This window comes from Mirounga angustirostris, unplaced genomic scaffold, assembly GCF_029215605.1.
Source record: "Mirounga angustirostris isolate CCGP_5_RB_7025 unplaced genomic scaffold, mMirAng1.0.hap1 SCAF_14, whole genome shotgun sequence".
In the NCBI taxonomy this organism is placed as follows: Eukaryota; Metazoa; Chordata; class Mammalia; order Carnivora; family Phocidae; genus Mirounga; species Mirounga angustirostris.
In genome coordinates, this window is record NW_026991722.1 from 54,806,421 (window position 1) to 55,959,853 (window position 1,153,433).

Consider the following 1,153,433-nt stretch of genomic DNA (forward strand, 5'->3'; position numbering starts at 1 on the left):
GGTGAATCTATGTGAAAGAGGTACATTGCCAAGTACCTATTTGTTTGACAACATTTCAAGATTAACTGCCCAAATAGCACATTTTATAGCCCATTAGGGAAACATCTATGTTTTGTGAGTGCAGGGGTGGCACTGTTAAGTGTGACAAAGCATGCACATGCAAACTTAACGTCTTACTGTGCTTTGTAGAATCCTCAGCAGGGTAAGGCAGGAGGAAAGGGACTTTCCTAAAGGAAGTCTGAAGGTGGCTCTTCACAGAGCATACTGGGGACAGTTACAACCAGTCAAGAGGCCATTCCCTGTCAATGGTTGCTAAGTAACTTGGGATGCTGCTTTATAGCACCTGTCCAGATCCTAACATCTTGAGTCCACTTTGGGGACGAATAGCAAATCTTTTTTTTCCCCCCCTTTGTAGCCAGGTAGCACAGTTCAGAGGCAAAGCATTCACGGAGATATTTCAGTACTCCAGATTAAGTGCTTGCTGAATGAATTGTACTTTGACCTGGACTGGGTGAAACAAGGAGTAGAATGGAGGTGTGGCTCACTCAGATTTGAATGCAGGTTGACTCAATAACTGGAGGAGTACTTGATCAAGATGGGGGGGGGGGTGATGAAGAGCGGGACCAGTAGTGGTCCTTAACCCAGATATGCTTCTGATGTATTGTCAGCCAGGTGAAGCACAAACAACTGGACAAGGTGCATTTTCCTAAGAGTAGGGAAGGAGATATGACTCAAGTGAATGAGAAAGCATTATGTAGGAAAGAGGAGAGGAATTAGAAAGAATTGAAAGAGAAAATTGGAGCATCTATGGACAGTGAGAGAAATCAATGGGCATACTTCAAGATTCTGAAGGGGGAGATAAGAGAATTGCTGAGACTGACAGGTGGTAAGTGTAGAAGCTGAGAATCCTGGAGTAGTTTTATGGTTTCAACAAACAGAGGGCTGAACCCTGGTCCCAGCACTTCTGTGTGTGATATGTCTGCTTTGCATGTGGGACACATGGTTTGAGCTTCATTTTCCTCATCTGTAACCAAGAGATAAGGATGCCTACCCAACAGAGCCATGGTAAAGATGAACTGAGATCATGCATCTGTAATGCTTGGCACAATGTTTTGCATGTAGTAAGCATTCAATAAATAGTAGCTATTATTGTAAACAGTGTTTTAAAAGAGCTCAATGATCCTCTAATCCCTTTGATATTTGTTTCTGATAGAATATTTCTATCAAGTGCTCCTCCTGCTTGTGCATTCCCTGTGATAAGAACCTCACTAACCCCAAGTCCATTTCATTTTCCTTACTTGAAGATGAGATGAGTGACACTACCTTTTTTTTCCACTGGTTGGTTCTGTTTTTATCCAGGGTTGTCATACAAATGTCTAAAACCTATTTCATAAGAAAGCCCTCCAAATTGCTTAAGACAAATAATAGATCCCCTCTGTGACTTCTTTTGTCTGAGCCAAACATGTCCTGCTCTTCAGCCTCTCCACAGTGCTGTGGTTTCACAATTTTTCACCATCTTACCCCACAAATTGCCTGTGACCTCTTTAAAATAAGAACACCACTCTCCAGCCCAGTCCTTCCAGCAAAAAAAAAAAACAACAACCAAAAAAACCTCTTTTCCCATGTGCTGCTGGTAGTGCAGCCCACATTGTTGTACACATTTTGAATGGGCGATTAACTCTTGAGACATACTGAGACGCCTGTTAACTAAAACTCATAAATCTTTTTCAGATGTTACTGTTTGTTCAGAACTTTGGGGTCATGGTGTTGCTGTTCACTTTTTCCTCTCTGTAGGATAGGATTAGACTCAATGACCAATGAAGTCACTTTTTAATGGTTTGTCTTGAAATAATTCCAAACCTACAAATATATGGGAAAACAGTATAAAGAACTCCTATGTCCTTCTCTTCTAGTTCCCCCAATTGTTATCATTTTACATTTGACATCTCTCACTTTCTCTTGATAGGTAGACAGACAGACAGAGAGATACTCATGATCTATATTCTTTTACTAAGCCATTTAGGAGCAAGTGTAGACATGATTCCCATCATTTTTAAATACTCCAGTGTATATATTTCTCCCAAACCAGGATTCTCTCCCACATAAGCACAATGTGTGCAACCAATCTGTAGAACCCATTCAGATTTCACCAACTTTCCCCAAGATCTTTCTTTTTCATTTCTGGTTCAGAATGCAATCCAAGATCACACATTACATTTAGTTGACATGTCTCTTTCCCTGTCTTCCTTGCCCTTCCTTGACAGCTTTAAACACCATATGACCTTCATTCTATAGATTTCATGGATCTCAAGCTCGATCCACCTGATGGCTCTTCATGTCCAAAGCAGGTCATGCATTCTTGTCAGGAATATCAAAGAAACAATGATGCTGTGCTCACAGTACATTTCCATTAAAAGGCAAATGATGTCAAACCATCCCACCATTGTAATGTTAACCTTGATCACCTGGATTGGTGGGCACTGGAATTCTCCTGTATCAAGCCACCATTTTCCTCCTTGGCAATCAGTGTCCTTGGCATTTTGTAGGAATATACTCCAAGGCTACACCAATATTCTGTTCCTCATCGAATCTTCATTGAGCTGTCTTAGGAGACATTGATGACTCCCACCTGAATCAGCCTCCACTATGATGATTGTCAAATGACAGTCTTCCATTTGCATCATTCCCTCTGCATTTATGAATTGGCATTCTTCTGTAGAAATCTTTCCCTTCTCTTCATTTATTTAGTTATGTCAGTGCAGACTCATCAATCCTATTTTATTCAGAGTTGTATTCAGCTACTTTCATTATTTATATTGATGTTCAAAGGGTCCCTGATTTGGCCAGAGGGTGTCTCTATAGCCTGGCTCTTAGGTCCCTCTGTCCCCATTATTCTTAGGCACTTTTTTACTTTCTGGCACATCCAAATGTTCCAGGCTCATTTTGTACTCTCCCTGCCCCAGCCCTGGAATCAGCCCGATCTCCAAGGAGCCCGGGCTCCTTTTAATGGAGGATGACATTTAGAAACAAGATCTGGGCACCCAACATGCTCACTGCTACCAGCCTGTCATAACCTCTAGGCTCTCTCAGTGGATAGAACAAGGAAATAAATAATACATGTTCACACACAAGCACACACACACACTTATGTCTATTTATCTGTGTACCTCTGTGTATTCTTTCTTTATGGATCCATCTATAAATATATATCCATGTGAACACACAGAGATATATCTTCATCTCTATATCTGTGTCTATACCCGTATCTACATCTATATCATGAGTTCACACCAATACCTCCAATTCTAACCCAACACATTAGGATTCTTTATAGCCCTTGTCCTTTCTATATTTATAAATCTCTTCTCTAATAGAGAGAAACCTGACTCCCAGCACCCTCAGAATATTGACTTATTTGCTCCAGCTCGCCTTCTATAACACTCTTCTGGCCACATCGGCCACCTCCAGCCCCTGCCCTAGCTGCTGCCCCACTGGACTTGCTGCCACCTGGGCTGCTGGACCCACAGCAGCCTCTGCTTTCTTGGTCTCCGGGGCCCCTGCCGCTGTTGGCAGCTCCTGACTACAACTCCCCAGGACAATGACATTTCTTTCCTCGCAGTTGTTCAGGTCAAACCCCAAAGTCAGCCTTAATAATACCCCTTCTCTCACATCCCATATCTAATCTGTAGTAAATTCTATTGGTTCTCCCTTCAGCTAGGTCCAAAATCCAGCTCCTTTTCACCACCTCTGCCATGACTACCCTGGCTCAGGTCAGCCTTATCTCTGTCTTGATTACTGTAATAGCTCCCTAACCGCCTCCCCTGCGTTGGTCCTGGCTTTCCCAAAGACTACTGTCAGCCCACCAGCCTCAATAATAACTTTCAAAATATAAGTCATATTTTGTTTCCTTGCTCAATGGTTTCTACCTTGTAGAAATAAAAAGTCCAAATCCTAACAGATCTGCCCCGTTGGCCTTGATACCTCCCTTTCCTCATCTGCTGCTCTCCACCTTCAGCCCCCACTCCATGCTGCTCCCGGAACACGCCAGGCATCCCCCTCCCTCTACCTGAGCCAGTCTTCCTCAGGTATCCCTGTAACACCCACCACTTCCAGGTCTCTGCTCAAACGTGTCTTCCTCCATTAGGACTTCTTTGGGTACCATATTTAAAATTGCACTTCCTTGTTCCCACCCACATTCTCTCTCTCACTGCTTGGTTTTTCTCTATGGCATGTATTACATACAATCCAACATCGTATTTGTTGTCTTTATTTGTATACAGTCTTCCCCTTCCCGCTGCCTTGACTAGAAGCTCCATGGAAGGGGGTTCGCCTCTTTAGTTTAATGCTCCGTCTCCAGTACCTATATCAGAACTGGTAAACAACAGAGTGTCAACAAATATTTGTTAAATGAATGGATGAAATGACAAAAACACATAAATATATTTACGACCAACTACAGACACGCCCACATGCTAAAAGGTTGCCAATGTAACTGATGAGATCGAAGCCAGGGAGCTTAACTTAAAATGTCTCACAGTCATTAAAGGTGGAGTGTAGCAAGAGGTTATCAAAAATATAAAGACAGAGAAAAGACTCTGGGTTTGATGAATATGAAGTAGAGTAGGCAATCTGGAAAAAAAGTGTTGTTAGGTTTCAATTGATCATTTCTTGAGCAAATGACTAGATTACATACCACTAGGCCTTAAAATTAAAAGTCCTACAAATATTTCCAAATATATTCTTTAAAATCAGTTAGTCTAGTAAAAGGATTTTAGACACTTCCTCTTGTGAAACAGAAGCCTCTTGAAGCAAAAAGAACTAGTTAAAGGAGCTCACAATAGTTCAAACAGAGCACTTTTTTTTTTTTTTTTTTTTTACGGTGGCAATTTGTCTCACAAGGGAAATTAATCCCCTTCTTGTATTATTGAAACCCTGTGTCCAGCTTGGTCCTTGATAAGCCAAAGGTCCTTAGAAAATGTTTATGCAAAATGAAATGGAATCCCATATACATGGGACAAACTTTCAGCATCGATTTGTCATCGTATTTTTAATGTACCTTGTTCTGCATACTTTAGAAGACTCAGTGCACATTTGAGAACTGTTTAGGAAGCAAGTTTCACCAAGGCCAGTCCTACAATTATTTAATGACTGAGCTTGGAGACAACACATAAGATATAGTGATTTAGGGGCGCCTGGGTGGCTCAGTTGGTTAATCAACTGCCTTTGGCTCAGGTTATGATCCTGGAGTCCCGGAATCGAGTCCCGCATCGGGCTCCCCGCTCAGCGGGGAGTCTGCTTCTCTCTCTGATCCTCCCCCCTCTCATGCTCTATCTTATTCTCTCTCTCAAATAAATAAATAAAATCTTAAAAAAAAAAGATATAGTGATTTATATTTGGAGTTGCAGAAATAATTGTTTTCATTTTCCATAAATTCCCCTCCACATTTCTAGGTAAATATTTCCATAAGACTCAGTGAGTTGAATGAAATATATAACTCTGATAGAAATGTTAGGTGTTCTAATTTTTAAAAGTTTTCAGCACATCCTGAATGGAAAAAGGAGATAGTTGGAAAGAGAGTTATTTCTTTTAAATTTATCTCATTAGTGTGTAGCTTTCAAAATGAATTTTTGGACTCTGCAAAAATAGCTATCTGGTTTATGCATTAAGTTTCTTTTGAAAGGAAGACCTTTCCATGTTTTCTCGAAGGAGCCATCATTGCTAACACAATGGCTGACAAAACCCATCACTGGCATCCCATGCCTACTGATGCACGACCTGGAGACTTCTCTTTGCAGGCATAAATTTTCTCTTCCTGATGCTGCTCTTCTGCGGCTAAAACTTCAAAATGTTAAGCAAAAAGTCAAGTAAAGTTATGATTTCTTGAAATGCCTTCCAAGTTCCTCTCCAGGGCTGTTTCTTTACTCGCTGTGTGATCTCAACATTAACCTCTCTGAATCTCAATTTCCTTATATAAATTGGGAATGGCATCGACTAGGTCGGATTAAATGAAATAATTTGACAGAAGGGCTTTAAAAATGATAAAGAGCCATAAGAACGACAAGGCCACCATCCTCCTCATCAAGCTACTTACATAGCATGATGGCAGAAGTTTAAAAATGGTGTTGATGTGAAGCCTGTCCTTTTCTTTTTTCTTTTCTTTTTTTTTATATATATATTCAGATACTCGTATATTTCTAACCAGCTTTCTCCTAAGTGAAGCCCTATTCTAATACTTAAAACTATTGAATCTTCAGTGATTTCTCGGTACTCCAGAACTTGTTAGAGTTGCCATGGCATGAACTAGCCCCAGAATGATTTTCTTTCTTTCCTTCTTTTTTAAGTATCTCTAAATTATAATAAAAGTTTAACCAAGTTGCTGAGAGCAGAAAGTTCCAGAGTAAGCTCTGCCCTTTGTAGCAAAATATCAAACCACAGTGACTGATCAATAAACCTTCCACATAACTGCAGATCATAAACTCATTGTAAAGATTTAGGGCTTGATGTTTCCTTGTTCTTTGCTTGATGCATGCCAGCCCATGAAAAAGAACACTCTAGATGCAGAAACTGTTTAGGTTATTTTCTGATCTGGGGCGAAGCATGCAAACTCAGCAATAAGCAGAAGTTAATTATCTGAAAAGTGAATTCTTTGCCAAATTTTATAAAGCAAGAAGTTTTCAAAATACAGTATAAGACTGATTTAAAGTTGGCTGTTAACATCTATGTCACCTTAAGCCAATGCTGATAACTGGACTGAATATTAATCTGATTTCTATTTTTTCTTTAAAATCAGAGCCACATTCTCTGCTATGAAGATGCATATATTGGGGCTGGTTAGTGATATTTATTTTCATTAACTGAGATTGTGATTTTTTATTTTTACTATAAGAGATCACTAAATATCTTCCAGTCAGCTGAACACTAGGACCAGAGTCCTAGTTTCTAAAGAAAGTAACCCTTTCTTCAATTAATTTGGAGTCTATTGGCTCCATTTTTGTTAAGGTGATGGGTAATGATCTTATCGTCTATTGTATTTGAGGTTTAAGTGCAAGGCCACTGCTAACCCAAAGGCTGCCTTTCCTAAAATCTAGGAAAAGACAATCCTTCCAGCAGAACACATCCTGGCAAGCACACAGCTCTCTTGTACCAGGGCAAGAACTTGGCTGAATCCCAGCACTCACTGGCCACCTTGTGCTGCTCGGGGCTTGAAAGGTTAGTATCTGTATGTTCATGTCCTACTGAAATCTAAAAGAAATGAATTATGCTTGACAGGTCTCTGCTTTGATTGCCTTCAGGAACTCCATCCTGGCTAATAGCCCCTGAGTTCGTCTGTGGTAGCAGCAGCTTGAACTTCCTCTACCTCAAGTCATGTTCAGGGAAGAGAGAGAAGAGGAAAAGCTTGGCAAAGTAGAACGGGCTAGAAAAGGGCTTTGTGGTTGGATAGACTTTGTGTAGATCAAAAACAGATATTCTACGGGTAGAATTATTACCCGTTCAATGCATATCTAGAATACTCTCATGGAATCGGTTGTGGTCCATTCAAACCAAGGCAAATGACTGGCCAGTGTTGATAGGACAGAATTCTATAACCTTGACCTTGTGGCTCCAGGATCTTGCTAGTCTCTGTCTCTGGCCTAGCCCTGGCTCCGGCTCACACAGAACTTTGCCAGACCCGAGCTGTCACGAGAAGGGATCTGATAGAGGGATGGCTCAGACATCTCTGAAATATGAAGGGATTCTTTGGAACTGTAAGGACCTAAGTTATGAGCAGTTCCTACATAGGTACTGTACAAGTGGTATTTCAAAAGGAAGGATTTGCTCCATCATCAGTTTTTTTTTTTTTAAGATTTTATTTATTTATTCATGAGAGACAGAGAGAGAGAGAGAGAGAGGCAAAGGGAGAAGCAGGTTCCCAAGGAGCAGAGAGCCCGATGCGGGACTCGATCCCAGGACCCTGGGATCATGACCTGAGCCGAAGGCAGACGCTTAACCATCTGAGCCACCCAGGCGCCCTCCATCATCAGTTTTTAAGCAAACTTGTTAGTGTTACCTCATTTCCCATGTCATTGAGCCATAAAAAGAACCATGCTTATTTTAAAGTGTAACCCAGGATTTAAAATGTGTAAGAAAAGGACATTGCTTCCAGCGTTTCAACTTTTATAAACCCGTGTTGACGCACATACAGCAAGGATTCCGCACATACAGCAAGGATTCCTGTGGGATCTTGAGTCACCTGGAGACCTGTCAGGTGTGACCAGATCCACTTCCAGATACACCTTGAATGCACCCACCTCTTCCATCACCTCTAGTTTCCACACCTCCATCTGCCCTTGCCAGGCTATCAGAGCCTCCTAAATGCTGTCCTGCTTTGTTTCCAGCCCTGCTGCCTTCCAGCACATTCCTCTCATACCAGCTTGAGGAATCTCTCCTTTGCTTAATACTTTTCAATGACCTTCCATTCACCTCAGATAAAATTTTAAAATGCCTCAGGGAACCCCATCTGGGATTGCCACTGCTTACCTAGCAACTGCACCCCCTCCCACCTCGCTTTGCCCCAGTGGTGGCCTCGCTTTGCGTTTCAGGATTGCCATGAGCGCTCCCACCTCCAGGCCTTCCTCACATGCTGTTTTACTTCCCAGAGGGGTTTTTCCCAGCTCTTCATCTAGCTAAAGCTTATTTATTCTGCAAGATCCAACTTAAGATGTACTTTCTCTGAGAAGACTTGCCTTTCTTTGTTCCTCTCCATTCGAATTAGATTCCACACTATCTTCGGGACACTCCTCCCTGTCCCTGAAGACAAGGACTGGGAGGGTTTTCTTGACTCTATCCACAACCTAGAAAGAAGCTATCCTGTGTGGTTCTGTTGCCCAGATCTAGAGCCAGATTGCCTGGGGTGAATTCCAGCTCTGTCCTTCTGACCTGGGATAAGTGACCTAGCACCCTCGTTTGTCAACTTCCTTGTCAGCAAAAAGGGGCCACTGAAGTACCGACTCCATTGGATTTCCTTATCTGTAAATGGGAATTCTGGTAGGTTCTTTCCATAGTGGGAAATCGTGAGGCTTTACTTAGTTCACATGTGTAAAGTGCTAGAAAAATTCTATGATAAACAACGTTAGGGACGCCTGGGTGGCTCCCTGCTTAGTGGACAGCTTGCTTCTCCCTCTGCCTGCCATTGCCCCTGCTTGTGCTCATTCTGTCTCTCTCTCTCTGACAAATAAGATCTTAAAAAATTAATAATAATTTTAAAAAACAATGTTAATTATTTTAGCAGGCACTCGATTAATATTTTTGATAGAATTAATTCATTCATAAAGCTTTGGTCACAGATTTCCTCCTCACTTTGGGACAATTCTTCCTTGATTTAAATGATATAAAACAATACCGAGAAAATAAAATGCTCTCGCTTAACATAATTAAGAATGACAACTTTCCCTTCATCAAGAAAGATATTACAAACAGTATTGAAAGTGCCAAATCTGCAACATATGCATATTCAGAAGTTGAAATGGATATTTTTTGATATTTTCTTTGCCTTTCCTTCACGATCCAGGCCCATAATGATGACTCATGCAGGATCCCAAATTTGGCACTTCTTTTTTCTCCCCCAAGTTTTATCGAAATATAATTGACATATTACATTGTGCAAATTTAGGGTATATAACGTGATGGTGTGATACATGTACATACTGTGAAATACTTACCACAATAAGATTAGTTAACATATCCTTCACCTCACAGAATTACCATTTGTTGTTGTCATGGTGAGAACATTAAAAGTCTACCCTCATAGCAGCTTTCAAGTATACAACACAGTACAGCTAACTATAGTCACCATGCAGTGCCTTAAATCCCTGAAACTTATTCACCTTATAACTGAAAGTTTTTAACCTTTGACTAACATCTCCCCATTTCCCCCACCCCTCAGCTCCTGGCAACCCTCATTCTGCTCTCTGTTTCTATATTCTCTTAGTTCAATCTTTTAAGAGTCCACATATAAGTGAGATCATACAGTATTTGTCTTTCTGTCTGATTTATTTCACTTGGCATAATGCCCTCATAGTCCATCCGTGTTGTCACAAATAAGAGGATTTCCTTCTTTTTAAATTAGTAGAATAATATTTCAATGTCAGTAAATATAGAATACAATGAAATGTGCATATATTTATAAGATATTATATATATAATATTATATATATTTATTTCTTTATCCATCCATCTGTCAATGGACACTTAGGTTGTTTCTCCGTTTTGGTTATTGTGAATAATACTGCAATGAACATGGGAGGGCAGATAGCTCTTCAAGATAATAATTTCACTTTCCTTGAATATATACCTTGAAGTAAGATTGCGGATAGTATGGTAGATTTTACTTTTAAATTTTTTGGGAAGCCTCCATACTGTTTTCCACAGTGGCTGCACCAACTTACATTCTTACTAGCAGTGTGCGAGGGCTCCCTTTTTTCCACATCCCAGCTGACATTTGTTATCTCTCATCTTTTTGATAATAACCATTTTAACATGTGAGTTTCCCTGATGATGAGTGATGTTTAGCACTGCTTTATGTACTTGTTGGCCATTTGTTGTCTTCTTTGTGGAAAGGTCAATTCAAGTCCTCTGCTCATATTTTAATCAGAATTTTTTTTTTTTTTTTTTTTTTGCTTTTGAATTGTAGGAGTTCTTTGTATATTTTGGATATTAACCCTTTATAAGATGTATGGTTTGCAAATACTCCCATTCCATAGGTTGCTTTCTCATTTTTGTTGACTTTTTTTTTTTCTGTGCAGAAGCTTTTTAGTTTGATGTGGTCCCACTTATTGATTTTTGCTTATTGTCTTTGCTTTTAGTATCAGAATCCAAAAAATCATTGCCAAGACTGATATCAAGAAGAGTTTTTCCTTTTTTTATTCTAGGAGTTTTCTGGTTTCAGGTCTTAAATTCATGTCCTTAATCTATTTCGAGTTAATTTTTGTGAGTGGTCTAAGGGGTACAGTTTCACTCTTTTGCATGTGGATATCCAGGTTCCCCACCATTTATTGATGAGATTACCCTTTCCCCATTGAGTGTTCTTGCATTCCTAGTCAAATATTAGTTGGCCATTTAAGTGTAGGTTTATTTCTGGGCTCTCAGTTTTGTCACATTGGTCTATGGTCTGTTTTTATGATAATAACCATGTTGTTTTGATTATTATAGATTTGTAATCAAGTTTGAAATCAGTAAGCCAAATTTGGCACTTCTTTTGAAGGAATAATTGAAGAAAAATCTGGAAAATCTCTGTTAATAAAGAGATATTTTGTTCTATTTTCCAGTAATTTTTGTTGTAATCACAATGTATTTATTAGGGATATGGCCATAGAGAAAATGTAAGAGTTGCCAACATCTTGACTGGTGTCAGGAAAACTTGCCTCAAGTAATATTAGCTACCTATATGTTTGGTCTCTCTTTTTATTTATATATATATTTTTTATTCTTATGTTAATCCCCATACATTACATCATTAGTTTTAGATGAAGTGTTCCATGATTCATTGTTTGTGCATAACACCCAGTGCTCCATGCAGAATGTGCCCTCCTCAATACCCACCACCAGGCTAACCCATCCTCCCATCCCCCTCCCCTCTAGAACCCTCAGTTTGTTTTTCAGAGTCCATCGTCTCTCATGGTTCGTCCACCCCTCTGATTTCCCCCACTTCCTTCTTCCCCTCCCGCTACCTTCTTCTTCTTCTTTATTTCTTCTTAACATATATTGCATTATTTGTTTCAGAGGTACAGATCTGAGATTCAACAGTCTTGCACAATTCACAGTGCTTACCAGAGCACATACCCTCCCCAGTGTCTATCACCCAGTCACCACATCCCTCCCACCCCACCCCCCACTCCAACAACACTCAGTTTGTTTCCTGCGATTAAGAATTCCTCATATCAGTGAGGTCATATGATACATGTCTTTCTCTGTTTGACTTACTTCACTCAACATAATACCCTCCAGTTCCATCCACGTCGTTGCAAATGCAAGATCTCATTCCTTTTGATGGCTGCATAATATTCCATTGTATATATATACCACTTCTTCTTTATCCATTCATCTGTCGATGGACATCTTGGCTCTTTCCACAGTTTGGCTATTGTGGACATTGCTGCTATAAACATCGGGGTGCACGTACCCCTTCGGATCCCTACTTTTGTATCTTTGGGGTAAATACCCAGTAGTGCAATTGCTGGATCGTATGGTAGCTCTATTTTCAACTTTTTAAGGAACCTCCATACAGTTTTCCAGAGTGGCTCCACCAGCTTGCATTCCCACCAACAGTGTAGGAGGGTTCCCCTTTCTCCGCATCCCCGCCAACATCTGTCGTTTCCTGACTTGTTAATTTTAGCCATTCTGACTGGTGTGAGGTGGTATCTCATTGAGGTTTTGATTTGGATTTCCCTGATGCTGAGCGATACTGAGCACTTTTTCATGTGTCTGTTGGCCATTTGGATGTCTTCTTTGGAAAAATGTCTGTTCATGTCTTCTGCCCATTTCTTGATTGGATTCTTTGTTCTTTGGGTGTTGAGTTTGATGAGTTCTTTATAGATTTTGGATACTAGCCCTTTATCTGATATGTCATTTGCAAATATCTTCTCCCATTCTGTCGGTTGTCTTTTGGTTTTGTTGACTGTTTCCTTTGCTTTGCAAAAGCTTTTTATCTTGATGAAATCCCAATAGTTCATTTTTGCCCTTGCTTCCCTTGCCTTTGGCGATATTTCTAGGAAGAAGTTGCTTCGGCTGAGGTCAAAGAGGTTGCTGCCTGTGTTCTCCTTTAGGATTTTGATGGACTCCTGTCTCACATTGAGGTCTTTCAACCATTTAAAGTCTATTTTTGTGTGTGGTGTAAGGAAATGGTCCAGTTTCATTCTTCTACATGTGGCTATCCAATTTCGCCAACACCATTTGTTGAAGAGACTGTCTTTGTTCCATTGGACATTCTTTCCTGCTTTGTCGAAGATTAGTTGACCATAGAGTTGAGGGTCCATTTCTGGGCACTCTATTCTGTTGCATTGATCTATGTGTCTGTTTTTGTGCCAGTACCATACTGTCTTGATGATGACAGCTTTGTAATAGAGCTTGAAGTCCGAAATTGTGATGCCGCCGGCTTTGCTTTTCTTTTTCAACATTCCTCTGGCTATGCAGGGTCTTTTCTGGTTCCATACAAATTTTAGGATTATTTATTCCATTTCTTTGAAAAAAGTGGATGGTATTTTGATGGGGATTGCATTGAATGTGTAGATTGCTCTAGGTAGCATTGACATCTTCACAATATTTGTTCTTCCAATCCATGAACATGGAACGTTTTTCCATTTCTTTGTGTCTTCCTCAATTTCTTTCATGAGTATTTTATAGTTCTCTGAGTACAGATCCTTTGCCTCTTTGGTTAGATTTATTCCTAGGTATCTTATGGTTTGGGGTGCAATTGTAAATGGGATCGACTCCTTAATTTCTCTTTCTTCTGTCTTGTTGTTGGTGTATAGGAATGCCACTGACTTCTGTGCATTAATTTTATATCCTGCCACTTTACTGAATTCCTGTATGAGTTCTAGCAGTTTTGGGGTGGAGTCTTTGGGGTTTTCCACATAAAGTATCATATCATCTGCAAAGAGTGAGAGTTTGACTTCTTCTTTGCCAATTCGGATGCCTTTGATTTCTTTTTTGTTGTCTGATTGTTCTGGCTAGGACTTCCAATACTATGTTGAATAGCAATGGTGATAGTGGACATCCCTGCCGTGTTCCTGACCTTAGGGAGAAAGCTCTCAGTTTTTCCCCATTGAGAATAATATTCGCTGTAGGTTTTTCATAGATGGCTTTTATGATATTGAGGTATGTACCCTCGATCCCTATACTCTGAAGAGTTTTGATTAAGAAAGGATGCTGTACTTTGTCAAAAGCTTTTGCTGCATCTATTGAGAGGATCATATGATTCCTGTTCTTTCTTTTGTTAATGTATTGTATCACATTGATTGATTTGCGGATGTTGAACCAACCTTGCAGCCCAGGGATAAATCCCACTTGGTTGTGGTGAATAATCCTTTTAATGTACTGTTGGATCCTATTGGCTAGTATTTTGGTGAGAATTTTTGCATCCATGTTCATCAGGGATATTGGTCTGTAATTCTGCTTTTTGATGGGGTCTTTTTCTGGTTTGGGGATCAAGATAATGCTGGCCTCATAAAATGAGTTTGGAAGTTTTCCTTCCGTTTCTATTTTTTGGAACAGTTTCGAAGAATAGGTATTAATTCTTCTTGAAATGTTTGGTAGAATTCCCCTGGGAAACCATCTGGCCCTGGGCTTTTGTTTTTTGGGAAATTTTTGATGACTGCTTCAATTTCCTTAGTGGTTATAGGTCTGTTCAGGTTTTCTATTTCATCCTGGTTCAGTTTTGGTAGTTGATACATCTCTAGGAATGCATCCATCTCTTCCAGGTTATCTAATTTGCTGGCATAGAGTTGCTCATAATATGTTCTTATAATTGTTTGTATTTCTTTGGTCTTGGTTGTGATCTCTCCTCTTTCATTCATGATTTTGTTGATTTGGGTCATTTCTCTTCTCTTGTTGATAAGTCTGGCGAGGGGTTTATCAATCTTGTTAATTCTTTCAAAGAACCAGCTCCTAGTTTCGTTGATCTGTTCTACTGTTCTTTTAGTTTCTATTTCGTTGATTTCTGCTCTGATCTTTATGATTTCTCTTCTCCTGCTGGGTTTAGGCTTTATTTGCTGTTCTTTCTCCAGCTCCTTTAGGTGTAGGGTTAGGTTGTGTACTTGAGACCTTTCTTGTTTCTTGAGAAAGGCTTGTATTGCTATATACTTTCCTCTTAGGACTGCCTTTGCTGCATCCCAAAGATTTTGAACAGTTGTGTTTTCATTTTCTTTCGTTTCCATGAATTTTTTTAATTCTTCTTTAATTTCCTGGTTGACCCATTCATTCTTCAGTAGGATGCTCTTTAGCCTCCATGTATTTGAGTTCTTTCCGACTTTCCTCTTGTGATTGAGTTCTAGTTTCAAAGCATTGTGGTCTGAAAATAGGCAGGGAATGATCCCAATCTTTTGGTACCAGTTGAGACCTGATTTATGACCTAGGATGTGATCGATTCTGGAGAATGTTCCATGGGCACTAGAGAAGAATGTGTATTCTGTCGCTTTGGGATGGAATGTTCTGAACATGTCTGTGAAGTCCATTTGGTCCAGTGTGTCATTTAAAGTCTTTATTTCCTTGTTCATCTTTTGCTTAGACGATCTGTCCATTTCAGTGAGGGGGGTGTTAAAGTCCCCCACTATTATTGTATTGTTGTCGAGGTGTTTCTTTGCTTTTGTTATTAATTGGCATATATAATTGGCTGCTCCCATGTTAGGGGCATAGATATTTACAATTGTTAGATCTTCTTGTTGGATAGATCCTTTAAGTAGGATATAGTGTCCTTCCTCATCTCTTATTACAGTCTTTGGTTTAAAATCTAATTTGTCTGATATAAGGATTGCCACCCCAGCTTTCTTTTGGTGTCCATTAGCATGGTAAATGGTTTTCCACCCTCTCACTTTCAATCTGGGGGTGTCTTTGGTTCTAAAATGAGTCTCTTGCAGACAGCATATCGATGGGTCTTGTTTTTTAATCCAGTCTGTTAGCCTGTGTCTTTTGATTGGGGCATTTAGCCCATTTACATTCAAGGTAACTATTGAAAGATAGGAATTTAGTGCCATTGTATTGCCTGTAAGGTGACTGTTACCGTATATTGTCTGTGTTCCTTTCTGGTCTATGTTGCTTTTAGGCTCTCTTTGCTTAGAGGACCCCTTTCAAGATTTCCTGTAGGGCTGGTTTTGTGTTTGCAAATTCCTTTAGTTTTTGTTTGTCCTGGAAGCTTTTTATCTCTCCTTCAATTTTCAATGACAGCCTAGCTGGCTATAGTATTCTTGGCTGCATATTTTTCTCATTTAGTGCTCTGAATATATCCTGCCAGTCCTTTCTGGCCTGCCAGGTTTCTGTGGATAGGTCTTTTGCCAATCTAATGTTTGTACCCTTGTAGGTTACATATCTCTTCTCCCGAGCTGCTTTCAGGATTTTCTCTTTGTCTATGAGACTCGTAAGTTTTACTATTACATGTCAGGGTGTTGACCTATTTTTATTGATTTTGAGAGGGGTTCTCTGTGCTTCCTGGATTTTCATGCCTGTTTCTTTCCCCAAATTAGGGAAGTTCTCTGCTATAATTTGCTCCATTATACCTTCTGCCCCTCTCTCTCTTTCTTCTTCTTCTGGGATCCCAATTATTCTAATGTTGTTTTGTCTTATGGTATCACTTATCTCTCGAATTCTGCCCTCGTGATCCAGTAGTTGTTTATCTCTCTTTTTCTCAGCTTCTTTATTTTCCATCATTTCATCTTCTATATTACTGATTCTCTCTTCTGCCTCGTTTATTCTAGCACTTAGCGCCCCCGTTTTTTATTGCACCTCATTAATAGCCTTTTTGATTTCGACTTGGTTAGATTTTAGTTCTTTTACTTCTCCAGAAAGGGTTTCTCTAATAACTTCCATATTTTTTTCAAGCCCAGCTAGTATCTTTAAAGTGATGATTCTGAACTCTAGATCTGACATCGTACTAATGTCCGTATTGAGTAGGTCCCTGGCAGTCAGTACTACCTCTTGTTCTTTTTTTTCAGGTGATATTTTCCGTCTTGTCATTTTGTGCAGAGGAGAATAGATTAATGAGAGAACAAAATGCTAGCAGAGTAACCACGTCCCCAGAAAATATACTCTAAACAAATCAGAAAAGGCCGAAGCAGTGGGATAAGAAAGGGAAAGAGAGAAAAAAGAAAAAGAAAAAGAAAGAAAAAGAAAAAGATAAAGATAAAAACAAAAACAAACAAAACAAAACAACAACAACAAAAAAACCAGAATGTGATCAAATATGATCAGGCTGGTATATAGATCAGTGCCACACACTAGATTTGGGGTGTATTTTGGTCTTTTAGAAGAAAGTGCCTCCCAACATTTTAAAGAAAGAAAAACTTATATATGTACAAAAATAAGGATTGATATGATGAAGGGATGGAATATGACTGTAAAAATGGAAATTATAAAAAATTTTATAAAAGGAATTGATAAGAAGTTGTTTGAAAAAAGACAGAAGAGGATTTAAAAAAAGAAAAAAGAAAAAGAAAAAAAGGGAGAGGATGTGATCAGGCAGGGGAATAGAAAACACCATATACTAGAGATTTAGGGTATATTTTAATCTGTAGAAGAAACTATCTCAAAATTTTAAAGAGAGAACAACATATATATAAGCCAAAAATATGGGTAACTACTATGAAGGGATAGAATATGACTCTAAAAATGAAAAATAAAAATGTTTTTTTTTTAAAAAAAGGGGTTGATAAGATGTTGGTTGAAAAAGGGAAAAAGAAAAATTCAAAAAGAAATAAAAAGACAAAAAGACAGTTAAAAAAAAATTAACTTTAGAAGACTAAAGAATCATGGTAAAAAATCCGTGAATGCTATGTGCAGTAGTCCCCTAGCGCTGGAGCTCTGCCGTTCTCATTGATCGGTAAACTTGGTCTTGGCTGGCTGTTCTCGCTGATCTTCTGGGGAGGGGCCTGTTGCCGTGGTTTCCAAAAGTCTCTGCCGGAGGCGGAATTGCCCCGCCCTTGCCCCCTCCTGGCTAAGTAATCTGCTCGGGTTTGCTCTCCGGGGCTTTTGTTCCCTGCGAGCTTTCCGTACAGCTTTGGAGGCGGAGAGTGAAAATGACGGCCTTCCAATCTCTGCCCCGGAGGAGCCGAGAACTCGGGGCCCCGCTTCTCAGTGAGCCCCCAGAGAAAAGCCATCCGTCACTCCCGTCTCCCCGGTCTCCGGCCGCACTCCGTGCTTCTATCTATGGCACCCGACCCCGGGTGGAGTCTCCAGACCCAGCAGATCCCTGTGGTGCGCTCCCGCGCCGCTCCTCCTGGGGAAGAAGGTGAGTCTCCCCGGATCTGCCGCTTGTTGGGTCCCTGCTGGAGGAGCAGGGGCCCGACTGTGCCGCGGATCACGGTTTATGGCAACCCCGAGCTGAGAGCCCACGCCTGGGCTCCGCCTCTGCAGCCGGCTTCCCTGCTCCGTTACCTGGGAGCTCTGCCACACTCAGGCACCCCCGGTCTTTCTGTGACTCCGAGGGTCCTGAGACCACACTGTCCTGGAGGGTTCCACCCCCCACTTAGCCACCAGAGTGACGTCCCTCAGCGGAGCAGACTTTTAAAAGTTCCGATTTTGTGCTCCGTGGTTCTATCAGTTGCCAGAAGCGGCTGACAGAGGCCCCTCCCCTGCCATCTATCCTCCCGAATATCGCCTCGGATTCACTTCTCCGCACGTCCTACCTTCCAGAAAGTGGTCGCTTTTCTGATGAGAGAGTTGTTGCTCTTCTTTTCTTCAATCTCCTGTTGAGTTTGTAGGTGTTCAGAATGGTTTGATCCCTATCCAGCTGAATTTCTGAGAGGAGATGAAATCCAGGTCTCCTACTCTTCCGCCACCTTGCTCCACCCCCCTTCAATAGTATCTCTCTTTTTATTTAAATGAATACACCTATAACATGAATTGAAAGAACAGTGACAAATAATGTTTGTTTCTATTCAAACCTTACCTCTCTGTGGTTGTAATACCTTTTTTTAAGCTCACCGTATCTTTATGGTTATTTTCCATACTAGCCTAACATTCATCACAACAGATTTATCATTTTGTGCTTCACAAAGTTTAGAAAAATAATTGTGACCCTGATGCTAATATAGCCTATTATGTTAGAATGGCTTTTCTAATAATATACTGAGCCATGATTTGGATATTTAATTATTACCTTAGAATTGGACAAAATAATAGAGAATTTTGTAAATGCGAGTATACCATATCCTAGATTCTTTTTATTATTTTATAAAAACCATACATGTGTAGACTTTGCACTGAACATTGAAGAAAAATATCTTCTGGTTTAGAATGGAAATAGTTTATAAATTCTCTCAGGGCATGAGTTAGTTGCCTGCTTTACTGAGTTTTAAAAAGGCTTTTGTACATAAAATTACACCTTAATTTAGTGAATCAAACCCATACCTATTTTGGTGAGAAGATTGGAACATAATTAATGTCTTGAGTTGTTGGCTGGTTTATCCTTGGCAGACTAAATTTAGGTGCATAGAACCATTTTATACTAAAGGCCATTTTATTTGCTATTTGATAAGTTCCATTTCTTATTTAAAATAAGCCTGTATATCCTGGGGGCACCTGGGTGACTCAGTCAGTTAAACATCTTCCTTAGGCTCAGGGCCCGGTCATGATCTCAGGGTCCTGGGATGGAGCCTTGGGCAGTTTCCTGTTCAGCGGGGAGCCCGCTTCTTCCGCTTCCTCAGCGTGCTTCCCACCCCCAGTTGTGTTTTCTCTCTCTCTCTCTCTCTCTAATAAATAAATAAAATCTTTTAAAAAATAAAAAATAAAATAAGCCTGTATATCTTTATACAGCTTCCCACTCCTCATTCCCAGGTTACCCTACTAATTCACTGTTGTAAATTTCTGACAAGCTTATGCTTGTATATATATTTTTAAATATAAAAATAGAGTCTTATTGCATACACTGCTCGATAACCTGGTTCTTTTCACTTAATAAGTATCGTGAAAATCGTGCCACTCAATAAGTACAATTTTTACTTGTTTTTTAAAACTATAGCCCTGTTTCTGAGGTCATATTTCTCAAGGGCTCAAGTGCTAAAATACTGACTCCACAAATTAATATCTAGGTATGAGTCCAAACAGTTCAAACAGCTGCACAAATGTGGCAGTCAAACACAGATATTAAGTATTAGTCTTGCAAAGTGCTAGGTTTTGCAAATAGCTCCCCAGTAGCCAAGGGCAGTCCAGGGTGCAAAAGTCTGTTCATAATTTGATCAGTTTTATAACACCTACACATATAGTGATTAAAATAATCTTCATGTTCAAAGTACAGATGTATATCCATTTTACTGCCCAAGTATAGATTCCCACTTGCTGAGATCAGGCCATATCAAATGTAGTTTGGCCCATTCTGTCTGCCTAACCCTGGAAATTATCTTGATTTGGAGAGCAAGGTTGGAGTGGTTTTTCTTTACTTCAGCTTGAACACCCTCCCAACCCTACTTTTTTATTCTGATATTATATACAGGCATATCTTGTTTTATTGTGCTTCATGTTATTGTGCTTCACAGATATTGTATGTGTGTGTGTAATATATATATATATATATATATATATTTTTTTTTTTTTTTTTTAACAAATTGAAGATTTGAGGCAACTCTGCATTGAGCAAGTTTATAGGTGCCATTTTTCCAACAGCATTTACTCACTTCTTGTCTCTGGGTCACATTTTGGTAATTCTTGCAATATTTGAAAAGTTTCCGTTATTACATCTGTTAAAGTCATCTGTGATCAGTGATCTTGGATGTCACTATTGTAGTTATTTTGTGGCAATGCCCATATAAGACTGCAAATTTAATCGATACACCTGTGTGTTCTGACTGCTCTACCAACCAGCTGCTCTCCTATCTCCCCTCTCCACAGGCCTCCTTCCCTCTTGAGATGCAAGACTATTGAAATTAGTCCAGTTAATAACCTTACAATGGCCTCTAAGTGTTCAAGCGAAAAGAAGAGTCATATGTCTCTCACTTTCAATCAAAAGCTAAAAAAAAAAAAAGCTAGAAATGATTATTAAGCTCAGTAAGGAAGGCATGTCGAAAGCCAAGAGAGGCTGAAAGTGACGCCTCTTGCGCCAGATAGCCAAGTTGTGAATGCAAAGGAAAAGTTCTAAAGAAATTAAAAGTGCTACTCCAGTGAATACATGAATGATAAGAAAGCAAAACAGCCTCATTGCTGTATGGAGAAAGTTTAGTGGTTTGGATACAAGATCAAACCAGCCACAACATTCCCTTAAACCAACGCCTAATACAGAGCAAAGCCCTAACTCTCTTCAACTCTATGAAGCTTCATAAGCTTTAAGGAAAGAAGCTGTCTCCATGACATCAAAGTGCAAGGTCAAGCAGCAAGTGTTGATGTAGAAGGTGCAACAAATTATGCAGATCTAACTAGGATGAGCATGAGCGGGAGGGGCAGAGGGAGAAGGAAAGAGAATCTCAAGTAAACTCTGCACCAAGCACAGAGCCCCATGAGGGGCTCAATCCCAGAACCCTGAGATCATGACCTGAGCCAAAACCAAGAGTCAGAGGCTTAACTGATTGCGCCATCCAGGCACCCCAAATAAATAAATCTTTAAAAAGAAAATAAAAGAAAAGCTTCCAGAAAGGATTTGCCATTTTAGACGCTATTAAGAACATTCATGATTCATGGGATGAGGTCAAAATATCACCCTGAAGAGGAGTTCAGAAGAAGTTGGTTCTAACCCTTATGGTTGACTTTGAGGGGTTCAGGACTTCAGTGGAAGAAGTCACTGCAGATGTGGTGGGAATAGCAAGAGAACAAGAATTAGAAGTGGAGCCTGAAGATGTGACTGAATTGCAGTAATTTCATGATAAAACTTTAACAGATGAGGAGTTGCTTCTTATGGATGAGCAAAGAAAGCAGTTTCTTGAGATGGAAGCTACTCCTGCTGAAAATGCTATGGACATTGTTGAAATGACAGCAAAGTATTTAGAAGATTCCCTAAACCTGGTTGAGAAAGCAGCAGCAGGGTTTGAGAGGATTGACTCCAATACTGAAAGAAGTTCTATGGTGTGCAAAATGCTATCAAACAGCATTCATGCTACAGAGAAATCATTCGTGAAAGGAAGAGTCAATGGATGGGGCAAATTTGATGTTGTCTTCTCTTAAGAAATTGCCACAGCCACCTAGCCTTCAGCAACCACCACCCCGATCAGTCAGCAGCCACTAAGGTAAGACCCTCCCCCAGCAAAAAGAGTACAACTCACCAAAAGTTCAGATGATGGTTAGCATTTTTTAGCAATAAGGCATTTTTAAAATTAAGATATGTACATTTCTTAGGCATAATCCTATTGCATACTTACTAGATTACAGGATAGTGTAAACATAACTTTTATATGCACTGGGACACCAAAAAATTCATTTGACTCACTGTGTTGTGATATTTACTTTATTATGGTAGTCTGGAACCAAACCCTCAATATCTCCAAAGTATGCCTGTACATAACATAAAAGTTACCATCTTAACCATATTTAAATGTACAGGTCAGTGGCATTAAGTACATCCACATTGTTGGGCAACCATTGCTTGAGCTCTTTGGAGCTAAACAGCAAGATAGACTATACTTTTCTTTGGATGCCCTTCTCTGTTCAGCAGTGAATGATGAGAACCTATAGCTAATCAGAAGTACCTGGAATTTCTGGGTACTTGAAATTTTATTCTACATAAAGTGCTTCCTGATATTGTCTTGAATGACTGTTTAGAATGATTTCGAGTTTTTTTAGCTGTTACTTAAAAGTACAGAGCTTTGTATAAATCTGCTAATATTAAGTATAGCAATCAATACCAGGACATGACTTTCTCAGAACCTGGCCTTCGAAAGTGAACACTTCATTCCTCTCAACTTCCCAAAGTTCTGAAGGATATCAGTGCTACTTCTTATTGTATCAGATAATTGCAACCTTGGATGCAGAGAAAACCACACAACATGGTATTTGTGTGGTTTGATTACACAAAGAATAACTAATCAGACTGCTTTTGCAAGGCCCACAATGAGGCAGCTTTGAGACTGCACCCAGTCACTGGTTCTAGGAGTTCCATCCTTGACAAGATTGAACAGGTGGGCTCTCTGTAAAGCCCACATTCCTCTGCCTCTGTCATTTGGCTCCAAGGAGAGTCCATGCTAAGCAGACATGGCATTTGCCTCTGATTTCCTTTCTGTACTCTTCAAGGAGTGCAGGCAGACATTGTAGATTAGACCAGCATGTCTTAGATCGCCATCCATGTACTTGTGCTTGGCCAGACGAACCCGAGCAGGTAACCCAATGTGGGAACACCAATTCTGCTTGAATTTTTCTTTTGAATTCCCCACCTAGATCCACTCAGTTTTGCTGTGTTCATACTGAATGAGTGCGCAAAGCATGGCTTGGCCACTGCTCTTTTTTTACTGTCCCTTCGTTTTGCTACTGTACATGCAGAGTTTGCAGATGTGTGCCCTAGACTGATGTCCTCAGAGTAGTCTTTGGGGATAGTGGAACTCATTTTTTTTCCTCTTGTTACCTCCTCCATTACCATCACCATCATGGTAATGTGGGACCTTCTTTCTGCATATTTCATGAGATACTAATTTCAGATGACCAAGTATTTCTTGGAATAGAAGCTCTCAGACTTTCTGATTTCATGATCTTTTTTACATTCTGAAAAGTTATTGGGGCATAGGGCTTTTGCTCATGTAGATTATATTAATATTTATCGTATTAAAAAGTAAAAGTGAGATTTTTAAAATATTAGAATAAAAGTGTCAGAGCAATTATATCATTACATGCCACATAGCCTCTGGAAAACTCCACTGTATTCTCATGACAGAGTAAGATGTAAAAAGGCAATAGTGTCTTAATTTGGTTGTGAAAATAGTTTTTCACTTTGCAGCACCCCTGCAAGGATCTCATATACTGTCCAGGGCTCCCAGGACCACACTTTGAGAACTATTCTCCTAGAAGAAATCTTTCTTAAAGGAGATCTTCTAAAGAAGATCTTTAACACATTACTATTACACAGAACCCAAAGGACATATTTTAGGAAAAGATATTTGGTAGCATTCTTCTTGACTTGGAATGTAGGTGGGAAAGGTACTTGGAAAAAAAGATTTTTTTTTAAACTCTGAGATACTTTCCTCATAGTTAGATTAAGTCTATTTTTTCCCACCTCCTACATCTCACAAAGTTAGTCCTCTGTCAAGACTAGAATCTACAGTTGTAGTTAAAGAATTCTAGTATAGAAATAGATAAAAATGCATATAAAACTAAACTTTCAACGACTGTGTTGAAGTTCAGTTAACGGACTTTGTGGCTCTTTGAGCCCTGTGTTTGCAATGCAATTAAAATAAGGACAAAAAAATGCTTCCCTTGGATGCTCATTCTGTAAGAAATGGGTATGGGGGTGGGGGTGGGGGGACATTGATGGCATTTCTGGAAAATGCTATCAAAGCTACTTGCTGCTGGAGATTCTAGGAGAAACCACAGGGAACCAGAAGAGACTGAACTGTCACAGGAACAAAAACAAAAAGGAAAGGAAAGGTCATGATTTAAGAATGAGAGGGGTTGGACTAGCATTTGGGGAGATATGTGCATAGAGCTATATTTATACACAGTGAGCATATAATAATTAGTAGTCACCCTGCAAGGCAGGCAAGAAGTAGCCCAGTGAAGTGGAAAAGGCTGGGTTTAGAAGTCGGGCAGTCTTGACGTCTACTTACTACTAATTGTGCGAATCTGGGCAAATGACTTCATCTCTCTGAATGTATTTTCTCATCTGGGGAGCAGTATTCTAATACCTGCTTTGCCAGGTGATCATGAGGCGGTGAGATAGTAGTTTCTGCACATGTAGTTGATTAATAAGTGATAGCAGAGAAGATAGGAAACGAAAAGTCACATCACGATAACTACAATGAGGATGATTGCACACTCTGTGCCCCACGGACCCCCCAAGGTCTAAGGGAAAGGAGAACATCAGCAACTTTTCTGCCAGCTAAGTCTCCAATTTGGCCTTGACCTCCTGAGATCCTCCCATTATCCTGCAGGTGCAGCTGAGTTCCATGCTTAGCAGACATCTGACTGGAGGATCATCAGGGAGAGCTCACACTGTGGAATTACTCCAAGATCAGCTTCCCAGGGGCCAGGAGCATGGTTCTTTCCTAGCCAGACTCTGCTTTCCAAAATCATATGCAAGATCACAGTAGTGGTTGGTAAATTTCTTTCATCAAAGGTCAATAAAAGCATCCATTGTCTTCCACTGAAAGTGAAACATGGCAATCCTGCTGGCATTTTATACTAAGGAATATGGAAAATAGGTTTGCTGATGAGTTTTGTCTTCCCTGCCAGTATTATTGCATGTGTAAGTTAGAGTATTAATGCTTCAGATGAATCACTCATGGCAATGGCTAGACATTTTCTCATTATTTATTAAGAATGGTGTGACTTTTTATGTCCGACCCAACTTCCCTACCTCTCTTTGAACCCTTTGCAACTATCTAATTTGTCAGCACTGGCAAATTTCACTTATGTGCTACTTTCTCCATCTCTCAGATAATTAACAAAGGTGTAAAAGATGAGGGGAGAACAGAAGGTGATGCGACATGTTTCAGAAGTTTTTAATAACATAAGACTACATTTAAAGTTGTGAAATTGACATTTAAGAAAAAAAAACCCACACCTTAGTAATAGGATTCTCCACCCCTCCCAACCAAGGTGATTATTCTGAGCAGTGATAGACTGAAACTTTTATTAGAAAGAAAGAATGATTTTGAAACATTGTATTGTTCACTAACTGTTGCTCAGGGTGCATGGTGTCACCTTTCACTTTGCTAGGTGCTTCAGGGGATGCCGCCTGCCCTCTGAGTAATCCAGGGACATCTATACAGGATTCAAAAAGAGGCAGGGAAGAGATAACAGTGTTGATGAGGATGTGGAGAAAAAAGGAACTTATGCACTGATGGTAGGAATATAAGTTAGTGTGGCCACCATGGAAAACAGTATGGAGGTTCCTCAAAAACCTAAAAATAGAACTACCATATGATCATCCAACAATCCTACTCCTGAGTATGTATCCAAAGGAATTGAAATCAGAGTCTTCTAAAGATAGCTGCATTCCTATGTTCATTGCAGCATTATTCACAATAGTCAATAAATGGAAATGACATAAGTGTCCATGGATGGATGAATGGATAAAGATGTGATATATACATAATGGAGTATTATTCGGCCATGAGAGAGAGAAAAATCCTGCCCTTTGCAACAACTTGGATGGATCTTGAGGGCATTATGCTAAGTGAATCAAGTCAGACAGAAAAAGACAAATACTATATGATATCACGTATGTATGGAATCTAAAAAAGCTGAGCTCAGAGAAACAGAGAATAGAGTGGTGGTTACCAGGAGCTAGGGGATGGAGGAAATGGGGAGCTGTTGGTCAAAAGGCACAAACTTTTAGTTATAAGATTAACAAGATCTGGGGATCTAAGGTACAGCAGAGTGATTATAGCTTATAATATGGTATCATATATTTATGTGTCTTAAACTTACACAATGTTATATGTCAATTATATCTCAATAAAGCTAGGAGAAAAAAAATTTAAAAAGAAGAGAAGCAAGGAAGATGGGAAGGAAATAAAAAAGTCACACCATTTTCTACTTGCCAAGACTCGGTGAAATATTTTATCCTCTCTTGGGCTGCAAGTCGGACTATTCTTTTGGAAATCTCTAGTTTCGTAGGAACTGGCCAAGTGACACCAGACCCATTAACTGTCAGGCTTTCCTTTGAAGTTAGAGAAACTTAAACCACTTCCATCTTGTTTTACACAATGACCAGGAGCTATGATCCAACAATCACCAGCAGGCTTGAAAGCTTAGCATGTCAGCTGAGTGCAGTGAACATCGATGAACTTGTATCAGTAATGAATTGGGCACCCACTCTGTGATATTCCATCTTAGCCAGCAAAAGCAGAGTTTGTTTCCCTTAAGAACATACAATATATTTTTTAAGAAGACAAATTAGAGGCCCACAACAGACACAGAAAGCAGGCAGCGTTAGCTGAAGTGGCCACATGAGGGAGGGCCTAGAGACTCCACAGGGGAGGCGGGTTTGTGCCTTATGGCCCCTCAGGATGATCTTTTGAGGAGAAGGGAGGAAATACCAGAATGTTTTAATTTCTATTTTTGTGGCAACTGGAGTGTTCTCGCAACCTTAGGGAACAAGGTCTCTCTCAGTGAAACATTTGTGCAAGTAGATTTATATACTACATAAATGTACTACTTTATGGATATTGTAAATGTGCATCGTAAAGCTTCACAAAAATAGAAATTAAAATATTCTGGTATTTCATCTAATGCTACAGACACACAATTTCACAATCTCTGAGAAATTTTCTGTTTCTTATGAGTACTTTTATAGTATTCTGTGTTATTATCATACTTGATAATAATATCTACATTTTTAAATGCCTTGTATGTTACAGGCTCCAACCTTTGCCTCCTAAGGATTCTACAAGGAGCTATCAGTCTCCGTTTCCAGAGAGGAAGAAACTTAGATTCAGAAAGGGTAAGAAACTCATCCAAGACCACACAACAAAGAAGGAACAAAACTACATTTAAAAATAACACAACTCTTTAATTGCGAGGATCATGCAAAGTCTAGCAAAACTGTCTTTTCACTTGTTCATCTTCCTCATTCCACTGTGAGCTTTTCAAAGGCAAGGAAAGTCTTATTAATTATTGTATCTTTTAACATCTAGCAGAGTGAATGATTTTTGTTCAGTGAATGAATTGATAGATAAAGGGATGAATAAATGAATGAAATCTATAAGCTGAAAAAGCACAGCAGCCTGATGGCATTACTTGAAGGGATCAAAAACCATGCATACCTGATCAGCTTCAGTGGCATGATGTCCTTAAAGATGAACACAAGTCATAAAGGAAAGACTAAGATGTGTTCATTATATTCTTATCTGGATGATAAGAAAAATATTTTAGGAACATTGCTGTTTTGTAATTGAAGTTTCAGTTACTGAAAACTTAGGTATGTGGAACATCTAATTCTATATTAAGACTGGAAACATAAGGAATTTCTCTGACAATTTTACCAATTCCCAAGTAGAACCAAGACTATGATATTTACTATCATTTCTTTATGCCAAAAAATTGAATTAGTTCTCAGAGACCCTACTATATATATGGACATCAAATGAATGGCAAATTGGGAAGTACAAAATGCTCACCTAGAGGTAGAAACTTCATGGCATCCATTTAATGTGCTATAAAGCCTTATGGAAAGAGCCTTTGGATCTAGCCAACTGAGAGAATAACAAATCATGTCATGTCACAAGTCTTACTGCACATATTTATATGTATTTTAAAGAAACAAAAAATAAGAATGTATATGTGTGCGTATCACTACAGATATATAGAGATATGGTATTTTATTATTACCCACATATTGATAATTTACAATAATCTTTATTCCTTCCTTAAATATCCATCACTATCTGGTATCATTTTTCTGTAGCCTGAAGAAATTTCTTCAGTATGTTTTGCAATGGTGTCCGTTGGTAATGAATTCTCAGTTTTTATATAAAAATATCTACTTCATAGTCATTTTGATAGATAGTTTTGCTGTATATAGAATTATGGGTTGACTTTTTTTTGCTTCCAATACTTCAAAGGTATCCTTCCATCATTTCTGACCTCCATTGTTGCTGATAATAAATCAGTATGATTCTTATCATTGTTCCCTCATTGTAATTTTTCTCTGCCTGCTGTCAAGATTTTCTCCTCATGTTTGTATGTTAGTAGTTTGACCATTTGCCTGAATAGTGTTTTCTTTGTACTTACTCTGTTTGGGGTTTGTGGGGATTCTTAGATCTGTCATTTGATACAGTTATAAAATTTAGAACATTTTTTGGCCATGATATTCTCACATTTTTTTCACTCTCATTCTCTCTGTCTTTTCCTTCTCTAATGCTTGATTATCCCACTGGTATCTGCAATTCTATTCATTTTCTTCAATCTTTTTCTCTCTGTTGCTTACAATGAATATTTTCTTCAAAATCATTAGCTCTTTAATTGCCATTATGTCCATCCAGTGAATTTTTGTAGAGAAATTTCCATTTCATTCTTTTTTTATTCTATTTCTTTGCTAAGATTCCACATCTATTTATTCATTATTAATATGTCTTTCTTTTTATTTAAGAGGGAGAAAGAGAGAGAATGCATGCAAGCAGGGGGAAGGGGCAGAAGGAAAAGGAGAGAGAGAATCTAAAGCAGGCTCCACCCACAGTGCGGAGCCCGACAGGGGATTCAATCTCACACCCCTGAGGTCATGATCAGAGCTGAAAGCAAGAGTCAGACGTTTAACCAATGAGCCACCCAGGTGCCCCTCATATATCTTCCTCTAAGACTCTGAACATATTTATACTTGCTACTCTAAAATCCTTCTCTGTTAACTAAAATATCTGGATCACTTCAGTGTCTGTTTCTATTGATTACTTAAAAAAATGTGTGTCACATTTTCCTGTTTATTTGAGCTCTGGTGAGTTTTGATTAGATAATGGACATTATGAATGACATTGTAGAGACTCTGGATTCTGTGGCATTCTTCTGAAGAGTAGCTTTTGTTCTAGTTGGCAGATGACATGGCTAGATTTGAATTCCCAACTGACTCCTATATAGTAGGCAGCAGATGAAACCTCTGCTCAGTCCTTTCAATTTCTATCTCTTTTTGCTTTGGGCCTTCCTGTGATCTCCTCCATACATGCTTCATTTGGAATTCTGCTAAGAATTTAATCAGATTTTTGAACACAAATTTTTGTGTTCACCTTCTGAGATTCCCTTCCTTCCAGGAATTGGAAACCTGCTGGCTCCTCTGTGAGCCTCTCAGCCTGTCCTCTGGCACCTTAAGTCAGTAAGGTTGCAGATTTCTGCTGCCTAAGTACACAGAGATTGAGAAGTGTACTCAAGCAAAAAAAAAAAAAAAAAAAAATCCCAAACCTGTAGATACCACCGCTGCCATTGCTCTTTCAAGGGTAGATTCCCTTCTGGTTTCTGCTTGGTTTGTCATTTCAAATAGTTCAAATAGTTGTTTTATTTTCTACTTGTCCAGATTTACAGTTGTTATCTCAGGGAGGGTAAGTCTGATCAAGTTACTTCACCATTAACAGAAGCTGGAAGACTCTGTACAATACTGGATTAAAGAATTTTCTTAGCTTACATAAGGATTGTACATTTCAATTCATTTTAATGCTGTAAGGAGTGAGAATTCTGGCAAATATTCTCTCAGTTTACTAATCCTCTAGTATGGCATAGGTAGACAATAAATACTTTGTAATTTCCAATTATTATGCCCATATGTTAAGCTCACTTTATACTTTTCACCCTCATTGTGATACTCTAAGCTAAAAATTCTATTTTATATGTGTATGGTGGGGGACACGGGTGACTGGGGTGGTCTGCAATGCCTAAACTTCTCTAAAAATTGAGTTATCTATTCTACTTTTAAGAAAGTCTACACTGTTGGGAGGCTAAAGGCTCCTATGATTCCTATTTCCCAGGATCTCGGAGCATCTTTGACAGTTTCCAAGCATTATTTGTGTGAAATGGGAGAAGGAAAAAGTATTCCTTTTAAGACAACTGCTTCAAAAGCCAATGATGTAATATGGAATTAAAAAGAAACTCTATACCGTATAGAACATTTTTAAAAATTTTTTATTGTTATGTTAATCATCATACATCATTAGTTTTTGATGTAGTGTTCCATGATTCATTGTTTGTGCATAACACCCAGTGCTCCATGCAGAACGTGCCCTCTTTAATACCCTTCACGAGGCTAACCTGTCCTCCCACCCCCTTCCCCTCTAGAACCCTCAGTTTGTATTTCAGAGTCCATCATCTCTCATGGTTCGTCTCCCCCTCCGATTTCCTCCCCTTCATTCTTCCCCTCCTGGTATCTTCTTCTTCTTTTTTTTTTTCTTAACATATAATGTATTATTTGTTTCAGAGGTACAGATCTGTGATTCAACAATCTTGCACAATTCACAGCGCTCACCATAGCACATACTCTCCCCAGTGTCTATCACCCAGCCACCCCATCCCTCCCAACCCAACCCCCACTCCAAAAACCCTCAGTTTGTTTTGTGAGATTAAGAATTCCTCATATCAGTGAGGTCATATGATACATGTCTTTCTCTGATTCACTTATTTCGCTCAGCATAACACCCTCCAGTTCCATCCACGTCATTGCAAATGGCAAGATCTCATTCCTTTTGATGGCTGCATAATATTCCATTGCATATATATACCACCTCTTCTTTATCCATTCATCTGTCGATGGACATCTTGGCTCTTTCCACAGTTTGGCTATTGTGGACATTGCTGCTATAAACATCGGGGTGCACGTACCCCTTCGAATCCCTACATTTCTATCTTAGGGGTAAATACCCAGTAGTGCAATTGCTGGATCGTATGGTAGCTCTATGTTCAGCTTTTTCAGGAACCTCCATACTGTTTTCCAGAGTGGCTGCACCAGCTTGCATTCCCACCAACAGTGTAGGAGCGTTCCCCTTTATCCACATCCCCACCAACATCTGTCATTTCCTGACTTGTTAATTTTAGCCATTCTGACTGGTGTGAGGTGGTATCTCATTGAGGTTTTGATTTGGATTTCCCTGATGCCAAGCAATGTGGAGCACTCTTTCATGTGTCTGTTGGCCATTTGGATGTCTTCTTTGGAAAAATGTCTGTTCACGTCTTCTGCTCATTTCTTGATTGGATCATTTGTTCTTTGGGTGTTGAGTTTGATAAGTTCTTTATAGATTTTGGATACTAGTCCTTTATCTGATAGGTCATTTGCAAATATCTTCTCCCATTCTGTCGGTTGTCTTTTGGTTTTGTTGACTGTTTCTTTTCCTGTGCAAAAGCTTTTAACCTTGATGAAGTCCCAATATTTCATTTTTGCCCTTGCTTCCCTTGCCTTTGGTGATGTTTCTAGGAAGAAGTTGCTGTGGCTGAGGTCGAAGAGGTTGCTGCCTGTGTTCTCCTCTGGGATTTTGATGGACTCCTGTCTCACATTGAGGTCTTTCAACCATTTGGAGTCTATTTTTGTGTGTGGTGTAAGGAAATGGTCCAGTTTCATTCTTCTGCATGTGGCTGTCCAATTTTCCCAACACCATTTGTTGAAGAGACTGTCTTTTTTCCATTGGACATCCTTTCCTGCTTTGTAAAAGATTAGTTGACCATAGAGTTGAGGGTCCATTTCTAGTCTCTCTATTCTGTTGCATTGATCTATGTGTCTGTTTTTGTGCCAGTACCATACTGTCTTGATGATGACAGCTTTGTAATAGAGCTGGAAGTCTGGAATTGTGATGCCGCCAGCTTTGCTTTTCTTTTTCAACAATCCTCTGGCTATTCGGGGTCTTTTTTGGTTCCATACAAATTTTAGGATGATTTGTTCCATTTCTTTGAAAAAAGTGGATGGTATTTTGATCGGGATTGCATTGAATGTGTAGATTGGTCTAGGTGGCATTGACATCTTCACAATATTTGTTCTTCCAATCCATGAGCATGGAACGTTTTTCCATTTCTTTATGTCTTCCTCAATTTCTTTCATGAGTATTTTATAGTTTTCTGAGTACAGATCCTTTGCCTCTTTGGTTAAATTTATTCCCAGGTCTCTTATGGTTTTGGGTGCGATTGTAAATGGGATTGACTGCTTAATTTCTCTTTCTTCTGTCTTCTTGTTGGTGTATAGGAATGCCACTGATTTCTGTGCATTGTTTTTATATCCTGCCACTTTACTGAATTCCTGTATGAGTTCTAGCAGTTTTGGGGTGGACTCTTTTGGGTTTTCCACATAAAGTATTATATCATCTGCAAAGAATTAGAGTTTGACTTCTTCTTTGCTGATTTGGATGCCTTTTATTTCTTTTTGTTGTCTGATTGCTGTGGCTAAGACTTCTAATACTATGTTGAATAGCAGTGGTGATAGTGGATATCCCTGCTGCATTCCTGACCTTAGGGGGAAAGCTCTCAGTTTTTCCCCATTGAGAATGATATTCGCTGTAGGTTTTTCATAGATGGCTTTTATGATATTGAGGTATGTAACCTCGATCCCTATACTCTGAAGAGTTTTGATCAAGAAAGGATGCTGTACTTTGTCAAATGCTTTTTCTGCATCTATTGAGAGGATCATATGATTCTTGTTCTTTCTTTTATTAATGTATTGTATCACATTGATTGATTTGGGGATGTTGAACCAACCTTGCAGCCCAGGGATAAATCCCACTTGGTCGTGGTGAATAATCCTTTTAATGTACTGTTGGATCCTACTGGCTAGTATTTTGGTGAGAATTTTTGCATCCATGTTCATCAAGGATATTGGTCTGTAATTCTCCTTTTTGATGGGGTCTTTGTCTGGTTTGGGGTCAAGGTAATGGTGGCCTCATAAAATGAGTTTGGAAGTTTTCCTTCCATTTCTATTTTTTGGAACAGTTTCAGAAGAATAGGTATTAATTCTTCTTTAAATGTTTGGTAGAATTCCCCTGGGAAGCCATCTGGCCCTGGACTTTTGTTTGTTGGGAGATTTTTGATGACTGCTTCAATTTCCTTAGTGATTATAGGTCTGTTCAGGTTTTCAATTTCTTCCTGCTTCAGTTTTGGTAGTTGATACATCTCTAGGAATGCATCCATTTCTTCCAGGTTATCTAATTTGCTGGCATAGAGTTGCTCATAATATGTTCTTATAATTGTTTGTATTTCTTAGGTGTTGGTGTGATCTCTCCTCTTTCATTCATGATTTTATTTATTTGGGTCCTTTCTCTTTTCTTTTTGATAAGTCTGGCGAGGGGTTTATCAATCTTGTTAATTCTTTCAAAGAACCAGCTTCTAGTTTCATTGATCTCTTCTACTGTTCTTTTGGTTTCTATTTCATTGATTTCTGCTCTGATCTTTATGATTTCTCTTCTCCTGCTGGGTTTAGGTTTTATTTGCTGTTCTTTCTCCAGCTCCTTTAGGTGTAGGGTTAGGTTGTGTACTTGAGACCTTTCTTGTTTCTTGAGAAAGGCTTGTATTGCTATATACTTTCCTCTTAGGACCGCTTTTGCTGCATCCCAAAGATTTTGAACAGTTGTGTTTTCACTTTCATTGGTTTCCATGAATTTTTTTAATTCTTCTTGAATTTCCTGGTTGACCCATTCATTTTTTAGTAGGATGCTCTTTAGCCTCCATGTATTTGAGTTCTTCCCAACTTTCCTCTTGTGATTGAGTTCTAGTTTCAAAGCATTGTGGTCTGAAAATAGGCAGGGAATGATCCCAATCTTTTGGTACCAGTTGAGACCTGATTTATGACCTAGGATGTGATCGATTCTGGAGAATGTTCCATGGGCACTAGAGAAGAATGTGTATTCTGTTGCTTTGGGATGGAATGTTCTGAATATGTCTGTGAAGTCCATTTGGTCCAGTGTGTCATTTAAAGTCTTTATTTCCTTGTTGATCTTTTGCTTAGACGATCTGTCCATTTCAGTGCGGGGGGTGTTAAAGTCCCCCACTATTATTGTATTGTTGTCAATGTGTTTCTTTGCTTTTGTTATCAATTGGCATATATAATTGGCTGCTCCCATGTTAGGGGCATAGATATTTACGATTGTTAGATCTTCTTTTTGGATAGACCCTTTCAGTAGGATATAGTGTCCTTCCTCATCTCTTATTACAGTCTTTGGTTTAAAATCTAATTTGTCTGATATAAGGATTGCCACCCCAGCTTTCTCTTGGTGTCCATTAGCATGGTAAATGGTTTTCCACCCTCTCACTTTCAATCTGGGGGTGTCTTTGGTTCTAAAATGAGTCTCTTGCAGACAGCATATCGATGGGTCTTGTTTTTTAATCCAAACTGATAGCCTGTGTCTTTTGATTGGGGCACTTAGCCCATTTACATTCAGGGTAACTATTGAAAGATACAAATTTAGTGCCATTGTGTTGCCTGTATTGTTACTGTGTATTGTCTGTGTTCCTTTCTGGTCTATGTTGCTTTTAGGCTCTCTCTTTGCTTAGAGGACCCCTTTCAATGTTTCTTGTAGGGCTGGTTTCATGTTTGCAAATTCCTTTAGTTTTTGTTTGTCCTGGAAGCTTTTTATCTCTCCTTCTATTTTCAATGACAGCCTAGCTGGATATAGTATTCTTGGCTGCATATTTTTCTTGTTTAGTGCTCTGAATATATCCTCCCAGTCCTTTCTGGCCTGCCAAGTCTCTGTGGAGAGATCTCTTGCCAATCTAATGTTTCTACCCTTGTAGGTTACATATCTCTTCTCCCGAGCTGCTTTCAGGATTTTCACTTTGTCTCTGAGACTTGTAAGTTTTACTATTAGATGTTGGGGTGTTGACCTATTTTTATTGATTTTGAGAGGGGTTCTCTGTGCTTCCTGGATTTTCATGCCTGTTTCCTTCCCCAAATTAGGGAAGTTCTCTGCCATAATTTGCTCCAATATACCTTCTGCCCCCCTCTCTCTTTCTTCTTCTTCTGGGATCCCAATTATTCTAATGTTGTTTCGTCTTATGGTATCGCTTATCTCTCGAATTCTGCCCTCGTGATCCAGTAGTTGCTTATCTCTCTTTTTCTCAGCTTTTTTATTTTCCATTATTTCGTCTTCTATATCACTGATTCTCTTTTCTCCTTCATTTACCCTAGCAGTTAGCGCTCTCATTTTTCATTGCACCTCATTAATAGCCTTTTTGATTTTGACTTGGTTAGATTTTAGTTCTTTTATTTCTCCAGAAAGCGTTTCTCTAATAACTTCCATGCTTTTTTCAATCCCAGCTAGTATCTTTAAAGTGAGGATTCTGAACTCTAGGTCCGACGTCGTACCAATGTCCGTATTGAGTAGGTCCCTGGCAGTCGGTACTACCTCTTGTTCTTTTTGTTGAGGTGATTTTTTCCGTCTTGTCATTTTGTCCAGAGGAGAATAGTAATCTATTAACATGAGAGAACAAAATGCTAGCAGGGTAACAACATCCCCAGAAAATATACTCTAAACAAATCAGAAAAGACCTGAAGCCAGGGGGAAAAGAAAGGGAAAGAAAGAAAAAAGAAAAACCAAAAAAAAAAAAAAAAGAAAAAGATAAAAACAAAAAAAAGAACAAAACAAAAAAAAAGAACAAAACAAAAAAAAAAACAGAATATGATCAAATATGATCAGGCTGGTGCATAGATCAGTGCCACACACTAGATTTTGGGTGTATTTTGGTCTGTTAGAAGAAAGTGCCTCCCAAAATTTTAAAGAAAGAAAAGCTTATATATGTACAAAAATACGAGTTGATATGATGAAGGGATGGAATATGACTGTAAAGATAAAAATTATAAAAAATTTTATAAAAGGATTTGATAAGTTGTTTGAAAAAAGAAAAGAGGATTTATAAAAAAAAAAGAAAGAAAGAAAAGGGAGAGAATGTGATCAGGCTGGAGAGTAGAAAAAAATCATACACTAGAGATTTAGGGTATATTTTGATCTGTTAGAAGAAACTATCTCAAAATTTTAACGACAGAACAACATATGTATATGCTAAAAATATGGGTAACTACTATGAAGGGATAGAATATGACTCTAAAAATGAAAAATGTACATGTTTTTTTAAAAAAGGGATTGATAAGATGTTGGTTGAAAAAGGGTAAAAGAGAAATTCAAAAAAAAAAAAAGTTAAAAAAAAATTAACTTTGAAAGACTAAAGAATCATGGTAAAAAAGCCATGGATTCTATGTGCAGTATTCCCCTAGCACTGGCATTCTGCCGTTCTCATTGATCGGTAAACTTGGTCTTGGCTGGCTGTTCTCTCTGATCTTCTGGGGGAGGGGCCTGTTGCCGTGGTTCCCAAATGTCTTTGCCGGAGGCAGAATTGCCCCGTCCTTGCCGGTCCGGGCTAAGTAATCTGCTTGGGTTTGCTCTCGGGAGCTTTTGTTCCCTGCAAGCTTTCCGTTCAGCTTTGGAGGCCAAGAGTGAAAATGGTGGCCTCCCAATCTCTGCCCCGGAGGAGCTGAGAACTCAGGGCCCTGCTCCTCAGTGAACCCCCAGAGAAAAGCAGTCAGTCACTCCCGTCTCCCCGGGCCACACTCCGTGCTCACCCGGCCTGTGACCGAGCGTTTCTATCTCTGGCACCCGACCCCGTGTGGAGTCTCCAAACCCAGCAGATCCCTGCGGTGCGCTCCCACGCCACTCCTCCCAGGGAAGGAAGGTGAGTCTCCTCAGATCTTCCGCTTGTTGGGTCCCTGCTGGAGCAGCAGTGGCCCGACTGTCCTGCGGATCACAGTTTATGGGAACCCCGAGCTGAGAGCCTGCACCTCGGCTCCGTCTCTGTAGCCAGTTTCCTTGCTCTGATTCCTGGGAGCTCTGCCACACTCAGGCACCCCCAGTCTTCCTGTGACCCCAAGGGTCCTGAGACCACACTCTCCCGCGAGGGTTCCACCCCCCGCTTAGCCACTGGAGTGACGTCCCTCAGCGGAGCAGACTTCTAAAAGTTCCGATTTTGTGCTCCGCGGCTCTATCACTTGCCAGAAGCGGCCAAGGGAGGCCCCTCCCCCACCATCTATCCTCCCGAATATTGCCTCGGATTCACTTCTCTGCACGTCCTACCTTCCAGAAAGTGGTCGCTTTTCTGTTCAGAGAGTTGTTGCTCTTCTTTTCTTCGATCTCCTGTTGAGTTTGTAGGTGTTCAGAATGGTTTGATCCCTATCCAGCTGAATTCCTGAGAGGAGACGAAATCCAGGTCTCTTACTCCTCCGCCATCTTGCCTCTAGAACATTTCTCTAGGGTCCTGTTCAGAGAATCTGGAAGCAGTTTTTAAGGAGATTTTAAGAATATATTGTATGTCTAAACTGCAAACAGAATCAGAAATGGGAAAATAGACATTGGGGATACAAGTGAAAAGTGTTCATTTAGTCATACTGAAAAGCAGTACTGGGCTTTTTAAAATGTCTTCACTCGGGGCACCTTGGTGGCTCAGTCATTAAGCGTCTGCCTTCAGCTCAGGTCATGATCCCAGGTTCCTGGGATCAAGCCCCGCATCGGGCTCCCTCCTCGGCGTGAGGCCTGCTTCTCCCTCTCCCACTCCCCCTGCTTGTGTTCCTGCTCTCGCTGTCTCTCTGTCAAATAAATACATAAAAAATCTTTAAAAAAAAATGTCATCACACCTTGAACTAGAACTCTAAGGAAGCAGATATATGATTGCAATAGAATTCACATATTGTTTATTTTCACATGCCAGCAGAAGAGGCATGGTTTATGTGAAAGAGGTGAAATATAATCTTACCATTTTTCCATCATCCCTCATCATTTATTTTTTTTTAAATGTTTTATTTATTTATTCATGAGAGTCAGAGAGAGAGGCAGAGGCAGAGGCAGAGGGAGAAGCAGGCTCCCTGCCCAGCAGGGAGCCCAATGCGGGACTCAATCCCAGGACCCTGGGATCATGACCTGAGCCAAAGGCAGACGCTCAACCATCTGAGCCACCGAGGCGCCCCCCATCATTTATTTTTTTTAATTTTTAAGTTTTTTTATTCAGTTCAATTAGCCAACATATAGTACATCATTAGTTTTTGATGTAGTGTTCAATGATTCATTAGTTGCCTATAACCCCCAGTGCTCATCAGATCACGTGCCCATGTTAAAGGTTTTTTAAAAAAATCTCGTTATTAAATGCATTCTGATTAGCAGGTGTTTATAAATGCCAATGATTTCACCAGGATGTTCATCAGAATTATGTTGGGTCCTTTTTCAAATATACAGGCTTGAACTTCACTTCTAGGGGTATGGATTCAGTAGAACTCAAGTTGGATTTGGGCATCTGTTATGTTCTAATGCATTTAAAAAAATTTTTTAAATTAAGATTTTGTTTCTTTAGAGTCGTTTTAAGTTCAGAGCAAAATTGAGGGGATAGTGCAGAAATTTCTCATTTATTCCCTACCCCCACATGCACAGCCTCTTCCACTGTAAACATCCCCCACCAGAATGGTACATTTGTTAACAACTGATGAACTTACACTGACACATCGTAATCACCCAAAGTCCATAGTTTACATTTGGGTTGGTGGTGTACATTCTATGCGTCTGAACAAGTGTATATGGCATGTACCCAGCATTTTGGTGTCATACAGAGTATTTTCACTGCCCTAAAAATCCTCTGTGTTCCATCTATTCATTCCTATCATCAGCAACCCCACCCTCCATCTGGCAACCACTGAGTTTTTGACTGTCTCCATAGTTTTGCCTGTTCCGGAATGTCTATAGTTGGAATCACACATTATGTAGCCTTTTTAGATTGGCTTCTTTTACTTAATAATATGCATTTAAGGTTCTTCTATGTCTTCTTCATGGCTTAATAGCTCATTTATTTTTAGCACTGAATAGTATTCCATTGTCTGGATGTAGTAGAGTTTATTTATCCACTCACCTTCCGAAGCACATCTTGGTTGATTCCAGGTTTGTGCAATTATGAATAAAGTTGCTATAAACATCCATGTGTGGGCTTTTGTGTGGACATAGTTTTCAACTCTTTTGGATAAAGACCATGGAGGGACATTGCTGGATCATATGCTGAGAGAATGTTTCGTTTTGTAAGAAGCCGCCAAACTGTCACCCAAAGTTGCTTGTACCATTTTACATCCCAACCAGCAACAGATGACAGTTTCTGTTGTTCCACAGCTTTGCCAGCATTTGGTGGTGTCGGTGTTCCAGATTTTGGCCATTCTAATAGTTGTGTAGTGGTGTCTCATTACTGTTTTAATTTGCAATTCCCTGATGACATATGATGTGGCACATTATTTCATATGCTTGTTTGCCCTCTGTGTATATTCTTTGGTGAGGTGTCTATTAAGGTTTTTGGCCCCCCCCCCCTTTTTTTTTTAACTGGGTTGTTTGTCTTACTGTTGAGATTTAAAAGTTCTATGTATATTTTAGGGAACAATTCTTTATCAGATGTGTCTTTTGCAAATATTTCCTCCCAGCTGGTGACTTGTTTTCTCATTCTCTTAACATTGTGTTTGAGGGAGCAGAACTTTTTAATTTCCATGAAGTCCAGCTTATTGATTATTTCTTCCCTGGACCATGCCTTTAGTATTGTATGTCAAAAGTCATTGCCACAGCAAGGGTCATCTAGGCATTCTTCTATGTTGTCCTATAAGAGTTTTATAGTTTTGCATTTTACATTTAGATCCATTTTAGGCTAATTTTTGTGAAGGGTGGAGGGTCTGTGTCCAGATTGTTTTTCGTGTTTTTTTTTTTTTTTGGCATGTGGATGTGCAGTTGCTTGAGCATCATTTGTTGAAAAGACTGTCTTTGCTCCATTGCTTTGCCTTTGCTCTTTTGTCGAAGATCAGCTGACTATATTTACATGAACAGCACCTGTGTTTTGAAAAGGGCCCTCAGGGATTCTACAAACACCCTTCAGGAACTGCAAAGAAAAGTCTCACCAATAAGAACCCAATAATAAATAGTTGCTCACAAGTAAGGAAATCATAGAAAGAAGAATGTTCGCTGTTTCACTGAAGTCCAATTTGGAATATTTCAGGGCATAAAAGATAGATGCAGTGATGCTATATGCTAGGTTTAATGAAGTTGTGCAAATCTAAGGGTTTTATGGGTTATTGATGGTGTCATCTTTAAATAATTATATAAGGTGCATTAAAATATTCTTCTGATGACAGATAAAGGATTTAAAAATCCAAACATGCAATTTATTCCCTTTCAGACCCAGAAAATGGGAAGCAGATTTCAACCACATACAGAATTTAATATGCACAGAGCTGCCTTCACTCCCTGGAGACAAATCTAGTTTCTGGTTGAAATCATGTCACCATTGTAGCTGTTCCTGTTCTGCTTATTGAAAGAGCTCTTGCCATGATGGTAGATTCTAAAATAGACTTCTTAAGAACTGAATCACAGTCAGACAAAAGTCATAGAGGTAGATAAAGTCCTTGTGAAAAATGAAGATGAACATCAACTCTTGACCTATTTCCCACATACCTTATTCTTCTGGAGTCTGCATCTCATTTTTAGTTTAAACATTTGTAGAATGGCACTCTTCATGAAGTTTTTTGAATACAAGAACCAGCTACATGAGTTGGTGCTTTTAGTTACTGGCTGCTTTGTAGATAGTCAAGTGCAAACCAAGGAAAGGAGAAGAAGGGTAATGTTCTTGGGGGCAATAAAGATGCCCTTGTGTTCCAAAATTGTCATTCCTATTGCTCTCATTATAGAATGCCCTAACAAAGTCATCATTTATGCCTGACAAAGTGCTTCCCCAATGACATCAAAGACTAATATCCTTTATATTCATTCAGTGCTTGAGACGAATGAGCTTTTCAATGTAGTGTATTTGGAAAGTACTCTAAAGTTAAGATTACTGAAAAGATCAGAAACACAGGTAATTCTCAGAAACTTCATAAGTGTAAAATAATATAGCTTTCAAATATTTTATAGTATGGAAAAATCTTACCTTATAGTTTTTCCTCAGTTTGCAACTTTTCCCCAGCAACCTTATATTTTCCATTGTTGAGTGTCTGGTAAATTTGTTATCAGGGGAAGTAGAGTACTAACACTGGAAGATATTATATAAACTTGTATCAAAATCTCCATGCAATCTTGTGAAGCTGAATTAATGTCTTTCAGGCCATAAGTTTGATTCTAATTGCACAATGGTTAATAGTCCTCTGAGGACAACATCTATGACAAAATAAAAGATACTATTGTCTTTCATAATCAAAATGACATTAACAATGTTATTATGATATTTGTGAGGCATTTCTAATATTAAATCAGTACTCATGACATCTAGGGAAGCAAAACAAAATACTTTTAACTGCTATATGTTGCCCACTAAAAGTGGGTATTCCCCCCAAATGTTGAACATGGCTAACTAACACTCTCTATATTGAGCTCATTCTGTTTAAACCGAATTTCAGTCACAATCTTAGAGGGGTTAGGTCACACGTTCTCAGGCATTTGAACCCATAGCCTTTAGAATGATAGATGAGGGAAATGAGGACCACCTTGTCATTTTTACATTGACCAGGAATTATCTGCTTATCATTAACACTCTCCCTTGACTTAAATTCTATGGCAATGATCTGAGTCAGGCCTCATTATATGGGATTAGCCAAAAATCCAGATCCAGAGACTTTTCTCATTAGGCTCAGAAGAACATGATGTAGTGTTAAAAATGATTTCATAGCAAGATTTAGCATATTCTATCATCTGATTCATGCTCTGAAGAGAACTGGATATGTGCTTAAGGTTGGACAGTTTATGAAAGGAGTAAAGTGGATAACCCTGTCAGCTTCAGCTTCAAGGCATCCTCTTCCTGGAATGAAAACCATTCCTAGACCAGAGGGAATACAATGTTAAATGGAAAAGGGAATCAAAGTAAAATAAAATCGATAGTTCACATTGTTGGTACAGCTAGTTAATGCTGTTATCTACCCAGAACATGTGCACAGCATTTCTTTCTGTGTATGCTAGCAGTGATGGTGAGTTTCCATCCCTCCAGCAACACTTGGTGTGCTCAGCTTGCCCAGATGCTGAGTCAGTCATGGCCCAATCAACCTGACTCTCTCTAAGCCACCGGGGGGCTGGGTAGGGGAGGAGGGAAGGATGGCAATGGCAAGTCTTGAATTTGGAATCATCAGCCCAGTGCTGGAGCATCCCTGGGGTGACTCTGTGTGCATTGAGCTGTGGCCATTTTCTGAGCCTCCTTGATGTTTGCCCATGAGTCAGGATAGCCCAATGATTATGATCCAGCCTCTGAAATCAGAATTCCATCTTTAAAGCTCAACTTTTCTTGTTACTGTGTGACCTGGGCAATTTACTCAGCCTCTTTAGCACTCAGTTTCTCTATCTGTGATGCAGATGAGCATAGTTCCTATTCCGGACGTACAGGATTATGGCTGTCCTATGCTTCAGTTTCCTTTTTTGTAAAATGGTGTTAATAGGACTTACATCTCAGGTCATGTGAGTATTAAATGAGTCCATCTATGGAAAACCATTAACTGCATGGCACATGCTAAGTAGAACGTGATAGCTATTATTAATAGTGCAAGGGATTAAGTAAAATAAGGAATATAAAGCAGACAGTGAACATTCGAAATGTTAACTGCTTGAGCTTCTGTTTTGGATCCTGATTTCCATGCAGCTCCTGTTGGGGGACTACAGCTCTCTACCAATCCCAGCAAGATGGGAGTGAGCTCTGATAATCATACTCCCTCTTCCTGGTCCCTTCCTAGTGTTCAACCCTGCCCCAGCCACTACCTGGAAACCCCAGAGCCACAGTACTCACTGCCCCCTGCTAATCTTTGGGGCTGTCTATTACTCCAAGATTCTGCTACTGTGTCCCATTCTCTCCTGCCTACCCCCTTGTATGTTGATGCTTGTTTGTGTCAACGTTAAGTTTGGCATACCCGTGTTTGAACTTTGTGGTTTGGACGGTGCTGACTTCCCTGGCAAGGACACACAGATATATCCTTCCCTGACCCAGGCTAAACCAGCCCCGCATCGTCCTCCACCAGCCTCTGCTTCCATCCCAGCACATCCTGCAGGCATGCTCCCTTGGAATAGTACAATTCCAGCCACCAGAATAAGGCAATATACCATCTTAACTATTTTTAAGTATACAGTTCAGTAGTACTGTGTGCATTCACATTGTTGTGCAAGCATCACCACCATCCAACTCCAGACTCCTCATTTTGCAAAATTGAAACTCTATACCCATTAAACAACTCCTCATCCCTCCCCTTTCCCCAGCCCCTGGTAACCACCATTCTACTTTCTGTCTATGAATTTGATTATTCTAGATCTCTTGTATCAGTGGAATCATACAATATTTGTCCTTATGTGACTGGCTTATTTCACTTAGCATAATGTCTCCAAAGCTCATCCATATTGTAGCCTGTGTTAGGATTTCCCTCCTTTTTAAGGCTGAGTAATATTCCATTGTATGTGTATACCACATTTTGTTTATCCATTCATTTGTTGGTAGACACTTTGGATGCTTTCACCTTTTGACTATTGTGAATAATGCTGTTATGAACATGGGTATACAGATATTTCTTCAAGTCCCTGCTTTTAATTCTTTTGGGTGTATATCCAGAAGTGCACTTGCTGAATCATATGGTAATTCTGTTTTTAATTTTTTGAAAAACTGTTACACTGTATTGGAGGGAAAACTTTTTTTTCATAAAGGTTATCTTTGTGTTATTTTATTCCATGTTTCACTTTGATATGAGTTCTATAACTACATATTGCATTCCTACCATCCCGATTTCAGCTTAGATGCTAATACTTGAGCTCCACCTTAATTTTGATTTTTGTGATCATTTCATGATGGAAGAATTTTGGTCGTAAAAACCTGAATACACTGAAGGAAATATTAAAATGCTGCATCAAGAAGAGAGGAGCCACCAGGACATCTGGAAATCATTAGCATCAATCAAGATATTGTTGCCTTACAAATACTGCTATGAGTATTCCTTGTTAGGTATAAAAACTAGCTATCTGGGAGAAGGAATAAAAAGGTAGTTTTGCTGAGTAAAGAGTAATTAGCTTAGACCCCAAGGAGAGCAGATGTTAGCTTTCATTTCTTAAATACCAGACTGGAAAGTTTTGTATTATGCTATCAGATTGTGATATTCCAGGCAAGGCACTGCCAACTTTGTTCTCAAGCTTAATTCCAAGTGGAAACTCTACCACCTGGGGTCTCATGGTGACATATAGCCTAACTGGAAGCATGTAGTAATGGGAAGGCGCAGAAACAGAAAGTCCATAGAGAGGAAGTATTTTTGAATTCTTGGGGAAAACACCCAATGTCCATCAGGAATGAAGCCAATTGATAACGAAAATCCACCATTTTATTTTCTCCCATCAAAAATTGATCTGGAGGAGGAGAAATCGGAGGGGGAGACGAACCATGAGAGACTATGGACTTTGAGAAACAAACTGAGGGTTTTAGAGGGGAGGGGGGTGGGGGGGTGGTTTAGCCCGGTGATGGGTATTAAAGAGGGCATGTTCTGCATGGAGCACTGGGTGTTATACGCAAACAATGAATCATGGAACACTACATCAAAAACTAATGATGTACTATATGGTGACTAACATAACATAATAAAATTAAATTAAAAAAAAATAAATTGATCTGAAATTTCATCATAGTGTTGAAGTGAGGTACTGCCTACAAAGAAAGACTGGTCGGCTTCATCCTCCTTAGTGGTTTTCTACACCTACGGGGGCATTTTAAGTTCACATCAATTTTCATTAACTCCTTGGATATTTTATTCTGCAGAAAAGAAGAAGGTAGAGGATGAACCTTTCCCAATTTCTGGTGAATATATATTCTTTAAAATCTCAACTTCCAACTTCCAAGACAACCTAATGACTTTTCAAATGGCTTTGTAACCCTTTGACCTTAGACAAAGACCTTTAGAATTGATTTCTCATAGGAGAAAAATGACCAAATGGAAAATGTTTCTGTTAAAATCACTTGTAATACAATAAGCCATTAGCTTGCTTTGCTTCTGGATGGAGGAAGACATCAGTGAATAAATTCTGGTTGCAATGTGGGCCTACATTCAGTTTTTATTGGCTCACCAGATCTCTAATACCATCACTTACAACACTGATGCAGAGTCTCAGAACTCGGCCCCAGATCATGCACAGCCCCATCATCTCTTCTGGCAGTTTCTTTTCTGCAGAGAAGGTCTACAGGACTTTGGTGGTCAGAGAGAGAGATTTCACAAAGGATTTTTATTTGACATTTCAATTCTCAGAGATGCAAACAGAATATTTAATAGGCCAAATACTAAGAGTATTGGCAAAACATGTTTTGTAATATGTGTATTCGTACACACACCAGTCCTGTTCTGCTAAAATACTAGAACGAAGGGGTGCTGGTTTCTGTTTTGTGTAATTACTGCCAGTTCTCATTAACCATCAAGTAGAATACATTTCCCGTGTTTTGCTTGCAGTTATCAAATAGGATTGAAAAATGAAGGATTTAAAGATATTTTGGGGGGCACCTAGGTGGCTCAGTCGTTAAGCATCTGCCTTCAGCTCAGGTCATGATCCCAGGGTCCTGGGATAAAGCCCCGCATCGGGCTCCCTGCTCAGCGGGAAGCCCGCTTCTCCCTCTCCCACTCCCCCTGTTTATGTTCCCCCTCTCGCTATGTCTCTCTCTGTCAAATAAATAAATAAAATCTTTAAAAAACAAAGATATTTTTTGTTGTTGTTTTTTGTGTATTCCATCTTAAAAGTTGGAAATTTCATCCTTAGGTTGATTTTACATCTTCAGTGCTTCCTTTATATCATACTTCAGTGGGAGTCTGGCTAGAACAGTCCTTCTAATGAGCCGATGGGAGGGAGGGCGTCAGTTGATTGCTTACGCAACCTCACGTAGCCACTGCCTGGGTGAACTTTGCAGGCCTCCTGCTCTTCTAAGCTGCTTGTTGATTGACCAGCCACTTGAAATTATTTATTGTGAGCCTGCTCTGTACTAAACACCAAGCTAGATGAACATAAGAAAAGAGGAGGAACCATGCCTGCCTTCAGGGAGCTGGAGGTGGACAGATACTAAGCAAATAACCAGAGCACTGAAATCACATCCTTCACTAAGTGCTTTGCAGGAAGAGTTTGGGGTGCTACGGGGTCAAAAGTAGTAGGTGTCCAGTGCAGAGAATGGATTGGAGAGTGAACACCAGTTGGGAAGCCCAGAAAAGAAGGCCAATGTGTTCTGTTAAGGGTTTTGGAATGTAACTCTTCTCGAGCTATTTGCATCTTTAAGGTGAATCTCCTGAATGGAAAGGCAGAGGCTAGGAGGTACCCCAGGACAGGACAGCCTTCTCTCTGTGTTCTTGCCCACAGCTCTCTGTCCTACCCCCTCAGGCCACCAAAAAAAGCATTGCATCCACCCTTCTAAAGGTCACCCACGTCTGCTCTAGACCCAGATTTTTTTTTTAAAAATCACTTTTATATCCTTTACATAGTTGAATGCTTAAGGTCTGTTTTCAGTTTTGGAGTGAATTGTTACTGGCAAAGCACTAGAAGTGAGCACTGTAGAATCTCACAAAATCAGATTTCTTTTTTTTTTTTTTTTAAGATTTTATTTATTTATTTGACAGAGAGAGACACAGTGAAAGAGGGAGCACAAGCAGGGGGAGTGGGAGAGGGTGAAGCAGGGCTCCTGCTGAGCAGGGAGACGGATGCGGGGCTGGATCCCAGGAGCTGGGATCATGACCTGAGCCGAAGGCAGATGCTTAATGACTGAGCCACCCAGGCACCCCCAGATTTCTTTTGTCTGATGAGACTTATTTTTTTTACTGTGGTAAAAAAAATACCTAACATAGAATTTACCATATTAACCATTTTAAGTGCACAGTTCAGTAGTATAAGTACGTGCACATTATTGACGACCCATCTCCAGGCTTTCCATCCTGGGGAAAACTGAAACTCTGTCTCCATTAAACAAGAACTCCCCTTCCCCTACCCCCCCCTCCCCATGCCCCCCCACCCCCACCCCGGCAACCGTCATTCTACTTTCTGTCTCTACGAATTTCACTTCTGGAGGTTGCTTACTGAAGTGGGATCATGAAGTATTTGTCCTTCCCTGACTGACTTGTTTCACTTAGCAGGCGTACATACTTAGCTACCTGTTGCCGCATGTATCAGAAATTCACTCCTTCGGAAGGCTGAATAGCATTCCACTGTTGGTATCTAGACCCCATTTTGTTTATCCATTCATCTGTCTCTGGGCTTGTGGGTTTGCTTCCATCTCTTGGCTATTGTGAATAATGCTGCTACGTATGAAGGTAGACTGGCTTTTGTTTCTAAACAGTAATAGGCCGGAATGATTTTTCACCTGTACATATAACTGGATAGGATAGAACTAATTGTGGGTGAAAAGACTCAGGAAACATGAGTGTGAGATACAACTGTATCTTGTCTTAGTGTAACTTTGGGCAAGGCTTGTCCATCTTGGGTATTTGTTTCTTCCCTATGAAAGCACAGGGATGTCTTCCATCTTCAAGGCCCGCATGTGATCCTCACCACCCTCGGGAAGGCCTCCTAGGCTTGGAGTAAATTAAGGGTTGGATTAATTGGATGCCATATAATATCTTTTATTAATTGGTCAGTCCTAGATCTTTAAGTGGCCTCGTGAATGTGTGGAGTTTCTTACTTAATCTTCTCATCCTGAAAGAGAAGGGGAAATTAAGGTCAGCAACTTTCCAAAGGAATTTAGAAGGGGGAAATATAGGAGGCTTTTTCTATGTGGAAACCTATGAAAAGAATGCTAAGTGCTCTCCTTAGCTTCCCCTTGTGAAGTGACACATGCTTAAGAGGGTCTGTCTAATAGTAAAGCAATTTTCATTGGAATAGAAGTGGGATCCTTTGTCTCTGTCAAATGCAATTTAGGGAAATGGCTACAAAAAGCCTGTATTTCGAGCACATTACAGTCCTAGCTGTAGACTCAGCAAGGATCTTCCTCACCTCAGAATTGTGTGAAATAATGCCTGAACATTTGAGTGATTGTAAAAACTTAAATCTAGCCTCCCTCGTGACCCAGAATATTGGCTCCCCATCCTGTTTCACATGTCGTGAGTGAAATACGGAGGGAACCATCTATCCATATGTCCCCAGAAACTCCTATTTTTCCTTTTATTTTTTAATTTTTTTAGCATTTATCTCTTAAAGACGGTCTATATGCTCATTTACTAAAAGTCTGGCATGACAGTTTCCTGTCAAAAGCACTCTGTAGATATACATAGAGAGGGGCTATTTTTCCAAAAAAAATATTCCAATGGTTGACATTCTTCAGCAAAGACATGAAATGTCAAGGAAGCCAGGGTTATTTGGTTTGTATGTTAACCCTCAGTTTATAGGTTTTAGTTTACCAGATAAGAAGGGGGACACCCAGTGTGAATATCAGATAAATAATGATTATTATGTTTTAGTGTAAGTATGTCCCAGAGAGTGCATAGAACATAGTTACACTAAAAAAGGTTATTTATCTGAAAATCAAATTTAATTGGATATCCTGTATTTTTATTTGCTAAATCTGACAACCCTAAATAGGCTGTATAAAACTACATGGTAGATTCATTCAGTTTCAAAAACATCAGAACTCTTAAGAGAAGGGGATTTATTATCTAAGAGGCTCTCGCAAATGCATATGGTCATCTAAACTATGCTTTACTGATTGAAACACAAAATTGTAGCCGGCCATGACTTCTGTATCAATTTAAATATAAAAGCTCTTTTTTTTTCAAGTAACTGAAAATTACAGTGCAGTGGATAAAAATAAATATGCCCCAGCACTAAATTAATATCCAGACTAAGTGCAATAAAAATCAGGTAGCAGACTTGAAAGAATCTATTTCTAGATTCTATTTCTTCTTATTTTTATGGAAAATCTACACTTGTGGACTAACTCTCAGCATAACTACTGAAGACAGATGTTTCTGTTCTTTTAGCCCAGAGTTGCATAATGAACTAGAAAGAGGATAGAATGATTTTTAAGTGGGGAAGATGGTTTTATTAGATGTAGAAGTTTGTGGTAAATGGAATGGTTGAGAGACTAATAGAATTTTTACAAACCAGTGATTTAAAGACTTTCAAAACCACCCAAAAGGGTATTTCTGCTGTTACAGAAATAGCTCATGATACTTGTCTTGGTCTGTACCTAACCCTCTACCTATTTGCAAGTCAACTCTTAAAAATTTGACCAGTCATACCAGCCAATGATGGGCTCACAGCCACAGGACTATCCATTAGTAATTGGTGATGAGCCAGGACTGTACCAAGCAATGTGGGATTCCTTGGTCAAAGAATACAATTAAACCAAAAAGGGACACATTTGACTGCACAGGGCTGCATTACTGGAAAATGTGGGCTCCCAGCCTCCCAGAGAAGGAAGGGTCTTGTCCCTTCTGAGTGCCAACTTTACTGGTGATGCAGTGCTGATGGAAACAAGGTCTTGATCTTTAAATGTTTATTGATCAGCTATTTCCAAGAGAAGAGCTAGCATCTATTTCAAGCAGAAAAAGATTCTGGTTTTCCCCCATCTCATAAATGAAATGACAGGATGAAGAAGGCTGAGCCAGTAACATATACTTCACTAGGTAGCCACTCTCATCTGATAAAACGAAAGCTAATTTCCCAGCCTAAATTGGCTTCCCACTTGGAAATAAGATAATGAATGAATAAGATAATGAATCTCTCGAGAGTTCTGGAAAGGTTTTATGTCTTCCTTTCTGGAAGGGCGAGAAAGGGGAGTGACCTGCAATGATCCCTTTCAAAAATCTATGAGTGGGGATGGGGCTCCCTCAGGTCCCCTTTCCTTAGGCCTTGGAAGAGAAAACACAATTGGCCGATCAAGTCACATGCCTTGTCATCACCCCTGACTTCCCCTTCACTGTAAGCCTCCCACTCCGAAGTCCTACAGGCTCTCATTTCTCCCTCCCAAGGTTCTCTCAGATGCAACCCTGTCTCTCCATCCTGCCATTGCCTTACATTTGGGCCCTTATCATCCCTTGCATGACTTTCCCCAGCTACCTCCTCAGTGGCCTTCTTCCCACTGGCTGCTCCCACTCATATGTTTACTATGTTATCAAGAACTACATTTCTGATCCACTGGATCGTTAGACCCACTTCATTCATGATGAGTTCAAACTCCTCAGCAGGATTATAAAAGCTTTCTTACCTTTGTACTTATATTTTCTGCCACTACCCTCATCCCTGAATGCTGTGCTCTAGGTATCCTAAACACATTCCCCAAATGTGTGGTGTTCTTTCATGCACAAACCTCCCCGCCCTCTGGCCTCCCTGATGAACCCATTCTTCAAAACCCAGACCAACCGCCTAAGTCCCTGCAGGGCACAGCTACAACTCTAAATGGTGGCCCTGCACCTCTCTCACGGTTCTTGGATAGTTTTAAAAATATTTATACCACGCTATATATATCAAGGGCTTCAGAAAATGCTTGCCACAACCAAGAAATAAACCCCGATTATTTCTTACATTTTATCTCTTAAATGTCAGCTTGACAGTAAGAAACATAGGAAAGAGTCTTTTTATGTGTGTGCTTACTTAATTCTCCTCTGCCTTGTCCCCTTCTCCCCAGGCCCATTCCACCCCTGGCCCTTCCCTCACCTCTGGGATAAACGTCAACAAGAATGTCCTGCAGATTCTTCCAGGAGTGTTCTTGCATTTTGGCTCCACTCGGTCCCCTACCATACTCCAACCCACATTCCTTACCACAAGCTTGTGCCCTCTGAGATTCGGAATTGGAGTTGGGCAGAGGGCATGGTGTCTGTTGGTGAACTAGGGTAATAGGTGGTCTAAAGCCGAGAGTGGGGGAAACCCAAGAGATTGGTGGTTGCCACTGCTTTTTGGAAGCATGAGGATGCAGGCAACGGTAGTGTAGGAGCTATTAATGACGTCAGTTGGCCTGGAGACACTTGGGTGACCCACTAGGCTGCCTCCATCTCAGTCATCCTCATAAATTTTATCTTCGTGTTGGTCACACCTTCAGCTAGGTCAGGTCCAGAGCCCTCTATTCTTGTGAAATGAAAATAAGACCTTAAGTCACTTTTCTGCAAATTCTGCAAATTGTTTTCCAACATGGCCTAATGGACAAGGATCAACTCGCTTTTTGGCGTCGGGCTAGCTGTTGCCTGTGGTTGAGCCCAGGGTGTTAAGTGTTACATGCGGCATTTTTAATGCTAAATTAAATGTCACAAAGGCTGGAGCTGGAGCTTTAAAACACCAATAGGGAGACTCAGTTTGCCTGTGGAGTGGGGTCTTGGTGGCAGCGCAGAGGTGGGCTGCCATGACGAACACCTTGCCCACGTGAGGGGCTGAGAGGACAGGAGGGGAAAGGTCATGCCTGATTCTACAATGGAACCCACCTGTCTCCTCAGCCACCAGGGTCAACCTGGTTACTCCTGAAACCATCACAAGGGTGAGCCCTTGCGGGTGATCGCACAGCTGCGTGCTCTTGTGCAGTGCCCACCTGTCCTGTGGGATCTGGAAGGGGCAACTCTGGCTCCAGCTATTCCATGAGGCTGCATAGGGATTTTCCTTTCCAAGTTAAGGTGTAGTGGATTTCATGAATGGAGGGTAGGCTTCCAGCTTGAAGCAAGTTCATTCAAAATTTTTATTCCAAACTTCCAGTGGGTATGACCCTGCATGTTGTTTTCAAAATGTACTGAAACAGTGTTTTCCAGAGTAGCCACAGGGCCCACTGTGCAGTGTGAATGTGTCTGTTCACGCATATGCGTACAGGTGTGTGTTCATGTGCGTATGTGTGAACGTGTGTGGGAGTATGTCTATGTGGATGTGTGCACATATATGTACAGGCGTGTGCTTGTGTGGGTGTCAGTGTGGGTGCATGCACAGGGGGGTACAGGTATGTACATGAGTGTGCACGCCCACACGTGTGCACAGGTGTGGTGAGCGCCCTGCAGTGCGGGGAACGAGAAGGGGAGGAATCTGAGCATGTGCCACTTGCTGCATTAATCAGAGCAGTTACATTCGATCATTTAACATATTTAGTTGAAAAATGCAATTTTATTTGCATTCACAGCTCTGCTGCTTAAAGGAAAAAAGAAATGAGAAGGAAAAGAGAAAAGAAGGAAGGAAAGGAGGAAGGAAGGGTGAGAAGACGTGAGGGGAGGAAAGGGAAAATGGAAAAGAGAACAGAGACCAATTTTAAAAGGAAAAGAAGAAAGAGTTTTCTCTCCCTTTCTCCTTTCAAATAAATTGTTCTCACTTCCCCCTTGGAGTCTGGTGCACTTAATATGCCTTCTGGGTTGTGGAGGGATGAAAAGTCCTCATCCCAGAGTCTCCGAGTGTGTTTATGCTCAGACTACGATCGAGCGATTATGGAGGCTTTGTTGCCCCCTGCACAGTGCTGAGTTCCTAATTGGGGGAAGACTCTCTTCTTGGTGGAGGTTCTGGGCTTGCCCTCCAGGACCAGTGGAGGCTCTGGGCCGGCTCAGAGGAGCAGTGAGGAAGTCATGAAGCACCACACAGTCTGCCGGGGGGCCCTTCCCCCATCCACCCCAGGCCCTGTGCCTTTGCGGGGCTGAGGCCCGCCTCACCTATGAAGAGGCTAGAAAGGGGTATCATCAGAGAATCCGAGGACTCGCAAACACGCCCCATTTGCAAGGAAAACTCATCAACATATTTGGCAATACGGATTTCGTGAAGACTTAATCCTACAAAATAAAAATTTGGAGGCTCTGAGGGATAAGATTAGGGTAGAGAGTGACAGTGATTACCAAGATTTGCATAAGTGAGTGTCCTGATCAAAAGGAAATGTAGGGTTTTCTGCTGGCAAGCCTTGGGCTGATGGGTGCTTCTGAAGTCAGTCCTCTTCCAAGGGGGATTTACAAGACAGTCAAGTCCATGTGAACCTGGAAATTCTTGCTTGCCAGTGCAGCTTCGCGATGCATTTTGTTCCTTGGTATGAGCTGCCAGGGTACCCAAGGAATTGAGAACGCAATTCCAATGCTGGTCTCCTGACTCCAGACCCAGCACCGATGACTTACTATTTAACAAGGCTCCTTTCCCACTGATACTCTCCCAAGCAGACAAGCTCCCCTAAGACCCAGATTGGGTTAGTGAAGAGCAGATTTAGTTTGCAAACTGCCTGATGTACTTTGTAGCCAAAGATGTCAGTTCCAGTCTTGTAATGTGCATTGATTGTGCTAATCATGATATAGACTCAAGCAAAGTAGAGAGACGTTGGTTTCTCTCCTAATTTTCACCCGAAGCTTGATTGTTTCTTACTTTTCCTGGTTATTCCTGCATGTATGTGAGGATTCATTGTCCCCCTGCTGCCAACCCGAGGATATATAGCATGACCATCATCTTGGCCTGCATCCCAAAATCTAGACCTCAAAATGAACTCAAGGAAAGATCTCTTGGTCCTGTTCTCATTGCTTTTCCAAACCCATTCAAATCCATAAGGGGATTTCAAACCTTCCTTGTAAATCTTTATTGACTAAGCCTATATGACTTCTGTCTGAATAAGCAAATAATCCACCAAATAATCAAAGTCTAGGCTGGAGCAAACTCACAATAGCTCCTGACTCCAGAACTCCAAGCCGGTTGGCCTAAAAGGTGTGTTGTGGGTGGGATGAATAGGGCTTGATGTTCTGTGTGTGTGTCTTCCAGACAGCAAATGCTATATTGCCCCTTTTAAAATAAGTCACAACTGTTTCTCCTATTTTTATATAGCCCACAAAGGATCTGAGAGGGACAAGAATGCCATGCTCCCTAATAGGTCCAGGCAGCAGGGGCCAGCACCCCTGAACACAACCTTCTGGGTCTACATGAGCCCCAGAGAGAAGAGAGAGCACAGCCTTGGTCTGAGGGGGTTGTCCCCTGTGGAAATCACAGGCTTGTTCTCTGTTACAGATCTAAAGTGCTTTCCCGTTTATTCATTTCACTGTTGCCATGATTGTGTTGAAGTCTGGGGGAAAATGGGACTCAGGGCATTTGACACACACAAGTTCATCACAGGCATATGAGCAGGACAAGATCAAGCCCAGGTCTCCTGATTCCAGACCCAGCACCCTTTTCCACTACTCGAGATCATCTGCCATCCAGTGGGAAGGTATGCGAGACCACGAACTCCTTGCTTCAACTCAGCAAGCACCTGCCAAATGCAGACCCAGTGCTGATTCCATGCTAGGGCATGGGGAGTGGGGGCGTGGGGGCTGTACACCAGAGAGGCAGCAAGCCTTGTCCCTCAGGAGTCCCCAGTTGGAAGGAGACAGGTGATAGGTGCCACAGCTGAGTGCTGCTGTAGGAGAGGGTTGATGTGGTCTCAGACTATGAAGAGGGGCGACCGGTGGGGAGGCAACCTTTCCAGCAGCGAGGAGGGCTCAGGACCCAGTGCAGACAGCTTGGGGTTTGGAGACCTGTGCAAAGCTTCGCATGGCTCAGAATGGAGAATCTGGGGTGGGAATGGAGTCTTGAGAGGTGACATGGGTCCATCACCCAGATTCTTCTAGGCCAGGTTGATATTAGAGTTCAGACGTTTTATCCTGTGAGTGGAAGGGAGCCATAAAGACTTAAGCAGGGGATGATTTGATGAGGATGGAGCTTTGGAGAGATTTCTCTGACTGCAAGGAAGAAATCTGCACTTCCTGTTGTTGGCTCGCCGCCTCCTGGAGCCTCACGGGGTTATTCCAGGTATAGGTAGGTGTTTAAGAAGCACTAGCTAAAAAAGTAATCTGGAATCAGCCAGAAGAAATGAGGGAACTGTGACTGGCATTAGAAAAGTTTCCTTAAATTTTTTTTTTATGGTTAAAATCTTAGTTGTTAAAAAAAAAATTAAATATTTTATGTGTGTCTCTCCTTGGATTGTGTACTCCTTGAGGTTGCTCCCTCACTACCCAGAACAGCAACATAAAAATGCAATAAGTATTTTATAATGTTTTATATCAGGATGCCAGTGCCTGAAAACTGCTCTCCACCCTTACCTCAGGTTGGGAGTTTATTGGAGAGGGTCAGGGGCATAGCTTCTCCCTGGGCTCACCCTCCCACGCAGAGCACTGAGCACTGAGAGGCCAAGGTATCCTCTGTCATGTGAAGCAGAGGCAAGCCTACATATGGGCTAAGTTTTCACTCCCCTATCCCCCCATCTATGGCTCCAAACCTAAGTATGGTCTTGGAGTTGGTGAGATCATGAGATCCTGACTTCTTACTGAAGACAGTGAAGCCCAGAATTAGGAGGGCAAAGGTATTAACAATAAATATAGAGAGGCTTTATTTACTATTATTATTGGATGGCTTTCTGAAATAGGATAGAAGAACTGTGGATTGGGGTACATGGAGATCACTAGAAGGAACCATCATTAAAATGTAATCACAAAATATTCATTGAGCCAATTGTTTTGTAACTACTTGTCTTTCCCCCACCATGTAGCCCTTCTCAAGTTGCTGAGATGAAAAAAAAAATTATATTTTTACACACACACATGAATGTATATATACATCTATCTTCCTTCCTTCCTTCCTTCCTTCATTCCTTCCTTCCTTCCTTCCAATCTTCCTCCCTTCCAATCTTCCTTCCTTCCTTCCTTTTTTTCCTTCCCTCCTTCCTTCCTTTTGCCTGCCTGCCTGCCTCCCTCCCCTTCTCTATCATCTATATCTATCTATCTATCTATCTATCTATCTATCTATCTATCTATCTATCATCATCTATCTGTATCTAACTAACATTGGATAGGAAAAAGCTTTGATAATCAAAATCCTCAATTTCCTCAAGAGATATGGGATTGCACTATAATGTTTTGAGGAGCATTCGGTAACATGTAAATTCCTATGGGTTTTATCTGCTTACAAAAGTGGAATCTGTCCAAAAGTTAGGGGACTTGTACTTTTATTTATATTTATCAAAAAGATTGCCTTGGTTCTTATTTTGTCCTGATAATGTATAATTAATGCTACCCTCTCCTTTTATGTATTTTGCAAACAAATCAAACAATGACACTTTATTTCTTAGATTAAATTGTACTTACACATACAAAAGCTAAAGGTATTACAAAATCCTGGGATTGATTTTTCTTGGTAGGGACCTAAATAGCTAAGGAATTTTTTTTTTTTAATTTTAAAAACAAATTCTATTTCTCTAAGATAATATCAAAATTGATGTAAACATCTAAGGGCTTATTTTAATAATCATTATAGAGCTAGAGACCTTTATCCTAAAGTGTTCATTACATGTTAATAAAATAAAATAAAAATAAAATAAAGTAGATAGTTAGCAAGAATATCAGTGTCAGTTGATAGAGAGAACGCCAAAATCATACTGCAAAGTGGCCACAAACCAAGGTTCTCTAAGTGTTGGTTAAACCAATATGAACTCAATTCTCTGTGATTTCCCCTATGCACAAATATGAGAAACATCTCTGAATCCCAAGGTGGGATTTCTGTAACTCCAAGGTGGGAGGCCTGCAACCTCCACAAGTGTGTATTTTCCAAGGCAATCAAAGGAGAAAGGGGGAGAAGCAAAATGATTTAACATCAATTACGGTATGTCCCTTCTGTAACTGTCTGAATCTTGGGAGTACACGCAACTCAATTTCTGCCTATTTGAGTGACTGTCAAGGAACAGGAGGGGAACATCCTCAGGGCACAAAGTGTTGCTGATCTGCCTCCAAAATGTTTCATCACTTATGTTGGGGGCTAGCTTTCATTTTTCACAAAGCACCTTAGTGTTGAATTTCTATTTTCCAATAGGGCCTTCTACATTTTTATTTTTAGTATTCTGTTGATTTTATAGGACATATTCTTAACATTATTTGATACAGGTAAGTGACAATGATATTATCTCATCCGTGTTGTCCAGGCAATTGTCAGTACCTGAAATAAATTGCACAGCAATAAGGGCATATAGACAAGAATAATTGCAACTGACCATCACCACAAATGAATCTGTTACTAGCATAGGGGAAGGAATAGGCATCATCACCCCTGATATTGAGGGGCAAATAAAAAGCTGGCTTGTGAAAAAGTATAATATTTACAATAGAAATTCTCTTAATAGTTCTGAACATGAACAATTTCAGAGTACATTTGGGAAAGCATCCCAAGGATCTCAATGTTTGTTTTATAATTGTTTTGCAACTAAATGGAGTTTTATTAATAAAGGAAGGATTAACCTGAGCATATGTCTATAGCTGTGAAAAAATCTAACTGCTTGAAATCCTTTTTAATGATTAAAGAAATTAGAGATGGTGGGCACATTTTTTCCTTAATGGCAAATTATCAAAAGTTCAGGTCCTGGGGTTGCAAGAATCCAAGGTAGAGGTACGGCAGTATTCAGTGTTAGTTATATTGCCAGGGCCTTATGTGGTTGCACAAGTCCTCAGTCATAGAGACTGGGAGCGGACAGATCTGTTCAGGAGCAAACCCGTCTCACTAGAAAGGACAATAACACCTCTCTTTTGCTGGGAAAAGGAAATGTGAGAACACTTCATGTCAGCACTTCATCATAAAAATGCTCTGTGTTGCTTTACACTGTTCTACAGTCTCCCTGGAGACTCTGTGCCCACTTCCTTCCCCCTTCCCCTTTAGATAGTTCAGATGTTTATAAGCCTTGGTACAACATCTAACACACACACAAATTGTAAAAAGAGCTAACATACCTGCTAGTTCTTAAGGACATAGGAGTTTCCGAGTCTATTTGGGCAAATGACTTTTTTTCACCAGGGTCAGCTACCTGCATCTATTCCAAATGTGTCTTGTTTTACTACCTCCTTGATAACCAAATATAGTCTGTAGATCAGCAGCATTCACATCATGCACGAGCTCATGAGAAATGCAGAGCCTCGGGCCTCCTGTCAGGCACACTGGACCAGAATCTTCATTTAAACTAAGTGTTCGTATTACATGCATCTGAAAGTTAGAGAAGCACTAGTCTTCTTGACCTCATAGATGGCATACAATTATCTGTCTTGGCCACTAGCACTCAACTTCACTTTCTCATATGGACCCTCATGTGCTGGTTAGCACATACTTGGTATCCTTTGGACCCAGTAACTCAGAGAAATGCATATTCGTTTCCAATCACAGACCAAGCCTTCCCTGGTTTCATTCCACTGCTTGACTAATAGAACTCTTTCCCTAGCTACATACACCTAAACCCCAATTATTTCTAATCCTATTGAAGGCATGCAATGAGGTCAAGGGAATGCAGCTTCAGCGACTAGTAATTTCAACATAAATTAAATTTGTAATTGTATTTCTCAAATGTCATGATGTGTACACTTTTAAAAATCCCCCTTTTCTCTCAATCTACTTTCTTTATATACCATAGTCCTCCCTTTCCACTCTCCTTCACACTTCCTGGAAAGCTGCTTCTTCTCCCACAGTCCTCGACTGTCTATTTCTTCCTTTTCTAGCCCCTCACCCCCACCTTTCCCTCAATTTTGCATCTAGAAAGACAAAGAAACCAGTTGTCCCTGATGGAAATCTCCAAAAGGAGGGGGAAGGGAGAGAAGTGAAGAACCAAGGCTGCATGCCAAGAAAGTCTGTTAATAACCTTTTCTGTGTCCCATATGCCCCTTCGTGGCTGTATTTCTCGTTCTCAGACAGTTGGGGGCAGAGACAGCTAGCACTCATCAGATTTCAGTTCTTCCTTTCTTCTTGGACCTTCAGCTAGAAGACATTTCCCAGCCTCCTTGATTCTAGAGGGGGACACGTGATTAGTTCTCACTAGTGGAATGTGAACCCGAGTGGGGGTGTCACCTCAGGGCTGAGGCATCCATGAGTGGATGCGCCTTCTCTGTTTTCTTTTGTTAGCTGGTTGAATATAGAAGATGGGGTAGCAGCTTGCCAAGTCCTAGAGCAATGGGTCTTAACCAAGGGTAGGGGAGGTGGGAGGGTAAGAGGGTAGGAGGTGGTTTTGTCTCTCAGGTGACATTTGACAATATCTGGAGACATTTCCGGTGGTCACAACTAAGAAAGACTACTGGCATCTAGTGGGTCAAAGCCAGGGATTCTGCTAAACATCCTGTAATGCACGGGATAGCCCCCTACGACAAAGAGAGATTCAGCCCAAAATGTCACTGGTGCTAAGTTTGAGAAGTCCTATCATAGGGGATGGACCTTCCTACGGAGCACCCCAAAACCCAACTGCTGATACACATGAAACTGTGAAAGGAGCAAGAAATAAATTTCTGTGGGTAAAGACACTGAGATTTGAGGATTCTCTCTTTCAACAGGTAGCCACCCTGCCTGGTAATACAGAGTTCTTCTACCCAGAACTGAGGTCTCTCAATGATGTAGTGGTCTGCTGTGAAGATGCACCTAGGCAAGCTTTATTGGAATGGTCCATTTCATTCAGAGACTTTGAAATATGCCTAGCATTGTTATGAGAAGAGTGTCTTCAATTAGAAGCAGTCAACACTTGTCATAGCCTCATGCATTTCTGTTGCTCTGCATCAGTGCTGACCCCAGGGTAGGAAGCAGATGCCTACGGTTATTAAGGAATCACAGCTACTACAAGGGATCTCTCTGTGGTCTGTGCCCCCATCCTCAGAAAAGCATGAGGCAAATTGGTTTCAACTGCCTGTGGGGAGAGGCTTTATTTGGGATTACCATCATGGTGCCACCTCTATTTCAATTCTTGAAGTGAGAAAAGGCAAATTCTCCCATGGATTTAGATCCAAAATGTTCATTTTGATTTTATGAACATCATAGACCACTGAAAGAGAAGCCATATTATTAGCCTGGAAAGGAATATGACCTTAATTGATGATTGTGGACCACCAAACTGATGAGAAGAAGTCGACACCGAGTGACTTGCCTGAGCTGGGGAACAGAGGTAAAAACCCACATGACTCAACAGCCCATGTTGCCTTCTGCCTCCGAGTTGCCTTTAGAACCCATGTTCCCAGTATCCGTTTGTGAGCCACCTTTTCATTTACCAAGCGTTATGCTACTCCACCAGGCAATTAGAGAATGAGGCTCGGCAGTGTTATATTGATCTTTCCTGTTCAGATGTATAATTAGCTGTTAACATTTCATTATAATCAAGGTTTTCCTGGGTTCTGCATGACCCTTGACTCATGAAGTTCCCAGACCTCTGAATGCTGTGAGTTAATTAATTTTGCTGTCTGATGTGCACATATAAAACATGGAACCTGGAGTCTTGATAGGAAGATAATGTTTGGCAATCACATTCTTTTTCGTATTAAGTAAGCTTTATTAAGAACACCAACAGAGAAGCAACTTAACAAAGCAGCTCTCTCTAGTCCCAACAGAGAGGCCCTGGGCTTGCAGAGAAATGCTAAAAGACGAGCTGTATTTAGTTATATGTGAATGTAACTCTGGAGGGTCATTCTTATTCAAGGAGAAAGACACTGATTACTCAAAGGAGAGAAATAACTCACTGGGTGACTTTGACTATGGAGTACAGTCAGGTGCGTGCTCTCAGGTACTAACACAAGCCTCACCTTGTCTCCCTGAAAGCCAGGCCCTGCTGTAGTGGTGTCAGTGAGTGACTTACCTAGGACGGATTCCAATGATGGATTATTGAGAGCCATCGATAATGTGTCATTTGAATTCGAAGATGAAACCAAGTGAGAGGGAGAGGCCTCCTGGTCCTGTCCTGTCCTGTCCTGTCCACACCCTGCATTGATGTAGACTTCCTGCATGGTCTTCACCTATAGCTGTGTTTTCAGCATTCTTCAACATTGGTAGCTCTGTTCCCCCCTCAGAAGGCCTAAAGTCTCTTATGCAAAAGAGTCTTTTGCTCTTTTTTTTTTTTTTTTAATTGCAGGGAAAACCTTTCTGTTTGATGACTTGGTTCAACTAGGTTTGCAACTAGACTACCCATTTCAAGTGGTCTTTTTTCCCATTTAAACTTTTATTGTAAACTCACTTAAACTCAAAATATTTCTCCCAATGAATGAAGGATCATACTCATCCAGAATGATCCTAGGTCCAACCCACTGGAACTGTATAGAAGCAGAAAGAGATTTAAGGCAAGTCGATGGGATGCATCCCCGTGTGTCATTGTTGGTGATTGTGGTCTTCTTAGAAAATATAGCATGGCTTCTTGAAGATTCTGTTGCAACTAGGCAAAAGACTATCTTGTTTGGGTATGTTTGAGTCTTATAGCCTTGTAGAAAATTGTAGAAAATGGGTCAGCTGAAGCTAGGGTAGGAGGCTGTATCTGAGTTAAGGACACACTCACTCGATTAGCAAACCAGCGCATTGCATAGGGTGGGAAAGGGATGGTTAAGAAAAGACACATCTTGGTGCTTAGGTAGCTATCACTGATGAAAACTTCTGTTTTATTTTACTTCCTGCTTCCACTATCCTTTTTTCCATTCCTGCCTCACTGCTGGAATGCCTTCTGTAGAAATTTCCCTGACCTCATCTCTCCACTTAGGCATCAGCTGCATATGCTTACGACTCTGTGGACTTCTGGTTTGATGAGTAGAACCTAGAGTAGTCTGCACTCTGCCTTGGGAATCAGACCCTTTTATTTTGAATTCCAGTTTAGCACTTAGTGGCCGTATGTTTTCGGACAAGTTATTTAACTTTTCTGAGTTGTTTTCTCATATGCAGAGTGTGGATAATAATAGTATCTATTTTATAGACTTTTTTTGTGTGAATTAAAATAAATAATGTGTGCAAAATGCTTAGCAACAGACCTGGCACATAGCAAGTATTCTACAGACAATCATCGTCAGTGGGTTTTGCTTGTGATTAGTAAGATTGTCATTCTTACTACCATGAGGCTGGGCAACTCTACCCTCAAAATCTATCTGGACCCCAGCCATGCCTACTTGCTTCTTTGCTGCCAGCCTCGGCCAAGCCACGATCGAGCCTCTCTGGAGCACATCAGTATCCATTTCCCATACAGCAACCAGAGCAAGCTTCTAAAATTTGCTTTTATTAGATCATATGACTCCCTGCTGAAAACCTCCATTGCAACTAGGAAAAAGTCCATACTTACCTAAGATCTTGGCTTCCTGGCCTCCCTGGCCTCCTGTCTGCCTCTTCAGCCACGCCTCCCACCCCAGTCTGTGTGGCTCTCTGTGACTCACCCACTTGGTCGGCCTGTCCCTCAGTTCTGTATTTCCTGCCTCGTTGCTTTCCCACCTGCTCTTCCCTTGCCGGAAGAGCTCTGTTCCAGGTATTTGCATGCTCATGTCTTCCTCTTGTTGGATAATCAGCTTAAGTGCCATCCCCTTTAGGGGGATTGCCTGACCATCTTGTTAAATTACAGATTCAAATGTATGAAGCTGTTGATATTCGGCCATTCTTGACCTAGAAAAATGGCAACTTTATGTTATTCAACCTAATAACTCTCCCCAACACTCCTTCATCCCATCACCACGCTGTTGATATGATTTTTACTTTAAAATACTAGATGTTATTTCATTGGCAATTATATGTGTATGTAGAGAGGAACAAGGAATTCTATTGGAAGGTAAGTTTCAAGGGGGCAGGTACTGAGCATTTCTTCTTCATTTCTGTGTCCCCAGCACTTAGTAGGTCTTCTGCAGCAATTTGTCAAGTGTATGAACAAAAAAATGAGTAACACCGGTTTGGCGTGCTGTCTTCCAGAGGGCTGAGTTCTCTTATTCCATGTTTTACTCTGCCAATGGATCATCTGCCCATCATGCAGGTATGAATCCATGTCAGGAAAGCAAATAGATTCCCTCTCATATAACAGCTCTTATAAATCGGTACTGCCTGTTGACACACTGGGTTGAGAATGATTCTGAGGTTGCATTCAGATTCAGCAGAAAGAGTACCATGATTCACAGCTGCAGGATCTTCCATGGGTGAGGCACTTGCCATTCCTCTTCTGAGGAATTTTGTTGTATGTTGTAGGTTTTGTCAGTGCAGATGGGGATGGCATCTCAACCTCCTTTGCCCAGTTACGAGTTCCTGGTGCTGCCCTGTTTCTGTGAAGCAGCCATATCATCTTACATGTATACTTTGAAGGCCACTTACTGGTACTTACTGGCATCCAGTGGCTTCTGCGTACCTTACTTGGAAAAATCCCACTAGTACTTCTGTGCTTATTGATTTTTTTCTGTTTATCTAAAGACCATCAAATATTCTAAGCCTGCAGATAATTTTTATGTCACCCCCTAAAATTTATTTAAAAATTAGACATTTTATACAATACTGCTTTATATTATTAAAATGGGACAGGAGTCAGAGAGGACACCAGGGAGATTTTTAAAAATTAGTAAGCTTCTTTAGGCAGTCATGGTTACTTAATAGCTTCCGGAAACCACCCTTAGGTTTCCTAGAAAAAGATTTAAGGTACAGCCATGGAGAAAGTATATTGTCCCATACTTCCTGTTAGCTAATTACTGTGTTCAACTTGCATCAACTATGGAAAAATGATACCTACCAATCATATGATCAGATTAAAACATGGATTCAGTGGTTGGATCTATTTAAACCTGGAGTCCAATAGACACCCAATGAAAGAAACTGGCCTCATACAACATGTTCCAGACGCAGATCCCTTTAAGATTTATTTTACCCTTAATTTTGATGGCCGATTAAGATGGACCAATTAAGGGAAGGAGCTACTCAAAAGCATTCAGGAAACACTGCCTGGCAGGTGTGCTCCGATGCCATATTTTAAATGAGTTGTTCCAGTGCACTTCTCTGGGCTCCTGTCCAAATTCTGTCTGAATTCACATTCACTGGGACAAAGGAGGCAGATGGAAAACTTGCTCTTCTGCATTTCTCTGCAGGAACTTCTGTCCCAGTCCGATTGCCATGCCCCTTTCCCCAGCCACACAGCATGCCTTCCCGAGCCTGCGCCTTCCCTGTTCACCTCCACCTTGCTAGAAAACTTCCTTTGTACTCCACCTTGGATCTAACTTTGCCTAGGCATTCAGCGTGATCCATTTCAAATAAACACAGTTTGTCTCTCTAGTTGCTCCATAAATGCTCACTTGCCTAACTGAGAGAAAAAGTTTTTCCCAGCAAAGTGATCTCCTTTTCCTTTGGGCTGTCTATAGACCATCTCTTTCATTTGCATCTATTTTATGCTGTTATCTTGTAACATCTCTTCTATTTTGTCATTTAATGCATCCAGTTTTCCTATTGGGTTTTGACTTTTTGTGTGCACATGCATTACGCTTTGGCTAGATTCCACGTTCCTGGAAGCAAGGGGAAGGATCATTCTTTATATCTCGAAACAGGTAGCAGATCACTATTCACACAGAAGTTTCTTAGTTAAATAATTGCAGAACGTAAGAAATAAAAGAAGATGGAAATGGGATAAGGAAGAGAGAGGAGGAGGGAGGGAAAAGATAAAGAAAGGGAGGCCATGTTGTTCCTGAAACTCCAGAGTCTAGAACAGGACTTGTCTTAAAATAGATGCAAAATACATGCTTGATTAATATAGAGAAATACTCAATCTTGCAAAACTGTTCTAAAGTTGCAAATGCACTTCTGCTGCTTCTGGTTCTCGTCATCTTTCCACACATACCAAGCATCTGTTCAGACCCCACTTCCAAAATGCGTAAGGATGCCAATCCAAACTAAAAAACAAAGCCCTTAATAAAAACAATTCTCATCAGTGCATGAGCTGATCTTCATTCCTGCAACCTCCAGAGCTAATGAGCCTCCGCCTTAGCACGGTGCACATTTCATGCCCATGTTAACCACACCACCACTGATTTAGAAGTTGCTTGTCAGAGCTCGTATTTGATAACAAGGACTTTCAAAACATGAGATATTAGAGTTGAAAATCAAAGGTTGACAATATTTTTATCAGAAATATACGAATATTTTTATTAAGGAGGAAGACCATATAAAACTAGTCTGAGGAGAGGACTGTTCTCAACTCAGTGAACCATGTTCCCATTGCCCCCAGTTAGGAGCAAACTGGCAGAATGAGATGCCAGTGAAAATAGAACTGGAAGCCTCCTTTCAACCTTGAAATCAATGCATCACCAGGACAGATTGATAGACTTTCCTGAACCCAGAGGGTGTGTGTGTGTGTGTGTGTGTGTGTTTGTGTATGGGTGTGTGTTTTTGTTTGTACATGCTCCTACCTGTGTATTTGCTAGACTTTACAAATAAAAGCGTGCACTTGCTGATAGGTTTATTCTTTTGTAGCCCCAGTGGATGAGATTTCAGGGTCAACAAGATAAGTCATTTCAATACTTACTGAGTGTTCAGAATGATCTTGAACATGGGGCATACAAAAGAAGTTGAAACCCAGTGTTTCTCTTTGTATGGGCACCGTCTATCAGCACCTTTTTTCCCCTAGAACAATGTGGTCACACACCCACTCGAAGCAATGTTCCCATTTGCCTGACCCATTTGGGGAAAACAAGCTTTACCCCCTAATACAAAGGTACTATCTGCTCAAAGCACTCAATTCATCAAATCTATAAAAGTGCACAGGTAAAACTAACAACCTATAATCTTACCACCAAAACGAACCTGTTGTTTACATTTTGATGTTTGCACTTCTGCGGTTTTTAAATATAATGTTATAGTTTTCATATAATGTTATTATTTAGTAGTTTTAATAGAGGATATTGCAGAATGATTTAGCTGATTATAAACTGGGATTCTGTCTGAGTGATGACTGAAACGATGGGCATCTGACCTTCAGGCGTGTGCTTTCAGGAGCTGATGTGACTGGGGAGAAGTCAGTCACTGCACTGGGGCCAACCAGGAAAATGGGGGAAATGGAGAATCTTAGATGTGCCTGTTTGAAGCTCTGAAGTTGGGCAAGAAGTCCTCTGCCCTTACGTTACAAAATAGTTTATTGGATGGTCATTCGATAATATTATAGTTTTTATGTTTTGCAAGTAATCCATCTGGTATTCATTTTGTATGTGGTTTCAGAAGGGATTCCGTTTTCTATTGCCCATTTAGTGAGCCAGTCTCCAAGCACTATCCACTAAGCAACTCATCCTTGCCTAGCTGGCCTGTGAGGCCCACATCTGTCCCCTATGATGCTCCTGTATACACATGTGGGTCTTCCTCTAAACACTCTCTTTGGCCAATTTATCTGTTCTTGTACCAATACTGCACATTATTATTATCATGGCTTGATAATATCTTGAGAAATCTGCTATACAAGTACTTACTCTTTTCTTTTTCAAAGTTGAGTTAGCCATTCTTGGATCTGTATTCTTTCATATAAAGTTTAATCTAAGTTGGTTAAATTAAAAAATACAACTGGAAGTTTATTAAGATTACATTTAATTTGTAGATTAATTTGGGGAGAATTTATGTCTTTGCAGTACTATATCATCCCATGACAAAGCATGGAGTGTCTCTCCATTTAGTGAGAAAATCTTCTATAGCTTTTAGTAAAATTTGACCATTTTCTTCCTAAGGGTCTCGTGTACTTTTGTCCAGTGTGGTTTTTTTAAAAGATTTTATTTACCTCAGCGGGAAGCCTGCTTCTCTCTCTCCCTCTGACTGCCACTCTGCCTACTTGTGCTCTCTATCTCTCTGTCAAATAAAAACCTTTAAAAAAAAAAAGATTTTAGGGCACCTGGGTGGCTCAGATGGTTAAGCGTCTGCCTTCGGCTCAGGTCATGATCTCAGGGTCCTGGGATCGAGTCCCGCATCGGGTTCCCTGCTCAGTGCAGAGCCTGCTTCTCCCTCTCCCTCTGCCACTCCCTCTGCTTGTGCTCTTCTGTCTGTCTCTGTCAAATAAATAAATAAAATCTTAAAAAAAAAAAAAGATTTTATTTACTTATTTGACAGAGAGAGAGTGAGAGAGGGAACACAAGCAGGGGGAGTAGGAGAAGGAGAAGCAGGCTTCCCGCTGAGCAGGGAGCCCAATGTGGGGCTCGATCCCAGGACCCTGGGATCATAACCTGAGCCGAAGGCAGATGCTTAATGACTGAGCCACCCAGGTGCCCCTGTCCAGTGTGTTTTTGTAAAAATTTTCAAACATACAGAAAAGTTTTTGCAATTTTATAGTGAACACCTGTATAACCACCACTTAGATCCTTACCATTAACATCTCACTTTGCTTTTTTCTCACATATCCACTCATCTATCTATCCATCTATCCCTCTTATCCATACATTAATCGATTTCATTTTGGGTGCATTTTAAAGTAAATCATAGACATCGGTACACTTCTCCATAAATATTTCAGTGTGAATATCCTCAAATAGAATTCAGCTTATTTATAGTTTTTCTTTTGAGGACACCATTTATACATGAACTTCCAAATGGGCGAGACTTGTTGCAGTGAGAAAAATCGTAACAGAATCAACAGGTGTACCATTTTGCATAAAGCTGCTTTCACACGGCGTAATGTCTTCTGAGATTCATCCATGCTGTTGCAAGTACTCCTAAACATTAATTTCTTTTTATGGTAGAGTTTTATTCCATTGTATGAATTTACCAGGTTTCTTGTGTTTGTTTTTCCATTCTCTTATTAATGGACACTTGGGCTGTTTTCAGTTTGGGGCTTTTATGAATAAAGCTGCTATGAACATTCTTGTCTAAATCTTTTGGTGAACACATGTTTTCATTTCTCTAGACATAGAATAGCTGGGATGTGATTGTATGTTTGGTCTTATGTTTTTTAAAAACTGCCAGAACTTTCCCCAGAGTGGTTGTATCATTTTATTTCCCCACCAAAAATTAATGAGTTTCAGCTATTCTACAACCTCAACACATTTAGTTTTGACATTTAAAAAAATATAATTAGCCAGTCAGTGTGTAGTTGTATCCAACTATGGTTTTTCATTTTCCTGATGACCAATGACATAGAACAATTTTTTTTTATTGAAGTATAATTAACATAAAGGGTTATATTAGTTTCAGGTGTACAATATAATGATTTAACAATTCTATACATTTCTCAATGCTCATCACGTGGAGTGTATTCTTAATACCCTTTATCTATTTCACCCATTTCCCCACCCACCTCCCCTTTGGAGACCACCAGATTGTTCTCTGTATTTAAGAGTCTGTTTTTCTGTTTATCTTTTTTTTTTTCTTTGTTTGGTTATGTGTTTAGTTTCTTAAATTCCACAAACAAGTGAAATCATATGGTGTTTGTCTTTCTCTGTCTGACTTGTTTCACTTAGCATTCTACCCTTTAGCTACAACCATGTTGTTACAAATGACAAAATTTCATTCCTTTTTATGGCCAAGTAATATTCCATTGTATTTATATACACCACATCTTCTTTATCCATTCTTCTATCAGTGGACACTTCCATGTCTTAGCTATTGTAAATAATGCCTCTATACACATTTGGGTGCATATATCTTTTCATATTAGTGTTTTGGCTTTCTTTGGGTAAATACCCAGTAGTGGAATTACTGCATCATGTCTTACTTCTATTTTTAATTTTTTGAGGAACCTCTATACTGTTTTCCACAGGGGCCGCACCAATTTGCACAAGGGTTCCTTTTGCTTCACATCCTCACCAGCACCTGCTATTTCTTGTCTTTTTGATTCTAGCCATTCTGACAGGTGTGAGGTGATGTCTGACTGTGGTTTTGATTTGCATTTCCCTAATGATAAGTATGTTGAGCATTTTTTCATTGTGTATGTTGGCCATCTCTATGTCTTTGTAAAATATCAGTCTGGGTCTGATAAAAGAATTTAGTATGGTTGCAAGATACAAAATTTAATTAATATACAGAAATCTGTTCCATTTCTATATACTAATAATGAAATAGCAGAAAGAAATTAATAATCGCATTTACAATTGAACTTTTTTTCATATGCTTATTGACCATTTGTGTCTCATCTGTGGTAAAAGGTTTATCTAGGTCTTTTGTCCATTTTTCTTTTAACCTGGGTAGGACATGTTCACTGAGTATAGTATTCTAGATGAAGGCTATGACCTTTCAGCACTTTATGATAACACTGCATTTTCATCTGGCTGCCCTCATTCCCAACCAAGAAGTGAGGAGTTGTTCTTACCGTTGTTGTTTTGTCTTTTTTCTCTAGATGGTTTAGAGATTGTTCTCTTGCTCCTTGTTTTTCAAGATTTAACTGAGTTAGGTCTTTATTCAGAGGGGTATTAAGGAGGGCACGTACTGCATGGAGCACTGGGTGTTATACGAAAACAATGAATCGTGGATCACTACATCAAAAACTAATGATGTATTGTGTGGTGACTAACATAACATAATAAAATTAAATTTAAAAAAAGAAATATATAAAAGAAATTCTTGAATTTGTGGCTTGATGTTTTTACAGGTTAGAAAATTTTTTGGCCAGTGTTTTTTGAAATAATCTTTCTATCCCCATTGAAAACGAAATCTGTGGCTTTCTCTATTTCTTTCTGAAGTTCTGTCAGTGTTGCTCGATACAGTGGGAGGCTATGCTTAGGTATATGTGTGGATATGAGCGTCATCTCCCTATTCCACTGTCCCACTTACCAGACATCCCTTTGCCCCTTTTGATGTTTTTGATTTATAATCTCTATTGTCATAGAGCAAGATTTCTTCTACTTCAGATTTTACCTATTTCAACTTTTCCCATCATTTTTCTGTGTCTCCTTTGTTTTAACCATTCTCTTGCAGATAATTTATGGTAAACTTTTGTGTCTGGTAAATTCAACTTGAAAATGTCTGCCCTTTAATATGTGTGCTTACCGCACGTATATTTGTTGAGGACTACAATATTAGAAATTGTTCCTGCTGGTGTATTTCATGTACTCTTTTTTTCCTCTATTTTGTTCTTGTTTTCTCCCTTCCTGTTTTCCTTTGGATTGAGTTTCCTTCTGACGTTTTAAAAGCTAAACATTCTGGGGGCGCCTGGGTAGCTTAGTCGTTAAGCGTCTGCCTTCGGCTCAGGTCATGATCCCAGGGTCCTGGGATCGAGCCCCACATCGGGCTCCCTGCTCCCTGGGAGGCCTGCTTCTCCCTCTCCCACTCCCCCTGCTTGTGTTCCCTCTCTCACTATGTCTCTCTCTGTCAAATAAATAAATAAAATCCTTAAAAAAAAAATTATAAAAGCTAAACATTCTGTTTTTGTCCATATGTGTCCTTAAACCTAAAATTGTTCGTGATTTTTTACTCCTATTAAGTTTTTAAAAACAAATCCAATATTTTCATTTTCCCACTAACTAGTAAGTATTTGGGCACATTCTCATATCTGTCTGGTTCTCTCATTCCTCCAACCCTCTCTCCCATCAAGTTACTATTGTCTGAAATTCTAGCTGTGGGTTGTAATTGGGTATTGTCTTTTTCCCAGTTTTTCTTTTTTATCAACTAGTCACTCGTGATAGTGCCCTGTTGATACCAGTGTCCTGGATGTTGCTGCTGACTTGTTGGAGAAGGAGTAGGCGAGGATTGTCTCAGGACATCTCAAAGAGGAAGTAAGAGTAGAACCTAATTCTTCCTTTTCCATGGTGTCTCACCCCTACCTCCAGTTACCTGGCCCCCACTTACATCTGTTCAAAACTACCTTCAGTTGCCACAGAGCTTTCCTTGCTTTTTAAAGTTCTTGGAGTTCATATGTGCCCTCTAGCTTCTGTAATTTTTCTAGAAGTGATCCTGATAAGAAAGCCAGTATCAGACGCTTTATGAGGACAGAAATCTGATGGTCTGTATTCCTTTATAGAACAGAGCACAACTCCTCTGGGAAAGGAAGGCCTGAATAGAGAAGAACCTTCCTTGGAACTGGTTTTATGGCTCTGAGGGTGTCAGAGAGGATACCACCAGCAGTGCAGAACGCTTGGCATAGAGGCCACTTAGTCACGGCAATGGTGAAGTAGCTGCTCAACTAATTTAGAGGAAGAGAACAAGGACATAGGAATGGAAGGAGTGTGACAATTTTTTTTTTTCTGAGATTGTGAGAAATCTTGGAATTGCCCTCCAAAAAGCTGAGGGAAGCCTGATGTTTTGGGGGGGTGGTAAATTTGGTTGGATATTTCCCCTGCCTGATCCAGTTTGTGAAATTTGAATATTCTTATATCATTAGTCCTAATATATATTAGGTACCTTCTAAATTATTCTCTGTATATACTTTTTCTCCCTCCCTCCAACCTCCTGCAACTAGACTGAAGCCTCCAAGAAGTGCAAGATCCTTCATGGCCTTACTGATTTCTGTACCCAAGTCTGACCCCATGCTTGGCACATCATCATGTGTGCTTAATAAATATTTGTTGAAATTGTACTAAAATTGAAGTTTTTCTTTACTAAATTTATGCTCCTTTCAGTCATGCGTGAGAATGCCTGTTTTCCCAAACCTCTCCAAGCAAAGGTTATTATTGTTCTTTGTAAAGATTATAAATAAATAGATAAAAAAAGGACGTCTCATTTTTATTTTTAATTTGCATGTTCCTGATTCTTGCTACAATGAAATATTTATCACAGATTTAATTTTCATTTCAGCCACTTGTATTGTGAATTTCTTGTTCATGTCTTTTGTCCATTTTCTATTAGAGTTTTCATTGCTTTCTTTCTGATTTGAAGAGCTCTTTCTATAAGGATAGCAAACATTTGTTATGCTTCTATTTTGAAAAGGTTATTTTTTTCCTGCTGATCATTTGCTTAAATTTTGTGTTTTGATAAAGTTAGTTTTTGACATCATTGTCACATCTCTCAAATGTTTCCTTTATAGTTATGATCCAAGTATATTTTCCCAATATATTTCTTTAATCTTCTTTCTTATTCTTTCTTTTTTTCTTAACATTTAACATGTTAAAATATCTTATTTAAATAGTCAATCAATTATCCTGGCACCACTTTTCTTTGGCATAATTTCCCCCCATTACTTTGGAATTCCACTTCTGTTCTAAATACAACAAATGAAAACTTATAATTTCTAATGAAGCAACGGAATCACAGGAAGAGTAAGTATGTCCCAAGTGATGGGAGTAGCACTTGAACTTGGCCAGGCAGACTCAATGGCCTGCCCTCTTTACTGAAATTAGAGGATACTGTTAGAATGAAGGAATGTACAGTGTGTCTTGAGAAATTTTTGGAACAGGATAAATGAACTAATACAATGACTTAATGTTCAACAAACAGAACTCCCTGCTTTGCTGGTCTTTTAAGACAGATTTGATTGCATGTCCCTCCTTTGTGTGCTGCTACTTCCATTTCTTGTGGCCCCAGCAGCTGTATGTCAATTGTTTTCTAAGTGTCTTGTCTGAAAGACACATCCATAGCTATAGACACTGGGTAAAACAAAGCATTTGAGTGAAGTACGTCAGAATTTAGAACAATTTCAAAGAAAAAGGTATTAAGAGTTGGTGACGGTGTGACAAAGGTTGCAATTTGAAATAGAAATGCAGGCTTCCAGAGCACTGCTCTGGATCGGCTCTGAAGGGAAAGGGATTACAAATGGCTCAAGTGTCTCAGGCAGCCCTTGACACACCAAAGTAGGCAAGCACTCAGGTTAACACAGAGCAGTCCAAAAGCTGCTTCCTCCCGAAGATCACAGGGTTTGGACAACATGCTTTCTGGAAAGAGAGGCCAGGGAAAAACACACAGAGGTAACCTCTGAAGATTTTGGTGGCCCTCCCTGGCGTCTTGACAAAAACCAAGTGAACAATGTGCTTCCATTTTTAACAGCCTGAGACTGCCTTCCTGCAACTGGCCTAGGCACCAGCCTCTCCTAGGAGCCACACATACACAGTATCTAGCCGTGCTGGCTTTGTTCAGAAAGAGGCAAAGTATGAGGCTATCCACCCCATGTATTTTGCAGTCCTTACCCAGCATACGGCTTTCCATTAGCATGGCTGATGGACAAGTTCACAGATGTGAGACTCTGCAGTCAGAAGGCCAAAGGCAAAATGCCCTCGCCTGTCAGCCCATTAGTTTGGGGCAAGGGTCTGCTCATCATTGATCTCCTGGTACCAGAAGGAGTGATGTTCGGATGAGTGGCTCTCTCCCAGGCAGATTGTGTCGCTAATAATTCCTGATGGCTACAGGAGACATGAGACCCAGGATCGTGGGGTCATCCCAGCATGATGGCTCTCGGAGCTTCATCCAGTGCAGACTAAAGAGCAGAGCAGTGTGATAGAGAGGGATGGGGAGCCACAGCCAAAGACCGATTCTTAAACTTGTCCTGGGCCACACAGGGGTTCTGCTGTCCTGTTACCTTAGGCTCTGTGGTAGAGAATTTGGAAGTAAAGAATCATAGACCTGCAAGAATATGGTGAGAACAGCTGGCCCAACTCTGAGGTCCAAAGAGGAAGGTGACTTGCCCAGCATCACATGAACATGGCAGGCAAGGTCCATTTTAGCAAGACAGTCAGTCCAAGTTCATGGCACTGTGGGATGATGAGCACAGCTGAGAAAGCTCCGTGTGCGGATCCCATTGATTGTTCCCTTTTAGGACAGCACTCAAAGAGAAGTCCACTACATGTGTGAGAGTGAAGCATGTGATTGAATCCTGGTGCTCATGGCTTTGCTACCTACTGACATCCTCAGGGCCTCATCTACTCCATCTCTTCCCCAAACATCTCAGTTATTTCTGAGCTCTTCGTTCAGCTCTCCCCATCCTCTCTGAAGCCCACCCTGACTATCTGCTCTGACCTCCTCTTCCTAGTGTGCTGGATGACAGGCAGGGAAGGTAGGGGAATGCAAACCAGGCAGAGGGAAACTCAGGAGCATCCACCATGCATCTCAGAGTCAGCACCTAGGCTCCCTCAGCCACAGGGCACCCCTGCACTTGTCATGGAGGAGCTGTATTTGGGATCTCTTCTAGCATCAATCAACAGTCACAGCTGATCTCCCACAGGGTCATCATTTTCTAGGTCAGAAAGAAGATCTTGAGGCCTAGAAGACTAGACACTGGAAATCTTCAAGAGGTAATTAATGATGAACACAGGCTTTGACTGTTGGCTCCTTACTCCTGAGCAAAGATGAGACCTTGTGGAAGCCAGTGCGGTGTTTGGAGGAGCTAACTGCTTCGGTGCGGCCGTGGAAAACTGTATTTGACTGCTGGCCTCCCGTCAGCCAAGTCAAGGGAAAGATCTTCTGTGAGGCAGCTTCCTTCTTTATCTCGTCCAACTTGAAAGGCTCTCCAGGCGAGGTGTGTCATTCTTACTCTGACTGGTCATGACTAAGATGCGGTCTCTTCTCTCCTCCACTCTCGCATTATACAATTGCTTATTTTACGTGGAGGTCAAGGGTTCTCAGACTTTACTGTGTGACGGAATCATCTGGAGGGGCAATCCCACTTCTGGGAATATATTCAAAGGAAACAAAATCACAATCTCGGAGAGATATCTGCACGGAGGTGGGGGAAAGGTGGTCAGAAGGTATAAATGTCCAGTTATAAGATGAATAGGCCATGGGGATGAAATGTACAGCACAGTGATGCAGTTAATAACAGTTCTGTATATTTGAAAGTTGCTGAGAGCGTAGATTTTTTTTTTATTTTTTTATTGTTATGTTAATCCACATACATTACATCATTAGTTTTAGATGTAGTGTTCCATGATTCATTGTTTGTGCACAACACCCAGTGCTCCATGCAGAACGTGCCCTCTTTAATACCCATCACCAGGCTAACACATCCTCCCACCACTCTCCCCTCTAGAATCCTCAGTGTGTTTTTCAGAGTCCATCATCTCTCATGGTTCATCTCACCCTCTGATTTCCCCCCCTTCATTCTTCCCCTCCTGCTATCTTTTTCTTTTTTTTTTTCTTAACATATATTGCATTATTTGTTTCAGAGGTACAGATCTGAGATTCAACAGTCTTGCACAATTCACAGCCCTTACCAGAGTACATACCCTCCCCACTGTCTATCACCCACTCACCCCATCCCTCCACCCCACCCCCCACTCCAACAACCCTCAGTTTGTTTCCTGAGATTAAGAATTCCTCATATCAGTGAGGTCATATGATATATGTCTTTCTCTGTTTGACTTATTTCGCTCAGCATAATACCCTCCAGTTCCATCCATGTCATTGCAAATGGCAAGATCTCATTCCTTTTGATGGCTGCATAATATTCCATTGTATATATATACCACTTCTTCTTTATCCATTCATCTGTCGATGGACATCTTGGTTCTTTCCACAGTTTGGCTATTGTGAACATTGCTGCTATAAACATCGGGGTGCACGTACCCCTTCGGATCCCTACTTTTGTATCTTTGGGGTAAATACGCAGTAGTGCAATTGCTGGATCGTATGGTAGCTCTATTTTCAACTTTTTGAGGAACCTCCATACTGTTTTCCAGAGTGGTTGCACTAGCTTGCATTCCCACCAACAGTGTAGGAGGGTTCCCCTTTCTCCGCAACCCCGCCAACATCTGTCCTTTCCTGACTTGTTAATTTTAGCCATTCTGACTGGTGTGAGGTGGTATCTCATTGAGGTTTTGATTTGGATTTCCCCGATCCCGAGCAATGTTGAGCACTCTTTCATGTGTCTGTTGGCCATTTGGATGTCTTCTTTGGAAAAATGTCTGTTCGTGTCTTCTGCCCATTTCTTGATTGGATTCTTTGTTCTTTGGGTGTTGAGTTTGATAAGTTCTTTATAGATTTTGGATACTAGCCCTTTATCTGATACATCATTTGCAAATATCTTCTCCCATTCTGTCAGTTGTCTTTTGGTTTTGTTGACTCTTTCTTTGGCTGTGCAGAAGCCTTTTATCTTGATGAGGTCCCAATAGTTCATTTTTGCCCTTGCTTCCCTTGCCTTTGGCGGTGTTTCTAGGAAGAAGTTGCTGTGGCTGAGGTCGAAGAGGTTGCTGCCTGTGTTCTCCTCTGGGATTTTGATGGACTCCTGTCTCACATTTAGGTCTTTCAACCATTTGGAGTCTATTTTTGTGTGTGGTGTAAGGAAATGGTCCAGTTTCATTCTTCTGCATGTGGCTGTCCAATTTTCCCAACACCATTTGTTGAAGAGACTGTCTTTTTTCCATTGGACATCCTTTCCTGCTTTGTCAAAGATGAGTTGACCATAGAGTTGAGGGTCCATTTCTGGGCTCTCTATTCTGTTCCACTGATCGATGTGTCTGTTTTTGTGCCAGTACCATACTGTCTTGATGATGACAGCTTTGTAATAGAGCTGGAAGTCCAGAATTGTGATGCTGCCAGCTTTGCTTTTCTTTTTCAACATTCCTCTGGCTATTTGGGGTCTTTTCTGGTTCCATACAAATTTTAGGATTATTTTTTCCATTTCTTTGAAAAAAGTGGATGGTATTTTGATGGGGATTGCATTGAATGTGTAGATTGCTCTAGGTAGCATGGACATCTTCACAATATTTGTTCTTCCAATCCATGAGCATGGAACGTTTTTCCATTTCTTTATGTCTTCCTCAATTTCTTTCATGAGTATTTTATAGTTTTCTGAGTAAGATCCTTTGCCTCTTTGGTTAGATTTATTCCTAGGTATCTTATGGTTTTGGGTGCGATTGTAAATGGGATCGACTCCTTAATTTCTCTTTCTTCTGTCTTGTTGTTGGGGTATAGGAATGCCACTGATTTCTGTGCACTGATTTTATATCCTACCACTTTACTGAATTCCCGTATGAGTTCTAGCAGTTTTGGGGTGGAGTCTTTTGGGTTTTCCACATAAAGTATCATATCATCTGCAAAGAGTGAGAGTTTGACTTCTTCTTTGCCAATTCGGATGCCTTTGATTTCTTTTTGTTGTCTGATTGTTGTGGCTAGGACTTCTAACACTATGTTGAATAGCAGTGGTGATAGTGGATATCCCTGCCACATTCCTGACCTTGGGGAAAGCTCTCAGTTTTTCCCCATTGAGAATGATATTCACTGTAGGTTTTTCATAGATGGCTTTTATGATATTGAGGTATGTACCCTCTATCCCTATACTCTGAAGAGTTTTGATCAAGAAAGGATGCTGTACTTTGTCAAATGCTTTTTCTGCATCTATTGAGAGGATCATATGATTCTTGTTCTTTCTTTTGTTAATGTATTGTATCACGTTGATTGATTTGTGGATGTTGAGCCAACCTTGCAGCCCAGGGATAAATCCCACTTGGTCGTGGTGAATAATCCTTTTAATGTACTGTTGGATCCTATTGGCTAGTATTTTGGTGAGAATTTTTGCATCCATGTTCATCAAGGATATTGGTCTGTAATTCTCCTTTTTGATGGGGTCTTTGTCTGGTTTGGAGATCAAGGTAATGGTGGCCTCATAAAATGACTTTGGATGTTTTCCTTCCATTTCTATTTTTTGGAACAGTTTCAGAAGAATGGGTATTAATTCTTCTTGAAATGTTTGGTAGAATTCCCCTGGGAAGCCATCTGGCCCTGGGCTTTTGTTTGTTGGGAGATTTTTGATGACTGCTTCAATTTCCTTAGGGTTATAGGTCTGTTCAGGTTTTCAATTTCTTCCTGCTTCAGTTTTGGTAGTTGATACATCTCTAGGAATGCGTCCATTTCTTCCAGGTTATCTAATTTGCTGGCATAGAGTTGCTCATAATATGTTCTTATAATTGTTTGTATTTCTTTGGTCTTGGTTGTGATCTCTCCTCTTTCATTCATGATTTTATTTATTTGGGTCCTTTCTCTTTTCTTTTTGATAAGTCTGGCCAGGGGTTTATCAATCTTGTTAATTCTTTCAAAGAACCAGCTCCTAGTTTCATTGATCTGTTCTACTGTTCTTTTAGTTTCTATTTCATGGATTTCTGCTCTGCTCTTTATTATTTCTCTTCTCCTGCTGGGTTTAGGCTTTATTTGCTGTTCTTTCTCCAGCTCCTTTAGGTGCAGGGTTAGGTTGTGTACTTGAGACCTTTCTTGATTCTTGAGAAAGGCTTGTATTGCTATATACTTGCCTCTTAGGACTGCCTTTGCTGCATCCCAAAGATTTTGAATAGTTGTGTTTTCATTTTCATTGGTTTCCATGAATTTTTAAAATTCTTCTTGAATTTCCTGGTTGACCCATTCATTCTTTAGTAGGATGCTTTTTAGCCTCCATGTATTTGAGTTCTTTCTGACTTTCCTCTTGTTATTGAGTTCTAGCTTCAAAGCATTGTGGTCCGAAAATAGGCAGGGAATGATCCCAATCTTTTGGTACTGGTTGAGACCTGATTTATGACCTAGGATGTGATCGATTCTGGAGAATGTTCCTTGGGCACTAGAGAAGAATGTGTATTCTGTTGCTTTGGGATGGAATGTTCTGAATATGTCTGTGAAGTCCATTTGGTCCAGTGTGTCATTTAAAGTCTTTATTTCCTTGTTGTACTTTTGCTTAGATGATCTGTCCATTTCAGTGAGGGGGGTGTTAAAGTTCCCCACTATTATTGTATTGTTGTTGAGGTGTTTCTTTGCTTTTGTTATTAATTGGCATATATAATTGGCTGCTCCCATGTTAGGGGCATAGATATTTACAATTGTTGGATCTTCTTGTTGGATAGACCCTTTAAGTAGGATATAGTGTATCTTCCTCATCTCTTATTACAGTCTTTGGTTTAAAATCTAATTTGTCTGATATAAGGATTGCCACCCCAGCTTTCTTTTGGTGTCCATTAGCATGGTAAATGGTTTTCCACCCCCTCACTTTCAATCTGGGGGTGTCTTTGGGTCTAAAATGAGTCTCTTGCAGACAGCATATCGATGGGTCTTGTTTTTTAATCCAAACTGATAGACTGTGTCTTTTGATTGGGGCACTTAGCCCATTTACATTCAGGGTAACTATTGAAAGATACAAATTTAGTGCCATTGTATTGCCTGTAAGGTGACTGTTACTGTGTATTGTCTATGATCCTTTCTGCTCTATGTTGCTTTTAGGTTCTCTCTTTGCTTAGAGGATCCCTTTCAATATTTCTTGTAGGGCTGGTTTCATGTTTGCAAATTCCTTTAGTTTTTGTTTGTCCTGGAAGCTTTTTATCTCTCCTTCTATTTTCAATGACAGCCTAGCTGGATAGAGTATTCTTGGCTGCATATTTTTCTCATTTAGTGCTCTGAATATATCCTGCCAGTCCTTTCTGGCCTGCCAGGTCTCTGTGGATAGGTCTTTTGCCAATCTAATGTTTCTACTATTGTAGGTTACAGATCTCTTCTCCCGAGCTGCTTTCAGGATTTTTGCTTTGTCTCTGAAACTCATAAGTTTTACTATTAGATGTCAGGGTGTTGACCTATTTTTATTGATTTTGAGAGGGGTTCTCTGTGCTTCCTGGATTTTGATGCCTGTTTCCTTCCCCAAATTAGGGAAGTTCTCTGCCATAATTTGCTCCAATATACCTTCTGCCCCCCTCTCTCTTTCTTCTTCTTCTGGGATCCCAATTATTCTAATGTTGTTTCACATTACGGTATCGCTTATCTCTCGAATTCTGCCCTCGTGATCCAGTAGTTGTTTATCTCTATTTTTCTCAGCTTCTTTATTTTCCATCATTTCATCTTCTATATTACTGATTCTCTCTTCTGCCTCATTTATCCTAGCAGTTAGCGCCTCCATTTTTTTATTGCACCTCTTTAATAGCCTTTTTGATTTTGACTTGGTTAGATTTTAGTTCTTTTATTTCTCCAGAAAGGGTTTCTCTAATAACTTCCATGCTTTTTTCAAGCCCAGCTAGTATCTTTAAAGTGATGATTCTGAACTCTATATCCGACATCGTACTAATGTCCATATTGAGTAGATCCCTGGCAGTACTACCTCTTGTTCTTTTTGTTGAGGTGATTTTTTCCATCTTGTCATTTTGTGCAGAGGAGAATAGATTAATGAGAGAACAAAATGCTAGCAGAGTAACAGTGTCCCCAGAAAATATACTCTAAACAAATCAGAAAAGACCTGAAGCAGGGGAAAAGAAAGGGAAAGAGAGAAAGAAGAAAAAGAAAACAAAAAGAAAAAGAAAAAGAAAAAGATAAAGATAAAAACAAACAAAGACAGAACAAAACAAAACAAACCAGAATATGATCAAATATGATCAGGCTGGTACATAGATCAGTGCCACACACTAGATTTTGGGTGTATTTTGGTCTGTTAGAAGAAAGTGCCTCCCAAAATTTTAAAGAAAGAAAACTTATATATGTACAAAAATAAGGGTTGATATGATGAAGGGATGGAATATGACTGTAAAGATGAAAATTATTAAAAATTTTATAAAAGGAATTGATAAGAAGTTGTTTGAAAAAAGAAAGAAGAGGATTTAATATAAAAGAAGATAAAAGGGAGAGAATGTGATCAGGCAGGAGAGTAGAAGAAAACCATACACTAGAGATTTAGGGTATATATTGATCTGTTAGAAGAAACTATCCCAAAATTTCAAAGAGAGAACAACTCATATATATATGCCAAAAATATGGGTAACTACTATGAAGGGATAGAATATGACTCTAAAAATGAAAAATAAAAATTTTTTAAAAAAGGGATTGATAAGATGTTGGTTGGAAAAGGCAAAAATAAAAATTCAAAAAAAAAAATTAACTTTGAAAGACTAAAGAATCATGGTAAAAAAGCCATGGATTCTATGTGTGTTATTCCCCTAGCACTGGCGTTCTGCCTTCTCATTGATTGGTAAACTTGGTCTTGGCTAGCTGTTCTCGCTGATCTTCTGGGGGAGGGGCCTGTTGCCATGGTTCCCAAATGTCTTTGCCGGAGGCGGAATTGCCCTGCCCTTGCCAGTCCGGGCCAAGTAATCTGCTAGGGTTTGCTCTCGGGAGCTTTTGTTCCCTGCAAGCTTTCCGTACAGCTTTGGAGGCTGAGAGTGAAAATGGCGGCCTCCCAATCTCTGCCCCGGAGGAGCTGAGAACTTGGGGTCCCACTCCTCAGTGAGCCCCCAGAGAAAAGCAGTAAGTCACTCCCGTCTCCCTGGTCTCTGGCCACACTCTGTGCTCACCCAGCCTGTGACTGAGCATTTCTATCTCTGGCATCTGACCCCATGTGGAATCTACAAACCCAGGAGATCCCTGCAGTGTGCTCCCGTGCCACTCCTCCCAGGGGAGGAAGGAGAGTCTCCCCGGATCTGCTGCTTGTTGGGTCCCTGCTGGAGCAGCAGTGGCCTGACTGTGCCGCGGATCATGGTTTATGGGAATCCCGAGCTGAGAGCCCGCACCTCGGCTCCATCTCTGCAGCCGGCTACCCCGCTCCGATACCTGGGAGCTCTACCACACTCAGGCACCCCCGGTCTTTCTGTGACCCCGAGGGTCCTGAGACCACACTGTCCCACAAGGGTTCTACCCCCGCTTAGCCACTGGAGCCACGTCCCTTAGTGGAGCAAATTTCTAAAAGTTCCGAGTTTGTGCTCCGTGGTTCTATCACTTGCCAGAAGCGGCCGACGGAGGCCCCTCCCCCGCCGTCTATCCTCCCGAATATCACCTCAGATTCACTTCTCCACACATCCTACCTTCCAGAAAGTGTTCACTTTTCTGTTCAGAGTTGTTGCTATTCTTTTCTTCGATCTCCTGTTGAGTTCGTATGTGTTCAGAATGGTTTGATCCCTATCCAGCTGAATTCCTGAGACCAGAGGAAATCCAGGTCTCCTATTCCTCCGCCATCTTGCTCCGCCCCCGAGAGCATAGATCTTAAAAGTTCTCATCACATACACACACACACACACAAACACACACACACAGAATTTTGCTATGTGAGGTGATGGATGTGTTAACTAACCTTATTGTGGTGATCATTTTGCAACATATACCTATATCAAATCATGATGTTGTACACCTTAAACTTACGCAATGTTATATGTTAATTATACCTCAAGAAAGCTGGAAACAGACAAAGAGACAGAAACACCATCTGAAAGGCTTGTCAAATCACAAAATTCTCGGCCAGCCCTCAAGGTTTCTGATTCAGCAGGTCTGGGGCAGGGCCTGAGAATTTGCATTTGCAACAAATTCCCACGTTAAGAGGATGCTGTTGGCCACTCGGGGAATGACTGATCTGAATGCTGAGCCTGGAAGATTGAAATGCATATTTCTCTTAGTGTGGCTTCTCTCAGGAGCTGAAAATAGAGGCGAAGTTTCTGGGGCAGGGAGTTTAGTTGGGAAATGATCTTGGGAAGCCCTGGGAGGGGAATGTGGGGTGAGAACATGAAGGGAAGGAAGAGACGGAGGTTGCAACAGTCATTACCTTGTGCCACCTGTGGCAAAATCCCACTGGGGGGTCATGGCAGATAGCGCAGAGCAGGCCTCCAAACTGTCCCCGCTGGGGGCGGGGGGCCTTGCCAGCTGGTGGGTGGGGGCTTTTCCTCTAGGCTAATAACTGGGGCCTCAAGTGTTGGTCAGGGATGTTTGGAACGGGAGGGCCTTGGTCAGGGCACTAACAGGCACCACCACACAGACCTTCTAGTGACTTCTATTCCATCTGGGGAGATAAATTATACACACAGAAATTTTTTAATAATTGCAGACAGAGAACATGAAACATTTAAATTACATTGCCATGTTAAAAACTTTCCTGCGTGATCTTGAGACATTGGGTCAGGTTTTGTTTTTGTGCCCCAACACTTCAATTCTCTGGGAAAGAAAGCCACCTGCCTTTGGCTCTGGACTCTTCCATTAGAGACCGGCCGCCATGGAAACAGATACCCATTTCCAAAATTAAGGCAGAAAGCGTGGAGCCCTCCCAACACACCTCCTCACCCCCATGTGCATCACCACCTCCACAGTCACCGCCAGCACCACAAGTGCACACACACTCAGACACACACATGCACACACAGAGCTACTGAGCTGGTTGAGCTACTCCTTTTCTTCCCCTCCACGGCAGTCTCTGTGGCCAGTTGGATTCTTCTAGCTCCTGCCCTCCCTGTGCCTAGGTCACGGCCTTCGCACGCTACAGTGTTCTCCTTTTCCCTGGTGCAAACCTGGTATAAGGTTAGGGTGGGGGGGTGGGAGCTCAGGCGCTGATGTTGGACCAAACTAAATTTTCGGCCGGCTTCTGCAGTTCATGGGCTACACGACCTTCAGATGTGTCGTGTGGCCTCTTAAACTTTGCATTTCTCCTCTAAAGTGGAGAGATTGATTGTTCTCTCTTTGTGAAATTGTTGCAAGGATCAAATTAATGCCTGGGATGTTCTATGTGTTCGTTAAATAGTAGCTCCTAAAGTAGCGAGCCCCGTTGCACAGAGCTGTTGTGAGGATTCACTGGAATCAGGCTTATGAAGTGGCCAGCAATTCCCAGCCCACAGGAGGCCCTTTGGAGACAGCAGATGTAATTAATAGGCATTACTCTCTCCAGGAAATGTTGTAAAGTATTTGCCCAGGGTTGTGCGAAATTCAAAGCTGGATGATTCTGATCCTACAGGACGTGTGCCCTTGTAGAGTTTCCCCGACTCCTCTAAGGCAGGGCCAGCTTCTGCCCAAGCCCCAGAGCATGTGGGCAGTGTTAGGTGGCCTCGTGATGGGTGGCCAGGGACCCCAGCACCCTCTCCGCTGCCACCATCCCGCTGCAGATCGTAATGCCTTGTTCATAACAAATATGCTTTTGCTTTGTGAACACAAATAGCGTGCCTTCCTGAATTAAACAAACATTTCCCTGTCTTTGCAGATCATGAAATTACTCACGTTTTAATTTACTTGTTATTAAGAAATGAGGCTTCTAATTTAATAGGTTCCACAAAAGTAAGTAATTCATAAACACGTTTTCAAACTCTGAAGGCAGATGAAAGAGTGAAATGATGTGTTAGGAAAAATCGGTCCAAGTCACAGTTTGGGGATTCAGTGTGTGAGGACTTTCTGCCCCCACCCCCCTCCAGCAAATCGGGGCTATAATTGGACTGCCTTATAAAGCAGAGCCTCCTCTTGGGGGTACTAGGCTCTTGTCCCCTGAATGATACATGATGAATTCCTTGTGCTCTTAGGGAAAATGTCAGCTAAACCAAAATATGCGCCTACAAATATGTATTTTCCAGTCCCTATCCCAACACCAAATGAGAGACTTCCAGTAACCACGTTATAAAATTCAGAAGGGAGAGATGTTATTGTATTCTTCCCATATCTCATTATGTGGCAGAAATATGATCACTATCTGCTGAGCAGCTGAGAGACGATATCTCCTATCAGAGAGGCATTTCATGCCTATGTACGAGTCCATGGAGGGGTGATGGAGGGGCCTTGGGGCATGTTTAGGCTTCTCCGACCCCTGCAGTTTGCTGTGTTGATGGTTTGAGGGTTTGTTCAAGGTATTAATTGCCAAGGGGGATCTTCAGTCTATTTTTAAGGTATAATTTACTAATATGAAATACACATATCTTAATGGTGTAGCTTGAAGATTTTGTACCCACCTATGCAGCCATGATCTAAAGGTTTAGGTGATGTCCTTCACCTCAGAAAGTTCTGTCAGGTTCCTTTCCTGTCAATACCACCACTCCACCCTCTCCGGTAGCTGCTACTTTGCCATCTATCACTAACGTTCTCGAACTTTGGGATTATATAGTATATATTCTCTTGTGTTTGGTTTCCTTTCTTTAGTATTATGTTTTTCAGATTAACTCATCTTGTTGCATGGACCAGTAGTTTCTTCCTTTTTATGGCTGAGTACTATTCCATCGTGTGGATGTACCACCGTTTGTTTATTCATTCACCAGCTGATGGACATTTGGTCTCTTTTTAAAATTTTTGTCTATTATGAATAAACCTGATGTAAACATTCTTGTACAAGTCCTTTTGTGGGGACATACACATTCATTTCTAGGAGTGGTATTGCTGGGTCATATGGTAAGTATGTGATTAGCTTTACAGAAACTTCCAAATAGTCTTCCTAAATGGTTACACCATTTGATATCCCATCAGCCATATACAATAATTCCAGTTGTCCACGTCCTTGACAAGTCAAGTGCAGCCATTTTAAAGATCAATCCAGGGTCTATTTCCTAGGTTTACTTGATGTGCCTGAAGAAAACACTTGCCACTATGGAGAGCCTCCTATATGCCTATTAAATATTTTTACTTTACATGTCACAACAATCCTACCAAGGAGGTATTTTTATTTTCCATTTACAAAGGAAGAAAGTTAAAATTGCTTACATTCTCACAGCTAGTAATGCTTCTCACCTGGATTCATTCTGCACTCTTAGCTCTGGGGTAGGGCAGCCAAGGGCCTCCAAGAGCACCTTTACCTTCCTCTTAAACTTGCTGGTCCAGAGCAGGGACTGAGACATGAGGACTCGTGTGAGGCCACGGATTTAAAACCTATTTATAAAGCAGCTTGGCCTCATTTCTCTCCACAGTCAGACATCGAATGAGGTAACCTGTCTCAAAAACCCGCAAAAAAAGTCATAATTTACATGGCTTATTTCTTTTCAACCTGTGTGAACAGACTTCAGTTTCTAATATCACACTGAAATTTTGTTTTGCCACTGTGGGAATAACATAAACAAAAAGAAGAAGGAGGAAAAAGAAAAAAAGCAAGGAAAAGTGAAATGACTTTGTGTAAAAATACCTTAAAAAATCCCCCATGGGCACTTCTGGGCTTCCGTATTGTTTACAAGAACCAGGATTAGAGTCATGAACAAGTGGGTTAGGAAGGCTAAAATTTTCCCCATCAGTTGTTCTAATTCAGGTCAGTAAGTAGAGGCTGCTTTCCCCCAATGGTGCATTAGTATGGCTTCTCCAGAGAAACAGAAGCGATAGGAGATATATATAAAGATTTACCATAAGGGACTGGCTCATGAGATTATTATGGGAGCTGATAATCTGTACTCACAACCTGCTGTCCATGAGGTGGAGCCCATGAAAGCTAGTGGCAGAGTGAAGTCTCGGTCTGAGGGCCTGAGAAGCAGGGGAGCCAATCATATGAGTACCTGTCCCAGGGCAGGAGAAGACAGATGTCCCAGGTCCAGCAGACAGGCAGAGAAGTGACAAATCCTCTCTTCCTCCACCTTTCATTGTACTCAGGGACTGGATGGTGCTCACCATACTGGGGAGGGCAATCTGCTCTACTGAGTCCACAGATTCGAATGCTCATCTCATCCAGAAACACCCTCACAGACACACCCAGAAATAATGTTTAACCAGATACCTGGGTATCCTTTGGCCCAGTCAATGTGACACATACAACTAACCATTATTAATAAATTTTGCAGCAGGTATGACCTGACCAGGCAATGTTACTCTTCTAGGACATATTTGGTTTTCTAGATTATTTGATTTTGGTCAAGACAATATATGATACAATTTGGGTTTTTTATTGTTGTTGTTTATTTGCTTGTTTTTTGTTTGTTTTTTGAGAGTGTGAGCATGCAAGTGGGGGTGGGGGGAGGGGCAGAGGGAGAGGGAGAATCCCAAGCAGGCTCCGTATGCAGTGTAGAGCCCAACATGGGGCTCGATCTCACGACCCTGAGATCATGACCTGAGCCGAAATCAAGAGTCAGCTGCTTAACTGACTGAGCCACCCAGGAGCCCCAATTTGTTTTTAGATCATGGGGACAGATCTGACTTTCTTCATCAATCACTAGGCACCAGGCACTTCCACATATCCTCTCATTTAATCTCCAGCCTGGCCCTTCCTGTAAGGGAAAGATTTTTATTTTTATTTCTCAGAGGAAGAAGTTCAGGCTCAGAGAGGTTAAATAATTTTTTCATGGTCACACAGCAGGGGCAGAACTAAAATTTCACTCAGATTGTGTCTGACTTCAAAGCAAGAACTCATTGTATATTATGAGCAAAGCTCATTATACTTTATACTATGCTGTCTTTCCAAAACAGAAGTTTTTATAACACATTTAGATAAATTAAGGTTATTTGCTTGAAAAAACTTGAGTGTTTAAAAAGCCACAATTTCCCCTCACATATGATACGAATCAATGTTGGGCAAAAATTATACTTAGTACTCTCTGGATACCACTTATGATTTTTATGAGGTACTCTCAACCACAGAAGAACATGTCTATGGACTCAGGAATCTGAAAAACTGTATTAGTTTAATTAGACAATGAATCAGATTACTCTTCACTAAGATTCTAAACAAAAAACAAAAACTTCAATTGTCCGTCTTCCAACTAATCAGGACCTTCCATTAACCAGACTTCTTTTATACCCTCAATGGCAAATTAAAAGAAGGAAAGGCAAAGACTTATTTATAAATCTCAGCTCCTAGAAGGTATCAGGATTTGTTCACATCCAGCTGCTATACTTTCTAAATCTACATGAATAATCTTATAATCGGCATTCAGGAATGATGGCCGAGAATTACAGCTGAACTTCCTGTCCTCAAAGAAGGATTCCACGGTGCTCACTCCTCTGTGTTTACAAGGACAGGAGAATGGACTGGTTCATTTTAGAAATGTTTTCAGTCACAGGGATCGAAAAGGATTTCTTACTTAACTCTCAGTTACCTAGGACATGAAATTAATCAAACTACCCCATGGCCCAAACATTTCTCTTAATCAAGCTTTTGCTAGGCTCCCAGACTTGCTGGTTGTTTTTTTTTTTTTTTTTTTTTAAATCAAATGCATCATTCTGGTGACACTGACAAATACAGAAGAGAAGGCTAAAGCCGATTGTGGGCTGAGCAGATCTGGGCACATAAACCAGTAACTCTGCAGGTCCTCGTGGAGGAGAGGTTTGGGAAGAGGCCAAATGCAGCACCAATTAGCCTTTCAGAATTATTTACCTGACATTTGCACTAATTATTTTTAAGATGGGGAAGCATGCATCAGCACATTTATTTGTGGTGAGCTGCCACCAAAGCTCCCCTTTGCCACCGAGGAGGAGACGGAGCTGGGCTGCCTGTCCATGCTAGTGATGGCCCCTCCTCAGGGAGCTCAGAGTCTGAGCTTCTGTTCCTAAGGGACTGGCTTTGTGGTGTTTGCTACTGCTGTTTGTTTTATAATCTGAAACACGAAATTTGCTCATTTCTAGTTTGTAAAGCAAAGGACGTATTTTGGTTCAGATCCCCTGAGGAATGAAGGCAGAAAGGAGGAAATGGGAAATAGGTGAATCTCATACACTAAAAACAAACATAGTCTTTCGAGTCCAGGCTCAGGGCATGTGCATGATGCAGAGGGCGAATGACCAGGTGGCGCCCTTGGAATAATTAAAATCCATGGCTCATTACTTGGCGAAGAGGATTCACTCAGGGACTCAGGCATCTTAGGAAGTTTTATCCTGGCTTTCAGGCCAACTGAATAATTTAGTGGAGTCCTGAAACAGTAAGTTACTGATGCTCTCGCGGCAAATTCAACAACGTTGCAAACATTCCTTGAGTACCTGCTGTGCGCCAGGCCAGGCGCGGGGACTGCAAGGACAGAAGGCCCAGGGTCCCTAACCCCACATGACCAGTATAGGAGTGCGGAGACGCTTGCTGGGCTGAGCTCACCAGTCCCAGAGAGCTGGCCTTGCAGAACCCTTGTTCCCATGCGGTGACTTTAGGGCACCACACAGACTGGCTCACAGGCTCCTCATGGGCCAGATCCCGAGGACGTGACAGGCAAGGGATGGGGCCAGACCATTTTACAGATGCGGAAGGATAAAGCTTGAAGGATACCATGAAGGACACCAGGACCTTTGGCAGTGCTACCGGTAGCAGTATGAGTATATACAGGCCTTTTCAAATGTATGGCAGTTTGGTAGTATTTAATGGAATTAGGTGTGTCCAGACGTATGACCAAGTGATCTGACTCTTGCCCACATACCCCAAAGCAATTCTTGCTGGTTTCACAGGGAAATCTGTGTCAGATTTCATTTTGGCATTGTGTGGGAAGGGTGAGTAGATGATTTCCTTGTGTCCACTATTAGGGCCCTGGACAGATGGACCCCTACCACGGAATACTTTGAAGCTTGGAGAATGAACAAACCAAATGTACCTAGAGCCATACACAGAGAATGGCACAGGAAGAAAATAATTCTAAGACAATTTAAGAGGCAGAACGAGAATTAGAGCACGATACCAATTGTGTAAATTAAAAACATGCACTCACAAAAACATCTTACAGGGACACATGCATATTTAAGGATAAATATATTTGGGGATCAGGATGAAGGGGGAAAAAATAAAATAAGTACCTGCATGAACCAATGTTGATAACACCGAGGAATGTTATAGGGCCCAAGGGGGGAGATTAAGTCAACCTTCTATGCCCAAGGGTGCTGTGGGAAGGAGCCAGAATTTGAAGATGTGGCTCCATCTTCAGCACAATTCAATTAAACTTCTGTAGAGGTGTCCTTCCAGAGCAATTCCTGATATTCTGTTCCTGTCCTGCTGAACTCTGCGGTGACTCTCCTTGGATAAAGAATCCACAGTAGGCTGGATTATACAGATCTCAGCAGTTCCAAACAACCTATGGGCACTTGGCTGGGGGCTGTGTTCCACATGAGGAACTCCAGGACCAGGCTCCAGAACAGTCACAGTACTAGTCTGTGTGGCAGAAGGAAGGAGACCTCAGGTGAATTGCACGCTGGTTCTCACAACCTCCAACCAAAAGTGACCCTTAGCACTTCCACTCACATTCCACTGGCCTGAGCAAGGCCTGTGGCCAAGCCCAATTGGAGGATGACTGGAATGATGGTGGCAAAGAATATTTGGTGGGAGCAGTAACGTCTACCCTCCTCCTCTTCAGATAATACTCCCCTCAGATTTCTCCCAGTGTGTTCTTTTGAGCTCTGTGACCTTGAACAAGTGACTTAGCCTCTTCATGCCTCAAGTTTCTTTTGGGTAGAAGGGAATTCTATGACCTATCCCAGGAACTTCCTGTGAGCACAGGTAAGGGGGTGCAGTAAATGTGTATAACAATGGGTCTGGCACCCAGAAAGCCCTCAGCACATTGTAGTCGCCACTGTTATGCTGATTACCCCTACTCTCACTGCCTCATCCTACCTGCCTCCCCGCCCCCAGATCCATCCTCCACACTGGCCCTGCTTTAATCTCCCTTAAACATGGCTCTGCTCATGTCACCACTGAGGCCAAAAGCATGCATTCGTTCTCCAGTGGTGTAGTCTTTGCCTCGACTCCTGCCTGGGAGTAGCATTCATGTTTTGGGTGCCACACTCCATCTGTCAGTTAGACCTCTCTTGCAAGCTCACTGACCAGCATCTAAGGCCTATCAAAATCAGGCTTCAACCTTACTCTGCAATCTGAGTGCCCACGACTTTTTTCCATCCAGAGTAAACTGTCAGCAATGCGATTTACTCAATCCTCATTCATTCCATGCATTTTTCAAGGAGTCTCAAGGAACAAGAGCATCTTTTTCTCCACCCATCCATTCCTTCATTTAGTGAGTGCTTGGTCTACAGCAGACATTATTCCAGGTGTTGAAGACACAGAAATGAAGATGGAGAACATATGGTCCTGATGGGAAATGTGCAATAAGATAACGAAGATCGTTCTAATTAGTGATGTGCGCCATTGAGACTACTTCATATGGTGATAGGATAGTGTCTGAGCGGGTTGGCTAAGTTAGTCAGGGAAGGCTGAATGATCAAATGGAGAGGAGAAGCCTCATAAATATCTGGGAGAAGAGCATTCCAGAGAGATGGGGACAAATCTCATGTCAAGGAATGGAAGGAAAGGCTAGAGTGAGTCCAGCTTAGTGAATAAGGAAAAAATGGTGAGAGAAAAAGCAGCAGAGAAGAGCGCAGGAGCAGGTCATTTACAAGAATGTAAGACAATGAAAAGCCTTTCGAAGGTTTAACTCTTTTGCCCTTCCATGCAAGGCACATGTCTTCAATATCTGTATAACAGACTTAATCACTATTCAGGTCCAATTCAAAAGCACTTCTCCATGATACCTTCCCTGATCTCTATCTCTCCTTTCCCCTGTCTCCTGTTAAAAGCAGTTTTTTCCAGCTTTAAACTCACAGGGTAATTTACCCATCCTTAGGATTTGCATCCTTTTGCCTGGAGAAATACCTGCCCAGTGGCTCAGTGATCTCAGTTCCACAAAATGCAACGTGTACTGTTGAAAAATACCCAGGCATTAGGCATTTCTTTAGTCATAGTAGTAAAAGCAGTAATGATATCTACTTATAACTTTATTCCAAAGTCATAGAGGACCAGCTTCAGGAAATCAGACAAAAGTATTCCTAGAAAATGGAACAAGTCATTCAACATCTTTGGTACAAAGAGCTGGAACAAGAAAATTACTTGGTCTGGATAATTCTTCTCAAAAATGTTTTAGCCAGACCCCTTGTCGTATTCCCCACAAGCCTTTTTACCCTGTCGTATATTTCTGAGTATTCAGCTGAGTAATAAAACCCAGCTAAGAAAATAGCAGCTGTAGGGTTTTCAGTTGCTGCTTCTGATGACTTTCTTTTGTGGCCGTGTGAGAGTTAGGGTTCTTTTCCAAACACAAAGGAAATAAAACAAAGAGAACCCAGTAAAATTAAATCATCCTGGTCATTGCCAGGCCTGAGTCTAAAAGATAACTTCATTTTTCTTATGTTGTTTGCTAGCTTTCTAGACTTAATTAATGACCATAAAAACTTCAGAATTTGTTGCTCTGTTTCTCTGGTCACATCGTGCTTGAGGCTGGGCTCCCATACTCAAGCACATAGTTGTTATTACTTATCAGTATTCACTGAACATCAGCCATGCGCTTAGATGCTGCTGGGACACCAGAATTAGCTACAGTCACTCTCCAGTGCATTCAGCCTCTGAAGTCGACAGGACGCAAACCCAAGGAGCCCATTTCCGGGAAGCAAGGATGCCATCGTGACACAGGCTTAGGGGGGCACCATGTGCCAAGCTGGCTCTGATATTTGTGGGTCTTATGGTATTTCCAGGTAAACAATTTGGTTTTGCTTGGTTTCAGAGGGTGGTATGAAGTGGTGGGCGGAAGGGAGGGGAGGGTTGGTGGCATGTGAATCACGGAGGGCACATTTTCTTAGGGGGCAGATGGAATGTTCTCCCGTCTTGCTGGGAAATGAGCCTTGAATCTAGGAATTTCGTTGTATTGTGTCTTGACAGTGGGTATGCTTGGAGTGAATGAATGAATCAGAGAGTGCAAAAGGGAAGGATGGCGGGGGTGGGATAAGCGCAGACCCTTTGGCAGCACACAGAACGAGGGGGTACGAACAAGAAGAGGGGCCCTCAAAGTGGAGGTTCGAGTTTGAAGAGATACAAGATAATAGCAAAAAGTCTGAGAAGGGGAAAGGTTTGTTTTTGAGAAAGTTTGTTTTTGGTGAATGACAATTTTCAGAGAATTCACAGATTTTAAGTGTACAAGTTCAGTGAGTTTTGACAAAGGCATACATGCATGGAAATCACATTCCTATCGAGATATAGAACATTCCCCCCACCCCAGAAAGCTGCCCCATGTCCCTGACTGGTCAATCCCTACTCTCCGCCCCCTTCCCCTCCTCAGAGCACACCGTTGTCCCAGTTTCTATCTCCGTCACTCACTTTTGCCTGTTCTTGAACTTCATATAAATGCAATCACATAGAACGTGTGACATCTTTGGGGTGCCTGGGTGGCTCAGTCGGTTAAGCGTCTGCCTTCGGCTCAGGTCATGATCCCAGGGTCCTGGGATCGAGTCCCACATCGGGCTCTCTGCTCGGCAGGAAGCCTGCTTCTCCCTCTCCCACTCCCCCGGCTTGTGTTCCCTCTCTCCTGACAAATAAATAAAATAACATCTTTTTTTTTTTTAAAAAAAAAAGAACATTTGACGTCTTTAACAATTGCTTTCTTTCCCACAGCAGATTTTTGAGCGCAAACATATTGTTATTTGGATAGTTCCTTTTTTGTCTGAACGGCATCTCATTGTCCTGCTCTACTGCACTTTTAAAATGTATTCTACTTCTCATGGTCACTTTTTTTTTCCAGTTTCAGCTTCTATTAAGAAAGCCACTGTGAGGATTCTTATACAAATCTTTTTTTTTTTTTTTTTTTTTGTATATGGTTTTATTTCTCTTGGGCAATACCTAGAAGTAACATTGCTAAGTAGAATATAGTTATATTTTTAGTGTCATAAGAAACTGCCAGAAAATTTTCCAAACTGGTCATACCATTTTACACCTCAGCCATCAATGTGTGAGAGTTCTGGCCACTCTCTGTCTCACCAACTCTGGTATTGTCCATCTTCTCAATTTTCACTCCCCTGGTGAGGATGAAGTTGAATACTTTTTCATGTGCTTGTTGGCCATTTCTCTGCCCAAGGGATTTTTTTTTTTTTTTGCCATTTTTATTGATGTTTTCCCATCTTCCTACTAAGCTGTTATGAGTTCTTTATGTATTCTGTATACATGTCCTTTGTCAAATATTTCTAAGAGGAATATTTTCTTAATGGTTTATGGCTTGCCAATTCATTTTCTTCATGATTCTTTCTTGTTGAGTAGAAGGTTTGAATTTTGATCAAGTCCGATTTATCATTTTTTTTCTTCTATAATTTATACTTTTCAGGTCCTGTCTAAGAAATCTTTGCTTGCTTCAAGGCCACAAAGATTCCTATGTTTTCTTCTACAGTCTTGGAGATTTGGCTTTTATGTCTAGGTCTTAATTAATTTGGGGTATAAAAGGTATAATCGTGGGACACCTGGGTGGCTCAGTTGGTTAAGCAGCCGACTCTTGATTTCAGCTCGTGTCGTGATCTCGGGGTCGTGGGATGGAGCCCCGTGAGTGCTCTGAGATCAGTGGGGAGTCTGCTGGAGGGTTCTCTTTCTCCCTCTCCTTCTGTTCCTCCCACCCTCACTTGTGCATATGCTCTCTCTCTCTCTCTCTCTCAAATAAATAAATAAATCTTTAAAAAAAGTTACAATCATGAAGTAGGATTTAAGGTTTCTTTTTTTCCCAGATTGATTTCCAGTTGTTCTGACACCCCTGTGGGAAGACTTTCTCCATTGCATCATTTCTGTGGAGCCTGGTAAGGTCAGCATTTGAAGAAGAAAAAGTCATTGGTGAGCTCAAAGGAAAAAAAAAAAAGAAGTCTGGAGAGATGCCAAGAAAAGGGGAAGGGGCCTTAACAAGACAGGAGAGGATCTTAAAATAGAAGCCAGATTATAGAGGCTAAGTTAGGAAGCAAATACCACAGAGAGAGTGGGTATAGATCATGTATCTAAGGAGCTCGGCTATGAAGAGTAAGAAAAGGACAATAATTTCAACAATCATGTCCAGGTCAAGAGATCAGAAGGATATTTATTATTAGGCAATGGGCTAGAGAAATAATCATGTTATGTTGGAAATGTAAAGGCTTTGGGATGGAGAATGGCTCAAATGATCTCCTTTTTACGGAGACCTTGCCACTCCCAGAGAGAACGTTCTCTGGTATTGCAGTGAACCCAGAGAGACTTGCTGGGGAATATGCACTTACTGTGCAAATATCTATTCCAAATGAAAGCCCTTACTGGTGAAAGTGCTGTATGCAGAAGTTATGCAATGAGTTAAAGACTAGTGTGCCAGACGGGCTGAGAGCAGACCCCCCAGGAACCGCTGTGTCCCTGCCTTTGTGAAGAGGGTCCGCATATTCTCGTTGGGCTAGAGGAGTGGTTGAATGACTCCGGGCCTTCAACCATTTCACATTATGGGCAGGAGACAGACCAAAAGTCAGCCTTCACCACTTGCTTTTCTACATGAAAGTTTTTCTTAAACATCTAAATGGATGAGGAGGACAACACAGCTATTTTACTTCATGTGCTGTAGACTCGAGCTGCAATAAGGGCCTATTAAAATGTGTTTCCGGAAGAAGTGACTAGTAGGAAGGAAAGGAAAGAATAACAACATCTACTAGCTATGAACTGTATGCCAGGCAGGACTGTTAGATACTGTTGTACAGGTTGTGCCCTATGCAACTACGTTACACCAGGAGACACCCTTCCCATCCGAGCTTGGCGCTGTGAGATGTAGTGGCCTTAAGAGCAAATATTGCTCTGCTTTTTTGCAAAAGCAAGGTTACTGAGTCTTTGCAACCACCTTATGAGATTGGCATTATTGTGTCCATTCTGTAGATGAGAAAATCGAGGCTCAGAGAGGTAAAGCCACTTGCCCAACATCATTTAGCTGGTAAGTAGCAGAGACGTAATTTGTAGATCTATTGATTCCAAAATGCTACATCTCAGTGGGCTTAAAATATTGGACTGATAAGGCCCATCTTTAGAAAGCAAGTGAGTAGACTATTTGAAATGGAACCAGCAGCCTTCTGGAAAGGTATGGAATGAAAAAGGCCATTGGAGTGAAAGACAAAGGGAATGGAGGAATAGGTACTGCCAGGGTGGCCAAAGAGAGAGAGAAATTCTAGGTTGGCAGAAGTTGGAGGAGCAGATGGCCCAGCAAGCCAAGCACACCCCCCCGCCCCACCATGTTGCAGAGAAAAGAGCCAACTGCAGAACACTAACACTGGCCTAGTCACGAGTGGCTTGGGAAAACCCCAGACGGGTTGATTCACTGGATTTGGGGTAAGGGCTCAAGGGGGCTGTTCCATCACTCAGAAACTGAACCAGAAATACTCCACGCTTGCCAGGAAACTACTGCGTTGTTGCGGGAAGGCAAAAATAAATGCTTACAGTTGAGGTCACATGCTGATTCCCACATTTACCAAGCGTGAGACCTTAGGCAAATTACTGATCTATTTTTTGTCTGTAAAATGGGATTATAGTACCAACTGGAAAAATCGCTCTGAAGATTAAATGAGGTAATGTAACTTGTGTGCATAGTTAGCATTTAATAAACATCAGTTACTCTGTGGCTCGGGACATACATGATGCGCCATGATCACAGTGATAACAGTCTACTTATCAAACCTTTGAAGCTCCTGGCTCAGAGGCCACTGTATTGGCCTGTGTCATCCTTCAGATCCGGCACTGGGGAAGATGTAGGAGCTCAGCTGTAGCCTTACTCCACCGCAGGCTGTTTATGCTCCTTCTAATTTTTTCTTTATCTGTCCCCACTCTGTCTCTCTTTCCAGGATGCCATGCTCATCAGGACAGTATCCTACAGCGGCCTCAGTGAGATGCAGAGCTGTGTCATCTGAACTCCTGGTCTGAGCGATTCCAGCTGTGAGCTCCCGGAAGGGAGGAGCTGGGGCTTGTTCATGTTTGCATCTTCAGAATTGGAACCTAAAAGCCCCTCCATAAATGTTGACTCGACGCCTGGCCAGTCAGGGCACACACTTGTCTGGCGCCTGCACTTCGGGTCGGGAATGGACCTGGGGCTGGTGAGTTTCTGCGGGGGCTGGTGAGAGGCGCTGCTGGCCAGAGTACCACGGTGAGGCCTTGGATGTAGCTATGGGCTTCAGAACGAGACTTTGATTGCAAGCTATCCCTGGTGGGTGCTTTATGCATGCTTCAAAACCATCAACTGGATAAGCAGATGCCTGGCGGTAGCAGGCTGCCCGTTTTCAGGTGGCAGCCATGCCCCTTGGGCACCTGAAACATGCATTCCCCATCGCACACGAGTTTCTCTCTGTCAGGCACAGAAATAAACCTTTCCTTTTCCTGGGCAGTAAAAAAACAGAGCTTTTGAAAAGCAATGGAAAAAAAACAAAACAAATTAAACAGTGCTGCACTACAGAGTATCTTCTCTCTCTCCTATCTCCTCGTAAAACAAAATGAGACTGGCTCTGTTATTTCATCTGAATTAGTCTCCGGTCAGTGCCAAGGTGACTAGTTAAACGCTTGAGGGAAGAGGTCAGACCCACAAGGTTAAACAGTAAAATTTAGAGGGTATCTTCCAATTAGGAAAGAGGTGGGAAATGAAGAATGCTTTTGGATTTCCAGTAAATATAATGCTAAAATCGTCAGCCATTTGCCTATTGCCATGTTATCAATCCAATTAGCCTTGCTCATGCTCCCAACTGCATTCAGTGATACTGATGTGCTACAAATCAATATAAGATATCCCACTGCTGATTCGAATCCTAGGTAGCAGAGGAAATCCAGCTTTTGAGTTTCAGAGTTTTGGAAATCAGTGAAATTCAACTCTCCAGTAATGAAGGCAGTGATCGCCTATGATTTGCTTGTAAACAAATATGATTTTCACTTTACCAGCAACATAAATTTGTCAAAATCATCAGCATGTGGGACTCCATATTCCGATTAGCAGTGATAATGGGAAATGAGTTCTAATATTCTGCAGTTGAAATGACCCGTTAGTGATCAAATAAAATTGGTACACTGAAATGTTTTCTTAAGGAAAGGTTATTTTTTGAATAATGCCCACTGGATTTTATTATCTTTTCAATTGCTTTATAAATAGAGAAAAAGATGTTTCTCTCAGAGCAACTCTGCTTTCTGAAAATTACCTTTGCTGCTAAAGGTAAGAAGTGTAAAGGGCAAGTTGAGTCTATCATTAGTCCCACATTTGCTGTGTTCGAACATTTGCAGAAGTTGATTTTGTAAGTATTTTATTATCAAAATAAGACATACAGGAAGGAAATTGCCAAAACATCTTGGTGTTAGGTTTTTGTTTTATTTCACTTGTTTTATCTATTCATGTATTTGTCTCGCTGTACATGTAACAGGGACATTTCTCACAATTCAATGAATTGGTAACTCTTCCACAAAAAAATATGGCTGTGGCTAAAATGATTATTAATTTGTCCACTCTCAAGGTTTTACATGTACACTCATTAAAATTTTGGCAAGATAAGGCAGCATCCAGAAGAAATTGAATTTGAGATTTCTGTTTCAATTAAATGTGATTTCAGCAGGTTATCAGCAATCCTCTACCAAAATCAAACTGGAAACTTTCAAAAATATTTCCTAAAGTCTCTGGAATGTAAATCTTTGAAGGGAATAGGAAGCAGTTCCCATTTATGTTTTCCGAAGTCACTGGAAAATAAAAAAATAAACCGATTATATTTGTGTTACTTATTACAGGCTTGGGCAGGAAATGGCAGAGTTCAGCATTTTCTCTATAAAATAGTATCCTGTAACTTTTAAACCTGACTATTACTACTTATGGAAAATGAGATATTTTCCTGACGTGGTTTATAATTTAAGTATATGTTAGAGTCAAAATGATTTGAGGTTTTGAGATAAATCACTGCAGCTCTGGCTTAGTAATAAAAGGAATTTATTGGATTAGGTGGGTAACTTGTGCTACCGAGTCCAGCTTTGAACAACAGAAAATGGCAGAGTGCATTTACGGTGGGAGAATGTGCCAGAGGAAGGAAGCACTTCTCCCCACGAGCAATCAGTGATGAGTATCCAGAGGAGGCCCAGCGCAGGAAGGGAGATGGGGTCAGACCAAGGTTGCTCACTGTTGTGGTGACATTCCCTGGCTCAGTTACTCGTGACATTAAAGGCTCTCCATGCTGGGGCCTGGTGTGGTATGGCGTCTGCTCCACGCCCTCTACCCACACATGCACTCTACTTCCCATTCAGCTGGGAGACCCTAGAGGCCAGGAACCTTAACTGGGAATGCCTGACACATTACAGTATTTTAGAGTAAATATGTACTGAGAACTTTGCTAGGCATTATAAGGAGTAAAAGAAGAGATTTCTGACCTATAGGAGCTTACAACTGAGTCAGAGAAAGAACACAACCAAAGAGGATCAGTAACACAAGGTGTAATGTGGCAAACGTCCAGGTGATAAAGACCTGAATGACAACCAGAATTGAGGAGAATGGGGAGAGGGAGGAGGGGAAGGAGCAAGCAGAAGTTACCCAGTATGACAAAACATTTGTTACCTGCAACATGATGACAGCGTCCAGGTGTGGGAATTAGCTGCTTAAAACAGTAGACAGGGGCTTCCCTAGGGTGGAGACTAAGTCTTTTTTTTTTTTTCTCCTTATGTCTATATTCAGCCTGTAATTCAATACCTGATGCAAAGCAGCCCTGTGAAGATTTGTAACTGTAGAATGAACGCATGGGTGCGTATGGATGCACAGTTGACTACCGGTAGTGAGCGAGGGGTTAGACTTGAAGGTGAGAGATGGGGTGGACACACCTGAAGGAGGATTTCTAAGCAGAAAAAACCCAAGAGGAAATGTGAAGCGTGTTAAGGGAGCTGCACAAAGATGCTGGAGGGGAGGGTCAGGGTTGGGGGAGCAGTGGGAAGGGGGTTAGAAGCCTGGCCAAGGACAGGCTGTGGAAGGTTGTGACCCCCTTTGTCACCATGACAGACTCCATCCCTCCTCAGGACTCGCTATGACCTGTCATCCCTCCTCAGAGCTCCCCTGAGCCCCAGGCTGGGCTGCATCCCCAGCGGCCCTGGCCTCCTTCCTTCCTACACTCACCCCATGGGTCTGCCACGGCTTCTCCATGGGTCTCCCCACTGCCCGGGAAACTGTGCCTTGGTAGAGAGGGGCCGAGATATTCTTCCCCTGCAGAGTCTCAGCACCAACAAACAGCTGTTGAGTGAACTAATGCATACCAGTGATGGTGTTCCACTGACATTTTTGAAAGAGAGAAGGGTGTGATGAGAGCTTGCTTCTGGAAGGTTTACTGAAGGAGGAGACAGGTGGTCTGCTAAGGAGGAGAACTGTGAAGGCGGGTGTCCATGGAACAAGTCATAGCAAGACCTGAGGTTAAGATGGTATGGAGATAGGGCTGGGCAGAGGGGCTGGGGATGATGCACGGAGCACGAGCTAGACACAGCAGAAGAATCAACAGAGCTCCGTGACTGAGAGCAAATGACAATAGGCCCACATATGAGGCCCAGGGAGATGGCTGGATTGCAGCGGTGAGTGAGAGAGAGAAGAGCAAACAGGAGCCAGAAGGAGCCTGGGGAATCTGGGCAGGAAAAGGAGAGGGTCAAAGCATGAAAGGGCAGAAGGGATTTGAACAGAGTCTGATAGAATGCTCCGTATATTAGCAGAGGCATAGGGAGGGACAGGCATTCCAGGTAGAGGGGCAGAACGGGGACCACATGTCCTGGAAGTCATGCGGCTGGAGCCTCAACTGGGTGAGAAAGAGAGCTCACCAACCCTTCCACACAGAAGCAGCCCAGAGTGTCCCCCAACCCAAAAGGATAGCTGTCTTTCCCAGTCAAGAGAGAATGGAAGGCTTATCATGGTCTCTGCGTCTTAACAAGGAGCAATAGATAACTGTAATTGCCAAAAGCTTGTTTCTCTTAAGGGAACATAACAAGCATTTCTAAGCCAATGTGTCATTGGTTCGCTTTGAATTTCTGCTAGGAAATGGAACAGAGAAAACCCAGTGGGTTTATTTTTAGTTCCTACAGGGATGAATGACCGTCCCCTGTGGTTTAATGATTATTTGAGTATCCCTTTTGGCAGCAACCTGCAAAATCAATCTATGGTTAGCATAGCTTAGTTTGTTCAAATGTGATCATTTTAACTTATATTTCGGAGGCAGGAGGCAATTGACTGGCCCCAGGGAAGTGGAACGTGCCTCAAAGCCCAAGGAGTAAAGGTTTCAGCCATACTTGGGTGTCATCTGGTTCTGGACTCTGAGAAGGGCAGGTATTCTCTCTGTAACTCCATTTATCTGTCTGTGAAATGGGATACTCACTGCCTGGCCCATGCTCCCCTCGCAAAGAAATCCCACTGATGCATATATCCTAAAGGAGTGTTCTTTCTGTCCAGTCCTTAAAAAGAACTGCATAGACTGACTTAAAAAGATGTTTAGGATAAGTGGGAGGAAAAACAAGTTGTAAAAAGTACACACACACACACATATTATGATCCATTTTTAAAAATGGTAATGGTAATTATTATGTAGATACTGATGTGCGCATAAAAACCCAGGAAAGTCTATGTAAAATAATAACTGGTTATTTCTGGGGTATGTGATTACAGGGAACATTTGCTTTTATTTCTCTTATTCTTTACCATTTGCATTTTTACAAACTTGCATTTCTTTCAAAGTCAGAAAAAGAATGTGACGCAAATGCAAGCAGATAAATGAAGAAGGTTTTCCACCTGTAGAAGCCCATTTTCTCCATCAATTAATGGATCCTCTGAACCACATGCTGTACTGTCTCTGGAAAAACTTGGACACCACCATGGCTGCAAGGCCTCAAATGGCCTTTGCCCCTGACGATTTACTGTGAATGGTCCTTCTTATCCTGGGGCTCTCATGCCAACTGGCTCTCAGAGACATGCTGACGTCAGCTCACGCAAGAGGGCCACTCACGGCTTTAGTTTGTTCATGTTTTAAAGCCCACGGAAATTTTCTCTGACAGAAAAATGCCTCCTCCCTAGGAATAAGCAAATATTTTGAAAAACACATTTCTTTGCCTAAAAATGGCTGCAGAGCAAGCTATCAGGGGGCTTTTTTTTTTTTTAATTTTTATTTATTTATTTATTTATTTTTAGGGGGCTTTTTAAAAAATACCCCAATATTTAAAAATTAAGATGTGGCAAAATTTGTGTTTCTTCAAAAAAGAGTTAAGGAGCAGGGCGGTGGCAGGCATGTGTTAGGATACTGGGGACTCAGGTTCAGAAGGGCCCTTGGAGGGCTCGAGCCTGCTCAGGCTCAGCTTCCTGTGTTGTCTGGCTCTGTGAGTTGGGGTACGGTTATGATGAGCAGTATGAAATTTGACTGCCAATTACTGCTGACCAAAGTAAATTCTGGTATGTAGTAACTAGGCTGTAACTTTTAGGGTACTTAGGAGGACGATAAAAATGCACTCTCAAATACACCCTGGGCATATGAAGGATGGGTTGGAAGGAGGGGCAGGAAACTCACTCTCAGAATCCAAGCCCAGTTTGCTATATTAAAATATTTGAATCTAGCTGTTAACTTTGATTCATGGTATTTAAAATTCTGGGCATTTCTCTTACGCTTCATTTAGTTTGACTCACCAAGGAACACTGCATCTTATGATGTTCAGGTTCTTCTTAGGCTCCAGAAAGTTTGATGCTCAGAGTTGCATGACATCTTTCTTTGGAAATCTCGAGAACCTTCATAAAGCATTAGTAAGAGCTGGTGATCTTCACAGGAACTCCTAAGAGGGTTCCATTTCATGGTAGATTTAGTGTAAATTATTAATAACCTTTGTACAAAGTAGATGGACATCTCTCTCGGCCGCCATATCTCGTCTCCCAGTGCCAAAGAGATAACACTGTCAAAGCATGGGATCTTCTAGCACAGAGCCACCAACGATCTGCTGTCTGACTCCAGGCTCAGAGGGCTATTGGATGCAGAGGTGATTTGTAGCATGTAGCATGTAGCATGATGAAAGAGGATGTCATTGAGTCCACAAGGAGATGGAGGCTTGAAACTGTGAAGGGGCTCACCGCATGTCACACAATTATTAGCAGGCCAGGAATGGAGCTGACCCATCCCCTCTCGGTCAGCATTCCTTCCCCTTCTCTCAACTGCCTGCTTACAGGGGCGCAGCTTTTCACCTCTCTCAGGGCACACTGGTATCTGGACAAGGCCCTTCTGACACGCAAAAATCTAATTTTAAAGACTGATTAAAAAAAAAAAAAAGACCGATGCTAACCATGGGAATTTCACATCAAGGTGAAATTTCGCAGGGAGATACTTGGGCCTGCAGAACTTTTGGCACTCCTCCAAGTCACTGTCCTGCGGTGATTATTCTATTTATGTTGCCTTTCCTTGGGAAATCATTTCCTGCTTTTCAGCTCTCTTAGCCTTGAATGAGACACCTTCTATGTGGGCTTTCAGGCTCCTAGAATATATACTCCGTTTTCTTTGATTAATTGATAAGAAGGTCCAATACTGTTTATATTGCCTTTATCTTGGTAAGCATGGATTTTTTTTTTCCACCACCAAAACTGTGTGTTCAAGGCAGTGATGTGTTGGAGCTGGCTCTGCCCGCTTACAGGAACCAAGTCCGCATCCTGCCCCAACTCCTTTTCAGTGACTTCACATTGGTATCTTCACATTGGACTCGGAGAGAATATTTACGTCGTAGAACAAGGCAAACACTAACATTAGGGATTATTTTTTTCTCCAAAGTGTCTGTTTACCAGCACACAATTGGTGCTAAGTATGCATTTTTCTACTCTAGCAAGGCACTTTATTCATTTGGTAAACTATTACCCACTTGGGCTAGATACATGATAAGTACATAATAGATGTTTGTAAAGGAATGAACGAATGAATGGATGGCTGGGTCTCTTCCAGATATATTCAGTGCTCCATTCTAGTTTTTGAGACCCAGCTGGTCGTTGAAACTTCCTAATTTTGGATTCTCCATCCCTTTTTGGTTTTACCTCATATTCATCTTGGTCTCTCAAATGCCAGCCCAGGATGTGGGAGCTTTTCTACAGATTTTTCTAGTGCCCAGTCTTCAGATAAGAGAAAAATCAAACATTTCCTCTACTAAAATGAGGACGTATGATTTAATTATCATAAAAAATAAGTTTTACTTTTATGGTACAATATTAAGGAAAAGTTATTTTTATATATTATAGGTTATTTTTATTTTTAAAAGCAGGAGCTAATCCCAACTATAAGAGGTAAGCTGTCTGACATAAAGTCTCATTAATATTTTGCCTCTCTGATTACTAGCACCAGAAATTATAAAGAGTTGCTTTTAAATTGATGTTCAAATTCAATATGATTGTGCTTTGCATCTTGTTCTAGTAAAGTCTCTTGTTGGTTTTCTTGTCAGGGGCCAAGAAAAGCAGCAATTTTTGCTTTGGAAATCCTGTGAATATTTATATAGTGGCTCTAAGCTGCAGGGAATTTAAGAAGCTTAGAAGAATTTTGCAAAGTTTTTAAAGCAGGGAGTCACTCTAAACTCATAAATAGGAATACATTCATGTCAAACTTGAAATTTGTGAGTGCTTACTATTATTCTGTTAGGCCTGTGCCCACACAGCCTTTTGAATATTTCTAAAGTAACTTGACATAGCAGTTTCCACTTACGCAAAGTATTCTCTTCAAGATTATCTGCACTAGTAAGTTTGGTACGTCTGCTAAACTTCTATTAATAAAGGCTCAGCATTTTGGTTTTGGCTTTTCATAAACACTTGTCAAAATCAGGCAAAAAACTATAGACCAGATATCATCTCTTATATAACTTAACCTCAAACGTGTGTTGTCCTTGATTGAATCTTATGAAGAGTATATTGAGTAAAGGAAGTCAGAAACAGAAGCTTATATATCTTATTATTCCATTTATATAAAATGGAGGCAAAATGAAGCTCTGGTGTTAGAAGCTCACACAGTGGTGGCCCTTTTGAGCGACAGTGACAGGAGGGGACAGAGGAGGTTTCCTTGGCTGCTGGAAATGCTCTGTTTCTTGATCTGTGTCCTGGTGACACGGTGTGTTCACTTTATACAAAATATGTCAAACTGTGCTTATAGTTTGGGCACCTTCCTGTATGGAACTTATATTTCAATACCGCGTTTACTTTTTAAAAATGAACTATTCCCCGATTATCTCTGAGATTCTAAAGCATTTCAAAGAGTGATTCTAAGTAGACAAGAGCAGCTTCCCAGAGGGTGTTACCTAACCAAGGTCAGTGACTGGAAGGAAACAAAATCCCTGTGCAAAGAAAGATTGGCCTTACCGTATGAACTCCGCCATTTGCCTCGACGAAAGAAAGAACTTTCTCTTCCTGTGGTTCCACAATTTCTTTCAAGAGACAATTTCGTGTTCCTCCATGCAAGTGGGTGTTTGTGAATAAGAACCAAACATTTTGTCTCAGCTCCTTTACAACGTGGCTGGAAACTCAGAAAGACTTTTAGGGGTCATGGAGATAGCTCTGTGACAGCTTCAGAGAATCCCATTCTGGCATCTTTTCACCCATCCTAAAATCTGCTCAGGAAAGCTGAGCTAATTAGAAGTGTCCAGCTAGCGTTTCGTCAATAAATAGCTTGGCTCAGCACACAGTTAATACAATGCCAGATCAATAGGGACTCTGAAAATTATTTCTTCATTTCCCTCTCTGGCCAGTAGAAGACCATGAAGGACAGAATGTCAGCCTTCCATCAAGGAGGCATGGAGCTTTTCATTATTCTGACAGAAGATGTTGAGAGGGAGCAAATGCAAATAGTTTCAAGCTCCTTCTTGACATAATGTCAGATTTTCGTCTTGAACTGGAGGAGGCTCTAAGAAGGTTTTGTGAGAATGGTCCACTCTTTCTCAACCAGAAGCCCCCCTTTTGTTTCCCTGGAGAGGCCACTGGAAACGGCAACCACACTGTCACTCAGGGTGACTTGCGGAAATCCCAGCTTTTAGGAGATGATGGGGAGTTATCTTTCATAACCTTACATAGTAAAGGAAAAATTAAAAGAATATTGAGTGGTAAGAGGAAACCCTTTGGAGGAAAGATGAACACTTTTTAGGTGACCTCCTAAAAATTCATATCAGATGGCTGTTTTGTTTCCAATTTTATGGCTACATGGAGTCAACATGAAGGTCTTTTCAGGATTGCGGGATCTCAAAGAGGCTTTTCGGCACCAGTGTTCACCATGATCTGGTGGTGTTCACCGTGAACCTTGGGAAGCAGTGTTGCAGATACTAAATAGGAAACAATATACTTTCTAAAATGAATCACCCCTCCCACCAATTAAGAAGTCCAGACGGAAGTAAGATGGCTGTTCTGATTTTTAAGAAGGGAGGGAAACATAGAGTAAAATGATAGTGTCTCAGAGTTCTTTCCTTTCTGTGACTAACCTCAAACTGATAACTGCAATGGATTTTTGTTCCCGCATACAGTTTGCGAACTCCTTTTCTGAATGTCAGATGTAGAAAGACATCTATACCTCAGGAGCAATTCATGCTCTATTTATTTCCTTGGAACCTTCTACCTCCTGGCAGCACGGCAACATTTCCCTAGGGGTAAGCAATCTGGAACCAGAAAGTGGGTTTTTTCTTTTTTTTTCTTTTTTTTTTTTTGAGGGGGGGAGGAAATAAAAAGACTACAAAATTCCTCTATCTCTGAAGATAAAAGTAAATTCAATCACAATGCCATCAATTCAGCAACAAGAAAATGGCCAATCTATCATGTCACCCAAGCTTTCCAGGCACACTTGCTTTCCCCCCATAGGCTTTTATTCTTTCTGTACAATCCTAACAGAACATTGGCTCGCTGGGAATGAATTCTCAGCATTCCCCATTTGTTTGTTTTTCCCAAATTACTAAAGGCAGTGTAATGCTACATTCCTCCAGAGGGAATGGTCTTTTGTGTTGGTTGGTAGGTTTTTAGATATGTGCATCATGCGAGCAACTGACCCTACACCCTTGTAGAGATTCGAAGATCTCCACAGCAGCAGGGACCCAGGATGAGGGTAATGATCAGACTTAAGCTTTTCACCCTGCGTGGTTTTGACCACATTCTCCCCTTGACCTTCTTCTGCACTGCATCTGCGTCTCGATTACACGGCAGACTGTGTTCCTGTGCTTGCTTTCTTGTCTGCCCCGACCACTCCCTGTCACGCCTCCCCTCGCTAGCTGTTTCCAAGTCCAGTTCTCAACTTAAATACCATCTTCCTTTGGAAGCCTGTCTTGACCTCCCTAGGGGAAATTGATGTCAACGCATCCCATAATCTGGTTAACCCTCGGGGGTTTTCCTTCACAGAACGAATTCTTGTCCTTGCACATTTATTGAATTGAATCTGTCTAATGCTGTAATTGGAATGTAAGGACCACAAAGTCTCAGGCTATCCCTCTTTGTTCACTGTCCCATCCCAGGGCCTGGCATGGTGCCTGCTTGGTGGCAGACACTTGGCAGATATTTGCAGACAAGTAGGTTTCCTCTACCCCTGCGTGAAGGCTGCCCTTCCCATACAAGCCAATACCATCAAGAATGTTCTACCGGCAACAGTGGCAGGCTGGCCAACAATTATTTGACAGACGTCCACTGACTTTTCAAAATCATTATTTTGTATGGGGAGATTCAACTTTAATAATTTTTTGAGGTGACTGAATATGAACCTAAGCCAAAGGTACCAGAACCTTCTTCAAATTTTATCTTTCAGGCAGGGCCAATTCTGCCCCAGAGACTCTATGTGTTCTACTGTTGATTAAAATTGAGTTTTAAATTCATGAAATAATAATTTCTGGTAGATTAAGTAAAATGAATGAATTTATATAATTTATGTCCTTCCTGGTAATTGGCCTGGCCAGACGAGAGTAAGACACTCATTTCTCTTCTCTGCACCATATCTCCACCTGTCCTTTCTCAGAGCTCCCCTTGCCACTTCCCACAGGTGCTCAGACCCCTTTGGATGTTCTTCCTCTTTTAATATAAAAATTATAGCTTTGTGAAGCCTTTACTCACTCCAGAGAATACATCACTTGTTTAAAAAAATCATCATCTCTTCTAAGAATGCTCATAATATTAGAATCGGAGTGACATAATGGATTATGCAGGCCAGCCTCCTTTTTTTGGTCTTGATTTGTATTTTAAGATGAAAATATGATGATATTACTCCCCGTGCACCATCTTTCCCTTCTAGAATCCTCCACTGGAGGAGCAAGTTCTTGGACTAGGCTCCCCTCTGTGGTGCATGCTCTGGCCCCTTTGTCATCTTGGGCCATGCTTGGGCCATGATGCAGACATCTCCTTTTCTGTGGCCCATCCACCTGTGCCTTGCTGCCTCCCACTGGCTCACTCCTATATGTTAAGTGCCTTTTTATTTGTCTGTCTCTCCCTGGGATAATGGGCAGCTTCTCATCTCATTGCCTGGCTCTCCAGCCCAGCCCAGGCAGGGCCTGGCACAGGGTAAGATCAAAATCAACAATGCAAGTGAAGGGAGATAATGAGACAAAACTCCAAGGGCAGAGTCTCAGGGATCAACCAACAGAAAAAAACATGATTATTTGGGGGGCCGAAGTGTTGATTCTTCCAAAACTTCCAAAACTCTTCCCAAGCAGCTATGCACTTTGTGCCTTTGGTACATCCACCTTGAAGGGACAGTTCTTTTTGGTGATAAATGTCACATACATTTGGAGGGCATAGGCTAGGGTTAGTCCATTAGTTAATCAATAAGCATATTTTTTTATTATCTGCTATTTACTCCACTAAGTAATATTGCAGAGACTCAAGCTAACTGTCTCTCTCTCCTGTCCCTCAGAGTCTTTCCCTGAAATCATCACTTCATCCACACTGTGCATTCTTGGCTGAACAAAGCAGCCCAGTCTGGCCTGAGATGCCTCTCTGCCTCCCCAGCCTGTCTGAAACTCTGTGAGCAAAGCTGATAAGAATATACCTCTGCAGGATTACATGTCTTCCCCTTCACAATCATTGTACCTCCAGGTACTCTTCCTATTGGGTTGATGTGAGCAAGTAGATGAACTGCAAGAATAAGGAGAGGATGACTGTTGGAAATGTTGTTATATTCATAGTCCAGTGATGAGAAAGTAGCATGGTGATCCGGAAGGCCTCAGAGTCAGGAGGGCCTGGTTCAAATTGTAGCTTGTGGCCTCCTCTGATCTCAGACACGGTAACTAACCACTCTACAGCCAGGAGAATGGGACCTGACTAGCTCACAGAGAACTTAGAACTCATAGACAGGACAGTGCAGGGAGGCCTGGGTGGCTCAGTCGCTTCAGCATCCGACTCTCAATCTCAGCAGAGAAGGCACGGCACAGTGTGTCTGAATGCACCTGGTCCGTGTTAGGGGTTTTGTCCTCATTCATTTCTGTCCCCTAAAGGAGACAGGCACCTGGGTGTCAGATGCCATGAATTCCAGGATTGGACAACAATTTCCAGATTCCGGGGTGCATTTAGCCCCGGACAACACTTACTTTCTCTACGTTTCTTTTAGTTTCTTAACTGAGACATCGGTAGCTGTACACAACGTAAGCCTGTACTCACAAAACCTCAAAACCCCCCTGGAAAACTGTAGCCTAACCGTGCCTCCCTGTTACAAGTCTGCAATTTCTCCGCAGTACATTTCTAGAAGCTAGGAGGGGTCTCAGTCCGAACCTTTTGTGTGTCAGGTTTTGAACCGTATGCTCCTCGGGGCAAGAATTTAGTCTTTTTATCTTGTTATTGTTGTTATTCAGAGAGCTTCATCCACTGCAAGACAGTATAGACATTTATGACACTTTATAAATTATGAACAATGACTGTAACCTTGCCAGAGCCAGCAACTTAATGAGTCCAGTGCGGATAGAGCCCCAACTCTGTGTGTGTGTGTGTGTGTGTGAGAGAGAGAGAGAAAGAGAGAGAGAGAGTGTGAGCGTATGTGCGTGTGTGTGAGAGCGAGAACACGTGTGAGTGCGGTGTGCTTGGAGCCCTTGACAGTGGTGTCAGGGACAGAGCTACATATATACAGTTGTGAAAAATTCGTCTTGTCTCCTCTGGGTTTCCATCGAACAGGTCACCAGGTTTTTAAAAAATCTATTTTGCCTTTGTGGAACCTTCTATCATCACTGTTGTTCTTTAATCCCGTGTTTGCAAGTGTGCAATTTTCCCCAAGGATGCTCATCCTCACCCACCTCCCCAGCTCCTCAGAGGATTCAGCAAACTTTTAGTTGCCAACCTGCGGGCTTCTCTGGGGAAGCCTCACCAGTCCCTCTTCCTCTGTGGCAGGCTGTGTAGCCAATTCCGGACCTCCTGAGCCACCTCCAGTCCTCACAGCAACAATGTGGGCAAGGTGTTGATGTTTGTCCCTTTAAATAAAGAAAACTAAGGCTCAGAGAGCGCCAGAGCTGGCCCAGGTTACAAGACAAACTGGGGCGCCCCCAGCCAGACTGACTCCTGTCTTCTCAGCCTCACACCCCTGATATTGTTGCTCTGGAGAGAGAGAGAAAAGCAGAGGACCTGGAGTCAGGATGTGAGGAAATCGGCCAGCATCCACCCTTGCTTCCCTGATGAAGAGGGGAAAGCCCAGACTTTCCTCAGGGCAGAACTAGGATGACAGCCGAGGCCTGTGACCTGAGGCTACTGCTCTTGTTTTCTCTCATCATTGTCATAGTGACTCCCCAGGTCCCTACGTCTCCCCGTCAGTGGAAAGCAGGCCTTAGGATGACAGGAATCACATCAAAGGGAGTGCCTTCTTCCATGCGTTGGCCTGAGAACACTCTGTACTGCCTTGTAGTCCATTTCCCTGCACACTTGTTTTCTTGTCTCACGCCTGTAGAAGTTGTTTTCTTTCCAGAGAAAACTCTCGGCTTGTATGGGAGTTACGGAATATAGAACAGATGTCATCTGTGGAAAAAAATATCGGTGATGGGAGCAATAACCCTGAGATGAATATTTTTTAGCTTATCAAGGATAGAGAATGACAAGGAGGCTCACAGGCTCTGATCTGCTTCTCTGAGAAGAGTGATACATGATGGAGACAACCTCGTTCTTCCCAAATGTTCAACTTCAGGCTCCTGTATCTTCAGGAAAGAAACAAATATGTAAGAATCTCCATCCAGAGAGCTAAGACTCCCTCATCACATTGGTTTCCAGTGGACCCTCCCTGACAACCACAGCAATGGCTTCTGGGCTGAAGGAAGCACGCAACACACCAAAATGGGCCCCTTTTTCCTGCCAGTGCCCCTCCCCATATTTAGAGCTGGTAAACTCACTGGGCACCAGATAGAAGGGGGTGTATTTATCCTTTATGTTTTATATTATAAACACACACATAGTTATACTGTAATATTTTAAGAACCAAAGAGGAAATCTATAAATGATGGTGCTTCTTTTTCCAGCCAGATGTCTGCCTCCCTCCCTCCCACCTTCTCCGAGTACTTCCAGAGGGGATGTGGAAGCTGCCGGCACAGTCAACAGGACTTCAGCCTGGGGGTCCTGTGAGCAAGGCTCACACGGAACAGTTGGGGCTGCATCGAGCAATAACATCAACGACAGTCAGAATCACTTGTCTTTTTCTATTTTCTTTCCTTTTTTTGGATTTTTTAAATTTGAATATGGTTGACACATAATGTTACATTAGTTCCAAGTGTACAACATAGTGATTCAACTTCTCTATACTTTATGCTGTGTTCACCACAAGTGTGGTTACCATCTGTCGCCATACGTCGCTATCACAGTATAATTGACTATATTCTCTACACTGTGTCTTTTATTCCCATGACTTAGTCATTCCATAAATGGAAGTCTGTACCTCCCACTCCCCTTCATCCATTTTGCCCATCCCCGCAGCCCCCGCCCCTTTGATAACCATCAGTTTTTTCTCTATATTTATAGGTTTCATTCTGCTTTTTGGTAGTTTGTTTGGTTTGCTTTTTAGATTCCACATGTAAATGAAATCATACGGTATTTGTCTTCTCTGTCTGACTTATTTCACTTACCAAATTCACTTACTTTAGATCCATCCATGTCACAAATGGTAAGAGCTCATCTTTTTTATCACTAATATTCCATTATAGAGAAAATACACCACATATTCTTATCTCTTCATCTATTGTTGGACACTTGGGTTGCTTCCGTATCTTGGTTGTTGTAAATAATGTTGCAATAAACATAGAGGTGCATGTATCTTTTCAAATTAGTGTTTTTATTTTCTTTGGATAAATGCCCAGTAATGGAATTACTGGACCATATGGTGTTTCTATTTTTAATTTTTTGAGGAAACTCCATACTGTTTTCCACAGTGGCTGCACCAATTTGCATTTCTACCAACAGTGGATGAGGGTCCCTTTTTCTCCACATCCTTGCCAATACTTGCTATTTCTTGTCTTTCTGATTTTAGCTATTCTGACAGGTGTAAGGTGATACCTCTTTGTGGTTTTGATTTACATTTCCCTGGTGCTTGGTTATGTGAGCATCTTTTCATGTATCTGTATGTCTTCTTTGGAGAAATGTCTATTCAGGTCTTCTGCCCATTTAATCAGATTCTTTGTAAAACCACTTTTTGAGTCTCTATTGTGTATGGTGCAATTGTTAGGAATTTTGTGCATTACATATTTAATATTTATCTAATTAATACATATAAACACTTGTTCCTTCTTTTCTGTAACTTCTGTTCAAGTGAAACAGTCCTTTTCAAGCATTTTAGCTGTTTCTTCTGGCATTTTTCTCCATCTTGCTAAATAGTTTGCTTATATTGCATTTAATTGACTTTTCAGTTTTATTTCTAATATATTGATTTTTTTTTTACTATGAATGATATGTAGTTTAGCTCTCTCTGCCTCCCCCTACCATCCCATGAATACTTTCCTTCACCCCTTTTCTCCTGGTGGTTGTGTTACACTTTCTGGTTAAATAAATATGCAATGCTTATATTACTTGTATGCATATGTTATTATATATAGCTGAGCTACATAGCATAATTTTACTTCTTTTCATTACAATTTTTTTTCTCTTCTGGAGTCAATAATACTATGATTTTTTTGTTTATTTTTCTATGGACCTAATACTAATTCATCTCCAACACAACAATAAATGTCTTCTCAATATATTACAGTGCACTGGACAATATAGATTTCCTTTTTTTTTTTTTTTAATTTTAAAATATTCCTGGTGAAGCCCTCCATTCTGTTGCAATTGGGGCTGGACATCACTACCAGGCAGGATGCACACCTGCCATCCTGGGACTTCTCTTACCATCCTCCCTGACCTTTTCTCCTATGTTAAGGTCACTATTTTCATATTCATTTTCCTTTACTTCCCCTACCCCCTGCCTCATGTTGCTATTGTGGAAAGATATCCAGGGGCTAACTAAGAAAAAATTGGGGGAGGTAAATTTGGAGGCCTTGGATGTCTGAAAATATTTTCATCCTACTCCTATATTTGATCGATAGCTTGAATATAAAATTCTAGATTGGATATAACTTTCTCTTAGAATTTTGAAGGCATTCATCCTTTATTCTGATAACTCTGGTCATATTAATAATAATTTCATTGAATTTTTCTTTTGATTACTACATTATATTTATTTCTTCTAAGTTTCTCTTTTTTTCATTTGCTTATTTTTGTTTTTCTCCTTCACATTAGTAGATGTCCTCGAATGTCTTGAAATTCTTGGATGCTTGAATTTATTTAAAAGTGAGGCACTGAAATGCTGCTCTTTGGAATTGTCAACCAGGAGAATTCTCTGTAGGGACTATGCCATTTTATTAGAGGACTCCTGAATCAAAGTCTGTAGGTGTTTTTGTTGGCTAAGCCTCCCTGAGTGGAGTCCTTTAATCCCCTTCCTTTTGGCACAGGCCTGGCCACCAGGACTCTGGTAGCAGTAGTGGGGAGGGAAGGCTTGGGGGACCATCACACCCCAATATGTAGACTTTGACTTATTTTTTCTAGTTTTGGCATGATGCTATATCCCACTTACCTCTGCCTGGCATTCCAATTCCAGAACACCTCTGGTTCAAGTTCTTCAGAGAGGAAACATTCATATTTTGGTCAAGGACATGGAAGTGGTAGTAGCCTGGCTGGACAGATCAAGGAGGAAATCTGGAGATTTGGCACTCTCTCCATGTCTCTATGTCTCTGTCTCTGCCTGTCTCTCTGTCTGTTTCCCTCTCTCCTCTTAAGCCTTACCCACACCTTTGCCTTCAGAGGTACCCACAATTTCTGAGCATTTCTGCAAGTCAGTGTAATGAGTCAGCTTGCTCATTATTGATTTGCCCTCTGCAAGATGAGTTTTCAGCCAATTATCTTTCTTCCATGAGCTTTCCAACTTTCAAAAACTTTTAACCATTATTCTGTGATGTCACTTCTGTTCTTTTAAGTTTATCACCTATCCCACTTAAAACATGTTCACTGTAATTATAATAGAATATTAGGAAGAGTAAGTAAACTTTTTTTTTTTTATTTTTTTTTAAAGATTTTATTTATTTATTTATTTGAGAGAGAGAGAGAATGAGAGACAGAGAGCATGAGAGGGAGGAGGGTCAGAGGGAGAAGCAGACTCCCTGCCGAGCAGAGAGCCCGATGCGGGACTCGATCCCGGGACTCCAGGATCATGACCTGAGCCGAAGGCAGTCGCTCAACCAACTGAGCCACCCAGGCGCCCAAGAGTAAGTAAACTTAATGCATATTTCAATCTGCCATGTTTAACTGGATTTATCATCACTTGACTCAAAGAGATTAAAAACTTATGTAAGGGCATATAGCTCAGTAAGTAGCATGGCTGAAATTTCAACCTTCTAGGAAGGAGGGAAAAGGAAGATAAAGGAAATCAGGATTGAGACTGTGCATGATGTCGGGTTAGAGAATGACATGTAATGGAAAGATGAGTTGGTCATGGAAGGTATTGCTGTGAAACATGAAATAGGGGTGAGGGACAGCAGCATGTAGTATCCTTGAAAAATGATTTTGCCTGAAGTCTCCCTTCTCCCTTTTATTTGATTCTCTTTCCATCTTTTCCTTGTCTTCCATGTCCTTCCCTCCATGAACATGAGCACGTGCCAGGATCAAGGCTAAATCCTGGAGACACAGTGGTTCATAAGACAGAGTCATGCCGGTCTTCAGGAAGTTCACAATTTCATGGAATTAAACAATAATGTGCAGCACTTTGAAGAGAGACATGGACACCTCGTTTAACTGGCAAAGCAGTCAGCTCTTCTAACCACTACCAGAGTTCTTTGTTCTTTGACCCATTTGTCCTTCATGTCAATATCATCTTTGTCACCACAATCATATTATGAACATCAAACTAGTCATAGAAATTCTACTATTTGCCTGGTAGCATGGTAGATCATATGTGGCTTATTCAATTCTCACAACAATCCAGCACGGTAAGTATTATCAGCTCGAGAACACTGATGCTTACAGAGAGTAACTCACCCAAAGTCACCAGTAAGCAAGGTTTCCTAGTCTACCCCCTTCCTCTGACTTTAAACGTCCCTTCTCTGCGCCTCTTTAGTACCCAGTAATGGGCCTTGTCATTGTGCTTAGCCATTATCAATTTAAATGTTTTAAAATTTGTATATATTCTAGATTTTGTGCTCCCAGGAACTATTCCTTACTTCTCTGTATGCCTAATGCCTAACTCAGTATCTGGCACAGGGTTAGAACTCATTTAATAAATAAATGTTTACATAAGGCAAAGTCAGGATTGGAACACAGATTTTTCTAATTACAAAGCTCATGCCTTTCCATTGTGTGACGTTTTACTCCACTTGAGGCTTTCCCTCCTCAGTGCTCTTTCTCCTCCTTATTAGCAAAGGTTTATCTTTCACCCATTCTTACCTTCTGCCCTATAAATGCTGAGCCCCTACTGACAATCATCTTCTTTTCTTTGGGAAGACTTATGATTAAATCAAAAATTATAGGCACATCTTTTTCAAAACCAAATAAATGCCTTTTGAAAAAAATCCCTCATTGCCTTCAAGTGCCATCACAGCACCAATGTGAGCAACAGAACAAAGTTTTTGTTATAAATATTTACTACATTATGGACAGAGACTTAAGATTCCATCTGTTCTATGGGATTTTCATTTTAGTAGAATCTTTTGAAACCAGATCTGCAAATCATTGTTACCATTGGCCATGCATGGAAATATCTTGCTTAAACAGAACCTTGTGTTCAAATGGCATCTGTTTTGAACCTTTAGTTTGTCTACACAGAGCTGCAGAAGGTAACAAAGATAAGCAATGGTGGGAACCTGACTCATCAACAATCAATCGAGAGGTTGCCTTTCCTGGAAAACTCTCCACCAGTCAGTCCCCAGGAGAAAACAGATGGAACTGGTGTGGTAGGAAGACCCTGCTCCTTTTCTCCAATTCTTTGTCAGGCTCTTTCCCTCCACCAGGCATATCAACTCTTGCTTATGGAGGCAGAAGAGCAGAGGAACAGATCTGGAGCCTGCGGCCACAGAGGGCTGAGTTATATTCTGGCTGTGTGTTTGGAAACTGTGACCTTGGCAAATTTGAAGCATCTGAGTCCTAAATCTTTATTTCTCATCTGTAAAATAGGAATAACAGTGTTCTAAAAACTAAACAAAAGAACACATATAAAACAGTAACACCCTTCTGGGCAGATAGTGATTGGGCAATGACTCTTCAGTCCCCTTGAAAGGAAATAAAGAATCACACATAGAGATGCCATGAACCTCCCCTCCCCCAAATACCCTGATTCAATGTGGGGTCTGGGCACCTGTATATCTTAAAAGTGTCCCAGGGAAATCTAAGTGGAGAATCACTGCTTTAAGTGAGGTTTGGGCCAGCTTTCTCAGCTGAGGCAAAACTTTTGGCTTCCAATCTGGAAGTAAACTAGAGTATCAAGTTCAGGATGTAGCAAGCAATATCACCCTCTATTTATAAAGCATTTTACAGTAATTATGTTTATTCTTTCTATATCCTTGATGACAAGTGTGGCTTTATGAGCCATACTTTCTCCTTGAGGACACAAAGATAAAAAGATTAGCTTGGAATGCCAATGACAGCAGCAGGACTGGAATCCAGAACATTTATTATCTACCATAACTGAACTCTAGCAGAATGACTATGAAGAATCTAAATAATTTACTGCACTAAAAACTTTGTCAAATCAGGCTCATGATTTATGGTTTAGTAGAATATTATCAGTTGGCCGCACTGAAAAGCAAACTATCAATCTCAGTGATTTATATTTAAGAATAAGTTGAAAGTTTCAACCATTTATGGAAATTAAGACCTGATCCTACAACTGACATTTTTAATGGTGATAGATCCAAACTCAGAGGTATGCACAAGAGAAAGAAAATTGTACCAAATATAGGTTTCTAGGTACAAAATATGGAAATGCTAATAAGAGATCCTAGGAAATTCCAGAAGTTTTTACTTAATGAGAAAGTTAAAGTGTGCTTTAGTAACTGACCAGGAAGCTCTTCACCCAAGCTGCCAATTTTATGCTGAACTCAATGTGAGTTTACTATTTCATGTCTTGTTTTCACAACTACTTTATGTAAAACACCCAAATTAGAAAAACAACAACAGACCAGTTATCTAGACACTATCATCTGTTGGAAAATTTGCTTAAATGTAATTTGTTCCCCATTCTTCTATCAAATAGATGAAAAGCATGGAGACAATGTACAACATTGTACAAAACTCGTTTGCTAAAGGTTTTTTTTATTTATTTATTTTATTCTTATGTTAATCCCCATACATTACATCATTAGTTCTAGATGAAGTGTTCCATGATTCATTGTTTGTGCATAACACCCAGTGCTCCATGCAGAATGTGCCCTCCTCAATACCCACCACCAGGCTAACCCATCCTCCCACCCCCCTCCCCTCTAGAACCCTCAGTTTGTTTTTCAGAGTCCATCGTGTCTCATGGTTCGTCCACCCCTCCGATTTCCCCCGCTTCATTCTTCCCCTCCCACTACCTTCTTCTTCTTCTTTTTTTTTTTCTTAACATATATTGCATTATTTGTTTCAGAGGTACAGATCTGAGATTCAACAGTCTTGCACAATTCACAGCGCTTACCAGAGCACATACCCTCCCCAGTGTCTATCACCCAGTCACTCCATCCCTCCCACACCACCCCCCACTCCAGCAACCCTCAGTTTGTTTCCTGCAATTAAGAATTCCTCATATCAGTGAGATCATATGATACATGTCTTTCTCTGTTTGACTTATTTCGCTCAACATAATACCCTCCAGTTCCATCCACGTCATTGCAAATGGCAAGATCTCATTCCTTTTGATGGCTGCATAATATTCCATCGTATATATATACCACTTCTTCTTTATCCATTCATCTGTCGATGGACATCTAGGCTCTTTCCACAGTTTGGCTATTGTGGACATTGCTGCTATAAACATCAGGGTGCACGTACCCCTTCGGATCCCTACTTTTGTATCTTTGGGGTAAATACCCAGTAGTGCAATTGCTGGATCATATGGTAGCTCTATTTTCAACTTTTTGAGGAACCTCCATACAGTTTTCCAGAGTGGCTCCACCAGCTTGCATTCCCACCAACAGTGTAGGAGGGTTCCCCTTTCTCCGCATCCCCACCAATATCTGTCGTTTCCTGACTTGTTAATTTTAGCCATTCTGACTGGTCTGAGGTGGTATCTCATTGAGGTTTTGATTTGGATTTCCCTGATGCTGAGCGATATTGAGCACTTTTTCATGTGTCTGTTGGCCATTTGGATGTCTTCTTTGGAAAAATGTCTGTTCATGTCTTCTGCCCATTTCTTGATTGGATTCTTTGTTCTTTGGGTATTGAGTTTGATGAGCTCTTTATAGATTTTGGATACTAGCCCTTTATCTGATAGGTCATTTGCAAATATCTTCTCCCATTCTGTCGGTTGTCTTTTGGTTTTGTTGACTGTTTCCTTTGCTTTGCAAAAGCTTTTTATCTTGATGAAGTCCCAATAGTTCATTTTTGCCCTTGCTTCCCTTGCCTTTGGCAATGTTTCTAGGAAGAAGTTGCTGCGGCTGAGGTCGAAGAGGTTGCTGCCTGTGTTCTCCTTTAGGATTTTGATGGACTCCTGTCTCACATTGAGGTCTTTCAACCATTTGGAGTCTATTTTTGTGTGTGGTGTAAGGAAATGGTCCAGTTTCATTCTTCTGCATGTGGCTGTCCAATTTTCCCAACACCATTTGTTGAACAGACTGTCTTTTTGCCATTGGACATTCATTCCAGCTTTGTCGAAGATGAGTTGACCATAGAGTTGAGGGTCCATTTCTGGGCTCTCTATTCTGTTCCATTGATCGATGTGTCTGTTTTTGTGCCAGTACCATGCTGTCTTGATGATGACAGCTTTGTAATAGAGCTTGAAGTCTGGAATTGTAATGCCGCTGGCTTTGCTTTTCTTTTTCAACATTCCTTTGGCTATTTGGGGTCTTTTCTGTTTCCATACAAATTTTAGGATTATTTGTTCCATTTCTTTGAAAAAAGTGGATGGTATTTTGATGGGGATTGCATTGAATGTGTAGATTGCTCTAGGTAGCATTGACATCTTCACAATATTTGTTCTTCCAATCCATGAGCATGGAATGTTTTTCCATTTCTTTGTGTCTTCCTCAATTTCTTTCATGAGTATTTTATAGTTTTCTGAGTACAGATCCTTTGTCTCTTTGGTTAGATTTATTCCTAGGTATCTTATGGTTTTGGGTGCAATTGTAAATGGGATTGACTCCTTAATTTCTCTTTCTTCTGTCTTGTTGTTGGGGTATAGGAATGTCACTGACTTCTGTGCATTGATTTTATATCCTGCCACTTTACTGAATTCCTGTATGAGTTCTAGCAGTTTTGGGGTGGAGTCTTTGGGGTTTTTCACATAAAGTATCATATCATCTGCAAAGAGTGAGAGTTTGACTTCTTTGCCAATTAGGATGCCTTTGATTTCTTTTTGTTGTCTGATTGCTGTGGCTAGGACTTCCAATACTATGTTGAATAGCAGTGGTGATAGTGGACATCCCTGCCGCGTTCCTGACCTTAGGGGGAAAGCTCTCAGTTTTTCCCCATTGAGAATAATATTCGCTGTAGGTTTTTCATAGATGGCTTTTATGATATTGAGGTATGCATTCTCTATCCCTATACTCTGAAGAGTTTTGATCAAGAAAGGATGCTGTACTTTGTCAAAAGCTTTTTCTGCATCTATTGAGAGGATCATATGATTCTTGTTCTTTCTTTTGTTAAGGTATTGTATCACATTGATTGATTTGCGGATGTTGAACCAACCTTGCAGCCCAGGGATAAATCCCACTTGGTCGTGGTGAATAATCCTTTTAATGCACTGTTGGATCCTATTGGCTAGTATTTTGGTGAGAATTTTTGCATCCATGTTCATCAGGGATATTGGTCTGTAATTCTCCTTTTTGATGGGGTCTTTGTCTGGTTTGGGGATCAAGGTAATGCTGGCCTCATAAAATGAGTTTGGAGGTTTTCCTTCCATTTCTATTTTTTGGAACAGTTTCAGAAGAATGGGTATTAATTCTTCTTGAAATGTTTGGTAGAATTCCCCTGGGAAGCCATCTGGCCCTGGGCTTTTTTTTTGTTGGGTGATTTTTGATGACTGCTTCAATTTCCTTAGGGGTTATAGGTCTGTTCAGGTTTTCTATTTCATCCTGGTTCAGTTTTGGTAGTTGATACATCTCTAGGAATGCATCCATCTCTTCCAGGTTATCTAATTTGCTGGCATAGAGTTGCTCATAATAGGTTCTTATAATTGTTTGTATTTCTTTGGTGTTGGTTGTGATCTCTCCTCTTTCATTCATGATTTTGTTGATTTGGGTCATTTCTCTTCTCTTTTTGATAAGTCTGGCCAGGGGTTTATCAATTTTGTTAATTCTTTCAAAGAACCAGCTCCTAGTTTCGTTGATCTGTTCTACTGTTCTTTTAGTTTCTATTTCATTGATTTCTGCTCTGATCTTTATGATTTCTCTTCTCCTGCTGGGTTTAGGCTTTATTTGCTGTTCTTTCTCCAGCTCCTTTAGGTGTAGGGTTAGGTTGTGTACTTGAGACCTTTCTTGATTCTTGAGAAAGGCTTGTATTGCTATATACTTTCCTCTTAGGACTGCCTTTGCTGCATCCCAAAGATTTTGAACAGTTGTGTTTTCATTTTCATTGGTTTCCATGTATTTTTTTAATTCTTCTTGAATTTCCTGGTTGACCCATTCATTCTTCAGTAGGATGCTCTTTAGCCTCCATGTATTTGAGTTCTTCCCAACTTCCCTCTTGTGATTGAGTTTAGTTTCAAAGCATTGTGGTCTGAAAATAGGCAGGGAATGATCCCAATCTTTTGGTACCAGTTGAGACTTGATTTATGACCTAGGATGTGATCTATTCTGGAGAATGTTCCATGGGCACTAGAGAAGAATGTGTATTCCATTGCTTTGGGGTGGAATGTTCTGAATATGTCTGTGAAGTCCATTTGGTCCAGTGTGTCATTTAAAGTCTTTATTTCCTTGTTGATCTTTTGCTTAGACGATCTGTCCATTTCAGTGAGGGGGGTGTTAAAGTCCCCCACTATTATTGTATTGTTGTCTATGTGTTTCTTTGCTTTTGTTATTAATTGCCTTATATAATTGGCTGCTCCCATGTTAGGGGCATAGATATTTACAATTGTTAGATCTTCTTGTTGGATAGATCCTTTAAGTAGGATATAGTGTCCTTCCTCATCTCTTATTACAGTCTTTGGTTTAAAATCTACTTTGTCTGATATAAGGATTGCCACCCCAGCTTTCTTTTGGTGTCCATTAGCATGGTAAATGGTTTTCCACCCTCTCACTTTCAATCTGGGGGTGTCTTTGGTTCTAAAATGAGTCTCTTGCAGACAGCATATCGATGGGTCTTGTTTTTTAATCCAGTCTGTTAGCCTGTGTCTTTTGATTGGGGCATTTAGCCCATTTACATTCAGGGTAACTATTGAAAGATAGGAATTTAGTGCCAGTGTATCGCCTGTAAGGTGACTGTTACCGTATATTGTCTGTGTTCCTTTCTGGTCTATGTTGCTTTTAGGCTCTCTCTTTGCTTAGAGGACCCCTTTCAAGATTTCCTGTAGGGCTGGTTTTGTGTTTACAAATTCCTTTAGGTTTTGTTTGTCCTGGAAGCTTTTTATCTCTCCTTCAATTTTCAATGACAGCCTAGCTGGATAGAGTATTCTTGGCTGCATATTTTTCTCATTTAGTGCTCTGAATATATCCTGCCAGTCCTTTCTGGCCTGCCAGGTCTCTGTGGATAGGTCTGTTGCCAATCTAATGTTTCTACCCTTGTAGGTTACATATCTCTTCTCCCAAGCTGTTTTCAGGATTTTCTCTTTGTCTATGAGACTCGTAAGTTTTACTATTAGATGTCAGGGAGTTGACCTATTTTTATTGATTTTGAGAGGGTTCTCTGTGCTTCCTGGATTTTCATGCCTGTTTCTTTCCCCAAATTAGGGAAGTTCTCTGCTATAATTTGCTACATTATACCTTCTGCCCCTCTCTCTCTTTCTTCTTCTTCTGGGATCCCAATTATTCTAATGTTGTTTCATCTTATGGTATCGCTTATCTCTCGAATTCTGCCCTTATGATCCAGTAGTTGTTTATCTCTCTTTTTCTCAGCTTCTTTATTTTCCATCATTTCATCTTCTATATTACTGATTCTCTCTTCTGCCTCATTTTTCTAGCACTTAGCGCCCCCATTTTTTATTGCACCTCATTAATAGCCTCTTTGATTTCTACTTGGTTGGATTTTAGCTCTTTTACTTCTCCAGAAAGGGTTTCTCTAATAACTTCCATATTTTTTTCAAGCCCAGCTAGTATCTTTAAAGTGATGATTCTGAACTCTAGATCTGACATCGTACTAATGTCCGTATTGAGTAGGTCCCTGGCAGTCAGTACTACCTCTTGTTCTTTTTGTTGAGGTGATTTTTTCCGTCTTGTCATTTTGTGCAGAGGAGAATAGATTAATGAGAGAACAAAATGCTAGCAGAGTAACCACGTCCCCAGAAAATATACTCTAAACAAATCAGAAAAGACCTGAAGCAGTGGGATAAGAAAGGGAAAGAGAGAAAAAAGAAAAAGATAAAGATAAAAACAAAAACAAACAAAACAAAACAACAACAACAACAACAAAAAACCAGAATGTGATCAAATATGATCTATATGGTATATAGATCAGTGCCACACACTAGATTTGGGGTGTATTTTCGTCTTTTAGAAGAAAGTGCCTCCCAAAATTTTAAAGAGAGAAAAAGTTATATATGTACAAAAATAAGGGTTGATTTGATGAAGGGATGGAATATGACTGTAAAAATGGAAATTATAAAATTTTATAAAAGGAATTGATAAGAAGTTGTTTGAAAAAAGAAACAAGAGGATTTAAAAAAGAAAAAAGAAAAAGAAAAAAAAGGGAGAAGATGTGATCAGGCAGGGGAATAGAAAACACCATATACTAGAGATTTAGGATATATTTTAATCTGTTAGAAGAAACTATCTCAAAATTTTAAAGAGAGAACAACTTATATATATAAGCCAAAAATATGGGTAACTACTATGAAGGGATAGAATATGACTCTAAAAATGAAAAATAAAAATGTTTTTTTTAAAAAAAAAGGGATTGATAAGATGTTGGTTGAAAAAGGGAAAAAGAAAAATTCAAAAAGAAATAAAAAGACAAAAAGACAGTTAAAAAAAATTAACTTTGAAAGACTAAAGAATCATGGTAAAAAAGCCATGAATTCTATGTGCAGTAGTCCCCTAGCGCTGGAGTTCTGCCGTTCTCATTGATCGGTAAACTTGGTCTTGGCTGGCTGTTCTCACTGATCTTCTGGGGAGGGGACTGTTGCCGTGGTTTCCAAATGTCTCCGCCGGAGGCGGAATTGCCCCGCCCTTGCCCCCTCCCGGCTAAGTAATCTGCTCGGGTTTGCTCTCCGGGGCTTTTGTTCCCTGCGAGCTTTCCGTACAGCTTTGGAGGCGGAGAGTGAAAATGGCGGCCTCCTAATCTCCGCTCCGGAGGAGCCGAGAACTCGGGCCCGCTTCTCAGTGAGCCCCCAGAGAAAAGCCGTCAGTCACTCCCGTCTCCCCGGTCTCCGGCTGCACTCCGTGCTCACCCGGCCTGCGACCGCGTCCTCTATCTCTGGCACCCGACCCCGTGTGGAGTCTCCAAACCCAGCAGATCCCTGCGGTGCACTCCCGCGCGGCTCCTCCCGGGGGAGGAAGGTGAGTCTCCCCGGATTTGGCGCTTGTTGGGTCCCTGCTGGAGGAGCAGGGGCCCGACTGTGCCGCGGATCACGGTTTATGGCAACCCCGAGCTGAGAGCCTGCGCCTGGGCTCCGCCTCTGCAGCCGGCTTCCCTGCTCCGTTATCTGGGAGCTCTGCCACACTCAGGCACCCCTGGTCTTTCTTTTTTTTCTTTCTTTTTTTTTTTTTTTAAAGATTTTATTTATTTATTTGACAGAGAGAGACACAGCAAGAGAGGAAACACAAGCAGGGAGAGTGGGAGAAGAAGTAGCAGGCTTCCCACGGAGCACGGAGCCCGATGTGGGGCTCGATCCCAGGACCCTGGGATCATGACCTGAGCCGAAGGCAGACGCTTAACGACTGAGCCACCCAGGCACCCCATCCCCTGGTCTTTCTGTGACCCCGAGGGTCCTGAGACCACACTGTCCCGGAGGGTTCCACCCCCAGCTTAGCCACCAGAGTGACGTCCCTCAGTGGAGCAGACTTTTAAAAGTTCTGATTTTGTGCTCTGCGGCTCTATCACTTGCCAGAAGCGGCCAACGGAGGCCCCTCCCCCGCCGTCTATCCTCCCGAATATCGCCTCTGATTCATATCTCCGCACGTCCTACCTTCCAGAAAGTGGTCGCTTTTCTGATGAGAGAGTTGTTGCTCTTCTTTTCTTCGATCTCCTGTTGAGTTTGTAGGTGTTCAGAATGGTTTGATCCCTATCCAGCTGAATTCCTGAGAGGAGATGAAATCCAGGTCTCCTACTCCTCCGCCATCTTGCTCCGCCCCCTCTCGTTTGCTAAAGGTTTAAAGAGGCTAAAAGAATCTAAATAATAAACCTCTTCCTGTAACACAATTATCTTTCAATGTTGCTTTTATGCATTCTTCCTCAGTGCCATGTAAGGCGGTAAAGAATATAGCACTCACCACTCTAGGTGTTCCTGCTTTAATTTTTGCAATGAAATATCATAAACTGTGTCATAATACAGAGGCATTTAATTAGAGTCATTTACCACATTGTAACTCACCAATGATTTTTGCATTTGGCATGTTTCAAACAGCTGAGCTTTAAAAATGCGGAGATTTGTTCACCACTAAATATCCATGGGCCTCTGCAGCTGCACAACCCCTAAATATGGTTTGCACATGTAGCTTAATGACTCCTCAGAAGCAAGATAGAACCAAGGAAATGGCGGCCAAGAAATATACCCAACTGGAAAGAGAGTTAACCCAACCATGAAAGTGGGACCCCACAAGGCTGGAAGACCTCAGAAGAAGCCTGAAGGAAAGCAGGCAGTGAGCCAAATGGAAAGTGGAATGTTGAGGTTACTCCCCTAGCATCAGTGGGATAGGGACGGCAATTGTCACCAGAAGGAAAATGATACTCTCCCTGAATTTCTGTTTTTTCTGAAATGTATTTCTTCCCCAAGAATAAAATTTTTAAAAGATATGAAAATCTTATTAATTCCACAGTATAGATATAAGTACTGTTAGCCCCATGAAGTTGGTCTTCTCAAGCCCTTATTCTTTATAAAAACATCCTTCGACGTATACTTTATGCATATCTATTATCATGTCCTTAGGATACAGCCCTACAGGGGATTTCACTGGCTCAGATGCTATGCATGTTTTAAATCTTTTTGATAAATATTACAAAACTGTCCTCTAGAAAACTATTTTATATATGCATTAGAAGAACATGTGAGTGACCATTTCCTAACACATTTGCTTACAGGGAATATTATATTTAACTCGAGAGGTAGAAGTCATTTCATAGTTGTTTAAATTCACATTACTTTAACATTCCCAATAATTTTCACTTCCCGTTCCCACCCCCTCAGGGGTTGGTCCTCAAGGAGACTCACTGAACATCCCCCTTTCTCTCAGGCTGACATTTTCAGAAAGGATCTACTGCAGAATGAAGGAGAAACAAGAGGAAATAATTATTGAAAATTAAAACAGCATAAAAATACTCATATGTCTGAAGACCAAGCTGGGAATTTTGGAATACTTAAGAGCTTCCCAAAAATCTGCACCCCATCTCACATGGATTCCTTCCTTCCCAGCTCCCAGGCTCCATGTGTTTCCTGCCCTATAGAAACAGACCGTCAGAACACTTTCTTTGTGAAAATAACACAATTGCTCAAAGCTAATTTATGTTGCTGCCCCACATTTCCCAAACTTCTAGAAGTCTGTCCTCTCAGTTATGGTGTTTCTGTATTTTCTAGGTCAAAACTTTAAACACTTGCTTTGATGAGGATTTTTAAATGTGGGTCTTTATAGATACAAACATTAGTTAAACTTTGAAATCACACTTGGTTCCATACTTAACTAAGGGTCTCTGTTTGAGAAGAATACAATTACAGGAAATTTTAAAGAAATTCCAAATACAGGTACTGAAGGAAATCCCGGAAATTCCATATCTTGAAGGAAAAAGCCATGAATCAATATCTGAATATATGGCTTGCTATGTAAGAGAGAGCTATACTTAGAAGGCACGGTCTGTGGTCAAAGTGAACATCTGCTTTTACATAGGGTTGGGGAAGGTGAGAGTGTTTAGGAATTGGTTGCGTCTGTGTGGAAGCAAGGTTACCAGAGTGAGAGTCTTGCTGATTGGTTGACTAGCAGATGCTTGCAGTTGTCACTGATTGGCTGACATTCCTAAGAATGTTTAATGGAGTTGTCATCGATCAAATGGGTTCTGGTGAGTGTTCATGGTTTCCAACTACCACCAAAGAACAATCAGCATTTTCCTTTCTTCAATTTGAAGGACAGGCACATTCATTCTCATTTGATTGCCTTGTCTTTGAGAGAGAAGCTTTTTTCACTAATAATACACAGTTCAGTAAAAATGGACAAATCTGAGACCCAAACTGAATGATCAGAGTCATTACGTTCTGGTACTTGAACTTTACCTATCTCTGGAGTATTTTGTGATAACCTTCAGAGTACTGTCTTGGAATGACATCAGAGAGTCATAAAATTAGATATTTCTGGGACCTCATATTTGAAGAGTTATTTTCTTTCAGGTAGAGAAACTGAAGCCCAGAAAGCTGTCTTCACATTCCTAGAGGATGCATCTTGCCCTGATTTCCCACCCACCTCTAGAAAATGTATATTGGGTAGGCTTCAAACTTCTCTGGCATCATGTGATGGGAAGCTGGTCAATAAATAGGGGGAAAATTATATCAATAATTTATTCATACAAAGTAGCTCTATACATTATTTAGTGAAGAATAAACTAAGTTAATAAAAATGCACTATTGACATAATAGGTACATTTCCCTTGATCTTCTATACACAAAATATTTCCTGTTTTGCCCTTATTTTCTGAGAGGAGAAGAGGGAAGTATAGAAGAGAGGAAGAAAGGAATTTGGAAAGGAATTTGATGGGGAGGAAGAAGATGAGGCCAAGGATAAAAGTGGAATGAGAGAAAAAGGAGGACATGGAGATGCAAGCAGCCAAAATGGTCCATAGAAAATAAAATATTGATGTGATATGTAAAACCATCTGTTTCTTTTTCATAAGGATGCAGATAAATCAAAAGTAAAGGCAGAGTGATTTGGAATAGGGATAACCTAAAACAAAAGTTGATGGTTTTACTTCTCCTGAGGAGGTGCCCTTCATGCTCCTGTGGTCAGCAACAAAGAAAATGATAGAACTTTGTGGTGGTTTGCCATTACAAATACAGCCCATATATTTTCACTACTCTCCATCTCCACCACTACCGTTCTCCTAGTCCATGTCTATAGCCTCCACACCGGTCTCCATTTCTTCACTCTTGCCATCTTCTATCCAGCAACCCATTATCTTTTTATTTTTTTATTATTTTTTTAAGATTTTATTTATTTGACAGAGAGAGACACAGCGAGAGAGGGAACACAAGTGGGGGAGTGGGAGAGGGAGAAGCAGGCTTCCCGCTGAGCAGGGAGCTGGACATGGGGCTCAATCTCAGGACCCTGGGATCATGACCTGAGCCAAAAGCAGACGTTTAACGACTGAGCCACCCAGGCGCCCCCAGCAATCTGTCATCTTTTTAAAAGACACATCCAATTAACTCACTCTCCTCCAACAGCAAAAATTTTCCCTTTATGCACTTGGCTCTTAAAATCCAAATCTTTATAATGTCTGATAAGTAAGGTGAATATAGAATTTATCATCCAAATGGAGGCACTGTGACAGAGAAAGGGGGTTCTTACTGATGGTGGCACCAGCATTCACTAGGACTGTCTGGGACAAGTTGGAGCATGTGGCTACCCACCCTCCAGGGCCTTTTGTGATCTTGCCTAACCTTCCACTTTTGCCTTTTCTTCTCCCCCATCACTTGCCATGCTCTAACAATATTAGCCTTCTTTCCATTCCTCAAACATCAAATCCCTTCCCACTGCACAGCATCAGCATATTCTGTTCTCTCTACCTGCTACTAGCTAACTTCGACTCATCCTTCAGGTCTCACCTTTTGATCCACAGCACAAACTTCCTTGACTGCCCAATCTGACTTAGCACCCTGTTACACTCTCTTGCTGAGCCCTTTATTTTTCCTTCATATTTGTTGCACAATTAGTAATTTTGTATTTGTGTGGTTGTTTATTTTTTAAGATTTATTTATTTATTTGAGAGAGAGTGAGCATGGGCGGGAAGGGGGCAAAGGGAAAGGGAGAGGGAAGGAATCGCAAACAGACTCACCACTGAGCAGGGAACCCAAAACGGGGCTCAATCCCAGGTTTCTGAGATCATGAACTTAGCCCAAACCAAGAGTCAGACACTTAACCAACTGAGCCACCCAGGTGCCCCTGTGTGGTTGTTTAATATCCATCTTCCTCTCTAGATTGTCTGCTCCCAAAGGCACACAGTGTACTCTTGAGTTCAAATTTTTTACCAGTGTACAAGACAGATGGCAAGCACTCCAGACATAAGATACACTTGTTGAATGACTGATTAAATATATGGATGAGTGGTTAAGAAGAGATGATACTTAACAAAGTGTGTAGGATGAGGCCAATGCAAATACTTTAAATTAGACTGCTGCTGGACTTAGTAAAAGACTTTAGAATTTTCCAAATAATACGTATCAGTCAGCTCAGGCTCAGTTATACTGCAGTAACAAACATTCCCTGACTTTCAGCAGCTGACACCAATAAAGGTTTATCTCTTGCTCATATTACATTCTTGTTGTAAGGCAGCTGTATATCTTCTTCATCTGGGTCCATGTATTTGTAACAGTCCCTATTACAGCATTGCTTATCTCTTGGCAGAGGGAAATGAGAACATGGCAGAGCCATGAGATGGCCCTTGAAGCTTCTGCTCAGCAGGAGCATGCATCATTTCTACTTCAAAGCAAATAACATGATATCAAAGTGGCAGAGATGTTTAATCCTCCCACAGGGAGACATCTGCCCCCCATAGAAAGGAGCATATGGAGAGAAAAATCACTATTTTAAAATACAAAATTTTCTACAACATAGAAAATAGCCATCTAAAACTTTGGTAGATGAACAAAAGGAAGTTTTTTTGTTCACATAGTCTGATAAAGTCTAGCAGATTAAGAGAAATTGTGATGACTCTAACTTTATTCTTGGGGAAACCAGGACCCTATAGGATGAGGGAGCATGCACACTGGGAGAGTGAGCACCCTAACTAGTCTGCCATGATGTTGTCCCTCTGCGGGGTTTTATTTCCTTTTTACCTAAGCCTGACCCTTTGATTCATCTTCTGATGCTTTATGGTATTCCTGATAATTTTTGCACTTATAGGAGTTTTCTTAATACTTAAGTTAGACTTTTCCATGGAAGACAGAAATAAATGCAAATGGAAAGAAAACCCAGCCTTCTGTTTCTAGTGGAAATGGTCTGTATTTAACACCTTCCACAGACCATTAATAACTCCTTTCTTAGAAGAAAATGGAAGTGTTCAACTGAGTGGGTCAGTCAGTCACTCTTCTGACTCCTGCTTTCATCTAGTTCTGGGGGAACAAGATTCTAATAAGGAATTAAATGCAGGCCTCCTGGGCAAAACTAATGCTTTCCTCATTTTAGAGCGAAATACACAGAAATCCTGAAAGATTTAGAAGCAGGTGAGAATTCAGAACTTATATAAGTCAATTAACATCTGCCTTGTCAGAAAGGGTACCTAAAGTTTTTAGGCATAATTTGAACTTCTCTCTGAAAATGGGATGATATTTAAGGAACAAAAAGTGTGTGACCAGAAATGGAATGGAACATAGCTGAGGTAAAGCTTGAGGCATGCTGAGGAGCTTCTTTAAAAATGCCTATGGGCAGAAAATGTGCAAAATAAGAGATTTTTTTTTTCTTCTGGCAAGTGAGGCTCTGATCCTGTAACCTTCATACATATTTAACAGTAGTTGACTTCAATTGACTCCAAGTACCTTCAACCCCATTTAACTTACTTCTATTTTGCCAAAAACAGAAAACCGGAATTAAAACTAGAAGAACATAAGTGATAGCAAAATAGGCTGAAAAGGCAGGAATCGTGTCATAACAATTGGGCAAGCAGTGAAAGTCCACAGCTCTGATCACCAAGGGAAATCTTGGAGCAGTGGGATGCCTATCAGTCTTTTGGACGTGCCATGCTATGCCACGTACTGCTTATGAAACACTGGACTATTTCTGAAGCTCTAGAGAAAGATGGTCAAACATGTCTTTATTTTATTAAATTTTCTGTTTTCAGCTTTATCTCTGTGTGATGTTTACTATCAGAGACATAATTTACATTTTCAAAGAAAACCCACTGGAAGGTAGTTATTTCTGTTTGAGGGCCGTAACACCCACCAGTGGACCCTGATGTCAGAAATAAAAGAAAGTCAACTTTACAATCCAATTGTACCATTAGCAAGTCACGAAGATGAACAAGAGATCAAAGCAAATATTCACCTAATTTAAATGTCTTGCGTAAGACTATTCCCTTGCTGCATCCCTTGGTAAGAATTAGCTAAATGATTAAAAAAAAAAATAAGAAAAATCTAGGCAGGAGCAAGAGTTAAAGAACTCAAACAAGGCAGGGACAGATGAATGCCATGACGACGAGTACACTGGCTTCAAGTTGTCGGCTTTATTCTAATGTCTGCAGGGGCTTTTTTGGATTCAAGTGTCAGTTTCATATTTGTAAAGCAAACTGAACTCTCAGACTTCATGTGACCTCTCCCTATTGTTTGCTTAATTCTATTGGTAGAAACTATTTTACATATAAGTGTTGACGTTTAGGGGTGAAACTGGCTTTTTTAAAAGACAAGACGTTTAATTAGATTTTACTACTTTATTTGCATAAACACAGTAACATAGTTACTTAGAAACACTCAAGGACATACATCTTTCTTCCAATTTCTCTTTTTTCTCTAAAACTACTGACTCTAGCTATATCACATCTTTAGTCTTTCCCTATGCCATTCTTATTTCCACTTTTCAGGAAATTACATCAGCTTTATGGCCCTTAAGAACCTTTAACCACACCCCCATTCTCCTACCACCCATCTCCACTCACCACCATTGTATTCAGGAAAGACATAGTAACATTATTCCATTCTCTTTATACCTCTATGCAGTTCATATTCCATCTCATATCCTAGAGTTCTGAGTACACAGTATGTCTGTCTCTTTACCAAAGAGCTATTATGCTATATTTGTTCATAGCAAGGACTGGTAATTCTTTTCTGTAAAGGGCCAGATAGTAAATATTTTAGGCATTGCAGGTGATGGGCAACTTCTCAACTCTGCCATTATCATATGAAAGCAGTCATGGACATGTAATCAAATGAGCATGTCTGTGTTCCAATAAAACTTTATTTACAAAAGCAGGTAGCTTTTCAAATTTGGCCTATGGTGACTCCTGGTGCAGATGATGGAATTTGGAGTGACACTACCTCATTTACTGACTCTGTGCCCTTGGGCAAATCACTAACCCCTTTGTGCCTTTGCTTTCCCTTCTTCATGGGAACAATAATAACACCTTTAGAGGTGTTATGGTCTTTATAGGGTTGTTTTAAGGCTTAAATTAGATAATCCATGTAAAGTTATTGGATTTGTGTCTGGCTTAGGATAAAATCAATATAAATGTTTGCTAGTGTTATAAGCAACTTGAGAAAAAAGGCTCTGTATTATTTATTTTCATCTTTTTTGTACTCCTACAATCTCCTCACTCTCCATAGCACATCAGCAGAGTACAAGTTATATGGATGCTCAGTAAATATGTGTTGAATTGAATTACTCTGGCTTGCTTTGTTCTTACTTGTTTACAAAGGCTAACTTACTTTTTTTATGATTTTATTTATTTATTTGAGAGAGAGAGAAAGAGAACACAAGCAGGGGGAGAGGCAGAGGGAGACAGAGAAGCAGGCTTCCCACCAAGCAGGGCCCAAACTCGGGGCTCAATCCCCAGACCCCAGGATCATGATCTGAGCCAAAGGTAGACACATAAAAAACTGAGCCACCCAGGTGCCCCTACAAAGACTAACTTATTAATCTCTCTTCTTATTCTTTCCCTGTGATTAATAGATCAACTATATTTTTACTGATTTCTTTCTACTGCAGCAAAATTTTATTTTGAGCTGCTGCCACTGTCTTTTACCCCCCTTTATGGTTTAAACCTAAACTTTTAAGGGATCTTTCTTAAAGAGATCAAATATTTTGTTCTTTCTCAATATTTTCATGGTGGACAGACTCTAAAAGTTTCCCAATTATGGTTCCCTACTGGCATTTCTGTCCCTGTATAAAAGCTTCTCCATAAGTATAAGTAGGACCCATGACTTGCTTCTCAAAGATAAATTACAGCAAAGATGGCGGGGTGTCACTTTCATGATTATGTCACATAAGATTGTAATTTCCATCTTTCAAGCAGGCTCTCTCCCTTGACTCCTCTCTTGATGGCTGATGAAATAGGCTTCCATGTGAAGAGATCCACAAGGCAAGGAACTGAGGGTGATCTCCAGTCAATACCCAGGAAGCAACTGAAGTCTTTGGTCCAATAGCCCACAAGAAACTGGATCCTGCTACTGTCAGATGAGGTCAGAAGTGGATTCTTCCCCAGTCCAGCTTCCAATAAGACCATAACCCTGGTCTCAGCCTTGGTTACAGCCTTGTGAGAAACCCTGGACAGAGGACTCAGCTAAGTGTGTCCAGATTCCAGACCCACTACAACTGAGAGGTAATACATGTGTGTTGTTTTAAGCTGCTAAGTTTGTAGTAATATTGTTATGCAGGAATGGATAACATAATATTAAATTATTGAATTATAACAGCAATTATTGAACATAATTTTAATGGTTTCTTACCAATGATATGGTTTGTCAATCATTAAAAGTATTTAAGAATTGATTTTAATACCATTGTGCTAGTCACTTGGTTCACTGCCAACACTACTGTAATTAATAGTTCACGAAAATGCATCATCCAGCCTTCTTGAAAATTCAGTTCTCAAGAAGAATCCTAAATCTAGAAGACAGTGTCAGAGAATGAACAAATTCAAAATTTTGTGCAATAAAAGAACACAAGTAAGAACAACTGAAAGCTGAAATATTACAACTGCTTCATGATTGGGTGGCCCATGGCACAGAAGCCAGAAGTTAGTCTTGGTTCTGAAAGTGTACCTATGATATCTGCTCATGATGGAAATCCATACCATCATTCCTATTCCACTTAAACATGGCCTCCTATGTAACTGTGATCAGTGTTTGGGTTTGAGCAGGAGACCTCTGGCAACAATAATCCCTGGAATTAGTATCCTGGACCTAACAGCTTTAATATATCCTAACTTCCTAAGCAGCTAACTTCCTACTGTGCAGTGCTTAAGCTGTGAGGGAAATAGATCCTAAGTAAATAAGTAGCAATAAGTCATCTTTTCTCTTCACTACAATCAAGAATGGGCATGTGTCATCAGAGATGAATGGGCCAAATCACTTTTTCCTACGCTGGGGTATCTTGCTAGTCCAGAGACAGATCTATCAGAGTCAGATTTCCCATACGTGCCACTGGTTTTCCTCACTTTCATAACCCAAAGGATAAGAGGGTCATTTTTAAAAATTTTTATTGTTATGTTAATCACCATACATTACATCATTGGTTTTAGATGTAGTGTTCCATTTCATTGTTTGTGCATAACACCCAGTGCTCCTTGCAGAACGTGCCCTCTTTTTTTTTTTTTTTTTTAGAACGTGCCCTCTTTAATACTCATCACCAGGCTAACCCATCCTCCCACCCCCCTCCCCTCTAGAACCCTCAGTTTGTTTTTCAGAGTCCATCGTCTCTCACGGTTCGTCTCCCCATCCGATTTCCCCCCCTTCATTCTTCCCCTCCTGCTATTTTCTTCTTCTTTTTTTTTTTCTAACATATATTGCATTATTTGTTTCAGAGGTACAGATCTGAGATTCAACAGTCTTGCACAATTCACAGCCCTTACCAGAGCACATACCCTCCCCAGTGTCTATCACCCAGTCACCCCACCCCTCCCACCCCACCCCCACTCCAGCAAACCTCAGTTTTTTTCCTGAGATTAAGAATTCCTCATATCAAAAAAAAAAAAAAAAAAAGAATTCCTCATATCAGTGAGGTCATATGATACATGTCTTTCTCTGACTTATTTCGCTCAGCATAATACCCTCCAGTTCTATCCACGTCATTGCAAATGGCAAGATCTCATTCCTTTTGATGGCTGCATAATATTCCATTTTATATATACAAAATATATATATACACCACATCTTCTTTATCCATTCATCTGTCGATGGACATCTTGGCTCTTTCCAGAGTTAGGCTATTGTGGACATTGCTGCTATAAACATCAGGGTGCATGTACCTCTTCGGAACCCTACATTTGTATCTTTGGGGTAAATACCCAGTAGTGCAATTGCTGGATCGTATGGTATCTCTATCTTCAGCTTTTTGAGGAACCTCCATATTGTTTTCCAGAGTGGCTGCACCAGCTTGCATTCCCACCAACAGTGTAGGAGGGTTCCCCTTTCTCCGCAACCCCGCCAGCATCTGTCGTTTCCTGACTTGTTAATTTTAGCCATTCTGACTGGTCTGAGGTGGTATCTCATTGAGGTTTTGATTTGGATTTCCCTGATGCCGAGCGATGTTGAGCACTTTTTCATGTGTCCGTTGGCCATTTGGATGTCTTCTTTGGAAAAATGTCTGTTCATGTCTTCTGCCCATTTCTTGATGGGATTATTTGTTCTTTGGGTGTTGAGTTTGATGAGTTCTTTATAGATTTTGGATACTAGCCCTTTATCTGATATGTCATTTGCAAATATCTTCTCCCATTCTGTCGGTTGTCTTTTGATTTTGTTGACTGTTTCTTTTGCTTTGCAAAAGCTTTCTATCTTTTTTTTTTAAAAATTTTATTTATTTATTCATGAGAGACAGAGAGAGAGAGAGGCAGAGGGAGAAGCAAGCTCCCAAGGAGCAGAGAGCCCAATGCGGGACTCGATCCCAGGACCCTGGGATCATGACCTGAGCTGAAGGCAGACGCTTAACCATCTGAGCCACCCAGGCGCCCGCAAAAGCTTTTTATCTTGATGAAGTCCCAATAGTTCATTTTTGCCCTTGCTTCCCTTGCCTTTGGCGATGTTTCTAGGAAGAAGTTGCTTCGGCTGAGGTCAAAGAGGTTGCTGCCTGTGTTCTCCTTTAGGATTTTGATGGACTCCTGTCTCACATTGAGGTCTTTCAACCATTTGGAGTCTATTTTTGTGTGTGGTGTAAGGAAATGGTCCAGTTTCATTCTTCTGCATGTGGCTATCCAATTTTCCCAACACCATTTGTTGAAGAGATTGTCTTTGTTCCATTGGACATTCTTTCCTGCTTTGTCAAAGATGAGTTGACCATAGAGTTGAGGGTCCATTTCTGGGCTCTCTATTCTGTTGCATTGATCTCTGTGTCTGTTTTTGTGCCAGTACCATACTGTCTTGATGATGACAGCTTTGTAACAGAGCTTGAAGTCCGGAATTGTGATGCCGCCGGCTTTGCTTTTCTTTTTCAATATTCCTCTGGCTATGCGGGGTCTTTTCTAGTTCCATACAAATTTTAGGATGATTTGTCCATTTTTTTTTTTTTTTTTGCAGGTCGTTACAATTTATTTATTATTTTTTACTTATTTATTTATTTATTTATTTTAATTAATTTATTTTTATTCTTATGTTAATCCCCATACATTACATCATTAGTTTTGGATGAAGTATTCCATGATTCATTGTTTGTGCATAACACCCAGTGCTCCATGCAGAATGTGCCCTCCTCAATACCCACCACCAGGCTAACCCATCCTCCCACCCCCCTCCCCTCTAGAACCCTGTTTGATTTTCAGAGTCTATCATCTCTCATGGTTCGTCTACCCCTCTGATCTCCCCCGCTGCATTCTTCCCCTCCCACTACCTTCTTCTTCTTCCTTTTTTTTTCTTAACATATATTGCATTATTTGTTTCAGAGGTACAGATCTGAGATTCAACAGTCTTGCACAATTCACAGCGCTTACCAGAGCACATACCCTCCCCAGTGTCTATCACCCAGTCACCCCATCCCTCCCATCCCACCCCCACTCCAACAACACTCAGTTTGTTTCCTGCGATTAAGAATTCCTCATATCAGTGAGATCATATGATACATGTCTTTCTCTGTTTGACTTATTTCACTCAACATACTACCCTCCAGTTCCATCCACGTCGTTGCAAATGGCAAGATTTCATTCCTTTTGATGGCTGCATAATATTCCATCGTATATATATACCACTTCTTCTTTATCCATTCATCTGTCGATGGACATCTTGGCTCTTTCCACAGTTTGGCTATTGTGTACATTGCTGCTATAAACATCGGGGTGCACGTACCCCTTCAGATCCCTACTTCTGTATCTTTGGGGTAAATACCCAGTAGTGCAATTGCTGGATCATATGGTAGCTCTATTTTCAACTTTGTGAGGAACCTCCATACTGTTTTCCAGAGTGGCTGCACCAGCTTGCATTCCCACCAACAGTGTAGGAGGGTTCCCCTTTCTCCACATCCCCACCAACATTTGTCGTTTCCTGACTTGTTAATTTTAGCCATTCTCACTGGGGTAAGGTGGTATCTCATTGAGGTTTTGATTTGGATTTCCCTGATGCCGAGCGATATTGAGCACTTTTTCATGTGTCTGTTGGCCATTTGGATGTCTTCTTTGGAAAAATGTCTGTTCATGTCTTCTGCCCATTTCTTGATTGGATTCTTTGTTCTTTGGGTATTGAGTTTGATGAGCTCTTTATAGATTTTGGATACTAGCCCTTTATCTGATAGGTCATTTGCAAATATCTTCTCCCATTCTGTCGGTTGTCTTTTGGTTTTGTTGACTGTTTCCTTTGCTTTGCAAAAGCTTTTTATCTTGATGAAGTCCCAATAGTTCATTTTTGCCCTTGCTTCCCTTGCCTTTGGTGATGCTTCTAGGAAGAAGTTGCTTCGGCTGAGGTCAAAGAGGTTGCTGCCTGTGTTCTCCTTTAGGATTTTGATGGACTCCTGTCTCACATTGAGGTCTTTCAACCATTTGGAGTCTATTTTTGTGTGTGGTGTAGGGAAATTGTCCAGTTTCATTCTTCTGCATGTGGCTATCCAATTTTCCCAACACCATTTGTTGAAGAGATTGTCTTTGTTCCATTGGACATTCTTTCCTGCTTTGTCAAAGATGAGTTGACCATAGAGTTGAGGGTCCATTTCTGGGCTCTCTATTCTGTTCCATTGATCGATGTGTCTGTTTTTGTGCCAGTACCATGCTGTCTTGCTGATGACAGCTTTGTAATAGAGCTTGAAGTCCGGAATTGTGATGCCGCCGGCTTTGCTTTTCTTTTTCAACATTCCTTTGGCTATTTGGGGTCTTTTCTGTTTCCATACAAATTTTAGGATTATTTGTTCCATTTCTTTGAAAAAAGTGGATGGTATTTTGACGGGGATTGCATTGAATGTGTAGATTGCTCTAGGTAGCATGGACATCTTCACAATATTTGTTCTTCCAATCCATGAGCATGGAACGTTTTTCCATTTCTTTGTGTCTTCCTCCATTTCTTTCATGAGTATTTTATAGTTTTCTGAGTACAGATCCTTTGTCTCTTTGGTTAGATTTATTCCTAGGTATCTTATGGTTTTGGGTGCAATTGTAAATGGGATCGACTCCTTAATTTCTCTTTCTTCTGTCTTGTTGTTGGGGTATAGGAATGCCACTGATTTCTGTGCACTGATTTTATATCCTGCCACTTTACTGAATTCCTGTATGAGTTCTAGCAGTTTTCGGGTGGAGTCTTTTGCGTTTTCCACATAAAGTATCATATCATCTGCAAAGAGTGAGAGTTTGACTTCTTTGCCAATTTGGATGCCTTGATTTCTTTTTGTTGTCTGATTGCTGTGGCTAGGACTTCCAATACTATGATGAATAGCAGTGGTGATAGTGGACATCCCTGCCGCGTTCCTGACCTTAGGGGGAAAGCTCTCAGTTTTTCCCCATTGAGACTGATATTCGCTGTAGGTTTTTCATAGATGGCTTTTATGATATTGAGGTATGTACCCTCGATCCCTATACTCTGAAGAGTTTTGATCAAGAAAGGATGCTGTACTTTGTCAAAAGCTTTTTCTGCATCTATTGAGAGGATCATATGATTCTTGTTCTTTCTTTTGTTAATGTATTGTATCACATTGATTGATTTGCGGATGTTGAACCAACAATGCAGCCCAGGGATAAATCCCACTTGGTTGTGGTGAATAATCCTTTTAATGTACTGTTGGATCCTATTGGCTAGTATTTTGGTGAGAATTTTTGCATCCATGTTCATCAGGGATATGGGTCTGTAATTCTCCTTTTTGATGGGGTCTTTGTCTGGTTTTGGGATCAAGGTAATGCTGGCCTCATAAAATGAGTTTGGAAGTTTTCCTTCCATTTCTATTTTTTGGAACAGTTTCAAAAGAATAGGTATTAATTCTTCTTGAAATGTTTGGTAGAATTCCCCTGGGAAGCCATCTGGCCCTGGGCTTTTGTTTTTTGGGAGATTTTTGATGACTGCTTCAATTTCCTTAGTGGTTATAGGTCTGTTCGGGTGTTCTATTTCATCCTGGTTCAGTTTTGGTAGTTGATACATCTTAGGAATGCATCCATTTCTTCCAGGTTATCTAACTTGCTGGCATAGAGTTGCTCATAATATGTTCTTATAATCGTTTGTATTTCTTTGGTCTTGGTTGTGATCTCTCCTCTTTCATTCATGATTTTGTTGATTTGGGTCATTTCTCTTCTCTTTTTGATAAATCTGGCCAGGGGTTTATCAATCTTGTTAATTCTTTCAAAGAACCAGCTCCTAGTTTCGTTGATCTGTTCTACTGTTCTTTTAGTTTCTATTTCATTGATTTCTGCTCTGCTCTTTATTATTTCTCTTCTCCTGCTGGGTTTAGGCTTTATTTGCTGTTCTTTCTCCAGCTCCTTTAGGTGTAGGGTTAGGTTGTGTACTTGAGACCTTTCTTGTTTCTTGAGAAAGGCTTATATTGCTATATACTTTTCTCTTAGGACTGCCTTTGCTGCATCCCAAAGATTTTGAACAGTTGTGTTTTCATTTTCATTGGTTTCCATGAATTTTTTAAATTCTTCTTGAATTTCCTGGTTGACCCATTCATTCTTCAGTAGGATGCTCTTTAGCCTCCATGTATTTGAGTTCTTTCCGACTTTCCTCTTGTGATTGAGTTCTAGCTTCAAAGCATTGTGGTCTGAAAATGGGCAGGGAATGATCCCAATCTTTTGGTACCAGTTGAGACCTGATTTATGACCTAGGATGTGATCTATTCTGGAGAATGTTCCATGGGCACTAGAGAAGAATGTGTATTCTGTTGCTTTCGGGTGGAATGTTCTGAATATGTCTGTGAAGTCCATTTGGTCCAGTGTGTCATTTAAAGTCTTTATTTCCTTGTTGATCTTTTGCTTAGACGATCTGTCCATTTCAGTGAGGGGGATGTTAAGGTCCCCCACTATTATTGTATTATTGTTGATGTGTTTCTTTGCTTTTGTTATTAATTGCCTTATATAATTGGCTGCTCCCATGTTAGGGGCATAGATATTTACAATTGTTACATCTTCTTGTTGGATAGATCCTTTAAGTAGGATATAGTGTCCTTCCTCATCTCTTATTACAGTCTTTGGTTTAAAATCTAATTTGTCTGATATAAGGATTGCCACCCCAGCTTTCTTTTGGTGTCCATTAGCATGGTAAATGGTTTTTCACCCCCTCACTTTCAATCTGGGGGTGTCTTTGGTTCTAAAATGAGTCTCTTGCAGACAGCATATCGATGGATCTTGTTTTTTAATCCAGTCTGTTAGCCTGTGTCTTTTGATTGGGGCACTTAGCCCATTTACATTCAGGGTAACTATTGAAAGATAGGAATTTAGTGCCATTGTATTGCCTGTAAGGTGACTGTTACCATATATTGTCTGTGTTCCTTTCTGGTCTATGTTGCTTTTAGGCTCTCTCTTTGCTTAGAGGACCTCTTTCAAGATTTCCTGTAGGGCTGGTTTTGTGTTTGCAAATTCCTTTAGTTTTTGTTTGTCCTGGAAGCTTTTTATCTCTCCTTCAATTTTCAATGACAGCCTAGCTGGATACAGTATTCTTGGCTGCATATTTTTCTCATTTAGTGCTCTGAATATATCCTGCCAGTCCTTTCTGGCCTGCCAGGTCTCTGTGGATAGGTCTGTTGCCAATCTAATGTTTCTACCCTTGTAGGTTACATATCTCTTCTCCTGAGCTGCTTTCAGGATTTTCTCTTTGTCTAAGAGACTCGTAAGTTTTACTATTACATGTCAGGGTGTTGACCTATTTTTATTGATTTTGAGAGGGCTTCTCTGTGCTTCCTGGATTTTCATGCCTGTTTCTTTCCCCAAATTAGGGAAGTTCTATGCTATAATTTGCTCCATGATACCTTCTGCCCCTCTCTCTCTTTCTTCTTCTTCTGGGATCCTAATTATTCTAATGTTGTTTCATCTTATGGTATTGCTTATCTCTCGAATTCTGCCCTCATGATCCAGTAGTTGTTTATCTCTCTTTTTCTCAGCTTCTTTATTTTCCATCATTTCATCTTCTATATTACTGATTCTCTCTTCTGCCTCATTTATTCTAGTACTTAGCACCCCCATTTTTGATTGCACCTCATTAATAGCCTTTTTTATTTCTACTTGGTTGGATTTTAGCTCTTTTACTTCTCCAGAAAAGGTTTCTCTAATAACTTCCATATTTTTTTCAAGCCCAGCTAGTATCTTTAAAGTGATGATTCTGAACTCTAGATCTGACATCGTACTAATGCTCGTGTTGAGTAGGTCCCTGGCAGTCGGTACTACCTCTTGTTCTTTTTGTTGAGGTGATTTTTTCCATCTTGTCATTTTGTGCAGAGGAGAATAGATTAATGAGAGAGCAAAATGCTAGCAGAGTAACCACGTCCCCAGAAAATATACTCTAAACAAATCAGAAAAGACCTGAAGCAGTGGGATAAGAAAGGGAAAGAGAGAAAAAAGAAAAAGAAAAAAAAAGAAAAAGAAAAAGATAAAGATAAAAACAAAAACAAACAAAACAAAACAACAACAACAACAAAAAACCAGAATGTGATCAAATATGATCTATATGGTATATAGATCAGTGCCACACACTAGATTTGGGGTGTATTTTCGTCTTTTAGAAGAAAGTGCCTCCCAAAATTTTAAAGAAAGAAAAACTTATATATGTACAAAAATAAGGGTTGATATGATGAAGGGATGGAATATGACTGTAAAGATGGAAATTATAAAAAATTTTATAAAAGGAATTGATAAGAAGTTATTTGAAAAAAGAAACAAGAGGATTTAAAAAAAAGAAAAAAGAAAAAGAAAAAAAAAGGGAGAGGATGTGATCAGGCAGGGGAATAGAAAACACCATATACTAGACATTTAGGGTATATTTTAATCTGTTAGAAGAAACTATCTCAAAATTTTAAAGAGAGAACAACTTATATATATAAGCCAAAAATATGGGTAACTACTATGAAGGGATAGAATATGACTCTAAAAATGAAAAATAAAAATGTTTTTTTTTTAAAACGGGATTGATAAGATGTTGGTTGAAAAAGGGAAAAAGAAAAATTCAAAAAGAAATAAAAAGGCCAAAAGGCAGTTAAAAAAAAATTAACTTTGAAAGACTAAAGAATCATGGTAAAAAAGCCATGAATTCTATGTGCAGTAGTCCCCTAGCGCTGGAGTTCTGCCGTTCTCATTGATCGGTAAACTTGGTCTTGGCTGGCTGTTCTCACTGATCTTCTGGGGAGGGGCCTGTTGCCGTGGTTTCCAAATGTCTTTTCCGGAGGCGGAATTGCCCCATCCTTGCCCCCTCCCGGCTAAGTAATCTCCTCAGGTTTGCTCTCTGGGGCTTTTGTTCCCTGCGAGCTTTCCGTACAGCTTTGGAGGCGGAGAGTCAAAATGGCGGCCTCCCAATCTACGCCCTGGAGGAGCCGAGAACTCGGGGCCCCGCTCCTCAGTGAGCCCCCAGAGAAAAGCCGTCAGTCACTCCCGTCTCCCCGGTCTCCGGCCGCACCCCGTGCTCGCCCGGCCTGTGACCGGGCGTTTCTATCTCTGGCACCCGACCCCGTGTGGAGTCTCCAAACCCAGCAGATCCCTGCGGTGCACTCCCGCGCGGCTCCTCCCGGGGAGGAAGGTGAGTCTCCCCGGATCTGCCGCCTCTTGGGTCCCTGCTGGAGGAGCAGGGGCCCGACTGTGCTGCGGATCACGGTTTATGGCCACCCCGAGCTGAGAGCCTGCGCCTGGGCTCCGCCTCTGCAGCCGGCTTCCCTGCTCCGTTACCTGGGAGCTCTGCCACACTCAGGCACCCCCGGTCTTTCTGTGACCCCGAGGGTCCTGAGACCACACTGTCCCGGAGGGTTCCACCCCCCGCTTAGTCACCAGAGTGACGTCCCTCTGCGGAGCAAACTTTTAAAAGTTCCGATTTTGTGCTCCGTGGTTCTATCACTTGCCAGAAGCGGCCGACGGAGGCCCCTCCCCCGCCATCTATCCTCCCGAATATCGCCTCGGATTCACTTCTCCGCACGTCCTACCTTCCAGAAAGTGGTCGCTTTTCTGATGAGAGAGTTGTTGCTCTTCTTTTCTTCAATCTCCTGTTGAGTTTGTAGGTGTTCAGAATGGTTTGATCCCTATCCAGCTGAATTCCTGAGAGGAGACGAAATCCAGGTCTCCTACTCCTCTGCCATCTTGCTCCGCCCCCCCCCCCCGAGTCCCAGACCTTTTAATACCAGAGCTGCAGTGGCACTTACAACCAATCTGGATGGGTGAAATATACATGTGTATATCAAGGTGCTGGGGATATGGGTAGAAAAGGTGCCTATATACTCAGATGGCTTCTTATTATCAGCAACTTCTGATGATAATGATAAGTTCATTAGCTCGTTCCAAAAGTGAGCCATTCAGAGCATCAGCCATATATCATGCATTCACCCAAAATGTGCTGACCCCTGATAACCACTATGCAAATTGTTAAACACTGAGAAAGAAGATTCGTTTGAATTCCCCATAATTAGTAAGTGTTCACTATGTGTCAAGCACTGTACTCAATATTTTATGGGAGGATCTCATTTCACACTAACCAACCAGGGGCAGGAAAATAGAGCAGAAAACGGGACTTAAATCAGGTAAGTACCTCAGCCAGGTTACCTGGATGGGGAGGTCTGATTCTAGAAGTTGAGTGCTTACCGCCACCCTCTGCTGCCAGACGTTTGTGTGAGAGATTGTCCTCTCCCTTCGGAAGCTCTTCCTAGCCCCTCCTGACTCAGTTATACCCTTGCTTTCTCCTCCACTCAAGGAGGCTCCATTGAGAGTAGAAAATGATTCTCTTGGGACCAGGGAATGGAAAAAAAAAAAAAAAAGCCCAAGAGAAGCTCAGTCATTAAAGTATTTTAGGTTTCACACTGATCCAGTCCCTAAGCTAATAGAGCTGTTCAGGATTCTCGCTGAACTCCTCAGCACCACCGCCCCTCTGAAAGCCTAACCATGCCCAGTGGATTTGCTCTCCATTGGTGATCAGTTTCCATTTGAAAAATAGTGCATTAGAGATTTTAAAAATCTCTGACACTTAGAGGTTTGTTGGCATGTTAACTTTTAAGACTAGCGAAAGAAAAGAAAGAGAAGAAGATGAAAGAGAGAGAGGGAGGGAGGGAGGAAGGAAGGAAGAAAAGAAAGAAAGAAGGAAGGAAAAAAGATGCAAACTAGCCCGTAAGTCACTCTCCCCACAATGAACCACCTCCAGAAGGACCTAAGTGAAATAGGAATGATAAAAATGGTGTTTCCTAAAGAAGTCAAATGACATCAGTTTGCTGGAAGCCATTTAAAACAGAGAGGTCTTCATCTTGGAAATCCGTAAGCTCCTCTCTGGTTGAGCTTGGGTATAGGAAAAGATTAGGCTGCTGCTACACTGTCTAACCCAGATCCGGAGATTCATGACATCCAATGCAGAACAGATTTGCTCATACATCTTGAGGGAAAACCACAGAATAAATATCAGGAGAGAAAATTTGGTGTCATGTGATCTAATATTAGTATTTGGATATATTTGTTTAAAGTTTCTGCTCACGCTCAGGAAATCGATACAACATAGCTAGCACTTTTACTGTGCTTTATATTTTTAAAGACTTAATCAATGAGTAAAGTGTGGGGCACACTGCTCTGAAGCTATACAGCTAGTTAGTAGCTCAGCCAGGATTAGTCTCCTACTTCCCAACCTACTGCTGGTTTTGCTTGCTACCCAAACTAAGCTAACTTTTCTTATTTCACGTATTTTTTTCTTTGGTGATTGTCTGCCATCTTTCCCCTATTTTTGAACAGCATTACCACCTAACCTTTTCTGGGAGTCTTAAAACTGCAGCATGTTTAAGATTTTCTTTCTCTATTTTTTAATTTATTTGTAAAAATATTTTATTTACTTGAAAGAGAGAGAACGAGCAGAGGGGACCGGCAAAGGGAGAGGGAGAAGCAGGCTCCCCACTGAGTAGGGAGCCTGACATGGGGCTCGATCCCAGGACCCTGGGATCATGACCTGAGCCGAAGGCAGATGCTTAAGTGACTGAGCCATCCAGGCACCCTGAAACTGCAGCATGTTTAAACACTCAAACATTTTCTCATTTGACTTAAACAAAATCACTAGTAAACTGTTTCTCTTCTCTCTGACTTTCTCTAGCACAATCTAGACAACTTTGGATGTACCCAGAAAGGCTGGAGAGCTCTCTGCAAGTGAGGAGACAAAGCTTCACGCTGACTGGCAGGCACTGGGAGCACCTGGCCAGCTTCTCATCCACCTGCAGTTCTTACAACATCCCACAGATAGATAATATTTTTAGTGGATGAAGAAAATGAGGTTCAGAGAGAGGTTAAGAAGCCAGGAAGTGTCAGATCTCGAATTTGAACACAGGTCGCCAGTTACCAAAGCAAGGGTGCTTTGCACTCTGCACTGCTTCTCTTTCAAGGGGCAAGATATGGCACTGAGAGTGTAGTGTTGTATGTTAAAACTAGGCATGGATTTTTCCAGAGATCACAGTCTAAATTGGATAAATGGTAATAGTAAGAATCATGTCTATCTATCTATCCATCTATCTATCTATCCATCTATCTATCTGTCACTTCTGTGCAAGAGAGTGAGACCAGTATAGTGTCTCTTTTTTTTTTTTTTATATACCTTTTCACATAATTCCTCTAATGGGAAGTCATGGGCTACATATCCAGAGATATGCTTCTTTTATTTTCCCAGGTAACAAGTGTCTCATTTGGGTAGGAGTTCTTGACGACAGTCCTTTTCTCTTAGTGATCTGTGAATATTAGCTTCTTCTACCTTTTGGGGTTTCAGATGAGTTAAAATGCTAGTCTGATTCTTTTTTATTTATTTATTGAAGCACAGCTAACATGCAAGGTTGTACTTGTGCTGGGTGTAGAGGAATGATGTAGCAATGCTACAATTCCACACCATGCTTCCCGGGTTAAATGTCATCACCGTCTGTCCCCATACAATGTTATTACAGTATTATCGACTCTATTCCCTATGCCGTACTTTTCATCCCTGTGACTTGTTTATTTTATAACTGGAAGTTTGTACCTCTTAATCCCCTTCACCCTTCCCCTCTGGCAACCATCGGTTTGTTCCCCGGATTTATGAGTCTGTTTTTGTTTTTGTTTGTTTGTTCCTTTGTTTTGTTTTTTAGATTCCACATACAAGTGAAGCCATATGGTAGTTGTCTTTGTTTGACTTATTTCATACCTCTGGGCCCATCAGCATAGTGGCTTTAATAGCTAGCATACTGTAGTCACTCCATAAACATTCAGTAAATACAATAGGAAGGAAGAAATGGAATCCAAAGGTGATCAAGACACGGTATATACACTGGCAGGTCCCACTGTCTCGCTAGGGAGACAAATGTTTCCCTAACTAATTCTATTCCAGTTAGAACAGTGCTTCTCCACCTGTGCTCCCTATCAGGCTTATTAGAGGTGGTGCAGAGGGAGGAGGTGGGCCATGGGTAAAGATTATTAAAAAAATATCAATGCCCAGTGCCCATCTCAGGCCAATGAAAGAATCTCTGGGTGGGACCTGGTGGGTATTTTTAAAAGGCTCCCTGGGTGGTGCTAATGTTTACCCAACACTGGAGACCACCCATGGGTACATCACTGCATCTGTTATAAGGACAAAGAATGGAGGTATCAGCACAGCAGTGAATGTTGGGGTTTTTCTACAGCAATGTGGTGTTGGAGAGAGTCTGTGATTAACACTGGTGACAATGCCAAGAGGAGGACATTGACCAGGAAGCCCAGAGGTGTGCAGGGAGTCACCTAGAGTCATGGGTCAGAAGCACAACCTCAGGTCCGAAGGCCAAGCTTGAGACCTCCAGGAGGCCCCCACTGAGCCCAGGATGGTGGGTGTGGCAGGAACAGAGTGCAAATTCCACATGAAATTGGAGTTTGAAATGCTGATTGATCATAACTCCCTGCAGGCAGCTGGAACTAGTCCCTAGGAGCCTAGCATGAAGTTAGCACCTTTCTATGTAGTCTGTTTGAAGGTCTGGCTCTGTCCCTCTGGGACTCAAGAGCCTCCTCTGTGTGGGGTGCCTGGGTGGCTAAGTGTGGGACTCTTGATTTTAGCTCAGGTCATGATCTCATGGGTTGTGAAATTGAGACCCACATCTGGCTCTGTGCTCAGTGGGGAGTCTGCTTGAGATTCTCTCTCCCTGTCCCTCTGCTCATCCCCCTGCTCTTGGTTTCTCAAATAAATAAATGAATAAAATCTTTTTTTTTTTTTTTAAAGAGGCTCTTCTGTAAGATAAGGGTGTTGTCTCAGAATAGCAGCTTTAAACTATGCCTACTAGGCAGTGGTTCTCAAGTTTTATGAATAGGAGACTCAGCTGAGGAGTTTTGTGTAATGAAGATTCCCAGGCCCTCCTGAGACTCTGATTTGGTGGGTCAGGGGTGGTGGTGCTTTGGAAGGCAGAAGTCTGGGTCTCCTGCAAGGACTGGGGGACTTACTTTAAGAAGCACTGTCTAGGACACACTGAGTGGGGACACCTGGGTGGCTCAGTGGGTTAAGTGTCTGCCTTTGGCTCAGGTCATGATCCCAGGTTTCTGGAATCAAGCCCCGCATCGGGCTCCTTGCTCTGCAGGGAGCCCGCTTCTCCCTCTCCCTCTGCTTGCCACTCCCCCTGGTTGTGCTCTCTCTCTCTGTCAAATAAACAAATAAAAAAAAATCTTAAAAAAAAAAAGACACACTGAGTGCATTAGGGACTACTGCGTGGGTGCACAAAGAGGCAGCTGGTAGGGTCTGGGTCCCTGATCCCCTTAAAAAAAACAGAAGCCTCCCATTATCTGGTTTATGTATTGGACTCTGCATGACTTGCTTTGAAGGAGGTTCATTGAGAATAGCAAAGGAAGTAGAGAACTATTGCAGGGGTTGATCATCAAGGTCCCACCAAAATCCAACATCCTATGAGCCTTTGTGGAGGAGACTCCCAAGAGATGGGGAGGGAGAGAGCAGAGGAGCAAACACTAAACTGGGGACAATCTTTTTATTTAAGGAATGGACAGAGGAGATGACAGTCAAGGGGGAAAAGACATACAATTTTTAAAGGTTTTAGTTTTCAAATGCTTTTGAAACCCATATGCCATAAAGATAAATCAGTGAAATGGCCAACAGCCAGCAAGGTAGCATTTTGTCTTATATAACGGGATGGCTCTTAACCCCAGCTATAGGATCTGGGTGGGTTGTCCATGATGAGAAATGAGAACTCCTCACCCAGGATGGGGAAATAGCTTCAGGGCGGCCATTATTAGAGAAGATGTACTTCTCCAACTTGCAGGCAGCAAAGGCTATAAAATCCCTCCCACCTGGTTGAAAAGTATTCCCAGAATGCATTTTGAGGGAGGCATTCATGGCAAACATCAATGGAGTATTTTGCATTGGGAGAGAATTCCATTGCTAGACACTTTCAGCAGCTCTGGATTCTCTTCCTGCATGGATTTGTGAAATAGCAAAAGGAAAGGAATTGGGAGAACAATAGAAATAGTACTAAAATATGGACTTTCAGAGAAGTCAACTGATAACTCCCTTCACAGTATATTACTGGGACACAGAAACAGCCAGCTTGACGAGCACCCCCGCACACCCGCATCCTATACACTTCACAATTACAGATGCTTGCTCGGCTCTCCCTGATGTGATTGCCCGTGTCGACAGACTGTAAGTTCCCTTCAATGGCGGGGCACCTGGGTGGCTCAGTCATTAAGTGTCTGCCTTCAGCTCAGGTCATGATCCCAGGGTCCTGGGATCGAGCCCCACATCGGGCTCCCTACTCTGCAGGAAGCCTACTTCTCACTCTCCCACTCCCCCTGCTTGTGTTCCCTCTCTCGCTGTCTCTCTCTCTCTGTCAAATAAAATCTTAAAAAAAAAAAAAGTTCCCTTCAAGGGCAACTATATTGTAGCCAGTGCTATATCCCAACACTTCACAGAGCCTGTCGGATGATGGACATATAATAATTATTGTCTATTTTAATTGGCATGGACCAGAATGAAATGCAAGAAGGAATTCTCTATAGATGACTTAATAGAAAAAAGATTTGAATAGAACTGGTACCAAGATACTCCCTACTCACTCATGACTCAGTTTTTTCCTACCAGAACCACACTGGTACACAAAACATGATGCTTGCATATTATTTCTATTTTTACTTACATCTCTGCTTAAGTAATGAATGATTCTGTCAACTCCATTTTCCCTACTCGGCACTGAAAGTCAAGTCTTCTTAACCCTGGTCCTTTATTATCTATTTTAAGTCCCAAGTTCAAGGATCCCCTCAGGTCTTGTTGTATAAGAATTCCTGAATCAGGGGGCACCTGGGTGGCTCAGTCAGTTGAGCGTCCGACTCTTGGTTTCGGCTCAAGTCATGATCTCATAGGTCGTGAGATCAAGTCCTGTGTTTGGCTCAGTCTCAGCAGGGAGTCTGCTTGAGGTTCTGTCTCCCTCTCCTCCTACCCTTTCTCCCAATTCTGTGCATGAGCACTCTCCCTAAAACAAATAAATAAATCTTTGAAAAAAAAAAAAAGAATTCCAGAATCTGGTTGACCCAACAAGAACTTGGCATCCATCTCCTGGTACTCAGATGGGCAGAGGCAGCACCCCGAACCCTCTGTGCATAGCACCTGAAGAAGCATTAACCACCATGGTCATAGACAACTCTCTCCGGATAGAAGGGCAGATCTGATGTGGAATCAACCAGGGGTTCTGTGGAAACCTCAGGCATCACCACCCACCACCCAGACCTGCTCGGCACCTGAACATGAGTACTACCCTACTGACAGGAAACTGGAAGGTGGGAGCACAAACCTTCTCCATCTGAGGGCTACAGGGAAAGTGACATTCTCCGGCAAACACAGAGCAGTCCCAGGATGGGAGTCCAGAAAGGGTGTAAGAGGACAAGGTCAGGCAGAGGCAGCATTCACCACCTCCCAAATCCATTTCCAAACCATTCTCCTCCCACCCTTGCAGGAAAACCCTTTCTCCCTTGGGATGCTTTCCGTCCGGCTACATCCCAGCGTCAGTCAGGATTCCATGGATTGTGAGCCACAGAAACTGGCCTGTTGATGTGAGCCGAAAATGCATGTGTTCGTGGGATGCTGGACAGACACAGAGCTGTAGCTCAGATGCTGTTGTGGGTCAAGGTGGGGGTCCGGTTTGGAGCACCAGGTTTACAGGGTCTGCAAGCAGGAGCAAAGCCTAAAACCACTCTGCAGAACTGGTCTTTTGAAAACCCACCGCTGGCCTACTCGGCACCAGGCACTCCTGTAGGCTGCCGTCCCACAGCCCGCCCCCACCCCCCCGCCCCGGGCACCAGTCCGGCTAGTGCTGGGTGTGGGGGTTCGGTGGCCATCTCCTTCCAGCATGGCTCCTGTACAACGGGTGCAGCTTGAGCTTCCTGCCGCAGGTTTGGGGCAGGCGTGTCAGATTATGCCATCTGCCAGGGAGTCTGCCAAAGTGATCCTGATTTCCTAATGAAAGGCAGTCTTCACCTGCCTCTCTTGGGGATTCCCCTAAACAGAGTCTCACCTGCCAGAGATGGGTGCTGCCATCCTCATCACTCTCTTCCTCTCATTGTTACTTCTGTCTCCCCATCTCCACGTCTCTCACTGTCCTCTTAGCAGCCCAACCACAGACCTTCCTGCACTCTGTCCTGCTATCATCAACTGTGACTTTGGTATCCATCTAGGTGGTCCATCAAACAGCCTAACCTCATGGTACCTTAAATCCAGAAACTTCCACCTCCATGTCACTTTTTTAAAACATTTTATTTACTTGAGAAAGAGAAAGAGAGAGCGATCAAGCACCAGCAGAGGAAAGGGGCAGAGGGAGAGGGAGAATCAGATTCCCCGCTGAACAGGGAGCCTGACAAGGGGCTCAATCCCAGGGCCCTGGGATCATGACCCAAGCTGAAGGCAGACACCTAACTTACTGAGCCACCCAGGTGCCCTCACCTCCACATCACGCTTGTCACTTACACCCAGAGTCACACCAAGGAGCTGTCATTGTTGAGAACTGCTTCTCTATAGAACTCTTCACTTCCTATTTCCCACCGCCGCACCTGCTCTTCTCTGGAGGCAGGCTGCCGGTGCCCATACCCTCCTATTAGTGCTCCTGAGGCCTCTCTTTCCCTCCAACACAACAGGCAACCAAGCACGGTCCGGGACCATGCTTAATGCCTTCATACTCCTCTCCCTCTCTTGCTCTTCCCCAGAATCTCCCACCGATGGATCCATTCCATAAAATGTCTACTAATATACCCAGGTATTAGCTATTGCCTGTCCTGCTGGAAAAGGGTCCTCAACCTGTGTTGGCTGGTGTCACTACAAGTCCTTGGTCCCCTATCCTGGCTGGGTCTTGAACACCAAGAAACTGTTTGTCAATTACCCTGTTCATCTTTTTCCACTTTCCTCAAGCTCCCCAGTCATCCCTCCTCCTTTCAACTCTCTGGCCCTCAGCAAACTGTAAGCCTCCTACTTTCTAAGTGAATGAAGACCATAGAACGTGAACACTTTCTTATTTCTACTGAAACCCGCACTTCATTCTTCCCTTCCATTTTCAGATAGTCAGTCACCCGTCCCAAATTTTGCTCTCCATTCCAGCTCCCCACCCCCCACAAAGTTTGCCTCATTCCCTTGTATTTTCAACTTCTCTCTCCCCTGTTAGCTCTTGCTTCACAAATATTTTCAGATCATCTTCCCCAGATGGTAAGAACCTCAGGAGCAGGGGTCCTGACTGGTTCATCAGTGTTTGCCCTCAGTACAGAATACATAGTAAGAAATACATATTTGTTGGGCTGAATCCTTCACATTTCCACATATATTATCAGTAGACCTAAAATTTATGTCCTAAATCTAAACTCACCTTTGACTAAAGACTCATTAACAGGGAAAGGCTTTTAGCAAAGTCATTAATTAGAGTCATTCTACTATCAACTTTATTTGCTCATCCGAACTGAGGTTACTTTAGTTTTGTATTATCATTACTACTTGTCAGTGAATGATGAAGAGCTTGAATTTCATAAGTATGTGTGAATTGCATTAAAATAATAATTGTTACTATTAATATTTGCATAAGTCATTTATTCCTAGAACAAGCCTGTGCTAATTAATATTTTTTTCATACTAATAGTCACTATGAAGTAGAAGTTCTCAGGAGATCCCCTGGTAAGAATAATTTTCTACATGTACCATGAACATGCATTTGACCTTGGGAGCACTAGGGTGGGAAGAGCAACACAAGCCAGAGCTTAAGTCTATGTGTACAGTGTAGTTCGTCAGGGAAAAAAGCTACCTGGAAGAGGTGAGTTTTGAATTGCAGTTTAAAGTGGGGTGACTCAGGGTGCCTAGGTGGCTCAGGTGGTTAAAATGCCTGCCTTCAGCTCAGGTTATGATTGCGGGGTCCTGGGATTGAGCCCTGCGTCGGGCTCCCTGCTCAGTGGGGAGTTTGCTTCTTCTCTCTCTGACCCCCCTCCCTGCTCATGCTGTCTTTCTCTTTCTCTGTCAAATGAATAAATATCTTAAAAAAATAAAATAAAATGGGGATGGCTTTCAGATACTCAGGGACTAGACCATGCTAGGGAGTTCTGAGCCCCACCTAAAGGGAGTTACACCACTGCCCATGTGGACGGCTAGAGTCACATGAGCATATTCATTCACAAACTTGATTGCTGAGCACTTGACATACCTGATTCTATGCTCCTTACATACTTTTATCCTCTGGTCTGAAAATGGAGAGAACCTATTTTTTAAGATATGCAGTGTCGTGAACAGCTCGTCACACAAAGGCTGGAGATGGAGGGGGGAGGCTGAGTTTGAGTGACAGAGAAAAGCAGATTTCAATTCCACACTCAAGAGTCAAAGACCCTTTTAGAGTAGGAAATAAATAGACTTCTCTGCTAAGGGTGTGGCATGGGCAAGAGCTGTTTCTAGAACTAGGAGTCATAGAGTCATTGCTGTGGGCCTCTGGGTGAAATGCAAATCTGCCGCAGACTTCTGGAGAATTCTGAAATCTCATGCCCGTGATCTTAAAGTCACGGACTGTCTTCTACTTCTAACACATGTGCAGGGCATGCAGTTTGGTAACCATGGATGGTACCTGAATGTGCTTTTCTTCTACTCTTGAAATTTCTGCTCATGTGTTTTGATACCCACATTCAGACCCTACCCTTACATTCCCTCCCTTGGAAAGTTGAATTCCTGGCTTCTTAGTTGGTTCGTCTCCATCTGCAATTTCAGAAGGGATCTCAGGAGGTTCATTTATAGCACTGATCTGATGCCTGCTGTGATGCTAATAAGCAGGCCCCATCTTCTTACCTTTTAATAAAGTCATCAGCAGAAACAAGTGAGTGCAGAGAGACATTTATCCTCGGTGGGACAAGGGTTCTCTTCTGCATAATTGACAGTAAATAAAACTAATGTCTAATTAAGAGGTTGACATAGCTTAAAATATACCTCCTTGTTTGGGAATTGAGTGCCTTGCATCCTAGTTTATCAGGATGCTGATTGGACACATTTCCATGTCCTGATCTAACCAGTCAACAGCAGGATGTGCTGGACTGGAAGGGCTGGGACCTCAAAGTTCAGGATGAAAGCACATTGAGGTGGACGAGCAGAGAGCCTCAAAAGCATCTGGTGGTGAGTATCAGGCAGCCGCGTAAGCCAAGCATCCTATCATGGGGGCTGGGCAGACAGGTAGCCGAGGCTGGACTTCAGTTCCCACGGGGACAAGTAGGAACAAGACTTAGAGAAAAAAGAATATTAACAGTGGCTTCTGCCACCAGATGCTAGGGCCTTGCTGCTCAAAGTCTGGTCCATGGACCCCCAGCACTGACACCACCCATTAGAAATGCAGAAGTGCAGACCCCAGCCCAGATCTATTGAATCGGAATTTGCCTTTGGTCACGGTCGCAGGCATTAAAGTCAGGAGCACAGCCATCGCCAACAAGCTCCCGAGAACAGGTGCTCTTCCTTCCTATCTTCGCAGTGGCTACAGGATGACCGCATAGGACTTATTTCCCAAAGAGATTAATTAACTGGGGGAGTTGGTTCTGAAATCACCCTGAAGTACTTACCTCTGCTGTGTCTGGGAGCAAAATTAGCCCCTGAACGTGTAACTAACGGAGTCTAAGCTGGGGCCGGAGTCTACACAGGATGTGGAGCCTGAAGGCGCAGAACCCAGCCCACCTGGGGCCCTGGCATGGGCGGCACGGCTGTGGCCTAATGGGGTCGGGGTCCTAGGTTCTGTCTGCGCCTTGTGAGCTGAGTAACACTGAACAAATCCCTTACCCTCTCTTTGGGCCTCATTCATTCATCTCTAAACCAGGCCGATAAAAATATCTGCCTTGCCTTTCTCACTCATGTCTTCGGAGGATTAATTGAAACAATATACATGGAGACATTTTGTAAACAAGAATCAATTATACGCAGACAAGGAATTCTTGTTTGATCTGCCCTTTGATCTTCTATTCTGGCTTTGTGCCCGCCCTGCCCCACAATCACCCTGTGGGACATGTGGCTGGGGCCAGGTTCAGGGCAGGGACAGGTGCCGGCCTGGAGAGGTCCACCTTCCAGCCCTCCAGGTCACTGCCAAGGCCACCTGCTTCTCAGGATCGCCGCGCCAGGTGCAGGGGCAGGGTGGCCCATCTCAGCATTGAATTTATTCCAACCATTCAACAGGATAATAAGCAGCAAGAAATCCATCAATCCCACATCAGCCTGACCCCATTTTACAAACCTGATGATACTTAGCATACCAGCATGTTTGCTTTCTTTCCAGCAAACAGTCAAACATGATTAAACTCTCTCCCCATTTCCATATTAATAGCACACCCGTGTGAAGAATTTAGGAAAACACATTTCTGGAAATCTCATTTTTGATTTAAAACTTTCCAGTGTTGCAATGAACACACCACCATGCAGAAAATGTCCCCTCCTGTTAGGGAGCTCAGAGGAGATGTTGCTCCCTTCTGGCAGCTTCTTCCCGTGGTCAGCAACTCAGTCATGAAATGCTTTCTTCTCCAGCAGTTCCCTAAGGCTGTGACTTCAGTGTGCTTCTTGCTGTTCTCTCCTTATTGGGAACAGGGGAGAGGGCCTCCTAGCGATCTGGGTAAGGTCCCTCCTCATGCCTAAAGATGACAATGAAATTCCTCCATCCCCTCCCAGAATGTGGAATCTGAGACCCTTCCTCTTCTGATTGGATGGCTCCATTCCCTCTCACTTTTCTTCAGGTTTGGGGCAGAGACCGGTGTGCAGATGAGGAATGGGGAGAAACATGAGCATGGTTGGGTCCCAGAGCACCCCTGAACAACTCCTGCAGGCTGAGAGCAAATCACATACCCTCGAAAGAGTATGGCTTCTCTAATCACCCATCCTCACCCCCTCCCTGCCTATGAGAATGCCCGGAGGGGAGTACAACCCCAGGATCTGGAAGCAGGCGGGGTGTAGCTCCTTCATGAACAAGCTGTCTCATTTTGAGCAAGTAGCTTACTTAACACTGTTTCTTGGACTATCAAAAGAATAATAATATTATTCACACTGATCTACCTCATGAGGGTGTTATGAGAAGTTTTAAATAAATCATGCACATAGAGCGCTTAGCTCAGTGCCTAGCATACAGTAAGTGCCCAATAAAAGTTGACTGTTGTTATTTTGTTTTTATTATTGTAAATAATGTATCACTATTCATGGTTCCTCTCAGCATCCCATCAACAGCGGAGGGGAAAGAAGAGTTCCCAGCCAGGACTTATCCTTCTTGGCCCCTTCAGCAACCAAGGGACAAGGAAGCGGGAAATCTATGTGGAAGGGAGGTAGGTTCCTTCTGCCTCTGCTCTTGGACTGTGTTCTCATTCCTTGTGGCTTTAGAAAGAGCCCTGTTCCACCAGCAAGGATGGGCATGTGTTAACCCCAACTTTATCTCTTACCACTTGGTAAGTTTCTTAAAGCCTCTAAAACCCAAAGATTGCTCTGAATTCACTTCAGGTTTCATGTATCCCTGAATTGGGTGCAATGAAAGATGGTTTATTTGTTGGGCGGGGGCTGGGGGGCTCCACAGCAGGTTTTACAGGGGAGGAAACTGAGATCCAAACTGAAGTTAAGCGACTTGCTTAGGACCAGAACACTGTCTTCTGGGTGCAGAGAAATTGTTTTTTTCACATTGCCCGCCCCCCGCCCAAAAAAAGCCAGTGAAGTCTGCTGGCTGTGATAAGCCCCGCTCCTAGGACAGCAGATTCATGGTTGACTTCTGTCCCGCTGTCTCCCGGGACACGTTTATGCCAGGATGCAGTGTCTGGTCCCATGTTAGTTTTGTAACCATGGCTTTCCCAATGCCAGGTGTCTGCCCCTGTGCTTGGAACTAGGGAACTTCGTTCTATTTCTGAATTCTGCCGTCTGCACCCCAGGGTTTTGGGCTCCAGATGATGCGTGACTCTGTGAATCATTCCAAGTGATTTAGGGGTTTTCTTACAAGACACGGAGCAGTGAACTGGCCCCGAGTTTGTGGACTGGGAGTAGAGGGGATGATGGAGGAAGGAGAGCGAAGACCCCTTCTCTCTGCTATGGCACAGATTCGGTCCACACTGGTTTCCAGATCGAGGTGGCCCCCTCGCCCCCCCCCCCCCCGGGCGCATGCGCGGAGCCGTCAGGGGAGGCCCGGCAGGCCTCCCCGAAGGCACCAGAACACTGCCTCCAAACAGCTTCCCAATTTCTTCCCTGCCACAGGCGCACAGATCCCTGTGCCTTTGAATGTTTGCCTGGGAAACACCATATGTGTGAACTAAATTTATAAAGCACTACATTTAAGAATAAATTTCAAGATGCTATTTTTCAGCAGCCTATGAATCACTTCAACTCACTTGCAAAATAAACTGTTTGCCAGGGGAAATTCATTTTTGATGACCGAAGACAGAATGAAAGTCATAATATACATGGGGCTTTTCCCTCCTGATAGTCATGAGCGATTCTGCCAGGAGGGATAGGGATGGGCAGCCATCTAACTTTGTAATGCAAACTCCCGAGTCATAAATAGATCTAACATGTCACACAGTAGACTCTGACTCCCGTTTTCAGAGCTGCATGGCATTTTGTCAAACAACCTGGACTTTATTTGGTCTTTCAGCAGAAGTTGGAAGATGAATATTACAATTTTTTAAAAAAGATTTTCCAGAGTTGCTCTGTTCCTGGGTTTACCAAAGGGCCATTTATCTCATGACCTGGTAATCAAAAAGCATGTGGGAAAAGGCTACCTCCCGGCTACGCAGGTGAAGTGAGAGACTTGCTGCTGATGTGGAAGGTGGTTTAGGGTGCCCTTGATGGGCAGGGAGAATTCGTGGGTGACGGCCATCGATATCTGCTGCCTGGGATGGTAGGTCTCAGATGCATTGTTTTTAGTTCCTCGTATTTTGTGCCTTTTCGTGCGCTCTGACCGTTGGCTGGATTGTGCCTCTTCAGCTCTCTCTGCTCAGTCTGTTGTCTTTTGTATCCTTATCTGAAGAGGGGAAGCTGGGGCCGGCTAATGATGAAAGATACATGCAAAAAGCAATCAGCACCACTTCATTGGGAGCAATGCCACCATTTAGGCCATTCCCTTCCCTCACACATGTCCTTTTCGCCATTCCAGACAGGGCTGCATTTCTAAAATCAATCCTGATTGGGCCACCCGTTCAAACTGATTTAACCTAGCGATCAGTGTATAAACCGCACGTGAGGCATGCATGTGGAAAGAACGCTGGGACACTGGGTTTTTGTGCAAGCGCGGGAGAGAAGGGGAGTGTCAAGTGTCGGCTCAGAAGCAGGTCTCAAGTCTGTGCTGAATAGAGTTCAGTTGCTCCTAGCTTTCCAGCTGACCACAGAGGAACATCTTGGCTCCTAATCCAGTTCCATACAGCCTGGAGAGCTGAAAGCAGCTTGGGTTTCGGGTTTGACTTAATGCCAGCACGCATGACTAGCTGGTGTGCAGTGTGAACCAGTTTGCTTGTTTGTGTCTTTAACTGCAAATATTGAGAAGGCAGGAGCCAAATCCCAAGTTGGTGCTCAAGGAACAGTCACAGATTATTTTACTGATTTTTTTATTTTTGTTTACTTCCTGGGCTTTCAGACTTCCTGGCTGGCAGGAAAGCAGAGGAGCTGGGGAGTTCCCCAAGCCGACAGCTTCCCACGAGCTTGGAGTTTGGAACATGGTTTGGGCCCTGGGCAGGTGCTCAACACTGTTGAAGGCACTCTCTTTCTTGACACAATGGTGTATGTCCATGCATGTCCATGCGTGTACCACATGGCACAGTGTGTTTGTATGTGCACCCACGATCCAACACTCGACATGCATGAAACACAAGAGGCCCCCAGTGCTACCCCTGAGGACAGGGGTTACCGCTTGTTCAATTTTTGGTAGCCCATTGACTAAAACAGTGCTTATTCTCAATGAAATCACAAGATAATACCAACTTAGAAAAAAGCCGAGACTTACAGCCCTGCATTAACTTTAGGCCAAAGTACAACCTCTGTGCACAAACATAATTAATGATTAAAGGGATATTCTAAAAGCGGAAGTTTTATGGGTTGAATACAAACTATGGGAGCTAATAACACAGTTTGTGTCCTGCTGCAGTGAAGTATGAAGTGCATGATATCTCCCATGGGGTACTCTTTCCGAACAACTGGAATGTCATTAACCTTTAGATCTAACTTGTACTTCACAGGAAATTCAGAGAGTAGAGAAACTAGTTAAATAAGATTTTTATCCTAAAATTTTTTTTAAGAAAGTAAAATAGCAGTTCGACAAGAGAGGAAACGACAATCTAATGCTCTGAGCCAGGGAGGTGAGAATCCGTAAAATGGGTTCTGGGACCTACAGGGAACTCCACTTTGCTGGAGGGTCAATTCCAAGTGGGTGCTGCAGACGGTGTGACTGGAAAAGGTGGGCAAGATGGACCACACCTGCTATGGAACCTGGACTCTTTACTGGTGGCAAGGGGGCTCACTGGGGACTTTTATTTTTAAATAGCAACTTTATTTTATTTTTATTTCTTTTAGAGAGGGAGAGACAGAGACAGAGAGAGAAGGGGGTAAGGACAGAGGGAGAGGGAGAAAGAAAATCTTAAGTAAGCTCCATGCCCGGCACAGAGTCTGACATGGGGCTCTATCTCATGACCCTGAGATCATGACCTGAACTGAAATCAAGAGTTGGACCTTTAACCGACAGGCATCCAGGCGCCCCTTAAATAACCTTATTGAGCTACAATTCATATACCATAAAGTTCAGTCTTCTAAAGTATACAATTCAGTGATTTGGGTTCTATTCAGAGTTGTACATCCCGACGGTACTAATTCCAGAGCATTTTTATTGCCTCAATTTGAAATGCTGCAACCGTGAGCACTCCCTCCCCTTTTCCCCCTGCTCTCCCAGTCCATGGTAACCAATAATTTGCTTTATGCTTCTCTGGATTTGCCTTTTCTGGACATTTCATATATGTGGATCATAGAATATATGGCCTTTTGTGTCTGGCTTCTATCACTTAGCACATTCCAACGTTCATTGATGTTTGTGCATGTATCAGAACTGCATTCTTTTTATGGCCAAACATTTTATAGTGTGGATACACCACATTCTGTCTCTCCATTTTTCAGTTGATGGACATTTGGGTTATTTTCACTTTGGGGTTATTACGGATAATGCTGCTACGAGGGTGGTCAAAAGGTACAAACTTTCAGTTATAAGATAAATAAGTCCTGGGGTATAATGTACAGCGTGGTGACTATAACTTTAATTTAAAAGTGATGAAAGATAATGTGGCTATGAACAATCATGGGCAAGTTTTTGTATGGACATTTGTTTTTAAATCTCATGGGTATATACGTATATACAGTATATACTATATAGCTTATACTATATGTTTAACATTTTAAGGAATTGCCAAACTTTCCATGGCAACAGAACCATGTGCTTTCCCACCAGCAATGTATAAGGGTTCTAATCTCACCACATCTTCCCTGACACTTATAACTGTTCATCTTTTTTATTATAGCCATCCTAATGGGAAGCAGTATCTCATTGTGATTTTGATTTACATTTTCCTAATGACTAATGAGACTGAGTATATTTTCATGAGCTTATTCGCCATTTATATACCTTCTCTGGAGAAATGGTTCTTCAAGCCCTTTGCCTTTGCCCATTTTTAAATTGGGTTGTCATTTTATTTGTGTTGTAAGGAATAATTACGTTATTTTAAATAGGGGTTTTTTTCATGATCATTCTGGCATGGACATGGAATAAGAGAGATATGTGTAAGTGAAAGAGATTTATTATAATCACAGGTCCCGGAAGAGAGAGGCATGGCGTGCCACACCTTGGTGCAACCGAACAGCTGGGGAGCCGAGAGAGTGAGGACAAGGGAGCAAGTGTCTTTTTTTTTTTTTTTAAAGATTTTATTTATTTATTTGACAGAGAGAGCGAGAAAGCACAAGCAGGGGAAGCAGTAGAGGGAGAGGGAGAAGCAGGCTTCCCGCCAAGCAGGGAGCCCTATGCAGTGCTCTATGCGGGGCTCTATCCCAGGACCCTGGGATCATGACCTGAGCCAAAGGCAGATGCTTAACCATCTGAGCCACCCAGGTGCCCCAGCAAGTGTTTTTATTGGGGGTCAGGGTGGAACATGTACTAAAGGTATGAAGGGATTTCATTGGTATGTTTGAATGTCCCATGTTCTTTTTCTAAGAGTTTTATACTTTTAGTTCCTACATTTAGATTTCCGATCTATTTTGCGTCAATTTTTGTATATGGTGAGAGATAGGGGCCCAACTCTATTCTTTTTTTTTTTTTAAGATTTTTATTTATTTATTTAAGCATGAGAGGGGGAGAGTCAGAGGGAGAAGCAGACTCCCCGCCGAGCAGGGAGCCCGATGCGGGACTCGATCCCGTGACTCCAGGATCATGACCTGAGCCGAAGGCAGTTGCTTAAACAACTGAGCCACCCAGGCGCCCCTCAACTCTATTCTTTAGCATGTGAATATCCAGTTGTCCCAACACCATTATTGAAAAGACAATTCTTTTCCCATTGAATGGTATTGTTGAAAATCAATTGACCATAAATGTATATAGGCTTATTTTTGGACTCTTAATTCTATTCCAGTGATCTATATGTGCATCCTCATGTCAATACCACATAATCTTTTTTTTTTTGTGAAAGATTTTATTTATTTATTTGAGACAGAGAGCACATGAGAGCGGGGAGGGTCAGAGGGAGAAGCAGGCTCCCCGCCGAGCAGGGAGCCCGATACGGGACTCGATCCTAGGACTCCAGGATCATGACCTGAGCCGAAGGCAGTCGCTTAACCAACTGAGCCACCCAGGCGCCCAATACCACATAATCTTGATTATTGTTGCTTTGTAGTAAGTTTTAAAACTGGGACATCTGAATCCTCCAACTTTGTTCACTTTCAAGACGATTTTTGTCTATTCTGGGCCCCTTTCCATGTATTTCCATGTGAATTTTAGATTCAGCTTATCAATTTTTGCCCAAAAAAGGGAGGAGGCAGCTGGGATTTTGATAGAAATTGTATTCTATCTGTAGATTAATTTGGGGAGTATTAGCATTCACCTATATTAAGTCTGCCCACTTATGAACATGAGCTGTCTTTCCATTTATTTTGTCTTCTTTAATGATTTTTTGGGGGGTTTTCTTTCTTTCAATAATATTTTGTAGTTTTCAGAGAATAGTTTTTGTACTTCTTTTGTTAAATTTATTCCTAGGTATTTATTATTTTGTTGCTATTGTAAATGGACTTATTTTCAAATAATTTAATTTAAATCAATATTTAATTAAATTATCTAAGTTAATCTAAATTTATTTAAATTTAAATAATTTATTTAAATAATTTAATTTAAATATTTAAATTAAAGAAATGATTCCTTTAATTTCCTTTCAGATTTTTCATTTTTAGAAATATGCCATATAAAAATATGATTGTTATATATTGATCCTGTGATCTTGCTAAACTTGTTCATTAGTTCTAATCATGTTTTAATGAATTTCTTAGCATTTTTTACATATAAGATTACATTACCTGTGAATAGAGATAGTTTTACTTCTTCCTTTCCCAACTGGATGACTTTTATTTTTTCTTCTTGTCTGATTGCTCTGGCTAGAACCTCCAGTACAATGTTAAATAAAAGTGGAAAGAACGGGGGCGCCTGGGTGGCTCATCAGTTAAGTGTCTGCCTTCCACTCAGGTCATGATCCCAGGGTCCTGGGATCCAGCCCTGAGCCCAGTCAGCTCCCTCCTTAGTGGGGAGTCTGCTTCTCCCTCTCCCTCTGCACCGCTCCCTCCCTGCTCATGTCTGCATGCTCTCTAGCTCTTTCTCACGCTGTCTCTCTCAAATAAATAAATAAATCTTAAAAAAAGAAGTGGAAAGAGTGGAATCCTTGTCTTGTTTTTTGTCTTATAGGGAAAGCACTCATTTTTTCAACAATAAGTGTGATGTTAGCTGTAGGGTTTTCATAGATAGTTCTTATCATATTGAGTAAGTTCCCTTCTATTCCTAGTTTGTTCAATGTTTTTATCATGAAAGAGTGTTGGGTATTGTCAAGTGTTTTTTTCTTCATTGATTAAGATAATAATGTGGTCTTTTCTCATTACTCTATAAGGTAATTGATTGATTTTCATATGTTGAACCACATTCACATTCCTAGGATAAATTCATTTGGCTACAATGTATAATCTTTTCAATATAATGCTGGATTGAGTTTGATAATATTTTATTGAGGATTTTTGTGTTATATTCCTAAGGAATATTGGTATGTAGTTTTCTTGTGACATCTTTTTCTGGTCTTAATGTCAGGGTAATATTGGCCTCAATGAATGGATTGGGAATTGTCCTCTCCTATTTTATGGGAGAGTTTGTAAAGGATGGGTGTTAATTCTTTAAATGTTTTGCCCATGGCAGAATTCACCCATAAAGATATCTGGGTTTTTCTTTTGAGGGACTTTTTTGATTGCTAATTCAATCTTTTTACTGTAATAAATTTATTTCATTTTTCTGTTTCTTTTTGAGTTAATGTCAGTAGTTTGTAGTAGGTTATTGATTTGAGACCTATCTTTATTTTATAGGCTCATTCAAATTCTGAGCTTTAGCTAAACAAGGAGGAAGGGCTGTCAGCAGGACATAGAATCTTCCGCCAATATGTTAAAAAGGGACAGACCCAGAGTTCTACTTGAAGTCAAAAATGGGCTTTTTTCCCCTTAGAGGTCTTCAATCAGAGTTTTATAGAAAATGACAATTGAGGGTGCCTGGGTGGCTCAGTTGGTTAAGCGACTGCCTTCGGCTCAGGTCATGATCCTGGAGTCCCGGGACCGAGTCCCGCATCGGGCTCCCTGCTCGGCAGGGAGTCTGCTTCTCCCTCTGACCCTCCCGACCCTCCCCCCTCTCATGTTCTCTCTCTCTCAGTCTCTCTCTCAAATAAATAAAATCTTTAAAAAAAAAAAAGAAAATGACAATTGATATCCCTAGATATAGGCCATCACATGAAAGACTTAGAGAGAGGACTATTAGGAAGGCTTGTGTCTAGAGATATCTACATTAAAGTGGCTACTTATATATCCTCCACTGGGAGTCATAATGTGCCCTGGAGTCTCGGAGCTGAGCCCTGCGGTGGAGAGTAAGTCAATACCGCTGTCCAAGTTAAGGTCTCTGGAGAAAGGAGTTATGCAGGTTACACAGTGATGAGAATTGAGGCAGCTAATAAAGTTCCTTTTTCTGAGCGAATGTAGGGCAGCAGAATGGAGAGACCAAGAAAGGAACCTAGAACCCAGGTCTAAGAGAAGTGAGTATACTACATTCTAGTATGGAAACTAGAGTGGGGGGAGGGAAGGGAGTGAGAGGCACTGGGGGCAGGGGCCAAACCAGGTGGGCCAAAGGTGCTTTGGAAAATGATTTTACCCTCCAGGAACCAAAAGGAGACTTAGAAAAATAATTTGGCTTTGGTGGGAGTGCAGTGGACCAGCCAAAAGTTTGTCCAGAGGCAAGATTAGGACTGTGACCATTTATTCCTGGGAGCTCAGTACCTGCCCCAGCATGGGGGCTGAGCATTCCTCCTCCAGGTGCATGCCCCAACATCAGGCATCCTGCTGGTTGAGCAACCTTCTACTCTGAGTCCCTATCTTCTTGTACCCACTATTCAGAATTAGCAAAGCTTTCCCCACATGTCAATATACACCCTGGAAAAAAAATAGATCTGAATATTTGCTTCCCTCTCTCCTAGCCCAGAGGAAGGACTTTGGGATCCAAGGAGAAGTGGCAAAAGGAGGCCCCCCCCAAAAGGAACTGTAGACCCTAATGCTAGGGATCTGGATCAAGCTGAGTTATGAACTGCACCAGATGAAGCTCATCTCCAGAAATGCCCTCCTCTGTCTACATGCTGCTTTGTTGGTGGTCAATGTCTTGGGTCCTGCTCTCTGGCGGTGAGGATGCAAAACTGCTATGCAGGAGGACATGTGGATGATCCTGAGCAAAAGGTCTGAGGCTCTGGGTAGCAGTATAGGAGTCCTGATGGTAGAGAGCCTGAATTCTCCTCAATCATACTTTTGTTTGGATTTAGCCTCTCCCTGAATGGTTTGTTCCCCCACCCCAAGTTACACTGACAGAAATCAAGAGAGAACACATTTCAGTGTTTCAGTTGAAGCTTAGTTTGTTCTTGCACCACAGAGGGGGAAGACTTCTCCAACAGCCCCTGCTCCAATGAGCTCGTAAGAGTTGATTGATAGTAGGATTGTTTTTAAGGAAATATTCCTGCTTTGATTCTTATTCTACCTATCTTGAAACAGCAGTTATGAACACTTTGGAGTAACTGCCAAGATATTAGCAGAGAATCATTTATCATGTTATCTGTAAGTATCTACCATGAGTACTTTGGGGCACCCAGAGAATGGAGCCTTCAATTTTGATTAAGGCAAATGTGGAGGTGGGGATGGGGTGGGCAAGAAGATAACTATTTGTGGCCTGGAGAGAAGGCAGAGCATCCCTAACGTAAGCACTGCAGAAAGAGATGAAAAGTTGTCATTTTACTGAGTGTTTCTTAGTCCTCCAAAAGAGAATATTTACATCCATGATATTTCTGCCTCAAGATGCATTTAATTTCTGGCTAATTGAGTCAGATTACAAATCACATCTGTTTAATGTAAACTGAAACCCAGTTAGTCTTCAACCTTTCCACCTGAGTCACTCTGTTAATTAAATTCCTGATTTATCAGCTCTCTTTCTGTCTCTCTCAATATCTGCCTCAAGCCAGACTGCCCGTGGTCTCATGACTTCTCAAGATGGAAACCAGTCAAATGGACAACATCTGGCAACCTCTGCTCCTAGTTTAGGGATAAATACCTCAAAGGTGGCACATTTTATTCTTTATAACTTGATCTGCCTTATAGCCAATACAGCAACACACCATGAGAAGTATTTTTTCAACAAATGATAGACTCCGTATCATTTTTTGCAATGTGAATTTTTGTAATACACTTTTGAATGTACAAAGCACCTTTGCACATTATCTCATTAAAACATGCCTGTGAATTTAGTAAAACTGATGCTACTATTATTGCTGAAGTTCAGAAAGATTAAAGAGGCCCATTCAAGGTCACAAAGCTAATAAGTGGCAATATTATAAATATAAATATGATGATGGTCTTCTCACTCGAGTTGCCATGGTTTCGTGGGGTTTTTTCCCTTTGTAGCTACATCATGAGAAAGCTCGAATACTACTAGCACTAATCATAAATCTTAAGAGAATCTGATTTTGTAGGTAATTATCTGAAGCTAAATAATTGATGCAGAGAGAGCCTGAAAAGCTGGTAGAGTCCTCTTGGGTTTTACACCATTCTGTTGATTCTATCTCAGGGGACACAACATGCATGGGAGAAGCAAAGTATCTAGAAAAGCAATGTGTTAGCGTCCATTGACGCTAACCTGAACCTCTGGTCCGTTGGCACACCCTACCTTGGTGTGTTTCCCAGCAAGGTAGCATGTCGGTCTCATGTCTGCACATGCAGACCACACAGCAAAAATGCCCAGGCACACATTGCTGTCACCATCATAATCTTTCCATGCCTCTACACATGACGCTTCAATTGCTTTCCTGCCATCTACCAATACAGTGACAGCCCCTCACCTAGCATTCAGGAACTTTTTTTTCCCATTTTCTTCATCTTTTTTAAAAATTTTTTTTATTGTTATGTTAATCCCCATACATTACATCATTAGTTTTTGATCTAGTGTTCCATGATTCATTGTTTGTGCATAACACCCAGTGCTCCATGCAGAACGTGCCCTCTTCAATACCCATCACCAGCCTAACCCCTCCTCCCACCCCCCTCCCCTCTAGAACCCTCAGTTTGTTTTTCAGAGTCCATCATCTCTCATGGTTCGTCTCCCCCTCCGATTTCCCCCCTTCATTCTTCCCCTCCTGCTATCTTCTTCTTTTTTTTTTTTTTTCTTCTTAACATAAGAACTCTCTTTTGAAACATTTCCCACCCCTTCATTTCAACATGAAATTTTAGGCATGGTTTCTCCAGTTGCCCCCTAATAATTATTTGTTTGCCCTCTTCCCAGTTTTCTGGTCTTTACTTCTGCATTATTTCCCTTCAAGCCTCAAACAGTACTCTGAGGGGAAGCTTTCCATTTACTTTCATGCAATTTCCCCCCTCCTGAACATCCTTGGCTATCTGTCTACATTGATCTTGTTGGTTGTGTCCTCACTTTCTATCTGTTACTCATACATATATCTCACCTCCCTTACTAAACCATACAATTGTTGGAGGTAGGTTTGAACCTAAAACCCTAGATGGGTTCTGTATTGCTCAAGGCAAGCACCAAGCACCATGCCTTACACACAGTGCTTGTGGTCACTGAGTAATGGCCCCCAAATAGGTCCATGTCCCAATCCCCAGAACTTGGGAATGTTAGCTTATATGGCAGGAGGGACTTTGTTATTAAGAATCTTGAGATGAGATTATCCTAAATTATCTGGGTGAACCTGGTGTAATCACAATAGTCCTTATCAGAGGAAGTTGGGAGTCAAACCCAAAGGAGAAAGTGATGTGATGAAGAGGACAGGGATTGGAGTGATGCACTTGGATGATGGAGGAAGGGACTGAGAACCAAGGAATGCAGGTGGCCATTGGATGCTGAGAATGGCAAGGAAACAGATTCTCCCTCAGAGCATCCAGAAAGAATCTGCCCTGCCAACACCTTGACCTTTGCCCAGTGGAGCTGACTTTGAAATTCTGTCCTCCAGAACCATAAGAATAAATTTGTATTGTTTTAAAGCCACTGAATTTAGGGCAATTTTCTACAGAAACAATAGGAAACTGATACAGTGTTGGAGAAAGGCTTATTGAATAAAAAAATAAATGAATGACTACAGGTAGGTGAATGAATAAATGAATTCAAAGAGTTCTGAAAGGAACCCCTGCTTTATACTATTTCCTTGCTTCCTACCTTTAACTGCATGGGAAATATTACCACAGTTAAAGGCATTCTTTAACGTTTCTCAATATTTTCTGGAGATCTGATTAAAATGCAAATGTTTTAGCTGGGATCCTGGGTAGTGGTTGACTAATCGCCCCACACCAATTGACTGCCACTCTGGGAGAGGACAAGACTGGAGAGAACGAGAACATATAGGAAGACAGGACTCAGTGGGGATGGAGGACTTGAGGGATCTGGCAAACAGAGTCTCTCTAAGGCTGGAAGGGGCATGTCTTGGTTACACAGAAGGCTGCCCAGTGCCATAACTTGATGGCCCAGCCTTGAGGAGCAGGATAAAGAAAGATAATAGTCATCAAAATCATACCTTACCTGTCCAAACTTTTTGCCTTGAATTGGCAGAATCTTTGCAGAGTCTCTTTTTTTTCCCCCTAAGGACAAATTCGCATCATTTTCAGGGACAAAAGTTCAGGATAGAAGTATTTTTGTTCAATGTGTATCTTACTTCCCAGTGACTGACATGCCCTATTTTAACTTTAATTAGAAACCAAACTGAATAAAACACTTGACTTTGACATACAGTAGTGATTTAAAAGGACTTTTCAACTCCAATACCAAAAAGATGAAACAGTAGTTCAAAAGGCTATTAGCATGGCCCTCCCACCACCTCTTGACACAGGGAAAGACTAAATTAATCAAAATGGTAATTGTGCCACAAATCAATTACTATTTAAGGTTATTTCTACCAAACTTGACCATAAAACTTCATATTCCCTACAACACAATTTTAACTGTGGTCTTTTGCAAAAACAAAAATAAGCCATCCCTCATAAGGCGTGTGTGTGTACGTGTGCGTGCATGTGCACACACACACACACACACACACACCCTCGTCATGGGCTATTAACCGAGAGGCGATCATCTCCCTCATTTTCTCAAATAACATATATCATTCACACAGAGCCAGAGCGTAATTTGGATGAAATCGAATGAGATTTTCCTCGGCTTCAAATGAATTGGAGTGGAAGATAATAATGCTTTCTATTTTTTTCCCTATCCAACAAGATTGGCTCCTAGCTCCAAAAAAATTTTAAAGTCTCCCTAGTGTTTCAGTTTTAAATACATTATATTTAAAGCAGTTTCTAAATTTTAACTACTTCTGATTCTTTTAAACTGCTCAGAAAGGAATACTGAGATTTTCAGATCTTCCAATCTAGCTGAAATCAAGCCCATGAACGTCAGCAAAAGCAGAACATTGCCTGGGCCTCTCAAAAGAATCTCTGAGTCTCCTGGTCTCCATGTTAGAACTACATCTCTCTGTCCAACTAAAAAATTTAAAACTAAAAATATCAATCAGATAAAATCACTTTAATAAAACATCATCTAAGAGAGGGGAGACGAGAGAATTCTTGAGCACAAGTTTTGTATAAACCATCTTTTACACATAGATATAATTTTACAGTGGACCAGAATAGTGTTTTACTTGTTACTATGATCTATTTTTACTAAGACTAAGAAAAATCAAATGCTCCGGGGAAGAATAGAGCATTCTAAATTAAGCTGCATAAATAATTTTCACACTTTCGACTTGAATGTCTATTGGGTATTTCATTGTTTTTTATATTATCTACGAATGTGAAACCATTTTATATCTTGTGCCTTATTCAGATACTGCTGAACGATTAAAAATTGCAGTTCTTGTTTTCTTAACTCAGCAATGTTTGATTCTATACCTCTTGGATTTCTCATTTCATGGATTTGCTCAGTTCCCTGATTCATGTTTCATTCTTGCCCATAAGTCCATATCTATTGGCTTATTCTCATTAGGAAAGTTACCCATACTTTTCTGTAATAAATGATAGTATGTCTGCTCATAGCCTGATATTTCTTTAGACTGCCAATTTGTCTAACAACAAAAGAATGACATCAAGGGATACAGATTCAATGATGTAGCCATGGGAGCAAAGGAATGACAATATTCTTAGAACAATCTATTTACTAAAAGTTCTAGAATTCTTGATTTTAAATAAAAATAATATGATATTAGGCAGAAGGTTTTAGCTCTAAGCCCACAGGAAAAAATTCATTCTCTCCTATCTTCTCTTGAATGCTTCTGCAAGGGACCTCCGAACCTAGTGTTTTACTCAAAGCATATGTTGGCAGCCAACTGCCAACACTAAATATAAACTTTAAGAGGAAGAAAGCTATATTTGGAAGATAACTCATCTACAGACTGAATATTTCAGAGCAGATTGTATCTCTATAGATTCTAAGTCGTGAAACTCAAAAGCTCTGTCCATAAGTAGTTTTGGGACCATTGCTGGGTTTCTGTTCCTGTCCATTTACCTTTCTGGGTCTTCTGATATATTTGTAAAACTGAATTAATAATCTTCTCAGCCTACTGAGTGTTGGCATTATGTGAATACAGATGAGATACAGATGCAGTCACTCTGACTAAAACATGACATTCATTCATTCAACAAGTATTTATTGAGCACATACTTCGTTCCCAGTGCTGTGTCAAGTACTGGGAATATTTCTGTGGCCATAACAGACTTTGCCTCTGCTCTTGTAGCTATAACATGAAGTATTGCTACAAATATCCTTAGAACTACTCCTTTAACATCTACTACCACTACTACTATAATATTAGTATTTAAAAGAAATTGCTATTATTTGTGTAACCATCAACATCTCTTAGTGGGGATAATATTTGGGACATCTTTACTGGTATGAGATGATTATGAATTATTATATAGAATTTTATATTATGTTAATATTATTATTAAAATTTACAAGTAATTACTAAATTACTACATTCATTTCCAAAACATCTTTCGGTGATTTTGTAGACAGTGAAGAAATCACCCTCCAGACCATGAGTTAGAGCTTTTACTTTTAACTTGACTCACCAGGCACATCTCAGCCTGACATCTTTTGAGAGTCAGGACCAACAAGAACCATGCACAAGAAAATAATAGAATAATCTTGGAGGAAATCAGATATCAGATCTGTGTAAATGTATTCAGCTTCTATTTTTAGTTTTCTTTTTATAAAAATTGTTTCATAACGAAAACAATGAAGGGTGGGGAATTAGAATTTACTTAAGCATCTACCATATGCTAGACATTTTACATCTATTGTCTCATTTACACGCAGTGCTTCTCCATGATACTCCTTTGCAGATGGAGGAGGAGAGGTCCCGGGAGATGGTGACTTTTCAGACTCACTTCAATCGGGCCCTAAAGCCTGTGTTCTTCTCGCTGCACCCAACACTTCTGTTCTACCACAGTCTGTTTACGAAAATACTAGATTCATTAACATGACTCAGTGCATATGTAACCGATCAATAGGGACTTGATGTCAGTTTTACACAGATGTCCTGCTGGTACATAGATGGTTTTTCCAGTGTGATGCTGTTCTGACAACATCAGGAGCCAGCTTTCTCACAATCAAATCAAAGACTTAGCAATATTGAAGACGTTAAGGGAAAAGCTGAAGTCATGCAAAATTCCTTCTCCAAGAAGTGGCTGCCCTAGTGGCTTCAGAACAGTGACCTTTCAAGGACGTCAGTTGTCCTGAGACCTGGAAAATTTGTTAAAACACAGATTTCTGGTCTCCTCCTCTTTCTCAACCTCCATCCTCAGGGGTTCTTGATTCCGTGGGTCTGGAGGACAGCCCAAGAATTTGTGGTTAACAAATTTCTGCACAATGCTGAAACTGTTGATGTGAGGACCATGCTCTGAGAAGCAGCAGTGTGTTAAGCTATCTGCAGAAGATGTGAATGCAGATGAAGAATTTGCAAAGATATTTTTTCCTACAAAAACTGACTGATGGAGAAGCCTACCCCCAGATTATATGTTTTATGTTGATTTAATGGGTCTATCATAGGCAAATGTCTTCAAGGATCTAAATCTTGACAGAGGAAACATGAGCCCTGGTGTACAAGGCTGCTGCTATGACATTTGGTCTGTGAACATAGATACAAATGTCAGTGAAGATTTAACTGTGCTGGTAATTTAATAAGGGTTTCAATTGTAGTTTGTTTTCTTACTTCTCTGATTACAAAGTTACATAGATTTTCAATGGTCTACTTTTTTTTTTTAAGTAGGCTCCACACCCAGTGTGTAGCCCAACATGGGGCTTGAACTCATGACCTAAGATCAAGACCTGTGATTCAACAGTCTTGCACGATTCAAGGCGCTTACCATAGCACATACCCTCCCCAGTGTCTATCACCCAGCCATCCCTGCCTTCCACCCCAACCCCCACTCCAGCAATCCTCAGTTTGTTTCCTGAGATTAAGAATTCCTCATATCAGTGAGGTCATACGATACATGTCTTTCTCTGATTGACTTATTTCGCTCAGCATAATACCCTCCAGTTCCATCCATGTCATTGCAAATGGCAAGATCTCATTCCTTTTGATGGCTGCATAATATTCCATTGTGTGTGTGTGTATATATATATATATGTATATATATATATATACCACCTCTTCTTTATCCATTCATCTGTCGATGGACATCTTGGCTCTTTCCACAGTTTGGCTATTGTGGACATTGCCGCTATAAACATCAGGGTGCACCTACCCCTTCGGATCCCTACATTTGTATCTTTGGGGTAAATACCCAGTAGTGCAATTGCTGGATCATATGGTAGCTCTATTTTCAGCTTTTTGAGGAACCTCCATACTGTTTTCCAGAGTGGCTGCAACAGGTTGCATTCCCACCAACAGTGTAGGAGGGTTCGCCTTTCTCCACATCCCCGCCAACATCTGTCGTTTCCTGACTTGTTAATTTTAGCCATTCTGACTGCTGTGAGGTGATATCTCATTGAGGTTTTGATTTGGATTTCCCTGATGCCAAGAGATGCTGTGCACTTTTTCATGTGTCTGTTGGTCATTTGGATGTCTTCTTTGGAAAAATGTCTGTTCATGTCTTCTGCCCATTTCTTGACTGGATCATTTGTTCTTTGGGTGTTGAGTTTAAGAAGTTCTTTATAGATTTTGGATACTAGCACTTTATCTGATATGTCATTTGCAAATATCTTCTTCCATTCTGTCAGTTGTCTTTGGTTTTGTTGACTGTTTCTTTTGCTTTGCAAAAGCTTTTTATCTTGATGAAGTCCCAATAGTTCATTTTTGCCCTTGCTTCCCTTGCCTCTGGCGATGTTTCTGGGAAGAAGTTGCTTCGGCTGAGGTCGAAGAGGTTGCTGCCTGTGTTCTCCTCTAGGATTTTGATGGACTCCTGTCTCACATTGAGGTCTTTCAACCATTTAGAGTCTATTTTTGTGTGTAGTGAAAGAAATGGTCCAGTTTCATTCTTCTGCATGTGGCTGTCCAACTTTCCCAACACCATTTGTTGAAGAGACTGTCTTTTTCCCATTGGACATCCTTTCCTGCTTTGTCAAAGATGAGTTGACCATAGAGTTGAGGGTCCATTTCTGGGCTCTCTATTCTGTTCCATTGATCTATGTGTCTGTTTTTGTGCCAGTACCATACTGTCTTGATGATGACAGCTTTGTAATACAGCTGGAAGTCCGGAATTGTGATGCCGCCAGCTTTGCTTTTCTTTTTCAACATTCCTCTGGCTATTTGGGGTCTTTTCTGGTTCCATACAAATTTTAGGATTATTTGTTCCATTTCTTTGAAAAAAGTGGATGGTATTTTGATCGGGATTGCATTGAATGTGTAGATTGCTCTAGGTAGCATGGACATCTTCACAATATTTGTTCTTCCAATCCATGAGCATGGAACGTTTTTCCATTTCTTTGTGTCTTCCTCTATTTCTTTCATGAGTATTTTATAGTTTTCTGAGTACAGAGTCTTTGCCTCTTTGGTTAGATTTATGCCTAGGTATCTTATGGTTTTGGGTGCAATTGTAAATGGGATCAATTCCTTAATTTCTCTTTCTTCTGCCTTGTTGTTGGTGTATAGGAATGCCACTGATTTCTGTGCATTGATTTTATATCCTGCCACTTTACTGAATTCCTGTATGAGTTCTAGCAGTTTTGGGGTGGAGTCTTTGGGGTTTTCCACATAAAGTATCATATCATCTGCAAAGAGTGAGAATTTGACTTCTTCTTTGCCAATTTGGATGCCTTTGATTTCCTTTTGTTGTCTGATTGCTGTGGCTAGGACTTCCAATACTATGTTGAATAGCAGTGGTGATAGTGGACATCCCTGCCACATTCCTGACCTTAGGGGGAAAGCTCTCAGTTTTTCCCCATTGAGAATGATATTCGCTGTAGGTTTTTCATAGATGGCTTTTATGATATTGAGGTATGTACCCTCGATCCCTATACTCTGAAGAGTTTTGATCAAGAAAGGATGCTGTACTTTGTCAAAAGCTTTTTCTGCATCTATTGAGAGGATCATATGATTCTTGTTCTTTCTTTTGTTGATGTATTGTATCACATTGATTGATTTGCAGATGTTGAACCAACCTTGCAGCCCAGGGATAAATCCCACTTGGTCGTGGTGAATAATCCTTTTAATGTACTGTTGGATCCTATTGGCTAGTATTTTGGTGAGAATTTTTGCATCCATGTTCATCAGGGATATTGGTCTGTAATTCTCCTTTTTGATGGGGTCTTTTTCTGGTTTTGGGATCAAGGTAATGCTGGCCTCATAAAACGAGTTTGGAAGTTTTCCTTCCATTTCTATTTTTTGGAACAGTTTCAAAAGAATAGGTATTAATTCTTCTTGAAATGTTTGGTAGAATTCCCCTGGGAAGCCATCTGGCCCTGGGCTTTTGTTTTTTGGGAGATTTTTGAGGACTACTTCAATTTCCTTAGTGGTTATAGGTCTGTTCAGGTTTTCTATTTCTTCCTGGTTCAGTTTTGGTAGTTGATACATCTCTAGGAATGCATCCATTTCTTCCAGGTTATCTAATTTGCTGGCATAGAGTTGTTCATAATATGTTCTTATGATTGTTTGTATTTCTTTGGTCTTGGTTGTGATCTCTCCTCTTTCATTCATGATTTTATTGATTTGGGTCCTTTCTCTTTTCTTTTTGATAAGTCTGGCCAGGGGTTTATCAATCTTGTTAATTCTTTTAAAGAAACAGCTCCTAGTTTTGTATATCTGTTCTACTGTTCTTTTGGTTTCTATTTCATTGATTCCTGCTCTGATCTTTATGATTTCTCTTCTCCTGCTGGGTTTAGGCTTTATTTGCTGTTCTTTCTCCAGCTCCCTTAGGTGTAGGTTTAGGTTGTGTACTTGAGACCTTTCTTGTTTCTTGAGAAAGGCTTGTATTGCTATATACCTTCCTCTTGAGACTGCCTCTGCTGTATCCCAAAGATTTTGAACAGTTGTGTTTTCATTTTCATTTGTTTCCATGAATTTTTTTAGTTCTTCTTTAATTTCCAGGTTGACCTATTCATTCTTTAGTAGGATGCTCTTGAGCCTCCATGTATTTGAGTTCTTTCCGACTTTCCTCTTGTGATTGAGTTCTAGCTTCAAAGCATTGTGGTCTGAAAATAGGCAGGGAATGATCCCAATCTTTTGGTACCGGTTGAGACCTGATTTATGACCTAGGATGTGATCTATTCTGGAGAATGTTCCATGGGCACTAGAGAAGAATGTGTATTCTGTTGCTCTGGGATAGAACATTCTGAATATATCTGTGAAGTCCATTTGGTCCAGTGTGTCATTTAAAGTCTTTATTTCCTTGTTGATCTTTTGCTTAGACGATCTGTCCATTTCAGTGAGGGGGGTGTTAAAGTCCTCCACTATTGTTTTATTGTTGTCGATATGTTTCTTTGCTTTTGTCATTAACTGCCTTATATAATTGGCTGTTCCCATGTTAGGAGCATAGATATTTACGATTGTTAGATCTTCTTGTTGGATAGACCCTTTAAGTAGGATATAGTGTCCTTCCTCATCTCTTATTATAGTCTTTGGTTTAAAATCTAATTTTTCTGATGTAAGGTTGCCACCCCAGCTTTCTTTTGGTGTCCATTAGCATGCTAAATGGTTTTCCACCCCTTCACTTTCAATCTGGGGGTGTCTTTGTGTCTAAAATAGTCTCTTGCAGACAGCATATAGATGGATCTTGTTTTTTTATCCAATCTGATAGCCTGTGTCTTTTGTTTGGGGGCATTTAGCCCGTTTACATTCAGGGTAACTATTGAAAGATAGGAATTTTGTGCCATTGTATTGCCTGTAAGGTGACTGTTACTCTATATTGTCTACGTTCCTTTCTGATCTATGTTTCTTTTAGGCTCTCTCTTTGCTTAGAGGGCCCCTTTCAATATTTCTTGTAGGGCTGGTTTCGTGTTTGCAAAGTCCTTTAGTTTTTGTTTGTCCTGGAAGCTTTTTATCTTTCCTTCTATTTTCAATGACAGCCTAGCTGGGTATAGTATTCTTGGCTGCATATTTTTCTCATTTAGTGCTCTGAATATATCCTGCCAGTCCTTTCTGGCCTGCCAGGTCTCTGTGGATAGGTCTGTTGCCAATCTAATGTTTCTACTATTGTAGGTTATATATCTCTTCTCCCGAGCTGCTTTCAGGATTTTTGCTTTGTCTCTGAGACTCATAAGTTTTACTATTAGATGTCTGGGTGTTGACCTATTTTTATTGATTTTGAGAGGGGTTCTCTGTGCCTCCTGGATTTTCATGCCTGTTTCCTTCCCCAAATTAGGGAAGTTCTCTGCTATAATTTGTTCCAATATACCTTCTGCCCCTCTCTCTCTTTCTTCTTCTTCTGGGATCCCAATTATTCTAATGTTGTTTCGTCTTATGGTATCGCTCATCTCTCGAATTCTGCCCTCGTGATCCAGTAGTTGTTTATCTCTCTTTTTCTCAGCTTCTTTATTTTCCATCATTTGGTCTTCTATATCACTGATTCTCTCTTCTCCCTCATTTATCCTAGCTGTTAGCACCCCCATTTTTGATTGCACCTCATTAATAGCCTTTTTGATTTCCACTTGGTTAGATTTTAGTCCTTTTATTTCTGCAGAAAGCGTTTCTCTAATAACTTCCATACTTTTTTCAAGCCCAGCTAGTATCCTTAAAGTGAGGATTCTGAACTCTAGATCTGACATCATACTAATGTCCATATTGAGTAGGTCCCTGGCAGTCGGTACTACCTCTTGTTCTTTTTGTTGAGGTGATTTTTTCCATCTTGTCATTTTCTCCAGAGGAGAATAGATGAATGAGAGAACAAAATGCTAACAGGATAACAATGTCCCCAGAAAATATACTCTAAACAAATCAGAAAAGACCTGAAGCCAGGGGGAAAAGAAAGGGAAAGAAAGAAAAAAGAAAATGTAAAAAAAAAAAAAGAAAAAGATAAAAACAGGAGGAAAAAAACAGAACAAAACAAAACAAAAAAAACAGGATATGATCAAATATGATTAGGCTGGTACATAGATCAGTGCCACACACTAGATTTTGGGTGTATTTTGGTCTGTTAGAAGAAAGTGCCTCCCAAATTTTTAAAGAAAGAAAAACTTATATATGTATGAAAATAAGGGTTGATATGATGAAGGGATGGAATATGACTGTAAAGATGAAAATTATTAAAAATTTTATAAAAGGAATTGATAAGAAGTTGTTTGAAAAAAGAAAAGAGGATTTAAAAAAAGACAGAAAAAAACAGGGAGAGAATGTGATCAGGCAGGAGAGTAGAACAAAAGCATACACTAGAGATTTAGGGTATATTTTGATGTTAGAAGAAACTATCTCAAAATTTTAAGGAGAGAACAACTTATATATATATGCCAAAAATACAGGTAACTACTATGAAGGGATAGACTCTGACTCTAAAAATGAAAAATAAAAATGTTTTTTAAAAAAGGGATTGATAAGATATTGGTTGAAAAAGGCAAAAATAAAAATTCAAAAAAAAAAAAGAACTTTGAAAGACCAAAGAATCATGGTAAAAAAGCCATGAATTGTATGTGCATTGTCCCCCTAGTGCTGGAGTTCTGCTGTTCTCATTGATCGGTAAACTTGGTCTTGGCTGGCTGTTCTCGCTGATCTTCTGGGGGAGGAGCCTGTTGCCATGGTTTCCAAATGTCTTTGCTGGAGGCGGAATTGGCCCGTCCTTGCCCGGTCCGGACTAAGTAATCTGCTCGGGTTTGCTCTCCGGAGCTTTTGTTCCCTGCAAGCTTTCCGTACAGCTTTGGAGGCCGAGAGTGAAAATGGCGGCCTCCCAATCTCCGCCCCGGAGGAGCCGAGAACTCAGGGCCCCCTCCTCAGTGAGCTCCCAGAGATAAGCAGTCATTCACTCCCGTCTCCCCCGACTCTGGCCACACTCCGAGCTCACCCAGCCTGTGACTGAGCATTTCTATCTCTGGCACCCGACCCCGTCTGGCATCTCCAAACCCAGCAGACCCCTGCAGTGCGCTCCCATGCCGCTCCTTCCAGGAAAGGAAGGTGAGTCTCCCTGGATCTGCCGCTTGTTGGGTCCCTGCTGGAGGAGCAGTGGCCCAACTGTGCTGCGGATCATGGTTTATGGAAACCCCAATCTGAGAGCCCACTCCTCAGCTCCGTCTCTGCAGCCAGCTTTCCCACTCCGATACCTGAGAGCTATGACACACTCAGGCACCCCCGGTCTTTCTGTGACCCCAAGGGTCCTGAGACCACACTGTCCCGCGAGGGTTCCACCCCCCTGCTTAGCCACTGGAGCGACATCCCACAGCGAGCAGGCTTCTAAAAGTTCCAATTTTGTGCTCCACTGCTCTATCACTTGCCAGAAGCGGCCTACGGAGGCCCCTCCCCCACCATCTATCCTCCCAAATATCGCCTCAGATTCACTTCTCCGCACATCCTACCTTCCAGAAGTGGTCACATTTCTGTCAGAGAGTTGTTGCTATTCTCTTCTTCGATCTCCTGTTGAGTTTGTAGGTGTTTAGAATGGTTTGATCCCTACCCAGCTGAATTCCTGAGACCAGACAAAATCCAGGTCTCCTACTCCTCTGCCATCTTGCTCTGCCCCCTAAAATTTACCATTTTAAGTAGACAGTTCACTAGTGTAATGTACAAGCATGGATGGTGGGCAGCAGTCACCACCATCCACCTCCAGAAAATTTTCATCTTCCCAAACTGAAACTCTCCATCCATTAAACAATAGTTCCACATTCCCTCCTCCCCACAGCCCTTGGCAATGAGCGTTACTTTCTGTCTGTGTGAACTTGACTACTCTGAGTATGTAAGTAGAATCATATATTTGTCTTTTGTGACTGGCATATTTCACTTAGCATGAGGTCCTCAACATTCATCCATGTTGTAGCTTCGGTCAGAATTTCCTTCCTTTTTAAGGATGAATAATATTCTATAGTATGTATAGACCACATTTTGTGTATCCATTCACCTGTCAGTGGACATTGGGGTTGTTTCTGCCTCTTGGCTATTGCGAATAGTGCTGCTATGAACATTGGTGTACAAAAAGAGTCCTTTGAATGTTTTTTTTTAAAAATATTTATTTATTTGACAGAGAAAGAGACAGTGAGAGCAGGAACACAGCAGGGTGAGTGGGAGAGGGAGAAACAGGCTTCCCAGCCAGCAGGGAGGCTGATGTGAGGCTTGATCCCAGGATCCTGGGATCATGACCTGAGTCGAAGGCAGATGCCCAATGACTGAGCCACCAAGGTGCCCCGAGTCCTCTGAATGTTTTATTCAGGGATTGTTAAGCATTGGTTCATGATGCAGGAGCATAAAAACAGTAATTTTGAAGTAATTCTTGGGCTCTTTATTCATAAGCAATAGATAACATTACCTATTAACATATCTTCACTGAGTATTCTGCCCTTGTAACATACTGTAATCCCGTCTAATGAATGGTCTTACCTGGGGAATGTAGACACAGGTTTCCCTATGTGGAGCCATCTGAGTATCCTTCTAGAAAACCAGTTTGGGGTATCTTTTTATCTTTTTCACTTTCAGCTAATCATCAACAAAGAGGAGAATGGTAACCAGCTTCCTTTTATGGATGCTAATAGAGAAATATTTAAAAGTTAGCACCCAGTCATTTCAGTGCTAAATCTTGCCCATTTCTTCTTTGGACAACATTTCCTGAGACAGAAAAGCCCTTATTTTGGCTTAAAATCTGATACAAAGTCCAAGTCTTTTGATTAAAGGGGAAAAGCCATTAAGTTTGCCAGTGATAAGGAAGCTGTTTTTTTCTATAATTGTGACTACAGTTCTACCCTATGTAAAAGTTTCCTTGTTTCTGCAAAATGATTTCACCTCACATTTGGAAAAGAATACTGTAAATATGATATAATGTGGTACTTTAGAAGAAGATGACATGAGCCAAGTATGACAAACTGAAACACATTTACAAGGACTACCAAACCACAAGCTGATTATACTTTTCCCTTAAATTACCTCTGTCTTAAGAAAAGAAATCGTTAAGGCTAATATGAGGAATATAGATTTTCAATAAAGTAGAGCCAATTACCTCTCGATTTTAAATAACATATATTTTGTATGATGATGATTGCTTATTACAATAATACAAGAAAATTCCTTGTCACACAAAGCACTCAAGAGAATTTACAATTTTAATGATTTCTTTAAGCTTTAAAAAAGTTGATTTCTGAGTGTTATGATAACATTGCATATATGGCCTTTGAATGTCATATAAACCAGGAATAAAGAAATAAACTTAACTTGCATTGGAATAGTACTTTTCATAATTTTATAAACAGCTTTATTGAGATATAATCCATAAACCATATAATTCAGTTAAAGTGTCCAATTCAACCATTTTTAGTATATTCACAGACATGCAATCATCACCACAGTCGATTTTAGAACATTTTGATCACCTCAGTGAGGAACTTTGTACCCGTTAGCTATTACCCCAACCCCCTCAATCCTCACCAACCACTAATCTATGTTCTGTCTGTATAAATTTCCCTATTCTGGACTTTCATATGAATGGAATTATATAATATGTGGTCTTTTCTGCCTGGCTTCTTTCATTTAATATGTTTTTAAGATTCATCTATGTGGTAGCATGTATCAGAATGATTCCTTTTTGTGGTCAAATATTCCATTGCATGGAATTTTGCTTATCCATTTGTTTGTTGGACATCTGGGTTGTTACCAGCTTTGGGACATTATAAATAATGCTGCTATAAGCATCCATGTACAAGTTTTTGTGTAGACATATTTTTTGAAATTTCTCTTGGCTACATACCCAGGAATGGAATTGCTGGGTCATATGGCATGTGGTATGTTTAATCATTTGAGAAACAGCTAGATTGTTTTCCAAAATGGCTGTAACATTTTACATTCCCATGAGCAGTGTATGAGGTTTCTGATTTGTTCACATTCTCACTGAACTTGTTACTATCTGACTTTTTGATTGTAGTCATCCTAATGGGTATGAAGTGCTATCTCATTGTGGTTTTGATTTGCATATTCCTTGGTTATTAATGATGTCTAGCATCTCTTCGTGTGCTTATTGGCCATTTGTACATCTTTCTTAGAGAAATATTCTAATACTTTGCCCATTTTTAAATTGGGTTATTTGTCTATCTATTATTAAGAGTTCTTTATATAGTCTAGATACAAGTACCTAATTAGTTATATGGTAAATGTTTTCTCCTATTCTGCAAATGTTTTAATTTTTTTGGTAGTGTCCTTTGAAGTGCAAAAGTTTTTAATTTTAATGAAATCCAATGTTTTCATTTGTTGCTAATGTTTTTGGTGTCATATCTAAGAATCCTTTGCCATGTATACATGTATATGTATAAATACACATATATACACATACACATGCATGCACACACATGTATACACAGTGTATAAATTATATGTATAAATATAAATATATAACTGGATCAGTTTGCTAGCATTGGTGAAGATTTTTGTATCCATATTCATAGGAGATATCAGTCTGCAATTTTTTTTGTGATGTCTTTGTTTGGTTTTGGTGTCAGGGTAATACTAGCCTCATAAAATGAGTTGGGAAGTTTCATCTTCAGTTTCTTGCAGGAATTTATGAAAAGTTGGTTTTAATTGTTCATTAAATGTTTGGTAGAATCCACTTGTAAAGCTATCTGGACCTGGGCTTTTCTTTATGGGTAGTTCTTTTTCTATTATTATTATTACTAATTCAATCTCTTCATTTATTATTGGTCTATACAGATTTTCTATTTCTACTTGAATCAATTTCAATAGCTTGTGTCTTTCTAGGAATTTATTTCATTTATTGAATTTGATGGCATACAATTATTCATAGCATTCTCTTATGATCCTTTGTATTTTTGTAAGGTTGGGAGAAATGTCCTTTCATTTCTTATTCTAGTAATTTGAGTCTTCTCTCTCTCTCTCTTTGTCAACCTAGCTGAAGTTTTGAAATATTGTTGATATTTTCAAAGAACCAGCTTTTCATTTCATTGAATTCCTCTGTTGTTTTTCTATTCTCTATATTTCATTAATTTCCACCCTAATCTTTATTATATCCTTTCTCTGCTTGCTTTAGGTTTAGTTTGCTCTTCTTTTTCCAGTGTCTTAAGGTGGAATTTTAGATTGTTGATTTGAGATCTTTTATACCTATAAACTTCCCTTTAAGCATTGCTTTAGCTGTGTCTCAAAAGTTTTGGTATGTTGTGTTTCATTTTCATTCATCTCAACTATTTTCTGATTTTCCTTTTATTTTCTTCTGTGGATGTTGTTTGAGAGTGTATTCTTTAATATCCACATATTTGTTAATGTCCCCAATTTTTCTGTTATTGTTTCCTATTGTCTTTCCATTGTTGTCAGAGACCATGCTTTATGTTATTTCTGTTCTTTTACATTTATCGATTTAAAAAAAAGTCTTCTTCCATATGGTCTATCCTGGAGAATGTTCCATGGGCACTTTAGAAGAATATATATATACTGTTGTTTGGGGGTAGAGTATTCTATGGGTGTCTATTAGGTCTAGTTGACTTATGGTATTTTTCAAGATTTCTTTTTGATCTTCTGACTAATTTATTCTATTACTGAAAATGGGGAATTGAAATCTCCAACTATTGTTCAATTGTCTATTTTTCCCTTAATTTCTGTCAGGTTTTGCTTCATGTATTTTTTTTCGGTGCTCTGTTATTAGGTGCGTATATGTTTATAATTGCTATATCTTCCAATGGATTGAAACTTTTATCATTATAAAATATGTCAATATCTCTAGTAACATTTGTTGTCTTAAAGTCTGTTTTGTCTGATACTAGTATAGCCATTCCAGCTTTTTTGGTGATTCTTTGCTTGATGTTGTTTGCTATCTTTTTACTCCAGTCTATTCGTATCTTTGAATCTAAAGTGTGTCTCTTGCAAACAACATATAGTTAAATCATATCTTTTAAAATCCAGTCTATCCCTGCCTGTTGATTGGATTGTTGAATCTATTCACATTTAAGATTGAATATAATTGAATGTGTCTGCTATTCTACTGTTTGTCCTCCAGTTGTCTCATGTCTGTTTCTTTATTTCTCCTTTACTAATTTATTTTGCAGTATATGAATATTTTCTGTTGTAATATTTTTATTTCTTTAATGACTTCTTTACTTTTGAGATTTTTTTTTTAAGTGGTTGCCATAGGATTTATCATATGCTACTTACCAGAATCAGCTTCAGTTACACTAGCTTAATTCCAGGGCTATATAGAAATGTTACTCTTCTATTCTTTTTCCCCTTTTGTGGTATTATTCTTACATGTATTTCATCTGCTTTGTTACAAACTCAGTAAGACATTATTATGCTTTGTCATCTGTAGTGATTTCCTTAACCCAATATGGCTTTGCTCCTGTTTACCTTCTTTGTGTTATTGGCAACTCTGTTACACATATCTTACCTTCTATATGTTATAGTCCCAACACATTGTGTCATATTATCTTATGCAGTTGCTTTTTAAATCAGTTAAGAGAAGACAGGAGAAAGATATGCATTTATAGTGTCTTTTATATATTTTATTATATAATTATGTATAATCTATATTATTACCTTATAATCATATAACATATAATTAATCATATATAATTATTAATAATATGTAGATGTGTTTATTAATTATATATGATTGTTATATTTATTAATTACATAATCATATGATTATGTAATTATAATTAATTATTGATAATAATTATTATTACAAAGAACATAAGTGCTCTTTGCCTTTCATGTGAATTTGAATTACTATCTAGGGTCACTTACTTTCAGTCTGAAAAAGTTCCTTTAGTATTTCTTGTAAGGAAGGTCTGCTAGCTATAAATCCTCTCAGTTTTTGTTTGCTCGGGAAAATATTTATTTTTGCCTTCATATTCGAATGATAGCTTTGCTGGATATAGGATTCTTGGTTGACATATTTGTTTTCTTTAGCACTTTGAATATGTTATACTGACTTGTAGTCTCTCTTTTTTTTTTCTGCTGAGAAGTCAGGTTTTAATCTTATAGGGGTTTCCTTGTAACTGACAAGATTTTTTCCTTTTATTCCTTTCCAGATTTTCTCCTTGTTTTGACTTTTAACATTTTTATGGTGATGTATCCATCTGTAGATCTCTTTAGGTTTAAACCATTTAGTTTGTTGAGCTTTCCAGATGTATACTTTATCATTTTTCAATAAATCTGGGAAAATTTCAAACATTATTTCTTTGAATATTTTTGGAACCTTTCTCACTTTCTTCTCTCCTAATACTACCCTTACATATGTCCATGTGCTTAATGATGTCCCACATTTCTTTGAGGTTCTGTTCCCTTTTATTGTCTATTCTTTTTTCTCTTTTCTTTGGCTTGCATCATCTCCATCAACCTATTTTCAGTGCTTAATTCTTCTGCCAGTTCAAATCTACTGTTGGGTCTCTTTAGTGAACTTCATTTCAGTTATTGTAACTTTCAACTCCAGAATATTTATTTTTTAAATAATTTCTCTGTATTGATATCCATTATTTGATGTGATATTGTCACCAAATTTCCCTTTCTTCCTTTTCTTTACTTCTCAATCATGCTTTCCTTTAGTCCTATAAACTAAACTCTAAAAGCTGGCTTGACAAACGAACTCAATTAAATGTGGCTGCCTTGAAACAACAGTGTCTGAGGTCAGTGTTTGATATTTGTCCTAACATGATGAAGCCTCCTCCCAGCTGTTCTGGTCCCTCATTCTCTCCTGCACATTTGTGGCCTACAGTCTAGGCTGTGTCTTTATTAAATCCATGAATCTCTCCCCAGTTGCCTTCTACCACAACATGCGCTATTCTTAAGAGCATCGTTAGACTTGAACTTCTCCACATTCTGTTGAACATCAAGTCAGCTCCTTTGGGAAAAGATTAGGAACTATCTATTTCACAGCATGTTTCTCCCCCCAGGCAAAATGTCTGAGCCAGGGCTCTGGTGCTGGATGTGGAAACAATGACAAGCTTCTCTGAGTGACACCCCTCTCTAGGAGGTGAGCACTCTGTGTGAGGGAGGGGAGCAGCACCTGAGGTCCTCTCAGTTTATATCTCACGTGTGATCCACCATCTCACAAGTCAGGGCAATGACAGTAAGGGCCACAGCATTCTCAGTGTGCCACACTCAGTGTGGAGCCTGCAGTCCACAATCAGGTGCTAGGTGGAAAAAGGGAGCTCTTACCTCTCATTCACTCACCTGGAACTTCACCTCAACAACAAGTAACTGGGGACTGATGAGAAGTGCTAAAGTCCTGCTCCTCCCAGAAAGAAAGCCCTCTGTTTGGGAGCCATGAAGAGCTGGGGGTCTGCATTTCTGAGCTGCAGCTATCTGGAGTGGAGTCTCCACCTTGCTGAGATGGGAGGGTTGAGAGAAGAAGGGAAGGGGTCTTGTTTCAAACACCACAGTCTTGAGTCTCTTACTGAATTTTCATGATTTTCTCAAATAGATGTTTCTTCATTTGCTGTTTGCCCATAGGACCATTTCCAGAGAATTTAAATGTTTTATAATGTTCATCAGTTTGTATAAGGAGCCAGTGAGCAGAGCAACTCACACTATCATGGCAGAGGTTCTGTCTCTAGTAGGTTATAGTTTATAAAGTAGTTCCACATATATTCTACATGTTATTGTTAAGTACTCACATAGACTTTAATAACCATGTCACTTAGGTAGAGTTTATTTCACATTTCCAGTGTATAGTCAAAGAGTAGGAATTGTATGTCAGACACTGGAAATAAAAGATAAATATAATACAGTTCTTCCCTTTGAAGAATTTACATCTGCTAGGAGATATGGAGGATCTAAGCTATCCCAGAAATAAGAGTAGAATTTGAACACAAAGTTATTTGAATCTTAAACCCACTAGCCCATGATGCCTCCTATTGGGTCTTGGGGAAATTTATAAATATGAGGGAAATGCCTTTTTTTAATGCCCCCCCCTTTTTTTTTTGCCTTACCAAAGATTGAAGGTATGGAAATTACAGAAGACTAATTTGTTGGATGGAGATACTTGGGTGAGACATGTGCTATGAAAAGCAAACTCTTTATTTTCACATCCAGAGGCTGATGCAAAGGCTGGTGTGTGTGCCAGGAGGGAAGCAGGCAGAGAAGGAGGCCGTGGAGGGCATGTGTCTATGGTTAGGCACATGTAGAGAGAAGTGGTAGGCATAGCATTAACCAAAATCTAAGTATTCCTGTTAGATTAATGCCATGCCTCAAGGATGGGGAAGAAGGAATAGGAGAAGGAATAGGGACAGTTGGACACTCAGTTTCTGGCTGTATTTTTTGTTGTTTGTTTGTTTTGTTTTGTTTTGCTAAAAAGGCCTATTTATTTGCAATACTGATTATAGTGTCTCGAAATAAATGAGAGAATGAGTGCCCTCTTCCACCTGACATATTGTAAGTTTTATGGTATCAGTCATAATTTCAGCTTATAATAATATTAGGCATCTATAATTTTTGGTGGGCACTTGGTGGTCCAGGTGTTTGTTAGTGACAATGTCTTATCTTTCTGTTGCTATTTAAAATGCCTAGAAGAGAAAACTGTTATTTTGGAGAAAACAGTATTACCATAAGTCAAAGTAGGAGTGTCAAAAGCAGATTATGCTGAGGCATTAAGAGCCTCATTTAAATGGGGAGAATCTATGCCTAGATGAGCGTATTTTGAAGAGCCAAGACCTCCAGTACTGAGAAGACTGGTTTGACTGCTTTGGAGTAACAGTGCCATTTCCAGAAGGAAGGGAGCCTTCAGGAGATCAAGGCAACAGAACTGTGTCAGAGGCAAAAATAGGATGAGTCTGCAACCATGGGGCCAGGACCAGGAAGTTTTGCATATTGTGGATCCAAAGCAACAGCAAGATCACCATGAGAAGATGTGATAGAGATAGAAGGTTTCTTCAATATTCAAGAGGAAGAAATAATTTAAAAGACAGTGATGGGATAAAGAAATGACTCAAGGAAAGATGATCTGCTGCAGAAATTACTGAGTTGCAAAGACATGATGAGCCCCCCCCCCCCCCCGCCCCGCCAGGCTTGCTTGAGCAAATGCTATAGCACAAGATGGCAGGGCTGCCTAAGAAGTATCAATATAAACTAAAGCAAGTTCTATACCCAAACCAGGAGAGCCCCAGTGCTTCTCACCAGGAGTTTCACCTCATTCATACTGAAGAAAAGAATTGGAAGTTGAAAAACGTTTTGGCCCTGGGGAAGAAGATCCAATGTTCAGACAACCATAACAAGAAGTCGGCCCAAGAGAAGGTAAATTAAAAAAGAAATGAAAGACCTAAGTGAAACACAGCAAATTTGTGATAAAAGAGAGCTGAGAGTTCCAAGGCAAGAACAGGTCCAAGGGAATTTAAGCATGGAATTCATGTTCTGGAAAAGGAAATGATGACAATAATGAACTTATGGTTGCAGGGAAATTTGGAAGAAGCCAGGGTGTTGCCAAAAGGCCATCAGTCTCAGAAAAAGTAAGACAGGGGACACAGCAAGCATAGGTGGAAGATAGTTCTGACAGAGCAGGAACACAACTTGGTGCTCCAGGAGGAGCAGCCGCATCCTAACTTACATGAGGAGGAGGCCAGACCACAGATCTTTAGAGGACTTGCCTAGGAGTTGCTGACCAAGTACAAAAGATGCTCTGAAGTTGCAGCAGCAAAGCTCAACAGCCAGTTCAGCAGTCAAGCCAAGAAAAGGAAGCTTTATAAAGGCCCCAGCAGGAGGGTCTAGGGGACACAGGACCACGAATACTACGATAGGAACCTCAAAGGGAGATGTTCCCCAAAGCAAGGGAGGTGCAGCATGGGATGGAGCAAGGCCTACAAGGGTTGGAGCAGAAGCACCAAGGCCAAGAGTGCTGAGAGGGCAGCAGGCATGCCTACAGAAGGCATCTGGGGTCGCTTCAGGTTCCTAGGGCCTGGAAGGACCACTCCTGAGCATCCTCTGTCAAGAGGGTGAAGGCCATTTTGAAGGCCTTGAGGCAGCTTTAGTAATCTCAGAAAAGGTTCTTCTGGAATAGTATAGTTTCTGCAGAATCAAGAAACACAAGAATCTGGTTCAAGAGTCAGGCATAGACAAAATCCCCCAAACACAAGATCCCACAAGATCAAGGGCAGTTGAATCTCCAGACTTGACTAGTTCATAGGAATGTGACCTAAAGGAAGTGGAGCAAAACCGACGGTGGGATAACAAGATGGCAGCCTACAAGGAAGGAGCAGATGATAAGGAAAGCCCAGTGGAGATACCTCAGCAGACTAAAGCTGTTCCACATCCAGAGGCATGCAGTAATAGGAAGTACTGTAAGTGCAGACAGTAACATGGCAAAAGAAAACCAAAATGACAAAAAGAAACAAGAAGGAGAGGCCTCAATTTAACTTGGAGCTATTCCAATAACCAAAGGTCAGGTAAGAGCATTTTGAAGCTTTTGTGGATTTTCTTTCGGAAAAGATGTGAATAGGTGTGAATTTTTCAATTTTGCCAAGTCCTCAATATACTCATTTAAAAAAGCTTCTTAACCCAGGTATCCAGTTTTATATCAAATAGCTTTTAAATTTGTTATCATTACCTATTTCTATCTCTCTTCCCTCTCTGCCCTCTTCTTCCTCTTTCTTTTCTCTCCTTTTTCTAGACACAATCTGCAGTTTGTGATTTAAAAAAGAATTGCCTTTTAGCCCCAACCAAACAGGGAAGAAGAAGGCAAAACCACTTTAATTTTAAATTTGGTATCTTACTTGGGGAGACTTTCACCAGACTGAATATGTAATAAATCCACACAGTTCATAAGAAACTCGAGTTGAAAGAAAAGTTGCCTCTCCCTGAAATATCGGTGGCTCCACCCTATAGTTTGTGTCTGGACCTGTGAAGTGTCAGAGAAGTTAGCTTACCATGGCTTCATGGACGCTGGTAGAAGACACAAGACTAGGTCATGTCATGAAGGACTGTTTCTACTGACAACAGTCACGGTCACCCAAGGATCAGCATCTTTGCATTGGTTCCCAAGCCCCAATTTCTACAGGATGCTGAGAAGTGGATCACATAGCACCAATACATGAAGTGGATTGTGACACAGGATTGTGTACAGGATTCTTGAGCTTGGGGAAACTTAATCTTTGATAAAGAGTAGTTAGCGTGTTTTCCCCTGCTCCAAAGGGAACACCATCTTTATCTTCCGAGGCTTTAAGCCAACTTGCCCTGTGCTCCTGAAGGAGATGCTATCCCTTTGTTCCAGGTTGGTTCACTGTACAGACATCCTTGGAAAGACAATCTGGAACAGAGGGTAGTCCATGCCTTGCTTGTAAGACATACAGAATCCCAAGAGATCTGTGGAGAATTACTTCCTAACCATTTGTTTCCAAAAATGGAATGTAAAAATGTTTTAAATTTATATTGCATCTTCTCACAGAAATGATAATGGATAGAAAAGCCCCTAGTGGTTAGTCCCAACAATATTGAAGCATAGTCCCCTTGAACCCAGCCATTAAATGCAGGAAGGTTGCTTTAGGAAAATACCCAGAAGTAAACAAAACAGAACAAAACAAAACCAACTGGGATAGGGAGTGGTGATGTTGAAGAGTTAGAGAGGGAGCCCCAACTACTCTGCCCCACTGATTTTGTATTCATCATGGGCAGTACATAGTAAATAATAAATAAATGACTTACAGTATGCATAGCAAACAAAATGAGGTACCAGTAAGGAAAACGATTTCCCAGTGTTAGAGGTTTAAATTGGTCATCAGGTCTCATTTCTTATCCCAATAATTATAAATTATTACCACTCTTGCCACTTACGGGACACTTGTTACATACCAAGCAGTATGCTGAGGTATCCATAGCATGTATGCACTTAGATGTGTGTCTATATATATGTGTATACATCCTACATATATATCCATACTACAAAAACATCTGTATTTGTATAAATTTAATTCTAACCTCAAGCCCACAAGGGAAGTATCATTGCCTCCATTATACAGATGAAATGACTGAGCCGGAAAGAAGTTGTTGGTTCTATATAACTCCGAGGTACACCTAGGATTTGAATTCAAGTTTGTTGGACTCTACAACCCATATTCTTAAGCCCTGCATCATTCTATCTTCCTGCCAAGAAGCATGAACTTAGATACCCTCGCCTTCTCTAGCCTTCCTTTATAATCATCATAATGACTTGTCCCTATAGAAACAATCCTTTCCGCTAAAAAAAATGCTGGAAACTACTAGATTTCTTCCCCTTCCTTTATGTCTCTCCTTTCTTGGGCATTTACTCGATCAGGACTTTATAGCAGGATCCATAGGTCCTTTAGAACAACCAGAGGTCCCCAGAAGAGCCCTCGTCAAGGGGACAAACCACATACTCTCACACTGATCCCATTTCGCAACCTCTTTTTTTTTTTTTTAAAGATTTTATTTATTTATTTGACAGAGAGAGACACAGCGAGAGAGGGAACACGAGCAGGGGGAGTGGGAGAGGGAGAAGCAGGCTTCCTGTGGAGCAGGGAGCCTGAGGCGGCGCTCAATCCCAGGACCCTGGGATCATGACCTGAGCCGAAGGCAGATGCTGAACCGGCTGAGCCACCCAGGCGCCCCGCGCAACCTCTTTTGATCCATCACACCCATGATATTTTGTAACAGGTATTTTGGCTGGACAGGATCGTTGTTATAAGATATCTGATGAAACTCTCTGTGCAGACAGAGCTGAAATAGAGTTAAAAGAAACCTCTTCTCCCCATTACTCTGGGAGGCCAAGCATGCCAGATCTGAGGTTTATCAGGAGCTGGTACCCCTCACAGAGTGGCTGAATTTTCACAAAGGGCATCATGAGCAGGGAAATGAGGAGGCTTCAATTGGTTCCACGGACGAGAGTGAGAGCAGAGGTGAATTCGCGTCCTGCTGGAACCTTTTGTACATCTCCTCACATTGAGATGGTGCCTCCATTGATAGTGACCATAGATTCTGAGCCAAAAGTCAGAACGTCGTGTCTGATGGACTTTTTTAGAATTGAATATTTACTTAAAAGGAAGTTTTATTAGTGATGGTTACAAAATCACTTTTTACTGGGAAGAAAAACCTTGCGTGAGATAGGGATTGCTAATTCTGAAAGGATTATCTTTGAGTTTCCTGCTTCAGAATTCACCAGACTGCCTGTTAAAATGCAGATTCTTAGGTTCTGAATCAGAATATGCCAGAATATCTAGGATTCTGCCTTTTTACCACTAATTCAAGAGATTCTTTTGCATATGAAAGTTTGAAAAGTGCTGATTTAGGATAGTTTATTTTCAGATTTCTCACTGTAATTTAATGTGATATTTCAAGCTCTGTATTTGTATGTGCCAGTTTTGTGTAATAAAGAGAGATCCCCCCTCTAAGTGACTGTGAGTACCCAAGGGAGGGTGGATTAAAACTTATTCTACATAAGGCTATAATTATAAGCTAAATTATGTCCTTCTTAAACTCTTCTGTTTTCCTTCACCCAGCTCACACATACTTTCTGCCTATTCCAGCTCCATCCTGGCCAGCCCTGTGGAAATACAATAGATACTCCCAGTTCCAAAATCATTTAGCCATTTCTTATTACCTCCCTATGAAAGCCAAGTGTGCTGCCTTCCGTATATTCACATGCCTCCTTGGGAGGGAGGGCTCAATAATGCAGTCGTCTGAGGATTGGGCCCAATTTTCTGACCTGATCTTGAGCTTTCTTCCAAGGTCTTCTGGAGCCAGAGAGGGGTAAGACCCTCCACACCATCCATGGGCCTCTCTGACACAGGGTGGAAACTCCACAAAGACAATGTACTCTCAAGAGACTTCTACAACCAGGCATTTCTCACGGCCTGTGATGCAAAAGTTCTCATCACAGCCACTTGGCAATGTTATACTGAGTTGAGCCTCTGATAACATGAAAGCATTGCTGGATTCTTAATGAGTGGCCCAGACTTGAACCTTCTGATTCCCCATTGCATCACACTTTTTTTCCTATTTTCCTTCAGTTTTGAGGTATAACTGACAAATAAAAAATTGTATATATTTAAGGTGTACAATGTGATGTTTGATATAGGCATAAATTGTAAAACAATTATCACAAATAAGCTAATTAACATGTCCATCACTTCACATAGTTATCTTTAAATGTCAGTGTGACATACACAAAACTCTTCTGCTTTGTATTTTTATTTAGGAGTTTTTTGATGTACGTGACTGACATATTCTCTCTCTGATTTCAACCTTAATTTCTACAAGTAATGTTAGACTTGACACTTCCTTGGAGGGCAAGGTGGCTGGTGCAAAATCTAATCTAATGGACAGGCACATTAAATCTCAACAGATCCAGTTCAGTATTCTTTCAGTGGAGCTGGCATGGAGCCTAAGAGAAAGCACTTAGCAATCTTTGAGAACAAAAAGGTTTATACTGGAAATGTTGGAATGCCCTGTGATTATTCCAGGATCTCTTATTACTACACACTCACCTGCCATCACAGTTGTCATGTTTTAAACAAATCTTGCATCTTCAGTAATGGAAGAGAGTATGGATGTGTCGGGACTTTCATTTTCATGATTGAATAGAAAAGTAAATAGTTTAATCCTATGTACTGCTTACTAAAATTGAATGGCAAGAGGCCATCCAAATTTAGGGAAAAGGTCTCTTGACTTGGCAAGAACAGAGAGTTTGACCTGAAGGAGGAAATCTGAGTTTTAAGAGAAGTTGAAAGAGAACCATTGTTTAGAACTCATTGGGAAAGTGATATGCACAGAAGTGAAGTGGAGGTATGAGTTTGTTTGCTAGAGCTGCCATAACCATGCCATACACTTGGTGACTTAAACAACAGGATTTGTCTCACAGTTCTGGAGGCTGAAAGTCCAAGATGGAGGTATTGGCAGGTCCATGTAGTTCTTTGGCTGGCAGCAGCATAATTCAGATCTTTACACATGACATTCTCCTGTGTGCCTGTTTTTCTGTATTCAAGTTTCCCCTTTGTGGGAGGATGCCAGTCATATTGGATCAGAGATCCCACCCTCTTTCAGTATGACCTTATCTTAAGTAATGACATCTGTCATGACCCTTTTTCCAAATAGTCACATTCTGAGGTCCTGGGGGTTCAACATATGGATTTGGGCGAGGGGATACAATTCAACCTACCACAAGATACATGAGAATCTGTCAAATAGCCTCAGAAGAAAGGATGTGACTAGTACATCGACGTGAAAATTTCTTTTCATTTCTCCAGTGTTATCCCAAGGCCCATTTTCCTATCTCTTTGAGAAAAGAAGTATTTAATATTAGAGTAGAAAGGTCTTGACAGATTGCCTAATTTCCTACCTTATGGTATAGAGGGGAAAACTGAAGTCTCCAGGAGTAAAACAATGTGCTCAGAATCAAACAGGATAGCACCAAATCCACCTCCTAGACTGTCCCTTCAGCGTACCAGGAGCTGGGATATTGTGAATGGCTTTGTCCTTGAGACCAAATATTGGCTATGATTCTCTGTGTGTTGAATGCAAGGGCCAATCCTCTCTGGAAGTGAATTTGGGCATCTTGCAAGTTGCCGCCTTCTGGTGTTTACTGTGTTGATTGTACAACTCTGAGGTCACAGACTGAAGTTTCCTGCTACAGCCTGGACAATGCTCTGTGCTTTATGCATTGCCCCTCTGCTTCTCCATCTCTCCTTTCACATGTTCCCTGTCCCACTGTCTCATTGACCAGCCCAGCTCCAATGTGGTGACTGAAAATGTGTTAACCTAACTGAATTGTTTCTTAGTAGGTGATAGGTAATATTTTAATGGTAATAAGCCAGTTCTCCACCCCCTCTCCCTTTTCTAGAAGTCTTTTGGGTTTTCTGGGTACCTATCTTTAGAGAACAAAATAAGACAAATCATTTCTGTGGTTCATTTTGGCCAAATTAAAGGGCTCAAAGGCATTAGGGAAAAGCAGATAGTCTTCATGGTTGCATCAAATTGCAGAGAGTTGGTTGCCATATTTTTTGTCTATTCTTAAAACTTTGTCATCTTGGGAGTCTCTGGTGAACTTAACACATTGAGAAGTAAGGAGTTTCTATTGCAATTGGCATGCTGTTCAGTGTCAGGACTTGTCTTGAGCTCTGTGGACAAACTCTATAGTATTTCTAATCACACTGAGGTATTTTTTTCCCTCCTAAATTTCATCTTTTTAAGGCTATCCAAAGATGAACTTGAAACAATACTTTCATGTTGCTTTCGCTTTACTCCCTCTGTGCATAGGATTTCAAAAGGCTAAATATTGATCAGGCAACTATCCTGGATTGCCTCAGAAAATATCCATTTCCCCCAAAACAAGCTATTCCATTAGTTGCTTTTGAAAATGGATCAGTTTCACACTATCAAATTTATAATTGGAAAACGGCATGAGATTAATTATGGAAATGCTTTTCAACTTCAATAGCCAATTAACAGGCAACTGGATGAAGACCACAATAATTACATTGTTCTTCAAGCATTACACTAAAAGTCTTATTTTGGTATATTTAGACTTTTAAAAGATAATACGATTAACGTTATTTTTAAAGTGAATTTGACATTCAAGCAATGCATGAATTTACTTTGGATGTTGAATTATAAAGTAATGCTTATCAGATTAATATTGAAATTTTCTTTATAATCTAGGACCATCATCACAGACATTTTGCTGCATGAATTCCTGCCATGGTTGTTATCAGGTTCAGGTGTAAGAAGGAAGAAATACCAACTGCCATAAGCCCTATTAAAAATAGTTTTTCCTGATATCTCTGGGGGTTCTGGGCAAGTCTTCAAGATCTATCCTATTCCTTTATTTTTTAAAAAGATTTATTATGTATTTATTTGAGAGAGAGAGAGAGAGAGTGAATGAGAGGGAGAAGAAGAGAGAATCTGAAGCAGACTCCACACTGAGCTCATAGCAGGGCTTGATCCCAGGACCTAGAGATCATGACCTGAACCGAAATCAAGAGTCAGATGCTCAACCGACTGAGCCACCCAGGTGCCCCTATCCTATTCCTTTAAATGGGAAATTGTTTTTCTTTGTTCTGATCAAACAGGGAGGTAAGGGCCAGCTCAGGCTCTTGAAGTTGGTACTGGAAATGTGTAATTTAAGTAAAGCTTATAATTTATTTTCATATTATAATTATATGCTGTCAAAGTCACAGATCCTAAGTGTACAAATGTACAAATGAGTTGTGACAAATGTACAAACAACATTCAAATCAAGACCTACACTTGCATCACCCTAGAAAATCATATGACATTTTATAATGGTATCTTGATAAGAGGTCTCTTTCTATGCAGACCACTTTGTCTCCTTCCTCTTTGGTGTTTGGGAGAACAGAAAAGGCAGAGGTAATTATTGATTTATGTACTCACTGTAGCCCTCTGATCCTGCAGACATTTTCTGGGGCAATGACTTTAGAGTCTAAGAAACCAGGTCCTAACTCTTGGCTCTGCCCCTACTTAGAGTTATTTAATGTCTGAGATTTAGCTCTCTTATCTGTAAGCTGAGGATGCTAAAACCAACCTCATAATGTTGTTATAAAGATTAACTAAAATACATAAAGCACTTGACATTCAGAACATACTCAGCTGATGTCCCATTCATCCTCTCTGGTTAAAATCTTGGGCGCTGGATTTTTTCTCTTCCTCTCCTCCACTCCGAGCAAACAATCAAAAAGGCATATTCTTGTCTTTTAGGACACTGCATTTGAAGGAGATACTTTTCTAATCAGAAAAACTAATCCTTGCTAATGCATTAGTAAACTTGAATAATTTAAAGCATTTCTTCTTCCAGGTAACATATTTGCATTTTAATTTAAGCCTTTAGGAGATATCGTTTTAACCCAAATGAAGGACTAGGAGCTGAAAAAGTCAGGAGGTTGGGAAATGGTGTAGTATTGGAGGCCAGGCAGCTCCGTTTCTCCAAATTTCAGATAGCCATCCATCTGCCTGTGTGCACAGCTGCCCATGTTAAATGTAGGTGATTTTTCTCAGGAAAAGATTGTGTGCACAGGTTGCAGGCAAATTTGGAACAAGATGCTTTAAATGGACTCATGCAGGCATTAAAATCAGTACCTAGAATCTGTGCTACATCAAGGAAGCCACCTTCACATGGTTGAAATGACAGTCGTTGCTTAGCAGAGGAGAAGAGATGGGGAGATCCATACCGCGGGGCATGCAGCAAGCAGTGGCCTCAGTGAGAACCACCATGTGGTTTCTACTGGAAGCACGGAATGTATCAGGGAAGGCAGCTGATCAACAGCCCGTTTAAAACTTCAGTTTAAATTCAGGGCCACCAATGAGTATCATCAAAACATCCCTGGTAAGCACTGTGGAGAGCTGCCCCTCTATATTTCCCTACCTTTCCAAGACCTGAGTAGATGGGTGCTGGCTATATATTTGCTCCTCCTCTCTCTTATGAAAAGTAGTTGCTGGCTTTAAGAACCTCCCCAAGCGTTAGAGACTCCTGGGAGTTCGACCTTCCTACCATGGAGTCAAAGCCATCTGTGCTGCTGGCTAGCCATTCATTTGTACCATTATTTTTCCAAAACAAACTGACACCCATTCACCTTTGCTTTCATCTTTTCTGGAAAACAGTCATATTTGTTCTTGATCATATAAGATACTCTGTGACTGAAGCAAAGCAGATTTTTTTCTCTTTGTGTGACTTCATAGATTCTAGATAAAATTAGAACTTCAGGGACTCCTGTACAATCGGGATCCCAAAGTAGATGATACTCGGCACCATTACCAGCCCTTAGCTCAAGACCAATGATGATGAGGTCCAAAAGTGAGGACCCGTAGGCTGTCTACAGATTTTGTCACAACTGTGTTTTCCCAATTTCAATTGTTTCAATAAGTTGTTTGAGGAAATACCTACAGGCATAACTCTCTGCTCATCTTCTTTTTTTGGTGTGGCATTTGGAACTCATACTTAGGAATTCTCACACTCAGAGTAACTATCAGGGAGCTGTATGTATAGGATCATGGGCATGAAGGAAGTACAGCCTGAAAAGTAAAAAAAATTAGATACTTTGTATTATTAAATCTTTGGGTCCAAATTACATTCTTTAAGCCTAACATCAGTGAGTTGTCAATGGAATAGATGGGTAGAACCTTCAACATAGAGATATAGTTAATTAGACCAATGAATTAGGGGCCTAGGGGACAATACTCAGCAAAACATCATATTCCCTTGGTCATTAGTCTAGTTTACAAAGAGCTGTCCCTGTGAGGATTTCTTCATATTTTGTTACTATTCCTGTCATTTAGGATCAGTTGTCAATGTTAACTGTCATTAGCTTATTAGGTTAGGAGTACCCAGTTACCATAAAGAAAAATATATCAAAGTAGATTTTTTTCTTGCTTTTCTTGCTTAATGTGAATGAAGGTTAGTGGTGTTGAGAAGAGGAAGGATAGTGACCAATGAATTTGATGAATAAAAATGAAATGTTAATGACTAATCAGTAATCAATTTTGCAGTTTTTCTTTAATCATCTTGGAGCGATTATGGGAATGCAGTCTGTGTTGTGTATACAAGTTTAGAGATTTTAGCAATTCTCATTCTGAGATAAAACACCAAGAAAAAGTGGTGGCCATAAAATTCCTGAAGCTTCTATTTGAAACTAGCCGGCCATCCAGTGTGTCAGGGATAACCAGTTCTGCAGAACTACTCCTTTATAAGTTCAATACTCTTGGCTAATTTTATTAAGCCACCTTAGGTCTTTGGACTTTCTAAATGGACTGTGGAAAAATTGATTGTCCAAAGAGTTCAACTATCAGCAGAGGCAAGCCTGAGGCCCCACGTTGATTCAGTGCTGGTACCCCAAACCTCTATAGGCCCTATTATGAAAGATCAATGGGAAGTGTTTTCCACCTATCTGTCCTTGCTTTCCACAGAATGAACTTTAAATCAAATTTTTAGCTTTATGTCACTTGAGAGAGTAGAGAGAAGGGCTTTCAGGTAGAAGAAGAGCTATGATTAAAGTTTGTGAAGAGTTGAGAACAGATATGTGTAAATGCATTTTTTTAAATGGTGTCAAAGATTGAGAGTAGATAGCATTAGCCAACATGGAAAAGAAGGGGTATATGTTTGATAAGGAACAGTTTCCCTACCTCCATAAGTGAATTTGGTGGTCAAGTCTCTGTCAATATAAAGCATCAGGGAAAAGAACAGAAGTGAGCCCAATACATTTAAAAAATAATAGATCAAATGCATTGCTACCTGCAGAGTCTACCAGAACAAGAAATAAAGAGCATCAAGCTTAGAAAAGGAACCTGGCCTCTTGATTGGAGTCAAAGGTCAAGACTTCTCTCTGAGAGACCAAAAGGCCTCTGTGGACATTGCAAGTCAAGGTCTTTTGTTATCATTCAGTGTTCATTGGGGTTCCCAGAGACTCTTGGGGTACTCCAGGGTCAAAGTGGCATGGGATGATCGAGCTTCTAGTACAAACTTTTCCACGCCTGGGGACCTAGGATGGAATGCTTTCTGATCTCTCAGTCTGTCCTTTGGTGGAGAAGTGGGCAGACTTGTGTCTGGACTCAAGACCTCCTTATCAACCTTCTGGTGTTTAGACTGGAGAGTGGGCTTTGCCAGGACTTCTTATGCTCATGACCCAAGTGTCTTCATTAAAATTCACAGAGATTAGCATTGGTGATGATCCTCTGAGCCTTTGGTGCAAGCCTGTGCTGATGAGTATGGTTCTGTAGGGGTGAGTTTTTCAACTTGGAAGGGCCATCGTGTTCTTTTACTCGGATACTTTTGTTTCCATGGATTCACATGTAGAATGCCTTATTTCAGTCTTTAAATGCACATTTTCAAGGATCTAGGTAAAACTCTTCCAGAGGTTCATGTGAAGTGGAATCTGAGCAGGTTCATGGTAGTGGTTTCTTCATGAACCCAGGGCAGCAGGCGAGCTGAGAAGCAGACTATGTGTACCATACAATGTGGGTGGCCCAGAAGTGCCCAGCTGGGGAAGTCCGTGGGCTGAAAAGCCATCCAGCTCTCAGCTGGCGGTGTCATATGCCAGGGTTGCATGCCCTGGAGAAAGGGGCATCTGTTTGCTCTTTGCCCACCCAAGGGGCACAGTTCAGTAAATGCATGGTACATGCAGGTAGAAGCCTGGCTGAGAAGCCCCTGTTGTCACAGAAAAAGAAGGCACCTTCATTTAAAATAAAATGGAAGGAAGTGCAAATGTACCTCCATCCTCTGTGGATTTATGAAATTAACTGGATAATTATGTATTCATTGATAAAACATAAAGCCTTTGAGGGCCTACTGAGGGCCAACCATTGAACTAGGCGCTTGGGAAAGCACGTGATCTTTGCTACTGCAGACAGCAGAGGGTAGGAAGGGCAGTCACATGAATAAAAGAAGTGGTACCATATAATTAGTGTTGTAACAAAGTTTACAGAAGATACTAATGGAGCCCAGAGGGTTTAGAGACTCAGCAGCATAGTTAGGAGTGGGTGGAGAAAGGGCAGTTCTTCCTGCAAAGCCCTGTTCTGAGTCTTCAAATCAAGAATTATTATGTGAATGATAGTTCAAGACCCACCTACTTCTGGCGATCTTAATCCCCCTTTATTCCCTTCTCTTTGGATATTTTCCCCATACCCCAAGGACCAATGCCCCAACTAATGATCCTCTACAACCTCATGAAGCCCCATTGAGAGGTATCTGTTGTGGGTGCCAACCTTTCAGTGCCACTTAAGAGAGAGATAAGCTAATTGGACAAATGAGTCTATCCTAAGATATTAATGGGTGATTGTGTTTTATCCATTATGTCTCTGGGGCAACATGTATTTTAATAAGGCCCTCAAATCCTTAACCGAAGAGACTCACTAATGGGGCACTGGCAAGCTGACAGGGAAGGTGTTTGGGAGCAATTGGTTGTCTTTGATCATCTTAAATCATTGCACATATACAGATGCTTCCCCAATCAAATGAAATTATAAAAAGTTTATCCCAAGCCAGAAAAAAAAAGTTCCAATCTAAAACTACAGAGCTCATACATGCATTAGCATAGGTTTTTGATTCCTCAAAAGAATTACTGAGAAGGCCTTTGATGTATCAAAGATTAAGCCTTTGATGTATCAAATGCTATATGTCTGAAGGGGTTAGTTCTGATTAGAAAATTTTAGTCTCTGGTCTATCTCTCAGCCTTCGATGACTTGTGCAACCTTTCATTAACAGGCAAATGGTAGTTGGCTTGGCTTTGGGAAGGTGCTTGTGTTTTGTGGTGGTACAGTGTATGTCCGTCCATCCATCGAGGACACTTTGGTTCCCATCCTGCTGAGGGGACTTGGGAGGAGGTAGGAGGCATGTAGGAGGACCTGCTGATCTTGGGGACATTGTTCACAATGTCATGAGTGGGTATATTCATGCATTCCTAGGGATGAGCACTCCTTTATGAGTCTCCAGTACCTTAATGAACCTTTGTTTTCATTGTCCCCCACGGAGGAAGACAATCAGATTGTCTTCTGGTGTCCAATGATTCTTTGTATGTGAATTTCCCCAGGGCCATTTTGGTGTTGAAACAGAGCAAAACTAAAGTAGAAGGACGTTTGCAAGGTACACTTCCTAATATGACATTATGAGGCAGGCAGTTTTCCCAACTGAGTGGTATGTGTGAAGTTTCCTGCAGAAGAACTGGAGATCCTGGGCAGGACTGCAGGGTAAGTCCTTGATACTGAGCTGTCATCTATATAAAATCAGTCTTGGTTCATCCATGATCTTAAACAATTTCACTTAAATATTTTTTGGTGTTGATGCCTTTAGGTAATAATTACTCTGGAGAAAAAAAGAAAGGTAACCTCATAGGTAACAGAAGGAAGTTGTGAATTTCCTGACTGTTCTGGGGAAGTATTCTATGAGATGCTGCTAATTATGTATCAGTGGTTCCCCTCTCCTCTTGTGGAAACCACTCTGGGTCATGGCTATCCATCAGAGCTTCCATCCATGGAGAAAGCAAAAGCCAGAGGAATTCTAGCTTTTGGCCACTGTCCCAGAAGCCTGCTACACACAGGCCTCTGCATAGCTCAGCTTGAAGTTGAAGGCCTTTTGCTAGTTGGTGCAATGACTCAAGTTTGACCCTCCCAGTGCTGCTTACTATTTTGAGAGTGAGCAATTACACAGTGTTTGGGCTTATGGCTCACCAGATAAACCTGGAATGGTTCATTTGCTTTCCCTAAATAACCACCTGCCCCAAAGAATAGGAAGTGATTTTCTTTTTCCTATAGGTGAATTTCAGGGTAGGTTTGTGCTGAAGTCCCAGGAAGCAGCTGCATTGGGTGAGATTAAAATATTCCTCAGAAATAAGTTAGAGTTCTGCTTGGTACTTTGGACTCCTCATCTGGATAGTGGAAATCTATCACAACCTTTAGAAGACTCCTATCATTTACTCCCCAGGTAGTCATGGACAAGACAGCTTATCATCCGTTGTCCAGCTACTTATTATGTTTCCATTAGCTGTACACCCACCTCTCATGTTTCCAGAAGGCATATTCTCAGGAGAGGCTGTGGCTCTAAAGTAGATGAGCAAAGAACATTTGGTTTTGGGGGTCCTCAGTTTACAACTGACTACAGCGCCTTCCCAGGCTGGGCTCTGGGTTCTAAGGCAGACACTCACAGGACTGAAGGAAGAGAGAAGATGATCTGTCACCCTCATAAGATTCTTGAAGTTATTTCTTCTTGCCCCTAAAGAATCGAAGATGGAACTTTCTTATTAACCAGGAGGGCTAAGCCAACTTGGTGCAAGAGAAGAGGAAGGGTGAGATTCTGGCTCAAGTACAGTGTCTGCCTGCTTCTCCCTGCCCCTCCTGGAACATAGGTCTGAGCTCCAGAGCTGGGCCTTGATTTCCCAGGGGCCCTCCCTGCCTTTCCCTCATTAGCACTCAAGGAAATACTCAAAGGCAAGAGCTGCTGCAAGGTTTTGCCCTCATGTTTTGTCTTCAAAAGAATTAAAGATCATTTCTCTTGGCCCCCCTTCACATCTTCCCTCATTAGTTAGTGCTCACAGTTGCCTCTTCTATTAGTATATAATAAGTTTCTTCTTAGAAAAAAAAATATTGTTCTAATTTTTGGTTTTCTAACTCATGAGATTAAAATTGCATGATGGAATGACTTTTAAAGGAAGTTGTAGTATTTCTAGCTTTCCACAATAGGCCTCAAATGGGCATTCCAGGAGGTGGTCGTGCAGAGCTCCCTGGAGGGTCATGAGGCAGGTCTGCTTTTCTCAGAGGAACTGGCTTCTCCCCAGGGCAGGACAGTTTACCATTTTGGAGCCCTATTCCAAATGCTTTAGGAGGGTCTGTCACATCAAACTTCCAACGTCTTTACCCTATATGATCAGGAGTATCCAAGGCGTGGATATCTTTAAATTTTCTTTTCAAGTTGATGTGTTGGTGTCTCCAAAGTCTACTCATTTATGAGTAGCATCACAAAGCAGTTCTCCACTTGCACCTTCCCCAACCCCATTAAGGAACACTACACTGTCACAGGTGGACACAAGCAGTCCTGTGAATGCCCTAAAGTCAAAGAACTAGGAAGAATCAACCAATGAGTCCCTTTGTCCCTAGTGCCTGACTGCTGCCCTTTCCCACCCCAAAATGGAACAGATAATAGTCCCATGTACTCTTGAATTGTTTTCACAGAATGCACTGCACTATCACTTCAGTTTTTGAATGCCAAGGCTGGTATCTGAATACTCCTGGTTCAATTGGTGTGTTCAGTAGGATATGAGCATGGATTTGCCCCATTACTCCCTGGCATCCTTGAGCAAATCACTTAAACTCTCTGAGCCTTGTCCTCTTCCTCTGCCATGATATGTCCCATGATGGTTGTTGTGAAGATTACATCTGAATATTTCTAAAAGGCTCAACAGGCCCTTGGCCCACGGTGATGATGATGATAATTAACCTGAAGGGTCTCCACACTGTTCAGCTAGTAGAAGAGGGCCACACTTGCCTTCCCAGAAAAGTGCTAGTGATGGGAATGTGCCCAGGCTAAAGAGTAGAGGGGGGCAAGAGAGGGTGGTTCCAGGCCTTAAGCAGATAGCTCTATTTTTTCCCCTTAGCCCTAAGATGTACCCATAATGAAAAGACCAAGATGCAAATCCCACTATCAAAAGGCCTTCTCAAAGTAGTAGAATCATGTGAAGAGCTTTTTTGAAATTGCGAGGGAGCAAAATAAAGGTTCCTTATTTAAAAAAAATAATCTTATGCAACTAAACAATGACCTAATTATCTTACAAATTCCCTAGACCTTGTCCAAGACAGTCAGACGCCAGCCGAAGAAACCGGGCTGTGCAGGAGGCCCTATGGCTGTGTTCCTCAGTGCTCGGGAGGACTTCCAGGCACCTGGGACCTCAGCTCCTGGGCCTCTCCAGGAGCTGTTGTCATGTGGGGCCACTAAGGTGCTCCTGTGCTCATGGCTGCAGCTGTCTCTACATATGCCCATGCTCTGGGGCTTGGAGAATGAAAAGTCCCAGAGGTGCCTTTTTTTGCAAACAGAACAGAGCTTAGTGTAGACAACTTCTGGCTTATTCAGACAGAGCCTGCCCTGGTGGTAACTCGGAGCAGGGAAACAAGAGGCATTCTCCTAATTTACCTTAGAGCAGACCCCTGGTTCCCACCAGACTGCTCAATCCTGCCATGCTGGCAGACATGCAGAGGCCCGGGCCCACCGGGGGCCTGCTCAATCCAGCTCTCGGGTTGGGGCCTTAAGTAATTCAGGTGAGCAGCCCAGGCTGGGAACCACAGGAATCAGCTCTAGGACTAGTAGTAATGATACCCCATTTTCAGCACGACGATGGGCCATTTCTACAACAAGCAAGTAGAGGATTGCTCCATTTCTTTTGCATTTCTGTCTTCTAAAGAACGAGTCCAGGGAGCACTGCAACAGCTCAGAACCTGGGCATCATTTCCCGGGTGAGGAAGCTTTGCTCCCGTGACAGCCATGGCAGCAGAGAGTGAGTTTCTGGCTCTTTCACTTGGTGAAATACTGCAGTGAGCACATGTCTAATGAAGGAGGGGTCCTAACCTGGGCCACCCCCAGTGTACACCTTGAAATTTCCAGAGAATGTGGCAGAGTTCAGTTGCATTTAGTGGGCCGTCATCAGTCGTGAGCTCACAGGGTCACCCGCATCACTGCAAAGCCAGCTGCCTGAATGAAAGGCTGCCAAGCCAGACCTGCCCAGTGAGCTAAACCCACAATCTCATTCTTCTCAAAAGCTGAGATGTCTCTCGCACTGGCTTACACGATACAACCTAACCATGCGAGCCCCTTAGGAACTCCTGTTTCCATAATGTCAATTTGCCTAGGAGGTTGGGTGTGCCAGACAAAATCTGTCTTTAATCACCAGATAATTCAGATGGGCAGATATAATTGTACAAAAATCATTTTCTTCTGGAAGTAGCTCATAAAGGGAAGTATTCTTGCTAAGGAGCTATAAAACACTTGGCTGAAGTATAAATGAGATTCTACTCTGGATTTGTAGTGACCAATAACATTTTCTAACCTATAGTCCATACAGTAGTAATCTCTTAAATTTGAGCACTTGACCCAGAAGGGCCATGTGGTCAGTAGAAAGGGAATGAGTAGCAACTTCTATCTTCAAATGTGTGGAATCATACATGTGGGCCTTAATATCATTCTGGTTCACCCTAATTTTCCCTCTGAGACGGTAAAAACTCCAAGAGTTTGTCAGTGATTAAAATGCAAGCACACAGGGCGCCTGGGTGGCTCAGTCCATTAAGCGTCTGCCTTCGGCTCAGGTCATGATCTTGGGGTCCTGGGATCAAGCCCTGAATAGGGCTCCCTGCTCAGCGGAGAGTCTGCTTCTCCCTCTGCCTCTCCCCCTATCCCCTGCTGGTGCACTCTCTCTCTCTCTCTCTTGCTTTCTATCAAATAAATAAATAAAATCTTTAAAAAAATGCAAGCTGCACATGCGTGCATGCACACATCCTGTTTTCAGAGCCCTAGAATGGAGTGATTTTCCTGGGACACTACAATGCTTTCAATCTGATGTCTGAATCTAATGAAGTGAAAATATTTGTCATCTATTATGTATGAGTCAAGATAGGGTAGGCTAGTCTATGTGGTAGCAAACCCCTCAAATCTCAGTGGCTTAAACCACGAAGGTATATTTTTCAATCATCTCCCGAGTGAGGGGAAGAGAGCTCATTCATTATAGTTACAACAGCCAAGGCTGCTGGATGTGCCACCATCTTAACGTGGAGCATTTGCCACGGTGCTGGGATTTCACACCTTCTAGGTGTCAACTTGGAAGCAACACTCACCACTTCTGCTCTCATCCTACTAAAAAGAGCTGCACGTGGGCCCTGATTGCAAGTGGTCTAGGGATCCCAGTCCTCTGGTACTGAGGAGAGGAGCCTGATGTGGGAGCATGCTAATAAGGTCAGCCACATTAACAAGTTTTTGGGGGGCACCAGTTTTGTGCCAAGTACTGGACTGGTTGCCAAGACCATTAACAGAAGTTCTATGCTGGAGGATGCAGAAACTGGGGCAATAAGAGAGCGTGGGAGGGGGAAAAGGGTGAGATGTGTAGGCAGTTAAGTTACAACATGACAAGTGCCAAAAGGAAAGCATTACTTGAGTACAGTTGACTTCAGATACGGAAACAAACATGATTGGGGGAACTGAGAAAGGTTAACAAAGTAGGTGACATTCAAGCTGGGTCTTGAATAAAGAATGTATATGGTCCTCATAGACACATTACACTGTGTCCTTTGATATAATTCCTTTGTCTTTGTGAATGTTCTACTGAGGTTACTTTTAGTTCTATAAGCTTCTTGATAAAGGTCCAGCATTCTCTGCTTTTTCAGGGCAAGAAATAGACTTCAACTTCCAAAGAATCCAGTAAGTAATACATGAGCACACTTACCTCATTAGTATGAGCTGGAGCCGCGCGACCCTGAAGGAGCTGGCCAGAGACCAGGCAGGTGCAAATGGAAAGTGCGCTAATGTGGCCATATTTTTAACGTAAAGTCAGAACAGAAGGACTTACAAGAATTTTTGTCTCTTTTGCGTGAAAAAGCTATCTGGGACATGTTGTTTAGATGCCCATAATTTTGGAATTTCTGAGATATTCCAGAAGTGTGTAGCAATATAGGAAAACAATGTTAACTAGAATGAGCCCAGAAAATCTAAGATTTGTTGCTGAAGTGAAAAATACAGTGTGACTTGCACCACATCCATTTGCTGAAAACTGTTTCCTACTCGGGACAGATAACACAGTTAACAATCACTGCAGCTTCATTTTCTCCTTCCTGCAAGAAGAAGGAAAATTCCTTTCTCCTGTTGTCTTAGTGAGAACCTCCACCCAAATTCAGGAAGGGTGATGATTTCAATGATGACAATTAATACCAACTAACAAGAATTTGCTATGTGCCAGGGGTTAATTCTAGGTGTGTATTGACTCATACTCAAACCCCTTTAGGTCGTAGGAATCACCAGTATCTTCAACTTAAAAGCTAAATTATAAATAGCTGTGAGTCACACACACTGCCAAGTAGTAAAACTAGGATTTGAACCTTGATTGTCTGGCTTCAAAGACTAAATTCTTAATCATTCCACCACAGCTTTTTTATAAAATTATTTTACCTCTAGAAAAGGTGACTGGCAATGCCTCCTCTCTTTTTTTTTTTTTTAAGATTTTTTTTATATTCTTATGTTAATCCCCATACATCACATCATTAGTTTTAGATGAAGTGTTCCATGATTCATTGTTTGTGCATAACACCCAGTGCTCCATGCAGAATGTGCCCTCCTCAATACCCACCACCAGGCTAACCCATCCTCCCACCCCCCTCCCCTCTAGAACCCTGTTTGTTTTTCAGAGTCCATCGTCTCTCATGGTTCGTCTACCCCTCCGATTTCCCCCGCTTCATTCTTCCCCTCCCGCTACCTTCTTCTTTTTTTTTTCTTAACATATATTGCATTATTTGTTTCAGAGGTACAGATCTGAGATTCAACAGTCTTGCACGATTCACAGCGCTTACCAGAGCACATACCCTCCCCAGTGTCTATCACCCACTCACCCTATCCCTCCCACCCCACCCCCCACTCCAGCAACCCTCAGTTTGTTTCCTACAATTAAGAATTCCTCATATCAGTGAGATCATATGATACATGTCTTTCTCTGTTTGACTTATTTCACTCAACATAATACTCTCCAGTTCCATCCATGTCGTTGCAAATGGCAAGATCTCAAGCCTTTTGATGGCTGCATAATATTCCATTGTATATATATACCACTTCTTCTTTATCCATTCATCTGTCAATGGACATCTTGGCTCTTTCCACAGTTTGGCTATTGTGGACATTGCTGCTATAAACATCGGGGTGCACGTACCCCTTCGGATCCCTACTTTTGTATCTTTGGGGTAAATACCCAGTAGTGCAATTGCTGGATCATATGGTAGCTCTATTTTCAACTTTTTGAGGAACCTCCATACAGTTTTCCAGAGTGGCTGCACCAGCTTGCATTCCCACCAACAGTGTAGGAGGGTTCCCCTTTCTCCACATCCCCACCAGCATCTGTCATTTCCTGACTTGTTAATTTTAGCCATTCTCACTGGTGTGAGGTGGTATCTCATTGAGGTTTTGATTTGGATTTCCCTGATGCCGAGCGATATTGAGCACTTTTTCATGTGTCTGTTGGCCATTTGGATGTCTTCTTTGGAAAAATGTCTGTTCATGTCTTCTGCCCATTTCTTGATTGGATTCTTTGTTCTTTGGGTGTTGAGTTTGATGAGTTCTTTATAGATTTTGGATACTAGCCCTTTATCTGATAGGTCATTTGCAAATATCTTCTCCCATTCTGTCGGTTGTCTTTTGGTTTTGTTGACTGTTTCCTTTGCTTTGCAAAAGCTTTTTATCTTGATGAAGTCCCAATAGTTCATTTTTGCCCTTGCTTCCCTTGCCTTTGGGGATGTTTCTAGGAAGAAGTTGCTTTGGCTGAGGTCAAAGAGGTTGCTGCCTGTGTTCTCCTCTAGGATTTTGATGGACTCCTGTCTCACATTGAGGTCTTTCAACCATTTGGAGTCTATTTTTGTGTGTGGTGTAAGGAAATGGTCCAGTTTCATTCTTCTGCATGTGGCTATCCAATTTTCCCAACACCATTTGTTGAAGAGACTGTCTTTGTTCCATTGGACATCCTTTCCTGCTTTGTCAAAGATGAGTTGACCATAGAGTTGAGGGTCCATTTCTGGGCTCTCTATTCTGTTCCATTGATCTATGTGTCTGTTTTTGTGCCAGTACCATGCTGTCTTGATGATGACAGCTTTGTAATAGAGCTGGAAGTCCGGAATTGTGATGCTGCCAGCTTTGCTTTTCTTTGTCAACATTCCTCTGGCTATGCGGGGTCTTTTCTGGTTCCATACAAATTTTAGGATTATTTGTTCCATTTCTTTGAAAAAAGTGGATGGTATTTTGATGGGGATTGCATTGAATGTGTAGATTGCTCTAGGTAGCATGGACATCTTCACAATATTTGTTCTTCCAATCCATGAGCATGGAACGTTTTTCCATTTCTTTGTGTCTTCCTCTATTTCTTTCATGAGTATTTTATAGTTTTCTGAGTAAAGATTCTTTGTCTCTTTGGTTAGATTTATTCCTAGGTATCTTATGGTTTTGGGTGCAATTGTAAATGGGATCAATTCCTTAATTTCTCTTTCTTCTGTCTTGTTGTTGGTGTATAGGAATGCCACTGACTTCTGTGCATTGATTTTATATCCTGCCACTTTACTGAATTCCTGTATGAGTTCTAGCAGTTTTGGGGTGGAGTCTTTGGGGTTTTCCACATAAAGTATCATATCATCTGCAAAGAGTGAGAGTTTGACTTCTTCTTTGCCAATTTGGATGCCTTGATTTCTTTTTGTTGTCTGATTGCTGTGGCTAGGACTTCCAATACTATGTTGAATAGCAGTGGTGATAGTGGACATCCCTGCCGCGTTCCTGACCTTAGGGGGAAAGCTCTCAGTTTTTCCCCATTGAGAATGATATTCGCTGTAGGTTTTTCATAGATGGCTTTTATGATATTGAGGTATGTACCCTCGATCCCTATACTCCGAAGAGTTTTGATCAAGAAAGGATGCTGTACTTTGTCAAAAGCTTTTTCTGCATCTATTGAGAGGATCATATGATTCTTGTTCTTTCTTTTGTTAATGTATTGTATCACATTGATTGATTTGTGGATGTTGAACCAACCTTGCAGCCCAGGGATAAATCCCACTTGGTCATGGTGAATAATCCTTTTAATGTACTGTTGGATCCTATTGGCTAGTATTTTGGTGAGAATTTTTGCATCCATGTTCATCAGGGATATTGGTCTGTAATTCTCCTTTTTGATGGGGTCTTTGTCTGGTTTTGGGATCAAGGTAATGCTGGCCTCATAAAATGAGTTTGGAAGTTTTCCTTCCATTTCTATTTTTTGGAACAGTTTCAGAAGAATGGGTATTAATTCTTCTTGAAATGTTTGGTAGAATTCCCCTGGGAAGCCATCTGGCCCTGGGCTTTTGTTTGTTGGGTGATTTTTGATGACTGCTTCAATTTCCTTAGTGGTTATAGGTCTGTTCAGGTTTTCTATTTCATCCTGGTTCAGTTTTAGTAGTTGATACATCTCTAGGAATGCCTCCATGTCTTCCAGGTTATCTAATTTGCTGGCATAGAATTGCTCATAATATGTTCTTATAATTGTTTGTATTTCTTTGGTGTTGGTTGTGATCTCTCCTCTTTCATTCATGATTTTGTTGATTTGGGTCATTTCTCTTCTCTTGTTGATAAGTCTGGCCAGGGGTTTATCAATCTTGTTAATTCTTTCAAAGAACCAGCTCCTAGTTTCGTTGATATGTTCTACTGTTCTTTTAGTTTCTAGCCTCCTCTCTTATTAAAAAAATAAATAACAGGCGGGTAAGGTTGGTTTGAAAATTACTAGGCTACACATCTTTTCTTTGCCGGTTGCTAAATCCATGTAAGTCCTCTATTCATTAAAAATGATTTGTTTTAATATTTGGCTATTTGCAAACAGTACTCTTGCTCTTCAAGGGCTAGCACTCAGGTTGATTCAGACGCGTGATGGGGACAATTCGGTCGAAGGCCCTAGGGCACCGTGGTGAGGAAGCACGTACCAGACGTAAGCTCTTCCACCTGATACAGGGAAGGAAGGCAAAAGAAGGGATGCTAATGGCCTTTGATAAGATTGTCAGTTAGATTACCCATATCTTTGTCCCCAGTCTTCCGGAAGTCAGTTCCCTGAGCTATTTTAAAATGCCTCCTCATCTGGACCTGAAGTCAAAATTTAGCCATCTGTTCTACCTTACTCTTGAACTCTGGGATAACTACCTGAAAGTTGCTACTCATCACCTTTCCAAGATAATTTGTTTTCTTAAGTTACGTAAGGCTTTTTAAGAAGCCATTGACCTGCTGCCCATAGAAACGTCACAATGGTTAGGAAGGAGGCATTTTTCATAAGAACAACGTTTTTTGGGCTTTGTCCTGTCTACTTTTTAGAAACGCTGGCCTCCTGGATAGAACTGCTGTCTTCGAAACTAGAGGCCATTCTGGTGCCCCCCATCACTGTATTTATTTGCCGTGGAATTTATTTCTGGGCCCGCTGCACCCGCTGCCTGCGCAGCCGATCCGTCGGCTCCCGCCGCAGGGCCCCTGCGCAGAGGTGTACACGCTGCACCCAGCAGTGCGGCCTGGCTTCCCCCGAGTCCGGCCTCGCAAGAAAACCACCGAGGCGCTCCAAGCTGCCCTGCGCAGAAGCGGCTGCTGAGAAGCAAGGTGACTCCGGTGAACAGCAGTGCCGGCAATGGTGGATGCGAGCCGAGGGGGTATAAGGCAGGAATGCAGACGTGGGATACCCAGCCTGGCCCACCGGCCGTGGGGCAAAGCCTCTGCCTTGTCCACGTGGTGCACAGTCATTTTATGTGGCACTCCGTATGCAGGTGTGAGTTTTCAGTGTACAATCACCGAGGGGCCTTTTAATCCCTCAGGCTATTCTAGTACTCGATCATGTTGCCATCGCCTGGATGCTTGCAATAAAGGTGATGATCCAGCCCCACACCCCATTTCGGGAACTGTAAATCATTTGTTTACCAGAAGTCCTCGAGAAAGCTTTTCGTGAAATGAGCAGAGACGTCAGAGGCACCAAAGCCTTCAAGTCCCACCTGAAGGTCCTCAAGCTACGCAGAGCAGCTTCATGGAGAAGAGTGATAATTAGGCTGATTGAATCCTTATGACTGAGCCCCTTTTCAGCTGCTTTGATTTATTCTTCTGAGTATAAATGAGTTTTCAATGAGAATTACAGCATGGGTAATACGAGGAAGGCGTGCCAGGAGGGGCCATGATCTGAGATGCTGCTCCGAACAGCTATGGCGTTCCTTGAATTACTACTAGCCTCTGATACCCCTGCCCCGCTCTCCCTAAATCTGTGAGCCTGGATGGTTGAGATGAAGGAAGAAAACAGGGTGCGTGGAAAGCTCCCTGCTCTGTGGCAAGGAAAGCCCAGGTCTTGTCTTAGGCTCGAGCTTGAAGTACCAGCCTCACGCCATGTCTTGCCCACGATGACTTCTTATATGACCGAGGGTGCGATACGTATTTTTGAATGAAGCCTTCATATCCTCAAGCCATAGCCTCTTAAAAATGGGATCACCAACTTGTCTAGGTTTGGAAGTTCAACATCCAGGAATCCCCTCTGTCTAGGGCAAGTTGGGGATGGTTAGCCCCCCTACTTAAAAGGCACTTAAAATGTGCTTCCCTAGGACCCAGTATGATTCTGTATTTGTTTTATGGTCTAGATTTCTTGTTACATTAATATTCCCCAGTCAGTCATCTCCATTATCAGAATGACACCAGGGAACACATTTAGCTGAGGGGAGGGGAGGGTGTGCGGTGAGGGTGGGGTGAGGGACAGAGCAGGAAGATTACTGTCATACTGGAGTCAGACAGCAAGGCTTCTTTTACACCATAAATATTGTATGAAGTGCTGATGTAACCTTTACTGCAGCATGACATGGGATTTGGCTGTTTTTATGGCTCATGATTAAAATAGGAAACAAGTCCCTGATTAGATTATTCTTCCCCCCTCCCCCACAGACCTCTGTCCTTCACTTTTCCAAGAATGCTATTTTATTTATGAAATCAATCCAACTCACATACCGAAACTTGTGGATCACAGCTTAGAATATGTATAGTAAGACACATCCTGTTTCTTCTATATCTCAAATTATTCACAATCTAAGATATTGGCATTGATAAATGCCACAGGGAAAAAGAAAGAATTGAAACTTGCAAATTCTACCTCCTTTTACAAAACACTATCTGATAAAATTCACTAAAATTCTGTCAAGGTTGCATAAGAAAATGGATGGGTTTTTAATGACTTCAGTTTGTTGCAATTGCAGATAGCTAAATACAGTCAGCTAAAAAGCAAATTGAGCTCTAAGGAACAGAATTCAATCTATTGGTTTTCTCCTTCTGATCTATCCTACTCCTTCTGATCTATCCAAATTTAATTATTTGTGAGACTTTTAAACTCACTTGACTCCCATGGAATTTATCCAAGTTGGAGGATGTTTGGTATTATATCTTTTGGTCCTGGTCCAGCAATTAGCAAGTCGGCTTTATTCAATCATAAAGAACTAACTGTATTTCAAATGCCTGTGTTCAGTGTTTAATGTCTTTAAATTATATCCATTTTAAAAATTCAGAACATTTAGTCTGCTTATTATGTGGAAGTGCAGTAGAACTATCAGATTCAAATTGAGGGAACTTTTTGGTCTTTTTTTTGTCCTTTAAATGAATTTATTGGATGGGAATTTTAAAAATTCAGTTATGATGAGTAGGGCTCAAAATTAAAATGATCTATTATAAATAACGTCAGAGGGTGAGCCCTCATAAATCAGCAAGTCTGATGTTAAAAATAGGTCTAAAATACTGCTCTAGCTGATAGATGCCACCTACTGGTTGTAACTACTGTTTCATACCAAGTGGCCGTCCTTTCAATGCAGAGGGAGAATCAAGACACGTATCATTAAAATTCAAACAGTGTGATATGGCATTCATAGAGTTATTTTGTGCAAATCAATCACTGAATAAGCATAGCTATATTTTGAAGTTCAGATTGCATTTAGGGAAAAAAAAAAAAGCTACTGTGAACCTAAAGGCTTATGTAGATTTTCCTTGTATTTGTAAATTGTGGTCTCCCAGGAATATCTGTGTGGTGGGACCATCTGACTGCTATTGATTCTACAGCCTCGCCCTTTTCCAGATGCATTATCATGTCCAGGCATCTGGTATAGTTCTTTGTCACTGTACCTCAAAACATTTCTCAAAAGCAGTCAGATCCCAGCCATTCTCCAAGCAAAATATGGCAGTGTGCCAACCAAAATGGCTCATGGGCTATTGATTAACACACACAGGTTCTATCTGCATTTTTGTATTTAAGAATGATTAGTACTGGTAGTCTTCATAAACAAAGTTAAATATATAAACCAATCTCATGCATGTCACATCTGGAAATTCTAGCATTTGAGTATGGAAACTCTGCTTGGGCTATAGGTAGGAATAATAAGTTACATTATGAATAAAGGGGTTAATGTTTCCTGGGTACCTTAGAGGGAAAAACACATATAGCAAAATTCTGCTAATGTTCTAGAATAGGCATTGGTAAAGTGCAGCCTGCAAACCAGATCCAACCTGTCCCCTGTTTTTGTAAATAAAGTTTTATTGGAACATGGCCATGCCCTTTTGTTTACACATTGTCTGAGATTCCTTGCACACAGCAAGGCAGAGCTAAGTCACTGAAACAGACACCATATGACCTGAAAAGCCTAAAATATGTATTATCAGGCCATTTATTAAAACAGTTGTCAAAAAAATAAAAAATTAAAAAATTGAAAAAGTTGTCCACCTCTGTCCAGAAACTTACTCTTTATTTCATTAAGGCTATCTTCTTTTTTTTTTTTTTTTAGATTTTATTTATTTATTTGAGAGAGAGTGAGAGAGAACATGAGAGGGGAGAGGGTCAGAGGGAGAAGCAGACGCCCCACTGAGAGGCGAGCCCGATGTGGGACTCAATCCTGGGACTCCAGGATCACGACCTGAGCTGAAGGCAGTCGCTTAACCAACTGAGCCACCCAGGCACCGTCATTAAGGCTATCTTCTATTTAAAATTTTAAATCAGTGTCTTTGCTTCAATTGCCATAAACTTTGCAACAACCTTGTCTTGTCCATGAGAGGGCTCCACCAAGAGAGGGAGACCAGAGCCGCTCCTCCTTGACGTCTGCGTGGGCAGCCTTCCTGCTGGACTGGCCGGCCGGCCTGCTCTTGGGCTCCCCATCAAAGACCATGGGTGCTCTCTAGGGCACAGTGCAAGGGAGGATTTGTTTCTGAACAGAGCAAAGGGGACTTCTCTGTCACCTTTTGGTTTCCAGTTGCTGAAATATACACAGGGGTGTCGGTCATAAAATTGAACTTAATATGTGTTGAACTAGATCTACCTGAGAGGCTATGCAGCCATGTTTTGTAACAGGCTGTTACAGCTGGTGAATTATCAGCAGCTTTGAGTTGTGTACAGTAACCACTTACAACAAAACTTCACATGGTCCAGGGCGCCTGGGTGGCTTAGTTGGTGCGTTTGGCTCAGGTCATGATCTCAGGGTTTTGGAATCAAGCACCGCATCATCCATCATCAGGCTCCCTGCTCAGCGTGGAGTCTGCTTCTCTCTCTTCCTCTGCTCCTCCCATCACCACCCCCACTCATGCTCTCTCTCTCTCTCTCAAATAAATAAATAAAATCTTAAAAAGAAAAAGCAAAAAAACTTCACATGGTCCAAGGAGGAGCCAAAAGGGGAAGAAGTCAGAAATATCTCAAAAGCAAAAGCCTACTTACCTTAAAAAAAAAAAAAAAAAAAAGCTAATTGGCAATAATTTGGGAAAGTGATATTTTCACATACCATCGTACTGTAGAAAAGAGATCTGGGAAACCCCTGAAGGTGATTTTTCAAATGCCACATTTATTGATCTACTTGAGACCCCCGTTTTTGTTAAAACTACCTACATTGGTAATAACGGAAAAAATGGAATTTATATTATTTCTTTCTAGGTACTTTTGGAGGCCTCATCATTTATCCGCAAATATGCTCTATGGTAAAGAGAGGGAGAGCTATTATTTATCTCCAATTTCAAGAGGGAAAAAGAAGATTCAGAACAGGATATGTCAGAACCACACTGTGAGTTTAGGTGATCACTATTTACCAGCTGTGTGTGGTTGGGGTAAATGATCTCTTGGGGTTAAAGATCTCTATGCCTCAAATTATCTCAGCTATAAAATGAATGCCATACCCTGCTCTTGGAATTGTCATAAGGACTATATGAGACAATGTATCTAAAACAACACAGCATCCCCTCTCATTTGTGCTCAGGAAAATGTGAGCTATGGTGTTAGTTATGGTATGTGCAGAAGAGTTACCATAGCAGGTTTGACTGCTGTCTGCAGACAAACCTGCTAGTAAGGCCGGCCATGGCCAGCATCTAGAATTGTGATCGGTAAACAGGTCCTACAGTGATATAAAACTTTTCTTAACTAATAAGGTGGCTCACTGGACCTCAGCTGTTGGTACAGTGTGGTTTTATGCAGAACACCTCCATTCCCTCTAGGAGTCTGGACTCTTGGATCATATTAAGCAGAGGGTGCATATGTGACAAACTCCCACTCAAAATCTTGCACTTTTCTAATAGAACCATGCATTCTCCAATTTCCCTGGGCAAGAAACATCACACACTTGGTGCTGGAGAAAGAAGCATGCTAAAGTGTCCCCCTCATGGGAGGGAGAAAAAACATGGAAGCCTGCATGGGGATTTCTCCCAACCACTGTCTCTTCTCTTACCATCTGGCTGTAAGTCATCTTAGCCATGGGAAAGCTATATGCAGATTCTCTTGAGCCCTTCTAGTAAGTCTCAAACATGGGAATTGTCCTAGGGACCTCCCAACACACAGTTTGGACAGCCCTGACTTATAATGGTTCCACATATGATTCTTTGACTCTGTGATGGTGTGAAATTGATGCATTCAGTAGAAACTGTACTTCGAATTCAGAATTTTGATCTTTTCCCAGACCAGTGATCCTCTCTCCTGATGCTGGGCAGTTGGAGCGAACCACAGCCCCCAGTCAGCCATGCCATCACAAGGGTGGATAACCCATACACTGGGTTATCTGTACATGGTACTGATGACCATTCTGTACCCATACAAGCTATTCTGGTTTTTACTTCCAGTGCAGTATTCAACCAATTACACGAGATGCACAACACTTTATTATAAAACAGGCTTGGGCACCTGGGTGGCTCAGATGGTTAAGCGTCTGCCTTCGGCTCAGGTCATGATCTCAGGGTCCTGGGATCGAGTCCCGCATCGGGCTCCCTGCTCCTTGGGAGCCTGCTTCTCCCTCTGCCTCTCTCTCTCTCTCTGTCTGTCATGAATAAATAAATAAAATCTTAAAAAAAAAAAAAAAACAGGCTTTGTGTTAGATGATTTTGCTGAACTGTAAGTTAATATAAGTATTTTGAGCACATTTAAGGTAAGCCAGGCTAAGCTATGATATTCTCTAGGCTAGGTAAATTAAATGCATTTTCTACTTACAATATTAAGACATAAGTGAGTCAAGGAAAATCTGTATATAGCTTCTTTATATTTTAATGTTAATTCAGTTAGGCTCGCCCAGTAATTCCCAACCTTGGCTATGATTAGAATTGCCTGGGAAAGGGCGCCTGGGTGGCTCAGTTGGTTGGGCGACTGCCTTCGGCTCAGGTCATGATCCTGGAGTCCCGGAATCAAGTCCCGCATCGGGCTCCCTGCTCGGCGGGGAGTCTGCTTCTCCCTCTGACCCTCCCCCCTCTCCTGTGCTCTCTCTCATTCTCTCTCTCTCTCAAATAAATAAATAAAATCTTTAAAAAGATAAAAATAAAAATAAAAAAATAAAAAAAAGAATTGCCTGGGAAATTACACACACATACCTCCAAGTGCCTGCTCCCTGCCACAGAACAATTCAGTCAGGGTTTCTGTTGTGTAGACGCAGGTGTCATTGGTATCTTTTAGTTCTGACATTTCCATTTGCTGTTGTTTTTTAATAGTTTCTATGTCTTTGTGGAAATTCTCCTTCTCTTTAGGCAGGTTGTCAACCTTTTCCACTAGATCCCTTGGCACGTTTTTTCTTTACTTTGAATTCCTTTTAGATTTACAGAAAAGTTGAACAATCCATACAGGGAGAACCTCCCCCTTGCTTTCCCTGATGTTCAGCAGCTTCCATAACCATCAGTAACTATCAAAACTAAGACATTAACATCGGCATATTACTGTTACCTAAACTACAGACTTTGTTTAGATATCACCAGATTTTTCCAGGAATGTTGTTTTTCTGTTGCAGGATCCAATCCAGGACCCCACCTTGTATTTACTTGTCATGTTGCCTTAGACTTCTCCATCTGTGACAATTCCTGTATTTCCTTATCTTTCATGACACTTTGGAAGAGTCCTGGTTTTTGTAGATTGTCCCTCAGTTTGGGTTTGTCAGATATTTTCCTCATGATTAGATTGAGGTTATGCACTTTTAGCAAACACTACAGAGGTGATGTACATTTCCCAGTGTATTAACGGGGATAGGTTTTAGATGACTGGTGATGTTAACCTCGATCACTTCATAAAGGTGGTGTCTTCTGGATTTCTCCATGGTGAAATCACTCTTTTTCTCTTTGTAGTTAGTAAATTTCCTGGGGAGAACATTTAGACTATATAGATATCCCCATTTTCCTCAAACTTGTGTCCACTAATTTTAACGATTGGTGGATCTTGCCTGCACCAATTCTAACTGTGGTGTTCAAAAGATAATTTTCTATTTCTTTCATTTCTTCAACAATTATTAATTAAAATTCCATAAGAAAGAGTTGTCTCTTCTCCCCCATTTTTTCATCCAATTTTTTATTATCTCAGTATGGACTTATGCATATTTATTTTATTCTATGAGTGATAATCTAATACCATCACTATTTTATTGCTCAAATTGTTGCAGCTTTGGCCTTCAGGAGCTCTGTCATGCTGGGGCCTATGCCTTTTGCCATATCCCCATCTTCTTTTGAGCACTTCTTTCCATAAGATGTTCCAGTTTGTTCTTGTATTTTCCCCACCCCATGCCTAGAATCAATCTGTTTTTCAAGGAACCCTGATTCTTTTTATTGGAGAATAGAATTAAAAAAACAAGATCTGGGCTCTGAGTGTGCTACCATGATGCTGTTGCTTCCAGTCCGTCAGTGGAGAGAGTTTGGAAATGTGTGTATGTGTACTAATCCAGGCATACACATCTCTCTCTATGAATTTCCATATCTATCAAATGCACAAACTCTCTCTCTCACACACAAACACACACACACACTCATACCCATGTCTCTAATTCCAGTCCAGTCCTCAGGGTTTATTCTCACCTCCCTCCTTTCCTAACTTGGAACATTTTTCTCTAACAATGAGAAACCACTTATCTATAAGGTATTTTCTTATATTCAGCCCTAGTACACATATGAAGTAGTTGCAGAATCGCTAACCCTGTGAGAAGCAAATTTACTAAATTGAGTTCATTGTTCGTGTGCAGTTCTTTGTGTCTTTATCCTTTGGTATCTCCATCAGACTTATTTTTAAGGCACCATCTTGTCATTCCAATGTGTGGACCATCTGGGGCTTCTTCTATTGATTCTTGGCGGTTTTTGCCCTAGGTCACATTTTCTTTTCCCTCTGTGCTTCTTACACTGTTGGCTTTTATTTGAACATTTTTTAATAAAGAATGGTAGAGATGGAAGTAATAACATTTACTCCATAAAACACACGTTCCTACTTGGGTCAGGCTGCTAGAGTGAGGGGAGGGGGCTGATCTGATCTGATCTGAACTTGGGCTGGATGTGAGCTTAGTAGCAGCTTTACTTGGACTCAGTTTACCACAAATCTGAAATGCTTTAAAGCAGGCTCAGGACTTGTTCTTCGGGAGGGCCTGGGATATAAGCACTGGTGAGATCCTGGATAGTTCTTTTGCTTGACTGCTGAGCCACCAGCTTTCTAGACTGTGGGAAACTTTTCGCTGTTTTCCATCCCAGCTGCTATCTGCTCTGGATCCATGGGGAGGTTTTGTCCCCCTGCCCTGTCCCCTCACACACTTTCTGCACAGTTGGAGAATACTCCTGCCCTGCTGCCCAGCACTGCATTATAGTCTGTGGGGGCCTCAAATGCCTTGGAGGAGTTTCTCTCTGCATCACTGTCCTCCCATCTCCTTTGCTGGGCAGCTTTCACTTGCATTCAGGGGAGGCACGTCATGCCTTCAGGGAGATAGCTCTCAGATCTCTTGTACTGCCCCAGCCTTTGATATACTACCCATGGTGGTAGGCAGAGTAATGGCGCCTCAAGACGTCCACACCCTAATCCCCAGAAACTACAACTACATTAGATTTCATGGAAAGGGCAAATGAAAGTTGAAGATGGTTAAAGTTGCCAGATGACCTTAAGAAAGCAAGATTATTCTGAATTACCTGGGTAAGCACCATACCATCACAAGGGTCGTTAAAAATGGAAGAAGGAGGCAGAAGAGCGGAGTCTGAGCAGATGTGATGAGGGAAGTAGGGTCAGAGAGATACAATGCTGCTGGCTTTGAAGATAAAGGAAGGCGCCACCAGCCAAAAAATTCAGGCAGCCTCTCAAAGCTGGAAAAGGCAAGGGAATGGACTCCCCCCTAAAGCCTCTAAAACCAACACCTTGGTTTTAGCTCACTGAGACTATGTCAGACTTCTGGACTACAGAACTGTAAGATAATAGATTTGTGTTGTTCTAAGCCAATAACTCTGTGGTAATGTGTTGCGTTAGCAACGGGAGACTGACCTACTACCCCCCACACATTCAGTGAAGACCTGTGGGAATGCATTGCCCATGGGGAAGGTCTTGCTCTGTGGCCAGGGCCCTGAATTGGATCACGTCAACTAGCCCACTTGTGGCCATTGTAAGTTCATTAAGAGTTGGGCTGGTGTTATGAGCTGAATTGTGTCCTCACAAAATTCACAGGTTGACGTCCTAACTCCCAGTACCTCAAAAAGGTTTGGAGATATGGTCTTTAAAGCGGTAATTAGGGTAAAATGGTTCTTTAAGATGGGCCTTAATCCAATGACTGGTGTCCTAACAACAGGACAATATGTGGACGTGTGTCTGTGCACAGAGGAAAGACCATGTGAAGACAAAGGGAGGAGATAGCCATCTACTAGTCAAGGAGAGAAGCCTCAGGAAAAAATCGACCCTGCTGACATTGATCATAGACATCTTGCCTCCAGACCTGAGGAAATATGTCACTCAAGCCCCCCAGCTGTGGAGACTTGTTATGGCAGCACCCGCCGACTCATGCGGCTGCTCTGTCCTCATTCCTATTCACAGGGGCTTCTCCACAGGTGTAAGAGCACCCCCAACAAGGGCTCATCACTTCTGAAAGTTAGTGTCATGCCTTCAGTTCTCTGTTGGGTTTTTTTTTAAATGCTGAACTTGAATTTTGTAATTTATCCAGCTTCTTTTGTTTGTTAGAATGACTTTCTTCTGCATTGGATGTGGGAGTCTACAAGCATTGGTGGGGGTTTTTTTTCTTTTTTTTTCTAGATTTCATTTGAGAGAGAGAGAGTGTGTGAGAGAGAGATCACGAGCAGGGGTGAGGGAAGGGTAGAGGGAGAAGCAGACTCCCTGCTGAACAGGGAGCCCAACGCGGGGCTCGATTCCAGGACCCTGGGATCACGACCTGAGCCGAAGGCAGACGCTTAACCGACTGAGCCACCCAGGTGCCCACACTGGTGTTTTTGAAAAGGGCTAATGTGCAGCCAAGATGGAAATCCTCTTGGGTAGACCTTATTCTTCAGGCTCTGCACTTTTCAAAAAATGAAGGCACTAAGCAACCTCAGGAGAAACATCAGGTCACAGCCCAGAAGCGACTTTCGCCTCAGCAGATGTCGAGACAAATGCTCTTCGACCCATAGACTAGGTAATTTTGGCTCCATTTTAGGCCACCAGTGAACACACAAGTTTTGTTTTTGTTTTTCAGTTAAGACCCAGCAGACTTTTACTAGAATGCCAGACTACTCAATAAACCATAAGCTTCTGGAAAGTAATTGCAGTTATGGGACAAGAAAGGATGCTAACCCAAATCTCGAATCTCTATGGAAGTTTCTAATGATAATATACTCTGTTGAACTATTTCAATCTTCCTTCTGGATTAATAGCTAGGAGTTCATATTACATTTACAAATAGCTAGGAGTTTTATATTACATTTCTTATTATCAAGATGTTCAAAATATTTTTGATGTTCTCTGCTACCTTTATGTTGTAAGCTTTTTTAAATTAATCAAAGTTTAACATTTGAATTTCTTTTCATTGGTTTCCACCGCAGCAAAATTCTGCTTTAGAGACATCTCTCAGACACCTTTTAGATACTTCTGGGGCCTTTCACCCTCTGAAGATAAAAAATAGTTTTCTCACAATTCTCCTGGAACACATTGAATTTGGATGTAGATTTATACATTTTTTTAAAAGATTATTTATTTATTTATTTATTTGACTGAGAGAGAGAACACAAGCAGGGGGAGTGGGAGAGGGAGAAGCAGGCTTCCTGCTGAGCAGGGAGCCCGATGTGGGGCTCAATCCCAGGACCCTGAGATCATGACCTGAGCTGAAGGCAGATGCTTAATGACTGAGCCATCCAGGTGCCCCGATTTATACATTTTTAATAATTAGTTATTGAGGGCCTCCCTGTTTAAGAGATAGGACCAGCCATGCTCAGAAGCCTAAAATTCTCATGGAGGTCGTGAATGATTATAGTTATCACTAAGTTAGACTAACACATGAGCTTCCCAAACCAAGTGGCAAAGAGCAAAGTATTTAAGCACTGAAGAGGTATCAAGGTCATTGACATGAGATTGCTTAAATTCAGTTGTCCTCGGAGGCAGAAGCAGTCTTCAAAGGCACATGCCCTAGCTTTGCATGCCCAGTGCTTCTCATTCGTAAGATATTTCCCGAATTGTCGCATGCTTACCAAACCCTGGGAGCATGCAAAAGAAACATTATCAGGGACCACATCTATATCACTTGCACCAGTGTGCATTCTCCCACTGGGAAGTTGGTGTGGGAAGTCAGAGTCTTCTCAGAAGGTATTTTGGCAAGCAGGAGTCAGAGCAGCAGTGGATCTTCGTAATTCCATAATTGAGCTGTGATTGTCCTCTGTGGCTTCTCCCAGTCTATCTGCCAGAGGGATGTGAAATGGCCTGCCTGCTCGGTCAGGCACTTTGACCCCTGGGCATTGGTAAAAGGGAACTGAAACCCTTGCCACATAGTGTCCCTTTCCTTTTTTTTTTTTTTTTGTATTCTAAGAAGACTTTGGATGTTCTGTTGGTCTTTTAAGCTAGGATATATTTCCACTCCTTTTCTTTTTTTTAATTATTTTTTAAGATTTATTTATTTATTTGAGATACAGCGCACATGCAAGCAGGGGGAGGGGCAGAGGGAGAGGGAAAGAATCTCAAGCAGACTCACCGCTGAGCACAGAGCCCAAGACACAGGGTTCGATCTCACGACCCTGAGACCATGACCTGACCCAAAATCAAGAGTCGGATGTTTAACTGACTGAGCCACCCAGGTGTCCCTTTTCATTCCTTTTCTCTTAAATCATATTTCTTTATAAAACTGCAGCGACTTTTATCCCAAATAGAGTTCCTCAATCTTTTTACCAAGCATTTAAAATTTCATGGGTTTACTGCTGAGAAAACTGACTTGCTTTCTTAGGTATGGATTTCCCTAGTTTTCCTTTCAGGGAAACCCTATGAACACATGTGGTGTGGAAGAGGTTATCACTCTCATGTGGTCGCCACTGTCACGACTATATGTATTATATAATTATATAGTAAAGTACCAGCAGCTAAGAGTTGGTGAGTTCTTGCCATGTGCCAGACTCAGAACCATGTTTCATACTTGGTATCTCATTTAACCCTCAAAAGAAAGCTAGGAGGCATAAGAACTATTATTATTCCCCATTTTATAGATGTAGTAACTGAGGTTTAGCAAGGTCTTGTCACCCATATTTTTAACTGCTCTAAGATACTTTCTCTACTCACTATGATGAGCTTGAGTGAGTCCATTAGCCCCAAATTTCAGAGTCAGACATTATTTTATGTGGTAGATAGGATATAGTCTAAATAGTTGTATAAAATGTGATACTTCTGGGGGCGCCTGGGTGGCTCAGTCGTTAAGCGTCTGCCTTCGGCTCAGGTCATGGTCCCAGGGTCCTGGGATCGAGCCCCGCATCGGGCTCCCCACTCGGCGGGAAGCCTGCCTCTCCCCCCTCCCCTCCCCCTGCCTGTGCTCCTCTCTCACTGTGTCTCTCTCTGTCAAATAAATAAATAAAATCTTTTTAAAAAAATGTAATACTTCTGTAACACAAGGGCTTGGGTTGGACTTATACTTTGGTTTTAGAACTAACCATATATTTGAATATTTTTTTGCATGGGTTTTCATATCACAGGGGCATGATTTAGCCTGTGGCATCTCCAACTTCACGAAGTAAGGAAACCTTGTTATAATAGAGTACATTTGTGTATATTACATGGAAAAGCTTCCTTGGAACTAAAAAGGATTTATAACCTCTCTGCTTAATCGAAATGAGGCTAAAGACAGTAACAGAGCTATCGTGTGCTGTAGATCGATGGAGACTGAGCAAACGGCCTCTGCTCCCAGGAAATGTCTAACGCTGAAGGATAGATAGCCCCTTAATGAGGATATTTGCAGAAGGCTCACAGCCAAGAACCATGACAACATAGCCCATTGGAGACTCTTTTCCTCCTCTTACCACTCAGAATCTACCCATCAGACCAGTGGTTATGAAAGCAGTTAGTTAGCAGCACTGATTTACGCCAGGCTTCCACAAGTTCCTGGTTTCCTAGAAAATCAGAAATATGAACTTGGCAACATCTCTGTTCGAACACTGACTAATGAATCCTGTGTTCAGGCCTCAGATTTTGCTGGGAGAATGTCTGGAGTCCACGATCACGAGCTATATTCTAGCTCTCCATTTCTAAAAGGAGTATTTTGATATTCCTCTCTGGTTTTAAGTTCTATGTTTTTGTGTCATGTTTGAATTCCTCTGACATTTCTCCTATGTGAGGTCATTCGCCAGCTAACTAAAACCCCACCTAGACTTCTGGGAGTACCTCATATTTTAGTGTTTTTTCTTTCATTAATGTTCATATGTATAAGCGGGGAGGGGGGTAGTTTTGCCCCCCAAGGGATGTATGGCAATCTCTGGAGATACTCCTATTTGTCACAACAAAGAGGACAGGAATACTACTAGCATCCAGTGGATGGAAGACAGGGATGCCGCTGAACATCTCAAAATGCACAGGATGCTCTCTCCCAAAAAAGGATTATTTGGCCTCAGATGTCAATGGTACCAAGATTGGGAAATGTTGGCTCAGGGAAAGCACTTCTAAAGCCATTAAGTTATTTAATTATGCCTAATTTTAGTCTGTCTACAAAGAGATTTTCATCATGCTTTAATATCCTTATTAATTAAATGATGCTTGTCTACTTTCTAATTACATCAAGTAACTTTTCCTATATTCCATGGCTATAGAAAGATTTGTTCAGATCTATAAAGAGAATATAAAGACAGTCTCTTTGGGATAGAAATTTTTAGTAAAACTGATCTGTGTTTCAGGCACAAGAAGGAGGAAACAGGAATCTGGATATGATTGCTGTGAATATTCCATATATCTGGTTCCTGAAAGCATAAAACTAGACCAGAGAACACCAACAAAGACAGATTATTTGGGAGATACAGATGCCAAAGTGCCCCTCAATCTGGCTCCAGAAGCCAGAGATGTCAGGAGGTGCTGCCGCTCTGTTTTTCGTGTAGCAGAGGATGATGAAAAGCTAAATGAAAATATTGCCACAGTTGAGTTTGAAAGGAAGGCAATTCATGAGTGAGATGTTAGTTTCAAGTGAGATCTTTGCTACTGATGGAGAGACTTTGCTCCAAGCCAATATTCCAGAAGTACTGCCGGTTCAACCAAATGCAGTGAAGGAGGGAGGTGGGAGATCTGAGAAAGCAAAGCTGACAGATGGCAATTTGTGAAGAGTTGAATCAACATAAATTATATCTCATCAGTGAGTGGAGGAAAGGGAGGATATGTTCCAATACTCAGCTAACCACTGAGATGATGAGCATGCCAACACACAGCAAGCAAACCACTGGGCATCTTTTGGAGCTGGATGCAAATACAAAGGTGGAGAAATACCCTATTGTTGGAAAGCCATCTGGATTACAAATTGTGGGTAGAAATCTATTTGAAACATTGCAATAAATGAAATTAATGAACATTTGGGATATTGGAAAGCATCAATCACAGACTATAGAAAACCAGAAGAAAAATATTGCTGATAATGGGATCTGATTAATATAGATGTAAGTTTCTACATAATCTATATAATTAGATACTTGGAAGAAAGTACCTTAGACTCACCAGGTCAAAATCCACCTGTTTAATAGTGTTTGAAATAAGTGTAAGTGTTATTTTCTGAGGCTGGGAAGAGTTCACTTAAACCATATATAAAATGTTTATCTAATCAGTTTTTTACCCTGCAGCCTTAAAATTTGCTTCTTAGAGATTATATAATTAAACATTAATAACTTTCCAAAATTTCGTAACTATAAAGGGAAATAGAAAAGCCAACCTTTCAGCCTTAATACATTATAATAATATACCATATAAAAAATATAACATACATATAAATATATATATGAATGATTGAAGTCATGGTAATTGTAACTTTGGGGTAAGGTAAAAAGGATCTACGAATTCAAATAGGACATATCAAATGCATATGGAAAACATTTTTCACAAAATTCAAGCAAAGATTTTTCATTACTTTAGAAATCTATTCTAAGTTTTCTTTAGTGTACTGAAACTTACAAACCAGAACCTGGTCAAAATATCTAGACCAGCAGATGGCACTAATGGGAAAATCAACAGCTCCTGAAAAATGGGACATTTTTCAAAGGCTTCAAATTATAGATTGAGAAAATTCCAAAGTGAATGTAAAATAGATTTTAAAAATCTATTTTTCCATTATATAGGTAAAAGAAAAGGTATAGATTTTGGGAAAATGCAATAGAAGCATTATAATAGCTACTTTGTCTCTCATTTTGAATTATTACTGACTATTATACAAATAGGGGTTGCAAATCTTGAAGACTGTTTCTAATCCCCAAACATATTCTCTGACATTTCCATTAAAACAATTATTTAGAAATGCTATCATGACAATTGTTCAACTTGGAAACACAGCAGGTGGCTTACTGCTCCTAAAAAACCGACAGCATATCAACGGGCTGCCTTTTGCAAGGAGCAGTTTGTGGTTCATGAAGATTTGGGTTGCCCTCCTGCACATTTTCACCACGTGAGGGTTTGGTATAGGACAAACACTTGCGGGGGCAGAAAACAGTATTCAATATTTAATGAAGTCATCCTCTGCTGATGTTTCATGTTGGCTCCACTTAGTAGAATGTCAGAGAGAAAATGTAGAGAGGCAAACGCATTAAAAATTATCAGACGTTCTCATAGCCTCTCCCTGTAGGTGTCTCTGAAGGGTAATTACCTTGAGCGCAAGATGGAAATAAAATGGGGAAAAAGACGTTTTGGTACCAAAGTACAAGAAATGATTTTGCTGTTGGCAGAAATCACAAGCTCCATTTTTTGCTACTTTCGGTTTTCGTTTTTCTTTTTTGCAAGACTTAGAGAGGAACAATAAGAGTCTTTAATAATTCATATCTGAGAGGAGGGAAAATAGAAGGGCACATCTTATGATGAGGACATCAAATGGATTACTTTTTCTAGCACCTTGAAAACACTACACACTGTCCTCATTCCTAGTAAAAAGGCACATTCTTTTCTGTCTTGGAAATTTCTCATATTGGAGGGTCTAAGATTCCTGGACAAGAACCCCTCCAATTCCCAGTGGTGCCAGCTCCTTTGGAGTTTGGGCTTAAGATCGAGATATCATTTCGTTAGCTAGCAAGAGGAGAAAGGGGAAGGGAGAAAAGAGGAAGGAGATAAATTCGGAGAACCAGAAGGTCCTTTTCCCCCTGATGCTAAGGGTGTCTTCTGATAGGAACTGGCGGAGACCGTTGCCCCAGGATGCAGTGGCATTGGAGCCTTAGGAGAACACTGTTGAACAACTTCCAAGTGTGGGCTGCTCCCTCTGTACCAATTCTGTCATTTGAATCGCGATGGCAACAGTTCCAGCTTTAAAAGTGCTGATTCAAAAACCTGTGCCAGAGCGACAATCAGTTATATCTGCCAGTTTCTTTGAATACTGTTCATGGAACGTCTCAACACGCGGGGCCTGGATTCCGCATCCCTCCGTGGTATGAAAGCTGTGTTTTCCAAATCAATAATAATAATATTTATTAGACTTCCAACATCCAACAACATGGCGGACTAGACATTAGGAAGGATCAGGGAGCTGATGTGGCTAGAATCGGAATAGATTATAACAAGCACACTTTTCCAAATGCTGCTGAGCTCCTAAACAAACAATGGGAGTTCTTGACAGCCAGAACAAGCAAACAAAACACATTCCCCAAACAAGAAAAACGTAACAGTGGGCTGAAAATGGACTTGAGCGACGGCAAACCCTCAAATCTGGGTTTTTCCTGGAGGCAAATGCCCCCCCCCAGCAGCAGATTTGGAATTTAAGCTTAGGACCCACAGTGGATGGGATGGATACACTGCAGATGAATTCCCCATAGAAATATCCTTTGTGGAGGAAAGCAACCCAAGAACTCAGAACTCTCGTGGATTATGTTGCCAAAGATAATCAAATTAAATGTAAGTGAAATGTTAACCATCGTACACCCAAGGAAACAAATCACCACCAGTAAGTTAGCAAAAATAATCAATCTAGACCACTCCACCTCCTGTACAAACACCTCAGATTATTGGAATGACCAGATTTAGAATAGGAAAGCACGATTACAATGAAATACAGAAATTAAAAAAAAACAAAACAGGAACAAAGGATTATCAAAAATACCATGCAGACAAAATGAAAAGTGTAATTCTTGAAATAATCTAAACAGCATATTTTACATAAATAAAGAATTAATGTATTTGAGGTTTTTTTTTAAAAGGAAAATAATAAACATCAAGATATCGAAGTTATCCAGCATATAGCCATAAGAAAAGAATTTGGGGTAAAAAAGATATTAATATATAGGAAAGGCAGAATTAAAAGGCCCAGTATAAACTTAGTGAGTGAGAAGAAAATGAACAGAGCAGAGGAGATAGAGGGGAAAAACAATTGCAGGAATCTTAACAGAAATAAGAGAAGCAAGAAGACTGGGGAATATCAAAATGCGGAGAGCAGATGACCACCAATGCAGCACTGTGTGCTCCACAAATTTTTCTTTTAAAAACTAGGGTGAGATAAAGACATTTTCATATATGCAAAACCAGAGTTTACGAACAGCAGAACTTTGTCAAACGGCTTCCTGAAAAGATGTACTTCAGGAAGGAAAATGATCTCAGAAAGAAGGTCTGAGATTAAGTAAGACATGGTTAGTAAAAAATGGGTAAGCATACAAGTCATTTTAATTGAATATTTTCTGTGGGAAAGTAAAATACCTTAATCATGGAGTTAAACAATGAGCTGAAATACTGATTTTTAAAATGCCATATAATTTGGAGAGAAATCATTGGATTTGGTCTCCGAAGACCCTCTTGCTCTTCAGGGGGAAGGTTAAGACGGTGGTATGTGGTCACATTTTGAGGGTAAGCCCTAAAAGAATGGAAATCATGGATCACAAATCAGGATAAGGAAAAAAGAAGTAAAAACAAGATAATTCTAAAAGAAGAAAAAGGCAAAACAGGTGAAAAAAGAGTAGCAGAAGAAGCAGGACAAATAGAAGGCACACAAAGCCAAGAAACTGGGGAAAGTGGAGGATTTCTATTTCTGGCGAGTGGAAGACCTGGCACCTGGGAGGATATGGCTAGTTAATATCTGATAAAAGAGTTCAACCAAGAATTATCACTGGCGGTAGAGGTTAGCTTCAAAATGACAAAAAGCGTGATTCAGAAGGAAGATAGGAAATTCTACAACTGTAAGAGTAGAGTTTAATTTTTTAAAAAAATAGAACCTCAAGGAGAAAACACACCCGTAGGAGATTTTAACGCACCCCTCTCAGAAATTCATAGTTCAAGCAGACAAAACCGAGTAACAATATAGAAGGTTTCAACAGCGCGGTTAACGAGTTTCGATATGTGCAGTGTTGCATACAACAATTAAAGAATGCACGTTCTTCCAAACACATGAGAACATTCTCAAAAATTGATCATTTTTGAGGCCAGAAAGGTAGTCTCAACTGAAAGAGAGGAAAGCTGTCACAGAAACCACATCCTGGAACCAAAGGGCAACTAAGAATAAAAACGAAACTAAAAGAATTCAGTGTTGGCAAGTCTTTCAAACTTCTAAACAACTCATGAGTCAAAGGAGAAGCAAAAATATTGTGTCAAAAATTGTGAAATGCTAATGGTACTTATAGGGAAAATTGTGACCTTTAATGCTTCCATTTAAAAGAAAAAGGGTCAAAGTAAGGCACTAAGCATCCAACATAGGAAATAACAAACAAACAAAAAAGAGCCAGCAAATAAATCCCAAAGGAAGTAGAATAAAGGAAGGTAATCATAGAGATAAAAGGCACCACTAATGAATTAGAAGACAGACATAAAAGAGAAAATTAATGTCATGAGTCGGTTCTTTGAAAGAGGTGAATTAAACAGACACACCTCTGAAAACATTAATCAAGAACAGAGAGGAAAGACAAGGAAGGGATAGTAGTAGGAAAAAACTTGACTGGAGGTGCTTTAGGATTTAACAGGTGAGAATGTACTATGTCCAGTTGGAAGCCCATTAATATGAAAATTTAAATGCGACAGATTTTCTTTTTTTCTTTTTAAGTTTTTATTTAAATTCCAGTTAGCTAACATACAGTGTTACATTAGTTTCAGGTGTACAATATAGTGATTCAACACTTCCATATGTATCACCCGGTGCTCATCACAAGTGCCCTCCTTAATCCCCATTAATGATTTAACCCATCCCCCACCCACCTCCCCTCTGGTGACCATCAGTTTGTTCTCTATAGTTAAGAGTCTGTTTCAGGGTTCCTGGGTGGCTCAGTCGTTAAGTGTCTGCGTTTGGCTCAGGTCAGGATCCCAGGTGCTGGGATGGAGCCCTGAGTCGGGCTCCCTGCTCCGTGGGAAGCCTGCTTCTCCCTCTCCCACTGTGTTCCCTCGCTGGCTGTGTCTCTCTCTGTCTAATAAATAAATAAACTCTTAAAAAAAAAAAAGAGTCTGTTTCTTGGTTTGCCTCTCTCTTTTTCCCCTATGATCATTTGTTTTGTTTCTTAAGTTCCACATATGAGCGAGTTCTTATGGTATTTATCTTTCTCTGGCTGACTTCACTTAGCATGATACTCTCTAGCTCCACCTCATTGCAAATGGTGAGATTTCATTCTTTTTTATGGTTGAGTAATATTGCAATGGATTAGTTTTTAAAATACAAATTTAACCACACTGACTCTAGAAGAAATAGAAAATCTGAATATTCTTATAATCACTAATGAAATTGAATCAGTAGACAGAAATCTTGAGACAAAGAAACTTCCGGGCCCATCTGACATTACGGGTAAGTTCAAGGAACAATTCACTGGAAACTTACATAAACTCTTCCAGAAAATAAAGGCTAGTATAATCTTGATACCGAAACCTAATGACAAGAAAGGTAGGGAAAAAAGGTTTATAAATCCTAAACAAAATTTTAGCAAACTGAATCAAGCAGTGAATAAAATAAATATTGTCTCATGCCTGCATGGATTTATCACAGGAATACAAGGTTGCTTTAACATTAGGAAAACAATTCATTGAAATCATGGCATTAGCAGTTTAAAGGGAGAGAATCCTCTCACTACCTCAAATGGTAGGGAAAAAGCAGCCAATAAAACTCCCTTTCCATGAGGAAAAGTTCTGCAAATGTTTCATCACCTGATAAAGGACATTTTTTAAAAAACCTATAGAAAAAAAAAAAACTTATAGGAAACATCATTCTTAATAATGACATAATGAAAATATTCTTTATAATTAATAACAAAACAAAGATGCCTTCAATTGTTTACTACACTTTCTACAGAACAGTCCAGTGAATACAATGAGGCAAGTAGGAAAAGAAAATGTATATTTTAAGAAAGAAAAATATGAACTCATTATTGACAGATGAGAGCACTCTCAAAAAAAATCTGAAAGTACCTACAGAAAAGGTTGAAATTCGTAGGTTTAGGAAGGTTGCTGGATACAAAGTCAATATATGAACATAAATCACATTTTATATACAAGCAACAATTGAAATGAAATTTCAATTTAGAAAATGAAATTTCTTAAAATGCTGTTTATAAGACTAAAATTAAAATATTTTGCATTACATCTAATAAGATGTGTAAGCAGTGTGTAGGAAAAATGGTAAAACTTTATTGAAAAATGTTAAAGCCCACCTACTAAATAGAAAGCTTTTTCAGATGAGTGGAGAAAGGATGGGCAATTCGATAAGTAGTGTTAGGACAACTGGCCATCCACACTGACAAAAGATGAACTGGGATCCCTGCTTTCCCAAACACAAAATAATTTCCACATGTGCATTAAAGACGAAATGTACAAGTTAAGACTATATACTGTTGAGAAGATGCTATGGGAAAACATTTTTGTGGCTTTGGGTAGGAAATGATTTCTTATACAAGATGCACACTATACAGAAAAGATTGACAAATTTGAGTCTATTAAAATTAGGAACTTATATTTATTATAAAAGGACACCAAAAAGGAATGAAAATACCACACTGTAAAAATAATTTTGCCACACACACACTAGACAAAGAAATGATTATCCAGAATGTTTAACTCCTGCCTAAATAGATGGGCTACAGACAATGAACCAGCATTTCACAGAAAAGAAAACACAAAAGATCATTAACAAATGACAAGATATTCAACCTTATTATTAATCAGGAAACTTGGAATTAATATCTCAATATTTTATCTCTCATCCTTCAGACTGCCAAAAAAATTACAATCCAAATATCAAGTACTTTGAGGATTTGTAGCAGAAGGGAACTTTCATCAATTTTAACAGGAATGTACATTTGTATAAACATTTGGGAAACAGTTTGGCATTGCCTGGGAAAGCAATATATGCACGCATATGGGGCAGTGATCCTCCTAAAAATCCTGCACATGCTCACTGTGAGACACACTTGTAGGAACACTGATAATACCAGCCTAGAATGAATGCATGTATGAATTATGCACAAATGAATATTAGAGGTAATGCGAGTGTCCATCAACACAAGAGATAGATACATTTTGGTGTACTGTAGTCACAAGATGGACTATGCATACACACATGGCCAGCACACACACAAAAAATGCTCAACACCACTCAGCATCAGGGACATACAAATCAAAACCTCAATGAGATACCACCTCACACCAGTCAGAACGGCTAAGATTAACAAGTCAGGAAACGACAAAGGTTGGCAAGGATGCAGAGAGAGGGAAACCTTCCTACACCGTTGGTGGGAATGCAAGCTGGTGCAGCCACTCTGGAAAAGCATGGGGGTCCCTCAAAAAGTTAAAAATAGAGCTACCCTACCATCCAGGAATTGCACTACTGAGTATTTATCCAAAGGATACAAACAGTGATTCAAACCCAATCCTCCTCCCACAGGACTATGTTTCCCCTCCTAAGACGCAGGCTGGCCCATCACAGCATTGCTGGCCGAGAGGGGAGAGGGAGTAACAGAGGGGACTACTTGGAACAGGATTTTTTTTTTTTTTCCGGAAATGCTGGGCTGCATGCCTTCCATACCTATGGTGGCATGGGGAGAATTAGACCAACTGCTGACAGAATCTCTGGGTTTGACAGAAGGAGTGAGGGATGGACATAAAAATGAAAAATATTGAAACGGAGAGAATGGGTCCTGCAGCCAAGGGAGAGTCCTAGACCAAGAGGAGTGGGGTAGAGGGGATGAGGGTGGAGGCAGTGTCCCCCCAATAGAAATTTCCCCAGGTTGCTTTTCCTAACCCAGAGGATCTCTAAATTTTTGGTCTCAGGAAACTTTTCTTAAAATTACTGAGACCCTAAAAAGCTTGTGTGTAAGTGTGTGTGTGTGTGCGCACATGTGTATGTGCATGCATGTGTAATCACGCTATATTAGAAATTAAAGCTGAGAAAGTTTTTTAACACAAGAATACACAAGCGCACATTTCCTTTAGCCTTCTGCTGAAAGTGTAGTACTGCATTTTTGGAGAAAAGTTTTATAAGAGTTGTAAAACCATTAAAATACTTACCTTTTGATCCATGGATTCATCCAGGGATTTAGTATAAGGGGCAAGGAAACAATCTATCACTGCGTGTGTGTGTGTGTTACACAGTATAATTTGTGACCCCCAAAGGAAACCACAAATACGACAAGAGGAAGGGACAGAAAGATTTAATATCTAATACCTGGCACTATAAAGTAAAATGTTTATGTCTGATTCTGGGTTCCACCACTTAGAGAAATTGTCAAACCTCTATAACATTAATAGCATCATCTATAAAATGGGAATAGATAGAGTACCCTCTTCATAGGGGTATCGTGAATATAAAATGAGATTATCCATTTCAAGTACTTAGTTCCTGGCATACAGTAAGTACTCCATAAATGTTAAATCTTTTCCCTACTACTGCCTGTGAAATTAGAATCAAATAAATTGCATATTAATATAGAATTTATTTGCATCAAAATGCATTCATCATATACTAGTAAAAGGTTAACAAGACAACATACACAGCCTAGTTCTATTTTTGTGAAGAACAAAATTTTCAAAGAAATTCTATGACTATATACGCAAGTTGTTAACATGGATTAGTGCAGGTTATTTGTGTATTTTTTTCCTTCTGTGTATTTGTGTTTTCTAATTTTTCAATGGGTAGGACCATCTTGATAAAATTTGTTTTCCTTAGAACTGTAGAGTGTCCTGGTCGCCACCAGAGGGCGCCAGTGCTTACGAGTTTCTTCTGGCGCTAATGCGAAGGCTGGAACCCACGTGGGCTGAAGAAGGCAAGAGCCTCAACCCCAGAAGACAATGAAGTACTAGTTTCCTTCCAAAATACAAACAGATACTTGCACATTAGGAGCTACTAATGCCAGGATCCCATCCCAAACATTTTTTAATCAGACTCTCTGGGGTTGAGTCCAGACATCAGCTATTTGGAAAAAAAAAAAAAAAATTCCCAGATGATTCTAATGAGCAGCCAGGCTGGCAAATCCCTGATGCATAAGGAAACTGAAGGCGACCTGATCCCAGGTGCCATGCAGGATTGGGAGGAGAAACGCTTGTAGTTCTCATTCCCTCAAAGACCTGGTCCCCCTGCCACAGTGGGCCCTCATCTGCCCTGCCCCCTCCACATCAGTGGGCCTCCTTCCCTCCTTTCCCACCCCTGCCTCACCTACTCTGGAAACACATAGGCTGAAAAAGGAGCACAGGCAGGGGTGGAGCTGAGGGGGCTGATGTCCCCCTCCCCCACTCCCACCAGACCACAGTCAATCCTGCTCCCTTCAGATGCTCCCCACGATGAAGTCTTCCAAACACAAAGGCTTCCTTCTTCCTCACCTGTCCCAAGCCCTGGAAGATGCTGTTTTCACAATGGAGAACCTTACCTACAGATGCCTTGGCAGGACCCTGTCAACCAACCCTTTTTCTATGTCGCAGAGAACAGTATCCAGAGGTTGAGGGGGAGGGAACCCTGCAATCTGATTTCTTGTGCTACACAGTGTGGGGCCAGCTGGCTGGCTCAGAGAACTCGGCTGCTCAGGAAGCAGGCAATGGGGGAGAAGGAAGGTTGAGAACAGAGGGGAGCTTCATCAGCTCCGTGAGCTGTAATCCTCTGCCTAACAAAGTACAGCAGACCAGTCTTTGATTCACAATCATGGTCATGCTGCATTCCAGCCAGTTCATGGTATTTGCTCAGGTTTCCTGGTTACCTGGATGTGAGTGACCGCAGAGGATAATCCTCCTAAGGAAAGCCAGCCCCTCGTTCTCCCACTGCTTGTGAATAGAACCACAATCTCTTCTGGGGTTTTCCAGAGGACCACATGTGGAATGCAAGAAGCATGTGACAGCATAATGGTTTAACTGGGATTCTCATTTCTGCATTGTTTGTTTCCCTATCCTCTTCTCTTCCCCTCAACATATTTCAATTGCTACTGACTTCCAGTGAAGACTAAGAAGGGAAAGCAGGGCCCAGTGGTAGTCAGAACGCTTTCACCAGTAAAGGGAGGTTTTCCCAGAAATCCCCACAGACTTTCATTGGTCTGGTTGTGTGGATAGAAGCAAACGATCAATAGCTGGAGGCGACCACTTCCGACTGGCCTGTTAGAAAGATGTGATGGACCATGGCTTTGGGGAATGCTGGGGAAAGTCAGCTCTCTCCACACCAGAATCCTCTCTCATTCAGGTCATTTCGGTGACCTGTTGCTGCCTAGCGTAACAGCCCAAACCTGAGTGACTTAAAACACTGTGGTTTCTCACCACGTTGTGGAGTAGCTGGGGTGTTTGTAGGTTGGCCTTGTGGGTGTAGCTGAACAGCTGGGTCTTTCTGTTGACTTATCTTCGTCTTACTCTTCTTTCAGGCTTGATGAGCTCAGGGAACACAGACTAAAACCTCTTGACCCTTCGGCTCCGGAGTTGGAACATCATTTCCCCTGCATTCAATTAGTGCAGGCAAGCCGCAGGTGGGGAAAGGGACTCCATCTCTTGATGGAAGAAGTGGCAAAACCTCTGTGGCTGTATTTAACGTATCACAGCATTTCTTCTCGTGGGCCCTGATTGACATTTTGAGCCAATTAACTCTTTGTTGAGTGGAGTGGAGTTGGGGAGGGATGGCCTGTGCATTAGAGGATGTTTGGCAACATCGCTGGCCTCTACCCACTAGAGAGGCCAGTAGCTCACCCACACATGGCAGCTGTCACAACCAAAAATATCCCCAGACACAGCCAAATGTCCTCCGAGGGGGGCCAAATCACCCCTAACAGAGAACCACTGATCTACTGCAAGTGTTGATTAAAAAAAAAAAAAAAAATGTCTCCGGTTCTTGGTATCAGCACCTACGATTTTAGAGTAAGGTAGACTCACATCCACTTGTAGAATTGAATACCTGCATCTGGACTAACTCATGTGGCCAGAACAGCAAGTTCACATGCCAGGTTGTGGCTGGGCTTGGTGACCCCTCTCCTGAGCAGTATCAGGTGCACCATCTACGCGGACGCCCCAAAGCATTAGGAAGCAATCAGCTTTTCTCATTCCCTCACCTGCCTCAGGCTTTATGGGGCCAGGGCGGGCTAATGGTGGCCACTTCAGAAGGGAAGGGAAGAGAGGTGAGGCATATGGACGGCAATGCAAAAGGCATGTTACACTTTGTTGGGATTTCAATTACTTAGATTTTGTTCTCACATAACGATCTACCACCTGGGATGTTCCTAAATTGCCCTGTTTGGAGTCGTATTTGTGGAGAAGCATTCCTTATGGCTGCCCTTTATTATTCAACATACATTTCTTCCCAAATCATTTTTTTTAAAGATTTATTTATTTATTTGAGAGAGAGAGGGACAGAGAGAGAGAGCGAGCGCGCAAGCCGGGGGAGGGGCAGAGGAAGAGGAAGAAGCAGACTCCCCACTGAGCAGAAAGCCCTATATGGGGTTTGATCCCACAACCCCAAGACCATGACCTGAACCAAAATCAAGAGTCAGACAGCTAATTGATGGAGCCACTCAGGCGCCCCCCAAATGACTTTTAATTTCCAGGTTTTACTTATACTTCATTGTTCCTTTCCCCCAAATACCTGAGGTTCGGTAACCATTACAAAATAACAGGAAATCGTAATATCCCCAAAGGCCAGATGCATTTCTGGCTTAAAAATGGCATATATGCCTGTGCTATAACAATCCAGTGTTTTTCCAGCTCCTCGGGGCTGTTTGTGATGATGCTAATCTTGGCTGAGAGGTGTTGCTGACACCATTATTTCATGAGAGAGGTCTTAAAGATACTGGGTCCTTCGGCATCTTTATGTTCAGAAAGCATTCTATTTTGTTGTCTCAGTTCTTTGATGTTGCCAGGAATCATTGAACTGTGAGAGACTGAGAGGAAATTCATATTCCACAGGAAAAAAATATGTTTGCTCCATCAAGGAGAAACAAAACAAAACAAAAAAAATTGAGGTGGAACTTTCTGCTTACGGAATTGAACCCATGGAGAGGCCAGGAGTGAAAACCAGGACCAAGACTCTGCTTTGTCCCACAGCCAAGCCCGTCCCCTGCTTCTGTCTTTAATAAAGGGCTCCAACGTGGATTTACTGAAGGAGAAGCCGAGCTGGGGAGCGGGGGCCAGGCTGCCTGAGTTATCTGCCACACGAGCATGATCACAGTGCTACCTTCCCAGGTCTGATGAACTTCTCCCAACTTTTAATTGGAACCTACACATGAAAAAGAGAGACTCTTGTGATGGTCTATAAATAATCACAACAGAGCAGAAATGTAGCAGCTATAGAAAGAGCTACAGCAAATAGGAGCTTCCTTTTGCAAGCTGCAAAGTCTTTTTTCTTTTCTCTTTTCACCCCTCCTCAGCTCCTCCCGTTGGTTCATCACCCTGCCTCCTTTGACCTAGGATTATCTCCTAATCTAGGTTTGCAACCCTGGCAGTGCAGTATTTGATTACTTCTGTTGTTCTTCAGGACCGGGCTAGTATTGACCTTGGCTTTCAAAGGTTCTGGCGTATATGATTTAAAAGTTCATTTTCAATCATGTATTGCTTTAGGTTCTTAAGCTCTATGGGACAGGAGCACCCTCGAGTACTGAACTCCCCAAACAGGTGTTCTTTAGCTTCACACAGGTGGTGGAATGTTCCTACACATTGTTCACCCCAACGGTAAACTCTGGAAATCAGGGTCACGCTTGCTCTTTGATATATATGTGCAGTGGGAAAGAGGTGAAGCCTGGCTCTTCAAAAGTCACATACCTCTTATAGTACTTGGAGAATCTGAGAATCTAGTTCCAAGGAGGATATGTTTATTGAAAATAATTTAACATTTGAAGATGTCCCGGGAGACATGGAGCCCTAAACTTTAAGCAAGGCATGGGCTTCAGTGTTGAACTCCTTGCTTTTCGAATGGGGAGAGAGTCTAACCTTTGGCCACTTGAGGCCATTTCACCAGAAGGCAACGGTCTCCAAAGGCCATGAAGAATCTGTATGCAAATCCCTGTTTCTGGCTCTGTTTTCAAGGGGTTCCCAAGGCCAGGAGAGTCACCCTGCCAACGAAGGCATAAGATAGAGAAAGCATTTAGACTGACACCCAGACAGCTTCCTGGGTGATAAGTGACTGACAGTAGGCCTTTTGCATCCTATCCCCTGGAAGAAGCAGTTTCCTGGTGAAACAAAACTTCCCGGCAGTAAGCAGGTATGGGGGTTTACATTCTGTTCTTGGAGCAATGAGAGGCGTAAGGCAAGGTGCTTTTGCATTGTGTAGTGGAGGCTCAAATGAAGGGCACAGAAAACAGACAAGAGCTGGATGCTATTTCTGAATGATGATGAAAAGAATCCAGAGAGAAAAAAAATGTACTTAGTCCAACAGTGTAGAGATTCACCTGTTTTTATTAGGTTGTGCTTGTACTGGAGCTTTACTGCACAGAATTTCAAATGTATATATGTAAGTATAACTAGACTTACGTAAACTGGAAAATCTGTTTCCCACTGAATTACATGAGATCAATCATTTGCAATCTTTTAATCGTCTTTCTAAAGCCCTGAGTTAAAGAGCTCCTTCAGGTATTGTTATAAATGCGTGACAGGACAGGGAACATTTCAGTGTCCGGAGTGACAAAGTTAAGAGCAGGTGTCATGGAAGGCACTTATTCCTGAGTGTTATGGGCTGAAAGGTATTCTCCTGAATTCATTAGTTGAAGCCCTAGCCCCTCGGACCTCAAAATATGACTGTGTTTGGAGATTGGTCTTCTAAAGAGATGGTTAAGTTAAAACCAGACCAGTAGGGTGAGCCCTCATGCAACCTGACGAGTGTCCTTAGAAGAAGAGGAAATTTGGACACAGACACAGGTGGAAGACCATGTGGAAGCTCAGGGAGAACATGGCATCTAAAGCCAGAGAAGCCTCCAAAGAAACCAAGCCCCTGGACACCTTAACCTTGGACTTCCAGCCTCCAGAACGGGGGAAAAGCCAGTTTTGCTGTTGAAGTCATCCAGTCTTTGGTTTTTGTGATGGCAGCACTAGCAAACTCATACACTGGAAATGGTCTCCTCTACATTTTCATATTCAGAGTAATGGAAGCAAGTCATCACAGGGCCTGTGATGAGGCTGTGCATCCTAACCTTGAAGCAAGAAGGCGGGCATGAACTTCACCATCCTGAAATCCCTGCAGCATCCCAGCCATTCTGGTGAGTCTGGGTTTCCCTTGAATCCTTGTGATGGGAATAACAAGGAACCTTGGAATTCTGATGATTCTGATTAAGTCTCCCCCCCACCACAAACTTTTCCTTCCCCTGTCCTTCATAACTGCCTTCTACCCCCTGAGAAGGTATACACGTTCTGTTTTGTCTTTCATCTTGTGGTCTCCTCAGTAGACTGTTTTTCCATCCACATACATTCTCTTGTCTGAGCCTCCTTAGAACCAAAGGGTAATGTATTTGAAAGGTGCTTGCACAGGCTTGATGGTAGAGTCTGGGGCGGTGGTTCCCAACCCTGAGCGTGCTGAATCAGCTGGGGGGCTTGGTAAACTTGTTAACACACAGAGTGCTGGGTCGACCTCCTGAGTTTCTGCTGAGTTGGCCGTTCTAGGGTGGGGCCTGAGAATTCGCAGCTCTAACAAATTCTCAGGTGATGCTGCCACGCCAGGGCCCCTGTCTGGGGACTGGAACAAAAGGAAAGAGATCACTAGTCCTTACTTCTCTGGCTCCAGCCCTAGCCACCCTTGCTCAACACAGCAGATAGGATAGACCTTTTTTTTTTTTTTTAATGTGTGTTGAGGAAGATGCTGTCATCAAGGGTGTCCGTAAAGGGTGTGTGCTGTGATTACGTTTTCCTCAAATGAAGTTGCTGAGAAGCCCAGCCATATCCAAGATGAAGATATTCTAAAACTCCATTTAGCTTGAGCTTTTCTTTGAGGTCAGTGAGCAACAAATGTGTAACTTGAGTCTTCTTTATTTATTTATGTTTCTTTATGGGCAAGCATAAGTAAGAATTAAGGGAACGAAGGTGTGTACCTATTACAGTGATTGATAAGCTAATGATGATAATTAAATTTATGTAAGGCACTTATTCTTCAAATTAGAAACATTTATATGGGGCCACTGAGACAGAGGAAGTGACAGGAAAATTGAAGGGACTGTTCCAACTATTCTGTAAGTGTTTTATCAGTTGCTAACCAAGTGCCCATTGATTGTGATTTGAAAGTTTTGTGTGTGTGCACGTGAAAATACTTAATATATTAGTGAAAACCTATGTTATAAGAATCAGTGGTATCCATTTGTCAAAAATTCTTGTTAATTGGGAGTTGAGTCTACTCACTGACTGCACCACCCTCTTGCCCTCCTGACATTGACGCGTGAGGGCAGCAGAGGACAGAGAGAGGCCCACTGACCCTTGTGATCAGAAACTCTGTGCCTTCCTGTATTCGTTTAAGTTCTTCTGGCCGACTCTAGCTAACAAGTAAAAACAAAACAAAACAAAAATGGGAGATGAAAGAAAGGGGAACGGGAATAACCCCGTTATGTCTAATCCAAACCAAACAGGCTTACCACCACAAAAGCTGGGGCAGCCCCATGAACTTCAGTGACTGGACCATTTGGGGGACCCTGTTTGTTGTATTGCTGATCACATAATGGGACCCAATCTCAAGAAACACTAGGCTCTGATTCTCCCTTTTCCACATTTTAAATTCATGACAGAGAAAGTATGACTGGCAAGCTCAGGGCAGGTGACTAACCCTGGAACAATTAGCTATGGCCAGGAGATTAAAGTCATGTCGCATAGGGGTGGACACTGGGGCCTCCTGTTATTGTGGTGTCCCTTTGGAGGAAGGACTCATTGTAAGTCAGGCAACTATCCCCTGCTGTATTTACCACACACCGTTTTCATGTTCCATCCCAAGACTTCCCAAGTAATCTTTGATGAATTACACATCCATTCTACTTCTTTACCTTTCTTAAGGTAATGTCCTAGAGTCAATGTCCTAGAGCCAATGTCCTATGCTTCAAGTTTACAACCTTTTTCTCCTATTCACTCATAACCACCATTCCTAATGCTCACTACTTACATGAATGTATCTAGATTAATTTATACTGAGGAGTGAATGACATTGCCTCCTATTTTTTTTATTACTTTTTAAAACTGGTAAAACATACATAACATAAAATTTACCATATTAGTCACTTAATTTTGTACAATTCTTTGACATAAAATACATTCATATTGTTGTGCACCCATCACCAGTGTCCAGTTTCAGGATTTTTCATCTTCCTCAATTAAAACTCTGTTACCTGTAACTTCCCATTGCCTCCTCTCCCCAGCCCCTGGTAACGTCTAATCTGCTTTCTGCATCTATAAATTTGACTACTCTAGGTACCTCATATAAGTGGAATCATACATCATTTGTCTTTTTGTGACTGGCTTATTTACTTAGCACAATGTCCTTGAGGTTCATCCATGTTTAGCAAAGGTCAGAATTTCCTTCCTTTTTAAGGCTGAATGATATTCTATTATATGTATAGACCACATTTTGTTTATCTGTTTATCTGTTGATGGACACTTGTGTTGCTCCCACCTTTTGGCTATTGTGAATAGTGCTGCTATGAACATGGGTAGAAGTTTAATATATTTTTTAAGTGCGTCATGTTAATTAGTCAAAGAAAATCTCTACTTAGGAAATTTTAGGACAAATGGAGGGAAGGAAATGAAATAATTAAACATTCCCTTGCTGTCAAATAATACTAGTCTCTATTCCATCTCTTAGATGGGGGATTCCACATATCCTTGTTTCTATACTTTTCACTTGACAAAATACAAGGTAGCATGGCTTTTACTGTAGTTGACTTTGTTTTGTCTCACTACAGTTATGGCACGAGGGAGAAAAAAATATAAATAGATCAAGATACCTAGTAATAATTTCATCTAATATTTGTAATTGCCATCCGAAAATACATCACACCTTCCTTACTACATTAATCTTATTCATCCAACTCCTCCATTCTTGCATGTTAACCAAATGCTTTGGGAATTTAAAAAATATTACTAGGGATTTTCTTTTAAAGAGATATTTTTAAACCATTCACTGACTCATTTTATGTGTTATGTTTGGTAACACAAAAAGAGATAATTCTTGCCAGTGCCTTCAAAATTGCTCTTGAAAACGTGGACTATTTCTTCAACTGGAAAAGGCAACAAAACTACATGTGTCCTAAGATAAGAAGAGATAAATATCAACTTGTTACAAATTCTAAAATTCAGTGGTTTGAAGTAAGGACAATCTTTATGGTCACAAATTAATACTCTGTCACTTCTGTAGAAGTGGAATTATATTTTAGAATCCTCTCCCATGTACGGGTCCAGGTTACAGTAGCCTAAAGACTAGTGCACAGAAGGTAGAAGGAAAGTATCCATCATTACTCTTGGAAGGTCATTGAAGATATGGTAACAGACAGATGTAGTGGTGCCATCAGCCTCTGGGGTTTGTCCTTGATTTCCTCTACTCCGTGTTCAGCTCTTCTTCCCAGCTGCTGACCCTGTTTTCCAACAGTGGCCCCAGGTGGTTGGTGGCAGACCCACACAAGCAGTAACTATAAAGAGGTCACAGCTTTCCATAGACTGTCCCAAGAGCCATCCCTTCTCATTACCATTATGGCAGCTGAACATGCTTGGCTTCTCAGATTGACGGGGGCTTGCAACAGTCCAAGGAGGTGTAACATGACTGCCTGCCTCTCTGTTGGCCCCTCTGTGTTCAGAAGCAGCAATCAGTGATCAGAACATAGATCTCTGATAATCAGAGGAGCTCACCACGGCTCCTGCAAGCTCTTTGCAAGCTGCTCCAGGAATATGGGCACTGATGCATGGGGGTGGGAAATGGGTAGAGGCAATTGATCACAGGTGATTACAAGTAATAATTTAAGTAACTATTTTGACATTGAATGCTGTGGACTACCAGTGCTCCCTCTACTTCTGGAAACATGTCATGTATGCCTTTAAATCTAATCAAGCCAGAGAACTTATTCCAGATTCTCATCCTTTAGATTCTTTTCCCCCCAAAACCACTTCCTGTGCTGATAATCATCAATCAGTGTTCAATGAGAGAAGCAGAACTTATAGAACAAGATATTTATGTAGAAAGTAGATTATACACAATTGTGGGAGGAGCTGGGGGGAGTGAAGTCTTGCGAGGTAATTTAGCAGATCAGAGAAGTCACCAACCAGTAAATTTGAGAAGCCAAGCATGAATTTATCCCACTTACAATAATGGATAAAACAACCAGATAGAAGATAAGTAAGGAAATAGCGGACCCAAACAGCATAATAGACCAACTAGATCGGACAGACACATACAGAACAATCAATAGAAACAGAATACATATTCTTCTCAGATGATATGGAAAATTTTCAAGGATAGACCATATGTTAAGCCATAAATTAAGTCTCAATATACTTTATTTTTTAATATATTTTAAAAGATATCATATATACATATATACAACAGATATCACACAAAGAATCTTTTCTGACCATGATTGGATGAAGTTAGAAATCAATAACAAAAAGAAAACTGGAAAATTCAACTAAACTGTAGAAATTAAACAACACACTTTTAAACAAACAATAGATCAAAAAAAGAAATTACAGGGGAAATTAGAAAATACTTACAGACAAATGAAAACAAAAACACAACATCTCAAAATGTATGTGACATGGTGAAAGTGGTGCTAAAAGGGAAATTTATAGCTATAAACACGAACATTAAAAAAGAAGAAAAATCTCAAATCAACAACCTAACCTTACAACTTAAGGAACTAGAAAAAGAAAAACAAATTAAACCCAAAGCTACAGAAGGAAGGAAATTATAAGGATTAGAGCAGAGATAAATGAAGTAGGGAATTAAAAAACAAAAGAAAGACAATTAATGAAACCAGAAGTTCGTTCCTTGAAAAGATCAGCAAAATAGACAAATATTTAGCTAGATGGACTAAGATAAAAAGAGGGAAGATTCCAATTACTAAAATAAAAAATGGAAGTAGGAACATTAGTACAGATTCTACAGACTTAAAAAAAGGATTATAAGGGATCCTAAAAAGGAGTCATATGAAAAATTATATACCAATAAGTTGGATAACCTAGATGAAATGGACAATTTCTAGTAACACAAAACCTACGAAGACTAAATCATGAAGAAATAGATATTTAAATATGCCTAAATCAGTCATCAAAAATCTCCCAACAACAACAACAAAAAAATCCCTGAAGCTGATGGCTTGCACCGGTGAATCCTACCAAACATCTAAAGAACAAGTACAAATCCTTCTCAAACTTTCCTAAGACAACTGAAGAATAGAAAACTTCCTCACTCATTCTATGAGGTCATTATTACTATGTTTCTGACAGCCTGCAAATTTGGGTTCTGCTGAATCTAAAGATTTTAGTTCCCAAGGAAGGAATGCTTTCAACAAAGGACACAGTTTTGGTTCCAGTCAACTGGAACTTAAGATTGCCATGTGGTCTCTTGGGCGCTTTGTGCCAGTGAACCTACAGGCGAAGGAGGGAGTTACTCTATTAGGTGATGCTGTTAATTCTGTCAAGGAGAAATTTGCTATTACACAATGCCAGCAACGAGGTTATCTGGAACACAGGAGATCCTGATGGTGCCTGTTTGAATTCTCATATCCTGTCGTGAAAAATGACAACAACCTGACATAGGCAGGAATGCCCCTGGCACAGAACTTTCAGGAATGAAGGTTTGGGTCACCCACCAGGAAGGGAATCCCAACCAGCCAATGTGCTTGCTGAAGGTGAAGGAAATATGAAATATAAACACCTTTTTTCCATTTTTTCCTCACTCCAGCTCTTCATTGTCTAACTTAAGATAGCTTAACAGGGGTTAACTTTGGCATATATCAATATTTAAGTTACAGGATCGCAGAGGGTTGGATGTGACTTATAAGAAAAATGAACATCACTCAAAGAACACACTGAATTTATGATCTTTTTTTTAGAGAGAATTAGTGTGTTTTCAGTTGTGTGAGAGATCGTTGTATCATGTCGGGTAGAAACATGATTTTCTTATGTCTTTATTTGGAAGTTAAATATGGCTAAAGGGGTGTATATGGATGCCAAGTTGCTGACAGATGGACACTGATTTTTTTTTAAACTGTGTCAACTTAGTTAAGCTGCATCTACTTTTCTCAGCATATATTAGCCTGTATGGTTCTGAATTAGAGTTGGCCAAAAGACCAATTTGCAGAAGGAAGAAGCAAAGCAGCAGTCATTACTCTTGGAAGATTAGATGGGGCTACAGCAGACATAGAGGGCCAGTGGGATCCAGCTTGCCTTTGCTCTCCTCTGCTCCACGAACTGATGACTATTTGAAATAACAGCAGCGCTAGGGCCACCCCCAGATGCTTGGTGGTGGACCCAAGGAGATGGGACTACACAGGAGCACAGCTTCTCAAAGCAATCCCAGGAGTCTTCCATTTGGAGTCCCATTTTGGTGGTTGGACATGCTTGGCTTCCCAGGCTGGTGGCTCCTTCTCTGATACTCCAATTTCCTTCCTGGAACTTCACTTTGCCCAGCCCCTCCTACAAAGTGGTAAGTCTTTTTCCTGTAGTAGTTCCCTTGCTCCATAATTCTTGTGCTCCTCCTTTCTGATTGAATTCTGACGGGTTCAAAATTCTGTACCAAACCAGATGAAGACATTTCTGAGTAGTGCATATTTGAGAGAAGTGCCTTTTCCAGGAAATCTAGCTAATGCTCATGATTATGGTACCGTTATTGGTCAGTAATAATAGTAATAGTGGGCATTTGTTGAGCATCTACTATGTGCTAGACACAGGGCCTTATATACCTTAGGTTACTTACTCCTCATACAAACCTTCTGAGGTAGGTACAATTATCATCCTATTTTGCAGGTGAAAAAATGTTTAGGGCTAGCTCAGAGTTGAAAGTGCATGTTCTTAACTACTATATATAAAATTCCTCTTAAAAATTATTCCTTTGCATATCAGTATCCTTCACTAGAGTATGATATTTCAAGGTCAAGAAGTATATCATTTTACTATCTTCATTGTTAAATACAAGGTCTGAAAATTAGGAAGGTTTATGATAAATGTTTGCTAAATAAATGGACAAATAAAAGGAACTGGGTGGAAGATGTGGACAGCATTAATACTCTGGTCAAGAAAAATTGGCAGGGAGCCTTGCAATGGACATTGTTCACATTTCTAGGATGTGAGCCCAGCTACATAAAAGAATTCAGAAAGAATAGAATGAGATTATGCTATTGATGGAAATAATGGGGATAGAAATATTTATTATCTGGATTATCGCACATTTTAACCAGGGGGAGAGGGCGACTAGGAACGGCATTCATTTTATAGAAAAAAGCATGTGCCTTGAACAGGACATTTATTTTTACTTTAAGGAGTACATACCTCTTCAACAGTAGGGGGAGCAAGATGCAGGGAAATCTAAAATTTTAGACCGCTAACCATAAAAAGCGGGAAGATATCTGAGTCATCTAGGGATAAAAGCATGAGAAAGTGATTTTACACAAAACAGTCTGAAAATGGGGTCTTGATATATTTTAAATACTGACTTATGTTTAAAATGGTTTGAAATTGCTCGCCAGAGTTCTGGCGTTGCAGCCCACAGTTCAAGGAAGATTTGGCCATGATCAATGGAGGCGTTCAAATAAGGATAACACAGAATAGGTTGTTCTTAATCTAAATTAACTGATTAACTCTTTAACAGTGGTAAAATTCCCAGCATGTTTTTGCTAATTAGGCCCAACCTTGAGCCCTTTATTCTGTCTATGGAAAACCAAAATTGGAGTGAAAAATACTATTTAAGTGAGCTTCCCTAGGCATAATAGAGTGTGAGATAAAATTTGCATTGTTATTGCTATATTTTGCTTGTTTTGTGAGCAAGGATTATATTCTGCTTTGAAATTCAAGAAGACATTCCTAGTCTAGTTCTATGAAGTCTAAACTAGAGAGAATCTAGTTCACTTCAAGTGTATGATATCACCACAAATGAATGTTTATGGTGTTACCCTTTGAGAAGAGTTCTTTGAACACTCTCCATGGCAAATTTGCCCTTACAAATACCCACAGCTGGCATCAGAACAAATGTAAACTCTTTTAAAATTATTTTGACCATATCTGAATTTTCTAATTAGAGTCTTGAAAAAAAAAATCCTATGTACAAACCGAGCAACGTAGTTGCACAATGAATTATTCCCATTTTAAGTTTGCAAATTTCGTCTGAAACCAGTTCCAGTGCCTGTACAATTGACATTTGTTTGGTTCGCTTCACGTTCAGGATTTTTTTCTACTCTTATGAAGCCCACTTGGCAAGGCGCGGAGCTCTCAAGCAACTGGGTCTTCACTTATGCTCATAATATTGAAGATAGAGGGCATAATGAGAATGTGAACTATTCCGTATGAAAACCAAAATATAGTATAAAAACCGACCACAGTATTGTTCACTGAGTCTTACGTATCTACTTTGCTAGTATAAATATGAGCCTGGTCTATAACAGAATTCTGTGACAAAGAAATCAAGTTTGAGTATTTGTTGATTGTTTAAGGTTGCAGTCTGTGTCAGAGAACTATGATCTGCTGGAAGCCAGGGTTTTCTTACTGTGCTGTGCTCTCCTACCATGTGATTTTTCACAGACCTCAAAGTAAGGCAGTGAGTTGCACAGATGACTTCGCTTTATGCTGCTTCGAGTTTACTGGGATGGACATGTGCACACATGGAGATCTCCTTCAGTTTGTAACTTTTGCAACTCAAAATCCCAGGTATCCTTCCACTTAATGCTTCTATGATCAATCCCAGTTTTCATTTCAACCGCCTGCTTCCCAAATCTGTAATTCCAGGCCAAGATCCAGAAATCAATCTCAGGTATTCATATCAGTTTTAAGACATTACGGTAAAAATGTTCTAGAGTTTGAGGTTCTCTGGCTCATCTTCTCAACAATCTCTCCTTCCTGTCTTTAAGACTTTATGGAATGCTTATGAATCAAAAGATCCAGTGGCTGGATTATCCATTCTGACACCCAACTAATATCTTATTGCTGTCCTTCCATGAATGAAGTGTGCTAAAACGATATGGGGATTGCCATTAAAGTTGTTCTTCCTAACATGTGTAATTGAAATCAGAGAAGAATGAGGTGGGCCTGTGACACTTCTAGGACCTCTTCATTTTCAGTGGCTAGAAAAGGTTCTGCATTCAACCACCAGCTCCAGGGGTTACAATCCACAATAGCCTTTTAGAATTGGAGCTTACAATTTCCTTGCAAATGACTGTGGAAGCATGGCTAAATAATTATACATCTCAACCATTGTGTAAACCAGTTTAATTAACATTTTCCAGGCATATCACATTTATACAATCACTAAATAATTTTCTAAAATTATGTTGCATTAGAAATTGCTACACATCAACTTGGATTATTTTTACTCATGGCTCTAATCATGCCTGAAATACGTTGTTGTTTCTTTTTTCTTTTTGTATCACTTTATTTATTTATTTTACTAGTAGTCAGTACTTCCATTGGAGATGATTCATACTTACAGGCTAGCCAGATGCTCTGTTCAATTTATTTGTGTTATGTTTAATTGCCATTGACTTCATCAAAACTGGCATCTTTCTTTAAAAGCAGTTATAGCATTATTAAATTTCCTTTTCATTCACTTTGTATTAAAGAAATCTTGGAACACATTCACTCCCGTATCCCAACTTAGAATACACCATAAAAACAAAAGAAAGTTTTTTAGCGTCCAACATTTGTGGGATTTAAGAAGAGAGGAGGTTGCAAACATGCACTTTCAGTGTGGTTTGGCCTTTGGTAGCATGTTTCAAGAAGATATGGTCCAGTTTACTCTCTATTTGAGAAGATATAAAAAATTAGGTGCGAACGATTACTATATTATTAGTAAAGCACTCAAATTACTTTTTGGTCTCCTTTAAGCCCATTGTTATTATTATTATTACTACTGCTATTATTATTATAAATGCATTCTTTTTTTTTTTTTTCTGAAGTACTAATCCCAAGCAAGCAAGACTAATAAATCAAGAAATGTTCTCAGGCATGAAACTGAAATGAAATTAGGAATACAAATGGAAGAAATTGTACAGTCAAATGTGTAAGCACCGAGGTAATACTTTGTCCTCCAAACACATTGAGATGGGTGGTTATACACGCAGAAGGATTAGCAGTTGGGTCACCAAATTAGTCTTCTGAATTTTCTTGCTCTATCAAGAATTCACTTTGCTTCCTGACATCATTTACCATGCTGTACTAACCATAGTACTTTATCTGTCAGTATTTCTAAATTATAAGCCTCTTACCCATAAATATATCTCTATGAAGAATTTATTTAGTGGCTCTGACAATGAAACTGCAACTGATAATATCTGTTGAACTTTATGTGCAACAGAAAGTGCTTTTGAAAAATTCTCACTTTCGTAGATTAGAAAAAAGAATAAACACGTTTTATATTTTTGCCTTCACTGTTTTAAGCACTAAAAAGATTTTGGAGAAAACAAATGTGGGGAATTCCAAAAAACAGAAGAATACTATTTTTTTACTTTAATAGAATATTTGTATTGAAAAGTAGATTTTTCGAGGCAGGGAATCTATCTTTTAGTTGGCAGCTTTGTAGGTAAAGAAATATTAGGCAGCACTTAAGTAGTGCCGAACCATTATTCTGGCTGAGTCTGGTTTCAGTAACTACCCCCAAATCATTGCCTGTTTAGAAATTAGAAAGCATGGTCTTTTTGGTCCCAATCCATAAAGAATACTTGTATATCTCTTGTACACATTTGCAACAGAACAACTAGGCCTGAAATAATCTTCACCTTTGCCAGGAACATGGGTGTGAGAAAAAAATCCAAATGGGATGCTTTATTAACAAAGATAAATTATTTTTGATCTTATATAAATAATGTTGCAAACTGACATAGAAATACATTCAGTTATCATGTCTAGATTCTGTAAAAGTGCCCTATAGCCTGCCAAAATATCCGCAAGGTGATGCTGTTTCCAATCCTCACAGCACATGGATCAATGCAACATTATCCAGCATACCAGAAACCTACAAAGCATTGACAAGTGGTAGATTCCCCACCCAGGTTTAGCCCTTTATACCACATCTAGAGAAATGGTTTCCAGCACTTGAACATTTAAATTAAATTATTTTAAAGCAGTATATAATTCGGCAAAAATCATTCTTACTCATGAAGACAGTTTAGGTCCAATGAGAATATGGTTTGTTCTGATACCTTTCAGTAAAGAATTCTTGCTCATTGAAGCCAGCTCCAAATGGGGAATAATTAAATATCTAATGGTAAAAAATACACATTTTGAGCATTTTAATGCCCAAATCACTTTCATCTTAATATATGTTTCTACTACTTATAAAAGGAGATAGATGGATAGGGTTTTTGTTGTTTTATGGGTTTTTTTTTTTTTTTCCAAGTAAACATGTCACTCTGAAATTGTGGGGATTCTAGGGAGAAGTCACGTATAAGTTGTCTTATGAAAATCTAGCTTGCTGAATTGTGTTTTGCATCCATGTAGTTGCTCATGCTGATTCCACCGTTTGACACACCTTTCCCACCTTCTTGCACCTGGCTGATATTTTCTGCATTTCTCAAGATTCAGCTGCAGGGCCCACATCATGATACTTGTGATACTTACATTATATTGAAATTATTGGTTGTGTGCCTGTACCAAGGAGATCTGCAAGACCCATGGTCTGGAATGGTGTCTTAAAGTTTCATCCTTTCCACCTGGCACGGTGCCTACCTGACTTACGATGGGCAGTTAAAAATGTATCTTGAAAAAGAGATAAAACAATTTAACCCAAAAGGAATTGTGTATTTCACCAAAAGGGCAGCTGCTTCAGACAAAGCTGTTTACTCCTATAGGTGAAATGATTTTCTTTTAAGTTATGTCTATGAAAAATGGAGTAATAAGGCAATTAGTACATAAAACAAAGCAATGGCCAGAGACCTACACGAAGACAAAATATTTTTTGACCTGCCTTGCTTCAATTGACCTAATACGCCAGTTATAACTGATAACTGGCATATTTTCTTTCTTTGAAAGTATAGACATAGCTTAAAGGTACTCAAATTTCTCAACGCAAAAGCAATTCTTTGTGAATTTGCCGGTGAGTTTCCTCTCCATTATTGAACATAATTAGATGTTTAGCAATTCTTAGAATCAAGTGGATTTGTGTCAACAACACAGTGTTATGTTGAATTTCTTAAATATTAAAAAATATACAACTTAATGTCCAGCCATGCATTTGCTGAAAGAATATTTTCTAAGGAATAAAAGTTACCATAATGTTTCATTTTAAGACACTTATCTACAAACAAATGATCTCCAAACCAAATGACCACGTGCTCATTTGTGAAACAAAAAAAAAGGCATTGTGACTTTAATCTAACTTTATCTTTTGTTTTTTTCCCACAGGATTCTCTTTTTCTTCCATCTCTGGGTCTGCTCCCCATTTTCCTCCCTTGTGTTTGACAGCCAACCTTCTTGCCCTTAGTGGGCAAGGTCTGAAGCAAAGGTCAAGCTACACAGGTTATTGAGACAGGGACATGTTTCGTGATATTCCAGGTGAATCTGCATAAGCTTTTTTTAAATCTTTTTGCTGGCAACATCATGAGCAGAAGAAACTCTGTACTTTTAGCAATGAATGAGCCAACCATCCTGTTTGTCCACCAGGGCCATATCACAGGCTAGCATGATGGATGGGGTGAGGGTTGGGAGTCAGTTGAAAGTTGAATAAATATATATTTTCAGATGGTAGCAACCCCCGGCTCAGGGGTGAAGGAGGAATTCCCAGGATGGCAGGCATTTATAACTCCTACTGTGGTTCATGCCCATATATAGACCCACCACGAGCCCAGTGTTTTCCTGACCTCATAAAGAAATAGATGTCACATATAATAAGGAGCTCATCCGGTTTTGGAGACTGGCAGGCAGTCTTTGACTAAAGTTGTTAATGCACATGGACCCCCCAATTTGTAGTGACTTAATATAAAACACATATAATTTGCACCTCCATTTAAAGACACTCATTCTTTTTTGAAGGAAAAAACCTCAGATGATTTCCCAAGGATTAAAAAAAAAAAAAAAGTCTCCAAATGCTTTTCAGAGTTAGTCATTCAAAAACTTAGTCTAAATATTCACCCAATGATTTTTAGACAAAAAAATAAAAAGTAAATAGTCTGGGTCTATAGAAAACAAACTCCACAAATATCCATCCTATTCTTTATTTGACTATAAAATTATTTATGTCTCTTGACAAAATCCTATTTTGTCTCTTGACAAAAATGCTATTTTGACCAAATATGAATTCATAGATTTAGTTTGTTCTAATTTTATGTTGCTGGAGGGCTTTTTTTTTTTTTAAAGTTCCTAAATTCAAAGAGGAAATTTTCAAAACTCCGTCTTTAAAAAGAACCCAAAATGACTAAAGAGAAAACTAGTATGAAAAAAAAACAACTTTTGTCTAAAAATGTAAATGGATCAACAGGCACTTGCCCCGTGTATGTCTTCCCTGGAGCCTTTCTTTCAGGCCACGCCTCTGACAGAAAGGGCCTGGACCACAGGGCTAGCCTGGCCTTCCTGATGCAACCAGCCTCCGTTGTGGAAAAGGAATACCCGTGACCTCATATAGCCATGGAAGCAGTTTGCGGCCACATTCGTAATTATATGATATTATGACAATGGGACCATGAGGGCCCATACCTAGCTCTCAGTAGTTTTACTTGCTATTGAGGACATTGCAGGGGCCTAGATCCTCATTTCTTAAGGTCTAATTTTTTCTTTCTAATATACTCAAACTATAAAGACTTCTCAGTACAGTAAGTTTATGGTTGTCCCTAGCAACTGAGTAGTAAATTTAGCCTACTAATTAATTTTCTGTATTTTGCCTTAATAATAACAGTTAACATTGACTGAAGGCTTATTTGTGCCAGGAGTGGTTCTAAGTTCTTTGAGTCTATTAGTTTATTTAGCCCTCATTTAAATAATTAATTCCATGAGTCAGTTGCTCTTGATTATCTCTATTTAACAGATGTGGAAACCCAGGTAAAGTGTTCTGTGCCTCTCCAAGTCATGCTTTGAGCCACTCTGCTGTGTTGCCTTATACTTTAGATTTTTAAACCTGAAATTATTCTGTTCTTAAAAAGGAAGGTCATACAAAATGGTTTTAACAGCTTAATTCTATTTTAAATAAAACTTTTCATGACACTCTCCACGTGCCAAGCCTATCATAAATTGTCTACACAGATAGTAATTCATTGAATCTTTGGTCAGGTCCTGAGAGGGAGGGAGCATTATTATTCCCATTGTATGGAAAAGAAAATTGAGACACAGAGAGGCTAAGTAGCTTGCCCATTGTCACCCAGCTAGTTCGTACAGGGTAAGGAAAACTGGGTGGTGGGGGAGGGGAGATGCATATGCCAACTGTTGCAATTATTTTAGCTTTCTAGTCCTACCACTGCTATTTGCCTTTGAACAAATTGTCCCATCTTTCTGATTCCTAGCAAACGCCATTTATAAATAACGCGGGTAGGGATTCCATGATCTCTAAGATCCCTTCAAATAGTCCTATTGATTTGGGTACAACAAACCTTGCCAAGTCACATAGAGAAAAACCTTGTTTATGCCAGCCTGAAGACTTAAACACAGATTCCAACTTTTAAACTAGCTGTGCATCCTAACACTTCTCTGCAAGTCTCTAAGAACAGTCTTCAGGAAAGGATCTAGCAGGAAGCGAAGAAGGTAGAAAATATTCTGATGGTCTCCAGAAATGCCAATTTTGGTTCTGCATCTGCCAACAGGTCCAGATAATCCTCAAAACTCTGTATAAATCCTGGCCCACTATGCAAGATAATGGAGAAGAGAAACTAGGGAAATTAGAAATTTGAGGGAAGTATGATAAAATAATAGAGACCAATGAAATTTAACACTACCTGGAGGTATCATTACACTTGCTTGTGACTCTTACTAATGGAAACTCACTTTTGCTATACAGAAGAGCCAAATAAATTAATCCACAGCTTTAAGTGAGTTAATAGCTTAATGTAGATCCAATGTGGAAATAAATTAGGTCCTTTTAAATTGATTACAGAATGTCACACTAAATGGTAGATTACAAAGTATACTCACTTTGCAGTTGTATGTACAAATATGATTATATCCAGGACAGAACAAGTACCCTGAAATGAAGTGAAGCTTCTAGAGCTGAAGGCAATCAGAGAGATTATAACGTCCACCAGAGGCCCAGAGGGATAAGTGATTTGCCTAAGGTTATGCAGATAGTAAGTGGATATTCCAGGTTTTACCCAGGCTTTCTTGAGCTCAAGTTGAAGGAAGGCTTATTCTTCTGCAGTGTGCATGCAGACAACTTATTATAATGATAATAATAATTACAATAACCATTTACCCAGTACACTGAGCCAGGTACTCTGCTCCCCTCTGTACATATAACTCCTTGCCCACCTGCTCGTATCTCTCTGAGGTCTGTCTAGTTATCCCCATTTTATAGATCGAATGACTGAGACAGCATTTGTGACTGTTCAAAGTTATACAGCTAGCAAATGCTGAGAGCTGGGGGTCTAGTCTCACTCCTGAATCTGTACTCTTTCCCCTAGACCCATTGCTTCACCCATGGGGACTAACATAACCACATCTTTGGCTCGTTTTCCTTTAAAATCAGTATTTGAGGGCGCCTGGGTGGCTCAGTCGTTAAGCGTCTGCCTTCGGCTCAGGTCATGATCCCAGGGTCCTGGGATCGAGTCCCACATCGGGCTCCCTGCTCGGCAGGAAGCCTGCTTCTTCCTCTACCACTCCCCCTGCTTGTGTTCCTGCTCTCGCTATCTCTCTCTCTGTCAAATAAATAAAATCTTTAAAAAATAAATAAAATAAAATAAAATCAGTATTTGAGCCTCCTACAATGATAGTCTCATGCCCAAATGGTCAAAAGAAAGTAATACCACTCCTGACTTCTAAGTCCTCACATTCAAAAGAAGAGGGCATCAGAAAGGTACATCGTTTACTGTTCTTGAAGAGTAATTAATAATTGACTTTTAATAAAACCAAGTGTAAACAATGTACCAAATTATTAAAACATTACCTTTTTAGCCTACGTAGGCCATGGATTCAAGATCATGAACTTAAAATCAAAACCAAATAAGTCAAATCCAAGAGGATGAAAAGGGGCCATTAAGCCTGGTGCTCTGTAAATTAATACTTTGAGGTAAACTTAGAAGTATTATAGAAAATTACTATTTATTTAATGTTTCATTCTATTTGAAAGAGAAACTCCCAAATGTTCAATACTACCCTATATTTAAAAGTTAAAAATATACTGGAAATGGATGGAGTCACGATAGCACTGAGCACTTTGGGGGAGGATATAGCTACAATCATAGTACAGTGTCATAGCAAAATATTTTAGATTGACCAGCTGAACTGTTAAATGTTTAATGTGTATTAGAAGCATTAGTTCCAAGGCAAAATGAAGCGATATTATGTTTAACTGTTTGTTTGGAAACTTCTTTTATTAAAAAAGATTTTAATAATGCTATATGCAATACAGGTGTGATAATACTCAATAAAGTATTGTGTAACTTGATATAGTGAACTTAGGAATGTAACAATCCATGTAGATGATGCCCATCCCCTCCTCCATTAGATCCCCTAGTAGCAAAATGTAAATACCCTTTTAAAAAATAAAGAGGCCTTTGAGCTGTTGGAGCAGAGTAGGGCAGGGCAAGGAAAGTGCTCTTTCCTGACATACTCTTTGCTTCTGGCTTTGACTTCATTTAGTAAGGTCAGTTCTCAAAGAACTTCGACAAACCCTTCTATGCTCCACAAAAGCACAGGAGAAGGAAAGCTTGTCATTCACAAGCAGCTATGGACAAAACCAGCGGCAGAGAACAGGGTTAGGGAAATGAGGGGGAGAAAAAAGTTGGAGTAAAGTGCACAGTTACTGTCAAAAAAATATATTATTTTGATCCTAAGAAAATTAAGAGAATTTTATCTAATGAATTAGATTGCTGACCTTTTAATACATTTGGTTTTCATGGAACATACAATCACCATCGGACATAAAAGACTAGTTTGCTTTAAAAAAAAAAATTGCTTGGAGTTATCTACAGGAATCTTGTGAACGCAATTCAAGGATAACATTCTGCAGCTCTTTGGGTATTGGATGATTTCCTCCGGTAAGTCCACAAGGAAATAGGGAAATGTTAAATTCACCGATTCAAATGGGCATTTCCCCAAATCTCTGACTCTTTTGCCCCCTCTCGCTCCTTCTTTTCCTAAATGCCAGTACTTTCCAGTTCTCCATCCTCTACCCCTATTGCGTGAGACCGGGAAATCATGAAGAGTTTCTCCTTGTTTGTAAACTGCCTCTGCACCAGCTGAGGTGGCCGGGCCGCGGGTGGTGACCCTTGGCTGGGATCCTCCGGGGGCCTCTGCTGCGCCCCCGGGGCCGTGGCGGCCTCACAGTCTGGCCTTTCACGGGCTGTTTCCACAACCGACTCCAAAGAGGTGCCAGCCTCCCGCAGCGGGGTGTAGCCCTTATTGCAGCAGGATGGGTCATTCGACGAGTCCGGCCTGGCTGGGGGTGAGTCCTCCAGCCGCAGGGGCGGGGAGGGGGAGGCAGCTTTGGCCAGAAGGCTCGAGTCCAGCTCCGCGCTGCGCGGAGAGGGTGGGGGCTCGGGGGACGGTGGCGCCCGGTAGTCCGGGAGCCCGCTGGTGCTGCGGCGCCGCAGGGCCGCGTACTTGCCGGTCCTGGGCAGGCGGCCACCCTGCCCCCTGGCGGTGCGCGCCGCCGCTGCGCCCTCGGGCTCCTCCAGCTCGCTGGGCGCCCAGCGCGAGCCGCCCGGGGCACCGCGGAGGTCGGTCAAGCCCAGGTCGAGCTCGCCCCGCGGGATCTCCCGGGAGCCACGTTCCCCAGGCGGCCTCTGCCAGCTGCAGCTCGTGCCCTCCGCGTCCCCATCCCCGTCCCCGTCGCGGTCCCCTTGCAAGGGTAGTAGCGCGAAGGCGCTCAGCGAGGAGCCCACGAGGGAGCTGGTGGTGCTCTGGCGCCCCCAGCTCTCGGGTGGGCTGCAGGGCGCCGGGCTGCTGCCGCTGCTGGCGACCGCGGTGGTGGCGGCGGCGGCAGCGGCCACAGCGGCGGCGGCAGCGGCGGCGGCCCGGCGACGGCTGGCCACGCCCGAGCGCTCGCGGTAGATGCTGTACACGGCCTCCGCCAGCTTCGGGGGCTCCCGCGAGCAGCGCGGGGACGAGACCAGGTCGGGCGGGGACGCGGCGCCCTTGGCCCCGCCGCCGCCCCCGCCCAGCACGGCGGGGTGGGACCACGAGCCCCTGGCCAGCACCGCCGCCCCGAAGGCGTCCCCCGCGCTGCCGCCGCAGCTCCCGGGCTGCAGCTCCAGGCCCCGCGACTGCACGTAGCTGAGGAAGCCGTTGAGCGGCGGGGCTCCGGGGGGCGCCGAGGCGGGGGCGGAGGACGAGGAGGCGGCGGCAGCCGCCGCAGCCGCTGCAGCCGCCAGGTCTTTGGCGCGGAGGCTGTGCACGTCGATGACGGTGGAGTAGAGGTCCCGCAGGTTGATGATCTTGGTCTTCTTGTCTCGGTTCTCGTGGAGCACCGCGTTGGCGCAGATGAAGAGGAAGATGCCGATGCCCATGATGAGGGGCCCGAAGACCTTGAGTTTGTCAGAGTGCAGGTATCCGGAGAAGATGCGGAAGAAGAAACCCACAGACGTGGAAGAGGACGAAGGGCCGGCGGGCCGCGCTGGAGGTGTGCTCCGCGGCGCGCCCATCAAACTAGAGTTGACACCCCCCGGAGCCCCCAGGTGGCTCCTGGACCGGTTTTTGCTGCCACTGCCGCCGCTATTGGCCGTGGTCGGGACGCGGTGGCCGCTGCTTGCGGCCGGCAGCTGCTTACCCCCTTCCCTGTTGGTCCCGTTGGCCTTGGGCCAGTAGCCCACCACCGCCATGGCTATGCCCACCAGCAGCACCAGGATCCCGCAGAGGGCAATGAGCCCCGAGATGGAGCACAGCTTTAGCTTGCCTTTCACCACCACTACATCGTTCTTGCGCCTTTTCTTGGCTTTCCGCTTGCGCTTGGGGACCTGGGTTGGGGGGCGGAGGGGATCCTGCTTTCTGGCGGAAATCCTCAGGAGGCCACCGGTGGCGATCATGGTGAGCCGGTGCCGCGCGGGGCTAGTCTCTGTGGCAGAGGCTTGTGTAGTGGGGGCGCCGGCTGCCCACTAGCTGCTCCGCCACCTCCTGCTGCTGCAAAGCAGAGGAAGACAGTCAGAGGGTACAGGCTTGGCTGCAGCAACATCCCACGCTTCCAGGTCCCACCACATGTGTACCCCCCACCCCGGGGCTACCCACTAAGTGAGGTGCCGCCGGATGTAGGGGCCAGGGGGTGGGGTAGATGGATTAGGGCTTGAGAAACGCTGTTGTAGTCATTGATAGAAGGTGATAAAACAATTTGAGAGAACGCCTTCTCCCCCCCCCCCCAAACCCCTTTCCCACACACTCTGTAGGTGATATTTCAGCATCGCTCATTTCAAACCTTCCCAGCTGGCAGCTGAAGGAGTGCTGACCGTTATTAGGAACCAAATGTGGGGACTCAAAGTGGTGGTTGAGGATTTCCCTGGCAAAAGCCTTTCCCTTTGTCCTATGGGAATCAGAAGATTGCCCAAGGGAGCTGTACAGGAGGTTCAAGTCTCTAAGCAGAGGAATTTGTCAATGTTTAGTCACTAAAACAGTCACAAAAGTTACTATTTTATAAAGACAAAAGCAATTTTCATCACTGGATGAAAAATAAAGGTCACATACTGGCAGGCAGACGGCTTATTTACTGCAGAAAATTAATAGGGAGTTCATTTCGGGGAGAACACCAGAACTACGTCAGTCTTCTGACAATAAATCCCTTCACAAAATTGTCTCCGACCTATTACTGTTCCTGCGGCTAAAGGCAAGCAGCATTTTTACTCATCTCTTCTTGCAACATCTGGACAGCTTCTTGGGGTGGAATATTTAGTTTTAGGTAACTGGTTATGTAACTGAGCTCTTCCTTCTGGCCTCCTCTCCTCCCTCAGAGGAACTCCCTTAAAGGTATCCTGCTAAATCTCATCAGGGACTTTGAGAAGTCCCCTAGAATCTCTAGGAGAAAGATTTTTTTTTTCCTACTGTGGGAAAATTACAATCTTAAAAAGAAAAAAAAAAAGAAGACCAACCACTCTGCCATAATAGCTTTCTGACCCCTTATTAATGTGCCAACAGCACTCTTCAGAATCCTAATATTCAAATGAGAAGGCAATTAACTAGGTATAGCAGTCCACATAATAATGATGATTTGTAGAATGACATCTCCCCTAAGTGAGAGCTTGTTTTCTTCATCTTTCTCTCATGAGGTCATTTTTAAGAAGGGAAGGTGGCAACAATCAATGCACTATCCTATAGGAAGTTTAGTAGTTTATAATAAAGCCTGGTAGGTAAATGCACAGATGTGTCTTTGTGGATATCTGTGAGCTTCTAAAAATTTCAATCCTCCTGGATCCCCAGAGTAAAACATTTTCTGTTCCATTGGTTGTGTTCCCTCCTATAATAGAGATGCTAAAATTAAGGGCATTGTATGAATTTGAAAGGTTCAGATATCACTCAGAAGCCTTTTGGTATTTTATCCTTTATGAAATAATTCATGTTTTAGAATAAATTACCCTTTGAAAATGTGGGATTACTTAGGAAGAATTTTGCTTTTAATTGGTGCCTGGGTAAAGAGCTTTGGCCCTTGATCCCCTCCATTATATCAATACAGGCAGAATCTTTTCTCCACTGGTGGAAAAGCAGTGGAAAAGCAAACCGTAATCAGCTCTTTACAATGTTTGCAAATCAATGTCTCCTTGGAACTTAGTTGGTTTTCAGTAGAGAGAAATACTAGGTAGGTTAGAGAGGAGTTAGTAGAGAGAATACATCTATAAGCCTTTAAAATTTTGTTTTAAGAAGAGGCTGCACCAGTAAGTACAGATTGTAAAAAAAAAAAAAAAAAAAAAAAAAAGAGTAGCTACTGTTCATCTGTCACCCCCCAAAATAAGCACATTTATTGTGTAGTTGTAACATAGACACTGCTGTTTTAAGTGATCCCTAGACTGCAGCATCTTTAATGCAATAATCTGGAGATCTGCAGTTATTTTAAGGATTCAGGATCCAGACATTTTAGAAAGAAACCCAGACTCAGTTGGCAGGGTGGCTCTCCCAGAAGAGGGAAGGGCTAACATTTTGTTGGGCACTGATAAGGTGCACCACGATGCTGAGCATCTTTGGGAAAGAAGGTACCCACATGCATTTCTCCTTAGTAAGGCAGCTTTGGCTCTTGGCAGACAGAATGTAAGGAAAATTGGAATGGATTTCAACAATCGTTTACAGATCTTTAAAATTAGTTTAATAGCTAGTAATTAACTCCCTAGTTTATTATTCCTTCAGCTCCCTTGAAGGCTGAACTCCTTTATAATGTATTGCCATCTGACGTGAAATACTGACAAAAGTCAGATGGTAAGGAAGACCCACCTTCGAGGCTTTTCTTCATACATAATGAAGGGAAACAAACTTAGCAGTCGAGGTTGGCTGACCTCGCAATTTACTGCCTGATGCTGGTCTTTCCGCGGTTAAGGAATGGAGGATGGGGGAAGCAAAGGAAGGATGCCTAAAAATACAACTGCTTCCAAGAGAGACATTCAAGTTCTCGGCTCATGATGGATTAAGCCCCTCTCGGCGTCTGAGGCTCCCAGCCCATAGGCTGGGAGCGCCCTGCCCTGCCGGGGCTCAATCCAGATCCTCGACCCGCACTCCCTAATGGGCAGGATAGCGAACCCCTTGCCCTGCTATTTGGTCTGCTTATTTATGTTGGAGTCACATGAGTGCAGCCGCTGGGAGTCCACCTCTAGAAAGAACACAGGCAGGAGCGAAGTGAGGGCAATCCTGAGCTCGCTTTTTCTGGGCAGCGCATCCCGTGCAGCCCGCCCAGGAAAACGACTTTCCCGGAACAGCAGCCCGGGGCACCGGGGCTCCGGGCCGCAGGGGTGGGGAAGGGCAGCTCGGGGGCCGAGGGACTCACAGAATTGCTCAAAATGGCAGCACTATAAGCAACCAATATCGCTCACTTACCCGGGAAGGCTGGGGCAGCTCCGGGCCGGCGAACGGGCGCTCGGGCGACACAAAGGAACCATGGAGAAACTTTTTCAGCCCGAGCCGACGGCGAGGCGCAGATACAGCGCCTCGGGGCCCACCAGCCGAGCGCGGCTCAGCAGCCCAGCGGGGGCGAGCGCCCGCCCCAGGTTCGCAGCCTCCTCCGCTGCCGTGGCGGGAGCCATTTCCAAGAGTTTCCAAGAAGTGTCAGGTCTTCCGCAGCCCGCATCCTGCCTCGGAGCCGTCCTCCCCCCCGCCGCTCCTCCTGCGCCTCCCCGCGAGCCCTGCCGCGGCGCTCCCGGGCGGGCCCCAGCGCCTCTTTTGTGTGGCTGCGGCGCGCCGGGCTCCGCCGGGTGGAGTTGAGCCCGCGGCGGCGGCTGGCGCGGCTCTGGGCGGCCGGACTCGCGGCTGTTGCTAAGAGACTGGAGCCATGACACAGGGAAATTGCGGCAGGATGGCAGTCGGTACCGGCCCGACTCTGCTGCTCGGGGGCCACCCGCCCCCCGCCTCCTCCCAGGCACTGCTCCACTCCCCCCCCCCGACTCCGCGCCGGCCTCCCCGCGCTCCCCCCACTTCCTCCGCAGCCCGCCGCCGGTGCCTTCGGGGGGAACCGCTTCCCAGAGGACCAGGAGGCGCGAGGGGAGGCGGAGTGTGGCGGAGCGGGGTGGGGGGTTGGGGGGTGAAGACGGTGAGGGGCGCGAGGTGAGGGGCGTGGGGCGGGGGACGCCGGCGGGGAGCGCTGGGCGCGCGCCACCTCGGCCTCTGCCTTCCCCGCCCCCGGGGCGCGCCGGACCACCGCCCGCCTTGGCTGGGAGCTTTGTTCTTTTCCCTCCAACTAACTACCTGTCTGAGCAGCGGGCCGGAGGGCGCCGAAAGGAAGGGCCGTCACTCCCGGAGGGTCTCTTCGCCAGCGTCCGAAGGGCGCTCTGGGGCGCGAGAGGGGGCAGTGTCCGCGTCTCCCGCCCTCCCGCCCCCCTTTCCTCCCTCTTCCCTCTCCTCTTTTGTTGCCTCCACTCTCGGACACGACAGCCTGGGCTGTTTCTCCCCCTCCCACTTGGGAGTTTGCGGTGTGGACGTACAGCGAGCACAGTAAGTTGTCCCCCAGCGAACTCGGGCCGGCTGAGTGGAGGCGCCCCCGCCGCGCTGAGCGCACCGCGGGCCCCGGGGCAGCCAGTGTGTGATGCCCTCGCGCCCCAGCGGAGCCGGGCTTTGTGACCGGCCTCCTCGGGACCGCCGCGTCTCCCCGGCACTCGGGGCAGCTGGGGCTCAGCGGAGATTAGAATCGGTTCCGGGGCGCTTCCTTGGGCAGCCCCTCTTGCTCCCACCCCGTGCGGTAATCAGCAAGCATTAAAAGGAAAAGTATAATTCTCCGGGAATCGGGTTAGGATCAAAGATGGGGAGGTGGGGGTAGGGAGGATGTCCAAAGTCCCTACGTCATTTTAAAAATGCGAGAGGTAGAGAGAGAGAGAGATAGCCTGTTTCCTAGCTCATCCCTGTCCTCTCAACTGTAAAGTAAAAATGACAGGGAAAAGAGAATTTCAAAGTGGAATTTCCCCACGGAGTATTGAGAAAGTAAGAAAGATTTTAATTATCTACTGAAGTGAGGCAGCCAGGATTCAGGAATAAAGCAAGAGAAGAGCAGACGAAACAAGCGCTGTCTGAACTTTGGGGTGCAGACAGAAATCTTATGATGGTGGGGTGGAGTGGGTGTTGTCTATGCTGAGTTTTGCTGTTTAAGGATCCACAGAATCCCCACAGGAGGGCTTTGCTGGCCACAGTTCCAGTTACAAGATTGTTCCTCCCTAATACACACATCCTTCACTTGTGTTTAAAGCTCAAGCATACACTTTTCAAAAAGAACAATAAGGACACAAACATTTACAGATGCAGTGATATAAATGTGGGCCATGTTATATGAGGTGGGGATGGAGATGGTGGGGAGATGGGAGGGGATGAAGGAGAAATGTTTCCTAAAAGGAAACTCTGCACCTGCCTGTTTGCAAGGTGACCCCTGTCACCCTTTTCAAGCAAATAGTGAATCTGGGTGATGATCAGGGTGTTCAGAACCCACCTCTTTCCACTTCTCTATTCCTGCTCAGATTATGAATGCTAGAAAACAAGCCATATATAGGGAAAGTTTTAAATTCCACATCAGATTGTTTCCTTTTAGAGAAATCACTGCAAAGGAGAAATAACTAGGTCTAGCTGTCATCTGTAAAGGTTTTTTGGCTCCAAGCTTCCAGATTTCTTGAATCTCAATAATAATCTGGTGTTTTGTACAGAGACCGGATCTGAGATCTCATTTCTTTACACAGCTGGCTGCCAGGGGCCATGGGTGGTACCTCCTCTCCTTTGTGGGCCTCTGTTTGCCAATCTGTATAAAGAGAATAATATTGCAGAACTTCATTAGGATTTTAGAGGGATTAAGTCATTAACAGTTTCTAATTTCTGCATAAATTATAGTCATTGTTTGCACCTTTAAAACTCACTTGAGGGATCTGGAGAAGAAAAGAATCCTTTTCTAGATAAACAGGCCTTGGACATAGCTAGTTTTTTTTTTTTTTTTTTTTTTATGTTGATGACTACAATAAGATTTATGGTTTATTACTTAGAGGCTTCCTTCCAAACTGAGCTCTTTGGAACTCTGAGCTGTTCTATTTAACCTGAGTGTTACCACCTTCAGTAATTTTCTCTGTTTTTAGCTCAGGGTATCAGAGGAAATCAGACAGATCCCATCTGTTTCCAGAGGAGTCCTTTATCCTCTCTGTAATAATAGAGTATCAACATACATTCCTAGGGGTTTCTGAGTTACGTAGAGTTATTTTATTTGCCCCCCCCCCCCCCCCCCCGGAGTTATTTTCCTTCTGATTCCACTGGCCATTTCAGTTGGGATGATTTCTGGGATTGTGGGATACTAAGTCCCTGCTAAGGACCAAAGGGCTAAGACTACCTAATCGTGATCATTCATTAGTGTCTCAAGAACTTGGAGCTCAGGACAACATTTGGAACATGTTGTAGTCAGAGAGCAATGAAGGCTTGGGGAAAAAAAAGAAGAGGAAAAAGATGAGCTTCATTTAGTTGGATTAAACTGTGACCTGAAACCTTTCATTTGCTCTTTCTTAAAAACAATCCTTATGTAATTTTTTTCAGTTTCATAAATTATTCACAACCCATTTGCTTCCCCTGATCATTTCATCAATGTGGCCTGGCTCCCCGGCCTGGGCTCCCAGCACTGCCGAGGGGGAGCAGCTGACCGGCCATGGGTCCACTGAGACCCCTCTGGGTCTCCAGGAGCCTGCAGGTGGAAAGGGTTGGCTTACCTCAACAGTTCAGCAATGCCAACCTCTCTGCAAGCCCCCCTGTCACAGATTGCTTGGGCTACAGAACCAGAGGTAGTTTAGTTTAGTGGGTTCTGGAACCCACTTTGTATCCTCCACTAACTAACTACTTCATTTAAGTAAGTAAATGACTTAATCTTGCCTGCCTCAGTTTCCTCATCTGTAATTGGGACAATGACACTAATCCCTACCTCATGGCATTCTTGTGAGGATAAACAAAGTTCCTGTAAATCAATGCCTAGCACGCGGTAAAGGCTCATTAAATTTAGCTTTCAACCTTATTAGTCCTAAGATCCTCTCCGAGCTTGTTTTCATCACTCTCCCATCCTATTCCTATTCATCAGGATCCACTTGGGACCGTACCCGCACTTAATCTCTCTGGAATGGGGTTATGGAATCAGCTGCTGTGATTGAACTTTGCTGCCGGTCCGCGTGGTGGAGGCCCGGTGCCACTCACCAAAGCCCACTGTCCAGGAGTATGAAAACACCCTCCCTATCGCTGCTTTCCTCACTGTGCAGTTGGCCAGGGCCCTTTCATCTCACTCTGCTGGAGAACCCCGCTATCAAACTCGTCACTCTGCAGTCAAATTTGAAAGTCTGTGAAAACGCAACCAAGAGAACATCCTTCAGCCTGAAGGTTTGAGGCTCTCCCAGAAAGGACTCTGAAGCCATTTTTTCGACAACAGAAGAAGGAACCTGTTTATCCCAAGGTTGAACACAGGACGTAAAATTCCTCCTTTCCTCGTGGCTTCATACCCTGCCAGGAAGAAGCAACATGACAGGAAAAAGCATGACCAAAAAAAGCAATAAACTAGGCAATAGATTTCGCAAATAAAAACATTGCATGGGACATAAACCTAAAAACGATTTGTCGTTGATCTGAAATTCAGATGTAACTGGGCCTCCTGTCTTACCTACAACTCCAACACAACATCCCTTGGTAGCCTCACAGATGTTTCCATGGCACATGTGAAGGAGGAAAGAGCCTGAAAGAAAATGTGAGCTGCAACAGGACATGAAAGCCTCACCAGATTCCCTTTGGAACAGGAGAGGCAGAAAAACATCGAGCAGAGCCTGGATGGATCAAGAGCACTTGGAAGTGTAAGGGCAGCTTTTCCACAGCCAGGCTGCTCTTGGCCTGGGGTTTTCTCACAGTTCGAGATTCCACGGTTCCTGTTTCTAGCCCTTGCGCATGGAAACCCACCCTGCCAGAGGGACGGGCGCTTGCCTCCCCATCCACTCCCTGGAGGCCCACAGGTGAACCTCTGAGACACAGAACTCAGCAGCACTTTCAAGAACTTCAGTTTGGAAACAGGGTAAACTCATGCTAGCGTCAAGGTCATGATCAAGCCTGTTTCTTGTGTTTCTGAAAGGTGTCAAAGAGTTCAAGCCCAAAAGCTGTCACTACACAGGAAAGAAAATGATGAAAAGTCTACAGAGCATTCAGTAGAACCCATCAGTTGGGGGACTCTCCCTCCGTTCCGGATAGGTGGCCATGTGGCAAGAGCAGCCTACACTCTGCCTTCAGCCTCGATCATTCTTAACATTACAGATCACCAGGCTCTTGATTAGAGGCCAACTGGGGTTGTTTTCTCTAATAAGTGGGTTCATTTTTGTACATTCCATTTTCCCCTACAGCCTGCATTTTCTACCATTTTCCATGTACACTATCAAAGCTAGAGTGTGTGTCTTATAAAATAATTGAGGTCGGAGATGAGAAACTGGGGTGTGCTGGCAGGCCTGAGAGCAGATCAAAGATGAGCTAGGAAAGGGCTTTGCAGAGGGGGCTCCATCCGTGGAATAGCCAAGGACAGCTGATGGCTAAATTTGCCCTACGTTCCCCAAAGTTATCCTAAATGTCCACACTCAGGTCGCTCCTCTTATTTCTTATCATCTACAAGCACTATGGAGAGATGGACTTGTCCTACTGAGAACTAATAGGAACTCACATGTCTGATCTCCTTTCAGAATTAATTGTGATGTGAGCTGCTGTGGGTACCCAGCAGGAAAGAAGAAACACAGACAAGGAAGTGGTTTTCAAAAATAAAGAAACGTTAGAGTCCAAGATCGGTGCTCAGGTGACATGTCTCTGATTCATCCACAAAGCATTTTCTGAAACACTGCTTGTGTGCCCAGCTCTTGGATTCCTGCGTTTATTTACTTAACAGGTATTTCTTGAGCACCTACTATGTTTAGATACCATTCTAGGCACAGGGGATAGAGTGGGGAGCAGTGTGAACAAAGCCCCTCTCTCTTAGAGGGGGGTGGGCAGAAAATGAGCAAATACACATACAAGGGAGACAATTTCAAAATTTGGTGAGTGTTACAAAGAAATTCAAAGCGGGTGCTGTGACTGGTCAGAAGGAGCTGGAAGAGAGTCATTTAGACTGTGTATTCAGGGAAGGCCACCAAGGAGTGACATGTACACTGAGGACTGGAGGCTGAAAAAAAAAGCTGACCATTTGAAAGTAGGGGACGTGGCCTTACTAGCCTATAATTCAGTTAGATTTCATCCAAAATTATCAGTGAGCAACACCAGGCAAGAGAGAGTAAATCTCTAATGCTAGAAGACTTTAGAAGAAAATGATCACTGGGGAGAAAAAAAAAAAAAGAAGAGTTAAGGAATACTTAACAGATGCGGATCCCACCCTGGACCTGGAAGAGATTTGGATTAAGTGGCTACATGGAGTGAAGGCACGGAGTTGGACAGGTGAGCAGTAATGGACATGACCTCTCTGGGAGTAGGGGCCAAGAATGCCATTGGTGGACCTGCCATGATGCTTTCAACAGGAAGGGGCCTCCAGGTACTCAGGGCTCTTGCTCCTCAATGTGTGGTCTGTGGACCAGCAGCAACAGCATCACCTGGAAGCCTGCTAGAAATGCAAAATCTTGGGCTCCGTCCCAAACCTGCTGAATCACAATCTGAATTTTAACCAGATGCCCAGATGATCTGGGTGCACAGCAAACTTTGTGAAACCCTGTGCTAGTTCAGACCTCCCATTTTAGGGATGAGGGACCAGAATTTACCCCATCCCCATCTTTGCATGATGTGTGCATGCATGCGTGACATGGAGAGAATTCTGCTTTTAACTGTTAGTTTCAGTAATGAACCCAGAGGTGTATAACATCTGTGCCCAAATATGCATTTCTTACATAGGGCAACCAGCCTGGTTTTTAGCTCAAATAGAAGAAGCAAGTTAAAACTTGGTCACTTTGCAGGTTTATGTATCTATGGAAAAAACCAGTTTGGTGGATTTGAGTCCCGAATCCAGCTTTCCAGAAGATCAGATGACTCCGCTCTTGGATTACCCTTTGGCTTAAGACCACTTATACTGAAGTAACTTGGCCCCTTCTAGCCATGTGATATTGAGCAAGTTACTTAAGCATCTGGATGTAGTTGTATTGTCTATAAAGGGTGATTTATAACTCCTCTCTTTTAAGGTTGTCGTGAGGAAGAAATGAGGTCATCAGCGGCAGCTTGGAAGAGTAGTTGTGGGGAAGAGGTGCCCTGGTCCCCCATTACCTCTCCCTCCCCAGAAAGTACCCCTAAATGAACGTATAGCAGCAACAACTCAGCACTTGCCATGTCAGTGTTCCCCATCACACCACGTCACCGGCCCTGAGCACGTGCCGTAGAGAAATCTTTGAGCCACCACCGTAGGTGTTTCTTGGGGTACAGGCAGCGAGGCCTGCGCGCGGTATTCACATGTCAGTGGTTGTGGTGATGACGGTGCACAGTGATAGAGTGCTCATCATGTGTTGGGTACTGGAGATGCAGCGGAGGGTAAAGGCTACTTATGAAGTTCGGGTCAGATCCAAAAGACAGGGAGATGTTCCTCAACTCGCTTTGTAGTTCCGCCTGAGTCCCAGGCAGGTGGCAGTGGCTTCTTGGCCTCCGCCCTGTCACCCCCTTACCTTCGGAGCTTCAGCACCCCTAGGGTAACTGTGTTTGGAAGTCAGCTTGAGTCTCCTCGGTCTCCCAACTGTGCCAATGCGACCATCATGCGAGTCCCACAATTTGTGCCACTACTAGGAATTCAGGCGGTGGGCCTCCCTGAGCTCCCCAGTGTTTTGGCATCCCCACTGCTGAGTTACTGAACAGGGAATCTTTATGTTTGGGGCTCAAGATCAGCAGGAACCAAAGGGCCACATGGAGAATTAAATTTCACATTTGAAGAGGGTGCCACCCAATTGTTCTTTTATTACACACGCTGTTCACATGAACCCATAGTAACATCTACAGTGCATTTTTATTCTTTGAGGGTAGAAAGTCATAACAAGAATAGAAAATTGAATCGCCCAAATTACCATCACAAAGCATATATATGTCTAATACATAAAACCAATAAATCAGCACTGATGGCATATTTGTACCCAATGAAACTCTTCTGATCCAGTGAGAACCACAAAAGATATGTTAAATGATTAAAATGGGCTCAAAGTAATATTGATAAAAGTTTTCTTTCTGAAGAATGAAAGTAACACCACAGTTTTTACACTAAGCTTAGTTCTGAATTTCTGTAAAATCTAAGTGATAACAATTTAAGCTGGCTTCCTTATACTGAAGATTGAAGGATCATTGCCTCAGAAAAAAATCACACATATTTTCTCTGTCAAGAAAGATGCCAACATCACTTCTTGACAGGCGAGGTAAAGTGATTACACAGCTTTTTTATAGAGGTAAAATATTGGTATGGTATTTTGGAAAATGATATGTAGAAAAAGCAGAGATAATATTTCAGAATATACCCGGTTTTTATTATTCTCCAAAGCCACTTGCTCCAAAGATCAGGGTTTGGCTACAGAAAGGTCTGTGGCGTTCTGTGTATTTACACAAATCATGAGAGCTTAATGTATTCATCTCACAAAAGCAAAGAAGCTGTGTCCCACATTTCCTTCAAATTCCTCCCAATCACTTAAAACTTCTGGGTTTGATGACATCAATATTAATGAAATGATAGAAGATTTTGATACCAATCAGTGTTCCGGCTCCATTTTCTACCCCCTGCCCCAGGAAACGATGTTTCCCCCATTTACAGAGAGAAATATATTATGATCAAGACTGAGAATCTGCGACCCAAGGGAGGGGAATTAGAAGAGATGGTAATTTGCAGCCGTCGCTGTAAGAGCTTGTACATTAGAACATAGATTTAATGGCTTGCTTTAGAAGTCTTAGAACTCAGAGGCTATCTGCCAGTTCCCCCTGTAAGCAGTGAACGGATTTCTGCAGGAGTATCTGCTAAAGCAGGGGGCACTTGGTGGGAGCAGGGGTCGGGGCGGGGTCACGAGTCCAGCTTCTCAGCTGGGAGGAAGTTAAAAGGCTCCAGGACTTCATCAGTGGCACCAGCTCTTTGATTATCTGGGCCCGTCTCCCCTAGCATGTGGAGACATCCAAAGTCACTGTAGTCTTCCAACTCTGAGCAAGATGGTTTCTAAACCACCTCAAAATGGTCATTTTCATACCCTTTTCCTGGGTGATGCTTTGCCTCACAAGGTGAGGTGGAGACTGGAAATGTCCTATTTATACAAAGGATGTAGAAAGTCAACTAGATAATTTGATTCCTTCTTTGCTTTTGCAGCCATAAAAATCTCAAGGGCATATTGCATAACCTCTTGGACACAATACATATTAATGCACTATTTAAATGATGCATAATGTTGAATAGTTGCTATTGAATGATGTGATTTGAAGAAAGTACTAGATGGCTTTTAAAGATTCCTCCCTGTCTTCCAATCCCTCATACTCTTGCTTAAAGCTGTGGAAGCTGGAGACAGGTCCTTTATGTAAGTCAGTAGAGGCCACTGCACTTTCTACTTCTCTGTGTAACCTAAAAACATCGGTTTGTACAAAACACACTAAAAATTCCAATGTTCCGAAACATAGAGAAGCTACTGAGTTTGGCTTTATACCACCCTGGATTTGGCCCTCGCTTGGATGAGTGACCGTCCAACTCCTTCAGGAGGTGGGACACTTGAAAACCTCAGGGCTCTTTTGGGGACATTTTGAGATAATGAACTTAAAATAAATTTATGATTTGGGATTGGATCACAATCATCTAACATATAGATTCCCACATAGGATTATAGTAAGCAGCAAATATTTTAAGGAATGCTTATGGAAGAAAACCTTAAAAGTAGGAACTCTTGTGTGATCACATCCTAAAAATTGGACAAAAAGCACAGTCATTTACCTGAGCCAGGGGACAACTTGACCTAGTTATGGAACAACAGTATTCTCCAAGAATATACTTTTGAAAAGATGGTCTTAGCTACTGTGATGGTTAGATAACTAAAGATCTTTGTCTTTGGCCTTCTTGGGGTCTTGGGGGGTTTTGTTTGATTGTTTCTTGGTTTTTGGTTTTTGTTTGCTTTTGCCACTTAAGGTATTGACCTTCAGGATCACACAGCAAACACCTACCTGCTTTCTTATTCTCTCTCTCTGTTCTGGCCTCTTTCAGCAAAGCTGCTTTTCAGGTTTCCCTAGCTCATTAACTACCTTGTTTCTCTGGACAATACCCCAGAGGTATTAGTTGGCACTTTCCCCCAGTTGAACCTCGTATTTTTCACCCTAGCACATTTTCTTTATCCAAGCAAATCTTTTGCTATTGGTCTCTATCCTTATGGGCGTCTAGAATACTTGCTTTGTTTATCTCACCACTAGCTAGGGTACTGTTTACTCCCTTCTCCTGACCATTAGTGAACTCACAGAAGGTTCAGGACCACCAGGGGAATTTCTTCTCTGGTTATTTGTATTCAGAACCTCACTATTCTCAGAGGGAGAAGTACCTAGAGACCAATATTCTTTTAAGACAGAGCAAGAGTTCAACCCACTTTGAATCCTTTTTTGAAGAAACATTCACATGAAATATTTCTCAATGTAAATCAGGTAATAAACTCAGGTTGCATTCAAACACTCCTCTGCATTTCCATCTCAGGTGTTGTATCACGAGTGTTGATTCTGTAGATTATTTAACACTTTCTCCTCACAGCATTTCTGTACAAGGTTAATGTTCATGGACTAGGTGTTTGCAAAATCCTCTTGGCGGTTTTCCTGGTGGGTCCTTCTCCCACCCCCACTCTCCTAGGATTTTCAGGCAGAAGGATCGTGAGCCCTGTGCCTCTAGAGGAAGCTCTTCTTCCTTTGCTGGAAACCCTTCCTTGTCTGTACAGCCTCTCTGGGCTTTCCTTGCCATCAGCTCAGCAGGGCTCAGGGATGCCATCTGCCTTCTTCTATAAGTAGCCACCATCATCCCTCTTCTCTCCTCCTTGGGATATTGCTGTCCCCAAACTCATGCTCAGAGGGGGGTGTTTCTTCCTGACTATCACCTTTCTCACTCGCTCTAAACAAATGTACCAGCATTTTTTTAGAGTTTTGCTGTCAATCACATGGCCCAATAGCCAGCATAATATAAATAATACACCCGAGGAATTTACAGGGATTCCAGGATCTTACAAACTGATGAGATTGTAAATGGAAGTCCCATTGGTTTTGTCGCAGGTTATTTTATTTCTGAGAGTGTGGCTCACCCATCCTCCCCTCCTGCCCTACCACCAGCAAGACTGCACTGATCCATTATTCTTCATCAGGGGCCTTTTCCCAGCACTGTAGGCCTGACAGCTTAGGAGGAAACCTCAGGCACAGACTAGTCTAAAAACTGTGGGTCATTTGCATCTCAAATGTCTTCTCCATTGGAAAGGTGGCCTGGCCTCTGCCTGGAACACTAACTACCACGCCAACCCCCCCCCCTCCCCCCGCCTCGCCCCGGCCACTTCCCAGTCTTGCTTACTAATTACGGTAACTCGAGCTACCATCCTATCAGCTGGACAATTGTCCCTTCATTTGTCTAGAAAGTAAGCTCAATGAGAGCAGCTACTTGATCCTGTTCACTGCTGCATCCCAAACACCAAAGAAAGTGACTGACAATTACCTGTCATGCATCTTCCATGTAAAGACAGTGAATGGATTTGTGGACAAAAATTAATTAGAAATATTAGACAGCATCCCATTAATCAAGGAGCCTATATAAGTGGAAGAATTGGAAGGAGGTTCTATCATTTGAATAAATGTAGTAACACCATTTTTATGGAAGTAATGACAAAGATTTGCAAAGATTTGTATTGCAAAGATGTCAATTATTTCCTTAGCTTAATACAATTCCAATAAAAATCTGACTGGAGTTCTCTTTTTTACCCTATGGACATTATTCTAGAGATTTACCCAAGAGACTTGAAAATACACTTCTGCATAAAACTTGTACATGAATATTTATAGCAGCATTACTCATAATGGCTAAAAAGTGGAAACAACTCAATGCCCATCAGCTTGTGAATAGATAACCAAAATGTGCATCCATACAAGAAAATACTATCAAGCAAAAAAAGGAATGAAAAGGGACGCCTGGGTGGCTCAGTCAGTTAAGCATCCAACTCTTGGTTTCGGCTTAGGTCATGATCTCAGGGTCTTGAGATGGAGCCCACCTCAGGCTTTGCACGCAGCAGGGAGTCTGCTTGAGATTCTCTCTCTCTCTCTGTGCCTCTGCCCCTCCTCCCCAATACATAAATGAATCTTTTAAAAAAAGGAATGAAGAACTGACATGGTACAAAGTGGACAATCCGGAAAACATTATACTCAGTGAAAGAAACCAGGTGCAAGAAATCACATATTTGAATCTATCACTCTGTTTGTATGAAAAGTCTAGAGAAGATAAATCTACAGAACCAGAAAGTAGAGCTCTGGTTGTCTGGGGCTGTGGTGAGATTGAGGAGTGATTATAAAAGGGCACAATCTTGGGCGCCTGGGTGGCTCAGTTGGTTAAGCGACTGCCTTCCGCTCAGGTCATGATCCCGGAGTCCTGGGATCGAGTCCCACATTGGGCTCCTGGCTCAGCGGGGAGCCTGCTTCTCCCTCTGACTCTATCCCCTCTCATGCTGTTTCTCTCTCTCTCTCTCTCTCTCAAATAAATAAATAAATAATTTTTTAAAAAAAGGGCACAATCTTTTTATCTTTTTGGGGTGATAAAAATGTTCTAAAATGAGACTGTGGTGATGGTTGTACAACTCTGTAAATACACTACAAAAAAAACCTGAATAAATAGTATACCAAAAAGGGATGAATTATATGTTATGTAAATTATATCTCCATAAAGCAACATAGAACACTCTAAAGTATTTATGTAAGAATAGGGAGGTATGAGGAGCCAAAGCACTTCTGACCAAAAAGTGGTGACAAGACAAAAATCATTTCTCTTGGGAAAAGTCTTAGGGAATTTCTGGATTAAAGGGTATACACAACAGGAATAATAACAATAATTGAATAAACAAAATTTATATATTTGTATTGAGAATAAACAAATAAACCTGGGTCAGAACTTCACACCTTAAATAAGATGTAACCTAAAATATATTAGATTTTAAAGTAAAATGTAAAATTATAAAATGTTTAGGAGAAAACTCTGTGGGACAAATTTGGACATGGTAAAGAGTTCTTGCACACGCACAATCCATATAAGAAAAAGTCAATAAACTTGACCTTGTCAAAATTAATTTTTTTTTTTTGCTCTGTGGAAAACTGGCTCATTAAGAAGATAAAAAGATAAGCTACAGGCTGGAAGAAAATATCTGTAAATCACATGTCCTGACAAAGGACTCATGTCTATGATACATAAAGAACCCTTCATTTTCAACAGTTTTAAAAAACCCAAACAATCCAATCAGAAAATGGGCAATAGACATGAATAGACATTTTGCTAAAGAGTATGTATGGATGACAAATAAGCCTATGAAAAGATGTTCAACATCACTAGTCATTAGGAAAATGCAAATTAAGATTGTGATGAGCTTCCACTACATTTCTCCTAAAAGAGCTGAAATTTAAAAAAAAAAATAGTCACAATATCAAGTGCCTATGACATTGAGGAGAAACAGGGTCTCTCATGCATTGCAGCTGGGTATGTAAGTGGTATAATCACTCAGAGTAATTTAGCTGCTTTTAAGAAAAATTAACATACCCTTGTTATATGACCTAGCATTCACATGTCTGGGCATTATCCTGAAGAACCGAAAACTTATATTAACACAAAATCCTGTACACAACTGTTTATAGCAGCTTTTATATGTAAGGCCAAAATTTGGAAACAACCAAAATATCCCTCAATAAGTAGTTAACTAATAAATAGTTAAGTTCCACTACCTCCCTATCATGGAAGCCAACTCAACAATAAAAAAAGAACAAACTATTGATAGATGCAACAACTTGAATGACTCTCAAGTGCATTGGGCTGAATGAAAAAAGCCAGTCTGAAAGGGTTCCTATCGTATAATTCCATTTCTATAACATTTTCTAAATGCCAAAATTGTAGAAATGGAGAACAGATTACTGGTTTTCAGAAGCTAGAGATGTTGGTCAGGGGTCAGGCAGGTGGGGAAGAAGGGAGCTGGGGGTAACTATAAAGTAGTAGAACAAGGGAGATCTTTGTGGTGATAGAATAGTTTTTCAACTTGATTGCAGCGGTTGATTACAAGAATCTGCACATCCATGGTGGTTATAGACATCTACACATGTGATAAAATGGCACAGAATTACATACACATGTTATACAATGTCAGTTTCCTGGTTTTGATCTTGTACTATAGTCATGTAAGATGCAACCACTAGGAAACACTGGGTGAAAGGTACATGGAAATTCTCTGTAACTTAACCTCTTTGCAACTTAATGAATCTATAACTATTTAAAAATAAGAAGTTAAAAAATTGGTAAAGAAAAAATAGCTATGCAGACCCAAATGTATTATAAAGTCATAATAATGAGTAAATTATTAAAGTTCTAATAATTAAAAGAGAATAGATAAATTAAATATATACATGCACATAGATGGGTAAAGCAATGAAAGAGATTTTTTATATGTCCACGGTGATACTTCTGGTCAGCAGGTCAAGATTTTTAACAAATCCTATGAAGTTTGCTATTCAGTTCAAAAAAAAAGTTAGGTTCCTGCTTTTCACTACATTCCAGAATGAATTCCAGGTGGATTAAAGATTTAAAAGTAAAAAAATTAGACTGTTAAAAAATTAAAGAAAATGTGAGTGAATATACATCTGATCCCAGGATAGAAAGAATCTTTCCAATCAGGAATCAAAGACCAAAATCATAAAGAAAAAAATTGATAGTTTGCACTCATAAAATTTAATATTTTAGTTAATATCAAAAAGAAAATTAAAAAATAAAGACAAAACAAGGAATAATTTTTCAATGTAGGCACCAAAAAGTTAATATCCTTAATATATAAAAATGTTTCCAATACCTAAAAAAAAAAGATCTTAATTAGAAATAATGGATAAAAGGAAAAAAACAAGGCAATTCATAAGAAATCCAAATAGCGAATAGGCAAAAATCGATGAATTTCACCAATAATGAGAAAAACCAGACTTATGAACAACAATTGCATTTTGATACAATTTTTCACCTTCTAATATGGCAAAAAAGAAAAAAACCCTCTTTTCTAAAACATAACATTCACTGTTGCTCAGAAATAGGAAAACATATTTGCAATGTAATGTAAGTTTTAAAATGTGTCTACTCTTTGAGCAATTCCACCATTGGGATTTAACCTACTGCTAATGATAATGATGACAAAAAATTAACATCAACAACAATAGCTAATAAACGTAGCACTTAGTTTATGCCAGGCATTTTTCTAAGCACCATGCAGGTATTAACTCATATAATCCTCATAACAGTTCTGAGGTAGGTTTTGTGGTTGAGAAAACTGAAGTTCATAAAGGTTAAGTCATTTAATCAAGGTCACGCAGGTAATGATTGCTGAAGCCAGGATTTGAACACAGTGGTCAAGCCTCAGAGAACATGCTGTTAACTATTACACTATACTTTCTCTCTTCCTATAAAAATAGCGATATTTAGGGACGTCTGAGTGGCTCAGTCGGTTAAGCCTCTGCCTTGAGCTCAGGTCATGATCTCAGGGTCCTGGGATCGAGCCCCACATTGGGCTCCCTGCTCAGCGGGGACCCTGCTTCTCCCTCTGCCTGCGACTCCCCCTGCTTGTGCTCTCTCTCTCTCTCTCTGACAAAATAAATAAAATCTTTTTAAAAAAATAAAGATATTTGCAAAATTTTGTGCATGGGTGTTCATCGCTGTTTTCTTTGTAATGGAAACTAACATTAGTATTGAAAAGTAGAGAACTGGTTCAATAATTCAGGGGCTCTTCATCCACTGTACTGAAAATCAGCACCCAGTAAAGATGCTGTCGAGTTAGGGTTAGCAAACTTTTTCTGTGCAAGCAGCCACTGGCAGTATGGGAACAAATGAGTGTAGCTGTACTTCAGTGAGACTTTGCTTGCAAAACTAGGCAGTGAGTGGGATGGCTTTACCCTGGAATGGCATAGATTGCTGATCCCTGCTGTACAGTAACTGCATCAGATTTTGACATGAAATATTCATGATATAGTAAGTGAAAACAGCAGACCAGAATTGTTTCAAGTCCACGTAACCATGTTTTTAAAGTTCAAATACAAATGATTTTGGAATTTGATAATATGTGACAGATACTGCTGTTTGGCTACCTAGAAGTTGTTGCTAACCTCCCTCTCCTTGCTGTTTTCTCTAGAGGCCAGGAAAACAGATAGGCATCGCATCCTGCTTTGCAGCTCCGCGCGGCTGTGTGGCCCAGTTCTGGCCTACATGATTTAAGCAGAAGTCTACAAAGGATGGTTCATGAGAAAACTTTTAACGTTATTGATGAAAAAGCACCTATAAGCCTAGGGATGATACCCAACTTGCTCAGGGCAGTAGAACACAAAGAAAAGCCTGAGTCCTTGGTGCATCTCTGAGCCAATGCCTCATTCCTGCCCTGCCGATTTCTTGTATGTGAGAAACAAAAACCCCTGATATGATTAAGCCATTATTGGTTGGGTGTTTTGTAATGTGCATCCATATGCATTCCTTAACTCATACGAAATGGAAAGGAAATTCTACATTAACAAGGTTGCCTCAGACAAGCCCTGACTTCTGAGAACTTTAGTTTTCCATTTTATGGAGCCCAGAATCAAGGAGAGTGTGGAAAAACAGGTCAAAATTGCAGACTCTTATCTCTTGGGTGATGGGATTCCAGGAGTAATTTTTTCTCATTTCTTTTCTTTTTGTGTATTTTTATTTTTTGTCAATCATTTCCAAAGTGACCATGGGTACTTCTTGTAATTACAGTAAAAAGGAAAATATTAATAAGAACAGCCCTTGTGAAAGAATTCTTGAACAAATGATGATAGGAGATGCCAAGCCCATTTACGAATGAAGAAATGGACATGATTATAGAAATGGAGAAGAGATTCGTGATTTCCAGGGGTCAGAGATGGTGTGCAGAGGGGTGGGTGTGGCCACAAAGCAGTTGCACAAAGGAACTTTCTGGTGATGGTGGAGTGAAGCTTGTTGATTGTAGTGGTGGTTCCGTGAAACTACACATGTGATGAAATTGCGTATAGAAACACACACACACACACAAGTGTATATAGAACTGGTAAACTGAGTAAGCTCTGTGCATTGAACCAATGTTAGTTTCCTAGTTTTGATATCATGATATAGTGATGCAGTTTTTAACAATGGGGGAGGATGGGGAAGCACTCATGGGATCTGCTGTCTATACATTGTTTTGCAACTTCCTGTGCATTTGTAATTATTTCAAAATAAAAAGGTTTTTAACCACCGCTTCCCCACCCTCCCCCCCAAAAAAAGAAAGAAAAGAAAAGAAGAAGAAATGGAGGCACAGGGAATTTTGTAGTTCAGCCAAAGTCATTTTAGGATTTTGAAGCTGGGGAGGAGGCAAAGCTTACTTATCCTGTGCCTAGAACTTCTAGAAAAGAAGTAAGTTCTAGCAAAAGCATTTTTCTAGAAGTAAGTTCTAACCAGTGCCTCTATCCTTACTTGAAATCATGTTAAGAAGCAAAATAAGACAAGATCATGACTTACGGGTCACTGGTCACCGCTCTGTTTACCTGAGGCTCGGGGCTAGGATGTTCTCAAGGACCACTTAGCACCTGATGGAACTGGCCTCAACTGGTTAACATCTAAAAGCCACCTGGATTATTTATGGAAATAAACTGAAGTATTTTGCCTTTTAAAATTCCTGGCTTCATAACAAAAGACTAGAAGGGAAAAATATACATCACTGTACAAATAATCTAAGTACCAGCACAGCATGAAGTGGGGATTAGGAATAAAAATTGACAGTATCATCTATCAAGGTAAAAGTTTTTGAGACAGTTGGGGATTCACCCCTGAACATATTTTATCTTTATTTTTTAAAATATTATATAGTTCTCTTGATTCTATGGAGTTCTTCACAAGGTTTGCTTTCTTCTAATCAGTAATGTTTTTTCTTGTTATTTCCTTCTTCATTTCAGTGCTCGTTAAAACAAATTGTCCCCTTAGGTCTTAGATTTTTAAAGTAGATGCTGAGCAACATATTTGCCTAGGGATATATCTTCTAAACTCTCCCTCACCTTCTTCATTTCTATCTTCTTTTAAAAGTGCCTTCAATCCATCCACCAACATAGCTGTGTGCATCGTTGGGTGTATGTGTCTTTCCTTTGCATCTACTGAACTGAAGCTCAGCCTGAGTGAGTAGGATTCCTGACAAGGAACAGGATGCTTAGCTCCCTCAGAGTTGAGTTCCTTGCTTGTCCCAGGCAAATGTTCAAAAGTAGGAGAACACAGGGTTCCCCTCAAACATCTACAGCCTTCCTGGCTTATCCCCATAATTGTAAAACAGGAAACTTAAAATCCCACCTCTTGTCCACTTGGGTCTGGCTCTTTATGACTTCCTAGTCATCCACTTAATTTGATCAATTAATGGGAAATATCTGGAAGCCGCTTCTAGAAGACTTACCAAAAGCCCTTCCGGAGACAATATCCCTTCCTCTTCTTTTGATGTCTAACCCCAAAGTGACTCCACTGATCTGAATTTCAGATACTGGATGAAGGTAGGATCAGGCCAGTGGGGAACTTATTTAAAATGTCTGCAGAGCTATCCTGTCCAATGGGTCTAAAGAGCTATTTGAATTTCTAGCAGAAATTTCCCAATGCCTCAAAAGTGCCAGATGGACAATGAAGCGGTCTGTTTTGCCACAGGAGAGATACTGCAGGAATAATAGGTTCTCTGTACTCTTAGTCAGCATAAACATCATCTTGTCAGTTTGTTAGGACAATAATATCTGATAATAATTCTCAGCATTTGTCAACTCCAGAGACCTTCACAAATCCATTTATTTTCAAGAAAATCCTGTCAGTGCAGTTTGATCAAGTCCATTGTATGCATGGAGAAACTGAGGCAGTCTATTAGAGAAGATAAGTCAGAGTGAGAATTAATCCAGGGGACAGTCTCTATAATTCTTCCCTCTGACTTTGCTACAAAGATATTATTTTGGATTGTGTGAAATGGTTACAACACTGAGACTACCAATTCAATCAAGAAACAGCATCTATACTGTTGTTACTCCATTTATTTTTCACTGGCCCAAGCTAGTTCTTTTTTTTTTTCCCAAGATTTTATCTATTTATTTGAGAGAGACACAGCGAGAGAGGGATCACAAGCAGGGGGAGAGGCAGAGGGAGAAGCAGGCTCCCCGCGGAGCAGGGGGCCCGATGCGGGGCTCGATCCCAGGACCCCGGGACCATGACCTCAGCCGAAGGCAGACGCTTAACGACTGAGCCACCCAGGTGCCCCGGCCCAAGCTAGTTCTGAAGCAGCGATTAAAAAGATGAAGTCATTGGAAGTCATGGAAAAACTTCCATTACGGATCTCTATGGAAAACAAAGTGTTTGAGGGTTTATCCTTTGGTTAGAAGTGGTTTCTACTCACCGGCTTTGAGCCTCTTCCTGGAGGAGTCCTGCTCCTCTGCTCAGAAATCTCGGAGCAGGCATGGGTGGGCCATGTTTCTAAAATGAGTTGCCTAAGACCCAGAGGTTTTTTTGAAATAAAACTACATACCCAAACTCATTAAAATAATATCAGTAGGAAGGTAGGGCTGAAGTCTAGGACTGGGAAATGGCCGTTACCATGGTGACAGCAGGGTGGGTGGGGCTAACTAACCCTTCTACTTGCAGTTTAAACCAGTAGTTCTCAAATGTTTGGGTGCATCCGAATCACTTGGAGGGCTGGTTATCACACAGGTAATTGGCCCCACCCCCACGTTTTCTAATCCAGTAGGTATGGAGTCGAGCCTTATGATTTGCATTTTTAACAAGTTCTTAGGGCTAGTCCAGGAGCTAGATCTGTGCCGCAACCTGTGTTTGTAAGCTCAGCAAGCCGGTAATGGTTCTTACAGAGAAACCCTTGAGTCTATGATAGGGAACACTTGCTTTGAACCCCAAGGAAGTAGAATGTCCCCCCCACAAAGAGAATTACATTCTTCTCATTAGCAGATCTGTATTACAAAAATGATTCTCATTATACTTTGATTTTCATCAATAAAACTGTGGAATGTTGATTTCCTCTCTTGTTATGTAAGTACCCACATAATATCCTCGCTTTTGCCTCTTGGCCACAAAGCTTAACAATATTTACTCTCTGGCCCTTTACAGAAAAAAAAATTGCAGACCCCTGGTCTCACAGATGCTGTTGATCCGGGCTGACTCTGAGAATCACAGCTCTAAACTGCTTTCGTTAAATACCCCTCCTGCTCCCACGCTCCTCAGGCCTAATGCTTCACTGAAGGCCAGGAAGCTGTGGAGTCCAACAGAATGCAGCCAATGCCTGAGAATTTTGCAGGGAGTATAGAGGAAAGGGATTTGAAAGTGTCTTGAGAGTCAGCCCCAGCACATTTTAAGGGGGATAACAGTTGCTTTGGATGTCATTCCACCTAAGTTTTTGTCTCTCTGCCCTCCTGAGAGCTCTGGACTTTGGGGGTTCTCTGACTGTCCCCAGCTTCTGCTGTCCACACACCTTCCCTCCACAGCACATCCGCAGCTACCATCAGCTCCCGGCTTCCAAGGTGGGTAAGTAATCTGAAGAGGAAATCTTCGGAATTTGCAAGTCTGTGACTGATTTCAAATATATGTGGTATATATGCTTGTTTCCTCTGTCATTTAACATAGAATTGTATGTTGCAATATTATCTAGAAATTAGTACATGGGGAAAAAGTCACTTTTTAAAAAATCTGGACCTTTTTTTTGCCCTCACCCTCCAACTGTGCTGTCAATAGCAGCTTCTCTGTATTAGAAACTGCTGAAGGTAAAGTTTTCTGCAGTCGCTTGTCCTAAAGAAGGAGTCCCACCTGACTTCTGCCTGCTAATGAAAATTGGAACTCTCTTGGAGGCAAGCTCTGTCATCTTGACTCGTCCAGCCACGGGATGAGTCAGCTCGGGTCTTCTCCCTGCTTCTTCCTTGAGCTCAGACTGTAAGAAAACCCTGAGGGAAGCAGAGCAATCTTACTACAGGATAGAGATTGCTTTTGCTATCACATTGAGCATTCCCATGGCAGAAAATTACTCACACTTTTCCTTTTTTCCTTTTTAAATTTGGACCCACAATTTGGAAGCGCTTGGCTGTCTAGAGTTGGGAGAGAGAGCAATATAGTGTAGCAGTTAAGAGTTCCAGAGTCAGCAGACCTAAATCTGAGTTCTTTCTTTTTCACTAACGGTGTGAGCTGGGGCACAGCGCATGGCTACTCTTCACACTGGCTCCTCGCGTGTGCAGGGGTGTGATGATCACAGCTACACGGAGGTGATTGTAAGGATTAAAATAGGTCATGTGAGGAATTGATAGGACAGTACCTGGCACGTGGCTTAGGGGAGGCTCCACGAATTGTAGCTTTGGTATAATTTTATGCAAAGTACTCTATGAACCAGAAGGTAATCATTTATGTATCTCGGCTCCCCACTAAACCCATCCCTTCATCCCTCCATTCACTTGAGAAATATTTTTTGAAGACCTATTATAAACCAAGCACCCTCCTGAATTTGGGGACTGCAGCGTGAGCAAGGCGGATAAAGCTCCAGCCCTCTCAGAGCTACATTTTAGTGGATTAGGAGCACGTAAAGAGGGAGCGTCTGTCCTCGTAGCTCTATCTAGAGCCGAGCACTGTGCTTAACCTAGAATAGATGCTTTGAAAGTGTTTATTAAAGAATGATTGACTGGGTAATTGACACTTCTGAAAAATGGAAAGAAAAGTCATCTGTGGTTATACTTCCTCTCAGCTGTTCCTGGGACCGGGCCACCCCTCAGAGCAGCATCTCTGAGATACACTGCCGGGCAGAGATCAGAGCTGGCTGTCCTCATCGGTCTGGAGCAGTCTTGCTGAGCCAGGCACCCTGTGCCCAGGGAGCACAAAGGGGAAGTGATGGCCCTTGGGAGAGACGGCGGTCATTCAGACAATGGTCTTCATATTAATTGCAATATGTAATTCATACTGAATCCCAAGTGGCAGCCACCCAGAGATTGTTTTCCCACATAACTAAATGTTCTTTTCATTGCCATGGTATAGCGAACAAACTGTTCAGCTGTTAGTGAGTTCTGGGGAAGGAAGTACAATATTATGCTGCCATGCATACTGAGAGGCAGAGAAGATTTCAGATTATGGAGCAATTAATTAAAGAATAATCATGAAAATGTTCCTGATAATTCACTTCAAGCAGCTACTCACTTTATTATTTTGGATAATATTCATGATTATTGTTCAGTTTGTTTTCAATATGGATGTACAGTTTTATGTAATCCATTTGTAATTGAGAAGCAGTTAGGGGGTCCAGGTGCTCTGAAATACTTCTTTTTTCAGTTATCCAACTTTTAGGAGAATCTTGTTATGCAATTAACCCAGATTATTAACACAGACATACACATTCTGTCTCTTTATTACATGTAAGTATAACTATAAATCTATCTGATTTCAGTTTTAAGCTTCACAGAAAATGCCATATTGCTATTTCTATATGAGTCTCGCTAATGCTAATGGGTCCATCCCTACTGGGGAAATCCATTAATCAGTCAACCAATATTGCTTGGGCCATTACCTTGTGTAGGTATAAAAATGGAGTTTTGGGGTTAGTAATAAAAAATTGCAGAGCTTTGTCCTTGCTCTCTATACACTTTTAGTTTTGTTTGGAAAATAAGCCAGCGAGGAATGATAATAACAACGTACGGCAATAAATGTTGGGAGTCAAATGATAAAAATAAAAAATAATTGGTGTAGAGCCCATAGGAGACAATGGCGCCCATAGTCACACTTGGCTATGGAGGTCTTGCCCATCTAATCATGACCATCTCAGGAAAAGCTGCTGAATAGAAGGAGAGAGATTGAGTGTATTCCCTTGCTCATCAGAGTGTGATTTGAGAGCCCACTGCTTCGGCAACACCTGGAAACTTGTTAGAAATGCAGAATCTCAAGCACTGCCCCGACTGATTGAATCAGAATTTGCCTTGTTATTAATAAGACCCCTAATGATATAGAGTCATTCCAATTCATGAGGGTCTGAGAAGCAGAGGTCTAGTGTGCAGACCCATAAATAACTTTTTGTTTTATCTGAGGGAAAATTAGACTCATATTTGCTAACCCCAATAAAAAACAAAGACATTACAGGAAATCATTCATTCACCAAGGCTCTATGTACTTTCTCTGTGCTACACACTTGGTTGGTTTCGTTTTGCCTTGTATGTAAGTACCCAGTTGTAGCTTTGGATGTTCCATTAATTCTGGTGACCACTGCAGACTCTAAGGTCTAAGAATCAGATTCTTAACCACTCGGGGATATTTTGTCATCAAGTAGCAAACCTGGGTCACCCCGAAAAGGGGGATAACTCAGAAACTTCTAAGGGCCAAGAGGGGTGCCTGGGGAAGGAGGAATCCTGTCCTAGGAGACAGGGCTACAGCAAACACAGTTTTGTGCTTGGTTTCCTCTGGTGCTAAAGACTCTCCATCCCACAGCCTACTTGACATTTCAACTTGTGTGTCTAGCAGGCTTGTGAATAATAAATATCCAAAGGGGAATTCTTAATTTTCCCTCACAAACCTGTTTTCCCTCTGCTTTTCCTCTTGATAAACGTCACTACCAGCCATCCAGTTAATAAGCCAAAAGGAGGGAGAAATCATTCTGAACTCCTTGCTTTTCCTCCTCACCACATCTCATCCATGGGCATTTCCTGTCAATTCCACCTTCAGAACATGACCTTGCCATATATTATCCCCTTTGGTTCATCACCCTGGGCACCACCGTCTTGCCTTGGGGTCTGTGCTGGTTACCTAAGTGGTCTTCCTGCTTCCATTCTTGTTCTTATCGATCTAATCTCCATACAACGGTCTTAGAAAATGTCATTCTTCACATCATCCTTCACATCATTTGTCTGCCTGAAACGTTAATGGCTTCCTGTTCATCATCAAATAAAACTGAAACCAACAGGCCCTATGTGATCTGGGTCCTGTTGCCCCTAAACCTTACCCCATCACACACTATGCTCCAGCCAAACTGACCTTTTAATCTTTCCACTTGTTTGGCTCTTTTCTGCCTTGGAGGTCTTTGTATTGTTCCCTCTGCCTATAGCAGTCTCCACATGGTTGCCACCTGATTGTTCAGAGCTCAGAGTAACTGTCCTGCCTCAGAGAGGATTTTCCTGAAGTTCAACTAGTTGGCCAGCCCAGCCCAGTTTATTTGATGGTCCTAATGACAATCTCCAATCACATTAATTTATTTTTTGTTTTGATTATTTGAATCTGCCTCTCCAAATGAGAATATAAACCCACTAAGGACAGAGATTTCATCTCTCTTGTTTATCTCGATTTCTCAACACACGAATGTGTGAATAAATGAAAGTGTATTTCCAGATTTGTGTAGCTGAACTTTTGTCCTCTTTCAGAGTAAATACAAACATTTCTTTATTTAATTACTTAACTTTTATAAGAATCTCATTATTCATTTAACACAGATTATTAACACAGGTGTACATATTCTATCTCTATACCACATGTAGGTATAACAAGGAGCCAGATATATTTTGAATACAAGAGATAGGTGCTTCTAGCCAGCCAATCATCTGAAGGAAGGAGCATGTGTCCAGCACCGAATTCTTCCTGTAATGTAGTCAAGGGTTTGCTTCTGGGAACCACTCCAAATAGCACGGTGGTCACCTGGGTGTAGATGAGCCTCCCTGATTGGACATCTAAGGATGTAATAAAGGTAAGAGAGTCCTCTGAGTCCCTATGGTGCACCAGAAGTTTAGGCGAATTCTTATCCCTGACAGGAAGGGAAGGTGAATTTCTAGCCCTGATGGCTGGTATAGTTGAATTCCTACATCTTGACTTCCACAGAAAGGAAATAAACCTTCCAGTTTCTTTAAATGGTTTAGATTGTTAGATCCTTTGAAGCTTTCAGAAAATTGGTAATTTAAAAAATGCCATGTGCCATGTCCAACACAATACTAAAGAGGCTTACGTTTGGCAAGTACGGTGGATGGAATAACGGCCCACCAAAGATGTCCATGTCTTAATCCCCTCCGGAACTTGCAATGATGTTACCTTACAAGGCAGGCGTAGTTAGGGACGTTGGGATGGGCACACTCTCCTGGGTTATCTGAAAGCACCTGATGCCATCACAAGGGTCCTTAAAAAGGGTCAGAGAAGGAGAGGTGATGACAAAAGCAAAGTGGGGGAGTCAGAGATTTGAAGATGCTTTGCTGCTGACTTTATTTTTTTAAAGATTTATTTATTTTAGGGGGGAGGGGCAGAGGGAGAGGGAAAGAATCTCAAGCAGACTCCCCACTGAGCACAGAGCCTGACATGGGACTCGATCTCACAACTTTAAGATCATGACCTGAGCTGGACTCAAGAGTCCCACGCTCAACAAGCTGAGCCACCCAGGTGCCCCAAAGATATACTTATTTATTTTAGAGAGCGAGAGCATGCACACACACAGTGCAGGGGAGGAAGGACAGAGGGCAAGGGAGAAGGAGTCTTAAGCAGACTCCTGGTTGAGCGCAGAGCCTGATGCGGGGCTTGGCTACATCACCCGACCCTGAGATCACAACCTGAGCGGAAACCAAGAGTTGAATGCTCAACCGACTGAGCCACCAAGGTGCCCCTCTTTGCTGCTGACTTTAAAAATGGAAAGAAACTATAAGCCCAGGAAAGCGGCATCTTCTAGAAGCTGGAAAAGGCAAGGTAGCACACAATCCTCTAGAGCCTCCAGGAGGAAAGAGCCCTGTTGACGCCTTGACCCAAACCTAGGAAGCCCCACTCGGACTTCTCATCTCCAGAACTGTAGGATAATACATGTGTGTTGTTCTCAGCCAGTATGTCTACAGTACATTTTTGCAGTTGCCTCAGGAAACTGAACAGCAAGAATGAGTGGTAATGATAAATCCCTTCTCAATTTGCTTTTCCATTTATAAAGTAATGCCAGTGTTCTATAGTCTTCCGCCTGGTCCCAGCGGACATAAAACTCAAAACGGAGCAGCCTCATCTCCTCCCATTAAACCCCTTCCCTTGTTATTTCACACACAATTCTGTGCTTGCAGCAGATTAAAAACACCACATGAGGAATCATTGGAGCAAACATGACAGTTATAGTAAGGGACAATGGATGGCTTGACCGTAAAAGATGGAAAATACACCAAAAATGCCACAGGGGCAGACCAGTTAGTGGTAGTGGTGACTCAGGAGTGACAGCTCCTGTAGGTATCACTTGCTCACAGCATGACACAGTACTCATTGTTGGAATCGTGAACCTGAAATGTGGAAAAAAAGATTAAGTCATATGGAATATACCTCCTTACATGTAGGGAAGTGTGCCCGACCTTTAAGAGAGATACACATCAGAATTAGTTAAAATAAAAAGGATTTGGTGCATCAAGGTAGACAGTTTCTGGAAACGTTTATTCTCTAATAATACTGAATTGTGTGGTATTTCTGGGCATCGCCTTCTCATAAAAATGACCCTCTGACATGGTTTTCTAGAAGATAATGAAGAACCTCTCCATGGGACTTGATTCCTACATCCTTTCTGGAAAAGAATGTGAAGTGATAGATGGACTTTTGATTGCAGTTAGAAAGGGTTGCTCCTGCCTTCTTACCATCCCTTGAGAATAGCCGTTGGTTCAAAGAGGAATTCTCAGCAAGCTTCCAAGCTAAGTGCTTACAATACAATTAAGCAGAGTCATAGTTGACATTTAAACGTTTTTCACTTTTCATTTTTAACCACCCTGTAAGCATTAACTAATTAAGCCTCATCAGGCACTGATGCGAAAGAATTACCTCCAATATTCTGCAGATGAAAATAGTTCATGCGATACTTGTGAAAGTTCTCCTACTGATGTAAAGGAGCAAATGTGTCTCCCACCATGCCACCTGCAATATTTTAAAGCAGTGGTTCTCAAGGAGGGACCTGGCACTATTGAAAGGAGCCTATGTTTCCATACAAATAACCAGTGACATCAAATGGATCTCATTGCTGCTATGTGTGAACATCATTGTGGTGCAATTTGATTTGGTACTGGTGTGGTATGGTATATATTTGGCTGGCATATATCCCCATTCTGCCCTTCTCCATCTTCATCTGCTCTAATGGGCCAACCCCCATCATTTCTCATCTAGACTAGGGCAGGAGCCTCCCTATGGGTTTCCTGCTTGCTCCCTGGCCCCCTCCAGTCTTTCTCCTCACAGCAGACAGAGCAATCTAGTAAAGACTGAAATGATATCAGTACCACTCCCCTGCTTCCATCCCTTCATGACTTCCCATTGTACTTATTGTCAAGGTCGGCCTTCTTGCCTTGACTTCAAAGCCCTGTGGCGTCTGGCCCCTGCCAGCCTCTTGAATACTGGCCCTCACTCAGTACGCCAGCCCATCTGGCCTCTTCTCTCCTTTCAACATCCCATGTGTGTTCTTACCTCAAGACCTTGACACTTGCTATTCCTCTGATCTTGCTATTCCTTGACACTTGCTATTCCTCTGACAGTCTCTCCATGTCTCAGTTCAGAGAGGCTTCTCCTGACGATCCAATCTACAGAGACCAGGTAGCTAAGATAAGTACCATTGTGATTAACAAAATGCACATTAATTTGAAAATGTTCCTGAAGGCATAATAGGCTTTGGTCACTTTTTCCCAATTAGCAGGGGTCCATGAAAGTGGGTGACATTAAAATTTAGTCTTGAGGGCGCCTGGGTGGCTCAGTTGGTTGAGCGACTGCCTTCGGCTCAGGTCATGATCCTGGAGTCCCGGGATCGAGTCCCGCATCGGGCTCCCTGTTCGGCAGGGAGTCTGCTTCTCCCTCTGACCCTCCTCCCTCTCATGCTCTCTGTCTCTCATGCTCTCTGTCTCAAATAAATAAATAAAATCTTTAAAAATAAAAAATAAAATAAAATTTAGTCTTGATATTTAAAAAGTTACAAAAAGGATGATTTTTAGTATGAAAGAAAAAATAACTATTAAATGGGGTCACTTAATTTTTTTTTTTAAAAAAAGCTACTTGATACTAAAAATGGTACTGCTAGTATATCCTGAGATAGTTATTAAACATATATATTTAGAGCATTTCTCAAAACCAGCTACAAGCTGACTTTAATAACGTAATGATGTAAATACCTAGTACAGAGTCTGGCATTGATTAATGGCAGCTCCTTACCCCGCAAATGTGGAAGAGTCTGTTTTTCTAAGCTTCACAAAGCCACGTGAGACTCTGCATTTATTCATCAAGACCCAAGAAAGCTTCATGGCAACACAATCAGGACATATAAAGAATAGAAAATTACTATCAGTCTTACTGCAGGCAATTTAACTATCAGTCAAATTGTGAAAGAGAATGTACCCCTCTATAAAATTTCCATTGGGGGAGCAAATAAGTTTATTTGTTATGTCAATAAACGATGAGACTAAAGCCTTATAAGCTTCAAATGTATTTGATGATCTCTGGCTAAAGTGAAAAAGATGTAAAATTTTTTTTTTTAATTTTTAAAAAGACACAAAATTTAGGGAAAATGTATGCTGTGTATTGGGAAAAGGATGTGTGCCACCACTTTGTCTTTCTAAGGGAGTGGGTCCTTGTAACCCTGTGGCACTGTTGTCTGTCCAGCACCCCAGAGCCTTTGGGAGAGGGACCTGGATTGGGGTGGAACTGCCCTGCAACCCCGCAGGAGGAGCTGGGGGGAGAATTCAGAGGGTGGTCCAGGAAGTACAGGGGATGAGGAGAGGCAGCCTAGAGAAAGGGTCAGTGAGGAACCTCCTTGATGGAGATTGTGGACAGAGGAAGGCCGAAAGAAGGTCTAAGGACAGCCACATGAACAATGGGATGCTATGTCATTTGAAATATGTTGAATACATGTCCTTTTCTCATGATCCTTCAACCTTCAAGAATATTGGTTTTGTATAATGAGGGGTGTGTGTGTGTGTGTGTGTGTGTGTGTGTTGAGGAAGAAGCTGAATTTCACATCTGTCTAGCAAGAGAACCAGTGAAAAGATGGCCCTAAGAATTTAAGAGTTTCAGGAAATCACAGATTTCTGGGCTTTATGCTTCTACAGAGAGTTTAACCTATTCTAATACAATTCCTAAGAGTCTGGGAAAGCCACAGTGACATCTGGGTTATGACTCCTTGGAAGCTTCCAGGGGGTGTGGGTGGGAAGAAGTAGGGAAGGGCTTATTTTTGTGCCTTCTGATAATGAAAGTTGTTGGTGCTTAGCTGAGGGTAATATTTAACTGGGAAGCCATAGCTTTTCTCTTATTGTTACACAACGTCTTCATTTGGAGGACAGAGCTTCAGTGCTGTTCACCAGTCCTGCAACGCTTTGCATTCTCGTTTTACAAAATTTTGCACATGTTCAGGGATAAAAGAAACATAAATTTAGTTTCCCTGAAGAAAATTCCCTGAGATGAGATAAGAGTGGTTTCACAAACATTGGAGAAATAACAGTAAGTGCCAAGCAGAAGGATGTTAGTCTTTCAGGAAGTTACTGGAATTTTCAGCACTGTGCCAAACCCATAGTAGTATAAAAGGTGGCTACAACAGATATAAAGTCATCCTATTTTATTTTATTTATTTTTTTAAAGATTTTATTTATTCATTTGAGACACAGAGATACAGAGAGAGAGAGAGAGAACACGAGCAGGGGGAGAGGCAGAGCGAGACGGAGAAGCAGGCTCCCCGCTGAGCCAGGAGCCTGATGTGGGGCTTGATCCCAGGGCCCTGGGATCATGACCTGAGCTGAAGGCAGACACTTAACCATCTGAGCCACCCAGGCACCCCTAAAATCATCCTATTTTAAATGTGAGGCTATTTATTCCACACAGCACATTTTTAAGTGGGAAAATACTAGTTTTGGAGTAATCTGGTTAAAGATGCTTCCCTGGGCAACACCCGAAAATACTGGAAGTCAAGCATATAAAAAGTGAGAGAGGGGCTTCATTCTGGGCTAGACTAAAGCCCAGAATGTGGTTCTTTATTAAGCCAGCCTGTTAACTTGAGGCTTGTAATACCTCCAGATCTCAATGACTTTATTTCATATATTTTAAATGTGACCTTTGAACACTTTATTATGAAATGTTATATGAGAATGTCAATCTCCTGATAAAAAGAAAAGGAGGTTTCAGTTTTGTGTCTGGGAAGATATGACTCAGTGACTTGGAAAGAAATCTACTGTGCAAATAAATATACTTATGAAAGAACAGTCTTCAAATATATCTCCTTCCCTTTAGGAAGAAATTATGCTATTTCCTATAGTACAGAATAACAATAATATGAATCTGTGCAACTTTCTGGAAATATGCAGAAATATTCATTTAGCAAGTTAGCTGTAAAAGGTCCCACTGCTTATGTGGAGAATGAAGCTTACATATTTGTTGGAGTTTGAAATGAGTCATCATTAGCTATCAGCATTGAAAATTAGAGAATTCTCTGCTTTATTGAACCTGACAGTACAACTTTCTGGAAATACACAGTTAGAAAAGTAGCACATATTTGTGATGGGGATACTTGGTTAAGAGGAAGGTGAATGGAGACAGTGATGAGACTCCCTGCTGTTCCCTTCCCTGATCCCCTTTCTCCCTCCTGTCTTTCTCATCTTCCCTTCTCCTGTTAGTTTCAGTTAGTTCCAGTTTCCCTGAGCCCCTACACATATGCGTGTGCATACACACACACACACACACACACACTAGTATTTGCTCAGCCTAGGAAACGCTGGACCAGAAAGTTCATAAAAGTTCTATTCAGGTTGCACCTCTTTCCGTCTACCACCTATGGAAACATAGGTTATGAAACATGATTGCCAAGTTCAGTGATTTCTTAGGGATAGATGTGCATTTGGCTGGACATCACGTTGCAGCCACCAGTGAGTCACACAAACCACTTGTCCATAGTTTATAAAGGATGTCACTGATGGTCCCAGGGCTTGGAACTGACCCTTCTGCAGGCTTCCTCACAGTCACCATCTGTACTCAGAATCCTGAACTTCTTTCCTCTCAAAGACTTCAGAGTCACTTTAAAGGACCACCACTTTGTGGAAAATGAAGCCTATGTGCTTGTTGGAGTTTGAAATGAGTCGTCATTATTTGGCAACATTGAACATCGAGGTGAGTTGCTGCTTTATAGAACTTGACGGTGCAATAAAAATGAAGAAAGAAGCAAGTTATTTGCATCACTGGAGTATGGTTAATGTAGTCAACATGTGCTTTTCTATGAGTTTGCTGCAAAGAAATACTTTCAGGCTTCAGATAGTGATAAGGATAATCTGCATTTATCGAAAATCTACTCTATGTCAGATAACCTACTTGGCCTTTGGGATACTTGGTCTTACAAAGTCCTTGCATCCTTTCTTCAGGATTGATGTTACCTTCACTTTACAGATGAGAAAAGTGCCAGTCAAGGATGCTAAGTAACTGGCCCCAGTCAGGCTACTAGTAGATGCCCAAGGTGGGTTTGCTTCATAATCTGGTCTTTCCATTATATGTTTCCCCCTTGATAAGAGAACAAATGCTGATAAAAAGCTGTGAAACAGTCAAGACATTGGCCACCAATCAGGGGGTGGGGGGATCGTATCTGTTTTGCTGTAGAGAAAGAATTAGCTTAATAGGAAATAAAAGGTAGAAGAAAATAGTTGCTTCTCCAGATGGAAAAAAAAATTTTAGGAGTTTATTTAATAGTGTTATAAGTGATTTGGATCTGAGAGTATACAGTGAGATCTCCAAAATTAAAGATGGAAGTGAAATGTCAAATAGGGATAAACCATTGTAAGATCTCATGAGGTTTCACGAGTGGGTAACAAAATAGCAAATGAGCTCTAGTGTGGGCAAGCATAAGGCAATATATTCAAGGAAAATAATGTAAACTTTGCTTATGACACCTCTTAGTTTCAATACAGGAAAAAAAGCTTGAAACCAATATGAAATATAAAATATGTGGTATTTCATGTTTTAAAATGATGTTTTTAAAAAAGTGTTTTAGATCTGATTATATATACTTCATAAGGAAACAGGGAGAAAAAGCAATTGTTAATAACCTCATTTTATAGAGAATACTTAGCCTGCTTCAGTGACTCCCCAGGTCTCTGTGGTAGTTAGTAAAAGAACTCGAACTAGAAGGCGACACCACAGAAGCCCAGTCCACATTCTCCCTCTTCTTGTGGCTTCTTCTCCAGGGTCATGGAGCTAGTAATGTCAGAGTATTATCAAGAGATGCTTTCTTTTCCTTACCATAGCAAAGTCAGCAGCTCTGGCTTTCGAGTCAGGCATACTGGGTGTGAATCCCATTTTGTCCTTGCCAGAATATATATGTGTCAGAGAACACGTGACTTAAATTCTACAGAGTGTTGATTTCTTCTGGTATAGAGATACAGAAGAGCACCCACTTCCTAGAAGTATTTTAAGAATTAAATGAGGTAAGATATGAAAATACTTAGCACAATGCCTGGCACATAAGGATTTAATGGAGGTTCATTTTTATTGTTGTAAATGGACAGGAAGGTGCAGTAAATTCAGTTTGAAGTATTAACATTCTTCAAGCATATAGCAATAATTGATTAAAAAAGAAAAAAGTGAATAACCATAGTTAACTTGACATTTAGTATAAACCTCTCTCTAGACTAGAAATGGAGCCATGATGCAAAACAGTGACCGGGCAGAGCCATGGGCCTGCTGCTCTCTGGGCCTGGAAGCAGGCAAGGGCAGAGCAGTTTGGCTCCTGCAGGAGAAGGCAGCCTACAGCCTTCCACCTGCGTGGGGGCTGGCAGCAGGCTCGGAAGAGGAAGCTGTGAAAAACTGCCGCTAACAGACCAAGTGGTAGACCAAGGGAGAGCACCGACACAGTGGGGCAATGAGCCTCATGAAGCCTCCTATTGACCAAGAGTGTGGCAGATATCACCTCCTGGGGAGGCGGGGGGAGCGGAATATTGACACAAGACCTAACCCCGAGCAGGGGATACAGGCAGGTGGATGAGCACAGCCCCCAAACTTAGGGGCAGGGAGTCTGGAACACAGAGGAAGGGAGACATAAAAACAGAACAAAGAACCAAATAAACACCTCAAAATGATCCTACAAATCTATAGGCTTCAAAAGGCTTTTTTGGTTTGTAAAACAGACAAAAATATTTGATGCTAAGAAAGAAAACAAAATCGACAATGAATGTGAATGAAGTCCAGGAGTCAAAACAGGTTATCAATCTGAGAAGCACATTAACATAGGTAAGTTTAGATGCTCAAAGAGATAAGTATAGGAAGAATATTCATAACAAGAACAAAAGATTGGGAAACAAAACCAAGCAGTAATAAAACAAGGCCATGTAGACATGACTAAGAATTGATTTAAAACTTTGGAAATAAAAGAGGTTATTGGCATTAGAAACTTAATAAATGATTTAAACACTAGACTAGACATAGAGAATCAATGAACTGAAGGCCAATACTGAAGAATTACCCAGAATGCAGCATCAAGAGACCAGAGTAAAAATATGAAACAGAAGTTCAGACATGTGGTAGATAAACTGATAGATCTAATGGCTAAAAGCTTTCCAGAATTAAAGAAAGACACGTGTCCTCAGATTGAAAGCAACCAACAAATGCTAATATAGTTAACTAAAATATATCTCTGACTTGACATCAGAGTAAAAATCTAGAATATCAGAAGCAAAGAGAATATGATGGAGATTTCCAGGGAGAAAAGACAGGTTATTGGCAAAGGCATGACAATGAGAGGGACTTCTCAGCAGCAGCAGATGCCAGAAAACAATGGACTTCAAATACTGATGGAAACGATTATCAACTTTAAATTTGATACCCGTCCAGACTATCATTCAAGATTGAATATAAAATAGAGACGTTTTCAGACAAATAAAGACACAGACTTTCACCAATCAGAGGCCTTCACTGTTAGAGGTTGTATCTCATCAGGAAGAAAGAGACCTGACATGAGATAGGAAAAAAGCCACACAGCAATAAAGAGAGCAATTAGTAAAATATGTCAGTAAATGTAAGCAACAATAGATTACAAAATACAAATAACTAAGTAGGGGCCATGACTTTAGTAAAGCAAAGAAAAAAAAAAGCCCTCTGAATAGTTAAATATGTTAAAGTTATAGTTTGATATGTATGTTATGTATTTAAAAATAATATGAATCTCCATTTTCCGAACTTTCCATGGGAGATAAAAGCTGGGACATAGGAAATCCTATAAATTCAATAAAAGGCAGGAAGAGGGAAATGAAGAAGTGAATAAAAAAGATGATGAAGAAAACACAACCTGAGATGTATTAGTTCAAATGTAAGCATGATTATTACTAGCTTAAGACGGAAACTAGTAGAATGAATAAAAAACAAAATTCCACTGGGGTGCCTGGCTGGCTCAGTCGGAGCAGTGCGGGACTCTTGACCTTGGGGTTGTGAGTTTGAGCCCCACGTTGGGTGGAGGGATTACTTAAAATCTTAAAAAAAAAAACCCAAAAAACAAAATTCAACTGTATCCTACTTTAAAGAAATGTATGTATGTAAAACAAAATGATACAGATCTGTAGAGAATAAGGACAACAAAAAAGGTACACCAGGTAATTATTTAGTAACCAAATTTTAAAAGATAGCTAGGGCAAAATAGAATTAAAGGAAAAAAGCATTAACAGGAATAAAACAACAGCAAAATATATCATCAGAGCAGATGCTATAACAATTGTGAACTTTTTGAAATAGAGATTAGAGCTGAAAGACAGACATCATTAACATTTATAAAACTACATCCATGGTCTTTATTTTTATTCAACTCAACACATTAAATTTCAGCTAAGCCCACCCTTAGTGTTTTAAAGGGTGGACTGGTAAGGAAATTCTGTTTTTTTACAGAGAATGTTAAAATTTGGCTGATATGGTCCATCTTGACTGAAGAAAATAAATATGGTCAAAAAGCTTAGTTAGATAAGGGAAATGCAAAGCCAAATGTGTTATTTAGGAACATTTTTTGGTACATCCTTAACCCATGATGTTCGAATTAACTAAGCTCTTCCACAAAATATCTATTTGTTCCAGTGTCAGAGGCAGAAGATTGTTCTCGATCATTTTTCTGGCACAAGATTGACATTTCTCATGACAATGGGATGGACAATGAAAGTATGTAAACTGTATAAGTTCAGTCAGTGTGACCCCTTTGTATTGTTATTAATGCTTATTAGTAATTCATTCAGAGCTCTCTGATCCTGGCTCTCTGTCCTGAGAGGCTGAATTCTGAAAATCCAACAAGCTCTGGGTCAAGGACAGACAATCAGGGGTAAGGGTAACAGAGATCATTGGAAATATGAATCAGAATGAGCACGTGAAGTACGAATACCCTCCCCTCATCCAGTTCAGTCTGCGACCTCTTTTGCCTAAAAGGGAGAGTATTATTATACACCTCATCAGGCTTACAGACTCAAACCTGGAAGCTTTTTTGGTAGCTTTTATAAGAATAACTGTGCATGAGTCCTAACAGTGAGGTGTCCATAACCTTTTAGAGTAGGTCTTTTCATTAATTATTTAGAAAAGGGCCAGTTGATCAGAATAGATAAGAACCTTTAGCCAGCCCTTATCCGTCTCTCTTCTCTCTGTGGTAGGTACAGGGATTAGGCGGGGATTGGGCAGTGGGTAGCTGGGCACTGATGATGGAGCGTGGGCGTGCAGGTGCATGCATGCTCACACACTTAACACCACTTGCGACACACATACCAGGATGAGATTGCTTTAAACAGAAAAAATTGACTTACAACAGGTTCTCAGTTGTTTTAAGCTTGTTCCCAGTTTTGTGGGTCACCAGACCTGTGCATGTTAGCACATCTTAGTTAGGCTCTGGGGGAAACAAGACACAGAAGAGAGTTCTAATGGAGTGTTGGAGGCAAAAGGATTTGGGCCAACAGAGGATAAATCTTCAGATGATCGACCTAAGTTCAGATGCTGGCATATTCCTTGTTCTGTGCGCATCAGAATAAAATCACATGCTTCAAAGGAGCTAGTTGGATGACCTCTAAGGTTTTATTTTTGTTTGTTTGTTTTTTTCTCCACATTAGCTTTTGTTATCTCTTGTCTTTTTTTTTTTTTTTTACCTCTAAGGTTTTAACAGTATATAATTCTGATGTTCTGGCCCTCCTGGTATACTCATATTAGCCCAGGGAAGTAATGAAATTTGAGAGGTCTTTGCAAATATAATGCTCGTTGTAAGAGGGTATACTTTATTAGCTGGTTGACTGAACTTATATTTGTATTCTCTATGTATTTTTTCTTTCTGTAATGCTTTAAAAATAATTCCTGGTGCCTTGTGTAACTTTTCTGAGTCTCAACCTCATGTTTCTGAAAGAACGCCTCCCCCACAAAAGCCCCACCATCTCCTGTGTTTGCAGACTTGCTCTTTGGGTGTGCAGAAGGGGACAGCCTTAGGATCAATGGTGCACTGGAGCTGACTTACGCTGGCTCTGAAGAGCTGATTATGCACATCTCTTTGCAATTCCGCACTCCACGACATCATGAAATCGGCCATGATGAGAGTGCTTACACCGTGGAAATTGGCATAGACTACGGGCCAGTTATTCAAGTTATTGCAGACTTACCAGCATTCCACTGCTCAGAATCTTCTTCGTCCCTAGTTCACTTCCCCTAAGACAACCTTTCTAAGCCTGAGGCAGGGTCCTATCAGAGACTGCTCTGCTTGGCAATTTGCCTTGACAATTACTGAAAATAATTCGACTGAGAAGTCACACCACCCATAGCACACAGTGGCTGATAGGCATTTGTATTTCTCTGAGGCTAGCATTGAGCACTAAACTTTTTCGTCCGAGGTTAATATGAACACAGTTATACCTAACCTCGACTAGCCTCTGCCTAGATCTTAAAAAAAAAAAAAATCCCAACAAAAATGTGTCCTTTTGCCGAAGCTCTTGATTCTCTCACATTGTCAAATATTGGCTCCTCACTGTACCAAATTATAATAATTCTTGCCAACATGCCTTCCCTGTCAATCAAGAAATAAAATATCTAATGAGTATTTATCACATGTAAGACAGTGGTGGGTAATATGCTAGAGATCCAGAGAATAATTGTATAGCCTCAAATTATTATTTTCAGGAAGTATGTGATTTAGAGAGGCAGGGCATACACACATGAAAAGTTACATAAGAGAATTTCTGTAACACTCTATAATTTGAATGTATCCAGTAAGTTTCCACCTTCAGGTCAGTCTCAGGGCATTGTTGCATCCAAATAAGCACACGCAAGGGAAGCTGTGAAAGGTTCTTACTAAAAATTTCTGAAGGGTGGGCTCCAGAAGACAAACGTGGGAATTGCGTCCTGTATCATAAAGTGAAGTTTTCTAAAAATCCTCTTTGAATATTGTTTCTCTTTCCCCAAATTATCACCATAGCATCCATCCATGTCTCTCCCTTCTCTTTTCTTCTCTGACTTTCTTTGTCCTCCCCTCTCAGGCCACGTGCTGCTGGTATGCCCCCAGCTCTCAAGATATTCGAGAGAGCTTCATAGGATGTTGTGTATGTCTGCCATAAATAAAAGGTAACAGTTCCACGAGTCTCATAAGGAATATTTGAAATCGGAGGCAAAGCGTTGGTACCTTTAAGTTCAGAAGGTGAGAGAAAGATGAAAAGATCATTTCGGAAAGGAGAAAGCTTTAAGGAGAGAGGAGCCAATGAGTGGAAGGTCTCAGAATAGAGAAGGGAAAGGGAGTGATCCGTGGGGTGCTTCTCTCCTCTGTGTTGTCGGCGGGCAAGTCACTGAGGCAGGCTCAGGGTCCCCCTGTGAGAGGGCGGTAGCCCAGGTATATGCAGGTACCTGTCTCCTGCTTTTCATCTTATCGTGTACTTCCACTTTCTCAAAATGACCCTGAGTCCATGACCTTTTCTCTTCTCCACAAAGAGGACAAGTCGTCTGTGTTTCATGTGGATCAAGGAAAAGACAGATTGATTTTCAGGACATCTCCAAGGGTATAGAAGTAGGGTCACACCTCAGGTATTTGGGACCTAACCTGGGCTCTAACTGCTAATGTGTTTAGTGGAAGAGTTTTTGCAAACATTTTTAAGATGACAATGTATCTGAAGGAGAGCTAAGCATGAGTTTCTCTTGCTGCCTTGTTGGCGCCCGAACAACAATAACCAATGGAAGAGTGTCGCTGCCATGCTGTTCCCGGCACAGAGCATGGGATACCACACTCACCGGCATGGTTTTGGTATATTCTTGTACCAATCAACTAGAGAAATTTTTAGAATAGTTTTTCCTCTCCTTGTCCATGCAGATTCAAATGACTTTGGTCTAAAGTCTATTGTCAGCAACTTTGCAAAGTTCCTGGCTTGAGAATTTTCAGCCTCCTCCTCCAGCCTGCTTGAGAAGTTCTGAAATCTCGCTCCACCATTATGAATCATTGTCAAGACCCCATGTTACCTGAGTGATTCAAACACTTTCCCATGTCTTTGGGATGGTGGAGCTGTCAGCATGGGACCTAGGGAGTCCTAAGTATCACAGAATCGCTGTATGAAGTCGTTAAATGAACAGCAACCTGATTTCTTTCATTTTCAGGGCTGAACATCTATCATAATCTAAATAGCTTCTTTCCTGCTAACAATCAACTAATAAGTACTCCCACTCTCTGACAGTAGTCTTTGAATCATTCAACTGAATCTCATCAGGGTTTCAGGGATATTTGGCTCATCTGGATTCTGGACAATTTTTTCCATCAGCAGCAGCTGCTCCTTCTGGCCACATGACCTTGAGCAAGCTCCTTAACGCCTTTGTGAACTTCAGTTTTATCATCTTCTAATCGGGGTAAAGTTACATTCCATGTCATTCCAGGTGGTTCTGAACATCCAGATTCGCTAATACATAAGAAATCATTTGGAAAATATAAATCCCTATATGATACTTTAGTGACTTTGATCTTCTTGGTTGGTGAGAAGAGCAAGACCACAGTGAATCACCTGCTGGCTCAGAGAGCCGGCCTTGGAGTTCCCATTCTTGGCTATATTCAGTAGCATCTTTAAGATGGTTAACATGCAAAAGGGTTAGGATTTTTTTAAAGAAGGTTATTTGTTTTATCCTAGTTTCTAATATGTTGCCCCAAATACAAGTATTGGTAGACATGGCATATTACTGTGCATTCTTTGACATAGATATATTTTGGGGAAAAAGACCAGGGATAAACCATTTGCCATATTCACTAGTATTTTTCACAAAAATAATATGCAGCCTTATTGAAGCTATGATCCACATGATTTACACATGATCTAGTACAAGAGAGATTACCCGACAGAAGAAACACATCATGAGACAAACAAATTTTTAAATAACTCAAATTGCCTGCAGTAACTCTTCCTAAGTTTCTTTTTCTCAACCAGCAGTAAATTCTTCCCAATTCCAACCTGGGTGCCTCTTCTCCCCCCCCCCCCCTCCTTATTCTGCATCACACAAAGTTATGGATGGAGCTGGTGAAAACAGAATCTCCCTAGAGGGCAGGTGGAGAAGGTGAACTTGGTGGGGGGTGATGCTGAGGACACTTATCCACTCAGAATTTTTTTTTTAAGGATTTTATTTATGGGCGCCTGGGTGGCTCAGTTGGTTAAAGATTTTATTTATTTATTTGAGACAGAGAGAATGAGAGAGAGAGCACATGAGAGGGGGGAGGGTCAGAGGCAGAAGCAGGCTCCCTGCCGAGCAGGGAGCCCAATGCGGGACTCGATCCCGGGACTCCAGGATCATGACCTGAGCCGAAGGCAGTCGCTTAACCAACTGAGCCACCCAGGCGCCCTCTACTCAGAATTTTTGACTCATCATAGTATAATGACACAGCAAGCATTCTTGTTTGAATCGACTCAGGCTGTAGACATGTCTGGAACTGGAGTCCTGGGGCAGGCTACAGCTATAAAGGGTCTCTGGATTAACAACCAGGGAGAGCCCTGACTAAGAAAAGTGCAGGCAGAGAGAAGGAATAGTTGAGCAGGACACACTGATGGAGGTCACCAGGCAGGCTTCGGAGGGGCGGGTGATTCTGAATCGGGCAGGTCCCACAGACTCATGTTGCTTTCATGAGGAGAGCAGACTACAGTGCAAGAGCAGATGACAATGAAAGAGCCAGGGCCTTCAAAGAGGAAGGACTGGAGCTCAGGCCAGCAAGATAGGGACTCACCTTCAGCTTGGGAGGCGCCTTTCCACAGTGGACATCAGCACACTCCCGGCGGGCCTTACAGGGTACCAGCTGTGGTCAGCAGTCTGCCCCTCAGCAGGGCTGGAAGCGTGACTGCTGGTTTTAGGGTCCACAATGGTGGAGGCAGAGTTGGAGAGCAAGAGGAAGGCTGGTGCCCCAGAGTACCCGTACCCAGCAGAACTCACTGGGAATGTCCGGGCACCTCTCCAGGGTTCCCCAAGTAACTCACTGTGTCTGGTTTTCAGCCTTCCCATGCATATCATTTTCATGAGTCTCTCTGTGGAGTGGAACATCACTGCCCCCGTGCTCCATTTCTCTCTCAGGCCCACCCAGGGTTAATGACACATAGTTCATCCGCATGTTAAAGTTTCAGATCTTCAAAGAATCAGATGTTTCAAAAAATATATATATAAAACTTAGAGACCATGTGAAACCATTACATAATATGTCAGCAGATGTAACCCAGGCACATGATCTGGTTTAAGCTTTGCTCTTTCTTGTTGTGTGTGACCTTTGTGTCCTTGTTTGCAAAATAGGGAGTTGATAAAGGTAATCTGAAGGTGCTTTTCGGCTCTCAGAGTTTACCTTCCCCTAGTCCCCATACAGCCAGGTGCTCACTGGGTTCAGGGCAAAAGGTTGTCTGCAAACCGTGTACATACAAGGTAAAGATCTGATAGGAAGGCACTTTTGGTTCAGGACCAATCCAAAAACTTGGAGGCACTTCGGCTTGCATGTTGGATGAGGCTGCTGGAAAGAGGGAAGAAGTTTCTGTGATGAGGAACAGAGGCCTTGGGTGGTCAGGTACAGAGGGGCAGAATAAAATATTGATAGGGGCCTTGGAAGTTAATAAGGAAGCCAGAGGAGGTGCTTGGCAGAATTTTGGTATGATGGACACATCCTGTTGGAGCACCATAGCTTGTCCCTGGCAGAGTCATTCCCAAAGTGGGACCCAGAGTCCTACCAACTGAGCTGGATCTTTCTATGCTGGGAAGTCCGAGGGGATATGCTTTTGATGGTGCCCACGAGCATACCCACGTGTATTTCCAATTAGAAGAGTATTGCTAATAAACATTCAATTAAGAAAATTTGGAAAACAGGGACACCTGGGTGGCTCAGTCGTTAAGCGTCTGCCTTCAGTTCAGGTCATGATCCCAGGATCCTAGGATCGAGCCCTGCATCAGGCTCCTTGCTCAGCGGGAAGCCTGCTTCTCCCTCTGCCTGCCACTCCCCCCAGTTTGTGCTCTCTCTCTCGCTCTCTCTCTGACAAATAAATAAAATCTTTTTTTAAAAAAAGAAAATTTGGAAAATATAGAAAAAGACATAGAAAAACTGTAAATGACCCACAGTCCCATCACTTAGAGGTATAACTTATTACCATATTGCCTAATTCCTTTCCTATCTTTTCCTGCACTAAATCTACTTTTTACTAAATTGCAATACACAATTTTGCATTCTACATTTTCTTCCCTTAATATTATATGACAAGAAATATAATATGGCTACTTAGCATTTTTTCACGTAGATTCATCACCATTAACTTGACCATTCTTCCTCCATTGTACATTTGTTATTACTAGTGTTTTTTCTATCATAAGTAATTTTTAAACAAGCATATTTGTCCAGAAATCAGAAACCATATTTGTGATTATCAGGATAGATTCTCAGAAGGACATGCACATTTTAGAAGTTTGTGACATAGTCCTTTTATTCTTTCAGTGCATACTGGTCAGTGGCAGTGCCTGGCTCTGTCCCAGGCTCTGGGACTATCAGGGAAGGAGGAAGGACCAGCCAGAACCCTCAGAGAGCTCATATGCTCCCAGGGGACAGAGAAAGGTAGGAAGTGCTTATAACATGGTGCCCCATGCGTCAGGACCTGGGGGGTCCCTGTGCTGCTGGACAATAGAACCAGCTCCTAACGGAGCCACTGGGGGCCAGGAGGCTTGCTGAAGGAGTGGCGTCCAAGCTGAGGCCCGGGGACAGCAAGGATGAAGAAGACTATTTTGGCAGCAGAAATAGAATGCACAAAGATTTTTGGAGACGGTACAGGCACATGCAAGTTACTGAAGATTATCGAAAGAAGCACAATAATGCTGAGTTATAAGGTGTCAGAGACACAAGTCTAGAGGGACCAACAAGAATTATACGACTCTTCTGAGGCATTTGAGGATCTTGGTCATTATCTTGGGGATAATAAAGAGCCATTGAAATGTCTTCAGTAGGAGAGGGAAGTGATCAAATCTGCATTGTATAAAGGTCACTTGCACTGCCAAGTGGAGAGCATATGGAAGGTGGGAAGAGCCCGGAGACAGGGAGGTCAGTGGGGAGGCTACAGAAGTAGTCTAGGTGAGAAAATTGTCCTTTAAATAGGGAAATGGCAGTGAGAGTAGAAGGGATAGTTTCCAGGTTATTTAGGGAATGCAATCAAAAGAATTTAATCACCAATTAGATACAGGGAAAGCAGATGAGTGCAGAGTCGATGGAAGCTCTTGAGTTTGTTGGATGTCTACAATTCGGTGGGTGGCGGTGCCAGCTGGGCAGAAAGGGGGCATGGGCAGAGGATCTGGCTGGAGGGGTACAGAGGGCAGGGACTGGGTGTCCTGGCTTTGGTTTTGAACATCCAAAACGTGAAGAAGAACTACAAGTGGAAACAAAGTGAGCGCTCATATCCATAGGTCTGGAGGAACTCTAGGTTGAAGACAATACATTCAAGAGTCATTGATCCACAGAGATGGAATGAGGAGGCCAGGACTCCAGCCTTGAAAGATGGCTAAGTCTCTCCGACAAGAAAGTAACAATTATATTTGCAAGGACCCTCATCAGGGAGGAATATTCGGATAAGCCAGATGGGGTGAGGTGGTAAATCCTCAAGGACCAGCAGATAATAGTCTGCTTTCTGAAGAGGGTGTCTGACCAGCTGTAGGCCTTTTGGCTTTTTGGTGTGGGCCATGCATGCTTTCCCTTAAGTAAACGTCAAGCAATTGTTTAGAGAATATTTTGTTCGAAGGGGTGACAAACGATCAGCCTTACTGCAGCACATGCCTCAGACACAGCCTGCCATCCAGGTCGATAAGATGGTCCAGTGAGATTCTCTAGGGTCAGAGTGGTGGGGAGGTCAGCAGACTCAAGGCAGTGGACCAGAAGCCCAAAGAGGAGGGAGGTACAAGGGAATGGCTGGAAGAGGCAGAGGGCATGATGGTATACAAGTGAGGGGCTGGTTATCAGTGCACAATGCAGCTGGTAAGTGAGGCAGAATGATGACCAAAGAGTCTGCATTGGTTTTAACTACAGGGAACTCACTGATCATCTTTGGTAGCACAGATTCTCTGAGGTATGGAGAGGGTGCCATATTGCTGGGTGTTATGTGTTACGCGGGCAGAAAAGAAAGACAAGTGGTTCAACAGATCGTTCGAGAGGTTTGACCTTCTGTGGGAGAGAGAACAAAATGTGAACCTGTCTGTTTCACTGTCCACTGATCCCATGGCTTATGCATCATTTTACAGACGTTTCTGTGTCAAAATATAGTCTGGCCTTATATGAACTTTTGACATTATCTGATTACTGATACTGAATATTTTCTCTTATGACAATGTGTAATTTTACTTTTGTTATTTATGTCCTTTGGCCAATACTCTATGTCATATTAGTCATCATCTTACTCATTTTGAAGACGTATTTATATATCATAACCCCTACGAAGTTGTATTTGAAAGCTAGTATGTTTTCCCAGGGTTAATTTTGTTATTGCTTTTCACATACAAAATTGTTTTGTATTTTTATGTTCTAAAATGTCTCATGGATGGTTGAGTTTCAACAGAAAAGTCATCGGCAGCCATTTCAGCTATGTGCCAAGGTGGGATTCCCTGGGGGCCAGTGTGAAGGATGCCCGCATGCTGGGTTTACAAGAACACTACATGAAGGCTCCTAACAGGCTCAGCAAACCAGCCCTGCCCGGGCAGGAAAAGCCTCGCTGGGGGATCCCATGGCTGGAAACCATCATGGGCTATGACTTTCAGACTGCCCAGTGCCAGCAGACACTGGCCTGGAGGAGGCAGGGTGGCCTTCAGGTAGAGCACAGATTCAGCAGGCTCAGGGACCCAGATGTCACATAATCTCTAAAGCTGTGGGGTCATGCCCCTGCAGCTTGGGCCCACAACCGACGGCATGCTCAGCCCTTCAAAGATGGACTTCGATGCCCTTGGCTTTCTGTCTCTAATGTGGGGGAGGGAGCCTGCAAATGAGAAACCCTGCAGTGCAGTTCTCAAAGCCAGGAGCCAGAGGCTCAGGCCCATCTTACTGGGGGTGGGAAATGGATGGTGATGGATTCCAGAGCAGCTGCTACCAAAAACCCTGGGACGTTATTGTTTACAGGAGGCAACCGAAATATTTCCGATCACTTAGTCATTCAGTCATTCAGGAATGGTTCGTGGAGCACCAGCCCTGTACAATTCACTGTCACTGCTGCTGAGCTCCATGTGGTCTGACCTGGGAAAGTCATCCGAAGAGATGGTGTCAAGAGGAGCCATCAGAGGGATGCCCACAGAGTAAGTCCATACAAGGCATGCAGGGGGCTGACATAAGGCTCAGCGCCAGCCCCTGGTCACCTGGAAATGGATGTCGGTTACCCATAACGCCCAGCGCCTTACCCAGCACATCCTGGGTCCTCAACCAGTATTGGCGAAACAGAGGAATGGACAGGGGTATCTCTTCGGAAAGCACTGGCCACTCATCAGTGTGACTTCATGGCCCCGAGGCGCATGAGGCTTTGGACCACGCTTTCCACACTGTGTCCCACCTCAGGGTGAAGCTGGGAGTGCGGTGTGACAGAGCTGTCTTTACGGAGTCTCTCTGTGCCAGGCTGACTGGCCGCCATGGGCTTTGTTAGCACTGTAGCTGGGCCCGATCATTAGAAAACATGGGAAATGCAGAAGGGGAGGAGGCCGCCCGTTTGTTTGACTGCTTCTCTCGGGGTTTCTGGAGCACCACTTCGTTGCCAGGCCCGAGCACAGTGGTTAAGAGTGGGCCCGGCAGGCCGCGAATATCTGGGTTTAGATCCCGCTTGCTGCCTGTGTGACCCGGAGCAGGTGAACTGACCTCCCCGCGCAGGTTTCCGCATCCGGACGGTGAGGACGGGAAAAGGACCGGGCGCCCCGCGTTTCCGTGGGAACTGAGGCCTTGATGAGTGAGACGTGTGACTGTCTCATTAGGACCCTGAGCAGCAGTGGCAGCCGCTGAGCTGCCGGCGACGACCCCCGAGACCCCGGGAGGTCCCGTCTCTGACTTCCCCCAGGACTCTGCCCTGCTCAGGCCTGAGGAACCGGGGTAGGGGTGTGGGGGGGAGGCTGTGTCCCATGCGAAGCCAGGGACTTGGCTACTTTTGTTTTCGTGAAGGGCAGGCAGTTGCCGGGCTGCGCTCCCCGCTGTGCAGTGATGCGCTCGGCGCGGGCTCCGGGAAACAAGAGCCGGCGAAGAAGTTCGGGTGCAGGGAAGGAGCTTGGCCAGCTTTCTGTTTGCATGAGAAAGGAGCGGAGAGCCAAGGCCGAGGGGAAGGGGCGGACCGGTCGGTCGGCGGCCCCCGCCGGCTCCAGCCCCCGCCGCGAGTCCGCGCTGCCCCGCCCCGGACATTTGGTCCGTAGAACGTGAAGCAAGTATCTTGGCAGGGACAAGGTGACTGTCCTCTCTTTCACCTGGAAGCTGGGGGGCGGGCTGGATGCAGCGACAAGAGCATTGTTCTTACACCTGCTTCCTCAGCTCCAAGACCCGGAAGAAACGGAATGGAAAACAGGAATTATTGCCTCTTTTGTTTTCTCTTTAAAAATGCAGAGGCCAGGGGCACCTGGGTGCCTTCGGCTCAGGTCATGATCCCAGGATCCTGAGATCGAGCCCCGCATGGGGGCTCCCTGCTCGGCAGGAGGCCTGCTTCTCCCTCTCCCACTCCCCCTGCTTGTGTTCCTGCTCTCACCGTGTCTCTCTCTGTGTCAAATAAATAAATAAATAAAATCTTCAAAAACAACAAAAAATAAAATAAAAATGTAGAGGCGATTCTGGAAACACAGTCCAGCTGACACCCCATGATTTCTTCCTCTCCACACGGAAATATTTTGAATCAAATATCTTGTTTTCTGCGTTGACAGCTTTGGGTTTTTCTAATCTCCAGTCGCAGTGAACTGATGTGGCTCCTGGAAATGAGAAGAGCAGGACCCAGGGGTTAATCTGCCCGATTCTGCCTTTCCAAGGCTGACTGGGCAAAGTCCGTGACTCCATGTGCCAAGTGATAGCTTAGGGCAGCACTGCCCAGTAGCACTTGCTGCGGGGACGGAAGTGTTCTGTAAGCCATGCTGGAGAGATGGCAGCCACTAGCCGTGGGGGCTACTGAGCCCTGGAGGGGTGGCTACTGTGAGAAATGGAATTATTTTAATTTCACTTTAATTACACTTAAACTAATTTTTAATTTTAACAATTAAATGTAAACTCTATACTGGATGATAATATAGAAACAAAAGCAATATCAAACTGCAAGTAGCATCCACAATTGTGGGTTGAATGCATCATCCACATAACAGGGAAAAGGGAAGAGGCACAAGGTCTAAAAGTTCTGGGGAGCAAGTTTCTTGAGGCACAGCAGCCGTTTATGTGGCCAATACTCTGGATATTTGGGTTTCCCCCCAGTTTTCTTGAGAAATAATCGACGGACATCACTGTGTAAGTTTAAGGCACACAGCATGACGGTGTGATCTACATAGAGTGTGAAGTGATGACCGCAGTAGGTTCAGCTGACATCCATCTTCTCATATAGACAGAATATGAAAAAAAGAAAGAAAAAAAGAAAAACAGTGTTCTCCTTGTGATGAGAACTCATAGGATTTCTTTTAACCACCTTGCTGTGTATGACACGGCGGTGTTAGCTACAGTCAGCATGCTGGGCATCACAGCCCTGGGACATACTTATCTTCTAGCTGTGGGGCCAGGCTCCTGGCAGAGTCCTTTAGAGGCTCAGTAGTTGTGCTGAGTCGGAAGACCAAAGGAAAAGGGAAGCCTTGAGTCAAGAAGAGAGGACAGCAGATGAAAAAGAGCTGCGGGGAGAGCAGGTTCTGGAGAGAAATGTGTAGACGGCCAAGAGCAGGGTGCTGAGTGCAGTGGTGACTTCTCTAGATTCAAAGGTAGCGGGTCCTTAAGACATGATGATGGAATGTCAGGGGCAGAGTGCAGTCAGAGGGCCCCTGAAAACAACAAACAAGAACAGGGTCTGACCCCAGGAGGGTGAGGACAAATGACCGGGACTCCAACTTGGACCTGGGCACCAGAAGATGCAGCCCCACTGTGGAGGGACTGGCTGTCAATAATCATACCTGAACACCTACTATGTGTAGGGAATGTTGTACACAGTAAGATGATAAGGCAGATACCATTATTCCCATTTTATGAGTGAGTAAGCTGAAGCTTAGAGTGGTTAAGATTTAATCTTCTCTGGCTCTTGTCTGGTTCAACTGACTACTTCTCAGGCTTCCTTTTGACTTCATTCTTTTCTACTAGGGGTATAAATGTTGGCATTTCAGGATCCCACCTATTCTCATCCCCTACCTACTCAGAGTAGTAGGAGCTACTGTCTGGGAATTCCAGAATTTCCTCTCCAGCCTGATCTCTCCTAGTCAAGGAATGGCAAAATTAGCCAAAGAATGGATGAGGAAGGAATCCATAGACATTAACATATAAACACTTCTAATTTATTAATTAGAAAAGCAGGAGAACTGATAATAATTCCAAGAGCTGCTTTTCATTTAACCAACAAAATAAGCCACTAATTGCACCAATAAAAAAATAGGAGAAAACATAAAATTAGAAATGAGGAAATATTTCAGGAGATCACTTTGCTCAAAGTTATGTTGATCCTTCTGAAAACCGAAGTGAAAAATAAAACTTTCTAGGAAAATATTACCAAAGTTCACACGACAACAGGATTTTTAACTAGGGTCATCAGATTCAACAAACAGAAATATAGGGCCCCCACCCCAGTTAAATTTGCATTTCAGATAAATAAGATTTTTTTAGTATGTCTCATGCAATATTATACTAAAAAATTATTGGTTGTTTTTCTGAAATTCAGATTTAATTCGATGTCCTACATTTTATCTGGAAGCTCTGTTAAAACAGGTAAATTACCATGGAAAAATATGAGGAACTTATCAAAAGCTAAAAAAGCATCAAGACAAGATATTTTCGGGTGAATTATATAAATCAAATTCAAGGGATACTTTATTTTTTTCCAAGGGATATTTTAAACTCTTTTAAAATTATTCCAAAGCCTAAAAAAGAGTAATGGCTCCTAAATTATTACTATAAAGTTGCAACACAGTGAAACCAAACATGACAATGATAATAAAAAAGACATGGGCTATTCTGTTATGAATATCCATGATGAAATCTTAACTTTGATATTAACAAATATGAAAGAATAACATTTTTCTTTAAAATTGGCACTTTTTTTCCCCTTTTTTTAAATTAACATATAATGTATTATTTGTTTCAGGGGTACAGGTCTGTGATTCATCAGTCTTACACAATTCACAGCGCTCACCATAGCACATACCCTCCCCAATGTCTATCACCCAGCCACCCCATCCCTCCCACCCCCACCACTCCAGTAACCCTTAGTTTGTTTCCTGAGATTAAGAGTCTCTTATGCTGGGACACCTGGGTGGCTCAGTTGGTTAAGCATCTGCCTTCGGCTCAGGTCCTGATCCCAGGGTCCTGGGACCGAGTCCCGCATTGGGCTCTCTGCTCAGCGGGGAGCCTGCTTCTCCCTCTCCCTCTACCTGCTGCTCCCCCTACTTGTGCTCTCTCTCTTTCTATCAAATAAATAAGTAAAATCTTTAAAAAAAAAAAGTCTCTTATGCTTTGTCTCCCTCTCTGGTTTCATCTTGTTTCATTTTTCCCTCCCTCTTCTATGATCCTCTGTCTTGTTTCTCAAATTCCTCATATCAGTGAGATCATAAGATAATTGTTTTTTTTCTGATTGACTTATTTCGCTTAACATAATACCCTCTAGTTCCATCCACATTGTTGCAAATGGCAAGATTTCGGGGTTTTTTGATGGCTGCATAATATTCCATTGTATATATATATACTACTTCTTCTTTATCCATTCATCTGTTGATGGACATCTAGGCTCTTTCCATAGTTTGGCTATTGTGGACATCGCTGCTATAAACATTGGGGTGTATGTTCCCCTTCGGATCCCTACATTTGTATCTTTGGGGTAAATACCCAGTAGTGCAATTGCTGCATCGTATGGTAGCTCTATTTTCAACTTTTTGAGGAACCTCCATACTGTTTTCCAGAGTGGCTGCACCAGCTTGCATTCCCACCAACAGTGTAGGAGGGTTCTTTCTCTGCATCCTTGCCAACATCTGTCGTTTCCTGACTTGTTAATTTTAGCCATTCTGACTGGTGTGAAGTAGTATCTCATTGAGATTTTGATTTGTATTTCCCTGATGCTGAGTGATGTTGAGTACTTTTTCATGTGTCTGTTGGCCATTTGGATGTCTTCTTTGCAGAAATGAAAATTGACAGACTTTTTATAAATTATCTTTTTCTTTTCAAATTTTTATTTAATTTCTAGTTAACATACAGTGAAATGTTGGTTTCAGGAGTAGAATTCAGTGATTCATCACTTACATACAATACCCAGTGCCCATCATGACAAGTACCTTCCTTAATACCCATTACCCACCTAGCCTATTCCTCACTCACCTCCCTCTATCACCCCTTAGTTTGTTCTCTATCTTTTGGAGTCTCTTATGGTTTGTTTCCCTTTCTCTTTTTTCTTTTTTTTTCTTTTCCCCCCTCCCATATGATCATCTGTTTCTTAAATTCCACATATGAGTGAAATCATAGGGTATTTGTTTTTCTTTGACTAACTTATTTCACTAAGCTAATACACTCTAGCTCCATCCATATCATTGAGAATGGCAAGATTTCATTACCACATCTCCTTTATCCATTCATCAGTCGATGGACATTTGGGTTCTTTCCACAGTTTGGCTATTGTTGATAACACTGCTGTAAACATTGCAGTGTACGCTTCATTGTACCCCTTTAAATCTGTATTTTTGTATCTTTGGAGTCAATACCCAGTAGTGCAATTGCTGGGTCATAAGGTAGCTCTATTTTTAACTTTTTGAGGAACCTCCGTACTGTTTTCCAGAGTGGCTGCCCCAGTTTGCATTTCCACCAGCAGTGTAAGAGGGTTCCCCTTTCTCCACATCCTCGCCAACATCTGTTGTTTCCTGTGTTGTTAATTTTAGTTATTCTGACAGGTGTGAGGTGGTATCTCATCATGGTTTTGATTTGGATTTCCCTGATGATGAGTGATGTTGAGCATCTTTTCATGTGTCTATTAGCCATCTGGATGTTTTCTTTGGAAAAGTGTCCATTCATGTCTTCTGCCCCAAATTGACAGATTATTTATTATTTATAATAATAATAATTATTATTATTATTTAGAGGTGGGGGGAAGAGGGGCAGAGGGAGAGAATCCCAAGCAGGCTCCACACCCAGTGCAGAGCCCCGCACGGGGCTTGATCTCATGACCCTGACATCATGACCTGAGTCGAAATCAAGAGTTTGACGCTTAACCAACTGAGCCACCCAAGTGCCCCGACAGACTTTTAAAGAAAAAAGGAACTGAAGAAAATTATTGAAAGTGATTTTACCAAGTTCTCTGTATTTTTTTTCCTCAGTCTTAACATGCCTATATATTATGTACATAATTCTTAGCTTTAAGTCATTTATATAATAGATATAACTTTCTGGAATCATCCCAAATTAAAATTCATTGTTTTGAAAGTACCACTCAATGCAATTAGATAAGAGAAAAATATACGGTGTCAATACTTCAACTGAGGAGACAAATTGTTACTATACTCAGACTATGTCATTGTTTGTATAGAAAATGTAAAATAATTGAGGGAAATTCTATTAGCGATAGATGATAATTCAGCTAGGTGGACTTGTTTCAAAATTAATACCCACATTCAGTAGCATTTCAATAAACAGTATTTAGCTATAAAATAGAATGAGGCAAGTTATCTCATTTATAATAGCATAAAAAAGATAGGACATTAGGTATAAACTTGATAAAAAATGTGTAAGACATAGACATTAAAAAAACTAATACTTTCTTAAAGGATGTTAAAAAATTGAACAAATGAAAAGATATGTCATATTCTTGAATAAAAAGATTCAAGAAGGTAAACACATCAGTTTACTGTAAATCAATCCATAAATTCAATGTAATCCTCATCAAAATACCAACAGGAATTTTTATAGCTTGTCAACGTAGTATTAAAGTTCTCTGGAAACACAAAACTTATGAAAATGATGTAGATTCCTGTATATGCCCAACAATTTGGGGGAGGATACACAAAAAGCTATTTATAATATTTACCTCTAGACAGCAAAAATGAGGGGTGAGGAGTGAAGTCAGAGACTTAGATTTTATTTTATAAATATGAATTTAAATTTTTTCAGTAGGTGCACATATTACCTATATGGTGAAAACTGTAGTTATCATTTTAAAAGAATATTTCCCATTACATAGAGTAGTGATTGCTAACCTTCAGTGCTCATTAGAATCACAAGGTGAACTTTAATAAAACATCAGTGCTCAGACTTCACCACCAGATTTGAATTCAGTTGGTCTGGGGCAGGGCCCAGGTATTGGTATTTTTAAAAAAGCTTCCAGAAATTATGTTCAGCCAGGGCTGAGAACCACTGGTGTCGAGTATTCTATGGCAGTGCTTTTCAGACTTCTGGTTACAACCCATTGGGCATGAAATCAATTTTAATGGGTTAGGACCAGCATTAAAAAAAATACAATTAGGGGCGCCTGGGTGGCTCAGTCGTCAAGCGGCTGCCTTCGGCTCAGGTCATGATCCCAGGGTCCTGGGATCGAGCCCCACATCGGGCTCCCTGCTCCATGGGAAGCCTGCTTCTCCCTCTCCCACTCCCCCTGCTTGTGTTCCCTCTCTCGTGTCTCTCTCTGTCAAATAAATAAATAAATAATCTTTAAAAAAATATATAATTAAACAGAAATGTGTGTGTGAGAGTGTGTGTGTGTGTGTGTATAGACTAATTTGTGATCTAAGGCATTTCTCTTTCTGTGGGATGTAATCAAAAAAATCAGAAAGCCCCCACTTTACATGACTCCAACATCTCAGACCTTCTGAAACACTATCAGTATTTGTGTGAACTATGAAAGGCTTTTTATAGCTTAAAAATTATACTGTAATGCTGACTTTTGTTTGTGTATGTGGACATTCAATCATTCATTCATTATAATTCAAAGATCGAAATGATGTAGGTATCTGCTCTTGCTTATATCTGAGCATAGTGTCTGACCTGAGTAGATGCTCAGTAAATGTATGATGAATGAAAGAATGAATGAATGATTAAATTATTAGGTAATTCTTTCCCTAATTTTCCCTAGAATTGTTTTTATAAACTAGTTTTTCTTCTTCCTTCCCACCACCAAGCTCCTGATTAAGTAATTACTCTAGGTGGAATAAAGCAAGAATTGCTTATTCTTGGATGGATATCCCAAGGTCAACATAACAACCAAGGCAGGATTTCCCTTTGCTGACGTACTCATCCAAGTGAAGACTATGCTTAGTTTGGATTAGGCCACGCTGATTCTGGTCACATCCATGTTATCACAGATCATGTTGACCTGGGTCTCTTCCCATGACCTAAGATACTCATGAAAGATAGAACCAGAAAGAATGTGGCTAATATGGGTTGTTTTCACTGGAAGCAAGTTATGTCACTGACATTTCCCAGATTAAAAGTAAAGTCTTCAGAAAAAAATTAAATTCAATACACAATCAATTTTATGTAGCTGAGTAATTTTTTGAATTACCAGAATCTTAGCCCTGGGGCAAGGTGCTGCAGGAAATATAAGGAAATCTTAGAGTTGCTTAAATCATGCGATGTTAACTGTGAGGGAGAAATTCAGATTGGGAAGAAAGAAAATGAAATGGGCCCAATGGAAAAGTCTTCAGATAACTAGATGCATGGGACATCAAACATAGGAAGTGCAATAGAAGTACCCAGATAACACCCTTAAGCCTGAACACTGGATTCTAATTTGCCTAACACCTCTTCATCAGATGCTTGTTTTGTGTAACATTTTATAACCCATTAACAAAGTAACAGTCCCTGGGAATTCTCTTCAGGACAGCGGGCCCACCATGTTCCTTCCAGCAAGGCATCGCGTGGCCTCATGACTCAGTGTTTTTCTGGGCTATCTCTACCTCATGTACCACAGATCACACTTTCTTGAGACTTGACAAGGATGGACAGTGAGTATAGCTCTGGCATCATTAACTTTTTGCAGAGACAAGACATAGGTCAGAGTGACAACGACTGGCTTCTAAAGGACCATTTCAGGGATGATGGGAGGGATCTCTAATGAAGCAAAGGACTGTGAATGTATGTGGAGATGGAGATTAGGAAAAAAAAAATTAATAGAGGTAAAACCTGAAAATTTCAGAGTTAAATACTATGGAAATAGGTGAAAACAAGGGGTATATAGTCTGGAAAAGAGAAGGCTAAGGGCTGACTCCATGAGGGTCTTCAAAAATATACGAAAGATGATTTTGTAGGAATAGGAGATACCAGAATGTTTACATCTTTTTTAAAAAGATGTTGTTTATTTGACAGAGAGAGCGAGCACAGGCAGGGGGAGTGGCAGGCAGAGGGAGAAGCAGGCTCCCCGCTGAGCAGGGAGCCCAATGTGGGGCTTGATGCCAGGACCCTGAGATCATGACCTGAGCCTAAGGCAGTTGCTTCATTGACTGAGCCACCCAGCAGCCCCCAGAATGTTTACATCTTAAGCTGAAGTTTGAATAACTGAAGCTAGATCTGAAAAGGTACATCTTTTTTTTTCTTGTTTCTTCAACAAATACCTATTGAGTGTATACACAATCCAGTTGTTAAATATTAAATTCCATTTGCCCCGTGTGTAAGGCTCTATGCTCGCACTGAGCATGGTAGAAAATTCCACAAGACATAATCTTTCTCTTCAAGGGGCTATGATGAAGGAGTCCCTGTAGGAGATTGTAAAACTGTTTTTACTAGGGTTTTTTGGAAATGGAATAATGAAGATGACGATAATCACGTGACCCAACCATTCAAGTCATGTTCTATTTATGTTTTTTTCAGACCCTCATCAAGGTCGAGAAAGCTATGACATTGCTTCTAAGGATGAATGTGTGTAATTATCTATTGTCCACAGAGAAAAGGGAAATGAGGGCAAAATGGATTCGTGGGACTAAATCCTTTTCCCTGGCTTAATGCCAGTACAAAAAAAATGGTGTCCACAACCTCGAGTTTAAGGTTTTTAAATCAGCGAGTTCTTTATTTCTTTATTGTTTACTTCTGAGGGCAGAAAGAATATTCCAATTGTCTGCACAGAATATAGATTGAATTGTGAAATGAGCTTCTGTCCGCCCAAGTCTGCTGAACGTGGTCACGAGCTACAAATGACTCTTCAAGCCACCCATACGTGCAAAATTCAGTCTTTGCCCCAACAGTTCACAGACAGTAGCCTGCTTCACGTTCATATCTTGACAAACTGTTAGAGACTTTTCAGTTTAAGAGAACTTGCCTAGAGATGATTGATAGACAGATGTTGGCTAGCTAGCTAGCTAATCACTTTTCCGAAAATTGTACATCCTTACAGGCTAATCAATTTTCAAATGAACATGCATCAAACTGATTAATTTGAAAAACTTGCCCTGTGGAGACATCGAAGACAGTTGTAAAGCAGACCCATTCTAGGTACTTAGTGTTGACTCACAGAAAGTGTCAAGTCTTTCCACCTTTTGATCAGACACCTTTCATCAATTTGTTGTCTGTTGTAGTTCAGTATTCTTGTGAATCACATTATTAATTGTAGCTACCCTACTGGAGGGCTTGAAAATTATTAGTGGGATAATTTTTTCAGGTGACAGGATTACCAAGCATATCAATGGAAAAAAGATTTGTATTTAAAATTCTTTTTTTTTAATTTTTAATTTTTTTGTAGTTTTTAATTTTATTACGTTGTTAGTCACCATACAATATATCATTAGTTTTTGATGTAGTGATCCACAATCCATTGTTTTCATATGACACCCAGTGCTCCATGTAGTACATGCCCTCCTTAATACCCATCACCAGGCTAACCAATCCCCCCTCCCCCTCACCTCTAAAACCCTGTTTGTTTTCTCAGGTTCATAGTCTCTCATGGTTCATCTCTCCCTCCAATTCCCCCCGCCCACTTTTCCCTTCCTTCTCCTAATGTCCTCCATTTTATTCCTTATATTCCACAAATAAGTGAAACCATATGATAATTGACTTTCTCTGCTTGACTTATTTCACTTAGCATAATCTCCTCCAGTCCCATCCATGTTGATGTAAAAGTTGGGTATTCATCTTTTCTGATGGCTGAGTAATATTCCATTGTATATATGGACCACATCTTCTTTATCCATTCATCTGTTGAAGGGCATCTCGGCTCTTTCCACAGTTTGGCTATTGCGGACATCGCTGCTATGAACATTGGGGTGCATATGGCCCTTCTTTTCACTACATCTGTGTCTTTGGGGTAAATACCCAGTAGTGCAATTGCTGGGTCATAGGGTAGCTCTATTTTTAAATTTTTGAGGCACCTCCACACTGTTTTCCAAAGTGGCTGTACCAACTTGCATTCCCACCAATAGTGTACGAGGGTTCCCCTTTCTCCACAACCTCTCCAACATTTGTTGTTTCTCTCCCTGTCCATTTTGGCCATTCTAACTGGTGTAAGGTGGTATCTCAGTGTGGTTTTGATTTGGATTTCCCTGATGGCTAATCATGATGAACATTTTTTCATGTGTCTGTTAGCCATTTGTATGTCTCCTTCAGAGAAGTGTCTGTTCTTCTCTTCTGCCCACTTTTTGACTTGATTATTTGTCTTTTGGGTGTTGAGTCTGAGAAGTTCTTTATAGATCTTGGATACCAGCCCTTTATCTGTAGTGTCATTTGCAAATATCTTCTCCCATTCTGTGGGTTGCCTCTTTGCTTTGATGACTGTTTCCTTTGCTGTGCAGAAGCTTTTTATCTTGATGAAGTCCCAAAAGCTCATTTTTGCTTTTGTTTCACTAGCTTTTGGAGATGTATCTTGAAAGAAGTTGCTGTAGGCGATGTCAAAGAGGTACTGCCTATGTTCTCCTCTAGGATTTTGATGGATTCCTGTCTCACACTGAGGTCTTTCATCCACTTTGAGTTTATCTTTGTGAATGGTGTTAGAGAATGGTCGAGTTTCATTCTTCTGCATGTGGCTGTCCAATTTTCCCAGCACCATTTATTGAAGAGACTGTCTTTTTTCCATTGCATGTTTTTTCCTGCTTTGTCAAAGATTATTTGACCATAGAGTTGAGGGTCCATATCTGGGTTCTCTATTCTGTTCCATTGGTCTGTATGTCTGTTTTTGTGCCAGTACCATGCTGTCTTGGTGATCACTGCTTTGTAATATAGCTTGAAACCAGGCAATGTGATGCCCCCAGCTTTGTTTTTCTTTTTCAACATCTCCTTGGTGATTCGGGGTCTTTTCTGATTCCATACAAATTTTAGGATTGTTTGCTCTAGCACTTTGAAAAATGTCATTGGAATTTTGATCGGGATGGCATTGAAGGTATAGATTGCTCTGGGTAGCATAGACATTTTAACAATGTTTATTCTTCCAATCCATGAGCATGGAATATTTTTCCATCTCTTTGTGTCTTCTTCAATTTCTTTCATGAGTGTTTTGTAGTTCCTAGAGTATAGATCCTTTACCTCTTTGGTTAGGTTTATTCGGAGGTATCGTGTGGTTTTTGGTGCTATTGTAAATGGAATCGTTTCTTTAATTTCTCTTTCTACAGTTGTGTTGTTAGTGTATAAGAAAGCAACTGATTTTTGTGCATTGATTTTGTATCCTGCCACATTACTGAATTGCCATATGAGTTCTAGTAATTTGGGGGTGGAGTCTTTTGGGTTTTCCACATAAAGTATCATGTCGTCTGCGAAAAGAGAGAGTTTGACTTCTTCTTTGCCAATTTGAATACCTTTTGTTTCTTTTTGTTGTCTGATTGCTGTTGCTAGGACTTCTAGGACTATGTTGAACAACAGTGGTGAGAGTGGGCACCCTTGACGTGTTCCTGATCTTAAGGGAAAGGCTCTCAGCTTTTCCCCATTGAGGATGATATTCGCTGTGGGTTTTTCATAGATGGATTTATGAGCTTGAGGAATGTTCCCTCTATCCCTATACTCTGGAGAGTTTTAATCAGGAAAGGATGTTGTATTTTGTCAAATGCTTTTTCTGCATCAGTTGAGAGGACCATATGGTTCTTCTCCCTCCTCTTATTAATGTGTTCTCTCACATTGATTGATTTGCGAATGTTGAACCACCCTTGCATCCCGGGGATAAATCCCACTTGGTCGTGGTGGATGATCCTTTTAATGTATTGTTGGATCCTATTAGCTAGGATTTTGTTGAGGATTTTGGAATCCATATTCATCAGGGATATCGGTCTGAAATTCTCCTTTTTGATGGGGTCTTTGCCTGGTTTGGGGCTTAAGGTAATGCTGGCCTCATAGAATGAGTTTGGAAGTTTTCCTTCTGTTTCTATTTTTTGAAACAGCTTCAGTAGAATAGGTATTATTTCTTCTTTGAATGTTTGGTAGAATTCCCCAGGGAATCCATCAGGCCCTGGACTCTTGTTTTTTGGGAGGTTTTTGATCATTGCTTCAATCTCATTACTGGTTATTGGCCTATTCAGGTTGTCAATGTCTTCCTGTTTCAGTCTTGGCAGCTTATAGGTTTCCAGGAAGGCCTCCATTTCATCCAGATTGCTCAGTTTATTGGCATATAGTTGTTGATAATAATTTCTAATAATTGTTTCTATTTCCTTGGTGTTAGTCGTGATCTCTCCCCTTTCATTCATAATTTTATTAATTTGAGTCCTTTCTCTCTTCTTTTGGATAAGTCTGGCCAGTGGTTTATCAATCTTATTAATTCTTTCAAAGAACCAACTTCTAGTTTCATTGATCTAATCTACTGTGTTTCTGGTTTCTAATTCATTGATTTCTGCTCTAATTTTAATTATTTCTCTTCTAATGCGTGGCTTAGGTGTCATTTGTTGCTTTTTCTCTAGTTCTTTAAGGTGTAGAGTTAGTTGGTGAATTTGGGGTTTTTCTATTTTTTTGAGTGAGGCTTGGATGGCTATGTATTTCCCCCTTAGGAACGCCTTTGCAGTATCCCATAGGTTTTGGACCAATGTGTTTTCGTTCTCATTGATTTCCATGAATTGTTTAAGTTCTTCTTTGGTTTCTTGGTTGACCCAAACATTCTTGAGCAGAGTGGTCTTTAGCTTCCAAGTGTTTGAATTTCTGCCAAATTTTTTCTTGTGATTGAGTTCCAGTTTTAGAGCATTGTGGTCTGAGAATATGCAGGGAATAATCTCAATCTTTTGGTATCAGTTGAGACCTGATTTGTGACCCAGTATGTGGTCTATTCTGGAGAAAGTTCCATGTGCGCTTGAGAAAAATGAGTATTCTGTTGTTTTAGGGTGGAATGTTCTGTAAATATCTATGAGGTCCATCTGGTCCAATGTATCATTCAAAGCTCTTGTTTCCTTGTTGATTTTCTGCTTAGATGATCTGTCCATTGCTGAGAGTGGAGTATTGAGGTCTCCTACAATTAACGAATTGTTATCAATATGACTCTTTATTTTGGTTAACAGTTGGCTTATGTAGATGGCTGCTCCCATGTTGGGGGCATAGATATTTACAATTGTTAGATCTTCTTGTTGGATAGACCCTTGAAGAATGATATAGTGTCCTTCTGTGTCTCTTATTACAGACTTTAGTTTAAAATCTAATTTGTCTGATATAAGAATTGCTACCCCAGCTTTCTTTTGAGGTCTGCTGGCATGGAAGATGGATCTCCACCCTTCACTTTCAGTCTGGATGTATCTTTAGGTTCAAAATGAGTCTCTTGTAGACAGCATATGGATGGGTCCTATCTTTCTATCCAGTCTGCAACCCTGTGCCATTTTATGGGAGCATTTAGGCCATTCACGTTGAGAGTGATTATTAAAAGATATGAATTAATTGTCATCATGTTGCCTGTGAAGACGTTGTTTTTATAGATTGTCCCTGTAAATTTCTGTTGTAGATCACTCTTGGGGTCTTTCTCCTTTTATAGAACCCCCCTTAATATTTCTTGCATGGCCGTCTTAGTGGTCACATATTCTTTCAACTTCTGCTGGTCGTGGAAGCTCTGCATCTCTCCATCCATTCTAAATGAAAGCCTTGCCAGATAAAGTATTCTTGGCTGCATGTTCTTCTCATTTAGTACCCTGAATATGTCTTGCCAAGCCTTTCTGGCTTGCCAGGTCTCTGTGGATAGGTCTGACATTATTCTGATGTTTCTTCCTCTGTATGTAAGGACTCTTCCCCCTAACTGCCCTTAAGATGGTTTCCTTGGTTCTAAGATTTGCAAGTTTTACTATTACATGCCGGGGTGTTGACCTGTTTTCCTTGATCTTGGGAGGGTCCTCTCTGCCTCTAGGACTCGAATGTTTGTTTCATTCCCCAGATTAGGGAAGTTCTCAGCTACGATTTGCTCAAATACATCTTCTAGCCCTCTCTCTCTCTCCACTCCCTCGGGATTCCAATTATTCTGACATTGGAACGCCTCATGGTGTCACTTATTTCTCTGATTCTATTTTCATGGATTCTGAGTTGTTTTTCCCTGGCCTCCTCTTTTCCCTTTTTATCTATTACATTGTCTTCCAGGTCGCTTATTCTCTCTTCTGTCTCAGTTACTCTAGCTGTTAGATTATCTAGATTGGATTGGATCTCATTGATACCATTTTTAAGTTCTGCCAAATCACCTATTATTTCTGCCCTTAGAGACTCTGTGTTGCCATTAATTGATTTCTCCATTCTAGCCATTGTCTTCACAATTGCTAGCCTGAATTCCATCTCTGACATCTTGGTTATATCTGCATCCATTTGTAAATCTGCAGCATAAGTCATAATCTCTGAGTCTTTTCTGTTTTGGGGGCTCCTCCTCCTAGTCATTCTGTTGATGGGTGTTTGAGGGAATGTATAGAGTTCAAATTATTGACCAGAACCCAAGCAAGATGCACCTGTTTTCTTGGGACCTTAGGGTTCCTGGCCTCTTGTTTTCCCACCTGTCTTCTGCGGGAGGGACCTGCCGCGCTGTTACTCAGACAACCCTGTTTGGGCGGAGTTGCCCTGCGCCCCTGTGGCGGGGGATGGGCCCAGTGGGAATCAGTCTTTGGGGCTTTTGTTCTCTGGCGCCTTTCCCTGGCTGCTTTCCGCGTCTCTTCCGCGAGTCAGGGCAGAAGAGACCGTTTCCAACCCTCTGCCTCAGAGCAGAGAGACCTCAGTCTGTTCTTCAGTGAGCTCTCCAGGCCACACTGTCTCCGTCTCTGTCCGTGCTGCTATAAACTGCAGCGTCCTGGGTTGTGCGCCCCTCCGCAGCGCCCCCAGTCCTGCCTCCAGGTCGGGGCACGTCTCTGCCCTTTGTGCTTCTAAAACCGCCAGCTGCTCCCAATTCGCGCGTGCGCGGGACGCCACCGCTCGGGGTTTCCCTCCCCGGGGATTGCAGTTCGCAGGTGCGACCCCAGTGCACCAGGTTTCAGACTCGGAGGCTGCATTTCTCGTGCGTGCGACTGTCGCTCCAGTTTCTGTCCGGGGGGCTGCAGTTCGTGTGTGCGACCCCGCTGGTCTGGTTTTCCACCCCAGAGGCTGCCCTAAAGTTCTTTCCCGTTGCTATCGGTCTTCGAGTCTGTGTCCAGTCCCCAGCGCGCGAGGCTGTCGCTCACTGGCGGTGCAGGATCCCCACAGCCAGGCTCCCTCCCGCTGCCATTTATCCTCTGATACCTGCCCAAGGAATCCCGGCTCTCCGCTTTGTACCTCACACCCAACCGCCTGCGATATTCTGTTTGTAGAGATCAGGATCTTCTTACATCTCAGGCTGGTTTCTTGGGTGCTCAGAGTGGTCTGGTAGATATCCAGCTCAATTCCGGGGACCAGTTGAAATAGGGTCCCCTACTCCTCCGCCATCTTTCCCCCCTCCCTGTATTTAAAATTCTTATGTATGCATAATAAATATTAGAACACCATTGAGCTAAAATTAATGAGTCTATTTAAAGCACAGCAGTATTTAAAATTACCCGCCTGATGACAATTTTCACTTAATCACATTACAAGTGTCTCTGATTACTTCTTGTTAATTGCTACGTAGAATCGGGGGGGGGAGGGGAATGATCCAGAAATTTCCAGGTAACAGATTACTTAATTGCTAACATCAGACTGGTACTTAAAATAATATTCACACTCTTGAGCCAGCCAGTTAGCAGTATGAACTGAGAGACACCTCTGTGTGGAGAATTGTTCTAGGTCCTGTGGGGAGATATGAGAACATCTCTGCAGTTTACAATGGCAGAGCAAGAACAAAGGTTTAGAAAGAATTGAACAATACCTGGGTCTGCGCAGGTATGTGTCATGTGAATCGCATCCCTAAATGCCATATTGTCTGTAAGATTTGTGTCCCAGCAAGATCATATTTCTATTACACCAGACCCGAGACTTTTCTCCCTTGATCCCCTCCTATTCATCTGCATAGTTTAATGCTTATGGTTTATTGTCTGTCTCTACCCCCCTTGAATTTAAGGTCCACAAAAGCAGAGATTTTTATTTATTTGTCCACAGATGCATTCCAAATGCCAGTAGAGCCTGGGACATAGTGGGCTCTCAATAAATATTTGTTGAATGGGTGAATTTAATAATTTCCAAAATGGACAAGGATGAGGACATCTGTTCAGGTGAATTTGCTGATTCATTAGAAGAAAGTTTTTGAATCAATATGGAGGTGTATCTCTGATATTGTTTCTTTTCTCAGATTTAAATTTTCAGGCCCAAAGGCACTGGGGTAAATCTCTGTGAAGGAAGGGCAGGTTTCCAAACTAATACTAACAACAGCATGTGAAAAACAAATCTATCCTTAAAAAAAATAAATAAAAAGAGTGAGGGAAATAGTAAGCTGGTTGTTCTGGAGGATAACTGCAAATTGGTTGAAAAATAAAAGAAAAAAATTCAATCACCAACAGCAAGTAACCCGTCGGAGTGAGTTTTCCTTTGATAAACTAATTTTTGACTGGTTTGACTCTTTCTGTTGGAGAGGCCAGGCCAAATGAAATTTGAATTGCTTCTTGAAAAAAACCAAGAAACAATACAAAACAAATTCTCCACTGCCTCCTGAAGCAAACTGTCAGAGCAGATCCTAACCCCAAATCATGGAACAGTGTCTAGACAAACAGCCACCTCCATGCAAACATATGCCACACACACTCTACTCATTCACAACTAGCTGCCGAAGCAACTCGGCTCTTTGGGAAGAGATCCTGCAAACGCACTTTGTATTTATTTATTCTTTTAAATGCAACTGACTTAATACTAGCCAGTAGTTCTTGATTTTTTTTTTTTCCTTCTAAAAGACCTTTGAGGCCCCAGGACTTCACAATAAAATACAGGCTCCTGCATTTCTAAACAGTCCCCAGGAGTATTTAATACAATTGCTATCAGTCGCAGTTCAACAGCTGTGAAAAATCCATGGTGAGAACATCTGGGTTTAACCTGGGATTCCTTAGCATTTTGTGTTCTTCCTGCATCAATTTGCCTGGATGTCTAGATTCTTCCATCAAAAGGAACACAATCTAATACCTGACACAACGAGTCTGATCCCACAAGATAGAACCATTTGGAGAAAAACTCAGTATTTCAAACTGAAGTCTCATTTCTCCCACCTTTTGCTTTTCATTTTCTTTTTAATGGTGGTTCTTACTTTTTTTTTTTAAACCTGCAACTCTTTCCCCTTTTCTCCATCTCCGAATCATTCTCATGGCCACTCTGTCAAACAGTGATTGGGATGTTGCAGCTTTGCCTCTCAATGCCCTGGGGTCTCCAAGGGACGTGCCCAATGCAATGTGCCCGTGGTCCTCTGCTGACATCACCGCGGCCCTGCAGGCCCTCGGGACTCGCCTGCACATCCCAGCCCTGGCACGTGGGCATCGGGCTCCGGCACTCGGCAATGGCAGCTGGGCTGTGTTTTAACCCATCCTCTGCCTGAAAGGGATCTTTGGTGCAAAGCCTGGGGAGCAGGTGATCTCACTGAGAAATCAAGTTGCGATCAGCAATTCAGCGGAGTGCTCAGTCAGCAAGTCCGCTTGTGTAACTCTGGAGTGTTAGTGGCTCGGTTCAGGCTGTCTTCACAGCTGTATCTTCAGGACTGCGGCTGTCCCAGGCCTCTGCTGCAGATACACACCGGAGGGCAGGGAGGGACGGAGACTGGGCCAGAATAGAGCCAGAGTATATTTTTGAAGGGAGAGTTTTTAGGAATATATTATTCATTAATATATTTATTCATAAGAATATGTAAGGATTCTGAATATTCAAGAGTCTATTAACAAATATATTTTTCATGAATATATTTATAAGGAGAATCGGTTTTTAAGAACTTACAAGAAAAAATATTCATGAGGAATGTATTCTTGAATATTAAGAATATATTCATAAGGGGGCGCCTGGGTGGCTCAGTTGGTTAAGCGACTGCCTTCGGCTCAGGTCATGATCCTGGAGTCCCGGGATCGAGTCCCGCATCGGGCTCCCTGCTCGGCAGGGAGCCTGCTTCTGCCTCTGACCCTCCCCCCTCTCATGTGCTCTCTCTCTCTCATTCTCTCTGTCTCAAATAAATAAATAAATAAATCTTTAAAAAAAAAAAGAATATATTCATAGGAACACTTCATATTCAAGAATATATTTTTCAGCTCCGAGAGTTGCAGAGACAAACGGAAGATTCTTTAAAATGATATGAAACACAATGTAATGCAGGGAAAACTCAGTATTTCAAAAGGAATGAGTAACTGTGGCAAGTTGGTCATTTGCTGGGTGGTTAAGAAATGTTTCTGGATCAGGCACAGGAGTCAGGATTCAAGCTGGCCCTCACTCCAAAGCCCAAGTACTTGTACCCACACTTCCCTGCCTCCAACCCTTACTCAACAGAAGGAGATTCCACAGACAAAGAAAATTCCACCAAGAAATGCCAGGGATGTTCAAGTCGGCCCTCAGCAAGGGTAAGAGGTCACAACTCAGAGCCGGGGTTAACAGGAACCACTCTTGGAATCTGTTTAGGACTTGAGTTATCCAAGGTCAGGATCTAATCGTAGGCTAGGAGGAAAGAGGTGTTCAGAGCTGATTAAGGAGAGGTTTTTCTTGGGAGGACTGTGGGTTGTTGGAAGTAGAGAAATTTATTTTTTTGAAAAAGTATCCGAAATTAAAGGCATTCAAAGACTATGGTCTCAGAGGTCCTAAGCTCCCTGATCATCCTTGCTAATGATCTAATTTCCAGCCCCATGATGTGTACTTATGATGTGTTGTACAAATGTTCCTTTAGGGGAACTCTTTCTAATAACCCAAAAGTTTGTATTTCTTGAAGTCCTACTGGCAATTTTTTGCTTTGTCCCTGACTCACGCATATTCCGGGTGGGAATCAGGAAAGAGGAAAATAAGAGGCTAAGGGTGGTATCTGAGGGCAGCCAAGGTCTTCAAACCATCTGGGGCATTTCTGGATGCGGCCTGACTCCTGAGGGTGGGAGGATCCTCCTGGGAGAAAGATTTCATCTTGTAAGGTTTCCACCCTGTCTGGAGAGCATGGGGTGAGGGGAGGGAATTGGTGGGCATCAAGGCTGGGCGTGGTAGGGTGGAGATCATCCCAGGCCCCCCATGCTTCTGGGCCCCCTAACAAATAAGCACCCTGAGAAAAGTGGGCTTCTTGGGGTCCTCAGCATTGATGCAAACTTAGGAGTTTATGTGTGGGGATTCCTGGAAGAATGCTCAGGAAACGGATGGCTGTCACCACTCTTTTCCTGACACTTACTGAACGGCCACTGTGGGGTGTCCGGCCCCTTACATGTGTTATGTGGGCTACATTCACATCCACACATCCACAAAATCTAATGTAAAAAATTTCCTCGGGGTGGGTGTTCTTTTCTTTTTACAGACAAGTGATGCCTATTTAGGAAGTTACAGAGCTGGGATCTGAAGTTGCGTTTGATGGGCTTGTCTCATTCACGGATGCAAGGAACCCTTACTCTGCGTGGATTAAATGCCAGGTACATCAAGTGCTGGGAGGAAGTGAAGAGCAAGCCTGCCACCGTCTCTTGTCCCCACAGCCCAGCTAGACTTGGGGTCGGGGAAGCACGTGGTAAGGAGGGCGAGTGCGGAGCCATATGGTGGGGAGGGAGGCTGCATCAGGGTCTTCCCAGGCAGGGGGGAGGGGGAGAGAACACCTCAGGCAGAGGAATCAGTGTACGCCCAGGTAAGAGGCCCACTAAGAGGGTGAGTTTGGAGGAAGAAAGGAGCTTGGTGTAGTTCCAGCACAGGAGGGGAGCACGAGGGAAGCGCTGTGACCAAGGAGGAAGGTGGGGTGAGGCGTGAAAGCTGGCAGCATGTGGGGCCAGCAGGGACCCCTCAGGAGCTGACCTGCACCCCACTGGTCTCCACCTTCAGCAAGTTCGTGCTGGTGGAGAATCTAGAACACGGAAATGGACAGTCAGATGTTTCGGTTTCCTGAGTTGGGTAGCTACTCTGATGATGGTACTGTTACTTGGGTAAATTTATGAGGATGGGGCCATCTGAGTTGCCTTTCTAGTGTGACAAGGTGAAGGTATTGGGTGACAAGTAGGGGTGTCCAGCAGGTGGCTAGAAACCTGGATCAAGCTCTATCTGATCACACTGTCTTCTAGGAACATGGCAGTTCAACCCTAATTTATCCTGGTGGTGTTGTTTTGTTCTAGACCCTTCTGTTGAAATGACAAGTACTAAATATATGAAACATGCATCTCAGGTCTTCCATGGAGCCTGTATAATGAGCAATTGTGAGGTTCTTTTTAATTTAATAATCTCCATTTTAATTTCTCAAGTTATTTAAATTTTATTTTTTTAATTTTTTTCAAGATAAATTCAAAAGGTTTTTTGCACCAAATGCCACAGAAAAATGGATCAAAATAATACATGAACAAGTTTTAAGAAAAAATCCCTATACATTGACACTGATATCTATTTACCTGATTAAAAATATAAAGTCCTATCACTTTGTCTTACTGGAGCTTCAATAATAACAAATCCTAGAATTTAGGCTCCATGCTGGATGCGGACCTACTTTAAAAAAACTTGAGAATTTTTTTTTTTTAAAGATTTTATTTATTTATTTGACAGAGAGAGACACAGCAAGAGAGGAAATACAAGCAGGGGGAATGGGAGAGGGAGAAGCAGACTCCCTGCTGAGCAGGGAGCCTTATGTGGGGCTCGATCCCAGGACCCTGGGATCATGACCTAAGCTGAAGGCAGACGCTTAACGACTGAGCCACCCAGGCGCCCCTTGAGAATTTTTTTTAAAGTAGGTCCGCATCCAGCATGGAGCCTAACACGGGGCTGAAACTCACGACCCTGCCATCAAGACCTGAGCTGAGATCAAGAGTCGTGTTCCCTTTAACCAACTGAGCCACCCAGATGCTCCTCATTTCTGAAATTATTAACAGCCCCAGATGCCCCTAACTTCTGAAATTATTAACAGCTAGATCTGCTTCCCTAAGGAAACATATCCCAAGTACTCAAAGAAGGCTGCCTTCTTTGCTGGCCAATGCACGCCGTGCTTCGTTCTTCCATGGCTGAGAAAAAAGCCTTCAGGTTGTGCTGTGGGAACAGGTTATTACAACATATTCATTAAGGCATGGAGGTGGGGGTTTTATTTTATCTGTTTATTATCATTTAAAATATATTAAAATTTTAACACAGCAGAAGCAGGAATTTAATTGTATATGGCAGTCTAAAAACAAAACAAAACAAAACCAGAAAACAGCAAACAAAACCACAGAAAACAAAAATTTACATGAACCAATAATATATTAAAATTCCATCTAGGTGAGGATCTTAAAAAAATGAAATATGCACACACCTCTTAGAGAAGAATTGTTTTTCTTCAATGACCTACAGCTTGAGAATCTCTCCAAGCTCAACCAACTTTCTTCAACCATAAGATTCTTAATGAAGCAAATGGGTGAGGTCTGTTTCTTTTCTCCCCCCATGGCCCCCTCTGAAAACAAGGGATCTCCACTTCCCTGGGGGCCTGTTTAGCTCTGGCTGTGGGTATAAAAGAGGGGACTGACTCCTCTTAAGTGTCAGATACAGTCACTTACATGAAACACTGAAGATTCTGACAAGAAATCAGAATTGTTCGAACAAATCATAGCCACCAAGCTCCCTACTTTAGAGATCTTCCCTTTTAATGGTGTGTCTCTATAAAGATGTAACACGGCTCCTTATTACACCTGCTCAGAGGGAGCGCAGGGCCAGTTACTTCTCCTGAGGCCGCCTCTGAGCGGAAGCCGGGAGGGGTTCGGTGCAGGTGGGTGGCTGGCCCTCCAGCCCACGTCAGTGGCAGGACAGGGTCCCCCGTGCTCCTGCAGATGGCCACTGGGCACTGCCTGGGGGTGGGGGTCCTTGGGAGGGTCTGGCCAGCTTCTGCTACATGACCAGGCTGACTGTTCCCGGGTGCTCCTGGGCAAGTTCCAGGAGCCATTGGGAGGACAAACAAGAAACGCTTAATGGAACAAAAAGAATTAATGAATCGTGAAAACATGTGCTTATTATTATTATTATTTTTTAAAAGATTCACACTTTCCTGAGTAAAGTACACAAAAATCCCACATGAAGTCTTTCTAAAGCACCAGGCCTCTATCTCTTAGACTCACTGTGCCCAGATGGCAAATCTGAGCCAAGCTCAGATGTTCTGGTGAAAACATTAACAATGTATTTGTGAATGCTGTTTTTCTAATATTTTACCGCTTGAGAGTTTTATGCTTGAAAACTGGTTAATGGTGAAGGAGAAGAACTGAAAGTGTATGTGTGGGCTTCTTTGGTCTGTTTGTTGCAACACATCAGAGCTGGAAGGACCCTGCCGAAGATCAAGATGTCCCCAAAGCATACACGGGCCTGCATCCTTGGCCCTGGATCAGTCATCGATACCCTCTACACATCGAAACCACAGCTGCTTTCAAAGTCCAAATTAAATATGGATATGACCATGGGGACATTCAAATCAAACTAATGTGGGCCAGTTTTATTGCTGAAAGAACAAGGTCCTGGTGCCGTGGCCGTTCAGGTGGTGCGTTTATCCTCTGGCTTCTTGGCCTGAGAGAGAATCTTCTTCAGTGAGGTCCTGGGAATTCCTGAACATGAGGATAGAATTATAGATCTTCAGTGCTGGACCCAGTTTGATCTTCATCACCTTGACGATGTCCGTCTGAGTCAGAAGCAGGAAGGCTTTGCCATCAATTTGCTGCAAGTAAATAAACACACACTGTTTACCCTTTGGCAACTTCTGGGGGCCAAGCTGTGGGACGCCGAGCCATGTGAACCTCCCTGCAGAACCCTCGAACAACAGAGAGACACGGCACCCTCTCCCACCTGGCCCTGCCGTGGCCCGCCCTCTGTATTGTCACCCAGGACCCGGTTAAATATGAACTCAATATACAGGCAAAATTTCTATTGTTCACAGTTTAAAAAATCTTGGCCTGAATTTGTATCACGAGCCTTAAAAAAAACCTACTTGCATCCACCAAGTAAATCTCCAGGAATTTTTCCCAAGAGAACAAGGTGCATGCATCCACTCTAGTGTTATTTGAAATAGTGAAATACTGAAAACAGTCAGCATTTCAAAAATAGCAGAAGTAAATCAATTATGATATCGTCTAGGTTGGGGTACGAGGCAGTCACCAAAATTCACATCTCAATGAAACACTTAATGATTTGGCAAATTTTTCATGAATTGTTAAGCAACAAACCATGACATGATGATATAGAAAGATCTCAGTTTTATTCTGTAAAATTAAACGTGCATGACCACATATATACATATACATGATGAAAATATTTGAAGTCTTTATACCAAATGTTAAGTGAAGTCAAATTTGGCTGGTGGAGTAGTGGTTTGATTTTTATTTTCTCCTTTTAACTGACCTGCATTAAATTTTTTTTATAATAAATGCCTTTATAAGCAGAAATACATACAAAATAAATGTTTTATTAACTTTTAAAAATATTTATTTATTTATTTTGGAGAGAACATGCGAGCGGTGCGGGGGAGGGAGAAAGACTCCCTGCTGAGCACAGAGCCCCACGTGGGGCTGGATCTCATGACTCTGAGATCATGATCTGGGCAGAAATCAGGAATCGGTTGCTTAACTGACTGAGCCACCCAGGCGTCCCTTATTTATTAACTTTTAAAACATAGCGGTCTGACATGTAATAGCTTTCCTGAGACTCACAGGATGCTGAGTGACCACCACGCAGGCCTTTTCCACACTGTCTAAAATCCCCAGTCTGCTCTCCGTTTGAGTCCCAGGGACTGTGGGCGTGTCCTATACCCGCATCCCCTATTTAAACAGACTGGCTCCAATTATCATATGGTTTCTCTTATTTGTGGACCATAAGGAATAACATGGAGGACATTAGGAGAAGGAAGGGAAAAATGAGTGGGGGGGGTGGGGAATTGGAGGGAGAGATGAACCATGAGAGACTATGGACTCTGAGAAACACACAGGGTTTTAGAGGGGAGGGGGGAGGGGGGATTGGTTAGCCCGGTGATGGGTATTAAGGAGGGCACGAACTGCACGGAGCACTGGGTGTTATATGAAAACAATGGATCGTGGATCACCACATCAAAAACCAATGATGTATGGTGACTAACATAACATAATAAAATTAAAAAAAACAACAGACTGGCTCGGAAAGCTTGCTGGCTCTATAACCAAGAAGACAGAATGAAAGGGTTTTCTATGGTAACCCCCTTCCCTGAATCTAGCACCGTGGTTCTAACTTTTTTCAATTAATGATACAAACCCTTCATGTCAATGACTCACTGAGGAAGTAAGGATCCCCCCACGGACCCAAGTTTTGAAATTTACGTTTTAAATTAAAGTGGGAAGTTAAAGTTTAAAGTTTTAAGAAAGTCGTAAAAAGCTTCCTGTGCATTTGTGATAGTGTCTATTGAAGAATCGTCCATTTAGAGAACAGAATACCCGCAGAACTTTCCTAGGCACTGAAACACAGGAACCCTGAGCTTTAAAGGCCCCTCGCACCGAGAAGGGATGAGACAGGTTAAGTGATCTGCCCACTGGGGGACCGCTGGTCGTTAAAAGCCAAGCTGGAGAATCCTGACCTGCAAAGACACCTGTGGACAAGGTGGGTCTTGGGTGCTGCTTGATACAGAGCACGGCCTGTATGTGTGAGGCCAGGCCAACTACACCCGAGCCGTGCCGGGCTCAGCGAGAGCAGGTGAACGTCATGCTTCCATGGGCAGCTGCCCAGACTACGACCCGACTGACCCTGTGCTGAGTTCCCTGGAGATGCAGGACTTGCTGGGCTCTGAGGGGGCCCAGGACCCCAAACTCCAAGAGTATTTTCCCTGAACCATGACCTCTTAGAGAGGGAGAGTGTGTACTATATGCTGGAGTCTCTAAGAGTGTAGTTTTCCTGCAGACTTCTAGAGAAATGATGATGGCTCTGGAGTCACATGGATAGGGGCTGGAATCTGACTGCCCTTTTCCTGCTATGCCTACAATTGTAAAGTGCTTAACACAGGGCCTGGCACATGGCAAGCCCACGATAAGCAATAACCACCATATCTTCACTATTATTCTATAGCTGATCCAGTCTCTTCTGTGGCTCCTAGAGCTATGGCTACTAATTCCAAGACAAATATTGAGCAGTTTGGAACATTCCCAACCAACAGGGAGTAGGACACGAAGCCCCATAGAAGGACTTTCTGGCTTCTCGGCATTCCTCTTGAAGCAGGTACAGTGCAGGGATACACAGGATGGTCCCAGGTCACTGTGGGGTAGACAGATCCCCTCTCCTCCCTGGGAGCAGGCTCCTCGCAGGACCCCTCCTGCCCCCAGTGAAGCCTAAGTCATCACAGCAGAGCCTACATGGCACCCATAAGAATTAACTGACATGTTCATTCATTCTTCCACCGACTAGTCTATTTCTTGAGTAGGCCCCATGGGCCAAGCACCACAGCATTGTGACAAAGCACAGCTAAGCATAAGCAAGACAAAGACAGGGGCTGACCCTGATGTGCCCGACTGCACTGCTGGGCTCTGTCCCACACTGACCCCTCTCTCCTTTCCACCCAGCTGCTCTGAGTTACACTTAAGTAAATGAAAACAAAGCACTTTGGGGGCCAGAAGCATGGAAATACAGTTTTTGCATTTCTTACCTCTTTCTTGAAGCACTTGGCATGCTCTTCGCAGCCCAGAAGGGACTGTACAAATTCAGCCACCTACAGTGTAAGATGAAAAGCCTGATTTATAACACGCACCTGAAATAATTTCTTGGGTTGTAGTAATTCAACATTAGAGTAAAATTTACTTCAAATTCCTCAAACACTTGGGATTGAAACAGTAACTGTCAAGGCACATTAGCATGTGCCAGCTCAGAAATTAGACCAGCCCCCAGTCCTTCTTCTGGCCTCTTATTGCCAGGCTGACCTACACGGGGTTACCGTTACGATGGCAATGACAGCGTCCATGTGTGCAGTGCTGGTATTCTGGAATCTTCTCTCGTCTGATCCTCCTGTCCACCCTGTGGAGTCAGGGAAGGCAGGAGGGAGTGGCCCGTGTGTAGCAGTCTCTACAGGGACTGTCAGAGAGAAGGACTGTCCACCAGGCCCCTTCAGCAGCCCCAAGGCCCCCGTCTGAGTCTCACCTGTACCCAGCCAGCAACAGGGACTCCAGGAACCTCTGCCGGCTGAATTCCCTCATCAGTGACAGTGAAGCTGAAGCCCCAGGAGGTTTAACGACCTTCCAAAGGTCACGCATGGCTGAGAAGTGCCAGGGATGGTTTTGGAACTCAGGTTTTCAGACTCCAAACGTGGAGTTCTGGAGAATCACCCTCTTCAACCTCATTTCCCATTCTTCCCCCGCCCCCCAGCCACACACGCCCCAAGTTCCTTTTAATTCGAGAGACCAGACAATGACCTGGCTGGATGCGCAGGAAGCTATGAGTGTTCCCAACGGACGCTTTTAGGGAACTAAGTGAACAAACATCATAATGTGTAGACTCTCAACGACCAAAATGACAAGTGGACTCTGGTTCCTTCTGGCAAGGTCTGCAGTGCAGGATGAAAGGCACGCCAGGAGGCAACAGTAACAAAACCTGGGAGATGATGTTTGTAAGAGCTATTGTCTTAGCTTTTAATTTCTGGCTCTCTGTGACTTGTGCCTACCGAATTGGGTGCACGTGAGCCTTCTCTCTCCTCTAATGGAAAAGGCCCACGGGAAGGCAGGGAGCTCAGGGCCTTGTATCAACATGTTCCACAATCCAAGAACCCTGGGAGTCCCCAGCTCCCTGCAGGGAGAGGACAGTGGACACTGACCCTCCCCACACTTGGCAGAAGAGAGCATTGTGGCCTTGGCTGATCTCCAGCTTACGGAGCAGCCAGGGACCAACACCCACAGGGCGGACCCAGGTCCTGACACCTGTACGCACACCCTTGACTCACAGCTGTATTTAATACGAAGATTTCAGAACATTTTTTTAGGGGCCATCAACATGTTGGTGTCTGCTTTACTCACCTCAGATGCCACAAGTATATTTTATCATGAGTCATCTACAGTCATCCTTCCAAAGTGCGGGATGGTGAGAATTAAAAAAAAAATCTTCCCAAACCAGTCATCATGCTGCCACACAACGGCATCCTCGAGCCCTAGATGCACCTGGGAGGCTTTAGTGTTCTGAGCTGCTTCGCCCGAGCGCCCGGTGCTCTGTTGGTTGAGTTAATATGATTCACTCTTCTTCGGTGGCTGAAAAGCACAGAGCTGAGGAAAGCGTGGAGATGCTGCTGGTCGAGTTGCAGGGACACGTAACTGGGGCGAGTGACAGCAGGGTCACAGAGAGTGACTCTCAGAGTTTCTAGGGCCTGGGACACTGGGAGGGGGGTGTAGTCCCCTTGTTCTCGAGGCTGCCCTCCGGCCAGGTACGTCCGACCCCAGCTACACGTGAGGCTCCTGCTGGGCGCTGGGAGGCGGGAGCGTGAGCAAGCCAAGTGGGAACTTCCACCGTGTTTATGGTTTGAGCAGAGGATAACGGGAAAATGGCGAGTAAGGATGGCTTACTTATCACTCTGGTACATGCTCAAATGTGCTAAGTTCGAGAGGTTCTAGAAGAGAGGTGGAAAGGCTGTGGGCTTCTAGCACGGACAGATGGCATCTCAGACGGGAACCTGGGAAAGGCATCGCAAGGGAGGTGGAGGCTGAGACAGGCAGTGCTGGGGGGCGAGTGGAGAAGACCTTCTCAGCACAGAGCGTCAGAGGCAAGGCCGCCACCAGGATGCACCGCACACATGGCATCAGCAGGGAGGAGTCCGGTTTGGCTAGAACTGCAGAGCAGAAGGGGAGCTGCAGGAAAAGGCAGGGGTGAGGGGGCGGCAGTGCCATGTCCCCGGTGTGGGTGCAAGGAGCCCCGGAGTGGCGGCTCTCTCTCTTGGCCACACCTTGGAATCCCCTGGACAGCTTTACACAGGAATGATGGTGAGGCTCAGGCCACAGAGACTCCAAAGTCATCAAGCTGGATCTGGCCCAAGTGTTTGGCATTCATTTTTAGATTCCCCAGGTGATTCTCATGGGCAGGTAGGGCTGAGGACCCCGGCGCAAGAGGAAACTCGAGAGCTGATCTAGCAGCGTTGGGGGGACTGGGCAGGACGTCATTGGGAGACACCTGCAGCTGTCCGGTGGGGGCCCCCGAGGGCTTGGACACTCTGCATGGGGCAGAGCACGGAGCTGGAGGCAGGAGGCGCTGCAAGGTCAAATCCTGAGATCTGCCCGCAGGCTCAGGGTGCGACAAAAGGAATCAAAGCAGAGTCCAGGAAAACTGCTGGAGGGCAGGTGTGTCCCCGCCAGCACTACTGACTAGGGGGACTGAGCATTCTTTGCCGCGGGGCCACCTTGTCTGTTGCGGGCTGTTTAGCAGCGACACTGGCCTCCATCCGCCACGTGTCATTTGCACCCCCACCGCCACGTTGTGGCAACCAAAAATGTGTCCAGATGTTGCCCACATCTTCCTGGTTCAAAGCTGCTCTAAAGGCACGTTTTCCTGAGATGGCTCTTTCACAGGGCAAGAGGCTGAATGTCACAGCAGGAAAATTAAAAATAAAAAAGTAGGACTAGGAATTAATAGAAGACATACATTTTGTCACAGCTCAATCATAGCTCCTGTGGGAAAGCCAAGCCAGCAATGAGGATCCAGGCTCCCCATGGACAGAGGGTCTTTTTAAAATACATGTAACAGGAACTTCCATTCACAGCAAATGTGTTGTGTGTTGCTTTGATGGTCTGCATGGGTTAAAATGTCCTTTTCTGGGCACACAGAAAAGAATCACATTCCCCCTCCTATTAGCCAAGAAGTCACTGTCCATGTCGGAGGTAGACAGGATTCTTCAACAGGAATGATGAACTGGTCAGAGTTCATCACGGCCGAGCCGGCGGCCCCCAGCTGGCCCCGGGCAACCCCTCCCTGCGCCCGCCCCCCAACAAGGCGTGCATTGCGGACCTCGGGTCTGAAATCCTCTGCCTCTTCTGAAAGAGATTCTGAGTCTCTTCAATCTATCCTTTTCCAAAGTCAAAAACAAGTTCCATGAAATCTATTGAAGCCAACTTTTCTGGCCAGAATTTAAAAATATCCAAAGGTCTTGATCATTATTCAGTGTCATTATCCAGTACTATTAGTTGGTATTTATTCCCTCTAAGAATAAATTATATTTTGAGGATTAATAGAAAGCCCATTTTGCTACAAATTTTAATTGGAAAGTGGTGAGCTTGAACATACCATACAGTGCTATCGGAAAGCTTCCCTCTCAGTCTCCCCTTAAAAATCTGTCTACCTCTTCAAGTCTGTGGTAAATGGGAATGACTCTGAACCAGGAAGGTACCGTCTGTTTGCCTGCACCCAAGATGGCTCTGTGGACGTGTCTGCTTGTCTAAGGTGATGGCGCTGCTGTTGGGGCCTGGGGGTGGCCAACCTCCGCCTTGGCTCCCAGCGCACACCTGTGGGGAGGCTGCCTTGCGCGGGTTCCCCAAGTTCTCAGGAGCGGAGTGTCCCACAGCTAAAGCCCCAGCTTTGTCCTGGAAGGACACTGAATAGGTTAATCCTGGGGATGACACAGCACTTCGGGAAGACTAAGAAAGATGACCCTGCACCAGCTCTCGGATGAGCCCATTACTTTCCCCAACCTACCTCCCCCAGCGACCTACTTTTCCTGGCATCCTCTCGGAGCCAGGAAACAGGCCTGTTTCCTCCCGTGGAGCGCTTGCTCCCTTAAATCTTTCGGAACGGTCGTGTTCTCGATCTTGCTGAGCCGGGAGCTGTGTGTCAGATTGCACTGGCTCCAAGTCCACTGGGGGCCGTCTTTCCAGCCTGGGTCTCATTTTTTAACAGTGGAATTTGTTATTTGCCCTTTTTTAAGGGCCCACTTGTATAAGGCTGCTATGCTTAGTTAGCAGTATCCCGAATTTTTCAGAACACTCCCTCCTGTGTAAAGATTGCTTTTAAAGCGACTGCCATCTTTTAAAGTTAATGGACGTTTAGGGAGCACTTGGTTGAGGCTATGGCGATTTATATGTGCTGCTTTAAAAAGCATTTTTGACTGTAAGGAGTAAAAGCACCCCTCTGTGCCCTGAGCATACACAAGCCACATGGCTGTAAGGTGCGCACAACACGTCACCTGCCCCCACGTGCCCACACACACCAGCGGGAGGGTGCTGCATAAAACCCACCTCCCCATTTATTCACTCACACATCTGTCAGACACCTGCTCTGGGCAAGATACGGAAAGAGACAGAAAAATATTTTAGTTCCTACTCTTAAGTGCTTATACTCCTTTATAGACCATTTCCATGGCCCAGAGTACGAAACACACTTCACACTGACCGGAACTAGAGTGTTGCACATACCCACAGACTTCTAACAAAGGTTTCACAAAATAATAACCCTTACTACAGTTATGGTCTTTCCTCTCATCTTGTCTTTCTCTCTAGAACCATGAAATTGACTTCACAGCCTGCCTGTGCTTTGAAAAACACCGCGCTAATAGAAACAGCCAGAGCGCTGAAGGAGCGAGAAGGCCGCTCCCACGCTCTGGGCGACGTTACAATGGTCCTGGGCTGGCTTCTCTTTGCAGGTAACAGAATGCAGAGAGGAGGTCTCCCTCCCAGGCCAGGATAGCAGACAAAAGGAAACGTTCTTGCTCTTCATCTTCTGCCACAGACAAGACTCCTGCCTTGAGCCTCCCTGAATGACACTTAACACAAGGACACACAAGTCCATTTTCAATGTATCCTGTCTTGGGCTCCCGTGGTTCCTCTCTCCAATACTTTGCCTAATGAGAACAAAACACAAAAGAACAGCACCCCCTACCCCCCCCACCTTGGTCTCCTCTTGCCCTGCACTGCCTTTTCAAATCCTTGCTGCCCTATTCCCATTTTTAATGTGGCATCTAAAAAATCCAATAGTCACAAACTCTATTGTTGGTACTCACTGCAATGCCCCCTAAGCAACCCCCATCTGAGGGCTGCCTTATCTTCAAAGATACAAATAGAGTCACCACAAAGCCCACACTCTCACCCCATCCAAGATTCTTCCTGAGGGGCCTATGTTGGTTCCAGGAAACGTGCTACGAGAGTGTGAGAATACAGAAGGAAATTTAGGACATGCTCCTTGTCCTCAAGGGCACCTAGTTAGGGAGATTTCGAGGCTATGATATATTAAACATGACGGAGTAAGTCAAACTTTCTCTGGAATGCATCCTTGAGGGAAGTCATGGTTATGGAAGCATCATGACAGGCACACTTTATGAAGACAGCCTCAGGGATGATGGTTTTATTTTAAATCTAGAAAATTCTAAGGCCTCTTTCAGCAATAAAGGGCTGTTCCATGTGTATCCACTACAGAGAACTCAGGGACTGTGACCTTGGCCTCCTAATAGTCCTTGATGGCACCCTTGGTGTCCCCCACAGTGAGTCAGTCCCTGTCCCAGTGAGACTTGCGGCGTGACCACCACTGCCTTTCGTCACCCTCCAAGCCCTCACTGCCTGCAGTGCCAGACTTGGGACTCGCCAGATCAGAGGTCCCCTAAACTTCCCATTCACTACTTAGTGTTCCGAAAACAGAGGTTCTGTTCTCTTTGGACGATGGTCCTCTTGAGACATTAATAAAAGCTCTGGTCCTCCTCTTAAGGACAAGGAATACACATATTGTCCACATTTTTTCCAAATCCCTGGAGGCCTAGTCCCGCAGCCCCAGCCAGGAGCCCTGAGATACATCTGGTGTGTGCCCTGTTGAACGGGATACTCGCCACCTGCCTCCCATTGACACTTCTCTGTTGTGGACTCTCTCTCCGACTGTGGTCCCCTCTGACCTCCGTCCTCGGCGGCTCTCCTTGGACAACTGTGTCCTTGGTAAAGGCTCACTCAGCGCCCCCATCCATTAGTGAGGCCTCATGCGATATTTCCACCCCGGGAATAGGTGTTGTACATCTACTGCTGTGATGTCATCCACAGGGACTTCTCCCTTAAGATGTCCCATATGAAATTCACCATCTTCTCCACCTGCCCCCAAATTGGATTCTTGCCCTCAAAGTTTCATTTCGTTTCGTGGCACCACTACTTTCCCATTCTTGCAGATGAACTCTCTAGCCCGCATATTGTCGTCCCGGGTCCTAAACTGTGTGGTGCTGAGACTACGCATGGAGTCATGTTTGGCTCATTTCACTTCTTCACCTTCAGGATCTGATCTGTTTCACTGTGTTGTGTTCTTGCTTTCAACTTGAAAATGTCTGCTGACTTCGGGCGGTTCTTCTGCCAAGTGCAAACCCGGATGATTCCACACCGGGAGTGTGGTGGGGTTCCCTGGGCGGTGCTCCCTGGTTGGTCCCTCTCCTCCGTCTCTTCTCACACGTACTCCTGGAGATGGGTGCCACTCTCATGTCATGCCCCCGAAGCACCATCTCTACAGATGACTTTCTGCATGAGCACCTCCTGTGGCTCATGCTGCCGACTGACGGGCACGCAGGCCAGCGAGCGTCCTGCCTCACACCCGGCGCACCTTCCCCATCCTGGGGCACTCCTGTATGTGCCCCACGTCCGCAGGGTGCTTGGCGGGTAAGACGTCAGCTCAGGACCTGGCTCTGCCTGTGGGGCCCTGTGGGGCCCTGACTTAGTTTCTAGGTGCCTCAACTTCCCTAACTGTAAAATGGGCAAAATAAAAGACTACTTCCCTTACTCCCAGTATATTAATAGTGTTCACTGTCATAATCAATGTTAGCACAGGATGTGCCGCACATCTGCCATCTGTGTATAAGTCATACTCACTTGCAGGCAACCTTCCATTTTCCCCTTTGACTGGAATGGCTGCCCTTCCTTTCTCTGCTTGGATGTGTTCCGTTTTTGTTTCAATATCCAGCAGCTCATGATGCCCTTGTCATGTAACATTCATTCAACAAACATCACTGGGTTATCCGCTAAGTGCCGGGTGTAGTGAGAAGTTCTCCGGAGATGTGCCAAGTGAATGAAATAAGGTCTCTACTCATCTGGTGAGGGGCAGACAAGTGAGTGCAGGTCAGTGACAAAAAAGTCTCTGAGGAGATGGGAGCACGGAGAGGCTCCTGCAGGAGGGGAGCACCGTGCTGATGGCCGGGAGTGGCCACAGGTAGCAGGGGTAGCAGCTGCACCAGTGTGAGAAGCCCATGCAGGGACACAGGGTGGGAGGCCCACTGGGGGCATGGTGGGAGGTAGGGCTGGAAAGGCAGGGGTGGCTGTCCATGCAGGTCCTAAGGCATGCCAAGGACTTTGTCTGGGGAGCCAGGGATTGTGTTGAGGTAGGCAGAGACACACCCAGAGCTCTGTGTCTCTACCATCTTCAGCTGCTCTGTGCACACAGGGCTGGGGCAGGACGCAGGTGGCTGCCTTCTCCAAGACATCTTTCTAAGCATGACAGTGACGACGCAAGGGAAGAGAAGCCACCGTCAGTCTAACTTAAAAGTTGGTAGAACCTTGAGTGAATGGCTTGAAAGTCAGGACGGATGATTGCCACTGAGGTCCCCATTATGGGCAGTGCTGTTACAAGGCCAAAGCCATACATGATTGGACCACAGACACACTTGGTCTTAGTTCAGTTGGCTTGGTCATGAAACCACTGCATGCTTTGTAAACCGGTCAAAATTCATCGGCAAGGGGCAGGGGGCAGACCCTGCGTACTCTTTAAGGAACGGGATCACATTTAGTCATCGCCGGCTGGCATATTGAGCCAGCACTCTGTTACCAGGACTCTAGGATAATCTGGAAAGAGTGGAAGGAGAGGTGGGGCCGCGGGGTGTGCTGAGGGAAAGGTATCAGCCCCTGCTGCTCCAACGAGGAGTGCTAGGCAGGGCAATCCTGCAGGCCGATTCTGTGAGGTGCTGGTGAGGAGGTGGACGGAGCAGGCTTGCCCTGAACCTCCAGCCTCTGCGTGGCCTTTGTCACCTGCTCCTTATCCTGGGCTGGAAAGGAAGGCCTGAACCAATGTTAAGTCAAGCTGATTGCAGGAAGTGCTCACTGAACATTTTTGCAACTAATTTAACTCCAGCTCCACTGTTATCTTGTCCTCAGAGTGACCCAGGGTTTCCCTTCATTTAAAAAAATTAATTAAGGCCTGACTAGTGGAAATAATACCTTTATTAAAAGAAAGGTCAGAGAGTGTATTCCTTGAAAGAAAACTGCTCTATATATGAAGCATTTCCACAGCGTTATAGCAAGCAATGGGACTTACCTGATCCTTATTAAAAACCTACATTATAAGGCACGGTTATATTAAAGTTGGATCTGTTTTCCCATGTGTACAGCATCTTATGCACTGTTGTGATCTAATTCACTTTAAAAACAAACCTAAGGTTAACTGATCATCTGTGGCTTCCAGTGGACAAATGGCAGCACAGAGCTGCTCCGTAACGAGAAGAAATGGGTCCTCTGGGACCCTGCAGAACAGAACACCCTGGGGGTGGGTGCTTCCCAGACGAGGTGCTGCTTTTAGGGCAGGGGCTGCCAGGGTGCAAGTCTACGGTGCTCATACATGCATGCTTCCCCAAAGTAAATCTGTGATGTGGGACTGGAGGCTTGGGCCCCTCCACTGAAACTGGCCCTGGGCCGATGGTGACAGAGAGCAGAGGTGGCTCTGGGGTACCGCTGGGGAGTGGGGGCCAAAACCAACTGGGCTGTCCTAATTTCCTCAAAATCAGGCCCGCCTTCTCCCTTAAGTGTGGATCTGAAATTTGATGCTGTGGATTCTGTGCCTAGGAGGAATTCTCAGCAGCAGGGCCCCGGTCCCTCCAGGGCCAGAGCAGCCCCGCTCACCTCATCCACTGTCCATCGGGCCACCTCGCTGGCCTGGATGTTGGCCACACCTGGAAGGAGCTTGCAGTGCTGCTCCCTGCCGAGGGGAAGGTCCCGGAAGGGGTGGGCCGACACGGAGGACATGAAGACGGACTGGTGCAGCGCCTGCTGTGTCTGCTCAGCAGAATATTCTGGAAGAGAGGCAGGGTGAGTGAAACACACGTGCACGGGGTGAGTTAGGGAGCACCCCCTAGGTCAGTCCCTCCTCCTGGGGGCCCAGAATAAAACAGGTGCACACTCAGTGAGGACCCTGGTGTTCCAGTCGCTTGGCAACATTGCCAGGAGGCGTCGCCACTGCTCTGTTTCAAAGCAGCTGTCCTGAGAAACAGATGTTATATAAGGCCCAGATGACTCCGGCTGTTTGTGAAGTGAGGTCAAATAATCTCTAGCAGACATTGTTTGATGCCAACCAAGAGCTAGGCTGTCACTGCCACTGGCTTCTTTCTCCCCAAATCAGAGGTCAGAGGAAGCACAGAGCCTTGCAGAACGCGGCTGTTAAGTGGATTGGCCACCGACCCACCCGGGATGTGTGTGCCCACAAAGAACGACTTCTTCCTGGAAGCTGCTCTGTGTGTCTCCAAAGGTACAATGAGCCCAGGCCCACATCTGGCTTCACAGGTCCCCTGGGGGATGCTGAACGTGGAATGCAGCACAGGGTCCCCGTGGGAATGTGGGTGGCAGCTGCTGAGCTAGCTCCCGGGGAGACACAATGACCTCTCGGGACTTGCGGGAAGAGGCTGCAGCTGAGATGCGACTGTCCCGACACAGGCGCTCTTAAGTGGACACTCTCTTTTCGGAGCAGGAGCTCTGAATGCGCTCCGGTTCTAAGACACGGAGGGCAGTGGCTGCTTGCTGGCTCAAGGCTGCTATCACCACAAGGGGTAAGACCGCCCTCCTGCCTCTTACTTCTCCCCAGGCTTACGGACCTGGTTTTCCACCTTCCAGAGTGACTTGACTCTTATGTTATATCCCAACATTGAGATGGAGCCAGAGATCTCAACTCAATTCCTTAATTATTTTGCCTTGAATGTATAAGGAACAAAAACATTACAAAGATTTCGGAGAAAACCCAACTCATGCCTTTGTATTGTCATTTTTTTAAGAGGCTTTTAACACACATGAGCAAAATAAAGCGTTGATATTTAAAATACTTTGAAAAGACCACAAAAAATTGTTATAAGCCTTGTAGAAGCCTACTTTTCCCACTGCAAATGACAAGGAAAGAGTAGCCACCTAATTTAAAATCTATTATGATGGTCTGTGTTTTACTAACAGAGTCGGAAAAGCTATTATGCAAATATTTCTACCTCCAATTAATTACAGTTTTTAGTAGGTGAGGCTGACCTGCACTTTGCATGGTCTCACAGCCACATGCGTGCTGGTAATCAGAGGTTCCAAACTAGGAAGAAGCCCAACCATCACCACCCTGCCTGCTCGGCACAGACATCCTACATATTTACCGATGCTTGCTGTCTGCACAGATAAAGAGACAACAAAATTGCGGCCTTCTCCCAAATTCTTATGCTCCAGTTACAAGCAGCAGCAAATTCATCTCTAAATGCTGATTGCCCAACACTGACCTTTTTAGTATGTAAATAGATTATCTCCCTCCGTGTAGTTCAGCCAACTGTATGTACAGCTGCCGGTTCGGAAGCGAAACTTCACACCTTCTTGGCAAAACCAGTATGTTTACAAATGTGAATGTTCTTTAATGAAGGTGTCAGGTTGGACAAGGAGCATGTACAAAACAAGCCCTGAACACCCAGGGCTTCTGCGTCCCCGAGCCAGTCTGTGGTCAAGGCCAGAGTCACCCAGGGCTCTCCTGGGCAACAGGGAGTTAACACTCTGTGCTCAGAGGGATTAAGACCTGAGCCAAAGCCTGGCTTTATTCTGAAAAAGAATCACTGCATCAATCAGTTGGTTGCTTTTTGCTGAAATAGCGTGGACTTAAAAAAAAAAAAATCACATCTGTATCTCAAACCCATGCCCTGGGTAAATCAATCATGTGTCATTTCCAAACTGTATAGAACTCTAAAAGGACACAATTATCGAGTCTTATTGTTTTGGAGGTACAAAGATGTGAAGTGATGGTGAATAGATTTCTGTGATTCACAAATAAAGGCTGAACGCATTAAAAATGTCAAAGAACTACTATGCTCCCCAGCAGGAACATTCTCCACACCGTAATTCTGGAAGCAAATTGCCTTAGGTGCCAAGGTGTCCACTGGGAAATTTGTGTAAGGTGTGCTTGCCAGCACCAAACAGCACTGGGGTTCCTCAGTACCCCGCTTCTCATGGTTCCGGGCCCTGGAAGATGGGACCTGTGGGTCAGTTCAATTAACAAGACAGCCTTCAGGTTACAACTACAGGTAGGGAGCTCGGGCTGTGTTGCACACCTGAAGTCAGGAAGATTTACGCTGCCTCTGGTTTTTGAATTCAGTGAACTGTGTTCCTATTAAATCAAACTACTGGTTTGAAGGGAGGTGAAAGCCAGATTTCTTGAAGGATGAACAGAACTTAATGGAGAATTGGTTCTATATGACAAAGTGAGTCTTCCCATGGCAGGTGGGCAAGGTCTACCACCAACGTGCTGGGTCACCAGTCCCCTCACTGGCTTTGAGTTCTCATGGGTATAAGGGCTCGTCTGTTTACCTACAATCCCGTGTTTTGGGGGATGCTTACCAGAACTAGTTATATGCTGAGCACGAATAATTCTATTATCAACTTTATAAAATGAGATGGGAAGCCAGAAAGTTGAGTTTTCCAGTTCAAAAAGACATGAGTTACGTTAGGGAGGGAGTCCGAGAGCAGGGAGATTGGAATAACCAGTCTGCCAACTCGAAGATACGACTGCAGTTGAGAACATGTACCACCCAGAGCTGATGGGAGGGGGGAAGGAGAATGTGCATAAGGGCATAGTGTGGTCCCCAGTATATTGTAACCACTCATTAAGGGTAAGTGCTACTCTGAGTTTGACTATAAGTTCCTTGAGGTCTGTGGAGGGATGATGCATTTTCAAAATTAACACCATGCAAAGACTAATTTTCCAGCAGTAACAAAAGAGAGTGTATGCATTTTAAAGAACGTTTCATGGTGGTTGGCTTGCCTTCTTTGTACCATTTACCAGGTACAATTTCTTCCAAAGCTGATGATTTTGGGGTGAGATATTCATGTCTAACTGAGAGAATGCTAGGATGGGCTTGTCTCAGAGGACTGTGGCATGGGGCATGGAGGGTGGGGTCCACATCGGGTTGCCTAGTTGTGAATCCTGGTGCCCACACAGTTGCTGAGTGACTTAATTCTGTGTATCAAGGTATTTTAAATGGGATAATAATAATACTTATATCTCACTGAGTTGTCAGAATTAGAACAGCTCCATAATAAGTATTCAACATGTTAGGTATTACATTACTGTTACAAGTATTAAAAAAGAGACAAGCTCAAAATGGAGTCATTTGTGCTCAGCCCCATATCAGCAAACCAAGACTTAATACCTAACCTAATCACAGTTTCAACCTCTCCCAGGAATGTAATCTCTACCAGTTAGTCTGGAATTTCCTGGTGAGCATTTGTGAGGTAATCTGCCTGAGAGATCCCTGCCATCCCCCAAACAAAGGTGACCTTACCCAAAACAACCCACTCTTTGCTTGTCTCTGCCCCCTTCTGCCTGCAAAAATCTCCTACTTTGTACAGCTCCTCGGAGCTCCTTTCTATCTGCTAGAGGGGTTACTGCTCAATTCAAGAATCACTGAAGAAAGCCAATAAGATCTTTAAAATGTAAAGTTGGATTTTGTTTTTTAACATAAGATATAAAGATATTTTAACTTCTAATAGTAACAAATGTCTGGACATAGATAATTTCCAAAGCCAGCATGGCTGGATATGCCTAAAACCCATGAAAGCTAAAATTCAGACTGAAACTCAGCATCTTCGGGCCATGTTCAGCTTTCACACCCAAGTGGTCCTGGAACAACAGTGTCTTGGTCACCAAAGTCACGTGCAGAGTCCTAGTGGGAGGAAAGGAAAGTGGGATCCGTGGCCACTGCCGTTGCCGGCCAGGGCATCCGCTGCCCAGGCACACTGGTGCCAATGTGTGGGAACCGAGTAACACTGCTAAAATGCATTCAGCCTGCCAGCTTGGAAATTATGTGGCTCTTGACAGACTTTTAAAATGTGGGGTGATTTGCATCATTTTAAATTCTGTGCATAAAATTAGATTTTTGAAAATATCCACTTAAAAATCTGCATACATTTTTATGAAATGCGAATTTTAACTTTTTACCAACCCCAGTGCAGCTCATGTCATATTAGATACTCCCTAAATGGTTGCTAACAAATTAAAAAGCAGAAGCCTGTGATGAAGGTATATACAGTCTTCAGAAACTATTCTCAAATGAAAAGGATCAGGTCATTTGGTCTTGGGGCTCTTTGAGGAAACAGAGGCTTCTGGATTAGAAAAGGATGCCCACCATGAACACAGGACAGAAAGGGTCTTCCTAACTGGGTGACTTATGTAGTTCATCCACGAGGCCCAGCATCCAGCCCCAGTGTCCCCCTAACACAGCTGAGTGATATGGGATGCTCCCCAGTGACACTGCCTCATGCAGCAATGATTCCTACCCACCCCCCTAAAAGTCAGCCAAGAAAATTCAGCCTGCGAAAGCAGCCCTCCTACTAGAGGTTTTAATATTTTAATTAATCAAAATGTACCTTTTGCATCAGAAAATGTAATGCATGTGCAGTCCTGGCTTTGCCTCTAACACCAACGTGTGAGTGACAATAAAGAAAGCTATCCCTACACTTAAGAGGTCTTTCCCTTTCCAGAAAACACTGAGCATGTAATACTTGTCACCTCAGTGGTTTGCCGTTTCTAGAACAGTTTGGTTGTAACAAGTTTGGGCCACTATTTTTCTCTCACTGGGTGTTTCTTTTGGGTTTTATGAATTTAAAAAATATATTATGATGTGTTTACTGATTGCAGCCAAGGCATTTTGAGATTTGGAGCACTCGCAAGTTCCCTCGGCCAGCACGTTCAGCTGTGTGTCCAGCTCTAGAGTAGGGTAGGCCCTAACTAGAGTACCAGGAGACTGGGCCATGGATCTGCATCCATTCACTAGCACTCAGAGAGGAGGAAATAAATAGTCATTAGGTCATTACCCTTCTTGCAGAGGCAATAAGATGATGGAATCCTGCGGACTCTCTGATGAGACAGGAGTCTCTTGGGGCGCCTGGGTGGCTCAGTCGTTAAGCATCTGCCTTCAGCTCGGGTCATGATCCCAGGGTCCTGGGATCGAGCCCCCCATCGGGCTCCCTGCTCTGCAGGAAGCCTGCTTCTCCCTCTCCTACTCCCCCTGCTTGTGTTCCCTCTCTCGCTGTGTCTCTCTCTGTCAAATAAATAAAATCTTAAAAAAAAAAAAAAGGAGTCTCAACGGCAAGTGCCATCTGCTCCTGAAGGGGAAAACCCTAGCTGGGCACAGGCCCTCTTCTCCAAGTCCACGGGGACAGCCAGACGGCCTGGCTATGGGGGCTGTGTGGCCCAGGGCTGCCTCTCGGGTGTCATGTCAGACAGATGTGGGACACGGGACGAGCACAGTCTGCTTCCCCATCCCACAGACTTCAACAAAGTCTAATAAATGATTTCAAGATGCAAGGATTTTAATTCATCTGAAAATAACATGAAAGTAGGTCCCTGATTTCTTCTCTGCCCCTCTCGTTCTCCCAACTTCTGCTCTACTCCCACAAAGGGAAAAAATCCTTTATGGAAATGTTCTTTAAAAATATGGCTGTTTCTTCACAAAGGCGCACACAACAAAACTGAAGCAAGTGAGTCATAAATGGTAACCAGAGGCTGCATGGCTGGGCCTCGAGTTATTTTTAATCCCACTAACTACAGAGACCCATTTCACAAGCAACCTTCTCTTCAATGAAAGGGGTAGCAATTCTACTGTGTTCTCTGCTCTAAAGAGGAGGAAATGAAAAAATAAAATGTCAATGGGTCCCCATATGCAATTATTTTTTTCTCGCTCACTGTATACCGTGACAATCACTGACTGACTCTCCTCCATGTACCCAGCACTTCCTGAGGCTTTACTCTGCTTGCAGCCCTGTGCCCCAGTAGTGGCTTCTGCTGGAGAAGCACGGAAATGCTCAGAATGGGCTTTGCACTTGGCAACTGTTTCTTCTCACGATCCCCTAGTTTTAGGTCTTTATTCTTTACAGGCTTGGGGCAGTCATTTCTATGCTGCCTCATCTTCTCTAGATTTGACCAGGCTGGACTCACTCAGTCCCTCCTCATTTCTATTTCTTTACCCCCCAGGATCCTCCAAACAAAAAGAAACAGAACAAGAGGAGCCCAGGAGACCGAACAGCATCAGCGAGACAACCACACAATCCGTGTTCAGGAACACACCTGACAGGGGTTCAGTTTCCAGTGGGCACTTGGCCCACTGCTGATTCACACCCGTAACTTCTACTCCTACTAAAACAAGCGCGGTGATTTGTTTGCCGTACCACGCTGTTTCTTCGTAACCTTATTATTTAGAACCCATACACTGGTATCTGCAGAGTGCTTTATGACTGCAGTTCTTCATCTTCCCTCCTCACAAACCTGCTTCATCTGCATCGATTTTATATGAATGTGGAAAATGAAGCACAGAAATGTCAGGGACTGTCAGGGACTTCCCAGGGGGCTGATTAATAGGATCAGAAGTTGAATGAAGAATGCTGCCTGTTCTAGATCTGTGTACTGGCCACAAAGCAGCCACACGTGGCTCTGGACTATGTGGACAGTGCAACCTGAGATGTGCTCTAAGTGTACGATGTGTCGGAGATTTTGATGACTTTTACAAAAAAAAAAAAAAAAAAAAAGAACGTAAAATATTCCCTTACATCTTTAAATCTTGATTTACATGTTGAAATGCTATTTTGGATATACTGGGTTAAATAAAATGCCATTCAAATTAACTTTTCTCTTTTCTTTGTTATTTTATACGTGGCTCCTAGAAAACTTCTAGCTCACAAGCAGCTAGCATTGTGTTTCTACTGGGCAGTGCCGTCTGGAGGAGTGCTGAGTCGTGGCTTCTCTCAGATCTGTGCCGGGTGCAGGGAGGGCCAGGGGGCTGACTGGAGTTAACACAACCCTTCGTGTTGCCCTGTTGCTGTCATGACGATGCAGCCCCAGGCAGCCTGCACCCCCACCCGCCAGCCACCACAACCCTGAGAGTGGAGGGAGCCAGGAGACTGGAGATTAAGGACAGCCCTCTTGGGTGGTTGAGTGCAGCTGGAAACGGCTGCCTGAGCTCCAGTCTTGGTTCCACAGTTAACTGGCCGGGACGCTGGAGTTGCACACTGGTACACTGGTCTGGCACAGAGAGAATGCTCAGTGTCTGCAGAGTTGGTGAATAAATGACGGAATGAAGAAATGCATGTATCGGGAAAGTAGGAACTGTCTTCATTTACTACAAATGCAAAAATGGCGGCTTTCAAAACCAGATTAGGAACGACTCAGATTTCGAGCCACTTTCTCTTGAAGTGTACACCCCCAAATCACTAAACTCTCAAGGAGCCTGTGGTAACTCAGCTGCTCTCTTTCCTCACCGGTGACTGGGTCCCAGGGGGGAGGATGGACACAGTGCTTTGAAGTTTCTAGACTCCTTATTGCCATTTTCTGAGAGTCCTTGATTGTCATGGAAAAGCCCAGCCTCCTCTGAGACCCCACTTTTGGGCTTTATAATTCATCATCTCTGCTCGGAGCTAACTGACCTTCCCTCCTCAGCCTTGCTCTCTCAGTAAAAAGCCAGTGCCCCAGCCCATGGTCCCTGGGCCTTCCAGGCCTGACTTCCCTCTGAGCACGTGCCACCACACTGGCCTTTCCCCTTGACACCCCTCCTGCATGTCCTCACTGTCGTGTCTCTGAAGACTGAGAAACAGCACTCCTTACGGGCGGGCATCCAGCCCCACAGCCCACTGCTGGCCTTCTTCCCTACTGACTGAGCATCTCCTCACAGCTCCTACTCAATGGGCACCCAAACTCTATCCACCCCCTGCTAGACACTGCAGTCTTCCATTTCTCCCCCGCACGGCTCTCTCTCTTCCCTGGCCCCTCCGCTGCGCCTTTCTCCTTCAGCTTCCCCATCTCCTCCGGTCCTCAGAGTGCTCCTCCCACCCCCTCACCTGCTGGCCTGTGGGACACAGCCTGCCCGGCTTCTCTCACCTTGCTGCCTTCACAAAGGTGCCTTCTGACCAGTTTACAGCCAAATACAACTTGATCCTGATGGGACAAGTGATTTCACAAGCTGGGGAAGTGGCAAATAATATCACAAGCTGGGGAAGTGGCACATAATACTAACTCCCTACAGTGAGACTCAGTCCCCTCATTTGTGAAGGGATTCAACCGCCAGCTTTTATTCCCGAGGCAGGATTTTAGCTCCTCCTTTTGATCCTAGAACAGCAAACTCTCTTGTAAAGGTCTCCAATGCCAGGAGTCTATCCATCAGTTCCCAGATGCTCAGGGTTCCCCACATGGAGGCCCTCAGGCCTCCTCACTGTCCTCAGTCCTCAACAGGGGGGTGTCCTGCCTCCTCAGAGCAGCTCCCACATGACCCCCACCATTTGCTACCCTATATGGAAATTATCTGTTTGATTTGCAGTCTTGATTCGTGGAGTATCAACTCAAGGGCAGTCATTTCCAGTTCATCCTTGCATCCCCACGGGCAGCACAGATCTGACACATGGTACAGCAGAGGACAGGTGCTTGGTACCTGGTGGGACCGCTGAGCCCTCTGAGGAAGTGTACTGCAGAGACAGACAACATGGTGGCAAATGCTAATGTGCTCTGTGCCAGTGAAAACAATGATTTCCATCCTGTAGGCCTCTTGTTTGCCAAATATACTCATTACCGAAAAGGCTGAGAATTGTTTGTGATATGGAATCTAACTAACATCTCAATTTTGATACTCGAGAAGCAGATACCCCCTGGTTTCATTTTAACAAAAATGCAGAAAAATCCATATTAACTTTTGATATGTTAGTCATCCAATAAAAGATCAGTGCAGAGTGTTTTTTGATGGCTAAAGGGTGAACTTTTTGTCTAATATCTGCTTTATACAGCTTGAGACATCATTAATTAACTCCTTTTGATTGAATACTACAACGCAATCACTCAGCATGTTTTTTTTTTTTTATCCTCTCCAAGACCATTTCCCTTCACTTGCAAACGTGAGACCATAATTGAATGGACGCTGGTGCCAACTTGACCAAGATCTGGAGTCGCTCTTCTCACAGTGGGCACCCCCCACCTGTTCACTTCCTATCCCAGCTCTCCACGTGCAGTTATAAGAAGAGCAAACCCTATTTGAGTTGGCATTCACAAATCTGAAATGCCCTGCCCTGTTTAGACACGTCAGTGTGGCACAAAAGAAAATAGTACCGAGCCGGAGGAACAGTTTAATTGCATCTTAATCCCAGCAGGGGATGGTGGTGCTGGATCATAAGGAGGCCAATGGATTTGAGTTGAGGGCAGGGCGGGGGCACTGGCCCCTAAGGTGGCAGCACATGGGACCAGTGCCAGCACCCAGGCCTGTGTGTGTGCCGAGTTCCTAACTCCCTCAACTGTTTTCAGCTCCAGTAATGTAAGGGTGGTGAGAGACGAGTGAACTAATACATCATAAACCTTAAAATCTTACACAACCTACCTCGGGGCAGGGGGGCAGACACCTCTGTTATTTCCCTCTGCGTCCCCAACCCCCACCTAGCATACTAACATCGCACCTGACACGGAGCAGGTGCTCAAGAGCTGTTTGTTGACAACCAGCAGGGCAGGTAGAAATCCTGAGGAGGGAGGACCATCCCTGTTGACTGATGGAAAGCCTGAGGCTCCCCACTGTGTGCGTGCCATGAGGGAATACCTCATTGGATTTTGCCCCCTTTTTCTCTGCAGTGCCCTATTCCTAAGCCCTGGACACGCTGCTGGAGCAAGGAGTCCATGGGTGCCCAACCTCAGAGAAACCTCCAGTCAAACAGTTCCTGAGGACTCCATGGTTCCCAGGCTCGTAGTGAAGCCCAGTCAGCCCAGGGCATGGCGCTGTGCTTGCCAGCCGGGAGCACTCAATCAGAATGACAAAATGGTACCCGAAGGGATGGCCCCCAGAGCTGCCAGAGCCATTGGGGGCTTCAGAGCCCTCTGTTGGCCCCAGTCCAGACTTGGGGCGAGCTGGGAACCAAGGGGACAAACATCTGCTGCTTGCTTCTCACTGCTGGTTTTATTTTCTCCACAAGACATCATGGGGGCAGTGCTATTAGCTCTCTTTCGCAGATAATGCAAGGGTCTCAGACACCCTAGGGAACTTGGCAAAAGATATTCAGCAGGCAATGGCAGGGCTGGGATGCTGACCCCAGAGCCCACCACAGGAGGGCCAGTTCTTTCCTCCAATCCTTCGAGAGTAGGTTCTTTGTGTCACTGCCTCCGCATCTCCATATAAAGGGTGAGAGGCAGAAGTGACACTTAGGGGAGGTACGGATTGTGGGGCCTGATCATGCCAGGGGAGACAAGTTCCCTCTTTTTTAATAAGGAAAGCCTTTCACTGCATCAATAAGACAACAGACCTCCAGACAGATCTTTGGCAGTATTGTCGTTTTTATCTCAAAATAAACATGTTTCTGGGGGTTCGACCTGGAAACTGTGTAGACCTGATCAAAGAAGCACTCTGGGCCTTGGAAAGGACAGGGATTGAGCGCTCCGCTTGGCAGAAGGGAGAAGTCAGCCACCCCCAGTGCACGAGCCCAGGGGCCCAGCCGCCTCTACTGGGGAATTCGGTGCAGCTGCTCACCCTTCCCGTCTCTGGCAAGAAAAGCTAATCCTTCCTTGGCAAGGAGCTCGGCACAGACGCTCCCTCCAAAGCAGTGCCGAGGGCGCCCCTCATGGAGGTGCTGATGTGGTCACAGAGTCAGAGAAATCAGCCTGTGTTGTGGGGCGCTTGGAGGTCCAAGTGATGGGTCTACGTGTCTTGGAAGCCAGCCTGTGTTCACAGAGATGAGCTGTTCTCTTTTGCAAGTGGGCCTGGGGGAACTCTTCCAGCCTGGGACAGCCCCGAAGGCCCAGCAGTTTCTATTCTAAGCACCTTCCCTCGCCTCCCTCCTGCTCTGGGAGAGGGAGGCACTTGGCAGAAGCCAGCCTGGCCCTTGTGAATCCACACTGAGTGCCCCCTCTTAGGTGTTGATCATATCTTTTACGTGTGATCCTTTCTTTTGTTGAAAACACATTGACACATTAGTTTGTGGGTTTCTTTTCACATTTCCCCTTTGGGCAAATTCAATGAGGAAGCAGCTTAGGGGATGTTCCTTTTTTTTAGGAGTTGTACATATTTCCAACGTACTCCCTGCTTTCAGAGAGGCAAGACACAGCGGTGCCCCCAGGAGAAGCTGCTGCTTGTGTGGTCCCCGTTCTGGTTCCCTTGTAAACACCAAGATGAGGCAGAAATCCCTGGCAGCCGCTGTCTGTGAAGTACGTCTCGTGTTAGTGCCCACATCATATTTCCCTACTACTTAGCTTTCTGGTGAGCCCCTCCTGCCTCTGCTCCCAGTTTTTCCTGTATGCATAGAGCACCTGAATGTTCCTACGCACTGTGGCAAGAGCCGCCCTAGCCTCCTTTGGGTCCTCACCCTCCTTGGCCCGGGCTCACCTGCCGGTCCCAGAGGGCACAGTGGACCATGAAGACTGGAAGACACACAGGCGGAACAGAAAATAATTCTAAGGCTAGCTAACCTAGTTATAAGAAGAAATTAGTAAGCTTAGTATTTTATAGACTTCAGCCTTTTTCTTCAAAATTATTAGAAGTATAAAAAGAAACACTAAATTATACCAGCATTTAAGAAAATCAACTTGTTCTGGAGAAGCAAAAAAACATGCAATAACCCCATATTCTTCATTACATGATTCAAGTTTTGTCAGAAACTGGGGTTTAAGCCACATAAAAGCTGCTCTGTTCACTCATCTATTTTCCGTCCCCAAACACCACTTGATGCCAATATGCACAGATAATATATCTGATTTTTTTCTAATTTATTAGCCTCAAGAAAACAGAAACATTTTACTGTTTTCACGTTGTGCGTGTGTGTCTGTGTGTTGGAAAGAAGCGAAAGGAAAAGAACTCCAAACATTTAGCTGGCACGAACCAGTACCTGGCACAAGTTAAACACAAATTAGGAAGCAAAGAGATAAGGAAGGAACCAGATCCGCCACTACAGTCTGCATTTCAACCTTCTTTTGAAAATCGGGAGTCCAGCCCATGGAGACATCAACTTCCACCTGAGCAACACCTATGCCCCCCTTTCCCCCCTGCACTTTGGTCCTGCTCCAGCTGCCCTGCCCATTGCACATTTTCCCAACGACACGCTCCTTGAGTGCCTGCCTTGAGCGATCTGCTCTCTTCATTTGGTGGGGTGGGTTTCTTTGTGCTGTGCAGAAGAGATCTCCCAAGTCCACTGAGCTGTGGACACAGTTGGAGGTTATTTCTTGATGATGTGTTAGCACAGGAGCCAAGAACATACAGTTAGTCTGAAGCAGGTCTCTGTCACCTGCAATTCACATTCTCCAGTCAGAATTCTGCACGGAAGCACAGAACCAGAGGACCTACCAATGGAACCATTCAGGAGCCTGGGCTGTATAGAGTCTCCCTGACACCATGGAAAATGCCCAGTGCAAAGCCAGTGGGCATGCCTCTAGAAAATACAGACTGAAAAATATGTTCTTTGCAGATTTAAAAAGTAACCAGGATAGAAGGGAACAAGATGGCAGAGGAGTGGAGATCTAAATTTCATCTGGTCCCAGGAATTCAGCTGGATAGGGATCAAACCATTCTGAACACCTACAAACTCAACAGGAGATCAAAGAAAAGAATAGCAACAACTCTCTGAACAGAAAAGCAACCACTTTCTGGAAGGTAGGACGTGCGGAGAAGCGAATCTGAGGTGATATTCGGGAAGATAGACGGCGGGGGAGGGGGCCTCCGTCGGCCGCTTCTGGCAAGTGATAGAGCCTCGGAGCACAAAATCAGAAATTTTAGAAGTCGGCTCCGCTGAGGGACATCGCTCCAGTGGCTAAGTGTGGGGTGGAACCCTCGCTGGGACAGTGTGGTCTCAGGACCCTCGGGGTCACAGGAAGACTGGGGGTGCCTGAGTGCAACAGAGCTCCCAGGTATTGGAGCAGGGAAGCCGGCTGCAGAGACGGAGCCGAGGTGCAGGCTCTCAGCTCAGGGTTGCCATAAACTGTGATCTGCGGCACAGTCAGCCACTGCTCCTCCAGCAGGGACCCAACAAGCGGCAGATCTGGGGAGACTCCCCTTCTTCCCCTGGGAGGAGCAGCACCAGTGTGCACCACAGGGATCTGCTGGGTTTGGAGACTCCACACGGGGTTGGGTGCCAGAGATAGAAATGCTCGGTCACAGGCCAGGTGAGCACGGAGTGCAGCTGGACACCGGGGAGACGGGAGTGATTGACTGCTTTTCTCTGGGGGCGCACTGAGAAGTGGGGCCCCGAGTTCTTGGCTCCTCCGGGGCGGAGATTGGGGGGGCCGCCATTTTTACTCTCGGCCTCCAAAGCTGTACGGAAAGCTTGCAGGGAACAAAAGCTCCCAGGAGCAAACCCAAGCAGATTACTTAGCCCGGACTTGGCAAGGGCAGGCAATTCCACCTCCAGCAAAGACATTTGGGAACCACAGCAATAGGCCCCTCCCCCAGAAGATCAGCGAGAACAGCCAGCCAAGACCAAGTTTACCCATCAATGAGAATGGCAGAACTCCAGCGCTGGGGAATAATGCACATAGAATTCATGGCTTTTCCCCCTGATTCTTTGGTCTTTCAAAGTTAATTTGTTTAAACTTTTTTTTAAAAATTTTTTTCCCTTTTCAACCAACATCTTATCAGTCCCTTTTTAAAAAATCTTTTTTATTTTTCATTTTTAGAGTCATATTCTATCCCTTCATTGTAGTTACCCTTATTTTTGGTATATATAAAAGTTGGTCTCTCTTTAAAATTTTGGGATACAGTTTCTTCTAACAGACCAATATATACCCTAAATCTCTAGTGTATGGCTTTGTTCTAGTCTCCTGCCTGATCACACTCTCTTCCCCCCCTTTTTTTAAAATTCTCATTTCTTTTTTCAACCAACATCTTATCAATTACTTTTATAAAATCTTTTATAATTTTCATCTTTACAGTCATATTCCATCCCTTCATCATATTTACCCTTCTTTTTGTACATATATAAGTTTTTCTTTCTTTAAAATTTTGGGAGGCAGTTTCTTCTAACAGACCAAAATACACCCAAAATCAAGTGTGTGGCACTGATCTATTCACCAGCCTGATCATATTTGATCATATTCTTTTTATTTTCCTTTTCTTTTTCTTCTTTTTTCTTTCTTTCCCATTCTTCCTCCCGGTTTCAGGTCTCTTCTGATTTGTTTAGTGTATATTTTTCTGGGGTTGTTGTTACCCTGTTAGCATTTTGTTCTCTCATTCATCTGTTCTCCTCTGGACAAAATGACAAGATGGAAAAACTCACCTCAAAAAAAAGAATAAGAGGTAGTACCGACTGCCAGGGACCTAATTAATACAGACATTAGTAAGATGTCGGAACTAGAGTTCAGAATGACGATTACAGAGATATTAGCTGGGCTTGAAAAAAGCATGGAACATACTAGAGAAACCTTTTCTGGAACAATAAAGGAACTAAAACCTAATCAGGTCTAAATCAAAAAGGATATTAATGAGATGCAATAAAAAATGGAGGCTTTAACTGCTAGGATATATGATAGAGAATAAAGAAGCTGAGAAAAAGACAGATAAACAACTACTGGATCACGAGGGCAGAATTCGAGAGATAAGTGATACCATAAGATGAAACAATATTGGAATAATTGGGATCCCAGAAGAAGAAGAAGGAGAGAGAGGGGCAGAAGGTATAATGGAGCAAATTATAGCAGAGAACTTCCCTAATTTGGGGAAAGAAACAGGCATCAAAATCCAGGAGACACAGAGAACCTCCCTCAAAATCAATAAAAATAGGTCAACACCCCAACATCTAATAGTAAAACCTACAAGTCTCAGAGACAAAGAGAAAATCCTGAAAACAGCTTGGGACAAGAGGTCTGTAACCTACAATGGTAGAAACATTAGATTGGCAACAGACCTATCCACAGAGACCTGCCAGGCCAGAAAGGACTGGCAGGATATATTCAGAGCACTAAATGAGAAAAATATGCAGCCAAGAATACTCTATCCAGCTAGGCTGTCATTGAAAATAGAAGGAGAGATAAAAAGCTTCCAGGACAAACAAAAACTAAAGGAATTTGCAAACACAAAACCGGCCCTACAAGAAATATTGAAAGGGGGTCCTCTAAGCAAAGAGAGAGCCTAAAAGTAACATAGACCAGAAAGGAACACAGACAATATACAGTAACAGTCACCTTACAGGCAATACAATGGCACTAAATTCATATCTTTCATTAGTTACCCTGAATGTAAATGGGCTAAATGCCCCAATCAAAAGACACAGGCTATCAGATTGGATAAAAAAACAAGACCCATCGATATGCTGGCTGCAAGAGACTCATTTTAGACCCAAAGACAACCCCAGATTGAAAGTGAGGGGGTGGAAAACCATTTACCATGCTAATGGACATCAAAAGAAAGCTGGGGTGGCAATCCTTCTATCAGACAAATTAGATTTTAAACCAAAGACTATAATAAGAGATGAGGAAGGACACTATATCCTACTTAAAGGGTCTATCCAACAAGAAGATCTAACAATAGTAAATGTCTATGCCCTTAACGTGGAGCAGCCAATTATATAAGCCAATTAGTAACAAAAGCAAAGAAACACATTGACAACAATACAATAATAGTGGGGGACTTTAACACCCCCCTCAATGAAATGGACAGATCATCTAAGCAAAAGATCAACAAGGAAATAAAGACTTTAAATGACACACTGGACCAAATGGACTTCACAGATATACTCAGAACATTCCATCCCAAAGCAACAGAATACACATTCTTCTCTAGTGCCCATGGAACATTGTCCAGAATAGATCACATCCTAGGTCACAAATCAGGTCTCAACCAGTACCAAAAGACTGGGATCATTCCCTGCATATTTTCAGACCACAATGCTTTCAGTTCAGAAAGAACTCAAGTACATGGAGGCTAAAGAGCATCCTACTAAAGAATGAATGAGTCAACCAGGAAATTAAAGAAGAATTAAAAAAATTCATGGAAACAAATGAAAATGAAAACACAACTGTTCAAAATCTTTGGGATGCAGCAAAGGCAGTCCTAAGAGGAAAGTATATAGCAATACAAGCCTTTCTCAAGAAACAAGAAAGGTCTCAAATACACAACCTAACCCTACACCTAAAGGAGCTGGAGAAAGAACAGCAAATAAAGCCTAAATCCAGCAGGACAAGAGAAATAGTAAAGATCAGAGCAGAAATCAATGAAATAGAAACCAAAAGAACAGTAGAACAGATCAACGAAACTAGAAGCTGGTTCTTTGAAAGAATTAACAAGATTGATAAACCCCTAGCCAGACTCATCAAAAAGAAAAGAGAAAGGACCCAAATAAATAAAATCATGAATGAAGGAGGAGAGATCACAACCAACACCAAAGAAATACAAACAATTATAAGAACATATTATGAGCAACTCTATGCCAGCAAATTAGATAATCTGGAAGAAATGGATGCATTCTTAGAGATGTGTCAACTACCAAAACTGAACCAGGAAGAAATAGAAAACCTGAACAGACCTATAACCACTAAGGAAATTGAAGCAGTCATCAAAAATCTCCCAACAAACAAGAGCCCAGGGCCAGATGGCTTCCCAGGGGAATTCTACCAAACATTTAAAGAAGAATTAATACCTATTCTTCTGAAACTGTTCCATAAAATAGAAATGGAAGGAAAACTTCCAAACTCATTTTATGAGGCCAGCATTACCTTGATCCCAAAACCAGACAAAGACCCCATCAAAAAGGAGAATTACAGACCAATATCCGTGATGAACATGGATGCAAAAATTCTCACCAAAATACTAGCCAATAGGATCCAACAGTGCATTAAAAAGATTATTCACCACGACCAAGTGGGATTTATCCCTGGGCTGCAAGGTTGGTTCAACAACCGCAAATCAATCAATGTGATACAATACATTAACAAAAGAAAGAACAAGAACCCTATGATCCTCTCAATAGATGCAGCAAAAGCATCTGACAAAGTACAGCATCCTTTCTTGATTAAAACTCTTCAGCGTGTAGGGATAGAGGGTACATACCTCAATATCATAAAAGCCATCTATGAAAAACCTATAGCGAATATCATTCTCAATGGGGAAAAACTGAGAGCTTTCCCCCTAAGGTCAGGAACACGGCAGGGATGTCCACTATCACCACTGCTATTCAACATAGTACTAGAAGTCCTAGCCACAGCAATCAGACAACAGAAAGAAATAAAAGGCTTCCGAATCAGCAAAGAAGTCATCGAACTCTCACTCTTTGCAGATGATTTGATACTTTATGTCAAAACCCAAAAGACTCCACCCCTAAACTGCTAGAACTCATACAGGAATTCAGTAAAGTGGCAGGACATAAAAGCAATGCACAGATATCAGTGGTATTTCTATACACCAACAACAAGACAGAAGAAAGAGAAATTAAGGAGTCAATCCCATTTACAATTGCACCCAAAACCATAAGATACCTAGGAAGAAATCTCACCAAAGAAGCAAAGGATCTGTACTCAGAAAACTATAAAATACTCATGAAAGAAATTGAGGAAGACACAAAGAAATGGAAAAATGTCCCATGCTCATGGATTGGAAGAACAAATATTGTGAAGATGTCAATGCTACCTAGAGCAATCTACATATTTAAAGAAATCCCTATCAAAATACCATCCACTTTTTTCAAAGAAATGGAACAAATAATCCTAAAATTTGTATGGAACCAGAAAAGACCCCGCATAGCCAGAGGAATGTTGAAAAAGAAAAGCAAAGCTGGTGGCATCACAATTCTGGACTTTAAGCTCTATTACAAAGCTGTCATCATCAAGACAGTATGGTACTGGCACAAAAACAGACACATAGATCAATGAAACAAAATAGAGATCCCAGAAATGGATCCGCAACTCTATGGTCAACTAATCTTTGACAAACAGGAAAGAAAGTCCAATGAAAAAAAGACAGTCTCTTCAACAAATGGTTGGGAAAATTGGACAGCCCCATGCAGAAGAATGAAACTGGACCATTTCCTTACACCACACACAAAAATAGACTCTAAATGGTTGAAAGACCTCAATGTGAGACAGGAGTCCATCAAAATCCTAGAGGAAAACACAGGCAGCAACCTCTTCAATCTCAGCCGCAGCAACTTCTTCCTAGAAACATCGCCAAAGGCAAGGGAAGCAAGGGCAAAAATGAACTATTGGGACTTCATCAAGATAAAAAGCTTTTGCACAGCAAAGGAAACAGTCAATAAAACCAAAAGAGAACCAACAGAACTGGAGAAGATATTTGCAAATGACCTATCAGATAAAGGGCTAGTATCCAAAATCTATAAAGAACTCATCAAACTCAACACCCAAAGAACAAATGATCCAATCAAGAAATGGGCAGAAGATATGAACAGACATTTTTCCAAAGAAGACATCCAAATGGCCAAAAGACACATGAAAAAGTGCTCAACATCGCTCGGCATCAGGGAAATCCAAATCAAAACCTCAATGAGATATAACCTCACACCAGTAAGAATTGCTAAAATTAACAAGCCAGGAAACGACAGATGTTGGTGAGGATGCAGAGAAAGGGGAACCCTCCTACACCGTTGGTGGGAATGCAGGTTGGTGCAGCCACTCTGGAAAACAGTATGGAGGTTCCTCAAAAAGTTGAAAATAGAGCTACCATACGACCCAGCAATTGCACTACTGGGTATTTACCCCAAAGATACAAATGTAGGGATCCAAAGGTGTATGTTCACCTCAATGTTTATAGCAGCAATGTCCACAATAGCCAAACTATGGAAAGAGCCAAGATGTCCATCAACAGATGAATGGATAAAGAAGATGTGGTATATATATACAATGGAATATTATGCAGCCATCAAAAAAAGCAAAATCTTGCCATTTGTAACGACATGGATGGAAATGGAGGGTATTATGCTAAGTGAAATAAGTCAATCAGAGAAAGACATGTATCATATGATCTCACTGATATGAGGAATTCTTAATCCCAGGAAACAAACTGAGGGCTGCTGGGTGGTGGGGGGTGGGAGAGATGGGGTGGCTGGGTGATAGACTGGGGATGGTATGTGCTATGGTGAGTGCTGTGAACTGTGTAAGACTGTTGAATCACAGGCCTGTACCTCTGAAACAAATAATACATTATATGTTAAAAAAAAAAAAAAGATAGTAGGAAGGGAAAAATGAAGGGGGGGAATCGGAGGGGGAGACGAACCATGAGAGACTATGGACTCTGGGAAACAAACTGAGGGTTCTATAGAAGAGGGGGAATGGGGGGGATGGGCTAGCCTGGTGATGGGTATTAAAGAGGGCACGTATTGAATGGAGCACTGGGTGTTATACACAAACAATTAATCATGGATCACTACATCAAAAACTAATGATGTAATGTATGGTGATTAATGTAACATAATAAAATAAAATTTTAAAAAAAAGTAACCAGGATAAATTAAAGGTCAGAAGAATCAAGTTTATGATCCTATTGTATTTACGGCATACATTTGAGACAGACGCTAAGTTGACACATTCATAATATCTTGCAAAATAACAGTCTAATTTCCATTTTTAAAAAGTGCACAAGATTGGATAAAAGCTATCACCTTTATCACATGCATGCCTAGAGGGCTAGGGATGTGGTGGGATAAGAGATGGCATGACTTATCCTGGAATTGATTAATTGACTACTATTTCCACTTATGGGAACATATAAAATGATGCAGAATTTTAAAATTATATTTTTTATGACTATTAGTAAATGCAACTACCAAGTAACTATTTCAGGGTAACTTCTATGTAACTACTTCAAACCTATCATAGTAGAAATTCAAGTAACTACCAAGGGGTAATTGAGGAAACGGGCTGAGGGCCCCACTGCCTCAGTGGCAAGGTGAAAAAAAAAAAATTTTTTTTTAAAGATTTTATTTATTTATTTGACAGAGAGAGACACACGAGAGAGGGAACACAAGCAGGGGGAGTGGGAGAGGGAGAAGCCGGCTTCCCGTTGAGCAGGGAGCCCGATGCGGGGCTTGATCCCAGGACCCTGGGATCATGACCTGAGGAGACGCTCAATGACTGAGCCACCCAGGTGCCCCAGCAAGGTGACAATTTCCTTGGGTCTTTCACTTCTGTACATGGACAGTAATATGAGAAACTGAAGGGACTTTGTTATGGGAGCCTCATAACAAACGTTTCCCATCTCACAAGGAAACAGTCTGTCCTCAACTGAGGCCTTCATTTCCAACATGGAGGCAACACCTTCCTTGCACTGATACGGGAAATGATACTTGCCTACAAAACCATGCTTTGCACCTCTGTCAAAAATGCAAATGCCTTTGAAATCAGCAATTTTCTCTAAAAGGCTATTTTCCTCTTGAAGATCTTGTGGAAGTGCTGTCACTGAAAGAGGTAATGTCTGAAGGACTGAATGCTCCAGGATTACCCAAGACACAAGATACCCGCATCTCTGTTAATAAGTTAGGAGAATAAGGTGGTAACACCGACACCCCAAACAATCACAGAATCCTGTTCTTAATTATCAGTCACACAAGGCACGCTGCTAATACCTGGCTGTTTGTGTGGGTGGGCTTTAAAAACAGCATGAAAGGAGAAGAGCATTGTAATACAGGCTGGGTTTGAAGAAGACAGACTCAGGGAAGCTGTCACCACATTCTCACAAACCTGTTTGTTGTAGGGGTGATATTTAGGGACATTTTGAAGAGCAGAACTTCTTTTTTTTTTTTAAGATTTTATTTATTTATTTATTTGAGAGAGAGAGAGAGAGAAACAGCATGAGAGGGGATAGGGTCAGAGGGAGAAGCAGGCTCCCCGCCGAGCCGGGATCCCGATGCGGGACTCGATCCCAGGACTCCAGGATCATGACCTGAGCCGAAAGCAGTCGCTTAACCAACTGAGCCACCCAGGCGCCCCTGAAGAGCAGAACTTCTAATAAACCGTATGAAAGAGAAAACATTGAGAACAAGATGGAATGGGGGCAGAATACAGCGGCAGGGATGGAAAATGTGCCTGAAATAAATGAGAAACAGCAAGTTTCTGAGGCCAGTGGATGGCTCCTGCCTCCCCAGTAACCTTGGATTTTCAGGGAATGAGACTGCCCCTCCACCCTCCAGTCTTCCTTTCGGGCTGATATCTTCACACTAATTTTCCTCAATTACATAGCAAGGCTGCACTGGGTCAAATTTTATTCTCACTTGGGAATAGCAAGATCATCTGGAACTCTCTTTTAAGGCCGCGTGCATTTATGAGGCCATAGCAGTGTCATTTGGGAGGAAATGCCAAGATAAATCATCGTGGCCACATTTCTAAAGTGTGACAGGACTGCTGAAGCCCATCACTGAGCTACGCCTTATTCTAGAATACTCCCCACTCAAATCTCTTGTTACAACTAGTGTGTGCCACTGAGAAATGTTTTCTCTTCATTTTTACAGCTTCCTCTTTTTAGTGGTTTCCAGTATGTTATTCAAAACTGAAGATGTTGAGGAGTGAACACATCTCCAAAGAAAATGTTACACATACTTAATTATGTCATTGTAACAATGCAAGAAATCCTTGATAGAACTGAATATTTGGGGAAAAGTGCCTTTCAAAATATTTGAGGCTATTCCATTTTAGATTTTGAATAGAAAAAGGGAGACTTCTGGGTAGCCCCCACCCCTCATTTTCATTTATTATTCTATCAAAGGCAGCTAATGCTGCTTGTGTTCCCATTTCTTTCTTGGTGAGAAAATTAATGGATATGCTAATAATTTACATGCAGAGTGAACCTAAACTTTGTTTCTGAATTATTTTTGGACTTTGGTCCTGAATCATGGATAATGATCTAGGTGACTTCAGGAGAATTTTCTCAGAGGGGGTAAAAGCTGACAGATGTAGATGACTGGTTGAAGTCATATTGGTCAATTCTAGGTAGGGAAAAGGAAAACAGCAGCTTGGGCCTCAAACTGGGCTTCCTTAATGACTAAGAAAACATCATTCTTAACTTTTCCTTTCTGAGAGCTCCAGATAATAGCACTATGGGAAGGAGGAACAATTTAATGAAAGCTTTCACCTGCTGGCTGAAACTAAGCAACCTATTTATAAATGGCTCTGAAATTTAAGTAGAAAGCTCTTACCTACTCAAAGTTCAAACGAGAGCACAAGGCAAACGAGTGAAGACATGTTCTTCACTGGGCCATCAAGTACATAATATTGAACCAAAGGCGATCGTGTGACAGGTGATACTGGGAGAATTAGTGGGCAATCAGAAGATGGGCCTTAGTTAAGGCTGACCGATATGGTCCCCGAGGGAAGCTACTGTTGCAGCTGGAGAATATATTATTAAACACTGTGTAAACTGTTCTTGCTCCTTCTGTTCCCAGCACTAAAATCCTGGCCTCTCTCCCTCTGCCACCCGGAGCAGGGCCCACTCCACAAGGCCCCACATGAATGCAGTGGTTTCTGTGTGCCAGGCACTGTTTTTAGCTTTTAAAGTAAGGAACATGAGGCACAGAGAGGGAATGGAATTTGCCTAAGAAACCTTCTAGAAAGTGGCAGAGTTGGGATCCACAATGAGGCTGTCTGGCTTCCTGGTCTGTGCTCCCAACCACTAATATATATTACATGGACTTTTTTGAACGATTTCTGGGTACTGAAGTTACAAGGACTCTTGTCAACATGTAGGCAACAATTGGTCTGGAGATGGGGTTTAGGAAGACAGCATGCTGAGGGAGTTCTTCATCTACCTGGGAGGTGGTAGTGAGACCCTGAGGTGTGAGATGTGTGGGGCAGAGTTTAGAGTACCTGGGACCGGGCAAGAAGACGTAGAATACAGACAGCAGAGCACTGAGTAAGGGGTGAAGGATGGACACCAGGAGACAGGCTAATTCGGTGGGCAGATTTTGTGGCTGGGGTCCAGGAAATGGATGCTGCTGGGGGTCAGAGAGGGACATAGTTTAGGAATGACTCTGGGCATGCCTATCTAGGACCAGCCAGCAACCAAAGGGGGCAATAATGTGGTCTTGATTTAGGTCTGCAATTAAGAGTGACCTGGTCAAAGAGAGTGAGCAATCCACAAAACGGTTACTGGTGGAGCAGCTGATTCACCTGAGAATAAGAAGGTGCTGGGGACGCTGAAGGAGGTGCATGCCTTGGATCTGCCTCACTCAGGAACCCACGCATGAGAACCCCTTCCCCCTGTGAAGTCTTTCAGAGGTTCTGCAGTGCAGTTCGTCTGCTATGGCACCTGAGCTCTACCTCAGTCCTGTGGGACACTGTGGTCCCCGATATGCAGGTGCCGAGTAATTTGTCAATAGTCACAGGGCTAAAATATGGCAGAGACATGGCTCCAACCAGCATCTGACTCCCATCTCGCAGCTCTTTCCATTAACTTAATGCTGTTTCCTCATCTCTACCAGGTGTACGAGTCAGCATTTGTGTGCAATGTCATTAGATGGGGAAGCCTTTAATGAACTTTCCCTGGAAGCCTCTAGAGGAAGGTTTCATCTCCTTTCCTCGCCTCTGGTGCCTAGGTTTCTCTCTCTCTCCTTTTTTCTTTCCTAAACATTAGAATGTGCCCTTAAGCAAAGATTTCAAAATAGGCACTATTAAAATCAGCTAAAAACAAAACGGGAGTTCTGTTCCAGAGAGAGCCTGTCCTATTTGGGGAGCTGCCTAAATGTGTTCATCTGCCTATGACCCTGTGGTGACCGGCACGGTGCCAGGGAGGGTGCCACGGACTTGGGTGACAGACCTGGGTCCGAAATCGGACTCCACTGTGCATTCGCTGTGTCAACTTCATCTAGATGTCTGACTTCCCAGAGCCTCAGTTTTTTCAACTGGAAAATGGACTTAGTAACCCAGGAGTGTTCAGGGAATTAAATCACTTGTATGGGATGGCACTATGTAAATGGCAGGAACTACCCCTTTCTTGTTTTCTACTTTTCCTTCCAGGCCAGGGAGTGAGCAACTCCCAAATGCAAAAGCAAGTAGGTATCTCCTCCTGTCAGTGAGAAGGCTGGAACTGTCTGTTAATGGTGCCTTTGAGATCCTGCTGCCTGGCTGGGGCCAACAGTCTGGCTCGGGCTCCAGGAAACCGGCCTCAAGGGGCCCTGGCACAGTAGATGCCACTGAACTTCTAGAAAGGCTCAGGGCTGGGAAGCGTCTGGGCACATATACTCCTTTTGTTCAGTACATTCTGACTCCCATGGGGGAGAGAGAAGATGCCAGGAAGCGAGGAGAGGGACGACAGAACAGAGAGAGGGAGGGCACTCTAAAATGGGTTTATTTCTTGAAAGTAGAATGAGATTTAAGCCTTAGCAAATTCACATGAATCCTAAGACTTGTCCACTGCCCTCCCTTGCTCAAGCCCTGACTGTCCGCAAACCCAATGAGAGCCCAAATGGAACTGAAAACCCCAGTCACTGCTTAGCTTCCGGGGGAATGTGCCAAACAGGACTGCAAGTTACATCTTAGTTCCTGCTCCTCTTTCTGTCTTTACATCCACCCACCATGGGCAGCACAGATCAATGAGACCCCCAAACCTGACCCGGGCATGATTTTCACTTCTCTCTCCCTCTCCACCTTTACCAGTGATTGTAATAAATAACATTATTCCATATGTGTCTCTCAACGTCTCCCTCACCCAGACTGCCTGTTGGTCAAAATTCATAAAGCCATACAGAAATTACTAAAAGTAGCTTAGTGGAAAGGTGAGCAACAGAACTTCTGAAATAATTCTAAAACAGGGTATGATTTGGGGATTTAGCCAAGTGAACTGACAAACTGGGCCATTCAAATGTATTACACCAATATTTTCTCTGGCAAGAGACTGCTTGTTGAGCTTGCATTCAGTTTCACGTTAGGATTTAATTCCTTGTTTTAAAAAAACTGGAGGAAAATTTTCCATTAGCTGTATTTTACCAAGACCCAGTTCCAAAGCCTGGGCCATACATACTACAATATATAATTAAGCATAATTACATTAAAATATCAAACCACTATAAGCTATTAGAAATAATGAAATTTCTTGCACAGTCATCTCATGAATTACTCTGGTGATCGTCAGACCCCTCATCAAGAGAATCTGTCCCAAATGACAGAGAGTCCATCTGTCAGGCACTGTAGCACATCAGCTAATCTGGGGACTGAGGAGGGGGAATGGTTTCATTAAAGCAGCGCACGAGCAGAACTCTCCCTCTAATGGCATCTGTGGATGAACACTTCTGTGCCATAAACGGTCAAATTCTGACAGTAATAAACATGAGTTTAAAGTAACTAAAGCACAAATGGAATTTTAGGCTAGGTGGTAACAGACAATGCAGTAAAGCCATTCGATGATTGTTGAAGGGGCTCCATATGATATATTCAGAGTGCTTGCTGGAATCTTCCAAATTTTTATTTTTGTAACAGGGAATGCAAATTATATCTAGCCCAAGTCAGTGTTTGAATTCAAATCCTTAAAAAAATCGGGTTTCTATAAGGCATTTTAAAGCAATCTCACTTATAGTGCTCATTTGCTTAGCCAGCTTATTTTTATAGATAAGAAAGGTAAATGATAGGCCACTAGACAAAACTATCATACATGTTGAATCACCCATGTCCAGAGTAATGAGGCTTCATCATAAATCCTTTCAATTTATGCATGTAAGCATATGTGCATATGTATTTTTTTCTGACTTTGGCATGTGTTTCAGTTTTATTTTGCGAGTAATATAAATGGGCTAGATCAGTGGGGCTCAGGTCAGATGAGAATCACCTGTAGATATTTTAAAATCTGGTAATGCCCAACCAATTAAGTCAGGATTTCTGGGCAGTGCTGATGGGAAGTGGGCCCTGGTATTTTTATAAGCTCCTGTCACCAGGGTTGAGAATCGTTCGCCTAGAGTCATGTCTCTGTCCTCATCAATGGTATGTTCCCATGGGGGCTACTTCTTTACAAAAACTCTGAAGGTAACAATAATGGGGCAAACTCCATGAGGCAGGCTCACTCTCAGTGCTTGTAGGTCCTGGCATAGGTTCTTAGACCCCACTGTCTACAGGGGCCAGAGACATGGGTGGAGGCCATGCCGAACTGGAGAGCACGCCTTCCACTTACAGAAGACCCCTGGTGCTAGCTCACTGTGGCAGCAGGAAAATGGGCCCAGGGCTGCCCAGTTTTCAACAGAAGCCAGAAATCTGGCTTTTTATGTGGAAAACTGTTCATTTCTAATGAATGTAATGGATCAAAAATTTATGAAACCTGTTGGCCACGCAAACATGTGTATGACCAAAAATGGCCTACAGATGCCAATTTAGAATCTCTGCACTAGCATCATGCCCTGAATGTAAGCATAACTCAAATATTTGCAAAGTGCAACATGAACCATATCTGGAAAATGTTCATCTTTTAAACAATACAGATAAGTCCGTATCTGCTTGCTTGTAATTTGGTTATGCTCTGCAGAACCAAATAGTGTAACATATTTATATTAACAAGTCCTCAAAAGTTTGCTAAATGAAGAACCATTTAAACCTATAGGTATATAATCATCGTAAAGCAAAGCAAATGTACAAACCAAACCATCCACCCAACCTGACTCTGTGGGTCTTTTTTCTTTTTTTAAGAGAGGGAGGGAGAGAGCGGGGGAGAGAGAGAATCTTAAGCAGGCTCCACAGAGAGCCCGACGCAGGGCTTGATCTCACAATCCTGAGATGATGACCTGAGCCAAAATCAAGTGTCAGATGCTTAACCAAATGAGCCAGCCAGATGCCCCAACTCTGTGTCTTAATGCAGAGCTTCTCACATTGCTGTGCAATGTGGTTCACGTGGGAATGTTAATGCAGGATGGATGGTGGGGAGCTCAGATTTGATAGTTATTACAAGCTCTTAGGTGATGCTACTGTGGTTGGTCTAAGGACCATATTTGTAAAGCAAAGCCTTAAATCACAGAGGCTGGCCATAATCACACAGCTTATCAAACTAGAAGACTGGTGGCTCTGTAAGGGCACACAGTGTCTTTTTTCACTATGCCCGGCACATACTAGGAGCACAATACTTGCTGAGTGACTGAGTGAAGAATCGGTTTGGTGAGATCCGCCCCCAGGCCAAGCAAAGTGCTTTGGTAGATGCTATAGGAAGTGGGCGTGGCCAGACCAGGAGCCAAGGCAAGTGGGGGTCTTACATTTCGGGGGGGTGGCGGGGGAAGATGTAGTCATCTGGACAATGGCAGTGAGGTTGGCCTGCGGTTTCTACCCGGGGAGCCATCAGAGGATGCACACAAACGATAAAGGGAGACTCCATCGGAGGGCTATGGGTTCTACCCGTTTGGCTACGGGAGCAGGAGAGGCGGTTAAGCAGAGAAGTAAGATGATTAGAATATGATTTTAAGACTATTTTGATAGTAATGTGATGGAGGGCTGCTAGGATGAGGTCCTTTGAAGGCTCTGGTTCAGAAACAAAGCTTCCTAAGGTAGGAAGGTTACTTGTCCTGCTGGCTGCTGGCCATCAAGTTCCCATTTCTTTTTTTTTTTTTTTCCTAAGATTTTATTTGTTTGAGAGAGAGAGAGAGAGCACAAGCAGGGGGAGCAGCAGGCAGAAGGAGAGGGGGAAGCAGGCTCCTTGCTGAGCAGGGAGCCTGACGTGGGACTTGATCCCAGGACCCTGGGATCATGACCTGAGCAAGGCAGATGCTCAACCGACTGAGCCACCAAGGCACCCCCAAGTTCCCATTTCTGCTACACAAAATAAACCAGCTCAAATGGCAACTGCCTTACAACTCTGCTCTTGCTTAAGTGCCTACTTATAGATTTCCTGAGAATCTTTTACCCAAAGAAACCTATGTCTCCTTAGAAGGAATAAACCTGAAGAAAACCAGAGAACAAAGAGAAGGCAATGTTTGGTTGCTATTAATTCACACGGGGATCCACAGAAACAGGATACACCGGCACCATCTTGTAGAAAAGAATGCATCTCTACTTTGGTGAAATCCAACCATCTCACCTCCAAACAAATGGAATTTAGTCAGAACCCCAGAATTATCTGTTTCCCTGTGGGAAAAAAGGGGCTGCTATTAAGAAAATGAACATACTTGACTCTCTAGATCCTGTCCTTATCAGTCTTGTTACTGTGCATGGGTAGTAATTTATCAATTTACTAAGTACATGTGAGCTAAGGTGGAGAGTGAGGAACAGTATAAGCCGGAGCCCTTTCCTTTACCAGGACAGACGGGTTTTACTGAAGCAGAGCATTTTGGAGGCAAAGGAGCTAAAACACCAGTGACTCTGCCCCACTCATTTCACTGTAATGAAGGCCCTGCAACACTATCCTTGTTCTTTCCTCGCTAGAATAAAGTACCCTTCCCGTATCCCCCCAACCATGCACACTTCTACAGGAATTATTTTATTATGGCTGAAGCATACTGTGGTGGAAGGAGGAGGCATGGGTTTTCGGGTCAGAGATCTGGGTTCCAATTCCAGCTACTGCAGAGTGAAGCTGTGTGACCCGGGCATGGTTACTTAACCTCTCTGGAACTCACATTTCATCTTCCGTAAAATGCCATCTCATCTGAGAGAGTGAAGGGAGCCATCAGCTCAACTTAGTGCATTATTACACATTCTGAGTCCCAAAAGTCCAGTAGATACCTCGAGAATCCCTTTCAGTCTGTAATATGTTTCACATTTTGTTGTTGTTGTTGTTTTTGCAATGAATGAAGACGGGCTATGCTTCTTCTTTTTTTTTTAAAGATTTTATTTATTTGACAGAGAGAGAACACAAGCAGGGGGAGTGGGAGAGGGAGAAGCAGGCTTCCCGCCGAGCAGGGAGTCCGATGCGGGGCTCGATCCCAGGACCCTGAGATCATGACCTGAGCCAAAGTCAGATGCTTAACGACTGAGCCACTCAGGTGCCCCCAGGCTACGCTTCTGTCCCAGCGCTCACCAAGGGTGCCCCTCATGGGACAGAAGCAGTCAAGGGTGGTGGTGAAGATGAAATGGGATACGCATGTACAAATCACGGTACCTAGGATTGAATAAACAACATCTTCTTTCTCCCTAATGTACTCATCTCCCTCCCTCCTTCTCTGACCTCCTCTCACACTTCCGTCCTCCCTGTTCCCACGGGCCAGCCATAGCGGGTCCCCCAAATTCTCTCCCCCTTTTCCCTCCCGGGACACCCTCCCCTCTTGTTTTTGCTTGGCTGCCTCAGGAGGTCAGCAGCAATGGCACTTCCACAGACAGGCCCTTTCTGGCTCCCGAATATGATTTTGGATCCTCTCACCTCCATCCATTCCTTTCATCCCCTCTGGTGAAATATTTTCCTTTTTCTTCATTTCCCTGATCACTGTACTTAAGTTGTACCTGTCTGTATTTTCTGTTCCTGTACATGCAGGCTTCACACAGTGCCTGGCATACCTAGGGCCTTACTAAGGACATGTCAACGAAAGGACTGGATGAATATTAAGCTTTTTTAGGGCAGAGTCTCTCTCCCATTTGGTCCTTGAGATGTACAGGGCTTGATGTTAACAGATATTTCAAAGTTCTGTTGACTGACTTTCAATGACTCTCCACAAGTCACACTGCAAGTTAGTCCCTTGATCCTTAAAAATACCTTCTGTCTTACACCAGAGCTGCCTACTCTATTTACCTGCTTACTTATTCTCACACTTACACTATTCTGTAACTAGAGTGGGGAAAGAGGAAGATGATAGAGGTAAAACAGGAAAAAACCACAGCCAGCAGTGTCAAAACATTTTTGAATGAATTTAAAATAGCAAAGAGTTACCAAAAAATGCCCTTTACTTAGCTAGCCCACCTTTAAAATCTCTGTACTAAAATTTTAATATATCAACTTTAGTCACATCGGAATTTTGGGGAACTGTTTCTGCTTAGCTGGAAAATCTTAGGTCACTTGAAAAATTCAAATGTCTGTCCCAGTCTGGGGTGGAATGGGCCACTCCTGGGACACGGGAGGCAGGCATCTGGCGGGGAGCCTCTCTCATATCATTACTCCTCTTCCTCCCTCTTACCCAGCATCCTCTACGGCACAGCTCTGGGCTCTAGACTTTGCCAACAATACAATCAGTCATCCAAAGTGAAGCCAGGTGCTTGGAAGACAAAAATCAACAAGATGTACTTTTTGCCCTCATGGAATTCATGATCCAGTAGGAAAGGCAGAGGCGCAAAGGCCTCACTGTGGCAATGCAATAACCGTGGCAGAGTCCCATGCAGAGTTCAAGAGTGGGCACAGAGAAGATGGAGGTGGCTCCTGGAAGGAGATGCCAGGGCAGGTCTCCTGCTGCCAGGCGGGAGGAGCGTGGGGCCTTCCAGGCAGAGGAACATGTGTGCCCTGTTGAGGAGACACGGAACCACCCATGTTTTGTCCTAAGAGGATGCATGTTCTAGGTAGATCTGAGGACAAGACTCTACATTCACATGTCACCAAGTCAGTGGCAGGTCTCCCCAAACTGCACTAACAAGGGTTTAGTCATTTCACTGAGCCTGAAAGAGAATATGCCCCCTGTTATGGGCAGTGAAGCAGCTTTGTTATTTCACCCTTTATTTCTAAACTAAAACCTGATGGGCTGACCTGGATCCCTCTTTCAGAGCATGTTGATGATTGTGTACATTTGCTGTTTTTCTATTTTCTGAGGATTAGGCATAGTCAGAGCTGTTCATTTACACCTGATGAGCTTCACTTTTAAGGCTCACCAAAAAAATAAGTAAATAAATAAATAAATTAATTAATAAAAATAATAATAATGATAATTCCACCGATAGATCCTTCAAACAAAAATTTTATAAAATTATGCATTTATACAATTCCTTTGGTTATTTCAACCTACATAGTACAAATAATTAACAAGTGGAATTGTGATTATAGCCATTACTTTCTACAAGGACACAACATGAATAAATACTGTTTTTCCTAGCAGTTTTTATTCAGATGGCACAAGAATGGAATTGGCAACAAATGAACAAATTTATATAAGCTTCTAACTGATTAAAGTTCTTATTGGGTAACTAAAAAAGATGTTTCTGTGCCAGGAAGTTTTAGAGACTCACCTGTTGGTAAAGTTAAGTAAACAAATAGACGGCGGAGTTAGTGGCTCTAAAGAATCATGGCTCTAAATGAAATCAGCGGAGCCTCAAAATGCCAGCAGCAGCTGAGGATACTGCGAGGAGGCTCAGCCCCCAGCTAGGAACACAAGCCCACCATCCACCCCACCTCCCTGGTCCTGGTCCCCCCGCCCTTCCCCCCCGGTTCCAGGAACCACTGTGAGCCCCTGCTTCAGGCATCCTCTGTCACGGGACCCCTCCCCAGGCTGGGTGCTGGGAGCCTGTCTGACTTTCTTCAGCACGAGCTGTGTGTGAGCTGTGTGGACTCTGGGCCTGTGTCCATCTTGTTTACTGCTTAGCACCAAGGAGGCGTTCAAAAAAGAAATCGCTGGTGTCTCTCAGACAGCTTAGAAAATATTTTCCTTAGTTACACTTAACAAATAGTCACGTGGCACCTACTATGTCCTTGTTACTCATTGTTTTAAGTTAAGTTTTTCCCCCTAAATATCAACTCCTCAAAATTACCAACCCCATTACAGGGAGGAAACTGAGGCAGAGAGGGGTTAAGTAAGTTGCCGAGGTTACAAAGTTAATGAGCAGGAGGAGTAGGATCTGGAGCCCACAGGGTGGGCTGACTCCATGCTGGCAGCCACTTTGCTGAGCTGGCCCCTCAGAGGGCAAGGGATCAGGGTTTCTCCTGATGCAAGAGCCCATCTCCCACCTGCCACCTCCAGCAGCAGCATCCCCCCCACATGGTAAATCACTCTGCCCCAGCACGGCCATGAATGCACCCTGGGCTCTCCTTAGGTTGAAGCCACAGTGCCTCCTTGAACTTCTCTCCATTAGCCCCAGTTCCGCTTTCTGGAACTGCCTTGAAATAGTCGATTTTCTCTTCCACATATAAAATCACGATCTTATTGTACATTTAGATGTCACGCCTCGATAAGCCTTTACAAAGAGTCCACAATTCAGGAGTTTTTGCCTCTACTAAGATAAGCCCCTCTTTCATCATTCTGATTTAGTGAGACTTTGTTATTATTAGAAGAGGATGCATCCAGAAATGTGGTTTTTCGAAAGTAGATTTAAGGCTAATTTTCAAGATGGTTGGAAAATAGCTACATTGCCCACACCAGCTACAGCAACCGAATGCATCCGGGAGCGTGGTGGGGCTGTGGGCTTGATGTGTGGCCCGACAGCCACCATCTGCGCTTTCTACAGGGGTGACTACGCCATAAAGGGGTACTGCAACGTAGAGAGGCAACCAAGGACATATAAAAGAGCAGTAGGCTCCCTGGGTTTGATTAAATCCCAACTTCTCACCACTGTGTGTTCACCAGGCTCCAGCTTTCCTGTCCTAGGGAGAAAATGCTGGATGCCAAACCTGAGACTTGGTTTCAAAAAAATTCAACACATTACAGATAGGTTATTTTTGAAAAGTTATTCAGAAGAAGTTATTAAGAAAGATGGTCTTTCTTATTTATGAAAATAAGAAGAAGAGGAACTTAGAATTCAGCGCAGGTGAAGGTAAAACAAACGCATTCTTGGGCAACCTAGCAAGTACCTGGCTTTGCGCTTCCACTGAGGTTGGAATAATTGTCTCGCCCAATGTCTCTAAGGCCTCACACTTCTGCAGACACAGAACTAGGCAGAGAGAGCTGAGGGGACTCAAAAGACATCTCACATTGTGAGAACAAGCTCAGTAAAATGAAAGAAAGGCTGAAAACAGGAAAATGTAAACCTAAGGGCCCTGGGTTGGCAGGGAGCATGGAAAGGGAGGGAGCCGTGCAGGGATTCTATTTATTCCAAGCAAAGCTGTTTCAGTTATTTTGCATTTCAACCTCCATTAAAGGAGAGCCGGAGATTTTCGTGTATCAAACAGGTTGGGGCTAAAACACCACGCGGTAACACAGAGCTGGATGAAAGCCCAGGGAAGGCATCTGTGGGACGCAAGCTCTCTCAGGCTTGCTGGGGCCTGGGCCTCATGCACTGCTCTATTTCATCATCTTGGAAATGGAAGCCAGGGGTGACCTTCCCATGGGTTAGAGCTGGGCCTGACTGTTCCTACTGTTCCTGGCTGTGGATTAACATAAGCGGAGATTAGGAAGCACATTGAAGAGACCACGAGCTATGCATTTTAAGCCCAATGCCTAAGACTCTGGAAAGCAGCAGAAAGCACACTGGGGGCACTAAAGTTGTCGAGGGTGGGGTGGGGACGATGGGTGGCAGGCATTATCTTAAAAGGAGTAGGACCTGGGCATTATTAGATACTAAATTCATGGATCTTATAAATGGATAAAAGGAAGTAAAGCCCAAATCATCAATATAAAAAACAGCACTTAATAATTTTCTTTTCCCTCCTGATTTCAACTCATTTGGATGCTTGGTATTGGGGCATTTAAAAGATGGGGAGAAAAACTAATTTAGGAGAGATGCATTTTAGAAATACAAGATTTTTTTCCCCAAGTTGTGTTTTTCTTTTGCAAGTTAAAATAGAGGTGTTTGCCCCTCCCCACAAGAGAAAAACAAACCAGCCTAAAACCACAGATACAAAGAAGCAGCTGAAAAACCATGGTGTGTTTCTCCCTCGGGTGGCCACTCTGGCCGCATCTGCCCCGCTTGATTTTTCCACCCCCCTTCCAGCTCTAAACTCTTCTTATCCAATCAGTGGCCAGGTTTGGTTGACCCTTCATCCTAAATGATTTGGTGCTGTCAGATAAAAAACAAGTAAAGAGAGACTTCACTCAAAAGGATGATTTGTAAGAGGGGAAGGGGTTGTCACAACAGGTGGCAGCTCTGACCATAATATCAGCAAGCTCTCAAGGGCTAGGCAAAAATGGCTTTTCTTTCATAGAGGGGAGAAAACAAGGCTAAGAAGAACAGGGTGTGGAGAAAGGGGATGGAAGGGCAATGAGATCTGTCTGTAGCTCAGAGAGGCCGATCTGGTTTCCTGGAGGGCCCTTAAGGGGCAGGGGGCTGTCTACTGGCTCAGGCTGAGGGTGGACCAAAGTTTAGGGGCCTGGGGGAAGAGGAGAAACTTAACCATTGGTTAAAAGGCATCTTGTTCCTGGTTCAGCCAATTCTCTATAAGGGAAAGAATGGGAATTTGGAGGGTCTGTGTCTGGCGCTTTGTTATAGGTAAGCAGGGGTCTACACAATTGGTCCCTGTCCCCTCATTCCGTCCTCACTGCCAGCATCCTACCCAGCCACCACTTGCACGCAATGGCCTCTATCTTTAGGCTCTTCTATTTCTGAACCTTCTCCAACTCGCTGTCAGAATTTTTCTCTGGCAAAAATCTATCCGTTGCATTCTCTCCAAAATCAAAACCAAACAATAAACAAACAATGACTGAATTCAAACCATCCGCAAACTCTCTCCCATTAAGTCGAAGATGACACTCCTTAGCATGGTGGTCCAGACTGTGGGCTCTCATGGTCCATCCACCCCTTCTCCATGACTCTCTCTCTCTGATGTGTCCTGTAGCCAGTTTCCTGCTGTCTCCTGAAAATGCCTGCACTGTTCTAGTGTTGTGTTTTTGATTACTGATTTTGCCCATCAGGAATCTTTTTTCTCCTATTTATATTTGTTGAAACATTACCCACTATTTAAGGCCCAGTTCAACTGCCATCTGCTCCTGAAAATTTCTCTGATTTCCACAGAAAATGAATCTTTTGCTCTCTTCCAGACTATTTGGTTTGAACCCATAAAGTAGCACTTGTCCCATGTTACCTTATATCTATAATAGTTGCTTCCAATTCTAAACCCCCACTAAAGAAGAACAACTTCTCCTCCTGTGTACACCCTATGGTCCTAACAGAAGGTGCTATGCTTCATAAAGATGTGTTGAATGGAATAAAAGAAAAGAGAATATGGTTTTATTACAGTCATTTCAAACATGATAATCAGTAAGAAACATGGCTGTGAGCATTTGCTCTTATCCTCCTAGAACCATACAGAAAAACAAAGAAAATAAACAGACAAAACAGCATAGATTCTGTTTTTAGGGAAACTAAGAGGTAAACATATTCCCCAGATTCTAATATATCTGTAAGAGGAGCCAGAAGCAACTGTGATTGCCAGAAGTTGTGCAGAGGCAGGAAGGAAAAGAAGGGCCCCGAGGTGGCAGATCTCTGTAAGCATACAACCACAGAATGTTCCTTGTTTCCAAAAAATGGACGCAGGACCTAGGGTCAGCAGGGGTGGTGGAAGAAGCCCTCCTGAACTCAGTTTGGTTCAGAATTAGAGAAATAAGAACTACACAAAGAATAATTCAGATGAGCCATATCTGCAGTAAGCAATTTGTCTCAGCGTCAGGCAAGAAAAAGAAAACATTTTGTTGTGAAGCCTGACCCCCAATTCCCATCACTCTGGAGGGGTGTGCAAATAGCCAGTCCAGGAGAATCCAACCCATTTGATAATGAGTGATCTAAACAGAAAGAAAAGAAAGGGAATCAGTGCACTATTGTGCAACGATGCCATGAGTAAATGTGGAGGAGCCCGACAGATTAAAAATGCAAGCAGGAAAAATGTTGCCACTGAAGAGATGCAAAAAGTTATCAGACATGTTGACATGCATTTAGAAACACAAAACAAAGCTTAGCGAAGCAATTACCTCTATGAATGAAGAACACAAAGTAAGAATGCAATAATTCAAAGAAGAGATGGTAGTGGATAGGAGGAAAGGCAGAACTCAAGAAAGAAGTAGAAGGAAAAAATAAAACCATCACTGAAATGAAGATGAAATAGGAAGGAGCAGAAAGGGAGAGTATACCTTTTATAATACAGAGCAAGGGACATAAAAGATAAACATAAGAAATGCAAGCAAAATGAAATTGAAGTAAGAAAAGATTAAAAAAAGATTAGACGAGATCTAGCAAATGCATAACTAGCATGTCTGGGGAAAAACTGAAACAACGAAACAAAACAAATATCTAAATAGTAATAAGAACAACTCTTTCCGAACACTTAGAATCTATATGCTTGAACATACTTTTTAAATACTGAAAGGGTACACTATGTACCATATTAGGTGAACTAGAATTCAATAACAAGATATATTTGTAAAATGATTGGAGTTTAAAGATAAACACTCATTTGGGCAGCCAGGTGAGGCTCAGGTATCTCCTCAAAACCCTCAAAAAGAGAACACAGGGAAGAGGGCAGGTAGGAAGAGCCAGGAGGCCACTGCTTCATCCACACAGCACTTGCTCTAGCAGACCCTGACTGACTCTGACTCTCTAACAATTTTGGAACTCTGGAATATATTTGAAGACTTCCACCTTCCAGGGGAAGGTTTAGACAGTAACTCACTGTGAGTTTTGGTCAATTTCAGCTATTAGTGGGTTAGTGCCTGCCCATTCCCCACCTGCTGGCCCCATGGTGTGCAGCTGAGCCCACATTCTGGGAGTAGCTTGCATGTGACTTGAAGGAGCCAGGGTAGGCAATAAGGACCTTGTCCTCTAGATATCAAGGAACTGTGTTGTGATCACTGATCACTGCTTCTGATTATGGAAATGCAGGCACAGAGGCAGCTTCTGTTGTTGAAACTGCACTGGCTGAAGTGGCTTCCAGGATACTTAAAGAAACAGTGCCTTAATTTTTTTTCCCCTTTTCTCCCTTTGGAACCAGAATTAGGATATCCAAAAGCAACTGCATATAAAAGAGAATTTATAAAGTTACTTCACATGCCCAGGATAAAATGTAGGCTCAGAAAGATCTGAGAAGACCTTAAGTTGATACCTCAGGGTGATCCCCAATACAGAAACAACCTACAGCAATTAAAAAGAAAGACAGAACAGCAAACCCTAGGTAAGGGGGAAATTCTGATTAATAGAGATTCAAAAGTCTAGTTTTCAACAATAAGAAACTATGACCCATTCAGAGAAAAAAAAAAAATAGAAAGTGTCCCTAAGACCAGATTATAGACTTACTAGACAAAGACATTTAAAAAACTTTCTTAAAAGATGCTCAAAGAGCTAAAGGGAGACAGGGACAAAGTCAAGAAAACAATGTATAAAGAGAATGAAAATATCAATAAAGAGGCAGAAATCAAAAAGGAACTAAAAATAAATTCTGAACCTGAAAAGTATAATAGTTAAAATGAAAAATTTACTAGAGGGATTCAAAACCAGATTTGAGCAGCCAGAAAAAATAGTGAACTTGAAGATAGGCTAATGGAAACTATCAAGCCTGAGAAACAGAAAGAAAAAAGACTGAAGAAAAGTGAACAGAATTTAAGGGACCTGTACAGCATCAAATGGACCAACATACATATTGTGTGAGTCCCAAAAGAAAAGAGAGAGAGAAAGAGAGAAGAGAAATAATGGATGTAAGCCCCCCAAATTTGAGGAAAGACATGGATATACAAATCTAAGAAGCTGAATGAATCCCAAATAGGATAAATTCTAAGACACACAATTTAGATACATTACAATCAACTGTTGAAAGACAAAGACAAAGAAAGAACCTTGGAAATGCCAGAGAAAAGTAGGTCATCATGTACAAGGGATCTTCAAGATTATCAGAGGGATGCTCAGCTGAAGCCTTGCAGACCAGAAGGCAATGGGGTAATATATTTAAAGTGCTATAAGGAAAAAAAAAAAAAAAAACCTGTCAGCTAAGAATTCTACATCTGGCAAGACTGTCTTCCAAAAATTAGGAGAAATTAAGACATTCCCAGACAAACAAAAGCTGATTTAAAAAAGGGGTTAATTAACACTAGTCTTGCCCTGTAAAAAAAATGCTGAAGGGAGTCCTTCAAGTTGAAATGGAAGGATGCTAGACAGTAACTAAGGGGTATACAAAAATATAGAGTTATCTTTTAAAGATAAATACATAGAGAAATATCTAATAACAAGTATTATTGCAATATTGGTTTGTAACTCTACATCTTACATATGATTTAAACAACTAATGTATAAAAACAATTACTAGTCCATGTTTTTGAACACACAATACAGAAAGATGTAATTTGTGATATCAGTAACTGAAAGGTGGGGAGGATGGAGCTGTAAAGGAGCAGAATTAGAGTGTTCATTGTTACTGAAAAGAAAGTAACTGCAGAATATATACAAAAAGAAATGAAAAGTGAATTAAAATGTTTCACAACAAAAAATCAACTAAACACAAAAGAAGACAGTAATGTAGGAAATGAGGGACAAACATCCTGTAAGGCATCCAGAAAACAAACAGCAAATGGCAGAAGTAAGTCCCTCATTATCAGTAATTACTTTAAGTGTAAGTGGATTAAACTCTCCAATCAAAAGTCATATTGGCAGAATGGATTAAAAAATATGATACAACTATATGGTGTCCACAAGAGACTCACTTTAGATCCAAAGAAACAAATATGTTGAAAATGAAAAGAAGGGAAAAGATATTCCATGCAAATAGTACCCTGTGAGCCAGGGTGGCAATACTAATATAAGACAAAATAGACTTTATATCAAAAAAAGTTTACAAGAGACAAAGAATGGCATTATATATTAATAAAAAGTTCAACAGTACAAGAAGATATAACATTTATAAACTGTTATGCAACTAATGACAGATTATCAAAATATATGAAGCAGAAACTGACAGAATTGAAGGGAGAAATAGACAAGAAGTTCTACAATAACAATTGAAGACTTCAATACTCCCCTCATATAATGGATAGAACAACAAACAGAAGGTAAGTAAGGAAACAGAAGACTTGAACAACAAAATAAACTAGATCTAAAAGACATATACACAACATTCTACTCAATAACAGAACATAATTCTTCTCAAGTGTACCTGGAACATTCTCCAAAGATAAATCACATATTAGACCACAAAGCAAGTCTCAACAAATTTTAAAAGATAGATATCATAAAAAGTATCTTTGCTGACCACAACAGGATGAAATTAGAAGTCATCAATAGTAGGAAAACTGAAAAATTCACAAATATGTGGAAATTAACACACTCTTAAATAATCAGTAAGTCCAAGATGATATCACAAAGGAAATCATACAAACTTAGAGACAAACTTAAATGAAAACACAACATCCCAAATATTGTGGGGATGTAGCAAAAACAGTGCTAAGAGGAAAATTTATAGATGTAAATACTTACATTAAAAAAAAAGGAAAGGCATCAAGTCTGCAATATGACTACAGTTTAAGGAACTAGAAAAAGAATAGCAAACTAAACTCAAAACTAACAGAAGGAAGGAAATAATAAAGATTAGAGTAGAGATAAATAAAACAGGGAAGAGAAAATCAATGAAACCAAAAGTTGATTTTCCAAAAAGATTTACATAAATGACAAACTTTTAAGAGAAGATTCAAATTGCTAAAATCAGAAATGGAAGTGGGGACATTACTACCAGCTCTACAGAAATAAAAAAGATTTTAAGAGAGTACCATGAATAACTATATGTCCACAAATTAGATAACATAGATGAAGTGGAAAAATTCTTAGAAACACAAAACCTACCAAGACTGAATCATGAATAAATAAAAAATCTGAATAGACCCATACCTAGTTAAGGAGACTGAATCAGTAATCAAAAACCCCTTGACAAAGAAAAGCCCTGAACCAGATGGCTTCACTGGTAAATTCTACCAAACACTCAGAGAACTTACATTAGTTCTTCTCAAACTTTACCAACAAAATTAAAGAGGAGGGAACACTTCCTAACTCACAGAAAGGTATCCAAATAAAGGAAGAAGTAAACTTGTCTCTTTGCAGATGATGTGGTCTTATATGTAGAAAACCCGAAAGAAATCCTATAGTGTACATTGATGGCTGAATGGATAAACAAAATGCGGTATATACATACAGTGGAATATTATTTAACCTTAAAAAGGAATGGAATTGTGATACATACTACAACATGGATGAATCTTGAAGACATTACTCTAAGTGAAATTAAAATAGAAAAGTATATGTACTGTATGATTCTTTTTATAGGAGGTATCTAGAATAGTCAAAACCATATAGACAGAAAGTAGAACAGTGTTTACCTGGGGCTTTGGGGATTGGGAATGGGGCTTATTCTTTAATGAGCACAGAGTTTCAGTTTGAAATGATGAAAAAATTCTGGAGATGCATGGTGGTGATGATCATCCAGCAATGTGAATATACTTAATGTCACTGAACTGTGCACTTAAAAATGGTAATTTTTGTGTTATGTATATTTAACTGTAATAATTTTTTAAAAAGAAAACTAGAAGACAGTAGAGCTATATGTATAACATACTAAAGGAAAGAAAGTGTAAAAAAGGATTTTATGTCTGGATAAATTGTCATTCAAATATACAGGCTATAGACATGTTTTGAAAGTGCAAGAACTCAAAGACTATGTTTCCTGTTAGTCCTTCTTAAAGATGTCCCAGAAGAGGAAAAGTCCAATAGAAGGACTAGTGCTGAGCTGTGACTATGTTTAACTCTCGATCTAAAACAAAAGGAAGAAGATAAGGAGGATGGGATGATTTAACAATACCAACTCTGACAATGGAGCACACAGGAAAATGAAGGGGGAATAAGGTGAAAGTAGAATAAGTTCCTTTACTGAAAGTCAACAAATCAAGTAAGAGAAGTGCACACATATTAACAGTACAATGGTAAATATCAGTTAAGATAATATTTTTGAATAAAATTTGATGTGAGGGGGAGGAGGAGAAAACAAACTAATTTTTTTGTTGCTTACAGTAGGAAATAAGTAGCTAATGTACTTTGAAGAGGAAGAAAGCTAGAAGTTTTATATAAATTTATAATGGTGACCATTTGAACAGAAATAAAGCTTGTTAATTTCAGAAAAATCACACAAAAATGTCAGAGCAATCAGATCATATATAAAAGACATACAAAGATAATAGAAAATAAGGTATGCTGGGGGAAAATACAGAAAATAGAAATTTTTAAACTACTTATGCTTAGCTCTAGATAGTACATTTGAAAAGCAGAATAAATGGATAATTTTCTGGGAAAATGTAATTTACCAACACTGCTCGTAGAGGAAATAGAAAATCTAAACAGATTTTTTTTTTCCATAGAAGAAACAGACAATAGTATAAAAAATCTAACCTCTTCACTCCTGGCAAAGCTCCAGTTCACTAAACTGTGTACTTAAAAAGGTCTAGGTGGATTCGTAGGGGATTCCTACCAAACTATTGAGAACAAAAGATTCTAGTGCTGTTCCTCCAGAGTGCAGGAAAAAGGGAAAACTTCCAAATTCGTTTTATGAAGCAAGTATAATATCGATACCCAAATTTTTGACAGAGTGCACGCACATATATATCAAGAAAAACTATAGACCATTCTTGTTTATTAATATCAAAGCCAAAATCTAAATAGCATGCAATATTATGTATCATGAAAATACGAGGTTTATTTAAAAAATGCTAGAACAATTTAGCAATTGGAATTTTATTCCTATCAAAAAGTCTAAGAAGAAAAAGTTGTGATCATCTCTCTCTATAGATTTTTAAAAGGCATTTATTGAAACTCAATAATCCTTATTGATAAAAACACTCAACAGAGGAACTAACTGGTATAAGTTTCTTAACACAATAAAATATCCTTATTTTAGTCTAAAACCTAGCTTTATGCTTTTATTGGGGAAGCACTAGAGTAATTTTAAACAAAATTGTGAACAAGAAGGATGTCTGCTACCACCATTACTCCTTAGTATAGGCATCCTTGTCCTACTGGGGCTCAGGCCAATACAACTAGATCAGAGAAAGAGATGACAGATGTGACATTTACAAAGCAGAAGTTAAAACTATCATTGTTGCAGACGGTATCACTGTAAGTCCAGAAAATCATGAGAATCAATTGACAAACTCCAGCAAAAAATAAGAAATGTTAGTAAATTAGCAGTGTACACAATTAAAACACTGATAGCAAAAGCCCTCATATACACAGATAACACCAGTTAGAAGATATGGTGGACTGGAAGAAATGGAGGCATTCCTAGAGATGTATCAACTACCAAAACTGAACCAGGAAGAAATAGAAAACCTGAACAGACCTATAACCACTAAGGAAATTGAAGCAGTCATCAAAAATCTCCCAACAAACAAGAGCCCAGGGCCAGATGGCTTCCCAGGGGAATTCTACCAAACATTTAAAGAAGAATTAATACCTATTCTTCTGAAACTGTTCCAAAAAATAGAAATGGATGGAAAACTTCCAAACTCGTTTTATGAGGCCACCATTACCTTGATCCCCAAACCAGACAAAGACCCCATCAAAAAGGAGAATTACAGACCAATATCCACAATGAACATGGATGCAAAAATTCTCACCAAAATACTAGCCAATAGGATCCAACAGTACATTAAAAGGATTATTTACCACGACCAAGTGGGATTTATCCCTGGGCTGCAAGGTTGGTTCAACATCTGCAAATCAATCAACGTGATACAATACATTAACAAAAGAAAGATCAAGAATCATATGATCCTCTCAATAGATGCAGAAAAAGCTTTTGACAAAGTACAGCATCCTTTCTCGATCAAAACTCTTCAGAGTATAGGGACAGAGGGTACATACCTCAATATCATAAAAGCCATCTATGAAAAACCTACAGCGAATATCATTCTCAATGGGGAAAAACTGAGAACTTTCCCCCTAAGGTCAGGAACGTGGCAGGGATGTCCACTATCACCACTGCTATTCAACATAGTATTAGAAGTCCTAGCCACAGAAATCAGACAACAAAAAGAAATAAAAGGCATCCGAATCAGCAAAGAAGTCGTCAAACTCTCACTCTTTGCAGATGATATGATACTTTATGTGGAAAATCCAAAAGACTTCACCCCAAAACTGCTAGAACTCATACAGGAATTCAGTAAAGTGGCAAGATATAAAATCAATGCACAGAAATCGGTGGCATTCCTATACACCAACAACAAGACAGAAGAAAGAGAAATTAAGGAGTCGATCCCATTTACAATTGCACCCAAAACCATAAGATACCTAGGAAGAAATCTAACCAAAGAGGCAAAGGATCTGTACTCAGAAAACTATAAAATACTCATGAAAGAAATTGAGGAAGACACAAAGAAATGGAAAAATGTTCCATGCTCATGGATTGGAAGAACAAATATTGTGAAGATGTCAATGCTACCTAGAGCAATCTACACATTCAATGCAATCCCCATCAAAATACCATCCACTTTTTTCAAAGAAATGGAATAAATAATCCTAAAATTTGTATGGAACCAGAAAAGACCCCGCATAGCCAGAGGAATGTTGAAAAAGAAAAGCAAAGCTGGTGGCATCACAATTCCGGACTTCAAGCTCTATTACAAAGCTGTCATCATCAAGACAGTATGGTACTGGCACAAAAACAGACACATCGATCAATGGAACAGAATAGAGAGCCCAGAAATGGACCCTGAAGTCTATGGTCAACTAATCTTTGACAAAGCAGGAAAGAATGTCCAATGGAAAAAAGACAGTCTCTTCGACAAATGGTGTTGGGAAAATTGGACAGCCCCATGCAGAAGAATGAAACTGGACCATTTCCTTACACCACACACAAAAATAGACTCAAAATGGTTGAAAGACCTCAATGTGAGACAGGAGTCCATCAAAATCCTAGAGGAGAACACAGGCAGCAACCTCTTCGACCTCAGCCGCAGCAACTTCTTCCTAGAAACATCACCAAAGGCAAGGGAAGCAAGGGCAAAAATGAACTATTGGGACTTCATCAAGATAAAAAGCTTTTACACAGCAAAAGAAACAGTCAACAAAACCAAAAGACAACCGACAGAATGGGAGAAGATATTTGCAAATGACATATCAGATGAAGGGCTAGTATCCAAAATCTATAAAGAACTTATCAAACTCAACACCCAAAGAACAAATGATCCAATCAAGAAATGGGCAGAAGACACGAACGGAGATTTTTCCAAAGAAGACATCCAAATGGCAAACAGACACATGAAGAAGTGCTCAACACCACTCGGCATCAGGGAAATCCAAATCAAAACCTCAATGAGATACCACCTCACACCAATCAGAATGGCTAAAATTAACAAGTCAGGAAATGACAGATGTTGGCAGGGATGTGGAGAAAGGGGAACCCTCCTACACTGTTGGTGGGAATGGAAGCTGGTGCAGCCACTCTGGAAAACAGTATGGAGGTTCCTCAAAAAGTTGAAAATAGAGCTACCATACGATCCAGCAATTGCACTACTGGGAATTTACCCCAAAGATACAAATGTAGGGATCCAAAGGGGTACGTGCACCCTGATGTTTATAGCAGCAATGTCCACAATAGCCAAACTGTGGAAGGAGCCAAGATGTCCTTCGACAGATGAATGGATAAAGAAGATGTGGTATATATACACGATGGAATATTATGCAGCCATCAAAAGGAATGAGATCTTGCCATTTGCAATGACGTGGATGGAACTGGAGGGTGTTATGCTGAGCAAAATAAGTCAATCAGAGAAAGACATGTATCATATGACCTCACTGATATGAGGAATTCTTAATCTCAGGAAACAAACTGAGGGTTGCTGGAGTGGGGGGTGGGGTGGGAGGGATAGGCTGACTGGGTGATAGACACTGGGAGGGTATGTGCTCTGGTAAGCGCTGTGAATTGTGCAAGACTATTGAATCTCAGATCTATACCTATGAAACAAATAATGCAATATATGTTAAGAAAAAAAAAAGAAGAAGATAGCAGGAGGGGAAGAATGAAGGGGGGAAATCGGAGGGGTAGACAAACCATGAGAGATGATGGACTCTGAAAAACAAACTGAGGGTTCTAGAGGGGAGGGGGGTGGGAGGATGGGTTAGCCTGGTGGTGGGTATTAAAGAGGGCATGTTCTGCATGGAGCACTGGGTGTTATGCAGAAACAATGAATCATGGAACACTACATCAAAAACTAATGATGTAATGTATGGTGATTAACATAACAATAAAAAATTAAAAAAAAAAAAAAGAAGATATGGTGGAAGGGCCAATTTACAATAGTCAAATACCCAGGAAGACATTTAACAAGAAATGTGTAAGACTTGTTGAAAAAAAATTAAAAACACTTCTGAGGGACACAAAAGAAGATTCCAGTAAAAGACGGCATGTTCCTGTGGAAGAAGAATCAACATCATAAAGATCTCACATCTAAGTTACTCTCGTACATTTACCATGATCTCAATAAAAATACTGACAAGCTAATTGTGAGGTTCACATGGAAAACAAAACAAAACAAAAAACACGCAAGAACAGTGATGAAGTGTGACTAACCAGATACTAGAATATTTTATGTGACCTCAATAATTAAAATGATGCGGCACAGGTAAATTAGCAGACTAACTAATGGAACAGAGTAAGAAGTTTATAAATAGACCAAGTGCTTATGGAAATTGAGTGCACACTAAAGTGACGGCCCAGATTAGTGAGGAAATGGTACAGACCTGGCCGAATCAAGTGGGTAGTCTTCTGAATCAAAACCAAATAAAATAAAGGCGGATTTACAACTGGCATGACACACTGGGATAAATTCCAAATAAATGCAAGACTTAATGTAAAAAAATAAAAACCCATAAAAGTACTAGAATAAAATATAACAGGATCTTGTCATGGCAGGGGGAAGACCTTTTTCACTGTGTTATATCCTCCAAAAGGAAGTAAAAACAGTTGATGAGTATGGGCAAGGTGAACCTAAACCGACCAACCAGCCAAAAAACCACAATACCCATAAGCAAAATCAAAAACTGAAAAAAAGCAAAACAAAAATGGGAACAGATTTATGCAACTCATACCATGGAGACAGGGCAAATTTCCTAAATCTATAAAAGTAAAGAGCTCTTCGAAATTGGAAAGAAAAAGACTAAGATGGTAACAGAAAACCTGGCAAAGTTCACAGAAAGGGAAACATGAATGACTCTTAACATAGGAAAAGAGGTTCACTCTAACTCACAATAAAAATGCAAATTAAAATTATACTGAGGTAGCATTTTTCAATTACCATGGTGGCAAAAAAAAATCTAAATGTTTGATAACAGACTTTGTTGGTATTGAGAAATGGGCATCCTCAAAAAATTGCTAGAGAGAGGATAAATTAGTATATTTGTTTGTGGGGCAAGTGACAGATGTATATGCCCTTTCATTCCGCCATTCCCCCACTTTTGGGAATTTATACTATAGACATACTAGCACATGTGCAAAATGACATGCAAGACTGGAAATAGTCTGGTAACACAGCGGCTCATCATTCCGTGGACAGTACCATGGAACAGGTGGTGTGAGCCTGCTCTCCAGGCACTGAGAAGAGTCTGTGTGTGCAAATGGGGACAACCTCCAGGGTATACTGTTGAGCGAAAAAATTTCAAGTGAGAACAGTACGTATGCATACTGCTTGTTGTGTTAAAAATAAGGAGGTGGGATAAGAAACTATATTTATATTCACTCCTGTATGTACAAAGAAACTCTAGAAAGATGCACCAAAGACTAACAGTGGGTATCTCTCAGGAGGGGGGGTACTGTGTAGATGGGAGTGGGTAGGAGACTTCTCACTGTGTGCCTTTTTATATATTTTAGAATTTTCATTATCATGTGAATAGGCTACCTCTTCAAAAATTACATTAAAAAGGCAAAAAAAAAAAATGCAAGAGAGTATGTGTTATGTCTTGCTTTACCATAAGATTTGTAAAATAAGGTCCTTTCCTTATCTTATTTCATGATTTAGAAAAATCCATTGGGAAACGTGATCCTTTTTTATCTCCAAGGACTGGTGGTCATGGGAATCTCTCCTTGCAGTCCTGGGGGTACTGCTCCTACCTCCTCTCGGTGACCCCAGGCCCCTCTGCCCCCCAGCAAGGCTGGGACCCTGCCCTAATCTTGATTTCTGCTGTAATAGGGGCATGGCCCATCTGTATCTAACAGAGACATGTATGTGGCCTTCTTGACCATGGAAGGATAGAAGATGTTGCAAATTTCCCTCCAAGCATTTGGATTCTGTATAAATTCCCAAACTAGCTGCTGTTTGTTACAATTTGGCCTTTCTCTTTTGCCAGTGCATTTCCAAAACATGAGGTTTACTGACTCTACTGATGAGGCACGAGTTGGTCTATGTGTTTTCTGACTGACAGAAATAATTTTGGACAAAGGAGGGCCTCTCCTATTTAGGAACTTCTCTCAGTGTTGAACAGCTCTCAGTGGGCAGAGAATTCCTTCTTATAAGCCAGACATTAGTGACTGTCAGCACAAGTCCTAGGGCAGGACGGCACGGGGGGTGGGGGGGCAGGTGCTTTTGGCCAGGACGAGCCTGGGATTGCTGGACAGAGAGCCCCTGAATACAGGAAGGAGGTTGGGTAGGCAAGGCCTGGACATCTGTGGTGACTTACATGTAAGGGCGGTAGAATGAGCTCAGGAGCAGGGCGCCAGGCTGTCAGCAACAGGGCATGCCTTGGAGGAACAACAACCAGCCCAGAATGAGGCCGGGCCCCAACTCCCAAGGAGAACACCACAGACTGGGTGAGGACCTTGGGGTCAGGGCCAAGGAGAGTCCCCAGGAGCCTCCGAATTCCCAGTACCCACAAGGCCTCTCCGACTCACCTCATTATAACCCTCGTGTTTCCGAAGCACACGGACGAGCTAGGGTTCTAGAAGCCAAAGGAAGTACAAGTACTCAAGGATGCTTAGTGCAGCCTTCATTTTTGAAGGTTAAATTTATGTAATTTACTGCTATTCTTAATTGAAATGAAGAACAAAGTTACCCACTGTCCCTTATGCAGGTCAGCCAGGGCCTCAGAATCATATTTCAGTTAGCTCCTTAGTCATTTCTCATCTAGAATTTAAAAAACACATTGCAGTCCTCCATTAGAGTCCATATTTTTGGCTTTTTGGAACTGGGTTGCCTTCTCTACCCTCATCATGTTTTCTGTGACTCTTTTAAATTCTAGTTAGGACTAGCTATTCAACGAGGTTTGCTTGCTTGTTGTTATTTTTTTTTAAAGATGGTAAATTGAAAGTAATACATTTCTGATTAAGAAGCCTTTGCTCTCTCTTTTTAAGACAGGCATTAAAATCTAAAAGCCAGAACATGGAGTAAGAAGTGCTAATGAAAATGTCACCAAGTGAGAGTTTAGATTTTAAAACGTTGCTAATCTAATAAGGAATACAGGATGAATGTGAGGGGTGAAACAGCTCTGATATGTTTTATGCCTTTGAAACGCCCTCCAAATTTCATATAAAAAATCATTTGTGATTCATTTTGATCAGTGATGACTCACATCATTAAAAAAAAAATCAAATCTGAACAAGTCCATTGGAAAGCAACCTCTCTGGAGCTGGTGTAAATGGTTTCTCTAGTCAAAGTCACTTGTGTTTGGAGTCTTAATATTGCACCATTTCTCTTGTAAGACAGATCTGGTTTCAATCTGTGTTTCTTCAATTTTTATCAGTGTTGGCCTAGATTTCTGAAGCTGAGCTAAAATGGAAATATTCTTTTCCCCCTTTAACCCATCTGTCTCCTTTTATTTACATAATATAATACATTTTCCCTGAATAATTCTAAGTTTTTTAAAAAGGCAAAATGGAAGTAAAATAAAAGGAAAATTTTTCATCACAAAGAGAAACTTGGGATCTTCTCTTTGGATTTATACCCAACTGTATCTCACAACCAGTCCAAATTCAGTAAAAATTAGTATGAGGCTCTAAAGCAACAAAACCTTTCTCTGAGGCAGCATCACTTTAGAATCTCATTTGTCAAGTGACTAGTGACTCCTCCCAAGAGACAGAATGAAGGAATATTTCTGAAAACCTACTAATGGTGGCCTCCATATCCCAAAGTGAGGAAATCAGGCTGCATGATTGCTAAGTACCAGCACGGGAAGGGTTTACAATTAGGCAGCCTCTGTTGTTACCACTGCCAAGAGAATAATTTACCAAGTTATGGTGTCTCATTGAGGGAACTGAAAAGCACATTACCAGTAAGAAATGATTTCTAAAGAAGACTTAATTACTACTATATGTGTTTTTAATGTTGGCTGAAAATACACAGAAAGAGAAGCTAAAGTGGCATGTGACAAGTCCTCATTTAGTCTGTCAGCCATAATAGCATATTTAGAAAGATGTAAAAAATAAAAAAAAAGATCAAGAGGTAGAAATAGATTCTCTTGTCATCTCAGAATAATTGCAGTATTTGCTGGTGAGGTCAAAGTTTCTGCAGACTGATAACCTGACAAAGATCATTCTGTAGACTTCAAATGAATATTAAGACAGGGGACAAGTGACAAGTCAGCGTGTAAAGATGTTGATCCAGTTGTATTTTGACTGATTCACATCTGAATTGTTACTTAATCTATTTCCATATTTCCTGGTCACCAAGACTCTAACTCCCTACTCGATCTATTCAGAATGAACCACTCCACTCCTCCCTGTTCCTTTGGACAGGATTTATTTACTCCTGTGAAGGCAGCAACATACCAGTACCCTTGGGATACCCTGCCACATCTTCACCATCTTCAGTGAGCAGGTGCTCATCAGCTTTTGATAGACTAGCTCAACATAAACACTGTGGGTTTGAGGACTGCTACTGACCTCTTAGAGAGGACAGAGGCCAAACTACTTCCCTGGGTTTCTAATACCTTATGATAACACCAATACATACAGATACATAGTACAAAATAACAGAATTTGGGGCTGAAGGAGAACTGTTGAAGGGTTTTTTTTAAGTCAAGAAAGAATCATCACTCCCTCTTTAAACAATGGCCTGGATTGCTTTACTAATCAAGCTTCTCTTTAAGCAGAATTTCTGGTCACTATCCCGATGGGCTGGCTGGGCATTTCAAGTGCTAGTTCAGGAAACTTTGCTGCAGTGCTGCATAACTAACATGGCGATAAGCAGATTAGAGGGAAGGCAGACACACTGAGGGACAGCTATCCTGAAGAGCTGTCAGGAAGGGACACAGCAGGTGCACTGGGAAATTTAAAGTTATATTTATTTGCCTGTCAATGAAATAAAGATCAGGGAGGAGGAAAAAACCTCATGAAACAAGGCAAATTGTCACCAAGATAATAAAGAAGAATTGCAGGTTTCAAGCCCTTGGCATAGAAGGTAAGTTCTGAAAACAGACACAGGCATCTGATTTTGACGTCAGTTTTGCCAGCAATCAACTGGATTCACCATTTTTCTCTTTTGATTCAAGGTAGTGTGAAAATATTTTGCAAACAGGCAAACACTTAACAGTCCTGGCATTTTTCACCCTGAACTCTGTACAAACTCGTAAGAACACTTGCGGTTTCTCGCAGATCTACGCACTTCTGTAGACACGCTTCTCCTTTACTCTCCATGCAAGCTCGTCCCTCCTGTCCCATCTCTAATCTGCTCTCCTCACACCTGATTCCTTTCCTCTTCTCTTCTCCTGTCTTCCTGATCCAGCAGGTGGCCAGGGATCCTCACTGCTGTTCCCCAGGCCTGAGGGATCACTCACACATGCTCACTCTCATAAGGGAAACCAAACCAGCACAAGTCCACAGTCCCTACCTTCAGGATGCCTAAAGTTTCAATTCTGATGCCAGGGGAAGGTCCTGGCTCAGAAGGACTTTCCGTGAGTAGCCAGAGGCAGGCAGTGGCAGGCAAACACCTGCCCCCTGGCACCGGGAGAAAGCATTTTGAAGATGGAACATAATGGTGAAAAGAAAAGTCATCTTCTCCTTTTCTGTGCCCACTTTCTCTCCTTCCAGCTTCTTGCATTGTCTTTTCTTCCCCTAACTTTTCAGCTGTAATTGGCTGGAGCACCAGTCTTGTGCTAACTCAGAATGGAATGTGGGAAAACCTTTAAGTTAAATACTTAAAGTATTTAACTGCGCGCTTCCTCTGACCCTTACCCTTTCAAGAAACTAGTGGATTCTTGCTTGGCGTCTGGAACCCTTCTACCCTACTCCTGCCTCTCCCAGCCCAGCCCCACTCCTCCGCAGTAAACACCTGTCTTCCCCAGGACAGCCTCAAAACCTTCCTGGTCAGGTCAGATGTCCCTTTCACCTCTGTTCTTGAGGTACCATATATGCCTGCTTTTGTAACTCTTCATGACTGTAAAAGTTCACACTATTCCCCACTTCTCCACTGTAAAGGCCCAAGGCAGACACGCTGTCCATTTCTGTGTACCACTACATCCCCAATGCGTGGCACCGAGACACACAGGAGACACCCCAAAATATTTGCTGAAAGACTGAATAAAAGGGATTGACCTGGTATTTGTTCTTTTCTCATTATACGCTTTCTCAACCATTTTCTCTTTTTCAAGACCGTCCCAGTAGAGAAGACAGTTAAACAGTTAACTCTGTTTTCTAGTGACTGGCCTGAGGGCAGGCAGCCTCTATGGAGGCTTCTTGGGCCCTCAGTGAGGAGACTTTTTTCTAGACCTGGTTGCAAGTGCAGTATGACCTTAAGCCACAGACTTCATTATTCTGGGCCTCAATTTTGTCTTTGATCAATGAAGCTTAATACTCTCTGCTCCTCCTTCATCATGTGGGGCTATCAACTCACCTGGGCTGCTGGTGTGATGAAATTGATCCTTAATGGTGCTGTATACACCACACAAATATAATGCATTTTTAAAATAAAATACTTGGTGGCTTGTCCTTCCATCCCTGACAATTTCCCATGCCATAAATGAATCCCTTGAATGTGGTCCTTCTTCTTAAAGTTTTATTTCCACAGAAGCTACCTTTTTGGTAAACAGACCATCCACCCATCCATCCATCCTCCAGGCAGAATGTTACTGAATGATAAATGGCACAACAGTGACAAGACAGCATGATGAGATCCATGAGGGGAGAAGCAGAGCTGCTCGGGTGGCAGGAAAGGGAGCCCCGACTGGACCCTGAGGTCAGAGAAGGCTGCCAGGCAAGGGAAGCCAACAGTGGGATCTAAATCTAGACCAGTAGGATCAGCCAGGGCAAGGTGAGCATGCATGTGACGCAGAGAGGGGCGCTGGTGGGTACCAGTAAGGGCAGAGGCCTGGGGGCCAGACGACCAGAGAGGAATCTAACAGCAGAGGGGCTACTATGGCCAACATGCAGCATGGGGAAGGACAGCAGGAGATAGCCAGAGGGGAGAGGGAGAGAATGGAGAGGCCAGAAGGGAACAGGTGATGAAGGGTTTTGTACGAAAATTTGACCTCATCCTAAGAGAAATGGGGAAGACTTGAAGAGCTTCGAGCAGAAATATGAAGTGATTACATTTGACTTTCAGAAATAGGACTTGGGCTTGTCGTGTGAAGAATGGATTAAGGAGGGTGACAGTGGACACAAGACAAACAACAGGTGGCTCTTGTCATAATTAGGTGAGAAATCTTGGTGGTTGGGATTCAGGCAGTCACAGGAGGAATGGAGGGAGGTGGGTGGTATAAGAATCAACAGTAGGATGATGTTAAGAGAGAAAAGCCATTGCTCCTACTCTCATTTCTGGCTTCACTTGGTGGAGAGGGATGCCATCCGCTGACACACAGATGTAGAGGTGCTTGGGGACATATAAATGGAGTGTCTGGCAAGCAGCCAAATTTCTGGGTCTGGAGGTCAGGAGAGAGATGTGGGTTGGAGATACAGGTAGATCTCAAAGTGTTCAGCTCAGCAGACAGATTGCTAACTGAAGCCATAGAGAAAGTGATACTTCCCCCTCCCCCGACGGAGTGTGTAAGGAAAGAAGAGGTGAGTCCTGAGAAAGGAGAGGGCCTTGAGGAACTTGAATTTCAATGGTGTGCAGAGGAAGAAGAATTTGTATGGACACCCAAGAAGGAGGGACTGATTGGTGATGTGGGAGGGGGGCCAGGGAGACATGGTGCTGGTACAGCTAGCATGGAGGAAGGCGAGTCAGCCGTGTTCGGTGCTGCTCAGAGCTAAGACCTGAAGCAAGACGATATTCTCAACACTGTTAACACTGTGCCCCAAAATGCAGAAAGTGACCTGGTTGCAAGTGCAGTATCACCTTAAGGTGGGATTAAGTGGAGTTTACCTGGAGAACAAGGAACAGATCACACTGTCAGAGGACTCCTTTAGGGGAGCAGGAGGGGATATGGCAGGAGTATTTGGAAGGGACCCGATGGAGGTGGGTCTTGAAAGACAGCTGGGGTTTTGAATTTCATTCTGCCGATAATGGGAGGCTAACTATAATGGTTACTCCTTGGACATCATTTAGCTTTTATCTGTGTTAATCTCAGATGTGCCGTAACTTCTTTGAAAGCAATTTGCAGGTAGGGGACATGTCTTTTTAATCTTTATTCACAGGGACTAGTAGTTCAGTGCCTCTAACTCAAGTATTCTTCATATGGATGAAACTGCCAAGATGATTTTGTGGCTCTGAAGGCCAGGAATGGAGGCACATAACTCAGCTAGAACCTGGGAAAACAGCCACAGCATTTGGTTTTAACAGGGCATTGGGATGTAGTTCTGAGAGCTCTCCCTGTCTCAGGAGCAGCTATCCTGTTCACGTCACCACTTTTTTTTTTTTTTTTAAGATTTTATTTATTTATTTGACAGAGAGAGACAGCGAGAGAGGGAACACAAGCAGAGGGAGTGGAGAGGGAGAAACAGGCTTCCTGCAGAGCAGGGTACCCGATGCAGGGCTCCATCCCAGCACCCTGAGATCATGACCTGAGCCAAAGGCAGATGCCTAACAACTGAGCCACCCAGGCGCCCCATGTCACCACTTTTGAATTGGGCTTTTTGTCCTCTACCAGCATTCAACAAATATTAATTGGATATTTACCTCAGCCAGGAACAGTGTGAGGTAACAGAAAAAATGGTGGCTCTGGAGCAGTTCCTGCCCACAAGAGACAATTTTCTTGTGATGTGCTAAGTAGATAACACCCATAAAGAGAGCAATAAAAAGCATGGGGGCCCCTAAGTCAGTGTGAGGCAGGACATGGTAGTTTTATTCCCAGCACAGAGCTGAAGGGAAGGAGCACCGTGTGGAGCACTGCAGAGAGGGTGAGGGACCTGGGGGACCTGCAGGACAGGCAGCCGACTTGATCCCAGTCCATGGCCTCTACTTGAGCTGAGGCACAGGGCAGAGGGGGCGGCAAACGGCCCACCTGAGCTGGTATCTGGGAGGTGAAGCCCACAGACTCCCAGGGGTGAACACGCTCACCTTCGGCAGGATCCTGGTCCTGCCCATTCCAGAAATCTGGCAAAAATAAAGAAGAGAACAACTACAAGCATAAGATGTCCTCAGCAGAAGACTGCATTCCCCCTCCCCACTCCAGAAAGATATTTCAAAAGCTGATGTTGAAAGAAATGTGTAAAATGGATTTAAACACCCTTTAAATTCTAATGGACAGTGGGGTGCCTGGGTGGCTCAGTTGGTTAAGCGACTGCCTTCGGCTCAGGTCATGATCCTGGAGTCCCGGGATCGAGTCCCGCATCAGGCTCTCTGCTCGGCAGGGAGTCTGCTTCTCCCTCTGACCCTCCTCCCTCTCATGCTCTCTGTCTCTCATTCTCTCTCTCAAATAAATAAATAAAATCTTTAAAAAAAAAAATTCTAACGGACAGCTCTGGGCCTGCTGGTGACGAGACCCTTCTCAAGACGTGACCGTGTGGGAGATGCTGGTACCACCGCAGCCCTGACGAGAAGGAAACAATCTACTCTTGATTCTGACACTGAGTCGTGGAGCAGCAGCTGCGGAATTTTATTTACTTTTTCTAGATTTTACACAGTAATTTAAAATGATAAGTATATGTTATGTCACAAAACACTATGGTCTATTCAACACACATTTTCTGAATTGTGCCAGGCACAGAATTAAGGGTTGGACACGAAAGTGAAGATAACCCCATCCCTCCCAACACAGACCCCTGGACAATAGCCCCTAATGTTGTACAGAGTGGGGACAAGAGTGAGCATAGTCTGTGGAGCAGAGGAACCAGAAAGTGTGTGCAGAGAAAAACTCAAAAGTACTTGGCTTTCAAAGTGCCACCACGTATGCCTGGGTGTTGACTGGAAAGCTTATAAACGATGCCCCGTCTGGACCCCAGCCCAGCCCAACTGCACCTGAATCTCTGGCATGGGGGTGTGGGGAATTGGAATTTTTCAGATGTTCCAGAATTTTCCTTATACACATTAAAATTTACAAGCCACTGTTTTAGGAGATGAGTAGGTCATTAGATGAGCAAAGGGACTTGAAGTGGAAATGACACAATGAAGATGTAGAAGGGACAGATATGGCTGGGCTCCTGGACACATAGAGGCAGAGCAACTGGGAAGCTGGACTGGAGGGTGGCTGTGAAGACCCCTGTTATATATAGAGTAGTGATTACTGAACTTAGTTGTATTTCCAAATAGCCTGTGTTAGTAAAATCCAGAATTTCCAAATTATAATCTCTTTGGCGAGGCCTGAACAGGTGCATTTAAAAAAAGGTTACACCGGTGATTCCAACTTACAGCAAGGGTTAGTATCCTGCATGGACTATGTAGAACCATGGGAGGTTCTGAAGTCAAGAAACATACCCAGTTCCTTCTTTTATCCATGGACATCTTGATACAGAATACTGGCAGATTCTCGAATGGTAATTACCACTCACTGTTCACTAAAGACTTCAGTGGCATCTACTGCATCTAAAAGTGAGAGGTAATCTCGTGTTGTGAGCATGCAATGTGATTCTTAAAAAGTGCTAAGACGGGTGCTTGGGTGGCTCAGTTGGTTAAGCGACTGCCTTCGGCTCAGGTCATGATCCTGGAGTCCCGGGATCGAGTCCCGCATCGGGCTCCCTGCTCAGCAGGGAGTCTGTTTCTCCTTCTGACCCTCCTCCCTCTCACGCTCTCTGTCTCTCATTCTGTCTCTCGCAAATAAATAAAATCTTAAAAAAAAAAAAAAAGTGCTAAGACAGGGAAAAGCTCTATCATTTCCTCTCCACTCTGAATTCCGAAGGCAAATTGGAATTGGTTCTTCCTGTAAACAAACCGCTTCTATGAATCTAACCAGGAACATTAATTCAGATAACTGGATATTCTTTAGGGAACTTCAAACCAAAGCCACGTCTGTGCTCTGAAAGAGTTTAGGTTTGGAAAATAACTGAGAGCAAAGATTCTGATTAGCAAGGATAAAGAGAGAGAACTACATGGATCCCAACAAAGTCGCCCACAGCTATGAATGCTAATGAATAATTTAACCTCATCTCTGGGACCCCAAACTAACTGAAACCAACTTGCTGACATTCTGAAACTGGTGTGGAAGAGGGTGATAGAAATTTCACATTATCTCTTAGCATTGAAGTACTCAGATAGTTTAGATCACCAGCAACATCAAGAGTACATTTACAGGACATAGCTCTTTTCCCAAGGAAATAAAATGTACCTACACCTTTTGATTAGAATTATATTTCACAGCACATGTCTCCAAATGCATTTCTACTGTTGCACAGACAGCCATAGATTTTATATTTTATTTTTTTTTCCTTTTTTTTAAAAAGATTTTATTTATTTATTTATTGGAGAGCGAGCGAGAGAGAAACAGCATGAGAGAGGAGAGGGTCAGAGGGAGAAGCAGGCTCCCCGCTGAGCCAGGAACCCGACGTGGGACTCGATCCCAGGACCCCGGGACCATGACCTGAGCCGAAGGCAGTCGCCCAACCAACTGAGCCACCCAGGCACCCCAGATTTTATATTTTAAATTATACCTCCCTAAGTATACCAGGCTGGTAAGGCCAAGGCCCAGGGAAGAGGAGCCTATTGCATAGTATTATGCAGAATCATAAACTACGGATGAATAAAGATGTAAGTAAACCACTCTGTGCATGATGGTAACAGTGCAAATTATTCCCTCAGGTTGTATTGAAAGGAGTTTTCTAGTACAATGGCTGCCCCTTTGGTTCTTCGTAGTGTACTGCAGTTGCAAGGGAAGCAAATGATAAATTATATTTTAGGTCACAGTTCAGAACCTTCTTTTATGTGGACCCAGGCTGAAGTTGTATATTTAGTCACATTCAAGAAATAGATTCTTTTTTCCTCATTTGTCTTCAGGTGCATTCATTCAAGCAGCCTTGAATAAATAAACTTCAGTCTATTCAAATTATAAAATAGCTACTATCTCTTGAGGACCTACTAGGTGCCACACTTTGTATGTGTCTTTAAGTCCCTCCACATAATCCTCCAGACAGTTCTGTGAAGCAAAGCCTTCTTATATTTGCTTTTCTAGAGAAGGAAATTAGGGTTCCCTGATGACAGGTAATTTCCCCAAGATAAAAAAGGCTAATTAGTGGCAGAGCTAAGTCCAAGGCTGGAGCACCTTATGTCGGCTCCTTCTACTTTTTAAAGATCAACTCAAGTCTTCCAGATGAAGTGAGCCATTTTCTTTTCTGTGCTAATTTGGACGGTGTATGTGTTTCTATTTCTGTGCCTATTATGCGATACTTATTTATAAGCTTTGTTTCTTTACAAGATTATGAATTCCTTGAAGGCAAGACGCAGATCTTCTTGTCTATCTCTGCATTCCCCAGGAGCAGCATTTGTTCACTGCGAGTTTCCCGAATGCCTATGTGTGCTATGCACTAAGTTAGGACTGAAGGTAAGGGAATGGACAAGATAGACATAGTCCCTGCCCCATGGAGCTCACGTTCTAGGGAGAACGGACAGTTAAACAAGCAATTAAAATAGAGCATAATAGGGGCGCCTGGGTGGCTCAGTCTGTTAAGTGTCCAACTCCTGATTTTGTCTCAGGTCACGATCTCAGGGTCGTGGGATCGAGCCCTGCATCAGGCTTCACACTGAGCATGGAGCCTGCTTGGGATTCTCCCTCTGCCCCTCCATCCTCCGCTTACGCTCTTTCTCTCTCTCAAAATAAAATAAAATAAAATAAAATAAAATAAAATAAAATAAAAAACAAAGCACAATAAATGCCATGCTGGGAGAGGTATAGGGATTATAAGGCTTATGAGATTAAAGAGTAGGACTCCCTATTGTACTGGGGGATAAAGGTGGGGGGGCTGGTGATGACAGGGACTAAAGAGGGAAGATGTGTAGGTTGAGGTGACAGGGTCAACTCCGATTTAGCCAGTATTGGGTGGAAGTGAGAAAGAAGAGAATGTTCTGGGAAGAGGAAACAGTATGTGCAAAGGCAAAAGAGGTGAGTGGAAAAATGAGAGGGAGGCTGGAGACGTGAGCAAGGACCAGACCATGAAGGGTCTTGAAAGCTTATTATTCTGAGGTCACTAGAAAGGCTGCTAAGGGGACTTAAGCCCTGAGAGACATGATTGGACTCGAAAGTCACTTTAACGACAAAGGAGAGAATGAAATGTGGGGGAGTAAGCAGAGAGGCAGGAAGACCAGGTAAGAAGACACAGCCTGGTAGTAGAGTGGAGAAGCCGGTGGCTGGCCCAGGCTAGTGCCAGCGTGCATGGAGAGAAGACTCTGGGCACAGAAGCAATAGGTGTGGTTTCTCACTGGATACAGGTGATTAGTGAAAGAGAGGAGTCAAGGAAGATCCTAGGTTTACGGCTTAGACAACTGAAGAGACAGTGGAGCCATTTTCTGGTTTAGGTTTAGAGGAGAAGATATTGAGTTTAGTTGTGGACTAGCTTCCTTTGTCTGGAGTGGACATGCTCATGAAGCAGATGGAGGTCAAGAGTGGGATACGAGCTGGAGACAGAACCTGGGAAGTTACCAACCATGAGACTGAATGAGATTACCCAGAGACTGGTAGAGAAGAGAACTCCATGGAATCACACTTAAAATCAGATAAGGAAAAAGGAGGCAGCAAAGAACCCGGAGAAAGAAGGAGAGGCCAGAGTGAAGAAAGTCCAGGACAGTGTGATAGACTGCTCTAGGAAGCCAGAGCAGAACTTTTCAAGAAGATGGAAGTGGTCTCATAGGCCCAAACACTTTTCTGCAGTCAAGTCAGTGAAGCCCTGAAAGTGTTCGGTAAACTCTGCAATGAGGAGGCCAATGTTCACCTCAAGGAGGGGCAGTACCAGGGCTCTGAGGACAGTGGACGCCAGCCTGCTGTGGGCTGAGGAGCTCCTTAGTGGCAAAGGCATGTCTGGAACCCAAGTCTCACTGAAATCCAGAGCATGATGAAACTTTAGTTCAGTTCTTCTATTCAATGTATTTCCATGTAGCTGTGGGAGATGCTGCCAGCAGGTCTATCCACAGGTGAGAATGACGCTTGAACAAATCAGCAAGGGACAATGGAAAAATGGACTGAGGGAGACAAAGAGCCAGGACCATGAGTCACTGTTTTCAAAGACACAATCTGTCCTTACAGCGCCCCTTGCTTTCCGTTGGGTGGAGCAGGAGCTCGGTCCTGCCTTTCACGGCACTCCCAGCACTGAAGTGACTAAATAGCAATATTCAGACTACTTCTGAGGCATGAACAAAGGGCAAAACACTGATCTTTAGGGTATCTGTAAAATCTTATTCAATATAGACAAATGGCTAGGAAGGAGATCATGTCCCTGGTTCTCTTGTAAATTTTGTTTCTCAACCTTCTCTGCTGGCTCTCCCTCCCTACCCCACTTCCCTCTGCTCTCCTTGGCCCTTTCTCTAAGCTATACCCTCTCTCTGAAGCCATTCCCTGCCTACATCTTACCTACCTCCTACCTTCCTGCCACAAAGATTTACTGAGCACCCCCTAGTTCCCATCATGATGGTGATTTTGCTAATGAGGGATCAATACCAGCTGATAGTCATTCACTCCCAGGCTTAAATGTTGGTCCATATCAAATATAGCTTCTGAACCCCTCACCCAATTTCTGATAGACAATTTCTCTCAGGATCTTTTTGGTAGGAAATCTAAAATTCAGCATGTCCCAAACTAGCCTTACTATTTTCACCATAAAATCTACTTTTCATTTAATATTCCCTATTTTTGGTGAATAACATCACAGCCACATAACATCTGGATGCTAGAGTCCTCAAGGTCATGTGTAACTACTCTATTTCCTTCCGCCTTATATTAACCTGGCAACTCAACCCCTTCAAGTCATCCTCTGCCGTATCTAGGGGTCCGCTCACCCGTTTCTAGCACCCTGTCCTACTTCAAACCTTCACTCTCTCTTGCCCAGACCACAGGAAATCCTCTGACCACGTGTCCATGTTGCTGGTCCTGCTCTCACCCATTAATCCTCCACAATGCCTTCAAACTCTTCGTCCCAAAACATGGGTCTGATCATGTGCCTCCTGGACAAGTTTATAAACTTTCAGTAATGCCTACTGTCAACAAATGACAGCTGAAACTCTTTAACATGGCTCACAAGCTCTTTAAAAATCTGTCTTTACAACCTCGTCATCCATCCATGTGCCGTACCCTGTGCTTCCTGCATCATATAAATTATCACATGGACGTCCAACACCATCTCTGGAGGGTAGGCACTATCGTCTTTGGTTGCTTTGCAGAAATGAAGGACCCAGAGATGAAGTGATCTGGCCGAGGGTCACCGTGCTACACTGAGCTCGGAGTCAGACCCAGAGTTTGGGCATTTCACAACATTCTACTGTTCTTCACTTCACCGAAGGCCATGTGTACCACCGAACATGTGTGCGTTCTGTCGGGAGAGCACAGCTCTCACTCCTCACAGGCAGCCCTGCACAGCAGTGACTCCTGAGTCATGTTGCCCCGTGCGACTCCTGTCACCCTAAACTTCCCAATCCCCTCAGGCTTCTGGTGTCTCCCAGACAAAACCAGGACACCTGGGATGCTGGGAGGATTCAGCGAGATTACAGAGGCTAACCCCTTCCATGGTGAGCCTGGGGGTGGCCAAGACTCCAGGAAGGTAAGGTCACTCCCTGGACACTGTCCTATTCCTTCCCAGGTTCCCGGTAAAGGTGTGGCAGTACTAAGAGTCTAAAAGAAATCACTTTTGTGGCTTCTGTGGCAGAGGATACACTGGAACAGGTGCTCTGATTAGCTTCAGGGATGACAATAAAAAATGGAAAAAATGAGAAAAGTAGAAAATGGTCTTTGCATTTGAGTGCACTGATTCAAGATTTGCAGAAAGATAAAAGAAAGCTCTTATTTTTTTTTATAGTCCTTAAACCTCAAATGGAAAAGAAAGGAAAAATCTACAGAAATCTACAGAAAATGTCAGCTTAATTTTTCTTTTGATAGTGTGCGGATGATTCCAGTAGAAAATGTAGGCTGATGGCATGGGAAACAGCTGTTTTCCTACAGAAAAACTTAGCCTCTACTTCACATATACTTCAAAAGAGGAGAAAGTAAAATAATTAGGATTAAATGACTCAATTCGCTTACAAGCATTTATTAAGTACCACTTTTTGCCAAGCATCATGAAAGATATTGTGGGAAATACTTAAAAATGGGAGGGGAGGGGGGCTGTAATCTATTAACAGTGCTTGGAAGAAGTGTTTAAAGTAATTTTAACTGAAAGCCATTTTCATATAAAAGGATAAATAAACTATTTGCCTAGTGCTGGGCTACACCTCTCCCACATCATCTCACTGGTCCTCAGTCACACTGGGGAGTATGATTATCCCTTACTTCCCAGGTAAAAACTGAGGCTCAGAGAAGTTAAGAAACTTGCCCAAGTTTAAAAGGGGCAGACGTGATTTGAACCCAATGTGCTTTCCATTTCTGCACAATGTCAATGCAAATACATAGTGACTGCACTTTTTATAAGTCTGCTATTCTTGTTTTAAAAATCTACCACTGTGGCTTATTTATATCATATTTCATATTTCCTATACTGGAAAAAGTCACATTGAGATAAAAAATAAATGTACTCCACTTTATGCAATAGACATATCTCTGAAAAGTTATCCATAAATCAACATTTTCTTAATAGTTTCTATTTTTTATTGTATTGGTATTTTTGCATACCACAGATGTACAATGACAAACTGTCGATTTCTCATTTATACAAAATTGATCATTATTACAATTCTCTTGCAAGTTCCTCCTTATTTCTTTTTTTAAATATTTTTTAAATTCAAATTCAATTAATTAACATATAATAATGTATTATTTGTTTCACAGGTAGAGGTTTGTGATTCATCAGTCTTATATAACACCCAGTGCTCATTTCAACACATGGCTTCCCCAGTGTCCATCACCCAGTTACCCCATCCCCTCCACCCCTCTCCCTTTCAGCAACCCTCAGTTTGTTTCCTAAGATTAAGAGTCTCTTATGGTTTCTTATCTGGGACTGTACTCTTTTGCAGTGTTCACGACTACTGTAATTATTTATTTTGAAGACTGGATGGCCATCAATTGGAATTCCATGAAATGAGGGCATTACCATGCATTTTTTTTAAAGAGTTAATAATCCCAATGCAGTTGGGGGTTCCTAATTTCCCCTCTCCTGCCATCTCTCTCAAACACTCAGGAGATGGCAATTTCCAGCTATTTTTATATTACAAATACAGCATTTACATTTACATAAATGGCTTTTCAGGGCACAAAATACAAAATGAATCTGTCATTGTTATTTGCTAATATATTCCAGGATACTGCCTTGCTAAACCCCACAGAGACAAAATAACACAAACCACCTACCTTTTCCCCTCTAAGGTGAGCAAGCTGAAAGATGCCATCACATAAATAGTGCCTCTGCTAATTAATTAGTGCTGGCCATATTCATTTTTCTAAACTAATAAATTGTAACCAGATAGTGTAATTTACGTTTTTTTTTCCCCCCTACTCTAGTTAAAATTCAAAAGGCCAGGATAAACTCAGCTGAAGAATGTTGCTTACAATGATTCCTTTTTTCTAATTACTCAAATCAATGGGTATTTTAAAAAAAAACCCTCATATTCAGTTTGGTTGTTGGTTTTACACAATAGGGTGGCTAATTAAAACTACTGCACATTCTAGCACATTCCAGTATGCAGTTTATGATTGTGAAAAGGTCACATACTTGAAAATAAAGTTCAGTACGCCTCCCACATTTAAATAGTCACAGAGGGTGTTTAAAAATAATTTCTATTTCTCTCTTCCAAGCAGCTTCTTTTCTTTTCCCTGCTTACTCATGTATGCCCATCAATACCACCTCTCTTCCTCAGGGTGATCATACTTACATACATACATACACAGCAACATGGAGGGCATTAGAAAACAAGGATTCTGGTTTGGCTCTGGTGGCCACAAAATGAGACAAAATTCTGAAAAAAATGACATTCCAGAACATTCCAGAATACTTAGCTAAGCATCCACTGGATATCTACAGCATTGATCTTCCAGGTAAAATGTGACAGGCATATACTTTACAAGCCACTGCTCCTTGGTTGAGAAGAGTGTACTTTTGCCTCTTCTTGGAGGGATCTCTAAATTCAGATAGGGGATTCACTTTCCCATCCCTCACCCCATAGTCCTCACCGATTCAATGAAACCCAACTTCATCTGTTTTTTTCAAAATGAGTCATAACGCCAAGACAAGCCTGGATCTTTCCAGGCTGTCAGTGTTGGGTTAGCCCATTTGTGGGTGAGTACGCTCGTTTTTGCTGTTTCTAAAATTCACTCCCTTTTACTCTCCCAAATCTTTACTATGTGTAGTTTCATATCGCTCTTTATTTCCTGGATTCCTACTCCATGTTTTAAAGTGTTGGTGGATATTTTGCCTGTCATCTATCTGATGTCTGGTAGAATAACAACTGTTGGTTATGTAGGATCACTTAAATTATGTCAGCTGCAGATAAACAAGAATTTAGTAAGTGCATAGATTCATCATGCTCTTACTGACTTCTCTCTTTGTGGCTTTTTCCTTTTATTGGCCCTTTCTGCAACGGACTTGTTCCCAGTCTTACACATTTTATCTAGTCTTTAATCTAGTCAAATGCTAGATTAGAGGAAAGAAAAAGATGTGGTATATATAATTTAGAGGAAATTGTGGTCATTGCCCCCTTTGAATATTATTTCAAATAGAGTCACTTAATTAAAATATTTTATAAGCCTTCACAGAGCTTTTTTTTTTTTTTTTAAAGATTTTATTTATTTGAGACAGAGAGAATGAGAGAGAGAGAGCACATGAGACGGGGGAGGGTCAGAGGGAGAAGCAGGCTCCCTGCTGAGCAGGGAGCCCAATGCGGGACTCGATCCAGGGACTCCAGGATCATGACCTGAGCTGGAGGCAGTCGCTTAACCAACTGAGCCACCCAGGCGCCCCACCTTCACAGAGCTTTTTGATGCCAGTGTCTTATTGCCAGATCTACTTGACTTATATTATTTAACATTTCCCATTTACAATGACTTTTGCAAGAGGTAAGTGTTAATCCTTCACTTTCTGAGAAGGTGGTAGACAAACTGTGGGGAGGTAGTCTGATGGATTTGTTGTATGCTAGAGGCAGCAGCTTATGAAAAACCTAATGTTGTGGGTTCTATCCCAGCTGCTCCTTCAATCTGCTGAAGGAGCATGGGAGAAATCATGCAACCTACTCAGTTTCCACAGCTAAAATGCCATATTGGGATCAGAATAACCATAGTGAGTAATAATACCAACTATAAAGGGCTGTTTAGTGAGGATTCATAATAATAACTATAGAGGATTGAATAAGGAAAGGGTTAAGGTATAGACAGGGAGAGATAGGGGGCCCCTGGTTGGGCTCTGTAACTATTCCTGGCAGGCAGAAGCCAGAGTGAACAAGAGATAAGGAACAGAGCACCTGGTCCTGAATGTTAGGGAATATTTTTCTTTGGCAGTTACAGTGTAATCATAGAAAATGGCCAAACCTCAAAGAATTAAGTCATTAAAGGTGTTATCAATAGTCCATGCTCAAATCAAGATGGCACAACAAGAAACTCAAGACCACAAGCTTCCCAGTCAGTTCTCAATAAAAGACTGCCACTAAAAGCCCTCAGTGGCAACCCATTCATGACCCCTCTCACTCTAGAAAGCTTTTTCTGTATCTTTGCTTAATAAAACTCCATCACTTTGCTCACTCTCCTTTGTCCACGAGATTCATTCTTCGACTCCGTGAGACAAGAGCCCTGTGTTCCTGTAACAGTATGATTATAGATATAAGAAGTTGACTATTTAATATTAATAGTTTTGCTAATATTAGGGGTGCTCAGTTGGTTAAGCATCTGCCTTGAGTTCAGGTCATGATCCTACGTCGGGCTCCCTGCTCAGCAGGGAGTCTGCTTCTCCCTCTCCCTCTGCCCCTCCCCCCGCTCATTCTCTCTCTCTCAAATAAATAAAATATTTTAAAAAATAAATATGTTAATATTAAATGCTAATTAATAATATTTACAATCAAAATTTGAAAATTTCAAAGTAGAGAAGTTAAATGATTTGCCAAGGGCTGCACAAAAACTGGTTTCTGAGCTAAGATTCTATCTATAACTTCTTACATGACTTTTTCCCACCCTATGTTAAATTTAACTACAATTGAACTAAGATGATCAATCATCTCACAAGCGGGAATCTGAAGTGCCTTGTATGCCTGCTAGTGAACAGGTAATGTCCATACAGATGAGACTTACGAGCATTCTGACACTGGAGACCGCCATGACTGAAGTTATAAAGAAAAGAAACAATTTGGTTCCTCACAAGATTGCCAATTTTCAAATAATGAGACCACAGTAGAACATGCTCAGTATTAAAATAACACTCCATATATTTTTAACTGGGTAATTTTAAACTTTGGCAACTTAAACATTTTTTCTTCTCTTTGAGTGTTAAACAGAATTTGTAAGGACACCAATAAAATGAAAGTTTAAATTACTGAAGCCATGACCACGTCTTATTCCATCTTCTTTACTACTAAACAAATATGAGAAATGAATTACTGTAATTTCTTTCAGTAAGTAAGGGACTAACCAAACAAAATCACAGTAAAAGCACAGGTAGAATTAAGTATAAGCAGTAGCAGGGTTCTTGCTGGTCATATGGGAGACATGGTTCTGACACCTCAGAAAACCCCCTCCTTCTTGCCAGAGAGAAGGCTTGGGTATACTGCCCAAAAGTCATGAAGCTACTTCAGTAAAGGGAAAATGAGAATAAAATAGCTTTCAATAAGTAAAATGATCATTACTTGTAGATGACACATTCATTTACCTGGAAAACACAAAACAATTCCATGGAAAAATTATACATAGGAAGAGAGTATGACCCAGTGGTACAGTCGAAATTAATGTGTAGAAATTGGCCGACTTTACATACAAACAATGCTAGCTAGAGGACATCGAGGAAGAAACGATTCCACCTGTTGTAGCAACAAATATAATAAAATGCTTAGGAATAAACTTCATAAGAAGGCTGTGATTTCCACATAAGGAAACTGAAAACACTATCAAGAAACAGGAAAAATTTGAGCAGGGAAAGGCTTATTATGTTTAGCTTCATAAAGAGGCAAATTCAAAGTTAAACCATGAATTTAATACGATCTCAGTAAGATTACCGACAGGATTTTGTTTTTGTACCAGAAAAAACTGATACTAAAGTTCATTTGGAAGACAGGATTTTGTTTTTGTACCAGAAAAACTGATACTAAAGTTCATTTGGAAAAAAGAATAAGCAAGAGTAGCCGGGAAAATTCTAAAAAGGAAGAGTGTTTAGAGAGACAAAGTTGCTATTTAGATTTTAAGATCTTATATAAAGCTACAACAATTTAAAAAACTTGCTTAGTACTAACACATGAACAAACAGGGAGATCAATGCAAATAAACCAAAATACATAAGAGAATTTAACATATGATAAAGGTGGATTTTGAGCCAGTGTGGAAAAGATCGCCCATTCAACCAGTAGAGTAGGGACATCTGGACAGGCAGCTAAGAAAAAGGAAAGTTAAATCTCTATCTCACACCTGAGACAGATATAAATCCCAAATGGAGCAATACTTCCAACTAAAAAAAGAAAAAGAAAAAAAAAGCAGTAAAACGACAAGAAGCCGTGGTATATTTCTTTTTAAGGAGACAGAAGCCCCTTATAATGCAATACAAATCTAGGAGCCACAAAGGAAAATACTGATATATTTGAATACAAAAAATATATTAAAAGCCATAAAAAATGCTATTAGCAAGTCCAAGGACAAATGATAAACTGAAAAGCAGTAGTTACAATTTGCAATACAGAAAAATGTCTAATTTTCCTATATATACACACAGAGCCACAACTAAACAGAAAAATGGAAACAGGATTTAAACAAGTGTTCACAGAAAAATGAATACAAACAACTCTTGAAACATGAAAAGATGCTCACTTTCACTCTTAATATTATTTTTAAGCCTTTTTGATTAGCGTAGACAAACAAATTTCCCAATACAATATATGCCAAGAGAGGCCCTCTCAAGACACTGTCAGTGGGAAGAAATGGGTCTAAGTTTTATGGAGAAGAGTGTGGCATTATCTAAAAGGCACACCTCCACTGACCCACAATTCCACTTCCAGAAAAATCTATCCTATAGACTCCCAGAAATGTAAAATGATGAATGTAGAACACTCTGTTAAGCATTCTTTATGTAGCAAACATTGAAAACCACCTTAACGGCTGTCAACAGGGAATTGGTCAAATAAATTATAATATATCCACTTGGTAAAAAAGGGTGAGGCAGCTCCATATGTACTAATATGAGCCATCTGTCACATTTTATTGCTAAATGAAAAGAGGGAGTGTTTAATAATATATACAGCATGCCATCACGTGCATAAATACATAACACACATATAAGTATGTAGAGAGTTCTCTCTGGAGAGAGAACAGGAAGAGGGTCAGCGTGATTATCCTGGGGAGAGAAGCCAGCTCTGTAGGACAGGAACAGGAAGGGCACTTGGTTTCCACTGGGTACCCCTTTATACTTTTGAACTTTGTACTTGCTCATGTTATGCCTACTAAAAATCAAGAATATACTTTTTAGCTTTCTAAAAATCTGGCTGATAGACCCAGTACCTAGCAAAAAGCCAAGTCTGGGAGACTTGCATCGTTAAATGAAAGTAGGCGGAACACATGCATATGTACATTTTCTGACTGTTGATCAAGTATTAATTTTCATTGTTTTACTAAAAACAAATGAAGTATTAGGTTTGTTTTCACAAAGAAGAGGCTTTTATGGGGGTAAGAAACAACACTAACTCACTTTTGGTTTAGCAGGCTTCCCCTCCCAGACTTGGGTGTGCTTCCAACTTCAGCTGGAGCACTACAGGTTTATTGAGTCTCAAAAAGAGATAAAACTTTGCCACTCATCTTATTTGGGCAGGCCTAATACATTTGCTTTCACCCTTCAAGTTTTGCCAAATAAACCGTTTCAAAACTGTCTTATTTACCGCTCTCCCAATTTTTTCTCTATTTCATTAGTTTTCTAAGAATTTTCTGGCTTGAAATTTCACTGCATTTAAAAATCTCTTATAATAACGATGTAAAACATTTAAAAACAGGCATACGAACACAGAACACACTGCAACTGACCCAAGTAAATCATAAACAGCCAGGCAGCTAAATCAAACCCAATGGTATTTTTTCCCTCATAAACACAAAAAGCGTACTGTTGTAAATTACTCAGTGCATGACCAAATCCATTATTTCTACCATCTCATGTTTCTTTACCTAGCTGGTTCCAAGTGTTTCAATTTTATAGTTGTTCTTTCACTAGATGGACCCATTAAAATACTTAATCAATCCAATTGTTAACTTGCTAGGAAACTAGAGTTTGTGATCATTGAGAAAAGCCTCATGGGACCCAAGTTTCAAGCCCAGCTGTTTCTCTGATTTATGTTTTTCCCCCATAGGACCAGGGTGATGATGAAGCATTATTTTAGCGTCAATTTAAAGGGGTTTTTGCAAGCTGATCCACCTGTTTCCAAGAAGCATAACAGACCAGAACACAGTGTTCCTGTGTTCTTGAGAAGATGAATCCCTTCCTTCACCTCATTTCAGATTGGCAGAGAATATACAAGAAATGCTACTTCTCTGTGCCCAACTTCTGAGCCATTTGCAAATTGTTGGGAGGGACCATCCTTTGCCTCTTGAGAAATTCACAGATCAGAAGCATCTTATTTTTGTAGTGGAGGAATTAACTGGGATATAGTTACTATGTCCCACATGTGCAGGATGCTTCCCTTGAAGGTAAAAATCTAAGACTGGAAACTTGATTTCTACAAATCTCATGTTATACTGACTTAATATATAGTAACAGGTTAAGTTATTTTTCTTGCAAAATGCAAATGAATAACTGGTAGAACACAGATCTGTAACAACAACCACTTACAACTGCATAGCCAACCGCAGCCTCTGTTAACATAGGCTTGAAGGATTATGGTTTGGAAAACTTCATTCTGTACCTCCACAGTAATGACATTTGAGATCATACAGAGGAGGCTTAATGATAAATGTTGGGGAATACCTGGTTCTTCAAAGATCCAAGCATGCAACTCACTACTCCCCCAGCCCCCATCCCTTTCCTAGTCTCTTAGATGAGGACAGGATAGTACTTCAGTTAATGTATAAAAGTGCTGGTTTTATGCAGAACAGGGAAATAAAAGTTGGCTCCAGAGGAGTAGTTGGCACTGGGAGGAAAGAGTTGATAGAAGAACTTGGAAAAAACATAAGGAGTAAAATAACTCACATCCATAGGCAGGAGAAATAATACTTGGAACAAGTTAGGATAAGTGGAGCATCTGTGTACCATTCTGGTTCAGTGATTAGAGAGAAGAAGGACAAGGACATTGAATCTATTGACTATGTCTATCTTTTGGGCCTGGCCAGTAGGAGACTGATGCAAACCACACCATAACAAATGTTAACACCCCTCAAAGATAATGTGTGACCTAGCTCCTGGGGCACTGCCCTGGTGACAGGTATCTATAGAGCTGGTGATTCTACAAATAACACAACTCTCTCTTTGTGGGGTGGAAGGAAGTGCTGCCAGAGAAAAAATATTGCCACTGGGGAAGATGTGAACACGAACACTTACAAGACAGATGAGCAAGTATATATGTGGGTACATACCGTCCTCTATCTATGTCAGTTTCAGCAGAATGGGCATCATGTGAAAAACACTGTGCTTCCGCAGCTCATTCGGTCTTAGCTATTTATTGGAAAGATCCCGCAAAGAGCAAGCGTTTACAACTGCACTTAGTTCAGGAGAGAGGACACAAACCACCTGCAAAACCGGGGAAGCCAACCCTGACCTTTGTCTAAGACAGACTCCAAATATCTCCTTGGGTTTGGGGGAAAGATGGACTCCAGGATGGAGCAAGAAACTCTACTTCTCAGCATCTGTGAAAAATAAGGTTCTGTATAAAGGAAATGTGAGGATTTCTGAATAAGGTACAGGGCCGCCCCAACAGCAAAGAATTATCTGGCCCCAAACGTCAGTAGTGCTGAGGTGAGCAGAAGCCCCGCCCTAAGCCAATACAGAGCTAAAGCCTTACTGATCAGTCTACTCCATGCAACAAACAATTACTGAGCACCTGCATGAGTGTGTAAGTCTGTATAAGGTTCAAAATAAGGTTCTGTATAAAGGAAATGTGTGTCATATCCACAGGTGGCTTCTCCAGGGGTAGAGACTCATCTGCGTACTTAGGAAAAATAAGATTTTCCAGAGTAGAAAATATATTTTTAAAATGATTCCAAATATCTCATTTTTGTTTTATTATCACCTCTTCCCCATTTCTCAATATTTAAGAGAGATTTATTTAACCTATATGCTCTAATCAATGTAAATTCTTCAGCATTAACATACTCTTTTTCTAATCTCATTATAATGGGACCAAAGGGCTAGCAAATAACTTGCACTGTAATGAAATCTTGCTGTATTATTTATGTCGCAATGAGATTTAACCAATACCAATGCAGATCAAAATAAGTTACTTAAACATTGTTTTAATAGAGACACTAGAAAATAATTCTAGAGGATAATAGAATCATCTCTTGATTGTTCCCCTGACTTGGTGACCTGCTAAGAGACAGTAACACTGAAGGGAGGAGTGGGCACCTTGGTAAATAAAAGATGGGTACTACGATTGTGTCAATGTTGAAGGAGTATCTGACAGAAAGAAATCAGCAACACAAATGCCTATATTCCACTGAACAAGCAAATATTATTCCAGAGAGAGCTTTTTTTTTTTTTAAAGATTTTATTTATTTATTTGAGACAGAGAGAATGAGAGAGAGAGCACATGAGAGGGGGGAGGGTCAGAGGGAGAAGCAGACTCCCTGCCGAGCAGGGAGCCCGATGTGGGACTCGATCCCGGGACTCCAGGATCATGACCTGAGCCGAAGGCAGTCGCTTAACCAACTGAGCCACCCAGGCGCCCCAGAGAGAGCTTTTGGTCAATCATTGCCTCATAAATAATGAACAATTCTATCACCCATTTCTGCATGTTATCATTGAGTACGTGTTATGGACTGAATGTTTGTGTCCCCCTCTTAAATTCATATGTTGAAGTTCTAACCCCCAGTGTGATGGTATTTGGAGATGTGAACTTCGGGAGGTAATTAGGGTTGGATTAGGTTATGAAGGTGGGGCCCTCATAATGTGATTAGTGGCCATATATTAAGAGATGCCAGAGAGCTTATTCTCTTGCTGCAGCCCCCGCCCCCCCTACACACACACACACACACACACAAAGAGAGGTCATGTGAGTGCACAGCAAGATGGTGGCTCCCTACAAGCCAAGAAATGGCCTCAGGATGAAACCCATCTTGCTGGCTCTTTGATCTGGGACTTCTGGCCTCCAGTGTATACTATTTTGTTATGGCAGCCCAAGCCAACTAAGACAGTAGGTTTCTAAGATCACTTGTGATGAAACTATTGAAGGAAAAAAAAAGGAAAACTTTTCCTTCCTTTAAAAATACTCTGCTACCTATCTGAATGCCAGGGTTGGCTCTTTATCTTTGTCTAATGACTTTTTTCCCCCTTTCTGTGCTAAAAGAAAGCCTTCACTTTTTAGGTTTTCCCTGACATTTAAACCTATACAAATTAAGGGGTGAGGTAGAGGTAACATAGATCCTTTCTTTTTAATCTTTCTTTGATTTGGAGTGTTACAGAATCTCTTAGTTGGCTGATTTTTCAAAAATTAAGTTTTGACTGGGGGTTATTATTACTTACACAGACACACAGACACACACACCCCTCTTCTTTCCTGTTCTGGGCCCTCAGACTCTAATAGTGACACTTGACATGTGTGGTTATCCCAAAGTCTGAACTTGAATTAATAATAGATTATGACACTGCTGATTGAAATACTCAAAGTCATGATAGTTAGATAAACAAAATTCACAATTATAATAAATGTTCATTGGCTTATATCAAAATGATTGTTAGGAATGTCTGGATATCAGGAAGAAATACATACCTTTAAAAGAATCATTTTCATATATTAAACTTTATTCATTCTCTTCCTTTTAAATTATAAGAGCAATATATGTATAGTGGAGAAACAGGAGGCACTACAGAAAAGCCCGAAGAATACAGAAGGAAACTACCACACTTAGAATCTCACTTCTCAAAAATAAACCATGCAAGATATTTTGGGTTATAGTTCAGACTTTTTCCTCTGCAAATAATTCAATAAACTCAAAGAATTTAACAGATTGATCACATTAAAGATTTCCTCTAGGCCGATGGTTCTCAGAGTCAATTTTGTCCCCCTCCACTGGAAGACATGGAAATATCCAGAGTCATTTTTGGTTGTGACAATTTGGGGGGGGGTTGCTAATGGCATCTATTCCCTAGATCTGTTAAACATCCCCCAATGCATGGGCCGCCCCAACAGCAAAGAATTATCTGGCCCCAAACGTCAGTAGTGCTGAGATGAGCAGAAGCCCCGCCCTAAGCCAATACAGAGCTAAAGCCTTACTGATCAGTCTACTCCATGCAACAAACAATTACTGAGCACCTGCATGAGTGTGTATATTCAAAGATAAATAGGACCCAGGCCCATCTTTGTTGAGTGTGGGTGACAGAGAATCAAATAAACCTAAATGAGTGAACCTTTTACTCACATCTCTTTCGAGGCAAGGAGCCCTTTGAGTGGCCTAACTCCTCAGTGCCTGACACTTGCAATGTATGGTTTATGAAAGGAACCTAAATTAGTCCTGGTCCGAAAAAGAGAGGCCCTCAAGGACAGCAAGCACCTAAGACACTTGTTTTAGGGTCAGCTCGCCCCCCACTGTGGCACCCCCACAGCTGACCTGCAGCTCTCAACTCTCAGCAGTAGTCAGAGGAGAAAAGATTACATCAGTATCATTTTATTGCTATGTTACAAATCACAGTTTCTATGAAATCCAAATTGTCTTTTTGCCTTGACTCTTAAGAGTTAAAATAAAACAATAATGACAATGAAACATGTGGAGTGCCCAGGAAATGTCTGTGTCACAAGAAACACAGCGCAGTGTTTGGCACTTTTCATGCATTCCCAGTCAGGAGTCAGGCTTTGTGCTGTCACACAGCCGTAACCTTGTCAATGCTCACAACCACACAGAGCCAACACCAATTTCCAGATGAGCAAACTGAGGGTTGGGGGTAAAGGAGCCTGCCCCATACATGTGGCCTGTCCATGGCAGAACCTGGAGGCCTTGGCCATCAAGGCCACCCATCCTACTGGTGAGGCCTGTGGAGCCTGCATCTCTGGGTCTAGGACCCCAGGGGAGAAGCAGGGTCCTCCAGCCACGAGCCTCAGGGCTGAGCAGCATCAGGGATTTCCAAGACTACCCCCACCATTGTCACCCATCAGCTTTCAACTGGTTGATGAGCTGCTGGACCTCATGGGGATCTTCAAATGATTCATTCCCCTAATTGCTCCCAACCTCTTGGCCTTCTTTCTTCACTCCCCTCCACTGTCTGCTCAGATTCAGTGGAAATTTTTTCATGTCCTACAAATACTTCACATTTCCTTATTTCTCTGTCTTTTCATTGCAACCATCTGGCCAAGTTTGCAGTCTGAGAAGAACCTCCCCAACTGCTTTTTCTGTGCCTGCGGAGGCTTCATAAGGGCAGACTGGTCCCATTAAACATTCACAAGCATCAAGAGCAAGGGGGCCTCCAGTGCTGCCCACCCAGCGGCCCCACGGCACTGCCCTGGCTCACCTGTTTTTCCACTCTCCACACACACTGCTGCAAGCCTCCCTTCCCTCTGCCCTGCCACTTGGCATTTCCCAACTGCCGCCTGTCTCTGAACCCTTCCAGCAGATGACCTGGCTGCCTACTTTATAGAAAAAATAGAAGCCACAAACTGGACTGCCCACATTTTCCTAAAACTGAGCTTATGGAAACTGTCTCTCTGTCCACCTGAGGCTAATCCCATCTTCTTGAGCCTTCTCAGAAACTATGACCTCAGTGAGTCCTTCTGGCTTATACAAATTCAACCTGCTTCAGAGGATCCTTCCACTGGTGCTGGAACACCCTTGAGCACCTCTCATTCAACAGCACCCCCCCCCCAAGATGCCCTATTGGCTGCCAGGCCTCAGCCTATCTCCCTCCTCTTCTCAGCTGACCTTCCTGAAGATGTTGTCTTATTGACTGTCTCCATGTCTACACCTCTCACTCTCTCCTCAGTCACCTGAATCTGACCTTGGCTCTACCATGTTTCACTGATGCCCTCAGTGACCTTGACATCATTCAATCTAACATAATTTATTTTCAGTCCCACATATAGTTTGTCCTCATTTTACTGAGGACAGTGAGTAAAATGAGTTAGTCCTCATTTTACTTGACCTCTCAGCACATTCAGTGCTAGGATCCCTCCTTTGTTCTTAACAGATTCTTTTCTCTAGATGCTCATGACATAGCAGCCCTTGCCTCTCCCAACTTCTGAGCAGATGATTCTCTCTCTCCCTATGACTCATTCCCCTGGAACCAGTCTTCAAGGGTTAGAGTGCCTTTCCCTAATTGATTGCACCTGGACCCAGGAGTTCAATTACCTGCTCTATGCACATACCCACAAAGGTTAATCTCCAGCCTAAACTTCACTTCTGAGTGCCAGCTCTGGCCCATGTCTTTGCTACCTGATATTTCCTCTTGGTTCTCTCAAAGACTTCTCAAAACTCTGTGTATTCGAACCCATCTCAGTATTCTCACTCCTGCTCCCACTGCCCTCAAATCCCAAACCTGGTCATTTTCAAGTTTCCTTAGTGAAAGCTACAACACCCCTTCAGTTGCCCAAGTCATCCTTAATATCCCCTGCCTCCCATCCCCAATATCCTGCTGGTGTTTACCTCTGAATACATCTTGAATATATTCTCTTCTCTCCATCCCTTCCATATCACCATGCAACTCTGAGCCACCATCGCCTTTATCCTGGAAACTCCACTAGTTTTCCAATAATTGCTCAGCTTATATCTACTCTGCCCACTTCCCTCTTATTCACTCTCCCTGCTTTAAGTCCAACAATGCCTTGCCATTGTGTTCAGTACAAAGACCAGACTCCTCCAGGCTCAGCTTGAACCATGCTAGCTTCACAACCATTCCTTCTCTCCACCCTTTCTCTTAGTCCCTGATGCTCTACTGTTCCACCCTCCATGAGGCTTTTGTACAACTACCCTCTGCTGCTATGTTCCTTCTTCCCTCCCCCTGCCTCATCACCTTCTGTCCATCCCTTAAGTTGTAGCTCAAATGTCCCTTCCTCAGAAAACTCACATTATTTCCTCAATTACATCAAGTCCTCTCATAATAAATAGGCTCCTAAAATCTCACATAAATTCTTCTTTATAGCACTTGCCACAGGTACAGTTTGACATTTTAAAAATATGGTCATTTGATTAATCTGTCTTCCAGCTAGAATGTAATACTTAGTGACGGTAGTGACTGTTTCTGGTTTGGGCAAGCAATATACCCCAATGTCTAATACAGTGCTTATCAAACAGTAGACTATCTATACATGGTTATTAAATAGATGAATGAATGAATGAATGAATGAATTCCAATTCTTATGCTCTTAACCACAATGCAAACGGAGATCTGTTTGAGTTAAATTGCAGAAAGATGAATTTTTTTATTTCACTTCCAATGACCAAGATTTTCCAGAGCTTGCTAACTAAAAACTATTTGCTTCTGTACTTCTTTACCTGGACTGGCTACCATTAGGTTGACTGTTTGAAAACTCACAGTGCTGGACATACAGTAATTGTTCCATAAAATGTTTGTTGAAGAGCTGATCTTAGAGTAAAAGGATCCTAGGGTTCTAGAGGGGAGGGGGTGGGGGGATGGGTTAACTTGGTGATGGGTAATAAAGAGGGCACGTACTGCATGGAGCACTGGGTGTTATACGCAAACAATGAATCATGGAACACTACATCAAAAACTAACGATGTAATGTATGGTGATTAACATAACATAATAAAAAAATGCTATAAAAAGTGACACAATATTTGGAGGTCAAAGGAAGGGTTCAATGTTAATTCTCTGTATTCTTTTCCTCTAGATAAAGAACTCTGTATAATCTAATTTCTCACTGAATCCTATTTGGCCCACGTACTTCCCCATAGTGTGTCAAAGACATTCTTTAGGACCATATAAAATCCTGGCTAATCTAGTCTTAGCCTTTTCCTATAGGTAGAAACTCTGTAAAAACTAGTTAGTCTCACCACTTTGAAAAGCAATTAACCTTGTAGTCTTCAAAATGATAAAAAAATTAATAATGTCCCTGCACCATTTTTCTAATTTAAGCAAGGTTTCTTAGTCTTCATAAATGGTAATGCTATTATTAATCCCTGTGCACATTAGTTTCTAAAGTATTTAATTTTAAGCAACTCAACAAAATCAATGCCTGATATTTTCCAAAATGTAATGTAGTCTGACTCCAGTGGGCAGAGCAGCTCTCCAATTTGCTATTTGAAGACCAGCTTTGTCCCCCAGTAGCTCCATGGACTGCTGTTGTGATGTGTACACCTTCTGGTTTTTAATGGAGATTTTTTTTTTCCTCTTAGGGCAATGACATGGCTCTGAAATGTGCTCTGGAGAGAAGGAGGGCAAGTAAAGGAAATAATTTTTTTTTTCCTAGTAGGTGATCTGCTCATAATGGGAAAAACTTTGTTAAGCAAATTTTGTTGCAGAACATGTATTGATTTGCTCTTAAATTTTTAGACGTTTTCTCGAGATGGTACATACGGAATCCTGGACAAGTGACGTGAACAAGTTGGAAACCTATTGAGGCTCCTTCTGTGCTGTGAAATTTGTTTTCCTCCTGCCCCAGGTCTCTGGGGTAAGCGCACGTGAGAAGTGATGGTGGCAGCTATTTCGAGGGTCACGGTCAGCTGTGAGAGCCCTCCAAGTCAATCTGACGACCCTTTCTCAGCCTCCCACGCAGCAAAGGGGTCCTCTGCTGACCTCCTCGTGCTCTGATTCCCGCTGCATCCTCAGCACACACTAGTTAAGAACACGCAGCGCCAATCTAATTTGACTGCCCCTAGAAGCATTCTGTTTAAACCCTGCGGGCCCTGGAGCCAGGAGGAGCCCCAAGGCCATCGCTGCCTGCATCTGTATTTTCATTCAAGAACTGGGTAGAAATCCTGATGCATTTCCTTCAGTGGGTGAATTCAGCCGTTTCTTGAAAATTTCAGCAGTGGATGGAATTTATTCTGTAACTTTGATGGAGACACTGGCCTTTGCCCTGGGACACCACCCACTCTCCTGCATTCGGTGGGAGTCTGAAGGATGCAGTACCAGTGCTGATGAAAGGGGTCTGGAGGGGTGCCCCACTGTATTAACGGACCCAGGCATTATAAGTGCCCTGTTCGCCAGCAATCGTTTTCAGTATATTGCATTACAAATTCCTGGCTTTGCAGGATGGGCGTTAATACTAGGGATGATTGAAAGTGGCAGTTTTGGCTGTGGGCGCAGATATCCCAGGCACCAGCAGGGTCTTGCAGTATTTCTAATCAGTTAGCTACTCTGTCTCATTAAACACTGATGGTACATATTTGGCCACTGAGCTCTGTGCTTGATTACTGACTGGCTTCCCTTGTGGCTTCTCTAATATTGCATTGTTCAATTATAAAATGTCTCTTTTGGAGTTCTTTGCAAAGCAATTAGAGGTAGTTCCAAAGACTTATGAAGAACTTAGAGAAACCCTCAGTATTGACTAAAATACTGCCTTTAACTCAATTTCATAAGCACTTTTTTCTTTAATGTTTTGATTTAAAAATTACAAATACAGACAGGTGCTGAAAGCATGTTATTGATTGGAAATTTCTATTTAACTGGCACTGTCACATCAATCAATACAATTTAAAGTGTTGTTAAAACAATGGCTCAGAAGTGTAGGAAGTCTGTGGAGTGCTTTTTAATCATAAAACAATAAAATATGCTCAGCATATTTTCAATATCTAATTGATTGCAATTTTCAGAATATGGCAGTTGATATATATTGGATCAATATATTGAATTAATCAATATGCTGCTGGATTACAATAAAAATGAATCAGTGCCTTCTCCCTGCCAGCTACTAGTCACAGGGAACAACAGGGCTTACTGTACTTTATATGCCTCTTATGGAATGATGAACACCAGTTTCCAGACATTTAAGCAAATGGCAAAAAAAGGTCAACTATCCTTGTTTGACCTTTGCAGCTGAAAGGGCAGTGAGTTACAGAATTCATATGTATTTTTTCCTATCTAACCGTCTGGGGTAAAAGAGAGAATCTCAATTTAAGTTTTGCAAATAGCTGGCTCTTACTTTGCCAACAGTGAAGAATTTTCTGTTTCAAGATTCAGTGAGTAAGTAGGCTAATAGGCATAAAGAATTCTGACACTTAGTTTTTAGAGAAAGAACAAGTCAACAAACTGGAAAATGTACCGCCATGGCCCGAAATTGGGCTATGCAAATTGAATGCCACAGATCTCCAAACTACAGTGCACACTAGACGGCCAGGGCAGAAACCATTTACAACTCACAGAATTCCAATAGAACGTTTTGTCAACTTAGACTCTCCACCACAAATTTAATATCGGAAGAGCAAGTCCAATGTTGGAACATGTGATTATCAGCCTGCCCTGGTTTCTTACGTCTTCCCATTTTTAATATGTCTTACATATTCTCAGCCTGTGTTGGCTCTTTAAAATACACTATGCTGACCTAGTTAAGACATTTGTAATCTATTTATGTGTATTAGGCAACTGCTTGCATAGCTGAAATATAAATTTGATAAAGCAATGAACACTCTACAGAGGAATACTCTACAAAAGGGACTCGGTTCCAGAAATGCTACAAAATTCATTCAGCACTGAGTGTCCACTGCAGGACTGGCACGAGGCCAGGCCCAGAGGAAACAGGAACAAGAAAAGATTCCTGGCCGAGGAGAAGTTCACAGTCCAGTGGTCATATCTAAGCTATGTACAACAAGGGCAGAGGGACTCACTGTGATCTGAGAGGTGTCTGGAGGACGAATCACGGCACGCAAATGCTATTGCAGAATCTGACTCACCAGGCCCCTTGGTACTTCTCACATGTCGTGCCAGTGTGACCGGCGTGCTGGCAAACACTGCCTCTCTTCCGAGGCTGCTTCAAGCTCCCTGCTTCGCTCCCTTCCTTGCAGACAGGCTGTCAGTTCTCCCGTGAGCTTGCCCGTTTAGTGAGAACACCTCTCCCACTGAAGCCTCTCACCACTCCATCTTTATAGCCTCACACATCTCAGGCGTAGAAGTAATGGGTTGAGACACCCATCTTTTTGGCAGACTGTTGGCGTGTGTCGCCATCACTCTAGCCCCTGGAAAAGTCTGCTCACGTTTGAGGGGGCAGGGTGGTGGCCTGGGGTGTAGACTCTGCAGTAAGACCTGAGTTCAAATCCTGGCTCCATCATCTTTGGCAGCGGGACCAAGGGTATGTGATGCAATTCCTGTACCTTGGTTTCCTCTTAGTAAAACTGGGTGAAAAACAGGATTTTTAACATAGCATTAAGACTATCAGATCAGATTATCTCAGTAAGTAACACACACGGTACTCAGACTGTCAGCTCAGGGAAACACTCAGCAAACATCCTTCTTTTCTCTCCTTGCCGTCCACCCCTGCTCCTCCTCTGCTGTCCAGTTCATGTCTCCTCACCCTTCAGAAGTGGACCCTGCGTCACTTCTTCAGAGAAGCCTCGCTGACCCTCTGGCCCCTGTGCTGCTCTTTCCTGGCACTTACCTCAGCTGTAACCTGCCACGGCTTCGTGTTAGTCACCCTCACTAGACCGTGTGCTCCATGACAGCTGGGGCCAGCTCTGCTCTTGTTCACTGTGGGCTCCTCCATGCCTAGAATCATGCCGGGTGTGTAGAAAGTATGTGTTGAACGGCTACATGACAGATGAAGGATTCTGGCACCACAAAAACAGTTCTATGGAAATGCTGCAAGGCCCTTACATGGTGAGGGGGCAGCACCAAGTGGGTGGGCTCCAGCCTCTTTCCCCTCCTGGGAGCTTCCCTTTTATCTGTTGACTTCTAGATTACCCCATGACTCCATTGGAAGACACAAAATACAGTTTGAGAACTACTTGCTTTCCTAACTCTTTCCAAGAACTTAATACATTTTACCTGAGGAATCTGTGAGATGTTATGACTAGATACTTCCATGCTGTCTGTTGTTGAAGAAGCAACTTAAATTGCACACCTCTCTTATTTTTGGTGAACAGTTGTATCACCCCAAAACATATAGAGAAGAGAAATCATTTTACCTATTGCAACTTCTCTAAGGAATTTTCTAGAAGTATTTAAAGAAGTTTCAACCTTAGGTGGAATGGAGCCCCAAAGAAAATTTCTAACATTTTGGCATTTCTTCCAAGATTAATTTGTACTGATAGGCGACATCTGGGATTAGCATGGTCAGTTCACTCATAGCAAAGCACCTCTCAAATCACAAGGCTTGAAAGTGATTAAGCACTGGAGAGAGGGGTAGGCTTCTAAACAGCTTAATTCAGACTGCCGTGACCACCAAGACCATTGCTTGAGCAGGTATATTGAAAGTAAGGTTTCTCTGATAGCGTGTTCAAGATGTAGAATTTCTTTTAGGGCAGTGATTTACATCTTTCAGGGAACAGTCTTAATTTTAAAGTTAAACAGTAAAACAATTCAAAGATTATTTGAACACTTATTCTCCAACCCCTAAGTTCAAAGAAGTGAAAAAATTCATCTTTTGATATAAACATAATGAGGAAACAAACAACCCCACTCCCTGCAATTTAGCCAAATGCAACCCTCTTCTGACAGACATGCCACAAGGGTTGTCCAATGCCACAGAAAAAGTTAGTGACTGAACCCAGAGTCTCAGGCACTCAGGGAAGAATCTCTCCACTATACTTCAGGATACATGTGTGAAACACAAATGACTAAATTTTATTCTCAGCCTCTTCCCTGTATATACAAGTTTGCATTTCTTTTTTGAATAGGGGGAAATCGGAGGGGGAGACGAACCATGAGAGACTATGGACTCTGAGAAACAAACTGAGGGTTCTAGAGGGGAGGGGTTGGGGGGATGGGTCAGCCTGGTGATGGGTATTAAAGAGGGCACATACTGAATGGAGCACTGGGTGTTATACGCAAACAATGAATCATGGAACACTACATCAAAAACTGATGATGTAATGTATGGTGATTAACATAGCATAATAAAAAAAATAAAAAAATAAATAGGCCAATATGAACTGTGAAAGCAATTGCTTCTGCAAGTGGCCAGGGAGTGATTATCTAAAGGTGTGTCTACCAGCAAGGCTGAAAACATCTGGGTTTTTTTCCCTCTATTTTGTGGCTTTGGGTAGATATGTCCATATTTCTTTAAAATAAAAAGGATTTGGGCTACAAAATTTATTAATGGTAAGACAGCAGTTCTGGCATCTCCACGGAGATATTTCTGACCAAGCAGAAAGGCATTCTTCTTAAGAAAAGGACTGTCAACAGGAGTCCATCAAAATCCTAAAGGAGAACACAGGCAGCAACCTCTTTGACCTCAGCCGAAGCAACTTCTTCCTAGAAACATCGCCAAAGGCAAGGGAAGCAAGGGCAAAAATGAACTATTGGGACTTCATCAAGATAAAAAGCTTTTGCAAAGCAAAGGAAACAGTCAATAAAACCAAAAGACAACCGACAGAATGGGAGAAGATATTTGCAAATGACATATCAGATAAAGGGCTAGTATCCAAAATCTATAAAGAACTCATCAAACTCAACACCCAAAGAACAAAGAATCCAATCAAGAAATGGGCAGAAGACATGAACAGACATTTTTCCAAAGAAGACATCCAAATGGCCAACAGACACATGAAGAAGTGCTCAATATTGCTCAGCATCAGGGAAATCCAAATCAAAACCTCAATGAGATACCACCTCACACCAGTCAGAATGGCTAAAATTAACAAGTCAGGAAATGACAGATGTTGGCGGGGATGCGGAGAAAGGGGAACCCTCCTACACTGTTGGTGGGAATGCAAGCTGGTGCAGCCACTCTGGAAAACTGTATGGAGGTTCCTCAAAAAGTTGAAAATAGAGCTACCATATGATCCAGCAATTGCACTACTGGGAATTTACCCCAAAGATACAAAAGTAGGGATCTGAAGGGGTACGTGCACCCCGATGTTTATAGCAGCAATGTCCACAATAGCCAAACTGTGGAAAGAGCCAAGATGTCCATCGACAGATGAATGGCTAAAGAAGAAGTGGTATATATATACAATGGAATATTATGCAGCCATCAAAAGGAATGAGATCCTGCCATTTGCAATGACGTGGATGGAACTGGAGGGTATTATGTTGAGTGAAATAAGTCAAACAGAGAAAGACATGTATCATATGATCTCACTGATATGAGGAATTCTTAATCGCAGGAAACAAACTGAGTGTTGTTGGAGTGGGGGGTGGGGTGGGAGGGATGGGGTGACTGGGTGATAGACACTGGGGAGGGTATGTGCTCTGGTAAGCGCTGTGAATTGTGCAAGACTGTTGAATCTCAGATCTGTACCTCTGAAACAAATAATGCAATATATGTTAAGAAAAAAAAAGAAGAAGAAGAAGGTAGCAGGAGGGGAAGAATGAAGCGGAGGAAATCATAGGGGTGGACGAACCATGAGAGACGATGGACTCTGAAAAACAAACTGAGGGTTATGGGGGGGGTGGGAGGATGGGTTGACCTGGTGGTGGATATTGAGGAGGGCACGTTCTGCATGGAGCACTGGGTGTTATGCACAAACAATGAATCATGGAACACTTCATCTAGAACTAATGATGTAATGTATGGGGATTAACATAAGAATAAAAAAAAAAAAGAAAAGGACTGTCAACAAACAGGGTAAGAATGTCAGAGACACTGAAATGGCTTTTGACACAGACTTCAGTGCCAATCTATTCAACACAAAGCAAAATCCCCCCCATTTCTGCAGAAGAAGTGTGCTTTTATGTCTAAGTGAGGACTTAGTAAGGGTCAGAGAGGAAGCAAAATCACACAGTGTCTAGAGCACACTCACCCCTGGGAGCCCAGCTGGGCACAAGGTGCCCTTCAGGGGGTTCAGCCAAAAGCATTATTAATCCACCTCTGATGAACATACAGAGAAATGTCTGAGTACTGGTCAGACCCTCATATATACAGTGTTTTGTTTTTAATGCCCTTTCACATTAATTCTCCTTTGATCCGGTCAGCTACTACTTTACCAGGGCAGAGAAATGCTTTCCATCTGACAGGTGAGGAAACCAAGGCTCACTGTCTGAGTGGTTTAGCCGCATTAGGCAGCGAGTGTGAGGCTGGTCTTGGAAGTCAGTTCTCCCAGCTCTCCTTCTAATCACACCTCCCATGGGGAGACACAGCCAGTCAGCTCCGCAGGCCATGTGGACTTGCGAGGAAAACCTAAGCTCTACGTCTGTCATTTACTAGCTGTGTGACCTTGGACAAGTCACCTGTCCTACATCTCAGTTGTCGGAACAGTTAGTAAAATGGTAACCATGACCCTTTAGGTGGAAAAAAGGGCCAATAAACATGAATGTGCTGAAATAGGGGAAGTGAGTGCCAGATGAATCTGTTACTATCCTTATAACCACCATCACAGTGACATATTAAGGAAACAGCTATTATTTGATGCCACTGCTAAGAAATTTTTAAGATTGTCTTTTTCAAAGTTATAGAATAAAACTAGGTAACGTATATGAATGAAAATCTATGATCACCAGGGAAAGAAATTTTTTTAAGGCCTCATTTTTCTAAAGGCAAATAAAAGAAAATAGAAGGTCGCCAGGATAGCTATACCTAGAATAGCTCAGGAATCTTGCTTCTATTTTTTTCAGTTTAATTTGCAGTTTCCTTAAATACTTGTTATTTTATTATTTATTTTCTTATGATTATTTTATAATCTGATTTTCTGCATATCAAAACCACTGAAGTCTTAGCAGTCAAAATCTGAAGGAAAATGGCATCATTTAAAATTATTCAAGGAAAAGAAAACAAATCATTAAGGAAAAGCATAAGAAATCAGTGAATGAGGGAGAACCATGTAAATAACAGAAGAAACTGTTGTCTTTGCTAATAAATATAGTCTACGACATAAATGACACTGGCCGTAGCCCCACAAGGCAACAGTAACTATGGCAACAAGAAGAGAGGCAACGTACTCAGAGTGACTCAACCAAATATCTAATTGATATATGAAGCATATTCAGGTATATTTTCATATGGCACTGAAGTAATATATGCCCCTTATTTAGGTAAAAGTATTCATTTTAATAGCTATTCCTTTATAAAGAGAGGAAAATTTCTCGGTCTCTCAACTTACATAATAGATCAGCATGACTTTTAAGAAAACTAACTAGGTGTACTGGGGTCAGCAACAACACTCTCATTTTCTACTTCTCAGTAATGATTATTAGGTCCAAAGAATTTTAGTTTAGAAGTTTATCGTGATGACTGTCCAATGATATAGTTAAGAATCATTTGCATAGATTCAAGATACAGAATCCTGATTCTCTATTTAGACACAAGGTGCTTGGCATCACTGTTTACGTCTTCTCTCTCTGGAGTCATGAAATGTCAGAATAGCAGCACTGTCTAGGTAGAGGAACCCATGTTTGCGTGAAGGGCTTTTAAGAAAAGGAATTCCACTGCCTCATTCCCTCAACTGCTCCAGCATCTCAAACATTCTCTCCTCTCTAAGCTTTCTCCTTCAGAACAAGCCCTGAACTCTTATTAACTATAACCTTACGGGGTATAAATCCCAAGTTTAGAAAACTTTTTCTTATAAAACAGGTATGTTCTCTTCAAGGAGACTGTCAGGGCAGTTTTGTTTGTTTTGTTTCAAAGCCTCAGTACCTGTCATCAAAGCAAAAAAGTGTCTCACAACATCAACCTGTTGGAGGGATTTGGGTTCTTTCTTTCTTTGATCCCCAATATAATTGAAAGGTAAAGCTTCTTTGCTGTAGCCTGGGAATATTTCCCTTTGGCACTAAAATTAGAGATGAGGGAGACGAGCCTGTAAATGCCCCAGGAGGTTGGGAGCCTCCACTCTACCCACAGTCATGCGATTCTTCCACATTCATAGAAGATAGGAAGGGAATATCCACATCCCTCAAATCTAGGAACAAGGTGAACTTACTAGAATCCCCCCATCACCTTGCCTGGGATGATGCACCTAGAATCTAAAAACTTAGGAATCCCATTTTGGCCCTGAAGAAAGAATACAGTGCAGTGTTGGAACACAAGCTGTGATTCTATTCCAAAAAAAAGTCCTCTGTTTCTCTGGTTGTCTCTGGGTTGTCCACTCTTCACACCTCTGGACAGAAAACAAGTAGAGGCTCCTTGACAACTGGTGTCTGCTCACCATCCCCTAACAACGTTCAAGGGACCGGCTGAGCATGCCGGCTGGAGAGACTGGGATAGGTAAAGCTGTGTTCTCCCATAACCAGAGACAGTGTCAGTGTGGGGAAGAGGATGTGTCAGAGGCAGATTCCAGTTTGAGAGGGTTATTTTTGGAATACTCCAAGGAAGCGTATGGCATGGCTGCCCACACTGCACCAGACTTGGTGCTATGGAATTGAGTTTTCAGAGTTGTCAGTCCTTCAAGCCTTATAACTAAAAATAAGTATCTACTTATTAAAGCAGACTTATTTTTACTCAGACTTTTTTTATTCTTGCACTATAACTTTTCTCCACATTTGAATTTTCAAAATATTTTGTCAATAATGCTTATGTGTTCAAAATCCATAAGCTATAAACTATATCTAGATTCCATCAAAAAAAAAAAAAAACAACAACGGCTTTCTCATTTTCATGTGCTTCTGGAACTTGACAGGAAGGGTTTTCTCGAAAAGAAAGGTGAAGGGAATTTTTGGAAAGATAATATAGAACATATTAAAAAACAAGCTAAAAAAAAAACAAAAAAGCTCAAGATATCCTAGAAAGAAGACTGAGACACATCCAGACCCCTCCACTTACTTCCAAGAATTTTCTTCCTGCTTCGAGCCTCATTGGCGGCTATGCCGAAGCTACCAGCAGGCCCAAGAGTGTAGGTGTTTCAGAGCATCTGGCAGAGAAACAAACTCATCATTCAAATCTCAGCACCTCCAAAATCTTTATCTATCTCAACACCTCTAATCTCAGCTGGTCTCTAAATTGATACTCAGTGCTCTGCTATTATTTTTTAAAGCAAAGTTAACGCTAATAGCTCTCCTTTTTAATGAGAAAATTTTATTATGTTCAATTCTACCTTGAAAGCTCTTATTATTAATATTTTAACTGACATCTAAAGAAAGTAGCAGACTGCCTGCCGGAGAGTATTATCAAGAACAGAGGCAGTATCAATGCCTCAGAAGAACCAGGTATCATGTATTTGGTCTTTCAGCACTACAGACGTCTGTAACAGCTGTTAACATCTTTCTAGACTGAAATTGAGAAGACCCATTACCTATGCCTATTATGCCATCAGATTCCTTTCACTTAATTGTCAGAATGTCCACCTTGACTTAATTGTGGGTACCAAGGTCCTGTCCTTAGAATCACCTTTCAGCCCCCTGCAAATTGTTTCGTACCTCTCCCCACGGACTCCAGCTTGCTCCATCCCTCCATCTGGCCCACTCACACCAAGTACTGCTGAGTCATCACAGGGATGCTCAGTACTACAATACATTTTTTAAAAAAATTAATGCTTTACTTTTGAGAGCAGTTTTGGGTTTATAGAAAAGTTGACCAGATAGTACAGAGGGTTCCTACAGTCCCGCTCTCCTAAAAACCACTGATTTTATTTTTTTGGCCATTTCTATAGTTCTGCCTTTTATAGAATATTATATAGCTGAAATCATAAAGTATATAGTCTTCTCAAATTGGCTTCTTTCACTTAGCAATATGCCGTTTTTAACTCATTTCTTTTTAATGTTAATAATATTCCACTGTATGGATGTACCAGTTTGTTTATCCATTCAGTTACTGAAGGACATCTTGGTGGCTTCCAGCTTTTAGTGATTAGGAACAAAGCTTCTATAAACATTTGTGTGTAAGTTTCTGTGTGAACATGAGTTTCAAACTCATTAGGGTAAATACCTAGGAGAAAGAATGCTGGATCATATGGTAGTTCTGTGTTTAGTTTTAGAAAGAAACTGCCAGGGGAGCCTGAGTGGCTCAGTCATTGAGCATCTGCCTTCGGCTCAGGTCATGAGCCCGGCGTCCGGGATTGAGCCCCGCATCGGGCTCCTGCTCCGCGGGGAGCCTGCTTCTCCCTCTCACACTTCCCCTGCTGTGTTCCTTCTCTCGCTGTCTCTCTCTCTCTCTGTCAAATAAATAAATAAATCTTTAAAAAAGTCTTAAAAAAAAAAAAGAAAGAAACTGCCAGACTCTTTCAAACTGGCCATACTGTTTTGTGTTCTTAGCAGTGCTGAATGACAGTCCCTGTTGTTCCACAACCCCACTGGTCTGGGGAATTTTGGCCATCTGAACAGGTGTATAGGAGTATGGCATTGTTGTAATTTTCAGTTCCCTGATGACATAGGATATTGAGCATCTTTTCATGTGCTCATTTACATCTGTGTCTGCTAAAGTTTCTGTTCATATCTTTGCCCTCTTAAAAAGTGGGTTGTCTTCTTATGGTTAATTCGTAACAGTTCTTTGTATATTTTGGACACAAGTCTTTTATCAGATATATGTTTTCTAAATATTTTCTCCCAGTCTGTGGCTTGTCTTTTCATTTGCTTGACAGTGTCTTTCACAGAACAGAAGTTTTAAGTTTTAATGGAATCCAACTTCTCACATTATCTCTTTTATGGGTTGTGCCTTTGGTGTTGTATTTAAGAACTCACTGCCAAACACAAGGTCATCTAGATTTTCTCTTATGTTGTCTTCTAGAAGTTTTATAGTTCTGTGTCTTACATTGAGGTCCGCGATCCATTTTGAATTTGTTGCACTTGTGATGTGTTTCTTTTCTGTCTTTTCTCTCTCTCTCCCTTCTCTGATTTTAATGGAACATTTATGTAATTTAATTTTCTCTCCTTTCTTGGCATACTAATTATACTTTCTTTAAAATTTCATTCATTTCACTTATCCATAAGCTAAAATCACCCCATAAATTGTTATGATGATTTTGAAAAGCACTTGAACTGTGATTTATTAGACCAATTAAGAATATGAAAAACAGGAGATTTTAATTTACCTCCATTTACTCCTTCTTTAATGCCCTTTCTTTATATAGATCTGCCTTTCTGACCCATATCATTTTCTCTTTGAAGTACTTCTTTTAACATTTCTTTCAGGGCAGGTCTACTGGTGACAAATCCCCTCAGTTTTTGTTTGTCTGAGAAAGTCTTTATTCCTCCTTCACTTTTGAATGATAATTTCCCTGTGTTCAGAATTGTTGTTTGTGGAGCTTTTTTTTTTTTTTCCTTTTACCACTTTAAATATTTCACCCTACTCTCCTTTTGCTTAGATGGCTTCTGAAGAAAGTCCAGTGTAATTCTTATCATTGCTTCTCTATAGGTATTTTTTTCTCTGACTTCTTTCAAGGCTTTCTGTCTTCAATTTTTTGTAGTTTGAATATGGTATACCTAGGTGTAGAATTTTTCATATTCATCCTCCTTAGTGTTTTTGTGCTTCCTGGATCTGGGGTTTGGTGTCTGTTGATTTTGGAAAATTCTCGGCCATTATTATTTCAAATATTTCTTCTGCTCTTGTTTATCTTTCTTCAGATCTTCCCCTACATGTATTTTATACTCTTTGTAATGGTTCCTCAGTTTGGATATTCTGTAACATCTTTTTCATTTTCCTCTTTGCTTTTCAGTTTGGGAAATTCTACTGACATCGCTTCAAGCTCACTGATCATTTCATCGGCCATATCCAGTCTAATGATGAGCCTATCCAAAGCATTCTTCATTTCTCTTAGTGTTTTTGATTTCAAGCATTTCCTGCTGATTCCTTTTTAGAGTTTCCATCTCTCTGCCTATATTACCTCTATATTCTTGCATATTGTCTTTTTTCCATTAGAGTTCTTATCATAGTTATTTAGTTACATAGCTATATCATGGCTAAATCCCCAGTCTGATAATTCCAAAATGTCTGCCATATCTGAGTCTGGTTCGGATGCTTGCTTTATCTCTTCACTCTGTGGTGGGTTTGTTTTGCCTCTTAGCATGCTTTGTAGTTTTTGCTGAAAGCCAGACATGATGTATCAGATAATAGGAGCTTAGGTAAAAGGTCTTTGGTATGAGATTATATGTTAAAACAGCTAGCAGTTAGGCTGCTCAGTGTTTGGTTCATCTGTACATGTCAGAGGCTTCGACCTCCTCTAGTGTCCCGTTTCTTTCTCTATCGTTTTTGGGTTTTGCTAGAAACTCCTTAAACAGAGTGTGTATCTCAGAGTTCTCTGCTATAAATCTACTGTTATTATATTGGAGTCCTATTGATGGGGTGTCAATGTACTGGTGGGGAAAGTGGTCTAGAGTCTTATGATTAAAACCAGTTTTTTGTTTATGGGCTTGAGTCCCTGTGGCCTTAAGAAGAGTTTCTTAGCCTTTTTGTTTTCCCTTCCCTTATTTGAGACACACAGCTAGAGGAGATTGGAGCTGTTACCTGCCTTTCCCCCAGGACATATAAACCACTGGCAAAGTAGTTTCCCTTGAGGGCACGACCTCCACTCTGATGGATCTGCTGATTTTCAGTTTGTTCACCCTCTTTCTTTCAAGGATGAGAGTGATGACTTACACATCAGAACTGAAACCAACAATCTGCGTTTTACCTGTGATGATTCCCATGGACAAACAATGTCAGTAAGAAGGCTATGGCAGAATGACTGAGTGACTTCTTCCCTCAGCTCCCTGTGAAAGCAAACCCACAGGGCATAAACCCCAAGAAGGCCCTTAAAATTGTGTTTACACAGCTCATAGCATAAGTCAGTTTTCTAAATAACATAATACACAAAGTGTAACCACTGGTAATTTTCTATGTTTCTACCTATTCTTTGCCTAAACTAAAAATGGCAGAATGTATTTTCACCAAATTTAAAGGACACGTGAGTGGCAGTCTCTAACCTACTGAAGAAATTATGCAGTGAGCATGAAATTCACTGTTAGCACTTCCAAACTCTGAGCCGTCAGTGTCTGTGGACCTGCAACTGGAGTCACTGCTGGTCTGAAGGGTCATGCCACACAGACTGAGACAGATGCTTGGACGGAGAGAACACGAATTTCAAAAATGAGCCTCAAAAAACCACCCCCCCAAAACCAAAACCCCAGAGCTGATATAAATATCAATTTGCTATTAAGCTCCTTCTCTCAGACACTATGTAGCATGCTCCAGGGTAAGGAGCAACAACTTAGTCCTTCAGTGGTGGTTACTCCCACAAATGTCCACATAAAATTGTATGAGTATTTACTGTGTCTTTGTTTTAAATGTAAAGGATGGAAAAAATAAATATGTTCATGAATCAGCGTTCAATTAAATAAATTATGGTAGAATGACCCAGTGAAATTCTGTGGCTGTTAAGCAAGAATATGGCAGGAATTCTACTCCCAGTTATGATGGAGTAGCTTCAGTAGGGCAACTTTCCTACAAAGGATGACAAGAAAAGCAGACCCGCAGATGATTCAGATTGGTATTATAAGGCACAGAATTAATAACTGTGACTAAAGTGTTTAAGAAATTAGATGGCAAAATAAAGAATTTTACTTGAGAATTAGAACCCATTTTAAAAATCATAATGTGTGGGGCGCCTGGGTGGCTCAGGTGGTTAAGCGACTGCCTTCGGCTCAGGTCATGATCCTGGAGTCCCTGGATCGAGTCCCGCATCGGGCTCCCTGCTCGGCGGGGAGTCTGCTTCTCCCTCTGACCCTCCCCCCTCTCATGTGCTTGTTCTCTCTCATTCTCTCTCTCTCAAATAAATAAATAAATAAAATCATAATGTGTTGGGGAACCTCGGTGGCTCAGTCAGTTAAGTGACTCTTGGTTTTGGCTCAGGTCATGATCTCAGGGTCGTGAGATTAAACTCCATGTCAGGCTTTATGCTCAGCAAGGAGTCTGCTTGAGATTCTCTCTCTCCCTCTTCCCCTCCCAAACCCCAATCTCTCTCTCTCTCTCTCAAATAATCATAATGTGAAAATTCCAGAACTGAAATATGCAAAAAGTTAACTAAAAATTCATTGGGGAGAGCAGTTTGTAGACTGTTGAAGAGAGTATTAGTGATCTTGAAGAAAGGTTAGTGGAAAAAAAAAATTCAAACTGAAGTATATAGTTCAAAAAGGAAGGAAAACACAGAAGATAGCATATAAGACATATAAACAAGAAACAGTGTAATATATTTGTAGATAAAATCTTAAGAGGAGGAGGAGAATGGAGCATAAGCAATATTTGAAGAGATAACAGTCAAGAAAAATTTCAAAGTAATGGAAGTCATATATATACCCACAGACTTAAGAAGCACTATGAATCCCCCAAAGACAGAGAGAACTACATCTGAGCACTTCATAATAAAACTTCTGAAAATCAAAGACAACATATTAATCTAAGCAGCTGGAGACAATAAGATATACTCCAACACACACTCCCTTCAATGGAGACACAATAAAACCTCAAATGACTTCTTGAGGAAAACATGGCGGTCAGAAGACAACGAGATATCATCTTTAAAACCTGAAAAAAAAATTAACTGCCAATCCAGAATTCTCTAACCAGCAAAAATATTCTTCAAAAGTTAAGGCAAAAGAAAGACATTTATGGAAAAGAAAAAACATAGCTAGGAAACACTCCAAAAGAAATACAAAAAGGAGCCTTTCATAGAGGAAAAATGATCCTATACAAAGATGGATATTATACTAGCTATGATATCTACTAAAAGAAAAATAAAAATGTACAACTAACAAGGTAAAATAGGGAAAATGGTATAATAAAATAAATTATTGGTTAATAAAAAATAAAGCAAGAAATATAAAAATAAACATGACACTATTAAGAAAAATAGAGAACAATTATTAAAATGATAGTTATAAACCCAACTTAATGGTAATAACATTGCATATAAATGTATTAAATACTCCAATTAAAAAGACTACTACAATCAGATGGATAGCAAAGTAAATATCACATGCCACTTGCAAGAGACATACTGAAATATAAACACAGAGGTGAGACTATAAAAGGATGGAAAGACTAACACTAACTATCCAAATGCTAACCAGAGAAAACTGATGTGCTAACGTTAATACCAGACAGAGTAGACTTTAGGGAAAGAAGTACTAGGAGAAGTAAAGATATATTTCAGACTGATAAAAGGGGAAATTGATTAGGAATATAAAATAATTCTAAGGTTACATTAACCTAATAACATAGTCTGAAAATATATATAGTAAAAGGATAAATATTTAATTCTACAATCACAGAAGAGGGATTTAACACAAAGCAGAAAAACCAAGCAGACAAAAAAAAAAAAAAAAGAAAGAAATATCAGTAAAAATAAAGAACATCTAATAACACAATTAACAAACTCATTGTTCGGAATATGTTCTCTGACCACAGTAGAATAAAGCTAGAAATCAATAAAGAAAAGATAATAAAACCTACAAGTATCTGGAAATGAAGCATTATACATCAACCCATAGATAAAATAATCCACAGTGCAAAGAGAAAATACTTTGAATTAATGGTTATGAAATTTGACAAATCAAAAATAATTTAATGTGGGAAAGTGATCTTAGATTAATACTAATAGCTTTAAGTACATACATTAAAAACTAATGATCCAGGCAATCATTTAAAGAAGTTAGAAAAACAATAATAAACCACAAAAAAGTGGAATCAGGAAGACTGAAATAGCAGAAATTAATAAAAGAGAAAACAAATACACAGTAGAAAAAATCAACATAGTCCAAAGTAAGAAATTTTAAAAATCTAAAGTACTCAATGTATTAAGGAAATTGAATCTATAATTAAAATTCTTCCCATTAAAAAAGTCCAGGCTCAGATAGTTTTTCTGGTGAATTTATCTAAATAGTTAAGAAAGAAATGTCACTATTCTTACATAAATTCTTTGTGGGAATGGAAAAAGAGCACATCCTCCCAATTCATTTTATGAGGTCATCATACTCTTCATACCAAAACACAATGAGGTCTTTACGAGAAAGAAAAGTCACAGACCAACTCCTCTTATGAACATATTTGAAAAAATCCTTTATAAAATATAGAAGTTCTCACTCGGCATGACCTAAATACAAGGTGAGCTTAATAATCAATGGGGAAAATTGATTTCTCCATGACCTTTGCAAATTTTGATCAAAAGATTAAAAATATTTTACTGTTGATTATAATTGTATAACAGGGATACTTAAAAAATAGTAGGGGTAATATTTTTAGTACACTGTGATTTAAAACATTAAAAAATTACTATGTTTTATTTCTTTCTAAAAAACTTATCAGAGGCAAGCAGTGTTGGCTTTCCTCTTGTCCCACACGTACGATACAGAGCAAGCTTGGTTTCTATGCTTTGGTAAATTGTTATACTCCTTTCCAAGTCTGGATCAGCTTCCAACATTTTATCTTTTACATCTGCAATGCTCTGAAATATGAGAGTCCTTTAACGTGAAGCCATCCTCCTACAGGACATACTCGCCTGTTTGTCCCAGGCATCTTCTCATTTATGTCCCTGAGTTCCTCTGACAGCACAGTCAGTGTCTCTTGAACGGGGGCAGCGCCAGCTGCCATGGTTGGCTATTTTTTCTATAAATCTGGTGACATCTGATTAGAATTTCACTTCCAGTTTATCACTTTGTTTCTTTACCGTACTTTCTTATGTGGGGGCCAGTTGAGTGTCCACTTTTGTAAAACATCCCCTGTGTTTATCACCGGGAGCAAGTAGGCCATGCAACTACATGCTTTGCTCTCAGTATGTGAACTGAGTAACAGATGTACGCAGGCCAATCACTGACAGCCTTTGAAAGAAGAGATATTATTGGTCACTGATCATTATGCGTATCTGTTAGGTAGATAGTGATTTGGGGACTAAAGGGCTAGCACTTTGTGCCATGGCTCACAGTTAACATACTGTGGTAACTGAAAGCTGAATTGTGTTGTTAGGAGATGGAATTATTTAATTAAACCATGGTAGCTGAAATTCACTGCATATTCAGCAAGGTGAGGTCTACGTGTATTGGTAAAGAAATACTGGTTCTATGTTTTGACCGGGGTGCTGGTACATGAATATTCATTTATTGAAATTCACTGAGTAATACACATATAATTCACATACTTTTCCAAAAATATGATAAATCTCAATAAGAAATTTCCTTAAGAATCATTATAATTCACCACATTAACAAAATAAAGAGAAAAACCATGTGATCATCCAAATAGATGCAGAAAAAGCATTTGCTAAAATTCAATCCCTATTCATAAAAATAAAAACACAAACTAAAAGAGGAGGCAGTTTTCTCAACCTATTAAAGGGCACTACAAAAAACGACAGTAAACCTCATATTTAATAGTAAACTTCTGAATGCTTTCCTCCTGAGACTGAGAATGAGACAAAGATACCTTGCCATCACATATCTACTCAACATTATACTGGAGGTCCTGGCTCAGAAAAACTGCTTAACATTACTGAAAACTATTAGAGAATGCCTAATTAAATGGAAGGATGTACCATGCTCATGAATTAGAGAATGCCAGTTCACCTGGAATTGATCTATACATTCACTGCAATTCCAGTCAAAATCAGAGTATGTTGTTTGGGGTGTGTGTGTGTGTGTGTAAATAGACAAGCTCTTTAGATATGCAAAGGAACAAGAATAGCCAGGCAATCCTAAAGAAAAAGAACAAAACTGGAGTAGTGGTATTTTTGGCTATCAGGATTTATGATATAAAGTTAAAAAGTTATAGCACCTGGTGGGGATCCTACACCACCGGTGAGTGACAGCCTCGTGCGCTGCAGACGGGCACAGACTCGCAGACCAGTAGTGGCGGGGAAAAGACTCTAGGACAGCCCCCGGGGTGGAAACCTCGACCGGCAGGATCGTGCCTGCGAACTGCAGCCCCCGGGACGGAAAGTCGGAGCTGCAGAGTCACGCGTGCCCGAACTGGGAGCGGCTGGCAGTTTTAGAAGCACAAAGGGCAGAGATGTGCCCCGACCTGGAGGCAGGACTGGGGGCGCTGCGAAGGGGCGCACAACCCAGGACGCTGCAATTTATAGCAGTGCAGACAGAAACGGAGACAGTGTGGCCTGGAGAGCTCACTGAAGAACAGACTGAGGTCTCTCTGCTCTTAGGCAGAGGGTTGGAAACGGTCTCTTCTGCTCTGACTCGCGGAAGAGACGCGGAAAGCTGCCGAGAACAAAAGCCCCAAAGACTGATTCCCGCTGAGCCCATCCCCCGCCACAGAGGGGTAGGGCAACTCCGCCCAAACAGGGTTGCCTGAGTAACAGTGTGGCAGGCCCCTCCCCCAGAAGACAGGCTGGGAAAACAAGAGGCCAGCAACCCTAAGGTCCCAAGAAAACAGGTGCATCTTGCTTGGGTTCTAGTCAATAATTTGGACTCTATACATTCCCTCAAACACCCATCAACAGAATGACTAGGAGGAGGAGCCCCCAAAACAGAAAAGACTCAGAGATTATGACTTATGCTGCAGATTTACAAATGGATGCAGATATAACCAAAATGTCGGAGATGGAATTCAGGCTAGCAATTGTGAAGACAATGGCTAGAATGGAGAAATCAATTAATGGCAACATAGAGTCTCTAAGGGCAGAAATAAAAGGTGAATTGGCAGAACTTAAAAATGGTATCAATGAGATCCAATCCAATCTAGATAATCTAAGAGCTAGGGTAACTGAGGCAGAAGAGCGAATAAGTGACCTGGAAGACAACATTATAGATAAAAAGGGAAAAGAGGAGGCCAGGAAAAACAACTCAGAATCCATAAAACTAGAATCAGAGAAATAAGTGACACCATGAAGCGTTCCAATGTCAGAATAACTGGAATCCCGGAGGGAATGGAGAGAGAGAGAGGGCTAGAAGATGTATTTGAGCAAATCGTAGCTGAGAACTTCCCTAATCTGGGGAATGAAACAAACATTCGAGTCCTAGAGGCAGAGAGGACCCCTCCTAAGATCAAGGAAAACAGGCCAACACCCCGGCATGTAATAGTAAAACCTGCAAATCTTAGAACCAAGGAAACCATCTTAAGGGCAGTTAGGGGGAAGAGAGTCCTTACATACAGAGGAAGGAACATCAGAATAACGTCAGACCTATCCACAGAGACCTGGCAAGCCAGAAAGGCCTGGCAAGACATATTCAGGGTACTAAATGAGAAGAACATGCAGCCAAGAATACTTTATCTGGCAAGGCTTTCATTTAGAATGGATGGAGAGATGCAGAGCTTCCACGACCGGCAGAAACTGAAAGAATATGTGACCACTAAGACGGCCCTGCAAGAAATATTAAGGGGGGTTCTATAAAAGGAGAAAGACCCCAAGAGTGATCTACAACAGAAATTTACAGGGACAAACTATAAAAACAACGTCTTCACAGGCAACATGATGACAATTAATTCATATCTTTCAATAATCACTCTCAACGTGAACGGCCTAAATGCTCCCATAAAACGGCACAGGGTTGCAGATTGGATAAAAAGACAGGACCCATCCATATGCTGCCTACAAGAGACGCATTTTGAACCTAAAGATACATCCAGACTGAAAGTGAAGGGGTGGAGATCCATCTTCCATGCCAGTGGACCTCAAAAGAAAGCTGGGGTAGCAATTCTTAAAATAGACAAATTAGATTTTAAACTAAAGTCTGTAATAAGAGACACAGGACACTATATCATTCTTAAAGGGTCTATCCAACAAGAAGATCTAACAATTGTAAATATCTATGCCCCCAACATGAGAGCAGCCATCTATATAAGCCAACTGTTAACCAAAATAAAGAGTCATATTGATAACAATACGTTAATTGTAGGAGACCTCAATACTTCACTCTCAGCAATGGACAGATCATCTAAGCAGAAAATCAACAAGGAAACAAGAGCTTTGAATGATACATTGGACCAGATGGACCTCATAGATATTTACAGAACATTCCACCCTAAAACAACAGAATACTCATTCTTCTCGAGTGCACATGGAACTTTCTCCAGAATAGACCACATACTGGGTCACAAATCAGGTCTCAACTGATACCAAAAGATTGAGATTATTCCCTGCATATTCTCAGACCACAATGCTCTAAAACTGGAACTCAATCATAAGAAAAAATTTGGCAGAAATTCAAACACTTGGAAGCTAAAGACCACTCTGCTCAAGAATGTTTGGGTCAACCAAGAAATCAAAGAAGAACTTAAACAATTCATGGAAATCAATGAGAACGAAAACACATTGGTCCAAAATCTATGGCATACTGCAAAGGGGGCCCTAAGGGGGAAATATATAGCCATCCAAGCCTCACTCAAAAAAATAGAAAAACCCCAAATTCACCAACTAACTCTACACCTTAAAGAACTAGAGAAAAAGCAACAAATGACGCCCAAGCCACGCGTTAGAAGAGAAATAATTAAAATTAGAGCAGAAATCAATGATTTAGAAACCAGAAACACAGTAGATCAGATCAACAAAACTAGAAGTTGGTTCTTTGAAAGAATTAGTAAGATTGACAAACCACTGGCCAGACTTATCCAAAAGAAAAGAGAAAGAACCCAAATTAAGAAAATTATGAATGAAAGGGGAGAGATCACGACTAACACCAAGGAAATAGAAACAATTATTAGAAATTATTATCAACAACTATATGCCAATCAACTGAGCAATCTGGATGAAATGGAGGCCTTCCTGGAAACCTATAAGCTGCCAAGACTGAAACAGGAAGAAATTGACAACCCGAATAGGCCAATAACCAGTAATGAGATTGAAGCAGTGATCAAAAACCTCCCAAAAAACAAGAGTCCAGGACCTGATGGATTCCCTGGGGAATTCCACCAAACATTCAAAGAAGAAATAATACCTATTCTACTGAAGCTGTTTCAAAAAATAGAAACAGAAGGAAAACTTCCAAACTCATTCTATGAGGCCAGCATTACCTTAATCCCCAAACCAGGCAAAGATCCCATCAAAAAGGAGAATTTCAGACCGATATCCCTGATGAATATGGATTCCAAAATCCTCAACAAAATCCTAGCTAATAGGATCCAACAATACATTAAAAGGATCATCCACCACGACCAAGTGGGATTTATCCCCGGGATGCAAGGGTGGTTCAACATTCGCAAATCAATCAATGTGATAGAACACATTAATAAGAGGAGGGAGAAGAACCATATGGTCCTCTCAATTGATGCAGAAAAAGCATCTGACAAAAAACAACATCCTTTCCTGATTAAAACTCTCCAGAGTATAGGAATAGAGGGAACATTCCTCAAGCTCATAAAATCCATCTATGAAAAACCCACAGCAAATATCATCCTCAATGGGGAAAAGCTGAGAGCCTTTCCCTTCAGATCAGGGACACGTCAAGGGTGCCCACTCTCACCACTGTTGTTCAACATAGTACTAGAAGTCCTAGCAACAGCAATCAGACAACAAAAAGAAATAAAAGGTATTCAAATTGGCAAAGAAGTCAAACTCTCTCTTTCTGCAGACGACATGATACTTTATGTGGAAAACGCAAAAGACTCCACCCCCAAATTACTAGAACTCATACAGTAATTCGGTAACATGGCAGGCTACAAAATCAATGCACAGAAATCAGTTGCTTTCTTACACACTAACAATGCAACTGTAGAAAGAGAAATTAAAGAAACAATTCCACTTACAATAGCACCAAAAACCATAAGATACCTCGGAATAAACCAAAGAGGTAAAGGATCTATACTCTAGGAACTATAAAACACTCATGAAAGAAATTGAAGAAGACACAAAAAGATGGAAAAACATTCCATGCTCATGGATTGGAAGAATAAACATTGTTAAAATGTCTATGCTACCCAGAGCAATCTATACCTTCAACACCATCCTGATCAAAATTCCAATGACATTTTTCAAAGTGCTGGAACAAGCAATCCTAAAATTTGTATGGAATCAGAAAAGACCCCGAATAGCCAAGGAGATGTTGAAAAAGAAAAACAAAGCTGGGGGCATCACGTTGCCCAATTTCAAGCTATATTACAAAGCTGTGATCACCAAGACAGCATGGTACTGGCACAAAAACAGATAGACCAGACCAATGGAACAGAATAGAGAACCCAGATATGGACCTTCAACTCTATGGTCAAATAATCTTTGACAAAGCAGGAAAAAACATGCAATGGAAAAAAGACAGTCTCTTCAATAAATGGTGCTGGGAAAATTGGACAGCCACATGCAGAAGAATGAAACTCGACCATTCTCTAAGACCATTCACAAAGATAAACTCAAAGTGGATGAAAGACCTCAGTGTGAGACAGGAATCCATCAAAATCCTAGAGGAGAACATAGGCAGTACCTCTTTGACATCACCTACAGCAACTTCTTTCAAGATACATCTCCAAAAGCTAGTGAAATGAAACAAAAGCAAAAATGAACTTTTGGGACTTCATCAAGATAAAAAGCTTCTGCACAGCAAAGGAAACAGTCAACAAAACAAAGAGGCAGCCCACAGAATGGGAGAAGATATTTGCAAATGACACTACAGATAAAGGGCTGGTATCCAAAATCTATAAAGAACTTCTCAGACTCAACACCCAAAAAACAAATAATCAAGTCAAAAAGTGGGCAGAAGATATGAAAAGATACTTCTCTGAAGAAGACATACAAATGGCTAACAGACACATGAAAAAGTGTTCATCATCATTAGCCATCAGGGAAATCCAAATCAAAACCACACTGAGATACCACCTTACACCAGTTAGAATGGCCAAAATGGACAGGGAGAGAAACAACAAATGTGGGAGAGGTTGTGGAGAAAGGGGAACCCTCGTACACTGTTGGTGGGAATGCAAGTTGGTGCAGCCACTTTGGAAAACAGTGTGGAGGTTCCTCAAAAATTTAAAAATAGAGCTACCCTATGATCCAGCAATTGCACTACTGGGTATTTACCCCAAAGACACAGATGTAGTGAAAAGAAGGGCCATATGCACCCCAATGTTCATAGCAGCAATGTCTGCAATAGCCAAACTGTGGAAAGAGCCGAGATGCCCTTCAACAGATGAATGGATAAAGAAGATGTGGTCCATATATACAATGGAATCTTACTCAGCCATCAGAAAGGATGAATACCCAACCTTTACATCAACATGGATGGGACTGGAGGAGATTATGCTAAGTGAAATAAGCCAAGCAGAGAAAGTCAATTATCATATGGTTTCACTTATTTGTGGAACATAAGGAATAGCATGGAGGACATTAGGAGAAGGAAGGGAAAAATGAAGGCGGGGGGTAATTGGAGGGAGAGATGAACCATGAGAGACTATGGACCTGAGAAACAAACAGGGTTTTAGAGGGGAGGCGGGGGGGGGAGGATTGGTTAGCCCGGTGATGGGTATTAAGGAGGGCTGGGTGTTATACGAAAACAATGGATCGTGGAACACTACATCAAAAACTAATGATATATTGTATGGTGACTAACATAACATAATAAAATTTAAAAAATAAAATAAAATTAAAAATAAATAAATAAATAAAGATATAAATTTTCAGGTGTAAAAAAAAAAGTTATAGTAATTAAACCAGTACGGTATTGGCATGAGAATAGACAAGCCAATGGAACAGAACACAATCCAGAAACAGACCCGTATATACATGGTCACTTGATTTATGATGAACAGTAGGGGAAAAGAAGGTCTTTTTTACTACATGATGCTGGGTCAACTGAATATTCATATAAAAAGTGAATCTTGGCTCCTATGTTATACCATGTATAAAAAATCAGCTCCAGGTGATTTTTAATCTGAAAGATCAAACAATAAAGATTCTAGAATAAAAAACAGCAGAATATCTTCATGAACATATAATAGGCAAATTTTTTTAAACAGGACACTAGAAGTGCTAACCAGAATGGAAAGGATTAATGGACTCTATTAAATTTTGGACTTTGTATTTATCACAGGGCCCCATTAAGAGAGCGAAATGGCAAATCATAGACTGGAAAGATATTTGCAATATATCTAACCAACAATGAACTTGTTTACAGAAATCAAGAATTCCTATACATCAATAAGAAAAGGACAATCTAAAAGACAAATGGGAAAGATATTTCACAAAAGAAGATATTTAAATAGCCAATAAACACGAAAATGTGTTCAAGCTCATTTGGCCTCAGGGAAATGCAAAATTAAAATCATAATTAAATAGTACTGCAAACCCAAATAAATGGTTAAGATTAGGGACTGACAATATTAACTGCTGGCAAGGATGTGGAGTACCTGCAATTTCCAAACCGTGCTGGCAAGAATGTATTGGCGCAACCACTTTGTAAAAATATTTGACACCAGCTCCTAAATACAAGACCATTCAATTGCCCAGAAATTTCCCTCTTCGGTCTGTACCCTACAGAAATGCACACACAGATCCACCAAATCACATGCAAGAATGTTCCTAGCAGCACCATTGCTGAGAGGGCAAAACTGAAAGCAACCAATATTAAAATGGACAGATAAATTGTGGCATCTTCATAAAACTGAGTAATATGCAGTACTGAGAATAAGCAAAAAATCAAACCATGATTCGAATGAATCTCACAAACATAATGTTCGCAAAAAGAGTCAGACATACAAGGATACATTGTGTGATTTCAATTATAAAGTGATCAAAACAGGGCAAAGCAACTGACAGTGACAGAAATCAGAAGAGTGACTGTCCTGGAAGGAGGTGGTAATTGGACAGCAGAGCTGGGCTTCCACTCAGATTCTATTTCTTGACCCAAATGGTGATTAAATGAGGGTAAATCTCTTGAACTCGTCTAAAACTATGACTTAAAAAATAAAACAACCTAGCAGGTGTACATGATAGCCATGATATATCAGCAACTAGAGGAAAAAAGTCAATTGTAATTCACCAAATATGATTCTATACTGGTAACAAAACAAAAAGGTGAATTATTATATCCAAAATAAATCTGTGAGGGATTTATTAACAATGTTTACCTTTTTCATGTTTATCTCTTGTGTTATTTTTTGCTTTATGAAATTTTTGGATTTGTAAAGAAGTGAGCCTTAGTTACACATTTGAGAGAAACAGTAAACAGTTAAAAGTTTTTTAGCTGAATATTCCACAAAACAAAGATGTCCCGTGGGGTAGGGCACTGTGGTGGCCTTGACATTGACATGTGTGTGTGGTACCCAGTAGCTGAGTGTTAGCTGCTCTGGTTCTGCGCTCTCTAAGTGGGCCAAAGGGCAGATCATTAAGATGAGCAGGTCCTTTATACTCAAAGGAAATTAGCTTCACTCAAATTGTACTCAAAGGAAGAGATTTTGTGCAGTTCTCTGTGGAACATTCACTGAGCAAAGGTAAAAACCTGAAAGGCCACCACACAGATGCCCAACTCAAGTCCAGAGAAGGGATGTGGTGCAGCAGATATGGCAACAATATCTTCATGCATTATTTTCCTTAACAAAAGGCAGAAAAGAGAACTACCATTTGCCATGTCTCATGCATAACACTCAATATGCTTACCTATAAACCTGTAGATTAATAAGACAAACTCTAACTTCTGTCAATTTTACTACCAGACACCCTTTCAGATAATCATGTTTTCCTCAATAAATTTATATAGCTAATTAAAAATTTCTACCATCCAATCTTACTTTTATACATTATTATGGTAAAGGAAAGAATGTAGTATCTCTAAGAAGTATCCTTGAAAATTATGGGTAGATTTTTTATTTTATCTCTGCCAAGAATAGCTATTGTGAATAAAATGATTTAGAAAACAAAGATAAAAGTAAAAATTGAAAACATGCCCAAGATATGAAAAACACAGGCTGCATACACATGTGTACACATGTACACACAATCTTTAAATATCAAAAGTATAACATTTCCCCTCATAGGAGAAATGGAGGACACATTTTAGCCCATTTCCCTTTTAAAAAAAATATTCCTGATGAATTAAGAAGGTGTTTATTTAGATCAATACCCAGAACAACAACAAGAGTAGGAACTTGGAATTTATGCTCAGATTTATAGCCTTACAAAAAATAAAAGGAAAATACTAAATAATCGTTTAATGTCACGATCACACCCTGAACTCTCCCTTTCCTGCCGTGACTTTCATTCAGAGCAACTTTCTCTTTTTTCTCTATAAAGTGACGTTCCTCTCTTTTGTTCTCTGGATTTGCCTGTGCTTTTACGGGAGATTGCTTGTCCGTAATTGCAATTCTTTGCTATTCCCAAATAAACTCATTTTGCTGGTAAAATAACTGGCTGTTTTATTTTTAAGGTCAACATTAAACCTTTTTAAAGTGATGCAGGAAAGAATAAGTACACAGTGAACAAGTTAGAAGAGATTTCATCTTTCCCATTATGCAAATGCATTTTGCTAGTGATATTTTCTATTTTTATCAGGATGATCCTCATTACTACTTTTACTATATGAATTACAAAATTGACTGTGTATCTGCTTTAACAGGAATATATACATAATTACTCTGTGGAGATATTTTCAAAAGTGTCAAAATACAAATTAAAACACTGACACTTTTTAAGGGCTCTTTATACGGCTCCAAAACACATGTTGTTTACAGAACGAAGGCTTGGTAAAATGGATTAGAACATTCGTATGGAGCAGTTTCTAAAATATCAGTCATTTATTTTATTTAAAGCAATGTTCAGATCTGATGATATTACCCAGAAATGCTTCTGGTTAGGGAGAAACATGTAGATGCACAATGAAACCAAAGTAACTTAACTGCCTTCCATTTTCTGAGGAAAAGATTCCTCCTCCCTTCGTGGCTGAGATGAAATCAAGAGCCGTTCCAGCCACAAGCTGAGCTTGGTCTCTGCCTGAGGTGAACAGGTTAGCTTTGCTCAGAGATGTCATAGCTCTTTTTGGTCAATGGCTGCCAAGCACACTCTTTTTCTCTTAAGAAAAGTCTAATGGGTAATGGGTAGATGGAGATGAGTGCAGTGCTACCAAGTTGTGCTAATTTGCTGTGCTTTTGGCCAAGGCAGCAGAAAACTCACTAATTTTCTTTTCCTCTGGAAGAGGAACAGGGCTCCTGTCGTGTTCTGGGAGATACAAACATGCAGAACTACTATAGCTGAAGACATAGGACACTAATTACAAGTTACCAATGTTTCATCTGATCAGATAAAAATTATTGCACTAAATGAACACAACTAAGGGGAAACTTACTCCTTAGCTTGCTACAATATAACCTCAAAATTATAGATGAAATTCTGTACATATCGAAACTCAACTGGAAAGAAACAGAATTAAATGAAAGCATGCAATTCTTTTTCCTACACTCCAATAATCCTTCAGCTTTTAGTTTTAAGTTTAAACAAAACTTTTCCCCTAACAACCTTCTTGGCTGTCTTAATAATGAGGTACATTTCCCAGTCCCTCAATATATAAAAATGCCATGAGACGCTCCCCGTTTCCCTCCTTCATGCCCTCTGCGGATGACAGAGAGATTCCACCACTGAGACCTTTACTTGGATAGGTTTTGATTTGTCTTATAATGAATGAGGATCACAGAAATTAGAGTCTAGTCCTTTCACTTTAAAAATGAAAAAATCAAGGTTGGAGTGGAGAAGTAATGGAACGTACTTGTCTGTAAGGTTGGGACTAGACCACAAATCCCCTCCTGGAATGATAAAACCAACCCAGCAAACAAGACATTCTTCACAACAAAAAGCATAGTCTGTGTTTTTGCTAGTGTTTTTGTTTTTTACCTCTGAAGAGATTATCCAAGTCAATATCTTCTTTTCCTTTGATTTTCAAACACTTTGCCTGCTGTACAAGTCTGGGCAAAGAACAGAAATAAAATCTAGATTCATTATCCGGTGAGGTAGGAATCAATCATGACAGCAGCACAAATTTAAATAGAAACCACAGGGTAAACAGTAATTGACAGGTATTTTGCTGCACCAAGGCTTGTTACAGTTTTTCTTCAGTTTAAGATTTTTAAAATATATTTTCTGTCAGAAACTCTAACTTTGAAACCTGCAACTTGAAAGCTCTCCCCACTCCAGCCCCCATTCATTCTGTTACAGCAGAAAGTTTCTAGAACTCTCTGGGGAATAATCTCTTCAGGTTCTGAGGAGGAGCTATCAGGGATGATAAGGGATGGTATGGTAGTAAGTGGGTAAATAGTAATTGCTACTGATGATTTTAGCTTTTATTTTAATCAGAAGATTATAGACATTGTGCTTAAACAACCGTATAAAGTAATTTAGTTACACAGTTGAATGTCAGAGAATTAATTAACTTTTAAAATGCTCCTGTTTGCAGTAAGGACTAATTGTGTAACTCTTCCATCATGCAACTTTATTAAAACTTGAGGCTCATGGTTTGTAATGAATATGGAAGTTTCTAAAATGAAAATTTTCCAGTGTTGCTAATTACCTAGTAATTAATTTTAAGTAGAGAGACCTTGAGATAGTTGATTAATTTATCCATATATATTTACGATTTTCATGAAAATTATAATAGCTTGCTTTGCAAATGCATGTTCCTATTGCACTTGTACAGTAGCCCTCTCCTTTTAGCCTCACTGACAAACTTTCGAGTCTGTTTCGATTTCTGTTTTAGATGAGGATCCCGATTCAGTCACCAAAACCTTACACAGGAACCTAAATGACTCGTACATAATTGGAGGTCGTTTTATCTATAAATTCTATAAATATATATGTCATGGTAAAAACATATTCTATCAGTTAGATATATATATTTTTTACCATTAGACATTTTTTTAAAGATTTTATTTATTTATTTGGCAGAGAGAGAGAGTAAAAGCAGGGGGAGCAGCAGTGTGAGGGGGAGAAGCAGGCTCGATCCTGTGGGACTCAATCCTAGGACACTGGGATCACGACCTGAGCCGAAGGCAGACACTTAACCGACTGAGCCACCCAGGCACCCCCCATTAGACATTTTTAAATAAAAAATGCAAGAAATGGAGAAAGAATTTCTTTTGAAATCCCACCTTGGACCTTAAAAGAAAGCCCTACATAGCTACTACTATGGAACATCCTAGCTAGGGGTAGTGAAGCTGAAGTGTAGTGTGGAGACCAGCACCCTCAGCAGAGAAAACCTGCATCCAGGCTCTAGGCTTGTACCCCAGAGCTCATTTCTAAACTCTATATAGAGGTCTCAACTTCCCAACATGCAAAAGGAAGCTGGACTTGCTTTACAGGGTTTGTTCTGAACAGTTAGTGAAACTCTGTACTATAAAATAGTTTACAAACTTTTATTCAGCAGGGACGTGCATAAAAATGTGAGGAATATTTTCATTAATTCAATATGCTTAATTTTCATTATACTCTGGATATATACAGATCATCAGGATTTGTTTACGTCCTTGTAGGAAAGAATATTAGCAATAGAAAGAGGACTTGGATTTAAGCAGTGAGCAGCTGGTGGAGAGAGCTGGTCAACGTGGAATGCCAGAGGCACAACATGTGCACTCAATAGCACAGTGTCGTCATTTTGCAAAGAAGATGGAAAAAAGAACAATTTTAGTCTGCTTATATATTTTTGCAAATGTGTGCTTGGGTATATTCCCCAAAACTTTACAAATTTGATGAAACTGAGTTGATTTTCAAACCATCTTAAAGCATCCCTCTACAATTGATCCTGATGAAGATCTTGATTCTGTCTTAAAAATTTGAAAAATAGACGCTAGTATGCCTTATATAACTTTGATGGGGATTTTAAAAAGCAATTTAAAAATAAATCAAATAATTTTACTGAGTAGCTTTAAAATAAAATTCCAGGCACTGCCATTAACCACAGACATATTTCAGTACAGTCTTGCTTTCAAAATGATTACATCACTAGGGTCACCCTGTAATCAGTTCAGGCTCAGTAACATTTCCTGAGTGAGACAGGCATCTTCTAAGGACTTCTGGACTCCTCACTTTCTTCACCCTCATTTCATTATCACAAAAACTCTATAAGGTAGAGGTATAGGACCCTTGATACAAATAAAGAAACTGAGGCTCAGAGATATTAAATCACTTGCCCATCTTGGGCACACAGTGAGTCAATGGTGAAGCCAGAACACAAACTCCAGTCTGCAGACTCCAAATCCAGGCTTCCCCTTCTCTGAGCATCATTGTCCAATGTCTGCTGAGCACTCACAGAAGGCATCAAGAAGGAGAAGTCACTGGCACAGCAAAAGAAAGGGAGAGTCAATAATGCTCCTGGCAGCTGGAGGGAGAGATGGCCTGGAGCTAGGCTAGTGGGGAACTCTGTGGAGGATGCAACTGGGTCTGGTCCTAAAAGAAGGGAGATGACAGGCTTGTAAAGTTCTAGAAAATTAAAGTGGGGGAAAAGCAGGAACTGCAGCAGACTGGGCATAAGCACAATGAGAGGGAGGGTGTTCGGCGGACACGGAGAAGCTAATCAACCTACTGGGCTGAAGCACCTGCACTGTGCAGGGAAAGGAGGATCGGAGGTGAGGCTAAAAGAACAAGCTAGAGCCAAGTCGTGGAGAGCCTTGCATGCTGTTCTCAAGCGTTTGGACTTCCTCTTGCTGGCAGAGAAGACAGTGACTGAAGTGTTGCATCTTGAAAAGAGTCTACTGCATACAGGGAGCAGAAATGTTTGGTGATGATTAGGCCAGTAATGTGCCAAAGATTATTTGTTTGTATTTTAGCTAAAAAGGTAATACCATTGAAATCTCTAGGCATTATTCTTTCACCAGTAATTGTGCTTGAAGCCTGGCCCATATTTTTCATCATAGTTCCAGGCTCTCCAAACAATCTTCCAAATCCTTTGCTATTGCGATTGCTGGTGCAGCCCCAAGTGTCAGGCTACCCGTGTGTCTGTGTACCCCTGACTCACCCCACACAGGAGTGCATGACTTAGAGAATTACTGCTTCTGTTGCGGAGACTGGCCGCTGTCTTCGAGAGTCTCTGCTACCCACATTGGTTTTCCACTTGCCTTGTCCTTTGGATTTTGTTACTTCCCGTTGACAAAAGGGGCTGCATGCTCTCTGACTCCCTTTCTGTGCTTCTGCTACATTTAAAATGGCAGATTAGTGGCTACTCTTTCTGGGCTTGGTAAATGCTAGGCCCTGAACTAGATGCCCAACATGAAGGAGGTAATATTAATCTTATATCTATGTGTTGAAAAGTATAAAGAGGCTAAATAAGTCACACAATAAGCTGAAGAGCCAAAGTGGGAAAAAATCAGAATTTGGAGTTAAGTCAGGTTAGTCTAAATGTAGTCAAACTCCTAGAACAGGAGTTGCAAACGGCAGCCCATGAGTCAAATCCTGCCCATTGCCTGCTTCTGTGAATGAAACTGTAGTACGCCATGCTCATGCATTACTTATAGTCCATGGCTGCCCCCCACACACACAGTGGTCAAGCTGAGGAACTATAGTAGAGATCTTAAGGCTGGCAAAGCCTAAAATATTTACTATCTGGCCCTTTAGAAAAAAAGTTTGCTGACTCCTGTTCTAGCAGTAAAGGAAAAGGTTCCTAAGGCCAAAATATATGTATGACATGTGATGGTTTTACATACTACCTTTTCTCAAAATTGCCTTAATAACTGTAGTTAGTTATCACTTAGAATAGGGCTTCAAAGGCAAATATTGAGCTCTGAATGCTTTTTATTTTTTTAGACAAATTGCCCAGGTCCAATCAGTATTTCCTTAAGCTTTTCCTACATGCAGGTATTACAGTCAGCCAAAATGGTATCCGCCACCGAGAGACTCAGAATCTACCAGAGGATACAGATGTGTAAAGTGCCAACCTTCACACAAAGCAGATGGAGGAAAGGCCTACATGAAGAGATGAGAAAGTGCTTTGGGATCACAAAGTGGGAAGGGACTTTCTGCTTAAAATGTCAGTGAGATCAGAAAAAGCTTTTAGGAGGAGAGGAGTTTGTCTAGGCCTCAAAGCAAGTTTTACTAAGGGAAGCATCAAGGGGGACAGGTGTGGTGTGTGATGAGGTGAGGTGTGTAGGCTGGGGATATATTATGAGGACTGCAAAGGCCTTCTGCACATGTATGTATGTATTCTGTGTATGTGTGTGTGTGTGTGTTTGTATGTGTGAATTTAGTGATAGTAAAGCAAAATAAGTCAAGAACCCCTAAGACTATATATCTAAGGACAGATTCATACAGTATATATTTAGTTTGTAAATAAAATGTAATTCAACTTTTAAAAATATTGCATTATAAACCATCAATAAATGACATACATATGGAAATGTTTACTGCAGCATTATTTAAAGAGGAAAAATACTGGAAACAACCTGACTGTCGACAGGGGAGTTAGCTGAATAAGTTAAGGTATGTCCATTCTATGATAAATGATATAGTTATTTAAAACAATGCATTGGACCCATTTGTGTTAATACAGGAAATTACCCATGACATATTGTTAAATAAATAAAACACATTTTTAAGCTAATATCTCTTATTGTCAGACTTTAAACCAGCAAACAATGGTTTTACATGGCAGTCCGTAAGAGATAAGGGAAATTTGTTTTTTCTTTGTGAGTAGACTTAGTTGTGTAAGTCTTTACAAGTTTTCCACATAAAAAGAAAAGTCCAAGACCAGATTATGTTTATTCTAGCCACAAATGCTGACTTCTTTATAGGTGCCTTGTTCAGAGCGCCATTATAAACTTGGCATAAAAATAAGTGTGCATTTTATTAAAGCTTCAGCATTTAATGTCAGGGTCCTTTAAATTTCGCTGACATGTTAACCTGTCAGGAATGCAGCCTCTTTCCCCTACAGTCAACATGACTGTATCCTAATCTATCCAGAGTGATACATGCCAACCTTGAAAGAGACATTACCACAAAATTACTGTAATATTTTTTAAAAGAGTGAGTGTATATCTGAATATCTATATGTATACATAAACACAGAAAAAGTGTAAAAGAGAACATTATTATTCACACAAGTAACCTCAGGATGCACATCAGAGTTGAGGAGTGGGGAGTGAGAAATTATGTTTTAAAAACTTCTCTATTACCTGATTTATTGCAGTGGGAATTTTATCATATTTTAACAAGCCTATAAGTTAGTTTATTTGACCAGAAAAAGTCTGGGTATTATTTTTTTTTAATTTTAATTTTTTTTCTTTTTACTAATCTATATTTTCTAATTTTCCTATAATACACAAGAATTGCTTTAGTTATGAGAAAAAATCATGTTAAATGTCCCAATTTTACTATTTGCAATGAATGGAAAATAATTGTTTTAAAGCCAGATCAAGGATGTAGATGAGAAAAAATGCCCACTGGTGCTTGGGCAACAAAGTTTTGTTTTTCTGGTGTACAGGAACACCCATATTCCTTTATGCACAGAACTGTGGACATTTTAGCACACACTGTTCTGCAGCATTTAATTACTAAGAGCCTGGGCCAAGGCAGGATTCCAGAAATCCAGAGATCCACAATAAATTATAAAATGCCTTGTGAGAACCAGCTCAGAGAAATATTTTTAAAGATCTTTTTAAGGCATACATTGAGCATTTTATAATGTTTCAGCAGAAGTGTAAATTTGTTTACAAACCACCAGACTATAATGGAGGTGCCAAGTCCTTTTACCCCAGCACTGTTACTGTCTACACTCCTGAGCTGATCTTGACACGACTCACTTCATTTTCAATTTGCAAAATATTCAACAGAACCACCCTGCCTTTTTTCCCTAATGGCATAGATCTACTTATGGTCTCTAGGAGGTTAAGATCGGTAGTTGCTGGAAACATTGTAAGTGTTGCCCATTCACTCCCTTGTTACTTCTTCCATGGCACTTAGCCACAGTCTGCCATTTTCTCCTCATTGACAGTTTACTTTTGTTTGCTCTCCTCCATCTCCTCTACCTGACAATACGCTCCCTGCAGGGCTGGGGCAGTTGTGTTCACTGCCATATCCTTAGCACCTACCACACCACCCGGCCACAGTAGAAGCTCCACATGTATTTGCTGAATGAATAAATGTTGATGCAATGAGGGAATCAACATGCCTCCTGCCAAGTCTTCCTGCCTGACTGAGTTTAAGACCTCATCCCTCCACTTCACTAGCTTGGGCCATTTTCTTACCACCAAGTGAAAGCTTACTGAAGTCAAAGATTTTAGTCTGCTTTGTTCTAGCTATATCACTACAGTTTGGAGTACTACTTTTCTAAGTATTTGTTCAAAGGATAAATGTTGAATGAATGAATGATTGAATATGTCCTATTTCAGGATGTGGCTACAGTCAGGATCTCAATTCTGCAAGGTTAAGTGTCATTCAGGTATTCATACCATAAACCAGTTCTATTCTGACCTAATCTTAATTCTAGAGGAGGAAGAGGTATGGAATAGTGAGCAGAGCAATGACGCAGGAGTCAGAGGGCTCCAAGTGGCCATTCATGACAGTGTCAATAGGGAACTCAATTCTTTGGCTCCGGTATCCTTATTTTTCTGTGGGCAAGAAGCAGGGCTAGACAATCTTTGAGTCCCTTCCCACTGCAAAGCCCCAGGATTGTCATACTCCACTAGAGATCCTTCAGCGTGTGCCTGGAGGTGTGGAAAAGGAGGGAGTTTGTCTGGATGGTGCTGGGTTTCCTGTCCAGCCACAACCTCTACAGAAGGTTTCCTGGGTATCCAGGAAAAATCCTGATGTTTGACCACTGCTCACATGATTAAGGGGTGTAATTGAGTTTCAGATGCAGAGGAATAGCTCAGACTAAATAAATAAAGGTCTAAATTTCTATTTTTGGTGCAAAGATGTGTTGTACATACACAACTAGAACTGGCTCAGTTGAAAGACTTTAAAATCAACAATTTTTATAAAAATGGAAAAAGGTATCAATAGTTTCTATTATGTGCCAGGCTCAGTCATACTTTCTATATACCTATATTCAAGATCTAAGCCTCATACTTTATATTCATTTCACAGGTAAGGAAATTGAGTCTCTAAGACACAAACTAATGAAGATACCTGAACCAATGAACTTAGATTTACTAAGAACCTATTATAATGTGACCAGGAATGAGGAAAAAACAAAAGCATAATGAAAACTGGTTCATACCCTTTAGCAGCCTCCCGTTCTTACGAGAAAATAAGGCACACATACAACGTAAGCACTAAGGAGGCACATGTAGACACAGACACAAAAGCTATTGATGTGTGGTATAGACCAAAGCACAAAGGAGTGCTAAGAACAAGGAATGGGGCTATCTCTTACTGTATCCATATCCCTGGACCTACCAAGTTCCTGGCACAGAGCGGCTGCTCAAAATCTATTTAACTTGTTGAGTGCCTACTGAGTATTAGGCATTATACTAGGTGTCAGAAATACAGAAATGTGTACGATGTGGTCTCTGACCTCAAGAAGCTCATATGGGCTGGAACTGCTGTAGAGAAAACTTTAAGGTACAGCTGAGCCTTTGAGAAGGGAGAAGATGCATGTGGGAGTAGATAAGGAAGGAGGAATGGGAACAAAGGCACCAGCCCAGGAATAAAAACAATATTGTGGGTGATCACAGGGAGTGAGTGGGACACTGAGTAGGCTTCATCTCCCCAAGCAGAGAATTTATGTGGGAAGTTATGAGAAAAAACACTGATGGATTAAGGAAAACCTAGGTAATGACTTGGAAGACTAATACAGGAAACAACCAACTAACACTATTTTAATTCTGAGAATGGACCCCATAGCAGGTATTTATGGTGCAGCTAATTTGAGTAGTGGAAATAAACTAGCTGGCTTGTGGCAGCACAATTTATTATGAGGATCATTAAGGAACTATTCCCACTACACACCATTCCCTCTGATTACCATAGCTTCCTCAGCCATTTTTATTATCAGTATAGGCCTTAGGGAAGTGCATAAAATTTATAATATGGAAGGCATTAGGGGAAAAAGGAGATTTACTAGGCATTTTCTTAGATTTTCTTTCTTTTTCTTTTCTTCTTTTTTGAGAGAAAGAGAGACAGCGTGGGGGAGGAGCAGAGAAAGAGAGAGAATCTTAAGCAGGCTTCATGCTCAGCAGCACGGAGCCTAATGTGGGGCTCGATCTCATGACCCTGAGATCATGACCCGAGCCAAAATCAAGAGTCAGATGCTTAACCGACTGAGTCACCGAGATGTCCCTCTTAGATTTTCTTAACAGCAATGAATGAGTATGAATATGACTGAATATTAACAATGGGGTTCTACCGATTGTGTGAATTAGAATATGTTAAGCACTGCTTTGGGGAAGCAAAAGAAGATATTAAAGAATACTTAGGTGGCTGCAAATGCCTGAAAAAATGCTCCACTCAGACCCAGGGAAGCTGGCTAACAAATAATATGGAGGGAGGGGACAGTTGCATTTCAAAGTAATTTCTTTATGATGAAATTGTTTTAATGAGTATAATTTTATTCCCATGTTGCAGAGAGAGACCTTTAATCTATTAAAATAAAATGTGTTCAAGAAAGAAGATTTTGTATAACATATAGTATAAATAAAAACAAATGGTTTTGGGAAATCATGGTAAGATTCTTCCCCTCCAAATAGTTCTATTTTCACAAAACAAGAAATAAATGCATCACAAGATGACCCTGAGAATCACAGACGCAGTAGAAAGTCATTTAGACATAAATTCAGCCAGACCGTTCAAACATTAAGCTGACATCCCTTGGCTAGTCTAATGTAGTGGAAATGTGTATAAGATTTGGAATCAGGCAGTTCTAGACCCAAATCCTAACTTTCCTACTAATTGTCTGTGTGATCCTGCAAACTCTGCCCAACGTCTCTGAACCTGCAGGTGTCTACATTATAAAATCAGAATAAGAATACTTACCACACATAAGGTTGTTGTGAGGATAAAATGAAATTAACACAGTGATATATGCAGACTGTTTAGCACAGTGCTTTGTGGCCCAAAGTAAGTGTGTGATATTAATATTAGATAGCTATTATTACTGATACTTCTAGTATTACTATTATTAGTTTACTGAAACAGGAATATGCTGGATGGAATCAGAACACCTATATTTGGGTCCCAAATCAGTTACTACTAAGGATCTCAACTTCCTCACTTATTAATGGCAATACTATGCTGACAATAATATCTGTTTTGCCTAAGTTATAAGACTATGGGAAGCTCCAAAGGTAATGTATGTGCAAACTATAAACTGTCAAATTAAAAATATCCCCTAGAGTACATACCTAAATGAAAGAAACTCAAGTATAAGGTCATTTGCCTGTACATAATGCACCAGGAATGTAATACTACTCCACTCTATTAGCATAAAGGGAAAATGATACTCTGTCAGAAATGATGACCTTCTGTGAGACTGGCTCTTTAAAGCTGTGTTAACATGGAATATTACTGCTATGAATGTGAATCTTGTAAACATCTAGTAGTATATGGTCTACTCAACTTTAAAACTTGACCCTCTATTCAGAAAATGTGAACATAATCAGATGATTTACTAATAATAGCCCCCTCTACCAAGATTAATATAAAAACAAACATACTTTTAAAAATAATCACAAAACTGGGATGCAGTTAGGGAAAAGACAAAATGCCCAAATTTTTGGGCAGCATCTAAGTGATTTGGGAAGAATGTCAAGAGTTAATTTTATATTTTGCACTTGAATTGTCAGAAGTCCGGATATTCTAAGGTGACAAGTGTTCCTGGTATAAGCAATTACAGAAGGCCTGTCCAGAGCTCAGTGATGGATTGGTGAATGGCTGGCTGCATGGATGGGAGGAGGGATGGAATCTGTAACTCTAATTTTCTCTAATTTAACCCCCATGCCTATCCTTGGACATGAGCCAGGTAAAAATCATTCTCAACAGGTAGAAGAAAGAGATAGAATTTAAATAGTCTCCACCTATATCTGCTACCTTGTGATTTTTAAGAGCAAAGATTTTAGGGAAAAGTCAGCCCCAGGAAACCACTACAAGTAAACTGTAAAGAGAATTAAAATATATTTTCTCTGCTCATAATCAGCCTTACTTATGATTCCTTGATGATTTCCTGGCTTTTTTTTTCCCCACCACTCTGGAATTCTAGACCATGAGCAGGATGTCACAGAGATGGGGGTAGAATCAAAGTGGGCACTCCAGCGAATACTAAGCAAACATTGTCATGAGGGCTGGTTAAATGAAAAAAAGTGGGCTGGGACTGGAGTGCAAGGAGGGCTTTGGTCTTGAGACTGGAAAACAAAAGAAGGCTTAAGAATTCAAGATGTGCACAGTATGACTCCCCTCCCCTTGCCCAGTTCCTTATACAGCACTGGGCGTACATGAAATAGGATTCCACAGGATAGGGTCATGTGTGATTTTTCTGCTTGGTTATCAACTAACATTCTCTACTTCTTCTTTCTATCTGTAGCAATTATGCTTGTCTGGTCTATTTCAGTGTAAATCCCCTTCAAAATGGTAAAGCATATAATAATATATTGAAAAGAGTTAAGTTCCTAAGAGGAGTTCAAGAGAGGAGAGGCCATATATCTATGTTTGCTGAAAGGAAAGGCCTAGCTAGCCTCAGAGAATGTGGCAGTTTAACAGTTTTTTTAAAAGCGGTTCAAAGATCTGTTTTGTCTCCCCGACTTTTGACATTGAGGACGAACGTCTAAAATGTTTACAAGAGAAACTGACTAAATTTTTATTTGGAAAATAAAAAGGTAACAGAACAAAATAATATGAGCAAAAGGATGTACTGGTCTCAATAATTCTGGGATAAATAAATACCATTCCTTGGAAAACAGTTTTTAAAAAAGCAAAGGAAAAAATTCTCCCTCCACTGGGACATGGAAAGGACACCGGAGCCCCTCAACTACTTAGACTTGTAAACAGTGTGGGTGGGAAAAACTTCACAGCAAGACCCTGTGAAGTTTCAACAAGAGAAGTGGTGTATAACAAATAATAAAAAATGCAAGATACAGCTACAAAAATAGACATGCATATCCATAGGAAATAAACGGTGCAGTAGAGCTAATCTGCACAGTGGTGTGCGGAGAGATCAAAACCAAAATCAGCTACTCAACAAGAAGGAAACGTCACCCAAATACGTTATACCAACATTTGCTTGAAAAAGAACAAAACCCACCCTTTGCACCAAACTCTCCTGATGGACAGGTGTCTCCTTGGGAGGGAGGTAGCAGCCTCGCTGGGACTGAAGGCATAAACTGGCAGAAAGTTGTTCCATTGGGAGCTGGGGCTCCCACATGATGAGAGGCGCATGCCTCTTCCTTCCATATGGTGCTGAATGAACAGAGCAAGGCTCTGGGGAGAAACAACAGCCCCCCTCAAGTAGCCGCTCCTTCAAAGCTCACACAGGGAGGGTCTACTGTCTCTCAAGGGCTTGAACAGGAGTGCCTCCTTCCTGCAGTGGGGTCTGAGAAACACTCACTCCTTGCTTCTCTGACCAGCCTTTCTTGGCTCCTTGTCTGTCTGGTCTCCAATTACTTACTGAGTGTCAGATTTTTCTATGTTTATAATTCCTGGCATAGGTTAAGACATATCAAATAAGGTTACATTTGCAGCTCCCTAGAAAATGGTAACATGTAAATGAAAATTGGAAATTGATGTTTCAAGGGTAAGTTTGCATTTAAGAACAAAAGGATAATGTGTTACCAATGAATCAACACGGAAACTGTTCCCAGTAAGAAGAAATCGTATGGGAGGTGCATCTGGACTAACAAGGACAAGACAGATACAAGGCAGGACAGGAAATCCTGGTAGGATGGAGTAGATGCAAATACTCCACGTCCTAAAGAGAGCCCATCTCCGAATAAAGATGTTTTCAAGGCAAAAGGGAATCTTAGGGAATTTTAAAAATGAGATGCACTTTCTTATCACTCACATGTAATATGTACATTTAGAAAGAAATGAATCCAAATTTTTGAGAACGAAGACATAAAAAGTGCTTTTTAAATGAACATAAAGCCTTAGATGAATTCCATGAGCCAGTGAATGTAATAATGTACAAAACCAAACACAACTATTTCAAAGAAATATAAGGAACTGTGTATTACTGTTAAAAATGTTGTTCTTTTACTATTCTCCATGGTTTACTTTAAATTTTCAAAAAGGTCCTTACCTAGGCTGACTGTTCACCTTTTCATGTTTTCCGTTGAAGTTCAAACTGCAGAGGTTCTTCGATTTCAAATGCGAAGAGTCGGATTCCAAATTTGCCTGTGTTTGTTCTCTCAGACGATCATGAAGTGTTGCCTCCTTTTTCAAGTTCGTGTCTGAATACGGGCAGCCAAAAGCACTGGTTTGTATAAAAATGAGGGCACAGTTGTCAGTTTATAGCAATAAATCAGGAACCCAACGTCACTGGGCCAGACTTACATCCAAATTTTAATGACTGAAGGGAGGCTTTCTTCTTTCACTGAGTACACCCTAATAAGCTTCTTCTCCTCTTGCCCTCTGAATAAACCTCACGTCCCAGACCACAGACACTGGTCAGCAGAGTGTGACAGGTGGAGTCATCAGCACATACAGTTTTTACAACTTTGGAAACTTACACATCTAAGAATAACATAATGATGTTCTTCAGGTACAGCAATGGAAATGTTATATAAACACTTGATTCAAAGTTTGTATCCTCTGATATTTATGCCCTGATTTGACCACCTACATCACAAAATACTATGGGTCATGAAAACTGTTCACCAGTATCAGAGAATATTATGCTTTTCTTCCTTAACATTCATGTATCCAGAAATCCTGTATCTGTATTTCTGCTTAATCCTCCTGAAACCTGCTAGGAAGTGTTGTGCTGGAATGTGAAGGAACACCTGAGATGAAAAAGGAGAGCGCACAGTGAAGGCTGAGTCCCCAGTCTTGGGATGTGGTTTGGAGCCTAACTGGCAAGGATCTACCAGGACCCAGGATCTGATTCTTTCTACAGACTAATGGGTAGTCTCTGTCAGATTTCTGTGCCCACAGCCCTGTCTCCAAAGAAGCCCCAAACTTGTGCTGCTTAGGAGTGAGGCAGCCACTATCAGGGAAAGCCCAGGGGTGACAGGTCACCTGCAGGCAACTCCGGGGGAAGGCATTTCATACTCAAGCTTCTGTTTCTCTCCAGTTAAATGGGAAAATCAGACCCGATCCTAACACACACACACATACATCCCAACATGGCAGTTGCTACTATTATCATAGTGCTATTATAATCTCCATCTAGGGAAGCACATAGTCAAATGCATCAATATCTAGGCAGTCTGGTCTTTTTGAGGAATTTGCTTCCAATCTACTATACATTTGCTGACGTATGACACATAATAAATTCTTTTTCGATGGATGAATATTTTCTTTTGTTATGTTAATGGCATGATAAAATCAGGGACCAATGCAGTTTTTCCTCTATTTTCAAGCAGATGGAGTTTTCCAAGGAGAGCCCATAAACAATCTAACCCCAGAAGGCCTTTAGTACCAACCTATACCTAGAATTGATCTTCTGGATGACACCAGGCTGACCCAACAAGCCAGAGTGAATCTGAACGAACAATAGGGATGATCAGCAGCCTTTGCTACAGACAAGGGAGTCCTCTCTACATGCATGTTCTGCAATTTGTAATACTTGGCATTGATTTATTGGCTTATTCAGTTATTGATTCAATAATCCATTAACTGAGCATCTGCTACATCATAGGCATTTGAGAGACTATAAACCCAGTGAAGGAGTTAAGACATATTTATACATAAATATAATTTATAATAAGAACAAAAAAGCTATCTCTACTGAGTGTGTACTATAGGTCCATTAAAACTCAAGGCTTTTTACCTATATTATTTCTAATATTTATTACTAAATACCCAAAGATGGTATTAATATATTTATTGTGTGGGTAAGAAAACAGTCACACACAGGATAAGCAACTATCCCCAAGTTGCTTGGCATTTTCTTGAGAAGCCTCAAAATAGATCACTTAATTACTAGCACCAACCAATCAGGTGGGTAGAAGAGGGACAAGGTTTTTAACATCATCAAAAGAAGAAACATGAGAGAGAAGTGTGGTATAATTCTTGTGCGAAGAGAAGCCGAGGCAGGTGTTTACAGGGTAGAGCAGTACTGTTTGCTGTGACTAATGGCTAGGGGAAATCTGTCAGCCTATGCTAGAGTCCTGTGTGAGAAGCAAAGATGTGATCAAGTATGGTTTCCAATAACAATGCAGCAGGAGTGATCTGTTTAAGCTGCAGCATACAAGATCTAAGGGAAATTTAAGAAAGAACTTTTCTGCAGATAAAAGTTGAAAGGCATAAGGCTATCCTAAGGGAAACTGGGAAATGTTTATTTCAAGCACAAGTGAGTTTTCATTAAGATACTATTACTAAGAAAAACTCTGCTATCCATCTAACATACTGTCAAATTGAGACTTTTAAATGATTCGCTACAGTCATGAATTTTCTTTATTTCATATCATTCCCCCCAACATGATTTGTGCATGGCACTGATGCTCTCTTCTCAAGCCTTATTTGTCCAGCACTGTAGACGGCTGCCAAAGACCCTCTTGTTCAGGACTTGCTTCAGTGGAGAGAAATTTGGGTTCCCTCAACCTTCATTCATCAATCAGTCCCTCTAGTCATTCAGTCACTTGTTTGTTACTTCTTCATTCCATTCTAGCCCCTCTGTGTCTCCAGCACTGAGAAATGGAACACCCCAAGCATCACTAGAGTGGAGCACCTCCTGATTCCACAAGGCAAGCCCAGTGAGAACACATCTCCAGGTTACACAGCTCGGAATGATGGCAATTAAAAACACTAGTTTTGGGACACCTGGGTGGCTCAGTTGGTTGAGCGTCTGCCTTCGGCTCAGGTCATGATCCCAGGGTCCTGGGATCGAGTCCTTCATTGGGCTCCCTGCTAAGTGGGGAGCCTGCTTCTCCCTCTCCCTCTCCCCCTGCTTGTGCTCTCTCTCTCTCTCTGACAAATAAATAAAATCTTTAAATAAAATAAAATAAAAATACTAGCTTTGCTTTTCAGAATATTTAAGCATAATGTTAACATCTGAGGATAAACAGAAAAGTAAAGGTAAATTTTATCAGTATACATATTTTTTCTTTAAGAGCAGCGCTCCTGACTGCCTTCGAGCTGCAACCGGGGGAGGGCTGGCCCCAGCAGCACCTGGCAGCTGAGGCTGAATTGCTGTTTTTTGTGTCCAGCCTAGGACGGCTCTCTGCCTCTGCATTTTCCTCCTTCCTTTTGTGCACAGGTTGGTGAGTTTCCCCACGTTCCCAGGACCAATCCTGATCTGGGGCCAAAGATAATTTGTTAAACCCAGCTGTTCATTCTAGGGTTCAAAGGTCCACACCTGAAGCAGTGCCCAGTGCTGATACCTGTGCTCATGCCTTGTGGTTCATGAGTCTAGGCGGCCTCGTGGGCTCCGGGTCTCCTAGAGAGGCATATGCCTTAGTCTTTGCTCCTAAATGCCTCATCTGCTGCCACAGCTAGAATTCAGGGGCCCTGCTGGGACAGAAGCCCTATGTTCCCATTTTTTTTCTTGGCCCCTTCCCAGGACAGGATTTCTGCCTCCCAATCCCAACCCAGGAGCAAAGGTCCACTTTGCAGATACCACCTGGCTAGTCCTTCATGTGCTTCTCACCCTGAATTACTCTCTATTACTGTGCTTTGCTCTCTAATTGGGATCCCTACCTGCATCATGGTTTCTCCCATCTGGCCCTGATTCTGAGTCTAGATGATGACTACTGATCACCAAACCCCCTTGACTCCGGTTCTGCTCGTTCTACTAGATTATTATCTTGTATCAACACTGTGTTCATCTTCTCATACCCAAGCTGCAAATTTGGTTCCTACTTCTCTTTGACTACCCTGTTCTGCTGAAGATGATGGGCCATGCTCTGTCAAATCCTGGGCGGTGGCCAGTTTGGGCCAAAAGGTTATAACTGAGTTGTCACGACTTACTTAATTGTAGCTTCCCAACCAGTGTCCAGCTGCAGCCTCAGGGCAGCCAGGAGGGGCCTGGGGAGCCAGAGTCCCAGGTCAGTCCTTCCAGCCTTGAGCAGCCTCCTCCAGGCTCTAAATCCCTTCTCGTTCCCAAGTGCTGATTATCATTTTCTCTCTCTGTGTGACATGACATGAAAATGTTGGGAAGCATGATAAATTTCAGCAAAATAGCAAAGATGAAATAGTCCTTTCCATGCTGTACTCCCAAACAAATAAAAACCAACAACACAGAGGTCAGCAGTATTTCAGGAAGAGTGTCAAGTTGCTGACAACCTTTCTCCTGATCCTGAAAAGCGAAGTTGCCAGAAACAGACAGTAGCTCCCAGGAGGAGCCCTGCTCTAGGAATATGCCCTCAGCTAGCCCACCAACTAGAGACAGTTCTTCTCTAATGCAACTAACGTACCCCTCAACGAGGCCTATTGTGCTTTAGATTTTAGTCTCAATTATTTAACTAGCCAACTACATACTCTTTTCCTTCTATGACCTAGAAAAGAGGACACAGAAGAATCATATCTGAGCTGGGAGATTAGATTCTAAGTCTCTTCATCTATCTTCAAAAGACGAAGATTTACTTGTGGGAGTGGGTGGAGGCCTCCTGTTTGGAAGCATTCATGAAGAGATGGTCTGAGGGATGCTCAGGAAGGCCACCTCTGTCAGATCCTGTGAGAGGTCACGGGGATGGTGCAGACAAAGGGGGGTCAGCAAGGAAATGGGAAGGAGCTAGAAAATTAAATGCTGCCTGCCTTGCGATTCGACCTTGGGCCCCGAGGAGCCATGAGCCATCCTGTGGCAGATGCCTGGGCATCACACGGGTCATATATGAAGAGCATCACACGGGTCACATATGAAGAGCAGCACCCCCACCCCGCCACCCACCCCCCACACTGTTTCCCAGTCGACTCAACACGGTTTGTTCTCACTGTCATTTGACTTTATGAAAATAAGCTACTCCTTTTCAGTCTTTAATACATGGGTAGTTGAAACTTGCACAGTATAAGAATGCGAAATATCTTTTTTCCTTAAGAAAATACTGGTATTTTGGCCAAATGGTGCTGAAAGACATGATAAATACTGAAAGGAAGTTTGCTGAAATTATGGAATACCTCTAATAGTCTCTACAGAAACTTTTCAAAGCTAACATGACTTAAATTGTTGATGATTTTGCTTCTATGAGGATGAAGAACAAGCACAAATACTCAGGATGTTCATCACTACTGCTGACCAAATAAAATTAAGTAATGTTTTCAATGACAGAAAAAAAAAGGAGCAAGTACAAATGATACATGTTGGAATACAGACCAGGAAGAAAGAAACATCACAGTTTAATATCTACTGAGGATGTAACAAAATTTCTATTATATTGTTCTCAAACACAGAGATGGGCAAAAACCAACTGGTATAGATGTAAGATTCTAAGGTCCTGGGGCTAATTTTCTTCAAATTCAGGTGGTTTTAAAATGAAGGTGCCCCCCCCAAAATAAAGTAAAATAAAATGAAGTTGCCCAAGACAAATTATGGGTAAATTTTCTCTGATTCTGACTAGTTTTTGCCCAGAAAATAGCTGATACCATCACTTTACTGTCATTAAAAGTACTAGAAAATTGAATGCACATAGTAAGCAAAAAGTATAAATATTAAAAACAAAAGTTTTGTAAGTAGAGTTAAAAGAAATTGACAGCTACAGAACTCAGAGTTCAAAAGGTTGGACAAAATAAATTTGGTTCTAAAAACACATTTCTGTGGGGGTAATGCAGCCCATGAAGTCATGCTAGATATTATGAACTTGCTAAAATGGGCAGTTAGGAAGTTGAAAGAGAACTACTACACCCATGGAGCAATGTAATTGGTTTAGTAGAGTGCCAAGAAGCACAGGTTTAAGAATCAGAGGAAACTGGATTAAAGCTTTCAGCTCCAGAACCTTGGGCAAGCTACTCAATCTCTCTGTTTTTCACTTCATCAAAAAATGGTGATGACACCTTTCTTATAGGCATTTTTTGTGAAAACCAAATGAGACAAATCAAGCGAGGTCCTGGTATCATGACTAGCAGAAATTAAATGCTCATGAATTTTTAATTTTAAAAAGGTCTATTCTGATGCAAAATATAATACTAATGATCCTATTTACTGTGGTTATTACATTTTCAGTTCTGTAATTTTTATTTGGTTCTTCATTGCTTAAAGCAACTTTATTGAGGTATGACTGACACATAAAAAGCTGTACTTATTTAATGTATACAACATGAGATGTTTGGGATAAGTATATACCTGTGAAACCATCACCACCAATAAGGCCATAAATATACGCATCACCTTTAAAACTCCTCCTGCCACCTTTAGTATTTTTTTAATTTTTAGTGGTAGGAACATTTAATGTAAGATCTACTCTGTTAGAAAATTTTAAGTGTACATAACAGTATTAGCTATAGGTACTGTGCTTTATAGTAGATCTGCAGTATTGATCTTGCATAACTGAAACTTTGTAACTTTTAACCTGTCACCTCTCCTTTTCCCCCACTCCCCAACCTCTAGCATCCACCATTCTACTCTCTGCTTTTATGAGTCTATTTTAGATTCCACATAAAAGTGATATTATACCATATTTATCTGGCTTATTTCACTTAGTATAATGACCTCCAGGTCCATTCATGTTGTAAATGGCAGACTAATTTTCTGTTGTATGTACATGTCATTTTTTCAATCCATTCATCCACTGATGGACACTCAGGTTGTTTCCATAACCTGGCTATTGCAAATAATGCTGTAATGAACAAGGGAGTGCAGGTATCTCTGATTCTGATTTCAATTCCTTTGGATATACACCTGAAGTGAGATTGCTGAGTAATATGGTAGGACTATTTTTAATTTTTTGATTAAATTCCATACCATTTTCTATAGTGGCTGCACCATTTTACATTTCCACAACAATGTACAAGGATTCCCATTTCTCATCCTCACCAACACTTGTTATCTTTTTATTTTTATTATAGTCATCCTTACTGGTGTGAGGTGATATCTCATTGCAGTTTTAATTTGCATTTCTCTGATGATGAGTGATGTTGAGCACGTTTTCATGTACCCGTTGGCCTTCTGTGTGTCCTCTTTGGAGAAATGTCTATTCAGGTCCTTTGTTCATTTTTAAATTGGGTTATTTATGTTTTCTTTGTGATTAAGTTGTATGCATTCCTTACATATTTTGGATATTAACCCCTTATCAGATATGTATGGTTTGCAAATACTTTCTCCTATGAAAGCTGTCTTTTCATTTATTTGTGGTTTCCTTTGCTGCACAGAAGCTATTTGGTTTGGTGTAATCCCATTTGCTTATTTTTGTTTTTGTTGCTTGTGTTATTAGTATCACATCCAAAAGATCATTGCCAAGACAAATGTCAAGTAATTTTTTACCTATGTTTTCTTCTAGGAATTTTAAAGTTTCAGGTCTTACAGTTAAGTTTCTAACTCATTTTGAGTTGATTTTTGTGTATGGCATAAGAGTCCAGTTTCATTCTGCATGTGGATATCCAATTTTCCCAATGCCATTTATTGAAGAGACTATCGTTTCTCTATTGTGTACTCTTGGCACCCCTGTCAAAGATCAGCTGACCATATATATGTGGGTTTATTTCTGGGCTCTATTCTGTTCCATTACTCTATGTGTCTGCCTTTATGCCAGTGGCATACTGTTTTGATTCTATGTTTTATCATATTATAGTATAATTTGAAATCAGGAAGAGTGTACTGCCTACAGCTTTGTTATTCTTGCTCAGGACTGCTTTGGCTACTCAGGGTCTTTTTTGATTCCATATGAAGTTTAGGGCTGTTTTTTTTCTATGTCTTTGAAAAATGACATTGGAATTTTGATAGGGATTGCACTGAATTTGTAGATAGCTTTGGGCAGTATGGATATTCTAACAATATTAATTCTTCCAATCCATGAACATGGGATATCTTTCCATTTATTTATACCTTCTTTAATTCCCTTAATCAGTGTTTTATCATTTTCATTGTACATATCTTTCACCTCCGTGGTTAAATTTATCCCTAAATACCTTATTTTTTTGATGTTGTTATGATGTTTTCTTAATTCCTTTTCAGATAGTTCATTGTTAGTATATAGAAACAGTTTTTCAATGCAGTCTTTAGGTTTTCCATATATAAGATCATGTCAACTGCAAACAGAGATAATTTTACTTCTTCATTTCTGATTTAGATGACTTTCAATTTTTTTCTTGCCTAATTATCTGGGCAGGCCTTACAGGACTCTGTTGAACACAAGTGGCAAGAGTGGGCTTCCTTGTCTTGTTTTCATAAAAGCTTTCAACTTTTCACCATGAGTATAACTATGGACTTGTCATGTAGACCTTTACTATGTTGAGCTATATTCCTTCTATACCTAAGTTGTTGAGTTTTTATAATGAAAGGATGCTGTATTATGTCAAATGCTTTTTCTAGATATGTTATGATCATACGATTTTTATTCTTCATTCTGTTAATGTGCATCACATTTACTGATTTGCATTTGTTGAACCATCCTTGTATCCCAGGGATAGATGCCACTCAATCAGGTATATGATCATTTTAATGTGCTGTTGAATTTGGTCTGCTAGTATTTTGTTGAGGATTTTTGCATCTATATACTGGCCTATAAATTTCTTATAGTGTCCTTATCTGGCTTTGGTATTAGGGAATTGCTGGCCTCATAAAATGAGTTTGGAAGTGCTCCCTCGTCTTCACTTTTTTGCAAGAGTTTGGAATTAATTCTTCTTTAAATGTTTAGTAGTATTCACCAGAAAGTCATCTGATCCAGGGCTTTCCTTGGTTGTGAGATTTTTTTTTTTTTTTAAAGATTTTATTTATTTATCTGACAGAGAGAGACATAGTGAGGGAGGGAACACAAGCAGGGGGAGAAGGAGGGGAGAAGCAGGCTTCCCCGCAGAGCAGGGAGCCCGATGTGGGGCTCGATCCCAGGACCCTGGGATCACGACCTGAGCCGAAGGCAGACGCTTAACGACTGAGCCACCCAGGCGCCCTGGTTGTGAGATTTTTGATTACTCATTCAATCTCCTTACTCATTATTGGTCTGTTCAGATTTTCTATTTCCTCATGATTCAGACTTGGAAGGTTGTATATTTCTAGGAATTTATCTTCTAGGTTAGCCAACTGGTTGGGATGTAATTGCTCATATTAGTCTCTCATGATCCTTTGTATTTCCATGGTTGCAGTTGTAAAGTCTTCTCTTTTCTAATTTTAATTTAGTCTTCTTTCTTTTTTCTTAGTCTAGCTAAAGGTATGTTAATTTTTAAAATCTTTTCAAGAAGATAACTTAGTTCCATTGATCTTTTTATTGTATTTCTAATCTCTTTTTCATTTATTTCTATTCTAATCTTTATTACTTCCTTCCTTGTGCTAGTTTTGGTCTTATTTTGTTCTTTTTTTTTTTTTTTTTTCCTAGTTCCTTGAGTTATAATGTTAGGATGTTTATTTGAGATTGTTTTTTTTTTCCTCCATGTAGGCATTTATCAATACAAACTTTCCTCTTAAAACTACATTTGCTGCATCTCATAAGTTTGTTATACTGTGTTTCATTTTCATTTGTTTCAGGGTTTTTTTTTTTTTAATTCCCTTTTGATTTCTTCTTTGAATTACTGGTTGTTCAGGAGTGTGTTGACATTCACATAGTTCTGAATTTTCCTCCTGTTACTGATTTCTACATTTCATACAATCATGGTTGGATACCTTATATAATTTCAATCTTAATAAATTTGTTAAGATTTGTTTTGTTATGTAACATATGATCTATCCTGAAGAATGTTCAAAGTGTGCTTGAAAAGAATGTGTTTTCTGTTGCTTTTGGACAGAATGTTCTGTATGTGTCTCTTAGGTCCATTTGGTCTATAGTACTGTTCAAATTCATTGTTTCCTTATTGGTTCTTATCTGGATGATCTATCTGTTGCTGAAAGTGGGGTACTGAAGTCTTCTACTATTTTATTGCTATCTATTCTCCCTTCACTTCTGTTAATGTTTGCTGTATATATTTGGGTTCTCCAATGTTGGCTACATATTTATAATTGTTATATCCTCTTGATAAATTGACTCCTTTCTCATTATATAATGACGTTGTCTCTATGACAATTTTTAAAAAGATTTTATTTATTTATTTATAAAGATTTTATTTATTCATTTGACAGTGAGAGAGCACAAGCAAGGAGAGCTGCAGGCTGAAGGAGAGGGAGAAGCAGTCTCCCCACTGAGCAGGGAGCCTGATGCAGGGCTCGATCCTAGAACCCTGGTATCATGACCTGAGCCGAAGGCAGATGCTTAACTGACTGAGCCACCCCCTAAAGATTTTATTTTTTTAAGTAATCTCTGTACCCAACATGGGGCTTAAGCTCACAGCCCCGAGATCAAGAGTTGCACACTCCACTGACTGAGCCAGCCAAGTGCCCCCCTTATGACAATTCTTGACTTAAGGTGATTTTATCTGACATAAATCTAGGCACTCCTGCTCTCTTTTGGTAACCATCTGCATGGAATATCTTCGTCTATTCTTTCACTTTCAGGCTATGTGTGTCCTTAAAGCTGAAGTGAGTCTTTTGTAGGCTGCACATAGTCGGATCTTTTTTTTAAAATCTATTCAATCAGTCTGTGTCTTTTGATTGGAGAATTTAATCCATTTATATTTAAAATGATTATTGATAGACAAGGACTTACTAATGCCATCTTGTTAAGTATTTTTCGAATGTTTTGTAGTTTCTTTGTTCTTTTCTTCCTCTCTTGCTGTCTTCCATTGCAATTTGATTTGATTCTTTTACTGTAGCACTATACTTTGATTCCTTTCTCTTTATAGTTTGTGTATCCATTACAGATTTTTCTTTGTGATTACCATAAGGCTTACATAAAACATACTTATAACAATCTATTTTAAATAGATAATAACTTAAATTCCATTGTCTATAAAAACTCTATACTTTTTACTTCTCCCTCTCACTTTTTATGTTATTGATGTCACAATTTACATCTTTTTATTTTGTGTATCTATAATGGATTACTATAACTATAGTTATTTTTTTACTTTTTTTTTTTTTACCTTTTTTACTAGAGTTAAAGTGACTGATGTACCACCATTACAGTATACGAGTATTCTGAATTTCCAATTTATGCCTACTTTTACTAGTGAGTTTGATAATTTCATGTTTTCACACTGTTAATGCCAACATCAAAATTACACAGATGACAGATTAGCTCACAAGAATTGTAAAGCAGCCATAATAATAATAAAAAAAAATGCTTCAACAAGCAAATATGAACACACCTGAAACAAATGAAAAAATGGAAACAATAACCAATCTAGGATATATAAGGAGAAGGAAAACAGGGAATTTACCACTGTGTTGTTACTCAGGTCTTGAGTTCTCTAACTGGTCTGCCTTCTCCTATTTGCTTTTCATAGGATTCATGTTTCTTTTATATATAATGTCCAGGTTTTAGCAGGAGTAATAGAGAAAAGTATGTCTGCTCCATCTTTCTGGATCCTAATGATCTCTTTAATGTTAAGAAACTTTATTAAAGGCTCCTCTTTTCTTCTTTTTTTTTTAAAGATTTTATTTATTTGACAGAGAGAGACACAGAGAGAGAGGGAACACAAGCAGGGGAAGTGGGAGAGGGAGAAGCAGGCCTCCCACCAAGCAGGAGCCCAATGCAGGGCTCGATCCCAGGACCCTGGGATCATGACTTGAGCTGAAGGCAGACGCTTAACGACTGAGCCACCCGTGTGCCCCTCTTTACTTCTCTTTTTAAGGGAATAATTTATTCTACTCGTCTAAAGCACCTGTGGAATCCAGTGGCAAAAGAGGCTTTAGAGACAGACCAGACTGAATTTCAATCCTCCTTCTACCACCAGTCCTCACCCTCTATCAATCATGGTCTCACATGTAACATGAAGAATCACATTCCACTCACTGTGTCAATGTAAACATTACCCTGGATGCAGAGTGCTTAATAAAATAACTGGTCCATGTGCATTCAATGAAGGCTATTCCAACCTTAATTTATCCCTCTGTAATTCATATTACTGTTAGTGATAGGAATCCAATTTCCACATTGTAGATGAAGTTTAGAAAAAAGGAGGTATCATTTCTTTCCTTCCTTCTACTTGTTATAAATGTATGCTGTTAGACCCAAATTGAAATTCTTTTGCATACATTCAAGGACCCCCTTGATCTGACTACCTTGCAAAGCCATCTCCCACTTTAACTATCCATAAAAACCTAAATTCTGGTCATATAAGAAAAATCAATGCTTTCCAACACAAAATTTCCAACTTCTATAAATATTTATATTATTATACTGTCATTTGTATATATGCATCTTCTCTACTATAAGTTTTTTAAAATAAGAGGCCATAGTTGTTCACATAAGTGTAACCTGAGTAAGACCAGGCTATCTTGTGCTTCAGCACCTCAGCAGCGTATCAGCTGCTAAATAAATAACAGATACATAGATATAAAATTAACATACATATAATTTATCTCTTTATGGATGTCATTCAAATTGATGCCATACAGGATTTCAAAAGAGAAAGACGTGACCATCTCAATCAGTCCAGAATGTCACTTCTTTAATCAGTGTCCTATAACTCAGCCCATTTTGGCTCTTCTCTCTCCAGTCTTCCTACCTAGCTATCACAGATTGAATCCTCCTTCCTAAAAGCTGCCTCGGTTCTTAGAGAAAAATTAATCTAGCCTTTCTGGCATCTCTGTCCAACTGCAGAAGTGGAGAACCAGCCCCTTCCTGGAGGAGAATTTAGCCTTTATCACAACTTAGCCTACTGGGTTCCTAATATGGTTTTTAAAATATCCACAAATTTGAAACTGATAAAGGCTAGAGTGCATGCCAATAATAGGAACCCCGCTGGTGTACACAGAAATAGATAAAAATTAAATGCAATCTCCATTTATTTTTGTTTCATTAGAGATATGAACTTGGTCATTTCATTAATGTCTGTTCTAATACTAAAAAGTCAACTATAACATATGACATTTACTTGGTATTCATTAGGAGATACCGTTGAGTGTACAAAAATGTTGTTTTAACTATTCTGGTATAGGTAATATTGTTACTAAACTAGACAGGGAAGGAAAGATGCATCAAGAATGAAGGTTAAGGGCGCCTGAGTGGCTCAGTTGGTTAAGCGACTGCCTTCGGCTCAGGTCATGATCCTGGAGTCCCGGGATCGAGTCCCGCATCGGGCTCCCTGCTCGGCAGGGAGTCTGCTTCTCCCTCTGACCCTCCTCCCTCTCATGCTCTCTGTCTCTCATTCTCTCTGTCTCAAATAAATAAATAAAATCTTTAAAAAAAAAAAAAAAGAATGAAGGTTAAATTATATGTTAAAAAAAAAAGATAGTAGGAAGGGAAAAATGAAGGGGGGGAAATTGGAGGGAGGGACGAATCATGAGAGACTATGGACTCTGAGAAACAATATGAGGGTTCTAGAGGGGAGGGGGTGGGGGAATGGGTTAGCCTGGTGATGGGTATTAAAGAGAGCACATATTGAATGGAGCACTGGGTGTTATACGCAAACAATGAATCATGGAACACTACATCAAAAACTAATGATGTAATGTATGGTGATTAACATAACATAATAAAATTAAATTTAAAAAAAGAATGAAGGTTAAAGGGTGGTGTGTGTGTGTACTCTCTTTCCTCTGAAGTATTTTAGTGGATGGTTACTAGAAACTTTCAAGGTAGAAATTATTCTCAAGGAATGTGATGCTAAATAGCACACTAATGGCATTTAAAATTTTCTGCTGAAACCAGGTTAATATACTAAATAAATAATTTGTATAATCTATGCATGGGGAAGGTCTGATGAATAGAATCTGCAGTTAAAAAATTTTTAACAGAATACTGTCTACATGGTTAACATTAAGCAGTAAATTCAACAAAGTGGTTAATGTGCTACATTAGTAATTCAAAACAATTACAGTAACAAGTTTGTGTTTCTATAATTACAAAGAATATTTTTATTACTATATACCAGTTGTTTTCACCTTTTTAATTTTAATATTTTGGTTAAGTGTTATGAACATTTCAAGGTTACTTTTTATAGCTTAAGTTATCAAACTACATTTTCAATTAGAATATTCTAATTTGAAATACATTTAATTTCTGCAAAGGTCTTTAAAATATGTTTTCTTCTTTCTATAAATATGCATTGTTTTGAAAAAAAATTTCACTCAAAAGGGAGAGCATTTTTCAGGACAGCTGTCCAAAGGGCATCTGGAGAATAATTCAACTTAAAAATGTTCCAAGGACAATTTTTAAACATCATCCATAAATTAAAGGTATATACTTTGGCTATGGATCATAATGAAACAATTCCATCTTTTGGATGCCTTTAAATTTAATACACTTAATTTAAATAAAATTGTAAAAAAGTTATTTGGATATACATGAAGATATGTTTACATCTGTATTTATTTATATATACTTATAAGCATCTAATCCTTGTGTTAAATGCTAATATTGATCCAATGTCGAACAGGGCATTCAAATGTTGTTTTGGGATGTTCTTTCTCAAAATGATAAATTCACCATCAACTTGACAAACCTATAAGCTAAGATTAGGAGTGCAGTCTGTGTGATGGAAAAAGCAAAACCAAACCAGTCCATGTCAGAGGACAAGGCATTCTTCAATGACCTGAGCTAAGGAGTTCCAAACACTAACAGATAAAGGAAAATTTACAGAAGTCCTGTTGCCCCTCCCTCCCCTGTAAGCACTGCATTAGTCTTTTGGAGTACTACAAAGGCATACATTTTGAATCTCTATTTAAGAGATGACCTTTTATCATTCCACAGTCTGCAAATAAAAACTCATCTGTAGGTTCAAATATGTGCAGGCAGGCTCCATATTAAAGAATTTGATTGCCAATTCTCTTCTCTCTAAATTAGTTAACACACCAAAGGCAAATGTGTACTATAATTTAGTGTGTGTAAAGCAATATCTTCCTAATTAGAAATAAGAACCAACATTAGAATTAGAAATCTTTCACTAAATCTTGAAGGGAGCTGTTTAAAAACATGTTTTAAAAAAAATAAAATAAACCAATCTTGAGACATTAAATATTGGGGCATCAATGTAATCATGGTTAAAAATGAATGTCTACCTCTTTCAAGAAAATACGATCAATACTACTTTTTCTACCATAAACTGTTCTAAAATACTGTTCAGGTAATTTAACTATTTGTTATTGGAATCAACACATAAAATATTTTCTAAAAGGTGACCAGGTTAATCTAAAATATATACACGGGTGTTTTTATTTCTATTAAATTTATGTAGTAAGATTCTTCAAAAATTTAAGGAAAGATACCACCAGAACACAAGTTAATTAGTCTAATATTCATAACAGGTTTTACTTCTATAGTTTTCACTCTGCACTATACTTTGACTTAAGCTCTCTTTACATGTTAATTCATTCAATTTTCACAGTATCCCTCTTACTATCTGCATTTTATAGACAAAGAAACTGAGGCGCAGAGAGTTTCAGTCAGTCATTCAAGGCCACATAGTTAAGAAGTTGTAGAGATGGGACTGAAACCCAGGGAACCTCATGCCAAGATTTAGACTTTTTTTTTTTTCAAAATTTTATTTATTTGACAGAGAGAGACACAGCAAGAGAGGGAACACAAGCAGGGGGAGCTGGGGAGGGAGAAGCAGGCTTCTTGCTGAGCCGGGAGCCCGAGGCGGGGCTCGATCCCAGGACCCTAGGGTCATGACCTGAGCCGAAGGCAGACGCTTAATGACTGAGCCACCCAGGCGCCCCCAAGATTTAGACTTTTAACTACTATGCCAAACTGCCTCTGGCATTAGATCTTTCTCTGAATGTATGAGAGAAAATAAAAATTTGGGAACATCTGGCAAAACGCCTTGCACATACTAGGTGCTTTGCCAAATGGATACTGATGATCTTAATATATTTATATAACATCTTTGGCATTGTTGATTATGTAGAGAGAGCAAGTGGGGAAATTAGACTACTTTAAGAATTTAAGCTGTTTGGTGTTTTTTAAATTTCATTCTGAAATTTAGTGAGTTGCCACAAGAATAGAACATGTGCTAAAGAAGGGATTCTTTAGAAACAAAGGCACATCCCCTGCATGGAATGAAATGTAACGTGAAGAACCGACCATCTGGATAATTTTTTTATTGGAACAAGCTGTAATTTATAAAACTGTGAGAAAGGAGAAGAAAATAGAGAAGAGATAGCCTTGATTTTCTGCCAGAAAGAGACTTTAAATCTCTGTCCTTAGCATGTTTTTAAATGAGAATTTAAGTATTTCACATCCACATACATCTTCACTCAGGTTGCACCTACATGGCCAAATACAACATTCTACTTGATACAGCTCCACGAGCACCCCAACAGTATCCTGTTTTAGGGGAGGCAGTAGAAGGAGGCAAAGCAGCTGCCATTTCATTTCATCCACAGATATTTACCAAATGCCACTGTGTGCGCAGCACTGTATGAGGCATCGGGCTAACCCAAGTACGGCAAAGAGTCCACCTCAAGGGTCAGAAAACAAACAGAAATCTAAAGGGCAAAAGAAGCATTTGTTGTGATTTATTGTTATCATGGATAGTCTATGTTTAATAATGCATGATATAATTATAACAATAGGTATACTTAATATTTAATATACAGCCAGGCATTATGATAAGTGCACACTACATTATATGCAGCCTTTCATTAAATAAATAAAATCTAGGAAGGGAATGTTTTCATAAAATTGTTTTCGCTGTCACTGCTGTTGTTGGTTTAGTTAGGACCAGGGAGGGCACAGGGGCAGGTTCTTGAAATAGGACTGGTTTCAGTCAGTCCCAAGGGTAGAGACAGAGACGCGAGACTGGGAGAAGAGTCCCAGTGGGTTGGGGAGCAGGACTGTGGATGACACTTGCTCACAATATGGGGGCCCCCGAATGCCTGGCTGAGAGTTGCTAGTGGTCAGAGCTGCAGTAGGGCATGAATTGGGGAAGCTGGTGCTCAAAGATCAGGAAGGTCATTCTAGTGGCTCTGGCCCACAGGACCAGCCTGAGGCACGGCACGGGCAGGATCTGGATAGCAGCCACGAGCTGCAGGAACAGAAGGGAAATGTGGATCTGACACATACTGCAGAAAAATAATCGGTGGGGCTTACTAAATTCGGGAGCTGCTAAAGAAAACGCTGAGACAGAACCTTGTGAGTGTGATAATAAAGGTGAGTGAGGCAGGCTTGCCACTTTAGTAGGTGAGATAATCTTCTCTGTTTCTAACATTTTAAACCACAGGACTGACAGGATAATTCTGGACTCCTCCTACAGGTGGTTAGGACAGACACCCACGCAGAATGAGAAGTCAGACAGGAAGACGTCTGGGGCACTGCCAGCAGACAGCTGTGGCTGCAGCAGGGGATGGATGCGTTCTCCGAGTTCAGCCTGAGCACAGGCCAGCTGCTACTCTCATTTCATACGTCTGCACTGCTTAATGCTGCTGAGAGTCTCCAAAGGTCTCGCCTGTTCTGCACACTTCCCCCGGTGTGCCTGCCTGGATGTCAAAATCTTTCGAAGCACTGAATTAACTGTGGAGTCACCCACATCGTCTCGTGACATGACGAAGGGCAGGACATGGTGTGAACAGGCCTCTCCCACCCCCGCTTCACTGCCTCCCTACACTCCTGGCCTTTGTTTCTCCTCTGCTTTGAGCAAGTAGACTCTCCGCTCTCTCGCTTTGCCACTTGCTGTGCTAGACATAGCCGGGGCATCACGTGTGGTCTCTGGGAACATCATTCAGAACAGGTTAAAATGGAGCAAGGAGATGTGCTTTAGTGCTCAAGAGCATTCTTCATTGAGAAAGCCATCACTGCTGTGGCTGGTGGGAGATCCCAGGGAGTGAGGTGGGACTAGGGTGTGGCACAGAGGGTAAAGGATATGTGACAAGGAAGAAAAAGTGTTCTCTTGCTTTTAATTTTGTCAATTACCATCTTTTAAAAACTCGCCTGCACAAAAATTGTCTTAATAAATAGAAGTGTTCCAGTTGTAGGTTTTTGTTAGCACATCTGTCTGGATAAGCTGGCATTTCAAGCTCTCTAGATATGTCAGTTTTGCAATCTGAGAAAGCTGAAACGGGAGCATAGATTATTCAGGTCCATAAATTGCTCTCGGAACTGGATTTCCCAGCTAGTCACTGATTGGGAACCCATCTTTGAGAATGAATGGAAGCGGAGTCCGTCTCAGGGCAGGCGGGCTCGTCAGGATTGTGGGAGCACAGGAGTGCTGGCCGTCTCACATCCCTTCCTCCCAGCCTTCCCAGGAACAGTCCCCCCGACCCGTTGGGGTACCTGCAGGTTTTCAGGGGGCTGTGAGTCTGTGCAGATGTGTATGTTTTCGAGACTTGAATGCAGTATGTTCTGGAGGAGGGAAGGGAGTGGAGGTCAAACAGTACTGCTTTTTTGTCTAAAATGTGAAATCTTCTCAATAGGTATTATGCTTTGGCTTCTTCCTGATAAACAGTCAATTTCTTTTTAGATCAGTAGCGGTGTCCCTTTTTAAAGCAATGCTTGACACGAATGTGACATTAACCCATGGCTCCATCCTGGCTGTGGCTGTTGCCTGTTGGTAAGTGTCTTTGCGACGTCAAGCACTCTACACGTTCACTGTGTTGGATTTACAAAATTGTTTAAATCTCTATTAACTCATTAAATTTTACCAGTTTGACAGAGAATTACTTATAAGTGTTCTGATTCTTTACAGACTTGAATTTCAGCTCCATGCTTCCTATCTACACCTCTGCAAGGTTTCCATATCTTTTTAAGACCATGAAAATTACTTCAGAATTTTATTACCTTAGGACCTACGCAGGTTTTATCTGTTCTCATTTGAGCTTTCGCGCCATACTGGTTTGCCTTTTTAAAAAATTATAAAAGTTATAATATAGAATTTAGAAGTGATAAAATTTCTAGTGTAGAATGTTAGTAGAAGAAAACATGTTCCTCTACTCCCATGCAAACCAGTGACCTTTTTCTCTATTTCCTTCCAGCTTTCCTGTCCATACCATGTGTACAGGCACTAGGAAATTGTGTCCACATGTGCAGATGGATTTAGTCATTGTCGTAATTGCTGTCAGGAGGTTTGCATTTCACCCTGTGGGTGACAGCCTCCGCCCGTGGATGGCCTGCCTTCTGCTGCCTCGTGGGCCCCCCATCCATCTAGGCCTCACTTGCTCAGGTGAGCTCTTCACTCTGTAGGACCTTTCTGAATGATTCCTCAATATTACTCCAGAGCCTGTTTGGGGTCAAAATTCTTTTGAGAATCTGTTGAACATGATGGATTCCCTGGCTGACAAGCGCGGATGTGCAGATACACACACAACGTGGCACAGACTTCCCCTGACTCCACAGCCCTTCTGGAAGCCCTCTGTGCACCCTGGGAAACACCCAGGCCACTGAGGGTCTGAACACAGAGAAGGTGTCCAACAACTACAGTTTTCCTGACCTTTTCATTTTCTTTAAAACTGCGAGAGATTTTCATTACTTTCTTATACTTTCCTGTGGTCTCCTTCTAATATTTTCTTTTTCCATTAAAGAAAAGAGAAGAAAAGCAGAAGGCCGGGGTGCTTTCCTGGCCCTGAGTCTCCTGTCACCCCACAGCCACCACTCCTCACAAAGTCTGCATCTGGAACCAGGGCGGACCTCAGGGGATTTGCACACTCAGAGTGAAGGGAGGGGTGACCCTGGTAGGCATCAAGCTGCAGAGCTAAGGACAAATCTCATCATGAATATTTACTACCAGTCGGAAGAGATTATTTGAAATTAATATGGTGAAGTGTAATTGCTCAATATTCAACCAAGTGATTTGCAGACTGGAGTGTCTGTTTCCGTGGAAAACCCTCTACTCCCATTGATGCCCAAGACTGCTATCAAGTTTCAAAATTTAATCTTCAAGTAATAGAACAAGTATATGTTGCAGTTAAACAGTATTTTTGAAATGTCATCTCAGTACACTTAGATGAGTCAGTGTTTTGCGCACACACACTGTGTTCTGCTTTTGTGTCTCTTTCTCTCCCCTGTGTCTGCGGGATGTGTGTGTGAGAGAGAGAGCAAGTGAGCGCAGGGTCGGTGAGAGCAGCCTATCTGCATCAGCAATCCGTCTGTGGTTACTATTTTGGAGAACGACAGAAGGACAGGACTGAGGTGAGTGCAGTGCAGTGTTGTTACAGCAAGTGAGACTGTCGAAAGAACTTCACAGCAATGACGTGCCAGCAGAAGGAGACGAGGAAAGTGCTGGAAGCTGAGTTCTTATTTTCTGTGTCTGCTCGTGTTCATCTCTACTTGCTCTCAGACCTTCAGGCTAATGGCTCTCTCTTTCTTCTTTCACTCCTCTGCCCTCCACCCTCACCTCCTCTCTCGCTCTCCCTCCCTCGTTGCTTGGCAATGAACCATAGCCAGACCCAGAGGAGTGTCTGCCATTTGCAAGGAAAAGAAAGAGAGCCTAAGAAGAGAAGCAAACAGGGAGAAGAGGATGAGGAGAAGAGAGGGTGACAAGATGGAGATGGGAAGTAGAAGAGAAGGAAGAGCTAAGTAGCACTGCATAGAAGAGCGAACACGAGGGTGGTGCACATGGGTAAATGTTTCTTCACGGACGGAAAACTGTTCAAAGATTGATAGTGGAGATGGTTGCACAGCTCTGTGAACTCACTAAAAACCAATGAATTTTACCCCTTAATGGGTGAATTGCATGGTAGGTCTTTTTTTTAAAGATATTATTTATTTATTTATTTGACAGAGAGAGAGAGAGCACAAGTAGGCAGAGCAGCAGGCAGAGGGAAAGGGAGAAGCAGGCTCTCTGCTGAGCAGGGAGCCCAATGCGGGGCTCGATCCCAGGACCCTGGGATCATGACCTGAGCCGAAGGCAGCCGCTTAACCGACTGAGCCACCCAGGAGCCCCTATGTGAATTATGTCTTAACAAAGCCGTTATAGTTGCAAAAAGTGAAGTAGGATTTGAAAAATCATGACATATGAATGTTTCAGAGTACACCAGACCCTGGGCCAACTTCACGCATAGCAGAACTGCTCTGCTAAGAGTCCCACTTCAGGCCAAGGGTCACTGGCTATCGAGGCTCCCTGGCAGGTGACCTTTCCTTGTCACTAAAAATCTGTAAGATGAAGTTGAAATGCAGGAGAGAGAGATACAGAAGACAAGGAACAGCCTGCTGCAGGGTCATCTGTTTCTCTTGTGTTTGAAGTGATGAGCATCAGTGCTTGTCTTTCAAGTTCCTGAACACATTTTTAATTAGGGAAAACTGACAGTTTACTCATAGGGATGCCCACTTGTTTAACAATGTCAGAACCCAAATTCTTGAGCTCATGTCACCGTAAAAACAAACCTGTTTTGTCTCCAAAATAATATAAACTTTAAAATCTCTTTTTAAAAAGGGACTGACCCTAGGGCACCTGGGTGGCTCAATTGGTTAAGCAACTGCCTTCAGCTCAGGTCATGATCCCGGGGTCCTGGGATCGAGCCCTGAATCGGGTTCCCCCTGCTCTGCAGGGAATCTGCTTCTCCCTCTGCCTCTGCCTGCCACTCCCCCTGCTTGTGCTCTCTCTCTCCCTGTCAAATAAATAAATAAAATCTTAAAAAAAAAAAAAAGGGACTGATCCTAATCCTAAATTCTGTGATAAACAAGGATCCTCTCTTTTCTCTGTAGTTAGTGTACTTCCAATAAAATCCCTCTCCCGTTTTTGGCTTTGGAACTTCCCATTTACTAGACCAGAAAAGTGAATGACCATGTCTTTAGAAGTATTTACACTGAGTATAGCACATTGTAGAGCCTGTGAGCAAAGTACACAGACAGTACACACATTCTTAGCCTGCTTCCATCCTGTCTCAGCCTTGGGCCACAGAGAGAGAGCTCTTGAGTAACTCAACTCCCCACATGCAAGGGGTGTCCATATTTTGGACTCTCTACTCCATAAGATTTCTGAATCAAATTGATAAGAACAATTTTGTTCTAAATCTTGAGCAGTACTTAAAATACAGTAAGAATGTAAATTACATTTAAAATATGTCAAGTATATACTCTCGTTATTTGGAAACTTAAGCATATAGTGTCTAGGATGTCAGAGATGTATTTACAGAAAAAAAGTTGTTTTCTGAAGAGGAAATCTCTTCTCAATGGAAGTCAAATTTAAATTAATGAGAAGTAATCTTTTTTTTTTAAAGATTTTATTTATTTATTTTTTATTTATTCATGAGAGACAGAGAGAGAGACAGGGGCAGAGGGAGAAGCAGGCTCCCCGCGGAGCAGGGAGCCCGATGCGGGACTCGATCCCAGGACCCTGGGATCATGACCTGAACCGAAGGCAGACGCTTAACCGACTGAGCCACCCAGGCGTCCCGAGAAGTAATCTTTAAGATGCTTGATTGATAAATATAGCTCCTTTCTGGATCTTAGTACATTTATGAATAATCAAGTTATGTAGCAAATTAGGGGGAGAAATTGCCTCTACAATGCCTGGGAATGCACATGGTAAATGATGAATTTTTCCATTAGTGTTAATGAACTGTGCCTGGTTAACTCCCCAGCACATCAGAAGAACAGAGCCCTCATCTATCTTTCTTTTTCTTTTTTTTAAAGATTTATTTATTTGACAGAAAGAGACACAGCGAGAGAGGGAACACAAGCAGAGGGAGTGGGAGAGAGAGAAGCAGGCTTCCTGTGGAGCAGGGAGCCCGATGGGGGGCTCGATCCCAGGACCCTGGGATCATGACCTGAGCCGAAGGCAGACGCTTAACGACTGAGCCACCCAGGCGCCCCAAATCATCTATCTTTCATATTTAATTCAATTTGTTTGTATACTGAATCTTTCACTCAATGTTTCCCAAAAAGCAATTTCAGGAAAGATAAAATGATTGTATATCCTGATATCAAAACAAAGGGAATGGACAAGAGTCTTTGTAGAGCCGAAAATTACTCTCGTGTTCTGCGCATGTCTGAGTGTTATCTGATTAGTACTGTGGCTAATGTATTCATACGCTAAAATGAGAACTACTTCCTCTGCTTTCAGAAACTGTGAGAGAAAAGAACAAAGACTCAAAAAAGAAAGCATATTAAAAATAGTTCGAAAAGCTATATAACTACAAAATCAAGCTTTGTTGCATTTGAAGCAAAACTATGACACATATATAATTGGAGGGATGTGTGAAAAAAAAAGGAAAAACAAGGAGTAGCAACTTGTATTTATAAAACACTTCACTTCCGAAATGCTGAAAGAATTACAAATAAGTATTTGATAGTGGCTCTCATAGGCTCCTTGGAGTCCTGTAATGGCTATTTTTCCTTTTCCTTATTTGGTAAATATACATAATAGGACCGGATAAGGATTTCTCAAAGATATTCAGATTGACCTGTTTCAAGAGAACTAAACCACTACCTTCCTCTGCTCCACTCCTGAGGCATGCCCTATGAATAAAGGACAACTCAAAGATAATTTGATTTCACTGTCATAATTATTTTTTCAAAAACTGGGTTTATATCCGAGATAATAATAAATGTGAATCAAAGTGCTTTAAATTGCTCCAATGTACACTGACACCAAGTACAGAGGATCCTGCCACCTGAAATTCATTGTCATCACCTCTGCAATATCCATAGTGTACCTTCCTGGAGATTAAAACCAAATTCCTTCCTCCCTTTATTCTCTCCTTCTTCCTTCCAAAAATACTGAGCACCTATCATGTGCCAGAAAGTGTTCTAGGTGAACATACTACACACACACACATACACACAGAGACAAATATGGATTTCCAATGAAGGCAAATAAAGCACAGAGGTAATTGGAATGAGGTGAGGAAATGAGCCAGCACCACCCTCCACGCTGTTAAGAAACTTCCTTTCCCTCCCCACCTTCTCCACACCCTGCATTTGGCTGACCACTTACAGTGTGAACATCACTTCCTCTGGGAAGCTTTCTGTGACTGAGCTGCTGCAAATTAATCTACCCTCCACTGAAGCCCTAAGTACTTATCTGTGCTTGCTCTAGGATACTCATCATTTTCTATTTTATATTAAATCATCTGTATTCATGTAGTTCATATATTTTCACCCTTATTAGACAACATGCTCCTTGTGAGTCTATATATTTCCTTTATGACTTCTTGTAGCTTCTATCATAGTGCCAGGGACACAGCAATATTTCAGCCAATGTTTCTGGAATAATTAGTACAATGGACAATTTGTGCCCCCCAACCCAATTCATATGTTGGAATTCCAATGTCCAATGTGGGGGCCTTTGGGAGGTGGCTTAGGTCACAAGAGTGGAGCCCTCATGCACGGGATTAGTGCTCTCATAAGAGAGACCCTACAGAGCTCCCTTGATCCTTCCACCACACATGGACATAATGAGAAGATACCGCCTATGAACCAGGAGGGGGGCTCCACCAGAACATGACCATGCTGACACCTTGATCTGCACTTCCAGCATTCAGAACTGTGAGAATTAAATTTCTGTTATATATAAGCCACCCAGTCTGTGGTATTTTGTTACAGCAGCCTGAACAGATGAAGACAGTCAAAAATATCTCTGAAACAAAATCGCATTTTGAAAATTGCATCTCTCATTGCTCAATAAATATGTGCCATTTGATTTCCTCGGAAAAAATGTCTTCCATTACTTAATTTTTATACTGTAATTCTTGAATATTTTTTTTTGAATGTAGGAAGGCTATCTTATTACTTTCCATCCCATGTGTGCCAAGCACTTGGCAAGGACACTGGGCCCAGTGATGATCAGGGCCCAGCGATGATCAGCACCCAGTGCCACCTTCAGGAATGCTGTCTGGTGCCAGAGAAGGACAAGTCAATGGAGCTGCTAGATGCTACAGGTATGTTGGGGAGGGGGTGGGGCATGCTCTGTAGGCACACATGAAGTCACACAACAGACAGGGGGAGCCATGGAAATCTAAGAATGATGTTCAGGTTGTGTTAGAGTGAGTGTGGGGGGGGTCACCCAAGGGAAGTGTATGCATGAACAGGGACTGCAAGAGGATTTCCAGAAGTAAGAAAAGCACGTTCAGACACTGTACATGCTGCAGTAGAGATGGGTCTTAGAAGCCATGGTAATGTTTGGGGAGAAACAGGGAGCCACCAAACAGTGTTGAAAGCTTAACATTTGGGAAAGACCAGTCTGACTGCAACAAAGAAATCAGATAGGAGAAGGCTGACCGAGTCATCCACAGCCCGTGTGAAGAGTTCCTGTGGTGGAGTGATGAGAGGGACTCCTGGGAAGGACTCTGAGGGAGAGCCTGTTAGGAGCAGGTCATGTAGGAAGCCAACAAGGAAGACTAAGTAGAAAGAGAAGGACATAGAAGGTAATGTCTTGGAAACCAGGCAAAGAGAGGTCAGTAACAACCACTGCAGGAAAGCACGTCCTGGAGAGGGTCAGAAATGACCACGGGGTTCAGCAACAAGGGGGCAGCAGGTGACCTAGGAAAGCAGTCTCTGAGGGCTGCTTGGCCAGAAGCCACTTGACAGGGCTAGAGGAGTGTTGGAGGCACAGGTGGGTGGGGACACAGCACCCCTCAGGATATCTGGGGGTGAAGGCTGGAGGAGGGACATGGAAGAAGTTACAGAGGGATTTGAGTTGAAAAAAAGGTTTTTTTAATATGAGATTTAGGTATGTTTAAATTTTTATTATTATTTTTTGTTAGATGTTTCCTATATACAAAAGACCAAAATACATATGCATTTTGTTTAAAACATAATTATAAAGCAAACACCTGCATATCCACCATCATGGCCAAGAAACAGAACACTGCCAGCACTGTGGAAGACCCCAGTGGGCCCGTGTCTATCTCTTCTTCCCCCCATCATTGCTTTGCTTCTACTGACAGTTGTACCAGCTCTGCATGGATCCCTAGACAATAGTGTTTGGTTTTGCCCATTGCAAAACTTTATATAATCTGCATCATGCTGCACACGTTGTTTTGGTGTTGCTTCCTCACTTAAAATGACATTTGTCATGACATTTGACATGTTATGTCTGGTTGTAGTTTGTTCATTTTCTCTGCTGTGTAGTGTTCTGTCATGTAGATATACGAAGCATATGTTTCAATCTTGTGGGGAAGATGCCCTTAGAAAGGAAGAGACTGATCTGCAGGCAGACAGATGTGGGGAGGGGCGGGTGGGGTTTCCACAGTGGCGCTGAGCAGGACTCCTGTGTTGCACCCACAGGGAAGGAGGCCTGGCTGGATGGTTATGTTATCAGTAGGAGCTGAGGTCAGTCTGGGGTGGGGGGCAGAAGACCTGGTGAAGCAGGGGGCAGGAGGACATAGCAATTCTATGAAATAGTTACAGTAAGAGAAGTTCACAGACTTCCCAGAGGGTGCTGAGTGTGAGCAGGGGCTGCAGGGCCTGCGCTGGGCTGACTGGTGGCCCTAGCTGTGGGACATCCCCCCTCTCATCGGCTGCCTCCTGGATTTAACAGCAGGGGAGGGAGGTGGCACTGAGTGTAATGACGACACAAATCACTACATGCAAATCTGGCTCTGCCATTTACTGATAACCCAATGGCCAATCCTCTGAAACCAACTACGGTTTCCTCATCTATAAAATGGAGATAGTATCTATCATAAAACTCATTTTGTGACAATTCAATACAGCATTATATGTTAAATTCTTGGCATACAACAGAAACCTAATCTTGAAGTGTCAAGAATTAAAAAAAAGTTTCTCAGGGTGCCTGGGTGGCTCAGTCGGTTAAGCAGCTGCCTTCAGCTCAGGTCATGATCCCAGGGTCCTGAGCTCGAGCCCTGCATTGGGCTCCGTGGTCGGCGGGGAGCCTGCTTCTCCCTCTCCCTCTGCCTGACTACCTACTTGTGATCTCTCTCTCTGTCAAATAAATAAAATCTTTAAAAAAAAATTTCTCAGTGGATTATTCACAAAAACTACAAGGGCACTGTTAGAAAATAAGTACTCTTGATGCCCACATCCTGAACTAGCTGGAGAGCACTGAATGAACTCATGGAAAGAATGTCTAGGGCTCTGTATTAGTAATATGAGAAGGAAAAGCTAGCCCTTACTTTTACTGTACAGACGTCTCAGTAGTGGGCCATCCAGCCACCAACATACACGCCCGAGAAAAACAACAACCAGGGCTGAACACACTCAGATCTGAATGCAAGATGAAATGTGTGCTCTCAACCTCTTATCTGAGAGGCTATGAAGGTGGGGCCGGGGAGGTTGGAATGCTTTAGGAGCACAGTGGGCATGGCTCTGGTCACTTCATTAACCTCATCTGTCACCCTTCGTCCTCCAGTATCACCACCCAAGTCCAAGCTCCAGATATTTGAAATTATGTGCAACCACATGCATGGGCACATGTGCATGCATTTGTTCTGTATCTCAGTTACTCTTTCTTTCTGGAACATCCCTTCTTTCCCCTCTTACTTGGTTAGATCTTATTCATCCTTCAGGACTCAGGGAAGATATCTTCTTTTCTGGGACACTTTTCTTGAAACGCTTCGATTAGCTCAAGGGACCCTCACATGACCACCCACACATAGCTCCCCAAACATACTATTCTTGTATCAGTTAGTTAACATTATAGGTGTTATTTATCTCCTCTCCTAGACTGTGAGCTTCTAAAACAGGAAGAAATCTATATGTAGCAAAATGCTGGGCATATAAAGGACATTCAATAAATCCTTGTTCAATGAAAGGATAAAAACTGTATGAGAAAGAGAGAAACATAAGCCATTCCATGTGATATATTTTTGTTAAAGTCATAAATAATTCTTTTTATAGAAGATGTAACTGTAAATTTTAACTGCTTTTTGTGTCTTAAATTTCTACAGTATTTTTCTCTTTAGTACCTAGCTATTCCATTCAAAAGAAACCCTTAAAACACATAAAAATTTCACTGGCCACTTACACAGGCTTATTTTTTTTTTAAGTTTTTTTTTTTTAAGATTTTATTTATTTATTTGACAGAGAGTGACACAGCAAGAGGGGGAACACAAGCAGGGGGAATGGGAGAGGGAGAAGCAGGCTTCCCACCAAGCAGGGAGCCCGATGCGGGGCTCGATCCCAGGACCCCGGGATCACGACCCGAGCCAAAGGCAGACGCCTAACAACTGAGCCACCCAGGCGTGGTGCAGGGCCTTATTTTTAATACAGAGCCTTATTTTTAAATATTGTTAAGTAACACCAGAAGTAACTGATTAAATTAACATCAAGTTTGCTCTTCTCGAACGCTGACATTTGTTTTCGTGTATTGTAGAAGAGCAGGGCTTCAACCATTGGGCACAAATGTTCACGTCAAGGTACAGCTGTATATTTAAATTTATCTGGCACTTCCTAATGATTCTAGTGCAGATTATTTTGTTACCAGAACGGCATCCTTCCCCACCAAGAGCTTCCTTTCCAAGCCCGACCCACATCTCTACCAGAGTGGCGCACAGCCAGCCCACCCCTGCATTCCCACCAGTTACTAATAACACAAATTCAACCAAGTCACAGATAGCGAGGGAGAGCATTGGTTTCTTCTGCCACCAGCCATTAGCTTGATGTTTGAGAAATATGGCAGCCAGGGAATACTGTGCTAAAATCCTTAGCGCGTATCCCTGTGAGCAAAGATTAGAACCCGTTGGAAGTGAGACTGTCAAAAGGAGCCATGATTTGCTGTGAGCGCAGGGGCGCAAAGTGGCTGCCCACCTGCAGCTGGCCCGGAAACACCGGGCACGGTCCTGGAGGCTTTCCTCACACGCAGGCTGTAACATCGGTTTGCTGTTTAATGGAACACGGTTCTTAGTTCCTTTTTAAAAGACGGTCTTCATGTTTGTGAATTACCAGCAAAGAATTCTGAGATAAACGTGTGGGATGCGAGAAAGAGGCAGGGTGTCAGGCTTGTGTGCCTGTGGATCCCTGTTCAGGAAATACTCAAAAAGTAGTGGTACATGCTATTTTGTTCTGAGATTTTGTCATCTATTTTACAAGTTAGTTTAAATAGCACAAAAGCCTGGCCAAATACCATTTGATGGAAGACTCATGCCCACTTCATGTGTGTGGAAGACTTAATTCCAGGATAAAACCATGGTTTTCCATGAAATGTAAATTTTACTAGAAGGAATTTAAGTCTATTCTCATTATCCTGATATCTCTCCCTGCAAGACCTGTTGTCTCATAGAAGAAAAAGTCATTTCTCTATCCCACTCAATGTTTGGCATAAAGGAAGCAAAAATAGGCCAGCAGTTGGGTAATATCCTCCAGAACATAGGGCTGAAGAGCAAGGTCTCCTAATTCCCAATTCGGTGAAATTTCAACATTTCACTCTGTACTGTTTATTTTTAACCCATGAGAGAGACATGAAAAGCAGACTAAAACCTAAGATGAGAACTGTGGGCTGTGGGGCTCCAATGAAGGCTCAGGCAGACACAGGTACGTTCCCAGGTCACTAGACAGATGGGGTGACACCAGGCCTCAGTAATGGGAGGCCTGGGAAGCTGGCCACCCTCCTCCTGAGTTGGTCAACAGCTCAGGGGCCCAGGTGGTGTCATTAACAGCCTTCACCCTGGATGTGTTTGCTCCCTCTTCCCTGTCATTAGAGGTCTGCAGGGGTAGGAAAGGCTGGGCAGTTTCCTTCCAGCTTGGTGTCACTAACTGACATGTCAGATTGTCAAGGATCCACGTACAGAAGCCTGTGGGTAATGTCTGCCAGGAGGGCCATTTTGATACTGTTGAGGTCATCTTTTTTTGCCAACAATTTTTTCTTGAAGGAGACCTTACACTCAGAATGCGCAGATTGTAAACTGTTCTCACCAACTGAACAGACTCCTGTCACGAGCACCAGATCAAGAAACAGAACCTGGCCCCAGAAGCCCTTCCATTCCCCATTCTTCCAGTCACACCCCCAAGGGTAACCAGAGCCCCGAATGTTTATACAGTAGATAAATGTTGTCTGGTTATGTTTCTTATACAAATGGTTCCATTCGGTATTTACTGTTTGTGTTTGTCTCAAAGACTGCAGTCAACGTGACATTTGTGAGCTTCATCCATGTTGCTGTGTATAGTTAGGAGTCAATTTGTTCCCTCTGCTGTACGGCATCCATCATGTGAATGTGCCACAATTTATCCATCTGCTGTTGGTGGGCACTCGGGTGAATTCAGGTTTGGGCTATTATAGATAGGGCCATTACAGACATTCCTGTACCTGTCTTTTAGTGAACGTCAGACATTCCTGTACATGTCTTTTAGTGAACGTATGTGCACATTTCTGTTGGGCAGATAACCAGGCATAGAATAGCCATATCTTTTAAAACAAATTCTGGTATTTACTACGTAATTGATGTTTACCACATTGTATAAATGGCCTCCAAGATCAAAGCTTGGTTTATTATATTTGAATTATCTGTTCTCCATTCATACTTGAACCTTCTGCAGCATGCATTATTATAATTGAGGTCAATGGCACCGTGTCTATTTTAGTTATCAGCATGATCTTTTGGGATACATAGCCACATTATTTACTTTGGATTATTGCTCTGGCATTTCTAATGCAGTCCTAAACCATCCTCAACTGCACCCACTGTTATCATTGAAGGAATTAGAAAATTCACTAATTGCAGCTAGTTCTTATAAATAGGCAATGCACCTCTACCATCTGGCTCCACATAAAGACTAAAAAATGAATATTAAATCTGACATATGTGGGCACTGAATTATAATAACAGAAATTAGAGCATGATGCTGTTCTTATTATATCATCAAGATGAGAATAATTGAGACAAAGGGGTAATTAAAATCATCATATCTAGCTTAATATTTTCACAGCCTGAGCCTTTATTTCAGATTTCTGATTCCTAAGGTTTTATTGATCATGTTTTACAAGGAGTATTTGAACAGCTCTACCTACGAAAAAGGAGGCAGACATTCAGGTAGCTTATATTCTTCTTTATTGTCTAGAACAAATTATAAGCAACAACTGAAATTGTCTTTAAGAGCCCCCTGCCTTCTGTGTGTGTGCATGTGTGTATTCTGGAGCTGGGAATCAAAAATGTGTAGTTTGGAAGGAATCCTGGAGATGATTTTGTATTGCTCTTCCCTCATGAGGAAACTTTTCTTAACCATCTCCTTAACAGCTGATTATCCAGATGGAGTTAAGTTTGTGGGTAGTTTAGTCTTATCACTTCCCTTTCTGACCTAAATCTTCCTCCTCTACAAGTCAAAGACGTAATTTCAACTAGCACTCCAGTTCCACACATGCATCCAGAAGTAGTTAAGACATTAAAGTCAGCCACTTGCCCGCTGTGCATCAGGAAGAGAAGACACAATGTGTCCAGGACTCATTTTCTTCATTCATAAAACAGACACAATAAAATTTACATCATAGGGCTGCTCTGTGGATTAAGTAAGATAATGCATGTGAAAACATTCTGTGAGTGGTTAAATGATATGCAAGTACAACATGTTATTCATTGGTATTCTTATCTTGTATAACAGGCTCTTTCCAAAGGAGAAACAACAACATTCAATTTTTGTATCAAACTTAGTCCACCCTATTGTCTGCACTGCAAGTAACTTCCCAAAACAAGGCTACTATCTACATGATCCTCACACATGAAAGGCAGACAGGCTCTGGCTATGTTACCTTTTAATAATGGTACTTATCTAAAAATTGAGGGCCTCCAGAAGAATGACATATTTTAGCTTTATCTATAAGAAAGAAACCACAGAGAGTGACAAACTTCCTACTCTTAAGGATGTTATTTCTTAGGGGGAAAATCCATTTTAAATTAGATTACAGAGTTTCCTATGCATTCAGATTAGCTAGGACAAACTCGTTGACAATTTGAGTAACTCCAGAAAGTCAGAGCAAACTGACTGTGGAATCATATTCTTTTCTGCTGTGCCTAGCAGATAATGAAAGGATCATTAATCTTGATTCTTGGGGTGTCTTTAGGAAAGGGGTTATTCCAACCCAGTTCTTTCTGCTGGCAATAGTTTTGTAGTTATGGGCCTTACATTTGGAATATAGATCCTGAACTCAAGATAGTCACCTTTTAACAAATAGTGAAATTTACATCTGGGTAAATTCCTTGCAAGTGGAGCAAGTTCTGTCCAGGCTGAGAGTAAACTTCACTTAGAGTAAACAATATGGGAGGTAGGGTAACTAACAAGGAAAAGACAAATCATCTAGTCTAATCACCTTGTTTTGCAGATGGAAAAACTGAGGCCCAGAGATGATGTGAACTTACCCTTTTGCCCAACCACTTGAAATCATAAGGAATATTCTTAAATTACTTTTAATTAAGGGCTACATGCACTTGAAACTTATTTAAAAAAAATAAATGGAGAAATGAAACTTTCCAGTATGGGGATGATTATGTGTCAGGATCAGGGAAAATTCTGCATTTGAAATGTCTCTTTTTTTTTTTTTTAAGATTTTATTTATTTGACAGAGAGAGACACAGCAAGAGAGGGAACACAAGTAGGGGGAGTGGGAGAGGGAGAAGCAGGCTTCCTGCGGAGCAGGGAGCCTGATGCGGGGCTTGATCCCAGGACCCTGGGATCATGACCTGAGCCGAAGGCAGATACCTAACGACTGAGACACCCAGGCCTAATATCTGCTTAAGAGGAGCCACTGGAGGTAGTACATGGTGATGGAGATGAATGAGAGGGGCCAGGAAAGCTTGCAAGGAGGTGCGAGAGAACCCCCACAGGTAGGCACAAAAGATCAAACTAGCTTTGCCCCAGGATGCAGAGGGAAGAATGAAGAAGTGAAAACAGAGAAAAAAATGAGAGACACAAAGGACAGATGAAGAGGATCCAATGTCATTTAATAGAAATTTTGGAGAGAAGACTACAGATACCATATGAAATACCTGGAGAAAGATGATCTGAGATGAAAGAGGACTTTGGCCTAAAAACTGTGGAAGAACAGACAGTATTACAGGTAAACTAAAAAGAAGAAAGAAAAGAAAAGAAAAAAGAAAAGAAAAGAAAAGAAAAGAAAGAAAAGAAAAGAAAAAAGAAAGAAAGAAAGAAAGAAAGAAAGAAAGAAAGAAAGAAAGAAAGAAAGAAAGGAAGGAAAAACCGTATCTAGACATATGCAGGGCGATTTTAAATTTCATATATACGTAAACATATAAAGATATTCTATAGGAAACGTTGACAAAAGGAGGGCAGACTACCTCTGCCACCATCAGCGGGGCTGGCATTAGACTTTGCCCACATGGTATAGAAACCAGAAGGTGATAGGAAGCAATGCTGACAACTCTGAAGGAAAAGTTCTGGGCCTAAGACATCTATCTCCTCTCAGACTGATTTCATGTGTGAGATGCACAAAGATTTTAAATATAATATGCAGGTGCCACAGACAAACTAAAATGAACCTTGAAAAGAACTGTGCCAGAACAAGGAATAAAAGATGTTAATACAAATAAGTGAAGGGGATTAAGGAGTACACTTGTCGTGATGAACACCAGGTGATGTACGGAAGTGTTGAATCACTGTATTGTACACCAGCAACTAATATAACACTGTATGTTAACTAACTGGAATTAAAATAAAAACTTTTAAAAAATGCAAAAACTGCACTGTAAAGGCTGAGGATACCACTGGAACCAGTAAGATATATAGAAATAAGGGTACATGGTTGTTTTAAGTATGACTGTAAAATTGTTTGCCCACTTCTGTTCTTTCCAAGAATTTATCTCTATTGCTTAAAACTGGAAAGAAAAGAGCATCGTATATAATCGCAAGTTCAATTAATATAAGTGGGTATGTTGGGTTAGGGAAAAAAGAATAGCATTCAGTGTCTCAAGTTTCACAAAAGAAAGCCAGATTAATGTTTTATGACTTTGATGGTTACATAAACACAGTTTTAGGAATGCATTGGAAAAGTTCAGAATAACCATTAGAAAAACTAAAAACCTTTCTTTTAAACTAGAACTTATCATCAAACAAAATACTCTGGAAAAGGAAGAAAAGAATGGAGGAAGGTCCCTTCCCTCGCCCCAAAACCATCACTAAAAAACAAACAAGCAAGCAAACAAAGGCAAAAACTTATGACATAAAAGTTGGAATATGTACAATATATATAGTAATTATAACAATAACTGCAAATAGGTCAAATTTTGTTATCAACAAGAAAAGACTCTTAGATGGGATTTTACTTATAAGACAGTTATATGCTTTTCACAAAAAGAATACCTAAAGAACATGACATGAAAGGCACAAAATAATAGAATGGACCAAGATTTTCTCAAAATTAAAAAAAAAATCTCGCTTGGCACTATTAATAAGAGACAATGCAGAGATCAGGGGAAAATAAGGATGAAGAGTCATTTCTAACTAATATAGAATCCATTATAAACAAAGACACAATGGTTATAAAACTTTTGCACCAAATAACATCTGATTAATGTATCTGAGAAATTTTTAACAAAAGGATAAACTATTTGATCTTTTATTGAAAGACAAATGGAAGAAGTTGTATATCCTGTCTGATTTTACTCATGGAAATAATACACATATATGAAAAAGCCTGAAAAATGAAACAGATTTAAGGCATATAAGTTTGTAGTTGGAATACGAATGTTTTTTATTTATTCTTGAATACCTCTGTATATTACTCAAAATTTTACTATTGACCATGGACTAGTTCTTTAATAAAATGGTATTAATTCAAAAGTAACATAGATGGTAAACTTTCTAATTCTTAAAAGAATGGACTTTGTGGGCACCTGGGTGGCTCAGTTGGTTGGGCGACTGCCTTCGGCTCAGGTCATGATCCTGGAGTCCCGGAATCGAGTCCCGCATCGGGCTCCCTGCTTGGCGGGGAGTCTGCTTCTCCCTCTGACCCTCCCCCCTCTCATACTCTTTCTCTCTGTCTCATTCTCTATCTCAAATAAATAAATAAACTCTTTAAAAAAAAAAAAAAAAGAATGGACTTTGTCTATAATTTACTTTGATTTTGGTTTTTTTTTTTTTAAAGAGTTTATTTATTTATTTGAGACAGAGAGAATGAGAGAGAGAGAGAGCACATGAGGGGGGAGGGTCAGAGGGAGAAGCAGGCTCCCCGCCGAGCAGGGAGCCCGATGCGGGACTCGATTCCGGGACTCCAGGATCATGACCTGAGCCGAAGGCAGTCGCTTAACCAACTGAGCCACCCAGGCGCCCTGATTTTGGTTTTTAAGGTGATTTAAAATTACCAGATATCATCATTTTGGCCTACCATTAATTGCCATAAACTGGTCTCAGGTAGAAATAAACTAAAGTCACATCTACCTTTATCATAATAAGGATACAGTTCCTACAAACTTGGCAATTCATATAATTTGAAATTTTGTACTTAATAAAATTCTTAGATTATGTCAAAGAACACTGTATCTTTGGAAATCAATGCCTCAGTTGCTATAAAATTAAGCATTCCATATGAAATCTTCTTCCCTAAAGAAAGGGAAAAAACAGAATTCTCACACAATTATTTCCCAGTGAGTAAAATCAGACACATAGATTAACCTTCAAGAATTCTAAGTAATGGATAAAAGTGATTTAAAGACCCAAGGCTGATCTTTCATTACTTTATCAATGCTTTTACTAAATTGGGTAATTAATCATGTCATTTTGAGAATTAAGAGTGTTATCCAAAGTCAGATCCTCTTTTTCTTTTTATTATTAAATTAAAAATACATCTGCAAGTTTATTTTTAAATTTCCACCCAGTTTGATTTCACTATGTGGTTACATAAAGTCAAAGAAAATGACAGGCCAAGTGACAAAGGAATCAGATGAATGTGAACACATGTCATAAAGGTACTCTCTTAGCATGATAAAGTTTTAACTGCAGGTGACAATAAATTAAGAAGTACTGTGCATATAAAATTAAAACCATGCCTTTGAGAATCCTTCCGAACACAGTATTCCAATCAGCCATTATAACTTCCTAAATATTACAGAGCCAATAAAAAGTCATTTTACATAATCTTTTATTTTCTATGGATATGAAGAAGAAAGTGCTATTATGATAAAACAAAAATAAAGAGAAATAAAATTATATACTATTAGCTAAATGATTATTTGGGGGGTAAACCAAGTTTTAAAAATAAGTTAGAAAAAATATGGCAGATTGGAAAATTGAATTTTCCTTTTTCTTGGTAATAAATCCTTCCTCTCATTACTAAAAAAAAATCAAATAAATGAATGAGAGGGTATAAATGCATAAACACAAAGCACAAGAGAAAAAATGACGGCAGATAAGTCAACACATTTTCAAAGCTGGAAAATGGATAATGATGTGGGAAAAATTATTAAATTTCCTTACTATCTACAGCCCATTGATAAGTCCTTGAAAACAGGCAGAGTGACATTCCTCTAGGAACTCTGCTGCCTCCATACTAATACTTTGCTAAGGGCAAAAGACAATCTTAGCCCCAGCCCCAGGAACCTCTATGTCTACTTTAACATATAGAAATTCCTTTAGAAACTTCCATTATCTCTACTCCCCAAGATACACATTGGCAATCCTTTCCCAAGCATAGGACCCACCGATATATATCTGAAGGGTCTGATGACTCAGGTTTTATTAGACAGTACTAAATGACCTTTTCCCAACAATAGCTAGCGCCCCCAAGGTCCTGGAAACTTTGCTTCCAAAAGTCCTTAGAGACACGCTGTCCCTAACCCCCTCCCAACCTGAAAGTAGATAATGGGCCACTCCTCATGACCCCAGTGTAGCTCTTTCTACCCATGGGTCTTGTCCCCGTGCTTCAATAAAACCACCTTTTTGCATCAAAGACGTCTCAAGAATTCCTTCCTGGCCATCGGCTTCGGACCCTAACGTCTTTCCCACATCAGATAAGGAGAGAGCCAAGATCCGCAGGGAGACGATAGCACAGAAGCACCCAGGAAACGTTTGCAAGCATCATATCTGCTAGAAGGAACTTACTCAGAAGAGGAGGCTCACTGCTGATGACAGGCTCCTAGGCCTTGGCTGGGTGCCTGCCTGACCAGTCCACGAAACTCACCAGCAGACGGGCCCACACATGCACGCAAAGCTGCATACCAGCCTTCTGGTGCTTTGCTCTCAAGAGTGAACACGGAGAAGGACTGCTGGGCTTACGGAAATATCCTTCATGTAACAGAAAGAAGCCGACCAACCTCACCCAAACCAAGTCAAAACACAAGTATCTGGAAAAAAAGGGATGCAGGGAGCAGGAAAACAACAGCCTCAAATGCTGTCAGAGAGTAAAAAAAAAAAAAAAAAGACACACAATCCAAAAAATAAGAACAAGATGGAATAAAAAAAAAACAAAAACTAATCGGAGAATAAGGATGAGTTCTGAGAAACTGAAAAAAAATCACAGTACAATTAAAAATTTCAATGAAAGGACTGTAAGTCAAGGTTGAGGAAACAGTCCATAGAAAAGAACAAAAGACAGGGAAGTCAAAGCTGGGGGAGAACATGAGAGCACACAGAAAAGAGGGTTATTACCCAAGAAACACCATAGGACCATTTCTCAGAAACAAAAGACATGAGTTTGCAGATTGAAACTAGGAATGAAAACTCCTTTCAGAATACCAGTGATAAAGAGAAGGTCCTGAAAATGTCCAGGGCCTGAGATTCCTGCAGAGGGTGGGGTGGAGGAAGAGGAAGACCAATCCTTTCCCAAAGTGAAATTTGAATGCCAGCTGACTTCTGGTATGCAGAGGGAAAATGGAGCAATGCCTTTAATACTCTGAAGAAAAAGGTTTCCAACTAGAATTCTATCCACAAGTCAACGGCTATGGTTGAGGAGAGATAAAAGATATTTTTGATATTAAAAAAAAAACAGGGCGCCTGGGTGGCTCAGATGGTTAAGCGTCTGCCTTCAGCTCAGGTCATGATCCCAGGGTCCTGGGATCGAGTCCTGCATCGGGCTCCCTGCTCCTTGGGAGCCTGCTTCTCCCTCTGCCTCTCTCTCTTGCTCTCTCTGTCTCTCATGAATAAATAAATAAAATCTTTAAAATAAATAAATAAATAAATAAATAAATAAATAAATAAAATAAAAAAATTAAAAAACCCAAAAAACTACCTCCCACAAATCCTACCCCAAAAAGCTAGGAGAAAATAAACCAGGGACAAGACTTGAAAGCCAGGAAATCAAGCACGTGGCAGAAAGAAGGCAAAGGGAATCCCAGGAGGCAGGTGAAGGAGACACCGGTTCACCCTGGACGGAGGGCAAGGGCGAGGGGCTGGGGAAGGTCACCACGTGTGGGGCACTGATGAATGGACTGCAGCTGAGAGAGGCTTTGGAGGGGAATGGCTCTGCCAAAGGAGTCCAAGCCTGGCTGGCAGTGCCGGGAGGGATCAGAGGGGACGCAGGGGTTTGTGCACAGAGGCCGTACTGCCACAGCGCAACCAGGGAGTGCTCCCTCAAAACACACCCAAGAGGCAGGAAGACAGCACAGCAATGCTCTCCTTGAAGACAAAAATGCCAGGAGATAGGTCTATGAGGTCAAGAGCTGGAGGAGCTCCACCAGCCCCAACTGCACACCACATACGCACCACACACACCACACATACATACCCCAGCACACCTGCCCACACACACAATCCCAACATACCCCACACATGTACCTACTGCACCCACACACACCATACATACATATGCACACACCACATATACACACACATTCACACACACACCACACTGGCAAATCGATTAAAAAATCATGAATAGAGGCTGAGTTGTGCCATAAGTTTCCATGAACTGCACCCAAAATGTCTTAGATTTATTGGACATCCTTACTTCTGAGCAGCAGATGTCCCTTTTCTCTTTGTGTGTTTTCTTGTTTCTTTGTTTTAATTTGTATTCTTGATGGTGTGACACCAGCAATGCGTGTCCTGTATCCCACCTGGGAACACTGGGGCAAGAGGTCCCTACCTTGTAACAATACCTGGCTCTTTGTGTAAAGAATGTAATTATTAGCTCCTAAATAAATTACCTTTGTATAGTTTTTAAAGATTTTATTTACTTATTTAAGAGAGAGCACGAGCAGAGGGGTGAGGGGCAGAGAGAGAAGCAGGCTCCCCACTGAGCAGGGAGCCCGCTGTGGGACTTGATCCCAGGACCCTGGGATCATGACCTGAGCCGAAGGCAGACTCTTAACCGACTGAGCCACACAGCCGTCCCACCTTTGTATGTTTTATGACACAGATGTGGATCAAGTCTTTCCAAGTCTATGTTCTACTCAGTTAGAAAAAACAAATTCCTGTCTAATACAGGACCCTGGCTTAAATTGTTTATATCTTGTAGTCCCAATATTGCCATCTTTAAATACTTCTATGTTAACAAACACACCTACTTCATTTTACTCACTATGTAAATTCATTCAAATAACATGTAAATTGTGTGATAATTGTGTGCCAAAAATCCTATTTTCATACAGATAAGAACTGATGCAATTTTTCTCAAATAATGGTTTATGCAGATTTTACATGAAGTCCCAACAGCTTTGAATATTACTGTTAACCCCTTGACTATTTTAATGAAAACTAAAGTAAACCTGTCTGAAATCCATCTAAAAAGGGTACCAAGAGGTCCACCTGATCTCTCAAAGTGATCTATTATTTTCAGATGTCGTCAGCTATGTCCTGATGTCACAGCTCTCCTTGTCAGCTGTATGAAACAAGACACTGACAACTTATTTTAAGAACATTGTTTACTTCCTTTCAAAACACCAAGTCTTTAAGATCAGAATCAGAAATTCTGACATAAAATGGTAAAAACAAGACTCACTCCTTGCAAGCACTTTGCTGCCTAGGAGTATTACAGAAGAGCAGTGAAAATCACTTCCTATACTTCCAAGCGTTCCCCAAGGCTTTGGAAGCAGAGGTCAACTGAGCTGTTTTATACAGGCCTTCGTGAAACTGGAGGGGGTTCTAGTTTTATTATTTTCTTCTTTTTTTAAACATAAAAATATTTGCCTAAAACTCCTCTGGACTAGAAACTGCAAAAAGCATTTTGTAGAATGATGACTCCTTGGTAAAGGTACATATTTATGACAAGAGAAAAAAAAATACTTTCATTTTAGAATATGCAAGTCTAACTCACATGCTTCAGGAAACTCAAGATAGAGATGATTGTAACAACCCATCTAGGACTCTGGGAGAATGCAGCATTTTAAAATTCTAATCTCCTGCTTACCATCTCATTGACAAATAAGAAGGAAAATGTACAATGACAACTTTGGGTGTGTTAGGGCAAATTCCTAGTAGCTGTAGTTAGGGGTGTGTGTGTGTGTGTGTGTGTAATATTCTCAACAGATACCACCAAAGACACATACTGAAGAATGATATTTTTCATCTTATAGAACTATGTAAAATTAAGACTGCAGTAATTGAAATACATGAAAACAAACCCCAGAGAATATGAATGATTTATCATAACAGTTCTTGCCCGATTAGTTCCAAGAGAATTTAAGCAAATTCTTAAGTTATACTCAAAGTTACATTAGTACATTGACTAACTTAGTAAATGATATTCAGAATGTGATAACCTATAGAGAAGTGAAAACAAGAATTCGTGGTTTAAAAAAAAATCAAGTGTATTAACTAAAAATGGATAGAGTCAGTCAATGAGTAACTCTAGCACCTCAAAGCTAAACTTGATAAAGACAAGACCGGTCACTGAAAATGATTAAAGCAAGAGAGAGAGATGCCCCGTGCCTACTGGAGCTAACCTTATATTGCCCATGATCTCCACCCTCCATAACTGCTTTACAATCAACACTAACCCCACCAAGAGCTTGTCCTCATTCCATGAATATAAAATAGTATTAAATATAATAAAAGCTCTTTTCATAGGTAAGTCAGAATTTATTTGTGTGATAGTTTAATGCCTTATAAGTTCTAAGTGCAGTTCAAGAACCATCCAGTTGTCTAATTTTTTTGTCTTTTCCATTCTAGAGAGAAGCTCATCACGGGTAGTCATTGTTTGTTTGTTTGTTTTCTGAGATAATGGAATCATTAAGTTTTTGAAGACTTTTATTTACAGGAGCTCTGCTCTATCACAACAAGGTCTAAGGCGGGAGGAGAGCCAAGACCTAGTCACGAAAGCGTTGCCCCAAGCAGCCCTCTGAATTGTGACGTCTGGAGCAAGAAAGCCTTGTGCCTTCTAGTTCTCTAAGAATGTTCTCTAAAAATGTCTCACTATCACAAATGTGCAGTATTTCATTTTTCTCGTAAGCTTCACAGAATGCCTTTCTTTAAACTCTACTTCCACATTCAGAAGTTCTGAGGCTCACCTTTAAAAGCTACTTGGTGGATGGAGGAAATCATGTTGACAGTCTCTAATTAGATACTACAAATAAGAACAACAATTGGATCTGTCTGTGCCATACTGAATGAGAAAAGTTCCGGGAAGCTGCTGGAACAAAGTGGGGCACACCCACCCATTGTGGCTCTGTTCACAATGTTTTCTGAATCCAAGCAGGGAGAGGCAAGTGAGCCACATGTAGGAACAGGAGGCAAGCCTGCTGTAATGAAGTGGAAGAGACCCTGACTGAGCTAGCTGGCAACCTTAAGGAGCTGTCCAGGGTGATAGTTGTTACTTCAGCCCCAGTGCCTCACGGGGGTGAACTCCAGACCAACCACAACGTTAGTGTCTTGCTAACTTTCAGGGTAATGACCCAAGTCTTGATGGAAGAGCTCACTTTTCATCTAGAAATACCTGCCACTCAAAAATCTACTGTGAGAAGGCAGAACAGGGTAAACACTCTCAGGGCTATCTTACAGAACTTTCTGTGCCATCCAGTATGGTGGCCACTGGGCACACATGGCTACATGTGACTGAGGAACTGAAGATTTAATTTTGTTTAATTTTGATTAATTTTAATTTAAACAGACATATATGACTAGTGACTAATCATATTGGGGTTTGCAGCTCTATATTTAGAACAAAAAGAAACACACAAGAAAAGCCTGAGGAAGATTCTTCATAGCCATATACTCCTTGGGATGTCTGAAAAGTGGCTCTATCTATTCCAACAGGGTCCTCACTTAATATAGAGCCCCCTCCCAAATGGTGTGATCACCCACCTTTCCTCCCACTTTATGTCCTTTACTCTCTTTTCCTTCTTCCCCCACACAATACCACAAAGTCTCCAGCGAGTCTGGCCCCACTCTCCTAGTCCATGAGTCCTTGCCCAAGTACCCAAGATATCTGCACATCTTTATTTCTTTTTTATGGATTCTATATGATATCCTTTTCTTTTAAGTGTTAATGTTATATTTACACACATAACATATTCATTTATGCTATTTGGGAGTGTTTACCATTATTTCTTACAGTAACATTTGCTTTGGTTAATTTAGAACTGTTTTCAGCACGGATTTCCAGGATTGCAACCACCTGGTAAAGCAAGGACTTCCATTTGGATCTCTTTTGTTCAAACAAATATTTTCTTGCTTCACACTTTACATAACTTATTCTTTTCTCTTTATACTTATCTTTGATATTTGTTTTATGTATTTGTGTATTTGAATAATTTTTTTTAGTTTACATATTCTGTAACTAGAGTACCAATATGAATAATTCATCTATACGTTACTTTACCAATTGATGGGAACAGAAAAAGCAGTAGGGACTTATACAGATTTATTTGTACTTACTTTTTCTTAAAGCACTATACTATTCTGAAATATTGAAAACATGGGTATATGCTTCAATATAACGTCACACTTATTACTTTCTATTCTACCACAGAATTATCTCATCTCCAAATGACTGAGACAGAGAAAAAGAAATAAGGGCAAAGTGAAAGCAACAGGGGGGAAAAGGCAAGAGGTTCTGGAATTTCTCTAGAAGACAGCAGGACTTAGCACTTGTGTGGAGAAAATTCAGGCCTGGGGTGGGACACAGAGTGGTGAGCATGTCCCATGTATTGGGCACTTGTTAAGGAAAGCGTCAGACAGCAGAGGCTCTGGGAAATGATGCAGGTCTGGGCAAGGCCTCAAGGGTCCAAGAAGGCTCCAGGAAGGGCAGAGGTGGGCAGGCAGCAGGAAATGTCAAGGAGGGGCCTTAGGAACACAGAGAAGGGAGTATGGCAGGAAGGCATTTGGCTCCAAAGAGTCATTTATGATGCTACTATAGCTGCTAATCTGCACACTGTTCCCATTTGTCCCTAAAATAATTTAAACAAGAAAAAATTTTACCTGTGATGTCCTGAATACCGTGGACCACGGATATGGCCTATTCCTCGGCACCCTGGAGTAGGACAAACAGCTTGACCTGGAAGGATTTTCACATCATTTGCTCCTTCAGGAAGTAAAACAACATATCTTGAAAACACCCTCAGTAAAGAAGAACTAGAAAGACTACAATATGTAAATGATACTCATTAAGACTTTGCAAATTAAAAACAAACCATCACCAAAACACTTACTGGATACTTGTGATGTTTTAGAACATGATTTAGCAGAAAACATCAGTGCTGTAATAGATAAAATTAACACAACTGATACCTGAGGCAGAGCAAAGTATGTAGGCATTGAAACGTTTTAAAAATATGAGAACATTCACTCATTTCTTTCAGAGAATAATACTGGCACAGGCAATATAACCATGAGCTAAGAATGTGAAAGGGTGAAGTCTGGTTTGTGGTTTCCCTTGAAGCTCCCACTCAACTGCAGCAAGGCTCCCCCAAATGCGGGACAGAAATTCAGTTAATAGGAGCGCCTGGGTGGCTCAGTCAGTTAAAGGTCTGCCTTCGGCTCAGGTCATGATCCCAGGGTCCTGGGATGGAGCCCGGAGTCGGGCTTCCTGCTTAGCGGGGAGCCTGCTTCTCCCTGTCGCTCTGCCCCTTCCACCACTGGGCTCTCTCTCTCTCTCTCAAATAAATAAATCAAATCTTAAAAAAGAAGAAATTCAGCTACTAAATGAGGCATGCCAAAGATGGTGAACATAGCCCTACCATGCTTACTCAAGTAGTTTTCAAAGCTAGCTGAAAAAAGAACTGCCTGATCCATACTACACTATACTAATACTATGTACCGTAACACTTACGCTGTATTAATACTATTATTAATGCTATATGTACTTAATACTAATACTAATATTGACACTAATATGTACTATATATAACCACTCCAGGCCAGAGACAAATTCTGTCAAGCCCAAGAGCAATCTATCTCTAAAGGTTTTCAGGAGTTAAACCATCTTTCTCTGTTCTGTGATTTACCTCAGTCTGCTCTCCTTCCAGAGAAAACCCTTTAGATCTTGTCATCACCCAAAATGACACTGCTTCCAAAAGCACTAAACAAACAAGCCAGCTGACTACAAAATCGCATCCTTCCAGATTGCTTGCTGAGGTAGCCCAGCTGCTGCTGATGTTTCAATATCGTGGGAGTTTCCAGGCCACAAATTCTCTTCTTTCCCATCCTCCTTCTCCTCCCATCATAACTCCCTTCCCTTGTCTTTGATTCTGCCAACCAGTAGTTCCCCTCTGTTGCCAATAACTTAAGCCCCCTTGCCTCGCTGACCTTCTATGACAGGTGGCTGTGGAAAGAAAATGAAGAGCCAGCCATGGGTCAGTGGCACCATCCTGCTGGTCTGTGTTTTGCAGGACTAAGTTCTTCTGGAAAAAATTACACAATAGTGCAGATTCATTGTTACCAAAACTACCATCTTCAGTGTCAACTGAGCCCCTCCCCACTCCCAGGCTTCCACTAGCCTCCACCCTCTGGCTCTCACAACTGTGCCTGCCTACACTTCACTGGGAGAACTGGAGCCTGTCTTTGGGGGACAGCATCCCCTCCTCCCTTTCCATCCCAGTGAGGGAGCACTCGCTCCCCTCCAGAGTGCGGGCTCTCACCCATTCTCTTTGGGTCTTCTCTACAGGGTCTTTAGGCTCTCAGATATTCTAGTCACTCCTGGACTATTGAATCTTTTGTACCAGTATTTCAACAAACTCCAGTTTCCCCATTACAAAAAGAAACAAAGACAAAACAAAACAGAAAACAAAAGCTTAACGCTCTCTTTGGGACCCACATTACCCTTTAGCAGCCATTCACTGTGTTCCCCTTCTCAGCCAAACATCTTTAAGAAGTTACTTCTGTTTCCTCACATCTCGCTTCTCAAACCATGTCTATCTTCTCAGATCATTGGTGCCTTCTATGCATTAAGCCCGACGTGCGGCCGCTGAATATGCATCACACTCTCGGCCTTGGTGCTATTAATCACTATCCCTTCTCGACTTGTTATTGTCCACGAGCTTTGGGGACATCACCCCTGCCAGTTTCCTTGCTACATATGGGCATTCTCTTGTAATATCCTTTGCCAGATTCCCCTCCTCTAGTTAACCTGAATATGTCAGAGAACCTCAAGGCATGTTCCTGGGTCATCCATTTCTACAGCTTTATTTACAACCCATAAGCTATAGATGCTCACAGGCTATATACAAGCCAAAAGCCTACATACAACAAATATTACAGGCTATTGCAACAAATATTTAGACCTCAGATAGATTTTCATTGTTTACCGAGCAACAAGAAAGTCTGTCTTAGATACTTATTATGCTCTCATAATTTTGCAAAACCCCTTGAGGGATAAACAGAGAGAAACGAGTTGCCCCATCCAAAGGTAGCTTTTGGAAGCAGCCTTAAAAAAGAAACAACTTTTAAACAAATCCAAGGGATCTATGTTAAAAAACTGTAAACAAGTCTCTACTTAAGAAGTATGTTGGTGTTGGTCAGTAAATAAGAAGATTTATAGTAAAGAGGCACAGAATATGGAGTTTTCTCCAAACTGCACCTCACAATGCGCTGCCAAGACCACTGCCACAAAGGCCTGTCATATTAAACCTGTAAACAAAGCACCAAACAAATGCTCCCCTTCAGTCAGCCCAGGTTCGCTCTGTGTGGAAAACATTCCAGTGAACTGTCAGTGAAGGCTCCTTAATATGTTCTTCAGGACTATTTCAATGCACTTGATTAAATTAAGACTTGAAGTGATCTTTTAAATATTTATCAATGCATACTTATCTCCAGAGCCCCGTTGGGGGTCATATTTCTCTCCTTGTTAGATACCCAAAGAGGGGTATGACCTCAACTATGGTGAGAAGAGTTACTACATTAAGAACCACAAGCAAGGGTCATAACAAAGAAGAAGTCAAGAAGAATATGCAATAACAGAGCATGGACTCTAACAATTTTCCTTAGTACATTTTGTATGATGAAGTTTAATGGGTTGACTCAACGGTGAATTAGACAGCCATCTGTTGGGGAAAAGAAACCTGTGAATTCTACAATCCTTCATATTATTGCCTCTAGGATAAGGGAACCTATGATAAAAATTAATGTTTTTTCCCCAGAAAATAACTGCACTTTCACCAAGACTATATTCCTCTTAGCTTGGATATTTAGAGAATTAGGTCTCAGGAAAAAAACGTTCTCAACTTGAAATCATTTTTTTTCAGGACATTTTACTCTTCCTTGCCTTCTTTTTGCCACTTTAACTGAAATTAATTTCCTAGTTCATCTGCTGATCTCTTGTCTCCCTTCACTGCAGTGAGGATATGGACCTTACTTAACGTGCCTGCCACCGGAGCCCCAGAACCCACTACAGCAGCCGCTGGCTCCTAATAAACACCAAATAAATAAGTTTTATAAATGAATCAAAAATCATAAAGGCAACAAGTAACACCTGTAAGCATTATTTGGTATATCCTGACCACAATGCTGAGAGCTAATCCCCATTTTATTCTTATTTCAGAGCTTAGCTTGTCTAAAATCAATCTCTGGTTTTCTATTTCTGAATACTATGAGCTACTATCAAGCAGCATGAATAGCTCCTAATTTATTCCAAGTCTTCTATGAAAATTGTACTTAGGCAGGAGTCAATCTAATGGCAGAGTTCTTCCTGCAAAGGCAAAATGAAATGGAAACCATCCTTGTAGACTGGAAATTATCTGAGTAAGGAACAATGCTTCACACTCATGTGATACAATAACCCTCATTCACATGGAATCACACGGCTGCCATCAGCAGCCCGGGCGGACACCATAGCTGCCCACCCAACATCCATTCCCTCTTTCCTGCTGATTGAACCCTAACTTGGTTCAGGGCAGCAATGTGCCTAGCTAAAAATGTTGGCTTTGCCAGCCTCTCACATCCAGATGTGGTCATTTGACACGGTCTGGGACAATAAGACCTAAGGGAAAGGCAACATAAGGATGCCAACAAATACTTTTTTTCCCAGTAGAAGGGGAAAGGTTTGGAGAAAACTCTTGCTGCTTTGTCCATGAACTGCCTCTTCGACCTTCATGGGATGCAGACCTAAGGGCTCAGGGGGTGACAAGCACAAAGACAAAAGCAGAAGGGTTAAAGAAGGCAGAGGATAAAGGAAAATGGGCCTGGACGCAGGACATGCCAGGGTGGACCTACCACATCAGTGTCTGTCACACAGGACAAATAACCCTCCCTTTGATTAAACCACTGTCAACAGATTTTTGTGTTACTTGCAGCTGAAAAGGCCATACAAGAAAACAGCAATTTTATTTTGTTTTTCCTTTTGTGAAATCAAGTAATTGTTCTAAGACAAAAACTAGAATTGCATGTGAGCATTAGACCTATTTGTCACGTAAAGAAGATGTAAGTTATTAAGGGAAAAATCAATACACTAAAGAGCTTGTACCCATCTCTAGAAAATGAGAAAGGGAACTGGCCTTTATTTCAAAATGGCCCAAACTGGCAACCACCAGTGATGTGAGTGAAAAGGCTTATTGCCCCACTCAGTGTGGGTTAGAGGCTGAGTTCACCACCCTCCTTCTAAGTAGGAAGCAGCCCCCTCTCTGAACTGTTATTTTATTGGGTCTAGAGGTGACCAGGAGCAGAATGACAATGACACTGAAGCAAATGCAGATGCTCTGTTCCGTTACATACATATGTGAGCTCCACATTGATGTGGGCCTGCATCAGGGCACGAGGATCAGGCAGCAGTTTTCCTAGCTAGTTACCCACTGCTGAAAAAGTTTTCAGTTCAACCTGATTCATTTAATAAGTGTTTTACAGAGAAATGACTTTAGCATCAGGTGGTAATATCCGCTGGAAGATACACAGAAAAGTAGAACAGATTTAAATCTGATACTGATAACAGACAAGTTAAGATACTTTAACTCTTCTTATTTTCTTAATACTATTCTTTAAATAATAGTTTTTTTGAATAGCCACTGAGAGTTATTTACTCATTTAAAGAGGTACTGAGTGCCTGCTATGTGCCAGACAGGATTTCAGGTGCCAAGGATATGGCAGCAGACCAAACACAAAGACCTGTCCGCCCGGAGCTTATGTTCTGGTGCCAAAGACAGAATAAACACTCAAATGAGAAACAAAATGGAATGTCAGATAGTGATGGTGCTAGGAAGACACAGAAAATGATGGGCAGAAGTGGCGATGCTCTTAAGGCCAGTAATCAGGGAAGAAGTCCTGACATGTGAGCAGGATCCTACACGGAGTGAAAGCACACTTCCCGGGACAATAGCAGGAAGGCCCACACGTGTGGCTGGAGCTGAGCAGACAAAGGCAAGGGGGCAAGAGATGAGATCCCATGGGCCAAAGTGACATTCTGGGTTAGGTGGGGGCACTGGAGAATAGAGAGGGCTGATGAATGAGTAAGAACACACTCACTGAGCCTGTTCTTTAAGGAGCACACAGGGCAAGGGCCTGGGGCAGGTTGTGTCTTGTGGCTGGGGCTAGAGGTACCCTGCAACCATGGCGTCTACTCCTGGTGCTCAAGGCCATGGCCTAGGTAAGATTCCATGGTGAGTTAGTGTCAGCCAAGGAGAGAAGTGGCCTGAGGACTGAGCTCTGGGAAACAGAGTAGGGAGAGGCTAAAAGAGCGTGAGGCAGGGACGGAGAAGGTGCAGCTGGGCAGAGAAACGCGTCCTCCGGACAAGGACATGCAGACGGCACACCAGGAAACAAGTCAGGGGCTGTGACCACATGCTGAGGAAGCGGACCTGTTCCCCAGCTGTGGGTGTACAGTGTGGAGCTGATAGGACTGGACCAGGACCATTTCTGGTGACTGGATGCCAACAAGCCTGACTCAAGTTAAGGGAGAGTGGAAGAGAAAAAAGAGACAGACCTGGGTGCTAAGATGGTCAAGTTTTCCACCCAGAGCACTAGTTTTCTCAGCAAAATGGGCCCCAAGATCATCAGCTGAGATTAAGAATGGAGCAAGGGGGCGCCTGGGTGGCTCAGTTGGTTAGGCGACTGCCTTCGGCTCAGGTCATGATCCTGGAGTCCCTGGATCGAATCCTGCATCGGGCTCTCTGCTCGGCAGGGAGCCTGCTTCTCCCTCTGACCCTCCCCCCTCTCATGTGCTCTCTCTCTCTCATTCTCTCTGTCTCAAATAAATAAATAAAATATTAAAAAAAAAAAAGAATGGAGCAAGGGAAGCAGCAGAACTAAATCTGGAACTAAAAAGAAATAAATAAACTATTCAAATATGCACACATTCTCATTTCATACAATTAAGATTTCATGATCTTTATTTTAGATGGGAAACTTTTAGGGCAGTATCCTGTTGTTGTTGTTTTTTTCTCCTACCCCGCCCCCAGGAAATTTATATTATAGTTGTTAAGAAGATTTAATGAAATAATTACCTTTGAATACTAGAGAATGCAAGTAATAAGCATACCTTTCAAACTGAAATTATAGATTAATCATACTTATTCTTCATCTCCTAATGAAATTAGGGACAATAAATACCCGTTGTGCTGTAATAATGGGTTTCTCAAACAGACGAAGAAACTAATGTAACCAAACACCATGGTTGCTTGTCCCAAGTTTCAGGCTGTCAGATTTCATGATATGTAAGTAAAATAGAGTAATAATTTTGTGAAATGGAAATGCAACAAAAGAGTAAGAAAAGGTTCCTACAAATGTGACTGTTTTGTCTAACCTGATGATCTAGAAAAACCTTTAAAACATAGTCGTGGTAATATCTATAAAGGAAGGCAAACTAACCATCCACCTGATGCAGGACCCCATCTACAAATGTGCCAGAGCCCTGGGGACCAGTAGCTACAATAATGATACTTATTCCATCACAGAAATGAGCACCACGACCATCCCATGGTGAGAAGAGTTCAGCAACAATGGACAGCTTTCTGAAAGCCCCTTCCACAGATCCCACAGAGCTTCCCACTGAGCAGTTATGGTAAAAAGTGAAACATGTTCTACTAGGCTCTGCTCAGTATTTAAAAGGAGACAGCAAACAGTGGGCAAAGATTTTCTTAGCAAATATAAAATGTACTTATCACATGTGGAGCTTTAATTAAGAGAATAATATGGTGGGTATCTGGTTAATAACAAGAGGATCCCAGAAAAATTGGATCTCATGCTTAAGTATGGGTACAGGATTGGGGCATCAATTTGTATCCAACTATTTACACAAAACTAGGCTCTTCTCTTATTACCAAATACCAGAGGCCTTCATAAAATGCCAACCTGTTTTGTAACCCAGTTTTTAACCTTTCAAAAATTCAGAAAAACAACACTCTTGATTTATGGAAGGGAAAAACTAAGAGAGGTCCACATAGATAACACAGAAGCACAAAATTTTAAGAGTAGAAAAAACTTGAGGCATTATTGGCACACATGAAATACCTGGTTTACATGTAACTGAACTAAATTGAATTAAACTTGCCTCTAACTGATAACCATACTGGGGGGTGTGGGGGGGGGATAGAGGGCAATATGGCGTCTAACAGCAAGTCAGACAAAACTACTTTACTAGACTGTCCTGTATCATTGTTTTCATTACTTTTAAGAAAGACATAAAAGTAGATGCATTTGTTAGATCTTAACTTTTACACAAGTTCTCTCAAAGCTATTATAAAAACTGGGGCATCTGGGTGACTCAGCCACTTAAGGGTCTGCCTTCGGCTCAAGTCATGATCCCTGGGTCCTCGGATCCAGCCCTGTGTCAGACTCCCTATTCAGAGAGATTCTGCTTCTCCCTCTCCCTCTGCCCCCCCAGCAGCCCCCAGCTTGTGCTCTCTCTCAAATAAATAAAAATCTTTTAAAAAAGTTACTATAAAAACTAAAACTACTTTCTTTTGTGCTGAATCTCCCCTAGTTTGTCTTTTATATGAAATCAGCTTAAAAAAAAAAAGAAGACTAATTTGGTATTTGGTTTATGTAAATGAGTTACTCCCATCTAATCAAAGTGAAAATGCTGCAATCCCCCTCTTCTCTCCTCACTCTCTATACTTCTATTTCTAATTCTCTCCCCTCTCCCACCTGGAGCTTTCTCTGTCTCCTCTCTTCCCCTCCTTCCTCCCTCTATTTTGCCTCATGCAACATGACACTAAATAGAATCCAGAAAGGTGGTAACAATACCTTCCTTACTCCTAGGACTTTTATTATTCATGTGAAGGGAGATACGAAACTGGCCTAAAACTGTATCAATGTTTTGGAGCTTCTCCAATCCTTTAACTGCTTTTTTCCCCTTTTACCAAAAGAAGAAATTATTTAGAAGAAGTAAACACTCTATAACACGATTCCAAAGAGGGGTAATGACAACATCTTTCCAATAACCTGCAAATTACATCTAAAGTAGAACTAGGCATTCCTGGGGCACCTGGGTGGCTCAGTCGGTTAAGCGGCTGCCTTCGGCTCGGGTCATGATCCCGGGATCCTGGGACTGAGTCCCACGTTGGGCTCCCTGCTTAGCTGGGGTCTGCTTCTCCCTCTGCCTGCCACTCCCCCTGCTTATATTCTCTCACCCCCTGCTTATATTCTCTCACTCATTCTCTTGCTCTCTCTCAAATAAATAAATAAAATCTTAAAAAAAAAAAAAAAAAAAAGAACTAGGCATTCCTAACCCCTCCTAAAATTAGCACTTTGGCTATTCTTAATAAAACATGTTGAGAGTTGTTTGGGAAGCTTGTTTATATGTATATAATTAACTGTGGCTTCTACTCTAAACCTAACTCTACAATTAATGACATCCCTACATTGAATAACTTGTGAATAGTCTTCGCAGAATTGCCATGTTTTAATAGGAAGGAAACCCTCCACCCTTATGTCTATAATACATGCCTGGATGAAATGGAAGGAGCTCATCTTCCCTGCAAGACTTGTGTACTAGTTTATTCACTGGGAGCTTTGAGTTAGTTTGGATTATAGGCTTGAGGGAGAAGATGAGCGCTTACTGCCTGTGATGTGTTAGGCAGTAACACTCCCAGAGGGAGCTCCTCGCAAAAGATGCAAGAGACCACACCCCCTATGTGCTGCCCGATCAAAACAGCAAATAACAACATCCACTTCCATCATAGATACAAAGACGCTCCATTCAGAGAAGGGGAGACAGCTCCCATCATACGGTCTGACATGAAATGCTAACCTGCTTATGGCTGTGTAAGGTCCATGGTACCTGCCCTTTGAGTCCAGTCGAAAGCAGCAGGACAATAATATAGCAGGCTCTGCAAGTCCAGAGACCACGGACACAGCAGGATCAGGAGAAGCTGGAAAGGACTCAGAGATATTTGGACATATAAAGTTTCAGGTCCCCCAAAATTCTGAATTCCAGGGGTAAGCTTGTGAATCTTATTTAGGTATTGCCTATTGGGTTGGGAACGACTGACCTAGACCACTCCAATTTTTGCAAATAAGGAAATAATAGTTTGGGAGGTCAAAATATTTGTGCCAGATCATAAATCATATTATGGCGGTCAGGACAAGAATTCAAGCTTCTTAACTTGCAGATCTGTGCTCTTTTCACTCTGCTATACTGCTCGATATGCAACTGCTGTACTCAAAACTTTTATGGGTTTATAGATACAGACTTTCTTAATCAACTACTCCTAGTTTTAAGCAAAAGCGAGGGTAACCATGCACATGTTAGTCAAATATCTGGAATGAACAGAATGAAGTCTGGGTGATCCCACCATGCTACTCAGCAATGGATATGGCAGGAGCATGCAAGGCGAGTCAGAGACCACCACTCCTCCTGATCTTCACACGCTCTTCACAATGGGAGCAGTTTCCTGAGCGGACAGTGATCCAGGTATTTTAAAATGCCAGGTGGTCTTCAGACAGCATGACCCTGAACTCAGGCCAATCACTTCGCCTTCTGCTCAATACATGCCAACTGTCTAGTTCACTGAGGGAGGAATAACTCACTGTGCTGGGCTGAGTGAGACGCACTTTTCAGTAACTGTGACTACATACACTTTTTGCCTTTACTTGTGGAATGTAGATGCTAACCCTAGAATCAGATGGGAGACTCCACCGTGTTGCTGAGTTTTCCCTGACTGCCTGGCACTGTATGCAATTCGTGAGCAGGTATTACATAAAAAGAGTCGGCTCCTAATGACCTCTGTCACAAAACAGGTCCATTCATATGAAGAAGAGAGTGATGACTTCAAAGCAAATGATGGGAGGATGTTCTCGTCACTGTAAAAAACACGAACTACACATTAAAGAATATAAACTTCCACAGTCACTTCTTTCCCTCTGCTCTGCCATTCCTTAGGACATAAAGGCTTTTAATGTTCAGAAAAAGAGTCAAGCAAAGCAGCAATAAAGAGTGTAGGATTATTTGAAGGGAATAATGTCTTGAAGGAGAGGGTCTGTAACAAAATCACAGTGGTATGCTATCAGCAGTTGTGTCCTCACCCTTATTGGCTTTCAACTATTTGGTGATTATAGAAACATTACGCATAGAAAATTTTTGTGAAGGAATGATGCAAGTAAAATTAGGAGCATTCTAAAGAACATTCTAGGGCAGGTAAGGTGCAACAGAACACAGGCTAGTGGTCATGTCATATATAATAGGAAGAGGCTACTGGCTGGTCAGAGTAGCTCTGACATTGTGTTGGCAGTCAGTCCTTCCAAGAGCAGGTCACGCAAGGAAAGATCCATGGTCGCCACGGCTGGATGCACCAGCGCAGAGAGTTGTTAGCCCAAAGACCCGTGGAGTGTCTTTGACATCTCTTATAATTATGATATTCGTATATGCTGAAGTTAAAATTTATTGCTTTGCCAAGAAAAAATATTCTTTTACTATCTGGTTTAAAATGAGTATCAAAGCATACATACAAAATAAAATATAAGCCAAAGGCTCTCTCATTATTCACTGAATTTTAGGTTTGTGTACCTTTTCAACTTCATGATTCTTGGTTATTTTAAATTATTAAATTTTTAAATTTATTAATTAAATTTATTTAATTTATTAAATAATTTAATTTAATATTAATTAAATTTTAAAATTTTAAATTATTTTAAATTATTTTAAATTATTAAACATAATGCTATGTTTAATTTACTTTGTAATCAAGCATCATAATTACTTCCAAATATAAATCAAACAGAGTGAAATGAAAAAACAAACCATAATCTCTATACAGCTTCCTTCATAATGCAAATATATAATACTTATTTTATATTAAAAAATAGGTGATTCTATTTTCATTCCAATGGGTCATTTAAGGATAGATTTACTTAGAAAATAAAATGGACAGGTATTTGCCAGTCTTTCTAAGGCCATGAAAGAAAGGGAACAAGACATCTTCAAGATGCTACTCCCACTAAGCTTGTCTGTAAACCAACACCCGGAGTTGCCCTCACACGTGGCTCCCCATCCCCACTCTGACCCCCAAGTTCGAACGATGACCTTGGTGTGACTAGCATCTTCAGAGGAGGAATTCCAATGTCTTCACACTGAAACTGTTGCCTGCAGCAGCAGAACCACCCTGCGACAGCTCCTGTTGGACCTGCCCCCACTCCCCCACCCCAGGTGCCTGTTCATGGTCCATCTCCCCTTCCCAGCCGCACCACCCACCGTGGTCACCAGTGCAAAACCACGTCCCACAGGACCTTCCAACCCTGGCACAGTGCTCGGTACAGTTGAGACGCCAAAAAAAAATCTTTATTCAGTGACAACACCGACATTACCCTGTAAGATGGGAAACCCTTCCTCAGGCAATATTCTCAGCCAGCCTGTTGATCACTCAAGGTTTCCATTCTCCAGACCTGTAGGGCAACGTAGAGGCAGGGGTGCAACAATCGCATCTCATCCCGTTCCTTGAAAGACATTACAGTCTCCTGGATAGGGTTAAAACCTTTCTGAGAAATCCTGAAAGGTCTGCTGCCCAATCCAGGGTCTCCCCTGGACACCTGTGTGCTGACATCCACAAATCTACGGCCAGATAGGACCCACACAATGGGATAGGACCCAAACACTGGGGTAGGACCCACATGCTTGGATAGGACCCACACACTGGGATAGGACCCTAACATTGGGAGAGGACCCACACACTGGGATAGGACCCTAACATTGGGAGAGGACCCACACACTGGGATAGGGGGCTTTACTGTCAAACCAGTGAGCTATTCCAGGACTTTTAGAAGTTAGTGTGTATTTGTAGTATCCATAACTTTGAACAGAGTGGTGCTTTGATGAGAGATAATCTACCAATGTCTGTAATGGGACCACTAAGACCACCCTGTCACATTTCATTTCAATAGCTGTGAACAATAGCAAATGAAGTCATCTAGCCATGATGAGAAAATAATCTGCAAAACTATTCTGTGCTAACATTAGGCACCCAAACATCAAGTTTAAGAACACAGTACATGAATTCTGCCCTCACACCTCCAGACGGTAGAGCACACAGGATAAGCACTTCAACAAGGAACACTTAAAACAGGTAATATCATTAAGACTGTAAGTACATTTTGAAATGTATTATTTTTCCTTGATAAGTCTATCATGTAAATCTGTAATTAGGGACTTCTAAAATAGCTAACTTTTTTTTAAACACAATATGCTGTAATTGTCTATTAAGTCAATGAGTACTTAGGGACTCTTAAAACTGCTGATTACTTGCTCGCTGGATTTTGGAAGAACTAAACTCTCCTTATAAAATTCTCCTTAAAATAGACTGAAATTGAAAATGTGCTGTTACCTGGCTAAGTTAATCTTCCTTTTTTTTCTCAGAAGGACATCTATCTATCATCATACTTATCATTCCAGATCTGGACTATAACTGCATTAAGTCTTATTCTATAATCTAAGTGATTTTCCACCTCCAACAGAATTGTCTAGTTCCACAGGGTCCCAAATGTCATCAAAGGGGGCTTTATTAATCATTCAGTTCCCACTGCAAATTTCAGAATTTTATCTCACTTAATAGGATAAACAACATATCAGGCCATTTGGTATATTTACAAGTCATTCTGTTATATTTATACATCTGCTGTGTAATGAACCAAAAGGAAAATGAGCTATCTCCTTTATCAAGTTATGTTCTATTATGCTTGTTTATGCTTAACAGTTAAATAAATTAGCATTGTTTACAATGTCTTTAATATAAATTATAATAAAGGTTATAGCTATTATTATTGTAGTTTGTAATACTATTCTATTAATATACAATTTAACCTCATAATAATGCTATGTTTAATTTACTTTGTAATCAAGCATCATAATTACTTCCAAATATAAATCAAACAGAAGCTAAAGAAAGAACAATGACAAAACGATTTAGTCATGGAAGCCAGCTAGGAAATCTTCTTTTTCTGCCTGTCTACTTCCTATTCATGAAAATTCTCTTTGTTGGTAGTGGGAGTATTTTGGCCTGTATCTCTGCTACTAGGCCTGCCTGAACTAATTCCACAGCTACTACTCAAGAATTCACTCCATAAAGGTTGCAGGTGAGAACCCAAGGTGGCCTCTAGAGATGCATGCTTTGGCATAAGTGATGAACCAACTCTTAGAGAAATAAACAGATAAATATTTATTAGAATCCAGACACTGGAGAAATGCTGAAAGACACAACATTCTTCATCCCTCCACTCGGGAAGCTTATAGTACTGACAAAAAGCAAGGAAACAGACTATTAAAATAACTACACATTATGGTATGCACTATGGAGAAGAGGAAGTGATGAAATGGAAAACAGTGGTGGTCAATCTTTGGATAATGTGGCCAGGGAAGGCCTTTCTCCTAAGGGACCATCTGAGATGAATTCTAAAAAGTATAAAAATGTCATCTATTAGAAGAGCAGACAGACCATTCTGGACAGAAACAACAGCATATGCAAAGGCCCTGGAGTGGAAAGACTTTGTGTTCCAGAAATTGAAAGAAAGGAGTGAGTGGAGTGGATGAGAAGTGAAAAGAAGACTAGGAGGTCAGAGGTGTGTGTACTCACATTCTTTCTTCTTGCTTTTCCTCCTCTGTTCTCACCCCCACCCCTATCCACCCCCTGCCCCTGTCTTCAAGCTAGCGCTGGAGTGGGCATTTACTTATGAATGGGAAGACCCAATGTGAGGCTAGAGCAAGAACCGGCTATTTGCTTCCTTTGGTATACAAAGGGGGTGGCTCTACATCTCTAGGATAATATCCCATATGGCAGAAGGTAATGACACAGCAGTGGCTGGTGGCCAAGTTAATGAGCTAAGGGCCATATTTCTGCTTTGACACACCCTGTGTGGGACCCAGACGTTCTTCTATGCCTCAGTAAGGAGGCACAGGGTCTTTGAGAGCACTGGTAGGGCAACAAGAGCCTGGCATCAAGATACAAAGTCACATAGAGATTTGGGGACTGAAGCAAACCGCTGGGACCACACGACTTGGGGAGTGTCTTGAGGCATCAACCTGGCAGATTCCTCAGATTCCTCCTAGGCCCGACAGGGATTCCTCCTAATGTAAAAGTAAGGCTCAGCATTTTCCCTAGAAACAGCTGCACACCCTGTGAGCTGCTGATCATCATGAATGACATGCAGTTATTGTGGGTACACGGCTGTGCTGCAGTGTAATCTATTTTTACTTTTTGCCACCCTCTTCGAAGACCACCATGCTTCATGCAACACTGCAAATGCTGCAAACAGAGGATGCTGTCCCCTTCCGGACACCCAGACTCAGCCCTTCAATAGGCCTATCCAGCCGCTGGGCTAACCACCTTCCTGTCTAAGTGTGGGTGATGGGGAGAGGAGACTTATACAATCATAAAGGGACACTCTGTAGGGTTCGAGCAAGCCACGAAGCACATTCTGACCATGGCCAGACACGCACCTCTGTCCCTAATAGGCCCTGCAAACCACTGCATCTACACCTGTGCATGGCAGGCTGGGGCATGATGAGCTGGGAGGATTCTGTCAGGTTTATGTTCTACAGCCACAGCTCTGGTGGCCCCCAAGGACAAAGCACTTTTTTGAGGTTTGCTTAGACTTCTTGAGAATATGAATCAACTCCTGTTCTGCAGCTACTTGTTTTTATATCCATGCTGAGAGCAGCTCTGTTCCCCTCAAGTTTGTGATGGACCGTATTCCTGGCACAAATGGTGAGGCCAGCTTTGTCCAATGGGATGGGCACCTGCACTGTGTGTCCCCACCGCGGAGGGCTGAGTGGTCTGCCCCATCACTCCACATCCCCACCAGCACTTGTCATTGTGTGTCGATTTTTTGTCACTGCAGAAAAAATACTTCACATGTACCCTGGTGAGAAAAGTCTATTAGTTACCAAGTGGCACATCCACACCTCACTTGCTAAAAAAAAAAAAAAAAGGTTCTTTTTCGTCTCCAACTATAGCTACCTAATTAGAGGCATTGGGGTTTATCATATTTTTATGCTATTATTTTTATTCCTACCTTAAAACATTAACAAAGCATCTCCATGAAATCAAATTCTTTATTCCGTCTGATTTCTAAAAGAGTGTTTAGAACAAGAGCTGAAGGGGCAGGGAGGGTGAAGTAGGTACAGAAGGATTATGTTTACACAATGTACAAAGTGAGGCAAACAACAAGCAAATGGGACAAATATTCCCCAAGGGCCCAGCCCACACGGAGGACACAGGTTGAGTCATCCCAGCACAGGGCATGAAGGAGCATGTAGTCCAGGGGGCGGGGGAGGAGACAGGGCCACGGCCTGTGTCGACAACCTGCTCTGTTAGCTGACTGTCTCATTACATTCTGGACTCTTCTACAAGTATTTTCTTTTTTTTTTTTTTTAAGATTTTTAAATTTATAGTTATTCGTGAGAGAGTGAGAGTGAGAGAGATCACAGAAGGAGAGGGAGAAGCAGACTCACCACTGAGCAGGGAACCCAATGCGGGACTCGATCCCCAGACCCTGAGATCATGACCTGAGTGGAAGGCAGGCATTTAACCAACTGAGCCACCCAGGTGCCCCTACAAGTATTTCCGACGTGCATATACCACCCACAAGAGCTGTGAACATTCCAAGGAGCAAAGGTAAATAATACAAAGACCTTGCTTAGGGGATCTTGTGGTCTAAAAGGGAAGCCATCCATTCACTCATTCATTCATTCAGTGACCATCTCTTGAGCTCTAAGTCTGCATTATTCTGTGGAGCTGGTACAGCCTGTGCCACGGAGGCCCAATAGCAGCATTATGTCCCTGCCACCATGGGAGAGGTACTCTAGTAACGGAGGAGGGGTGAAGACAGAAACACATCCACATGTTGTACCATGTTGGCCTGTGAGATCTGCCCTCAAGAAGCACAGAGGCATCTGAGGAGCCAGAGAATGGCAGGGCTGTTGTCTGTGGACAGCCTGGGTAGAGAAGCCATCTCTAGGAGGGGACAGTTGAGCAAGCCCAGGAGCATGTGGCAGTCCAAGGGACAGCAGAGGCCAGACTGGCGATAAGGCCGGTGTACCAAAGAGACAGCAAAGGCCAGAGCAGCAAAGACAAGGGTGACAGTCCCTGCTGGGGGCCATCAGGCCAGACTTTGGAGGGCCTCCACGTTGGAGGGAGTAAACACTCTGGAACAGAATGCACTCTGTGTGAGATGAGAAGCCACTGGAAGGTTCTGGGCTTGCGAGGGCAAGAAACATGTTACTAACCCAACAGAAGACAGGATGAAATACTGTAGGATGGTGGGGATGGAGATAATTCATCTCCCTGGGGACATCATGCAGTTTGAGAGAGATGACCCTTGACTGCAAAGGACTTCGTCTGCTGCCCAAATGCCAGCAGATAAGCACTAGGCACGAGGAATGCAGAACCTACCCAGAGGCAAGAAGCAGTAAGTGTAGACTAAAAAGAGAGGTTGAAAGAGAGATGAAGAAAGTACCATTGCTAAATCAGGGATAGAGGAATGGCAAATTGTGCTTAATAGAGAGGCTCAGGTGAGAACTGGTTTATAACCATTTGGTTTGACAACCACAAAGCTAGTGAATGACTCAGTAAGAACACTTTTATTTCACTGGTGGTATATTTACGATTGTGATATTGTGATTTATAATAAGAAACATATACTTAGTCTTCCCCCATGTCTTGGCACAGAGCTCCTAAAACCCTTGGAATTGCCTGTGATGAGAGCAATAAAGGTGCCTTTTGTTATGCTAATGATGTGAGTTTTGGAAAGCACAGAAGGCTGGAGGCTGGTTGCCAGTGGAGCCAACCAGTGATTAAAGGGTTGGAACTTTTGGGTCCGACTGGAGAGGGGAGAGGGGTTGAAGATTGAGTTCAATCATCAAAGGCCAATGATTTAATCAACCATGCCTATGTAACAAAGCCTCCATAAAACCCCAAAAAGACGAAGTTCAGAAAGCCATCAGACTGGGAAACACATGGAGATACAGGGACGGTGTCTAGTCAGGAAGACAACATGGAAGCTCTGTGCCCCTTGCCCTTTGCATCTCTTGCATTTCTGGCTTCCATTCCTGAATTATATCCTTTTATAATAAACACACAATCTAGTAAGTAAAATGTTTTTCTGATTTCTGTGAGAGGCTCTAGCAAATTAACTGAACCCAAGGAGTGGGTCATTGGAACCTATGACCTATGGCCAGAAGCACAGGTGACAACCTGGACTGAATGACTGGCATCTGAAGTTGGGGATGCAGTCTTGTAGAACTGAGCCCTGACTCTGTGGAACCTTACGCTATCTCTAGGTAAACACTGTCAGAATTGAGTTGAATTGTAGGACACCCAGCCAGAGTTGGAAAATTGCTTGGTGTGGGGAAAAAAACCCACACATCAGAATTTTGGCTTAGGTCATGATCTCAGGGTTGTGAGATCAAGCCCTGCATCGGGGCCCATGCTGAGCAGGGAGTCTGCTTGGGATTCTCTCTCTCCTTCTCCCCTACCCTACACCCTCTCTCTCAAAAAAAAGAAAAAAAGAAGAGAAAAACAGAAACGAACTAAAGTGACTATCACTCATTTAGAAAAACATAAAATTTTAATAAATTCTAATAAAATTTCTATGATAGCCAACAAATTCTAATTTTACTCGTGCTTGTGCCATTTCCATCTCTAAAGAGGCCACCATGCTCCCTCCACTGGTTCAGGTCCTCTGTTCTCTTCTGAGCCTAGGCCAACACCATTCTAAAAGGCCTGGCTGGACTGCTCTGTCACTCTGCTCTGTCTTTAAAACCACAATTAGAAACATAGCAATGTACATTTTGTTTTTACTCATTCATAGGCAGCTATATGATTTTATTCTATTTCATACATTTGTAAACTACAGCTCCCTCAAACATAAACTGGAAGCCCATGGAAGAGAGAAAAAATTTATATTATATGTATTTTTTCTTCCTTTGTTTCCAAAGCATTTATTACAATACTGAGCTACAAATATGTTGGAAAAGAGTCAAGGGAAAAATCATCATTAATGATAAACAGATGAGAATAATAGATTAAAAAACTGTCTTCCTCATATTTTCTTTTAATTGCTCTTACTTTCACAGAATACCACTAGTACACAACCTACGGTGAAACTTTTTGTAAAATTTCACTAGAGCAAATCGAGAAAATAGATAAAATTCAAGTCAGGTTCTGCCTCCATAAAATGGTAGAGATTTCTACGATTTTTTTCCAAACTCTAAATTTTTAGGATTCTTTGCAATGTTTGATTTATAAATCTATTATATCATATATAATAAAGTACTGAAGGCAATTGTTGAGTCACTTTTGTTATATAACCAAAGTAAACCAAAAGAGTATAAAAAATATGAGAGTTAAAACATCTGAAAATAGCTTAAAAATACTTGCAAATTAATGTTGGTAAGAGACTTCATTTGCTCATATATGAGAAAATGCTGTGTGTGGTTTTATAGATCTACATACAAGATATAATTACTTTGATCTGATTTTCAAAGATCCTGGACATTACAAGTTTAGTTTGAATTATATGAGTAAATAAGATCAACCTTTTGACTTAATGTAGCACTCAGCAATAAAAGTTAATGTGATGTGGTTGATTGTACCAATACAATCCATAAAAGACAGGATAAGAGCCAAGATATTGCATGTAATTCATACTGTGGAAAGTGCTCCTGCCAGCTTCTCACCACACAGGCATTTGACACCAACTGAGGGGCTGATTTTTCTGTAAAGAAAGCTAAGACATGGAGGAATGCATAGAAAGGTGATGTCTTGGCTTCAAAATCTTATGAGGCCACGTTCAAGGCACTCTGAGTAATTCCATTCAGTATAAATGAAGTAATTCTGCTTTTGGAAGGGGAGGTATGGCAGTGAGCAAAGCACAGATTGTGAAGTGCCTTGTGCACATGCAAAGGAGTCTGGAAGACACTGGATGCCAACGAAGAGCTCTAAGAGAATGAGCACTGGGTGTTATATGCAACTGATGAATCACTAAACTCTACCTCTAAAACTAATACTACACTATATGTTCATCAAATTGAGTTTAAAAAAAAAAGAATGTAGAAACATAATGTCAACTTTACTTCAATAAAAAAAGAATGGAGATAAGTTTAGATTTGGGTTTTACACAATTACAGGAAAGAAATCAGAAAAGATAGTCATGAAGCTGTTGCAACCATCAATGCTACACCCTCACACTTTGTTTTGTTGGATACCTAGAACAACCATTTGTTTCTAGTTTCTAGTGGGGAAAAAAATTCAGTGATAAATAAAGAAATAACAGAATAAGTTTTAGAGTAGGATTGTGTGTGGGGGTGTGTGTATGTGTGTGAGAATATTTTCTCTTTAACAATAGAGGCATGGATGATATATATTGATCCATATTATAACCATGTTTTAAAGTGTAGGTATTTAAAAATTAATAACACTAATGGTCCAGATATAAATAATTCTAAACCATAGTGTCAACCAAGCAACATATAATAAACCATATTAATAAAGATTTATCCAAAAATTTATAGCAGAAAAATAAGCACAGCAGTAAAAGGATATCAGGACCAACTGAAGGCAGCCAATTCTCCCAAATTATAGTGATTCCAATTACCTAAGTGCAAATACACAAAATGGGAATTTTGTACTATTGCTAAGAAATATAAAAGTCAAACTTAAGAAAAATTGACAACTAAAGATATATTTTCTAAGATTTTATTTACTTATTTGAGAGAGAGAGAGCACAAATTGGGGGAGGGAGAAAGAAGAAGAAGCAGACTCCACGCTGAACAGGAAGCCTGAATCTGGGCTCAATCCCAGGACCCTAAGATGATGACCTGAGCTGAAGGAAGACACTTAACCAACTGAGCCACCCAGGTGCACCACACAACTAAAGATATTTTTTAAAAGCCACATAAAGATAGTTGGGAGGGGCAAAGAAGTAGTCCAGTCAGGACCCACACTCCCAGCACAACAACGCACAAGCAAGAAGGATATCACAAACACAAAGATCATCTCTGAGGAGAAAGAGGTTCAAGCCCTACATCAGGCACCCTTGCCCTGAGGACCCTACACCAGGAAGATGAGCTCCCATAATGTCTAGCTTTGCAAATCAGCAAGGCTTAATTAACTCTAGGAGAGCCAGAGACCTGTAGGAAACCAAGACTCTACTCTTAAAGTCCATGTGCACAGCGTACTCACTCTGAGACCCAGCACAGAGGCAACAGTTTAAGAAGCACCTGAACCATACATGGAGAGTTACTGACTAATTTTAGGACATGTGCCACAGGGGCAGAGAACTGTAGGCACTTTCTCCAGGGACAGAAGCACAGAGGGGGCACCATTTTTCTTACTCTCCTTCTACCACAGTGATTGACAGCCGGCAGGTGCTATTTCTGACATTGTCCATTGACCTTGCTAGCACTACTCATCATGCCCTGGTGTTCCCCTGCAGGGCTGCCCTGACCAACATGCCCGCCCCCCACAGGTGCCACTCCAAACCAGCTCCCACCCTGCCACATTGGCAGGCAGCCTTAACTGGGTTTGGCACTCCCCCAAAGTAGCTCCCACCCCCACTACACCCAGCAGGTGGCCTTAACTGGGACTGGCACCCACTGAAAGCAACTCCCAGAAGCAGGTATTGCAGAACCAAAACCTAAACCAGGAAATCAGAGGTGCTCTCCCAAAGCAGCTCCAGCCTAGCCACAACTGGTGAGCAGTCTCAGCCTGGACTGATACCCCCCAAAATGGCTCTCTCCCTTGGTTGGGGGGATGAGAGCCCTGTCTGCCAGTGTACCTGCAACAGTCACAGTCCAGACACAAGAGGAGGCACATGTGACCCATAGGGGACACCCGTGGACTACCTGATTCTGGTGAGAAGGGGGCATTGTGTTTCAGGGCCCCACAGGATACCTTCTACATATGGTCACTCCTTTAAGACTGAGAGACATAGGTGACTTACCTAATACATAGAAATAAGCACAGATAGGCAGGCAAAATGAGGAGACAGAGAAATATGTCCCAAGTGAAAGAACAAGACAAAACCTCAAAAAAAGAACCAAATGAAACAGAGATAAGGAATCTACCTGATAAAGAGTCCAAAGTCATGGTCATAAAGATACCCCACTTGAAAAATGTGGATGAATACAATTAGAATTTCAAAAAAGAAATAGAAAATAGAAAAAGAACTAATTACAGCTGAAGAATACAATAACTGAAATGAAAATTACACTAGAGAGAATCAACATCAGATTAGAGGATGCAGAAGAATGGATCAGCAATTGGGAAGAGAGGGTAGTGGGATTCACTGAAGCTGAACAGAAAAAAGAAAAAGAATTAAAAAAAATAATAACAGCTTAAGGGACCCCTGTAACAACAAACTAACATTCACATTATGGGGGTCCTAAAAGGAGAAGAGAGAGAAAAGGAAGTAGAAAACTTACTTGAAGTAGTAATAGCTGAAATCTTCCCTAACCTGGGAAAGGAAACAGACCCCCAGATCCAAGAGTCACAAAGAACCCCAAACAAGAGGAACCCAAGGAGATCCACACCAAGACACATAATAATTAAAGTGAAAAAAAAATTAAAATTAAAGAGACGATCTTAAAGGCAGCAAGAGAAATCAATTAATTGCATACAAGAGAACACCCATAGACTATCAGGTGATTTTTCAGCAGAAACTTTGCAGGCCAGAAGAGAGTGGCGGAATGTAGTTAAACTGAAAGGAAAAAACCTACAACCAAGAATACTCTACCTAGCAAGGTTATCATTCAGAATTGAAGGACAGACAAAGGGTTACCCAAACAAAAGTTAAAGAAGTTCATCACCACTAAACCTCCTTACAAGAAATGTTTAAAAGGACTTTTTCAAGCAGAAAAGAAGAGGCCATAAGTAGAAGAAAACTGTGAAAGAAAAATTCGTACTGGTAAATGCAAACACAGTAAAGGTAATTGATCAAACACTAATAAAGCTACTATGGAGGTTAAAAGACAAAAGTAGTAAAATAAACTATATCTACAATTAGTTAAGGGATACGCAAAATAAAGTATGTCAGAAACACAAAACATAAGTGGGGGAAGTAATCAGTAGAATGTGTTCAAACTTAAGTGACCATCAACTTAAAATAGACCATTGTATACATAGGGTGTTATATACGAACCTCATGGTAACTACATAACAAAAACCTATAATACATACACAAAAAAATAAAGAGAAAATAAGTCCAAATATAACACTAAACAAGTCATCAGACCACAAAGGAAAAGAGCAAGAGAAAAAAGAACAGAGAAGAACTATGAAAACAACCAAAAAACAATTAATGAAATAGCAATAAGTACATACCTATCAATAATTACTTTAAGTGTAAAATTGACTAAATGCCCAAATAAAAGACAAAGGGTAGCGGAATGGACAAAACAAAACAAAACAAGAGCCATCTATATGCTGCCTATAAGAGACTTACTTCAGACCTAAAACCCATACAGACTGAAAGTGAAGGGATGGAAAAATATATTAAATACAAATGGAAATGAAAAGAAAGCAGGGGTAGCAATACCCCTGTCATATATCAGAGAAAATAGACGTTAAAAATTATGACAAGAGACAAAAAACACATTACACAATAATGAGTTCAAACCAACAAAAGGATATGACAATTATAAATATGTATGCACCCAACATAGAATCACCTAAATATATATAAAGCAAATGCTAACAGATAAAGGAAGAAATTGACAGTAATACAATAATAGTAGGAAACTTTAACACCCTACTTATATCAATGGGCAGATCATCCAGACGTATAAATGAATATGGAAACAGTGGCTTTGAACAACACATTAGACAAGATAGACCTAAGAGATATATTCAGAACATTCCATCCCAAACCAGCAGAATATACAGTCTTTTTAAGTGCAGATGGAACATTTTCTAAATTAGATCACGTTAGGTCACAAAACAAGTCTCAATAAATGTAAGAGGACTGAAATCATAAGAAGCATTTTTTGCAAACACCAGAAATCAATTATAAGGGGGTGGAAACTATACATTTGACCTAAATGTAAGACCTGAAATCATAAAAACCAAAAAATACATAGGGAGTAAACTCTTAAACATGGGCTTAGCAATATTTTTTTTCAATTTGTACCGTCAGAAAACGGCAACCAAATCAAAAATAAACAAATGAGATTATACCTAACTAAAAAGCTTTTGCATGGGGAAAGAAATCATCAGGAAAATGAAAAGACAACCTACTGGGGGAGGAGCAAGATGGCAGAGGAGTAGGAGACCTGGATTTCATCTGGTCCCAGAAATTCAGCTGGATAGGGATCAAACCATTCTGAACACCTACAAACTCAACAGGAGACTGAAGAAAAGAATAGCAACAACTCTCTGAACGGAAAAGCGGCCACCTTCTGGAAGGTAGGACATGGCGGAGAAGTAATCCGAGGCGATATTCGGGAGGATAGATGGTGGGGGAGGGGCCTCTGTTGGCCGCTCCTGGCAAGTGATAGAGCAGCTGAGCACAAAATTGGAACTTTTGGAAGTCGGCTCCACTGAGGGACGTCGCTCCAGTGGCTAAGCGGGGATTGGAAACCTTGCAGGATAGTGTGGTCTCAGGACCCTTGGGATCACAGAAGGACTGGGGGTGCCCGAGTGTGGTAGAGCACACAGGTATTGCAGCAGGGAAGCCGGCTGCAGAGACGGAGCCGAGGCCAGGCTATCACCTAGCGGCTGCCATAAACCATGATCTGTGGCAAAGTCGGGCCACTGCTCTTCCAGCAGGGAACCAACAAGCACCAGATCCGGGGAGACTCCCCTTTCTCCGCCGGGAGGAGCAGCACCAGTTTGCACCGTAGGGATCTGCTGGGTTTGGAGACTCCACACGGGGTCAGGTGCCAGAGATAGAAATGCTCTGTCACAGTCCGGGTGAGCATGGAGTGCGGCCGGAGACCAGGGAGACGGGAGCGACTGACTGCTTTTCTCTGGGTGCACACTGAGGAGAGGGACCCCGAGTTCTCAGCTCCTCCGGGGCGGAGATTGGGAGGCTGCCATTTTCATTCATATTCTCCAAAGCTGTACGGAAAGATTGCTGGGAACAAAATCTCCCGAGAACAAACCCTAGCAGATTACTTAGCCCAGACCAGCAAGGGCGGGGCAATTCTGCCTCCAGCAAAGACATTTGGGAACCATGACAATAGGCCCCTCCTCCAGAAGATCAACAAGAACAGCCAGCCAAGACCAAGTTTACCAATCAATGAGAACGGCAGAAATCCAGGGCTAGGGGAATACAGCACATAGAAATCATGGCTTTTTTCCCATGATTCTTTAGTCTTTCAAACTTAATTTGTTTTAAACTGTCTTTTTTTTTAATTTTTCTTTTCCCCTTTTTCAAACAACATCTTATCAATCCCTTTTTTAAAAAATCTTTTTTAATTTTCATTTGTAGAGTCATATTCTATCCCTTGATAGCAGTTACTCTTATTTTTGGTATATATATATACATAAGTTGTTCTCTCTCTAAAATTTTGAGATAGTTTCTAGTTCTAACAGATCAAAATATAACGTAAATCTCTAGTGTATGGCTCTGTTCTAGTCTCCTGCCTGATCACTTTCTCTCACTTTTTTTTTTTAAATCCTCTTCTTTCTTTTATCAACCAATTTCTTATCTTATCAATTCCTTTTATAAAAGCTTTTATACTTTTCATCTTTACAATCATATTCCATCCCTTCATTTACTAACCCTTATTTTTGTACATATATAAGTTTTTCTTTCTTTAAAATTTTGGGAGGCACTTTCTTCTAACAGAACAAAATACACCCAAAATCTAGTGCACAAGTCTGATCATATTTGATCATATTCTGTTTTTTTTCTTTTGTTTTGGTTTTGTTTGTTTTTATCTTTTTCTTTTTCTTTTTTTTTTTTTCTTTCCCTTTCTTTTCCCCAGGTTTCAGGTCTTTTCTGATTGTTTAGTGTATATTTTCTGGGGATGGAAAAAATCACCTCAACAAAAAGAACAAGAGGCAGTACCAACTACCAGGGACCTAATCAATACAGACATTAGTAAGATGTCAGAACTAGAGTTAAAAAAATGATTTTGAAGATACTAGCTGGCTTTGAAAAAAGCATAGAAGTTATTAGAGAAACCCTTTCTGGAGAAATAAAAGAAATAAAATCTAACCAAGTCGAAATCAAAAAGGTTATTAATGAGATGCAGACAAAAATGGAGGCTCTAACTACTAGGATAAATGAGACAGAACAGAGAATTAGTGATACAGAAGACCAAATGATGTAAATAAAGAAGCTGAGAAAAACAGAGATAAACAACTACTGGATCACGAGGGCAGAATTCGAGAGATAAGCGATACCATAAGATGAAACAACATTAGAATAATTGGGATCCCAGAAGAAGAAGAAAGAGAGAGGGGGCAAAAGGTATATTGGAGCAAATTATAGCAGAGAACTTCCGTAATTCGGGGAATGAAACAGGCATCAAAATCCAGGAGGCACAGAGAACGCCCCCAAAATCAATAAAAGTAGGTTAACATCCCAACATCTAATAGTAAAACTCACAAGTCTCAGAGACAAAGAGAAAATCCTGAAAGCAGCTTGAGACAAGAGGTCTGTAACCTACAATGGTAGAAACATTAGATTGGCAAAACACCTATCCACAGGACCTACCAGGCCAGAAAGGACTGGATATATTCAGAGCACTAAATGAGAAAAATATGCAGCCAAGAATACTATACCCAGCTAGGCTGTCATTGAAAATAGAAGGAGAGATAAAAAGCTTCCAGGACAAACAAAAACTAAAGGAATTTGCAAACACGAAGAACATATTATGAGCAACTATATGCCAACAAATTAGATAATCTGAAAGAAATGGATGCATTCCTAGAGAGGTATCAACTACCAAAACTGAACCAGGAAGAAATAGAAAACCTGAACAGACCTATAACCACTAAGGAAATTGAAGCAGTCATCAAAAATCTCCCAACAAACAAGAGCCCAGGGCCAGATGGCTTTCCAGGGGAATTCTACCAAACATTTAAAGAAGAACTAATACCTATCCTTCTGAAACTGTTCCAAAAAAACAGAAATGGAAGGAAAACTTCCAAACTCGTTTTATGAGACCACCATTACCTTGATCCCCAAACCAGAAAAAGACCCCATCAAAAAGGAGAATTACAGACCAATATCCTTGATGAAGACGGATGCAAAAATTCTCACCAAAATACTAGCCAATAGGATCCAACAGTACATTAAAAGGATTATACACCACGACCAAGTGGGATTTATCCCTGGGCTGCAAGGTTGGTTCAACATCCGCAAATCAATCAATGTGATACAATATATTAATAAAAGAAAGAACAAGAACCATATGATACTCTCAATAGATGCAGAAAAAGCATTTGACAAAGTACAGCACTCTTTCTTGATCAAAACTTTTCAGAGTGTACGGCTGGGGGTACATACCTCAATATCATGAAAGCCATCTATGAAAAACCTACAGCGAGTATCATTCTCAATGGGGAAAAACTGAGAGCTTCCCCCCTAAGGTCAGGAACGCAGCAGGGATGTCCTCTATCACCACCGCTATTCAACATAGTATTGGAAGTCCTAGCCACAGCAATCAGACAACAAAAAGAAATCAAAGGCATCCAAATCGGCAAAGAAGAAGTCAAACCCTCACTCTTTGCACATGATATGATACTTTATGTGGAAAACCCCAAAGACTCCACCCCAAAACTGCTAGAAGTCATACAGGAATTCAGCAAAGTCGCAGGATATAAAATCAATGCACAGAAATCAGTGGCATTCCTGTACACCAACAACAAGACAGAAGAAAGAGAAATTAAGGAGTCGATCCCATTTACAATTGCACCCAAAACCATAGGATACCTAGGAAGAAATCTAACCAAAGAGGCAAAGAATCTATACTCAGGAAACTATAAAATACTCATGAAAGAAATTGAGGAAGACACAAAGAAATGGAAAAATGTTCCATGCTCATGAATTGGAGAACAAATATTGTGAAGATGTCAATGCTACCTAAAGCAATCTACACATTCAATGCAATCCCCATCAAAATACCATCCACTTTTTTCAAAGAAATGGAACAAATAATCCTAAAGTTTGTATGGAACCAGAAAAGACCCTGAATAGCCAGAGGAATGTTGAAAAAGAAAAGCAAAGCTGGTGGCATCACAATTCCGGACTTCCACCTCTATTACAAAGCTGTCATCTTCAAGACAGTATGGTACTGGCACAAAAACAGACACATCGATCAATGGAACAGAATAGAGAGCCCAGAAATGGACCCTCAAGTCTATGGTCAGCTAATCTTTGACAAAGCAGGAAAGAATGTCCAATGGAAAAAAGACAGTCTCTTCAATAAATGGTGTTGGGAATATTGGACAGCCCCATGCAGAAGAATGAAATTGGACCATTTCCTTACACCACACACAAAAATAGACTCCAAATGGTTGGAAGACCTCAATGTGAGACACGAGTCCATCAAAATCCTAAAGGAGAACACAGGCAGCAACCTCTTTGACCTCACCCATAGCAACTTCTTCCTAGAATCATCACCAAAGGCAGGGAAGCAAGGGCAAAAATGAACTATTGGGACTTCATCAAGATAAAAAGTTTTTGCACAGCAAAAGAAATAGTCAACAAAACTAAAAGACAACCAACAGAATTGGAGAAGATATTTGCAAAGGACATGTCAGATAAAGGGTTAGTGTCCAAAGTCTATAAAGAACTTATCAAACTCAACACCCAAAGAACAAAAAACCCAATCAAGACATGGGCAGAAGACACGAACAGACATTTTTCCAAAGAAGACATCCAAATGGCCAAAAGACATATGAAAAAGTGCTCAATATCACTCGGCATCAGGGAAATCCAAATCAAAACCTCAATGAGATACCACCTCACACCGGTCAGAATGGCTAAAATTAACAAGTCAGGAAACGACAGATGTTGGCGGGGATGCGGAGAAAGGGGAACCCTCCTACACTGTTGGTGGGAATGCAAGCTGGTGCAGCCACTCTGGAAAACAGTATGGAGGTTCGTAAAAAACTTGAAAATAGAGCTACCATACGATCCAGGAATTGCACTATTGGGTATTTACCCCAAAGATACAAATGTAGGGATCCGAATGGGTAGGTGCACCCCGATGTTAAAGAATCAATGTCCACAACAGCCAAACTGTGGAAAGAGCCAAGATGTCCATCGACAGATGAATGGATAAAGGAGATGTGGTATATATATACACAATGGAATTTTATGCAGCCATCAAAAGGAACAAAATCTTGCCACTTGCAACAAAGTGGATGGAACTGGAGTGTATTATGCTGAGCGAAATAAGTCAATCAGAGAAAGACATGTATCATACGACCTCACTAATATGAGGAATTCTTAATATCAGGAAACAAACTGAGGGTTGCTAGAGTGGTGGGGGGTGGGAGGGATGGGGTGGCTGGGTGATAGACATTGGGGAGGGGGTATGTGCTATGGTGAGTGCTGTGAATCGTGTAAAACTGTTGAATCACAGACCTATACCTCTGAAACAAATAATACATTATATGTTAAAAAAAAAAAAAAAAGAAGATAGCAGGAGGGGAAGAATGAAGGGGGGAAATTGGAGGGGGAGACAAACCATGAGAGGCTATGGACACTAAGAAACAAACTGAGGGTTCTAGAGGGGAGCGGGCTGGGGGGATGGGTTAGTCCAGTGATGGGTATTAAGGAGGGCACATTCTGCATGGAGCACTGGGTGTTATACACAAACAATGAATCATGGAACACTACATCAAAAACTAATAATATGGGGCCCCTGGGTGACTCAGTCATTAAGCGTCTGCCTTCGGCTCAGGTCATGATCCCAGGGTCCTGGGATCGAGTCCCGCATCAGGTTCCCTGCTCCTTGGGAGCCTACTTCTCCCTCTGCTTCTCTCTCTCTGTGTCTCTCATGAATAAATAAAGTCTTAAAAAAAAACTAATAATGTAATGTATGGTGATTAACATAATAATAAAAAAATACTACCTATTGAATGGGAGAAGATATATACAAATAGTATATCCAGTAAAGGGTTAATATCCAAAATACATAAAGAACTCAGGCAACCAACACCAAAAAAACCCCAAAGAACCCAAGTAAAAAATGGGTAGCGGACCTCAATAGACATTTTTCCAATGCAAACATACAGGTAGCCAATAGACACTTGAGAAGATGTTTAACATCACTAGTTATCAGGGAAATGCAAATTGAAACCACAGTGAGATGTCACCTCACACTAGTCAAAATGGCTAGTATCAAAAATACAAGAGATAACGAAGTGTTGACAAGGATGTGAAGAAAGAGGAACCCTCATGTACTGTTGATGGGAATGTTAATTTAGTGCAGTCCCTATGGAAAAAGTATGGAGGTTCCTCAAAAAATTAAAAAGAACTACCATACTAGCCAGCATTTCCACATCTGGGTATTTATCTTAAAAAAACAAAGACACTAATTCAAAAAGTGATATGCACCCCTTTGTTTTTAGCAGCATTTTTTACAGTAGCCAAGATACAGAAGCAATCCAAGTGTCCATCAACAGATGAACAGATACAGACGATGTGGCATATATATAGATATATCTATATATCTATATATATCTATATCTATATATACAGTGGAATATTGCTCAGCCATAAAAAGAGTGAAAACTTTCCATTTGTAACAACATGGATGGACCTGGAACATATTATGCTGAGGTAAATAACTCAGACAGAGAAAGACAAATACCATAAATCACTTAAATGTGGAATCTAAACAAAGAAACAAACAAAACAAAAAAAAACAGAAATAGACTCATAAATATAGAGAACAAACTGGTGGTTGCTAAGGGAGAAGGAATTGGGAGAATAGATGAAATAAGTAAAAGAGATAAAGAGGTACAAATTCCCAGTTATAAAACATGTCACGGGGATGCAAAGTACAGCACAGAGTATATAGTCAATAATACTGTAATAACTTTGTATAGTGACAGATGGTAACTAGGCTTAACATGATCATTCTGTACTGTATATAAATGTCAAATCACTATGTTGTATACCTGAAATGAATATAATATTGTATGTCAACTATAATTCAATAATAAATAAATATAAATAAATGAATACAAAGGGAAGAAAGGATGGAAGAAAGAAATTAAACTATTTGCAAAACTCTATTCACATTAATTTTAGCATAATTTCAAGTTTTGTAATCCTTAATAATTCACATAATTTCATGTAAAAATGAAAGTCTATAGGCTATCATATCATTTCCTGATAACCAACACTAAATCAGTACATACTATTGGCTGGGCAGTTTTTAAAGTATTATGTGTGCATTTATATCATTTAATCATCACAAATTTTTGAGATAGACACACTAATATTATCTCCATTTTCTACATGAGGAAATGGGTACAGGCAGTCACACTGCTAAGTAAGCAGTAAAACTGAGATTCAGGGGGTGGAGCAAGATGGCGGAGGAGTAGGAGACCTGGATTTCATCTGGTCTCAGGAATTCAGCTGGATAGGGATCAAACCATTCTGAATACCTACAATCTCAACAGAAGATCGAAGAAAAGAAAACAACAACTCTCTGAACAGAAAAGCGACCACTTTCTGGAAGGTAGGACGTGTGGAGCAGTGAATCTGAGGTGATATTCGGGAGGATAGACGGCAGGGGAGGGGCCTCCGTCGGCCACTTCTGGCAAGTGATAGAGCCGCAGAGCACAAAATTGGAACTTTTACAAGTCTGCTACGCTGAGGGACGTCACGCCAGTGGCTAAGGGGGGGTGGAAACCTTGCGGGACAGTGTGGTCTCAGGACCCTCGGGGTCACAGAAAGACCGGGGGTGCCTGAGTGTGGCAGAGCTCCGAGGTATCGGAGCAGGGAAGCCGCTGCAGTGACGGAGCCGAGGCGCGGGCTCTCAGCTCGGGGTTGCCATAAACCGTGATCCGGGGCACAGTCGGGCCCCTGCTCCTCCAGCAGGGACCCAACAAGCGGCAGATCCAGGGAGAATCACCTTCTTCCCCCAGGAGGAGAGGCACGGGAGTGCACTGCAGGAATCTGCTGGGTGTGGAGACTCCACACGGGGTCGGGTGCCAGAGATAGAAACGCTCGGTCACAGGCTGGGTGAGCACGGAGTGTGGCCGGAGACCAGGGAGACAGGAGTGACTGACTGCTTTTCTCTGGGTGCGCACTGAGGAGTGGGGCCCCGAGTTCTCGGCTCCTCCGAGGCGGAGACTGGGAGGCCGCCATTTTCACACTCGTCCTCCAAAGCTGTACGGAAAGCTTACAGGGAACAAAAGCTCCCGAGAGCAAACCCGAGCAGATTACTTAGCCCAGTAATCTCTTTCCCTTTCTTTTCCCACTGCTTCAGGTCTTTTCTGATTTGTTTAGAGTATATTTTCTGGGGACCTTGTTACGCTGTTAGTATTTTGTTCTCTCATTAATCTATTCTCCTCTGGGCAAAATGACAAGACGGAAGAAATCACCTCAACAAAAAGAACAAGAGGTAGTACCGACTGCCAGGGACCTACTCAATACGGACATTAGTACGATGTCAGATCTAGAGTTCAGAATCATCACTTTAAAGATACTAGCTGGGCTTGAAAAAAATATGGAAGTTATTAGAGAAACCCTTTCTGGAGAAGTAAAAGAACTAAAATCCAACCAAGTAGAAATCAAAAAGGCTACTAATGAGGTGCAATCAAAAATGGGGGCGCTACACCAAACTACTTTCCACTATAAAGATTTGTCTACTCCAGACATTTTAAATAATGGAATCAGACAACATATGACCTTTTGTATCCAGCTTCTTTCACTTAGCAAAATATTTTCAAGCTTTATCCATGTTATAGCATGTAACAGTACTTCATTTCTTTTTATGACTGATAGTATTCCGCTGTATGGGTATAATATAATTTGTTTATTCATTTGTTAGTTCATGGATATTTGGTTTGATTTCACTTTTTGACTATTATGAATAATGCTCTTGTGAATATTCACGTATATGTTATTGTCTAAACATATGTGATAAAATCTTAAAAAAAAATGGGGGCACTAACTCCTAGGATTAATGAAGCAGAAGAGAGAATCAGTGATATAGAACACCAAATGATGGAAAATAAAGAAGCTGAGAAAAACAGAGATAAACAACTACTGGATCACGAGGGCAGAATTTGAGAGATAAGCGATACCATAAGATGAAACAACATTAGAATAATTGGGATCCCAGAAGAAGAAGAAAGAGAGAGAGGGGCAGAAGGTATAATGGAGCAAATTATGACAGAGAACTTCCCTAATTTGGGGAAGGAAACAGGCATCAAACCCCAGGAAGCACAGAGAACCCCTCTCAAAATCAATAAAAATACGTCAACACACCGACATCTAATAGTAAAACTTACAAGTCTCAGAGATAAAGAGAAAAACCTGAAAGCAGCCAGGGAGAAGAGATATGTAAGCTACAATGGTAGAAACATTAGATTGGCAACAGACCTATCCACAGAGACCTGGAGGCCAGAAAGGACTGGCAGGATATATTCAGAGCACTAAATGAGAAAAATATGCAGCCAAGAATACTATATCCAGCTAGGCTGTCATTGAAAATAGAAGGAGAGAGAAAAAGCTTCCAGGACAAACAAAAATTAAGGAATTTGCAAACATGAAACCAGCCCTACAAAGAGCAAAGAGAGAGCCTAAAAGCAACATAGACCAGAAAGGAACACAGAAAATATACGGTAACAGTCACCTTACAGGCAATACAATGGCACTAAATTCCTATCTTTCAATAGTTACCCTGATATAAATGGGCTAAATGCCCCAATCAAAAGACACAGGCTATCAGACTGGATTAAAAAACAAGACCCATCGATATGCTGTCTGCAAGAGACTCATTTTAGACCCAAAGACACCTCCAGGTTGAAAGTGAGGGGGTGGAAAACCATTTACCATGCTAATGGACACCAAAAGAAAGCTGGGGTGGCTATCCTTATAATAGACAAATTAGATTTCAAACAAAGACTGTAATAAGAGATGAGGAAGGACACTATATCCTACTTAAAGGGTCTATCCAACAGGAAGATCTAACAATTCTAAATATCTATGCCCCTAACATGGGAGCAGCCACTTACATAAGCCAATTAATAACAAAAGCAAAGAAACACATTGACAACAATACAATAATAGTGGGGGACTTTAACACCCCCCTCACTGAAATGGATAGATTGTCTAAGCAAAAGGTCAACAAGGAAATAAAGACTTTAAATGACACACTGGAACAAATGGACATCACAGACATATTCAGAACATCCCATCCCAAAGCAACAGAATACACATTCTTCTCTAGTGCCCATGGAACATTCTCCAGAATCGAACACATCCTAGGTCACAAATCAGGTCTCATCCGGTACCAAAAGATTGGCATCATTCCCTGCCTATTTTCAGACCACAATTCTTTGACACTAGAACTCAATGACAAGAGGAAAGTTGGAAAGAACTCAAATACATGGAGGCTAAAGAGCATGCTACTAAGGGATGAAAGGGTCAACCAGGATATTAAAGAAGAATTTAAAAAATTCATGGAAACAAATGAAAATGAAAACACAACTGTTCAAAATCTTTGGGATGCAGCAAAGGCAGTCCTAAGAGTAAAGTATATAGCAATAAAAGCCTTTCTCAAGAAACAAGAAAGGTCTCAAGTACACAACCTAACCCTACACCTAAAGGAGCTGGTGAAAGAACAGCAAATAAAGCCTAAACCCAGCAGGAGAAGAGAAATCATAAAGATCAGAGCAGAAATCAATGAAATAGAAACCAAAAGAACAGTAGAACAGATCAACGAAACTAGGAGCTGGTTCTTTGAAAGAATTAACAAGATTGATAAACCCCTGGCCAGACTTATCAAAAAGAAAAGAGAAAGGACCCAAATCAACAAAATCATGAATGAAAGAGGAGAGATCACAACCAACACCAAAGAAATACAAACAATTATAAGAACATATTAGGAGCAAATCTATGCCAGCAAATTAGATAACCTGGAAGAAATGGATGCATTCCTAGAGAGGTATCAACTACCAAAACTGAAGCAGGAAGAAACTGAAAACCTGAACAGACCTATAACCACTAAGGAAATTGAAGCAGTCATCAAAAATCTCCCAAAAAACAAAAGCCCAGGGCCAGATGGCTTCCCAGGGGAATTCTACCAAACATTTCAAGAAGAATTAATACCTATTTTTGTGAAACTGTTCCAAAAAATAGAAATAGAAGAAAAACTTCCAAACTCATTTTATGAGGCCACCATTACCTTGATCCCCAAACCAGAAAAAGACCCCATCAAAAAGAATTACAGACCAATATCCTTGATGACATGGATGCAAAAATTCTCAACAAAATACTAACCAATAGGAGTCCAACAATACATTAAAAGGATTATTCACCACGACCAAGTGGGATTTATCCCTGGGCTGCAAGGTTGGTTCAACATCTGCAAATCAATCAACGTGATACAATACATTAACAAAACAAAAGAACAAGAACCATATGATCCTCTCAATAGATGCAGAAAAAGCATTTGACAATGTACAGCATACTTTCTTGATCAAAACTCTTCAGAGTATAGGGATAGAGGGTACATACCTCAATATCATAAAAGCCATCTATGAAAAACCTACAGCGAATATCATTCTCAATGGGGAAAAACTGAGAGCTTCCCCCCTAAGGTCAGGAACGCAGCAGGGATGTCCTCTATCACCACCACTATTCAACATAGCATTGGAAGTCCTAGCCACAGCAATCAGACAACAAAAAGAAATCAAAGGCATCCAAATCGGCAAAGAAGAAGTCAAACCCTCACTCTTTGCACATGATATGATACTTTATGTGGAAAACCCCAAAGACTCCACCCCAAAACTGCTAGAAGTCATACAGGAATTCAGCAAAGTCGCAGGATATAAAATCAATGCACAGAAATCAGTGGCATTCCTATACACCAACAACAAGACAGAAGAAAGAGAAATTAAGGAGTCGATCCCATTTACAATTGCACCCAAAACCATAGGATACCTAGGAAGAAATCTAACCAAAGAGGCAAAGAATCTGTACTCAGAAAACTATAAAATACTCATGAAAGAAATTGAGGAAGACACAAAGAAATGGAAAAACATTCCATGCTCATGGATTGGAAGAATAAATATTGTGAAGATGTCAATGCTACCTAGAGCAATCTACACATTCAATGCAATCCCCATCAAAATACCATCCACTTTTTTCAAAGAAATGGAACAAATAATCCTAAAGTTTGTATGGAACCAGAAAAGACCCTGAATAGCCAGAGGAATGTTGAAAAAGAAAAGCAAAGCTGGCGGCATCACAATTCCTGACTTCCACCTCTATTACAAAGCTGTCATCATCAAGACAGTATGGTACTGGCACAAAAACAGACACAATGGAACAGAATAGGGAGCCCAGAAATGGACCCTCAAGTCTATGGTCAACTAATCTTTGACAAAGCAGGAAAGAAGAATGTCCAATGGAAAAATGACAGTCTCTTCAACAAATGGTGTTGGGAAAACTGGATAGCCACATGCAGAAGAATGAAACTGGACCATTTCCTTACACCACACACAAAAATAGACTCCAAATGGTTGAGAGACCACAATGTGAGACAGGAGTCCATCAAAATCCTAAAGGAGAACACAGGCAGCAACCTCTTCGACCTCAGCCCCAGCTACTTCTTCCTAGAAACATCGCCAAAGGCAAGGGAAGCAAGAGCAAAAATGAACTATTGGGACTTCATCAAGATAAAAAGGTTTTGCACACAAAAGAAACAGTCAACAAAACCTAAAGACAACCGACAGAATGGGAGAAGATATTTGCAAATGACATATCAGATAAAGGGCTAGTATCCAAAATCTATAAAGAACTTATCAAACTCAACACCTAAAGAATAAAGAATCCAATCAAGAAATGGGCAGAAGACATGAACAGATATTTTTCCAAAGAAGACATCCAAATGGCCAACAGACACATGAAAAAGTGCTCAACATCGCTTGGCATCAGGGAAATCCAAATCAAAACCTCAATGAGATACCACCTCACACCGGTCAGAATGGCTAAAATTAACAAGTCAGGAAACGACAGATGTTGGCGGGGATGCGGAGAAAGGGGAACCCTCCTACACTGTTGGTGGGAATGCAAGCTGGTGCAGCCACTCTGGAAAACAGTATGGAGGTTCCTCAAAAAGTTGAAAATAGAGCTACCATACGATCCAGCAACTGCACTACTGGGTATTTACCCCAAAGTTACAAAAGTAGGGATTAAAAAGGGTACGTGCACCCCGATGTTAAAGAATCAATGTCCACAATAGCCAAACTGTGGAAAGAGCCAAGATGTCCATCGACAGATGAATGGATAAAGAAGAAGTGGTATATATATACAATGGAATATTATGCAGCCATCAAAAGGAATGAGATCTTGCCATTTGCAACGACGTGGATGGAACTGGAGGGTGTTATGCTGAGCGAAGTAAGTCAAACAGAGAAAGACATGTATCATATGACCTCACTGATATGAGGAATTCTTAATCTCAGGAAACAAACTGAGGGTTGCTAGAGTGGGGGGTGGGTTGGGAAGGATGGGGTGACTGGGTGATGGACACTGGGGAGGGTATGTGCTCTGGTAAGTGCTGTGAATTGTGCAAGACTGTTGAATGTCAGATCTGTACCTATGAAACAAATAATGCAATATATGTTAAGAAAAAAAAAGAAGATAGTAGGAGGGGAAGAATGAAGGGGGGGAATCAGAGGGGTAGACGAATCATAAGAGACGATGTACTCTGAAAAACATACTGAGGGTTCTAGAGGGGAGGGTGGTGGGAGCATGGGTTAGCCTGGTGATGAGTATTAAAGAGGGCACGTTCTGCATGGAGCACTGGGTGTTATGCAGAAACAATGAACCATGGAACACTACATGTAAAACTAATGATGTAATGTATGGGGATTAACATAACAATAAAAAAATTTTTTAAAAAACTGAGATTCAAATGCAAGCATTCTGACTTCAGATTCCACACTTTTAACAAGCAGGCTATATTTCCTCTAGGGGTTGAATTTTGACATCTATCTTAGGCTTATCAGGAGGATCTGTGTAACTAACTAACTAGCAGACTGCATAACTATGATGAAAGATCAAATGCAATGGCACTGGGAGGGAGCAGGCAGGGGTCAGAGATAGATTTTGGAGAAATTAAGTAAGAAAATCAGTAAGACCTGGTCACTGATTATACGTGTGGGATGAGGAAGGGATAAGAAGGGAGCAAAGTCCAGAATGACTCGGCTTAAGAAGTAGGAACTTTGAAAGCAAGTAGGAACCACAGTAGAAAGACAAGTTTTTTGGCTTGGGATGAAGTTCAGCTTGATCCACAGACTTTGGAATGTTTCTGAGACATTTAGTTCAAGAAGCCGGATAGGCAGCTTCACAAAAGAGCAGACAATGGGTGAGACGGAATGAAGAGAGCTGTTCCTGTCCCTGAAATGCTGACCGTCCCCACCTCCACTGTGACCATTCCTACTTGAGAATGTTACTGTGATGAGGATGTATGTGTGTATGTCAATGGGGGAAGAGGGGTGGTTAACATAAAATGAGAAACATCTCTCTGACAAATTGGGCTGTGAAATCAGGCAGAGTAAAAAGTGGAATCAGGAAAAAAGCACAAAGACTAACACCATCCCTCCAACACAGGGTTGACCACGGTTTCTGGTTTTACATTCTGTATATACAGACACCATGCTTGCTAATGCACTCTGCGTTACATAAGGACCTGTATCTTATTGATTTTTGTCGTTTTTGATGCACCTAACACAAGGTAGAAACGTCTGTTGAGTTATTAAGTCAGGACCTCTTCTCACTTCTATAAGAAGTCAAGGAATTACTTCAAAGATGCAGTTCATCCTTTTAGAGCTGAGCTTCAAGCATCATTGGGCTGGCTCAATGGAAGACAACCTCATTAACAGCATAATGTGCCAGCTTCATGCCAAGAAGCCAACAGGAAAGCCACAGAGGCAGTGAGGGAACAAAACACACAAAAGAATGCAGTGCCTGCACATGTGTCTGGAACCAGCTATTAGTCATGTCAACCTAATCTGATCGAAGAAATCCTTCAAACAAAAGAATAAGATATTTTAGTTTAAGGCTCATTAAAATTTAGAGTGGTTAATTTCCTCCTTAACTTTAAGTAGCTAGAAAGGAAGAAAAAAATGAAGATACCAACAGAAGACTTTTTTTCAACTGAAGTTTTTTTAACTGCTAAAATTTAAAATATTTGTGTCTTCTAAAACTTTTTGAAATCTATAAAACAAAATTAAGATGGAATGTTTAAAAAAAACAAAATGCACTTCAGCGAAAATCAATGGTGCAAAGTAGATGGATTTAGAGCAGGTTAAGTTTCCCAAACTGAAATGTAGAAAATAAAGATTTTTCTAGACAACACTATCAAAATAATTCTTTAATGATTATTATAACCTTTCTTTTACATAAAGCATGCCCTTTGAAGTTTAACTGAATAATTAGATTTCAGTGTAGCTATAGCACTGATTAACCAATTCACCTATCAGATACTTAGCTTTAAAATACTTACAATGACATAAAAAAAACTGCATTCAGGTAGGAATTCAGGCTGAGTATTTAAAAATCAACAACAAAGAGCAAAATACTCACGATATGGGATTTCCAGTGGATGCCCTGTTATATCACACCATCCAATTGGGTGAATGTCAGGGCTGTCTGCATCCATCCAGTAGTCATATTTGTGGTCCCAGCCATCGAAATGAACCTGTTGAGTAATTAGTATTTAGTAATTCGTATTTCACTATGCCTATATCAAAATACTAGAACACAGACCTCTGAAATTGAGACTGAAATTATAATCATACATTACAACTGAAACAATATTTAAAATGTGCCATCAAAGAGCCTTCTAATCTAACCACTAAAAGCTGTTGTACCAATTTTTCCGAGGAATGAAAGTTGGTAAATAAATAAAAAAAAAATCTGTCAGAGATTGATTAGAATTTGAAGGGATAATATCAATCCATTTTCCCAACTAAGTAATAAATACAGTAATGCTGGTGGGAGGACACTTCCTCTCCTGGTTGCCATTGCAAAAATCATGTCAGTATCACCAACAAGAGTCACCAGTTTGACCTCAGTACAAGCCTTATACTATTGGAAAATGCATGGATTTTAGAGAGAGTGAAAGAAAGCAATAAATTTCAAAATCCCGACAAACAAAGAGAGATGGAGCCACTGGAACAATGGAGGCAAAGGAGTGGACAAAATATGTTGAGGTAGACAGATTAATAGCTATCTTGAGAGCTGTAAAGGATGGTGTAAGCTTTCAGGAAACCCGAGGAAGAGATATGGCTCAGGTCCAGCAATCCAGCAATCCAGCAATCCACTGTTTTGCATCTTACCTACAAAACACACATACACATAACTCACATATATACATATAGGTCCAAGAATAATTAAAATAAAACTCGATTTCTGAAACAAAAATCACATACTTTTTGCTGAAACTTATCAAACTCTATGTTTTATAAGTTTCATATCAGGATGAAAGAATCAAATTATTTGTACAGGCAAAAAAAATAAGAATGATAATATTTCATGACCTTACTCTCTTATATATTTTCTGTTCCTATCAAATGGAGAATACCTTTTACAATAAAAAATAAATCCACAATTTTTTGAAACTCATAATTTGAATAAAAAGAGCAAGATTGCATGCATTATAATAAACCAACTGAAACATAAGTCTGTTATGCAGGACATAGGACCAAAAGAAAAAAAAGGTAAAATAGTGTGTAGTAAATCCCAAATAGAGTCCAACATGTCTTCTCAAGATCCATCTTTCTAAACAAGTGGTTCTCCAGGTTTGGTTCCCAGAACATCAGCATCAGCATCACCTGGACACACATTTGAAATGCAGATTGTTGGGCCCCAACTCAACCCACTGAATCAGATACTCTAAAAGACAGGGCCTAACAATCTGTGTGTAAACCAGTCCTCCAGATGCATCGAATATAAGCAGAAGTTTGAGAACCAATAATCTTAGGAATAACTTTCAAAAGCATATTAAAGCATATTTCTACCAGATGTAGACTTCTGGCCGAGACAGAGTGGCCTTCCCCAAAGTAGCTATAAAGCTGGACAAAACATAGGAACTGACTGTTTTTAGACACTGGCCAACAGGCACTACAGATATGGAATCCCTATGTACACCTAGATGAGCCCTGTCAACCTGTGGACAATTTCCTGAGAGCAGTACAGGGAGGAGAAACATAAACAAAGCAGTCTTGCTGTGCTGAGGAGACACACATTGCAGTTCAGCGCTGGTGATGCAGCTGAAAATTGGAGGACGAACACTAGAGAGAACAGAGCTACAGGGAAAGGGACCCCAGAAATCTGTTTTTTGTTTTTGCAAGACCTTGGCCAAGGGCTGGACTGTACATACACAAGGTGAGACACAGTGACGTGAAGCAGAGAGCATCTGATACAGATGCTGCAAGTAAAATGAAGATAGCAGAGGTCACACTCACTGGGAAAGTGAGAGACCAGAGTGCAGAGATCTTAAAAATACCTTGAGAATTTGACTGAGACACCAAAAAGGCCATACTTCTGGAATAAGAACCATGTCCTAGAGTATTCTGGCCCTAAAAAAGACTAAAATCAAACCTCAACAAGCATAAGAACAGCCATCAGTATTAACTGCCTGACAGAACAAACTCTACCTTTTTTAAAGGAAGACAGGTTCTCCCAAATCTGAACAATGCATCATTCATAATGTCTAACATAAAATAAAAATGCATTTGACATGCAAATAATAAGCAGGTGAAGGTGAACCTTACTCAGTTTTTTAAAAAGAGACCCTGTGATGGCCCAGATGTTGTAATTAGTAGACAAGACCTTTTTAAGTAGCTATTAAAATATGTTTAAGGAAAAATGGTCTTGATGAAGGAACAGATAGGAAATCTCAGCAGGGAAATGGAAACTGTAAGATGTAAACAAATGGAAATTCTAGAACTGAAAAGCAAAATATCTGAAATACAAAGTTTCTGAATTGGTTTAATAACAGATTAGACATGGCAGAAAAATGGGTAAGTGAACATGAAAACAGGTTCACAGAAATTAAAGCACATACAATAAAAAATTTTGAAAATAAACAGAGCCTCAGGTACTTGTAAGATAGGATCAATTGGTCTAACAGACATGTATTTAGAGTCCAGAAGGAGAGGGGAGACAATGGAGCGGGAGTAACAGTCAAAGCAGACAAAAGTTGAAGAAGACAAGGAAATTACATCTTTAAAGCACTGAGGGAAAAAAACTGTCAACCTGAGATTTTATATCTTACAAAAAATATCCTTCAAAAAGGATTTCAGATAAACAAAAACTGAGAAAATATTCACCTATAGATGTACACTGCAAGAAATACTCTAGAAAGTATTTTAAATGAAAGGTAATAAGTATTATCAGATGGAATGACCGCAAATTTGAAAAAAAATTAACAAATTTAGAAGACCCACTCTATTTGTTTTCTACAATTACTATAAAGCCACAGTTAGGAAGACAGTGTTGTTTGGCTTAAGGATAGGCAAATACATTATTGGAACAGAAAAGATTATATCAGTTGACCCACGCATATATACTCAATTGCTTTTCAACAGATATGACAAGGCCACTCAATGGGGAAAGAGAAGTATTTTTAGCAAATGATACTGGATCAAGTGGATATCCACATGTGAAAAAATCCAAACCAGCTGATTTCTACCTCACCTCCCACATACAAAATAATTTGAAATGGACCATAGACCTAAACAAAAAGGTAAAACAATCAAACTCAAGAATAAAACTGAAGATAAAATCTTCATGATACTGGGATACTGAAGGATTTCTTAACACACAAGCAGCACTACCCATAAAAGAATAAATTGATAAATTCAATTATCATCATAATAAAAAACTTCTGTTCTTCAAAATCATCATTAATTAAAAGGAAAACCAAGCCAAGGACATTTGTAATACATTAATCGGACAAAAGACTTGACAACCCAATAAATAATGGGCAAAAGATTTAATATGCTCTATGGGGAAAAAGGTTCATGAATGGTCAATAAGTAAATAAAAAAATTCTCAACTTCACTATTCATCAAAGAGACCAAAATGAGATATACTACCACACCCACTTGTACAACTTAAATTAAATGACTGACAACATCAATTACTGGTGAGGCTGTGGAGTTCCCAGAATATTCATACAATGTCAGTGGGGCTGGAAAATTGTAAAATCACTTTAGAAAATGTTTTGCTACTTTATTATAGATTTAAGTTGTTCCTCAATTGTGACTCCTGGAAATTCCACTCAAAAGATGAAAATACAAAGCTGTGAAAACAAATGTTCCTTGCAATTTCATTCAAAATGCCAAAAGCTGAAAATAACCTAAATAACCTAAATGCCCAACAACAGATGAATTCTATTCACAAGCAACCAACCGTAGTATGGGCATAAGATGAATAGTCACCAACAAAAAGGGATAGATTGTTTATACATGCACAAACATGGCATCAATCAAACAGACATCACACAAAGAAAGAAGGCAGACACAAAAGAATACATACTATATTGTTCGATTTATATGAAGTTTGAGAACAGGCAAAGAAATCAGATCCATGTTTCTGTGGGAGAGGGTGGGGAGAAGAACTCCCCCCAAGAGAGGACAAAGGAACCTTTTGTGGTATTGGATAGGTGTCAAATCTTGATTGGGGTGGTGGTTATACAGGACATAGGTTTCTCAAAAGTCATCAAAATCCAAACACAAAATTTGTAACCTTTTATCATTTGTAAAATATAGCTCAATAAAGGTTAACTTATTTAAAATATTTCTACATGCAGCTGCTATCAAATGGGGCTATTCTGATCTTTTACTATATTTATATAGTGTGATGTATCAGCCCTCTGGACACAGCCAAACTGCATAATACTGTCAATACCAGACAACTACATATTTAGTTGTGGATCTGGGGGCAGCTGTAGTGATTAGGTACATTTTTATTTGCAGGTTACTGTGTGCAGTAACTTCTCACATTTGCTTTTTAAAAAATGCCTTAATGGAGGAGGAGCAAGATGGTGGAGGAGTAGGGACCTAAATTTCGTCTGGTCCCAGGAATTCAGCTAGATAGGGATCAAACCATTCTGAACATCTACTAACTCAACCAGAGATCAAAGAAAAGAATAGCAACAACTCTCTGAACAGAAAAGCGACCACTTTCTGGAAGGTAGGACGTACGGAGAAGTGAATCCGAGGTGATATTTGGGAAGATAGACGGCAGGGGAGGGGGCCGCCGTAGGCTACTTCTGGCAAGTGATAGAGCAGCTGAGCAAAAATCAGAACTTTTAGAAGTCGGCTCTGCTGAGGGACATCGCTCCAGTGACTAAGCGGGGGGTGGAATCCTCGCTGGGACAGTGTGCTCTCAGGACCCTCGGGGTAACAGAAAGACCAGGGGTGCCTGAGTGCGGCAGAGCTCCTGGGTATTGGAATGGGGAAGCCGGCTGCAGAGATGGAGCTGAGGAGCGGGCTCTCAGCTCAGGGTTGCCATAAACCGTGATCCGTGGCACAGTCGGGACACTGCTCTGAAAAGCAGCAGATCAGGGGAGACTCCCCTTCCTCCCCCAGGAGGAGCAGCACTGGAGCGCACCGCAGGGATCTGCTGGGTTTGGAGACTCCACACGGGATTGTGTGCCAGAGATAGAAATGCTCGGTCACAGGCCGGGTGAGCACAGAGTGCGGCTGGAAACCAGGGAGACGGGAGTGATTGATGGCTTTTCTCTGGGGGCTCCCTGAGGAGTGGGGCCCCGAGTTCTCAACTCCTCTGAGGCAGAGATTGGGAGGCCGCCATTTTCACTCTCGTCCTCCAAAGCTGTACAGAAAGCTTGCAGGGAACAAAAGCTCCCGAGAGCAAACCTGAGCAGATTACTTAGCCTGGACCCAGCAAGGGCGGGCCAATTCCACCACTGGCAAAGATATTTGGGAACCACAGCAACAGGCAGCCCCCCAGAAGATCAGCAAGAACAGCCAGCCAACACCAAGTTTACCAATGAATGAGAACGGCAGAACTCCAGTGCTAGGGGAATACTGCACATAGAAATCATGGCTTTTTCCCCCTGATTCTTTAGTCTTTAAAAATTAATTTTTGGGGGGCGCCTGGGTGGCTCAGTCATTAAGCGTCTGCCTTCGGCTCAGGTCATGATCCCAGGGTCCTGGGATCGAGCTCCGCATCGGGCTCCCTGCTCAGCCAGGAGCCTGCTTCTCCCTCTCCCGGAACTCCCCCTGCTTGTGTTCCCTCTCCAGCTGTCTCTCTCTCTCTCTCTGTCAAATAAATAAAAAAATAAAATCTTTAAAAAAATAAAATAAAGGTAAAAAAAATAAAAATTTTTTAAATTTCTTTTTTCTTTTTCTTTTTTTGAATTTTTCTTTTTCCCTTTTTCAACATCTTATCGATCTCTTTTTAAAAAATCTTTTCTTATTTTTAATTTTTAGAGTCATATTCTAAACCTTCATTGTAGTTAACTTTATTTTTGGTATATATAGAAGTTGTCCCCTCTTTAAAATTTTGAGATACAGTTTCTTCTAACAAAATATATCCTAAATCTCTAGCATATGGCTTTGTTTTAGTATCCTACCTGATCACATTCTCTCCCCCTATTTCTTTTCTTACTTTTTTCAACCAACTTCTTATCTTAACAACTCCTTTCATAAAATCTTTTATAATTTTCATTTTTACAGTCATATTCCATCCCTTCATCGTATTTACCCTTATTTCTGTACATATATAAGTTTTTCTTTCTTTAAAATTTTGGGAGGCAGTTTCTTCTAGCAGACCAAAATACACCCAAAATCTAGTGTGTGGCACTGATCTATTCACCAGCCTGATCATATTTGATCATATTCTTTTTTTTTCCTTTTTTCTTTCTTTCCCTTTATTTTCCCCCAGTTTCAGGTCTCTTCTGATTTTTTTAGGGTATATTTTTCTGGGGTCGTTGTTACCCTGTTAACATTTTGTTCTCTCATTCATCTGTTCTCCACTGAACAAAGGGACAAGACGGAAAAACTAACCTCAAAAAAAAAAAGAACAAGAGGAAGTACTGACAGCCAGGGACCTAATCAATATGGACATTAGTAAGATGTTGGAACTAGAGTGCAGAATGACGATTATACAAATACTACCTGGGCTTGAAAAAAGCATGGAAGATGCTAGAGAAACCCTTTCTGGAGCAATAAAAGACAAAAACTAGCCAAGTCGAAATCAAAAAGGCTATTAATGAGGTACAATAAAAAATGGAGGCTCTAACAGTTAGGATAAATGAGGCAGAAGAGAGAATTAGTGATATAGAAGACAAAATGATGGAGAATAAAGAAACTACTGGATCACGACGGCAGAATTTGAGAGATAAGTGATACCATAAGATGAAAAAACATTAGAATTATTGGGATCCCTAAAGAAGAAAGAGAGGGAGGGGTAAAAGGTATATTGGAGCAAATTATAGCACAGAACTTCCCTAATTTGGGGAAGGAAACAGGCATCAAAATCCAGGAAGCAGAGAGAACCCCTCTCAAAATCAATAAAAATAGGTCAACACCCCAACATCTAATACTAAAACTTACAAGTCTCAGAGACAAAGAGAATATCCTGAAAGCAGCTCGGGACAAGAGATCTGTAACCTACAATGGTAGAAACATTAGATTGGCAACAGACCTATCCACAGAGACCTGCCAGGTCAGAAAGGACAGGCAGAATATATTCAGAGCACTAAAGGAGAAAAATACGCAGCCAAGAATACTATATCCAGCTAGGCTGTCATTGAAAATAGAAGGAGAGATAAAAAGCTTCCAGGACAAACAAAAATTAAGGAATTTGCAAACACGAAACCAGCCCTACAAGAAATCTTGAAAGGGGTCCTCTAAGCAAAGAGAGAGCCTAAAAGCAACATAGACCAGAAAGGAACACAGACTATAATATACAGTAACAGTCACCTTACAGGCAATACAATGGCACTAAATTCCTATCTTTCAATAGTTACCCTGAATGTAAATGGGCTAAGTGCCCCAATCAAAAGACACAGGCTATCAGATTGCATAAAAAAACAAGACCCATCGATATGCTGTCTGCAAGAGACTCATTTTAGACCCAAAGACACCCCCAAATTGAAAGTGAGGGGGTGGAAAACCATTTACCATGCTAATGGACACCAAAAGAAAGCTGGGGTGGCTATCCTTGTATCAAATTAGATTTTAAACCAAAGACTATTATAAGAGATGAGGAAGGACACTATATCCTACTTAAAGGGTCTATCCAACAGAAAGATCTAACAATTGTAAATGTCTATGCCCCTAACATGGAAGCAGCCAATTATATAAGCCAATTAATAACAAAATCAAAGAAACACATTGACAACAATACAATAATAGTGGGGGACTTTAACACCCCCTCACTGAAATCGACAGATCATCTAAGCAAAAGATCAACAAGGAAATAAAGACTTTAAATGACACACTGGACCAAATGGACTTCACAGATATATTCAGAACATTCCATCCCAAAGCAACGGAATACACATTCTTCTCTAGTCCCCATGGAACATTCTCCAGAATAGATCACATCCTAGGTCACAAATCAGGTCTCAACCAGTACCAAAAGATTGGGATCATTCCCTGCCTATTTTCAGACCACAATGTTTTGAAGCTAGAACTCAATCACAAGAGGAAAGTCAGAAAGAACTCAAATACGTGGAGGCTAAAGAACATCCTACTAAAGAATGAATGGGCCAACCAGGAAATTAAAGAAGAATTTAAAAAATTCATGGAAACAAATGAAAGTGAAAACACAACTGTTCAAAATCTTTGGGATGCAGCAAAGGCGGTCCTAAGAGGAAAGTATAGAGCAATACAAGCCTTTCTCAAGAAACAAGAAAGGTCTCAAATATACAGCCTAACTTTACACCTAAAGGAGTGGGAGAAAGAACAGCAAATGAAGCCTAAACCCAGCAGGAGAAGAGAAATCATAAAGATCACAGCAGAAATCAATGAAATAGAAACTAAAAGAACAGTAGAACAGATCAATGAAACTAGGAGCTGGTTCTTTGAAAGAATTAACAAGATTGATAAACCCCTGGCCAGACTTATCAAAAAGAAAAGAGAAAGGACCCAAATAAATAAAATCATGAATGAAAGAGGAGAGATCACAATTGACTCCAAAGACATACAAACAATTATAAGAACATATTATGAGCAACTTTATGCCAGCAAATTTGATAATCTGGAAGAAATGGATGCATTCCTAGAGATGTATCAACTACCAAAACTGAACCAGGAAGAAATAGAATACCTGAACAGACCTATAACCACTAAGGAAATTGAAGCAGTAATCAAAACTCTCCCAAGAAACAAGAGCCCAGGGCCAGATGCCTTCCCAGGGGAATTCTACCAAACATTTAAAGAAGTAATAGCTATTCTTCTGAAACTGTTCCAAAAAATAGAAATGGAAGGAAAATTTCCAAACTCGTTTTATGAGGCCAGCATTGCCTCGATCCCCAAACCAGACAAAGACCCCATCAAAACGGAGAATTGCAGACCAATATCCCTGATGAAGATGGATGCAAAAGTTCTCACCAAAATACTAGCCAATAGGAGTCCAATAGTACATTAAAAGGATTATTCACCACAACCAATTGGGATTTACCCCTGGGCTGCAAGGTTGGTTCAACATCCACAAATCAATCAATGTGATTCAATATATTAATAAAAGAAAGAACAAGAACCATATGATCCTCTCAATAGATGCAGAAAAAGCATTTGACAAAGTACCGCATTCTTTCTTGATCAAAATTCTTCAGAGTGTAGGGCTAGAGGGTACATACCTCAATGTCATAAAAGCCATCTACGAAAAACCCACAGCGAATATCATTCTCAATGGGGAAAACCTGAGAGCTTCCCCCCTAAGTCAGGAACATGGTATGGATGTCCACTATCACCACTGTTATTCAACATAGTATTAGAAGTCCTAGCCACAGCAATCAGACAACAAAAAGAAATCAAAGGCATCCAAATCGGCAAAGAAGAAGTCAAACCCTCACTCTTTGCACATGATATGATATTTTATGTGGAAAACCCAAAAGACTCCACCCCAAGACTGCTAGAATTCATACAGGAATTCAGTCAAGTGGCAGGATATAAAATCAAAAAGCATCCACTTTTTTCAAAGAAATGGAACAAATAATCCTAAATTTGTATGGATTCAGAAAAGACCCTGAATAGCCAGAGGAATGTTGAAAAAGAGAAGCAAAGCTGGCGGCATCGCAATTCCAGACTTCAAGCTCTATTACAAAGCTGTCATCATCAAGACAGTATGGTACTGGCACAGAAACAGACACATAGATCAATGCAACAGAATAGAGAGCCCAACGTTCTCCATGGAGGACTGGGTGTTATATGCAAATAATGAATCATGGCACACTACATCAGAAACTAATGATGTAATGTATGGTGATTAACATAATATAATAAAAAAATAAAATATAATATAAATAAATAAATAAATAAATAAAAGAATAGAGAGCCCAGAAATGGACCCTCAAGTCTATGGTCAACTAATCTTTGACAAAGCAGGAAAGAATGTCCAATGGAAAAAAGACAGTCTCTTCAACAAATGGTGTTGGGAATATTGGATAGTCCCATGCAGAAGAATGAAACTGGACCATTTCCTTACACCACACACAAAAATAGACTCCAAATGGTTGAGAGACCTCAATGTGAGACAGGAGTCCATCAAAATCCTAAAGGAGAACACAGGCAGCAACCTCTTCGACCTCAGCTGCAGCAACTTCTTCCTAGAAACATCCCCAAAGGCAGGGGACGCAAGGTCAAAAATGAACTATTGGGACCTCATCAAGATAAAAAGCTTTTGCACAGCAAAAGAAACAGTCAACAAAACCCAAAGACAACCAACAGAATGGGAGAAGATATTTGCAAATGACATATCAGATAAAGGGCTAGTATCCAAAATCTATAAGAACTTCTGAAACTCAACACCCAAAGAACAAATGATCCAATCAAGAAATGGGCAGAAAACATGAACAGACATTTTTCTAAAGAAGACATCCAAATGGCCAAAAGACACATGAAAAAGTGCTCAACATTTCCCGGCGTTAGGGAAATCCAAATCAAAACCTCAATGAGATACCACCTCACACCAGTCAGAATGACTAAAATTAAAAAGTCAGGAAACGACAGATGTTAGCGGGGATGCAGAGAAAGGGGAACCCTCCTACACTGTTGGTGGGAATGCAAGCTGGTACAGCCACTCTGGAAAACAGTATGGAGGTTTCTCAAAAAGTTGAAAATAGAGCTACCGTTATGAACCAGCAATTGCACTACTGGTTATTTACCCCAAGAACTCAAATGTCGTGATCTGAAGGGGTATGTGCACCCCAATGTTTATAACAGCAATGTCCACAATAGCCAAAGTATGGAAAGAGCCGAGATGTCCATCGACAGATGAGTGGATAAAGAAGATGTGGTATATATATACAATGGAATATTATGCAGCCATCAAAAAAGGGAAATCTTGCCATGTGCAATGACGTGGATAGAACTAGAGGATATTATGCTGAGTGAAATAGTCAATCAGAGAAAGACATGTGTCATAGGATCTCAGTGATATGAGGAATTCTTAATCCCAGGAAGCAAACTGAGGGTTGCTGGAGTGGTGGGGGGTGGGAGGGATGGGGTGGCTGGGTGATAGACACTGGGGAGGGTATGTGCTATGTTGAGCACTGTGAATTGTGTAAGACTGATGAAATACAGACACCTACCTCTGAAACAAATACTACATTATATGTTTAAAAAAAAAAAAGAAGATAGTAGGAATGGAAAAATGAAGGGGGGAAATCAGAGGGGGAGATGAATCATGAGAGACTATGGACTCTGAGAAACAAACTGAGGGTCCTAGAGGGGAGGGGGCGGGGGGATGGGTTAGCCTGGTGATGGGTATTAAAGAGGGCACGTACTGAATGGAGCACTGGGAGTTATACGCAAACAATGAATCATGGAACACTACATCAAAAACTAATGATGTAATATATGGTGATTAACATAACATAATAAAATAAAATTAAAAAAAATATTTAATTGTGAAAGGCACAATCGGCACTCCTTTCAAGAATGATGCCTGTTGCTCTGGATTTACCAACAGAAAGTTTATGGAAGCATGTAAAATGGAGTGAATGAGAAATAGAAAATTTTCTCAAATTTTAAGATTTCATCCTACATGCAGTGTCCTTCTCTTTTCAGGTTGCAGTGCAACTGTTTATGTTTCAGAAGCAAGGAGACCACATACAAGACAGGCCAAATCTTGCTCTAAGAGGTCAGGTCTATTTCTGCTATTGTATCTGGACTTGGGAATCCTACTATGGAATTCAGGTCTAAAACTGAAAAAGTAAAATGACAGTATCTTTTAAAAATTTTTTGAAAGCAGATACAATGTTTTTATGTACTTTGTTAAATTTTTTCCCTTATGTTTATTAAGAAATATTAAATTACCCTTTTCAATGCTATATGTAATTACTTACAATGAAACCATGGGAATTAAAAAGAGTCCTTCCTAATCCAATGATGCAATGCTCTACTCCCCCCACAAGAGCCATGTAAACTTGGAATATATAACCAAAATCTGACCCATATACATCTTTATGGAAGATATTTTCATATCTGTGGATCTTCATATCTCTGGAGTTGAAAATCCAATTTTAAGAATTCTAACCAGATGGTCAAGTTAATAAAGGAGATTGGCATTTTAAGAATATTTACAGAGTCCTTTCATAAAGGAAAGAATTATTTTGGAAACCAAATCATCTCCATTTCATGCATTTATGATTTTCATATATTTGGGTTTGTATAAAGCTGAGTAAACATATGGACACTTCTCACTCAGGTTTTGATAAACTGGAAAACAAAGGTCAGCTAATTGAATCAAACAGTCTCAAGTTGGTAAAGGCCAGATAATTGAACCAAACAGTCTCAGTGATTGGTAAAATAACTTGGACATTTAAGAATTAGGTCAGCATATTAAAAAACAAGGCTGTACGTCTTAGTGTAAATCCAAAGCTATCAATCATCTGGACTGATACCATCTCTCTCGCTTTGCCTTATCATTACTGTCCCTCTGCTCTCCAGCCTTACCACTATGCCTCAGCCATCTTCTTGCTGCCATGACTATTAGCACTATGACTTACACACCGTCAGACCTCAAAAAGCCATCGGTGGAATGAGATGCATGGCAGTAACCATCACTCCTCACTGTTCCTTAGGGCTGGAAAATAAACAGTTTTTTATCTAGGAACACTGAAGCTAAATTTAATGCTCAATCACAACAATTTTATTAGCCTAAGTGATATTATTATGCTTGTTTGTTTCTACTATATGGTCTTTAAATTTGTAATTCCCACTTTAATGGGCTTATTTGATATGTGTAGTTTATTGTCAGAGGCCTCAAATCTATTTTAAAGGCTATGGTGAATAAATTATAAGCATGTAGATAATGTTAACTTATTCAGAAAGAGGCTCCACTGTACCTGAACTCTTCTAGCTTTAACTGAATACATTTTCAGTTAACTAGAATTAACCTTACATTTCATTTTAGAAAGAAAAACTGAGTTTTTATATTATTCCTGATATCTATTACTCGTAACTATTGGAGCTAAGAAGACTCTAGTAAATCTCACTTCATGTGATGCAGACCGCTGTTGCTGGATGGTGTGGGGGATGCAGAAATAGTACTAGACCAGACATATGTTCCTCTGTAGGACAAACATGCTCACCTCACCCCTTCACAGAAATACCACCATCATCTAAGGGCAAGAGCGCTGGGTATAGCATGGGACTCACTTTGATTGTATGCTTACATATTCCAGACACAGCTGTAAAATATATACATTATCACTTAATGTCTACAATATGTTATTTTCATAGATTCTGGAAAGGAACCTTTGAAAAGGTTTGCCGAGATCCCACTACTAGTAAACGGCAAAACCAGACTTGAGCTGAGAACAGTTTATTGAGAGAACCATATAAGAATACAAATTGTGAGGATATTCAGGAATACTATACCTAAGAATCTACTGTAGCAGAGTTAAATTACATTTTTAAAGTATAAAAAGGAATTTTCGTAATGACAATAAAATACCACGGACTAATACAGGGTTGCAGTCCAGAACTACCTATACTTTTGCACATTCAACATTAATTCTACACTGAGCCAATCTGCTCACGGGTCTATCCAGGCAAGAACAGAGGGGGAGGGAACATGGAGAAAAGGAATTATAACAGACAAGTGTATTGACTTTTTTTTTTTTTTTTTTTTTTTGAGAGAGAGAGAATGAGAGACAGAGAGCATGAGAGGGAGGAGGGTCAGAGGGAGAAGCAGACTCCCTGCCAAGCAGGGAGCCCGATGCGGGACTCGATCCCAGGACTCCAGGATCATGACCTGAGCTGAAGGCAGTCGCCCAACCAACTGAGCCACCCAGGCACCCAAGTGTATTGACTTTTAAAATTAGTCTCACACATTATTATCTCCATTTTACATAAGAAACTAATGAGATACATAGGGATTAGGAAATGTGCCCAGCATTTCCAAGTCACTGATTGTGATGTGAAACCCTCACTCTCCCCCACCCCGGCCATGAGCCTGAATTGCTCTTCAGCAGTGTTGGAACTGGAAGCCCCTACCTCCATTCCTTTCCAGAGCTTCACACCCACTCTCGGTAAATTACCTCAATTCCCTTTCCCTGCTAACCTCTCCCTAAACCCATCTGCTCTTTCACAAATATAATGGCTTCCATCTTCCTTTTAGTTCATTCCTATAATAAGTATTATAAAGAAAGACATGCAATCATTAAATTGAAAAATTAACAGCTTCACAATAGCTATTCTAAAATACATTTCATTTTTTAAGGCCACGACCCAAATTCAACATATTTCTTGGACAGTGGTTTTCAAAATTCAGTAAGCATAATACCAACTGTCTCCTGTCCTACCAGAACTCTAATTCAGGGGGTAAGGGATGTCAGGAACAATGCCTAGAAATTGTATTTTTTTAACCACACATCCTAGATTATCTGCTAAAGGTGGTTTTTGGATAAAACTTTTTAAAATGCTTCCTTAGGGTATCCCCATGGCAACAAGGTTGTTGATCAACTGAACTTGCCATTAAACTCACAGTTACATCTAAAGCAATGAAGAATAACTTATTTTTTAAAACAGTCACAAATCTTTTTTAATTCTGTAAAACAACCAGTCCAAGAGGGATCTGTTTGAAGGCCTAATGCAGAGGACATTCAACTCCAAATGTATCCATTTGTGATAAATATGTCTGCATAAGTTTCCATTTCTCTATTTCTATGGTTACTGTTATAACAAATACAGTTAGTTTTTCCCATGAAATATATTTTCCCCATAAGATTCCCACAAGAAATAAAATGCCAAATTTATAATAGAATCCCCAGGGCTTTAATTCTTGTTAAGAAATCTAAATATTTCATCAGAGTTAGGCATAATAATAGCCACATTCAGGCCTCCACAGCCACAGGTCTGTGGGTAATATCTTAGGAAGAAAAACCTCCTTCATAAGCAGTGTGAGGACACACAGTCTCAAAATCAGTTTATGGTGATAACTAACATAAATACATTTATAAGCTCTGTTGTAAGATTTAAATGTGTTAACCACTGAAGCGACATATGCTACATATCCATTGTGAATATAAAGGTTATTCACCAGGCTGTGCTGCATTCCTCTTCTGTTCAGGACACTGGTCCTCACAGTGAACACTGTTTCAACATGTACTGTCCATTTGTCCTGACATTCTGAATTTCCACTTTGGATCTGGTATCAAATCATCAAGGTTTTTCTACTAAATCACAAATTATTCATACTCATTATTTATAAACCACCAACAAAAAGGACTTTAGCTGCTTACATTAAAAGAAGGTAATATTTCTAAATATGAATAGTAGGACATAAGGCATGTGAAAGAGAAGAAAAGCTGGTTATATTTTGAGGGACCACATAATTTATTGTCCAAATGGGACATTTTAGAGTGTAAGACGAAACACTATTGAGTATCCCAGGTAAGCCAAGATACATAATTACCCTAGTCTAGGGATGATTGCTATAAATAATTCCCCCCCCCAAAAAAATGGCAAAGGGGAAATATTACACAATTCTGATTATAATATGAAAAAACCACACCAGTTAAAGTCCCCAGAGTTTCACTGATAGGAATTTATTGTACAGACATTTATATAGGGAACACTGAATAACACAATGGACAATATGATACAAGGCATAAATAATGACTTATGCAACTACATCATATCTCATTGGGTAGTATCAGCAAAAACATACACTTGCAGCTATACTTCAGAACTCAATGTATCATGAACACTATTTCTAAATTTTTGAAGTCATGGGTGGGATATATATTTTTTCTATGCATTCTTATAACTTATTAGTACAACATCAATTTTACTAGTAGCAAGTTCTAAATTACTTGCATAAATGAAAGTTTTTATCATGAATGAATGTTGGGTTTTGTCAAATGCTCTTCTTGCATCTATTGAAATAATTATGTGATTTTTTTTAGCCTGTTGATATGATGGATTATATTAATTAATTTTTGAATACTGAACCAGCCTTGCCTATCATGTATAAACCCTACTTGGTCATGGTGTATAACTCATTTTATATGTTTCTGGATTCGATGTGCTAAGTATTTTGTTGAGGATATTTGCATCCATGTTCATGGTAGATAGTGGTCTATAGTTTCCTTTTCGAGTAATGTTTTTGTGTGCCTTTGAATTTAGAGTTAATGCTGGCCTCACAGAATGAGTTAGAAAGTATTTCCCCTCCTTCTATCCTCTAAAAAAGATTATAGAGAATTGGTATAATTTCTTCACTAAATGTTTGATAGAATTCACCAGTTAAACCATCTGGGCCTGGTGCTTTCTCTTTTGGGAGATAATTAATTTTTGACTCAATTTACTTAATAGACAGAGGCCTATTCAGATTGTCTATATCTTTTTGTGTGAGTTTTGGCAGACTGTGTCTTTTAAAGAATTCGTCCACTTCATTTAGGTTATCAAATTTGTGGGCAGAGCTGCTTACAGTATTCCTTTATTACCCTTTTAACATCCATGGGATCCGTAGTGATGTCCCCTCTTTTGTTTCTGATATTGGTAATTGGTGTCCTCTCTATCTTTTTTTTAGTCAGCCTGGGTAGATGGTTGTCAATTTTACTGATCTCCAAGAACCAGGCTTTGGCTTCCTGGATCTCTACTGATTACCTGTTTTCAATTTCATGGACTTTTGCTCTAATTCTTATTTATTTTCTTTTGCTTACTTCAGATTAAATTTACTCTTCTCTCTCTAGTTTCCTAAGGTGGAAATTTAGATTACTGATTAATTTAGATCTTTCTTATTTTCTGATATATGTATTCAATGCTATAAATTTCCCTCTAAACAATGCTTTTGTTGCATCGCACAAATTTTAACAACTATGTTTTCATTTTTATTTAGTTCAAAATATTTTTTTTAATTTCTCTTGAGATTTCTTCTTTGAACTGTGTGTTACTTAGAATGTGTTATTTAATCTCCATGTATTTTGGGGTTTTCCAGTTATCTGTTTTTGATTTTTAGTTTAATTCCACTGTGGTCTGAGAGCAGACATTATATGTTTTATGTATTTTTAAAAATCTGTTAAGGTGTGTTTTATGGGTCAGAATGTGGTCAGTCTTGGTGAATGCTCCATGTAAGTTTGAGAAGAATGTGTATTCTGCTGTTGTTGGATGAAAGAGTCTATACAGTTGATTGACGGTTTTGCTGAGTTCAACTAGATCCTTACTGATTTTCTGCCTGCTGGATCTTCCCATTTCTTAGAGAGGGATGCTGAGGTCTCCAACTGTAATGATTCATCTATTTCTCTTTGTAGGTCTATCAGTTTTTGCCTCATGTAGTTTGATGATCTGTTCTTAGGTGCATACACATTAAGAATTATTATGTTTCTTGGAGAACTGACCACTTTATCATTACCTAACGTCCTTCTTTATCCCTAATCACTTCCCTTACTTTGAAGTCAGCTCTGCTTGTAATTAATATAGTTACTCCTGCTTTTTTTTTTCCACTAGTGTTAGCATAGTATTTTTTTCTCCATCCATTTTACTTTTAATCTCTATGTATCTTTATATTTAAAGTGGGTTCCTTGGAGATAACATGTAGTTGGGTCATGTATTTTTATACACTCTGATAATCTTTGTCTTATTAGCTGGTGCATTCAGACCATTGACAATCAAAATGATTACCAATATAGTTGGATTAATATCTACCATATTCACTGTTGTTTTATATTACTGTCCTTTTTCTTTGTTTCCATTTTTGTCTTCCACTTTTTCTTCTGCTTTCATGGTTCTGAATGAGTATTTTATTATTCTATTTTCTCCTCTATTAGCACATCAATTATACTTTTTTTTAACTTCTTTTAGTGGTTGACCTACAGTTTACAATTTACAGCTAACTGAAGTCCACTTTCAAATAATACCATACCATTTCACTGGTAATGTGAGTACCTTATAATAACAAAATAATATTAATCCCTTTCTCCTGCCTCTGATATCATTGCTGTCATCCAGTGTACATATATAAGCATACATAAATATATATACATATATATAAACATGTATAATATGTATAAGTAAATATAATGGAAACATTGTTGCTCTTATTATTTTGAACAAACTGTAATTTGTTAGATCAGTTAAGAATAAAAAAAGGTTTTTACTTTCTCTTCACTTATTCCTTCAGTGCTCTTTCTTTATGTAGAGCCAAGTTTCTTCCAATTTCATTTTCCTTCTCTCTAAAGAATTTCTTCTAATATTCTTGCAAGGCAGGTTTACTGGCAACAAATTCCTTCAATTTTTGTTTGTCTGAGAAGTCTTTATTTTTCCTTCACTTTTTATTAGGATAATTATGCAGGGTACAGAATTCTAGGTTGGTGGGTTTTTTTCTCTCAACACTTTAAATACTTCACTCCATTCTCTTCTTGCTTTCATGATTTCTGAGAAGACAGATTTAATTCTCACCTTGGTTCCTCTATTGGTATAGCATCCCTCTTCCCTGGCTTCTTTCAGGACTTTATCTTCGATATTCTGTAGTTTTCAAGATGATGCACCTCGGTACAGTTTTTTGGCATTTATCCAGCTTGGTGTTCTCTGTTTCCTCAATATGTGGTTTGGTGTTCAACATTAATTTGAGGAAATTCTCAATCTTTATTCTTCAAATATTTATACTCTTTCTCTCTTTTTCTTCTTCTGGTATTCTCATTACATATATGTTACTCCTTTTGTAGTTGTCCCACAGTCCTTGGACATTCTGTTGTTTTTTCCTTTGTTCTATTCACTTTTCAGTTTTAGAAATTTCTATCAAGACATCTTCTAGCTCAGAGATACTTTCTTCAGCAATGACCAGTCTGAGAAGCCCATCAAAGGCATTCTACATTTTTGCTACAGTGTTTTTTTTATCTCTAGCATTTCTTTTTAGTTCTTTCCTAGGATTTCCATCTCTCTGCTTATATTGCCCTGCTATTCTTGCATGCTGTCTACTTTATCGGTTAGAACCTTTAGCATATTAATCATAGTTGTTTTCAGTTTCCAGTCTGATAATTCTAACATCCCTGTTGTGTCTGGTTCTGATGCTTGCTCTGCCTCTTCAAAAAAATTTTTTTTGCCTTTTGGTATGCCTTATAATTTTTTCTTGATAGTCAGGCATGATGTATCAGGTAAAAGGAACAACTATAAACAAGCCTTTACTAATGTAGTGAGGTGTGGGGGAGGGTATGCATCCTACAGAATTGTGATTAGGTCTGTTTTTTTAGTGAGCCTCTGGACTATGAACTTCACAGGTGTTTCTCAGTTTTGTTCTCCTCCCTCAGCTGGAACAGGATGGTTAGAGCAGGCTAGAGTTAGGTATTTCCCTTCCTTCAAGTCAGTTAGGCTCTGGTAATATCCCAGTAAGTTAGGCTCTGGTTAACCAGTTTCCCCTGAACATAGGCCTTGCTAAGAACAGAGTGCTCTGGCCTATTTCAAAATGGTTTCTTTTCCCCTCCCTCATGTATGAGAGGATTTGTTTTGAGTATTTACCGTAATTGAGCTCCTATTAGAACCTGGCTAAGCTCCTAGAAGTAAACTTCACAATATTGTGGGGGCTGCCATGACTGGGTCCCCCAGAGTTTTTAACTTCGAGTTGCCCACATAGAGCCTCCAGCAATTCCTCAAATCCACTTCAGGTTTTCCTCCTGTTCCAGGAGGTTAACACTCCCTTTACTCACTTTTCATCTTTCCAATCTCGGGGCAACAGTTTACCCTGCATCCTCCCCTCATTTTCGAATCCAAGAAGAGTTGTTGGTTTTCTAGTCTGTTCAGCTTTTTACTTGTTGTTAGGACAGAGTGGCAACTTCCAAGCTCCTTACCTGTGGAACTGGAAACTGGAGGTATCCTCTAATTTTTTTGTCACCAGTACCAGATAATATCTGGAGCATATTTGTTGAAGCCTTTTAACATTCTATTTGTTGGACAAATGAATAAGCAAGCAAAGGTGCAGATTCAAATATGCCCATTCAAATTATGTAAACATTACTGAACAAATATATCTAAAGGATCTATTTAAGTTTAACCAAAACCTACTGATCTATTTATTTTACATATCTATCTTCTGAACTACCAACATTTTTTCCCTTTCAAGTAAAATGACACTGACATATGTGAAAGTGACTGACATGTTTTTAAGCTGTTTATTCTTTAGAAATAAAAGTAGACAAATGTTTCTCTGGGTTATAATGACTGAAGTGCTGTAGGTAAACAAAAATTTTGGTCTAGCTAAAATTATAGTCTGTCTACATGGAGAGGATGAATAGAGTGAAGAGTGTGCATGGCCAGGAGGCAGGCAGGGGAGGAAAGAGAGCTCCATCCAGAGTGAGAACCCCACATACAAGTTAAGAGGTTGCAAAACAAGCCTCTGTTTAGAGTCACACGGATAAATGCCCTAACAACTAGCTAAAATTAACAAAGCATTATCTTTGCACTGGGGAAAATGTGGGAGAAGGGGTCTTGGGACAACTATTTTATAATAAAACTTGTTAGAACTATTTTTGGCACTTTGTATAACTTTGATAAAAATAAAAACAGCTTTTAATATTGGCAACTGGAAGCCAATATTAAAATTGAGCCATTACTGAATAAGGAATACAGAAAAAAGGTTTTTGATTTTTGTTTTGTTTAATTTTGTTGATTTGGGAGTGTAATGAATTCCATTTCGATCATATTAAATTTGAGTGCCTAGCATATTCAAGTGCAAACGCCTTGCAGACAAATGAAATGAGTTCCCAGATCTTGGTTGAGAAAGATAAGGCACAGACTCAGGGGTCATAAACACAGAGGTGGCCGGTGAACCTATGGGCATATATGTGCTGACAGAAAAAATAAAGTGAGAAATGGATAGAGAAAGAAGTAGTGCTGGATAGAATATTCTCTCCTCTTCCCTCTAGATCCACATTGGACAGAGGAAACGAACCTTTATGGATGGAGATGGTATCAATATTCTTTGCCCCCAGGTATCTGGTTGGGTTTTGGCCAATGAGAAGTATCAGCAGAGTTTAGGAAGCCGGGGAGAGAGAGAGGTGGGGAGGCCTCCTTCCCTACTGGAAGGCAGCTTGGCAGTGGCTGCTGCCTCCCCAAAGGCCATGCCGCTGCCCTGGGGCCCTCTCCTGCAGCTCCAGCTGTGCCCAGCTCCATTCATCACCTTTCTCTCAACCCTACCCCAAACATCATAAATAGCCCTCTATTAAAAGGTATGAAAAATCAACAAATAAAAGTGTATGATGTGCCGTCTGTTTCTAGCAGGACCCTGACTGTTACATGTCTACAAAGAAATCTTGAGGAATTCTATTTAAAAGTTGGCAGAGCAATAAGAATCCATAAAGAACCCTTAGAACAAGAAGGTAGAAAATCAAGCCAGAATGGTGAGGAAGAAGCCGAGGGAAGGCAGTTTCAAAAAGGCAGGTGCGGTCAGCTGTGCCAAGGCCCCAGAAAAGCAGGAGGAGAATTGACAACCCCTATGGTTAGCAAGAGCAAGTGCTACAAGGGGACAGAATCTTGCCTGGCTCCATCTGAAGAGTGAGTAAGTGGGAAGAATGGAAACAAATGTAACCCAAATTCAGTCATTCTGACAGTGATGGTTAAGGACAGCAGCTGGGCTTCCTCAGGAGGATGTGGTTAGGACCTCAGAAATTTAATCGTGTGTGGAGGAGGGCGGAAAGATGGCAGAGGAGTAGGGGACCCTATTTCAACTGGTCCCTGGAATTGAGCTGGATATCTACCAGACCACTCTGAGCATCCACAAAACCAGCCTAAGATGTAAGAAGATCTGGATCTCTACAAACAGAATATCGCAGGCGGTTGGTTTTGAGGTACGAAGAGGGGAGCCTTGATTCCACGGGCAGATATTGGAGGATAAACGGCAGTGGGAGGGTGTCTGGCTGTGGGGATCCTACACCACCGGTGACTGACAGCCTCACGCGCTGCGGACGGGGCACAGACTCGCAGACCGGTAGCATCGGGGAAGGACTTTAGGGCAGCCCCCGGGGCGGAAACCCGGAGCGGCGGGGTCACGCAGGTGAACTGCAGCCCCCCGGATGGAAACCCAGAGTGGCGGGGTTGTGCGCACGAACTGGAAGCAGCTGGCAGTGTTAGAAGCACAAAGGGCAGAGTTGTGCCCCAACCTGGAAGCAGGACTGGGAGCGCTGGGGAGGGGCGCACAACCCAGGATGCTGCAGTTTATAGCAGCACAGACAGAAATGGAGATGGTGTGGCCTGGAGAGCTCACTGAAGAACAGATTGCGATCTCTCAGCTCTGAGGCAGAGGGTTGGAAACAGTCTCTTCTGCTCTGACTTGCGGAAGAGACGGGGAAAGCCGCCAGGGAAAGCCACCAGAGAACAAAAGCATCCAGAACTGATTCCCGCTGAGCGCATCCCCCGCCACAGGGGGGCAGGGCAACACCACCCAAACAGGGTTGCCTGAGTAACAGTGCAGCAGGCCCCTCCCCCAGAAGACACCCTGGGAAAACAAGAGGCCAGCAACCCTAAGGTCCCAAGAAAACAGGTGCATCTTGCTTGGGTTCTGGTCAATAATATGGACTCTATACATTCCCTCAAACACCCATCAACAGAATGACTAGGAGAAGGAGCCCCCAAAACAGAAAAGACTCAGAGATTATGACTTATGCTGCAGATTTACAAATGGATGCAGATATAAACAAGATGTTGGAGATGGAATTCAGGCTAGCAATTGTGAAGACAATGGCTAGAATGCAGAAATCAATTAATGGCAACATAGAGTCTCTAAGGGCAGAAATAAAAGGTGAATTGGCAGAACTTAAAAATGCGATCAATGAGATCCAATCCAACCCAGATAATCTAACAGCTAGGGTAACTGAGGCAGAAGAGCAAATAAGCGACCTGGAAGACAATATAATAGATAAAAAGGGAAAACAGGAGGCCAGGGAAAACAACTGAGAATCCATGAAACTAGAATCAGAGAAATAAGTGACACCATGAAGCGTTCCAATGTCAGAATAACTGGAATCCCAGAGGGAGTGGAGAGAGAGAGAGAGGACTAGAAGATGTATTTCAGCAAATCATAGCTGAGAACTTCCCTAATCTGGGGAATGAAACAAACATTCGAGTCCTAGAGGCAGAGAGGACCCCTCCTAAGATCAAGGAAAACAGGCCAACACCCCGGCATGTAATAGTAAAACTTGCAAATCTTAGAACCAAGGCAATAAGGGCAGTTAAGGGGAAGAGATTCCTTACGTACAGAGGGAGGAACATCAGAATAACGTCAGACCTATCCACAGAGACCTGGCAAGCCAGAAAGGCCTGGCAAGACATATTCGGAGTACTAAATGAGAAGAACATGCAGCCAAGAATACTTTATCTGGCAAGGCTTTCATTTAGAATGGATGGAGAGATGCAGAGCTTCCACGACCAGCAGAAGTTGAAAGAATATGTGACCACTAAGACGGCCGTGCAAGAAATATTAAGGGGGGGTTCTATAAAAGGAGAAAGACCCCAAGAGTGATCTACAACAGAAATTTACAGGGACAATCTATAAAAACAACGTCTTCACAGGCAACATGATGACAATTAATTCATATCTTTCAATAATCACTCTCAACGTGAATGGCCTAAACGCTCCCATAAAACGGCACAGGGTTGCAGACTGGATAAAACGACAGGACCCATCCATATGCTGCCTACAAGAGACTCATTTTGAACCTAAAGATACATCCAGACTGAAAGTGAAGGGGTGGAGATCCATCTTCCATGCCAGCAGACCTCAAAAGAAAGCTGGGGTGGCAATTCTTAAATCAGACAAATTAGATTTTAAATTAAAGTCTGTAATAAGAGACACAGGACACTATATCATTCTTCAAGGGTCTATCCAACAAGAAGATCTAACAATTGTAAATATCTATGCCCCCAACATGGGAGCAGCCATCTATATAAGCCAACTGTTAACCAAAATAAAGAGTCATACTGATAACAATACGTTAATTGTAGGAAACCTCAATACTCCACTCTCAGCAATGGACAGATCATCTAAGCAGAAAATCAACAAGGAAACAAGAGCTTTGAATGATACATTGGACCAGATGGACCTCATAGATAATTACAGAACATTCCACCCTAAAACAATAGAATACTCATTCTTCTCGAGCGCACATCGAACTTTCTCCAGAATAGACCACATACTGGGTCACAAATCAGGTCTCAACCGATACCAAAAGATTGTGATTATTCCCTGCATATTCTCAGACCATAATGCTCTAAAACTGGAACTCAATCACAAGAAAAAATTTGGCAGAAATTCAACTTGGAAGCTAAAGACCACTCTGCTCAAGAATGTTTGGGTCAACCAGGAAATCAAAGAAGAACTTAAACAATTTATAGAAATCAATGAGAACGAGAACACATCAGTCCAAAACCTATGGGATACTGCAAAGGCGGTCCTAAGGGGGGAATACATAGCCATCCAATCCTCACTCAAAAAAATTAAAAACCCCGAATTCACCAACTAACTCTACACCTTAAAGAACTAGAGAAAAAGCAACAAACGACGCCTAAGCCATGCATTAGAAGAGAAATAATTAAAATTAGAGCAGAAATCAATGAATCAGAATCCAGAAACACAGTAGATCAGATCAACAAAACTAGAAGTTGGTTCTTTGAAAGAATTAATAAGATTGATAAACCACTGGCCAGACTTATCCAAAAGAAAAGAGAAAGAACCCAAATTAAGAAAATTATGAATGAAAGGGGAGAGATCATGACTAACACCAAGGAAATAAACAATTATTAGAAATTATAATCAACAACTATATGCCAATCAACTGAGCAATCTGGATGAAATGGAGGCCTTCCTGGAAACCTATAAATTCCCAAGACTGAAACAGGAAGAAATTGACAACCTGAATAGGCCAATAACCAGTAATGAGAATGAAGCAGTGATCAAAAACCTCCCAAAAAACAAGAGTCCAGGGCCTGATGGAGTCCCTGGGGAATTCTACCAAACATTCAAAGAAGAAATAATACCTATTTTACTGAAACTGTTTCAAAAAACAGAAACAGAAGGAAAGCTTCCAGACTCATTCAATGAGGCCAGCATTACCTTAAGCCCCAAACCAGGCAAAGACCCCATCAAAAAGGAGAATTTCAGACCGATATCCCTGATGAATATGGATTCCAAAATCCTCAACAAAATCCTAGCTAATAGGATCCAACAATACATTAAAAGGATCATCCACCACGACCAAGTGGGATTTATCCCCGGGATGCAAGGGTGGTTCAACATTCACAAATCAATCAATGTGACAGAACACATTAATAAGAGGAGGGAGAAGAACCATATGATCCTCTCAATTGATGCAGAAAAAGCATTTGACAAAATACAACATCCTTTCCTGATTAAAACTCTTCAGAGCATAGGGATAGAGGGGACATTCCTCAAGCTCATAAAATCCATCTATGAAAAACCCACAGCGAATATCATCCTCAATGGGGAAAAGCTGAGAGCCTTTCCCGTAACATCAGGAACACGTCAAGGATGCCCACTCTCGCCACTATTGTTCAACATAGTACTAGAAGTCCTAGCAACAGCAATCAGACAACAAAAAGAAATAAAAGGTATTCAAATTGGCAAAGAAGAAGTCAAACTCTCTCTTTTTGTAGACGACATGATACTTTATGTGGAAAATCCAAAAGACTCCACTCCCAAATTACTAGAACTCATACAGTAATTCAGTAACGTGGGAGGCTACAAAATCAATGCACAGAAATCAGTTGCTTTCTTATACACTAACAACACCACTGTAGAAAGAGAAATTAAAGAAACGATTCCATTTACAATAGCACCAAAAACCACAAGATACCTCCGAATAAACCAAACCAAAGAGGTAAAGGATCTATATTCTAGAACTACAAAACACTCATGAAAGAAATTGAAGACGACACAAAAAGATGGAAAAATATTCCATGCTCATGGATCAGAAGAATAAACATTGTTAAAATGTCTCTGCTACCCAGAGCAATCTATACCTTCAACACCATCCCGATCAAAATTCCAATGACATTTTTCAAAGTGCTGGAACAAACAATCCTAAAATTTGTATGGAATCAGAAAAGACCCCGAATAGCCAAGGAGATGTTGAAAAAGAAAAACAAAGCTGGGGGCATCACGTTGCCCTATTTCAAGCTATATTACAAAGCTGTGATCACCAAGACAGCATGTTACTGGCACAAAAACAGACAGATAGACCAATGGAACAGAATAGAGAACTATGGACCCTCAACTCTATGGTCAAATAATCTTTGACAAAGCAGGAAAAAACATGCAATGGAAAAAAGACAGTCTCTTCAATAAATGGTTCTGGGAAAATTGGACAGCCACATGCAGAAGAATGAAACTCAACCATTCTCTAACACCATTCACAAAGATAAACTCAAAGTGGATGAAAGACCTCAATGTGAGACAGGAGTCCATCAAAATCCTAGAGGAGAACATAGGCAGTAACCTCTTTGACATCACCCACAGCAATTTCTTTCAAGATACATCTCCAAAAGCTAGTGAAACAAAAGCAAAAATGAACTATTGGGACTTCATCAAGATAAAAAGCTTCTGCACAGGAAAGGAAACAGTCAACAAAACAAAGAGGCAACCCACAAAATGGGAGAAGATATTTGCAAATGACACTACAGATAAAGGGCTGATATCCAAAATCTATAAAGAACTTCTCAAACTCAACACCCAAAAAACAATCAAGTCAAAAAGTGGGCAGAAGAGATGAAAAGACACTTCTCTGAAGAAGACATACAAATGGTTAACAGACACATGAAAAAATGTTCATCATCATTAGCCATCAGAGAAATCAAAACCACACAGAGATACCACCTTACATGAGTTAGAATGGCCAAAATGGACAGGGAGAGAAACAACAAATGTTGGAGAGGTTGTGGAGAAAGGGGAACACTCTTAAACTGTTGGTGGGAATGCAAGCTACTACAGCCACTTTGGAAAACAGTGTGGAGGTGCCTCAAAAATTTAAAAATAGAGCTACCCTATGATCCAGCAATTGCACTACTGGGTATTTACCCCAAAGACACAGATGTAGTGAAAAGAAGGGCTATATGCACCCCAATGTTCATAGCAGCGATGTCCGCAATAGCCAAACTGTGGAAAGAGCCGAGATGTCCTTCAACAGATGAATGGATAAAGAAGATGTGGTCCATATATACAATGGAATATTACTCAGCCATCAGAAAGGATGAATACCCAACTTTTACATCAACATGGATGGGACTGGAGGAGATTATGCTAAGTGAAATAAGTCAAGCAGAAAAAGTCAATTATCATATGGTTTCACTTTTTTGTGGAACATAAGGAATAGCATGGAGGACATTAGGAGAAGGAAGGGGAAATGGCGGGGGGTGGAATTGGAGGGAGAGATGAACCATGAGAGACTATGGTCTCTGAGAAACAAACAGGGTTTTAGAGGGGAGGGGGAGGGGGGATTGGTTAGCCCGGTGATGGGCATTAAGGAGGGCACGTACTGCATGGAGCACTGGGTGTTATACAAAAACAATGGATCGTGGATCACCACATCCAAAACCAATGATGTATTGTATGGTGACTAACATAACATAATAAAATTTAAAAAAAAAAGAAAAAGAAATTTGATCGTGTGTTAACAGAAGACCCGGCTGAGAGGGACTAAGGATGGGAATGAAGAGAGAGGGTGGAAAGGAATAAACACCTGGAACAGTCTCAGCAAAGGGACTCTGAGGCACGTGAATCAGATTAGGTACAGCAAAGCCAGAGGGACAAGAAGTTCGTGAGGAATAAACATGAGGTGGCTTTTAATTTCAAAGGCAAACCCGAGGCAAGGTCATCGGCTGAAGTGGGGCCGTATAAGACTGGAAAGGCAAGTTGGGATAGCAAATTATAATTCACAAAGGCACTATTCTTTCAGTTGATGTTTGTTTCCTGTGGTCATTAAAGGCCTGAAGAAGAGCAGAGTACGCACAGGTGTGTTCTGGATGGGGGAGTCCAGGGGAGGCTGGCAGACCTGGGCAGTGGGTGTGGCGATTGTGGGGCACTGGGGTCTGGGTGAGGCTGCAGAGCAAGAAGCAATGGGGACAGCTAAACAGAGGGAAAACACCACTCAGAAACTATGATTCCAGAGTTTACAATCTTAAAGAGGAAGCTGTTATGTGTGGTGCCATAGCCCAAACATGTGGGGATGAGGGCAAGAGGCAGACAAGAAATGATGCTAGAGATCTTGGCATCAATAGTGTTTGTTTCCTCTGCTCTGACCGGGGTTATCAATGATGTTGGTGGAAACAGCCTAACTGCCTATTCACACTCAGAGTAAATGCTTGTAAGACCTAGATGCTTATTTTCAACAAATATACTTGAGGTGTCATTTTTAATGATTTGTTTAGTCTCTTTACAAAAAAAAAAAAACTCTTGTAATTTACTCCAACATTACTCAATTCAAAGATTTCATCTAAAAAGTCAAATCAAAATAAATGAAGATCTTGGCTCTATTTCAACAATAATATCTGTGTACAGTAGGTTTCATTTACATACTGATTACATTCATGTCCTATGCACTACACCAGGTCATTAAAATAAATGTATACTGCTTCTAAAGAACAAGGAGATGGAGCTCAAAACTGTTATGAATTTAAAATTCTCTATAAATTGCTCATATTTACATGTGCTGTACTCTGTGAAACAGGTAATTCATCCAGTTGACTGCAGGAGCCTTCTCTTTTCATGTATAACTGACTAATTATCTCAACCAGAACAATACATTCTGAAAATGGATTAAATTTCTGGAGAAAAAATAATGTTCAAGCCAGTGAATAACTTTCAAGCAACAGAGGAGAATGAATGTTTGTAATTAGCATGTTTGCTCATGTTTTCTTACATTTTTGTTCATAATTCAGTGTCAGAAGTCTAAATTATTTCTGTTCAAATATATTTCTTGCCCAAAGGGCTCCTGGTACAGAAAACAACAACAACAAAAACTATTCACAATCTGACTTCTGCCGTCTAAAACTTTGCATGCCACAACAGTTAAACGTAATGTAAATTACAAGTATCATAAAGAGATATAATCATAGGGGAAGGGAGGGAAAAATAAAATAAGATGAAATCAGAGAGAGAGACAAACCATAAGAGACTCTTAACTGTAGGAAATAAACCGAAGGTTGCTGGAGGGGAGGCGGGTAGGAGTATGGGGTAACTGGGTGATGGGCATTAAGGAGGGCACGTGATGGAATGAGCACTGGGTATTGTATACAACTGATGAATCACTGAACTCTACATTTGAAGCTAATGATACACTATATGTTCACTGAATTTAAATAAAATAAGACAAAAAAAGATTAAAAGTAAGATAAAAAAATAATCATCTAGGGCTAGTTTTCTACTTTATTTTAAATAAAAGGCAAGGGGCGCCTGGGTAGCTCAGGTGGTTATGTGACCAACTCTTCATTTCAGTTCAGGTCATAATCTCAGGGTCCTGGGATTGAACCCCACATCTGGCTCACTACTCAGCAGAGAGTCGGCTTGAGGATTCCCTATCCCTCTCCCTCTACCCCTCCCCTCTGCTTGCATGCTCATGCTCTCTCTCTAAAATAAAATCTCGGGGGGCAGAGCAAGATGGCGGAGGAGTAGGAGACCTGGATTTCGTCTCCTCTCAGGAATTCAGCTGGATAGGGATCAAACCATTCTGAACACCTACAAACTCAACAGGAGATCGAAGAAAAGAAGAGCAACAACTCTCTCATCAGAAAAGCGACCACTTTCTGGAAAGTAGGATGTGCGGAGAAGTGAATCCGAGGCGATATTCAGGAGGATAGACGGCAGGGGAGGGGCCTCCGTTGGCCGCTTCTGGGAAGTGATAGAGCCCCGGAGCACAAAATCAGAACTTTTAGAAGTCTGCTCCGCTGAGGGATGTCACTCCAGTAGCTAAGCGGGGGGTGGAACCCTTGCGGGACACTGTGGTCTCAGGACCCTCGGGGTCACAGAAAGACCGGGGGTGCCTGAGTGTGGCAGAGCTCCCAGGTAACGGAGCAGGGAAGCCAGCTGCAGAGGCAGAGCCCAGGCACGGGCTCTCAGCTCGGGGTTGCCATAAACCGTGATCCACGGCACAGTCGGGCCCCTGCTCCTCCAGCAGGGACCCAACAAGCGGCAGATCCGGGGAGACTCACCTTCCTCCTCGGGGAGGAGCCGTGTGGGAGTGCACTGCAGGGATCTGCTGGGTTTGGAGACTCCACCCGGGGTCGGGTGCCAGAGATAAAAACGCGCGGTCACAGGCCAGGTGAGCACGGAGTGCGGCCAGAGACCGGGGAGATGGGAGTGACTGACGGCTATTCTCTGGGGGCTCACTGCGGAGCGGGGCCCTGAGTTCTCGGCTCCTCGGGGGCAAAATGTGGGAGGCCACCATTTTCACTCTCCACCTCCAAAGCTGTACGGAAAGCTCGCAGGGAACAAAAGCTCCGGAGAGCAAACCCAGGCAGATTACTTAGCCGGGAGGGGGCAAGGGCGGGGCAATTCCGCCTCCGGCAAAGACATTTGGAAACCACGTTAACAGGCTCCTCTCCCAGAAGCTCAGCAAGAGGGCGCCTGGGTGGCTCAGTCGTTAAGCATCTGCCTTTGGCTCAGGTCATGATCCCAGGGTCCTGGGATCGAGTCCCACATCGGGCTCCCTCCTTGGGGGGAGGCCTGCTTCTCCCTCTTCCCCTCCCACTGCTTGTGTTCCTGCTCTCGCTATCTCTGTCTCTGTCAAATAAATAAATAAAATCTTTAAAAAAAAAAAAAAAAAAGATCAGCAAGACCAGCCAGCCAAGACCAAGTTTACCGATCAATGAGAACGGCAGAACGCCAGCGCTAGGGGAATACTGCACATTGAATTCATGGCTTTTTTACCATGATTCTTTAGTCTTTCCAAGTTAATTTTTTTGTTTAACTGTCTTTTTTCTTTTTCTTTTTTTTTTTTTTTGAGTTTTTCTTTTTCCCTTTTCCAACCAACATCTTATCAATCCCTTTTTTTAAAAAAACATTTTTATTTTTCATTTTTAGAGTCATATTCTATCCCTTCATAGTAGTTACCCGTATTTTTGGCATATATATATAAGTTGTTCTCTCTTTAAAATTTTGAGATAGTTTCTTCTAACAGATTAATATATACCCTAAATCTCTAGGACATGGTTTTTTCTACTCCCCTGCCTGATCACATTCTCTCCCTTTTTTTTTTCTTTTTTCTTTTTTTAAATCCTCTTCTTTCTTTTTTCAAACAACTTCTTATCAATTCCTTTTATACAATTTTTTATAATTTCCATCTTTACAGTCATATTCCATCCTTTCATCATATCAACCTTTATTTTTGTACATATATAAGTTTTTCTTTCTTTAAAATTTTGGGAGGCACTTTCTTCTAAAAGACCAAAATACACCCCAAATCTAGTGTGTGGCACTGATCTATATACCAGCCTGATCATATTTGATCACATTCTGGTTTTTTTTTGTTGTTGTTGTTGTTTTGTTTTGTTTGGGGTTTTTTTTGTTTGTTTTTATCTTTATCTTTTTTTCTTTTTCTTTTTTCTCTCTTTCCGTTTCTTTTTCCACTGCTTCATGTCTTTTCTGATTTGTTTAGAGTATATTTTCTGGGGACGTGGTTACTCGGCTAGCATTTTGTTCTCTCATTAATCTATTCTCCTCTGCACAAAATGACAAGACGGAAAAAATCACTTCAACAAAAAGAACAAGACGTAGTACCGACTGCCAGGAACCTACTCAATACTGACATTAGTACGATGTCAGATCTAGAGTTCAGAATCATCACTTTAAAGATACTAGCTGGGCTTGAAAAAAATACGGAAGTTATTAGAGAAACCCTTTCTGGAGAAGTAAAAGAGCTGAAATCTAACCAAGTAGAAATCAAAAAGGCTATTAATGAGGTGCAATAAAAAATGGGGGTGCTAACTGCTAGGATAAATGAGGCAGAAGAGAGAATCAGTAATATAGAAGACCAAATGATGGAAAATAAAGAAGCTGAGAAAAAGAGAGATAAACAACTACTGGATCACGAGGGCAGAATTCGAGAGATAAGCGATATCATAAGACAAAACAACATTAGAATAATTGGGATCCCAGAAGAAGAAGAAAGAGAGAGAGGGGCAGAAGGTATAATGGAGCAAATTATAGCAGAGAACTTCCCTAATTTGGGGAAGGAAACAGGCATCAAAATCCAGGAAGCACAGAGAACCCCCCTCAAAATCAATAAAAATAGGTCAACACCCAGACATCTAATAGTAAAAGTTACGAGTCTCAGAGACAAAGAGAAAATCCTGAGAGCAGCTAGGGAGAAGAGATATGTAACCTACAATGGTAGAAACATTAGACTGGCAACAGACCTATCCACAGAGACCTGGCAGGCCAGAAAGGACTGGCAGGATATATTCAGAGCACTAAATGAGAAAAATAGGCAGCCAAGAACACTATATCCAGCTAGGCTGTCATTGAAAATAGAAGGAGAGAGAAAAAGCTTCCAGGACAAACAAAAACTAAAGGAATTTGCAAACACGAAACCAGCCCTACAAGAAATCTTGAAAGGGGTCCTCTAAGCAAAGAGAGAGCCTAAAAGCAACACAGACCAGAAAGGAACACAGAAAATATACGGTAACAGTCACCTTACAGGCAATACAATGGACTAAATTCCTATCTTTCAATAGTTACCCTGATGTAAATGGGCTAAATGCCCCAATCAAAAGACACAGGCTATCAGACTGGATTAAAAAACAAGACCCATCGATATGCTGTCTGCAAGAGACTCATTTTAGAACCAAAGACATCCCCAGATTGAAAGTGAGGGGGTGGAAAACCATTTACCATGCTAATGGACACCAAAAGAAAGCTGGGGTGGCTATCCTTATATCAGACAAATTAGATTTCAAACCAAAGACTGTAATAAGAGATGAGGAAGGACATTATATCCTACTTAAAGGGTCTATCCAACAAGAAGATCTAACAATTGTAAATATCTATGCCCCTAACATTGGAGCAGCCAATTATATAAGGCAATTAATAACAAAAGCAAAGAAACACATTGACAACAATACAGTAAGAGTGGGGGACTTTAACACCAACCTCACTGAAATGGACAGATCGTCTAAGCAAAAGATCAACAAGGAAATAAAGACTTTAAATGACACACTGGACCAAATGGACTTCACAGACATATTCAGAACATTCCATCCCAAAGCAACGGAATACACACTCTTCTCTAGTCCCCATGGAACATTCTCCAGAATAGATCACATCCTAGGTCACAAATCAGGTCTCAACCGGTACCAAAAGATTGGGATCATTCCCTGCCTATTTTCAGACCACAATGCTTTGACACTAGAACTCAATCACAAGAGGAAAATCAGAAAGAACTCAAATACATGGAGTCTAAGGAGCATCCTACTGAAGAATGAATGGGTCAACCAGGAAATTAAAGAAGAATTAAAAAAATACATGGAAACCAATGAAAATGAAAACACAACTGTTCAAAATCTTTGGGATGCAGCAAAGGCAGTCCCAAGAGGAAAGTATATAGCAATACAAGCCTTTCTCAAGAAACAAGAAAGGTCTCAAGTACACAACCTAACCCTCCACCTAAAGGAGCTGGAGAAAGAACAGCAAATAAAGCCTAAACCCAGCAGGAGAAGAGAAATCATAAAGATCAGAGCAGAAATCAATGAAATAGAAACCAAAAGAACAGTAGAACAGATCAACGAAACTAGGAGCTGGTTCTTTGAAAGAATTAACAAGATTGATAAACCCCTGGCCAGACTTATCAAAAAGAAAAGAGAAAGGACCCAAATCAACAAAATCAGGAATGAAAGAGGAGAGATCACAACCAACACCAAAGGAATACAAACAATTATAAGAACATATTATGAGCAACTCTATGCCAGCAAATTAGATAATCTGGAAGAAATGGATGCATTCCTAGAGATGGATCAACTATCAAAACTGAACCAGGAAGAAACAGAAAACGTGAACAGACCTATAACCACTAAGGAAATTGAAGCAGTCATCAAAAATCTCCCAAAAAACAAAAGCCCAGGGCCAGATGGCTCCCAGGGGAATTGTACCAAACATTTCAAGAAGAATTAATACCTATTCTTCTGAAACTGTTCCAAAAAATAGAAATGGAAGAAAAACTTCCAAACTCATTTTATGAGGCCAGCATTACCTTGATCCCCAAACCAGACAAAGACCCCATCAAAAAGGAGAATTACAGACCAATATCCCTGATGAACATGGATGCAAAAATTCTCACCAAAATATTAGCCAATAGGATCCAACAGTACATTAAAAGGATTATTCACAACGACCAAGTGGGATTTATCCCTGGGCTGCAAGGTTGGTTCAACATCCGCAAATCAATCATTGTGATACAATACATTAACAAAAGAAAGAACAAGAACCATATGATCCTCTCAACAGATGCAGAAAAAGCATTTGACAAAGTACAGCATCCTTTCTTGATCAAAACTCTTCAGAGTATAGGGATAGAGGGTACATACCTCAATATCATAAAAGCCATCTATGAAAAACCTACAGCGAATATCATTCTCAATGGGGAAAAACTGAGAGCTTTCCCCTTAAGGTCAGGAACGTGGCAGGGATGTCCACTATCACCAGTGCTATTCAACATAGTATTGGAAGTCCTAGCCACAGCAATCAGACAACAAAAAGAAATCAAAGGCATCCAAATCGGCAAAGAAGAAGTCAAACTCTCACTCTTTGCAGATGATATGATACTTTATGTGGAAAACCCAAAAGACTCCACCCTAAAACTGCTAGAAGTCATACAGGAATTCAGCAAAGTTGCAGGATATAAAATCAATGCACAGAAATTAGTGGCATTCCTATACACCAACAACAAGAAGAAGAAAGAGAAATTAAGGAGTCGATCCCATTTACAATTGCATCCAAAACCATAAGATACCTAGGAATAAATCTAACCAAAGAGACAAAGGATCTGTACTCAGAAAACTATAAAATACTCATGAAAGAAATTGAGGAAGACACAAAGAAATGGAAAAACGTTCCATGCTCATGGATTGGAAGAACAAATATTGTGAAGATGTCCATGCTACCTAGAGCAATCTACACATTCAATGCAATCCCCATCAAAATACCATCCACTTTTTTCAAAGAAACGGAACAAATAATCCTAAAATTTGTATGGAACCAGAAGAGACCCCCCATAGCCAGAGGAATGTTGAAAAAGAAAAGCAAAGCTGGCGGCATCACAATTCCGGACTTCCAGCTCTATTACAAAGCTGTCATCATCAAAACAGTATGGTTCTGGCACAAAAACAGACACATAGATCAATGGAACAGAATAGGGAGCCCAGAAATGGACCCTCAAGTCTATGGTCAAGTAATCTTTGACAAAGCAGGAAAGAAGAATGTCCAATGGAAAAATGACAGTCTCTTCAACAAATGGTGTTGGGAAAACTGGATAGCCACATGCAGAAGAATGAAACTGGACCATTTCCTTACACCACACACAAAAATAGACTCCAAATGGTTAAAAGACCTCAATGTGAGACAGGAGTCCATCCAAATCCTAAAGGAGAACACAGGCAGCAACGTCTTCGACCTCAGCCGAAGCTTCTTCCTAGAAGCATCACCAAAGGCAAGGGAAGCAAGGGCAAAAATGAACTATTGGGACTTCATCAAGATAAAAAGCTTTTGCAAAGCAAAGGAAACAGTCAACAAAACCAAAAGACAACCGACAGAATGGGAGAAGATATTTGCAAATGACATATCAGATAAAGGGCTAGTATCCAAAATCTATAAAGAACTCATCAAACTCAACACCCAAAGAACAAAGAATCCAATCAAGAAATGGGCAGAAGACACGAACAGACATTTTTCCAAAGAAGACATCCAAATGGCCAACAAACACATGAAAAAGTGCTCAATATCGCTCGACATCAGGGAAATCCAAATCAAAACCTCAATGAGATACCACCTCACACCGGACAGAATGGCTAAAATTAACAAGTCAGGAAACGACAGATGTTGGCGGGGATGCGGAGAAAGAACCCTTCTACACTGTTGGTGGGAATGCAAGCTGGTGCAGCCACTCTGGAAAACAGTATGGAGGTTCCTCAAAAAGTTGAAAATAGAGCTACCATATGATCCAGCAATTGCACTATTAGATTTACCCCAAAGATACAAAAGTAGGGATCCGAAAGGGTACGTGCACCCCGATCTTTATAGCAGCAATGTGCACAATAGCCAAACTGTGTAAAGAGCCAAGATGTCCATCAACAGATGAATGGATAAAGGAGATGTGGTATATATACACAATGGAATATTATGCAGCCATCAAAAGGAATGAGATCTTGCCATTTGCAACGACGTGGATGGAACTGGAGGGTATTATGTTGAGCGAAATAAGTCAAAAAGAGAAGGACATGTATCATATGACCTCACTGATATGAGGAATTCTTAATCGCAGGAAACAAACTGAGGGTTGCTGGAGTGGGGGGTGGGTTGGGAGGGATGGGCTGACTCTCTGATAGGCACTGGGGAGGGTATGTGCTCTGGTAAGTGCTGTGAATTGTGGAAGACTGTTGAATCTCAGATCTGTACCTCTGAAACAAATAATGCAATATATGTTAAGGAAAAAAAAAGAAGAAGACGAAGGTAGCAGGAGGGGAAGAATGAAGCAGGGGAAATCGGAGGGGTAGACGAACCATGAGAGATGATGGACTCTGAAAAATAAACTGAGGGTTCTAGAGGCGAGGGGGGTGGGAGGATGGGTTAGCCTGGTGATGGGTATTGAGGAGGGAACATTCTGCATGGAGCACTGGGTGTTATGCACAAACAATGAATCATGGAACACTACATCTAAAACTAATGATGTAATGTATGGGGATCAACATAAGAATGAAAAAATAAATAAATATAAAAAATAAAATAAAATAAAAATAAAATCTCAAAAAAAGATTAAAAAAATAAAATATAAATAAATAAATAAAAGCCAAAACAATCATTATTGTCCAGTCAGAAACTATTTCCAGTATTTCAGTCCATATGTTCCTGAATATTTATGCTCATCCATTTATTCCCTACCTTTCTCCCACTTTTCTACCTTGAATGTCTAGGGCCTACAATCCAGAATCAGCAACTATTGGCCCTCATGCAGATCCTACACAAAGGTATTAATTAAGGAAATTATTAGGTAATAAGGTAATTATTAATACCTACACAAAGGTATTAATAATTAGCTAATTATATTTTAAATTACATGTATAATTATATACAAACGTATTTTAAAATAATTATACATACATTGGGGCGCCTGGGTGGCTCAGTTGGTAAAGCAACTGTCTTCGGCTCAGGTCATGATCCTGGAGTCCCGGGATCGAGTCCCACATCGGGCTCCCTGCTTAGCAGGGAGTCTGCTTCTCCCTCTGACCCTCCTCCCTCTCATGCTCTCTGTCTCTCATTCTCTCTCTCGCAAATAAATAAAATCTTAAAAAAATAAATAAAAATAATAAATTATACATACATTTATATGTGCCATATATTTATATAATTAACATTAGATGCTTAATTATTTATTAATAATTTTAAACTGCAATAGACATATTTGGGAATTCTGCTTCCAGCTGGGATGTTGAACATTAGACAGTTAGAAGTACTGCAATTCGAAAATATCTAGAAACTAACTAGAAAACTTTAAAAACTGCAGTTTTTTAATCAACTGTAGACACAAAGAAGTCTAAATGCTCTAAATACTGGGGAGGGCAGGGCGGGGCCCCTTCCTAAGTGAGCAGAGACCTTCAGCTGCTTCCTGGGGAAGCAGAGATCACTCTGACACAGGTGGCAGGATTCTACCAGAGAAAGAAACAGGCGCTGGAGCTGTGAGAAGCCCTGGGGCGGAGGCCAGCTGATGCTTTGGAGTCTGGAGGAGCCCCAGACCTGGAGGCGGTTCTCTCCTGCCCGTGTGTTGCTGAGGGCTCAAGGCACAAGAGGCTGTGAGGCAGGGGCTGGAGAGCAGAGAGATCTCTTGCAGTCTCCTGGTCCTCCATCACTAGAGGGAGGGTCTGTAGTGCACACAAGAGAGTCCTCATTCTCAATACATTTGAAAGCAGAGATGAACTAAAATTAAACCACTAGCCTGTTTGAGACCCAATTCAGGTCTTAACCAAAGTAACCAGTCCCTGAATTTGTTTCCTAGAGAGGTAACAAGTTACCTCAAATCAAACTTGGTAGCTTAAAAAGGGAAGGAAGGAAGGAAGAGAGAGAGAGGGAGAAAGAGAGAGAGAAAGAAAGAAAGAAGGAAGGGAAGGAAGGAAAGAAAGGAAAGAAGGAAGGAAGGAAGGAAGGAAGGAAGGAAGGAAGGAAGGAAGGAAGGAAGGAAGGAAGGAAGAAAGAAAGAAAGAAAGAAAGAAAGAAAGAAAGAAAGAAAGAAAGGAAAAAAGAAAGAAAAAAAGAAAGAAGAAAAGAAAAGAAAAGAAAAGAAAAGAAAGAAAAAAGAAAGAAAGAAAGAAAGAGAGAGAGAGAAAGGTATCCTCCCCCAGTTCTAGAGGCCAGAAGTCTGGAATCAAAGTGCTTCCTCTGAAAGCTCTAAGGAAAAATCCTCCCTTGCCTCTTCCAGTGTCCTGTGGCTGCCAGTATTCCTTGGCTCAGGGCTGCATTACCCCACTCTCCTGTGTCCTCTCCTCTGTCTCTTATAAGGACACTTGTCATTGGATTTGGGGTCCAGCTGGGAAAATCCAGGATGTTCTCATCTTAAGATCTTTCACTTAATTATACCTGCAAATAGCCTTTTCCTGATTAAGGTCACCACACAGGTTCTGGACACAAAGGTGGCTGTATCTTTTGCAGGGTCACCATTCAACCCACAATGGCCCTTCTCTCCCTAGCTGCCCTAAGAGCAGAAAGGGCACAGCCTCTCTGGGGGCTCATAACATCTACTTTACATTCTATGGTTCTTTAATACCCAACATCCAGCACATGTGAAAAATTATAAGACGGGTAAAGAAACAGGATAAGGTGACTTGTAATCAACAGAAAATATAGACAATAGAGGCCGACCAACCAAGATCCAGATGTTCAAATTAGCGGCCAAGAATATTAAAACAGATGGTTTAAATATGTTAAAGGAAAGAGAAAAAAGGTAAGCCAAGTGGACAAAAAGAGAAATTCAACAGAAAACAATGTACTATCTAAAAAAGAACCAAATGGATATTCTAGAATTTAAAAGTCCATACCTGAAATTAAGAATTTTGTTGATGGAGCTTAACAGCACACTGGAAACAAGAGAAGAAAGGACAAGAATTATGAAAGATCAATAGAAATTGCCTGAATTCAAGCACAAGAAGATAAAAGGATGAATAAACTAGATCATGAGCGATGCAGGATACTCTCAAACAGTGTGACACATGTGTAACTATTATATCAGAAGGGCAGGACACAGAAAATAAGCACAGCCAATGTTTGAGGAGGTAATGGCTGAGTATTTTCCAAAATGTATGATGAACATAAATCTATATACACAAGAAACTGAGTCAATTCCAAAAACTCCCTGACCAGGCAAATCAAGTAAAACTGTTAAAAACAAAAGATCTAGAGATTATCACACTAAATGAAAAGCAAGACTCAACTGTATCTGTTTTTATATCTGTTTTAAATCTAATTCCATAAAGATAGGTTGAAAACAAAAATGTTAAAAGAAGTCAGACACAAAAGAGTATGATTCCATTTCTAAGAAATATAAGAATAGGAAAAATTAATCTATGGTAAAATGCAAGTCAGAATAACGGCTACTTCTAGAGAGATATGGCAGGTGATTGTGGTACTGACTGAGGAGGGCTCAAGAGGAGGAAATTCTGAGTGATGGAAATGCTCTTTTTAGACCTGGATGGTAGTTATTGGGATAGATACATATGTAATAATTTACTGAACTGTACACTTAAGATGTATACGTTTAACTCTATATAAACTATCCTTTAGTTAACAAAGTAAAACAGGAAGGAGTCCACAAAATAATTCCTCCATTGTGACATGCTTACTCGCCTGAAAATGAGACGGATTCAGAATCGACAGAGCTCTAAACAATCATTCATTTATTCATTCAATACACCAATACTAACTGAGTGCTTACTACACACCTGGGACTATTTTAGGCACTAGGAATATATCAGTGAACAAAAGAGGGAAAAAAGCCTCTTTGCCTTTTAAAGCTTACACTCTAGTAGGGATAATCCCATACTATCACATAAATGAATTTTTTTTGCAAGTTAAAAGGTAGTAAAAGAAAAAAATAGAGCAGAGTTAGGGGCATTAGGAGTGTACCAGTTGAGAGTTGTTGCCATTTTTTTAAAAAGTGGCAAAGGGAGGCTTAAAAGGGTTGAGGGAGTTAGAGACTTTGATATATAAGGAAGGGTATTACAGGCAAAAGGAATAGCCAGCGCAAGGAGCTTGACGCCTGTTCAGAGCAGCAAGAAGTCCGGTTTAGCTGAAGCAGGGTGAGCAAGTGCGAAAGTAGTCTAAGAGTCAAAGTCAGAGGGTAACCTCCGTGCCAGGTTAGGTAGGGCTGTACAGACTTTGGCTTTTATTCTTCGGAGAAACACAAAGGCACTAGCAGGCTTTCTGCAGAAGAGCAACCTGTATGCCCTGTGTTTTACGAGAATCGGTCTGGCAGCTGCACTGACCCTACCAAGGGCAGCAGAGAGGCTGCTAGGTTGGAAGTTGGGAGAGCATGTAATAATCCAGGTGAGAGGGGCACCTGGGGGGCTCAGCCGGTGAAGCGTCTGCCTTCGGCTCAGGTCGTGATCCTGGGATCCCGGGATCGAGCCCCGCATCGGGTTCCCTGCTCAGTGGGGGGCCTGCTTCTCCTTCTGCCTCTCCCTGTACCCCTCCCCCTTGCTTGTGCTCTCTCTCTCCCTCTCTCTCTCTAATAAGTAAATAAAATCTTAAAAAAGAATCCAGGTGAGAGACGATGGTGGCCTGGACTACAGTGCTATCTGCAGAATAAGCAAGCCAAGGCTACGAGCTTCAAAGCAAGAGCCAAACAGTTCATTGTCGGATCTGAATATCGGTTGTGATAGAAAGAGAGGAGTCAAAGACAACACCATACTTTTGACTTGAGCAATGGGAAGGATGGAATGGCCATTACCAGAGATGGAGAAGACAGTGGGTAGAAAAATTTAGGAAAAAAGATCGGGTATTCAAATTGGGGACATGTCAAGTCTGATAATCTATTAGGTACCAAAAGGACACATTGAGTAGGTACTTTGATGCAGGAGTTTGGAGTTCACCAGTATATAGATGACATTTAAAGCCATGACATTTGATGAAATTACAAAGGAATTAAATATAGTTGAAGAGAAGAGGTCCAATGACAAGCCCTGGTGCACACTGATATTAGGAGTTTGGGGACATAAGGAGGAATTAAATAAAAGGAGTCAGAGAAGGAACTGCCAGTGAGTAAGGAGAAAAACTCAGAGAATGTGGTGCCCAGAAACCAGGTGAAGAAAGTGTTAACAGAAGTGCAGACAACTCTTTCGAAGAGGTTTCCTTTCAATAGAAACAGAAAAATGAATGGGGAAGTGGAGCCAGGAAATGATATTTTTAAGAGAACAGAAATATCATGTTTCCACAAGAAATTATCTCAAGGAAAGAAAAACAGATGATAAAGGTAGGAGGGATAAGTTGCTTACATGAGGTTGGGGAAGGAGGAGACGTGGGACTGTACACGAAGAGGGGTATTGCCTTCAACAGAATGTGGAAGGGTCATCTATAATAACAGGAAAGTACGTGGGATATATGAGGATGGAAGCAGGCAGGTGGGTACATACGGTGTTGGGCATGTGTGGAATTTCTGTTCTGATTGCTTGAATTTTCTAGGTGGGACAGAAAATAATAAGCATCATCATCTGAGAACAAGGATGAGACAAGAGGAGTGGGAAATTTAGGAGAGGAAAACAGATATGAAACAGTTATGGGAGAGTCAATGGATTAGGGAAACATAATGATTCCCAGTCAGCATTAAGGTCCAGGTAACATGTGCATTTTGTGTTTGTGCAGGAAGCCCAGTCAGAGGAGTGTGTGAGTTTCTCTAGCCATATTTAGCTTCATGAGGCAGGTACAGAGTAGGCAGAGGTAGATTTTGCCAAGGCTGTGGTTTTGACAAGTAAGATGAACAGAAGAACAAGGAAGCTGAAAGTATATGCAATGGTCTGATTACGCCTATCATCCACTGAAATCGTGCTGTGGAAAGAGGGAAAAAAAGAAAATGAGAAGGTGAGGAACAGTGAAAAAGTGGTAGAATTAATGTATCAGAAACTCTGAGGGGGTAGAATGATGAAATTGGGGTATTAGAGGGAATCGCCAAGAAAGAATATGGCACTGGTCAGAGAGTAAGATGCAAGAAACTGTGATTAGAAAAGAGTTGCATTATTGCCACTAACAATAATGAACAAAAGTATAAGCTAAAACAGGATCATAGGGGCCAGTGTGGAGGACAAGATAATCCAGACAGAAGCTCAAGGGACTGAGAAGACAGAATGTTGGAAGGACCACATGTGTATATATTGAAACCACCAAGAAAGAAGACCAGGGTTGTGTTGGCAACAGTGGCCATAAGCCAGCAGCTAAAATAACTGAGGATTGAGGGGGCACTGCTAGGCGGCTGTAACTGTGAGGAGTATTAGTAAGCAGAGTCTGAAGAGATGAGTTTCCAAGCTGGAGGGCTTTAGGGAGGGAAAGGGAGAAGGTCTGAAAATAACTATAAGGGGTGAAGAGCACAATTCTCTCACCTCCTGATCCCCAGGGCCCCCACCTGGACAGGGCTGCAGAAGAGGCAGTGTCCTCAGGGGACAGGTTTTGTCTAGAGTGGAGGAGTGAAGAGAAGGTTGAGAGAAAAAGATCCCAGAGAGCACAAGGCAAAGACTGGGGACTGGGGTGAGGAGTTAAAGGGCCTGGGGGTCTGAGCTTCTTAATCGAACTGCCATAAACAGGGATCAAGGGCACAGTTCCTGGTGGAATCAGAGGAGTGGGCAGTGGCATGGCTGTGAGTCTGGGGGCTGGGGAGGAGCGGTGCCGGGTCTTCTTTCTGGCGTCTGCGGAGGAAGGTGAGGCGGGGTGGGGAGTCTGGCTCACACACCCAACATATGGGCCACTCTTGAATGTGCTTAGATAATCTTGTACCAGCACAAATTCAATATATAGCACCTAATTCCTGCTATTTGGTCAAAAACACATCAAGGAATAACAAGGACAAATGAGTCCTCCGATCTTGGTGAATATATAATAAACCTTGGCTGGAGTCCGCAGTGCTCACTGCAATATGTTGTGGGATTGAGGAGAGAAGGGCATCCCGTTAAATGTCCTCCGGTCAAGCTCTCCAAAATTAAGTTAGGGAGAGGAAAAAAGACTTGAGCCTATTTAGATCCTTCTCACTGGAAAAAAAATTCAAAGATATTCTGCAGTTTTAACTTTTAAGAATTTTAGGCATCAGTGAGTGTTAAATTCCCAGTATACAGTGATCTGTTTCATGTTTTCCTGCAATTCAGTTGCATCTCTGTCCACACTGCCCCAGAAAATAAGTAAACACCCTGTGATCCAGGTAAGGAAACTGACTCAGCAAGAGAATCTACAGGAGCCCGCTCCCGTGAAGGGGGCTCAGAGTGCTGGTCACAGCAGCCCACCCACCTCTGAAAACTGGCCCAAATACCATATTTGGAAGAAATGCCACATGTAGGCTGCTAAATGCCACCGTCATAGTCATCTTCACCATTTCTTTTAAAAATATTTTTTTCCGCGAAGTGACAGGTATGGCATCATAGCTATTACCAATTTAAAAGCAAGCACAGTGGGAAGTGGCCCATTTAATTAATTATAGCCCATGTGCTGCATAGCCTTAACAACAGCATACTTCACAATTATTCCAGCAAAGCCCGAATATCTAACAGTAGGGTCTCTACTTCCTCGTGCTATGGGTGGTGGTCCCTAACCTGGAACTGCCCAGTCACAGTCAGTAAGGGACACAGAGCCTCTCCACCCCCAGCGCCTCCTCCTTCCTGGAGGAAGATAAGAAATCTGCAATACAGATGTGGCGGGCAGAGGTGATCAGGAGAGCTCCAGAGGAACCCCAGTCTCCGTCCCTCACTAGAGCCCCTTCAGGTCAGGGGGGCAGAGAACAGCCCTCACTGCCAACACAGGGAAGCCGTCCTCACAGCAGAAACACACTGGACCTTTCAAAACAAATGTACAGACCACATGGAATCCAGCTTCCACCTCTCACTTAGCTCAGTGACCTTAAGCGAGACACTTACATAGCCTGAACTTTGATGTCCTCACCTACAAAACAGAGGTAATGAAGCCAAATTTGCCTAAGTGCAAGGTTTCCTAACTATTGGTTGTAAGGTATGAAAGTGCCTGATGCAGAGTAGGCATCGGTAAGTAGGGATCATGGATGAGGATAGTATGTAAAAATGAAAAGAAAGAAGAGAAATATTTGGAAGTGACAGTGACATTAGGTTGGGAACGATACAATTCATCAAGAGGTCGTGGTCTGAGGTTCTAGTAGACGAACGGTCTGTTCTAGCCCTGAGGACGAACCTACCTGAGTTGCACTAGGAGAGCCGAGCCCTCAGTGGGAGGTTCCAAGGAAGGGAGCCAGGTTCTCCTCTGCCTTCAGAACTCCCTGTCCCCTAGATCTTCGGCAGCCCCCCAGTACCCATGGACCTGGAGATGCCACATCAAATGTCTCAGCCCCTACTGGTTCCTAGGACTGCTTGTGTAATTCCTGGGGAAAGCTAGAGCCGGTGGGCAGGGTTTGCTGTGCGCTGTGAAGCTACAGGTGGCTGCAAGCACACAAGTCTGCGGCAGACAGACCGGGACGAAGCAATCTTCTACAAGCCTCAGACTAGCTGAGGAACATACATACGAATGTATGCAAACAACAAACCCAGAAAAGACTCACCAACATTGCCGTAGTCGAAAAATGGCAGAAACTTGTTTTTATTATGAAAACATTTTTTTAGGGATACAATATTTTGTTGCCCAGAAGAAAACATTTTTAAAATTCCACACAATCCCGGCTTCTGCTCAGTTTAATTTCTGCAGATGCCTATTGCTTATCTGATTGGCCTTATTAGCTATTCCATAAAGCCTGGTTTTCCTGAGCCAAAAAAATAAAATGGAATTTTAAAGAACTCTTTGCCAAGCAGCCCAGGGCAGACGGTCAGCAGACAGAGAAGTGGGTTGGTGCGCTTCTATCCTGAGGTGCACTTCGGGGGAGTGAACCCACTCTGCCCCTGGTTCACATGTCTGCACCCCACGGTCACGTTATAACTACCTGCAGTGCCCAAGGCACACACAGGAGGACTCGAACTCACAAAGACTTTGTGTGAGTCTACTTCTCCACAAGTAGCAAGAAATACCCTAATTAGTCCCCAACCTAGAGTTCCTCCTAAATAGAACCTTGGAATCTTAACTTTGAATACACATAATTCTTATTCTTAAAATTGGAGTCTTAGGTTCAAGTTCTGAATAGATAATCACTAGAAAAATTATATCATTTGTGAAAATTATTTGGTCCTAGGAGCCTATCTATCCAAAAGAAAATATCTAAAACCTTTAAGTATAAAATTCTGATGCCCTTCTCTGGGTAAAAAATGCTCAAGGAGGAGCTGAGAGACTTAACCACAAAGCCTGAACTTTGTAAGCACCTGACGGTCTCAGTATTAAGCCCAAGTGTGTCCCAACAGGGATGGAGAAGTAGCTCTGACTTCAAACCTGTATCCTGAAGATGTGGAGATGGATGGAGAGGACTGCTAATGCTAAGGACAGGGTGAGTGGTGCTGCAGAGATGTCCGGTAGCCAATCTGACCAGTGAGCTCCCTCCTTTGGGGTTGGGCCTCTGCAACCACAGGCCTCAGACTCAGTCCCATTCCAGTCTCCAACAGGGGCAAGAGTGGCCAATCAGAGGACCCTCAGTCCTGGCCACAGTGACAGGTCTGGGGGCGGGCTCCTGACCCCATCACAGTCCCCCCATGACTTTCCTGCTAGAGCAGTAGGGGAGACTATTGCCACAGGCCTCACTGTGCTGGGATGGTGTGAGGAGAGCAGTGCTGGTGGACTCACAGCTAAATGGAGCCAGCCCATTCTCTGGAGGAAGGATTAACACCCACAGCAGGAAGGAGAGCTGGGAGGCAGAGACAGAAAGGCCTAGAGAAAGAGATCTGGAGGGAAGGACTGATGGTGTTGTTTGAGACCCCAGATTCAGGGGTCTACACACGTCTTCCCTTTTCAGTGAGACAATAAATCCTGCTCCCACTCTCTCATTTTTTAAAGATTGATTGATTGATGAGAGAGAGAGAGTGTGTGTGTGCATGTGTGTGCAGGAGGGGCAGAGAGAGAGAGAGAGAGTCTTAAGCAGACTCCTCACTGAGCAGGGAGCCTGATCAGGGCTTGATCTCATGACCCTGGAATCATGACCTGAGCTGAAATCAAGAGTCAGATGCTTAACTGACTGCACCACCCAGATGCCCCACCCCACCATCATTTTTTTTTTCTTTTAAAGATTTTTATTTATTTGAGAGTGAGAGAGAGAGAGATCACAGAGGGAGAAGCAGACTCGCCACTGAGCAGGGAGCCAGACGTGGGGCTCGATCCCAGGACCCTGAGATCATGACTCGAGCTGAAGGCGGACGCTTAACCAGCTGAGCCACCCAAGCGCCCCCCCACCATCATTTTTTAAAGACTGATTTATTTGAGAGAGAGAGAGAGATTGCACTCAGAGGGAAGGGGCAGAGGGAGAGTGAGAGAATCTCAAGCAGACTCTGTGCTGAGCATGGAGCCGAATGCGGGGCTCGATCCCAGGACCCTGAGATCATGCCCTGAGCTGAAATCAAGAGTCAGCCGCTTAACCGACTGAGCCACCCAGGCTCCCCACACCCCCATTTTCTTGAGCTATGCTGGCATTAGCCTTGGATTTCTCTGACTTGCATCAGAAGAGCCTTCACAAATATTCCTGAAGGAATCCTTTCAAAATCACAAGCTCCACCCAAAAGGCAAGGCCACGCAGGGCCCTGAGTAACTTACAGATAAACCTAGAAAACTGGGCCTAAAACAGCTGTGGACAGTTCCTGCTGGTGCAGAAAGCCCGGGTACTTGAACCAGTCTTGACGGCATTAAGTGGGCCTCTTTCTGGGTCTGCAGTGGCTGACACTGGTTTCCTTGGGTGGCTTTCCCTGCACAGCTTCAGACTGCAGGGGCCTGTATCGTCCTCTCGTTCTGGTGACCTGGATGGACTTTCAGGTAGGGCTACTGCCACACCCAAATTTCCCCAGGTGTCAATTCATTTCCAATCACCCCACCCTCTGAAGCAGCTGAGGGAAGCAGCTGGAAGCTCGGATGCCGGGATGCTCGGATGCAGCGGGCCGTGCGTCGGGAGCAGCTGCTACTGAGCACAGGTCAGCGGAGCATGGGTCTGGGCCCACAGCGCCCGCCCCCCGCAGCCCCCCCCCCACCCCCACGCTGCCCCCTTCTTCCATGCCTCTCCATTCAGCCTGTTTCTTTGATCCCCTCTCTCTCCCTATGCCACTGCGGCCTCTCAAGCTCATCTGAAGAGTGCTTTCATCTTTCTTCAGTCCCTCTTTGTGGGCATTATATTGCTGATGAAAGGTCACATTGCTCCTAGAAGACACAGCCTCACAATGAAAATGGGAGGAACACAACTTGAACATAACCTACTCCCAGCACCAAAGCAGAGCTGCAACCACTCACACTCGACATTAATAAAGCAGCTATTTTAGCTCCATTTGTGTTTCATTTCCCCACCTGCTAATCTGATTTATTCCCTGTTTATAATAAGGTTTCTGGCATTTATCAGGGAAAGATAAAACACTGCCTCAAAACCCAGGAATTCTGCACTATGCTCAATATCTTCCACTTATTCTAAGCTTTACTCAGATCGCAAGTCTAAAAGAGTCCTTTGCCTTATTTCTGCTTCTTGTGTCATGCTCTGACCACCGGTTGTATAATAAATGTTTTTAAAGAAATGAATAACCAGGTCTAAACATGTTAGTTTCTACTGTGTTTTTTTCTTCTGTGCTCCTTGGTCTGTTTCTCCCTTGTAGCCAACTGTCTCGAACTGCAGGAAATTCAGTGCCATTCCAAAAAAAGCCAAAATTCTAAAATTCTACAAATCCGTAAACATGGAAAAGAAATGGCCATGTATTGGAAAGAGTATCAAATGGAAGGTCTCTCAGCCTTTTCAAAGTCGACAGGGAATTTAAATGTTGACCATGATAGGCAGGTCACCCCTAGTCCTGGGGCATAATTATTAAATTGCTAAACTGCAGACATATTCTGTTAGTCTAGGAAGGAAGCATCTATTTATTGTGATGTTCACAATCCTGAAAACACATTTTAGAGCAGAGTAGAAAGGTCAATTTAAATATTTAGACAATTTTCAGTCTTGAGAATTAATCACTGAGTAATTATTGATTTTGCCTACGGTTTAACCAGTATATCTTTCCTCTCATCTGAATTATATTTTTGGTTTCAAAACAGGATAAAAAATCTGTTCCACCTTCTAAGCCTGTGATATTCCCTAGGTGTGTTAAAGAGACAGCAGGAGCCTGACCTTCAGACACAAGCTGGCCAAAAACCTAGTGTATGCATGATCCCAAATCCAATAAGGATCAGCTTCCTGGGGCAGCTAATCGGCCCCTCATGCCCTACAAAGGGCTTCTTCAGGTGGATGTGGTCTGGCCCTCACTTGGACATGCCACCAAATGCCCTACAACTGCACCATCCAATATGAGAGTCACTGCCTGCATGTGGCCATTTCCATTTAAATCCATTAAAGTTAACTGAAATTGGAGATTCAGTTCCTCAGCCACATTTGCCAGCCACACGTGGTCAGTGGCTACCATACCGGAGAGAGCAGAGAGGGAATGTTCCCACGATGACTGTTCAGAGCCTACTGGTAGGCACCATGCGTACAATCTACCACCTGGACAAGTGGCAACATGGTCTTGACAAAGTAACGCTAAGCCCTATTGCCATGAGATGGTAGGAATGGCAGAATTAGGGAGAGGTTTTGGCCACATTACTCAGAGCCCTAAGCAGAAGGGGGGAATCTGAAGGACAAGGAGTGGACACTTGGGGTCAGAAGGGAGCCGCTATGATACTATTCTTGAATAAATGTAGTTTTGGGGGGCAACTGAAATGGAAACATTAAAATGAGCTTCAACAGAAGGGAATCACTGTTCTAGCACTGAGTTGGCTCAAGGATAGTGAGAGATAAATTATAATTAATAATCAGAGCAAAACACTGGGGCCTCACTGCCATGCCTCGGCTCAAGGCAGCTAAAGAGCTTAGGAGTGCCTCGGAGGAAGGCACCAGGCAGCAATGCCAGCAGAGTAATGAACAAACCCCCCTGGCAAGAGGGAGCTGCCTCCTAAGTCATGATGGAACCCCAAAGACAGCAAGGAGTGGTGAGGCGGCTTCAGGGAGCGCATCACAGAGGTCAAGGCTGCAAGTTTCCTGAAGGCAGCAAAGCACTGTGGTGTGAAACTGTTCCTGCAGGAATCTTGGATGCAAGTGTGGAGCACAGCAAATGAGAAGATCTAATGATATTTTGTATATTCCAGGATATAGCAGTTCGGGGGCTGAGGTTTGCCATGCCAATTCCCTGATGGAGCTATACTGTGGACACTTTGGGCATCGGCTGGCACAGGAATATGCCTCGTCAACTGTGAAGCAAAGAGGGGCTTAAGCCAAGTGAAATGGGTTGCCCTCAAAAAGTAATGTGCACCCTTCATGTGGCTGGCAGTTTTGACATTAAAGTCACACTTATTTTAAGAAAAGAAGCTTATTATTGCTAGAAAGTCACGAGCAACCATTACTGTTCAGAATCCCAACCATTTATTATCCATTATGCATCTATTCCCACTCCACGGTCCCCCGGTTTGTCATGTGTTATTAGTATAATGACCCTATAATGGGCTATGCTTCTTTGACATTGTTATAACTGCCATGATTCACAATGTCAATATTACAAGGGGGAAAGCATCATATACAATGAAATAATGCATGACTTCAATTATTCAAATATTATACCATTCTTAGCCATGCTTATAGTTACCATGTTGCTTATTAAAGGTGTACTAGTAATACCAAACCACCAATTAATCCAATTTTCCATGTGGTGTTATAAATAGCTACTCTTTTGTGAGGGAATATGTAGAGGGCATCCAATTAATGCACATTTGTTCTAATAAGGAAGAAGAAGTAACCCTTAATAAGCAGTAATTCATTATAGTAAATAATCTTATCAGTACATTTTTATTTGCAATTCACATTCATTCATTCATTCATTCAGCAAGTATTTATTTGCCACCCCTGAAATGCTAGGTATTGTTCTATGGGCACGAAGGACACCAAGAGTAGCTGAGTAATCAAGAGAAAAAAAGGGTTTCCTCTATTAACTTACATTCTAGTGGCAAAACAGACGATAAAAGAAATAAGTGAATACATAATCTAATGTCAGATAACCACAAGTCCTATGATGAAAATTAAATTCATGTAAGAGGAGAGTAAATTGCTTTACAGAAGCAGGGATAATTAGACAGGAGCATAGATAATTGTCCCACTGTAACAAGTAGGAATTCTGAGCATGTGCGTTCAGACATGGATAGAAAGGTAGACTGGCCATGGGGATAGGATCAAGTTTACTCTGCATTTCTTCTATTTTCCCTGAGAACAAGAAGCAAGGTTACAAAAGGGGGGGTGAGGAGAAGGGTGTGAGGACAGGGGATGTGTGAAACAGTTCTCCTGGAGGATGGGGACATGCACTGATTCGGGAAATGGATCAGAATCACAAGAATGCACGTAGGGTTCCTGTGGACATTTGTGGAGATAAATTTAAAGTTAGACCTCTCAGAATGGTTCTTTGTTTTTCTCCAGCCCCAGGATTCAGTTGGGTCTCACTCAGAAATTTGCAAGCAGGCAACCATTTGGGTAAATATCACATTCTCGGTGAAGTGAGGGACTACAAAGACACTCAGAGCAGGAGAAGACAGCCCACTTGGTAAAGAAAGGCAAATGCCAGAGACATGGCAGGTGGTAAACAAAACAACACCTGCTTCACTGAAGGCTCTTTATGCCAAACCTCTGAAGTCATCCCAGAACCTACTGACTTTGAATGGCCGAAAAGCATCTACATGTAGCTCATACGTACAAATTTTAAACATATTTGCTTTGGGCTTCACTGTCCATTTATAACTTCGGTATATTCACATGAAATTGAGCCCACTTTCACATATTAGATAAAACACATCTGCTACCCTTGCAAAGCAAATCATTACTGAAAAAAAGCATGAAAATAAGAATTCTCCTATTTCCCTGATTCTATCATGCACATCCCTAACCCCATCCCTGTACTATAGGTCAGTGATTATGAAAACAAGATGCACCTTACAATCCAGTGTGAAGAATTTTGCCAATTATCAGTTAGAGAAGTTGGTAATGAAATAGCTATTATTGCCCACATGGGTTTTGAATATAGCCAGTTCTTCAAGAGATGATTGTGGCATTTTTCAAAAGCAGAAGAGAGGGTTACATGTGACCCACTCAGATGAAGTTAGGAGTGAAGCGTCACTTTCAACTTAAAAGAGAATTGTTCAAACTTAGGTCAAAAGTCACTAGCTAAATCCTGGCATTTTTCTATTTTTCTCCAAATTCTACAATTGTCTCTAAAGGTAATAAAGTATAGAATAAGATTGGAGAAGTCAAGATTACCCAGGATTAGTGGGGTGCATTAAAAGAGCTGATTCTTTTTTCACCTAAATGTAATCATAGGAAGACACTGAAGGGTGTATTCAGGAGAGTCATGTGATCCAACCCACATTTTTAAGTTCACACTGGCATCTTTGTGTAGTATGGATCAACAGGGACTCAAGTGGAGGCAGAGACCAGCTGGGAGGCAACTGTAGTGGTCCAAATGAGAGATGACATCAGCAGATAGTAGGGTGGCTGTCATGAGATGGAGAGCAGTAAAGAGACTAGGGATACAGTATCTGGAGTTAGAATCAATAGAAGATGGTGGTTGACTGCATGTGGTTGTTCCAAGATGGGCAAATTTTAGGAATGACTCCCAAGTGTCTGGTTTGAGCAATACGGTGGGTAGGCTACCATTATTAGGTTGAGGATGCCTAAGGAAGAAACAAGTTTGGGCCTGTATATTGAGGAGTTCATGAAACATATAAAAGATGTCAAGTGGGGCGCCTGGGTGGCTCAGTCGTTAAGCGTCTGCCTTCGGCTCAGGTCATGATCCCAGGGTCCTGGGATCGAGCCCCACATCCGGCTCCCTGCTCCGCGGGAAGCCTGCTTCTCCCTCTCCCACTCCCCCTGCTTGTGTTCCCTGTCTCACTGTGTCTCTCTCTGTCAAATAAATAAATAAAATCTTTAAAAAAAAAAAGATGTCAAGTAACAGTTAAATATATGACTCTGGAGCTCTGAGGAAGAGGTCATAGCAATAGATACAATTTGAAAGTTAGTCGTCAGTAAAAAGTACTGACAACCAGGGGAATGTATGAGTTCACTCAGGGAGAGAGAACCCAGGAGAGGTGCTCAGCCCAGGCAGTACATGAGAATCACCAGAGGAGCTTACAAATGGCTGGGAATTTTAAATATGCACTCAAGCTTCAGAGCCACCAGTATAGAGAAGAAAAGACAAAGGGATCAAAGCCTTGGGCAAGAAGTTAAGGAGAAAAGCCAATGAGAAGACTCAAAAGGAGCAAAGAGGTAGAGAAGAACCAGGTAAATGTAGTTGCATAGACCCTACAATAATAATTACCACTCCCCAAAAGAAAAGGACAGGGAAATACTGATCATGATATTAGGAATCCAAAGACTGGGTGCCAGCCTCATGGCCCTCTGACATAAAGCCTCACAGTGGACACCGAATTAGGGAACAGACATTTGAAGGAGTTTATTAGAAGACTGGATTACACATCACAGGCAGAAGGGCTCCCCAGAGAACCACCCAGATTTTGATGTCTGCTGAATTCGGAGTCCAAATGCAGCCGCTCATGCCTGGCTTACTGTGGAGGGCAGTGGACACATACCACCCTCCTCAACCCATGTGGAGAACGGAATTAAGAACCAGAGGAGAGGACAAGCAGACTGCCTTTCTCTAACTGTGAATAAGTATTCTTGTTCATGTTTGAACAGAGCAGGTGGAACTTTTGTTAAAATACAGATTCTGGCTCAAGCACAGCTGGGGAGGTCCAGATTCCCCATTTCTAACACTCTTCCAAGGTGATGGTGGATCTGTACTCTGCCATTGTGGGAAATGCCCCCCTTGTACTAAACTCTCAAAATGCCAAACCCAGTTCTGCCCTGAAACCAGGATGTGGAATCTTGCCTAAATACTTTCAGCTGTGCCTGTTTCCACACTGTGCCTGACCTGCACACCAGATCGTCCACCTGTTCATTGGGGCTGTCATCCCGCCCAACCTGTACCTCTGAACCCCGTCTTTGGTTCAACTTTGATTCATTCCCTGTCGGTTCAACAGCCCTGGAACACAAATCCATCCTCTGAGTTTATAGGATCTACATATCCCTTCTTTTTCTATCAACAGGACCCCTTTGGGATGGGGAAGACCGTCCCTGTGAATGCGACCTGGTCCCGTTGTTTCCATGGCTAATCACTATTTTTGCCAAGGAAGCAAGGACACATACACCTTGGTGAAGTCCTGGGATAGAAGGTGCTGGGAACAAGCCGCTAAGAAGCAGTAGTAGAAAAAGAAGATCCATAGCAACTGCTTGAGCTGCAGACCCCTGTCGCCTGTTTCCCACAGCTGAGCTCTGAGGGCTCCTATAACTATGCAACTTCCCGTGATTCCTCACAGGCCCAAACACAGATCACGTATAGACCACCTGCCCAAGCGGCTTCCAATTTAAGGAAGAAATGTGTATATACATACATGCATGCATACACACACATACATATTAAGACAGATTAAATTTGTAATCTCCTTTGTCGCTACATGATAGTAAATAAAGGCATTTGGTGTTTGAAAATGCAAATAAAACAAGGCATGTTATATACTTTTTCTAAGAGAAGAAAACTGTTCTCCTGGAGAAGCCATCTGCCCCACAGTATCTTTGCTCAGAAGGCTTGCTGCATTTACAATGGGCTTTTGCAGCACTTGATGGCTTGCGCCACACCCCCCACACTGAACTGTGATTGAACCGACCTTCCCAACCAGCTGGTGAGGGCAAGTTCCAAGTCTCAACACCATCCCAGGGCCTATAGCTCCTGGAATGGTCTCTTCAGTTAAGTAAAAGCTCTTGATTTTATAGTAGGCCTCATCCCTTCTCCCTCTTTTTAAAGAGCAACTTAATTTTGTCCAATACTACTACAGTAGGCAGAATAATGGTTCCTCAAGATGTCTACGTCCTAAGCCCAGAAACCCGTGAAGGGGTTACCTTACATGGCAAGAGGAAATCGGCAGGTGTAATCTTGAGATAGGGGAGATTATCCTGGGTTGTCTGGTGGGTCCAAGGCAAACACAACTGTACTGATTAGTGGGAGGCAGGAATATCAGAGAGAGGTTTGAAGATGCTATGCTGCTGGCTTCGAGTATGGAGAAAGAGAACGTGAATCAAGGAGCAGAGGTGGCGCCTAGAAACTGGAAAAGGCAAGGAAAAGGATTCTCCCCTTGAGTTTCCAAGAGGAATCCCTGCTGAAATCTTGGTTTGAGCCTAGGGGGCACCTCTGACCTAGAGAAATATAATGCATTTTTGTCACTTTAGTCCACTAAGTTAGTGGTAATTTGTTACAGTGGCAGTGGGAAAACAGTACAGCTCCATTTTGGAACTAAATTAATGTAAGAATCTACTTGTTCTCTTCTCAGAGAAGCAGCTCAGTCTCCTGAGTCTGCCGTCTTTTCTCATATCACAAGAAATGACATGGATTTAAGAACAAGGAGGGAAGATGCATTCACCATCTTGCCTAGTCACTTTATTCTGGGGTGTTTTTGCTCACTTATTTTTGATAGATATTCTTCCAGTGGTAAAAATAGAGTGCTTATAAAGGAAGATGTGAGAAAAAGAGATGATATTCAGCATAATTAGCTAACTATCAGTATTAGTAAGGGCACGTGGAATGTTAAAGCTGCCACTGGTCAGAAATAGTACACTTCTGTTCAGGAAAACAACAGAAAGTGTGCATGTCTCCTCCAAAGCAAAGACGAATCCAACAGACTCTTTTGTTTGCTCTGAAGGAAGACCGTGAGTCCACACTGCACGTTCTCACTGAATGTCTGGGAAACAAGAGGCTTCGTTATCACAGCAGGGAAGGAGGCTCAGACTTTGTGAGTAAATATAAAGCATTGAATAAAGTGACACAGTACAGAGAATGGGGGACCTTTCTTAAGAATTGTTAGTCTTAAATAAGATCCTTACTAAAAAGTCCAGTAACCCTTGAAACACAAATCTAATCCAGCATTTGTATCCACAAGTAAATGCGTTTTGCAGCGGGGCAATCTGTGGCGTCCTTCAGACACTCAAAGAAATGCATAATCCTAAAATAAGGGTTAAGAACAACTAGTGCTACAACATCATCATCTTTTATTTAAGAAGTTTCTACACAGTGTTCTGCACAGAAAACTGTGAAATGTTCTATTTCTATTCTATCCAGCTCATGACTAAGCTGATGCCTCCAGCCAAATAATCACATGTCAGGATCTCATTAGATCTCGCAGGTCAGGCTGGTAAGAAGGAGGCTGGGTGAGGGATTCCCTAAGGAGCTCCAGCAATGACTCCTAAGTGGGACGTCTGATTCACCGCCAAAGCAGTTCTTCCCTGCTGTGCTGTTGGCTGTATGGGTCGGTTCTGCATATGCTGACTTTAATAAAAACATTGAAGGTAAGTCTCTACTTACAGTTCTTGGAGAATACAATTCTAGCGACAGGGAAGCATGCTCTGTGAAATATTATACATCATTTTGGTAGCTTGACTACATTCACACTGAAAATCATCAAATGAATGGATGGTAACCAATTGATACTAGGAGAAATATGTTTAAGTCTAGAAGCTGTTGATTATAAGGTAGGCCTCATCTCTTCTACCTCTTTCTACTGAATATCTAAAACTAGATTGGAAAACAAACATAGATGTGGATTGCTCAAAAATATTTTTAAGAAAATAATGTAAGAATACAAAACTGCCTGTACTAAAAGCACCAACTTAGTAAGTTCATCTCATAGCTGAATAAGTCTGATTTACCTATTAAGACAGGAGTTGGCAAATTATAGCCCACAGGCAAAACAGGGCCCATCACCTGATTTTGTGCATCCCATGAGCTAAAAAATGGTTTTTACATTTTTAAAAAACTTTTTTTATTTATTTGAGAGAGACAGAGAGAGAAGGCATGAGCAGAAAGAGGGAGAAGCAGACTCCCTGCTAAGCAGGGATCAATCCCAGGACCCTGAGATCATGAACTGAGCTGAAGGCAGACGCTTAACTGACTGAGCCACCAAAGCGCCCTAGTTTTTACATTTTTTAATGACTGAAAAAATCAAAAGAATATTTTGTGACATGTGAAAATTATATAGAATTCCTATTTCAGTGTCCACAGAGGTTTACAGGAACACAGCCGCACTCATCTGCTTACCTATTGTTTATGACTGCTTTTGTGCTAAACCACAGAACCAAGCAGCTGCGGCAGGGATCACAAGGCCCATAAAGGCTGAAATAAGTTACTTGCTGTTCCTTTACAGGAAAAGATGCTGCCCTGCAGGTTCAGAGCTCCGGCTGTAGTTGGATGGCTGGCATAAAGTGGCTAAGCTGTGTGTGCTTGTCTCTCTGCCTGTCTCTCCCTTACAGGGTTGCCGTGTGGATTCAGAAAGTAAGAAAATGTGAAGCACATAAACAGCAGCCTGTGGGCCCCACAGCTGAGTTAGCCAGCACTCATATTATTATTGCTGCTCTTTGTTGTTACCATAATTACACTAAAGCACCTTTACTGGGGAGGGCATTCTGCCTAAACCTTTCTGGAAATCAGGGTTGACACTAATTTATAGTCTCACCTACTCTTAAAAAATAACTTTTCACTAATTGGTCATAATATTTTTGAAATTTGTCCCCATCTCCTTCCCAAATGAAGACAGTCATCAATAACTGTGGCACTGTAATGGGCATTAATTAGAAGTTTAGCTCAAAGGACAGTCATTTTTAATGTTAGTATCTTGTTCTGTCCTCATATTTCAAAACCATTTTCAAAAATGCATCCCAGCTAGAGACAGTGGCAAGAGAGATGATATATTCCAATTCTGCTCCCTTTTTGACAGATAATTAAACTAGGACTCATAGGGGTCAAGCAACTTTATTGAAGCACAGGAAACCCTTAATTAAAATGAACATTCACTGACTTGTATTTGGACTTTTCCTTTGCACTAATCCACCTGCGGGTTTTTTTTCAAACAAAAGCTTTGAACTTATTGGCCTGACCGAAAATTCAAAATAGTTTCTAGTCACACAAGTAGACAACTTACCATGACAATTTCTCTTGGTCATGATGCTCTTATTTCATTTAGAAATGCCACAAATACATCCAGGTAATGCATGAAATATGAAAAGACTTGCTGAAGACACTCAATTTATTAATGATTCAGGAGAACTTCCTAAAGCATCTATTTGGAATTCATTTATAATACATTTCACAGCTTAGCTGTGGTTCCCACAGGGCAAATATTTATCAAACATTTCTGTTTTAAGTCCTCCCTTTACATTTATTTGTAGAAGAATACATTTTTTTCCCCAAATAAAGGCTAAACTTCCTAAAAGCATCCATCTGTCTATTGTAATTTAATGTGCATTTCCTGATAAGGTGACAGTAATGGGCTTTCAGATATAACAGAGTACACTGTGCAACCAAACAAAAGAATAATTATTAAACATAATAGCTGGCTATAAATTGAACACGTTACACACTGAGTACATCATAAATATTTATTAGAGTAACCATGGTAATTAATAAACACAGTAATCAACACAAGCGGAAACAGCATCTGAAAACCCTGCTAAGGCAAGAAAAGCTTCGTAACTCAGCTACCAGTGAACCATACACGACCAACTTAATATTTTCAGTATAAAGATAAGAATATCTGGCTTGACTAGTACCAATGGACTTAAGAGAGCAAGGGTGGAGAATATCTTGAATCAGGCTGCCACTGCCCCGTCCCACCGACACCGACAACTGACAGTCTCTAGTTCCCATGGCTTAGCTCAGCTACAGGGCTCTACCTGAAACGAGAGCATTGGCTTCGGAGTTAGAAACATCTACGTTTGCACCCAGTTCTTCCACCTCTGACTGGGAAACCTGGCTCCAATTACTTAAAGTCTCCATGCCAACTGTAAAGAAGCAATAACATGTACATGTAAGAGTTTTGTGTAACTAGACTCACCGCGGTGATCCTTTTGCAGTGTGAACAAACAGCAAGTCCCTATGTTGTACACCTGAAACTAATACAGTGTCTCATGTCAGACCTCGATAAAAACAGAAGTTTAAAAAAGAGATGTTGTGGAGATAAAGGTACAATATGTCACATACTTAGCTGAACATCTGGAACAAAGTCCATATTCAGTAACTGGGTCTTCTTACTCTACTGAGAATACTTCTGTGACTTCTTAGCCTGACATCACATCTACTGCTATTACTTCCACTTTTACAACCACTAGGAAGTCACTGGATCCCACTCCTTTTGGCCAATGTATTATTAGCGGTCACATGTCAACTGCAATAATTCAGATTCTTCGTATCTACACACATAGGCCCACTAGGCTAGCTAAAATTTTTAAAATAAATAAAAACAGATGATAACAGATGTTGGTAAGGATGTAGAGAGACTAAAACCTTCATATACTGCTGGTGAGAATGTAAAATGGGGCAGTCACTATGGAAAACATCTTTTGTCAAAGAGTTACCATATGACGCAGCAATTCTACTCCTAGAGACATAGCCAAGAGAAATGAAAACATATGTCCACACAAAAACATACACAAATGTTCACAGCAGCATTATTCAATATAACCAAAAACTGGAAACAACTCAAATGTCTATCAATGATGAATGGATTAACAAGATGTGGTAGACCCACATAATGGAATACTATTCAGAAATAAAAAAATAATGAAGTATTGATACATGCTACAAGATGGATGAACCTTCAAAACATTATGCTAAGTGAAAGAAGCCAGGTACAAAAGATCACATATTACATGATTCCATTTATATGAAATGTTCAGAATAGGCAAATCCATAGAGACAGAAAGTTGATTAGTGATTTCCAGGGGCTGGGAGGAAGTATAGACTGAGGAGTCATTGCTAGGGGGTGTGAACTTTCTTTTGGGGGGGATGACAACGTTCTAAATTTAAATAGTGGTAATGGTTGCACAGCTCTGGGAGTATACTTGAAACCAGTGAATTTTATGGTGTGTGAATTATATCTCAAAAAAGCTGCTTTAAAAACAGAATTAATCAAGCACATAAAGGCAACTACATATCTGGGGAGTGGCAGAAAGGAAAAACGTTAGTCTTCCGGATCTACCGCGCTCTGCCAGGGAGTGCCAGCAACACCACACGAACCTCCTGGGAGGACAGGTGATGTGGGCCCAGCACAAAGGACAAAGTAGGGTGGGTGAGGAGTGAACTCCGTCCCCATCCCCCACCTCCGCTCTCCCCTTATGAAGTAGGATATTTATGATAACAAGTAGAATGTAAGAGGCGGAGTAGGAAGACTATAAGCTCTAGAGTTGAAAACCTCTGTTTAAAAGCCGGGGTGTAAACCCGGTTCCCCACATTCCAGCTTGTGACCTTGGACCAATTACTAACATCCCTCAGCTTCCTCAACTATAAAATGAGTTTAACAACCGCACCTCATGTCCCACGGTTGCTGTTAAGGATATCCTAATGCACGTGAAGCCCTTACAAAAGTGTCATCTGATACAAACTGCTATTGTCGTCATTACCACCATCACTGGTGTTGTTCTTTTGGTTCAACAGGCCGACTCTACTCTCCACAGTCAGACAACGGGATGCAGCACAATCACACATGCGCACACGAGCCCTCCCAAGGAAATTCCAATCAAACTCACCAGGGAGCGTGGGCTTGCCCCTCCCTCCACCTACTGATGACAATTACTCTCAAAGGTGACCAAGGAAGGCAGCACTGGCTGATAACAGCGGCAACCACCGAAGGGCTAGAGTCAGGCACATTTTCGGGTGTGCTACATACGTTACTTCACTGAAAGTTCACAACCAACCACGTCACTTTACAGATAAAGGAAAGTGCAAATACACTGAGTAACCACCAAGTTAGTAACACAGTTAAACAAGTCAGAGCTGAAAGTCCAACCAGCATCAGTGCAGCCTATGTCACTTTCCAGTACCTTAGGCTGAACTGGATTTCCAATGGAGGAGAAATTAGGAGAGGAATGAAGAATGAGGGAAGAGTACTTTTGGACTAACACAATTATTTCACACACTCAAGTAACAGGATGCCAGATGATATGCAATGCCATTCGCTCCTACATTCACACGTACATTAAGCACCTATTATGTGCCAGTGTCAATGATAAAAACAATCTTGGAAGGATATGGACTTTAAAAGAGAAAATTACAAAAAATAAAAATAATAATAAGAGAAAACTATAGAAGAATATGGTCAGCACATTAGTAAACAGAGGAATGTGCTGGACAATGAGGAGATCAGGGAACTGTCAACTGCATTCTCAATTGCAGAGACAGTCCCACCCACTGCCTTCAACTTCCTTAAACAAGAATTCAGAGGAAAACACCTGACGCTCATTTTCAATGCCTTTTTCTCCTCTGGAACCCTGATGAATGGAATTTGAAGCTATACTTCTGAATCTTCTCTATGATTTGTTTCTATTCGGAAAACTGCGAGCCCACAATCTTTCCCCCTGTACCTCATGGGACAAGCATGTACCCAACTGCAGGACTGACTAGGGGAGGGTGCAGAATGGAGGGTCCATGGCAGAAGGGTCCATCCCAAGAATGGGTTGCAAGAGGGAAGAGGCTGTTTGTTGCAAAGTGCACCACAAGCCCTAAGACATTTATATCCATTCCAGGATTGATACATTCTGACAGACTGAATGGTACAGGGAAACAATTCATTTCACATTTTATAAAGCACATTTCGCAGGGTAGAGAGCATCAGCTGCATAAACACATCTTAATTTAGTCCTAAAATCCTAACAGGATTTCCATTATGCTTACAACCACAGAGTTAACACTTAAGGTTCTAATCCTGTCAAAGGGACCAAGCACTTTTCAACGCTTTCCCTGTAGTAAAGGACAAGGCAATTACCATGAAAGAGAAAGAATAAGGAGAAGATACATGAAATACTTCTTTGGAAGGATAAGCTAAATTCTCAGAGATTTAAAAGGATCAATGTTGAGATGGTAAATAAAAAATACACTAAATTCACTTTAGGAACTAAAGTTTTTCAAATATTTTAAGGTAATGTGTTAACACAATATGATCATATAAATAAGGTGGCAAATACATTCAACAGATAACACAGTATGTATCTTTTTTTTTTTTTTAAGATTTTGTTTATTTATTTGACAGAGAGAGACATAGCGAGAGAGGGAACACAGCAGGGAGAGTGGGAGAAGGAGAAGCAGGCTTCCCGCTGAGCAGGGAGCCCGATGTGGGGCTCGATCGCAGGACCCTGAGATCATGACCTGAGCCGAAGGCAGACGCTTAACTGACTGAGCCACCCAGGCGCCCAACACAATATGTATCTTATGAATCACAAGAAAATAAACTGTCAATTAAAATTCTAAGCAAGATTTGATGGACTATTCAGATTGAATTTTTCCTATAAATGCAGTAATTTTATAATGAAAGTTAAACGAAAATTCAGAAAAAAAAAACCTGAGGCTCATTTTCAGTGACAAAATATTCCTGAATTTTGGGGAGCCTGGGTGGCTCAGTTGGTTCAGCTTCCAACTCTTGGTCTCAGCTCAGGTCATGATCTTGGGGTTGTGGGATCGAGCCCCTTGTGGAGCTTCACTGCTCAGCGTGGAGTCTGCTTGGGATTCTTTCCTCTTCCTCTCTCTTCCTGTCTCTCACACTCTCTCTCTTTCTCTCTCTCAAATAAATAAGTAAAATCTTTAAGAAAATATCCCTGAATTTATAAAGTAATTATGATATTCAGAAGTCATTTCCAGAGTAAGTGCTATAAGAGTAAGCAATAGTGGGGTTCAGAGTATCTTTTTAAAACTTGGTATCTGGGCTATACCCTTGGACCAAATCTGGCCAACCCCCTGTTTTTGTACAGAGTTAAGAGTGGTTTTCATAATATCAAAATATTAAAAACAAAAGAATATTACATGACACATGAGTATCATATAAAATCAAGTTTTAGTGTCCATAAATAAATTTTTATTAGAAGAAAGCCAAGCCTATTTGTTTATATAATGAGTATGGCTGCTTTCATGCTCCAAGAGCGGAGCTGAGTAGTTGGACAGAGACATTATGGCCTGCATGGTTAAAGCTATCTACTCTATCTACTCTCTGGTTCTTTACAGAAAAAGTTTGCTGGCTCCTGATCTAGATTCACGATGCTTGTTTATATAGAATAAGCTCCAGATAGATTCTAGTTAAACTTGAGGAAAAGCAACCATATACTTTATACATATTTGCAACGTAGAGGAAGGGACACAACTGTATTATAAAATTATGTGCTATGAAAAAATTATTTTGAAATGTTGCAGGATTATTTTGTGGGACAATGGGCTTTCTTTTCTAGATAGTCATAGGAAGTAAGAAAAATAAAAGTGTTTGAAAACAAAAAAAAAAGTAAGCAATAGTTACAAATAAGTAAGAATTTAAGCAATATGCTTAAAATTCAATATAAAATAAAATATTAAAAACAAGATATGTGAGAGAAAATACCCATGTTGTATTAGTCCTGAATAGTGCTCAGCATAATTGTTTTCATTTGTCAGAAGAATGAAAGATATTGCTAATTCTTGATAATCTATGGTAAAATGCTCATCTCTAAATTTTACTAAAATATCTGTACTAATTATTCTTTATTAGGTGAAATAGAAATTGTTTTCAAATTCGACATATAGCAAATAAGATTTATTTTAAATCATACAAACTATATATCAAACTTAAATGCCTCTTTCTTGATAGTGCCTATTAAAAGTACTTGACTTGAATCTTTTTATCAGTATGAAATAAACTGTGTTTGGGTGGAAAATAATTTTGAACTGTATGCTGTAGATTGAATACCACAATATTTAGCTCTCTATTAAAAAAATTAAAAGCTTCCATTTTAAGAAAATTTCATTTTGAAGATGTGTGCATTAAAAAAAATAGATTTCACAATAAGGACAGTATAGAAATCTGTTCACCAATTATTTACTTCAAAATCTAAATTTCTGTTCTAGCTACAGTGACTAACAACCTTTTGTTCATTTTTCTTTGATCTAACAAAGAATGGTAGAAAACAAAGACTTACTTGTTCTTGTTAAGGTGTTTAATGACTATTTCAAAAAAAAGCTGATAATAGCAATAAAAGGAAGCTTAAAAAAAAAGAAAAAGAAAAAAACGTATAAACTCTAAACAGCAAACCCAAACAGGAACATGTTAGAATCCCTCTTAGAATCAGTTGTGTCTAATCTACAGATTCCCCATGTCAGGTGCACGTCAGCTGGCCATCTCTGTACCCAGGACCTGGGACTAGGAATGGTGTCTGTGGAAGTTTGCTCCTTCCTGCTGTGCCAAGAAATCAGAGCTTCGCAGGAGGGGCAAGGATGCGCCAAGACATCACCGCACTCCTCGGAAGCGCGTACCTTTACCCTCTGGTCATCCACATCGATGACCGTAGCCACGCGAATGAGCCTGGGGTTCCGTCTGTCCACCGCTTCAAGTCTCATGCTTGGCAGAAAACCATGGGGCGTCCGCTGAAAGGTCACAAGAGCACAAGTCAGCAAAACCCAACTGTGCAGACAAGACACGCATGTTTTCTAAAGTGCAATTGTTCTGACTTTGCATTCAGACCCTTTGTACAACTGGAATTCAGGTTGAAGGGCCCTAAGGCTTATGCATATTATTTTATCCAGTTTTATTAAAACCTGTGAGAGGAGAAAGAATTTTCTGGTCATTTTCAAGATAGCTAAAAAGAGATTAAATCATAAATTCGTTAATGATCACAAGATTCAGAAAAGGTTCTAATTTATTAACAGTTTATTTGTTTAGATTTTTTTCTGAAATTAACTCTATAAATTAAGAAACTGTTGACTATTCTCACTGCCCAGTTTTGGAATGTATGACCCAGAAGACAAAATTATTTAGTAAATAATAAGAAAGGATAAACATAATCCTTTATAAATCTAAATTTTAAAATAGATAAAAGCTGCATGACTATTACAGGTAACTGTTCTAAAATCATACCACAATGTAATTTAAAGCCATAACCTGTGCTTTTGTAACATAAGCATGTTAAAAACTGTATTAATTAAGCTTTCTTCCAACTCTTAAAATGCTAGGAACCAGGAGTCTATAATGATGGACCTTCAGAAAACACTAAAAAAAACTGAATGGGAAAAAATACACTGGGACTTACCAAATCACTGGCACCAGAGAAATATAAAAACCAAAAATCAAAGTTAAAAGACAACTCCAACAGTGTTCACAGGTTGGCAAAAAGTTTCACTTTGAAAGCTATTACACATAAGAGTATTCAATTGACCTTATTGAAAATGAAGTGTATTGAATCCCTCAAGTCTGGAAATGGCAATAGGAAAATAAAACCTTCATGATATGCGAGTAATAAACAGTTAAATCTTTCTCCAGTACCTCATTTGTTTTTCTCCAGCTTTTGTGGAAGCATATTTTCTCCAAAATGCATTATTACACCTACTAAATGGAATACACAGACTATAATTAGGTCTTTGATGCTTGAAATTCTTTCTGCTCTCCCCAAGGTCACTGTCTTGATAACAAAGGTAACAGTTTCATACTGCAGACGCCAAAGATACGTATCTTGAGGTGAATCCATAATAACCCCATGTCAGAGCCTGGAAGTTGCATTTTTAACTAAATCAGAGTTTTATTTTCTTGTAATTTTCTTCTTGGAAAAGTAAAATGAGCTTTGACAGAAAGCAAAAGAGAAAAAGATAATACAAGAAGCTGGTATTCTGCTTATTGAGTTTCTGCAATTCTTTAAGGCCTTTCAAGCACTCTGGGACTTCTAGCCTACTTAATTTGATTACACTTATTTTCCAAATCCAGCCTATTCTATAATCAATTTAAAAAAAATGAAATAGCATTTTGTTTCAAATCCCTTGTGATCCCTAGAAAACTTTTTATAAATGAAATTATATGTGGAAGCCCACTATATAAAATTCTGATTAAAGATGAGTCAGGAAGCCCGGAGCAGACAATTTGAAAACCGCTTTAGACATAAATATCTCTAACTATACTATCAATGCACTGTCTTTTACCAAATAATTCATGCTTGGTTCAACCCTGCAATAAATGTATAAGGACAAATTTGAACTTAAAAGTTGGTGTTCTAACAAATGCTAAAAGCAATGTTTCCCTCAAAATGGATAAAAGCAGAGCACACTCAGGCTACATACAATTCGCCTATCTTATTATGGCGTCATGGACATTCAAAGAGTACCAAGACTGTGAAAGTGCAGCGTTCCCACTTGATGGACAAATACAAGCAGAAATGAAGGACTCCACCATTATCTGAGGTTGGTGAGGTGCCTTCAACTGCATGAGGGTGTAGGGCTACCGGGCTTTTCAAGTAGGGAAACCATCGTTACTTTTGTGTAGAGAAACGATAGTAAGTGAATCACCTCCTTTGTGGCCTTAATTGAAAACAAGGCAGATTGGTTATGAAAATAACATTTGACTTTAAGAAGAAAAATCTAGGGTGCCTGGGTGGCTCAGATGGTTAAGCGTCTGCCTTTGGCTCAGGTCATGATCCCAGCGTCCTGGGATTGAGTCCCGCATTGGGCTCCCTGCTCCTTGGGAGCCTGCTTCTCCCTCTGCCTCTCTGTCTCTGTCTCTCATGAATAAATAAATAAAATCTTTAAAAAAAAAAAAAAAGAAGAAAAATCTAGAATAATTTAAACCTGTCAAATGAAGTCAACATGTACATTGCTTAAAGGTGAGAGTGTATTCAGATACAAACTTACCATTTTAAAAACTTTGGCAGGAACGGCATTAGTTTGAGTAGCTTCCAGATATTCTGTCCAGGAAAAATTTTCTGGATCAGGATAACCTGAAAAAATATATATATACATATCAAAAGATTATTCATTGACATTTTGATTCCCATGGACTCTAAGACATCTGACCTACTGTTAACTGGAATGCTCACTATTTAATAGCCCCTATGCTAAGAACCTCACCTACATTACCTTACTTGTCTATTTTAACCTCTGAGAGGGCTCTTTCATCCCCACTAAGGCAAGAGAGCACTCATTCATTGGCTCATATTCATTCACTCAACAAGGCCAAGGTCAAATGGTGCTGTGCATACTTGGCAGAGCCAGGTTACACCCAGAAGACCTCCTTAGGAGTTTGAAAAAACTCAAAATCACTGTCTGACCTCAGACAGTGAACTGGTAATCTTTCTAATTCCTCCAATACTGTTGCCTCTATTAGGGCTTTATTCTCTTAATTACATCTCTGTAATTGCAATTTCCCAGGTTTGCCATTTATAATTGCAATTTAAAAATACGTATTGGTATAACATGGCATAAAGCACTCTATGTTTAAAAAAAATTCTAATTGGGTTTCTTGTTTCTCTTTACACTTATGTTATCTTATTCCTAATTACATTACATTACCTATTATTGTGCTGTTTTCTTTTTCCTTTAAAGGAATAAGTACTTAGATTTATTCATCAGCTCTACTGTATTCGTTTCTCTTTTCTAATTATTTCATCTGCTGCTTTTACTCTTATTACTTTACTCATATTTCCCTTAGGTTTGTTTTTACTTGTCAAATTGAATTATAAAGAAAATTAATTTATTTTCATTTTTTAAATAATAGAAGCATTCAAAACTATGAACTTACAGCCAAACTATGGAAAGAGCCTAGATGTCCATCAACAGATGAATGGACAAAGAAGATGTGGTATATACATACAATTGGAATATCATGCAGCCATCAAAAAAATGAAATCTTGCCATTTGCAATGATGTGGATGGAACTAGAGGGTATTATGCTAAGCAAAATAAGTCAATCAGAGAAAGATAAATATCATATGATCTCACTGATATGAAGAATTTGAGACACAAGACAGAGGATCATAGGGGAAGGGAGGGAAAAATGAAACAAGATGAAACCAGAGAGGGAGACAAACCATAAGAGACTCTTAATCTCAGGAAATAAACTGAGGGTTGCTGGAGTGGAGGGGGGTGGGAAGGATGGGGTGGCTGGGTGATGGAATTGCGGAGGGTATGTACTACGGGGAGCGCTGTGAATTGTGTAAGACTGATGAATCACAGACCTGTAACCCTGAAACAAATAATACATTATATGTTAATAAAAATAATTTTTTAAAAAGACTATGAACTTAACCATTGTTGCCTCTGAATACAGCTTTAGACACCTGGACAAACCTTTATGACATATTTATTTTTCTCACCTTTATTTTCTCAAAAACAATTATTATTACAATCTATAATTGTCACCTTCATTTAGTCACTGGCCAAATATTTATTTAAGAGATATCTCAAATGGCTAATTTTTGTAGTTGTTTAAAATATTAATAATAGTATCTAGTTTAGCACATGGCAGTTTCAGAATGTCACATGGTCTGTACAATTCCTGTTTGGAGACTTTAGGATTTCTTTTTGGCCTAATATAGGATCAATGGTCAAAATTTTTTTTAAGTATATACATATACATACTATATATGTTTTAAGGTATAATATCAGTATGCATTAATTCAATATAAAGAGCTGTATTATTCAAAAATCTGTTTATTCTTTAAGTAAAAAGCCTGAAGCAATATGCTAAAATATCTAAAATAGTTTTTCTGTACAGTGTTCTGGTATCTCTGATAATTTTTTCTTCATATTTAAACTTCTTACTAAAATATATTTAAAGAAAAATACACAAATCAAGTAAACAGCTTGAAAATTATTCAAAAAATTAGCATAGCCGTGTAACCAGAACCCAGGACACCCCCTCCCCATTGTGCTCCCTTCCAGTCACTGCCCCCTCTCTGCAAAGAGAAACTCTTATCCCCTAAGATTAGTTCTACTTGTTCCATTTTTTCCTTTGTATAAATGGAATCATATGGTATGTGCTCATTTGTGGTAGACAGTTTTTGCTCAGCACTCTGTGAGGTTCACGTAGATTGCTGTATGGAGAACATTTGTTTTCCCTGCTGTATAGTAGTCCATTGGGTGAGGGTTTTACAATTTATTTATCCATTCTATTGGTGATAGTCATTTGGGTAGTTTTGATGTGGGAAAGTGGATTATGGAAAGTGCTGCTACAGACATTCTAGTACAGAAATATACACATCTGTTGGAATGTATCCAGGAGTAAAACTGCATGGGGTACTTTGCTTAATATTTTGATGTTACGTTACTTAGCACAGAAAAGCATATGTAATGTTCACAGTAATTGCGCTTTTTATTTAACATAGAAAGAAAATGTCCCTTTTGGACACCTTGATTGCATTTTGCATCAAATTCTTCTTTTTTACTAAAAATTAAGTTGTATGCCATCCTGATATTTTCTGTTTGTTTTATTGATAAAAATTTTCCCCATCTTTTTTACTTTTAAATTCTTTTGTTTCAGGTGTATCTATTCTAAACATCTTCTAAATGGATTTTAAAAAACATTTACATTTACTTTCATAACTGGTTTACTTTATATCACTTCTGTAAACATGTTTTAAGCTGGAGTTTTTTTAAAAAGCTCTCTTAGGGTTTCCTTTGCTTTTTGTCCTTGTCTATATGAGTTATGTTACATGCCCTCTGTTTCAATAATTATTTCTGCACTCATTTCCTTTTGTAGCTCATATTATTAATGACTGTCCAAACTCACTCCTTGTATTTTGGATGTCCACATTTATGCATGGGTTCTGGATATGCTCATACCACACGCCTTCAGCACCAGGTCCCCTCCTCCCTGCTCCAGGTTCCTCACCAGGGGCCTGGACAGCAGATTCCGTGGAATGGTGACTAAAGAAAGCAGCGTGTAGCGGGTTGAGGGATGAACGTGCAGTGATTAAGAGAGGGAGCAATCAGCCCTGCTCCAGCCCCTTAAAGAAATCTGGCAGGCTGCTATGAAAGAAATCATCTTTTTCACACCTTTTTGTGATCAATAAGTGAAAACAGAAAAAGTCACTGTTTTAAATGTTTCTGAAGCAATAACTTCCTCTACGGCACTCTCCAGAAATGAGCTACGTATGTACACAAAAAAGAAAACATGTATTACATACATCTTCCCTGTTCAAAGAGCCCAAGAAGAGGAGAATGTCTCATTTCCTAGGGAGGCCTGCAAAAGCCACCTGCTCCCCCTGTCTTCCTCTGGGACCCCATCCTGAGTCCTGCTCCACCTGGGGGGGGGAGGCAAAAGTGCGGCAACAGAGGAAGGGGCAAGAGCCAGATACTTTCACACAGCTGTGTGGCAATGACACAGAAGCTTTTCAAAGTTTACATTCCTTCTAGTTTCAAGAAATATATGAGACCACCCCATGGAACAACAGCCTCTAACCTCTTACTTGTCTCAAAGAAGAAACATCTAACTGGTTTCCCTTTATTAGTTACCTCTCTACTGATTATTCCATTTACACTAAGTCATTTATTCCTCACGTAGGCTGGGAGGTGTGCCTGTTCATCCTCATTTGATAAGTGAGGCTCAGAGAACATGAGCAGCTTGCTCAGTGTTATACAGTTAGGAAGCGGAAGAAATGGTATTTGAACAATTGTGTCTGACTCCATTACCCACATACTCAACCACTGCTTCTCCCTAGTACTGTAACCCAGAGCTCCATGGTCCAAGGAGGCCCATCCTCCAAGGTCTCAGGACTGGGAGTGTGAGCTCCCCCTGGAGGCCAAGGTGTAGTATGGCAAGGGTGAGAGTGGGAACATCGCTCGACTGGAGGCAGGCTATAGATACAAATGCATTTATTCACGTCCCACCTCTTTCCACACTATTGAGAGATTAGCACTTCCGAGATGGGCAAAGGCTGAGGCAAGATGAGGTGCATGCTGCGGCTGTGGGCACAGGTGGCTGAACTAAACAAGGGAAATGTGTCAGATATTGGGATCAAGGAACTACAAAGCAGGGCACCTGCCAGGCAGCCCCTGGATTTTCCCATGGTACTGGCAGTTCTCTGGAGAAGAGGAAGACCCAGGTGACAAATGTCTTCAATTAACGTTAGCACATAACTAGAAGGCAACCAGATAACAGCCAGAGGAGGGAGGAGGTGTGGTGGAGTGAAGAGCTTAAACCCTCAAGAGGCTTCTCTGAAGAGCTGAGAACTGTCCTAGGAGAAGCAGCAGGACTATTCGGGAGAAGCAAAATGTGCTATCCCAAGAGGGTGACGAGAAAGCCCTGTGTGAAAAAGCTGCAAGATGGAGGTCAATCCCAGTGCTTGGAGTAACAAAAATTGAGGGTCAAGAAAAAGTCCATAAAGAGGATACACGTATGGGATGGGCACAAAAACGGAGAAACTTAAGGTCAAACCAAGTTAAATGTAAGTGAAAACAAACCTAAATCTTTCATTCCAAGGACTACTTATATCACCCGGGGAAAGCAAGTCCTCACCACTCTGACCTCATCTCCCTTTCACTCTGCTCCTGCTCCAACTAGGACACATTCAACTTCCTTCCTCCTCAAGGTCTGCTGCTCCTTTACAGGGAAGTTCTCCCCATGGACCCTCCGGACTGCCCACCTCACCTCCTTTAAGTTGATCCTCAAATATCACATCCTCAGTATGTCCTTCCCTGAACTCCCTGTATATAAAAAACTCCCTCTCCAAATACATGTGCCCTTCCTAACCTCTTTACCTGTTTTATCTTTCTACATAGCACTTACCACCAATTAACTTATTATATAAATATTTTACATATTTGCTCTCTCGCTTTCTAAGAACATAACTGCCTTATGACAGGGATTTGTTTACTTCACTGCTCTTTTCTCTGAGTCTAGAACAGTGCCTACTATGTAGTTATCACTCAATAAATACTTGGCAAATATTTGCCAAATGTCTGAAATGTGTTTCTTAATAAGTTTGCATCTGATATTGTGGTGGCCACGAATGACAGATATGTGAGCCAAAATTATATTGGTCTAGCCTCAAAATAATGAATGGAATGCAGATATACAGTTGTTTGCCTGCTGGTGTTGGTGGTATTCAGAGGTGCCATTAGAACAAGCTGATGCTCCTGCACCAATACTGGATAAGATTCCAAACAGCACTAGAGACTAGACCGTACCAGGGGAAGGCCATTTGATGTGTGCCATCTGTGCAAGGCAAATGTAATACTCCTCAACTGTTTGTTCCATATTAGAAAGACCCACTTATGTGTCAGATTGGTTACAGACTCTTCTTATAACAACATCCTCCATTATTTTACCTCTAGGAACAATAGCCTCCAAAGAAACATAATTTTGCCACAGAAACAGTCTAAAGAATTAGGATCATGAATAGATAGCACAAGCCCTTAAGTTCCTGGCATTCTGGTCTGTGTAACCTGTCCCATGAACCCAGAGAAGCATGACAATCATAATTATATCAGTGGCCAATCCAGGAACCAAAAATCATAGGCATCCCAGGCAAGCAGTTTTTTGGTAATGGACAATAGTCCTGTTTAATAACCAGCAATAAAAAAGGATGTGCCAAGAGTCTTACTGAGAAGGTTCAGTCAGCACAAACAGAATATTGATAGGTTTAAGAGGGCACTTCATCTAACTCTTCATTGTATTGATGAGGGAAGTGAGACCTGGCATTTTAAGTGACTTGTCTAAGGCACGACAACTAATAACGAGGCCAAAGCGAGAGCCCTAGTCTCCTGGGCAGCAAGCTACAGAAACCAAGACTTCTAAAGAGTCACTTTGAGGTTTGATTGTTTTGCTCAAAGTATGGCTGAGATGAAGTGTATTAAGAATAGACTAAGGCAACAGAGTCTCTTCTCTCTAGTGAAATCACTTTCAGAATAAAAAACAAAATAAAAAAACAATCTGGACTACACTGGATGAGCTCCCAGCAAAACTTGTCTCCAAAATGACCACAGCTCCCACGGTACCTAATCCAACCCAGTGCTTGGTAAATGACAGGGGTAATTGCCTCTATTTCTCTCTGTCCCTCTGTCTCTCCCTCTCTTTCTGTCCCTGTCTGTCTCTCTCAATACCTCACATTATAGAAAACATACTGGTTATTTTGCTTCTATTTTTCTCTCAGTTTCACTAACCACACAATATTCCACTGAGTAATATTCCATAACTAAAAATCCTTACATGTTATGTCTATATTGTTTGTTATATCCTTAGCTCTTAGCTGGGCCTCATGCTTAGTAGGTACTTAATATCTGTTCAATTAAATAATTAATAATATCCATTTTTCTCTGAACTCTTACATTCCTTATGCCAATAGAATCTATCCATAGGAAACAGCAAAATGCCATTTAAAATATAGTAATTCCATGTGCCTAAAAAAAGTTAATAGTTAATGCTGCAATTAAATACAAGATTTATTTATACTGTAAATTTTGCTAATGTAATTTTAGCTTTGCAAAGAAATTGTGAAGTAAAGTTAAGTAGTTATTTGGTATCAAAACATAATTTGCTAAAATATTTCTATATGCTCCTCAAATGTCTAGAATATTTGCTAATAATATGTCCAGCAAATTGATGATTCTAGAGAATCTATGGAAACCAATGGCTGTTACTCCTATGAACTACATTTCATTACCTCTCAAAATATAAATTATTATAGTTTTATTTCTAGAAATAATCTTGCATTTAGCATACATTCACAACCAGTCTGAATGCTAGACTTCCAATTTAAAGATGTAGAAATGAGCATATACATTTAGCTCCATTCCCTTCTAAATGCCACCAAAATATCAATAAAGGCATTTTTTAAATGAATACTTATCAACAGAGAAAATGTTGAATTAATTTTGATGTAATACATAATGGAATATTATGTAGCCTTTATAAAGAATTAAAATTATACCAAATGATTTGGAAGAGATCTGCTGTGAGACAGAGCAGAGCAAGACAAAAAGATAATGGAAAAATATGTATATAATCCCATTTTTGCACAAGCAATTTTTTTTAAAGATTTTATTTATTTATTTGACAGAGAAAGAGATAGCGAGAGCAGGGACACAAGCAGGGGGAGTGGGAGAGGGAGAAACAGGCTTCCCACCGAGCAGGGAGCCCAACACGGGGCTCAATCCCAGGACCCTGAATCATGACCTAAGCCGAAGGCAGACGCCTAACAACTGAGCCACCCAGGCACCCCATGCACAAGCAATTATTTTAAAAGGATATGGATTCACAAATATATAGATGTATGAGTGTGTATGTGTACATGTATATGCAATCATATGGGAATTAACAAAATATAGATAGCATAGGATTGCTAATAGTTTAATCATTTTCCTTTTCCTCCTGGGAAAATACATTTCCTGGATTCCCACGCTGTTAAGTGTAGCTATGTAACTGAGTTCTGGCCCATGCATGTGGGTGGAAATGATGTAATAAGCTTTAGAGGCCCAACTTCTGAGTTGGGCCCCTAAAGCCATCTCATGTGCAAACATCAGTTCTTTTCCCACTTTCAGGCTTTGCCAAAAGATCCCCAAGGACCTGGAGGAGCCCCAGCCCCAGGATAATTACATGGGGCAGAACTAACTATAACTGCACTATGAGAGGAACAAGAAAGCAATTCTTAATGTGTTAAGGTACTAAAATTTTGCAGTCATTTGATATGCTAGTTAGCTCATGGTAATTAATACAGAGGGATTAGCACCAATTGTGATTTCCTTGAGAGGAGTAACTAAGTGGAAAAAGAAACAAAACGTTTTTAAAAACAGGCTGAGAAATGAAGGAGGGGGAACCATGAGAGACTATGGACTCTGAGAAACAAATTGAGGGTTCTAGAGGGGAGGGTGGGGGAATGGGTTAGCCTGGTGATGGATATTAAGGAGGGCATGTACTGAATGGAGCACTGGGTGTTATACACAAACAATGAATCATGGAACACCACATCAAAAACTAATGATGTAATGTATGGTGATTAACATAACATAATAAAATAAAATAAAAACAGGATAAATAAAATGTAGTCTATGCAAAATAAATAAATAAATACAAAAAATAATACTAGTATAAAGATATGAAGCCACATTGAGAATAGGTAAAAAGACAAAAGCAGATGAGAAATGTCAACAGAAATCCCTGGAAGTGTGAAAAGGAAATAAATGAATGAAAATTGACTTCACCGTACTGAGAAAGCTAAAACAAATCTGTTAAAGGAGCAAGTTAATTTATGTTATAGAACCCTGGAAAGCTTCAGTAACTGCAGGCATCAGATACTTCTGAAGGCAGCACTGTGGGGCTAACAGCAGATGCTTGTTTTCAAGTCCATAATAGAAACTATTAGGCACACTAGGTTACCTACCTTGCCCCATACAACTAACTATGCAACTATCCCTCCCACATTAAGGTCAAAGGCTGGAGGATTTAGCCTCTGGACAGGTTGAAACAAAGAAGGCATAGACTTTGGGATCTAACACAGTGATGAAGCCTATTCACAGAACAATAGCCACTTGCAGTACCTGGATCTCAAATTGCGGGCAGCCCTCTCCCCCACCCTCAACAACTCCCATGACCCCCCCCACACACATAGACACCCCAGTCAGAAGGAGGAAGAAGAGCCTTTCATGTAGGAACCAACCCAGAAGTCCTAGTTATGACACTTTGGGGTATCCAACTAAAACATTATGGTTAACATCTCAGCACCCCACAGGAATGCTCACAATTTCAGAATCCCATTAGGGCACCCAGAGATTTTACTCTGCTTCTCAGGACCTTATTCTTAAAAATGAAAGGACAATTAAGATTCACCAGAGAGCTGAAGAACCTAATAAACAGATACTAAAACAAGCAAATACAATAACAAAAAAAGGAAATTTGAGAAAAGAGACAATATAAGGAACGGAAGATTTAAACCAGTAAGTTTAAAAAGTAGATGAACTTTGAATTCGATATTCTTAGAGAAATAAGAGAAGACTCATAAAATAAGAATGCTATTGGAAACTAAGGGAGAATGCCATTTCTGTGTAGAATGTAGAAAGCCACAGAAGACTGTTACTCACTCCCTAACAATGAGAAACAGCCAGATACTCTGAAAAATTATAAATTTCCTGTAGCCATCAAAGAGCTGAAGTTCCAAGGAAAAGAAGTAATGGAAATCTAAGGAGGCCCATACCTCTGGGGACAGCTGAGAAACTCAAATATTTAACCAGTGGCAGAGCACTAGAGGGAAAGGTGATCCCACCCAAGTAAGAAAAAATCAGCTAACATTTAAGTAAATTCTTAAAGATCAAGTGGGAGCTAGCATGTCAGTCTGGAAGAGCTGGCCCCAGACATAAGAGGAGTGTCCCCATACTTACAAGCTCTTTATAACGGGCCTTACCAAGTGCTCACAGGAAAGATTAGGAGACAGAAGACTAGCAAGAGCTCCCTTTCAGAGCTCTGAAGACAGAAATTTTAAGGTGTAGCCAGAAGGAAAGTAAAAATTACATTCAGGAAAACATGGAAAAGGATCAGAGTAGACTTCCAAACAAAAACTATGCCAGCCAAAAGACAATACAGCTTTAATGAAATAAAGGGGATAAAGATCAGTCAACTCATAATTCTATATCCAGCAAAAATATCTTTAAAACATTAAGGCAAAATAAAGACATTTTCAGGCAAACAATTGCTGAGATAGCATTGCCAACAAACCTATGCTAGAAAAATTCTAAAGAAAGTTCTTTGGGGAGAAGGAACATGAAAGAAATGAAAGAGGTGTTATGACCCAATACCACAGAAATACACAGGATCATAAGAAACTACCACAAACAGTTATGCACCAACAAGTTGGACAAATTAGAAGACATTAATAAATTCCTAAAAACATACAACCTATCAAGACTGAACCATGAAGAAATAGAAAATCTGAACAGACCAGTTATTAATAACGAGACTGAATCAGTAATCAAAAACCTGTGATGGCTTCAATGGTGAAATCTACCAAACATTTAAAGAATACCAATCCATCTCAAACTCTCCCAAAAAAATAGAAGAGGAAGGAACACTTCCAAAATCCTCTTATGAAGACCAGCATTACCGTGATATGAAAATCAAACAAGGATGCCACAAGAAAAAAAAAAAGCACATCAGTATCTCTGACCAACACAGATGCAAAAATCCTCAATAAAATATTAGCAAACTGAATTCCACAATATATTAACAGAATCATACATGGTGACCAAGTGGGATTTATTCCAGAGATGCAAGGATAGTTCAACATCTGCAATTCATCAATGTGATACACCACATTAACAAAACAAAGGATGAAAATAATATGATCATCTCAATAGATGCAAAAAGCATTTGACAAAATTCAACATCCATTTATGATAAAAAGTCTCAACAAGGTGGGTATAGAGGAACATACCTCAATACAATAAAGGCCATATATGACAAGGCCCCAGCCAACATCACACCCAAAGATGAAAAGTTGAAAACCTTTCCTCTAAGACCAGGAACAAGACAAGGATGTCTACTCTTGTCACTTTTATTCAACATGATATTAGAAGTCCTAGTCAAAGCAATTAGGCAAGAGAAAGAAATAAAAGGCATCCAAATCAGAAAGGAAGAAGTAAAACTGTCACTATTTGCAAAGAACATGATATTTTATACATAGAAAATCCTAAGATTCCACAAAAAAACAAAACAAAATTGTTAGAACAAATCAACAAATTTGGTAAAGTTGCAGGATACAAAATTAATACACAAAAATCTACTGTATTTCTATACACTAATAATGAACTACTAGAAAAAGAAATTAAGAAAACAATTCCATTTACAATTGCATCAAAAAGAATAAAATACCTAGGCATAAGTTTAACTAAAGAGGTGAAAGACCTGTACTCTGAAAACTGTAAGACATTCATGAAAGAAATTAAAGAAGACAGAAATAAATGCAAAGATATTCTGTGTTTATGGACAGGAAGAATTAATATTGTTAAAATGTCCATATTATACAAAGCAATCTACAAATTTAATGCAATCCCCCAAAACTCCAAAGGCATTTTTCACAGAAATAGAACAAACAGTCCTAAAACTTGTTTGGAACCACAAAGACCCTGAATAAAGCAATCTTGGGAAAGAACAACAAAGCTGGCAGCATCTAATTTCCTGATTTCAAACTACATTATAAAACTATTTTAATCAAGGGGCGCCTGGGTGGCTCAGTCATTAAGCATCTGCCTTCAGTTCAGGTCATGATCTCGGGGTCCTGGGATCGAGCCCTGCATCAGGCTCCCTGCTTGGCAGGAATCCTTCTTCTCCCTCTCCCACTCCCGCCTGCTTGTGTTCCCTCTCTCGCTGTGTCTCTTTCTGTCAAATAAATAAATGAAACCTTTTTAAAAAAACTATTTTAATCAAAACAGTGTGGCATTGGCATTAAAACACAGGGATCAGTGGAGCAGAATAGAGAGTCCAGAAATAAACCCATGCATATATGGTCAATTAATTTACAACAAGGAGGCAAGAATATACAATGGGGAAAGGACAGTCTCTGCAATAAATGGTGTTGGGAAAACTGGGCAGCCACAAGCAAAAGAATGAAACTGGACCACTATCTTACAACACACAAAAAAATTAACTCAAAATGAATTAAAGACATAACATAAAATTCCTAGAAGAAGATGTAATCTCCTTGACCTTGGTCCTCGCAATGAATTTTTGGATTTGACACCAAAAGCAAAAATAAACAAGTGGAACTGCATCGAGCTAAAAAGCTTCTGCTCAGCAAAGGCAGCCATCAATAAAATGAGAAGGCAACCTACCAAATGAGAGAAAATACTTGCAAATCATATATCTGATAAGGGGGTAATAACCAAAATTATATAGAGAACTCATACAACTCAATAAGAAAAAAGAAACAATCTAATTTAAAAATGAACAGAGGATGTGAAAAGACATTTTTCCAAAGAAGACATACAGATGGCCCACAAATACATGAAAAGGTGCTCAATATCACGAATCATCAGGAAAATGGAAATCACAACCACAAGATGGCACCTCACAGATGTCAGAATGGCTATTATAAAAGGACAAGAAATAACAAATGTCAAAGAGGATGTTGAGAAAAGGGAACCTTTGTGCACTGTTGGTGGGGATGTAAACTGGTGAAGCTGCTATGGAAAACAGCATGGAATTTCCTCAAAAAATGAAAACTAGAATTACCATATGATCCAGCAATTCCACTTGTAGGTATTTATCTGAAAGAGACAAAAACACTAACTTGAAATGACGTATGCACCCCCGTGTTCACTGCAGCATTATCTATAGTAGCCAAGATACAAAAGCTACCTAAGTGTCCATAAATGGATGAATGGACAAAGAAAATGGGATATTATTCAGTCATAAAATGGAATATTATTCAGTCATCAAAAGGGAAATACTGCCATTTGCAACAACATGAATGAACCTTGAAGGATTTATATGCTAAGTGAAATAAGTCAACAATGTTATCTCACTTAAATGTGGAATCTAAAAACAAACAAAAAAAAAATACAAACAAAGAAAAACAAACTCACAGATGCAGATAACAGATTGGTGGTTACAAGAGACAGGGGGTGGGGGATGGGCAAAAAATGGGTGAAGGGGTCAAAAAATATAAACTTCCAATATAAAATACATAAATTATGAAGATCTAATGCACTACATGATGAGTATAGTTAACAATATACCATATTGTATATTTGAAAGTTGCTAAGACAGTAGATTTTAAAAGTTCTCAATACAGCGGGAAAAATGTATAACTATGTGCTGGATGTTAACTAGATTTGTCATTGCAATCATTCTGAATTGCAAATGATTGAATATTGAATCATGTTGTACACCTGAAAGTAATATAATGTTATATATAAATTATATCTCAATTCAAAAGAATGTTCTTCAGGGAGAAGGAGTATGTTACCAGATGAAAGTGTGGATCTACACAAAGAAATGAAGGGCACTGGAAATAGTGAACAGCACTTATGATGTACAGAACATATATAGAGAAGAGATTGGTTTCATTTCTTATTTCCTTTGTTTGTTTTATGAGAACAAAAGTCATCTGGAAATAAAGACAAGATCAGAAAGAATGGGAGAGAGAAAATGGAAGAAACCACTGTGAGGCTCTTACATTATAGGAAAAGTGGTAAAATAGGCTGTCGTAAGGTAAATAGGTACACTGTAAATCCTATAGGAACTGATAAATATTTTTAAGTAGGTAAATTAAAAATCCAATAGCAAAGAACAGAAGCATTAAATAATATTCAATACAAGTTTTTAAAAGGCAGAAAAGGAGGAAAAAAGGACTAAAAACATATGGGATAAGTAGGAAGCCACTAGCAACATGGAGAATTTAAATCCAGTCATACAAAGAAACATTAAATGTAAAGTGCTTGAGTACAGGTTAAGAGATAGTATCTAAACTGAAAATATAGTTATGCAGCAATAAACACATTCTTGAGGAACAGGGAGGTAAATGTTAAAAGTAACAGGTTTGTCCCTGGATAAAAAAATCTGGGGTAGGGAGAAGAATGTTGTTTTTCATTAACAGGACTTGTAATACAACTACATATGTGAACTATTTTCTAATTTTCATTGTGGTAAAATACACGTAACAAAATTTACCCAATTAACCATTTTTAAATGTACAGTTCAGTGATACTAAATATATTCATATTGTTATACAACTATCACCATCATCCATCTCCAGAACTCTTTTTTTTTTTTACTTATTCACTTTTTCTTTTCAGAATTCTTTCCTTCTGATGAAACTGAAACTCTATATCCATAAACAATGATACCCCACCCCCTCTCCCCATAACTCTTGGCAACCATCACTCATTTTCTCTCTGATTTTGACTACTTCAAGTATCTCATATAAGTGCGATAATCCAGTATTTGTCTTTTGTGATTAATTTATTTCACTGAGCATAATGTCCTCAAGGTTAATGCATGTTGTACCATATGTCAGAATTTCCTTCAAGGTTTACTGATATTCCATCGTATGAATATACCACTTTTTCCTTATCCATTCATCTGTTCATGGACACTTGGGTTTTTCCTTATCCATTCATCTGTTCATGGACACATTTTGGCTATTGTGAATAATGTTGCTATATGTATGAGACATTTGAGACCCTGCTTTCAAATCTTTTGGGTATACACCAAAAAGTGGAAATAACCAGATCATATGGTAATTATATTTTTAATTTTTTGAGGAACTGTCATACTATTTTCCACAGCAGCCATACCTTTTTATATTCCCATAATGATCATGGGTTCCAATTTCTATACATCCTTACCAACACTTCTTATTTTCTGTGTATTTTATTTTAATAGTAGCCACCCCAGTGGAATGAGGTGGTATCTCATTGTGGTTTTAATTTGCATTTCCCTAGTAATTACTGATGGTGTGCCTCTTTTCATGTGCTTACCGACCACGCCAGTATCTTCTTTAGAGAAATGTTTAGAGAAAAGTCCTTTGCCCATTTTTATTTGGGTTGTTTTTTATTATTTTTGAGTTTTACGATTTCTCTGTATATTCTGGAAAATAATCCCTTAGCAGATATATGATTTGCAAATATTTCACCCCATCCTGAGGTTGCCTTTTAACTCTTTCTATAGTGTCCTTTGATACACAGGAGTTTTTAATTTTCATGAGATCCAGTTTGTCTGTTTTTTTGTTGTTGTTTTCTGTCCCTTTGGTGTCATATCCAAGAAATCACTGCTGAATTCAATGTTGTGAAGCTTTTGCCCTATCTTTTAAGACTGCTATGGTTTTAGCCCTTACGTTTAGGTCACTGATTTGTTTTTATTTAATTTTTGTATATGAAGTGAGATAGGGGTTCAACTTCATTCTTTTGCCTGTGGTTAAGCAACTTGCTCAGCAATATTTGTTGAAGAGACTATTCTTTCTCGGTTGAATGGTCTTGGCACCCTTGTTGAAAATCATTTGACCCTATATGTTAGTGTTTATTTCTAGGCACCTCTATTCCATTGGTCTGTATGTCTACATTTAAGCCATTATCACAGTTTTAATAACTGTGGCTTTGTAATATGTTTATATATATATGTAATATGTTGAAATAGAAACTGTGAGTCTTCCAACTCTATTCCTTTTCAAGACTCTTTTAGCTACACAGAGTCCCTTTATATTTCACATAAATCTTAGGAGAGGTTTCTTTATTTCCGCAAAAGACACCTTTGGAATTTTGAGAGGGACTGCATTGAATTCATAGGTCACCTTGGGTAATACAGACATCTTAATAATATTAAGTCTTCCAATCCATAAACATGGGATGTCTTTCCATTTATTTATGTCTTCTTCAATTTCCTTCAGCAGTGTTTTGTACTTTTCATTGTGCAAGTCTTTCACCTCCTTGGTTAACTCCTAAGCATTTTATTCTTTTCAATGCTATTGTAAATGGAATTATTTCTAATATCCTTTTCAGAGTGTTCATTGTTAGTGTGTAGAAATGTAATTGATTTTTGAGTCTTAATTTTGTATCCTGTTACTTTGCTAAATTCATTTATGAATTCTAAGACGGGTGTGTGTGTATGTGTGTAATCTTTAGGGGTTTCTACATATAAGATCATATCATCATATCAGGAACAGAGATAATTTTGTTTCTTTGCTTCCAATTCAAATGCCTTTTATTACTTTTCCTTGCCTAATTATTCTGGCTAGGATTGTCAGTCCTATGTTGAAAAAAAGGGGCAAAATCAGGCATCTATGCTTTTTTCCTGATCTTAGAAGAGAAGCTTTCAGTCTTTCACTACTGACTATAATATTTCCTGTGGGTTTTCCATATATGGCTTTTATTATATGGAGTTTGTTTCCTTCTGTTCCTGTTAAATAGTTGTATTTTTTTTTCCATGAAAGGGTGTTGAATCTTGCCACATGCTTTTTCATTAATTGAGATGATTATGTCAGCTTTTGTCCTTCATTCTGTTAATTTGGTATTATTGCATTGATCAATTTTCATATGATGAATCATCCTTGCATTCCAGAAGTCAATCCCACTGGTCATGGCATATAATCCTTTTAATATGATGCTGAATTGAGTTTCCTAGTATTTTGTTGAGGATTTTTGCATCAGGGTTCATAAGGGATCCTGGTCTGTAGTTTTCTTGTAGTGTCTTTTTCTGGCTGTAACAGGGTAATACTGTGCTCATAAAATGAGTTAGGAAGGGTTCCCTCCTCTTCAATTTTTTGGAAAAGTTTGAAAAGGAGTGACATTAGTTATTCTTTAAAAGTTTGGTAGAATTCACTGGCAAAGCCATCAAGTCCAAGGTTTTTCTTTGTTGGGAGATTTCTGATTACTAATTCAACCTGTATATGCATTATTTTATTTAAAATATTTTTAAATGTGATTTATTTCCTATTTTTATGTACCAGGACATGTGGATAAATTGTGAACAAAACAAAATAGTCCTTGATAACACAACATTCACAGAAAATTTGTGTCTGTATTTTGAGAGATCTGGGATCTTGTTCCATTTTTTTCTCCTTCGTGTCTGAATTTTCTAATATTGTTGCTGGAAGTAAAAAACTTTATGGAGGATAATCTGGAAATATTTATCAAATGCTTAAAAATTGTTTCTATCCTCTGTAATCCATTAATTCTACTTATAACAACAAGAAAGTAGTAACACACATAACTATTTCTTTCAAAGGATGTCTTCCATTGTTATTTAAGAATTAGAAAAAGTTAAGGTCTGATACAAAAGAAAAAAAACAAAATAAACTGTGATATTTATCATAACAGATAATTATGCAGTCATTAACAGCCAGGTTTTCAAAGACTATTTTTAAAGAAAAGAAAATATGTTTAAATTATATTTGCAAGTAAAGGGGGAAAAAATGGCTACAAAGCAGTATGAACAATAAGATTACAATTCTAATTTTTAAATTACATATACAGTCAAATAAAAACACAAGATGGTTGAAAAAATAACAGAATAATAATGGTAAGCTCTATTGAGTGGTGAGATTAATATTTTAATTTATTCATTATTACATTTGTCTTTTACTCATTTCCTGCACTTTTATGAAAAGAAAAAAAAACATTTATTTTAAATAAGTTTGACTTAGTAAGTTCGCTGCTTCACTTCACTGGTGATTATGTATAAGGATTCAGTGGTAAAATAAACTTAGATTCATAAAAAGAATTGAGCTGACTGAACACTCTCTACAGAGGAGAGAATACTCTCTCTTTACAGTGTCTCTGTAGAATCGTGTAGGGATTTCACTTTCCATGAAAAGCCTTGGGGAAATGATGATATGATTTGCAATCAAGTTAAAGAAGAGAGGCTCATGATATCATATGCTGCAGTGGCAGGATTACCCTTTGATGGAACTGTGGCAATGTCTTACGGGACCTCTGGTAGGAGAATGTCTACCTGAGGTATAGACACAATAACATAAAATGACACATTGTATCAGATGGCCACAGAAAATTGTCCCAGAGTTATTAAATATGCAAGTTTATTTTTTTCTATTTTGAGTGGCTTTTTGCTATCACATTGAAATGTATTTACTCTAGAACATAATATTTACAAGGAAAAGAAGAGCCTTGCAAGGTGAGGAACCAGATTTATTTCCCCAGCCCGTCAATTCAGAGCCTTCCAGACCACAAGAAACGTCTGAATAAAGAACTCCTTTGCGTTTCCTTATTCAGTCCCTTGCCAAATCGGTAAGCAGAAATCCCAAAGTATATTCTATCTTCCCAACCCCTGCTCCTTATTTTCACATACAATGAATCTCCCTAATGGTCTTCCTTTAATCTGGCCTACTATTGCCAAATAAATGCTTAAACATAGTTACATTGAAGGTGTGACTACAAACTCCTCATTCTGGCTTTTTAAAGCTAAAAAATGGCCTCAACCTACCCAACCTACTAATTCTTTATTAATATTTCAAAACTGAAGCGGAACCCGTACCAGAGTCCCGTCCTCCAGACCTACCAGATAGTACTTCGTGTTGTCTCAGCCACTAAGCTTGCAGTCATTTGTGACGGGGCAGTACACCGTTATACCATTTTCTCCATAAGGCACACACTTCTCTTTCTGACCAGGTGTTACTTTTTTGACTAATCTCCTTGTTATCATCTGTAACAGTTATTATAAGTTCAGTAGACTGCCAGCTCCCCAGGATCGAGAAAGGCTGCTCACCGTCCCTTCTATCCCACCCTCCCCCACCAAGGTCCTGTATAATGAGAGTAACAGCTTAAAGCACAATGAACAAAATAGGAACCCACAACTCCAGTTACTGTATGTAAAAACTGAATAAATAAGTAAGTCATGGGGCAGCATAAGTCAACTAATGAATGCAGAGGAAATAATGTAATTAGAAAATCATCATTTGGCAAGCAACATAATAATTACTAATTCATCTAATGAACATCCTAAAACTAGTGAGTGAAAGTTAGATGAAAAATAGAATAATCATACAATCTCAAAGTCACTTCCCACAAGTAGGTATTAATTGCAAAAGGAAAAAGAGTAATTTTGCATTGGAGAAATGGCACACGCCATTTCAATCAAGTGATCAAAGTTAACAATAGCAGGAAAAGGACACCACCACCTAAGCGGATGCATTGCTTCTGGAATATTCCTCCCCTGGTGCATAATCCATCTACTCCTGAGGAAACATCAGACACACCCAAAGTGAGAAGCCTGTGACAAAAAATAACTGGCCTGTACTCTTCGAAAGTGCCAAGTTCATAAAAGTCAAGGAAAGATGATGAACTGTTGCAGATTAAAGAACACTAAAGAGACAGGACAAGTAAACACAGGTGATCCTGGATGAAATCTGTACATGTGTGCTTCACAGAGGATATTACCAGGTGACTGGCAAAACTTTCATTTTGGCAACTTAATCTCAAATGGTTTGGCAGGGAGTTTAGTTTTGCTATTGTGACTTCTGAATCTCTAAAATTATTTCCAACTTTCAATAAAGTAGAAACATTTACAAGGCCAATCACACATCATTCTGAGTCTAATATTCTAAATTGCTTCTCATCTCCTGTCCCCTGCTTCCCCTTCCCTACCCTGAAGCCCAGCACATTACTCATATGCCCATAACTTGAAGTTTCCAGGAACTTCCTTTTTTACAGAGGTGCCTATCGTTCCTTCTGCCTAATGTCCTCGTCTACTCCACTTCTCAGGTGAAAGTCTGCCCGCCCTCCGAAGACTAACGTCAACACTGCTTCCATCGTTCCCCTGTGAAGATGTCCACACACAGAGCTGGAGCTCACACTTCCCTCTCCTGCGTCCCCGGTGCTCTGCTGAAAATGTCCCAAGCCCATGTGAAGGAGGGCTGCAAGCAGCATGGGGAAAAGACAAAGGCATTCGTGAAGTCTACTACCAGGGCCTGCCGCCTAACCCCTTCACAGCACATGAAAGGTCGAGGACCAGTTATCTGACGCTCTCTGGACCTCAGGTCTTCCACTATGAAATTGAAATATCTGACAAAATCTTCACGAAATTGCCACAAAAACAGATAAATGTGTGAAGTCATATTGGGCAGTCAAGAAAAATGAGATCCAAAAACAAGATTCCACTTCACACTCGGTATGATGGCTATGAACAAGAACACAGAGACGACGAGTGTTAACAAGGATAGAGAGAAACTGAAGCCCTCACACACTACCCGTGGGAAGGTAAAATTGTGGTAAAGAATCTGGCAATTACTCAGTAAGTTAAATGCAGAATTGCTAAATGACCCAGGAACTCCACTCCTAAGTATATACCCAAGAGAACTGGAAACATTCATGCAAAAACTCTCACACAAATGTTCATGGCAGTATTATTCAAAATAGCCAAAATGTGGTAACAACCCAAATGCCCATTAACTGATAAATGGATACACAAATTGTGGCTTATCTACAATGAGATAATATTTGGAATTAAAAGAAGTGATGTGCTGATCCATGCTACAACACAGATGAACTCTAAGATCATTTTGCTAAATGAAGAAGCCAGACATGAAAGGCCACGTTATAGAATTCTACTTACATGAACTATTCAGAATAGGCACATCTATAAAGACAGAAGGTAGATTAATGGTTGCCAAGGGCTGAGGGGAATGGAGGGTTGGGCATAATAGCTAAATTGTTCAGGATTTCTTTTTGAGGTAATGGAAACATTCTAAAATTCAATGCAGTGATGGTGGTTACACAACTCTGTAAACATGTTAAAAATCACCAAATTGTACACAGTAAATGGATGACTTGTATAGTGTGCGAATTCCATCTCAATAGTGGTTTACAGAAACAGATAGATCCCCTCCTTCACCGTGTTTTATACTTGCTTGCTTCTTCCCCTTCAGTAAGCACAGAAGTCACTATGGAGATGTTTGCTGAACTGAATCTGACTTTGGATTCAGAGTGTGCTTCAAATGTGAACAGCAGTCTGCATTTGGAGGGGCACTCTATGCAGGACTGTCATCCTTCCCGGGGGACACGGCCCCGCTGTCAGTGAGAGGAGCCCGCACAGCCATCATCTTCCTGCAGGGCTTCCTGTCCCCCCGCCCAAACTGAGCAGGAGGATGGATGGTGTGGAGGCTCCTGTTGTGGACTGCACAACAGATTTTTCACACAAGTAATCCTGCTGTTGAGAAAACAATCTTCACAATACCGTTTTGACCAGTGAACAAGCCACACCAAGCAACGTAGAGTATTAGGAATTTCAGATACATTACAAAGCAATCAGAGTTACTTTAGCAATGCCATTCAAAAGAACTGAAAAAGCAAAAAATATAACTTTCCCCTGACAATCTATTTAAAATTCTTTCATAGACAGCTCTAGTTTCTAACTGTACAGACTTGGCCATACCATGAACCCCTAGTACTATGCTACTAGGGGATTTTACTTCAACAAAAGAATGAGACTTGCCCCTCTTTATAAGGAGGTGACTCTTAACAGGACATTGCCTGCTCATCACCAAGTGAAACTCAAGAGCGCACTATGAGACCCAACAAACCTTCTGGAAAGGAGCTTCTCTCCTTCAGATGCTAAAGGATCTGCCTGACAACTTTTTGTCATTTTGTAACTTCAGCTAAAATTCCAGCAGATTGCTACTTCTGAAGGAATAGAAGCCCATACCTTTTTAGTCCTCTGTAGAAAGACACTGAATAGAATATGTAACACCTTGTATTAAATTTGTATCAGTGAAAAGCACTTTTACATTTTAAAAACTGACTTTTTTTTCTCTCTCTCTCTGAAAAGGCTCTTTTATCTGGAATCTATGAGAATCTGGATATACACCAGGGACAACTATACAGATCAGCACACACTGTTCTACTTTCAAGCACCCTAATCGTTCTCAGATGTGCAATTACACACACATGTAGAAGCTATAACTAATATAGCAAATACATTTTCTTCTGACAACAATATAATTACAGCCATAAAATAAAATTTAATGTAAAATTCTATAGCCATAAGTGATGCTTAAAATATAAATTCACTTAAAGTAAAATAACTACAGCTAACAAGCTGTGGTGCTAAATTACTAACAGAAACAAATCATTCATACAGATATTAATCTTTTTATCTTTTACTATGTTCAAACTCTAAAAATACATATATAAATATAAAATACATATGACATCTAATATATTACATATATTTCCTGCCTCCTAGCCCCAGCCTTGTCACAGCAGAGGGAATATCTGAAGATCATGTGTGTTGGTTGGTTTTTCTTTTAAAATCTCATGTCCAAATTCCCATTTGTGGACTATCTGAGTACACAGCATTCTATTATCCTGTTTCAGGGCCCCCTCTACTATCCATTGTTTCAAACCTTTCCTCTCTTAATAGGGACCTAACATCTTTGGTTACTCGTGTTTTCACACAAACCTACAGGCTAGCATAATCATAACTCATCACAAGCTTTAAGCAATTTCATTTACTGCTAAGCTTTAACTGTCTTCACCCAATGTTTGCTCACTTTTCCTCTGCATATATTTTCATTACACTCCACTCTCTTGTTCATACTTTGATTTAATGGCTGGTCTACTTGAATTTTTATTTTACATATCACCACATCAAATGGGAAGCTTTCTGTGGTCCAATGTGGTCCTGTGACCATGAAGGGTCAACCCCCTCCAACACCATAAGAAGAAACCCCTTTATGACACAGTTGAGTCCCTCCTAAAGATAAACAATCATACTGTGGATGAACACCTTATATAACTAAGCATTGGACTCAAAGTTTATCCTGTTTTTCCTTAGCACTCTTAGCAGCCTTAGATACACTGTTAGGAATAAAAACATTTTAAAAGGGTACATGAAATTTATCCCAGGAACATAAGACTGGGTCAGTATATAAAAAGCAATAAATATAATAATAGCATATTAATAGAATAAATAACTACTTTTTCATGATAAAAGCAACCAGGAACAGAAAGGAACTTCTTCAATCTGATGAAGGGCATCTACAAAAAACCAGCAGCAAACACCACACTTTATGTGTAAAGACTGAGCATTCCCCTAAGATTAGGAAAAAGAAGACGATGTCTCATCTTGCCACTACTATTCAACAAAGTACTAGAAGGTCCAGCCAGAGGATTTAAGGAAACAATAAAAGGCATCCAAAATGGAAAGAAAGAAGTAAAAATTTCACTACTTGGAGAGGGCATAATTTTGCATCGAGAAAATCCTAAAGAATACACACACACACACACACACACACAGTATTAGAGCTGATAAATCCAGCAAGGTTCAGAATATAGATCACAGTACAAAAATCAATTATATTTCCACACAACAGCAATGAATAATCTAAAGATGAAATTAAGAAAACAATTCCATTTACAATAGCATAAAAATGAAAAGACCAGGAAAAGACATGACAAGAAAACTAAATACAAATACCCCTTCTGAATATCAATACAAAAGTCCTCAGCAAGAGAGTAGTAAACTGAATTCAACAGCACATTTAAAGGATTATACACCATGAAAACTATAGTGTGGAAAAACTCCCACATAATCATTTCAATAGATACAACAAAAGCATTAGAGAAAATTCAATATCCTTTCATGATGAAAACAGTCAAAACTAAAAGGGAACTTTCTTAACATGATACAGGGCATTTATTAAAAATCTACAAATAACATCATGCATAATGGTGAGAGACAGATTTTTCTGGCCTAAGATTAGGAAAAAGACAAGAATGCCACTTTCACCGCTATATTCAATGATGTACTGGAAGTCCTAGCCAGAACAATTAGACAAGAAACAAAATTAAAGGCATTCAAATTGGAAATTTTAATCTTTTAGAACTTTGCTCCTTTGACAGACTACATAATTTTATGTAAGAAAATTCCATAGAATCCACACATAAAAAAAAAAAAAAAACTAGTAGAGTTAATAAATTAATTCAGTAAAGTTGCAGGATATAAAATTATAAAATTAAAATTTCTCTATTCCAGAAATAAACAATTCCAAAGGGAGATAAATAAAACAATTTCATTTACAATACATTCCAAAATAATAAAATACCTAGGAATAAGTTCAACCAAGGATGAAAAAAGACTTATAGACAGAAAACTAAAACATACCACTGACAGATATTAAAGACCTTAAAAAGTGGAGTGCCTGGGTGGCTTAGTCAGTTAAGTGTCTGCCATTGGCTCAGATCATGATCCTGGAGTCCTGGGATCGAGCCCAGCATTGGGCTCCCTGCTCAGTGGAAAGCCTGCTTCTCCCTCTACAACTCACCCCACTCTTACTCTCTCTCTCTCAAATAAATAAAATCTTAAAAAAAAAAAAAAAGACCTTAAAAAGTAAAAAGACATCCCATGTTCATGGATTGGAAAACTTAATACTATTGAGATGGCAATACTCCCTAAAGCCATCTATATTCAATGTAACCCTTATCAAAATCCCAATAGTCATTTCTCTAGAAATAGAAAGTCCAATCCTCAAATTCATATAGAACTGCAAGGCACCATGTACAGCCAAAAAAATCTTGAAAAATAAAACAAAGTTGTAGGATTCACATTTCAGATTTCAAAACTAGCTACAAAACTACAGTGATCAAAAGAGTGTGGTACATCCTAGCTGATGCAATATTACAAGAAAAGGAAATAAAAGGTATATTCATTGGGAAGAGAAATATAAAACTTTGTTCACAAATGACATGATTGTCTGTGTAAATATCCAAAAACATAGACAAAAAACCTCCTGGAACCAATAAGCAATTATAGCAAGGTTGCAGGATACAAGGTAAATAGGTAAAAGCCAACTGCTTTTCTGTGTATCAGCAATGACCAAGTGAAATTTGAAATAAAAAACACCATCTACATTAGCACACAAAACAATGAAATAGGCATAAGATCTAACAAAATATGTACAAGGTCTAATGAGGAAAGCTATAAAAATCTGTGAAATAAATCAAAGAACTAAATAAATGGAGAGATATTCCATGTTCATGGATAGGAAGACTCAATATTGTCAAAATGACAGTTCTTCTCAACTTGACCTATAGATTCAATGCAAGCCCAGTGAAAATCCCAGCAAGTTATTTTGTGAATATTGACAGGTATTCCAAGGTTTATTGGAGAAGTGAAAGATTCAGAAGAGCCACACAATATTAAAGTAGAACAAAGTTGAAGGACTGAAATTATACAACTTTAAGACTTACTATACAACTAGTATACTTGTATGTAATCAAACTTGTATATAATCAAGACAGCATAGTATTGGCAAAAGAATAGACAAATAGCTCAATGGAACAGAACAGAAAGCCCAGAAATAGACCCACATAAGTACAGTCAACTGATCTTTGACAAAGGAGCAAAGGCAATACAATGGAGCAAAGACAGTCTTTTCAACAAATGGTGCTGGAACAACTGGACATCCACATGCAAAAAAAATAATGAATCTAGACATAGATCTTATACCCTTCACAAAAGTTAACTCAAAATGGATCACAGATGTAAATGTGAAATGCAAAATAATAAAACTCCTAGAAGATAACATAGGAGAAAACCTAAATGATCCTGGGTTTGGTCTTGATTTTTTTAACATGACACCAAAGGCACAATCCATGAAATAAATAATTGATAAGATAGACTTCACTAAAATTAAATTTTTCAACTCTGCTAAAGACACTGTTAAGGGAATGAAAAGACAAGTCACAGACTGGGAGAAAATATTTCAAAAGACACATATGATAAAAACTTGTTCAAAATATACAAAGAACTCTTAAAACTCAACAATAAGAAAACAAACAACCTGACTAAAAATGAGCTAATAAAAACCTTAACAGACATCTCACCAAAGGAGACTTACAGATGGCAAATATACATATGAAAAGATGCTCCACACATCATATGTCCTCAGAGAAATGCAAATTAAAAACAAGATACTACTACACACCTATTCAAATGGCTGAAATCCAAAACACTGAAACACCAAATGCTGGTGAGGATGTAGAGTAACAGGAATTCTCATATAATGCTGGTGTAAATGCAGTGTTACCGTCACTTTGGAAGATAAGTTTAGCAGGTTCTTATGAAACTAAACATCCTCTTAACCACACCATTCAGCAATATCATTCTTTGTTATTTATCCAAGGAGTTGAAAACACGTCCACACAAAAATCTGTACATGGGTGTGTACAGTAGCTTTATTCATAATTGCCCAAACTTTGAAACAACAGATGTGTTTCAGTAGATGAATGGATAAATAATCTGAGATACACCCAGACAATGGAATATTATTCAGCACTAAGAAGAAGTAAGCTACCAAGCCCTGAGGAGACATGCAGGAACCTCAAATGCATATTCCGAAGTGAAAGAAGCCAGTATGAAAAAGCTACCTACTGTATGGTTCCAACTATATGACATTCCAGAAAAGGCAAAATGATAAAGACAGGAAAAAGATCAGTGGTTGCCAAGGGTTTGGGGGGTGAGAGAGAGGACGAGGCAGAACACAGAGGATTTTTAGGGCAATGAAAATATTCTGTATGATACCAAAATGATAGCTACTCATTATGCATTTGTCCAAATCCACAGAACACACAACACCAAGAGTGAATCCTAAATAAACTACCTACTTTTGGGTGATAATGATGTGTCAATGTAGGTTCATCAGTTCTAACAAATGTACCACTGTGGTGGGCAATGGTGATACTGGAGGTTGGCTATGCATGTGTGAAGGCAGGGGTATAAAGGATACCTCTGTACCTTCCTCTCGACTTTTCTGTGAACTTACATTTTTCTAAAAAAGAAAGTAAAAAAAAAAACCATATATACTGACATAAGGATATGTATTATAGACCAATGGAATAGAATGAAGAGTCCAGAAATGAACCTAAACATCTATGGCCAACTACTTTTCAACAATGGTGCCAAGACCATATAATAGGAAAATCGTTTCTTTAACAAATGGTACTGGTTAAACTGGATAACCAAATGCAAAAGAATGAAGTTGAACCACTATCTTACTTAAGGTAAGTACAGAAATATACGTACCTATATGTATACATATAAATGTATACAATATACATTTGTACCCATATACAAAAATTAAATCAATATGGATCAACAACTCAAATATAAAAGCTGAAACTATAAAATCCATAGAAAAAAACATAGGGGTAAATCCTCATGACGTCAAATTTGGCAATGGATTCCTAGATTTAATACCAAAGCACAAGCAACAAATGAAAAGATAGATACGGTGGACCATCAAAATTAAAAACTATTTTACAGCAAAAAACATTATCAAGAATGTGAAAATACAATCTATAGAATAGGAGAAAACATTTGCAAATCATTTATACAATATGGGTTTCACATCCAGAATACGTTAAAACACTGTCACAGGGGTACCTAGGTGGCACAGTTGGATAGAAGTCTGGCTCTCAGTTTCGGCCCTGGTTGTGATCTCAGGGTCTTGGGATTGAGCCCCATGTTGAGTTCCATGCTCAACATGGAGTCTGCTTGAGACTCTCTCCTTCTCCCCCTGCCCCTCCCCCCTGCACATGCATGCTCTCTCTTTCTTTCAAATGAATAAATCTTAAAAATTTCTCACAATAATAATAATAATATAGTAAATAGACAAAATATTTAAACAATTATAAATAATAAAAAGACAACCCAATTTTTTTAAATAGGCAAAGGATTTGAATAACTATTTCTTAAAAGATGCAAATAGCCAATAGCCACATGAGCTACACCACTGGTCATTAGGGAAATATAAATCAAAACCACAGTAAGATACCACTGCACACCCAGTAGGGTGGTTTTAATCAAGAAAACAGAAAATCACAAGTTGGCAAGGATGCTGAGAAATAATCATTGCCATATGTTGCTAGTGGGAATGTAAAATGGCACAGGTACTTCAGAAAACAGCTGTCAGTTCCTCAAAATGCTAAACACAGAATTATCATATGACCCAGCAATTCTCCTCCTGGGTATACACCAAAGAGAAGACAAGACACAGGTCCACACAGAAAACTACACACAAATGCTCACAATAGTATTAGTTATAATAGGAAAAAGTACAAATGTCCATACAAATGTCCATCAACAGATGAATGGTCAAAGAAATCATAATATATGAATATACTGGAAAAGTATTCAATCATAAAAAGGAATGAATTACTGATACATGCTAGAACTTGTATGAACCTTGACATTACACTAAGTGAAAGAAGTCAGACACTAGAGGTCATTACAGGATTCTTTTTATATATAACATGTATAATGTATCAAGAATATGAAAATCCACAGACAGCAGAGTAGAGGTTACCAGGGGATGGGAGACAAGGAGTGGGGAGTGTCTACGTAATAAGTAGAGAATGTTTTTATTGGGTGATGAAAGGTTTTGAAATTAGAGAGAGCTTGTGGTTGCATAACATTCTGAATACACTACCACTAAATCATACACTTTAAAATGGTTAACTGTATGTCATGTAAATTTCACTTCAACTTAAAAAGAAGAGAACTCTTTGGAACAAATTTAATAAAGTGCAAGACTTGTAGACTAAAAACTGTAAGATATCATTGAAAGAAAATTAAAGACCTACATAAGTGAAAAGATGTCCCATGTTCATGAACTGAAATTTTTAATATTTTTGAGATGGCTACCCTCAAAACTGATCTACAGATCAATCCCTATTAAAATCCCCATTGGCTTTTTTTGGATCGAAATTGGCAAGCTGATTCTAGCATTCATAGGGACATATTTGCAAGTGACTCAAAACAGCCAAAACAATCTTGAAAAAGAACATAAAATAGAGTTAAAGAACTCACAATTTCACAATATTTACTACAAAGCTATAGTAATCAAGATGGTGTGGTGCTGGCATAAGGGCAGACATATAAAGGAATGGAATAGAATGAAGAACCCGGAAATAAACTCATCTGTCTATAATCAACTGTTTTTCAATAATTCTGCCAAGACCAATCAATGAGGAAAGAAAAGTCTTTTATGACAAGTGACCATGGATTAGGCAGTGCTTTCTTAGACACCAAAAGTACAACAAAAGAAAAAAACAGATAAATTGGACTTCGTCAAAATTAAAACTTTTGTACTTTAAAAAAAGCCATCAAGAAAGTGAAAACAATAGAGTCTAATATCCAAAGAACTCTTACAACTCAGTAACAGAAGGACAAATAACCCAACTCAAAAATGGGCAAACAATGTGAACAGATATTTCTTGAAAGAAGATACATAAATGGCCAATAACCACAGGAAACGATGTTCAACATCATTAGTCATTAGAGAAATGAAAATTGAAAGCACAATGAGATCTACCTTCACACCCACCAAGATGGTTATAATCAAGAAGACAATAAATAACATGTTGGTGAGGATGTGGAGAAACTGGAATTCTCATTCATTGCCAGTAGGAAGGTATACTGTGCAGCTCCTTTGGAAAATAGTTTGTTAATTACTCAAACACAGAATTACCTTATGACCTAGTGATTCTAGAATTATACCCAAAAGAAATGAAAACTTATCACTCAAAAACTTACAAATGAAAGCTTATAGCAGCTTTATTCATAATAGTCAAAAAGTAAAAACAAACCAAATGTCCATCAACTAATGAATGCATAAGCAAAATGTAGCATATCCATACACTAAAATAGTATTTGTAAACAAAAGGAATGATGTACTGAGACATGCTACAATATGAACTCTGAAAACATTATATTAAGTGAAAGAAGCCAAGACACAATAGGCCATATACTGTATGATTCCATGTATGCCAAGTGTCCAGAATAGTCAAATCCATAGAGATATAAAATAGAGCAGTGGTTGCCTAGGCCTGAAAGGGAGGAGAGAATGAGGGGTGACTGAGTACAGGAGCATATTCTTTTGGGGGTGATGAAAATCTCTGGCAGTAGACAGAGATGATGGTTGTACCACCTTATGAATATACTAAAACCACTGAAATATACACTATAAGGGTGAAATTTATAATAAGTGAATTATATCTCAGTATAAAAAAAAGTAGATAAAGAATTTACTGCAGAGAAACAAAGTATTATATGAATTGGGGTTTGGGGAGGGCAGTATTTTAGTGTATAAAAACACTCCGTAATGTGTAAAAAATACTAACAAGTAGACGAGGTTTAGAGGTAGGTTAACTGGAAGATTCTAATTCAGACATTATATATCAGGACAAAATCTCCTCAGAATTTTAAACCTGCATCTTAGGGAAGAAAATATGACCCTGAAGTGAAGACTTTCTATCACTAAATTGGTCTTTGGCTACAACTCTTATTCAAATCTCGGCATGGTGACGATGTTTGTATATGCAATCAATTCTATGGGGAAAACCATAAATCTGGGTTGAGTTCCATTGTTCTTTTATTGATTTTATGAACTAAATAGTCTCCTACACCCATCAAGCAGAGCCTTAATTAAAACCTTGGCCTTATCTGGGGTATGGGAGCTTTGCCCCCTCACTCCTCAGTTCATGTTAATGATGGAAAGATTCTGGACATACAATTCTTAAAAGCGCTACACTATTTCCAGGCTGACACAGCACCAGGAGACAAGGTGATGAACTTAATCACTGACTATCCATGAAGTGTAGTAAGAATAACCTGCAGGTAGCAGAGAAGTTATTCCACTAGAGGAAAATGGGAAACAGAGTGTGCTGGACCTCCAGACACACCAATTCAAACCACATATTCTGAGATCTGACGAACGTTTCACCTCATCTTGAAAAACATTAAAATTAGTTTTAGCCAGTCTTATAGAAAAATAGGACAAACAACTCTAAATCTGTCTGCGTATCAAAATCAAATTTGAGAAGATGTTATATATTTTATAAAAACTTTTCTAGACTAATTGGATAGTTTAAATAGGTTGTGTTTTTTTAAAGTTTGGTTTGATTTGGTTTATTGATTGTTTTAAATTTTTTGAATTTTTTTTCACTGAACTCATAAATTTGATGACAAATCCTAATCATTTTTCTGTATTAAGAAAAAAAAACATTAAAACATCAAATTTCCAGAATCATTCAAATCAAAACATTAAACATCTGCTCCATTCTAGAATGGCATGTTACATACTCTACATTTTTTTTTTAAAGATTTATTTATTTTACAGAGATAGCACGAGCAGGAGGGGCAGATGGAAAGGGGCAGGGGAAGGGGAGAAGGGAGAGGGAGAGAGAATCTCAAGCAGACTCCACGCTGAGTGTAGAACCCAACACAGGGCTTGATCCCAGCACCCTGAGAACACGACCTGAGCCCAAACCAGGAGTCGGACCCCTCACAGATGCCCTCATACTCTACATTTCTTCCTGCACATTTTTTATTGAAAGAAATCAGTTTCTCCTAGAATACTTATTTTAAAAATGCTAAGCTTAAACAACCACTATATCTAATTAATTTTGAAATCAGAAAACATAAATTTGATACAGAAAGTTTCTAAATGCTTAATATTTCTGTAATGAGAAAAAAATATAAATAACTAGAAAGAGTCCCTGCTGTGGTGTTTAGCAGAACCATCAAGTTGGTTTGGTGAAAAGGTCTGGCGAGTCTGAAGACTCATGCTTAATTCTCACTCCTTAGATTTCTACATTTCTTCATTTAACTCCAAAGAATATTTAGTAAACTTATGATTCAATTAATGGATTAGCATAAGTTATAAGATAGATTACGTAGGCGGAAATAGCTAGCTTTAAATAATGATCTGCAGCAATGGTACGCATTTCATTGGATAAAAACTTTTAGCAACATTTTTTTAAATGGCTGCCTAATACATCTTTATAAACCAAGTCCATTTTCATTATGGGAAAGATGAGCAGATTTCAGACACGTGGGTTACTGGGTGATCAAAACAACCTTGCACAGTATTTTTATCATACACTTTGTATTAAAATCTGGTTTGCATAAACAAAAAAATAAGAACAGCCATTGCCACTTACACAGAGATGCCTTCAAAGAAAATGCAGCCAGCCCACTTACCTTGGGGTGCTATCAGAGTTCTTCCATTCTCCTGACACCAACCGACTGGCTGAACATAAGGGCTATTTACATCACACCTGCAAAACAGGATTCTATTTCAGATCCTACACAAGTCAATGCCAGAGAAAGAATCCAAGAGTAATGACCATTCTAGATACTAAGAGACACCATGGAAGATGTAACTACATAGCTAAAATATTTTATAGCTAAATAGAATTAGAAGTAATTTTTAGTATTGTTTTATAAGCTAAGTGACCAAACTTCTCTTTTACCTTTCTTGAAATTTAAAAGTATTTTCAAAAAGCGTTTGACTAGAGCCTGAACTGCCAGTGTTATCCCCAAAGAGTGAACATTTTAATAAGCCTCTCCTACCACTTCCTGCTAACAGCAAGGGAAAATATTAATAGGCTGGCCTAAAGTTTAATGGGACAGACCAGACTCTATATGCCTCCAATTTCCTCCTTCTCCCATTCAAGGAACACAGACCATTCTACCTAAGACACATAGAACAATTAATCCATGCTCTGCTTCTTAGTTCAAAGAAGAAAACAGGGCCCCCTTCATGTACATGAAGAACCGCAGCCTTAGGCAGACACCTGGCGGTTATTCAGGATATACTGTGAAGAAATGCTACAAAAATGATTTTTGCCATTCCCTCTTCCATATTTCAGGTTTTTACCCAGAAAACCTTTTTTAACTCATGCAATGTTAGTTTAATGGTATCGTAGCCTACATTTTCTCTGCTCCCCACAGGCTTTCAAATAATTCACTTCATTCTCCCCATGAATCTTCCCTTTCAAAAATATGACAGGCTGAGTTCAACATTTTTCAAGAAAAAAAAAAAATTCTCCAAGTCCTTAACTTCCTCTTCATAGAAATGCCTCCCTTACAAACTAGACACAACATAGTGAAGTGCCCTGACCTGGTCATATTATTTCAGATGAGGCCTCATTAGATAACCTCTCATAGAGTGGAGAAGTTTCTCGGGCACTTTAATTCAGCAATTCATGTGGAACACAAGGTAATGAAAAATTGGCCACTAAATTCCGGATGTTCATTACTCTAAGAACAGCAAGGACAGTGACAGTACCGGAAGGAAAATAAATTCTTAACACCAAACATGAACACACGAAAATAAAACACACATTGGTGTCTCACCAGTAATCGTAACTATCATCCCAATTGTCAAAATGCACTAGTAAGCGATCTTCAACAATATCGGCTATGGTTGCCACACACACCAAGGAAGGGTTCTTCCTGTCGACGGCCTCCAGCTTCATTCCAACCTGAAATTCTTTAGGCATTGGCCCATTCTAACACAGCACCATAGGAAAGAGGCACAAAGAGAAACAGGACACCAAATAGGACTGAGCTGCTGTCAAAACTTCTATGTTTAGCATCAGAACAGTCTACAGGCAACACTTACCCTCCAGAATGAAGCCAGTAAATGCTAGTACCAATATTCCAACAAACTGTTATGAAGTTAAATTCGTAACAAAACCCAGGAAACTAGTAGCTTTTACCTTGTACTTTTTTTCTTTTGTTGGCAAGTAAGTTATATTTCCCTCATCATCTTCATTTTCCTTTTTCAGTTCTTAGAAAGAATCGTATTAATTTTAAAAATATGATGTTTACTGGATACAGGAGTATCAAATAATTTTCTCTGCTCCCCATAGACTTGAACAGTTTCCAAATACCAGTATTTGGAGAAGTAGTAAAGATAGGCTCTTTAGCACCAAATTTATCAATTACTTTGATGAGATCTGAAAACAGTGGCTTTCTCAATATTTAACACATGCACGAATCCATAAATAAACCTATACTTGAAAAAAATCCAAATGCTTTTTTTAGTATCCATACACATTTTTTCATGGTAAAAAACAATAAGGACTATGATTACAATAACAAAACCCCATTTTTTGTACCAGTGTAATTAGCCAGTCCTGGGATTTAGAAAGTATGCATACAGTATCTGGGGACTAGAAGACGGTTTTTTCCACCTCTTTACTATCTATACTGAACCCTGCTTTTTGTTTCTCTTTAGCACATTACATCTTTAAAAGCAATTTCCCATTTCTATTACTCTCTTTCCTTGGTACAATTATATGAAACAGAGCAGTTGTATAACATTGATTTCAAGATCAGGGTGAGTGTCCTACAAAGGGACAAACAGCCAGCAGGTGGCAGGTGGCAGGGTAATGCTAGGCTTCCCTGCCCCCTTCTCTGGTGTGTGTCCAGGGGCCCAGACGAGGCAGGGGCTGCACCTTATTCTCATTCTCTCCTGAAGAGCTGGTAGGCTGCTGGGGACACAGATGGCAAAACAAGTGTGCTCTACCCAAATATTCATATGCCCCTTGAATCTGTAGGAAATGTCACCCTCATTCTCATTACACGTAAATCCAACTAGGCTGGGTTTTTCAAAGCCTACTTGTGGTATCAACTACCGGTCTCAAAACACCAAAGCTAAGTTCAAACAAGTAACTCACTGGAAGCAAAAAGAAAAAACATTTCCAAAAGGCATTTTAAATTTTGGCAGGATTTAAATATAAAGTCTTCAACTCTCTGCATCTAAATAAAGTATGAAATTGTATATTTAAAAGGGGGAGAAAGATACACCTATTGGAAACTGACAGATTAAGTGAGAAAAGTCATAGGAAGCTAAGGATTCTGAAAAAATACAATGGAATATATAGTGAATTTTAAGAAATTTAAGCTCAAGTAGAAATCTGATTTATACTGAGGAAGAAAATACTTACAGAACTTCTGTTTCTGAATAATTTCTTGGGAGCATTTTGCAATTTGCAGGCCTTCAAGTAATCCATCCAAACAAATTTATCTTTTCTATAACCTAAAAAAAGTATGGATTATTCAAAATGCCCACAGGATATAACCATGTGCATATTCAATATATTAGCCTTCTTCAGTCTTCTGTCATAAATTCAATGTCTTTAGCAGACCACAAATGATTTAAATTAAAATCCCTAAATTGTTTCAATGTTTTTTAACATATAAAATTCAAAACTGTTGACGTGACTTCCCATTATGCATATCATTCCCTTACAAATTTTTTAAATTCATTAAGATCTAGAATTGGTCCCCTGGTGGCCTGATGGGAGTCTCATCTCTTAGTAAGGCTTTCCAAAATGGGCAAAGGGAAGAGATAAAAGTTCCTGAGCTCATCATCACTCCTGAAGAAGCCATGTCACTGAGAACATCAGAGGTCCTGATGATGCAACAATCCAGGGTGCCAGGCACTTGGGAAAATTACAGAAACCCCTTCACAATCCAAAGACCATTTGGCAGCAACAGCTTTCTGCTGCGTATCTTTGCGTGTTTCCCCTTCTTTACTGATCTTCCCCTCCATGTGCCCTAAAGTGCTCACACAGTGCTGGCCCAAACAAGAGGGGCTCAGTAAATAGTTTCTGGTTGAGTGTTACACAGAATAAAAGTCAGGCTCCTTGCACAGCCTCCAAGGCGAGGGCTACACCTCTAACTTCATCTCCCACCTCTTGCCCTTGCTTCTCTGCTCCAGCCACATTCATCTCCTTGAGATTCCTCACTGGGCTGGCTGGAGGCTCCAGCCCCAGGGCGTCTACTCTTGCTTTTCTCTCTGACAGCCCTCTGCCCAGCCTCGCTGATTTCCCTCACCTCATCCACCTATCCGTGGGACCTCACATTCTCACGCCCTTCTTGAGCACACTCTCTGTCCCCCACCCCCAACCCTGTCACTGCTTGACACCCTAGCTTACCTTTGTCTGACTCTTCGCCTCCCTGGAATGAAAGCCCCATGAAGACAGAGATGGTTTATTTTATTCATGGCTCTATCCCCAGTGCCTGCGTACAGCAAGGGCCCCATAAAGACCTACTAAAAATGAGCCCGTGACCGGCTTTCATGACATCCGGCAATCTTAAGGATTCTGCCATTGGTCTCAGGAATGGATCCCAGAAGGACACTCTGAGTTGGTCAGTAAAATGACTATATATTGACTCCCAGAAGTGCCACCATCATCAAATACTCTAGCATCCAAGTAGGAGCCCATACACAGAAGGTGGCTGTGCAAGGAAATGGGCCCATGGGCATCTTGACTGATCAAAGCCTCACCTCACCAGCACACAACAAATAAAAAAGGCTTCAATCACATCTGCCAAGCCCAGGTTCCTCTCACACGTAACAAGAGACAAAGATGAGATTTTTGATTCCCATCAAAAGGAAACAGTGAAATCCTCTTCTCTTTCATCATTACCTCTTTTCCATGATTTGTTTAAAACAAACAATATACAGTGAATCAATTTTCCTCACTATACAGCATCAGTGACTAAGTGAAATAGTTCATTTCAACCGTGATGTAAAATAAGTTTCTTCATTCCTTCTAAGGTTTCATAAACTTTATGTTAAGTGATAAGATTTTATTTCTGCCGTAGGTACCTTATCAGTATATTTGACCTAAGCAGTCATTGATGCTTTTCTTTTTTTTTTTTTTTAAGATTTTATTTATTTGAGGGCGCCTGCGTGGCTCAGATGGTTAAGCGTCTGCCTTCGGCTCAGGTCATGATCTCAGGGTCCTGGGATCGAGTCCCGCATCGGGCTCCCTGCTCCTTGGGAGCCTGCTTCTCCCTCTGCCTTTCTCTCTCACTCTGTCTCTCATGAATTTAAAAAAAAAAAAAAAAAAAGATTTTATTTATTTGAGAAAGAGAGACAGAGATAGCAAGAAAAAGCACAAGCAGGGAAGAGAGGGAGAAGAAGACTCCCCGCTGAGCAGGGAGCCCAATGCAGGACTCAATTCCAGGACTCTGGGATCATGACCTGAGCCGAAGGCAGACGCTTAACCGACTGAGCCACCCAGGCGTCTCGATACTTTTCTTTTAAAGACATTTATTCACTTCTAAAATTGGCATCCTTGTAGTTTTACTGCTTTTTGGGGATTAAACTTTCATTTTGAAAATCAATTCACACCAGGCTCTCTTGTTAGTATTTCATGAAATGTTGTTAAAATAAAACCAACTCTCTTTCCATCCTGGCTTACCCTTAGGGATGTGCAATTCGTGTTTGGTCTTCTCACACCACCCTACTGGATGAATGTCAGGGGAACCAGCATTGGTCCAAAAATCATAGCAGCTTAAATAACCATCAAAGTGAAGTCTGAGGCGGTAACCACACACCTGTAAAATGGAATGTTTATAATCCTTCACTAAGTGTCATGTGTTTGAAAGGTACACAAAATTAACAAAATATTCATATATCCTGTCAGTGCCATCAACAAATATAAACCAACCCTCCCATCTAAATGCGCTTGTATTAAAAAGCAAATTTAGAGATGACATCTGAATAAAACAAAATGCCAACAGACACAATCTTTCAAGTATCCAGAATTTTTTCTGTAAAAAAATTAAGCCTTTTACTCAGTCTAGAAATCTGAGGTCAATTTACATCTCCATCAATTGAAGAGTTTATTTGTTCATTCAATACCTGTCAAATATTGCTCTTGGAAACCCCATCTCCTGCTGTCCCACGATAGTATAAGCTAAAGTGCAGAGCAAAACAAAATGGGCATGGCTTTGTTTAAACTCTAACGTATGGATCCAGCATACTCAATAAAGGAAATCATAAAACAGTGTAGAATACATCCTTAAGACATGCTATACAAGTTTAATAGCTATAATCAATCAGTAAATTAAGTGAATAGGGTCTTTTACGTGATATGATTAAAAATATAGACGTCTTCCATCATTTTAATAATGTAAAATGTTTAGTAAATATTACATTTTATAAGCCATTTACTTTCATCAATGGCTCTTCATTCTACATAATTTTCATAAAATGCTTATATTTATATAAATAGATAATTCATGTGCATGGATATTTTTCATATACATTTCTCATTAGTTCAGCTAAAACTTGAATAATTATGTCTCTTTTAACAGACAAAAGCAATACTGTGGGATTCACTGATTGTTATCAACCTCAGATGAAAACTATTTACCAACTGAATCAAGGGTAACTGCTAGCGATGAGAGACTTATTAAAAGATTAATCTTCAGAGAAGGAAAAAATTCATTAAGAAACATATTTCACCCATCACTGACTAAAATAAATCCATGATGTACTGGAACTTGTTTATAATGGAAAGCACTCAAATTCATTATTCTCTAGAAAATTCTCTTCTGTCACTGTGCACTCAGCCCAAGACAATAACACCATCTCTTACCTCAGCTACAGAAAGCACACAGAATACAGATGGATGTCGGGGGTCAATGCCTTCTAATCTCATTCCAACCTGAAAACCATTTTCATGCTCCGGAAAGGATTGGTCCTACGAAATTTCATGATATAACATTAGCTACTGAAATACCTTCACAGTTTGATATTAAAACACCTGGTGTTGCTATGCATACAATCAAGAACGTACTGTATGGGCTCGGAAGCTCATTGATATAGCTAAAGATCAATGGCTGCTTTTCTATATTTGGCCCTCGAAGATGGTTTGATCATTTTGATCATTTTATCATTACCTAGGAAACAGTTCATATGAGAAACTACATGTCCTATGAACTCCTCATTTATTCCTTTTGCCCATTTTTCCTTAGTGATTTTAAGGAGCTCTTCCTGTACTCTGGAAACAATCCTTTGTTGATTATAATGATTACCTATTCCCAGTATGTGAGTTGGCTCTTTGCTTTATGAGGATTTTGTTGTAGAGATTTTTATTTTAATGTAGTAAAATATATCAATTATTCCCTGTACAGTGTACACATCTAACCTATGAATTCCCTCACAATCCTGAAGTTACACGGACATTCTCCCAGTGTTCTTTTAAAACATCTGTTCTTCATATTTAAATCTATAATGCAACTGGAATTAATTTTGTTCTATGGTGTGAGCTAACATCTATTTTTTATATGGAAAACAGAGTTTCAACAAAATTTTTTGTATAGTCCATACTTTCATTATCAGCAAAGTTACCTGTTATATCATGTTTCCACAAATTTGTGGGTCTACTTCTGGCCTTTCTATTCTGTTCATTGGTGTATCTGCCTATATCACATTGTCTTATTTGCTTATGACTCTTATGTGGAGAGCAATCTTTATCATATTGAGTTTTCTTATTCAGGAACTTGTTCCCTCTCCATTTAATCTAATCATTTTGTTTGTCCAAGATGTTTTTAAGATTTTCAAATCGACATGTTATTAAAATTTTCAAATAGGCTTCAGAAATGCTTTATATTTATTTCTGTATACGTTTTAATGTTTATTGCTACTGTAAATGGAATCTACTTTGTAACAAACTTTCTAATGTGTTCCCATTCATATTTTCATTAATATTAGCCTTGTTTCCCACAGCCTTGCTGTATTATTATTAGTTTTGAGCAGATTCAGCATTACTAGTCAATTATTCTTAATTGCAAATAAATTATAAGCACACTAATAGAAAGTGATGATTAAAATCTGTTCTATTAGAACAAGAGCTGCTTTTTAATCACTAATTTTATTACTCTTTATTACTGGTAAGCATATTAGTGTTTATTTTATTCTTTTGAAAAAAATCTTTTCATTTGGATATAATGTCAAACTTAAAAGAGAAGTTGCAAGAACAAAATAATACAAAGAACATGCATAGCCTTTTCCTGGACTCCTTTATTGTTAACAGTAGAAACCTCATTTGTTTTATCAATCCTGTTTGTTCTCTCTCTCTCTCCTATCTGTGCCTGTACACAAATATAGATATAGATAAACATATATATCCACATGTACATATGACTGTTTCTGAATCATTTGAGGGCCCTTTACCCTATACTAAATGATTTTCCCTTAAGAGCAGACAGTGTACTTTCCCTGAGAATGAGAACATTCTCTTATGTAACAACAGTTCAGTTACCAACTTCTGCAAATTTAACATTTATAAACTTTTAACTAATCTCCCATTCATATTCCAATGTTTCCAATTTATCCAACAAGGCTCTTTATAACATTTTCCCCCTCCACAATGGGATTCAGGGTAGGGTCAGATATTAAATTTAGTTGATATGTCTCTTTAGTCTACCTTAATCTGGAACCTTTTACATACTATTTCTTTATCTTTTATAACATCAACATCTTTTAAAAAAAAAAAACACTCTTTTCCCTCCCCCCATTTTTTTAAATAGAAAGCTCATCATTCTGGATGTGTCTGATGTTTCCCCATGATTAGATTCAGGTTATGCATTCTCTGCTAGTATACTCCATGGCTGATGATGTGTCCTCAGGATATCACCTCTGGAGTCGCATGATGTCCATGCATCCCCTCACTGGTGATGTTGATTTTGATCACACAATCACAGTGTTGTCCAATTCTTTCACTATATAGTTACATACAAAACACACATATACATACATACATAAACATTTACACATAGTTGTACATACGTGCATACTTATGTATATTTTACAAATCCTAAGTTCATACAGATACATCTAATTCCAACCCATCCCCAAAGGTTTCCTTTTTCCTTTTCCCGTCGATTTTTGTCTTTCTCCTCCAACCAGGTCAACACATTTACTCATATACTAAATCTTATAGCATATCTATTAGAGTTTCAGGACTATTTTATCCACACTACTATAATAAACAAATCTACAGAGAGATTTCAGGATTTGTTTGCAATTCTCCCTCCCTGCTCTGCCATCCATGAATGGGGTATACAGTTAAAAACTGTGTTTATATCCTACTTGGATTCATGTTTTCTCTCTCTTTAGTGCAGTTAAGGTATTCATTTGAAATATGGTTAAGTTCATTGATTTAAATGTGCTTTCAGTTCTTAATGATTTATTTTTATTTCTTAATATGTGGAATGTTAATATCCTTCCAAAAGTTCAAGCTAAAAAAAACAAACAAACAAAAGGTTCTCAAAGAAGTGTCTCTCCCTCCCATATACTATCCACCCCATTCCACCTCTTTAGTGGTAACCAACCTCACTGTTTTCTGGTCTATCCTTCCTGGGTTTCTTTTTGTAAAAATAAACAGCTATGTTTATGTTTTGCCTTATTTTTCCCTTCCTTCTCACCCAAAAGGTAGCATACTATATATGCTCTTTTGCATGTGTCCTAATCTCCCCTGGAACCACTCCATGTCAGGTCACAGTGATTGCGCACAATCTTGGTCCCAGCTGCATCACACCCCACTCTGTGTAAGTACCACAGTTCACTCACCCTTCTTCGACAGTTGAGTGTGTGCTCTTTTCATACGAACATGAACTTGTTTTTAAATCTTTATGAACTGGCTTGTAAAATGTCGTTAAGAACATTCACAGATCATTTTAGAAGCTTCCAAGGAAAAACTTAAAGGATGACAAAACCCAAAAATGAAATGGCAAGAATGAATGATTTCTCAGAAATACTTTATTTCTGCAAAAATAAATGTCATGTGTGTGTTTAATTCCCCCAGCCCTTCTTCTCACATCTACCCTGTTCCCAGCAGACTGTATATAACAGGTTTTATGTGACTGCCTCCTGTTCACTGCTTTGAAATCTCTTGGTTAACTTCAAAAGCACTGAACACACATGCATGCATGTAAACCCAACACTGATGAGAAAACAAAGGGGAAGGAGAGACCACAGGGAATAGATCAATAATGCTGGAAGGAAATTTAAGAAGCTGTAAAAACTGAGAGGACATTTCTCGTGTTTTCACAAAACTGAAAGATGGAAAATTGGGGACGGGGAGGAACTAGTCAGTATTATATGGAACAGACCATGCCCTCTTTTCACACATGTGAATGATAAATTCAAGACAGGACAACAATTCACAGCCAGGAGTTAGGATGATCAAAGTTATTCTTTTTTTCTTTTTTTTTTTTTTAAGATGTTATTTATTTGACAGAGACACAGCGAGAGAGGGAACACAAGCGGCGGGGAGTGGGAGAGGGAGAAGCAGGCTTCCCATTGAGCAGGGAGCCCAATGCAGGGCTCAATCCCAGGACCCTGAGATCATGACCTGAGCCGAAGGCAGACGCTTAACGACTGAGCCACCCAGGCGCCCGATCACAGTTATTCTTGTCAGCATTTTTTTTAAAGATTTTATTTATTTATTTGAGAGAGAGAGAGAATGAGAGACAGAGAACACGAGAGGGAAGAGGGCAGAAGGGGAAGCAGACCCCCCGCTGAGCAGGGAGCCCGATGTGGGACTCGACCCCGGGACTCCAGGATCATGACCTGAGCCGAAGGCAGTCGCTTAACCAACTGAGCCACCCAGGCGCCCCTTGTCAGCATTTTCAGAGCATTTCTCAAGCGAACTCTGGGAGCTTTAGGTAACACTGCAAGGAATACTACATGGCTAAAACAGCCACAGCTTCTTTGGAGGGTTTCAAATACAAAACAAAACATTCATTTTAACAATCTGAAAGGCAGCATTTAGTGAGAAATAGCATTGTCTTTCATTGGTTTCTTTTCTACTTAAGGGTTTATTCATAGCAGACTTAATTGTTTTTCCTTTCTAAAAATCATATATTTTATGAACATAATTGATAGCCATGCTATAAAATTATATTTTATGGTGACAAAAGGGAACTGAAATCACACACGAAAGCAAACAATAGTCTGTCAGTTTCAGTCATAAAAAATCATAAGGTCTGTAAACCTGAAAAACAACTTTTAGAGATAAATAAACTCAAACCCAGAGAGGTGAAGAGACTTTCTCAAGGTCACACAACCTGGTCTGGTAGCAGATGATAGGGCCCAAATCTTCTGAAAGCCGGCCAACTATTCGTTCCACATTAGAGGACAGACGTGGAAACAGAACAAGCAAAACAAAACCTGGCTCAAGGCCATGGAAGGTCTTAAGGGCATTTCCAAGGATGTGCCAAGTGCTCTTGGGTACAGAAGTTAAGCTGTTTTGCTTCATTTTCTTTTCCCAGACATTTGCAAAATAATGAATTTTGTCACTAATGATAGAGAAGAATTATTCCAAGTTCTATACCTCATAGCAAAAGCAGGTACAAATTACATACTATTACTAAAAAATAAAATGAGCCCGAGCATTAGAGAAAACAAAAATCAAAAAAACCACCCAAACAAAACAAAACGTCATGCCTAAAGAAAAGCAGACAGGCTAACAGCAAAATTCCTTTATGAATACAATGCATAAGGCACTCATCACGTGTGTGTGCCAGTAGATCTCTGCTCCAAAGTTACAAATGTACAATGTAAACAGCTCTTGGACTCTTGGTAGATATATGTGAGAAAGTCTGGACACTTTACTCTGTTTATCACTGAGAACCTCATTACAAGAACAGAGAGGTTATGGCTGTACTGATTATTTTTGAGCCACTCTGCAGAGACTGCAGAAGGTTGGTGGCCATCAGCACCAGCAGAGCAGTAGCTAGATATGTGTTACTGAGCAGTGTCAATTCTCTAAATGGAAGATTCTATCTGCATGCCCACAGGCATTCTATTTTATTCACAGGCAAGAGTTGGCAGGCAACATATTTTCCTGATCTTAATTCAGTATCAAGAGAAATGGGAGAAATTAGGCATGCAAGGGAATCAAAGCCACTGAAGCCACACACTTCTAGCATGCCATGCAAAGGACAAGTCCAGGACGACAGGCCGCTGGTTCGCAAACCTTCACATGATGGTTGTCAAAGTGAAAGACGTTCATACAAATTTTATTTTTTTTATTGTATTTTAAGATTTTATTTATTTATTTGAGAGAGAGAGAGAATGAGAGACAGAGAGCATGAGAGGGAGGAGGATCAGAGGGAGAAGCAGACTCCCTGCCGAGCAGGGAGCCCGATACGGGACTCGATCCTGGGACTCCAGGATCATGACCTGAGCCGAAGGCAGTCGCTTAACCAACTGAGCCACCCAGGCGCCCCGTTCATACAAATTTTAAATGCAGATGATGAAACAAGATTTCTTATAACACCAAAGACCACCGCCATGAGTCCAGTGGTCTTCTTCTCTGGTTTATCTCAGCAACATCTTCAAAATCTCAAACTGTCTCAATGTGTATCTCCTAAGCTGAAATGTCACAATTTTAAATGTGACAGGTGAGATCACAAGAAGTCTTATGTAGGCAAACTGGGATATAGACAGCTTGACCAAAGAGAATTTAACTCTTGGTCAACACTTTTGATTTTCTTTACTCAGTGGGGGGGGGGCGGGGGGGGGGGACAATCATGTTATTGATAGCATAAAAAAAATCATTCAAATACTGCAGAAGGGAACATAAAGAAATATTTTCCTAAGACAAATACAACTAAAAAGAAGTTATAAGAAGTAGAGAGAGCCCACCTGCCAGGTTTTGAGTGTGGTATTCTTGTTGGCTTAGCATTTGATAAAACAAAAGGAGTCTGAGCTTATGTTTGATCAATATATCCAGGACAACAGAGATCTATCTGAAGAACCACCAAACACTCGCTATCATAGCCAACAACCTATAATAGTTAGGTACAATTATCTCACTAAGCAAAAATGAAGAATAAGGAATAAGAAGGAATAGGCATAGAGCCTGAGCTATCCTTTATCAATCAGGCCATATACAGATGGCTTTTATACAACAAGCACTTACATAGCACTTAACTCTGGGCCAAATCCTGTTCTAAGCACTTTACAAATACCAATTCATTAAATCGTCATAAAAGTCCTATGAAGTAGGGATTATGTACATTTTGCAGAGAATGAAACTGGGGCACAGAAGGTTATATAATGTGCCTGAGACCACAGTGTGTATCTGGCTTTAGTGTATGAGTGAGTAGTCAGTATAGTAAATCAATACCATCCCATTCACTAAGGACTTCAACATTTTCAAACTTTTATAATTAAAACTTAGAAAGAGCCAAGATGCCCTTCAACAGATGAATGGATAAAGAAGATCTGGTCCATATATACAATGGAATATTACTCAGCCATCAGAAAGGATGAATACCCAACTTTTACATCAACATGGACGGGACTGGAGGAGATTATGCTAAGTGAAATAAGTCAAGCAGGGAAAGTCAATTATCATACGGTTTCACTTATTTGTGGAACATAAGAAATAGCATGGAGGACGTTAGGAGAAGGAAGGGAAAAATGAAGGGGGGAAAATCAGAGGGGGAGACAAACCATGAGAGACTATGGACTCTGGGAAACAAACTGAGGGTTTTAGAGGGGAGGGGGGTGGGGGGATCGGTTAGCCTGGTGATGGGTATTAAGGAGGGCACATACTGCATGGAGCACTGGGTGTTATACGCAAACAATGAATCATGAAACACTACATCAAAAACTAGTATGGTGACTAACATAATAAAATAAAGAAAAACTAAAGTTGGTGGTCTGAATATGTGCTATCTGACCATTAAATGATCCCCAAATGTCATATGAGAATTTAATATAAAGGTGGCATTTTGAGTCAGGAGAATAAAGATAAATGTCATTAGGACACATGCACATGACTATCCATTTGAGGAGAATAGTTCAATTATATGCCTACCACAACATCGTATGTAAAAATAATTTTAGATGGAGAGAAAACAGACACAATACAATGAAATACAATGCAGCTATTGCAAAAGCAAGACTGAGACACCTGGCTGGCTCAGTCGGTGTAGCATGCGATTCTTGATCTTGGGTTTTAAGTTCGAGCCCCATGTTGGGTGTAGAGATGACTTAAAAATAAAATCTTAAAAAAAAAAAAAAAAAAGCAAGACATAGACCTCAATCCGCTGAGGTGTCATGATAGCCATGACATACTGATAAATATAAAGCAAGCACTAGATGATTAAAACACAACTATTTATATAAGCATTATTCACATATCTACATAACTAAATATATACAGACATGGAAATATATACGTCAAATTATTTTGAGTGGTTCACCTAGAGAGGGGAACAACAGAAAAAGCCTTTTATTTATTTTTTATTATGTTATGGTTTTTTTTATTTTACATTTTTTTATTTTATTATGTTATGTTAATCACCATACATAATAAATAATAATATGTTGGCTTTTTTTTTAACATATACTGTATTATCTTTTTCAGAGGTACAAGTCTGCAATTCAACAGTCTCACACAATTCACAGAGCTCACCAAAGCACATACCCTCCTCAATGTCTATCACCCAGCCACCCCATCCCTCCCACCCCCCACCACTCCAGCAACCCTCAGTTTGTTTCCTGAGATTAAGAATTCCTCGTATCAGTGAGGTCATATGATACATGTCTTTCTCTGTTTGACTTATTTCGCTCAGCATAATACCCTCCAGTTCCATCCACGTCATTGCAAATGGCAAGATCTCATTCCTTTTGATGGCTGCATAATATTCCATTGTATATACATATATACCACATCTTCTTTATCCATTCATCTGTTGAGGGACATCTTGGCTCTTTCCACAGTTCGGCTATTGTGGACATTGCTGCTATAAACATCAGGGTGCACGTACCCCTTCAGATCCCTACATTTGTATCTTTGGGGTAAATACCCAGTAGTGCAATTTCTGGATCATATGGTAGCTCTATTTTCAACTTTCTGAGGAACCTCCATACTGTTTTCCAGAGTGGTTGCACCAGCTTACATTCCCACCAACAGTGTAGGAGGGTTCGCCTTTCTCTGCATCCTCACCAACATCTGTCGTTTCCTGAATTGTTAATTTTAGCCATTCTGACTGGTGTGAGGTGGTGTCTCATTGAGGTTTTGATTTGGATTTCCCTGATGCCAACTGATGTTGAGCACTTTTTCATGTGTCTGTTGGCCATTTGGATGTCTTCTTTGGAAAAATGTCTGTTCATGTCTTCTGCCCATTTCTTGATTGGGTCATTTGTTCTTTGGGTGTTGAGTTTAAGAAGTTCTTACAGATTTTGAATACTAGCCCTTTTATCTGATATGTCATTTGCAAATATCTTTTCCCATTCTGTCGGTTGTCTTTTGGTTTTGTTGACTGTTTCTTTTGCTGTGCAAAAGCTTTTTATCTTGATGAAATCCCAATAGTTCTTTTTTGCCCTTGCTTCCCTTGCCTTTGGCGATGTTTCTAGGAAGAAGTTGCTGCGGCTGAGGTCGAAGAGGTCGCTGCCTGTGTTCTCCTTTAGGATTTTGATGGATTCCTGTCTCACATTGAGGTCTTTCAACCATTTGGAGTCTATTTTTGTGTGTGGTGTAAGGAAATGGTCCAGTTTCATTCTTCTGCATGGGGCTGTCCAATTTTCCCAACACCATTTGTTGAAGAGACTGTCTTTCTTCCACTGGACATTCTTTCCTGCTTTGTCAAAGATTAGTTGACCATAGACTTGAGGGTCCATTTCTGGGCTCTCTATTCTGTTCCTTTGATCTCTGTGTCTGTTTTTGAGCCAGTACCATACTGTCTTGATGATGACAGCTTTGTAATAGAGCTGGAAGTCCAGAACTGTGATGCCGCCAGCTTTGCTTTTCTTTTTCAACATTCCTCTGGCTATTCAGGGTAAAAAGCCTTTGGTTTTTATACTCTTCTTTCTTGTTAGAATTTTTAAATGGCATTGTAATTAGCTAAAAAATCAGCACACACATACAATTAAGTGATGACGATGCTAGGGAAAAAGACAGGACACAGGTCACAAGAAGCTTTGTAGAAGGTCTTATTAAGGACCTTTCAGTTTATTCTTAGTCGATGAAGCCTTAGCAAAAGCTTTTAAGCAGAAGGGAGAAGAAAACATTCTTGCCTTCTATAAAGATCTTATTAGGGGCAGTGTAGGAAATTAATTTAAAAAACAGCAAGACTAGAAATAGAAAAGATAGTTAAGGAGGTTTTTAATATCTACCGATAATTGAGAATTTGCCATGTGCCACGTATAGGTATCTAACTCAGCTCATTGAAGCCTTAAAATCCCCTGTATTGGAACTCTACAATCCCCACGTTGCATCTAGGCTTGGAGACATTCACACATATCACACTTGCACAGCTAGTCAGTAAAAAACTGTCATGTGAATTCAAACCCTGGTCTGTGTGCTTCACTGCAAAGTTCCATTCCATTCCAGAACATGGCAGAAGCCTGGACAAGTGACAAAGAGGACCGTGACCAATGCAGAACCAGGTGGGAGGGGCAGATTCAGGACCTATCGAGGAGGCAAGATGGGTAGTACCTGAGGACTGGCTGGATGCAGAGAACGAAGAAGGCAGGGAATTTTAAACACACCCAGGTTTCAGGCTTGGAAGAAATACCCAGATTTTCCATAATGTGTTAATTTTTACTTTTATAATGTTATCAATACCGACTGATACCTTCAAGGACTCTATAGACAGCTCATGAACAATGACATTTTTGTACCTACTTTTCAATTCCAAATTTCTAGTGCATTACTATAGCTTCAACGTCCCCCCAGGTACAGTATCTTGCAATGAATCTTTCATCCTAAGTCTATTCACTGCAAATACTGGCAAGCTATGAGAGGTTAAGAAACTTTTTCCTTGCTTTCTCCTCTGGGAGCTTTATGATTTTCACCTGAGCTAACAATGGAAACTCCCAGGAATATTAGAATATTAGAATCCCTCCTGGCTTTCTCTTGTTTCAATCATAGAGAAAAAGGAGACCTTGAATACACCTGTATCTATGGATATACAGATATAGAGACATATATACACACACGCACTCATACATAACATACAATCATGGATGTATACACATTTTTTTCTATTCTTGCTTAAACTACACCTTAATGTAGATGTTTTTAATGTTGGGGCAGAGATAGGGTACATGGTTTCAATGGTAGAGCAGGAGTGGCATCTATGATGTCTTCTGGGATTCTAGAAACCTCCTAAATTTTAAAATTTGTGTGCAAATGGATATAAGCACTTCTCTAAGGAGATTACCAATAGCTTTCGTTAGATGTTCAAAAGGGTCTAATACCTAAAAAAAGATTAAGAACCACATGGCTGTCCTTCAAGGGAATCTGTCATTAATCAATCCCCTGACTACACAACATATTTAGGAGTCTTCAATAAGCAGGCATGAGCAGTTCCTGCAGCTGTTCATCATGGATAGACAGGCCAGGCAACAAGGCATGCTTCAAATCCTGCTTTTTCAAACTGATGCCTATTTTTGCCATCTATTTGTTAGGCTAATGGGGAAAAATCGTCACCTACATAATTAAACATAACTTGCTGCAAGGCTTCAGTTAAGACAGTAGTGAAGGATCGCTGATTGTGTATTTTTAAACTCTCATTTTAGAGACTACTTCCTTGTTATTTTGAACATTTTTCATAGGTTAATTCTGTATCCCAAACTGTTGCCAAGATTATACCAAGAAGCATTCTACAGAAAGAGAACACAGAATTCATGGCATAACAAAAGTATTCTCAAGTAAGCTAGTGGATGCAATTCCTCCTGCTTTTTTGTGAATCTACTCTATTATAATCTCAGATGCAGAAATTCTCATTTCCCCAGAACTACTGACCTTATTGGTAGTAGGAAGTTTGGCTGAGGTGTGTGTGTGTGTATCCAGGTACCCTGACCTACCCACTGAATGAATTACAGTCTCAGAAAGAAAAAGAAAGCACATAGCAGAGTGGGTGGAATACTGTTGGATTTAGGCAGCTTTACACCAACAAAGATCTTCATAAACAAAGAGAAAGAACCCACCAGTATAAAACAAAGGACTGCATAGAGAGAACTTTTGAAAATAACTTCTGAAGATGTCTGATAATTCACTGGCCAACATGAATAGACTCCACAAATCTCTGAGTGTAGCGTCTAAAGCAATAAGCTCACATATTTTTTCCCTAAACGATTAAACCCTCATAGGGTAAAAAGACAAAGATACTTCTAATATAAATTTGCTTCAACTGTAGGAAAAAAACTGTGGAAACTGTCTACCCTTGATCCTGAATACCACTATTTTCTTCTTTAATTTCTCTTCCTCTGAACATCTTGAAACATGACATTCGGCTTCCAGCTGGAACTGCAGATAAGCAGCCTTTACGGGGGCTCCAAGCCCCTCCCAGTAAGGAGAAAGCAGCCCGATTGGACTGTCCAGCCTCACTACTTCAGATCTGCTAAACTATTTCCCAGGCCTCTGGTACTTTGAATCCCACCATTACGGAGAAGTGGATACTAAGAATAGGAAAAATATCTGAGCTGCAAGATCAGAATGTATCTTCAGTTTTGCCCCAGAACTTACAGCTTTAGAGAACATGAGAAATGAACATGAATGAGAATTCTCTCTGTTCTTCAGAGCCCCAGCCATTAATCAGCTTAAATGACTTCAAAGCTACAGTCTAGTTTTAAAACACACTTCTTTCTCTGATTAATATGCCCTGGGATTTAAGCCCCAATCAAACATGTGAATATAATACACACATTATTATTTTTTTTTTTTTACAAAATATGTTCTTTCCTGGGAGAACTCTTAAATATCAATGAAGTTATCTTAAAACTGGGGGCAGCAAAATACACATAGAAGACAAAAACAAATAGGAAAACAAACAAGCACACACTTTAAGTAAATAATAGACCTAGGCTATAATCTGATTCTAAACATATCAGAATTCATAGTATAATGAGGTATTTCATTTTCTCTTAAACTACTAAAAAAGTCATGCATGGTCATCATGTGGATACTGATTAATAATTTAAAGTATTATCTAAGAAGGATCTCTATTAGAACTATGATAGTATTCTCAGTGATTATCAAGTAATTTGGAAGCATGTTCAAAGCACAAAATACTTGACATGTGACTGAACTGTTTTGGTTGGAAAGGTCCTACTTGTCTGAAATCATTCTACAGGGGGTTATAAAATATATGAATTTTCATGGCAGCATCTTTCTGTGCCCACAAAGCTAAACACATATTCAGACTTTATCAAAAACAAAACACAGACATGGGTTTTTCAGATTCTATTTAATGTACTGGCATATTTAAAAAAAAACAGATTTTTAAAAGTATAATTCGGGTCTGGATACAGAAGTTAAATTTAGAGAGAGAGTGTAAGCTCTTCCTTTCACTTGGACTTCACTAAGGGAAGGCTCAGAGAGAACAGGCTGTCATATCTAGAGCAATCAGGTGGTTAAATTAGGAAGGTGTCTTTGTTCCCCAACTACTCCCAGCCCTTTCCAAAAGAACCCCCCCCCACCACATCATCCTACAGATGGCTGAAATTTCCTTCTCAGGACACAAAGTATTTCTTTCCCAAATCATTAGAGATTACCACAGATTTCAAGAGAGGCGGAGGGACCTAGTACAATACAAGAACGTGTTAAGGAGTGTTAATAAAGATAAAGATGTCGCTGAGGAAAGCAGGGGAAGGAAAAGCAGAAATGCCAAAGTCAACATAATGATTCTGCCTTGTTTTCGGAGACAGAGGAGAGCAACTGAGGAAATATTTTCTGTTCCCATCATGAAGGCAGGAGGACCAGCATCACAGCGAGCATGCAAGGTGTACAACGGCAGTATCTGCCAACACTACAGTTTCAGATGAAGCTCCAACAGTGAGTGGTTTTCAGGAGCTCAGGAGATCAGAAGACTGAGATGGAACAGCTCAGCTGGGAGGCCACACTTGACGGGGAAGCGACCAAGAGCCCTGTTGTGGTCAAACGGAGGCCGGTCCCGACGAGGACAGTCCTGGGAGACGGGGTCCTGCCTAGAGCTCAGAACGAATGCTGTCAAGAAGGGCAGATTCTGGGGGCAGCAAAGGACTAGAATCTGCGAAGTGTCATCTTAAGAATTCTTGCATCTAAAAGAGTGAACTACATGTCAGACACTGTATTGGGCTAAACACTGTATATACATTTTATGTAACTCCTCAACAGTCTCTAAGAAGCGAGTAATATTATTGTCCACTTTCAGTTAAAAACTAAGAGCCAGAGAAACGCTTCACAGAGTCCTTCTTCTATAAAATGAAGGGAAAGAAGCTGAAAGGGCTTAATGAGGCAGCACACGTACCAACACCAAGCCAATAAAAAGATGCTCCATAATGCACCTCTCTCCGAGAATCATGAAGCAGGGAGGAATTTAAAAAAAGGAAAGAAACCCAGTCAGTCTTCACAGAGATTACAGCTCTACCCAGAGACAAAACACACTACATGTAATCACACAGAATGACAGAAAAAGCAGTCAGACATGCTATGTACACAAATGACAAACAGAATCATAGTTTACAAAGATCATTCCAGCAACAGTGTGCAGGAAGGTTAAAGGTGGGGCCGGTCTGGACAGAGAGAGATCATTTAAGAAACTTTTGTTACAACTGCTATGAAAATAAAATGGGGGCTTCCTCCTACATGAAGGCAGCAGTAGTAGGGGCACAGAGAAGGAGATGAAGGGGCAAACCTGAGCAGACACACGTGAGCAGAGAGAGCAGGAACAGCAGCTGGCCACTGCGAAACGAGTGTGGAGGGCCCTTCCCAGGGACCACGAGCCCATGAGCGGACTCACGAAGGCAGACTGGGAAAGGGAGTTGGCTTTGCATGTGCTGAGTGTAAGATGGTTGTGGGCCACCCACGGGAGGAGGTCTAGGAGGTTACAGACTCCACTGGGTCTAGGCAGAACTCGAGTTAAAGGGGTAGACGAGACGCCCCAGGGGCCATGCAGAAGGGGGCCCAGGAGAAGCGGATTTTTGGGAGTGCCTGGCAAGGAGTGGCTAGGAGCAAGCAAAAGCCGCACAGGACAGCAGACAGCATCCCGGAGCAGGGGGAGTGTAGGCCAAGGCCTGATGTTTGTGGCTTTGAAATCAGGGTAGGTGGTCGGGGGGGTGGGGGGGTGGGCACTTCCACGGGCACAGTTTCAGGTCATGGTGGGAGTAAAGGCCAGAATGCAGAGTTGGAGGAGGAAAAGGTTAGAAAATGAAGAAAAGAGAAAATGCAGGCCAACATTTCAAAAAGCTAAAGCAGACTAAGGAGATGAGCTATTAAAGGGAGTGCAGGACTAAGGGCCAGTATGCTTTCTTAAAGATGGGACAGACTGGTGTGGAGGAGAAGCAAAGGTAACTTACAAGCAGGACATGAGATGACTGATGGGTCATTGATCAGTTCTCTCTAGAAAAGCAAAAATGGGAAGGCTCCAGAGCATAGGCAGAGGAATGAGGGGCATGAGGAGGGTACTTCTCCCGGTTCAACCTGGGAAAGAGGTCTGAGTAGGTGTGAGTGAAGGTTTGTGGCAGGGAGTGGAGGGAGGTCGCACCACATCCATCAAGGGAGTGACGTCTTCTGCTGGGAGCAAGGGCAGAGGCCTCAGAGAAGTGCCTTCCCAGGAAGCAGGGAGTACTCAGACTGACAACCAGAAGGATGGCCAGGCACTGCCCTCTTAGCAGAGACTGGTGGTCTACAGTGCCACCAATCCGCAAGGCTTTGTGCTTCTTCTCTAGCAGGGCTTTGCAGCTTAGTTAGGTACAGAAGTTAGAAGGCACATGTGATTCATCCAGAGCTGGGATTTTGGCAGGCATTTTGGGGGGAGAGGAGAACAGGGGGACAAGGCAGTGGAAGATCCTGGCAAGAGAATGGCTGAAATGATGGAACTAGGGGGCCTCGCCTGCCCAGAGGAAGATGTGAAGCCAGAAGGAAGAAAAAGGACAAATTCAACAACCACAAGTCTGAATTAAAAGAAAAACTGATACTGTGAGAATAAGGGAGACAGAGGGCCGCAAGGACAGTGGATGGGATCAGACAGTGAGATTGAAAGTTCCACAGTGCAGGAGAGGTCTAGTTCTGATTGACGCAAGTGTGGCAGGAAGCAGGTGGACTGCCCTGGGAAGGAGGGGCAGGCCCCCAGGTGGAGGCAGGCGAGGTACTAGGTGGCTCACGCGGGCAAAGGCTATCCAAGGATGAGCAGGAGACCGGGGCAGAAGCAAAGGGGAGGCTTGGGGAGGGTAGCACGTGAGCACGCACATGAACACAGGTGCACACGCGCACAATCCAATGAAGTAACAAGAGTGGAAACCGTAGGGAAGAATGGCATACGCCTCAGGGGAGGGAGGGTTGGGTGCCGAGTGACAAAACTAAGGAGCAGGCAGGAGGCAGGAGGAGCCTAGGCCCCCTGACCTTGAGGGGTGGAGAAGTGAGTTTGGTAGAGGGGAAAGGGCACTCTCGGGAAGCAGAGGTTACAGCGAAGCAGCTATGCATGCTGGCCGGAGAAAGGAGGGACTGATGTGTTGAGCTACTAAGATGCGTTACTTGCTTTTTTAAAAAAAGATTTTATTATTTATTTATTTGAGAGAGAGAGAGAGAACGAGTGGGGAGGGGCAGAGGGAGAGAGAGAGAATCTCAAGCAGACTCTGTGCTAAGCACAGAGCCTGACACGGGACTGGATCTCTCACAACTCTGAGATCATAGCCTGAACCGAAATCAAGAGTCTAATGCTTAATCAACGGAGCCACCCAGGCGCCCTAGTACATTACTTGTTTTGCCACAGGGGTGCTGCAGAGGTCACAGGAGAAGGATGGGAGGGAGCCAGCCATGAGAAGCCACTCAGGCCAGAGGCAGGGACAGCACAGCAATGGGAAGGAGATGGCACCTGTGGTCAGTGGCTTCCAAAGACAGCCACTTCCTAATCCCTGAACCTGTGAATACAGTATGTTACATGGTGAAAGGGATTTTCCAGATGTAATTAAGTGGACCATCTCGAGATGGAGAGGTTATCCTGGATTATCCAGGTGGGCCCAATGTCATCACAAGTGTCCTTGCAGGAGGGAGGCCAAAGGACCAGAGAAGGAGATGTGACCATGGAAAGAGAGGTTGGAGTGATATGGCCCCACAAGCTAAGAAACACAGGTAGTGTTTAGAAGGTACAAAAGGCAGGAAACACACTCTCCCCTACAGCCTGCAGAAGAAACATAACCCTGCTAACCCATTTTAGACTTCCGGCTTCCTGAACTATAAGAAAATAAATATGTGTTATTCTAAGCCACTAAGTTCATGGTAATTTGTCATAAGTGTGAAAGAAGGAAGGAAGGAAGGAAGGAAGGAAGGAAGGAAGGACGAACGAAAGAAAGGAGGGAAGGGAAGGGAAGGGAAGGGAAAAGAAAAGGAAAGAGAGAGAAAGAGAAAAAGAAAAAGAGAACCCCCCTTGCTATATAAAATTCAAACTACAACTATATATTACACTATAAAAGACCCACAGAGAAGTCCAAGAGTTTTAGCTTTTCCATGATGACTTTCATCTTGTTCTGAAATACTAATCATTTTCTGGGGCACCTGGGTGGCTCAGTCGTGTAAGCGTCTGCCTTCAGCTCAGGTCATGATCCCAGTGTCCTGTGAGATCGAGCCCCACATTGGGCTCCCTGCTCAGCGGGAAGCCTGCTTCTCCCTCTCTCACTCCCCCTGCTTGTGTTCCCTCTCTCACTGTGTCTCTCTCTGTCAAATAAATAAAATCTTTAAAAAAAAAAATACCAATCATTTTAAAATATTCAAGTGTCCCTGACCTGCAGGGGCCCAAGCATGCATTTAGCCTATCTACTCGGCCATCCACTGGCTGGGGAGACAGAAACATCTGCTGGGCATAAAAAGCAGAGCTTTCTGGGCCAGTGACTAAGGACAACCGGGATGTGTGGTTTGTGGGACAAGGACGGTTTAGGGTGAGGTAGGGCTATGCTCCCTCGGTCAGACTTGCCCCCAGAATGCTGGGATAGGTGCAGGTGGAGGTCCCTGTGGCTCGTGGCCAGATAACACAAGGGACAGCACCTGCCTTCCTGCTGGTCCTACACTGTCTCCCAAGCCTCACTTCCACCAGCAGGAGCCGGGCAGACAGAGGCTGCCAAGTCCACAGGTCAGAGTGCACAGGCTGGGACAGCTTCCTGAAGGGGGAGGGTCTTGGAGGATTCCTTGGCTAGAAATGTGACTTTAAAATATGACTTTCTTTAAAATATGCCCCCCCCCAAGGGGGGACATGGACCTACGAAGTTCAGAGAACAAGAGAAGACATAGAGGCCTCACGCTTGGATAGACTCTGAATAGTTAAGCAGGGCAGCAACATGCTGACCCGCACGGAAGAAGCTCTGTGTTCATGTGCATCTACAGATGGGGCTAGACTGTGGGGACTTGGATTCCAGGCTGGCATATTTGAACTTGTGATGGGCAACAGGGTGGGAAGAATGTTTCAGGGAGATACAGTGGATGGTTAGATGACTGGCAGGGAGAGATAAGAGAGAAAAGTTTTAAAACCAACTTCAAAACCAAAGAAATAAATATTTTAAAGTTTGAATCAAATCAAGATAGGCCCATTTCACCAGTAATGAAAGAAAATGTTTTTATATTTTCTGTCAACAGAAGATGTTTATATCCTTGTACACTCACTACCCCAGATGGTAAAATAAACCATAAATTATAAAACACTTTACTTTGTCTTGTACAAAAAGAAATTCAAAATAGGCCTATAGATATGCAAAAAGCTTGTGTGCAAATAAAATAAGCATACTCTTTTAAAAATATACACACACAAATATATATACATATATACACACACATTTTCTTTGTAGAATACATGTCTGATTTGCATGATAGAACTGCTCACTTGTGTGTCTGTCACTGGTACACCTTCTAAAACTTGAGTATTAGGATGGAAATGATATAGTAAAAGTAAAGCAATACCCAATATCTTTTTAATAGTTTTCCAATCAGGATATGCAAACTGTTTCATTTTATTTTCAACATTTCGGTGTCAAAAGCTGAGAAGTTCCATCTTAGCTAGCTGACCTGAACACCATTATTACAATATTTACACAATTAAAATGGACAGTAAGAGTCAAGAGCACAATGTCACTCTAAGTTCAATCTGATCATCTTTCTTGGAAGATTGGCCTTAACTACCTGCCTTTTTTATTCTACTGAACGCTATTTTCAATTATAAACCACGTCACCTCATCTCAGAATATAAATGTCCAGTCAGAGTAACACTGTATTTGAATACAAGAATCTTCAGTTATCAGGACAAATCAGACCTAATAAATGGTAAGCTTCTTCCTCCTCGTTCAGGGTTGGAGGAGATACCACCTCTGCTCGGGACACCTAGGAAATTCATTACTTGTACATTCTGCTGACAATGAACATTCTACCTCACACTGCTGTCATGTTTTCAGGCGTATCTTACATCTCAGTAGATGGCAAGATTTTAAGCAACCATGTTATAAACTCCATAGTGTTTCAGTCCGTGTAAACGATGCTTTGTACAGATAGTCAAGCTACTCAATTACGTGAGTAGCTTGACTGTTAAATTCTGAGTGAAGAGAAAGGCATGCCAACAGGTCAGACACGTCCACTTTCGCACGTGCTCATACTTTATGGTCACTTTCAGAGTTGACAAAAATTAGAGTCCACAAGCTTGAAAAAGTCATATTTTAAAGTCACATTTCTAGCCAAGGAATCCTCCAAGACTGCGTCCCTTGCTCACTGCTCATCTCTCCTCTGTGGAGAGAGTCATGGATTCTCCTTACACCCTCCAGAGGGAGCCCACCCCTGCCTTTACAATGCCACGTGTCCCCTCACTTAGCGCTCACAGTACCTCTCTTGTCAGATCTCTATAAAGTCAAGGGAGAAAGTTCTATGACCCATAACCTACTATTACACAATTCCCAATGTTGAAATAGGGATTTATTTCAGGAACAGGAATCTCACATTTGCCCCCTTGGAGGTTTTTGTTAGTTAATACTAGGTCACGAGGGAAAAACTGGGGGAGAAGTTCTCTGTTCTGCAGGTGTTCTTGCACTAGTTGATGGACCCTGAGGTGTCCTAGAGGAGAAACCAAGAAACTGTGTTAATCCACTCACTGGCTGAGCTGAGGGAAGAATGCAGGCACTGACCAGAATCTAACAGCTCTCTGCCAACAGCTGAAACCTGCCTTGCTCCGGAAACAAAAGTCCATTTCAGCCTAACACGCTAACATGTGGTTCAATTCTCAATGGAGGGAAGAGAGGACCCCGGTCTAGGGACACCCAGGGGTCTGATTCCTAAGACCCTGCATCACTCATGGCCAATTTTGCTACATGGAAGTCCTGACCTCAATCACTGACTGGTCTTACATTTTTGTGGTCTCTGGGTGCCTTGAGACCCTACAGAGATCCCATCCATGCCCAGCCACTGAGTCACAAGCCGGCCTGTGTCCTGTGCTTGAACCTCTCACCCTGGACCCAGCTGAACTACATCTGCCCTTGGGGCTCACAGCTCCTGACAGGCCTTAGCTGGATCTGGGGCCTGCCCACTCCACCCTCCTGACCTGCAGTGACCACACAGCATGGGCACAAGATGGGCTCAGAGACAGAGAGAAAGGGCAACTACAGGTTGCACTGGATTGCCCCAGCCAGAGCCAACTCTCTTTAAGGACCTTCCATGCTCGGAAATGAAACACTGACTGATCATGAGCACACTAAGAACAGATATTGTGAGGAAACATGAAAGAGAAGGAAGAAGAGACCCCTTACCGAGGGAACTTACCCTAAGTCTCATCACGCGACAGTCTCATCAGGAGTCAGCAGGGACCTGACTCCTGCCTGAGCAGGGACTGCACAGCTCTTACAAGCTACTACCACCTTGGGCCTCCATCTTGCACACAGAAGCCTGAGGAGGTTCTCAAGCTCCAAGGTGCCAGGCCCCACCTGCTGAGGTTCTAAGTTAATAGGTGTCAGGAACACCCATACATCTGGGTTTTCCAAAGCTCCATAAAGGCATCTGATGTGAAGATTGGGCTGAGTATGAAATATTTAGTATTTCTTAAATGTGAGCTGCCAGCACTTGGTTTCTCTTTCTTTCCCTATTTGCTTCACATCTCCCCCATTCTATTTCCATGGCCAGGATTAAAATTGTTAGCCCTTTTGGGGCACCTGGATGGCTCAGTCGGTTGAGCGTCTGATTCTTGGTTTCAGCTTGGGTCCTGATCTCGGGGTCGTGATATCAAGGTCATGAGATCGAGCCCTGTGTTGGGCTCTGTGCTCATCAGGGAGTCTGCTTGAGATTCTCTCTCCCTCTCCTTCTGCTCCTCCCTGCTGCACTCTCTCTCTCTCTAAAATAAACAAATCTTTAAAAAAAATTGCTAGTCCTTTTACATAATAAAAAGTACTAGATGTAACTCAACAAAAATGTCCTGAAAAGTAAAGTAAATAAGGAGCGTTAGCTTCTCACGGCTAGTTAAAATGCAATATAATGATGCAAATCTGATGCAATTTTTTTTATATAAATCCCCCTGAAACATTGAAAACACAGACCAAGAAGAATAGATAGGGTAGCAGAAGATTTGGTACCCTGGGTAAAGATGATCCCCCTGAAGTCACAAGCACCCCATGCCAAAAGTCACTTGGTCAAGCAAGCCCACATAGGCTGCTCTTGGCATTGTTAGAGTCAGGTAGAATGTAATTTAGGGGTTTCACTGTCTCCTCCAACATGTTGCCTGACCCACCACTTCCATGCAACACATCAAAACAGATCCCTCGAACCTGATCCTTGGGTGGTCCTGTGCAAGTAATATCTGCTAATACAAAGAAAGACTAGCACGTATTGTTCATTATGTGCACATACATTGCATCCAATGCCCTCTATATGTACAACTGATTTCATCCTCCAACAACCCCAGGAGGTAGGTATGGTAATTTCCTTATATTACAGATGAGGAAACTGAAGCACAGAGAGACTGAATGACTTGCCCAAGGTCACAGAGCTGGAAGGTAGTGGCACTGGGTTTCAAACCCAGGGAGTCCAGCTCCAGAGCACACTCCAGTCCAGCTCTTGATCACTAAGGCTTCCGTTAGCTTCGTTATGTAATTTTCCAGTGAAACCTACAAATCAAATAAGTTGGATGTTCTGTGTAGGCAAATGATTTCCTTTTAGTTACTTCTCTTAAGTGTTCATTCCTTGCCAAAACATAAGACTGTTAGTGGTTCACCTTGGAAAACAGTTCAACAGGTGCTGCTGTTGCCTTCTGTTCTGTCAAGTAGTGTTCCCACGACCACGCTTCTTGTGCAGTCACTGAAGGGACTGGAAAAGAAAACACAGTGACTTTTCTTGAAACAGTTAGTGACAGAAAAATAATATCTAACTGAAGATTCACTCAACAAGCAGGCTGATTCATCAAAGAGGTCATCAGGAGACCCAGCAACTGATAAAAACCTTATCTCTCACTTTCCATGAGCATTTGGTAGAGTCATCTAACCAGTCCATACGCAGTTTCTCCTGTTTTAGAACAGGCCTATGAATACATCCCCTGCCAAGAAGACCGCTGATAAACACTTAAAATGGGTAGTTTCTTACTCCTCTCAAAGAAGAGTAAACAGGTACCGGTTTTCTAAAACATGATTTGGTTCATTTTAAGGTGAATGACCTGAAAATATCTGTATCATCTCCTTTCGCTTTCATACCTCTTTTTGGGATGAATGTCACTTGGTACAACCTTTGGAAGGCAATGTGGAAATATATGTCAAAAGCCTTAAAAATTATTCATATATAATTTTGAACCAGCAATTCTGCTTCCAGGAATTTGTCTTAATGCGATTACAGTGAATGTGCCCAAGGGGCAAACACGAGGGTTCTTATCCTAGAACTCCTCATAATAATGAAACATTGGAAACAAACTACAGGTCCACCAAGAGGGGGTTAATTAAATGCATTGTACAAACGTGTCATTTTAATAAAAGGCTGTAAAATTACATTATAGAAGTTAATGTCAGAGAAAGACTATGTTAATGATACACTACTAGTGGAAAAAAAACAGCAGTTTAGAAAACAAAATGATCCTTTTTGGTAAAATACATAATTGAAATGTGAAAGACTAAAATTATGTAAATCAAAATCTTAAGTGAAGTCATCTTTAGCTGCCAGGATTATGGCTTCTTCCCAGTTTTCTCTGCACTTTATTTTTCTGCTTTCCAAATTTTCTAGATCAATAGCTATCCTTTTTAATTCAATAAAAATATCATTTTAAGTAATAAAAATCTGAAAAGCATTGATAATTGTTTTAAGTTTATACTTCTACGTCCCAGTAATTCCCCCTCTAGGATTAACATGCTAAGTAGTCATGATAAAAGTTGACAGTAAAAATATACATCAGAACATTATTACAGCAAAAACACAAAATAATATTAATATGAGAAAAAGGTCAAAAAGACTATAATACATGTACCTATATACATAGGCACATATATACATATGATTTTGAAGTTATTGAAAACTATTTTTTAAGTAACAAAATACCTTGAGAATTTTCTAGGTTAAGTAAAATCAAAGTATGTACATAAAACATAAAACAGATCATATTATCCTAAATTTTAAAATATAAATTTTTACATATATTGAGACATTCATTTATTCAACATATTTATAAAGCACCTTCTTTGTGCAAAGCACTATGTATAGATATTTGTCCACACATACAAACACACAAGCATAGAAAAGCAATTGAAAAGGCACAGCAAAATATTAATAGTGGCTATATGTGGGTAGTAGGATTAATGTAAATATTCTTTCCTTGTTTGTTACTTTCTATCATTTTAAAATTCTCTACAAGTATTATTACCATACACATACACACACACACACACACACTCTCACAAACACACACTCATATACACACATCCTGGAGAAGATTGGCCAAAAATCACTATGTGAGTTTTAACATTTATCTTGCTGTAAAATGTTCCTGAAGAAGGTACAGATGGTAAAAGGTCAGAACTGCATGAGCACTGGTAGTGACAGGTGGTAAAATGCACCTTTAAGTCAAACATTTGAAGCCTCTCAAGACAATAAAGCAACCTGATGGGATAACAAACATAAAAATCCATCACATTGTATAGGAAGAATTCATGTAGACTTTTAATCATTTAAAAAATATTTGATGAGCTTACTGTGACAAGAAGTGTGCTGTCCGTTCAAATAGAAATATAACCCAGTCCCTGATCCAGTAGATGAAAAATAAATAATATATACGATTTATCTTTTGATATACATCTATATATAATTGACCAAAAGGGAGTAATTTAAGCTCAGATTATAAAGAAAAAATCATATCAAGTTAGAGTTTAGAAACAGACACAGAGTATATACATTAATATTTACTATTTATCAATCATAACATACTAACATGGTTCTTGCTAAGAAATACACTTACTAAAGTATGAGAATTTTGAAAAGCATTTTAATCATCAAATAAGCCTAACGGAATTGTCATCAATGGATTTTCTTGCTTTGTTTGAAAATAATGAGACATCATAGTGTGATTTCCATCAAGGAGCTTACAGTCTATTCAAACATTATAGCACTTACAGGTTTACTGCCACTTCTACCACAATATGAGATATTTTATTTTTCTAAGTAGAGAAAGCAATGTGACAAACCCTGAAGATTCCCTAGTAAGATTATTCAACATCCGTATTTTCACATAAGCATTTTACTACATTACAATTATATGCTTTACAAAAAAACATCACGGCAGTGTTTTCTCTAAAGCAAATACAGATACCTCATTTTCTACAACAGCTGTGTTCTTAAAAAGATTGTGTATAATTTCTAAACTTAGTCATATTTCCCATTGTTATACATCATCATTTCACCAGCAGTAAATCATATCTACAATCATCTCTTATGATCATCACATAAGTCTGTAATAACCCTTCTAAGTTTTATCAGAAAAAGAAAACATGATACCAAAAATAACAATTTTCCAGGGATTCAGTATTTTTGTAAAGCAAGAGGACTAGTCAGCAACACAGTACCAGCCAGTGAGACAGGGAAATACCACGTTCCTCTGCTCCTGGGGCCACACGCAGGCCTTGCATCTCATCACTGACTCTAGGGGGACTCACGCCAGCTGAGAGGAACCAGTTTGCTTATTTAGAATTAGGATGTAAATTCTTAAAAAGAAAGGATCTCGCTGATCTTGTCCATCACTCTATCCTTGGAGTTATAACCATGCCTGGCCATAAATATTTGTTTAATGAATGAAAGGGAAGGGAGGCAGGTGAGATAATAATTTTGGCTTTTAAAATGAATTCAAAGAGATCTATTTTGACCAACTCATTGCTCAATTTCTTGGAGAGAAGGAACCAATTATGAATAGCACTGCTTCAGGCACCAAATTTTCTTTATTTTTTATGCAATTTTCTTGAACATTCTACAGACACGACATTCATTTCACAGAGTATTAGACAGGCACACAAGTTTGTAAATCCTAAATTCCATTTCTTTTCACTATATACAGTGGCTACAGCAAAACATTCCAATTATTACTCTTCTGCCACACATTACTAATATACAACATATATTTAATTTTACATGACCTGTCACTTAATATGTACCTATTCTATGCCAGGTACCAAATTACAGGGGGTGTGTGTATGTGTGTGTGTGTGCATGCATGTACATGATGTAAGCGTATATGTACAAATGTATATGTTTCCATTTATTCTTTACAATACTGAATATCAGATTCATAACCTCATTTTATAATTATAGGAAACAGGCTTACAGAGGTCACACATCTGGAAAAATGTGGATTTAAACAAAATGTCTAGCCCATGCACTCCCATTATATAATACTGTCTCACTTTAGCTTACACGGTGAAAATGTAGCAGAAATACCTATTAAATTACTAAATTTTAATGTAGCAGAAATGCCTATTAAATTACTAAATTTTAATGTAGCAGAAATGCCTATTAAATTAATAACTTTTAAGTTTAAAAGCACCACAAATAAGTCTGCAGGGTAATAAATAAGCTCACTCACTCATGGTGGCTGTGTAAATTGGACTCAAACTTGGGAAGTTATGTTGACTATGCATACAGGCATATCTCGGAGATACTGCAGGTTCAGGTCCAGTTCCAGACCCCCGTAATCAAGGAACTATTGCAACAAAGCTAGTCAAATGAATGTTTTGGCTTCCCAGTGCATATAAAAGTTATGTTTACACTATACTGTAGCCTATTAAGTATGCAATAGTGTTGTGTCCTAAAAAACAACGTACATAATGTAAAAATATGTTATTGATGGGACACACCTGGGTGGCTCAGTCAGGTAAGCTTAACTCTTGGTTTCAGCTCAGGTCATGATCTCGCAGTTGTGGGATCAAGCCCGTGTCGGGCTGTGCTCAGTGCAGTCTGCTTCAAATTCTCCCTTCCTCTCCCTCTCATTCACTCTCTCGCTCTCTCTCACTCACATAAATAAATAAAATCTTTTAAAAATATATATTTTATTGATTAAAAAATGCTGTCATCTGAGCTTCCAGTGAGTGACAATCTGTTGGCTGGTGGAGGGTCTTGCCTCGATGCTGAGGCTGCTGACTGAGCGGGCGGGGGTTGCTGACAGTGGGGGCAGCTGTGGCAAAGTCTTCAAGTAAGACAACAATGAAGTCCGCCGCACCGAAGGACTCTTCCTTTCACTTGAAGGCTTAGAAGTCATGGTGGGGTTATTCACCGTCCTGATGTCAATACTGCTGTGTCTCAGGGAGGAGAGAGGCCCGAGGACAGAAAGAGAGCGAGGGGACTGCTGGCCGGTGGGGCAGTCAGAGCAAACACAACATTTATCGATGAAGTTCACCATCGTAGACGGGTCCAGCTCATGGCACCCCAAAACCTTTACAAAAGTACCTCAAAGACCACTGATCACAGATCGTCATAACAAATATAATAATAATAAAAAAGTTTAAAATATTGTGAGAATTATCAAGCTTGACACAGAGACACAAAGTGAGCAGATGCTGTGGGAAAAACACACCAACAGACTTGCTTGACGTAGGGTTGCCACAAACCTTCAATTTGTAAAAAACCCAGTATCTGTGAAGCACAATACAGCAAGTTACACCTGTATTTATAGACAAAAAATAAGGTGCTAATACTTGTTGATCAATTCATCCCAACTTTAATACTATATTCTAAAAAAATGCAAAAGGAATAAATACAGCCCCTACAATAGCACAAAGTTGGGAAAAACCTAAATATCCAACAAGAGAGATCAAGTAAATTAAGGTGATGAAGGCCACACAGTATAACTTTTGCAAATGTTAGATTAAGCACAGTTAGAGCACTGTTGACATGCACTTCCGCACCAGAATGTATGTGCTTACATATGAATACAAACCATAAGGAAACAAAGAAATGAAGATGGCTGGGTTAAGTGGTGAGATCTGTCAAGCAATGCAAGACAAAGGCTGATAGATTTGGCCAGTAAAGAAAGAGGCCCCTTTTTAATATTCAGACAGTTTATGATTTACATGGCCAGCCAAAAGCAAAAGCAGCTTCAGAAGCCAGCTCCCATGTCCCTTGCACAGGGTGACACTGAGATAAAGGGTCCAGATACTGCCACATGGGTGCCCTGCTCCTGAGGAGCCCATTCCATGCTGCCCTTCTGCACTTGGACAGCCTGCAGGTGGACCCCGAGCACAGGGACGCAGAAGGACTCAGGCCTCATCAGAACCCCGGGAGGCATAAGAAACTGTCCTGATGGCCTCCTGGGGGTGGCCTTCTGGGAGCAGCTCCTCCTCGAGAGCCTCCCATGTTCTCCTGTGCCCGGAGGATCACAGGGCACTCTGTCAAACTGAGGTCATCTGCAGGTAAGCCTCGTCTACCTGGCCAACTGCATATGTGCATGGTTGCCAAGACACCACGGCAGAGCCATTCCCTTACAAAAGGGGATGGACGTGGCTTTTGCAAAACAGCAACAGGACCCCTTGCCTTGTGTGGAAATAAAGGGCCGCCTCTAGTTCTCTAAGCAGGATTAGGTGATGGTGGGGTGTGTGGGTTTCCTTTCTCATAAAGCAAAGAAGATCCCTCAACTTATCTACAAACCTGTGGCTTTTGGTTTACGTGGCCTCAGCCAAATTTGCAGATCAGCAAAACCTGCAGCACTTCCTTCACAAAAAGCAGCAATTTGTGCCTGCCAAGATGACACATTTATGCTTTACCACCTCACTGAATTTTGCTTTGTTGTTCTACACACACCTTGAGGTTTGTTGGCTTATTCATCAGATTAGCAAGAGCAAAGCCTGGAAACTGAAAGTAAAGAATGCAGAAACAAACTGAAAAAACCACAGGAGATGAAATCACTGCGTACATGTCACACTTCCACAGCATGCCCGTCCACCCCACCCCCATGCTTTAAACCATGGCCATGAACCAGTGTCCCCCTCCACTGACCACAATCATTTTTCTTGCCTGCAACCCCGAGTACAAGCCCATCGGAACTATCAACAAGAATGGGCGGATGAGAAGAACCATACTGAGCCCAGACAAAACGGCCACCAGACCATTCACAGTGGGGGTCAGCTCCAGAAATAATGGTCCAGGGAAGACAGTGCTGGGACAGAGGAGTCAACTTGGGACAGTGAAACAGGAGGGTCAACTGCTGAGAAAAACAAATCTAACAGCGTGACAAAACAAAAGAGCTAAGCAGAACCCAAGTCACAAGTCAAGGAAAGGCAGGGTCAGTGCGTGGACAAGTTGAAGGCTGGTGCAGTGACTCATTTTCTTAATGGTGTGACATATGGTAGTAATGAATACGTGGGTACACGTCACTGAGCCAGGCCATGTCCTTACAGAGAGCAGCACACTGAGACACTAGAGTTTTAGCTCTTGGAAGTACTCCTTTTACAAAATGCTCACAACATCTAATAGGATTGGGCAGCAATATCACCCTATAAAAGGAGCTTGTGCAAGGACTATGATATATCCCAGATCAGATACCCTTAATCTTGAGAGTATTTTTCAATTCTGTAAACCACAGCTGTCTCCTCTTTTATTATTTCAGATCTGGAGTTCTGAATAATTGACTTAAATCAATAAAAAAAAAACCCTTTACTTTGTATGTAAATTCTTCAGATGAGTACTCTTCCATCTATGGGTTCAAATTTTTGTTCTCAATTCTTCTTATTAAAATCCATCACCCAGGGGCGCCTGGGTGGCTCAGTCGGTTAAGCGTCTGCCTTTAGCTCAGGTCATGATCCCAGGGTCCCGGGATCGAGTCCCACATCGGGCTCCCTGCTCCACGGGAAACCTGCTTCTCCCTCTCCCACTTCCCCTGCTTGTGTTCCCTCTCTCGCTGTGTCTCTCTCTGTCAAATAAATAAAATCTTAAAAAAAAAATTAAAATTAAAATCCATCACCCATAAAGCATAGCATGCTATTTAAATATGGAAAGAAGCCCTGGTTGTCATCTAACACTGTGATTTTTTCAAACTTTGAATTTCTCTCTCACATGACCCAATTTTCCTCCTCTTAGGAGCCCCGATATTAGAAACCCCACCAGTGCACCTGCCTCCCATTTGTCCCCCTCAGGGATGACAGATTGAAAAATCACTGATAGACAAACTCCTCACTTTGGCAATGGGACCATCCAGTTCTAGGAAACTGCACAATATTTGTTAGTAATTCTCTGAACTAAAATTAAAAATGGCAGGGGGTAAGGAATGCATAAATTATCATTTTTAAGGCTAGAACCACATAAATCCTAAGGCTCCTGTTGCAGAGCAATACCTTGTTAATTTCATTAGCCATAAGCACAACCCTTCACGCCAATATTCCTTCACTTCAAAAGATGCGCTGCATACAGCTCCATTAGGTGACAACTTAGGAAATGTGAGAAAAACAACTGTCAGTGGCAACCAACCCATCTTATCACACACTGATATAAATAATGCCTTCTTTTGTGGCACCAGTTAGAATGATACAGTTTTCCTAATGTTGGCAGCTTATCACTGCTGAGTAACAACCTTGGAAGCTGGAGCTCCCTGAAGATACCCACACTTTCCAAGTGTCCACACTTTAATAATAACTCTGCCCTGCCACTTGTCCATGCGCTGCTAAAACATTTTTCACTTGCCCGTTCAGGCTGCTTCTCATTTCAGTACAACTGAACTCAGGAATCCTTTACCGCTCATCTCCCAGACAAAGCGGGTACCAAGTGCTGGGAAATACACAAGGAGCTTGATTCCTGTCCTCACATGGTATTTACTTGTGTTGGAGAGACACACAGGCAGACAGACAAATGTCACGCCCAACATGGCATATGGTAGAACTCAGTGTTTTGGTGAATAAACAAGAAGACACAAGGGCTAAAAGACACTAGTTAGGGAACCCAAACAATGTATCTGGGAACAAAATGAAGAAGGATTAATGATGACCAGGGAAAGCTTCCTGGAGACCGCTGCTTTCGTAGACAAACAGAAATTTAGCAGGCAATCCAAGGAGCGGCAGCAGGAGCAAAAAGCAAGAGAAGCTGGCAAGCAGGGAGCTGTTTCTGCAAATGCCAGAGTCTGCTGAGCATTAACATAAAGCTTACAGGGGCACAAAGAACAGAAGACTGGGCTGCTGGATTGCAAGGAGGCAGAAATGCAATCAGGAAAGTTCCCGAAAGTCTGCCTAAGGAGCCTGATCTTTATTCTTGTGGTTTAGAGAAGCATCAGAGACTTCTGTGTGGTAAGTGGTATCATCAGAATGCACTAAGCAGGGCTAGGTAAGGATGAAGCAGATGTGAGGGACAAAGGCCACAGACTGACAATGAAAACGCAAAAGATTTGGCAAGAGAGAGCGTGGATGTTCCCTAAAGAAAAGGTGGGGACAAAACCAAGGGACAATGCAGAAATGAAACCAACAAGCCACAGCAAACAACTGCTTGGGGTGAGGTGGTATAGGAAGAAGGCTGAGATGATCTTGAGGTTCAGTCCTGGGTACCCAGAAAGAGATTCAAAAGTTGAAGGAGCATTCTAGGTGTTGTAGAAAAGATGGGATTATTTTCAGAGATGTTGAATTTTAGGTAGCTGGAATAATCTGGGTCTATAAATCCAACAAAAGGCAGTTCCAAATTTTTCAGAAAGAGGCAACAATGGAAGAAGTCCCATGAAAGAAGCAAGGACAGAATGTGAAAGCCTGTGTCAGAGGTAAGTGAGGCGCTGGGGAAGCACGAGGAATACTCAGAGTTGGAAGGGGCCTAAGGAGACATACAAGACCTGGGAGCTGGGCGGGGGTGGTGGGGAGGAGAGGGTTTCCCAAGGGCTAGAGGATCAGCACCATGAAATGTTGGAGAAGGTCAAGTAAGACTAAGCAGGGAGAAGAAGCCACTGGGCTTGGCAGCCGGGGTGTTGCTGTTATATCACGGGGACAGATGTCCATGGAAGAATGAGAGCAGAGGTCAGACTCAAGGGGCCAAAGTGTGAAAAGGAGGCCTGGTGAAAGCCACAAGTAGGGGCTACACCTGGAGAAGTTTGCAAATGAAGAGGAAGAGACAGGTAACCAGAGAGCCGGAGGGGGAACACCATTAATGAGAAAGGAATTCCTCTTTTTTCTGGACTCCAGAGAGAAGAGAGCATCTCGGTTGCTGAGCTGAGGGAAATGAACTGAGAGAAGTGCAGTTCTTAGAGGAGAGGGGATGAGCAGTGGGGGAGAGGAGCAGAAGGAGAAGCATTTCCACAAGGACCCTAATATGGAAAGGCAGCGATGAATGTCATTCCAAAGAGAGGACTTGCAGGGTGCGAGGGCAGATGGAGGGACATCACTCCCTCCCTCCATCATGAGGTAGGAGGGCATCTGCTGGAGTCCAGGAGACAGTGGGGAAAGGGAGCATGGCAGAAATTCAACCAGGACCAGACGGAAGGAACACAGAGCAGTTCTGAAGCTGGTCATTCTGCACAGGGGCAACGTGCACCACAGGCCCTTCTCCGTCAGCTCTTGGCAGTCTGGGTGTGGGAGCAGATGGTTACATTTGAGTACAGCCGGGAGCAGAGGAGGAAGGAGATGGCCAGTGGACTGGGGGACATGCGAACATGAGGCAATATGTATAAGGGGCCCTAGCTGGTGTGGGAGGCACAGGAAGGCTGAAAACAACGGACACGGAACAAGAAGGAATAGAAAAGCTAAAATACAGGACCTAAGTATTTTTTAAAGCTTCCCCAAAAACGAAGGAGTGAGGAGAGGTAGAGGTTCTGAGGATGTGATCTCGAAGTGCATTTCAGAATTCAGGATCTGGTAAATCAATAGTTTCTCCAGCACACATGTATGGCTGGTGCTTGTGTTCAGGTGTTGCAGCAAGTGGCTAGAAGGACAATGTAAGGGACTAACACGGGAAATCTGAGTTTTGCAGAGAAGAGAGGTGTGTAAGCAAGTCATTCGAATACTGTGGTTTTTCCAAGTGTGGACATCCCCTGGAAGCTTGTCAGAAATGCGAGTTTTAGAGGCCATACCCCAGACTTAATGATTCAGAAACTGGGGGTGAGACCATCAACTTGTGTTTTAACAGTCCCTCTAAGCGATTCTGATACAGGCTAAAGTTTGAGAACCACTGCTTTTATTTTTTTAAGATTGATTGATTGATTGATTGATTGGGGTGCCTGGGTAGCTCAATTAAGTAACTGACTTCAGTTCAAGTCATGATCTCAGGGTTCTGGGATCAAGCCCCGCATTGGGAATCTCCACTCAGTGGGAAGCCTGCTTGTCCCTCTGCCTATCCCCTTCTCCCTGTTCATGTGCTCACTCCCTCTCTCAAATAAATAAAATCTTATTTATTTATGTGAGAGAGAGAGAGCAGGGGATGGGCAAAGGGAGAGGGAAAGAGAGAGAATCTCAAGCAAATTCCCCACTGAGGGTGAAACCCGACGTGGGGCTTGATCCCATAACCCTGAGATCGTGACCAGAGCTGAAACCAAGAGTCAGATGCTCAACCAACTGACCTACCCAGGCACCCCAAGAACTGCTGTTCTAACATAACATGCAAAAATCTGAAAAGTAGAGAGAAAACTAATTCTGACTGATATCATCAAAGAAGACTTTCCAGATGACATGACATTTGCCTTAAAGGAAAAATGTTCTCGAAGTGTGGTACCCGGATCTGCAGCATCAGTATTACCTGAGGAATTGTTAGAAATACAAATTTGGGGCATCATTTAAAATCTCAGTGTCTGCTGAATCAGAAAATCTGGAGCTGGGGCCTAGCAATCTGCTTTCTCAAGCCCTGGAGGTGGCTCTGACGCAGCTAACATTTGAGAACCATTGCCCTAGAGTGGGGTCAGGCTCCAGCTACTGATGGCCCTAAAGACAGGGGCAGGATGGGCACACTCTGACCACAATCTTGTCCCAACTTCCATGAGTCTCCATGCTCTCCCCCAACATGTACTTTTACAGTAGAGCCCATTACTTGAGAAAGCTTGAGTGATCGAACTCTCTTGCAAAAGAAAGAATCTGATTACAAGATACCAAGAATTTCAGTCTTAGCCTATATTGCTGAATGTTTTTAAGCAAAGCAATGCCATAAGTTTTGGTCTTATTTCTCCTCTGCCCTGTCCGTTGTTGGTTTTGTAGTTGTTTTGATTTAAAAAAAAAAAGATACTATGGGTGGAAGTTGGACAGATAATGGAATTGAACAGGAAGGGAGGACTGGTAACAGAGACACCAGAAAGAAGGCTGTCTCAACAGGCAGGTATGAGCTAGTGAGATCTGGACATGAGACAGCTGCTCTGGCTTTGAGGACTGAGGTTGAGAGGAGCAGAAAGAATTCAGAGGGACATCTGAAAGGGAACTGACAAAATTATACAATCGATGAGATGGGAAAGTGAGGACTTTGACATTTCAGGCTTAGGAGACAGAGTCTATGAGTGTGTCTGCCCCTGAGCAAGACAAAACTCAGAGGGGCAGACTTAGAGAGCAACATGAACACACTTTCAGAAATGCTGAATCTCTGAAATCTAAAGGGGTCTAAATGATATTTAGGGTAAACTATGTGGAGGCATTAAGAACACAGATTTTTGAGGAGAAAGATCAGAACTGGGATCTTGGATTTAGTGGCCATCCGTGAATAAGGGGTTAAAGCAGAGGAGATCCTCAGGGAATGTGTGCAGAGCACAAAGTAGGCAGGGCCAAGAACAGAATCCTAGGGAATGGCAGCATTTAAGATGTGCACCAAAGAAAAACAATCAGTAAAGGATAGTGAGAAGGGACAACCAGGGAAACAAGATGAATGAGGAAGTACTTTCAGAAAACAATACTTTCTGCAAGAAAACAAGGAATGGGCACTGATCCAAGGAAGTCTAGAGGTGAGTAGGAGGAACACTGGAAGCAGAGTCTGTGATGAAGACAAGGCTCATAGGTCTGCATATGGACATGGATACCAGAAAGAGTAATCTTCAGAAGTGACAAGGCTCAAAGAGCCATGAGATTCCAGTCATGAGGAGCCATGTAGGACAGAGACAACCAAGGTGAGCCAGGTACGCTCACTGATTCTACAAACAGAATCTTCTATGACAGAGACCCTGTGTTGTTAGGTGCTAATGATTCAAAGATTAATAAAATAGAGTATTTGCCCTTCAGGAGCATGCAGCTAACTATTGGAACCAGATAACTATTATGGAATGAGATAACTATTATGGAACAAGGAAAATTGCCACTGCAGAGATGTGAGCTAAGAGCTGTGAGAACACAGTGGACAGGACAATTAACACTGTCTTGACGACACTATCTATTCTGTTTTTATTTTTCATTCAAGAAATATTCATTGAATGCTTACTGTATGTTAGGAGCTCATAATACAGCATGAAACAAACTAAACAATCCCTACCTTTATCCACCACCAATTCTAGTGAGTGAAAACAGATGATAAGATAAATAAGTAAAATAGTGTGTCAGGTGGCAATAAGGGTTAAGGAGGAAATAAAACAGAGAAAGGGGGTAGGCAGTATTAGCAGGTGAGGCTCTGTAATTTTAATATGATGACTTCTCATCAGAAACAAGGCAGGTAAAAACATAACGGAACAGCACCTTTAAAACCATGAAAGCCATAAAATTGTCAAGTAAGATTATATATCCAATGAAAACATCCTCCAAAAAGAGTGAAATAACAGTATTTTCAGATTAAATACTTATTTTGACATGTCTATCATTTCTGTCACAGAATACAGTTTCCACTCTGGACCAACTTCTACCTCAGTCCTAAGAGAATTCATTTTAGTCTCCTAAAAATATTCTCGTAAAACCTTTTTTAAAAAAAATTTAAGTCTTTAATCTATTGTAATTCATTTTTATATAGACAGATGTTCAGTTTGACAAGCATAATCTATCAAAAAGTCTACACTTTGTTCTCCTGAGCTGATTTACCTGTATGTACTATGTATATTATATTAGCCTATATGTAATATGTTACATACACCTCTTTCTGGTTTCTCTATTCTGTGCCACAGATTCTTGCCTATTACTATACAACCAGTATGTTGGGGATTTCAGTACATAATTTTAACAAGTTTAAATTAAAACCACTTGGGATTCTACTTTGGAACTGAATTAATATTAATTTGGGAGCTTCTGGGGAAGAAGGTGGAGGAGGAGGACCCTAAGCTCACCTCATCCCATAAATACAACTAAGTAACATTCACATCAGTGTAAATGACCCAGAAAAGGACCCAAAGACTAGCAGAACAGACTCTCCATGGCTACTTGTAGAGAAGAGGCCACTCTGAAGAGGGTAGAAAGGGCAGAGATATGGTAGGGAGTGAAACAAACACAGGACTGGCCACAGGAGGGAGGGACAACCGTGGGTATGGAGAGGGAAAAGAAATAGATTCTCACCCCAGGGACCCCATGGGGAAGACAAATCCCCATACCATCTGGTTTTGAAAACCAGAGGGGCCAAATTTCATGAGTTCTTACAGCCAGCAGGACTTAAAATCTGGAACATTAAAAATCAGCTGGCTCAGCTCTGAAAGAGCCAAGAGGGCAGGAAGAAACAGTCTACACCCTTAAAAAGACAGCACAACGAATAACCCTGAGGAGATACAGCACAGAAGCAGTTTAAAAAACGACTGGGGTATACAGAAGAGCAATTTGTTTACTGATGTCAGAGCCTGTGCTGGAAGAGCAGGGATTGTTGGGAGACTTCTGGAACAAAGGAGCTTGTAGGTGCCATTTCCCTCCCCACTCCCCAACATAAACACAGCCACCTACAGGAACCAATGCAGTGCTGACACGTAATTACTACCTAACTTGCTAACATCACATGTGCCCTCCCTCACACTTCTACAAATCTACCCAATTCAACTCAGCCTGCCTCAGTCCTGTGGACCAGCACAAAACTCACTAACACTGCACCTCAAACCCCACACACTTCTGCAGTCCTGCCCCCTCCAATACGCTCAGCTGGAGCCCATCCAAACTGGGCTACAAGCCTGGCAGTGTGTCAGCAGACCCAACAAGAGCCAGCACCACTCCAAAGTGACTCCTGCCCCAGGGAAGGGGGAGAGATAACCACACGCAGCAGTCAGACTGCAGACGCCTCAGCCGGCTGGGAGCACACAGCTACTTTGACTGCAGGCCCTGCCCATCAACGAAAGCTTCGCAGGGGACAACACAGAGAAAGTGAGTGCCCTGCCGTCTGGGGCTACTGCATCTCTGGCAAATGCATGGTCTGATACAAGTTAAGCCCAAGGCATTCCCAGACTGGCCACTAACACCACAGGGACCAGCACTGCCCACAATAGGCAAAGAGAGCCACTGCAGATGACTGCACCAATGGAAAAAGCAGCTCAGCCACAACAGTAGAGCACACAAAATATACAGAGTTGACACCCCTGTAACACCAGGCTCTGTTGAACAGGAGACACCACAGGGCACGACAGGACCTCTTCCTCAAAAAGCCATACTTTCACGAGCAGGCAATGTAGCTGATTTTCCTAACACAGAGACACCAGAGAAGTCAGTCAAAATGAGGAGACATAAAAATATGTCCCAAATGAAAGAGATATAAGTAATATGCCCAATAGAGAATTTAAAATAATGATCATAAAGATAACTACTGGACATGAGAAAAGAGGACATCAGAGAGACCCTTAACAAAGATTAAAAAAGAAAGAGTCAGACATGAAGAATCTAATAAATGAAATTTAAAATACACTAGATGGAATAAATATTAGACTAGAGAAAGCAGAAGGACAAATCAGCAACCTGGCGGACAAAGTAATGGAAAGTAAGCTGACCAGGCAAGGAAAAAAAGAATTATGCAAAATGAAAACAGATTTAGGGAACAGAACAACCCCATCAAGCATAATAACATTCACATTATAGGACTCTCAGAGGGAGAAGAGAGAGAAAAGGGGGCAGAAAATTTATTTGAGGAAATAATAGCTGGAAACTTCCTAAATCTGAGGAAGGAAACAAATCCAAATCCAGGAGGCACAGAAATCCCCCAAGGAAGTCCACACGAAGGTATATAGCAATTAAAATGGCAAAAAGTAGTGATAAAAAGAGAACTTTAAAAGCAGCAAGAGAAAAGAAAACAATTACATACATGGAAAACCATATAAAGCTATCAGTGGGTTTTTCAGAAGAAACTTTGCAGGCCAGAAGGGAGTGGCATGATATACTCAAAGTGCTGAAAAGGAAAAATATGCAGCCAATAATACTTTATCCAGCAAGGCTTTCATTCAGAATAGGAGATATAAAGAGTTTTCCAAACAAAAGGGAAAGAAATTCATGACCACTAACCAGGCCTACAAGAAATGTTAAAGGGGCCTCTCTGAGAAGAAAAGATCAAAGCAAAGTAAGGAAAGTAGAAAACAGAGAGCAATAAAAATAAGTATATCTGTAAAAATCAGTCAAGGGACTCACAAAATAAAAAGATGTAAAGTATGACACCATATACCTAAAATGTAGAGAGGAGTAAAGAATGGGCTCAAACTTAAGTGGTCATCAACTTAATATAAACTGCTTTGTGCAGATGTTACATATAAACCAAATGGTAATCACAATTCAAAAATGAGTAAAAGAGATGCAAAAAACAATCAGAAAATAATTCAAGTAAATCACTAAAAAAAGCCAACTAATTATGAGAGAAGAGTACAAGATAAGAAAGGAACAGAGAAAAACTACAAAAACAACCATAAAACAGTAACAAAATGGCATTAAATACATATCTATCAATGTTACTTTGACTATAAATGGATTAAATGCTCCAATCAAAACACATAGGGTGATAGAATGGATAAAAAGAACAAAACCCTTCTATATTCTGCCTACAAGAAACTCATTTCAGACCTAAAGACACATGCAAATTGAAAGTGAAGGGATGGAGAAGAATTTATCATGCAGATGGATGTGAAAAGAAAGCCAGGGTAGCAATACTTACATTAGACAAAGTAGACTTTAAAACAAAGAATGTAACAAGAGACAAAGAAGGACACTATATGATCATTAATGGGACAATCCAACAAGAAGACATAACAATTGCAAATATTTTTGCACACAGCATGGGAGCAACCAAATATTTAAAACTGTTAATAACAAACATAAGGGAACTAAAGGATAGTAATACAATAATAGTAGGGGACTTTAACACCCACTTATATCAATGGATAGATCATCCACACAGAAAATCAACAAGAAAACAGTGGCTTTAAGGACACATTGAACCAGATGGATTTAAGAGATATATTCAGAACATTCCATCCTAAACGGCAGAATACATATTCTTTTCAAGGGCACATCGAATATTCTCCAGAACAGTATTAGGCCACAAAACAAACCTCAACAAATTCAAAAAGATGAAAGTCATACCATGCATCTGTTATGACCAAATGATATGAAACTAGAAATCAACCACAAGAAAAAATCTGGAAAGAGCACAAATACATAGAGGTTAAATAACTTATAACTAAACAATGAATGGGTCAACCCAGAAATTAAAGAGGAAATCAAAAATATATGGAGACAAATGAAAATGAAAACCCAATGGTCCAAAATCTTTGGGATCCAACAAAAGCTGTTCTAAAAGGGAAGCTTATAGCAATACAGGCCTACCTCGAGAAGCAAGAAAAATCTCAAATAGATAATATAACCTTACACCTACAGGATCTAGAAAAGGAACAAGCAAGACCCAGAATCATTAGAAGGAAGAAAATAGTAAAGATTAGAGCATAAATAAATGAAATAGAAACTAAAAACAAACAAACAATAGAACAGATCAATGATCAATGAAAACAGGAGCGGGTTCTTTGAAAAGATCAACAAAATTGACAAACGTTTAGCCGGACTCATCAAAAAAAAAAAAAAAAAGGAGAGAGAACTTCGAAAAAATCACAAAAAGGAGAAATAACAACTGACACCACAAAAATACAAACAATTATAAGAGAAAATTAGGAAAAATGACATGCCAACAAATTTAACAACCCAGAAGAAATGGATAAATTTCTAGAAACATAACCTCCCAAAACTGAATCAGGAAGAAACAGAAAATTTGAACAGACTGATTACCAGCAACGAAATTGAATCTGTAATCAAAAAACTTCCAAAAAACAAAAGTCCAGGACCAGGTGGTTTCACAGGTGAATTCTACCAAACATTTGAAGAAGAGTTAATACTATTCTCAAACTATTCCAAATAATGGAAGAGGAAGGAAAACATCCAAATTCATTGTACAAGGCCAGAATTACCCTGATACCAAAACCAGATAAAGACACTGTAGTAAAAGAGAACTACAGGCCATTTTCTCTGGTGAACATAGATGAAAAAGTCCTCAACAAAATATTAGCAAACCAAGACCAACAATACATTAAAAATAACATTCATCAGAGGGGGCGGAGCAAGATGGTGGAGGAGTAGGAGACCTGGATTTCGTCTCCTCTCAGGAATTCAGCTGGATAGGGATCAAACCAATCTGAACACCTACGAACTCAACAGGAGATCGAAGAAAAGAAGAGCAACAACTCTCTGAACAGAAAAGCGACCACTTTCTGGAAGGTAGGACGTGCGGAGAAGTGAATCTGAGGTGATATTCAGGAGGATAGACGGCGGGGGAGGGGCCTCCGTCGGCGGCCTCTGGCAAGTGATAGAGCACGGGAGCACAAAATCGGAACTTTTAGAAGTCTGCACCGCTGAGGGATGTCACTCCAGTAGCTAAGCGGGGGGTGGAACCCTTGCGGGACACTGTGGTCTCAGGACCCTCGGGGTCACAGAAAGACTGGGGGGGTGCCTGAGTGCAGCAGAGCTCCCAGGCATCGGAGCGGAGAAGCCGGCTGCAGAGATGGAGCCCAGGCACGGGCTCTCAGCTCAGGGTTGCCATAAACTGTGATCCGCGGCACAGTGGGGCCACTGCTCCTCCAGCAGGGTCCCAACAAGCGGCAGATCCTGGGAGACTCACCTTCTTCCCCAGGAGGAGCCGCGCAGGAGTGCACCACAGGGATTTGCTGGGTTTGGAGACTCCACACGGGGTTGGGTGCCAGAGACAGAAACGTGCGGTCACAGGCCGGGGGAGCACGGAGTGTGGCCAGAGACCGGGTACACAGGAGTGACTGGCGGCTTTTCTCTGGGGGCTCACTGAGGAGCGGGGCCCCGAGTTCTCGGCTCCTCCGGGGCGGAGATTGGGAGGCCGACATTTCCACTCTCCGCCTCCAAAGCACTACCAAAAGCTTGAAGGGAACAAAAGCTCCGGAGAGCAAACCCGAGCAGATTACTTAGTCCGGACCGGGCAAGGGCGGGGCAATTCCGCCTCCAGCAAAGACATTTGGGAACCACGGCAACAGGCCCTTCCCCCAGAAGAGCAGCGAGAACAGCCAGCCAAGACCAAGTTTACCTATCAATGAGAACAGCAGAACGCCAGCGCTAGGGGAATACTGCACATAGAATTCATGGCTTTTTTACCATGATTCTTTAGTCTTTCAAAGTTAATTTTTTTAACTGTCTTTTTTTTTTTTATGAATTTTTCTTTTTCCTTTTTCAACCAACATCTTATCAATCCCTTTTTTAAAAAGAAACATTTTTATTTTTCATTTTTATTTTTCATTTTTAGAGTCATATTCTATCCCTTCATAGTAGTTACCCATATTTTTGGCATATATATATATAAGTTGTTCTCTCTTTAAAATGTTGAGATCGTTTCTTCTAAAAGATCAAAATATACCCTAAATCTCTATTATATGGTTTTTTCTACTCCCCTGCCTGATCACATTCCTTTTTTTTTCTTTTTTTTTAAATCCTCTTCTTTCTTTTTTCAAACAACTTCTTATCAATTCCTTTTATAAAATTTTTTATAATTTCCATCTTTACAGTCATATTCCATCCCTTCATCATATCAACCCTTATTTTTGTACATATATAAGGTTTTCTTTCTTTAAAACTTTGGGAGGCACTTTCTTCTAACAGACCAAATACACCCAAAATCTAGTGTGTGACACTGATCTATATACCAGCCTGATCATATTTGATCACATTCTGTTTTTTTTTGTTTTGTTCTGTTTTTGTTTGTTTTTATCTTTATCTTTTTCTTTTCCTTTTTTTTTTCTTTTTTTCTTTCTTTCTTCTCTCTTTCCCTTTCTTTTCCCACTGCTTCAGGTCTTTTCTGATTTGTTTAGAGTATATTTTCTTGGAATGTTGTTACCCTGTTAGCATTTTGTTCTCTCATTCATCTACTCTCCTCTGGACAAAATGACAAGATGGAAAAAATCACCTCAACCAAAAGAACAAGAGGTAGTACCGACTGCCAGGGACCTACTCAATACAAACATTAGTACAATGTCAGATCTAGAGCTCAGAATCATCACTTTAAAGATACTAGCTGGGCTTGAAAAAAGCATGGAAGTTATTAGAGAAACCCTTTCTGGAGAAGTAAAGGAACTAAAATCTAACCAAGTAGAAATCAAAAAGGCTATTAATGAGGTGCAATCAAATGTGGGGGCGCTAACTGCTAGGATAAATGAGGGAGAAGAGAGAATCAGTGATATAGAAGACTAAATGATGGAAAATAAAGAAGCTGAGAAAAAGAGACATAAACAACTACTGGATCACGAGGGCAGAATTCGAGAGATAAGCGATACCATAAGACGAAACAACATTAGAATAATTGGGATCCCAGAAGAAGAAGAAAGAGAAAGAGGGGCAGAAGGTATATTGGAGCAAATTATAGCAGAGAACTTCCCTAATTTGGGGAAGGAAACAGGCATCAAAATCCAGGAGGCACAGAGAACCCCTCTCAAAATCAATAAAAATAGGTCAACACCCCGACATCTAATAGTAAAACTTACGAGTCTCAGAGACAAAGAGAAAATCCTGAAAGCAGCTCAGGAGGAGAGATATGTAACCTACAAGGGTAGAAACATTAGATCGGCAACAGACCTATCCACAGAGACCTGGCAGGCCAGAAAGGACTGGCAGGATATATTCAGAGCACTAAAGGAGAAAAATAGGCAGCCAAGAATACTATATCCAGCTGGGCTGTCACTGAAAATAGAAGGAGAGATAAAAAGCTTCCAGGACAAACAAAAACTAAAGGAATTTGCAAACACGAAACCAGCCCTACAAGAAATCTTGAAAGGGGTCCTCTAAGCAAAGAGAGAGCTTAAAAGCAACACAGACAATATACAGTAACAGTCACCTTACAGGCAATACAATGGCACTAAATTCCTATCTTTTAATAGTTACCCTGAATGTAAATGGGCTAAATGCCCCAATCAAAAGACACAGGCTAACAGACTGGATTAAAAAACAAGACCCATCGATATGCTGTCTGCAAGAGACTCATTTTAGACCCAAAGACACCCCCAGGTTGAAAGTGAGGGGGTGGAAAACCATTTACCATGCTAATGGACACCAAAAGAAAGCTGGGGTGGCTATCCTTTTATCAGACAAATGAGATTTTAAACCAAAGACTGTAATAAGAGATGAGGAAGGACACTATATCCTACTTAAAGGGTCTATCCAACAAGAAGATCTAACAATTGTAAATATCTATGCCCCTAACATGGGAGCAGCCAATTATATAAGGTAATTAATAACAAAAGCAAAGAAACACATCGACAACAATACAGTAATAGTGGGGGACTTTAACACCCCCCTCACTGAAATGGACAGATCGTCTAAGCAAACGTTCAACACGGAAATAAAGACTTTAAATGACACACTGGACAAATTGACTTCACAGACATATTCAGAATATTCCATCCCAAAGCAACAGAATACACATTCTTCTCTAGTGCCCATGGAACATTCTCCAGAATCGATCACATCCTAGGTCATAAATCAGGTATCAAACAGTACCAAAAGACTGGGATCATTCCCTGCCTATTTTCAGACCACAATGCTTTGAAACTAGAACTCAATCACAAGAGGAAAGTTGGAAAGAACTCAAATACATGGTGGCTAAAGAGCATGCTACTAAGGAATGAATGGGTCAACCAGGAAATTAAAGAAGAATTAAAAAAATTCATGGAAACAAATGAAAATGAAAACACAACTGTTCAAAATCGTTGGGATGCAGCAAAGGCAGTCCTAAGAGGAAAGTATATAGCAATACAAGCCTTTCTCAAGAAACAAGAAAGGTCTCAAGTATACAACCTAACCCTCCACCTGAAGGAGCTGGAGAAAGAACAGCAAATAAAGCCTAAACCCAGCAGGAGAAGAGAAATCATAAAGATCAGAGCAGAAATCAATGAAATAGAAACCAAAAGAACAGTAGAACAGATCAACGAAACTAGGAGCTGGTTCTTTGAAAGAATTAACAAGATTGATAAACCCCTGGCCAGACTTATCAAAAAGAGAAGAGAAAGGACCCAAATCAACAAAATCAGGAATGAAAGAGGAGAGATCACAACCAACACCAAAGAAATACAATTATAAGAACATATTATGAGCAACTCTATGCCAGCAAATTAGATAACCTGGAAGAAATGGATGCATTCCTAGAGATGTATCAACTACCAAAACTGAAGCAGGAAGAAATTGAAAACCTGAACAGACCTATAACCACTAAGGAAATTGAAGCAGTCATCAAAAATCTCCCAAAAAACAAAAGCCCAGGGCCAGATGGCTCCCAGGGGAATTCTACCAAACATTTAAAGAAGAATTAATACCTATTCTTCTGAAACTGTTCCAAAAAATAGAAATGGAAGGAAAACTTCCAAACTCATTTTATGAGGCCACCATTACCTTGATCCCAAAACCAGACAAAGACCCCATCAAAAAGGAGAATTACAGGTCACCTGGGTGGCTCAGTTGGTTAAGCGACTGCCTTCGGCTCAGGTCATGATCCTGGAGTCCCGGGATCGAGTCCCGCATCGGGCTCCCTGCTCAGCGGGGGGTCTGCTTCTCCCTCTGACCCTCCCCCCTCTCATACTCTCTCTATCTCAGTCTCTCTCTCAAATAAATAAATAAAATCTTTAAAAAAAAAAAAAAAGGAGAATTACAGACCAATATCCCTGATGAACATGGATGCAAAAATTCTCACCAAAATACTAGTCAATAGGATCCAACAGTATATTAAAAGGATTATTCACCACGACCAAGTGGGATTTATCCCTGGGCTGCAAGGTTGGTTCAACATCCGCAAATCAATCAATGTGATACAATACATTAACAAAAGAAAGTACAAGAATCATATGATCCTCTCAATAGATGCAGAAAAAGCATTTGACAAAGTACAGCATCCTTTCTTGATCAAAACTCTTCAGAGTATAGGCATAGAGGGTACATACCTCCATATCATAAAAGCCATCTATGAAAAACCTACAGCGAATATCATTCTCAATGGGGAAAAACTGAGAGCTTTCCCCCTAAGGTCAGGAACACGGCAGGGATGTCCACTATCACCACTGCTATTCAACATAGTATTAGAAGTCCTAGCCACAGCAATCAGACAACAAAAAGAAAAAAAAAGGCATCCGAATCGGCAAAGAAGAAGTCAAACTCTCACTCTTTGCAGATGATATGATACTTTATGTGGAAAACCCCAAAGACTCCACTCCAAAACTGCTAGAACTCATACAGGAATTCAGTCAAGTGGCAGGATATAAAATCCATGCACAGAAGTCAGTGGCATTCCTATACACCAACAACAAGACAGAAGAAAGAGAAATTAAGGAGTCGATCCCATTTACAATTGCACCCAAAACCATAAGATACCTAGGCATAAATCTAACCAAAAAGGTAAAGAATCGATACTCAGAAAACTATAAAATACTCATGAAAGAAATGGAGGAAGACACAAAGAAATGGAAAAACGTTCCACGCTCATGGATTGGAAGAACAAATATTGTGAAGATGTCAATGCTACCTAGAGCAATCTACACATTCAATGCAATCCCGATCAAAATACCATCCACTTTTTTCAAAGAAATGGAACAAATAATCCTAAAATTTGTATGGAACCAGAAAAGTCCCCGAATAGCCAGAGGAATGTTGAAAAAGAAAAGCAAAGCTGGTGGCACACAGTTCTGGACTTCCAGCTCTATTACAAAGCTGTCATCATCAAGACAGTATGGTACTGGCACAAAAACAGACACATCGATCAATGGAACAGAATGGAGAGCCCAGAAATGGACCCTCAACTTTATGGTCAACTAATCTTTGACAAAGCAGGCAAGAATGTCCAATGGAAAAAAGACAGTCTCTTCAACAAATAGTGTTGGGAAAATTGGACAGCCCCATGCAGAAGAATGAAACTGGACCATTTCCTTACACCACACACAAAAATAGACTCCAAATGGTTGAAAGACCTCAGTGTGAGACAGGAGTCCATCCAAATCCTAAAGGAGAACACAGGCAGCAACCTCTTGGACCTCAGCCGCAGCAACTTCTTCCTAGAAACACTGCCAAAGGCAAGGGAAGCAAGGGCAAAAATGAACTATTGGGACTTCATCAAGATAAAAAGCTTTTGCACAGCAAAGGAAACAGTCAACAAAACCAAAAGACAACTGACAGAATGGGAGAAGATATTTGCAAATGACATATCAGATAAAGGGCTAGTATCCAAAATCTATAAAGGACTTATCAAACTCAACACCCAAAGAACAAAGAATCCAATCAAGAAATGGGCAGAAGACATGAACAGACATTTTTCCAAAGAAAACATCTAAATGGCCAACAGACACATGAAAAAGAGCTCAATATCACTCGGCATCAAGGAAATCCAAATCAAAACCTCAATGAGATACCACCTCACACCATTCAGAATGGCTAAAATTAACAAGTCAGGAAACGGCAGATGTTGGCGGGGATGCGGAGAAAGGGGAACCCTCCCTACACTGTTGGTGGGAATGCAAGCTGGTGCAGCCACTCTGAAAAACAGTATGGAGGTTCCTCAGAAAGTTGAAATTAGAGCTACTATATGATCCAGCAATTGCACTACTGGGTATTTACCCCAAAGATACAAAAGTAGGGATCCGAAAGGGTACGTGCACCCTGATGTTTATAGCAGCAATGTCCAAAATAGCCAAAGTATGGAAAGAGCCAAGATGTCCCTCAACAGATGAATGGATAAAGAAGAAGTGGTATATATATACAGTGGAATATTATGCAGCCATCAAAAGGAATGAGATCTTGCCATTTGCAATGACGTGGATGGAACTGGAGGGTATTATGCTGAGCGAAATAAGTCAAACAGAGAAAGACATGTATCATATGACCTCACTGATATGAGGAATTCTTAATCTCAGGAAACAAACTGAGGGTTGCTGGAGTGGGGGGTGGGGTGGGAGGGATGGGGTGACTGGGTGATAGACACTGGGGAGAGCATGTGCTCTAGTAAGTGCTGTGAATTGTGCAAGACTGTTGAATCTCAGATCTGTACGTCTGAAACAAATAATGCAATATATGTTAAGAAAAAAAAAAGAAGAAGATAGCAGGAGGGGAAGAATGAAGGGGGGGAAATCGGAGGGGTAGACGAACCATGAGAGATGATGGACTCTGAAAAACAAACTGAGGGTTCTAGAGGCGAGGGGGGTGGGAGGATGGGTTAGCCTGGTGATGGGTATTGAGGAGGGCACGTTCTGCATGGAGCACTGGGTGTTATGCACAAACAATGAATCATGGAACACTACATCTAAAACTAATGATGTAATGTATGGGGATTAACATAACAATAAAAAATAATAATAAAAATTTAAAAAAAATAACATTCATCACAATCAATTGGGATTTATTCCAGAGATGCAAGAATGGCTCAATATTTATAAATCAATATATGTGATACATCATATCAATAAGACAAAGGATAAAAACCATATGATCATTTCAATAGATGAAGAAAAAGCATTTGACAAAGTACAGCATCTGTCCATGATAAACAAAGTGGGTTCAGAGGGAACATAACCCAACATAATAAAGGCTATATATGAAAAACTCACAGCTATCATATTCAGGGGGAAAACTGAGAGCTTTCCCCCCTAAGATCAGAAATAAGACAAGGATGTCACTCTCACCACTTTCATTCAACATAGTACTGTAAGTCCTAGCCACATCAATCAAATTAAAAAAAAAAAAGAAATAAAAGGCATCCAAATTGATAAGAAGTAAACCTGCTATTAATTGCAGATAACATGATATTATATATAGAAAACCCTACAGGGTGCCTGGGTGGCTCAGTTGGTTAAGCGACTGCCTTTGGCTCAGGTCATGATCCTGGAGTCCCTGGATCGAGTCCCGTGTCAGGCTCCCTGCTCGGCAGGGAGTCTGCTTCTCCCTCTGACCCTGCCCCCATCATGTGCTCGCTCTCATTCTCTCTCAAATAAATTAAAAAAAAAAAATCTTTAGAAAAAAAAGAAAACCCTACAGACTCCACCAAAAAACTACTAGAACTGATAAATGTAAGGTCACAGGATATAAAATCAATGTACAGAAATCATTGCATTTCTATACTCTAATAATGAAGCAGCAGAAAGAGAAATTAAGAAAACAATCCCATTTACAATTGCAGCAGAAATAATAAAATACCTAGTAGTAAACTTAACCAAGGAGGTGAAAGATCTGTACTCTGAAAACTGTAAGACATTGATGAAAGAAATTAAAGATGACACAAACAAATGGAAAGATATTCCATGCCCATGGATTGGAAGAACAGACATTGTTCAACTGTCCATGCTACCCAAAGCAATCTACACATTTAATGCAATCCCTATCAAAATACCAACAGCATTTTTCACAGAATTAGGACAAATAATCCTGAATTTTATGGAACCACAAAAGATATATATTTATTTTTTAATATACATAACAGATGTGGGATGTGTACATATATGTATATATATGTAATATACATAATATGTATATCATATGTATGCAATGGAATATTATTCAGCCATAAAAAAGAATGAAATCTTGCCATTTGCAACATGGATGGATCTAGAGAATATAATGCTAAGCAAAATAAGTCAAAGAAGGACAAATACCATATGATTTCACTCATACGAGCAATTTAAGAAACAAAACAAATGAAGAAAGGAGAAAAAAAAAAAGACAAACCAAAAAACAGACTCTTAACCATAGAGAACAAAGAGATGGTTACCAGAGGGGAGGGGGAAGGGGACTTGGGTGAAACAGGTGAAGAGGATTTAAGAGTAGTACACTTATTCTGATGAGCACTGAGAAATGTATTGCTGAATCACCAGAATGTATTGTATATCTGAAACTAACATAATACTGTATGTTAACTATACTGGAATTAAATTAAAATTTTTTTAAAGATTTATTTATTCATTATTTAAGAGAGGGGGTGGAAGAGGCAGAGGGAGAGAATCTCCCTGCTGTGCATGGAGCCCTACTCGGGACCATCCCAGGACCCCAAGACCACAACCTGAGCCAAAATCCAGTCAGACACCCAACCGACTGAGCTACACAGGCGCCCTTGGAATTAAAATTTTAAAAAAAATAATGTAAAAAGAAACCAAACATACATATATACATACATACATAAATATTAATTTGAGGGAGTTGACATTTTTGTGATATGTCTTTTATTCTAAAAATATTATACCTTATTGCTTTCATGGGTACAATATTTTTCCCTTTTCAATTTCTAGGAGCTGGTGGCTAACATACAGAAAAGCTAATGAGTTTTTATATTTATTCTCTATCCAACCACCTCAAAATTCTTGTAGTAATTCTAATAGCTTATAATTAGATTCTTCTGGGTTTTCTGGGTATAAAGATCATACATCTGCTACTATCTATCTATCTATTTATATAGTTTTATCTCCTCTATCCAAAGTTTTTATCACTCATTAAATTTTGCTTTTTATTTCATTCACTGAAATCTCCAAGACAATACTGAGTATCAATGATGGTAAGTGAGCATCTCTATTTCCTGACTTTAAATGAAATTATTTTGATGGTTTTCTATTTAGTATATTTATTATTACACTTCGGTAACTTTTATTATATTTAATCCTATTTTACAAATGAATTTTTGTTAAGAATGAAGTTAAATTTTACCAAAAGCCTTTTCACTGTTTAAGATCATTATATGGTTTTTCCCTTTTAGTTTGTTGAGGTATGAATTGTGTTGACAGATTTTACAAAATCAAACTGTTTCATTGTTGAATTTTATATTACTGAGTATTACACCCTCTTTGTTAATAGGATATCAATTTTCTAATATATTGCTGGATTATATTTACCAACAGTCATTTAGAATTTCATATTTGTATTTATATGCTATACATTTATAGTCTAAAGTTTTGGATTTTGTACTACATTCCTCAGGTTTCATATGCTAGCTTCATAAAAAGTTTTTCATCTTTTCATATGGCCTGGAAAGGTTGGAATATCATTAGAATTATCTGTTTTTTAAAAGTGAAGAACAGTTCAGCTGGACATCATCTTCCAGTTTCTTCTACTGTATGACCTATTCAAATGTTCAACATCTTCTTGGGTGCATTTTGGTAATCATTAGTTTCCTAGGAAATCATCTGGTTCCTCCAGAGTTTCCGGGATGTTGCTACAGAGGTGTATGTATTAGTCTCACTTTTACTTTGTTAAAATTTCTCCCACACCTTTTTTTTAAAGATTTTATTTATTTATCTGAGAGAGAGAGAGAGCAAGTGGGGGGGAGAGGGAGAGAGATAAGCAGACTCCAAACTGAGCTGAGGTGGGGCTCAATTCCACAACCCTAAGATCATGACTTGAGCTGAAATCAAGAGTAGGAGGTTTAACTGACTGAGCCACCCAGGTGCCCCTCCCACATCTTTAGTTTTCCTTTCTCATTTAGTAATTAAGGTTATAATCCATGTGGCACATGCTGGTTTCATTCAGGAGAACAGGTAAATGGTGACAGCATTAAAAAAAAAAAAAAAAAAAAAACAAGAAGAGGGGCACCTGGGTGGCTCAGTGATTTAAGCGAGTGATTCTTGATTTCAGCTCAGGTCACAATCTCAGGGTCATGAGATCAAGCCCCGCCCGCATTGGGCTCCACACTGAACATGGAACCTACTTAAGATTTTCTCTCTCCCTCTTCCTCTGTCCCTCCCCACCCCTCACACATGCATGCACATGCGTGGTCTCTCTCTAAAAAAGAAAAAAAAGAGAGAGAAAGTGGCCAAGACCAAAGAGAAAAAAAGACTGAGGAGGATGTGAATTGATATTGTGAAGGATAAGTAGGTGGAGTCCACTTCCAGTGTGCAGCTGAGATATGAACCTGCAGCTAGGCAGAAATAACTACGGTAGGATCCAGATAACAGAAGTCACCAAAAGAAAAAGTACACTACAAAAAGAGAATCATAGTTGAACTCCTTCACCAGGAAATCTCAACACTTAATGGAGGGTAGAGAGTAAAGAACTAATAAAGAGAAAGCATTGAGACAAAACCCAGAACAGACTGGTAAATCAGAATACAAGGAAAGAGCAAATAAAGAAAGAGAAGGAGAAGAAAGGGAATGGAGGAAGAAGGGAAGGAAGACAAGATGGAGGAGAAGGAGGTGGAGAAGAGGAAAAAATAGTCAACAACTTAATTGAGAGAACAATCAGACAGGTGGGTAGGTGTGGAACACAAGATGAAGACAAGCAGAAACTGCCAAAGAGATGAAGAGTCACTTTAACAACAGGTTTGAAGGAGGATCAGGATTCCTAAGTGGGTCCAGTTCTGTCACTAGAGGAGAATAAAGAACTAAGGAACCTCAAAGTTCTTACTAGAATATTCAGTTAATGACGAAGTGTACAATAAAGTGTAAAAATCTTGTGTGCAGATTTCCTAGTGTTAACTGATTTCCCCCTTGACATGTAGTAAATGTGGGGCAGGCAGGTCATAAAAATAATTTTCATCACCGAGAATCCTTAAAGAAGACCCATATAATTACTGGCTGATATTAAAATACTCCCCTATGAATACCATGCTGTAAATCTTCAAATTAATATCCATTTATATGAGATGGCAATATTCTCGTCATCAAGTGATTAACTGCATATTTCCCTTGACCTTTTTCTTCTATATATCCTAGAAACATCTAACGTAATCTGTTAAATATAATATAGCTCTAGTTGTTATTGCAACTTTCATTAATTTAATTAATTCTGTTGATCAGAATTTAGACCTTCCTCTATTCAACATATCTCCTGCTGGGCTTCAATTAATGAACATATTTTAAATATTATTCAAAATTGTTTTTTCTCTTGATACTAAAAGTGTTTAAAATAAATTCCTTCCCAAATCATATCTTAACCTCACAGCTTCCTAACCTTTTAAAACACTAATCATGCTCAGTGAATGTAAGTTTAAAATCCATGAAGAAGCACTGAATTTCTGTTCACTAGCAGACCATCTGGGTCAAAGAAGAGTACTGTTATTAGTGGAAAGATAATTAGCACTGTTTAAACAATTTTTATGCAATAACATCTAAATCAGTTTCATAAAATTAAATTCCTAGAAAGTGCACGCAAAGCAACAATGAAGACTCCATTAGTCCCCACTGGCCTCTTTCTCCACTGAGCCCTTTAGGACTTCTTTGGAATTAGAGCCCCTTAGTCCTGACTTGAATTATAATGTTGTATAAATGCAACAAGAAAGTGCAGTAACTGTAGACCTAATGAGTAAAAGACCCTAAACTAGGTGCTAGAGAACCTCAGTAACAGCACTGTTCCCTTAGCAACAGGTACAAAATAATTCCCATTTTCTACAAGGAAGCTCAAAGTGATTCTGCGAATGAGAACTTATGTTAGGCAGAATAATGGCCTTCCAAAGACATCTACGTCCTAATCCCTAGAAACTCTGAATATGTTACATTACACGACAAAAGGGATTTTGGAGGTGTGATTAAGGTTCCTTGAGTTGGGGAGATTATCTTGGATTATCCAGGTGGACCCAATGTAATCCTAGGTGTCCTTAAAAGTGGAGAAGTTTTGGTTTGCCTGGGTGGCTCAGTCACTTAAGCATCTGCCTTCAGGGACACCTGGGTGGCTCAGTCGGTTGGGCATCTCTGCCTTCAGCTTGTCATGGTCCCAGGGTCCTAAGATGGAGTCCTGCATTGGGCTCCTTGCTTAGCTGGGAGCCTGCTTCTCCCTCTGCCTTCTGCAACTCCCCCCCCCCCCTGCTTGTGCTCTCTCTCTCTGACAAATAAATAAAATCTTAAAAAAAAAAAAAAAAGCATCTGCCTTCAGCCCAGGTCATGATTCCAGGGTCCTAGGATCAAGCCTCGTGTCAGGTTCCCTGCTCAGCAGGAAGTCTGCTTCTCTCTCTTCCTCTGCTCCTCTCCCCACTTGTGTGCTCTCCCTTTCTCTCTCAAATAAATAAATAAAATCTTTGAAACAAAAAAGTGGAAAAGCTTCCCCAGCTGTGATCAGAGGAAGATGTCACTATGACAGACAGATAAAAGAGATGCTACCTTGCTAGATTTAAAGATGGAGGAAGGGGCCACAAGCCAAGGAGTACAGCTGGCTTCTAGAAGCTGGGAAAGGCAAGGAACCAGATCCTTCCCTGGAGCTTCCAAAGGAATGTAGTCCTGCCCACACCTTGACTTTAGCCCAGTGGGACTCATGTCAGACTTCTAACATGAAGAACTGTAATATAAATTTCTGCTGCTGGAACTGCTTAGCCATGGTTATAAGAAACAAATATAGAACTGTATGTCAAAAATAATAAGTACTGATATTCAGTAAACTGTTCAAATTCACCACCAAAAATTTTCTAAATGCTCAATAACTGTGAAAGTAGACCAAATAATCATATTTAATTTGCTTGAAAAATAAGAAGGAATCTACAAATGGAGAGTTAGCTTAGGACAATAGTTATCACATAGTAGATACTATATTCTCTGATTTGAATTGAGGTTCACTGTATAAAATACAGAAACTAGAAAAGAACTAAGAGAATACACTCATAGCTAATATTTTCCTGTCCCTTTAAGCTGATGTTTAGGGAACTAATTTATAATAGTACATGTAGACAACACCAAAAATCCTTCACTATCTTAGAATTCTTTTATACAGAAAGCTTATGATACTAACTTTCTAAAATTGTTTTAAATATAATCATAAAGCTTTAGGGATAGGAGATATCTAACAAATCAGCCAATCATTTTAAAGATGAAAAAAAGTTATTTCCCCAAAGTTTAGTTTTGGCATAAATGTCTTATTCCAATGGACCCATTATCCTGATAAGTCTTAAGTGTGCATTGATTTAAATAACTGGTTTCAATTCCAAAGCATCCTGCCTATGTTTTTAAAATCATCAATAAAATACAGCTTCCTTGTCAAATTAAATCCTGAACTACTGAATTCAGATATGCTCTTGTAAAAGATTAATTATAACAACAACTACCATAGAAAAATAATTTCTCGTAAGTTCCTAAGCACTGTGAAGACAACTACAGATAATTAAAAGTACAAAGAAAATGGCAATCCATAGGCTTATCTTGGTAGAATACTTTTCAACATACAGCAAAACTAAAATAGCAGTGTCATAAACTTCTAAAACCTGGCTATAATTATAGAAATTCATGCTTAATTGGGGAAAAAAATGTTTCTATTTCAAAATCTCTATCACAGAGACAGAATCATTCTAGGTCCCAACTACTCATACAGAGTGCTATACGGTCGGTCCTGGAGCACAGAGAGAACAGCACACCCCACTCCAAAGGTGCCCAGCCACCCAGCACTCCTTCCATGTTTCTGAGGGCTCCATCTTGGTTCTGTACTGGCTTCTCTTCCTCTCCACACCAGAGGGTTATTCTCAGACTTCCTTGTACTCACAGGTTCCCCTATTACCTACACACTTGATGTAGCTGCCCCTCAAATCCAAGCTGCCCCTTAACCCCTCTCTCACGAGCTTCTGATGCAGACCATTGGAGTGTTCCACAGGCCGCAATCTCCACACGAAAATCCAGCACTGTCGCCCAATGACATCTCCATGTTCCCTAAGTCAGTGAATGGTCTCCACACACTAGTTCTGATGATGCCTCCTGCAGCCCCTGCAGTCACTCATTTATCATTCCCACAGCTTCACCTCCTAATACCTTTGGAGCTGTCTCCTCCTCTCAGGCGCACCTGGCTCTGTGGTAGCTGAGCAGCCCCATCTCACCAGCTCTTGCCAGTACACTGATCTCTCCATTCCTCTCCTGCCCACAACTTCTCCCCAGGCCTCCCCAGAGATTCCCCTGCAGTTGCCTCTTCACAAGAGAAGCTATCACCCTCCTGCCGAAAGCTTCAAATTCCCTTTATTAACTAGAAGACAAAATCCAACCAGCTTCACACAGCAGATAAGGAGCTTCTCCAATGGCCCACACCAACTTTCAGCCTCATCAACTGCTTTCTCTGGCCATTTATTCAACAAACACTTAGGGAGGACCTACTATGTGCCAAGCCCTGTGGACACAACAGTAGACATGAGGCCTCACTCACAAGCTTTAAATCTAGTGGATAAGGGTGGCTCCTGGGTGGCTCAGTCAGTTAAGCAACCGACTCTTGATTTCTGCTCAGGTCATGATCTCAGGGCTGTGAGATCAAGCCCTGCATGGGGCTCTTCACTGAGCATAGAGCCTGCTTGGGATTCTCTCTCTCCCTCTTCCTCTGCCCCTCTTCTCCACTCACACACTTGTGCACATGTGTGGGCACTATCTCCCTAAAAAAAAAAAAAAAAAAAAAAATCCAATAGGTAAGAATCAGATATTCAAAAATATACTTATAAACTATACTAAGTGCTTTCATAGAGTATAGGGTCTTAGGGGCATAGAACAGACAGCTCAGCCTAGTCTGGGAGATCAGGGAAAGCTTTCCTGAGGTGAAAATGTGAGGCTCTGTATGCATTAGCAACATGTGCGTACTATACCTAGGCAAAAGAGAGACCTGGAGAGAAAGAGGAGGGACACTGTGGCAGGAAGCACAGCAAGTACAGGGATCCTGTGACAGAACCTGAAATAAGGGTGGCCGTGAGGGCATGAGGGATGGCAGACACACGGCTGGAGAGGAGGCTGAGGATGCAAGGAAGGGCCGGATTCTCCAGGTTTAAGTTCTACTAAATCCTTAGTAAGACTTGCCCATATCCTACAGGCAATGGAAAGCATTTGAAAAGTTTTAAGCAAAGCAAAGGACCGGGCTTGTGTTTTAAAAAGAACAGTGTGGCTGCAATGTGAAGACTGGAGTAGGTCATCTCAAGAACAAGTCTGGGAGATGAACTGGGACATGCAGACGGGGGTGACAGCTTGGATTCAAGTGGATTTTCCCTGTGCTTCACAACTTTGGGCTTTATGTTGAAATGCAATGGAGGAAGGTCAGCTCTAGGGTTGGGGAGAGGAACAAGGATTCACAGTAAAGGAAAGATGAAAAGAGTAGACAGACTAGAGAAATACTCCAGAATCAAAACCAACAGCCCCTGATAACAGACTGCCCATGAAAAGTCGAAGAAAGAAGGTGTTGAGGTGGCCATCCAGGTCTCAGCCTGGGCATCTGATGGACAGGCCTATCACCAAACTGGGGAGCGTGTTCCTCTCTCCAAGGCTGTTGAGCATGGGCTCTGCTAAGAAAAGAATGACTTTAAATCAAATATAAGATCCCTTTTATCCCAAAATAATGGACCCGTTCAGCAAGTTTTCTGAAAGTTTGTATCTTTTTCTAACCCAAATGCTTTTTATATCTGTTCAACTTACAAAAGACCAGACCCATGCCACTATCATTTTCCCCTGCTCCTCATTTTCATCGCAACAGTCACAAAACGTTGGCAACAATCTTTCATTTTCACTTAGAGTGCTTTTCCAAAAACTTATTTTCTACACACAGCTACCTGCCAAAGAGGCTTTTCAGGAAAGACTTGTGACAAACACACTGTGCTGCTTCCAGTTACAGCAGAGAAGAAAACCAAATGAGTTTTTAAAGGTTTAGGGGCCCATGGCTGGCTCAGTTGGTGGAGCATGTGACTCTTGATCTCTCGGGGTGGTGAGTTCAGGTGGGTGTAGAGACTACTAAAAATAAATAAGTAAATAAATAAACTTTAAAGGTTTAAACTTCGAAAAAAAAGGTTTAAACTTTGTATTGGTCTATTATTCCTTAAGTAGGATAAAAACACTTTTTAAAAAATGCTTCACCCATTTATCTAGAGTAAATAATTTTTTACTGTCCTTAAGAAATCTCCTAAGCAAAATATGAGAACTGATACCAAAAAGAACCTGAAAACGAATACATAAATTCCCTATTTAAGCTGTTCAAGAAAAATACCATCTGTTGAGTATCTCCCAAGGGCCAAACACGTAATAAATACTTTCTCATTCAATCCTGGCAGTATTATAGGCTAGGAGCGATTACCTATTACTCTCATTTCACAAGCAAGAAAACTGGGGCTTTAGAGAAGTGAAACAGTTGTTGGAAGTCACACAGCCAGTTAAAGTGGCAAAACCGAAATTCAAACGAGGTCTCTTTGATTCTAAGCACACACTCTTTATTTCCTTTTATATATCAAAAGAGAAACTAAAAGTTTGGACTTCTAAAAGATAACATTTACCCTGGGCTCAGACACCCAGGGCCCGGCCATTTATCTGTGCCTACCCACTGGCATGCTCTGGCCTGAATTCTAGTGAAGTTTTTGTGTATTACACTATAACATCTTCAGTGTGAATTAGATGCTGTCTTAAAGGAAAGCTTTTTTTTTTAATGTAGGGTTCAATTATACATATGGAAATCAGTAGAAAAAATAAGATTCTAGTCATGAACATTCCAAGGGAATTTCTAAGGGCTTCATCTGCTCTATGAAGTGAGCTACTGTACAAAGGTAGCTTTGCACTTGAACACTGAAACTAACAACATCAGCAAAGATGCAAGAACGCACCAGCAATCCCTATCTCCTTCTTGCTGCAGAGGGAAATCCATGCGCATTCTGTGGAAGCCCCAGTGTCACATCCACATTGCTCCCAGGCACTGAGACTCAAAACACAACTGTCACACTTGACTCTCTCCTGTGCTTCGTAACTTTGGGAATTGTGTCCAAATGCTGTAGAGGAGGGTCAACATCAGGGCTGGGAGAAGAATGAGGATGCACAGCTAAATGCAGATCTGCAGCGTCCAGTGAGATCAGAAAGTACCATGCACGCAGAAAGGCGGAACCCTCCAGATGACTGTTAACAGCTGGATTACCCGGATGCACAGGAGCTGCAAGCATTACCCACTCACACATGGTGTTCCCCTGGAAGGGAAAGGCAGCCAGCCAGCCAGCCGGGAGACATAAGCAGAATCCCCACACTCAAAATTCCTCACCGCCCTGTCTGTTGGCTTTTTCACCACTTCAGACACACCTCATTTTCTCCTGATCTCTTCTTCAAGAATGGTACCATGTTGTTCTTCTCATCCTCCTGGCCTTCTCCTTCCCCTTCTCTTTCCTTCCTATCTGTCCCTCCCTACCCCTGTTCTAAAGCCACATGTGACAGAACAGGGAGGCATCCACACGGGAGGATGGTAGGGGTGAGGGGCTGTAAGAAAAAATTTCCACATGTGGGGGCGTCCAGCACAGAGTCTGACAACCTGGCCAGGTGAGGGGGTGTCACCACGGAGAGATGCAATGGCACGGAGCAGGGGGTGGAGTAATTCTAAACAAGTTGTTGAGGGTATCTATTTGGGAAGGTGGCCCAGAGTGTAGAGTCAGAGCCCAAATCAGACAAGGAGGGCGCCCCCTGGATGCACAGCCTGGTGTGGAGCATCAAAGCCCAGTTAGGGGGAGGATGGTGTCCTGCAGAGAGGGCCTGAGCAAAGGAGCTTGAGGACGGCATCTAAGGGGCAGCAGCCCAGAAGTGCAGCAAGGTGGTCATACATGCCACGGAGGGGGCTTTGGCAACAATGGTTGATTTAGCAAATGGCAAATATACTAAAGATAATGGGAGGATAAATGGAAGATTTAGCAAATAAGCAAATCTACTAAAGATAATGGGAGCTACATTTCTCACTGTCAAAAGCTGAAATTCAAATCTATGAAGGGGAGGGCGCCTGGGTGGCTCAGTTGGTTAAGCGACTGCCTTCGGCTCAGGTCATGATCCTGGAGTCCCGGGATCGAGTCCCGCATCGGGCTCCCTGCTCGGCAGGGAGTCTGCTTCTCCCTCTGACCCTCCTCCCTCTCATGCTGTCTCTCATTCTCTCTCTCTCAAATAAATAAATAAATAAATAAATAAATCTTTAAAAAAAAAAATCTATGAAGGGGAAAACTAGAATGAATCCTGAGGGATCAGGACTGGAAATGGAGGGATCACTGTGAATTCATAGATTTCGGGATACAGAGACTGATATAAATAAAAATACATGCTGACAAGAAGCACGTGTGTGTGTGTATAGTGTGTATAAACCTGTATGTATGTAGATGTGTGTGTACAAACTTACAGAGATATTCCTTAGCTCTGTTCACTGAGAAGGCCTGGGAGCAATGACAACCTAATAGCAATGAACACACTTAACCCCAACCATGAAAAAGAACCAGAGCTCTCTGGCGATATTACTGATTCAAGGAGGGAAAGTACAAGATGAGCCTAAAACATCTGGGATTATAAAATATGGAAGTGCTCAAAGAATAATACAGACCTATCAAAAAGACATGAACACCAACCTGAACATTGGTCAGTTTGGTACCAAAATACTGACGGAAATTGATTACAATCCAATGAATAAAAAAATAAGGAACCATAAGTCCATATTGAAATAAATTAATTAGAAGGAAAGAAGGAAGGAGAGAGAAAGAGAGAGAGAGGAGGGAGGAAGGAAGGAAGGAAGGAAGGAAGGAAGGAAGGAAGGAAGGAAGGAAGGAAGGAAGGAAGAAAAGAAAGAAAGAAAGAAAGAAAGAAAGAAAGAAAGAAAGAAAGAAAGAAAGAAAGAAAGAAAAAGAAAGAAAGAGAAAAATAGGATATTTAGAGCTTCAAATTTCTTCCCTATAATAATGGAGGTTCCTCAAAAAATTAAAAATACAGCTACCCTATGACCCAGCAATTGCACTACTGGGTATTTACCCCAAAGACACAGATGTAGTGAAAAGAAGGGCCATATGCACCCCAATGTTCATAGCAGCGATGTCCGCAATAGCCAAACTGTGGAAAGAGCCCAAATGCCCTTCAACAGATGAATGGATAAAGAAGATGTGGTCCATATATACAATGGACTATTACTCAGCCATCAGAAAGGATGAATACCCAACTTTTACATCAACATGGATGGGACTGGAGGAGATTATGCTAAGTGAAATAAGTCAAGCAGAGAAAGTCAATTATCATACGGTTTCACTTATTTGTGGAACATAAGGAATAGCATGGAGGACATTAGGAGAAGGAAGGGAAAAATGAAGGGGGGAAAATCAGAGGGGGAGATGAACCATGAGAGACTATGGACTCCGAAAAACAAACTGAGGGTTTTAGAGGGGAGGGGGGTGAGGGGATGGGTTAGCCCGGTGATGGGTATTAAGGAGGGCACGTACTGCATGGAGCACTGGGTGTTATACGAAAACAATGAATCGTGGAACACTACATCAAAAACTAGTGATGTACTGTATGGTGACTAACATAATAAAATTTAAAAAATAAATAAAAAAACTAATTCCAAAGAAGAAACTGTAGCTTTACAGTGGAGAAACCTGGCAGACACCAGCTTAATCAAGGGATCAAAGTAAGTTATCATCAGAAATGGGACAAATCGTAATTGTGTGCCATCTGATAGGAGTCCATGAGGGAAAAAAAGCATCACTTCTGTGATATTCCTCCAAAGATGTACAACTTGGGTCTCATCATGAGGAAATATCAGACAAACCCCAAAGGAGGAACATTTACAAAATAACTGGCCTGTGAGTTTCAAGAGCGTCAAGGTCAAGTCCAGGGAAAGCTGCGGAGCTGGTCCAGACAGAGGAGCCTAGAAAGGCAGATAACTAAATGCAAGCCATGTTCTGAACTGGATCCCTTCCCACAAAGGGCATTGTCAGGATAACGGGAAACCTGAGGGGGGCCTGTGGCTTGCATGGCAGTAAGGTATCGACTTTAAATTCCTGCTGTGAATGGCTGTACTGTAGCTGAGGAGGGCAGCACCTTGTTTGTAGGACATACATACTCAAGCGTTTGGGGGTGATAAGGTATCAGGCTGGCAACGAACTCTGTAATTCAGAAAAAAAAAAAATGTCTCTGAGCTATACTTGGAACTTTTCCCTAAGTTTGAAATACTTCCAAATTGTTAAGAAATGTATTTAAAGAAAGAAGAATGCTTCACTCTACGGTGCTAAGAGAGCACAGGGAGATGAAGCAGTCATTAAACACAGGCATGTCAGCAAATAAGCCCACAGTCCAAATTAAATATTTCACAGGAAACAGTTTAGATTCAAACGAATACTGAAATGCCCCCAAAGAAGCAGCTTTAATCTCAGTAGCAAAAGACAATTATGCTGAACAAAAATCAAATATGCTTTAAAACAGCAAAACACATTAGTGGGAAGAATCCTTTGGTTAAAAGTCTCTGGTTTTAGGAACAGAACGAGGAAGACCCTCGGGAGGAGACGATGGGGTGTTTTCCTCGGGCAGGAGATGGTAGCTGGCTGCGGCCAGGCCCTCCTTAGAGCTATGAGGCCTGCAGAGCTTGAAAGCTTCCCAGACACCTCCACTGGAACTAAGTGGCTGTGACATTTTCTTTTGCTAAATCAATCTAAAAGTCAGGGCACTCGGTCCCCTTTCCAGAGTCCAACACTTATTATCCACCAGGGACCTCTAATAACAGAAGTAGTAGAGGTTCCTCTGCAGGACAGCTTGAGAACATAAATAATCTGGAGGCTTTCTCAGGAAGTTCTTTAATGAGGTAAAAATTTTAATATGGTCTTTGCTTTCATATAGTAAAGAATTCAACATGGCCCATAAAAACTGTCTTTATGAAAGAGGTTTTATGAATACAGGCCCTTCCACTATTTTTGTGCTTTACACAGTTTTATTAATTGATATAATCTACTGACTCCTGGAAGAAAATAAATATGCTCCTTTCCTTTGTGAGAGTGTACATTCACACTACCACTAATTCACCCAGAAGTGACAGACTACTAGATGGGAGGTTTGGCAACTTGATTATCTAAGGTCAAAGATTAGCTCACAAGCCACTCTCAAGAGCAAATAAATTATTTGAAAACATATAATAAAAACTATTTTTTACAGAGTAGTATTTTGTGTGTGTGTGTGCGTATAGAAAACATCTTCCATTTTTGTTTTACTTTTGATAAAGTGCATTTGAATGCATTTTATTAAAGTTTCTCCCAAGAAAAGTACATTAGTTACAAAAAGTCCCCTGCTTACTGTCCCGTGACAGTTTCATGGCTCAATGAAAATGTAATTTCTTAGGTTCAAAGTTGTCAAGTACCTAAACATTTAGCTATCCATTTAATGACAGTAAATGCCATTTATAAAAATAAAAACGGACTAAATTAAAATTGATTTGGTTTTCCCTTTTCTGATGTTGCTGTCCATTCTTAGGTAAGTAACTACCTTGGTGAGAATGAACAGACCTCTCACAACGTTTTAAAAATGTGGGTATTATTTCCACTTTGTAAGGAAGTATTTCTGTCATTTCACCCAGAAAGTAAACTAGTTACTCTAACAAAAGACTCCAGGGATAATGCTCAAAGGACCATCTTCGAATCTTTCAGAATCACTTCATGGACCATATCCCTCAGCACCAAAACTACTCTCTGAAAGTAAGTTAAGCACTTTTGGAAGCTGTGCTAATTCTTCTTCAGGCCATTGAGCTAATTAATCCTTCAGAGCTCTAGTAAGTTATTACTTCAGTATACTCAATGATAAATCCTACTGGCCAGATTGGACCTGATTACATGCCTTTTTAAAAGATACCCAACTTAAGTGGGAGACATAGCAGATTATATAACTTAATTTTTAAAAGCCAAATGCCCTAGGGTATGCTAAGAGAAAACAGAAGAGGGAGAAAAATACAAAATAAGCAAAGTAGAGAAGATAAGGAGGTTTTGAAGGAGCCAGCTACTTGGATAAGGCCAGAAGAAGAAGCCTCCAGGCAGAAGACACCGTTCTTCAGACAGCAAGGTCTAGAATGCATGTTATTTTTTTTTTTAAGATTTTACTTATTTGTCAGAGAGAGAGAAAGAGAGAGAGCACAAGCAGAGGGAGCAACAGGCAGAGGAAGAAGCAGGCTCCCCACTGAGGGGAGCTGGATTCAGGACCCTGAGATCATGACCTGAGCCGAAGGCAGACACTTAACGGACTGAGCCACCCAGGTGCCCCCAGGCTCCATGTTCTGTTGGGCTGAAGCAAAACGGGGGGAGGCAGGGTTCAATGGCAGGTACTGGTCAAGTGCCAGATACTCAGAGGCCTCTAATGATAATCTAGAGAAAAAGCATTAGTAGAAAAGTTGGTGGAATTTGAATAAAGTACACAGTTTATTGATAGTGATGTACCAATGTTAATTTCTTAGTTTAGACAAATGTCCTACAGTTATATATGATAAGGATGTTAGCAGAAACTCAGTGAAGAGCATACAGGACTACTTGTACTATGTAACTTTTCTCAAATCTAATATTATTCCAAAACGAAAAGTTTACTTACAAAAAAAAGGAAGAAATCCAAAAACAGGCATTCCAACAACATCCTCCACTCCACAAGCTGAAGCTTTTAATGTTCAGAAGTTTCCAAATTTATTTTTCAATATTTACCTGACTGCACCATGATTACCTACTAATTGCAAAAACAACAACAACAAAAAAAACCTTGGAAATTATAGAAAGCATTCTTTTATTTCACAACTTAGAGATAATAATTGTTAACATCTTTCTTTCTATGCTATAGATATATGATTTTTTTCAACCATCACTGAGATTACTGTCCTGAGCTTTTCCCCCCTTAATATGTTATCAAAAGCTTTCCCTCTCACGTAATTTAATTTTTTTCAAAAGCACTTAAGTGACCACACAACTGTCTATACACAGTTGTGCCATAATGTTTTACCTATTCCAAATTCACTGGACATTTACATTACTTACTTCCAACTCTTCTCCATTTATAATTGGCATCACAATGAATATCATATGCATACATTCAATGCAGATGGCTTATTTCATTGGGAGAAATTCCAAAAAGTGGAGTTGCTGAGTTGAAGGACATGTTTATTTAACAATAAATGCCATCAATATGTTCCCCAAAACAATGGAACAACTTGCACTCCCAAGAGCAGCTCCCCCAGACCACCAGCAAGTGGTATCAGCATGTTTTTAATTGTTGTTAATTATGAGGGTAAGAAATGTTCATCATTACATTTAAATGTGTATTTCTTTGCTTTCTAGTAAGACATTTCTGTTTTAGCTACTTTTATTCTGTCTTCCATGAATTGCCTGTTCATGTCTTTTGTCTGTTTCTGCACTGAGATCTTAGTGTATCTCATTTCTTCTAAATCCATTGTGTGTATGGACCTTCTGTCAGTAGTTGTGGTAAATATTTGCTGGTTTATTTCCATTTTAATTTTTATTATGATGTTCTTTGATGTACAAAGTTTAATTTGGATGTGTATATATCTCATTTTCCTTTATAATTTCTTCTATTCTTTTTATGTTTATAAAGACCTCACTGCCCCAACACTCAACCAAACAAGTATTAGCATTAGTTAAAAAGAACACTTAAAATTTAGAAGGGGAAAAGCCCGATCACTCATCAATCTGAAGAAATTAGCTCTTTTTATCTCAGAGACTTCAAATGTAGAGGTCTGGGATTACGGAGTGATTGACAATACTAATTGGATACCTTCAGTCATAAATAATTATTAACAAATAATACTTACTAAAACAAACCTTTTCTTAGGGGTATCCAAGACAATTGTTAAAATTTTTGAATCACCAGGAATACTAGAGCTCAGAGAGTTTCCAAAAGAACCAAACAAAGTTAATCTCAGGGCATGACTATGTCAGGAAAATTCTAGTTCACCAGTTCCCATGGACAAAAAGGGCGATATTACACAGATTAGCACCTTAATTATTAGCAGTTCTTTCCCATCACATTTCTACATTTTTTTAAGATTATTTATTTATTTATTTGAGAGAGAGAATGAGAGAGAGAGAGAGAGAGCATGAGAAGGGGGAGGGTCAGAGGGAGAAGCAGACTCCCTGCTGAGCAGGGAATCTGATGCAGGACTCGATCCCGGGACTCCAGGATCATGACCTGAGCCAAAGGCAGTGGCTTAACCAACTGAGCCACCCAGGCGCCCTCCCATCACATTTCTAAGCAAGATTCATTTTCTCTACTTTTGTCTTAATAGCTACAAAGAAGGAAGAACATTAAATAACATGTAAAGCAGAAAGGACATAAGCTTTAGAATTACTAGATGTGGGTTCAAATCCTGGATCCACCATTCACTAGTTGTTTACCCTAAAGAACTCAAAGGGCCTCTCAAATCTTCATCATCTATAACACAGGAGTCAGTATTAGTGGCACAGATTGTGCTCTTAATAAATTATTTTGTAATGATTTCCAAAGAAATGCCTTCCTTGTTGTAAAATCAGGACTAAGAATTAAGTGTTCATTTTTCAATACAATCTTTCTGTTCACATATAAATATGTATGTATACATTTCTTTCCTTTTCTTTTGTTATTATTTTTAAGACACAGGTAAGTGACTAAATCTTTTTTTTTGTTTTGCAAGAAGCCTAGAGAAAAAAAAATTAAACAACTTTCAGAAATTATAGGAAGAAAATCCCTACTGTACTATTACAACAGTAGGCAACTAAAGGAACTGTTTCCTTCATCCCACTAAAAGCAGTACCTCAAAAGCCCCTCAAATAATTCAATTTCCATTTCCACTAGCAGTTTGTTGCATCTATATGCACAAACTAAATCCCATCCTTCTTCTAACCATGGAGCTATGTTCAATAGTTGAGGCAAACAGCAACAACCTCAGATTTGAGAATAAACCACAGGTGAAACTTTTGAGAATGGACCACTGACCATAAAAACTAGTCTGACAATGGAAGAACAGGAAAAAGTCACTTCCTATTAAAACTGAAAAACTATTTACAATAAACCTATATTTGGCTATAATGGAACTATTAAATACTAAATTATTAAAAAATCTTAGTTTTGAGGACTGAACATTCTTAAATTGTTGGCCTAACTGCATCTTCTTTTTCTAGAATAAATGTTGCAACAACCATGGAATAAAAGAATCTAAAACAATTTGCATTAGTGTGAAAATATAGCTGCAAAGGAGAACAACAACATAATAAATCACAACCTCTCTCTTACAAGAAAAAAATAATGTTTAAAAAAACCCCACTGTTAGGGCCAGGTACAGTCCAAATTTATTTCTAGAATTCCAGTGTTGCATAACTAAAGTGTATTTCAATGGAGCTGAACATCAAGTTACATAATTACCAAATTACTGCATTTTATTTTGCTTTTTCAGTAAAGAACATGATGGGACTGGCTGACAGCAAGAGAAGAAAAGAATTTAAAGCAGCATATTTTGCTTATAGCAGAAAACAACTTTTATTTTAAAAGCATTTAGATGGAAGATCACAAATTTTCAATATTTTGTCCCAAAACTAAGCAATATAAAATGGTCTTTAAAAACCTCAAATTTTGCTTATTGTTTTTTTTTCAAAGTATTTTTAGTTGTTTCCATTGTTTATTAAAAAAACTTATTCAACAAATATTTAAGATACTTTTAAAATATCATTAGAAAAGATTTATCAAATGTATATGCTTCCTTCCCTTGGAGAGTAGCATAAATGTTGGGACATTCAACTATATCTTACAGAAAATTTAATAACAGTTGTCTACTTGTGTAGTAATAATCATAAAATAATGGAATAGATATTCCAGGAAAATATCATCTGCATTTGTTGATTTAAGTTTAAAACATCAGAAGGGTGCCTGAGTGGCTCAGTCAGTTAAGCATTCAACTCTTGATTTTGGCTCAGGTCATGATCTCACGGTTGTGAGATCAAGCCCTGTGTTAGGCTCCGTGCTGGGCATGGAGCCTGCTTAAGATTCTCTCTCTCCCTCTCCCTCTGCCAGTTCCCCCACTTGTGCTCTCTTAATTAATTAATAAAGAAATAAATAAGTAAGTAAGTAAATAAATAAATAAATAAATAATTTAAAACATCAGCGAATTAGCTCAAAATTAGAAAGTTCTTATCTAAAACTTATTGGTGTATTAATAACCAGAATGAGGGATATTCATTTTAGAGCAAATGTACAATCTCCTCTAAAACATGACTTCAATGGAAGAGCACAAATGCAATAAACTACTCTGAGAAGAGCTCAAGCAAAGAATTATAATAAACTAAGTAGCATCTCTTATTGTCTTGTTCTCAGGGAAGGTTTACAAATCAGAAGTTGTTTTACTTAAAACATTTTAAAAGGCAAATAAATGAGGTCAGAGCTTCAGAATTTTTCTTGATGTACCTATTCGGAAATCCTAGATGACTGATAAAGTCTACAGAACAGAATCTAACACAATGTCAATAAATGATACTATGATTATAGACTTAAATTAATAAACCTAAAACAACTAAAGCTATCTGATAAAAACTTCATTTAAAAGTTATTCATTGTGTACTAAAACTGTAAAAGATGGTGATGATTACCGTGACTCAATGGGGTTGCACCATCCCTGGGCTTCTTTTCTTCCTCGGCTTGCTCCTAGAACACAGAAAACATGGCTTAGACCATATTTCTGGATAACACATCGGAAACAAACTTTTCTGTGTGCAGGAAACCAAGCCATGAAAAACACTGGAAAGACAGAGACAATACATCAGCTGCCAGTGCCCTCGGGTGGGTGTGCAAACTCCAGGGGGCATGCAGTGATCATTTGGACGTGGGAGGAATCTTTTATTACTGTCTTAATTCTTTGTTGGCTAAAATAGGAGAGAGACTAAGGTTCAATAAGTTACTACCGAAGTTGATAAGGGCGCCCCCCTACTGCCTGGGGTGGCAGTCATGCCAGAGGCAGGCTGATGGAAGAGGCAAGTCCACACCAGAGCCAAGCCCTCCAACATCCTTCAGCCTACTGGCATCTAGGACAGTTTATTAAGGTCAGTCAATATTACACTATCTAATCTTAGCCAAATTGACCTACAGAGAAGGGACAACGGACTTCAAAGATTCCTCTGAAAAAAAAACCACAGACTGAATATGACAAACAGCACAAGCGCCCAACACGAACATGGCAGAGCTTCTCTCTAAGGAGCAAGCAATTCATCAGACACACTCTTGTAGCAACTCTGGAAGGAAGGCTGACCACCTAACAAAGACTAAGGGGATAATTTCTTTTTGAAAGATACTCACAGTAGCAAAGAGCATTCGTTAATGGGTATCCAGAAATGGGTTTCATTTAAGTAATTTTGTGGCCATAAACAATGTATGCCCCCTACACAAACTCTCGCAATTATACATTTAAAACATTCGGGGGCGCCTGGGTGGCTCAGTTGGTTAAGCGACTGCCTTCGGCTCAGGTCATGATCCTGGAGTCCCTGGATCGAGTCCCGCATCGGGCTCCCTGCTCAGCGGGGAGTCTGCTTCTCCCTCTGACCCTCCTCCCTCTCATGCTCTCTGTCTCTCATTCTCTCTCTCTCAAATAAATAAATAAAATCTTTAAAAAAAAAAAAAAAAGATTTAAAAAAAAAAAACATTCGGGAACAGTTTCCCAATTTCAAAATCCTCCAAATGAAGGGTTTCAGAGGGCTTTGAACTCACTTTTTGAAATATAAATATGCAATATTTTTGATTGGTTCCCAAGAAAAACTGATTGTCATCAGAGAAGATGAAAATTCAGCAGATAAAATACACAAAAACCTTCACATAATTGATGGGAGATGCTGAGAAATGAGTGTCATGACTTAGTAGGTTTGGCGAACAATCATTTCTTCAAGTTAGTCCTATATACCTTGGGGATAGATCTTAACCTATGACAAGTATGCCTGACCGCCCCAGTTTTCCCCAGACTGACCTAGTCAGTCATAGCACTGAGGTCCCATGTGTGGGGAACCCCTAAATTCTAGACAAACAGGATACTCAGTCATTCTGGCTATGACAACCATTACAACTGAACCTAAAAAACAGACTTCAGATAACAGCAACATAAAGCTCTGAATCAAGCTTTCAAAAAAGGATGATGTATATTAATATTTTAATGAGAGCAAACTTGTTTGTAACTGTTAAAATAAATACTGTTAATTTCATTTTTATATTATACAGTCTTAGTTTCTTTTTGGTCTGTGGCTTTGAGGTACAAAATACAATTTGTGTAATAGTAAATCATACAATTTTCAAATAAACAAGTAATCCACATATATTAAGATATGTGATTAACGTTTCTTTATTGATGGGTAAGCAAACCAGGCAACCACTTACTGATACAGCCATATACAATTGATTGTGATAGATTCCTTGAGATGCCTTAGCTTGGTGTCTTTCTATACATATCATTTGTTTTTTGAATTTGGATGGTTCAAGGTAAAAATATACATAGAAAGAAGTGGTACTGTGAAAACTTCCCCACCCATCCTCCTCCAACTGACCAACTCAGTACCTCCACCCAGTAATCACTGTCATTAGACTCTAGTATGTCCTTGCAAGGTTTACTTTATAAAAATACAAAGGAACATGAATATATAATCTTATTTTCTTGCTCTGATGCACAAAGGTAGCACATAATACTGTTTTCTACCTCTCTTCTCATTTTTACAAAATACCTCAGAGATCTTTATCAGGTTATGAAAAGCATTCACCTTCTTTCTTCACAACTGCACAATATTACACTGAATGGGGGGCGCCTGGGTGGCTCAGTCGTTAAGCGTCTGCCTTCGACTCAGGTCATGATCTCAGGGTCCTGGGATCGAGTCCCGTATCGGGCTCCCTGCTCCGCGGGAAGCCTGCTTCTCCCTCTCACACTCCCCTGCTTGTGTTCCCTCTCTCACTGCCTCTCTCTGTCAAATAAATAAATAAAATCTTTATATATATATATATATATATATATATATATATATATATATATATATATTACACTGAATGGATATTTCATGATTTACATAACTGGTTCCATATGTATGGATGTTTAGGTTGTTTCTAATCTTTTCTTCCAGTCATATAATGCTACAGTGAAAAACTAGCACGTATGCCATTTTGCATATGTGCACAGCTATCTATGGAATGACTTCTCAGAAGTCAAACTGCCAGGGGGTTCCTGGGTGGCTTAGTCAGTTCGGTGTCTGACCCTTAGTTTCAGCTCAGGCTGTGATCTCAGACTTATGAGATAGAGTCCCGCACTGAGTTTTGCACCCAGCATGGAGTCTGCTTGAGATTCTCTCTCTGCCCCTCCCCCTGCTCATGCTTGCTCACTGCCTCTGAAATAAATAAATAAATCTAAAAAAAAAAAAAGAGAGAGAAACTCCTGGTCAACACAGGCTCATATTTTTCTGCTGCTACTCCCCACATGAGCTGCCCCACTCAACAGTCCCACAGCCTTGGATCAGAGCCTGTGTTCCTATAGCCGGTCAACAGGGTGTGTTATCAAATTTTTGGATTTTTGCCAAGATGGTGAGTGAAAAATATCTTACTATAGTTTTAATTTCATTTGTTTCATTAGGACAAAACTGAAGATTACTTTGTGTATTTAAAAGCCACTTGTATTTCCTTTTCTGTGAAATATGTTCTTTTTAATGATTGATATTTTATTTATTTTAATTATTATGCTATGTTAATCACCATACATTACATCATTAGGTTTGATGTAGTGTTCCATGATTCATTGTTTGTGTATAATACCCAGTGTTCCATGCAGAACGTGCCCTCTTTAATACCCATCACCAGGCTAACCCATCCCCCCACCCCCCTCCCCTCTAGAACCCTCACGTTGTTTTTCAGAGTCCATCATGTCTCATGGTTCCTCTCCGCCTCCGATTTCCCCCCCCTTCATTCTTCCCCTCCTACTACCTTTTTTTTTACACATATATTATTTGTTTCAGAGGTACAGATCTGAGATTCAACAGTCTTGCACAATTCACAGCGCTTACCAGAGCACATACCCTCCCCAGTGTCTATCACCCAGCCACCCTCCCAACACCCACCACTCCAGCAATCCTCAGTTTGTTTCCTGAGATTAAGAATTCCTCATATCAGTGAGGTCATATGATAGATGCCTTTCTTTGATTGACTTATTTCGCTCAGCATAACAACCTCTAGTTCCATCTACGTCGTTGCAAAAGGCAAGATCTCATTCCTTTTGATGGCTGCATACTATTCCATTGTATATATATACCACTTCTACTTTATCCATTCATCTGTCGAGGCACATCTTAGCTCTTTCCAGAGTTTGGCTATTGCGGACATTGCTGCTATGAACATCGGGGTGCACATACCCCTTCGGATCCCTACTTTTGTATCTTTGGGGTAAATACCCAGTAGTGCAATTTCTGGATCATATGGTAGCTCTATTTTCAATTTTTTGAGGAACCTCCATACTGTTTTCCAAAGTGGTTGCACCAGCTTGCATTCCCACCAACAATGTAGGAGGGTTCCCCTTTCTCCACATCCAGCCAACATCTGTCGGTTCCTGACATTAATTTTAGCCATTCTGACTGGTGTGAGGTCATATCTCAGAGGTTTTGATTTGGATTTCCCTGATGCCAAACGATGGTGAGCACTTTTTCATGTGTCTCTTGGACATTTGGATGTCTTCTTTGGAAAAATGTCTGTTCATGTCTTCTGCCCATTTCTTGATTGGATCATTTGTTCTTTGGGTATTGAGTTTCAGAAGTTCTTATAGATTTTGGATACTAGCCCTTTATCTGATATGTCATTTGCAAATATCTTCTCCCATTCTGTCGGTTGTCTTTTAGTTTTGATGACTGTTTCTTTTGCTGTGTAAAAGCTTTTTATCTTGATGAGGTCCCAATATTTCATTTTTGCCCTTGCTTCCCTTGCCTTTGGCGATGTTTCTAGGAAGAAGTTGCTGTGGCTGAGGTCGAAGAGGTCGCTGCCTGTATTCTCCTTTAGGATTTTGTTGGACTCCTGTCTCACATTGAGATCTTTCAACCATTTGGAGTCTATTTTTGTGTGTGGTGTAAGGAAATGGTCCAGTTTCATTCTTCTGCATGGGGCTGTCCAATTTTCCCAACACCACTTGTTGAAGAGACTGTCTTTTTTCCACTGGACATTCGTTCCTGCTTTGTCAAAGATTAGCTGACCATATAGTTGAGGGTCCATTTCTGGGCTCTCTATACTGTTCCATTGACGTAAGTGTCTGTTTTTGTGCCAGTACCATACTGTCTTGATGATGACAGCATTGTAATAGAGCTGGAAGTCCGGAACTGTGTGCCACCAGCTTTGCTTTTCTTTTTCAACATTCCTCTGGCTATTCGGGGACTTTTCTGGTTCCATACAAATTTTAGGATTATTTGTTCCATTTCTTTGAAAAAAGTGGATGGTATTTTGATCGGGATTGCATGGAATGTGTAGATTGCTCTAGGTAGCATTGACATCTTCACAATATTTGTTCTTCCAATCCATGAGCATGGAACGTTTTTCCATTTCTTTGTGTCTTCCTCCATTTCTTTCATTTTATAGTTTTCTGAGTATCGATTCTTTACCTCTTTGGTTAGATTTATGCCTAGGTATCTTATGGTTTTGGGTGCAATTGTAAATGGGATCGACTCCTTAATTTCTCTTTCTTCTGTCTTGTTGTTGGTTTTTGGAATGCCACTGACTTCTGTGCATGGATTTTATATCCTGTCACTTGACTGAATTCCTGTATGAGTTCTAGCAGTTTTGGGGTGGAGTCTTTTGGGTTTTCCACATAAACTATCATGTCATCTGTAAAGAGTGAGAGTTTGAGTTCTTCTTTGCTGATTCAATGCCTTTTATTTCTTTCAGTTCTCTGATTCCTGTGGCTAGGACTTCCAATACTATGTTGAATAGCAGTGGTGATAGTGGACATCTCTGCCGTGTTCCTGACCTTAGGGGGAAAGCTCTCAGTTTTTCCCCATTGAGAATGATATTCGCTGTGGGTTTTTCATAGATGGCTTTTATGATATTGAGGTATGTACCCTCTATCCCTACACGCTGAAGAGTTTTGATCAAGAAAGGATGCTTTACTTTGTTAAATGCTTTTTCTGCATCTATTGAGAGGATCATATGGTTCTTGTTCTTTCTTTTATTAATATATTGTATCACATTGATTGATTTGTGGATGTTGAACCAACCTTGCAGCCCAGGGATAAATCCCACTGGTCGTGGTGAGTAATCCTTTTAATATACCATTGGATCCTATTGGCTAGTATTTTGGTGAGAATTTTTGCATCCATGTTCATCAAGGATATTGGGTCTGTAATTCTCCTTTTTGATGGGGTCTTTGTCTGGTTTGGGGATCAAAGTAATGGTGGCCTCATAAAATGAGTTTGGAAGTTTTCCATCCATTTCTAATTTTTGGAACAATTTCAGAAGAATAGGTATTAATTCTTCTTTCAGTGTTTGGCAGAATTCCCCTGGGAAGCCATCTGACCCTGGGCCCTTGTTTGTTGGGAGATTTTTGATGACTGCTTCAATTTCCTTAGTGGTTATGGGTCTCTTCAGGTTTTCTATTTCTTCCTGATTCAGTTTTGGTAGTTGACATATCTCTAAGAATGCATCCATTTCTTCCAGATTATCTAATTTGCTGGCATAGAGTTGCTCATAATAGGTTCTTATAATTGTTTGTATTTCTTTGGTGTTGGTTGTGATCTCTCCTCCTTCATTCATAATTTTATTTATTTGGGTCATTTCTCTTTTCTTTTTGGTAAGTCTGGCCAGGGGTTTATCAATCTTGTTAATTCTTTCAAAGAACCAGCTCCTAGTTTCGTTGATCTGTTCTACTGTTCTTTTGGTTTCTATTTCATTGATTTCTGCTCTGATCTTTATGATTTCTCTTCTCCTGCTGTGTTTAGGCTTTATTTGCTGTTCTTTCTCCAGCTCCCTTAGGTGTAGGGTTAGGTTGTGTACTTGAGACCTTTCTTGTTTCTTGAGAAAGGCTTGTATTGCTATATACCTTCCTCTTGGGGCTGCCTCTGCTGTATCCCAAAGATTTTGAACAGTTGTGTTTTCATTTTCATTTGTTTCCATGAATTTTTTTAGTTGTTCTTTAATTTCCGGGTTGACCCACTCATTCTTTAGTGGGATGCTCTTGAGCCTCCATGTATTTGAGTTCCTTCCAACTTTCCTCTTGTGATTGAGTTCTAGCTTCAAAGCATTGTGGTCTGAAAATAGGCAGGGAATGATCCCAATCTTTTGGTACCAGTTGAGACCTGATTTGTGACGTAGGATGTGATCGATTCTGGAGAATGTTCCATGGGCACTAGAGAAGAATGTATATTCTGTTGCTTTGGGATGGAACGTTCTGAATATATCTGTGAAGTCCATTTGGTCCAGTGTGTCATTTAAAGTCTTTATTTCCTTGTTGAACCTTTGCTTAGATGATCTGTCCATTTCAGTGAGGGGGGTGCTAAAGTCCCCCACTATTACTGTATTGTTGTCAATGTGTTTCTTTGCTTTTGTTATTAACTGTCTTATATAATTGGCTGCTCCCATGTTAGGGGCATAGATATTTATAATTGTTGGATCTTCTTGTTGGATAGACCCTTTAAGTAGGATATAGTGTCCTTCCTCATCTCTTATTATAGTCTTTGGTATAAAATCTAATTTGTCTGATGTAAGGAATCCCACCCCAGCTTTCTTTTGATGTCCATTAGCATGGTAAATGGTTTTCCACCCCTTCACTTTCAACCTGGGAGTGTCTTTGGGTCTAAAATGAGTCTCTTGCAGACAGCATATCAATGGGTCTTGTTTTTTTATCCAATCTGATAGCCTGTGTGTTTTGTTTGGGGCATTTAGCCCATTTACATTCAGGATAACTATTGAAAGATAGGAATTTAGTGCCATTGTATTGCCTGTAAGGTGACTGTTACTGTATATTATCTGCGTTCCTTTCTGATCTATGTTGCTTTTAGGCTCTCTCTTTGCTTAGGGGACCCCTTTCAAGATTTCTTATAGGGCTGGTTTCGTGTTTGCAAATTCCTTTAGTTTTTGTTTGTCCTGGAAGCTTTTTATCTCTCCTTCTATTTTCAATGACAGCCTAGCTGGATATAGTATTCTCAGCTGCATATTTTTCTCATTTAGTGCTCTGAATATATCCTGCCAGTCCTTTCTGGCCTGCCAGGTCTCTGTGGATAGGTCTGTTGCCGATCTAATGTTTCTACCATTGTAGGTTACAGATCTCTTCTCCCAAGCTGCTTTCAGGATTTTCTCTTTGTCTCTGAGACTCATAAGTTTTACTATTAGATGTCGGGGTGTTGACCTATCTTTACTGATTTTGAGGGGGGTTTTCTGTGCCTCCTGGATTTTGATGACTGTTTCCTTCCCCAAATTAGGGAAGTTCTCTGCTATAATTTGCTCCAATATACCTTCTGCCCCCCTCTCTCTTTCTTCTTCTTCTGGGATCCCAATTATTCTAATATTGTTTCGTCTTATGGTATCACTTATCTCTCGAATTCTGCCCTTGTGATCCAGTTGTTGTTTATCTTTTTCTCAGCTTCTTTATTTTCCATCATTTGGTCTTCTATATCACTAATTCCCTCTTCTGCCTCATTTATCCTGCAATTGGAGCCTCCATTTTTTATTGCACCTCATTAATAGCCTTTTTGATTTCAACTTGGTTAGATTTTAGTTCCTTTATTTCTCCAGAAAGTGTTTCTCTAATAACTTCCATGCTTTTTTCAAGCCCAGCTAGTATCTTTAAAATCATGATTCTGAACTCTAGTTCCAACATCATACTAATGTCCATATTGACTAGGTCCCTGGCAGTCGGTACTGCCTCTTGTTCTTTTTGTTGAGGTGATTTTTTCCGTCTTTTCATTTTGTCCAGAGGAGAAGAGATTAATGAGAGAACAAAATGCTAACAGGGTAACAATGTCCCCAGAAAATATACACTAAACAAGTAAGAAAAGACCTGAAACCAAGGGAAAAGAAAGGGAAAGAAAGAAAAAAGAAAAAGATAAAAACAAACAAAAACTAAACAAAAAAAACCAGAATATGATCAAATATGATCAGGCTTGTGCATAGATCAGTGCCACACACTAGATTTTGGGCGTACTTTGGTCTGTTAGAAAAAAATGCCTCCCAAAATTTTGAAGAAAGTAAAACTTATGTATGTACAAATATAAGGGTTAAGACGATTAGGGATGGAATATGACTGCAAAGATGAAAATTGTAAACGATTTTATAAAAGGAATTGATAAGATAAGAAGTTGGTTGAAAAAAGAAGAAGAGAATTAAAAAAAAAAAGGGGAGAGAATGTCATCAGGCAGGAGACTAGAACAAAGCCATCCACTAGAGATTTAGGGTATATTTTGATCTGTTAGAAGAAACTGTATCTCAAAATTTTAAAGAGAACAACTTATATATATATATATACCAAAAATAAGGGTAACTACTATGAAGGGACAAAATATGGCTCTAAAATGAAAAATAAAAAATATTTTTTAAAAAAGGGATTGATAAGATGTTGGTTGAAAAAGGAAAAAAGAAAAATTCAAAAAAAGACACTAAAAAAAAAAAAACTAACTTTGAAAGACCAAAGAATCATGGTATAAAAGCCATGAATTCTATGTGCAGTATTCCTCTAGCGCTGGAGTTCTGCCATTCTCATTGATTGGTAAACTTGGTCTTGGCTGGCTGTTCTTGCTGATCTTCTGGGGGAGGGGCCTGTTGCCGTGGTTCCCAAACGTCTTTGCCAGAGGTGGAATTGCCCCTCCCTTGCCAGGTCCTGGCTAAGTAATCTACTTGGGTTTGCTCTCGAGAGCTTTTGTTCCCTGCAAGCTTTCCGTACAGCTTTGGAGGACGAGAGTGAAAATGGCAGCCTCCCAATCTCCGCCCCAGAGGAGCAAAGAACTTGGCGCCCCCTCCTCAGTGAGCCCCCAGAGAAAAGCAGTCAATTACTCCCGTCTCCCCGGTCTCCGGCCGCAATCCACACTCACCCGGCCTATGGCCAGCCTGTGACGAGCGTTTCTATCTCTAGCACCCGACCCCATTTGGAGTCTCCAATCCCAGCAGATCCCTGCGGTGCGCTCCCGTGCCGCTCCTCCCGGGGGAGGGAGGGGAGTCTCCCCGGATCTGCCGCTTGTTGGGTCCCTGCTGGAAGAGCAGTGGCCCGACTGTGCCGCGGATCACAGTTTATGGCAACCCCGAGCTAAGAGCCCGCGCCTCGGCTCCATCTCTGCAGCCGGCTTCCCCACTCTGATACCTGGGAGCTCTGCTGCACTCAGGCACCCCCGGTCTTTCTGTGACCCCGAGGGTCCTGGGACCACACTGTCCCACGAAGGTTCCACCCCAGCTTAGCCACTGGAGCGATGCCCCTCAGCGGAGCAAATTTCTAAAAGTTCCAATTTTGTGCTCTGCGGCTCTATCACTTGCCAGTAGAGGCCAACGGAGGCCCCCTCCCCCGCCTTCTATCTTCCCGAATATCGCCTCGGATTCACTTCTCCGCACGTCCTACCTTCCAGAAAGTGGTCGCTTTTCTGTTCAGAGAGTTGCTGCTATTCTTTTCTTCGATCTCCTGTTGAGTTTGTAGGTGTTCAGAATGGTTTGATCCCTATCCAGTTGAATTCCTGGGACCAGACGAAATCCAGGTCTCCTACTCCTCCATCTTGCTCTGCCCCCCCTCTGTGAAATATCTTTTTACATCCTTGGTCCATTTTCTGTTGGAATGATTACTCATCTTTGGGTCTTGATAAATTAGGAAGATTAGTCCTTTGTCTACATTATGAGATGCATTATTCTTTTTTTCCCAGTTTGTCATTTGTCCTTTTTACTTTTTTATGGTATTTTTTTAATATGCAGAGATTTTTGTTGTTTAAGAAAGGAAATTACCAAACTTTTCTTTCAGGTCTTCTAGATTTGAACAGTTAGAAAATCCTTTTCTACTACCAAATTATAAAAACCTTCTACTTTGTTTATGTCTGTTACATTTATGGTTTATTTCTTATGTTTGAATCTTTGATAAATCTGAATTTGAGCCATGATATAGTGTGAAGTAAATATCCAATATTTTCGCCAGGTGGCTATTCACCTGTCCCAACGTGTGTGTACTATATACTAAACTCCCATGTGCATTTGCTCCTTCTTCTGGTGTTTCTCTTCTATTTCTTTAGCTTATCTTTTCAGTTAACACTGACACAGTGTTTTAATTATGACAACCTTGTATTTTAATATGATTCCTTAGGCTATTTAGTGTTTTACACACAATAAGCGACTTCTTTTCTGTTCAAGTTTTAGAGTCAGGCATCTGAGGGTCCAATCCCCAATCCACCTTACTAGTGGTGTGATGCTGAGCAAGTGATTTCATTTCTGTGAGCCTCAGTTTTCTAATCTATGATTTGGAGATAATCGTAACTTCCTTACTGAATTTAGATCCATGGGTAAAGCCTTATTGCAGCATATGACACGTGGCTCCCCATGGTAGCTGTCAGGTGTTCTGCCAGATTTCAAACCACCAAGAACATATCCAGACTTCATAAAAATTAAGTTAACCTACCTATTTGTATTTACTGACTGAAGAAACATATCTCAAATGAATGGAATCTCTGATGAAAGAAGAATTCTGAGGGGAGAGTAAGAAGAATCTTAAAACCCTAACCAAATTAATTACCTATTTAAAAAACATTTATTGAGGGTGCCTGGGTGGTTCAGTTGATTAAGCGGCTGCCTTTGGCTCAGGTCATGATCTTGGGGTCCTGGGATCAAGTCCCACATCAGGCTCCCGGCTCTCCCTCTGCTCCTCCCCTCTGCTTATGCTCTCTCCCTCTCAAATAAATAAATAAAATCTTTAAAAATAATAAATAAATAAATAAATAAATAACGTTTATTGAGCAATTATTATATAACAGGAACTGTGGTGGGTTTTAGACACAAATGAAACACAACGTCCAGTGTTTATGCACTGACTACCCATCATCTGATAGGGGTTTCTACTGAATGGCTGATTAAGGAAAGAATAAAGACTTAAATGTACTCTGCTGTCCCCCACTTCTTATCACATTCTCACCTCTACTGTGACAACCCTGCACTCGCACGTTCTCCCTGCACCACTCTGGCCTAGCCTCTGCCTCCCTGCCTTCCTGCCTCTTGTGTGCAACCATCCCTGCTGCTCTCCAGAGCTTCCCTCCTGCCCACCCCTGTCCTGTTCACTCTGACAGCTACCAGACCAGACCACTCTCAGTCTCACAGACAAGATGACGAACGGATCCACATCTCCCTCCACCAGGTTGCAAAGTGCAGATCCTAAGTCCTTTGATTGCATTACAATATATGACTCCACCTTAGCTGACTACAGCCAAAGGATCTCCTGCTGGCCTTGAAAGAGCAGGCTGCCAGGCTGTGAAAGGCCCGTAACAAGGAACTACAGGGCCTCTTGGAGCCAAAACCATCCTTTGCTTGACAGCCAGCAAGAAAGCAGGAACCTTAGTCCTATAACCACAAAGAACAGAATTCTGTTGACAACCACATGAGCTTGAAAGAGACCACTGAGCCCCAAAAAAGATCTCAGCCAGGCCAACACTTTGATTTTACCCTTTGAGACCCTAAACAGAAAATCCATTTAAGTCATGCCTTGATGTCTGACCTATGTAAAATGTGAGGTAATAATAAATAGCTGTTTTAAGCCACTAAGTTGGGGGTAATCTGTTAAGCAGCAATAGAAAACTAATACATGCTTATGTATTCTTTAGGAGTTAACTCGGGGAACTTTCTTTGCTCCTACTTCCTCCTCCCCTCTCCACCCATGCAAATTAGGTAACCTACTGAAGCCTGGAAATATCATATACATATCTCTATTATTGTACCTATCACATTGCACTACCATCATCTATCTTACTGGTCTCACCTACTTGGATGAGCTCACTGAAGGCAGACAGTATCTTAACCATCTCTCATCCCCAAATCATAACTTGGCACCTAATCTAGCTCAAAAAATATTTGCTGAATGAAGGCATGAATTCAAGTATTTTTCTACCTGGCCAATTTCACATCCAAAGATATCATGGATATCTTTATACAATTAATATAATAAGATCCTGATAAAACTATAATCCAGCACTTCTCAAAATTTAACATGCATATGAATGCCTGGGTATCTTGTTAAAATGCAGACCCTGATTCCGTAGGTCTGGGATGGTGCCTGAGATTACCAGTTTCCAACAAGCCCCTGCTGATGCCACTCCTGAAGGTCTGTGGACCACAGCACGAGCCTCACAGCGCCATTTACCAGGCAGAGAGTGGAAGGAGAAAAGCCATAACCCAATCCCATCTACCTCTGTTCTACTGCATGTGAAATGATGAACTGAATCGGTCTAATTTTCTATGGCAGCTCTTTACCCCAATTTCATCCCTTTTTACCCACTCAATACACAGGAAATTTACATAATTCAAAACACCACCAGTCTCTTCTCATAAAGGTTCTACTGCAAAAACTGAAATGGTAACAAGAAATAGTATTCAAGAGTTGATTATGTGAGCACAACAGTTACTGAAGCATTTTTATAATCACTGAATCATTCAAATATAAAAAGAAATATATAATATGCTGTCACTCTGTTAGTAGATTAGGATGTTTGGTTCACACTTCTTTATTTGCTATTGAAATTCCGCCTAGACAGAAGAAACTTCTCCTCTGAAAAATAACATTACCTCTCACTTCGGAGTTAAATTACCCAAACTCCTTATGTCCGTATGTTTTTTAGATGAATCAAGGTTATAGATATGTAGACATACACCTGAAAGATCACAATTTTGTACTTAAGAATAGATTTATGTTTCTCTTAAGATACACTGACCTCATTTTTTGGACAATTTTGTAAATAAAAGAGGTTTTAATATCATACAATAGAACAGAAAAAATGCTGAATTTGGGAGAAGGTGGCCTAAGGCCAAATCCCAACCCCACCTACAAAAGTATGTAATTGCGAACAAATGACATATATTATCTGGACCTAATTTCTCTTGTCTATAAAATAAAGGGATTGGACTAAATGTTCTCCAAAGTTCCTGCTAGTTTTAACATTCTTTGCTTCTGTCTGAGCTAATTAGTTATTTCATAAAGGTAATAAATCCACACTGCTATTAATGAATACAGAGTTAATTAAAAGAAAGAAAGAAAGGAAAAATGAGCACTTTTCCTTATCTTCCCAGACAGAACACTTAAGGAAATCAGTATGAATTGAGAAAAATAAAACAATTACTGTGATTTCTCAGGTTTCAAACTTTAGTCCTGAAAACTAAAAGTAAAGCTTTGGGCGGGGGGAACCCAGCACTCTGAAAAAAGGGGAGATAGTGGTTCAAGGAACACAAAATAAGTCTTTGCTATGGTACATTTCCATTTGCCAATTTAAAATGCATCATTTTGGAAGAGGGGATTATAAGGTGGGAAAATAACCAACAAGTCTTCATGTTCTGTTACCTCCTGGATGCATCATATACTTTTACTACAAGTTACAGTGATTTTTCTAATTAATCAGTGTCTACATTTCCCTATCTATGAATTCCAATCAAGGAAGCAAAACAAAGGCCTTTCACTCACTGATCTGTGATTAGCAATTTCAAGTCCTCACCTTGGAACTACCATATACTGCCCATGTCTCTCTCAACCTCAGACCAGTCCCTGGAGCATAGGAGAACTATCCAGCAACCATTGGTCCTCTTCCATAAGAATAGAGGGTGACACCTATTGGTTTCATGGACTATGGGAAACAGTGAAATCCCCTTTGGTAACTCCAGTAATAAACTAGCATTGGAATTTCACTTGCTGTCTCAAGTTCAGTTTCCAAATTCTCTTTTTCTCTGATCCAATGTGGGTAACAAACTAAAGACAAATGAAATTAACCTTTCAGATTAAAAAAAACAACAACACCAAAAAAAAAACAGGAAAGGATTACTTTCCATTGCTCTCCTGGAATTCAGATGCAGACAGAAAGAAGGAAATGATCTCATTTTATTCAAATATTCAATAACATAATCTCTGAATGAAATCTCTCTCTAGGATTTGTATTCATTGTGTTCTTTATTTTCAGTATTTTATAATGTTGTAACATTTTGGGGGTTTGTGGACCGGGGAACTAATTCCTAGAGATAGCCAACAACTTGCCTGGATCATGCCTTTGAAATGGAAACCAACCAATCCTGAGTCCATTCCCCCTCACCTCTATCAGGTTCCTACAGTCTGAGAGGCTATGCTCCAGTCCTAAATCTTCCCAGGGCCAGGTACCAGACAATTAGAGACATCCCCCAAGCCAGAAACTATAGAAATTCTTCAAACCAGCCAATCCTAAACCTCCTTAGTTTCCTGATCCTCTTCATCCATTCATTCTTATAAAAAACACAATAAAGGCTCTTGCCCACATTTTCCCCTCACTCTTTCTGCCCCTGAACAGACTGGCGCTACCTGGTATAGTGCTGCATGGTGTGCTGTGCTTCCCCCTTGGGAAATATGAGGAACTAATTTTTCAGCGGCAGTTGTCTATAGATCTGTTAGCCTCCCTCTACTTGAATAAAAACAAAATCCCAGGTATATTTTAAAACAGTATTGGCTAAGACTTCCACAAACACAAAAAAAACAAAAACAAAGGGAAAAAATCTAAAATAGCTTTATAAACATCCCCTTTCTATGGTTCCCCCATATATAAATGAATTCTATTGGCTGATGCAAACTGGTATGTCAAGTGTAGGGCAACAAAATGATAAAAAAAAATTAAGTACTACTGAAGATTAAGAAACTAATATAGCCCTACCCTAAATATTTTCTCAATATCTATTTAAGGATTTTACAAAAAATTTAATTACACTATGCCTAAGTCAAAGCCAACCATGGCTCCTTCCTCCAGTATATCAAGTTCAGCAGACACAATATCAAGTACAAATACCTCTGCTCTGCCATCAAGACTCTCAAAGCTTAGCCACTCAGGTCCATTCTAGTCATCTTACTATTTCATTATGTACCAAATCTCAGACTCACTGAAATGGAAAGACCCTTAAGGTCGGTCTTTTAATCTAAGACTTGTTCTATAAACAAAGAAACTGAGCCCCAGTCTGGTGAAGAACTTGTCATTGTTCATAGAGCTAATTACCACCAGAGCCAAAGACTAAAATCCAAATATTCTGACCCCAGCCTAACACTCATTCTACAAAACTGCCAATAGCAACACCTGCTCAGTCAGACAAGTCATTATACTCTTGTCATTTATCACATATATATTTGCTTCCAACCCCATACTTTGCTCATGCTGCTTTCTTGGCCCAGATGATCCCTCCTCTGACCCTTCAACTTCCTTCTCTCTCAAGGTTAGTTGCCCAGATAGCACCCAGATATTAAAACACAGAGAAGGTGTATTCTCTTATATTGCATTTTACCAGGTTAGATTTATTTTACCAGGTTGGACTTAAGAACCATTTGTTACAACGGCATTAAATATGTATTAGATAAATTGTATTTGTTAAGTACATTAAATAAAGCATTAAATATAGACATCTTAGATACTCCTCATCTTTCAAAGCCAAGACTTGAACCCCCAGTGATTCTACCTTTCTCTGAAGGCTGAATGTACCTAGGAGCACTCATGTGCATAAGCAATTAGCTGTCTCACATTATCCTATATAAGTTAGTTTTTTCTATTCAACAATAAATTTGTTTTTCAGATTTATTCAGATCCTTTAGAGAATAAATGTCTCATATTTCTATTTCTCGAAGTTTAGACTTCACTAAACAGATATAGATTCATAGATTTTAAGAGGTTCAGAGGAAGAGGAAGAATGGGAACAAATATTCATCTAGTATCAGATATTTTATACACACAATTATTTTATTTTTCTATAGTCAAATAAAATTTCTTTTTTTATTTAGGAAAGTTGCATTTTTATGTAGGAAATCTGAAATTTTACAGCCTACACATGGTTTGGGGTCTCATGCCAAGAACACCCACATGCACACAAAACACCTATGAAATCACCTTAAAAAAAATGCTTAGTTTCCCCAATTATCATGTACCTACACTCTGCCAGTCAATTCTAATGGTGGTGAGTGGAAAAGGATAACAAATGGAACTGAAAAGGACATCTGTCTTCATGTTGGATGCATGAAGAAGCATGACATGTTAAGGAATCTACCAGAGCCAGGGCAACTCCCCTCTTCAAACCTGTGACAGCACTGTGGGCCAGCCCGGTGAATGAACCTCATCCAAGTGACAGATGTCGGTAAACAAAAGCATCAGACGTGTAATAAAGCCTAAGCAAAAGAAGCACTCCTGCAGATGATGTTAGAGAAAGTATACCCTGGGGTGACCTCTCTGGAAGATGATATAAAAGCTTTATCAAGAAGTTAAATGCATGGGGCGCCTGGGTGGCTCAGTCGTTAAGCATCTGCCTTCAGCTCAGGTCATGATCCCAGGGTCCTGGGATCAAGTCCCACATCGGGCTCCCTGCTCTGCGGGAAGCCTGCTTCTCCCTCTCTCACTCCCTCTGCTTGTGTTCCCTCTTTCGCTGTGTCTCTCTCTGTCAAATAAATAAAATCTTTAAAAAAAAAAAAAAGAAGTTAAATGCATGTATTCCTAGTATAACGAGTCTACTGATAAGATTTTATCTGTGAGTCAACTACAAAAGCATACCAAAATATATGAATATGAACATTTGGTTTTAACACAGCAGATAACAATAAAAAACTAAAAATCACCTACATGTTTAGGAAAGGGTACTGTTTAAATGAATTATGGTATATTCACAGAGTGGAATACTAAGCACCACTGAAAACGGTGACATGATCTGCATGTGTTCCAAGACATACATGCTTAAGTGCAAAAAAAAAAAAAAAAATGGCAAGATACAGGACAGGAAGTAGAGTATGAGCCCATTTGGGATACATGTATGCATGTAGTAGGTATTATGTATGTATGTATGTGTACATAAAGGGTTTGGATTTTTTAGCTTCCTATTTTTGCTTTTGATTCCTATATAGATACATGAGGAAACATAAACAGGGGTCACACCTTTAAATAAAGATTTGAAAGGGGTGCCAAGGTGGCTCAATCAGTTAAGCGTCTAACTCTTGATTTCAGCTCAGCTCATGACCTCAGGATCCTGAAATCAAGCCCTGAGTCAGGCTCTGCAATGAGCGTGGAGCCTGCTTAAGATTCTCCCTCTCTTTCTCTTTCTGCCCCTCTCCTGCTCTTTCTCACCTTCTCTTAAAAAAATAGGTAAATAAAAGATTTGGGGGTTTAGCATGTGTGTGAGTGGGTATAGTAGAGATTTTTCTTCTTATTTTCACACTATTTGTACTATTTGTACTATTTGCACTAATAGTAATAGTACTAATAGTACTATTTGTACTAATAGTAATAGTACTAATAGTACTATTTGTACTATTTTTTTAAACTATGCACCTGTATATTGAAAAATATAAAGAAATGCTTTTGAAATTCTATGAAGAAATACATAGAAAATTCTAGTATAAGAAGACATTCATTGACAGATATTATTATCAACATCTGGAAATTACTAGATATTGAAGATATGAAATTACTACCTCAAAAGCAGATGTTTAGAAAGTACCCAACTGTTCGTTAGTTTTATGTTTAATGTGCTTAATCTAGCAATGCTGTTTTGCACAGTTGACTGGAAATGTCACCTGTAAAATCATATGGGTAACCCAGAAAGTAAAGAATGTTAGTGATATTTCAAGAAAATTTCAAACATGATTTTAGTGATCAAATTCAAGCATGACTGAACCCCTTTCTCTCCACAGTGAATGCAGCCACAGATGTAAATCAGCTTACTATATTAAACTATAAATTTAACTAATTAAAGTGGACGCTGTAACTGGCAACAAGCCCCTAACTGACAGTATAATGTGGAATTCATCCTAAGTGCACATCTTTTCTATTATCCTACGTGAACATTCCTTAAAACAATTACATGTTCCAAGCACCTCAAAACTCAAATTGGTAATATGGCCATTTGAAATATCATTATCTTACTATGATCAAAGAAGTCCACTTGCCTGGAGATGCCATTAAACACCAGGAACATCATTCAACCAATACTTCTGGAAATCCAGCCATGCAAGGCACCACACTCAAACAGCACCTATATAAGTGTTGAGCACTTCTGAAGTTCAAAAATGGGAAAATCCCAACATGGAAAGGAAATAATGGTAAAGTTACTGGCATCAAGTTAGAAACCAAGTTAGGCTTCAAGAGTAAACTGGGATTTGTGCCAACACAGAAAAGACAGAAGGTTGAATATTCATGTTGTAGAGCAAGATAACGGAAGTGCTGAGAAGAAACGGTAATAATTTCAGCAGCTTGACCGGAAATGATACTGAGAAAAGGTAGCAAATATGTTTGGACAGGAGAGGTGGTCTCCAATATTAAACTCAAAAATGTAAGAAATATGCAGCGGCCAATACTGATTAACTAGGCCTCATTATTTCCCTTGAACAGTGGTTCTCAAACATGAGAGCGTACCACAATCACCTGGAGGGCTTATGAAATACAAACTGCTCAGCCCCAGCCCCAGCAGAACTGATCCAGTAAGTCTGGAGTAAAGCCCAAGAAACTGCATTTCTAACAAACCACCAGGTGCCATGCTGCTGCTCTAGAGACCACAGCTGAAGAACCACTATCCAAGAACAACTGTGAACACATCAAATACCTTGTCTCCTCAGAGGGCATGACACAACAAACCCAAAATGCTGAGAAAAATGGCATCCTCACATAAGTTGAGACAGGTGCAGGTCTTCCTAAGTCTGGTCCAAGGAACCCCTTTGAAGCAAGTTCTCTGGGGTACATTGAGAGTAGTCAACTCTCACGGAACTGAGATGAAACCAATCTGGACCTCAGAGGGAACTGGACCTTGGTTCCACGTTAACCACCTCACCTCCCAGTGAGGCTGATCCAAAGGAAACAGTTCTGTGACTGGACACAGACCTACAGTTAACATCTGAAAACCAACTGTGGATAAGATCATACACTGACATGTCTTCTTAATGCCTAGAGTTCATCAAACCATACTTAACCTGACATCAAACCGAAGAGTGTATGACACTGAGAACAGGAAGGGATTCTGTAGCAGCCCAAGGATCCAGCCCCACTGTGGCTGCCCCAGGATAGAGAGCCAGAGCTGCGGTTCCAGTAGGTTCTGCCGCCACTCTGTGGGAGATCCCGGGAGCTTTGAAGCAACTTGGTGCCTCCTGAGGTGTGACGGAGAAGCTGACTTGTTGGATGCAGACTTGTTTCTGGGGAGAAATCTTGCCTCAAATTCAGAGGAATGGGAGCCGCATTCAGTTGGGACAGGAATACAGAAACTGATGACTGATAGAACCTTCTAAAAGAATGAGCTGGGATACCACTTTCCAAGTTCTGCTGGAACCAGAGCCCCAGGACTAGGGGACCCTATTTCAACTGGTCCCCTGAATTGAGCCAGATATTTACCAGACCACTCTGAACACCCATGAAATCAGCCTGAGATGTAAGGAGATAGATCTGGATCTCTACAAACAGAATATCGCAGGCAATTGGTTTTGAAGTACGAAGCAGAGAGCCGTGATTCTGTGGGCAGATATTGGAGGATAAACAGCAGGGGAAGGGAGCCTGGCCAATGGGATCCTACACTACCAGTGAGTGATAGCCTCCCGCGCTGGGGACGGGGTACAGACTCGCAGACCAGTAGTGGCGGGGAAAGTACTTTAGGGCAGCCCCCCAAAGGGAAACCAGAGCGGTGGGGCCGCACATGCGAACTGGGGGCACCTGGTGGTTTTAGAAGCACAAAGGGCAGAGACAAGCCCTGACCTGGAGGCGAGGACTGGGAGCGCTGCTGAGGGGCGCACAACCCAGGACGCTGCAGTTTATAGCAGCACAGACAAAAAAGGAGACAGTGTGGCCTGGAGAGCTCACTGAAGAACAGACTGCAATCTCTCAGCTCTGAGGCAGAGGGTTGGAAATGATTTCTTCTGCTCTGACTCTTGGAAGAGATGCAGAAAGCCGCCAGGGAAAGCCACCAGAGAACAAAAGCCCCCAAAAAACGGTTTCCACTGAGCCCATTCCCCACCACAGGGGGCAGGATAACTCTGCCCAAACAGGGTTGCCCGAGTAACCATACAGCAGGCCCCTCCCGCAGAAGAAAGGCTGGGAAAACAAGAGGCCAGCAAACCTAATGTCCCTAGAAATCAGGTGCATCTTGCTTGGGTTGTGGTCAATAATTTGGACTCTATACATTCCCTCAACCACCCCTCAGCAGAATGACTACGAGGAGGAACCCCAAAATAGGAAAGACTTAGAGACTACGACTTATGCCACAGATTTACAAATGGATACAGATATAACCAAGATGGCGGAGATGGAATTCAGGGTAGCAATTGTGAAGACGATAGCTAGAATGGAGAAATCAATTAATGGCAACACAGAGTCTCTAAGGGCAGAAATGAAAGCTGAACTGGCAGAACTTAAAAATGCTATCAATGAGATCCAATCTAATCTAGATAATCTAACAGCTACGGTAACTGACAGAAGAACAAATTAGTGATTTAGAAGACCAATTAATAGACAAGAAGGGAAAAGAGAAGGCCAGGGAAAAACAACTCAGAATCCATGAAAATAGAATCAGAGAAATAAGGGACACCATAAAACGTTCCATTGTCAGAATTTTTGGGATCCCTGAAGGGGTGCAGAGAGGGAGAGGACTAGAAGATATACTTGAGCAAAATGTACCTGAGAACTTCCCTAATCTGGGGAATGAAACAAACATTCATGTCCTACAGGCAGAGAGAACCCCTCCCAAGATCAAGGAAAACAGGCCAACACCCCGGCATGTAATAGTAAAACTCGCAAACCTTAGAACCAAGGAAACCATCTTAGGGGCACTTAAGGCGAAGAGATTCCTTACGTACAGAGGGAGGAACATCAGAATAACATCAGACCTATCCACAGAGACCTGGAAAGCCAGAAAAGCCTGGCAAGACATATTCAAAGTATTGAATGAGAATAACATGCAGCCAAGAATACTTTATCTGGCAAGGCTGTCATTTAGAATGGATGGAGAGATGCAGAGCTTCCAAGACCAGCAGAAACTGAAAGAATAGGTGACCACTAAGCCAGCCCTGCAAGAAATATTAAGGGGGATTCTATAAAAGGAGAAAGACCCCAAGAATGATATAAAACAGAAATTTAGAGGGACAAGCTATAAAAACAAGGTCTTCACAGGCAACATGAGGACAATTAATTCATATCTTTCAATAATCACTCTCAATGTGAACAGCCTAAATGCTCCCATAAAACGGCACAGGATTGCAGATTGGATAAAAAGACAGGACCCATCCATATGCTGTCTACAAGAGACTCATTTTGAACCTAAAGACACATCCAGACTGAAAGTGAAGGGATGGAAATCCATCTTCCATGCCAGCGGACCTCAAAAGAAAGCTGCGTAGCAATTCTTATATCAGACAAATTAGATTTTAAACCAAAGACTATAGTCAGAGACACAGAAGGACACAATATCATTCTTAAAGGGTCTATCCAACAAGAAGATCTAAGAGTTGTAAATATCTACACCCCCAACATGGGAGCAGCCATCTACATAAGCCAACTGTTAACCAAAAGAGTCATACTGATAACAATACGTTAATTGTAGGAGACCTCAATACTCCACTCTCAGCAATAGACAGATCATCTAAGCAGAAAATCAATAAAGAAACAAGAGCTTTGAATGACACACTGGACCAGATGGACCTCATAGATATATACAGAATATTCTACCCTAAAACAACAGAATACTCATTCTTCTCGAGTGCACATGGAACTTTCTCCAGAATAGACCACATACTAGGTCACAAATCAGGTCTCCAGATACCAAAGATTGAGATTATTCCCTGCATATTCTCAGACCATAATGCTTTAAAACTGGAACTCAATCAAAAGAAAAAAATTGGAAGAAATTCAAACACTTGGAAGCTAAAGACCACTCTGCTCAAGAATGTTTGGGTCAACCAGGAAATCAAAGAAGAACTTAAACAAATCATGGAAACCAATGAGAACGAAAACACATCAGTCCAAAACCTATGGAATACTGCAAAGGTGGTCCTAAGGGGAAAATACATAGCCATCCAAGCCTCACTCAAAAAAATAGAAAAATCCCGAATTCACCAACTAACTTTACACCTTAAAGACCTAGAGAAAAAGCAACAAATGATGCCTAAGCCACACATTAGAAGAGAAATAATTAAGATTAGAGCAGAGAACAATGAATTAGAAACCAGAAACACAGTAGATCAGATCAACGAAACTAGAAGTTGGTTCTTTGAAAGAATTAATAAGATCGATAAACCACTGGCCAGACTTATCCAAAAGAACAGACAAAGGACCCAAATTAATAAAATTATGAATGAAAGGGGAGAGATCATGACTAACACCAAGGAAATAGAAACAATTATTAGAAATTATTATCAACAACTATATGCCAATAAATTGAGCAATCTGGATGAAATGGATGCCTTCCTGGAAACCTATAAATTCCCAAGACTGAAACAGGAAGAAATTGACAACCTGAATAGGCCAATAACCAGTAACGAGATTAGAGCAGTGATCAAAAACCTCCCAAAAAACAAGAGTCCAGGGCCTGATGGATTCCCAGGGGAATTCTACCAAACATTCAAAGAAGAAATAATACCTATTCTACTGAAGCTGTTTCAAAAAATAGAAACAGAAGGAAAGCTTCCAGACTCATTCTATGAGGCCAGCATTACCTTAATCCCCAAACCAGGCAAAGACTCCATCAAAAAGAATTTCAGACTGCTATCCCTGATGAATATGGATTCCAAAATCCTCAACAAAATCCTAGTTAATAGGATCCAACAATACATTAAAAGAATCATCAACCACGACCAAGTGGGATTTATCCCTGGGATGCAAGCGTGGTTCAACTTTTGCAAATCAATCAATGTGATAGAATACATTAATAAGAGGAGGGAGGGGGCACCTGGGTGGCTCAGTTGGTTAAGCGATTGCCTTCGGCTCAGGTCATGATCCTGGAGTCCCAGGATCGAGTCCCACATTGGGCTCCCTGCTCAGCAGGGAGTCTACTTCTCCCTCTGACCCTCCCCCTTTCTCAGGCTCTCACTCTATCTCATTCTCTCTCTCAAATAAATAAATAAAATCTTTAAAAAATAATAATAATAAGAGGAGGGAGAAGAACCATATGGTCCTCTCAATTGATGCAGAAAAAGCATCTGACAAAATACAACATCCTTTCCTGATTAAAACTCTCCAGAGTATAGGGATAGAGGGAATATTCCTCAAGTTCATAAAATCCATCTATGAAAAACCCACAGCGAATATCATCTTCAATGGGGGAAAAGATGAGAGTCTTTCCCTTCAGATCGGGAACACGTCAAGGATGCCCACTCTTGCCACTATTGTTCAACATAGTACTAGAAGTCCTAGCAACAGCAATCAGACAACAAAAAGAAATAAAAGGTATTCAAATTGGCAAAGAAGACATCAAACTCTCTCTTTTCGCAGACAACATGATACTTAAGGTGGAAAACCCAAAAGACTCCACCCCCAAATTACTAGAACTCATACAGCAATTCAGTAACGTGGCAGGCTACAAAATCAATGCACAGAAATCAGTTGCTTTCTTATACACTAACAATGCAACTGTAGAAAGAGAAATTAGAGAAACGATTCCATTTACAATAGCACCAAAAACCGTAAGATACCTCGGAATAAACTGAACCAAAGAGGTAAAGGATCTATACTCTAGGAACTACAAAACACTCATGAAAGAAATTAAAGAAGACACAAAAAGATGGAAAAACATTCCATGCTCATGAATCGGAAGAATAAACATTGTTAAAATGTCTATGCTACCCAGAGCAATCTATACCTTCAATGCCATCCCAGTCAAAATTCCAATGACATTTTTCAAAGTGCTGGAACAAACAATCCTAAAATTTGCATGGAATCAGAAAAGACCCCGAATCGCCAAGGAAATGTTGAAAAAGAAAAGCAAAGCTGGGGGCACCACGTTGCCTGATTTCAAGCTATATTACAAAGCAGTGATCACCAAGACAGCATGGTACTGGTATAAAAACAGACATACAGACCAATGGGAACAGAATAGAGAGCCCTGATATGGACCCTCAACTCTATGGTCAAATAATCTTCAACAAAGCAGGAAAAAATATGCAATGGAAAAAAGACAGTCTCTTCAATAAATGGTGCTGGGAAAATTGGACAGCTATATATGGAAGAATGAAACTCGACCATTCTCTAACACCATTCACAAAGATAAACTCAAAGTGGATGAAAGACCTCAATGTGAGACAGGAGTCCATCAAAATCCTAGAGGAGAACATAGGCAGTAACCTCTTTGATATCGGTCACAGCAACTTCTTTCAAGATTCATCTCCAAAGGCCAGTGAAACAAAAGCAAAAATGAACTTTTGAGACTTCATCAAGATAAAAAACTTCTGCACAGCAAAGGAAACAGTCAACAAAACAAAGAGGCAACCCAGGGAATGGGAGAAGATATTTGCAAATCACCCTACAGACAAAGGGCTGCTATCCAAGATCTATAAAGAACTTCTCAAACTCAACACCCAAAAAACAAATAATCAAGTCAAAAAATGGGCAGAAGACATGAACAGACACTTCTCCAAAGAAGCCAATTGGTAACAGACACATGAAAAAATGTTCATCATCATTAGCCATCAGGGAAATCCAAATCAAAACCACCTTGAGATACCACCTTACACAGTTAGAATGGCAAAAATTGACAAGACAAGTAACAACAAATGTTGGAGAGGTTATGGAGAAAGGGGAACCCTCTTACACTGTTGGTGGGAATGCAAGTTGGTACAGCCACTTTGGAAAACAGTGTGGAGGTGCCTCAAAAATTTAAAAATAGAGCTACCCTATGATCCAGCAATTATACTACTGGGTATTTACCCCAAAGACACAGATGTAGTGAAAAGAAGGGCCATATACACCCCAATGTTCATAGCAGCAATGTCCACAATAGCCAAACTGTGGAAAGAGCCGAGATGCCCTTCAACAGATGAATGGATAAAGATGTGGTCCATATATACAAGCCATCAGAAAAGATGAATACCCAGCTTTTACAGCAACATGGATGGGACTGGAGGAGATTATGCTAAGTGAAATAAACAGAGAAAGTCAATTATCATATGGTTTCACTTATTTGTGGAACATAAGGAATAGCATGGAGGACATTAGGAGAAGGAGGGGAAAAATGAAGTGGGGGAAATCGGAGTGGGGATATTAACCATGAGAGACTATGGACTCCGAGAAACAAACTGAGGGTTTTAGAGGGGAAGGGGGTGGGGGGATGGGTTAGCCCAGTGATGGGTATTAGGGAGGGCACATACTGCATGGAGCACTGGGTGTTATACGAAAACAATGACTCATGGATCACTACATCAAAAACTAATGATGTATTGTATGGTGACTAATATAACATAATAAAATAAAATTTAAAAAAAAAAGTGTATGACACTGTCACTTCACCAAGTACAGTATGTAAATGCATAACCACAACCCACATGAAGACCCCAAAATCCAGACCAAAACATGGTGAGAGCACATGAGAGGTCACTAATGAGAATGCTCTAATGGCCCACTATCACCAAAATCGTCACTATGGAGGTCTCCTGGTCACTTCTGCCACCTTGAAATTTGTAGGACTACAAAAAGTTGCCACGGGGAAAGAACACAGGTAACTAGAAGCAAGATGCATATCATACCATGTAGCTGTCAAGATGTCACTGTGAGGAATTTTTTAGATGTCATTTACATTCAAATAGTAGACTCTGAGTAAAGCACATTATCCTCCACAATGTGGGTGGGCCTCATCCAATCAGCTAAAGGCCTTAAGAGAAAAAAAGACTGACCTCTCTAAGGAAGAGGGAATTTTGCCTCCAGAATACCTCTGGACTCAAGGCTGCAACATCAACTCTTTTCTGGGTCTCCAGCCTGCCAACCTGCCCTGTAGATTTCAGGCCTGTCAGCCCCCATGATTGTATGAATCAACTCCTTAAAATGAATCTTCCTATATACATATAATATATACCCATATACATATAATTCATCATTATCAAGTAGGGACAAAGATTGTGAACAGGGATTGTGACAGGACTGTCAACTACTCCCGTTGGTTCTGCTTCTCTAGAGAACCCTAACAAACACAACCCCCTTCCGTCCACAATCTCTGCCCCTCACTTGATAATAATCGATTACCACACTGTTACAGAGAAAAGTCTCTTTGGAGCTCCTGGGTTGCTCAGTCAGTTACATGGCTGACTCTTGATTTCAGCTCAGGTCATGATCTCAGGGTAGTGAGATTGAGCCCTGGGTTGGGCTCCACAACGAGTGGGGAGTCTGCTTGAGGATTCTCTCCCCCTCCCTTCCCCCTACCCCCACTCACAAGTGCGTGTGCTTGCTCTCTCTCAAATAAATCTTTATAAAGGAAGGAAGGCAGGAAGGAAGGGAGGGAGGGAGGGAGGAAGGAGGGAGAGCAAGACCTCTAAAATTCCCACTAAGATATACCAGGACTAATATTTGATGGATTTTCTTCCTGGCAATTTCCTATACCTATGTATAACTTTATCTCTAGTTCAAAAAGTAACACATGTTAATGGTAAAGTATTTGAATAGAAAGACAATATAAAAAAGCATCTGTATCCAATCATCTAGTAATAACTACTCTTTTTTTTTTTTAAAGATTTTATTTATTTATTTGAGAGAGAGAGAATGAGAGAGAACACATGAGAGGGGATAGGGTCGGAGGGCAAAGCAGACTCCCTGCCGAGCAGGGAGCCCGATGCGGGACTCGATTCTGGGACTCCAGGATCATGACCTGAGCCAAAGGCAGTCGCTTAACCAACTGAGCCACCCAGGCGCCCAGTAATAACTACTCTTAACCTTTTAGTCTATGTGTCCACATCAAATTAAAGCTCCTCCTTAAATGACTGTTAGATAACTGATTTTGCAAGGGGTGGTAAATTATTTTTTCTTTTTATCTTTTAGAATTTTTTTAGATTCTTCATCAAATAATTACCTTCGGTTGGAGAAATACCTCTTTCTAATAGGACATAAATTATATGTGCTATATTTAGTGGGGAATTAAGAGAAAAGGAGATTTAAGAAATTTTATTTGATAAAATCTTAAGTATCAAAGCATTCATCATGAAAGATAAATCCTGTATTTTTCACAGAAGTAATTATCTTATCATAGCAATGCACTGTGTCTGTAAATACCAGCATAAAATCTTGGACAACACTGGCCAGTCACAGCATATCATAAGATATAACTGTATTAATTACCATATCATGTGAGATATACATAGTACAACATTTGATTTACATGTATGCAATATGCTATATTTAAAATACATGTACATGTAAATGTGTTCAAAGGATATGCATTAAAATGTTCTTAAAATAAAAGAAAAAAGGTCTCCTTTCACTTTAAAATGAATATTACCCTTTAAAATGTTATCAGGCTTTAATGACATTTATATTCTATACCTCTGTATATAAAACTCAACCACAAGTAACCAGCTCCTAGTCATTGAAGAAACAACCTCTGCTGTGGTTACACAAACTATACAATTACATTGTAAATTTCCACAGTGAGCACAAACTAGAAGGAAGGGCCCAGGAACTGACATCTTACCAAGCACCCATCCTGATTCAAATGCTCTTTGGAATCCATACTAAGCTTCCTCTTTCTGTTGGGCTGTTTCATTGCCACTTTAGTGCTCCTCAGCAGTGTTTTTCTGCAAAATAGTGCCACATAAAAAAAGTTTAGGAGTTTTGCCCCTTTAGAATAACAAAAACAAACCCCAAAAAATGCTTTCATTAAACTTCTAACTGGTTGCCATAAATACCCTGAAAAATGAGCTGACATAAAAATTTCACTGTTGCTTTTATAGACCCCACTAAAATAATAAGTTAATGGGGAAAAGAGATGAGTTTTCTACCTCATCTAGAATTATATCACAAAGAAAATAGATACTATTTCTTTGGTCTATCTATCACAACATTTTTGGTTGTTTTGTGGGGTTTTTTTTTGGGGGGGGAGTTCTTTTTTGCTTAGCTGATTTAACCAATTCGGATTCACTGCAGTCTACCTATTCAGATTCTGTACTCACATGGTCTGACTGTCCACAAGTGTCAAAGCAAAGGTATTCTTGGTGAGAGGACTTTTGTCATACAAGGCATAGCACAGCAATCTGGAACAGAGAAAACAAAAAAATTACGAATCCAATTTATCATGACCATTCTTTGGTATGTTAATAAATAGTAGTAGACTAGTAACAAAATTAAATCAGTAATCAAAAACCTCCCAACAAAAAAAAGTCTAGGACCAGATGGATTCACAAGTAAATTCTACTAAACATGTAAAGCAGAGTTAATACCTATCCCTCTCAAACTATCCAAAAAAATATAAGAAGAAGGAATTCTTCCAAATTCAGGCTATGAGGCTGTATTACCCTGAAACCAAAACCAGACAAAAGTCCCACAGAAAAGAAAATTACATGCCATTATCCCTGATAAACACAGATGCAAAAATCTTCAAAAAAATATTAACTGAATCCAACAATACATCAAAAGGATCATTCACCATGATTAAGTGGGATTTATTCCAGGGATGCAAGAATGGTTCAATATCTGCAAGTCAATCACCATGACACTTAAAACGAAGAATAAAAATCATGTGATCATCTCAAAAGATGCAGGAAAAGCATTTGACAAAACTCAAAATCCATTCATGATAAAAACTCTCAACAAACTGGATTTAGAGAGAATATACCTCAACATAATAAAGGCCATATTTGACAAAACCACAGCTTACATCATACTCAACAATGAAAAGCTGAAAGCTTTTTCTCTACAATCAGGAACAAGACAAGGATGTCCACTCTCACCACTTTTATTCAACATAATATTAAGTCCTAGCCACAGCAATCAGACAAGAAAAAGAAATAAAAGGCATCCAAATTGATGAGGAAGAAGTAAAACTTTCACTATTTGCAGATGACATGATACTATATACAGCTGGCCCTCAAACAACACAGGTTTGAACTACACAGGTTCACCTACATAAATACAGTACAGTACTGTAAATGTATTTTCTCCTCCTTATGGAATTTTCTTAATAACATTTTCTTTTCTCTAGCTTACTTTATTGTAAAAATATAGCATATAATACATATAATATACACAACATGGGTTGACTGTTTATGTTATCAGTAAGTCTTCTGTTCAATAGTAGGCTCTTAGTAGTTAACGTTTTGGGGGGCTGAAAGTTATATGTAAATTTCCAACTACACTGGTGCCCCTAATCCCCACATTGTTCAAGGGACAACTATATAGAAAACCCTAAAGACAACACCAGAAAACTGTTAGAATTAATAAATGAATTCAGTAAAGTCACAGGATACAAAATTTATATACACTATGAAAAAAGTAGCAGAAAGAAATTACAAATTACAAAAACAATCCCATTTAAAGCTTCACCAAAAATAATATAACACCTTGGAAAATATCTAACCAAGGAACTGAAAGACCTGTGCTCTAAAAAATATAAGATACTGATGAAAAAAACTGAAGATGAAACAAATAAATATAGAAATAATAGAAATAATCTCTGTTCAATACTTCAAATTTTAAAAGTCTGTAAATAACAAAATAATGCACTGCCTGCATATGTCCACTTGCTATTTGGTAATTCTTGCACAAAATACTTACTGACCACCTGTTACCATCAAGACTGTCATGGGTACTTTGCAGAATATAAGGATTCATAAGACATTCCAGAAGGGAAGGTAATGAAAGTAGCCATTATTGCCCTGGATAACCCAAGATATCATGCCCCCATCCTGGCATAATTATCAATAGCACCACCTTCCACTCCTGAAAATGTTCCAGTTTAGACGGTAAGTCCTATGCTCACTGTATGGACAAGAAACATACATAAATTAATAAGAAATATAATACATTCCATTAAAGAATTACAGGTGGGCAATTCGTTCACAGGAGGGAGAGTATGTCTAACATTGATTAGAAAATGCTCTGTGGAAGAACATTTCAATTGCTTCTAGGATGCTGCACAGAATTTAAAGTGAATTTAGCACCACAATATCAAATACAAATATCTGACTATTGCACTGATTTGCCACTATTTCAAAGATGCTACCAGGCTAAAATGTATCCACTGATACTCAATGTCAATAATAATACATGGTAGTTGGTGTCTGAATAAATTAATAACAATTACAACTGAGTGTAGTTTGACAACTTCTGCATGAATTCCTGCTCTCTCTTAACTGCATGAATAGTTAACATTACCTGAATATTCACATATGCCTGGCATAGCTATAACCCCTCTACATATAGACTTTCAATTAATACTTAGGATAATCCAAGGACATATGTACCATTATCACTATCTCTTCACAGATGAGGAAATACTCCTTTGCTCTAAACAAAGAACAAAGCCATTAAAATATACACCAAACAACCCTCTGTAAACATGCAGTAGATCAGAAACAAAGCGGCAAGCCTTGAGTCTGTTGGGCTCCAGAGCAAGAGAAAGGCAGAGGAAGTTAGGAGTCCAGCGGTCAACACAAGATGGGTGCTGGAGCCAGGTTACCCCTTGAAGCCAATAGGTGGCAGGAGGCTCCACCAATGGTGAATGGGAGCCAAATGGAACTTCCGCCACAAATGCCTGGAGTGATGGGTTATAACTATGAGTCTAAGAAGGCAGGAAGAACAAATGCTAACTCCCGACAATGAAGTGGGCTCCAGGGAACCAGGCATAGGCAACCACAAACACGAAAAAGCCAGGAGGAAGTAGGCATGTATAGAATAAGAAAACAAAATCGTTCCACCCCAAGTGTATCTGCAAATCAAAATTCAAAAATACATAAAGAAATCAAATGCTAAGAAAGACAATAAAATCAGCCACTGGGGGAAAGAATTCATCCTGATAAAATTTAAATTATAGAAAATAATGAGGGCGCCTGGGTAGCTCAGTCAGTTAAGTGTCTGCCTTCAGCTCAGGTCATGATCACAGGGTCCTGAGACGGAGCTCCTCATCGGACTCCCTGCTCAGCAAGGGGTCTGCTTCTCCCCCTGCTCCTCCCCACCCTGCTCATGATCTCTCTCTCTCTCCCTCTCTCAAATAAATAAATAAAATCTTTAAAAATATAGATTGGTAAGTATTTTTTTAAATAATTAAGTTTAGGATGTTCAAAAGATAAATGAAGAAAAGACAGTCCTAAAAAATGAACAAGAAGGGCGCCTGGGTGGCTCAGTTGGTTAAGCGACTGCCTTCGGCTCGGGTCATGATCCTGGAGTCCTGGGATCGAGTCCTGCATCAGGCTCCCTGCTCAGCAGGGAGTCTGCTTCTCCCTCTCCTGCTCCCCCCTCTTGTGCTCTCTCTCTCTTTCACTCTCTCTCTCAAATAAATAAATAAAATCTTAAAAAAAAAAAGAACAAGAAATTATAAAGAGTAATACAAGTATATAAAGCAAAAAGAGTTGGGTATGAAAAAAGTTTAAAACCTTGGTAATTTCAAGTGTAGTCAACAAGATAACAAAGCCTGACATACTGTTTTAGCTAGACCAATAAAAAAGAGAATATTCAAATTACTAAAACCAGAATGAGAGAGATTACATCATTACTGATCTTACAAAAATCAAAAGGATTGTAAGGAAATACAATTGATCCTTAAACAGCACAGGGGTTAGGCCATGCAATCAAAAATCCACTTATAATTTTGGACTCCTCAACAATTTAACTGTTAATAGCCTACTGTGGACCAAAGCCTTACTAATAACATAAACAGTGGACACGTATTCTGTATATGTATTATATACTGAATTCTTAAAGTAAACTAGAGAAAAGAAAATGCTGTTAAGAAAATCATAAGGAAAAGAAAATACATTTACAGTCCTTACCCTATTTATCAAGAAAAATCATGTGTAAGTAGACCCATGCAGTTCAAACCTATGTTGTTCAAGGGCCAAATGTACTATGAAAACCAAATGCAGACAAATTAGATAACTTAGAAATTTCTAAAAAGACACAAATGACTGAAAATGACTCAAGAAGAAGTAGAAAATCTGAATATATCTATAACAAGAGATAAAAGTAGCAATTTTAAGACTTCCCAAAAAGAAAAGCCTAGGCCCACAAGATTTACACTGAACATTCAAAGAATTAATACCTATCCTTTACAAACTCCTTCCAAAAAAAGAGAATATGAAACAGTACTTGCAACTCATTCTATGAGACAAACCCAGTTCTGTCCCGATTCCAAAAACAAAGATAACACAAGAAAATTAAACTATATACCAATAGTTCTTATAGATATTCAAAAATCCTCAACAAAATACTAGCAAACTGAATCCAGCAACATATAAAAGAATTGCACAGAGTGACCAGGAATGGAAGGTTAGTTTAACATTAGAAAATCAATTAAGGGGCGCCTGGGTGGCTCAGTCGTTAAGCGTCTGCCTTCGGCTCAGGTCATGATCCCAGGGTCCTGGGATCGAGCCCCACATCGGGCTCCCTGCTCCGCGGGAAGCCTGCTTCTCCCTCTCCCGCTCCCCCTGCTTGTGTCCCCTCTCTCGCTATCTCTCTCTCTGTCAAATAAATAAATAAAAATCTTAAAAAAAAAAGAAAATCAATTAATGTATAATACCACATTAAGAGAATTAAGGACAAACACCACACAGTCCTATCAATAAACACAGAAAAAGCTTTGGACAAAACTTAGGCCCTTCAATGATTAAAAAATATATATATATATTCATCAAAATAGGAATTTCCTAAAGCTGATAGTGTTTAGCAAACACCTACAACTGACATTATACTCAATGGTAAAAGATTAAAAGCTTTCCTCCCAAAATCACAAACAAGACAAGGATGTCTGCTCTTCACCATTTCTATTTAACAATATGCTAAAGGTTCCAGTCAGGGCAACTAGACAAGAAAAAGAAATAAAAGGCACCCAGATGGGAAAGGAAGAACTAAAAATGTCTCTGTTTACAATGATATGATCTAGTATTTAAAAAATTCCTAAGCAATCAACTAAAAAGCTATTAGAACTAATACATTTTCAACCTTTAAGTTAAAAAGATCAATATATACAAATCAGTTGCTTTCCTATACAAATGCAAGTAACAAACCAAGAATAAAATACTGCATTCATAATAAGATCAAAAAATAAACATAAGCTTAATAAAGAAGTGCAAGACTTAAAAACTGAAAACTATAAAATACTGTAAAAAGAAATAAATGAAGAAATCAATAAATGGAAAGATATTCCTTATTCATAGATTGGAAGATTTACTAATTTTAAGACAGCAATATTCTCCAAATTGATATACAGATTCAATACAATCTCTATCAAAATCCCAAGTGGTTTTTTGCAGAAAATGATAAGTTGATCCTAAAATTCATATGGAAATGCAAAAAAAAAAAAAAAAAAAAAAAAACCCACCAAAGAACAGCCAAAACAATCATGAAAAAGAAGGACTCACACTTCCCGGTTTCAAAACTTAATACATACAAAAATAAATTCAAAATGGATGAAAGATCTAACTGGGAGACAGGAATGCATCAAAATCCTAGAGGAGAACACAGGCAGCTACCTCTGTGACCTCGGCTGAAGCAACTTCTTGTCTTGTCTCCAGAGACAAGGGAAACAAAAGCAAAAAATGAACCATTGGGACTTCATTAAGATAAAGAGCTTTTGCACAACAAGGGAAACAATAAACAAAACTAAAAGGCAACTTATAGAATGGGAGAAGATATTCACAAATGACATATTAAAGGGCTAGTATCCAAAATCTATAAAGAACTTATCAAATTCAACACCCAAAAAACAAAAAATCCAGTAAAGAAGTGGGCAGAAGACATGAACACACATTTCTCCAAAGAAGACATCCAAATGTCCAACAGACACATGAAAAAATGCTCCACATCACCTGGCATCAGGGAAATACAAATCAAAACCACAATGAGATACCACCTCACACCAGTCAGAATGGCTAAAATTTGCAAGTCAGGAAACGACAGATGTTGGCGAGGATACAGAGAAAAGGGAACCCTCTTACACTGTTGGTGGGAATGCAAGCTGGGGCAGCCACTCTGGAAAACAGTATGGAGGTTCCTCAAAAAGTTGAAAATAGAGCTACCCCACCACCCAACAATTGCACTACTAGGGACTTACCCAAAAATACAAATGTAGTGATCCAAAGGGGAACTGCACCCCAATGTTTATAGCAGCAATGTCCACAACAGCCAAACTATGGAAAGAGCCCAGATGTCCATCAACAGATGAATGTATAAAGAAGAGGTGGTATATATATATACAATGTAATACTACTCAGCCTTCAAAAAATATGAAATTTTTCTATTTGTAATGACATGAATGGAACTAGAGGATATTATGCTAAGTGAAATAAGTCAATCAGAGAAAGATAATTATATGATATCACTCATATGTGGAATTTAAGAAACAAACGAACAAAGGAGGGGAAAAGGAGTGAGGAAGGCAAACCAAAAACCAGTCTCAACTATAGAGAACAAATTGATGATTACCAGAGGGGAAGTGGGTGGGGGGAATTATAGGTGGGGGGTTAAATAGGTGATGGGGATTAAGGAGTGCACTTGCTGAGATGAGCACTGAGTGTTGTATGTAAGTGTTGAATTAGTATCATATTCTATGTTAGCTTACTCTAAATAAAAACTGGGGGAAAAAAGCCACAATAATCAAGACAGTGTGGCACTGGCATAAAGACAGACATACAGATCAACTGAATAGACTGATGTTCTAGGAAAAAAAACCCATACATCTATGTCTACTTAATTTTCAACAAAAGTGCCAAAACAATTTGCTAGGGGAAAAATAGTCTTTTCAACAAATGGTGCAGAACAACTGGATATTCACATGCAAAAGCATGAAGTTGGAGCCCTCCTTCACACCATACAAAAATACTAACTCAATGTGGATCATAGACTCGAACATTTGGTAGAATTCACCAATGAAGCCATCTGGTCCTCACCTTTTCTTTGCTGGAAGTTTTTTGATTGCTGATTCAACCTCCATAGGAGTTACAGATCAGTTCAGATTTTCTATTTATTCGTGATTTAGTCTTGCTAGGTTGTATGTATCTAAGAATTTTTCCATTTCTTCTGGTTTATCCAGTTTGTTGGTGTAGAATTGTTGATGGTAGTCTCTTATACTTCTTTTTATTACTGTAGCATCTGTTGTAATGTCCCCTTTCATATTTGATTTTGAGTCTTTTGTCTTTATTTCCTAATTAGTTTAGCCCAAGATTTTTCAATTTTATGTTTTCAAAAAATTCTTATTTTCATTCATTTTTTTATATTGTTTTTCTATTTTCTATCTCATTTATTTCTGCCCTAAACTTTGTTATTTTCTTTGTCCTGCTAACTGTGGGTTTAGTTTGTTCTTTTTCTAGCTTCTTGAGGTGTAAAGTTAGCTTGTTTGAGATCTTTCTTCCTAATGTATTCACTTACCACAATAAATTTCCATCTTAGTATTGTTTTGGTGTATGCCATAAGTTCTGTTATGTTGTATTTTTGTTTTCATTTGTCTCAGTATTTTCTAACTTCTTTTTTGATTTCTTCTTTGACCCATTGGTTGTTCAAGAATGTTCACTTAATTTCACATATTTGTGATTTTTCCAGTTTTCCTTCTGCTACTGATTTCTACCTTCACTCCATTGTGATCAGTAAAGATACTTGGTGTGATTTCAATAATTCTAAATTTGTTAAAACTTGTTTTGTGACCTAACATATGACCCGTCCTGGACAAAGTTCTGTGTGTGCTTGAGAAAAACAGGTATTCTTCTGCTGTTGAGTGGAATGCTCTGTATTTGTCTGTTAGGTCCATTTGCTCTATACTATTGTCCAAGTCCTCTGTGTCTGCATTGATCCTCTGTGGTCTTCTATCCATTACTAAAAGTGGGGTACAGAATTCTCTTACCCCCACAGTTACTACTGTCCATTTCTCCCTTCAGTTCTATGTTTATTTTATATACTTAAGTGCTCTGATGTTAAGTACATATATGTTTACAATTGTTATATCTTCCTGATGGATTGACCTTTTTATCATTATATAATGTTCTTTGTCTCTTGTGACAGTGTTTGACTTAAAGTCTATTTTGTCTGATATAAGTATAGCTACCTATAGCAGCTAAGTGGCTCTCTTTTGGTTTCCATTTACATGAAATATATTTTTCCATCCCTTTACTTTTCTCAGTTTAAATTCTTGACTTGTAACAGAATGAGACACCCTCACTCTTGCCATGGCTCCATCTGAACCAAATACACTCAACTTGGGCTTATCTATGGCTCGCTTTGGCCAGTGGGAGAAACAATGTGAGCAGAGCCTTAAAATGTGCTTGTGCAATTTGTGTTGATCTTACTCACTACAACTATCCACAATTAAAAGAGTATGCCTCAGTTGGCCTTTGATCCTTCAGAGTGGACCACAGAATGAATACAGGTAGAATACACTTGAACCTGACTCAGCTTGCAGCCAAGCCTAGCATACGAATGGCCTAAATGCTTTCATAAATCACCCAGGCAAGCCCTGTAACAAATCACTCAAAGATCTATTAAGATCTTGTGATGCAGTAGTTTTGGTAGCAATAGCAGAGACAGAGAACAATCCATGGCGGGGTGGAAGGGAGCAGGGGGGAGAGGGGCAAAACCATGAATAAGTATTTCACACAGAAATTTAGGAAAAGTTTTTCTTGTTAGTAATCAGGGAAATTAAGAATAAAACCACAATGAGATACCAATTCATGACCATAAGAGTGTCAAAAATGTAAAACTCTGACAATACCAGATGTTGGCAAGGGTGAGGAGCAATGGGAACTCTCACACTCTGCAGATTAACCACTGAAAAACAACTGAAGTTTTCGATGTTCCAGCAAGTCCTATGACCCCAGAACTCTAGCAATTGTACTCCATTAGGAGATAAGTTTATATTAATGGGGGAGAAAAGACTGGGAACCATCCAAATTATCTATCAACAGGAATCTGAAAAAATAACTTGTGTTATATTCACACAATGTAACATTGCATGATGAAAATGAATCAGCTGCAACTACATATGCAAGAACATAATTAGCAATAACACTGGATAAACAAAGAAAACCAAAAGACTGCATACTACATTTTTAAAACACAAAACCAAGCAAAAGCACTCAATATGTGCCTTAGAGATACATTATGTGGCAAATTATTTTGAAGAAGCAAGGAAATGATAAACATAAAATGCAGCAAAGGAGTTGGAGAGGAAAATTAACAGCACTGTAATGTTTTCATTCTTAAGCTGGATATTAGCTTCATAGGTATATATTTTTCTATTATGCTTCATAACTGACACATAATATATGTTGTTTTTGTGGGGCGCCTGGATGGTGTAGTTGGTTAAGTGGCTGATTCTTGGTTTTGGCTCAGGTCTTCATCTCAGGATCGTGAGATCGAGCCCCACATGGGGCTCTGCACTCAGAGCAGAGTCTGCTTAAAAGATTCTCTTTCCCTCTGCCCCTCACACCCGCACACACTCGCTCACTCTAATAAATAAATCTTAAAATATGTTGTTTTTGTATATATATCACGGCAAAAGATTCTTTTAGTCATTTTATTTTTTAAAAAAGATTTTTATTTATTTATTTATTTGACAGAGAGAGAGAGAGCACAAGCAGGGGGAGTGGCAGGTGGAGGGAAAGGGAGAAGCAGGCTCCCAGCTGAGCAGGGAGCTCAATGTGGGGCTTGATCCCAAGACCCTGGGATCATGACCTGAGCCGAAGGCAGACGCTTAACCGACTGAGCCACCCAAGCACCCCTTTTTAGCCATTTTAAGTCATCCAAGATAAGGAGAGAAAAGCTGACAGAGGTTAAAAAAAAAATGGACATAGCACTTTCTCCTAATTAAACAATCCATTTTTCTTATTGCTAAATCCCTTTTTTTTTTTTTTTCATCAAGACTTGCTGCCTTTTTCTCTTATGTTTGGGGGGAATAAAATCTCACTAGACCTTTTCTGGACATGTACTGAGTGCAGTCAGCCAGGGGCAGATAGTCCAGGAACATGTGTTACTCCTACCTGCCTTCATTAGACCAGGCTACTCTCAAAGAAGGAGGAGAACCAGGGGTGTTAGCCTCCTCCATGCTGTTTGTCAGACCCAGGGCATAAGCTGAACCCCAGCATTTCTAGTTGCACTGAGTGAAATCTCAGCAGGGAAAAAAGATAGGGATGTAAATCACAAGTCCCAGAGAAACAATCTGGTTCTCTTAAGCAAAAAGGCATTTACTGGAAGAACAACCAGGGCTCAGAAATTTAATGTTCTATGGCAAGATCGGATAGAAACAAAGAAATGCATATTAAAAATAAATATCCTCTTAGACCCAGTAATGTGACTGGCAAGGACTTATCAAGTTGTAGAGAGAATGTGAAGCAGCAGGAATTCTCACATATTGCTGAAGTGTAAACTGCCATAACTACCAACTGGACCCAAATGTTTCCAGATACACAGGAAAACTCTGGCACAGGTGTGAAAAGAACATGTTTACTGTGACACAGTCTGTAATAAAAAATTAATAATACTCCAAATACTCATTAATAGGAAAATAAATGAGTAACTAATATATTTTAAAAGGGAATACTATACAGCATTTAAAAATAAATGAGCTAAATATATATCTCATCACAGATAAATCTCTAAAATACATTTGAACAAAAAGATCAAGTTGCAGGATGATATATATACCGTAGACCCATCTATGTAATGTCTGCTTAACAGATACATAGATGTCTATTCAAAATATAAGAACATGACTGAGGATGATACTGAGGCAAACTCAAGTTTCTTCCTTTCTATGTAACAAATCTAGTTTCTTCTGCCAGCCTTATAATTCTTCTAACTGGAAAAATCTTTTGCAGTTACTAAGCATATAACTAAATTTTAAAAATATATTTATGTGTGTGTTTGTGTCTGTGTGCCCTGTGCAATTTCCACTATGTGAAAGACAATATACTAGGAAATACAGAAATGCAAATACAGAAATGCAAAATAAGTAAGTGACTTAGATGGGAAATACAACAGATACAGGGAAAAAAATACACTGGGAAAACATAACAAAAATGTTTGTATTACACAACTGAGCTCTAGATCATTAAGAGGGAAATCTTCAGATGCCAGAAACAAAGATGAAACTGAGGAAATGAAACCAGATATACAAATTAGGAGCTTTGATTTTTATTCCCATCTGCGGATAAGAACTAAAACCATAAGCTGCAAGCATGGTTATAAGAAGAGGGTCACCTTCACTAAAACATTGGTGGAAAAATAATCACCAAGAAATCAGAAACACAAACCTGTACTACACATAGGTATGGGGCTCCACTCCCCCCATCCAGAAAGCGCAGATCAGTGACAGTGACAGCAATATCTCACCCACCAAAGACACTCTCAGAACTCACAAGAAACTCTCCCTGAACATGAACTCATAGCCTAAAACTACAGACTACACAAGGAAACCCGTAAGAGTCAGCAAAATCAACCAAGAAGAATTAACACTTTGGAAGTCTTCATAATAGAATAAGACAAGAAGGACTTAAATATAAGACTGTATAAATTCTTGAAGAAATAAATGACAATACTGACTCCTTAAGACAAGAATATAACATTGTTCAATTTTTTTAAAAAAAGCAGATTTCAGGGGTGCCTGGGTGACTCAGTCGTTAAGCATCTGCCTTCGGCTTGGGTCGTGATCTCAAGGTCCTGGGATCGAGCTCTGCATCGGGCTCCCTGCTCAGCGGGGAGTCTGCTTCTCCCTCTCCCTCTGCTGCCCCCCCTGCTTGTGCTTTCTCTGTGTCTGTCTCTCTCTGTCAAATAAATAAATAAATAAAAATTCTTTGAAAGAAAAAGCAGATTTCAAAAATAAATAGAAAATATAGACATGAAATGCAGAATATGGTATGAAAGCTATGTTAAATAAGTATACTTTTTAGAAGTGAAAACTGGTAAACTGGAATCTAGAGCTAAGATAATCACCTAGAATAATAAGCACAGGAAGAGCATGTACTAAAAATAATGAAAGAGAAGAGATACAGAGGATAACGTGAGAGGCCCCAACATGTATCTAACAGATCTAGAAGGAGAGACTAAGAAAAAAATTTAAAGAGTCAAAATATTTAAAAAGCAGGATCAAGTACAGTCCTTACCCTCCAGGAGCTCACAGTGCAGCAGAAAACTTACTGGCCTATGTTCTCAGAGCTGAAAATAGCACCTGGGACTCTGACGCCCAGGGAAGGACTCTTCCAATCTTGACACCCTGCCTCCGTAGCATGTCATCATCTAGTCCCCCTTCAGACTTGATTGACATCATTTTGAAGTGGGGAAGTACTATTACCCTACAAGCCTGAGAGAGTCAGAGCTGAGGTGAGGGATCTACTCCCCCGGATCGAGTTCCAGATTCACTACTGTAGTTTTTACTTTCCCTACTTGTTCACATAAGCCAACTAGATTACATGTGCTGTAGACCACCGGCTTCTACTTAATAGTGCCAGTAAAGAGAATCCATTGTTTTGGCTAACCCAACATCCTCCTTCTTTGTCCAGCTACTTGACTTTTACTTTGGGAAGCTTCACTCTGAGTCCACATAGTTCCAGAGTAGGCAGGTAATCCAGGAAGGTTAAAAAAGGGCCAACCCGATAAAATCCACCCTCTTGGCCACAGTAAGTGCTTCTAAATAGACATGCAAATTAAGAAGACCAAAGAGATCTGGTTCTAGGACTCTGACTGGAAATACTGGGCAAACAAACCTTTCTTCTGAGATTGTTAAATTACTAGAAGCTAAGTGTGGAGCTGTAGAGGCCAAGTAAAAGACAGCTTCACTGAGAGCAGCACAGAGGAAGGCAGAAGCAAATGGTGAGAGTGATAAGCCCCTGGATCCAGCCATACCTGATCCAATGCCACACCAGGACTTATTACTTTTATGAGCTAATCATTTCCCTTTTCTGCTTAAGCCAATTTGAATTGGATTTCTGTCATTTGCAACTAAGAGTCAGGCTAATAAAAATTTTAGTAGCAAAGAAGCAGCAGTGGCAGCAGCAATATCAAGAGGACAGCTGCTCTCTAAATAGTCCCCCACTTTAGAACACTGAGAACGATTTGGTTGTAATCAAACTCAGTAACCAAATCTTACTCTGTGAGTCTAATTTTCATTTTATAATGTCTTCATGCTCTTCCAACCACCTTCAAAGACTTCACAAAATTATACGCAACAATTTCAAAACAAAATGATTGTTAATTATTTGAAATTTTTAAAAATATGACATTCAGAATTTTAGGGAAATTAAGAAATGGCACAAAATAACAGTATCGTTTAAAGCTTTAAAAGAGTAGGAATAATAATGATAATGATTGGGTTCTGGAAGATGTAGAAGCAATAGTAGGTGAGATTTTGGTTCACCAAACCAACAAAGCACCTAACTGTTTATGAATAAGACATGAGCATGTAGGGGAAGGACAAAGGTGGGGTGGGGAGTGATGTTCACATATGTGGTTATGTAACTTGGAGAACAACTCCAGCTATATGAAAAGAGACTACAAAAATCTCTCAGGCAAATCAATGGAAACAACACATCTTTTTTCTGTCATCCACTTTCAGAGTCTCTAGTGCCTCTTTATGTTCCTAGTCACTCAATAATGTTAAAATGATCTTCCCATAAGCACCAAATATCAAATAATAATGTCAAGCAGTGTGCTAAATTCATCCATTCTCTCCATACTGTCTGCCCGAAAACATGTATATCTGTGGCCAGAGATACAGGACATGTCATGTACAGGGTAGCCAGATATTAAGTGGCCGTAATATATAATAATGTCTGCCATATTGACAAATTGACAAAACCCAGCTTGCCCAACTTAACAAATCTGAAATCAGGATGGTCATGCAGTTCTGCCAGCCAGGTAGCAGTTCTTATGTAATTATCACTGCCTGCTATGCACAGACCTGGCTGTGCCTCCTGGGGGCTAGATAGAACGACATCCCTTTGATGCTCTGGTCAACAAACCACTTGCAGATCATTTGAAGAAAGAATACTGAGCCTTTGTTGTTGTCAGATAAACCATCTGATGATACCATCAAAATGCACAGAATGTATGCCAACAGCCTGGAAGAAATCCCATAGACAATATTGATACATTCTTTTAAGAAATGATTCAACATTAGCACTCCTGAGGGCACAGAGGCTGATACTGTGTGGGAAAACACAGATGATGATGAGTGAGTCACAGTGATTCAGTGGAGTTGTACTCTGAAGGTGATTAAGTTTAGAAAAGCCCAATCCAAAATATTAAACTAATACTTTCCTTTTTGAATATGTACAGGAGTGATAAATAATAGAAGTATATGTTTAAGTAAGTACAAAAGAGTTCTTTCAACAAAATATGAATTCTTAGTGATATGAAAACACCATATAACTGTTTAATTGACATCGCTTTTTCATATACTGGCACTTAAAATAATGGAATGACTTAAAATCAATAGTGCCTTTTACTAGATGAAATGCAGTGATTTGTACCTATACAAGAGTCATATGCAGCAAATCTACCTTCTGGTTTATGGAAGGTATACTTTGTTCTGGGGTAAGGAGATGTGTGATTCCCAAGAAGATATGGGCTGATTTCTTTATAATACTGCTCATGTAATTTAACTCTCTATTCACATATGTCTTTGTATCTCTGCTCTGCCAAATCTGTGCTTGGAGTTAAATAAGATCATTTCATTTATTTCTAAAATGTCCCCTTTTGTATATTGTCAAATCACTGAAAGGAAAATACAACCCCAATAACACTAAAAAAGCATGTACTAATACCTCTCCTAAACCATTAAGGTTTTACTTTTGTCTCTCCAAAATCTTTCTAAGGTATCAAGGCTCTCAGAAATCAATTTCTCTCTTAGAGATAAAAATAATATGCTCTCACAGCACACTAATTATATGAGTATTAGAGTTTTGTGACTGCTCTAAAATCAATAGGAGTTTACAAACTAAAAATAATTCATTTTCTTTACTTTAATGACAAGCCCTAAAGATCCCCTATCAACTTTGAATTATTCTTCCAAAGGCCATATATAGTCATTCTTTAATTTCTAATACTTAGCTTTCATTTATTAAGTCAAATTTAGTAGTTAAAGACTTAAATTGCAATCATAGGTCAGACCTATGATATCATGTGCTTCTAAAAGCCATTAATTTTTGCAAATAAACATTTATTGAGGACATCCAAGTAGAATTAAATGCTCAATAGCAAACTAATACTTCCTTGAATAATATCAAGAAAAGCTAATAAAATACTAAACTGATAAAGGCATCAGAGAGATATGAAAGTAATGAGAACTAGAAAAGCTAAAATTGAAAAAAGAAAGAAAGAAAAACTCAGGAAGGTGAGTAGTTGATCTTCATCAACACTTTCCTGGTTATACCTGCCCATGTGAAGGACCAGGATAGAGCTTATGGGATCTTGTGAGGGCTACAGGGTCAAAATCAAAGACTTGAAGGTCCTCAAACATTTGACTCATTTTACTTTGATATATAGCAAGGTGAAAAGTGAAAAAGCTAAGCCATAAGCATCTATAAGCAATGTAGAGTTTTCTAAAGTCTCACAGTACTGTGCAAACAAAGGTCAGAATTGAAGACTCTGAAGAAAAAGTAAACACAACACAGTCTCAGTTAAAGTCCTTGAGGGGTGCCCCTAAGGAACAGGGACCATCCAGAGGTAGACTGAGATTTATGAAACTGTGATCCAACTTCAGCTCAGCTAGATTAAGGTGATCAATCTTCAATTTTTCTGCCTTGCAGAGAAAAGAGTAACCCTTCTCTAGAATAAGATAATAGCCATTTATAACATCTAGAGCCTCTATGACTTTTTACACACAATGCCTGGCATTCAATAAAAAATTACTATGCATGATAAGAGATAATATGACCAAAACCCACAATAAACCCATTGATAATACAGATATTAAAGCTAATAGCCAAGAATTTTAAAATAACTAAGATTAATTATGTTCAAAAATATTAAGGAAAAGATGTGAAAATAGATGTAAAGATAGAGAGTGTCACCAGATATTTGGAATATATAGAAAGAACCAAATGAAAATTCTAGAACTAAACAATACACTATATGAAGTGCACTGACAGACGGGTTTAACAGCTGATTGATACTGCAGTAATCTGATGACAAGTCAGTAGAAAGCATCCAAACTGAAGCAAAAGAAAGGAAGAATGGGAAACATAGAAAAAAGATCATAAAAGATGTGTTGGACACAGTTTAAACATGTAAAATGTCACTGGGTCCCAAAAAGGAAAAGAGAGAACTAAGCAAAAAGCAATATTCAAAGAGAAAATTGCCAAAAATATTCCAAAACTGATGAAAGACATCAAGCTACAGGTTCTACCCCAATCCTTCCAAGAAATCAAATCATTAGGGCTAAAGAAGATCTGAATAATACAATTAACAAATATGACCATGCACAGAAAACACACCAACAAAAATAATATAAGAATTCATTTCAAAAGCACATGGAATATTTACCAAAACTAACTATATGTTCAGCCATAAAGCAAATTTCAAGTAATCATAATACTCAGAATATATTCTCTAAACACAGTGGAATTAAGTAATAAATATTTAATGAGAAAATCCTCAACTACCTGGAAATTGAGAAGTACATTTCAAATAGTCCATTGACTAAAGAATATATCACAACAGAAATTTGAAAATATTTTTAAATGAATGATAATTAAGATATGACATATCAGAATTTGTGAGATACACCTAAAACGGGTGCTTAGAATGAAATTACAGCCTTAAATGAACTATCAAGAAGCTAGAAAAATAAAAGAAAATCAAACCCAAAGAAAGCAGAAGGAAAATTTTTAAAAAGAGAAAAAAATCAGGGCGCCTGGGTGGCTCAGTCAGTTAAGTCTGCCTTCGGCTCTGGTCATGATCCCAGGGTCCTGGCATTGAAAACACATTGGCTCCCTGCTCAGTGGGGAGCCTGCTTCTTCCTGTTCCTCTGCTGCTCCACTGCTTGTGCTTTCTCTCGTTCTCTCTCCTGCTCTCTGTCAAATAAATAAAATCTTTAAAAAGAAAGGAAGGAAGGAAGGAGGGAAGGGAGGGAGGGAGGGAGGAAGAGAGGGAGAGAGGGAGGAAGGGAGGAAGGGAGGAAAGGAGAAGGGAGAAAGGTAGATAGGAAGGAAGGAAGGAAGGGAGGGAAAGGAAGGAAGGAAGGAAGGGAGGGAGGGAGGGAGGGAGGGAGGGAGGGAAAAAATTAGCAAAATAGAAAACAAATGTACAACAGAAAAACTCAACAAAACCAAAAGTTTATTTCTTTGAAAAGATTAACAAAAGTGATAACCTCAAACAAGATTGATAAAGAAAAATAAAACCAGAAAATACAAATTGACAATACGAGGTGGAGATAAGGAAAAATGCCTACTAAGTTTACAGATGTTAATAAGATAATAAAACACTTCACAAATAACTTTTCACTAATAAGTTTGACAATTTAAATGAAAAGAATAAACTGCTTAAAAAGAAAACACATTCAGTTAAATCAAGGAAAAATTTAAAATCTGAATACTAATTTCCCTAGAAAATAAAATGTATCCCTTATTAAAACCTGCCTACAAAGGAAGCTCCAAGCCCAGATCCCTTCACTGGTGAATTCTTCCAATTATTTAAGGAAAAAATAACACAAAGCTCACATAATCTCTTCCAGAGAATAGAAAAGAATTAACCCTCTCAATCTATTTTCAGAGGCCAAAAACAAAAAACAAAATAAAACAAAAACCAATAGTATCAAAACCTGACAAAGACATTACAAGAAAAGAAAGTTACAAATTCATCTTTTATGAGTACGGGTGCAAACTTCCTTTTTAAAAGGGAGAAATATTCCATTGTATATATGAACCACATCTTCTTTACCAAAGGATATCCAGTGCATAAAGAAGATATGGTTCATATCTACAATGGAATATTACTCAGCCATCAGAAAGGATGAATACCCACCATTTACATCAACATGGATGGAACTGGAGGGGATTATGCTAAGTGAAGTAAGTCAAGCAGAGAAAAATAAGTATCATATGATTTCACTCATATGTGGAACATAAGGAATAGTGCAGAGGACCACAGGGGAAGGGAGGGAAAACTGAATGGGAAGAAATCAGAAAGGGAGACAAACCATGAAAGACTCTGGACTCTGGGAAACAAACTGAGGGTTACAGAAGGGAGTGGGGTGGGGGGATTGGGTAAGCAGATGATGGGTATTAAGGAGGGCACGTGTTGTGATGAGCATTGGGTATTACATGCAACTAATAATCACTGAACACTACATCAAAAACTTATGATGTACTATATGTTGGCTAATTGAACATAATAATAAAAAATAATTTTTTTAAAAAGGGAGAAAAAATCATATGATTATCTCAATAGATACAAAAAGAAGCAACTGACATTCAACACCAGTTCATGATTGAAAAAAAAACTTATCAAACTAGGAATATAAGTGTCTAATTCTGACAAATATTATCTATAGTAAATCTTAAACATCATATAGGGTCAACTATACTTCAATTAAAAAAAAGAAACAGAATAAAAAAAGTCATACCTAATGGTGAATTACTGAAAGCTTTTCTCCTAAGAGAGCAAAGAAGACAGATGTCCACTAGCATTTCTATTAGTATTACACTAGATAACCTAACTAGTGTGATAATGCAAGAAAAAGAAATAAAAAGTGTAAGGTGGAAAGGAAGAAAATAAAACCCTCATTATATGCAGACAACATAATTCCAAAGACCAAAAAATCCAAGAGAATCAACTAACTACTAGAAATAAGTGAATTTACCAAGATTGCTGGGTACAAATCAATGTAAGAAATCAATTTTGTTTCTATAAATCAGCAATAAAATTTTTAAAATAAAATGTTTAAAGGTCACTTAGAGTGGTATTAATATTAAAAATCTAATACTAAATCTAATAAACGATGACTGAGACCTCTACACTGAAAACTATATAACATTATTGAAAATAAATTTTTTAACACTCAAGTAAAGAAAAAACATACCATATACAATTGACCCTCAAACAACACGTTTGAACTGCATGAGTCCACTTATACCTGGATTTTTTCCAGGAAATACATTATAGCACTATAAATGTACTTTCTCTTCCTTATGATTTTCTTAATAACATTTTCTTTTCTCTTGCCTTATTGTAAAAATACAGTACATAATACATATAATATACAAAATATGTGTTAACTTTATCAGTAAGGCTTCTGGTCAACAGTAAGCTATCAGTAGTTAAGTTTTTGAAAAGTCAAAGTTATATGTGGATTTTCTTTTTTTTTTATTATGTTATGTTAATCACCATACATTACATCATTAGTTTTTGATGTAGTGTTCCATGATTCGTTGTTTGTGTATAACACCCAGTGCTCCATGCCGTACATGCCCTCTTTAATACCCATCACCAGGCTAACTCATCTTCCCACCCCCCTCCCCTCTAGAACCCTCAGTTTGTTTCTCAGAGTCCATAGTCTCTCATGGTTTGTCTCCCCCTCCGATTTTCCCCCCTTCATTCTTCCCTTCCTGCTATCTTCTTCTTCTTTTTTTTTTAACATATAATGTATTATTTGTTTCAGAGGTACAGGTCTGTGATTCAACAGTCTTACACAATTCACAGCAGATTTGTGGATTTTCAACTGCATGGGGGGCTGGTGCACCTACCCCTTGCACTGTTCAAGGGTTAACTGTACATGGAATGGAAAGTTCTATATTGAAAAGATAACAATTCTCCCTAAAGCAATCTACACATTCAATACACTCTATTTAAATCCTAATATGTGTGGTCTTTCTTAAAAAGAAATTGATGAAATGATCCTAACATTTATATAAAAATGCAGAGGGCTAAGAATAAGAAGAACAAATCTAGGGGCACGTGGGTGGCTCAGTGAGTTAAGCATCCAACTCTTGATTTCAGCTCAGGTCACGATCTCAGGGTTGTGAGACCAAGCCCTGCTTTGGGCTCTATGCCAGGATTCTCTCTCTCCCTCTCTCTCTGCCCCTCTCCCCACCTTCTCCCTTTCTTAAAAAAACAAGACGAACAAATCTAGAAATTTACAGTACCATATATGAAGACATTCTAAAGCTACAGTGTAAAATATGGCAGCCAACATCAATAGAAAGATAAACAGGCAAAAAAAAAAAAAAGATAAACAGGCACCAGCACACAGATCAGAGAGCTCAAAAACAGACACAATTTATGACAAAGGTGACACAATTTGAAGAAAGGAACTGCAATAGCACGTACAATAGGGAAAGAATGGTCTTCATCACCGGATATTCATGTTGTATAAAAAGAATCTTGATCTCTACCTCACCCATACACCAGAAGGAATTCCAGATGTACTACAGATCTAGGTAAGTAATTAAAGTAAAATAATTAAGGTTTTAGAAAAATTAATGGGAAATATCTTCATGACTTTAGGTAAAGATTTTTTAAACAGTACACAAAAAGGGACCAACCATAAAGGAAAAAGGTACATATACTAGACTATCTAGAATACCTGTTCTTTAAAATGCCCTGTTAAGAAAGTGAAAAGGCAATCCAAAGAGCAAGAGAAGGTATCTGCAACATATATGTGAAACTGAAGTCTCATCCAGAAATATCAAGAATTCCTACAAATCAATAAGAAAACAGCAATCAGTAGAAAAGCGGCCAAAAGCTTTGAATGGGCACTTGACAAAGGAAGATATACAAATGGCCAGTAAACGTGTGAAAAGATGCTTAACTTCAGTAGTCATCAGGGGAATTCAAATTAAAATCACAAAGTACTACCACCATTCAGCCACCAAAAAATTAACAATAAAAGAACACCAAGTCGTAGATAAGACGTGGAGCAATTAGAGTTCTCATTTACTACTAGTGGGCATGTAAATAAGTACAACTATTTAGAAAACCATCTGGAAGTAACTAAGCCTGATCGTATACATCTCCTGTTAACTAGCAATTCTACTCCTAGGTATATATCCAACAAAAATGAATATATTAATCCAAGGACATGTACAAGAATGTCGTCCACAGCAGCACTATTCCTAATATCTCAAACTGAAAATAAGCAAAATGTCCATTTATAGGAGAATGAATAAACTGTGGTATATTCATACAATAGAGTAATACATAAATTCATTTTTAAAACTACTGATACATAAAATAACACCGATGACTCTCACAGATAATACACTAAGCAAAAGGAGACGACACAAAAGAATACATACTGTCTGATTGATTGATATAAGCTCAAGACGAGGCAGAATTAACTTACGGAGAATAATCATTATTGTTGAGATGAAGCACTGAGGGGAGTGACTGGCAGGGCAAGAGTGGGGAGGCATCTGCAGTCCTGGTAATGTAGCCAGCACACAGAGGTGCAAGAGCCCCTGGGTGCTAGTGTTCATAATGTACCCACTTTATAAAAATCTATTGAGCTGTATTCTTATGATATGTAAACTTTTTTGTGTTTTGTAGTTCAATAAAAAATTTACTTGAGAGTATACTGATTCAACAAATGGTCCTGGGAAAACTAGATATCCACATGCAAAAGAATGAAGTTTTTCCCTTACCTTACACCATATATAAAAATTAGCTCAAAATGGATGGAAGACTTAAATGTAACAATTTAAACTATAAAACTCTACAGGTGAAAAGCTTCATGACATTGGATTTGGCAACAACTGATAGAAAAAATAGATAAATTGGCCTTTGTCAAATTAAAAACTTGTGTGCATCAGGGGACACTATCAAGAGAGTGAAAAGACAACCTGTAGAAAGGAGAAAATATCTACAAATCATATATCTAATAAGGAATAATATCCAGAATACATAAAGAACTCATAAAACTCAACAATGACAAAAAAATTTTAAATGGGCAAAGGACTTGAATAGACATTTTTTTCAAAGAATATATAATAATGGGGTGCCTGGGTGGCTCAGATGGTTAAGTATCTGCCTTTGGCTCAGGTCATGATCTCAGGGTCCTGGGATTGAGTCCCACATCAGGCTCCCTGCTCCTTGGGGAGGCTGCTTCTCCCTCTGCCAATCTCTCTCTCTCTCTCTCCCTCTCTCTCTCTCTCTCTGTCTCTCTTCTCTCTTTGTCTCTCATGAATAAATAAACAAAATCTTTCAGAAAAAAAGAATATATAATAATGGTCAATAGGCATATGAAAACATGTTCAATATGACTTATCATTAGGTAAATACATATCAAAACCACAATGGGATGCACTCCATACCCAGTAGGATGACTATTATAAAAAAAATACAGAGCATAATAAATATTGGCAAGGATATGGTGAAACTGGAACCTTTGTACATTACTGGTATGAATATAAAATGATGTAGCCACTATAGGAAACAGTATGGAGGTTCCTCAAAACATTAAACATAGTTACCTTATGATCCAGCAATCCACTTCTAGGAATATACCCGAAAGAAATGAAAGCAGAGGCCCGAGCAGAAATTTGGGCATCAATGTTCACAGCAACATTATTCACGGTAGCTATAAGATGGAAACAACCCAAATGTCCACTGACAGATGCATGAATAAACAAAATGTGATATATACAGACAATGGAGTAACATTCAGTCTTAAAAAGAAGTGAAATTCTGGCACATGCCACAACACTATTGAACCTTGAAAACTATGCTAAATGAAATAAACCAGATTTAAAAATATTGTATGATTTCACTTATATGAGGTACCTATTAATTGTCAAGTTTATAGAGATAGAAAATACAATGATGGTGGCCAGGAGCTGGAGAAGAAAGTAATGAGGAGTTACTATTTAATGAGTATAATGTTTCAGTTCGGGATAATGAAAAAGTTCCAAAGATGGATGGTGGTAATGGTTGCACAACAATGTGAATATAATTAATGCCACTGAATTATACACTTAAAATGGTTCAAATGATTAATTTCATGTTATGCATATTCTACCAAAATTTTTCGAGTTGATTTCTTAAGTTTATTGAGCATGTATTATTTTCCAATCATTGTACTAACTGATGAAATTACAAGTGAATTTTTATTCCTTTATTCCATTCCTCCTAATTACTCAAAAAGGGGTCATTCTAAGCATTCTCTTCCAAATCTCTTAAAATCCAGAGCACCCACCCACTTATAGCTCAAAACCAAGGATCCCAAAATACCATGATCATTCCTTCTTAGTAATTCTATCCTTTTATCTAAATCAAATATGTTCAACCTGATGGGTCAAATCTTTGGCTCAGATTATATCTATTACTTAATGCATTTACTCCATTCCACAAGCAGGCACTTAATAAATTTAAAATATTACTATTCATTCAAAATTTGTTAAGAGCCTATTATGATAAAGAAGAAGGTAAATATTCTCACACTAACTAAGAAAACTTCCATATCATATGTTCTATCTTCTGATCTGGAAAATAAAAGTGGTTGGTAAGATTATTATGAACTCTATTGGGACTAGTTGTCATTTATCTTTCCCTAACATCTAGATAATTTCCAACTTTATGAATCTTGCCTTCCCCAAACCAAAGGCTGGAAAGCCTTGAGCCACAGACTGCCTTGAAAGTAGAATATAGGCAGTGACCTCACTTCTTCCAGCGAAATGGAAAGGGAAGCTATATTATGGTTGATAAAATTTCTCCAGCTGTTCCCTACCTTTCCTATGTGCTGAAGACTTAAAGAAAAGAAGATAGTTGCTAGCCTCAAAGCTGGAAGAAACTGAAACAGGCTTCTTTCAGGTACTTCAAACTGTCAAAAATATTTTACTTCTTAGGTTTCATTTTCTCCTAAATTAGTCTTCATACCTTCCTAAAGAATAGTTATATTATCATACAGAGTTTATATAAATTCTTACTTTAAAATCCAAATACAGTTGACTCTTGAACAAGACAAAGGTTAGAGGTTCCAACCCCTTGCAGTCGAAAATCCACAAAAGTTTTTGACTCCTCAGAAACTTAACCACTAATGGCCTACTGTTGCCTGGAAGTCTTATCAATAACCTAAATAGTTGTTTAATATATATTTCATATGTTATTTGTATTCTACAGTGTATTCTTACAAAAAAGTAAGCTATAGAAAAGAAAATGTTAAGAAAGCCATAAGGAAGATAAAATACATTTACAGTACTGCACTGTGTTTATCAAAAAAATCCAGGTAGGCCTGTACAGTTCAAAGGCATGTTGTTCAAGGGTCAACTGTGCCCCCAGTGAACTTCTAGAATAAATTAAATGAACAAAATCATGGTTTATCAATACACTGAACTGAAACATATGTAGATTATGTTACTACAAAATACAACTTAATGCAGTATCTTTTTAAAGGGGCACATTCTGTTTCCTAGGCTTTCCACATATTTCACCTGATAAACACATACTTGAAAAATTAGGTTGGAAAACATACTGGCTCACTGCCATTGACATAACTCATAGTAAGATATAAATCAACAAAACCGACGGTTTATGAGGTAGTTCTAAAACCTCAGCTTTCAAAAGACCATGATTAAAGCAAAAAACCTATGCATATTTGTTTGCTGCTAATCACGTATGCATTCCACTCATTATTTTCAATAAGCACTCTTACTACAGAATTTTTATAGTATGCATGATGAGGAAAGAATTCTATGGACTTCGGTTAAGCAGATGTGATGAAATAAAAGGTACAAAAATATGAGTGGCATGGGCTTTTTAAAATGAATTCTGTCAAGAGCACACAAAGCACATTTCTCAACAGATTTTTAATAAATTAACTCCTTAGTCACTCAAATGTTTTCAATAGCATTAGGATAACACAAGGATATTTGTAGGTTATTTTTTTTCTTTTAAGCCCAAAAGCCAAAGTGCTAGATAAGCATAACCTCCTTCCATTTTGTCTACAGAGCACCTCAGAACTCAAAAGGGAGGGCTATTATAAAGAAGATTACCCACAGGCACAATCCACCAACTAGAAACAACTATCTGAATGTAAAAGGTCTGGAAATGGAATAGTTCTAAAGAATTATCATTTGATGAAATTTAAGAACATAGGGCTAGTTCAAATAAATTAATCTCAGTGAGTTAAAAACCTTTCAATGGTATTCAGGTCAACTCCTGTAATATTAAAACTCCATTAACTTACATCATGCACGCCTAAACACTGAGCTACATAAAGGTAAACTTCATTAGCCCTATCTTACCTTAATTTGAATTATTTTTTCTTAATCCAAATTTATAACAACCAAAGCAGTGAGAGCTTATGCTAGGGCTATGTGCATGCACAGCAATTCATCAGGATTTGCCTGATTCATCCCCAGTGGGGTCAGCCAATCCCATTTCTATGGGACCACAATCTAAGTCCACACTAGTTAGTAGCAGGCTTGGGGCCTCCCAGGCTCCTCCACTGTCTGGTCCCTGGGTCACAGCTCTCCAAAAGCCCTGAATTGCCATTCTTTTTACTTCACCCTCATGCACCATCTGCTTGAAGCTCTCCTAGTTACCGATAAAAGCCACATGAGTCATTTGGACTTTCTGTGTCTATACATTTTAAATCCAAAATAGTTTTGTGTTTGCACAGGACCTGGGGCAAGATGACATTTACACTCCAAAGAATGCCTTGGGGAAGCATAGGATACTACTCCTACTCATAAGGAAGCCAAAGGCCAACCTCAGAGAGAGGATGGGAATCAACATACTTCCAAACTCTGTATGTACTACAACTTAATTATCTGTGTGCACATCCTCGCATATGGATATTTTCTCTGATTTTCTAGATCAATCTAAATATATTTGACTTTGGCTGTGCCTCAAAACACTATCTTATCAAATTAGTTCCCATTTAAAACTTCATTTTGGCCTGCTTAAGTCTATCCCCAAAAATGTAATTAAGAAACCTCATTTTTCTTAAACAGAAATGGTGATGACAGGCTAGAGTCTTTGACACTACTTTATATTTTGTTATTTTCTTGTCAAACCTTTGAACATTATGTGAAATGCCTAAGTTTGTCGAATGGAACTGCATGAGAGAATGTTTAGTAATATGTAAAAGTACTAAACAAGAAATCCTGAGCAGTGAGATAAGTAGTACCTTCTTTTCCATTCTGCAGCTCATTTAACTTTGCTATCTTTTCTGTTAAACCATCCCCCCCCAAACAATGAACTATTCTAATTCCAGACAGTGAAGATTTGAGAGAAAAAAAAAAGAGAGAGAGAGAGAGAGATTGCTCTTCTTCTCAATATGAATGCAGGAGTACTCCAAATGCTGATTGCCTGATTTTAAATTGCCATTATCAAAATGCTATAAAGCAATTGTGAAACTTCCTTTCAACTAGCGGGCCCCAATTATCACAATCTAGGTCTTTTGAAAAAAATCATTAGAGAAAAGTCAAACCACATGCATAAAGGAAAGAGACTGGCAGGATTCTCTGGTCATTTGATGGATAAATCAGCTGCCTAAACATTATGGATTATGTAAGATGGATAAACTGTGATACAACCATCAAAATGTAATTATTCATGCCTCCCCCCCATTAAAAGCTTTATCTTCAGGCTGATGTCATTCAGTGCTTCAAAGTTCAGAACATAAGTCTCATTATCTCACTGTTCTGCAGTTCATGTGAAGTCACAAAACTGTAGCCACTAAAATTTTCAAGTAAGCCATGGACAGATACAGATAAAGCAGGACAAACATCACGGACAGTTCCTCCTTCACAGTCTCATCCAAGAAAGCGGTCCCCTCCATCAGGGGGAAAAACTGATCTCACTAGAAATTATGCAACCTTAAGCCAGGACTCTGCTGCTCTAGGAGTTTATGACCTCATCCGTAGAATAACTGGGTTAGACCCCCCCTAGAAGATGATCTCTAAGACTAGGTCTAATTTACACTTCTGTAACTCTATTTGGGACAATGTCTTTAATTTGGACTCCAGCCAACTGGGTAACAGAATGTCTCCACACTGATGATACTGCAAACGTAGAATCCTAAGCTAAGAAATGTTTGTCTTACTTCCATATGTGTTATAGGAAGCAGTCCTGTGAGGAGAGTCCTGGACGGAGAATCAGAAGCCCCCTTCAAGGGGTGTCTGGGTGGCTCAGTCAGTTAAGCATCTGCCTTCAGCTCAGGTCACAATCTCAGGGTCCTGGGATCAAACCCCACACCCCATATCGGGCTCCCTGCTCAGCAGAGAGTCTGCTTCTCCCTCCCCTCCCCACACAGGCTCTCTCTCACTATCTCTGTCGTTATCTCTGTCTCTCTCTCTCTCTCAAATAAATAAAATCTTAAAAAAAAAATTTCCCCATTCCAGTGTTGGCTCTACCACTTATTAATATTATCACCTGCCAGCAAGGTACTCAAATGATCTAGATTTTAATCTTGTTCTCTATAAAATGGAAATGATTCTTTATCTACCACCATCATATAAAAATATATGAATCAGATGAGATATGTCAGTCATAGAATCATAATCTGTTATTTCTAAGACTTGCTAACATTTACTAAGCACTTATTAATTGAAAGGAATGCTCTCCAGACGTCATATAATCTTCAGGGCCCTATTCTACAGATTGGGAAACTGAGTATAACTTGCCCAAGGCTATATGGCTAGCAAAGGGCAAATTGATTCAAACTGAGCTATCTCCAAAACTCCACACTCCTAACCCTTACTTACACTCTATGGCCAAATAAGGTTGAGAAACCCTGAACACTAAATCATTCCTCTTGATGAGTTTTAACAAAGTAAAAGTAGTGAGATCTGCAACTGAAAGAAAAATGTCAACTTGAATCCAAACCTTATTTCTAAACTTAGTTGAAAGTAAATCCTTTCCCCCCCGCCAGAGCACCTATTAAATCAATATGTGTTTGATGGAAACAAAGTTCATAAAATAACCCATCCAAATCAACCCAACATTCTTGTTTTACAGAAAGAGAAACTTGGGGGCACAGACAAATCAGAGACAGGGTCACAAGGCCAGCTGACAACAGACTCAGGTCTAGAACACTAGGCCACGTCCACTCCAGGGCTGCCTGCACCATGCCCCACTGCCTAGTTAACAGTACCCTCTAAAAAGGCACCACATTAATAATGTTACCACATTTCCAAAGCAGATTCCTCCAAAACCAACAAAGTTTTAGAGCATGGTATCAAAAAGTTTACCCAAAAGGGAAGAAAGCTGTGGCAAAAGTCAAGGCTCTGTGGATGAGAAAGTAACCACCAGCTACATCAGCCAATTACCCTTGTTTCCCCAGCCTATCTGCCTAGTTATTATCTCCAGTGCAAATCCAAGAACTCGTATGATCCTGGCTGGTGTGAGCGTCAAAGCACCTGTGTGTAGTAAAAATTCACAATTTCTGAACTCACAAAACTTGACTTTTCAAATGCTCAAACTGACCTTTTCTCACAGAGAGCAAATGAGAGGACAGTCCCAGGGAAGTCAGACGGCCAGGGGGCAGAGAGGGATACCCTACAGTGCATCCTGGTGATTTCCCCTAGGAGAGTCTTTGTGCAAGAGTACAAGAGATGGAATGAAATTAAACTGAATAGGTTAAATTGCAATTTTCATCTCTATGTGGTTAAATATCCAACATGACAGTCCTGGTAGGATTTCAGGTTATGAAAATGCCCTGCAAAAGTCAAGCATTTTGGTCTTTTTGTATTTGCTGATGAAAATCCAACATTTCTATCTTGTGCTAGTTTCGCAGCCTGGTCCCACAACATAAGAAGCTTATTTCATCATTCGTATAAGACATTCTGAAATTGCTTTAACATATAAAATTGTGTAATTTCCTTAATTCTCAGGTCAACATGTAATGATACGGCATAACTGCAAATAATTTCTTACTATATTCCTGAGCAAACAGTTGAAATGAATTTTCACTAAACTTTTTTTTTTCATTTGTACATAGATCACCCTTCAAAAGGAGAAGGCTAGGCCAGGACTTTTTTTTTTTTTTTTAAGAAATTATTTTTACAAAGTATCCTAAGTAAATTGTTTGTTCTAAAGAATTTTGAGAGGAATTTTACAATGAATCAATCTTAATCTCAGAAAATATGCCCAGAGTTAGGAGAGAATGAGACTCCAATGCTGTGTTGGAAGTACGAGATGACCAAAATAGAGCCTTATTTAAAAAGAGAGAGAGAGAGTTTGAGAATGTCTTACAGATTTATTTCTCAGCCACAGAGACTGGGCCTCTCTGCATCCCACTCTCCATGTCCATCCACGTGTGGGGCAAGCAGAAGGCGGCAGTCACAATGGCTTCTAGGGGAGGATGCATGGGGGAAGCCATGGTCTTCCCTTTTTTCCTCTCTTTGTGTTTCATAATTACTTAAGTATGAGTTGATAATTCTGAACCACCAGATGACATGCTAATAACAAGTTGGCAAGTAAAAGGTAATTCTCTGTGTCATAAATACAATACTTAATATAGAAATAGACTCGCTAAGGAGGATGTTAAGAAAGCCAGATGAGACAGGAGACTAAATCAGTCACTCTAGAGGTTTTCACTTTTCTAGGGTCTTATATATCAACCATTCAAAAACTTTACAGAAGTCAAGAAATTCTGAAAGGGGATTTATCATTTTAATGTTATAACGAGGTAAACTGAGAAATTCAAAGTGCAGTCAAAAGCATGACATTCGACTATGAGATGCAATTCCTTCGTGTGTGTGTGTGTGTGTGTGTGTGTGTGTGTGGTTAATCTACTTTCACATACATTAGCTGATTTGATTGCATCTCAAGAGTGACACTGGGTGGGCAGACTGGATAAAGATGATAATTATAACAATACCAGCAGCAATAAACACAGCAGCAATGGTAACAGCAAGAGCCCTTGTTCATTTTTCAACAACGTCCTGAAATATGTTACACATAAGACATCGATGAGGACACCGGGAGTCACATCCCCATTAAGAGAAGTGCTCAGGGCCTTTATGGCTCAACACAGCAGTGCCAAGACTCCAACACAAGTCCTCTCACACTAAATTCAGTCCTCCTTCCCAAATAAATTGTAAATGGCCCAGTCTTAACAGCTTCTGCTGCCACCACTCCTTTCAGGAGCTGCCCCATCTCCAGCACCACCCATCTATAGTTTCACCTGGCAGTTGCCCTGTGGTCACCACGTGATCTTAGCCCCTGGCAATAGCTGATGGGTCCAGAGGTGGCTTCCAGACCCAAGCCAGACACATCAGATTCCTCTCCAAGAAATTTGTGACCGTAACTCCGGCAGATCAGATTAACTTTCCTCTGGGCAGCTAGAATGTAACATAGACTGAGAATTGTGGCCAGACCCAATTTTCATCATGTAGAAATGGACTAAAACAGACCATAGTGACAAAGAATGAAGGAAATATGGAAGGAGACTTAGAAGAGGAGTCCTCAACAGAGTAGCAATCCCAGGGTCGGTTCCTCAGTCCAGCTGCAGTCCCATCCCTGGCTTCCATGGACGGCCCCTCCTACCTTAGGCTACCTCGAGTTGGTTATCTGCATCAAGCAACCAAAGGGCCTAAGTAGTAGAAAATAAATTGTATGAGCGGGTGCCAAGCCCCACACCAGGAGACCTCACATACACTGTCTCCACATCTTGTCTGCTCAGTACCCTTCTTCTCTTCTGGTACAGTATCCCTCTCTATCAGAAAAATATTCCTTCCCCACTTTGCCAGCCATGTCACTCTTGTAGGGAATGCTACCCCAACCCTGGCTACATTTCATTCATATAATCTGCAGACTCTACAACATCCCTGTGAAGTATCATCATAATTATTTTTTAAATGAGGCTCAGAGAAATTCATCACATGCCCCAAATCATAACACTAATAATAATACTGCCAGGATTCGAACCCAAGTATCTCTGACTTCAAAATGTGCACTTTTTCCATATCCAACTTTCCCTCCCTTGTGTCCTATAACATCTTAGTATCAACTCACGAACAGTATTTACTGGGCCACTTTCTTGTCCATGGTATTGGAAAGTAATGGGAAAAGAAAAGCAATATAAAATATAAGGAAACAAATGTAAATTTTTTAGAAATGTTAAATCACAATTCTCAAGTTATTCTGGCTTTTGGGGGTGGCAGGTGTGTATGTGTTTTACATACTGATGCCCAATGAAAGCAATCATCTACTGTGAATTACAGCAAATACCTCTGTTCTAAAGCATTTTCCCTTGATTCCTGTGAAAATTAAGAGGTTGTTTTCCATGAAATCTTAGAGAGATAATGGTCTAGAACAAATATCAAGGACACAGTTAAATGCTACACACAGATATTTTATCCCTAGTGGAAAAAATAAATAAGAAAAAAATCACCAAATATGTTCAAGTCTCCTTTTTTTCAGCTGGTAAACTGTGGCAGTTAACAATAAGTGGATTTCATACTTTGTTTAACCTTACAAGCCTTTCTTCAAACAAACTCTTTTATGGAAAACCAGCTATAAAAGCAGACCCTGACTACTTAGTACCTATACCTCCCCACCTAGACCCAGGCCTCGCAGTAGCCCGTGTGCCTCCAGGAACCCCTGCATATTCCAAACTGCAATATTATGAAAGTCAATAATCAGGAAAAGTATACTCAAGTACACTATTCCAAAGCAAACTGAAGCATGATGTGAAAAGTTACAAAGATAAAGAAAATGGTGTTTACTTCCTAGCATAACCATTAAGCTATTTTCAAAAACCCAAATGCAACAATAAAAATAATAGCTAACTTGCTGAGTGCTTACCATATGCCAGACTTTCAAATCCTTTATATGAGTTATCACACCAAGTTATCACACCTTCATAAATCTAGGAAGCAGGTACACTCACTATTCCCATATTACAGATGAACACATTGAGAGTTACAGAGACTAAGAAACTGCCCAAACTTATAAAGCTAGCAAGTGGAGAAGCCTAGAGTTAAATGCAGGTATCTCAATCTAGAGTTCCCACCCTGCCTAACTGCAAGGCTATACTGAATCATATTGCAGAATACAGATACTGTGTTTCAAAAGCAGTATATCTTCAATCCCCACATGACTAGTAACAGCTTTAAACCTTCGTCCAGGAAGTTTCCATGACTTCTCATTATCACCATACTCCTTCAACCACTTATATTGGAAGAAGGAAGGAAGGAAGGAAGGAAGGAAAGAAGGAAGGAAGGAAGGAAATGAGAAAGAGAAAGGGAGGAAGGGAGGGAGGGAGGGAGGGAGGGAGGAAGGAATCTTTCAAATGTTATAGCAACATCTTCACACAGTGGTTCTCAAAGTGTGGTCTGAGTGTCTTTGGGGGTCTCCATGACACTTCCGGGGGGTCCTCCCTTTTCCACCCTAGTCATCCATGTGAGGCTGGGTCTTTCCCATATGCTTCAGCCAGCACAACACATCACAACAAACTGAACGCAGAAGCAGATATGAGAATCCAGCTGTCATCTATGAAGCCAGACAAAGACATTTGCAAAAACATAAAACAATGCAACTAAATATTTTTGTTTTAGAAAATAGTTACTTTTCATTAAAATATTGTTTGTTAACAACTTTCTTATTTTTAAATGAACTAACAAATATTTAAAATTGTTCTATTTTAATTTCTAATGCAATAAATATTGATATATAAAACACATAATAATAATAAAAGTATTTTGGGGGTCTTTAGTAATTTTTTAGAGTATAATAGGGTCAGTCCTGAGACCAAAAATTTAAGAACCACCATCTTAAAATATACTAATTAAATCTTTACTTTTAGAGGGGACAGAAAGTCCATAATTCAAACCTAAGTGGAAGACTCACTGAGAACTTATTTTTTTCCAAAATTCTTCATGATTACGTGAGTTGGTAAACTTCAAAATTGATAAAATTAGTTTACCCCATAAATTTACACTTAACATAGATTTACACCTAAGTGTAACCAAAAGAATGTATTTCTCAAATGTTATCAAAAGAATGTATTTTTGTAGTTGACTAATCATATTTAAAATTAATTAGGATTAATTATAACACCAAAAAATTTTATCTATCATATATGCTTTCTATACTACACCTAATAACTTCGTAACTATAATCTCAGACTTCAGTAGCTATGTCTTTAACATTGAAGCAGTTCAGGTTGATGGCTTATATTCATAAGCAAAATTTAAGGTATGTTTCAAAAGCAACTACCCAAAAGGTACTATTAACTTCCATACCAATAAAAAAAAAAAAGACTAGTAACCAAATGTCAGGACAGTCATTTTATTTTTAAAAAACATTATGTCAAGAAAAATAAGTATAAGTTCTCAAATTAAATGTTAATTCATGCTGCTGTTACTAAGATATGTTTATATATCTTTTAAAATTTAAGCTTGAATATTTATACTTACAATCAATGCAATTACAATCATCATTGCCAAAAACATCTATTAAAGGCAGAGATGATCATATCAAGATGTAAAGTACATATGAATATGTTTTATGCAACAGACATGCTTCCTTCCAGACAAGTAGCTTATAAAGATTACAAAATATATAAACCCAAATGTATAAACATGATGTTTATACAGGGAAAAAAAGAGAGAGAGAAAAAGAGACACACACAAAGAGACAAAGAGATCAAAGAAATACACTGCCCAGCTAGATGTCTAAGGAGATATTTTCCTGTTAGCTTTGTGAAATAAATATACACAGTATAAACTCAAAAAGAAATATAAGTAGGTTAATCATAAATGCACATAATAACAACTATTTAGGCTAATTTAGACTGGCTCTAAATTATTCTATCTGCTTCTTCCTAAGAGAAAGAAAGAAATGGAGGATTTCTCCTACTGTCACATTCCTGTTTGAAAATAGACATTTTAGCCATCTAAATGAAGAAAATTGTTCAGACTTCTCTTACAAAGATAAGGCAGCAACAATGGTTTGAATCATCAGATCCCACACTTCAGATAAAGAAAACAAGGCCCACAGAGCAAGACAAGCTTGTAAAGTCAAGAAAAGAACAAAATCCTGACTGCTAGCTCCTCATATAAATTGGCTCCTCAGCCCCTTCCGCCTTCTGCAAAAATACCAGCTTTAAAAATGTTACTTGAAATGCTGCATTGTTTGCAAATAAAAAGATCTTCAAATTACCGCATCACTAGTTCTTCAAGGGACAGCAGATTTTGCCCTCAGTTACTTATTTTTTATAATTAGTACGTTAAATTGACTTAATCAAGGTTACTCTCCTATACTGAATAAAGAGAAGACTGTCATTGCATAAGCTTGGAAAAAGTCACACAGCCTTGGCCAAATGCACCTCACGGAAGAAACAGTCAATAGGGACCTTTCTGTTAGGAGGGCAGTTGTGAAGGGCAGAGAGGTAGCTTGCTTTTGTGAATTCAATCATATACGTGCATGGGCTAGACTGAGGAAAGTGATTTTCAACCTCTGAATTCTAGTCTTTTCCTTCTCTAAATGTATAAACTTAATAATTATATATAACATAAACTCCTTATGGTATTAACATATTTCCTGTCCACAGATCATCAGCCCATTCCTCATTAAACTTTGAAATATACAAAACCCCCCAAAATGTAGCCATATCTAGGATACAGAAAAGCACTTTCATATCAAAGAGTGATTTGTGGCTACTTTGTCTGAACAAAAGAATCGTAATATGGTAAGTCTATGTTAAGGTCATCTTCCAACAGCTGAAAGTGTTCACAGTATCACTGAATTCTTAAGACAGAAAAGTTAATGTTTTTAAATAATGACATTAAAAATAGCTCTTTCAAAATAAAAAAAAAAGAAGTGTACAAAACAGAGACTGGGTAAGATTTATGAGTCTTTCTATGTGAAACACATAGCTATTAAGTTCATGATGCAAAATAATTAATATTCAAAAGTTCTAAATATCTCTATTATGCTGCAAAGCAGTGAATACAACTTTAAATGGGTATCTAATTTCATACGTCCCCCAAAAGAATATTCACTGAAAGAAAATCCAGTTGAATAGATTGTTGTAACATTAATATTCTGCTGAATACAGATGTTTGTTTTATGCCCCCAAGATACTGGGAAACCATCAAAATGCTACTAGCTTTTCTATCATAGTTTGCCTGCCTTTTTTCCAGCGGATTCAAGAACATAAATCATTGCCTTTAAAGGAAATTCATGAATTAATTGTACCCCTACCTACAACCACAAGAACATTTTATTTTATTCTAGCCAAAGAAACTACTATCTGCAGAACAGATCTCTGCATTACAAAGACCCATCAGTAACTGGCTGTGATGTGCCTAACCAAACCCCCAAACAGGCAGAGACACCATTTCCTCACAGAGTCCTGGGCTGCAGGCACTGGAAGGCAAAACCAGGAGGAAGGCTCACCCAGTAAGAGCTAGGATCCCACCTGAGAGCTTCACCCTGGGGTTAACCTGTTCTGTAAAAGTCCTGCTGATGACCTGAAATGCCATCTTTTCTGAAGAGTAAGAAAATTTACTCTCCACATATGTACACAGAACACATCTCAATCTCCAGTAAAATATAGAACAGAGTGTTCTCATTTCAAAACTTACCTAGAAATAATCACTGGAAGGCCAGGAAACCAAGCACGCAGATACCCCCTGCCATTGCCAGTTTAGCTCAGTTCAAAGCAAACCCTCTTATGGGAGGCCTGAGCTACTTGGCAATGCACCCTTCCTGGAAAATGAGTGGCCTCTTATCGAGAACAGGCTTCCCACCAAGTCTAGGAGGTTTAAGTATTAACTGGCAGGGTATGGCCTCCCTCGGCCTGTCTTGGTCCTGGACCCACAGAGGATGGACCTTCACTTGGCCTCTCCCATCTGAATACAACAAGCATGCTAAGCCTCGCCTTGAAAGCCAGAGTCAGGACAGACAGCTAGCAGTCTCTTCACTACCACAGCCCTTCACCAAGTAGCTGTCGCAGCTTGTGCATGTTTATCAGAAATCTCCAGGAGCTACCGGGCCTCAGTGCAGAATGTTTTTAGATGGAGCACTTCGAGGGCCAGGCTGTTGCCAGAATGCCACCCCATTTCCAGATTTCCCATCGTCACTGGAAAGGCACATCATCAACAATATTAATGGTCACAAAAGACTATGATTTGCCTTTTAAGAGATGCCACAAACTTTATTCACAAAATATGGATGCAACTCATTTCGTCCTCAGCACAACCCTATGGTGCAGACACTAGTATCATATTCCCATTTTATAAAGAAATGGAAGTTCCATGGGTTTAAAAATGCCTGGCTTGGTTTCTCAGGAAGTTTATCAATATCACTGTTAAAAAGCCCTTTGAGTTCCATGAACATCTCCCCTTCTACTTCACCTTCTACTTCAATACAATGAACACAGGCCTAAAACCATAAAGACAATACATTTTATAACACATTACTGGGCGAGACAGGGTTCCTGGGCCTTGTGCACTTCTACCCATCTTGCCAGATGTGCCACAGCTGCAAGGCCCTGCCCTTCACCTTCCACCTATGCCACTTAAGGTTGTTTATGCAGCTGATAACCTTGACAGATAAGTCAACCTCTCTCCTCCTTTCTTCACCTCTTCTCCCATCCTCAGCCAAGTAGGCTTACTTACTGCTTGCTATAAAAGCAGTGGACTCCCTCTGTGCATAACTCAGCTGTGATGCAAACACCTTATATGTACAGCCTCCATCTGGGCCATAGTCACCACTGTGGGTCTTTAGGAGCAAGGGAAACTGACATGACCCTGAGGATGCTCATGCTGCTTGCTGTGCCAAAAAGTATAAACCCTTTTGTCTCTTACCCAGGACTCTCCTCTCTTCTGCCCACATCAGTGAAACAGTAATAAGCTAACTTATTAATTTGTAAGCAGGGTAACATCAAATCTCAGAACCAATAATAATGCTCTTTGATATTAAATAAAATTTGCAACATTTGATTTTATTTTATTTCCTTTTTTTAGTATTCATTTTTTAGCAAACATTCTTATATGAAGGGTGATCAAAGTGAAGTTGCTGGTTTGCATAAGATGGTCCAGTTCACACCTGCTGACCTACTAATTCCTGTCCAGTAAGTCCCCCCCTTTCCCTCCCCAAAGTGTCTTGGCTTGTGTATTAAAATATATGATCACCCTAATTATAAGCCAATAGATGAGTATACTTTTTGCACATACCTAATATACTTTTTGCAAATACCTAAATTGCTTAAATTTTTTGCTTGTGATTTTTCTTAAAAACAAAATGTAAGAACATGGTATCACTTTAATTCTTTCACCGAAAACACCTTTTCCCCCAAGAATTTGATCAACTATAATTACATTTTGCAAATAATGGAAAGAAAGTTTTATATTCGGTACCCTTCTGATATAAGACGACAACGAATGCTCATTAAGAGCTATACTACTGCAAAGCACAGACAGTGTAGGATATCATTGCTTAAAATTGGGAATGATACAAAAATCATATACATTCGATTAAATTTATGTTAATATTTAAACATTGGCCCCTCCACCCACAATAATCTGGGGGGGGAAATCCGCCAAGAAAAATAATGAGGCTGCACCATGAAGATGTGACTTTGTAGATTCTGGGAAGCCATCCAGTTTCCACATCCTTGTCTCTGCAGCCCCATCCACGATGGGAGTTGGACAGCTCATCTCATGCACAGCAAAGAAACAATCTGAACAGAGGAGTCCTCTCTCAAACCTTTCTGAAGAGCAGCCAGTTTCACGCCTCTGAACAACTTCCTACATGCCCTCCACCAGGTTTAATGGAGCAGGTCCCCTCCATTTACTACTCACATAGAAACCCAGGCAGTCACTCAACTCAGTGTCCCTGATACTGGTCCTCTTCATCTGTACGCTTTGTGGTCAGCAGCCAAGCACAGCTCTCTAACAAACCCCACTCCTACCTGCCCTACATATCCCCTACACATACAAGATCTTGAAGATGTGATGAAAGGAAAAATGAAATCACTCTACCCCAAATTATGGTCATCCCTGTCATAAACACCTAAGCCAACCCAGTGTCAGCAAAGTAAGCATGTGGTTAAGTAGATTAGGGACTGTACAAAATATGCCTTCAAGTAAGCCATAAAATAATCCTGAAGAAAGTAAAAGGAAATTATAGTGAGGCCTTGGTTTATAAACTGCTTCAGATGTGCCCAAATGTCAAGTGAATTAATAAAAGGAAATATACCTCACTCTATCATTTCTAGAGGCTAAAATATTTTAAAAATAAACTTGAAAGTGATAGACTAATCAAAATAGAAACTGTGTTTGCTTTCTTCTAGGTAAGAGACAAAGCTAAACTATTGTTTTCTTGAAAAAATGGGTCTGAGAAATTCATAGCAGCAACAAAAATACGTGTTTAAAAGAGGATTTTTAAAAATTGTTCCAATCTTTTGTCTTCCACGTGTGGAAGTGGTCTCCTAAAGAGTGGAAGCCGAATGAAAGCCCTACGTGGTCACCCACGTTTAGCCCATGAACACACTGCTGACCCTTGACAGAGGAGTCACACCCTCCCGCTTCCTGTGCCCACAGTGACCGACTCTGGAACCACCGTCACTGGGGGTGAGTCCAGCTGCACCTCCTGAGAGCTGGGTGATGGAGGCAAGTCTTCTGTGCCTGAGCTCCCTTGCGTGTAAATGCTAATAACAACGGCACTGACCACATGGAGCTGCCATGAGGACGAACGGGGTTACTATCAGTCACGTGCTTAGAGCCAAGCCTGGCACACAGGTGTTTGTTAAAAAGTATTATGAAGAGAGCCACACAAAATAAAACTGCTCAAAATATCTCCCCTTTTAGATAAAAGGCAGGTTTGACGCCTACCTCATGTGAAAAATTCACATTTTTTGTTGGCTAGTGCCTAACACACATTTAATATCAACAAATATGTGTGGGACAGATGGACCCAAAAAGCTGTACAAAGGAAGAAACCAGTCCCCTCTTCCACAATTATGTTTAAAATCCCAAACAGTTCATTAAATTCAAATGACCAGGATGGTAAATTGGGGACTGAGTGCTGTCCTCACCAGTGAGTGATACTTCCTGCCCCTGCACCTCCAAGTTCTGGTCCCAGTGGAAACCATAAAACTGCTCATCTGTGGCCTCCCTCCACCACACCAGTCCCTTCCTATAAGAAAAGGGACAGTCTCCACGCAGATCATCAGCCACACTCCCCACTGTCATTGCTCTCAACACCGCCTCCTCCATTACCAGTATTTATCACCAATACTAAAACACGAGCCAAATGAAGTTTCTAAAGGAGCGTGAAATCTATGGAAAAATATTCAGAAGCGAGGCTTTCAATTAATTCAATATTTAAATGAGATTCATTTCAGACCCAATTCAATAAAGGTTATATTCTGAAGGCATTCCCAATAATATGAGAAAATGTTGATTTCCAAAAAGATTCTGTTTTAGTATAATCGGGAAATCTTGGCTGCTACTGTATCATAACTCAAATTTGATCTGATGAATTAATTTATAGGTCCACAAAAGAAATTCAAATACTGACTCACTGGCAGTCAGACAGATTACTGCCTCATACCCAATCATCACTGTCACTCTGGTCTTTCTCCCTCTAAATCCACTGTCCATGTGTGGCCCGAAAATGCCCTTCTGCCCTCAGCTCTGCCCTGCTGATCCTAGGGCAAAGTCCAGCCTCATCGGGCTCGTAAGGCACTTCCTGACCTAACTTACCCCAGGCACTTCCTGACCTAACTTCCCCCAAGCTCACTGACTTCACATCCTAGCCAGCAGGTGCATCTAACTTACCTTGCTCCCCTCTCGCTTCCTACTCCCCAGAAAGCCCTTCCCACCTCCTATCTGCCCTTGGGTCTCGGTTTAAGTGACATTTCCTAGAACACCCCTCAGGAGAGAGACATTTGCTACAGGTTTTCATCAGCACTTTCCCCACCATGGCACTTATCACACTTCATCACTATTTGTTTATTTCTTAATAGACTAAACTCCAATTGGACTTCCCTATTACTGTATCTCCAGCACCAGGAATAATGCCTGGGGGACGGTTATAATGCATGGGATGATGATGGCTTAACCCATCATCTCCATCTCCATGAAGATGGAGAAGTAGAGAAGACAGCAAATAGAACATGGTGGAATCGAGTAGGACTTGGTAACAGAACAGACATTGTCAGTAATAAAGAAAGAAAAGTCTGGAAAGTCAAATTTCCACCCTGGGCAATAACACAAACAGTGCCTTTCACCACAAAGTAGGCAGAGGCGCAAATTCACAGGACAAGGTAATGAGTTTAGTTTTAGACATGCTGAATTTGAGGTGCATTTGTCCAAGAGGTCGTGGCTAAGAACACATCATTCCCCTGCTCAAGACACACACAGCTTCCCAGTGCACTTAAGTCAACTCCAAGCTCATTACTCTGTCCAACAAGGCACTGCATGGTCTAGCCCTCTCTAACCCTCCAATATCCTTTCCACTAACTGTTTTCCCCCTGCCTGCCTCATTCTGGCCACAGTGGATCTCACGGTCCCTGGGAGGTACCAACAAGGCACTCCTCAGCATCCCTGCACCCACTGCGCCCTCTGCCTAAAACACTCTGCCCAAACCCTCATGTGGCTTCCTGCCTCCCATCACACAGGCCTCATCCCAGGTATTACCTCCTCCTGAAGGCCCTCCCTGCCAACCAAAACCATCACCAAAGCAGCCCTCCCTGGCTCACTGTTGCCTCAGACTGCTAATTGTTCTGCATATTTACTGTCTGCCTATCCTACCTACACTGTAAGCTCCAAAAACTCTGGCCCCTCAACCTGTCCTTCACCATCATGCTCCCAGGACTTAGAACAGAGTCTGGCCCTTGCTAATATTTCAACAAGTTCATTGCATGAATAGGTGAATGGATGAATAAAGCTATCAGGACAGGCTTTGCCCTCCTCCTGCCTTATCATTGAAATAGTTGTAAAAACACAAAGAGGGATACAAAGTGTCACCTAGAGGGGGGGAAAGATGGCGGAGGAGTAGGGGACCCTATTTCAACTGGGTCCCCGGAATTGAGCTGGATATCTACCAGACCACTCTGAGCACCCACGAAACCAGCCTGAGATGTAAGAAGATCTGCATCTCTACAAACAGAATATCGCAGGTGGTTGGTTTTGAGGTATGAAGCGGGGAGCCGTGATTCCACGGGCAGTTACTGGAGGATAAATGGCAGCGGGAGGGTGCCTGGCCATTAGGATCCTACACCACCGCTGAGCAACAGCCTCGCGCACTGTGGATGGGGCACAGACTCGCAGACCGGTAGCCGCGGGGAAAGGACTTTAGGGCAGCCCCCGGGGCGGAAACCCGGAGCGGCGGGGTCACGCCTGAGAACTACAGCCCCCAGGGCGGAAACCCAGAGCAGCGGGGTTGCGCGGGCGAACTGCAGCCCCCGGAAGGAATCCCAGAGCAGTGGGGTCATGCCTGTGAACTGCAGCCCAGGGGGGCGGAAACCCGGAGCAGCCCAGTCACGCACGTGAACTGGGAGCAGCTGGCGGAGTTAGAAGCACAAAGGGCAGAGACGGCCCAACCTGGAAGCAGGACTGGGAGCGCTGCAGAGGGACGCACAACCCAGGAAGCTGCAGTTTATAGCAGAACAGACAGAAACTAGACTAGGAAAGGGTGTGGCCTTGGAGAGCTCACTGAAGAACAGAGTGCGATCTCTCTGCTCTGAGGCAGAGGGTTGGAAACGATCTCTTCTGCTATGACTTCTGGAAGAGACACGGAAAGCCGCCAGGGAAAGCCGCCAGAGAACAAAAGCCCCCAAAACTGATTCCCACTGAGCCCGTCCCCAGCCAGGGCAACTCCGCCCAAACAGGGTTGCCTGAGTAACAGCGCGGCGGGCCCCTCACCCCAGAAGAAAGGCTGGGAAAACAAGAGGCCAGCAACCCTAAGGTCCCAAGAAAACAGGTGCATCTTGCTTGGGTTCTGGTCAATAATTTCAACTCTATACATTCCCTCAAACACCCATCAACAGAATGACTAGGTGGAGGAGCCCCCAAAACAGAAAAGACTCAGAGATTATGACTTATGCTGCAGATTTACAAATGGATGCAGATACAACCAAGATGCCGGAGATGGAATTCAGGCTAGCATTTGTGAAGACAATGGCTAGAATGGAGAAATCAATTAATGGCAACTTAGAGTCTCTAAGGGCAGAAACGAAAGGTGAATTGGCAGAACTTAAAAATGCTATCAATGAGATCCAATACAATCCAGATAATCTAACAGCTAGGGTAACTGAGATAGAAGAGAGAATAAGCGATCTGGAAGACAGTATAATAGATAAAAAGGGAAAAGAGGAGGCCAGGGAAAACAACTCAGAATGCATGAAAATAGAATCAGAGAAATAAGGGACACCATGAGGCGTTCCAATGTCAGAATAATTGGAATCCCGGAGGGAGTGGACAGAGAGAGGACTAGAAGATGTATTTGAGCAAATCATAGCTGAGAACGTCCCTAATCTGGGGAATGAAACAAACATTCGAGTCCCAGAGGCAGATAGGACCCCTCCTTAGATCAAGGAAAACAGGCCAACACCCCGGCATGTAACAGTAAAACTTGCAAATCTTAGAACCAAGGAAAGCATCTTAAGGGCAGTGAGGGGGAAGAGATTCCTTACGTACAGAGGGAGGAACATCAGAATAATGTCAGACCTATCCACAGAGACCTGCCAAGCCAGAAAGGCCTGGCAAGACATATTCAGAGTAATAAATAAGAAGAACGTGCAGCCAAGAATACTTTATCCGGCAAGGCTTTCATTTAGAATGGATGGAGAGATGCAGAGCTTCCACGACCGGCAGAAACTGCACGAATATGTGACAACTAAGCCAGCCCTGCAAGAAATCTTAAGGGGGGTTCTATAAAAGGAGAAAGACCCCAAGAGTGATCTACAACAGAAATTTACAGGGACAATCTATAAAAACAACGTCTTCACAGGCAACATGATGACAATTAATTCATATTTTTTAATAATCACTCCCAATGTGAATGGCCTAAACGCTCCCATAAAACGGCACAGGGTTGCAGATTGGATAAAAAGACAGGACCCATCCATATGCTGCCTACAAGAGACTCATTTTGAACCTAAAGATACATCCAGACTGAAAGTGAAGAGTGGAGATCCATCTTCCATGCCAGCGGACCTCAAAAGAAAGCTGGGGTGGCAATTCTTATATCAGACAAATTAGATTTTAAACTAAAGACTGTCGTAAGAGACACAGAAGGACGCTGTATCATTCTTAAAGGGTCTATCCAATAAGAAGATCTAACAATTGTAAACATCTATGCCCCCAACATGGGAGCAGCCATCTATATAAGGCAACTGTTAACCAAAATAAAGAGTCATACTGATAACAATACGCTAAATGTAAGAGACCTCAATACTCCACTCTCAGCAATAGACAGATCATCTAAGCTGAACATCAACAAGGAAACAAGAGCTTTGAATGATACATTGGACTAGATGGACCTCATAGATAATTACAGAAAATTCCACCCTAAAACAACAGAATACTCATTCTTCTCAAACGCACATGGAACTTTCTCCAAAACAGACCATATACTGGGTCACAAATCAGGTCTCAACTGATACCAAAAGACTGAGATTATTCCCTGCATATTCTCAGACCACAATGCTCTAAAACTGGAACTCAATCACAAGAAAAAAATTGGCAGAAATTAAAACACTTGGAAGCTAAAGACCACTCTGCTCAAGAATGTTAGGGTCAAACAAAAAATCAAAGAAGAACTTCAACAATTCATGGAAATCAATGAGAACGAAAACACATCAGTCCAATACCTATGGGATACTGCAAAGGCAGTCCTAAGGGGGAAATACATGGCCATCCAAGCCTCACTCAAAAAAATAGAAAAATCCTGAATTCACCAACTAACTCTATACCTTAAAGAACTAGAGAAAAAGCAACAAATGATGCCTAAGCCAGGCATTAGAAGAGAAATAATTAAAATTAGAGCCGAAATCAATGAATTAGAAACCAGAAAACAGTAGATCAGATCAACGAAACTAGAAGTGGGTTCTTTGAAAGAATTAATAAGATCGATAAACCACTGGCCAGACTTATCCAAAAGAACAGACAAATGACCCAAATTAATTAAATTATGAATGAAAGGGGAGAGATCACGACTAACACCAAGGAAATAGAAACAATTATTAGAAATTATTATCAACAACTATATGCCAATCAACTGAGCAATCTGGATGAAATGGAGGCCTTCCTGGAAACCCATAAACTGTGAAGACTGAAACAGGAAGAAAGCGACAACCTGAATAGGCCAATAACCACTAACGAGATTAAAGCAGTGATCAAAAACCTCCCAAAAAACAAGAGTCCGGGGCCTGATGGATTCCCAGGGGAATTCTACCAAACATTCAAAGAAGAAATAATACCTATTCTACTGAAGCTGTTTCAGAAAATAGAAACAGAAGGAAAACTTCCAAACTCATTCTATGAGGCCAGCATTACCTTAAGCCCCAAACCAGGCAAAGACCCCATCAAAAAGGAGAATTTCAGACCGATACCCCTGATGAATATGGATTCCAAAATCCTCAACAAAATCCTAGCTAATAGGATCCAACAATACATTAAAAGTATCATCCACCATGACCAAGTGGGATTTATCTCTGGGATGCAAGGGTGGTTCAACATTCGCAAACCAATCAATGTGATAGAACACATTAATAAGAGGAAGGAGAAGAACCATAGGGTCCTCTCAATTGATGCAGAAAAATCATTTGACAAAATACAACATCCTTTCCTGATTAAAACTCTTCAGGGTATAGGGATAGAGGGAACATTCCTCAAGTTCATAAAATCCATCTATGAAAAACCCAGGCAGCTGAGATACCACCTTAACACCAGTTAGAATGGCAAAAATGGACAGGGAGAGAAACAACAAATGTTGGAGAGGTTGTGGAGAAAGGGGAACCCTCTTACACTGTTGGTGGGAACGCAAGTTGGTACAGCCACTTTGGAAAACAGTGTGGAGGTGCCTCAAAAATTTAAAAATAGAGCTACCCTATGACCCAGCAATTGCACTACTGGGTATTTACCCCAAAGACACAGATGTAGTGAAAAGAAGGGCCATATGCACCCCAATGTTCATAGCAGCGATGTCCACAATAGCCAAACTGTGGAAAGAGCCGAGATGCCCTTCAACAGATGAATGGATAAAGAAGATGTGGTCCATATATACAAAGGAATATTACTCAGCCATCAGAAAGGATAAATACCCAACTTTTACATCAACATGGATGGGACTGGAGGAGATTATGCTAAGTGAAATAAGTGAAGCAGAGAAAGTCAATTATCATATGGTTTCACTTATTTGTGGAACATAAGGAATAACATGGAGGACATTAGGAGAAGGAAGGGAAAAATGGCGGGGGGGGAACTAGAGGGAGAGATGAACCATGAGAGGCTATGGACTCTGAGAAATAAACAGGGTTTTAGAGGGGAGGGGGGAGGGGGGTTGGTTAGCCCAGTGATGGGTAATAAGGAGGGCACGTACTGCATAGAGCACTGGGTGTTATACGAAAACAATGGATCGTGGATCACCACATAAAAAACCAATGATGTATGGTGACTAACATAACATAATAAAATTTAAAAAAAAAAAAGTGTCAACTACACAAGGAACCTAAAAATGCTGACTTGTCATCTCGGGAACTCCAGGAAGAAGTACTTTTTTTTTTTTTAAGATTTTATTTATTTATTTGACAGAGAGAGACACAGCAACAGAGGGAACACAAGCAGGGTGAGTGGGAGAGGGAGAAGCCAGCCTCCCGCGGAGCAGGGAGCCCGATGTGGGGCTCGATCCCAGGACCCTGGAATCATGACCTGAGCCGAAGGCAAACGCCTAATGACTGAGCCACCCAGGGCCCCTCCAGGAAGAAGTTCTAACAAAAGTTAAATAAAGCTCTTGGGGGAGCTAAAATGGGGAAAGGGGAAACGGAGGTGAAGGATTTCTTCTGCCTCCTCACAGCTTCCGGTCTCAAGGGTCACAACACTGACAAACTATTGGGAGCACTGCACTGTATTTTGTTGTACTTATTCACTTAGTTATGTATCCACTCATTCATGTGTTGAATTAGTGATACGTTCTGAAGAGCAGAACAATACACACAGGTACATATGGAGAAATCTCCCTTCCTGCCCTGATCCTGTTCACACCATTCTCTACCCCACACACATCCCTTACTAGGAAGTTTTCTAAGGTTTTTGCTTTAATAAATTTCTTGTGCAACGTATATACATATCATATCATACACTGTGTGCTATTACTGTAGGATAAAAATCTTTGGGTAAGACTTTAGGGTCAGGTATAATTTTAAAGATATTACCAAACTGCCTCCATAAAGGGTATGCCAGAGATAGGGAGCAAGTTGACGGAGGAGTAGGACACCTGGATTTCGTCTGCTCTCAGGAATTCAGCTGGACAGGGATCAAACCATTCTGAACGCCTACAAACTCAACAGCAAATCGAAGAAAAGAAGAGCAATAACTCTCTGAACAGAAAAGTGACCACTTTCTGGAAGGTAGGACGTGCGGAGAAGCGAATCTGAGGCAATATTCGGGAGGATAGACAGCGGGGGATGGGGCCTCCGTTTGGCTGCTTCTGGCAAGTGATAGAGCCGCGGAGCACAAACTTGGAACTTTTAGAAGTCGGCTCCACTAAGGGACGTCACTCCAGTGGCTAAGCGTGTGGTGGAACTCCCACTGGGACAGTACGGTCTCAGGGCCCTCAGGGTCACAGAAAGACCGGGGGTGCCTGATTGCAGCAGAGTTCCCAGGTATCGGAGTGGGGAAGCCAGCTGCAGAGATGGAGCCGAGGCGCAGGCTCTCAGCTCGGGATTGCCATAAACCATGATCCGCAGTACAGCTGGGCCACTGCTCCTCCAGCAGGGACCCAACAAGCGGCAAATCTGGGAAGACTCCCTTTCCTCCCCCGGGAGGAGCGGCGCGGAAGCACACCGTAGGGATCTGCAGAGTTTGGAGACTCCACACGGGCTCGGGTGCCAGAGACAGAAATGCTCAGTCACAGGCCGGGTGAGCACAGAGTGTGGCTGGAGACCAGGGAGACGGGAGTGACTGACTGCTTTTCTCTGGGGGTGCAGTGAGGAGCAAGGCCCTGAGTTCTTGGCTCCTCCAGGGCGGAGATTGGGAGGCCTCCATTTTCACTCTCGTCCTCCAAAGCTGCATGGAAAGGTTGCAGGGAACACAAGTTCCCGAGAGCAAACCCGAGCAGATTACTTAGCCTGGACCTGGCAAGGGCGGGGCAATTCCACCTCCGGCAAAGACATTAGGGAACCATGGCAACAGGCCCCTCCCCAAGAAGATCTGCAAGAAAAGCCAGCCAAGACCAAGTTTACTGATCAATGAGAACGGCAGAGCGCCAACGCTACGGGAATACTGCACATAGAATTCATGGCTTTTTTACCATGACTCTTGAGTCTTTCTCTTTTACCATGACTCTTGAGTTAATTTTTTTTTAACTTTTTTTTTTGAATTTTTCTTTTTCCCTTTTTCAACCAACATCTTATCAATCCCTATTTTAAAAAACATTTTTATTTTTCATTTTTACAGTCATATTCTATCACTTCATAGTAGTTACCCATATTTTTGGCATATATATATAAGTTGTTCTCTCTTTAAAATTTTGAGATACACTTTCTTCTAACAGATCAAAATATACCCTAAATCTCTACTGTATGGCTTCGTTCTACTCTCCTGCCTGATCACATTCTTTTTTTTTTTCTTTTTTCTTTCTTTTTTCAAACAACTTATCAATTCCTTTTATAAAATCTTTTATAATTATCATCTTTACAGTCATATTCCATCGCTTAATGATATCAATCCTTATTTTTTACATATATAAGTTTTTCTTTCTTTAAAATTTTGGGAGGCACTTTCTTCAAACAGACCAAAATACACCCAAAATCTAGTGTGTGGCACTGATCTATGCACCAGCCTGATGATATTTGATCATATTCTGGATTTTTTTCTTTTGTTCTGTTTTTGTTTGTTTTTATCTTTTTCTTTTTCTTTTTTTATTTCTTTCTCTTTTTCTTTCTTTCCCTTTCTTTTCCCCTGGCTTCAGGTCTTTTCTGATTTGTTTAGACTATATTTTCTGGGGGCATTGTTACCCTGTTAGCATTTTGTTCTCTCATTCATCTATTCTCCTCTGGACAAAATGACAAGACGGAAAAAATCACCTCAACAAAAAGAACAAGAGATAGTACCGACTGCCAGGGACCTACTCAATATGGACATTAGTACGATGTCGGACCTAGAGTTCAGAATCATGACTTTAAAGATACTAGCTGGGCTTGAAAAAAGCATGGAAGTTATTAGAGAAACCCTTTCTGGAGAAGTAAAAGAACTAAAATCTAACCAAGTCAAAACCAAAAAGGCTATAAATGAAGTGCAATAAAAATGGGGACAATAACTGCTAGGATAAATGAGGCAGAAGACAGAACCAGTGACATAGAAGACCAAATGATGGAAAATAAAAAAGCTGAGAAAAAGAGACATAAACAACTACTGGATCATGAGGGCAGAATTAAAGAGATAAGTGATACCATAAGACGAAACAACATTAGAATAATTGGGATCCCAGACGAAGAAGAAAGAGAGAGCGGGGCAGAATAGTAAAACTTACGAGTCTCAGAGAGAAAGAGAAAATCCTGAAAGAGGCTTGGGAGAAGAGATATGTAACCTACAATGGTAGAAACATTAGATTGGCAACAGACCTATCCACAGAGACCTGGCAGGCCAGAAAGGACTGGCAGGATATATTCAGAGCACTAAAGGAGAAAAATACGCAGCCGAGAACACTATATCCAGCTAGGCTGTCATTGAAAATAGAAGGAGAGATAAAAAGCTTCCAGGACAAACAAAAACTAAAGGAATTTGCAAACACGAAACCAGCCCTACAAGAAATCTTGAAAGGGGTCCTCTAAGCAAAGAAAGAACCTAAAAGCAACATAGACCAGAAAGGAACACAGACAATATACAGTAACAGTCACCTTACAAGCAATACAATGGCACTAAATTCCTATCTTTCAAGAGTTACCCTGAATGTAAATGGGCTAAATGCCACAATCAAAAGACACAGGCTATCAGATTGGATAAAAAAACAAGACCCATCGATATGCTGTCTGCAAGAGACTCATTTTAGACCCAAAGACACCCCCAGGTTGAAAGTGAGGGGGTGGAAAACCATTTACCATGCTAATGGACACCAAAAGAAAGCTGGGGTGGCATTCCTTACATCAGACAAATTAGATTTTAAACCAAAGACTGTAATAAGAGATGAGGAAGGACACTGTATCCTACTTAAAGGGTCTATCCAACAAGAAGATCCAACAATTATAAATATCTATGCCCCTAACACGGGGGCAGACAATTATATAAGCCAATTAATAACAAAAGCAAAGAAACACATTGACAACAACACAATTATGGTGGGGGACTTTAATACCTCCCTCACTCAAATTGACAGATCATCTAAGCAAAAGATCAACAAGGAAATAAAGACTTTAAATGACCCCACACTAGGCCAAATGGACTTCACAGATATATTCAGAACGTTCCATCCCAAAGCAATGGAATACACATTCTTCTCTAGTGCCCATGGAACGTTCTTCAGAATAGATCACATCCTAGGTCACAAATCAGGTCTCAACCGGTACCAAAAGATTGGGATCATTCCCTGCCTATTTCCAGACCACAATGCTTGGAAACTAGAACTCAATCAAAAGAGGAAAGTCAGAAAAAACTCAAATGCATGGAGGCTAAAGAGCATCCTACTGAAGAATGAATAGGTCAACCAGGAAATTAAAGAAGAATTAAAAAAATTCATGGAAACCAACGAAAATGAAAACACAACTGTTCAAAATCTTTGGGATGCAGCAAAGGCAGTCCTAAGAGTAAAGTATATAGCAATACAAGCCTTTCTCAAGAATCAAGAAAGGTCTCAAGTACACAACTTAACCCTCCAACTAAAGGAGCTGGAGAAAGAACAGCAAATAAAGCCTAAACCCAGCAGGAGAAGAGAAATCATAAAGATCAGAGCAGAAATCAATGAAATAGAAACCAAAAGAACAGTAGAACAGATCAATGAAACTAGGAGCTGGTTCTTTGAAAGAATTAACAAGATTGATAAACCCCTAGCCAGACTTATCAAAAAGAAAAGAGAAAGGACCCAAATCAACAAAATCATGAATGAAAGAAGAGAGATCACAACCAACACCAAAGAAATACAAACAATTATAAGAACATATTATGAGCAACTCTATGCCAGCAAATTAGATAACCTGGAAGAAATGGATGCATTCCTAGAGATGTATAACTACCAAAACTGAACAAGGAAGAAATAGAAAACCTGAACAGACCCATAACCACTAAGGAAATTGAAGCAGTCATCAAAAATCTCCCAACAAACAAAAGCCCAGGGCCAGATGGCTTCCCAGGCAATTATACTGAACACTGAAAGAATTAATACCTATTCTTCTGAAACTGTTCCAAAAAATAGAAATGGAAGGAAAACTTCCAAACTCATTTTATGAGGCCAGCATTACCTTGATCCCCAAACCAGACAAAGACCCCATCAAAAAGGAGAATTATAGACCAATATCCCTGATGAACATGGATGCAAAAATTCTCACCAAAATACTAGCCAATAGGATCCAACAGTATATTAAAAGGATTAGTCACCACGACCAATGGGATTTATCCCTGGGCTGCAAGGTTGGCTCAACATCCGCAAATCAATCAACGTGATACAATACATTAACAAAAGAAAGAACAAGAACCATATGATCCTCTCAATAGATGCAGAAAAAGCATTTGACAAAGTACAGCAACCTTTCTGGATCAAAACTCTTCAGAGTATAGGGATAGAGGGTACATACCTCAATATCATAAAAGCCACCTATGAAAAATCCACAGCGAATATCATTCTCAATGGGGAAAAACAGAGAGCTTTCCCCCTAAGGTCAGGAACTCGGCAGGGATGTCCGCTATCACCACTGCTATTCAACATAGTATTAGAAGTCCTAGCCACAGCAATCAGACAACAAAAAAAATCAAGGCTTCCAAATTGGCAAAGAAGAAGTCAAACTCTCCTCTCTGCATATGATATGATACTTTATGTGGAAAACCCCAAAGACTCTACCCCAAAACTACCAGAACTCATACAGGAATTCAGTCAAGTGGCAGGATATAAAATCAATGCACAGAAATCAGTGGCATTCCTATACACCAACAACAAGACAGAAGAAAGAGAAATTAAGGAGTCGATCCCATTCACAATTGCACCTAAAACCATAAGATACCTAGGAATAAATCTAACCAAAGAGGCAAAGGATCTGTACTCAGAAAACTATAAAATACCCATGAATGAAATGGAGGAAGACACGAAGAAATGGAAAAACGTTCCACGCTCATGGATTGGAAGAACAAATATTGTGAAGATGTCAATGCTACCTAGAGCAATCTACACATTCAATGCAATCCCCATCAAAATACCATCCATTTTTTCAGAGAAATGGAACAAATAATCCTAAAATTTGTATGGAACCAGAAAAGTCCCCGAAGAGCCAGAGGAATGTTGAAAAAGAAAAGCAAAGCTGGTGGCATCACAATCTGGACTTCAAGCTCTATTACAAAGCTGTCATCATCAAGACAGCATGGTACTGGCACAAAAACAGACACATCGATCAATGGAACAGAATAGAGAGCCCAGAAATGGACCCTCAACTCTATGGTCAACTAATCTTTGACAAAGCAGGAAAGAATGTCCAATGAAAAAAAGAGTCTCTTCAACAAATGGTTTGGGAAATTGGACAGCCCCATGCAGAAGAATGAAACTGGACCATTTCCCTACCACACACAAAAATAGACTCCAAATGGATGAAAGACCTAAATGTGAGACAGGAGTCCATCAAAATCCTAGAGGAGAACACAGACAGCAACCTCTTCGACCTCAGCCACAGCAACTTCTTCCTAGAAACATCGCCAAAGGCAAGGGAAACAAGGGCAAAAATGAACTATTGGGACTTCATCAAGATAAAAAGCTTTTGCACAGCAAAGGAAACAGTCAACAAAAACAAAAGACAACCGTCAGAATGGGAGAAGATATTTGCAAATGACATATCAGATAAAGGGCTAGTACCCAAAATCAATAAAGAACTTACCAAACTCAACACCCAAAGAACAAAGAATCCAATCAAGAAACGGGCAGAAGACATGAACAGACATTTTTCTAAAGAAGATATCTAAATGGCCAAACAGACACATGAAAAAGTGCTCAACATCGCTTGGCATCAGGGAAATCCAAATCAAAACCTAATGAGATACCACCTCACACCAATCAGAATGGCTAAAATTAACAAGTCAGGAAATGACAGATGTTGGCGGGGATGCGGAGAAAAGGGAACCCTCCTACACTGTTGGTGGGAATGCAAGCTGGTGCAGCCACTCTGGAAAACTGTATGGAGGTTCCTCAAAAAGTTGAAAATAGAGCTACCATATGATCCAGCAATTGCACTACTGGGTATTTACCCCAAAGATACAAAAGTAGGGATCCAAAGGGGTACGTGCACCCCGATGTTTAGAACAGCAATGTCCACAATAGCCAAACTGTGGAAAGAGCCAAGATGTCCATCGACAGATGAATGGATAAAGAAGTTGTGGTATATATATACAATGGAATATTATGCAGCCATCAATAGGAATGAGATCTTGCCATTTGCAACCACGTGGATGGAACTGGAGAGTATTATGTTGAGTGAAATATGTCAAACAGAGAAAGACATGTATCATATGATCTCACTGATATGAGGAATTCTTAATTGCAGGAAACAAACTAAGGGTTGCCGGAGTGGGGGGTGGGGTGGGAGGGATGGGGTGACTGGGTGATAGACACTGGGGAGGGTATGTGCTATGGTGAGTGCTGTGAATTGTGCAAGACTGTTGAATCACAGATCTGTACCTCTGAAACAAATAATGCAATTTATGTTAAGAAAAAAAAAAAAGAAGAAGATAGTAGGAGGGGAAGAATGAAAGGGGGGAAATCGGAGGGGGAGATGAACCATGAGAGACGATGGACTCTGAAAAACAAACTGAGGGTTCTAGAGGGGAGGGGGGTGGGAGGATGGGTTTGCCTGGTGATGGATATTAAAGAGGGCACGTTCTGCATAGAGCACTGGGTGTTATGCAAAAACAATGAATCATGGAACACTACATCAAAAACTAATGCTGTAATGTATGGTGATTAACATAATAAAAAAAGTAAAAAATAAAAAACTAAAAAAATAAAGGGTATGCCATTTTATCTTTGGAACTATTTAAAATTAAAATTCCCAGACCCCATTTCAAACTTACTGAATCAGAATCTCTAAGGGTGGAGGCTAAAAAGCTGACTTTTTAGGTACAGGTCCCCTTGTAGTTGTGATGACCGGCCATATTTGGGAACTGCCATCCTCCCCCAAGAGGTGAGATCTTCCCCAATCAGGGGGAGGAAGACACTGCTGCCCTATGTGCAAGGCCTGTTGACTAGGGTAGCCAGAGCCCTTCTCCCATGATCTCCTTTATCAAGATTCCTCTTCCTGAGTATATAATCATAACTAAGGTGCTTTTTTATACATATACATATGTTTATGTAGACATACACATGCATATGCACCTTCCTATATTGACACAGAATTGGAATTTCTCTGGAAAGACATATACAAAGTGGTTACAATGGCTGTCTTCAGGGAGTGCAAGTGGGTAGCCAGAACGTGGGGTGGAGGGGAGCTTCATATCCTCTTCAAATTGTGTACCGTTTGAGCACATCTATTGAAAAAGCAATAAAGTTGTAAAATTCTCTCTTTTTGCACTGAACGTGGGACATCATTCCCAGCAATGCTGTGGTGATTTTAAAATTTGCCCACAATGTTTTCATAACTACTCGCATCAAGAGATGGGATCTAATCCTGCACCCCTCGAATGCAGGCCAGTTTGGGACTCGCTTCTCCCGAAGAGAATGTGCAGAAGTGATGCCACATGCCTTCCAAGCCTGGGACAGAAAGGACAGTTCCTGCCTGGCTCACTCCCTCTCTTCAATGCCACCCCTGGGGGAAGCCAGCCACTGTGTTGTGAGGACCCTCAAGAGGTCTCTGCAGTACATGGAGAGGTACATGGGACAAGAGGAAAAGGAGTAGGATGTTTAAAGATAAGGAACAGGGGCGCCTGGGTGGCTCAGTCGTTAAGCGTCTGCCTTCGGCTCAGGTCATGATCCCAGGGTCCTGGGATCGAGCCCCACATCGGGCTCCCTGCTCAGCGGGGAGCCTGCGTCTCCCTCTCCCACTCCCCCTGCTTGTGTTCCCTCTCTCGCTGTGTCTCTCTCTGTCAAATAAATAATAAAATCTTTAAAAAAATAAAAAAAAAAAATAAAGATAAGGAACAGCCAGTAAAGACACCTGAACAGGGAACAGGAGGGGTGAAGAGTTCCAACGAGGCCCCAGCCTTGGGAAGGAGGAGGGATAGGCTTCCTCTGAGGTCAAATGGAGAGGGAAAACAGAAGAGACAGAGACACAGATCTGGATGCAGAAGGGCAGGCTGGTGATAAGTTCAAAGCAAAAGATCTCAGTATTTCTGTGGAGTTAGAGTGAGATAAAAGGCCACAAGTTACAGATAGAGATCTCCAAGAGTCACTAAAATACAGGAAAGAGAAATGAAAAGGTTACCGTTGAGAAGCACCATCCACGATCAACAAGGTTAGAAAGTTCACCCCCTTTAAGTCTATTACCACCTTCATTCAAAGCAACTGTGGTTTATCCACTCCTCAAGATTTCCAAGAAAATATATCAGAGTTTTAAAGCTCTTAGTTCAACATTGTTCTACATGTTAATTCTTGATTATTAGTTATTATGTAAATTAACTCTTTATCCTTTTGAAGGCAAGAATGATTACCCAAGACAGACCCTTCCAAAAACCCTTCCTACTCCTAAATCTCCCTCCGAAAGGCCAGATGGACTCAATTCCCATATGGTCCATCTGCCAGCCCTTTAATTTCTACTATATCTTTAGGAAATCACCAAAATCTCCAGTCCTCCTTACATCAATTACAATGTGAAACTGTCTCTAAATTTGAGCCAATGCCATGGGTTAAGTATCACATATAATTCATTTCAACGATCATTTCACAAGTAATTGGCGTGCCAAAACACCAGAACAAGCACTCAGGGAATACAAGGATTTCCTAACGGCTCCTTCCACTCAGGAGGAGAAATAAGTCATGTATATAAATAACTGTAATACAAGACAGACGGTAATAAATAGAGCTACAAATAACACACTGGGCATGCAGAGGAGAAAGTGCTTAACTGCAACTTGGGCATTAAAGGTTTCATTGAAGAAATTGTATCTGAATTGAGCTTAAAGAATGGGAAAGATTTAAACAAGTAAAAAAAAAAAAAAAAGCCAAAAACATCTGAGAAAATGTGAGCAGTGTGAGCAAAGGATGACAAAGAGGAGAGCATGGCTTGGCACAGATGGCATATAATAAGTATTTGGGACTTAATAAATGACTGGATGCACCTTTGTTTGACTGAAGTCAGATACTAAGGGCCAGGAGCAATAACAGCAAGATTCATTCATTTCTTCAACAAATATTTTACTGAGCACCTACTATGTGCTAGGCACTGTTCAGGGCACTGCACATATGACAGTGAGCAACAACAACAAGACAGTCCCTGTCTTCATGGAGCTCCCACTCCAGTCAGGGAGTAGGCCATGAGTAGGCATATAATACATACATCAGGTAGTGATAAGTGCTGAGGTCAGAGCTGTCTCTCTCGTGAAGGAGAATTTGAACATAAATCTGAAGGAATGAGGGCACAAAAAACTGACATATCTGTGTGAGGAGTGTTCCCAGCAAAGGGAAATGCAAAAGTCCTGCAGTAGTTGCTTACTGACAGGCTCTGAAAATGACAGTGAAGCCAATGTGCTAAAGCAGAGTAAACAGTGGGAGAAAGCAGGAGATGGGGTGAGGGAAGCAGAGAAGAACCACATCATGCAGTTCATGGAAAAGACTTTCATTTTACCATTAATGAAATTTGAATGAGATTCAAGGATTCTGAACAGAGAAAAGACCACAAGGGGCCCTATGGGTTCTATGATTGGAACCCACAGCAGTGGTCCAGGTGAGATGACAAGGGCATGGGTAGAGATGGCGGCATAAGAGGTCACAAGAGGGGGCCAGATTCTGGCTATACCTAAAAAGTGGAGATGCTGATCAAACTGGAGTACCCATATGAGTACTCAAGCCACAATAAAATCCTATAAATCTCCCCCAGAAAGCTAATTGTATTAACAGATCCAGGGAGTGGGCTGTATTTACCAATTATACTTCTTAAAACAGAAAACTGGTATATTATAGAACAGAAGAGAAAACACTGCCTGAACATGTGCATAACAGTTTGAGTTTATGGGAGAAGAACTGTATTTCTTCTCAATTGGCATTGGCATACTTTGATAGAAGAGTTGGAGAAGTTCTGGTTTAAATGGTATCTCTGGACCTTTCTTCTTTAATATTCTGTGTTGTAAATACATTTTACTGGCTTTCAACCTTTAGAGTCTTCTTGTGGGCAAAACAGAGAGTATAGGGTTGTGGTTACAGAATAAAATATAACTCTTAACATCTTTCACAATGTTCAAGTGCAACCAACAGAAGTTAAATTGGAGAAATGGGGGAAGGTGGAAGAAAAAGGAAGGGTGCAAATATCCTAATCTTGAAAAGTGGGAAGCCAATAGATACTGTCAAAAGTTGATGGAATAAGAAACAAATTGAAATAAAGTAGTATAATTCTCATCCTTCCCATCTGAATGTCAACAAATAGTATATGCAAATTGATAAAACAAGATGTAGAGGTATATACATTTTATCTAAATTTATGGAAAAAACAACAAACCCAATAGCCAACAAACAGAGAGAGGAAAAGATGCTCAAATTCACTAGACTCTAGAGAATGCAATTAAAATAATAACTAGATGTCCTTTTATAATCATCAGACTGACAAGAAATTAAAAAGAACTCTGACTAGAGATGTGGGGAAGATACCTTCTTACTTCCTGCTGGACATAAAATGTGATTTTTGTTCTTGTTTTGTTTTTAAAGATTTTATTTATTTATTTTAGAGAGGGAGAGAGTGTAAAAGTAGGGGAGGGGCAAAGGGAGAGGAGGAGAGAGACAATCTCAAGCAGACTCCACACTGAGCACGGAGCCTGATGCAGGGCTCGATCTCACGACCCTGAGACCATGACCTGAGACAAAATCAAGAGTCAGACACATAACAGACTGAGCCAGCCAGGTGCCCCAAGATGTGATTTTTGACAGCATCACGATGGCAAAGTAGGACACACCAGCCTCCACCCTCCCATAACAGCAATTAGCCAGCTATCCACGAAAGGAAACATCACTGCAGATGCTGCTCTGGAATCCATGTAAGCTTCAGGAATGCAATGGAGCAAAAAACCTGAGAATGACTACACCAAAAGGTGAGTAAAAAGCTCCATTTTGCCTGCACCATCCCACCTCCCAGGCGGGCAGTGCTCAGCACCCAGAGGGAATTCCTCAGCCTGACAGAGTTGTCCTCACCAGGAAAAGCAGAGCAGGGTGAGTGACCCACTTGCCCCACCTTTCAGGGCACTGTATGAAGGATCCATTTCAATTTCACCCCACCCAGAGACTGGCAGAGTTTAGACATCTAGAAATGGCTAGAAACAAGGAAGAAGGGCAGCCAGGCGGTAGGAGGGACTGTAGTCCCCAGTGTCTTGCTCTGCAGAGGATACCATCAGCCCTCACTGCTGGGGACCTCACCAGCCCTTTCAGATGCTGTGGACACCCACAGCTTTCATCACAGAGGACTTCATCATGGACCCCAGCATGCCACTCTGCAGAAGACCCAGCATGCTTGCAACCACTGAGGGAACCAGTAGCTAGCACCACCGCCATGAACTCACTGCAGCTTTTGCTGCTGAGGGCCTTCCAAGTTTTCATGCTCACTGACACCAGCTACTGACTCCCTCGCTGTTCTTCCCTCTCCCACCTACACCATCATGACAGCCCAGGCCTCTGCAGCTGCTCGTGCACCCAGATCCAGCTTTCACTGTTGTGTACACACCTGCAGCTAGCTCCTGCAGCTACATGCCTGCATGCCCCAAGCCCCAACTCCTGTCACTGGCGTCCACTACTGTGGCCCAATCACCCATGGCTGACCAGCAGCTATATGAGCATACACTGACAGCCAAGGCCCCCACAGCTTCTCATGGGCCCAGATGGGGGCCACAGTCCTATCACCTGCCTGCACAGTCATGCATGCTCAGGGCTAGCCCTTCATCAGTGCACCTCTACTAACTGGCCCCAACTTCTGTCACCAGCACCCACTACCACGCACATGCCTATGACTAGCCCCTGTAGCTACATGAGTGCCTGTCAACAGCCCAAGCCCCTGCAGCTGCTCAGGAGCCCACGGCCAGATGTGACTCCTGTCACTGGCCTGCCCTGTTGCATGTACCCACAGCTAGCCCATGCAGCATGCTGTCAGCCCCAACTCCCTTCACTGGCCTCCACTGCCATGCACACACCTGCAGTGAGAAAAAGAAAGAAAGAGGCTGAATGCTTATTTAAAGAAATGATGGCTGAATACTTCCCAGATCTGAGAAAATATATGGACATCTGATACATGAAATGCAAAGGTTACCAATCAGGTTCAACCCAAAGAAGACTTCACTGAGATACAATATAACTACCAAAAATCAAAGACAAAGAGATCCTTGAAAGCAGCAAGGGAAAAGAAGCCCACCACATACAAGGATATCAGCAGATTTCTCAACAGAAATCTTGTAAGCCGGGATAGAGTGGGATGATATACTTGAAGTGCTGAAAGAAAAAAACCTGCCAATCAAGAACACTTTACCCAGCAAGTTATCATTCAGAACTGAAGGAGAGAGAGAATTTTCCAGACAAACAAAACCTGAAAGGAATTCACCACCATTAGATCAACCTTATAAAAAATGCTAAAGAAAGTTCTTCAAGTTAAAAAAAACAGGACACTAGCTAGTATATTGAAATCATATGAAAATATAAAATTCACTAGTAAAAGTAAATATACAAATTCAGATTACATTAATATTGCAAAAGTAGTATGTAAATCATTTTTAACTCTAGTATAAAGATTACAAGTCAAAAGAATTTAAAATAACTATACTCACAATAATTTGTTAATGAATACACAGTATAAAAAGATGTAAATTATGATGCCAAAAACATAATATATGGGGGGAGGGAAGTAAAAGTGTTGCGTTTTTGTATATGAACAAAGTTAAGTTGTTATCAGCTTAAAATAGACTGTTAGAAACTATAGGACATTTTCTGTAAGCTTCATGGTAACAACACTGCAAAACCTATAGTAGATACACAAAAGATGAAGGAAAAAGAACGAAAGCATATGACTATAGGAAACCACTGAGTCACAAAGGAAGATAGCAAGAGAGGAAAAAACAAAGGATTTATAAAACCACCAGGAAAAAAAAAAACACCAGAAAATAATTTTAAAAATGGCAGTAGCAAGTACTTACCTGTCAATAATTATTCTAAATGTAAATGGATAAAATTCTCCAATCAAAAGACACAGAGTGGCTGAATACATTGAAAAGCAATACCCAACTATACTCTACCTATAAGAGATTCACTACCACTTTAAGAACACATAGGCAGAAAGTAAAATGAAAAACATATTCCATGCAAATGGAAACCAAAAGAGAACAGAGTAGATACACAAGACAAAGTAAACTTTAAGTCAAAAACTGTAACAAAAGACAAAAATGTCATTATATAATGATAAATGGGTCAGTTTATCATGAGGAAATAACAATAGTGTGTGTATGTATGCATATATATATATATGTTATCTATCTATCTATCTATATATATATATATATCTCCAACATCAGAACACCCAAGCATATAAAGTAATTTTTAACAGATCTGAAGGAAGAAATAGAGAGCAATACAATAATAGAAGAGACTTCAATACCCCACTTTCATCAAAAGATAGATCATCCAGAAAGAACAACCTGAACATTCACTGGACCTGAACTACATTTTACACAAATGGACCTAACAGACATATGCAGAACATTCCATCCAACAGCAGCCTATATACATTTTTATCAAGGGTTCACAGATCATTCTCCAGAATAAGATCATATGTTAGGCCACAAAACAAGTTTCAACAATTTAAGAAGACTGAAATCATATCAAGTATCTTTTCCAATCATAATGGTATGAAACTAGAAAACAGTAAAACAAGGAAACCTGGAAAATTCACAAAACAGGTAGAAACTGAACAATACTCTCCTGAACAACCAGTGGATCAAAGAAGAAATCAAAAACAAATCAAAATATACCTAGATAAAGAAGATGTGGTGTATATTTACAATATAATATTATTCAGTCATGAAAAAGAACGAGATCTTGCCATTTGCAACACCATGGATGGAGCTAAACCGTATAATGCTAAGCAAAATAAGTCAGAGAAAGAAAAATACCATATGATTTCATTCATATGTGGAATTTAAGAAACAAAACAAATGAGGAAAGAAAAAAAAGAGAGAGACAGACAAACCAAGAAACAGACTCTTAACTATAGAGAAAAAACTGATGGTTACCAGAGGGGAGATGGGGGGGCTGGTGAAATAGGTGAGGGAATTAAGAGTACACTTACCAGGATGAGCACTAAGTAATGTACAGAACTGTTGAATCAGGAGCACTGGGTGGCTCAGTTGGTTAAGTGTCTGACTCTTGGTTTCAGTTCAGATCGTGAACTTGAGGTCTTGGGATCGAGCCCCATGTCAGGCTCTGTGCTCACTGTGGAGTCTGCTTCAGATTCTCTCTCCCTCTCCTTCCCACTCACACTCTCTCTCTCTCTCAAAGAAATAAAATCATAAAAAAAAGAACTTTTGAATCACTATATTGCACACCTGAAACTAATATAACATTGTATGTTAACAAAACTGAAATTAAAATTAAAAACTTAATAATAAAAATATCTATATATACATAAATATATAGATATACATAGACATAGACATACATATATAGATATAAATATCTAGATATATAAATATATAAATCTTCAGACAAAAGAAAAGGAGACATCAACTTCCAAATTTCAAGCTATATATAAAGCTATAATAATCAAAACAGTATGGTACTGGCATAAAAACAAACACATAAACCAATGGAACAGAACTGAGAGCCCAGAAATAAAACCATGCATATATGGTCAACTAGTATTTGGCAAGAGAGCCAAGAATACTTAATGGAGAAAACAAATTCTCTTCAATAAATGATACTGCGAAAATTAGATATTTACATGTAAACAAATGAAACTAGACTCTTTACATCACTCACAAAAATTAACTCAAAATGGATTAAAGATTTAAATATAAGATCTAAAACTATAAAACTCCTAGTAGAAAATATAAGGAAAACATTCCTTGACTTGGGACTTGGCAATATTTTGGATATGACACTTAAAGCATAAGTAACAACAACAACAAAAAAAATGGGACTACATCAAACTATTAAGCTTCTGCACAGCCAAAAAAATGATCAACAAAATGGAAAGACAACCTATAGAATGAGAAAAAAATATTTGCAAACCATATAGCTGATAACGGATTAATATCTAAAATACATAAAGAAGTCTTAAAACCCAACAGCAAAAAAAATAAATAAAATTAAAAATGGGCAAAGGACCTGAATGGACATGTTTCCAATGAAGATATATGAATGGCCAACACACACCTGAAAAGATGCTCAATATCATTAATCACTAGAGAAATGCAATCACAACCACAATGAGTTATCACCTGTTAGGTTGGCTGATATCAAAAAATCAAAAGACAGTAAGTGTTGGCAATGATGTGGCATAAAGGGAATCTTTGTGCATTACTGGAAGGAATGTAATTTGGTACAACCATTATGGAAAACAGTACAGAGGCTTCTCAAAAACTTGGAAATTGAAATACCATATGATTCAGTAATCCTACTTCTGGGAATATATCCAAAGGAAATAAAATCACTATCTTGAAGAGATATCTGCACTCCCATGTTCATTGCAGCATTGTTCACAGTAACCAAGATATGGAAACAACCTATGTGCCCATTGATGGATGAATGGATAAAGAAAATGTGATACACACACATTCATATCTGTAGACAGATAGACAGGCACATAATGGAATATTATTCAGTGTTAACAAAGAAGGAAATCTTGCCATTTGAGAGAACATGGATGAAACTGAAGGACATTATGCTAAATGAAATAAGCCAGACATGGAAAGGCAAACATCGCATGATCTCACTTATATGTGAAATCTAAAAAAATAAGAGAAAGAAGTCAACTTTATAGTGACCAAAAATAGAATGGTGGTTACCAGAGGCACAAACTTTCAGTTATAAGATGAGTAAGTTCGGGAAACCTAATGTACAGTATAGTCACTATAGTTAATAATAACATATTATGTACTTGAAATTTGCTAAGAGAGTAAATTTCAAGGACTGTCACCACACACACAAAAGAAAGGTAACTATGGGAGGTAATGGATATGTTAATTAATTTGACTGTGGTACTTAATTTCACTATATATAGGTCTATAGAGAGACATCACATTGTACACCTTAAATATATACAATTTTTATCTTTCAAAAATAAAATACTTTTTTTAAAACAAAAAAAATATATAAATATATAAATACCCATCATCCCAAGAATCCACTCCTCAAAATCTATGTCATAAAAATGAAAGCACCAGTATGTAGAACAAACGTATTTAGGATGTTATTCCAGCAGTAGTAAGAAAATAATGAAAAATATTAATGCTTGGCAATATGGGAATGGTTAAATAAAATATGTTCATGGATGTTTACAGCTACATTACCTGAAGACAAATTTGGGGAGGAAAAAAGTTGATGCCTAACAATATGGAAATTTCAGAATAAAGTATGGTACACCATGACTATGGAATATTAAACAGCCTTTACAAAGAATGAAGTAGACTTATCCCACCTGACTTGGGAGAGCTGCTGTGTGAGAAAAGCAAGACACAGAAAGCAAGATCCAGGGGAGACGGAAGACACTGGGGTGGGTCAAAGGGAAGTAGAAAAAGAGGGAAAAGACAAGCTAAAATGGAAAAGAAAAAAAAATGCAAGGAAAAGCACACATACAATTACAGTGGCCAGGCAAAACTGTGTATATGGGTTTATCTGTATAACTAATAAGAAATGTGGGGATTTTTGTTGGTTTTTCTAGAACTAGATAATCCAATCAGAAGTAGAATTGAGGGTTTGGGCCCAGGACAGGTTGGACATGCCCCTGTGTTCAGAGACAGCCTGGGTCCTCCTAAACAGACTGAACCCGGAGATGTAACAGAGCAGTGAGGCCCAGGTGTCAGCTGTCCCTAATAGGGGAGAGGAGAGGAGAGGAGGGGTAAAGGGGACAAGGGGGGTGAGCAACCAGAAAAAGCATTTAAAACAAAAGAGGTTTCCTCTAGGGAACGGGAGAGCTAGGGATAGGGAGAGTGGGGCATGAAGCTATTGTTTTTATCATAATCTTTTTTAAATTCTTCCATGTGTCATATATCACCTCACTAAAAAATAAAAATGTTAAAAATAAAATAAAACCCTTATAAAGCCTACCATATATATTTATTTTTGCTAAATTGAAGGACAAAATATAATCATACATTATATGCATTATATATGTTAACTTTTTAGATATGCAACCTATTTTTCTGTCTACTCTCTCATGTGAGCTTTCCATGATACTGGTGGGGTTAGAGGGGTAAATGACTTGCCCTAAACTGGAAATTAGCAATTGGGCAAAGGTGAGCCCAACTCACCTGACTGCTATCTGTCGAGTCCAGGCCCGCTGACTCTGTTCTATACCACCTACTTCTCATAGGGAGCATTAAGAAAATACGCTGGGGGGCGCCTGGGGGGCTCAGTCGTTAAGCATCTGCCTTCGGCTCAGGTCACGATCCCAGGGTCCTGGGATCGAGCCCCATGTCCAGCTCCCTGCTCAGCAGGAAGCCTGCTTCTTCCTCTCCCACTCCCCCTGCTTGTGTTCCCTCTCTCGCTGTCTCTCTCTCTGTCAAAAATAAATAAAATCTTTAAAAAAAAAAAAAAAAAAAGCTGGGAGCAGATAAAAAAAAAAAACTTTAAAAAACAAAGTAAAGTAAAAGCACTCAATTACAACTTACTATTAATGCTAATGACAGACACTAACATTTATTGAAGACCTACCCTGAGCAGACCTTGGTCTAAGAGTTTCATGGATACTGATCTGTGTTATTCTCACAACAATCATCTGCCCACCCAAGACTTCTTCATCTCAGGTGGCAACTTTCTCATGACAATTGCTTAAGCCAAAAAGCCTGGGGCCATGATGGATTCCTATCATACCCACACCCATTCAGTCAGGAAATCCCCTTGGCTCTACCTCCACGATTCATTCAGAACACAGCCACTTCTCACCATTTATATTGCGGCCACCTTAGTCAGAGCTACATTGTCTCCCACCTTGTTTATAAGAGCCTCCCTAGCAGGTATCCCTCAGTGCTGTACTCCACTCCACAGCCAGAGTGATGGTCCTAAAGCACAAATCCATCCATGTCAATCCTCCAACCAAGCCCTGCGAGGGCTCCCATGTCAGCATAAACACCAAGTCCCCACAAAGGCTCACCTCTCCTCCCTCACCCCAACCTCACTTCTCCAACCTCATCACCTACTACTCCCACATTCACAACAGTCTCCAAACTGTCCCTCAGGCCTTTGGGCCATTCCTCTAGCTGCTCCATCTCTCTAGAACTCTTGCCCACATATCACTTACTTTGCTGGAATCTCTCCTCATGGACACCTGTATCTGACTAGCCAGCACTCCCAATACTTCTTACCCTGCATTACTTGTTCTTTTCCAAAATATGTCATCTTCTAAAATTCCAAATAATTTAACTATTTAGCATTCTCATCAGTTACTGACTGCCTCCCCCCACAAATCCCCCCTTGTGGATGTAAGTTCCAAAGGATCTTGGCCTGTACACACCAAGCCCCCAATAATTACTTGTGGAATAAAGAAACTAGGTATTATACCCCACATGTTGAATGATGCTATTTGAAATAATGCCACTATATTTACCTAATCGATGAACTCTGTAAATCTGGTGAAAGAAAAAAAAACAAAAAAGAGAGAGATCCCACCTTACCACTAAGAATAAACTAGCTTCAATTCTCCTATATTTACACCATTTTTAAGACTGTTTAATGCATTTGGATCGGACTATATGAGATGTAGGGAAAGGTCATTTGCAAATGTAATCTCATGAAAATAAATTTTATACTCCCTTCAATACACAGAAGGATGTAGCTCATTCTTTACAAAACTGATTATTCTCAAGACTTTGACATACATGTAGATTCCTTTCCTTCTTATCTGTTCTATTACTTTATATAAAATATATACGAACTGCTACTTCCAAGATTACCTTTGATAATAAAAAATGATCATTCATGCACCAACAGCCTAATTTCTTCCATCATATGACACTAGGTTAGCTGACCATCTGTCTTATTCCTATTCATCATATTCTGCTTTCCACATATTTAACTAAATATTTTTCTGGTTTCTTTTGGCAAAGATGATCAAAATAATTGTCCCACCCTTACCGACACAGACGAGGGAAGAAGGAAATGTGTGTACGGTGAAGATATACATAATGCAAAAAGGTCAACTCAGCCCAGAGTCAGGGAAATTTCTCTTTATTTTAAAAAGTGTAGTATTAATAAAGTGGTGTGTCTGACATAAAAGTTGTGACATGTGTGCCTAAATACCCAATTTACTGTTCTCAGTGCTAAAAATATGCATTGCAATATGTTTGGTGCATTAATTTCAATCACGGATCTCAAAAAATATGATGAGTAGTAGCAACACTTGAAAAGCGGAGGTAACTTTCACTTGGGGAGAAGTAAATCATAATTAAACACAGTAAAAATCGAGACGTGACTGTCATTTGTGCTCCACAACAGCTAAATACATTACCATAACACATAGGTATTCCATATTCAGTTTTCCTTTTGATTATTTTTATAATTTAACCCCCAGGAATATTATCTTCAATAAAGAAGCAGAAAAGGAAATAGCCTTATAAAATTACTTCTTTCCCAAAGTCTTATAAGTATTGAGCAAGACCAAGACTTGAATCCAATTTCTTCTAGTACTAAAACTGGCATATTCACAATACATATTAATCAATGTTTTTTTCCTCTGGGTTAAAAAAAAACAACCCAATCCGTATGAATTAAGAAACAAGAATGCAATTTTGATCTCATTACAGTAAATGAAGATGGCTCGCATTCTGAAACTGACTTTTTGGTATTTAAGTGTTTCATAATGAGAAAGTATCTCCCAAATGAAGATTCAAACAGAGCCCCCCTTTTTAAGATTACACAATTCTTTTCATACCATCCACACAATTTGTAAACAATTGCGAAGCAGCCACGCAGTGTTAACAAAGCCTCGGGGAGGCCATCCGGCAAACTAGTGCGGCCTGCCACAAGCCTCCAGAGGAATCCCTGACTGCACAGGTTAGACCTGGATGTCGGCACCTGGAGTCGCACAGCAAGGTCCTGAGTGCAAGGTGTCACCTGTAGGGGAATGGAGCAGCCGGTTCTGTAGCCTGGACAGTAGGCACCTCATCTGCCACTACTCACTCGTTTATTGGTGCCTCTCATCCCACCCAGTAGAGTCCACGCTGCTCTCTGCAAATAAGGTGCAGAAAGGAGTGGATTCCACACCCATGCTGCAGCCAACTAAGGAAGCATCCAGTTTCCAAGGAGAAAACTAGTCCTGTGACTGGCAAAGGCCAACAGTGACCTTCCCTAAGAAAAGAATGCATTTCTCAGCATGCATTTACTTATTCTTTTGGGGAATTAGCATATAATTCTGCAGTGTGTCACTAAATATTTCACCCATTTGAGGCAATATTAGGGTGTTTATAACAACTGACAATCAGTCTATGCCAGTTACTGAACAAAAGCTATGTGCTACTATATTCTAAATGGTTTATGTTTAGAGAGTCATTTCATCTTCCTTCAACATTATTGTCATTCCCATTTTACAGCTGAGAAAGCTGAGGTACGGTAAATAAGTTCACATGGCTATAAAAGGCTGAGCAAGGAGTCAGAGCTGGGGGGCATTTCTGAACATTTGTTTACTCAATCAAAATCATAAACATTTTAAGCGTAAAAATGGATGTTTAGGAATTCTGAGGAACTGAACAAAAAATGCTGAATAAGCATGAGCAGCTAAGCCAACCAGACTGAGACGAAATTCAGATGAGTGGAGACAACAAAGAAGGGGAGAAAGGAGTGCATCAGGAGGCAGGACTGAGGAGAGCAGGACAGAGGCCTCATCAAGGGAGTCCAAAACAATGCATTCCACATCTCTGAACATAACACTGCCAAACCCTGGGAGACTAGCATTAAAAACAGCAGGTAAACACAGTACTTTATTTCAAAAACTACTAAAACTGGCAACATCCTACATTATGACGACAACACGCTGAGCAGAGACTCTTGCTTCTCTTTGTCCCCAACTATGTGTAATTGTTTTTAAGTTGCCAGAACAAGTGGACATCCCGTCTTTATTTCAAAGATCACCCAAAGAGCCCAAACTAAAAAATCCATATCAAAAAAAAAAAAAAAAAACAATCAACATGAAATATCAGAGTGTGACATCATAAAAATCATTTTTAAAATATTAAAACTTGGGGTGCCTGGGTGGTTCAGTCATTAAGCGTCTGCCTTCAGCTCAGGTCATGACCCCGGGGTCCTGGGATCGAGCCCTCCATCGGGCTCCCTGCTCCGCGGGAAGCCTGCCTCTCCCTCTCCCTCTGCCCCTGCCTGTGTTCTCTCTCTCGCTATGTCTCTCTGTCAAATAAATAAAATAAAATCTTTAAAATATATATATATATTAAAACTTTTCACATCTGAAAACTTTCATTACTTCCTTTCTTCTGACATAGCAGAAACCCAGGGCCACCTCACCTCCTTAAGTGACTGGCCTGGCCCATAAAGTCTGCACTGAGCAACCCAAGACAGCACCCCAGTGTTTGCTCAGCAGCCCTAAACAACCCGTCGCTTTCTGACTATGGGTTGGAAGATATATTTCAGTAACAGATGGGGCTGGATTTTCACCTCAAACTGGTTTCTAATTTACTTTTCCTATTTGTTTTTAATCTGGCTAGATCTAAAGAAGGCCACATGAAACCTCTTTATATTTTAATTACACTTAATCAAACCTTTGAAAAGAAAAAGGAAACAGTGCCACCTAACTGTATAAGCGGCTTTGTTCTTAAGGCGTTTTTACTGCTCGTTAATCCTCAGCCATAACCATTTATTTCCAATTCATTTTCATCTCAACTGACTGGATATAATTCAGCAAAGAAAGCTCAGCGGTTGCCATCTTTTCAAAAGCTAGCAAAACGTCAAGTTTTGGTATACTTGTATCTTAGAAAGTAACAAATTCTAACTCTCTTAGGTAACAGAGCTAATGGGAAATTAACAGAGTAAATTTTATTCAACCAATCTTAAGACTTTTCATATGAACTTTCTTTATATGACACATTGAGATATTCAAAATACTAATCATTTTAGTTCCCTCACAAAACCATTACTTCTATTACAGAAATTCTGAGTAGCTGATGCCCTGCAAAACAATGTTTTTGTTCAATTAAAAAATTTTAGGGCCCCTGAGTGGTTTAGTCAGTTAAGAGTCTGCCTTTGGCTCAGATCATGATCCCAGGGTCCTGGGACTAAGTTCTGCTTCCGGCTCCCTGCTCAGTGGGGAGTCTGCTTCTCCCTCTGCCCCTCCTCCTACTTGTTCTCTCAATCTCTCTCTCTCTCAAATAAAATCTTTTAAAAAAATAAATAAAAATTTTTAAATAAAGACAAAGACATATCTTAAATACTTTGGCTAAGAGTTTACTGCCACTAATAACTAGACCTTGAGAAATCACTAGGTAGCAATATCAGCACATGTTTAAAAACAGTAATAACTGAAATCCATATAGATATGTTCTAAAGGTATAAAGTACTACAGAAATACCAAACTTTTAAAAGCACCTTATGTGGGGAGAAATTAACCTAAGATGTTCTGCATCATGACCTTTCACATTCTTTCACATTAAGTCTCCCCAAAATTAAACTATCATAAACCTTCCAAAACTCAGTGAATCTTAAACAATTTATTATGCCAATTTTCTCTGCCTCCTATACATCTGATCTAGCTGTAAATCCATATTAATGGACAAACCATTGGATGCATGCTGCCCAGGTGTTTCTACTCTTGGCCTCTAGATACAGAGTAAAACAAGAGGAAAAAAAAAAAAATGACAGAAAGGCCAGAGATGATATCAAAGAAGAGTGACTATAAAACCTGTGGGTCTGATTTTTGTAAACTACTTGGGAAGCTCAGCAAAAGCTCTGCACATACAGGCAATAGTCAAGAAAATGGCTTAATGCTCACCCCCAAAATCAATACACATTTCCTGAGAACAGACAGGTTCAGAGGCACCAGGCTTTGAACAGTATCCTCAATGCAGACAGTGAAAGAGACCAAACCCACAAAGCCACCCCCTCAGATTCCCACACTGTCCTCATCCTCGCTGTTGAGTGTCAGAAGCTAATACTTAAAATGTGCCCCCATTTGCACTATCAGACCAGGACACAATTTTAATTTGTAGGTTACCAGATGCATTAGCCTACTCTCACCTCTAGTTTGTATCATTAGTAAAAGACTTCATAAGATCACATGCACCACCCTTTCAACACAATCTTACACTATATCTGATTCTAATTATACAGGGGCAAGCAAACTGAATGTAGGTATAATATGCCTTTATACCTCTCATGGACAGTAAGGATTACCAAATCAAAATAAACTGCTCCCAAAAAAGAGAAAAAAACAATACACCCCAAATCGTCCAATGCAAGCATGAGTGTGGAGGTGTTTCAGTGTATATGAGTACATGGTACATATTAACTTTCGATCCTTACAAGCACTATTTATAGATATCACTGCATAATCATTTTATATATTATATTTCATTCTCAGAATTTTGACTAGATGTCAAACACCATTAAAATATTACTTTGTAGAAATTTAAGTCCCTGTTGTGGCTTCTTACATCATATTCAAACTATGAGAATGTTCTGGAATCTAATCCCACCCCCACCTCCTCTAAACCTCAAATCATACCCAGAGCAACAACTGCATGGGCAAGGAGCTTATAAGATGTAGATAAGGTACAAAGGAGTAGAACAAACAGTTTGCATACAGGACTCTCCTAGCCAAACCATACACGGGTAAACCCCATATACTAAAACTAATTTTCTTTCTCAATTCCTTTAAAAAAACAAAGAAATAGGGTACTGTAAAGGTTCTCACTTTTAAAAGGTGAGAATCTCTCACTTGACATTCATGTATATGCTAAACCTACTTATGTTTCTCTAAACATGAAGCATAATTTCATTTTACATATATTCAGAAAGTACTTTTTGCAATGGTTTTAATATGTCCTGTCTTTCCCAGGAATGCAACTCTATGTAAATTGAGGAAAGGTTTTACTTTTTTCAAGCACAACTATGGCAAATATTTCCACCATTTCAGAAGATGATGTTATTAAGCACAACACTGCTCAAAGACTCCCCTTCCCTGATATAATCCCCCTGTCAGCATTTTTTTAAAGATTTATTTATATATGAGAGAGAGCATGCAGCACGGAGGGGCAGGGGAGAGGGAGAGAGAAATCTCAATCAGACTCCCCACTGAGCATAGAGCCCAACATGGGGCTCAATTTCAAGACCCTGAGATCACAACCTGAACTGAAACCAAGAGTCAGAGGCTTAACTGACTGTGCCAGGTGCCCCCCTCCCACCGTCAGCATTTTTATGGGTGAATTTACATATAGTAGAAGCCATCCAACTACTTCGTTTTATTTTCTAGACTAGTCATGTCCAAACATTTGGCATATCACTTAATTATAAATTACCTTCCATTTATTTCTCCCATTTTATTATATATGGACATTATATTGACTTTTTTGAAAGGATGTGCAGGTAAATTATTCACCTAATAATTTCAAGATACTAAGAGAGATGTTACAAATATATGTTATCAAAGGGTTGGTAAAGTTGGAACCCCTGACCCCAAAACATTCACATATCTTTGTTCTTCCTATATCAAGTTCAACAAACAAGGGAAAAAGGAATACTGGTGACAAGTACAGCCTAAGCCCTTCACTTAAGCTTTTATTTTATGCCTGGCCAGGAGTGAAAGTACAAACTCTGGGAACAAAAAGAAATATAAAAAACTCAATTTGCTTTTCTTTAAAGGTTTTGTCACTTTTGGGGTGCCTGGGTAGCTCTGTGGGTTGAGCGCCCAACTCTTGATTTTGGCTCAGGTCATGATCCCAGGGTTGTGAGACTGAGCCCCCAGCTGGACTCTGTGCTCAGTGGAAAGTCTGCTTGGTATTCTCTCCCTCTGCACCTCCTTGTTAGAGCGCGCGTGCTCTCTCTCAAATAAATAGTTTAAAAGTAAATAAATAAATAATAAAGGTTTCCTCACTTTTAGTCTCAGAAGAAAGACCCTCATTGCCTGTAGGAAAGTGTGATCCTAAGGAGGGATATAAAAGGGACCTGTGTCTTTGTTGAGCCATAAGAATATTCATTATGGAAACTCTGAAGTGGATTAGGTAAAAATCAGAATAATTTAAAGAAGGTGAGTGAATTAAATCATCTCTCACAGTAATTTATAAACTACTTCTTTTTTATTTTTGATTTTGACTGACATTTTTAGTGACTTAGCCTGGGGAAAAGGTGGAGAACTTTTTTAATGCTCATGCAGAAGTGTATATATTGGCGAATTTATTATCTTCACTTGTGATATAAACACTCAATGAGAACAAAGATGAGGACAGAGATTTTTCAATTTCCAAAAAATGAACTCTTCCTTCTTTTGTGCCATATGCCAACAGTAGCCACACAAACAATACAGAAATAACATGACCCTGAAGACATCAGTCATCCCTACAAGGGTTTGATTAAAACCTTGGACTTTTTCTTCCTTCTATAACACCTGGTCTCTGGAGGGAATGCTATGTGATCTAGTTGACAATGACTAGAACTGGCATGAAGGTAACTCAGCCCTGCCACTGTATGACCTTCCTCAGGCAGTTCCTATGCACCATCTGTGGAGCAGAACAATAATGCTCGCCAGCTATGGACTTGACAAATATATTCTCACTCTCACTGACTTTTAGAAGCACAGTCACTCCCTTGCCAGCACAGGCACTAAGATTTTTCACACCTCTTTTGTAGAGCCTGAGGGCCCACTCATTAGCAGACACCGTCCCCTCTCAGCTTTATGCTGGGTATTTCCTAGACTAAGAGGACAGAGTACCCAGTGCCAGGCATTGGCCTGGCACGCAGCAGGTACTCAGAAATGCAGTTAAATGAATAAATGAGTGAATAAATCAGGCCATCTTCTCTCATGGAATACAGAGAAGCCTCACATTTGAATATGTCTGGTTGTGAGGGGGCAGGACCAGCATCTTAACGTCTGACTCCTTCTTGTGTCCCTTACATTCCACAGCCTAGCACATCCTTGGCCAAAGCAGACACTGAATAAATATTTATGGAATGAATGAGGGTCCTCTACTTAGCAGAGTTTTCTATTACTGGCTTCATAATTCCCAACTGTGCAAGCACACAAAGGATTAATTATTACTCTAGAATAAGATTTACCAAGCTATTGAACACAACTTTACTGCAAAGCCTGGCTATGAAAACAAAAGTTGACATGCTGTAATAGTAAACAGCCGGAGCTGGAGCTCAGGAAGACCAAGTCAAGTTTCCAAACCTGCCATTACTCAGGTGGATAAACCTGAGTAAATCGGGCCTTTCACTGGGCTTTCATTTTCCCCTCTCTGCAATAAGGGATTTGGATTAGAACTATATGTGACAAGGTTTTTTATCCTTGTTATTAGTAGAAATTTATGAAGTGGGTAAAGAACATAAAGCCGTATGACAGAGCTCAAAACCAAGTAATTTTATACATTATTTATCAGTGTGGTAAAATTTCAATTACTTTACAACTTGTTTTAGCTTTTGCAGTACTATTGATAATTTATGTCTTTGCCACAGTTGGATTAACAACAGTGGCAGCTGTATTTGGCTAGTCATGGCAAGACAGAATCAACAGGGACTGTCGTAAGAGCTAGTTTATTTACAAGAGAAAAATAAGTTTTGAGTTGATAAGAAGTCCCTTCAAGTGAGATAATTTGTTTTTTAATTCATATTCTCACACAGTGACTTTTGACCTTGGGCACACTGCTTAACAAACTGGACCTCTGATTTGTCATCTACAAAACAGACTGAACTGGATAAGTGGTTCTCAGCTGCGGGTGATTCTGCCCTCTCTGTCCTCTCCTCAGGGGACATCTGGAAATGTCAGAAGACATTTTTGGTTGTCACAACTAAGTGGGAGGAGGTGCTATGGACATGTAGTGGGTAGAGGCCAGGGATGCTGCAGCTAAACATCCTACAGTGCAGAGGACAGCCACCTTAGGACAAAAAAATTATTTATTCATAATAAGGACTGAGAAACATCTGAATTAGACTACTTCCAAATCCTCTAAAATTCAAAAAAAAAAAAATGCTGAATCTAAATTGTTAATTAAATGTGGGACAACAGAAACTTCCTAAGCTATAGTCATTCTATGATAGAAGTTACAGCTACTCTGAGCTGAAACTTCTAAAAACTTGAGAGACAACTTATTTGGACAGAAGCCTAATTTAAAAGCATGTCACTTTGTGCATCGCACTGGTAATTACCGTATAACTGTACCCTCCACAGCTTCTTCCTCACCATTTACTCCACAGCAATGGGTATTGTTTGTTTTGGACACAGATGCCAGCCAGTTCTGAAAAGACTGAAAATAACATTTTCAATCAAACTCAAAGTCTTAGCTAGTTACTCAACAGAATCCCAAAATGCTAAGGATTTTGTGGAACTTCTTTGGTGTATGAGACTATCATTGACTCAAAATCATTCCTTGTCCTCACAGCAGAAGAATAAAGTGGCCCCAAAGATTACTAATGACTGACTGCAGTAAAATGGCCGAGCATCCTGGTTCACACAAAACACAAAGATGGCAACAGCCGGAAGTGAAGACACGTCTGTACTGGACAGAGGGTCTCCACACAAGACAGCCAACTGACAGCTGCTAATTTGCATGGGGTGCAGAATCCAGCAACATGACTTACCCTACTATCTTTCTAAAAAGTACCAAATATCCATGACATTCAATTAACAAAACAAATGAAATACACTCATGGTCCTACGCAGAAGTCTATCAACTTGAAAATCACCCATAAGCCTTGGATTTTTCCAAGTGCACTTAGCAAAAAGATGTTCTGTGCTGGTCAAGACTTTTCAAATTCTTGACCTGTTAGCCCTAATAATGCCTATCCTAAGCCCAACTGGATGTGTTCAGCTACTGGAGAAACATCCACATATCTTCTTGAAATAAAATCACAAGTTCACAGTTTTAGAAGAGAAAGGAGAAAAAAATCTTTGTTCTAACCATCCTCAGAAATTGAGTGCATAAAATATAGATTTGGAAGTGCTATCTTGGCATCTGTAATAATTCACCTTGATGATGTGTAGGACCAGGACTAAAGGGTATAATGATAGGGAATTAAAGAATATTCTTTGCCATAAAGCAAAAAGAGAAGAACCTTTACATTCCCTTTGATATATGACCATAATAATAATAATAAAATAGTGGCTGAAAGGTCAGTGCTTACATTTTCAATCAAACTCAAAGTCTTAGCTAGTTACTCAACAGAATCCCAAAATGCTAAGGATTTTGTGGAACTTCTTTGGTGTATGAGACTATCATTGACTCAAAATCATTCAGCTTTTATTTACTGGTCTCTGACATGTGTCAGGAAATTACTGGGCTTTAGAAAGACGTGGTGAACTGAATCCAAAAAGTTCCCTGGGAAACACAGAAAAGTAAGGCTCCACCCTTCAGAGTGAACTAGCAGACAATAGCACATTGTGGAGGAAAGCACAGGGGGATGGGGGTGATCCACTTTTAGGGAGAACTGGAGGCTTCTCGGAGCAGGAAAATTCACAGCCACAAGAAAGATAGGTACAAAAGTCCATAAGCGAGAGCAAACACTGTTCCCCTCCAATCATAGAAAGTACTGTCCATAGGTTACACAAACTCTTAAACAATTGGTGTAAAAGATATACTTTAACAATGGAGACGTATAAAAAAATTCCACATAAACATGACTGAAAGATTTAAAAAGTCTAGGTTCTACCCAAATTTGGAGAACTCTAGCCCCCTGCACAAGTATGTACCTTACAGAATCAGGGCCGGGCCCAGGGCCGACTCCTCACTCCCAGATTTAATCAATGCAGACTTAAATAGGCACAAATCAGGGCAACAAAAAGCTGGTATGTTTTCTGATATTCTCCATCATAATAAATAAGAAAAGCATTCATGATAAGTAAGAAAGACAAAATGATAAAATGGAAAGTACATTCAGTTAATCACAGAGCAGACGCCACAAGTCAGGGGTTGTAAAAAGGCAGCCCACAACTGTATCTGGTCTGTAAATACATTGTCTACCTTACCTTAGCAGAGTCCTAAAAGGTGTGAGCCAGCATTTTTAAGTAGGGAGGTTTCACATTTTTAAAAAATGCAGATATCCAATCTGCGGTTTTTTGGTTGGGGTGTGTGTGTGCGTGTGTGTGTGTGTTTAATAACAGCTACCCCTTTAGAACATGTAAGACTACTCTCTACTGTTTCCACAGCACAGAAGGGATTTTTCTTCCTTCCCACTGTACTGAAAGAACTTCCTAGAGTAGGCAAGTACCTATGGCCAATTTTCGAAGGTGAAAAAATAGAAGTGAAATCAAGAGCACTTTGTGAGTTTTCTTCTATCTGCCTGTTTCACTCAGTTCCCTTACCTGCTAGCCCCTTTCCACGTCCAAATTGGTGACCCTGGATTTAGGTCTTAACTCCATTTGCCAAAGACTGTCAAGTCAGTATACACATGAAACATAACACAACCCACATCAACCTGTCTCCCTAAAAACAGCCTATACCCAGTAGGTCTTCCACTGGAAAAATGATCAAAACAAAGCTACCAGGTCTGCTTCTCACCAGTCTTCCCCATCTCCTCCAGCTCACCCAGTTTCTCATGCATGGTAAGATCTAGAAAACCAAAGACAAGAGCAGAATATACACTCATCTATGAACTGGGCCTTGAACTAGCATCAGTGTTAACTCGGATCCATTCATACGGGCCTGGAAGCATGTCTATCATCTGCTCCGTGGTTTTTCTTTAGAAAGAAATTACAACAATATTAATAATGACCAAAAGCAATTTTTTAAATGTTGTCACTCAAGAAAGTCTCATCTTTAAGTCTGATGTACTCACAAGAGAAGGAACCATGAAGGTAAGCAATGCTTGTAGTTGCAGGACCAGAGAACGTTTAGGGCCTTGGAGAGTCTCCCAGTGACAGGATCAGTATTGGGACACCAACGTAGAAGGAAATTGAGTAATAAATGGTCCGTGTGGTGCATCCAGTAATTTTAGACCTCCTTGGTCAGGACTGAAAATGCTATGTGCAAAGCTGCTTGCCAGCAGACTCTGAGACTACACCTACTGGATGCGTGTGCCCATTTGCAGACAGACTGGCTATTCAAATTCAGGAGTTCCATTAGGTCTGCTGTGAGCTAAGCAGAATACAAAAAAACCTACAGCCACAGAAGAGGGAAAAGAAAGCCCACATTTGCTAAACTACCAAACCATGTGCCCAGCTCAGTGCTGGATAAATAACACACATGACAACGACATCCAGTTATCTCCCTAAAAATACTTTATGTCCAGTAGGTCTTTCACTGGAAAAATAGTCAAAGCAAAATTACCAAGTCTGCTTCTCACCAGTCTTCCCCATCTATTACAATTCACCCAGTTTCTCATGCTAAAAACCAGAAGAATAATCTTGGATTACTTTCCCTTACCCTTTCATCTATCAGCAATTTTATAAATTCTACCATCAAAATATTCCCGAAGTCCTTCCATTTCTACCCATCTCCACCCCTACCTGCCTGGCCCAAGCACCAGGACACCCAGCTGGACACTTGCAATGGTATCCTAATTGCTCTTGCCAGGTGCACAAATATTCTGTAGATGGCAGCCAGAGTGGGCCTCACTGGATATAAAGCAGATCATGTCACGCTCTGCTCACACTCTGCAAAGCCTTCCCATGGCAAGAAAAAGAGAATGCATGATCCTCAGCAAGGCCTCCATGGGCAGGAGGCGGCCTCGACATGCTCTGGCCTCATCAACCCTACCAAGAGCTCTCTCACCCAGTCGGCACCTCTCCCTTGCTCTCCCTTCCTCCAGAGCACGAGTTCTTTCCTCTTCCGGGGGCTTCACACATATGCTTACCTCTGCCTGATATTTCTTTTCGTCCCGCTCCCTACCTGGCTAGTGGCTACTCATCCTTCGAGAGGACTTCTGTAACCCACAAACCCCTATTAGGCACTCCTGTTGGTCTTTCTCATAGTACACTTAAAAGTTTTTCTTTATACACTTATTTGGGAGGTTGCTTAATATCTGCCCCCTCACTTGACTACACAATCCAAGAAGGCAGGAGTTATGTATCAGCCATCCCCATACACAAAACACGCAACTGACACAAAGTGGATACCAGCAAAAATGCCTTGCCCCCGTTTGAGTTCCTTAGTTCCTCCCTCCCTCAAAAGGACAGGGAATAGGGCAACAATGATTTAATCTAAAAAGCTATCATGGTCCCCAAAGCTATCCATAATAGCTTACACACCAAAGCACAGTGTATGAAAGTACCATACTGTCCATCTTCCTTCTAGTTAAATATGTTCTCTCTAGCAAGTCACGGTGACAAAGAACGATGCATGCACTTCTGCTCCATTGCCCACATCCCACACCTGATACTTTCCAAACAATTTATTAATCAATTATTAATTGTGGCAGCGACCACACTTTCATTTAAGATCCGTCTTCAGGAGGGATGCATAAGCATTCTCTACAATGGCTAGCTTCATTAAGAGAATGCTTCACACGTGAGCTAAAATCAATACAAAATGAGAAAGGTTCAGCAGGTGACGCTGAGCAGGAGTCCTACTGCAGTGACATCTTCCCCAAAAGGCACACACAGACTAGGGGAGCAGAGCAGGGACAACTGATGGGATCAAAGTAAACGTTTCATTTTTCCATCGCTACTGTGGAAAACTTGTTTTGTATTTGCAAAATAAAACAGGGATAAATTCTTCTAAGGCACTATTCTAAAAGGAAAAAGGAGTGCAAATGCTGAAACAAAAGACAGTATTACATGTGTGAATGAACTGAAGAGTTTCATTTCTCCCGAGTATGTTCTAATTCATTGTTTTTGCTTTTATTTTGCTGAAATATAAGATACTATCTATATTTACAGTACTTGCTGTAAGAGTATGTGAACAGTCCATTGGGCTTTTAATGAATCTAAACAGTTTTCACTTGGGAGGTATGTTCCTATAATAAACTATGCTCAAAATATGTTTACCAATACTACAAGGTGGAAATGCTTTGTAAACTACAAAACACTCTTCAAAATAAAGGGGGACATCTACATACCTAAAACAGAGCAAACACTACCAACAGCTCATGCTGAAGCCTTACCACTGAGATCACCTCTTGCCAGCCAGTTCAACCACACCTCCTCAGTTCGGTATTTCATAAGCAACAGATGAGACTTTACATGGAGTCTCCTATGAAACCTCCTCCACTGGCTCCCCTGTTCCTGTGACGCGCAGTTTTCCTCCTCCTCCTGACACCATCACTGGGTGTAGCCCACAGTCACTGGACCTGCTCTCCCCCCACTGTGCTCATTTATTCACCCGGTCTCATGCTTTATACTGTCACCCCTATTCCAGCTGAACATTTCCCAGCTGACTCTCTCCTGGCCTAACATTAGAGTTCCTCTCTCCAAACTCACCACTGCAGCATCTCTTTCAATTCAGTATTTTAAAAACTGAACTCACCCGCTCCACCCTGCTCCCAAACCACCTACCAGGCTCTCCTGCTAATTTCCCCATTTCAACAGCAGCACTCTTTCCGAATTAAAGGTGTTGACTGAAACAACGAGCGCTTATCTAATTGTGATTTTCAAACTCACCTTTAGCTCTAGAGAAGGAGAACCAAAGACACATGGGAGGGAATGGGGTGGGGGCAGAGAAGCTGGGGCTCCTTCTGCTTCCTCTGTCCGACTGGGTGGCCTGGTGCTTCCCATACAGCTTCAGGTCTCCCTCTTCTTCACAGTAAGAACTCCAGAGCTTTCCATCTGCAGATCTTCCTTCAACATCAGAATGATGTTCCTGACTGCTGCTTTTATCACCCCATGCCTCTGCTCAGCAGCTGCCTGCTCACACTGAATCCCTATTCAGTCCTACAAATATCTGTTGACTATGCACTTAACCACTTGTCAAGGACCATACCGGGCCCTGAAGGGTTATTACCATTTCAGTTAAAAGGATAGAACTTCAGTGCAAAAATATTCTGAATAAAAAGAGAACTAAGGACGTGTTCATATCCTTACAGAAAATGTGTTACTTAAAGACAGAAGCTAAATTGTGAAAAATATATAAAACTGTTTTTTGATGACTATCATTAATGGTGACCATAGTTAATAATACTGTATTATTGTATGTTTGAAAGTTGCTAAGACAATAGATCTTAAAAGTTCTCATCACAAGAAAAAAAAGTTGTAACTGTGGTGATGGATGTTAAATAGAATTATTGTGATAATTTCACAATGTATACATAAATCATCATGCCATACACCTGAAACTAATATGTCAATTATATCTCAATTTTTAAAAATAAACAGAAAATGGCAAAATCTAAAGCCTGGGCCATCAGAAAAAAAACTGTTTTTACATATGCACTTATAGATGAACCAGGAAAAGTAGAAGTCAAAGAATGGAAGTCTGGTGTGAAAATCAGGGACACCCTCGCAGAGGAAGAATTACACTGGCTCATGAAGAATAAAAGGTTTCTAGTTTGGGCGGGTAGGGGCTGGTGGGAAGAGCATGCACAACCACATTTCCCAATGTGGACCCTGCAAATAATTTTTCTTAGTCCTAAACAAATCATAATCATTCCTTTTGAGGCATAAAACTCCCTTCTCCTTCCTAGGCCCCCAATCTCTTCAGCCTTCGCCTTGTCAATCTGTGGAAAACCACTCCTCAGGACTCAGCCCAAGGCCCAATTCTATGTGTTCTTTTCTGATCACTTCAGACCCCAAAGACCCTCTCCTTGCCAGACCCCATGACCACTATCTGTTTCAAACCAAAGCATTTTAGTTTAGATTGTTTTAGTCTCAAATCCTATTTATTAGTTCCTGCATATCATTTTGTTCACAAACGTTTGGTTTGCATGCTTTATCTCCCAACACATTAAAAGCTCAAGCTTTTAGTGGTTTGTCATACAGATGTATGAACATACATAGTAAATTAATAGTAAATGGTTTATTGTGCAAATGACAATTGAAATTTTTTAAGGAAAGTAAAGATGAATTAGAAGTGTAATTTAAGATACAAATCACACAGTATTGCAATGAAATGTTGGTAGATGGTAGAGCTCACCTAAAATTCTTATGATGAACTTAAAAACACACCTCTCCTTGAGGTGAAAGTTAAGACAGTTCCTTAGTTTTCCTTAATTCGATCTTCACCAGATCACCCTCCCACCAATATCCTTTCTCAGAAAACAGATTGAGAACTCATCATAGAGGTGGACCAGTATTGTCCCAAAAAGCACTGAATAAAGAATTCCAAAGTCAAGGGCCACCTCTGATACAAATTCATCAATGTACCTCACAATCTGAGAGCATAATCAATAGCGGTTTTAAGCTCATCTTTCCTACTTAACAATTACACCCTGTGTGGGTATAGCAGAATCCAATCCACTTGGATGCTCCTGAAATCTCTCCTCTTTCAAAACCCTTTCTCCCCGTTCTAGGGTACCATGAGGAGAAACTGAAGTTGGCATTTTTAGCATCTTGTGAAGAGCTAAATGCATTCAAAGTCTATTATCAAGCATCAAGAACAAACTCTAGCTGTTTGCCACTTTAACCCTTTTTGAGTTAAGGGGACTAGAAAACACCAAGAGATCCCACTACACTTATTTAAACAAAGAACTGAAACTGGAAGCTGCCCCGAGCAATTTCCAGCAACAGCTCCAACAGTGGGATCCAGGAGACAATGCCACTTTGGTCGTGGAGACCAAATAACCCTGAAGGGTGAGTGGTAGGCACAGAAACGCCCCAACAGGTCAGGTCACAGTGACCAAACTGACTTCATGGGGTTATCACACGCAGAAGTCTCAACAATAACAATGTCCAGACCTTCCTTTTATTTAGTTTCCACCTCCAGGCATGGACAGATTAAGACTATCCCTCTAAGTGGATAAAGGCATATACAAAATAAAGTACATCCTATGGACTTTAATCAATGACTACAGGATATAAAAGGCAGGGCACCAAATCCACCGGAATTCTCCCACCTGGGGTAAAGGCTTAACACCAATCCCGCACGTAACTGCGGCGCGGGCCCAGGTGTACCCTGGTCCGCTGGCCTCCCCTTCGGCCCACCTCGGCGGCCAGGGCGAGGGAGACTTGGCCAGTGCGCCCCGGCGCAGTTCCGGGCTTGGGGGGGCGGGGAGGGCCGAGCTAGTTAAACCGCCACAAATAGGTTAGGCGTCCCCCAGCGCGCACTTCCTCCGCTCCGGCCCGGGGCTGGGCAGAACTTAGAGAGCAGGACCGGGGACGGAAAGCGGGTGGAGCGAGGAAGCGCCCGCGGGGGTCTCGGCCACAGCCGAGTCCCGGCACACACGACAGTTGTCTGCGGAGAACGGGGAGACCGGGGACGCCCGCCCCGAGAGAAAACAAAAGCCAAACGCCCACCGCCGGGCGCCCGGTGGCCTAAGGCCGGCTTGGGACCGCCGGGAGTCCGGCCACGGCCCCTCGTCCCGCGGCCCTGGGCTGAGCCGGCGCCTCCCCGCCCAGGTGACCGCGCCGACACCCCCGGCCCAGGTGGCCCCGGCGGCCGGGAGCGGGACGGTGCGGGGCCACGCCACGCCCGTCCGAAGTGGGCGACAAGTGGGGCAGCGCCTCGCGCGGGGAGCCCGGCGCGCGCCCGGCGGCGAAAGAGAAAGAGAAAGAGCCGGCGCCGGGCGGAGGCGACTCCTAACCGCCACCGCCCCCTGGCCGGGCCCGGCCCGGCCTCGCCGCGGGCGACGCGCACGCCCCTCGGTCCGGGCGCGGGGCCCGGGGCTATCCCTGGCGGTGGCGGCCGTGGGCGCTCACGCGGTCCCCCGACCACACGGCTCGGGCGGCGGCGTCCTCCTTACCCCGAGCAGAGCCGGGCCGCCCGCAACGCCGACTCGGCGACAGGCCGGCAGGGCGCGAGCCGAAGCGGCGAGGTTCGGCCGACCCAGGCTGCGGCGCCGCTGGCCCCGCGGTGCCCGGCGGGAGGGGCGCGAGGGTGCACGCGCGGGGTGGGGGCGCGGGAGCCTCCCCTGCCGGCCCCGCGCGCATGCTCCCGCCGCACCTGCCTAGCTCCGGGTTCCGCTCCTCCCGGAGCGCAGTGGACGCGGGGCGGCAGTTTGGGCTTTCACGTGGGAGGGAGGTGGCTGTGGCTTTCTTTTCAAGTGCGTCTTTCACCTTATTTGTTCCCTGGGAAGGAGTCCCCCAAATCTTGGCTACTTCCTGCCTGGCCCCTCCCCATTCGCGCAGTGGTGTCCCGGGGCGCTCATCCCTGCCTCATCCCAGCTCTGAGGGTTCACCTTCCAAATGTTCTCTCTCGCCTCTGGATTCCTCTCTGTCCTGCTCCTTCCGATTTTGCAACCTCGTCTCCGATGCCCCTTTCCCGCTCTCGACTTTGCTACACACCCAACCGCGGATACCATTTCAAAATAAAAGAATACTCTTTTCAAGTGGCGAGAACAAATTGTTTACTGACCCTGTTCTAGCTGCTTGAGATTAACTAGGAAACAGGAGCTAAAGAGTTCCTGCCCTCATGGAACTTACAGTCTTACTGGTTAGCGTTAGGCTTTCACAAAGCGTTGGTGGTGGAGAGAAAAGTAATCATTTGTTTGGGCTTATATTTAAAAGTAGCTGGCAATCGAAGACCGTATTTTGTGACTTTTAAACTTAATTTTCTTTCATGGAGGTGTCGTGTATAAAAATTCTAGTATGCAAAATAAGTGTTAGTTTGTTGAGTCCAGCAAGAAATGCAGTAATTTAACATGATTAACAATAATAATTTCCAAAATGATCTTTTTGTTTGTTGTTAACTACCATAAAGGAACAACTAAAACTATTTTGTTTCTCAGGTGAGACTGGTCCTTTGGTTACAAACATAATTTAGTGTTGTTACTGAAGAGAGAAATATAAAACCTTTGCTAGTGCAGTTTTTGATTTGAGAATCATGATCATAGAAATTTACAAGTACACACACACATACACAAACTGGATTCTGTACTCTAATCAATTAAGAAAAAGATTTGGGGCAAAGAGAAAAAAGGAAGCAGAAGGCATCAGTATAGAGAGAACATTTAAAACAGATCTGTTGAAGTGATATACTTTTTTCATCCCATTTACCATGTCTATGCTAGAGACTTTATAGAGTTGTGATGTATTTCTGTGACAACAGGCACACATCAGGAGACTATCTTGGCATACTTGCTCACCTGACTTCATGAAATTAGAGTGGAACCCAGTGGATGGGTGAGAATTCCCCCTCCCTGCTACTTATGTGAGCACAGACAACATTTTTGGCAAAGGACAAGTGTTTCGATTACTGCAGTGTAACCCTGGTCTCTCCCAGCAGTGTCTATCATTAAAGACACTAAGTCTTAGTGATATAAATATCAAAATGTTCCCAGCACAGAAAGAGTTAAAAGCACTTCTGGTTCCACCCACCCCTTAGAAAAATCAATGTTAATATTATACAAAATCAAAGAAAGCTGGATTGAAATCCAAATAGAGTGAATTTACATCACCTTGTCTTCACTTTTGGGGGGGAAACAGTTATTATTATATTTATTGAATATATTTGGCTTGCTTTGATGAAAACAGAAACACTGTTTTCATGGGCAAGGTTTAAATAGAGAAAGAATGCACCAATGAGACAGGTAACACAGGCAGAGGATCTCATCCTGGATTACTTAAATGTAAATCTATGGGTGCACAGTGCCGACAACCACATATGATTATATTCAAAGAAGCTGACATCTGTTTTAAACAATACTGTTATTCAAATTATATGGAAATATAAGCAGTGTAAGCATTGGTACACTTATTACAAATTTTTGAAAAGCTGTTGTAGTAAATCCCTTTTATTTGAACAGCTGCAGATTAAAATGAAATAGCCACATTGTTGAGTATTGCAATGTTACCAACAGTCCCCTTGTGAACGAACAATGGGGTTTAGAATACTGATGGTTACTAGGCATTTTTTATTTATAATTCAGTTGAGTCTAACAAACTAAGTGGCAACACTAATGTTGGCCAGAGAGGTAAGGATGGCTTCTGGTGGCAGAAGAGCCCCTTTAGGCATGTCATCAAAACATGACAGAGTCATGGCAGTTCTATAATGTCTATCTCATGGGTGGAAATGAAATCTCATTTGCTGAGATAGTGATTGGCTTTATTTAAGCAACATTCCCTTTTAAAGTTTGCTAAATTTATTTATTTTTTTCTAATTGGGGGAGAGTTCTTTTATTTGTTGATGTTATATATATGTTACTTATATATGTGTGTGTTATTTTTTAAGTAGAATTAAATTACATTGCTTTGTTATTTGATCAATAGTGGGATTTCCCATTAACACAGAAGTGTTTTTAAAATTCATGATTGTTTCCTAGCATATACTTAGGACCATTTGGGAGTGAAGCACAGAGTAAATTCCTTTCTACACTTCATTGTAATTGAAGAGAGGTTATCTTAACAGCATTCTATGCTTACTCCACAAACAAATTGTCGTTGCAGCTAAAATCATTTCATTGGTCACCCTTTATCATCAATAATTATTATCCTCAAGTTTATTTTCATATTGATGCCATTGTTAATAATTTTACTCACACCACACTATATTGTCTCTGTTACAGCAATATTTTCTTAAGTAGATTGTCCAATTTTAAACTTTCCTAATGAATTGAGATATAAATAATTGCATAGAGTTCTGTTTAAGTATAAATACTGGTTCAGACAGAAGTGTAAATAATATTGAAGAATTAAAGCTAACTTTAAATGATACTAAAAAGCTTCATAAATAAAATAATATGCACATTATACAAATTTGAATTAAAGACTTAAAATTTATAAAGAAATCTATTTTTACGCTTGTACTTTTTTTGGTAGAACAAAACTATCATAAAGTAACATAAAAACACCATTTCCAGGTACACTCCCTTGAATTTTTAAAAATCCAAACCCTACACAATATTTCTGATGATATTTAAAATCTGTATAAACTGAACGAGATAAGGATCCTTACATCAATAGGCAAACTTCAATTTCCACTACAACCATACTGAATGAACTAATAGGATTTGGAGAAAGGCCTGAAAACTGCAGAAGGCAAGCAAGCAATCCCTTTAATCGCATTTTCAAAGATACTGATGACACAACCATACCATCTCCAAAGTGAGAGATCTGGAAAAAGAAAAATGGAAAATTCAGAGTAGGCAATTCATACTTTCTTGAAAAGATATATGCCCCAAATAACAGTAGCTAGACATGCATTCTCTAAGAAATAACAGTAGGATAGTATGTAGAAAACATTCCAGGTGTCAGGAAAGACGGTTGTTATTCCTGCCTCTGTCGTTGACCCATCATGGAAGAAGCCACCTGGCTACAGAGGATATGTCTCATGGCATAGTATTTCCTTTTGAAATCACCAAGTTTAAGGTCTAGATCTAGTTCTTAATATTGTAGGTCCAGAAATCTGAGTCTGTTAATGTTCCCAGAAGTGATCGGGCTAAGGCAACCAGCTAAAAACAAGAATACCAATGAAACTGAAGATATAAATGCCAAAAAGATCGATGTTTGGGGGTCAGCACATCCCCACCACTATAGTCTACAAAGGAAGGCAAGTTAGTTAAAAGATTGCTCAATGGCCATGAAATCAAAACAAGGTAAGCTGGCTCTTGGTGGGAAGTGTCGACAAGTGGCAATTGTCTGATATAACCTTTCTCATAAAGGGAGGTCTTCAGCCAAGATGCCCAAAGGCTGTGTCAGCTGGATTTGATGCTATTCATTTTTTTTTAAAAGATTTTATTTATTTATTTTAGAGAGAGAGAGCATGAGAGGGGAGAGGGTCAGAGGGAGAAGCAGACTTCCTGCTGAGCAGGGAGCCCAATGTGGGACTCGATCCCAGGACTCCTGGATCATGACCTGAGCCAAAAGCAGACGCTTCACCAACTGAGCCACCGAGGTGTCCTTGATGCTGTTCATTGAGGTCCAGTTTCCTTTGGCATTCCAATCCTTGGAATATTCCCTGGTCACCTTGACTGGATTTGGGTGCTTTAAAAAACTCCATCAGCAGTATATTTACCATCTTCTGTGAGGGCTGCTACTACAAAATAATATGTTCACTTATTTTTTCTTTTCAGCCTTCTGAAAGGATGGCTTTTTCCTAACTTTTTCTTGACCCAATCTCAAAAATCCAAAAGTCCTATGATTCCTTCCATACTAACTGCCTGAATAAAAATGTGTTTGAATTATTTCCATTTTAGATTTAATTTCCCTATTTTATTAAACCTTTAACCAAAATTAAAAGGTCAGGGGGTTTTTTAGGACATTATCGTAACATCTATTATTCCATTAAAAAAACACAGAGTCCACTTTTTCTGGACTGAATATGCATGTATTCTTTTTCATTATAATACCTCCAATACAAATTCTTAAAAAATTAATTTCCAATTCTACATATATGAATCAACCTAAAACTACTAAAGTGACATTTGCTTGAAGAAGTAAGACTTTATCCATTCTCATAGGAAAAGAAGATGCATGTTTCTTTAGACTTTTAGTTACCAAGTGAATACCTTGAACCTAAGTATTTTGTATTTATTTCTGGATTAAAGACAATTGGTTACTCTGTATTACTGAATTATTAATATTACCCAGAAAATAAGATGATTATCTATATCCCTGAATGGAACAAAGCTCACCAGCTTAGTCTAGTCAAGCCAACAACATAAAATATAAGAATAAGGGGGGCGCCTGGGTGGCTCAGTTGGTTAAGCGACTGCCTTCGGCTCAGGTCATGATCCTGGAGTCCTGGGATCGAGTCCTGCATCGGGCTACCTGCTCAGCAGGGAGTCTGCTTCTCCCTCTCCCGCTCCCCGCTCTTGTGCTCTCTCTCTCACTCTCTCTCTCTAAATAAAATCTTAAAAAAAAAAAAAAAAGAATAAGGAAGTTGTTCCTAAGTAATTTTAAGCCTTCTATTCTAACCTCAGCTATTCATGACATCCTTGAAAAACCCCTCATTGACCTTCAGATACTTCCCTACTCCATCTAAACAGGAAAAAAACACTTCTTTGTGAGTGTGGTGGATTAATTAAATTAACGCCTTCAATCACAGATGGCCCAGGACTTTGGTTTGATTTAGGATTTTTCAACTTTACAATGGTGCAAAAGCCATATTCATCCAGTAGAAACCGTACTTCAGATTCGGAATTTTGATCTTTCCCCAGGCTGGTAATTTACTGGAAGATCCTCCTTAGTGATGCTGGGCAGCAGCTTCAGCTTGCAGGCGGCCACGCCATTACAAGGGTAAACAACCAATATACTGAGAACTGTTCTGTACCCATACAACCACTGTTTTTTATTTTTAGTACAGTATTCAATAAATTACATGAGATATTCAATACTTGATTATAAAGTAGGCATTGTGTTAGATGAGTTTATTCAACTGTAGACTAACATAAGTGTTCTGTACACGTGTAAAGTAGGCTAGGTTGAGCTGTGATGTTCAGTGGATTAGGTGTATTAAGTGCATTTTCTACTTACAATATTTTCTACTTAGGATGGGTTTATCGGGATGTAACTCCGTCATGAGCGGAGGAAGATCTGTAGTGGCCTGCCTTTATCCATCCCCCTTACAATGTAACTTTGTATTTGTTTCCATCATGAGGTGGAAACAATTTCCCACTGCTTGAATCAGGGAGGCCCTGTGACTTACTTTGGCCAATAGAATATGATGAAGTGACAGCATGCCAGTTCCAAGCCTAGACCTCAAAAACTCTGTGTGCTCTTATTTCTGTCTTGCTCCTGTGTGATCACCCTGAGAATTAAGTGCTCCTGCTGGGGAATGGGACAGAGCCCAGTTGTTCCATTTCAGGCCCTAGATGTGTGAAAGAGCATATAATGCTCAGCCAACCCACCAGCTGACCACAGAAGCATGAATGAGTGATCCCAGCAAGACTAGCTGAACCAAGATAATGGAACCATCCGGCCAACCTATACACTCATGAGAAATGATAAATAAATCTCCAAGTGTTGGGCTGTTTCTTTATGCAAATAACAATCATGTGATATTGTAGTATTAATGTAATTTTTTTTCCTTGTAGAGCAAATTCATTAACTACCTAAGTGTTCTGTTCCCTAAAACTTGAATGTTGCATAAGTTCAGCATTGCTGATTTCAGTCATTGGGTGCAAATGCAGCTGTTTATGTTTTGCACAAATATGCGTCAGTGTATAGAATCATCACTCTCCAGACTATGGACTCTGAGAAACAAACTGAGGGTTCTAGAGGGGAGGGGGGTGGGGGGATGGGTTAGCCCGGTGATGGGTATTAAAGAGGGCACATATTGCATGGAGCACTGGGTGTTATATGCAAACAATGAATCATGAAACACTACATCAAAAACTAATGGTGTAATGTATGGTGATTAACATAACATAATAAAATGAAATTTAAAAAATAAATTAAAATAAAAGAAGAAAAAAAGAATCATCACTCTCCATTAAAGTTTTTCCTTGTTCAGCCATTCTGTCCTCCTTATTAATTCTTCCCCTTCAGTTTACACAGAGGCTCAAGTGTTTCACCCTGACGGATAGCCTCCCCTTGACTTTGTTTCCCTCGTAGGCAGCCCTACCTCCCTCTCCCCTTAGTTACCAAAGTCCTATAAAAATCTATATATAATTCATACTTATACTTTAACTCCTTCAAGTCTGACGTCTGCTCCAGAACTCTACTGAAACAGTTCTCTTAAAGGTCATAAATGGCCCTATAATTGTCCCAATTCATTTCATCATCTGGTTATTTACCTGCTGGACTCTTCTGTATTTCTAAGGACACTGAGCCTACTCAGCTCCTTTGGCCTTGGTTAGGGACAAAATCCCATGGAGGTCGCTTAGAAAAAAAACAACTTTATAAGGCAGAATCAGAGGTATTTCTAAAATCAAATTTGGAAGCACAGCCTGACCTCTCCAGGGTCAGGGACTTATCACTCCGGGTACTCTGGTCTCTCAAGTCTTTTCTGCTCTCTGGGCGTGCAGTGTCTCTCTCTGTCTCGGCAGGTCCAGGTGGCCAAACCCCGCCACCCCAGGCCCAACTTCGTATCAATTCCAGTTCAAGCACCTCATAGATTGATCCACTTTGCTGGATGCCAGTTCCTCCTTCCTGGGAGAGAAAGATTAATTGGCCCAGTTTGACTCAAGGGTCTACTCTTAACTTATAAGTGGGCAGAATACATATTCAAAATGTTATAGATGCCACACCTAATGTAAGTGTTGTACGGGATAAGTAGATGCCCCAAATGCTGTCCCCCTCTCAGAAACTTCAAAAACCCTTTATGGCTATCCTTGGCCTATCGTTCCAAGTCCAGACGTTACTCTAAACACTTGAAGGCCACTACGCTTTAACCCCCACAGCACATCCAGCTCCATCTCCCACTCCCTTGCTGAAGACAAGATACTCCCTGTTCTCAGAATGGCTGCGAGTTTTGTCAAGTTGCCCACAAAGTCTTATCCAGCAGCACTCTTCTATTAAGGCTTTTCTGAGTATTAAAATACGATGTACCTCTGAGGATTCAACACTTAATGAAATCTCTCTCATGAAGCATTTATCAACTGTATTGCTTTACTTTTTTTCTTTCTCCTACATACCCGTAGCATTTTGTTTATCCATCTATATTGCATTTATATTATTTTGGTTTTAACTGTAATTACTTATTAGTTTATATATAATTCTGATAACTATGGTTTTCTGAAGAAGAGGAGCCATCTCTTTTAAGTTAATGTTTACATTTTTAATTATCTGTGGGATTTTATTTTTACTTTTTGTCCTTTTTAACAATTTTTTTTTCAGAAAATGTAGGAAGTAATGTAATTAACACCCATGCATCCACCAATCAGAAGTACTATCAGTTCATACTTTATACTTGATATGTTTAAAGAAGTAAGACATAATATTTAAAATTGAATTATTTTCTCATCCTTTCCTTCATCTCTTGCTGCCTGTTTTTGCAGAGGCAACAACTGTTATGATGAATTTGGTACATATCCCCTTACTATACGCCTTTATCCTTATGATTTTTGAGTTTTGTTTCTTTTAAAGAAATCCTTCCTTACTCTGAGTTATAAAAGATGATATTTTTTTCTTAAATATTTTTTAATCCCAATGTATTAGTTAGGGCCTCAAGTATTTACTTACTGAACTTGTAGGGGATACGGGGCAGCCTTATTTTGCTCCTGACTCTAATGGGGATGCTTCTAAAGTTACTGTGTTTACTGTAGGCTCTTGTAAAGATCCTTTTTCAGGTTAAAGAAGTTCCAGTAGCTCTTGTTACTAAGTGTTTTTTGTTTGTTTGTTTGTTTTTGTTTACATGAACAAGTTTGGCTATTATCAGATGCCCATTCAATTTCTAATGAGATGGTCACTGTTTTTCCCTTTCATAATGACTTCTTTCATATATTTTATTCCTTTATTTCTGGGGGGATCTTAGCCATACTTAAATTTATTTTGATGCTGTTTTCCTATTTGTACCTTATTGCTGGTAAATTCACCTTTCAATTTTGGTTTGCTGACTGTTTTTCTCAGTGTCAATTATCCTCTGAGTCTTTGAGTAGAGATCTGTGTTCTCTTCCTCTCTCCACTGCCCTCCATTTTCTGCCTCCACCTGGTCCTCACCTCCTTGTCCAGATTCAGGTCTTGTCCTGGCATTGCTGGACTTCCATTCTACAGTTATAGTGAGAGTCTAGAGGGGGTGAAACTTGGCCTCGGTCCTAAGCCTTCCTCGCTCTGTCTGCACTGCCAGAAGGCTGCAGAAGTATCTGCTTTCTGGCTCCTTTGGGGCCAAGCGAGAGCACCAAACCCCAGTTTTAGATACTGAGTCTGGCTCCAGACCTCCATCAGGCATGAAATGCTTTTTTTGACAGGAATGGACCTGCATTTGTCTCTGATAGGTTAGCCCCTACAGTCCACTGTGTGTTTCTGTGTTTGTATGTTTCTAGACCATGGAAATGACTGCCTTGTCATTTTAATTTGTTTCAGTGGCTTTGTTTGGATCAGGATGGGGAGCTCAGAGAGGAACTCTGTAACTTCTCCACGTTTCCATTTCTTATATGACTTTATATCCCTCTCAGGACTTTGCACAGTTCTTTTCACATTATATGCTCAAAAAGTTTCTGGAATTGAAACCACTGCATCCTGTTCGAGGGCAAGCTGGGTGAATGCTCATCAGAAATGCACTGTGGAGGAAATTCATTCATCAATATAGGCTTGTCCCTGGATGAACTTTATTAAGCCTTTCTGTGTTGGAGATTCCAAGATTTCATGCCTGTTTACATGAGCAGAGTGGCTCTGAAGGTAGGCATATTCAAAGAATTGCCAGAAGAGATGATTACCAACTGCCTAATACATACCTGAGGATAACAAGGATAATATGAGAGGTGCTGCATCTATAATTTAACCCCAAGGGACCTATGTAATATTTCGTATGTGTTTTCAATATTATGCTTCAGATTTTTCTTTCTCTGCCTATCTTCACTAATCATTGTTACGGTGAAATGTATGCAAGTAACTAGCCTATTTGTCTGGGGTTATAGTCTACTCTTTAATCCCCATCTCATTTCCTAAACTAACTTCATCTCCCTTCCACCTCTTATTCCCTTGTCCTTTAGTTCTTGCTCTATTTAATGCCAACTCTTTTTTTTTTTAAGATTTTATTTATTTATTTGAGAGAGAGACTGAGAGAGAGAGAGCATGAGAGTGGGGAGGGTCAGGAGGGTCAGAGGGAGAAGCAGACTCCCTGCCAAGCAGGGACTCCAGGATCATGACCCGAGCCGAAGGCAGTTGCTTAACCAACTGAACCACCCAGGCGCCCAAATGCCAACTCTTTTGACTCTGGCATATAGAATGACCCAGGTGCTATTAAACAGAGCTTTGGATATATGACTTGATAAATCTCCGTCTTCAAAAAAAAAATCCGATAGCTCTTTTTTAATCTTACATTATCTTATCTTGGGTCCCCACTCAGCACATAGGTCGTGATACCCTGGTTTCTAAGTTCCAATCCCAGGCTTATTCTCTGCTCTCATCTTTCTTCCAAAGGCTCTAATTAAACCTGGAAATAGACTACCACCACAATAAATGAACAGCAAACATGAATCAAAAGGTGGGACTCCTACTTTATCACTAACAGTCTTAAGAACCAAACTGAATTTTCCATGCATACAAGTACCAATAAGTCAGAGTACCACACGTCGATTGTGTGCATTGAATCCTTCATTGTTTACTCAGCATGTTGGAGAAGGTCTTTCACTGTATTTATGTTTTACATACTTCTGCCATATTCCAATAGTATTTTCAGAACTTTTGTCCAATAATCTTTATAGAGGCTTTGGTCAACATTTATCCAGATGCTTCTTCTTTATCATCATTACATTCCATTTTAAGCTCTGAGGGAAAATTTGAAGTAGCTAATTATGCAAATTTAGTTGTACAATATTGGCTTTTGTCATATTGTCAATGCCCCTTTGATGCTTTGTTTCTAAGTATTTCACTCAGTCTTAATATCATCTCTCACCACATTGAGTTATTAGCATCATTCTTCTTAGTTTATAAATAGAAAAATAATTATTATTTCTATGGTCTTCAGTTTTATTCTACAGTGTCGTTAATTAGGTTTCACTGATTTCTGACAATACAACCTTGAGAACATCCTACCTTAAATAACCAGATCCCTGATAGCAAAGCATTTAGTTGCATTTATTTCGTAGGTCCACAAATAAAGATATTATGAAGCAAAAGTTAATACTATCTATTATTTTTCACCAACTATAAGTCTAATGCTTGGAAAACAATTTATTAAATGATATGCAAACACTTTTCTAATAATAGGTATAAACATCTTTTACCTTGGAAAAGATTTACTGATTTCATTTTCTTTCTGAAATTAAAAAAAAAGTTTAAATGTGTGTGTCAACTACATTTCAATTTAAAAAGTTTATAAATAAATAAATAAATAAATAAATAAATAAATAAATAAATAAAAGTTTAAATGTGAAAACAATCTATGAGCTAAGCAAACATCAGCTCTTCTCCCACCTTTGATGACTCTGATGCTGTCATTCAAATCCTCCCACTCAGAGTGTACTCTTGAGTCCCGCTTCACCAACCGGGGTTTGCTTCCTCCCCAGGAGTGGGCAACCATGTGCTGAAAGTACACTATCCCATGGGCATCTTCCTGGAACATCGGTCTTTCTCTAGCTTTGGCAGGAGGGGGAATCAAATTATCTAGCTGATGACTTAAAACATTATTTTTATACGAAAATAACATGGATCTATCATGGGATAGAAGCAAGAGTACCTGGATTTTTAAAATAAAACAGAAGACTTCAAAAACAAGTTTGTTCTTCTAGAAAAATTATTCACATCTTCTCTATCCCAGAGAGCTAATTTTGTTTTTCTAATACTATCTTTCTGTTAGAATTTTACCTCTTCCATAATGTCATTCATGCTTTCATTCGTAATAAAAAGATTTTTAGCAGGGGGACTAAGCTACAGTGTTTGGAGGTTATTTGTTCCTTTGACTCATACATATATTGATCCAGGTAGAAGTGTAACTTTAGCTATGGCACAGAATGACATATAGAATTGTACATGAAATACAGGGTTGTAGCTCATGGTGACATGATTGTTATAAACTACTCTAGTCAATATTATATGAATGGATTTAACACCTTATTGTGCAGCAGCTATATCTTTTACAAAATAAGAAACTAATCAACAACCATTAGCATGGTAAAACTTTAACATGGTTCAGACTGGGCATATCTATTAAGAAAAATGTTCTTCCCTAGTATGTTTCCATGTGGTCCCCTGCCTAGAGGATGAATAATATCAAAAGAGAAAAAGATGGGTACTTTCTAATCATACCACAGCATCACAGGTATGTCTGTTTATACATAAAATCATTGCTCTTATGATAGAGTCCCTGTGGTCTTGTTTCATTAATGAATACATGTCAACCAGGCAACTTTAAAGAATAATGATCCAATAAACCCAATATAATGTATTTATTCCTCTCCAAATTCTCTTCTTGTCTTTGCCAACTATTGTTTTTTTTCTTCATAGTGGAAATCATGAAGTCAGGAAATGGTGTGTTCTGCTCTTTCAAATTAATTTTAATTTATATTTCCATGTGTCAGCATGGTTTTCACAGTTGACATGTTTATAACTCTGCTTTATAAAATTAATTTTATTTCATATTCTCATGCATCAGCATGAGCCACACAGTTGACATTTTTATAGCTCTGCAGTGATCTTCCGTTGTAATATGACCTATTTTGCTTAGCCACCTCCTATTCTTAGACATTTGGGTTTTCCCTGTTATATTTTGTTTTTGCAATCATAAATAGCAATAAATATTGCTATAAATATAATATAAATACTATATTTATAATATATAAATATAAATATTTCTAATGAAATCATTTTTTAATCTGTATATTTTCCTAAAGAATGTTCCTTAGAGTAGGATTATTGTGCCAAATTGCACCCAATAGTTTCATAGTTTATTTTTTCCAGAAAAATCTAAAGCAGTTGAAAATGTGACCAGAAACATTTAAAATTTATATCATTCTCAGATCCAACAGATACAAAAATTGGCATTTTATAATTTTTATTTATTTGGTAATATGTATACAATGGTTTCTTAATGTTGCCAAAATTTATATTTATTAACAAATGATAGAGATATGGATTAATCAGTGTGAGGATTTATTTGTAGTTCCTTATTATTGAATGTTCATTTCCTTTAACCAATTATCAAATGGAATGTGAGTGTTAGCTGTTATAAATTGTCTCAATTACTTCCATATCTTAGAAACAAGCTTTTCAAAAAAAAAAAAAAAAAAAGCATCACATGTATCAAGCACACAGAAATGCATAGAAAAAAATACATAAAATATACCCTGAAAACACCACATGGGGGAGAAATGAAATACAATTGATGCAGCTAAAGCCTCCTGTGTAACCCTCCTCAACTCAGAACCCTTCTCACCCTTGCTAGAACAAACCATCACTCCAAAGGTAGAGTTTACTATAATCATGTGCCTTTTTATACTGTTCCTACCTATATATGTAGACATAAAACATATAGGGTATGTTTTACGTGTTTTAAAACTTTATTTAAGTGGTATTTTTTGTGTATATCATACTTTAATTTTGCTTTTTTTAATGTGAAAAGCTGTTTAAATTTCATTAATTTTGAAACATATATATCTAGTGTATTTATTTTAGTGGTTATGTATTATTCCAAATTATCTTTTTCTGATTGAAGATAATGTCAGTTTCTAATTTTTTGAGATTACAAGCTGGTTTATAACTCATTGAAAATACTCTTGTATCTCTTTTTCTGCTCATTTAATATATATATGTATATTTGTACACATACTATGTATATACATAGAGGTGAAGTATACACACAGACACACACACACACTCAGAAGTGACATGGTTGAATTCTTATTACCCAGTTGCTCTGCAAAATAATCACATTTTTTCACCAATCTATAAATTTTATGTTTCCTTGATTACAGGTGAAGTTGAACATCTTTCTGGTTTCTTCCTCTGTCATTTGCCTATTCACATACTTTGATCATTTTTCTGTTGAATTGTTTTGTCATTTTTCTTATCTTTAAGATCTTTATGTTTTAGATATAAATCCTTTGTGGTTTATGTGAATTTCACATATTTTACACTAATCCATGGCTTACACTTTCAGTGTTTCAGTGTTTTTTGATGCATGAAAGTTTTTCTTCTTAAAATAGTTACTTTTTTCATCTTTTCTCAAGTATATTTTGTGTTTTTGATACTCTCAAAGAAACCTGAGATCATAAAGATATTGTCCCATGTTTCAATTTGCACACTTAGATGTTGAATCCATATGAGGATTGATTTTTGTTCATGGTATATATGGTAGAGAGCAATTTTTTCTTCCATGGTACCTAATCAATTGTCCATGAACCATTTACTGAACACTTCCTTTCCCCACTAATTTGTTATTTCTCTCATTTATCTGACTTCCATATATATGGCTGTGCTTTGGGTCTCTTTCTTCTCGTTCATTGGTGTATTAGTCTCTCCCCAAACTTTAGCTTTATGAAAGTCTGCTGTTTGATAGAAATATCTCCCACTTCTTTGTCCTTCTTCAAAAGTTTAATGTCAATTCTTGGCCCTTTGCTCTTGCATATATATGTTTATTTATTCCACATGTAAAAGATACGTCTTTGAATTAGTCTATCAATTTCCAGGAAAAAAAATAGTATTTATTTTATGCATCAGTTTGAGAAGAATGGCCACTCTCAAAACTGAGTTCTTACACTGTCTTGGGAATACTGGGGATAGCACATATCCATTCCTGAAACCAGTGATTGAAGATGGTTCAGTTCTTTGCTGCTGGGCTATGTCTGTCCTCCTACCTGCTTAGACCTACAGCTTGCTAAAATTCACAGATTAAGGTGGTAGGTTTCAACCCTTTTCTTTACCTCTTTCAGAGCATGGGAGCCCCTCCCAAGTCTGTTCTGGTCCCCCCACCTGTGAAAGCTCTTGGGCCCCTCTCCCCTTCTCAGAAACTGGACTCCATGGTGTCTACCTCCTCATTCCAGATCTGGAACAAATATAGTGGTTATCTCCATCCTTATTCACTGCTCTGAGTTGCTCCTAAAATTTTGTTTTACTTGTTTACCAACTTGGATTTTCTTTCAGTTTTATATTTATATATTTTTTCATTTTGTTGCTAAGCATTTGAAGGTGAGGGAGTATTTCAAAGTATAAAGTTAATGTACCCTGAATGTGAGGGATAAAATTTTTGTTTTAATTGTGATGTAAAAGTACCAATGTACTTATTTTGATACATTTTACTTTATAATTGAACTTATCAGACAAGTTTCTTCATCTTTGATGTTAAGTTCTATTTTCCAATAGTCACATGGTTATATCCATCTCAGAAACAGAATGAACAAATAACTGAATTTTTGTCTGTTTCATTGGAGATTTCTTTGTATTTTTGAGTGTGTATGTGTGCACACATTTTAATAAAGAGAAAGTTCTAGTGTGGGTGTGACCTTGGACAAGTTATTTTATTTCTCTCTACTTCAGTTTCCTTTTCTGTATAATATGTATTATAAAGATGTTTACTTCAGGGGTGCCTGGGTGGCTCAGTCGGTTAAGTGTCTGCCTTCCGCTCAGGTCATGATCTCAGGGTCCTGGGATCGAGCCCTGCATTGGTCTCCCTGCTCAGCAGGGAGCCTGCTTCTCCCTCTCCCTCTGCCCCTCCCCCCATTTGTTCTCTCTCTGTCTCTCTGTCTCTCTCTCTCTCATTAAAAAAAAGTCTACTTCATAGGGTTATTGAGTTAATGTATGTAATGAGTTACTTTTATTAAACAGTAAGAACAGTGCTAGATACCTTGTAAGTTCCCCATGTGCTCGTTGTTACTGTTGACTCTACTAGTTCTCTTAGTTAAGTCTTTTTAGTTAGGAATATGGTATTTGCCTCTTTTCTGTTCTCATGTTTCTTTCTTTCCCCCCAGGATTTAATTTTTTTTGACAAAATATTATGTTCAAGTTGAAAAAGTTTCCAAGAATCAAATATTTTGCCTTTGCTGTAAGTGGAATCTTTTTCATTCTTTAGCTTTGTCATACTCGTATAGAGAAATGCAATCAGGCGCCTGGGTGGCTCAGTTGGTTAAGCGACTGCCTTCAGCTCAGGTCATGATCCTGGAGTCCCGGGATCGAGTCCCGCATCAGGCTCCTTGCTTGGCAGGGAGTCTATTTCTCCCTCTGACCCTCTCCCATCTCATGCTCTCTCTATCTCATTCTCTCTCTCAAATAAATAAATAGAATCTTAAAAAAAAAAAAGAAATGCAATCGATTTTTGTATATTTGTATCTCTGTGACCTTGTTGAACATATTTATTCTAAAGATTTTTTTTACTGATTTTTTGGAGTTTATAAATCTATAGTCCTATCATGACAATGATGGCTACAATTTATGAAACTCTGTGTACAGATACTGTGCTAGTATTATATAGTAAATTATTATTCAGAAAATAAGATGTCTATGTTAAGAATTCCCTATTCTCTCTTTCACAAAGATTTCCCTTCACCTGCTGGGCAGGGGGAAAAGGGCTTTGTCAGCTTAGAAAAATGCATCTTGCATTCAAACTTGTTTCCTTGGCAGGACACATCCTTAACAGCATTTGAAATTTTTTCTCTCTTATCACATATGGGTTACTGTTACTCAAAACTAACAACCTTTTGGACATATGATTACCATCTTAGAAACCTTACTGTCCATCCCCATCCTTGGTTCTTTAAAGCATCCCCACTTTTCATACATTTAAGTAGAACTCCCCCGCCTTTTGCAAGTCGATTTATGTTCCCTGGATCACATTATCTGATGTGCTAACAATTCTTCCAGAAATAATGATACTGTAATACATGGTACACTCCTCTTTCTCCAGAGCTGCATCACTGATTATTTTTGAAAGTGGATGAAAACATCAAATAGCTCAATCTAGTTTACTTTTATGTATGGGGAAAATGACTCAGTTTTGTTCTACTATATCCTGTGTTTTAAAAAATACCATTAAATGCTGATCATATCTTTTATAACTTGCAGAGACCTGGAATATGTTTCAGAATGGCTGTGAACTACATTTCTGAGGAATTTTCTGTTAGTGGAACAATATATGGCTGGCAAAGCATATTAATAAACTGGATTCTGTTCCAATTTTAAGCCCCCACCCCACTACTATTTTCACAGGTATATCCAGGCATACCTTAAACAACATTTCCCCATAAATAGCATTCAAAATCTGGTGTAAGAGGAGCACAGGATAGTAAAAAGAGGCTTAGCCTGGGGAGGCAGAAGACCTTGATTTCTGAATGACCTTGGGCAAATCATGTGAATTATCTGACCCTCAATTTATCCTATAAAATTAGAAAATTATAAATAAATACTTCAAAGGCCTTTTAACTCTAAAGTTGATTCAGTGTGAAGAAAACTAAATTTTTAAAAGAAACACTAATAAATTATATGCATTTTTTAAAGATTTTACTTATTATTTATTTGAGAGAGAGAGCACAAGTGGGCAGAGGGAGAGAGAGAAGCAGACTCCCCGCTGAGCAGGGAGCCCCACATGGGGCTCCATCTCAGGACCCCAAGATCATGACCTGAGCCAAAGGCAGACGCTCAACTGACTGAGTCACCCAGGCGCCCTAAATTATATGCATTTTTGAAGAGTGAAATAAATATCAGTACAGGAAGAAAGTAAAAATTACTCAATGGTCCTTTTTACTAGTTGCTTTACTGTATTTTAAATTTTATTTATTTATTTAAGTAATCTCTACACCCAACGTGGGGCTTGAACTCACCACCTGGAGATAAAGCATCGCATGCTCTACTGCCTGAGCCAGCCAGGCGCCCTGCATAAGGAGTTGAAATGGTACTTCTTCTTTGTAAAAATATTCAACTTAATGCACACATTTAATAACCAATCATTAACTGTATGCTTTATTTCCTAAAGGAAGCCTTCAATAATATGAAAGCAGGAACATCATCATAATGACTAATTTTTCTAATATGCAAAATAACATGCTTTCTCAAGCACCCAACTAACTAATAGGGTCTGATGTAGACACTAGGGAGAACAAAGACTCTCATCGACAAGAAAAATATTATAAAAGAAGCAATCCCCCTTCTGCTAGATAAAAAAAAAAAAACCCGCTGGAAATACACCATATCAAAATGAAAAACATGTGGCAGAGCAATATTTGACATATTAAGTCCCTTTGGGGCATCACTGCATTTCAGTTCTTGTGTTCCCTGGAACTCACCTTTTTGACGGCCAGATGTAGGTCTTTTCTGCTCCAGAGACTAGAGATTTCATAGTTCTTAGTTTTCAGGACATGGAAGACAACAAAATGCTTGGTCCAGGTGTAAGCTGACAGCTCACTGGCAGAGCAGGTTTCTGGGCCAGCAGAGGGAGGTGCTCCCGGGGCTGGTCCTGGTGATGATTCTGAGGAGGGAGCCCTGTGTTTTGCTGCCCTCCCCGGAGGCCAGCTGAGCTCCAGAAAGTGTGTGCAGTGCATGGGTCCAATGGGAAAGCCCCCAGAAAATTTGGAGATCCCAAGATAGAGGTGACTTGTAAGGCTCAGAAAAGCCGATAGAGCAAACCAGACATGAGATTCTCTATCGTACAGCAGCTGTAGAGCAGTGATGACAGGTCTAAGCGAAGACAGGCTAGGACAGTCCCGGCAGCTGTGCTCAACCTCTGAGGGGCAGGGGAGAGATCCTAGAGCTTCTACCACTCCCCAAGAAGAGGCATGAATGACCTGAGGGAAGGCTGATGCACTTGAAGGAGGCTGGAGGTCAGCAGGGGGCAGACTGCGTACTTCCAACACTGGCTTCCACAGTGGGGCCACACGCTGCTAAGCAGGTGGCAACAGTCATATGTACCAATGGGGAAGAATGGTCCCTGCTGGGCCCCAGCCAGAATGGTTATGGCTCAGCAGACGCCAGAAGATTACAGAACAGGCTGAGGACAGCAGAAGCTTTGTGCCGCCCCTGTCGTCCCCCAACAACACACCTATCCAGGGCCATGACTCCATAGCTGACCTCAAAATGGAGTGGACCTCAGGAAGAAGGCAAAATCATGAATTAACTGAAGTTTAAATCTGAAACACCAGAGACGTGACCACAATTTCTGTCATTAGGCAGAATAATGTTTGAAAAATGTAGATTGTCTCATTATTAGACAAAGAATGAAAGTTATACGTTTGTAGGGACATGCAAATATGGAATGTAACTATTGCACACAATGAACGAAGACAATGTATGCTGTCTACACAGCACTGGAGCCAAAATTTTAGAATCGGGGTGACTGTTTCGCTTAAGAATGGATTTTTATCTAATGGTAACAACATCCATGACATAAGGAACATTTTGGAATTTTGGGGGGGGAAGATTTTAATTGCTAGATACTCATTTCTCTGTCATTATGAACTTATAAATTATAGTTTTAAAATTATGATTGTATTAGTTTTCTAGAATTGTTACAAAGTATCACAAACTAGGTGGTTTAAACAATAGAAACGTGTCATCTCATGGTTCTGGAGGCCAGAAGTCAGAGATCAAGGCATTAGTTGGCAGAGCCAGTTCCTTCTGAGAGCAGTGGGGAAAGGATCTGATCCAGACCTCACTCCTCAGCTCTGAGACGGCCGCCTTCTCCCTGTGTCTTTTCGCATTGTCTTTCTTCTGTGTGTATCCGTCTCTGTGTCCAAATTTCTTCCTTTTTAGAAAGGTACCAGTCATATGGATTAGGACCCGTCTAATGACCTCATCCTAACTTAACTATGTCTGCAATGACCCTATTTCCAACTAAGGTCATGTTCTAAGATACTGAAGGGTAGGACTTCAACATACTGATCTTCAAGAGGACACATAACAATGATGATCTAGTTGGTGATGACTAGGCTATCAGAAAAAGAGTTTGTTGGGTTTCTATGATTTCTGTTACTGTATATTTTCCACAAAGATGCCTCGAAATTAATACCACAGAGGACAATAAAGGATGGTATTGGATTCTGGCTTAATTCATTTTAAGTGAGAAGCATGATATCTAATGTAATTTGCCTTGAAAATAAAAACGATTATCGGTATAAAGGTTTTTGTGTATGTCTCGGTGGCTCTCAGACATTATTGACTTTAGTTACACTATTATCTGTGTACTAATAAGAAGGAACTGTGACATGCTAAGTAGCCTTTACCTTCCTGGAAGTCTTCCCACAGTTTTTAGGGCTTAGTCCCGCTCAAATCACCATCCTGTAGAAAATAGCACGCTCCCCCCACTTCATCATGTGACATGTGACATGTTTGTTTATTTATTTGTTCCCTCTGTCTTTCTCTCTCCCCACTAGAATGTAGGTTCCATAAAAGCAAAGCTTTGATCAATTTTGTTCACACACTCTCACCAGCCCTGAAAGGGCCTGACACAGAGTAGGCACACAATGCTTATTTTCTGAGTTTTAAATAAATTCCATAAATTATATATCTCAAAGGGAATATATGTATTGCTCATATGTATGTACATTTACTATGTACATGTATATTTTACTATGTACGTAATATATTCTATATTATGTACATAAATCAATATTTTTATACGGTTTATGCTTTTAGATATAATTAGTGCTCACTTGGAGAAATTATCATATTTCTAAGTTTACTTGATATTAACACTGTCTGTAGAGGAGAAGAAATGTCAGCGATGAGACTTGCTACAAACTGTTCTTTCTTCCCCACTCCTTTATTCTTGAGATGCACCACTGTCCCAGGGAAAGACAAGAGACTAGTTGTTCACAGGCATATCAAGCCACAGCCCCGACCCACCTAATCACCCCCCGGGTCACAGGCCTTCAGTTGGCCCTCAGACTGTGCTTTTGAAAGCCAGTTTCTTTTTCAAGGTCTGAACCGGCCTTAACCAGACTCCATCTCTGCAGAAATAGATGGGAGGAGATGACAGGTCATGTGATTTGCACTATCTTGCCCTCTCTTGGGTATCCTCCGGTTGGAATCACTGCTAATCTTGAGAAAAATTTAAAGGAAGAGCTCCATTAGTGATTTCAAGTCATTAGTCACTTCAAATGATTGACATCACTGTTACTGAATAGGTAATAATAATAGCAATTCACACATTCGTGACGTGCTTACCCCAACCTTGGCACAGTGCTAGGTGTTAACATAGGTCCATTCGTGACTCCTCAAAACAGTCCTACTCTACCCGGCGGAATAACGGTCACCCAAACAAATCAGGTGCTGATGTCTGGATCCTGTGAATGTTACCTTATTTGGGAAAAAAAAGTCTTATAGGTGTGATTCATTTAAGGATCCTGAGATAAGGAGATTATACTGGATTGATAAGGTGAACCCCAAATGCCCATCATAAGTGTTCTGAGAAGAAGGGAGAGGAAGATGTGAGGTAGGCAGAAGAGGAGGAGGCCACATGACCATGGAAGCAGAGTGAAAGGAGAGCCAGCAGCCACCCAAACCAGAAGCAGCAAGGAACGGACTCTACCCTACAGCCTCTGGAGGGAGTGTGGCTCTGCCAATACCTTGATTTTGAACAAGTGATTGATTTCAGACTCTGGCTCCAGAACCGTGAGAAAATAAATGTCTCTTATTTAAGCCACCAAGTGTGTGGTGATTTGTTTTAACAGCCATGGAAAGTAATACACCTATGAAATGAGAACTGACAGAATCTCCATTTTGAAAAGTATAACTGGGAGAAAATGTTTGCATATCATATATCTAATAAGAGATTAGTATTCAGAATATATAAACAACTACAGCTCAACAACAACAACAATAAAAACCTAATTAATACATGGGCGAAGGACTTAAGTAGACATTTCTCTAAAGAAGATATACAAATGGCCAAAATGCACATGAAAAGATGTTCAACATCACTAATCATATGGAAATGCAAGTCAACACCACAATGAAATATCACTTCACACCTATTAAGATGGCTACCATAAAAAAAAAAAACAGAAAATACTAAATGTTGATGAGGATGTGGAGAAATTGGAACCCAGAGCATTGCTGGTTGGAATGTAAAATGGTGCTGCCACTGAGGAAAACAGTGTGTCACTTCCACAAAAAAATGAAAGCAGAATTATTATATAACCCAACAATTTTAATTCTGTGTATGTACACAAAAGAATTGAAAGCAGAATCTTGAACATGTTCATAGCAGCATTATTCACAAAGGCCAAAAAATAAAAGCAGCCCAAGTGTCCATTGATGGATGAATGGATAAGCAAAATGTGGTATATGTATACAATGAAATATTATTCATCTTTCAAAAGGAAAACAATCCTGACATGCTACAATATGGATGAATCATAAAGACACTATGCTAAGTAAAATAAGCCAGTCACAAAACTACAAATACTACACAATTTCACTTATATCAGATACCTGGAGTGGTCAAATTCACACAGACATAAAATAGAATGGTGGTTGCCAGGGGCTGGGGGAAATAGGGAACAGGGAATTATTGTTTCACGGTTGTAGAGTTTCAGTTTGGGAGAATGAGAAAGTTCTGGAAAGGGATAGTGGCAATGGCTATACAACACCGTGAATGTACTTAATGACACTGAACTGTATACTTAAGAATGGTCACATAAATGTTATATATATTTGTCACAATTTAAAAAAAAAAAGATACCTGGGCATAGAGAGGTTCACAAATCTTTACGGAGTTAAGTTCTAGAGCCAAAATTAGAAGACACGTTTTCTGGCTTTGGGATCTATGCTCTTAATTTTTAGGTTGTGGTTCTGAGGTAGATAATGAGGAAAATTCTTATTTTTAAAATATCCACTTTGAAAAATACTGAGAAGTGGAATTTCAGAATTGATGGTAAAATTTTCCTCCTCCAAATATTGGTAAGAACCAAAATGTCATCTCCTGGCTACCTAACCAAGCAGGAAGCAGAGCAATGAGACTTAGGCCACATGGTTTCATAAATTCATTCAGAAGACATTATTTTCATACTTGTCGTCCCTATATGTATACATATTTTTAGACGTGTCATACTTAATCCTTAATTATGAAGCACATTACCAAATAAGAAAAGTGGAGACTCACTTGGGAACATCTAACTCAGTGGTCTTATGTTTTTGGAAGCAGGAGGTTCACAGATTCAAGAATATTTTGAAAACCACTAGCTATCCTCTCAAATAAATGCTGCCCCGAATATACACAGAACAATCGGCATCTAACATTAAGAGGACCACAGAGCCCTAACGGCTTCCCTGCATGAACCTCTTAGGATCTCATGAATCTCGTGGTAAACACCTTTGGTCTTATAGTTCTGCAGATGAAGGGACGTTTTTAACAAAATATGATTCTACAAAATAACTTTTTTTGAAAGCTGTAGCCCAACACACAGGATGGCTGCATTATATTAGAAAAAGTACTGGATTTGGAAGAAAGAAAAAGGTTTAAAATGAGGCTCAGCCCTATGGCCTTTATGCTGACCACTTAGCCCTGCTTATGCATAAATGAACTCATGTGTATGGAAAGGTTTTGTGAATTGTAAAATATAATTTTGGCATCGTATTTAACTATGTTCTAGCTTCACTACCAAGAAGAGACAGAAGCATGTCCTGCTTTGGGAGCAACTGAGTGAACTGACTCTCTGAGGGGACATGAAAGATTCAGTCTATGTATTGTGTATTTCAAATATGTATTCTTAATTCGGCACATATTTGATATGAAATGTGTTTGGATTAAGTAGGCAGTTGAACCAGTTTTCCATTTACTTTGCATCTGTTCCTCCAGAGGCAATCCCACATGTGAGAAATGTACTGAAACTTCTGGGTGACTCTGATGTACCTAATCCTTCCTCTGATGCACTTGGAATTTTGTTTTCCTGTGTAAACACTCATATACATATACAGAGCAACTCATAAATGTTTACCAGTGTGTGATGTATTACTAGGACTGGGATTCATCAAATGTCAAAAGTCAGCCCCAGTTTCAATAATTCCCAAAGGAAGGCCAAAAGGAAGAAAGAATTCACAGATAAAGCCAATGGCTTGACAAATATAATCAGGTTTATTTAATCTGTTTATTAGTGGTTATAACTTATTAAACTAAAAAGCATATAGAATCTGGGGCTATAGAAAATATGTATTTTGTGCAATTTTAGGCTATTGTGTATAGATTATTGTTTTATATATAATACAAACTTACACATCTGGACAATTTCAATTCTCCAAGGTCACTTCTCAATCTTAGGAAAGATGTGTAATGAGCACCTATTACTTTATATGTATGTTTTAGAAATTGCAAGGATTTACTGAAGAAATCTTTTGTTATCTTTCTGTAGGAAGGTAACAATGATTACATGGTGTTATGAGCATATCTAGAACAGTGCTGTACTTCTCTGTGCCTTAATGTTCCTCTCTATAGAGAGGGGCTAATAACAATGTCTGCCCCATATTGTTTATCGTGAGAATTAATGAGATTATCCTTTCAACATATTTAACCTGACACCTGATAAATAAGAAGCATTGGGTAAACATTCGCTACCATGACTACAGTGATGGTCCTGGAAAATCACCATTCTTAAAATATAAATTATTCTGTGACAACACTACCTAGGCTAAGACTTTGTCGATATCTTTCTAACTGGAACAATTCCTCCGTGCAATGTAGGCAAAGAGGTGGAACCAAAACAAAGAGGGAAGAGTGTGGAAAGACTAAGAGGGAAACAGAGGAAGGACCGGAAGGAGAAGGATCCAGCAGTGGCAGAGCGAACTTGGGGTCCCTGTGATGGGGGCAGTATCTGGTGCACACAGCCTCACTTGGGGAGGGGGAACAGAGAGCAGAAATCACGTGTGGGGGGGTTGCTGGTGGAGCTGCTGGTGCCTATGTGGAGAAAATAAAGGTCCTACAGTTAATTCAGCCTGGATTCAAAGTATAAAATGCTCAGAATAAAGCCATCAAGACATGGTTTTGTAGAGCAGTTTTCAAATTTTAACCACGGAATCCTTTCCTCGAGTGAAATGCATACTATAAACCAGATAAAACACAGCACTCCTCTGCCAGAAGAGATTCCTCCCCTGTGGTGTCACCACTGTCCAGTGGGACCGTGATAGATCCCCTCGGCTCCTGGGATTCCACACACTTTTAGGGGTCTTGATACTTCTAGCAGTATTCTCCCCAGGAACCACTGGGCTTTTATTTTGGTTTTTTTCCCTTTCTCTTTCTTCCCCTCAAGTCTGAAGAAATCACTTTCTAGTTTTAGGACTATCTAACTACTTCCTCCACCCTAGGGAATCTTCATTCCTTGAGGGTTTGTGTTTTTATTTTATAGAGGCTGCCAGCCGTGGAACCTTCTAGGGTTTTCCTGCCCCGCCCTGCCTCCCCAGAGGCTTTGAGTGAGCAGGGCTGGGCTCCCAGCTTGGCTGAGCCCATGGAAGCAGGACTTGGTGGGGGAGTGGCAGGGAGGGAGATGCCCTCAGGATATCTAGACAGGCAGCTTTCTATTTATTAGGAGGGGATTTGATGTTTTATCTGTTTGCTCCGTTACACTGTAAATTCCACAGAGGCTGAACCTATATCGGCTTCCCTTCACCACTGTAAACGGGTAGCTCACACAGTAACTGGCAAATGGTAGATACTCAATAAAGACTGAGGGAATAAATTAACTGCTAGAACTGCACAGAGAACACTCTGAAAAACACTCATTTGTCCAAAGCTTTGACAGAATGACACTTTAACCATCTGGAATTCATGCCCTCTTCTCTAAACCTCATGAATCCCCCTTTGCAGATTTTCCAATGGTTCTTGCTAAGCTGTCAGTAAGCATTACCTTATATCTTACTTAGCTCTTCTATTTAAAGGTCTCTTTCTCCTGATGTACCTTCTGTGGAAATGGCTAACCACTAGTTCTGACCCTTTCACTCAGCTCATCCTATACTTGAAAACACTCAGGTCATCCCTCTGTTGACTTTTCTATGCATCATATAATTCAAACTCTTAACAGTACTTTTTCACAAACCTAATTTTTCATTACTTTTTAATTTGGGCTGTTATTCCTTTTCTCTGATTTCAGCCAAATTTCTTCATGTTATTCCTAAATATGGAGGCCAGAGTGAAAATGGCATTTTATTGTCTGGCTGAGTTAACGTTTGCTCTGCATTCCTTCCGTAAACATACTAGCAGGTGCTCACGGCCCAGGGATTGCTGGAGCCTGGCTCATGGACTGTTCACTAGAAAAACTGAGAACAAGTTCAAAGCCTGGCTCTGATACTTCTATTCATGTGAACTTCAGCAAGTGATTTAATGTTGCACAGTATTCACAGCACTGATCTCAGTGTGCTGTTGGGGGTAAATGAGTTAATGCAGTTAGAACCAAAGTATGGGTTCAATATTAGTGATTATTTCTGTAGTTGTTGTCATTATTGCTACTATTATCTTTCAGTCACAGTGTACTCAAAAGAATTTAAAAATATAATGAGTCATAGGAGGCTGCGGTAGGGGAGAAAGGAAAGAGGTTGGTAGGAAAAGGGCAAAAAGTGAGTGGGGACCTTAGATTCTTTTTATTGTTATGTTAATCACCATACATTACATCATTAGTTTTTGATGTAGTGTTCCATGATTCATTGTTTGTGCATAACACCCAGTGCTCCATGCAGAACATGCCCTCTTTAATACCCATCACCAGGCTAAACCATCCCCCCACCCACCTCCCCTCTAGAACCCTCAATTTGTTTTTCAGAGTCCATCATCTCTCATGGTTCATCTCCCCCTCCGATTTCCCCGCCTTCGTTCTTCCCCTCCTGCTATCTTCTTCTTTTTTTTTTTCTTAACATAAATTGCATTATTTGTTTCAGAGGTATAGATCTGGGATTCAGCAGTCTTGCACAATTCACAGCGCTCACCAGAGCACATACCCTCCCCAGTGTCTATCACCCAGCCACCCCAACCCTCCCACCCACCCCCACTCCAGCAACCCTCAGTTTGTTTCCTGAGATTAAAAATTCCTCATATCAGTGAGGTCATATGATACATGTCTTTCTCTGATTGACCTATTTCGTTCAGCATAATACCCTCCAGTTCTATCCACGTCATTGCAAATGGCAAGATCTCATTCCTTCTGATGGCTGCATAATATTCCAGTGTGTGTGTGTGTGTGTGTGTGTGTGTGTGTGTATCACATCTTCTTTATCCATTCATCTGTTGAAGGACATCTTAGCTCTTTCCAGTTTGGCTATTGTGTACATTGCTGCCCTAAATGTCGGGGTGCATGTACCCCTTCAGATCCCTACATTTGTATCTTTGGGGTGAATACCCAGTAGTGCAATTGCTGGATCGTATGGTAGCTCTATTTTCAACTTTTGAGGAACCTCCATACTGTTTTCCAGAGTGGCTGCACCAGCTTGCATTCCCACCAACAATGGAGGAGGGTTCCCCTTTCTCCGCATTCCCACCAACAATGGAGGAGGGTTCCCCTTTCTCCGCATCCCCGCCAACAACTTGTTAATTTTAGCCATTCTTACTGGTGTGAGGTGGTATCTCATTGAGGTTTTGATTTGGATTTCCCTGATGCCAACTGATGTTGAGCACTTTTTCATGTGTCTGTTAGCCATTTGGATGTTTTCTTTGGAAAAATGTCTGTTCATGTCTTCCGCCCATTTCTTGATTGGATTATTTGTTCTTTGGGTGTTGAGTTTCAGAAGTTCTTTATAGATTTTGGATACTAGCCTTTTATCTGATATGTCATTTGCAAATATCTTCTCCCATTCTGTCGGTTGTCTTTTGGTTTTGTTGACTGTTTCCTTTGCTGTGCAAAAGCTTTTTATCTTGATGAAGTCCCAATAGTTCATTTTTGCCCTTGCTTCTCTTGCCTTTGGCAATGTTTCTAGGAAGAAGTTGCTGCAGCTGAGGTCAAAGAGGTCCTGCCTGTGTTCTCCTTTAGGATTTTGATGGACTCTTGTCTCACATTGAGGTCTTTCAACCATTTGGAGTCTATTTTTGTGTGTGGTGTAAGGAAGTGGTCCAGTTTCATTCTTCTGCATGGGGCTGTCCAATTTTCCCAACACCATTTGTTGAAGAGACTGTCTTTGTTCCATTGGACATTCTTTCCTGCTTTGTCAAAGATGAGTTGACCATAGAGTTGAGGGTCCATTTCTGGGCTCTCTATTCTGTTGCATTGATCTATGTGTCTGTTTTTGTGCCAGTACCATACTGTCTTGATGATGACAGCTTTGTAATAGAGCTGGAAGTCCGGAATTGTGATGCCGCCAGCTTTGCTTTTCTTTTTCAACATTCCTCTGGCTATTCGGGGTCTTTTCTGGTTCCATACAAATTTTAGGATAATTTGTTCCATTTCTTTGAAAAAAGTGGAGGTATTTTGATGGGGATTGCATTGAATGTGTAGATTGCTCTAGGTAGCATTGACATCTTCATGATATTTGTTCTTCCAATCCATGAGCATGGAACGTTTTTCCATTTCTTTGTCTCTTCCTCAATTTCTTTCATGAGTATTTTATAGTTTTCTGAGTACAGATCCTTTGTCTCTTTGGTTAGATTTATTCCTAGGTATCTTATGGTTTTGGGTGCAATTGTAAATGGGATCGACTCCTTAATTTCTCTTTCTTCTGTCTTGTTGTTGGTGTATAGGAATGCCACTGACTTCTGTGCATTGATTTTATATCCTGCCACTTGACTGAATTCCTGTTTGAGTTCTAGCAGTTTTGGGGTGGAGTCTTTTGGGTTTTCCACATAAAGTATCATATCATCTGTAAAGAGTGAGAGTTTGAGTTCTTCTTTGCTGATTCGATGCCTTTGATTTCTTTTTGTTGTCTGATTGCTGTGGCTAGGACTTCTAATACTATGTTGAATAGCAGTGGTGATAGTGGACATCCCTGCCGTGTTCCTGACCTTAGGGGGAAAGCTCACAGTTTTTCCCCATTGAGAATGATATTCACTGTGGGTTTTTCATAGATGGCTTTTATGATATTGAGGTATGTACCCTCTATGCCTATACTCTGAAGAGTTTTTTTTTTTAAGATTTTATTTATTTATCTGAGAGAGAGAGCACATGAGAGGGGGGAGGGTCAGAGGGAGAAGCAGACCCCCCGCTGAGCGGGGAGCCCGATGCGGGACTCGATCCCGGGACTCCAGGATCATGACCTGAGCCGAAGGCAGTCGCTTAACCAACTGAGCCACCCAGGCGCCCTACTCTGAAGAGTTTTGATCAAGAAAGGATGCTGTACTTTGTCAAATGCTTTTTCTGCATCTATTGAGAGGATCATATGATTCTTGTTCTTTCTTTTGTTTTGTATTGTATCACATTGATTGATTTGCGGATGTTGAACCAACCTTGCGGCCCAGGGATAAATCCCACTTGGTCGTGGTGAATAATCCTTTTAATGTACTGTTGGATCCTATTGGCTAGTATTTTGGTGAGAATTTTTGCATCCGTCTTCATCAAGGATATTGGTTTGTAATTCTGCTTTTTGATGGGGTCTTTGTCTGGTTTGGGGATCAAGGTAATGGTGGCCTCATAAAACGAGTTTGGAAGTTTTCCTTCCATTTCTATTTTTTGGAACAGTTTCAGGAGAATAGGTTAATACCTAATTCTTCTTTAAATGTTTGGTAGGGGGCGCCTGGGTGGCTCAGTCGTTAAGCGTCTGCCTTCAGCTCAGGTCATGATCCCAGTGTCCTGGGATCGAGTCCCACATCGGGCTCCCTGCTCGGCAGGAAGTCTGCTTCTCCCTCTCCCACTCCCCCTGTTTGTGTTCCTGCTCTTGCTCTCTCTCTCTCTGTCAATAAATAAATAAAATCTTAAAAAATAAATTAATTAATTAATTAATTTAAAAAAAATAAATAAATGTTTGGTAGAATTCCCCTGGGAAGCCATCTGGCCCTGGGCTTTTGTTTGTTGGGAGATTTTTGATGACTGCTTCAATTTCCTTAATGGTTATAGGTCTGTTCAGGTTTTCTATTTCTTCCTTGTTCAGTTTTGGTAGTTGATACATCTCTAGGAATGCATCCATCTCTTCCAGGTTATCTAATTTGCTGGCATAGAGTTGCTCATAATACATTCTTATAATTGTATTTCCTTGGTGTTGGTTGTGATCTCTCCTCTTTCATTCCTGATTTTGTTGATTTGGGTCCTTTCTCTTTTCTTTTTGATAAGTCTGGCCAGGGGTTTATCAATCTTGTTAATTCTTTCAAGGAACAGCTCCTAGTTTCATTGATCTGTTCTACTATTCTTTTGGTTTCTATTTCATTGATTTCTGCTCTGATTTTTATTATTTCTCTTCTCCTGCTGGGTTGAGGCTTTATTTGCTGTTTTTTTCTCCAGCTCCTTTAGGTGTAGGGTTAGGTTGTGTATTTGAGACCTTTCTTGTTTCTTGAGAAAGTCTTGTATTGCTATATACTCTCCCCTTAGGACTGCCTTTGCTGCATCCCAAAGATTTTGAACAGTTGTGTTTTCATTTTCGTTGGTTTCCATGAATTTTTTTAAAACTCTTCTTTAATTTCCTGATTGACCCATTCATTCTTTAGTAGGATGCTCTTTAGCCTTCATGTATTTGAGTTCTTTCCGACTTTCCTCTTGTGATTGAGTTCTAGTTTCAAAGCATTGTGGTTGAAAATAGGCAGGGGATCATTGCAATCTTTTGGTACCAGTTGAGACCTGATTTTTGACCTAGGATGTGATCTATTCTGAAGAACGTTCCATGGGCACTAGAGAAGAATGTGTATTCCATTGCTTTGGGATGGGATGTTCTGAATATGTCTGTGAAGTCCATTTGGTCCAGTGTGTCATTTAAAGTCTTTATTTCCTTGTTGATCTGTTGCTTAGATGATCTGTCCATTTGAGTGAGGGGGGTATTAAAGTCCCCCACTATTATTGTATTGTTGTCAATGTGTTTCTTTGCTTTTGTTATTAATTGCCTTATATAATTGGCTGCCCCCATGTTACAGGCATAGATATTTACAATTGTTAGATCTTCTTGTTGGATAGACCCTTTAAGTAGGATATAGTGTCCTTCCTCATCTCTTATTACAGTCTTTGGTTTAAAATCTAATTTGTCTGATGTAAGGATTGCCACCCCAGCTTTCTTTTGATGTCCATTAGCATGGTAAATGGTTTTCCACCCCCTCACCTTCAATCTGGGGGTGTCTTTGGTTCTAAAATGAGTCTCTTGCAGACAGCATATCAATGAGTCTTGTTTTCTAATCCAATCTGATAGCCTGTGTCTTTTGATTGGGGCATTTAGCCCATGGACATTCAGGGTAACTATTGAAAGATAGGAATTTAGTGCCATTGTATTGCCTGTAAGGTGACTGTTACTGTATATTGTCTGTGTTCCTTTCTGGTCTATGTTGCTTTTAGGCTCTCTCTTTGCTTAGAGAACCTCTTTCAAGATTTCTTGTAGGGTGGTTTCGTGTGTGCAAATTCCTTTAGTTTTTGTTTGTCCTGGAAGCTTTTTATCTCTCCTTCAATTTTCAATGACAGCCTAGCTGGATAGAGTATTCTTGGCTGCATATTTTTCTCCTTTAGTGCTCTGAATATATCCTGCCAGTCCTTTCTGGCCTGCCAGGTCTCTGTGGATAGGTCTGTTGCCGATCTAATGTTTCTACCATTGTAGGTTACATATCTCTTCTCCCGAGCTGTTTTCAGGATTTTCTCTTTGTCTCTGAGACTCGTAAGTTTTACTATTAGATGTCGGGGTGTTGACCTATTTTTATTGATTTTGAGGGGAGTTCTCTGTCCCTCCTGGATTTTGATGCCTGTTTCCTTCCCCAAATTAGGGAAGTTCTCTGCTATAATTTGCTCCAATATACCTTCTGCCCCTCTCTCTCTTTTTCCTCTTCTTCTGGGATCCCAATTATTCTAATGTTGTTTCGTCTTATGGTATCATTTATCTCTCGAATTCTGCCCTTGTGATCCAGTAGTTGTTTATGTCTCTTTTTCTCAGCTTCGTTATTTTCCATCATTTGGTCTTCTATATCACTGATTCTCTCTTCTGCCTCATTTATCCTAGCAGTTATTGCCCCCATTTTTGGTTGCACCTCATTAATAGCCTTTTTGATTTCGACTTGCTTAGATTTTAGTTCTTTTACTTCTCCAGAAAGCGTTTCTCTAATAACTTCCATGCTTTTTTCAAGCCCAGCTAGTACCTTTAAAATCATGATTCTGAACTCTAGGTCCGACATCGTACTAATGTCCATATTGAGTAGGTCCCTGGCAGTCGGTACTACCTCTTGTCTTTTTGTTGAGGTGATTTTTTCCATCTTGTCATTTTGTCCAGAGGAGAATAGATGAATGAGAGAACAAAATGCTAACAGGGTAACAACGTCCCCAGAAAATATACTCTAAACAAATCAGAAAAGACCTGAAGCCAGGGGGAGAGAAAGGGAAAGAAAGAAAAAAGAAAAAGATAAAAAAGAAAAAGATAAAAACAAACAAAAACAGAACAAAACAAAGAAAACAGAATATGATCAAATATGATCAGGCTGGTGCATAGATCAGTGCCACACACTAGATTTTGGGTGTATTTTGGTCTGTTCGAAGAAAGTGCCTCCCAAAATTTTAAAGAAAGAAAAACTTATATATGTACAAAAATAAGGGTTAGTACGATGAAGGGATGGAATATGACTGTAAAGATGAAAATTACAAAAGATTTTATAAAAGGAATTGATAAGAAGTTGGTTGAAAAAACAAGGAAGAGTAATTTTTAAAAAAAGGGAGAGAATGTGATCAGGCAGGAGACTAGAACGAAGCCATACACTAGAGATTTAGGGTATATATTGGTCTGTGAGAAGAAACTGTATCCCAAAATTTTAAAGAGAGAACAACTTCTATATATACCAAAAATAAGGTTAACTACAATGAAGGGATAGAATATGACTCTAAAAATGAACAATAAAAATGTTTTTTAAAAAAGGGATTGATAAGATGTTGGTTGAAAAAGGGGAAAAGAAAAATTGAAAAAAAAAAGACAGTTAAAAAAAAATTAACTTTGAAAGACTAAAGAATCATGGTAAAAAAGCCATGTATTCTATGTGCAGTATTCCCCTAGTGCTGGAGTTCTGCCATTGTCATTGATCGGTAAACTTGGTCTTGGCTGGCTGTTCTTGCTGATCTTCTGGGGGAGGGGCCTGTTGCCCTGATTCCCAAATGTCTTTGCCGGGGGGCGGGGCTAAGTAATCTCAGGTTTGCTCTCGGGAGCTTTTGTTCCCTGCAAGACTTCCGTACAGCTTTGGAGGACGAGAGTGAAAATGGCGGCCTCCCAATCTCCCCCCTGGAGGAGCCGAGAACTCGGGGCCCCGCTCCTCAGTGCGCCCCCAGAGAAAAGCAGTCAGTCACTCCCATCTCCTTGGTCTCTGGCCGCACTCCGTGCTCCCCCAGCCTGTGACCGAGCGTTTCTATCTCTGGCACCTGACCCCGTGTGGAGTCTCCAAACCCAGCAGATTCCTGCAGTGTGCTCCCGTGCCGCTCCTCCCAAGGGAGGAAGGGGAGTCTCCCTGGATCTGCCACTTGTTGGGTCCCTGCTGGAGGAGCAGTGGCCCAACTGTGCCATGGATCACAGTTTATGGCAACCCCGAGCTGAGAGCCCGCGCCTCGGCTCCATCTCTGCAGCCAGCTTCCCCACTCCGATACCTGGGAGCTCTGCCACACTCAGGCACCCCTGATCTTTCTGTGACCCCGAGGGTCCTGAGACCACACTGTCCCAGCTAGGGTTCCACCCCCCGCTTAGCCACTGGAGCGACGTCCCTCAGCGGAGCCAACTTCTAAAAGTTCCGATTTTGTGCTCAGCTGCTCTATCACTTGCCAGAAGTGGTGGACAGAGGCCCCCTCCCCCGCCATCTATCCTCCCGAATATCGCCTCAGATTCACTTCTCCGCACGTCCTACCTTCCAGAAAGTGGTCGCTTTTCTGTTCAGAGAGTTGTTGCTATTCTTTTCTTCGATCTCCTGTTGAGTTCATAGGTGTTCAAATGGTTTGATCCCTATCCAGCTGAATTCCTGAGACCAGACGAAATCCAGGTCTCCTACTCCTCTACCATCTTGCTCTGCCCCCCAGGACCTTAGATTCTTGCCTACATCATTGAGTCTAAACTTTTATCACCAAGTCCAGCATGGTGCCTGGTTCATGTTAGATGCTCAATAAATACTTGTTGTATTAGCTTAATGCAATTTACCCTCTTACCCTCTATATAACCTCTTTCTTAGCAAGCAACATTTTTTTTAAAAGATTTATTTATTTATTTGAGAGAGGGGCGTTAGAGAGGTAGAGGGAGAGAGAATCCCAAGCAGTCTCCCCATTGAGCATGGAGCCCAAGGCAGGGATCAATCTTACAACTCTGAGATCAATCCTGAGATCACAACCTGAGCCAAAACCAAGATACAGATGTTTAACCCACTGTACCACCCAGGCACCCCAGCAAGCAACATTTTCTGATGCAAGTTTTCCCGCTTACTAGCCATGTAACTAAGGGAAACGCAATTGACACATCTGAGTTTGAATCGTCTTATCCATTGGTTAAGATTCTAGAATCATGGGTTGAAATAAAAATTAAACAAGATAATATTCTTGGTATTTCATATGTGCTCAGCAATGTTCTCTGATATTATTATTGTTACACAAAACATGGCGGAGACATCATGATGTCCCCAGGAAGTGAATTTAGGCTGAGATGGTAGCTTTCCAAAGATTTTAGTAAGGAATATTTTACATATTCCTTAGCTCCCACTGACCTCAGTATTTAACGGGTAATTGCCAGAGTTGCTGTGGAATTCCAATTTGGGGGAAATGTTGTCTCTTTGTTTTTGCAAGCAACTTTTAAAACCTGTTAAATCACCACAAACAAACTAAATGTCTCCCTAGAGGGCCTTCCTTGGAGAATATTTCCCATCCCCTGTCCCCAGGGCAGCATTTTACAAGCAATTTAAAAAAAAATTCTAGAATTGTTGCCACAAGAATCATGACTCACAGCCCACAAAAGGGTGCTGGTGAGGAGGCCCTCCACAGATGAGGTGTATTTCCAGGTGTGCTCAGAAGTCAACTTTCAGAAGCTGCATCAGGCCAGACTGATAACAACCCCAGGCAACACAAAGACCCAAAACCAATCTTTGAGTAGCTCCACAAGCAGAACAGCAAGATCCTGTTGTTGGCTTAAGGAAGATCACACGCTGGCTTCCGCAGAGTGCTGGGGAGCACTGTGCCTGAGATCCGACCCGCAGCGCCCACCTGGGCTCCAGGGGAGCGCACACTGCCCCTTTCACTTGGGGCTCCTAGAGCTGCGCTCCAGCACATGGTTTCTGCTTCAACACAATAGTCCTTCATTTATGCTATTTCTGTCTTATGTTGACTAGCTTAGGGTCCTATAAAACTCCTAATTGTTTAATACGCTGCTGAAATCCTTGCTCCCCAAAGAAAACTACAGTGACACAGATGTGAACACCTTCTATGTAATACTGGTGACTAATCCAACACCATATCGTAAGTCCCCTCATGACCAAAGTCAGCTCAAGAATATGAGGAAAGTTTGACGCCATCTTTGGGCTGAGCCCTGGGGGACATTTTGAGAGCAGCTGCCCTGCAGCCTGCCCGCCCCCACTGCACCCCCCCCACCACCACCCTGTGGAAGCCTGAGCCTGCCCATCTTTCTCCCTTTGCCTCTTAGGCACGTCCACCAATGAGAATGCTAATTCACCAGCTGCCCGCCTGAACAAATTCAAGAACAAGGGGAAAGACACTACAGAAATGAGGCAGCACTGAATACAAGTTAATGTGGAGCTGAGAAACCTAAGAAGGATGACCAGATGCTGATAAGGAGAAATGTAAGCTCACATCCTGACGAGGCTACTTCTCCACTGCAGGAAAACCGCAACAACCAGGGCGCTGTGAATTGGTCTGTTGATGACATCGTCAAAGGCATAAATAGCAACAATTTGAAAGCCAGCTCCAGACAACGCAAGCTGCTAGGAAACTGCTTTCTGGGGAAAAACAGCCCCCCATAGACAGTATAATCTGGGCTGGTTTGATTCCAAAATGTGTGTCCTTTTGGGCAGAAGTGATTGTAGTTCCATTCAGTTTGAATCTGCTTGGGCTCTCACCAACATTGCTTCCAGGACATCAGAACCGACCAAGGCTGCAGGAGATGGAGGTGCTATCCCCGCCTTCATTTCTCTGTTGGCATCTCCCCATGCCTACATCAGTGAACAAGCTCTGTGGGCTCTAGGAGACATTGCAGGTAATGGTTCAGTTTCCTGAGACTTGGTTATCACGTATGGGCAGTTGACCCCCTGTTGGCTCTCCTTGCAATGCCCAATATGTCATCTTTAGCACGTGCTTATTTACTTAATCTTACCTGTACAATTTCAAACTTTGGTTGCAACAAGAATCCTGCACCTCTGTTCGATGCTGTTGAGCAGATTCTTCCTACCTTTGTTCGTCTCATGCATCATGATGATCCAGAAGTTTTAGCAGATATCTGCTGGGCCATTTGCTACCTTACTGATGATCCAAATGAATGGATTGAAATGGCTGTAAACACAGGAGTTGTGCCCCAACTTATGAAACCTCTAGGAGCTACTGAATTGCCCATCGTGACTCCTGAGCTATGAGCCATAAGAAATATTGTCACTGGGACAGATGAATAGATAACACATTGTAGAAGATACAGGAGTACTTGCTATCTTTCCCAGGCTGCTAATGAACCCCGAAACTAATATTCAAAAGGAAGCTATGTGGGCAATGTCAAACATGGCAGCTGGTTGCCAGGAGCAGATACAGCAAGTTGTGAATCATGGACTAGTCCCTTCCTCACTGGTGCTCTCTCTAAGGCAGACTTTAAAACACAAAAGGAAGCTGTATGGCCTGTGACCAACTATACAAGGGGCAGAACGTTTGAACAGATTGTATACCTTGTTCATTGTGGCATAATAGAACCACTGATAAACCTCTCAACTGCAAAAGATACCAAAGGTATTCTGGTTATTCTGGATGCCACTTCAAATATCTTTCAGGCTGCTGAGAAACTAGGTGAAAATGAGAAACTTAGTATAATGATTGAAGAGGGTGGAGGTTTGGACAAAACTGAAGTGCTATAAAACCATGAAAATAAGTCTGTACAAACTTCATTAAACTTGACTGAGGGGCGCCTGGGTGGCTCAGTCAGTTAAGCATCCGACTCTTGATTTCAGTTCAGGGTCATGAAATCGAGCCCTGCATTGGGTTCCATGCTCAGCTGTGAGTCCGCTTGAGATTCTCTCTCACCCTCCACCTATGCCCCTCCCACCCCCACACTGGTGTGCTTTCCGTCTCTCTCGCGCTCTCTCTCTCTCTCAAATAAATAAAACAAATTAAAAAATAACAAATTAATTGAGAAGAGGAAGAGGAAGATCAAAATGTCGTGCCAGAAACTACCTCTGAGAGTTCTACATTCCAAGTTCAGGATGTCACATCTGGGACCTTTAACTTAGTTTATACAGCTGAGGTATAAAGTTGTTTGTTGTGCACTACGTTGTATAAGTTTGTCTTACTGTTTGTCTACTAAGAAGTCTGTTTAAATGCATTTTGTTAATTGTTGCGTTTTTTACAAGGAAACTATACTTGAACAGTACCAAATTGTACCTGCTCTATGAAGGTCCTCCTCTCAGTGGGGTTCTTATTTCTTGCAGAATCTCATACCTTACAGTATCCTGTAAATAAAGATTAAATTCCATCCTTTAAAAAAAAAAAGAATATAAGAGAAGTTCAGTTTTAGAAGATGCTTAGATATTGGTACATACCATTAGTGGATTAAACTTTTTGCTTTCAAGATTTTGTTTAAATTCTAGTTAGTTAACGTATTGTGTAAAGTATTAGTTTCAGGGGTAGAATTTAGGGATTCATCACTTGCATATAACACCCAGTGCTCATTACAACAAGTGCTCACCTTAATATCTTGCACTCAGTTACCCCATCCCCCTCCCACCTCCCCCCAGCAAAACCCTCAATTTGTTCTTTATTCAAAATATTCATCTAAAAAAATACTGAAAAAGGAATTTGACCTATCCCTAATAAAATCACGAACAGAAATGGAAATGTAGTGAACATTGTACTTAAAGGTAACCACTAGAAACAGTTTCATGAAAAATCCAGAATAAAACAAAGGAGCCCAATATTATGATTATTATTTAATAGGTAGTTTTTGACAATTACAAGAAAGCATAAAACAAAAATTAGATGCCTAGGTATAAGAAAAAGATGAAATTATTACACCTTGTAAATGGCATAATTCTAAGCCTAAAAGTGGCAAAAGAATCAATTGAAAAATTATGAGAATTTTTAAATGCAATGATTACAATAAACTTATTAAAATGTATGGCGTTCATATATATCAGCAATGACCACTTTTTTCTTTTTTAGCAATGACCACTTTTTAAAAAATTACAATTTAAAATGTTTCCACTCTTAGTAGTAACTAACCTAGACAGTTTGGCTGGGTACACCGTCTTAAAAAAATTGTTGTGGTCTAAATGGGAGAAAAAGGCAAAACATGGGGCATTGGAGAGATTGGAACAAATGAAGTGATACACATGAAGGCAGGGTCTCTGCGTGTCTGTGGCAGCCTGGCAGCAGGTGCTCAAGGAGACCTGAGCTAGCCCAGCTGGGGTTGGAGCTCCTCAGACTTGCCAGGTAAGCTTCCCACGAGGCTTTGGCAGTTCCCCCATTCCTCTGCCTAGATCCTTCATCCCCAAATATCCTCATGGCTCACTCCCCACCTGCTTCCTGTTTTGGCTCAAAACTTACCTGGCTGAGCCTCACTCTGACCATTCTATTAAAAATTATAAGGTATCCACTGGGCCCATCGGCCTTACTCGGCTTTATTTTCTCCATTGTGCTTTTGTTTGTTTGCTGCCTCTCCCTACTAATAATGTAAGCTCCGTGAGGGCAAGGTTTTTTAGTCCATATTGTTCACTTGTTGCATGAATGAATGAATGAATGAATGCAAATATACATAAAGTTTAAAGATAGAAAAGCACCAGAAATAAAACATTAAATATGCTATGGTAATGGTATTGAGTGATTATTTTTGTTTTATTTCCCAAACTTTTTGTAACTTAAGTTATTACTTTTATTTATTAAAAAAATGCATATTTTAAAAGGATTAGTGCTCTGGCTCGATAGCTCCTTTCCCAAGTTGTTTGCTAGGAGAAAGGCGTATGCAGGGAACAGACAGGCTCACTATACAGCTTAACCACAAAAACAAGCATACAATCTATTTTCATTAAGCCTGCTTTTGGTTTCATTGTTTTAAACCTTTAGATGTTCTTAACTGTAGCTGTTATCTGTGTCTTGAGACCACATTTATTTTTATTCTTATGTTAATCCCCATACATTACATCATTAGTTTTAGATGAAGAGACCACATTTTTATCTGAACATTTTAATTACTATTTTTTTCCAAATGGATCACCTTTTCTTTTTTTTTTTATTCTTATGTTAATCCCCATACATTACATCATTAGTTTTAGATGAAGTGTTCCATGATTCATTGTTTGTGCACAACACCCAGTGCTCCATGCAGAATGTGCCCTCCTCAATACCCACCACCAGGCTAACCCATCCTCCCACCCCCCTCCCCTCTAGAACCCTCAGTTTGTTTTTCAGAGTCCATCGTCTCTCATGGTTCGTCTACCCCTCCGATTTCCCCCGCTTCATTCTTCCCCTCCCGCTACCTTCTTCTTCTTCTTCTTCTTTTTTTCTTCTTAACATATATTGCATTATTTGTTTCAGAGGTACAGATCTGAGATTCAACAGTCTTGCACAATTCACAGTGCTTACCAGAGCACACACCCTCCCCAGTGTCCATCACCCAGTCACCCCATCCCTCCCACCCCACCCCCCACTCCAACAACACTCAGTTTGTTTCCTGCAATTAAGAATTCCTCATATCAGTGAGATCATATGATACATGTCTTTCTCTGTTTGACTTATTTCACTCAACATAATACCCTCCAGTTCCATCCACGTGGTTGCAAATGGCAAGATCTCATTCCTTTTGATGGCTGCATAATATTCCATTGTATATATATACCACTTCTTCTTTATCCATTCATCTGTCGATGGACATCTTGGCTCTTTCCAGTTTGGCTATTGTGGACATTGCTGCTATAAACATCGGGGTGCACGTAGCCCTTCGGATCCCTACTTTTGTATCTTTGGGGTAAATACCCAGTAGTGCGATTGCTGGATCATATGGTAGCTCTATTTTCAACTTTTTGAGGAACCTCCATACAGTTTTCCAGAGTGGCTGCACCAGCTTGCATTCCCACCAACAATGGAGGAGGGTTCCCCTTTCTCCGCATCCCCGCCAACATCTGTCGTTTCCTGACTTGTTAATTTTAGCCATTCTCACTGGTGTGAGGTGGTATCTCATTGAGGTTTTGATTTGGATTTCCCTGATGCTGAGCGATATTGAGCACTTTTTCATGTGTCTCTTGGACATTTGGATGTCTTCTTTGGAAAAATGTCTGTTCATGTCTTCTGCCCATTTCTTGATTGGATTCTTTGTTCTTTGGGTGTTGAGTTTGATGAGTTCTTTATAGATTTTGGATACTAGCCCTTTATCTGATATGTCATTTGCAAATATCTTCTCCCATTCTGTCGGTTGTCTTTTGGTTTTGTTGACTGTTTCCTTTGCTTTGCAAAAGCTTTTTATCTTGATGAAGTCCCAATAGTTCATTTTTGCCCTTGCTTCCCTTGCCTTTGGTGATGCTTCTAGGAAGAAGTTGCTGCAGCTGAGGTCAAAGAGGTTGCTGCCTGTGTTCTCCTTTAGGATTTTGATGGACTCCTGTCTCACATTGAGGTCTTTCAACCATTTGGAGTCTATTTTTGTGTGTGGTGTAAGGAAATGGTCCAGTTTCATTCTTCTGCATGTGGCTATCCAATTTTCCCAACACCATTTGTTGAAGAGACTGTCTTTGTTCCATTGGACATTCTTTCCTGCTTTGTCGAAGATTAGTTGACCATAGAGTTGAGGGTCCATTTCTGGGCTCTCTATTCTGTTCCATTGATCTGTGTCTGTTTTTGTGCCAGTACCATGCTGTCTTGATGATGACAGCTTTGTAATAGAGCTGGAAGTCCGGAATTGTGATGCCGCCAGCTTTGCTTTTCTTTTTCAATATTCCTCTGGCTATGCGGGGTCTTTTCTGGTTCCATACAAATTTTAGGATTATTTGTTCCATTTCTTTGAAAAAAATGGATGGTATTTTGATGGGGATTGCATTGAATGTGTAGATTGCTCTAGGTAGCATTGACATCTTCACAATATTTGTTCTTCCAATCCATGAGCATGGAACGTTTTTCCATTTCTTTGTCTCTTCCTCAATTTCTTTCATGAGTATTTTATAGTTTTCTGAGTACAGATCCTTTGTCTCTTTGGTTAGATTTATTCCTAGGTATCTTATGGTTTTGGGTGCAATTGTAAATGGGATCGACTCCTTAATTTCTCTTTCTTCTGTCTTATTGTTGGTGTATAGGAATGCCACTGACTTCTGTGCATGGATTTTATATCCTGCCACTTTACTAAATTCCCGTATGAGTTCTAGTAGTTTTGGGGTGGAGTCTTTTGGGTTTTCCACATAAAGTATCATATCATCTGCAAAGAGTGAGAGTTTGAGTTCTTCTTTGCCAATTTGGATGCCTTTGATTTCTTTTTGTTGTCTGATTGCTGTGGCTAGGACTTCTAATACTATGTTGAATAGCAGTGGTGATAGTGGACATCCCTGCCGTGTTCCTGACCTTAGGGGGAAAGCTCTCAGTTTTTCCCCATTGGGAATAATATTCGCTGTAGGTTTTTCATAGATGGCTTTTATGATATTGAGGTATGTACCCTCTATGCCTATACTCTGAAGAGTTTTGATCAAGAAAGGATGCTGTACTTTGTCAAAAGCTTTTTCTGCATCTATTGAGAGGATCATATGATTCTTGTTCTTTCTTTTGTTAATGTATTGTATCACATTGATTGATTTGCGGATGTTGAACCAACCTTGCAGCCCAGGGATAAATCCCACTTGGTCATGGTGAATAATCCTTTTAATGCACTGTTGGATCCTATTGGCTAGTATTTTGGTGAGAATTTTTGCATCCATGTTCATCAGGGATATTGGTCTATAATTCTCCTTTTTGATGGGGTCTTTGTCTGGTTTTGGGATCAAGGTAATGCTGGCCTCATAAAATGAGTTTGGAAGTTTTCCTTCCGTTTCTATTTTTTGGAACAGTTTCAGAAGAATAGGTATTAATTCTTCTTGAAATGTTTGGTAGAATTCCCCTGGGAAGCCATCTGGCCCTGGGCTTTGGTTTTTTGGGAGATTTTTGATGACTGCTTCAATTTCCTTAGTGGTTATAGGTCTGTTCAGGTTTTCTATTTCATCCTGGTTCAGTTTTGGTAGTTGATACATCTCTAGGAATGCATCCATCTCTTCCAGGTTATCTAATTTGCTGGCATAGAGTTGCTCATAATATGTTCTTATAATTGTTTGTATTTCTTTGGTGTTGGTTGTGATCTCTCCTCTTTCATTCATGATTTTGTTGATTTGGGTCCTTTCTCTTCTCTTTTTGATAAGTCTGGCCAGGGGTTTATCAATCTTGTTAATTCTTTCAAAGAACCAGCTCCTAGTTTCGTTGATCTGTTCTACTGTTCTTTTAGTTTCTGTTTCATTGATTTCTGCTCTGATCTTTATGATTTCTCTTCTCCTGCTGGGTTTAGGCTTTATTTGCTGTTCTTTCTCCAGCTCCTTTAGGTGTAGGGTTAGGATGTGTACTTGAGACCTTTCTTGTTTCTTGAGAAAGGCTTGTATTGCTATATACTTTCCTCTTAGGACTGCCTTTGCTGCATCCCAAAGATTTTGAATAGTTGTGTTTTCATTTTCATTGGTTTCCATGTATTTTTTAAATTCTTCTTTAATTTCCTGGTTGACCCATTCATTTTTCAGTAGGATGCTCTTTAGCCTCCATGTATTTGCGTTCTTTCTGACTTTCCTCTTGTGATTGAGTTCTAGTTTCAAAGCATTGTGATCTGAAAATAGGCAGGGAATGATCCCAATCTTTTGGTACCGGTTGAGACCTGATTTATGACCTAGGATATGATCTATTCTGGAGAATGTTCCATGGGCACTAGAGAAGAATGTGTATTTCGTTGCTTTGGGGTGGAATGTTCTGAATATGTCTGTGAAGTTCATTTGGTCCAGTGTGTCATTTAAAGTCTTTATTTCCTTGTTGATCTTTTGCTTAGATGATCTGTCCATTTCAGTGAGGGGGGTGTTAAAGTCCCCCACTATTATTGTATTGTTGTCGATGTGTTTCTTTGCTTTTGTTATTAATTGCCTTATGTAATTGGCTGCTCCCATGTTAGGGGCATAGATATTTACAATTGTTAGATCTTCTTGTTGGATAGATCCTTTAAGTATGATATAGTGTCCTTCCTCATCTCTTATTACAGTCTTTGGTTTAAAATCTAATTTGTCTGATATAAGGATTGCCACCCCAGCTTTCTTTTGGTGTCCATTAGCATGGTAAATGGTTTTCCACCCCCTCACTTTCAACCTGGGGGTGTCTTTGATTCTAAAATGAGTCTCTTGCAGACAGCATATCGATGGGTCTTGTTTTTTAATCCAGTCTGTTAGCCTGTGTCTTTTGATTGGGGCATTTAGCCCATTTACATTCAGGGTAACTATTGAAAGATAGGAATTTAGTGCCATTGTATTGCCTGTAAGGTGACTGTTACCGCATATTGTCTGTGTTCCTTTCTGGTCTATGTTGCTTTTAGGCTCTCTCTTTGCTTAGAGGACCCCTTTCAAGATTTCTTGTAGGGCTGGTTTTGTGTTTGCAAATTCCTTTAGTTTTGTTTGTCCTGGAAGCTTTTTATCTCTCCTTCAATTTTCAATGACAGCCTAGCTGGATATAGTATTCTTGGCTGCATATTTTTCTCATTTAGTGCTCTGAATATATCCTGCCAGTCCTTTCTGGCCTGCCAGGTCTCTGTGGATAGGTCTGTTGCCAATCTAATGTTTCTACCCTTGTAGGTTACATATCTCTTCTCCCGAGCTGCTTTCAGGATTTTCTCTTTGTCTATGAGACTCGTAAGTTTTACTATTAGATGTCAGGGAGTTGACCTATTTTTATTGATTTTGAGAGGGGTTCTCTGTGCTTCCTGGATTTTCATGCCTGTTTCTTTCCCCAAATTAGGGAAGTTCTCTGCTATAATTTGCTCCATTATACCTTCTGGCCCTCTCTCTCTTTCTTCTTCTTCTGGGATCCCAATTATTCTAATGTTGTTTCGTCTTATGGTATCACTTATCTCTTGAATTCTGCCCTCGTGATCCAGTAGTTGTTTATGTCTGTTTTTCTCAGCTTCTTTATTTTCCATCATTTCATCTTCTATATTACTGATTCTCTCTTCTGCCTCATTTATTCTAGCAGTTAGCGCCCCCATTTTTTATTGCACCTCATTAATAGCCTTTTTGATTTCTACTTGGTTGGATTTTAGCTCTTTTACTTCTCCAGAAAGGGTTTCTCTAATAACTTCCATATTTTTTTCAAGCCCAGCTAGTATCTTTAAAGTGATGATTCTGAACTCTAGATCTGACATCGTACTAATGTCCGTATTGAGTAGGTCCCTGGCAGTCGGTACTACCTCTTGTTCTTTTTGTTGAGGTGATTTTTTCCGTCTCGTCATTTTGTGCAGAGGAGAATAGATTAATGAGAGAACAAAATGCTAGCAGAGTAACCACGTCCCCAGAAAATATACTTTAAACAAATCAGAAAAGACCTGAGGCAGTGGGATAAGAAAGGGAAAGAGAGAAAAAAGAAAAAGAAAAAAAAGAAAAAGATAAAGATAAAGATAAAAACAAAAACAAACAAAACAAAACAACAACAACAAAAGAAAAACCAGAATGTGATCAAATATGATCTATATGGTATATAGATCAGTGCCACACACTAGATTTGGGGTGTATTTTGGTCTTTTAGAAGAAAGTGCTTCCCAAAATCTTAAAGAAAGAAAAACGTATATATGTACAAAAATAAGGGTTGATATAATGAAGGGATGTAATATGACTGTAAAAATGGAAATTATAAAAAATTTTATTAAAGGAATTGATAAGAAGTTGTTTGAAAAAAGAAAGAAGAGGATTTAAAAAAAGAAAGAAGAAAAAGAGAAAAAAAAAAGGGAGAGGATGTGATCAGGCAGGGGAATAGAAAACACCATATACTAGAGATTTAGGGTATATTTTAATCTGTTAGAAGAAACTATCTCAAAATTTTAAAGAGAGAACAACTTATATATATAAGCTAAAAATATGGGTAACTACTATGAAGGGATAGAATATGACTCTAAAAATGAAAAATAAAAATGTTTTTTTTAAAAAAGGGATTGATAAGATGTTGGTTGAAAAAGGGAAAAAGAAAAATTCAAAAAGAAATAAAAAGACAAAAAAGACAGTTAAAAAAAATTAACTTTGAAAGACTAAAGAATCATGGTAAAAAAGCCATGAATTCTATGTGCAGTATTCCCCTAGCGCTGGAGTTCTGCCGTTCTCATTGATCGGTAAACTTGGTCTTGGCTGGCTGTTCTCACTGATCTTCTGGGGAGGGGCCTGTTGCCGTGGTTTCCAAATGTCTCTGCCGGAGGCGGAATTGCCCCGCCCTTGCCCCCTGCCGGCTAAGTAATCTGCTCGGGTTTGCTCTCCGGGGCTTTTGTTCCCTGCGAGCTTTCCGTACAGCTTTGGAGGCGGAGAGTGAAAATGGCGGCCTCCCAATCTCCGCTCCGGAGGAGCCGAGAACTCAGGGCCCCGTTCCTCAGTGAGCCCCCAGAGGAAAGCCGTCAGTCACTCCCGTCTCCCCAGTCTCCGGCTGCACTCCGTGCTCGCCCGGCCTGTGACCGCGCGCCTCTGTCTCTGGCACCCGACCCCGGGTGGAGTCTCCAAACCCAGCAGATCCCTGCGGTGCACTCCCGCGCGGCCTCTCCTGGGGGAGGAAGGTGAGTCTTCCCGGATCTGGCGCTTGTTGGGTCCCTGCTGGAGGAGCAGGGGCCCGACTGTGCCGCGGATCACGGTTTATGGCAACCCCGAGCTGAGAGCCCGCGCCTGGGCTCCGCCTCTGCAGCCGGCTTCCCTGCTCCGTTACCTGGGAGCTCTGCCACACTCAGGCACCCCCGGTCTTTCTGTGACCCCGAAGGTCCTGAGACCACACTGTCCTGGAGGGTTCCACCCCCCACTTAGCCACCAGAGTGACGTCCCTCAGCGGAGCAGACTTTTAAAAGTTCCGATTTTGTGCTCCGTGGCTCTATCACTTGCCAGAAGCGGTGGACGGAGGCCCCTCCCCCGCCGTCTATCCTCCCGAATATCGCCTCGGATTCACTTCTCCGCACGTCCTACCTTCCAGAAAGTGGTCGCTTTTCTGATGAGAGAGTTGTTGCTCTTCTTTTCTTCGATCTCCTGTAGGTGTTCAGAATGGTTTGATCCCTATCCAGCTGAATTCCTGAGAGGAGACGAAATCCAGGTCTCCTACTCCTCCGCCATCTTGCTCCACCCCCTGGATCACCTTTTCTTATCCTAGATTGAATACCTCCAGCTAATCCCAAATTGAAATTAGTTAGTAAGATTAATTGCATTTCATTGAAATGTTCTTAAATGTATACTCTTTCCTTTCAAGTTGAATCCTCCTTCCAGTATTAATGCTCAGTGAGTCTTATGTTTCAGTTTCATCCCAGCTGCTGGATCTATTGTTTTTAAAGAGTCAACTCACACTGTTTGCGTACATGTTCGGACTATTATATTTTAAGTTGACTCATTAAAAATTAAAATTATTTATTAGATGTTTGCTTTAAGAAACCTTTGGGGTTTACATCAAGTGAGACAGTTGATAATGATTACTAGTAACTGCTGAAGAAAAAGAACCTCAGTCTTTTTGCATATAAGTGTTGGTTTGCAACATATTCACCTAGTTGCTTGGAGGAATTCTTAGTATGTATGGAATATTCTGGAGCTCTTTTGTATGTGAGGGCTTTTGGCCTCATAGAATAGTTCCACGTAAAGAGCTTTGGGGCCTATTTCTAGCCATCCTTCCTCCTTGATATATGTCAAGTTATCCCTAAGAAGAAAAATATTGACCACCCTGTGGTTCCCAAGAGATCCTAGAGATGGCCTGGGAATAAAATTTTATATGATAGCTACATTTAATTCTATTTAATTTTTTTTTTAATTTTTTTTTTTTTAAGATTTTATTTATTTGCAAGAGAGAGAATGAGAGACAGAGAGCATGAGAGGGAGGAGGGTCAGAGGGAGAAGCAGACTCCCTGCCGAGCAGGGAGCCAGATGTGGGACTCGATCCTGGGACTCCAGGATCATGACCTGAGCCGAAGGCAGTCGCTTAACCAACTGAGCCACCCAGGCGCCCCTACATTTAATTCTATTAAAAGGTCTGTGGGCTTTTCATGTCTACATTTTCTGGAACTGTTCAAGATTTGCTATCAGGCAAAGCCCAAGCACTTTTGGAATTAGGTGATCTCATAGCCTTCATAAAAAGCCTTCTTAACCTTTAAGAAACACCAAACATTCCCAGTCAACCACAAACGAAATTGGCAGATATCCTCTTCCCGTGCAGAGGATATGGAGAGAAAGTGGACAGAAGATGAAGTCCAAGTGGCAGAAAGCCTCTTAGGCAGCCAGTTCCTAAACAGGTGTTTGTACATTTACTTTTAGTGACCCTAACAAGCCCCACTGAGGCCACTTGGTGAGGTCCTGACTCCTTTCTCTTTTCTCTTAGCCCCACAGAGCTCATGATGTAATTCTCTGACAAAGCAAGCTTGCCAAAAGATGTTTGCTTGGCTGCATTCCCATCAGCAAAATTGTCACACATTTATCCTGAAGCAATATTAAAGTGTCCAAGATAGAAATGTCAGAGCATATGTTAGGATATTCTGCATGATTAGACCATGCCCTCACATCAGTGATCCGCCACTAAATTCTGTGTCCAGACTATTGCTAGGCCTGGTGATACCTGTTAGAGGCCAGAGGTATGAGCAATACACAAGTAAAAGAAATCCCCAGAGCTGGGCCCAAGAGGGGGCTTAAATTAGAAATACCCACCCGTGGAAAAAAAAAAAAAATACTCCTAAGGGATAGTTATTAGTGAAAACAGGCAGTGGAATCTGTGATTGAGAATGCTGGTATCTCCTGTTGTCCATTCTCTTTTTCTTCCTTTAGCCCCAGTTTAAGCTGCTGGACCCATGGTTACCCACATAAAGACTGCATTTCCTAGCTCTCTTGCAGCCATATGTGGCCGTGAAGCTAAATTCTGGCCAATGAAATATGAGTCCAACTGACACATGCAACTTCTGAGTTGTTTGCCTAAAAGGAAAGAGTGTTATTTTCCACTTCCTCTTTTTCCCTTCCCACTGGCTGGAAAGTGGACAGAAGATGAAACAAGGAGCATCATCATAGACCACAAGCTGGAAGCCATGCACCGAGGAGAGTGGAACAGCAAGCAAGGAGTCTAGCTCCCCAACGTCACAGCTGCACCATATCAGCTCTGGGCCATTTGCCCTCACACTGTTACATGAGGTGGACATTCAGTCCTATCTTGTTGAAGCCACTGTTATTTTGGCCTTTGTTAGAGCAGCAAAGCTTATACTCCAACTAAAACAAACCAGAGGTCAAGACCTACAAAGATAGAAATTAGTCTTTTGACTATTTTAGTTATGTACACATGAGAATAGAAGATAGGCTAAGGTCAAAAATGAGAATAAAGGGCGCCTGAGTGGCTCAGTTGGTTAAGCGACTGCCTTCGGCTCAGGTCATGATCCTGGAGTCCCTGGATCGAGTCCCGCTTCGGGCCCCCTGCTCGGCAGGGAGTCTGCTTCTCCCTCTGACCCTCCTCCCTCTCATGCTCTCTGTCTCTCATTCTCTCTGTCTCAAATAAATAAATAAAATCTTAAAAAAAAAATGAGAATAAAAAGGGAAAGTGAAGGAAGATCTCTTAGCTCAGGCTACTATAACAAAACACCATAGATCTGGAGACTGGGACATCCAAGATCAAGGTGCTGGCGGATTCGGTACCTGGTGAGAGCCCTCTTCCTGGTTTATAGATGGCTGCCTTCTTGCTGTATCCTCACATGGCTCAGCTCAGCTCTCTGGCCTCTTACTATGAGGACACTAATCCCATTCATAAGATTCACCCTCATGACCTAATCACTTCCCAATGACCCCATCTCCTAATACCGTCACATTGGGGTTAGATGTCAACATATGAATGGAGGGCCGGGGGAGCACAAACATTCAGTCCATAACAGATGATCAAGTTAAAAGGAAATATTGCAGAGCCAATTTTGTGAACACTGAAGATCCATCAGAGTGCTTCTTATATGCCCATCAAGGGACAACTACTTAATGGGATTGAAATAAGCTCAACATCATGGTTGCTGTACCTTAGCTCTTGGCTCATGGAGCAGGACTTCAGATTTGTTACTTTGGAATAAACTTAGATTCTTTTGTGCGCCATATGAGAACAAAGATGAATGAAGTAGAGTTATTCAGCCTATGGCTAAATAAAACATATAATCCTTTAATCTTGATGTTTAATATTAAATGCGGATGATCCCAGATCACTAGACTGTTGACTCACAGTTGTACATGTCCTATAAACCATGCTGCCTTGGAATACTGTGCTAATACTCAATATTGCATTTACTCTTGGTTTATGCAATCAGATCGGAAAAACTAATCAGCGGGCTGAGAACTCAAGGCTTTTGTCACAATAGAATGTGAGGGTATTTTTAGTTGTCTTTTTTTTTCTTTAAAGATTTTACTTATTTACTTGTCAGAGAGAGAGAGAGCACAAGCAGGGGGGAGCAGCAGGTTGAGAGAGAAGCAGGCTCCCTGCTGCGCAAGGATCCCGATGTGGGACTCAATCCCAGGACCCTGGGATCATGACCTGAGCCAAAGGCAAACACTTAACTGACTGAGCCACCCAGGCATCCCATTTTTAGTTGTCTTTTATGTGAGTCTAATAATGATTTGTTAAGCATCCTTCCAACTAGTTTTATGATAAATCTTGTATAATCGGGGTATAATCAGAACTTACCTCTATACTCTGGTAGAATCCTATAGTGTTTTCTTGTGAGCCATGTAAAGACTAGGAAGAAAATATTTTTTGTATCCCAAGTAACATGTCAGTGACAAAATTAGTTAAATTAAATGATATCCAGATTCTTATTAGAACTGAGTCACTATACTCATGTTCGTTAAAATTAGGAACATAAGGCATTTTCTTAAAATAGCTTTTGTACAATAAAAAAGACTGAATTCTGAGCATATACTATGTTATCAAAGTTTGTACTCTGGTTTTAGCTTTTTTCTGTATAAAGATTTTCTCCTTCGCCAGTTAAAAAATACTTGATCCACTACTTCTATTGCTATGTAGTCCACCTACACGATAGAGAAGAAAACTAGTAGCACTTTTGGTTTCAAATGATTTCAAATGCATCGTGACAATAGACAGTTTGAACTCATCAGTCTCTGACTGAATGCCAATACCTTTAATGTGTAAGAAGGTAGCAACTAAGCACCCTTTGGGATCCTGAGGAGACAGCATGCCCAGAACCATCGCTAGAAAATGACAGGGTGTAGTATCTGCTCAGGGCAAGCTCTTTAGGAGCCTCTGGGTAAAACTCACCAGGAAAAGGCATAAATCCAGAAAATCCTCATAAAACTATAAACAGATGGGGCACCTGGGTGGCTCAGTCGGTTAATTGCCCTCGGCTCAGGTCCTGGGATTGAGCCCTCGTCAGGCTCCCTGCTCAGCGGGGAGCCTGCTTCTCCTTCTGCCTCTCCCCTGCTCATGCTCTCTCTCTCTCTCTCAAATAAATAAATAAAATCTTTTTTAAAAAACATCTTAAAAATGTTATTGTAGTGGGAGCACTTAACATGAGATCTAACTTTTTATAATTTTTGTTTAATTTACATTTCACTATTGCTAATTACAGGGAGAATGTGGTATAACACATCTCTGTTTGCGAGTATGTGGAGACACTGGAATTCCCACTGTTGGTGGGAATGTAAAATGGTGCAGCTGCTGTGAAAACCATATGGAGTTTCCTCAAAATATTAAAAATGGAACTACCATCTGAGCCATCAATCCCACATCTGGGTGTTGACTCAAAAGACCTGAAATTAGGATCTCAAAGAATATTAGCACTCCCATGTTCATCACAGCACTATCCACAATAGCCAAGATGTAGGGACAACCTAAATGTTCAACAGATGAATGGATAAAGAAAATTTGGCATATACACACAATAAAATATTATTCAGCCTTAAAAAGAAGGGAATCCTACAGAATGTAACAACATAAGGACATTATGCTAAGGGAAATAAGCCAGTCACAGGACAAATACTGCATAATTCCACATATATGAGGAATCTAAAGTAGTGAAACTCATAGAATCAGAGAGTAGAGTGGTGGCTGCCAGGGGCTAAGGGGATGGGGAATTGGGGAGTTACCAACTAATGGACATAGAATGATCTTTTTAAAATATATCATTTCACCTAACTCACAGAGTAAGAGCCAAAGCCCTTGCAAAGGCCTAAAATGGCCTGTGTGACCTGTTCTCTGATCTTTTGTGGTCATCTGTACATCACCAGGCTCTGCCTGGTTCCCAGGTCCTTATCCACCATGCTAACTGCATCCTACCTCATGTCTACCACACACCCCCCTCCCTAGGGCAAAACAAGCATGAGGTCACAAAGAAGGCTGATCCACAAAGAAGGTGACCTAGCAGAGACTACGTGGATTTGCAGAGGTCACCTTCCATGCCCACATCCACCATATTCCCCATGCACCAGTTGAAAGAACTGGCTTCATGCTTGCTTGCTCGTTGCTATCAAGAGCAGCTACATGCTAGCTCTCAGTGACAGAACCCTCTTTCCTCAGCTTGGGTCTCACTTTTAGGCTTTCCTCCAAGTACCTATCAGAATTAACACCCCCTACTCAAAATGACTTCAGTTATTTCCCAAAGCACAGTCCTTATATAGCCTCTAGTTTCCCCAAGATTCTCATCCCTCTCCTACCCTGCATATTCTTTCTGCTGAGTGAATGCTTCACTGCACCCCATCTCCTTCCAGCACAGTCCTTGTGCTTTCTGGAACTCCCACTCAGAGATCAGCAAATTCCTCCAGTCCTTCTCTAAACACTCCCTCTACCACCTTGCCTTAATTGAAGCCTGTCTGTCCTCTGGAGACAGTAACCTCTTTCAGTTGTCCCAAGCAGAGGCTGTTTCGATTCTCAGACTAAAGGCTGAGAGTCAGAATAAGTGCCCCTCCGTATTCCTCCAGTACCAATTCCTGACTATAGTTCTCCATCCTTTTTTTTTTTTTTTGAGAATTATAAAATTTAACTTTTAAATAGAAAAAAAATAGAAGTGATTGGTCAAAAATTCAAATTGGGTATACCCCAGAACGCAGCCCCCCAGCCATCCACCTGCACATATATGTGCATGTCCCTGCCTAGGCACATGTACACACATACACAAATGGACTCCTACCTGCATCTTTACACAAACATGTGCACATAGAGACACACAAGAACATACATCTCATGTGCACATGTAGTGATATACACACATGTATCTGCAAGCTCACATAGATGTTTGATTTTATATAATGAGATCATGCTATTCATGCTTTCAGTTTATTAGTATACTTTTCCCGAAGTATAATATAGATACAGAAAAGTGCACCCATCAGTTAGATGAATTGTCTCAAAGTGAATATACACATTAACACTCTTTCACAACTTTCTGCTTTCACTTAACACTGCATTGTGGAGATCTTCCCTTCAACACATAGACTCCAAGCTAATTCCATTTAATGAGTCCATTCTAGGGCCGAATGGATAATTAATACAAAAGCCTAGGTATTTAGGCTTTTTGCATTATTCCACTGTTAGAAAAATGCTGCAAGTATTATTCTTGTGCATGTCTGTCTGGCTACATTTATGAGTCTATCTGAGAGTACAAATTCCGGGTTCTCTCTCCATCTTATGCTAACATGTCCACAAGTCCCCTTGGCGGTCACTCCCTGGTCGTCAGAGGAATCGCAGCCAGCCTGGCCTTTGTTACTTCGGGGCTCCATCATCCCCATGGAGGCTCATGAGCTCAGCTCAGGGCCCGCCTCTACAGCCCAGCCAGCAGAGGAACACCTCTCAGCTTCCTAGTGACGTCACTGCCCTGTCATCAAGGCATTGCCAGTGACCTCAATGAAAGGAGTGTCCTCGGGGTCCAGCGTGGAACATAATCCCCTGGAGGTTTTTCCGGCCTCATAACATGCTTCCATTATGTTCACTTCCCTCAGCCTCTTTCTGTCTTCCCCCTCCTGCCAGGACAACTCAGGCATTTCCACTTCTCTTAGAGCAGGCCATCACTTTCTCCAGGTTCCAAAGAACTCCCCTAGCAGCAAGTTTGCCCATCTCTTGGGGTTAGGGTTGCCAGTTAAATTTGACTTTCCGATAAACAACAAATACTTTACAGCATAAGTATGTCTCAAATATTGCATGAGACATACTTTTATCTGGTGGCCCTCCCTGGGGTCCTTTCCAGGGTTTTACATTCTGTCTCCCCAAATCAAATAGATTCTTGCTTCTCCAGTCTTATAGTCTGTTCCCCTTGATTAAGCATCTTCAAAATCCAGTGCCAGGCGTACCCCCTGCTCCTGTCCGGACATTCTAGGTAATTCTTGCAACTCCTTCCATGTATATTCTTCTTCTTCCCTTGTTCCCAATACATTCCCTTGTTCCCAATACATTCCCAGACAGATTTTGCTGGGATTTAACCCTAATCATAGGCCTGGAGTCTGGAAGAGGACGTAAAAGTAATACCTGTTGCTTTGCAGAGGAGAGACCTCTATAGTCTCTTGGAGCATGGGGAAGCACAGGCTCTTCCGAGTGAAGGGTGGGCCCTCTCTGCAGGTTCTAAGGGTTCAGGTGGTCTGCAGAGCCAGCATTTTCTGGAACTTTCATCCCGGTGTTTCCATCCCATGTTTCAGAATCCCAGGCTTTGCCAGCCAAGGCCCTGACTAGGAGTGTGCAGATAAGTGTAACAACCAGATCTCAGACAAGGAGAGGGAAGTCCCCCTGCATCTAACTATTTGCTGATTTCCATGGTATAAATATCCCACAGTGGCTGATTTCAGATATGAATATGATGTCATTGAATATAAAGCTGTGAAGAGACACGAATAATTGGCCCTCATGAACTAGGAAGAGCTGGGTCCAGCATACCACCGGCTCTGCCCTTAGCATACATTTAAATATCTCCAGAGTTCTGTGACTCTATCAGGACTGTGTCTGTTACACAGCTGTGTCCACTCTTCTACTGCAGGGGACAAGAGCCTCTTTGTAAGCTACTGAAGAGGCCATCTGCCTCTCACACTTAGCCTGCTAATGGTCCTTAGTCTCCCATTATCCCTCTGCAGGGCAGCGATGCGATCTAGCAGTCACCAGCCAACTCTGCCATCCTTGTAGGCATTGTTCACCCCATATTTTTCAAATGTCTGAATAATTCAACTTACAAGGATATTCTCCTTCCCTGGAACTCTTCCCCAGGTTATCACCTGTCAAATCTTTAGTAGTTGAGCCCTTCTTTGGACCAGGGACTACCTTCATCTAATACAACACTCAGAATGACATTCTCTTTGTCCACTAGGAGATAAATGAGCCAGTCTCCAACCTCAATCTTACTGTCCCCCCCCCTTTTTTTTTTTTGGAAAACTCCTGGAACCATTAGTGTTAGTCCTGGTCCCCTGAAAGCAGATGTCAAAATGGGATTCGATGTGTAAAATATTCATTGAGGGATATGCCTTCGAATTATAAATGGGAGAGAAGGGGAAATTGGTGAGCTGTCAGACCATGATGTGGGTCTGAGTCTTGTGAAGGAGAAGAGGAAGGAAGGAATTGGGAAGTATAATCACAGATTACTGTGAATTTCTGAGAAAGTTTCAGCTGGGCTAATGGAGAGCCCTTAGCCAAAAGGTGCAGGCCACAGAACACCTGCATCTCACAGGAATGGCCTGTACTTGGACCCCAGAAGCTCTCAGCTACTGACAGGTGTGAGGTGAGTGAAGGAAGGCAGCCATGCTGGTGTGGATCCAGAGTTCCTCAGTCAACTGCACCCCAACAGCAGACCTGAGCCTTGCGTTGCATGGTTGTCACATCTGTGTTTCCTGGAAATTGTATCTAAATGGAAACTATGTCTAAAGACTTAATGGATAGAATTTCAGAGTGTTGGGCTAGAATGGATCATTGGTAATGTTGCAGACCTCACACTGCATCAATTTAGAAGGCTCACAACATCTGGTATACTTACAATTAGTGATGCTTACACTGACCCCTGGGTTGGGGCCATAATAGTCTCATTATTGTGGTCATCCTGGATCAAAATCTTCCTCACCAGCGACCTCCCAACTCCCTGCCATCTCAGCCACCCATGACCACTGTGTTAATGTAGAACTTGTTATCTCTGAAACTGGGCCATCTCCCAAACACTCACTCATATAAACATTCCCAGCCTCATGTATCCATTCATCAAGCATATTTCATCAGTGTTCTGCCTGGTTTGTTCCAGTGTCGATAATGTTACTGTTTTCAATCTCATCAAGAAACAAATTGGGTGGGAAATGGCACATATTTCTAAAGAAACATTTACTATCTTTCAAGTTCTGTTCTTGATGTTGCAAATCTTATTTAATGTTCACAAAATCCTCAGAGGCAGGTATGATTATCCCTATTTTACAGATAGCAAGTGACAGAAATGGATATGAAACTGTGTCTGCTGACCCTGGAGCCCACACCCAGCTAATGGAGACAGCCTGGCCAGGCAGGCAGAGGAATTTATACTCAACGTTGTAAGTTCAAAAAAAGGAACTAATGGGGATTATTAAGTAAGGAAGAAATATAATTAGAACAGTGTATTTAAAAAAATTAGCTTGATGATGATATGCAGTTGGGATTAAAGAAGAAGAAAATTGAAGTCAGATAGATCATTTAGAAGGCAAGCACGATTATCCAGAGGCTTATGTGTGGAGGAAGGGGGGCAGGTGTAGCAAAGAATACAAGATTTGGAAATATTCTGAAGGAGAAATTGATGTAAAGTTGTTTTCCTGACATCTCAAGGCTACTGAAAGATTGACAGAGTCAAAGATTATTCTAGATTCTGAGATTGGATGGCTGGGAAAATTGGGTTGACCTTGAAAGGATAGTGAGAGAGGGTGGCTGGCATGGGAGGTACATCTGGGAGTTTTGTGCCTGGGTTGTTAGTGGAGTTGTGAACAGGGAGGAGTACTTCTTAAGAGGCCATGGGCAGGGAAGGTAGAGGGCCAGAGGCCATGCTTTGGGAAGATTCCTCATTCAGAGCGTAGAGGGAGGAAGAGCTGAGATGCCAAGGCAAAACAAAGAGTCAAAGACAAGGTTGGATGAAAACCAGTCAGTGAAGGATGAAAGAAACTAAGTGTATGGATGGTATTGCAATCATGGTATTCCAAAGATTTTTATATTCCCTGGAGTATTTAAAATTAAGGGCAGTATAGACAATATTCAATTTAGCATGTTTGGTTGAATAATATCATTAATAATAGGGCTGTTTTTAAATGGAAATTTTTGCAATTAAGCCAAGGATGTGACATGGCCCACAATAAAGAAGACTAGACATGGTTCCACAATTAAGACAAAAAGGCCAGTGATTATAGAACAGGCAACTAGGTCTTCAGACAAAGAAAAGTCCTGCCCAGAAAGAAGGTGTTTGGAGTCAGGCCACACATTTCTTCATCATTCCTGAAAGTATGGATACTTTTAGAACATCCTGTCCTCAGCCAGCAACCTTGACTTCCAGCTCCTTCTCTAAAATTGAGCCTCTGGGGATAGCTGCCCCCGAAATACTGGCTTTTCTCCCAGACTGTGGCAAGTAAATATTGCTTGGTTTCTTGTCCTTGAAAATTGTCAGATTTTCTTTCTTTTAAGGTCTCAAAACTCACACAGTCATTGCTGGCATGTAAGCTGTCTCTACACTGGTATGTTGCATTTTACAAATGTTTAGGCAAGAGCCCACCAAAGTCAAAAATGAGCTAAGTGGATATGCCAAGCACATAAAACATCATAAACAAGAAAAGCGAAAACCTCACAAAACTGGAAGCTGTTGGAACAAGCAATCTCACTATGTAGAGCATGGTCAGCCCAAGTCCCTGCACTCCAAAGCAGGTGCTCTGTGATATTGTGACTTAGAATAAGAAATCTATGTCTGGTCTTCTTCCCTATTTCTGGCAGGGCTCTTAAAACCCTTGGAATATTCTGGGACGCCTGGGTGGCACAGTCGGTTAAGCGTCTGCCTTGGCCTCAGGTCAGGATCCCAGGGTCCTGGGATCGAGTCCTTCATCTGGCTCCCTGCTCAGTGGGAAGTCTGCTTCTCCCTCTCCCCTTGCTCCTCCCCACTGCTCATGCTCTGGATCTGTCTCACTGTCAAATAAATAAATAAAATTTTTTTTAAAAAGCAACAACAACCCTTGGAATTTCCTAAGTGTTAAGAGCCATAAAGGTATCTTAATATTTATAACAAAACCCTTTCAACCACACCTGAGTCTATGTTAGTGAGGTGACTTTTGGAAAGCCCCTAAGGATGGGGATTGAGGGATAAGGAGCTGGAGATTGAGTTCCATCACCAAAGGCCAATGATTTCACCCATCATGCCTATGTAATGAGGCCTCCATAGAACCCCCAAAGGACAAGGTTTGAAGGGCTTCTGGGTTGGTAAACACCCGGAGAGAGGGGAGAGTGGCTGCTTGGGGAGGGAGCATGGGAGATCGGCACTCTTACGTTGCCCTATGCATCTCTTCCATCTGGATGTTCCTGAGTTCCATTCTTTTTGAATCAACTGGTAATTTAGTAAGTACAATGTTTCTCTGAATTCTGTGAGCCACTCTAGCAAATTAACTAAACCTAAGGGAGGAGTCACTGGAGCCTTCCATCCATTACCAGGGAGTCAGGAGCCCAGGTGATAACCTGAACTTGCAGCTGATGTCTGAAGTGTGTGTGTGTGTGTGTGTGTGTGTGTGTGTGGCTTTGGGTTGACTGTGGGCAGCCTGGAGAAAGCCCTTAGAGACAGAGGCAGGAGAAAGACATACGGCAGGGAGAAGCAGAACAGACAGCATGATAATGAAGAGAAGACAAGAAACCCAAACGCACAGGAACATGAACGAAAATGAGTCAGGTTGCCCAGAGTCCTTTACTGTCACAGCGAAGAGAGCTGGTTGTCAAACATGACCTCTGTTGTCCCTGACAGCATCACTGCACAGGGCAAAACAAGTTCAGTGGGGACTCTCAGCCATAACAAAGTACTTAGGTTACATGCCATATTCTTCCTGGCAAGAACTATATCCTATATTTAAGAAAGCTATCCATCCAAAATGGTTAGCATTTTCCAAAAAACGTTCTGAGGACTATAAAAGCAGAATTTGGTGACTTCACATATTTAATTAGCTTATTGTACCTGCACGAATGTTGGATAAATGAAGTTTTGCTGTCATACAGTTCCCCTGCTGTGTATAACGATGCCACACTGAATAATTTGAAATAGATGGAAATTGAAGTTTTTGAACCTTGACAAGATTTCTTTTTTAATTAAATATCCTATATATGTATTAATAAACAGATATGCCTGTAAGGTGAATTTCTCTGTACATGGAGTCAAAATTTCTCATTGATTTATGTATTAAATTCGTAATGCTTAAGAAACTTTCCAGGATGTTTCAGAAACAATAATAAAGGAAAGAGAATAATCCAGTGCTTCTCAGAAGCAGCCGCTGGCTAGTATGGGGCAACAGAAGGGACGCCGGGAGCCCCGGGTCAAGTCTGCGGCTGGTCAAAGGCGGTTAGTGTGGTCGTGAACAAGCCGCTTTTCCCCCCAGAATCTTGATCTTTTCATCTATAAATGATTTAGCTATGTAGATGCTTTGTTTATTTCAGAAGCATTTCTAGAGCTTCTACTAAATTGCTAGGTCTCGATCACACAAAGCCAAGACCTCTGGCTTCACAGGTTTTCAAAGAACCTTAAAACTATGTTGAACTTCTGCGGATGAATAAAGTCAGAAATGAGTTCAAGACAAACGCACTGGAGACTTTAGTTGCAAAATGCAAAGGATCACAAAACTCACTCCCTGTTTAATGTCTAAGGAAGAATCCCGTTGCATTTCTCCTCCCGGGAAGTGCTAAGCGCCAATGTAGCCTGGGGTCCCGTGCTGCCCCAGCACCACCTACTGGCTCCGGGGAGAATGGTCCGGCCAACGCAGCCGCCCGCTTCCCTCCCGGCCGCCTCTTCCGACCACCTGGAAGAAACGCTGCCCGAAGGCGGGGCGTCGTGGGTGGGAAGCTGGCAGGAACCCCAGGCCCGGGGGTTAACACAGCTTCCCAGCCTGGCGGGACCTGCGCAGGCCAAGCAGTGTGACTGCGTTCAGTATTACAAGAGGGGAATCATTACTTTGTTTGAGCAGAATATCTGATACAGACAACAATAATAAGGTCGCATAACTTAGAGCTGAAACTCGAACCTAGGCCGCCGACTCCCTGTCCTCTATGCGTTTCCTCCAAGGGGATGCCTGGTAGAGGGTGGCCCGAGGCAGGCGCCGGCTCACACGCCCCTGTGCACCCACCGTGGCAGAGAGCCCGCTGTCGGCAGAGGCCCGGTGCCGAATTTCACAGATAAGTGAGGACCCAGACCTCTCTTTTCTGATTCTCGGGGCTGTTCCTAGCATTTTACCAGGCTATATATGGGGTGAGGGATTTTCTATCCGGACTGTATCTGTTTGGGCTTTGAAGAGAAAATGAAATATTTGTTACTGTAGAAAGACATAAGCCATATAGTTTTGAGCTGCCTGGACTCCTCCCCAAACTGAGCCTGAGACAAAGGCTTGCACGTGGATCGTTTATTTCCTGGGCCCGGGGCGTGGTGCGTGGGACGTAGAGCAGGGAAGGAGAGAAAGCTAACACAAGAACGTCTTCTCCAGGGGCCTGCACTACTGAAGCTCTGTCCAGCCTGGATCTTCTTTTTGAGAGAGAGAGACAGAGTGGGCAGAAGGGGCAGGGGGAGAGGGAGAGAGAAAATCTTAAACAGGCTCCATGCCTAGCGCGGAGCCCAATATGGGGCTTGATCTCCTGACCTTGAGATCATAACCCGAGCCAAAATCGACTCTTAACCAACTGAGCCACCCAGGTGCCCCCAGCTTGAGTCTTCTGAAGAGCCTTAGGAAATGTGTCTCAGAACTGTCTTCCGCAGGGAATGGAGGCTGGACCCTCGCCTACATCTCCCACAGGATCTCTGGACTGTGCACTGCAGGCTCCAGCAGGGCCCAGGGCAGGGAGGGAACACTGTGCAGAGGTGTGCACACGTGTGATTGTACCAGTGAGACATAGTCAGGAGCCCCCAGAGCGGTGGCCTTGGAGGATCGTGAAATGTGTGCAAGAGGTGCCCGATTCAAGTATGATCCCGTTTTGGCTCTACAATAAATATTTTGGCCATGTCGTAGATGATTTATAACAGCCACCTATGTTATTAAAACATTATTGATTGGGTAGGTGGAAAAATGTGGAAGCTTTGCTGGGTTGGGAATAGTGTGGGCCACCTTTCAGCCTGTATAGTCTATAAAAGAGTACCTCTGGTCACACTTGATAAGTGCACTATCAGACTGTGACATTAGCAGTCTTGCTGCGAAGAATAATATTATATTTAGAAATCTATTCTTGAAACCAAGGTTATGCATGAATGGTTCCTAAAAAACAGAGAGTTATTATTTATTTGGCTAATTATGTCTACCTAGGTAGCAAAATACATAATAAGGATCCAAAGAGCATTTTACCGGAGAGAGGGATTAATTGAATAATTAATAGCCTTCTCCATTTAGCCTGAATAATTAAAAAGTCCAAAGGAAGCACAAGCTGAATTCCATTACAACGAAAGACTTCAAGACCAATACTAATGGCATAGTAAAAGCAATATTCAATACAACCAAATTGCAGGACACGCAAACTATGTGAACATTCTCTTAGAGCTTATTATAACAGTTTTTGGCCCTGAGCAATAAACACTGGATTTTTCAATACTGCCATGTTAAGGATACATTTTGTGGTCTGTCTGCTTCCTGTCCAGGCAGAAAAGACACATTACTCCAGGAGCAAAAAAATCACTTCATTGTTCGGGTGGCATTTGATAGGAAGGGAGAGTCAGTTATTGGCTTACTTACCATGCACATTTCTGGAGATGATCACCCTGGTTTGTTTGGTTTTTTTTTTAAAGATTTTATTTATTTATTTGAGACAGAGAGAATGAGAGAGACAGAGAGCACATGAGACGGGGGAGGGTCAGAGGGAGAAGCAGGCTCCCCGCCGAGCAGGGAGCCCGATGCGGGACTCCATCCTGGGACTCCAGGATCATGACCTGAGCCAAAGGCAGTCACCCAACCAACTGAGCCACCCAGGCGCCCTGTCACCCTGGTTTTAAATGCAAAAGGGACACATTAAATGCAAACACACTGGGATTTTTCTGTAATAAGCATCGCTCCCTGCTCAAGTAGCCCTTTATGGTTTAGTATCTAAAACTCCCTTCCACTGGAAAACTTCGATTTATGTTGTAGTGGCGGGGTTCCTGCATAGCGTTGCTGGTTGGTAGCACCTTGGAACCTCAAACACCTATTATCAGCACTCTAGGAGATGTCGTGAAAGGATGTCTGTCCTTCCTTCTGCACTTTCTCCTGTAATAACTGTTTACTGACTGCAGGCAACAAGTTTCTGGTGCACTGAATTACAAGGCAAGTGCTTTGGCTAAAATCCAAATTAAAATCATGGTTTCTCCACTCATCTCCTCTAAAGATATAATTAAAATAGTTCCTTGATGAAAAGATCAACATTTTCTCATTTCAAAGTGTCTTAAGTCAAAATGCATCTTAGGTTTGACATCAGTATTTGATATCATGCCGTCTGGTGAGCTTTGCCATCAATTCCATCATAGGATCACAAAAATCCTGAACTATATAGCAGAGGAACAGCTCCCAAATCATTGTATTTCATGAAGGTGCAAAGAAGGAGTTTAAAAACAATGATGTTTAAGGCGGTGCTTCTCAACTTTCTCCCTTCCAGCAAATTCTGTAGGACATGACCATGATTATAGTTGTGGTGGAAATTTGGAAAGACTCCTGGGTTGGGTGTCTGCTATTTCTCTTCCCTCCCTCACGCTTGGTCTCCCACACTTGAACAACCACACTGTGCTGCGCGCTGGACCTGAAGCAGGACAAAATCTGCTCCAATAGCCGCCCCGCCCCCCTTCCCGGCCCCACCCCCTGCTAGGCCTTTCCTCCTTACAGTTTGCAAATATCACCATTGGATATACTAAGGGCTTCATTTATTTATTGTGCTCTCCCCTCTCTCATGTCAGGTTCCCAAGGGTGGGAATCTTTGTGTTTTGTTCCCTGATAAGCCCTAAAAGCACGTGCTGTTCTAGGCACCTGGTAGGCTCAGGAAATATTGCCTGAATGAATAACCATTTGAGTGGATAACCATTCTAATGGGGAAAGACGCACAAACAAACAAATGAATAAACCCAGTAATTGCGGGTTGTAACACACGCTAAGTGATGAGAAAGTGAGTAATCAGGGAGGCCCCCCGGGGGGGAGAGGGGGGAGGGGGCAGTCTTCTGGGGGAGGTGACAAGCACAGACCCAGGGATGAGGATGCCACAGGCAGAGGCACCTAGAGGGAGTCCAGGAGGAAGATGAACAGAGAGGCTCTTCCCAGGCCGTCAGGGAGAGGAGAGGGAAGGAGGAGAGGCTGGGAGAAACGTTGGAACCAGCTGATGCTCAGCCCTAGAGCCACAATAGAGAGTGGATTTTATTTCTAAAGCAATAGGATATCATTGAAGGATTTTTTAGTCGCTTCATGTGCTACCTGATCTGAAACTTTTGATTCTCCCTCCAGGGAAAGTATGCGCATTACCACTTGAGAATCTCTGGCTGAGCCAGAAGTTGGTACCTATCTCACTAATCCTTAAGTATTAGGATTCCTTTTTTCCCTCCTTTATCGCTTCAAAACAAGAAATCCTTAGCAACATCTCTCAGGCCTTAGCAACAACCCCTATATATCTGTATAGCTCTAGGCTCTGTGATTTCACATTGTATCAAAACCCTTGTCTGTCTCCTGCCTGGGGAGGGGATTGCCTTCTTTTCTAAAACATCGGTGCTCCTCTCTCTCTTTCTCTCCTTCTGCACCCCACCCCCCAACCCTCTCTTCATTTCTCTTTTAAATGACTACTCCTGGGCTAATCTAAAAAGACAGATTTGATTTGCATTGCTAACTTCTTGGCTGTCTGCTCTTTCTGGACTCCTATTCTCCTTGAGAAGCAGGTTACAACCACTCAAGCGTTCTCTGTGCTAAATACAATTCCATCCCTTTTCTTTTCCCCAAAGAGAATTTGCATTTCTGCCTTAACATTAGCCCTCACCTTTTGGGAGAACTCACTGATAGCCATCTAGGGAAGACTGGACTGGCAAGGCTTCCCCTCACATCTCCATAGCAATGGCTCTGACGCCCCTGTAACTTTTCCGATTGCTGTGGGATAAAAGTTCCCCCAAAGATCTGTTTCTGGGAAGGCCTGGATGTTATCCCATGAAGACAAGCAAACAATCTTTTCAGCGAGGCTTTCTGTATGTAGATTTGGTTTCATGTTGTTCTCAGAATAGAATTAGGGTTCAGTCCTGCACTGAGCAATTTTAGCCAATCTTAGTAACCAAGCTTGAAGCCAATGGCCAGCAAATGATGACAAAGTTGTCATTCTGTCTGAAAGCACAGGCTCTTTTCCTGCATAGTATCCTGGAGATGAAATGAAAAACATTTTCTGTTTCCCCTTCTCCAGTGAGGGAAACTTCTCCAATGTAAATAAGGGGAAAATGAGTCAATCATACATATAGACTTCACGGCCATTCATGTCACAGCAAATCTTAAGAGATTTTAAGGCCAATGCAATGCAAGAAGTCATATTTCTAATGGCAGCAATGTTTCTGCATGACGCTCAGTCACACTGAAATACTGGCACTTCACTTTTCAAGAGAAATGGATCCCATCCTTTGAGCTCCTAGCTGCTTCTGTCACTGTGTATATTTACATAGGCTTGAGTATCAGTGGTCTGACTGAATATCCTTCAGTTGCTCACTGTGGTTCTTGTTGGAAGTACTGTTACCAGAAGAAGAAATGAAGGCTAAGCAGACACAAAATTAGTCAAACAAGCAAGATGTATGCCACACAGTACAACATCCAAAGACCATTTGGGTAATTGCTGCTATGTTTACTGAGAGCCAGCTATAGGCCAGGCATTGTCTAGGTACAATACAGACATGTATAAATCTAATTTTACTTTACACTTTTTCTATTGGGTTCTCTCTGGATATGTAATTCAGTGACACAAATATCTTCCCATTCTCCAAATATTCTAGATTGCTAGCTATTTGATCTAAAAACTTCATTAACTCAGAAAAGGTCAAAACATCCTAGGATTAGGAGGAGGAAAAACAGATCATTTAACTTAGAATCCTGCCCATCTCAAGCAACTAAATGATCAACTGGATATTAAAAAACTCCGGAAAGAGTTAAACTCTTTCTTGGCATTGATGGTAAGAAAGTTCTCCCAAATGAATACTCTCAATATTGGGGATTATAATGCTGTATATATGCAATCGTCTGAATGTTTGTGAAATGTCTGAATTTCAAAACTCATGTTGAAAACCTAATGCCCAAGTTGATGGTATTAAGAGGTAGGGGTTTGGGGAGGTGATTAGGTCATGAGGATGCAGCCCTCATGAATGGGATTAGCGCCCTTATAAAAGAGACCCCAGAGAGATACTTGCTACAGCAAAAAGACAGATGTGTAGGAAGTGGGCCCTCACCAAACACCAAATCTGCCGACACCAGGATCTTACACTTCCATCCTCCAGAATGGTGAGAAAGTGTGTTTGTGTTTTACAAGTCACCGCACTCTGTGGTATTTTGTTATAGTAGCCCAAGTGAACTAAGACAATGTGTTTCATCCTCCTTCAGAAGAAACACCATAGGTCATCAACCACTATGCACTTTCTTTCACCTGCTTAGAGGACCTGCATGAAGCTCTCATATTCTGAAGCCAATCTGCCTCAATAAGGTCACAACCTTGCCATTTAATCACCAGGTCACCTTAGGATATTTTACCTCTTAGTTTCAGTTCTCTCATCTCTAAAGGAGAACAATTAATAGTACCTATTCCTTGGAACTGTGAAGCTCCACTGAGTTAACCAAGCTAAATAACTTACAGTAATGCCTAGCACATAGCAAATGGTTATTAAATATTAATTATTATTTGCACAATCAAGATGCTAGTAAGCTAATTTCTGCAGGCCAGAGAGAACGTGTGATACAGTGAAAAGTAAGATTAAGACATGAATTCCCAATTTGCTTCTGCCCTAAAGTGCCTTCTGACTTTGGACAAGATACCCATCTTTTCTGAGCCTCCATTTCCTCATCTATAAGTTGGAGATTATAATATCTCCTCTACCTATATCATAGGTTTACTTTCAATCTATAAAAGAAAGAACCGTGAAGCCATTTTATAATGTTTATAGTGCTAAGCAGTTTTATGTGTTAGGATTTGGTTTTGCTACAAATAAAAGAAACCCCCACAACAGCAACTTCAGTAAGAGGAAAGTTGATTTCTTTTTTGTTAAAAAGACCAGGATGGGTACGGCAGCTCAGTGGTACCTGGAACCTGGAGAGATGGCGCCATCAGAAATCCTCATGAGCCAAGATGTGTGGAAACTCCACCCAAGACATCACTCACATCCTATTGTTGCAAAAGAGGATCGGACACATAGTTTTGTAGTTAGGTGGCAATATGCCTATTTAAAAATCAAGACCCATTAATAAGAGAGGAAGAGATGATGGATGCACTGAAGGCAACTGGCAGTCTCTGCCACAGCAGCTATGGCTGCTGTTAATATCTTTTACATGTATAAGGATGAATCACTTAATTATACTCCTGAAACTAATATAACACTATCTGTTAACTAATTTTTTTAAAAAAACTTGAAATAAAAAATGAAGAAAAATAAATAAATACATAAATTATTTTTGAAGGTTTAAAATATATATATTTTACATGTATATATTGATTTTTCCATAGGAGTGAGTTTGTATTCAGCCTTTTTCTTTCCCCTCTCCTCCTCCTTGCTTTGTCTTCCCTCTCCTGCTCCTCCTCTTCTTTCTCCTTCTTCCCCGCCCTTTTTTTTAATATCATATGGTTATAAATTCATTGTTAGGATTATAATTTAGGGTGTGATCTCTATTTTCAAAATCTTTTCATTGTTGGAAACAAAGGATCTCTTTCAGCATCAAAATCACTATTAGAATTTTATCAGAATTTTCTCTTTTAAAAAAATCAAACCATATGGGAGCAACGAAAAGCCCCAAATTTCAGCTGATCATTTAAAGAACTTCTGCTATTGATCTCAACAGACGCTAGGAGAACAGAGTTAATTAGAGCAAAATCCTCTCTGTTGCTGGCAAGACAACTTACAACATTTGCCCAATTGATGTTTCAGGGGCATTGGCTTTATGGATCAGAAACAGCACACGCTGCAACCCAGAATTTGTACACTATCTCTTCATTTTCTTAAAGATACTATTATTTTGTTTACTTTCTTTAAAAAGGTCAAAGTCCATAAAAGTTTAAGGAGAATGATATTAGGTACCAATAAACAAACAAGAAAGTAGCAAAAACAAAACATTTCTTATCAAACGGTGATGGTTGCACAACAGTGTGAATGTACTTCATGCCACTGAACTTGAACTGTACTTAAAAATGACTAAGATGGGGGTTCCTGGGTGGCTCAATCAATAAAGCGTCTGCCTTCAGCTCAGGTCATGATCCTGGGATCCTGGGATCAAGCCCTGCATCGGGCTCCCTGCTCAGCCAGAAGCCTGCTTTTCCCTCTTCCTCGGCCCCTCCCTGCCAACACTCCTCCTCCCCCCTCCACCTCGCTGTGCTCAATTTCTCCCTCTCTCAAATGAATAAATAAATAAACAAAATCTTTTTTAAAATGGCTAAGACGATAAATTTTGTTATATTTTACTACAATTAATTTTTTTTACAAATTTCTTACCAAAATATAAAAATTCTAATCAAAACAATTACTTTGCTTGTCCTTCATCAAACCTTCTGCCTCTCTGGATTCAGATGCAATCATGTCATCTAGCTCTGTGTGTGTGTGTGCATATGTACACACACAAGGATTTGGTGTGTAATCAAATCCTGACGGGATTTCAGGTGGCTCCATCATACCATGTGACAGGATAACCTAAATTGTGCCATATGCAGAAGATGAGCAAGAGTTCCAAATGACATCAAACTAAACCTCATTTGACTTGCTAATGAATAGGCATTTAAACCAAACTCTTAGAAGCTTACTACCTTCAAAGCACTAGTGTTCTACATCTTTATAAAGGGAACTAGCTCTTTGGCTAATCATCAGGTCTTTGGGTCAACCAGTTTTCATTCAAATGAGAGCAATGTGGGAAAGCACATCATTGAAGATGTATGCACTTAGCGTTGTTGGTCACTTTCTCATTTCATATATGAGTGGGTACGGTCATATATGTATTTCTCACCTCCCCTGACAAACCCCATGGATGAATTATTTTTTGTCATAGGAAAGTCTCTGTTATGTTGACAGCAACAGGGACATGAATTAAAATAGGGGAGAAATGGAAGTTAAAATGTTGTTTTATCCTGGAGCTAAAACATATTCATCCTAATATGGGATGGATACATATTATAAAGATTAAGCACATAAAAAATGTAAACCACTCTGCCAAAGTATGTGTACTAAATGCAGCTTCCACTAAGTATAAAAAAATTACTGCCAGAAAAGCAAGATCTCTTTTACCCCTGTGACATGTTGCCGATAAGTTAAGAACAGCTTTATCCTAATGAAGATTTTAAGAATGTTTAAATCCTCAGAGTTTTACAAAAAAATCTCTTTGTAAAGTCTAAAAATTTGTTAAATCATGGCTGGACTCAAATGCCAAAAGGAATACTGAACAGAGTGAATATGTCATATTTTCCTTGAAAATTTTGTTCTTAGAATAAGGTTCTACAGAAAACAACCCTAACAAATATAACAATGCCTGTTTCACTGTTCAATTTGTTGTGTCTGCTGAAAGGATTATTTATTCCTGAGATTTTATAGAATTCTCAGGGATATATTTGTTTGTTTTTTGCTTTGTTTTTCAGGGCTATTTTTAAGTCTCAAAATAAATATTTTAAAGATTTTATTTACTTATTATTTGAGAGAGAGAGAGAGATTCAGTGGGAGGAGGGGCAGAGTGAGAAGTAGACTCTCGGCTGAGCAGGGAGCCCCACGCAAGACCTGATCCCAGGACCCCGGGATCATGACCTGAGCTGAAGGCCGATGCCCAGCCCACTGAGCCACCCAGGTGCACAGTGACAAAACAATTTTTAATGAATTTTTAATAATTTTTAATTTCAGTCTAATGCTCTAAATATGGTGAAGCAAAACTATCCATGGCGAGCTTTCTATCAAACCTTAACTGGAAAAAACAACAAACACAATTTTGGAGCAAAATCTTCCATTTTGTCAGGCACATACCTCTTTAGACCTTTTCCCCACGTAAACAATAATCCTCTAAAGGTCTTCCATAATGACGGCCTTGGATCCTTCCCTCTGAGACGAGCTGTCTGTATCTTGTTCCTTATTCAGGGGACACCTTTCTTTTCCAAATAGTCAAATAATTTTACAAGCTAATACTAAATCACTCAGAGGTAATACTCAACCAGGATTTTAACTCACCTTTAACTGCTTTTCCTGTGCTGATTTGGAAGATAATCCTGAACAGAGAACTATGTCCAAGAATTACATTATTTAAACTTATTTTACAGTTGAACCACATTATGATGGGTCCCTTAAAGAGGAACACTTATAAACTAGTTATAAACTAGCAAAAACAATCGCCCCTGTCTCCTGGGGTTAGTGTGAGGATTACATGACAAAATCTGCAGAGCAGAGTCCCGGCAGAAGATAAATCCTCAACATACACTAGATTTTGTTAGTTTTGCCAGAAGCAGCGAGACAGCAATCCTTCTGCAGAGAACAGCAGCACGTTCTGCATAAAATACAAGGATGAATATTTTAAATTGTATTCATGAGCCAGCAAGTGTGAAGGAATCCTGAGCTAAACACTAAATGAAAGTGGGAACTTGGAGCGGTAAGCCGACCTGGGAATTAAGCTTTCGTGATGAGGGTTACGTGTGCTTCCTAGTTTCTTTGTTTTGTGTGTGGGTGGGTGCGCCCGCGGGCGCGCGAGTGCATGGGCGGCGGGAGGGGGGGGGTCAATGGGAGGGTGCGTGCCCGCGCACGTGTAGGTTTATGGGTATGGAAGTGAAAGCCCAGGTCCTACCCTGGAAGATAAATCAGGAAATGCAAGAATAAACCCCTGACCATAGCTCCCACGTGGTGTGACAGAGACAGGGGAAATTTCCCTGAAGGTCCGCTAAGGAGAGGACCATAGTCCTTACAGGATACCTCTCATATTGAAACAACAGGGACCAGTAGGGACTCAGAGAGTCGAAGATTGCCTATTCAGGAGGCAGGTGGGGAACAACGGGCATCATCTATGCACAGAACAAATAAATCTACCGCCAACAGCTACATAAGACCAACCCCAAAGGAGAAAGAGAATTCCCCTACCCTCTACTACCACCCAACCCAGAGAGTTCAGAGCCAGAGTCTGGAACAACTTCAATTTGAAATGAAGAAAACTGTATCTTTTGTTTACACAGCCTTATTACTGTAGAGTTTATATTCATTAAACTAATAACTACTGAGTACTTACTATGTGCCAAGAAACTGGGCTAGCTCATTATACACACAATCTCACTTAATTAGAACTCTATAAAATATACACTCTTATTGTCCCCACTTTGCAGATAAGGACGTTGAAGCCTAAAGGTTTAATAATTTGTCCATGGGGGTGGGCGGAGCAAGATGGCAGAGGAGTAGGAGACCTGGATTTCGTCTGGTCTCAGGAATTCAGCTGAATAGGGATCAAACCATTCTGAACACCTAAAAACTCAATAGGAGATCGAAGAAAAGAACAGCAACAACTCTCTGATCAGAAAAGCGACCACTTTCTGGAAGGTAGGACGTGCGGAGAAGTGAATCCGAGGTGATATTCAGGAGGATAGATGGTGGGGGAAGGGCCTACGTTGGCCACTTCTGGCAAGTGATAGAACCGCGGAGCACAAAGTTGGAACTTTTAGAAATCGGCTCCACTGAGGGACGTCGCTCCGGTGGCTAAGCTGGGGGTGGAACCCTCGAGGGACAGTGTGGTCTCAGGACCCTCAGGGTCACAGGAAGACCAGGGGTGCCTGAGTGTGGCAGAGCTCCCAGGTATCAGAGCAGGGAAGCCGGCTGCAGAGACGGAGCCGAGGAGCAGGCTCTCAGCTCGGGGTTGGCATAAACCATGATCCGGGGCTCAGTGGGGCCACTGCTCCTCCAGCAGGGACCCAACAAGCGGCAGATCCAGGGAGACTCACCTTCCTCCCCGGGGAGGAGCCACGCGGGAGTGCACCGCAGGGATCTGCTGGGTTTGAAGACTCCACACGGGGTCGGGTGCCAGAGATAGAAATGCTCGGGCACAGGCCGGGAGACTGGGGAGACAGGAGTGACTGACTGCTCTTCTCTAGGGGCTCACTGAGGAGCGGGGCCCCGAGTTCTCGGCTCCTCCAGGGCGGAGATTGGGAGGCCGCCATTTCACTCTCATCCTCCAAAGCTGTACGGAAAGCTTGCAGGGAACAAAAGCTCCTGAGAGCAAACCCGAGCAGATTACTTAGCCCGGACCAGCAAGGGCGGGGCAATTCCGCCTCTGGCAAAGACATTTGGGAACCACAGCAACAGGCCCCTCCACCAGAAGAGCAGCGAGAACAGCCAGGCAAGACCAAGTTTACCGATCAATGAGAACGGCAGAACTCCAGCGCTAGGGGAACAATGCACATAGAATCCATGGCTTTTTTTACCATGATTCTGTAGTCTTTCAAAGTTTTTTTTTTTAACTGTCTTTTTTTTTTTTAATTTTTCTTTTTCCCTTTTTCAACCAACATCTTTTCAATCCCTTTTTTAAAAAACATTTTTATTGTTCATTTTTAGAGTCATATTCTATCCCTTCATAGTAGTTACCTGTATTTTTGGCATATATATATAAGTAGTTCTCTCTTTAAAATTTTGAGATAGTTTCTTCTAACAGATCAAAATATACCCTAAATCTCTAGTGTATGGTTTTTTTCTACTCCCTTGCCTGATCAGATTCTCTCCCTTTTTTTTCTTTTTTTTTAATCCTCTTTCTTTTTTCAAACAACTTCTTATCAATTCCTTTTATAAAATTTTTTCTAATTTTCATCTTTATAGTCATATTCCATCCCTTAATCATATCAACCCTTATTTTTGTACATATATAAGTTTTTCTTTCTTTAAAATTTTGGGAGGCACTTTCTTCTAACAGACCAAAATACACCCAAAATCTAGTGTGTGGCACTGATCTATATACCAGCCTGATCATATTTGATCATAATCTTTTTTTATTTTGTTTTGTTTTGTTCTGTTTTTGTTTGCTTTTATCTTTTTCTTTTTCTTTTTTTTTTCTTTTTCTTTTTTCTCTCTTTCCCTTTCTTTTCCCCCTGCTTCAGGTCTTCTCTGATTTGTTTAGAGTCTATTTTCTGGGGACGTTGTTACCCTGTTAGCATTTTGTTCTCTCATTCATCTATTCTCCTCTGGACAAAATGACAAGATGGAAAAAATCATCTCAACAAAAAGAACAAGAGGTAGTACCGACTGCCAGGGACCTACTCAATACGGACATTAGTACGATGTCAGATCTAGAGTTCAGAATCATCACTTTAAATATACTAGCTGGGCTTGAAAAAAGCATGGAAGTTATTAGAGAAACGCTTTCTGGAGAAGTAAAAGAACTAAAATCTAAGCAAGTCGAAACCAAAAAGGCTATTGATGAGGTGCAACCAAAAATGGGGGCAATAACTGCTAGGATAAATGAGGCAGAAGAGAGAATCAGTGATATAGAAGACCAAATGATGGAAAATAAAGAAGCTGAGAAAAAGAGACATAAACAACTATTGGATCACGAGGGCAGAATTCGAGAGATAAACGATACCATAAGACGAAACAACATTAGAATAATCGGGATCCCAGAAGAAGAGGAAAAAGAGAGAGAGGGGCAGAAGGTATATTGGAGCAAATTATAGCAGAGAACTTCCCTAATTTGGGGAAGGAAACAGGCATCAAAATCCAGGAGGCACAGAGAACCCCCCTCAAAATCAATAAAAATAGGTCAAAACCCCGACATCTAATAGTAAAACTTACGAGTCTCAGAGACAAAGAGAAAATCCTGAAAGCAGCTCAGGAGAAGAGATATGTAACCTACAATGGTAGAAACATTAGATCAGCAACAGACCTATCCACAGAGACCTGGCAGGCCAGAAAGGACTGGCAGGATATATTCAGAGCACTAAAGGAGAAAAATATGCAGCCAAGAATACTATATCCAGCTAGGCTGTCATTGAAAATAGAAGGAGAAATAAAAAGCTTCCAGGACAAACAAAAACTAAAGGAATTTGCACACACGAAACCAGCCCTACAAGAAATCTTGAAAGGGGTCCTCTAAGCAAAGAGAGAGCCTAAAAGCAACATAGACCAGAAAGGAACACAGACAATATACAGTAACAGTCACCTTACAGGCAATACAATGACACTAAATTCCTATCTTTCAATAGTTACCCTGAATGTCCATGGGCTAAATGTCCCAAACAAAAGACACAGGCTATCAGATTGGATAAAAAAAACAAGACCCATCGATATGCTGTCTGCAAGAGACTCATTTTAGACCCAAAGACACCCCCAGGTTGAAGGTGAGGGGGTGGAAAACCATTTACCATGCTAATGGACACCAAAAGAAAGCTGGGGTGGCAATCCTTATATCAGACAAATTAGATTTTAAACCAAAGACTGTAATAAGAGATGAGGAAGGACACTATATCCTACTTAAAGGGTCTATCCAACAGAAAATTTAACAATTGTAAATATCTATGCCCCTAACATGGGAGCAGCCAGTTATATAAGGCAATTAATAACAAAAGCAAAGAAACACATTGACAACAATACAATAATAGTGGGGGACTTTAACACCAACCTCACTGAAATGGACAGATCATCTAAGCAACAGATCAACAAGGAAATAAAGACTTTAAATGACACACTGGACCAAATGGACTTCACAGACATATTCAGAACATCCCATCCCAAAGCAACGGAATACACATTCTTCTCTAGTGCCCATGGAACGTTCTTCAGAATAGATCACATCCTAGGTCACAAATCAGGTCTCAACTGGTACCAAAAGATTGGGATCATTCCCTGCCTATTTTCAGACCACAATGCTTTGAAACTAGAACTCAATCAAAAGAGGAAAGTCAGAAAGAACTCAACTACATGGAGGCTAAAGAGCATCCTACTAAAGAATGAATGGGTCAACGAGGAAATTAAAGAAGAGTTTAAAAAATTCATGGAAACCAATGAAAATGAAAACACAACTATTCAAAATCTTTGGGATGCAGCAAAGGCAGTCCTAAGAGGAAAGTATATAGCAATACAAGCCTTTCTCAAGAAACAAGAAAGGTCTCAAGTACACAACCTAACCCCACACCTAAAGGAGCTGGTGAAAGAACAGCAAATAAAGCCTAAACACAGCAGGAGAAGAGAAATAATAAAAATCAGAGCAGAAATCAATGAAATAGAAACCAAAAGAACACTAGCACAGATCAATGAAACTAGGAGCTGGTTCCTTGAAAGAATTAACAAGATTGATAAACCCCTGGCCAGACTTATCAAAAAGAAAAGAGAAAGGACCCAAATCAACAAAATCATGAATGAAAGAAGAGAGATCACAACCAACACCAAAGAAATACAAACAATTATAAGAACATATTATGAGCAACTCTATGCCAGCAAATTAGATAACCTGGAAGAAATGGATGCATTCCTAGAGATGTATCAACTACCAAAACTGAACAAGGAAGAAATAGAAAACCTGAACAGACCTATAACCATTAAGGAAATTGAAGCAGTAATCAAAAATATCCCAACAAACAAAAGTCCAGGGCCAGATGGCTTCCCAGGGGAATTCTGCCAAACACTGAAAGAAGAATTAATACCTATTCTTCTGAAACTGTTCCAAAAAATAGAAATGGAAGGAAAACTTCCAAACTCGTTTTATGAGGCCACCATTACCTTGATCCCCAAACCAGACAAAGACCCCATCAAAAAGCAGAATTACAGACCAATATCCCTGATGAACATGGATGCAAAAATTCTCACCTAAATACTAGCCAATAGGATCCAACAGTACATTAAAAGGATTATTCACCATGACCAAGTGGGATTTATCCCTGGCTGCAAGGTTGGTTCAACATCCGCAAATCAATCAACGTGATACAATACATTAACAAAAGAAAGAACAAGAATCATATGATCCTCTCAATAGATGCAGAAAAAGCATTTGACAAGGTACAGCATCCTTTCTTGATCAAAACTCTTCAGAGTATAGGCATAGAGGGTACATACCTCAATATCATAAAAGCCATCTATGAAAAACCTACAGCGAATATCATTCTCAATGGGGGAAAACTGAGAGCTTTCCCCCTAAGGTCATGAATGCGGCAGGGATGTCCACCATCACCACTGCTATTCAACATAGTATTAGAAGTCCTAGCGACAGCAATCAGACAACAAAAAGAAATCAAAGGCATCCAAATCGGCAAAGAAGAAGTCAAACTCTCACTCTTTGCAGATGATATGATACTTTATGTGGAAAACCCAAAAGACTCCACCCCCAAACTGCTAGAACTCATACAGGAGTTCAGTCAAGTGGCAGGATATAAAATCCATGCACAGAAGTCAGTGGCATTCCTATACACCAACAACAAGACAGAAGAAAGAGAAATTAAGGAGTCGATCCCATTTACAATTGCACCCAAAACCATAAGATACCTAGGAATAAATCTAACCAAAGAGGCAAAGGATCTGTACTCAGAAAACTATAAAATACTCATGAAAGAAATGGAGGAAGACACGAAGAAATGGAAAAACATTCCACGCTCATGGATTGGAAGAACAAATATTGTGAAGATGTCCATGCTACCTAGAGCAATCTACACATTCAATGCAATCCCCATCAAAATACCATCCACTTTTTTCAAAGAAATGGAACAAATAATCCTAAAATTTGTATGGAACCAGAAAAGACCCTGAATAGCCAGAGGAATGTTGAAAAAGAAAAGCAAAGCTGGTGGCATCACAGTTCCGGACTTCAAGCTCTATTACAAAGCTGTCATCATCAAGACAGTATGGTACTGGCACAAAAACAGACACTTAGATCAATGGAACAGAATAGAGAGCCCAGAAATGGACCCTCAACTCTATGGTCAACTAATCTTTGACAAAGCAGGCAAGAATGTCCAATGGGAAAAAGACAGTCTCTTCAACAAATGGTGTTGGGAAAATTGGACGCCCCATGCAGAAGAATGAAACTGGACCATTTCCTTACACCACACACAAAAATAGACTCCAAATGGTTGAAAGACCTCAGTGTGAGACAGGAGTCCATCCAAATCCTAAAGGAGAACACAGGCAGCAACCTCTTCGACCTCAGCCACAGCAACTTCTTCCTAGAAACACCGCCAAAGGCAAGGGAAGCAAGGGCAAAAATGAACTATTGGGACTTCATCAAGATAAAAAGCTTTTGCACAGCAAAGGAAACAGTCATCAAAACCAAAAGACAACCGACAGAATGGGAGAAGATATTTGCAAATGACATATCAGATAAAGGGCTAGTATCTAAAGTCAATAAAGAACTTATCAAACTCAACACCCAAAGAACAAATGACCCAATCAAGAAATGGGCAGAAGACATGAACAGACATTTTTCCAAAGAAGACATCCAAATGTCCAAGAGACACATGAAAAAGTGCTCAACATCGCTTGGCATCAGGGAAATCCAAATCAAAACCTCAATGAGATACCACCTCACACCAGTCAGATGGCTAAAATTAACAAGTCAGGAAATGACAGATGTTGGTGGGGATGCGGAGAAAGGGGAACCCTCCTCCATTGTTGGTGGGAATGCAAGCTGGTGCAGCCACTCTGGAAAACAGTATGGAGGTTCCTCAAAAAGTTGAAAATAGAGCTACCATATGATCCAGCAATTGCACTACTGGGTATTCACCCCAAAGATACAAAAGTAGGGATCCGAAGGGGTACGTGCACCCCGATGTTTATAGCAGCAATGTCCACAATAGCCAAACTGTGGAACGAGCCAAGATGTCCATCGACAGATGAATGGATAAAGAAGAAGTGGTATATATATATACAATGGAATATTATGCAGCCATCAAAAGGAATGAGATCTTGCCATTTGCAATGTCGGTGATGGAACTGGAGGGTATTATGCTAAGCAAAATAAGTCAAACAGAGAAAGACATGTATCATATGACCTCACTGATATGAGGAATTCTTAATCTCAGGAAACAAACTGAGGGTTGCTGGAGTGGGGGGTGGGGTGGGAGGAATGGGGTGACTGGGTGATAGACACTGGGGAGGGTATGTGCTCTGATAAGCGCTGTGAATTGTGCAAGACTGTTGAATCTCAGATCTGTATCTCTGAAACAAATAATGCAATATGTGTTAAGAAAAAAAAAAAAGAAGATAGTAGGAGGGGAAGAATGAAGGGGGGGAATCGGAGAGGGAGTTGAACCATGAGAGACGATGGACTCTGAAACACAAACTGAGGATTCTAGAGGGGAGGGGGGTGGGAGGATGGGTTAGCCTGGTGATGGGTATTAAAGAGGGCACGTTCTGCATGGAGCACTGGGTGTTATGCACAAACAATGAATCATGGAACACTACATCTAAAAAAAAAAAGTTCTCATCACATGAAAAAAAATCTGGTGACAGATGTTAACTAGATTTATTATGGTGATCATTTTGCAATATATACAAATATTGAGTCATTATATTGTACACCTGAAACATATATAATGTATGTCAATTATACCTCAATAAAAAAACCAATAATTAAAAATAATAATAATAATTTGTCCATGATTACACAGCTGGGGAATAGCCCACCCGGAATTCAAACCTAGGCAGGCTTATGTTCTTTATCAGTATAATTTTGTTTTTTATTGCAAGCTTTTCAGGGAATCTATATTGGAAGGAAGTAAGGAAGGAGAGAGGGAGGGAGGGAGGGAAGGAAGGAAGGAAAGAAAGAAGGAAGAAAGAATTTCCTGTCTAAATCTGGCAACCTAAATGACTAACTCCTCAATGTGAAGGTGACCGGGAAATACATCTTCTCCCTCCTCCCCCAGTAAAGGAAGTTGCCTTTTGTGAGTCTCGGTACTTAGTGGGAAGAACAAACCCTCTCCCTCCCCATCCCATATTTTATAACCACCAACTGGACTTCACGTTTTCAGTCTGAATTCATACTATTGGGTTGAATCAACAAACCTCAAAACAGAACTTAAATTCAAATGACCCAGAATTGAGAAGGAACCCAGACAACCCAAATGACAGAGGACAGATACAAATATAAACGCTCTAGAGAAATCCGCATTCAACCAAGTCTTCAAAGAACTCCCACAGATAAGGGTCTGAAAAACAGGAGCTCACATTTTTTTCTCTCTCTCTCCCCCCATCTATTTTCTATCTAATCACCTATTTATCTGCCTATCTGTAAAACAAAAACACTGAGGAAGAGCCACACAAATGAACACAATCAGATCTAAAAGATTTTAGATATTATAATGAATATAGAGTATTAAATATGTGTTCAATATGATAAAATATAAAAGAAGGGTCTAAAACATGTAAGGAGTAATCAATCTTCCTATATCTGTCTATCTGTATGTAATTAAAAAACACTTGAGTCCATGCTGATACTTTGGATTCCAATCCAACACCCCAGTTTCATTCAAGCCTGTCCCCCTTTTCCTTATTCATAACTCTTTTCTCTGACAATGAGAAACCTGGTTCCCATAATCTGCATTATATTATTTTCTCAATCCTAGAATACCTAAAATAGTTTCAGAATCTCTAACCCATACCCTTGAGAAAAACAAATCTACTATCTCAAGTCCAGGATTTGGGTACAGTTCTTTTGTGAAACTGAACTCATACTATACAGCCAAGATACTGTTTTTCCAAAATGATTCGATTATTTCTTTTTTCTCCACCTCTTCCAGTATGGTTATGTTTTCACTCACATTGCTATTGGACTCAATTTTTTGTACACCATTTAATTTCCTCCCACAGCCTGGTGGATTTTAATTCTTTATTTATCTTGGAAGTAATGTGAAACATTACAGTAAATATATTTTGTTTAAAACCACAAAGGCAAGATAGCCTGTTATCACCTTTTATTCAACATTGTATTAGAGGTCTTAGCTGATATAATAAGGCCAAAAAAAGAAATACAACTTACAAGTACTATGAAAAAAAAGGAAAAATTACTCATTGTTTTCAAACGATATTATTGTCTATTGAGAATTCGAAAGAATCTATAGATATAGTTTTATAATTAATAAGAGTTTAACAAGATTATTTGTAAAACTCGATATAAAAACCAGTGGCATGGGGTGTCTGGGTGGCTCAGTTGGTTAAGCAACCAACTCTTGCTTTCGGCTCAGGTCATGTTCTCAGGGTCCTGGGGTCAAGCCCAGGTCTTGCTCCCCGCTCAGCAGGGAGTCTGCTTATCTTCCTCTCCCTCTGTCCCCGCCCCCATCCCATCCCTGTTCACTCTCTCTCTCTCTCTCAAATGAATAAATAAATATTTAAAACAAAACAACAAAAATCAATGGTATGCCTATACCATGGTGACAAATGTAATATATAATAAAATACCACTTTAAAACCATTAAAATATAAACTATACAGAAAAAAAAACTAACAAAAGATGTAAAAGAACTTTATGAAGACAGTATGAAACATTATTGAGAGATGTTAAAGCAGACCAAAATAAAGGCAGCTATAATACATATCCAAAATTGGAATACTTAATAACATAGGCATATCAGTTCTCCCCAATATAATCTACAGATTCCATGCATTCCAATCAAAATCCCAACAGGTTTTTGGGGCAGGGGAAGGGTTCTTTTTAATGGAACTTGATGAGATGAATCTAAAATAAAGAGCGAACAAAATTACAGAACACTCTTGAGAGAGAAGAAGAAGGTGGGAGACTTGTCCTACTAAGCATCAGCACACACAGGAAACATCAAATGGAAAAAAATACCAAGCCCAAGAACATACTCACATGTATATGCAAGCCTGAGTTACCGCAGAGCTGGCTTTGCAAGTCAATAGAGAATGGACTTTTCAATAAATGGAGCGATGTCAAGTGATTATCCATATGGAAACAATGAAAATTGAATCTTACTTTTCATCAGAAACAACTCTAGGTAGATTAAATACTTAAATGTAAAAGGCAAAACCATCAATTCACAGAAGACAGAAAGGAAACTCCCTTTATAATCTCAGGGGAAGCAGAGTTCTTAAAAATAGACAAAATATCATAAATTTAAAAGGGAAATATTAACACATTTGACTACATTAAAATTAAGAAATCTGTTTATCACAAGACGTCAACTAAGTGAGAAGATAAGCCAAAACAGGAGAAAAGAGTTGCAATATACATAACCAACAATATAAAAAATTCCTATAAACTCCCACTCCAAAAGGCAAATAATCATCTAGAAAAATGGACCTAAAACATGAATAGGCTGTTCATAGAAGAGGAAAAGATGATCAATCAAATGAGCCATCAGGGAAGTGAAAATGAAAGCAATGAGGTGCTATTTCATAGCCACCTGATTCCCCAAAATTCACAAATCCAATAATTCCCAAGTGTTGGGCAGGATGTGGAGTAACCAGAACTTCTACACTACTTGTAGGAGTGTAAATTGGTATGACCAATCTGGAAAACAATTATCTGTTAAATTGGAAATGTGCATACCCATTGGCTGGCCAGTCCTAGGTACATGCCATAGATACTTTCGCACATAGATGTCAAGGGATCTATCCAAGGAAATGTATAGCAGAACATTAGCAGTGATCTAAATTATAGACAGTCGTAGAATGCATACATTGAGTGTGGTCTAATCATACAATGAGCTATTACAGAACAGTGAAAATGAATGAGCTACAGCTACATACATGGATTTGATCCCATTTACATAAAGTACAAGAAACGTGAAAAGCTATAGAACAGATTGTTTAGGGAGGATACGTACATGGAAAAACTATAAAGAAAGGTAGAGGAATGATGAGTGGTTACCGTGAAGGAGAAAAGTAGGGGACAGGATTAAAATCAAAGGTAAGATTCTATTTCTTAAACTGAGCGTTATGTGCATAGGTACTTGCCGACCTACTATTCTGTATACCTTACACACATTACAGATTAGTTCATATCTAAGATTTAATAATATATTAAAATACTTTTTAAAAATAAATTTCAGAATACAGCATAACACCCTTTTAGTTAACCCATTCACGCAGACAGAACTGCATGCACCTGTATGTGGTTACTTAGCAGAAGGTCCGCTCTGAAAGCAGTGCTCACTTCTAAAAAGAGAGACAGTCATGGTGGTTAGGGGTCAAGGCAAATTTGGAGATAGTTCTGTTTTTTAATTTTCCACAATGGAATATATTTTTATATTAGTTGTAGAGTTAAAATAGATTTTATAAATTTGAAGAGAAGACATTTGAAGAGAATTTGAAAGAAAGAAAAGAAGAAGGGAAGAAGGAAGGGAGGAAGGAAGGATGAGGAGCAAAAAAAAAAGAAAGGAAAAGAAAAAAAAAATCCCTGAGCGCTCAGGGGACATTTAGGGAAGGGAGGAAAAAACTAAAGGTGGGGTTGCCCCCCCCCCAACTGCTAGGCAGTCCTTTCTGGAAGGAGGTCTCTTCCCCTAAGAGTGACTGACCTTCACTGATGCTTTGGGGTCAGGGGTGTGGGGACAGATGCTGGGTGAGTCACCTGGTCCCAGGAAAGGAAAAAACCTGCATCGAGGTTCTCAATGGAGCCAAATTTATGCTTTCAAGGTGTTTCTGCAAAAAGTATGCTTATCAGTATGGCTTTAAAAAAAAAAGTGGAAACTTCAAATCTATTATTAATTATTCATAATGTAATTTTTTCCAGACCACTGAGTCCTTAAAAAAAAAATAAAGAATTTTATTTTTTAAGAGATGAGGTTCAAATTTTATCTAATATTTCCCTATGACAAAATGTCACTTCTTGGGGAACACTAGGTTCTGTCTCTTCTTGATTCCTCTCCTTGGCTGGTAAATGTTTTCCCTTAAGACAGTAATCAAATTCACAAATGAAATGATTTTTAAAGGTACTTACAAATGCAATAAAGTAAGCCAATCATTCGCTGTTTCTCCAAGCACAGTTTTGGTTTCAAGGCAGAAGAGACATTAATAAAGGCAGAAAGCTAAACTGTAACACAAACACTTTAATAAATAAAGAGAACAGCTTTAAATGAGCAGAGAAAATGCTCTGACCTTTTTCAAGTCTCTCTGTAAATGCAATATTATTTATGACACGCAGATTTGTTAGCGTGTTTCTAACCTTGAAGATCATCTATCCTAGGAGCCGTGTTCCATTTGACTGACTTTAAGACAGTGATTGGAAGGCCAGCAAAGAGTCATCTTTGTCTCATTGTTTGGAACAGTTGGTCACATCTGTTATGAAATCATGACAACAAATACATTATTGCATAGGCTGCGTTTTTAATTTTTCATAAGTTATAAATTATATGTGCTTTATAAATGAAGTAATATATAGTAGGCATTTTAAGAATGAAAGCGAAAGGGAGAAGGGGAAAGGGAACAGTAAGAGGGAAAAGAAAGATGGATGGTCTTCTTGTAGAGGCTTGAAGACATTCCCCCATGGCCCCAGCAGGCAGAGAACACAGTGATTAGGATGGCCCACTGTTCATCCTTGCAGATGGAACAGACGAGCAGCCAGTGGATCTCAACAGGTGCTCAAGGCATTGAAACAGCTGCAGCATTCGTTATGCGGCCATTGCTGGGTTAAAAAGCAAGAGTTGAAACCATCGGTGGTTAACCCTGAGTGCCCTGAAGTAAGATGCAGACATCCTAGTGTCTGGACGTCACAGAAGAGAATGCAAGCAGATGATTGACACTCTGGAGAACGGCTTCCACCAGTGTTAGTGTTAGTGGCCTGGAGATGGACATTGGCATATCCTTTATGACTCGTTGTGCCTGAGGATGTGTGGTTCTTATTATAGGATATAGGTTTATTCATTTTAAGCAACTCCTTTTTCCATTCACACGAAGTCCCAAGTTTAAAGAATATTTCTGGGTGTTAGATACCTGAACTGGGTAGACCCTTTGACTGTAGGAGTCAAAGTACCGATACCCAGAATGAGCAATATTAGGTGCAAGCTCTCGGACATAATCTTTTCTTAATGAACCAGGGTTCTATATCTGAGTGTACTGGGATAAGTTTCAAGGGAACTTTCCACCTGTGGCTTGGGTTACAGTTACTTGTGTAGTTAGCATATTTCCCCACAAACATGCCAAACCCCATGTGGGCAGGACTACCTCAGGTTTCTTTTTTTTTTTTTTTAAGATTTTATTTATTTTTTAGAGAGCGAGCGAGAGAGAAACAGCATGAGAGGGGAGAGGGTCAGAGGGAGAAGCAGGCTCCCCGCTGAGCCGGGAGCCCGATGTGGGACTCGATCCCAGGACCCTGGGATCATGACCTAAGCCGAAGGCAGACGCTCAACCATCTGAGCCACCCAGGCGCCCCTACCTCAGGTTTCTATCTCCCGTAGTGCTTGGAACTGAATAATGGCGATAATGATGATAGTGATGATGATGATGATGGTGGTGATGATGATGATGATGATGGTGATGATGATGGTGATGATGCTGATGGTGATGATGATGATGATGGTGATGATGGTGGTGATGATGGTAGTGATGATGATGATGATAGTGGTGATGATGGTAGTGATGATGATGGTGGTGGTGATGATGGTGATGATGCTGGTGGTGATGATGATGCTGTTGGTGATGATGATGATGATGATGGTGATGATGGTGATGATGATGATGATGGTGGTGGTGATGATGGTGATGATGATGGTGGTGATGCTGGTGATGATGATGCTGGTGGTGATGATGATGATGATGATGGTGATGATGGTGGTGATGATGGTGATGATGATGTGTGATGATGATGATGATGATGAAAGCTCACTATTTACAAAGCACTCTTTTTACATTTATTAACTCATTTAATCCACATGACAACCTTTTGAGGTGAGTACTATGATTATCCCCATTTTATAGAGAAGGAAACTAACACATGGAGAGGTTAAATATAGTATCCAGTCCCTGGTAATATTTTGGTAAATATTTGCTTCATTGTATTGAATTTTACCTTTTTGAAATAGGCTTAGTGATATGTTTTAATCTAATTTTGATAACATAAAAATATATTCCTATTTTGACTTTTCACTTGTCTCAGAAATTAAGGTATATTCCACAACATTTATCTGAAGGCTGGCGCATGATAGTTTTAATACAAAATAGAGCTCGTGCATATTTGACTATTTCTAATGTTCTACTCTCTTTCTAATGGTATTGGCTTATCATAATTAATAACAAAATTTCACTTTTCTTTTCCATGTTCTAAGTATATTCCATCTTGTGTTAAATGGTCAACGAAAAACATCAGTCTTTTGTCTGTAATTTCCTTTTTTCTTTTCCTTTTCCCCAGGGACTAAGGTCGCTAAGTCGCTGTTGTTAAAAATTGTCTGCTTATGTCACTTCCCAGTGTAACCCCATGAGATTTGATTTCACATCGCCTGTGAAGATGAAAGCCAGTTGGGATGCTCCAGCAATGTGAGGGTGCCAAATACGTGGCTGTTGCAGATTAATTTGTCTTTTGTGAACAAATATGCAATGTGCTACTAGTTGATACATGCTTCTGAGAAAATGGTAAGCCAGGTGGGGTGTTTGGTGTGCACACACACATGTGTGTCTGTCTGTCTGTCACTGTGTTTTCTCTTACAGGATTAGGCAATCAGCCAAATACCTTGCATAGATTTTCATGAAGTTTTATGGTTTCTTTGAACTAGAGTTACATAGAACTGCTTTAAAAATGCTTTTTCCCTCCCACTATCCCTTGCATAAAATATAGAAAAAAGAAATCATCAGCCTTTTATGCAGTTTGGTTATTATTCAACAGTTCAAAATATCCCTACTTCAGACTGGCCTGAGGGAAGTCTGGCTAAAATCAAGACTTTGGGGAGACAAGTGACATGACACTTAACACATTCTGAAGCTCAATGTTTATCTTTTTTCCATTTTGGATTCCATATGTGTACTCCTTTCTAGACTGTCTAGAAGCAAATTGATTTTTTTTTTTTTTTTTTGCCTTCAAGGTTATTCTGTAAGCATTGTGCTTGCTGGCAATGGCCACCCCAGAGAGCAAGGGGCATACAGACAGGAGCAAGGGCTATACAGGGCCAGCATCATGGGGCTCATTAACCCAATTCTCTTCAACATGGCTGGAGGTGAGACTTGAACTTTATACCAGAAAACTTCCTATAGTCCCAGGTGTCAGGAAAAATAAAGCAGACTCCATTTTTAGAAATTGAAATAAAAAGAAATTTCTTAATAAAAAGAAAATAAAAACAATCTCTCTTTATGTCCATTTCTAGCATCCACAGATGGAGGTGGAATGGTAGGGGTAGGGGAGATTTATTGGTTCGAAACAAAGATCACCCTTAGGAAGATATCTTCTGTGGCTCATATATACGGCAAATAGATTTTCTAAACCGGAGGGTGTGACATATATTGGTGGGATGGAATTTTTTAAACTGAAACTATCTGGGCAAATATAAGTAATGTGGTAATTTGGCTCAGGCTCTCTCAAAGGCAGACCCTGAGACAAGGATTTGAATGCACATGATTAATATGCCCGGTGAAGCCAGAAAGCACTGGTAAGGGAATGAGGAAGTGAGATAAGCAAGGAAGCGCATAACGTTCTCAAGCCACTAGGAGGCAGCATAGAGCAAGCCAGCCTTGGAGTTCTTCCCACTGAGGGTCAAGACTCCGAATAATTTCTTGTCCAGGAGCTGCCCATCCTCACTGGTTGAGGTATGCTTCCAGGAGTTTATCTTCCTGGCACTTCTTGCTCACCCTGGAAGAAAGCTAAGAGTCAAGTATGTCCCTGCAGTAGGGGAAAAAATCCCTCAAGCATTGTCGCAAATTGTGGCAGGTGTTTGCAGTAAGTAGTTTTGCGGAGGAGAGGTGAGTGACAGGGCTGTGGGCAAAGCACCCAGCATGGTGCTGCACGTGGTCACAGCACACCTAATGCAAATCATTGACCAGGTAACGAGATTGTGCTTCATGAGGCTTTTCCTTTCCCCTTATTCACCTTGAAATATTTTATTTTTAACACAGAACCAGCACTTTGACCATGCCTGGCACTCAGGAATTCAAACCAAGTTGCTGAATAAATGAATGAATGAAGCATTGGCTTCATTGAGAATACTTGACTTTGTTTCCTCTGTTCTTCCTTTTTTTTCCAATGCACAACTCAGGGATAATACTGTGATTTTTCAGACTTGCCCGATGGCCACCATGATGAATATTTCGAAGCTCTCCAGGCTCTCTGGATGAGTGGTACCTGCTCAACCTCTAATGGTTGTGGACCATTGACTATTAACAATGACACACAGGCAGGTCGCAGGGCCTTCCTTCTCCAGGATCTCGGGAAACCTGGTGAAACAATGGGATCTAACAACGGTATAGTTGGACCAAGAGAGTTCAGTGTTTCTCGTATCAAAGTTCAGGGCATATTATGCACATTTGTTTATGGGGCTAGACCTGCAGCATGCAGACCTGTCTTTGGTGGTGACATTCAGACCTCTTACAGACCTTTCCTGGGAACCTACTATGTGCTGAGCAGTGTTCCAGGGGCCTGCACATTGATGACAGCATTTAACTGGTGAGGGTGTACTGGGATTTCTGTTAAAGGCAAGGGACACCATTCTCAGGGCCCCCCAGTGCTGGCTGGCTGTTTGGAGGGAGTAATGGAGGCACTGGACTCAACAGTGTCTGAAGATAGGCAATTGGACATATTCTTTGTTTAGTAGACTTTTATTTTTAATTGATGACATTGGGCAGGGCAGGGCCACTACAGTTTGCCACAGTTCTCCACCCCACAGTGGGTAGAGCCCAGCACTTCACTTACAGAGGCTCTCGCCTGGCCTTGGGACCACTTGGGTGCGCACCCTTTGAGCTAGAACTTCCGACAGTGTATGTCCACGGAAACCCAGTGGGGGATGGGTATTGTTTTGACCGGCTTCTCTGTCCCCTTGAACATCCTCTTTCTCTGCTGAGAGTGAAGTTGGGGGAAACCTGGAAGGATGGGTGGTAAAAGGGCAAGGTGGTTGTGGGAAGGACCCTCAGTCTCATCAAACTAGCCTGAGGACCCACCTGTGTACACTATGGTCCTAGCTTTCAAATTTCTCTTGCATCTGGTAACTTCCTGCTCCCACCAGCCCACCTCTAATCTTACCCCTGGATGTGCCTCTCAACCTCTCACTCCTGAAACTCGCCCATTTTCTCTGCCTGAAATTTAAAATCCAGTCTTTATTCTGCTTCTGATCAGCACCTGGCCCCCACCATCGTTCCTCACCAGGAGCAGTGTGTTTGCAATCACAGCAGGAGTACGGCGTGGGGGGTGGGCTTTGTTTCTTTAATACAGCTGATGCTGGAGGGGAGACGTCGGGTCAGTTCTGGTCCTCTCTGAGTTGCAGAGTGAGGAATGGGATACGGAAGCACTGTAGGGCCTGGGGATGGGGGATGGGAGCACAGGACCAGGACAGACCCTCCTAACTAACATATAATTGGGCGACGCTGAGAAGTTACAGCTGATGGGTGGTGGCAGTGGTGAGATCAACCATATATTTGGGTTTCTAATGGAGATGGATGTGAAGAAGGGTAAATGATTAATTTAGGGGATAAAGAGTTATTCGATGAAAATGTTTTATATGCATCATCTGCAAGTAGCACAAAGCCACACAAGTCTGTGGTGATTAGATTCTAAATAGGAGGTGTTATCTATGCCTTCATAATAAGGAAGCGTTTATTCAACACTTGGAACTTTCTTACCAGCATGAGCTCATCCAAAAATCTGCTAAAGCAGCATTTCCTTTGGAGGGACACTTCAACCCCAGGATGGTGTCATTAGAAGAGCCAGGGTATTGAAACCCAATCCCTTGAGGACCGGTAAAACTACCCTGCATAATTGGGGAAGTAATCCAAGTGGCACACACCGGTGCCTGAACAAATTACCCAGAAATTGACTGCCTTTAATACAAACTAATTTAATCTCCTCCGAGTTTAGCGTTCTTGGCAAAGCTGCCCTTCCCCAGAGGAGAAAAAGTAGATTAAACAACAGTCTCTCCCAGGTACACCAGCCTACCCACTCCAGGAAGAAGTTTTCGGGCTGCTTATCAGAAATAAAGGGATTCATTTTACATATTTAGCCAAGAGCGTGGTGTTTGCCTTGGCGCCCCTAAAGCAGTCTTTGCAGCAGACGGATTTATACAACGATGGTGACTGCAGAGAAAAATGACAACCTCTGGCAGGCAGCCACCCACCTGTGCCGAGCTGAGGGATTGTTCCTCAGGTGCTCATTATACAACTCTCCTCCAGACTTCTGGCAGCTCTGGGTCCCCCACGATTCTGCATACGCAAGTCACCTGAAGCAAGATGGACCCCAGTGCGACTTGTGGCCCCTCTGACGTAACATCTGTTTTTGTTTTCTTTATGCGCAGAAGATGTTCAGGATTAACATTATGCTTTTTCATATTTTCCCCGAAACTGACACAAAATCATGAAGTGGCTGAAGGCTGTGAGCTGGATTGTGGAAGTTGATGACAGATACCTCAGTGAGCGCAAAAGCTATAGAAATTCAGTAACAGCAGTTGAAAAGCTGATAAACTAGAGTTAAACACGTACTTGTTTCAGAGAACATCTGCCTCTTCTATTCGCTTTCAAAAGAAAAACTATAAACCAGTGTTGGCTCCTTGAAGATACAGTTGCTTTTAGATTTTTTTTTTTGACTGTAGTAAAAAAATATAGCAAAATTTACCATCTTAACCATTTTTAAGTGCACAGTTCAGCAGTGGTAAGCATATTCACATTGCCATGAAACAGATTTCCAGAACTTTTTCATCTTGCAAATTGGAAAGTCTGTACTGATTAAACAAGAACTCCCCCTTACCTGCTACCCACTGGCACCCACCGTACTACCTTCTGTCTCCAGGATTTCAGTGCTCTAGGAACCTCATGTAAGTAGAATCGTTAAGTATTTGTCTTTTTGAGTCTGGTTTATTTCACTTAGCATAATGTTCTCAAGGTTCATCCATGTTGTAGCATGTGACAGAATTTCCTTTCTTTTCCAAGCTAAATAATATTCCATGGTATGTTTATGCCAGATTTTGTCTGGCCATTCACCTGTGGATGGACTTTTAGATTGCTTCTACTTCTTAGCTATCATGAATAGTGCTGCTAAGAACATGGGCATACCAATATCTCTTTGAGACTTTGTTTTCAAGAATTGGATATATGCCCAGATGTGGATTGCTGGATCATATGGCACTTCTAATTTTCATCCAAACTGTTTTCCACAGCAGTTGTACCATTTTATAATCTTACCAACAGCGTATGCACAAGGGTTCCAATTCCTCCACACCCTCACCAACACTTATTATTGTGTGTGTGTGTGTGTGTGTGTGTTGTGTGTTGATAGTAGCCATCCTATGAGGAGCTATCTCACTGTGGTTTTGATTTGCAATTCTCTGATGATTAGTGATGTTGAGCATCTTTTCACGTGCTTATTAGCCATTTGTATATCATCTTTGGAGAAATATCAACTCATTTGCCCATTTTTTTAACTGGGTTATTTAATTTTTTGTTGTTGAGTTGTAGGAGTTCTTTATGTATTCTGGATATTTTTTTTAAAAGATTTTATTTATTTATTTGACAGAGAGAGATACAGCGAGAGAGGGAACACAAGCAGAGGGACTGGTAGAGGGAGAAGCAGGCTTCCCACAGAGCTAGGGAGCCCGATGTGGAGCTCAATCCCAGGACCCTGGGATCATGACCTGAGCCGAAGGCAGAAGCTTAACGACTGAGCCACCCAGGCGCCCCAGGTATTCTGGATATTAACCCCTTATCTGGTATATGGTTTGCAAATATTTTCTCCCGTTCTATAGGTTGCCTTTTCACTCTGCTGATTATGTCCTTTGATGAATAAAAGTTATATGTAGTTCCATTTATCTAGTTTTGGTTTTGTTGCCTGAGTTTTTAGTGTCATATCAAAGAAATTATTGCCAAATCCAATGTCATGAAGCTTTCCCCTTATGTTTTATTTTAAGAGCTTACAGTTTAGGGACTTACATTTATTTATTTTTATTTTATTATTTTTTTTATTTGTGAGAGAGAGAATGAGAGAGAGCACGAGAGGGAGGAGGGTCAGAGGGAGAAGCAGACTCCCTGCTGAGCAGGGAACCCGATGCGGGACTCGATCCCGGGACTCCAGGATCATGACCTGAGCCGAAGGCAGTCGCTTAACCAACTGAGCCACCCAGGCGCCCTAGGGACTTACATTTAGGTCTTTGATTTATTTTGAGTTAATTTCTATATATGGTGTAAGATAAGGGTCCAAATTCATACTTTTGCATGTGGATGTCTAGTTTCCCAATACCAACTGTTGAAGAGACCGTCCTTTCCTCATTGAGTAGTCTTAGTGCTTATCAAAGTATGGGAGGGCATATTGATGGGTTTTCCTCTGGTCTCTATGTCCATCTTTATGTCAGTACAACATCGTGTGGATTACTGCAGATTTGTAGTAAGTTTTGAAATAAAGAAATGTGAGTTCTTCAGCTTTTTTTCATTTGCAAAATTCTTTTGACTATTCAGTGTCCCTTGAGATTTCATATGGCTGTTAGTCTGAAATTTTCTATTTCTTCAAAAAATGCTTTTGGAACTTTGAATGGGTTTGTACTGAATCTGTATCACTTTGGGTATTACAGACATCTTAACAATATTAAATCTTCCAATCCATGAGCATGAAATGTCTTTTGATTTATGTGTGTCTTCTTTCACTTCTTTTAGAGATGTTTTGTAGTTTTCAGTGTACAAGTCTTTCAACACCTTGGTTAACTGGATTCCTAAATATCTTATTCTCTCTAATGTTATTATACATGGAACTGTTTCCTTAATTTACTTTTTCAATTGTTCATTGTTAGTGTGTAGAAACACAACTGATTTTTGTGTGTTAATTTTGTATCTCACAACTTTGCTGAATTCATTTGTTCTAATAATTTTTTGTGGAATCTTTAGGTTTTCTATATGTAATTTCATGTCATCGGCAAACAGATGATTTTACTTCTTTTCCAATTTGGATGCCTTTTATTTATTTTTCTTGCCTAATTGCTCTGACTAGGACTTCCAATACTATGTTGAATAAAAGTGGTGAGCCTGACATCCATGCCTTGTTCATGATATTAGAGAAACAGTTTCAGTCTTTCACCATTGAGTAGGATGTCAGCTCTGGTCTTTATTATGTTGAAGTAATTCTCTTCTTTTTTTTTTTTAAGATTTTTTTTAGGGGGCGCCTGGGTGGCTCAGTCGTTAAGCGTCTGCCTTCGGCTCAGGTCGTGATCCCAGGGTCCTGGGATCGAGCCCCGCATCGGGCTCCCTGCTCAGCGGGAAGCCTGCTTCTCCCTCTCACACTCCCCTTGCTTGTGTTCCCTCTCTCGCTGCCTCTCTCTCTGTCAAATAAATAAATAAAATCTTTAAAAAAAAAAAAAAGATTTTTTTTAGGGTGCCTGGGTGGCTCAGTCGGTTGGGTGTCTGCCTTTAGCTCAGGTCATGATCCCAGAGTCCTGGGATCAAGTCCCATGTTGGGCTCTCTGCTCAGCGGGGAGTCTGCTTTTCCCTCTCACTCTCCCCTCTCTCAAATAAATAAAATCTTTAAAAAAAAGAACCTTTAAAAACAGATTTTTTTATTTATTCATTTGAGGGGGTGGAGAGAGAGAGAGAACAAGCAAGTGAGAGCACGAGGTGGGGGTAGGGGGGTGGTCAGAGAGAGAGGGAGAGGGAAAAGCAGACTCCCCACTGAGCAGGGAGCCTGACCCATGGCTTGATCCTAGGACCCCAGGATCACGACCTGAGCCAAAGGCAGATATTTAACCAACTGAGGCACCAGGTGCCCTGAGGTAATTCTCTTCTAATTCTAGTTTGTCAGTGTTTTTGAAACACATGAAAGGATGTTGGATCTTGTCAAATACTTTTTCTGCATCAGTTGAGATGATCATGTCGGGTTTTTTGTTCGTTCTGTTAATGTGGTAAATTACATTGTTTGATTTTCATATGTTGAACCATCCTTCCCCTCCAGGAATAAATCCCACTTAGTTGTGGTGTATGATCCTTTTAATGTGCTGTTGAATTGGGCTTACTAGTATTTTGTTGAGGTTGTTTGCATCAATATCAGGGATATTGCTCCATGGTTTTCTTTTCTTGTAGCTTCTTTGGTTTTGGTATCAAGATAATGCTTGCCTCAAACAATGAACTTGGAAGTATTCCCTTCTCTTCAATTTTTGAGAAGTTTCAGGAGGGTTGGTGTTAATGTTTGGCAGAATTCTCCAGTGAAGCCATCTAATCCTGGGATATTTTTTTTGTTGGAAGGTTTTTGATTCCTGATTAATCTCCTTACTACTTATTGGTCTGTTCAGACTTTCTATTTCTTCATGATTCACTGTTGGTTGAGTGTTTATTTCTAGGAATTTATTCATTTCTTCTAAGTTATCAAATTTGTTGGTGTACAATTGTTTAGAGTATTCTCTTATAATCCTTTTTATTTCTATGGCATTGGTTGTAATGTCCTTTCATTGCTGATTTTAGTTATTTGGGTCTTCTCTCTTATAGTTAATCTAGCTAAAGGTGTGTCTTTTCACAAAACCATTCTTAGTATTGTTGATTTTTTGTGTGTTTCTCTATTCTCCATTCCATTTATCTCTGCTCTAATGTTTATTATTTTCTTTCTTTTTAAAAAAAGATTTTATTTATTTATTTGAGAGAGCACAAGGGGGGAAGAAGGGGCAGAGAGAAAGGGAGAAGCAGACTCCCCGTGGAGCAGGGAACCCAGTGCAGGGCTTGAATCCAGGACCCTGGGATCATGACCTGAGCCAAAGGCAGATGCTTAACCAACTGAGCCACCCCAGCACCTGTATTTCCTTTCTTCTACCAGCTTGGAGTTTAGTTTGTTCTTTTACTAATTCCTTGAGGAGTAAAGTCAGGTTTCTGATTTGGGATCTTTTTTTCTTTTTTGATGTATACATTTACAACTACAAATTTCCCTCTTACCTCTGCTTTTACTGCATTCCATAAGTTTTGGTATTTTGCATTTTTGTTTTCATTTACCTCACAGTATTTTCTAATTTCCCTTGTCACTTCTTTGATCCACTGGTTGTTGAAGAGTGTGTTGCTTACTTTCCACATATTTGTGGATTTTCCAGTGTTCCTTATACTACAGATTTCTAGTTTCATTCCACTGGGATCAGAAAAGATAGTTTATATGAGGTCAGTTCTCTTGAATTTGCTAAACTTGTTTTGTGGCCTCACTTGTGGTCTATCCTGTGCACTTGAGGAGACTGTATATTCTAATGCTGTTGGTTGACATTTTGTATATGTCTGGTTTGTCAGATTGATCTAGAGTTGTTCAAGTGCTATATTATTCATCTTCTATCTAGTTGTTCTATCCATTATTGAAGGGGGGGGTGTTGTAATCTTTTACTATTACTGTGTTTCTGTCTTTCTCCCTTCAATTCCACCAAAGTTTGCTTTATTTATTTATTTAGGGGCTCTGAGATTTGGTGCATAAAAATTTAAATTATTATGTCTTCTTGGTGAATTGACTCTTTTATCACTATACAACAGTTTTTGACTTAAAGTCTATTTTGTCTGATAGTTGTATAGCCACTTCTCTCTTTTGGTTACCATTTGTATGGAGTATCTTTTTCCATCCTTTCACTTTCAATCTGCGTGTGTCTTTAAATCTAAAAAGTGAATGTGTTATAGACTATAGATGGTTGGATCCTGTTTTTTTATCCATTCATCCAATCTATGTCTTTTGATTCAGGAGTTTAATTGATTTCAATTTAAGGTAATTACTGATAGAGAAGAACTTACTATTTCCATTTTGTTGTTTTCTGTGTGATTTGTAGCTTTTTCATCCCCTCTTTCCTCTTGTAATGCCTTCTGTTGTGTTTCATACATTTTTTTGGTAGTGACATACTTGGATTGTTTTTTCATTTCTCTTGCATATTTTCTACAGACGTTTTCTTTGTAATTACCATTACAATTACATAAAATATCTTAAAGTTACAGCATTCTATTTTAAACTGATAACAACTTAATTTCAATCACATGCAAAAACTCCACCATTTTGTACCTCCATCTCCCCACATTTTATATTATTTATATTACAAATTATACCTTTATATATTGTATACCCATTAACACAGATCAGGTTTTATTGTCTTTTACATTCTATGCACCTTTTATTTCAATGTCAAGGACTCCCTTTAGCAGTATTTATAGAGTAGGTCTATTAGTAATGAATGTCCCTTAGGTTCTGTTTCTCTAGGGAAGTCTTCATTTCTTTTTCATTTTCAAAGGACAGTTTTGTTGGATACAGTATTATTGGTTAACTGTTTTTTTTTTTTTTTTCTTTCAACACTTCGAATATATCACCCCACTCCCTTTGACCTGCAAGATTTCTACTGAGAAATCCTCTGACAGTCTTATGGAGCTTCTCTTGTATATGACAAGTTTCTTTTCTCTTGTTGCTTTCAAGAGTCTCTCTTTGTCTTTGACTTTAGACAATTTGATTATAATGTGTCCGTGTGTGGTTCTTTGATTTTAGTTGGATTTTTTAAAATTTTAGTTAGATTTTTTTAGCTTCTTGAATTTATATGTCCATTTTTTTCTCTCAGATTTGAGTAATTTTGACAATTATATCTTTAAGTAAGCTCTCCTTTCCTTTATCCCTCTCTTCTTCTTTTGGGATTCCCATAATGTGCATGACTGGTCAGTTTTGGGAAACAGGGAGAAGGCCAGTGTGGTCAGAAATGGTAGAGCAGAATTAGGGTAGTGAGCAGTGAGGTTGCTATAGGGGGCTGATTGTGTAGAGCCTCATAGGCTCTTATAGAGGTGTTGACTTTAACCTTTAATAACATGAGAAGTTGGGGTGCCTGGGTGGCTCAGATGGTTAAGTGTCTGCCTTCGGCTCAGGTCATGATCCCAGGGTCCTGGGATAGAGTCCCGCATCGGGCTCCCTGCTCAGTGGGGAGCCTGCTTCTCCCTCTGCTTCTGCCTCTGCCTCTCTCTCTCTCTCTTTCTCTCTCTCACTCTCATGAATAAATAAATAAAACATTTAAAAAAAATAACATGAGAAGTTGATGGAGGATTCTAAGCAAAAGAATGAGATGATTTGACTGTTTCATTGAGAACAGCTTGTAGCAGGGGGAGAATGGGGATAATGGGTTAGGACAGAAGCCTGGAGACCAACTAGGAGACCAGTACAAAGATACAGGGGAGAGAAAAGATGACTTGGACCAAAATGATAGCAGTGGAGGGGTAAGAGGAGGTTTTTCTTTCTTTCTTTTAAGATTTATTTATTTATTTGAAAGAGAAAGAGAGAGCAAGTGTGGGGGGAAGGGGCAGAAGGAGAGAATCTCAAGCAGACTCCTCACTGAGCTTGGAGCCGATGTGGGGCTTGATCTCAAGACCCTGAGATCATGACCTGAGCCAAAATCAAGAGTAAGACATTCAACCAACTGAGCCACCCAGGCATCCCAAGAGGAGGTGTTTCTAAGAGTGAACTAACACATCCAGTGCTACTGGTTGGTCAGGCAAATGAGGCTTAGAATTTGCCATTGAATTTGGAAATATGGTCATTACTGGTGACTTTGACTGTAGTTGTTTTGCTGGAGTGGTGGGCTCAAAAAGCTGAGGGAAGGGCAGTCAAGATAGATGGAAGGAGAGAATGAGTAAGGATGGACACTACACTTAGGAAATTTGCTTTAAAGGAAAGGAAAGAATTAGGGTAGTAGCCAGGGTGATTAATGGGTTCAGGAGCAATTTTGTTTTAAAAACATGGAAAATAACTCCATGTTTATAATAATGGGAAGATTTGGTAGAGAGAAAGTAGCTGATGATGCAAGAGATTATATATAAGAAAAAGTTTTCCCCCACCAATACCCACCTTATGGCATGCCATAAGATTCATTCTGATGTTTTCCTTTCCTTTCCAATCTGTTCTGTTCTATTCCATTCAGTGCTGGTCATGCCATTTGAAATTGATTTCACAGCTCGAGGTTTGAACAAAGTACTGTATTCCACTTTGCTACCTATTTTAAGTTTCTTTTTCTTGCTAAGAATTGTCTTTCTGTGACAATACATACCATGGGGAAGGCTTTGCTCAGAAAAGTCAGGCTAGGACAGTTTACAGATACTTGAGAAACTCATCTTGATAGAATATCAAGAAACTCAGTACCCTAATTATTACTCAAGTAGGACTTTTCATTTAATTAAAGTGCTAACATCACCTCCATTAACTCCATTGGTCCAATATCAGCCACATACACGGTCACTGGCACTGGCCAATCTAAAAGAACAAGAAAACAAGAATTGATGAAATATTCATCTGTCTTGTAATAGTGTTTGTTTTGTGCAGCCTTGATATTTGCTTTCATCCTCCTAATATGAATCTTTGGCATTTTAACACACTGAATTGACATTTTAAATTGAGTGGCTGGGTGAAGCTTCTTTTCTAAGGATATGAGATCATCTTAAACTTGTATGTGTGGGAATGTTAAATTAATTATTCCTAATGGTACAACAATGAAGAATAATGCACACATTAGAATATAACAGATACATTAACAATTAGAAGCATTTTTAGAGTATGTTGTACTCATGTATACGCACACACATACCCCCCAACCAAATTATTTTATAACTGTAGCCTCAACAAATATTCACTTAAATGAATGAATGAAGAAATTAATGGATGAAGAATCAAATGGATGGGTGAATGAATGAAGCCTACCTAACTTACCAAGATTTGTTTGACCTACTTTCTCAGCTTAGGTTTTCTTCCTCCCCCGCCCCCCCCCCCCACCAAATCTATTTAGAAAAAAATGATTTTTACCAATCTCAAATAGGGGTGTGATGTGAATATATATTATAAAAATTACCATGAACTTTGAAAAAGAATAAGGTGTTTTTAAAATGATAATGTTACTATGCTACCTTCCCACTTGGCCCCAAACCATCCAGTAAGGTTGGCTTATGATAAGAGTATTGTACATGAATTCTTATTTTAGAGAAGAAATAAGGCATTCTTATTTAAATGGAGTTGAATGTGGAAATGCAAAGATGTTAAACTCCAGTAACTGGGGGGTATTCAAATTTGCATCAGCACTTTCATCTTTGTTCTCATCCCTCCTTATGTTGAGACATCAAGATGATACTGCTTCAGAACAGAAAACTAAGTACACAAATAAACACAAATAAGGTTTTATTTCCTGTGAGAATGCAAAGGTGCTAACTAAGGACTGATAGGACATGCAGAGTGGATTTCCTTCCCGTGTTTAAGAAGAGTTTAGTTGATGTCACTGGTCCACCACTGGTTGAGCACCTTGAGTTAATTTTCCAAGGAGCCATGATGCATTTGTAATGGCCTGATTTTCCCAGTTTCACTTGGGACAAAAAACAAGAATTTCTGACATGGCTGGCTGGAGAAAGGGGTCCAGCCTATGGATATGGGGGTCAAATAAAACAAAAGAACCAAAAGTGGGCATCAAATGCACTAAATAAGCTCTATGAACACCAACCTGTCATTAGCTGAGCTAATCTAATTACTTCTAAACATTAAAAAAAAAAAAAAAGTAGCTAGAGTGAAGGCCAAACCTTGCAGATTGGAATGCAAGGTGGGGAAGCAGGGAATAGGAGGGATTCTGGTTGGAGACAACCATTATCTGACTTTAATGACCCAAGTAACAACTTTCCAGGCAGCAAAGAGTTAGCTAGTGAGCAATGACACATGAAGTCATAAAGCCACCGTGATGTTGATGCCACTAACGGAATGGGAGATTGCCAGTCTGTGCTTGTCACTATCCTGTAGGCAAAGCTTGATCGCTCCATTTGGAAGAGCTCCTTTTCAAGGCAGAGATGCAGCCGGCTCTAAAGTGAACCAATGAGACATGCATTTTATAAATTTAGGAATTCTTTAGCTTTGTTTTATCTCATACCATATGACTTAGGAAACTTATACAAATATCTATCCTTACATCCTTGTCTAAACGGGTTCTCAAACATCAACCTGCATCAGAATCACGGAGAGCTTATCAGAACAGAGTACGGACCCCAGACCCAGAGTTTCTCATTTGATAGGCCTAGGACGGGGCTGGAGAAATCTGAGTTGGTAACACAGTCTCTGCTGATACGTATGCTACTGGTGGGGTGGGGACAGGGCTGGGGGCACACTTGGAAGACCACTGGTCTAAAACAAAACAAAAGAAAGAGGGTCTTTTCTGGCTAACAAGTGGTCTTAGAGAATTTGTAGTTTGCTAAATGAACCTCTATAAGCAATTCTTTAGAAGCAAGGACATATACACATAGATACATAACCTTTTTTTTTTTAACTGAATTTGTAAAGGTTCAAAGAGAAGAGCAGAGCCAGCAGGCGATTTTAAATATAACGCAGTTGTGGGGGCTAGTTAAGCAAGTCTGAAGACTATAGGGCAGGCGATCAGGAAAAGAGTATCATGGTCAGATTGGAACCTCACAGGGAAGAAGTTTTTTGGGGTCCCTGAGCTTAGGGAAGTAGTTTGGGGTCCCTCAGCTCTCTTTTAAAGGGCTTACCCGATTAGGGCAGGCCCATGAAGGATAAATCCCTTTAACTTAAAGTCAACTAATTGGGGATTTTTTAGAAGATTTATTTATTTGAGAAAGAGAGAGAGAGCACAAGGAGGGAGGGACAGAGGGAGAGAGAAACTCAAGCAGAATACACACTGAGCACAGAGCCCAAGGCAGGGTTTGATCCCATGACCCTGAGATCCCACCCGAGCAGAAACCAAGAGTAGGACGCTTAACCAACTACAGCTACCCAGGTGCCCCTTAATTGGGGATTTTAATCACATTTGCAAAATACCTTCACAGAAGCAACTAGATTAGTACTCGATTGTATAACTGGGACTGCCTCATGTACCTCTATACAGGTCAGTTAGTTCGGCTTTTGAGGATGAACAGTACTTTTAGAATAAAATTATTTTCTTTTCTTTGCTATAAACAGCAGATGTAGCCAGCAGTTCAACACATTTCATAAGGGTCATTCCTAAATTATATCTTTTTCTCAGCACCGGCAATAGTAGGAAATACACAAAGAAACAGAGTGGAAATGGCATTCCCTTGTAGAAAGGTGGAACTTCATGCACATCCCTCTCTGTTGCTTTTACAAGTGTGTCTTTGAACATGTTCCTTAAAATTCTTGATCCTCACTTTTCGAGATATAAACATGAAAGACCCACATTGTGATTGCTGGAAGGAGCCAGAGAGCAGTGGGACCACCAAGACGTCTTGTGGTTCACAGTGGGTGGTTGATAACAGCTGTTCTCCTTACCTGTGTGTGTGTGCATGCATTTGTCTGTGTGAGAGAGAGAGAGAGGGAGAGCAAGAGAGAGAGAGCACACCTTCTTCAGAGTGAGACTTTGGGACTTACCAAACTGCCAGTCTGCGTCAGAGGTTCTTAGCCCTGGCCATACAAGAGAATTGCCTGAGAGCTTTTAAAAATACCCATGACAGACCGCAGCCCAGACCAACAGAGTCAGAATCTTTCCAGGTAAGGCCCATGCATCTTGTGAAAGCTCCCCGAGTGAATGCCGTGTATAGTCAAGAATAAGACCCACTCGCTGAGGTCAGTTAGCAACCTGCCCCTCCGCCCCACCTCATGCCCATTGTCTGAACCTACTGCCTGGCTGCCCTCATTCCAAAAGCACTCTACTCACTGGAATAGTCTTTCTTTTCTTAGTGATACTGATTTTTAAAATTCCCTAACACAAGGGAAACAAAATCCAACTTGAAAACCTTATCACTTATTCACCTCTTCGTTTAAAACCAACATAGGTGCCATGTTTTATGATTAAAATTCATGTTAGAAGTACCTATATTGCCCAAAATCTGATGAAGCTAAACTTTATTTTTCAAATGATGATATTTACATTTTAAAAGCAGAGCTTCTTTTAATGTGATTTTAAAATGGAGTGTTTCATTTTTTTTCATAAATGTCTTAATTTTTGTATATGCCCATAAAAGATTATATATACACACAGAGAGCATAGGGTGTTGAGAGGGGGAGGATTTTTTGGAAAACGTGTCATTTGAAATAGACATCAATCTACATATTTTTGCCAAATGATGAACAGTTCTACACTATTTTGGGTCTTCATTTGACTCAACCAAGTCTATTAGTACATGACGTATTTTTATCATTTGGTTTTAGAAAGAGACAAAAGGAAAAATGGTAAGGACAGCTGAATCAGAACTGTGGTTGGAAGCAAATAGAAGATGCAGCAAAAAGTGATATAAGTGAGTAGATTCATTTGCCAGGACTTCCATAGCAGATTACCATAAACTGGGGGGCTTGAAACTGCAGAAGTATGTTGTCTCACAGTTCTGGAGGCCAGAAGTCCAAAATCAATAGGTTGGCAGGGCTGTGCATCCTCTGAGGGCTCTTGGAGACAATCCTTCCTTGCCTCTTCCAGCTTCTGGTGGCTCTGGGAGCTCCCATGGCTGCATCATTCTAGGATCTTCCTTTGCCTCCACATGGCCTTTTCCTTTTATCCCTGTGTCTTCTCTTCTGTTTCTTATGAGGAACCCAGTTAAATTTGAATTTTGGATAAACACTGAATGAGTTTTAGTATAACTATGTCCCAAATTTTGCATAGAATAATTCATTGTTAACCTGAAATTCAAATTTAACTGAGCTTCTTGTATTTTTACAGGGCAACCCTACGTGGGAACTTAACTATAGGCGAGAGCATTCACCCATGGGCTAACTTCTCAGGGGTAAGATTATTGCCGATTCCTATCATTATAAAAGATAAGCTTTAAAGTTAAGATTGATGATACCGTATATGGGAATCATGATTCGAGAAGGAGAGAGAACTGATAAATATTTAGAATTCAGAGATATCCCTTTTAAACATTAGCCTTGTTCTTTGAGGGACAATCCACAGCCTAGCTAAGCAAGCTTATTATTCTATGAGGAAGATTATCTGTTCACCCATGACTATTTAAGCATTTTCAGGCTATGATCAAGGTACAGGTTTATAGGTTTCTTTTTTTTTTTTTAAGATGTTATTTATTTATTTGACAGAGAGAGAGAGAGATACAGCGAGAGAGGGAACACAAGCAAGTGGAGTGGGAGAGGGAGGAGCAGGCTTCCTGCGAGCAGGGAGCCCGATGTGGGGCTCAAACTCAGGACCCTGGAATCATGACCTGAGCCGAAGGCAGACGCTTAACGACTGAGCCACACAGGTGCCCCAGTTTGTAGGTTTCTAGACCATGAGCCTAGAGTGGGTGTGTAAAGGCTCTAAGAATATACTGTTATAATTAATCTGTTCTAATTTTGCAACATTTAAAAAAATCTATTGGGAATTAAGGTCCAAACTTCAGGATAAATAATTGTACAGAATCCTGGGCAAGCCCATTGTAATTGTTGTCATTCTTTGTTTTGGGACATATTTTATTTAAAATGCATTATTGGCAGTTGTGGTGCTTTGCTACTAAAGAATGACTTTAACCCTGGCAGGGAAAGCCTCTGGAAAGAAGTGGGAACTAATTTCATCTGCTGTGGGGTCATTTAACAAATGAGCTTCCCTTCATCCTCTGCCCCATGGGCTTTCACAGAGAGAAGTGAGAAAAATGGGACAATCAATATTACTGCAAAGAAAAAAAATATATAACATTAGACAAGAGTACTGTCTCACTAATTTGTGTGCTACATTAGGAGAAAGGAGCAATAATTCCTTTTCATTGAGTTTAGAAAGTATATAATTGAGGCCAAAGTTTATCATGAAATTGGCTAGAAACCAAAAAAAAAAGCATACATGGAAAAAAAGCACTTGCCTTGAGAATGAACACGGGGGCAATTGTCAATGTCAAGTCACTGCACAGATATAGGTCAGCAAGTGGGTACAAAATTGTTGGATAAGGAAATTAGAAACATAACGTGCAGATTTCAAACGTTCTAAAGGAAAAAAAATCACTTCAATTTGAAGTTCTTGGGCCGCAAAACTGACACTGATTGGAATAGATTTCTATATCTGCTTTATAATCCATATACTTTCCAGATACAATTGCAAGAGTGTACACTTCCAAATAATTTCTTTGTATTCTTATTAAATTTTCATATCAGTCTTACCCATTTGGACTCCCACATCCCTTTCTCCATGGGTTTGTATACATGGACCCCCTGTGACGATAGAGCTCTATATGCACTTGGAAAAGCTTGAACTTGATAATGACAGAGTGGAACAAGCCATCTGTCATTGTCTCTGGCCACCCTTCCCATGTTTGCCCACTAAAGGGCCATTTGCCTTCTTTCTCATTGCGGTGGCCATGAACTTGGGATTTTTCTACCACAAGAAAAAAATGAATAAAGAACTTCAAATACAATTAGTTTAAAATAGACTTTTGGCTTTCAAATATAATTCACAAAGGATATTATTGACTTTAAGAGGGGGCATTTTTTGTGTGTTCATTGCTGTAATATTTTGTCTGTGATTATAGTCAGATGAGTCTTCAACAATGAACTAGCAGGGACTGGTCAACTAGAGGACCCCGAGTATGTCACATCTCATGAAAACTCATGAATCCTGTGGTTTTAAAATTCTCTCTTACATAGTGGGTGGGGAAAAAAAATGGTCTAGATATTTTCTTCCTCCTCTCATACCAGTCTAACTTCTTGGAAAGGGCAAAAATGGACTAAGCTCAGGCAGCCAGCTGGGAGGTTGGCTTCAGAAAAAGCTCTGAGCTCTATGGCAAAAAACAGAATATGAAGGCAGAAATAGTGAGGGCTGTTGACTTTCATCACTGATTTTTTGCTTTGTGAGGGGCCCTACCTACTGTCAGAGCTCAGGAATATCAGGCACAAGGACCAGCCAGAAATGGGCCCCCCATCTTGTTTGCTGTAGGGTATGGTTTAAAGAATAAGGAATGGCAGAATCCAGAAAGGTAACCAGAGGAAGATGAGGTGAATGGATAATCAATTCATGTATCATAGCAGTCTTGTCATTACAATACCATCACCACCAACCAAACAACAATGGTTGCTACCCTTTATTGACTACCCATTATGGGCCACATCTTTTTAAAAGGCAAAACTGAGGGACGCCTGGGTGGCTCAGTGGGTTAGGCATCTGCCTTCCGCTCAGGTCATGACCCCAGGGTCCTGGGATGGAGCTCCGCATCAGGCTCCTTGCTCAGCAGGAGGTCTGCGTCTCCCTCTCCCTCTGCTGTTCCCCCTGCTTGTGCTCTCTTTCTCTGTGTCAAATAAATAAATACAATCTTAAAAAAAAAAAAAAGGCAAAACTGAGGCTTTCAAAGGTAACTTGTTCAAAGTCATAGTGTCACCTCCTGGCCTCTCAGACTCCAGACCAGTGCCAAGAGCATGAATAGAATGTTCCCCAGTTTTACAATATTTTTCCCACCATTTCTTCAGTGTTTCTTCTTGCTGTCCTTCACCCCACCATATAATTGTCACAGCATTCCCCTTAACCTAGAGGGACAGGGCTCAATGGGTGTGTAGCTTGAAATTCCCATCACATAAAACTGTACCACATTCAGCAGTGTTCTAGAAATATCATGGTGTTTAGATTTTGGAGATCTGAGTTTGAGCCTCAAATATTACTCATCCCTTCCTTATTTTACTCAACAAATATTTATTGAGTGCCAAAAGCTAATTAATTATGAGCCTAATGAAAATGGAAATTTCAAGCCTCCTCACTTACCCAGGCCCTTTTCAAAGTCCAGGTAGTGGCTCTATTAACGCATTCACTTGGCTATACGTTTTTGTGAAATTTGAAATAATAAGATATTTTCACCATAATCAGGACCACTGTCACTATCCACTCAGACTTCACCGTAAGTTTTCTGGGAATGGAGGGCTGCAGGCATTTTGAGGGGTCTGGCTAAGGGAGAGCTGATTGAGGATGCAGGCTGCTGCTAACCATCCTGGGGTAGGAAGAGTTTCCAGAAATATGCTACTGCTTGCTACATTGATCCTCTCAGGATTTTGGCACAAAAGTGCAGGGCCAGTGGTCATATTGGGCTATGACTTTGTCCTACAGCAAAGCATGTAGATAGTAAGGAGAAACTAGCAGGAGCCAGCCTTTGGAAAATTCTTCCAATCACTAAGTTTGTAAAACTCAAAATAGTCAATTCCATTCTCCTGGTTAAAACAAAAGTTATCTGGTCAGGAATGTACTAGAAGTGTAGGAATGTACTAGAAGTATTGGAATGTACTAGAAGTGTACAATTATAAATGCACCAGGCAATGTTTTCTTTCTGATGAGAATTACATGTACTAGCTGGTATTGGATTTCCTATTTTTGTAGGATACAAACCTATATACAAAAAACAGTGAATTTGTAAAGAACAACAAACAAAAACAGTGAATTTGTGTGTTAAGTTGCAAATATTATCCCCACTGATATTTACAAAGATAACATGAAACTCCTATCAAGCCATTACAGTGAGTACATCACTGATGAACCCTTGAGTGTCATTGTTTCAAGGAGTACTGAAGATTGGTCAGTGCACAGGAACCTGAAATCCTGTAGCTCTACATGAAAGAAACCTGATAGACGTTCTTCCAAATTAGACAACAGTCCTAATAACTTATGTGACATTACCCACAGCAAGCTGTAAAGTGAACTAGCAGTACAAACCAAACAATAGGGCCCCTGGGTGGCTCAGTTGGTTGAGCGTCTGACTCTTGGTTTTGGCTCAGGTCATGATCTCAGGGTATGAGATGGAGCCCCAAGTTAGGCTCTATGCTCAGTGTTTCGGATTCTCTCCTTCCCTCTCCCTCTGCCCCTCCCGCTCGTGCTCTCTCTCTCACTCTCAAATAAATAAATAAATCTTTAAAAAACAAACAAATCCATCAAGCAATCAATTTTAAAAAAAGCAAAACAAAACTTCAATCAACTATACCAGAGGAAAAACCAAATTACCTTTTAATTTTCTCTACAGAAGCTATTATAAAAATATTGTTATAAAAGGAGGTATTGAGGTATTAAAGAGGAAATAGCCAAAAATGTAGAGAAAAAGTATTGTAGACATAAAGAGGCAGTAAAAAAATGTGTCATTTTTTTTGGACTTGGTGATTGTTATGCTAGCTTTTGACTATTTAACAAATAATTACTGTGATTTCTAATTCTAAGTAAATATTCACTTTTTAAAAAAAAGATTTTATTTATTTGAGAGAAAGAATGAGCAGGGGGAGCGGGAGCGGGAGCGGGAGAAGCAGACTCCCTGCTGAGCAGGGAACCCCATGCGGGACTCAAGCCCAGGACTCTGGGATCGCTACCCGAGCGGAAGGTGGACGCCCAACTGACTGAGACGCTCAGGCGCCCAGTAAATATTCACTTTTATACCTAATTTCGTATTGGTAATTTTGTATTTTTTTTTTAAGAGGGTCCTTCAGATTGTGTACTAAGTTTCAGGCCCCATAAACTTGAACAGAACCCTCTTCATGGCTTGCTAGATACCGGTGACAGACACTGTGAATACAAAAATTCCCTTCCCTTCTGGAACTACACTCTGACAGCATCAGCTGTTAGATCACAAAGTAAAAGGAAACACACAGGGGGCGCCTGGGTGGCTCAGTCGGTTAAGTGGCTGCCTTCGGTTCAGGTCATGATCCCAGGGTCCTGGGATTGAGCCCCGCATCAGGCTCCTTGCTCAGCGGGGAGCCTGCTTCTCCCTCTCCCTCTGCCTGCCTCTCTGCCTACTTGTTCTCTCTCTCTATCTCTCTGTCAAGTAAATAAATAAAATCTTTAAAAAAAAAAAATGAAACACACAGTTAGTTAGATGATGATAAGTGCTCAGGAGATAAGTAGGGAAAGGGTATGGAGGGAACTTTGTACTTTTCTGTTCCACAAGGGAAGACTACCAAGGATGTTCATACCACCAGGAGATAAGGGGCTTCGGGGCAAAGTGGGTGTCAGTCAGAGGGAAGGTTGTATTCCAGTTTAGGCAGGGAACTCAGTATCTGAGTGGGACTAGCATCTGAGAGGGAGGGAGACAGAGAGGAGGAAAGAGAAAGAGAAAGGAACGAAGCAGGAGAAATGAGGTCAGAGAGTCCAAAGGAGCAGGGACCCACAGATAGGCAGTACCTTCGGCTGTTACAGCAGTGTTGGCTTGCATTGAGCAGGAAGGGAAATTATTGGAAGGTTTGGGGCAACAGATTGACATGATCTGTCTTAACATTGTAACAGAATCACTCCAGGGGCACCTGGGTGGCTCAGTTGGTTAAGCATCTGCCTTCAGCTCAGGGCATGACCTCAGGGTCCTGGGATCAAGTCCTGCATCAGGCTCCCTGCTCAGCGGGAAGCCTGCTTCTCCCTCTCCCTCTGCCTCTCTGTGCTCTCTCTCTCTCTGAAATGAATAAATAAAATATTAAAAAAAAAAAAAAAGAATCACTCCAACTGCTGTTTGAAAATAGACCAAAGACAGCCAGTGAGGAAGCTGGGAGCCAGTTGGAAGCAATGGCCATGAGCAGGGGAGAGATGACGGGGACCAGGGTGGTGGGGACCACGGTGGCATGCAGCCAGTAAGACGTGGCTGGTTGTGGGACAGAGTGTGAAGGCAGAGCTGATGGGGTTCACTGACATAACAGACATGGGTTTGAGAGGAAGAACAGAACCACAGATGACCCCAAAGCTTTCGTCAACAGGAATTGGAAGTGGACGTTGCCCTTTACTGCAATGCAGAGGCTGTGACAAAAGTAGGCAGCTTGGCTTTTTTATGTTAAATTGAAGTGATGTCAAGTAGGTGGTTGAATATAGTTCAGGAGAGTGAGGCAAGCTGGAGGTGCGAGATGGGACTTTCAATGTGCATGTGGGCACTTTTCCTCCAAGATTGGAAGTGGGCTAAAGCAACAACAATAACAACAAAAACCGGGCAGAACTCTAGTGCTTCGCTTCCATCATTTTTCTAGCGTTCACCCACATTCTAAACATTTTACAAACATTAAAGCTATCATCACGTTCTCCATGTGACAATTACACCACTTTTTGTGTCCTATCCCGGAATTCCAGTAAGCCAGTGAACTATTAGGGGTCTCTCACACATTGCTGGTTTCATCATTTTAAAAGATTTCCAAATCCATATGGTGTACGGAACTCCACAGAAGCCAAAACTTTAAATTGAATTTTATTGAATTTTTGTCTCTCCATTTCCTGTACACACTGGGGATGGGGAGTTTTGTTTTTATGACTGTCTTCTTTGCACAGTTGGTGAGTGCTGGCATTTAAAAAATATGTTTTAAAAAAAAAATGGAAAAAGTTACCCTGAATCCTGAATAGTGTTATGTCCTAGTTCTTTAGTACTTTTGCCATTTTCTGAGAGCTCAATGCTAAATTGGTTACTGACTAGCTCCTGAAGAAAAAACCCAGTCAAGAAATTGATAAATGAGGAGATATTTTCCAGAAATTGATACATGAGGGGAAATTGTCCAAAGGACGTGCTTAGCATTTTGTTCCCTTAGGTTTCCTAGACTTCTTGAAATGAGCTAGATCACATGAAAGCTATGCGCTATCTGTATATCATTATATACACTGCGTCCAGAATTATCTTTGGTAAGGTGGGACTTAACGAGGGGAATTTACCCCCAAAAATCAAATACTCAAAAAACATCTTTTTGTTTTTTCATAATACTGCATTTGAGAATATTGCCAGGGTACTTGACTGAATGATTGTTAATTTCTCTTTCCATATATATAATACCAATCTTTTCTTTTTCTATGAACATTCATTTTACTATTTGTTGCATGTAATAGCCACTTGATAAATGTATTCATACTGAATTATTTAAAACTAAGTCAACACTTCAGTGTAGTACTAACAGCTAATGTTTATTGAGGGATTTCTCTGTGACAGGCACTATGCTGAGTGCTTTATATGGATTCACTCTTCAATCATTGAAATAACCTCATAAGGCAAATCCTATTACTTTTCTGCTTTACAGATAATGGGATCTAGATACAGAAGAGTCAAGGAACTTGCCCAGGTCCAGGGTAGCTAGTAGAGGTTGAAGCTAAGCGGCCTCAATTTAGAGCTGGTGGGTGCCCTTATTCTCTTACCGCCTTCCAACAGGGTATGTTGTCAATAAATGCACTGCGCAGTTGTACACCTCATCCAAAGCCTTGCTTTTTTAAAGGCTCAGATGAAGTTTATACATATATTGGGAACTCTGGAAATCATTTTGGGAGCTTCATTACTTTCATTTTCCAGGTGGTCAAAGGGTGCATTCCATGCTGGCCTTCCCTAAATGAAAACCTCTCATTTCCCCAGTGAGGATTTGGATCAATTTCAGGAATAAATAAGGATGTAGTGAGTCTTCATGAAGAGCTGGGCAGTTGTGTGCTATGCAGGGTCCCTTGTCCCTTTCTCTCTGTGCTGTCTCTGGGCCATAGTTCAGAAGCCCTTCTCCAGCATGACATGTACCTTCCATCTGCCCTGGTGCAGATCACTAGGTTCTTCTGCTCAGTACTGAGTCTCTGAGTCTTGCCCTTTATTGCCTTTGCTCTTACTGAGCCATCACACACCCAGAGGCAAAAATAAAGAAAGCTCCGTACTGCTGCATTCTTACTTGGATAGAATGAAATCTGTAAACAAGACCCCATGAATAAACATGTGTACCAAAGCAAGACACTGTCACAATTCAGAACTAAGAGACCAAGGAACGCGAGAGAAACAGGCCAAAGGGAAAAAAGCAGAGACAAATGGCACCGGGTGTACTACTAAGTTCTGATAAGAATTGTTAGCTTTCAAAAAAGAAAACACCCAGGCTCCCTCATTATATCCTTACATTATTATATCTTTACACTTCTTTTTTCCTTGCAAGCCGCATAATGTTAAAATAAAGTGAATTTGGGGGATCAGCCTCATTATTTCATGTTCCTGCCTCACAAGATTCACCGTTTAACTCACAAGCACCCTGTCATGGGAGACTCATGTGATTCTGACATTCACATGACTTTCCTGCTGGCGGGTTAGGCTGGAAGAATAAATGGAAGGCTATGTGTTATGCCACCAGAGGTATTCGTTTTTAACCCCTAAGCCACTTTAACTCTCTCGTTGGTCCATTAATTAAATACTTGAGGTTGATCTCGGTTCATCTGAGGACACTTTAGTGTTATGAAGTTCCCAGGTCCTGGCCTCTGAAACTAGCAACCTAGTGAGTGTCTTCAGGATTTTTGTACTATTCCAATTTACAGATCTATTAGACAGATTCTCCTGCATCACATTCTGTATTTTCCCTCAACTGTGTACTTGCTGATCTCTCTCCTCTAGATTCTAAGCAACTCGAGTCCAAGAAACTGCTAAGTTCATATTTGAATCTGTCACAGGACTTGACAGAAGCTCAGTAAATATTATTCAACTGAAATACACTAAGTATTTATAATGCCTAAAAACTTTCCTTTTGATGGGCAATATTATGATTCCCTTTTACCCACCTTCAAGTTTATAAATCATATCATTATTACTAAAGATGAGTAAGAGTTTGTCTGTTTTGGAAAGGAACATACGTAAATGAGGATATGAATGACTTTTTTTAATTTCATGGACAGAATGTACATTGCAACCACCAATTTGCATTGTAAATATTATAATTAGAACAGAGACAGTCCCTGGCAAACTTTGAGGAAAGGCTGATGAAACAGTTTGAGAGAAAGCTTTTATTTTCCTAAGCAGCTTGTATAGAGATTTAACCTGATTATTTAGGTCAGAGATGAGATTTTTTAAAGCCTTAGCAAACCCCATGCATCTTGCAAGTCTTTTACCTGAAGAACGTGAAAATGAACATTTATTTCATTTTATAAATATTTACTTGAGTTAGGTTCCTTTTTACTACAAATCTTGTTATTTTTTTAACAGCATCCAAGGACCAAACCCCCTGCCTGTTAGAAAGGATCCTACGTCATCCTAACATATTATGCAAAACTGATCTTAAAAATAACCACTAGATGGCAATGAATCGGCATAAAAATGCAGGTCTTGCAAGAAGACAGCCATTAATAGTTCAAAGGGTCAAGAAGAGAAACTAGGTCCTCGTAGATGCTTAACACCTACGTCTCCCTCAGCATCTGCATAGACCTGAAGGATCCCAGAAGCCAGGGCTCACCATCGAGGGGGTGGCTTGATGAGGCTGGTGAACAGGAACAATGATGAGAAACCCCAGGCAGAGTGAAATGAGCATGAACTTTGGAATCAGATGGACCTGAGTTTGAGTCTTTGCTCTATCACTTGCTTGATGTGGGATGTTGGGATGAATTGCTTAACTTTGCTGGGCCTCAGTTTCTCCATCATTTAAATGGTAGTATTAGTGCCTCAATCATAGGGCACAGTGAGGATCAAATGAGAGGATAATGGTACGGCACTTGCTTGTGAGAGGTGCTCGGTAAGTGGCTGCCAAGACACGGCTATGGTTTATCTGAAACCCTTGGGACCAGATTTGTTTAGAACTCAGAATTTTCAGATCTTTAAATGATAAAGCATAAATTATATTTGTGCTCAGTGGGGGATGGGCAGGATTCTATGATCAAACACGTTTCTATGTCTGTAGGAAACTATGTTCATATCAAATGGAATAAATAATATACCCAATTATCAGTGCAAGCCAGCTTTTGTCACCAATGAGTTAGAAAAATGCTTGGTTTTCAGAGCTTTGGGGGTTTTGGAATTGTCGATAAGGGATTGTGAGCCTGAATTATCCATTTAGAAACCATTTCTGTTTGATCCTAAAGGCATGCTACAGAGCCTATTGAGGGAGGGGTGGGAGAAGGTTGATCTGGTCCCTTTTATTGCCAGGTAGTCCTCGGTCCTTCTAGGTAAACTATTATGCTGACAACTCTCTCTCGAAAATTTCATTTTCAGAAGTTGCACCCGACAGAATGACTGCATAAAAAGCAAAGGAAAAGACATAATTTTCTGTACCTGAGCAAGTGAACTCTTGAAGAAAAAGGCTTATAATAGAGTAGGCATTAAGAGCTCAAAATTAGAATGACAGGTTTTACCAAGTAAAGTTATATTTTACATTTTTCTTCCTGGCAAGTCTTACTATAAAAGCATAGATAGAGACATATAGTGGCATGTTCTAGGAAAGATACCACCTAGAAGCTATTGAAATCTTATGTTGGGGAGCTTGTCTGATATGTCACATTCAAATTTCTCCTTAATGTTTCTAATGAAGTGTTTTCGATCGTTACGTTTGTGTCCATGCAACCTCTCAGACTGTCAACACTCAAGGACAGAAAGCAGCCTTTCTCTTTCTTTGTAACCCCTAGGAAGCTTATAACTTGTATAGCACTGTGTTTGAAGAAGCTGTTAGATAAATACTGGCTTTCGTAGTTCTAAATAAGACAGATTCTTCCATCGTAGTTCAGATATTCTTGGAGAATAAGCTAGACACATTTGGGAGTTACATTAACTCTTTCAGAAAACAAATACATCATAGATAGCCCAGGGCAAGACATTTATCTTAATGGCTTGAAAGAGCCAGAGGCAGAGTTTATGCAGTGAACACATCTGCCTAACTCTAATCTGGAGTCAGATTTCTCCTGCATTTTATGTACATGGGATCTAAAATGAAAACTGATCCTCAATGGCAACAGCATAAACTAAGAACAATTTCAACTATGTTTTATCAAAATTAGTAGCATGGGGAAACCATGCCCACAGTGCTATGTATAAAGCTGCTTATGACGTTTCTGAAGAAAAGTGATCAGGTCCTGTCGGCACTGTTCCTGGGAAGCTCAGAACTCCATCAACGGAGACTGACAACAGTGAATAGAACAAGAAAGTGCTTGTGGGTTCCCTGGGTAAAAATCTCTGATGGTCCTCAAAAGCCCAAAGGATGAAACCCAAATTCCTTATCAGGACAGTCATGGCCCTTCACAATCTGTTCCCAACCCACCCATTCTTGGTCTCATCTTTCTATCTGTAAGCCACTTTGGGATATCTGTTCCATGTCCCTGGATTTTCTAAAACTCTGTCTCTGAGCCTTTCCTTTGCTTCGAATGTCCTTTTCTCCACCTCATGCCTCTCTCCACTTCTCTGCTAGTGATAAATAGTCCCTCATTCTTTGAGACTCTGTGCACATAAATATGATCCTGAGGAGAGGGCCATAGCACATTCTGTTTAAAGACATTTTAATTGCCCTGTGTTATTCATCTGCTCATTTGTGAACCCTAATGGGTTTGATGGGAGGAGGACATTTTACTTACCTTTGCATCCTAACACTGAACATGGTACTTGAGGATTCATGGACATATAATAAGTGTTTGCTATTATTGATGAAAAGTTGAGCCAAGAATGGTCCAACTCACTGGCATAGAACCTGTGATGAATGTTTAAAGAGAAGTATAAGACTTTCCCTTTGTTACCTTGCTCCTCTAACCTTGGAATCCTAATTTACAGATAGGGAAGTTGGGACCAGCTCAAGGTTATGCGGCTCATATGTAATAGAATCTTGGCCTTATATCAAGTATCCAATTGCCAATCCAGTGTGCTTTCCACGGGTCAGCCTCCAACAAACAAAAAGGCACAGAGACCACTTGGCTCTCATATGTCAGCATCCCCATGTGGTACCACTTAATGGTTTTCCAAGTGACTCCGTGGGTAAACATAAAATATGGTATGTTCTTCTCTCTTCTTTCTCTTAACTGGGTAAGTTAATATCCCAGAGGGAATTATTTAGACATATGGAAAAATTATTAAGGGGAGTTTAGTTTGTTAAATCTCAGTGGGGATGGACTGTTTCATAGGTTTTGCTTTATAAGCTTCATGCAATCCTAGTGGCCATTTTTCAAGCTATTGGCTGATAGAGGACGGGTGAATCAATGACTTCCTTGTATCTGCAGAAATTTAAGTGTCCCTTGACTCAGAGAATACATCTTTGTCAGGAGTTCATATTTAAGTTCTGTGTTTTTCCCATCAATTTCAAAGGAAACAGTGTAAATAAATATATCTGTTTAAAAATTTTTGGATTTGTGCAAATATAACACAAAATGTCACATTTATCATTCATTTGAATGACTAGGTTAATTTTCCAGCATAATCTTGGCCACAGTGAAAACTATATATCTTATATCTAACTTGGTAAAAGTCCAACTTTGTAGTTTGCTACAATTTTTGCCATATTTAATTCTCTAGTTACTTTGTCAGGAGTTTTCTAAATGACTTTCTCAAAAAGGCAGCCAACAGGCACACAGTTAAGATAAAGTTTTCATTGTCTTTCATAGATAGATAAATTTTGTTCACCATATGGTTTGTCATTCTCAAAACTGAAAATCCATAATATTTTCCTATGGCTATTCGAAAGTCTTCTCTTTTAATTGACTGCTATTGGTAGTTTCTTTTTTGAATGTTTTATTTACAATATTTTTGTTTTCATACACTTACCTTTATTATGGAAAATTCTAAATATGTTCAAAAGTAGAGACAATAAGCCATCATGTACTCATCATCTAGCTTCAATAATTATCAACTCCTGGCCATTCTTCTTTTCTCTGTGCTCCCACCTACCACCTGCCCCCTCTGAAATATTTTGAAGCAAATTTGAGGTGTCAGATCATATCATCTGTGAATATTCTCTATGTATCTTTAAAAAAAACAAGGATTTCCCTTTTTAAATGTACTCACAATATCAATAACCACCACCTCACCCCCCGCCCCCACCAAAGAGTAATTCCACAATCTTTTTTTTTTTTTTTTAAGATTTTATTTATTTGAGAGAAAGAGAGAGCAAGCATCCAAGCTAGGGGGAGGAGCAGAGGGGGTAGGAGAGGGACAAGCAGACTCTGTGCTGAGTGCAGAGCCCATCTTGGGGCTTGATCCCAGGACCCTGAGATCATGACCTGAGCAGAAACCAAGAGTCAGACGCTTAACCAACTGAGCCACCCAGGCACCCTGCCGCAATGTTATTGACTCTCTAGTCAGTATTCGTATTTCCCTAAGTGTACTAAATATGGTTTTTAGATTTTGGTGGGTTTTTTTTCAGATTTGTTTATTCATTTGAGAGAGAAAGTGTGTGTGAGCAGGGGGGAGGGGTAGAAGGAGAAAGAGAGAGAGAGAAGTCCTGAAACATACGCTCCACTGAGCACGGAACCCAACTCGGGGCTGGATCCCAGGACCCTGAGATCATGACCTGAGCTGAAATTAAGAATTGGACGCTTAACCAACTGAGCCACCCAGGTGCCCATAGATTTTGTTTCTTTGAATCAGGATCCAGACAAGGTTCATGCTTAACAGTTGATTTCTCAGTCACTGAAGTCTCTCTTTACTTATCAACTCTCCTCCTTTTCCCAACCCCACCCCTTTCCTCATAAACAGGGTTGTTGTTCTGCAGTTTCTTACAGTGTGGATTTGCTGGCTACAGCCCTGTGGTGTCCTGCAATGTATTGCTTGTTCCTCTGTCACCTGTGCCTCTTGTCAAAGGGTAGTTATATCTGGATGCTTGGTTAGATTCTTGTTCTTTTCTCCCTCCTTCTCCCCTTCCCAAGACTTCACAGATAGTACAAATACTCACTTCCATGAGGAGATAGATTCTGTGTGTTTGACTCTATATAGTGTTAACTACATTGATGACCATTGCTTGGATCCTTGGAAGGACAGGATAAATGTTTGATTCTTGCCTTTTGATTCCTGGCAAAATAAGTTGGTTTGCCAATGTCCTCAAACATAAGCACACACTAAACATAGTTGATGTGTTACAATCTTCTGCATTATTATTCTTACTGATGCTCTAATTGTCCTACATTTAGTCAATGGGAGAATATTTAATTGGGATCCTGAGTCCTTTTGATATATTCCTAGTTATATTTGATAAGTTGTTTGATATCTGCTTTGAAAAGATGTTCTAGGGACGCCTGGGTGGCTCAGTCACTTAAGTGTTTGCCTTCTGCTCAGGTCATGATCCCAGGGTCCTGGGATCAAGTCCCGCATCAGGCTCCCTGCTGGGTGGGGACCCTGCTTCTCCCTCTCCCTGCCACTCCCCTTGCTTGCATGCTCTCTCTCTCTCTGTCTGATAAAGAAATAAATAAAATCTTAAAAAAAAAAAAAAGAAAGAAAGAAAAGATGTTCTAAGCCTGCTTCGTTTTAGTGAGATATGGTATGTAGAGACCCTAATCTGGATTGTGTGGGTACTCCTTTCTCCTAGACTGGTCATTGTCTCTAGCCCTTTCAGTAAACAGAACTAAGAAATATGTTTTGCTTTTTAAAGATAAAATACACCAGGGGGTTATACTGATATTTCTACTTTAAAGTCAGTAATTTATCAATCCTCTATCTTTATCTCCTCTCTCCCACACCAAAATCTCAGTATTTAATGATAGAAATGTAATCACCTTCTGACATTACACACACAGTTGTCTCAGAATAGTGATACTAACACAAACATTATGATTACTAGAAAAAGTTTTAAAGTACATTATTATTATTATTAGCTATTCTTCTTTTACTTAAGTCACAGGCTACTAGAGTTGCTCAAAGTAAAGTTACTAGGAATATTTCTATTTGTGGGTATGCCACCAACTAGATAATTAAATTCATTGTTTAATATTATATATGATCTTAGGATTTACATTTTTTGCTTTGAGCTAAATTTTGCTTAATTGCATATAAAATATCTACATGATTCTAAGGCATATTTAAAGAAATTTAGTGTTAATTTGTCCCCTCTACCCTTAACCCTCTCCCTCCTCCTGTAGTTAACCATTTCAACTGTTTTTGTTTTCTTTGTTTTTGTTTATTCTTTCATTGTTTTTTAAATACAAGCAAACACTATTTATTTATATTTTCATGTTGAATGTAAATATATGCCCTTCATGTTTTATTCACTTTCTCTCTTTGGTGTATCTTTTGATATTTAGAAAGGTGAGCATTTTTTAAATGGTTATCTCTTAATTTTGGTCGTTACTTTTGCTGTGGGTAAATTCTTAACAAAACAATTGCCCTTGATTCTCATGGCAGATGTATTGCAGTTACTAATTATTGTAGGATTGGTGTGTATACGCTTTTCTGAAATAATGTATCCATCCTGTTAAGACTGTCCATTTAGCCATCAGTAAGCAGTGTGCCTTTTCTTTCTGGTAGGAGAAGTGCTTGTTCACAGCAAAAGTGAAACCAATAGAAACATCTAGTACTTGTATCTCCATATTATCAAGGATTAAATAAGTTACTAGACTCACTTAAAAAAGCTATTGGATTTGACCATGTAGGGTCAAAACAGATGGAGAAGTCGTGGTGCTGTGTCAGGGGGACAGGCATACCAGATTAAACATGACCCTGCATTTCAGTGGTTTACAAATTCTTTGACTAGGACCCGAAAGTAGAAATTGTTTTTTCATTACAAAAATTGAGGGGTGCCAGGGTGGCTCAGTTGGTTAAGCGTCTGCCTTCGGCTCAGGTTGTGATCCGGGGGTCCTGGGATTGAGCCCTTCGTCGGGCTCCCTGCTCAGTGGGGAGTCTGCTTCTCCCTCTGCCCCACTCCCGCTCATTCTCTCTCTCTCTCTCTCTTTTTCTCTTTCTCTCACCTGCAACATAAAATTAGCCATTTTAAAGTATATTAATTGGGTGGCATTTAGTACACTCTCAATGTTGTGCAACCACCCCCTCTCTCTAGTTCCAGAATACTGTCATCGCCCTCAAGGACACCTCATACCAATTAAGGAGTCACTCGCTCCCCGGCCCCCAAGCCCCTGACAACCACTAATCTGCTTCCTATCTCTATGGATTTCCATATTTTGAGTATTCCCCATAAACAGAATCATATTTGACATGTGAGCTTTTATGTCTGGCTTCTTTTACCTTAGCACAATGCTTTTGAGGTTCATGTGTCATACTTACATACATACATATCATACATACATGCTGTAGCATGTATCAATGCACCATTCTTTCTTGTGGCTGAATAATAATTAGTTGTATGGATATACCACATCTTGTTTAGCCATTCATCTGTTGACTTTTGATTTGTTCCTACCTTCTGGCTATTGTGAGTGGTGATGCTGTGACTGTTTGTGTACAAGCATTTGTTTGAAAACCTAGTTTTGGTTTTTTGGACTATATGTCTGGGAGTGAAATTGCTGGGTCGTTTGGTAATTCTATGTTTAACTTTTTGAGGGAACTGCCAAACTGCTTTCCACAGCAGCTGTGCCGTGTTACATTCCCACCCGCTATGGAAAAGGGATCCAATTTCTTCCTATCCTTGCCAATACTTGTAATTTTCCATTGTTTTTAAATATAACCATAGTGTGTGTGAAAAAAATATATTTTAAAAATTATTTACCCTTTACATTACAACCTCGTATACACATACAAACAAAACGTAAGTGAAATAAGAGCCTCACAAAACAATAAATATTATACTCTGATTCCTAGTATAATCTATCCTGTTTCATTTTTCTTAAAAAAAGTAATTACTGGTGGCAATTCACTAAATTGATTTCATTATCTACTAAAGGGTTGTGGCCCACTGTTTGAAAATCACTGCTGTATTTGGATGCAAAAATTTCTCTAGGAGTTTTTTTGTATTTACGTGGAATATAGGAATGATTTCCTTTTGTGAATACTAAAAGACACCTTACTGTACAGGAAATAAGAATCATAATTATAATTTACATCATCAGCAAATTATGTTGAATAACTCATTGTTACTGAAGAGTGTTGGCCTAGAGGTTAGCAAGCTGGGGGCTTCATTCAGACTCTGAAACTTTCTCTGTGTCCTTGAACAAATCTTTTCTCTGGGATTCATTTTTGCAGCCAGTAAATGAAGGTAGCAAGGGACAGCACACCCACCTGGAGGCTTGTTGATGAAGCCTGGATAATAGCATAATGGATGTGGTTTTAGTTTGAAAACAGTGAAATGCTGTAAACAGTGAATTGTTGCTTAAGTGTTTCCACAGGCACTTGCTTGTCGAGCACTAGTCAATAATAGTCAATAAACAGTAACAGCTGGGACAACTACCTTCACTGGCTACTTGCTGTATGCCAGGCAGGGTTGTTTCTAAGCCCTTTGCCTGCATTAATTCAGTTCATTTTTATAACAGCCCTATGAGGCAAGGACTGTTACCGTTAGCCCCTTTTTACACATGAGCAAATCAAAGCACACGGTAACTTGGTAAGAAGTAGCCTTACCAAAATTCTATCTCTAGTAAAGGGGCAGAATTAGGTTTGACACCAGAAAGGCTGATTCTTGTGCCTGAAAGCTTAACCACCATATTAGACTCCCTATTAAATTCAGACAGAAATCAGAATTGTATATGAGTGTGCCTTAGCATTTATGCAGTTTGCTATAGCATTAAGTATCTCTGCAAATTAAATGCTAATTTGAGAATAATCAGTGAAGAAAACCATGTATATATATATATATTTTTTTTTTGCACACTTTCGTGGAACCAATGTAATCAGCAAGTCACTGCAAGGAAGGATCAAATATCTGCTTTAAAGCTTACGGACTACAGTAGGTTTTCTGAATGTGTCTGTGTAGGGGGTGTATGTGTGTGTGTGTGTGTGTGCATTCGCCCATACAACTTCAAAGAGAGAGGACTGGTTCCTAGCAAGGGTAAAGCTTGTTCAGGAACATAAAAGAAACCCAAGGAGAGACCAGACCAGTAGCTTAGCAGTCAGGGTGCCCTGGCCTCTGAGTCCTGCCCTACTGAGCACACGCTGACATGAAACATGCCCCATCCTGGGAATGCTGCTCAAGGCCTGGTATCATGACAGCCTGTGCAGCCTGCGGGCCAGAGATAAGTCTAAATCTAGCCTTGGATGCCGACACCAGCTAAGGCTTCCATCAGTTGAGGAGATGGATAATTCTCAACGGGGGTGACCAGAGTACTGGGGGACTGTTGCTTTGATTTATTAGGCAGATCAGTTGGTTTAAGTGTCCAGGAAATGAATGTCAATGACTGAGGAGACTTTCTGAGAGCTGAGCCACTAATCCAGGTCTGTCAGGCCAGGGGCTAAAGCCTCAGCAAGAGGTGCCGTGTTTGTAGAAAGGGGTGCTTTCTCTCGTCCGCCCTTCCCATAGGAAGACGTCACTGTCAGACACCTTCCTCCTGAGCACAGCTCCGGGATGCTGTCCAAAATCTATGTCTCTCATGTATTATGTTGTCAGATTGAGCAAGAGCCTGGCTCCTTTTTGGAATTGGGTGGAACTGGACTAATCAGAAACAGGCTCATCTCCTTCCCTAGCCAGCTCTCCCGAGGCCAGGAGCAGAGCCTTGGCCTTGGGCTCCCCACTGCCGCCTGGCGACAGATTACGCTTTGTTTGGCCATTGCCGGGAAAGACCTCCATGTCTGCATAACTGAAAACAGATTTTGTTGGCTTACAAATTGCTGTCTCTGGAATGTGTTTGGGAATTAAAAGGAATGGATGTTTTTTAAGGTTCATCTCTTTCGTTATTAATGCAGAATGACCTCCTGCGGACAGACTGAGATGTGTGTGAGATTGCTTTGCTGATGGGTCCTTCTCTGCCGGCAGAGCTCAAGTTCAGCGTGCATCCAGTCTAGCACATGGCCCTTCCTGCTCTGACTGTGAGCAGAGGCTCATCTCTGAGTGGGAAGAGAGAAGCCACTGAACTTATTTGCTTCTATCCTGTGAAACTCTCTGTAGGTTTCAGAATACCTGGGTCTGAATAGAGAAGGTTCAGAATACCTTCTCTGGCTAGAAAACTCTTGCACAGTGGGGAGAGAGAAGTTCACAGTCGCACTTCACAGACACCCGGGATTCATAAAATCTGAGGGCTCCTCTCATTCTCCTTTCAGCTAAAAGCTCAAGCATGAAACACCAAAGGCACCTGGAGAGAAAGATCATGACCTGGCACAATGAGTAGAAATGTGCCCTTGGATCCCTCATGAAACTCCATCAGACTGCATGTCTTTTATGCCCATTTGGTCTGTTTCCTATGGCTAATACTCGTAGACTATGCCACAGAAATTCACAGATTGTTCAAAGATGAATGCAAAGTTCAAATGGGCTGGCTGATGGCTTGTGTGAGAAGTTCATTCTAGATCACTTCCCTTTTTTGGTGTTTCTTCCCATTTTTTTTCCCCCTCTCAAGTGTATCTACTTCAGGAAGCATGGAGAGAAAAGAGCCTGGTGGGAAAATTGTATCAAATGATAATGACATTGTCCTTGTGGAAAAAAATCTGGGGCAAACAGATTTTGGGTTTTACTGTTAAGCTAACATTAGATTACCTATCCTAACAAGATTTAGGCATCTTGTTTTTCTAAATGCTCTTTCATTTGTGTTAAAACAGGGGAAAATATGACATCTAACCCTTTTTTCCTGAGAAAATAATCACCAGCCTCCATGCTTTGCCAACAACAATCCTTTTTTCCCTCCATTTATTACAGGAGCTACAGTATCTGCAATTTAGGAAAGCCGCTACCCTAGCTGGGCTATTTGTTTGATTTTGCCTTTGCACTTGAACTCTTTGAGAGTATGAGATGTGTGCATGTGTGTGTACATGTTAGTGTGTGTCCATGCTTTGTGCATATGTGTGTTAATTTAAGGCAAACACACCGTCAGAGATGTAAGAAATCATCACAACTGTTTATGGAGAATGAATTCTTCATTTTTATTCTCCAGACCTTCCATTGTCACGTTTTTTGTTTTGCATTTAAGTATCAACAACATACTATTAAAAAAAAAAAATCAGACTTGTTCAGTAGAAAGATTAGATCTATTTAGTACTTGCCCTTAAACAATTTTTTCTTAGGTTAATCATTTGCTTATAACTCTTTGAAAAGTAGATTTGCTTACTTAAGTTGTGATTTTCCAGAAGCTTTTTGTTGTTGTTGTTCATATGTTAAAAACAAATAGAAAGAAAGTAGGGACGGGGATTGATGGCGTGGCAGGGGTGGGTGGGGAGAGATGAGAGAAAAGTCCAGCCTTTTAACATATAGAATTTTGATATAAAAGACCAAAACAGAAAACCACCCAAATTCATTTGTTTTTTGTGGTTGCTGATTGCTCTGTGTGGAGCACTATGGAACATTTTCATGCTATCACAGGGAAACAGCACACTCCAGGGTAGGTTCTGATTTCTGTGGCTAAAATCTCTATCTCTTATTTCCAGAAGCAGAAACACAAATGAGGTCTGACGTCCTTCTGGTTGAAAACTTACTGGAAGAAAAAAAAAAGTTTGTGCACAAAAATAAACACATACACGCAAACAAAAGGATACAAATAAAACTGAGGAAATGTGAATAAGATGTGAACTGTATCAATGTCAGTTTCCTGGCTGTGAAATTGTACCGTAGTTTTATAAGATGTTACCACTGGGGAAACTGGAAAATAAGTACATAGGATCTTCCTGTATTATTTCCCATAATTGCATGTGAATCTATAATTATCTCAAAGTAAAAAGTTTGTATTTTTTAAAAGTAATAAGACAAACAACTCTATATTAAAAATAAAAAGATGGTCCACATTTGTATTTTGAAAGTAATTTATTTAAAAGCATTTGAAAGACAAAATGGCTTTTTTAAAGCTAATTCTTTTCTAAAGTATGTGTTTGTTATCATAGCACCTAAAAAATGAAAGAAAACAGACACAGTAAAATTCAATTTGTTAGTTCAGAGCTTAAAATAGTTTCAGTGGATTAAACCAACAACCTTAATTATAGTGAGGAAACAAAGGCAAGTTTTAACCTATTTTTGTGTAATTTATGTTGAAGATGCATTTTACCCCAATGAGTAACATCTTAGGTAGAAATGAAAAGTTTGTACCTTTGGATGGAAAAAATGGTGGAATTACATAAATCCATTAGCCTTAATGGCTATACAAAAAGGGTCTTTGCCAGTACAAAAAACAGAGCATGTCTACTTTTCAGGGGTGAGAGGGAGTTCTAAGAATAGTGTTAATGCTTCAGAATCAAACTGGCTTTGAGATGAAAAGACAATAGTTACCCATTTAAGTCACTATGTTGGCTATTGCAGTGGCTAGAGAGGTCGGAATAAAGCAAAGCCTATCAATTCATCTACCTGTGTATCAAACCCTGTATTGCCTTATTCAGATGATACGTTTTAAACTTATTTTGAGATAGCAATTATATATGTGTGTGTATATACATATATATATATACACACACCTACACTTCTATGTGTATATATATACATACATATGTGTATATATAATTATTACCTGCATAAGATGCAGTTGAAAGAAAGAACCCAGAGAGAGCCCATGTACTCTTTCCTCAGTTTCCCCAATGGGAAACTTGCATAACTATAGTATAATGTCACAATCAGGAAACTGACATGGATACAAATCTATCCATCTTACGGGCAAATGATAGGGTTTTTTGGGGTTTTTTTCACCATGAAGTGTAGTCACCATCTGTCCCCATACGTTATTACAATATTATTGACTATATTCCCTATGCTGTCCTTTTCATCTTCGTGACTTATCTATTTTATAACTGGAAGTCTGTACCTCTTAATCCTCTTTATCTATCTCACCCATCCCTCCGACCACCTCTCCTCTGGGAACCACCAGATGTCTTCTGTATTTAAGGATCTAGTTTTTGGTTTGTTGTTTTTTGTTTGTCTGTTTGTTCATTTGTTTTGTTTTTTAGATTCCATGTATAAACAAAATCGTATGGTATTTGTTTTTCTGCCTGAGTTATTTCACTTAGCATAATACCCTCTAGATCCATCTATGTTGTCACAAACAACAAGATACCATTTTTTTTAAGGGCTCAATAATATTCATATATATATATATATATATCACACCTTCTTTATCCATTCTTCTACTGTTGGACACTTAGGTGGCTTCCATATCCTGTAAATAATGCCATTATAAACATAGGGGTGCATATATCTTTTTGAATTGGTGTTTTCATTTTCTTTAGATAAATACCCAATAGTGGGATTACTGGATCATATGCTATTTCTATTCTTCATTTTTTGGGGAACCTCCATACTATTTTCCACAGTGGCTGCACCAGTTTGCATTCCCACCAACATGCACGAGGTTTCCTTTTTCTCCACATCCTCACCAACACTTGTTATTTCTAGCCATTCTGACAGGTGTAAGGTGATATCTTATTGTGGTTTTGATTTGCATTTCCCTGATGTCAAGTGAGGTTGAGCACCTTTTCATGTGTCTGTTGGCCATTGGTATATCTTCTCTGGAAAAATGTCTGTTCAAGTCCTCTGCCCATTTCAATTGGACTATTTGGGGTTTGGCGCTGAATTATATAAATTCTTTATGTTGTGGATATTAACCCTTTATCGGATACGTCATTTGCAAATATCTTCTCCCATTCAGTAGGTTGCCTTTTTGTTTGTTGATGGCTTCCTTCACTGTGCAAAAGCTTTTAATTTGGGTGTTGTCCTAATAGTTTAATTTTGCTTTTGTTTCCCTTGCCTCAGGAGACATCTAGAAAAATGTGGCTAAGGCCATCAAAGAGATTACTGCCTATGTTTGCTTTTACTTTTTAAAGCTAATAAAACTAGTTTTAATTTTATTGAACCAACAGTTGATGAACACGTAGCAGACTTCCCAGAAATCATACCCTACACCCTACATTAACTATTTTTAAAGTTTGCTTCTGATTTTATAGGTTCAGAAGACTTTTCTTCCTTTAGTCCTTCCCTTCCTACCCTTTGCTTGTTCGCCTCTTTTTTTTTTTTTTAAATGATCACAGGCCATTATGATAGTAAGAAACAAATTGCTTTAGATATTTTCTGGCATACGTTGATGTCATTATAAAGCTGAGAGACAGATTATTTGTAGCAACATTTTTAGAGACCAGGCTTCATGGGAAAGAAATAATTAAATCCCCTGTGAAAGATATTTGACTACCTACCAGCCTGTCAAAGACTGAGATTTCTTAAATCCCTACTACAACACAACAAAGCTAAACAGTGGACCTGAACTTGACATTTAGTTTTGATGTGTTGTTTTGTAAGGTTTGGAGAAAGCAACAGTGTTGAAAGAAAAGAGCATTCCCTTTAAAATATTTTCCTCAAGAAAATGGCTTGGAGAAGGGGATCGGGTCTCATTTCCATCCAATTCAGATTGGACTCAAAGGAGCCATTTCAGGCCATGGCACCTGTCCACACGCCAGGATGGTTCCTCAGAAAGAATCTGGCACTTGACAGTGTTGTGTGGAAAGAACACTTTCAGTGGGGAACATGACAGGGTTGTGGGGGTAAGAAAGGGCTCATTTTATCTGAATGCAAAGGTGAATCTTGAAGATTTTAAGCAGCCGATGATGAAATGATGTGGATTGTGGATACGATGGATTGAAGGGGACAGGAGAATATGTAGGGAAGTCATTTTGAAAACCATTGCAGTGGGCGCCTGGGTGGCTCAGTTGGTTAAGCGACTGCCTTCGGCTCAGGTCATGATCCTGGAGTCCCAGGATCGAGTCCCGCATCAGGCTCCCTGCTCGGCGGGGAGTCTGCTTCTCCCTCTGACCCTCCTCCCTCTCATGCTCTCTGTCTCTCATTCTCTCTGTCTCAAATAAATAAATAAAATCTTTAAAAAAAAAAAAAAGAAAAGAAAACCATTGCAGTAGTTCAGGTTAGAGATGGTGGCTGGGTTGAACTGATACCAATACAGATGGGGGAAAGAGGGGAGCAAATCTGGGGTAAATTTGATGGTCAAATCTACTTGGTTTGGTGATAGATTGATAGAAGGAGATGTTGAGAAGTATCTATGGATTTCTGATGCGAATGACCAGTTAGATTGAAGTGCCATTTAATGAGATAGAAAAAGGAGGTAGCATTTATTGAGAAGAAGCCAAAAAGAGGACTAATTCTGGTGGGAAAAGTAAGAGTTCTGCTCTGAATGTGCTGAGTTTGAGAAGCCCACGGACGTCCTAGCAGAGATGTCAAGTAGACAGTTGGAAGAGAAGATAGAAGAGAAGTCTGGCTTAAAGAGGAAACCAGAGAATGAGTCCACTGTGTAGGTGGCAGAACAAGAATATTGATAAGGATTTGAACTCAGATTTCCCCTTTAGCCAAACCAGAGCACACTGGTGGGTTAGCACAGTCATCCTGGGTAGTCTGGTGGAAGAGAAGTCAGATCGGAGTTGGTTGTGGAGTGAACTTGAGATAAAGTGTCAAAGAAAGTTATCTATTGCCTATGAAGCAAAGGAAGCAGAGCAAGAGCAAATAGAAAAATAAATAACTAGAGGAGAAGTAGTTTCAAGGAGAGCCTTTTTTTTTTTTTTTTTTTTTTTTAAGATAAGAGATCCTAGAGCGGTGGTTCTTAACCAGGACTATCCAGAACCACCTGGGGAGAATTTTAAAATTCTGATGCCTAGGCCTTCTTCAATCACAATTAAATCAGAACCTTTGTAAGGGAAAGCCCGGGCAACTGTATTTTTTATAATTACACAGGTAAGTCCATTGTGCAGGCAAGTTTTAGAATCAATGTCCTAAATGGGCTTTTCTATCCCCCAGGAGCTTCTTAAAATGCAGATTCTGATTCAGAGGTCTGAAGCGGGGCCTAAGTTCAAAATCTCTAGTAAGTTTCCTGATGGTGCCACTGCTGCTGATTTGTGGCCCCACTGTATATTTGATTGGGAATGATCCAGAAGAGAAAGAGGGGAAAGGTGCAGGAGGGGGCCTAATCTGAGAGACTGAGAAGGGAGGGAATGCCAAACCTTCTGGAGGATTGGCCTTGGGTAGGAGGAGGGACATTGTGACTGGACAGGGGAAGAGGGCACAGAGTGTTTGTGTGGGGGGCGGTTAATATACCTGGTGGTCAGGAAGATTAGGGAGGTGTAGCCCAGTGGTTTTGACTGTCCTAGCTTCCCCACCCACTTTTCTTCTTTTTGTGATGTTACCTCAGATCCATCTCCTCCATAAGGACATCTCCCTTCTTTGTGGTTAAGGTTAAGGATGTGGTACCTGAGGGATGGCAAGGAACCCTGCAAGGTCATTTAGCCCTTCCAAGTCCTGCATCAGTGTCCAGGCTACTATCATAATATTACTGTTTATTGAGCATCTACTTACCACATGTCAGCTGTTTTATGTGGCTTATCTCAATTTATCCTAACCACAGCCCCATGTCATAGGTACTATTATTATTTCTGTTTTGCAGATGAGTAAACGGAGGCTGGCAGAGGTTAAGGAACCTTAAGTCACATTTTAAGTGATCGAACCAGTATTTAAACTTGAACAGTCTAACCTAGAAGTCATGCTCTTAACTACTATGGTATACCGCTCTCTCTCTCTCTCTGTCAGCAAACAAGATGGGTAATGCTGAGTGACAAATCTTGGATTTCTAGTGTTTATGCATGCCTTTCTAGCAGAGGTACTAACTGCCCTTGTTCCAGACTTAGTGTCCAAGGATGTTTGTATAGCCAACGGTCTTGTAAGATAGAGATAGTATCTCCCTCCCGAGGAGCAAGGACAGGCTCGCTCGTTGCTTGGTATAAAAGATCTGCATCCCCCGTGCTCCAGGTTCCATCTCCGTATCAAAGCCCCCTGCATCTGCACAGGCCCCTAGCCCTCTCTGTGCCACCCTGGGGAAACTGAGGCTTGGAGAACCAAGGCAAATCCTGACACTCCAGTGAATGTATTACTGTGAAAAATAAACGGTCCTTTTTGATGTTGTTTTGGAGTGTTGGTGGGTGTCAGAGCCGACGGCCAAGAAAGAATTCTTGAGATGTCTTTGGTGCAAAAGTTGGTTTTATTAAAGCACGAGGACAGGACCTGTGGGTAGAAAGAGCTGCACTGGGGTCGTGAGGAATGGCCCACTATATACTTTCAAGTTGGGAGGGGGTAGGGACAGTGTAAGCCTCTAAGGAATTTGGAAACAAGGTTACCAGGACCTTGGGGGTGCTAGCTATTGTTGGGAAAAGGTCATTTAGTACTGTCTAATAAAACCTGAGTCATGAGACCCTTCAGATGTATATCGGTGGGTCCTATGCTTGGGGGATGATTGCCAACATGTATCTTGGGAGGTAGAGATAAAGGAAGTTTCCAAAGGAACTTTTATATGTGACAGGAGACTCACAGGATCCTGGGGGTCAGGCTAAGATTGCCTTTTGCCCTTAGCAAAGTATTAACGTCAAGGCAGTTGAGTTCCCAGAGGAATGTCACCCTGCCTGTTTCAAGAACTTGTCAATGGGCTATAAGTAGTACGGAAATTTAATTTTTCTTTTGCCTTTGTTTCCCACATCACTTTCTTCAGACCCAGAAGGACAGAGTCCTTGAAACTGTGTCTTCAACCAGAATCCGTGGAACTGTGATAACTTAGCTTGGAAGCAGGACAAAATAGAGACCTCTTCACAGCTCTGGTGGTGTACTGTTACTTCCATACGGGCAGGTAAACAAGTTCAGAGAGCCACTTGCCGCTGGTAAAGGGCTCAGTAAACTCCTGTCTGCCTCCATCCAAAGCATGTGCTCTTCCCCACTGAAAGACAATCTTATGGCTCCCAGGGGGAAGCAGAGACAGGTTTAATGCAGATCAGCAAACCCACTGGGCTTCTGGCCCAAACCACTTGTCTAGCTGTTTTCCTTGGGATTTGTAATGGATGCTGGGGTGCTTCATCCAGATCTTACCTTCAGAACTGATCTACTCATTTCCCTGCTGCTGGAAGATTAGCAGGTAGGAGGCCCCCTTCTGAGTCCTTCTCCATAAACTATCAGGTTGAAGACTGCTGCCTCCCCCAAAGACTTGCCCCATGGGGCCAGGGCTGCTTGGACATGGGGGCCAAGGAGGGAGCAGGTAATGTTCTGGCGTTTCTCTTCAAGGTGGGGGGACTCTTATCTTAGCTCCAGAGCTGCCTGCTGGAGAGACTCAGATTCCTGCCTTTTTTACATTAATATCACAGTTCAGTCCTTCCTCTGCCCAAACCTTCCTTCACTCCCCACGGTGCTAATCTTGAGACCATCTCAATTAATTGCCAGCACACAATCTCAGTACACAAACCATAACAAATAACTTCTGCAGAATAGACCTAAAGTAGATCTCCTGTAAATCATGATATGAAACGAATGGCCATAGAGAAAATGTGCACCCAAAGATTTCCTGTGCTTTAAATTACAATTTTTGGTCCCTGTAGCTTTAGGTAAGCCATTGAAAATATCACTTATAAGCTCATCAAAATCATATAGTTCATCCAAATTTAATAATTACATTAAAGAATAAGAAATTATATTTATTAAAGCATTACAGTTGTGACAGTTTTTTTGTATGTTCATTGAATTGCTTTTTCTGACACTTTAGTCTACAAATAAGTAAAAAGCAATAGGAAAATCATTAGCTTATCGTATAATACCCTGATGGAAATTTTGTATAATTGAATTTCTGTTTTCCCTTGAGATACGAATACTGTGAATGTTTCATAGGCTATGTAAATTGGACAATGGGAATCATTTGCAAGTCTACCGTTTAATGCATCTAGGAAAATTATATTAACCTCCTTTCCTGTAGAGAGAGGCAAGAAGATAATACGCCTTGTCAGGATAGAAAAGTTGGGATTTTGTGCAACCTCTCAAGAATAGATTTGGAAGGGGAAGGTGATAATGAATGCACTCAAACAACATCTTCCTGGCTTTTGACTTGAGAATAAACCCGTGAGAGTAAGGCCAGTGAGAATGAAGGCCACGCAGGGCTGTAGCAGGTTAATGCTATGAAGTCCAACCTTTTCTCAAATGATGCCATCAGCCTTATTCCATCTACATGAGGTTGTACAAACACACCTACATCATGACTTTCCTGAGGGTAAAGGGCTAGCATGGTCACTGGATGTTTCTGATTCCAAAACTAAGTGATGAACTAAGAACCATCCCTCGCCTCACCCCCACCCTCAATAAGTTTTGTCCCATTTGATAAGCTAATAAGGTGTTTATCCCATTGAGAGAGGTTTGATTTTCAAACTGTGCAGAAGGGCAGACTATTTCTTGATTCATAAAAGGAAAATCAACAGTAAAATAAAGTATTTTAAAGCTTTCTTTTCTTTAAGTTTTACATGAAAAATGGACATTCCCCATGAATACATGCATTGTGTTTCATCCTTGTAATGCAACCAGTTGAACCAGTTCGTTTTTATCAAGAGAATGTTATGCAAAGCCCAATACTCAACTCAGTGTAAACAAACTAGGCAAGAATATGCTTCAGAGTGTGCTGAAAATTAAGCTTAGTTAGAACAAATCTTCTACGTAAGGCAAGGACCTTCCAATTGAGAAAGAAATCCCAGAGATAATAAATACTGTTAGTACAAACATAAAGGAGTGTCTGGTTTAAATCCTTGTATAACTTATGAAAAGTTACGTACAATCAACAGAGTTGCATTGTGCTCTAAACAACGAATATATTGCTTCATATTCCTGGTATCGTACCTTGCAGTCATTAGACCAAAAATGAGATAACAGATTGAGCAAGTCTATGAAGGAGCCACAGAAATTCTATCCACAGAGATTATTTAAGTTGACACTAAACAGAAATTTTAGAATTACATTGTTAGGGGATCATTTTCCCTAATGGAATAAAAAGTTTCGGTATTCAAGAAATTAACAGCATACAAGGCTCTTTACTCTTTTTGGTTACCTAAAATCATCATCATTGCTCAACAGTTTTCTAGCAGAGGGAACAGAGGTGCAAGTTTACCAACTGAAAATCAGGTAATAAAAATGAAAGAGGGAGTCATCTCTAGGTCAGCATTCTCACTCAGGGGTAGTCTGGTGTATGTGTGGTAAGGGTCAGGACTCTTAATGAGACCTAAGATTCCAAAGTTCTCCTAAGGAAGGAAGTGGACTTGAAATGCCTAATACAATGGCCAGAACATGAAAAGGTCAATACATGCCAGCATATGACTCTATATGACTGGAGGTATTGTCTGTCTATCAGTCCATTGCCTGGGATGAATTTATTTCAGTCAGGCTGGGATTGCAACTATAGAAACTTCTAAGCAGAGTTCTTTGATATGTGATTGCTCTTAGAATCAATACCCCTTACAGATACTTCAGAAGCTGGCTGGAGAAATGTTCTTTCTGGCTCTCCTGGGCTGTGCTCAGGGATCACTGGGGAATCTTGGAAGCTGGGCGGAATTTTCCAGTAGCAAAAGATGAAAAACAGTATCAGGCAACATGGGCAGAAAAAGGTGTGGGTTTCTTCTGTGTGGGTGAAAAGACAATAGTTATGACAGTCACGAATCAGATTTAAACAAGGGTTCAGGTCTACCAGATTTGGATGTTTTCATGATACATTCTAATAGCGTCAGAAAATAATATCCTGGATTTCCAGGAGTGAATCTGGTTCTTTCACTTCAGGTGGGCCTTTCTTTCAGTGATTACCTTTCAGACGCAAAGGAGATCCTGAAGAAGATAAGATAGACTAAATCACAGGAGCAGACCTGAAAAGGTACCTCTTTGTGAAGCAGGTTAGTGCAAGTTCCATTGTTCTAATTGTGTAGGTAGAAGAAACCATTGAGACAGGACCACGCTGATTCCATACAGTATCAAGATGGTACATTTCTTGTGGATTAAGGGAGAGGTGACTTTCATTTCCTTTTTCAGTCTGTTGTGAAACCTCAGTTGCTTTCTTTCTACCTGAGATACCAAACATGGGAAAATCATAGTCTGTAAAGTCTGGCATTGCCTTCAGCATCATCCAGGGGACATCCTGGTGGATGGTGTTAATGGGAGCGTTCAGACTGAATTGATCAAGGAAAAGTACTTTTACCTTTTGATGGCTTTCCTGTATCTAAAAAACGTCGATTGTTGACACCAAAATTCAACAAACTGTACTAGTCTAAGTGACAGCTATTTCACATAACATAATTGCCTTCACAAAATGAAGAAATGTAGCAAGGTTTCCTGAATGGTAGGAAGAGCATTGAATGTAGATCAGGTGAGCCAGGATTTAATTTCATCTGTGCCATCTAATATTTTTAGGTGCTTCTCCTACTCATACCAGCCCCATTTCTGTGGTTTACAGATTACTCATTTGCAAAATTAAGAGTAAGTCAACTTGAGTTCTAGAATTGTATGAGTATTGTGGACTCTAAATATCCTTTCTGATTGACTTCTAGATTTAAAATGCCTTTTGCATTTATTGAAATTCATAACACAAGCAAGGAAAGTAATAAGGAAAAGGACACTGCTAAGGGAGAAGTAATCTGTTTTCATTTCCTTTTTTATATTTGCACATGATTGGGGCAGAAAGTTCTGTGTGTTTCTTGTGTAAGCATACATCTAGTCATGAATTTGAGAAATCAGTCTCGAGAAAACTCACATAACATTTTTACATCCACCTATACCCTCTCTCAGGTCTATACTCAACTTTGAATAAACACTGTGCTCTCAGCCAAGGATGAGTAGATCCAACATTAGTCACCACTATCCTATGTCACCCACACAGGAGAAGCCCACACCCTTTCTGCTCCACGTTGCCCTATATTGTTTTTCATCTTTTGCTGTAGGGACATCTGCCCAGCTCCCAAGATTCCCCAGTGATCCCAAAGCACAGACCAGAACAACCAGAAATAACATTTCTCCAGCAAGCTTCTGAAGTGTCTAAGAGCAATCAGCTATCAGAGAACTCTGCTTGGAATTTTCTATAGCTGCAATCCTAGCCTGACAGTAATAGATCCATCCCAGGCACCCAGACAGACAGGCAATACCTGCATCTACACACAGTCACAGACTGACATGTTTCGATGCCTCTTTGTATGCTGGCCATTGTACTAGGCATTTCATGTACATTTCCTTGCTTAGTCCCCATGACAACATGGTGAATGAGACAATTATCTACATTTTCTAGGGTGTGAGTATGGTCTAAACAAACCCATTAGGTTATTCCCACAGCATGTGCTTTTAATGTCTCTCTTGACTGTGGATCAACTAGGCCTTCATGAGCGGGCCTCCATCTCCTTTGTTTATGTGTATAAATCTCCCGGATATTACTACATTTTATACCGTTTTTTAAAAAAGATTTTATTTACTCATTTGAGAGACAGAAAGTGAGAGAGAGAGCACAAGAGCAGGGGGGAGGGATAGAGCGAGAGGGAGAAGCTGACCCCCTGCTGAGCAAGGAGCCCGATGCAGGACTCAATCCCAGGACCCTGAGATCATGACTTGAGCCGAAGGCAGACACTTAATGGACTGAGCCACCTAGGCGCCCACATTTTGTACTGTTAAAAAAACAAAATTCAACCGAGTAAATATGAAGATCTAATTGACTTCATTAAGTGATTCATGAATCGGACAGCATCCCATCTAGCAAATAGGGGAGAGCTCTGTGGAGTCGTACAAAATGGAAGTTTTTATAGGAAGGAGGGTGGGGCAAGGAAGTCATTAGCAAAAGAAGAGAAAGGATTATTCCAGGCAAGGTCACCTTTCCTTTAGGTAAAAGGCAAGGGATCTTATTAGGTGGAGTACCTCATCTTCCTTTGGGGGATGGAGAGGGCCCATGTGACAGATTACCTCATTGGTGCAGATCCGAAAATTCCTGACTCGTCTATTAAGACTTCATTTCTAGGGGAGGTTGAAACTGCAATTAGGTTAGGTATTAGCTCTGGTTTGGTGACTTGGCCTAAGTGACGCCATTTGGGGCCTGTGGTTTTCTTTTTCATTATATGTACCAGAACTATTTGAGCAATAGTATTCAAACCACTAGCCTTTAAAAAAAAAAAAAAAAAAAAAAAAGTCTGCCCTACTGGTAACATGCAATCAATCAATCAGTGTTTGGGGCATACTGACCACGGAACCTTTGCACCTGATTGCAGATGCTATAGTCTTAGCTACTTGGCACACTGTCATTTGTACTGAGGGTCACAATCTGCTCACAGGTGACTGGTTATGAGTATTTTAACTCTTTCACCTTAGAAGAAGGCTTTGAATCCTCTGCTGACATACTTGTTTCCTGCAGTTCCCCAACAAGTCACAAAAACACCCAAGGTGAAACTCAAGCTGAGCAAAAGCAAGAGGTGAGCCCATGCCTGAACAGAGGGAAAGAGATAGAAGAGGTCATTCCAGTAAGAACTGATCATCTTTTCAAGCAACCTGCTCTAGCCTTCTGCTTTAAAAAATAATCCTTTTAGAACACTTTTATATTTACAAGTTAAATAGTTGGGCTTTGGTGAAATTTTTTTAAGTCTTTGTAATGGTAAAGCTTTAGAAGAAATGTAGTCAAGATTAAGAATACAATCCCCCGCCCCCCAATCCTGTTTAGTCTCCAGCATGCCTGTTTGCAAAACACAAGGCTCAGTTTGTGAGTACCTAATTTGGGCAGCCAGTTGATTGTCTTAGAAAACATCTCAAAACTGAGCTATCCTAGCTGCTTGTTTATAATTCTGCAATAATCCTCCCTTGGTGGATCTCAACATGCCAGAGGAACATGAGGTAAAGCATGGTAGAAAGAGTGAGAAACCTTGAAAAATCAAGAAACCTCAATTTTCTTTCTCTTCAAGTGTTGACAAGAAATGACAAGTGGGAAAGGAAATGAACGGTTACTATTATCTCACTTAATTCCTTCAACACTCTTAAGGGTATTATTTCGGTTCCCTAAACAAAGGTGGCTCAGAGAAGATGACTCACTTGCCCTCGTCACCCATGATTTGGGGCACGGGCTGATACTTGGTGCTGACCCATGTCCACTGCTACATCCCCAAGATGCAGGAGAAGAAAATGTTCTTTAAAACTCATGTTTGTCGGAAGCCTTAAAATATCCTTATGAATTATGACTTAAATTATTTTGGCATAATAATTCCCCCAATTGCACTGAAAACAAAAACCTTAAAGTTTTTACTATCTGTATTGATCACTAGCTCCTTTTTTCCCTGAAAAAAGTAAAACTATAAGTCTTGGCTATATAGGAATGGGTTGGTGCCATATACACTTGCTTTAAACTTAAGGTCCTTTCTTTTTCCTTTTAAATAGATTTTAGTTTTTAGAGCAGCTTTAGGTTCACAGCAAAATTGAGCAGAAGGTATGGAGATTTCCCATATACTCCTGCCCTCCATATGTATATAACCTTACTCAGTATCAACGTCTTGCCTCAGAATGGTACATTTGTTTCAATCAATGAAACTCCATTGACACATCATTAACAATGACAATCCATAGTTTACATTAGGGTTCACTTTGGTGATAAACACTCTCTGGGTTTGGACAAATGTATAATGAATGGCATGTATCCACCATTATAGTATCATACAGAGTATTTTCACTGCCCTAAGAATCCTCTGTGCTCTGCCTGTTCATCTCTATTCTCCTTGACCCATGTCAACTGCTAATCTTTTTACTGTCTTCATAGTTTTGCCTCTTCCAGAATGTCACATAGTGGGAATCATTTAGTTTACAGCTTTGTCAGATTGATTTCTTTCACTATGCATATAGAGTTTCTCCATAGCTTTCCATGGCTTGATAGCTCATTTCTTCTCAGTGCTTAATAATATTCCATTGTCTGGATATACCACAGGTTACGTATCCATTCACCTACTGAAGAACATCTTGGCTGCTTTCTGGTTTTGGCAATGATGAATGAAGTTGCTGTAAATATTTATCTGCAAGCTTTTTTGTAGACCTCATTTTCAGATCATGTAGGCAAATACCAAGGAGCAAGATTGTTGGATCATAGGGTAACAATATGCTTAGTTTTATAAGAAACCGCCAAATTGTCTTCCAAAGTGGCTGTGTCATTTTAGAATGACAGCATTCCCACCAGCAGTAAATGAGAGTTCCTATTACTCCCCATCCTTACCAGCAATTGATGTTAAGATTCCAGAGTTTGGCCATTCCAGTAGGCATATAGGGATATCTCACTGTTATTTTAATTTGCATTTCCCTGATGACTTATGATGGGGTACATCCTTTCATATCCTTATTTGCTGTATCTTCTTTGGTGAGGTGTCTGTTCAGATCCTTTGCCCATTTCCTGATTTGATTGTTCATTGTCTTATTGCTGAGTTTTATGTGTTCTCTGTATATTTTGGATAACAAAACTTTACCAGATTTGTCTTTTGCAAATATTCTATCCCAGTTTGGGCTTGTCTTCTCATTCTTCTGACAGTGTCCTTCACAGAACTGAAGTTTTAAATTTTAATGAAATTTGGCTTATCAATTATTTCTTTCATGGATCATGCCTTCAGTGATATATTTTAAAAAGTTTAGGATCTTTTTTAAATACCAGAATATGTAATTGTGATAGTCCAAATGTATTCATGCAGCAGACCATAAGAGGATTAGATTCAGAAAGCATAATTTGAAAGAGTTTTCAGTCCTTATAATAAATAGGCTTTAATTTGGATAAGACATTAAATAGGAATTGATGGAAAGTGAATATTCATAACTCTTCTTTTGTGAGATTCAGAAAATTGGCAGCAATCCCTCCTATTTCATTAACTTTTCTGAGTCAGAAGGCAAAGGTGCCTTGACTTACCCAGCAAATCATCAGACAAAGATGTGAAGTCAAATGTCATATTTCACTATAGCCAAACGGGCAGCAGTGGGAGGGCTAGACAACCACCTTGTCTAAATGTTTGACAGATTTGGAATTTTTTGTACTGTGGACATTTAAACATGTAATAGGTTTGTCCTAGTATCTGTCACACAGAAAGGTCCTTCTCTGCAGGTCTCACGGATATGCTGCAAAGCCTGCAGGAATGAGTCATGCTCGAGGACATGATGCCACAGAAAGGGTTTTGGCAGGACAGTCCTCTGAAGCAGAGAAAACTGTGCCCGTCCCCGAGGGTCTGCCTATAAAGTTTTACTTTGCCTTCCTCCCACTAACCACTATCACTATTCCACAGAATAGCTCACAAGGATTCAGCAAACTGAATCCTTAGGGGTATGAAATATTAATGTGACAGGAATTTTTTTAATAAGAAACAATTTGCTATTCCTTGTATTAAATAAGCTAGGCTTTCCCCTGCCCCCTTGGAAAATGCCCTGAATTCTTTCCCATCAACTCAGTCTGATTGTACAGGTCATGGGTGAAATATATTTTTAAGGCACATTGCAGCTTAGTTGGTCAAACTGCTCCAGAAGAAAACAATGATGATTTGAAGGAATTCTGGGTGGGTTAGTTCTTGCTCATCAAACCAGTGTAACTGCAAACAAGTCGATACATGTACTCAGAGAGGGAAGTTTACCTTCTTCCTAAGAGGGGGCAACTTTTCCTCCTCTGGAATTAAAATTTTCCTATGGGATTAAATCACTGATTAAAAGATGGGGAGACTCAGGGCAGCATGGGTGACTCAGTTGGTTAAGCAACTGCCTTCGGCTCATGTCATGATCCCGGGGTCCTGGGATAGAGTCCCGCATCGAGCCCCTTGCTCAGCAGGGATCCTGCTTCTCCCTCTCTCTCTGTTAAATAAATAAATCTAAAATAATAATAATAATAAAAGATGGAGAGACTCAGATTGCCAGAGCATCAGCTAAGATTCTTTTGACTGCACATCCGACATAAGATGGCCTAAATGATAAGGGAAGGTCTTACTCAGCTGGAAGTCGGAGATGGCATGCCTCCAACTTGGCTCCATCCAGCGGCTGTGTGATTTTAGCTGCTCCCTCCTTCTTGCTCTGGGCTGCCTTCTCTCATGGGCAGAAATGCACGTACCAGCCCCAGGCCTCATATCCATGTAGCCTATAACACCCCCCCCCGGGGGGGGGGGAAAGGCTGCTGGAGCCTCTAGGACAAATTACAGTGAGAATATCATTTCTGGCTGACTTCAGCCTGAATTCCTTGAACCAGTCTCGGTGGAAAAGAGCGCGAGATGACCTTGACTGAGCTAAAATAATCAGGGCTCCTCCTCAACCCATTTCCCACACAGTGGGTGAGGAATAGAAGGGAGGCTGAAGATGCCATCTCAATGGCCATGTATATTCATGAAGTCTTGGTCGGTATTTCATGGATCACAACAAATACCCAAGAATATTATGTACATTTTCTGGATGGGAAGGGTTTTTCCGAGAAACTCACTCGGAGCAAAGGAAAAGGCATCATTATCCGTAATTGTAGGGCTTCCGCTGCTCTAAGAAGTGTGTGTTCTGTGTCTCCGGCTCCTGCCCTCTGGGCCCCTCCGTCAGTGCCCTTCACGGCCTCGGCGCCTCCCAGCCTGTCTCCCGCCGCGGCCGCCGCTGAAGGGACCTGCGCACATAGGCGCTGACCCGCTCGCCGCCGCAGCTCGTCTTTGCCTCTTGCTTTGTCGTCCTCGGGATTTCTCCGCAGACGCCTACAGGAGCCTGCTGGGCAGGGTAGGGGAGTTAACGCCCACAGGGCCACGTTCGACCAATGGAGATGGGAGCTGAGGGTCACTCGTTCCCCATTGTGTCCTTTGGGCAGACAGTTCCATGAGCACATCCTCGGAAAGTCTATGCGTTAGGCCCTCCAAGCGTCTTGCATTGGCTTCCTGTCCTCCCCACTCTCGCTCCCCAGCCCCTCACTTCTGCTCACTGGGATAACTTCCCAAATGAATGCTGCATCAAGGCTTGGAGTCAGGCTGTACTTTCAGGGATGTCCCGGCAAAACGGAATTAGGTCACAGGTGATATTTCTGTAGAATATGTATGTGGCAAACATAAATGTTACCTTGTAAATACATACACAAGCCCCCAAACTTATGCAGATGCTAGCAAACTCAAGTCTAGGACATTCTGTGCAAAAACCAGATTTCCTATTCATTGCAGCATCCTATGTAATACTCCTTCTCCCCACATCCCATCATCTTGTCATTTTTATCATTTCTTGCCCATGTGTTGCCCTCTTTTTGTGCATTCCTGGAGAGTTAAAGTAGCTCATGAGGAGGCTGAAGTTGGGGTAGAGATGAAGCTGCACTGAAGGGGAAACAAAAGTGGAATAACCAGAAAGACAAGCTCATGCCAGGAATGAGCCATGTGAGAAAAGATACCAGCTGGAAGGTTTGCAGTAATTCCACATTCCAGACTCACTCCTAGTAAAGACCTATTTTTGTTTCCTGCCTTGCTCGCCCAAGAAAGATGGTAATACCAGCTGAAGAGAGGCCATGAGTACTTGATAAAATAATGCATTAAAGTGCTTAGGGCGCCTGGGTGGCTCAGTTAAGTGGCTTCCTTCCGCTCAGGTCATGATCCCAGAGTACCAGGATGGAGCCCTACATCGGGCTCAGCGAGGAGTCTGCTTCTCCTTCTGACCCTCCCCCATCTCGTGCTCACTTGTTCTCGCTCTCTTTCAAATAAATAAAATCTTAAAAAAAAAAAAAGTGCTTATAGACCGGGCACTCTATAAATACTTCCTGTGATTATGTGGCTATGTTTTTTCCTTAGGTCCTTCTTGTTCCCCAAAGAGTTTAAAGCATCTTCTCCTTTATAATCTCCCAACAACTTTGCTACAAGTTGATGTTATTTCATATGAAGCTGGGCAAATGCCTACAATGGCCAGAACATCAGTTGGAGTTGTAGGGGCAGCAAACTAATTTTTCTCATTTCCTTCATCCAAGAAAAGCTGATGGAAGTACAAGCCCCTGAGTAAACGCCTCGTTGTTCTGAGCACACAGCACCGCCTTGATGGCCGAAGGGAAAGAGACAGAGAAAAGCAGAACAAAGAGCAGAAATAGCACTATCAGGGTGCCTGGGTGGCTCAGTTGGTTAAGCGACTGCCTTCAGCTCAGGTCATGATCCTGGAGTCCCGGGATCGAGTCCCGCATCAGGCTCCCTGCTCGGTGGGGGGGTCTGCTTCTCCCTCTGACCCTCTTCCCTCTCGTGCTCTCTGTCTCTCATTCTCTCTCTCTCAAATAAATAAATAAAATCTTCAAAAAAAAAAAAAAGAAACAGCACTATCTGCACTTGGGAGAGTTGTTCATGTGAGTGCTGTAGTGACAATGTTCAATGTCATGGTCAGTCTCTCTAAAATATTCCTGTGATTTTCCCAAAGGTTTCAATTCATGCCTTAAGGTATACCCAACACAGTGGAGTATAAGAACACTACATGCTAACCACCATTTTCTCCCCAAGAGGCCAGTATGGAAAAAAGACTCACATGAGCACATTGGGTATGTTGTTTTCAGCAAAGATCTTTATTTCTATTCAGGGTTACTTGAGCTGGAGGTTGGCCAGAAGGACTTTAGAGGGTCTTATTTGTATTTTTCACATTTTTTTTTTTTTTTTAAGATTTAGTTATTTATTTGAGAGAGAGAGAGAAAATGAGCGGGCTGGGGGGGGGGGGTTGGGAGGGGTAGAGGCAGAAGGAGAGAGAATCTCAAGCAGACTCTCCACTGAGCGTGAAGCCTGACATGGGGCTTGATCTCACAACCCTGAGATCATGACCTGAGCCAAAATTAAGAGTTGGATGCTTAACTGACCAAGCCACCCAAGTGTCCCATGTATTTTTTACATCTTAATACCATATAAATGTATTCTCTGCCCCCACTCCCAGCTTTATTGAGGTATAATTGACAAAATTATATATATTTAAGGTGTACAATGTGATGATTTGATACATGTGTACATGAGAAATGATTACCACAAACAAGTTAATTGATATATCCATCCCTCATGTAATTTTCACTTTCTATGTGTGTGGTGAGAATGCTTAAGATATACTCTCTTAGCAAATTTCAGGTATATGATACAGTATTATTAACTATAGTCACCATGCTGTACATTAGATCCTCAGAACTTATTCATCTTATAACTGGAAGTTTGTACCCTTTTACCAACATTTTCACATTTCCTCCATGCTGGAAACCACCATTCTACTCTCTACTTTTATGGAGTTTGACTTCTGTTTTTTTAAGATTCTACATATAAGTGGTACAATATTTGTCTTTCTCTGTCTGGTTTATTTCACTTAGCCATTGGTGTTCTCCAGGTTCATCTGTGTTGTTGCAAATGGCAGGATTTCCTTTTTTATGCCTGAATAATATTTCATTGCATATAGGTCCTCTTTATCCATTCATCCATTGACAGATACTTGTTTCCATATCTTCCCATACTGTGAATAATGCTGCAGTGAACATTGCTGCAGATATCTTTTTGAGACACTAATTTCATTTCCTTTAGTTATATACCCAGAAGTAGGATTGCTGGATCATATGGTAATTCTAGTTTTCAATTTTTTTTTAAGATTTTGTTTTATTTTATTTATTTTTAAAGATGTATATATTTATTTGAGAGAGAGAAAGGAAGAGGGGCAGAAGGGGAGAGAGAGAGAGAGAGAATCTCAAGCAAACTCCCTGCTGAGCACAGAGCCCCCAGTGCAGGGCTGATCCCAAGACCTTGAGATCATGACCTGAGCCAAAATCAAGAGTCGGCTGCTCAACTGACTGAGCCACCCAGGCGCCCCCTAGCTTTCATTTTTTGAGGAACCTCCATACTATTTTCCATAGTGGTTGCACCAATTTACATTTCCACCAATAGTGCACAAGTGTTCCCTTTTCTCCACATCCTTTCTACCACTTTTTATCTCCTCCCCTCTCACCCCCACACCCCGACCTGACTCACTCTCTCTCTCTCTTTCTCGATAATAACCACACTAAAGAGTGAGGTAGTATTTCAGTGTGGTTTTGATTTGCATTTCTTTTTTTTTTTTTTAAGATTTTATTTATTTATTTGGCAAAGAGAGATAGTGAGAGCAGGAACACAAGCAGGGGGAGTGGGAGAGGGAGAAGCAGGCTCCCCGCTGGAGCAGGGAGCCTGATGTGGGGCTCAATCCCTGGGACCATGACCCTAGCCTGTTTTCATGTATCTTTTGGCCATTTGTATATTTTCTTTGGAAAACTGTCTATTCAGTTTCTTTGCCCATTTTAAAATTTAAATACATTTTAATTAAAAAATTTTTCAATAATGGTGTTGGGAAAAATGGATATCCACATGCAAAAGAATGAAATTGGACCCATCTTACACCATTCACAAAAATTAATTTGAAATGAATTAAAAATGTAAATGTGAGACCTGAAACTATAAAACTCCTTGAAGAAAATATAGGGAAAAGACTCCTTGACAATGGTCTTGGCAATGCATTTTTTTTTTTTGATATGACACCCGAAGCACAGGTAATAAAATAAAAAATAAACAACTGGGACTAGATCAAATTAAAAGCTTCTGCACAGCAAAGGAAATGGTCAAGAAAATGAAAAGGCAACCTATGGAATGAGAGAAAATATTTACAAACCATATATCTGATAAGGGGTTAATACCTGAAATATGTAAGGAACTCGTGAAGCTCAACAGCAAAAAAAAAATAATAATCCATATGAACATTCTTAATAAAAACAGAAAAGTTATTCATTAGCTTATCTTATAATTAGGTTGCATGCTTTATGTTCAACTAATTGTTATGTTTAGTGATTTTATTTACAATATTCATAGAAATAAATTGTACATGTTTCCTATGGTGTCGCAAACTTTTTCCTGAATGACTTTGAAATCTGGCAGAAAGTATTAGCAAAATTTGACCTGTTGGAATTACAGGCCCAAGAAAGATCTATTCTATATCATCTGTATGGCAAAGATTGTGAGCAGAATTTCCTTTGTTTATAATTCATTTGTAGTTATGCCTTGGGGGCCTTAGAAGCTGCTCATTTGTTTGCAAAGCCTCTCTTCTTCAGAGTAAGGAAAGAAACCATGCTAGACATATGGAGAAGCTCCTTATCTTGAGTGGCCATTAATGGAATCCAAACAGTGCCTGAAGTTTGCTTTATTAGACAAAAACAACCATGAGGCACACAATAACATCAAACTTCAATATTGTTAGTCAAACCTCCCTGTTTTCTCAACCCTGAGTCTTGGTAGGACATGTGAGTTAGTAAATACTTGAAGGGAAGTAATGATTCATTGTTGCTATTTCTATCATTCAGAATAGAAAACTACTAACACTTAGTACTTCATTACTACACACACACACACACACACACACACACACACACACGCCCTTTGAGAAATTAACTACTGGCAATGAAATAGCAGCAGTGTCTCCATACCACAAGATCTTCTAGTAGTGACAGGGATGGGACTTTAACAGAGAAGATGTCTTCTCTGTTATTTATTTGTTATCTAGATCATTTCAAAAGCAACCCCAAAGACATGGGTGGATAGTCTTGTTTCTGATGTGGCCTCTTGTAAAAGGGTTACTAGTTGCTTGGTCCCCTTGGATTATGTCCTTTTCCTGGTCTCCAGGTGTTGGAGATGGAACTGTAACTTAGGACATAGCGTATGAGTATAGAACATTGAGTCTTAAGACTGGAAGGGAAGAAATTCTAGGGATCAGTTTTCATAAATTGAAAAAGAAAAAAATATTTTTTAAAGATTTTATTTATTTATTTGAGAGAGAGAGAGAGCAGGAGTGAGGACGGGGGTGCGGGGGGCAGAGGGAGAAGCAGGCTCCCTGCTGGGGCCGATGCCAGGCTCAATCCCAGGACCCTGGGATCATGACCTGAGCCAAAGGCAGTCGCTTAATCAACTAAGCCACCCAGGCGCCCCCCAAAATATTTTGATATGACAAAGTAAAGTAGTATGTAATATATACTCTTTATAATTAAATGCCAAATAGCAACAAAATATGGAACCAATGGGAAAAACAAATGAAATGTCAATCTATACTGTGTATTAACTTTTTAATACTGACATCTTGCATCTTTACTTTGGCCTCTCCCAGCTGTGCAACTGATACAGAGACACACCTCTTCAGTCTCTTCCTCTCTAGTTGATTTGTGGGAAAAAGTTAAAATCCACTTAACATTCTGAAATTTCAGGATAATGCTTTTTATCTACTCATGTAAGTCATCTACACCTATAATCTATTAATATCCACATAATGAAAAATATCTCTAATCTTGTTTTTGATACTCCATGATGTCAGTATGTTCTTTTTCTGAAATAAGTTTCTTTCTGAAGTTGTCATGATTGTCATTCCTTTGGAAGCATCCTCTCCTCCCTTCTTCCCTAAATCACCGTGTTTTTACATTTTTGCTCTCCTTCCTGGGCCTTTGAAGGCTCATCCGCAGGAAGCCCGGGCCCCACACCATGGAGGTGACATTGCCAGTGACTAGAGCTCTCTAGGCCTTACTTCCCTGATCTGTACAAGGGAGAAAAAAATAGCAATAACCATAATAGCCAATGTGTGGGTTTTTAGGATTCACATAGCAGCCAACATTTACTGGACATCTACTGTGTCAGGCATAGTGCTGAGTGCTTACCTAGATTACCTAGTTTATTCCTCCTAACTATAGCACTGACCTCTGAGATAAAGGTTACTATTATCCCACTTAACACATGGGAAAATTGATGTTCAGAGAAGTGAGCTACACTTAGCCCAACACCACCAGCCAGTGAGGCTGCAGCTGGGATAGGAGTTCAAGAAGTGTGACTTGCAGGCCTTCGCTCATATATTCTCTTACTATAGTCCTGTCATGAGACTATATTCATTAAACGTGTAGCAGAGTAGGTGACACGCAGCACTTGCTCGGTTTATTGCTTATGAATAAGCAATTCATATTTATCATATTTTTTAGAATTCAATTCAGGCAGCAAGAGTGAAGGACCACCCAAACTTCTTTGGGCTCTTCCAGGCCACTCTGTGGGCCATTATGGCGCTGGGCATCTCTCTGCGGGTAGTTTTCCTGCAGGGAACTAACTACTAGTTTACCTGCCTCTCTGCTCTGCACCCTGCCTGCCTATTATAATTTAGGAATTCACAGGAAGCTGATGCATGAGGGAACATATGAATGTCTGCATAAATTAAACAGCTCGCTCCCTTTGATCCTTCTGGAAGCAGCAAGTAGTTTCCTCCACATTTCTTTTTGAAGTAATCCTCTGAGCACTTCCTTGCGATCATCTTGGAGAAATCAGGAGTGATATTAGAGGCAGTAAAGAAAATCAAGATCTGTGATAATATTTCTTTCCTTTTTTAAAAAAAGATTTTATTTTGAGAAAAAGAGAGAGCACACAAGTGAGGGGAGGGGCAGAGGGAGAAGAAGAAGCAGACTCCCCACTGAGCAGGGAGCCCCTGGGAGGAGGTCAATCCTAGGACCTCAACATCACCACCCAAGCTGAAGTCAGACGCCCAACTGACTGAGTCACCCAGGCGCCCCAGATAATATTTATTTTCTAGCCAACAACAAACTCAACATTTTACTAGTAAAGCTCTGTTGTTTTTTGTTTGTTTAAAAAAACCCAAACTGATGTTTTAATGAATTTTTTCATAATGTTAAGGAAAACAAAATAGACCTCTTCAAATGTTTTATCTAAAATACAGATGACCAAATTCCTGCAAATTCACAGTCTTTATCTACGCAGGGTCAGGAGACCTCTTCAATGAGATCAGGATAATTTCTTTTATGTGATTTGCAGTTTCCAGTAATGACTCTTCCATGTTCAGATAGTCTAATTTTGCATCGTATCTTTGAAAGAGCTGGGGGAAGTGTGTATTTCTAGCAGACAGAGTTGAGTACTGTCAAATTCTCCCAACTTCTTTCAGTTTTGTGGGAATAATTCTGAGGTGTACATAACTTGATAGATTTATTATTAGCTCAGCTGTGAGTTATTCTGATGTATGACACTGCTGAGTTTGGTGGGAGTTAGGATTATCAAAAATGACTCAGAATGAATCTGGATATAGTCAAGTCACAAAACCTGGGCTCAATTAGAGCACTTTTGCTTCCTTTCAGTCTGCACGCATGCACCAGATCCCCTCTTCCATCTCCACCATCCCCATTACCTCCAGGCTCTGGGATCACCTTCCACCATCCACCATCCAGTCGCCTGCAAAGTCAGCTGCCCCGATGCCAGTGGGAGTGCGAGAAAGAAAATCTTAGCACTTCTACTTATGGTTACTTTAATACTTCGTAAGTTCAATTTTCATGTATACTTAAAAATATACATAATGGGGCTCCTGGGTGGCTCAGTCGGTTGAACATCTGACTCTTGATTTCGGCTCAGGTCATGATCTTGGGGTTGTGAGATCAAGTCCCATGTTGGGCTCCACACTCAGCTCGGAGTCTGCTCAGGATTCTCTCTCTCCCTCTGCCCCTCCTCCCACCCCTGCTCTCTCTCTAAATAAATATAACTAAATAAATAAAATCTTAAAAAATATATGCATAATAGAGAGTAATATATATTTACAGTTTATAAAAAAATATACTTGTATTGAAGATGCTCAAAACATTCTTACCAGTGGGGTGCATCCCAATAATAATAATAATAAAAGAACAAGTTTTAAGCAATAAGGATGTACGAGAAGGCAGTAGTCGGCCAGGAAAAGCTGGATGTTTTTGATTGGCCAGATGTGATGCGTATGCTTTGTTCTCCAGAGACTTGGGCAGGGGACAGACCCTTGCAGAAGGAAGCACTGTCAGATACCATGAGAAGGTCACATAACTGGAAGAAGCAGGGTCCTGGGGACTTTGAGAACTGAAGAGACTTTGCATACGGAAGACAAATGACAAGCCACCCAACTGTTGTCCTTCTGAAAGTTAGGTCTGCTCCATTTTTATGTCCTCAGAAACAAGAAGTAAGGTGTCCTTAGGAAATTTCAGCAGATGATTTATGGAAAGAGCAAGCCTCTATTTTGAGTACTGTTCTCTTTATGAAAATTCTGAAACAGTACAAATTCCAGGACAAAGCTTAATCTTTCTGGAAAATCTCCCGTATCATCATTACGCTGCAGAACATGCCTGCGATGGGGAATAAATGAACTTGAAAAGCCAAATCCTTTTGTAATAAGAATTTTGAAGCTCTTTATCTCTATGTGATATGAGGAGAGGGGTGGTGATCCCTTCGGAGAAAGCCTGAGGGAGATGAAAAGTCGGGTTGTTTTCAGGTTCACTTCTGCGGACATACCTGAAGACTGCTTTCTCTCATCCTACCTTGCAGGGGGCAGGGAGGTTGGGACCACTTCCTGCAGCAATGCAGACTAGGATGGAGCCAACTAGAACAGCTTTTCATTGAGTGTATTGGTTTCCCATCGTCTTCAGAAAGAGTTAGTTGGAAACCTAGTTAATTGGCATATCAATTATTTTTTCCCAAAAGACTTTTAGTCGCTTATGCATTCCCTTTATGCAGTCACTTAATTTGCCTGAAATTTTATTACCAAAGGCAAAAATTATTGAATAAAAATCCTTACTTGATCTTTTTCAATTTAAATAAGAAAACCAGCCAATTTTTATTTTAGTAAGAGATTTCAGTCCAAAGTGGAAGTATCCAAGGTATATGAAACTGGCATTTTCTTTTAGAACAGTTTTTATTTTTTAAAGGATGGTCCAGTGTCCCAAGGCCAGATATTTTGAACCCTATGTCCGGTATCAAGGAGGAAGGAAATCTGCAGTTTAACCCTGAGTGAAAATGAGGCTATTCTGTCTCAGAGTTTTTGAATTGGGATCAAGGCTAAAATAATATGAATTATAAACCATAGAAACACTTACCTCAATTGTCAGGGAAAATTCCCGAGGAAAGAAGAGAAAGGCAGGGGAGAGAATGCACTGAAGAGCAATTTCCTCCTAATCTGTTGGACTATTAATGCTCTTTAACATGAACTGTGTAGGCACCTGATCATTATTAGGGTGATTCACTGCTAGGAAGCTTATATTATAGTTTAGGACATGAATAAATGAGCCTTGGTATAATACCTTGCAAAGAAACATTCAGAAAGCCTGAGAGCATTTCCAGGCCATTAAATTTACATTTTATGAATGGATGAAGAGGAAAATGTTAATATAGAAAAGTCCAGGGCTAAAAATTTACCGTATGGGTTCACTTAGCTTTCTGCCCATCAAGACACTTTTGTTTTGGAAGGTTGTTGGTCATTTGATATCACTTCAAATAAAATAAGATTTACTGCTGAGGTTCTGATAAATGCCTTTGAGACACACTGGGGAAAACTGCTCTTTTATTTGTTTATTTTTGTATACTTAAGAAACAATATAATTCAAAAACAAAAGCTCAGTGCACGTGGGTTGGTGTACAGGAGGAGAAGGAGACACAGTCTGTTTAAACTTTCAGGCCAGTCTGCCTTTAAGAGTGCGGGGAGTGTGTTATGTTGGTGCAGTGTGGAGCCTTTATGGAGAAGTGGCTAGAAATGGTTGGAAATGTCAGGAGACAGCCCACACACCCTTCGCCTGTATTGTAGATTTTATTTCATGTTCCTCCCTTTCCTAAGACTTTGATCTGTCCTCTGTACCTCCTGAAAAACGTTTAGTATGTTTTGGGAAACCCACCATCTCCTTTGGACGCACAACTTTAAAAAGACTGGCTGCAGGCAGACGGACAAGATCAGCTCCTGGCAGAAACGGCTCTATGCTTCCTGAGCTCCGCACATAACACCAAACAAGAAGGGGACTGTCCACCAAAGGATGATTCTAGAGGCAGTAGAGGTTTTTCACTCACTTCCTGTTCCATAATGTATGGCAATTTTATAGCCATAAACTAAGTTTAAAACTTTTAAGCTCCTTTCCACATCAATGGCTCGAAACCCCAATATTTGGCCACTTCTAGAAATCGATGTTTTGTTGTCCCTCGCAACTATAAACAGCCAGGCTTTACTGGCGCCAACACTGTGATGGGATGGCCAGCCGTGAATTACTGTGGTGCAGACCTACAGCAGCCAAAACGGAAGAAAGCCCCAGTCAGACCCACATGCCAGGATCCATGTCAACAGTCCTGCCACATCTGTCCTTGACAGAGAAACGCAGTTTGCCTGCTGACAAGCTGAGGAACTTTTACTTGACCTCTCTGTTCAAAACCTCTGAGCCACCCTTGACAACTTTCTTCCTAGCTGAACAAGGACTCACTGAAAGTATATTATGCAGCAAGCAAGTTCCAGCTACAGAATCCCATGCGCTGACAGCAGGTGAATGGAGCATGTCACAGCTCACCTGTATTGCCCTCTGATGCTCCCGACGACCAGCTGAGGTCCACGTGTCCTTCTTCCATAGGGCACAGTCACAGCTGTATGACGGAAGTCACTGAGTGGCAAGAGCCCAAAAGCCTGGACCCTTCCTACCCACAGTTCCTGTTTTATCCCCACCTCCTATCAGGTCAACCGTGGAAGTGTTAGCTAGAAGCTAGACCTGAGCTGTGGAAGGAACGCCCGGAGGCAGAGTCCCAAGTCCTTGAAGGAGAATGATAGAGACAGGAATTGGAGGCAAGGATGATGACAAATAAAAGCCTGGGAGGCTTCGTGGCTGACCTTGGCTCTCAAGACCTTGGGGCTGACAGATCAAGAGCCACAGGTCGGAGCATGTGCTCTCCTCTTCCACCTCCGCCCCAGGATAACTCCTGGACTCATAATGCATTTGCATTGCAGGGACGGCCCCCTCCGCGCCCCCCACCGCGGAGAAAGGCTGCCATGATGGGTCTGGTACAAACCTTGTGGAAGGAGTCCCCCCAAATGATTGGAAGCAGCCTCAATTAGAGATGACCCCACTGTACGTCCCAGCTCCTCCCAGCCCAGAGAGACCCAATAATATCCAATCTCAAAACAACCTGGGGGCCGGTTCCACCTCACAGAACCTGCGTGCTCTCCCACCTTGAGAGTACACATTCACTTTAATAAACTGCTTAGTACTTGCTACTTCTGGCTATCTCGATTCGACCACGGGTCCCCACTAAATCTTCCCTTGGGGAATTCAAAGACCTGAGACCTCCACCCATACAGTGAGGACTCCTTGGCCCCTAACAAAAGAGGGTTTGTTCACACTGCGTAAGGGCCCGTTCTCGGCCCCCTGCCAGGCTCTAGTCTAGTCTAGTCTCCCAGCACAGGTTCTGTGGGATATTTCAATATCTGCCATGTGGCCTCCTCTGTCTCTCCTTCCCTTTGCCCTGCACACCCTACAACGAAAACAATCTCCCATCACACAGTTTGAGAGGGCATTCCTTTTCTGGTTCCCCAGTTCCTCCTTACTATGGCCCCATGGATCATTCCTGCAGTAGCTATGACTACCAGCTGAGGCATCCCACGCTGCCTAGTCAACCTTGAATGCATTCTACTTCTTCCCTTTTCCACGCTCATCTTCATTCTGTTCTCTAGTCTGGAAATTCCCACCTCACCTTGTGTGAGAAGCCTTCCGGTGACTTGCCTATCCTGAGTTAGTGTGTGGCCTCTGGTGTCCCAGAGTCCTCTGTACAGACCTCTATTGCTGCACTTGATTTATTGAATTCTGAATGCTGTTCACGTTTCTATCTCCTTGCTACTACACTGTGAGGGGAGAACTTCTTATGACCAACCCATGACAGAGTTCCTGGTACAGAGTGGTATTCAGTGTAATGAAGAAATCACCAATGTGCTGAGGAATTAAAACTCAGTCAAAACAGTTTGCTGTTTTTGTAACAGTGAATGCTTTCAAAGAGACTATTTCTTTTAATAGGCTTAACCTTTCACAAATAACTGATCGGAAGTGTGGTGTATAGTAAGAAAAATCAATGGCATAGTTCCTGAAAAGGTAGTTATCCCTCCTAGCACCTACAGTATAAACATCACTTGGATTTGGCTCAAATATCAAGTTTACTTTTAATTAATAAAAATCCATTAAATCAAAAAAGACAAATGACAGTATGGGAATTTAATTGCTTGAGATGCTTGCTTTCCCCAGGGTAGAAGTGAAACAATGAACAGAAGAGAAGTGAATTCACTGACCAGACACTCAAATTGTGGATTAAAAAAAAAAAGCCTCAGTTGGCAGTGTTTGCCAATTTCCATAACATTCCCACTGTGGTCAGTTTCAAGCTACCATTGTAAAGTCACTGAACACCACTGGGAATAGGTAGGAGCCAACTCCAGCACCAGGCCAGCACTGTGTGGACAGAGGCACTTAGAGGAGGCAAATAAAAATGCCCCAGAATCCTGCTTCTCTGTGGGTTGTGCCATTGTTATTGGTTTAAGAAGATGGAGTTCAGCGTCAGACCAACCACACAAGAGCCTGCCCTAGAGGTCCGGTGCTGGCCACGTTGCTTCAACTCGCTACACCTCCGTCTTCTCATCTGCAAATGGTACTGGTAATCCCAGTAATGACCTCCAGGGATGTTGGAGAAACCATACTGCAGGCAAAGGGCTTTACGCAGCACCTGGCACTCAGTGAGCACCTACAAATGTTACTAGTTGAGGTTGATGATGACGCTAGTAATAATATTCCTTTTCCCTCAGGTGTAGGTGAGGAGGAACATCTCCTTAGGATTCAGGTGCTTAGCTTTGGTGTTAGCTTCCTGGTCGGTGCCTTCTGGCTTTTACAGACCCCAGTTCCTGTTTCTGGGACTGAAGCTTTGATTCCTCTCTCTCTCTCTCTCTCTCTCTCTCTCTCTCTTTTTTTAAGATTTTATTTATCCATTTGAGAGAGAGCTAGAGCAAGAGAGATCACAGAGGGAGAGGGAGAAGCAGACTTAACAGCTAAGCAGAGAGCCAGATGCAGGGCTCGATCCCAGGACCCCAAGATCATGACCTGAGTCAACCGACTGAGCCACCCAGGTGCCCCGAGACTTTGATTTCTTTGCCTTATGCTTTCTCTTCACCTTGTAGGGTCTCTGGGTGCCATTTTGTGTAGACTTTGTATGACTTAACATTTTGTGGTTTTCTTACTTTTCATTTCCACCCAATCTGTCCCATCACTGCCCAACACCCTTGGTTTTGGGGAGTACTCTAAGCCCTTCATCAGAAATATGTAGGTGATCCTTTTGAAAAAATAATTCTTGGAGGTTATTATCATTTCCCATTTTCAACAACATCTAATCTGTGGTGTAATAAAGGAATAAAATACCAGATTGTCCCCAATACTGGATTTGAGACCAAGTGTCTCAAATGTAATAGAGTACAGATCCCAGTCATGAATTTTTTGAACTTATAATAACAATTTTAAGAATAAACCACCATTTTCTTAGTGAATAGCAGTTTATATATGTTAAGTGTATTTAATTTTTAAAACAACTCTTTGAGGTAGATAAAAATCCCAATTTACAGATGAAGTTACTGAGGCACAGAGAGGTAAAGTAATTTGCTCTAGGTCACACAGCTTATGGGATGTTTAAAAATTTAAAGGAGATCAGAACCCAGAAGAATCTGCCTCCATAGCCTGAGTTCACTTCTCTGCTCTATTCAACCTCTGGAACTGTGTTTAAATATTTTTTTCTGAAATATGCTTAACATTATGTTGATTCAGTTAATTACAATTTGATGTAACACTAAAATCTTCTACTGTGATATTGTCCACTTAGTTTCAGTTTTTTTCTAGCATTTATTACAGTCAGAATCATCAAGTAGCTTATTAATGATAGGAGTGCCTAAGTGGCAAATGAACAGTGAGTAGAAATTATAAAGGTATTTAAACCATGCTCTCATCAGTAGACACCAAAGGTCTACACTTTATCCATGTCTTGGGCTGAAGATACAATAAGAGTATTAGCCACGTAGAAATGTATGTGGATTGAACTTGAGATGTTCCTGCAATATATGCTTAATGAATTTGGTTCTGAAAGAGACAATCTGAACTCAGAAATTGCCTACTGAAAAATACAACAAGGCGTGAAAAAGCCATCCGTATCAGTGGAGAGGAACAAAACAGCCATTAGCAATATTCTCACACCTTTGTAGCAGATGCAGGGAAAAGTTAAGGCAGCAGGCAACTAGAGGGCCACCTGATTCTCCAAAAGGGCAGAAGCTCTGTCTTCTTATGGAAACAGACTAAGAATAACCTTGACTAAAGATCAGTAGAGAGCAGAGTGATTTTCTAAACAGCCAGGGGTTTTTTATGCAAATTACGCCATAGTCAGCCAGCCGGGGTACTGGCATTTTCATCTGTCTGATGACTGGGGGACCTGTGTCTGTCCTAGGATTCTGCTTGTACTCAGTCCCAACTGCCCCGTCTTCCCTTGGCCTCTGCGGTCATGTCCTACGTGCAAATTCCTTTTGTTCGCCCCCTGCCTTGCTCTGGAAGGCTCAGAGACCACTGTGTACCAGGCACTGCACTCTGCCTTCTGCTGTATTTTCTCATTTAATTCTCTCAGTGACTCTGTGAGATAGGTATCCTACTCCCCTTTTATGGTGAGAAGAGCTGAGGCGTCAAGAGATTAAGGAGCTCGCTTAAGGCCAGAGACCTAGTACCTGGTAGAGCCCAGACTTAGATGTCTGGAACTGAGCACGTGTGGACCCTTTGCAGAGATGCTCACCACCTGCCACCAGTTTTCTTGCCCAACTATACACCAAATTATGCATTTGTCTTTTTGTATACCCTGCATAGAATCTACATCCAATTTTTTAAAAAAGATTTTATTTATTTACTTACTTATTTGTCAGAGAGAGAGAAAGCTCAAGCAGGGGGAGCGGCAGGCAGAGGGAGAAGCAGGCGTGCTCACATTCGATTTTTTTTTTTTTTTAAAGATTTTATTTATTTATCTGAGAGAGAGAATGGGAGACAGAGAGCATGAGAGGGGGAGGATCAGAGGGAGAAGCAGACTCCCCGCTGAGCAGGGAGCCCGATGTGGGGCTCGATCCTGGGACTCCAGGATCATGACCTGAGCCGAAGGCAGTTGCTTAACCAACTGAGCCACCCAGGCACCCCTCACATTCAATTTTTTAATTAAAAAAACCCAACAATTTAGGGTGACATCACATATTTTATTTCCTTTTATTACCCCTTCCTATTATTTAATTCCTTCCTTCCTTCGTTCCTTCCTTTCTCCCTCGCATAGGTTTGACAGTTTAATCAGTCTTTGACGATTGGAGGGTTGGTGTCTGTGTAGGATTCTGCAGTACTTTGGCCCCAACTGCTCACTACCTAGGAGCATTTGGTAAGAAATCAGAGAGAATAAATCTCAAACTGAGAACACATTAATGGTCCATTAGTCACTCTCTGAGTAAATAGTTACTCCTGCAAATGCCATCATTCCGGGAATCTACTTCTCCACGGATGTGAAGTGTGTAAGTGAATCCATAAAAGTGGTTTGCCCTTGGGCGCCCGGGTGGCTCAGTAGGTTAAGCGACTGCCTTCGGCTCAGGTCATGATCCTGGAGTCCCGGGATCGAGTCCCGCGTCAGGCTCCCTGCTCAGCGGGGAGTCTGCTTCTCCCTCTGACCCTCCTCCCTCTCATGCTCTCTCTCATTCTCTCTCTCGCAAATAAATTAAAAAATCTTAAAAAAAAAAAAAAGTGGTTTGCCCTGAACACACAGAGGAGGGGTAATGGTGCAGTAACGCAGAAATGTTCTTGGAACTATCAAAATTCCTTACTGTAGAGTAGATATTGTTTCATACAAAGGAATACTCATGAGCAAGAAGAAAAGGAAAAATGACTATTATTGTGCAACATGAAAGAGACTCAAAATAGAAAAAGATTCTCCTGTATTTTCTACACATTATCTTGGCCACTAATGTAACTTCATGGTTAGGTTGTGCATCCGCAAAGGATTATTTGTACTGTAGATACACATCTTTATAAATGGACAGTGTTATCAAAGCATAACCGGATGCTTACTGTGCTGCATTTTGTTTAAGCTTACACTGTTACAGTCCAAGGATCTCCCTTTCTGCACCCAGGTTAAAGGAGATGCCGTGAGAAGGGTTGGGACCCACAGATGAGTCCCTGGGGAAGTTCTCCAGTTCTCTTTGTTCACATTTCCTAAATGCTAGCAGTGTGCTCAATTCCTGCTTCAGAGCGGTGCTCAGAACTGGGTGTTTTACAAGCACATGGTATGTGGGAATAACGAGACAGCCTCTGAAATCCTCCAGGAAGTCCAGGCATTCATGGCCAGTGAGAACGGAGGCCATGGGAGCCAAGGGTGGAGGTGAGAGACAAATCGCCACATGGAGGAAATATACATGGGTGGGTGACCTACTAAACTTTTCTGTCTGGTAGATGTCCTACAACATAAATTAAGTAAATCCAGTCCCTGCCATCTACAAGGTCACCACCTTCTTGTAATTCCAGTTGCCCACACTTGTGTTTTGCTTGCTTCCTTTCTCGTGTTCTCATGGCGAACGGTTTACATAATGGGACCACGCATTCCTTCATTCATTTAACAAACTGGGAGCTGGGAACCCGGTATTGTATATCTTTTACAATCTCCCACTGCGAGTCTAAGCTAGTCTGTGTTTCTCCGGCCATCTGTGTGTGCGTGTGAGTGTGTGCAGAGGTGTGTGTGTGTGTGTGTGTGTGTGTGTGATGTACATACAAAATAGGGATGTGCTAATGCAGTTTTTGGAGTAACCAAAGAGAAGTCTCAATGCCATCTAAACTCCTATCTTCAGGAAAGTCGATTTCCTCTGCAAATAGGTAACCAAAACAAATCTGAACTTCCAGAGCTCCATATGCCCAGAGTGGGAGGCAGCAACTTAGTTAAAAATTCAACCAATTACCACAGGCTTCTGTTTCCTAAGGGATGTGTGTTCCGGAAGAGAAAACATTAGCATCCTATCCATCAAATAGAGAACACAGTGTTTTATCTTTTCCCTAGGAATTTCAGGAATTTCCATTATATCCTGTGGGAATTGAAACGTCCTTCAAAGGTAATCTGCATGTTTCACCCTCTATCTTATCTACCATACATTCTTTATGCATATACTGATATCAAGGAAGGGATCTTTATTTAGAATGATATTGTTTGGAAATCAACAGTTTGGCATCAGTTGACATACCCTCTCACTTAAAATATTTATAGCCAGAAAAACTTCAATGTTTCATAACATCTACTTGGACTTATGAGAAAGTTTTAAGGATGTCATTCCTACATGGCTGGTTGCAGAACCTAATGGCCAGTGTGTCCAATCTGATCTGTTTCAGGGCAATGATTGGAAACTCCTTCAATCATGTGTCCATCTGAGCTATGCTCGTTTTCATTGACAAGACAGACCTTTGGTATGTGTTAAAAGTATGGGTTTGGGGAATGCTGGTATGCTGGTTGCAAATGCATGCTGGTGAGCAAAGAGTGGGTTAACAACTGACAGAAAAGGGATGGAGCCCACGTACTTTGGCGATGATAGCTAGGGAGTCAGGAGAAGAAACTGGAGTAGGGTATAAGTAAGGAGCAGAGAGAATCTGGAGTTCATCAGAGCAGAAACTGTGTAGGTTGTGGATATGCACCTGGGTTGGGGTGGGGTTCTTGGGGGTGTGGTATTCAGGGATTCAGACTGTCCAAAGATTCTGAGGGTGGATTATTTTTCTCTGTCTCGTGTTGCTAGTATCACCCTTAGCTAAACAATATCACTCACTAGAGGTAACTAGTTTCCAAATAAGCAACTCCATTAAAAAACAAAGAACCCATGTTCAAAATTCAAAAATCTGTATTATGTGTATGGAAGATTTTAAATATTGTAGATTCATCTTCCTCTCAAACCCTGGAAAAACGTCTCAGTGTGCTGTGAGATATACTGCCTGTTCTGTTGTTCAGAATGATAAATTCAGGGGCTGTACCTTAGTGCATTATTATTTTGCTATAATAGGCAAAGAAGCAGTAACAGGAAACCAATCTTTCAAAAACATAATCATGTTCACTTATATGGTTGCCTATGGGTAAAATATGGCCCACAATGTTCTGTGAGGTTGGTTTTTTGGTCCCTCGGTGTTCTCTTTTAAAATATTGAATACAAATGCCTTTAGGCTGGTCAAGTTTTCTCTATTCTTACAAGAGTTCTTCTACTCCTGGTTTAATCTTTGCAGATTTAGGCACGTATCGTAATTCTGTGGCCCCAACACTTATAAATACTCAACAAATGCAGAGAACTAGCTAACATTCATTGAAAGCTTACTATTTTGCTGGCATAGTCCTTTTGAGCTAAGTACTATTTTACCTTCTATTCTAATAGACTCTAAGGAAGTTGCCCAAGGCCACCCTCATGGTAAAGGGCAGAGTCTGGGTTACAAACTCGGGGGGCTGCCTCCACTTACACAGTCTAGTAAACAGCCAGTGGCAACCCTCTTTCACTTTATGGAGTATTCATATTCAAACTGGGATCCTAGTACAGCCCAAGTGTTATCTACTTCATAGTTCAGATTCAGAAATGCCCGAAACCCTCGCGTGTGCTTGCAGAGGCACGGGAGTTGAACTGTCTGGGATCTGAAAGGCTAACCAGAAACGACCCTCCTCTGGGAGGAAGCTGAGTCTTGTAGCCAGTGCTAGCTAAGGGATTTGGGGGGCCCAGTGCCAAATGAAGACGTGTGGCCCTTGTTGAAAAAGCAGGAGCAGGTGCAGTTCAAATATAAAAAATAGAACATGCTTTCTGTCCTCCTCCAGCCTCTTTTCACCTGTAATTGTAGTTTTTGTTTGTTATTTAATGTGCTCTCTCATGGGTGGAGGGACATTCCCGGTGTGGGGTGGCGTTGTGCAAGCTTCCAGGGGCCCTGCGAGGCTTCTGGGTTCCCTTCCCACCAGCCGCTGGAACCACAGCCGTGGCCCTCCGGGGTGGGGAAGTCCATCTGCCATGGGCCCATCACACAGTCCACAGCAAATGGATGATTCAATGAGTGAATGCATGGATGAAGCGTTTCATGAATCATTTTCTAAGCACCAGGAGCAATAAGAGCACCAGGAACCCTCTGTGAGGGACGCACTGTAGCCCATCCTGTGACTCAGATGATCCTTCAGTCTGGGCTTCTCCAGATTCATAAGGCACTTGGACGTCTTGATGGTTCCAGCGGCAGACGGGAAAGTGCCCAGAATCTGTAAGCACAGGGAACAGTCCCACAGTAGGAGACATAATGGAGGGATGAGCCAGAAGGTAGACAGGTGAGGTGTGTTCACCTGAGCAGCAGGTCTGAATGAAGGAGGGTGAGAAGAGATCCCAGACAGCTCATATGTGTATTTATACACAGCTGTGACTTCAATTCTCTCTACCTTGGTTTATCATTGATAACATTGCAGATTAGAACAGGACAACTTTGTGAGGTTATTGTGAGGATTAAACACTTTGACATATGTAAGAATGCTTACAACATTTCTGAACACAGAAAACAATATGCAAGCCTCAGGCATTTTTTTTCATTTATTATTTATTATTATTTTCATCCAAAACTAGCACTTGGAGGCCTAGTCAATATTTAGCAATCAGGAGCTAATTGAAGTATTCCAAGATGTTTGAGGCTTGGAAGGCAAAAAATGTTGACAAGATACCTATCCTGTGCAAGGCAGGGTGCCAGGGGCTGTAGGACATCCAAGACAACATGGCATGGTCCTTGCTCTCAAGGGATGTATAGGCTACTTGGAGAGGTGACATGAAGCAAAGAATACTAGGAAGAAGACAGGGTCAATGTAGTGTATGGACGAGTGCTACAGGAGTTCAGATGGAAGAAGCCAAGGAGCGTCTCACTGGAAGGTCCATGGGAGCCCTGCTTTTTAGGATGGGAGGTTCCCAACATCAAAGAATAATTTTTTAGGGCGCCTGGGTGGCTCAGTTGGTTAAGCGACTGCCTTCGGCTCAGGTCATGATCCTGGAGTCCCAAGATCAAGTCCCGCATCAGGCTCCCTGCTCGGCAGGGAGTCTGCTTCTCCCTCTGACCTTCCCCCCTCTCATGCTCTCTCTCTCATTCTCTCTAAAATAAATAAATAAAATCTTAAAAAAAAAAAAGAATAATTTTTTAAAATGTAAAATCATGACTCTCTTAAAAATGTTTCATGAACACACGTCCAAGATTTTTTTCACTTATTAATTAGGGAATCATTCAAATGTTAAAAAAAAGTCAAGAGAGAATCCAAAGAACATATATAAGCAATTAAGAATGAGGAAATAAACAAAACAGATGCAAACTGGCCTCTTCCCCAGGGGTAAAGTTGATTACATCTCTGCCAGGACAAAACTCATCTGTGTCTTCTCTATGGACAAAAATCACTGGGATTATTATCAGTTTTCTACAATTTACAGAGTTATAAATGAACTCAAGGACAATGCAAGGCACAGACCCTGTAGAATCAGATAATCCTGATGGGTGTGCCCAGTATCCCACTGAAAGTTTACTCAGTGTGATGGTTAATTTAATGTGGAGGGACTGGTGCCCAGGCATTTAGTCAAACTATTCTAGATGTGACCGTGAGCTGTCTCTGGATAGAGTAGCATCCAAATCAGTAGACTGAGTAACATAGACTGTCTTCTGTGATGTGGTAGGCCTCGTAATCAGCTGAAGACCTGAAGAGAACAAGAAGGCAGAGTGAGAGGGAGCTCCTTGTCCTGGCTCCTCCTGCCTTCAGACTTAAACAGAAACATCTGCTCTTCTTGGGTCTCCCAGTCTCTGGCTGTCCTGGGTCTCCGGCTTGCACTCCAGCTGCAGATCCGGGGACTTCTCAGCATCCATGACTTCCTGAACCAATTCCTTATTCTATTTGTATAATTTATGTGTAAATTGTATGATTATAGATAATATGTGTAGCATTACTGTGAGTTGTTTCTTTGTAGAACTCTAATAAACCCAGTAATCTTTTCTACTGTACCCGTGTTAAAGCGTGACATTTTTCCTGGCCCCTGTGCAGTAATGAATGGGCAAGGAGGTATGGAGGAGCAGCACCTACAGCCTGTCACCATGGGCCCCAGGAAGAGAGGGAGAGTCACAGGGGGAGCTGGCTCGCATTGTCTGGATTTCTCTTTCAAAGAGTGGGCAGTTACCAGCAGGCCAGAGGCAGCTCAGGACCTCTGGCTCCAGGGCTTTAGGATGAGACAGCCCGCTCTTTCTGCTGAAGGGTCCAAACAGCCTCTGGCTATTTGAACGCATTAAGCTTTATCACTTATTTGCACCTTGCTCAAGGTCAAACAGGGGCTCCGAGGCCTTTCACTAGAGTCATTTCCTCCTTAATAAAAGCTGAAGGCAAGACAATAAAGAAGTGGGACTCCATGGGGGAGGGAAGTAGCTACTTAGTATTTATCCACAAGGTTATAGGAAATCACTCCATTTCTTATGGATGTCACAGCAATCCTACAAGGTTAGTAGCATTGGCCCCCATTTTTCAGAGGAGGAACTGAGATATGAAGTTATTTTCCCAGAGTGAAACTTAGAGGGGCAGGGATGGAATTCCAGGCTTTGTACCTGGATCAGGAGCCAGGAAAGGAAGGCTGGTCTGGGGCCAAAGAGGTGGGCAGGGTATTGGGGCTGGAGGTGGGGGATAATGAGGGAAGGTGGCAGGTGTTGAAGATTTTACTTTGGCCTTGGCTTTGATGCAAGACCACTGCGTGGACTGTCGAAGTGTGGCTTTACCACTGGGGTGGCAGATGGGCCGGAGGACCCAGGGGAAGGCCCAAGAGCGTTCCCAACATTGCTGCTTACAGCTGCAGGGCAAGTTGCTTCATTCCACTGAACTCCCGTTACCTTATCTATGGAACTACAAAGGGGTTTGGGAAAGAACGCTTCTCAGGCCTTTTCCAGCAATAGCGCTATGTGACGCTAAGAAACTCAGAAGGTAATTGAAAACAGTAATGTGCAATTGAAGCCAGCTTGTTACAAGCACCAGGGAAAATATTTTTCAAAAAAGCAAGTTCCTTCCAAAGAGGAACTCCACTCCTATGTAGGTAAGCCTGCCAAATATCTCTGCCTGGTTAGATACAATCCTCCGAGGCATTTACTTCCCTCCAGGTTAATAAACATCAAAGATTAAGATGCTTTTAGGATACAGTTCCTTGTTAAGCTTTTTAAGGGCATCTTTGACATTGGTCCTTTGTGTGACTACGAGGCAAAGAGGTTGCACCCCCGGCAGCTCTCGGACGTCGCAGACCTGGGGCTTATTTACCGTCCAGCTGACTCCTCCAGTTACTGCCGACCTTCCGGTAGCCCGGGTGCCATTAGCCTGCCTTCCGCTGTCACTGAAGGTTTGCTCAGACTTTTCACCTTCACTGTTGATTACAAAAACTCAGCTGGAGGCTGCTGAATGCAAACCTGCAGCTAAGCATAAAATGAAGGGAAAGTCAGCCAGGAGATGAGGTAAGCGCTTGAGAAAACTGACACTGGATCTGGGCCACGTTTTTAGCACATTTCCAGGAGTAACCCCTCCAGCCAGGCTGGGCCGATGTCACACACACAGCACGTATGTTCCAGCCCTCCTACCTCCCCTGTCGGCGCTGGGTCTCCATCCCCTGCCTCCAGTCCTCAGACCACTGAGGAAGGACATGTAGAAAATGTATCGGTTGTCGAAGCTCCAAAGAAATCCCTACTTTCTAAAGCCTTCTCCTAAACCATGGTCTACTCAAGGCACTTTACCTAAGAACCCCCCAGGCATTTAACAAATGTTATTGTTCTTATAAGATGAACCTCATATCCAACAAAACCCTAGAGATCCATCTGTTCGCTTAGTCATTATCTCAGGAGCAATCGCTCTGCACCATGCACCATTCTAATAGCAAGTAATATAATAGCAGAAGTCCCTGGCCTCCTGGAACTTACATTCTACTGAGGAGAGACAGACAATAAGCAAATGAGTGTTTGATATGAAGAAATATGCAGAAAAATAAGGCAGGGAAAAGGGTGAAAGTGTGATGGAAGGATGCTATTTTATTTAGGATGTCATGAAAGTCCTCACTAATAATAAGGTGACATTTAAGTAGAGATCTGAATGAAGGAACAAGTTGGCCATATCCAGGGGAAGAAGTTTCAGGTAGCAAGTGCAAAGGTCCTGCAGCTCGCAAGTGCTTGCAAGTGGGTGGAACAGCAGGGAGGCCCCTGTAGCTGGAGTGAGTGATCAAAGGGAGAGTAGGAGATGAGGTCAGAAGAGGTAGGGGGATGAAAGTGCATATCAAAGGGAAGCTTCTGACCCATAATGAGGACATTAGCTATGGGAAAGCCATCACCAGGTTTGGGACAATTGAGTGGTATCCTGACTCATTCTGAGTGCTATATGAAAAATAGAATTAAGAGGCACAGGGATAGAAGAAAGACAATTAGTAGGCTGCTGCACTAGCCTAAATCAGAACATTTCTAACTTTAATGAACAAATGGACTACCTAGGGACCAGATAAGATGCAGTTCCAACTTATTTTGTCTGATGTGAGACTGAGATCTTGTATTTCTAACAAGCATCCAAGCAAGCTGGTGCTGCCACTCCACCATGTCCTGAGAAGAAAGGGTCTAAGTGATATGGAATAGTGACTCGTGATAGGTAGTGGTGAAATTGATGAGAAATCTTCAGATTCTGGATGCACTTTGAAGGAAGAACCAACAGGATTTCTGGTAGACTGGAGGTGAGGTGAGAAAAGAGTTAATGATGTTTGGGACCAAACACTGGAAACATAGAGGTACCAGTTATGGAAATGGGAGAATGCAAGAATAGGTTTGGGGTAAAAAAAAAAATCAAGAGTTTAATTTTGGTCATGTTAAGTTAGAGATGCCTGTTAGAAATCCCAGTGAAGGTATTGAGTAAGCATTTGGGAACATAATCCCAGAATTCAGCATTTGGGAATATAATCCCAGAATTCCCAGTTCTGGGCTTGAGATAAAACTTTGAGAATCACCAGCTGTACCATTGACCCTTGAATAACACTGGGGTTATGGACTCTTGACAACACAGTTGGAAATGTGTGTGTAACTTCTGCCTCCCCAACTTAACTACTCAGGAGGCTTAACTGCTCATAGCCTACTGTTGACTGGAAGCCTTACTAATGACATAAACAGTCGATTAACCCATGTTTTATATGTTGTATGTATTATGTGCTGTATTCTTACAATAAAGTAAGCAAAAGAAAATGTTACTGAGGAAATTGTAAGGAAGAGAAAATACAGTTACAGTATTGAATTTATCAACAAAAAAAATCTGTGTAAATGGATCTATGCAATTTAAACCCAAGTTGCTCAAGGGTCGACTGTAGTTTATATTTAAAGCCCTGAGGCAGGACAAAGTCACAGAGGGTGTGAGTCTGGATAGAGGAAAACACTAAGGACTCAGCCTTGAGGTGCTCAGGTATTTGGAAGCTAGGAAGATGGGGATGCTCCAGCAGGTGTCTAAAAGGTAGCTTCCAGTGAGGGAGGACAGGAGATAAGGATCTGGAAGTCAAATGAACAAAGTGTTTCCAGAAGGAGGGTCATCACCTCCAACCAATGATGCTTAGATCAGTAAATGAGGACAGAGAATGGACCGTTGGACTTGGCAACATGGAGTGGCCTGGATGAGAGCAGTGTTGGTGGAGTGGCAGGGTTGGGGGAAAGCCTGGTTAGAGTTGGCACAAGAGAGAATGGAAAAGGTAGAATCTGGGCAATTCTTTAAAGTAATTTTGCTATAAAATGGAACTGAGAAATTGGGCAGTAGTTGGAAAGAGATATTTTTAGTAAGATGTAATGCTACAGCATAGTATTGTTCTGATGGGGATAATGCAGTTTAGAGAGAAAAACCAATGATTCATAAGGCGGAGGCGATTTGGAAATGATTATCCTGGAGTAGATGACAGGGTGGGCCACAGATAAGCACAAGGGCCATTGTGTCATGGTATCAGGAGAAAAGGCAGAGTGCATAGCACAGATGCAGGGGGGTGGTAGATTTGGTCATGGAGGCATGTAACAGTTCTGTTCTAATTTTCTCTCTTTTTTCAAATAAGATGCAAGTTCATCAGCTGAGAGTGATGCCAACCAGGACGTGGGAGCAAAATTAAGTAAAATGTTCCCTGTTTTCGGGTTCACGTGACAAGCATGAGGCAGACTAACCATTGCCATAGAATGTACTGGGGGCTGCGGCAGAGGTAAGCCCGGGATGCCACAGGATCTCGTGGAAAACCACTAAAACCAAGACGGGCATGTCTGGTAACCCCCACCCCCGCACGGTGACGTGGCAGTTGAGACTGAATGAGAGCTGGACGTGTAGGGGTTGCGTGTGGAAGAGCGCCCTGCTGAGGTTGAGAGAGCCCAGCGCTTCTGGAACCCAGTCTGTCCACCAGAGTCACGTTCCTCCTAAACTGAGAGAAACCAGGGCTGCCAGCCACGCGGGTGTGGTTCCTGCGCTGCAGAAGGCACCTCCTGGGGGGAGAGTGCGGGCTGAAGCCCGGCCCATGGGATGCCTGGCTCTGTGTCTGTGATGCTGCTTTCTTTCTTTCTTTCTTTCTTTTTATGATTTCATTTATTTATTTGAGAGAGAGAGTGCTTGCACCAGCAGAGGGAGAGGCAGAGGGAGAAGCCGAGCAGGGGGTCGGACACGGGGCTCGATCCCAGGACGCTGGGATCATGCCCTGAGCCGGGAGCAGATGCTAACCTACTGAGCCACCTAGGCGCCCCAGCGCACATGCTTCTAATTTGTCTGCTCAGCGGAGAGCCTTCCACTTTTTCTAACTGGTGTAAAATTGTCCTACAGGCTGGGCGAACCCAGTTAACCTCATCAGCTTTTTGGTATACTTCAGAATTGCAAACAGTTTTACTGAGTACTGCATAAAAGAAATAACCCACTGAACGACTTCAGCTGGGGTAGCAAAGGTCTCAAGGGAGCCTCCCTGCTCTTGGGTTGCTGCTCTACCTCCATGGAAGCTCAGAGTTTTGAAGAGGGCAGCTGGGCCCTGACTTGGAAATGGGAGGGCAGCCCAGCTCCCTTGGGACTGGAGACCATGTCAATCCCTCTGGGGTCCTGCCTGGTCTGCAGGCTGGGCAGTTGTGAGCAGGGAGGGGACTCAAGCCTGCAGTCTGAGGTGCTTCAGGCTCAGAGCAGCTGTGCAAGATCATCTGTTCTCCATGTGACCAGGAAGACTGCACCGTGTCCATCAGGCCTGGTTATGGATGCAGGAAGGGGAAGGCGAGCAGCGACCAGGGGCAGGACTCAAGAGGACCAGTGCTGTTCTGTAAACTCCAAGAAGTCAGGAACCAGGTTGCTGGCATACAGTAGGTGCTCAATAAATGCCTGGTAGTGAAGGGTGGGTGGCGTGGACAGCAAATAGTTCCTAAAGAGTAGGCTTGAATGGGCACAGGACACAGGAGAGGGAAGGAGTGTAAGTGGTGGGGGCAAGGGACAGGGAATTATTGCTCAGGGCGGGCAGTTCAAGGCTCCAGAAATTCTGAGAGGCTGTGTTCATTGTCACTGTCATCACCTGCATGGCCTCCCTCAGAGTGTGCTGCTTGGAAAGCAGTTATTACACTGCTAGCCAGCAAAGAATTAAATTGTTTAGAGCTTGAGAAGTTTGTTCTCCAATTAATTAAACTTTATGTATCTAGCTGTTCCCTAAACAGTATTCTAATATTGCACCATGAACATTACCACCTTGTGCACCACGGGCACCATTAGATTGGCATTAGTGCCCACTAGGGAATATTTTATGATGTGTGCTGATAAACTCCCAAGACAGATGAAGCTGAGACATGTGTGAGCATCCCATAAAAAAAATCATATTGGACTTTCATTTGGAATGTTTTGGCATTCACAGTTAAAAATGATAATGTAGTGCCCTTTTGCTCAACACATAAAACTCAATGAGCATTATGAGAACTCCATCTTTTTATCAGCATCTGATATGCTAGAAAAATAGAACTCGAATATATACTGTGTGGCAGTTGAAAGTAAGTAGGTTTTACAACTCCAGCTGTGAAATTCCCTTCGGCTGAAATCCTGTTGCAGTCCTGAAAACTTCAAAGGTCAGTCTGTCAATGTCATTTAAGAAAGAGTTTTTGAGGATTTACACTGATGTGGAGACCTGATAGTCACCAGATATTGCGTAAGAGTAATGACGGTCCCTTAAAGCAGAGGAAGTCAAACTCGAGGCACTGCATACTTTTCGATGTTGAGCATATAATTTTAAGTAGTATAATACCTATGTAAAGATATAAACAAATGCCATGTACCTTCAGAACGCGAGAAGACAAGCTGTTGTCCTGTCTCTGCAGTTAGAGATGGTTGCCATGCATGGCATTTCCTCGGAGAAGGCCCTAGAAAGCAGGCCTGGAAAGACTGGGCAAATGCCCTCACCTGTCTGCAACCCCAGCACAACCCTCTCTGAAGGCAAACACAACAATAACAACGACAAAAGCATTCATTAGTTCTTTTTTAGCCCATCACATTTCCTGTTCCAGCTTATATAAAAAAAAATAATTAGATATTGATTGAAGTTACTAAGGAATTTTGAAAAACTGAATAATAGCATAATGTATAAAATGGAGGGAGAAATCACTAGGAGCTGCTTATACCATTTCCCAGCTGAAGTTTGGACATGAAAGAAACTTCCTTGGTTTGGGTGGCAGTTGAGAAGGGCAGTATGACCGTCGCCAGGTGCTCACAGCCACAGGCCTTCCCTCCAGCGTCCCGGAGAGACTGGGCCAGGTGGCTGGGTTTGCAATCCTTGCCTACACTTCATCTACATGATCCTGTTCTCTGAAATCTCCGAAGTGGCTATAAATTTCCTGAGATCAAGATTTATTCTTGAAATACCAGAACCGTAGTTAAAAAAAAGATTTGGGATATATTAAGTCATAACATGGTAGTTTGATTTGGCCAGGATCTTGTCTCCCTATTAACAAATCATTTCTGAAATACAAGCTAGCATGAAAATGTGCAATGCTTTGTAAATGTGGTGTGCTAAAATCTGGGTACCTGGATCTCTTGGCTGCCTGCAAAGTGAGTAAGTACTTAATTTGTGCCTATTATTAGTTCTTTAGAGAATCCAAAAGAAACAAGAAGTTGAAAGAACAGATATATCCAAAGATTGAACCACAGGACCATTTGGAATTTGCTACAGTATGGCAAAAATAGTTTGGTAACTTGCCCCATGCCTGAATAGGCGGCATATGAACATTCTTGAGTTGATCTACACCACCAGGACCTAACTTCTTGCCCAGAGCGCAAGCTTGGGAAAGCCAGAGCCCTCCAAAAATGGCACCATAAAAAGCTTTTTATGTACATACTACAGAGAAAAGTAAACGGCTTCTGAAGTTCGTGTAGATATGGTCCAATCTCTGTTTTGGACAGCAAATTTGGTTGATAAACCAAATACTCAGCACATTTCTCTATGGTTTCCGGGGTTTTCTGCTGGCTAACTTTCAAGCTCGGATTTCAAAAGGAAAAATAATTTTACCTTTTCCGCTTTGTTTATTCAACCAGGATAGCCAAAGGGATTAGTAGGCAACTTGACATTTACATTTTAACCGCCCATTATGCTAACAATTCCCCCATTGTTTTCCAGAATTAGGGCAATTGCTTAGTTTCTAATCAATGTTTTTCCTCTAGGATTCTGTTCTCTTCTGATTTGCTGAGAAGTGACATTGGTTTCTCTCAAGAAGATTCTGTTGCCTCAGAGTCACCACAGGTAAACTAAATTGTTCTCTTATGAGGCCTTCAAAAATATGTTGATGATGTTGCAATGGTTTCCTCTGATCAGAAGACTGGAGAGATGGCAGTTGGGAAAGTGAAGTGAGTAAGAGATGGAAGCATGAACCAGAACGGGTGTGCCTGTGTGAGGGGGCAGGCTTGCTGACACGGGGCCTCTGCACACGTGCACACTCCCTCAGTTACTGAGGGGTGTTGTTACCAGAAGACCTCACTCCCTAGCCTGGATGGTTAACTGAGATGGCACTAGCCCCCTCCCCCCCAAAATGGCCACCAAGAGGATCAGCAACAAGCAGTGTCATATTTATCTGTAGACAATGAGAAGATGCCAGCAAGGAGAAGTCCACCTCAGTACACAGCATTCCTGAGGGGCCCGCGCCCCCTCTCTCCCTGCCAGGCACAGGTGCTTCCTGGCCAGCCTCGCCTGCGGCAGCTGCTTAGCCACCTGACAGCTGAGGGCTTAGCCAGTTGCCACTTGTTTCCTGTTTCCGCTACATCCAGAGGTGACAAAGACAGCAATTCCCAAGGGCTCAGTGTCCGTGCAGAAACACCAAAGAGAGAACGAGAGCCACAATTTGTAGGACAGCTAAGGCCTCCCTGGAACTCGGGCGCTCTGTCGACATCTCCTGAATGGCACCGGGTTATGGTTATTTGAGTCACTTGTTGGGTTCGTAGATTCTTGTCTTACCCCCACCACACCTGTCAAGTTTTAAACAATTTGTGGGTATGGTGCCATTTGTGTAACTTTTCCTTATGCCTGTACTGGGCTAGTGATACAGAGGAATGAGGAAGGAGAAATAGTCTTTGTCCCAGAGAACATTCTAGGGGATGAAGTCAACACCGTAAGCGAGTAAACAATACAACACCATGGCATTGGGGTGAGTCTGAAGTGGTTAGAATCAGAGGGGAGACGGGGAATACTTGTGCCTTGGACTTGACAGGGGTTTGAGCAGTGATGGGTGAGGAACCCCGGCTGTCCTGGGGTGGGATGTAGGCTAGCTGTGCTGGGAGAGCCTGAGTTGGCATCCTAGCCCTGTGTGACCTTGCATGGCCCCAACATCTCGCCTGTGCTTTCTTCCAAAACGGAAGCATCAGACACCTTGATCTTCTAATCCCTTCCAGCTAAAAATGTTACATTTTCATCAAATATTTTGTCTGTCCAGTATGTACGAATAATGTTGACACTTGTGTGGGCATAGTCTGAAAGTGTCACAATGTCACACAGAGGCCCTTTCCTTGTTTTGCTTAATGACAGTAATGGTTGCTAAGATCTTGACGTAAGAGAGGAACTACACCAAGCAATTTACTCCCGTGAAATACTTTCAATGTGCCGCCGATCCTATGGAAAAGGCACAATGACTATCATCTTCGATTTGCAAATGAAGATGCAGAGACCCAGAGAAGTCAACTCAAGTGCCCAAGGTCATGCAGCCAGTATGTGGCAGAGCTGGGATGGAGATGGGGACAGTCAGACCCCAGAACTCTGTCCTTGACCATCACTTCCTATGACTTCCCCGAGTTCCCCATAAGCAGCCACAGAGAGATGCTAGCTCCTTATACTATAAGAAGCTTCACTGTGAGGGAGAGTGCAGGAGAAAGCAGGAAAGACTTAGAGAAGAGGGTGCTTAAAAACACTCCATAGGAGGGGCGCCTGGGTGGTTCAGTGGGTTAAGCATCTGCCTTCAGCTCAGGTCATGATCCCAGCGTCCTGGGATCCAGCCCCGCATCGGGCTTCCTACTCAGCGGGGAATCTGCTTCTCCCTCTCTCTTTGCCCTTCCCCCTGCTCCTACTCTCTCTCTCTCACTCACTCTCTCTCTCAAATAAATAAAATCTTAAAAAAAAAAAAAAACACTCCATGGGAACTGAAATAAGAAACTAAAGAAAAGGTAGAATCAGAGACATGTGCTGAAGGACATAGGGTGTGGTTCCTGGGAGTGAATTCAAGGAATATGCCTAGAGCTGGAAAGTGGCTTCGTGGCTTCGACTTTCAATTTGGAACAGCCCACTTGGTGGCAAGGGGACCAGAGATTCAGGAGTAGTGTAAAATCTTCACCCAGCTCTTGCTAATGTTATTTATTAGCCCAACAAAAGCATTCATTGTCCCTGACAAGGCTAACCAAGTTTGATGAATGCAAGGCATCACTGGGCATTCTGAAGGGACACGAACTACCTGATTAAATGTTTTGCTGCAGTTCGACTTAAATCTAATAAATGTCCATTGAGAATCTAATATATGTTGGGTATTGTGATGTGATTCCATACATGGCATTCTATCCCCAAGTTCAATGTAAAATGAGGTGTCACTATGACTAGAATGTGGCATGACTCATTCTCTCTCATAATGGGAATTAGAATCACTGCTGTTTATCCAGCATCTCTTTCGCAGGAACTTTAGATATATTATGTCATTTATTCCCCAGAATAACCCTACGAGGCCTGAATAATCATACTTATTCCGTAGATGAGGAAACAGATATCAAATAAACTCACTTCTTCCCCAAGGCCTTAAACCCAGTGAAGTGGAAAAGAGAGGGACTTTAAAACAAGCAAGGAAACAAGAACAGAATTAAGTATCTACTGAGATGAGACTTTTATAAAACAAAAATTGGTAAAAAGATACAGAATCTCGCCAAACTGTCTTTTCCTTACACGGCAGGGAAAGGGGGTTCAGCATAGCCCAGAAATAGACCCACACCATGGTAGTCAACTGACGTTTGATAAAAAGCAAAGGCAATTCAATGGAGAAAAAAATACTATTTTCAACAAATGGTGCTGGAACAACTGGGCATCCACATGCAAAAAAATGAATCTGGGGCACAGAGTTTATACTTTTTACAAAACTTAACTCAAACTGGATCATGGGCCTACATGTAAAACACAAAACTATGAAAGTTATAAAGGACTGAGCTGGCGATAACTTTTTAAGATATGACACCAGAAGCACAATTCATGAAAAAAAGGACTGTTAGGCTCGACTTCACTGAAATTAAGAACGGCTCTGTTAAAGACACATTAAGAGAATGAGAAGGCAAACTATATGTATCCAAAATATGCAAAGAACTCTTAAAACACAACAAGAGAAGGCAAACAACTAAATTTAAAAATGGGCAAAGACCTGACCAGACACCTCACCAAAGAAGAGTCATGGATGGTGAGCAAGCATATAATAAGATGCTCCACATCATAAGTCATTAGGAAAATGCAAGTTAAAACAACAATGAGATAGCACTAAACACCAGTTAGAATGGTGAATATCTTGAACACTGGCCACACCCCATGCTGGTGAGGATGTAGACCAACAGGGACTTTCATTCATTGCTTGTAGGAATGAAAAAGGGTATGGCCACTTTGGAAGATAGTTTGGCAGTTTCTTACAAAGCAGACCACAGTCTTATCATATGATCCAGCAATTGTGCTTATAGGTATCTACCCAACTGAATGGAAAGCTATGTCATACAAAAACCTGCCCACAAATGTTTTAAGAAGCTTTATTCATAATTACCAAACACTGAGAGGAAACCATGATGTCTTTCCACAGGCGAATGGATATACACACTGTGATAATAATGGAATATTACTCAGCAATGAAAAGAAATGAGATATCAGGCTATGAAAGGACACAGAAAGCTTAAATGTATATGGCTAGGTGAAACCAGTAGGAAAAGGCTACACACAGTATGATTCCCACTATAGGACATTCTGGAAGAGACAAAACTATAGGAGACAGTAAAAAAGATCCGTGGTTACCAGAGGTACAAGGGGAGGGAGGAGTAGATGAAATAGGTGGCATTTTTAGGGCAGTGAAACTCTTCCTTACGATACTGTAATGAGGGATATGTGTCCTTACACATTTGTCCAAACCCATAGGATGTACAACACAGTAATCCCTAATGTAAACTATGGACTTCAGTTAATAATAACACATCAACATTAGTTCATTAGTTGTAACAGGTATACCACACAAATGGGAGATGTTAATAATAGTGGGAAACTGTGTGGGAGGAAAGGGGGTATTTGCAAACTGTACTTTCTGTGCAATTTTTCTGTAAACCTAAAAATGCTCTAAAAGATAAATTCTTTTTTTTTTTTTAAGTAGGCTCCATGCTGGGGCCGAACTCATGACCCTGAGATCAGGACTTGAGCTGAGATCAAGAATCAGACGCTTAACCGACCGAGCCACCCAGGTACCCCTAAAAAATAAATTCTATTACAATTTTTTTTTTTTAATCTGGTGATGTGAAAAGAGCTGCCCATGCCCACCCCGGGGAAATGTAAGCATTCAACAAGTCCTGGTAGGTGTACCCAGATAAAGCATAAAAGACATCTCACAACTATTGGGATTGCTATCTTACTATTAGATTAGACAATCCTCCAAATACTACATCTCCTATTTGGGGTATCACTGACTGATTGTAATGGATCCTTTGGTCATAGAGACCAGCACACCTATATAGTTCACATAAGTTGAAAGACAATGGGACACGGATCTTCTCTTTTGCTGTAAGATGTATGTCCCACAGATACACCACTGTCCCCGGATGGAGCACCAGAGGAGCTACTTGAGAATAACTAGGGGAGGAAGAAGTATGGAGGCTGTCAGGATGGGTCCAGGACATGGGAGCCACCCTGTGAATGGGAGTGGGTTTTCTCCTAGAGCAGCACATACACTTTTGGATGGAGAGCTCTAGTAAGGATGTCCTTTGACCATGACTGCTAGAGTGGTAAGGTCAGGAATTGGAGACCTCTTCTTCATGATGGGTCTTCAAGTGCCTTCCTGAGAGACTCAGGTGAAGTACAAATTAACAAGAAGTTTAATCTTTCTTTTATCATATTGCAATTCTCTTCTGAAGTGGTCTCAATACTTAGTAAAGAAAAAGTCTTACCTGCACAATCTGATCAAGAATTTTGAGAAGAGCAAAGAAACTAGATCTAAAGAGAGGCACTTAAGCTCTGCAGCCCGAAATGACATGAGCAGCTTACAAAAAGTCCTGATGCCTGATGTTCATCCCCGGAATTGAATTGATCTGGGATGGGACCTGGGATCAGGATGTTTTGAAAGTCTCCAGGTGGTTCCAACGTGCAGCCAAGTTTGAGAACCACGAGGCAGGAAGGACAGGAGGCTTGTTTGACCCCCTCTCTTCTGAGGCGCCTGCAGGGAGGAGTGTCTCTCCATTCTGTGCAATGGAGAGTGGGCCATGACTCAGCAGAGTCCAGCACATAGTCCATGACTAGAGGAAGATGGTCCCACCCCGGCTGATGGATGGGACCCCCTTGTGCTAAGGTTGGCACTCCCAAAGGGCAAACCCAAGGGAACCAGTAAGACCACATTTCCTACAGACTTTTTAAAAGGGCTAAAGGAAGCCCTTCTTCTGCGTGTGGTAAATGGCAAGACCCAGCCTGACCCCCAGGTCTGTGTGATTTGAAAGCCCACGTTTCTTTTCAAAGCCCAAGGGAAGCAGAGATTGGTCATTTCTAAGCTTATCTGACCATTTTGCTGCAGCCACATGAGAGGACATGACAGAGAACCCAGAAGCTTACAGAATTTATTTTCAGACATCTGGCAGGGTTTTCCATTCTGTAGACTGTATTCATTTTAGAAGTCACAGGGGTGATCACGCAGTTATTTGCTATGTAATGCAGTAAGACTTGTAATCGGGAATGCTTAAGAGAGAAGGACAGTCCTGTGAGCTTACAGGGAGCCCCAAGGAGCCTAAAAACTCATACCAGTTAAAAATTTTTTTTATCAGAGATAGAGAACTAAATTCAGCTATTTTATTTTATTTTTTTAAAGATTTTTTTTGAGAGTGAGAGAGAGAGAGAGAGCATGAGCTGGGGGTGGGGGGGCAATGGGAGAGGGAGAAACAAGCAGGCTCCCTGCTGAGCAGGGAACCCTACTCAGGGCTCGATCCCAGAACCCTGGGGTCATGACCTGAGCTGAAGGCAAATGTTTAACTGAGCTACCCAGGCCCCCCAAATTCAGCTATTTTAATGGCACCCTGTGCAGTAATGCTCACCAAAAAGTAGAGAATAAAAAGTGAGGAGGAAAATCTGTAACTCAGGGTTTCCTTTTGTCAGAATCGAAGCATAGCCCAGTTTCTGCATGGAGCTCCGTGACACTGTGGCGCCCTTGACCTCCCACACTGCAGGGGAACAGGGGTATACCCTGCACCATCCTTCTCAATAAAGAAGTCCTGGGGCTGTCTGTCCACCCACATTGGATTAGGGTTCATCACCCTTGCCTCAGGAGGCGAAAGCAGATGTCATATCTGATGGGGACTGAGGCAGAATATTCACCATCAGGGCATGTGGAACATTAAGAACATTGTAGTTCCCTTCTGAAATGGTCCAGGTCCTTCAGCAAAGAAAAACAGTCTCACTTCACAGTCTGACAGACAGTACTGGGCAGACCAAGGGGACTAGATTGAGGTAACGGTACCCACCCATGGCTGCCCATCATAATGATCTGAGAAGATTTAAAAAATGTGGATGCCTGAATGTCCCCCTTAGGGCCTCAGTCATCTGCCTTGTGTAACTGTGAAGTGCCAGACCAAAGTCAGTGCAAGTTGGACAGCAGCTGGGGAGTCACAGTGACTGTCAAACGTTTCAGGGCAACATTTCATGGCAATCTCCCAGTCTGAGAGATGGGTAAAAGAAGCAGGCTGTGAGTGAAGTGTTCTGCCCAGATCCTTCTATCAATGCCTACTGATATCATGAGCATTGTTAACTGTGTTGTTTAAGAAAATGACAGAAAAGAGCAGCATTTGGAAGAACAATTTTCTTCTACTGAGCAAAGAGTAAGTGGAAACTGCCTAAAAGAATGGAAGGGACACTGTGTCTGCCTAAAGGGGCTCACAACTTATAAGAGGTGACAGACATTAAAAGATACAATGTCCACTTAATGCTTATTGGTACTCCAGGCTAATATGGAAGACATGGGAGCACAGAGTCCAGGCCTGAGGTTTGGGGAGGCTTCTAGAAGAAGGAGATGCCTGAGCTAGGTAATGGAGTTAGGAGCCGGCCAGGTGGAGAGCATGGGAAGGATGCTCTGGGCAGTGGGACGGTGTGAACAAAGAAAGTTATGAAGTTGAGAAAGAGCTGGTGGGTGAATGCAGGAGTCCTGAGGGGTTGGCCAGATCTGTTGTGCACCTGTCACTGCTGGATCATCACCTGTGTGGAAAATCATGTCCAGACAGCATTAGAACCAAGGCCAGTAGCCAAGCACTCCTTCTCCTCATGTCCCCCCTACGTCTCCCTCTATCCTTCATAGAGTGACCCCTTGGGGTGTGCCCTCCCCTTTCCCTCTCCTCCATATTGTCCCCATGGGGCATTGCTGCCCCACCCATGGAGCACACCCTCATCAGTGCTTTGGGGTTAAGCACATTGTCACCGAGTCTATCTTGAGTGGGATTTTTACAGCTTTCTCTCTATCTTTTGTACTATGGAGAAGAAAGGGCAAGATTTGGTCCAGATAGTCCTGGGTTCAAGTTTCTCCTGCACCATGTGTTAGCTGGAGCACATCCTAGCTGGACACTCTGACTATTCCCAGACTGTGTGAGTATGATCCTGAGCAGAGGCCTTGCTCAGGACCAGGGGGGTGGGTAGTGCAGGGGGATGGACTCAGTAACTCTGAGCACCCCATTCTTGCCTTTCATTGCCTCCTCTTTGCTTCTCTTCAAGCCAGAGCCCATTCTAACATGTCCCAGTCATTGCACAAATAAAGTCTTTGGGGTCTGCTCCTCCCCACAGCAGAAAAGACAAGGAACACCAAGCTAGACAAACTGGGGTCAGCTGCAAACACCTGCTGTTGGAACCTACGTTGCCACCTCCACACAAAAGGCTGGAGATGCTGGGGATTAACAATAAATGGCCATGTGGCTGCTGGAAGTTAGTGTATAAATACCCCAGCTTCCTCACCCCTCAGATGTCAATCCTTCTTTTGAGAGATTCTGGTAGCCTCATTAAACACGAGGCTCACGTCTGACTATGAACTTGCTTGATAATGAAACTTTATTCACTTCTCATAAATCTCATAGCAATTGATTCTTGTTGAATTTACTCTACTCTTGGTCTTTCTACATCACCTATTCTTTTTTCTCCTTTAAGATTTTATTTATTTATTTGAGAGAGGTGTGTGCGCAAGTGAGAGAGAGCTGGGGGGAGTGAGAGAGAGAATCTCAGGCGTATTCCCCACTGAGCGGAGAGCTCCATGCGGGGCTCAATCTCAGGACCCTGAGATCATGACCTGAGCTGAAATCAAGAGTCAGACACTTAACTGAGCCACCCAGGCGTCCCATATCACCTATTCTTAAAAGATTTTTACCACTTTTATGTCAAAAGATCTAGTGAATTTTGGGTAATTATCTGGGTCTAAATAATTTCTTTTACAGGAAAAATGATAGCACATTCAATATAGTGAATGAAAATAGCCTTAATACCCTTCCACTTGGTAAGTCATAGGGCCATCATCATGATCTATGTGATTTCCATGTAGGTAAATAATCACAAGAAAACAGGAGCATAGCTAGAAGCAATGTATTTTAAGTGCTTATCCTCAAGCCATTTTTCATAAGGAATATTCAATTAGATTTCCAAAGGAAATGAGAAAATAGGGTTCTTACTATTCAAAACAAAAGGCTTTGTACAATGGCTTACTTCTTAATATTTTTCAAGACACTTTATGTCTATCTTTTTAATCAGGGAATATGCAAATTCCCCAAAAGAAAAGAGCATAGCACAAAAAGAGCTGTATGGATGTCTGTTTCAATCAGATTTCACGATTTCCCAGGAGGCACTGATTTAGTGGCAGGCTTCCCATCCTTCCATGCATTTCTCTTCTGCACAGTTGCTGCTGCTGCTCCGTGTTCCTGAGCTTCCAGCAGAACCAATTTCTTGAATAAATCCCTTCTTTCCTTGTCCCATACGTCAGCCCCACTCTCCTCTCACCCTCTCATGTTCTCAGCCCTACTCTCGAGTTCCCCTCAGAAGCAATTAATCTCTCCACAAACACTGAACATAGCTCAGGCAGCTCTGGGACTCCATTCCTCAGACTTTTGATATAACCATTGTCTCAGTTTTGGTCCCTCCAAGAGCTGACCCTAAGACCACCCTCAGTGCAAGCAGCTCATATGGGAGGTGATTCCAGGAAAAACAGCAGCAGAGGAATGGAGAAGTAAGACAGAAAAGGAGAAGAAGCGAATAAAGGTTCCTTATTAAGCAAGTTCACAGTCAGACGTGAGCCTCCTGTTTAATGAGGCTACCAGAATCTTTCAAAAGAAGGACTGACATCTGAGGGGTGAGGAAGCTGGGGTATTTATACACTAACTTCCAGCAGCCACATGGCCATTTATTGTTAATCCCCAGCATCTCCAGCCTTTTGTGTGGAGGTGGCAACGTGGGTTCCGATAGCAGGTGCTTGCAGCTGAAGTCCAGCAAGTGCACACTGAAATTGTAATGACAGGGACACATGGGCAGGGCATGGCAGGGTCTGCTACAGCTATTGCGGGGCTGACTTGCCAGAGGGGGTTTCTCCAAATGCTTTGTTCACACACATATTTGCTTGTGATGGCAAATATGTTTCATTTAGAGTGTCAACTCCAATCCATTATTAGTGGCTTTGTTGAGAAAGATTCTGGGGTTCTGTTAAAGGACGGTGGGAGAGAGAACCTGTGGTTGTCCACAGGTCTTTGCCAGGAAAAAGTTGGAGAAAGACTGGTAATATCTTGCCTAGTGTTTGTGGTCTTGAATCCTGGAATTATTCCTGAAAGTGATAGGCAGAACTGAGTTCCCTGAGCACCCACAGGAAAATGAAAATGCCAAGGGGGAAGTGGATGGGTGATCAGGACTGTGTTGAAAGAACGCCCTCACAACAAGGACCCTGCTGTCCTTCAGAGAGGTCAGGGACGACCATACCCCATAGCTTCATCTTAGTGCACGTGTTACTTTCATTGAGTTCCTGATGTCATCTAGGCTTTAGATACCTTGTCTGGGCAGAAGTATGAAAATGTTCCTCGGGGGAAGAAAGCAAGTGAATTAACCTGTGTAGTGACAAGTTTTAGATGAAGATTGAATATTTTGTGTGACTTTTTTAAAGTTTAAACACAGGGTTTTTCCTAGATTGAGAGGCACTTTGTGAGTGCCTGTTGTAGGCCAGCCATTATTATATGCTCCTGGGAAATAAAAAGATTAATAAGGCATAGTGCAGGCCCTCAAAAAAATCCCATCATCTGGGGGGAAGGGGCCATATATACCTTAGCAAGATATCCAGGCTCTGGATTGTCATCCTGAGCCTGACACTTACTGGCAGGGTAACCTGGAGACATTTACTTAACCTCTTTGTGCCTCAGCTTCTTCCCTGCTACCTACTTCAGGGGGTTGTTTGGGAAATTATATCTGATAATACCTGCACAACTGAAATGATCAACATTCAATACATGTTCGCTCTGCCTTTCCTACGAAAGCACAGATTAGGAGCATTTCATTTCCTATCTGGAGAATCCGGAAGACTCAAGAGAGAAGCTGATGCTTTAACTGTGCAATGGAGGATGAGTAGGATTTCCCAAGTGGAATGGGAGGAGGGCTCCTCCAGGCCAGAAGAAAGCCACATGCAACAGGACAGGGCAGAGGAGGGAGGCGGGGCATTGCTGAGGGAGCAGCCACCTAAGGGGGACAAGTGAATGTCACACTTACTTTTCCTGCCAGGCAACGAACATGGTCAAAGCCACATTTTACAAATACGACTCTGGCAAAGAATCTATGAGTATACATGAATTGCTATAAAGTTCCCTCACCCTTTTCTCTCTAGGTTTACCAAATAGGTACTGAATCTAAAATCAAAACATACCCACTTAAATTTGCTAAGCAATTTAGCCCAGTTGGAATCCCTGTAGCAGCGAGGCTGGCATCGATCCTGTAACATATCAGGCATGCTGGGCGCTGCTCTGGACCCAGCTCTTAGGCAAGCCAGTTGCAGCACGGAGCTCTCACAGAGCCAGATGGGGCAAAACGCCACGTGCCAAGACCTCAGGCATTTTTGTCTGTGAACATGTGCAGAAAAATCAGTGGCTTCCACTAAGGCAGCTCTGGAAGTCCAGCAAAACCAACCTCTTTGAGTCTGATGAACAAATTATTATTTGCACCAGCTTTGGTTACATCGAGGCCAGGGAAACAGAGCTTTTGTTAAAATGTATCTTTGAATTTGTTTATGGAATGCAGCTTGCAGGGTGCATCTGAAGGACAAGGGAAGGAAAAGGGAGCAGGGGTTTATAAAATCTCTCAATCCCACAAGAGTATTTCTCTGCTGTCCTAATCCAAACTGAGCAATTAATAACAGAATTATATACTGTTCTGTTAAGGCTGAAAGGACCTAATTCCGTCCTTGCCTCGTCACATGAGGGAACAGGGCCCCTGCAAGAAGGTGTCTCAGCCCCAACCTCCCAGCAAGTTACTGGCAGATCCAGGACTAGAGTCCAGGTTGGTAAATATGGGGAAGAAGTTACTCTTTGAATTGATTAAACAACATTTAGAGGTAACATCCTGACTTCATGATTGTTCTTGCAAAGGTATAGACCAGCACTGGCCAATAAAAATATAATAGAAAATCTTATGATTTTATGTTTTCTAGTAGCCACACTGAAGGAAGTGAAAAGAACAGGGGAAATTAATTTTAATAATGCATTGTACATTTTATTTAACCCAATATATCTAAGATGTGATTTAAATATGTAATCAAACTAAAAATTATTAATCAGATATTTTTTACACACTTTTTGGGGGCCTAGTCTTTGAAGTCCAGGAGATATTTTACACTTCCGGTACATTTCGGTTTGGATGAGCCACATCTCAAGTGCCCCACAGCCACCCATAGCTGGTGGCTGCCCCACGGCACAGCACAGGTGTGGACAATAGAGCGTTACTGTGCCCCCGTGAAGGATTTATGGATAGTCATTCATTCATTCATTCAGATTCATTCAATGAATATACAGAGGGCTCCTATTTTGTGCTTATCTCTGGATATGAAACAGACACACATTGTTCTTGCCTTCAGGGTTCTGAGAGTCTGGTGCAGGAGACCAGCAATAAGTTGGCAGATATACACACCAAGGTACATACAAATGTACATGTATGTGTACGCACATAGACAATGTTAGTTCATTAGTTTGGGATTGAGGGAGGCCCTAGGAAAGAAAGCCGTAGGGTGCCATTAGACATCACGTTGCTCCTTTAGGTTGTGAAGTCACGGATGACTTCTCTGAGGCTGTAACAGCTAAGCCCAAACCTGAAAGAGAAGAAGCCGGTTATTTGAAGAATCAGCCAGGGGAAAGCATTCCAGCCTGAGCAAAGGACCTTCGGGGGAAGAACCAGAAAAAGGCCAGTCGAGTGAGGGGGAAGCCCTGGTGTTTTTTTCCTCGGCTTGTTTACGTGTTACAGAGAATGATCATATTTCACGCATTGTTCATTTCTCTGCTGAAAATAGCAAACAGTCATGACTTGATGGCAGCATCAGGCCTGATTAGGAGGAGCAGAACAATGGCACAAGGCCATGGGAAATTCCAAAGGGTAATGGAGAGCCCGGCCCAGCCCAAGGCCAAAACTATCCCTAAAAGCATGAAGGGTCTAAGCATAAACAAGATGGACATCAATCATATGTAATATGTTGGGGCGTGGCTGCCCTCTCCCTACGAGAACCCTTGCCCTTCAGCGCTAGGTTAAAGCACCAGGGGAGTGGTGCCTTTGGGTTGCCTGGGAAAGCACTCCTCCAGATATTTGCTCTTACAAGTGTGGAATGGTCTGCTCCCAGGATCAGAAAAGCCTGTCAGCAAACTTTTAGGGCAGTCACTTACCATAGGGAACAATCTCGATGAAATCATTTCAGAGAAATGAGTTGCCTTAACCTCTAGAGAAAAGGATCTCATGTTTTCCTTGATTAATGGCTTCTAGTAGTTTAAGCCTTTTCCGGGAAACCTCCCTTAATGTCTGATCGCACCCTCGAGTTTGAGTTTAGCAAACTCAAAACCACTGAGTGCTTGGAGGCAGAGTAGGTTCTTTAAAGGGACTCAGAAATGGACAAACAAGACTATAGTGTAAGCCTGCCCTGCTTGTCCTCTGGGAAGCACAGTGCAAACGCCTATGAAAGCAACTATGACTTGCTCTGGATAAATGTTTATGTTCTCTCTCTCTTTTTTGCTCCTTCTTATGACTCTCTGTGGAACGGTCTAATTGTCTTTATGTTCTCCATAACTTCTTCAGCTTCAGCTGTAGAGAGCAGAGCAAGTTGCTAGAAATTCCCATCAACAGAGACACGTCATTGGAAGATGACTAAGTTAATTTCCCATTACATGGCACGAAAGTGTCATGCCTCCAAAATATTGTCGCATGTAAACCCCAGGCACTGAAATGCCACTTAGGAGGAAAGATACAATTGGCCCATTACAGGCATAGGACTTAAGTTTGATTCAGGCAATCAGATTCCCCAGCAGGACCCTAGAAAGTGGGGCTAGTTGGCTCAAGGACAGGTAAGTTTTGATAGAGGAAGACGGGGTAGAAGGGTTAAGAAAGAAAGGGCAACGCAAAGGTTCAAGGTCTCCAGCAGAGCAGAGGACAAGCCTGTGAAGACATTTGAGTGGGGCATTTGAGAACCACGGAGACTGTGAAAACCTAAGGCAAGTTGCCAAAAAGGGAGACAGGATTCAGGAACTTTTCAAAGAGTTAAAACAAACTTCATCCATTTCACAGTTTTTCCCAAGGCCAGCCTGCAAGAAGTGCAAACCTCTTACGATATCTGAGATGCAGCCTTTTTGTGTCAATGCATTGCTCATCCACCACTCAATGTGTATTTATGAGCCCACTGTGTGCAAGGCACAGTCCAGTGCTGGGGACATCATCACGTCTTGACAACCTACAGTTTGGAATATATCTGGTTAATTTAGACCATTTTTCAGCATGTCTTATCCTTTGCCATTCTGATATCCCATTTGCCCAACAAATGGGCTAATGTTATATGATCCTATCCTGATATCTCACTTCTTTTTTTTTTTTTTTTGAGGATTGAAGTGAAAAAGCTTGGGCTTATCCACCATCTATTATCAACTTCTTCTTCCAGCCTAAATGAAGGAGAATTGACCTCTTATTTCTTCTCTTGCTGCTTATCAGACTGATGATCAGAGGAGAGGCAGGAACTAACATTCATTGAGCATCTACTACTGTGCCAAGCACTTTACTTCTATGATTTCATTTGTACCTTCTAACAACTCTATTAATTTTATTTTATAGGTAAAGAAACTCAAGTTTCAGAGAGCTTAAGTAACTTGCCTAAGCCTGGGCAGCTGATAAGGGACAGAGTCAAAATTGGACCCAGATCTGTCTAACCCATCAAGTCAAACTCTCTCCAGTGTGTAAGAGTTTTCTACTAATTTTATTTTTTAATGTTTATATGTTTTATAATGTTACTATAATGTTTAATGTTTTATAATGTTATTACAAAACATTATAAAAACGTGGGGCTTGAACTCATGACCCTGAGATCAAGACCTGAACTGAGATCAAGAGTTGGACACTTACCCAACTAGGTGCCCCAGGTACCCCTCTGCTAATCTGAAGACATGGTGGTTAAGTACACAAACTGGGGGTCCAGCCAGCATGGGTTTGAGTCCCCACCTTGCCATTTACTAGGTGTATGAACTTGTGCAAGTCACTTCATCCTTCTGCGTCTTGGTGGCATTATCTATAAAATAGGACTCCAAATAGTGCCTTCCTACTGTCAGGTGGGGAGGAAATGAATGAACTAATATTGGAAAGCGCTTAGACTTCTGCCCGGCATGTGGGAGGTGGTCAATAAATACTAGCTGTTATAATTTCTAGTAGCACAGTAATAAAAAACAGTGATCACTATAGAAATATCCCATGGTTTTATTTTCAAAAGCATTTCTCAGCCGCTGTCTACTAGAGCTAATAGAGAGTTATTTTTTTTGCTTTGTGCCTTAAAGTCATCATGTCCTTTTTTATGCTAAAATTTGCATTAATCAGAATTTGCTTCAGCACTTAATTTCTAGTAGAAGAGCTGAGAAAAATATGCTGTAACTACTTAATGGTATATTAAACAATTTTAAATGATGACAAAGAGCTAGTGCCCAAATGGAAACATGCCTTCACAATGACAGGTGAAAAAGGAGGGGTGTAAAATTATGCAAATACAGTAAATGCCTGCATATGAAAAATAGACTGGAACAAAAAGACCAAAATTGTAACAGTTTTTATGTGAGCAACCTGAAATTGTGGGTTTTTCCTTTACTTTCTAACATTATTTGCTATATGATTTGATTATTTTTATACATTATAATAAAATAATGCACCATCACAATGCTTTCCATAATAAAGACAAATACATATCCTGCTATAATAATTTTAATTTCCCACATATGTGAGAGTTTTGTATAAAATAAAAGGCTAAGAGTGTCCAGAAATATCATATGAAATGAATAAAAAAACTTTTTGAAGAAATAAGAACCAAAGTCCTTCTATAAAAAAGTAAATTTTCCTTAATAGCTGAAATTGGCTGGCTGTACTAAGAAAATGCTAGAGGGGCCAAGAAGAAATCTGAGGCTGCTTACATTTCCACCATGGAAGTATTTCTGATGGATGAAGGCTTCTCCTCTCTCAAGCCTGCAAGAATTCTGCCCAAATCAGAGGCCAATGTGCTGCTGATGACATGACCTCTCATCCTACTCCCTTCCCCACAGGGGTCTCTTGGGCATGACTTGCTCCTTGTGCTTCGGGGCGGGGTTGGGAGGCAGCTGGTCCCAGGACCTCTGCAGGCTCTGGCTTCTGCAATTCTTGCCTTATCCTTCTCCCCTCCTCCCCTCTTCCCTCCCCTCCCCTCTCCTCCCTCCTTCCCTGACACCAACAGGTCGGCTCATGGACGTCACTGGCAACCTGCAAAAACATCTCTCTGCCATTGCTGGGACACAGCCATCATAGAGGGAAGTAAGGCAATTCATGGCCGCGGGTCATTGCCCAGCATGGCAGTTACGCAGGAGCTCTGGCATCCGAATGTCTGATTCGGACTCACTGCTTCACCACTGAGCAGTGGGCTGATTTGAAGTTAAACCTCAGCTCCCCATCTGTACAGCGAGAGGGAGAGAGCGCCGAATCCTAGCCACTAGACCACCAGGGATGGTGTACAGCGAGAGGGAGAATGACAATATCTACTGTAGAATGCGTTGGCATGGTCAGTGCTCAATGAACATCAGCTACTGGTATCACCTTTCTGTGGCAGTTTCAGCTCCAGGTTTGCCCCTGAGGAATCTATTTCCTCAACTCTTTTCTGAATTTCCCTCTTTTTAAAGAATATTTATTTATTGCAGAGTCAGAGAGCACGAGTGGGGAGGGCAGAGGGAGAGGGAGAGAGAATCTCAAGCAGACTCCAGGCTGAGCGCAGAGCCTGATGCGGGGCCTGATCCCACGACCCTGAGATCATGACCTGAGCCAAAATCAAGCGTCGGATGCTCAATCAACTGTGCCACCCAGGCGCCCCTTTTCTGAATCCCTTTTTCACCATTAAACCAGTTCTTTTTTTTTTTTTTAAGATTTTATTTATTTGAAAGAGAGAGAATGAGAGAGAGAGAGAGGGCACATGAGAGGGGGGAGGGTCAGGGAGAAGCAGGTTCCCTGCTGAACAGGGAGCCCGATGCAGGACTCGATCCAGGGACTCCAGGATCATGACCTGAGCCGAAGGCAGTCGCTTAACCAACTGAGCCACCCAGGCACCCCAACCATTAAGCCAGTTCTTAAGCAGCTCTTCATTCCCTCCCACTCACCTCTTTCCCTCCACTTCCACCACACATTATGCTGTTTACGATGGCAGAATAAAGTGAGCATGATGTATTCTATAGAAGGACACAGCCATTTACCCAGAGCCTAGCGTGAACCACCACCGGGTCCCATCTAAACCCTCATCATTATTTTTTTCCCATGAGGCCCACAGAGACTAGGCAACCTGCCCAAAGTCTCCACTACAAAGTGGTGGATCTGAAACACTCACCATGTTTGGCTGATGACACCAAAGTCCCACATATATCCCAAGTATACATATTTTACTATTTTTTTCCTTTCCTTTTCAAGAGGATTGACCGAAGTGCCAAGAATGAATCGGTATCGGTAGGAGAGGAATGCGGCACACCAGTTGCCCCTAAATGCCTCCAGTGGGGTACCTCTCCAGTCACAGCACTAACAGAGCTCTGAGGCTGCCTGGGGGCAGAGCCTCCTTAGTCTCCTGTCCTCAGTGCGGCCCCAGGGGCAGGAGATGGCGCCTGGGTGGGAGTGGGAGTGGGGGAGAGAGGAAAACCCAGTCCTCTCTTGCTTTACACAAAGGAAATTTCTGAAGAAATTGAGTATCCGTCTTCGTAAATTGGGTCATATTTTCAATTGACATTTAATTTCAGCAACGTGTTCCACAAAGAGAAAAGAAACTGTGGTCCTGAGACCACAAAAGAATGCAGTAAACCACTTACAATCATGCATTTAGATAACAAATATTATGAGATGTTTTAACACATCCACTTAAGTGAAATAATGTGATAAAAATAGAGCCGAGACCACCAGAAACTGCAGAGAGAAAACATTCATTTCTTTGGAGCGGCTCTTGGGATTCACAGGGGTACATATTTTCTTCCACACAAAAGTAGCCCTCGAAGGTCTCTTCTTCCAACAGCTCTTCTCCCCTTGCACACGGGGCGAGTTCTGGGTGGCTCCCTCTCACTAACTGGCCCCTTTGGATGCTCCTCCAGCTGGCCCTCCTGTCCCAGCCTCCTGGGCTCTCTGTGTGACTCCATCCTAGCGAACGTGAGCACATGGAAAAAGTGTTGGCATGCTCAGTGCACAATGAAAATTAGCTGCTAGGACAACCTTTTTGTGGAAGTTTCAGCTCGAGTTTTGCCCCTTGGAAGTTAGTTCTTTTAGTAGAGTAGGTGGCTAGGAAGGAACTTATTGGCCCAGTATGGACTCTGAGAGATCCTAGACATTGTGACATCACCTGGAGGCCAGTGGGAAGTGAGCTTGCTGCCTTCTGTTCCCCTGAAACCTGCGCTCTTACCTGGAAGGTTATCTCACATTACAACCGGTGTTCACTAGCTTTGGGCTGGTTGTTCTCGAAAGGGTACTGCTTTCTGAGGAATGGGGAGAGAGTTAAGGAAACCAGGAAGAGGCACAGAATGAAGAGATTGCATTCCAAACATCAGCATGATTTCCACATGTTATGCCATAAATGGTAGTTAGGGTCCGGCTAACCTACTTAACCCTGATTTTCTAGGAACAAGGCCTTGTCTCTCAGGTTTTTGGGTCTGTGAATGAAGTATAGAAGGGAGGAATTTCAGCATATGGAATATCACAGAATATCCAAACCCCTCCACTCATGTGCAATTTCCGGAATCAGGGCTGACTCTGCTCAAAATGTGAAAATACCTGACGTTCATCACCGGGATCTGTTTGTCTCCCTTTCTGAGCTGATTTCTACCTGCCTTTACTCTCACCTGTGGTCTCAGAGCCCTTATGGTATCCTGAATCCCACAGAACATTCCTTTTCCCAGACCTGCCCTTCTCCAGGGTGAGCCATGCTACCCCCTCACACTTGAATGATTCCCTGCTCAGAATCCGTTAATTTAATCCAGGTGTCAGGAGAAAAACAGCTGATTCACTTAATCCACCCTAACATACAAAAGATTAACAGCCACTTGAGTCTTCAAGGCCTGTATGCATTTTTGGACACGTTGGTTACTAACCCATGAAAACTGACTGGTATGGAGCAAGAGATGAAATGCGTCCCCAGGACATACTGGGGCTGGCAGGCCCGCTCTGACCACCTAGTACCTCAGGCCCCTTCTGTCCTCTTCCTTCCTTCTTCCTTGGTTGTCTGCAATGTCTTCCCAAACTGCCAGTGGTCTCCCAGCCAGAACTGGTAAGTGGCAGTGGGTAGGGTTGCTCTTTGGTCATGATTTTGTAGCCGAGCCTCTGCTTCTTCAGCTGTAATGGGGTTTAATAATATCTACCAAAGATTGTTGTGAAGATTGAAATAGAAGGTGGTAGATTAATGTTAGCTTTACTCTGCAATAAACGCAGCACGATCAAGCGGAGGAATTACCTTAACCACATGGGAGGTATTCAGATCTTGGGAGAAACGTTCTTTTGAAAAATAATCTTAGTGGATTTACAAGGTTATTACCTGACACCATCTATTCTCACTTTTTTCTGAACCCCTCCTAACCCTCTCCATACGTCCTCACATGTACCAGTCTATTGTGGTTTGCATAGAACTGGTCCCTCTGTTCTTTCTAAAGACGGGCATATGATCCCTTCATGGTCAAACAGCTCATTCTATGCCCCTGGGCAAGGAATGGGTCCAGGGATGTCTTTTGTGGATCTGCTGGGAAGAGAAATTCCTTGTTATAAGGATAAAAATTAAGCCGTTAGCTGCCAGAGGCCACCAATAAGAATGTCTTCCTGAGAGTGAAATTAACATACAAGACAGCAAAGCTGAGTAAAGGAGAGAGCAAAGGATGTCGTTGGGTACTGGTTGACTCTCTGGATCCAAGCATGCCTGAAACTGGACCTGCCCTGGACTTTTTAATTATAGATAATTAATTAGTAATTACTAATTAGAAATTTAATTAGTAATTCCTTTCTTGCCTCTCTTTCTTTAACTCAAGGGAGTTTGAATCCTCCCTAAGAATTATCTCCTTTTTGTGATTACAACAAACTTTTTCTTTGAAAAGGCTATTTAACCTGCAGCCCACTAATAGATAAGTATAATTTGGCATGTGCATTTAGCAATGCTGATTTCAGTCAGTATCTCTGAAATATTGTTACTGAATCCACCTATCAAACGGAAGAGAGTCAGTGTTTCTGAGGTTGCCCCCTAAACATTCAAGCCCCCTAAATATTAAAATCTTGGTAGTCTGGTGTTCTGTTATATAAAGTAGGAATTCTGCATCTCACCTGAAAATATAACCACTGTGTTTTTTATTATAAAAACATTGTAGGGCGCCTGGGTGGCTCAGTTGGTTAAGCGACTGCTTTCGGCTCAGGTCATGATCCTGGAGTCCCGGGATCGAGTCCCGCATCGGGTTCCCTGCTCGGCAGGGAGCCTGCTTCTCCCTCTGACCCTCATCCCTCTCATGTGCTCTCTCTCTCTCATTCTCTCTGTCTCAAATAAATAAATAAAATCTTTGGAAAAAAAAAAAACATTGTAAGTTATGAGTTACAGTGCTTTAATCTCTTCTCTATCCTCCTGCATTTTTGAGGAAAACTGATGGCATTTATCCCGTGGATTGTTTCACATCCCAGAGGTAACTAAATTTGAGGAGCACTCCTTACAAGAAGCCAAACCAGGCCAATAGGCAGTGACCTTGGGCCTAAAAGGTCAGCCATCAGAGACGTCTCTCCTGCTGCTATCTAGCAGTCCATTGAAATGTACATATTTACTTTAAGAGGGGTCAACTTAAAGGGACATCCTTTGGCTCTGGCACCCTTGGTGACATCAGTGTAAAGGTGCAGGTCCTGCGGCATTCCTGCTGCGTGACAGTGACAGCCAAAGGAGGGAGCAGAACCGTGTTCCCTGAGAAAACGCCGCAAAATATCATCAGAAGCGCAGCATTGCTTATGGAGGGATTTCATTTCATCTCTGTTTTAACCTCTTCCTGGCTCAAAACAGAGAATGTGCAATATAGAAACGAGGACAAGGGATGACTAATTCGGAAGGAGCGCTGCCTTTTTCCAGTAGTTATCTCATTCCTTGGATACTTGCCCACTTGGCCTCCAATCCTTTCCTTTTGTTTTTCCACCTTCCCTCCTTAATCTGCTCCTTCTCTGTGGGGAGTTCATGCCATGGCTAGCCAAACATAGAAAATGAGTTGGAGGTGGAGAAGGTTATGCCCTTCTAGAAGAATCCATGAGTTTAGCCTCCTGTTGCATTTTTTTTTTTTTTTAACTGCAGCTAAATTTGCAAACCTTTCCAAGGTTGTGAAGTTTTCTGTTGGCAATAGTAATATTTGATCCTCATGTGGTAAACACACACCAGTAGCAAATGTTTACAAGCAAATGGAATCCTAAAGATTGTGATATTTCCATTCTGACAGATTTAAAAGGTGGGGGAAGTTGGAGGTAGGAGGAGTACTTTGGGGTCAATAATTACATGATAAGCAGGCAGAAAAGATCTAAGAATCATCCAAGAGAGACCTATATAGTTCTGCCCAAAAGATATATAAGGATTTGAAAAAAAAAAGTATTAACTTGAAATCCTTCACTTAAAATGGAATAAACTGTACTTGACATTTGGAAACTGCTGCTCAGGCAAAGATAAAGTTACTAAGGTTTCCAAATGTAAGGTTGAGATAAAGTGTGGAGGCTTCTTGAGATTTTGAAGTATAACTTAGAAACTTGGAGCAAAAACTCAGTTCCTTGGAAGATGCTCGATGGAGAAAATATTTTTCTTGGCACAGGTGCTTTTTCTTAGGAAAAATTAGAAAGAAAAGGCCGAGGAAGGCCAGTTTGCATAAATGGGGCAGAGGCTGAAATAAAAATAATAAGGCATTCAAACTCATCCTTTTTTAGCCCAACAAAGTGGGAGGAAGCAAGCAAAGAAAAATAAAGAAAAAGAATTTGATCAGAAATTATTCTAAAGTAAAAGCCCTGTGAATTCTAATCAAAGGGATTGTGGGAGGGCTTAATATCACAGAGAAAGCATCATTAGCAACATCGAGTACTGTAAGGATAGCAAGATCCTAATCTGCCAAAATCGTGACCCGGAGAATAGAAGATGTTCTACTTGTGAGAGACCGTACCGATGTCTAAATCAGTGGAAGGGCTCTGGGAGGCACATTAGCCTAAATTCCTGCATCTCTGGTTTACAGAATAATCTTCACCACAGTTTCTCTGGATGAAGGTGGGAGGTGGGAATCCTCCATCAGTTATGTGTCTGCCTGCCTATGTACAAATACAAAAGATCCCAGTATCCCCAGATAGAAACGAAGAAACTGCAAAATGTGTACAAAATCTCAGCTGGCTGTTTCCCCTTCAGGTTTTTCATTTACACAGAAGTGGGAACCTGTTTGTCAGGTTTTGGCCACAGCATGTCTCCAGAATAAAACTATAAACCTAACAATAGAAGTTAATAACAGAAACAGAACTTCAACCGTAACATTCTGGTAAAGCTCACAGAGAGTTTCAGGATATAATATAGTTTTATTCTTAAAATCTTTTTATTTGACTGGAGACTGAATGCTTATTTATTCCTTATTAACTTGAAAAACGAAATGATGCCAAATAGCAGAATTATAGATATCCAAGCGTGTTACATTTTCTCAGGCAAATCTCTCTCTTCAGTTTGAACTTGAATCCCAACATGCTTATTACTTTAATTTGGGGAGTCTCTAAATTACAGTGATTTTCTGAACTTTGCTTGAAACAACCACACCCTTGTGAAGAGCTAGGAACAACTCTGTCTGACCACAACAGCCAGCCAGCCTGTAGCATGCTCCCAAAACTCGCTTTTGATGTTCCTTACCACATAGCTATCAAATCAAACATCATGCAGCAGTGAACCTAATGTCTGTCTTTCCAGACGGATATATAAAACTTTAATTATCCAAGTCTAAGTAACAAGAAACTGCAAATAACTGAACACTTTTTCTGTGCATAAAAAGTCAAGGACAATAAAACACAAGAATTTAAGATTTTAGTCAAAAGACGATTTCTGGTTAATGTTTCAGGGATGGCAAACACTCAGGTCATTTCCAGGGCTTCTATTTAGGTGTGGGTTTTAATCCTTGCTCACCTCCAAATGCCGACAGACGCCAGGCCTGGCTCTGGGCATCCTCACAAATGCTCCTCAATCACCAAGTTCGAAAACCCTGTGAACTAGATGCCATCATCTTGGGGCTCAGATTCTGGTTTGATTCCTAGGTCAGTGCTGGGACTTGGGAGGCACCAGAAAAATGAGGATATGAACTACACCAGTTTCTCATTTTTGAAAAGCTTTTTTGGGACAAATGTAAAATTATCATATCTTCACTAAATACTGTAAAGATAGTAGTAAACACAGTAAAAGCAGTAACACTCTCACTATCTTCAACAATCTCTCACATATCGAGAAAATCTCTTGAGCTACATTTTCTGAAATTTATATGAAAATAATATAAAATTATAACATCGAATTTGTATCCAATGTTAAAAAAGAAAAAAATGCATTCAGTGTAAAGCAAATTCAATATCATAATTTTATATTTGAAAAAATAAAAAGCCAACTGATTGACTGTGCCCTGAAACTCTGTACACATTTATAGATTCCCCTCTTGCCAAAACCATTCAAGTATTCATTTCTCCAGGAATATACCAACTTTTAATCCCTCCAATTTCTGTAGACCTCCTGGTGGAGTATTTGGGTAGGTGAAATATTGACATGAGAATTTAGAAGCATGCTGCCCTAAGATTTACTGCCATGGCTCATTGATTGGAGGGTTGAGAATCTAGTAACAAGAGATACAGTGTTGGGGCGCCTGGGTGGCTCAGTCGTTAAGTGTCTGCCTTCGGCTCAGGTCATGATTCCAGGGTCCTGGGATCGAGCCCCGCATCCAGCTCCCTGCTCAGCCGGAAGCCTGTTTCTCCCTCTCCCACTCCCCCTGCTTGTGTTCCCTCTCTCGCTGTGTCTCTCTCTCTCTCTGTCAAATAAATAAATAAAAATCTTTAAAAAAAAAAAAAAGAGATACAGTGTTGGCAGATATTCCAACTGACCTACACATATCCCTTCCAGAGGTTTCCAGCTACTGGGAGCTACGCAAGGCAGAGAGAGCTAAGGACATCAGGTGCTTCCAGTGGCTTAGTTACCGTGAATGTGGCTGGCCAAAAAGAGATGGAAAGGTGGCAGAGCTAGTCTTTTGAAATCTTGTCAGGGCTGTTCTGTGACTAGGGGTTTTTCATGCATCTATTCTGAATTTCACCTGCCACAGTTCAACAGTGTGAACATTCTATCAAATTGTCATAATGGGGTGGGTCCTAGGGTTCTAGGCTGCATTCTCTGGCTTTCTTAGTTAGGATGCCCGGGTTTTATCATTTCAGTGCCATTTTATGAAAGATCATGTAAAGAAAATCCTTTCTTTAAAACAATCCTTTATATATATTTAATTAGTAGTGAGCTCTGACCTTGACAGCAGTGGTTCACCCCTGCCGTGTTGGGAAGAAAACACAAAGCGCTTGTTGTCATTCCTCCTGGCTTTGGCTGTTCTCTTAGCCAGCATGTTGTGGGGGACTGTGGCGAGCCCTGGGAAGTGCTATTTATTTGACCTGTGGAGGAATGTAAAATGGGGATTTGAGGGGGTCTCAGCGTGAGAGCAAGCTTTTAACTATGGTAATTCAAGTAGGCCAACTTTTGAAACTACTTCTTTGGTCTTAAGGTCAAATTCAATTTGCTGTGTTGTCATTCTTTTCTTTTTTTTTTTTTAAGATTTTATTTATTCATTCAAGACACAGAGATAGAAAGAGAGAGAGAGCAGGAGCAGGGGGAGAGGCAGAGGGAGAAGCAGGCTTCCCGCTGAGCCAGGAGCTGGATGTGGGGCTCAATCCCAGGACTCTGGGATCATGACGGGAGCCGAAGGCAGACGCTTAACCATCTGAGCCACCCAGGCGCCCCTATTGTTGTTCTTTTCAATAAAATGCTGGAAAAATCTGTCCTGAAGCCTATCGTGAGCTGGGCAGTAAGTTGTCTTTAATCTTTGCAAATAATTCCTGATGAATATGATAATAAGAATAGTGCTCATATATCAGTTTTTCTCAAAATCCTTCATTAGATTTACCCTACTAATCTTTGCTCTAGAGGGAAAAAAAAAAAAAAAGATTTGACAAGTGTTATTATTAATATTGCTTTACTGGGATGACCCCTGTAACCAAAATAGCTCTGATTATATGAAACTATGATGAAAATTTGATTCCTTTTGTCTTTAGTGCCACCAAATGCCTACTTAAACTGCTTCCATTTTCTCCGTTATTGGGCAGTTTTGATAGTGCTTATGGTTGAAGAAAGTCTCATAATAGAGCTGACAATGCGCTGTGAAAAGAGTATCCTTTCCAGCAGCCCCTGGAACAATGTTGATCACAGTGTTCTGCCTGTGACCAAAATCCCAACTCTGTTTTGTACAACCTCCACTTTTTCCCGATAGAAATGCCTTCGGCTTCATCAAAAAGTTAGGAAAATATTTGACTGCCTTCTACATCCCAGACATTTTATTGTCATCATCTCTGTGATCTTCCCACAAAGGCTACGAGTTATCATTACTGTTAATTTACATGTTCCGAACATGAGAAAAGGTTAGATTGCCAGTGTTTTGTAATCCTGGTTTCTGACACATTGTCCTTTTTTCAGTAGTAAAATATGGTGTTGGAGGGGATACCATTATTTTTTGTAAATCAATCTGAATTTAGAATCATTTACATTTTAAGATAAAAACTGATGACATCATATTTATGTATTTATTTAAGATTTTATTTATTTGTTTCTCAGAGAGAGAGAGCACAAGTAGGGGAGACAGACCAAGGGAGAGGGAGAAGCAGACTCCTCGCTGAGCAGGGAGCCTGATATGGGGCTCGATCCCAGGACCCTGAGATCAGGACCTGAGCCAAAGTCAGATGCTTAACTGACTGAGCCACCCAGGTGTCCCAGTACTTCATTTTTCAAAAGGGTGTGTGGTCTGCAAGTTGAGATAGGACAGAATCTGCATGAGTCCCATGAGTCTGGCATTGTGGTGTGGCAAAGCTTCTATCACAAGCATAAAAGGCTTTTTTTGGTCTTCAGTTGTATGAATTCTTTATGTATTTTGGATATTAACCCCTTATCAGACATATGGTTTGCAAATATTTTCTCCCAGTCAGTAGGTTGCCTTTTCATTTTATTGACAGTTTCCTTTGCTGTGCAGAAGTTTTTTTAGTTTGATGTAGTTTCATTTCCTTATACTTGCTTTTATTGCTTTTGCTTTTGGTGTCATATTAAAAAAATCATCACTAAGACCTATGGCAAGGAGCTCACCACCTGTGTTTTCTTCTAGGGGTTTTATGGTTTTCAGGTCTTATGCTCAAGTCTTTAATCCGTTTTGGGTTAACTTTTGTGTATGGTTGAAGATAATGGTCCAGTTTCATTCTTCTGCATTGGCTGTTGGGTTTTCCCAAACCATTTGTGGAAGAGATTGTCCTTCTCTCATTGTATATTTTTGCCTGCTTTGTTGTAAATTAATTGACCATATATGCATGGGTTTATTTCTGGGCTCTCTATTCTGTTCCACTGACCTATGTTGTCTATTGTACTGCCAATACCATACTCGTTTGATTACTATGGCTTTGTAATACAGTTTGAAATCAAGACATTTGAAAGCCCCAGCTTTTGTTGTTCTTTAGCTATTTGGGGTCTTCTGTGGTTTCAAACAAGTTTTAGGACCATTTGTTCTATTTCTTGAAAAATGCAGTTGGAATTTTCATAGGGATTGCATTGAACCTGTAGATTGGTTAAGTAGTATCGACATTTTAACAGTATTAATTCTTCCAATCCATGAGCCTAGAATATCTTTCTACTTATTTATGTCTTCTCCAATTTCTTTTATCAATGTCTAATAGTTTTCAGCACACAGGCATTTCACTTCCTTGGTTAAATTTAGTCCTGGTGTTTTTTTTGTGTGTTTTTTTTTTAATTTTTTTTGATGCAATTGTAAATGTAATTGCTTTCTTAATTTCTCGTTAGTGTATAGAAACAACTGATTTTGGATGTTGATTTTATATCTTACAATTTTACTGAATTTATTTATTAATTTTAACAGCTTTTTGGTGGCATCTTTAGGGTGTTATAACTATTATATCATGTCATCTGCAAATAGTGACAATTTTACTTCTTCATTTCTAATTTGGATGACTTCTATTTCTTTTCCTTGCCCAATTGCTCTGGCTAGGACTTCCAATATTATGTTGAGTAAAAGTGGCAAGAGTAGAATTCTTTATCTTGTTCTACTCTTAGAGAAAAAGCTGTCAGCTTTTCCCCATTGAGTATGGTATTAGCTGTGTGTTTGTCATATAGGACTTTTATTATGCTGAAGTACATTACCCTTATACCACTTTGTTGAGAGTTTTTATCATGAATGGATGTTGAATTTTGTCAAATGCTTTTTGTGGCTTTATTGAGATGACTGTATGGTTTTTAACCTTCATTTTGTTAATGTACTGTATTACATTGATTGATTTGCAAATGTTGAACCATCCTTGCATCCCTGGAATAAATCCCACTTGATCATGATATACGATCCTTTTGATGTATTGTTGAATTCAGCTTGCTAATATTTTGTTGAGGATTTTTGCATCCATGTTCATCAGGAACACTGGCCTGTAATTTTCTTTTCTTGTGGTATCTTTGTCTGATTTTGGTATCAAGGTAATGCTGGCCTCATAAAATGAGTTTAGAAGCATTCCCTCTTTTTCTATTTTTTGGAAGAATTTGAGAAGAATTGGTATTAATTCCTGCTTGACTGTTTGATAGGATTTCAGTGTGGTCATCTGGTCCTAAACCTTCATTTCTTGGGTTTTTTGATAACTAATTCAACCTCCTTACTAGTAATCAGTTTATTCAGATTTTCTATTTTTCCATGATTTAGCATTGCTGGGTTATATGTTTCTAGGAATTTATCTGTTTCTTCTAGGTTGTCAAATTTGTTGGTAGAGAAACTCTATATTTGATTAAATTAAGTTGAATTAGAGTTGACCTATAGTTTGTGATTGATAAAAATATTGCAGTTTCTGCTACAAAAAAAAAAAAAAGTTGAAAATTTGTCCCCTAAGTTAAAAAAGAAAGAATTGTTTGAAGATGATGGAGTTCTAGAAGATATTTGCAGTACTGTCTGCTCAGCATTCCCATGACTGGAACAAAGTCAGAAAGGGCCTTCTTAGTAGCTGAAAATATTTGCTCAATAATCCACTCACAATGCAACAATGGTGCCAAGATTCATTTTATTTGTTAAGATCAGACTTCAAAAGATTCAATAATATTATTGGATTTAAATTTTTCAAGATTAATTACATGCTTTTGATTTTAATGTGTTGTCTAGATTTTTTTCTGAATAACACTTATTTTTTATTTATTTTTTTGAATAACACTTTTATTAATTTTATCTGTTAATATTTTATATTGGGATATTATATGCATTTTTAAAGGACATTTTTATTTGTTATTTTTGAGGTTTGTTTTAAATATATCAAAGTTTTACAGCTTTGCTTTTAAAAAATGAACTTCACTGCCTTAAAAAAATATAAACCACTGTATAATTTTAATTTGTAATTCTCTTATTATTAGCAAGTTTGAGAATTTTTTGATGTGTTTAAATACCATTTCCATTTTTTCATGAAAACTCTTTGTTTATAACTTCTGCCCGTTTTTCTATTGACCTGTTAGTTTTTCTTTTACTGATTTTTCAGCTCTTTGTTTGCAATGTATGTTGCAAATATGTTCTCCTATTTTTACCATTCTTATCTCATCTTTATGAAATTCTTAGGTCATGCAGAAATTGAAAAATATCATGTGGTATTTGTCAGGGTATGTAACACTAGTTGCTGTGACATACAATCTGAATATTTCATTGGCTTCAAACATGAGAGTTTACTGCTTACAGTCATTATTACCAATAATGTTTTCTCAGAGTGCAGGGGACACTAGTGGAGACTCTGAACCTTGTCATCCTTCAAAGAAATGACTCATGTCTAGGTCACTGAGGTTTCGTCTTGAAGATGGCAGTGTGGCAAGATGGAAGGAGTCTGGTTTCTGGGGGTTTAACCTTTCAACCTCCAGCTGTGTCAGCCTTTTCGAACTCTGATTTCCATCTTGTCATCTCAGTGGGACCTTGGGCCCTGTTTGGAGTTCCTCTACTTACACCCGTGTTTGGGAAAGTGCTTCCAGGTAGAAATAGGACAAACATAGGGCTATCTTGTTTACTCTCAGGGATCATGGTCCGGACCTGACCGTTGTCCAACACCTGAAAACAGTTGTTCGACATCCTTCGTGCAGTTTCTTAGTTACTCATGGAGGGAAGTTAAGTTTGGTCTTTCTTATTTTGTCCTGTCTGGCTGTGGAAGCTTAAGATTTTTTTTTTTTTTTTTAAGATTTTATTTATTTGATAGAGAGAGACACAGCGAGAGAGGGAACACAAGCAGGGGGAGTGGGAGAGGGAGAAGCAGGCTTCCCACTGAGCAGGGAGCCCGATGCGGGGCTCGATCCCAGGACCCTGGGATCATGACCTGAGCCGAAGGCAGACGCTTAACCGACTGAGCCACTCAGGCGCCCCAAGATATTTTTATAATCTTAAATTTTTATAATATTAAAATATCCTTTGTAGGGCGCCTGGGTGGCTCAGTCGGTTAAGTGACTGCCTTCGGCTCAGGTCATGATCCCGGAGTCCCGGGATCGAGTCCCACAACGGGCTCCCTGCTCGGCGGGGAGTCTGCTTCTCCCTCTAACCCTTCCCCCTCTTGCGCTCTCTCTCTCACTCTCTCTCTAATAAATAAATTAAAAAAAAAATCTTTAAAATATCATTTGTAATTTTAATTAGATTCCCCACAAGTTGTCTGAAGGTTGAATCTAAAAAATAAATAAATAAACCACAATAAGTATTACTTATCATAATAAAAAGTTATGTAAACTTTACTCACTCTAGAACTGGAATGTGGTTATATCCACAAGCTACACAGAGTGAAAAGTAAATGTAATGCTGTGCATTACATGGGTCAAAGGAGAATCTTCCAAGCACCTCATTGTAATTGCATTTAGATTTCTTTCAAGCATTATATATTTCCCCTGGTCATAGTCAGCTGTAAAAATTTTTACATAAGTTTATCCCACATTTTTGTTCTTGAATTTTTTTTCTCTATCTTGCTGGAATAATGGGGACAACTCCATGACATTTCTATATGGATTGTGACAGCCTTGTCCAACACTATCTTTTCAAGGTCATTTGTATAGCAAGACTAGTGTCTTCCTCTGGGATAGAGGGCGGATTTGTTTCCTGACAAGGGTAATAATGATGATGTGTTCCCCTAAGGGAAAGTTGGTCAGGTTTACTTGTACGACCTTGTACGACCAGAGATTTCCTAAGATCAGGGTCACCTGACTGTGAGGCAAACCCACTGTCTACACTGCACCCACCTGGGCTGCCCTACATCAGCCCCATAGGACTAGGGGGCAAAAGGTACCAATGCAAACAGGAAGCTCAGGCTGCCTGCTGTGCCATGAATAATAAAGTCACTTTTCTCTCCCCTGGGAGTCTTGTGTCATCTGTCAGCATCTATGAAACTGGAAAACCAGCTTGTAAGCAGAGTAAAATCCCAGACATTTCAAGTTACTTTGAACAACTTTCTTTCCATGGAAGTTACAAAAATGGCAAGATTCGTGTCTGAACATATTTTGCTTTGTCTTCACATTTGATTGTTTATTTTGGTTGGGTGAAGAATTCTAGGATCAGAATATTTTTTCCTCAGAACTTTGAATGAATTGTTTTGTTTGTGTCTGACATACGGTGTTTCTAATGAGAGGATTGATGTTAAGTCTGTTCGCATTCCTTTTTAAAGATGTGCCGTTCTCTCTAGGATTCTCTCACCACGAGGCTTTTATAGGTTTTCACCAGCCTCGCTTGGTATGTGGTGATTCCAGTCTGAAGATTCTCATCATTTTGTTTGTTTTTTAAATTTCTAAGAATTTTCTTTCTGTATTTCTTTATTTCTTCTCCTCCTCCATTTTTTCTATTCTTCCGAGCTAGAACTCTTGGATATATTTTGGATCCCCTGCATCTGCCTTTCACGACTTTTGACTTTAATTTTTAATCTCTTTGTTTTCTGGTTGATATTATATTTCCTTCACTTTGCCTTCCAGATTAATAATTTACTCTCCGAGTTTTGTCCAATTTTTTTAAATTTTAATTTATTTACTTATGAGAGAGAGAGAGAGAGAGAGAGGGAACACAAGCAGGGGGAGTGGGAGAGGGAGAAACAGGCTTCCTGCCGAGCAGGAAGCCCGATGCGGGACTCGATCCCAGGACCCTGAGCCGAAGGCAGATGCTTCACTGACTGAGCCACCCAGGCATCCAATGTTTAAATTCAGTACATCTATAGATGTGTGTATGTATGTATGTATTTTAAGCAATCGTATTGTTTTTACTTTCAAGCACACTTTATTCAAATCTCTTCTAATCAGAATCCAATTACTTCTTACTAACTTTAAGGTACAGATCTAAGCTACTATCCCCTCAGCTGGACTGTTAAAATAACCTCCTAACTTGCATCCCTTGCCCTTCCTGTCTCCGGAGTCTGTTCCCTATACTGGAGCCAGAGTGATTTCTTTTTAATGTTATCACATCAATTCACTCCTCTGCTTAAAATACTCTCATGGCTTTTCATCTCATTCAGAATACAATTCAAAGTCTTTGCCATGGTCGACAAAGTCTCATCTGATCTACTACTTCTTTATCACCTGCTCTGTGTGTCATCCCTCCTCACTCACCATCTCTCCAGGGCCATGGCATCTGTTCTTCCCTTTGCCCGGCACACGCTTCCTGCAGATAGGTATCTGTGTGACTTGGTTCCTCAATTCATTCAGATCTCAGCAAGGGTCTTTCCTGAGTCCTCTGCTACATGTGTGTATGCGCCGACCGCCCCCCACCCCCGCCAATTCATATATTGAAACCTAACCCGTGTGTGGTGGTATCAGGAGAGGACACTTTGGGAGGTGGTTAGATCATGAGATGGAGCCCTCATGAATGGGATTAGTGCCCTTATTCAAGAGGCTCCAGAGAACTCCTTCCCACTTCCACCCTGTGAGCTTAGAAAGAAGCCATCTGAACTAGGAAGCACATCTCACCAGACACCTAATCTTCTCGCACCTGACCTTGGACTTCTCAGCCTCCAGAACTGTGAGAAACAAGTATTTGTTGTCCATAAGTCACTGAATCTATGTCATTTGGCTATAGCACAGCCCAAATGGGACAATTGCCATTTAAAGCCCCAGCCCTATTGCTTACTCTCTTATTCTATCCTCTGCTTTATTTTTCACTGTATTATTTCATTTACATATGACATATGCTATCTGATTGATTGGTTGCTTGATTGATTGCCCTGTGTAAGTTCCAAGAGAGCAGGGGTTTTGTGCATGGTGGGGTCGGCTAATACCCAGCACTTAGAATAATGCCTGGCATATGGTAGGCACTGAAACCTATTTGTCAAATTGGTGAATGAACAAATAAGCAAATAACTTCTTCTCAACCCTAATATCCTCCAGATTAGAACTTCCCTGAGACAATTTCTAAGGTTCTGTTCTGCTTATTAAGCCAACTCTGGGCCACTGATAGTACACTTATGGTTGTACAGTTTTTTAAAAATATTTTATTTATTTATTTGAGAGAGAGCACGAGCAGCTGGAGGGACAGAGGGAGAGGGAGAAAGAGAAGCAGACTCCCCCCGAGCCGGGAGCCCCATGTGAGGCTCGATCCCAGGACCCCAGGATCATGACCTGAGCCAAAGGCAGATGCTTAACGACTGAGCCACCCCTATGTTGTACAGTTTTAAAAATATTTTTTAGGTAATTTCAGAAGGACCGTATATTTTTAAAGTAATTTCAGAGGGACCTTGGGCGGGTGGGGACATAGATGTAAGTGCTCTGTCTGACATCTCTAATGAGAAGCCTCTGCTTATAATTCTCAAATCTGATCATTTTATTCTAAATGCCTCCAGTCTGTCCACTTGACTCTTTACTCAAGGATATCTTCATGTAATAAAAGTTGTTGAGTAGAATCTCAATAATGCTGTTGGGTAGAATCTGTTTCCCTTCATAAATATTCTTCGTCTCCTTTCCTGAGCTTTCAGGATGAAACACAACCAAAAAAGAAAAAACAAACAAACAACAAAGAAAAACTTTTGTTCATTGAACATCTATCTGTCTTTCTGTCTTGAGACACATGTTTCTGGCTTCTGCCACATCAGCATCGTCTAAATACAGTCTTCCACTTTTAAACACCCACTGAAACCTTTAAATTTTAACTACTTGGTGGTATTTTCTGCTTTTGTCTTATATTTTCATTCTAAGTGGCATTTGAAGAGAACCATGACTAGTTTATAGGAGGAAAGTATGGCTTCATTTTGTGTTCCTTTATTTTCTGTTTTCTTGTGTTTATCTTATTTTTACATTCTTTGAAGTTTGGATTAACTATGTCCTCTGAACGCTGGGATTTCTACCAAATGATCTATTTAATTAACCCACAATCCTTTATAGAACATTTTGAATGAATAAATCATCCCAGAAATTAAACTGGCAAATTAAAGGAGACTTTTCATATCAAGAGTTTTGGGCCTAAAATTATTTTCAGTTAATAAATAACATTCCAAAAATAGTTAAACCTGCTGTTAGTTATCTGAGGCTTTACAGTCTTCCAAAGCAGTCCAGCCAAATATGATCCAAAAAGGAAGACAGAACCTGGAGAAAAGTCTCAAGCTTGATAAACATTTGGAATAACTCTGTAGTCTTTTAAGTGATTCAAATGAGAAGTTAAATGAACTTAATCTACAAATACATTTGGGTAGTTACTTATTTAGCACAAAAAAGAATATGTTTTAAAGAATGCATTTGATTTCCAATACTTTTTTTTTTTTGATCCGTACAGACCTAAATGAGATGGTACATTCTGAATTAGAATGAACCATTTTGGATTACTATCAAATATATGGAGATGCCTAAACCTCTTCATAGCTTTAAGTGATGGTATAGTACAAAATTCCACTAAAGAGCTACCATACTTAAGGAATAATTTCCATTTCTTTCTTCCATCTTTGTGAATTCTTTTCCTGCATGAGCATGTTATTCCCTAATGAGGACATACATTACTATTTTTGTCTGTTCTTACCTGAAGTCTGTTAAAATCAACTGAGCTACTTAATTATTTAGTTAAGAGAAAATACCCTAATTGGAAAGCATCCTCCTTCTGCAGCCAATTTCAGAATTTAGAGCTTCATAACTGCAGCTTAGAAGAAATTTACCTAAAACCTCAAGGTGCTAATTATAAGGCTATATAATTTACATAGATTTAGATGTACATTTCAATTCTTCTTGAAAATGATCTGATGAGGGTAATTACAGGGGTATTTTAGGATTTCCCCCATCATCCACCCGAGCACATCATTTATTTTTAAAATGTGTATTAGTTTGTTCTAATGAAAAGTATCTCAAATACATATAAACATTTCATCTAGCATTCATGAGATTACATGGAATAATTCTTCAATGGTGAGAATTGTAATCCATGCTTCTGGGCACAGAATCACCTGGGGGAATCTTTAGAAAACACAGAGTCCCGGGCCTACCTCTGAGTTTAGGGTTTAGTTATTCTAGAGTGGGATCTAGGCCTCTGTGTTCTTTCAAAGCCTCCTGGGTCATTCTACTGAGTAGTAGGTAGAGTCAACAATAGAGCCCTGCTGTGAAGCATATCTCATATCATTTTAAAAACCACTACAACCATATAGTAGTAACTGAGTTATAATAAACAAATTTCAGCAAGGGCAATGTTGTAAGCATTTTTAAAATTAATGAGTCCCTTGGAAAACCCTTAATTATAACTAGCATGAAATCCAAATGGCCAATTCCTTCCTTCCTTCTTCTCCTTCCATGATTCTTTGGTATCATTCAAAATGATATGGTCTCCCTAGCTATCCTAAGTGACTAGGAAGAAATGTCTATAATTTTTAATATTGCTTTTATGTCTGATACGCCTTTATGCAAAGTTGAAGTAAATTCCTCTACATTCTCACATGCACGAAACAGGTGTAATGTTATTTCTATACACAAAGGATAAGGTATATACTCCTTAGTATCAAGCTAATGAAACCTGGAATACTAAGGGCTTCCAAACTGTGTCTTTTTACCCTTTTCTCATTATATTGACTCTTTCTAATTAGAGTGGTCTGTAATCTGTAGTACTGCCTGGTACTAATCACATAGTCAAATTTTTCAATATTATTGTTTCTTATCATTAGTCAATAAACTATCAAATACAAGGATGTACCTGGCTCTGTTCCAGGAAAGCTGGGAGTTCTGAGTGCCACCAGGGAACATATTCAATTATCTGTAACTCTGGAAAGCAAATTGGAGCCATTTTTATTTTGGTTATTTAATACAGATGTGTCTAGATCTAAGCAAGAAAAAAACTGCACTAAGAAGTTTATCAGAACTGGAGCTTCTAGGAAATATACATATTCAGGGGGTCACAGCATAGTTACTCCCCTGACTCGATGTACATGTATTTTCCAAAGCCACTGGCAGGAGTCAACTGGTGATTGTCAGGAACCGATCTTCAAATTAAAGAAACATACATAAAGAAATCATAAAATTACATGCAAGTACCTCTTCACAAGATTAAACATCTAACCCTCTCAGGTAAATAAAAGTCAATTTTTCTGATAACGGAAACCAAAATTATGGAATGAGCAAAGAATACTGCATATATAATAGCACTTTGAAAGCTTTAAAAAGGGGCTAAGCCAAACTTTTAGTCATTAAGAAATTATTCTGGGATAGTAATCTTTTGAGAGAGTTCAGATGTTCTTCTAATATTCCTATTTTTGCTCTTAAAATTATGCCTAACATTTTCTTCACAAACGAAGAAACATAGTAAAGTAGTTCTGGCCTCCACTTGTAAGCAAGCCAGTTAGTGGACGGCATCTATTCAGTGCCAGGTGGCTAATTGTACCCAGACTAGTTTATTTTGCCAGCAGTGGACTGCTTTTCTGCATGATCATTTGGGTACCAAATTTTGCATCTGTATGTGGACAAATTATGAATATAAATTGGAAATTTATGCTATGTAAAATTAACCCTAAGTGTAGAAACTAAATTTTTGTATCTGCATGTATATTCTTATCTCACTTATGCAGATATAAAACTATTGAAGTAAGACAAAATGTGTGCATAAGAGCTGTCTGAATGTCATCCTTACATACAGTGACACCAATATGCCAGTGACCTTTGAGGAGTGCATTTGGAGCAGTTAAATCAACTTGTCATTTTACGTAGCATTTCCTGAGGTGGGGGACATGGAATTTTAAAATGTCCTACGTGGGAAACAAAAGGTAAGGGAGAAAGGGGCGGGGGAGGGGTCTGGTCATGTAAGTTTGCGAAATACTGTCTTAGAGTTCTAAAACATAGTGCTTTTAAACTCCTTTAATGAGCAAATATTCTTTGTGGATCTCCAAGAGGGCATCAGAATATGTAGCCTTTCCCAAATGTATGTGATCTTGTAGGGCCTACAGAAATGCTGATATAATTAATCAAAACCACACATTTGTTAAGATAATTTCCATTCTCATATCCATGTTATCATAGTAATTGCTTTTAACTTTTACCACAAGCTTGCCTGCATTCCAGTAGTAATAAGGATTTTACTTATCTCCTAAGTATACACGCAAAGACAGTTGGAGTGGTTTAAAGCAAACAGCTAATTTCTCCAGAGATTTTTCTGGAAGCTGGTACTACCCCCATTTGGACACACTGCCCAGGATCTAGGAGTGAGCAGGCTATATGAGGTAGGTCCCATAAAGTCTGGGGAGCCATCCTGGAGACAGAGTTGAGCCTGTTTATATACCTTGTTTCAAGTAGCCACTTCTCTGCCCAATGTTTTACAATCTTGCTATTAATAAGTCTCACTAGATTCTTAAAGCATCTGTAATTGTGCACATAGTGCTTTGGATAAGACCTGCTGAAATTCATTCTCAGGCAGACACTGGTTAATTTCCCATTTTATCAGCCGAAGGATTTTTCTGTCCAATTAACAATTCTCAAATACCTACCAAATTCAGTTATTACCTGCACTGCTTCCAGCTCCTGCTGAAGATGAGGTTCCCCTTGCCCTCAGCAATCCAAGACCCCCGGGCTGATAGGGCTAGGGTGGTCCTGGGGGAGGGGGGCGGACACAGAGGGACCTCCTCACATAAGGCTCTCTGGAGGTAAATGGGTAATGGTCTTTTGCTATGTCCTGATGTCCTTTAAAAAATCAACTTTATTGGGGACGCCTGGGTGGATCAGTCAGTTAAGTGTGTGCCTTCGGCAAAGGGCATGATCCCAGGGTCCTGGGATGGAGCCCCTCTGACAGGTCAGGCTCCCTGCTCAGCCTGGGGGTGGGGGGGAGTCTGCTTCTCCCTCTCCCTCTGCCCCTCCCCCTGCTCATGCTAGCTCTCTCCCTCTCTCTCAAATAAATAAATAAATAAAATCTTTAAAAAAATCAATTTTATTGAGACATGATTTACATACAACAAATGCACCCACTTCACCTACTTTTGACAAGTCATATATCCATGTAATCACCATCGCCATTAAGGTGTAGAACAGTGTTCCCCTTTGTCGTAAGTCTCTTCAAGCTCTGGCCCATTATAATAACTGATCTGTTTTCTCTCCCTATAATTTTGCCTTTTCCGGAATATCCTATAAACAGAATAACACCGTATGTACTCTTTTTGTGTCCAGCTTCTTTCGCTTAGCATATTTTTAAAATTTGGAGGCTCACCAATGTTGTTGCATATTTTACCAGTTCATCCACTTCTAGTGCTGAGTCGTATTCCATGGCATCGATATACTATAATTTGTTTATCCACTCACCTGTTAATATACATTTGGGTTGTTTCCAGGTTAGGGCTATTGTGAATAATGTTGCCATGAACATTAGAATTCAAACCTTTATGTTGCCATATGTTTTCAGTTCTTTGGAGTGGATGTGGAGGAGTAGAATTCCAGGGATATATGGCTAAAAGTCACCAATTTTTAAAAATCACCAATTTTCTAAAATGGCTGGACCCCCTCACATTGCCATTAGCAATGCATATAAGTTCCAGTTGCTTCACTGGAGGAACTATGAATAAACACTCTTTATTAATACTTACTGTTGTTAGTGTTTTCTGTTTTAGTTTGCATTTCCTGATGACTAATTTAGGATTTTTCATTGCTTTAAGTAATATTATTCTCATTTCATATTTACTAAAATTTGCTTTTAAATGTTCAATGCTAAGGAAACTTCATGGGGGATAAATCTCATGAGTTCAAATATATTTTAGTTAAAAAAAAAAAAGACCCTCTTAAATACACGGAACTATTGGGAAGCCTTGTTGCCATCTTTTGTTAGAGATTTTGGCCCTGTCACCAGATAGAATTTCCAACTGCCTGCTACAAAGTGCAAGGCCCTTCCCTAATCACAAGGAGGGAAATACTGTTTGGAGGAGAAACAATGTTTTATTTCACCAAAGCCTGGCTATCTTCAGTGGGCAAGTGTGAGAGACTGACAGGCCCCTGACCAATATCAATCTCTTCTTCTTTGTAAGACAACCCTGCTTTTATTCAGGCTAGGGATGTGTCCAAATAAGATTATATTTCCCAGACTCCTTATAGCAAGGTGTAGTGTTGTAACAAGCTCTGACCAAAAAGGAGTAAGATGAAATGTTGGATGGGACATCCAAGAAGAGTGCTTAGAGGAAGCTATACTTCTTTCCTCCTTCCTCCTGTCTGCCTTCTCACGACTTGGATGGCAGATGTGATGGCCAAAGCTTCAGAAGCTTTTTAATGCCCTTGAGGACAGAAGCGATAACCTAAGGATGAAGATAGAAGCAGAAAGAAGAAACCTGGGTCTCTAAGGAATTTGTGGAGCTGCCTTCCTGGCCCCATTCACCTAACTCAACTTCCGTGATGTGAGAAGAGTTTTAGGAGAGAATGATGTGTATAGAACTATTATTTGGGGTTTTCTCTTTTATTCAGCATGAACTAATCTTTAGTGCCACTAACAGCAGAGTTGAGGCATGAACTGTGCTGTCAGGGACAATGCCCCTAAACCTCCTGAAGAAGTACAGGCAACAGTGAAGGGGGGGTGGGGAGACAAAAGCCAGCAGGAGCCACTGAAGGCAGCGAGGAGCAATAGCCTCTCGGAGCAGAGGAGGGAGATCCTGATCTGCTGGCTGAGCATGCTTATTCTGGCAGAGAGTTCTTTTTCAGATTGGACACTGAGTTCATGAACACTCTGGCCATCTGAAAACCAATCAAATCATTAGACTTACTGGTAAAAGTCATCCAGGCAATCAGCATGGTGTAAAGAACACAGTATTGGGGGGGAAAAAAAAGAATAGGGTATTGAAACAACAATCGAGAAATTGGAGTTCCAAAAAATAAATAAATAAAAGAAAAGAAAAGAAAGAAGGAAATTGGAGTTCCAGTACTACTTCCACATCTAACTGACTTTGGGAAATTGTTTATATTTTCTGAGCGTTAAGTGAGTAACTCTATCACTAGCAGGAATTAGACATATTGCTCTTTCACTGTGATCCTTCTTTTCTCTCCAATGATAGTCCAACTGTGACTCAAGGTGAAGGTGACTGGGAAGATAGTGGTAGAATCGTACGAAGAAGACAAAACAAGTTAAAAGTATTATTTTATATAATATCCTATGCTTATTAGATATCATTTTATATAATATTACATGCTAAGGTGACTTTAGGCTGGAGAAAGAAAACACAAACAGGCTTATTTTAGAATTGATTCTGTTCCCAGGGCGCCTGGGTGGCTGCCTTCTGCTCAGGTCATGATCCCAGAGTCCTGGGATCCAGCCCCGCATTGGGCTCCCTACTCCGCGGGAAGCCTGCTTCTCCCTCTGCCTCTCCCCCTGCTTGTGTTCCCTCTCTCGCTGTGTCTCTCTCTGTCAAATAAATAAGTAAAATCTTTAAAAAAAAAAAAGAAGAAGAATTGATTCTGTTCCAGTAGAACGGTGATAATGAAGTAGCCATAATGCCAATGTCTTCTTTTTCAACTTCAGTACTTTTGTATCTTATATAGGCGTAGCATAGCATCTGCATTAGATCATAAAAAGGGGCACAGTTCTTCACCCCTCCTTGGGTGTATGCTCAGGCTATCCTGCTCCTGCCTTTGTCAACCCAGCTGGTAGCCCTAGAGGCTACCTATCTCACAGCTGACCACAGACACACAAGTGAGCCCAGTCAGGACTAGAAGAGCCACCCAGATGGGCTCAAACTGCTGACTTGCAGAATCACGAGCTACTAAATGGTGGTTGGTTGAAGCCACTAATTTCTGAGATTGTTTGTTATTCAGCAAAAGCCAACTGATACTTATTCCTGCGGATGTTTGAAACCAAATTTCCTTATGTGTCTTTTTTTTTCCTTCTTCAAATATGAAAAAAATAATAAGAAGAAGCTTTTCAGTATATTTCTTCCCAGTAAACTGTCATATCTGGGCCAGCAAAACAAGACCAAGGATGAAGGGATCTTCTGTGTTCACCTTAAGGCCATCAGATTGACTGCATTTTTATTTTATTGTGCTGAAGCAAGTGCCTGAACATCACTGTATTTCTCCTTTCTTTGTAAGTGAGGTTTTATTATTTTTTAATGCCCTGATAGACTTTGCCGTGAGCACCCTCGTCCTAAGTGAACCTTCAGTGTTTTGGGCACTTGGGCTGTGAGGTTTCAGAGTAAATCATTATCCACCACGACCCCCCTGGGAATATAGATTATCTTCAGCTGTCTCCATCCCCAGCAAGGGGCTTCTGATGTGGGCTCACCCTCAATGCAGGAAAATAGCAGACTTGCTTTTATTTTCAAGCTTTGGAGGTTTTTTTTGAAATATGCTTATGTTTCCATGAAGTTCTTGAGGTTTTTGTGGGTGAGTGCAGGTATTGGCCAATTAAATAATTTGCTTTCTCATGCCCCACCTCATCAAGCAGAGAATTGACAGTGGCTGTGGCGGGCTAGTGTTACAAGTAGCCAGATTAGGGGCCCTCTCCAAGATGTAGACTTAATGATGCTATGAAAACTCCTCTCTCTCAAGTTATCTGTCCCATGCCTGTCACCATGCCTGGATTCACTCCATTAGCTTGTTATTTCTTCTGATCTTCAAGGTTTTTTGAAGTTTAAGAGTTCCTCATTAAGCTAAATCTCCCTGCTAGCATCACTTAGCGTATCAGCGGGAATTAGCTGAGGGCCAGTTAGGAGCAAGACCCCTTCAGAACAAGCTGTGGGCTAGGTCCTGACAGAAATGCTTAGCGCCATCTCAGGATTCCACCACGTATTTGGGATACTCCCATTTTAAGCCTTTGGACTTTTCTTTGGAAGGCTCTGCTAATTCCTAGCTACTGCCTCCAAGCCTCTTTCATGTTCAGCAGATGACAATTTAATTTTGTTCTTTGAGATGTTAGTGTTCCCTCATTATTACTTTATTTCACTGTTGAGTTTGTGTTCCAATCATAGAATTTCATAAGAATTCATAGTTTATCTTGTCTGATCCTCCTTCCACCTGAATTTATAATCAACCAGGAAGTAAGGACCAAAGAGCAGGAGTGCCTTCCCTGGGCTCGGAGACTCCCCACCAACTGCCTTGCTCTTCTTAATGCACACTTTCGTGCACGCGCGCACACACACACACACATACACCTTAAGAATACTGTGATTTGGAGGAGTCTAGGTTGGGATTTAGAGGGAAAGAAAAAGAAAGAAGGGCAAAAGAAGAAGGAAGAGGGAGGGAAGGAAAGAAGAAATGGAGGGAAGGAAGGAAAGAAAACCTACAATTCAATGGGGGAAAGGAAACTTTTAAGAGTAAAGATGTTGGCCAAATCTTCAGATCTTCAAATCTGGTGGAAGCCCCTGCTCTGGGTAATCACAGCAGCCCACCAAGAGGTCAGGACAGGGTGGGATTTGTACTGTAGCTACAAATTCCTCAGATTATGACAAATGGAGTAACATTCTCCATTTCCTTTCCCTTACTTTAGGAATAGGAATCTCAAGGGTCAGGGTTGAAAATTATGGAAGTGATTCTCCACACCAATCTTTACAAGCCACCGACAGTTTTTTTCTTCCTCTGTCTAAAGAGGACATCATTTTCTTTTAAGTCATCAACACCTTAGACTCCCTTCATTGGCTACTGTGGCAACTTGAGAACCCATGTGGCAGGTCATGATGAAAATGCTGGAAAGAGGAAACTTAACAGGATATAAAGAAATCATCTTAGTTTGGGTCTCCTGAAAGCAGAGCCTGAGATGAGGATTTGGTGCAGGTAAGTGTATCTGGAGGTGGTCCTGGCAAAGAGGATTGAGGGAGCCGGAGAATGGGTCAGAGGAATAAGAACCAATGAACAACAGACTCCTGCCATGACAGAGAGGAGTGGGTGGCTCAACTCTGTCAGGTCCCCAGGAGCATGCAGAAAGCACATCAGAATTTCCCCACCTGAAGGGCCTGAAGTGGGGTATTTATGCACCTACCCTACCTACCTCTGGGTTCCCCCAACACACACAGCTAGGCTGCACCTCAGACCAAGTGAGCCCCAGGCCTTGGGAGAAAGCCTTGAGGCCAAAAGGCCTTCAGGCAGAGTGGCTCTGAGTTTTGCAGGGAGTGGCTCAGGAGGAGACATCCATGTGCCACAGAGCAGGTGAGGGCAGGTGGGTGAGGCTGGAGAGCTTCTGCTGCCCAGATGGGCTCAGGTCACAGGCAACATTGCTGATCCTCTCTACCAATATGGAAGGTACAGATAGGCTCTGGGTTGGCATCATCTGAGAAAGAGAACAATTAGGACTTTGAAAACTTATAAATATCAAGTTAGAAAATGTCCCAAAAATGTCCTTTGGGTTTGACTATGTTGACAGATGCTGCTTGGAGCCTGGAGTCTAGCCCCGGCCTGGCACCAATCTCCGGGGCCACCCTGGCACCTCCCCACCCCCACCCCCTTCTACCCTGTCCTGGCCCCAGAGGCTGAGCTGCGCTCACTGCCCTCCCCAGGCCGGGTGCAGCCTCGGCCCGGAGCCCGTGGAATCCTCACTCCTCCAACCACCTCAACTCGGAGGTCTCTGCTTTCTTACCCTACAAGCCTCTTATCAAACCAAGTTTTCCCTTCAGAGACAAAACTGTGAAGTTGTTAAAAGTACAGGCGTGATGCCAGACTGCCAGCTTCCAATCCTACCTCTGCTGCCTACCAGCCCTAGGGCCTGGCAGCTCACACTGTTTCGGATTCAGCAGCCATAGATGGGATGATAATACAGGATCCCCTACCTTGTGTGGTTGTGGCAAGAGTCAGTGAGTCTGTGTGTCTGTAACACAATAGTTCCGGGCACTCGTAGAGAAGGGGCCTTGTCAGGATTCCCTTGTGTCTTCCGCACTTGGTCTTGTCTCCCGGAGTTCCCAGTATTTCCACTCCTGTCTTAGCATTTGTCTTGCTGTGTTGGGATTGTTTGCCTGCCTTTCTCCCTGTTAGATTATGTGCCCCTCGAGAGAAGTCTATCCTTTCTCTTTCCTTTACTCTTCAGAAGCTAACATAGTACAGATTTCCCCTGCTATCTGAAAGCTGCCTCATGCCATTTTGTTTTTACAAGGCACCTACATTAATACCTGCTTTTGTTAATGAAAGACATCTGAAGAGGATTTTCCCTTTTAGAAAGTGGCATTTGTGGGGTGCCTGGGTGGCTCAGTCGGTTAAGCGTCTGCCTTTGGCTCCAGTTATAATCCCAGGGTCCTGGGCTCAAGCCCTGCATCGGGCTCCCTGCTTCTCCTTCCCCCTCTGCTTGCTGCTCCCCCTGCTTGTGCTCTCTCTCTCTTTCAAATAAATAAATAAATAAATAAATAAATAAATAAATAAATAAATAAATAAATAAATAAATAAATAAAATCTTAAAAAAAAAAAGAGGAAGCTGCAACTGCTTCCACGCTTGATGCCCTTTGGTTGCCACCAGAATGCTATACTTTCTGATGGGAGGAAAACCTCTCTTTAACACATACTAGGTCCTCTAAAATATTGTTTGAAGGAATGATCCAATGATTTCACCATAGTTCTAGAATAATTCCCAAATTTCTTAGCATGGCATTCAGGCTCCTTCAGAATATGATTGCAATGCCAATCGGCTCCGCTACTTGCTACCGCCACCCCTCACATCCCGTCCCCGCCAGTGTCATGTGCCATTTGCTGCCCCACTTTGTGCATGCTGTTCCCACTCTCATATAAAATGTCCTTCCCACCTGACAGCGCTGGGTGAGTTTCTTTATTTTTCTCGGGCCTTCCTTGGACATCACCACCTGTGTGAGTTCTCCCAGACTACTCCAACTCCCTAGTCGGAATATATTGCTTTCTTTTGAAGTGTTCTCCTAGTTCTTTGTTCTTTAGCACGCTGCTTGTGAAAATAAATTGTGGTTGGTCACATGCACGTCTCTCTTTCTCCCTCCTTTAGTTTGTCAGATCCTCCTGGAATGAGAGCCTCTAGGCTGCCAGATATTCAATAAATATTTGTGGAAGGTTAATGCCTATGACTTTGCTGCTCTGGGTGATGTTTAGATTTCTGTCTGCCACATCTACTCCGGGTTCAGTAGGTTACTTCTCCTGGCCAAGCTAATCAAAGGCATTCAATGATGCTAACTAGGTGGTCTGTGCCTGGTGGAGTCACAGACCATTAAACTTCATCCTTAGTATTCACTGAGCTCTTGAATAAGCCAGGCCTTTTCAGGGAGTTCCTTTTGTTGTTCTTTGCGTCTTCTTTGTACTGTCCCCACAAACTTGAGCCAATGGATATGAAATAAACATACAGGCTTGATATGTGCTGGAAACCAACACGTTGAATATCCTATTTGAAGTTTTCCTTGACTTAGTTCATTTTAGTGATTTATTTATTTCTGGAAAAAATTATAACTCTATCTTCACTAACTTCAAACTGATATTTTTGATCTTATCCCCATTTGAATGCAGATGACAAACCACTCACTGTAACATTAGCAGTGAAGTTACCAAAATAAATCATAGGTATTTTATATCACATTACACATGTGGCAGATATCACTTATGCAGATCACTACCATAAAATTATAGGAGGTGGTGGTTAGTTGGTCCAAGTTTTTTTTCTACATTGGAGTTTTTCCTCCTTCTTTTTATCCAAGAGGGGATTTTGACATTTAAGAAGCTGTAGGTTCCTGCAGGTAATTCTTTTTTGTTTTATGGATGAATCCTAACACTGTCTTATAAAAATAAGTAGTTCTGGGGCACCTGGGTGGCTCAGTCGTTAAGCGTCTGCCTTCGGCTCAGGTCATGATCCCAGAGTTCTGGGATCGAGCCCCGCCTCGGGCTCCCAGCTCCGCGGGAAGCCTGCTTCTCCCTTTCCCGTTCCCCATGCTTGTGTTCCCTCTCTCGCTGTGTCTCTGTCACATAAATAAATAAAATCTTAAAAAAAAATAAAAATAAGTAGTTCAATAGTCTCATATTGGTATTAATCTGAGAGTTTTTGTCTTTGTTTGGATAGAGGCACTGGTATTTAAAGCCAGTTTGGGGGATAGGGAATGAAGAGAAACAATGAATAAATATTCCCTAATGAAGGAACACCCAATGTGACCACTGAACTACGTTATCTGCCTATTGTACTCAATCATCACGGGTCAGAGACCAGAACACCAAACAGGTCCTAAAGACTCTGTTTCTGAGCCTGTCTCTCTTGACTTTATATGTCCCCCTCCTCTGTCAAAGCCAAAATTCTGTATCAAAGTGTTTTCAGGAGGGATACAATCTTCTTGATTGAGCTTAGTCACATGAAACCAGAGGAGAAACAGGTAATCCTCTTTCACGTTCCCTGAGGCCTATCTTCAGACACGTTTCAGATCTAATCGCCAAAACTATGTATATCACACATGCACACACAGACACATGTAGAAGAAATTGCTTCAGTAAGATACTGAAGTATAGAAAGTAAGATATTTAATACAAAAATTAAAAATAAGGTACTAAAATATAAGCATATGCTTTTGTGCATCATATTCTGAAACTATTTTTTTAAGTGTTAGAGTTTTGTACTAAGAAGTGTAATATGGATTTAAATGTTTACTTTGCATATATACATATGTTAAATTGAGTTAACAAGTCTTAACTTCAAGTATAAAAATGAGGACTATAATTTAAAACTAATGTTCACAACATGAAATAGATCGATGCAATATGTGTTTTGATGACAACTTCAACTGTGCCTAACAGGACCAGAATACTGTCATGCTCCATGTAGGTCCAGAGAGGTCCACACTTCCAGTAACCTTCCAGATAACCTTCCAGTGATATCATTATCATGGAAAACGACAGTTTCTTTTACATTGTCCCATGGTAACAATAGGTTATATTTCTAGAGTGTTGGCTGTCTAGAGAGATAGCTACTATGTGAATGCATTTAAATCCTACCTGAATACCACTGGGGAAATATTATTTTCATATTATAGATGAGGAAACAGAGGTTCAAGGAAATTTTCGGTAATTTGCCCAAGATTACAAACTCGTAAACAAATTTGAACTCAGATGTGTCTGGTTCCAAAACTCATGCAGGCACAAATATGTTACCATACTATCTCCTCCTATGATTGTTCTTGTTCAGCACCTACCTTCCAATTTCCAGACCCCCTGAACAAAGCTCAACCAGTATATAAAGAGAGATAGCTCAAAGGATATTTAGTTGGGTGTGAACTTAATGAATTAAATGTACTTTATCTTTGATATTATTACTTAAAAAAATCTGAGAGATGACCTTAAATAGGTATATCCAAAATACATTTATTGCCATGACTTATATTATTAAACCCTTCTATTCTCATATGTGGACTATTACATAATCTTCCTAGTGATTTCTCTGTCTCGGCCACTTCATCTTTGATCTGTTATGTATTCTGTCTCCAGGTAAATCTTCACAAAGAGTGATGCTCTTCTCTTCAAAAACCTATGGTTTAAAAGTCAAAGTTCAAATCTCTTATCCCTCTGAATAATTAGAATATGTCGTTTATACTACTCATGTAATACTTAACTTATACCATCTTGTGATTCAGCAATATGTACACAATTTGTATTTCTTTATGAAACACAAGCTTTAAGAGTTGAGCCCTTGGGTGCCTGGGTGGCTCAGTTGGTTAGGCGACTGCCTTCGGCTCAGGTCATGATCCTGGAGTCCCGGGATCGAGTCCCGCATCGGGCTCCCTGCTTGGCAGGGAGCCTGCTTCTCCCTCTGACCCTCCTCCCTCTCATGCTGGCTCTCATTCTCGCTCTCAAATAAATAAAATCTTAAAAAAAAAAAAAAAAAAAGACCTGAACCCTTAATTCTGTAGCCAAATAATTCTCAAATTTAGAATTTTCCACCAAGCAGCAGAAAATGCATTATTTTTGTTCTGTGGCTGGCTCTATAAAGGCTCAACTCAGCCATACTGTACATTCCTGAACACCTCAAAAACACATCACCATCCCATCTTGGTTATTTACCCAGATTTCCCTCCCTCCCTTGTTTCAAACCCTTACTCCTTGGGCTCTTCTTTCACGATCCCTTGGCCATTGAATTCTCTCTGGCCTTGCAAGTCCTGATGGCACACTTGATCTCCAAATATGATTTTCCAACTCTGATTCTTGGCATCCTATCTTGGGACAGGTTATTATCAACGAGTTGTAACTTGTGCCAATAATTACAGGTATCCCTCTGTCGCAATCTGGCCTGCAGAATTACCACCACCTGGGCCAGCCCACCCAGCCCCTGCCAGGGAACATAAATCACTTTGTCCAAAATACTTAAAGTAGTTAGTACGTGTCATCCACTGAGTACGGGGGAGGGTTAATGGAAAGGAAATCTCTGGGCTTAGACAACAAAGTATGGGTTGATTAGCATGCCTTAGGAGGGCATGCCTTCTTGAGTTCAAAGTGGATACACAAAAAATGGGATTTACAGTGTAACAGAAAGATCCTCAGCTTTGGAGTCCTGATGCGAAGATTGCATCTCCAGCACCGTGGGATGCAGATGATAGCTGACGTGTGCACCTTGGGGGCTGTGGAAAGGGTCACATGAGACAGTAAGTGTGAAAGCTATCTGCCAACTGTACATATTATGAGATATAACTAAAAGACCTAGACCTTCCTCTGTGACTATTTCTCATGTGGGCAATGAGGATGTTAGACCAGCGTATCATAGATCCTTCTAGTGCTAAAAAAGATAAACTTATGTCTCTCGGGGTCTGAGATCTACCAACCCTGTTTCTTCACACAGGGACAGTCTTAAGGATACTCCTCCTCTTTGGAGGATTCACAGATGCAATGACTGGGGCACAAAGAGGTTAGCTGACCTGCTCGAAGTCACAGAGCCAAAAGTGAGGGATGGGTAATACCTATTTCCTCCTGTGTCAGACCATGTTTTCACCCCTGCCCAGATCTGCTTGTTCCCAGACTTCCACTGAGGGGCTTGCATGGCTCCCACAGGAGCTCATGTTGTTCCCACAGTCCTACAGTGTTGGGACTGCTCTGTCATGGCCCCATCATTACCTCTGACACCAGCGATCCTTCCAGGCATTCCTGGGACACCAGGGCCAAAGAGAGGCGTGGTCCCCACTGCACCTACCATTGTGGGAGCCACCACAGCTTCAGCACATGGGCTTTGCCTGGACCCAAGGAAGAGCTGGTCTCCAGCAGCTGCTGGAGGGGCGGAGCCCCATAACTTGGAAGTGCAAGGGAATAAGCCCACACTGGGGCAGTCTAGAGTTCGGGAAAAGCTGATCCATAAAATGTTTGCCTTTTTTTTTTTTAAGATTTTATTTATTTATTCATGAGAAAGAGAGAGAGGGAGGGAGGCAGAGGCACAGGGAGAATCAGGCTCCCCGCAGAGCAGGGAACCCAACGTGGGCCTCGATCCCAGGGCCCTGGGATCACTACCTGAGCTGAAGGCAGGTGCTTAACCGACTGAGCCACCCAGGCGCCCAAGTGGTTGCCTTTCTTATTCCCAGTGGACACAGAGGCTTCAAACAGCATCTTGTCCATGTCCCATGCAACAGAGTGAGCAGCTGTGTTTCTTTGAGAGGCTCTGGCCTGTTCGGTCATATACCACTTTATATTTGCTTCCCTTCCTCGAGTTCTTGCTTCCCTGAGATCGCACCCCCAAACAGATCATTGGCACAAGAGCTCTGCCTTAGGTTCTGATTTTTAGAGACCTGGGCTGAAACAGATTCCTAGCGTGGAAACTTTCATCGTGCTGCACCGCCCTTCTGACAGTAGCATTGCAATGTTTCTGAGCATTTTCCTGTAAGAGGGAAAAAACCCCAACTTTAGTATCACGGTACATTTTCTCATTATTATACATGGATTTGCCTTCGAAAAAATACTTGGTGGTAAAACATGAAGTCAGTTAAGAATTTAACCAATAATCACTCAGTTAAAAATAAAAGCTAAGATAGTTTGCATTAAAATGATAGCACTCAAATCAAACTGTCAAATAGGCACTGTTTGGCATGCTCTTTGGAGAGGCAGTTTAATTGAATAAAGGACACAGAAGGAATGTGTTAGGTGGTGTCTAAAAGGTTCCTGCTCTGGTATTTTTCATTTTAGTTACATGCAGTTTAGAACACGCAACCTTTTAGTTATTCACATTTTGTTTCTTGCCACCTTTGAAGGAGTCACTCTGCTTTTGGAAATAAAAAGGAGGGAAGATGAGGCAATGTCAGTGGCACCCAGGGTTTCAGGAGCGTGGGAACCATGTGCGCTTCTGCAGGGGCCACGGACAAATCTCAGCATGCACCAAGCCGCAGATTTCTGGTTCATGCAATGGACAGAATTCTAGGGAGGCATGAAAAGCCTGGGTGGGAAATGATTCAGTGGCAAAGTCTCGGGTTGCCAGGCCCAGGGACTATTTCTGGTAGTGGAACCCAGAAAGTATTAGGACCAAGAAGTTTTAAGGGGTTTGGGTTTTGTTTTTGGTTTTGTTTTTTTTTTTAAGATTAATGAGTGTATTATTACTCACTTTTTTACAATAAGTATTTATTACCCTTAAAATATTTTTATTGGTCCTCAGGAGCATGTACATTATCATCATTTGTTCTTACAAAGCCTCTCTCTCTCTCTTTTGAAAATTAATTAATTTTTTAAATTGAGATCTAATTGACATATGACATTGTATTAGCTTTGTTTTTTTAATTTAACACCATATTTGTTTCAAAGGTACAAAATAATAATTTGATATATGGATATATTGCAAAATGATCACAATACTTTTAGTTAACATCCATCACTACACATAGCTATAAAATTGTTTCACTTGTGATGAAAACTTTTAAGATCTACTCTCTTGGCAACTTTCAAATATGCAATATAGTATTGTTAGCTACAGCCACCATACTACACATGACATCCCCAGGACTTATTTATCTTAAAATCGGAAGTTTGTACCTTTTGACCCCCTTCACCCATTTCCATTACTCCAAAAGTGTCAGGACGATGGAGTTGTAAAGCAGAGTCCAGCCTGAAAGTAGAGAATCTATTCTTGGGTAACATGCAGCTCCTGAGAACATTTTGCTGAGAGTAATTTGGTGGAAACATTCAATTAAGGGTGAGATTTGCAGGGGTTTGCCTAATTGCTTGTAGAATCTTAGATAGCTAAAACTACATGAACGGTTGATGAGGTGGCCGTAGTTCGGTCTGAACCCAGAGGAATCACAACGTGAGAGAGACAAAGGCTCCCCAGCGCTGGTATGCAGGCCCCAGGCACGTGCTTATCAGCAGGGAGAGGGAACCAGGTGGCGCACAGTCATGAACACAGAGGAAAGTCTGGCTAAAAGTCAGAGGCCCAGTTTTCTTTGCCACACTTAATGGACTGTTTCAGCAAGAGATAGACAATACCAGACCTATATCACACAACGTCTACAGTGTTTGTGTGGAAAGTTAAGTGTATATTTCGGTAGGATATTGTATATTCGAACTGTATACACTTCATTGCTTAGAGTTACTTTAATCATTTTCATTTCTCAATTAGCCCTTTGGTCTAGTTCCCAGAAAAAGATCTCTTTCTTAAGATCTGAATGATGGTCATTTGAAATAGGAGGACACAGCTGGCAATTGTACTCATTCTGTTCTGAGCTGAGATCCAGGGCAGGCCAAGAATAGAGCCCTTGGCCTAGATGGGCTTTGGGGGAGAGGCGCAAAGAGTATTGGAATAGCGGTGCTATTTTCCTATCCAATAACATCAAGCAGGAGAGCAGTCAGAACAAGGTTGTTTATAGAAAGACTGCAGCAGCTGATGAAGAAGACAGAAGAAGTGTTCAGCACACACAGATGGGGCAGATGACCAAGGGTATACAGACATGGTGAGCACATTACCCAAATGAGAAACCCATCACAGGGAGCCAGCCAGGATTAAGCCATTGAGTACTTTCTTGCAAACATATAAATCAAAAGAGGCCATGTAGCAGAAAGCTGAGATTTGTTTGTTCAGGATGGTGGCGTCCGCAGGGGTGAGGGTGTCCTATTGTACATCATCTGGCAAGGTGATTTCACAACAGTTCCCATTTTTGCATCTTATTTGCTCTTTCTTTATTCTTTTTTTTTTTTTTTTTTTTAAGATTTAAGAAAAATCTTTTAAAAAAATCTGGTGCACACATTCGTGCTCTGTGGGAATCGCAGAGGGAGAGAATCTTCAAGCAGACTCTGCTGAGCACAGACACTGAGTCGGGGTTCCATCCCATGACCCATGAGATCGTGACCTGAGCCGAAACCAAGAGTTGGATGCTTAACCAACTGAGCCACACAGGCGCCCCATCTTTCTTCATTCTTTAAAGAGCAACTGATGTGGAATCTGACACCCAGTTTTCAGTAAGTAACATCCCTTATAGAATGGTGCTCAAGGGGTGCCTGGGTGGCTCAGTCGGTTAGGCATGAGACTTTTGATTTTGGCTCAGGTCATGATCTCAGGGTCGTGAGATCGAGCCCACATGGGGCTCCATGCTCAGTGCTGAGTCTGTTAGAGATTCTCTCTCCCTCTGCTCCCCCCACCCACACACACGCGTACTCTCTTTCTAAATAAAATCTTTTAAAAAAAAGAATGGTGCTCAAATCAGGCTGTTGAGATTTAAAGTGCCCCTAATTACATGTGTCTAATCAGTTTCCTGATTTATCTGTTGCAAAACCGCAAGTCTGGCTTTTGGAATTGATGTTATCTTTCAACCCTTACATCCTGAGCTTTGGGATGGTGAGGCAAAGCTCTATTCTTTCACTTAGGTGGTGCCGTTGATGAGGAAGGTAGCTTTCCAGGATAGGGCCTTGATGAAGAGAGCCCACGCTCACCTCCAGAGCAGGAGTGGGAGGTGCTTACTCAGCCACAGCTCCTAAGCAGACTGCCTATGGGAGCCACCTGACAGGGTTTCATGCATGGTGGGAGGGGGGAAAGAGCTAAAATTCAGGAAGAAGGATTCAGGGACAGGATTCTAATCGGGGAAGGAGGCAGAGCCTCACCACCCTGGAACTCAGGCTGCGCTGGGGCACAAGTGAGGGTGACAAGCTTCTCTGGTGCCCTGCTAGTGGGAGACGAGGTCTGGGTGAGCACACACGGGAGCAGGGACTTTGGCCAGAGTTTGAGGCCAGAGGTTACACGACATACAGGAGCACCCCAGCTCCACTCTGCCCAGGAAGATATGTCCCAAAGCCATCAGTAGTCCATCTCTGCAGTTTGCTTCCTTACAGAAGTGGTAGCGAATCTCACAGAATAAAAACAGAAGTCTAGAAAAAGAGAGAAAAAACAAGCAAGCAGGAAGCAGTGTAAAATTGCCAACAGAAATGCTTTATTGCCCACTTCACTGGCTTAGAGGTTATTCATTTTTAACCCAAAAGTCAGGAACATTTTGACATATAAATGAATCTTGAACTTTCCCATGAGTGGCTTCTTAGCGGTTGTTAATGAGATTCCTGCTCTGCTCTCCATTATGTAAAATGCAGTGCTTCTCCTTTGCAATGTTTGTTTCCATCTGAGCCTGCAGGGACCTGGCAGGGCACAAATGCCGGAACTGCTTTCCTAATAGGTGATCTCAGGGCAGCATTTCTGTCTGCCCTCCTTAGCTGAGCTTGGCAAGAATTTGTATGGGTTTTTCCACATTCCCCTCTCCAAAATAAGGTTCCATAGATCTGGTAATTCAAATTAATAAGCACCTCAGCTTTCTGGGAACAATCTCTCCCCAAACAAGGAATTTCTATGATAGGAAGGATTAAACAATAGGAAAGTGAAGGGTCAGATTTCTTAATGTGAGTTTATTTTGCCTTGGTTTGGGTGAAATACCAAAAACACCTGGTGGCAACGATGTAGACTATTTGCTTTATCTGATATTTGGATTTTTAAAAATCTATTTGCAAGAGAGAGAAAACAGAGGGAGAGGGAGAAGCAGACTCCCCGATGAACAGGGAGCCTGACTTGGGATTCAGTCCTAGGACCCTGGGACCATGACCTGAGCTGAAGGCAGACGCTTAACTGTCTGAGCCACCCAGGTACCCCGCTTCATCTGATTTTTATAGGTTTATTTTTAGAAGGGGACATTTCTTCTGTAACAATGTACATAATTCTTTGAAAACAGATGAGAAATTCAAGAGTATAAAAGAAATATTTTAACCATTTCTTTTTCTATAGTTTGAGGAACCAAAAGGGAAACTGAAACCCAGGAATGGAATTTAAACATAGTGACCTGTCTAAACTGGAGATTCACTGGTGTATGAACAGGTCACCTGCCATCAAGATGGACTCTATGCTAGAAGAGCATTTTGTAGGAGGTGACTTGCCTGTAGGTCAGCGACTTCTACATCCGTGTCTCCTGAACACCAGATATGCATATTTACCTGCCCACCGGAAACCCTATCCGGATTGTAGCACAGGCTACTCAAGTTCTGCAGGCAGAACTCACCATGACCCCACCTTTGCACTCTTGACTCTTTCTCCTCCACTCCATGCATTGCATTTGGTCACCAAGTTCCATCTACATGGAGTAGTTTATTTCTTTACAAGTACATTTCCAGCCTCAAAAAACCAGAACCATATGTAAGGAAGGCATTGAAGGGATTGGGTTGTATTCTCTGAATCTGGTCTTGACCTGTCCTTCAATTTGTCCATACCTAGTCTCATCTCTCCTCTTCCCATTTCCAACCCTCCCCTCATCACCTCTTCAAGTAAATGTCCCATTTGTCCTGTCTTTGGCTCTCCATCTTATTTCATTATGTTTGGACTGGGTCCTTCCCCACAGAAAATCTCCGTGGATTGGCATACTGATAATCTGATTCACTTTGGTTTGCTCCATAGCATCAGCCCCCATCTCGTGTCCTCATGACCCTGTCCATATTTGGGGTCATGACAAGGCACATGGCCCTAGAGATCTGTTTCACAAACTGTCACTTTTCCCTTTCTCTCTCTCTCAGAACACCTCTCTGAGTTCACTGGGGCACACTGGGCGTTCTCAGTAAGTGCTTGATGAATAAATAAATGAATGATCAAATATGCGAATGGAGATAAGTCAAGAAGAAAAATTTCAATTTTAGATAACAATCCATTCTTCAATTCATCCTTGCTTTCAGGTAATTGCTTTTGCCTAAAATAAGCAGAAAGTCTCTTTTTGCAGACAATAAAAACCTACTTTAAAAAAATTTGAAGCAATGTTTGTGAAGGACATGGGAAAGCCGTAGGCTCTCAAACAAACACTCATTCACTTATCTACAGACTAACCGGGAAGGCTTCTAGATTGTTCCACATGTAGAGTCCGCCTGTGCTTGAAGGTTAATCGGTAACTAAGGAGCTGGGAGGATTCAGCTCATCCCAGTCTCTTGGTAAGACCAAAGAGAAGTATGATTCTTAGGATAGCAGAATCTTGGCCTCAAACTCCACCCCAAAATCAGCCCACCTGCTGGTGGGAGGCTAGAAAATAAAGGAGGGAAACAATTGGCGTTTTCCTACCTTGCTTTGCTTCTGATCCGTCCTGGTACTGCTTCTTTCCCCCTTAACCTTTTCATATTCAGAACTATGAATGCTGCTCTGAGCCACTGTGTTCATAAGCATCTATATTAAACAACATTTATTTTCTTATGGCTTAAGACTATTTTGGCGGGGAAACAATATCAAATAGGTCTTAAGAACATGGGCTCAGGGGTTACTGGGTTGAAATTACAAGGCTGCTACTCTTTATCTGATTGACCTTGGGCTTGTTATTTAACATCTAGTCTGCTCCTTAGCTGTTGTAAACTTTGGGCCAGACGCTAAGTCTCAGAATTGTCATTGATATAAAGATGCTAATAATATTGAAACCACAGGGTTGTTGAATGCATTCTATGAAATGCTGTGTGCAGAGTGCTTGGTGCCTGGCTCATAGTAAGCGCTCAATGAATAGTAGCCATTTTTATTATTTTTTTATGCCAGGAATATGGGAAACAGATGCTCAGCCCCTAAGAAATCTAAATATGCTTGAAAACAGGTCTTTGAACCTTTGAACTAAAAAGCTACAATGCCTCTTCCTTTACTATGTCTGAGGAACTGTGCGCTCCCTGACACGTGCCTTACACACGCATAAGTCACAGATGACTCTGTTGCCACCTGCCACAGAGTTGCCCATATCCAGTGGGGTTTTGCCAAAGTAAAGGCAAATACTTTGAAATATATAATGTCAGTGAGTCTGTGTTCATTTCTCTAGAGACAGTGTGTATTTCACAAACAGTTGGTATCACATAAATGAGCATCCTTGGGTCATTTAAAATTGTATTTGTCATATTATATCCTAATAAGCAGTCCTTAAAATACCTAACTCTGCTTTAGATACCATACAAGAAAACAGTGAATATAATCTCAACATGTATTTCAGCGAACTTCTTTCGGGAATCACCAGTGTTTCCCCTGTCTGAAGTACCTTCCCTGAGTTGCAATTATGTTGTATTGCTTGACAATGGTTTTTTTTTTTTATTGTATTGTATTTAAGGAGATAGTCATGTTCCCCAATGATGCCCACATGAAGTTCCAGATCCAAAGTTTTCTTTTAGAATTTGAGGCCAGTGAAGACTCAGCCTTGTTGACTAGGAGCACGACTTTACAATTGCCTGTCCTCTTTGTTTATACCGCCGGAAGCCCAGAGCCAGATTTGGTTCAATTATGGCAGCCATTACAAAGCCATTATCCTAACCTTATGGAAAATCTCTTTCTTTCTCCTTGATTATCTATTCCTCTTTTATTAATTTTCTTAGATATGTCTTTGTTTGATCTTCCTCAATGTATTCAAAGAGGCTGAGCATACACATTAACATAATTTAACCAAGAGACTTCCTTCCTAGAGCTTGGGGTCTACACTACTCCACGGCATCATGCCCTAGGATGGAATTGGACACTGCGGTTGTCACCCTGCAATGCATTCAGCCTTTATAGGCTCAAAACTCACCCTGATCCCAGGGCATAATTCCCTACCATGCATGTCAAGTCTCATTTCGTGAGCTGGAATCACTTAGAGACCAACTTCTCACTTTGGACAAATCCCTGGTAAATAAGATCATTAACATTAAAAGGTTCTATATTAAATTGCTCTATTACAAACAACCCGCAACAGGGACGCCTGGGTGACTCAGTCTGTTGAGTGTCTGCCTTCAACTCAGATCATGATCCCAGGGTTCTGGGATCAAGTCCCATGTTGGGCTCTCTCTCAGTGGGTAGTCTCCCTCTCCCTCTGCCTGCCACTGCCCCTGCCTGTGCACCCTCTCTCTCTCTCTGACAAATAAATAAATAAATAAATATAATCTTTAAAAACAAACAAACAAACAAACACAACCTGCAACAAGCAGAGCAAAAAAAAGTCCAAAGTAATGAGTTGGTTATGATGCCATCTCTTCCTTTATACCTAATTATCTCAACAAATTGCTAAATCCTTAGAAACCCTCACTATAGTTGCCTCCACATGACAGAAAAGGGAAAACTTGTGATTGGAAAACGTATCCCTAGTTGAAGGCTAATGTAAATCAGAATTTTAAAACTCCTATCATTTCAACAGTACTAAACTGATTAAGAGTTCTAACTTGGAATTGTGTATCCCTGTAGGGGGCCACGGGTTTCAGACACTATTCTAATGCAAAATTAAGTCTCATCGTGATATTGTCTCTGCTCCTGTTACCTGGGAGCCTGGAGGCACATTAACAGTCCCCAAACAGATGGGCCTTGCCTTTATGTGTTGCTCTCCACTTGGGCAGGAAAAGCACAGCTGCACGGAGCAATTTTGTGTAAAAGATTTCCTAAATCCATCCGCAGCCTTTCATCTGCTCTTCAGTGGGGAGCTGGAACCTGGAAGCAGTAGGCTTCTAGCCCATTAAGGACTAAAGCGCCTCTATTTGAATCCTTATCTAGTCAGTGGCATAGATATGCTTATTAGCAATCACTACCATCCAGAACACTTTACACCATCCATTTCCTAGTTGGCTTTCAGGAGCCTTCTGTACGAATCAGGGGCAGGCTAACTATTGTAAGGCACATCCCCCAAACCTCAGGATCTCAGTGGAATACAAATGCTTATTTCTCACTCAAGTCACAGGTCAATGTAGAGTGGGACCTGAGGGTGTGATGGGCTGGGGTGGGGGAGGGGGTTCCCAGATGCCTTCCAATCTTCTACCTGCTTCTAGGTCCTTGGTGTCCTCTACATTTGGTTGGAGATTGGGGACCAAAAGAAAGCAGGGAAGACTGTGCAGGAAGCTTTTTGGGGTCAAACTTGTAGGTGGCTCCCTGGTCTTCTGCCCACGTTCTTTGTCATGTGGCACATCCACGTGCAGATGGGGCTGAGATAGGCAGTCTGGCTCAGTGCCCAGAAGGGAGAGGAACTGGGGCTTCGGAAGCACATAGCAGTCTGCCACTCACATTTCTTTGCCCCCAATTTTCCATCTGTGTTATATTAGCATTTTTTTGCGAATAGGCTATTTGCATGGGATTTACCCCAGTAAGTAGCAAGCTGCTCAGATTGGAGCTTTGATTCTATTTTATCCATGTTTCCAAAGTCTCCCTTGATCTTTACCATTAGTACCTACCACCGCTTGTGACTCAACTAAGGTTTTATTTGTTTCTCTAAATCAGTTTGCAACCAGACTCAAAGTGTCTCCATCAGAAGAACATCTCCCTTGCCCCTAGGGGCCAAGGAGGTAAGGCAACAGGATGTTGTGGGGTAGATTGAAGAGAAAGTGAATTGTTGAGGAACACTAGGAACAGAGAGCTTGCACCTTGTGTTTCCCAGGAGCTGCGCTGCCAATTGCCGCCCAGGACTACAGTCCGAGGATTCTAAGAGTTTCTACTTGCTTAAGATACACAGATATCCAGATTTTTAGGTAAAATGTCCTCATTTGTAAACATTGGCCACTAACTAAACTATCTTTAAACCTCAGGGCAGGCCATGCAAAATGTATCCGAGGGCCAGACTCAATTGGTAGGCTGCCCCATTGTGAACCTCTGTTTTAACTTTTCTGCCCTTGCTAGTAAGGATGCGGGTTCAGAAGAAATCAGAGCAGTGAACCCCAACCCTTTCCCAGAGGAAGGCTTGTTCAAAGGCCTGGTATTAGGAGCTTAAGGGCATTCATCTCTGCTAGGGTTCTTAAGACTCAGAGTGCTACAAGTTGCTCATCCTTGTTATTACTTTGCAAATGTTACTAATACCAGATGTATGTGAAAAAGTCAAATTCTTCATGGACAAAAGGAGATGGTGGATCAAAATTTGATCCTAGGGAACTGATATGTATGTATATGTGAGGTGCGTGTGTGTGTGTGTGTGTGGTATAGTGTGTGTGTGTGAGCATGTGTGTGTTGTGATGTGTGTGGTGTGGGTGGGTATGGTGTGTGGGGTATGGTATATGTGTGTTGCATGCAAGTGGTGTGTGTGTGTGTGTGTGGTGTGATGTATATGTAATGTATATGTATGTGTAGTGTATGTGTGTGGTATGCGCATATGTGGTATGTGTTCTGTGTGCTCATGTATCAGTGGAAGTTGGTCTATACTTAAAGTGGCACGCATTTAGACAAATTAGCAAGAGTGCTTTGTAGGAATAATTTTAGTGTTTTGTTTTTAAAGTCTTTTTTAAGGGATGGTGAAGGATGGAAGGGTAGGAGGATGGGGAAGAAAGGAGCATGGTCAACAGTACAGTGAAAACTATTACTTAGGAAGTCACTTGGGAGGCCACAAAAAGATGAATCAGAGAAGGAATGAAAATGGGGAGGGCAGACATAGAGTGTGAGGACATCCCAGCAGTGATTCAGGCAGGCCTGCGGCAAATGCAGTTCCCACTTCTCTAGGAAACAGCCAAATCCCAACATTCTTCTTTAGGGAAAAATTAAGCCAGTAATCCCACATGAGCAGAGGTTGGAGCAGATGACTTTAATGATCCCTGCACACTGAGATCCTGGAACCACCAGGGTAGAACTTGCAAAGAGTTAACAGCATAAATCAAGTCCCAATTTAAAAGGACATAAGGGTGCCTGGCTGGCTCAGTCAGTGGAGCCTGCAACTCTTGATCTTGGGGTCGTGAGTTCAAGCCCCACACTGGGGGTTGATTGTATTTAAAATTAGAAAAATATTTTTAAAGGACATAGAAAAATATTCGAGGGGTGCCTGGGTGGCTCAGTCGTTAAGCATCTGCCTTCGGCTCAGGTCATGATCTCAGGATCCTGGGATCGAGCCCCACATCGGGCTCCCTACTCCGCAGGAAGCCTGCTTCTCCCTCTCCCATTCCCCCTCTTGTGTTCCTTCTCTCGCTGTGTGTCTCTCTGTCAAATAAATAAATAAAATCTTAAAAAAAATATTCGAATAGATACACAGACCCTTAAGAGGAAGGATGTGAATTGAAAGAGGGATAACATGTAGGAATTAATAGAAATTTGAGATTAAAGAACCCCAAATGCTGTAACGTCATAAAAGGGAAAGAAAAAAAAGTGTGTGTGTGTTGTGCACATATGTGTGTCAGGGAGGCAGGCTGCTTCTAGAAGCCCGTGCTATATATAGCAAGACTTTGCTGTAGGTCTGACCTTTGTGCACTTTGCAGCCATATCTCTTTTTGCTCAGGAGCCACATCTGTTATCCCTACATATTGTCCAGAGCTCAGGTTTCCAGGCTCAGACACTCTATATGCATTCAGTAACAGATGCAATATTATTTGAATGACTTTGCTTCAAGTTATTTTGTTTTTATTCTCACTAGCACTTCCTTTAAACATCAGTTATCGTAAACACATTTTGCACATATATACCACGGAGAGGTTTTATTCTATAAATTTCTTCCCCACAATATATAGCTCCAATTTTAGGAATCTTTCTTTTTCTTCCTTCCTTATTTTATAATTAACATATAACATTGTATTAGTTTCAGGTGTAAAACATAATGAAACTCCTTTTCTGAGAGACTTGTGGGCTCTTGACAATAAAACAATAAAACTTTGTGTATTGGGGTCACCTGGGTGGCTCAGTGGGCCGAGGGTCAGACTCTTGATTTCGGCTCAGGGTTGTGAGATCAAGCCCCACATTGGGTATGGAGTCTGCTTAAGATTCTCTCCCTATTCCTCTGCCCCTCCCTAGCAGCCCATGCTTGCACACATGCTCTCCAGCTCTCACTCTAAAAAAAACCCAAAAAACTTTGTATTTTGTAACTAAATGCTTTACAGAGTAAATTTTTGAGAAAGTGTTTTCAATTTATTGAACCTTATTTTTTTAAATCTATGCTTAATTTTTAAAATGTATTGTGAAACTTAACATATGCTTGGCCCATGGTGATGTGCACCATCAATAATTAAAATGTAAGTCATGGGTTGTGGTTTAATTAATCTGATTTTAATCAACTAAGTTTTCTTTCTAAAAGAGCTATTTTAAATTCCTCTATATTTGTGGAGTCCTTGGAAATCCCTTAAGTTTCATTACATAATGATACAGATCTCTGGTAAATAGATAAGAACCTGACAATGTCAGAGATATTTACCCTAAAACCCTCTGCAGGTGAAAGACAGGTATTTCCACTAATTTCATTTGTTTGAGGCTGAATCCTAGTGACTTTTTTTTTGCCCAGAAGTTCCATTGCTTTATTCAAGGCACTGGATGAAGTAAAAAAAATCAAAGATAAACTAAAAATTGAGGTAAATCTTTTAGTTATACGCCAAATTTGGTTAAGGCAAGTGGACTCTTCTGAAAGAAATAGACAAATACAAAATGCCAAAGAATTGAGTTGAAACAGAGCATTCAATCCCTTGGGCCCATTAACTCAATCGACAAGAGCTGCTAGAGGCTTGGTTCCGAGGGCTGGTTTCTGCCTCTGGCTCCGAATGTTCCACGTGGACAATGAAAACAACCTGGGCCCAGACTCCTGAAATCTGCGTCCTCCCCTTACACATTTGTGGATTTCTTTTTAGTTGCCGTTTAGGTTTAAGACACCAAAAGAGAAAGCCAGGAACTGCATCTTCCCCCAAATCAAACCACTCTCAACAACCACAAAACAACAACAACAACAACAACAACAACAAAACCAGTAGAAGCCTATCAAAAAGAGTGCAACAAAGGGAACTAGCATAGAAAGAACTGGCAAAACCCCAGCTGAAAACACGCACGCTGAGCAGACTCCCCCATGTTTTCTCCAGTGTAGGCGCTGCTTATGCTCCTCTGCACCGGGTCATGCTTCCAACCCACATGGGGAAGCATGAGCACAGGTAAAAAGGCAAGGGAGTCATCCCCATGGATTATGGAATTGAGACAAGTTTGGTGAATTGACTTGGGAGCAGTAGAAAACACACAGCCGTGACATTTCCCACTTCACAGGAAATTCCTCCTATATAAGAATTCTCCCTAAAATCTAATACTGGGAAAAAAATGTAGAAGTACTTGCCAAGAATGAGAAGACCTGAGATTTTATCATTTTTCTTCACTAAGGTATTTGATTCAGGAATGCCTGAACTGCACTTGGTGTTGGTTTCTGTCTTATGTTTAACCTGTGTGCGTTCAGCAGGGAATGTCAGCTAATCATGTTTAGCCCAATATAATCTGGCAGCTTCAAATGTTGACACTATTTTGGAGTTATGAACTCCAAATAAATAAAGACTTCATATACATTTAGGCAATTATTACAGTAACTACTTTCACTATTATTGCTTAAATTAATATTCAATAACAATGCCATCGTAATGGCCTTGCAGGGTGCTTATTAGCTTAATTTAGCGAAATGTTGAAAAATCCATAATGTTAATTTAATGTATATTTTTGAAATTGTTTGAAACTGAATATAGTTGAGCCTTGAACAACATAGGTTTGAACTGCGTGGGTCCACTTATACACGGATTTTTTTCAATAAATACAGTATAGTACTATAAATGCATTTTTTTCCTCATTAGGATTTCCTTAATAACTTTTTCTTTTTTCCAGCTTACTTTATTGTAAGAATGCAGTAGATAATACATATAACATACAAAATAGGTGTTAATCAACTGTGTTCTCAGTAAGGTTTCCAGGGGAGAGTAGGCTATTAGTAGTTAAGTTTGGGGGGAATCAGAAAGGACATATGGATTTTCTACTGCATGAGGGGTCTGGGCCCCTAACCCCCATGTTCTGCAAGGGTCAACTGTAATTTAGAATTGGGGCTAAACAGTACTTCTCGGTGTTACAGACATTTCCAAAGCTCTTGCAAATGGACCTCGAACACCAACTTTGTGTTTCTAGGACAGTCTGGTCACTCATCCGCATTTAACCAAGTCACACATGTTTAGCCTGGAAAGGTTCTTCTCTTGAGCAGGGTTTCTGCTGGGAGGGAGAAGAGGTACCAGTGCCTGGCAGGCCAACCTTGTCCAGGGTTACGGGCGTCACAGCTCACTCTCAGTCTGCTGAGGCAGAAAATATATGGCTAAGGCACAAGGAAGATGCAAATAGGCATCAAAGAAATTTTGCCTGCGACTTCATTCATTCATTCACTCATCCATCCCCTTATTCCTTCATTCATGAGATGTTTTTTGATGTATGCTATATGTCCATCATCTGCTCAGTGCTGAAGGCACAATTCTGAAAAGTAAGGGGGAGAAAAAGAAAAAGAAAGGAAGAGGAGGAGGAAGAAAAAGTGGAGAATAATAGGAATAAAGATAAAAGGACAGCAGAGAAATAATATTGAGCATTTATTATATGCTAAGTACTATGCTGAGTATACTACCTACTGACTTCTAGAGGCATTATCTCATTGAATCTTCTCAACTTCTTGAAGCAAATACTGTTATTTATTCTCACTTTTCAGATGAAAACACTGAGGTTCACTCAGGGTAAGAAATTAGCCCAGGTGAAAAGATTAGTAAATGGCTGATTTTGTTCTAGAACCCAAGATGCTCTGATTCGAGAGGCAACAGAGTCTTGTGGTAAAGAGCATGGTCTCTGGAAACAAAGGCCAGAGTGCAAATTCTGGATCTGCCACTCGCTGGCTGTGTGACTTAGGGACAGTTAATCTGCTTCTGCCCCATTCTGCTCCAGGGTTGTTATGAAGACTAGATGCTTTAGCGTATGTAACATGCTCAGACTATCACTTGGCACAAACACGCCCTACAAAGTGTTTTTATTATTCCAGAGCCCATGCTCATACTATCCCTTTCCTTCCTCATGGAGTTTGGAGTCTAGCAGAGAATCAAGATAGATGAACAGATCATTCTTTTTACAGTGTGTTAAGAGCTCAGACAAGAGAAATATAGGGTGCTGATGGAACATGCTGGTAGTCTTGAATCTGGACTTGGAGTTTCAGGGAATGCTTCTTAGATCAAGTGGCATCGAAGTGAAAAGACCTGAAGGAGGAGGAGGCCTGAACCAGCTGAGGGTTTTGGGGAGTTGGGACCTATGCTCAGGGAAAGCTAATCGTTTCAGAGGATGTAAGTCAAAAAAAAAATTAATTCAGGGAATTATTGCAAATCTTTACTAACATTTTCCTGGCTATTGAAGCAGGAAATAGCACACTTGACAAATACCTTGTAAATAATATTTACAAAAAATATGCTAATTATTGAATCTGGAATTAGTCCTTCAAATATCAAGAATTTTAAAATTACTTTTGATAACTGGTGATTGATATTAAACACCATTAATATCTGTGTATCAGGAGACACAGAAATGTCAACTTTCTCATTCTTTTCCTGTTGCCCACTCATCCTTTTGTGTCCTTTCCTGTCTCTGTCCTCTCTTCTCCACCCCTCACCCCACCTTCCCCCAGTGACAGTAGTCAATGTTAAGTTCAAGTGCTTGCTATAAACCTCTTTGCCATCTCCGTATGTCTAGTAGCCTCAGTGATGCTCCGCTCGGGAGAAAAGACAACTTAAGCGGTGGAAAGCAAGAAGAAAGAAGTTACGTTCAGGAAAACATGTAACTGTTTAGTTTTTCCCTAGCATGTTCTGATGTTTGTAAGACTTAACACTGCTGTCTGCTCGCAGGGGGGAGGCTGCTCTTTGCACTCATCATTTTTTCTTGCCTTCTATAAAAATGTCTCAATATTCAAAATATAGTAGTCTCATCCAAAGCAAAATTAGTAATATGATTTCAATCAAGACTATTATGAGCTCCAGGGTGATCCTAGAAGTAAACAAGTAGGCATGTGAACCCCATGTTTCTTTACCTCTCAGCAAGAGAGGGCATTGTACTTAATCCCTTAATCCAGGGTTACAAAATCCATACAAAAGCAGAGTGAGAAAGATACTGCTTTTGTTAGCACTGGCAATAAACTTCCAACTGCTATAAGGAGAAAAACATAGCATCCCCTTCCACCGCAGTGGAGAAAGCAAAAGCTAAATATCTCCATTATAAAATTTCAACCCCACCAAAGGAATTAAGTTAAAATTTCACTTTTTTTCAGTTAAAAAAAAAAAAAGATGTGTGCTTTTAAAACATCTCTCAAGGAAAGAGTATTCCTTATGAATGCTGCCCTTCTGTAAAGTTTTATTTTACCAGGAGCGCCAGAGGTGCAGCGTCATATTCAAGAGGGTGTTCCTGCTGCCCGTGAGGTCTTCTAGGTGTGCTGATGGTGGTCCTCATAGTCTTTGTTTCTTTCTGTAATTGTAAAGAAAGAAAGCTTTCTTTGCAAAGTCCAGACAGGATCCCTGTATCTTTTTTCTTGGACTTTCTATGCTTTTGCTCATTAGAAAACAAATTCATCTGAATCCCCTTTCTTTTAGTGGAAATAGTACATTTGTAAAATCACAGTATACATTTGTGAGCTATATTTACAAGCTGTGTATGTCCTCTTTGATTGATCTTTTTTTCCATAAGAAAACCTAGAAATGTCTCATAATATAAATATGAAAATGCTCCAGGCCATAATATATCATTGTTTAACCATATGTTCACTTGTAAGGCAAATTCTGTTCTTGGTATTTTCATTCTATGAATTCATATAAATGCAGGCAGTGAGGATAAAACCAGGATAACTGAGGAGGGTACAAAATTGGCTGATCCTTCTCTGCTCTGAACACCTTTGGAATTGCTGTCCATATACGGGCATATCACAGCCAATCCACGGGAGCACTGAGAACTACAGATGGCCCTAATGCAAGAAGCACTGTTGCAGGATGTGTGTTTGGGGAGCAAATAATCAGGATCATTAAGATATCCATTAGTATAGGGCCACCTGGGTGGCTCAGTTGGTTGGGCATCTGCCTTTGGCTCGGGTCATGATCCTGGGGTCCTGGAATTGAGCCCTGCTTCCTGCTCCCTGCTCACCGAGGAGCCTGCTTCTCCCTCTGCCCCTCCCCCTGCTTGTGCTCTCTCTGTTTCTCTCTCTCAAATAAATAAATAAAATCCTAAAAAAAAGATATCCATTATTATATTTTGCAATCCACACTGCTGCCCTTAGAGTGTATACTGATCCTCCACACAATGGCCCCAGACTTCAATTTTCTGATCATGATGCCTACTCTACAGCTTTACAGCTTCCTCTTGGACGATTGTAATGTCAACATCACTACTTGGTACTATTTTCAGCTTGACTTTTAAGAGTCTTTTTGAATTGAGATTCCTAATCTGTTGTAGACTTCTCAGAGAAGGGCTGGTATGCTGAGGATTTGTGGTTTCTATTTTGATGTTCACAGGCTTTCTTTTTTTTCTTTTTTCTTTTTTCCTGATTCTCAAAGGTGCTCTGGATAGTTGAGGTTTTCAGATAAATGAAGGATTTGCTTTACGAGGTTACAGTGTTTGAAATGGAAACTTTGTGCCTGAGAATAAGCAATTCTGAATGTGAAAAATATGTTTCCTATTAAGATAATCCAGCTGTCCATATTTTAGGCATACCAAGGTTAAAATGAATTCTTTGACATGAATTTGACCAAAATCAAATGCTCTTACTATGAAAATACGTCCCATATATGGCTTTCTTTTCACTTGATGCCAAGTGATTATTATTTCTCAAATCTTTTAGAGATCTCATGTTACAAGAATATAGCTATGGAAATATATAGCTCTTTATTTTTCAACACATATGAACCTGATTTGAGCTAAAAGCAAAGCACATATTTCAAGCAAATGAACAAAACATTGAAGCATGTGAACAAAAGGACACTTCAATTATCACGGTTATTCAATCAGTTTGTGATTATGGCAAAACATTTCCAGTATAGAACATTTGTTGAGCACATGCTTGGCAGTCTTCCAAAACAGTTTCATAGAAAAATCAAGAGGGCAAGAACTCAAAGTGCTTTTCTCATTTTTAATACTAACTTTCTGCTAAGGCTACAACATAGAAATAATATAGTTATAAAAATATCAAGTAATGATTAGCTATTTGTCATTTGGTCTTTTACATTTAATGCAAATTTTCAAACTTTTGGTAGAAACACCCAAAACAAAATCTGCTGTAAAATATTTCTGGGAAAACTGGAGTACAGGAATGTCTCTGAGACATGTACCTACTCTGCACTGAAAGTGATTCTTTCATTAAATCTCTGGATGTTACTTTCTGGCCAATTTGGTAATAGTGAAACAACATGAAGAACTAAATCAATTAGCCAGATAATGCTTTTCTGAAATAAAGGCAATCTTACTCTTCCCCCTGCCCCCCAATTTCAATTAAAATATATTCTCCTGGAGAAGAATCAAACAATACAAGTTGTCTTCAATGGATTAGAATTTTGGTAAAATCCATATCACAAAACAATTAGCTAATTCTAACCTTGAGGAAGTTCAAAACAGTGTGAAGAAAGTAAACATTACTCCTAATGAGCAATTAATGAATTTTTAGATTGCTTCCAGGATTTGTTATTCTAAAGAAGAAATATGGTAGTGAACATTCTTATTGCAAATCTGACTACTTATCTTATGGAAATGCTCAAAAAATTCCTTTTATGTGTTAAAAACCATTGGACATACCCAAGCAATGATTTTTCTTTTGTCATGGAAAGTGTAATTGACAGATATTGACCATTGCCTGTGATTTTAAGCAACTATTGCATGGATCTGGGTTACCTTTTCCAGAGTAGAAAATATATTTTTACTACAAGAAACAGAGCATCTAATGTTTCAGATTTCCTTCTGAAAAGCCCATTTTTGTCCATACGGATATGGTTTTCCTCTCATGTATGGTATTATATTGATCTTGGAGAGAAGAAAAAAGATGCATTTCATCTGACATCGTTCAGCTGAATAATGATGGCTTTGACTGTGTTTTTCTTCTAAGAAAGGACAGTCTTATATTTTAAGGAATTATGTTTGAAGCAGTAATGTTACTGTCAGGTAGACCTTTACCAGTAAGCTCACAAAGAAAGGTTATTGGTGGGGAGAGGAGCAGGGGTCTTCTTGTTAATAAAAATAATCAAACATTTGGATTGCTTGCTTTTACTTGCTTTAAAAATAAAGAGTCAACAAGAATGTGGAGAAAACATTTCTAAGATCATTGAGTGGTTAAAGACTAGAATGAAGGCTTTATGCTAAAGGAGTAAGTAGACACAATTATGCTGATTTGTTTTAAGAAGCTCCAAAGGGGAAAGAAAGAGATTACTCTGGGACTGAGGTACAGAAGCCAAGAATCATTTAGAGCTTCCAGAAAACTGGGACAAAATCAATAGGAAAAGGGGTCTTTGTTTATAGTGGAACTTAAAACCAGAAGTAAAAGTCAGTTAAGTCTCTACAGCTCCCTGAAAAATTGCTCAGTGACTGAGTGAGAGAGAGAACTTTGGGGAGGCAGGTGAGAAAAGAGGGAGGAAAGAACATGTAATAAATATCTGCCAGTTTCAATGAAAGAGGAAGCCATGAGTAATTCTTTCAAGTGAGTAGACTTTATCATGAGAGACATTCATGAATATTATATCAGGATTTTTCAAGTTTTTTTCCCTTTCTTCAAGTCAGTTGAGTATTGACTCGTGATTGATGGAAATCCTTGACCTTCAGTTTTGTATAGCTCTCTCTTATTACATCAGAGACTTAGACAGGAATGTAATCATATTGACCATCACTTTTGAGCTCATTACTGAACGGTAAAATTAAGAGGGACTTCGAAAAGTCACCCAGAACTTCCAATCCTGGAAATGGCCAGCTAGATTATTTAGATCAACCCTCCTGCTGACAACAATGAAAATGAGGGTAGTTTTCATGACTGGGATGTTACACACTGGGATTCTGGCAATGTTCTCTCTCCTGATCTCGGGTTTCCTAGGTTATAATGTTATCTCTTGATTTGGGTGATGTTTACTTGTTTTTGCACTGTTCTGTATGTAAATAAAAAATTTTTTAAATTCCCTAATTCAGCCTTCAACCTTCAGGCAGGTAGATTTTGCACAATGAAGATACATTTTCTTTCTCCATGAATAGAAATGTTTACGATCCAAACAACACTTTCTCAAATCCCACTTCCTAGGAGTCATCTTATATGCCACATTGAAAACTACAGGACCCACGATGAAAATATTGAAAAGATTTCCAAGAAAATTTTTGGCTAGAGCATTAAAGTTTATGAGGTGGCCAATTAGAATCAATTAGAATAGAATAGTCTCCAATGTTTCTACTACAACTATTTTGTTCTAGCAAAGAATTCCTATTCCTCTCATACAAATGCTCTAAACTTTGTGTTAGGAAGTTCTACGTTCTGAAATTTCCCACAAATCAAAAAGGAATGATGTGGTTTTTAATAATGGCAATCAAAAGTTTGATCCTCTGCATTTAGCCAAAAGACATGTAAAGTAGGAATTCTTTTTTTTAATATTTATTTTTCTAAAGGTTTTATTTATTTTAGAGAGAGAGAGAGACAGCATGAGTGGGAGGGGCAGAGGGAGAGGGAAAGAGAGAATCTCAAGCAGACTCCATGCTGAGTGTGGAGCCTGATGTGGGGCTCCATCCCAGGACCCTGAGATCATGACCTGAGCTGAACTCAAGTGGACATTTAACCAACTGTGCCACCAGGCACCCCTAAAGTAGGAACTCTTAGCCTCATTATGGAAAATCATTGTTATCATCAAAATAATTTCATCAACCATAGCCAAACTTTACTGAACACTTACTATGTATAGTTAATATGCTAAGTATTCACAAACATTATTTCATTCATTATCCATTCAAATCCTGGGAGACAAGTAGTGTAATTAGTCAGTCCCATTTTTTAGATTAGAAAACTGAGAGCCATAAATTTAAGTATCTTGCCCAATATAAGGGAGCTATGAAGTAGTAGAGCTGAGATTTAATATCAGTTTATAATCTCTGTTCTACACCCCACAGAAGTTGTAAGCAAATTGATATAGAATCATTAGAGAATGTATTAGATCCTTAATAAAGATTGTTGAATTTTACTTTTCCCCAAAAGATAAAATTGGAGAATAAATTGAAATCGGATGAGCCATTTTCTCTTTTCTGCATTTCTTATATCCTTGCATTCTCTGACTCCATATTTTTCTTGAAGAATTGGTTATTCCTATTGTTTTCCTTTCCATAGTTTTGATATTATCTGATTGGACAGCCTTTCCTAGAATAAAAATTAATGTTTCATCTACAAGTGAAATTGGAAATAACCACTTTAAAGAAATGAGAAGTAGATTATAGTAAAGTTGTCTGATAACTCTATCTTCCTAGCTGATATGGGGATATCATGTCAAATGTGATTCCAATGAGACTAAGTTGCTCAGTCTCTGTCTACTCTTCAATTCGGTGGTACATCAACCTGAGTTTAGTCAACAATAATTTATGTGGAGAATATATGGTTAGTGATATTTGGCCTATAAAAATTAACCAGTAGTTAGAGGAGGTAAAGTCAACATGGATTAAACTGAAGTTTTGAGGTTATTTACAAAGTTTATTTTGTTTATTCCTGTGTTGACAGGATTCATTTAAACTGCTCGATGTGATGAATTAAATGGAGAAGGGGTTTACTACCTTTATATCTTTAAGGTCTGTAAGCATGGCCTGAATCTCTGCCTTTTCTACAAAAGGTGATACTGTTTTGGATAGGATACATGTGTGTGATGGTGGTGGATGGAGACTGGGGATTGTTCCAGATGCTTCCATTTAGCCTTTACGATCATGATAACTCTTACTCCACAAGCTAAGGAATCAACGTGAGGTTCTTACCATCTATCAAGTATGTGTTATCATTATCAAATAATAATATTTATCGAATGCCGAAATTTCAATTAAGTAATTGGGGACTGGGGAAATTGCCACTGGTTACATCTATGGACTAACCTACTGTGAACTGGACCTTAGCCAGGACTCCATTTGTTGCCTGGCTCTCTTAAACTCACTTTAACAGAAACCATGGTGAGTCTTCATCTCTCAGTGTCAACTCAGACTCTGTGTCCAAGTGTCTTTGAAATATTTGGCATTCCTCTTTCAAGATGTAAGTTACTTTAGTAAATGGCCACATATCTTTTGGGGGAAGAGCTGGGAGATGTTGTTTCGTATACTTGTATTGCAAGGTCCTTTCTTCTGGAGCCCTAAGCTTTCTTTAGTCAATGAACTATGGGTATGAAACTGGCTCAGGTCTGGAAACTAGGCAAGCGATTATGACTTCCAATTTGGGTGTCAGCCTTCAGTCTTTTGATCAGACATCTTTGCTTTCTTTGAGTTGTACAGATCAAGACATAATCTTGTTTCATTTTATCTGTCACACCCCAAGGGGTGTCATGTTCTGTTAACCACCTCTACAATCCTATATATGTCACAAGCTTGTTGTTTATGATAATGGTGCCCACTCTCTTCTGACATTGAAGCACCACCACCCAGATTCTTTTATTTCAAGATTCTATCATCCCTGTCCCTATCTGGGGGTGCAATTCTGAAACAGCACCTTCTGTCATCACCCTTGCCTAGGGAAGATGGCCACCTCTGAGCTTCTTTGTGATGCTCATTCCTCATCACTTTGGTGTATGGAATGTCCTCTGGGCCCTCCCTTGGGACATAGTCATATATGGTAGTTTTTCAGTCCTTACATATAGCATGTTCTCTCTAGAATGCCCATTTCTCCATGCCTTTTGGTCCCTTCTTCCATAGTCTGCTGTGACAGTTTTGGCATTTCTAGTTCACTTTATGTGGGGCATTGCTTTCAAGTGCCACCCTAGGAGTGTGTTAGCAACATCTCCAAATAAACTCCCTTATCTATCTTTGTGTTCTACTTCTCATCAAGCACCCGCAGGACACAGAACCATTCAAATTCTCTTGGTTCCAATGGTCTTTGTTGGCAACATGCTGCAGTTTCTTTGGAGTACAATCATTTTCCTCTCTTAGCAGATGCAACATTTCCCCAGTGAGGTTATATCGTAATTAACTCTGCTTAGGTCACTGGTGTCCAGGGAGGAAAATGGGGTTAGACATGGCAGCATGTTCGGTCTTGCAGGATACGGAGGGCCTCTTCAGATGAAAGGAAGGGCACTTGCCTTTAACAGAGAGGGAGAGGCCAAGGATTCAATCTGCTCTGAAGCTCTGATAGTCTTCTAATTAGGGCCTCAAACTAATCCTCAGTTTTTTCTGTCCTCCAGCTGCAGGAAATGAGAATTTCTTTATATGCTTCCAAGGAGTCCTGATGGCTTTCACGCTTAACTTTAATTAATGACTAATCACTGCGGTGGGCAGAATAATGTGCCTTCTAAGCTGTCCATGTTCGAATCCCTGGAGGCTGTTGAAAAAAGACTTTAGAGATGTTGAGATATTGAGGATTTTGAAATGAGAGATTAGCCTGGATTATCCAGGTTGGTCCCATGTAATCCCATGAGTCCTATAAGAGGGAGGCAGGGAGACAGAGTCAGAGAAGGAAAATGGATGAGGAGAGCAGAGGTTGGAGTGGTACTATTTCTATATCAGTTAAAATGTGCAAGTCAAATCAGTGTGAGTGTACTGCATATATGGAAAAGAGATCAGAAAAAAACACTTTAAAAAAAAAAGCTGTTGACTCTGGATACTGAGACTATGGGTAACTTCGTGTTTTTTTTTCCAGCACTTTTTAGTAATTTCCCAAATTTTCTGTAATAAACATGCATTTTAAAAAAGCACTTTTTCTGACTATAAAAGCAATATATGACCATTGTAGAGAAATTGGAAAATGCAAGTAAGTGTATGGAAAAAAGTAAAGATCATGTCACCACCCCATCACCTGGAGAACATAACTATTAACATTTGGGTATATTTCATTTCCATTTTTTTCTGTGCACTCAGATATGAATGTATATATGACTTGATACTTGACTTAATACTGTCTGTTCAGTCATGTATCCTGCTTGCTTGCTTGCTCTTTCTTTCCTTTTTTTTTTTTTTTTTTTTGCTTAACATTATATGGTAAGCTTTTTTACTTATCCTCAATTTTTAAAACACCATTTTTAATGAAGGCAGGATGTTATCGTGCATTTCCCTACTAGACAGTAAGATTATCTCCAGTTTTTCGATATTGCAAATAATGATGTGATGAATAAAGTTGTATGTAAAGATTTAGCTACATATCAGATTTTTTCCCAAGAAGTGGGACTGGGTTACTTTGATAATCAGAAAAAAAATATGTTACACTAAAATGTATTAATTCATGATCAGGTGAAAAATACCTGGAAATTATTAGGTATTGCCAAAAGGTTTTTGTAAGTGAGCCATCTTTCCCTATACCAGACATCTTAGGCCAGGCCCCAGCCTGTCTGTGTTTCATGAAGGAAGCCATCACGTGGCTCGTACAGGTAGCTGTCTAAGCCATCTTCCTTTTCCTAAGAGCAGAAGGGTGGTGGGCTGAGAAAATCTTTCTTGGTGGCATTGAATGGTAATATGTGCAGTGGTTATTTCTAACATGGGTAGATTCCCAGGGGAATACTGCATTTTTCCTTCTGTTATAGGAGGTATTCTGCTCTCCCCAGAGGGACAGTATGGCACAGTAGATAAAGCATCCTTGAAAAAAGAAGCCACTGTATAGATGTAACCTCAAAACGGAGGAGCAGCCGATAGGGTGTGTGAGGCTGAGCGGTTCCAGTCACCCGGCTGAGCCTAAGGGGAACGGTCTTGCGCACACCACACTGAAGGACTTATCACCCCTACCTCAGCACACTGGAGAAACCACCCATGAGAAGAATTTTTCTGACTATGATTGATGCTGTGCTCTGCCTCATTCACACCATTTGCTAAATTATGCAGAGAAAATAATTGGCTGGGACTAAGAGAGACCATTACAGTGGGAAATGGTTAGTTAAGACATAGGAATGGTCTAAACCTCTCCCTGGAAGTACCTTGATATTTATCTCAAATTCACTTTGTTCTCTGTATATGGATACATTTCACATTTGGGAAAACAGTTCAAACAGCAGGCAAATAAAAGTTGAGAAAGAAACAGTGACATTTCTTTATTTGGAATAAAAAAAATCCAAACAATTCTAAGAAATGATTTAGAAAGAGTTCAGATTAGCTTTAAACTTTCTCTCTGCAATAAGAAAGAAAGCAACATCAAAGTATTTTCACTAGTGAAGGGGGAAATAAGATGATTTCTTAAAACCTTTGAAATAAAATAGGAGCACACCTCCGTGGCAAAATATTTTCTGTAAATGTATTTGTGTTAGGATAATTTTTCTTTAATAAGCAGTTGCAAAAAAATTATACAGAGGCATACCTTGTTTTATTGCACTTCACTTTATAGCACTTTGCAGATACTGCATTTTTTACAAATTGAGGGTTTGTGGCAACCCTGAACAAGTCTATAGGCGCCATTTTTCCAACAGCATTTGCTTACTCCATATCTCTGTGTGACATTTTGGTAATTCTCACAATATTTCAAAGTTTTTCATTATTATTATATTTGTTGTGGCGATCTGTGATCAGTGACCTTTGATGTTTCCACTGTAATTATTTTTGGGGTGCCACAAACCACACCGATATAAGATGGTGAACATAATCAATAGACAATGTGTGTTTTCCGACTCCTCCACTGACCAGCCATTCCCCTTTTCTCTCCCTCTCCTCAGGCCTCCCTATTCCCTGAAACACAACAATATTGAAATTAGGTCAATGAATAACCCTACAATAGCCTCTAAGTGTTCAGATGAAAGGAAAAGTCACACTCTCTCACTTTAAATCAAAAGATAGGAATGATTAAGCTTAGTGAAGGCATGTCAAAAGCCAAGAGAAGCTGAAAGCTAGGCCTCTTGCACCAAATAGCCAAGTTGTGAATGCAAAGGAGAAGTTCTTGGAGGAAATTAGAAGTGTGACTTCGGAGAACACACCAACAAATGATAAGAATGTGGAACAGCCTTATTGCTGATATGGTGAAAGTTTTAGTAGTCTAGATTAGAAGATCACACCAGCCACAACATTCCCTTAAGCCAAAGCCTAATCCAGATCAGGGCCCTAATGCTCTTTAATTCCGTGAAGGCTGAGAGAGGTGAGGAAGATGCAGGAGAACAGTCTGAAGCCAGCAGAGAGTGGTTCGTGAGGTTGAAGGAAAGAAATCATTGATATAACTTAAAAGTGCAAGGTGAAGCAGCAAGTACTGATTTAGAAGCTGCAGTAAGTTACTCAGAAGATCTAGCTAGGATCATTACTGAAGGTGGCCACACCAGAAAACAGATTTTCATTGTAGATGAAATAGCCTTCTGTTGGAAAAAAATGACATTTAGGACTTTCATAACTGGAGAGGAAAAGCCAGTGCCTGGCTGCAAAGTTTCAAAAGATAGACTGACTCATTTGTTAGAAGCTAAGGCAGCTGGTGACTTTAAGTTGAAGCTAATGCGCATTTACCATTCTGAAAATCCTAGGGCCCATAAGAATTATGCTAAATCTACTCTGCCTGTTCTCTGTAGATGGAACAATAAGGTCTGGATGACAGCGCATCTGTTTATGACATGGTTTACTAAATATTTTAAGGCCACTATTGAAGTCTGCCACTCACTGACAATGCACCTGGTCACCCAAGAGCTCTAATGGAGATGTGCAACAAGATTAATGTTGTTTTCATGCCACTTAACACAATATCCATTCTGTAGTCCATGGATCAAGGAGTCATTTTGACTTTTGAGTCTTATTATTTAAGAAATACATTTCATAAGGCCATAGCTGCTATAGATGCTGATTGCTCTGATGCACCTGGGCAGAGTTCATTGAAAACCTTCTGGAAAGGATTCACCATTCTAGATGACTAAGAACATGCATGATTCATGGGAAGAGGTCAAATATCAACGTTAACAGGAGTTTGGAAAAAGTTGATTCCAACCTTCATGGATGACTTTGAGGGGTTCTAGACTTCAGGGGAGGAAGTCACTGCAAATGTGGCAGAAACAGCAAGAGAACCAGAATTAGAAGTGGAGCCTGAAGTTGGGACTGAATTGTGGCAATCTCATGATAACATTTTCATGGATGAGGAGTTGCTTCTATGGATGAGTAAAGAAAGTGGTTTCTTGAGAGGGAAGATGCTGTGAAGATGGTTGAAATGACAACAAAGAATTTAGAATATTCCATAAACTTAGTTGATGAAGCAGCAACAGGGTTTGAGAAGATTGACTCCAATTTTACTCTGAGTAAAATGCTATCAAATGGCATTCACGCTACAGATAAATCATTCGTGAAAGGAAGAGTTGATTGATGTGGTAAACCTCATCATTGTCTTCTTTTGAGAGATTGCCACAGCCACCCAACCTTCATCAATCATCACCCTGATGAGTCAGTAGCCATCAACATCGAGGCAAGACCCTCCACCATCAAAAAGATTATGACTTACTGAAAGCTCAGATGATGGGTAGCATTATTTTTTTAGCAATAAAGTATTTTTAAATTAAGGTGTATACATCGTTTTTTTAGACATAATGTTATTGCACACTTAATAGACTATAATATAGTGTAAATGTAACTTTTATATGCACTGGGAAACCAAAAATTCATTTGACTTGCTTTGTTGTAATACTTGCTTTATTGCAGTGGTCTGGAACTGAACCCGCAATATCTCCAAGGTATGCCTATAAAATAAGTGCCTTCTTGTTTAGGCAAACTTCCTTCCCTATGGAACCAGCAACACTAAACTTTAGCATTAGACCACGTTATCAATTATAATAACAGTCATGATAGATCTTGTAAAAAATGGCTTTTCCTTGAGGATAGTGACACACACGCCAAATCTTTGCAGTTTCTCTCTGCACAGCTAAATTAAGAGGCTCTATCATCAATCATGTCAAATTTGTTGAAATGCTTCTTATGTCAAGTTGGTACAGCACTAGCCTATTATAGTTACTGTCAGGCTTCTCATTTTTTTTTTTTTTAAAAACTAGATGTTCCCAGAAGAAAGCAGAGGAACATTTGATGTGAAAGGAATGAATTTATCAGGTTGGTTGTGATAAATACACCACATTTTAAAGATACAAAAATTGGTACAGGGAGAAGCTAAAAATATCTCCAGAAGGAGGAAAATGAGTTATAAATAATGAACACCAAAAAAAGAAGGAAAATTATTTACATTAATATTCTGTGGAGGAATATTATTTAGTTTTAAAAATGAAGGAAATCCTAAAACATGGATGAACCTTGAGGACATTATACTATTCAATTCAATCCAAAGAATATTTATTAATCTCATAATGAACTTTAGAATTATAGTTCTGTTTCTGTATCTCTTAAACTCGTTTCCCCCTCAAAATGTTTGTAAATTATTATCTCTATATTCTTAACAGAATGTATTAAGCTAGTAGTCAAAATTCTAACCCTTTCGTTTATTGGTTGAGGAAGTAGAGTGGTTCAGTGACATGCCTAAAGTCAAATGAGCTAGAAGACAGCCAGGAACTAAGAGCAGTTTAGGTGTTCTGACCTTGCCCTGGGTTCTGTGCACTATGCCCTTGGAAATCTGGGTGGTTAAGGCTGCAAAAATCATGGAAAGCCAACATTTTTTCCCTTACAGAGTCCAAATAACTCGTCTGTATCTTGAATTTGTGTGTGAGTCAGTGTCAGAGTGAAGCCACCTGTAGTCTGTAACACTCCCATTTGTGACCCCTTCACTTCTGCTTTCTTTACAACAGTAATCTGTGTTGTGACCGTGTGCCTTTCATGTCTGGCCCATTATGGGGCTGAGATGAGCATAGTTCAATAATTGTACATGGGCTGAGTCTAAAATTTCACTCCTGGGGACCTTGTCCTGCCACTCCATGCCTGAAACCTTCTTGAGCATGTATCGTGTGCCAAGCACCGTAGTAAGTGCTTTATATGAATCTCCTTATTTAATTCTCCATAATGTTATTATTATCATCCCCATTAAATAGGCTGAAATTCATTTGCCCAATTTGTGAAGTTGGAATGTGACAAAGCCAAGATCTAAACCCAGGCAGTTTGACTCCTGAGTCCTGACACTTAACCATTATGCCACTTACCTTAAGTTTCTACTTGGAAGCGATGTGATCTTCACATTTTGTCAATCTCTACATAATAAGAATGATGCTTTTCCTTCTGGGACACACCTTTCTTGCCAGCTTTAAGCCAGTTTTCTCCTTCTGCATCAATCATTCCTGGATAATGTTTAAGCTAAGAGGCAGAGCCCAGTGACTGTTCTCATTTTTTAAGAAACCTCATGGGCTTGGGATTGTATTTCCCTTGTGTAAACTGGTATTGCATCCCAGGCTCCTCAAGGCTCTCTGTCAACCCCCAATGCCGTGCTGACTCCGCAAAGCAGTGCTTGACAAATTGCTTGCTCTTTTGGCTTCTGTGCTTTAAGAACGCAGTCATCCATCTACATCCCACAATTTCTGTGTCATTGTCAATGATATCTGATAACGTTTGTAATCTGCTAAGGTGAAAGAGCCTCCCAGGTGTCAAGATACATATTGTGACACAGCTTTGTAAGTCCCTTATTGTATTCTCAAACACACCAGCATAGACAAAGTTGAACAGCACTGAATGTAACACAGTCTGATTTCACTCAATTTTTGTTGAGTGTTAGTAAACTTTTTTTTAAAGATCTTATTTATTTATTTGAGAGAGGGGGAGGGAGAGAGCACAAACGGGGGGGAGGAGCGAAGGGAGAGAGAGAGAAGTAAACTCCCGGCTGAACAGGGATCCCGACTTGGGACTCGATCCCAGGACCCCTGGGATCATGCCCTGAACCGAAGGAGGCAGATGCTTAACCAACTGGGGCACCCAGGCGCCCCAAGGATTAGTACACTTTTTAGAGTGGTCAAACTTCTGAAGTTGCCAGGATGCAATTCTAATGATTTCCAAATGCTTTTATGACATCCCAGAATGTACTTTAGAGATTTCTTATGCTATTTTCTTCACATTTCCTGTGCATTAAAATTATGTGTATTTGTAATGTATCTTGATCTTATATACATCAAGCTTTTCATTAGCTGGCCCAGGAGTTTCTAGCCAGGATTTGCATTTTCATTGTGAAGGTTTTAATTTGAAACAGGTAGTATTTTGTTTAATGTAAGACACCCAGCATTGATTAGCACTACAAGTGACTGTGAAAGTTCAGTACATGAAAATTGGAATTTCTATCAGGACACTTGCTTCTAAATCTGTTCTCTGATACATACATACATACACACACACGCACACACACACTCTGGAAAGCCAGTAATTGACTGCATTTTAATGCATATACATCAGTCCAAAAGCCCTATTTACACAAAAATCATTAGACTTAACAATAGAAGGATCAGAACTATAATTCGTTAATTTGTTAATAGTTCTTCTCATTTTAGTTAGTGTGGTTTGCTGAGGCTACCCTACTTTGTCATCAAAAGTTATGTAAAAAAAAGATAATGGTGATACAATCTAGACTGGACATTAGAAAGCCAAGTTGCAAGAAGAAAGCCTTCTTTTCTAATGGGAAGTCCAGATATATATATAGAAAATATCTACTAGTGAGTGGCAGGAGTAGAGACAGAGATGCTGATATAGCAGAGTTGTTTAGAGTTTGTGAGACACAGCCCCTTGTGCTTTGAGAGTTATTGAAGTTTTACACTGCCTTTGAAATTCAAATTCATAGAGCCTTCTGCTCAGCCCTGCTCTGACTAGCTCCTTTGAACTTAAGTGTCTTTTCTTGGCCTGCTATCAAGTCCTCTCAGTCAAGACCTTCTGGATTCAAGCCCCTTTCCCTAAGAAGGAGGGGGGTTTCATCACTGTTCCAGCTTGGGTCTCGGAATGGAGAGGGGTATAAATCTTGAGCTGGCTCTTTTAACTCCCAACTACATCGAGGCTGTAGCGACTTTCCATTTCACACCACCAGTGCCACTGGCATATCCACTGTTCCACCCTGGTGGTCCAGGGGCTGAGGGAAGTCTCTAAGTGCAGACAGGAATCTTTCCTATTGGATCACACGTTGCTTGGTGCCTTGTCAGGACAGGAGAAGGTGGTGCTCATTCAGATGCTGACAGACAGTGGGCACCAGGTGGCCTCAAGCAATTCCCAGGACTTGCTTGACAGAAGCTGAACTAAGTATTAACATTGATTCTGCTCTTCTACACCAGTTCTGCCTGTATACAATCCTCCTTAGCCTGGGTAGTCTGGCTCTATTCTCTTTCAAACTATTGTTTGTATTTATACATACCGTGCTCTGCTCCTTAGAGTATTTGTTTTTAATTCTTAAAATATATTCCCACCCTGTAAACACAGAAACAGAAGTATACTCTTGGTTTTTACCTATCAAAGCTTATCAGTGTTAGAACCCAGTTTGCTAACCCCGCCCCCTTTCAAGGCCGCCCCGCCCCCGCCTGAGGATGCTCCACGCCCGCCCTGTAGTCACGTGGAGCGCAGGCATTGTGGGAGATCCTACACCATCTCTACTGCGCAGACTCAGAGGTGGCTAACGCTTTGCTGGTCCTGCGCCTGGGGTATCTGCTTCCTTGTCGTCGTTTTTGCCTCAGCAGGTTGACTCGCGACAGGGTTTTGAAGAACTCCGCCCCGTGTTTTCCCGGTCTGGGTACTTGAAGAGAAGGAAAGGGCCAAGAGAACACGAAACTGCCGAACGCCGCGGGGCCAAATATTCCTTTCAAGGGTCCAAGGAAACTGTCCCTGGGGACGGGCGAAGGGTGGGCCGTGGCGTGGTCCCTGCCGTCGCGCACTCGGGCGGATCATGTGATTCCTGAGACTCAGGACCCGGTGAGTAGGAGGCCCAGTCCGCGGTGGGGTTTCCTCACCGCCAGCCGGGTGAGATGCCTGCGGAGTTTCCCGTCCGTGGGTACTATTCCCGCCAAGGACCATTCAGGGTCTCCCAGTGCCCGGGCCTCGTGCGGAGATCCCGGCTGGGCCGCGGCCGGAGGTGTGAGGGCCAGACCCGGCCCGGGAGAGCGGGGGCTTTGGGCGAGGCTGGGAGTCTGGGACTGAAACCAGGGCAGAGGCTGGGGCGTCTGCGGAGGACATCCCAAGGTTCCAGTACAAGTGAGTCTTTGCTAGCCAGAGGGAGGAAATGGGGAGCCTGCTGTTCTATGTCCCAGGTTTCGGAACCCTTTTTGTTACCTTTTAGGACAGTGCTTCTCAGGTTTTGGTCCCAGGATTTCTTCACACAGTTTACTGAGGACCAAAAAGCCTCTGCATGGGTTTTGTCTGTTAGTATTTATTGTCAGAAATTAAAACAGGGAAGGTTTTAAATTTCAGTTTATTTAAAACTCAGTAATGAACCCCTTACATGTTAACATTTTTATGAAAAATAACTGTTTACAAAACAAAGAATGGCATTGTTTTACATTTTTGCTAATCTCTTTAATATATTCCATCTCCTTCACCTTTCAGTCTGTTGTGATATCCATGTCATGTAGTCTCTGGAAAACTTAACTGTGCACTCCAGAGAGAATGAGACTGAAAAAGGTAAATAAGGTCTTGGTATTATGAATAACATATTGGGATTGGTTTGCAGCCTGCCTGAAAGGTCTTGGGAACTCTAGGGTCCCCACTTTGAGAACCTCTTGAGGAAGTGCCATCTGACCTCCACAGTGAAACAGATCAGGGTGCTTGAATTTGGCTGCTGCGAGCTGACAAATCATCTTTTTGATGATATTATAGGAAGACTAATTGTATCAAAATTATGTTTTCTTTGCGATGCATGTCCCTAAATTTTTATCCAGTGCAAACATTTAGCATGGGATGAGAGGCTTTGGTTTCATAATGTTCTGATAAGGGAGGAGTCATTTATCCCACACAAATTCTTACTATTTTCTTATCTGTTCTTTTTATTTGGGGCATTATTATAGATTCTATAAAGTGAAATTCTGGTTTCCCTCAATCTCCTTAACTGTTCTTTTTCAGTGTTTCCTTTGCGGGCCCATCCTCTACCTAAATGCACAGAGGGGAGTGGAAAAGAGGGAATATAATCCATGGTAATATAAATGAGCATTCTCAAAGTACAAATAGGCATCTTTCCTGGTGGATGATGGACAGCTTTCTGGTACAGTGAGGAATATTGGAAAGGCTTCTCAGTACATGAGAACTTGTAGTGTCCTGAGCCCTTTCTCTTTATGCTGATTCCCTAGATGATTTCACCTATTTCATGCCTTTCTGTGTTTTTATTGTCAGAACAACATTTTCTGCCACTACTGCTTCTAATTTGAGTTCCTGGCTCAAAATTTAGTTGTCTGTATGATGTCTCCACTTTCATGTCTTTGTTTTTTTTTTAAAAAAGATTTTATTTATTTATTTGAGAGAGCTAGTGAGAAATTGAGAGAGCATGAGCAGTGGGGAGGGGCAGAGGGAGAAATAGACTCCCCGCCAAGGAGGGAGCCTAACGTGGGGCTCGATGTGTGGCTCGATCCCAGGACCCTGGCAGCATGACCTGAGCCAAAGGCAGACGCTCAACTGACTGAGCCACCCAGGCGCCCCTCCACTTTTATGTCTTGAGGACAACTCGAACTTAACAAAGTGAAACTGTTCTTCCATTCTTTTCCCCTTTATGTATGCACTCAGCTTGCTCCTTCTTCAGTTTTCCGAAATTGACATCGTATTCTTCTAACTTGCTTAAATGTAAATCTGGAAGTCATTTGGACTTTTTTTTTTTTTTAAGATTTTATCCATTTATTTGAGCGAGAGGGAGAGAGAGCGACATGAGCAGGGGGGGAGGGGCAGAGGAAGAGGGAGAAGCAGATACCATCCCACCCCACCCCCGCTGAGCAGGGAGCCCAGCATGGAGCTCCATCCCAGGACCCTGAGATGATGACCTGAGCTGAAGGCAGACGCTTAACCAACCAACTGAGCCACCCAGGCGCCCCATCTGTCACCTAGTCTTATTCATTTTAGTTCTAAGTTATATCTCTAATTATATTAGCTTTTTTTAACTGCTACTACCCTAGTCCAAGTTTACCATCTTTTTTTGCCTGGATTGCCCAACAGCATCCTTCTTATTTATTCTCCTTTTATCCACATATATTATTGCCCCTTTTCCAATCCATCTCTAAATCTTACAAAATCAGAAGTATGAATACATTGCTTCCCTGTCAACAGTTTTTCTGTGGCTTCTCAATGTTTTTAGGATAAAGATCAAAGTTCTTTTCTTTTTTTTGCCCTTTAAATATTTATTTATTTTTTTAATTTAATTTAATTTTATTATGTTATGTTAGTCACCATACAATACATCATTAGTTTTTGATGTGGTGATCCACGATCCATTGTTTTCGTATAACACCCAGTGCTCCATGCAGTACGTGCTGTCCTTAATACCCATCTCCGGGCTAACCCATCCTCCCACCCCCCTTCCTTCTAAAACCCTGTTTGTTTCTCAGAGTCCATAGTCTCTCATGGTTCATCTCTCCCTATAAAGATCAAAGTTCTTAACAAGGACACTAAGATACCATGTGATCTGCCACGTCTCCCTCTCCAGCCTCTTCTCCTACCCCTCTTTCTGTCATTCTTTATACTTCACTCATAGCAGGTTTTACTCATTCAGTGGCCCACATTTATGATTGAGCATATAATTTGTGCCAGATACTGTTCAGGCACTGAGGATACAACGGTGAACAAGGTGAGGGATCCTATTCTCATGGGAATTATATTCTAGAGTAGGGAATTGGGCTACAAGCAACCATACCAATAAATATCAAAGATCATTTCAGAGGGTATAAGGTCTATAAAGAAACAAAACATAATGTGATAGAAAGTGATGACAAGCTACCTTGAACTGGGTGGTGGTCAGGGAAGACCTCTCTGTGAAGCTGAGCTCATAATGACAAGAAGCCAGGTCAGCCATGTGAATATATAACAGAACATTCCAAGTGGTGATGACAACAAAGATAAAAGCTCTGAGGGAGAAACAAGTTTGTTTATGAAATAGAACCAGTATGGCTGGTTCATGGTGAGCTAGCATATTAGTTTTCTATTACTGCTGCAACAAATTATCGTAGTGGCTTAAAAAACACAAATTTACTGGTTTACAGTTCTGGAAGTCGGAAACTCTGAATGGGTTTCACTGGGCTAAAATCAAGGTGTCAGCAGGACTGCATTCCTTTCTGGAAGTTCTAAGGGAGCATATATTTCCTTGCCTTTTCCAGCTTCTGGAGGTTGCTCACACTGCTTGGCTCATGGCCATCACCCTCTACCGTCAAAGCAATGTGGTTTGAGTCTTATATTGTGTCATGTTGGTGACCTTGTTTCTGTCATCACATCTCATTCTCTTGACTCTTCTGCCTCCCTGTTCTACTTTTAAGAACCCTTCTGATTACATTGGACCACCTAGAGAATTCAGGATAACTTTGCATTTTAAGGTCAGTTGATTAGCAGCCTTAATTTCATCTGCAACCTCAATCCCCCTTAGCTGTATAAAGTAATGTATTCACAAATCCCAGGGATTAGGGTGTGGATATCTTGGGGAGGAAGACATTCCACCTACCACAGGAAGAAGAGTGTAGAAGATGAGGACAGAGAGGTGAGTTTGGACCAGATTATGAAAGACGTGTAGGCTAGGTTAAGGAGTTTGGATTTTATTTGAAGAAAGGTTTGAAACCCCTTGGAAAGTTCAAGCAGAGCAGTGGAGTGATCACAATTGCATTTTAAAAGGAACATCTGTTTGTCATGTGGAATTGGATTTAAAGAGGGAAAGAATGGCAGTAGGGAGACTAGTTAAGGAATATATAAACTTGTCTGCACTTGCTTAGTTGGATTAAGGTGAAAGTGATAAAGAGAAGTGAATGATTATAGGATATATTTTGGAGTTAAAAATTTGCAAATATATATGGAGGTAAAGGAAAGAGAAGAATGAGGGATGAAGCTCTCACTAAGTTGGGGAAGGCTAGAAGATCAGCAGATTTGAGGAGATGGGAATCAGTTTTTTTTTACATGTTAACTTAGAGAGCTACATTTGGTATTCAAGTGGAGATGTCAAGAAGGCAATTATATGTAAAAGTCTGAATCTCAGTGGAAAATCAGATCTAGATGTACGTATTTGAGAGTTACCACCTAAGTGGGATTAAGGCCATGTGACCGGGTGATATCTTTTAACTATATAAATACAGAAAAGTAAAGGGCCTAGGATCAAACCCTAGGGCTCCAGTATTAAGGGTCAAAAAAAAGAAGAGCCAGCAAAGAAAACTGAGAAGGCGAGCCAAGAGATTGTTTTCAGTTTTTTCATGAGGCAAGGGGGATGATTAGCAGTTTGAATATCAGTGAGAGATGAATGAGGTGAAAGAGAAGTGCCGGTTGGATTTAAAATATGGTGGTCATTGCTGACCTGAAGAACAGTTTGAGTGGAGTGGTAGAGATAGAAACCTGAATGAAAAGTGTTAAAGAGAGAAACAGAGGTGAGAAAATAGAGGTGGCTCTTGTAGACAGTTCATTTATATTCTAAAATGTGTTATGTGCCATCCCAATTTGAGGCCTTTGCACACTCTGTTTCCTCTGCCTGGTATCTCTTTCCTCTTTACCACACTACTGGTCCTTGTTAAGTTCATCCACATACTCAAACCTCAGCACTTATATCCCTTCCTCAAAGAGAACTTTCCTGATTATCCCAGTCTGTCTGCTTGGAAGAGGTCTTCCTGTGATAATCTTTTGTAGTACACCTCACATCTTAAAATTATATAGTTATGGACCCACCTCCCCCATACACAAATGCATACACACACATTATACACATGTCAGCCAGTAAAGTCCATAAAGATGGGATGATTTCATTTTTGCTCATTATTGTATTCCTAGTATATAACCCATTGTCTAGCACATAGTAGTTTCTCAATATTCAGCTCATTTATTCAACTCATTCATTGAGTCAGTAAATAAATTAATGTTATATTTCAAACCTTGGATGAATGATATGGTCTTGTGTTTTATTTTTCTGTAGTTCGTTGTTTACATATGATAGATAACTTGGTAGCCATTCATGAAATTGTACAAAGATCTATCAGGAGCACTTTGATTAACAACTAATAAACATTTTGGCCTGAAAAACAATTGAGCATCTTTTGCAACAGATTCTTGATGAAGAGCTTCGTAAGTCATTTTAGCTTTGACATTGAAGAGCTACATGCTATTCTCAAAGGCTAGCATTCCCAAGGGCTAACAAAAAGCTGTTCTGAAGGTATGGAATATTTTTTTGTGTGTGTTTCTTATTTTTTATTAGCTGGGTCACATTGGGAGACCACTTAAACTCTCTGTGCCTCAGTGTTTTTATCTGTAAATTGGAGGTCATTGTCCTTATTTTGCCCACCAAATAAAATATGTGAGAACACTTTGAAAATTCTAAGGCACTATGAAAATCTGAAGTATTATTACCATTATGATTCCTTTTCAATACAACTCCTGTTACCGAAACAGAAAGATGAAAATAACCTCACTTGTTTTCCTCCCTTTTAAACTTGGTATCCTGTGAATGGGAATAAGAGTAGATGGCATTAAACTTTTTTTTACTGCTTCAGGAGCCAGGTTCTCTAGTATTTTTATTTGAATCCTATTTGTACTGTAATGCATTATCTGTTCCTTCCCTTTGTTCATTTGATAAGGAAAATGTGTGTCCTAAGATGGCCAACTGAGCAAATGAGAGAGTCCCAGTCCTTGCCCTGGGGTGGTTCTCCCTGCCCTGCTTCGCCCACGCACCAAAAGTGCCACGTATGCGGAAGTAGAAGTGTATAAATTGCCCCCTTTGTTTGTGCTCAAGGCTCAGACCTTTGGAGACCACTCTCCTCTGAGCCCGTCTGCGTTAAATAAACCTCCCATCCTCCCAAGATCTCCGAGTGCTGCTTGGTTCTTCCGTCGGGTGATCCAGTCCAGGTTCCGTAACACATTTACTTCTCAGGGGAACAAAACAAGTCATTTTTGGACTTGGAATCTGTAGGCATAAAATGTGCCCTTCTTGCTATTCAGAAATAGAGACTCTAAAAACATGAAACTTGAAACTTGTTTCAAGGTGCTGTGGGATTTGAGGTGAAGAATTTGAAAAAGACCAATATTTCACCTAACAAAAGTCTGAGAATATGAAAATGCTTTTGACTGTGCTACGAGCAGTCTTTCTAATTTGTCTACATAATATGTAAATATAGAATAATTTTCACAAACCATACAGAAGAATCCATTTTATTACTTTACAACTGTCCATTTCTAAATGTGTGTGTATATTAATACCATATTTAGTGCAGTTGATTAGCGTTTCAAGGATAGAAATACATAGACCTTGGTGTAAGTTTCAACTTCGCTGCCTGCAAGCGTGTGGTTGTGTGCAATTTATTAACCCCTCTGAATCTTTATTTTTTCATCTTTAAATAGGAAGTTTTTCATAGACTATTGTGAGAACTAAATGAATAATATTGAGAAAATAATTTAGCTCATAGTAAGTGGTCAGTAAAGATTTATGTTATGATATATATTATCATAACATTTATAATATATTAATATAATTATATTACTCATAATTGTATTGATTAATATAATATACATGTATTATTTTAGTGTTAATTAATAATATAATTAATATAATATTCACATATTGGTATGTATTTTTTGTATTTTCCTATTATGGGTTGAGTTGTATCCCCCCTCCCCAATTCATATGTTAAACTCCTAACACTCAGTGCCTCAGAATGTGACCTTATTTGGAGATACGGTCTTCACAGAGGTAATCAAGTTAAAATGAGGTCATTAGGGTGGGCCCTCATCCAGTATGACTGGTGTCTTTATAAAAAGGGGAAATGAAAAATGATATGCACACAGGGAACAAACCATGTGAAGATGAAGGCACAGATCAGGGTGATGATTCTATAAGCCAAGGAATGACAAGATTGCTAGCAAACCTCCAGAAGCTAGGCATGAGGCATGAACAGATTCTCCCTCACCACCCTCAGAAGGAACTAGCCCTGCCAGGAACCTTGATCTAAGACTTCTGGCCTCCAGAACCAAGAGAAAATAAATTTCTGTTGTTTAAGCCACTCAGTTTGTGGGTACTGTGTTACAGCAGGCCTAGCAAACTAATACACTTGCCCACTGGAAAGTGAGTGAGGGTAGTCACATAGATTTTAGGGTGCAGAACATGGGCAGGGACACCAGGAGCATTCTCCTGTACTTTCTCTCATTGTCCGTTACTGAAATCCTACTTATCCTTCTGGATCTAATCCCAGAGCTGTTTCCTCCAGAGACTTTCCCAGTCTTCTGGTCAGAAGCAATTGCTTCCCCTTTGATGCTCATAACAGAGAAAGGCAAGCATTATTTCCCTAGTTCATCCTTTCTCTCTGTAATTCATTCCTCAAGTGAAGCTAGATCATGTCATGTGAGAATCACCCCTATATTCTAGTTGATTTTTCACCCCTGTCCCCAACCCATTCAACTCTTAAGAGTTTTGAGAGCAAGGGATATATGTCATTCATTTGGGGTGTGTCAGCCCCATCCCCTCTCAGCTAGTATGGAGGACAGTGCTTACATGGAACATAGAGCAGATGCTCAGTAAATATTTCAGGAATTGAACTGATTTTCTCCTCACTGTTTTCTCATCTTCACTACACTCCCAGAGGACCTTTTAGAGAGGGAGGAACTAAAGTTAGCTGGGTAGGTAAGTACCTAAAATATATTTTTTTGTTGTTGCGGTTTATGGAAAGGGAACTTGGGCCAAAAAGCAGCTGGGGGATATTAGGAAGTTTAGGGCGCAGATCCAAGTAAACTAAGTTTTCTCAGTTGAGGAGGAGGATGGGATTGGATTGATAGCCTTGAGAGTGGTTCAGGGCTGCAAGACTGAGGTTGGTCAGGTTGGGAATCCTGGTTGTTACTGTGAGAAGGAAGGTACGGTTACAGTGCCAAAACACATTGGGGCGTAGGGGAGGATAAGAGGGAAATGGCAGGCATCACTTTTTGTCCAGCTGCTAGTCAGGAAGGAGGACCTGGGACTACACAAAAATCATAACATGATAAATACAGATGAATGTATCTGAACAATAATACAGAATATTTGAAACTAGAATGATTCAGGGAAGTGTGTCATGCATGGTTGCTATTGTTACAGAAATGGTAATGGAAAGATGCCTGAAGTGATGGTCTTTCCTTTTTCTAGTTTCTGTTGTTTTTTTCCCCTGGCCTATCTTGAGTATTGAACTGACATATATTTTCATTGTGTTTTTGTCTTATGAGCGGGTGAATTGATTAAATTATTGGTTCTCTATAGTCCTTACTGATTTTCCCCCCACTATTTTAAATTCCCCCCCCCTTTTTAAAAAAGATTTTATTTATTTACTTGACAGAGAGAGAGGCAGCTAGAGAGGGAACACAAGCAAGGGGAGTGTGAGAGGGAGAAGCAGGCTTCCCGCGGAGCAGGGAGCCCGATGTAGGGCTTGATCCCAGGACCCTGGGATCATGAACTGAGCTGAAGGCAGACGGTTAACGACTGAGCCACCCAGGTGCCCCAAATTTTCCCCCTTTTGCTCTAGGATCTCCTAAGACAATTTAAATTCCTTTTTATTATTTCTCAAGATCAAGAGAATTTCTACTTTGCTTGGGGATATCCTTTATCTGTCCTAATGGCTTAAGGAATTTTGCCTCCTTCTTCCGTTGTTCCTATAATGTCCAAATGAATAGGATTTACAAAGACATTTTCTCATTGGATACTGCCTTTTAGCATGAGAATACCTGTATCACTAATCCCTTGAGGTTTTTTTTTATTATTATTATTATGTTATGTTAGTCACCATAAAATACATCATTAGTTTTTGATGTAGTGATCCAGGATCCATTGTTTTCATATAACACACAGTGCTCCATGCAGTACACGTCCTCCTTAATATCCATCACCGGGCTAACCAATCCCCCCTCCCCCCTCCCCTCTAAAACCCTGTTTGTTTCTCAGGTCCATAATCTCTCATGGTTCATCTCTCCCTCCAATTCCCCTGCCCACTTTTCCCTTCCTTCTCCTAATGTCCTCCATGTTATTCCTTATGTTCCACAAATAAGTGAAACCATATGATAATTAACTTTCTCTGCTTGACTTATTTCACTTAGCATAATCTCCTCCAGTCCCATCCATGTTGATGTAAAAGTTGGGTATTCATCTTTTCTGATGGCTGAGTACTATTCCATTGTATATATGGACCACATCTTCTTTATCCATTCATCTGTTGAAGGGCATCTCGGCTCTTTCCACAGTTTGGCTATTGCGGACATTGCTGCTATGAACATTGGGGTGCATGTGGCCCTTCTTTTCACTACATCTGTGTCTTTGGGGTAAATACCCAGGAGTACAATTGCTGGGTCATAGGGTAGCTCTATTTTTAAATTTTTGAGGCACCTCCACACTGTTTTCCAAACTGGCTGTACCAACTTGCATTCCCACCAACAGTGTAAGAGGGTTCCCCTTTCTCCACAACCTCTCCAACATATGTTGTTTCTTTCCCTGTCCATATTTGCCATTCTAACTGGTGTAAGGTGGTATCTCAATGTGGTTTTGATTTGGATTTCCCTGATGGCTAATGATGATGAACATTTTTTCATGTGTCTGTTAGCCATTTGTATGTCTTCTTCAGAGAAGTGTCTGTTCATCTCTTCTGCCCACTTTTTGACTGGATTATTTGTTTGTTGGGTGTTGAGTTTGAGAAGTTCTTTATAGATCTTGGATACCAGCCCTTTATCTGTAGTGTCTTTTGCAAATACCTTCTTCCATTCTGTGGGTTGCCTCTTTGTTTTGTTGACTGTTTCCTTTGCTGTGCAGAAGCTTTTTATCTTGATGAAGTCCCAAAAGTTCATTTTTGCTTTTGTTTCACTAGCTTTTAGAGATGTATCTTGAAAGAAGTTGCTGTGGGCGATGTCAAAGAGGTTACTGCCTATGTTCTCCTCTAGGATTTTGATGGATTCCTGTCTCACATTGAGGTCTTTCATCCACTTTGAGTTTATCTTTGTGAATGGTGTTAGAGAATGGTCGAGTTTCATTCTTCTGCATGTGGCTGTCCAATTTTCCCAGCACCATTTATTGAAGAGACTGTCTTTTTTCCATTGCATGTTTTTTCCTGCTTTGTCAAAGATTATTTGACCATAGAGTTGAGGGTCCATATCTGGGTTCTCTATTCTGTTCCATTGGTCTTTCTGTCAGTTTTTGTGCCAGTACCATGCTGTCTTGGTGATCACAGCTTTGTAATATAGCTTGAAATCGGGCAACGTGATGCCCCCAGCCTTGTTTTTCTTTTTCAACATCTCCTTGGCGATTCGGGGTCTTTTCTGATTCCATACAAATTTTAGGATTGTTTGTTCCAGCACTTTGGAAAATGTCATTGGAATTTTGATTGGGATGGCATTGAAGGTATAGATTGCTCTGGGTAGCATAGACATTTTAACAATGTTTATTCTTCTGATCCATGAGCATGGAATATTTTTCCATCTTTTTGTGTCTTATTCAATTTCTTTCATGAGTGTTTTGTAGTTCCTAGAGTATAGATCCTTTAACTCTGGTTAGGTTTATCCCGAGGTATCTTATGGTTTTTGGTGCTATTGTAAATGGAATCGTTTCTCTAATTTCTCTTTCTATAGTGCGTTGTTAGTGTATAAGAAAGCAACTGATTTCTGTGCATTGATTTTGTATCCTGCCACATTACTGAATTGCTGGATGAGTTCTAGTAATTTGGGGGTGGTGTCTTTTGGGTTTTCCACATAAAGTATCATGTCATCTGTGAAAAGAGAGAGTTTGACTTCTTCTTTGCCAATTTGAATACCTTTTATTTCTTTTTGTTGTCTGATTGCTGTTGCTAGGACTTCTAGTACTATGTTGAACAACAGTGGTGAGGGTGGGCACCCTTGACGTGTTCCTGATCTTAAGGGAAAGGCTCTCAGCTTTTCCCCATTGAGGATGATATTCACTGTGGGTTTTTCATAGATGGATTTTATGAGCTTGAGGAATGTTCCCTCTATCCCTATACTCTGGAGAGTTTTAATCAGGAAAGGATTTTGTATTTTGCCAGATGCTTTTTCTGCATCAATTCAGAGGACCATATGGTTCTTCTCCCTCCTCTTATTAATGTGTTCTATCACATTGATTGATTTGTGAATGTTGAACCACCCTTGCATCCCGGGGATAAATCCCACTTGGTCGTGGTGGATGATCCTTTTAATGTATTGTTGGATCCTATTAGCTAGGATTTTGTTGAGGATTTTGGAATCCATATTCATCAGGGATATCAGTCTGAAATTCTCCTTTTTGATGGGGTCTTTGCCTGGTTTGGGGCTTAAGGTAGTGCTGGCCTCATATAATGAGTTTGGAAGTTTTCCTTCTGTTTCTATTTTTTGAAACAGCTTCAGTAGAATAGGTATTATTTCTTCTTTGAATGTTTGGTAGAATTCCCCTGGGAATCCATCAGGCCCTGGACTCTTGTTTTTTGGGAGGTTTTTGAATAATGCTTCAATCTCGTTACTGGTTATTGGCCTATTCAGGTTGTCAATTTCTTCCTGTTTCAGTCTTGGCAGCTTATAGGTTTCCAGGAGGGCCTCCATTTAATCCAGATTGCTCAGTTTATTGGCATATAGTTGTTGATAATAATTTCTGATAATTGTTTCTATTTCCTTGGTGTTAGTCGTGATCTCTCCCCTTTCATTCATAATTTTATTAATTTGGGTCCTTTCTCTTTTCTTTTGGATAAGTCTGGCCAGTGGTTTATCGATCTTATTAATTCTTTCAAAGAACCAACTTCTAGTTTCGTTGATCTGATCTACTATGTTTCTGGTTTCTAATTCATTGATTTCTGCTCTAATTTTAATTATTTCTCTTCTAATGCATAGCTTAGGCATCATTTGTTGCTTTTTCTCTAGTTCTTTAAGGTTTAGAGTTAGTTGGTGAATTCGGGATTTTTCTATTTTTTTGAGTGAGGCTTGGATGGCTATGTATTTCCCCCTTAGGACCGCCTTTGCAATATCCCATAGTTTTGGACCGATGTGTTTTCGTTCTCATTGATTTCCATGAATTGTTTAAGTTCTTCTTTGATTTCTTGGTTGACCCAAACATTCTTGAGCAGAGTGGTCTTTACCTTCCAAGTGTTTGAATTTCTGCCAATTTTTTTCTTGTGATTGAGTTCTAGTTTTAGAGCACTGTGGTCTGAGAATATGCAGGGAATAATCTCAGTCTTTTGGTATCAGTTGAGACCTGATTTGTTACCCAGTACATGGTCTATTTTGGAGAAAGTTCCATGTGCGCTCGAGAAGAATGAGTATTCTGTTGTTTTAGGGTGGAATGTTCTGTAAATATCTATGAGGTCCATCTGGTCCAATGGATCATTCAAAGCTCTTGTTTCCTTGTTGATTTTCTGCTTAGATGATCCGTCCATTGCTGAGAGTGGAGTATTGAGGTCTCCCACAATTAACGTATTGTTATCAATATGACTCTTTATTTTGGTTAACAGTTGACTTATGTAGATGGCTGCTCCCATATTGGGGGCATAGATATTTACAATTGTTAGATCTTCTTGTTGGATAGACCCTTTAAGAATGATATAGTGTCCTTCTGTGTCTCTAACTACAGTCTTTAGTTTAAAATCTAGTTTGTCTGATATAAGAATTGCTACCCCAGCTTTCTTTTGAGGTCTGCTGGCATGGAAAATAGATCTCCATCCCTTCACTTTCAGTCTGGATGTATCTTTAGGTTCAAAATGAGTCTCTTGTAGACAGCATATGGATGGGTCCTGTCCTTTTATCCAATCTGCAATCCTGTGCCGTTTTATGGGAGCATTTAGGCCGTTCACGTTGAGAGTGATTATTGAAAGATATGAATTAATTGTCATCATGTTGCCTGTGAAGACGTTGTTTTTATAGATTGTCCCTGTAAATTTCTGTTGTAGATCACTCTTGGGGTCTTTCTCCTTTTATAGAACCCCCGCTTAATATTTCTTGCAGGGCCGGCTTAGTGGTCACATTTTCTTTCAACTTCTGCCGGTCGTGGAAGCTCTGCATCTCTCCATCCATTCTAAATGAAAGCCTTGCCGGATAAAGTATTCTTGGCTGCATGTTCTTCTCATTTAGTATCCTGACTATGTCTTGCCAGGCCTTTCTGGCTTGCCAGGTCTCTGTGGATAGGTCTGACGTTATTCTGATGTTCCTCCCTCTGTACGTAAGGACTCTCTTCCCCCTCACTGCCCTTAAGATGGTTTCCTTGGTTCTAAGATTTGCAAGTTTTACTATTACATGCCGGGGTGTTGGCCTGTTTTCCTTGATCTTAGGAGGGGTCCTCTCTGCCTCTGGGACTCGAATGTTTGTTTCATTCCCCAGATTAGAGATGTTCTCAGCTACGATTTGCTCAAATACATCTTCTAGTCCTCTCTCTCTCTCCAGTCCCTCCGGGATTCCAATTATTCTGACATTGGAACGCCTCATGGTGTCACTTATTTCTCTGATTCTCTTTTCATGGATTCTGAGTCGTTTTTCCCTGGCCTCCTCTTTTCCCTTTTTATCTGTTATATTGTCTTCCAGGTCGCTTGTTCGGTCTTCTGCCTCAGTTACCCTAGCTGTTACATTATCTAGATTGGATTGGATCTCATTGATGGCATTTTTAAGTTCTGCCAATTCACCTTTCATTTCTGCCCACAGAGACTCTATGTTGCCATTAACTGATTTCTCCATTCTAGCCATTGTCTTCACAATTGCTAGCCTGAATTCCATCTCTGACATCTTGGTTGTATCTGCACCCATTTGTAAATCTGCAGCATAAGTCATAATCTCTGAGTCTTTTCTGTTTTGGGGGCTCCTCCTCCTAGTCATTCTGTTGATGGGTGTTTGAGGGAATGTATAGAGTCCAAATTATTGACCAGAACCCAAGCAAGATGCACCTGTTTTCTTGGGACCTTAGGGTTGCTGGCCTCTTGTTTTCCCAGCCTGTGTTCTGCGGGAGGGGCCTGCTGCGCTGTTACTCAAGCAACCCTGTTTGGGCGAAGTTGCCCTGCACCCCTGTGGTGGGGGATGGGCTCAGTGGGAATCAGTCTTTGGGGCTTTTGTTCTCTGGTGGCTTCCCTGGCAGCTTTCCGCATCTCTTCCGCGAGTCAGAGCAGAAGAGACCGTTTCCAACCCTCTGCCTCAGAGCAGAGAGACTGCAGTCTGTTCTTCAGTGAGCTCTCCAGGCCACACTGTCTCTGTTTCTGTCCGTGCTGCTATAAACTGCAGCGGCCTAAGCTGTGTGCCCTTCCACAGCGCCCCCAGTCATGCCTCCAGGTTGGGGCACGTCTCTGCCCTTTGTGCGTCTAAAACCGCCAGCCGCTCCCAGTTCGCGCGCTCCGGCGCTTGGGGTTTCCACCCTGGGGGTTGCAGTTCACCGGTGTGACCCTGGCGCACCGGGTTTCTGTCTGGGGGGCTGCAGTTCGCGTGCCTGCAACCCCGCCGGTCTGGTTTTCCACCCCGGGGGCTTCCCTAAAGTCCTTTCCTGGCGCTCCCGGTCTACGAGTCTGTGCCCCGTCTGCAGCATGCGAGGCTGTCACTCACCGACGGTGCAGGATCCCCACAGCCAGGCTCCCTCCTGCTGCCATTTATCCTCCAATATCTGCCCACAGAATCCCGGCTCTTTGCTTTGTACCTCAAAACCAACTGCCTGTGATATTCTGTTTGTAGAGATCCAGATCTTCTTACATCTCAGGCTGGTTTCTTGGGTGCTCAGAGTGGTCTGGTAGATATCCAGCTCAATTCCGGGGACCAGCTGAAATAGGGTCCCCTACTCCTCCGCCATCTTTCTCCCCTCCACTAATCCCTTGAGTTTAAGGGAATTTCAATATATTGTTATTTGTAGGCAGTGCTACTTTTCAGGGATAGAGAATGCAGTTGATGGGAGAAGGAGTGTGGTCAGCCACAAAGAAGTGTAAGATACGGTCTTTGTAATTCGGCCATTTTTTTTTCAAAGTTAACTGTAAAATAGACTCCCGAAGCATGAATTATATAGTAGTGTAACTTTGTCTCTAACATAATCTGTCTTCAAATGTATAGATTATAGTCATGTTACATTTTACAAAATTTCTGCTATGGTATATTCACTGTCTTTCATATTGTTCCATATGGGCATGTACGGGGAATGGGCTTATGTTTCCACCAAGTACTTCCAAAATTCTGTGTTTGAGTAGCACTCTTCAATCTCCCAGGAGCCAGCTTGTATGCTCTGTTGAGAGGTGAGCTTTTGGCAAATAAAATGATACACATGCTTATCATAAAGAAAGCAGCCGATAAACCTGCAACTCTTTTTTAAGTTAATGAGTTTTTGCCATTATAATTTGTAACAGATCCAGAAAATCGCCCCCCCCCCTGCCTTTTTTTAAGTAAATGAGCAGTTAGGGAACCATCTGTGAAACATTGGAAAGAATTGTATATTTAACTCAATGTACTTAATACTCTTAACTTCCCTTTGACCCTTGCTCTCAAGACTCTTTTTTACGTGGATTATAAGAACGTGTTCAAAGATATTTTAAAAACTGCCATATGCTTAAGTTGATTTATATGCTTAAAACATGGCATTTGGCTATAGAAAAAAAGGGAGCCCATATTGTGAACTGTAGTGTGTATAACTCAAGTGCTAGAGGAGTTGAATAGAGAGGAGGCAGAGTATGGTAGTTAAATAGCGAAGCCTGGGTTCAAATCCCAGCTCTGCCACTTACTTACTAGCTACGTGACTTTGGATAGATAATTTAATCCCTCTCTGCTTAAGTTTCTTCTTTAATGAAACTGTGGGAATGCCTTATAGGTTTTTATAAGGTTAAATTAGTTAATATTTATGACGTAATGAAAATAGTGCCTAGCTCATAGTAGGTGTAAAATAAGTGTTAAGTAAAATTCTTCCCATAATGAGCAATAAAAATATTTTTGATGGAATTTCAGCTATACAGTCCTTTGGGTAAGTATTAAATAACTACATTATCATACAGGGCTTTATTACAAAAAACTTCACCTTGTTTTTGGGCCTGGTCAACTGGAGATTATGAAAATAACTAAGCCCATTTGGTCTGAAAAGCTCTTTACGTTCCCCAGGTCAGGTCAGGCAAGGGCAGAGTGCTGCAGACCCTTGTTGCCTGAGAAGATTCTGAGTATTACTAGGAAAATGAATGAGGGGCGGTAGGGGAACATTTCACTTTGGCTTTTGTGACTCCAAGTGAATCGAGGCATCAAGCAGAACTTCTTCTGAAGTTACATGCTGTTTTTGGTATGTGTGTATAGGGAGATGGATTAAGAAAAACAACTATTTCTGAAAAATAGCAGACACATACCACATGTACTTTGCTGTTTCCAATTAACAATATATGGTGGGGATCTCTCCATAGTATTAATATAGAGATATTCCTCCTTCCTTTTTGTAGCTTCATAGTTTTCTGTGGTCTCACCCAGTCTGCTATCTATGAACACTTGGGTTATTCCTGTCTTATGCTATTACAAATGATGTAAAGAATAACGTTGTGGGGGCACCTGGGTGGCTAAGTCGTTAAGCGTCTGCCTTCGGCTCAGGTCATGGTCCCAGCGTCCTGGGATCGAGCCCCACATTGGGCTCCCTGCTTGGCAGGAAGCCTGCTTCTCCTTCTCCCACTCCCCCTGCTTGTGTTCCCTCTCTCGCTCTGTCTCTGTCAAATAAATAAATAAAATCTTAAAAAAAAAAAAAGAATAACCTTCTGCATATATCTTTTCATACTTTTGCCAGTGTATCTTTGATTAGGTTGTTAGATGTCAAATTGCTGAGTTAGAAGATAAATGCATATGTTGTTTTGCTAGAAGTCGCCAAATTCTCCTCCATTAGTGTATCATTCTGAATTTCCATCAACAGTATATGAATGCCTGTTTTCCCAAGGTCTCATCAACAGATTTCAGATGTTTTTATTGTTGCCAGTCTATTTGGTGATAAATACCTGACTGTGGTTTAATTTTCATTTCTCTTATTATGAGTAAGCTTGAGTATCTTCTTATGGAGTTAACTATTTGCATTTATTTAGTTTAATATCTTTAACTCATTTTTCAGTAAAGTGTTGGCTTATTTCTTCTCTATGTTTAAAAGCTATATTCAGAACATTATCCCTTTTTCTATGGTAGATATAGCAAATATTTTTTCTGTTTGTCATTTGTCCTTTTACTTTACTCATGTTGCCTTTCTATAAAAAAAATTTTAAGGTTTTATGGAATCAAATTTATCAGTGTTTTATTCTTTCTGAATTTTGAGTTACAGTTAGGAAAGTTTTTACCATTATCAAATTATAGAGGAATTCATCATGGTTTTTTCAAGTACAGTTGATCCTTGAATAATAGAGGAGTTAGAGGTAATAGCCAACCCTCCATATAGTGGAAAATCTGCATATGTTTGACTTCCCCAAAACTCAACCACTGATAGCCTACTGTTGACTGGAATCCTTACCAATAACACTGATTGTATTCTGTATTCTTATAATAAAGTAAACCAGAGAAAAGAAAATGTTACATAGGAAATCAAAAGGAAGAGATAATATTTACATTTATAGTACCGTAGTATGTATATTGAAAAAAATCTGTGTATAACTGAACCCACGCAGTTCAAACCCATGTTATTCAAGGGTCAACTGTACTTGTGTAGTTTAATATTTTACATTTAATTTCTAATCCTTTTGGAGTTTATCTTACACTATGAACTGGGCACTGTGCTTTCGGCTACCTGGGGAGTGACAGGCATGGATTGGATGGGGATTTAGGGAAAATGAAATACAAAGTTGTATATGATACTGTTTCAGCATCAAAGTGGTATTATTAGAAGAAGAATAGCTCAAAACAGCTCTTCAGAAGAATTGAATAAATGGATACCATGAGTCTGTTTGGTAAGATAATGTAGTAAAGACATCAGTTCTCTCCAGATGAACTTATTGATGTACTTGAGGGCACAAAAGATATTCTTAAAAGAGAATGAGATAAATTCTGATAAATGTGTTTATAGAATAAAATGATACAAAAGAGTTTTATTTCATGGGATAGTCAAGAAAAGAATTTCAAGTGAAATGACACTAGAGTTGAATTTTAAAGGATGAGTTGGAACTCAACAAAGTGAAGGTAAAGGAGAATATTACTAGCAAAGAGCATTTTGTGGCTTGAATGTATTTGCTGTGTTCTTGAAAAAGTGGAAGAGTTCCCTTGATTGGTCATCCACCACATAGGAGGAAGGGATGAAAGAGAGAATTCATTGATCCTGCTAGATCCAAGGTCAGGAAATATTATCCTAAAGGGCCAGATTGTAATTATTTTAGGCTTGCAGACCATATGATCTCTGTCACAGTTATTCAGTTCTCCTGTTGTAGCATGAAAGCTGCCGTAGTAAACAAATGAGCGTGGCTGTATTCTAATAGAATTTTTTTACCAAAAGCAGGTGGCAGTCCAGATTTGGCTCATGTTGCATGGTTTGCTTTCCCTTGGATTGAAAGATTGGGACTGGAGAGCAAGTGAGGATGGGGATGTTGGAAGCACAGCCAAGTCTGGGGAAAAAGTCACAGCAACATCACTGTGTCTTTGTTTTAGCATCCTCAAAACTTCTAGTGTTGCTGCTCCCACTATGTAATTTTACAGAAATATAATGTAAATTTTAGATTGAAATCCTCTTAACCTTGTATATTGAAAAAACATGAGTTGTGGGAACCAGAAAAGAATGATGATCTCATCTTGCCTTGCCCAAGTGGGCGCTGTAAAAGCTAAATCTTCCCAAAATTTGGGTAATCTTAATCCAGTTATAAGCAGGTATCACCCTGTGCCAGAACTCTCTCAAAGTGGGGAATTTTGACGTAGGAAATCAGCCTCTTAGTGCAGTAATTAGCCAGAGGTGTCACTTTGATAGTTAAACTTACAAAAAGCTTAAAAGTTGTTTAAGCATTATATAAAAGTCTGATGAATTATATCTGAGAGCAAAAGGGAAGACCTCTTGATGAATTGAATAGTATGCCTAAATTGGGTCTGAAGGTGGATTAGGTGGATTCTAAATATTTCTCAGACTTGCAGATTCTACAAATATAGGCAGCTTAATAATAAAGCCTATGAGAATGTTTGTTTTTGACCAGCTGTCAAATAATGGAGAAGTTCAGTTGTGTAAATGCATCTTCATTTTGGTAACAGTGCAAATAATTATTAATTATGTGTTCCAAATAATCCATCAGTCTGAGTACAAATCATACTAAGTCAGAAGGGTAATGGCTGTTAAAAAGTTCTTATAATATTAAAAATTAAAAAATGGACTCTACATATCTGAAGGAAAAAAAATCTTAGCATTATCACAGTGAAAATGGCAACTTTCATCAAGGTGTCAATGATGTTTCCATAATTATTGATTTACATAAGTATGTAAGTCAGTTATTATAGAACTGTTTTAATTTTTAGAATTTACTAGGGAGAGTGAAGTTAGTTACTGAGCAGGATAGTTAGTGAGAATGTTAGCTAGAAGCAAATTACCTTTCATTCATCAAGATGAAAGTTTCATGTTACTACTAAGTGAAATTCTCCAGTGTATCTCTGTATATTATGACATACGCTTTTTGAAATAGAGATAACCTGGCCATTCACATGATTTCTTTCTTCTTATTTGTTTGTCAGGAAAGAAGCAGGCATGAAATGTGTTTTCTTTTCCAGTTATTGCTCATGCTGCCTCCTGTGCTCTTCTTTTTCTCTCTCCACTATTTTCAATAAATAAGGCTCTTCCATGCAATAACATATATTTAAGCTCCTTGGTAATCAGTGGTCTGTGACATTGATAAAGGCCTTCAAAGTGATCTCTTGCTTAAACCGTCCATTATATTTTTGCAAGTTTGGATTTCATCTCCTGGGCTTCCACCTAGAGACTTATGATGATGGAGGTAGGATTGGTGGAGGCGAGATATGAGTAAAGGGTTAGAAAGTAACTGTGGATTAAATATACACCCATGTCCCAGGCACCAAACTCTTTTCATATATAATTTTATTTCAGGAGGTCACAGTTTTGAGGAAACCAGAGGAATCATATTAACATGTGTCTGATAAAACCATACAGATCGGGTTTTTTTCTCTTGTTTTTAACACATTGGCCAGGACATGTAGGATGTTGAATCTGTGTTTTATATTTCATTAAAAAAATTTACTAATGAGTTTATAAATATAATAAGTAATCATTTCACACCATTGCCCAGGCCTTCCTCTCCATTCTTCTCCACTCTTCACACTCCCACCACAACCGAATACTTAACAAAATGTGCATATTTAAGAATTTCTTTGTATCACTTCAAAGGTAGCATGTGCAAGGAGTTAAGATGAGGCTGGACAAGTAAGCAGTGTCAAAGTCATAGTGTTAGGGGAATGTGTCATGCCAGTAAACTTGTTAATAGAAATCGAGGGAAGGGCCTTTCTCAGTAAAGTGCCATGATCTGACTTGTGTTTAGATACATATTGTTCTGGCAACAATGTAGGAGATGGATTTTGGGGACCCAAGGCTGGTGGCCAAGTAGAGTTGAAATGTCCACATAAGGAATGGTGAGGACTGCACTGGTAGAAGGGATGGAGACAGATTTGAGAATGATTCAACCACTATTGTGTGTGGGGTGGAAGAAGGAGGGGGAAGGGTCATCAATACCTCTTAGATTTCTACCTTGGATGACTAGGTGGATGATAGTTCCTTTGAGCCAAAGAATACTTCTTGATTTATTAAACAGAACAATATTTTCAGCTTTCAAAGTTGGACATAGAGATTATTCTTGTATAGAGCAGGACTGTCCAATATAAATATAATGCAAGCCACAAATGTGGGCCAGATACTCAATTTTAACTTTTCTAGAAGCAACGTTAAGTAAAAAAGAAACAGGGGAAATTAATTTTAATAATATATTCTATTTAATGCAATATATTCAAAATATTATAATTTAAACTTATAACCAACATAAACATTATTAATGAGCATTTCACATTTTATTTTTATGGGAAGTTTTCAAAATCTTGTGTGTGTTTTACACTTACAGTATTTTGCAGTTCACCCTAGTCACACATCAAATGCTCAGTAGCCACATGTGGCAAGTGGCTACCATATTGGACAATATACCTGTACAGCATCCTAGTATGCTTAGATAAAAGCATTCTTTTTCATAAAAGAATCACATAGCTCCTGGAAATTGACTAACTAGTTAAGATAAATAAAAAGCTCAGGAAGAAGCCAATAGCTTAATAAGAGAATAGATTATCAGGAGATATGACATGTTTTGGTTCTAATACTACAAATTGTGTGATCTTTGGTAAGTCACTTTTTTTTTGCACCAGCATGACTCTAAGGTCAGGACTCTTTTTACAGTTTACTTTTAGTATCTGTAAATCAGTAAGTTGACTTCTTTGTGCAGCAGCAATTGTAGTAGTAATAGCAGGGGTGATGATAATGGCAAGCCTTCTGTTGTGTGCCAGGCACGGTTTTAAATACTTTACACACATTGGCTAATCTAATTATCACAACAACCCTATGCAGTAGATTCCATTATCATGTTCATTCACAGATGGGGAAACTGAAGTACAGGGAAGTTATCTAAGCAGATAACAGAGTTGGTAGGTTGCAGATCTGGGTTCAAAATGTGGTTCTCAGGGGTGCCTGGGTGGCTCAGTCGCTAAGCATCTGCCTGCATCTGGCTCCCTCTCAGCAGGAAGCCTTCTCCCACTCCCCTGCTTGTGTTCTCTCTCTCTCGCTGTGTCTCTCTCTGTCAAATAAATAAAATGTTTAAAAAAATAAAATGTGGTTCTCAGAGTACATACTGGTTTCTTAAAAAGTAAAAAAAAAAGTCATTTTCTTACAAACAAATCTTTTTCAAACTCATAAAAATAATTTCAAAGGCACAACTAATATGTTTTGGATCAGGTTGATTATTAGCACAGATAATGCAGGCTGTACATATAATTGATGCTTGAAAAATGCAGGGGTTAGGGGTGCCACCCCCCCACAGTTGAAAATCTGGTATAACTTTTGACTCCCCCAAAACTTAACTGGTTGACTGTCAACTACTGTTGACTGGAAACCTTACCAGTAACATAAACAGTCAATATCACATATTTTTGTATGTTATTTGTGTTACATACTGAATTCTTACAATAAAGTAAGCTAGAGAAAAAAATGTTATTAGGAAAAACAAACGTAAGGAAGAAAAAATATATTTACAGCACTGTGCTGTAAAAAATCTGTGTATAAGTGGACCACACAGTTCAAATCTATGTTGTTCAAGGGTCAACTATATTCATCTTTAAAAGCCACTTTTAATTGTAAAGAAAATAGGCAATTACTGCCGCCTTTTCCTTTTAGCACTTAAGGCAAGCTACTTTGACACTGTAGAAAACAACAAAGGGCCAATAGGCAGAGATCTGAAATTAGGTATTTCTCAATAAAAAGAGGTAACTGTCCTAAGAGTAAAAACAAAACTAACAAAGAAAAATGGACCAGTTCTCCCTTTCCCTATATGAGAGTGGGGCACAGGTGGTGGTTTGCTGATAAATGTTTAACAACTGTCTCTCTGGGAAAAAAAATGTATGTGTTCTATACGTATATAAGGTTATTATAAAACGTATATTTAGGCTGTATACCACACTATTTACAAATAATAATAAATACACTATACCCTTATTGGAAACTTCCTACAGCCAATTGATTCTAATAAAATACTTCTGTTGATTTATTTTTGCTGAACCCTTCTATGTGTTGGTAAGCTATAGTAGCAATTGATTAATGAGTGTAGTTCTGACATGAATATTGGTTGATCTTTGCATTTACATTAACCAGGAAGACAACAGTGAAACAATCAAGTTGTATGTCAGGACATCACTCTTTTGTAGATGACATGAGTCACTTCTTTGCTGAATCAGAAATGAAATCAAAATTCCATTTTGAATAATGGAAGAATATTTCCTTGTTTATTTGTGTTATTTACAATGTAATGGCTACAGGTACAATATACTTGTAGGTTTAATTTGTAAACAATTTCTACTTCACTTTTAAAATTCTAGACAATCAACAAAACAATCAAGCCCTCATTTGTAGTAAATTGCTGATTTTCTTGGCGTAAATATCCCACCATGGCTTGAGTGCAGACTACTGGCATGAGTGCAGAGTGCAGAGTTGGGAAGAGATTCACAGTAGCGTACCATTAGGTGGTATTTCTACTGTGAATAGGCACAACAGATGTAAATAGCCTCAAAGGCATAAAAATTAGTAAAATGTAATTAAATAGTGTCTCTTACCTTTGTTTTAAATATAAATTATTTAATTGTAAGTTTATTTAATTCATTTTTAATAACAGCTGTGTCTAACAACTGGCTCACAAAATTCCTAAAAATTTAATAACTAGCTTTGACGAGCCAGCACAAATCAGCTGCAGCACACGACTGGCACAGTATGGGGACTTTAGATGCTGACTTAGGAGCATGTGGAAGAAATCACATCCTCCAGCCTAGGTACACAAGAGGTTCAAAACTACGTGGAGAAGCATAAGTAAGTATAGCCCATTTAGCATACTCACCAAAAAAAAGTCCTTGCCACTCTTTACCAGAATCTTGATTTTAATAACCAGTTAAGATCCATGCAGAGGGGGATACTTAAGTTAGATTTTTATGGAGACATCAAAAGCATTTGTTAAGAATGACTAAACCCATATTCTGTAATAAGATCTCTGTACAATTTTGAACATGTAAAAGTAACTATAAAAGAAGCAGAATGTGTTTTTATACAGGTGTCTGTTCTTTGCTATCAAATTGATGACAGTGCTTTATCTTTTGTGTTCGAATGGCCTTGCTGGCCCAGCCACCTCATCTGCTACATGGCCCAAATTGCGGCCATAACTCAAAATTTGCTGTGTCCTGAGATGTCTGCTTCTTGCTTCAAAGTCCTGGGTACAGAGTTAAGCCATTTCTTATGCATTTTCCCAAAGCCCATTCTGAGTTGTGAGACTTGTCTGCCCTAGGAGTGACTGTGCAAGTCTGCAGTTCTCTGAACGTCTCCTGAAGGTGCTCCATGTGGACACTGTCGCTGTGGCTGGGGTTTCATTGGGTAACGAGCATTCTTCTGCATCACATCTGGGTTTTCTCAGTGTCTGGCTTTAAAGTCTTTTGGAAGGAAGTCCCTTCTTGATTGGAATCTTCTGAAAACAGATCCTCCATTGCTGGGATGTTTCCTGGGCAAGAGCAATAAACATACCATATGAACCTTGCCTGTCTCCATAGCACATTAAATACAAATACCTAAGATCATGTTACTTCTGATGTCATGTAGGGTTTATTAGGTCAAAAAAAATTGTCAAGAGTGAATCAGACCCTGGAGCTAGCCAACCCATTTTTAATTTTTTTGAGTTGGGATCAAGTAATGGCTTATGATGATTGCAATATTTTAGGAAAAAACCAAGAGACATCAGTCTGTTCCCTCTCAGCATTTTCATTTCTTGACTGGTTTATCATTGTAATATTTCTTTTCATCAAGCATCTTTCTCAACTTGGTGATTAGTTAGATTATCCTTTATTGGGCTTTCATCCAGCTCTACTGTGTTTTTCTCAATTGGCATCATATTTCTGCAGTAGAACATTAGCTCTTCTTGCCCTAGACTTTATTCTCACTTAGCCCTCATAGGCCCAGTTTATAAGCATGAAATGTATTTATTCATAAAATGTCAAGACCAATCATATGCAAAATTATAAGGCAGAAAACTCCTAGCTTCAATGCTTCACCTTATAATGCACCCCTAAATTATACACTTCTTAAGACAGAATTTTATCTCATTTATCTTCATGCAGTGGGTTTTGAATACAGTCACAAGCCAGATTTACAGAAGGTGTACCTTTGTTCATCTGTCTTTGAACTCAGCTCTATTATACTGCTTCAAAAACACTTAGTGTCTTCATTTAAAGAAGTCTTTTTTAGGAAATCACTAAATTCATGACTTAAGCTCAGTCAATCAAAATTCCAATTTCCCATTATGATTCTTCTTTGATGGGCTTCTGTCTTCTGCTTGGTATCCTGAGATTGTGTCTGGGCACAGGAGACATTTATTACATTGTGGGGCTAGTGATGTCCTTCAGACTTTTCTCACCTGCTTTACTCTTTGGTGGTAGGAAGTGGGGAGGGGTGGCTCTTCATATTGCCCCCACTGCTGGTGGCGCTCCTGTTCACTCTGTAGGCATAGGCAGTGTCCCTTGGGAGCTCCAGCATTTCCCCCTGCTCATTAGGACCACACCTCAGATCTTTCTGGCCCTGGGGCTCCCCTGTGGTCTGGCTAGACCTACTGTTTGACTTCCTAGCTTGGGCTATCAACCCTGAGGCCCTCTGTCACAAAGTCATTTCATCTTAACTATAGTGATTCCCCTTTGAGCTTGCCCGTCATTTCTCACTGGGGGACATTGGACATTACGGTCCTCTCTAGGTCTTCTGTGACAGCTTCTGGGAGGTCATTTTAAGTTCTTTGCAGGATGCCTCATTCCAGAGTTTCAGGTGGGGATGGCACATAAGCTTCTCCATCCTCAAATACTCAAACCTACTGTTCATATTACCCTATATCCCAGAGATTTAAGCCAGAAAGGGACAGATTGGATAGCCCTTCCTGAGTATAATGCTCTTTTCTCTTTGCCATGTCTCCCAAGCTCTGAGAGTTTCCAATCCAAGTATCCTCTGTGTGGGAGCAGTGCTGCCCTTCTTTTTATATCACTGTCTGCAACCTTGTCATGGTTTAAAAATCTCCACATTCAGTCTTCCACACTTTGGTTTTGTTATTAATGGGAAGTTTTTACAATTTAAGAAACTCAAGTGCTAAGCTCTAGTCATGAAAAGCCTAGTTTTCCTGACTAGTATATCTGGAATGTCTTCAAGGGCCCATCTTGAAAGTGAAAATCTGAACTTAAAGCTTTAGCCTTTCTCTTTTCCAACTATGACACCTTCATCAGTTTCTACATCTGCAAATGTAAAAATATAAGTACAGGACTGTTACCTTACTGCAACTTCTTCTAAAAAGTAGGACGACTCAAAAATTCACAGGAGAGCAGTGCCAGTGATCCTCAAGGAGAGAATAGGGTACTGTGTACCTTATGCCGCTGGAGTTATGCAATGCAGCCCTGTTAGAATGGCTTTGAAGACAGAAGTGTAAGGCTAGATGAAACACTAGTTATAGTAATAAAACTTATGTTGGAGGGAGAGGCCAATTCTGATCTCTGTTCTGTCACCTGATAGCCGTGAGACCATGTTGCACTTCTTTTTAAATATATTTACTTATTGGGCGCCTGGGTGGCTCAGTCGGTTAAGCGACTGCCTTCGGCTTAGGTCATGATCCTGGAGTCCCTGGATCGAGTCCCTGGATGGAGTCCCGCATCGGGCTCCCTGCTCGGCAGGGAGTCTGCTTCTCCCTCTGACCCTCCCCCCTCTCATGTGCTCTCTCTCATTCTCTCTCTCTCAAATAAATAAATAAAATCTTTAAAAATATATATATATTTATTTATTTATTTGAGAGCAAGAGAGAGAGAGACAGCATGAGTGGGTGAGCATATGGGAGGGAGTGGGGAGGGAGGTGGGTAGGAGCAAAGGGGGAGAGAGAGGGAAGGGGAAAGAATCCCAAGCAGACTCTACATCGAGCTTGGAGCCTGATATGGGGCTTGATCTCACCACCTGAGATGCAGACCTGAGCCAAAACCAAGAGCTGACCCTTAACTGACTGAGCCACCCAGTTGCCACTGTTGAACTTCTTTTATCTGTTTATGATTCTTCTTTGGAGAATTCATACTAAAGCAGTTGTACTCTGGCTGAACAGGAAGAATGTTATATTGGGAAATACAAAATGAAACCAATACTATAGTTTTATAGTTAGGGAGATAAATGGGGTGGTTTTTCCCTTTGATAGCTATAGCCAAGTGACGATACCCAGGAATGCCTTGGCACCTATCACATTGCTCTTCATCAGAGGGACCTGGAAGAGCAAACCAGCCAAGAAGAGGGAAGTGGCTAGTTTGGCTTGTTTCTGCAGAGGGTAACAGTTCTAAGTAAGAATGGGGAAGCTGCAGGGGTAAAAAATTATAAAAGAAGCAGACTGTAAATGACTGCAGTTATCTCAAGGTAAATTTCTACTATCCAGATTACCTTTAGAATTGTATTTCATTTGGATCAGATTTGTGATTTGTAGAGAACAGGAATTCATCTAATTTAGGAAATATCCCCCTTTTCCACCATTAGCAGTTGAAATGAATTCAGAACAAAGGGATTCTGAATTCTTTGAAGCACTGTTAATTAATCCTAATTCTCAAGTAGCTCATCATCTTCAGCCTCTTTTCAGTCACTTTGAGAGGATTTTTTAAAAACAGCCAAGCCTCAAGTGACCATTTATTCCTACATGTGATGGCTACAAGGACAGACAATCAAGTTATGGGTCCAAACTGTGGTTCATTCTTTCTCATGGAAAGGAACAGAACTGTTAACTTGTTTTTAGGGAACAGACTGTCATGATTCTTAGAACCCAGCATTCATTGCAAATCCCCAGAGCTGTTTGTAAATGTAAGGTCATTTATTCCCACCCACCAACCACCACTCAGAATGAAGGAAATGGAATGAAGTAGGGAAATAATCACAAATACTGCAATCACTGCTATTTAGTAAGAGCCTGCTCTGATAAAATGTTGTGTATTTGCTCCTCACATTGAAAGCTCAGACATGTTGAATTGCTTGTCCCCCCACCCCCCCCCCAGGTTCACAATGGTGTAGTTGCTAAGTTCTTGGACCCTGATGCCCGATTACCTGGATTGAATTCCACCTGTATCTCTTTCTGGATGTTTGACCTGAGTGAATTCAACTCTCTGTGCTCCCATTTCCCATCTGTAGAGTAGAGAGAGTAACCTTGACAGTAGCTCCTCATGCAGCTGTTACGGGGGTTAAGGGAGTCAAGTGTGTAAAACACAAATCAGATCCCAGAGAGATTAAGTAAAGGCTCATAGTCCTGTGGTACTAAATGGAAGAAACAGAGTTTATAGCCATGTGAGTGCTGGCTATTATTATTATTCTGTGGTTGTGACATATAAGAACCCAACTCATACTAGCTTAAGCAGCGAAAGAAGTGGTGGTATTTGCTTCAGACATGCCTCAGAATAGAGGGTCAGATGATGCTGTTAGGAGGGTCCCAAGTATCGCTGCTTCTCCTTGGCTTCAAGATAGATCACACAAGTTTGGGGGTAGCAAGATGGCTACTTGCAACTGCAGGGGTTGCACTATCCTTACAGAGAAAGAAAAAAATTCTTGTTACGAATATCTGGCAGAGGTCCCAGGAAAGTGGCCCAGCTTTGGTAAAATACCCATTCCTACACCCAGGCCTGAGTTATGTGGCAAGCATTGAGGCAGGGGGCTCTGGGTATGCTCAATCCAGACCGCATGGCCTAAGGATGGCTCCTGTATAAAGACACTCAGGGTGATGCTCTAAAGAAAGGGATCAGGGAAAAATATAAATCGATATTAATATATAGTCTCATGGCTATCAGGTGACAGAGCACAGATCGGAATTGGCCTCTCCCTCAACACAAGTTTAATTACTACAACTATTGTTTCTTTTAGCCTTATACTCCTATTTTTTAGGCCATTCTGACATGGCTACATCGCACAACTCCAGGGGCACAAGTTACACAGCATGCTGTTCTCTAGTTTTGAGGCCCATTGGCACTGCTGTCTTATGACTTTCCAGTCCTCCTACTTTTTTTGAGAAAGGCACAGCCAGGTAGCATACCTGTAGTTTCATTTTACATTTGTAGGTGTAAAAACTGAGGATTAAGTGGAAGAAGGCTCCTTATTCATTAAGTAGTTGTTTAAACCTACCTTGTCCCAGAATCATATACTAAGTATGCTAGCTGCCTTCTGAGAAACCAACCAGAAGTGACTGATCTGGAGTGCCAGTGCTATGAGTCAAGACTTCCTCTTGAGTGGCATGCCAGTATTCCGGCCTGTGGTGCCAAGGCATTCGGGCTTTCTATGACTTTTTTGAGCTGGATAATAATGAATAATAACTAGGTACATCACTGACTAATGTTTCAAGTGACAAACAAACATGAATATCCTGCAGTCTACCTGCTCAGTTTCAATGCATGGCTCTGTTAACACAGTCATGACCCTTTCTATAGAAATATTTATAGTCTTTGGAGTATATTGAATTATTCTTTGGTTGACTGATAATGGTAGCTGGAATTTATTGAATTTCCCTGAAATCTCAAATAGGTACTGCTAATAAAGTAGAAGGTAGAATAACAATTTCTTGAAAGCATAGAATAATAAAAGGAATATACGTGTATTGAACGTTATGTACACAGCGATTTTCTAAGTTTTCCTTTCTAAATCCTGACAAACAACTGTGTATGGTAGGTATTACCATCTCATTTTACAGATGAGAAAAATCAGATCTCAGAGATTAAGTAAAGGCTCATAGTCCTGTAGCACTAACTGGAAGAAACAGAGTTTATTCATATGTCTGTCCTGCTTCAAACATTGCCTTTCTTCCACCATTACCATTTCAACCAGCATTTCACAAACTTTAAAATTATACTTTCAATTATATATCTCCAGACCCAGGTGACTCAGGTCAGGTCATGTAAGTCTTATGAATGATGTAATCTGAGCCATATTTGAGAACTGATGAGCAATATGAATTTGAACCCTCCTATTCTCATCACAAAATCACAGGTGCATGTGGTTTGTGAACTTCAGGAAATAATTTTGGGCCATATCTAGGCAAAACTGCAAGATGGGCAAGTGTGTTCTTTCTCTGGGCATTACTTCTTCACTTCACTCTCTATAAGACCTCTTCCCTTCCCAGCTCTTGGATACGTGTACCTCCATGACTTGACTGTGCCTCTTGGCTGGTGCTTTTAGGCCAGATATGCCTCCCTGAGTCTTCAGCAAACCTTGCTGTAGTAGATACTGATGATTTGTTGGTGTCTCAGAATCCACTCCTGCTACCTAAATGCACCCAAATGTCAATTTAGGGACTGTCCTCCAACATGGTGTGTGATCTTGGGGCCTGGCTTGCCATTACAGAAGGAAGGCAAGGGGGTTGCTAAAGGCCACTTCAGCCAGACTTTCATTTAACACCCAGGGACTGTCTAATGGAAGATAAGCATGCAACCTAAGCATAGCCAATCTGATGCAATGTTCTGATATTTTGTTTCCTGAGAAGAATGAAGCAAGGATGGGAAGAAAAGTTAAAATTGGTTAATTTTATAGAAAACACCCTGGCAAGACTGTATTCTGGCAAGATTGTGTTCTCATTTTTGTCCCAAACCTTGTTCTCCAGCTTTGACCTTCCATCATGTGATAGTCTCACGATCTTTCTAAAACATTTTTCCTTGTTTCAGAATCAGAAATGTTTTTGTGGTTTGCAGTCAGAGACCTCTCATAATAAATCTTCCTCCTTGGTAGCCCTGCATGCCATATTGCTTCCCAAGCATTTCAGTGTCCTGTTCACCCCCTCCTCTACTCAGTGGAAACCTGATGTGCTTATTTTATCACTTTCCAAGTCAGGTGGTCTCTACTGCCTGGGGTGACAAATAAACCAGGTAACTGAGAGGATTGATAGAGTCCTTTTCTCAGCTTCCTTGCTGAGGCATTAAGCTAAACTTCTTAACAGCTATTTAAAATTCATCTTGGGCTTTTTCTTAGGATTCTGTTTGGGGCTTAGCATCTGACCATTTACAGCGGGCTTTCTTCTTCCCCAGGCTCCCGTGTACATTCTTCTCTGAAGGAGGTTGTGAAGCACAGGAGATGTAGGTCAGAAGAGCTGAGTGCAGACCAGGTTGTACAGAGCCCAGAGGAACCATCTAAAAGCACAAGAGGATCCCAGTATTACCTTGTTTGAAACCTATAGTGGATTTCCCATCTGAACTTGGTAAAGTTTAAACTCCTCACATGGCATTCGGATTCCCTGCTCCCTCCCCCAGTGCCTGGCCTCTGTCTCTGGCTTCATCTCCAGCATTCTCTGCTTTACACCTTATTGTCCAGCAAAGCTAAACTAAAGGTGCTTCCCTGTATGTGCCACATTGTTTCTTTTCTCTGTACCTTTTTTTCAGTTTCTTATCTCTTTGTGGAATACCCTTCTCATCACACCCAACTGCCCACACCTGAGCTGGCCAATTGTTATTCATCTTTTTTTTTAAGATTTTGTTTTTTATTTTTTATTTTTTTTTTTATTCATGAGAGACAGAGCGAGAGAGAAAGGCAGAGGGAGAAGCAGGCTCCCAAGGAGCAGGGAGCCCGATGCGGGACTCAATCCCAGGACCCTGAGATCATGACCCGAGCCGAAGGCAGACGCTTAACCATCTGAGCCACCCAGGCGCCCTGTTATTCATCTTTTAAGACTCATCTCTAGCATTACCTCCTCTGGGAGATTCTTTGACCACTTCCTACTCCAACGCTTACTCCTACTTCTTGCAAAGACTGTGATTTCAAATTCGTATTTCTTTTTACATTCTTGGTGTTTAGCATTGTAGGTACTAATGATGATTGTACCTTCTCAGGATGGATGGAGGGATGGATGAATAAATAAAACCCCTTGTATAATTGCAAAGTATAGCACTGCAGAAAGTATTCCATAATGTAAGTCTCTTTAGACCAAAGCTTCATGTCTGTGGCTGATTGGTTTTCTTTCCCTCACTCTGCCTGGGTGTGTTGCTAGTGATTTATTTCCAGTCAGTAATGATTCAGTTTATTTGTAGAAGTCAGTTAAGTGACCTAAGTGACTCAGTTATGTCTATCATATAAATAACACAAGTCTCAACCTGACTGACAGGTTCTCGTGGTGACAGTCTGTTATCCCAATAACCAAATTGATCATAGAGCACAGAATAATTACTGAAGAAAAATAGGACCTGATATGTCTTTAAAAATAGATGCTAAGAAAGCAATAGGAAAATCAGAGTAATCTAAAATTTCTGTGTCATAATAATAGCATTCAGATAATAAATTTGTATAATTTAGTTAGTGCTAATAAGTTTTGAGAAATATCATAGGATAACAATTCAAGATTTATCAGCTGACCCAATGATGGAGGGTTTACATGTTACCTTTCTGAATACTTTTAAAATACCTGTTAATTAAAGTATTTCCTCTTTATATAAATGAAATTTTGCATTTATTCCCCCTAATTTGACCCACTCTTTCTAGAGAATGTTGGGGAAGTTGGAATGCATGTAAGGAGTTTTGACAGAATCAACATGTTCCCCTAGGTAGGAGAGAACTGTGCCTTCATTTCCTGCAAGATAGGACCAATGACTATGTAACTTCAAGCCCTCTTGCTAAGGGAATGGCAGTCAACAGCAGCAAAGACTCAGTGCAGCTGCAGCTGTTTTCCTGTTCTGGTTTTAAGTGATTATTCTAGTAGCAGTTTTGCCAGATAAGCAGCCAAGGCCACAAGAGGCACTTTCCTTTTGTCCATGTTGAGGTTTTGCATAAATGCTCTGCTTTCTTGCCTCTCCTGGTAGGACTGAGTATGTTGGAATATTCACCATACTTCATAATACTTACTGTAGTGTCACTAACACCCAGGGGCCAGAGTTTTTGAGGCTTTTCCAGGTGAGTCATTATGCGAGTTGACTCTGACTCTTCTTTCAGTAAAGGTTATGAAATGCCTTTGGAATTCCTAAGATCAGGTTGTTTACTCTTGAGCGTTGAATTCAAATGTTGCTTCTAGAAGGGCTGAGGTAGAGGACAGATGACAGGGAATAGTAAAAAAGAGAGAAGGAAACCAACATCTCTTCAGCGTCTAAGATTGCTTAGCACTATGACTGTTGTTTTAAAGGTGCTCTCTCATTTTATCTTCCCATCAACTGTCAGAGGAGATTCCCCACTCTTCAGTTAGGAAACAGAAATGGAGAGAAATAAAGGTAACACAAACAGTAAGTAGCAAATTCGTAATTCAGATTTAACTCTGTCTGACCCTCTTTGGTCTACCACTCTGCCTCCTCAGGTTTAATTGGCAAGTGCAGTCTTTGTGCACCCAGGGTCACATATGATAGTATTCTGTAATGCTTTATATCTGTATCAGCTGACAAATTTACAAGGCAGAATGAAATACTGAGTTAACCTTCACATTCTGAGAGAAATTAATGAATTGTTCTTATGTATAAAGAAATTGTGAACCACCTTACTGTTGTACATGGAAAATATGTGTAATTCTCTCTTCATTTATTACTGTTTTCATCATTATTTTTTTTTCCTTTTTTTTTTTTTTTTCTCATCATTATTTTTATATGCTAGTGATATCTATCCTCCCAAATGCTAAATAGGTTTATGGAACGCTGCCACAAAGAAAAATAAATCCGATGACCCATTGTATTACAGTATAAAGGAGGAGTGTATTTTGAACCTCAGCAAACCTTTTATGAAAAAGAAATATAGGGACACCTGGGTAGCTCAGCTGGTCAAGGGCCCAAATCTTGATTTCGGCTCAGGTCATGATCTCAGGGTCATGGGATCGAGGCCCAAGTTGGGCTTCACGCTCAGCAGGGAGTCTTCTTGAAATTCTGTCACTCTCCCTCTGCTCCTTCCCCTGCTCGTGTACGCACACGTTCTTGCATGCTCTCTTTCTCTCAAATAAATAAGTCTTAAAAAAAAAAAAGGGAAGAAATATAGTGCTTAAGAGCTTGGATGCAGGGAGCCAGACAGACTCCTTGGGTTTGAATCCCAGCTTTGCCATGTCCTAGCCAGGGTGACTTTGGACAAGTTAATGCAGTCAGTTTCTTCAACTGTAAAATGAAAATGCTAACAGTAATACTTATCTCAAAAAGCTGCTGTGAGCATTCCATGAATTGAGGTTCTGATGCCTAGAATAGAACCAGGCACATGGTAAGTACTCAGTGAATAAATGTTTTATTTCATCTGTGTGTGAAGAAACAGGTCTGCAATTCAGCCATTTGCTTGGGTCCTGCGTTCTGTTGGCAGAGTTGGTGCTGACACCCGGGTGTCCTGTTCTTGGTTCAGTGCTGGGTACTGCAGTGACATCCAGGGCAGTATGCATAGGAAACGAATTTTCCCTCTACCATTGCTTTATTACTCCAAATGCCAGTGCTATTTCTGTGCTCTAAATGTACACTGTCCACTCTAGGAGCAGTTTATCAACCCAATTCCCAGATGGAGAATCTTTCTCAGGGTCCCTGGTTACTCTGCTGCTGAGCCAGCTGTCACAGTCTTGTACTGTGAACCCCTAGCCCAGAGGTTCCCAGAATGCCAAAAATGTTAACAGACTCTACCAGGTCCATAATCCCATATCTATAATTCCCAAATCCCCAAAGCTCTCTAATCTGAAAGCTTTTTCATGAATCATATGACTGTAAAACTTGTTCAGACCTGAGCTTATCTAGTGATAAATCACCTGAACTGACAGGAGGCTATTTATCGTTTGTATTTATCCCTCCTGGTATGTGTATTTTTACAGTTTACTGCAGACACACTAATGTTTTTGCTTATAGGATCCTGCCCCAGATCTCAGTGAGGACACCTATTGGTCAGGGTCTTGGCAGGAAGAGATGGGGGCACTCAGAACAAGTGGATGAGGAGACCTTAGTAAAGGGATTGTCTGTAAGGCTGTGGGTGGGTTGAGGGATGAACAGGGATGGTGCAGGAGGGACAAAGGAGGGATTACTTGGTGCACCAGGACTTGTGAATACTCCTAGGTTTAAAGGGCTAGGTAGAGAAAGCATTACTGGAATCCAGGGAGAGCAGCATGGGAGGGGGCTGCCATCAGGAGTTAAGGCCTTAGCAGGTAGAAGGAGCCAGCTGGTAGCAAATCAACAGAAGTCTTGGGAAATATATACCCAAGCTGGCTTTTCCTCTTCCCTGTAGATGTCCTGCTGGCAGCTTTCTTTGGTGGTACCCCTCCTGACACCAGAGGCAAGGGAGCTCAGAGATGCAGACCAGAAGGTGAGCCACTGGGGCCCCACGCATTAGTGGGGGTGGCAAGGGGATCTGGAGGGCAAAAGGAAAATGTCCTGCACAGCATATTCTGTAATATCCAATATATGCACTCTACCATCTTTCTGAAACCCAAAAACTCAAGAATGCTTGGAGTTGTGTTTTATTAAGTCAACACCATATGCCTACATTCAAAAAATACTAATATATACATGTGAAACGTTTTTTTCTTTAGTTTGCAGTTATCGTTTACAGTGCCGTACAGACGTATGAATCATTTATAATAATTCCTTGGCTACCCTGAAAGATTGGAACTACTGAACGAAAGAGTGCTATCTCCTTCATTCATTGATTCATATGTTCATTGATTTTACAGATATTCTTTATTGATTGCCTACTCTGCAAAACACTGTGGGCTCTGGAGTATAAAGACAAAAATATGACACTAGCCCTTCTAGTAGCTTGCAGTTTAGTAAGACACTAATTTGTTGGAAAATAATAATAAAGTCCTGGGTTAGCAGATAGTTTCATCTCAAAGCTGCCTTGCTGTTGGAGGCTCTGTTTTGAGAAGGGTTTCTTGACAACACATGAGCTCAGTGGAAAAAACCACTATGATCTATTAGCTGTGTATGCGATGGGCACAGTAGTGGAGCGTGTATATGGCACACAGGTTTGGCTTACTGTGCTTTAACTGTGTGGCAGAGTGAGATAATTCTTACAACAGAAGCAAGAGGGGGGGCTTTGAATTAGGAACACCTGAGAAGGGGCTTCATGGGGGGAGGTAGAGGGTTTTTAAGGATTTCTAGACAGAAAAATGACAGGTAGGAGCAGAGGAAGAAGGCAGGACAGGCTGGTGTGAGAGGGCCACACGGTCTCAGGAGTAAAAAAGCAATAGGTGATCAAAGTAGATTAATGAGCACCTATCCTAAGGAGTTTGGACTTTATTTTTGTAGCAAGTGGGTTACAACAGGGCTTTTGAGAAGGGGAGGAACTATGTTTTAGGAGAATCATTCTACCAGCTCTTTGAAGAGGGGGAGGATTTAAGAGGAAGGTGGTTGAAAGTCATCTATGTCAAAGAAGGATGGCTGTCACCTAGGCAAGAGATGGTGATGTGAGAACAAAGACCACAGCATGGGGAACAGAAGGAACAGTTGGTGGACATTTTGAGAAAGAGATGATGGATGTGGTATAAGTGATCAGAGGGAGAAACCACAGTGACTCCAGAGCATCTAAAATGTGACTGTACAAGAGAGGGGGCCTGGCTGCTGAAGCTGGCATGAGGGAGCACCACTGTAGTTTCGGACATCTTGAGGCAGAGTTATGGCTAAAAATATTCACAAGAAGATGCCCTGCAAGTATTTAAAATTCTGAATCTATAGCTCAGAAAAAAAGAAAAAAGCTAACGAGATAAATTCCATGCCCAGAAAAAGTTTCACGACTGTAATTCCTTATGGTAATTCCAAAATGCACAAAGCTGTAAAAATTACATGTTTAAGAAAGTTTAGTGTCAAAACTTATTTGGTGACAAACCTGATCTGAATAAATTATTTGCCCTGTTTAGGGTCAATTGTTTCTGCATAGGAAATAATAAGTTTGAATAAAGCATGCTGTCCCAAACTACTGGAAGGAGAGTATTCTATATTAAATGGTGCCTATACCAAATTACCTTTTAAAAATAAAAAGATTATAAATTCTGAAACATATCTTGCCCCCAAGTTTTATTTATTTATTTTTAAAGATTTTATGTATTTTAGAGAAAGAGCATGAGCAGGAGAGGCAGAGAGAATCTCAAGCAGACTTCGCACTGAGTGTGGAGCCCAATATGGGGCTCGATCCCATGACCCCCAAGATCAGAACCTGAGCCTGAGCAAAACCAAGAGTTGGATGCTTAACCAACTGACTGCGCCACCCAGGCACCCGTGGACCCAAAGTTTTAGATGAGGTATTGTGGATGTGTACCAATAATTACATTATGAATTTATTTCACATTTTAAGAAAATATTCTTTGTTTTGATGCATTTAGTATAAAACACAGTCGGTAAACAGATACGTCTTTGTATATGAAGTTTTTGAAGAAAAGCATTCTTTCTTTTTTCATACACTGATGTTTGATAAATTTTTAATTCACAAAATTGGGATACTAATAGGACCTACCTCATAGAGTTGTTTAGTAGAGCTAATGAACAGGATCCAGCACATAAAAAGTATTTTAATAAATGTTAGTCATTCTTATTCCAACCCCTTTAATCAACAAAATATTTCCTAAGAAGCATTTTGGATATTTTTTTTCTTTCCCAACCTTTGAAAACACAGTGAAAATAAATGTCTCTCTCTTGAAAATGTGAAGGAAGTAGCAGAGAGGACCAACATTTCTTGAGAACCTAGCATGTGTGTGGTGCTTTTAACCCCATGAGAAGAATATTGTTTTCCCCATTTCACAGATGGAGAAAGAGATTCTGAGATGTTAAGTAGCATGACCTGGGTCACCCCTCAGTAAAAAGAGAAAACTAATTTCTCTTTTCCCCTTCACCTAGCTCCCAGGGGAGTGTGAGAGACAACAGGTAAAACACCCTCTCTGGGTGTGAAAGATGAAGTCATTGTGGGCCTCTCTAGCATACTTCTGGTTCCCTTTTTAAATGGTTAAAAGAATGTTGTCTTTCATTTGTGTTGTTAGCTTGATATAGGTAAAGACATACTTCAGACCCCAAATCATTGAAAATCATTTCTGATTATGTCCCTTTTTACCTGCCTCCCTGCCACACATTTTCCCTCTAAATAAAGACCTCGAAAAAACATGCATTGGACCCAGAATAATCAAGTCTAATTTTCAGACAAGCTGAAAGCACTATCTTAATTTGATCAGGATTGGGAGGAGGAAAGGGATGTGGGGTGAGGTAAGAGTCTGGTTGCTGTGGTGGCATTAAGGGTTAGGGAGGGAGGTTTTCTGCTTGCTGTAAGAGGGAGTTACCTGCCCAAAAGGAAATCAAGTTTATTGTAACTTGACCAAGTACACAGCAATGTAATCCGGTTCTTCAATTTTTGATGTGGATGCTTTAAATGAGAGAGTGTCACATTTTCTTCCTTTCCTCCCCAGACCATACGTTGTAGACCTGGCCCCTCCCCTTCTCAGTCTAGGCTCCCAAGGCAAGGTTTCTTTCTCTCGCTTCTTGCTGCCAGGCAGGAAATGTTCCTAGCTCTGGGATAAGCCTCCCCCATTTGGGGTGGGGGGGAGATGAGAAAAGGAAAAGAAAAAGAAACAAAGCAAGAAAAACTGCCAGAGCAGCTAGCCTGAGCCCTGAAAGATCACAGCGGGTTTCCAGTTGCCTAAAAACAGGGATCCCCCCTCCTTCCCTTCTGCGGTCCCCCCTTTCCCCAGTCTCCCCCTCCACATTCTGCCCCCCCTTTCTCCCCGCCCCCACCCCCACCCCCCACCCCCACCCCCACCCCCCACCCCCAGCGGGACTTGTGGGCGTGTCTTTAAGTCCCTGCTAATAGGGCTGCCCCGCGGGCGGGGCTGGCTTCCCGGGGCGCTCCTGACAGCTGCCAGAGTGAGCCCCTAGGAACTGGACGGGGAACACCGCCCCGCTGGTGACCGAGTCCCGGTGCGCTGGTCCATGCTGGTCCCCGCCTTTGTTCTCGGGCCGGAGCGGGGACATGCGCGGCTGAGGATGGAAGTGGAAGACTCGGGCGGCGTGGTGCTGACCGCCTACCACTCGTACGCTCGCTCCCAGCCGCCCAGCTCCGAGCCACGCTGCGCGCCCAGGGCCACCGCCAGCCACCCGGGCAGCAGGTACCCAGAGCGGCTCCAAAGGGAGCAGAGGTTTCCCGGGCTTGGGCTTTCATCTCCCAGCTGTGTTTTCTGCCAGAGCATAAGAGCACCATCACTTGATTTTTGTTTCAAGTTTTGGTGGACAGGATGAGTGAGTCTACTGCTCTTTGTATTATCCTTGATTGTAAGTGGGAAGTGCACGAAGTCTCAGCCAGCCGCGGCTAAACTCCTTGGCTAGCAGAGTTTAGCTGTCGAGCTGTGTTCTTGATACAACTTGATGATAAATAGGCATATGCCTCATTTCTGCCAAATTCACCCATTGACATATTGGAGAATTAAAAAAAAATCATTGGAAATGAGACAAGCAGAAAAGAAAAAAATTAAAATACATTATCCTAAATCCTCAAATACTATTGAAAGTTTCTTTAGTAACTGCGTGCCATCTGAGCTAAAACATAGCTGGAGAGATTCTCTAAAAAGTAAATCTGAGTAGACTTTAAAAATTTTTTTTCTAGATTTTAAAAACCAATCAACTGTATAAATACATTGGTATCATTATTTTATTATTGCTAATGTTGACTCAATGTTGTAAATGCTACTATAATTTATTTCTTTTGGGTCAAAAGAGGTCTATAACCATCTCAGTATGTGTATTTTAGATTTAATATAGCAGGGATCTATGTTAAATTACTCTGTATCAGGGTTCATCTGTTTGATGCAAGGCCAATGTGACTTACATTAACTAAACAAAAACATTAGACTCTTAGGAAATTTCCCTGGACAGGCAATAATAAGTGAGATGGTTTGATATATGACTCATATTTAGGGGAAGTTTTGCTTGCTTACTATGGATCCACAGATGAATGATGGTGGTGTTTTTTTTTTTTTTAACAAGTGGGAAGTTTGAGAGTTGATGTGCTTTTTTGCATCAAGTTTATTTTCGTTCACTTTTTCTCATACTTTTATCTTCAGTTATGTGATAATGATTACTTCTGTCTCCTAATCTAATTGATTTGTGAAGCTTTCAACAGATTGTGATTTTATTTCAAGGAATATCCTTTTGGCTAGTATCCATGAGAAGAACAAACTACATTGGCATGAGATCTATGTTAGGCTCGGCTAACAAAGACAATATTGTTTCTTCCAAAAAGAGCAGGTTGAGTGAAATCTTACTTTAAAAGACAGTGAGAAAGTAACATTTTTCTTCCAGCTTTAGTAGCACATTGTTTTAAAGGCTGCTTGAAGATAAAAACTTGCATTTGTCTTTAGGGTGCTTTCTTTTCTAAACATAATCCCTGACTATAATTACTCAGATTATGAGTAACTAAATAGATATAAGTGAGTTCATGAGAAGCAGGGGCCTGGTTTGTGCATTTTTAGATGGTCCTGGTATAGCTGTCCTGTCTCTAACTCCCAGCAGCTGTCTAGGAGTAATAGCTAGATTGTGCCATTTGGGCCTTCGGAAACTACATCCGTTTCCAAAGCAAACTGGAGGAGAAGTTCCATTAACTCAGCATGTGGTCTTGTGGAATGATAATGCATGAGAGCAAAAGTTGTGTGTCATAGTTAGTGTTTTATCATATGGCTGCCAATCAGATTTATGCTGCTCCAAGTTTGCATTTTGGTGACCATGTGCACCCTCTCTATAGGAACCTTTGTCATTCAACTCTCTGATGCAGGAGATAGTTGACCCTGTCCCCTGTAACTAAATCATGAGAGAATAGCTTAATTCCTTGGTTCCCAGTAACAACAATCAAAAAGAGGTTCCTGTACTTAACAAGGAGCCAGAGGACACCATCAATCATGAGTCTGATAACAGAAATAATCAGGACCCAGTTATTAACCTTTGACTCACTAACTACTGATCAATACTTCCTTTCAAGCCAAGGAGCAAGATCGTATTGTTCTACTTATGAAGAAAGCACTCTCTCTTTCAAGAATACCGTTTCCTTAAAATTGCTTACGTATGTGTAACATACTTGTGGACGAGTGACCAGTATGGCGCTAGGAAGCATGGACTATTGTATCATTGTTCTTTAGCTCTTAGTAGCAAAGGTTCAGTTCAAAGCAAACCCATCTCCTTATTTTTCAAGCCTCCACACCATCTGACTTTATGTGCTTTTGGATTTTTTAGGCCCATTTTTCCCACTAAAATATAATTTCAGTCTCCTCTGTCTCTGTCTCTCTCTCTTCATCATTCTCTTTTGTTCATTGTTGTAATCCCAAGTGCCTAAGGAGTGTCTAGCATGTCGTGGTAGCTCAGTAAATGCTTGTTGAATAAACTAATGAATTCCTACCAAGGTTATAAAATGGCCAAGATAAAATGGCAGGATTTTTAACAGCAGAAGTCAATCCGTTTGTACCTACTATGTGCCAGCCACACATTAGGTATTAGGGATACAAAGATAAATAAGATAAAGTCCCTGCCTTGAGAATGTGGCCCTTTACCTTTCAGACAAAGAGGATTTTTAGAAAAAGCTTGGAATAAGTAGCAACATTTTGAAAGCAAGAGGCTTCAGATATCAATCTGGACTGCCAGCTTCTCATTAAAAGAAATAATAATAAAAGAATAAAGGATCCAGCAACTCAGGCCTCTGCTGCTGCCTGCCAGTACTGGTTGAAGCTGAGTAATGGCTGCTCCATTACATGCCTCCCCCTCCAACTCTTCAACATTGAAGCTGGGTGGCCACCAGTTTCTTTAGGGACTGCCCATTCTACTTTATTAAAATAAGTAGCCAGTATAAAGTGTACTTGCCAGTGACTCAGGCTTGGGATCAGGCTCCCAGACCCCACACATCACCTACACCATTTATTACCATGTGGTCTTGGGCAACTTGCTTCAGCTGCTTAGAATAGTGTCCAATACCAATGAAACATCCAATAATTGTTAGATGTATTATTACTGCTATCACTTTTAATTACAGGTGTTGTTGATATAAAGAGGAGAGTAAAACATTTTGGTACCTATCCCCAAAAGGTATTAATGGAGGAAAAAAACTCAAGTACTAAGTATTTGTTGGGAGGAGAGAAGGTAATTCCTTATTTCACAAACATTCTATCTTTACATTCTATTTGTAAAGGATAAAAGAGAAGGATTGTAAATTTTCAGTTCTGTTAAGTGGTTGGGACTGTCTTTACAATCATGTGATTTTTAAAGAGGCTGAGCTTCTAGACCCTTGATCAGAATCCAGAGTGAAAATATTGACATATATACAAAATAATTTCACTTAATGAAAGGTAGCTGAAGATAAAGCCTAGGTATCTTGTTTTTCAAAGATTTTCTAAGCTATATATAAGAAATATATATAATATTTTTTGGTGAGTGTATAGTGAAAAATGGCCATGAGTATTTCTGGTGTTTATTTCATTAAACCATAAACTTCCCAAGAGAGAACAAAAATAGAAGAGGAAGAGAACCAGCTCTTCCTCAAAAACAAATAAAGAAGCTTACCAAGGTTATCCTAGGAATTCTAATCCTATAGCAATGTTAAAACTTTTGTAAAGGGGATATTGTTTTGTAATATCATTAACTATTCTTAGTAATGGGAATGATTTGATTAAAATGGAATTAATGATGATTAGAGAATAAATATTTTATTTTATGGAAAAAACTAAATTTAGCAACTCAGTGCCATATTCTTCTTGGATGGAAATTAAAAAGACATTTATTCAAGGTGCCAGCTCTTGTTTAATTAAGTCTGTGTGAGCTTTTGGATGTATACACAGGTACACTAAAATATGGGGCAGATCCTTTTTTTAAAATACTGTTTTTAGAGGATTCAGAAATAGTTCTAGAAATAGAATTCTTATGAGAGGATAAGGTATTTATGGGTCATTTTTAATGTTATGGTTAAAACCAGAGTTGGTGTCTCTGGTTTCTTTTTACAGTGGGGCCCCTATTGAGCATAGATGCCTCCATATGTGGAGCTGTTGGAAAACATCTGGCACATTTCCTTTGATCATGTCATTTGGCTAAACATTTGGCCAGTTGCTCTGTCCATTTTTAACCTGCTCAGTTCTCCCTGATCATTAATCCTTAATGTATCCACAAAAATTCAGGGAATTAGGGTGTTGTAGAATCATGTTCATGAGAATAAAAGTAATACTTTCTTAACTTTCTGAGATGATATTAGACTTCTGGAAAACTTGCAAAAGTACTTCAGAGTGTTTCAAGTAACCTTCACCCAGTTTCCCCTAATGTTAACATTGTGCATAACCCTAGTTCCATTAATCAAAACTGAAAAATTAACACTGGTGCAGTACAGTTAACTATATAGTCTTTATGACCTGATTTCATCAGCTTTTCTGCTAGCATTAGAATTTTTCTGTTGTAGAATTGAATTTGGGATCCCACATTGTATTTAGTTTTGCCTCCCAAACCTCCAGTCTCTGGCAGTTTGTCCTTATCTCTTACGGCACTTTTGGAGTACTGATTGCTTGTTTTGTAGGAAGCTCTTCAATTTGGATTGGTGCAATGTCTTCTCATGATTAGACTGAAATTATGCATTGTGGGTAAGACTTCCACAGAATGATGTTGGGCCCTTTCAAGTGCATTGTATTAGGGGGTACATGATGGCGATCTGTCTCATTAATGTTGATGTTGGCTCTTATCACCTGGTTAAAATGGTGCCTGCCGGGTTTTTGGTACTGGTAAACTATATTTTCCTCTATGTAATTAATAAGTATCTTGGGGGAGATTTTTTATGATTATGAAATATCTTCTGTTTTCTTCTCGAACTTCCCTCTACTAATTTTTTTTTCTCAATTCTTCTACATTGATGTCTTTTCCATTCTATAAAGTCCACATTCAGTATTCTGTCTGACTTTATTGTTTTTATCTCCTTCACCTTTAAAAAAATCAACCAAATATAAAAAATGGTTCAATTTTATCTGGTCTGAGTTCATGAAATCTATTCCCTAATTTTCAAAGTTTCATGCTTTTTTTGGAAGCAAAATTTTATGATAGTCTTCAGAGAAAAATAGAAGACTACTAAATTAAATTCTGTGTTAAGAGAGGGTAGTTGTTAAATCCCACCTTGCCTGGAGAGTATTACTGTGGCTGTTTTCTTAGAACTATGTTTATACCTAATGGAAACATTTTTCCCTTACCAGTGTTCCTGAACATGTGCAGATGTATCATAACTAAAGTAAATATTTAATTTACATGTAATTAAAATTTCTTCTCATTCTGTCCTTAAACCAAACTATTTCATTTCTGAAGTCATTCCTGTTCTCTGTTTTCTCAGTCTGTGGTCTCTAGATCTCAGTTGCAGCAAAGAATAGAAGTAGAGTATTATGGAGCAGAGCAAAGGAAGGGAATAAAATGTTCTCAGAAGAAAATTTTGGAAATAAAATTTATCCATTTAATTGATAGATTTTGTTTTAAGCCTCTTTGGATGAAAATATAAGGTCAGGCATACCCTTAACTAGGGCAGAAATGCTCCTTTTCTTAATGACTGTCATCATAAAGGCATATGATTTATAGTGCTATAGTAAAGGCACCTATCGAGGTGTGTAAGTTTGCTTGCCTTCATAGTAAATAGCCTACCTTGGTATATTGGTTTATTTCTTATATAATTTTTAAATATTATTTATTGTTGTTATTTCCCCCTTATTTTCAGGCAGCCTTAAAAACCTTAAGCAGTACTTTTGTTCTTTCTAATGTTGTTTTTATAATTTACTTTTCATTAGATAATCAAGGTTGTTAGAACTGTGTAAAGAAAATGCTTATCGAAGGACTAAACTTTATAATCTAACAAAAGATTTTGATAGCATTTATTTCAGTTTCTTTGAGCATTTATTGGTTTGCTTGTTTGCTTTCAGTTTCTTGCTGTGTTCTGGTTACTTGAGTTGGTGAGCCTTCGTATAATGTGTCATTTTTCATCACATGCAATTTCATGTGCTCATTTCTTTGTGATTACTAGAGGATGCACTTCAGAACAAAACAGTAATGTATCTAAAAGCTTAAAGTTGCTCTTTTCTAAAATGGGAACTAAAATATTTTTCCGTGTATATTCATCTTAAATATCTGGGGTTTATGACACAGTCTTTCAGTATCAACTGTGTTATATCACTTCAATAAATGAATATTACAGATAAAACTATCTTTGACAGGCATTAAGTGTCCAAGGGTGGGAGAACATACACTAAGTATCACTTAGAGAACCAGCTGCTTTGTCTCATGTTACTCTTCAAAACTAATTAAACCTATGCATTCCATTTCTGATCCCTTAGATTAGTAGAAGATGACTACATACAGGCCCACAGTACAAAGGACAGGAAACCAAAGACAAAGTAATATGGAGCATTTTTAAAATTATCAAGCACTTGAGACTTATTTCTACTATTTTAATAATTCTAAGTAGTGGTGCTGATTATCTTATATATAAGAGATAAATCTTTAGATCTGTGTTAAATTTTGTGATTAGCGACAAAGTTTACTTTTGTACATCTGTAATATACAGAAAAAAGAATTCTTTTGAGGTTTCCTGCTTAGTATTCATTTATGGAAAATCTATTTAGAAAACACTGGCCAATGCATTTGTCTTTATACAAAGGTCTGTCAGTGTATTTATATTTTTAGATCTGTAGAGATATCTGACAGGTAATTAGAAAAAATGTCAAACATAGAAAAATGACATTATAACTAATAATATGACATTTGATCTCTTGACACTTTTCCCTACCCTCATTATCATACCTAAACATTCATACAAGTAACCAAAGTTAACATGTCTGTGGTTGGAACCAAACCCATATTTAAGTAGCTGGAGATGAAGAGCCAAGCAAAGGGAAATAAATATAGTTAGAGACGTGAGGACTAAACTTCTTTCCTGAAAATTTCCTAGATAATAGTAGCCAGGGAGTTTTCACCTGTCGTAAGGATCATTGTCTTATGATGTCATTTCTTTGTTTTTAAAGGATTATTTTTATTGACAACTTACTTAGCTTAACATTCATTATCATTTAATCCTTAAAACAGTCCTGTGACATAGGAAGAAAGTAAGGCACAGAGAAGTAGCCCAAGGTCACACCATGAGGTAATGATAGAGCCAGGATTCCCACCCAACCCTTCCAAAACTGTTGTTTTGTTTGTTTTAACCTGTTGTTTAAATCTTGAAACATTATTTAATATATTATGGATTTAGTGTTTTTCAGTCTCAATTTGGTCATAGGTTAATTGAGAGCAGGGACAGTATTACTATTGTATCCCCCTTAGCAAACTAGCAACTTTCACATAGTAGATGTTACAGATACTCAGTTTTGATTTAGTCTTTCCTTTTGAAATCATTTTTATTCTGTTTCAGTGGAATATAAGTATGCAGTGGGTTAAATATGAATGGATATAAATAGTTTGAGAAATTTTGTTATCAGTCGAAGCAAGTACAATGTTAGGAATTTTTTTCCCTTTAATTTAAAAGCTACATTCTTGCCCTTCATGCAGTCTTAGGTAACAGTATTTTAAAGTAGACAAAATGTGCTGAAGAAGTCATTCAATTTGACTTATAAAGTGTGATCTAAGCAATTAGTAACAGGAAATCTTCCTGTGGTTTTCTTTTGGGGGGGCAGAAGTGGGGAAGGGCAATTGTTAATCCTTTAATTTGATGTTCTTAGTAACTAGTTCTTAGAATTTTTCATTGTAGTTTTATTAATTGCTTTCTTTAGCTACTAAGATAGATTTCCATGGTTAAAAAGGTATTTTTCACTCATTCCTTGCAGTATGACTCACAACATAAAAATTCTTTTTTCTTTCTTCTCTCTCAGGCAGAGTGTTAAATTAATTTTTTAATTAAAATAGTCTTTTAAAAAATAAAATATTCTTTTAATTTTAGTATAGTTAACAAACAGTGTTACAGTAGTTTAAGGTGTACAATATAGTGATTCAGCACTTCCATACATCACCTGGTACTCATCATGACAAGTGCACTCCTTAGTCCCTATCACCTATGTCACCCATCCCTTCATCCCGCTCCCCTTTGATAACCATTTCTCTGGTTTGTTTCTCTATAGTTAGGGTCTGTTTCTTGGTTTGTCTCTCTCCCTTTTTTTTCTTTGCTTTTTTTGTTTGTTTCTTAAGTTCTACATATGAGCGAAATCATATGATATTTTTCTTTCTCTGACTGACTTATTTTGCTTGGCATTATAATCTTAGCTCCATCCACGTCATTGCAAATGGCAAGACTTCATTCTTTTTTATGGCTGAATAGTATTCCATTATTATTATTCTTTGTTCATTCATCTATCCATGAATACTTGGGCTGCTTCCATAATTTGGCTATTGTAAATAATGCTGCTATAAACATAGGGGTGCATGTATCCCTTTAAATCAGTGTTTTTGCAGTTTTTGGGTAAATACCCAGTAGTGCAATTATTAGATGGTAGGGTAGTTGTATTTTGGGGGAGGGGGGCAGAGGGAGAAGGAGAGAAAGAATCCCAAGCAAGCTCCATGCTCAGTGTCAAGTCCGACACGGGACTCGATCTCACAACCCTGAGATCATGGCCTGAGCTGAAATCAACAATTGGTGGATGCTTAATCCACTGAGTCACCCAAGTGTCCTGGTAGTTGTATTTTTAACTTTTTGAGGAACCTCCATATGCTGTTTTCCACAGTGGCTGCAACAGTTTGCATTCCCAATAGAGGCTTCCTTTTTCTCCACATCTTTGCCAACACTTCTTTCTTATATTTTTTATTTTAGCCATTCAGACAGGTGTGAGGTGATATTGTAGTTTTGATTTGGCTTTCTCTAATGATGAGTGATGTTGAGCATCTTTTCATGTGTCTGTTGGCCATCTGGATGTCTGTTCATGTCTTCTGTCCATTTTTTAATTGGATTATTTGTATTTTGGGTGTTGAGTTGTATAGGTTCTTTATATACTCTGGATACTAATCATTTATCACATATGTCATTTACAGATATCTTCTATTCAGTAGGTTGCCTTTTAGTTTTGTTGATTGTTTACTGTGCAGAGGCTTTTTATTTTGATGTCCCAATAGTTTATTTTTGCTTTTATTTCTTTTGTCTCAGGAGACATATCTAGAAAAATGTTGCTATGGCCGATGTGAGAGAAATTACTGCCTGTGCTCTCTTCTAGGAACTGTATGGTTTCCTGTCTCACATTTAGGTCTTTAATCCATTTTGAGTTTATTTTTGTGTATGGTGTAAGAAAGTGGTCTAGTTTCATTCTTCTGCATGTAGCTAACCAGTTTTCTCAGTACCATTTGGGAAAGAGACTCTCTCCCATTGTATATTCTTTCCTGCTTTGTCAAAGATTAATTGATCATGTAGTTGTAGGTTTATTTCTGGGTTTTCTGTTCTGTTCAATTGATCTATGTGTCTTTTTGTGACACTACCATACTGTTTTGATGACTACAGGTTTGTAATATAAGGGATGCCTCCTTTGCTTTTCTTTTTCAGGATTACTTTGGCTATTCAGGGTCTTTTGTGGTTCCACCTAAATTGTAGGACTTTTTTTGTTCTAGTTCTGTGAAAAATGCTACAACATAAGAATTCTTAATGCAAGTTGAGAAACAACAGTCCATGAGAATTTATGGAGCTTTTCTATTTTCTCTCCCAATAGTCAGTCAATTTTTTGCTTTATCCTGATTTGAAGTCAAGCTAGGGACCAATCCAGGTCCTGGACCATACTTTTATGAAGATCAGTTTTGTTCTAAATCTTGCTCAAAAATTTAGATACTATAGATAGCTTGTGGCAATCTAGACTTTGTAGCCATGGGTAATACTGACCAGAATTGAGCTGCAAGGATTCCTATTTAGAAAATTAATCCAGGGCCCATTGTAGTCTGGACTTGAGTCATCTGGAGAGGTCAGAATCAGAATGGTCTCCAGGCTCTGTGCACTTGTGTTTATTTTGCACGGTATTCATTTTGATAAACTCCAGTTTTTGGGACACTATGGAGATTGGACAGTCTCATTTTAGTTATATATAAACAGTGTGGTCCAGACTTCTCTGTCATCTGCTGGGTCTTTAGGAGTCTCTTCTAACTATTCTTAACAGCCAGGGAGTTCAGAGTGTGTTACAAATAGGAATGAAGCATCATGAAAGACTACTCATGAGTAAGGACTGCAAGGGACAATCTCTGTGGTACAACAGGGAAGCAAAGTATGGAAGTATCTTGCTGAAAGGCTCATAAGGAATAACCAACTTTTTGAGCCAGACTCGGAATTCATTCTGCTGACCCCTGGTCACCCACTCAGGCCCACAACATGGTCTGTTGTGTTCTGGGAGCAGTCAGGCTGACAGCAAGGAAATCATGGCAGAAGAGAAAACTGGTGCTCTCACTGGGAGACATTAAGGGTGTAGAAGTATAGAAAAGGTGGCAACAATTATGAGATTGGTATTTCCTTAGCTTCCTTTCAAACACGATTACAGCCACCCCTACATTATCTCACTAAAGTTAACGTGGAGAGTCTTGAAAACATACTTGTTGCGGCTTTTCATTGGAATCTTAAAGAAAAACATTTGCTGACCTCAATAGAGTAAGCAATTAAATGGGAAAAGAGCTGACTCTAAGTTTCCGCAGAGTTTGTATTGAAAAACAGAGGATGCCCGGCCCCTGTGATTTTTAACATACCACAACTTAACTTCTCTCCCCCCTCATTTATAAAGCTCAGTGATTACCAGGTCAACTTGGCAACTGTTTTTGTAAAATCTAAATTGTGCTTAGTTGCAGAAAGCTCCACTCTAGAGGACCCCCATGTCTTCTGGTTGCTGGAAGCATGTAATTGGAAAAATTAGGCCATCCTCTGCCTATTTAAAGCTGTGTCATCCTTTGTGGGGCAGTGAGTCAACACCAGCTAAAACAACATGAGTCAGTCACTGCTTAGAAGAAGCCCGAATGAAGCTGATTTCTATTATGCCAATCTTAAACAAACATGAGACTTACCCAGACTTGAAGATAGTTCTTTTTGTGGGAGTTAAGATTAGAACCAATTTTCTTTAGAGTCCATGGAAATACTTTTTTTATGTGTCTTAAGAGGGAACACTCTTCAGTTAACCAAATTTTAACCTGGTTTATTCTCTCTTCTGTTTCTTCCACTCTCTGTCTCCATCCAGTGTACTCATTCCTAATTCAGATCATTCTTACTGTTTTAATCTGGTTTCAGAGCTATTGAATTAAAATTCATAAAGTTCAGTTGTAATCTTGAAACTGTTTGCTTATTCTGTTCCAGAATCCTCCAATCTTATTTTTTTGGAGTGTAAAAGATTGTTTTAAGGAGGACTGTGACTGGGGGTAGAGAAATAATTTAGAAGGCAAATGCCATTGTTCAGGTAAAAATGATAAGGGGTTGTGAGAATACAGAGGAAAGGGAGTAATGGATTCTGGAGGAGAAACAAGCAATGGAGTTTGTATGGTTTGATGATTAAAATTACTTGGGTTTCTGTTTTGGAGTGTTACTGATTGAATTGAGAATTCTGGTGGATGAGTAGATTGTGGATGGGGTGATGAGTCTAGCAGGTGAAACTTTGAGCTAAGTGTATATGTCCAGCTGGTAGTTAGCTCTACAAGCTGGCAGCTTGGGAGGGAGATCAAGACTGAAAATTCTAAGCTATTTATTCATGGGAGACTTCCGCATTCAGGAGAGAGTTAAAATCAGGACTGCATGCGATTTGGCAGGAGAGAATAGAGTATCTGTAGAAACAGCAGTGGAACAAAGACAGAAACCTGGGGAGCAGTGCCAAATAGGGAAGGGCAGAGCACTGGGAGACTAAGAGGCTAGGAGCATTCTGGAAGCCAGGGCATTAGGTTCAGAATGAGCAGACAACATATCAGGAGTAGCTAGATGACCAATAATGTCAAGACTGAAAATCACCCCCTGGGTCTGGAGGGTGGATAGCAGTGAAGGTCTTGGTTAGAGTTTGTTTAATGAGTTTATGGAGGTGGAGGCCAGTTTGCTGTAGGTTGAAGAATGAGTGCGAGGTGAGGAAGTAGAGGCAGCAAGCAGAACCTATTATAAAAACTTAGCTTATATGGAAAGGTGCTGAGAGAAAAAAAGGCAGACTGAAGGCGGAGAGCTTATAAAAACTTACCCAAGGGGTGCCTGGGTGGCTCAGTCGTTAAGTGTCTGCCTTCGGCTCAGGTCATGATCCCAGGCTCCTGGGATCAAGCCGCATCGGGCTCCCTGCTCAGTGGGAAGCCTGCTTCTCCCTCTCCCACTCCCCCTGCTTGTGTTCCCTTTCTCGCTGTGTCTCTCTCTGTCAGATAAATAAATAAAATCTTTAAAAAAAAATAAAATAAAATAAAAACTTACCCCAAAAAAGCTGAAGATTCAAAGTCAAGAAAGTTTTTTAAAAATTTAAATTCAGTTAATTAACATAGAATGTATTATTGATTTCAGAAGTAGAGATCAGTGATTTATCAGTCTTATATAATACCCAGTGCTCATTGCATCACATACCCTCCTTAATGTCCATCACCCAGTTACCCCATGCCCCTACTCTATCCCCTCCAGCAATCCTCAGTTTGTTTCCTTTGATTAAGAGAGTCTCTTATGGTTTGTCTCCCTCTCTGATTTTGTCTTGTTTTGTTTTTTTCCCCTCTTCTCTTATGAAGAAACCTAGATTTCTAAAATGTAAGACTTAAACACACTTGAAATCCTTTGATAGTGACATTTTTGTGCATACAGGTTAAAACTTTATCCCTAGCCCCACAACACTATATAAGCACTGTTAGTACAAGAATGTTCTCTGTTTTCTTCATTGTGGAATCCTTAACTACCTTCCCCTCCCCTGTCAGAGGCCTGGCTCTCAGTAGAGCTTTAACAAATGGTTGCTGAGTGAAGGTAGTGGAGGCTGAAATGTGGACATGTGACCTGTCCTTGGGTTGCGCAGCTACCAGGAAAGTCTTCCAAAATCTGAGACTTCTTTTGTGAAGTCTTCTTCCCTGGCTGTCTCCCCCTCAAACCAAGTTGGTCATGTCCACCTTTGTGCCTTTTCTACCTCATTACATTCTTCTAGTATTGCACTTGACCCCCTACTTGGTAGCAGGACTTCTATAAAGGCCAGGAGTGTTGATGCCAGGGCCATGTCTTGTTCATCTCAGTATTCCTGGCCTAATACAGTCCTAAGTACTGTATATATGCTTATTGAGTGAATGAACAATTCATTCATTAAATAGCAATAATCTCAAATATATGGTGATATTTTCAGAATTTGCTATTTTTGAATTAGAAAAAGTATTAGAAATCTTGGATTGGTATTCTGTTAGGAAATAGACTGTTCTGACCTTACATGCTACCTGCTTTCTCAGAATCCACTAAATTAGCCTTTATACATAGTATAACATAAACTGTTGATAATACGCTATGAAGTGAAGAATAATAAATAAAAATCAAAACTGGTGACAATTGTAAATGAGTAGTATGCCTTGACACATAAAACTTAGAAAAGGATAATGAATAGAAGGTAAATATACCCTCTGTTGTTTTAAAGATTGAATTTTGCTTAAGGTTATTTCACTCATTAAAACATGAAGGATTTAAACTCCCAATTTTCATAATAAACTCCCAACTTTCAAAATAAAAGTGAAATCAGACAAACATCTGTTGAGCCTCTGTATGCCATATATTGGGTTTGGGGACTACACAAATGGTTAACAGTCAGTCCTTCAATGAGAATAGATAGACTGGTTAACAGGTTATTTTAGCTGCCTCTGAAGTGCAGCTCCTTTAGGGCAGAAATGCTGCCTCTCCCTCTGTATCCCTAGCATTAGCCCACTGGCCCAGTGTGGACACTCAGTATTTGAATGGTGAGAAGAACAATTGAGGAAAAATGTGTGGTGTGCTCTGGGAGAGCAAAGAAGGTATAACTGCCACTTGGGGTTAGGTTAGTGAGAGTTAGAGGGGTTAAGGAAAGCTTCTGGAGGAGTCAATAACTAAATTAAGTCTCCAAGACAGAGCACAAACTTACAGTTATAAAATAAGTAAGTCACAGGGGTAAAAAGTCCAGCATAGGAAATATAGTCAATAATATTGTAATAATGTTGTCTGGTGTCAGATGGTGACTACACTTAGGGCGGTGAGCATTTCATAATGTATAAAATTGTTGAATCACTATGTTGTACACCTGGAACTAATACAACACTGTATGTCAACTAAACTTCAACAACAACAACAACAAAAAGGAGAATGTGCACAAGTCATTAGGAGGAATGAGAGCAGGAAGTGTCTTTGGCAGAAGAGCAGGTGGGAGGAGAAGGTATAACAGCATGCAGCCAGGTGCTGGTGTCCCCGAGGCTGGCTGAAGTGAGACAGCCAGGGAAGGAGAGGCCATTGCACGTGCACTTTGGGTGAACCAGTGAGGGTCAGGCCAAACTCATTTCACACCTTTGCTTCATTTGGATAATGAAGGGGTTCAATTGATGAGTTGACCTCCAGGGAATCTTCAAACACTTAAATTCTTTTTTTCCCCTCTCTTATTAAGTTGGAAATGAAGGTAATTAGATAATCCTAGATTTTTAACCAAAACATTGGCTTTAGACCTATACTAATTGTATAATAACACGTATCTCTTTCTCATTTAATTTTGCTTGTTCAGTTGATCTCTGTCTTTGCAGTCTGTGCAGTAAGCATGGATTGTTGTCCAGTGTTAGTGGCCTCAGTTACTCTAAGTGGAGTTTGGTTTATTTCAACCAAGCTACCCAAGCCAGGGTGTTAGTATATCAGTAAGATATTTTTCTTTCAGCCTTTCTTTGAAAAATCGAGCCTGTCTAGTAAGGAGAGCTGATTTTTCAGATGATCATGAATTAATGGGAATGTTGGATATCATTTAAGAATGCCACAGCACTTTATTATATTTTTTGTTCAAGTTTAAAGAGAGCATTCATTAATAACTTACTTTTTGGTATGATAAATTTTATCAATATTATATATACTAGATTTGATATTTCTAAGTTTATTGGTACAAAATTAGAATAAATTTAATAAAATTTGAATAAAGTAGAGACTTTCAAGAGGCGTGTGATCATGTTGTTGCATATTTTCTGTGGTTTTTAATAATCCAACAAACACACACTTTAAAGGAAAAAAATCTGTTTTACCTGTTTCTTCATTTCCTGCTTTTGAGTTTTTTTCTGGAAGACTAAGTCCCAAGACTGAGATATCTGATGACTTATTGCAAGAATGTATTTGTGAAGGAAATGGTCTTAGAGGCTGGACAAGAATTCTCTCTCCATCAACAACCCCCTTGTACCCCCTTTCTCTTCTTTCTCTTGCTACCTCACCCATCTGTCCATTACTCTGGAGAGAAAATAATGTAATGACAGTGATCCTAAAAATCTCCCAAGTTTTCTAAAGACATACCCCCACATTTTTAAAAAATCTTTAATAGCCACTTAAAAAAATGAGGTATATTCAAATTCAGAAAAATGCACAGTTAAGTATTCAGTTGGATGACTTTTGACCCTCATAACTACCATCCAAAACAAGATACTGAACGTTTCCATCACCCCCAAAATTCTCCATGCCCCTTCTTCAATTACCCCCTCCCTGCCAATTTCTGACTTCTATCACCATAGATTAGTTATTGCCTATTCTTGGAAGTTATATAAGCAGAATACTAGAGTATATATTATTTTGTGTCTGCCTTCCTTTGGTCAGGGTAATGGCTTCTGAGATTCAAACACATCATTCTATCAGAGTCCAAAAGCGGTAATAACGTATATAGACACTTTGGTAGTTTTATTTTATTATTTTACATGATTGTCGTCCCCCTGGCCTACAAGTATTGTCTGTTGCATATAACAGGAACTAGGAAAGAGAGCAGGTTTAGGTTAAAACCCATTACAGTATCAGAATCTAAAGACTCATCTCTCTGTGGTAGACCCAGGCAAAATTAGGATGTAAGCAGATTTATTTTTGGTGCCTGCTCACTTTGGTTTACTGGAGCCTTCCTTTTTCCTTCTAGTCCCCCCAGGTAGGAATCAGATGATTCAATCAAGTGACAATTTGCTTAACACTTGTGGTGTTTTACCTTTTCAAAGCATACGTAGAATTTTAAAGAAGACTTCTAGGTCTCATTCAGGGAACAGAGGAGCATTCTTTAGGCAGGAAGTCACACAGTGCAGTGCACATCATTTAGACCAGAGATTGGCAAAGTTTTTCTGCAGAAGGCCAGTATTTTGTTTTTTTCTGACCATCTGGTCTCTGTTGCAACTCTTTTGTTGTTAGCATGCAAGCAGCAGTAAATAAATCAATAGATGTGACTGTGCTATAATAAAATTTTGTTTACAGAAACAGGCAGTGGCCTGGATGTGGCAGTGGGCCATAGTACTCAGACCCCTGATGTAAACAGCTTCTTGTTTTGTGTATTTGTGAAGCTTGCATATCAAGCCCATCATAGCAAAATATAGAGAATTAGTTCTTCTGAATATATAAAGTCAAATGGAACAAGAGGTTGCACCTGTTACAGTCTCTCATTTTTCAGTGAGGACACTGAATCTCAGAATAATAACTTTTCAAGGTCACAAAGAGTCTGTGGAAGAGCCTAGACAGTTAAGAATTTTCAAGTCTTTAACTGATACTCTTTGCCCTATTCAGTTTATGATGGATATGAGTCACATTACCTCAGATATACTATTGGATTGACATTTGGGGAAACTATCTTAGCTCACGTAATTTAAAGGAATAAAAGAGAGAAACAAGAATTCAGGTGGTAGCATTCTGGAAATTGAATTAAGGGTTGGCTGAGAAAGAATGAGACTTATACAGATAGCAAACAGATTAATTAATGGAAAAAACCAGTATATTGAACACTGTATCCAAATAATTCTTTTAACAATGTAAGTGTATGAGAAAAATAAATAAAAAATTTAACTGAGAAAATAGAGACCCCTAAATTTTCTTTAATTTAGTTCATTCATGGATTTATTCTTTCTCTTTCAATTCTTTTAAAGCTAACATTCATTGAATGTCTTCTCTTGAAGGCACTGTGAAGGATCAAAGCTAAATAAGATAGAGTTCCCATGCTTGAGGGGCTTAAAAGGGAGCTCAAGGCAATTGGGACCCATGTCTCATTTAGCTTTGTAGCCTCTGGAGAGAACACAGGATTTGCTTCATAGAAGAAATGGTGTTTGGATTAGGCATGTGGATATATATTGTGTGATGTGGATATATTGGTGTATGGATGGGGCTGTGGGGCAAAGAGATGGTGTAGGAAGGAGCCAGTAATTCCGCTTGAATGTACCGAGGGTTGGTGAGGGAAGTAGTAGTAGATTCTATACACATATTTGCAGGATTTTATTTGTGAGTTGGGGTTGGCTCAGCGAATGAGATGAAGTTGAAGATGAGTTGAAGAGATGCCAATTGTTTATCCAAAGCAATGAAAAAAAATAAAAATACTTCACTTTGGGAGGCTGTCTTCAACTCTTTATAGGTACCATATAATTTATTGAAATAAAGCATTAATTTTGAAAGAATCAGACTCAAACAAACTTTATTCTAAATATATATATATTTTTTAAGATTTTATTTATTTATCAGAGAGAGAGAGAGAGAGACAGAGGCAGGCAGAGGGAGAAACAGGCTCCTTGCTGAGCAAGGAGCCCAATGTGGGACTTGATCCCAGGACCCCGGGATCATGACCTGAGCCGAAGGCAGACGCTTAACCGACTGAGCCACCCAGGTGTCCCAAACATAAACTTTATTCTTTTAGAAAAATTCTCAAGGAATTTATGTCATGCCCCACTCCACCCCCCGCCCCGTCAAGTAATTGATAGAAACTAGCTTACACATTGGAAGTAGCTGGCTTAATAATAATCATAAACATATGCCAGAATCATAGTGGTTCAGTCAAAGTCCCAGTCTTCAGACTTCATATTTAGTAGAACTGTAGACAGCTCTTACCCCCAGTTAACTTGCCTTGCCATTGGATGACACGGGTGGGTATTTTGGATGATAGAGTTTTAGCAGTGTGTGTACAGGAGGGATGCAGGGCAGGCGGAGGGAGAAGATTCAACTCAACAGTAATGAAAACCCAACCCCCGCAGGCATTTTGGTAATTCCACGAAGGCAAGAATGTTACTAAGAACAGATTCTGGAGGTCATCTCGAACTTGGTCAGCTGCAGTTAAGCCCATGGCTGCTGGTGTAATGGAATGCACCCCTCTTTGTTTTGGGGAAAGTTATAAAGAGATTCAGTTACAGGTTTTCTTCCTTCCTGGAATGATGCTAGCCCTAGAATAGAATTCTCCACATACCCAAGCATGATTGGACCTGAAATTCAACAAGTATTCAATTAAATGATCCATCAGTACCTAATTTAGGGAACAGTTTTCCATCCAAGCTGTCTTTTTTTTTTCTTTTTTTCTGGTGTTAGGAGGAATTTACTTAGAGCTAAATTATGAATAGTTTTGTCAAAATTATTTGATGAACTATTGAAGCGAGGTAACTTTTCACAAACTGAACATGTACAGCATATACTGTCTTTTAATTTGGAATTACTTTCATTACAGAATTTATTTATTTATTTGATTATTTATTTATTTGAGAGAGAGAGAGTGCACGAGAGAGCGTGAGGGGATGGTGCAGAGGGAGAGAGATAAGCAGACAGGACAAGGGGTTCAGTCCCAGGACCTCAGGATCATGACCTGAGTCGAAGGCAGATGCTTAACCAACTGAGCCAGCCAGGCACCCCTACTCATAGATACTTAAATGAAAGCAAAAAGTGATATGTTTTGTTTTCTTGTTACTTCTAGCTTGGGGACTTGAGTTGTATTTTTAAAAATAATATATTTTTTTATCATGTAGTTCTTAGCTTTTTCAAGTCATAGAACTCTTTGAGAATCTAAGAAAAGGTTTAGGCCCCTGTGAAAAGTACACATATGTATGTTGTACAGATTTGCATGCATTTTTATGTGATTCATGAAGCACAGGTTAAGAAGATGTTGGTCAAATTGTATTTAAAATTAACTTTTTCCCCCCACCTTTACCTTTATAGCTCTCATGACCAATTTTATACCCCAAGAGAGCTGTATTTCCTTAGTACCTAGAGATTAGGTTTGACCAAGTGGAAGACAAATTCACTATAAAAATAGCACATGGCCAACCTACAGACTGACTAAAACGCCTGCCGTGTGAGAGGCTGCTGTTCGTTTCTGTCTGCCTATAATCAGGATACTTCTGGGTAGCATTGGCATGATGGGCAGTGTCTATGGCTCGGGTGTTTCGGGCTAATGTGAGAAAGCTGACTGGGTAGAGCCTTGAGTGCCTGGGTTTACACTTTAATACCTGTATGAATAGGATATTTCTGTTCTCAGGAGTGAAAAATGTTGGCCTCAACATCAATGAGATCATGGCACAAGAAGGTGCTGAGTTTTAGCCACTTCTCAAGGAAGGTGTAGAGGAAGTGGAAGCCTCTCAGTATTTCACACATGAGGAAATTATAGCAATTGTTGTCTAACAGGAAGACAAAATAACCCTTTTGGCCCTCACACCCACAGTCCAAGGCCTTTTTCCTTTCTGGGAGTCTGCAAGGGATTTTCTTGGATCCCTGTGCAGGTGTGTGCCAAGACACCAGTCTCTAGTCTTGAGTGCCAAGACAGCCAGAAATGTTTATTTATGCAAATGAAGCATTTCTGAGATTAGGGATAAAGCTTTTAGTGCATCTTTAGCCAGTATAATTATAACAACATGAGGCAAAAATGTTTGAGCTACATGTCAATCAAAGCAAACAAATGATCTGATCTGTTTGCACAGTATCTATTCAGTAGGCCGTATTACACTGCAAACAGAGATTGAAGAAAGGTTAGCTGATGTGAGTAGTAAATTAGTAGTGAGTCTTTCTAGGAAAGTTAGAGATAGCCACCCTCTCCTACAAACATTCCTTGGTAGCATTATCTGACAGATTCTGGACTGGACAGATACTCCTCCTTACTCAGAGTTTTATATGCAGCCTTGATTCTATACATCTTGTTCATCAAGTCATTTATAGGACATTTGAGGTCCCAGGGGTCCTTAGGAAACATCTAACCTTACTTTTCCAGTGAGGAAACTAAGATGGTAAGTAACCATATTCTAATATTTCTATACCATTATTTTATGGGAAGGATTCATTACATTGTCTCATATTGTCCTCTTATCATTCCTTCCCACATACCATGTCTCATCATAACATAACCTTCCTCTATCCACAGACTATCAAATGTTGTGTGTGAAACCAAACATGGGTCTTTGTGGGAATGCTTGGCATCCATAGATTTAGGAGTACATTCCTTCTCAGATGTTGGGGTAGAAGGCATATTTAGAGTAGTGGGATCAGCCTGCCCTTTGAAAAGGAGTATTTTAATGCTGGAAGATGTAATTATTTTGTACTGACAGGTTATTCTTAAGTAGCAGTTGAAGTGTACATAGCTTCGAAGATATATCCTCCGTGCACATTTAAAGGTCAGCAATGACCTCAGGGAAGAAAAAGTGATATCTTCACAATGTCATTTTTATTTTTTTTAAATAATTCTTGTTTTCCAGTTTTATTGAGACATAATTGACATACAGCATTGTATGTATGATTTGACTTACCTATATTGTGAAATAATCGTCACAAGTTTAGTTAACATCCATCATCTCATAGAGATAAAAAAGAAAATGAAAAACAGTGTTTTTTCAAGAATGCCATTTCTGATAAACTTCAGCCCAGTTCTCTTTTCTGGGTTCCTTCTTCTGTTTACTGGACTTTTCTGTTTGGAGAAGGCAACTTAAACTCATCATGCCCTTAAAAGTGCCCTGCCCTCTCTCATATCTGAGTCTGTATACACAATAATAAATGCTAACATTTATTTAGTACTTCCTTTAAAGCTGGCACGGGTCCAGGTGCTTTTATATGTATTAAAGCCACAAGGATTTTACTCCTAGGTTGCAGGTACTATTTTGCTTCTCATTTTACTGATTGGGAAATGACACAGAGGGTAAGTAATTTGCCCAAGCCAAGTGTAGTGGCCTCACTCCAGAATCTCTGCTGCTGCTTCTTTTTTTGAAAACTGTGGTAAAATATACATAACAGAGCCTGTGCTTCTTAACCACAACATTCTGTCCCCTTTTTACACATCCTGCTTCCCTTGACTGAAGAGACTTCTCCCCATTCTTCTTTATTCGGTTAAGACTTATTATCCTTGGTCATTGGGTCACAGGTTACATCCTCTAGAAAGCCTGCCCTAGTACCTTTAACTTTTCTCTTCCATCTGAGGCCAGTTTATCCCCTTTGTGCTCCCTAGAACACAGGCCAACTGCAGCCCTTGATTTATTATTCCTGAAATAATTACGATGTTGCTCTGTAGCTGTTCCCTGCCCCATACTGGACTGCAATCTCCCTAAGAGCTGGAGTCACTATCCTTATGATCTCAGTACCCAGCAATATGTCTTATAAATGTTTATGGAATGGAGGGAAGGGGACAGTGTATGAATTTTCTTCTCCAAAATTGGAAAACGAAATAATTGACTCTGGTTAGAATTGATCACAGAAGACAGTTTCTTAAAAATAAGAACTAGAAAATGAAACCCTGAAGAACCACAGGGAAATGATAATCAAGGTCAGGTTCCATATGGTTAGTTGCTTATGTTTTCACTTTGTCAGATTTTATCTTGTTAAAAAAGCACAAAAAACAAAAAGCAAAAACACAACAGTCCCAGGCTGTGAATTGTGAATGAGAAAGGAAATGCTTTTGTTTTTCACACTGTAAAACTAAAATTTCCATGACCTCATTGTGAGGCAGTGCCTCTTCTTGGAGATAATATGTCTCCTGTTAAAATGCAGCATTTAATTTAGGGCTCAGTAGCTTGGGATGATTTCAGAGGATTTCATAGATACACACATACTCTACGGGGGTGTCTGGAGTATCCACTGGTTCTCTGTGGGGGTGGTCCACCCTACATGGCACTGCCAGATCTAAAAAGAGCAGCAACGTTATAGATTGATTACAGAATACTAGAGTGCTGTCTCTCTATAATTGTGTAAATCATACTTTCTGCTGTTTTAATTTTCTTTCCTGATTTTAGTTTGATTTTCCTGTCCTTAAAATTCTCTGGGGTTATGAAGTTAATTGTCAATGGCTAAGACAAGAAACCAGTTTTCCTGTTACAAGAAATAGCAAAGTCCCTTCCATTTTGAAGACGTGTCTCCAAAACTTAAAAAAAATTCCAGACATCTGGCAAATCCAACTTCATAAAATAGTATTTAATTAGGAAGGAAGGAGGGCTACATTTTTAGAACAGAGCAATTTGATAATAATTTAGCTATTAGATAGATTAATTTTCAGGATGGTCATTCTTTATTGTAAGCATTTAATTGACATTAAATCATATTAAAAATTTAATTTTAGCTCCCTTTACAAATTGGCTAATGCCCATTCACCCTTGGTAGACTAATAAGATTTCTACTCAGCCATGCTTTTTTTTTTTTTTTAAAGATTTTATTTATTTATTTGAGAGAGAGAGAATGAGAGACAGAGAGCACGAGAGGAAAGAGGGCAGAGGGAGAAGCAGACCCCTGCTGAGCAAGGAGCCCGATGCGGGACTCGATCCCAGGACTCCAGGATCATGACCTGAGCCGAAGGCAGTCGCTCAACCAACTGAGCCACCCAGGCGCCCTCATCCATGCTTTTTATTAATCCTCATTACTACTCTTGGAGGGAAAACATGAGTGGGGTCAAATGGAATTCTTTCCCCTACTGAGCTCAACAACCACTGTTTCTGGAACTGTTTCAAAAGATTATGAGTGTTATCCTAAATTATTGGGTCATCAGACCCAAATTCAAACCAAGGAGCAGGACAGACCTTCCTACCTATTCTGATTGTATCACTGGCATCACACGTCAGTAAAGGACTGGTGCTTAACTTTCAGATTTCCTTCTGAGCTTCCTCTTGATCCTCTTTCTCTAGCTTGCACTTTCACAATCTTTTTTGTCTGCATCCGAGACCACTTGTGTGTTCCGTTAACACAGATCTCCTGCAGTGTAACAAAGGTTCTAGGCTCGGCAAAACCCATTGCTAAATCCACTTCAGCCGCTGCATAAAGAGGACCGTGTCTAAGCAGAAAGGACTGCTGTGAAATGGGCTCTGGAAGCTTCTCATTGGGTGTGAGGTCAGTACTTAGCCTGAGATTGCTGTGTGGTGACCTGCAGGCTTTGCCTCCTATCAGCTGAAGAGCACAGGCAGGTAACTCTGAGGTCGCTTGTTCCTCTCAACACTTTTTTATCATCTCTGGTTGCAGTTCAGGGATGCAGAGGTTAGGCTCCTAAGAAATGTAGTCAGTAATGTTGCACTAAGTTACAGGTTTATTTTTTTCCTCTTTATGTGCTCTTAATCATTACACTTGCTTTTGTCTTCAGCCCACCGACTGATGACTTTTTTTTCTGTTGCTGCTATAAACACTATGCATGAGAGTAAAGATGAGGTAAAAATAGAACCTCAGACCTTTCCTAATAAATCAGTAGCTTTTGTGTCTTACAGAAGTGTCACTTAGTTAAGTGATTGAGTCTAGGCTATAATTTGAGAGGGGACAGCAAAATAAGGAACTTGTACTATCTATGTGCCCAGTGGGCGATAATACCAGTGAGCTTATTTTGTACTTTTTTTTTCTTTTTGAAGGAATGAGTCTTGAAAGGGACTGTTAAATATTTCTGCTTATTTTCAGTACAATATTAAAATTGTAAAAGCTAAAGGTAAAAAAATTAATTTGACATGAGAATGACTACTCTTGTCTAATTAAAAATAAATTCCTTCAAAGTAGCCTTTTAAAATTTTTTTAGGAATTCCTGTGCTATCTAATGCAAAGTGACAGTAAGAACAAATATTGTATTTTCAGTGAGACAAAATTGAGATCAAATATATATATATTTTTCTCTGTCCCCGACCTGTATATGTGATTCATGGGGATAATGTAATCTTACGATTTACTCATATAGTGAAGTTTCAGCTTATTCTACAATTGCACACCACAGTTGGAAGAACATAATATGTAAAACCTCACATAGTAAGAGGTTTGATTTGAAATTGACTTTTAAAAATGATTCTTAATAAAATATATTTTAAAATTAAATGAAAAGGTAGTACTTGGAGGAATGGTATTGAATGAGTTGAGACCTTTTATTTTTGTTACTCTTTTTGTGTTCTGATGGTGTTCTCAGAGTGTGGCTACTGCATCCTTCTCACTCTGTGGTCGAGTTTCATCTTGAAACCTTTCACTCAAGCATACTGATTTTTGTCTTAGTACATACTGTCTTTGTTCATAAAAGACAAAGAGGTTGCTGAAATTCTTATGGCAGTCTAATTGTGCAAGGATGACACAAAGAACCATGCTCACTTTTCATGATTAAGATTTGGTCAGATTTGGTCTAAATTTGCAAACTGGTGCTTATCTTAAGTATCACATCAATGGCTCTAAAACATATGACACAATTGATTCTCTGTTTGCAACGATTTCATCTTTGTTCTTGATGTCTACTTATCTCAAATGGGACCATTTTCATGAAGGAACAAGGTAACAGATAATTAGGAAGAAATGACTGTTTAAAACATTATTATAGAATGAAATATAATTTATCTTTGGCCATGTGACTCTGAAACTGTAATTACTTTTCTTATATCTTTATGAACTCCCACTTCTTCCTATTAAATGTGATCTTCAGACCTGTTGCCATTTCTTCCAAAAAGGTACTGCACATCCAAATAGCTTTTATAGAGGACTCTTTAATGATATGTCATTATCATAGGGAGAGGAAACCTGTCTTTGGATAACTGAGACCATTTAGTGGAGCTAAATCATGGTAGAAGTTACATTATAGGGAAATTAAAGATGAATATAGTTCTGTGTTGGGTATCACAGTCAGAGTAAGCTTAAATACCAAGATCTGAAGAATCTATGCTGGCCGAGAGAGAACATTGTCAGAACTTTCAAATCACTAAGCCGGATACAGTGGGCAGTTGTTTCCCTCATACTAATTCACACTGGCATGGAGTAACTTTCCAGAACCAGTGATGGCTGTACCCTCCACCCTCTGTAACTATGTGGACTGAGATAAAAGTAAAGTAATGGAATCCAGTGCTTCAGAGCAAGGGCAGGAATTTCCACTCTCCTTCTGCAGGTCAGTTTCGTAAGGATCTTCATAAGCAATAGCGTAAATGAAACCCGGAGGCCAGGAAACTTTATTTGCCAGCTGAGTTTCCAAAGAAGACTATACCTCTGAGTGGATAGATGAATCTGATCCAAGGGGAAGGAGGTCAGGGAGTTTGTGTAAGGGGACAAAAAGTAGGTAATTTTTCAGAAAAATAATAAAGCAATATGGAGAAAGTGTAGGCCTACTAAGGCAACTGCTGAGTCAGAGGCATTATAAGAAGCATAAGGTGAGAGTGAGATTGAATAATGGCTTGTTTCCAAAAAGTGACAGTGGAATCCTTAAAGATAGAAATGTCATTAGGGTGGTTATTATAGACTAGAAAGTATTGGAAGAGAGGCACTGATTTGGCAGAAAGACTAGAGGGAAATGAAGTGTTTGAAGGAAGAGACAGAGAAATGGAAAGAGATACCATTGGGCTCACAATGCTAAAAACAACGGATTTTAGGATAAGAAAATGAATCAGAGTTATTAAAGCCTAATGCAGCACTTAATCAGCTTTTGTGCAGATATTGAATCTAAGAAGAATAAAAGACCATTTATTTCATTAATGAATTATTTTTAAAAAAAGTAGGCTCCACACCCAGCGTGGAACTCAATGCAGGGCTTGAACTCAGAACCTTGAGATCAAGACCTGAGCTGAGATCAAGAGTCAGATGCCCAACTGATTGAGCCACCCAGGCACCCCTAAAAGATCATTAAAATTCATGGTCCGGGGTGTGCCTGGGTGGCTCAGTCGGTTAAGCATCTGCCTTTGGCTCAGGTCATGATCCTGAGGTCCTGAGATGGAGCTCTGCATCAGGCTCCCTGCTCAGCGGGGAGTCTTTGCTTCTCCCTCTCCCTTTGCCCCTCCCCCTGCTCATGCTCTCTTGCTCGCTCTCTCACTCTCTCTCAAATAAATAAATAAAACTTTGAAAATTGATGTAGGGGATGTACCAGATTCTGTAAAATGTTAAGAAAAGGTTAATAGAACTTTCCCTTTTATGAGCATATATGGTATAAACTAGCATTTACAGAGATAACTTCATGTAGCTTTAGGTTCATAGAAAGTTCTTTTTTATATTTCAGATGGGGAAAGAAGGTGTTTGTTTTATATTAGTTTTGCCTTTTAGAAGTTAATCAGTAGTCCTAGTGAATTTTAAAGGTAGGAATAAGTAAGATTCTTGCTGAATAGAAATCTTCGGGATGGGACCATGCAACAAGAAAAATATGTACATGAAAATAGAATAAATGTTGGACAGCCATTGGTTGTTGTTGGCATAGACTGTTGGCTTCTGAAGTTGCTGTAAAGAATGACATGAAAAATAATACAATAAACACTTGTGCCATTTACATTGGTTGTGCATGAATAAGATTATTATTTATTTTACTGTCCAAAATGGGACACTTTTGAAAGCAAAAGGAGATGCTATACAATCAAGCCTGGCCAACAGGTTTAAACTGGGATTTTTCTGAGCAAACCAGTACATATGGTCAGCCTAAGCCTGAGTCCAAATAATATAAAATGTATCCCATGTTTTCCCTGGACAGTATTTGAGCAATTTCTTTGTATTATCAGTATACACCAAAAATATCAGTTAAATTTGTGTATGTCTCAACTGCTGTGGTTCATATATTGGCCACAAAAGAATTGGGGCATTTTGGCCATAAGTCACTGCTAATTTCATTTTCAGCCTCACCAGTATTGAAATAATCAACTCTTTTAGGTTGGAAAGAAGCAAATCAGTGGTGAAGGGCAGGAGCCAGGCCTGGATTAGAATCCTGGCTCTTCTACTGACTGTGGGACCTTGGGCAAGTTATTTATCTAACCTTGAAGTGGCTTAGTTTCCTCACTGAGGATAATTACAGCATCTATTTCATGGACTTAGTGTGAGAATTAAAAGTACCAATATAAGTCAAGACCTGAGAATGTCAACTGCCACATAATCAGATCTGTGAAAGAATTAACAACTTCTCCTTCCCCCGTCATGAAGCACCATTCATATTTTGCAGTCCTTTGAATCATCGTTTCCTGCCCTCATTCCCTTTCCCTTCTTCCTGCTCCACATTTAAAAAAAAAAAAAAAAAAGGATTCAAAAAGTGTTCATTTGCAAGTGAAGAATTGAAATCAGTCTTATACAACCATACTTAAAATACATTAGTAACATTACAGTGTATTTTTTCCCTTCTAGGCTACCCTCTTAGAAAAATCAAATGTAATAAATGAAAGAAAACACCATTTTTTTTACTGTTTATTCAGGATTCATAGTGATCTGACCAAGCATACATTTGTGGCTAACACAGAAATATTCCACTGAACCAGACACCAGACTTCTAAGAAATTCAACTTTCTCAAATCAAAAGGAGGCATCTGTGCAACCATTATGATTGTCTAGATAATTTGATGAAAATGTTCTAAAATTGGATTATAGTTATGGTTGTACAATTTTTTAAATTTACTAAAAACATTGAGTTGTACATTCAAAATGGGTGAATTTTATGATGTACAAATTATACTGTGATAAAGTTTACTTCACAACTATAAATGTGAGTGTAAATATTATATATAAATATATGTTTTTATATATATTATATATATATTTATAATACCTTCTGGGGACACAGGCCCAATGCCTGCATTCCATATAATGACATCACAGCCACAGGGTCATTATCTTATCCTCCTCTTATTTGAGACATTTTGGACTTGACTGTGTGACACTGAAGTTTACTTGGGGCTGTTGAAATTATTCCTTTTGTTTAAAGAGATGTTACTGAAAAGAGTTTTTCACCCATTTTTTGTTTCTCTTTGGTTTATTTTCTAGCACAGTGGAAACATCCCATTGTAACTTTAACTTTTCCTTTTTCCTTTTTTTAATTGAAAAATAAGTGACAGAAAATATGTATTGCTTTCAGGTGTACAACCTAGTGATTCGATATTTATATACATAAGAAGTGTTCACCATAAGTCTAGTTACCATCTGTCACCATACAAAGTTGTTACAGTATTATTGATTATATTCCTGATGCTGTATATTATATTTCTGTGTCTTATTTATTTTATAACTGGAAGATTATACCTCTTAATCCCCTTCACCTATTTCATCCATCCCCCCATCCCCTCTGGCCAACCATTAGATTATTCTATTTGTGAGTCTGTTTCTGTTTTGTTTTTTTTTTGTTTGTTTCATTTTTTAGATTCCACGTATAAGTGAAATCATATGGTATTTGTTTTCCTCTGATTTATTTCATTTAGCATCGTATTCTCTAGGTCCACCATGTTGTCACAAATGTGTTAAAAACCTGAAGATGAGTAGTGAAAATAACTCTTACAGAAATACCTAGCATCAAAATACCCTTTCTGACACTTTACAGAGAATATGGCCTGTTTAATAGTTACCAGAAATGGAAAATAGCAGTATTTTTTGGAAACTGGAAACTGATTAGGGGAATGAGCCATTCTGTAACATGGTAAAGTTTGGGAAACAGGAGGAAGCCCTGTTATGTATTCTGTGGAGACATATGGGGAAGATGGGGAGCAGAGCAGGATTGAAAGAGGAGGAAGCAAATGGAGTAAAACCTAAAGAAGTAAAATGTCTCTAGAGAGATGGGTCAGATGCAGACATAATGAGAGCAGAAACTTGGCCAGCATTGCATATTAGGAAGAGTGTACTTGAATTAGGAATTATAGGGACATATGATTAATACAAAGCTTGGATTTACAGCTTTCATGATGTTACCTGGGGAAAGAAAATTCATACAGATTTAGTAAAGGAACATTTAAGTAGTGGTTGATGTTCTACCTATTTATCCCACTGAAATTAAAAATTAAGCAATGACAAGAGTAAATAATTTTCCCAATTTTGTGATCTCTCTTTTTTGCATTATGTCCTTCTTTCTATCATTACAAAGTTAATGGGACCTGTGACTTCAGAGACACAGGGACAGACTGAATTGCCAGTGTTTTTTAGCAATTTTAGTAAATTTTTTAAAAACTGGTGTTAAGGGTCTTTCCAGAGATCAGTAGAAAAAAGCATTGAACACAGTTGTTCAATCCCACACAAACAGGACTAAGCTATCAAGCTCTTACACTTCACTGCTCCAGAAGAAAATTGATGAGCTCTGCCCCTTGGATTACTTTTCATATCAAGAGGCTTTGAGGGTGTTTCTCTCAGAGTAGGCCTCAGCAGTTCAATGCCTGAGCTAGAAATTTTTGACTTTGAGGGCCCTTTTCCCAAATGCTGTTGAGTCCTTTCTTTGTGCTGTGTTAAACAGCTGTTTCCCAAGTTTTGGAGAGGAGGAGTTGGGAAACAAGCTGAAAGTTGAGGAACTCTTCTTTTTACATATGTCACTGCATTGTAGGTTTGCTAGGAATATTGTTTAGAAGATTCAAAGTAAGAAAGTCCTGGGGCAAACATACTGTAATTGTATCAGATGAAAAATGGTAATGAGGGGGTGCTTAAAATCCATACATCATAAGTACGATTGCTCTGTTCTCCTTTGGTATAGGGCATAGAGTTGGCTCTAGAGTCTGTTGCTTGCTTGCTTTTTATTATTATGCCAGAAAGCAGGAAGGGAAAGAAGGGGAAATATAAATTATCCAGTTTTTCTCCTAGTCGGTTGGTCTAGTTAAAGATTTATAGGAGAGGGGCGCCTGGGTGGCTCAGTCGGTTGGGCGTCTGCCTTTGGCTCGGGCCGTGATCCCAGAGTCCTGGGATCGAGCCCTGCATCGGGCTCCCTGCTCAGTGGGGAGCTTGCTTCTCCCCCTCCCTCTGCCTGCTGCTCCCCCTGCTTGTACTCTCCCTCTGTCTGTCAAACCTCTTTCTCTCTCTGTCAAATAAATAAAATATTAAAAAAAAAAAAGATTTATAGGAGAAAAGACCTGAAAATGAAATTTTATGGTATTTTTGATTTTTTTTTCTTTTGGTATCTGTCCACTTATTATCTTAGATAAATAGGAGTTGTGGTTTCTAATCAGAGGAGATCAAAGGCAAAATAGGAAATAAAGATTTATTTGTAAGAGTCAGGTAAGGGCATAAGACTGCTTTAGATTTGTTCTAAAGTAATATGGAAATTGTTTCTTTATTAAATGGATTTTTTTTTTAAGCATACTCATTTCACATGTGACACTGTATAATGTAAGTTTGAGTAAAATGCTGGTTAAAAATCAATTAAAATGTGGGCGCCTGGGTGGCTCAGTTGGTTAAGCGACTGCCTTCGGCTCAGGTCATGATCCTGGAGTCCCGGGATCGAGTCCCGCATCGGGCTCCCTGCTCGGCAGGGAGTCTGCTTCTCCCTCTGACCCTCCTCCCTCTCATGCTCTCTGTCTCTCATTCTCTCTCTCAAATAAATAAATAAAATCTTTAAAAAAAAAATCAATTAAAATGTAATACTTAGCCAGCATGGAGTGGGCTTTTTCTTTTCAGTACTTAATTCTCTTTTTGTCTAATCTTTATTTCACCAGTGATGCCTTATATATTATATAGTTTTAAAAGAGGTATTCAGATATCCTGGCAGATGTGGATTTAGTTCTTACTTTAATCCTTTTAGATGCAATTACTTAAGTTTCAGAAATTTTTATAAAGACTTGGTTGGCAAGTTTGGAAAAATTAGATCTTTCAAAAAAATGCTTAGAAATGAATAAGGAAATTCTAGTTCTCATTTAGAACATCCTGTTAGTGATCAATAAAAGCCTCACTTCGGGTAGTCTTTATCATTTTATACCTTTTCTGTACTATGTATAAAGTTGGAATGACTGTCTTCATTTTGGAAATGTAAATATATTTATATATAAGTATAAAAATAAATGTAAATATATTTATATATAAAATATTAAAATATATAAGTATATGTATATTTAGAGCTTGAGCTGTGCAACAAATTTAAGAATTTTAAATAAGCTGAGATGTTTATGGAGCATCAATCTTAAATGAGTGAGGGAACTGAAATCTATAACTCATCTATGACAGGAAGTAAATATTGAAATTACAAGAGCAAAAATGAAAAGTAGAAAATAGCTAACATTTGAACATGTTCACAGATTCTTAGTTATCTGACCTTGAAAAAAATTAAAGATAATATAGAGAGACTAGGCTTTCACATTCAAGTGCAGAGTTCCTCTGCTAAATAATAATCTGACTTTAAATTTCATGCAGAAGTTGCTGCTACCCACTGATTTTAAAGGCAGAATGTCCTGCAGTCAAAATTTTGGTCACAGGTGGTTGATTCTTTTTTCAAAGGAGATTAATTAAGATTGTAATCAGAGCCTTGTTTGGTTCAACAAGAAGGCTGTGCTAATTGTTGGCTCTTTTCTAGGAGGGAAACACCAGAATATAATCAGGAATGTTAGGGGGTTAATAGGAACTTGGGATCAGAAGATTTGTAGGAGGAGTTCACAGAAAATACTCACTATGCTAAAACATGATGTGAATATTCTTTGAAATGGAATCATATTGTAACTATGCATGCCCATGTAAATTTGATCAAAGAAAATGCTTTGGAGAACTACAATGTATAGGTAAGTTTTTCCCCCTTTACAGATGTTGGGCAACTTTAAATGTTGGATAGCAGTAAATTTGCAAATGTGATTGTTTTCATCCTTCAAGTAAAATTTTTAAGTTTTTTATACTGTGATTGAAAGCAAAAATAGTAAAATTCATAAGAGAACTATCAGAGGAAGATCTTATCCTAAAAATACTGTAATCTCCACCCCACCAAGAAATTCTTAGGTCCAGGTCAGAAAGAAACTCAGAATTCAGCAAGCACTGTATAATGAACATACAGTAAAATACTGAAAGTTAAATGCACAACTTCTATGGAATTGTTTTAGAAAAGAATTTTAAAAACTAGTACAAAAGTTTATATTTTACTGACATTTCTATTGTTTTAAAAAATACATTCAAAACACTTGGTTACTGTGCGTTCCTTAGCAGTGTGAAAGATTCCTAATTAGAAAAAGGGATTACTTTGATAAAATAATAGAGTTAATTTCAAAGTTATTGTTGTCCAAAGCTTACCTCCATTTACTTTAAGGTACTGCAATAGAACTTTCCCTTTAAAACTGCTCTCCCCATTACTATTTGCTTTATGTTCTAATCTTTAATTCATATAAAGGGATTTGTTACAGTGAGTCTGGGTCAGCGACTGAATGCCTTCAAAAGGATACAACACCGAAATGGGCCTTGTTCTTCCTTGGATTCATTTCACATTACTGATTTTACCTGGCAATCCAAATGCGTAGGTACTATACATCCATTTCAGGGATCTAGAATATAGGAAAATGAGTTCATGAGATTATGTTTCTGTCTACAACAATCTTTATTTTTCTCAAGTTAGATTGCAGACTTTATTTTTTTTTTGCTTTAAATTTTTTTTTAATTTAAATTCAATTACCATATAATGTATTATTCTTTTCAGAGGTAGAAGTCAGTGATTCATCATCAGTCTTATATGATACCCAGTGCTCATTATAGCTCGTGCCGTCCTTAATGTCCAGCACACAGTTACCCCATTCCCCCAGCAACCCTTAGTTTGTTTCCTTTGATTAAGAATCTCTTATGGTTTGTCTCCCTCTCTGATTTCATCTTCCTTTATTTTTTCCTCTCTTCCCCTATGATCCTCTGTTTTGTTTCTTAAATTCCACATACGAGTGAGATCATATGATAGTCTTTCTCTGATTGACTTATTCCGCTTAGCATAATACCCTTAGGTTCCATCCACATTGTTGCAGAAGGCAAGATTTCATTTTTTTTTTTTTTTTGATGGCTGACTAGTATTCCATTCTGTATATATACTACATCTTTATCCATTCATCTGTCAATGGACATCTAGGCTCTTTCCATAGTTTGGCTATTGTGGACATTGCTGCTATAAACACTGGGGTGCAGGTGCCCCTTTGGATCACTACATTTGTATCTTTGGGGTAAATACCCAGTAGGGCAATTCCTGGATGGTAGGGTACCTCTATTGTCAACTTTTTGAGAAACCTCCATATTGTTTTCCAGAGTGGATGGTAAGGCACCTCTATATTCAACTTTTTGAGAAACCTCCATACTGTTTTCCAGAGTGGCATTCCCACCAGCAGTGTAGGAGGGTTCCCCTTTCTCCGAATCCTCAGCATTTGTTGTTTCCTGACTTGTTAATTTTAGCCATTCTGACTGGTGTGAGATGGTATCTCATTGTGGTTTTGATTTGTATTTCCCTGATGCTGAGTGGTGTGGAGCATTTTTTCATGTGTCTGTGGCCATTTGGATGTCTTCTTTGGAGAAATGTTTGTTCATATCTTCTGTCCATTTCTTGACTGGATTATTTGTTTTTTGGGTGTTGAGTTTGATAAGTTCTTTATAGATTTTGGATATTAGCCCATTATCTGATAAGGCATTTGCAAATATCTTCTCCCATTCTGTGGGCTGTTTCGGTTTTGTTGACTGTTTCCTTTGCTGTGTAAAAGCTTTTTATCTTGACGAAGTCCTAATAGTTCATTTTTGCCTTTGGAGATGTCTAGCAAGAAGTTTCTGCGGCTGAGGTCACAGAGGTTGCTGCCTATGTTCTCTAGGATTTTTGGATTTTGATGGACTCCTGTCTCACATTTAGGTCTTTCATCCGTTTTGTATCTATTTTTGTGTATGATGTAAGAAAATGGTCCAATTTCATTCTTCTGCATGTGGCTGTCCAATTTTCCCAACACCATTTGTTGAAGAGATTGTCTTTTTCCATTGGATAGTCTTTCCTGCTTTGTTGAAGATTAGTTGACCATAGAGTTGAGAGTCCATTTCTGGGTTCTCTATTCTGTTCCACTGATCTGTGTGTCTGTTTTTGTGCCAGTACCATACTGTCTTAATGATTACAGCTATGTAATAGAACTTGAAGTCCAGCATTGTGATGCCATCAGCTTTGGTTTTCTTTTTCAACATTCCTTTGGCTATTCAGGGTCTTTTCTGGTTCCATACAAATTTTAGGATTATTATTTGTTCCAGCTCTGTGAAAATAAGTTGATGGTATTTTGATAGGGACATTTTAACAATATTTGTTCTTCCAATCCATGAGCATGGAATGTTTTTCCTTCTCGTCTTCCTCAATTTCTTTCATGAGTATTCTAAAGTTTTCTAAGTACAGATCCTTTGCCTCTTTGGTTAGGTTTATTCCTAGGTATTTTATGATTTTGGGTACAGTTGTAAATGGGATTGACTCCTTAATTCCTCTTTCTTCTTTTTCATTGTTGGTGTATAGAAACGCAGCTGATTTCTGTGCATTGATTTTATATTCTGCCATGTTGCTGAATTCCTATCTGAGTCCTAGCAATTTTGGGGTGGAGTCTTTTGGGTTTTCCAACATAGAGTATCATGTCATCTAGGTTGCAGACTTTAAAATGCATGTAGAGATATACAAAAGAGTGCATACACAGCAATTTTATTCATACACTGTACAACAATTAGCCAAAACTAATCTATGGTATCAGAGGTCAAGATAATGGTGTCCCTGGGGGTGCTTGTGGAAGGAATATGGAGCCATGGTTACGTTATAGTATCCCATTAAGGCTCAGCTTCATTGTCTGTAGAAAGGTGTTTGATAATGTTTATAGAGTTCTTGGTACATTATGTGTTGTACAGTAAGGGTTTAATAAGCAGCTAGTACAATCAATAGCTAATGGTCTCTTGGCAGTCCCATAACGTTCTCAAATTCAAAATGTCCATTTTGACTTTGTCATCTTCCTTTACCATTATCTACCCATTTGCTGGTAATAATGGAATCATCCTCCTTTCTCCTCAGCCCCCCATCCATCACAAAATCCATTGATTAGCTTTCCAGATATTGTATCAGTTTCTTACATCCTCAAGGCGTGTTCAAGCCATCAGTCTTTCTCACTTGTCTTACTTCAGATGCCTCCCAGGTGCTCACTCTGCCTCCAAAAAACTCTTTTTTTTCCCCAAAAAACTCTTTATAATGCAGACAATGATTTTTCTAAAATGGAGTTCAGTCAAGCCGCATATGCACCCTACTTGAAATTCCACAATTGTTTCCCATTCCTCTGAGGATAAACTCCCACTGCTTAATATTTAAACTATCTTGTAATACCCTACATAGCCTGATTTGTTGTTCCTTCCCTCTCTAGCTTCAACTTTTGCTATTCCCCCTTTATAATCTATACTGCAAAAGGGTTTACATTCACTGGGTTTCTTTTCAACATGCTACACCATCTTCTTTCAGTTCACACATGTTATTAGAAGTAGTAACATTTCTAATAGTAGTATTTATTTAAGAGTAATATTTCTGTTAGAAATAGCCCTCTTCTCTGTGCCTCTCCCTGCCTATCCCACTCTTACGGGCCGAACTGTGTTCCCCCAAAATTCATATGTTGAGGTCCTAACCCAGTACTTCAGAATGTGACTAAATTTGGAGATAGGGCTTATAAAGAGGTAATTCCATTAAAATGGAATTGTTACAGTGGACCCTTACCCAATCTGACTGATCTTGTAAGAAGAGGAAACTAGGATGCCTCCTGGCACAGAGGGGAGAGTGAACAGGTGGCCATCTTCAAGCCAAGGAGAGAGGCCTCGGGAGAAACCAGCCTGCTGACACCTTGATATTAGACTTCTAGCCTCTGCAACTGTGAGAAGATAAATTTCTATGTGTAAGCCACCCAGCCTATGGAACATTGTTATGGCAGCCCTAACAAAGTAGTATATCTACAGTGAATTCACTCCCATTCAAGACTTAGCTTAGAAGTCCCTTTATCTCAGACACTGCCTGGGTTAGACTGACTGCCCTTCCATAAGACGCATCGTATCAGAGATGCATTGGTCACCTACTGTGGGTCAGGCCCTGTTCACAGTGCTGTACCTTGTACCAGCCATTTAATTTTTTTTTTTTAAAAGACTTTATTTATTTATTTGAGAGAATGAGAGCAAGAGAGAGTGTGAGCAGCGGGGAAAGAATAGAGGGAGAGGGAGAAGCAGGCTCCACGATGAGATGGGAGCCTGATGGGCTCGATCCCAAGACCCTGGGATTATGACCTGAGCAGAAGGCAGATGCTTAACGACTGAGCCACCCAGGCGCCCCCATCCATTTAAATTCTTACAACTACTTTAAGAGGGAGGTAGGTTTATCATCCTACATCTACTGATCAGAAAACGGGGAAAAGAGGAGTTGCCAGCCATGCACTCATCTACAAATGACCCAATCTCTTTTCCTCAGTTCTTGTCAAGGTAGAATATATTCTTAACACAGGTATCAGAGTTTGACTCCAGAGAATAACTCCTCCAGAGTTATTCACCTTATCGTAGCATTCATCTAACGTTATTGCAAAGACCTGTTTCATTTTCTTCTCTGCTAGTCTCCAAGCTCCAGGAACACAAACTCTGTCTGGACTTTTCCCCACTAATCTGTTGGCCAGTGTCCAGCACAGTGTGTGGCCGACTGATATTTGTGAGAGGCTCCCAGCTTCAACGCTGAGGCAAGTTAGCTTCCAAAGAAATCGTGCCTGGCCTGCAGCTGGGGAAGGAAAACAGCAGCAGTTCTCTCAGGAGAGAGGGTGAAGGGGCAGAAGTGTGGCTGAGAGGGCTCAAGTGAGTATGGCATCTTCATAGCTTCTTGTTCTTTCCCCATGCTGCTTGCAGTTCTGGTTATTGGGGTCAGGGAAAGGAATTAGGAAAGCAGACATTTATCAAGAAATATTACATATCCAGTCTAGGGATGCCTGGGTGGCTCAGTTGGTTAAGTATCTGCCTTTGGCTTAGGTCATGATCCCAGGGTCCTGGGATGGAGTCAGGCATCAGACTCCTTGCTCAGCAGGGAGCCTGCTTCTCCCTCTGTCTGCTGCTCCCCCTGCTGGTGCTCGCTCGCTCTCTCTCACTCTCTGTCTCTCTCTGACAAAAAATAAAAGAAATATTACATATCCAGGCTATATTCCTATATCTGGTTGGCCCTCCTTTGGCTATTTTGTTCTATCAAAACTAAAAACTAAAGAAAGTTTTCCTTTTTTTTAATATTATGCTAGTCACCATACAGTACATCATGTAGTACAACACAGTAGTGTTCCATGATTCATTGTTTGCTTATAACACCCAGTGCTCCATGCAGAACGTGCCCTTCTTTATAATCATCACCGGGCTAACCCACCCCCCCACCTCTCCCCCCTCTAAAACCCTCAGTTTGTTTCCCGGAGTCCATAGTCTATCATGGTTCGTCTCCCACTCTGATTCCTGCTCCCCCCCGCCTTAATTTTTCCCTTCCTTCTCCTAATGTCCTCCATACTATTCCTTATGTTCCACCATATGATAAATTTAGGATATGGGTGATAAAATATAATTCTACACAATTTAATTTGGAAATTCCATGGGAAGAGTTCACATAAACGTAAAAGAATAAGACTGAATAATTTCAGTGAAATGAAGGGCAAATAGCTCTATTATTGAATTATTTGTTGTTAGAAAAAAAATAATGCAAGTTAGCACTTCCTCTAATTCAGGGTCCATTAACATTGGCAAATGGGCCCATATCCAGATTCTGGGACCCCAGTTAGAGCTGAGTCAGGCTAGTTCAAAATTAAAATTTTAAACTCAAAGAAGGTGTGGTTTTTCTTTTTTTTTTTTTTTTTGGTGTATTTTTATTAAGCACTTAGTGTGTGCCAGATATCAGGTATATGAAATAACATAGTCTTTGCCCTCAGAGGGTTTTCTATCTAGTGAGAGAGTCAGACATGAGAGCAAATAAATTTAATGAAGGAGACGGGCTGGGATAGAATGTATTCAGGACCTGGGGACACAAAAGAGGCAGCAGGCATTATTACCTGAGGAAATAGAAGAGCTTTATAGGGGCAGTGGCCTTAAAAGCTGAGTTCCTTGAGAAAAACCTTTGAAACAAATATAGTTCCACTTAGATAAAACTAATCATTACACACAATTTATTTTGGCACATATAAAAGTTTTCTAAGAAAAGGATCATTATATGGGGTGCCTGAGTGGCTCCGTTAGGCATTTGCCTTTGGCTCAGGTCATGATCCCAGGGTCCTGGGATTGAGCCCTGCATTGGGCTCCCTGCTCAGCGGGGAGCCTGCTTCTACTTCTCCCTCTGCCTCTCGTCCTGCTCAGGCTCTCTCTCTCTCGCTCACACACTCTCAAATAAATGAAATCTTTTTTTTTTAAAAAAAGGATCATTATCAAAAGTGCCTTTCAAAAAATTGATACAGCCATAAACCAAGTACACCTACTTTCTAACACTGGAGTTTATTTTTAATTTATACTGTGTGACTGTGTGACTTGGTTTGTTAACTTCGTTTTATTTATTTACTTTGATTCAGTAATTCAGTTCAACATTTATTGAACACTTATTTTATTCCATGTGTTGTCCAGACTCTGGCGTACACAGATAAATGTCCTGCCCTCCAGTTCACAGTCTCCTAGGGAGACAAATATGTAAGTAAGTCGTAGAATATAGGCATTATGGCATCCAAAATTAAGTGTTTAACTCAGAATAGTAAGAGAACCTGGTAAGATATCTTGGAGGTAGTAAAATTTTGGTAGGGTTTTGAAAGATAAATAAGATTTGGAATTTTAAAAAGAAACTGAAAAAATGAAACCTTAGCATTAACTTTTAAATTCAGTGTTTATGGAGGATTGTCTATATATCGTATCAAATTTAATTAAAAAGTGTGTGGACTGACCTATACTTATATGTACTGCAATGTATGTGACATAGGACATGCATTTTTAGTTCTACTGTATTAAGAATCTGCAAAAAAGCATAGTTTATTTATATTATCTGTATTATCTTAGTCTTTTTATATCTAGATTAATAAAATAATAATTTAGGAAACAAAAGTAAGATTTTTAAAAAAATTTCCTGAGTGGGTGGGTAACATTTCTGCTCAAAGCATTATTTTAAAAGAGTTATTTATTTATTTTAGTGGGGAGGGGCAAAGGGAGAGAGAAACTTAAGCAGACTCTGTGATGATCCGGGAGTCGGACGTGCGGCTCTATCTCACAACCCTGAGATCATGACCTGTGCTGAAACCAAGAGTCGGTCGCTTAACGGACTGCACCATCCAGGCACCCCTGCTCAAAGCATTTTTGTATGCCCCTTACTACAGTGAATTTTGGTGGGACCTGGTGAGGGCACAGAAAATTTTGTGTTCTTCCCTTTAGAAATTTAGGATTAGAAAGCCATGACAGAGGGTCATACTTTTGCTGATTAAAAAATAAAGACATTTAACTTAGGTGAAATGCAGAGTCAGCCTGTTTCAGGCAAAGAGAAGCCTTAACAGTATCTACTTACTGTGTGTGCTTGTGAAAAAAAAAAAAAAAAAAAGACTATCTTTTCATTACCCGTAAAATAGATAACTTCCTCTACTATTCATGATTATAGATGCAATACGGGAATTGAAATACCAATTTAACTTACATACAAGTTAGTAGCTTTCTAGAAAAGGAGGATTTATATTTTACTAGTATCTCATACCCATCTTTACCCAAAGACCAGTCCTTTTGTTATTTTCCTAGCATGCATCATTAGGTATTTCTATATTCAGACTCACACAAAGTTGAAATAATGATCTTTAGTAAATTTATGGCTCATATTCATTCACCACCAAACAAATATGTATTGTCAGACCCTCTTCTCAGTACTGAGAAATATACCACTGTATAGTAGTATATAAAACACAACAGCCAATAATTTCTGCTCTTACGAAGCTTACATTCTAGGGGTAGAAAAGAAATGAAATAAATAAGTTGCTTTTTAGTATGTAGTGTATTGTGACAAATGAGTGCAGTGGGGAGAAATAAAGGATGGACTAAGGTATAAGGGGGGGCCAGAGACCTGGATGAAGGGTTGTTGCAATTTAAAATGGGGTGGTGGGAGGGAGAGAGATTTACTAAGAAAAAGAATTTGAATTTAGATCTGAAGAAGGCCTAATCTGCTGGAGGGAGCAGCAAGTGCAAAGGCCCTGGGGTGTCTTTTTTTCCCAAGAAACAGCAAGAAGGCCAGTGTTACTGGAGTGGAGAGAACAAGGCAGCATGGAGCAGGAGATAATATAGGAGAGGTGATGGCAGGTCAGATAACATTGGGCCTAATAAACCATTTTAAGAACTTTTATTTATAATCCTTTGGTCTAGATATTAATCTGTTTATCAGATTAATCAGACTGTATTGAACATCTATTTTATATCAGGGATTATATAAAGCAGTGGGGATACAATAGGTTTGTAATACTGGACTTCACACATAATACTTGCTTTTCAGTGGTTCATGTTATAGCAGTTTCCTTAATAACATAAATAAGAACATGTATTGAGCATATATGTGCCAGGCATAACCCTAAAGGCTAATGTATATTAACTCCTTTAGCATTCAAAGCAGTACTACAATATAGGTACTGTTACCTATGGCTGGGGAAACTGAGGCACACCAAGGTCAAGTGACTTGCCCAAGTTTACATGGCTGGTCAGTCATCAGCAGAACTAGGTTTCAAAGCCAGAGAGTCTCACCCCAGGGTTCAGCCCTTGACCATGATAAAATCTAGTCTTCCAAAAGAAGTAGACCCAGCCTCTTACAGAGATGCTTGTTTGAGGTGGGACAGCCATGCGGGGCAGTGTGGGGTGTGACACTTCAGAGTCTGACAGATCTAAGGTAGAACTCTGACCTCCCCTCGGATTTACTCAGGCAATTTACATAACTTCTTTTACCCTCAGTTCTTCTGATCCTTAGAAACAGGGAGAATAACACAAAAACACTATAAATGTACCTTATATAGGTACATTGTCAAGATTTAATTAGATGAAATGGGAACCACATAGCATGGTGTTTGGCCCAACCCTGGGAACTCAATAAATATTTGTTTTTTTCCCTTCACTTTCCATAAGTCACAAAACATCACCTAGTGATTACATATTCCATGCAGGTCTTCTATTCAAAGAGAATACTTGACCAAGTATGATTCTTCTTGTCTTACAGATGGATTTACAGGACAGGTTCTTAAATAGATGTAGCATCTTTTTCTCTTTCCAAGATGTGGAGGTTAAGTTTTGTTTTTAGAGCTAAATTGATCTGTTTTTCCTCCGGGTCAGTAAAAGCCAAGCATCTGTGCCAGGCAGAGCTCTACGCTGTTTACCTTTCAGTATACCACCTTCCCACATGCTGTTACTATGCTGTTTGCAAACGCTCTTGTAGCCTTGGGAGTGTGTTACTGTATTGAAAAGGCTTTTCATCCCAGGAAGTTGACCTGCTGGCTGAAGAGCTCACAGAACGTATTATTGTTTCCTCACGCTATATTTTTCCTGATTCAGCATATTATACCCATAGAGACAAAAAAAAAAAAAATATCATTCCCAGAAGTAGAAGACTTGTAAAAATGTAAATTCCTGCAGTGTGAAAGCAGAGGTAGTAACTGGCACCCACTGAGGGATTACTCATCTGTTTGTACAGTATCAGAGGCTAGCTGTCTAATTCTGTACCTAGAACATTGTCAGACGCCTAGCTGTGTAATTCTGGGCAAATTATTTAACTGCTCTGTGTCTCATACAACATCAGAAGCCTAGCTGTGCAATCTTGGGCAAATTACTTAACCTCTCTGTGCCTCCATTTCCTCTTCTGTAAAATGATATTAGTAATAGTGCAACCTCATAGGGTGGTACCAAGGATGAAATTAGTTAGTATATGTGAAGCACTTACAACACTAATCAGCACCTAGTAGACATCTAAAATATTTTACCATTACTATCTTTATTTTAAGTCTGGCATGGCATCTTGATTGTACATGTCTCCCTATGAAAGTTTAGACTACAGTTTGACTTTCTAATAGAAGAAACATAAACACTTGAGAAAAATAAAAATTTCATTTGTTAATGGCCACTAATGATCAAAATTAAAGACATAATCTATTAGGTAAGGCAAATAATTCATTTGGCTTGTAAATGGAGAATGGTGCTTGAATATGTTATTCTTTCCTTGTTGAGTATGTGTTGGTATTATAATATATTATATATAAATAATAAAGGTTTTACTCATAGGCTGCATCATTTGTTTTCTATAGAATTACGAAAGGCTGTTGTTTACAACTGAAGCCTACCTAAGAGCTGTGGAAAATGGGCAGTAAAATCAAGCTTTCGTGGAAGTACAGCATAAAAGCAACAATCATCCTATGACTTAATGCTCTCAGTATGTAGTTGAGTTAATAATCATTGGCACATAACTTCTAACAGTCAAAGCTGGCTGTTCACAGCTTACTGTAAACAAGAAGTATTTGCTCTCCTGGATTCAGAGCACGTTTCCTCTGACAATCATTTTGCTTCTTTTGTTCCCAGTAATCATTTTGGGACCATTTGTATTGTCAAGGAAGCTATAGTTTTACTTCCAGACTTTTTTTATTCCAAAAAAAGAGATGAGTTGAGATCTTGACATGTATTAAAACTTATTTTAAAGTTTGCTTGTAATTAAGGGTATTAGCTAATAATAATTTTGTACTTATTATGCAAGTACTATTACTTTAGTATTATACATTCACCATTTATTTTCCTCTCCTGCTGTATCTGTTACTCTGAAGTATCTTTTGGGCTTTTTTACCTTACTGGCATAAGGACTGAATTGAAGATAAAAATCTGTCAGCATTTATCCCTGAAAGAAGCTAAAGTTATAATACTGGTGATACTGGTTTTCTTTTGCTCATGAATAAATCACTGCCATATGAAAAGTGCAGTAAAATCATGAGCCAGTATTCAAAATGTTATATAGTATGGACAGATGAGTAGGATTCAACTTGGTGCACAGGGTGATGAGGCTGATGTTCAGAAGAACATTACAGACAGGACAAATGGGGCAAGAGGAGTGTGGGGCATCTGAGCAGCTTGAAGAAATGGGAGGCACATTGGTGGCTAGAAAGGTGGATATAGCCAAGAGATGCTGACCTGGCCATGGAAAGGATTTCAGTTCAGTCCTTATCCCTAAACAAGGATAGAAGGACCATTAATAGAATAGAAGGACCATTACAAGACCGAAAATACAGAAGCATTAAGTTTTGAGCAATAGCTAATATTTCCTTTGATCTCTTTGTCTCAGACGTTAAACTTGAAGTGTGTTTAGAAATGGCACTAGAATTATTCTTTTATTTCAAGTTTTTTTTTTTTAAATTTTATTTATTTATTTGACAGAGACACAGCGAGAGAGGGAACACAAACAGGGGGAGTGGGAGAGGGAGAGAGAGAAGCAGGCTTCCCGTGGAGCAGGGAGCCCGATGCGGGGCTTGATCCCAGAACCCTGGGATCATGACCTGAGCCGAAGGCAGACGCTTAACGCCTGAGCCACCCAGGCGCCCTCTTTTATTTCAAAGTTTGATGAGCAACCAAAATTATAGAAATTTCATCTTCCTATTGAGGCCTTGTTTAATTAATTAAACCTTGTTTAATACCAAACTTTGCTACCTCTCTCTTCTGCTTCCTCATTCTATCCTCCTTAACCCTATTTCTCATTTCCATGACACCATCTTCTTAACTACTACATAGTTTACTTATTTCCTGTCTGTATTATTTTTATCTGTATCACTAGAATTAAACTCTATGAGGGTAAAGGTCTTTATCTTGTTCTATGGTGAATGTCAAGAATCAGAAGAACCTGAGAATCATGTCTGGCATATAGTGAAGTACTCAATAAATACTTGTTTGATGAATGAAAATTGTGACTAAGCCTTCCCTTTGCATCGAGTGAAGTTATTTTTACTGTATGTTTAAAGGTCCGTGTTATACATACATTCTATATTGGAAGACTCATGGAAATTATTTTCTTTTCTTTTTTTTTTTTTTTTAAAGATTTTATTTATTTATTCACAAGAGACAGAGACAGAGAGAGAGAGAAGCAGAGGGAGAAACAGGCTCCCAAGGAGCAGGGAGCCCGATGTGGGACTCGATCCCAGGACCCTGGGATCATGACCTGAGCCGAAGGCAGACGCTTAACCATCTGAGCCACCCAGGCGCCCTCATGGAAATTATTTTCATTAAGATTTCCATGCTTCCTCTTAGTGTACTTGGTACAAAAAAAATCTTGAGGAGGCAATAATAAAATTCTGGTTAAAATTATCTTTAATGGCTTCCCATTGTTTAGGGATAAGGACTGAACTGAAATCCTTTCCATGGCCAGGTCAGCATCTCTTGGCCATATCCACCTTTCTAGCCACCGGTGCGCCTCCCATTTCTTCAAGCTGCTCAGATGCCCCACACTCCTCTTGCCCTGTTTGTCCTGTCTGTAATGTTCTTCTGAACATCAGCCTCATCACCCTGTGCACCAAGTTGAACCATACTCATCTGTCCAGCTGGAGCTCAAGCAGCTCTTCCTCAGAGAAGCCTTCACTCATGACATTTATCACCATTTTGTAATTGCAGCCAAAGGATTGACCTTCCTTTCAGACCAGCCTTGACAAGGGCCAAGAACGTCTGTCTTTGCTTCACATTGTATCTGTTATCTCCAACACAGAGCCTGGTACCAGGTACAATCTTAAGGACATTTGATGAATGAAGGAATCGTTTGTTCTGTGTCAGCACTAGACCAATCAGAATGAAGCATGCCTTTACTGGCAGAGATTCTATTCAGGCCTGGGATGAGTTTACTGTCCTTCGTTTCCTTCTCCTTAGCCTCTCTCTCTGCCTCCCTGCCATCCCTGCCCCCACTGTGGAAAGCTGACTGAAAAATTGCCTTCGTTATCAGTTCTACTGCTATTATTACCACTTAATAGAAGTAGAGCAAGAAAATACAGATATCAAATAATTCGGTATTTCTGAAAAAGGCACTTTATAAAGGCTTATGTTGTTCTGTGTTTATGGGTTCATACATAGTCTCATTGGATAAGACAAGTACCCTGATAATAAGATAAAAACCTCTGTGATATGGCAGTTACCTACAAAGATGAAATCCACTGTTGAACTACTACAGTCTGGATTGTTGCCACTAAAGGAAGCTTTCTCATTTGCATAAAGACAAATGCTGATGTATAAAAAATAGTGGAATGGTGACTGGTTTTACCTTGATGTTCAGCAGGATCAATAACATTAGTCTCTCAGTAATTTTCTTCTTAAAATACCATCGTGTGAATGGGCATTTATGGACTTAATCCATTTTGTTTTACTATTTGTTGAAAGTTCTATGAAATGAAGTATTTTTTTTATTTTGCAGGGACCCCATCATTCACACTGCATGCTATGTGTATTGAGGAGTGGTTAATGGGGAGTCAGTTAAGTGTGCTCTAACTGTTGGCCAGGATCTGAATCTCAACATGGCTTTATATTTTCCTCTGCTTTTTGAGTATGCAGAAACTTTCCTGACTGAGTGTGGAGGATAAAGGTAAAGAGAAAATAAAGATATTCTTAGAAAGTCAAATTCTGTTTTGGTTTATATACACATGATGTAAATAAGCCCACTACAAAATTTAA

General features: G+C 40.7%; 3 protein-coding genes, 3 long non-coding RNA genes and 1 pseudogene across 16 annotated transcripts in view; 5 read left to right on the forward strand and 2 right to left on the reverse strand.

The window, feature by feature from the left end:
* Positions 1-254,839: 254,839 nt before the first annotated feature.
* Positions 254,840-261,900, reverse strand: TMEM200C (transmembrane protein 200C). 3 transcript variants are annotated; one of them, XM_045886400.3, is made up of 3 exons: positions 261,784-261,900; positions 260,920-261,362; positions 254,840-258,036 (listed from the first exon to the last, which is right to left on the reverse strand). In XM_045886400.3, the coding sequence occupies exon 3, from the start codon at positions 257,940-257,942 to the stop codon at positions 256,056-256,058; it is 1,887 nt and encodes a 628-aa protein (XP_045742356.1). In that variant the 5' UTR covers positions 257,943-258,036; positions 260,920-261,362; positions 261,784-261,900; the 3' UTR covers positions 254,840-256,055. The 3 variants fall into 3 exon arrangements, with proteins under 3 accessions (XP_045742356.1, XP_064433964.1, XP_064433963.1); XM_064577894.1 differs by lacking the exon at positions 260,920-261,362 and having other exon boundaries at positions 261,784-261,889; XM_064577893.1 differs by lacking the exon at positions 261,784-261,900 and having other exon boundaries at positions 254,840-258,033; positions 260,920-261,466.
* Positions 261,901-261,906: 6 nt separating this feature from the next.
* Positions 261,907-264,996, forward strand: LOC135362516 (uncharacterized). The gene is made up of 2 exons (XR_010407317.1): positions 261,907-262,029; positions 264,623-264,996. It is a non-coding gene; the product is annotated as an uncharacterized LOC135362516 (long non-coding RNA).
* Positions 264,997-327,244: 62,248 nt separating this feature from the next.
* Positions 327,245-823,692, reverse strand: L3MBTL4 (L3MBTL histone methyl-lysine binding protein 4). Of its 2 annotated transcripts, none has more exons than XM_064577895.1 (19): positions 823,258-823,692; positions 740,685-740,765; positions 740,207-740,309; positions 712,036-712,090; positions 667,202-667,293; positions 645,625-645,729; positions 644,443-644,578; positions 642,175-642,266; positions 640,577-640,731; positions 639,419-639,495; positions 607,855-607,940; positions 605,497-605,607; positions 541,490-541,604; positions 502,328-502,430; positions 459,226-459,399; positions 446,913-446,983; positions 341,492-341,661; positions 332,332-332,394; positions 327,245-329,391 (listed from the first exon to the last, which is right to left on the reverse strand). In XM_064577895.1, the coding sequence occupies exons 3-19, from the start codon at positions 740,276-740,278 to the stop codon at positions 329,224-329,226; spliced, it is 1,845 nt and encodes a 614-aa protein (XP_064433965.1). In that variant the 5' UTR covers positions 740,279-740,309; positions 740,685-740,765; positions 823,258-823,692; the 3' UTR covers positions 327,245-329,223. The 2 variants fall into 2 exon arrangements, with proteins under 2 accessions (XP_064433965.1, XP_064433966.1); XM_064577896.1 differs by lacking the exon at positions 823,258-823,692 and adding an exon at positions 801,410-801,584.
* Positions 823,693-827,024: 3,332 nt separating this feature from the next.
* On the forward strand, positions 827,025-860,467 carry LOC123842012 (importin subunit alpha-1-like; annotated as a pseudogene).
* A 46,088-nt stretch (positions 860,468-906,555) lies between these two features.
* On the forward strand, positions 906,556-907,857 carry LOC135362622 (uncharacterized). Its single transcript, XR_010407524.1, has 3 exons — positions 906,556-906,627; positions 906,999-907,219; positions 907,666-907,857. It is a non-coding gene; the product is annotated as an uncharacterized LOC135362622 (long non-coding RNA).
* Positions 907,858-986,084: 78,227 nt separating this feature from the next.
* LOC129046165 (uncharacterized) lies at positions 986,085-992,902 on the forward strand. Its single transcript, XR_008506969.2, has 3 exons — positions 986,085-986,283; positions 988,616-988,694; positions 992,812-992,902. It is a non-coding gene; the product is annotated as an uncharacterized LOC129046165 (long non-coding RNA).
* A 114,762-nt stretch (positions 992,903-1,107,664) lies between these two features.
* ARHGAP28 (Rho GTPase activating protein 28) overlaps positions 1,107,665-1,153,433 on the forward strand; it is a 225,329-nt gene continuing 179,560 nt past the window's right edge. For 3 of the 8 annotated variants that reach the window (XM_064577897.1, XM_064577900.1, XM_064577901.1), the window contains exon 1: positions 1,107,665-1,107,948. In XM_064577897.1, coding sequence (XP_064433967.1) covers positions 1,107,773-1,107,948 — 176 coding nt within the window. In that variant the 5' untranslated portion in view covers positions 1,107,665-1,107,772. Of the gene's footprint in view, positions 1,107,949-1,152,728; positions 1,153,345-1,153,433 lie in introns of those variants that run through there. The other 5 variants (XM_064577898.1, XM_064577899.1, XM_045887022.3 and 2 more) reach the window with 4 other exon arrangements.

Bases quoted from the DNA above. Each gene is read 5' to 3' on its own strand.
- TMEM200C (XM_045886400.3), bottom strand. From the start codon at position 257,942: ATGATCGCCACCGGTGGCCTCCTGAGGATTTCCGCCAGAAAGCAGGAT.
- L3MBTL4 (XM_064577895.1), bottom strand. From the start codon at position 740,278: ATGAAACAGCCCAACAGAAAGAGGAAGCTTAGTATGGATTCCAAAGAG. The intron at 639,496-640,576 runs GTGAGACACCAA...CCTGTTTTGCAG, and splicing joins GATGATAGTTACGATTACTG to GTGTGATGTAAATAGCCCTT. The intron at 502,431-541,489 runs GTGAGTATTTTG...TACTTCCTGAAG, and splicing joins TCCACTGGAAATCCCATATC to GAGCAAATGATGTGAAAATC.